Source organism: Urocitellus parryii, chromosome 5, assembly GCF_045843805.1.
Source record: "Urocitellus parryii isolate mUroPar1 chromosome 5, mUroPar1.hap1, whole genome shotgun sequence".
NCBI lineage: Eukaryota > Metazoa > Chordata > Mammalia > Rodentia > Sciuridae > Urocitellus > Urocitellus parryii.
Window position 1 is genome coordinate 163,533,454 of NC_135535.1, and position 1,104,235 is coordinate 164,637,688.

Sequence of the window (1,104,235 nt, forward strand, 5' to 3'; positions counted from 1 at the left end):
ATGTTTGCTCTCTCATTTTTTTTTTCAGGAAACAAAATAAATCTGTCGTTGTAAGGGAGCCTCAAAAATGGTGGCGTGTTCTGGATAGATTCGTTCAACTAATTAGTCATCCTAACTAGGGCAGACTCACTTCTACACCCCCCCCCCAGCAACATGAAAACGGAGAGTTGTACCAAGATTCTAAGCCTCCAAACTCTTTTCTATCCACGAAAGTTCTCTGCCTGCCCAATCTGAAGGGGCACGCATTTTTGTCTTTGAGTTACCTGATTCTGTTTAAATATTAACTGAGCTTGATACCTAGAGAGGAGATGATTAATATTGCTACTTATTAGACTGTAATGAGTTTAAAAGAAGTTCCAGGTAAAAATGGCTATATGCTCATATCAATTAGAGGAAAGTTAAGCCCTAGCCAAACCTTGCTCATCTTAGGATTTTCAAAGTCCTTAATGTATCATTTTCCAACAGGGATGGTAAAGGACAGATTATTCTGAGCTGATTTTGAACTAATATTTTCTTCTAAGAACTTCATTCTCAATTCTAGTGTTCCAAGGAATTCAGTTTTTTGAGAAAAAATGACTTCCTCAGAGAGATCTCGGAGGCAACTATAAAACCTTTTGTGCTTTTTTTTTTTTTAACTTGCCTTTTTTAAACATTTTGTTTGTTTATTATTTCCTCCAGCCTATTAGGCTAAATTTCATAGTTTTCACATAAACCCTCCACAAATGGTGTCCATGTGAGTCTGGCCTCCCATGATTCATATGGGGGAGTAAAGAGTATCTGCCTGGGTGGGATAATGTCTTTCATCTGTAGAATGTGAGACTCTATGGTGTGTGGTCACATTGACATGGCATTGAGCAAGATAAGTGCCTGCCACTAGGAGAAGTGCCTCTTCCCAATTCAGAGGGGCTCTAATTCTTTCTGACAGTCCCATGGGTGTGCTATGTCTGGTACATATTTACTGGCTCTGAATACTGGATCCAATCCTCAGACCAGAACTTCCTTTTAAAGGCAACCCCATAGGTCCCTAACCAAATAGCAAATATTTCCTTTTCTTTTGAGTATCACTTTATTTATTCAATAATAAAAAAGCTAATATTCACTTGATTTATTTCTTTAGTTATACTTTGCTTGGAACTTGGTCATTTCACAATGGGTTTTTCAGAGCAGAAAGAGGAATGAACCGGCCCTCCCAGTGCTGGCTTCCTCTCACCTTTCTTCCTTTCTCTATTACTTTCCTGGAACTTGTGCCCTCTAGGCATTCTTGCCAAGAAGCTCCTCTGTGGTTTCACATGGTTTTTGGAACCATTTATTGTAGAATATTTACTATCTGTCAGCACTCAATACATGACATAGAGCAGACCTGCACTGGACAGAGCATCTGCCCACTAGTTTATAATTTGCTGTTGTTATTGTTGTGGATTTCTGATGCTGAGAATCTCACAAGCAGCAAGGGGAAATTTTATGTATCAGAGAGATGATCCCGAAGAATTGCTCTCTTATAGATATCTCTTTCTTCAAAAGAAAACTCAGCCCAATACTAGAAAGGCTTTGGGAAAAGACTGGAATTCTTAGTTAGACCATGTGGGCAATGGTTAAAGAAAAAAGAGGTCAAGGAAGTAAATAAGAGAGAGAGAGAGAGAGAGAGAGAGAGAGAGAGAGAGAGAGAGAGAGAGAGAGAGAGCGCACTAGTGTTGGAGGTCCAGCATTGCTCAAAGTATTTTCCAATTAATAAACATTCTGGATAAAATTAATAGGAAGAAATTATAAAGGGGGAGAGATTGTTTGAATGAATTTAGAAAAGCTCTGGTTAAGAACTTTTTATCATAGGACTTATCAGTGTTTTAAATACACAAGGTGTTTTATGCATCTCTAGAAGGGTATGGAGATTGCCAAATGTTTTGAGCAAGGAATGCTTTTCTCAAGAAACAGATTTTAGGACTGGTGATCCAAATAATAAATATAGATTCTAGAAGATTATTTCCTCAATTGTTTTCTGAGAGCATAACTGTCAACCTAAAGAAGACTATACAGAGAGAAGGACAAGAAGATAGTTTGGCAAGGCTGTCAGGTCATAGACCATGAGTGATGAAAGCACACATATCAGTTTCTAATGAAGTTTGGGCAACAGAATGATTTCATTGGTGTGTTCCAAGCAATGTCATGTTCGCCTTATATGCATTTCCTGACTTTAGGCATCACAATTCCATGAAGTAGGTATTATTGTTATCCCCATCTAACAAATGAGAGAGCCAAGGCATAATGTCCAGGATCACTTATCAATCAGAAATAAACCCAGGTTGTATAGTTCCAGAGCTTTTTCTCTTACCCACTATATAATATTGACCTTACAAATATAACAAAAATAGGAATTCACTATGGAATTAATTTCAGGGAAGTAGAACTACAATACCCACAGAGGGTTTTATAGGAGGTTTATTACAGAGAATATTCAACAGAAAGATATTTTGCCACTTGATGTGACAATCTTGTTCTTGCTTCTTTTCGCACAACACTAGCTTCTCTCAACTGCATTGTACCTTAAGCTTACAACAAATGGCATAATAGAAGGCAACCATAGCTCAGGGGGGTCATGTCAGATTGGCTCCACCTGGATCTTGGACACACATATATTAGAAGGAGAAAGGTCAAGGTCAATAATCAAGAAAACTATAGAAAACTATAAAAAATGAGATTAACTTAAAATAAGGACAGTAATAGAATATTATTAACAATTTTATGCCCATATATTGTATAATTTAGAAGAAATGGCCCCATTCTTTGAATGATGTAAGTCTACCAAAACTGACACAAGAAAATATAGAAAACCCTAATAGGCCTATATCTATTAACAAGACTGATAATAAATAATTTTTCCAAAAAAAAATAACAAGCCCCAGATTTTTTAGTGACAAATTTCATCAAACATTTAAAAAAAAAAAGTTTTCAATCATATGTATAGTCTTGCTCAGCAAATAGAAGTAGAAAGCACTGAAAAAGACAATACAAGAAAGAAAAACTTTAAAACAATGTCTTATGAATATAGACGTAAAAACAGCCAATAAAATATTAGACAACTGAATTCAAAAATTACCTAGTTATATTATTCAAAGTATTCAAGGATGATTGGACATTCTAAAATCAAGTAATAAACTCCATCACATCAGTAAGAAAATGAAGATGATCAAAACATGCAGATAAAGAATGTGATAAAACAAAATACCATACATTGTATTTCAAAATCTTAAAAATTTCTCTTGAAATTTCTTATTTGATTCACAATATTGGAAAATGTATTGCCTAATAGTCATATATTTTTGAATTTTCCAGCGATCTTTTTACTATTAATGTTTACTTTAATTCCATTGTAGTCTGAAAGCAGACATTATGGTTTCTATTCTTTTAAATTTGTTAAGGTATGTTTTATTGCCTAGAATTATGGTTATATTGGTGATTATTCCATGTAAGATTCAAAAGAACATGGATTCTACTGCTCTTGGATGAGGTATTATATAAATCTCAACTAGTCTCAGTTGATTGATGGTGTGGTCCTATTCAACTATTTTTATGTAGTTAATTTCTGGGTGTGTCCTTACTATTAAAGTTATGTTGAACCCTACAACTATAATAGTAAATTTGTCTATTTCTTTCAGGTGCATCAATTTCTGCTTCATTTATAGTTATGTTAAGTACATAAGGGTTGCTATGATCTTGAAAAACTGGCTCCTTTAATATTAAGTGATGCCTCTCTTTATTTCTGGTATTTTTTCTTGCTCTAAATTCTATATTATCTGAAATCAGTATGGCCTCACCATACTTTTCTTTTGATTAGTGTGACTATGGTATATCTTTCTCCACTTTTTTACTTCTAATCTCTCTGTTTCTCTTTATTTAAAGTGAATATCTTATAAACATCATACAGTTTGGCCTTTTTAACAATGCACTTTGACAATCTCTGTTCTTTACTTAGTATGTTTAGAGCATTCACATTTAGTGTTATTATTGATATATTTGGCTTAATAGCTGATTTGTTTGTAACTATTTTCTATTCATTGCTTTTATTATTTGTTTCTTTTTTGTCTTCCATTATTTTTTGGCCTTCTTTTCTTTTAATGAAGCATTTAGTGATCCCATTTTCTCTTGTCTCTCCTCATAGCAATTACACTTTAAAAAACTATTTTAGTGGTTCCATTATAGTTGAATATACATTTACAAATGATTTGAGTCCACTTTCAAATAGCACTATATTATTTCAGAGGTAGTAAATATATCTTATAAATAATTGTCTTTCCAATTCCTCCCTGTCATCCTTTTAACATTGTAGTTATTTATTTCACTTACCTAAAGAAAATGTTAATAAAAGCAATGTTGATTCTATTGCTATTTTGAATAAACTGATATATGTTAGATTTGGCTAAGAATAAGAAAAATAAGGGATTGGGGTGGTAGTGTAGTGCTTGCCTAATATATGAGGACCTACATTCAATTCCTTTGCAAGAAGAAGTAGTAAGGGCGGGGGGATTTACCTTCATGAATTCTCTTTAATTTTTTCCTTTCTTTAATGTGTATTTGACTATCTGATATAAACCATTTTACTTTTCTCTAAAGAATTAACATTTCTTTGAAGACAGATTTCAAAAAAAAGTCTTCAATGTCTGTTTATCTAAAGACATCATATTTCTTACTCACTTTTGAATGATAATTTTGCAGGATATAGAATTTCAGATTAATAAGGTATTTTTTGGGGGGGAACTTTAAATATTTCACTCCACTTTTTTCCTGCTTGCATGGTTTCTGAAGAAAACAACCATATAATTCTTAACTTTGTTCTTCTATATGTATGTTGGGTGTTCTCCCCAAATCTCAGCTTCTTTCAAGATTTCCCTTTGTCTTTTATTATCTACAATTTGAATGATATATGTAGATGCAGGTAGGTTTCTTGGTATTTACAGTGCTTGATTTTCTCCGAGATTTCTGCACCTAAGGATTATTGTAATTAATTTTGACAATATTTCTCAGATATTATTACCTCAAATATTTCTTCTGCTCTGTTTTCACTTACTTCTCCTCTAATATTGCAATTATGTGCATTCTTATACACTTTGCAATTACTCCATGGTTCTTGATTGATTTCATCCATTATGTTCTAATTCTATCTCTTTGCTTTTTAGTTTGGGAAATTTCTATGGACATATCTTCAGGTTCACTGATTCCTCCCTCATTTGTGTCCAATGTGCAGACTTCAAAGTCCTGGGATGTTATCAGCAGTACTAAAACCATTTGAAGAGAGATTAATCCAAAGAAAATGGGGAACCTATTAGGAAATATGTACAAAGCAAATACCAATAAGAGAAATCAATTGTGTTTGTTTGGAAAAAAACAGGCAGAGGATGGCTTACAAGGTAAATATTGCAAAACAATTGTTAGAGTTCAGGGGAAGCAATTTAAAGACAGCTAGAAGCAGCACATGCTGGAGAGAAGTATGCCGCATGTTTAAAGTATGTAGTCTGTCAGTCCTTTCTGCAGTACAGGCTCAACTCCAATACACTGATAACATGATGATGAGATACTTGGCTTTGCTTGTAGTTTCATATCTGTGCTCTTCTAACCACATGTAGCTATTTAAATTTAATCTACATAAAAAGTTTAGTTCCTTGGTTGCATTGGGCATGTTCAAATACTCAAGAACCACAGGTAGTTCGTAACTACCATACTGCAAAGTACAGAATAGGATTTTTAAAAAGTTTTTATTTTTTTTAAATGAGGTAACACTGGATTAAACCATCGATTCAATCATTTATTTCAGCTTTTTTTTTTCTTTTCAGAAAACGTGCACCTTTAGAATCAGACTTTTCTTTTGTTGGCCAATTTAAAATAATTAGAGAAAGAGAGTAGAATTATTCTGCTAATGATAGATCCAATACAGAATTTCCAATGAGAGTTTTAAGTTAAAGCCTGAAATTCAATTTAAAATGTTGATTATCTATCCTTTGACACACCTATCCCCCGTGTGCTCTCTGCTTTTCTTCCTCTAAACATGTCCTGTCAAATTGGAAAATAAGTTGTAATTATTGGAAGCCAGTCAGGTTGATTAACAGACACCAATTAAGTATCTACTGAGGGAAGAGACCAAGATGCTGGTTAGTTCTTGATTTTGAACTCCATGGTCCCTGGTTGGTGTTTTACAGACCTCCTGCAGGGATTTAGGAAACTGTTCTCCAATTGCTCAGTTAGCCCCCAGCCAGGCACCCTGGATGGTTCTGAAGTCCCAGAAGTGCATCTATTTGTAATTGATGAAAAAATATTCATGACTGCCTCATTCCCATATCGTAAGAGATGTTTCCTAGGCTAAGGGAAATGTTACCTTGCACTGAAGACTCGGTTGGGTTTTATAACAGAGTTATATGGAGTGTGTGAGCCTCAGTCCTCAGAGAAAAAGAATGGGATGAGATAGCAGCCAATAGCTATTGATCCCCTGCGCTGGCCAGACTATGCCATGAAATGACAACAAAGAAATGTTATGCTCATATCACAAACCCTACATGGTATAGGGATCATGTTCAATCTTATTGATGAGGTAATTGAATCTTAGTGAGGCCAAGCAAGTTTCCAATCACTTCAAATACTGCCACTAAGTAGCAGAGGTGGGATATAAACAGAGTATTGCCTGACACCAAGTTTCAGTTCTTTATCGCTTGCACTGCTGCAATATTTGCTAACAGATAATGGGTCTTGACCCTTTGCTTGGGACCATCTCATCTGCTTAATCAGATGTCTGCACAAAATCCAGTTGGGAAACCCTGAGGCTTTGGGAAGTGTTAAAAGTTTTTGCCTTTGCCAAAGGGATATCTCCTAGCCACTTTTTGTATTCTTATATCCATTGAGACATTGTTTCAGCCAACAGTAATTGGCAGTCTGTTGTGCATTGATGTTCAGGATATAGAGATAATAAAGCATGGCTAGGTCTCTGCTTTCAAACAGTTCATAAACTCCCAGGGGAGAATTATCAGTAAACTATTATGAAGTAGGGTGGTGGAGATAATGAAGAAGAATGCCTAGGGCACTCTGCAGTGTTGTCCCAGAGGTGGGCTAATGGGAGGACTAGCCAGGTGCAGGCAATGAGGGTGTCAATTGTGGAGAAATTAAAAGTAATAATAGAATCAGCTGAGAGTTAGGCATCCTTTTATCATCACCATGTGTTGGCAATTCTAAACAATGTTGGTGATAAATTCTTGTTCCTCCTAAAGTCATCTGTAGATCTAAGTTCTAAGTAATTGCTGGGGTTACTGTCAAGTTTGAATAATATACACATAAGTAAGAAATTAGCACATTTTTATAACTTGTTCTTTAGAAAGTTTTGTTCTAGCAGAGTTTAACCCAGAGAACTCCCAGTTATATAGTCAGCCCCTCTCCTTCCTTCCCAAAATCACAGCAAGGAAGACAGGAACTGAGTTACTTCATGCTACATGACCACTAAACCTGTGTTTAAAATGAAAAACAGAAATGAAACCAACTACAATTTATTACAATTTTGTTACAGGATAAGGACAAATTTTACTTCATACATGATATATTTTGCAGATTTGAATAATGCCTTCTCAATTGATACCATCTTTTAAAATTGTGAAGTATTTTTAAAGTAGTGACCAAATTAGAAAGATAAAAATTGTTATTAATTATTGTGTGATTTAAATTAAAATTCATTTCATCCTATAGAGGAAAGAAGCGTTTAAAAGTAATCTGCTCTGGATAGCAACCTGCTTGGGATATTCAGTATTCTAGGGCTGACGTTAGTACTGTGGGTTCAGAGAAAGGGGCTTGTGATACCAAGAGCTTGGGAGAACCTGGTGCATTCAAAGAACTGGGGATCCTGCAGATGCAGAGTAGGGCTGGGGAGTGGCAGGACCTGATCTCAATGAGGTGGATAGGGACCAGGTAGGGAAGGTCAAGGACTACGAGGACTTGAAACAGCATAGAGCCCTGAGTGACTTCTTTATCTTAATCCTGTTTTCTTCCTTGTATTTTTAGGCTACCTCACAATTTTTGTTGAGTTGAATATTTAATTTCCTTACTTTTGTTCTTTCATTTTTATTTATGAGACTTTCCTCCAATATTTCTTCCAATCATTATTTTAAATGTATTCATAGATTCTTATAATGTTTCATTATTATTTTTTACAAATTCTGTATTTTGAATTTATACTTTCCCTTTACATGAGGTTGTTTTTCAAATCCAGATCAAAGAATTTTTTAATTTTTATTTTCTTAATGATACCTTAGTGTGTGTTTTTTGCATAGTGATTAGAAAATATTGTTTATAATATTTCTACTTTGTGAAACTTACTGCTGATTCCTTTTTGACCTAACTGATCTTAAAATAGAACTAATTTTGTGAGGGTCCCATGAGGTTTTGGAAGTATGTATAGCCTCCATTATCAGCATATAATATGTAGTGTATCTATGCGTGTGTGTGTGTGTGTGTGTATCTTTGTGAGTCAAATTGAAAATCTTTTTTAAACTATGTGTGGTTTCATTATCATCACATTATTTTATAATTATGTGTATTATGTTTTACTACCTATGTTAATTTCCTTGCCTAATATTATTATTATTATCTTTTTTATTTTAAAAAATGTTTTGGTATTTAAGATTTAGGGAAGTTTTTCATTTTTCATCTTTAGTTTTTAGTTTTTAGTAACCTTAATCGCTAATTTCTTTGTTGCATCTTTTAGCTTTCTCGTTTGTCAATTTTTAACAGTATTCCTTAGAACCTACCATCAGCCAATGCAAAAATTGAATCTTTTAACTTTCTTCTTTCCCTCTTGCTTTTCATATCTTTCTTTAGTTGTATTATTTTTATTTCATCACAATAAACAATATTTGTTATTTTCTATATTCATCCCTTTTCTGAATAAATCTTAGATCCATAATCTCTGTCTATCTCTCTCTCATAGTCATTGTCAGTCTTTATTCATAAGTGTTCTGGGTCTGCTGTCAGTCAAGTTAAGATACACTTCTAGCAGATTTCGGAAGAGTGGTAATGGTTACAGAATTCAGTAAGTTCAGGTACGTTTACTGTTTGTTTGAAGTCTTTTCCTCACGGGATAAGCTTTGCTGAAAATAAATTTTTTTGTCCACACTTAATTTCATTGCATTTTTAATTGATGGATTATAATTAAACATAATAGTGGGATTTCTTGTGAAAAATTTGGTCAAGTTCATTCCTCAGTATCTCTCCTTTCCCTCCCCTCTGCCCTCTCACCTATCCCCTTCCTCTAATCTACTGGTCTCCCTTCTATTTTAATTGAATTCATTAAAATATATGTAACCATTATTGTATTGCTTCATATATTGTTTTGAGATGTTGGTGCCAATCAATATTTCTACCATTGTTAAGTGTTTTATTTTGTATTAAAATACAAGCCTTTATTTTGCTTAGATGTCTCAAGGATTTTTCTTTTGTTTTGATATCTAGGAGTTTAACAATACATGTCTCAGTGTTGATCATCCTGGGTTAATTTCCCAAGAACTTTATGACCCTTTCAATATATGGATTCCAATTTTCTTTTGTTTCTGGAGAATTGTATTTAATTACAATTTCAAATATTATATATGTCCCAGATGAGGTCTCAAATTATCTGTTATTCTTTGTCTATTTTCCATCGCCAACACTTTCTCTGACATTTTTCCTTCTTTGTTTTCATTTCCATTCTGCTTCTTATTTCCTACCTTTGTTTAATACCTCTTATAAAAGTTTTACTTAAATCTATTTTCCTTTAAACCTGTTATAATTTTGTCTTCATTTTTATGTAATTTTGATATTTTTTTCCTTTTTGTGATTCCATCAACTCTACTCTTTCCTGATTTCCATCTACTTCTTATTTTTGCTCTTTGAACTTCTGATTCAAGATTTTTTTTCCATATTCACAAATGCTTGCTCAAGTATACTTAATTAACTTTGCAGTATTATGAGTTTTTTCTGATTTGTACTTTTTTTTTTTTTGACAGAGAATTTTCATCAGCTGAAATGTGTCAACTCTTGTTTCCTGACATTTTAAAATAACTCTGAGTAGACTTTTTGATAATCTTCCATTCTTTTTAAAGATGTACTGCTATTAAGCCTAGTGTGGTGGCATTTGCCCATAACCCTAACTACTTGGGGAGCTGAGGCAGGAGGATCACAAGTTCAAGGCCATCCCTGGCAACTTAGTGAGAAGCTGTCTCAAGATAAAATTTTTAAAAAGAAGGCTGGGAGTGTAGTTTAGTGGTAGAAACTTCACCACGCAAGTAATACCCAGAACCCCCAAAAAGCAAACAAGTAAACAAAATATCTCTAATTCCATGCTACTTCCTTTGCCAGTGTAGCAAAGACCCATTTCTTCAGTGGACTTCAAGTATGGTGTGTATATGAACGTCTGCAGGATGCAGGGCAGATGTTTTGTGTTCTATATTTTTTATTTCATTAATTTGTTGCTTGGCAAGAATCAAAAAATTGCCTTCCACTTCTTTTCCCCTTCACTACCCAATTGTCAAAGGGTTCCTCTCTCTTCCTCTTTGCCTCTTCTCTTCCTGAAACCAAGCCTTTCAAAAATTGCCATTTCACATCATGTGTACTTCTAAGAAGATTTCTTGTCATTAGTAATCTGATCTATCAAAAGAAATTTTTCACACTAAGGTAGAATTTCTTTTTTGGCTGTGGATTCAGACAAGTTGACGTCCATCTTTATCTTTAGCTCCTATCTTTTTTTTTTTTTTTTTTTTGTAGTGTTTCTCAAACTATCCTTTCATCTCAAAAACCTTTTTGTGGGATCACGAATGATAGTTTCACTGGGATTTTTTTCTTTTTACAAAGAGTCATTTTGAAGTTTGGTAAATCTCTGTCTTCTAGTTATAGGAGAGTGTGGATTTTGTACAGTTTCCGTTATTATTCTCATTGTTTTCAGTTGCTTTTGCTAGATATTTTGGACAATGTAGATCTACATTGCTCCTATTATTTTTAGCTACCCAGAATTCCCCCAGGTGTCATTGCCAAACAACACTATCCCATTTTATAATCAAGGCTAAAACTTTGAGACTATTGAGTAGTATATCCCACATCAGGCAACTAGTAAGTAAGAGATTCTGAGAATGATACAATGCAGTGATTACGAGCCCAGACTGTAGGATAAGATAAATTTGGTTTCACATATTGGTTTTCTGGCTGTATGATCATGAATAACCACTTAATTACTCTAACCCCTTATTGTCTTCATCTAACAAATAGAGATTATAGTGCTCCATTGTTTTATAGTGAAAATTCAATGAGATAAGCCATAAACATCTGTAGTATACTCTCTAACATGTCACAATAAATATACATGAGAAGCTCTTTCCCCTAAAATGTCTTCCTACCATTTTTTTTCCAGAGTTGTTCCCACAACATTATGCTGACTATGTAAGTCAGAAAGAGCTTTGACCAACCCAATCTTGACTCACCATAAAGAAGAGGTAAGTTCACCTTGGAATGTGAATATTGTACATGGCCTAACTTGTTTTTTAGACATCAAATATCTCAGAGATGGAAGAAACTTTCAAACTCGAATATTTCATTAAATGTTTAAACCCTTCCACATATCCCCCAGCAATTGATAATTCCCTAATTGCAAACTTTTTAAAAATCACTGTTTCCCAAGAACTCTTTTTCTCATGTTGCTATCCGGCTGTCCAAGCATCTATTTTATGTTGACCTGACATCTCTCTCCCTTTAGTTTCCAGTTTACATACTAAAACTCACTACAATAACCCTATTTTCCAGGGCTCTGATAGCCTTATTGCAGCTATTTAAAACCAAGTGCTGTATTAATTCTTTCTTCTCACACAATGGAAACTTCATTGTTTTGGAGGTTGTTTTAGTTCTATTTGCAGAAATAGTTGGACTCTTTTTGATTATCTTTAAGATAAACGTTGGATGATTTTCATTGATCCCTGAGTATAGCAGACCCTTCTAAGCAATGCCCCATTCTGTATCTTCTCTAGAATTGAAACTTCCCATGCAGCAAAACATCTGTGGTTGTGCTAAAGTGAACACTCTTTGTGGATGCTAAAGTTAATTATCTAGTTGTAGGCTATAGACAGGTGCCCATCAGGACTCAGGGCCAGTAATGAGAGTTATCATCACTGATTTTCTCTCATGCTTTTCTCTTATTCACATTTTCTTGGAATGGATTCTTTCACTCCAACTCTCCCCTCCCTCATTCCTGCCAGCATTTTGTTCTATTTGATTGAGTAGGTCAGTAATTCAAACTGATGAGCTACATTAAAATATGATGTACATATAAAGGCTTTCATCAAACAAGTTTAGAATTGCCCCAAGTTTAAAAAGTAATTGTGAACAGACATGTCATAGGACCCCATTTTAGCAGCAAATATAACAACAAAATAGAACATTGTTTAATAGACTTAGGTTGTCCGCATAACTGTGATACCCATCATGTCCCTGATTTCGATATTTTTCTTCATTTCAAGATTAGTCACGCATTTTTCACTTATTTAATGAAATCACAAAACTCTTAATGAAAATGATACTCTTATTTCCCCAAATCAGTGATTCTCATCCACAAAACTGTGATATTGTTATCAGTAAGTAGTAGTGCAAATAACCATAATAAGACAGATTTATTGGATACCTATGTGTCCATTAGGCTGAATGGATGATTATTAAGTAATTGTGGCAATTCTATTTGTCTTCCATGGGCAACATGTTTGCCTAAGTTCACCATGAAATTACCTCTTTCTCTTCACCAAACTTCTTGACAAAGTCTCTTCATCATGACCTTCCTTTGCAGTCCTTGGATCTTAGCTCCTGCCCCCACATTCTATTTATTCTCATCAACCATAGTCATCTTCTTGACCTATTCAAACACTTCTCATTTATTGTCCTATTGGGTCTTTTCTCAAGCCTTCAACATTGTTGACTATCCACCCATCATTAATTTTTCTCATAATTATGATAATCCTCATTTTGCAGATGGAGACATTGAAGCTCCCTTGGGTTGAATAAGTAGTAAGTAAAAGAGGGGTTGTTCACCAAGTTCAGCTTTAAGTTCTTTGCCTCTCTAGGCAATCCCCCTTTCCAAACTCAAACTTCATAGGTCTTCAGCCAACACGACACTGAAGATGGTCACCCCATTCCATCTGGGCAGGCCACCCCTATGGCCGTACTTTGAGGACTTGAGGACTTAATGTGATCAACTAAATCATGACTTCCTAATCATATAGATCCTATATAGCCATGTTTTCTTTTCACTATTCATTTATTTATATTGCATATATTTAAGGTATGAATCACGATGTTTGGTACAAACACACACACAGGGAGATGATTACTATACTTTATTATCATTGCAATTCTTTTTTTAATAGTAAAACCACCCCAAAATTTACTCTTAGCAAATTTCCAATTTATAAACAACATTATAAACCATAGTTCTTATACTATACATTACATCTATAGACTTACTTATTTTATCTAATTACAAATGTGTCTGCTTTATCTACATCTCACTGTTCAGCCCCAAGCCCATCTCTGGTAACCACATTCTACACTCTATTTCTAAATATTAACCTTTGTCAAGATACAACTTACAAGTGAGATCATGTGATATTTTCTTTCTGTGTTTGGATTATTTCACTTACACAGTGTCCTTCAGGGTCATCTGAATTGTCACAAATGTCAGGAGTTCATTCTTTTCCAAGGAAGAGTAGTATTCCATTGTGTGAATTGACCAAACTTCTGATCCCTTCGTCCACTGAAGAACACTTACCATGCCTTGGCTCTTGTGAATGATGCTGCTATGAACATAGGAGCATAAAGGACTGATTTTGTTTTATTTGGCTATATAGCCAGAAGAAGGATTGCTTGATCACATGGTGCTTCAGTTTTAATCTTTTTGAGGAAATCTGATGCTAATTTCTATAATGCCTGTACTAATTTATACTCCCAGCATGCCACCCTATTAAATCATGTTAGAAAAATTCTTTCCCAGTCCTTCAATTCTCTTTTCATATGGATACATTTGCTCTGGCAACCCAGGTCCACCCAGGAACTCCAAACTATTGACCCCTACTGAAAAACTCATGTCATGTTAATGGCACTCTTAGGACTCTAAAACCCTCTATTCCTGTCCATTCCTTTGTCTCTTTCCTGAAATCCACCACTCTAATTCCACCCCTTCACTCTCCAATGTAGTAGAGGCCATGGGAGCATGAAAAGCCCAAGTTTCCTTCCCCTTTCTCCAGACTGTTTACTTACTCTCATCTTTTCGAACGTATGCCACAAATTTGGCGACAGATTAGAATCCTGAGTAAATGGTTATATTCCCAACACCCCGGAAGAACCCCAGAACAATAAAATTAATGTCTCTTGGCATGGAATCCAGACACTGATATGCTTTTAAAAACCTCAGTTTATTTCAATAAGTATTTAAATAAGCAGACAGCCTTGTGGCCTACTGTTCAAATCGCAAATACTGTACAATATTCTGAGCGCTCTCTTGCAAACCAGGCTGGATATAAGATTTGACCTGAGAAGGTTCTTGACTTTTCAGATCCCCAGGTCTCTCTAGAAGGTCTGTATTGGGACTCAGGACTATAGTTAACAAGTAACCACAGGAAAATTCTTTTTTACAGACTAATTTAGGAAACACTACCATAGAAATTTTGTATCTCCTCTGTAATATTTTCATACTCTGTAAATATTTCCCATTCTTAACTCATCTTCTCTATGTTATCAATCTTCCTAAAGTTATCATAGTATCTCTCTTCTCGTCATACCGTAAAAGTCATGATAGTGCCTCGAATTGAGAGGCCCTGAGGTCAGTTCTCAGCTCAGAATAATACAGGTTGTATCCACAGGACACTTCCAACGAGGACTGCCAACATTTAGAACAACTTTTTAATTTTTTTAAATTATTCTGAACTCACTTCCCTGGAGCTTTTGACTTTAACTATCCACCCTCTATGGAAATGTTATTCTCCCTTGACTTTCTTCCAACCTCTCTGACCAGACTCTCCCTCTTTTAATTAGTTAGCTATCTGTTCCATACTCTCCTGTTGAGAGCCACAGCCGAAGGGGCCCCAGCAAACTTTCAGACTGCCAGCTAATGATTGGCTCACAGCGGCCCCAGCAACTTCTAGCTGATTGGCTCCTCTGTGGTGATGCTCATTGGGCTGTTTCCCCGCCCTTTCAGACTACGGAGCTGCTCATTGGGGGACTTTTTTTGGCTCTGCCCACGCGACCCAGCCAATAGGCCTCAAGAGCAGGAGGAGTGGGGGAGGTTGAGAGGCTTGTGGGAAGCAGGTGGTGGCAGTTGGGCTCTGAAGGTTTTCCTGAGGAGCTGTTTTGTTTGGCGTGTGTGGTTCTAAAAATAAAGTTCGTTTCTTTTGACAAGTGGCTCCTGAATTGTGCCCAGCCAGACTGCGGCACTCTCCCAAAGCATTCTTGTGCAGGATTCTGATTTCCCCCTGTTCTCAGACATTCTCTTTGGGTATTTTCATCCACTGTCCTGGCTTCAACGGCAGCTACATTCTGACACGTCTCAGAGTTATGGCTCCAATTCTAGGCTTCACATCACCGTGTTCAGCAAGCCGTGGGTTTGCACGTAGGTGCTTCTAATTCATCGTACCCAAGAGTAAATTCCTTATTGATCTGCCTACCTTGTCTTCTGTCCTTGCTACCTCTGTGAACACCACCCTGCTTTGCATCATCCAGCTAGAATTCTTGGAATCACTCCTGGTGCTACCAATCATATCTGAGTTTATATGAACCTGTGCCATAGATCATCAAATCTCCCTACACCAGCATCAAATCTGAGTGGGGAACCACCTATGTCTTGCTTGCTTCAGTTCTGAATAGTTTGCTGCCACTGTATTTTCAGCTCTGCATTCTGACCGGCGCCACATTGCACAAATTTCTCACCTCAGTGATCTATGACCTCACGTTTACCTTTGGATCATCCTCCATACTTGGCTCTAGAGACTGTTTCCATGGTGATATTCTTAGGTCTCCGCTAAGACTACATTTCTCCCTTGGCCCTGCTGCCTGGGTTAGCACTATGCAAATTCTTCTCAAGGTTCTACATTCCCCCAAGACCAACTTTCTTGGAACAGATGCCATGGAAACCCTCCGGTCATATTTGCCCTATCCCTAAGAGCAGGCACTTGACAGATTCTATTTATAAAACATTTCTTGTATCTTTGTCCTTCTCTCTATTCCCTGACCAACTCTAATCCAGGGTTTTATTTTATTGCCTGGAACTATGGTAATAGTCTGCCTACCCCTTCCTTGTCTCCACACAGCCGGCTAATAGCACTGTTCCTCAGCTTAGAGTCCCCTAAATAATTGGTCTTTATTGCCAGTGGACTAATAAATCTCAATTCCTTACTGGACATACAAATTCCTTCATGTGACCCAATGTGCCTTTGTAGTCTTTTCTTGCAACCACTTTGTCCCCCTATCTTATCCCCTATTGATTTCACCTGTCTTGTCTGTTTCATGTCTCTCTCTCTCTCTGATCTCTGTCTGTTCTCTGTCTCTGTCTCTCTCTCACACACACAAACACACACACACATACACACAAAACTTTAAGCTATGGCCACACTGACTTTGGAATGTGTTTCCCCATCTTACTTATCTAGGAAATCTTCCATGTGTATCCAGAAATCTCTTCTTTTCTGTTATGTTTTCTGACCTCTTTGCCCTAGGAAGGTGATGCTACTTTCATTTGTATTTTTGCTGTTGTTGATTTGGGTCTTCTCTCTCGTTTCTTTAATTTGGGAATTGTTTATCAATCTTGTTAATCTTTTCAAAGAACCATCTTTTTGTTGCATTGATCCTTTGTATCTCTTTTTGCTCTCTATTTCACTAATTTTGGTTCTGATTTTATTAATTTCTGTCTTCAACTGGTTTAGGGGTCAGTTTGTTCCTGCTTTTCTATATTCTTGTGATGCATCATTAGATTTGTTTATTTGGGGCTTTTCTTTCTTTCTCTCTCTCTCTCTCTCTCTTTTACTCAGTGATATAAATTTTACTCTTAGAACTGCCTTCTTTGTGTGGCAGAGATTCTGGAACATGATATATGTTTGATTTCTGTTCTTGATTGTTTCTAAGATTTTCTTAAAATTTCTCCTCTATTTTTTTTCTAGGACCATTCAATCTCTATGTGTTAAAATGCTTTTTTCCCTTGTTCTTTTAACCACAGCACCTAATGTATTATAGTCATGTGCTTAAGTGACTGTCTTCTCCATTGTACTTTAAGTTCTTCAAGTGCAGGGATTGTGTCAACTTCATCCTTCCCCTTCACAACTAGTCCCATGACTGTTAGTTGGTTTAATGAAATTACGATACTCTTTTTGGGGGCATGGATCTGCAAACTGTAGCCAACAGCCCAAATCCAGCCCACTGCCTGTTTTAGTAAATAAGAGTTTTCTTGGAACACAACCATGCCCATTCATTTCTATATTATCTATGCCTTTTTCCAGACTATAAGGGTAGAATTGAGTAGTTGCCATAGAGATGATAAGGTCTATAAAACCTAAACTATTTACTATCTGGCTCTTTATTGAAAAAGTTTTGATGACCCCTGTTTTGGGTCATTGAAGTATTCTTAGGAAATGTTAGATGTTGATGTTTTTATATGAAAATAATTTTTTTCATCCTTGATATTGTTCCAATTTCATTCTAATAGAAAAAGACAGGCTAATTCCCATGCCTTTAATGGCATCAAGGATAGAAAGTTCCAGTAAATCAGGAGAAAAAAAATATAATTTTGATCCAAGAATCCTTCAAACTGCTCATTTCCTTCTACAGGACTTCTGTTCTCTGCCATGAGGCTCTTTGCTTTTGTGTGTGTGCTGAACCCTTGGATGGTTTGTAAAAAGCTGTTGTGGAATCACGGATTTAGAAGATTTAAAATAAAGCAAAATATTTCTCCAGGGAAATATATTTGAAAACCCTGTGTATTTATGACTTTCCCCAGCCCAGATTCATAAGTCTGAAATAATCAGCCCTTGCCACTGGGAAGAGCTGACTTCCGGAGGCATGTTCAGTGAGTGCCTCGTATCCCTCTGTGTTGCTTTGGCAGGGTGTTAATGGGATTACCCACGCTTCATTTGGAGAAGGCTTGGCCCAGAATGTATATCCAGATCATACCTGAATACCCAGGGAGAGCTTCCTCCTCATAAACATCTCTGAGCCCTTGCGGAGATGTGAAAACCTTGGGTGCCTTTGTTGTGGTCCTTAATTCTGTTAATCGCCCTAGGTAAAGATTAGCTGCTCTTGTCAATTTAATTCAGCTTCAAACAAAGCAACAAGGTCACTATGTTTTTTTTTCTCTTCCCTTTCTCTCTCTTTCTCTCTCTCTCTCTCTCTCTCTTTGCCAGCAAGCAGGATTGAGTTGTCATGTAGCTCTAATAGGCAGCGCGGGGAATCGTTGGTCCACCTCAACGCCCTGACTGATGGGCACTTCACTTCAATCATCTGCCTGAGCAGTGGTGGCCCAGTACTATTGACACTGTGTCAGCTGCGAGAGAAGATGCCTTAATCGGCCCCGACACCCTCTGCATTGATTTGACAAGTTGCTGTAATGACCTTCTTGTTTTTCTGAAGGATTACTGTTTACTCGGGAGGTGCTGCTGACTAAATGGCCTGCATTGTCATGGAAACGCTGCCTCCCCACCAGGCCTGGGTGGAGGGTGACATTGATAGGAGACTCTGAATATTTCAATGAACTGGGCTGTCCCAATAGTACTAATTCCAACCCATTAATCAGACCGACTCTGAAGAGCCAACCAGAATTGGGGACCAGCCTTCTCAGCTGTGTAAAAGACGGTTTGCTACGAAACTCATGAGGTTCCCCAAATTCCTGTTTGGGTTTTCCTTGCCGTAAGAAAGCACGGTTCCTTGTGGCCACCAGCTGGAACTTAACCTCTATTTATACATTGTTGAAAGAGGCTGCCTCTCCCCACGTGGACACACACCAGTACTGGAGGAATAAGATTGGAAGGAAAGAACCCAACCCTTGGAGCACCTTCTGTGTACCTGACAATGTGTTAGGCACCATTACACGTGTTAATAAGAGCTTCTCTGTGAATGTTAGCTATTTTTATTATGCAATTTCATTGATTCCAAGACAACCAATTTTCCCATCCTAACATTTCAGAAATTGGGCACATCTTCTAAATCAATGGTGGTTTATGTCTGTCAGCCAGGTGGCAGTTGTGACAGAGCCGAGAGAAAACCTTCTATTGACACCTTCTGGTATGAACTAAACAAGAGCCAAGTGTCTTCGATTCAGTGCTGTGATTTGGCAATGAGTGCTTTATATAGATTACTTTTTTGAGTCCCTTAAAAAAAAAAAAAAGTCTCACACAATTACATGTTGTGTGGTTTTCTCACATAAGGAGAAGACTAGGAGCCAGGGGTCGCAGGCATTGTTTTAGCAGTTCAGGGATGTCAGAGCGAAAGTCTCACCAGTTTCTTTGTCTTTTCCTCTTGGGCCTGAGATGGCTGGTGAGGCCCGAAGACAGACGTCATATTCTAATTACAGACAAAAGGCAAAAAGAGTATGACTCTCCACCGCATCAGCTCCTGCTGTGGTTTGACTATGGTGTGAGCATGTTCCCAAGAGTTTATGTGTTGAAACTTCATACCCATTGTGAGATATCAACTGGGTAGAAATTTAATCTGAATGTGGTATTTACAGGTAGGGCCTTTGGGAGGTAATTAGGTTTAGATAAGGTCATTGCAGAGCTCCCATGATTGAATCCTAGTGGCTTTATAAGAACAGGGAGAGAGACGAGAAGAGCCAAATGCATGTGCTCCTTGTCTTCTTGTTCTCTGATGCCCTGCTCTGCCTTGGGACTCTGTCAGCAAGAAGCACATCACAAGGTGTCGTCTTTGAACACACTGAGAGCTAATTAAACTTCTTCCATGTGTATGTACCCAGCCCCAAGTATTTGGTTATAGTAACACAAGATGAATGAATATAACCCCCTTTAAAAAGATTCCTCTACTTTTCTCTTAACAGTTTCCACTTATCACTCACTAATCACCTCTATTTATAAGGAAGTTGGGACTTTGTAAAATCATGGCATGTTTCTACCCCTATAAAACTAGGATTAGAGTACTAAGGAGTAAGAGTAGAAGGGGTATCGAGTAGACCAATCTAGGCTCTGCCTATTGTACAGATCATGAAATTGAAACTTCAGGGGTTGAACAATTGATCCTTATCACTGCTCCACAAAATAAATATTGGCATGGGGATAACCACGACTTACAGAGATCCATAAGTTGCCTTCTTTGTCCCAAGTCTATCTCACCCTAGTGTTCAACCCCTGAGTACTCTGCCATGAGATGCTACGGGAATGGATTGTATTCAGTAGTTACATATGAAATAATTTGTGGCTAAAAGCAGCAACTGGGCCAGGAAACAGGATTGAGGACACATTTGTCTTCCCCTGGGGATCTGGCTAATGGTCATGAGCAGAACCCACGTTAAGCAGGCCCAGCATGTCTGTCTGCTTTCCTAAGATCATTGAGTGGAGACCATGTGCCCATCCTTCCCTGCCTATTCTAGGGCTCACTGGCCATGCCCATGTTTTATGTCTCAGGTCCTGTTGATTTGTGACTCCCCCAGAAGATCACTGTAGGTGTGATTTAGATGATGCTACAGTAAACTGAGAAGTGTTTTAATCTTCTAGTCCCCATCTTCTGTGGCAGCTTCTCTGCTTCTCACCCCCGGGACCCGCCAACTCCACACACACACACACACACACACACACACACACACACACACCATTCCATGTGGTTCTGGTGGGGCTATTAGTCGTGGAACCAACCCTATTTAATCCTCTGGCTCCAAACTGGGCTCACATCATCATGGTAGACCCAAGGGATCAACAGGTCCAGTGACTGGGGGTGTGACCCAAGGTGGCCAGTCAGAAATCTCCCTTGAGTTTCCACATAGGAATTCTGAGAAGAAGGAAATGTTCCTTTTCCTTTTAGATCATGAGCCATGGGGATGGAGGTTGGGGGTTTCACCTTTCCTGCCATCCAGATAGAACTTCTCTGAGAACGACATAATCATTTCCGGGTAGGTAGGTAGCCAGAGCCAGAGCCCCAACAACTTCCTGTGAGTACCTGGATCCAGAAGAGCCTAAAGCTGTGTGTCCTAGCACCCCTTTCCAAGTAGATTAAATAAACCAACAACAAAGCAAATCATTGTCTGGGGTATCCAGAGAGCCCCAATCACTTTCAGTAAAAATGTTCCTAATCCTCTAGGAATGAAGCATGGTCACTAGATAAAGCCAAAGCGAGTCAACTGCAAAGTTAAAGGAATGTAAACGGGGCTATTATCTAAGGCTGCTTAAGGACAAGGATGCAAGGAGTCAAAAAGAGTTGGTTCAACAATAAGACTGAGAACAGGGAGGATGAGATCTAGCTTTCCTTCTCATCCCTCTCCCTGGGATTGATAGACCTACAGATGACCCTGGAGATGACCTCCATGTCTGGATCTGTAGTACACACATAGACATAGACATTTCAGTTTTCTCAAGGGTCCTTTTGGTCATTTACTCAAGCATCAAATTAACAGAAATGACCACCACTCCTACAATCACATAAGGGGCAAGGAAGGGGATTGGGGGGGAGGGTTGTTTTTTTGTGTGTTTGCCATGGTTTGGTGGCCAACTGCAAGTCCTCCTCTCCTCTCTTTTTCCAAGAAAGAGCACCAGAGACACACAAACTGATGCACTATTCCCAGCTCTTAAAGCCACTTCTTCAGACTGTTCCCTTTAATGAGTTTAAAAATGCAGTGACTCCGCGTACTGGAACAGAATCAATTGTGTCATCCGTGTTTAATTTTTTGACTATCAACATCATGTATTTATAAATATTTTCGGGGGAGGATGCCTGCTCTCGTTGCCGATGCTGAGCTAGATGTGCTTGCTGTGCAGGATGTCAGGAAGCAAAACACCAACACATAGCAATGTTCAACTAGACCATATGAGACTGTGTTAAATAAATACTAAGATGACAGACTCTAACAGTGATTCACTGTAGAACTGCTAATAGGCCACGGTGTGTTGTCGGTTATGCCCATACCATGACACCACTGAGTCAAATTAAAGGATGAGGAAAGTTAGATTTGTGTGTCACTTTAAATTGAAACATGCTTCAACGTGCTACTTGAGCATAATAGAAGGATACCTCTATACCATCAAACGTTGGCAAGGTAATGGATGAAGCCAAGGTAAATGAGGCCATCAACTGAAGCAGGAACTAATGATGGCTAAATCAGCAGTTAACAAGTGGGGGACTGACATACATCAGGTCGTGTGTGAGAGAGAGCAGCGCCAGTCCTCCTACCAGCATCTGATGAGGGTAAAAGTTCACTGGGCCCTGCTAACCTAAAGCTTAAGGGTTTCTGTTTGTACCAGCTGTGGTTGTGATGGTCAGGAGCATTAGGACACTCGATCCACCCCTCCTCAGGCCAAAGCCCCACTGTTATTCCAGATTAATTGGCAGGTACCTTAAGATGCTCACCAAACAAACTTCTTGACAGAAGGAAAGTCAAGGGCTTATTCATGTGTTAGAGGTTTTTGAATATGATTTTCTTTGTGTTTGCTGTGGTTTGACTCTCTGAAACTTTTTATTTTTGTGATTTTCTATATGGATTTTTAAAAATTTGTTCTTTTTCGATATACATGGCAGTACAGTGTATTTGACATATTATACATACATGGAGGATAACTTATTTTATTTAGGATCCCCTTCTTGTGGTTATGTCATGAGATGGAGTTTTGCTGGACGAGTGTTTATATATGAACATAAAAAAAAGTTATGTCCGACTCATTCTACTGCCTTTCCTTTTCCTATCGTCCTCCTTTCCCTTCATTCCCCTTTATCTAATCCAATGAATTTCTATTCTCCCCCTGCTTTTTGTGTGTTAGCCTCCACATGTCAGAGAGAACATTTAGCCTTTGGATTTTAGGGATTGGCTTCTTCTGCTTAGCATGATTGTCTCTATTCTTTCCATTTACCAGCAAAAGCTATAATATCATTCTTCTTTATGACTGAGTAATATTTCATTGTGTATATATACCACATTTTCTCTGAAACTCTTGTTGAAATTTGGTTTCCATTGTTAATGGTATTGAGAAGTAAGTCTTTTCAGAGGTGTTAGGTTATTAAAGGGATTAATCCCTTTCTCACAAGAACTGGCTTGGCTGCAAACAAGTCCACTCTCCCATTTTGCTCTTTTTATACATGCTCTTTGGCCTTTCTGCTATGGTCTGAAGCAGCACCAGGTCCTCACAGGAAGTTGAGTAAATGCTAATGCCATGGTATCGGACTTCTCGGGCTCCAGTACTGTGAGATCAAAAAAGATAAAAGGATGAAAAGATCAACCTTTTTCTTCTTTATAAATTACCCAGTTGCAGGTATCCAGCTATGGCAATAGAAAATGGTCAAAGGCAATGTTCAACAATGTTTTTGTGGGGTTTTTTTTTGTTTGTTTGTTTGTTTCTATCTTGATAAAATATTTTTCCTACAACACCATGCCAGAACATAATACTGACTCATTCAGAGAGCAGGTTAGCAATACCATGTTCCTACTGGGCCCACAACCAAGCCTGATCCACATAAATCCAGCCCACTGCTTCTCTAACAAGGGCCAGGCAGGAAGGAGTTCTACATTTGGAACCCCATTACTGAATCATTACTCTGCTCCCTGTTCCTACCCCTTCCACTTCAAGTTTGCCCCACCCTTCTATTTCCTTGTTCCATGTTTTTACTTATTCACATTAACCACCACCTAGGTACCCACTCTCACATCCCACTCCCAAGATTGGCTCCTAAGAGTTTGTTGTGCATGTGTCATTAGGGCCATAAACAACTCTGGAGAGAATGTGTGTGTCTAGCCCAGGCTACTATCAAACAGACTGAAATGAACTTTTCAGATGATCCTGGGCACACCTGTGTATGGACAGTGTAACCACCAAAAAGGGCAGTGGTCTCTAGGTGGTCTCTATGTGGGTGGAGCTATCCATCAGGGAATGCTGATACCTTCTGCTCCCCTGAACTGACCCCAGGCCAGACTGTGGATAAGAAATAGATTATCTGATAACAACCCCCTAAAACTGTATTCATGAAGGTTATGGTAGTAATAAGTGACCTAGCCTGGGTACACATTTACATATTAGTAGGAGTCCTGCGGTGACCTTATTGCCTCATGCGAATGAACGTGATCAATAGTGGAAATTGGAATCTCTTGGACAGAGTGTGGAACCTGCCGATTGTTTTCAAGACCTTCTACAGAAATAACCACCTCTGTGGCTTCCATCAAAAATGAGTAAATTTATCATAGAAAAAGCCCCCTCATCAACTCGTGTATGTTTACTAGTCCAATGCCGCCAAAGTCCAAGGTCAGACTTGTGTACAGAAGATCGCCAAGAGAAGATGGGGAAAGACAGATAAATGATTGGAAATCTGACTTGACTCCCATATCAAAAGATGACTCTATGTTTTAGAAAAAAAGAACTCTGTGTGATACTTCGGTGAGATTTAGAGAGTGGCCCTCCTAGCCTGGGTGAGAACACGGTGAACTCTCTCTGTCCCTGGGTTGCTTCTTCTGCACCACTCCCTTTCACTCTCTAGTTCTTACCTGGTCTTCCAGCCACGCAGCATTCCCTCCATTGCCCCAAATGATATCTGCCTACTTCCTGCAGACTTGGAGACGTCTCTCCTGCCTGTTCACCTGGAAACCTTTCAATCGCATGGTAAGTCTTACTCTCAGCTCTGTTTGCATAGAGCCAGTTTCTAACTCAGTTGTCCTCAAAGCATGATCCTCAGGCCAGCAGCATGGACATCACATAAAGCTTGCTAGAAAGGCAAACCCTTGCCTCCCTCTCTTGCTCGCCCTTTTAGTGAATGGAGACTAACCATCAGTTCACTACCACTTATTAAGAAATCTCACCAATCCCAATCAGTTTAGTTGCTCTTCGAATCAGACAATCTGCCTGTTTTCACATGTAATTTTTATGCCCAGGTGGTGGTACTGGGGGGAAGTTCCAAGCCTGACTGACTGGCACCAAGCAGAAGCTCAGTCAGTATCTACTGGGTGAATGAATGATTCTAAAGTGAATGGTGGCAGACTCACAGTGGTCAAACACCGAGGTTCTGGAGCCAGACCACTTTGGATCCAATCCTGACTCCTGAACTTCTGGTCATGTGACCCTTTGTGGTTACTCAGCCTCTGTGTTTCCAGGTAAATTAGAGATTGTAATGGCCCCAATTTTATAGGATTGGCATGTGGATTGGATACATTAATGCATGAGTACTTGGAACAATGCACGGTCTAGTAAGCACTCAGTATTATACTAGTTTAGGAAAGGATTTTGACTCTGATGTGCAAATCAGAGGAATTTTATTGGATTTTTCCAAAGGATACCTGGAATGAATACATACACACACAAGCATGCAGACACAGTACACTTATGTATGTGTGTATGTGTCTCTATGCATACACATATGTGTGAGTATAGGTGCTGAGACCCTCTGTGTGTGTGTGTGTGTGTGTGTGTGTGTGTGTGTACACACACGTCTCCTGATTCCATGTCCTAGCACTTGACATGGTATCAAAAGAAGAGCAGCTTCTTTGGAAGGTGTCTTTTCCACCCGGGTCATGGTGTTTATAAACTGGAAGCCGAGTTGATGGCAGCAGGGAGTGGATGCATGGTCTCTTATTCCTCCCCTTCTCCCCTTTCCTTTATCCCCTCCCCTTTATTTTCTCTGTCTGACCCTACTTTGTTTCCATCTTTCCTGTTGTCTTTCTGTCCATCTCTCTCCTCTGTCTTTTCACCATTATTCTCTATGCCTTCCCTAAATGATTTCCTTGCTTCTCTTTCCTCTCTCCCCAGAAATGCAGCTGGTTTCTGCCCAAACTTAAAAATGCCACAAAGACTCTGAGATTCACAAAAGTCATAAAGCACTCTGCACCAACCACCGACAGCTCTTAGCCCAAATGAACGTACTAGTAAAATGTCAAAGAAAAAGAACAATGAATACAAATGAAAACAACAAAATTATTTTGCTCACCAAACCTAAAACAGAGTTTCTTTTGGCTCAGGCCTAGGGAACAGCTATGCACGAAGCAAAGGCAAGAGTGGCCTCCTTCGTGCTTTGGGTCTCCCTGCCTGACCAGCTGGATGCCCGTCTCACAGGGACCATGAGGTAGACAGACTGCAGTTAGCTGGGCTCCTGACCTGTGTCACATGCTTCAGAGAGAGGCCTCTAATGGAAGAGCAACCTTTGGAGGTAGTGATCTCACTGTGCCCAGGGGCTGGGTCAGCCTCCTCGCATGCACTTAGGGAGACAATTCTCATGTTTGATGAAATGTTGGCCAAGATGACTGTTTCAATCAGCTTTTTCGCCACTGTGACTAAAAGATCTGAGCAGAACAATTTTAAAGGAGGAAAAGTTTATTTGAGGTCTCATGGTTTCAGAGTTCTTAGTCCATAGACGGAAGGCTGGCTCCATTCCTCAGGGCTTGAGATGAGGCAGAATATCATGGCAGGAGACTGTGGCAAAGGGAAGCAGTTGATCAGAAGGCAGAGAGAGAGAGAGCCTCCGCTCTCCAGATTCAAAATATACACCCCATAGCTACATCCCCAATTAACCACTTCCCCCAGCCACATCCCTCTATCTCTAGCTAGCACCAAGTTAATCTCATCAGGGATCAATTCCCCCAATCAGGTTAAGGCTATCATCCAATCATTGCTTCACCAAACCTTCCTTCTTACATTGTCTCACACATGAGCTTTTGGGGGACACCAAATCTAAACCATAAGAATGACTTCAGAGATTTGTTTAAAGTAGAAATCCTGCCATTGTGTCACCTCTTGATTTCCAACTTCCATTGGAGGGGCTGGGATTCTGCTTTGCTCCAGGTCACTACCTCCCCTAATTCCCCTGAAAACCTGTGAGTAGGAAGCCTTTCCTAGTGCTCAGCAGCCTGTCAGCCATCTAGCAAGCAAAAAACGGGCCTCTTTTGAGTTCCATCTTATCCTTTAGGCATTTGCTAACTTATAGACAATATGCAAATCCCTCCTCCCAAAGTGACCAAGAAGACTGTGGCCTCTTATGCTGGGGCCAGGTGACACTTTGTAGGCTCAGATGGGGGCATTGCTCTCTAGAGGAGGGAAGTGATGGCGAAAAGGGACCCTGCCTTCCTTTGTTTCTCCTTTCAACAGAGGACCCTTCTGCTGCTGTCGGAGATGTGTCTTCCTCCTTCCTTAAAAGTCAAACCAAATTCATGCCCCCACCCTCTGCCAACTAGTGACTCCTTCCAGGGCAAAGAGAAAAGGGACTTTATCTGCTTCTAGCTCTGGTTCCCCTTCATTTCATTGAGCTCACGCGTCCCCTCTTCATGTCACTGAAAATGTTATTTATCGATCCTGCTGACAGCGGCAGTAAATAGAGCCGGGCTGTTTTACATCGCTGATGAGAAGGCAGGCTCCATAACTCATCAGGCCCAATCTGACTCCACATCAGTCCTCTTCCTCTTTTTCTCTTCTGTATCTCATTACAGAAACAGGAATTAATACACACGGACAGAAGAGAAATGAGTTCAGCTGCTCTCAGGGCTTTTGTGGGGAGGCAGGCACCCTCCATGGTTCCTTAAGAAAAATTGACAAGGGGGGGTTAGCCTGGTGGCTGTCTGTCCACACTGTCATGGAAGCCCATTAGCTGTGCCCTGATGAAAATGGATTGGGGCAGGGTGAGGGGGAAGAGGGTGGGCATCTCATTCTCAAGCTTGACCTGAGATTTGGGGATTACCATCAGGAAAGAGAGCACCACCTGTACCACTCCTAATCAGAGCTGTCTAGAGGTGAGCTACGGGTAACCTGAACTGTAGGATAAACAAGGCATATGGCCTTGGAATATCTATTTTTCTAAGATTTAAAGATGTGCATACAAATAAATATGTTTGTACCTTAATGATCGATGGAAAAGGATGTGAATTTTATTGGGAACCTTTAAGGAAATAACATTCACTTTTTAAAATACTTTTTTTCTTAGTTGTAGATGGACACAATACCTTTATTTTATTTATTTATTTATTTATTTACTTTCATGGCTTATTTCAAACCCAGTGCCTCCCACGTGCTAGGCAGGTGCTCTACCACGGAGCTACATCCCCAGCCCTATCACTCTCTTGTGTGATGAGCCCCTTGGGCTATGCTTCACACCCTTGGTGAAAGGCAATCACTTTATTCCTGATGTGGGATCCTCTCACATAGAACACACTCAGCAACCAGCCCACCCACTCCTCCTGCTCCTCTGAAAGCCCCACAACCATGGACCATGAGTCCACCTGGACAGGAAGGGGGCTGCATGGGATAAAACCCCTTCTGACGTCAAGTGGGTATGCTCAGATATTTTTCCAGACCAAACTCTTTGTTGACTGGACTTCAGGCCCCTAACTCCATTTTCCCCCAAAACTTTATGTTCTCTTGTACTAAGTGAGAATGGTGGTCCCTGCCTGGGACCCTGTGAGCATCAACTGATTTACTTGTTAATATTCTTACAAAAAGGATTTTTATGCCACATGAAAGCACAAAATTAGCATTGGTTTCTGATGGCAGGTACATCACATCTGTAGGGATATGAGAAAAGGCTCATATTCCAAGTGACATCACCAGCTGGGTGCAGTGACGTCTGCCTTAATGCTAGTGACTCTGCAGGCTGAGACAGGAGGATCACAAATTCAAGATCAGCCACAGCAATTTAGCGAGACCCTAAGCAACTTTAGCAAGACCCTGCCTGAAAATAAAACATAAATTAATTAAAAGGACTGGAGATCTGGATATGTAGCTCAGCAATAAAGTGTTCCTGGGTTTAATCACCAGTACCCCCTTGCAAAAAAAAAAAAAAAAAGTGGCAACACCACCTAGAAAACTATCTATTTGTATCATTACTGAGCACCTACTAGTTGAACTAGGACTAGTTGCTGGGAGATACAAAGTACGACTAAAAGTTAACTCTGATCTAAGGAACCCAGCACCTAAAGGAGAAGTTAGCCAGTTGTCCCAGTGCACAACTAGAAAACAATAGCAAGAATGTAGAAGCAGGTTTGTGTTCAGATTTAGTTAAAAAAAAATACAAGCATGACAAATGTTTATGGAGGTCTAGTGTATGCAAACCGCTGTACTAAGATAATCTGTAGTTACATCCTTTAAACTTCATAACAAACATTCATTTAAGAATTGACAATGGAGTGGAGAAATTATGTTCATCTTTTAATTGAAGAGTTGGGTGATGATGATAAAAAGAAACTGCCTATGATTCTATACAGTTTGGACTCAGATTTGTTTGACTTTACAACCCCTACAAAGTTTTGCCAAGGAGCTGTGGCCATGTGGATTGGGTGATGCATGAAAGTGGCCCAGTTTTCTCCATCTTTCATCCTCAGAGACACTATGGATTCAGATCCCTCACTCTGCCTCGGTTTCTTCACTTCCAAAATAAAGGGATTGATATAGATCATCTCAATTCCAGGAATCTAGACATTTTTTTGAAAGGGAAATGAGGCAAACTTCAACTTTGAATCTACCAAAGATTCTAGCTGGTTTTGAAGTCTACTCCAAATGGAATGAAGAAAGTATCATAAAATCCTAAATTAGGCTGGGCATGGTGGCATACGCCTGTAGTCCCAGCAGCTCAGGAGACTGAGGCAGGAGAATCGCAAATTCAAAGCCAATCTCAGCAAAAGCGAGGTGCTAAGCTACTCAGTGAGACCCTGTCTCTAAATAAAATACAAAATTGGGTTGGGGATGTGGCAGTGGTTGAGTGCCCCTGAGTTCAATCCCTGGTACCCACTTCCCCCCAAAAAAAATCCCTCTAAATTAGGACTCATTAAACTTGAGAAAATAATGTTAATAATAATATATGTACTATACATTCAAATGGAATATATTCACATGTAATATGTATTATGTATAGTATGCATATATTTAAGTAAATGAATATCCATGCAAACATTTATCATTATAATCATTTTAGGGTGACTTCTCTTCTCCTGTACTCAGAGCTTAAAAAAAAAATCTCACCTCTTACTCTTTTCTTCTCTCTCTTTAAAGTTGCTGCTGCTTGTTTCCCAGCTATTTCATAGTTCTAACTTTGCTTAAAAGCATTTCTAATTTCTCACATTGAAAAGTGGATTGCAAATGAAGTTTAATATGGAATGTTTTGTACCAAGAAAACTAATGCCCCATTTTTCCCCCTTAATGAATGCCAAAATCATCACAGACTCAAGGCTCATGAATAATGTATATCATCCAATTAAGTGCAAATGCTGTTCAGTTCTTGCAACTGGTTTGTGATGCTAGTTCTGGCCTTAGAATGGGCACCAAAGCTGGTGGTGGGAGGAGGGGCTTGGGTTTGGCTCCTGTGGTTGGGTGTCCATGTGTGTGCATCTGACAACTGAGCCCCCACAACTTGTAGCATGCTCGTTACCTCTTGGGAGTTCAACTACCATGCTGGAGTCCTCAGAGAGATGTGAGAATTTTTCCAACCATAAATAGAACTTATCTTACATTTCTAACTCCTAAATCTGCTCCCTAATAGACTAGGAACTCGTGTTGGTCACCCTGCCCTCTGCTTGCCAAACCATCAAATCTAATTGGCCAGAAGATACTCCCTTCTTTCCAGAAGCTGGATTGCTTCAGATGGGCGGCCTCGGGAAGCCTCCTGTCCATGGAAACTGACCTGATGACTGTGGGTAGCTCATTTCTTCTTTCAGCTCTGGATGAATATGTTCTTTCTTCTCCAAAAGATCCTAGCAGGCCTTTTGAGGCTGCAGAACTGGGTATATATATATATATATATATATATATATATATATATATATATATTTTTTTTTTTTTTTTTTTTTTCTTGATCTTCTGCAACCAAAATCACAGTCAGGAAGACCTGATACAAAGACACAGCTGTCATATGCCCAGAAAGTGGGGTCGATTCACATACCCGAACCTCAATTTCCTCATCAGAAATTGGAGATGGTAAACAATTGTACCCAAGATGAATGTGTAACTAAGTGCAGTATTTTCTGTACATAGTCAAGCCCCATGCAAATATTAGTAATTACCTCTGAGTGTATAGTCATCCTCACTTACAGCTTCATGACTGGACGTGACAAATCCCCCAGGGCTTGGGCTGGCCTCCTCCTGATTAATGCTGTTCATAAAAATATTCATCCATCAGGGTTTCCATTTGTAGCATTTAGTTGTGCCAAATAACAGAGCGAGCCAGTGGTTTCTTAAAATTATGCCGTCTAATAATGAATGCTGGAGACAGATTTTTTTTTTTTCAGGCTGAAATCTCTTCTTATAACTCAGGGCTGATGAGTGCTGCCCTACATTTCTCGATGGATCCAATTTAACACCAGACGAAGCAGTGACTCAGACTAACTTAAATATCTCAAGACGAGTTTCACCTTTTCCTCTGAGGCCGTATCAGTTCAATTGCATAAGTGCAAATTTATTGAAAGTGGTTTGGTGCTTAGCTCTTCTCTATTGGCAGTAATGGAGTTTAAATTTATAGCAGGCTGATGAATTTCAGATAAGAGAACCATTACCTTACAACAACATTAAGGAAAAATATATAACTCCGATTGCTGAACCTCGAATGCGTATTGTTTGAATGAGGGGAGATGGATGAGGTAGGCTGACATTTGCAGATGCAATTCCTTTCCATCCTCACGGTGCTAGCCCAGGAGTTCGAAAGCCTGGCATATTCCAGAAAGGCTTTGGGACAGCGATGCATTACAAGTGCTTTATAACAAAGTAGCAGGAACAGGATATGATCTGAAGGAGAGGGATTTTTCTTTCTCTTTAGTAATGTAATTGGAGGTATCTCTTGGCAATGTACCAAGGCAGTTACAGGGCTCAGGTCATTCATTCGGTCCTTGTAATATCCCTGTCCCATATGTTATTTTCCTTTTCTGACAAGGTTTTGTCTTCCTTAAAGGTAGGATTCTGGCATTGTAAGATTCAAATGAAGGCTACACAATACAAATGTGCAGGGTCTCAGAGATGCACACCGAGGCCTGGGATCCTCCATTATTTTAGGACTCCTAGTTTATGGAAAATAAAAGGAAGCCATATTAAAACAGGGTTGTTAAAAATGCAATATTATTCTGCTGTGCATAAGGTAATCACAGAATTGGTAAATACAGAAATCATGGACAGTATTTTTTTCATAATGGAATGCAAGTTTATGATTATGTGGTGAACATCATTTTCTTCCCCAACTCTGTCATGCATCCCAGCAATTATCTGAATAATGTCCTTTAGAGATCCAATCTAAATTTGAGGTCCTTGATGGATTTTTGTGTCTTTCTGCTTTTCCATTTCTACTCCATTCCCTGCTGTTAGGAGTTTACAAACATGCTAAATATGTAAAGTGATGGAGATACTAATTTGCTTGATTTAATCATCCCACAGTATATGCTTAAATCAAAACATCACACCATACCTTTAAGTATATGCAAGTATATGTTTTAAAAATAAAAATTTTTAAGAAGAATGCAAACTTAAAAATAGTCTTGTTCTCGAGCAAGTTGTTTCTTTTCTGTGGACTTAACTCTCAATCCATAAAATATAGATAGGTGCCGGGCAAGGGTAGAGGTCAAATATTCCCAGGGCTGCTGTGGTCCAAAGGGAGAGCCCAATCCTAATGCCTGAGACTGTTTCCTGAGCCAAGGCGGGTCATTCTTGCCACCATCCAAATGGGAGAGAAGCTTCACACAGACTTCCAAGGAATCCACCCTTGCCATGGTTTCTCTCAGTTTGAACAAGGCCCCTTTTCTGAAGTGTGTGCTGTACAGAGCACACCAGCTACAACTCTCCCTGAGGATGAGAAGAAACGGGGCAAAACCACATTTCATTTCTATTCATCCCCCTAGTTTCCTGAGAAGGGTCTGGCAGGGGGATAAAGCTGTGAAACCAACTCTGTTAGTTTCAACGAGAGCATCTCTGGTGCTTCCTTGGACACTACCCGCAGGGCTGGAAGGACAAGTCCTCCTGGTCTCCACTCTAATTTCATATGTGGGTCCTTTCTATTTGGCTTGCGGTCTGTGTTCTAGAACATCAGAGGAAGCCCTGCACTTAAATTGCAGTTAGCTCTAAGAAAGAAACCTCGGTTTTCTGTAAATAACAACAGAGGGATTTGTGTTGAATGAGACATTCATTTTGTGGTTGTGCATGCAGCAAATTTGAAAGAAAAGGGGCTGAATTCGGTTGGCTAGTCATTTATTTTGAAAAGAACTAGCTATTAATTGAACTCAGCAAAGTCTGAGTGAAATTAAATAAGCAAACAACTTGATGTTTTGCCAACAGTTTTCTCAGCTAACAAATGGCTTTTGGTGTGGCCTAATCTTGGAACGGTTGATACTGTCATTCTGGGCTGAAGCAATCGACTGTGGGTCCTTTTTATAATAGCTCAGTAGAAGAGCCCCAGACAGAATGTAGCCTTTAATGGAAAATAGCATTTCAAACACAAATTGCAGAACAGCAGCCAGTGTGGCTCCAAGGATGTCAATTACAATTTTAATTTGGAATCTTTGAGGCCCTATCAGTAAGTTTGTTTGTTAATGTAAAGATAATGGACACATAGCAAACTAATAAAAATGAAAGTAACAATAACATCATATTTCATTTTTCCATGGGCTTATTTTAAAGGTGAGAGATTATTTAATTCCATTATTCATCATTTTTCTTTATTTTGCAGATGGAGAAACTAAGGGCTGCAGAAATTACTCTGCAGTCTTCCATGGGACATATATTCTGGCCCGATCTCTTTTTTGTGACTTGGCTTACAGAAATTGACATTGTAGAGCTTCTGAATTAGGAAGGACAGATTACTTTTTCTAGTCCCATTTTAATTTTTCTCAAAACTCATAAAATATCATTAGAGTGCTTTTTAATTTTTTCTGAAAAGCAGGAAATCGTAAGATTGATAAATAGTTTAATGTGGACCTGATGGCTTGATTAATTAATCACCAAGCTGAGGAACCACTACAATTCATATGTCAATTCAGACTATTTTCGGGAAATGATTTGAATCAATTGCTAATGAAATTGAGAAATTTAGGAGCCGCTTTCTGACTTCCAAATGACAGGGCTCATATTTAACTCAAGAGATGTGACAGTTAATGACAACATAAAAGTGCCATGAATTATTTTCCAGATCATGGGAAAATTACAGCATCTTCCCATTGAAACAGCTTTCAGCTCATCAGCATGAAAATAAACAGCCTTAATCACATGCTAAGAAATCTATGATGCTGTTTAAAACCTAGGTTCTTTCTGAAATAAACAAAGACCATAATCCTTAGGAATAATTGTAATATTTCATATCTTCTTCCTTAGTACAGAGTGATAGATGAACTTAGTGCGAATGATATCACAACCAAAACCCTATGGAAAAAAATTATTATGGAGCATTGTTCTTCTGACTAATTGCTTTAAACCCTTAAAATAGGTAGTTTAATTTTTCTTCCCTGCTTTAATACATAGGCCGAGTTTTCCAGCCTTTTTTATGCTCAAAAGGGCTTGTTTTGTGTATCTTTCCATAAGTTTTCATTCATCCCAGACTTTTAAGTTAATTTAAAGTTACATCTAGATATAACAAGACAGTTATTATGTGTTAATGAAACATCAATGGAAAGTGCACTGATCAATATTTAATCTAATTAAGGGGTATACAAGGCAATATTACTATGTAATTAACTCAAGGCAGCATAAGTGATCCATGCGTGTTTAAATTTTTATTAATATATTTGTTAAGAATTTTTAGATCATGCTGTTTTATGGGCTTACTTGAGGGATATAAAATTAAAATGTTTGTCAAGATGCTACTGGAGCAACTATTAAATGTGGCTCTTAATCATCTTAACAGTCCTTAAGGTTCCTGTGCAGTTCTAATAGTCTCACTAAGAATGAAAGATGGTTTTGCCACAAGCAAGAGTCCACATGTAAAACTTTCCTGGAATGATCTTTTAATTTTTTTAAAAAAATTCTTATATTGTTATTTTTGCAAAGATGATATATGACAGAGCTAATACTGGCAAGAAAATTCGAATTATCTTCAATAATTTTAAGAACATTTTCTAAAGGGCTCCAGGTGCTGGAGAAAAATATATTGAATAGTAAATATCATTGGATTATTCTAACATATCTCATGAGAGTGATCAAAAACATTCTCATGAAATTACAGCTTAGGGTGTGAATTTTGGTGGGACAGTTTTTATCTTAACAAGGACCACAAATGATGATTTTCAGAGCCCCAAATATGCAAAGTTAAAACAGGGGGGAAAGATCTAAAGAGGGTCTTCAGTTCAAATCCAAGAACAGGCTATGGTACGTAGACCATAGTATGAACAATGCTATGGAACATGCATCTATACTAAATTGAAGGTGACGAATGAGCCCAAAGTTACAAAGTCCAAACTCTTTTGTAGAGTTGTAGCTCAGGAAGTTTGCAATGTCATAGTTTCCTAAATCCCTCAATCAAATTCAACCTTTCAACCAGACTACTTGAAGCTGCCCATTACAAGGGAAAGGAGATGTGTTTAGATTTTTTGTCTTTGGAAACACCCAGACACTGAGAACCATTTTTTTTTTTCTTTTTTTTTTCTTTTTTTTTTGCAAATAAATATCAAAGTGAATTTGGTGAAGTGATGATTTTATTGCAAAGGCTTATGTTGCCTTCCTCAATCCTACCATTTTATTATGGAAAAAAATATAGGAGTTCCTAGGACAATTTATTGTTCTCCGTCATTCTTAGTAGGTATATCTTGCCTAAGTGCTGGGATGGCATTTCTATGTTTTCATCTCTGCAGATGAGGAGGTGAGGGATAACTCATACTCTGCGAGTCCCCATCTTGGCCATGAGTGATGACAGCTACAGGGATCAGTCATCATACATTATATACATCACATAATTCCTCCTCTCTCTTGAGAAGGACTGAAAATGCTGAAGATGAAAGTTATGGAAGATGAAAAAGGCATAAACGGAGTGGTCTAGAGATGTTCCAAATATAAGGGAACTTTTAAATAAATACTTCTGTGTGACTGGGTTGGTAATGAAGCCGTTGAGATGCGTGTGGCAAGCTAACAAGCAGGGCCGAGAATGATGACCAATGACCCCACCTCCAGTTTTCCATCTCAACACCATGGTTCTTAGAGATACCTTGAGTCCACACTTCTGGTGTTACAAATCTCTTATAGATAATTGGATTAGCAGTCCAAGCAACTGTTAAGGCAAGTACGGGGAAGATTTCTAAAGCCCTTGATTCTATATGCTTTTGTCTAAACCCAGGCTGATGCTAGGGTGGCTGGTCAGGGAGATCTGTCTCAGAGCCACAGTAGTGTGAACCTGTTGGGATGGGGGATGGGGGAGGACTTTACCAGTTGGACCACAAACTCTCCACACTGTGCCTTTAAAGAAATTGGGAAATGAGAACCTTGGTTTTTGCTTATCCTTTTCATATCAAAACACTGCTACATCGATGTTCATAGCAGCTCAATTCACGATAGCAAGACTGTGGAACCAGCCTAGATGCCCTTCAATAGATGAATGGATAAAAAAAAATGTGGCATTTATACACTATGGAGTATTACTCTGCATTAAAAAATGACAAAATCATAGAATTTGGAGGGAAATGGATGGCATTAGAGCAGATTATGCTAAGTGAAGCTAGTCAATCTTTAAAAAACAAATACCAAATGACTCCTTTGATATAAGGGGTGTAAACAAGGACAGGGTAGGGACGAAGAGCTTGAGAAGAATATTTACAGTAAACAGGGATGAGAGGTGGGAGGGAAAGGGAGTGAGAAGGGAAATTGCATGGAAATGGAAGGCGATCCTCAGGGTTATACAAAATGACATATAAGAGGAAAGGAGGGGTAAGACAAGAGAATACAAATGGAAGAAATGATTTACAGTAGAAGGGGTAGAGAGAGAAAAGGGGAGGGGAGGGGAGGGGAGGGGAGGGGGGATAGTAGAGAATAGGACAGACAGCAGAATACATCAGACACTAGAAAGGCAATATGTCAATCAATGGAAGGGTAACTGATGTGATACAGCAATTTGTATACGGGGTAAAAGCGGGAGTTCATAATCCACTTGAATCAAACCGTGTAATATGATGTATTAAGAACTATGTAATGTTATGAACGACCAATAAAAAAAAATAATAAAAAAAAACTGAAAGTCTACTTTGCAAATAGATAAAATGTTAATTTTTAATATCAGAAAAAGGAAAAAGATGGAGAAGATATTTAAGCAAGTTTCCTAGTAGTGTAATTTCTGATTGTGATGTGGTAAAACGGTCCTCATTGGTTAATTATATTACTCTCAGCTTTTCCTCCAAAAAATCTGGCTTCTTATTTTCTCTGTCATTTCTAAGCCTTTGTTTTCTATTACCAGCTTTCTTGAGGGTAATTTTATATACAAAAATCATCCATTTTAAAAGTATGATTCTGTGAGTTTGGAGTGTGTATGTGTTTGTGTGGATAGATGGATAGACAGAAAGACAGACAGATTCAGTGCACTTTCATCACCCCTAAAAGTTCCCTCCTGCTCTTTCACTATCAATCCCTTCTGCCATCTCAGACAAAGGCAACCCCCAGGTTACTTACTGTCATTGCAGTTTTACCTTTTATGGAATTTTATCTCAATGGGATCATACAATGTGCAGTATTTTGTATATGGCTCTTTCACCTCCCATAATACTTTGGAGAGTTATCCCATCATTAATTATTTCCATAGTTTGGACTTGTATATGGCTGGGTAGGACTCCTTGAGTTGATGGGCTACACTACGTTTATCCATTAACCAATCCATCCATGCCTTTGTTTTTTCCAGTTTTTAGCTATTGTAACAAAGCGGAAATGAACATTTGAGTACAAGTCTCTTGAAAAACATGCTTTCAAGTCCCTTTAATAAACACAGAGAAATGGGAAGGCCAGGTTGAATGGTAACAAAATGCTGAACTGTATTAGAAACTGTCAAGGGTTTCTCAAAATAGTCGTATGACTGTGTTGACACCGGCAAGGTATGAGAAGTCCGGTCACCTCACATCTTCACCAACGTGGATGGCTGCTCTTCATATTTTATCAATTTTACTGGAGGTGTAATAGCAGTTAGTTCTGATTTTAATTTTCATTTGTATTTCATAGAGATATTTACTGTCTTTTAATGTCCCTTATTAGTCATATAGACTCTTAGGTAAAAAAATTTATTCAAATCATCTGCCCTTTTTAAGGAGCATGTATATTTTACAAATTTCCACTCAATGAATGACTCACCTTTTCATTTTCAAAATTATATATTTCTTAATTTTGATGAAGTCCATTTCATCATTTTTTTCATTTTATGATTCATGATTTTTTTTGTGTCCTATCAAGAAAGCCTTGTATAGACCACAGAGGTTTTCTCTATTATTGTTTTTTTCTAGAAAAAATATGGTTTTAGCTCTTAGTTTTACTTCTGGGATCCATGATAACATATGTATTTTATACAGTGTAAGAAAAAGGTTGAGGTTCATTTTTTTTTTCCACGAAGAGGTTCATTTGTTTGAGCACCCTTTGTTGAAAGGAATGTTCTTTTGCCCATTGAATTACCTTGTCACGTTTGTTGAAGATCAATTAACCATATAGGTGTGAGACTATTTCTGGATGGTCTACTCTATTCCATTAAACTATATGTCTATCAACCTGTTTTAATTACTGTAGCTTAATAGTAAATCTTGCTAACAGCTTATGTACTCCAGGGGTCAACATTTTCAGAGTGGTCTTGACCATTCGACATTTGCTTTTTATAAAACTTAAAATCAAATTTTTATTTCAAACAATCCTGCTGTGATTTTGGTTTGCATTGAGGTCACATTAAATGTATAGATCCATTTTTGAAAACCTGACATAGCACTATTCAGCCTCCAGAGGCATGAACAGTTCTATGAAAGGTTTACAGTGTTCAGTATATTATACTTACATAGATTGTCCATTCATCTGTAAACAATGCAAATTCATGATACTGTAAATAGGATTAATTTTGTTCAATTTCCAATTGTTGATTGCTAGTATATAGAAATACAACTGTTTTTTGTATGTTGTCATTCTATCCTTCCTTCTTGTTAAAATACTTTCCGAGTTCATATAGCTGTTTGTAGTAGATTTCCTGAATTTTCTGCCAATAAGTACAGTTTTTCTTGTTCCTTTTAAATCTACTCACTTTTACTTGTCTTTCTTGGCTATTGTGCTAGTTCACATCACAAGGTTACACAGAAATAGTGAAAGCAGAAGTTCCTGTTTGTTTCTGACCCTAAGGAGAAAACATGCAGTCTCCCCATTATGGATGAGGTCAGAAGTAGATTATTCATCATCTTGAGGAATTTTCCTTCCTACAACTTGAAAGGAAAAGAGACAAAAGTAAATGGAGGGGTATAATGCACTCATGGTTCTGGGAAGGCAGTATCATTTAGATGTCAGCTCCCCATATATTGAACTATAGATTTAGTACAATTATAGTCAAATTTTTGACTATACAATTATAGTCAGAAGAAGGTTTTTTGGTAGAAATTAAGAATTTCTAAAATTTCTATAGAAATGCAATGATCCTAGAATTGACAAAAACAAACAATCTGAAAAAAAACAAAGCTAGAGAAAAATTATACTACTTGACTTAAAGACATATTTATGTGTGTATATATATATATATATATATATATATATATATAGAGAGAGAGAGAGAGAGAGAGAGAGAGAGATGGAGAGAGAGAGAGAGAGAGAGAGAAATTTTTAAAATATTGACATGCAAGTCAAAATAGATGAACAATGAGACAAAGAAACTAGAAATGGACCTCCACATACATAATTAGCTGTCTTCCAAAAACAGGGAAATAAATTACTGAATGGAGAATAAGCACTAATTTTAACAAATGTTGCTGAAAAAAATGATATCAACATGTAAAAAAGAAATTAACTCATATCCTTCAATATTTATAAAAAGTAACTCAAGGAGATTTGTAACTTAAATACAATGCCTAAAACTTTAAAAGTTCTAGAAGAACTTGTAGAACAGCTTTCTTAGCTTCAGTACTAAAAGGAAAACCCACTTAAAAGTTGCTAAGCTAGGGCTGGGGTTATAGCTCAGAGGTAGAGCACTTGCCTAGGAATGTGAGGCCCTGGGTTCAATCCTCAGTACTTAAAAAATATGCTAAACTAGATTTCATCAAAATTAGGAACTTCAACACTTTGAAGAATTTATTAAGAGAATAAAGAGAGAAGCCCCACACTGGAGGTGTGTATGTGTAAGTCACATACCTAATAAGCAATTTGTATCCAGAATATAAAGAAAATGTAAAATATTTCATATCAAGAAGACAAAAACCCAATTTTAAATATGCACAAGCTATTATAATGATAGAATGGAAATCCAAACATGCACATAATAGCAATTTGAGAGGAAAGAATAGAAGAAATGAAGGAAAAGCAATATTTCTTTTAAAAAGTAATAAATTCTAAGAAGTAAAAAGAGACAAGCATGCTTAAATTACAAAGAAAGACAAACTGAGAAGAAAATACCCCACCATCCATGATATATTGACACAGTATAGACCCATGGCAGGTATTAATGGTAGAGAGAAAATTGTAACACCTAACAAGAAGAAAAGGTCACCTCCTACAGCAATTGCTATCAGTTCCCTGCTCAGCTATATAACCTTAAATGCAACGATTTGAAAACAAAACCTGATGCCACCCAAAACCTAGACCAATGGGTGACCAAAGGTTGGAGTACAAATATTTCAATTCTCTCACCTTTAGAGTGGATCATTCTGAAGCAAGGGTTCTACCCTGTTTCCCAGACTTACTCAAGGGAATTAAGCCTCCTTTGCCCATAGTGATGACCACATGGAGAATTCACATTTTGGCGGTGGGTGGAGGCTTCCTTCCCTTACTCATCTCCCTTTTCTTACTATGGTTTCCTGGGATCCCCTCCCAAATAAATTACGGATTCTCACATCTCTGCCTTAGAGCCTGCTTCAAGAATTCAGAGCACTAAATTTGAAATCAATATTAGATTCAATGAGGTAATGCATTAATATTTTTGAGACTGAAGAAAATACTTTGCTTCTAGAATTTTATGCCTTGGTATCTTGTATTGAAAGACGAGTTGGGACTCAGACGCCTAAAAACTGTAGACTGTACCTAAGACTAACTACTTATTATTGCATCAGGAAAAAGAAATTGAATCCAGAAAGAAGAGGGACTACTTGTGAAGAAATAGTTAGCAAAGATGTGGGAACCGCTTGTGCTTAGGTCTAAATAAGTACCTATTATGAAAAGAAAAGGGTTTTAACAATAACGTGAACTCAAATTTCAGGCAGTTGCCACAGGGGCATTGGTGGAAGCTAGCGGCAAACTGAGACAAACGAAAAGTGTGCTGTGACTTTTACATGGCTCTGGAGGAAATATAGTTCCTAATTAACTGGTCCAAGACTTTAAAAGAAATCAAAACTGTAACTAATGTCAGGATTACTTCACATAGGGATTGCTTAGTTAATCATGTTTTACCATAATAGCTCTTGAACACAATATACTATTTTCTGGACACTTCCACTTTCCTTTTTGGTATAATGACTTTTTTCACAGAAACAAAACAAAACAACACACTAAGTAAATACACTCTAAGATGTGGTATTGCAACATTACAGTTTCAAGCAGAGGCACATTTGCCAATTTTCAAGATGCACTTCCTAGTCAGCAAATATCGTGTGGAACACATTTAAGCTGAAGGTTATAGTTCAATGAACCAAAACATTTTATTTGTGAATGTTTGCCACATCCAAAGGATAAATGAGAGCTGCTTCTTCAACTCAACAGATTGTTGAGTATGTGTTCTTTTTCCATGAGGTTCAATAAGCCTTTGGATTCAGCCTTCATTTCCCTAAATACGTACTTCTCTGTTCTTTAATTCGATTTCTAATAGTTTGAGTGCAAGATATAACATGAACTCAAAAATATTAACCAAGTACAGACTGATGACTTGCATCTTCCCGAGAGTCACCCCTTGCATCTCTCCACCAGCTCTGCTCTGAAATTATCCTCTCATTCTTTGGCTGGTACAGTAAACCTATATTACATTATGTATTTGTTGTTTTTAAATTATTGCTTTTATCTTTATATAAAGTTGTTTAATTTATTCATCTTCCTGTTGGGTCAAGTGTGTGTGTGTGTGTGTGTGTCTTTAGGGTTAAAATGGAACCCATATATTATTTCCTATTAAACTTGGTAGACATGGCATCTCCCATTTTAGATCTGACATGTGAGAAGCTAGAAAGTCATCACCCCTGTCATTGCAAGAGAAATTTGGACAAAATAAAAATCATCAACAGTTCCTGATCCCATCAGAGAATTGACATCTGCAACACCAGAATCAGGAGACATGGGCACGCCCAGAGAGATAAAGACCTAGGCTTGTTTTTGTGGAACAGAAGCCAGTGGGGACAATATATTGTAGAATTGCTTTCTTTACTGTAATTTCTTCAAATTCCTGTAGGCTGAGTGCTGACTCTCCTCAGCATGACAAATTCCTGCAGTCTGCAATCTAAAGAGAGCCCCACACTTTCTTGGAATTTTTTTTTTTTTAATCCAAGAATTCCACCAGGTATCACAGTGAGGATGCAGAAAAATCTCCTGTTGGCTCTGACAAGGAAAAAAGAAAAGGAGCAAGTGGAATCCCTTCCCCTTTCCTTCTCTATCACAAAGGCTGATTCTTGCAGAGGAAATACTTTGCCGTAGAGTAATACCAAAAACCTATGGAAACCAGGGAAGGGGATTTTCTTCCTCTTCATGCTTTTCTAGTGTTGCATTTTACCAAAGTAAACAACAACAACAACAACAACAACAACAACAAAAAAGAAACCTAGGTAACACAGAACTTCTAGGAAATATATCAAGAACTTGGTAACCAAGGAAGCTGGGAGAGCATACTCCTGGAGGAAGGAGAAACACCTTGTGAAGGCCTGAAACAGGGCCACTAGGAGGTGGAGACCCTCTCTATCCCTCCTGCTCACTGCCACACCAACAGACCTCCAGTAAAATAACAGGATCACAGCTGAAAACGTAGAGATAAACTCCTTCTGACGGGTAGCACTAGAAAAACCTGAAAACTAAGCAAATAAAAATAACTAGAAGAATTAGGAGTTGCTAGTACTCAGAGTTATGACGAACATTAAACACAGCCCAATGCGTACCCAGATTAACATAAATCCTCCCCCTCTAAAGAGCTACTACTTATACTACATGTTGACTTTCAACCAAGAACTAAAAGCATCCCACAAGGCAAGAAAAAAAAAATAGTCTGAAGGGACAAAGAAATCATCAGAACCATATTCAGATATGAATAGATATTCATAGATAAGGAATTTCAGATGACTATGATTAATATGTTAAGGGCTCTAATGAAAAAAAATAGATAACATGCAAGATCAAATGGATAATTTCAGCTGAAAATAGAAACTATTAATCATAGTTTAAAAGCATTAAAAATAAAAAGAATGTGTTACAAATTAAAAACACAGTGGCAGAAATTTTTTTTTAAAAAAATTCCTTTAACAGACTCATTAGTATATTCAATAAGTTTAGGAACCTGAAGATAGGTCAAAACTTCACAAACCAAAATGCAAAAATAAAAGAAAATAATATTCAAGAACTATAAGGATATATACATAACTGGACAACCAGAAAGAGAAGAAAAGAGAATGAGGAAGAAAACATTTTGGAAGTCACAATGGCTGAGAAGCTACTAAAGTTAATGACAGGTACAGAAGTTCCGAACACACCAAGCAAGATAAACACGAAAACAAAACTAAAGAAACAAAAAAGACCTCACCATATCATATTCAAATGCAGAAAAATTCTGAAGCAAACTAGAGGGGGGATAAAAACTTCCTGAATAGGAACAAGGATAAGATCACAGATGACTTCTCATCAGAACTCGTGCAAGCAAGAAGAGGATGCAGTAAAATATTTAAAGCATTGGAAAAAATAAGAACTATTCACATGAAATTCCATGTCCAGCAAAACTATCCTCAAAATTAATGAAGAAATAGAGTTTTCCAGACAAACAAAAGTGAGGAAATTGGTTTCCATCAGAATAGCCCTACCAAAAATTAAAAAAAAAAAAAAATATATATATATATATATATCACAATATAAATATATATTTATATATAAATACATTTATATATAAATATATATTTAAAATAAATTTATATATATTTATAAATATATGTATATTTATATTTATATTATGATATATTTATATTTTAATTTTTGGTAGGGCTATTCTGCTGGAAATCAATTTCCTCACTTTTGTTTGTCTGGAAGTCTATTTCTTCATTAATTTTGGAGGGTATATTATAAATAAAAATATAATATATATTTATATTGTGATATATATAAATACATAAAAAACACAATATATATATATTTATATTTATATAACACAAAAAGTTCTTCTGGCAAGTAGAAAATCGTATAGATTAGAAGTCTGGGTCTTTCATTACTCTTATCTAAAAGAAAAAAAACATTTTTAGAGCAAAAGTAGTAACAATGTATTGAATAATTATAGCATATGGAAAAGTGAAATATATTATCAAAATTTCATAATGAATGGTAAGAGGAATTGGAATTGTTATGAGATCCCTGCATAACACACAAAGTAGAATAGTGTTATTTAAAAGTTCTTAGATTATTTTAATCTATATATTGTGAACCTTAAGGCAATCATTAAGAACATTGTTAAAGAAAATGTATATTATGCAGTAAGAGAGGAGATAAAGGAGAATTATGAAATGCTCACTCAAAGCAAGAGAAGACATAGAAATGAGGTAACAGGAAGAAAAAAATAAATATGATGATTAAAAAAGAAAAAAAAGTAACAACTTACACAAAATTTAACTCCAAATAGATTCAGACATAAATGTAAAGTGCAAAATTATAAAATATCCAAAAGAAAAACTGCATATTAGTGGGTCAATGTGTTAATGCAAAACCATAGCATGATCTATGAAAGAAAAAACAGATAATTTGAAACTTATTAAAATTTAAAGATCTGTTTTGTGAAATACATTGTTAATAGAATTAAACAACAAGTCATAGTTTGACTTTGCAAAAGATGTTTGCAAGTTACATATCTGACACTGGACTTGTATCCATAATATACAAAGAACTCTCAAAGTTTTTCAGCAATGAGAAAATAAACAACCCAATTTTTAAGAGCAAAACGTGTATCAAACACATCACCAACTGTGATATATGGAAAGCAAGTATGAAGATGAAATGTTACTTAACATCTTAGGTAATTAAGGAAATGCAAATTAGAACAACAATAAGACAGCACTATGTTACCTGCTGGGTAATTAAAACAACAACAAAACAAGCTTACCTCATCAAATGCTGGTGAGAATGTGGAGCAATGGGAACTCAGATTCACTCATTCATGTGAGTGAATGAGTGCAGTCACTTCAGAAGACAATTTGGCAGTTTTCTGCTTTTATTTTTAAACATTTTTAAATCATGGTAAAATATATGTAAACAATTTTCTATTTTATCATTTTTAATAATACATTCACTGATATTGAGTACATCCACATTGTTGTGCAATCATCAGTACCGTTCATCTCTAGAGTTTTTTCATCTTTCCAAACTGATTTTTTTTCTTTGTCTATATTTTTATTGGTGCCTTATACTTGTACATGATGGTGGGACTTGTTGTTACATATTTGCATGTGTACACAATGGAACAACACAATGTTACGATTTGGATGTGAGGTGTCCCCCAAAAGCTCTGTTGTGACACATGCAAGAAGGTTTAGAGGAGAAATGATTGAATTATAAGATCCTTAATCCAATTAGTGAAATAATCACCTGATAGGGATTAACTGAGTGGTATCAGAAGTCAGGTAGCTTGTGGCTGGAGAGTGAGCACCTGAGGGCATGGCCTGGGGGTATAAATTATGTGTCTGATGGGTGGAGTCTCTCTCTGCTCTCTGATCACTATGTGAGTTGCTTCCACCATGATGTCCTGCCTCATCTCCAGCCCTGAGGAATGGAGCCAGCTGTCTGTGGGATGAAACCTCTGAATCTGTGAGCCTTGAAATAAACTTTTCCTCCTCTACAATGGTTTTGGTCAGATCTTTTAGTTACAGCAGCAAAAAAAGCTAAGACACATAATTTGGCCAATATCCCCAATATTTCCCTTGCTTCTCATTCTCTGTTAAGCTGGTCCCTTTCCTCTTAATCGCTCTTCAGTTTTCATGAGATCCCCACAACAGCACGGCTTTCTTTTCCTTTTTCCTCTCTAGGTTCCGCATATGACAGTAAAATATGATCCTAAATCTTCTTCCATCACTTAACATGACATTCTCAACTTTCATCCATTTTCCAACAAATGACATGATTTCTCTTTCCTTATGACTGAGGAAAACTCCATTGTGTATGTATACCACACTTTCTTTATTCATTCATCTATTGATGAACACCTAGGCTGGCTGGATAGCCAAATTGAAATTTTGTATCCATTAAAGATCCCATTCCTCCCTTCCTCCACCTGCTAGAAACAACCATTCTATTTTTGTTTGTTTCCCGTGAATTTTACTATTCTGAGTGGAATCGTACAGTATTTGTCTTTTTGTGTCTGGCATATTTCACTTTGCATAATATCTCCAAGTTGGATCCATATTATAGCATGTCTAAGAATTTTCTTCCTTTGTAAAGCTAGACAATATTCCATTGGATATATGTACCATATTCTGTTTATGTGGTCATCTGTTGAGTCTTTTTCACTTTTTGGCTGTAGCAAATAGCACTGCTATGAACATTGGCATACAAATTTCTATTCAAGTTCTTACTCTTAATTCTAACATCTAAGCTATTTTTTACAAAGCTAAATATAGTCTTACTATAAAATCTGACAATTGTTATCCTAGATATTTATCCAACTGATCTCAAAACTTATGTCCACACAAAAACCAGTACACAGATGCTGAGAGCAATTTATTCATAATTACTAAAAACTGGAATAATCAAGATGTCTTTCAAAAAGTGAATGGATAAACAAACTGAGGTATACATATACAATTAAATACTGTTTGGCAGTAAAATGGGATTAATTGTCAATTCAAGCAATTATATGGATTAATCTTAAATGCATATTGCCAAGGGGAAGAACCAGAATGAAAACACAAAATACTATTTGATTTCATTTATATGATATTCTGGAAAAGGCAAAAATATTGAGATAGAAAACAGATTAGTGACTGGTCATCCAAAACAAGGATTATCTAGCTGGGCATGGTGGTGCACACCTGTAATCTCAGCATCTTGGGAGGCTGAGGCAGGAGGATTGCAAGTCTATGACTTGCTAGGGCAACTTAGTGAGATCTGTCTCAAAATAAAATTGAAAAAAAAAAAAGACTGGGAATATGCCTCAGTGGCATAAGACTTGCCTAATATATGCAAGCAAGACCCTGGGTTTAATCCCCAGCAGTGGAAAAAAAGTAATATCTGAGAAATTGTCACTTTCAAGAGACTCCAAGGTAATAACGTTGACCAAATGGAACATACTACTCTAAATGTAATTCTGGAAGAGTGGTTGCTAGAGGCTTGCAAGGGGAGGGGGAGGGGAACAGAATATGTAAAGCACAGCAGATTTCCAAGGGTGGTGAAATTATTTGCTATGTTAATGCAATGATGGGCATGACACTATGAATTTGTGAAAATCCATAAAATTTTACAGTGCAAAGAAAGAACCTTAATGTATGTTTAATATGTGCAAATTTTAAAAAATCATGAGGTTTGGGGATGCTAAGATTGAATACAGATTATATCCAAGGAATCTAACTATATTGCTGATGTATGACATAACTTCACTGAAGGGGGTATGGAAAAAGAGGTGCTGACCTAAGAAACTTTGAAAATAAACAGAAATTATAAGACTAAAGACAAAAGAAACTGTCTATAAGAACTGTACTTTAGTTGGTAAAGTTGTTTCTCATGAGGGCATAGGTTAACAATTTAAGACTTATGCATGTATGTGAGCTTGAAAAATAAATGAATGACAGATCTTGGAACTCAGGTTTCTTACTACTAGAGTTGCAGGTTTCAGGCAAGAAAAGGGAGAGGGCTAGAATGGGTCATATACTGTATTATAGAAATTGGAAATATCAATATGACCTTATGTTTAGCTTAATAGAGAGATAGATGAATAAATGTAGACATAATTATAGATGTGTTAAACATAGGTTAGTAAACATACATATATTTCCAACCTTAGTCTACTGAAAGGGTCTAAAATTAATTATGTCGTCTTAGCTAGCTTTTTGTCACTGTGACCAAAAGACTTGTAAAGAAAAATGTAAAGGAGGAAAAGTTCATTTTGTCTCATGATTTCAGAGGTCTCAGTCCATAGATGGTTGACTCCATATTTCTGGGCCTGAGGTTAGGAAGAAATATGGAGAAATATGTATAACATGCAAATATCATACATTTATAATTGTAACATAGATATATTCCTTTGACGTAATCTATATTTGGAAGGGTATGGTAGAGAAAAGGACATGGCAAACAGGAAGAAGAGAGTGAGTTCCACTGATCAGAGACAAAATATATACCTCAAAGGGGAGTCCCCAGTGACCAATCTCCTCCAGCTACACCCTACCTGCCTATAGTTACCACCCCGTTAATTCGTACCAGTGGATTAAGCTATTATTTGTGTTATAACTCTCATAATGTAATCACTCACCTCTGAATGTTTAGGGGAGCTCCATATATTCCAATCATAATAGGTGTTTCTTAGCAAAGAGCATACCCAGCACCCAGACCTTGGTTTTAAATGACATCATTTAATAAAGAAATCAAGGCTCCTGGGGAAACAGGCAGTTTATAAGGCTGAGCTCAGGACTATGCAGGATGATCCTAGAGCACCCTGTAACTTCAGAGATTAGAGAAGTGTGAAAACAAAGCAAACCAATGGAGTTATGCCAGAAGCACCCAAGAGCCAGCTGAAAGAGCTCCCGATGGCCAATGTTGGAAAGCTCTGAGTAACCAAATAAATAACATGTACTGGAATGTGACCTGGCTGTAACATAAATAATTCAATACCCATTTTTATGTAAATAAATGATTGTTTTGATGAATAAATGGGACTAGACAATCCTACCACACAGAATTCCAAACAACTTGTGCAGTTTCTCCCTCTTCAAACAAGTGAAGCATAACTCTTCACTTCCTTGAATGTCAGTTTCCCCTATCGCCTTCCTTCCAAACAGGATAGTACAGGAAGTGGGCAGTGGGGTAGGAAGAAGAGGGGCAGCCTTTGCACCCCAGTGGAGAAACCCTACTCACACTATCTCAGCCATGCCATCAAGTTCAACATCGTCATTGGTAAGTCATGTTGATAGCATGTACACCTGAGAGGATATGATAACAAAGGCACTTTATAAACTCGTGGTGTTTCAAGAATTTACAATTGCAATCTAATCATGAGGGAAAAAAATATTGGACAAACCCAAATCAAGAAACATGTTGCTTAATACCTGGCCAAACTATCAAGGTCATCAAAAGCCAGAAATATCAGAGAAATTGTCATAATCAAAACAGTTCCAAGGAATTACAATGACCAAGTATAATATTCTATCCTACATGGAATGCTGGAACAGAAAAAGGACATTACTTATTTAAAAAAAAATGTGTAAATCTGAATAAAGTCTGGACTTCAGTTAGCAATAACGAGTCAATATTGGTTAATTAGCCTTGGCAAATGTGTCACACTATTGTAAGATATCTGGTTTATCTCTGTGAATATCTTCATGCATTGCTTATTAAGGTTTGTAAAATCTAATAACATAAGTTCCCATATTTAACTGCCCTGATGTTTAATAAATAGAGTGAGATTTCAAAAATATATCTGATCTCTTCCTTCTTCCAGAGTTCCATATTTCTTGTGGTCTAATATTCACAGTCAGGAATATTCATGAACAGCCCCAAATCATAGTTATTTGTTTTGTGACTCAATAGGTTTTGAGACAAATTTTCCTTCTGCAGCTCTTTGTGAAAGCTTGAGCAATGGGCTTGTGATATGGTTCCAGTCTTTTGCTACCTGGATACCCTCCTCAATGAAAGAGATGCAGTCTTGTATGGGAGAGAGGAGAAAAATGACTCTAAGCGAAATGTTCCTGAGTCTCTTCAGAGAAAACTTCCTAAAGAGGGGAAGAAAGCTTATTCAAAGAGCACACTTTTATCAAAAGAAGGAATCATGCATTATTGGAGTTGGGGGGTGGGGGAAATCATGGACAAGATCCCTGGACAACACATGGAAACCAAGTACCAGAGAGATAAAATGATTTTTTTTTCATGGTCATAATTTGTTAGTATCAGAGAAGAAATAACACATTTTTTTTTCTAAAATAGCATGCTTCTCACATTTTAGTCTTCTAGCAGATTTCACCTTTTCCACACAGCTGTTGAGATAACCTACTGATCATACAAACTAAATCAACACAGGGATGGAGCTCAGAAAATGCCCCCAAACTGCCTCCCTTTTCATTATTGAAAACCACGAGATGAAAGTCTTTAATAACTCACAGCACAAGAGGACCATTACTGTCAGCATATACCACTCAGCCATATATTATAGCTTTTTACTTCTCCACACAAAATTGCTTTGAAATTTACATTTGCTATAAAGGATTCAAGTCCATCACTATTAATTTTCTTCTACAAATTATGTTTAATTATCACCTCTTTCCACCTCGGAAGAAACCTCTCTTGTACTCCTGTCTCTATAGAGCTCTCAAGAAGAGTTTCCTCAGCATGAATCTTGGATGGTGATTTTATATCCCTAACTTGCCCTTCCTTGTCAAGCTCACATAGCCTACTTAGAGATATGGAAATGAACAGTTTGCTTGGTTCCACATTTCCTGCATGCATATGAAATCTGTCTCTTTAAGCAAGGGGGAAAAAAAGGCAACACTTTCCAGGGTTGGCCTATGGACAATTAGGCTAGAAATATTCCATTTTTAAGATTCCAATCAGCTTGCAAAGTCTCCCCATGATTGATGGCTTAACAGTTCCTACACTCCATCACAAAACAATCTTCTTGGAGATTCAGCTGTCTTTGTGATGCTTTGAGAACCATCTTTATTCTCTCCTTCAGTTTTGGAACCCTAGATGAAACCAATTTAAAAGAGATAGAGAAATCCAGAAATTACATTTTATTATTTTTAAATTTAGTTTCTCGGCTCCTTTACAACATGGTACAATATAAGTAGCACAATCTTTGGAGTCAGACACATTAGCAGAGAAATCATAACTCTACCAAAAACATAGGACACTGCAGATGGATCACTTCTCTCTGCACCTCAGTTCTCTTAATCTGAAGCTTAAAGTCATTCTAAGTTCAACCAAGACTGGCATGTACTATGCTTGGCATTTTCAAGGAATTCAGAGGCTAATTGTCTTTCTCTTCTACATTCAATGAGGCAATATTTTTATTTATAATCCTTTGCTTAAAACTGACCAAAACCCAGCTCAAACTATCTTTAGCCAATAGCTGGAATAAAGTTCTCAAGCAATGTTCTCATGGCTCTTAACTCATCTCTGCACATAAGCCTGACCAACTGCCTGGCAGAATAGCCAACATAAGTTGTAGATCCTTTGCTTTAGTACATATTTTAAATTATTATTTAAGAGTGTTGACATTCACTAAATTCACTCAAACTCCCAAGCTAGAAGCCATCTTGGATTCCTCTACTTCCCTCACTCCTGCTTCACCCGGATCTTATTGCACCTTCTTAGATCTACTTTCAAAATAACACTGAAGGGTGCCTCTTCATCTTCTAGCTTCCTTCCTCATGCAAATCAGCATCAGTTCCTGCCTGGACTGAATGGAACTCCCATTTCCATTCCACCCTCCATAATTCCCTCAAAAGCCAAGAGGGACCCTTTTAAAAAGAATTATACTATTGCTCCTCTATCTAAAACCCACCAACGGTTTCTCCTTTCAGGCTTAGACTGAAATAGAGCTTCATATCCATGGAACTAGTCACGAGGGAAACTGTATCCAGCCCGCCTCTCAATCTCAACCAGATGCACCTTCACCCTTTCACAAAACTCCAGCTATAAAAAAAATTTTTTTTTGGTTCCTAGGACACACTGTGCTCAGTCTCACATTAAGACTTTTCCCCTCCTTCTCTGGGCCTGGAATTCTTTGCCCCCATTTTCACATGGCTGACTAACTTTGCCTACTGATTCAGGAATCCATTTAATGGTGATCTTTTCATTGGGCCATTTGAAATAAAGTATCCCTCACCACCACCACCCAGTCTCTCTCCCACATATCACTCTGCTCTATTTCTTTTATTGAATCTATTGCTTCCCTGTATTTCACTTTTCTTTATGTGTCTTATTTTCTGTTATATCCCTGGTACCTCGAAGAATGTTGGGAACATAAGAGAAAATACATAAATACTTGTTGAATAAATAATCATGAATGATATTTTCCCATAACTTTTATAGAATATGTAACATTGTGATATTAAAAGTGGCATTCTATTTTCTATTCAGCTACTGCATGCATTATGAGATTTTCATTATGTATAAGTACAAAGCAATATAATACCAATAAACTTAGTATTTATGAATTATCGTCTACTTGTAAATATACAACTTCCTTACATGAACCAAGTGGTGATTGGAGTGGTATGAACACAATGGTATGTGGTAGGTGAATGACTCTTAATGAGATGCAACAACATAATATTCATTTCTTTCTTATTTTCATAGACTTTCACTAATTGTTTCATAATTAGCTGCAGCTCATCTACTTCCTTCAATTACTAAGAGTCCTTTGATTTGAGCCTACGTCTGTCATAATTTTTTCTTAATGACCTCATGTTGGATCCTGGCAGGGATTTTTCTCCTTAGTACTCATAAATCAGCTTGTATTTTTCCATACTATAAAGCTGTTAAAATATTTTCTCAGATATGTTGTATGGCATGCACTTTTTCCTTTTTGAAAAAACAAATGTCTCTATTATCATCTGGCACTGCTAATCTTAGGGATCTTATTTTCTTATTTGGGATATAAGTCGGCCATTAAGGAGCTGTGAACTCATTAAAACTGCAATTCACTCTCCTATAATCTTGCAAACCATCTCAGGTCTCAGTTGTAATATATTCGGTGCACAGATTTCAGTACAAAAACACAGCTTTGATTTTAAAAAAAAGGAAATATAAATTTGTTCTGTACATTCCATGCATGGTTATGATGAAGAGTTAGAGAATTCTGGATACTCAAGGAAAATCTTAGTCTTGTCAACACATGGGATTTGTAGCATTTTCTCCACCACAGAATCTGTGTCACAAGCTTATTGGCCTGAAAAACTGAGATCAACACTACTATTACTCACTGAATTGTAGGCTTTTCTCAAGTTTGAGTCATCTGTGTGTGCTTCATAGAAACATAAGATAGAGAAGAGAAGAAACCCTCCATAGATATTAAACATGCTTCCATAAATGAATCAAAAGTAACACTAAGAAATGTTTGGTTAATTTCATCTCATCTCTACTTCTTCCATAAGCCCTGTTTTACCCCCAAAGGCTGGGCCATCTTGCTTCTTAATAATTGCCCTCAACTCCCCACAGAGATAACAGTTTTTAATTAGAGCATTATAGTTATACATAGTAGTTGGGTACATTTTGATGAAATCGTAAATGCAAGGAATTTGATTTCAACTATTCTCACCACTTCTTTTCAATATAGTTTTCACTTTGGCTGGAACAATCAGGCAAGAAAAGAAAAATAAAAGGATACAAAAAGGAAAGGAAGTCAAACTATCTGTTTGCTGATGACATGATCCTATATCTAGAAGACCCCAAAAATATCACCAGCAGACTTATAGAGCTCATAAATGAGTTCAGCAAAGTAGCAGAATACAAGATCATTATCCATAAATCAATAACTTTCCTATACTCTCAACAGTGATTGTGCTGAGGAGAATCAGGAAATATCTGATATATAAATATCTGAATATATCTGGGTTAGTCTAACCAAGGAGGCAAAAGATTTCTACAAAGAATACTATAGAACACTGAAGAAAGAAATTGAAGAAGACCTGAAAAGATGGAAAGACCTCCCATGTTCTTGAATAGGCAATATTAATATTGTCAAGATAGCCATACTACCAAAAGCAATAAACAGATTCAGTGTAACCCCCATCCAAATACCAATAACATTCTTAACAGAACTAGAAAAAATCAGTCCATAAAACTTTGTATGTCTAATTTTTTTTAATGACAAACCCTTGGAAAGGAACTCTCACAAATATTGCAAAAACATTTTATTATTTTATTTATTTATTGGTACCAGGGATTGAACCCAGGGGCATTTAACTACTCAGCCACATCCCCAGCCTTTCTTGTGCATGTGAGGCAAGCACTCTACCAACTGAGCTATATCCCCAGCCCCCTTTTTATAATTTTATTTTGAGACTGCATCTCACCAAGCTGCTTAGGATCTCACTGAGTTGCTGAGGCTGGCCTTGAACTTTCGTCCCCCCCTGCCTCAAACTCCTGAGTTGCTGGGATTCCAGGCGGGTGTAAAGCCATTCTGAAGGACTTCAGTGTGTATCACCATAATGGGATTCCATTTATTCATCTAGAAACCAAGACCTAGCTGAACTCTCAGGGTTGAAACCTAAAGCCAGCTATATTGTTATGATTTTACTTATTCTCCCAGGAAATTATTGCCCATTAAGATAAGGTTATAAACCAATGAATAACTTCACAGGTAGCTCAGAATATTTCTGAAAACTAAGTTTTATGAATAAGTAACTTGTACATCTGGACAAACAGACCCCTTGTTAAAACAATAGATTGCTATGGGTACGTATATCTCATCTATCAAACTACTTTGACTTGCTTAAAGATCCTTGCTATTTTTATTCATTTGTATTGGCTACAATTATATCACAGACTTTGGCCATTCTCACTATAATTCTCACACTGAAAGACCTGCCTTAAACCACTTGAGTTCAGATCTCAAGGATTTCTACCTATGACTGCGTTCTTCTGAGACGTGATTAGGACTTTCAAGTTGAGGTTCCCTGTTATTACAGTAGGTTTAATAAATATTGCTTTGTCAACACTTTATTATTAGCAGCCTTTTGGGAATTCAGCAGTAAAACATCCAACAAATTTGTATCAACTCCCTTATTTTCTGGCACCTTGTTATACTGTAGGGATTCTATGATGATTGAATGGTGGTATGGCCCAAAAAAAATCCTATGAAGGAGAAATATATTGAGGGAGTATGTTTGATCTGAAACTTCCAGGATGAGTTAAGTCAAAAGTAGGTAGCACAGAGGAGGAGAAGGAGAGGAAAGGGAAGAGGAGGACAAACAGTGGAAGGGGAAGAAGGGAGGAAAACAAGAGGAGATGAGAGGAGAGGAAGACAGAGTAAGTCTAGGAGTTTTCTAGGCATGTGGAAAATGCAAATGATGACTACTGAAAAGATATCCCCTACCCCAGACAGAGATGGTGATGGTGATGCAGAGGAGAGTGCAATTTGAGATAAGACTGGAAATGCAGTAGGAGCAGCATGACAAATAGGCCAGAAATGTATACAGTTTTACCTCCATCTATATGAATATGAGTCTATTTTATTATACAATTGCTAACACTGTTCCTATATTCATATCTTTTCTAATTTGATAGGCAAAAAGGCATCTCATTTCAATTTTAATCATTTGTCTCCTGATGAACTTAAAAGAAAAAGTAATTTAATATTTTCGTTTCCTCTATTATATCTGAACTCTTCATATCCTTGGCCTCAATGTATCTATGGAGGTTCCCATTTTTCTTATCTTTTTTTTCAACAAGATTTTATGTAGTAAGTGATGCTAATCCCTCAGCATGGTTGTTGTAAATATTCCTCATTAGTAGTTGACTTTTAATCTTTGTATTATTTTGTGAAAACAGAAATACAATACAATAAAACCAGAATTTTTATACACTAAATTCACAAATATTTTCTTTGGTTGGTTTTCCCTTTGCTTTTCATCTTAGAAAGTCTTTTTTTTTTTAATTTCAAAGACTTGAATAATCATCTAAATATTTTGAAGACATTTATAAATTAGGTTTTTGTGCAAAAATTTTGATCTATTTAGTATTTACTTTGGAACATGGCTTTTATTAAGGATTTGTCTATGCTTTTTCTACATATAGTTTTTTTAATAACTCTTAAATTGCTTCAGGGTCATTTGTTTATCCTTTTCCATCATTTCTCAATAAGTTTTTGATGCATCCCTTATCATATTTTGTTTTTTCAAATCTATGTTTGGTTATGAAGCCATCTTTTCTACTTCATTTGTCTGTTTCTTTATCCCTGAGACCATATTGATTTAATTATTGGAGTTTTACACTGTTTTAATAGCTGGTGAAGCCCATCTTATCTCTCATGTGGTTGCCCCTCCCAAAACACTTTAGATTAATTGTACCATGTTCTGCAGAAACACATCCTTTGGAAGTGTTGGAATGGGACAGATTTACCTTGTAATTCTGAAATGCTATTTCAGACAATTCACAAAGAACACATACAACTTGACTTGCTAAAGGCTAAAAACCCAAAGACCATACTTTGAGGTGCTATCTTTTCACTTTCTAACATCTCTACTTCAGAGTGTCATTTATTTTCTACTATGTGCATAGATAAAATGGTGGTCCCTATGTAGCTCATTGAGTTAGCCTAAAGATAAGGTTTTGAGTGTTAGGAAGTGTGATTTGGATGCACTAGGCCAGGCTTTGTTCCAGAGTCCCACTGGTAGACTTCACCTTCCAATTGGTGGCTGTGACTGGTCATGGTCACATCATTTCCTCCATATTTACCTTCTTTATTCTCCAGAACTTATCTGGCCACATTAGCTCACAACCCCATAATTTTCAGGATCAATTTTGAAATTCATATTTTAAGAGCAAAGATTTCCATGTTGAAAGAGTATCACCATTTAAACCTTCCACAGGCGGAAGACCCTTAAAACAGAACAGAACCAAGAAAAATAATCACAACCATCTTCACATCAAAGTCCTTGAATTTGGAAATACTGATTTTTTTTTTTTTCAAAAGCAGAGGCTGGTTTGATTTCCTCTGTGTTCATCTTGTGTGGAGAATAGAAATAGGGAAGGGAGACCAGATGTCATGGGGTCAGACAAATAGCTGGTTAAAAAGAGAGAGAAAAACAACAACAACAAACAAACAACAACAAAAACACAGAGGAGTATAACCTTTAAAATTCATCTGGTCCATGACTTGGGAGGGTTTCTTTTCAAGGAGGAAAAAGCCCCATGATGAGATCTCTTTTCCTGCAGCCGGAGTGCTGCATGCGCAGGTCCAGCCTTACAGGAAAGGCGAATCCCAGCGAGGCCTCCCTGAAGCCACAGCTGCCCTCCCCTCCTCTGAGGCTGGCCCCAAGTTGTCACACACCCCAGCACACCCGAACAAGTTAATTTGTAATCTTAGGGGGAAAATGATGGTCGCGCTGTGTCTGTCACCGAGCGCTCTCCCTGCCAGTTTAAACAGCTGATTAGTTAGCGCCACTGGAATCGATCCGCATCAGTTCCACCTGCATGCACCCACCAGGAACCACTTTATTGTAAATCAATCATTCTGAAAACATCTCACAAAGGGGCCAGGCTTTACTAACAAGCCGTCAATTCCTGCTGCCTGTTGGCAGCGCCCAGCAAATGAGGAGTGCAACCAACATTTATTCAAAAATTATCTCTTCAGGTTCTTTTGAGCCTGGGCAGGGGGTGGAGATGCCGAGAGGAATTGGAACTTCCTAATGCATGCACATGCGCACATGTGTTGTGAATCCATCTCCCTGGAAAGAGAGCCAAGGTTTGACCAGGATCTCATTAAAAAAAAAAAAAAAAAAAAAAAAAAAGACAAAAGATTTGAATAGATACCTCAAAATTAGGATAGATGGATGGCCATAAGCACATGAAAACGTGCTTTATCTCATTCATTATCATACATATGTAAATTGACACCTCAGAGAGGAACCTCCACCATCTTGGAAAAGATTGACACTATTCAGTGAGGATTGAGCAAGATTTCTAGTTTTATGCGTGCACTCAAGGGAAATGAAAACACAAACACACACCCTCACTAAGATTTCTACCCTGATATTCATAGCAGTTTTGTTTACAACAGCCAAAATCTGGAAACAGCTCAGGTGTTCATCAACAAGTGATAGATGAAAAAAAATATGATATATACTTATAAAGGGATAGAGCTCAGCAATTAAAGGGATGGATTGCAGATATGTGCAGCAACATGAATAAATCTCAAGAAAAATGTTATACCAAAGGAAGAAACATTACACACATTAAAAAAAAAAAGGCTTCTTGATGACTCCAATTAAGTGATACTCTAGAGCAGATAAAACTGTGGTAGGAAAAAAATCAGAATAATGATTGCCTCTAGGGAGATAGGGTTGGGATGGACTGAGGGAATTCTCTGGAATGATGTTCTGTACCCACGTTCTATAGTCCATGTTCTAAGCTTCACGCTCTATATGTCAAAAGAAGCTTGAATTAAATGGGTGGATGCATATATAAAAACTGCAGTGAAGGGTCCACTTAAGATGTCTATATTGTATGCAAACGTCACCTCACAACTAAAAAGTGAGAGAAAAGTACAAATAAATATTGAATTTTCTTAGTGGTAGGTGTTCTGGGTAAAGTAAATCAAAATTGTCAACTTGAAGTGCATTTAAAAATAAGATGGATTAGCTGGGTGTGATGGTGCATGCCTGTAATTTCAGCAGCTTGGGAGGCTAAGACAGAAGGATCTTGAGTTCAAAGCCAGCCTCAGCAAAAGCAAAGTGCTAAACAACTCAGTGAGACCCTGTCTCTAAATAAAATGCAAACGGGGCTGGGGTTTTGGTTAGTGGCCAAGCGTCCTTGTTCAATCCCCAGTACCCTCCCCTCCCCCAAAAAAGGATATAACTGGGTAAAGGGAGGGATAATAAATAGATATGGCATTAAAACAAGTACATAATAAAACCTAAGTGGGGTTAAGGGATGAAATATGGATATTCACATTAAAATCCCTTCAACTTCTCCAAATGATAAATATCTTCCTAATATGATGCTAGTTTTTTCCTTTTTCCTTTTTTTTTTAAAATAACACAATGAAATGGAGCATCTTCCTTACCTGGTCAATATTAATTGCACAAAGGGACTCTGTGCTCTGTTTGAACAACCCATGGGTCTCTGAATCAATCTTTTTTCCTATCCATTGTCTATAAAAAATGATGATATTTGGGCTGTCAGAAGACCAACTTGACATATAACCCTAGGAACCCACTCCTCAGGAAAAAGATGTGCAGAGAATATTAGAATTGGTTTTTAAGAGTCTTCTGCAAAACATGTTCAACTCCTTTTAGTTAAGGAGACAGGACAAAGGCATTTTGTCTTGACATACTTCCTCCCTCCCTTTTTAGCTTCTATCTGAATCTCAGTATGTGGTTAAAAAAAAAAAAAAGCCAGAGAAAATTGGGCTTCCATTCTGGGTAATGGAGAGCTCTGTTGTCTTCTTTTGGTTAGAAGGCATCCTGGTAACAACCTGATTTTGCCAAGTGGTCCAGACAGCCCCATGCAGGAGCTGCTCAGGTCATTTGCTGAGAGATGATTGCATTGTCAGCTCTGCATGGTGGAGGGTAATTGTGTGATTATGACTCCCTTGTAAACCTTGCATCAGAAGGCAACACTCCGGGAGTAGTTTGAGCAGTGGGGAGGAGTAAAATTGGACTGCAAGGGAGAGCAGCTGAATGCCTGTGGCCCATCAACTTCAGTGGGGGCTCATGGAGGCACAGATGGGAGAACCAGCTCTGAGCCACTTGGGAAACAGTTACGGTAATGAAACAACACAAGGTAATGGTTATGACACATAACATGGTTAGAAGGAACCCTGGATTTATTGGCACTTGGCAACTGAGGAGAAGCAGGATTTAAGGAGGCTGTAGGTGAGCTGAAGCAGCGAGTACCAGTACAGGGGTAGGGCACTCTGCTGCGAAATCTAGTTTTGCCCTGTTTCAAGTTCCCGCTGGTCCTAACTTTGACCTTGGGCAAATTTTCCTAGCTCTCTAGGTCTCTGTTTAACCTTATCTGTAAAATGATTTAAATAATTGTAGCCCTCAGGTTGATGTTACAGGGATTGGTTGAACAAAGTACAAAAGCTGGAAATAATACTGGGCATAGGAGCAGCACCATGAAAATGTTCATTATGACTTTAGGCAAACGGCCCTTCCTCCAGGCCTTGGATGATCTTGGGTTGGAGTAATACAGTGTTGGGCTCCAAATAGTACTCTCTACTGCTTGCCTGCTATCTGCCCTCCCTTCACATTGGATATCCTTGATCTGGGTTTGGGCCATGACTTATCACAGGAAACCGGATGAATACAAGATATAAGCAAGACTAGTTTGGGGTTATTTTTGAGGGGGGAGGTACTAAGGATTGAACCCAGAGGTGCTTTACCACTAAGCCACCTCCTCAGCCCTTTTTATTTTTTATTTTGAGACAGGATCTCACTAAGTTGCTCAGGGCATCACTAGGTTGCTGAGGCTGGCTTTGAATTTGCCATCCTCTGGCCTCAGCTTCCCAAGTCACTGGGATTACAGGCATGTACCACCAGCCTATCTGGGCAAGTCTGTTTTAAGCTGAGCAAGTATTTCTTGAGTATCCCTTCAGAGACTTAAGACACAAGGTCTCTATATTTCTGGGTGATCACCTAACTTCTCTATTCTTTAGTTTCTTCTTCTTAGAATGGGGACAATAATGCCAGCTTTTCGGGAGCATTATGAGGATGACAATAATATATGTCAAGTGCCTGTCATGATATTTGGCACATAATGCACAATAATAGATACATGCTATTAAATATATGTTTGTGTATACACAATACACAATGCAAATATGAACACATGCATAGTTGTAGTAACAATAATTATTACACATATAGTTATAGTAAGGACAATTATAATTCCCCTAAAAATATAATGAGGTGAATGAGATTTATAGGTGAATGCTTCAACACACAGGTATCATTTTGTTCATGCCTAAACAACATAGAAAACAAGGATTCAGCAAATGATCTATTCACCTATGATTTATACCAGATTCTGCTTTGAAACTCTATGTTGGGAGTTATTCAATACCACAACAGAGCAAGTGTTAAAAGAAATAATTTTCCACCAAGCATTATTAAGTCAAGTGCTCATTAAGTCCCAAGCTTTCAATTCTGAGAACATAATAATTACTTCAAAGTTACCATAAGTGGTATATTTGTTGCCCGATTTAAGTTTTTATAGGTGTTGAACATACAGGATGATGGGACAAAATAGGTTAATAATAATAGAATGGCATTGCTTATGGTGGTGTTGATGGTGACACAAACTATATCAAGTGTTTTCCAGTTTAACAATTTATTCTCATTCAAATATTTCTTCTGCTCTACACTTTAAAGCCACCAATCAAAATAACATATAATCTTCACTTATCATGGAAAATCATAACTTCACTCATTCTTTTATTAAATACCCTATCATATTTAATACCCTATCATATACTCAATAGATTGCTATATGTTTTTGGGCACCAAGAGGACTACAAGGTAATAACTTATGTACCTGTATATGAAAATCTAATAAAGGAGTATGTTTCAAGGTCCCTCTCTATGTGCCCTAAAAATAAAAGTTGCTGGTTCAAAAAACAAAGTGTGGATTTCACCTCTTACATAGTTCCATGGTTAATGTACATGGGGATAATAAACGCACTAACAAGTCCTAGAGAGGCCTCTTTATGTATTCTACTTCAATAATTTTTTGACCACAGAATCTCTTTGCCAGCAAGACATTTATTCTTAGTGCTTAGGAAATCCATAGCAGAAAGAGGTGAACATGCAAACTAAAGCATTGACCCGTAATAAGGGCTGGGACAGCTCCGTGGACAGCATAACCCGGGAGCAGAGAGGATGGAAGGGGTCAAGAAAGTTTCCCACCTTTGAGCCAATTCATGTAGCCAAATGGTAGAAGTCTTGGGATCATTCCAGATCATGTGGACCACAGTATTTCTAGTAAGAAAAGATAGTGTGATACCTCTGAGGCTTCTGGTCCCTTTGGGAAGTTCAGTCTTGGTTACTCAGCATATAAAACAAGGAGATGGAACATGGTCATTTCTAACTGCATCCTGGTGAACCATGACTCTGCTTTAAACAGAGTCTGCATGGCTGAATTAAGGGCCAGTGGTCCAAGGTCCACATGTCTTTTGGAGTCTCCTCCCCAACCCAGAGCCAAAAGCAAAGCTCTTTACAAAGATATGCATCTAATGAATGGTGAAATGTATTGATTTCAGATGGTGAGGACCACAGGCTGCATCCCAGTGGATGCCTGGGGAAGGAAGATTATAGGTTAGAATTGACTGTAACAGAGGGTTTGAACTCATCAAGCTATAGGATAACTGTGGCGAAACCTCCACTTATGAGGGACTTCCGAATATCAAGGGGTAGCTCCAGGTTCTAGCCAACAGAAATACAAAAAGAAGTGTGTGTGACTAAGTGCCCCACAGCCTCACCTCAGCAAGCAGCTCCCTCAGGCAACATCTCTGCGGTCTGCTCAGTGATTAAAGAACGTATAGGATAGTCCATTGCTCAAATTAGGGACTCAACCCTAGAGTCTGAATACATATTCGTATATTTGGGAGGAGAATTTTTACTGTGGGAAAATTTAGCTAATTTAAAATTTACCATTTTAGCTATGTTGAAATGTACAATTCAGTGGCATTGATTGCACATTGTTGTGGGACCATCACCCCCATCCATCTTTTCATATTGCCCAACTGAAACACTGTATCCACTGAACAATGGTTCCCCATTCCCCTCTCTCCCAGTCCTTGCAAACCTCCATTCTGTTATGTGTTTCTATGACTTTGACTATTCTAGGTACCTCATATGAATGGAATCATACAGTATTTGTTTTTTATTTGTTTTTAATTAGTAGAATACATTATGCACTTTGATATACATAAATGGAGTATAATTTCAAATTTTTCTGATTGTACATGTTGTAGAATCCCATCAATCATGCAGTCATACGTGTACATAAAATGTTGATGTCTGTTACATTCGACTATCCTTCCAACCCCCATACTCTCTCCTCTCCTTTCACTCCCCTCTACCTAATTTAAAGTATCTCTGTTCTTCTCTAGCATCCCCTTTATTGGTAATTAGCATCCACTATCAGAGAAAACATTTGGCCTTTGGTTTGGGAGGATTGTCTTATTTCACTTAGCATGATATTCTCCAGCTCCATCCATTTACCAGCAAATGCCATAATTTCATTCTTCTTAAAAGCTGAGTAATATTCCACTATATATAATCCATTCATCTGTTTAAGGGCACCTAGATTAGTTCCATAGTTTAGCCATTGTCAGTGTAGCTGCTATAAACATTGATGTGGCTATGTCACTGTATTATGCTGGTTTTAAGTCTTTTGGGTATAACTGAAGAGCGGGATAACTGGGTCAGATGGTGGTTCCATTCCAAGTTTACTGAGGAATTTCCATACCACTTTCCATAATGATTATACGAGTTTGCTTTCCTAATAGCAATATATGAGTGTACCCTTCCATCCTTGCCAACATTTATCGTTGCTTGAATTCTTGATAATTTCATTTTAAAAATGTGTTTGAGATTCATCCACGATATAGGAGAGGGTGAATTTTTACATGTTATAGTGTTATTACACATGTATGTATGTATGTACACATTTTTCTATCTATGAATGCATAATCATGTGCTTTTATGGTCTATTACATTCTTTGTGTTTATAATTATTTCATGATAATGAAGGAACAATGGCATCAATGCATACCTAAGAACTGAAAGGTTTGTTGTTGTTGTTGTTGTTGTTTTGTTTTGGTACCAGGGATTGAACCCAGGGACACTCAATCATTGAGTCACATCCCAAGCATACCCCCTCCCCCTTTTTTGGAGACAGGGTCTTGCTAAATTGCTTAGAGCCTCACTAAATTGCTCAAGCTGGCTTTGAACTTGAAATCCTTCTGCCTCCGTCCCCCAAACTCCTGGGATTAGAGGCATGTGCCACTATGCCCAGAGAACTGAGGGTTTTATAGTAATTTAAATAGAAAATAATGCTGGAAGGATTGAGTAATCACCAGAACCTATGATATGTCATTTTGCATGACAAAAGGATGTCACAGATGTGATTGAAGGTACACCCCTGGTAGTGGGGATTATCCTGGATTTATTCTGGTGGCTGCTGTCTAATCATAGGAGTACTAAATCACTCAGAATCACTGACTGTAGTCAGAGAGAGATACACAACTAAATAAGGGTGATAGAGACACAATGTCAGAAGGACTTACCTCACCGATACTGGTTTTGAAGATGGAAAGATGGGGCTATGAGCCAAGAATGGAAGAAGCCTCTAGAAGTTAGAAAAGGCAAGGAGATGGGATGTCCTTTGACCTCAGGAAAGGAATGCAGCCCTGCTACCATCTTGATTTTAGCTCAATGAGATACATAGCAGACTTGTGACTTACAGAGTCTGAGAGAATAAGGTTTGCGGTTTTAAGCTGCTGAATTTTTGAGAATTTGATACAACAGCCATAAAAACTAGTACAATGTGTCAACTACAAAAGAACAATGTTGCAACACTGCAACAGATACTGGGCTCACTCTTCAAAAAATTATTACTTCCATCCCATCTTTGTATGGAACAACTGAAAGTACATTTGGAGTTAATGTAGACATAGATATAACATTTTAAAAATTCTGATCTGAATTCCCTCAATAATGAATTTAGATCAAACACCTATTCATCAAATCTTTTAAGTGACTACTACACACCACATACCGTGCTAGGTACTGTGTACTCATCCATGCATGAGGCATCTGACCTGATGCCTGCCCTCAGGAGCTGGCAATCTTGCATAGGTGTTAGAAAATAAACAGATAAATGAGTCATTGATTATAAGTTGTGACAAGTGCCATGAGGGAAATGGGCGATGTAGTACACTGGAGAATAAAATATGAGCCTGGGGAGCAAGGAAAATTTTATTAAAATTGTCTGAGAAGGTTTCATTGAGGAGATAGTTTTTATATAAATATCTGAAGGATAAGGAGGACCCAGCCATGTAAAGTGAACATTTCAAAGAGAAGAAAGATCACTGTCAAATGCCTCAAAGGCATAAGAAGTCTTGACTGTATTGGGAAGAAATGTACACAGGCTGGCATGACTGACTGGGAGTAGTATGTGAGGAGAGATGGTCTGGAGAGAGGTTAGAAAGAAGGGACATTACCAATAATGCCAGGCCCTTCAGATTGTGTGTGTGTGTGTGTGTGTGTGTGTGTGTGTGTTTAAACATCACACAATTCACAAAAGTATATGATCCAAAGGTTCTTGGTACATACAGAGTTGTGCAATCATCATCATGATCAATTTTAAAGTTTTTTTTTTGTCATTTTTATAAGGAAACTCAGGAGCATGTGAATAGGGAGGGATGATATTTAGGAAGCTGGGCAGAGTAATGAAGATGGCTACTCAGTAGATGAAAAGAGAAGATAAACTTGGAGAACATTTGAAGGTAAACTTGTTAGGATTAGTTCAGTTCAAGGATGGGAATAAAGAGGTGAAAATTATGAATGGCCTCACATTTTGTCCTTGAGAAATTTAGTGATTTAGAGAACATTTTTATGCAGATTTCACCAAAAAAATGTGCTAATGACATTATCTTTAATTAAAATTGGCATTCCAGGAGTGCTCTCTGGTAGATTGCTGATAAAAGGAGGAGACCTGGTTGCTTTGAATTAGCAAACAAATTCTTGATGGTATTCTCAGTATTCTGAAAAGCTTACTTACTTACACACACAGACCTTCCCTGTGAGGGTTACTGAGGTCAAAGATACAGAAGCTAATTCAATGTAGAACCAGATCTGAGGCTAACTGTATATAACGATGAAAATGCTATGATTTAGTTTCAACAAAAACAATATTACTTGTTACATTGAATTAACATTATAAATTTGAATTTTATTCATTTCATAGTTTTGTTTTATCTTGATTTTCCAATTATTTTGCTTCATGGTGAGTAGTAGTTTTCAAATCATCTTTTGTAAGGAAGTTATATGTATGAAAATTTTATTTTGAGCTTTATGCTTATAATCTATTTAAAAATTATAAAGAGCACCTATTTTTGTATCAGGCACTAGTTTTAAGTACTTTAGAAATATCAAATCATGTAAGTTTTGTAATAATATGTGAATATGTATTATTTGTATTATTATCTCCACTATGTTCATTTTACAAACAAGCCAACTGAAGTAAAGGGATGTCCAATGACTTGGTCGAGGTCACATAACCAATAAGTGGCAAATTTGAGATTCCAACCCAGGTAATGTGGCTCTTGGTTCTATGCTCTTAAATCACATTAAAATTTCAAGTTAACACACGGAATACCTGTGACTTTTTTTTCTTTGGAGTTTATTACTCAATTTTGATAAAACTTTCATAGTCCATTTTATCCTTGAGTCAAGCTTAGAGAAGATTTAGTCTAACAGTCTTCTTTTTAACCATGAAGAAACATGTGCCCAGAGGGGAAGAAGTTAGTTCTTTTTAGAATTATCCATTTGTTGCTTTGGAATGTTATTCCAGTTATTGAGAATGTGATTGGTAGTCCTATCTAGACAGTGAAAAGATAGGGTCAGTGTCTTTTCTATCCTCCAGGGACCCTGCACACAAAGTAAAGATCTTCAGAACTCACGGAGGCTCACCCAAGTTCCAATGAGGTTTAAACCAGTGAGAGGTCTAATTGACTAACAGTGACTGGAGCACATTTCTTTCCTCCCTAATATCACAAGATGTCACTACGATGAGTCAGCCGGTATGGCCTGCATAGGCCACTGTATTAGACCACCCTTATGAAGAGCCCTTCCACTTCCTCATCCTTTCCTATTTCCTTATCCCCTCCCCCCACCCTCTGGCAAATTCCTACCATGGCTGCAAGACCCAGTATAAAAACCATCCTCTTACTGATACCACCTGTGCCCTGCCAAGTTGACTTCCAATTTTGCCTCAGAGCTCTCACAGAAGCTCTGTATTAGTCCACATGTAGTACAATTAAGTTTAGTTCTGTTTCAATGACTGGATCATTGAGGAGAAGTGGTGATACTCTATTTAGTCTGGAGTCTCAGAACCTTATGTTATGAATCCAGTGTGTTCCCTCGAACTTTATATGCCAAAGTTCTAACCCGACTCAGAATATAACTGTATTTGGAGATTAGATCTTCAAAGAGGGGGTTAAGTTAAAATAAGGCCCTTATTAGAAGAGATACCTGGGCTCTGTGTGCACAGACACAAGGCCATGTGAAGACATGGTGAGAAGGTAGCCACTGGCAAACCAATGATTTCACAAGAAATCAAACCCACAGACACCTTGATCTTGAATTCCTAGCCTCCACATTGTAAGAAGATAAATTTCTGTTTTTTAAGCCATTCAGACTGTGGTCTTTTGTTATGGCATCTCCAGCAAACTAATACCTTTTGTACAAGGCATTTATACGGTTAGTGCCAAAGTTATAGAAGGATGCATATTTTGTATTGATACTTTATTTATACTTATGTCTATTTTTAAAATAAAAATGACTAGTCCAAGGTCACAGGTGAAAGACTGTGATTAGAAAAACTGCCCTCTGGTTATTAAGATTTCAATCCTGCTCCCAACTCTAAATTTCTGATTAAATATTCAGTTTATATGGGAACAACCCTCAAGAATATGTTAGCTTTGACAGCCCAAACTGTGTAACCAAATCTTTACAAATCAGCATTTGGAAGATGCTGATTGCTTTGTTTATATTAGGATCAATTAATATAAAGTATGGCCAGAGGGAGAAAGGTGAGAAAGGAAAGACATATATCAGGGAATGAAATTGACCAAATTATGTTATATGCATGTAAGAATATGTCACAATGAATCCCACTATTATGCATAATTATAATGTAGCAATAAAGATATTTTTAAAGTGTGTGTGTGTGCACACAATCATATAAATCTTCTTGGAACCATGATTTCAAGCATTCTTTAAGCACACTCACACTTTAATGCCTGTTCTTTAAGCAGAAGCTGCAGATTAAGAGGTGGGGAATATACAGTCATGATATAAGGACAAAATAAGAGAGAAAATCAGCAGAAGCAGGAATCTGGGTTCCTGGCTGAGCCTAGGACTGTAATAGCCAATGCCTGAGGCTGGACTCAACGAAGTAAACAGGAATTGAGGCCAGTGAAGGGAGATGGAGGGAGCCGTCAAACCCCATCTAGGAACCTTATCCCCTAAGCACCGTGGATAAGTTCCATGCTGCCTTTTCTCAGACTTCAAATGCATTCTGAGTCGTACTCTGCAAACAGTGGAGGCTTAATAAGTATTTGTTGAATGGATGAATGAATCAAAGGAGCTGATTTAACTGGGAACACACTTCAATGTTGATCATAGAAAAGGGAGGTGTGCTCACATACCAGCCTGCAGTGGGGAAAGCAATTCAATTACCAACACTAACAGACAATAAACTCAGGCTAAAACATGGCAATTTTATGAGACACTTGGCAGAGGCAACTTTGTCTTTCTTTTCTTGGTTTCTCCTTTCCCTTTCCACCCCCTATGGACTATTTGTAAGCACCACAGCATGGAATCCCAGCTTTTTATTTTTTCCCTGTATTTCCTTGTCACTGTGTGGGCTATGGGAAGGCCGAGTTGGATGTTTAGTCATTTGTTTTTCTTTTTTCCTTCTCATAGAGTTGAATAACTCATATGGTCTAAAGGCTGAGGAATTTGGCATGTGCAAACACCCCACACACAATGAATAGGAACCTTATTTGTTTCGAACTGGGAAATAGAGTAGGGGAGAAGTTTAAGACGCTGAAAGAAAAGAGCCAGAATTTTGTCTTGACACCCTGGTGGTTGAGTAGGTCTGAGAATAAATGTAACCTTGAGAGTTCTGGGTCCTTGCAAACAGAGAAAGGTATTCAGGTCCAGGGATTAGCTAGTCCATGAGTTAACACACGAAAATGCTTTCACAACTTTCCCTGCAGGAAGCTGCAGAAGGGCTGGGAAGAGGGATTAGTTGGGAAGAAAAGAATCATGGGGAAGGATGATGGATGATGATTTTTTTTGAAGCAAAGAGAGAGGACAAAGTCAGACTCACATTGGAACCTATTTCTAGGATGACTGAGGGTAGGATAGGGCTTTGGTCTAAATTTAGTCCCCAGAGCTCCCATCTGCACCGCAACCTTTGTTGATGGCACAGACTCGTGTTGGGCACCAGAACAGGGCAAGAGAGGACGATGGGAGGAAGAATTACAGAGGAGGAATAGGGCACAGAAACAGGGGGTGCCGTGGGGGATAGGGGAGCTTGCTCTTGCCTGCTTTGTGAACATACAGACAAGTCCATCAAACCCGTGGCAGGCTGCAGTGATGAGAAAGATACATAATATGATAAAGCTTGGTAGCAGGCATGTGTGATTGAACAGACCAATGAAGAGATAACATTTGAAAGCTTTACTGCTTGGAAAGCTGTTAGCAAGCTGGTGTCCCCTTCATCATGTTTAATTTTACTTTTACTACCCTTCATTTGCTTTGACGGGTTGATGTTGCCATGGTGCGGTTGGAATTCTCATAAAAGTGCTGTTACCCTTTCAAGATGGCCATTTTTTTCTAGGGTTTATACCACATTTTATAGTTATGTCAGAAGGTTTACTTGGTTTATGAATTCTCCACGCTCTAAGATTGCTCTCAAAAAACTCCGGGTTGCCTTCAGTTCTTGCCATTTAATTTGTGATCTTTTAAAAATGGGAGCATCTTTGGGTGATGTCCTGACATAATTAGAAATGCATCTTTTGTTCATACATGTAAACAAAAGGCATGCAGAAAAATCAAGCCCACTTCTCCTAGATTACAAACCCCTCAGTATATGTGATTGTGTATGTACTCTTAAGCATTGTATGTTACACATAAAATGGTAATAAAATAACTATGAACAACTATGAAGTCTAATGATTAATATATAACCATGTGATCTGATGAATCTTGTATTTCTTTTTTTATTTGTTTTAATTAGTTACACATGAAAGTACAATGATCTTGACATATCATACATTTGAATCAGATGGGATATAATTTCTCATTTTTCTGAGTGTACAGGTTGCAGAATTACATTGGTCATGCAGTCACGTATATACAATCTTGCATTTCTTAACAATTCAAGGCTGGTAAACTGCATAAGAGGAAACCACTCTTTTAAATCCCTAGGAGAATGTCCAGGCTACAGGTCACAAATTAGCATTTCAATAGATCTCCATCAATTATTACTGTCTATTCACTCAACAAAGGAATTTAATTAATGGATATTTCTACGTGTATGAATTTTTAAGAAACCAGAGAAAGTTGAGACACCACCGTGCGTGAGCATGTTTGAAAGGTTGCTGGAACCGAGGCAGCCAAAGCAGAACCCAATTGCAAGAAAATGTGGTGAGATCTGTCTTGTCATACAATTGCAATGGGTTGGAATATGCTTTTCCATTAAGATTCCAGATATGCATCCTAAAATCTGTCTTTCAGGTCTATTCTGGTCAATATATATTTAGCTCATTCCTCCACATTGCCTGGCAAGACCTGGAATGTGGAAGGCATTTTGGTTAAGTGGAGAGCTACCCATCTGTTTTGGTTTCCTATGAGTGCTCTAACAAATTATCACAAACTTAGTGACTTAATGAGAATTTATTATCTTAACAATTCTGGAGGTCCAAAGTTCAAAATAAGTCTCATGGTGCTAAATCACTGTCAGCTAAGTTTGTCCAGAATCTCTAGATCTCAGAATCTCTTTTCCAACTTCTCTAGAAGACCTGCTTTCTTTGGCTCATGGCCCCCCCACCACACCCCTGCACTTTCCCTCCATCTTCAAAGCCAGCAATGTGGCACATCTCTCATCATTGTTATATAGTCATATCTCCCTCTGACCTGCTTCATTTTTAAGGAACTTGTGATTCTTTTGGGTCCACCACACAATCCAGGAAAAACTCCCTGTTTTGAGGTCAGTGATTAGCAACCTTGATCTCATCTGCAAGCTTAATTCATCTCTGTCACGTAAAACAATATAGTTACAGCTACCCAGGATTAGGGAGTGAATATTTTGGGGATCCATTTTTCTGCATGTTATGCCACCTATCAAAGGCAGCAAACATGTTGGGGGATTACCTGAAGTAGGATGCTGAAGCCTTTCTCATGAATTTGATTTGGATTAAATGGCCAGAAGTCAGTCTTCCCGCTTAGAGGTTATGACACTTGACCACTGTACAGGGAACTGAATTCGCTGACTTGAGCTTACTCATTAGTGAAATGGGAATGGTAACATTTTACTACCAACAAACAAGAATTTTAAAAGTTGCAGAGTATTTAATTATATGTACCCAAAGTGCTTATTTATCCTGTCTCCAACTCTTTTACATTTTAATTGCTTTGAATTTTGCTATTAAAATAACACTGCAATCTACATCCCTGAACATCTCTGTTTATTTTCCTATGACAATTTCCAAATTGTCGTCATACTAGGTCCAATGCTGTGAACATCTTCAGGGATATTTTCCAGAAAGACAGCAGCCTGAGTATGAGGGCATGTTCTGAAAGAAGCACAAGATGGGGCAGAAGAATCCTTGTGTTTATTCCTTCCTGGTTCCTGAGGCCTGTCATGAAATGTTCAGTGATATGCACTGTCATACTTCATTGTCACTAAATGCAGAGGAATTATGTTTCATGGTGCTCAACCAAAGAAACTTTAGAAAGAATCTTGATGGAGTTTTATGTAAACATGGTTTAAAATGTCAGAGTTCAGTGTGGCTTAAAAATTCCTCATGGTATTTATTAGTGGTGGATTAGTAATGCTTGTGACAAGCCAATAGACTTTACAGAGATTGACTATGTAAGAAATGGTTCACTTGCAGCAGTGGACATTTGTATGAGCTATGTGCAGTAGGTGTATTTATTCCATCAGTATGTCAAATTAACTATGTGGCAGGCCCTGTTCTAGGCACCTGTGACACATTGGTAAGTCAGAGATTCCTGCCCTCATAGGCCTTAGTTCAACAGAATGGTTATGGCTCCTCTTAAGTACTAGTAATCCATGAAGGTGTTTTTCGAACAAAGATAATTTTGCTGAATTGAATATTTTCTATGCCCTAACTTGTCCAATAAATCAGGATGGAAAGCCTTAATGAATAATACATTATTGAACTATCTGCCACAAATGTTCAAGCGTACTGTTATTTGTTTTAATCTACTGGTTCTTCCTTCATTGTGTGTGAATCCAATGGAACTGGTAATCATAAGAATCTTACTCTTTGACTTGAGAATAGGATGATATTCTAAGTGAAGCTAATCAGAATATGACCCCTATGATGTAAATATTTGTTTAATCAGAGGAGACATAAGGAATGTCCCATCACGCTGACTCTCAGTATGGGAAAGAGATGGACCCACTGCTTCAAGCCCTGAAGAGAACTTGGTTCCTTCCCTCTCAGTAAACCAAGTTACTTCATCTTCCTTTTACTCTGTGAGCCTTTGTTATTATTCCAATAAATCCCCTCTTCCCTCAAACCATCATTTTGAGCTTAACTAGTCTGAATTTGTTTCTACAAAGAATTCTAACAGATAAAGAGTGGGTATAACAGCTGGCTATATCCACCAGAAGAAATCCAACCAGGTTTTCAATGATGTTTCTTCTTTCACAATAAAATAATATAATTACAACATCATAGGGAACTTAGTCTACATTGAACGCAAACTTATTTTTCAAATAAGGAAATTTAGGTCCCAAGTAGGAATGTGATGTATCCCACAGGAATTTATTGACAGATTCAGAACAATTTTATACACATAGATCACATTGGTATCAATAAGAATTAAGCTATAAGTTAGTATTATAAATAGTATAATTATAGGTACTGTAAAGGGAAAGATTGTTTTTAAGTAGTAGCAATGACCATCATACATGTGTTGATAGTGGTAGAAGTGGGGGTGCATTAGGATTGTAATTCCTCTTAGGATGATGATTATGCTGGAAAAAAAAATGGGAAATCGACTAATTGATTAGGTGCACAGTCGAGTCTTTGAATCCCTATTTGTTCTTGTGGTAGATGAAATCTAACATGCCTTCAATGATCCCATAATCCTGGTATTTGCATCTTTGTGTTATCTTCTCCCCTTGAACACGGACTGACTGAACTAGTAGTTTATTTCAAATCAAGAGGGTGTTGTGAGGTAAAGTAATTTTGACTCTGTAACTCTATTACAAAAGATTGCAAACCAAATTTCTGTCTTACAGGTCTTGATGCAATAAGCTATTGTGTTGGAGAGGCTAGGTGGTCTCGGTCTCCAGTCAACAGCCATCCAAGGCCCTGACCTCACAAAAACCACTGAGAGCCTTAGGAAGCCAGACCAACTTCAGTTGAACTTTGATCACAGCCTTTTGAGAGATCCTTGAGGGTATGGCCCAGCTGAGCCATGCCTCTATTTCCAGGCCACAGAAACTGGGAGATAATCATGTTGTATTTCTTTAAGCCACTAAGTTTATAGGACTCACAACAATAGATTGCTAATATGGTCCTTTGTGCAATGTTTCATCTTCTTGGGACATTAAAGCTTTCTTATCACAGTTCCAGAAGACAATAAGCCAGGTAAAGACTCATGTGCAAAGCAGCAGAGAGTACATTGTGTCCTTCAAGACTAACTAGCAGATTATAAAACAGGGAGCAGAACATGCTACTTTTCCATTGCCCACACGCAGACTTTACAACACCTCAGCAGAAACTTCTGCAGAAAGCAAAGCAAGAATCAAGTGGCACTAGCAGGCTAGAGTGATTCTGAGATAGAGTTGGCCTTATTGGTGTCACTTACTTGCACATTTTTTCTTTTAAGTTTTAGCCAGCTGGCAGCTACACACCATTTTAATTATGTTAGAAGTGGAAAAAGAAGAGTATTTAGTTTGAGTTTCCTGTTCCCAGTTCCTTTCTTAATTGCCTTTTCATTCAAGCCAGAGACTTATGGTGGCAGCCACAGCCCCGTTGAAAAACAATTCATTGTATCAGTGACTGCGCCTCATAACAGAGCACCTTAATAAGACCAAGTTCTGTACTTCTTGACTCCCCAAGATGGATTATGTTCATAGGCCATTATTTGAACGAGGGTATCTGACTTATGGCAAATCTATTTGAAACAGCAATGTAGAACTGTATTTTATCTTTAAGAAATGTATTTTTATAAAAGTAAGATATTTACTCCTGTTGTAGGAAGGAATTTAAGCAGAAAAATTTCTCTCTAATGTTTGTTGAATCATATGAGAATGATGAGGAGAAACGGGGTGATACATCAACCAACCAACTTGAAAAACTCGGTTGTATTTTCATTTCAGGAAGAAAGACTGTGAGCTAAAAGGTGCTCTGTGGTATTGCATGAAATACTTTTCTTCGTTTTTGAAGTCATGCATATCACCCAGGAATTCACAAGGGTAGCATCTCTGTTCTCTATTACTTAAATTTGAGCAAGTGCACGATCAATTTTTCCTTCCTTTCCTTCCTCTTTAGGGCTGGTAAAAGAGGTTGAAATTTACGGTCTTGGAAGATGGTAATCTTTGTTTGGAATCAGAGGGAACGAATCACCAAGGACCACTGAGATTATCTGGTCCAACCCTCTCATTTTACAAGTGAGGGAACCAAAGCCCTTTAGTGGAAAAACCTTACCTGTGATTAATGCTTTTAATGATACCTGGAGGTCCGAACCAGAAGAGGCCAGGCTCACAAGTCACAAAGAGCAAGAAAATCATGTACATAGGTAAGGAGCTTTAGCTTCATTTTAGTTTACTTATTTTCTTCTTGCTTGACTGAAATTAGATAAAGAACAGCATGGGCCAAAGGTGTACAGAATAAGGTGGCATTCTCAGCAGAGTTTGCTTACTCTTTTAACTCCATGCCCTTGGAAAAGCTGCTTTATCTCTTAATTTCCATATTTATAAATCAGGAGAAAATAATCGGGCCAACCTCTTTAGCTAGGGTGAGGATAACATGAGAGAGGACACAAACTATACACCATGACTTTCAGCAAATGCTCATGAAATATTTGTGATCATCATCAGCCCTTGATATGACAAGAGGTAGCAGGACACCATCCTGACTGCTAATCCTTGCCAACAGATAATCATTTCACCTTTGGAGTCCCCAGTTTTGCCACATGCAAAGTGAAGGAATTTTGGTATCAGGACTCCCCTCACCTCGGGTCCTACACTCCAGCCACATTCAGTTTGGAAGCTATTTCCTCAGACTCAAGTGGCCTCTTCCATCACCTCCCAACCTGGTTGTCTTTGCACTGTTGGACCAGAAGTTCCTCGAGTATAGAGCTCATGGTGGACCCTCTCTGCTTTTTCCCTAGGACCTAATACCGTCTCTTTGGCTACTGGGTCCCCATAATCTTACTGAATTTCCATTTCTTCTAGACAAAAGGCCAGCTTGATGGGTTTGTGAAAAGAGAGAGAGAGAGGATCCTAGCTAAGTAACAGCTAAGGATATTTACCGTAAAGCTCTCGGCATAGCTTGAGATCCGTGATCGAGGGACAAGGGTCTATCAGCACACATAGGGTCACGAAAAGTTGGCAGGAGGAATGCAGAACAAGAATGGGACAAAGACATCAATTTAAGAGTTGGGGTTGAATAAGGAGTTCCATTTCCGTGAAGGGGGCGTCTGTCTCTGATGGAATGTTAGGCAGTAGAAAAGGGTCCACCAATAGTTACAGGTTATTTTCAGTCACTGATCCTGGAGGCAAACAGAAATGGAGCCTTTTTGATGTTTAGAAAGGACTTGAATGGCCGCAATAAGCTGGAGGCTCTGTAGTTATCAAGCATAGCCTGTTCTGGGGAGGGGCATTAGGGTTATTTTTCAGGCTTCTCTCTTGCCTTCCACAGAGCTTCCATGACAGGCAATGACTTTGGAGAAAACAAAGTGCAGTGCTTTGCTCTCTGGAATGGATTGTCCCCTGTTGTCAGGGCTTAAATTTTAAACTGTTCCGGCCATTCAATGTGGATCTCAGCAAAGAACTTTTGTCACGGAAAGGTCGTGTGCCGTTATTAACACAGAGTGACAACTGTACTTCAGAAAACAATTGTCCTATCCATCCCTGCCACCTTCCAGAAGGCTGTGCTGACAAGCTCTTCATTTCTATTCATCGTCAGCCAGATATTTCAACAGCACCTGGTTGTCCATCTAAGCTCCCTCTAAGTATGGGCTGAGAGGGTGCCGGGTAACTTGGGAGAATAAAGGACAGAAAGAACATTTTAACCTCTGCACAGATCAATTCAATGCCACTTCAGTGAACATTTAACTTTCTGTGGCTGGCTAGACTGACACAACTCTGCGCCTCAATTGTGCAGTTCTTGAGCTGGGAAGACTTCCCCAAAGAATACCAGGACTCTTCAACCCCGTGGCCAGTATTGGGCTCCTGTAAGATTCACGCTCCATCATTTGATCTGATAGAGATCTCCATCACCTGAGGCAGCTCTTGGTTCTGGTGATCTGGGGCCAGGTCAACTAACGTGTTTTTTGTGATTTCGAAATTCTTCACACGATGGCACCACTTGGTGTCCCCTCCACCATCAGGAGGTTAATTGTGCCTATCCTGAATAGCTAACTTAAAGCTTTTCTCTGGACTTGCAAGACTGGGTCAAAATGAGCAAAACTGAGGCTCCCCTCAGTTTGGGTTTTCAGAGGATGAGAGAAGTAATGAGGTAAACCTTTCCTAAACAGTCCAGGTGTGTAGGAGAGAGGCAACAAAGCAAAATCTTGCATCCTGCTATGATTATATGAGTTACAGATCTTGATCTTGCTAAGCAGGAATTTGAAAAGCACAGTGGCAAACTATGTGGCTAATCCTCCTTCTGATGATGTGTTTGTGTCTATATGGGTTTGCACACGTATATCTGTATATGCACAAGTGCATGGGAGCACATTTACACTTCCAAAGCCTGTCAGAGTCATGCACACAGAGGAATAAAGAAGGCAAGCAGCAGTATGAGGAGCAATGGCCGGTGGGTTATAGCAGCCAGGATTGTTTTGCTTAAGCTCTCAAGGCAAGAAGTCACCATGAATTACCAACCAGTGGTCTAGATGCCGGTGTGTCCAAGCCCCAGTGGTCTGAGTGGCCTCTGTGTCTCTCTGTCTTCTCAATGTGCTGTAACCATGGTTCCTCATGTCAGGCCAACGCTATCCCCTGTAGATTTTACTAGAGAGCTCTTTCCCCAGCATGGCGGTACCTGTGGAGGGAAGGGAAGCTGCTCTGGAGAGCATGTTGATGGAGAGAAGCTGTGACATGTGATAAAATGATGAGCTCCCCGGGGAAATCTCCACAGGCCTGGCACTGCTCTGTGATTAGTCTTGTCCTCATTGGGGGATGCGCGTTGCCTTTTCTCAGCCTCTTGGAAGGAATAATATATGATTTGGATATTACTCTGCTATTGACATGCTGGCATTTCTGCTTTAACAATTTTTAAAGAAACAAGTAGGAGTTTACAGTGCCGGGTACTTAATAATCCTGGAAGACAGCTGAGGGCGGTTGCAGGAATGCATATTACATTTTCCCTGGTCTTCCTCAGAAGCATACCCCAAGCACCAGGTACAGGAATGTGCACCCTCTCTATACTCAGAAAATAATTGCTGATCTGTGGTGTTTCAAGAGATGGGGTTAGGAATTTCAAAACGTCCCAAATCCTTTCTTTCCTGATTTCCTCTCAAAAGTCAGAACTTTTTTCTTTCTTTAGTGTTGTGTGCAGTGATTCAGGAACCATAATTTGACCTGGGTTTTCTCCTAATCTGTACAATACTAAGTCTTAGAAAAAGTGAGTCCACCTTTGATTTATCCATGTGAGTTTAGTCACAGACACCAGAAGCAATGCAAATTTTTGGAGATGGCTTTGATCATAACCTCTAATAATGTATTCTTTCTCTAAGTGAAGTTAGTCACTTGACCTGAATCAGTTTTTTTTGGGGGGAGGGGTGTTTGTTTTTAAATAAGGGGAAGGGGCATGAATTGAGATAGAATAAAAAAGTTTGGAGTTGAACACAAAGGAAGATTTTCTTGTTTATAGCACTTTTGTTTGATAGAATCATTTTTAATTTCATTTCTTAAAAAATAAACTGTGTTTGTGTTCAGGTTTATAAACCTTATATTCTTACTGTTTGTTTTCATTAGATGGAAATAGAGTAGGTGAAAAAATAACACAAACATTCTGAGACGACCCAGGAAAAGAAAATAGAAAATATGGAGTAAATCAGCGGTATGATTCCACAGCGCACATGATGGAGTTGCTTTTGTGGAGTTCAGCTATAAGTTGATGTTCCAAAGGAAGAAAGATGGTTCCCTGACTCCTAGGGGTACCCACTAATGGGACAGGAGTGTTTGGAGGAGACTAGGTGGTGAAAGAAACAGGGTGCTCATAGGCCACGCCCATTTGTGTATAATTTGACTTTTTAGGTGAAAGAGCATCAGCTTAAGTTGAGAATTTGCATCAAGGCTGGAACACTGCACAGGAAAGAGGATGGGAAAATATTCTGTACATACACCTCTCTGTTGGCTGAATTGTGCCCCCCACCAAATTCATATGTTGAAATACTACTCCAGGTGACTTCAGAATGTGACTGTATTTGGAGATGGGTCTTTAAGAGGTAATTAAAGTTAAGTGAAGTCATTAGGGTGGGCCTAACCCAGCAGGAATGGTTTCCTTAAACAATGAAGATATTAGGACACAGACACACCCAGGGGGAGCCCAGATGAAGACATGGGGAGAACACTGCCATCTGCAAGCCAAGGAGAGAGGTCTCAGGAGCAGCAACCCTGCCAGCGCTTTGATCTCAGCCTCGTAGCTTCCAGCACTGTGAGAAAATAAGTTTCTGTTGATTTAGCTCACTCAGTCTGTAGTGCTGGTTATGGAAGCCCAAGCAAACTAATTCACACACACACACACTCACACACCCAGGTCACGTATTTCCTTATCTCAAAAGTGGGTCAGAGCCTGGTGTGGTGGTGCACACCTGCAATCCCAGAGGCTCTGGAGGCTGAGGCAGAAGGATCACTAGTTCAAAGCCAGTCATAGCAAGAGCGAGGTACTAAATAACCGAGTGAGACCCTGTCTCTAAATAGAATACAAAATAAGGCTGGGATGTGGCTCAGTGGCTGAGTGCCCCTGAGTTCAATCTTTGGTATACCCCACCCCCACCCCACCCCCCGAAAAAATGTGGGTCAGAGTATAAAGTTTTCACATTAATTTTTGTTTTCTATGTTTTATTATGATGGAAAATTCAAATATTCAAAGAAGTAGGAGGAAAATATAATGGTCATTTATGTACCTACTATTGAGATTTAATACATTTTGACATTTTTATATTTTTTGGCTCAAACCATTTATAAAGAAATAATAAATCATAGATCCAATTTAACCCCCTTTGATACCTGACCCAAACCCTAGTCTTACTTATTCCCTTCTTAGAGAAGACACCATCACAACATTTTGTATATCTGAACCATGTATACTTTTGAAAATTTACACACACACACACACACACACACACACACACATAAAATTCATACTACTGTTTTATGTGTTGAAAACTTTTGTATCAATGGCATCCCACTGTATGGATAATTCCGTAGCCTGTTTTTAAACTATGCACTAGCTTTTACAATTTATCTGTTGACACATGGGGCTGCAGTGGATTCATTTCATCTGTTGTATAATGAATGTGCTACTAAAAGAATATACAAAGCTCATTCTTACTTATTCTTACTTACATCTTTGATTTGTTGTTGTTATAAATAACTGTTCACTGATTATTCTTGAACATGTCTCCATGTACCCATATACAGGAGAACATTTAATGGGCATACTTGCAAGTAGAATTGCAAAAAATGCTTTTCAGAATCATTAAATTAGTTTGGCTCTCATCATCATGGTATATGACCTCATTATTTCTTTACTTCCTGCCAATATTTCATTTTGTCAGACTTGTAACTCTGATGATCATGAAATATCATGGTTTTAAATTTGAATTTTCCTGTTTATTATTACCTATCTTTCCCTATAGATTGGTCACTTGGTTTCCTTCTCTCTAAATTGCTTGGTTTTGCTTCAAGAATTGAGAGCTTTTCTGATTTTTTTCAGCTTCATTGAATTTTAATTGACAGAAAAAATGCTATATATTCAATGTATACAAGTGATGTTTTGATATATGTATACATTATGACATAATTACTCCAATCAAACCCATCAATCAACATTTCCATCACCTCATGTTTAATTTTTTTGGTGAAAAGGATTAAAAAATGTAATGAATAAGTATACAATGGAATTAATTTTCAGCTTTAAAAAAGAAGGAAATCCTGCTGTTTGTGACATGGAAGAACTTGGAGGACATGTTGGTATATGAAATAAGCAGCATGCAGAAAAGACAAACCCCATTGGATCTCAATTAAAAGTGGAACATAGAAAAGTTGAATTTGTAGAAACAGAGAGTCATGGGGTGGATGGGATTGGGAGGTAGGGAGAATGGGGAGATGATCATCAAAGGTATAAACTTGCAGTTACAAGATGAGTGAATTCTGGAGACCTATGTACAGCACTGTGAACACCATTAGGAATACTGTGCTGTGCCTGGAAATCATCCAAGAGAACAGATCTTGAGGTTTTTCTTATTGATTTGCAGGAGTCTGTGCATTGCAAGCATCTTCTTCCTTTTTGTGGCACGGCTTTTCTTTCTTTCTCTCTTTCTTTCTTTCTTTTTCTGATGGAGAATTTGGCTAAGCAGATTTTAATGTAGTCAAATGTATTAATCTTTTCCTTTGATTTGTGCTTTTGTCTCTTAGGATATCCTTCCTGACCACAGTCCCATAAAGATACTCTTAAATTTGTATTTAAAGTTTCTATTTTCCTACCTTTGGTCTTCTAGGGTAGGCGGAAGTTGTGAGGCCAGGACCTAATTTCACTTGATTCCATGTGGCCCACCAGTCCCCCCACCCTCACTTACTAGGTCATTAGTCCTCTTCTTACTGATGGCCACTGGCCTCTCCCATACACCAAGTTCCTACATGTACATGTTGACCTATATCTTGGCTACTCTGACTTGGCTACTGGTTAATGTATACATCTACTTGGCTACTGGTTAATTTTCTATCTATGCACCAATACTACAGCATCTTCACAGTGGTCACTTTTAATAAGACACGACTCGACAGGTAAGATCCCGTTCTTCATCTTATTTTTTGAATTGGCTTGGACAGCAATGCTGCAGTGGTGCATACCTGTGGCTAAAGCAGAAGTATCTGAAACAAGTCCAAGGCCAGTCTCAGCAACTTGGTGAGACCCTATCCCAAAGTAACGTCTTTGACAAAGGGTTAAAGATGTAGCTCATTGGTACAGCATCCCTGGGTTCAATACTCAAAGTCAAAAAATAAAAATAAAACTCAGCTTTATTATTTCTAGTTATTATTTCTATTTCTTATTGATTTGTTTTACTTTTTCTTATGAAGTTTAATATGGTCTTAACTTCCATGAAGGTCACTCCTGTGACTCTGCATATTTCAGATGGGTTCCAGGTTGAGGAAGGGAGGCCAACCACAGGCACTACAAGTTCCTGATTTGTCCACAAACATCTACATTTGATAGCAGTCAGGTGGCTATGAGCACATCATCAATGTGACTATCATGAACATGGGCCAACATATGCAGTTGTGTGTGTGTGTGTGTGTGTGTGTGTGTGGCTGTGTGTGTGTTTTCTTGTTGCATCACCATTCCTTTATACTTGCCAATGTTATCACATGCCACAAAGATGCAACACTTCTACCTGGTGGGAAATTTGTTGACACTGGTCTGTCTCAGCATTTGACAACAAATTCCCAACAAGCATTCTTGATCATATGACTTGCTATCTACTTTCTAGCATTACTAGAAGTTATTTGTCCTAGCACATTTTGATGAAAATTGCATGTAACTTATATTTAGAGAAATAAATTTAAATTTAGAGAAAATTTTTGAAAATTAAGGATATTAAAACTTCTTTCCAAGAAAACATACTATGTCTCTCCATTTATTTAGTTATTTATTTTATTCACAACTAAGATTTATTTATTTTATCCATAATATTTTAAAACTTTATTGCTGTTGAAAATTGTGTTTTTGAGTGGGTTATTGCTAGCATATAGAAATTTCACAAACTTTTGTATACTGATCTTCTATCTACTGATTGTACTAGTTCTAATACTTTAAATTTTTTCTTGGACTTTTAAATGTACAAATTTTTTCCTTCAAAAAATCTGACCCCTTATTTTTCCATACTTATACGTTTTGTTTCTTTTTCTTCTCTTATTGCAATGGTTAGGAGTTCTGATAAAATATTAAATAGAAGTGAGCAGAAATACTCAGTTTGCATCTAGACATTACAGTTTCTAAAGTTTCACCCTACTATGCTATTTTGAGAAGATTTTGAGAAATTTTGTTTATATATTAGGAAAGAGTTCCTTTATTTTGTATGTCAAGAAGACTTTTTGCTTTTGTAAACTCCATAATGAGTATTATATTTCATTAAATTCCCTTTCTAGGCTCATTAAAACAATTATGGAGAAAATAACAATAAATTAAAAAATCATCATACTCCCTTCCCCTTACTTTTCTAATTTCATAGTTTATGTAGATAGAGTTTCTCATACTGAACCTACTTGCTGGATTTTATGTGTGTGTGTGTGTGTGTGTGTGTGTGTAAATATATATTAGTCCAAATATTTAATACTTAACATTTTAATAGATGTCATTTAATATATATGTAAGTATATATATTAAATATTTAATATCTAAATATAATACTTATTTGATATATTCAATCAGAATGTGGTGGAATGGATATGATTTTTTAAATAGTGAATTACATTTACATAGCTTTTAGAAGTGAATAAGCATGAAAACCATATACCACAATATATCTAAATTTCCTATATAATTATACATATTATAAATTTAATATAAAAATTATATATTCAATATTGTTATGGCCTTCAATTTATAATATTATATATAAGACTCTTGCATCAATGTTTATGAGTAAAATGGTCTATAATCTTATTTTCTTGTCTTATCAATGTCTGAATATATTACCAGAGTTTTATTGAATTAAGAAATGGGACAGGAAAGATTTCCATCACTTATTTTCTGAAATAATTTATAATATATGAGTTTCTTAAAGGATAACAAACCTTCTAATAAAATTATGTTTTGTTATTTGAAGAAAAGAAATGTTAAAAATTGATTAATTTCAAATAGTTATCTTTTATCCAGGTCTTTAAGTTTTCCTAAGACAATCATAGAAATGAGTAATTTTTTACACATTGTCCATTTTATATAGTTTTTTCAAATTTATCATCATAGCTATTCATAACATTTGAAATATTTTTTTATTTTCTTAGTGTCTGTTTCAGCTTTCATTTTCATTATTAATAGTGTTTATTTTATTTTTTTCATCTGATCTATATTTTATTGATTTTTTTAAAAAAAATCTTTTCAGTTTACTGTGTTTATTTTCACTTCTTTAGGTTTATTTCCCCTGTTCCTAACTTTATTTAATCCTACATTTCACTTACTTTCATGTATGCTTGTATTTTTTTTGTCTTTTCTTACATGGATGTAATATGCTTATTTTAAAAAGAGGGGCTAACTGAATGGAAAAAGCAAACTAATTCAATTATAAGCTAAGACCATGAAAATTGATGCAGAAAAGTCAAATATAACAATTTGGAAGAAAAGTAAACCAAGGAAATATTACCAGAAGAAAATCAGTGTGGCTTTGGCAGTATCCAGGATATAAAGTTAAACATACAATTATGAATGTAAACACAAATTACTACATATAAGAGCAGAAAGTGTAAAAATATAAATTTATATGAATCCAATTACATCAAGAATATCCAAATACCATCATGGTTGAAGGTTTTGCACAATTTTCTCAGAAATAATCAGAAATGGTAGGGGTTTTCCCCACATTTTTTATTGGTGCACTATAGTTGTACATATTGATGGGATTTATTGTTACATATTTGTACATGCACACAATATAACAATATAATTTGATGAATATAATTTCCCAACATTTCCACCCTCATTATTGCCCCCACCATGATCCCTTTCCTCTACTGATCTCCTTTTGATTTTTAAGAGATCCACCCCCACCTTTGTTTCCCTTTTTCCTCTCTAGCTTCTGTATATGAAAGAAAACATATGACCCTTAGCCTTCTGAGTTTGAACTAAGAAATGCTTGTTTTTTAAAACAAAAATATTTAAGGTATCAGAACCATTTTATTATGTTATGTAGATCTTTAACTTGATTTCTAATACATTTATAGATTTTTCTTTAATAAATGCACAATAAAATTAAATGATAAAGTTGTTGGGCCTTTAGCATGTTTCCAATATAATGCTTTAGCAGATAACACTGCACTAGATAAATATCTTGTGCTATTTCTTTTAAATTAAAAAAACCAGTTATTTCCTATAGATATGTATAGATTTGAGATTCAATCTGTATCATTTTTCTTTAGTCTATAGCACATCCTTTAGAAATTCTTATAGTGCAGAAGTGTTGTTTCAAAACTCTTTCAGGTTTTGTTTTATAAATAATGCTATTCTTATATTGCAGGTTTTTTTTCTACTGGGGATTGACCGCTGAGCTACATCCACAGCCCTATTTTGTATTTTATTTAGAGACAGAGTCTCACTGAGTTGCTTAGGGCCTCACTTTTGCCAAGGCTGGCTTTGAACTACCAATCCCCCTGCCTCAGCATCCAGAGCTGCTAGGATTATAGGTGTGCACCACTGACCTGAAGGATACTTTTAATGAATATATATTTTTGGTTAAAGTTGTTATTCTACTGTCTGCTAGTCTTAGTTAAAATGGTTATTACTTTTCTCCTGTATAAACTTCGTGGGTTTTTTTCCCTACATGCCTTTAACATTTTCTCTTGAAAATCTTGGATTTTGTCAATCTCACTGTGTGTGCTTAGGTATGGGGTGTGTGTGTGTGTGGTGTGTGTTGTTTATATATTATAAATATAGTATTGTTTATAAATTTTGGAAAATCTTAGCTGTTAACTCCTCAAAACATTTTTCTGTTCCATCAGCACTGTCTACCTCTGAAATTCTACCTCTGAAATTCCTATCACACTTATTTTGGGCTGTTTAATATTTTTCCACATGTACCATACATACTGTTCTATGTTCTTTAACTCTTTTTTTCTAAGTTTAGATAAGTTTTATTTGTCTATTTGCTTTGTCTTGTTCTTCTGTTCTCATCAATTTGCTGCTAAGCACATCAATTTTTTCCCATTTATGTATTTTTTTAGAATTTTAATTTTTATAGTTTCTGTTTCTCTGAACGGAGTTCTTATCTATCCACTCACTGAGACTATATTTTCCTTTAGTTCCTCTAACATGTTCTCTAAGCATATTCTTGAACATCCTTTAGATCTTCAAATATTTTTAGTAGATAATTTGCAGTTCCCACCCGCTAAATCTAACATATGAACCAAACTGGTTTGTTTCTATTGACTACTTCTTCTTCCTCTATATGGGTTACATTTTTCTTATTTATTTTTATGTATTATAGGTAGTTTAATATCTACTAGATATTGTTAAGAATACGTTTTAGAAACTCCAGACTTTCATTCCTCTGAAAATAGTTTGTTTTTGTTCAAGTAAGAGTTCAATTATGGATTGATCTTGATTTTGTGTAGGCTTGGTTTTATACCATGTTAGACCAGACCTGTGAACATTCTTGACTCTTTCTGAAGTTGTTGTTGTTGTTGTTGTTGTTCTGAACTGTGTCCTCTATGAATTTTGTTAGGTTTTGATTTTTGACTTTCTTAAGAAGGTTATAGAATGAGTCTTTCTGGAATGGATCCTTCTTCTTTCTAGTATCTCATCCAGATGCCTAGGATGTGAAGGAATGTTTGAGAACTTTCCTTTACAGCCATTGTTTCCTAGCCCTGCTTGGACTTTAGTTTCCTGTTCTGTGCTCCCCTCTCAAAAGATCCTGCTCTTTGGAAATCTTCAAGTGATCTTGTCCTGTGAAATAGAGCCCAACCTGTTTACAGACTCCCAGAGAATCCCCACAAGTACTTCTGAGGCCTCTTCTGTCTGCACAGCTTCCTCCTTTTACATTTCCATTATTGGATTCCAGGTTCTCCAATTCCCCCCAACTCTGGTTTCTATTCTTTCCATTCATTATGACTCTGAACTCTGCTTTGACTTTAATTTGTTGTATCATGATCTGAAAATTGTCCTGAGCAGAAACCTAGGACAATCAGAGGGTCACACTTCAGTTTCTCGTCTGCAGGAATCACAGCCCTATGCCTACTATGGTTTCAGGTCTTGTAAACTATTCTGGTTTTGTGTTTTATATTGATTAATAATGGGAAGGCTAGTTAAGTATCAATTCCTTCAGAGTAGCTAAAAGCTAAATTAAGATATTGTAAAACTGTATGATTTCTACTTAAATTTTTATATATTTTGGTTCTCTAGTGAAATTCTCTTTAAATTTATTTTGCCCACCTTTATCTCTACTGTCCTGAATAAATTAATCACATTTATCATAAAGCCTTTTAAATAATGATTGGTATGTTTCTACTTTTCATATAATTTTTCCTCTTTGTGTTTGGTTATATAGTCATGTCATTTTATATGGCCAGTACTTATTTAAATTGAAGTATAACATATACAAGAAAATACAAAAATCTTGGGTCTATAATTTGAGGAATTATTACAAATGTACAATGACTATATAACTGCCTCTTTGAATAGAGTATTTCTTGCTTACATTTTCTTTAAGCCATTAGCCCCTTAGAACCATTATTTTGAGTTTGTCTCTATAGTTTTTCAGCTTTGAAATTTCATGTAGATGAAATAGCATTTTATGTATTCTTTTGGGTTTAATTCCACCCATACATGTTGTTCTATGTATCAGTAGGTCTGTTTTTTTTCCAACATGTTTATTATTCTGTTTCTGAATTTACTGCACATTCTTTACTATTCTACTCTGATGGATCCAGAAGTTGCTTTCATTTTGGTGGTGCTAATCAATATAGCCGCTGTGATTATTCTTGTAATAAATTTTGATAAATACAAGCTCTCATTTCTATTGGGTATTTCTCAAAGGAGATAAATACTAAGTTATAATATCTATGTATGTTTAGCTGTAGTGGATAATTCCAAATGGTTTTCCAAATGTTCTGTTCTCATCTCCATAAAACCTACTCTGGAACTCCTCAAATAATTGTGTCCTAATCCGGATACACTTCAGTTGTTCTTCATTCTCTTCAACACCTTTTATTGCAAGTTGTTTTCAAGTTAGCCATTCACGTGGCTGTATCATAATATTTCATGATATTTTCACTCTGCATGTCTCTGATGATTGCTGGTATAGAGCATCTTTTAATATGTTCATTAATTCTAACAATTTATTTATCTCATAAATATACAATAATAATGTAGAGATGCAATCTTATACTAACTTCTTTGGCAGAATGATTCCTTTCCTCCCCACACCCTTGGGGCAGATAGAGAGAAAGCAAATCCCTTTGTCTCAAATCTAGGGCTGGTTGAAGCCCTAGAAAGACACAGTCCCAAGTTTACTCCTGGGGCTCCATGGTCTTCAACAAAGAGCCAGGGCCCTTCCCCTTCCCCTTGGCTTATCCTGAATCTTTCTTTCCCAAGGTTTTAATAAACTACCCTGCACAGTCCCAGGATTCAGCAACTATCCTGAAAGGAGCCTGGTTGTGTGCTAAAGCTCCCTCTTCCTCCCTTCACCTAACCTGTTGCTCTGCCCAAAGCCCTGCTGTTTTTTTCTGTCCTGGTCCAGAGTTCCTTTGCCCAGCTTTGTTCCAGCCTTTGCAGGAGTTTCTCAGCCTCCTGCCCAGGACTGAATTCCTTCCCTTCTGCTCTTCCTCACTCCGCACATAAAATCAGCTTCTCTTCTTAAAAAATATATGTATTTGATGAGGCAGAATTTCCTCTAATACTAAGTAAAACAGCAAATAGGTTCCTCCACTAACTCTTAGGTCATAGAAAAATGCAAGGTCACTTTAGGTTTCAAATGCAGTCTCCATTAGATAATTAAATAAGCCCTGCCCCACCTGGGTAGCCAGAAGCCAGAAAATCCATTGGGAAGGCAGTTGGAGTTGACCTAGTCACTCTTTCCTTCTCACCTCCCTCTCTACTCACTAGCTCCACTCCAGATGGAAGCAGGAAGGGGAAAAAGAGATCAAACTTGTTGGGAGAATACCATTGCAAGATGCCATGGTGTGAGTTCCACTAAAGCTTATGGAGATGACTGCTCATATGGGTGGTTTTGTTTTGTATTCCCTTTTGTTCCTCTGACTATACCATGCAGTGAGAAGTGCATGTCTTCTTCCAGACCTGAGTTTTAGGAGAACTGTTCCTCACGGAACTCTCTCTTTGCCTCCTCTAACCTTGCCAGGTTGTACTCAATGGTAGACTTTTTCTATGGCCAAAGATTCGTTCTTTTTCTCCTAAGGGGATACTTTAGTTTTAGGGTTATTCTTTTTTTAATATTTATTTTATTTTATTTTTTTAGTTTTCGGCGGACACAACATCTTTGTTTGCATGTGGTGCTGAGGATCGAACCCGGGATGTATGCATGCCAGGCGAGCACGCTACTGCTTGAGCCACATCCCCAGCCCTTAGGGTTATTCTTAAAGGCAGATCCCTTCTTTCCCCTAGTCCTGCTGCTCAGGGCAGCAGCCAGAGCCCTTTGTTGAGATTCCTCAGATAAGAGCCCAACAGCAATCAAACACCCAAGGACAGAGATCAGCCTCCAAATAACCTGATTCCTGAAAGACACAGAGTAGAGCAATAGGTTCCTCTCCTTTTTCCTGGGGAAAGACTCAGCCTGACTTTCACCAAACAAATGCTGCTCTCAGAATCCACTGTTGACTGTTTTATGCCCTCAGAGTTCTCGAGGGGTTTCAAGAGTCATGAAATCCAACTCAGTTCTTCGATTTGAAAATTTACATTTTGGTGTGTGTGTCAATTCACCTTGAAATTTTATTTCTGTCCTACTATAGTAGGCTAAATAATGGTCCTGCATATATGTCTACATCCCGAGTTTCAAATATTTTTAATATGTTACCTACCATAGTAAGAGGGAGTTGGCCAAAGTGATTAAGTGAATGACCTTGACATGGGAAGATAGTCCTGGGTTTTCTGGGCAGGTCCAATGTAACTGCCAGGATCTATACCAGGAGGCAGGAATAGCAGATCTGACATGAGCAAGAGGCTGGAGCGATGTGTGAAAGGGAACATGAGTTGAGGAATACTGGTGACCTCTAGAAACTGAAAAAGGCAAGCATATTTTCCCCCTGGGGCTCCGAAGAAACCAGCCCTGCGAATACCTTGACTTCTGTCCACTGAGACTGTTGATGGACTTCTGACCTTTTGTTTTAAGTCACAAAATATGCAGCAGTTTGTAGCACAGCAATAAGAAACTAATATAGGCATCATAGTGACTCAGGCAAAATTTCCAATTCTATCTTATAACTTGGCACCAAATGTCCTCAGATAACTGGGTTATTTAAATAGCTGAGTTAATAGCAAATCATGTTTGTAACAGTAGGACAAACTTGAAACACCTAGGCAATCTCCTTAGTTTCAAGTTCTATTAACCCATGGGTGGTGTTGATGCACATCATGTGATATTTGCCTAATACATTCATATAATGCATGGTTGCAATGACTGGCTTTCCAAATTGTACTAGCCATGTGACTTTTGGGAATTAATTACCTATTTTTCTTCCTTTTTTTCCTAATCTATTTGAAGATATAACATTATCTTCCTTTACAGATTTGTCATGAAATTACATAAAATTGGGAAGCTGTTAGGCAGTATCTTCCATGTAGTCAGTGGTTGAAAAGTGATGGCTAGTTAAAAAAACAAATAATTTATGATAAAATTGGTAGCATTTAGATTCATGGTGAAGTCAATTTGCAAGTGTTTATTGAGCATTTATTACATATGATTCAAGCAATCTTAGGTGCTGTGGTAGGCTAAAAATTATTTGTTCTTGAGGAGATTTTAACAGAGCTGCCTCATCCCTCTAAGGGGTTAGTACTGGACTGTTCAGTGCCTACCCAGTAGGTAAGGTGTCGCCCTGATTCTAGAAGATAGAGTGTGTTGATGGAAGGTAGTTAGTTTTGAAATGTCAGTTTCCCTGCCTGGTAAAAATAAGTGCTTGCAGCATATAAAACATATTTAGGAGTGCTATTGATGGATAAATCATGAAGGATGCACACTTGAAAGGTTAATATTGACATTCTGTAAGACATAACTTTATATGCAGCACAAATATTGATCCAGCTGTGGTGATGGGCTAGCAAGTGCTAGTGTGGATCGTTTTTAGGAGGAGCAAAGTGAATACTCAGAAGGGCTAAGGCATTGCACAAAGAGGAGATTTTCTTTAAACACATTTGGGAATTTCCAGTCTGGCCCATGAACTTAGCCTGCATCCAAGAAGAAACATTTGCTGAGCATATACTCTTGGTTAATTCTGGCCCTTCCATTGACTCAGGTACAGGAGTCCACAGGTAGCTCCCAGGTGAAGAAAATGATGTCTTTACATTGTGGAACAACAACAAAACATAAACAAAACAAACAAACAAAACATCAACAACTTATAAAAAAATTTTGTTATGTCTCGTTCCCTTAGTAACTTTTTTTTCCTGGCTAATGGATAACAATGAGTTCACTATTTAAAGAAAATTCTCTAGTTAAGAAAAATATTTATTTCATTATTAAATTGGAAAACTCAACGAATGGTCAATAATTATCCTGGACAAAAGATAAAATGAATATGTTCATCTTGAAAAGCTGATGACTTTCCATTATTTTTCCTAACTGCTACACATTAAAAAAAAAAAAAACCACTTTGCAGGAACCAGTGGTGAGATCTGTCAGTATTTTGCATAATTACATAGGGAAAAAGAAAAAATGCTATCATACACATCAAGCATATGTCACTGAACATGAGAAGGAAATTAGATTATTAGATTTGTCTGGTTCTTTAACTTTTCATTTTGAAGTAATTTCAAACTTACAAGAATGTTGCAAAAACAGTACAAACAATTCCTGAATGAATTTCACCCAGATTCCACTAACATGAACCATATAATGATCAAACTCAAGATATTAGTATTGATACAATAATATCTAAACTACAGATCTTATGAAAATTTCATCAATTAGTCCACTGATATCCATTTTCTGAACCAGGGTCTAATCCAATACAGCACATTAAATAGTTTTGTCTCATTAATATCCATTGATCTACAACAGTTCCCATCTATTTTTCATGACTTATCATGTTTAAAGAGTACTGGCCAGTTATTTTGTTCAATGTCCCTCAATTGGATTTGTCAGATATTTTCCTATGATTAAGTTGACATGCATTTTTTGTCAACAATACAATGAAAATGACGTATCTTTCTCAGTGCATAATTCAGAAACTTAAAATGTTCCTTACCAATTCTTATTGGCAAATGTGTCTCATGACTGGTGATTTTAACTCTGGTTACTTTATTTGGGTGATAGTGCCAGTTATCTCTCCTTTTCCCCTCTTCATGTCTTCTAAGAAGTTACTTTGACACTGCGGGAAAATCCTGTTTGTCATTACACTTTTTTTGCAATTCCCAGTTTTGGATACTTACCTAACATGACCATTACTGTAGTGGTTTTCTATTTCTATCATTTTTTATATGTTTATTCCTTAGCATAGAACTATAAGACAGAGCATTCCCTTCTCCCCCATTTTTTTCAATTAATTATTCATAGTGGTATGGATTAGTGAGTTCTTGATTTATTCTCTAAGTTGTAAGCCAATTTCTGCTTTGTTCTTCCCATGATTCCTGTGCTTAACATGTATATCTTGTCATCTTCTCTTATGAAAAAAAAATATATAGCATAATATAGAAACTCTTAGATAGAGATCTTTGATACAGATAAACTCCTTAGAATTTATTCTTGTATTTGGTGTGAGATATGGATGGAGATAATCTTTTTGAATTGTCTCAGAATAATTTATTTTAAAAGTGCATCTGTCTATATGGTCATTTTTGAGTTTTTTATTATAGTGGCCTATTTGCCTATTTATGAGACTTCCTGGCACTTTTTCAATTATAAAGGCTTTTATGGCAGATTTTAATGACAGATAAAGCTAGTTACCACCTTGACCCCCACCCTATATATTTTTCTTTATGTTGGTTTTCCTGAGGATTCTATCATGTGTGATTTCAACATAAACTTTAGGAAAAACTAGTAAGTCTAGCTTCATGTAAATCTTGTGCTATTTTAATTAGAAGTGTAGTAAATGTACAAATTAGTTTGGGTACCAACAAATGTATAAATTCAGCCTTTTTAATCCAAGAACCAGGAATATCTTTCTACTTATTTAAGTTTACTTTAAGATTTTTAAAGCTTTTTTTATGAGGATGTTTCAGACTTCTTTTTCAGCTTCCTCTTAATTATTTAATTTTATTTGTTGCTATTGTAAATGGAGTTTCTCTATTATAATGTCTTCTAACTTGCTATCATTTATATATATAAGACAATTAATTTTTACATATTAATTTTATATCCTGTGAGCTTAGTAATTTTTTCTAGGGTTTTATCATTAATTCCTTGAGTTTTTCTGGATTTTTATCATAACATCTGCAAACTGAGAAAGTTCTGCTCCTTCTTTACCATTATTATGCTTCCAATTGATTTCTCTTGTCTTATTGCATCGGCTAATAGCTTATAATGCGTTGTTGAAGTACTGGAGATAGAGTGATTCCTTACCTTGTTCTTGATGTTATTGTAAATGTCTCCATTGTGTTCAGTGTTTTCTCAAGAAAAGAGATGTTGGTTTTATGATGGACATGTATATATTTTTGTGATAAGAAGGCATCAATCAGTTTCTGTATTCTTGAGTTACTTAATAAAGAATGAGTGATAAGTTTTGTCCAAGGATTCTTCAGCATCGCTAAAGATACATTTTTTCCTTAGACTTCTTTATATAGTGTGGTAAACTAATAGATTTTCTAATATTGAGTCAAATTTGTATTCCTAGAATACGTGTCACTTGGCCGTGATGTTGGATTTCCTTAACACAATGAAGTATTGAATATCTTTGCTAATATCTAACTTGGTTCTTTTGCACCAATATTTGTATGCAGTATTGGTCTGTCGTTTTATTTACTTGCATTGATTTTTATCATGTTTAGATATTCATGTCATATTTGCAATATAAAGATTAGAAATTTTCCTTCATTTGTAATGCTCTGGACTAATATGTGAAGCACTGAAACTATTTGGTCTTGAAAGATTTAATAAAAGTTGCCTCTGAGACCATCTATAATGCCATCTGTGATGCCACCTGTGTCTGGTACTTTGTGAGGTAGTTTCTTAATAAGTTCTTTCTGTTTCTCTATGTAAATTAGTCTAAGTGCTTCGTCCCTAATGATGTCAATTTTGTTAACTATACTTCCCTAGGAAATTTTCTGTTTCAGCTAATCTTTGAATTTGTTTAGAATTTGAATTTTTTTCCTTTTCCCCCTTGATTATCTAGTGGTAAGTATATTTTGTCAAAATTTTTTTAAACAAGAAACAAGATATTGATCTATTAATCACATCTACTATTTTTCTATTGCCAGTGTTGTTTTCATTTTTCCTCTTTAATAGTTGTTTCTTTATAAAATATTTTTGCTTACTTTTTGTGTTTTTCTAATTTTATTTTTGAGCTTGAACTTTAATTCATTTGTATTCAATTCCTCTTTCAACCAAGAGTTTTATAAATTATTTTTTTATCTTTCAGGTAATTTATTTATACTGGTTTCTTTTTGGTTTTGTCAGTATTTTATCAACAGGAAAAATACCAATATCAAAAAAAAAGGTATTTTATTTCTTTTCTGGGGAATTTATTTTGTGAACACTTTGTCATTCAAATATATTCAGATCAGATATTATTATCTGTAACATTGCTAATTTGTGGAACTTACTGATATTTACTTTGTAGAGTGTGTGTGTTCTATGAGCTTTTAAAAAAACAGTCTTTATTACAGGTGTGTGTTAATTTCCTTGGGCTTTTGCAACAAAATACTACAAACTGAGTGGCTTAAAACAACAGAAATTAATCGTCTCACTGCTCCAATGGCTGGAAGTCAGAGATCAAGGTGTGGTAAGACCATGCTCTGCCTGAACCCTGTGGGTGAGGGTCCTTCTTGACTCTTCCAGCCTCTGGTGTTTGCTAATGGTCTTTGTTGTCCCTGAGCTGGTAGGTGGATCACCCCAATCTCTACCTACAGCATCACTCTCCTCCATCACATGGCCATCTTCTCCTGCATGTCTCTGTGTCAAACTAATCACAATTGATCAGTCATTAAACACTTTCCCTACTCCTGTATAACCTGATCCAAGTTAATTACATCTGTAACAATCCTATTTACAAATAAGGTCACATTCTGAGATGAGGGTTAAGGCTTTAGCATATCTTTTTGGGAGATACAATTCATCCCACAACAGGATGGAAAATTCAATATATAAACAATGCAAGATCTACATTTTTCATTAGTGTTTTAGATCTTCTATATTCTTCTGCATTTTTTCCTTTTGTCCATTTGATAGTTCTTGTACTGACACTGAACGTTAAAGTATACAGCTATTAGAGTATATCCTTGCATCTTCTATGAATTTTGCTTCATAAAGGTGCTTGTTGTGCTTATTATTTGGAACATAGCTTTACTGTGAATTGTAGCATCTAGCCTTTACTTTTTTTTTGCGGGGGGCGGGGGGGGGTGTTGAATTCTACTTTTTCTGTTATAAGCATGCTTTCTTTTTACTTACTTTTTAATTCCAATTACCTGAATCTCCTAGTGTGCCTTCGACCACTCAAGCCTATTTAAGAGAAAACAAATCAATACAAAACAACACAAAAAAACACTTCAAATAATTTTAAGTATGACTCTTGTATACAACATATCCTTGGGTCTTATTTTGTGCAAATTTACATTATTTTCATTTAATTAATTAATTAATTAAAATTAATAAAATTAAGTAATAAAATTCAGTAATTCTAATTTGCCAATGTTACTGCATGTTATATCCAAACCTGTCATAATATTTTATAATTGCTGGTATTCTAGTTACCATATTTCTTTACTTGATGTGTCTTTTTAAAATTTTTTATTTTGTCTTTTTTATTCTTTTTTTCTTAATACTAAGAAAGTATTAGAAGTATTGTAAGTATTGTTCTGATGGTCACTTTCCTACTTGTACCTTATTAAATGTCCTTCAGCTCATGTTTTCTTATCTAACGTTTCCTATCACCTTGCCAGTTTTCATAGTACTCTTTGCATTCTAACAATTGCTTATATCATGAGCGACTTTTAAATATTTTCTTATTTATTTACCTCTTGTGGTACTGGGGACTGAACCCAGGGCCTACCACTGACAACATCCAGCCAGGCCACCCCCCTTCAGTTTGTTTCAACTGCCAACTGACCTTACAGCTTCCTAGTGGGAGTGTGAAAGATTGCTCACTGGGATTTGATTTTTTTTATTGCAATTACTTTGAAATTTGGGAATTCTCTATTCTATTCATGCTGAGGATGTGTTTTTTTAATACACTTAAATATAGACATAGAGAAAAGAAAGAATTATTTTGTAAAAGAAAAAAAGAACCCTGTCTTCTGGGTTTTCTAGCCCAGGCTTGCCCTTGACTGATTGCTTTTGGCCAATTTCCTAACAACTCTTTGCATCACATAGCTAGAAAATCTTTTTAAAGTACATCTTCATTATTTGGAGATATTTTCTTAAATTTGAATGTAGATGAATTCTTCAAGTCACTCCAAAGCTTATGTGTGTGTGTGTGTAAATTTCTGTGCATAAATTTCATGTTATATGCATGTTTCAGATATAGATACAGATATAATGTAGAAAATGTGTACCTTCTCTCTGCCTCAGCTACTCACTCCTAGTGTCATACTCTTCCATCTGCAAACAGGCCATCCATTCAGAATCTTGACTTCACCATTATGAAAAGACCTTGCTACTGTTTCCAGTTCCTGCATTAACAGTTCCTTAGTTCTCATCTGACCTTATCATAACAACAGCTCAATTAATCTTACCATTCTCTCCTAATCCTTGATTTCTCTGTCCTTCCATTCTCTCCTTAGGCAGGTAAAAACACATCCTGTATTACTATAAGTCAATGTTTGCAATCTCCAGTGCTTACAGGTTCAGGAAGGAAACTCAGTGAGTGTTCTCCCAGATAGAGGACCCCAAGAACTTGTTCAGATGAGATGAACCAAATTGCTTATGCATCATCTTAAGACATTCAAGTGCACAGTTTTAATACAATGAGAGCACCAAACAATTCATCTCCAGGCTAAAAGTGTCCTTTCACCTCCGACCTTGTTTCTACTTATTGCTATCCTATAAAAACTTTTGTTGAAGTCACTATCCATTTTCCAAGTTGCATCACATTGCAAAAGAGAAAAATCATGGGGTCTGGCTGACAAGCTTCACTTCTCACCATTACATCCCACATGGTCACCCAGAGACCAGCGCTCCTGCCACACTTCCTAGAATGCTTTCTCTCTCTCTTTCTCTCAGAGATGACAATTTTATACTTTCTCCTCCTCACATACATTCTCATCAGAAGGCTTTGACTTGGAACATTAGAATTCCCAACTAAAATGCCTTTTTTTAATAAGAAATATACTTTCTAACCTCAGTGACTTGTTATCCTCTTTATTTCCTTCAGAGCCATCATTGCAATCTACAGTCATTCTTGTTTTATGATTCTATTTCCTTCAACCAGAACATAACTCCATGTGAGCAAAGACTATGTGGGTCTTCCTTACCAGCTATTCTTGGGGCAGTGACTGCCATATATCAGGAACACAATAAGCTCTTGTCCAACGAAGGTTTTAATCAGAACATATTTGTAATTCCAAGAAATCCAGGGAAAAGGGTCACTGTGGGTAAAGTCTAGAAGAGGGCTTGGCATACTTTTATTGTAAAAGGCCAAATAGAAAATGTTTTCGCTCTTGCAGGCCAAATGGCTTCTCATTACTCTTCAGCTCTGCTCTGGTAGCATGAGAGCAGCCATGGATAATACACAATGAATGTGAGAGGCTGGATTTGGACCACACTCGTGGTTTGTGGACCTCTGGTCTAGATGAGCAGAGTCTTTGCAAATCCCTAAATCCCGGGCCCATGCTGCCACCTGCGCATTCTCAAGTAATTTTTGATAAATATACATTCACATCTGTGCTCTCTGCTGAAAGGCATCATGACAGAGTGGTTGAGAATACGGACTCTACTGCTATATGGCTCCGTTCAAGTCTTGGCCTGCCACTTACAGGCACTGTGGCCATGAATAAATCACCATCTTCTCTGATTTTGGTTTCTTCATCACTAAAATGCAATAATAGCTGTGCCTGGGTCATGGGGTGAATGAGGATTAAATGAGGTAGTTTTTATTATTGCTTACAGCAGAGCCTGGTACCTAGTAAGAGCCAGATATATGTGCTAAATGTTGAGTGGGTCCTTGCTCAGCCCTCTGCATATCTACCTCATGTCCTTATCACAGAATGCTTCCGTGGGATATCAGTAATATCCCCATTTGATCAACATGAAAACTGGGACTCAGAGAAATTAGGTATGATTCTATGGTCACTCAGCTAGTAAATGATTATATTAGGGTCAGATAAATACATTAAGAGATCTAAAAATATATATATAACTAAAATATAATGAATTTCTTCTATCCTATATCCATACAAAATAAAGGAAATCGACATTTGTCTCTGCATTTGTTTTAAAAATATAGCTGAAAATTCTTTGACATTTTTACTCTAAAGAGAAATCCCCTCCTGTAGATTCTGGGTGGATTTAAGATGGCCTCACCCAGTAGAGTAAGATGAAAGTGATGCTGTGTGACTTCGACAGGTAGACCATAAAGGGTCACCTCATCTTGGCTTTGCTTCCTAGAACATAGCCTCTTAGGACTCTGTGCTATCACATAAAAAGTCCAGTTACCTTGAGATTGCCATGGTGTAAGGAAGCCCAGGCCACACGGAGGGTCCAGGCATGGGTGTTAAACCAGTGTTTCCACCTGAGGCCAGCCTCGAAGTCACCCTAAGGACCCAGATGGTTGAGTGGCAGTCTTCAAAAGACTTCAGCCTCCTACCATGAAGTGACCCATGACCACTTCACTCTTCCCAATGAAGGCCCCAGACTCCACAGAGCAGATATACCATCATCCCTACTGACCTGAGTTCCTGAACCATAGAACTCAGGAGCATAATTAAATAGTTGATATTTTAAGGTTTTGGATGATTTGTTAGTGCAGATAACAGAAGAGTTTCTTTCCAGATCTTCCTACGCTATAATTATAACTAAGCTTATTGTTGCTGAGCTTCCTTCATTTCTCAGAGGCCTCACTTTGTTGCTACCCCAACAATCTTTTGAGTCTTTCAGAAATAGAAGGAGCTGTGATTTGAACCCAGGTAGTTCTGCTAAACTTCACCCTCGACTAGGTGGTCTTAAACAAATCATTTCATTTATTTGGGTCAGTTTCCTAAACTGGTGAGTAAATCCTCTTCTGCAGAATTGCTATGAAAATCAAATGATACCAGGGTGTAAAACTATCTTAATAGAATGTAGACTCCATAGCTTAGGGCAGAGAGTGGTTTTAATCTCCCTTGAGTTCCAGTCTTGCAAAGAAGTGTATTTACACAAACAAATCAACAGAGTAGATGCCGTAGCCATCAGAAGAGCAAGCACACACCTTACTGTACATTGGGGGCTTCTAAAAGAGTGTGTGTGTGTGTGTGTGTAGGTGTGTGTACGCGTATGTAATTTAATAGTGGGCCAGCCTGGTGATTTTGAAACAACTCAAGTGTCTGACATGAAAGCAAGTGACAGTACTTGGAACGAGGGCCATGAAAAGCAAGTACGTTGCAAATCACTCGCGGCCATGCTGTCGAGGGAATCATAGCCACCATATATATTTTCTTAAATGTAGTTTCCCAGCAAACCTTTCATAAAATTCATGGCTGTGGCTGACCTTTGCTACATCCTTCCTTCCTCAGCTTCTCCCTCCCTGCTCAAATGTAACCTGGGTTTGGAAGGCACTTGTGTCAAACACAGCTGATTGGCTGCTGGATGGCTATTCCAACCCCTCCTCCCTTTCTGCCTCCTTCTAGAAAGTCCAGAAAGCTCTTCTAGCTTCTCCTGCATGGTAGCACATCCCTGAGGAATCAGCAGAAGACTTTGGACAAAGTCTTCCATCATGCATCTCTCTTTCCTGACATAATGCTGACCATGCCTTTCCCACTTACTCTTTCTACTCTCTTGAATGCATTCCAGGTGCAGCTGCAGCTGAGCCACTCTCTTGAGACAATGGGGGAAGCTCCAGCAGTGGTGTGTGCTCGAACATCTTTGGCACAATCACCTTTGGCTTTGTTTCATAAAGTGAGTCTCTGTTGGTATTTTCTGCAGCCATTGCATTTTCTATTGGAGTCACAGAAAAATCACAATATAATATCATAGGACATGGTGGGCGTCATGGCAACCGAATGCTTCTTCTGAGTAAGCAGGTGAGTTTTGCCTCCCTGGTCCTTTGAGGATGGCAGAAACAGAAATCTCCGAGGGTAAGATCACTTGGAGCTCATGCATGCCTCTCTCCCTCCAAGTGCATAGACACTCCTCCCACTTCTCTCCAGAGCTTTGCCCTTCTGCTGTTCCAGGGCATGATCTTGTCTAACTAGACCGATGCCTCAGCCTTCCTGACCATCATCTTCTCCTTGGCCCTGTCTTCCTGCCTGTTCTTCACCTGCCACCATAGAGGTGTCAGTCAAACCACACATCCCCCTGTGTTCTGTTGGAAGCAACACTCCAGAGCTCATTCATGAAAGTCTGACCTTCCACACTCTGCTGAGAAGATTTTCCATGATTTGGACTCTGCCTCCCCTCCAGCTTCTCCAACCTGTTCTTTGGACCTGCTACTTCTCTACAGTTTCCTCAAGTTCATCAAACTCTCTGCTTCAGCCACACTAGAGTTTACAACCCATGCTCTCCCTCACCTTTCCAATCCCTCTGCTTGGGTCTCTCCCCCTCACTTGCCTCAGACCTCTCTCTCTCTCTCTCTCTCTCTCTCTCTCTCTCTCTCACACACACACACACACACACACACACACACACACACACACACCACTGTTCTTTCTGGCAGGGACCCCATAGCACTCTACTCCGGTCCTTGAAGAAGTGAACACACAATGTAAAGCAAGCATCTGTGACTAGATGTCAAGGCAGCTGAGAGCAAGGCCTGGGTATGCCTAGTCCACTGTTGTAATGCCAGTGTCTAGAGAAGAGCCTGGAGGGGAGTATTGGAAGGGAGAATGGAGAATATTGATTACTTCCTATTCACCCATTTTTGAGGGAGGGATCCTCTCCTCTAAGCATTTTGAGATGACTGACACCAGACAGATGTGGTAGACGGCAGTTCATTCATCATACAGACTCTCAGTCTGGAGAACACCATAAGCCATGCAGGGTCCCACAGGGGTCACCTGGGAACAGAGAGCCAGCAAGGCTGTGGGAGGCAATGGCCAGAGTGAGGAGACCCTTCGTTTACTTGAGAGGATGTGACTGGTTGTTTGAAGAAGTTGGAATGTGGCAGGGAGGGGAAGCCTTTCAGGGTAAGGAGCAGATAGGGTCCAGCTAACAGGGAAATAGCCGGATGGGGGAGACTTTCCCACCAGGTGGGAGTACATCTGCCAAGAAGAGGGAAGCTCACGGCTATGGCTCTGAGGCTCTGTGAGGTTCCGTGACGTCATGGCAGCCCTTGAAAATTTTAGGTTTTGCAATACAAATAAGGGAGGGAAAATGGAAGGAAAGGGAAGAGGAAAGAAACGAAGGATATTTCTCCTTATATCCTGGCCTGACTCAATTCACTGATTACGATGGGAGACTACATCAAGGTCAGAAGTTAGAGGGACTTTTCAGTAACCACATGGGACACTCACTATTGATTGGCTGACCCAGTCTCCCTCCCCAACCTCTTTCTCCTTATCTACTTCCCAGCCAGGCCTACTCATGTCCCATAGTATTGATTAGTGGGACATAAGAAGGATTGTACTGTGACATCTCGGGGAGCGGGGAGCTTTGGTTTTCCTTACTTAGGTACCACAGTTTTCTCCTTATTCCTCCCTTTTTGTTCCTGCTGGAACATAAACTTGATGGCTAGAACTTTGGCAGCCATCCTGCACTCATCAGAAGTAGGCAAGACAGTCATAAAGATCTGCAGCAGTTGAAATACCTTTTGCTTATTAATTTGTCATGTCTCGGGAACCTATTGCATAACTGAGTTTTACTTTCTTTTCATTTTCATTTAGGATATAATCATAAATATTTTTACACACCATTTAATAATGTCTTCATAAGTTATCACTCAGATGGTCCACTGACTGTGACCTTGGATAAATATTCCATGGTGCATCTGACCAATTTCCTACCTTTGTGAATATTTTTTTTCATTTTCTGGACAGGTGATGAGATTTGCATGCAGCTGTGCACTGTGACAGGCTGCAGTTGGAGGTGGGTACCCTCGGGGTTTCAGAAGGTATGAGGAATGTGTGCAGAGCTTTAAAGGCTTATATCTATGCAGTAGTCATAGGACCCAGGATCCACAGGGCCCAATGGAAATTTCATCTGTATAGTAGGAGTCAGACCTGGAGAGACCTGAGACTGAAGTGAATTGGAAGCAGTATTACCTAAGGAGGACTGAGACATTCAATCTAGTGTGGAGAAACAGACTCCCCCTTGGAAAGAGTCAAGGTTGTGCCAGAAATTAGTGAAAATTAAATAAGTATGACATGACTAATAATAAGAAAGTGAAAACTGGAGTCCTCAACTGGGAAATTCAAGAAAATGTGAAATATACCTTGTGGCTGCAGCACAGAGATAAAGTCATAGTTCCCATGTGGACAGTGGGCACCATATATAAAGATGCCTGGCTGCTAAAGAAGCTACATTAGCTATATAGTTCCACTCTTTTTTTTTCCTGATTTTTCCCCAATATTTAAGAGTAAACTCTTATTTCAAATAAAAGTTTTTTAAAAAGATCACTAAAACAAAATGGAGCCCTTCTCCTATATTCTTGGTCCTTCTTTTCTTCTACTCCCATAGGAATGTCCAGTGGATATCAAGAAAGCATCAACTATAGCACATCGATCCTTGGAGCAAAGCAGAGAAGCAACAATTCCCAGTTCTCCTTAGGAATAATAACCCTCTTAGAAAAACATTCTCATAAGCACATATTTGTAAAGCTTCACTCACAGTTAAAGATTGTTAATTACCCTGCTGTATCATGACGGGTTACACTGAGATTCAGAGTCATAACTGCATCCTTCTCACCTCCTGCTGCTTATCAGTCCATTCTTTAGAATTATGTTCTTGGATCCCAGCCCATGACTGCACATCTGATGTGCCCAGGGGCTCAGGATGTGTGGAGGGGAAGTCACCATTTGACATTCTTTCCTATGGGCTCAAAGTTGCTTGTGACCAACAAGGGTTAAAGGTTAGAGATGAAGACATAAGGCGAACCAGTGATGATGGTCCCCAACTTATATTGAGTGCCTGGTAATTCACACTGGCAGCCTCCCATTTCTCAGTCCAGGCCGTTGTGAACCACTATCCTCAATGTAACTTCCCCACTGAATCCCTAGGCCCCAGTCGATTCCCACACTAAATAATAGGCCCCACACTCTTTGGAGTAACCATCAGTTACTAAACCATTCCTTGCCTTCCTTAGTCCACACTGGTTTCCCCTACAAGAATTCCATTCATCTTCCTTCAAGACTCACTCTATGTTTGTGAAGATAAAATGTGTCCTGCATTGATCCTCCTCTAGATGCAGTCTCAAGTTCATAATTTGCTCCTATCCTTGGCTTCTTTGCAATGATGTCTTTCCACGGGCAAAAGCCCCCAAATAGGGATTCACAGAGTAATCAGCAAAAGAAGAAAATCTACCAAGCAAGCACAAAAAAAGTCAAGAACTCACCTTAAAGAATCTATTACAAATATCAGTTGAGCTCCAGGGAAGAGAAAATTCACAGAGGCTGTGTAAGCCAGGGTGAGGCTCACTGTGGTAACTGGGTTTAGGCTGGAACTTGAGGCCACTACGTTTATGGAGCTTACCCCCTGCAGCTCTTTGTGCTAAATATCTCACTGTGCAAACCCTCTTGATCCTCACAAGAATCCAAGGTAGATATGATCATTATGCTTATTTTCAGAGCATAAACCAAAGCTCAGAGACATTAAGGAACTTCCTCAACATCACAGAGCCAGAATTTAAACTCAGATTCATCTGATACCAAAGCTTTTACCAGACTCCAGACCATTGATTGATAGGACCTAGCACATAGGGACTTCTCAATCAATATTCATCAAATGAATGAATGACAGAGGCATGCAACAGTTGATGTGAGAATTACAAAACTTAGATATCAAGTAATGTGGATTATACATCCATGGTGGAGAAGGGACGCTTAAATGGTGGTGGTGGTAACAGAGCCACCAATTTCCTGATATTTATTGAGTCCTTATTCTGTGGCAGGCTATGTGTTAAGTACTGTAATTTTCGAGACCATCTTTTTGAAGACAAAAGAAATACACTAAGCCCTAGGCTTTCTGGCTGGCCCTGTCTTGGGCTCTCAAGGTGGCAAACTATTCTCAGTATTCACAGCCCAAATGCAGAAGAAAGACCAGTAATGCACTTCCAACAATGGACAGGGCTATCTGGGGATTTAATTTACCTATTCTCTACTCACCCTCTACAACTATGAGCAATCCATCATGAGTTAGATTTCTCTGGCCCTGGGGATTTTAAAGTGATCAATGGACCCTGGATAATATTAGGAATCCACCGTCCCCTTCCCAGTTCTCATGCACTCCCTGTAATAGACTCCCATATAGTGTGAGCAATTTACAGTATAATGAATTTGTTTTATTCTGGTTCAGTCTGGGCACTGCGGCCCTTGCCTGCCTTCCTGTTGTTTTATTTACTTCTCAGCCATTCTCATTGTTGTAGCTATTCCCTTTAGCTCTCCCTTTCTTTAAGGTCATTCTAAGGACAGGATGTTGCAATGGCTAAGATGAGTTGTGAATAAGTGCAAGCCAGGTATGTTTTTGGTGATTCTCTCTCCTCTTTTGGACTCTCTGAAATCTGGCCCATAAAGAGAAATATCACACGCTCAAGATTTAGAGCCCAAATTCCGATTTTGAGGTTGGTGTCACTCAGATGAATGCGCCTGAGCCAGGCACAACAGAACAGTTACTGGGCGAGATAAGGTGATTCAGTGTCATACCTCAGTGAGCCGTAACTCACCAGGGGTGGGGGGGAGACATTTTTGTAACCACTAAACTGTGTAAGGGCCAGCTTCAGCCCTATATATTGCTGTTTCCCACAATGGCTGTTTTCTGAAAAATCCATCTCCTTCACCAAGGGGTGCTAGGGTGCATTGAGAATTAGTCAGTTTGCTATACTGGTCTTGTTAATCCTGGTGGCAGGACATTAACACAGGGTAATGGTAACCGTGTTAAATATTTGCAGTGTTAGGGCCATAGCTTTGAATCTCAACTGACTATGTTTGATTAATAGTGTTGCTAATGGTGGTACCAGGGAAGATGGACTCCCCAGCCATCTCCTCCAGACAATATAAACACTCCACTGCTCAGTGATTCATTTATATGTGAATACAATTAAGATTAGCTTCTAATTATTTCTGGCACATGCTCTTTAATATTGGAGACTTCAAGTCACAGTGGTCAAAGGGTAATGCATCATAACAGGTTACGACATCTCCTATGATTTCTTGATTGACATAAAAATGGTTTATTCCTCCAAATGATTGACACTGTGGCAGGTGGAAAGTGATGGTCAAGCTTCTAGCTGCCCATTAAACGATCTTAAATCAAGAAGGATGTGGCTTCAATAATTAGCTTCCATGTTTTGGGGGTGGAATCAGCTGGACTGTGGGTAATGTTTGTCTGGGGACCCAGGTACCTTGGGGATGGCACGAGAACCTTTCTCTCAAGTCCCTCAGAATAAATATCTTAATAAATTGATTCCCCAAATCTCTGGGGTATGTTTTTTTTTTCCTTGGAGGGATATAAATGGAAAACAAAAGTTTACAGTGAAGCAACAGGGGAAACTAGCTAGAGTAAGGAAATTTGTTGATGAGGAGTGTTTGTCTCTGCCTTTTCAGGATATAGGTGGGAAAATGTATTTAACTTCAAAAACTGCACCATATACTTCAACACTGGGAGATGAAGCAACTGTTATTTCCCATGAACATACTTCCCACTATGATCTAAAGCTGTCTGCAGGAGAATAAGATTTCCTTGACCCTCTGTGTCTAAACCCCATACCCCTGTTACTTGCTCTACATACCTGCTTTGGTTTGAATAGAGGATCTTCAAATGAAGGTTTGACCCCTTGAGTGCTGAAAGTTTTGAAGGCAAAAACAAAAAAAGATAGAGAAATCCATGAATTTGCAGTCAGCGGTCCCCTGAGAAGTCCCTGGGGGACAAGGACCTCAGTTCTCTCTGAGTCTAGGACAGATGGTTCAATAGGAAGAAGAAAGCATTCTTATGTCAAGATGATTCTACCATCTTCAAAAGGCCAACCATCATGTGTTAGCCTAAATATGGAAAGTAGGCATACATGTTCAACGTGTGCGATTGCCTTAACAGCTCCAGATTTTCTTGCCTTAGGTTTTCCACTCAATTAAAGCAAACAAAAAATTTGCAGCATGCCTGCTATGAGTTCTGGAAAGAGACGAAGAAGATGAGCTCTTCAAGGAGCTCTCTTTGTGTTGGAAGAACAAGATAACAATAATATATCAAATAGCAGATCTATTGCACCAAAGCACTTGGAAACTGCATTTAAGAAGTTGTGTGAAAGTACAAAAAAAGGAAATGGTTAATATCTCTGGGAAGGGAGAAATGATTGACAGTATCAATGAAGGCTTAACAGAGGAGTTGACATTTCATTTGAGCTTGAAAACAAGTATGACTGTATCAGGTGGAAACCATGGCAGCTTGGATGGACAAAGGACATTCTCAGTGGCAGTGTGCCTAGCAGAGTGGAATCATGTGATTCTCATTCAATAAGAGTGTCCCAGCAATGTGTCAAGCATACAGAAGCAAAGCCTTCAAGGGTACAGCATTTCTTTAATTCAGTCAATTTTTCTTCTTCTCCTTCTCTTCTCATCCTCTTCCTCTTCCTTTGGAACTCTTTAAGTTTTAAGCATAATGCTATCAATAAATCCCAGGATGATGTGGCTAGGATATTGATAGCCTTCCTTTTTTCCCATTTTTCCCCTTTTATGTGACATTATTGAAGGAGTTTGTTCATGTACATATATATTCTAAACCCCTTATCTTTTCATTGTAACAACAATTCTTGTGTCACATCAAAGTTGCTCATGCCCTCAAGTATACTTTGATAATATCACTGCTGAGTATTTCATAGGACTGTTGGTGAAAGACAGAAGAAAAGGAGAAAATATAGATGGAAGGTTGATGCTAGATGGCCCAGTCCTTTGAAAACCATCACCTGTAGGAAGTGTAGCACGAGTGTAAATACCTAAGCTACGAGGGTGACACAGTCATGCCAAAGTTTTAGAAATAGAAGACTGCTTGTGGATGGCCAGAGGGCAGCCAGAAATAGAAAGAGAGGAGACTAGTAGTTAAGAGGATAAGATACGAAGTATGATGTGTTGAGAATATGGCTAGGCCAATGGTGAGAAAAGATGGGAAGGTCAGAAGGAGAAATATTCATCAACTGAGAACTGACTCTGTGGAGGAGGTGATGGCATGCATGGTAAGAAGATGTCAAGAGTGACACTTAAGTATCTGTCTTAAGTTGTGGATGTTGTGCCAACACAGGAAATTCAGGAAGAGGGATAGATTTGGGGAATAACACAGATACAGTTCTTGATATGATGAGTGTCAGGAGTCTGCAGAGTGTTCAGGAAGATTTTAGAAACTTTTTTAGAGGTGGGTACATAAGAATTAAGTAACCACTAGATTTAGAGAAAAGGTATAGGGAGAAAAGTCATGGAGAAAAAGAGAAATTGGTGCAAAAGATAGGAGAAACTAAGGAATGAGAACTTAGATTTGCCTAATTCTATCTTAAATCAAATACTACTAGGAGCTTAACCTGTGATATGGCATTTAATCCTCATTGTGAGCCTAAAAATAATTTACCCCACTCTATCCATGATTGTGAGGTTTTGAAATAGCAACTGACATTTCCCTGCAACTCCTTTGTACCCAGTGACCTATTCCTGCATGGCATTCGTTGACTCAGAGAACAGAGGCTGAAACAAAAAGGAGGAAAAGGCTTATGGTTTATTAAAGAGCTTAGATTTTCATTTTCAAAGGCAAATAGCTTTAGTAAATTTGTAAGCAAAGAAATTTGTGTCTCTGATTCTCGGAACCCTGGGAAGCAGGAGGGCTAGAATAGAAATGGCACCTTTGTGGGTCCAGGATGATGGGCAGCCTCCATGGGCACTCATATCCGAACAAGGGACAAGAACAGAAGTGTTTAACTGGAGGGTGGACAGGAGTGAGGAAGTTCTTGAAGAATCCCACAAACTTTCTTATGACCATATGAACCAGGGAGCAACAGACTAGTTCTTGGACAGTCAAGAAAAACATGCAAAAATAGCTCAGATGGGGACCAATTCGAGGAAGTTTCGCATTCAGAAATGAGGCATGACTCAGAAACACCTGCATGAACTGACCACAAAAGACCCAATGGAAGCGGGCATCTCAGCAGATATCAATGTGGAGGGATCCTGACTAACCACAATCAGAAATCCTCAACAGGAAACTTAGAACTTTGTGAGCCCCTCAGGAAAAAAAAAAAAAAAAGGAAGGAAGGAAGGAAGGAAGGAAGGAAGGAAGGAAGGAAGGAAGGAAGGAAGGGTGGGTCGGTCTTGGGACAAGAGAGGGGATACCTTGAAAATATCAAGCTTGAGCATTTGCCTGCTGGTAGGATGGAGGCTTTAAACAGTGGATCGACAGGAAGGAAGAAATATTTTTTGCATTGCTAAACTGTGGTCAATGATTTGTACCTGCAATACTTGGTAAAACCGCTTGTTAGGAGAAATGGATAACAAAGGCCACACAGTGAGAAAATGATGAAACTTGAAAGAAGTTTAGGTCAGCCTGGCTCCAGAATCCTTCCTCCTGCCGTAATTCCTTTTGGATTCTACGTTCCCACTGCAGACAATCCAGAGGAAAATGGTCAGGCTTCTGGGTCTGTCCAAGAGGTAGTCCTTCATCTTTCTTGCCTCATTTCCTGGGGTGTGGAGGGCAGATGATAGCCTAAGTCAGCTGATCTGCTGACCCAGGGCTTCATCTGAAAACTCCCATCTCTCCCACCTACTCTTTATGAAGGACAGCAACCAAGTCACTAGTTCATGGGAAGGGGAGGGCTGGGGATGGAGAAAAGCATAAATTGAGGGGAATAAGAAATTAGTAGAGTTCATACCTTCAGTAGTTTTTGTTATTGCCAAGAAAAAGAGGTCTATTAAATTGGGGAAAGAAAAGAATTGAGGTCTTTCTAATATAATTATTTTATAAAAATTTACTGTATGCCAGGACTTTGATATTCTTGCTACTAAAAATGTGGCTTGTTGTTATGGTTTGTGAGGTGTCCCCCCAAAAGCTCACATGTGATAGAATGCAAGAAGGTTTATAAGAAGAAATGATTGGGTTATAGCTTTAACCTAATTAGTTAATTGAACCCTGAGAGGACTAACTAAGTGGCAACTAGAGGCAGGTGGAGTGTGGTTCACTGGGGGCATAGCTATGGGGCATATATTTTGTATCTGGAGAGTGGAGAGATCTCTCTCTCTCTCTCTCTCACTCTCTCTCTCTCTCTCTGCTTCATGATCACCTTGTGAGTGGATTCCCTCTGCTACACTCTTTGCCATAATGTTCTGCCTCATCTTAAGCCCTGAGGAATGGAGCCAACTTTCTATGGACCAAGACCTCTGAAACCATGAGCCCTCAAATAAACTTTTCCTCTAAAATTGTTCTGGTTGGGTCCTCTTAGTCACAGCAGCGAAAAAGAAGACTAGAACACTTGTGGATCCTTATCACTGATATCACCTGGAAACTCTTTAAAACTTCTTGTCTACAAATTTGCAGACTTGCCCCAAGAACTACTTATGGAACTGTCTTGAAATGGGGCCCAGAAATATGTGTTATAGCAAGCTTCTTTACTAGCTTTTACATGTGTTAAATTTGGTGAGGTGATGCTGTAGAAATATGAAAAGCAATTGACCTGAGACAAGGAGATTGATTATAAAGGAATACAGACATAGACGGAGTTGGAAATGATAACAGGTAAAACAGTCCATCATCATGGCCTTGGGTTCTCTTGGTAGGGAGATGGAAGATGGATTCATCTATGTACATAATACAAATATGTATAATATAAAGAATCAAATAGACTGAAGTTCAATGATACAGGGTGACTTCAATACACCTCTCTCATCATGAGATAGGTCACCAGATATAAACTAAGATCTTCAGAACTGAAAAAAAATACCATTAATCAAATTAATCAATAACTGAATTCACCTTTTTCTCACAGCACACAACATAGATGTACTGATGTTTGGGTCATAAATATTTATAAACATTATATCCTGTTATTGGATGATTCCATTAAGCAGTATAAAGTGACCTTCTTTGTCTCTTCTGGTTAAATTTGGTCTGAAGTCTATATTATCTCATATAAAAATAGCTATTTATGCTTCTTTCAGTCTCCATTTGCATGATATGTATTTTCCCATCCTTTCACCTTCAGTCTGTGGATTTCTTTGCCTGTAAGTTAAGTCATTTTTAAACAACATATGATTAGCTCCTATTTTTAAACCAATGTGCCCATCTATGTCTTTTGATTGGAGAGTTTAGACCAGTTACATTCAATATTACTATAGAGAGACTATTTTTATTTCCTGCCATTTTCATTTATTTCTAATGTTTAATCAGACTTAATTCTCCTTTAATTGACTATTCATCTAGTGAAATCCATCCCCCATGTTTATTCTTATTTTTATTTTTTATTTATTCTACATGAACTATTTCATTGAGTATGTTTTGTAGTACAGGCTTAGTGGTTATAGATTATTTTAGTTTCTGTTTATTATTGAAGCTTTTTACTTCATATTCAATTCTGAAAATTTTTTTGATGAATAGAGTAATCTTGGTTGGCACCCATTTTTTTTAGGGCTTCATCCATATTATTCTAAACCTTCTTGGCTTTGAGGGTTTAGGTTGAGAAATCAGTTGAAACTCTAATTGGCTTATCTGTAAATGTGACCTGTCCCTTTTCTATTGCAGCTTTTAAATTTTTATCCTTATTCTCTATATGTTTAATTTTAATAATAATGTGTCTTGGAGAATTTTTTTTTAATCTTGCATATTGAGGTACTAAATGCCTATTATGTTTTGATTTCTGTCTCATTTCTAATGTTTGGAAATATTTTTTGTTGTTGTTTCTTTTAAAAGATTGTGCATTCCTTTAGTTTGTATTTCAGTGCCTTCATCTATGACAATGATTCTTAAGTTTGGTCTCTTAATGTTAAGTATTATCCTTCAGATATCTTGAAAATTCTGGTCATGGTCTCTTAACATCTTTTCTTTATTGTCAACTTTATTTCCAAGATGATATATATTTTGTCTCCAAGGTCTGAGAATCTATCTTCAAAGTGGCCTAATCTGTTGGTGATTTTTATACTGAATTTTCAATTTGATTTATTGGGTCCTTCTAGGATTCATTTGGTTCTTTATCAGTGTATCTATTTATTTATTGAAATGACCTTTCTATTCCCTTATTTTCTAAGTTTATTCCTTGTAACTCATTTTAGATCACTGAACACTTTAACTATAAATTTTCTGAATTCTTTCTCTGACTTTTCCTCCACTGCAGTGTCAATGTGATTGGTTGGTGAAATGTTAGGAGCTCTTTGGGGTAGTTTTTTCTCTTCCTTTTTCATACTGATTGTACATATACCCATCTGCTGTGATAATTATCACTCCCATTTTACACAAGAAACTATTTTGTGAGCTTCTTTCTCTTAAGTGTTGTGAGACAGGCAAATATGTGGGTTTAAATCCTCAGCTATGCTCAGTATTAGCAACAAAAAACTCTACTACAGTTATTTCAGAACAAACCCACATACTAATCAACCTTAAGAAAAATAAAACAAACTTAATTTAAATTGTTCTGCACAGTTCCTCTAAGCCAGGTATAAAATTGTAATAATGGTCTGGAATAGGTTGAGAAATTAGATATAAAATGTGGTGAATTTATTATTGCATTATATAGGGTCCAAAGAGGGAGGAGACAAAAGTTGTGCAAAGGAAAAAAAAGAAAGAAAAGAAAAGATAAAAAAGAATAACACAAACCAAGGCAAAAAGAAGAAAAAGATGGATGGGGTGAGGCAATAGCAGGTAATACAAGGGAAGCAAGTGTGATCCTGAGCTAGGATCAACTAATGCTTCAAAACATTAAAAGAAATACAATCAAATGGGTTGAGGGCACCATCTTTAATAATAGGGGAAATACTATCAATTAAAAATGAAGAGTAATATATGTAAGATCAAAATTTATAGCAGCACTATTTATAATAATCCAAGCCAAGGTGGAGAAATTTCTTATTTGAATCTTTCTGTTTTGCATTTAGCCAGGATTTGGAACCTTTAGAAGATGATTGCCATTCTTCAGTTTTGGGTCCTCCTAGAGGTGCTGGGGTTCAGGAGCTATTTCCTGATTAAGCTGGCACCTGCATTCTTGAACTGCATCTGGTGACTTTCTGTTGAGTAGAGTAGCACAGGATGCAGGACTTAGGGCTTCACAGACTGCTGTGGGACACTGTGCACCCATTCCTTTCCACAGAGTCTTCTTTAAAGTGGCATAGAGCTTGTGGCTGTCTGCAAGTGTGGAACCTTTGGGTGATCTTTGGTACAGAAGTCTCCCTCCTGGATGATATAGATCACAAGGGTACTATTCCCTATGACTGGGATAGAGCTGTTGACCAGTCTGCATTTGAGCTCGTTCTGTCTGTGGTTGTAAGTCAGGTCTCCCACTCTTCACCACTGAGAATTCTTCAAAACAGTGCTATCTAAGCACCTGGCACTGTCTTCAACTGTGGGGCCTGAGGGTGGAGGCTCACCATGGCACAGAAGACTCCACCCTAGCTCATTGAGGTGCAGCTCATTGAAGTTTTACCCACAACTGTTGGGGTAGGATGTCAGTTGGCCTGTCTTACCCTGAGTTCCTGTGGAGGTTGTGTGGAGTGCTGAGTTGGGGCTAGCACTACCCAGGAGTGATTAGCCTTCAGGTCTGCTCTACTCCCTCAGTCTGCAGTGAGGGGAAGGGTGTTCCAATAGTTTTAGCTAATAGTGATCCCTCTAGGAGTTTTGTCTAGATGAATTACTGAGACAACCCATTTCAGAAGTATTCCCTCTGGTTTTATTTGCTGTTATATGAAGATGGAGGGAACCTTTGTTGATTTAATTTCTTCTAGGGCGATTGGCTAGTTGTAGACTCTACAAAATGGTTCCCATGCCCTGCATAAGTTTTAGTTCACAATTTGAGTTAAACTGCTTGGTCTCCTACAGTGTGTTTGCTGTTTCTGTCACATTATAACTTGGTCTGCTTTTCTACCAGCTGATGTTGAGGAAATAAGTTCATTGCTTTTCCTCTCCTTTTTTTCTCTGTTAATTACCTTCCCCAACTCCAGCTTTGTAGGGGTTCAGGGTCAAGGAATTCTGTCCTTAGTTTACGCTTTGGTCATCAAACTCCAAATCCCTCCAAGCCTCAAACTGCCCAATGTTTACTTTTGGAGTATTTACTCTGTCATCCACCTCTGTGCTTTCTTATTGGGCTGGGGAGAGGTCAAGGGTTGTTGGCTAGATCCACTCTGCCAATCTTCTATCAATGCATTTGAAGTCATTTTGTATCTTTCCCACAACACATTTTATTTCTGCCACAGAGGTACCTACTACCCATGATTTGGCAACTGTCATTTCTTTGCATACCATTATAATTTTACAGTGTCTGTAATGATTCATACAAGTGTGAATAAAACATTGTTAAATATGCTTAAAGCTTTATATAAAATATATGGGTTCTTTTAAAATTTGCTTTTTTCCTCTTTTTTTTTTTACTTTTTTTTAACCTTGTACTTTTGCTATGAGAGTCATCACAGTTGATTTATGTAGCTGTAGTTCATTGACTTTTACTGCTTTATTGAAGTACATTTGATGAATATACCACAATCTGTCTATTCTCCTGTTGATGAACACTGAAGTTACTTCCAATTTTTGGCATACGTAATATGTGATGCTCTGAAAATATTTTGCCTGCCTCCTATGCATGAGGGAACCGCTCTACTGGCATCGTATATGCAGGAGCAGAATTTCTTGGTTGTAGGTTAGGCACATCTTCAAATTCACTACAGATTGCTCTATTTCTACCCCAAAACTGAACCCATTTTTCCTCCCAGAGTAGTAGTGGCTAAAATTTGGTATTATTGGAAAGTGTTAAGCTTTTTAATGGGAGACTCTAAGCACAAAAAATAAAAGTATAATGGACCTTCTGTATCCAACTTTCAAGAATTGTCATCTCATAATCAATATTGTTTCATTTGTACTTCTATCCACCTTCCCTATCATTTATCATTCTCAAGCAAACTTCAGGCATAGACATCATTATCATTAAATCTATAAATATTTTATTATTATATTAAAACAGTGAAGAATCTTTTAACTATAATTACCATAATGCCATTACCACACCTAAAAAGTGACTTCTTAATACGCAATCTTGTCATCATCATAATCATTTTAGTATTTTGCTTTAATCAGTAGCAAATAAGTTGGCATATTGCAATTGATTTATATGTCTCTTAAATTTTTAGCTTACATATTTTCTGCCCTTTCTTTACTTGCTAAAGAAATGATGTTTTTTGTCCTGTAGAATTTCCTGCACTCTGGATTTTGCTAATTGCATCTCCATGATATTATTTTATATGTTCCCATAAATTACTAGTTAGGTCTACAAGCTATAGTGTGGGTATTATGTTTTTTTCACATCATAATATCTGGTTGTCTGGCTCCTTGTGATTTTAGCAGTTGGTGCTCAATTTTAAATTCATAATTCATTTGGTGCAACAAAATGCTACATTCTAATTCTCTCATTCCTTCTTAATTGAGTAGCTATAATACTTCTATAAAGAAGAACTTCCCATTCCTCTATTATTAGATTACTTAGTAATAAAGCATATAGCAAAGTTGAGATAAACATGATTAATTCCATTTATTTACCAGTTCTTGGAAAAAATGACTTGGTTTGTAATCATCTTTCAATGAGGACTAATTTATTTTTGTAGTATTTTAAATTCACACTGAAAAAATACTCATGCTCATTTTACATTTATCCTGACTCAGACTTGAAATCACCTGCTTTCCCCAGGAAGCCCTATTCTTTGCAGTGCAAAATGACATGTGGAGTCTACAATCTGGACACAAAGAGTTATTTGCAATAAATTCTTGCTAGTCTGGTAGGCATATAACATGACTTCATTGTGGTTTTAATTTGTATTACCTAGATAATGCAAATTTATAGGTGGGCCTTAAATATTTTATTTTCTACTCCCAAATATTGTTTATTCACATCTACTATTAATTTTGCTGCATTGGATTCTTATTATTTTTATTGATTGTGAAGGGTTCTTTATATAGTCCATATATAAAGAACTAACTATATTTGGCTGGATAAATTTGTTTCAAAAAAAGTTTTTCCAACTTTTATGGTTTAGATATTAATTGTCCTCAAAAAAAGGAAGTTTACAGGTGAAATTATTGTGTTATAGGAGCTTTAACCCAATCAGTGAATTAATTCCCTGATTGAGATTAACTGAGTGGTAACTGAAGGCAGGCAGAGTATGGCTGGAGGAGGTGGGCACTGGGAGCATACCTTTGGGGTATATATATTTTGTATCTGGTGAGTGGAGTTTCTCTCTCTGCTTCCTGATTATCCATGTGAGATGCTTTGCTCCCCTCTGCCACACTCTTCCACCATGATGTTCTGCCTCACCTCAAGCTCCAAGAAATGTAGCTGGATGTCTATGGACTGAAATCTCTGAAACTGTGAGCCCCCAAATAAACTCTTCCTCCTCTAAAATAGTTTTTGTCAGGTCTTTCAGGCACTGCAGTGAAAAGCTGAATAAAACACAATCTGTGACTTATCTTTTTACTATTGTTATACTTTCATTTAAGAGAATGTCTTAATTTTAATGTAATTAAATGTATTTTTCCTTTATTTTGCAGCTTGTGTTTTTTCCATGTTAAAACATTTGCCAGGTGCTGGGGTTATGGCTCAGTAATAGACTACATGCCCTGAATTCAGCCTTCAGTACTTGTGTGCATGCACGCGCGCGCACACACACACACACACACACACACATAATCCCAAATAAGGCAAATCCTACAATGTTAGCGTTATTCAATTCTTTTGACTGAAAAAACTGTAATTGGTTTTTAAAAGGCTTTTAAAAAAGTCATCAAAGTTTCTGGAAATTGTCTTAAGGGCAACTGAAGTTGTCTTCAACAAATGAAGGAATATTTACTCAAGGAAGTCTACAAAATGTTGGTAGGAACAGTGAGTCTCTGTGGTACTAGAGCCAGTGAATCTCTGTGGTACTAAATGGGATTCCTGTCCATCCAGTCCAGAATTACTTTATCTCCCTAGGAGATGCAGACCACCAACATGTCTCATTCTCTTTTTACTCTGTCACAGAGATTAAATTGGTTAGGAGCTCCTCTTGGTTAGGAGCTCCCTTTCTTCACCCAGCCCCTAGGAGCAGAAGTCCTTTCTCAGGTATAAAATGCTAAGAATACCGTGGTCCTGACTGACCTTGCCTGAGCCTGCTCATAAGGTTTCAGTGCCACTGGGGACAAAAATGATGAGAGTGCCTCGACCAGCACTCTGCTCATGATTCAGAGCTGTCATTCAGAGAAGAATGACACTGTCACCACCACAGCTCTGGAGCAGGGCCTAAAAACTCAAGAAGAGAAGCAAGTCATGAAAACAGAGTTCTAAACCTCTCCTCATGAAATGGACTTTATTCAGAACAGACTGTAGGAAAGCTGAAGATTAAATGCACTCTCAAAAGTGATGGGGATTTTGGTTGTGAGCAATAAAAAGAGGGCTAGTATCTCCATGGAATCAACAGTTTAACTGTGAACCAGCAAGTTACTAGGTATAAGAAAGAGAGAGCAAAAAGGCTGTGGAACATAAAAAAAAAATTGAGAAAGTATAACTAAAATTTTCCGAAATTTGATGAAAATGTTAATGTATACATTCAGAAATCCCAACATATTCCAAGGAGAACACACACACACACACACACACACACACACACACATACACAAGATTCACTCTCAGACACAGCACAGTAAAAATGTTAAAAGACAAAAAGAAAATGCTGAAAGTGACAAGAGAAACACAATTCTTCACATACAAAGAATCCTATTAACATCTGACTTCTCATCAGAGATGATAAAGTCATAGGTTATGGGATCATGATCATTAAGTTCTCTGTATCCCTGGCTTCAACCACTCACAGATTCAACCAATGGCAGATCAAAAATGTTTCTGTTAAAAAATTATCATTGTATTAAAAACGTACAAACTTTTTTTCTTGTTTCTATTCCCTAAGCAATATGTAGAACAAGTATTTGCATAGCATTTGCATTGTGTTAGGTATTGCAAGTTGTCTGGGAATAATGCAGAGTGTGCAGGAGAATGTGCACAGGTTCTATGCAAATATTATGACATCTGAAACAGGAAACTGGGCATCTGTGGATTTGGGTATCTTCAGGAGGTCCTGGAACTAACATCTACAAGGACTGAGGGATAAATACACTGAGAAGGTGAAAAAAGAAAAGAAAAGAAAACTGGCAAACAAAAATCAGACATCCAGCAAATCTAGTTTGCATAAATGAAGTAAAACTACATTATCAGATAAATAAAACTTAGACATAGTCACAAGATTTGCTAAAGGGATTATTTTATGCTGAGGGCAGACAATACAATAAGATCTAAATGTAAAAATTGAGTAACAGAAAAGATAATTTATATAAATACATATGTATTGTATTTTTTCTCTTAACTAATTTTTAAAATGATTGCATAAAGTATTATGCATATAAGTGTGTTTTTTGATCATATAAAACAGAAAGAGAATATACTGAACAATAAAAACACAAAGTAGGCAGTCTGAAATAAAGCTCTATTAGAATAAAGAAATAAAAATAGATGTTAACTTAAAAAGCAAGCAAGAAACAAGAACTGATTCATATGAAGGTAGCATTTTAAAACTCCATAAATATATACTATTCTCTTCAACTCTATGCTTGTTTAAGAAACGTATTACATAGTAATTATAATGAATTAACATAGAATATATTAAATAGTAATTATAATAACATACAATATATTAAGTAGTAATTATATTAACATACAATATATTAAGTAGTAATTATAATGAATTAACAATCGCATTGTTTTAATCAGTCGTAGCTATGATACACATAAAGTGATAACACAAGAGATGAAGAGAATATAGAATTATATATCAGTAATATATAATAGGGATTAACTGAGTGGTAACTGAAGGCAGGTAGGGTGTGGCTGGAGGAGGTAGGTCATTGGGGATGTGCCTTTGGGGCATATGTTTAGTCTCTCTCTGCTCCTGATCATCATGTGAGCTGCTTCCCTCTGCCACACTCTTCTGCCATGATGTTCTGCAGCACCTTGAGCCCTGAGGAATGTAGCCAGCCTTCTACGGACTGAGACCTCTGAAACCATGAGCCCCTAAATAAGCTTATCCTCTCCTAAACTTTTTCTTGTCAGGTCTTTTAGTCAAAGCCATCAAAAAGCTGACTAAAACAAAGAATTATTACAACTTAAATAAAATTCAGTTTAAAATGAACAATCTCTCTCTCTCTCTCTCTCTCTCTCTCTCTCTCTCTATATATATATATATATATATATATATATATATTAATTTCAAGAAGATAAACAAATGGCCAATAAGCACATGAAAAGATACTATACATTCTTAATTGTCAGGTAAATGCACAAGGTGATATCACTTCACATCCATTAGGATGGCTCTAGTTAAAAATGGTAACAAGTGTTGGTGAGTATATGAAAAATTTGGAATCCACATTTAGGGCTGGTGGGAAAGTCTAATTGTGTAGTTCCTTTCAAAAACAGGCTGGGAACTGCTCACAATTCTGAACATAATTACCACATGACCTATAGCAATTTCACTGGTAGGCATTTACCCAAGAGTGATGAAGATAATTTTTTTATGCAAAAACTTGCACCTGAATGTTCACACCAGCATCATTCATAATAGTCAAAAAGTATAAACAAGTAAAACTGGTGATTATACAAGTAAAATGTAGCTTATGTATATAATGGAATATTTTTCAACCATAGAAAGGAATGATGTGCCAGTTACTAATACAACATGATTGAACCTTTTAAACTATTACGGTATGGTCAACAGCATGAAAGAGCAACATATGGAATAGGAAAAAATATGTGCAAATAATATATTTGGTAAGGGATTAGTATCCTGAACATATAAAGAATGCTTCCAACTTAACAATACTCTAGCTAGGGCTAGGGGAAAGGGGGGGTGGGGAAGGGAGGAGGTATAGGGGTAGGAAAGACAGTGGAATGAAACGGTCATGGTCATCATTTCCCTAGTACATGTATGAAGACACAAAGGATGTGACTCTACTCTGTGTACAACCAGAGATAAGAAAAACTGTGCTCTATATGTGTAATATGAATTGTAATGCTTTCTGTTGTCATATATAACAAATTAAAAATTTTTTAAAAATCTGTAACCCTAACCACTATAATATAAACCTTCCTAATAATTTCCTACAACTTGCTTTTATTCTTGTGGAACTTTGGGACTCCTTTTAATTAGTTTTATTGTTGTTGTTGTTTACTTTTCAGAATTGCAAACTATAAATGTTGTTGAATCAATAAATTAGTATCATGTTTTGATCTAGGAAAAAAAATTCAAATAACCCAAGATGTGTTCTGTTTATTTCTCCATCAGCCTTCTTCCTTCCCTCCCTCGCTCCCTTCCTTCCTTCATCCCTTCATCTCGTTTTTCCTTTCTTCTCTCCCTCCTTCCCCTTTTCTTTTTTTTTCCTTTTCTCTCTCCACCCATCCGTACTCTTTCTTCTTTACTGAACTGGTCTGGACGTCCAGAATAACTTAGTTAAATAGAAGTAGTGACAATGTATAACCGACATGATTCTGCAATCTGCATTTGGGGTAAAATTGGGAGTTCATAACCCACTACAATCTAATGTATGAAATGTGATGTCAAGAGCTTTGTAATGTTGTGAACAACCAATAAAAAAAAGTAGTGACAATGAAAATTCTTCTTTTTCCCGTTCTTGCAGAAGATGATGTCAAATTTCTACCATAAAGTAACATGCTTGTGGTTAAGTTTTGTTAGATGTCCTTGATGAGTTTATGAAAATTTCTTATTTTTCCTAGTTTGCTCAGACTTAAAAAATAAATGAATAATGAATTTTTCAAAGACTTTGCATCCTTTGCCATGATCAAAAACACATTTTCTTTTTAAGAAATTAATTTAATAAGGTCTGTGATACATATTAAAAATTAAACCAAGCTTACATGTCTGTGTTAAATCCAATTTAATTTTGTTCTTTTTTTAATAACACTTTACCAAATTTAGTCTGCTTGTATTCTGCATAGGAGTTCTGCATGTTATATATAAGTGAATGTTATTAGCATGCGATTTTCTTCCTTCATTTCGGAAGCATTCTCCTTTTTCTATATTCTGAAATAAGTTGCCTTATACAGAAAAATTTATTCTGCAAATGTAAATCTTCCCACACAAAAAACCCTAAGCTCTGATCTGCTCACCAGAGAGTCTCTCAATATTATTAATTGTATCATATCTGTTTATTTTTTCTGATGTTTCTTAAACCAATATTGAATTTTTTAATTAAATTTTTAATTCATTAGCATAAATAGCTATTATTATTATTTAATCTTAAATATATCTCTAGCTGATCTAGCTTTGCTAATGTGTTTTCAATTGGCTAAAATGCCTTTGAACATGCCTTTACTCTCAACTATGCTAAGTCCTTTTTTAGTTTTTGGTTTGCTATCTTGTTTTGTTTTGGTGTTTGTGCAATGCTGGAAATTGAACTCTGACCTTCACAAATGCCAGGCAAGCACTCTACCACTGAGCTACATCCCCAGCACTCATTTTTATGTATTTATATACTATATGTCATATTTGCCATCATATCTTTTATCCTTTCTATTTTTGCAGCCTTTTTTGATTATGAATCTTTTACTGTAAACCTACGTTTGCTTTACATTGTGTAAAGTGTGGAAGTTCTGAAATTGCATAATATATAAACTCTACCTTAGTACCAGTAGTACAACGCTTCCTTAACAGCAGGTTTTTTGTTGTTGTTTTGTTTGTTTGTTTGTTTACTCTGATAAGAGTTGCTTGAGTTTGGCTGAGCATTGGGAGAGATCTCTGACCTGCAGATCACAATCGTTTAGGCTGTGAGCTGTAACCTCACTCTTCATTCTACTCATTTGCTTTCTTTAGGGGAGCAGCAACCTTCTCCTTTAGAAAGAAAGGCAATCCAGAGGCAGGTGGAAAAGTGGGAAACAATGTGAATATCATTAGTGGGAAACAATGTGAATATCATAAAACAATGTGAATATCATATATATATATATATATATCTCCCCTAAAGTTATACACACACACACACACACACACATATATATAAAGTTTTACACACACATATACACACACGCATATATACACACACACACATATAGCATATATATATTTATCCTTATTATATATATATATATATATGTTCTTTTATATATATTCACATACATATATACAATATTTATGTAACATAATTTATATATTATATTTATACATATTATGTAATATGAGGTCTTTTATCATAATTTAATTTTGTTATTTAATTATTTTCAATGGGTAAGTTAATTAAAATAAGTTAAATTTATGACTATTCATCTGGAATGTTGTGGGAAGTGGGTACTGGGGATTGAACCCAGGGACACTCTACCACTGAGCCACATCCTCAGCCCATTTATTTATAATTGTTGGAACCCAATCTCACTACGTTGCTCAGGCTGGCCTGAAATGTGATCTTGCATCATCCTCCTGAGTTGCTGGGTTTATAGGGGTTCACCACCATGCCTCCCCACTTAAATGTTTTTAATAAAGAAAACACAAGTTGCAATTCATGCTTATAGTGTGAGCTCTTTAAATTTTGCCAAAAGGTTGTTAAACATTTTTCCTCATATTTTTACATATTTGCATATGTTAACATTAGTTTCAAATTTTAAAGAATAGAGAATATACAGGAGGTATAAATTGCTTACTTATCTTTTCACTGTTTGTGATGAGCATGTGCTACTCTTGACATTTTGAAGAGAAATTTAATAGCAAAGAAGTGGATAGCTTTCAAATAAACCATGCTGGAAATTCAATAAGAAAAATATAAATGGTAAAATTCACTACAAAAAAATGTGAACATGTGTTTAACTTTGTCTATAATTTAAATTTTTAAATGTAAATGAAATCAACTTTTCAGATTGGTCACTATTTGGTATCCTATTGTATGGCTTTTCTTCTTTGTTTGCATGATCCCCCACCCATATAATCTCTAATCTAACATGGATACACTGGAATGCCTCAGAGTCCATGCAACATACACAGTTGAATCCTTTTGCTGGGCGCAGTGGCCCCCACTTGTAATCCCAGTGACTCTGAAGACTGAGGTAGGAGGATCACAATTCAAAGTCAGCCTCAGCAACTTAACGAGGCCTTAGCAACTTAGTGAGACCTTATCTCAAAATAAAAAAAATAAATAAATAAAAGGGCTGTGCATGAGACTCAGTGGTTAAGTGCCCCTGGGTTTAATTCCTCAATCCCTTGTACCAAAAAAAAAAAAAAATTATTTTCTAGTTATTATCTTAAGTGTGGTCATTGAATTCCGTCTTGGCCAGTGATACCTGAAAGAGAAGTGTACAAGTGACCCTCGACAATGTTTCTTCTATAATATAAACAGGCCTCTGAGAGAAATTCTTCTCCGTTTTCATAGGACCTACTGTGTCTACATGTGGCCACTGACGTAGCTGTAGCCATCCTTCGGCATGGGCACAGTCACTTCCAACATGATAAAACAGCAGAACACAAAAATGGAAAGTACCTGGGCTCTTGGCAATGATGTTGAGCTGTGGAATCAGCCAAGCCTATAACTAACTGCCTGCTGGACTTTTAATTCTCAAGGTCAACTTTTAGTAGGGCAAGAAAAGAATCCTAGATAATATACCATGTCAAAGAGAATGTGGAAAGCTAGAGGCTTAATGATGGTAGAATTATGATTTAAGGGACCATCTTTGAGGGATAACTTGGCAATACCAATACACTCGAAATGTTTTTAAAAAGTAACAGGGCAATTCCGCAACTGGAAATCAATCTTACTACTTCTTTCACATTTGTACACAAATATATATGCACAGAATGTTCCCTGAAGCTGTAGGTAAAACAGTAGAACAGTGAAACAACCTAACTTTGGTAAGAGGAAAAAAAGTTAAACAAGTTACTTTCTATGAGGAATATTATGCAGCCCTTAGAAAGATCAATGGATAAACAAAAGTAATCTGCATATTATATTGTTATGAAAATCCATTTAGACTGCATGCAAAGTGTTATAAAGTGTGTAGCATGTCATGCTTGGGTTATTTATGCTTATACATATATAGTCCTTCTGGGAGGATAAGGAAACAATTAACTATGGTTGTCTCTAGAGAAGTGAGTTGAGAGTCTAAGTCAGAAATGAAAGGTGAGATTTAATTTTACCATTTATTTATTGCATACCTTTAAAAATGTATGTCATACGTATGAATGATCTATTATAATGAATTAATTAATAGTTGTTAGGTAAAAGATCCTTGGAGGGTATATCATTCCTTGGAAAGATACCTCAATTTAAAAAGACCCTACAAAACAAAATGAGGCCAGGTCCCAGGTGAGACTGGCAGGATGAGCCTGAGGAGGAGCACAGCCCCAGGCTCAGAGTCAGGTGGCTCAATTCCACAGACTCCTTCAGCAGGTGTGCAGAGGGTGCTGTGTTGGAGCTGGAGACGCAATTATAGGAAGAATGACTCATTGTAGAATTGAGAGACAGGATTGCTACCTGGCAGGTCCAGACCTCAACAACCGTGGCCAACTCAGAACTGGAAAAACTGTCACTATCTCATGCTTGCTTGCTGTATACAGGCCACATGGGACATGGGCCTGTATGAAGAGCCTGGGATGGTTTGTGGAAGAACTGGATTCCCACCCTAGTAAAGCCACTTACATCAGTGGAGTCTTAGACTGTTATTAATTTTCCCTAAAAAGAAGTATCTTTAGGCTTTTTCCTGATGATAAAAACCATGCATGTTTGATCAACATAAACCCGAACAAAACAGAAATGTATAATGTAAACTGCTAAAGGCCCTCATAAGTCTCTAAACCTTTTCCCTCTGCTTCTTGCCTACCTTGATAATTACTGTTTAAAACCTGACTTTATTTCCCTCCAGATTTTAGTAAAGGTATAAATATACTTAATTGTTTAACTCAAATGGGATCCTATTAGATTTTATTTTCTCCCTATATGCAACATAGATCAAGAGTTAGCAAACCTTATTTTTTTTTTTGTAAAAAGTAAAATAGTAAATCTTTTATGCTTTATAGGTTCTCTAGATTCTGTCACAATTCAACCCTGCTATTGCAGCAGGAAGTCAGCCACAAGCAATATGTAAATGAATGGGCATAGCTAGGTTTCAATAAAATTTAATTTAAAAAACAAGCAGGCAGCCTTTGGCCTTTCAGACAAAGTGTGCCAAACCCTGATGTACTTAGATCTACCTTGTCTTTTGTATTGGCTGCCTGGTACTCCGTGGGATAGATGAATCAATTCATGGCACTGACTCCCCATTGACAGATATTGAAGTTCATTTCCACTCGAATCTCTCTGTACCATGCGCAACTCCTCAGCTAGCAGGACTGGCTGGTGTCTCTCTCCTTTCCTTGTGAACAAGCTTGCTGCTTCCTGTGGGCACTGAAACTGTGTGCCTTGTAGGCTGCATCTTATTTCACCATGCCCTGTGCTTTTACCAGCTGAGCTTAGCCATCCCATGGTAGTTTAAACATTTGGACTTGTATGCCATTGAATTAAATAGCATCTCAACCAAGAAACAGAAGTACAAGAAGGAAGCTATTGATTCTACAAAAATTAAGTTATTTTTGGAAAGAGCTGATTAAGGCAAATTTCTTTTTAAAAAATCTGTCAAATTAAGTCTGGGTCAGGATAATCATCACAGACTTGCTTACAAGTCTGTGAAGAAGAAGAAGGGTGAAGGCCCACATTAGCCCTCTGGAAAGAGCCAGGCATGGAACCTGGCTGAGTCTGTGCTTAAGCACTGCCCTGTTCCCTCTGGGACTTTTCTGAAGCTGAACAGGGCTGAGGAGCTGCTTTCTCTCCCACAATGCCCTATGCTCCCATGTTGTCCAAACATCTTTTCCAGATCTTGGGTTTCCTTGTATCTCTGACTTTCAGCCGGCATTTTCAGAATGTGAAAGCTTGCTAAGCAGGGTATCCTATTTCTCCTGTCAAAGACCCAGTCCCAGCAACATTTAAAATAGAGCCTAGTTCATATTTGCATGTACAAGGCATTTCTGCATTGTTCCCTAGCATACTGTCTATTCTGTTCCCCCAACGTTTTTCTCCCAGGCAGAATCTATCTTCTGTGACATTGCAAAGCAGTTAACATTGATTTTGGTGAATGGTCTACTTTGATTTTTACTACAGAGAGATTTTAGTACAAATTCACATATTTTGTTTTCTCAACAAATAGAAAAATATGTTCCCCACTCTTAGTGCTGGGTTTGCGGAGCCTGCTATTTTGTAACTCGCTGTCTCATCTCTCTGTTTGCCTTCTCTGTCACTGTCAATCTTTCCCTAATACTTCATCGTTTATGCAGACTCCTTCCTTGGAGCTGAATTTGGCAGTGGAGTTTGCCTAACTAATGGGAACCATATGTTCCGCAATCACATTCCCCAACAACATTCAGTTTTGTTAGCAAATATTGGAGAAGGCAAGTAGAGAATCTGGAGCTCAAAGGACTGTCAGGAACTGGCACATTCTGACAGGTAAGCCTACATTTGCTGACCCCTGGGAGTGAGTTCTGGTTTGGGCTGTTATTGTCTTAGCTACAAGGGAGATTTTTTTTTTTTAAGTATCAATCAATTGGAGGATTGTTCTTTAAATAGCTAAGTGCCCCTCATGTCTTCCTGGTGGCATGCTGTACTTACTCCTATAGATCAGTTTTTCATATGGGATTAGTGTCTGCTCATCGTTGGTGCCATCCCTCCCCAGACTGGAGAGCTGGAGTCATGACATTACTTGTTAGGATATCCCCAGCTCCTAGTAGAGGATGTGAACATTAACAATTGCCTAATGAATCAATGAGACAATCTCTAGAAGACTTTAAGTACCAATAGGTTCTATACATAATACATTCTGATTTAGAGCTGAAGATCTAACTCATGGACCTCAACTTCAGCATTTAAGAGGTCTCTCCTCTTTTGCCTGGAAACAAAGTGTCATCCATGGCCCTACTAGGGGTCAGACATGGTGACAGTGGCAGGGGTTCAGGGGCAGTCAGGAAGGAAGGGGTGGTGTATGGATCAAGCCAGCTACAGACAGTCCTGGGTTTTGACAAGCTAAAGGCAGGGGAAACCAACATTTCTTCTTTGTGAAAATGGCAGAAAAGGATAACTAGCTTAAGAGAAGGAGGCTGAGGTGAGACCGTCCTTGCTTCTCGAATGTCTATCACATGCTACCTCTTTCTTTATAGGCTTGCTTGCTGGAGGCTTCTGCAGCAGCATGACACTAGTGGTAGTAGCTCTTCGACTCCCCCAGTTCCCCCCACATTCTTGAGCAGCACCAAGTCTTCTTGCAGTGGGGAAGGCAAGCTCATGACTACTGTCCTCCCACAAGTTTGCCCTCATCAGTAAGGGAGAACAGAACAAGAACAACCCACAGGGAACCTAGGGACTTTGCCACAAGAACAACCCACAAGAACAACCCACAGGGAACCTAGGGACTTTGCCACCACCACACCCCATAACCGCACAGCCATGTGACTGCTATGAAGACACAAGAAACACTCCTTGTTTAGAACACAAATACATAAATTTTTAATCTGCGAAAAATACAAAAATGAAACCATGTACAAGTTATGTACAAACCCTTTTTACAAGACGAGAGAGTTATCACTGGTTGTTACAGATGACAGAGTTGGGCAGGTCATTTCAGAGCACCAGCATTTATTCTCTTCTCCAATTCCTGTTCGGTCATAGTAATTCATCATAACCACAATCATCATGCCAGCGATCAAAGTGTGAAAGACAGATGAATAAGCCACGCTCTTTTTCCTTAATGAACCTGGGGGCTGACCTCTGCTTATGTGCACCTTTTTTTTTTTCCTCCTTTGTCCCCTGCGGAAACTTGGAGTACAGGGTTTGGTGTTAAGTGGGGGGATGTTTCCTTTTGGCGTCTGGGTGGTGGGATGTGGGCCAGAAGCTTTAGGCAGGATGTGACTGTGCCACTTGGGAGTGGAACACTTTTAATTAGGATTTCCAGGCAGATCTTGCTTTATGTTTGAAATGTTGCAGTTCTGGTCAAACACGTGTTGAGTGCAAGGAAGGGGAGAGAAGGAGTCGCTCTGGGGCAGCAGGGCTCTGGTTTAGTGTAGAAGCGGGGCTTGGTCCCCCTTATTAGCAGGCCTCCTTTCCTTGCAACTGCCTTCTCACAGTGACCCTAAATCCCACATGAGGGAAGCTCTGGGGTCTCTGGCAGGCGTGTGTGCTGCATAGGGACATCTACCGTGGGGCCAGCAGTGCATCCTAAGGCAGGCCTTGGAGAGCTTTGGTGTCCCTTTCATCCCTGTTCTGCTGAAAAGCAAGGTAGAGGACAAGAGGAAACACAGAAGTCCTCAAGGGGATACATTTAAATTTTATCTAGAAATAAGGTCATTTTTCATCTGGCCAAAACATCTCGCCTTATATTCCCAGTTCAGAAAAGCCATCAAAGCAAGATGATTGTAGCATTTGTCTTAAGGTCCCTGAAACTAAAGCTGCCAGTGTGCACTCTGCAAGGAGGGACAAGGAGCAATGAAGTGACATGAATAGGAGATGAAAGAAGGGCCACATCAAGATCCCTCTGTTTTGAATCCTCCACAAAAGAGTACAGCAAATGATGTGTCCTGTGCTCCCTCCATTTCCAAGGTTTCCAGAGTAACCCAAAGTGGCCAGCTGTCTTTCCATCCAGACCAGGCTTTGTGCCAAGCTCTGGAGATAAAGATGAACAAGCAAAGGTGCTACCTTCTTTCCAGTGAGTCCTTTACATCTGAGTCATCATCTCCAATCCCCTCATCTCTGCGCTCATAAAAGACTCAGCCTCTCAGAATTTTTCTCTCTTGTTTCCTTTTCCCTGGTACTTGAGTACCAGATCTCTTATTCCAAGGACATCAATTTATTTTTCTCTTTTTAAGCCCCTGAAGTTATGGTTTCACCTCCCAAACAGTTCTACCAACTGATCTTCCAAACCTACACTTTCTCTTTTGGAGAATTCATCCAAGCTCCCTCTGTTTAGGACTTCTGTAAGGACCTGGTTCCTACATCTATGAGGTCTGCTTCAATCTCTTCTCAGCTGCTCCTTCTCCACCCTCTGCTTATGGGGTCTTCTCTTATGAATGGCTCTCTGCCCCTTCTACTCTGGATGCATGCAGCACATTTCCCAGATGTCTGCATTGGGTCATTCCCCTTGCAGTCCTCTTTTCTTCTTTCTAGTCCTCTGCATGGCCCTGCCCTTAAGGTCTGAATGAAGCATTACTTTCACAAGGAACCTTTTCCTATAACCTGTAGCCTGATACCAACACCCAGCCCTGCAACCCCAGCCAAGCATCCACAGCCACTATGATCCATGACCATATTCACTGCTCACTATTTTCATATATTCAAAAAGTATTTATAGAACACCTGTTTTATGCAACATGCTCTTCTTCATATATGTGTGTCTTGTGTTCCTAGTTAGGCAGGTGTGTTAGCTTTCTCTAAAAGTTTTACCAGACAATGAGTAATCGGTGGCTACTCAATAAATCTCCATTAGCTGTTACTGATTAACATCACCTGTACTACCATATACCAGATGGTCCTGTCTTTAGCCCTGCAATGCTGTCTCTCTACTGACCTAACTCCTAAGCCCTTCTTGCTGAACCACTTCAAACCATAGCACATCTCCCTTGTTCTAACTCCTGCCATTACTGTAAGGTGGTACTGTCTCTAAAGGCTCTATGTGTTTCTGGTATGGGTTGGATTATAGGAGGATCTATACTGTACTCATCCCGCTGTCCTGTCCCATTTCCTTTCCAAATATTTACTAAATGGTTACTGAACTATGGCTACCTGATTACTTGGCAGGATGTTTTAATAACAGGAATCCATACCTGGCACTTCTAGACTAATAACCATGCTGTACAATTTGTTGATGGCCTATCTCATGTTCTTAAATTATTAATGCCCAGAAAATAGTATAATTGGAAGATGTTTTTAAAAATATGTAAAAACCTACTCCTTCACTTTAGTTTTCTTGATGGATCTGTGGCTGACATTCTAATAATTAAATAGTGCAGGACATCTGTGTTCATATGCCCCACAACAGGGAGCAGAGTGTGCACATGGTGAGTTATCAGCATGGATGCATAGCCCTTAGGACTTTATGCTGCTGAGGGAATGCTGAGCCACAGAGTCCACACTTTCTCTGAGATGTCCAGACATAACCAACATCTCAATTTTCAACCTAAACAATGCACAGGCTCTTTGTTTAAAACCTTTATTGGCTCTCTATGACTTTTAAAATAAACTCTAAACTTTTTAGTTTGGCCCTTGAACTACTTGTCCTTTCCATCGGGTCTCATTTTAGTTTTTATTAGCTCCCCTACACACTTATCAGTGTGGACAAAATGGTCTAGCTAGTGGTCTTGAAATCACATTCCTACCAATGCACTGTAGCCCATTAATCCTTCTCCGTGAAAAGTACTCATAATCTACATCTTTACAGTCCGGTTTCCTATTTTCCATTGAAATACCTCCAAACATTATATTCCTCTGCATTATTCCAAGCCCACAGGTCAATGCAACCTTTTCTTCCCTTCAACTCCAAGCTCTAGCTCTTGGCAGCACTTGCATGCTCTTGGCTCAGGGTACCATAAAATACTGTCTGTACCTCTTTCATTTTGTTCTTTCTTCCCAGTTCTTTAATGTACGTCCTGAGTTTCCCCTTTAGATAAAGAGTCACAAATCCATTTTCATGCTAAAATTAAGCAACAAAAGAGGAAGTTCTGTAAAGATAGTCTGACTCAGAATTCTTTCTCCAGTCTAGCCATGTGGGACTACAATATTGTGAAACCTTCAAGAATTGTGGGGCTCAAGGGGTTGCTAACTTTGAGCACATAAAGATTTAAACAAGTTCACTGAAAGAATGACAAAGTAGATTCTGTAGTCCATTGAGAAATAAAATTTTAAATTTCTCTGCATTGTCTTATTTTATGACTATAGTGAAATTATTCACAACTGGTACTACATGGGCAGCAAGTAATCAGGATGGACTCTACTTGTATAATCAGCATGGCCACACTAATACAAATCAGCTAGAAATCATTTCTAACTATGACTCTCCCATAAATAAAGCCAAAGGACCTTATCAGTTCCTTTAATGATGATGGGATTTAAATATTGAATCATCTCTGGTGGGTAGAAAAAAAATGCTCTTTGGCAACACAACATGAATAGGAGATGGGCAGGAAATCTTTTGTCAGGAAGTTTAAAAGTGAATTCTCTGTTTATTTTGTTTTCTAAAGAAAGTGGGTCAAGTCCTAATCACTGAACACTTTTCAAGGGCCCTGGTGATTGGTGGCTTTACCATCATTACAAAAGCAACATATAGGAACAGAATAGAAAAGGACAGATTATGTACTGAAATTCAGTGTTCAAGCTGAACACATGTCAAGGTGGCTCACATCCCAATTTAATGAATAGTCTTTTTCTCTCTTTCTATCTTTCTTCCTCTTCTCAGTCTTTCATTCTTTCAGTGAGGTTCTCTTTGACAATTAAAATGATAGACCAAAATTACAAAGAGATATTTGGTATATTAATGAAAAAAAATCAAATACAGAGGAAATTGAATGAGGAGTAAGATAGATTACTTCCTGAAGCCCAGATCTACATGAGAAAACATAAACAGGAATAATTTCAGGAATTTGAGGAGTCTCAAATCTCTAACTACATACTGGACATTGGAGGTGTGGGATAGAGATGAGGGAATTAGTCAAAACTGGGCCTTGAACCAAGGGAAAGGGAAGGTAGGGATGAGATTGAGAATACAAACCTAGAAACATGCAGAACAATTGGATCAATGCAATTCAGGTGAATTTGAACTAATAATTTTGCATCTTGAATCTAACAGTCTTCCAAACTGAAAAGCAGAGGAATGAACCTGACCAGCCTATGTCCAGAGCAGAAAACATATACTATCTTCAGGTCAGGAATTCCACATGGGTGATACAGCTGGATGGACCATCCAACCCTGAACAACCCTGGACAAGATTGACTCCAAGGAGCTGGCCAAGGACAGGCAGCCACTTCTATGATCCCACTCCTACTTTAGATCATGTCCTCTCAGATCTGAGAAGGACCTTGGAGCCATCTCTATGAATTACCTTCATTTTAAGGTCACTGAGACTTGGGAAGTTTAAAATACATTTTCAAAGTTCATAACTAGTTTTATGCAGATTTTGCTCTTGAACCCTGAGACTATCAGTAGGACACATTTGCTTCCCACATGAAAATGTCCCTAATTTTATATGGATTCTCATTTGCCCCCTTTCTAACCCCAAACAAGCAGCTATAATTCTTTGTTTATTTGAAGTGTTCTTCCATCAATTTCTTTTTTTATAAAGTATGTCTTAAGATGTCATAACTCTTAGGAGGAAGGCACTCCTGAGTGTTCCCCAACATGAATTAGTCACACTCTTATTTAATGTGTTTTATATTGGTTCAAAACAATATTCTCAAATATAAAATAACTTAGAAAAATAATTATTCGCTCAATGATAAAGGTGATGCTGGTTCAGATGAACTTCTAAGTAAGTTTTCTGCCTTATAAACAGCCTGTTGGTGAGTCTGACTACCAAGAACCCAAGTTGTACTAGTTTGAAAAAATGGCTTTTCTGGAACCCTGGACTGGGATGGGAGATCAGATCCCTATAGCAAAGACTATGCCAAAGAAGATCACCACTGGTCTCAGGTGGATGTAGGTGGCAAGATAGTCTTTCACAGCACAGATGGATGAGGGCTCAGGGACAGAGAGCTCAACAGACATATAAATCAAGGTATTTCCTTGTGCACCCCAGAGATGCTACAGATTTTATTTTTGTTTCCATTTCACTTTCAACTTACCAGGTGTCAATTTTTGTCAAGGGGCCACTACCTATAGATTTTGCCCATACCTCTTTTTTAAAGAAATGCCTGCTTTTGCTTTCTGGCCCAGGGCAATTCATTATCCAAAGTTGAAACAGCATGAACTTATTGCTCTACATTAGAAGAAAATGTATTTCTACCACCTTGGTTTTGGAGGATGCTTGATGAACCAAGGAGCCCTTCACCGTGGGAAGCTATTTTTGTCATTATGGGTTTTTTGTTTTGTTTTGTTTTGTTTTTAAAGTTTAGATTAAAATCTCTATACATAAAGGGACTTGACTTGGAGTGGAGTTTACACTTCTGTTTCCAGCCTTCCTAGGTATGAAGGGGCAGGGATGAGGGGATTACATGGAGCACTCTGCCCCATATTCTTCTAATAGAAGATTCTTTCAATGGTTACCCTTGCCTGCCAGAGGAGACCAATGAACTACAGCACATTCAGAGGTGGTGATTAGGAACAAGAGTGAAATAGAGCCCACTACGGTTCATGAAGGAAAGAAGAGCGCGCAGGTGCAAATGTACTAAGGTGACCCCATTGCAAAAATCATTATGTAAAAGAAGGCCTAGCTTTCAGGAAAGCTGTCAATATCCTAGCAGGGGATTGTCCCCAGGAACATGTTTGACTTCTGTTGGAAACCAGGAAATGTTTATAAGCCTGGATATAGTGTGTTGACATCATTTTAGTCTGCTGACTAGTGATTGATTATAAGTAGTTTTTTAACAATCCAATTGGACGTACGTTATATTCACAATACTTTTATAGAACTAATTCTACGAAAGGTGACAACAGAGTAACCACAGTCTGACAAGTCACTGCAGGACGATGCCTACGACGTGGAAGCACAACTAGATTGGCTCTGCAGGGAGTGGACAGAGGTGGAAGCTCATTTTGCCTACGTTGGTAATTGGAGTACTCAGTGGACATATGTTTTCATGTGATCTCATTGCTTTGCTCTGATCTGATTTGCACTACCATCACTAGGTACCACAGGGTCATGACCTACAGAGTGAATGGAATAGATATCATGGGACTTTAAAGGAAATTTTGGTTATTTTGGTCAAGTGTCCACAGTTTACATTTTTAAGAAAATTAAAATCACTATCACATTCATGCTTCTCCAGAGACCCTGATGAGCATATGCAAGATGGATAATTTTGAAGTTGAGACACTTGCTGAGTTGTTGGAACAGAACAGTGGTGGTGGCATCTAGACACTGAGCATGCAAGTGACAGCAGAGCTCTGAGACATCATGATTGCATCTGATGGCTAGAAAAATCTTTGACCACCGTTTGTAGTGGCTGATACATTTTATTTCATTGCTGGTAATTTTCAAAGGCCTATTTCTAACAGTCTATGTTAAGTGCATTTGTTGCTTTCCTTTTTGTTGTTATTTTAAAAATCATGTTAGCAAGTTTGTGTGTTTTGTCCTAGTAACTAAATCTGAAAAGCCAATAAATAGATTAAAATCTGGTCAAAAGTTGCCTCCTTGGTCATGGAATTTTTCTGGCTTTTAAAAAAAATACTCAATGAGAAAAATGAGTGCCTCTGAGATTCTATTTTTGAAACTACTGCTCATTAGTGTTTACAAACTTTCAGGCTAAAAGCTCTGAGTCTTAGGGTGGGAAAGAAAGTTCACCAGCTGCACCCAAAGTTGAAATTACTTGCTCATGTGGTTTGGAAATATGAAATGAGAAGCAGAACAACACGTAGGAGTCCCCGCTATTAGAACAACCAACAGAGCCATGTCTTGAGTGAATCTCAACTTCCACATCCCAGGCAGGCCCAACCTTCCCAGTATAATTGGCTGGCTAAATCTGATCTGGAAATCATAGAAAAGCTGGAAGAAGGTCTTCACTTTAGATATATGAACAGAGGGATGAGAAATACAGAAGGAAAACTAAAACTACAAAAATTTTACTTTCAATTGTGAAAATAAACAAGTTTCCATTTATTAAGAGCTGGTGTCAATGCAGATCCAAATACACACCCATCCAGGAGAGGAGCAGGTAGTCACCTGCCCTCTTTTGTCCTCTTTCCTGGATTTACTAAAATACATGTATACACTGTTGACCATTTTAAAATTGTTTTAATAATCCATTCCCTTTAATCATAATTAATGGTGGTAGTGACCATCATTCTCCTCAAAGAAAAAGAGAGAAAGAAGACAAATAGGCATCAAGGAGTCTGGCCACTCATTCATTTTGATTTTGCATTGTTTTGATATAGGGAAGATATCTGACAATGGGGAAAAAAAAGAAAAAATATATTTTCTTTCTAATAAATAAAAATAATTTAAAATGCTAGAGGCTATACATGACTATTTCAGTATGTTCATTTATAAATGAAATCATTTTCTTTTCCAAAATACATGGAAGCAATATTCAAGGCAGACAAAGAGAAAGATCTGTCTACTTTATTTTCTTGCAATTCTTGCTTATCCTAACGTCTCCACCAGTGAGTCAGCATGTAGGAGGAAGAAAAGTCACATCACCATTTATGAAGTTTGTCAGGCTTTAAAAAAATAGTTCTGGTCTCCTGGGAGTCAACATTCATCTTCAACTTCTCTGATTGGAGGAATCAAGCTGCTTGTGGATTTATATTGGTTGATCTGGTTAGCCATGTGGGTACTCATGGGCTTGATTTGAATGTTTCTGGGATAGGCATTATCCGGTTCATCTGTAAACCATTTCTTTTCTGCTAAAGGGCAAAATGGATAGAGAACAAGGAGAAATGAGAAGCTTAATTAGTCCTAGGGTAAAGCTTTTGGAAAGTTCATTGAAAAATGCAAAAGGTAATCAATAGAAGCTGCCAGTGAGTAATTGCTGAGAGAGAGAGTGCAGTGTAGGCAGGACCCCAAGACCTGAAACATACCTCTGCTTCCTGTAGCAAGTGAGGAACAAGATGTGCCACTGGGACTAGGAGGCACCATGGGTAGACCTCAGAGAATGAGGAGGGATTGGAAGATGAGCTCTGGAATGTTCTCTGAAGTTACTTTAGTGGCCTGGAAAACTTTGACGGGGAGGAGATGCTGCATATATCAGATATCATGTACAGACATTGTGCCTGAGGAAAGATCTGTGCATCGTCTATTGGATGGAGCAGAGGGATATCATCCCTGCTGCAGAACAAATGATCTAGAATCTTCTGCAGCATTGCCTCTTCCCAGCCTTTTGCTTATAATAAGCCGACAGAAAGGCATATGCCAATTATACCCCTTCTGTTTCTTTTGCATCCACCTTTGGGGTTCGCAAAGGAAACCCACAGAATTTGCTGGCCAATGAGAGTGAAAAACCAGAATAGCAACCAGTGTTTTAAACAATATTTTGAGATAGCTTTTGTTTCAAGAATGCGAACTCTGTATTGGTATAAAGTTATGAAAAGGTTCCAAGTGGCACCATCTTAACCAACTCTAATAATCCAAGCCATCAACAAGGGAGCTGGATGAAATCTTGGCATCTAATTTCCTCCCCGAGCACAGGAGTGGAGACTGCTGAGTCAGGGTGTTGGGGGCTGGGGTGAAAGGAAAAGTGGCCTAGCATCCTCTTAGCAGAGCCGTGCAATTTTCACAAAACTCCACTCTCATCCCCACCTCTTTCTAGGATTGAAATATTCTGGGAAACTGGCCATGTGGATAGATAGGAAGGGACTGGTCAAATGGGACGTTCTAACATGGGGGAATCTTATGCTTCATTTTAGTGGCTTAGGGAAAGGAAAGTAAAAGGGAAAAAGCTTTCAGGCACACTCACTGCTTTGGAGACAATGGCCTCTCCCGTTTCCTCCTCTGCCTATATAAAAATTCGCAACTGCCTTCTCAGTGGTTCTGGACTAATGTCAATAAAAATGGCTACTGGCTTGGTGTGTGTGTGTGTGTGTGTGTGTGTGTGTGTGTGTGTGTGTGTGGTGTGTGTTTGACTGATAGTTTATAAATTAAGCATCTACGATCAGCTCATGGCCACTCTGCTCACTTCTCCTTGGTCCACACTCTTGGTATTTCTAGTGTGCTGAGCCCTGGCAGCCATCTCTGGAGCTGGGGTGTGCCTGGGTAAAAGCCTCACTCCCCTTTGTTCAACAGCTCAGTTTACCCCTCAGGACACTTGCTACCTCTTGCATCGTTCTCCCCACACCCCCTCCTGCTCTGGCTCTCTCACCTATTATAATTAAGTTCACTTTGATTTGAACAGATTGGACGATAGGAATTCATAATGCTACATCCTCACAGTGAAGCTAACTGATTAAGTGCTTTAAATTATTCCCCCTGACAGAATGATAAAGTTACAATCTGTTCTGAGATGATCTACAGCTTGCCAGACTCCTACAGCTTCTTTCTACATTCATTTATCTTTTTGTCAAGCAGAGTTTTTTTTTTTTTTTCCTAAGCTTCAATTCCATAGATCTTTTAAAGTCATCAGCACATCTGAATTATTAATGAGGCTTTAGAGGCAAGACTCCTGATGGGCTGGTTAAAAAAGGTTGTATAGAAATCCAGGACTGTGTACACATCAAAATAATTTCAGCTCCATTTAAAAAACCATTTAGTTCAAGTGTGACATAGATGAACCATTATGCATTTGTGGAAACCAATTTTTTGTGATCTACGATTAAACTAACCTTTCAGAGAAGAGTAAAGTGTGATGGTTATCATGTTTTAAAAGCATTGCCAGGCCTCTGAAACAATTTCAAACTACGACTTTTTCAAACGGTTTATGTGTAAAGATGATGTTTGGAGTTGAGTCTGGTGTTTGTGCTCTGTTTTCCTGAGCCGCCGTTGGCTGTGGCTGTCCTGTTATGTGAAATGATTTTGTAAGGGGATTTAGTGCTAGGTTGGACATGCCAGGTCGGAAGAGTGAACTCTGCTGATGGAAACGAGGAGGTCTTTTGGGTGAAAGACCTAAGACAGCTGCAATTTGCTGAAATTTTTACAACTGCTGCAGAGAATAATTGTTCAGAATTTAGTCTTTACAGTTCAATTCAAAGATGGCATTTTGGCCTTTCACCGCAGAGAGAATATCAATTTCCTTCTGCTGTCTGCAAGAAAGAGAGCATTATTTCTCCATTTAAGCTTCTTCTCTCTTTCTTCTTAAATGTCTTGCCTAAAAATAAATAAATAAATAAAATTTAAACAAAGTAGCCCCCGTGTTTGACCCTGCGGCCTCAGCACAAACAAGGGGCGATGTGAAAACCCCTCCCAGTCAAGAGGTGAATTTCTCTATGCCTGAGAAACAGCTATTTCATTGGGATGGTTCTAGGATATAAGAGAGAGAGAGAGAGAGAGAGAGAGAGAGAGAGAGAGAGAGTGTATTTTATATTTGTGGTTAGAATGGATGCTGGTGGCAAAGGTCCTTCATGAAGACATGCCTCCTCCCCCAGAAGAGCTTTAGAAGAACGTGTGTGGAAGTGGGTGCCAGCCACTCGGCTTCAGTGGACAGTGCATTGAGTATGACAGTGACAGTTTGGCTTATTGAATCTTGCCTTCCAAAGAAGAAACTCTACCTACAGAATTGTCCACATGGAAGAGGATTAAGATGAGGAGTTCAAGTAAGGCCTGACATGGTCAAGAATAAATCCAAATCCCTGACTTTTTCTCCACTGTCTGCCTTTTCCCATGTGCCAGGAAGATCCTTGAGTGTTTCCTTTCATCTCTGAGGGCAATTGACCTGGTTGTGAGGGCCACCTTATTGCCAGAATAGTGCCATCTGTCTAAAAGCTTCTTGAGGATGAGATGGACGATGTCATCACTCTCAGTTTGATGTGTGACCTGCCAGGAGCTCTCTCACAGGTGGTTAATGGAGTTAGGGAGGGGATTGCATTTCCCAGTTATTGCCAAGTGGACTGGCATAACAAAAATGAAGTTGGTACAATAACTGCTAAAATGTCAAGACCTTTGATGAAAAGATGCCTCAGAGGACACACGGTAATGGTCACCAACATGACCACTGGGAGAAGACTCCTCTCCAGACTAGCTATTCCAGAAGCTGTCCACCATGGACACTCCATGAGGAGCTGGCAGGAAAAAGGTGTCAGGGAACAGGTGAAAGTCAAGTGGACCTGGCTCTCACACGAGCTAGCTGCATGGCTCTGAACAAGTTATTGTGTTGTTTATCTCAGCATCATTTCTGTGCTGCAGAACAGGGTGGAAGCTATAACCTTGCCAAAGTTATCATTAAGATCAATGGAACTGGTGTCCACAAAGCCCTCCCCACAGGCCCAGCTATGTGGTAAGTGAATGTGAGATGCTAAGGCTGGGAACATTATCAAGAATGTTAGGGACATGTTATGACAGTGGCCAGCTTCACAGACTTTAGTGTGCTGCAGATTCTACACCTGTCCAGTGGAGAGTCTGGCAGCACCTCCATCTGGGCTGAGGAGAAGAGTGAACATGTTAATATGCATGAAGTCTAGAGAAGAGTGCCTGGCCCCTGGCAACCACTGGGCATCAGCTTTTGGCATAAGGTTGTCACTAATGAGTACTGTCAGTGATGGAGGAGGAGATAAGGACGAGTTGTGTCTTTTGGATGCAATTACAAATGAAGCCTTCAGCAGATAATCTGGGGTAGAGAAATATGGTGTGCAAATTGGGGTGCTGGCCTGACGAACGTGGCTTGTGGCCACAGAGATGACACAGGAGGATTTGATGGGTAACCATTTGGAAGGTAAAGGAGAGGAAGGGGTAACCTGTGTTATGTGGGAGTGTTCAGGGCTGCAACCCTTCTGAGGTTTCTCTCTGTTTCTGAAATATTGACTTTCAGGTGACAGTCACCCTTCCCCACCAGAGAGCCATCTGTACCTCCTATCACTAGTGTCATCCCTGAGATCACAGGGTTTAAAATAAGGTCAGGGCTTCCTACAGCCGTACAACTGCATGTCCACCGAGAACCAGAGGAGTGGGCTATGGAGAGGAGGCTGAGCTGCTTGGGATAATACCAGCAGCAGAGAAAGACACAAGCTGCACAGTGAACCCTCTGCTGGCTCTGTGGGTTGTCAGCGCTGTGGGATTTAGTCTTTTCACAGAACTATTCCCCAGGGAAGACTGAAGAAAGAGGGAGACAATGACACAGCAAAGGCATTTGGAATAATTGGCCTTCTCCTTGGTGCACCACAAGCTGGGGTTTACAGAGCAAAGACATGGAAGGAAAAGATTCCATCTGGATGGAGATAACGGTGGAGAACTATAAGGGCTAACAAGGCAATCCAACTTCAAGGGCAATGCTGTGCAGCTTCACAGTTCACACTGCTGACAGGCAGTCTGGTGCTCTTCCCCCGCCTACCTAACTGATGCCCCCCCCCAAAATCCACCCCCCCACACACACCTCTTTTCCTCTGCCTGGGCAGAACATGGCTATTTCACAGAGATGAAAAATTGTCTACCAAAAAGAGAGCATTTTCTGTTTATCTTATTTCTCTGCAATTGTCCATGATGACTCTATCTGTCTCTTTTAACTCACAGTCTAATTCTGCCATGCACTGAGCAGAGCCAACGGCCCCTTCCCAACTCTCCTCTCTGGCCCTTGGTCCGGTTGAAACCCTGAGGGCAGACCCTTCACTCTTTGCTCTCAGGTGGCAGGGAATAATCCCTCTCACCTCTGATGGTTGCAACGAATATGCCATCTCTGCCTGGGAGATAGTCAACCAGTTAGTGACAGGTGCCCACAGCTACTTCTTTATCATGTTATGACAAAGCAGGGAGAGGCTGAAAGAAGCTGATGGAGAATTGATTTTTACCCTGTCTTGACTTCCACAGTCCCTGAAGTTTCTACACTCTCCCGTTTCTCCTTCAAGGAGCCTGTTGCTATAGGAACCTGGCAGGTTGATTTAATTGTCTCTATTGGGATGCAGACACCTTTAGGCTTTTCCCATGCTGAAGAAGAGCCAGTCAAAAGGTTTTTATGGTCATCTGGGATCTTGACAATGCTGCCAACAGGCACAGTCTGTCTTTCCATTCACTGAGCTTACAGGGTTGTTCCCTGTCTTGGAAGTCATACCCAGCTGGAGAAACTGACATGGGCAGAGAAGCATTGTGAAGCTCCTCCAGGCAATCCTTGTAATTTTTTTTAAAGATAAGCCAAGGGTACAGGGATAAGTTATAAAATAGTTAAAGGTATAAAAATCTTTAAGGTCAAATTATTTTCAAATACTTATTAAGCAGCTATTATAAGGTTCTGGGTCACAACATTAAATATTCAGAACAGAGTTTACAACTTCTCCCAGTTAGTGGTAGAAATTTATACATATATAAGAACACATTTGAACTGGTTTGGGGAAGGACCCTGTAGTAGTCGTAAGGGATGTTGATGGCTCTATGGTTCTCAGGGTGCTGAGGCTGACAAAGGTTCCCTGTGTCTCCTATTCTACCAGCTTTCTTAACATTTTCCTCTTTCAAAGAGTTAATAAATTGAATTGAATGGCTCACACATTATTTTTCTTTTAAAATTGGGCACATCATTGAGTTCCTAGATGTTGTTCTTTTATAATGCATATAATTTCCCTGCTAAGAACTCTTTCCCTTTCTACTCTTAACTATTTGTTTATTTATTTTGGTGAGGAGGGGTGAGGAGACAGGCACAATATGAGACACTCCTATGCCTCCTTCCTAAGTAAACAATGTTTTCCTGAGAGGAAGGGGAAGTTTGGGGACAAATGGAAAACAATGAAGGAGTCTTCACTCTAATAAACAAAGTATAACAGAGAAGTTTCAGCTAAAAAAAAAAAAGAAGAAGAAAAAGAGAAAAAGAAGTAGAAGAAAAAAGCAATCATGATCCCCTTTCCAACATCAAATATGTTATTATCAATATATGGTCATTTTTCAAGTATCTAACAGTGGGAATTGTGTGTCCAAAGTCCAAGGAAAACCCCCAAATTCCATTTCAGGTCATAGTCTGTTCCCATTCCAGTAATATCAATATCAACTCATCAGAGCTGCTGAAGAATTATACATGGGATACATTTTGCATTTACTTCTATCTGCCCAATTTCTGGTTGGAATTTAACACACCCAAAAGGCAGGTGGCAGGAGACTTGGGTAGTAGTGAGAATGAGTCATCAGCCCCAGTTAATGGGGTATGGGCTCTCGAATTGACCATACAGCTGACCAGTTTTAACTGTCATCATATCTATCAAACATAAAAGAGAACAATGCTTTTGCCATTAATGACCCTCCTGGTTTAAATAAAAGGAGGAGAAAATATTAACAGAGAAGTAAGTTTGCCAAATGGAATAGCTGAGAATGTTTTCCAGAAAAGTTTAACCACTGGCATCATCATTCAATTTGGTAGTTTTTGCCAAGATAAACACAGAGATGTGAACAGACTGATGGGGGCTGGGTTAGGGTGGTGGTGATGGGGGGGAGTGGAGGGAGCTGGGTGTCTCAATGGGAAAATGCTTTTGAACTTGGAGCAAGGTACCAAGGTGGGCAGGGAGGCCACGTGCAGATTCGAAGGCAAGCCAGATGGAGAGAGGTCCCCCCAAATTACCCAACCCCAAACCCAGTAACACCAAGACAAACTCTAAGGAATCTAGCCATAGCAGCCGCACAGCCTCATTGCGCTGAGCAATTAAGAAGGTGAAGGAAGAAAGAGAAGGAGGGGGGAAAAGAAGGAGAGGGGAAAAGGGCTGGGGGGGAGGGGGTCAAAAGCAAAACAAAATAAATAAAACCACAAACAGAACAATATAAATAAAAATAAACAAACCAATAACAGAATAAAATTTGTAACTCCTTTTTTTTTTAATTTCACAAAAGTTTTCACAAGGACAACGTTATAGAAGAAAACCCCCAGCAGTGGCTAGGTCATGCAGAACCATTAATTGTCATACCTTGGCCCATTCTATTCATCCTTGTTGCACTTTAGAGAGAGAAGTAAGCTATGTGAGTTTTACAATGCTTTTAAACTGTCATATTTCCTGTTGAGCACTTTAACTGGCACATTCTTATAGTTATAAATGTTCTGAGGGTGTAACTTTATAACCTCCTTTGCAAAGAATGCATGAAGAGTTCTTCATGATCCCAAACTAGGGGATATGTATATATAGTTATATATATATATATATATATATATATATATATATATATATATATATACTTATATATATATATACTTATATATAAACAGATAGTTATACGTAACATATAAATCAAAATGTATAGGGACAAAATCATTTGAAAAAAATTCTTCCACTCATAGCCCTTTTTAATATACATGTATACAGTTTTCCCCCACCCCATCGATGGTTTAAATGCTGCTCTGCCCCTGTCTTTGGTGTGGGGAGGTAGAGGTTCTGGCTAAGCCTCACCATTTTGTCAGTAAAAGTGCTTGTCAATCCACACAGCAAGCAAATCTCCAAAACTATCATGCTGGAAGGGGCAGGGGATCCAAAATCTAAACCCCAAACATTCACCATAAAAACACCTTTTCAGAGATGGTACAGTTATGACATTTGTCTTCTCCTTTCTACCCCTATTCTAGTCAATGGATTTTTGTTTTTTTAAGTAAAAAGCTCAAATAGGTTTATACCAGCCAAGAGCCAGACCATCCACAGGAGAATTTGGTTGTGGTAGAGTTGGCCAATTTTTAAGAACAACTTCATTGCCTAAAGTGTGATGTGCAAGCCTAAAACATCTAACAATTTTATGTTGGAAGAAGGATATTTCTCTTCCTTTCCCCCATGCTTCCTGTTTTTTTAAAAGAAAGAAAACAAACAAAAAATTATAACTGTACCAAAATGTGTTTGGCTCACTGTTGTACTTTTCTTATTCCCCATCTTGTAATGACAAGGAGCAGCTATTATTGTCACCCACCTGCTGTTAATGAACTGGAGGATGAGGAATTTCTCCCTACCATCTTTATGTTTAGGGATAGCTAACATCATGCAGCTATGCCAACAATGTTAGGTGGCCACTGGCTTTTGTCTTTGTTGAGGCCAAGGTGGCTTGATCCTTCTGCATCTTAATTTATTTAGCATGTCATTTCCGACAAAAACATTCTCTGCTGCGGGGTTTTTCTCCCTCTCACTCCACTATTACCCCAGCCCTCGCTCCTACCTGGCATTGGGGTTCTTGCTAACCAAACAAAGGGGAGTAAAAAGGTCCCCTGAGAATGCATGGAAAAATACTTGCTCTTTCCTGAGCATCATTTATTCTGTACATAAGGTAAGTAATTCACCTTTTAAAAGATGTAAAAGTCCCAGGAAGGCAGTTTTTAATGACTTACATCTGATATTTATGATACATATGGCTTTTCATCCCAAATGTCAAAAGTGAAAGAAAAAAATAGCTATTCATATGGCAGCATAAGGAGACAGAATAACAATTTAATATGCAATCAAACCTCTTTTCACTTAAATGACTAGAATTTGATACATCCACAAGTGGAATACTACTCCTTTCCTCTGTATTAACATTAGAAATGTTCATATGAACTCCCAAAGGAAGCTTCTAGCTCTGGGACAAAAGGCCTTGGTGAGTAACTCAAAAAACCTCCAATGCTTTCTTGCAACAAGCAGCTGCTTAATAATCATCTACACAAACCATGACAGCTTTTCAGATGCTTCCCGATACTTCAGCCCAGAGAGTGGAAACAATCGATACGTTTTCATTGCTTTTTGGTTGCTTGCTTCAAATAAACATGTGCTAACTTATTGTGTGTGTACAAAAAAAAAAAAAAAAAGAATGAGCGAACAAAAGGAAAACAAAATCAAAACCCAAAGCACCCTGATAACCCTGATAAATCAGAATAAACTTTTCTTGTATATGAAATAAACTTGCTTTGCCTAACTGACTTTGATCACAAGTGCTCCTTTCTAATCTGTGAACTCATTCCTGCAGTGAGCTATTTATGTCTGGAGCATGCCTTTGGGTTATTTTTCCCCTAGAATCATAAATAACTTTTGGTCCGTCTGCTTATTTGCTGTTGTGCTCAAGGGTTTTATGGTGGTGAAATAAAAATGACAACCACATGCACACTATCATACATATGCAAATATGTGTAAAAAAAGGGAGGGGGAGGACTACAGGGGAAAACAGGGAAAGTTACTTTGTTGGAAACACCAACTGGGGAAATGAGTGGCAGATACAGTTTCACACATGGTGGCGGTGGATACACATATCAAAGCCGCTCTTCCTGCACGTACTTCTGTTTGTCCCGGGACTCCCTGGACTTGGGCCGGTTCTGCCGGTTTGCTGTGGATGGGATGGAGTGAACAGAGGAGCTCTTCTTGCTGGAGGACTGCGATGAGTGGGAGGAATGGGACAGGCTGGCCCGGGACTGGCCGGCGTTGTGGTCAAACTGCATTAAGCAGAAGATCAGGTCCGTCGGCACAAGCTCGAACTCATACGGGGGGTTGGTGATGACATACCTGGACAGGGAAAGCAGAGATGTCACAGCCTGAGGGTGATCTGGTGAAGTCCAGACCCTTTGAGCCCAAAAGCACTCCCTGCTGCTCAAGTTGACCAGAGGATCTAAGAGCTGTACTTGCAGTTGATCTAATACCTTCAAATCTGCTTCTAAGTTCAAAAAAATTGTTCTCTGTTTAACTTATCAGAGGTGGCCATATCCACAAGCCCAGGCAGACACCAAATTAGAACAGGTAATGGAAGAACAAAACTGTGCTTGTTATGGCCAGAAGAGGTCAAGTTTCACTTCTAATCATGAGTAACCCAAATGCAGCAGAGGTCACAGACTGCACTGCAACTTTCTTTCTAGAATTTCCTGACAATCTCAGGCATACTTCCCAGGAGCTTGCGCTAACATTGCCTAGGGTCTCCTTAGACCATTCTCATCTTTGAAAAATCAACTTGGTGGGAGTTTTACTGCGAATATAAAAGGCCTTCCTGCCTGTCTGTCAACTCTGTTTCATTGCTCTCCTCCATCAGACTTCTCCAGTCCACATCAGAATGACTGCAATAATCATTATGGTTCCTCTAAAGCAGCCATCTCAGACCAGGCCAGGCAGGTCAGCACCACCTGGAAACCACTGCAAAATGCAAATTCTTAAGCAACCCAGATCTCCTGAATCAGAGAGTGGGGCCCAGCAATTTGTTCTTAATAAGCTCTGTGGGTGATTCTCAGGCTCCCTAAACTTTGGGAACCCACTTTTCTACCCCAGTTGTCAACTCTGGCTCTATGCTATAATTCCTGGGCATTCACTATATAAATATATATATTAAAGTTTGAATGCATTTATGTTTTCCCTGGAGTCAGAGTAGTTTTTATTTTTATTTTTTTATAAGTTTTTTTTTAAGAGAGAGAGAGAGAGAGAGAGAGAGAGAGAAATTTTTTTTAAATATTTATTTATTTTTTTTAGTTTTCGGCGGACACAACATCTTTGCTTGTATGTGGTGCTGAGGATTGAACCCGGGCAGTACGCATGCCAGGCAAGCACGCTACCGCTTGAACCACATCCTCAGCCCCTCAGAGTAGTTTTTAAAAGCTCTTTGGCTGATTCTAAAATACAGGGTTGTGAAACAACTCCATAGCATTGTTTCTTGGGGTGTATTATGCAAACTCATTGATTTGGTTAATTCTAGGATGCACTCCTAGTTTTTGCCAGCTATGTTTATTTTAATGCATATAACTAGCACACCTAAACTGTTGTGTTTTTTTTGCTTAAGATAATGTTATACACTCTTCTTCAAATTAAATATATGAAAATGTAAAAGAGAGTCAATTAAAAATATATGAAACAAACATAGAGGATTCTAAGATACAGCCAAGAATATTTCTTAAACATTGGCAATGTGAAGTATCTCTATATTAGCTACCAACAGAGTTGATTCCATTAGCTTGAGTTTGAGGGAGATGTCTCTGTTCTGATTTTTGTGACTGGATGACAGCTATTTTAAAAAATGTGAGTTCTTTCCACAATGTCTTCACATCCACTATTAAGTAAAGAAAAATGTTTCCCATAACTTCCAAACTAAGTGTCAGATTTTACCTGGGAAGGGTATTTTGCCTGTGGAGAGTATGTATGCATCCTTTGCCTACATGTTAGGGGACAGGGGAGAAGAGGGCACCTGTGTGTCTGTATCAGGTGGGCCAGCAGAGTGGGAGGACACTCACCTCTTCGTGCACTGACTAGGGGTGCTGAGGTGGGCATCTCTGAGCCGGTAAATTCCAAAACAAAGCATATTATATGTTTTCAGAGCTTTGCAGAACAGATCGCCATAACAACCACCATCCTGGGAGAACAGAGAGAAAAATCATTTTTATGTGCTTGGAAGTTAAGGTCCACGGGGGAAAGAGTCTTTCCATAAAAGCTTGTTTTGTCGTCCCATGAAGCATAGGGTCTGCGCCAAGGGACTTTGGCTGAAGAAGTCACACAGTTGACTGCCTACAGCTGAAAAGGGTAATTTTAGGATCAGATAATAGTGGGTATTTCTTCTGGAGTCCCTCCCCTTTTTCCATCTGTAGCAATGGAGCTCTAAAGAGATTATGCCTCTACCTTGAGGGTGTAAAGCTGAAGGTCTCCGATGTATGTTCAACTGAGAAGAAACCAGCTCTGCAAAACAGTGATTATGTTTTGCCCCCAGCTCAGCCGTGGCAACTGTGATTGGACCCCATGTTGTCAAAACTGCCCAAGTGATAATGGAAATCACAGCGAGGGGAAAAGACCCCAACAGGTCCAATGGTGAGAGACTCTTTCAGGTAAGGACTGTGTGAAAAGCACAATTTGCAGACCTCAGAGATGGCAAGGGGGAAGAGAATGTGTTTCCCCAGGAGCTGGGGGTCTGCAGGCAGAATAACTGGAATTCACAGTTCTATCAGTTCACAACCACCTTCACATGGTCTGGAGCCTGATTCAGAAAGTGAGAGCAAATGCATTCACTTGGAAACGCTGGCTTCATGCAGCCAGGTGGCTCCAGGTGGGCTTTACAGGAAGGACACTGCAGAATGGCTTCACTTGGCAAAAAGAGACTGTATTTATCCTTCTTATCTCTGAAATTTCCATAGGGACATCATATTAGAGAATAAAAGTGGGGCCCAATCTTACCATTGTTTATAGTCTCCATCCTATTTGAATGTATCAGTAAATAAATGAGAAGTAACAAGCCACTAGTCATGGAAGTGCCCTTTCAAAACAAAAACAAAAACAAAAAACAAACAGTCTAACTGAAGTCCCAGACCCTTACAAACTAAAATATGGTACAAGTACTAGACATTGATATTTTAGAAAAAAACTAAAAATGCTTTTCTTGACTCCTTTTCCACTGTTCGACTTTCTGGGCAACACTACTGATTATGCAACAGGTTATAGTTTCCTAAGACTCCTGGCTCCAACCACTCCATGGGGGTGGGTTAGGAATGAGGTGGGGACAGAGTGCACATTCCTGCCAAAGTGCACAGTGCTAGCTGGTACCTAGCACCCAAAGACAAGTGCTGGTCCCGTCAGTCACTGGGAAGGCAGGGCAGAGGGTGACAGGTGCAGTCTAAGGAAGTATAAGACCTAGGTTTGAATCAGAAGCATTTAGGATCCACTTGAAACACTGTTTGGCCAGGGATCTGGATGCACATGGATGCATGAGTGCCTTGAAAACCGCCGGAGGCTCATCAAAAACTCTGATCTTGAGGTCTGGAGCGAGGCATCCCTATGTGCTATTAACAGAGTCAGGGTTCAGTAGCCCTGACTATGCCAGGATCCTGTAGTAAGGTTTCCCAGCCATGGCAGCAGACTGGCATCAACTTGGGTAACAATATCGCTAAGGAAAATACTAAAATATGAGAAAGCCCAGTGGATTCTGAAGCCAGGGTGCCTTGGTGCAAATTCCTAACAGGGCCAGTTCTCAGGCTCTCTGGGGCCTCCTCAGTTGCTTAGAGGGTGTGGAAATAGAACCTATATCAAAGGGTGGTCATGAGTATTAAAATGAATGACTACATATAAGGACCAGTGCTTGATACACAGTAAACCATAGGTCAACTCTTTAGTTATTTATAGTAGAGAAGACAAAGTCAGATGTCTGGTTTGTCACTGTTTGACACCAAATTCATTCAGAAAAAGCTTTCCCCAAACACTGTGCTCAGGTGTCCTCTGGGCTGTGAGCTCACCCCTAAATCTGCAAACGGCCCATCCAGAAGAGCCAACTGGGCCACACGACAGCGGTCCCTATTGGCCAGCGTCTGGGGGGTGCTATAGCCCCCTCGAAGTGCATTCTCCTCAGCAATCAGAGCCTCGAGCTCTGGTGTGGCCCCTCCGGTCACCAGGGTCCGTATCAGGGTGAGGATATTGTCATTGAAGTACGTCTGTGGAGAGAGGAGAGGGGAACATCTTCAAGCAAACATCCTAAAGTCACAATAGCCGACATCCAAATCACAACTTCTCTTGGCATCTCCTGTTTAAAGTTCTGACCTGTCTCAGATAATTTTATGTGGGAACTGAAAAGAGAACAGCCTCCAATTATTCCAGTCTTTTTTTCCTCCTGCTTGGTTCCACCACGAGAGACTGACTTTAAAAAACCAATTCAGAGGACTTCTATTAAAGGGCTAACGTCTGGATAATTGGTGTTTACCATAATTGGTGTTGGTAGGGATGCAGCATCGCCTGGTCTCTGCAATCTATGTGTCTGCTTGGGGACTCTGGACGTGTGTAATTAAATGCAGCCTGCCTGAGCTCTACATGAGGCAGGACTGCCTCCGGGGGCCTGTCCCCCATGTGCCGGAAGGGAGGCTGCCTCCCCCCAGAACGGCAAAGCTTCTTTTTGTGTAGGAAGGAGATGCCAAGAGAATCATTAATGCCACATACTCAACAATTTATCCTATGCTTTGATAACAGTCTAACCCAGAAGTCTCCATCAATAAATAAGCCAGATAAATTTATGATGCGTTGAGTATTCTGGTGTGTGTACTTAGGTTTTTGTTTTTAAAATAACCTCAGTAGTCTGAAGCAAACGAGCTTATTAAAGAAGTTTCCCTCTAAGTGTACATTTGTCTCACATCTGAAATATAACAGGTCTGTTGGGAAGAGAACAATGGGAGTTTTAAAAAATTAATAGGATGTCAAATAAGAGAGCTTAAAAAGACATTTGTCACCCAGCCTAATTTGAGAAAAATCTCAGTTAAAGGTGTGCATTCCATTTTTATTGTGAAAGAGGAAATAAAGCAGGCTAAATAAAATCAAAGCAAGTCTTGCCTGTGGCTTTTGAGGATCTATGTAGCTTTGGGAGCAGGTTAGGGAAGACAGATGTATTTCTACTTGACCAGATTCTGGGAGAGTTTCCCTGGCAGAGTGTGGTAGGGAAGAAACTAGGTAAGGACAAGTCCCCATTCCCTCTGAGCCATGCCTGGTCCTATGTCTCAGGGGAGGTGGCCTAATCATTTTGGGTTCCCTTGTTCTCATCCACAAAATAAGAAGGATCATTAAGATCAAGTTTATATGCAGAGAATTCCATCAGGATTTCTGAGTTAAGATGATAGTTGCTAGTGGGGTTAGATTCATTTTCCTGATTGAAACACTCACAAAAATGCCCAGAGTGGCACAAAATCCCAACTGCAAAGGGAACTAGCAAAGTTATACACAACCCGCTAGTCCCTAAAGAGAATTTATATTCCCAGTTCAGATGTCCCCAAGGGGTGGACCAGCAGAACAAGGGTACCTAAAGTAGGAAATGCACCTGGAGTGGTTAAGGGACCTAAAGCGAGGCCATGTTTAATGTTGACTTCACCTCTCAGAAGTTGGTGTCCTTGAAAAGTTATTAAACAATTTTGGGCCTCAGTATCATGATCTGTAAAATGGAATAATTGAGAGGGTTATGAGGACTCTATCACTAAATGCACCCAAGGCACTGAGAACAGGGCTTGGTGCACAGGAAGTACTGGTGGATGCTCTGAGTCTGGTATCAGAGATGCAGGGCCTTTACTGATGAGAGGAAAAGTTAACCTCATTCACAACCTCCTCTGGATCTCTCAGTCTTTTCTGTTTTGGTTTTTGTTACAGGGGCTTCATGGGGGGTGGTGAGGGCTAAGGTCATTTCTTGCCACCCTTGAACCTGTACTTGCAGTCTGCCTCCACTCTCAGGCTCCCTCTAGACTCAGGAACTGAACAGCAGTGGTCCCTGAGGATGGAGTCCTGAGAGGAGACAGCAGCAGGAGGGGCAGCCAGGGCAGCACTCTGGTGGGGGCTGGTTAGGGACACATATGTGAACATTCCCCAAAGCTTCTAGGGGAAATCCTCTTGCCGACAGTCAGATAACTCATCACTAGAAACAGGAGACCAGTCCTCAGCCCTGTGCCCCACATTAAATTAGGGAAAGTTGGACACAGAACTTTGACAAGGGCCTTTATACTACAATTACCATTCTAGATCAAGACCCAGGGCAGCATTCCAACAAGAAGTAAGGTGGATGGCAGAACACTCAAAACCTTGACTACTGAACAATTGGCCTGTTCTGGCTAAAAAAATAGAGGGGAAAAAATGAACCAAAATAAATATTTTTCAAAAGAGAACCACAGTGTTCAAGATATGAAGAAAAAGCATCATTTAGACTGGTGAATTACTTACTAGAAGAAATAAAAGAGAATTTTAAAAAGCATTTATTTAAAAATAAAAATTTAAAAACTTGAATATAAAGCACATATAACAAGAAACAAAAGATAAAATGATGAGAAAGCTGACTTCATATGTATTATCCAGTTCTTTTTTGTAAAAGATGGTAAAGTTAAATTGGATAGAAGAAACACTTGGAAGAATTAAATTCAATACCCTTTCATAATAAACACTCTCAACAAACTAGAAAGACAACCTCATGAAGGACATGCATGAAAAATTCACATGTACTTAATAATGAAAGACTCTATGCTTTCCCCTTAAGATGAGAAACAAGACAAAAATCTGATCTCATAATTTCTAGTCAACATTGTCCGAGAGGTTATATTTAGGGCTAGAAAAAAAATAAAAAGTATTCATTTTGGAAAAGAAGAAGTAAAATCATCTCTATTCATAAACAACCTGATATCATACACAGAAAGTCTTCAGGTATCCACTAAAAATTATTATAAGTAAGAAAAGAGTTGAATAAGATTGCAGGATATAAAACCAGCATAAAGTAGCTCAGTAGCAGAGCATTTGCCTAGCATGTGTGAGGCACTGGGTTCGATCCTCAACACCACATAAAAAAACTAAATAAAGGCATGCTGTCCTTCTACAACTATAAAAAAGATTTTTAAAAAATCAATTGTATTTCTATACATTAGCAATAAACAATATGAAAATGAAATTAAGAGAAAACAATTTCATTAGAGTAGCATCAAAAATAATACAACATGTAGGAATAAATTTATCTAAATAGTACAAAACTGTTATACTGAAGGGATAAAATATTAGTGAAAGAAACTAAAGAATATCTAATAAGTGGAAAAGCCTTCCATGTTCATGGATTGACATGATATTATTAAGATAGCAATAATCCCCAAACAGTGTACAAAACCAGTGTAATTCCTGTCAAAATCCCAGAGAACAGTTTTTGCAGAAATGAAAAATCTGATTCTAAAATTCTATGGAGTTTCAAGAGATGTAAAATATCCAAAGAAATCTTATAAAACATAAAAACAACAACTAGCAAAGTTGGAGGCCTCACATGTCCTGACTTCAAAATATACTATAAAACTTCAATAAGTAAGACAGTAGGATTCTGGCATAAGGACAAAACACAAACCAATGGAATAAAATTGAGAGTCAAAAAGTAAACTCATACCACTATGGTGAGATGATTTTCATTGAGAATGCCAAGATCCTTCAATAGAGAAAGAACATAGACTCTTAAACAAATGGTATTGCAACAACTGAGTATCCACATGGAGAAGAGTAAAGCTATATTTCCCACCATATGCAAAAAGTAACTTCAAATGGATCAAAAACCTAGATGTAAAAAATATATAAAACTATAATTTTTATAGGAAAACAGGAGGAAACCTTTATGAACTCTGACTTAGCAACAGTTTCTTAGATATATCTGACACCAAAAATATAAGCTACAGAAGAAAAATAGATAAATTGACTTCAAAAATATTTTAAATATGCCCTTTGAAGGACACTATATACAAAGTGAGAAGACAATGTAAGAATGAGAGAACATTTTTTATAAAGATCCAAAATGCAACACTAAAAATCTTCTTACAACAAAACAACAAAGGACAATCAAATTGTAGAAATGGGCAAAGACTTGAATAAACTTTTTTCCAAAAAAAAGAAAAAAGATACTCAGCAAGCACGAAGAGTCGCTCAACATTACTAGTTATCAAATGCAAACTGAAATAAAAATGAGATATTAATTTACACTAGGATGGCTGCAATAAAATAGACACACAATAGCAAGAATTGGTGAAGATGCAGAGAAATTCGAACACTCATACACTGTTGTTGGGAATGTATAATGGTACAGCCACATTGGACAACACCCTGGGAATTCGACTTGTGGTTAAACATTAAGTCACCATATAACCCAGAAACTCCACTTGTATGTATACACCCAAGAGAAATGAAAATATATGCCCACACAAAAATTTCTACAGGGATGTTCATAGAAGCATTATTTATGATGCCTAAAACATGGAAACAAAAAAAAAATGTTCATCAGCTAATGAGTGCAAAAGTAAAATGTGTTATTTCCATACAGTGAATGAAATTCTGCCATAAAAAGATTTGAAGTACTAATATATGCTACAATATAGATGGCCCTTGAAAACATTATACTAAGTAAGATTCCATTTATCTAAAATATCCAATAGAGGACAATCTATAAAGATAGGTAATTGATAAGTGGTTGATTAGGGCTGGGTAGAATAGAGTAGTATGAGGAAAGAAGGAAAGATTTTCTTTCAAATAAAACACTTACACCAGATGAATATTTGAATCTAAAATATTAAACGAAGAACAAAAGTGACCCAACATAATGCTGTAAGAAAAAACAGTAAAAAATTGGGCTAGCATGAGGCTCTTCAAGGAAATAGAAAAAGAATGTCAACTGAGTTTGAAAGGATAACTTTATTTCAAGAATTCTACATGCAGTTAAATTGCCAATAATTTATAAAGGAAATAGAAATATTTTTGAATTTTTGAGTACTTAAGCATTTGTTGACTTTATTTAAAAAAATGCTTAGAAACAAACAAAAAAACCCCAAAAGCTTCCTTGGAAATATTTAAAAGTTTTAATTTTAAAAATGAGCTAAATTGGCTTTAAAATAATGGTTAAATAAGTTAAAATATGAGATTTTAAAGTCTGTTACATTATTAAAACAAATGGAAAGGTTAAAATTAATCCTTGAAAGAAAAAATATATGACAATAATTGCCTATTAGTATAGTATTATTCAAATTATATTTTAAGTCAGAAAAATAAGAGAAAAGGGATAAAAATGAAAATAAAGGCATAAAAGGTGATTTTTTTTTGTACAGGTAGAAATCAAGAACCACTGATTTTTCCAGATAAAAATACTTAGAAAATATAATTTTGAGTATATTTTTAGAAGGGCTGATAATCACTAACTAGAGCTAAAAAAATGAAAAGTTTATACTTCAGTGAAAGAAATAAGCATACAAAATATAATCCATACACTAAACAATGGATAATAAAAGAAACAATTGTTATAGAAGATGTAAAAAGCATAATCATACTGCAAGATATAGACAGCATTACATGTAAGATAACTAAATATAAATGAGCTAAATAATTCAGTTAAATGGCAATGACTCATATCTATTAAAAATCAAAATCAAACTCTTATATTTTTAAAAGGGACAAACAGAAAATATAGTATATTTCAAGGGAAAAATTTTTAAATACTATTGTTAGTTGACTTTGTATTGCTAACAGCTAACATTTACAATAAAGCTATATTATTTTGTAGACAGTAGAAGCAAAACTAAATATCCAACACGTCATTTTTTTCAAGTATCCTAAATATTAAGTAAGTTAAGACAAAAATCAAGCTTTAAATATAGAGTATTTAAAATTTAAGTTACAATTGAAAAAAACAGCTAAAAATGTCATGGATTCAGGCCGAAACTATAGAGACAGATTTAGAGCCTTAAATGCTATCATAATGAAATGCAACAGAATAAATAAAACTAAGTATTAAAATAATTGTTATTATTATTTTTCCCTAAAAAGAAGGATGAAATATTAAAGCATCACTCTATAAAATAGTAAGAAGATATTTGGTGAATTGATAAATTGAAGAAAAAATTCTTTGAAAAAATAAAATAAAACCAACTACAAGTATAACTGGAAAAAAATTCATCCAGATAAAATTAGAAGTCAGAAGGAGAATGTAGTGTCAATATGTACGAAAATTAATACTACTATCCTGCAAGTTCTCTTTAATACCACAGTTGTTAGACATGAATAAGAAGAATAGCTTTTGTTTTAAAGTATAAACCAAAGAAATAATTATCCACAAAGAGACAAGGTTATTAGAAAAAACATAAGTTTGTGTTTTAGAACATATAAACTAGTTTATAACATATAAATGTGATGTTATAGTAAAATTCTAAACTTTGACATATGTCTAATTTATATGTCTAATTATAGATTCAAAACAAACTGTAAAAAAAAAAAACCCTGATACACAATTATATCAAATTTCCTTTAGAAAGAGCCTTATGATCCCAGGTATTATAGTAATTTTTGAAGATTTCCTAGCTAAGCACCATAGATAATATTAAAAAATAAATGTTCAACCAACCAGGATGGATTTACAGTAGCCTGATAATTAGAGGAATGGGTAAATCTAGCCCTTGGGCCAAATCAGCCACTACTACCTGCACTTCTTTAAATAAAGTTTTATTGGGAACCAAACACACTTATTTGTTCACATTTGTGTGTGTGTACGTGTGTGTGTGTGTGTGTGTGTGTGTGTGTTGTCTCTGACTGCTTTGTTTTTGTAACAGCAGAGTGGAGTAGTTGTGGTTGAGACTACATGGTTCCCAAGAGCTTAAAATATTTACCATTTAGTCATGTATAGAAAAGGTGAGCTGATCCATTCCTTAATATGACAAGGAAAGCACCACACACTACAGGGAAAAGATGTTTGTTCAACAAGTTATTTAATGGAAACTATCTGGGAAAAAAATTTCAGTAATATCATAATAATCAAATAAATAGTGATGCACTCACCTGATTTATACTATATAAACACTAGTATTATGTTTTCAGAGAATGATGACATGGTAACAATTATGAACTGTTAAAACATTAAGAAAAAGTAGGATACAAAAACTCCACAATTCAAAATTCATGTTGAAAATTTATACATGAGCTGACATTTATACTTATATAAAAATAACTATAAGTATTAGTCAAAAAACCCTCCTCACTAGTTAACTCTTGATGACAGAATTTTGATGGACTTTTTCCTATAATGTTATTTTATATGTTTTCTACTGTGAAATTATATTTATTTTGAATTTCTAAATAACAAAAACAAGGATTGTAAAGCAGAGTAAAAAATGAAGCCATAAACAACTTCATGAAACTACAGCTAAATGTTTAATGTGAGACTATTTGGTAGTTCTCTTCTTCAGCAAGTACTCTTACCAATAAAAACTATAGATGAATTCCCACAAAATATTTACATAATTACATACCAATTGAAAATGAATATACCTAAAAACTATCAAACACTAATAAAGGGACTTCTAGGGAACATGACAATCAGTAGCTCCCAGAGTGCATGAGATGGCATTTACACTCTGTGATGGGTATATGAGTACAGTTGTTTCTGGGACATAACCAGGCAATAATAAAAATGTTTTTAATTAAAATGTTTTTGAATGTTCATATTTAAAAACCCAGTAATTTTACCTCCATGTAATAAGTTATCACTAGTTCAAAGATATATGTATGACATTCCTTATCCTATGCTATAGTTTGAATATGAAATGTTTCCCACGGGCCCATGTATTAAAGGCTTGGTTTCCACTTTGGTGCTATTGTGAGTTGGTGGAACCTTAAAGAGGTGTGGCCTAGTGGGAGGTCTTTAGGCCACTGGCAGCATGCCCTAGAAAGGGGTAGTGGGACCATGATGTCTTCTCCTCTCTCTCTGGTTTCCTGGCCAAAGGTGGGCAGTTTTGCTTCACCACCCACTGCCACCATAGAAGAATGTGCTGCTTCAACACAGGCCCTAAGCAACAGGGCCCACCAAACACTAAAACCTCCCAAACTATGAGCCAAAGTAAAACTTTTTTCTTATAAGTTGATTATTTCAGGTATTTGTTACAGTGACATAAAGCTAAATAAGATATAGCGCCTCACATGTGCCAGGCAAGCACTCTGCCACTGAGCCAAAACCCCAGCTATTTTTAAGTTTATTATTATTTTAAAAATGTTTTAATTTGTTTTAATTAGTTATACATGACAGTAGAATGCATTTATACACTTTGATATATCATACATAGATGAGATATAATTTCTCATTTTTTTCAGTGTACAAGTTGTAGAATCATATGGGTTATGTAGTCACATATATACATACAGTAATAATGTCTGCTTCATTCTACTATCTTTCCTATCCCCACATCCCTTTCCTTCCCCTACCATCACTTCCCTCTACCTAATCTAAGGTAATGCTATTCTTCCCTAGTGCCCTTCACCTTATTTTTAAACTAAATCCAACACTATGGTAATAGTTAGATTCTGGTTCATCCATAAAGTAAAGTTTCATGAAGGCCCATGGAGGCTTTGAAAATCATCACACCTAAGCATATGACATAACAAAATGTCTAGACAGCACATTAACTGAAGAGGAAAGAAAAAACCAAGATATAAAACTGGAAGAATCCATCTTTATCCATCTATCTGGAAGAAAATATACCAATATATTAGCCATGTTTTATTGCTGGTGGTGGGAATATGGGTCATTTAAATTTTCTTCTTTATATGTTTTTATGCTTTCCAAAATTTCTATAACCTGAGTACCCTTTTTAATGAAATCACAGTCCATGCTTTTAAAACAAAGAACATTGGAAATTCTTCATTGAAATAAGTCTCACAAAGGGGAAGGAAGGGGTCACAGGAAGGGAAAGACAGTAGAATGAATGGGACATAACTTTCCTATGTTCATTTACGAATACACAAACAGTGTAACTCCACATCATGGAGTGGAGTACAACCACAAGAATGGCAAGCTATACTACATGTATGTCCATGTATGTATAATATGTCAAAATACACTCTACTGTCATGTATATCTAAAAACAACAAAAAGAAAAAAGTCTCAAGGTCTACATGGAAGGGTATTGTTTTGTCAAATTTATAGGGTTTGATGCTTCCCTTTCTGTGTTGAAATGAGTTATACTGAGACAGCACCATCAGTCACTAACAGTTATTGAGCACCTACTAATCCCTAGACCTTGACTTGTTTGAAATAGTGTACAATTCAAATAGTGCTTCGCTTTCAAAATCTCCCATCAACAGGTGCCATTGGGAAGTTGATCATAGGCTCTCATTGATGCCTGTGTAACTCCAGGACAGCTCACAACTCAGCCCAATTTTCTGCCCTCTGAACTTGCACTGCATTTCAGGTGACTTTCCTTCATTTTTTTCATGCAGCTATCAGGGCACAAAGCAGTACAATCTGCTATTACAGAGAGTAATGATGTTTTTGTCTGCAGAACACTCTTGCTTCTGTTTTGATGCCAAGATTCAAATGCAGACTTCTTTGAGCATGGCACATAGTTGTGCTCTGAACATGTATCAGGGTCTCTGTGATCTGATAATTTGGTGCAAAGACAATACCTCCCCCTACAAGGGTGTTGAGTTGGTTGCATTGGAGGGCACAAATTTCTTTACGGGGTTGGGGTAAGGAGCCACTGCACAGAACATTCGGCAGTCTGGGATTAAACACTGTTTTGGTGCTTTCTGCACAGGAAGCGGCTGTTTCAGTATCATAGGCTGAGCCAGGTGCTGGAATTTCAAATGTCCTTTACTGAAGACTACTCCTGCGGAAGGTTATCTAGGCTGAACAAATCTCTCTATAATTCCCCTGACCTGATGGTACATTCTTTTCTGAGTTAACAGAAATGTTAGAATTAAAGAAATACAAAATTTTGAAGTGAGAATTGTCATGTGTAAGGGTGATCCTTAAGTTTTTATATCTCCAGACTTAGTCAGACTTTGCCACCCCTCACCATGGACCGACCGTGTCCATAATACCTGTGCTAGAAGCCTTATGAGAGACTCTTGCACAGAACCTTCAACTCTTGCAGGATAAGCTTTCAAAGATCCGTCCCAAAGGCTATTTCTTTTACATGGGTGTTAGGAGCATAAGAAAGCTGAGATAGAGTCCATTCAGTGCCTGTAGTCAGGACTCTCGCGTAGTCTAAAGAATAAGGGAGTCCTTCTTCCCACTGCCAAGGTTATAGTTCCACATCTGCCCAGGGAAGTCTGCTTTTTTTTTTTTTTTTTTCCACGTAGGGCAATATGACAGCCTGGTTATGAGTACAGACTTCAGATTCGACCGGCTTGGTATTTAATCCCTCCTTTGCCATTCAATAGCTACGACAATGGGAAAGTTGCTTCACTTTTTTCTGCTTTGTATTCCTGACCATGTAACAGTTGATGAAGAAAATATGAAACAATAGTTTATTGAGTAATTTTAAAGGAACATCTTTGTAACTTATAAACTAGTAATAAATGAGAGCTTATAAAAAGAAGAATTAACCAGCAGTGCAACTGATTTAGCAAATGCCCTCTCCCTATGTCTCTGTGATCTAATCTCTAACACAGATCTGATGTGTGGTCCCCGTGCCTTCTAAAGTTGGGCGATTCTGAGGTCCCATAAGGAGACACAAGAAATCAGGACAGGATGGAATAAGAACCAGGGAATTTCAACAAGGAAAGCTGAGCCTGCACCGCCATCTAGCCTGCTCTGCACCACCCCTCTGTGTGTGCCTCTCCACCATGCTTGAGCATCTTCTTCTTTTTATTTTTTTAAAGTATAATTACCGGAGCTTATGTTTCACAGTTAATGCTGTCAAGCCTTTTAAACTAATTGGTCTTTTATAGAAAATTTAACTGAAAATTAACACATCTTTTAATAACATTGCCTTAACTTTAATGGCACTCTGCCTTTCGTTTATAATTGCTCTAAAATTGTCATTTTCCATGTCATAGCTGCCATTTTTTATATTTGCTAGTTTTCACGGTGTAGATTTTTATTTTTAGTATTTTTCTTTCTTGAGGGATGAGAACTATTGGATTATTTTTTCCTATCCCGGGCCTGCCTGGCCTGATGTGATAGCAGGGGTATATTCTCAAGTCCAGCAGAATATCCCTGCATTTATCTCTTAGATCCTATTAGACTGATGCTGTCCTGCTATCTTGGCAAAGACCGTGGACACTCTTTCTGCCTCCTTGTGAGCAAAAGAAGTGGAAGCTCTTGAGTAAAGTGTAAGAAGTGGGGCCATAGAGTAGCAATTGGCTTATGTCTCTGAAATCACACGGGGCTGGTTAGCTTGGGCTGACGTTGAGCTCATCAAGGGGTTTGGCCCTTAATGAAAATATAGTTTACACATTAAATCATGTGGACCATTTTCCAGTGGTCATCTCTTCCAACCTTTCTAACTTAAATCCAAATATTTCTGGAAAATAGAGGCCAGTTCACTGATATTAGAGATGAGAACATGGAGATGTTGCTTCTGGACATTCCTGAAGTATATACCCACTTTGCTCCTAAACCTCATCATTCAAACTATTTCATGTACTTCAAATGTATTTTCCTTATATGCCATTGTTAATTTATTCCCTTACATAGTCACTACCCTTGCTTAGCCCACTAGAAGCACAGTTTAAATGACAGGAGGGCAGGGTCTGTGTCTTTCTTCTTTTGCTGAATCCTCAGCATGGGGAACAATTCTTGCCATTTACTAAGTGCTCAATAAATCAACATGAAGAACAGTAACAGGGTTAAATAGGTGGAGGGCTTACCATGTACCAAGTGATACACTAACCACTTTACAACCTTAAACACTGCTCATCTCACAACCCCTAAGTGATAGTATGTTTATTGTCCCCATTTTAAATAAGAGCAAACTGAGGCACAGAGAGGTTCAGGTTGCACAGCCAGTAAATGGTGATGCTGGGGTCTGCATCTAGTCTGCCTCTTGAGTCCATGCCTTAGGTTCTCTTTATAGAGAGTCCTGGTAAAACTGAAGTTGGTGTTGGGGTTAAAAGGAAAGTATTAGGATGGAGAGGACTTCCTTTCATCGTGTGTGTGTGTGTGTGTGTGTGTGTGTGTGAGAGAGAGAGAGAGAGAGAGAGAGAGAGAGAGAAAGAGAGCGAGAGCAAGCTTGGACCATCCTGAAAATATAGTGATCTCTTCTTGGAGGCTAAACCCATAAGCACAATTATTCTGTCTCCTAGTGGGTTTCTGCCATTGATTTGTAGGATAAAGCCACAAGACCACATCTGTAGCACCCCTATCTATTCCAGGAACACCCGTGATGAATCAAAACATTATTCTTTTAACAAATGAAGCACTGAGCAGCAGGAGTTGAGTTATGAAGGCCAATATTCAGGGAATGTTTAGACACATGATTAACTGGCAATTTGGGAAGTGTGCAGGATAGAAGAGACCATCAGCATCTATGGAGATTGGTGTGGAAGTCATGATGGTGCTTGTGAGCAATGCCTGAGATGCAAGCTCACCTCTGTCTCCTGCCATTCAAAGGAGTTTCGCTTTCTCTATATTTCCGCCCACTGAGTCCAGGCACTGCCTTGGTACTTGACTGATCTGCTTCTTCATACATTAGTGGAATGCGGGGAACACATTTTCAAAAAGTCTAGATCCTATTGAATGTGCTGAACTAGACCCAATCATCACTATGGAACTTGTTCATCCCAGACAATACAAATACGGTCTGGAACAATTGAATAGGCTTTTTGACAAATGATTTGAAAAGTCACTATCAGTAGACAAGTTAAATCTCTGGCCTCAACACTTAAGCCAGGTTTATTCTCGACTCCCTAGTGATGTAATAAAGAGCTGTGCAAATCAAATCCAAAAGTGCCCCCACCACCAGGCCATGGCCACCATAGGCTCCTTTGATTGTGTAGAAGCTCTCTACTATTTATCCAATTGCATTCCTTGGAACTAGGGCTAGGTCCATGGGTGTTCAACCTGTGAGGTGCACAGGATCTACATTTTCAGATCTACATTTTCCGGGTCCCTCACTTGGTTTAATATTCTCTTGTCACCATTTTGAAATTCTTAGTAATTTATGAAAAAGTAGGCTTGCAAATTAGTAGCTGGTTCTGCTCAGAACACACTCAATATTTGATATGTACAAACAAATAATTATATAAATCTGAAGTTTTAAAAATTCTAATATTTTATAATTCTGAAAACAAGATCTACTATAACCAACAGCTTAATCATCTCTTAGAATAGTATTCTGAAAACTCTATAATTAGGATAAGAATTCCAATGACATTTCTAAAGAGATGAATTACCCAAAGTCCATTGGAAACCTGGATTTGGAGAATGCTGAGGCCTGTTATATAGAATCTGGTGCTCTAATGAGCTTCTATCATTCCTTTTGGCCTGCTCAAAGAGTCGGCCCAAACCAAGTTCAACATCACTGGCAGGTAGAAAGATGAGCCCCGGTATCATCGGCTAGGTTAAGAGCCTAAGAAATGCCCTTCTCTAGGGAGTGTATTTTTCTCCTTGTTGGCTTGGAAAATGATGGCAGGGCATGCAGCCCAGTCAAACTTAATTCAGATGAATGCTATTTCTTAATTATTTTTAAATCCATAATTCTGATTTTTAACTAAGATATGCTTACAGTTGAACCACATTCAGGAATATAGAATAATCTAAATTAGTCTTTAAAACTCTGTTTTTTTCTTTCCTCAAATAGAGGTCCTTCTGGGATTAGCTCTAATGAATAGATGAGAATAATGTATAATTAGCATATCAGTTGTTTAACACGTTCAAGAGGAAAACCTTGTTGAGCAGTTTAAGAAATGTATGTGTATAAAAATCTCTGAGTTACGTTTATGGTTTTAATGTGTTCAATAAAGCTCTTTTACATGGATTCTCCAAAGGTCAGTTTTTATCCAGCCTATGTCTGCATTTTTGCAAATTGTGAATTCGATGACTCCAAAATAGAGAGGATTTTCAATATAGTAAATAAAGACACTCAGCGGGAACACTTCACAATACCCAGGTTATGACCCATTCTAAATGTCTGCTTTTACCTTTTGCAGTGAAAGATGACTCCATTAAGCGGGGATCTATTTTTTTAAATTGTTATTCGTTTTAGGTTGCAAAAGTAAGACAACAATGCCTTGACAATCTGATACACATCAAGCCATTTAGAAAAATGTTTTGATCTATCAGCCAGCTTGCCCCCTCTCTTCATCATCACTCTGTCCCCTCCCTGCATCAGAGAACCACCCAGGCCTGACTTTCAGGCCTGGGCTGCTGTCTCAGTGACAGACAGTGACTTGGGAATCACCCTTGACCCAGTGTCCTCTCTACTTTCTGCTCAGTTCATTGTATTCTGAAGTTTTATCAATTTTATTAACATATGCTACTCAAATCCATCCATCTTTCCCATCTCTACCATCTCTACCCTAGTTCAAGCTATGATGGCCTTGTACTCAGGTTTCCTGATGCCACCTTACTCCTCCAAGCCATGTTCAGCAGACCAACAAGGCAAACCCCTCAAAACACAAACCTGATTACATCACTTTGTAATTTTAAAAACTTTCGCCTCCTCATTACTTTTAAGAAAAAAACCAAAACCATGAAAATGGTTTTGAGATCTTGAGGTCTGATCTTGGTCTGTCCTCCCCAGCCCTTTCTCATGGTGGTCCAGCTCACCAGCTCTCTGTGACTTCCTTGAGAGAGTCAGTTTCCTCAGCACTATTAGGCCTTTGCATTTGCTTTTATTCTTCCTTGGGGAATACTCTTCCCAGAAAATGTCCCTCTCTTTATGGTTCACATTTTGGAATAAAGTATATATCACTTCCTTAGGGAATCTTTCTCTGATTCCCAAGAGCAGGTCATAGACTTCCCTGCACTTTGAGGAATATATAACCAAATGTTTGCTCCATGACCCTTTGATTAATGTTGGTACTCCCTTCTGGACTGTAATCCTCATGAAGCTTTGCTCTCTGCAGGAGTTGCAACTCCAGCTTCCTACATCAGAGGTAGTCCACCACTGGGTGCACCCTCAACCCCTGGCTAGGAAGGAGGGAGCTAGACCACTCACCGCGCTCATGAGTGAGTCCAGGACACTGACGGCAAATGCTGTCCCACATGCAAAGGGCTGCGTGAGGTACAGTTCTGTGTCAGGGTCATCGTCATCGTCTTGGTCCAAAAACTGAACATTAGTATCATTCACTAGAAAAAGCATAAGAAAAGAATTAGCACTGAAGAACACACCTGGGTAGCAAAGCCTAGAGACACTGGTGTAGAAATAGGTGACGGGTGTAGAAACACTGAAGTCACTGAAAAGGAAACAAAAGCATGGGAAGCTGTGGATGGATCTCTGGAGGGGGCAGTTGGACTCAATGGACTGCTCCTATGGGACTGTTCAAATTTCTAAGACCTGGAGAGCAATGAGATCAAGCAGACTTGCTGCACAGCAGGCTTCTGGAGGACCAGGAGACCGTGCTGGCCAGTTCTTTGGTATAGTTTTAGAATCATGACAGAAAAACACTCTGAAGCATTTTTTGGTAGCCAAGTCCTTTGAGAGATGGACATATTTCAGTGATGAGCAACCATGCTGGCAAGGTAAGTTTAGCCACAAAGAGGAAAAAAAAAGCAACATATTCAGAGGAAAAAGCAATGAACTGGGAGCAGGGCAAAAGCAAACAGCAAGGAATTCATCCTCAGGCATAACCCACAGCCTGCCCTGGGGATTGCCCTGGGTGGTGCTGGTGGCCTAGGGCTCTGAATCCAAGCCCACACCCAACAGGCCCTGCTGAACCTCCAGGAACCCCCAGGTGGGATGCATCCCTTCCCCACCCCACTGCTTGCTGACAAAGACTTTCTCTGAGTTCTGAGTTGCAAGGCTACACCCACGTTCTCCCTTTCCCTTCTAAACAGCTCAATCTTTTCTGTTTCCACTTAAGCAGATACAGCCCTGGCTGCTGTATTTCATCTCCATCTGAGGATTCCTCAAGGACTCCTCCAGCACACACGTGCAGACTGATTAGTTGTGTCACTCAGATGTCTTTAACTTATTAAAAATTAAGTGACAAATTAATTTCCATTCCCATCTTGGCTTCAGAAATTATCACTTTTGCAGAGCAAGTAATAGGGGAAAAGTATGGGGATGGGGAGGGGGTACTTGTGATTTCTGGAACAATTATTTGTTTTTAGGGAGAGGACAGATGAGGTTTCCTTTCCCTATTCTTTTTTAAAATGTATCAGCAGATATTCCCTTTCCTAGAGTTATTGTTTTAATTTTTTAAAGTAACTTTCCTGATAACTTTTCTTAAAAGAAAAACACAACTTTTGTCTATTGCATGAGGCAGAATAAATGATGATAGGATAAAAGGCTAGACATATAATTGTTTTTAAATGATGCCATTTTTTTCCTTATAGAAAGACTGTAATGGGGGAAAATCTTTGCTCTGTTTTCCCAAAGTTCACTGCTTTGGGTCCCTATTGTCTTAGTAGTATACATACAAGTTACAGGGTATTGGGTAAAGTCCAAAATCCAGATTCTGGGACATCTGGGCTTTGAGTCAGGCTCTGTTACCAAATTCCTTGGGCAAATTATCTTAAGAGCCTATCCTTTAGGTTCTCTCTCTGTAAAGTGGGGAAATTATACAGCAGCCCTATCCTAAGGTTAGTAAGAAGCTCATAAGAGATCATGCTGGTGAGCTTGACCCAACATTTGGATCAGGTTATGCACTAGATCAATGGAGGTTGCTTTCTTGATGGCCACCTTTCTCCTTTATGACATCAAATGTCTATCAACCCACTGCATTTTGAAAATGCTTACTTTCTCTCTGCCTTTCTCAAGACACTAAAGGCTTGCTTATGGATCCTTCAAGTGGTAGATGTTTCTTCATCTCCTTCCCCTTGTCCTGTTAAATTGAATTACGTTTGGCCTAAAGCTGCTTCAATGCAATTTAAGTTTTGGCTAAAGGTGTCTCCATACATAGTGAACTGTAACTTAACATGATGCATGAAGCAGACTATAACTTATTATTGCAACAAGGAGCTGAGTGCTACCCAATCACAAGTGACCACATAGTCTAAAGAAGACAGACACCACCAATACCCAATAAACTGTCTCAAAACTTTACTTATGTGTTCCCTATGTCACTTTTCTGACTGTAAATATAGCCTGTCCTTATGGTAGGATCCAGCATTATAAACCATTTTGGTCTATTGCCCATTCTAGAATCATAAATAAGCCAATTCAGATTTCAAAACCTGATTTGTTGCAATTTTTGTCTTCTAATTGTCCAAAAGTATATTGTTGGTCAGATTAGTGTTTCTCCTTTGGAAGGCTCTCTGCACACAAAGAAAAAATCTGGTATGGGAAGGACTTTAATATTTCTCTATTGACTTTCTCTGAGAGTCACTTATGTTTATTGAATACCTGAATTTGCTGCTTCAGATTTATAGCACAAAACTTTCTTTTCTCTTCCACTAATCACAAATCAGGATATCCCATTTAGTTAGCAGCATGTGAATTCCAAAGAGAAAGAGAAACTTCTGGCACTGATGGTTTTGAAATGTTGCTGTAGGTTTTTGAGATGGAAGTGTTTGAATAAATTTTCCAACCAGAAATCTGGGCCACGTGAGCTCTCCAGGTCTCTTATGGCCCTACAGTACTGAAAAGAGCAATCTAGAAACCTAGGCTTTTAACCAACTACGCTAACCATGAAAAAGACACCTCTCCTATGGTTGGAAACAGAAAATAGTGCAGTACTCTTTGACCTGAGTGAATCTGGCCTGATAAATGGCTACGTCTACAATAATGCAGGGCTGAATGGTGGACAATTTATTCCCTAGTTTCTAGACACCTCACAAGCAAGATTACTGTGTTAAAAGCCTGCTTTCTTATTTTGAAATATATTTTGGGGCCAAGAAAATGGAGTGTACATTTCGTCTGTGAGTCATCTGAAGGCAGGTGCTCCCACCTCTCCATCTACCCCTCTGCTGAGCAGTACTTTCACTGTCTCTATTTAGAAGATCAATCCCCAGTTCTGAGACCTGCTGCTGATGAGTGCCCTTCACGGAGTTATTAACCAAGTCATGGGGAACTATGGAAGGGCCTGACAAATGCAGTCATGACCAGAGGCCTTAATCTTCTGGACGAATCTAGGAGGGTGGGGTCATCGTGCTGGATCGCTAACCTCCTCTTCTGCACCCTTCTCAAAATCTGGCTTTAGTAAGGAAGGGTTCCCCTAGGAAGCAGCTGCTTTCATGGCTTAAGAACCAGAGCTTCTGAGAAAGGGCCTAGTAGGGGGAAAAAAGGCAAATAAAGTCAGAATAAAGGAAAATAAACAGCTGGAGGGAAGCACCATCTTAGGTTTCTTATCTTAAAATTTTTATATTTCTCCTTTGACTTCCTCTGAGAGCTGTGAAGATGTGTCAGTCAAACTGACAGCGTTGGAAGAGGAAGATAGGGAGAAGGCAGGAGAGCAGGGGCACGTGTGGGAAAATAAAATAAAATAAAAAAGGCTTGGGCCACAGAAAATGAATCAGAGCAAAGATGCTTTGGAAACAACTGCCAGGTCAGATGGGTGTGATCAAAGGTTTACTGATGCTGTGTGGGGAAAAAAATCATTAAGAAAGGCCAGAACAAGACAGTCAATTCCAACCAGAGCCACAAATAAAACGCATTCAAAGCAGTGCCATGGGGTAGCCTTTCTGTTACAGCCAGTGAAATAAAAAAACAAGCCAATGATTGTTGGAAACACCAAGAACAGAACAAAAGGAGATACTGATGTCAAGGAAAATAGCGCTTCTTACCCAGTTCAGTTATCATTAGAATGTGCGTTCCACTGTTTTTTTCCTGATTGACTGATACCAAAGGCAACTTGCCCGGTTTAGCTAATTGGATACAGCATTTAAGGGATGGGGAAAGGGAGTGGAGGAAAGTACAAAAAAAGAAAAGTGAGGGAATAACAGAGGAAACATTCTAAAGCAAAGGGACCCAGGACCATGAGCAGTTTGCATTTGTCTTAGGGGAAGAGTCACTCCCCTAAGTTTGCAAATTTATAAATGATAGCACGGACCTGCCATGGACAGGTTAGAAGTGGGATTCCATTGGCCAATGAATATGGCCCCCCTCAAAATCCCATCATTTTTAAAACCATAGTGGCCATTTTCTGCAAATGGTCTTTGGCTGAGATGTTCAACTAGAACAGATCAAATGTGAAGTTGTTACATCTTAGCCAATGCTTCTACCCAGTTCTCCATGTGAATTTGGGTAGACCTGACATTTTGAGGATTCAGATTGTGGAAGCTGTCCAGAGAGAATGCTCAAAAGAGGTGCTTCCAGTGGAAATTCATGAGAAGGAATCCGTAGAGATCAACCAAATTTCCTCCTTTCTTCCCCTTTACCAAATACATGCCCTGATCTCAAAGCCATCATATCATGCTCCTTTGAAAACAGTGAACAGTATGAAGGAAACAGTCTATTCATCTCAGAGAAAAGACAGATCAGATTTTCCTTCAGGTAATCTGCCATATTTCTTTCTACCCCTGCCCCTGTCCAACTACACAGCAAACAAAACCCATTAAGAGGCTGAAAGAGCAAAAGGTAGGCCAACCTCCTTATATCCTGAATGGTCTGGAAAAGAGGACAAAAAAATTCCCCCCAGAGCCAACAATGACCCCCACCTAGTTCAGTGATGATGGGTATGTTGACCCCAGTGGTGATGGATGGCTGGCGTAACATCCCGTGCACTGGGCTGTTATCCGGAGAGGATCTGTCCATTCCTGGAGGTGTGAATCCTAGTGGCAAGAAAACAGAGGAGGAAGAAAAATTAGAGAAGTGGAAAATTTGGAAATATTGAGAGTACAGTTTATATATACAACCCCTAAAATGTAGCTTATGCATTACTTAGAGGTCAACAATTTTCACTCCCAGGATAAACTCAGATGGGTAATTTTTTAAAAGGACAAAGTAGGAAATCATTGTAAATAATTCTAACTCACTTTGATTGTTCTCTAAAAATCCAGACTACCCCAATTATTTATTCCTTCTTACAGATTTCAATCCCCTCTCCTTTCTGGCACATAGGAAAATTGACCTCTGTCCCCTTGGAGTTAGAGAGGACCATGTGACACCTGAAATGCTCTGGCCCATGACAAGTGAACAGAGCAATGCAGATCACTTCTGGTACAAGTATTTGACTTGCTGTCTTTCTATCCCAGGCCACGACAACTGTGGGGGCACAGGTTGCAATGAAGGTCAAGTGTAGACAGGAGCCCTGGACAGTTGCCCAGACTCACAAAGCAATCTGTCCAAGTGAAAAACAAAGCTGCATTGTTTTAAACCATGGAAACTTGTTTGTTTGTCACTGTTGTCCTTACTCCAGCACACCTAATCTCTCCTGACTGTTATCTTAAACCAAGTGATTGCTTTTCCTCCTGCCAATCAGTGACTGGCTTGGGTTTTGACACAGTGCTGGACAATGGAAGGTGGGGTAGGGGGAATCTTGACTGGGGCTTTGAAGAATTGCTTCTTTGCTCTTAAAAAGAAGAGATTTTCATTTAATACACTGAACATCCTTATGTGTGCCTCCAGTCCTGGACCTGTGGCAGCCATCTTGCAAATAGGATGAACACTGGCTCAGTACCAAAGCACCTTCATGATACTGACTGAAATGAATCACAGAACTGTCCGAGTTCCTGAGATAACTACCCAGGAACCACCCTAACTTAGTTTCCTAATATGTGAGATTTCATACACACACTGAGTTTCTCTTTTCTTTCTCTTTCTCTCTTTTACATGCTTACACATGGCATAATATTTTTACATATATATGCACAACATAAAATATAATATTTTTGTTTAAGCCAAATTGAGAAGGAATTTTCTATGTTTGCAATTACCGTGATAGTAGGAGCAAATGTGACTCCATTTTGTTTTATGACTTCATCCTGTAAAACAACCATGCCAAGTAGAAGAGTCATGACTGGAGCAAGATGTTCTTTTCCTTTTGCTATAGAAACCTTTAAGAACACGGAACTACCTAATGGGGTATTGTTTCTGTATCTAGGGTAATGGGGCTCTGTTTCTGTAACTGGGGTGACTGGGCTAACTGTGATTGGTTAGGCTTCCCTCTGCTTGACTGCACTGTCCCGCTTTTGTAACCTGGCTTGCTTGCATTGGCTAGACCCCCTGAACATCCCTTTTGCGGTTTTCAGGCTTATAAGGAGTGCCCTTGCAATTGTTTGGGGCTGATCAGGGGAACAGCTTTATGTTCTGGTCAGCCGCCACCGGTGTGCTTCAATAAAGGCTTGATTCAATTATACGTGAGTGGTCTGGAAGTCAGTTTATGAAACCCTGGGATGAAGATTTAACTATAACACTACAATCCTTCCAACTGATAATACATGTCATTTGTTTACTGTGGATCCATTGAATTTCTCAGGGGGTCCAACACCAATATCTTAAGGCAGATGTGGGTACAGAAAACCTGGAAAGCAGCTGCTTGGTTTATGATTTTGCAGTTTGAGCATCCTTGGGTCTCAGGCCCAAGACCTGAGAACATGAGCTTGGATAAATCATAACTTCAGAGAGAATAAGAAAGGATCCCAGATAAGTCCAGGGACTACCTCTCAGGACATTCATAGAGACACATAAACACGAGAAAATTACTTGCCTCATACGTTCACTTGTTGAAAGTTAATTTTTCCAGTTGGATATGAGACTCAATTTGCTACCCCACCTTGGGAGACAGGCAAGTGCTCACATTGATTTTGGATTCTTTTTGTCCTCGGTGGATTGCCACACATACTTATCCAGGAATTAGGGACTTATGGTTCAAAGTCATATGCTACATTACCAGGAAAAAAACTTCAAATAGATTATATGACCAGATTTCTGACTCACTTTCCAGTAATGTGACAAGATTGGACTGAATCTAGCATTTTGGCTATGCATGAATCAGGAATAAAATGACAGGTGCTCAATAATTGCCTGTTGTTTGGAGAAGGTACCTATGCATGAAATGCCAGAAAAATATAAAAGGACTTTCTTATTTTCCACTCTCCCATGTATCAATTTCATATCAAGTGCCAGACTTTCAGGAAGAAAACTTTTATTTAGTATCCATTCCCTAATTGCACTTAATTTTATTCTTTATGATAATATACTGTGAACAGAGCAAGTCATTTTGAAAGACAGTCTAGTGTCCATCTTCCTGAACTTCTGACGGTATGTTTTTCAGCCAACCTCATAACCAAGAACATGCATTTTAAATGCTAGCTGTTTTCTTCCCTAGAATAGTGAAGGGGAAAACTAAACTGTTTTTATCAGAAGTTTCATTCAAAAGCATGAAAAACTGCAAGTGGCAGCTGTGCAGATTCAGTGGATGTGACGTTTTTGAATTTCTTCAACTTGACAAGTAAACACCTTAAATCGGTAATGCTATATGCATAATACATGGCCTGTATTTTGACATCCATCATCAAATGCTGACTTGAGAAAATACGGGTTTGTACGTCAAGGAATAGCACCCATAGAGCAGGGAGAAATGCAGGTCACACGGTATTAGGAAAACTGTATTTCATTACAGAATCTGCAACAAGCCAAAGCATCCTTTTATTTTATCTTATTTAAAGATTCCATTTTCAGCTGTGAAAAGACTCAATTCCTTTGCATGAAACCTTCATTTAGAAATGACATGCTTGCTTCCTAGGCCTCTTTCATTTTGCTTTCATATTCCATTTTCCCCTTCAGTCACCAAGCCTGGTTCCATTAGCATCTGCAACTGACAAACCATGGAGGGTGTCCAAAGACATCCCTCCATCGAAGGTCTGTCTCTCCCCATCCCCGACCCCAAGAGCAGTGTGCTTTGGTTGGCAAGAAAACTTCAGCAATACTAATGGGTTGTCTTATGTTTCTACTTTTCTGGTAAGACATTTTTTTTAAAGCAAAAGACAATAACAACCCAATTAAAAAATAGATTTTCCCTTTTTCCTCTCATGTAGAGTTGTGTTAAAGATGAACAGAATTTACTAGCATTATTTTTTTTTCATGGGGACCTTAATATGGGAAAATTCTGGTCCTTCTCAGATTCCCTAAGGAACCTTGGAGCGAAGGGATACTCGGGTGCCTTCCATTAAAAGGAAGAGGTAATCTGGCCTCTGATGCCACATGGTGGCATTTTTCTCCATTCTTCACAAGAGGTTGGTCTCAATTATTGACTGAGGGATTGGTCTCAATTGTATCCAAGCCTCTGATTATTTGGCTCCCCACTCTTTTATTGCAACAGCACTGGGTACATGTTTGGTGGTACTTTGTATCTCTGTGGAAGCAGTGCTTGAGAGAACTGGCACATGGAATGTACTCCGGGATGTACAGCTAAGGAACAGCAAATCCAGGAAACCGCCCCTTTGTTTGTTAGTAAACTAACATTTGGGAAATCAATTTTAGAAACAACTCTCTATTTTGCTACAAGAAATGACTAAGAATGTTAGCATTAGAGAGAGAATAAGAAGTCCTAAACAGAAAAAAAAAAAAAAGAAGAAGAAGCAGATTCAAGTTTAATTATCTATAGCTCTAGCTCTCACTGATATGGGATTCTGAGTCTTTAGATGTGTTCCCATTGCCTCTGTAGGGCATGGCCAGGGGAGGCAAGTTTCACACTAAAAATGACTTCCAAAGATCATCTCATCTCCTTCAAGTGAAGGTTGCTCCCCTTTCCAGACTTTAGTGACAGATATGATAGGCATCCACTACCTCTTCTATTCATTTGGCATCAACTATAGATGCCTTCACCACCACTATCTCAAACCAAGTATTTTCATTCTATAGGCCAAAGACTCAGTTTCCTATTTCTTTGAACTTCCCGATTATCCACAGCCTCCCAAGCTGCTGGGTTTACAGGTGTGCACCACCGTGCATAGCGAATTAAAACGAATTTCCACAATGAGAAAATCTTGGAAAATTAATAAAAAGGCAAGAAGAAATACATGTACAGAAGAAATACACTGGGATAGTTAAGAGTATGAGCTTGAAGTTAGATGTCGTGGCTTCAATCTGGATCACCTACTTCTACAGGTGTGCACCACCGTGCATATCGAATTAAAATGAATTTTCACAATGAGCAAATCTTGGAAAATTAATGAAAAGACAAGAAGCATTGTAGATATGTTTTGGTATAAACAATCATATCATTCCTGTGATAAAAATTCAGTCCAACATATCCAAGGAAAAAGGAGTTTGGATATGGGGAAGACTGGTATTTTGTTTAGGTATATTAGAAAACTGGTGGCCAGTCTCCATGTAAGAAAGGTTCTTCAATTCTTCTAGCTGTTGCAGAATCTCTCTGGAGCCTCTGTTTTCTAGATGGAATTTCCCGCCTCCATTAGCTATTTGAAAGCACCAACTTTTCTCTTAAGCTTCTCGGCTCTTAAAATGGTTTTGCTACCCTCCACGTTCTTTGGCATCATTTGTGCTCTTGGTCATATGTAGTCCTGCTGGGTTCAGCTTGAACTTACAATCAGCAGCATCTGATGTCCTTCCCATGATATTGGTTATTCCAGAGGCTGACTGAGCTGGGCCTCAGGTTAGGGAAGGTTAAGTGCCCTTTAGCAGACATTCAGACAATGGGATTTCATTTAGGAGGTCTTAGAATTAAACAATTTAATGGACACTTGATCTATTCCTGAGAAGTGTGCAGACAAAAACATGGAAATAATAAGGAGATCATCAAGCCTTCATTTTTTAAAAATGAGCTGTTTTGGACTTCTGCTATATGCATGCATGCATGAACTGTATATGCAGCAGGTAAGAGAAACCATATGGTTACAAGTAGAGAAGGCTGCAGCTCAGAGATGCTCTACCAGAGAGAAATACTAGAAAAGATCCCCAGGGCAAGGTAGATGTAAGTGTATTAGAAAGTGACAAACACTATGGAATGCAAAGCAAAGTCAGAAATGCCCTAGGGTTAGACTGATTAAGGTAACTGATAATGAAGAAGGGGAACTGAAATAACCTCAAGGAAAAAAATAATAGCAACTGATATTTATTGAGAGGCTATTACGTCCTAAATTCTGTTCGCATAATAACTTTAGTTATCAAAACTCTTCTAACTAGAGATTATTATTCAGCAGGTGAGAAAAATGAAGCACAGAGAAGGCAAGCAACTTGTCCAGGAACACACATTTGAGTATCTGACCTCAGGTGTGAATCCAGCAAACTAGCTCCATGGTATCCTCTTAGATACCACACGTGTTATATTACTATGAGGTTTTTCTCCCAATCTACCTTCTTTATTCCTCATCACAACCCTAGGAGTTGAGGGACTATTAATGTTTTCATTTTGTAGGAGGAAAATAATAAAGAGAACAATCCAATAGCTTGCTCAGGCATACCCAGCTGCTGAGTGGCAGGTCTGGGAGCTGCAGCCAAGCAGTCTGACGTGAGAGTCCACAGATCACCACACCACACACAGTATTTCACCCCCTACTTTAAGGTTGGTCTCTCCTTCTCAGGTACCAACCCTGGCAGGCAAGTTTGAGGCCTGAGCCAGTCTTACTTTTTTATTGTTTCCACTTTTAAACAACAGCAGACAGCAACTGGGACCCATTGTAGATAGGCTTAACTTGCATCAGTGTAGCGGCATGAAGAACTCAGTACATATAATAAATGCTTTATTACGGCACTTTTCCATGGGGGAAACACAAAGTACTTTCTAAATCTTCCCTGGTTAAGTCCCCAAGCCTTTTCAGGGGGAGAGGGAGATGGAAACTCTTATCCATCACCTCCCCTGGAGTAGATGGAGAAATGAAGGTAAGTGCTTCCTCCACCCCCATAGATTTAACATGAAGGAATTGGTTGAAATGGCGAACCAAATTATCTTTTATTGTGTGCATATAAATGATGGTTAGAAATCCATATGCTACGCTAAACTAGGGAGATAAATTAGGCCCAGTCATCTAGGTTTGCTGAGACAGGTATTCAATATGAAGTTGTAAAAGGGAAAGATCACCGTTAAAAATGATCTATAAAGACATGTTAAAATCAAGAGAAACATCTCATATTACATCATCTAGGAGATGAATTAAATTTCCTGTTAATGCCGGGGGGGGGGGAATCCCAAAGCCAAATGTCAGATGAAGTGAAGATCAATAAAAATATTTTGATAAGTAAATGCAACAATGCTATTTAACACATGATTGGCAACTGCTGAAACATAAATTATCCAAATTTCCCATTGCTGCTTATGGGAAAATTATGCAGATTAGAACTTGATTAGGCTTATATCATGAGACTCAATTTGGACTTTTAATCTATTAAGCTCCAATAAATGAGGCATCTGAATAGCTCCCCTGAGTAACTCCAGTAATAGCCACAGCAGTCATTTTTGCACTATGTATTCCAACAAATTCTTCAGCAGCTCAAGTAAAGAAAATCCCATTGCTTTCTAACTAGGAGGGGGAAATTCATACATTCATAGTCTTTTGGGGAAAAGACTATAAGAAAAAAAAAAGGAGAAAAAACCCTCAGTTTTTCCTTGCAATTTTTTTTAATAGTAGTTTTCCACCAAGTTGTAGTTCATAGTGATGAAGTCCAGGCAGCTGACTATGTTTACTCACTAGAAACTAATCATCTACCAAGGTGGCAGTTCTCCTGATACTACCCACAGGCCACTCCAAGGGACTACTTTCCACTTAGAAACCTGAGGGGGCCATAGAACCCACAGTGTCCTGAGGCTCTATGTCCAGGAGGGAAGGGGAAACTCTCCTGCCAATTTTTGACAGTGTGGTTGTCTGCTTTCTGCCAAAAAGCCCTGTGCTTGGTGGAGAGCTTTGGCACACACGGGAGCATAAAGAGTTTGGAAACAGCATAAATACATAATTCTGTGAAACCTAAGCCATAACATTACCCAAGGGTGACTCTTTACTGATCATTCTATGTTAGACACACAAGAGTTTTGGAAATCCTCTAGGCAATTCCTCCATTTTCCAGACAAGAAAATTGTGGCTCAGAGCAGAGAAGTTCTTAGCCCCAAAAGTAAGGAAACCAGTTAGTGGCAAAGCTAACAATAAGTTACCAACTGAGATGGTATATGTTTTTAGCTTCTTTCAACTCCTTCTCTATCTAAGGAACCCATTCTACCATGGTGGTTGTGTCAGAAGACAACCTCATTTCCACTCTGAGCACAGGACTGGCAACATGAAGCCAGGAATCTGACTTGACAGGGCCAGCAAGATGGCCTTCCCTCATCCTGGACTCATCATTGAGGAGTCTGTCCTCCTCAAACCAACCAATCAATGTTCCTTCTGTCAAAGATGTTAAACATGTTGTGGCTGCAAAGTCAGAAGGTTGTAAATAGTGGGCTGCTGATGTCCACATAGTCCACGTGGGGCAAATGGAAACAGGGCAAATGAATTAAGGGGTGAAGGGAACAGGGCACAGCTCCACCATTGCTGAAGCTCCCAGACCTAAATGTACCTTTTAAAGCCAAAAGCAGCTCCCTTCTGTGACTATCTTACTACATAAGCCTTTTTGAGTTGGATTTCTATCACGTGCACCCAAAGCTCCCAAATAGTATAGTAACTGAGAAAAACCTCTGTTCTTCTTGCAAAGGATTCCTGTGCATGAGATCATGTGTATCTATGGAAACATGACGGCATCCTTTGTTCAAGTGTTTCCACTTGCCTATGTCCAGTGAGAGTGACCAGTGACAAGATCTGGGTAAATACCCCTGTCCCCATTTATTTTTCTTTACAATAAGTAACATTAACAATTTTAACAGTACATTTTTCTAGAGACTGAATTTGATTAGCACCTTGGGAAGCTAACTCCACCCAAGGCATAATGCCTTATCCATTTTAGAGTTTGCATTTTGGTCCTGACCCAAACCAAAGCAAACGAGACTAGCCAACCAAAAAAAAAAAAAAATCTCTGGAGCTATTTGCCTATTAAGCCTCCCGAGATCTATTTAGCCCATAGACAAATCTCACACTCTCGAAACAAATATATATTTGAATCATCTCTCTAAGCAGATGGTCTCTATCCTTAATGTTAACTTAAAAAACTTGGTCTAATGTTTGTCTCTGAGAGGGGTTGGTTAGTGGAAGGAAGGAAGAAAAGAAGAGGGAGGGGAAAAAAACAAACAAAGCAAAGCTAGTCACAATTCAAGTACAGCTAAAGCCAGGGATTTGGAAAGAAACCTGATATTCACTTGGTGTAATGTCTTTATTTGCCCAATAGTTCAAGATGTCCTAGCACGGTTTCTACCATTTCCTGATTGATCTTTACTTCCTCCTAATTCGTTTTACACCTTAAAAACACGACATACTCTGTCAATATGAATCAAGTGACTCAAACTTTGGCCTAAGCTATTTCATTACTAAAAATCATGTGTATAGTCATAATTTCCTTATATTAATGATTTGGTAAAATGTTATTTTGTGCATATTTATTAAAATATAATATTAAACTGAAAAACACATGAATGTCAAATTTGAGGATATTGATTGTCAAATATGCATTCACTAAAAATATTGTAGAAAACATTTAATGACATAAAAAAACAATATACAATCAAATATTTGAGAATAAAGTGTTTATACCTATTTTAAAAAACAAATATAAGGGGCTGGGGATATAGCTCAGTTGGTAGAATGCTTGCCTTGTATGCATAAGGCCCTGGGTTTAATCCCTAGTAACACACACACACACACACACACACACACACACACGACTAATATGTCAACTTTTGAAAATAAAGGATGCATATTTTCTTCTTTTTGCTTCTAAGAGTTCGTAAATTTTCTAAAATGAATATTACTTATTTGTATGGTGGAAATAATATAAAAAAATCACACAAAAATAAAAGGGAAAAAATGCCCTGGAATCTGAAAATTCTGTGTGACCCTTATGGGATAAAAGCAGCTGGTTGACATGGTAGATGGGCTTGCCTTGTTGGTCTGTAGGGATCTAAAAGGTCATTTTGAGAGACTGAATCTCTAGGAAGGAACTGACCAGCCTAAGGTTATAGAGTAAATACTTTAGATGAAGGAGGGCCCAAGGAGAGCTTTCAGGATTTCCAGGTCTCTGTTGTTTCAACCTCATTTTATAAGAGCTACTCAATCTCAGAGTAGAGGCTGCGGAGTCCTCATGTCCAGTCATCATTGACTATAAGGAGCCTACGAAGAGCCACAATGCTCTAGGCACACAGTTGAAAGACAGCAGTGAGGACTGCTTTGCAATACAGAGGAAGAATGGCAAATGCTAATTCTTGTTCCTGCTCCTACCAAACCAAATGTGCCCACCCCAGAAATGCTGCCCTTCTCTGCCCTTCTCACCCAGTTCCTGCCCCTCTATTACCTCCTCCAGAAAGCTTGCCTCAATTACCTTCTCTCCCCACATTTAGGCATTGCACACAGCTGTCTCCCTCTGCACGCTTCCATTCCCTTTACTTACTATTTTAAAATGTATGAATTTAGGGCCAGGATTGTAGCTCAGTGGTAGTGCACTTGCCTAACACAGACAAAAAAATTAAATTGTATGAATTACTATCGGTTATGTGCTAATTACTATGTGCTAATGTTTAAGTATTTTTAAGCTTCTTTCTTGATCTTCATATACCTATTGGATTCCTCATCTCAATATGTCAGAGACTATGTCAGACCTTTCTTTATTATTATTTATTCTTAATTCCTGTTCTGAGATCCTTCCTTTTGCTGACACTACTAAAGGACAAAGGATATTTTGCCACTAACATAGGATCTCCTCTTTCATGCTGGATCTCATTTCCAGTAAACTAGAGGTTTGCAATGCCAGGGAACATGCAGACATATACATTGCAAGACAGGGATATGACGTGGAGACTAATAAAACACACAGAAATCCCCCCTTCTTGTTGCCAAGACTATATACCATTTTGTTTCCATTACATCAATTTTTTTCTCCCCCTTTTGTGAGCATTAATCAAAGAAATGCAAAGAGCTCATTAAAGTGATAGATTGACTGAAAATGTAACCACCTTTTCATTATAAACAGTTCCTTTATGTTCTCAGTGCTATGGGCTTTGTTTTTCAGCATTTGTCATGTAGTTCAAATGTCCTTTTACATTTAAAACACTAAATGCCAAATGGGCCCCAGTTGTTTGGCTTAGTATGAACCAATGGCCAGCTTAGCAAAACCCAGAGCTACAAAATCACAAGGAAACTAAAACATCCATATCTTAAACACACAGAAAATTAAGTAGCTGTAAAAGATGGATTTGCCAAGTGATCCAAGCATTGCCATGTAACTCAGGAAAAGCAGAATCCTGTTGCTGACAACTTTCAGGCCAGCTGTTTCTGAATAGGTCTAGAGACAGGATGCCTGGCCTAAGATAGTGGCTAAGGTTGCAAACATTTGATCATCCTTTCAATAAGGGCATTTTGTTTATTTTTTTTTCTTTTAAGTGTTAAAGGATTTTCTACATGTATATTTGTGCTGGCAGATGAATATGAAACTGCAATCTTGGATCTTGGGGTCAGGTCTTAGCACATGCATGTGAACATGCACACACACACACACACACACACACACACAGTCTTCACTGGAGGAGGGTTTGATTGGTGCTAGCTTGATTCTGAGCACCCCTGTCCACAGCACCATCACTAAGCACCCTTTGGCAGCAACCTGAAATGAGCCATAACATCATGGTTTAGAGCTAGATTGAAATCAGTCCTCCTGAGTCATGTCTCTTTCCATTTCTAGTTTTCTACCCTAGGGCAATTTACTTAAATACTAAAATTCAGTTTCTTCATTTGTAACATGAAAAGATATCAGGTCATAAAGATTAAATTAGTTGATACAAATAACCTTCTTACAATAGTTCCAGGCACAAAGTAAGCACTTTATAAGGACTAACATTATTATTCAGCAATAGAGTTGTAGGGCTAACAAGAGAAAACCAAGGCATGGGCATTAGCCCCAGATCAACCCCTAACTCTCTATGAGCACTCACAGGGGTTCACCTTGTACTCCATACATGGTTTTCCCATCCACAATCAGAGAAAGGCAATGCCCAAATTCCTTTTTGGTTATGGAGCATTATACATAATGCTGGAACTATGATACTTTGGATTGGGTCACTCAGTATTCAGGAATAACTACAGTCTTTCATGGGTTTGAGCTTTTTAAGAAAGTAACCAGTGTCCTATCACAGAGTCTTTGTCAACAAACACAGATATATGCATTGAAGATTGCAGATTCCAACCGTACACATGACATCATACTCTGTCTCAGGAGTAGCCTCAAGTCCTGAGCCCACTCCTCCCTTCCAGACCCCAGCATCCAGACAAAATGGGTTCATTTGCAGCAGAATGATCTTTGTCAGAGCAACTGGTCTGTTCCCCCTCCTTTTATTCTTCCTTAAAATGAGGATAATTCAAAATTTTCTTTCAAATCCAAAGTTGATGTCTCTTTCATGAGTCCAAATTTTAAGAATAAAAAAGCAAAGAATTCAAGAACCTCTTCCAGATGCCTTCACAAGCTCTGGTGCAGATCCTGTCTTTTCATTCAGTTTTATCCCTTTGCCCACAAAAGGGAACTTCAGTGCCCAAACCAACTAGAAGGATATACTTTCTCCAAACTTGCTATAATGGCCCAAAAGGCCATAAATAACCATTTATTAAACAAACATATGGGCTAAAGGAAGAGAAACCACCACAATTAGGCCCCTGAGGCCTGCAAACACAGTACATAATGGGAGGACTCTCCTAATCCTGGCCATATATTACCAGTTGTTCCATTTTCGGGAAGTTATCTTCATAATCAAGATGCTATCCTGGCTATTGTGGGCTTTAGAACTATTTTTAATTTTAATTTAAAGAGCAATTAAAGAAAGACAATGGATACGTGGGATAATAAAGTAAGTGATTAGCAGCATGCAAATGACAAAGGCTTAATGATAATATGGTTCTAGTCTCCAAAGGGCTTGTTGAGAGAAAGCCCTTTCTACATGTGGTTGTTCAGCTAATGTGTCTCAACCCACAATTACAACATTGCTGACACCATTAACCAGTGAAACAACATCACTTCACGAAATCCTTGTTGTCTCATTAAAATGGAAAGGGTCAGGTAATTTACCAGCCTTGTATGTCTAGTTTTGTTGTTGGTAATTAGCAAACATTACCCAGCATGGACTCCCGCTGGGAGCCGGAGAAACTTAGTGAAATATTAAAGAGGAAGGTCTTTATATTTCACTGGAAAATTGAAAAGAGGTGCAGTAATATTCTGCCTGTCATTCCATTGTAAAGAGCAAAAGGAAAAAAGCAACTTAGAACTCTTTCATTTAGGGAGAACTCTTTGGAATATACTAGGAAATCACCACCCAAATCAAGAACCTGAGTCACCACTGGCAAATAGTGTCTTTGTTTGTGTTTACAAAAGGGAGTTAGGAGTGGGGGAAGAAAGGAAACTCATAAAGTTCATCTTTATTGTTCTGACTTAGATTTTTTTAAATTAATATTCTGGAAATTAAAAAAGTATTCTGGAAATAGATGGAAGGGACTATAAAAAGTACTCTCTTTGAAACACTATATGACTTAAACAAGCACCAGAATTGTTTATTCAAAAAGTGTGTGTGTGTGTATTTTTTTAACCTAGAGACTGAGGAAATATATCCCAGGGTTCCGACTGCCTGCCTCCCTGCTCGTTAATGGAGCTGCCCATACATAGGAACTGAGAGGTCTTGCCTGTAATGTTGGCCAAAGCTTGGTGTGTTGTCAGGGAGCAGAATGGTATCTTATTCTTTAAGTGGAACTTTTGGAACATAAAACACATTCCAATAAATGTGAACAGAAAATTATGAATTCATTAAACTACTTTGGTATCTTGTGCTATATATAATATTTATATTCCGACTATTGTAAAATATGCTTTAATATCTTTAGGCAACTATAAGGACTTAAATATTTATAAAATGGCTAAAGATAAAGTATGGCCCTCTTATTCCTACATACAGATGATGTAAGGCATGCAATCAAAGACAATAACACTCTCTGCCCATTTGTCATCTTAAAGGAGCCGATCAACCCGCCATCCCTCGTGTGCCATCTACATAAGAGTTGTTGCCGACACAGGCGACTCCAGAGGAGTTCGCGCCTTAAAAACTACCTAGAGTGCCATACTTCACAGAAAACAGGGCTTTCTGAAAATGGAGACAAAACAATAAATTTGCAGGCAAAACAGCTCCAAGAGGGGCTTCAAAATACTGCTGTATTTATCTCCAGGACATGTGGGAATGTAGGCATTTTGATTTAATATTTCATAACATAGAGGCAATTGCTTCCTTGCATGGTATATAATTAATGCTCATTGAAAAGAGTTTTTTTTTTAATTCCTCAGTATCCTAAATGCAAATAAATAAATAAACAAACAAATAAGACACACCTGCAAACTAGGAAGAGTTTTCTTTAGAAATGTAGAAGAGCCCTTCTCCATAATTTCAGTAAAGCCACCATGAATTTATAATTACCTGGGGACATATTAAAAGTATGTTTACAGATTAAATGTGAAACCATAACCTTGATGTTCTCACTATTTAACGTTCTTGTTTGCCTTTAGCCCCATGGTCTGAAAAGTTTCCAAATTCTTCTGTTTCCTATGCTGATAAAGTATCCAAGGAACTGCTTGTGCTCACCGACCTTGATCTCTCAAATGGACATTCCCTTGGCTCATTTCCCTGCTTGTTTGGCCAGCAGGTATAAAGCTGGGAATGATATGGAAGTTTGGAATCAGAGTTCATTTCTCATTATTCCCTGCATGCTCCTAATGTCTGCTATGTGCCATCCAAACTTCCCAGCAATCACCCTTGCAAGTCTGCCAGCTCTCTGGAGTCGTAAGCTGTGTTGAAATCAGCAGCCCTGATGTGAGGATCAGAGGTGGTTACCTTGGGTAAGGGAGGAATAAGCCTGTGTTTCTCAACCTGGGCTGTGTGTTGGAAGCACTGGTGCTTACATCCCACATCCAGTGTCTGATTTAAATGCTCGAGGATATGGCCTCAGCATATCGAGAATTTCAAAATTTCCTCAAGATGATTGCAATGTGCAGGTAAAGTTGAAAACCAGTGGACTGGTTCAGAAATAAGTCTGCCCACACATGTGACAAAGCATTAATACCAAAATACTTGAGGAACTCCTACAACTTCATAGCAACAGACAGATTAACAAATAATCTGATTAAAAAGTTGGCAAAGGACTTGAATAGACATTTTTCCAAAAAATATATACAAATGATCAACAAGTATACATTAAGGTACTGAACACCACTAATCAGGGAAATGCAAACCAAAAAGACAAAGAGATATCTCCTCACATTTGTATGATGGATGTTTTCCAAAAGATGAGATAAAAAATTGTTCATGAGGATGCAGAGAAAAGGGAACGCTTGTTACATTATTGGTGTGAATGTAAATTGGAATTATGTAAAACAATAGGATTCCTAAAAAAATTAAGAATGGAACTATCATAGAATCCAGCAATCTCATTTTTGCCTCTACATCCAAAGTCAATGAAATCAGTAGCTCAAAGAGACATCTGCACTCACATGTTTACTGTGGCATTATTCACAACAGCAAGGTATGGAAACCACCCAAGTATCGACTGACAGATGAACAGATAAAGAATATTATTATTTGGCCATAAAGAAAAGAGAAATTCTGCCATTTTTAGCAACATGGATGAACCTGGAGGTCATCATGCTAACTGAAGGCACCTAGAGAAAAAAAGGTACTGTGAGTCTCACTTATCTGTTCAATCTAAAATCTCAAACTCACAGAAACAGAATAGTGCTTTTCAGGAACTGGGAGTGATAGGGAAATGTTTATTGAAGGGCACAAACTTTCAGTTACAAGATGAATACATTTTGGGTTCTGTTGTGCTGCATAGTGACTATAGTTAATAATACTATAGAGGATACTTGAAATGTGCAAAGAAAGTAGATCTTAAGTGTAATCATCCCCAACCCCATAAACAAGTAACCTAAGTGAGGTGATAGGTATGCTAATTAACTTGATTGTGGTAATCATTTCATAATGCATATCAAATCATCATATTGCACACCCTAAATATATCTAATTTTATTTTGTCAATTATAACTAAATAAAGCTGGACATGGGGAGAAAAACACTGGGCTAGGTGAAGTTCTCAAATTTGTATACAAGTTTCTTATGTCTATGGGGATATGAGGAGAAGGACAGAGAGATGACTCAGCATTTTGATAGATATTTCAAGGGATTTAAGAACCCTACACCAATTAAGAACTAATATGCTACATGTGTCCTGGTTGAGGGCCAAAAGTAGTCTTTAGAGGACAAAAGGAGACAAAAGAAAGAAACCAGGTGCCACTTGTCATCTAGCTGAAGTAATACAGTCCTATTTTGCCAGAAAGCAACTCTGGGTTGGTGTCACTTGACTGAACATCAGGACTCATGCCATAACCACTGGCTGAAGGCTGGCAGGGTGGGGTCTTCTGTTAATGAGCTGTTTAAGGCCTCATCTCTGCTCCATGGAAGAGCTCTGCTGCTTGGTGTCATGGCTACGGAGGGGAAAACCCTAGTGGTCACTATTCATCCTCCCAATTCTTCCTCTTGGACTACTACCTCGAAAAGTTGTCTTGGTCTCCACCATCATCTATTTTCTTTGCATATTCATAGATAAGAAAAGTCAACAGAAATTCTGGCTGCTAGGTATGCATGGTTAGCCCTGCCTTATTATTTGTTATTTTAGAGAGGCAAATGAAAGAAAATGGTAAAGCTGTCCAATAATAATAGCAAAAATAGCTAAAATGGCTTGATTGCTAAGTACTAAGTACATCCACTCACCCTGGGGCTGGCACATATGGTGTGAAGGTTGAGCACTGCATAATAGCTAATCTAAGTGGGTATCATTCATACCATGTACATTGTATATTTGCATGCTTATTGCAATATTTTCACCTAGTAGATGACAAAAAATGTAAATGTAACATAATCAGTTCATTGTGACAATTTTTCTTCAACAGAAATGAATGCCGTATCTTGATAAAGGAGTACCTTTTTCTTTCTGACTCCAAAGTACCATATGGACAATACCTGTACCTCCTTTACTCTTCCCAGCAACTCAATGAGCCAGGCATTATTATTCTCACTGGAAACCACTCAAGTACACACAGAGAAGTTAAGTAATTTGTCCTGGCTTAGTAAGTGGCAGAGCTGGGATTCTTACCCATGCTGTGTGTTCCAAAGACATGTCTATATGACTAAAAAGTGCTATTTCTATAGAACTTGATGTTTTATAAAACTTTCTATATTTATATGATGATCCCTCAGTGTCTTTGGTAGGACCACTTTAGTGAGCCCTATTTTGTGGATAAAGAAATGAAATCATAGATTACTCATTCAAAGTCAAAAGACACATGACTGACAGAGTGAGTCTGCTTCCTGCACTCCATGACCATGCCATCACTGTGGCTGCCATGTTGGTGATTCACCATCAGAAACTAGAGCAGAAAAACCCATCTTCTGAATCGCTCCTACCCCAGACTTCTGCTGAGAGTAGTGTCCATCCCTAAAGGAAAGCTCTAAGGAACCACATGATGCTTGATGGGAACAGAATGTAGAGGTACCACCTGCCCTTTTCTGAACTTTAGAAGTCTCATTCTTAGAGCCAGCCTCCTCAGGCCATAGGTGGTATATGTCATAGCACTCCAATGAGGCCAGTAAATGGTTGAGAGTTAGAAGCTACTAACAAAGATTAAAGAATGGGACAATTTATACTATAGAAAGCTGGGCTGTCTGACCAAGACTTCTGCAGACAAGTTCAACATCTTTGATCTTTGAAACCTTTGCCCATTAGATGTCAAATGAATGAAATGTGATTGAAGCCTGGAGGAAAGGTATGGTGCTTAATAAAGGTATTGGGCTTCTTCCATATATCTGGCAGCCTCTTTTTATACAATAATCATACCTATTCTAATTCAAGTCCAGGTATTATGGAGAATCCCCTGACCACTGAAGTCTGAAGCGTCCTCTGCTGTCTCATGATACTCTGCATGGAACCCTAGCACTTAAGACAGCTGATAGACACCAGATGCAGTGGTGTATGATTGTAATTCTGGTGATATGGGAGGCTGAGGCAGGAGGATTGAAAGTTCAAAGTCAGCCTTAACAGCTTAGTAGAAGCCTGCATCCAGCTAAAAAATAAAAGGGGGTGGGGATGTAGCTCAGTGGTAGAATGCCCTTTATTTCTATTCTCAGTATTAGAAAAAAATTCTTGTAGAAAATCTTTATATTAGAGATATGTAACAAGATGCTTAATGACTACTATACAGCTCTCCTAGAATTGGGGGAATATTTTTCCTCCAGAACATTCTATAAATAAAACTGATGCATTTAAGAACCATGTCTCTTTAAATATTTTATAAATCCAGAACTAAATTTATTTATAAATCAGTTGCCTTCTTTACCTCTGTTGTCTCTTCTTGAAGAAGAGAAACAAGGGTTTAGGACTTCACATGAAGTTCTTCTTGTAAAAGGATGGGTAAAGGCCAAAAATCTTTGGCTGGTTTTCGAGCCCCATTTGCTAGTTGGAGGCATCAACACTATTTCACAGCATGTGGATTAAATCTATGCCTAAGAAAATTACAAATGGCTCACATTATGAATTTTACAAGGTGTTCCAGAATGTCCCCAAACCACTGTTATTAAATATGTGCATCCAAATTGTGCCAAACAACTTATTTTATATGTCTCTGTCACTTTTGCCTATGGATCCCATTAGCTCCATGAGGGCATGGATTATGCAAAGAGCAGAGACGTTAACCTCAGGCATTGAATATAAACCAAACTGATGACTGGGAAAAGCACTATTGGCTGATCCATCCTTATCCAGAGTTTTCTCAGGGACCTGAGAGAGTCCATGAGATGACAAGACTTCCTGTACCTTCCTTGGATTATACAACTGTGCATTGTTCCCACAGGATAACTTCGTTGCACCATTTTCTGAGACTAACATATCAACCAAAATCCTAGGCTTTGGGGGGCATAGGGACCTGTTAATTCTCATCTTCCACTTTCTATGGAAATTTCCACCTGGAGAGGGGAATAAGTGGATAAATCTGGAAATATCTGGTACATCTCTTGACAGAAGAAAGCAATGGCTGGATGTCAAATGTTCTGCTCTCTTCCTGACACCTTCAAACTTCAATTCACATTAAAAGGGGTAAAAAAAACAACTCAAATGATTATACTGTTCACAGGGACAGACTAAGCATAATCCTTCTTATTTCCCTCAACTCTATTTTGTCCAATTGTAACAATGAAAAATCCTAGGTTCTCTCATTGTTGGAATGGGTAAGGACAAGGACCTTCAAACATGGAGATTCATGGAGAGACGATTCAAAACAAATGATAGTCCCTTGAGTGTGAGGATTTTTTTGGGATGAGGCAGGCATATCTTAGATGCTTCCCTTCCTTTGCACCCCTCAGGAATGCTTTCATAATTCTTAAAACTATATAGATGTAGTTTGCATTCTCACCAGGATATAGTAACACTTCTTTTTTTTTAATTGGTTGTTCACAACATTACAAAGCTCTTGACATATCATATTTCATACATTAGAATCAAGTGGGTTATGAACTCCCATTTTTACCCCAAATACAGATTGCAGAATCTTTTATGGAACAGGTTGAAGTAGTGAGGAATACATAGGCTTTGGAATGAGACAGTCTGGGGGATCAGCTCCTGGTGTTCTGGCTAGCTATGACAAAAACTTGGGGGAAAAGGTGCTTAATTTTCCTGAGGCTCTGTTTCCCCATCTTCAAGATGAAGATGGTAACTTGTGCCTCAGCAGTTCTTCAGGGAGATGAAATGAGATACAATATATGAATGAGCCTAGCAGAAGCTCACCTGAAAAATAAAAATCACCAAGTTCAAAAACAGGGATGAACTAAGCACACAGGTTTTGAGGAGTCAACCAACACAGGAGAGCCTGGTGCTAAGGCAATGAGTTCAGGCCGACGCCACCCCACATCTGTTTTCTGTCTCCCAAGCTAAGACTTCCTTTCCCTGCAGTTGTCCGGAGCTCAGCACAGCCTGAATGGGAAGCGAACCTGCTCTGGTGTGCTCTGGAAGCAGAAGATGACTCCATTTGTTTTATTTTCCTTCCACTCCCAAGAAAGACCTTCATGTATGGAAGACACAGAACCCTCCAGATTCAGAGAATGGTCCACGTTTCTCAGTCTGCCGTTACATCACTATTGTTTTTGCTTGTTTCTTTCCCTAGAAATGCATTACCAGGATAGTAAACAGCCATCTTCAGAGGATCTCTCATGTAATGAAATATGCTGTGTAGGAAAAAATTCTCCTAAGTTGAAATCATTTTGAAAACAGCTGCAACTGCTGCTTTGCTGAAATACATCTGCACCACTGGGCTGAGATTCATCTTGTGATGTCCGCAAAAGAAATGTAACAGGGCAGGCCCCTTTCTGTACTTGAGACCTGCTCAGAGCCCTAAGCCAGGCTTTCTTTATTGTTTAGTAAGCTCTTTTAATGAAATGTACTACTCTTATTATAGAGGATTCAAAATAAGATCTAAATCACAAACCAATAAAAGAAAATTATTGGGCTGGGTATCTAAAGTTACTACCTAGAGGCTACTCCAGTGTGGTATTTATAAATCTCTAAACAGTTAAGTATAATTGTCTTTCTGGTTTTTGGGATGGGAGCCAACAGCAGTTTCAGTTACAACGGAAGAAAAATATTTTAGCGCTGAGCTTTGTTCGTTCGGTGGGTATAAAGAGAAATGGCTTCTCCCCCACTGCCATTTTAGAATTGAGAGAGAATATTGTGGTAATGAAATGTTATATGGGAGCAGCTGAAAAAATGCTGCTCTGATTTCAGGGAGGGAGGACGTGGGCGAGGATATGTGTATAGGTGTGTTTGCAAGAGAGAGGGGTGGCTCTGGGTGTGAGGGGAACCGGGCCTGGAGAAGTAGAGGAAGAGAGAAAACTGGGAAGGGCAGGTGTTGAAGGGTGGCGTGGGAGTTGAGGATGGGGTGGTCTGTCACATTAATGGCAAAGCCATATGTGCAGCTGCTCACCCAGAGCCAGTCACTCTGCATCTTTAGACACAAAGACAGAGCCGTTCAGGAAGGATGTGAACACTTCCACTAAAAGACCCATGACCCCAATCCTGCCAAACATCAGAGCACTCCCTCTGGAGTAAGAATGGAGATCGTATAAAACGCAGATCCCTGCGTCATAAAAATCAAGAAAATACTGGAGACCCTCCATTATAAAGAACCACAGAACTCCTCTCATCCAGTCTCAAAGACCAAGCCGGTAACTTTCCTTTGGCAAACGGACATGTGGTGAGGGGATGCTCACTCTGTTTTTAGGCAGTCCGTTCTGTCCATCCTATTCTGGAAATGTCTTCCTTGTGCTGGGCTAAAATCTGGTTCTCTTTAATCATTACTCATTGGCTCTGTTTTTTGTCTCATGGAGAAGATAAAAGGGACCTTTAAATCTGCTGATCTTAACTACTTAGTAAGTGGCATGTTGTGTAGGCACTGCCCCAGTACACTGATATCCTTCACACCATTCATCTGTTGGCCCATTTCCCCTTCCAAACTTCATCCCTTTTGACGTACCCGTTGTCATGTGGGTCAGGATGAAATGATCACTGCTTGAAGTAAATTACACTGTCATCAAGAAGATTTGTTTGAAAATTAACTCGCGAAGGTCCACGGTACATTCTGTCCATTCACTTTGTCCCAGAGTTCTGGCTTAAGAAGGTCCTTAAGAATCCTGCCTTTGCCACCCAATAATTTAGCAATTCCAATCCCCATTGTCTCACCCAAAGATAAAATAGAAGTCTTGTTTGCTTCTCTGAACAATAAAAGGTACCTCAAACTTTAGGATGGGGAGGATGTGCCCCATGTCCCCCAAATAAGGCCACCTGTCCAAGGACGGCTGCCACACTTCCAAAGAAGATGTCCTTCTCTATTTAAGCTCTGAAACTTTGCTGAAATACAGATGAAGGAGAGCACCTGCTTAAATGTGGATATTCATTTAGTGTTAGCATGGCTTCTGATAACAGAGGGCTGGGAAAAACTGGTGTGTGTGTGTGTGTGTGTATGTGTGTGTCCTGCTCTAAATTTTTTAACTTGGTGTCTGCAAGAGGCATAAAATATAGAAAATTAACCCAGAGGAGTCAAAGGAAGCCAGGCAGTGGGTATCTGTGCAGAGTTTGGTATCTTGGGGCCTTGCCTGAGACATCAGGTGGCCAGCTCAGCTTGGTTCTCTGGTCTCCAGTCAAAGCCCCTCTGCTTTCTCTTTCTAAGTCAGGCCTCAGGCTCTCTCCTTCCACTGCCTGTCCTCATTCCCTCTCTCTGACATTGTCCTTCACTCCTACAGCATGACAATGGGACAAATCTCTGTGACTCTCTCCTGTATTCAAGCCTTCCTTTCATTCTATATGCTCTTATGCCTACTGGATTTTCCTCTGAATTCTCACAGAAATGAACAAGCCTAAAACCCAGCTGTGCCTACGCTGCTTTCTTCCACAGCCCATCCCTCCACTCTGAAAGTCTCTTCTTGTGAGTGGCATCACTGTCCTCCATCACTGGGAAGGACACTCACATCCTCACAGTCTGTTTTACATCTGCAGTGACTCCTCCTTCCTATTGTTCTTCAAGATTCCTGACTTCCTCCTGGGTAATCACAGTTCCCAACTATGTCTCTGCATCCTCTTCTCCTCTATTCTAAATAATGCTTCACAGGGCTGCCAGATCCATCTTCCTAAAGCACGGGTCCAATCTCATCATTCTCTTGGCTCTGAAAACTTCTGTACCTCCCCAGTGCCTACTGAATTATCCACAGCTTTCTAACTCATAAACCCATAAAAATTATTTACAGTTTCCTAACTCAAAAAAAAGAGAAGATAAGTTCCTTAAAATCCAACCCAAATTTCAGCCTCATCTTCTCCTTGCTGTCACACACACCCTGTATTCTACCCAAATTATACTTGTTCCTGTCCCTTAAACACATTCCCTGTACTTCGGCCTCCTTACTTCTATTCTTCTCTCTGATGCAGGTCAAGACTTCTCTGTCTCCTGCTGAAATCTTGTGCATTTTTTCAAGGCCTCACTCACACCTACTCTCCTCTTTCTGTTCCCAGTGAGAACCTTCACCAATTGCATTTCTTTTGCAGTCTTTAGTAAACATTCGGAAGCAGAGTTACACACTGACAGAGGAAGTCATTAGGACCAGCAATGTGCTTTATGTCCCCCCATCCCACCATCTCCCAGCAGTGCCTGCCATGCAGAGACTGGGCACACGAAAGATGCTTACCAAATGTTTGTGGAACTGGACTGACCAGTGGAACCAGTAATGAGAATCAGATGAATGCAGAGCATATAAAGGGAAAGGGAACAAGAGAGGAACCATAATACCAAGGCTCAAATTTTTCCCAGACAATGAGACATGCAGAAGCTCCATCTTAAAGTCTCTTAAAGCCAGCACTGATCTTGGAGCTCACAGGGATTTATATTTTGCTTTGTTTTTTTTTTTTTCCCACCTAGTTTTATAAGTCAACCCTCTTGGTTTGACTTCTCTACTTACCAACTTCAACCCATTCATTTTAAATACAGATGGTCCCTGACTTAATGATGTTTCAACTTAGAATTCTTCAACTTTACGATGGTATAAGGAGAGCAGAGATCACACTTCAAATTGTACATTTGGATCTTTTCCTGGACTAGCAGTTTGCAGGACAATTCTCTCCCTTGGTGACGAGCAGTGGCAGTGAGCTGAGGCTCCCAGTCAGCCACACAGACATAAGCAGAAAAAGCAGACACTCCACAGTGTGCCATGTTGCTAAGCTATGGTGTTGGATAGGTGAGGTGTATTAAATGCATTTTTCACTTAAGGTATTTCCAACTGAAGATGGGTTTATTGGGATATCACTTCATTATTGAGGAGCATCTGCACGCTCTCAATAGCATCAAGGAAACCTTTGCCTCTTACAAATTTCCACGCCAAGTTATAGACAATTCTGCTTCTGATTTTTCCTGTCAAGTACTACAAGGAAGACTGCAGGGTTGTGCTGACCAGATTCCTGTCTTCAACCTCAGTTGATCCTCTTCAACTCAAGGGGATCAGGACTGAATTCTTTACTGTCTTCCCCAGGCCCGTTCCTTCTCATGTACTCTGTTTACTTAATGCTTCCATATCCACCCAGTAGCCAACCTCACACTGATTCCCAACTCCTAATCCAAGCTCATTCATGCTTCCTTCCCATCTGACTAGCTTCACTAACTATATTTTCTATACTTCTAATTCATCTCCAGTTCTTCCCTACTGACATCACTGAGGCTGTGTGGTCATCCCCTGTCCCACCTCTTTTAGTCACTATAACGTCTTCCTATGGAGTTCATGCCCCTGTCTCTTCCTATCCTTAGTCATGCTTATATTTTCATGCTTATATTTTCACCTGCTATCTTTTTCAAAGATGGCTTTAATCACCTCCTTCCTATGAATCTTTGATGAAACCCTCAAATCTAAATTCTTAGCAAAGCATCAAGTCTGGACTCTAGGCCTTAGCTGTTCAATATGGTAGCCATTAGCCCTCCGTAACTATTTAAGTTTATTAAAATTAAATTTAAAAAAATTCAGTTCCTCAGTCACATTAGCCATATCTCAAATGCTCAACAGCCATATGCATTCAACCCATCTACAGTTGTCACATTTTAGAAACCTTCTCAAGGCCTCAAAATGTGTAAAACGAGGACCCCACTGAGCTCCTCTATTTCTAGCCTGGTCCTTCTCTCATTGCACTCTCGTTATTTATGGGGATGCCCCTTCCACTCCTCCGTCCCTCAAGGAAAGTGAGGAGCTGAATCTAAGTCATTTTTGTCTCCTAAGACTTTATAGCGATTGATTCATGGGGACATCCATTTATTCCCCTTTCTTTCCCTTAAGAGTTACCTTTACTAGAAAGAAGCAGAAATAAGGTATAAGATGCTCTTTTCACATTTTGATATAAATGAAGAATGAGAAACTCCATCACGTGCCCTGTCTTTTCAGGTATGGACTCCAGTGGCTCCTGAGAATGGACTCTTCTGTTGCTACCCTCCCTTCCAAGAGCAGACTGAGTTCTTATCTTTTAGAACCACAGGGAAATAGTCTGGCAAGAGCCACCGTTGTACCAGCTGATTTAAATTGAAATGTTTTCCCCAGATAAATGCGTGCTAAATAATACACCAGCTCTCCAGCCAAAGGGAAGTGACAGGCACTCTGTAAATAAAGGCACTTAGTTGCTGGTAAAGAGCTGTAAAGTGGTTCTGAGCTGATGTTTGCTGACCAGCAAGAAGTGGCTTCACCTGCTTTATATAATTGTCACTGCAGTTTTGCCTGCTGTATATTAAAACTGCATCTCATAGACCCAAATGTCACATCGGATATACCATCCAGCAAGGGGTATGCTGCCTTTTTCCGTAATTGTTTTTGACAACCAGCCATCACATCTCCTCTCTTTTCAGAAAGTGTCTGGTCCAGAATCCCTAGGCTGGGTCAGTTCTGACACCATGTGGGTTAGAAAAGTGACACCAAAAGAGAATGTGAAAAGAAAAACGAAGAGAAAAGAGAGACCTAATAACAAACAGTGGCGAATGCCTGGGCTTGGATCCCAATGGAGCCTCTACTTCCTCAATGTCAAGACACACTTTTCATGTTCAATTGCATCGTATTCAAAAAACCTGCCATGAGGTTGAAGGAATATTCTGACCCAAAAACACATTTGTCCCGAGTCCACAATTTTATCCTACTGGGTTCAGGAGAAACAGTAAACATAGCTCTTGGGACACAGTTGAGGATAGGATTTCACAGAAAACAAAATAATAAAAGTTGGGGTGGCAATGGTGAGAAATCTATGCAGTTATCCTCAAGGAGAGCTCGATTTGTTCCCGCACATGAAAAGAGTAACATGGAATCCTTTCTGTTCTCTATAATTTCAACCCCCTTGGAGCTTGGTCATGCCAAATGCCCAGATGATGAAAAAAGTATCAGAAGCCAGTGGGTGCTCCTGTTAGTCAAAAGGGTCCCAAAGAGGAAGAGTGGCAAGGAGACCCAGCTTGTCCATCCAGCCCATGTGTTGAGAGGAAACCAGGGATCTGGGTGCTGGGCCAGTGATGAGAGTCGAGCACTGGGTCAGGGTGACTTCTCTGTGTTGACAGTCGCTACCAGACCTCAGCCTTTGAAAAGTCAAATAGTAACCAGAGGATACTGTTAAAAACCAAGGACAGGACAGGGGCAGACAGGGGCACAACACAAGGGGAAATGCCAGGTTGGTGTCTGACAGCTTCAACATTGTATCCTGGAAAGCAGAACAGAGTGTGGGCTCCTAGGAGGCGTGTGCTCCACTCTACCAAGACCTGGAAGCCAGGCAAAGTATGGCAGGGCGTGGAACCCACCCTCTGCCTTCTTTCACTGTGCACATTTCAGTCCACTTAGACCACAATACCAAACACCATACACTGGGCAGTTTACAGACCATACATTGATTTCTCAGTTTTGGAGACTGGGAAGTCCATGATCAAAGCATCAGCAGGTTTGGTGTCTGGTGAGAGCCTACTTTCTGATTCATAAATGGCACCTTCTCACTGTGTCCTCACATAGTAGAAGGGTTGTGGGGCCTTTCTCTGACCTGTTTTGTAAAGGCACTAATTTCATGCACAAGGGCTCCATCCAAATGACCTACTTGCCTCCCAAAGGTTCCCCCCTCCTTACACCATCACATTTCAACAAACAAATTTTGAGGGCACACAAACCTTCAGCAGTGTGTGCATGTGCATACACAAAATAAAGAGTAAATTTTATTTTTGGAGTAAGGCCTTTCTCTTTCCTCCATATCTCCTCTGCCTAAACCTATTTTTCTTGTTTATGTTAAAAAGAATAAACAAGGCTTTTGAGCATTGGAGAGGGGAAACATTCTTACTGGTTTGGCTATTATATAGGATTTGAGAGGTGGGCAACTGTTTAAGAGAGCTTGGAGGAATGCCTATGTCAGATGCATATGTAACTAAATTATACACTGAGATTCTCATCCCTGGACCTTGAAAATCATGATGACTGCACTGGGAGCACCCAGGCATGCTGGGAAAAGGGATGTTTTCCAGCCCACCCCTGCTTCCTCCGTTTCCACCCAAAGGGACAATTGCTCCTTCCACTTTTTTCCATTCCTTCTGTTGGTTCCTCTCTGGGGGAGGGGGCATGCCAGAGAGGGCTGTCAGCTTGTCATTGCACCAGGTTTGTCAGCAGGAAGATTTGCTGTGCTTTAGAGCAGCACATGAGTCTCTTGGGGATCTTATTAGAATGCAGATTCCAACAGGCGGATCTGGTGTAGGCCATGAGATTGTGATTCTTCAACAAGCTCCCCCAGTTGGTATTATATCAGGAGAATAGAAGAAAATTAGATGTTGATACAATTGTTAGAAGGCCAGAGAAACCAAAGTCAAAGTGGCCACCATTTGCACTTGGCAACACCAAAATGGAAGCTTCTTCTGAGCTTGACCAGAAGCTGCTGTGAATCTCAAGACCCTCAGGCAACTCCCCCCACCTCTTCCCTCAACCTCTGGCTGCAAAGCTATTGGTTCTCAGGAAGCTCCCCTGAGAATTGTGTTGATCCCCCAAGTCTGTTCAAGTCTGGCAAAACCAAGTCCTCTCTTTCTCTTTCACTTTCAAAATCTCACTCCAGGGCCCTTCTTTCACTGATGCTTTCATAGAATCAGTAAAAGGAAGGAGATCTGCAGAGAATAGGTTTCCAGGAACGGTTTTTAATGGTCTTGCTGCAATGGTGACCAGATGTTAGATGGAGATAGTGATACCAGTTGACAAAATATAATGGAGCACACAGGTCTAGGATGCATGATCAAGCTGAGTTTCCACAAACTCCTGCATGAGGAGCTCTACCCAGCTATCTATAGGGTGGCTCCTAGCCCAGGAGCTGTAGTTCTCATAAGTGTTGTTCCTTTAAATTTCCATCTTAGAATAATAGGATTCAGGCTCCCTATCAGGCAGCCAAAACCACCCATCCAGTAGGCACAGATAAAAACCATCCTATAGTTTACAGCAAGCCTGCACAGAAGACTCACACGGAAGAAAATGCTTTCATGCCAACCTTCCAGATCCTGAGAATCACGATCGTTTGTTATGGGGTTTTGGCTGTGCTGCCTCTCTGAGACTCCTAGATGACATCTTTACTTGTAACCACCTGCCCAGAATCCCAGAGCAAATGACAGGGAAGATTGGGGGCAGAGCAGAAGGCAGATGTATGTCATTCAAGGCTGCTGTGCCTCCTCCAGGAAAATGCATGGGCTGACATGTGTCATCTCTTGCTAAATGACTTTCAGTGCCTGTACAGTCCTCACTCTCCAGAGATCACTGTTCCTTGGTCTGCAGAGTCTTAGATGCAGCCCTAACAATGACAATGCTCAACACCCATCTCAGTTCAATGGTAAAAGTATACACTGGGAGGAAGCCCTGGGAATGTGCAGCTGGCATCTTTTCAATGCTTGACATTTGGCCAGTGACCCTGGTCAGAAAGCCACTGTTTAGAAAGGCTGAAGGTGTGGCCATTGAAAGACTCATTTATTATCTAGGAAGGCAACCTAGTGTGCACAGGGAACATCAGAGCTCCTGCCTGCATCCCAGGATGGCAAGAAGAGGCAGCAGCTGCCCCTTTGAAAGCCATCACTGTGACCACAGGTTTCACTGCCAGGCAGGCAGATGTGAGCCTCTTTGAATTACTGAATGAAGGATATCCCTCTTGCCAGCCCCTGTCCCCCGTAGGCACGGCAGAGAAGTATTACAGGCTGTCCTTACCTTGGGAATTAGCCTGCAAGACCCCGATGCTGTCATCAAACTGCATAGATTTGATGTTGAGTGACGCCAAGATGCATTCCTTGTCCTGCAGCGAAGTATCATCAATATTATTCTGATTGGCTGACAGGATAACGCACATGTCACAGAGGTTGATGTTGACAGCCCTTAAATCAGCCCGACTTAATGGCGTACCCTTTGGCATAGAGGAAAGAAAAAGAGAGAGAAGCAAAAGTGAGACCAAGGGAGAAGAGGGAAGGAGGGAAAAAATAAAAACAAATTAAAGATTGAGCCAGAGCTTTGGGAAATTATTTAACAAGTATCTTTTTTATGCCCTGACATTAAGCTGGCCTAACTACATTTCTGGGAATAGGGGCTGTGTGCTAATCTAAAGGGTAGTCGGTGCTGATGGCAGCATTTCAGCCTGCCTCTCAATACTCAATCAAGCTATTACTAACAAATGCACGAGAGGAATAATGCCTGGGTCTACATCTTCTTCCTGTCTGGAAATTGTCTTGATTTAAGTAACTGTCCTGTGGCAACCTTTGGCTTTCAGAATGCAATGGTGGGGGGGATATATGGGGGGGGGTCAAATGCCTGTTTATTTAATAGCAGGTCACTTCTGTCTCAGGCTAAAGACAGCAGTTCTAACTAGAATTTTCAATGCAGCCAAAAGGAAATCTCAGTGAGTTGGGTGTGATGAGGTGCTCTGCTCGACTGAAGCTCTGCTATGTACCAGAGGGAGTGGGATTAATGTGCATCTTGCAAAGGGGATATAGAAGAGAGGAAGCCTGAGGTCATATAATTTTATTCTTTTTAGCAAGGAAAAAAACCCAGGAAATCACCTAATTATCTAACAACAGGAAAGGTTAAAAATAGTATTGGACATGTTTACCAAGGAAGAGTATGTAGCAAGTAAAGAGAGGGAGCTTGCTCTCCAGGTAGTGATCATTTTTTGGAAAAAAAAAATTTCAAAGATGGAGGAGGAAGTGGGGGAAAAAGTTCTAGAAGCATTCAAAAAGTGTAGCTTCATTTATGTAAGAAAAAACCCTCCAAATAAATTTATATATTTATAAATACATTTATAAATATATGTAAATTCAAAGAGAAAACTCAGGAAAAAATATACACAAACTAATAACTAGTAATTACCTCTGGGGAGGGAAAAAAGATGGGGGTGGTGAAAGGGAAAGTTTGCCTTTGACTTTATATACGTCTGTGTTGTTTGAATATTTTATAACAAGAACATATTTGTATATTACTGGTATAATTAAAAATAAATAAGCCAGTAAACATATTTTTAAAAAAGATCCCAGAATAACATAAGACAGTGGCGGGGGTGAGAAGGAACAGATCTAGAAGGTAAAGGTGGATTGAGAGGACTGGGGGGCAACCAAGGCAAAACAAAAAGGAGAGGGCCATGATCTCCACATGCTCTGTGTCCTCCAGAGGTGCCACAGCAAAACTCACTGGGCCAGCCCATATCGGAGCTCCACAGCAGCCATGGAGCACCATTTTGGTGTTCCTATCCAGCTATCAGCCTCGTTGGTCTTCCAGACTGAGTCTAGAGTCTGCCTTGCCAACACGGAGACCCCAGTTGCCCTCAAATCACTGCCTGCATAGGGAAAGGGCTTGCCTCCTGCTGCATGTTTCTGCAGATGTCTTTCTCTTGTCCCCCTTCCTAGAGAAGTGACCTTGAGAAGATAGGACCTGGCTGATGATTGGAACCCATCCTGCTCAGTGATGGTCATGGTTCTGTTCTCAGTCGCTCAATTATCACTGCAAAGTGGAACCAGGGAGGACAGGCATTTAGTGTCCTGGGTGCTGGAAAGTTAGTGGTTCCAGGCACTGAAACTGAAACTTTTAAGAGAAGGAAAATGCCCTCTCCTATGATATCTTGGTGGAAAATAAGTCTTGTCGACTTCCTGTGTCCTTTTGCCAGTGCATAAACTTCAATTGCCTACATACATATTTTTAAAATTTTCACCTTGTAGGGAATCCAGCAGTAATTGTGATATAAAACAATCCTTGGGCAGTTGTAGACACATGATTCCAAACCACAAGAAATACAAATCACATACACAGAAAACTTCTGTGTTTCTCTAAGCTGGCCCTATATGCAAGGTACTGTTTAAATAGTGTATGTATGTAAGTCCTCATTATGGTCAAGGCCCATTTTGTGCAAATCTACTTTGCTTGGTATACTAAATTTTATAGGGTTTGAAAAAGATCTGAAAATATGAGAGCTCATTCATGTGTCCAGAGACAGGGGAGGAAATGTGTACAAGGGAGCATACAGAAGGAAACACACATACCTAAAACATGCACACACAAATATAAAACATCACACATACACACACACACACACACACACACATCCCAGTAAAATAATAACCTTTTTACAAAGATACTCCTAGAGGTCAAGAGACCCTGTGGAACAGAATGTGTATGATGATAATCATAGAAATATCATATCTAACATTTCTGAAATTAGCCAAGTATATAAAGTATATGGTTATGTTCCTCTAAGCCTGTGACTTTTTGTTTGTTTATAGTGGACTATCCTTAACTATGTAAGTTCACTAAGGCCATCAATTTGGGGCTCTGCATCTAATATATGTTTACTGAAAACCTACTGTGCCAGATATTTTGTAAAATGAATAATGGCTTCTAAGGGACACTTCATATATATATATATATATATATATATATATATATATATATATATATACTATGTAAGAATACATACTTCTCATGTATTCTTTAATGAAATATATCACTGGATCCTTTCTCCCACATTTCCGAGATTATGGAATCTCAGAAATAATGGACTTCAGCTTCAAAAGTAGAGGAAAATATAGACCTCTTGACATGTAGAGAAATCCATGTTTCACAGGTTTAGAGATATAAACAGAAGAAAAACATTTGGAGGATAAATAATATTTTCATGAATTTGTGATGTGACAACAATTTCAAATACTGGAAAGCAGACTACTTTATAATTTTTTGAAAGTTTGTAGAAAATATATTGATTAGCTTAGGAAGTAGTTATGTGACTCCTAAATCACATATCCCAGATCCTCACACTAAGTCATTTCTTGTAGATTATGGTCCTAGTATTCTGCAGTCAAGAATATCAAATGCAGCCAGGCCTAGTGGTGCAGGTCTATAATTCCAGCAACTCAGGAGGCTGAGTCAGGAGGAACTACAAGTTCCAGGCAGCCTCAGCAACTTAGTAAGATCTTGTCTCATAATACAAAAACAAATAAAAAGGATTGGGGATGTAGCACCATGGGTTCAATCATCAGAAAACAAAAACAAAAAACAAAGACTGTATCATGCATACATGTGCACACATACATACACACATGGCCATGAAAAACACTGCTGAGCTTCTGAAGATATGGTGGATAGGGGCAGCCCAGGAAAGGGGTTGAACTTCTGTAGAGTAGAAATAAAGAACTCAGTTATGTAGTCTGAAACAGAAGGAGGTATGATCAAGGTTTCTCTAAGCATTAAGTGAAAGGCCAAAATGTCATAAGTGAAATGACATAAATAATTATAAATAATTCTAAATTCTACTGTAAATCACCATGTCTCAGCGCTCTGAGTTGTGTATAGTAGACAAGAGCAACAGAGTGTTTAGACACCTATACGGTTAACACACATGACACCAGCTAAACTTCATCCCTGATGAGGGACTGAACTTGGCTGCATATTCCTTTTAATAAGGTCTCCCAGGGTTTGGCTTTTCCTAGGCAGGGCATAGGGGAAGGGCTGCATCCTCGGGCCCATACCCAGATGAAGAAGCAGAGGCAGAATCAAAGCTACAACGATCATATCCATCTGGGATTTTCTTTTGTGAATAAAAAGAAGAAGGGAAAAAAATCATCAATAATGCGACCTTGGACTTACAGGCAATATGGACACTTTGGGGAAGTTATGAAGAGTTTCCCATTCCCGCTTGAGGTACTCTATGGAGCCCACAAACACAATGTGCTTGAGCTCATGGTAATGAAAGTTGCTGGCACGGAGTGGCATCACCAGGTTCCGGAGGCCAATCAGGGCTGAGCTGACATCACCAAAGATGCAGACCACAACATGGCCACTCAGGACAGTCATGGCGGCTTCACTTCGAGTCTGCAAAAGTGTTGGAGAGAAGACTTCAGAGTTTTGTTGCAAGGAGAGAAAAAAAAATCATTCATGCAAAGTGAACATTGGCCGTGTGCTTACTATGTGGTATTGCTTGGTTTGGGTGTGGTTCCAAGGGCCCACTGTGATGAAAGGCTTGGTTCTAGGTAGTGCTGTTGTGTGGGGGAACTTTGGAAGTTAGAGCCCAGCAAGTAGTTCTCAGGTGTGAGGTAGCTCAGGTATGACCCCATTGGGAGCTCTCATAGGGCCCTTGACTTCCCCTGAAATCAGTGTGAAAGCAGCAAGCCTAGCAACATCCAGACTCTTTTACTCTGCTCATGTTCCAGATGTAGTCATTGACTTACACTTTCACCATGAGGCACCACCACACACCACCCACCCTCACTAGAGACCAAATGGATGGGGCCACCCAATCTTGACACTGAATCTCCAAAACTGTGAGCTAAATGAACATTTTCTCTTTATAAACTAGCTGTCTCAGGTATTTCCTTGTAGTAATGTCAAACTGACTAATACAGCCATTGGTTTTACTTCATCAAAGTCACATACATGTCATATATACATATATATAATTTGCATATTGTGTACATAATGTATTTATATAATAAATACATGTAAACATACACCCACACATATCACTATCCTCTTGAAGAAAAGATCTAAGATATGCCATACATAAATGTGAGCAGGAGATATTTCATAATGATCTTCAGGGAGGACATTAAGAAGGAAAAGAACTATTTATTATTTGGAAAGACAAGTCTTAGGTTCCTTGGAATTTTTTATATAATTAGATGCATTTTCAGGTTCTATTGCTCAGATGATGGCAAAAAAAGATATTTTTGTCAGTGTCAGGCAGAGAAATTTGAGTTTTGAGTTCTAGATTTATCAGTGAGGTGTCTTATATGGTCATAACAACTAGGTAGAATGTGATAGCTAAAGCCAGGGGGCTGACAACTCTGGCCGGCAGCCTCAGTCTGGTATACCATATGCTACTGTATGTCCAGTGAGCTAAAGGTGATTTTTGTATTTCAAAATGGATGAGAACCAAAATCAAAACAAGAATATGTCATCACATGTGAAGATAATATGAAATCTGAATTTGAATAAAGTTTTATTGGAACACAGCAAAGCTTACACATGTAGGTATTGTCCAGTTACTTTCATGGTACAGCAGTTGACCTGATCAGTTGTGTCAGATCCTATGGCCTGTGAGACCTAAATCATTCATTATATGACCTTTTATAGAAAAAGTGTGCTGTCTTGGGGCTCCCAGGGGGGTTCCTGGAGAAGTTACCTTATACAAAAAAGGACCCCCAAGGAATTAATAAAAGAATCTAAAGAGGGACTGGGGCTGTAACTCAGTGCTAGAGCACTTGTCTAGCATGCTCAGGGTTCTGAGTTCTATTCCCAGCACTACAGCAAAAATAAATAAATAAAGGAAGGAAGGTGTTGTCTAAAGATATTAGTAAATGCAAGAGGACAGGTCTTATTCCAACTCTACCTCTGTACCAACAAAGGAAACCAATGAAAGAACACCACCTGCAGAGAACCTCAGTTTCCTAGAAAATGTAAATGAGTAGCCACTGCTGACCTTTTTACTCACCAAGCTAGCAAAGAGGATAATACAAGGAGGCCAGTTGTGAGCCCTTCTCTGCCTCTCCCAGTCCAAGGACTCCCATCTTTCCTGCCTTCCTCCCTGTCCACCCACTGCATGCCTGGATGGCCCCATGTGGCTTACAATACCTTGGGGGAGGCATATTAATGTCCACAGCACATATCAAACTCTGCTTGATTTAATCCCTAGCATTGACCAGTGTATTGATTGTTTAAATGCCAATATTGCAATTCACAACAATGTCAGGGTTATTATAGTAACCCCTAAGGAAAGGAGGAAGCTAGCTTTCATTCTCTGATCTTTAGAATAAAGTAGGGGCTGTCACCATTATTGGTTTCCCTCTGCAACAGGACAGAGAAACCTGAGCACAAACTGTAAGAAATGCCTAATAAACTGTGAACAAAGAGAACCCCCTCCCCTGGGGAGCTCACATTCCCTACCACTGCTTCAGGAGAAGACCTGGAGCTGGTTATTGGGCTGCATGGAAGTACAGTGCTTGGGTACTGCAGGAAGAGAGTCCACCAGTCTGTGAAAGGCTATGATGGGATTCCTAATTACTTTTAATTGTCCAGCTCATCTGGGAAGCTAGCTGCCCTCAACAAGCCAAAGGATTACAAACTGGGTCCTGGATAGAAGCTAGAAATATAGAATATGGAGGTAAGCTAGGTGTCAGCATGCAGAATGATCCAGGCACAGATGCTGACCCAAGGAGCTTAGATCTGGGATCAAAATAATGATTTTCAAATGTGCTGTAGCAACATCAACTGAAAAATTACTAAAAATCCACATCCCTGGACCTCAGCCCTGGAGAATCTGATGCTGCCAAGCTTAAGCCCCACTAGAGGAACTACTCATATGGTTCTCTGTGCATCCTGTTTTCTTCCTGAATTCTTCAGTGCCCAACGCAAAGCCTCCATAGCCTTAAACTCCTTCCAAGCCCAATCATGGCCTTCCTGGCCACTTAAACACATATGGGTGTTTCTCTTATAGTTTTGAATGGCGTTTTGTGCCTGATTTCACTCAGGTTAAATAAGTTGTTCTGATTATATGATTTTCTCTCTAATGAGATGATCATTTCCTCAAGATTGTGACCATCTCATATATATTTTATCTCCAAAGTCATTTGTGTCCTACACCCAGTGAGTAAATACCACCACAAAGCACCTTCACATAGGTGGCCCTTCTGTTATTCTCATCTACTTCAGGGTTACTTTAGAGAAGGCTCCTTTGATCATACTGTCTAAATAGTATTTACAGCCCAGGATCTTGCTTTATTGTCTTCATAACACTTTATTAATATCTGAAATAATATGCACTTGTTTGTCTATTTGGTGGTCTTCTCTTTGCCCCACTAGAATACAAGCTCTATATATTATAATTTCAGAAAAAGAAAGTGCTTAATACATAATAGGCTTGCTATAAATGTTCTGCTAAGTGGTGTTATTTTTCAAATAAACTCATCTCCCTCAACTCTTTTTCTTGAGTTGATCAGATGTCAGTTAACATAGAGTGCTTAGAAAAATCTAGGCAAATTATTAAAACCCTGGATTCCAGATTGAGCATCCAGCCTAGGATTTGCTACAGGTGGGTAACACCAGGCTGACTTTAGACCAGTAAGGTAAAGTGTGGTGGAGACAACACCAGACGGTAAATGCATAAGCAGCTTTGTGGTTACAGCCATTTTCTCCTGGTGACCTACACAATGGCTGTTTACTGAGAATTTTGACTTTCATGATTTGGCACCTCCAAGACAGCCTCTAGTGTGAAGTTGTATTGGCTCTTACTGCTTGCTTATAATTAAGTTGAGAAAACACACACTAGACAAAACACAGGAAAAATCTAGTGAATTAGAGCCCACAGCCATTCTGAGGACCTAGAATAGTCCTTGTGAAGAAAAGTTGGCCCTGACATCAGAAATGACAGGATTTTTTTTTTTTTGTCTGACAAAGGAGGGGTCCCATAGCAATCCAGGGATTAGCAGCACTGGGAGGAAAGAACCTCTCTTTCTGACCTTCTTGTTATTAATCCATTTTTCATGGATTAGCAAGACAATCAACTCTAGGAAAGCCAATGTGGGCATTAAACCTAAAGCTATTAATAGGGCAAATGCCAAGAGTAGAATGGATGGCTATCTATGCTGACAATCTGGGCCAGAACAGAAGCAGCCCATTCTTGCTATGGAAGTGCTCATGAGCCATCCATGAAGCAGGACTCTGAGCCCAGCCTCCCCAAGGTGTACCATGGTTCTGCACTGTCACCAGCAAATGCACTTGTCCATGTGCATCAAGTGCTAAGGAGGAACACCAATTGCAAAGCTTTTATCTTCAAGGGTATAAACATGGTTGTGAACAATAACCACACGGGCAAGATTCAGATCTATTATGGCATTTAAAAATAATAATGATAATAATAATAACAGATAGAACAACAGGTCACTTTGTACAGTCATATGTCATCTTCATGACCCCCTGTGTTAGGGTCATTCTTACCTCATCTTCTTACAGATGAGAAAACTGAAGTGCAGAGAGCCATGTGACTTGCCCTGAGCCAGGTAGCTACTAGATGGCACAGGCAGCCTCTGATCTCAGAAATGATGCACATCTTGCCTCCAATGATACCTTGCCCTCAGCACATGATCACCACTATTATAATGAGCTAATAAATATTCAGAGACTGAAGAGTACTGCTCTTGCTTGTGTTCTGATTAGTGGTCTAGCTGCTTCACTCTCTGCTTGGAACTGGACTCATCGAAACTCATTAAGACCAGCGACTGTGTCATTCTATTATCTGGTTAGAAGGAGCTCATTCCCTATTAAGTAGAGTACCAAGCAGATGTGATGACCTGGGTTTCACAGTCCCTCACTCACCAGGATGACTTTCTCAATCTCCTTGGGTGCGCACCAGTGAAACATCCCTGTAGAGTCGTACTTCTTCACGTTGGAGTCCATGTTGTCAATCTGATCATTGCCAGGAATTAACAAGGGGTCATGCCTGGGGAGAAAAGGACAGGAAAACCTAAGTGGAAAGGGTGATAAATTATAAATGGAGAGTGTCCCCTGAGTTACATCTCAGAGGAGATAAAAGATGTGGAGGAAGTGGTTGTCACTGACAGCCATCCTCTTGCGGGCAGAACCTGTCCCTTGAAAGACAACTGCCTCAAATCACCACCACCCATTTCAAAGTGCAGTCAGGTGATAATTTGTCAGGTAATAATTCCGTCTTTCTCCTGCACCTCGACTCTTAAATAAATTTCAGGCCATTTTGTGGATTTGGCTACCCTTTCTAGGGCCACTGCACCCCTCATTCTTTCTTTTTACCAGCTATAAATTTCCCCACCATGTGCACCCCCACCTGTACCCCAAAGGGTTGCTATTAGCATCGGCAATGAAGAGGAAGGAATAGGAATAGAGCCTCATGCTGACTGACTGGCATGAAGATGGAAAGCCAATTACTTGCTCTTTCTGACTACAACTTCTGACGTGATGCTCTTCGCAGTAAAAGCTTTAACAGGCTGCACTTTAAATATTTTAGCAATTTGCCCAATCAGATTTTGCTCTCTCCGGCTGAAGCCCTTTAAAGATTCAGCAGCATGTCACTTCAGAGCAGATTGACTACCAAATGCCCACATCTGGAATACATGATTTCAATACTAAACAACACCCTCGCTCCATGCCTTGACAACTGTATTTGCACTCACTGTCCAATGATGGTCCCCACCCCCACCCCCACCTCTTTTTCCCGGTGCAGCATCCCTTGGATGAATGCCTCAAGCTAAGGTGCATTGTAATGAACTTGTTTCAGATTCTCAGGGCTCCATTCACCCTCTCTTCCCTAGTTTGCAGAAGGAAAGGGGGGATATTCCTACAGAGGCTGCCCCTCCAGTGGGTTGCCAGAGCCTCCTTGACAACGTTAAGAATCACAGGAAAATCAGGCAGTGGAATAGGCTTGCAGCATGAGAAATAAGCCCCGCACCTTGGGGCCCAGTCCTTGCCCATGATTCTACTCTGATAGCAAATTCAGCATCTCGGTATGGAAATCATCATTGGTTTCTATGACACAGACCACATAGAATTAAGACACTGTCCTTTCAATGAAATTATCTTCCTGAGTCATATTATCCACCCAAGATACAAATTTTTTAAATGTAAAATGATTTTGCCTTTAAAATTATCTATTTCAAGCATCAAAGGATAATCTTTATTCATATTTTAGTGTCTCTCTATTGGAAATCTCTGATTCTTTCTCATTAACATGTCTAGAATATAGAGATTGAGGCAGCAATCTGTATCTGGTCTAAAGAACTGGCACAAAGGTCTTTAATACCTACCCACCCTGGCCCTCCCAATATGCTTCTCATCCCCACATAAGATGGAAAACCCTCTTACTATATTTACTAATTCCTGAGAATTTGCTTTTAGGCTACACTAAATGACAAATACCACATGAGGCAGTCCTGCAACGAACATGCTAGATGACTACAGCAACTGTCAAATCCAATCTTCCAAGGAGTGGAACAATCCAATTCAGAGGAGCATCTCAATGGCCAGGTTGTTGGGAGATCTTGAGGTGTTGTAAACAACCCCTTTTCAAACTGAGCTGAGTAAAAAATGCTAAAATAAAAAGGCAGTTGCTGATAAGGACTGATCACAGATCAGGTTGAAAATGAAATCTGAAGGTTTTTCATTTTATCCTTGAAAAATCTTTAATAGTGCCATTTGTGTCAGGTTATGGGACAGGCAGGTAGAGAGCAGCTCCCCCAGAGAAGAGGGTGGAGAAAATGAACCCTTCCCAAAGCTTGAAGAACAGATTCCAATTACAAGAGAATCTTAATAAGCTTGCCTCAAAGATAAAGTACCAGGTTCAAATTATTTTGCCCTACTTATTGGCTGGGTAGAAAGTATTATCTTAAGAAGGTGTGAGACCTGCCCCAGTACATTCATGGTTTGAGAGATACCTGGACTAGGTTCATATAATATCAATAATAAAGACAATGATACAGAAAGTGAACAAAAATTTCTTTCAAAAAAATAGATTCCTTAGGAGAGAGGAGATGCATTTTTGTTTGGTTCAATTGGTTCTTTCTAGAAAGGAGTCATTCCTTGGTGACAGTGGCCTGTAACCTTCATCTTAGAAAAGTAGTGAGAAAAACCTGACAGTTGATTGACTCTCATGAGAGGACAAAAAGACAGTGAATGCCAAGCTTCATTAGTTGGGGTGGAGGTTTGGGGGAACCAGGTAAAATTTGACATTACAGGGCTACAAGCCACAATTTGCACTGGAACATCCAGAAGCATCCAGTAAGTCACAGAGGTACTCTAGGCTGCAATCTATCCTCCCCGCCAATCTCTCAGCCTGGCCTGGATACTTTAAATATACATCATCCAGGATTTCCCCCAGTGGACTTGATCTGAGAAACATCAAAAAACTCCCTGAACATAGATATTTCCTTTTCACACCAGCCATAGCACCTGGAATTCTAACTTTGTTTTCTTTAATCAGCAAAGTAATCAATAAACATGAATCCCCTATTCTGAGCCAGGAATGGAAGATGCAGTAAGGGTTAAGACAGAGGCCCTAGTCAAAGGCGGGTTCACAATACAGCAAGAGAAAAAAGATATAAATCAAAAATTATTAAGATATGCTGTGGCAAGTTCTATCACAAAGTAACCTCCAAGATATGACAGTGTCAAGAAAGAAGCTGTTTGTTACCTGGTTTTTGAGAAGCATCAAGGAAGGTTTCTCAAAGAAGGTAGCATTTGATCTGAGCTTTGAAAGGTGAGGAGGAAACTCTGCATACTTTGGTGTTGATCTACCAGTAGCTGTTAGGACTAGGGTTAGATATTGCCTAACCTAAGGAATAAAAGACTCAGGTATATCAAATTAGAAATCTTTCAAAGGTGAAGTGATTTGTTTCCCAAGCAAGTGGTTTTCTGTCATTTGAGATGTTGCAGAAGAGCTAGAGATATCGTGGGCATTTAATTACAAATGTTGGATGAGCCTAGAAGATCTTTCGAGTCTGAAGCAGTGTGCTCTTGTTGGGCAGAGGAATAGAAGGATTTGGCACATATTGGACCACTGCCGAGCAGCAAAAAACCAGAAGGCACTGACTAGGAGATGAAAAGTTGTTGGAATGAAGATGTGCAATAAGATGCATTGAAGATTGTTTGCTTTATCGTTCCATAAAAGGCGAATAATGCCCCACATTCATTGGATTCCTCTCTCTGGGAGGGAGCTTGGAAAGCTGTTTGTTCCAGCCACATAAGAATCCGTGATTACTTAGGGCCAAGCAGGATACGTTTCTTTACCATGTCTGTTCCTGTAGTAACTACAAGTGCCTTACATTGACTTATGCTACAGAGAGATCCCTAGCATAGGTGGGGACTAAAGAGTCAGCTGTCTCCAGGGATTTCTGCTTCTGAATCAAGGATTCTGGAGTTTATATTCATAGAAGAAAGCCCAAGCATTTGCCATTCGGCATACCAAGTAATGTTGCTGTGGTCAGGGGAGGCCAGGAGGAATCAGGCAGTTGCTGCACATGGGAAGAAGGATCACAGACCTCTGAACGAGGCATTCCAATATCTATGGGTCCCAGGATGCCAAGGAGAAACACTTCCAGAGACTACCAGGCAAATCCCCCAAGACTACTTGGTTGCAACTGAGGACCAATACTAGATATTGCCTTTTACGTCATAATGACTTTATATCTTCAACTCACATAGTAATCCCCAACTCCTCTAAAATGCACCATAAGTAATTCGTAACTCATTTGTCACTTTTGACTTCTCCAAAGTGCTGCCTTATTTTAGAATAATAGAAATTCTCTAAATCGAGTTATAGCTGCCTCATCATTATTATGGGCTGAATTGTGTCCTCTGCCACAATTTGTATGTTGAAGTTTTAACCCTCAGGACCCCAGAATGTGATTGTGTACTGCAATCTAATCTTGAAAAAGTAAGAGGAGGTCAGTGAGGTGGGCCAATATGATCAGTGTCCTTTTAAAAAGAGGGACTTTGGACAGACATGTATAGAGGAAAGGTCATGTAAAGGTATGGGGAGAAGATAGAGCTCTACAAGTCAAAGAGAAAGGCCTGGGACAGAGCCTTCCCTCATGAACCTCAGAAGAATCAACCCTGCAAAGACCTTGACCTTGGGATTCCAGCCTCCAGAAATGTGAAAAAGTTAATTCCTATTGTTTAAAACAGTAGGTCTGTGGTACTTTGTTACAGCATTCCCAGAAAATTAACACAATTTTCTACTTTGCAGAAAAACAGACACCATATACCAGATAGCCCTCGGATGATGGTTCCTGTAGCCCTTCTTAACCTCAGGTCCTACTTGTTCATGTACGGGAAAAACACAAACTACCATCATTTTAGGAACACATGAAATAATGTCAGAGATACACAGTATCTTCCTTAAAGAGTTTGGATCATGTCCCTGCCCTCCCCAGCAGTGTCCTTAAGCCCCAACTTATGTACATAATTGATTCAATTTGAAGATTACATGAGTAAAGACAGATCATGCATGTAGCATAGAACTTGAAAGAGCATGTCTTAAAGAAGTAGGTATTAGGGCTGGGGTTGTGGCTCAGTGGTAGAGCACTTGCCTAGCATGTTTGAGGCATTGGGTTCGATTCTCAGGACTGCATATAAATAAATAAAAAATAAAGGTCCATTGACAACTAAAAATATTTTTTTAAAAAGTAGGTATTATTATTGTTGTTGTTGATACTATTATTTATATTTAGCTTATGACTCACTCATGTATTTATAGTTCTGACTGGTGAAAGGAAGCAAGCAAAATAGAGAAGTTCAATAATTAAGATTTAATTAAGAGTTCCTACTATGACTTCTGGCTGCTACTATGGCTAGTATGATAAAGAGAAACCATGAGTTGAACCCTGACAAATGTTGCTGTGCTAAAACTTACATTTTGTAATTTGCTTTTCCAGTAACAGTGTAGACAATTTCTGTTGTTATCTACCCATGTATATGGATGGGAATCAGTGGGTAAGTAACACTGCTCAGGTGACACACAAGGTGAGCAAAGGCAAGGCTTCGAACGGGAGAGGCTGCTGCACCACTCTACACCCTTTCACCTGTAAGAGGGGCGAAGTCTCCTTGCTTGTCCATTGGAGAACCCCAAGTCATAGCGTAATAAGCTAAAAAGAGGAAAACCACCCTTATGGGCATTTATGAAGTTCACTGCTTGCACCTGATGAAAAATCAGTGGAAGATTACGCCAGGAGCCCTTGTCAGGATAAGGGGAAAAGAAGAATTTCAAAAATCAATTAAAACTGGGCAAGACCTTGTCATGTGCCAAACATCTAAAGTTTAGGAATACTACCCCCCTCCCCGCTTTATAACAACTGAGAAGCCCCAGTGAGTTAAATTTTTTATATCTATGCTCCTTGCATCTCGGCTCCCATCTCCAAAGTCTGCAGCTAGAAATTAAGCATGCCTGACTTCCTTGTTTAGAGGTTTGCCACTTGCCATCAATTAATCTCAGGAAGTGAACTAAATGCCCTGCTACAGCAGAAACACAAAAAGCTTGCCTGGAAGACAACAGCCTAAAGCTAAACCACAAATCCCTTTCCTAGCAAACCTGCTGTGAGGAAGGCAGTATTATATTTTAAAGAGGTTCCCCTTACAGGCAAGTACAGCAAATCCCAGTTGTGTGGCCCCAGGTTCAATGCTGGACTTCAGAAATTTACACTCAAATAAAAGTAACCAACCAACCAGAGTTATGAAAGAAGAAAGCTACACAGTGGTTTGAGAAATGCGACCATTGCCCTGCTTGGTTTTTGAGACTGACCTCATGCTTCATTACACAATAAGGCCATTTCTGTCATTGTGAGCATCCCACCCAGAAGGAGGCCAACCCTGGTCTCTCTAGGAAATGGGAAGCTTTATAAAATGTAGGGGAATTTATAATTTCTCTGCAGGTCTTTATTTAAGTGGCCAATACTAATTTTACTGAGCATCTATTATATCAAAAGCCAATATCCTCAAAAACACAGATAGGAGCTAATTCCTTTCCTCAGGACTCCTATAAAAGTGTGAGATGTTCCTTCAGAGATAAGAAGTACTGTGCTGTCTCATCCATTAGGTGTGAGTTTTTTTAGGGCAGGGATCTTGTGCTTTTCACTTCCATGGATTTCCAGAACCCAGTGGAGGTCCCAGTAATTGTGCAGTTAACAACCAAACTAACAAAAGGTGCGTCTTAATGATTGCCAGTCTCTGAACACTCTTTTTTTGGAGCAGGAGGCATTACTGGGAATTGAACTCAGGGGCACTCAACCACTGAGCCACATCCCCAGCACTATTTTGTACTTTATTTAAAGAAAAAATCTTGCTGAGTTGCTAGCACCTCACCATTACTGAGGCTGTCTTTAAACTCGTGATCCTCCTGCATTAGCCTCTGGAGTCTCTGGGATTATAGGCATGTGCCACCATGCCTGGCCTAAACACTCTAAAATTGTCAATAGAGACTTACTAGATCAGAAAATGCATCCAGTGAGAGTCCATTCACTTTTGATACCTTTTGACAATTTGTTTTGGACTCTTGCACTATTTTTTCACATAGAGGGACTGTATTTGAGTTAGGCCACACAATAGTCCTCCTAACAGAGGGTATCATGATGGGAAAAGATACTCTTTCTCTAAGTAGTGAAGGCTGCCTGGAGCCAGCTGCTATAACCATCAGCAGGGAGGAATCCTGTGTGATGGAAATGATAGTCAAGACAGATGTCTTAATAAAGCAACTACTTTGTGCTCCAATGCAGAATCTGAACATTTCTGAGAGAAAGACCCTATCACTTCAAGTTTCTCTCACTGTTCAGATGCTTTTAAGGGATGATCTCTCAAAGCTGACCCCAGACTAGTCACATCAGCATTCCCTGGGAGTTTGAAAGAAATGCACATTCTGTAATCAGCAGCTCAGATCTGCTGAACCACAGTCTCCACAGGGGTGAGGTCCAGCAAGCAATGTTTTAACAAACCCCTCCAGGTGATTCTGACACATGCTAACTTTTGAGAACCACCCTATAAATTGTGTTCAAAAGGAGCATCTATGTGGTTCCAGTAAATTCTACAAAGTTAGCAACTGCCAGCATCACCCAGGACAGGAGGCTATGGTTTTAATCAACAAGGTCAGGACTGGAGGAAGGAAAATATGCCCAAGCAAATGTAAGGAGACTCCCTACATGCCTCACCCCAGCACTGACTCTGCAATGCAAAGGAAGGGTTAACAACTGGTGACAAATGCATACTCAAGCTGCCTGACTAGGTGACTCTGGAATTTGTGGGGTTGTGTCAACACTCCATAGGGATTCTTAACCTGAATGCTACACACTGACTCTCTTGCTGACCTCTATGTCCATGAGCTAATTAGCAAATACTCATGAATAAGCAAATTAAATAGTAGTACTTGTATTGTGCAACACTGAAAATCAAAATGCAGTGTTTATTCTCCTTTCTCCCTATCTTGTCTTCCACTGCAAAGAAAACAACCTGGAATCTAGTCCCTATGTCCTTGAGTACAATTTTTAAGACAGTCAAGCCACACATGTGACTCTCTGCCTTGCCAAACAGTGGAGATTCTATCGTGTCTCAGATGTCCCCCTTAAGGGAGCTCACATTTGGATGTTCAGCACTATTTGGGTCCCAATTGGATTTGCTTCATTCTTGGGGGTCTTTGACTTCTAAATGAATACTATTTTCTGCTACTTTGCAAGGATCCTGACTTCAGGATTCTGGCTCCTATCTTAACTCATCCTTCAATGCTGCGCCCACCCATCCTGATAATGATCATCATCCCTAAGACACCTTGCCCGCCACTCTGCCCCCATCTCCCACCAGATGGTCATTCCTGGAAACACCCTAACAAATCCTTCAGGCCAGGCTTTGGCCACCCTGGCAAAACTAAGCTCCTTAACAGCTTCTTGACACCTAATTGCATTTTTGTTTCCTATTTCTAATACATCATTTCTTGTTAAGCATCCACCATTCTTGGAGGAAGAAGTAAATTACTGCCTTTATGTTTAGGAGACAGCCTCGGAGAAGTGACATGTCCCTCAGTCCTACAGGAGATTATACAAGATGCTTCTGAAAGAAGATGACAAGATAATGACCCTCTGCTGAGCATGAGCTTGTCCAAGGACCTGTGTCAAGTCCACCCATGCCTTTGTATCACGACACCCATGATTTCCTCCAGTCCCATGGGGGACTGTCATATGCTATTAGTTTATGCATTAGGAGGTAATTTACTCAGCTAAGCTGTCCTTGCCTTCTGTCTTTTTCTGTCCAGGGGAAGGACTTGGGAGGGTGGCATCCTGCCCTCAACTGTGAGTTGGCTCAGGCCATTTTGCCATTTTCTGTTACCAGAATCTGTCACACTGGTTGGCTCTGATGTGGGAGCATCTAACAAAAAGTCCCCATGAAAGGTATGAGTCAAAAGAGAGGGAATGAGACTTAACAAGAAGATGAGTTTATTTTGCCTAATGATCAGTTGATGCCCAAGAGGATAATCTGTTTTTATCAAATCTTATTTCCTTCCCCATTCAGGAAACTAAGGTCTATAGCTCCTGGGTCTCACAACACGCAACTCTCCTCAAAGTGTGCAATTTCTCTGTTTGGGGTATGGTCACTTATCCTCGATGGCCCAGCTGAGAGCTCACTCTCTGTGTAAATTATCTACCTGACACATCCTGCATAAAGCCTTATGCTTTATGTTTCTCTACTCTGTGCCTCAAGACCGATGTCAGGAATTCTATGTGTTCTTCCTGGGAAAACTCTCCAGCCCAGGCCTGGTCCACAACTCCATAGCAAACCCTCAAGGCACAGGTGCTTGGTAGAGGCTGGGGTTCCTGGGCCTTCTCTGTCACACTTTGTGTTGAAGGTCTCAGAAAGGCCTTCATGGGGGAATTCCAGATCTATTCTCACCCTGCTGACAACCATCCTCACAAAACATTGCAGTACTGCTTCATCAAAATCCTGCACATGTTCCCCTAATGCCTATGACAGGCAAAACCTTCAAGACTGGATGCCAGAATACTCAGACATTTTCAACTCCAGTGATGCCTCCCCAGTGTGGCCTTTCCAGCCACACTGAGCCCACTTATTATAGCACTTCCCCTATTTCCTCCATCTTCCTAATGAAGACTTAACTACAGTTACTGAAATTTCCATCTCTGTGCCTCAGGTTCCTCATCTGTAAAAGGGGGTGAAGAATAATACCTACTCATACAGTTGTGGTTCAGAATCAATGGGTTCACATTCTTGGGATGATGATTGTCACCTGCTAAACCATAAACCAGAGCAGGTACTACCATTAGCAGAGCATGTCTTTCTCCTACATGGCTTGCTTAAATGAAACCTCCTTTGCAAACCAAACTCAGCCTCACAAACCAGAGCTAATGCCAGCTTTTCTCTCTCAGCCCATGCTAACAGATCTCATACTCATTCTTACCCTATTTTGCTGTATACGTTTATCTATCTCCAACATTGAACCATCACCATTCTGAAGACAGGGGTCTAAGTCATCTTATGTTAGTTGGATCCTTCAAAGGCCATCCATAACACCTTGAACACAGCAGGCTCTCACTGAACATTAGATGGGTGGAAATTCATCCAAGAAAGGGAATAGAAGCAGGCAGTTGATGTGCACAGCATTTTAGGGTTTTCTTTGAACCTGGATATGTACTCTATGCCATCTATACTCTGGAGAAATACTCTCCACACCCAAGAAAAACTTGTGAATAAAACTCCTTGAAGGGTCCAGGGGATAAGCTGAATGTGATCCTGCATGGGATTCTGGAAATCTATGGATCTGCTCTAACTGTAGTCAAATGGCATTCAGTGGACCATTTTTTTTTCTTTCCTAGAGAGTGTCTTTGGTGCTGGGGATTGAACACAGGGCCTCCTTCCCACATGCTAGCCAGGTATCTTATCACTGAGCTACACGTCCGTCCTAGAGAACATTTTTTTAATATTTATTTTTTAGTTGTAATTGGACACAATATTTTATTTATTTATTTATTTATTTAATTTCATGTGGTGCTGAGGATCGAACCCAGGGCCTCGCATGTGCTAGGCGAGCACTCTGCCGCTGAGTCACAATTCCAGCCCGAGAGCCTTCATTAAATGGAATCTGTTAGGCCCCAAGCTAATAATCCTTTCATTTAGCCACTTGGAGACCAAGCCTTTCCCTCCAGAGCCTTACATCAATGAAGACATTGCTTCCTTGCAATGTACAAGCCCACTGAGTAGGGAGAACTAGGTAACAGGTGCGTGGTGATTTAGGTAGAAACCTAGGAGAAACTCCTTAATGAATTCCATATTAATTGACCAATAAAGAGGGGAGATAATAGTCTGATGGAGTAAGGGACTTGGGGACCTCCATGGCTCACTCCTCCTCAGTGGTGTGGAGCCAAGGGTTAGCCATCATTACACACGTGTGCTTGGCGTGGAACGCAGACACTTGCCACTTGGCTCTGTCTGGCGGTGAGGGTTGTTTTCTGTCAGGATAACTAAAAATCACACTACCTCAGCATCCAGAGACACAAAACAAGGCTGTTCACCTAATGACCACGCAGAGAATTAAGGGACACTAAAAGACCAGAGGAAGCATGATAGCAGAACAAAGGGGACATGAAGACCATTAGTGGAGCATCCCTGAAGCAATTCTCCACAGAGGATGTAGAAGGAACCCTTCTACAGGAGCCTGTTTTATTTGCAGAAGGCATGGTGGTAAATTAAAGCCCGACTTGGCCCATTCTGGGCTCTCTGGTTTCTCTTGGAGCCGTTCCTATCACTGCCCATAGGCCACTAAAACCTTCCCACAATCGGAATGATTTATTCTCTTCAAACCATGAACCACAAACTCATGCTGAAAAACCCACTTCAGATAAGTCATTAGTTTCTTTTATAGATTTTCGAGGTCACAAGGAATAGGACCTGGGAGTCCTATCCTAAGAAGAGTAGAGGGGGGCAGTTGAAGAGGTGGAGGGACCTGGGAAAGCCACAGGAGCTGGGCGAGCCCCTGTTTTCTGCCAATCAGCAAGAGGCACTGAGGAAAATATAGGCCTCAGCGACCTCCTAGGCAGTGCTAGATATTCCAGGGCATCCCAGAGGCCTTTGGGTTGGACCCTTCATTCCTACAATACAGGGGAAGGAAAATGCAGAGAGTCAACAGGGGCCCTGTCCTTTCTCCTCTGATAGTATGTAGAGTATGCTGAGCACCTGGGATACAGAAAACCAGAGTCAAGGAGGAGAGGGTGAGACTCCCTGACTTGTCGGGCTGGCCTATCAGCTAAGCTGCAATGGGGACCACTGTGGGCCCAGAGGATGAAGCATCCTGGTAACTATAGCTGTGGTCCTAGCAGCAGCCCAGAGGCACCCACACGAGAAACCTAAGTTCTGTAGCTTGGCAAGTTTCGGCTCACCACCTGACCCCCGTTTAGCAATTCTGATGTACCACAGAGCAGACAGCTCCAGCCTGGGATGACTGCCTCCCTCAGCCCCTCTCCGGCAGGCAATGAAAGCAAGATCCACTTTGAAAATTCTCCCCCATCATGCAAACTGACATAGGCATGCTTTTCAAAAACCCACAGCCAATCTGTTGATCATTACTTATTTACAAAGGCCTTCGGGCAGAAAGTCCTGTAAAAACCATACTTGATACGGTATACACTAGCTTTTTCTGCTTGTGGAAAAAAAGTCCCCCGAAGGCTACCTCAAACCATCACTTTCTATTGCACATAAAATGTAGCGTGTAACACTAAAGTATTTAATATATATGGTATAATATATCTACAGGAAAGGCATTTGTGTAGAAGTATGTTACCCTGGATTTGGTAATTTGATGTTTTGCTGAAGGCTACGACTTAAAAAAGCCTCCACCTCGTACAGGAGACCTGTCATCTTGGTACCCAAGAGCCAACAGAATAAAGAAGTACCCTTAAGCAGCAAAACTTTGACACAGCTTTGAAGCATATGAAAACAGTATAACTCCTCAGAATTATTATTACTCAAGATCAAAGAAATGAGCCATACTTTACATAGCAAACAGGGACAGGGAATTTGGCTCCAAAGGTTTCAGATTTTTCAGATTTCTCTTTATTTATTTATTTGCTTCTCTAAATTTAGGCAAAGGAAAATGCCTGGGCTTCTCTTGTCTTTAAATGGAAGAAACTATTAGCATTAGATAAGACGATTACCTAAAGGTGAATAAATAGGAAGTGAATGCTTGTTTAACAACTGGCATCATAAGAAGGAGAAGCTTGGGAGTTGTATTTTATTCCTTTTCCTACACTATATACAGGCATGGAAATCACTCCACAAGCAAAGCTGAGAGGAGGGGAAGGCAGAGAAAGCCCAAACCAACACCTATCAGGAGACCGCAATAATGGCACAGGAGATAGGGCTGGTGGTCTCAGCTAGTGGAGAGCCTATGTCCCTGTCCTTTCCATGTCCCAGACTGGTGCTCGTGGAGGACCAGGGAGAAGAGAATGCAAAGGAAAAGTAGGGAATGAAAAATCACTGTTCCTGTATTTCAATAATCAAACAGAGGAGAGAGGCCCGTGGCAAAGCAAAGAGGAAAGGAGTGTGTGAGGAAGGCAGGTGTTTCCCTGGAAGGGACCATTCAGGGTGGGCAGTGCAAACCTGAAATCACTCCCATTTCAATGAAGTGCTAGAGAGTCGGGCGGTCAGAGGAAGTGAGGGCTGTGATTGATAGATGAATCACAGACACAAAGGAGAGATGAGCAGACAGAGAAAAAGAGCTGTAGAACTCTGTCAAAATTCGGTTTACTTGCTGTTTCTTAGAGGAGGTCATGGTCAACAGAGAAGGAAGGCAGGAAGGGAAGGAGAAAAAAAAGAAGGAAGAAGGGAGGGAGGGAGAAATGAAGGGGGAGAAAGAAAGAATAAAATGAGAGAGAGAGAGAGAGAGAGCGCAAGCATGCTGTATTTCATAATTAATATTGCTTTTAGCCTGAGCAGAACTGGATTACTTTTGAACTTTGCTTTGGCAAGTCCACAGATTATTAGACTTTTTTATCAGTCAAAATCAATTAACAGAAATTTGATTTCAATCGACAGGATAAAAGGAAGGTAATCTTCAGGTTCATTTTTGATTGTGATGATACATCTCACATATGGCCTTAAGTACAGAAAACAGTCCTCGGAGGGACTTGAGCAGAAAGAGACTTGCCACAGGCAAACTAACCACAGAGTTCCTCTGATTGGTTCCTGCCGTCATTAGTGCCACTGCTGTTTAGGAACTACACACAGACAGGACATGGTGACAGCTAAGACTTTAAAGCCTATGTATTTTTCAAACAGCTTTTCAAACTGTTTTTCATGACAGAATTTTTTCAGCTCTATCATTAACTGCTGACAAGCTGACAGAATAAATACTGCAGCCTCTAAGAAGCCATCTAAGGATCTGCTCCCCTCCCCCGCTGCGCTGTGAGGCTGGGGAGGGAGGCTGGGCCTGTGCAGGGCGGGGAGGGGGCAGGCAGGGGAGAAGGAGCAGAGAGGGGCCTTGCTGGCCCCTTCTTACCTCATCAGCTTTGGCGAGGAGTTGGGCGAGTTCCTCATGCCCCCGTTGCGTTGTTTTTTTTTGGGTGATAGCGTCGACGGCTGCTCATCTTCAACTGGAAATACAGGCAGCTCATGAGATTATGAATAGTTTGAGGGCAGACTGTGAAATACAGGCAAGATATCAAAGGACACACACTCAAGGCCTCAGTCACTCACTAGGAATTCATGGCTGTCTTTTAGGACCCAATGACAAAGACCAAATGTGTTAGTCAAAGAGGCCAGCCATAGAGAAGGCCGAAGCAACACCTCTTTACGCTTCAGCCTTTGAACATGCACTTACAGCCAACTCAAACAGTTTATCAATGCCCTGCCATAAGGAAAAAAAAAAAATTGTGATTCATCTGCATACTGAAATACATATATATGACCCGTCAAACGTTATTTTTAATTTTGGTTACATTGATAAGCGAATGAGTTTTCTTGTAACCAAAATCATCCATAACTACCATAACTACCAGCCCGCTGCTTCTCCCCATGAACCAATTTAATTGGTTCCTAATCCCTGCAGACCAGAGAAAGCCTGGGAGAGGCCAGGATTCAAGGCCTTCAGGGCCAACGTTCCAATCAGTGGTGAGTGGGAACATTGGCACATGTGGACTCAAGAATCCCCAGCCCAACTCGGCCCTTATCCCTCCAGCTGCCAAGAGAGAGGGCACTGCGGCTGCGCACATGGGGTCTTTGCTTAACCCATTCAGACTGAAGGACCAGGATTGGCGAGGCTGGAGAGCCAGGTTGCCGAAGAGCACCAAAGGAGGAGGAGGTTGCTACTGAATGATACCTGGGATGATGCGGTGGAAGGCAGGGATGGAGGGCTGCAGAAGGGGCTGGAAACCAAAGGCTGTTTTCCAAATGTCTAAACCACACAGATCGCTAAGCAATGGGAAGCTTCACTCACAAACAACACAGCACACTCTACTGCTCTTGCCCAAAGACACCCACTAATAAGCTTTGTAGATGAATTAGTCTGCCCCCATGCTTCTTTTTAAGAGAGCTGCTTGATAATTAGCAGATGTGTACCCAGCCTGTCACCCAAGGGCATCAGCGGCAAAATTCTAGCCCTGCTCTCCCCAACCCCCACAATGCAGGCTAAAGCTGTAATGTCAAGAAGGAAAAATAGGATCCTTGGATTCTTATAGTTGACTGCAACACAGACTAGGAGAAAGCACTTCTGAAACTCAGAATGCAAGGAGGTTACCTTAAAGCTAAGAAGAGAAATATTAGCAGTGACAACGTCAAAAAAGGCTTCATATATGTTAATAGTGTATGAGTCTTAGATGGCAAGTAAAGGCCATCTTAGCTACTTGGTATTATCCAGGAAGACCCATATCAGAGCATGCATTCTATGGTGCTTTCCTGAAGACACTAAATCAATTTAGTAGGTTATGATACATGATTCTGAAAAATATTATAATGATCCAACAATCCTCCAGATTTGCGCCAAAGTATCCCACTTTTTACACTCCCCTACTATACTGTTAATCCAGGGTTTCCTGATTCTGGCTGACACAGGAAAAGGCAAAAAGAACATGGTGTGAGGTGAGGGTGACCCCAGAAGAAATAAAGGCAAGAATGCACCTGCCAACGCCCACAGCTGCTCCCGCCACCTCCTGCTCCCTCCCTCTCTGTTCTGCCAGAGGCTCTACTCAGGCTGTGACCATATCAGTCACTTAGTGCTCTAGGCAGGGACTATGTGGCAGAGAGGATATCGCATCTTATCAGAAATGAGTATCCACAGCAAATCACACAGAGACTAAACAGCACTTAAAAGATTAAAGGAAATAAATACAAGCCACATAAATGGTATTGAAAAAAATCACTTAGAGTTGATATGCATCTCTCGGCAGCAAACAGGCTTTCTGAGCTTGACCCGAATTCATCTTCCTTTCACAGGACAGGGGACTGAGCATCTGAGGCAATAATGGGGTAGAAGTGTGTGTGTGTGTGTGTGTGTGTGTGTGTGTGCGTGTGTGTGTGCACGCATGTGCACATGTAACTATGCTTTTACCCTTTTCCCATCTTAGTATAAAGGACTGCACCAACTTCATCTGTAATAGAAGGTCACCTTTTATTATGGGCCACTTGCACTGTTATGCTGTGTCTGGGGTGACCTAGATTAGTTGGTCAGCATGCTAGACTTGACAACATGTGTCTTTGTGTGTGTGCATGTGAGCGGGTCTAGTAAGAGTGCAAGTTCTGTCCCCTTTCACAGAAGTTTCCTTATGATTCCAATGGAATACCCCAAAAAACTCTTTCATCCAACCAAATCTCTATGGCTAGCTTTATTGGAGGCCCCCAGCTGTTGCTATGGTTGTGTTGTTCCAGAACAAGTCTCTATTAGTTAGATACAGACAGAAAGTCACCTTCGCGGGCATGCCTCTGGATTCTTCTGCTCACCTTGTGCTTCCCTGTTGGCACTAGGCCTTCAACAGATAATCCCTTTGGTTAAGTGCCCATCATCCTTATACCTTGTCACTGGCTGTTTACCTGCACAGATCTTCAGATGGGGAACTTGCAAGTTAATCCCTGTTAGCCAGCTCTAGAGAGACAGCTCATTTTGGTATGGAGGTTACACCGTCTTCTGTGCAAGGAAGCTATTTATTTTCATTGCAACTTGTAGAGATCATCCATCATAATCATACTGAATTTAAACTGGAATTTGTTCTCTGAAATGAAACTCTGTTCAAAGCTTTCCTCCTGCACTTGGGGCCTGGAAATATGTTCCCTGAAGAGATGGGGGACAATGTCTCCATATTAAGTATATGAACGTTGTGTATTAGAGACCACTGCATCTGGCTCAGGTCTCACAAGAGAATCAGGGATGATTTCTTCTTCATAAGGAGGATATAAACCATATTTAATTATTACCCTTTATAAGGATTCTATAAAGAAAGCATATCTAGGAAAATTTTAGTTAAGCTATAAACTATAATTTTCATTTCATGGCTTCTGTGACTACACGAGAGGAATAAAAATGGAATTAAAAGGGAGACTTAAATTTACACACTTTCATGAAAGACAAATGTGTTGAAGTAATGGGCCGCTACTTCATGACAATGCACATTACAGGTTCGTATTTAACCTACTTTTTGGCTAATTGCAATACACCTCTGTCTCTAGCCTTTTCCCTTGCCTCCGTGCAGTGGGAGACACATGAAGATATGAACCTTTAAAGGAAACTGACTTACCAGCTTCTTTAAAACACAAACAAGTTCAGGAATCTAACATGGAATTTTTATAGGAGCTGAACTCCATCCAGTCTCCAAGTACTCATAAAATTCAAGGGCTTGTTTTTGCACATCCCTAAGTATAACACTTAATGTTCTGTTGTAACTTCCCAGCGCTCCCTTGTCTAATAGGCACTGAATCTAACAGTTTTACAGTTTGGGAAGACTCTGTGCTAGAAAAATGTCAGGCAAGTCTAATGAGGCTTCAGATCCCCTGGTTTGCGCTGGAGTTTAATTTAAAGTTACAATGATGTTTTAACATGTTTGCTTATACTTGACTAAAGAGGATTCATTATTTCAATGACATAACCTCCAGACAATGTTCTGGGGATTGATTTAAGATGTGGTGGTAATTCCAACAGCCTTAATGCAGAGTTGAACATCTGTAACAACATTTCATTCCGCTTTTCGTCAGCTTTCTGTTTTCCAGCAAGAGCAAGGCAACATCTTCCAGAAACACTGGCCAGGATTCGGGGCTTACTTCAAATGATCATATAGTTTACTAGATTTTTTTTTAAGAAATATCTGCCTAGCCAGGCTGCAAACACTGAGTAAGGGCTCACCAGTGTCTCTTTATAGGTCCTTGAAGTGAAATGTGACAATGGTTACCATCTTCAGCTTTCCTAAACATCCCAGTATCTGTATGTGATGGACTCAATGGTCAGCTCCAGCCTGGGGCACATTCCCTCTTCCCCATTTCCCCAGTGTGATTCAGGGGGATAAAGCCCCTTGAGACTTAAAGGTGAGTTTGTTGGCTGAAGTTAAAAAATAGTTCAAAGCAAATAAATTCAGGAACGTAATAAAAGGCAAACAACCCGTAAACATGAGTCAACTAGCTATCTCCATTACGTTATTAATCACCACATCTGGAGAAATCCACATCTGTACACACTTAGCAGGTCATTAGTAATGTCATTTCACACTGGAATCACTCAGAGTAAGAGTCATGCAAAGTGGTTTGAACACAAAGCCATCTAGCTAACAGGGCTTCTGACCAAAGTCTGCAGCAAGCTGCTAGTTTGAGGGTGGGGTCATTTTAATGATTGTTTATTGTTTTTTATGGCTTTTCTGTTGTTTGATATTTTGCTGCCCAATAAGCTAAATGCATGCTGAAATCCATGGTAGTACATCTCTCTCCTTCAACTGTGCTCGTTTTGTTAAAATGGAACACTAAGGGGTGCAGGACAGTTATCAAAAATTGGGAGAAATCCCAGTCTCCTTCACCTGGCTCAGTCACAAGCCGAGAATGGGGAGTTGCGTTCTTGAACTCAAATGGGTCTTTGTGATAGCGTGATCTAGCTTCAGCCTTGACTGCCAAACAATAAGGAGAAAAGAAAACGGAAATTAATCCTTAGTGAAATTTTTAATTGCAAAAGTTCCAAACCAATTTTAATGTTGAATAGAATCATAGATTTGGATTAAAATGGAGTTTTCTCCCTCATGGCTGAATTGCAGGTATATTTATTTCTATTCTTATACCCAGATGACTTCCTGAAATTCTTTTTGCTGCATTTTTGTCATCAATGTCAGAAGGGATAATATCTGTGAAAATTCAGAAGACCATCTCCTTCTGCAATAATTTCCAGAAATATACAGGATCCCCCTCCCTTCTCCCCAAAAATACACACACAAAACCCAGCTGAGCGGCAGGATCAGATCCCTTATATCCTGAAAAATACTGAAAGAAATCCTACAGAATAATTATTCTATTCAAATCCTTCTCCCTCAGTGTTATCTTGCTATTCATCTCAGGCAACTGGCTTGGCCAGCTTGCTGAGTGATCAGAATGCTGCCTAACTTAAATGTCATTGGTTTGTCACTTCTTAGAAGGAATGATATGTAGGACTAGGGTGTAGCTCAGTGCTTGCGAGCATGCACAAGGCCCTGGGTTCAATCCCAATATTGCAAAAACAAACAGAGAGTCATGTGTAGTATTTTGCATCGTGAGTAAAAAGTATGTGTGTGTTTTCAGGCTATGAATGTTACATGACTAAAATTGAAGGTAAGGGTGAGGGCAAAATTGCTAGGATAGACATCTATCAGGGTTCTTTCTAGTTCCTGTGGGCTTGTCAAACTTTACCCTAAGAAAAATCATGAAAGTCACGGTAACATGGTCCTTCTGCAATTCACCATAAACAAAATTCTCAGGACAAACCTCTTTGACATGACTTCCCGATTTGCACCGGGAAGGCTGGGCTAGTTAGGGCTCAAATGTGGTCAATGAGAGCAATCCCTGGATTAGAGCATGGAATACTTTCAGAGGATTGTTTCTTGTCCTGTAATTGTAGACCATCAGACCCCTGGCTGCCTATCACATGGATGGGACTGGTGAGAAGGTATGTGAGTTCCCTTAAGCAGTGATGGAGAAACAACAACATATATCAGATAAATAACCCATACTGCGAGTTGGCATTGGTGTTTGTTGAGAAGGAGCTCTTGGCTGCAGTTTCAGGATGAATTCCACACTGGGAATATGACATGAGCATCAGTGAGGTTGAGCAGCTAAGCATGGCTGGGATAAGGAAAGTCAGAGCCAAAGTCTTTGCCAAGAAGGGCAGGGGGAAGCCCAATATCAGAGCTCTGATATATTTCAAATGAGTGTTTCTGGTCTGACAATCTTGGGGTATCATATATCACCAAGAACACGCTGCACCATTATCAATAAAATTAATCCATGAAGGTATTTTTTGAAAAGTTCGCAACAGATACTAATACACAGAAATATAAAGATAAAGGCTGCTGTGCCTCAAAAGTGACTCCAATGATCAACATCTCAAACATATAAAACTCTAAATGCACAAATTTTTATATACATTATCCAGCAGGATAACTTCACAACCTATAGCTGAAAAATAGGGAAAAACCAGGTTGAGGTTTATAAAAGGAGTCTGTCATTACATAAAATGAGAATGAAAAAGGATTTCCAAGTGGCCCATCTTGCACTAATAGGGGCAGGGAACACCCGCCCCATGGTGGGCTGATGGGGGCAGGGAAGGGGGGCTTGTTGGTGCTTTTTCATTTCCGGCTTTTGTGGAGCTAATGGGAGAATGGGGAGGGAGACTTTAAGGAACAATGGGTTATGTAGAAGTTAATCACAGGGTATATTTCTGGCACTATTCACTGCCTTGGAAACCTGAATTGTGTAAGTTTGAGTCCATCAACACACAGTAATGAAAGAACTCAGCTCCTACATGGGAGAGGGAGAAAAATGCCATATAAATATATTAACAGAATCCACATGACCTGGAATGTGAAATTCCCTATAGAAATACCATGCACTGAATGGATCCTCTAGAATCAAATTACAAGATGTACCTACCCATGGCACCCACACGACCCCCACCCCAATTTCAAACTATAAGCCACATCAGATCTTGGTAGGAGTCAAATATTTACCAAAGATCCTGGTAGGAGTCAAACATTCACCAAAGCACCCTATATCTAGAATCTTGGTTTTTATATCTTCACTGGAATTGCTATAATCACTTGCCCAATACTGTCCTGCTCAGTATTGGGTAGAAAATTCCTTTGAGAGGTCTGGTTGCCTTTGGCCTTTTTCTTTCTTTCATTTTTTTTTTAACATACTGTCTCTATTGCCTCAAGGGCAAAGCAAAGTCTCAGTCAAAGATCACTAGGTATTAGCTTCTTAAAGATGAGACACAAGAGATGAACAAGGGAATTCAAAGAGGAAATGCACAATTGAAAAGAGAAATGCAAGCATATTCCTGAAATATTGCAATGGAGCTTGGAGATCTGGAAGGTAGTGGGAGATAGGAGATAATTTTCTCTTTGAGTCAAACTGGCAGGGAGGGGAGTTATAGAAGCCAACAAAATAACCTTTCCCAATTTCCCTTCCCTCCCCACTCCTGAAACCCATCAGATGAGAAAGGTTTTCGGGCCAGACATGACCCTGTTTGCAGCACTAGCATGTGCACTACATGTGTGTAAGGGACAATCCTTAGAGGAGGGATGGAACCTGCCAAGTCCCTGGCACTCCCAGCTGCCTTCTCACCTTTGTCACATTCAGGGGTCGGTCACCAAATTGTAGCCTAAAATAGGATTTTGTGCAGTCCACAAGCTAGGTTACATTTTTAAAGGTTAGGGTGAAAAATCTAAGAAGAATTATATTTCCTGTCACACAAAAATTATAGAAAATTCAAATTTCAATGGCTAGAAATAAAATTTTACCTGACCATAACCATCATTTGCTTACCTATTGTCCATAACTGCTCTCTCTCTATGACAGAGCTGAGTAGCTACAATATGAAGCCCGAGACATTAACTAGCTGACCCCTGAGAGGAAACATTTGCTGACCCCCATAGCAAATCTTCTCATATTTTCCTAGCTTCCTCATTTTCCAAAAGGATGGTGCTCTTCCCAACCTGCCAGGGCAGCCGAATGAGCAAGGAAAGATACGTGCCATCCATTCCAAGCAAGCAGACTTGGGAAAGTGGGGAATGGCAGAGATCACTTAGTGATTCCAATGCCCCTCCCACCCAGCCTGCCATGAGCCCTACTGGTCCTCACATGTTTGAGGACTTGGGTCAGGTGAGTTTCACCTTTTCCTACTTAAGCTAAGTTAGAGTCGTCCACCCCGTACTTTGAGAATCAAGGCAAACCACATCTACCGGGAGCAATTCCTCGAAGCTGTCAGTCCACCCTGCGAGAGCCCTGTACAAGACAACAGATTAACCATTAGACTAGATATGTTGAAAATATACAGCTTCAACCTTTCCCCAGCTAGCTCAGAGCGATATATAGATGATTATTTCAACCGTCAGCTGCCGCATAGATTTAAACCCCTGCACAATAACTCCTGGATTCATCTGCCCCTTGTCAAACTTACACAGCTTTAGTTGGAGGATACATGGTGTGGCAGTTTCACTGTGAATCCAGAATGATCCAGACGGCTGCTGTCTCTTTGTTAACAGGAAGCCAAACTGATGAGTTTGTAATGCATTTCTTATCAAAGGTAGTTTCAGAAAAGAAAATGTGCCCCATCAGTTTGGTTACAATTTCATATAGACCAGATTACGGGCTTAATCAGAGCATCTCTGTTATTTTCTTGAAGAAATAGATAATTCTGCATCCATCCCATTAAAATCATTTCATGCCAATGAATTATGTATTTATGAATTTATAATTATCTAGCCTTGATTTTCCCCTCCTGCAGTATACTTAATAAAATCATCAGCTGCAGCCTACAAAGCCATGGCGCTTAATAGATACGAACATGCTAATTTATTTTTTTAAGTGAATGCTGATGTTTTTGAGCTGTGCGTCGAAAATGATCATTGTGAATAAAAGGGATGGCAATTTTCAACACACACGTTTAACAAAGACAAAATGGACTATAGTGGAATTTATGAAGCCTGGAAAGGAACTTTTGTCCAATATGGCTTATTATCCAATAGATTCGGATTTGCTCTTGGTCAAATCAGGTCCCTGTGCTATGCATCAAGAGAAAATGCCAATAAGATGCCAAACACTGTTGGTGGCACAGGGAAAGGGTTCACCTAAGAGGCTGCAGGCTGCCAGCTTTCTGTTGTCCTTTTTGTTTTCGTGCCTACTAAATTCAGTGTTTAACTATTTGCATTAAAACCACTATTTGTCATGTCTTCATTTAAAATGATGACATACTGTTCATCATGGATTTTTAAAAATATTTTAAAGACATTGCATGAATCTCTTGATTGCTGAGGTTTGGGGGGACCCCTTAGGTTTGATGACCAAGGAAAATGCCTCACATGACTCTCGGTAGTCCCCTGCCTGGCACTGGAAGTTTCTTAAGGGCACTTGAGGTGCTGGATCTACCACCCTGCAGAACTAGACAAGGCAAGAATAAAACATGAGTTATTTTTTTGAATCATTTCATGCTGTTTGCATGAGATTGTTAGGGAAGGCCCTGGCCACACGTACATCCTCCTGGATTTACAAACTGTCAGACATCCAAAGAAGTAAAGATCATGCTGCCTTAGGAATCTGAGAGTTGCCACCTGCCCAGGGTGAGAAACAGAAAAGAGAGATGGAGTCAGGTCTCTTGTGAACTTTATTTCATCCCACATCGATTCTCCTGGTTAACACAATACTAGTTTACATTTTCACTCTGGGGCGAAAGATTTTATTTGCTTATATGTTTTGACTCCTATCTGATCTTCTTTCTCTGTTTCTTTCCCCCTCCCCCTAAACAGCTTCAAATACACATGACTGGCAGAAGATGTCAGTCATATTTTCATTTCCATTTTCTCTTTGCTATTTACATCTTTTAATGTTTGCCCCAATGATTCTGCTATGGGAAGACTAGCCTAGAATCTGTGTATGCCTGAAATTGTTTTCTAAACCCTAAGATTTTATACAGATAAGACCATTATTATTATTAACAGCATTATTATTATCAGCTCATCCATAAATACCATATCTGCCATTGAACCAGTTGTGTCAAGAACCCTCTAGAATTCTAATATGTATTCTAGATGGTTGCACTGATACTTTCTCTGAAACTCAGATAAAAGTAAAATGCATGGATTTTTAGTGCAACCCAGGTGCCCGATGAAGAATGCTCTGCCAGAACACTTTAGAAACGCAGTATGTTTTTAACCTTGGGTGGTAAGGACCAGACTGGATTGTGATTTTACACTAAACACAGCATTTAGTATATTTCTTTAGGACATAGTCACCTTCTAAAGATGTTCTTGAACTATAAAACCATTATCTATGTTTACTATAATTTATCATCGGACACATCCTGCGCAATATTTTAAAATGCTACTGCATGCTGGGCTCCTCTTTGGTCAGTGCAGTTAGAGAATAAGGTGTGCAGTGCAGCATCAGGGAGGACACTAGGGGAAGTTCTGGTCTCACCCTTTCTGGGATCCAGGCTACACTAGCCTGCAAACCCAGATCCAGAGGCTAGGTCTCCTGATTGTAACCTTGGTCATTTACCACCAGCATTCAGCCCAGGAGAACCGTGTGGGGATATGAGCTTCTAAACTCAGGCCACCTGCCCAACTCTGACCCCCTCTATGGCTCTGATCTCAGACAAGTTACTCAACACCCTGATGTCCTAATGTCTGCTGCTTTCCTTGCTGAACAGATGAAGACACTGAGTTTCAGAGATTCTGCAGGATTCAGTATGATGGCCAGAGGCTTCAGGTTGACAGAATAAGGATCAAATACTGCCCATTGGAGGGTTCTGCTTGGCCCCATCCTGTTGGTCCACAGAGCTTTATGTGTGCACCTTTCAGTCTGAATTTTGTTCATAAAAACATGAATTTCTAACAACTTCTATTTAAAAATCCTGCAGAACACTGAGTCCCCGTTCCAGAAAGGTACCTCTCAAGCTTTCTAGCTGGTCATGTGCCCCCTCTGCTGCCTACTGTCCCCCAGATATATGGCTGGCATCCCTTGTTACATTTTGGTCCTTGGCTTCAGTGACACTCAAGGATACTATCCTGAGACAAGGATTTCAAGACATGACCTGTTTCTCACAAACATCAACTCATGTTAAGTAGCAAAAATTCTTGAAGCTGTAGTACCAGGTCCAAATCTACATTTTTGGCAAATGATCTAACTTTAGTTTTCTCACCTCTAAAATGGGAATAATTGGAGAACCTACCTCCTGGGTTATTGTGAGAATGGACCAAAACCTGAAGAGCACTTAGGAGAGTTCCTAAGTTCTTATTCAATGTTATCCACCATTACTTCTTGGAGGAGTCCAGGCTCTCTGCTCCGGGGTCTTTCTCTACAAATGCTAGTCTGCTGTCTTTTGATGGTGCTCTATAGAGAAATGGGTTCAGATTCTCTTTCCTGATCCGAGCTGATCTGGTATCCAAGCACTAGAATGAGGTGGGCGCCTCCTCCCCCACCTAACCCTGGGCCTTGCATTTGACTGTCACTTTTGTCCCATGTTGCCTATGGCCCCAGTGAACAGCTCAGGTCAAATAATTAGGTTTGCCAAGTGTCATAAAAACAAGCAAAGCCAGAAAACATTTAAACAGGCTCAACTGGAGAAGGCTGGAACTGTTCAGGGCAGTAACAAATGAAAATCAGATGGAAACAGAGAAACCCCACTGTTCCTCCTAAATTACAGGAAATTCGCGCTGCCTGCCTGCAAGGGGCTCTTCCCCTTGAATTTCGGTGGTGGTTGTGCAGGGTGCGGGGGGGGGGGCATGATTTTTACATGTGGTGGAAGGAACAAGGGAATGATAGGCAGGGAGGCAGTGACTCCTTCACTAGGCCTTTCCACGTCTTCCCCTCTTCTCACCACTGTATCCACCCTTGAGGAAACAGGCAGGATCTGCCTCTTCCAGGAAGCCTTCCTAAGGGGCTACAATGAGGTAGATTTCTGACTTTCTTTAAAAGTTCCTTGGTGATTCTCATCTCATGCCCTGAAGTCTCCTGATTTTTGTTGCATTATTCATTTGTTTTCCATTCCCATGTGCCCTACTCCCCTCAAGTAGAAATAAGCTCCCCTACTGTAGTTGACACATCTCTGAATCTCTCACAGTGCTGAGCCCCTGGTTAGATTCCTACTAAACTGGTCTTAGTAGCCAGAGAGGTGGCATTGAGAGGGCAGAAGCACAGCCTTGTGGTCAGAAGTCTGGATTCTAAGCCTGGCTTGGATCAACTCTGTGGCATTAGCAAGGCACTTCCCCTCCTGGGGGATTGGCATTAATTAAATATAAGACCTTTTCGGCTCTGATTTGTCATGATTCTGGGCTAAATGCTGTCTACTGTTTCTTGGCAGATATCACAGGAGCCAGCCATTGACTAAGGACCTCAAAACTATCCAGCCACAAATAATTACCCAGCACTTCCTACCACACTCAGTCCAGAAAAGCTACAGAAAAGGAAAAGCAGGCCAAGGAAAATGTGGTTTGCCTCAGTGGTTCTAAGCCCCCTGCTTCAATTAAAAAGGAACTTCACAGAACAACAACGTTTAAGATCCACCCCAGATCCATTCAACCAAAATACAAGGGGGCATTGCTTTTTCTTTTCCTTTTCTTTGAACTGTTTTTTAAAGATAGATAGTGAGAGAGAACAGTTGCATCTAAAACATACACAGTAGCAACCTACAAGTTATATAAACACAACAGTACTAGAATCCAAAGTTAACCAAAGAATGTTGCTTTTCTCTCTGGGGCCAGAACTAAATTCTGACCAACATGATAAGAAGTTTGTATTCTGTTTTGTTTTTTAATAAGGTGTTCTCAAATGGATGATGTCAAGTGAGGGCTGAGGGAAATGCCATCGATGACAAGGACTAGAAAGTGGGATGTTCCACAAGAAGAAAGACTTGAAACAAGAACAGGATGACTAGAGGGGTCAGCCTGACTCTTCTGCAGAGCCCCAGAATTGAGTGCAGACCTAGAGCACTGGGGGCATGTGCATGGCTACAAAATGTGGAGAGGGCATGCTCGCTGGAGGGCACTGCTTAAACAAAGGCAAGTAGGTTGGTAAAAGCTAGGGAAAACAGTAGGAATATCAGCTTGGCTAAAGCAGGAAAATATATCTGAGGGTCTAGCTGGGTGGATACGGGACAGACAGAGAAAGGCTTTACATTCCAAAGGACAGAATTTGGACAATCTAGATTATCTTGAAGTCACTTTTCTTTCCTTCTAAATGCTAAGATTCTAATCACAGGGATGCAGGAGGCTAAGGCAGGAGGATCATGAGTTCAAAGCCAGCAATTTAGAGAGGTCCTAGGTAACTTAGCAAGACCCTGTCTCAAAAATAAAATATTTTTTTAAAAGGGCTGGGGATGTGGCTCAGTGGTTAAGTGCCCCTGGGTTTAACCCTTGGTACCAAAAAAGTAAAGAAAAATAAATACTCAGATTCAAGATGATAGTGGATAGCATTTGTACACTAGAAAAGTCTATCCAAAACAGCCTTGCTCAGCCTACTTTCTGGCCACTTAAGTCACATGGACTTGAGATCAGATACACATGTAATAATTGCATGGAAATAAAAAGACGAGCCCCTTTGTATGGGTCCAGCTCCCCTGGAAGTCTTATTCTATCCTGGGGAGGTGGATTCAACAGGAAAATCAAGTTATTTAATGCCTCCTAAAAGGGTCCTTTGAAATCCAAGAGGCTGACTCCATGTAGAAAAGTTAGGTCAACCTAAGCCTGACATTAGGATCATCTCCTCTCTTCAACTACCAGTCAATCCCATCCCTTCTTGTACAGGGCACTGGAGAGTCATCAGGGCTTGACTTTTTTTTTTTTTTTGAATATGGAAACTGATTGTCATCCAAATTTTCAAAAAAATAGTCATCAAAACCAGTGCTTGAAAGTGAATCACTGAGAAGACAAGGTTTCCCCCATCTTCTGCTGCTTGGCTTTGTCTGGTCAATAACACTTTAGGATGTTCTCTGTCAAAACCACATAGATGAATGTACATTACGTGATCCAGATCTCTGACTGACATCCCTACCCCAGTAAACCTAAGAAAAGTTGCAAAAGTTCTAAAAGAAAATTCCTATCGGATTCTCAAAATTAGTGGTTTCAAATAATTAAATTACAAGAAGCATAAAATATATGCACTCAAAGTTCTTTATGGCCTGCTAGGTAGAACTTAATAATGAAGAAAATAAACAAATGAGTCATCCTGGGGTTGTATTTTAATTCTTCCCACCCATACCTCAATAAATCCACTGTTTCCAATACAACTCAGCGTTTCCACCCAAACATCCTGCACAAATGGAATAGTGCAGATTTTTTTAAGTTGTTTAAAGGATGTAAATATGTTTTTTAAATAAAATAGTTGAAAAATACGTTATGTGTGTAAACAAAAGAATCAAAAAATTGTTTCTTGTATGTTTTTTCTTGGGCTTATTGATGATGCCCATGTTGATATGAACAGATTGGTGTTTTTTGAGAACACCTTATTAAAAAACAAAACAGAACACAAAACTTCTTATCATGTTGGTCAGAATTTAGTTCTGGCCCTAAAGAGAAAAGCAACATTCTTTGGTTAACTTTGGATTCTAGTAATTTAATAAAAGAGCATCATGCACAATTATTTTTATATAGGATACTATTCTAGTACATCAATCATCTTTCTATAAAAGCCCCCTGCCCTTTATCTTGGTTTGAAAGAATGCCCAGGAAATTAATTTATATAAATAAATAGATTAAACTGGGGAGTTTCCACATGACAATAATCAAACAGTGGAGGTGTCACACCAAACTTAGTGGTGTAAATCTGGTTTTGTGTAGTTACCTTTTCAAACAGTAATATTTATTAAATTATTTGCTCCAAGGGAGCATTCTGCTAAGGAAGTTGGATTTAAAAGAAATTCTGGAAATTGAGAATGGTTGTCTTAATGGAAGTATAGATATTTAGAAGGCAGTTTTAGATATTCATTTTAGAGAAATAAAGGGGAGAATCATCAGAAAGAGGAAAAGCAGAAAGTGGGGAGGGGAGAGAACTGGACCAGGACTCCATCAAGGGAGAGGATTTCATTCATAGAGAAGCAGCGCCACCTGCTGGTAAGCCTGTATTCCGGGCCACTCTGTGGTTTGGGAACATCTATCTTGCAATCTGTGCATAAATATACAGCAGTATTTCTCAGCTGCTGTTATACATAAGAATTTTATTACCAGTCGGCAGATTTCTAACACACTGGTTGCAGTTTAATAATCCTCTATTACCTGAAGTATGGGTTATATAAAAAGCTAGAATGTTAATTGTTGACAAACCAATTCTAATATGTAAAGCACTGTAAGTCACCCAGTAAATATCCAAATAAATCAAAAAGGATAGCTCCTTTTGTTCTAACAACGTGTTATTAAACACCACAACTTGATCACTTACATGAAAGTAATGTTTGTGCAATTCTATGTACTAAGAAATCATGAAAAAAAAGCATTATAATCTTACTGAGGGCTTTCCCCTCATTTATAAATGAGAGGAAAATATTTTGCAAAGAATTTTTCCCTTTCTTTAGAAAGAGTACCTAAACCACAATGTCATTTAGGAAATTTGCTCATATAACAAAGCCAGAGTTATAAATAACTCAGATTACATCTATAAAATGTTATATTTTTAAAATGGCAATAGGGAAGCTGTGGAGAATATAAGTCACTGATACACTGAGAGAGAAACAGTACCTGTCATTTTTCAGAGAAAGATCACACAAACGCGATAGCAAAGGAACAATAAAAAGAAGAAACAGGAATGTGATAGTGTCTCTGATTATATCTGCAAAGGAAACTGTGAAATAAATTAACACCCAAGTACCCACGAAAGGCATAGAGTAGCTTCGTTGCAACCGATTGGTATGCAACAGAGAAGGTTGGTGATTTTGTAAGAACAGAAATGAAGTATAGGCTGTGAAATCTGATGGTGATAACTAATGACCACACTACTTAAAACTCTGATTTGATCTTTAACAGGAAAAAAAAAATAAGAATAAAAAAAAAGTACTCTAAAGGATAGATGAATGCACTAGGGATTGCATTTTTCACTTGGAACAAATAAACCCCAAATGGGATCAAAGGGCCCCAGGAAATGAAAAATGACAGTTCCTATGCTGCTCTGATTTGATCTCAAGCAAAACTACGATGCTGATAACATTGCAGGGCTTAGGAAGAAGGTAGAGGCGTTCTTTAGTTGTTCTGTAAAGGAGGTGAGTGCCATGCTCTATTCAGCTAATGGGAAGCCCACTCTAATTTCAAAAAAGTTATTGAGATTTAATCTCTGGCAACAACAGAAATAGCTCATGCACCAACCAAAAGAGTATCCCTTAATACATATAGACACGTTTGTATTATTTCCAATAGAAACAGGGGAATCCTTTTACATTCAGTTCCCACATCCAACTGAGCTGGTTAAGGCACCTGAGTGAAGAGAATCAAATGTCACAATCTTCCTTTCAGCCCAGAGTGTCTCCAGCTGTCTACACAGGCAACTTGACTAGGAGGGTCAGAGGCTTAGGCAAAAGGCATCTCCTTTCCCTACTTTGCTGACTACCACTGGCTGAGGAGAGACAAGAGGCCAGGAAAAGACCCAGGCAGATGAGAAGGGCTTGGAGGAAACTGTTCAGGGTGTCGAGATTTAAACTGGGGGTTTATTCTGCTAGCCAGGGGTTTACTCTCTAGGCAACTGGCTTGGGTCTGAGTGATGAGTAGTGCAAGCCTTGCTATCAGAGAAGTCAGGATAAGTTAAATGTCTGTGGAATCACAGGTGCATAAAAAGAGCCTTTGGAATAAGACAGCAGAGTGAGGTCACCTGGAGCAGCAGAATAACAGGTTTGCCTTGCCTTCCCAATGCACGTCTCTACCCACCAAGACTCCAGGGCCCAATGACCACCATTGCAGGAGTCCAAACACCAAGAGCCTGTCAAAAGAAGCTGTGGAAGAAATGTCTCCTTCAGAAGGAGTGACCAATTCTAAATCAATACAATGGAGTTGTGGAGGAGTCAAATGAATCGGCTGTTCAGAAGCAAATGGAACAAGAAAGAATAGCTTTTGCAAAGGGAACAAGAAAGAATAGCTTTGCCCTTGAGACCCTCTTTTATTGGGATATGCCCAGTAGAAGAAAAACATATTCCTGACCGAGTTCACATGCCATTCAGCAAGCATCTGCTGAATTCCCACTGTGTCCCCAGGGGACACTGTCTGAGGTATACTGAGGATTCAAAGACCAATGAAACTCCTTGCATATTGTTGTTGTTTATTTCTTAAAAAGCTCCACATGAAGACTGCTCTACATGGAGCTTACGTGAAGTGTCATATACAGCATTACAGAAGACAGACCCATCAATTCTGACTTCTAACTTCCAAGCAAGGATTGCTAAGCTTTTCTCCTAAAAGTTCAAATGACATGTTTTTAGGTAGTCGTGGACTGTGCTTTCACTGTTGCAACTACTCAACTTTGTTATGCAGTTTCAAAGCAGCCAAGGACGAGAAGCAAAGGAGTGGGCCTGACTGTTATAATAAAGCTTTGCTTAGTACAACAGGCCAGATCTGCTCTATGGGCCACAATATGCTGGCCCCTGCTTTAAAGAGTAGGTAAGTTTCAATCAGCTAGAAGAGGTGAGGGTCAGAATCAGGTATAGGATAACATTTTAGTGTTAAGTAATACTAATATCAGTAATGTCAAGTAACAGTAATGTTAAGTAACACTAATGTCAAGTAACAGTAATAATGAGTTAAGAAACAAGAATGAGAAATTTTTTTTGGACAGTACTTGGCTAAAGGATTCTTATATGGAAAATGCAAGTACATAAATTGGTTGAGGCCACACTGCAAAGGGGTTTGAAAGCCATGTCAATAACAGAACACTCAAGGCTGTGCTATCGTTAAGAGGGGATTGGTTGTCCAGGAAGCCATCAAAATTTTTCCTGTTTTCTCCCCTCTTTAAAATGGGATGGCAAATAAGATGGGTGCTTTAAAATAATAAACTTGGTAGTGGGCTGGTGGCCAGGAAGACTAATTGGAGGGTTACAGTGGTTGATCAAGAAAGAAAAACTGAGTCCCTGAAATTAACAGTGGCCCTGATGATGCTGAGAGAATGTTTGAAATGTAGTCTCAAAAAAAAGGGGACAATGGCAAAGAAGGGTGAGGGTCCTGGCCCCAGTCCTGGCCCCATACCTACGCTAACCTCACTAACGAAAAACTCAACAAGAAGCAGAATCCAGATATGCATAAAGCTAATGCAGGAAAGGTGACAATGAAAGGTCTGACACCAACCAGAGCTCAAAGAAATGAGTTGAGAAAAGATTCTCATCAAGAAAATAAATACAGACAGAATTTGAAAGGAAAGAAATGGCCCCCAATCTCTTTTCTCCATTTGCTCTCCAGCCTTCCATCGTCCAAGAACACACTGAATTTGCTGAGGATCCTCAGGTCCACTTTAGAGATGGACAGGTCATAAAGGCAGGGTTTCAGGAGGACAAGGAAGGAGGAAACCCAAAGTCACTATTTGCTAAAGATTCTAGGGCCTAAGAAGACTCCAGCAAGCATGGTGAGATCAGAGGTAAGATAGTAAGAAGCATGTTTTTTAATCCATCAAATATGTATTAGACAATCTGGGAGATGGGTGTTCCTGTTTGTTTGTTTTCCTATAATTGCACAAGTTATGTTCCAGGAGGCCTGACAATAACAAAACAAAGCAGAATATGACTAAGAAGATTCTTTGGGGAGCCGTTAACAGATACCATTCACATTTGTAGACAGACTACAAATGAACTGGTCTTTGAAACCTTCAAGAGCCGGCAATGTTCTGACAATTGATAACCTCAAGTCACCGGGACTCAGATAATCACAGGATGGTGGAGGGGCAGTGGGCAATTTTTCTGTCCCAATCTTGAAGAAAAAAAAAAAAATCTTAAAAGAGGTAAAGCTGGGCTGGAGTTGGGGCTCAGTGGAAGAGCACTTGCCTAGCATGTGTGAGGAGGCCCTGGGTTTGAGTCTCAGCACTGCATATAAATAAACAAATAAAATAAAGGTTCATCATCATCTAAAAAATATTTAAAAAAAGAAAAGAGGTAAAGCTGATAATAAAGGACAAACTGTAAGAATCTTCTGGGCTCTCTATCTCCAGCTCTAGGCCTAGAGGCTAAGAATTCATAACCAGAAGAATAACAATGATATACCACAAGATTTCTCTACTCAAAGAATAATTAATTTTTTTTTCTCACAAGGTTTACTAGAATGTTAGTAAGTAGACTTCAGCATTTTGGAAGGATTTACACCAGCAAAAATTGAAAAGAAAGGACTTTTAGGTTCTGTTTCAATCAGAAAAATGAGGACAATCAGACTCTCAGAATTTAAAGGGGCCTCAGAGATACCATCTTTCAATTTCCTTATGTTTCACACAAATTTTGCAATGCTTCCTGAGTATCCAAGATGGAAACCAATGCCCTCGGGAGATATTAGCCACCTCTTGGCATTTTTTGAAGACTTATTTCTCTTAAGAGTACGATTTCCTGATCTAAAAATTAAGGAAAATGACTCAATTTTAATTTTATAGTCTGATATACTAAGCTGTTCAAATCTCAGCCATTATCTGTGTGAGCCTCTCTAGCTGTAATTGATGTGTCTTTTTATAAGGTTGTCTGGACAAGACTCTATCATTGGAAAACAAAACTAAACAAAACATTAGCTATGGTTAAAGTGATTGTTCACTAACATTCCCATCAATATCAGGTGAGACTGCAATATTCTCATCTGGCAATCTACACCTTCATTAACTCTATGTTCTTGGTCAAGTTCATTTTTTTCTATTTATCTCACTCATTAATGAAGGGATGATAATAGTAACAATAATAAATCAACATTCCAAATGTGCCAGGCAATCTTGTAAAAATTTTATCCTTGTGACCACTCTGGGATAGGTCATGTTATCATCTCCATTTTACAGATGGAACCCTAAGCAATAGAGGAGCTCTGGGATGACACCTATGTTGCCCAGAAAAAAATGAGATGATGTCAGTGCCTTGAAAAGGGTCGTCTCATACACACCTATGACATGACTCTTACTATAGCCATCAGCACCCATGGAATGTCTACTTGATGAACACATCAAAACATAACCACACCAGGACTTACATCCAAAGTCCCCAGAAAACTTATGAATCTTATCCCTTGTGTCTTTTTTCCTGCTTTGTGTTTCCCTAGAATCTCAGGCTTTAATTGCCAATAAGATCACTTGGCATACTGCACAATTAGGAGAATGGCTTGGGAACCCCCTAATATGGACAGAAGACAGAATTTGAAAGGAAAGAAATGCACCCCCCCCCCCATCAAAAGAAAAGAAAAGGAGATGTTGGGTTCCAATCTTCACTTTAGTAGCAGAAACCCATGAGGGAGCAGGCTTCCAGTGATAAACTCCTTGCAAATTTCACATTCATGTCCTAAGACAAGCAGACCCCGGTGACCTGACCCCATTCATCCCTGTCTGCATTCCTAGCATCTTTCATAGTTGCATTTTAACCTCTTGGCTCTTTTCTGCAGGTCACTGAAACTCCTTTTTCAGTAACACCTGTTTGGGGCTTTGGCTTTGAAGCATCCCTGCCGGATGTGTTCCAGGCCATATGTGGAATTGTACTCAGCTGCACTGAAGAAATAACTCGCTCGAACTTGACAAAATGCAGAGAGCAATTCAGAGGCATTCTTAGGTAAGAGGGTGCTTTGTGCAACCCGAGAGAGCTCTGAGAGCAGTCAAGGCAGTTCACAGCCTCTTCCTTGTCTTGAGCAGAATAAACAGAATAATGACACTTTTAGAAAGTAGCTATGGGAAACTCAGCCTTCCCAGGGTGGGAAGAAGTGGCATCCACATGCTGCTATTGGATTCAATCTGCCTTTCTCAAGTCAATGGTCTTGATAGTCATGTGTAGCCTTAGGTGCTTCTCCATTTGGGTACAACAGGCCCCTTTCCTCATATTGATCAGACCTGATGCATTATTCTGTGCCACCCTGACTTGCGGGAAAATGACCAGGTTTTCTGAAAGTAATAAAGCTAAATGCAAATAATACAAGTCCTTGATTTTCTACAACTCATGTTCTACATGTGACAGAATCCCATCTCTACTGATTCGAGAAAATGGTGGCTCTTTGCCTGTGTGACTCTTTCTTATGAGTTGCATCTAGATCTTATTTCCTAGTACTTATCCACTATACCTGCCAGTGGAATATTTTCAAATGCCTTCAGTTATGTTCTTGTTTTGACTTAGTACATTTCCCCCCTCTTAATCTTCTTGTGCAAATCCATTCTTTACATCTACATACACACACTCTATGGCAGGCTGCTTAGAAAGCTTTAGGAAACTCCATAGATTTGGGGGAATCTTGCTTCTAGCAAACCACCTAGCCTTTAAATGGTTGAGAATCCCTTCATTAATTCATTCTTTTACTCATCAAATATTTGCGGACCTGAAATCCTTCAGGCCATTTCCTACTCACATATTCTTGTAGATACATGAAGCCCAGCCAAGAAGGCCAGTGTGCTACATTTCTGATCTTGGAGAAAAGGAAGGCAGCCCTTAGGCCCATTCTTGACTGGGTGTGATCCAACAGGCTTCATCCCAGAAAGCTGACATTGGTCAAGAGGAAGACCTGTGTAATGTGAGCAGTCAGATCCACTCCCACGAGATGCTCATGTGTTGTGTGGTCTACAGATGCCCAGCTGCACTCTGGACACATCTGCTGCAGCTCTAGGTTTGAAGCTTGAGTCCTCTCACTTCATTTAAAAATCTGTGTGCCATTGATCATTCCTGACACAGATGTGCCTCAAAAGATTCCACTCTGGGCTGGGGTTGTGACTCAGCATAATACCGCTCACCTTGCATCTGTGAGACCCTGGGTTAGATCCTCAGCACCACGTAAGAATAAATAAGTGAAATAAAGGTATTGTGTCCAACTACAACTAAAAAATAAATATTTAATGGATCAAGGAGCTTGATATTAAATCAGAGACATGGCATCTGATAGAAGAAAAAGTTGGTTATGATCTACACGCTGTGGGATCGGGCTCCAAATTCCTCAATAGGACACCCATAGCGCTAGAGTTAACGAATAGAATCAACAAATGGGACTTACTCAAACTAAAAAGTTTTTTCTCAGCAAAAGAAACAATAAGAGAGATAAACAGGGAGCCTACATCCTGGGAACAAATCTTTACTCCACACACTTCAGATAGAGCCCTAATAACCAGAATATACAAAGAACTCAAAAAATTAGACAATAAGATAACAAATAACCCAATCAATAAATGGGCCAAGGACCTGAACAGACACTTCTCAGAGGAGGACTTACAATCAATCAACAAGTACATGAAAAAATGCTCACCATCGCTAGCAGTCAGAGAAATGCAAATCAAAACTACCCTAAGATACCATCTCACTCCAGTAAGACTGGCAGCCATTAGGAAGTCAAACAACAATAAGTGCTGGAGAGGATGCGGGGAAAAGGGCACTCTTGTTCACTGCTGGTGGGACTGCAAATTGGTGCAGCCAATTTGGAAAGCAGTATGGAGATTTCTTGGAAAGCTGGGAATGGAACCACCATTCGACCCAGCTATTCCCCTTCTGGGTCTATTCCCTAAAGCCCTAACAAGAGCATGCTACAGGGACACTGCTACATCGATGTTCATAGCAGCTCAATTCACGATAGCAAGACTGTGGAACCAGCCTAGATGCCCTTCAATAGATGAATGGATAAAAAAAATGTGGCAGTTATACACTATGGAGTATTACTCTGCATTAAAAAATGACAAAATCATAGAATTTGGAGGGAAATGGATGGCATTAGAGCAGATTATGCTAAGTGAAGCTAGTCAATCTTTAAAAAACAAATTCCAAATGACTCCTTTGATATAAGGAGAGTAAACAAGGACAGGGTAGGGACGAAGAGCTTGAGAAGAAGATTTACATTAAACAGGGATGAGAGGTGGGAGGGAAAGGGAGTGAGAAGGGAAAGTGCATGGAAATGGAAGGCGATCCTCAGGGTTATAAAAAATGTCATATAAGAGGAAAGGAGGGGTAAGACAAGATAATACAAATGGAAGAAATGATTTACAGTAGAAGGGGTAGAGAGAGAAAAGGGGAGGGGAGGGGAGGGGAGGGGAGGGGGGATAGTAGAGAATAGGACAATCAGCAGAATACATCAGACACTAGAAAGGCAATATGTCAATCAATGGAAGGGAAACTGATGTGATACAGCAATTTGTATACGGGGTAAAAGCGGGAGTTCATAATCCATGTGAATCAACCATGTAATATGATGTATTAAGAACTATGTAATGTTATGAACGACCAATAAAAAAATAAAAAAAAATAGAATTTTAAACATAAAAAAAAAATAAATATTTAAAAAAGAGATTCCATTTCTGAGTTTGCATAAAGATTTCTCTGAAAGCCCCAGGAACATTTGGTGGTACTCACCATGCCAGGGTAAAGGGGACAGGATGGAGGCTTTGGGGTTTATTAGAAGAGTCAAGAAGAGTTTTTCTCCTGATTGTGAAAGTATAGAACCTTGAGGATGACCAAATGAGATGATCACAGAAGAAAGCCCACTTTAGTTTGCCCAGACTATCTGAGCTGGACATCAGAAGAATGTTTCTTTAGAATAAGAATCTATGGGCCTGTCTAGTGATCTCCCTCTGAACCATGTACTATCTAGCTATTTGAAAGATATCAAATGTCTAATGTGAGTCTGCCTGATGATGTTGGACTTAGTTCCATCTGCTGAGATTCTCTGGGGGCAAAGGTCATCAGAGGAAGCAGAACTCTTGTAAGCAAACGTGAAGATGGAGGATACTCTGATTATCTAAATAATTCAACATATTGGTTTGGGAGAAAGCTCCAGAGAGAGTACAATAACACAGAGATAGTTGGCAAGGTGTATTTGGGCATGTTCCGCTTCCAGAAGTTGGCATTCTCAGCATGCACAGCCAGGTGAGGAAACCCAGGACTCAAAATACTTTTCCATGCCTTTAATGACCCTATGGGGTCAATGGTGTGCACGAACACAACAATCATGTACGCCAACATAGAGACACAATGAACGCAGACAAAGGTCTTATGCACAGAATAATGGAATGGAGAAGAAAAATTTTCCATGGTTCTTAGAAATGCCACATGGCTCCCTAGGATTTTGTGTGGCAGTACTTCACAGGAAATGTGTTTTGTATTTCCAGTGGAGTAGGGTAAGTGTTTGAAAACTACCATTGATTTTCAGTGAATGGGATGTGAAGTCCTTATTATTTTTTTCCTCCATAGATATAAGGAGACATTCTGTCTCCTTGAGAAAAATGGGAGGAGAAGAAAAGTCTCATTGCCATATCCAGGGATTTTAAAAATAATTCCCAGAAGCTGTAACGGAAGCTACCACACACAGCTGGAGTCAAGACTCTCAGGGATGTCACAGGTCCCATCTGGATACGTGGTTTCACTGGCTTTGGGTCTGCTGCTCAGCCGGGGCTATCACACAGGGAACATGAAGCTGCCCACCTGTCACATCTGACACACTTAAGATGTGAGGCTTAGTCAACTTGGGAGGATGGTGAGGAAAGAAGAACTACTGAGGAGGAAAAGGAAATTGGCAGAGTAGATCCTCAAAACCAGGAGCAATCCAATAGCCTGGTAAGTCTCCAGTCCTGGGCCAGAGATAAGCAAATCTTCCTCCACTAAGAAGAAAACACCACTGAGCCCAAATAGGAATCGCAATGGCTACTGGTCAGCTGGGGAAAATTAGGCTCATGAAATTCAACTAATGGGATTCAACTGTTTCAGAGGCATTAATTAAACTTTCTTTTAAAAAGACTGTAACTTCTTGGACTTGGCATTTGGATAATGTGCTTCAGCTGCAAGGATCCCAGAGGTGGAGAGAGCCTTCCTTCCCACGGATCCCCAGAGCAGCCCAGTCCTGCCTCTTCCTGTCACAGCCTCACTCAGTTCCTCATCTCCTCCCCCAGAGTGGGTCTCCCAACTGCCTGCTCCCTGTTGGTCCCTTCTTTCCTGGCTGCCACCACAGTATTATGAAAACACAGTTTCTGTTGGTTCATTTCCCTGATCAAACAACTTAAATGCTTTCCATTGTATTGTGGATTAGGATCAAAACCTTTGGTTGGGCCTCTGCCAAGGATGGGGCCCCACTGGACCCTCAGGGGACTCCTCTGCCTACACTCTCATCAAATCTCAACTCCAGCCTTGCTGGGTGGCCAGCTACTCTGCTCTTCTCTGCTCTAGCACTTCCTGTATGGCCTCCAGTTTTCCTCAGGGAATCCTTATCTTTTCTTCTTTCTTTAGAAACTAATAGACCTAATAATCTTGTACAACTATGTAAGTGACCAGGAACCTTGACCTACCCCATAGAAGCTGGAGGCACACAGCTTATATTCCCTCTCCACCACTGAACCTTGGCAAGTCACACAACCTCTGGGTCTTAGTTGCCTCCTCTGTAAATGGGGCACGTTACGATGTCTCAGTTTGCAGTTGACTCTATTTCAAATAACTGTAGCTCATGATAAAGGTTAACTTCATTAGTATCTGTCCAAGACATAGAGTAGTACCTGCAATGTAGCAAATGTATCTAGGAGTTAAATTCAACAACAACACATGCATGTATGTCCTTGCTGTGCAGGCAAAGTGTCCTGTATACAGTTAGTAGAAACTACACTAAGTCTTAACTTGATTCCAAGTAACCAACTGGCCATTTCCTACTACCACCATGTTAACAAGATTCAGTTCCCTGGTGATGGAGAACAAAGATAATAGTTATTGGGTAGTGGCCTTATGCTCAGATAAGACAAAAACATCCCTGTTGCCTCAAAAAAGGGGAGAGAGTTTTTCAGCCGATCTTAGTATGCCTTTCCTTTGTCTCTCTTCATCAGTGAGCATGACCTGTTTATAATTCCAACATCCACTCCATCTTGAAAATGCTTTCCACCCAGCTGCCCTGTGCTTATGGCTTTAGGCTTCAATAGGAGTCAAAAAAAGATCTTGAACACTAATATCTTTACCATGAGCATGCTGGCAAGTGTCCTAAACTTACTGGGCCATACAAAAAAGGTCCATCTCAAATGAAGACCCCAAATGATATGATGGGTACCATATGAAGAGGGAGAATCCCAAGGCATGATGGAGACCAAAGGTGCCACACATCAACTGCTGGCTTCCATCTGGATGGGATTTGAAGGCAGGATGCAGTGAAACCTGTGCTGCCACCCCACAAGCCTCTCTCCAGTGGCTTTGCACCATTATTGGTCTGGTACTAATTTGAGACAATGCCCAATCACATCACAACAAATTAGCCACAGACATGCGATAGCAATCAACTCAGGGGGCAATCTTGAATGCAGGCTGGGGGATTCCCTATCTCCATGAGCTACACACTCCCACAGATGTTTCTAAAAGCTCTTCCCAGAGGCCCATTTAGAGAGAAATTAAATGCAACTTTGACTTAATTAACGTTTTAAATGATAATGAATACAATGTAGATTCATAAGAGGCATTTACATTGTGTTGTAAAATTGATAAAAATTTAATAACTCTTTGTTAATAAGTTATGTCTCCCCAGACCCATAAAGCCTAAGGCGCTGCAAACTCCAGACTGGGTCTAATCCAGGCTCCTGGTGCAGGTGGAGGAGGGAGGCAGAGATGGACTTGACATTTGCTCCAAGCCTACTCTAATTCAAACCTCTGCTTGTTCATCAGTACTTTATTTCATAGAGTAAAGGTCAGGCCTTGGGCTCAAGGCAGAGCCCTGACAAGAAAGCTCAAGTGGAAGGCGGGCTGGCCCTGGCATCTGTCGCCAGAGATAGTGGAGGAGGTTGAGATGCACTGCTAACTGGCCCCATCTGTCCTCCACCAGGAAGGTAAGGGGAAGAATCCATTGCCCTGTGGTAGGAGCTGTCAGGGTGAGTATTCTGACAACTGGCCACTGTCCTGAAATAAAAAGGCAAACATAATTTCTATGTCACCTTGCATGAGGACCTCTGCTTGGCTTACATGTGGCATGCCAACGTCTTTTCTAGTTTCTCTTTTAAAGAGCCGAGTCATTTAGTATAGTGCCGTGCCCTTGGAAAGGGAGGTAGCTAAGTGACAGGGTACACACAAAAGACCCTTTCGTCTCCCCTCATTCTGACCTTTCTACTTCTTATCTCTCAATTCTGTTTCAAAGAATTTCTTTTGAAAACTTGGCTCCCTTTTGCTTCCTGTTCGCTTCCTCTTTCATCTCTCTGTGGTGCACTGTCAGAGCATATTTATGTTAAGAGAGTCAGCAATACCTTTCTGAGGGTGAGAGGGCAGGTAAAACAAGGTCCCCAAATTCAAGTCAACTACTTCATTCAACAATGAACTGCAAGAAAACAGACATTTGTTCTGGATGATTTGTTTGGAATCTTTTTAGAAACCATCAATTTAAAGAATTCCTTTCAAAGCACAAGTTTTATCTTCTACAATGCTGATCACTGCCTATGTGGTGGCTCATTTCTAGTCAACTGACTGGTCAATGTGGTCAGTGCCTCAAGTATGAGGCACTGGCTCCTGTAACCTTGCCTGTGACCAATCAAAGTGCCCCAAGTCCTCTACTGAAGACATTGCCTTAGTCACATGGGATGGCTGAATCTTATCCCAGGCCTGTTTTCATTTCCTGCAATGAAATGCAAATGGCCAAATCAGGATGCACGGTCCATGTTGCTGTAGTGTCAGAGCAGAATCCAAAGACTCCTTTAGTTATTGATGTAAATGTGGGTAATGAATATTGACAGAGAAAGGGGATGGGAGAGGATCACACTGGCATGGCTTACATGAGAAAATGGGATAAATCTGGACATCCAGATGCAGGGCTTTAAAAAATAAAATTGCCTGGAGTGGAGGTGGGAAGAACTGGACAATGGGTACAGTTTCAGTGAGATTGGAAGGGCAAATTCTGCTGATACACACTAGGTTGACTGAGTTGACAATAATGTAGTATATATTTCAAAGTAGCAGATAGAGAGAATTTGGAATGTTTTACCACAAAGAAATGATAAATGTTTGATGTGATGTATATGCTAATTAGCTTGATTTGATCATTGTACAATATGTGTGTGTGTGTGTGTGTCTGTGTGTGTGTGTGTGTGGAAAACTCACATACTCACATTATACCCCATAAATTTGTGTCATTACTATATGTTGATGAAAAAATCAATGGAAAACTATAATTAAACTAATATGTGCTCAGTATCCTTCAGCTTTCCTTTTCCCATTTCCCTCTCACTGTGGCAGTGGTGAGAAGAGGAGGCCATTGGTTTCTAGGACCCAAAGTTAAACTAAGTAAAACTGAGGATTGGAGAAAGTCTCCCAAAACTATACATAAGAGGAATAAAATAATGATAGGCTGTTGGTCTTTAGAAGCAGTTTATTAAGTGAACTGTCCCCTCCACAGGCATGTCCTATGATGGACTTTTTTTTCTAGAGCCCTTTCCATCCCCTGCCTTAGTATCTGATTTTATGTTCTTCAAAATGCCATTAGTTCACTGGAGTGACTGTAGTTCTATTGACAATGTTAATTCTCTGCCCACACAAACCAAAGGCCACTCAGGATAAGCTGATTTTTGTTTATTATCTGACAAGACTCAAGATTACTCTAAACCGATTTTGGTATGTCTCCCTTCAACCTAATCGTATTGGACTTCTTCTCTCAGCTTACCCCTCAGAGTTGAATGCCTCCATGTGTTATATTTATGCCCGAAATAAAAGTCATGCACAATTTAAAATTAGCTACCTTAGTTTGCAAAGCATGTGTGTAATCACACAGGTTTAAGCTATTGAAAGGTTGGCATGAGTGATCACACGTGTATTTTAGCTAAAACTAGTTCCAAGGGCAACTATAATAACCCGTTTCTCTTCTGCCACATGATTAATTTGATCTCACCAGAGTTACTGACAGTCTGTGACCAGAATCACATCAGGCAGGTCTCAGCAGGTCTGAATCAATAGGGTCCTAAGTTGTCACTGCGTCATAATTTTAATTGTCCCTTTCTATTTGCACTCAGCAATCAGATATCAGACCAGACTGAAAGAGCAAGAAAAAAGTTCCATAGAGAGAAGGGACATTTCACAAAATTATATTGGGAAGGAGTGGGGCTGATTAGAACCTACATCTGTATGTATATACGTGTGTGTTGCTGGACGTATATTTTTCATGTTGGGTAGTACTATAGGACAGCTACTTGTGGAAAAGGTGGGGTGCACACCATCCTGGTGTCTTTTACCAGAGCTGGCATTCTGCCCAAGATCATCAGAAGTGGAAACAGAATCAAGATGATCAGAAAATGACACTATGTGTTCTGATTCTAGCCTCAAGGATTGCCAAAAACAAAATGGTCTTGCCATGTGTCCTTATTTGTCACTGTCTTACTTTTGCTACACATATTTAAACTTTTAATTTTTATTTTTGTCTTTTCTAAACTAGACCTTCCTCTCCCAAAGTCTTTATGTCACACCTTTGGCCTTTCATCTTCTCACCAGTTCAACAGAAAGAGACAACTGGTCTACCAGCAGGAGATTTAACAAGGGCTGATCCTGGGAAATGGCCCACACCTCCAAAGAGAGGTGCCTGAGCAGGAGGCAGGCAGGCCCTGCTAGTAGAAGGCAGGTTTTGAAAACTGTGTGAACACTTCTAATGCATCACCCCTCCTCTGGGAACCTGCTACTTCTACTCCCACTTCAGAAAACACGTAATGGGACTTCGTGTTTCAACTTAGCGTCCCTTGAAAAACGGAAATCTTTCCCTTTATAAGGAAAAAAAAAATTGTAGAGAGGGAGACGAAAAGCAAGAGAGAGACGAATTAGGCCGTCTCCAAAGCACACTGGCTCAACTGGGAAACTGCGACCAAAGCAAGCTCCATAATAGCATAATGACCCTTAATGAGTGTCTTGGGGAAACAATACAGCCTCAGCATAAAAGACAAAGGGCAAAACCCATCATGGCTCCGCTGACACTAATTCAAAATGATTTTCAGAAGAACTAAAGAATGTAAGAGAAGTAATCTGATCCGCCCATCTGACCTCACTTTGATTCCAGGGCCCTTCTCCTGCCATTTCTAATTGTCAGACCCTCTACATTTCACATCTGCTCATATTTAATAAAAAGCCCACTCTCACCACTGCTCTTGGAGTCAACTCGCTCTGTCAAATGGGCACCGCCCAACCCCACCACCAGCAAGGGTCACCCAGGGATTGCTCTGGAGCTCTGCCAGTGGGATTCCGCAAAGAGAGAGAAAGAGAGAGAGACTTTTTTAATTGGAGAAGAAGGGCTTATGTGGGTGCATAAAGGGGCTCAAATTGGGATGGATTTTTCTAACTTATTATTAGTGGTCAAAGGTGAGTGGTCTCACACAGGGATGGATGAAATCTGCTTTTGTTTGATGGAGTGACGACGGCGGGAAGAGGATGAAACAGAGAAGGCCAACCTCCCCCTGAGCTGTCAATACCAGTTACAGCTTCAACATGGGCCCAAAGCTCCATGTCTTCCACGGGGGTAGAGTTGCTTGTGCTGGAGGCACAGAAAGGACAGTAAGATCATGCACAGAATGTTTCTGAGAGGATGGGACAATCCCGCCCCAAGATTTTCTTCTCCTGGCCTCCATCAATGCTTAGATGAAATTGCAGAACAGAGAAATTCCTCTAATTATGGTTTCTCTTGGATAAAGTGGAAATTACACACACTGGGCATCATGGCCCTTAAACAGGGACACAGACTTTGCTGTTATTGATCTGTTTGACCACAGCCAAGATATGACCATAGGCCCTAGCTTGGAGCCACAGTGGCTCCTTCCTTTTTCCACTAAATCTGTGGCCAATGTTTCAGAGCCTAGTAGTTGAGAACAGCAAAAGATGGCTGGCAGTTACATCCACAACTGCCAGTCAAACATATGTGGCCAAAAGGTGCCACCACAGCTCACCCCTTTGTCTTCCTCCTCATCTTTGAACCTGGCATTTTGCCAAACCATCACAGATGAGTTATTTGTGCAACTGTGACTTGGGTCATCTGGGTAGTGGCATAAAAACTAAGAGAGAACTCTCAAAGGGAGAATAAAGGTTAAGGACTCATATTGTGGCATTTGTAAGAAAGATACCTCCTTTCCATGATTCTAGGCCAAAGTGGTTAGTGTAGCCCATAATTCCTCTCAAAGCAGCCTCCTTTAGGTGTCACTTTTATCCTTTAGCACTGCTTTGGAGGAGCAGTGAATCAGGAATCAGAGAGGATATCCTATGGTCCTAGGTCCAGCTTTTCCTAATGCCTCCAATACAACTTGATGCATGTGTCATGCCTCAGACCAAACTGTGTGTTCAAATATCAGACCTGGCATGGCTTACCACTCTGGTGTGTAGTCTGAGTTTAGAGTTACCTCCCTGGCCCTACATATCCCCATGGTCACCATCACACAAGTACCCTGTGCTGGGACCACTTCCAGCACCAACACCAGGGAGTTAGGCAGGTTTTGCTTTCATGGGAACAGATGCTCAAGAGCCCTGTGCTCTCCCTTCTTCTTGTGGTGGGTGTGAACTCGTCCTCACTGGTAAAAATGTAGCTCAACCAGCTCCGGGTACGTAGGAAGGGAGAGGATGGATGACAGTACAGTTGCCAATAAAGAGGAATGGATGAAGCACAGAAAGAAACATTGCCTCCTACCTCTTGCACTACCAACAACATGAAATCAAGGTCACGATCATACTTGATGGACAGCCAAGTCCTCAAGCAGAACACAGCCTTTTATTCACGTGAATGAGGACACACATCCCATCCTCTCCACCAAGAGCTTCCAGTAACATCATCAATGAACTGTGTCAACAAAACAGCAAGGTTTCTGGTGAAGACAGGGGTAAGCATGGTCTCAGGGATGTGGCTCATCTCGGCCTCATTAGTCACCAGCAGCTCTTTCACATCACTGAGCTCCTGGGAGACAAAGGCCTGTGCTACTGACTTGGAAATCACGGCGGTTTGACTTACAATTTTTGTTATTTAGATTCATGATTATTACAAGATACCTTAGTTAAGTGGGGCAAAATAAAAAGTGGGAAAAAATAAAAGATTTTTCTTGGAGCGATTCTTTGAATTAGTCATCTCTCTGAGGAGAAGCTCTAGAATCCACCAGCCTATGGAGGTTGGCAGATTTAAAATACCTTTTTCCAGAATATAGCACAAAATCTGGCACTGGAGAAATGAGATTCAGGTTAGAAAGGCACAGAAAAAATACCATATGTGTAGATGTTTTTGCAGACATCTGCACCTAAACTCTGTTGCATTTTCAAAAATTAAGCTCATTTAAAAATTTAATGTTGAGCTAGCTTTCTCTCTTAACACTTTTTTTTCTTCCTCCCTTCAGCCCAACCCAATTTATAGGCTTTTCCAAAATATTAAAATGTACATTTTCATATATCTCTGTTTTAATATAGTATTTGAGATACGGTCCTCTTATACTGATTTAAACCAGAGAGAAAGAATATCGCTGGACTGTTACATCACAGTACTACCCATTATTGCAAGAAACATAGTAAACCAACAAAGTCAGATTCCCTCCTCAGCACATACAGGGACACAGGCAGCTGGGGCAATGAGTCACCACATAACAGATCACACTGGGACGAAGACACCAGCCCGACTGACTCACAGAACCACGGGGCACAGCACGAGACAGGGATGAGACCACAGAGAGCACAGACAGGGGGTGCATGTCGAGATTGAACTTACAGGCACGGAAACTGGTGGAGCAATCATTAACAGAGACAGAAGAAAGTGGGAAGGCTCTCTCAAGGGTGTCCACGTTACCACGCACACGGCCTGACATGCACGAGCAGTCACGCTCAGAACGTCCGCAATCAAAACAACATGCCCGCCTCATTCTCTTGTAGATGGACATCTTGGCTATAACCATGTGGTTGGATGGGAGGAGAGGAAGAGCGGCAGTTAATGGCAAGGTCACACACAGCAAGACAGCTGGAAGGGAGCTGAAGGGATTTAACACAGGTCTTAGTTCACATTAACAGTCTTGACCCAGGGGAAAAAAAATGCAGAGTGATTGTTGATAACAGTTTGGTTGTACATCAAAAAAGCAGTGAAAATATAAATTGCCTTTATAGTCCCCCTAGGCTGATGCATATTATTTTTCTCCCCTCAATAGAGCGGTAACCACGGGAAAAGGGCATGGCTGAACACAACTGGGTTCTTGGATGAGAAGAGCAAATTACAGACAGCAAAAAAAGTAACCAACATTTTCCCCCTGCACTATTAATGCAGAAGGACAAAAGAAACACATGGCCAATCAATTAAATTAATTGCTTATTTGGTACCATAAATGGTCTTTGCAAGATGCAAACATATCTAATAGGTAGGTTTTTTTTTTCTTTTTTCCTAATTTCCATCCATTTCTGGGCATTAGGCAGAGCCCGGGACAAGCTTCCATCAAATTAGATGTGAAACGATTACGTGTTAATATAGAATCTGAGGATGCCTTCACTGAACTTCCCTGGAGTGAGTTTACATGATAGCTATAGGAATTTAAATTTACTCTTGACAGAACAAATATCCAAATCTGTCCATATAAGAAATGCAGCTACTCAAGGCTAATGCTGCGTATTTGACATTAAAGGAAGATCGCAAATAAGAAATCACCAAAAGCATGAGATGTTGGTCTACTGGAATGCATTTGCCTACTCATGGGGGCACCTTCTGCTTAAAGCCGAATCTGAAAATCATATCTGTCTTTCTCTCCTCACCCACCAGAAATTCAGAAAGCCATCAGTCTACTGGTTAAACATTCTTTTTTTTTCCCCCCTGTACACAGAAAATACTGGCCAAAATAGCTTAGAAATCACAAAACATAAAATCAGATAACAGTTTCCACAATGAATTTCTTATTGAGATTTGCAGGCCCCCGTGGTGGCTCTTCTAAAGCCAGTACTGTAGGTTTCATGCTGCTCAGGGATCCAACCCAAATGCTGACCTACACGAGTTGCTGGATATCACCCCAGCAGTTCCCAATGCCCTTCACCTTCACCCCTCAAGCCAATTTATATTTAAGTACAATAAGATAAGCTTTTTGTACCTTGTTTTGATGCTACAACAGGCAAACATGTTTGCTTATCACTTAGCATGGACTAGCCTGCTTCTCTCACAGGGTGGGAGAAGAATTCATATTTATTCCAAACATCACAGCCAAACAGTGAACTTGAGTTGGAGAGGGTTATTCCCTGGGGTCCACACATGCCATTAGGAAAGTCATTCCCCACCTCCTGCCTTTCTTCTTTGTTGTAGGGAATGGTTGCCCTCTTATTTAAAAATATGGCTTGTGGTTTTGCCCTCTTTGAATGTTACAGTCACCGAGAAAGGGGTTTAAACCTCTCAAATGGGTCAAGTCCTGTTCTAAGACCTTTATGACTTGCCATATGGTATATTTTTCAAGCAAGGGTAAGGTTATGATTGTGAAGAACAGGCACTGGGGGAGATGAACAAGAGATCTCTTCAGCAGCATCTCCATTCCTGTAAACTTGGCTCCCATGTTTAGTGACACCTTCTTTTAGCATCCTAACTAGTCTGTTCCCATCATCATGCAGCTCTAGCCCTGTTCAGTGTGCAGTATCTCATTCCTTTGAGCTTAGTTTTTACCAAAAAAAATTAAAAAGTATTTAAAAAGAATTTCACTATAGCATTTGAGTCAAAGGAATTCAGAAGGCATGGTCTGAATTCTCAGACACCCCCAACAAACAGCAGTGGCTGAAGTCAAGAACGAGGGGGGACAGGGGGTTTCAACTAAAGACATGAAAATAATCGTCTTATATGTGAATCTGGTTCTGGTGCACAACCTGGAGAATCAAATCCTTGTTTTTCCTTTCCTAAGTTCTTTTACTGGAAATATTGATTTGTTATTTACATGGAAGAGGAAAAACAAGGATGACTTTTTTGTTTCAAAAGTTTTTTAAATCAAATGCTGTAGCAGAGGAGAAGACCATCAAATCAAACTCAGAAATGCTTTGCTTTTTGTTAGCAATAGTCCCTGGTTTCCATTTCCATGATGCTATTTGGGGTTCCTACACAATAACAGAATCTGACACATTTATAGGGAAAGAATATGTGTGTGAGTGTGTGTGAGTGTGTGTGTGTGAGTGTGTGTGTACCCACACACACACACATATATATCCATATACACACATACACACATAGATGTATGTGTGTACACATACACATACCATCTTTAAGGACAAAGGGTGGAATGTTAGGGATACAATAACTTTTGAAACTACTTTGTCAGAGGCAAACCCATCATAATGGGTGATTATGATATCCAACCAGTGGCTCTCAGGGACTGTTTGCAACTGCCATTGTTGGCTCTTCTGGAAACCATGCATTGTTTTAAAATTTCATATTGTTAGCATGCAAGAACAGGCTGAAACTGGTCATCGAAGCAGCAAAAAACCATTTGCTATAAGAAGATTAGCTGTTAATTATAAGCAGTCACATTCCAAAGCAGCATATGCATAAAAAAGAAAACATGCTATTACTCGTCATTCCTTCCCAGTCATTTTTACACTCACACCAAATGCAAAATAGAAATCTCAAAAAAAGACAAACAAGCACCACCACAAAAAAAAGAAAGAAAGAAAGAAAAAGAAAAAGAAAGAAAAAACCAGCAAGAATGATCAACAAGAGGCTCAAAGACAAGACAGAAACAGTTAAAAATGATTGAGCCCCACATGTTGACAAACCTTCATGAGTCACAATGTCTAGACCAAAGGCCACCAACTGCGAGGGTGGCTCCTTTTCTCTACTTCTGGAACAGTCCGTTTTCATTGACCCCTGTCAGGAGTCTTCACATGTATACTTCTGGGTCTACTTTCTTAAAAGGTAAGAGTAATTCTGACCTTCCGTCTGGGGAAGTGATCCATCAGGCCTGAAGGCTACGTGTGCCAGTCAGGAAGAGATTTCCTCAGGGCCATTATTCAAGTCATGGACAAGCTCTTTAACTGAAAACTGAGAAGGATTTGCATCTCTGGTAATAGATGTTTCAGAAGATGCAGATACTCTGTGTGTAAAATTATACTCTCAAGTTTTAAAATAAAGTTATATCAAAATTATTGGTGGATCTCCTAATTTGGGAATTACCTCCCATCATCTCCCTCAACTCTCTCTCTCTCTGGCTTCCAGATCCTGCAAGTTTTGTTTTAGTGATTCCTAGCTATTAAGAACCAATAGTATTTTATTTCCATTTCTTAGTGATTTTTTCCTTTTTCTAGAGCCAATTTGAGTTAAAAGGTTAATTTCAGGCATCAGAGCGCTACTTAAAACTCCCAAGGTTAGGTTTCAAAGAGCAACTTGAAAAACTTCAGTATTTATTTAATATAGAAACAAGTTTCTTATCTACTCCTTGGACACACTAAGTGTCCTCTCTCTCTCCTTTTGTGTGCTGAGTTTTTTTCTTAGGTAGTTACCCATTGCTCTCTTGCCAAATCCCAATCCTCAGAGATTTCCTGGGGAATTTCAATGGCAATACAAAGTGGATCTATGAGGACATCTAGTGGATCGGTGTGAAACAGCAGCTAGTTAACAGAGGAGTTAACCTGAACTTGCTGGCCTTTCTCTGAAAGGAGCAGAAAGAGAGCCTGCTGTCTCTAAGAATTGAAATGTATGCAGCAGTGTCACTTCAATTCAATGGCTGCTCCGATCCACAGCAGATGTTTAGGGGCAGTAGGGATGGGGAGGAAGGGTCCTAGAAGAGGATCCTAGGGTGATCAAAAGTGGTTACGTTGCAAGCACATGGTCTTTGCAGTACCAGCTGGTGGGGTCCTCACAAGTTCCTGTTGCAGCTTCCCAGACAGGGAGCAGACAAGAGTGTGTCTCTGGCAGGTGTGAATACTGTAGCTACTTGTCATTCCATCTTAGGGCTCTTGGAACTTTATGCTCAATTAACTGCCCCCGTGGGCAGACTTAACTCTGGGAAAGTAGAAATACAGGCCTCCAGGGACTCCATTTTCTCTTTGGCCCACATCATTAGGTTCTTGTTCTGGATCAGTGCCACAGATTCAAAGAGGTTATCTGGTTGCCAAGAATTAGATCCTGGGTCTCACCTTCCTCCAAAGAACTCTGGTTGAGCCATTTCATAATTTAAGAAAAAGCTTTTATGTGCTTTTCTTCACCACAATAAAGTGGGTATTCATCCAATATTTCCATCATGACTTCCTTGTAGTATTTATAGAGACATAATGAAAGTATTTCCCTAATGGACATCATCAAAGCTATCTGTTTATTCTTGAGTGTTTAAAATGGAAAGATTTCTCAGATGTGCCCTTGGACTGCTTTTTCTCTATTTTCAAAAATCATGAACATGAGAAATGAAACCTGCTGCAGATGTAACATAGTTACTACTCTTTCCTTGGGACAAACTGACAATCATCTGTCAAACTCAGATTCTTTGCTAGTTAGCCCTTCTGAGCCAAGCCTGGAATAGGAGGCCGAGCTGGATCCCATCCTATCCCCAGCACCATCTGCCTCCTGCATCAGCAACCAAATTGTCAGCCAATTTGCAATTGCAGAATCTTAATTTCCAGGGTGGATTGGAAGGGGCAGGAAAGGCAGCCCTGGACAGAGAAGCCCAGGTGGAGTTTTCCAACTGTTGGGGGGAAAATATTTTAGGTTTCCAATGGAACAAATTCAAGGGAAGGTTGGTGTAAAAGAAAAAAAAAATCTGTCATGCAACTAATAGACACTTTTCAGATCACAACCTCACTTTAAAAATCAGTCCAATGAAGGAAATTGTATTTCCAAGCATGAACCCTAAAGCAGCAACTGAAATGATAAACAAAAATATCCATGGAAGAAAAGTCCGCCAAGGTTTAAGTTTGAGGCATATTGTTTGATGTGGCACTGGGAATCAAAGAACATTCTTTCAAGTCCTATAAATGAGGAATGATGTCTTCACTTAGCAGAAGTCCTCCCATTACCTTCTGGAGGAAAAAGAAAGTTCTTCCAGGGGGTTTTCCAAGAACAGGGAGAGGGAAAAGACAAAGCTAGTTAACATCAGTAATAGGAGGCACTCCGAGCTAGTTGATTCTGCCCTCAATGATCACATTGTATCTGGGAAAGGTAGAAGAATTTGGCACTCTAGTTGTTTGTTGAGTGACATCATGTTTTCTCCATTCAGAAGGAATGTTAGATGGACTACTCAAATGCTGTGCTCTGCAGATGAAGGGCGCTGCAGAGACAATTTTGGCAGAATTGTGCATTGCGTGGAAGTCAGTCATTGTTTGGGGGGGGGGGCTGTTGTTGTTGTGTTGTTTTGTTCACACTGAGCATTTCATGCCCTCCGAAGACCGAAGACTAGCCAAAATCAGATGCTCAACTTGCTCTTCTGCTGCAAAGGAATCTGAGAGGACCCACTGCAGAAATATCTTCTTCAAGTTCCAGAGCCGTTAGACTGAATGAGTTATGGATTGAGTTTCATTTCAATTTCAGTGGAGTCTAGTAAAGTTTGTGAGTAAAGACCCAGTGCTGATGGTGTCCCTGAGAGCAACGCTGCTGTCAGTCACATTCTGTAATGCTGCCCTTAAAAGCTCCTCCTCAATTGCCACATCTGGTTGGGTGAGGGGGAATCACCCAAAACTTAACATGGACTCCTTCAAACCCCTACAGAACTCATTTATGAAATGGAGCATTTCTTACTTAAACAAGTAAACAATTCTTCCTAGATGTCTGACTAATGCTTATAGAGAAATAGGAAAGGTCTTACTTCATAGTGACTAAAAGAGAAACTTTGTTTTAAAGCAAGGGAACTTCATAGACTGTAGGAAATAATTACCACTGTGCAAATACTTGTCTCCAGGAAAGCAGTTTAGATACTTATGATTCCAAAGGTGGATAGCCAATTAATTCTCTAGGAAGCCCCTTCTTGTATAGAGAGGCACATATACTGTAGTAAATACATCCCTCTCTCTATGGAATATCTCTACACTTATATATAAAAATATACATTTTTACATATAAAGTACTGGTACACATCATATATATATCACAACACAGGAATATATATGTAACCTATGTGTTTCCTTCTGGGGAGGAATTCAAGCTCCATAGCAGAGGAGAGCAATTATAATTTATCAAAGGCAAGCATGATAATGACCCCGAATGGACAAGGCATCTAGAGCTAGAGTGGTAATTACTCCAATCTAATCAGTGTCCTTCAAAGTCCTGAGAAAGGCCTTCAAGAGAAACACACTGTTGTCAAGGTCTTATTTTCAAATGTAAAAATAAGACAGCATCAGAAGCTGGCCAGAGGCTGAGGGTGGGTGGATGTGTGGAGAGTGGAATCCAGGTACTCTCTGGCTCCAGGTTACTCTGCAGACCATGTTGGGCATGAGCGAATTGGGGCATGATGTCACTGCTCCATGCAACATGTATACCAAAAGTAAAATGAAATTGAAACTGTACAGAAAATGAAAGAAGTATCTCATCTAGAGAAAGACAGGGCAACTAGACTCCGGGCTGGTGGGAACCCGTTTTACTCACAATAGATCACTACCAGTGTGCAGTTTAAATAGAGTAGGGGGCCGTATCCCAAGGCAGCAAAGAGAAAAAACATAAATCAAAGATATGTCAATGATCAGAAATTTAAAAAAATTCCTTCAAACACATCAATCTAGATAGGACTTGTCCCCTAGGAGACTACCCTTTGGCAAACTTTCAGAGGCTAGGAGGGAAAATATAAATCATTAGACCAGGTTTGTTACACACACACAAAAAAGAAAATGGGTAAATGGTTGAGTCTGAGAGCTTGCTCCTTGGACAGGTAGCTGGATTGGACTCATGTTCTGGATGAAGAGCTATGAAGAAATGGAAAGAAATGCAAAAGTTAAACTGGACCACCACCACAGACTTTCCAGAAATGGAATGTCCAAACTCCATATATTTCTGGGTAATATGACACGAAACATTGAAGGTTACTGAATGAAAGGGAATGGGAAGGAAAGGGCAGAGCTGGAAGGGGAAGAGTTGGGTTGGGGGAGGAGGGATTGAAGCTGTGGACAAAGGAAGTGGAAGGAGGGTTAGGAAGCTAGCAACTATCATTAGCTCTGCCCTCATGGACACATACTATTTTGGGGTGAATTATTAACATTTGGACTAACAGATTTGGACAAGTGACTTGGTGGGTCAAATGCCCTCTCCAACTTAGGGTACCAGGCAATGCCTACCCCAAAATATGGGATTCCCCCAGTGTGTTACCAATGTCCCTAGCTCTTTCTAATGAAAACTTCTTTGCAACCAAAACATATTTTCTCCAGTCTTCTCACTTTTCTGACTTAACATGGAAAGGTTGCTACTCAATAATTTCATTTTATTCTAACCCTCCTCCCATACACACACATTGACATCCTGCCCTCTAGGCTATGGCCTTTTAATTAGGAAGAACAGCATTTGGACAACTCTGATTGTTATATCAAATATTAACCTCATAGCCGAGGGCCTTGTCACACTGGCTTGGCTTGGTCAAGGCAGACTTTATACAGCAATGTGTGCCCTTGCATGATGGGAGATCATACGTTTTATTAGTTCAACCAACTTTTTTAAGAGAATAAAGTTCTTTTAAACAATGACATACCTCTCCCCCAGGATGAAGCTAAAGTTCAGTGCTATTTGCTTGCCTGGAATCAAGATGGAGAAAATATCCTGGAGGTCAAATCCTTATTTGCAAGGATTTTTAAAATGGTCTGCTGTGATCCACTAGTGTCCTAGGAGGGACATTTAGTTTTGCAACAAGAAATCAATGAAGCTCTCTCTATATATATCCTTCTACTTCTTCCCTTCCTGACCAAGACACCAAAGAGATCTTTTCAACTGAGAAGTGATGATGTGGTTTTCTTGCTTGAGCTCTTCCAACAGCTTCCTGGTATAGAACTAAGACCCAGCTTCTTACCACCACCTGACCTTCCTCTCTAATCTTGGGTAAGTACCACTCTTTCCCCAGTGCCATCAACCCCACCAGCTGCTCTGTCATCCCTCCTCACTCTTCTCCCTACTTGGCCTTGGGGCTCAGCTTCAATGTAACCTCCCAGTGGAGTCCTTTCTGACCTTCCAAGCTGGGAAACAGTAGCATTTCAACTAGGCACCTCATATTCTCAGACAGGCTTGCCTCTCTTCTCTGTACTTGGTTTTGAGCTTATTTAACTATTGGTGTGATGATGGTTTGTGTCCTGTCGCTAGCAGGAATGTCCCAGGAGGGCGAGATGACATACATATCCTTCTCCACTCAATTCTTGGCACCAAGAATGGCACCTTGCCCCAAAAGGGCACTCAAAAATATGTGAAAGCTCACTCAACAGTACGCTGTGTGTAGTCTTGCCATTTCATTGATACCCCTGTGGGACAAGGGTCTCTGGAAAACAAATAACCTTTCATGGAATGTTATCCTCAGTACTCTTCTACCTTTTCCAAACCCCTCACTGAAGAGCTTCCTTACAAAAGAGTTTGCCATCTTGTATTTATTATTCTCTGTTTACCTCTACCCTCAGGATGTCCTGTACCTTCTGATGGAAACAACCCACGTGATGCCTGGCCAAATGAGCTTCTGTATTCACAATTAGCCAAGCAGGGCTAGGTTGACTGCCTCATGGGAAGGGTGTCTGGAGTCATGGAGCCTGGGTGAGATTAGACGTGGAGTGAACTTGCTTCTGAGCCTCTCAGATGCTCTCTCTGGGAGAGTGTCAGAATGGGAGAAATTCATAGGTTCCAAGAAGTCAGAGGCTCTTGCTATAAGATATCAATAAATACACATCTTGGTTAGGTGACAGTGTTAGGAGGAGGGGTGCTGAATATATTAAATCAGTGGAGAAGGGAGCAAGATGGTAGGACTTAGCTAGTTTGGGAGCCAGTCTGAAAGGATTTCCACAGAAAGTTCTCCAGACCAAGAGCTGCCCTATGGGTACTGGCCCAAGGGATTGATTAACTTATTTGGGCTCCAGTGGAACTATATTTTTATCTTTCTGGTTGTGCAGGTGCTCCTTCAAGAGCACAGGGGGGAAAGGCCCTGTTTCAGTTGGGATAATCCAGGGGTTGTACTCTGCTGTCTGGTGTGCATGTGAAAAAGTATTTTATAGTGTGATCTTTTATGGCTGTGTTTGTATTCATCAAACCCGAGGTCACCTATCTGGCCCTTCCATCCTGCAATAAAGATTAAGGCACTCAGAGAACAGCATCAAGAAAGGCCTCTGGGGACCTGAATCCCTGCACACTGGCTGTATGACTGCCAGCAATCTCATCCTCTCACTAAACTTGGAAGCCTTGATGCCTCTTTCTGTAAAATGGGATTAATAACACCCCCTGCCAATTACACAGGGTTATAGTGAGGATCAAAGCTGCTATCACAAGGACTTCTTCAAACACTGAAGGAAAGGGAGGCATCATTATTTTTCTTTCTCCAGGGTTGAGAGCAATTTCTACTAAACAATGCATCATTGATGCTGCAAAAGGCATGGCCTTCACAAGGTCAAAACTGTAACTCCTGGTCTCTGGGAAGCTCCAAGCCAGTGTCTCTGATTCACCACTGAGGCCCCAGCTGCTCTAGAAGAGGCATGTTACAGGCTAGGCCAGAAGCTACTCAGCCCAGTGCATCTACCCCACGGATGGCCTTTGGGACAATGGTGATCAAGGTCCTCGGTTAGAGCCATGTTCTTTTCTTAGAGTGGTCTGAGGGAGTCACAATGAAAAACTCTGACCTTTGGTACTAAAGCCCACAGGAATTCCAAAAAAAGAAAGTCAATTCCCATTTCGGAAACTGAGCTCTCAGATTCAGTTTCCCTCTCAGCCCTAGCACAGCCATCTTTACGTAGTGGTTTCCTGTCCACTGGAAATCACTACACAAAAACACTCCATCTAGTACAGTCTTAGTGTCCTACTTCCTTTCTTTTCCTTTCTTTCTTTTTTGGGGGTCCTGGGGATTGAACTATACACACTTATCTCTTCTTCATTATTTTAATTTTGAGACAGGGCCTTGCTAAATTGCTCAGTCTGGCCTTGAACTTGAGATCCTCCTGCCTCAGCCTCCTGAGTAGCTGGGATTACAAGCATGCACTACAGCAGCTGGCTGGGTGTCCTACTTTTTCACATCATACTTGACACTATTAGACTGGACATATCCTCTGGAGTCAAGAAATGGAGACTGGGTACCAAGTTCACCCCTAGGTATTTTTGGTGGTGATTTTTCGTCCTCTAACAAAGCAAGGATGGCTATTTCATATTTCTTTGAAATTGTGGTGTGAAACATAAACATATTCAAGAGAACTCTTGATGTTTAATGTTTCTCTCATAGGGAAAGGGGAAGGAAAATGAATGTGGAGGACTAGGAAGGAGGGGGCAGGGAGGGGGAAAGAAACACTACTTACGCCGTTTGCAGCCGCATTTTTTAATTCTTTTGGGATCTGTGATGTCATCATGACAGGCCTTGCAGTAAAAAAATGCCCTGGAGAAAGAGAATGGAAAAACTGACACATTTCATAATCCAACCAAATGAAATGAGTACCACATTTCCTCCGCGGTGGTGCCAAATTAATGAAACATGCCAGCACTAATTTCCTTTAATCTTTTGAAAAGTTTAGACATTTGCAGACGGAAATGTTTGTTGCAAGACCATTTATTTCAAACACGGGATTCTGTGATTTGAGTTAGTGCTTCTTTTCATAAACCTGCATTTGCAGAGGAACTGGGAGAAGGGTTGCTGATGAGACACACCGTGTCTGCTTGCTTGTCTTTCATTTTGGAGAACAGCACTCGATGCTCTTTGTCAGGACACGTGAACCATCAGCCCTGAATCCTGGGTGGGGAAGCTACACAACTCCCAAGCCCCACAGTCTACTCAAATGTACATTAAAGGGGACAAGCAGGGTGCTCCACTGTCAAATGCAAACATTAGCCTTGTCACTTTGAAAGCACCTTTTCTTGTTAGCCTGAGTGAGAGAGGGTTGAGAGGAGGTAGGAGAAGAAACAACAAAGGCAAGAAGTCTAGCAGTTTCTCTGTCAAACTCCCTCTGGGATTTCATAGCTCATTTCATTGCATGGCTGGCGGGACCCACCCCTGCTATATACAGCCCTGAGAACATGTAATAAGTGAAGGTTTTCTTCTCACTATGGAGCAAAGCTCAGCTGACCACAGCTGAGCAAAGGAATGAGGTGGGTAGAAGGAACCCTAGAAGAAGCCATCAAAAGAAAATCCCCTAATCAGATTTGGGTGTCAATATGGGATTACAAAGTGCATTGGCTTGTGTCAAAGATACTTTGGGGGCTGGGGCTGTGGCCCAGTGGTAGAGTGCTCACCTAGCATGTGTGAGACATTGGATTCAAACCTCAGCACCACATAAAACTAAAATAAAGATATTGTGTCCACCTACAACTAAAAAATAAATATTAAAAAAAGATACTTTGGTAGAAATAAGACCATTACAGCACAGTTTAAGATCACAGGGTTAGAAGAACAGTGTGGGTGGAGAGTATGGATGGTCCCCAGTTTAGGATGAGCAAAAGTGAACCCATACAACCTGCTGTCCACTTAGTACACAAGATACTAACCTTTTTAAAAATATATAAAATAGGCTTTGTTGTTCGATGGTTTTGTACAGCCGAGGTCCAATGTAAATGTTTTGAGCACAGTAGACTAAGTTAAGCTACAGTAGGTGTGTCAAATGCATTTTTGACCGTGATATTTTCAATTTATGATGGTTTACTGGGATTTAGTCCATCATAAGTAGAGAAGCATCCAAACTGGGGAGGTGATAAAATTCACTGGAACAACCTTACAACCTTATGGATCCAAGAACTAATAAAATCCCTGGCTTAGCACCTTTACCACTCCCAACATGAACTTGAATTCCAGGGATAAACATGGTCTTTTCCTGACTGGGCTAAAAAATAAACACAATTCTTGACTGTTTGATTCCGAGATTCCTTTATTTTTTTTTTTTTTTTATGTTTTTCACAGGACTTGCATTTACGACTGGCACTGGCTAGAAACCAATGTTAAGACTTTTGGAACTGGAAGGGATTGTGGGGATTTGAGCCAAATCTCTAGGACTCAATGTCCCCATCTGAAAAATAAGGAGGTTGTCATGACCTGCCCAAAGTCATCTGATGGTGGAGCTTGGCTGGCCCCGGGACTTCTGCATCCAAGTCCAACGCCCCTTCTACACAAGAAGCTCTTCCACTATTTCTTTAAATGCCAGCTGTCATCCACTTTACATGAAAAGGAAAGTTAGCTGGCTATTTGTCCTGCACAGCACTGTGGTTAATAACCCAGTGGACAGGGATCTGCCTTAAACAGGAAGGACAGGAAACAATCCATGTTGGGACAAGTAATTTGCATCCACTTTCTTTAGACATTTTCTCCCCCATCCCCCTACTGGATTCTCCTACAGGCAATAGTAATAATGATACTTATAAAATGCACTTATAAAATGTAGACTATAGGCCAGGGGTTGTTTGAACATTTTATAATCAATAACATATTTGATCCTCAAACAACCCTTTGAAAGAGGTATGATTATTACTTTTCTTTTACAGATAAGGAAACTGAAGCCCAGAGATACTAAGTGACTTACCCAAGGCCACACAGCTAAGAGGAGGAGAGAGCCAGGATTCATATCTATGCAGTTTGGCACCAGAGTCCAAGGTTTTAAACACACTACTAAAGGGGTTATATGATAATGTGTCTGAATAAATTAAAGCTGGATTCTTCTTCTAAACTTAATGTTTACTCCTAATTTACAAATAAAAATGTATATATTTGCGATGGTCAACATGATGTTTTGAAATATATATGTGCTGTGGAATACCTAAGCGAATTATATGTTTTAAACTTATGTTAATGTTATGTTTTGATATATGGTGTCCTCCAAAGCTCATATGTGAGACAATGCAAGAATTTTCAGAGGTGAAATGATTAGGTCCACTGTGACATATCAGTGGATTAAGCCACTGAATGGATTAATTTGGTGATAACTGAAAGCAGAAAGGGTGTGGCTGGAAGTAGGTCACTCAGGGGATGACTTTGGGGCTTACATTTTGTCGCTGGTATGTGGAGCTCGCTCTCTCTCTTTCTCTGCGTGCTGGTTGCCATGTCCTGAGCTGTTTTCTCCACAAAGTCCTCCTGCCCACGATGCTCCACCTCACCTCATACCCAGGTCTATGGAGTCAGAGAACCACAGACTGCACCCCTGAAACTTGGAGCCAAAATAACTTTTCCTTCACTGTATTGTTCTTGTCAGGTCTTTTGGCCACAATGATGTAAAACTGATTTAAACAACATACTTGGCTATTTTTTTTTTTCTTTAGTACTAGGGATTAACTCAGAGTCACTTTACCACTAAGCTATATCTCTAGCCATTCTTTTTTTTTTTTAAATGTTTTTTTAGTTGTTGATGAACTTTTATTTTACTAATTTATTTATATGCGGTGCTGAGAATCAAACCCAGTGCCTCACACATGCTAGGCAAGGCTCTGCCACTGAGCCACCATGCCAACCCTCTCCAGCCATAAGTCTTACTAATTTGCTGAGGCTGTCATTGAACTTGGTGATCCTCTTGCATCAGCCTCCTGAGTAGCTGGGATTTACAGGCCTACATAACTTTTTTTTTTTTTTTTTTTTTTTTTTAGTAGTGGGAACACTTGAAATCTACTCTCATAGTGATTTTCAAGTGTTAAATACATTGATATTAACAAAAATCAACTTGATGGACAATAGACCGCTTGAACTTATTCTTCCTAGATAACTGAAGTATTGTGTCCCTTGACCAACAACTCCCCAGCCCCCATCTATCTCCTACCCTAGCCCCTGGTGACACAAGACTGGCCTATGCTCTGCCTCTGTGGGCTGACTCTTTTAGATTCCACATGTGAGCAAGGTCATATAGTTTTTCTTTCTGTACCAGGGTTCCTTCACACACCATAATATCTTCCAGGTGAGACAAATAAAGTTAATGAGTGAAATGAAACTAGGATTGGGTGACCACGGTGACCTCAAGACACATCCCCAACTGGAAGGGCAGCATGCACCTCTCCACTGTCTCTCCCTCTGTGGGGCACACCTGGCCATACCCCTTCCTTACTTTACACCTGAACCTGACTGAGCAGCTAAGTGTTGCTGGGGATGAAAACCCACTGGTCTCACTTTAAATCCATGTCCATGTATTCCAGGGGCCTCTTCACACTACTGGGGAACCACTCCATTCTCCTTTCTTACCCTATAAAACAGCTCTCCTTGCCCTCCCCTACACTTCCTCTCTGGCTCACTGCACCCCTTCCTCCAGTAGCCTCACACGTTGTCAAGAAGCCCACTCTGTCTGTGCCCCTGGCCTTTAGGACCTTCTGGTCCTCTGGTTTCCTGTTGTGTTTGGTCAATAACAGGAACCTGAAGGAGACTGGAGGGTGGGAGGAGATGAGTTCCCTCCCTGCCAGGTCATGGAATAGTAATTGCAACACACCCTAATGAAGGGTGAAGCTCCCCCTGGGCAGCCACTCCCACACCACAAACTCTCTCCAGCTTTGGAAAGTCCTTCCCCTTGTCCCTGCAGTACTAGGGTTTAAAGTGGTTCCCACTTATAGAAGTTTCTGAGATGCTTTGCCACCTATTATTGGTTTTTCTTAACCTGCTGCCCACTTCTTCATACAATCCCTTTATCAGATTCTCCTCCTGTTTCCTGCGCAAGAGTGTCATCTATTTCTGGCAGGGATCCTCACTGACATAGCACCCCTGTTTACATCTCCAGACCTTCCCTCTTCCCAGAACTCTACACATTGGATGCACTGACTTTATGATAACTCCATGTGTATGTTTAGTGCATGTCTCCTACTGATTGTGTCAGCATGTATTTGTGAAGACCATAAAGCGCAGAAATGAGACATATTGCACTCCCTGATGGAATTCTTCATTTCTTACCACCCCAGACTCCTCCAGTTCTTTCCATCTAAGTAAGATGGAGTTGTCAACCACTCAGTGCTTATGACCCAAATCTAGGCCTTAGTCTAGATCCTTATGTTTGATTCCTTACTTCCTCCATCAAATTCATCAATGGATCTTGCAGATCATCTGAATATGGTCCTAATGGTCCTGTGGTCCTAATTTCTCACCTATACTATGCAATGGTCTAAGTCTCTCACTTCCATTACCTCATTCACTGCCATGACATCCCATCCTCTGCAGTGCAGGCAGGATGACAGTATCATAATTTAAAGAAGACCATATCACCTGCAGCTTAAAATCAGCAATGAACCCAACCTCTTGGAAAAGTATGAGAGAAGCCTCTGCCTTTCTCAACTCGTCTCAGACCACTCTCCCTGCATCTCCTCCCCCAGCCATACTTCTTGTGTTCTCTGAACACAAGGATGCTCTTACCACCATATCTCTTCTTCCTGCCTCGCCTCTACATGAGGGACTCTCTCTCCTCATTTTTATCTCTGCTCAGATGCCACCCTTCAGAGCAGCCTTCACCTACACCCAACAGAAATCAGCAATGAAACTGTGTTTGCTCATTCACCACAAATTTTAAAAGCCTGTACTTTTCTCCTCCCAGGAATGTGAGCTTCGTGAGAGTGGGGACTCCTCTCCATTGCTCATGACTATCCCCCTGGACAACCGTGCAGAGCCTCCTAAGCATTATGAGTGAATGAGTTTGATGAGTGAATGAATGAATATGAGACCTCCCATGATTGCCAAGTTTTCAGGAGAAATCAGTAAAAGGAATTTTCACATAAAAGCAGACGAGTTTTTTCACCTTGGCAACTGATTTATGTTTTAAAATTGTGACTCAAACAAAAATCATATCTGCAAGCCAAATGGGGTCAGTGAGCCATGAGACCATGTTCCAAGGTTATTTAAAAGGAAAAATATTTAGGGACAAGGAGTAAAGGACAAGTTTCCCAAACACCCATCCCAAAGTGACCTTTGGAAGACTGGAACTGGATGGCTTCACTCCTCTTTTCTGAAGCACTGCATTTCAAAGTTCCTGGGCTCTAGAATTCATTAACTTCTTTTGTTTCTCTTCTGCAGCCGAGGGTGCAAACTCAATATTAGATCGTCATAATCTATTTTTCCATTTTTACAAAACTTGTTTAGTTTCATTCAAATCTCCAATGTCCTTTCTGTGGTTTTCTGTCGTCTTCATCTCTTTGAAATCCCCTAACTGACAGCATTTGCTCTGACACATCACACACCACGGAAAATTACAGGCTGGTTGTAGCTGATTGTGTCAGCATGTATTTGTGAAGACCATAAAGCACAGAAATGAGACATATTGCACTCCCTAATATAGGAGGTAATTTGTTTTTTGGACTGCCTGGTATTTGTGACATTCATTAGTGAGAAATGCAATAGGAAATAGAATTACACAAATGGGAGCTTCTTGTTCTATATGCTATCTGGGAGGTGCACATGATGTACTGCACGGCTGTGCTCCCCAGCCTCCTGTGTGTAGTGCTGAGATGTGCTTCTGGCTTTTGTGTCCCACATCTGGATGAGAACACAGCCTTCCCCTCCGGAGGGCCTGGGGCTGGGGTCAACCCCACGCACCCCCTGTCCCTGTCTCTTGTGAACTTTGTTTTCAGGATACTTCTGAAGAACAGTTAGGTTCTATGAACTGGGTAGGGAGGTACTTCTCTCTCACAATAAATAATGGTAATCTTTTCCCAATTTACAGAAGAAAATTTGAGTTAGGGAAAAGCTCAGTTAAAAAGAAAAACATGCTCCCACACCCTGTATGTTCTTTTTCCTAATTTTTTTTCTAACTAGGATGGGTCATTTGCTAGAGTGGGTGGAAAGAAAGAAAATCATAAGCATCAGTTGTCAAAGTTCATTGTTCTGTGCTTAGCACGTCAGCCTCTGCCTCTTTCTTTCTCTCTCTCTCTCTCTCTCTCTCTCTCTCTCTCTCTCTCTCTCTCTCCTTGCCACATAATTAAGAGTAAAGGCCCTGGAACTGGACATTGTAGATTTAAATCCTGGCTTTATTACTCACTAACTGTAGACTCTGGGCAAGTTGGCCAGCCAGTCTGTGCCTCAGTTTCCTCACATGCAAAATGGGGAATAATCACGCTACCTGTTTCAGAAGATTGTGTGAGGAGTGAGATCATAACACCAAGAAGGTAGTTAGTACCCAGAACAGAGCTGGTACTCAGCAAGCCCTCTATAATGACATGTTAGCATTACCAGATTGGCAGAAAGAGACTGGGTTTTAGAAAAGGAAAACCCAGTTCCCACCAGGACTATGCCATTTGTTGTGTGCTCCGTGGCCTTGGACAAATCATTTATATTAATTTTATTTGGGGTGGGGAGTTACTGGGGATTGAACTCGGGAGCACTTGACCACTGAGCCACATCCCCAGCCCTATTTTGTATTTTATTTAGAGACAGGGCCTCACTGAATTGCTCAGAGTCTTGCTAAAGTTGCTGAGGCTGGCTTTGAACTTATGATCTTCCTGCCTCAGCCTCCTGAGCCACTGGGATTGCAGGCATGAACCACCATGCCCGGCTCATTTATATTAATTTTGTACATGAGGAAGCCAAAGCCCTTAGTGTTTCTAGGGTTATTTGGAAGATAAACCATAGAGAAGATAACATATCTAGGACAGGGCTAGCTTTGAGTAGAAACTTATTAAATGAAGTCAAGTACACTTTCATAAATAATTAAAGACTTAAAATACTTAATGTTAACATTAATGTTGAGGTGAGTGACCTGCCTGGGCATTGGCATCACATATTCCTGCTAATAAATTTTTCCAAGTTGATAGAATAGAATCTATAGCCCTTCGATTCTCTAAGCTCCTTAAACAGCTGTAAGGGCAGAAATATGCCATGAAACACAGAAGCCTATAAAATCCTGGGCTCTGCCTATAGAGACGACACAATTGCAGCTGAGACTCTAGCTATTTTCCTAGGAGGTTGCAAAAAGAAATAGAGCTATTTTGATGTATTATCTGAAATTAATCCAAATTCTTTGAAATTTTATTTGGTACTTATAGTAAAACTCTAATAACTCTCAAGAAAGTTTGCCCAGATAATATTAAGAACACTAGACAAGGAACCAGCTCTCCTGTTGAGTCCCTCTGGGTCAGCAAGAATCAGGATGACTTGGAGCTGTCACTTTTGCTCTCTGGGCTTCAGTATCTTCGCTTGTAAGATGAAGCAGCAAGTCACTTAGCTTCCTAGTTCTAAAAATTTATTATTTTAATTCAAAGGTCTGGAATTGACTACATGAAAAGGAATCTACAGGGGGCATAATTGAAAGCACATATCTGTTTCTTAAACTTCTGCACCATTTGATGCCCATAGATTCGTTAAGTAGTTTCAGGGTCAGAGTCCTGTCCATATGGAAGCATGCCCATCAGCAGACCAAGATGTTTATGGCTGAGCCAGAAAGAAAGGTGGATGGAAATAAAACTCTTACCTTTTAACTTCTTTGGCATCACTTGCGATGAAAAATCCTAAAGTACCTTCTTGGATCTTAAGGTGGTTTCCAGGATTAATTAATATACTGCTCAGTGAAAAAAAAAAAAAGAAGAAGACACATATGTGAGGTCACATTCTGAGTAAAACTTTGAAGGCAACACCATACTGTTGTTTTTATAGGGGCCCCACTAGTCTAATGCTTTCTCCAAAGGTTTATCTCTAGACCTTGATGTTCACTGGCCCACACATTTAATTGGAGAATGTCATCATTAAACTCTACTGGTTAAATATTGGGTTGGCATACTCCAAGTCGAGGAAATCAAAGCAAGTCTTTGCTTTAGGGCTAGGTTTGCACGATGAGGCAATCTAGCTGCCACCATGGGCCTTGGACGTGAAGTAAAGTTCCTCACAATACTCCCTTTTGAAACTCTATTGATGTTCAGCATTGAAACATCAGTGTTCTAATGAAGTTCTTGCCACATTAATTTTCCATTAGATGATAGAGCATTAATGGGACCCCTATATGCATATAGAAACATACACACAAACATACCATATATTACTTTGAGGAATGGTACAAGCTACCCATAATCAATACAGAAGCAAACTGAATGTCTTCATATCATTGATGAGGACATGGAAGTAGACTCCATGTAAATCCTAGGTAGGAAGAATTTGTTCTAGACAGACAATGTAAAAGAAAAATGCCGCAGTTGGATATAGGTAATGATTCCAGTCTGCTATTTATAAAAATGTAAGGGGTATTTGAATAAGATGTATGGTTAGCATATCATTAGGGGCAAACTGTAGTTAGAAAACAAATGAAAATTACCCCTAAAGGGAAGTAGGAAGCTAAATATTCACTGTCCTATTTCAAATTGGTATAAATAGACTAGCTGACCAAGTTGTGTTTGGACTGACAGGAGAGATAAATGTATCCTAATCTAATAAATGGGCAAAACAAACAAGTTTAATTTTCTGCAGATCAAAAGTAGAATATGAGAATGTTTTACCAGAGACGGAGAGGAGGCTTTGGGCTTAATAGGTACTGAATTGGTGATTCTAACTGAAGCAATAGACAACAAAAGTATTCTTAGATCTGAAAAGCTGGTGATTAAGGTAAAAGATATTTGGAATCGGTCTAAAGGAAGTGCTCACATGCCCAAAACAACCAAGATGGAGGGATGTAATTAACATGTAATCTTTTTCTGCTGGTAAAACCATTCCAGAAAAGTGTCATGGCCAAGAGTGATCTGTCTGCAGTAGTACAGGAAGGGCCTGGGTGAACTTTTGTTCTGTTGGAAGTGTTATGAACAAATCATTACTGCACAAATAATTGTGCAGTAATTGTGCAGTAACATCCACCATTACCTATAACAAGACCTGACAGGAGGAAATCAGGCCTGTGTCATCACTGTTATTAACACTAAATAGTAGCAAGAGTCTATGAAGATTTGACTGTTCTACCCCAGAACCACAGACAGCAATGAAATTCCTTCCAAATCAGAAAGCAGTAGTCCACACTAATAGCACAGCTTATAACAGGCAATAGCCTTACGCAGGCACCTCCTAATTACCCCTCTGCCAACTCACACACTGGTATCACAGGCCCCTGATACAGCATGATTATGAGGGGAAAGGGTCAGAGCTTATACAGTTTAGGTGGATTTCTTATCCAAAGTCAATTAAATACATGTTAGAAAGGTGGAAATATGAATTCTGCTCATTTTCTTAACTCCTTTTCTTTCAAGGTAGCACTTCCGTCTGACTTTGCAATCAGAAACTGGGTCCAAATCTGAACTCTGTCACTGAGTTGCTGCCTGAGTTTGGGCAAGTTACTAAACCCTAGTACTCAACTTTCACCCCTACAAGAGGAAGTTCATGATAACAACAGTCTTCCTTCAGAAAATGGAGTGAGGTAATGTATAAAGAGCTCAATGCATGATGGGTATTGTTACTTTTGATTTTACTTTTAGTATTTTATTCTTGTAAAAAACAAAAAACATCCAAGTATATTTCATTGTCAATAGTTATCAGAGTTTCTTTAAATGGCCCCATGGGATAAAATACAGGGCTTCTTATCAAAATACCCTGTCCGTAATGAGACAAAGTTACAGGGTTGTACAATGCAGGTTGATGCACCAGGCATCCATTAAAAACCCCATGCACTTCTGGCGCCTAAAAAAGCTAGTTCCTTAAAGATTGAAAAGTCTATATTTCTAACATAAGAATGGAAGAAAAGCTTCTGAGTAGGGAAAAAAAATCCTCACATGATTTGAGCAATGGAATTGAAAATGTGACATACATCATCTTGGTGACACATGTGCACAAAACAAGCCTCCCATAGACCCCTGCTTCCTTGCCTAACATTGTGGGCCTCATTAATTGCACTCCAGTGAGTGAACCCGCCATGTCATTGTGAAATATGATGATAGCAAGGTTCCTATCAATGAGAAGTTTCTTTTCATTTCCTTTCTTCTTTATCTACAGTGAACAAGAATTGGCCCTTAGTAAAAATTTGGGATTGGCATTCTAGAGAGTACCGATTAAGATCATTCATTACAAACTTCAAGCTTCTTTTGGTCATGTTGTTGTGCCAGAAAGGAAAGATTTTGGCACTGACATAGGGTACACTGTCATTCACCATTAATTGTAATTGTTTTTTTTTTTGGTACATATTAATTATATAGAAGAGAGGGTTTCATTGTAGCATATCATACATGTACCTTACATAACTTTCCAATGGTGGGTGAGCACTCAGGTACACAAGTCAGGCCCCATCCATTTGGATCCCTGGCTTTGGGCATGTGGACACAGCTAAGCCTCATTTTCCTCGTCAGTAAAATGGGGATAAATAATCACTAGTTTCCAGTGTCTTTAAATTAAAGTATGTACTATTCTCTGAGAGATATAGTAGGTCTTTTATCTATGCTTTCCATTAATTATGAGCAAGGTGGTTGGAAAATGAGAGTAAATAAACTCTCATAGGACCACAACTCTAACCTCCACTTTGTCCTTGATACTAAAAACCCACCCAAAAATTAACCCTTTTCCTTACTGCAGCACCTGAAATACTTTATCTCTGCACAAATCTGGAGATGAGCTCATTCAGAATGGCTTTTAGCAACACATGAATAGTGCCTGTCCCTTAAATCTTATGGCTAATGCACATGGAACAGAGAGCATTTCCAGGGGCCTCACGGACTGTGCAATCCCAATATCCCTTCCTGTGGGTGGGGTGGGAGAATTTAGAGAGTCCTTATGGGAGGTGTGAAGCAGCACCATTTGCAGATACCAAGGCAGAGCTAAGATAGCCTATTGGGTGGGACTGGAAAGAATAACCCCACCTCTTAAGAAAATGAAAGAAAGAAACTGAGATGCATAAAGATACTAGCTGTGCTGGATTCAACTTTTATATTTCAGGGTCTGGGGAAGAAGCACATGCCCTTGTTTCCAGGGGCCCACAACATTTCCCTATGCAACAGGACTGAATTCCAAAGACTCTTTCAGGAAATACCTTACTGTTTTTGATAGATCAGATTTTAAATCTTCTATCCACATTCCAAATCTAGAAAGTTTAAATAAAGTGTTAATCCTCCTCGTCTGGAAACTATAAAAACATAAGGATTTTAGACAAGTAACTGTTCTTACTTTTTCCAGGAAAATGCTTACTACCCCTAGAATTTTTTATTGACCTTCTAATGGGAATACGTAAAATTTTTCCAAAAATCTCTTTAGGAAACTATCCAATGTTAACTCATTTTGTTCTTATGACTGCCAAAAGTCCCTTTTCCTATGTGCCACTTTAAATCAGTTCTCTGGCTCCAACTTTATCTAATTCACTAGCTTATCAGAGATAAACTTCAAGATGTGTCATGTGAAGTATCCAGAAAAATCTCTAAGAAAAGAAGACCATATATCCATTAGCAGAATTCCAATAAGGACATCTTGGCAGGGGTAGACATTCCCTCATTTCAAGGAACACATAAATTACCCTCTTTTCTATTAACTTGTTGGTTTCAATTGAAAGCACCCTATGACAGCTGGTAGCACAGGGCTGGTGTGGCCTCAAATTAGTTCCATATCTAGATTTATTCTTTGTCCACCCATCAGTATGTAGAATAAATTCATATTTTCTGTAAAGAACCCATCATCGAGTAGAGGGGTGCAAAATATAATCATGTTCTATTTAAATTCTTCCAAATTTCTCTCAGTAGCATGCAACAGGACTTCTCTTGTTGAATGAATGAAACTTTTAAATCATTGGTCTCAGTTCTGAGTTTTTCTTTCCTTCTCAAATAAGATGAAAGGTAGTTCCCTCTGTTCTTTCCAAACCATTAGGCTGACCCCAGGAATGACCACATCTTCTGGCAGATTGGTTACCAAGCTCATAATCTCTGCGCATTAAGTATAAATATGAAAATATGAAAGACACAGTGAGTCACTTGGGGAGTTGGAGCAGTTGATTTCAATATTGAAAGTAGAACTCACTCCGAATGAAATTTATGTTCCTAAACATAAGACTCATCTTTGTGGAATGGGGCAGTAGGGATCAGGCCAACAGGGAATCACCTGTATTGGGATTCTTTGAAAGGTATTCACCTGCACTTCTTTTATTGGGCAATTTATTGGGCATTTCTTGGTGAACACTGCTCAGGTTGGAGGACCAGGGCTTGGTGGGGGAGCAATGATTTTTTTCCCTTTTGTCCAACATTTACAAATAACAATGGAAATACTTAGTGATCCATGATCTCTTCTTCAATTGTTATAAACATAACCTATTTACTGTTTGGGGATATGACCAATGATTGGCAATTCATGTGAAACAGATCTTGTTTTAAAGAAAACTTTTTATCCACTATGGACAAATATGATAGGTATGTATTTCCCTCCTTCCCCTCCATTTCTGGTAGGTGTCATGTACCATTCCCCAAGCAATTAAGAAAATATCATGGCTTATATGAGAATACAGTTTATACTCAATCATATGGTAATTATAATTGTGTCCAACAAACTAATGGGACTTCATTAACTGTAGCAAGCAAATAAGAACCAACTCAGACTTCAGCTCATGCTATGCCCAGATATCTCACACCACTGGGATGGGCCTGTCTGAACACACACATTAATATACAATTGCTCTCAGTTGGGATTTGTTTGAACCAAATGTACCCCCCCTAAGAGCCCAACTGCACTGCAATTTGTGGGCTGTGTTAGGGCCAGCTCAGAGAAACCCCAAGTCTCAAACCATATCACCTTTTTGGAACTTTTCATCTCTTCTGGGCTTTCAATATGTGCTGCTGGAGTCCCACACAACTACACACACACACACACACACACACACACACACTTTACTTGAGGATATGTGTAGGAAGCACAGTTGTGTATCCCATGCTTTAATATATTAAGCCCAGTTCACTTCCATAGAGACAACGTAATACAGGTTGCTCCCAGTTGATCAGACTCAAAGGACCAAAACCTTGGTCCCTGGGGGATATTGGCAAGGATTTGTTTAGCCCAAATCAACCTCAATAATTTTAGAAATAGAAAATTAAAATATATTTTGCACATGTGAAAATATTAGTCACATGGGGATGGAGAGGAGAGAGCTGATCTGAGAAGGACAATGCAAGCTATTTGGTTCTGGGAGCAAGCCATGTCACTTTAGGACAAGTCATGCCTACATCACATCATGCCTTCACTACAAGATAAAAAGACTCAAAGGCCAAAAGCCAACAGCAGAGGTGCAACCACTGTGGACCTTTGAAGATGCAAAGTGTTGCAGTAACTTCTTGCAGTTGGATCATATCAATAATACCAAACTGACAGGAAGCCACCTCTATTATACATCTGCTCCAAAATCACAGGAGAGCTGACTGTGGAAAGAGTTACAAACACACACAAACACACACACACACACACACACGAGTACAAACACAAACACATGACAGTGATCACAACTACGGAGGAGAAAAACAACTCTTGGAAAGATGAACAAGTAGGCCTTGCAACGATCTGTTTTCAACAATACTCTCTTAGAGAACACATTATTGAAAAACTATGCTGAAAATTTTAACCAAAAGTAAAAACAAAAAAAAATGCCATTGATGATGATTTAGTCATGCTTCATGCAACATAAAACAGCAGCAAAACAGGATGAAGTCACACAGTGGAAGAAGTTGAGCTACTTCTTATTAAGAAATATTGAGTTTGTCCCAGTAAACAGCACTCCTTCAGTAAATCAGGTGTGATACTTGGAATTTAATAGCAGCGTTCTTCATCTTTACTGAGCACTGCCCAACAAATTAAATTCTTAAAATGAGATCACCAAAATAAGGATTGGGAAAAAATAAAATCAAAAGGGTTTGGTGTCTGTTTTGTGGTGAAAAGACGGAAACCGTGCTCTACAAATTGGAAACTCAACACAGGAAGGAGGAGGTCACAGGGAACGTGGATGTGGGATGTGGACAAAATGGCACCCGCATCTGGTGGACACCAAGACACATTAGGACAATACAAAAACAGACACAAAGGGCTGGAGAGAAGCATCCTCCTTTTCAACTTTACTAGTATTTGTTCCCATCATTGGTGCCCTGATTGAAAATAGGATTATGCCTTTTCTTGTTTTAAGTTTCCTGCAAAGAAGTTAGTGCGTCATCCAAAAGAATCAACAAACCAAACAAGGACAGCAACAGGCTACTTTCAGTTTTCATGTACTCTAGTTGGAGAGGGGTGTGTGTATATATATATATATATATATATATATATATATATATATATATATATTTAACATATATATACACTAGACAAGGGAATGAGATTATATATATGTACATCTATATATATAATCTCTCTCTTCTTGAATTCTTGGCAAATGGTTAGTCCTGTGGTTAGGAGTGAAGACAGAGGGTGGAGGTTGGAAGGAAAGTTAACGAAGAGTGCATACCGCTTTCGGCTTCTGCAAAAACGACAAGAAAAGAATTTAAAATCAAACAATTTGATAATAAATTGACTGACACCAGAAGGAAAGAAGGAATAAAACCTTTGTTTCAAATCACTTGAAGGACGCATGTGAAAACAAGGTTTTTCAGCAAAGCATGAAAACAGTATCATGGGGTGAAACCAATAACAAAGGAGGCTGTTAAACACAGGTTGAAGGCCAGAGGGTGGGGGGAGAAGGAGGCTTCTCCGCACCTGAACACCTGGTTAGTTACAAAATGTGAGAGGGAAAGAAATGGGGGACTTTTTACAGGAAGAAAAAAATAAAATTGTTTTCTCAGGGAGCATCCAAAAATGCTTATTTTAAACATGGTCATTATGTTGGATGAGTCCTGGGTTATCTCAGGGGCGTGATCCACATTCCCTCAGACACACCTTTTCCCACAAGAACCAAAGTTCTTCCACACTGAGACCAAGCCACATTTGAGGATCAGAGCTGGCAACCATACACAGAAAGCCAAAACAAAGCCAAACAAGTTCTTTTCACCTATTTTTTTTAAATCTGAAAACACATAGATATATATGTATATATAAATATGGCTTTGTTGAAAACATATCAGATTTATGAATCAATTAGAGGGCCCATCAAAGAAGAGATTTTGTTCTCAGGGAGATCACTGAGTTCATTTTGTAGAATGGTAACAGCGAATTCACACTGAACCATTAATTGCCTATCCCTCTCTTTCCTTGTGACCAGGTAGGAGATTGGTCAAGGTTTACCAAGCAGTCTCCTGCCATGGAGTTATTCCAGAATGGTAGGAAAAACACGATTTGCATCATCATGACACCTTTTTTTTTTTTTTTTTTGGTGGGGGGGTGGAGAAGAGAAATGCACAAAAGTGATAAAGAGAGAACACAGAGTTACACAAAGATTTACTGATTTGGCAATGTGAAAAATATAAATTGCAAAAACCCAGGATACACAAGCCCCACCCCCCAACAGGTACAGGTGAGGACTGGCAAAACCATGGGCAAACAATCACCCTGGAAAATTCCACTTTATCTGTTGAACAGTGAATAGCCAGGACCCTCTTAGCTTTTTCTCATTATTTTTCACTTTGCCAACATGGAAAAGGAAAATGTATACATATATACATATCTGTTAATTGCTAGAGCCGTATTCTACATGTGGCCACCAAATCTACCACTTCATCTTTCTCTGGCAGATTTGGATTTTCAAAGTAGTTCAGCATTTGATCAGATTGACTTTGCATGCAATCTGATCTGGTAGTTAAGGTAAGAGAAAACATTGGATTGGACTTGATTACAATCCAGTGTTTTGTGGGTTCTTTATTATTTATTTATTTATTTGGGGTCATAGACACAGACTGTACATTTGGAAGTCTGGCTCTATTGGGGCATTCTTCCAGATAATGAAAACTCCTTAAATGATGATAGAGGAACCTTCTAGTCTGCTCAGTTTTGAAGGCATGTGCCAGCAGGTGTTTGCATTCTACCCTTGTGCTGCAGGAACAAATGATTTACCATAGGAGGAACAGACTCTGGATATGTCATTTCAGAGAACAAAAGCCAGAGCCTCTCTCAACCAGCTCTCTTTCTTCCAGAACTATTGATAAGAAGTGGGGAGCAAAAATCATCTCTTTATATTTGATATGCAATGCATTCAATACCCCATCAAAAAAATTCCATGTTAACATGATGACACCCTCTTCCAGCCGAGATCCCATGTATTGACTGGTGTGTTATCTATTTCAACCAGACCCTGTCCCTCATCAGTCTGATTTGCACATAATTAAGTGCAAAATAAATAAATAAAGAGAGCTCCTGCCCCAGCTCTGCTCTCCTGGCTAATTTACATGAAGCTGATATTCTGCCACCTGGATTTCAGCTGCAATGGGAGAGGCACATATGGTACACAATAGGCTGCTTGTAATTTGGCTATCAAGAGGGCTGGTGTCTCCCATCATGGCTCTACCCCAGGCCTGCTGTAAAGGAGGTCTGAGTCCACCTGCTTCTTTCTCACAGAGGTAAACAAGGGTTTCAAGAAATGGTCTTGTTCCTTGTTTTATGCTTAGAGGGCAAAATGCCCATATTGGCGTGATCAGGTGAAGATACTCGAATGGCTCATCCCTCTCATCTGAGGAAATCCTCTCTGGATACCCAGTTGAACTTGGGATGCTAGGTTGGTCTGAGATAGGAGCTGCAGTGTCCAGTTGAGCATGCTTTAAGTGTACCCCTAGGGTCAGAGAGGTGTTGCATCAGTTTCAAAGCAAATAAACAACATATAAGAAAGAGGGAGTGGACTAAAAGTTCTCAGAATGAACACTCACACATTTGGATGTCAACGGGTTGCTGGGAGGTAGCCAACTTACCGGCTCTCTCGGTTGGCGGACTTGTACTCAATGGCTATCATTAGGAGCTTGAGCTTCACAAAACACAGCCTGCAACGAGATAGAGAAGCCTCGCAGTCAGTGCTCCTGGATGAGCTGAGACACACAAGGAACACTGTTACGACCTTTCAGTCTACAGATACAGTCTTTATCCAAGGGGATCCTCACTCCTCTGTGCTAGTGCCAGAGAGAGGGTGGAAGCTACAGCCCCCCTCTTCCCCATTAAACCTGATTTCTTGCGTGTGATAAGGTGCTGGATGTTCAAAGTGCAAATTGCACCCAGGTCTGGATGTCTAGACAGACCCCAAGCAGGGATTCCTGCCTGGGGATTTACACAGGGCCAGATTCATTAGTTACTCAGTCGGGTAGTAAAATGTTAACTACAGGGGGAGGGAGAGACTTGGAGCAGCTGGACCTGTTATTTGGATTCCACTTCGGTCTTTGGTACAAATGGTTTATATTGTTGTTCCGAGCAGACCCCTGTGTGCTTGGAATGATGGTAATAATACTTTGCTTCCATGTAAGTGCCCAGCACATGACTATGGCTTTGTCACTACTGGCTCCATCCAAGCTGTCTCACCTCATCTGCCCGGTGTTTTGTGGCTGGCTCCTTCCAGGCTCACTGCCTTCACTGCTGCCTCCTCCCACCGCCCAAATGCCTTCTCTTCTGCTCCTGCCCCTCCTCCCAGGCCACACCACATCTAATCTTCCAAGCCATAGGTGATCTCCAGGTAACACTACCCCTGATTTTATTCTCAGGACTCTTCCATCACCTCATCTGTAACCACAGCATTTGGCCTAGAGTCTATTTTATACCAGTGCTGGTTGCTTATTGTTTCATGTGTCTGAATTTCCCTCCTCCACCAGAGCAACTTCTTGAAAAGTTTTTGACTTGTTGAGAATTCTCCATAGTGCAGGGAGAATGTACCCACTGCTATGAAGAACTCATTAAAAAAAAAATGATTTCCACTTACTAAGTTTTAATTCTAAGAAAATAATAAGAGGTGCCATAAAATATTTATACATAAAGATGTTCAGGGCAGTGTTATTTATGTAATGTAGAAAAATCCAAAGCAACTTAAGTGTCCAATAATAAGGTAATGTTTACATGGTGCAAGGTTGGTATTAGGCAGCATTCAAAATGACTTTTTGCAGACTATTTCAAAATATAAAATCAACAAATATTATTATAAAACAAGATGCAAACTTGTAAATAATATGCTAGAATTACATGCAAAATATATTTACATACTCAGAAATAAAAACTCACAAACAAAAAAAATGAATTGCATATATATTACAAATTTTTGCAACGAGCGTTATCACTTTATGTATTTAAGGACTATTTGGATAATGAAACCTTGGTTGACTGATAGATTTAAAAAAAGAGTTGACAGTTATTTAGTTCCAGAATTATATGAGGGATAAGGTGCTGGGTCAAGGGGCAGGGCCTTCCTTAACAGCCCCTTTGATTCCTCACAATATCCCTGAGAGGGAATTTTTACCCCACTTCTTCAGACTTCTATTGGTATCTATTTTACAGGTGGTTAAACTAAGGCTCAGAAAACCCATGCAACTTGCCCAGTGCCTATGCATTAGGTGTCTAGCTAATACCCAGCAGGATATACATTTTCATCCCCAATGAAGCTGATTTTGCGTTGGCAGAGATGTGCAATAAGCAAATATACAAGTGAACAAATAATAAGCTTTCAGAAAATGACATGCTATGCAGAAAACAACCTAAGGGAATGAAGAGTGAATGACAAAGGGTGTGTCACCTGTGACAGACCAGGAGGACCATTCTGAGGATATACAGAACAATGGAGCGTGGGGAGCAGGCAATGGAATGATAAGGGGAAAAAAAATTCTGTGGAATAGAAATGGCACGTGCAAAGGCCTTGAGGCAGAAAAGAACTATGGGTGTTTAAGAAACAGCAATAAAGCCATAGAGGATGAAACTGAGTGAGCAAGATCAGAGTGATAGGCCAGAGGGCAAGGTAGGAGCAAGGTCACGAGAACTCTGCCACAGCAAGGAGTCTGCAGCTTATTCCAAGGAATGGGTGTCCTTTAGTTGGTTTTAAATAGAGAAGTGACATAATCAGCCTGGACAGTTCTGGAAAAGGCCCTAAGTTCTCCAAGAGGAATGAGACCAATTGCTCATTCCTATATGTGAGGTCCTGGTCTCACAGACTTGCCTTCAAGAGATAGATTTCAGAGACCCACTTCCATTCAGGTGTATGTGGGCTCTCCGGTGATTTGCAGGTCTTCTGATTGCTGCCAGCAGACTCTAATGACCTGGGCTTTGTGATGATTATGCAGCTTGCTGAAACACCAGCACACATGTCCAAGTGCAGCAGGGAAAATGCCCTTTTTAATTTATGTCCCATAGAGCTCCACTTACATGCACCCTTTATGGGGTTTGTTACTTTTAGAGCTTAGTTTTAAAAAAGTTAGTTTTAAAAATCAGGTACTTTATGCAATGTTTATCAGACCAAATTGCAAGATTAAGAAACCACTATCTAATGTAAATAGTCATTAAATACCAAAAAGAAAAAAAATTCAAGGAGAAATCTGGTCTTCACTTAGCATGGATTATGCAAAGGTTAATTTGTTGTTATCCTATAAGCCACGACCATTCCAATTTCGGCCTCTGGTAGTTCATGGGATCAAAGATCTTAATCGCTTAGCTTTTGTGAAACTAAGCCTACTGGTGAGAAAAAAAGAATTGTTCACAGTAATGGTGAGTTATTTATTCCAAGCTACTATAATGCCATTTAGTAACTGGATATAAAAGGAAAGGAGATTCCTAATGCCAGAAAGTCAACACAATCTATGCAACTTCATGCACGTTTGTTAACCTTATAAAGGATGGACAGCAGATCTCTAAGCCCTCTTTCAAATCCAAAATCTAACATTCTTTTTTTCTCTCTCTCTCTCTCTCTCTTTTTTTTTTTTTTTTCCAGTACCAGGGATTGAACTATTGAGCCACATTCTAAGCTCTTTTTTAATTTTTTTTATTTTGAGACAGGGTCTTGCTAAGTACTCAGGGCCTTGCCATGTTTCTGAGGCTGGCCTCAAACTTGCAATCCTCCTGCCTCAGCCTCTTGAGTTGCTGGGATCACTGTCATGCCCGACAAAACTTCCCCACTTTCTCAGATAACTCTACACTCCCTGATAGAAACCTCCTTTTAAGAAGCCCTTTAGCCCAAAACAAGCTGTTGCTCACTGGCCAAAGGAGAAATGACAGAGGAGAGGCACCGAGTGGTCTAAACCAAGGGAATATATGCAAACAGTGTCTCACCACCCTTTCAAAGTGGCTGATCCTGACCTTCTTATGTGGAAAATAAGCTGAAGTCCAAAGTGGACAAAGCAACTAGCAACTGGCTGAAAGTCAAATGGCTTTTACACTAAAAAGACAAAAGTGAGTCTGGGAATATAACTTAGCAGTGGAATACCTGGCTAGCATGCATGAGGTCCTGGATTCCTCAAGAATGTGTAGGAAGCCAAAAGTGGAAATCAAGTCTCAATACAGTGTGCTACGCAGATGCTTCTTTTAGGAATGGAGAAAGGAAAGCGGTGGTCACAGCCCAACGTGCAGACACATTGCTTGGTTGTTAACATTGTTTTTTAAAAGCTGGAAACAGATACCAACAGGTGATTTCACATTAAAGGAAGAATGGCTTTTCTGCTTTCCTTGCAAAATCAGGTAAAGCCACACTGAAATCACCATCCATATGGCTAAAAAGGACTGGTACTATGAAGAACTCCTTCAGCCCTCTCTGCAGGGGACATGTTCTCCACTGTGCCACAGTCCCCACTGCTCCCTATGGTCTCAGACCCCCTCACTCTTCATGTTTTTTTGCCAACTTTCTGTCCCCTATGGGCATCTAAGTTTTTAACTCCTGCTCTAATGGGTATTGTCAGGAACTTGGCAAAATACATTGAATAATAAACCATGATTCAGATTGAAAGCAGAACTATGGATCCACCATGAGTATTCAAACCACAGTTTTTGGTCACAGGGAGGTGGCCAGTGTCAGGGTCCTGGGTTTAAGGATATAGCCGAGATCCAGGCTCTGGTGGGGGTGTCCAGTGGGGAAGAGGGGATGGAGGCAAGGAAAAAGGGGAGCGGATAAGGTTGATCTCTTGCTTATCTCTCTCTCTCTCCACTCTAGGTTGTGCATCGCTAGTACAGGATGCACGCTCTGCTTCCTGGCATCTTGAGATGTGCAAAGAGCAAACTTCCAATAAATGAATGGGCTACAGAATATCATGAGTTACTGAAGTGATGGACAAGGGACAGAGTAGAAAACTAGGAAAGTGTAGGCAGAATAAAGGAGAGGAGTACTGGGTCCTGAAACAAGTTGCTTCTTAGCTTGTCTTGTTTGGTCCAGGCAGGCAGAATGGAAAAGAAGGATGTTGAAGGAAATAATAGCAGTGATAGGTTCTGGGAATCTAATCTTGACCTTGGATCTGTTGTGCCAAGATGCAAGTCTGAGTCTAAGATCCACATAGCGATTTATCCTTGGGATCTTCTTACAAGGGGTACCTAGTTAAGAATATGCCTTCAGACCACCCCAAATGAAGCCCTGTGGTTATATATTTACTTGCTTCATTCAACACCATTTGGGCGGTGATGTAGAGGAGAACAGGCATTAGCCATCCAGTCCTCACAGCCATTCTCTGATTTTACCCATACTATTTGTGTTTCAAAGTACAGAGGACCAGTTTGGGATCAGGAAGCAGAATTAAAAAGAGGTAAGATGCAAGGAAAAAAAAAACAACAACAGGAAGCCTTCACAGCGTGATAAATAGGATAAGACTGGCCATAAGTTAGCAAGAATTTAATTCTTGGTTTCTAAAATAAAATGTCCCGATATGTCCAAAGCAGGAAGTTGTCACTGGCTGCAAAAAATAATTATAGGGGAATAGAAATGACTTATTTTTTTCAAGAAAAAATGCCACTTGTCACAAAAAGGTCTTAAACCAGCAATCTGCAATAAAACTGTTGTAATAACAAGTTAGATTGCTTTCCTGATAATTATTAAGTAGAGGTCTACCAAATTTGACCACGACATTATACAAAACCTTTTTCTTTCTTTTTTTTTTTAATGTCAGCATCATCTGTTAACTATAGTAGTTTCAACCCAGATGTTCCTGAACAAAGGCTCTTAAGAATTAGAGTCCAACTGTTTCTACCTACCCAGAGGGAAATAAATTGTTCTTGCCATTAAGTCAGCCCCTTTGACTAGAAAGATTACTTTCTGGTGTGAATTAAGCATGGAAACCTGTCATACAGTTTGCACCTTCTAATGTGCTCAGGAGAAGTATCCAAAGATGGGGTCTGGAGCTATTGAAGATGACTCACCCCACGAGGAAGGTGGGTGAAGATAGAAGCAGCAGTTCCTTGAAGCACCAACCCCTCTCCAGCTACTTGGAGGGCCCTGGGATTGTCAGGCTGATGCATGTAACCAGAGTAGATTTGATGTAAACACTGCACTCTGGGAAACCAAGTCCTTACAATCAAGGGGCTAGGGTGGATAATATTTACATTCAAGAGCTTCAAGAGCTTTGATTTGCAACAGTAACTTCTGAAAATGAAAACATCTAGTTAAAAATTTTAAAACATCGGAATTTTTAAGACTCAGCACCAAGAAAACAGAAGTGACTTAAAATATTTATAGAAGTGTTGCTAAACTCCTTTTCTTCATTGCTTTGCTAAGGGTGTGATGGGAAGGTTTTAAAGTATCCCTACTCTCAAATGCACACACACACACACACACACACACACACACACACACACAAATCCAATAGCACACCAAAACCCCTTGAAATTAAAAAAAAAAAAAAAATGGGTGTGGTGGCACACACCTGTAATCCCAGGGATTTGAGAGGCTGAGGCAGGAGGAGAGTGAGTCAAAAGCCAGCCTCAGCGAGGTCCTAAGCAACTCGGTGAAACCCTGTCTCTAAATAAAAACAAAAGGGGCGGGGAGAATGTGGCTCCTTGGTTATGTGCTCCTGGGTTCAATACCTGGTACCAATAAAAAAGAAATCACCCAGCTATTCCTCTTCTTGGACTATTCCCTAAAGACTTTAAAGGAGCATACTATAGGGATACTGCTACATCGATGTTCATAGCAGCACAATTCACAATAGCTAGACTGTGGAACCAACCTAGATGCCCTTTAATAGATGAATGGATAAAAAAAATGTGGCACTTATACACAATGGAGTATTACTCTGCACTAAAAAATGACAAAATCATGGAATTTGCAGGGAAATGGATGGCATTAGAGCAGATTATGCTACATGAAGCTAGCCAATCCCTAAAAACAAATGCCAAATGTCTTCTTTGATATAAGGAGAATAACTAAGAACAGAGCAGGGAGGAAGAACATGAGAAGAAGATTAACATTAAACAGGGATGGACAAGAGATGGGAGGGAAAGGGAGAGAGAAAGGAAATTGCATGGAAATGGAAGGAGACCCTCATTGTTATACAAAATTACATATAAGAGGAAGTGAGGGGAAAGGGAAAAAACAAGGGGGAGAAATGAATTACAGTAGATGGGGTAGAGAGAGAAGATGGGAGGGGAGGAGAGGGGAGGGGAGGGGGGATAGTAGAGGATAGGAAAGGCAGCAGAATACAACAGACACTAGTATGGCAGTATGTAAAAAAGTGGATTTGTAACCGATGTGATTCTGCAATCTGTATACGGGGGAAAAATGGGAGTTCATAACCCACTTGAATCAAATGTATGAAATATGATATTTCAAAACTATGTAATGTTTTGAACAACTAACAATAAAAATTTAAAAAAAAAGAAATCACATTGATCACATTGACACGGACAATTACCATTTGCCTAAAGTGTCAACAAAGTCACTTTTAGAGAATGCTGCTATTAATATTAACCAGAAACATAATATAAAGAAAAACTGTGCATTTGATCTAAATACACCCAGCATGGAGTCAAGGCCTAGCATTTTCCCCAGTTCTAACTCATCTCACTCCCTGCCAAGAATTCTGGGCCTGCCACTGCCTCTACAGTCTACCTTCAAAGATTCTATAGATTCTATGGCCATTGGTATAATCACTAACACTCAGGCAGATTACTGGTCACCTTACTGGACCATATATTAGAAATAATGCTCAATATTATCCTCACATCTGTTTTCACACATGTTAAGCCCTAATTACAGTACTTCCATGATATGTGTATGAATAGGGCCAGTTCTGTGAGAGGAAAATTGTTTTGAGAAGATGAGACTTAAGCCCCTTCATAAATTCTCTTAAAATGCCCATTTCTGCAGCCAAGATATAGAAATCTATCACTTAACCACTGGGGTTGCCTGGCTTCTTTCTGCTCCATGTTCAAATCTGGATGTCTTTTTTGAAAATCTGATTTTTCACAGGACTCAGGTTGAATTAGCTGTCGTTTTTATTGGGCAAGAGGCTCAGCTTTCTCTGGGTAGTCTCACATTCTTAGTTTCCTTAAAGGGGCTTCTTTTGAAAGATCTGCCCATGCAGAACAACACAGGAGAGCAAGATTTTCTGAATTCCAGGATTTTCTGAACACAGGTAGGCCATGAGGAGATGGAGAATCTCTCTGCACTGTCAGAAGACAGTGCAGTAGCATCTACACTTGCCCCTGGGTGTGAGGTCAAAACTCGTGCCTTTCAGCACAGCCGAGGAAGATCTGGCTGCAACTCCCCGAGTCACCCTGAATAACATACTCTACATCAAATCTGAATTTTAACTGCTCCATCAGCTGCAGAGGGACAGAGAGACACATCATATTTTACATACATCTTTTGTCCTAATCCCCCCTGCACTGTAAAAATCTGATACAATTAAGCTTTTATATTTTTCAAGTGATGAATGACTGACTAGTAGGCTCACCTTGGGACTCAGAACCTAGAACACGGTGTTCTTGCTGCAGCCCAGCTGCTCAGCCTCTGGCTTCTTCTGGCTCCTGCTGCCCACCTGCCTCCTCACCCTCTCCCTACCTGGGGCAGGGGAGTGCATCCTCACCTTTGCCAACTCTCTGTTTCTCCCCAAAGCAACACATGTCAAAATATATCTGACATGTCTCTGTCTCCCAACTAAAATCTCAGAGACCCACGTGTTCAGAGTTTGTGTCATCCCATGTTGCACAGACTCCCATCCCAATTTCCATTCCCTTAGAATACCTACTTCCCTCTTTATTTTTTTAAAAATTTTTTAGTTGTTGATAGACTTTTTAAAAATTTTATTTATATGTGGTGCTGAGAATCGAACCCAGTGCCTCACACATGCTAGGCAAGTACGCTACCTTTGAGCCCCAGCCCCAGCCCCCCACATCTCTCTTTAACCCCTATTTGGATCCAATCTTCTTCAGAGAAACAGCTCAAAGGGTGTCTCCTCCAGGAAGCCGCCCTTGGTTACTCCAGCCTGCAGGGAGCTTTCCCTACAACCCTCAGCATCTGTACTCCAGTTGGGAGCCTCCGCCAGGCACTTCAGGGATCCCTGTGTCTCTCTGAGGATGCGTATGATTTCCCTCAGCCAGGTGCAAGGGAAGCCACCATAGAAAAACCAAACTGTTTGGCACTTATAAGTATTCTTATTAATCTTTTTATGTTCATCTATTTGATCAAATCTAATCACAGGTTCTTCTAGAAGTGGCACCAAGCTTAGGAAGATGGTATAAATATCCCAAATTATTGGTTTGTTAACTGGTGACTGATAGGCAGGAAAATTTACTAAACAGTAAGAGCATACAAAACTTGGAAATGCCACCGTGTGTTTCTTTCTTTCTAGATGTTTGTATTTTATAGGGATAGAGAGGGGTGCAAGAAAAAAAGAGGGACAGCAAAGGGGAAAATGACATTAACTAGTACTAAGAAGGAAGTAATATTATCCCTATTTCAGAGATGAGGAAACTGGGAGTGCACAACAAGTCCAAGGTCAGGCACCTGGTAATTTCAAAGAAAGGGGATACACGAAGACCTAATATCTTTCCCCAAATCACATAGCCAGCAATTGGCCCATACTGGGGTTTGAGCCCAGGCCTCTGGGACTCCATGGCTCACACTCTGTGCCTCATACAGCATCCTATTGTGGAAGTGGCTCCTAAGCAGGACCCTGCCCTTCTCCCTGCAGGTTTGCTGCTGGCCTCAGCACTTTCACAGTCACCTGCTGAGGAAGGTGGCAGGAGAAGGAGATGGTTGGCTGGTGTTCAGGTAACAATGGAGCGCTCTCCCTCCTTTAGGTCTCAAAGCTCCTTTGCCTTGGAGTTGCTGCCGTATGGACCCAGGGGCAAAACCAAGGGGACAGGCTCTGGAGCTGCTGGCCCTTGAAAGGAGCATCCCGTGGGCATCCTGGGGAAGGTCCAGGCTGTGCCCACCATGATCTCCAAGAAGGCCAATGACTTCAGGGATTGGTCCTGACCCATCCTTGCTTCCTCTGGATTTTCCGCATTTGGGCTAATTTGTTCTTCAGCCGGATCCTGCCTTACTTACCCCCAGTGGAGACCTGATTACAGGCATTAAAGGGCTCAAGGGCTCAGCACCCCCATGTCCTTTCCCTATAGTGATCTGGATTAGGCCTGGGGTGTGGGGAGACCAGTCAGTGGTTTTCCTGGCATGGCAAAGTGCAGACTCCATCCTGTCCCTGAAGATTGCAGAGAGCCCCACATGAAGAGAGTATGATGGGAAGAAGCTCAACATTCCAGTGACTGGGCTCAAAGTGGGAAGAAGAAGAGGTTACCCCAGAGTGTGGAGTGGAGGGCTGGGATCACGAGACAGGAGTTTCTAATCCTCAGACTTTGAATCAGAATCACCTGGCTTCCTTGTTTAAAACAATAAACATTTTCAGGACTAATCCGAGACATTAATATCTGGAGACGAAGCCTAGATGTCACTCCATTTAATAAGCTTCCCAGGAGATTCCTAAGAAGCCAGCCTTCAACCAGCGCCTACTCCAAGCCAGTCCAATTGGACAAGCCAAGGTCAAAGTCCTGTTGTGTAACTTGTATGGCAGGTGGCTTCGGAGGGGGCACCCACATCCTGAGTCCAGGGTCATCATTTATAAAACAAGAGTAGTTACATTAATATAAACAGTATAGGATGGTTATGAGGATAAATGAGAAAATGTAGACGAAAGGTTAGATATGATTTTGTAGTTGCTTAAAGTAGCTTCTGGTTTTAGAACAAAGCCACCTCTCCTGGTCACACACTAAGTGCAGTTCAAAGGCTGATATTGAGAAGTCAAAGTAGACAGTTGATGTGAGTCTCATCAGGTACCAAGAGGGTATCACTGGGCTGGAATTTTTTTTTTTTTTTTTTTTTTGGTACCAGGGATTGAACTCAGGAGCACTTAACCACTGAGTCACATCCCCAGTTCTTTTTCATATTTTACTTAGAGACAGGGTCTCACTGAGTTGCTTGGGGCCTCACTAAATTGCTGAGGCTAGCTTTGAACTCGAGATCCTTCTGCCTCAGTCTCCTGAGCCACTGGGAATACAGGCATGTGCCACTGCACCCAGCTGGGCTTGAAATTTTTAAGTCGGTAGCTTTGAGGGCCTTCTGCCCCTCCTGCCTTCCCTCCAGTTCCTTTCTGTTCTCTTGGAAAATGACCTTGAATTTTACCTACTTATCTGGCCTCTTATCTTTTCACAGACAGACTGAGAAAACTCCAAGCTCTCCTGTGCAGTGATCCCACCCCACAAAGTGGCATTCTGCCAGCCCAGGGGAAGAACAAATTTATTTCTTTTCATGCTTTAAGACATTATTGGCCGCATATTGTTTTAGTGCAGCACATAATTACAGAAACTGCTCTGAAAATCTGTATATTTTATCTGTGCTTTATTATACCCAGAATATTCTCCAATTCTTTTTCTTCTCCATGAACCAGCCTAAAATATATTTTGGCGTCCTTTATGTCATCTTGAAATTGAATAGCCAATTCTTACAGTAATGAAAATACTTATGCGCCAGCCGGGTGATATACAACACTACACTCTAATTACGGCTGTGCTTTAATTAACCTGAATTGAAGAGTGTTATCATTAAACTGCTGGTAACTTTGAGTTATGGCTTTTCTTTAATTTAAAGTAGAAAACACAGATAATTAAGCCTCCAGATAATCAAATGCTTGAGGAGAGCTTCAATGTTTTGGGATGTTCCTAAATCTCATTAAATGTCCTTTCTTTATTGATTAGTTCCACCTCTGCTGTATCATTGCATTAAGGAATAATAGCACTAAGTTGAACACATTCTCACTCACATCAGAAGTGGGCTTTTTTTTTTTTTGGAAGCTTTACTGAACAAACACCCGATTCTCTGACAGCAGGGTAGGTCTGAGCGATTTTCTCCTCCTTGGGACATCTTCTAAATGTGAAAATCAATCAAGGGAAATATTCGGGCACCACTGTATCCACCTGTGCCTGACTCTTGAGCCAGCGCTGAAGGCCAGTGAAGTTTCACACCATGCACAGGTCAGGGTAGACAAGATCACATGTGCACAGTGCCAGGCCTGGATCGTTGATGTTGCCCAGGCCTGTTGAAGACATCAGGAAGGGGAAGATGGTACATCCTCTTTGTTATAACATATGAGAGCCAGTCATCATTTTGTAGAAATGCAGATCCTGTATGGTTACAGTGGACTTTCAAGAGGGGCCATAAATCCAGTTGTTGTGTGAAATACCACTTGTTAAAAAAATTATTGGCCACAAGCCTGTAAGAAATTAAACATTGTAGGGCAACTATCTCAGTCCAATGCACCTCGTGAGAATCCCAGTTAGTGCCTCTAGCGAAGGCAGTCCTTACCCTTCTTGTTAGTCTTAAAATGAACTGACTCAGATTTCAGGGGCAGAATAAGAGAGGCAAGAAAGCAGGAAGACCCAGGGGGGTTTTGCAAAATCACTGGTGTCAGACACACACACACGGCAATGGCCAAGAAAGAGGGTTTCAAGTCTCCCAAGCCTATACCCCCAACTCTATGGGGCCCCTCCCTTGGCCTTGGCAGCTCTGCTGTGTGCTCAGACCACCCTCCACATTAGACATATATAAATATATGATATTTAAGTTTCCTTTTTATAAAACCAGTTCTAAGTCCAGGCTTCTGGTCTTTCCATCCTATGCAGGCTGAGCTCAGAGGAGAAGAAACCTCAGCATCCAGGACCCAGTGCCTCTGAATGGTTAACTTCTTCCCAAGGCAGAAAGAGAAATAGCTCTCAAAGAAAGGAGCAAGCGGGAGTTACAATAGGGCATCCATTTTCAGAAAATAACTCCTTCCGAATCAATTACCTATTCACTTTTCCAGTCCATTTAACATTTAAACTTTCGCTTAGAGACAGGGTGAGAAATTTCAGTAAACAGCCAAACCATTTTGGAGTGCTTAGGGTCTGGGCCAGGCACTGGCAGAGTGCACCTGCTGCGTCCGTCCGCTGACAAGAGTCTCCAGGTAAACACGGCCAAGCAACCAAGCGCTCTGACCCCTCCCTGCTGCATAGGGAATGGAAGATGATGAAACGATAAACCCCAAACCCTCTGGACTTCCCTTTATTGTGAGGGTGCTCAGTCTTGTTCTGGCACCTTCAGACCTCCCTTTCCAGAAGGTGGATTTGGTTTGTAAATTTCTTCCTCAGCCCAATGGGTTCTCGAATCCCCCATTTCTTCCCAGGTTTTATCAGTGAGGCAGAGATCATCAATCCATGACTAAGTTGTCAAAAGATCAGGCTAAGCATCTCCATATTATCAGGGCGTTTGTGTTTTTACAGGGAACAGAGTCCCTATTTGGCTTGAACCCAATACCTGAGATGCTAGGTGGGGAAACTGAAGCATTGCCATGGCTTGTGGGGGACACCTGGAGCTCCTGAAGCTGGGTCATCTCTTCGCCTGCAGAGGCTTCTTCAAGGCCTCTTTTTATACATTTGGTTCCATGTTTCCTCAGTAAATAGTGAAATCACTTTGAAAAATTTTATTTCAGTAGCTTCTCTCATGTCTCTATAATTTGACTTGATTAGAAGACAGATTCAAATCCCTTAATCCAGGGGCTGGCAAGATTCGTTTTTGCACTATTAAAATCAGAGAGGGTTGGGGGTGTAGCTTAGTGGTAGAGCACATGCTGAGCATGTGTTAGGTCCTGGGTTCAATCCCTAGGACCAAAAAAATAAAATAAAATCAGAGAGAAAAGTGTTCATGCTACCCTTCATACATATGCCTACATCACAGGAGTACAATTTGAGATAAACAGATTAATTGCAGTTCCTGAGTCAGTACAAATGACAGATCCAAGTTCCAGATTCTCAGGTCTGGAGGCCAGGGGAAACCCCAAGGCAGGGACCATGTACTGATCCATGTTCCCATTCATCATCATATAGGACTTAGCACAGAGTATCCCCTCAATAATTGCCAAGTGACCCAACTGTGCTGGGCAAAGGTGAGTGACTTTCTATGAGGGGCACATTAAATATCCCTGAGAGCTAAGGAATACCCAGTCAACAGTCACTTACTCACAAACAGTAGGGAAGGACAGACCCACGAAGGCACTGGAGAGATATTCTGTGTACATTTCATTGGACACTCCTTCCAAGTAGTATTTCTGCCATGTGTCTTCCTCAATCTGAAGGAGAACACAGGAAGAGAGTTTACAATATGACTGCAGACTACAAAGGAAGTGAGGTACAGCCTGTGGCAAACAAATGAAATGCATTGGTTAGATGACCATGACCTCAGCAACCAGAAACAAAACCACAGTACCCATGCAGTGACCCTGAACCCAAGGACTTGAAAGACATCCCCTTTAAAGTACAGTTTCTTTCTTTCTTTTTTTTTAACCCGTATGATTTCTAAAGGTGTGGCAACATGGGCACTCACCCACAATAATGATAGACAAGTCAACTAATACAAGTATTTTGGAGAGCGATTTTAAAATAGGTTTCAAAGTTTGTAAAAGCATGTACTCTCTTACACAGCAATTATACCTTAAAGTATTCACAGCAAAGAAATAAATATACAAATACAGAAAGCTATGCACAAGAATACCCTATATATTGTATAGAAGCATACTCTACAATGGAATACTCAGAATCAATTAAAATTATGATAAAAATGGGCAATTGTATAGTAATTTTATAAAAATGAACATTACAAAATGTGTATAATCTGATCCTTTTTTAAAAAAAAACTTTATAGTCAACAGAACACTTGTAAAGACACAGAAAAAAATCTGGAAAGTTTTATACAAAAATACTAACAATGATCTCTGAATGCGAGAATAACATTTTTTTCCCTTAGATTTCTATATCATCTGAAGGCTTTTACAATGGGTGTGTATATATTACAACAAAACGATACATTCCTACTCTGGAAAATACAATTTTGCAGGTCCTACCTGGAATGTCACAATGAGTAAAATGTTTCAGAAAGCTCTTGCTCCAAATGTCACTAAAATAAGTATTTTCTTTTTTTCCCCAACTAACAAGTTCAACCTGTTTTCCCAATAACCCTATTCATGCTATGCATTTCTGGAAGGATTTTACATTGGATTCAATTTTGTTTTGACTCATTTGTTTGTTGTGTGTGTGTGTGTGTGTGTGTGTGTGTGTGTGTGGTGCTGGGGATCCAACCCAGGACTTCATGCACGTGACAAGCACTCTACCACTGAGTCCCATTCCCAGCCTCATCAGGATCAATCTTGTGACAGGAGTCACAAGAATGCTGGGGGAGCTGAGGGATGCCAGGGGCTCCCCCTGCAGGCAGACAGGCTGTATGACCTTGAGCTGCTGCCTCCCAGGCTTTCCTTCCTGTGAAGGTTAGGTAGGAGGAAGATGAGAGGAAGCCGCCCAGGCAACAGGAAGGGGCTCTTTCTAATTTCTGGTTCTGTTTTTGTGTTCAAAGGCATCTTGCCTGTGGCTGATTGGTCAGTTAACCTGGAGAAATGAAATATTTGAATTTGAAGGAGACACAGAAACCATGGGAAAGAGGATAGCCGTGATCTATTTGGTGATGCCGGGGCATTCAAAAGTCAAGAACAAAATCAGAAATAAACTGAAAGCTCCCTGCCTCCAGACAATTTGTCTCCTCAGGATCAGCCTAGGTATAATTAGGTTAGGTAGGTTAAGGCTGAGCTGCTCCTAATACATGAGACACAGGCAACACAGGGCTGCTCAGTATGTGCTGGTCATCTGCCCCTGATTTTCCCCAAAGTGGGCACCTTCAGAAAACTAGTCACTCGACCATTTCTACTGCTAAGTAGAAAGATCGTAAAAATTAACTGTCATGTGTTCATGAACTAAGCATGAGCTTTTTAATTTCTCCAAATCTAAAATCCCAACAAATTTCTTCAAATAAAAAATATTGCTAATTTTAACTAATCTGAAGAAAGCCTAGTGTGCATTAATAAAAATTTTGAAAAACAGAACATTTTGGAAAACATGTTGTCATAATTCACTTCATTGGCAAGTAGGATACTACAGGAAATGTTGCTACTTATAAATCCTCAAGTAGAGCTTTACAGGTGGATAATATTCCTAAAGTATAAGAATTTAGCCAACTCCTTCAGCAGAGACATTTCTTTTATAGTATGTCATTTATGTTTTAATTTAAATATTACAACTAATTTTCAAAAATAATGAAAATATGAACCTTTATGTTAATTGTTCCTGATTGCTGGTGATCATCTGAAGTTATTATGGTTTTAACCTGGTTCCTTTAAATTATGGTCAGTATTTTCATGCCCCTATGTTGCAACAGAGTTATTCTTTACAATAAATTTTACTGTAGGTTAATCACTAAATTTTTAAATAAGTATAAACAGATTCTTTATAAGGCAATTATATTATTCATGTTTGTTTTGAAAATTAGCAAAAAATTGTTTCATTGCTTTATTCCTTCAGCAAATGTTTATTGATCAAATTATGTATTTTAGTACTTTCTTTAGTTGCTGATGAAATCTTATTTTAAACTGGCATTTATTTTTCCATATTTTCCCTTTTGCTGGAAAAAAGCAGCAGACCTGTCTAGCTAAGATGTATCTGACCACACATATTTGACTCCTACTGATTCTTCCGAATCCCTTTTCGTACACATTCATTGCCCTTCTGGCTCATCTGAAATGCTTGAGGACTAAAAGTCAAATAACTGGAAGAAGTACACAGATCATTCTGTAAGATAAAATGCCTCTTTCACATCCATATGTAGACTCTCAGAGGGTATCTGCAATGCTATACTAGCTATACTATCAACTGTGCACATGCTGACAAATTTAAGCACATTGTTTTAGCTCTGCTTAAAATTTCTCCAACTTTCACACTATTTCTACGTAGAAAGCCAACCCTTTTTTGAGGTTTTTCGAGGGAGGCATTCTACACACACTCAGAAGTACAAAATTGCTATATACATATCTTCTCAAGACATATAGTTGGGAATACAAAATGGTTCAACTGCTATGGAAAAACAGATTGGTGGTTCCTCAAAGAACTAAAGACAATTACCATATGATCACCAGCTCTACTCATAGATATATAAGCAAAAAAACTAGAAGCAGGATCTCAAAGCCTTATGTGATTACCCACGCTTATAGCAGCATAATTCATAATAGCTGAGCAGTGGAAGCAGCCCAAGGGAGTCTGAATGGATGAAGGAACAAGCAAAATGTGGTCCATACTTGCAATGAAATATTATTCAGCCTTGATCAGGAGGGAAATTCTGATGCCTGCTGCAACATGGATAAAATCTGATGGTATTATGCTACTGAAATACCGAGTCCCCAAAAGACACATACTTTATAATTCCACTTAATTGAGGTTCCCAGAATGGCCAAATTCATGGAAGCAGAATGTACAAAGGTGTTTGCAGGGGTGGGGTTGGGGCATGAGGAGTCACTGTACCACTGGTAGAAAGCATCAGTTTTGCAAGATCAAAGAGCTCTGGCAATGTATGGAGGTGATGGTCACCCAACAATGGGAACACATATAATACCATAGAACTGTATGCTTAAAAATAGTTAGGATGGTTAATTTTATGTTCATGTGCATTTTACCACAATTTAAAAGTGTTAAAATCCATATGTGTAATGTGGAAGCAGAAGAATTAGTAATTATAATTATCACTGAGACCCTTTAATCCTTAAAGGGAAGAATGACAAGTTATACTAGAGCAAGGTCAGGATTAGGACAGTCACATCAAGAGAGTCAGGAGGGAGGACCAGCTTTCTGACCCTGTAGTGCAATGTCAGGAAAAGGGACCCAGGAAAAGGGACTCCAACTTTCATACCCATGCAAAAACTTTAATCATCCCCTCCTATCAAAGTTCATCTTTCTAGGACTCAAGCATGGTGTCTTCAACTTACTTTGGAAAAGCAAAAGCAACAGTGAGCTTTCCCCTTCCTTCTGTCAATGCACTCTTAGGATAGGAATAGTGGGTGTAAATTATGCTGAATTTCAAACCTTGTGCTTAATACGAAGAAAATGACAGTGAACAAAAAAAAAAATCTGGGGAGACTGGAGGGAGTTATTTGCATTAGGATTCCACTTCCACAGATGATAAAACGGAGGCACTCAGAGGTGAGTCACCTACTGAAGGTCACAAAGCCAATCAGTGGTACAAACAAGTATCAGAGTTCATGCACTCAAGAGAGATGTCCAGGGAAGAGGGGGATGGCAGGGAAAATTTGCATATCCAGGTGCCTAAGGGGGAAATACCAGACCAGAAGTTCATCAAGGGCCCAAAAGCTGAGACCCTGGAGCCTTGCCAATGGCTGTGAGAGGTGGACAAGGACTTCTATTGATTTCAAGCTCAGCCAAAAGGGTCCTTCAGGCTTCCTTGCAGAGGATAAAAGCATCATTTCTATTATATAAAATGGAACCATCCCAGCCTATAACTTCTTTCTGAAAATAGTACATGCTGTTCCCCACATTTGTGTTGTCAATGTATTTTTAACTGTAATGTGAAGACACACTTCCCAGCAGAAAAATGAAGGAATGGGACCAAAATGACTTAGGGAAAGGTGCCAAAATTAATTTGCCAGCCATTCAGCAATCAGTCAAAGGCAAAGCATTTCCTGAGGCAGCAATTTATCCTCTGGCTGTCACATCAAACCCCAGCTGTTTTAGAAGGGCGCCTAGCAAGGAGGAGCAGCTGATGTGCTGCGGGTTCTTATTCATCAAACACACAGAATTGTCAGTGAGCAAAGGGAATTGAGCCATTGGGTTAGCTTGTCTACCCCTCTCTTGGTTTTATTTATCTACCCTTCATTACCTAATTTTTCAACCAGTCTAGTTGAACCTCCCAAGCAAATGGTTTTACACCAATCCATGGGCAACACAGCTCCACCATCAAATGCACCGTCCAACTGGAAATACCAGCCTTGGCTCCTGGAAAGTCACGCCTTCCTGATCCCAGGTTCTGCATGTGCTTCTAATGAGAGCACAGTAATGATGCCTTTTATTTTTTATGTTTCCTGTGATTAGAGTGAAACTGTGTTTCTCTAATGCTAACAGCCTGATGAATGTGAAAAATTCAACCTTCCTGGCTGAGATCTGTTACAGCTACTGTGATTTCTTTTCCCAGTAAAGAGTCTGAATAACTGTGTTGATTACAGCCAAATAATTTTGCAAAAGGTCCATCCTTAGCTCTGGAACCATCTAAATAATTCCAAAGATTATCATATATATACCAATCCTAATTTAATTGAAAATAATACACTGTTTCAATCCAAATATGTGTTATAGTATGCCCATCAAAAGAGAAGTACTAAAAGAAATTATAAAAACCAATGATGATCACATTAAGAGATGCAATAGATGGGTCATAAAAACTATTCACTAATGCTACCCCAAACTGGTAGTAGTATCAGCAAACGTTGAATGCATTTACTATTTTGTAAAAATTTATCTGAATTATCAGCAAACAGCGTTCCTCTAAGGGATGAGGCTTTTAAATCATGAGTGCTTAATCATTATTAATTAGCCACATACAAATGAGTATCTGTACATATAAACTATAAAATTATACATGGTTACTGTGCTTTAAAAGTGACAGTCTAAGCAGAGCCCAGTGACAAGAACTGACCAACATTATCTTGGGGCCTATAAAAACGTATTTATTCTGCCAAAAAAGACACAGCACCACAGAACATGTCAAGCCCCCGATGACAATAATAAAGATGGAAGTGGAATTTATGGGCTCTCAGCTGACAAGTGTGTGGGCTTGTTACTAAAACAAGTGGGGTCGTGTATACCCATTTCTGTACAGCATGCGCAGCCACGGGGAAAAGTCTCACTAATGCTACACTTCTCATCTCTTGCTGGAGAGAACAATGTCAAGAGCGACAAGGTGTTAAGAGCACTTTACCATTGAGTTCCTCGAATTCTCTCTTCTGTTTCCCTTTATGTTCCAAAGCCAATGAGCTTGCCATAGCTCTGATCAAAGGGCTTGTGGTTATCTCCTTCTCCACCCCTTCTTAGCTTCCATGCCTTCAGTACCATTACAAAATACTAAAAGCAACTCATACAAATAAAATTCTCAATAGGTGAATCTTGCTCACTGAGGTCCAAGAAGGTGCTGTGCTCCCTGCATAGCTTTCTGGGGTAGAGGGAGTTGTGACAAAGCAGAGGAAGAAAGCAGAGGCAAATGGTTATTTGTACCTTTCCAGAATGTACTTCTTCTCTGTGCCAAACTGCTTATCAATGCTGTAATTCCTGGATGTGGACTTGGGTTCAGCAGCCTTTCTGAGAGTAGCAATGGATTTCAGGGACTTCATAACAATTTGGCATTCCGTAATTATGGCCAATTTCAGATTGCATTTTCCAGAATGTGTGAATAGGATGAAAGGATCTCAGATTTTTCCAAAGGTTTCAGAACAATGTCAATTAAAACAAATTATTTGAGATTTGACAGAATGCCAGATAACTGGTTGCTTCAGCACTGAATGAATAAATAAACAACTCCAAAGATTAATTTGGGGATAAACTTGAGCCAAATCTCTTACTCTCAGACAAGTGGGCTGCAGACTATCAAATGAGATTTCTTCCACCAGACATTATGAAAAAAAAAATTAAAAATCAGCCTGCATGAGGTGTTCAGAGAGAAATTAACACACCACACCACATGCAAAAGAATTAAAATGCATGTCATTTTCCCCACTACATTACCCCAACCCAGACTTTGTCTGGAGAGACACAGAATGTCATGGAGACTGAAGATAAAGGAAAGGTTAGCAGAAAGAGGGACATGTGAACTTTTTAAAAAGAGTAATTACCTAGAAGTTATTTAAGAGAGTGTTACCTCTCTGACAGGAAACTGGTACTTTTTCTCAATATGTAAAAGCCTTTTTTTACCCTCTTTTTTTTTTTTCTATTCAAGGAAGAAAAGATACTTTTGCTTAAGAGATGTCTAATCTTCTTAAAGACTGAACTACTCCCTATCGGACCAAATAGGAAAATTTGGTTTGCAATGTTGCTCATAGTTAAGAATGTCTTCACTTGTGCCTCAGATAATAAATTTCTTTTATTTACTTTTTTTTTTTTTTTGGTGGTCTGGGGATTGAACCCAGGGCCTTGTATATGCAAGGCAAAGCCCTCTATCAACTGAACTATATCCTAAGCCCCAAGTTTCTTAAAATGCCACTTGAAGAATTCTAATCTGGGTGGAGTGAGCCTGAAGTGAAAGTTCTCATGCAGACACCTGCCTCCCCCAGCCATCCATCCAGAGGACAGACAGTTCAGCCCTGCATCCCAAACTTTCCAGGACAGTGCTCCCAACCCCTGAGATGAGGAATCAGGGTTTTGATTGTTTCTGATATCCACTATTTTGAAGAACCAAGCTATTGTAAAATCAAATAAAAATGAATTTATAAAAAAAGAAGTGAAAAGGTAAGACATGCAATGTATAAGGCCAACATTTTTATCATTATATTCAAGCAACATAAAATTAATCTGTCAAATTGCTTTAAAGTTTTTCTCTTAATTTCCTGTACTTATCTCCTCTCAAGTAAGTAATAAACAGTTCCCAGCATTCATCTTTGGACCATGGACCACAGTTGGAACTTTGCTGGTCTTTAGTATGGAGCCATTCTATTTTTAAACCTTACTTCCCATAATTTCCCCTAAGTTTCATAAAGATAGAATTATTCTCAACTAAGATTTCACAAGGTAAACTTGGCAGAATTAACCAGCAGGTATTACCTGGAACAAAACCTAATGGAGAAGGAGTTCTGTTTTGTCCCTAACTAGGATTTAGATTATTTTGAAAGCACAAATTTTTATCTTAATCTGTACTGCCTGGAACAGAGTATGGTACCTAGTAATAATACTTTTGAATGAATGAAATAAATTTGGACAGTACTGGATTTAACAAAGCAAATTGCATTTTCAATTTTATTGTATTTTTTTAGTGCAATGCTCCTTAGAACTTTTAACATGATAATATGAACTCTATGTCTACAAGGAGAAAACTATTTGTTCACTAAATCTCTTATTTCAAGGAGCCACACATGGACATGGGAAATGCTTATCTAAAAGTTTCTTACCCCTGATTTCCCATGCTGGTATCCTTGTTCTCCTCCACCTTCTATTAGAAATATGTCTACGTACATTTTCAGTTGTCAAAACCTTTTGTGTGAAGTTGAAATCATATGCCACCTCATTTCTCCAACTTGGGGTGCTCCACCCTACTTTAATGGGAATATGAATTGCACAACTCTAGGGAAGGCACAAGGGCTCAATGAGACAATCTGTATGGAATGCTTAAAACAGTACCCAGCACAAAACAAATGCTCAGTATGTGGAAGTGAACATCGGCCACCATTAGAGCATTTAATTCTTCCGACAAATGCAAAAAAGCAAAACTCAGAACAGAAGTTACTCCTTTGTTCAACTGTAAGCTCTTTAAGAGAAAATCTGTCTTGTTCAACTCTGGCTTCTAAAACAAGCAGCAAAGAACTTTGCAAATAGGAGGTGCTCAATTAATACTTGCTGAGTTGAACTAAGCTAGAGAAAACTGGAGAAAGACACAAACAAGCAAGCACATTTTTTTCCAAGCTTCTAATCATAAGAAAGCATGCATAACTTCATAGCATTTAGTGTTGGAGCATGAAATGAACCAATTTTTGCCTCTGAATACTGGAAAATTCTGCACTCTTAGGAACTAACAGGGAGCATACATAATTAGGTCATTTTCAAACATCCCAGAAAACTTCTTACTATGAGCAACATTTTCTGGGAAATTTTGTCATCACAGAATATCTTGGTAACTTACGGTTTTCTAAATTCTCAAGGCAGTAACTTGGAGACTTGAGTTGGAAAGCAGAACTCTCAGGAAAAGGTGCACATCTCCAATCTAGAATGCTTCATCCTGCTGGCCTCCTACTTCCACCCCTTTAGAAAGTAGCCCCTTCTCCCTATCTCAGCCCATGCTGTTTTCCCCAGGTGACTAAGCTCCTCTTTGTCTTCTTGCCTTCCCTTTTCCAATTCCAATGTCAAGTCAAACAAAAATTGCGGAGGAAATAGACTAAGCTCAGCAAAGGCTATATTTGGCCATTTCATTATCCTAAATTTTAAAATTGAGGCCCAAACCAACCGCTAATCTTCTTTTTTGTTTTGTTTTGTTTTATTTAAACAGGGAAAAGAGGGAAGGAGTTAGAAAAGAATGTTTGAATCAGCACAGGAATTATAAATTTGCTTTTGATGACACAAACCACTCAAGAGTTACATATGCCTTTGAGGAATCTTCAGTATTTGAGATGGTTTGGTGAGAACCCATCCAATTTCTTACCAGGGGATGTAGCTGAGGTTTCACCTAAAAGTCCTCTGACATCCTGAGTCCTGTGCTTCCTAAACTTTGATGGACATGTATGTTACTCAAGAGAACTTGGGAGAAGGAAGTTTCTGGTGCCATAATCCAGGGATGGCGTCTAAGATGCTGCTGATCAGTTCCCAGAGGATGCCTACGCTGCCCACACAGGGACCACACTTTGAGTTGCAAGGAGCTCTTCCTATGGACAGGGAAGAACAAGTAGTCTCCATTATGCCTCTGGGGATCAGTGAATGAGGGGAATCCAATTCAGCCTAAAGGATTTGAGTTAGAGATGAAAATGAATGTTTTCCATGAAGTATCGCTAAGTATCAGAGCCAGTTACAGAGAAGGCTTGCAGATAATTAGGCACAAGATGGGTATCCAAGTGTTTGGGTTGTTGTGGTAATTAGTCTAAACCATATTTCAGGGGTCCAGATTTATCTACTTAGTTTCTCTCCATTGATCCAATGACCCCAATAATAGCTTCATCTCCATTTGAATGTGTGCTGTGTAGATACAGAAGCAATATAGCATGCGTGTATTTAATTCAATTAAAAATAAAGTTTCAGGAAATGACCCTGATTTGCATCCCTAATTTCTATTCAACTTTCCCATTTTAGGACACACTATTGAGTGTGAGGACAAAAACACTTGCCAACTCAGACCCATTTTAATGACAGCAGATTCTGGATACTTATGTCTCCTATCGCTGTACAATATGGCCTAATAAAGTCAAGCCAAAGAGACTAGATTTCATTTCGAAGCAAAGGGTTTGGTCATAAACTTTTGCTTTCTGGCTGAACAGAGCCATTCCAGCCTCAAGCATAAATTCTGCTAGTTTTAGGTATCTGGGTGATTGGGAAGCCAAATGGGTTATTTGTGAGCCAGGTATCAAAGGCAGAGGCAAGCAGTTTATTGTGTATTCATTGTTATCTGGACAATCTCTTGCCAGTTAGAGAATATTTTCACAGGAAGTTAGAAATGACTTCAGAAATTCCCCTCTGCGGCTTCCTAAAGTGGATCTGAGGCCTCATCAAAAAGACATTTGGTTCAGCGACTGGAAGAGGGCAGCCTATAAATTGCTGAGGTATTTAGCTGGGCTCAGCAGTTTCCTTTTCCATGGCAGGGTGACCACAACCCTGAGTGCTCACTTAGTACAGTAGCAGGCAGGAAAGAACTTAAGCACACACAGGCTCTGGGTTCAAATCTCGGCCTCACCATGTGTCCCTGGGCCAAACTGCACAACTTCTCTAAGCCTTAATCCCTTTACCTGTAGAATAAGGGCAATAGTACCTCTCTAGGGAGAGAGCCCGAATGAGGTGATGCATGTGAGTGCTAAGCTTAGTGGTGCCTGGAAATATTCATGACATGCATGTGTCAGATATTCGCATGGTACAGTCAGAGTAAAAGATGGCATTTACCAAGTGTGCTCCTTGCAGGTGTTCTATAAATGTCAGCTGTCATTATGGGTACTGAATCGATAAGGATGATGATGACAACGATATACATCTACTGTTCAGACAAAGGAACAAAAGCCCATTAGATGTTGGTCTTGTGTTTCATGGCTGGACCATCACTGATTACCAAATGGTCTTTCAGATGGAAAAGAAACACCAAGAAGTTTGAGTGTGTCTCTCCAAAGATAGCTTTATTCTATGGAACTCCTCCCCAGCCTCTATGGACCTTTCTCATGGCACCTTGGCCTCTACTGTCACAGTAATTGAATCCTGGCCCCGATCTGCAAACTGAACTCAGCTAAAGAAAAGCTTTGCAGACAAGCAAAACCTTTTAGAAAGCTAGGTAGAAAGTATCTGTTACTGTCTTCTCCTATCAGTGACCCAATCCTAGCATGTTATACTTGAACATGCCTCCTGAGAGAAAGGGACTCCTCCTCCCTGCCCCCTTCTAAATGGCTTATCAAAGTATTCCATCTGATCACAAACTTTATGCTCTCTGGGAGGAGATCTGGGGGGGGGGGCATGTTTTCCTGTTCCTTGTTCCATTTCTAGGAAGGTGGGAGCACTCATCATGGATCAGTACACTCAGAAAACTGCTGGCCCTCATCCTGTAATTGGCACAGGATGAGATGAGCAGGAAGACTCAGTACTCCTGAAGATTCTGTTTGGGCAGACAGGGTTCTCTCAGCCCCCAGGCTCAGGCAACCCACCAGTAGTTTAAGCTGAGAATACATTTGAATCCATGGGGCAGGACATGGGAGTTTGCTCTCCTTCTGAGTTGTCTGCAGGTAACTCATTCCAACACACAGCTATTCTCTTTGGAGTCACCCCACCACAGGGCTCTGTCCTGAGCACAGCTGTGCCTGCTTGCTGGGATCTCATTAGCATATGAGAAAGGAGAGTCAGCACATCCCCACTGGTGGCAGAGGCCTGGGGGAAAGTGGGACAGATGCACCCATCTCTCACCTATTTGTGCAGATAAAATCATCTGGCCTTGAGCGGGTGGAGGGCTTGGCAGAAAAGCTGAGGGGACTGGGGAACAAGTGTCATTTAGGCTGATGAACAATGCTGCTACCTTGGAAAATGTATTTAGTCAGGAAATTCTGCTGACTCCAGATCTTACCACCAAAAATTCCAGGGACCTCCCCCAACATCAGTCATCTCCCAAAACATTGGCAACACAGAAATACAAGCACTACAGGTAGGGTTGCCTTTATGCCACCCTGGAGGACATGGTTTTGTATCAGGCTTATTATTCTGTCTTCTATCAGTGACCCAATCCTAGCCCAGTCTAAAGTCTCATCACAGGTACAAACATAGGCAGTGCTTCCACTCTCTCGTGAAAGGAAGAAAGAAAGAAATTAAAGACCAAGGGTTAGATGCTTTCCCAACAATCTTCCCAACAATCTCTAAACTCTTTTTTTTTTTTTTTTTAATGCAGGTAATGCTCAGAGAGGTAGAGTAACCTGCCCAAAGTCTTCCAGAAAACCATGTCAAATCTTACAGTTGTCCCCACCCCATCCTCCCATCCACTATACAACCACACAACTCCCATCATACTTTGCGGGGGTGTGGGAACAGGAAGGGAGAGGGCTGTGGTAGGGAATTTGTATAACACCATGTTCCACAAGTATGAATGGAGAGGGGAAATGACAATCACACCCATGAATGACCAAGTCCAATCACAATTAGCTTGGGATACCTAATCCTATTCTGAAAGGGGCACCAAATACTCCTCTTTCACTGGTTCTTTCCTCACTAGTATATTTAAGGAGGGGAAAAAAAAATACCCAACCACTGAAGGACATGGCCTTTCAATGCCAAACTTTAGCTAAAACAAGAAAGCAACAAAAACTCCTTAAGAAATGATACCTATTTTGTCACAGTCTAGGAAAAGAAGAAGGTGATTAAATCCATTGTCCTAAAAAACAATGCTGTAAATATGGAGGATAAGAGTAAACACTGACTTCTGCAGGCAGAGTAACAGCAAAGAGCTTTTTGCACAAGATCAGTGGGCACAGAGATGTATGTTACTCCTCAAAGGACAGAGATACCCTATCTACTGACAGGGATGTGGGGAAAGAAGGAGGAAGCAATATCCCTCACTCATATATGTCAATTAATTCCATCTACTTCCTATCCCCTCATGCACAAGGTATACAGCTCTCCAGACAGGACACCTGTATTTCTCCAAACCTGAAACCCTATCTAAAGGGACCATATCACTCTTGTTACCATGAAATACATGTGGCAGTTAATTGTAAAATCTACAAAAATTATACCCAGTTGAAAGTTTTTATGGGATGCCATTTTTCAAGATGGCAGATGGATGCTTAAGTTGATCTCAGCACCATCTCACTGGTGTCCCAAAGTTTCTTTAAATCAGCCAAATGAGTCTGAAGTTGAAACAGCCTCCTCACATTGTTCTACCAGGAGATGCCTTGAATATCAGTGTATTGCAACTTGCCAAGTTTTGTTATTCATAGCTTCTGATGGAGAGGTGAGTTACCTCAGTCTTGCCCCAAAGAGAATGATTATGGAACATGCTCAAATGACATGTGTGGATGATACTGCAATGGAAGCAATGCTCTCCTGGTCCGGCTATAAAGGGCAAACAGAGACTGTGGCTTTTGTGACAATGCAGGATAACTAAAGCCTCATCAGTTTCCTGGTCAGAGAATCAAAAAAGGAAACACTCCTAGAAATTGAAGCCATTTGTGAGATAAAAGAGAACAAGGTAGCACCTTGAAACTGTTTACGAACTCATGAGCTCATCCTCAGTTGTGCATCGACAGAACTGGTCCTACATGGCCTATGTCAGCTTTGACACCTAAACGATATATACCAACCTGTCTGAAGCTGATTTGAGACAGATCCAAAAAATACTACTAATGCTTGGAAAACTCAACTAACATTGGAACCAAAGTCCATAAAATCTGGTCAGAACTTGCAACCTAAATCAAACAGGTCAACTGCTTACAAACATAAAATTATAGACATTTTTATAAAATTTTAAACAGACTAAGAAATTCATAATGCAATCATCAAAATGTCCAGAATACAATAAAGAATAAAAATAAGCAGGAGAATCTCAACTTGCATGGAAAAAACAATCAACAGATGCCAAAACTTACATGACACAGAAAAGTGGAATTATGTGACAAGAATCCTACTACAGCTGTCACAAAAATTCCCCAGAAAATAAAAAGGAACACATTTTCAAAGAATCAAAGGCAACAATCCTTTGTAAAGAAATAAAATTTAAAAAAGAATCAAATGGAAATTCCATATTTAAAAAAAACAATAATTAAAACACTCATAGGATGGACTCAATAACAGAATGAAAATTAAGAACAAAGAGAGAATTAATTTGAACACTGAGCAATATAAACTATGCAATTTGAACAACAGAGAGAGAAAATCTTTTTTAAAAAATTGAACAGAAACTTTGGTTTCTCTGGTACCTTAGAAAAAGATCCAGCATTTGTGTCTTAAGAATCCCAAGAAGGCACGAAGTGTAGGGTGCAGAAAAAAATATTTCAAGAAAATAATGAATGAAATTTTCCCAAATCTCACCAAAAGACAAACCTCAAAGTTTAAGAATCTCAAAGAACCCCAGCAGGAAAAACCCAAAGGAAGACACACTGTAATCAGACAATGGAAATCTAAAGACAAAAAGGACATTTTGAAAGGAATCAGAAAAATGACCCCTTACTTACAGGTGATTCACATGATCATGCATTTCTCACCAGAAACAAAGGAGGAAAGAAGGAAGCAGAAAAACATTTTTTAAAGTACTGAAAGAAAAGAATTGTCCACTCAGAAATCCATACCCACCAAAAATGTTCTTCGGGAATAAAGCTGAAATAAAACACTCTCCAATAGCAGAAAACAGTATTTGTCAGCAGAAGACAACTCCAGAAGAATTAATTGTTAAATGACATAGTATAGACAGAATGGAAATGATAGGGGAAAAAAAAAAAACGGAACATTTGGAAAAAAGAGAAAACAACAGAAATAACAAATATTTTGGAATAAGTTTAAAAGACTGTATTTCTCTTGAGTTCTTTAAAATATATTTGAAAAAAATTATGACATTGATGGTGTTTTCACTGTATGTAAGGGTAACAGAACAATCTACAACGTAAAATAGGGGAAGTATTGGGTTCCATGGTTAAGTTTTCTACATAACACTAGAAAAAGTCACTCACTAAATCTAAGTAGCCTTGAAAATTTAAATGTGCATGTTACAATCCCCATAGCAACTAGTTGAAAAACTATATAGAGAAATAAAAAAAAAATGCTATACCCAGGTGCAGTGGCACATGCCTGTAGTCCCAGCTCCTCAGGAGGCTGAGGCACAAGGATGATGAGTTCAAAGCCAGCCTCAGCAAAAGCAAGGTGCTAAGCAACTCAGTGACACCCTGTCTCTAAATAAAATGCAAATGAGCGCTGGAGATGTGGCTCAGTGATTAGGCGCCCCTGGGTTCAATTCCCAGTACCAAAGAAAGAAAGAAAAAAAAGAAATGCTATAAATTAAGTTGAGCAATAAAAATGTTCAAATTTGGGCTGGGTTGTGGCTCAGTGTAAGAGTGCTTGCTTAGCAAGTGTGAGGCACTGGGTTCGATTCTCAGCACTGCATATAAATAAATAAAATGAAAGTTCATTGACAACTAAAAATTTTTTTAACTTAAAAAAATGTTCAAATAACCCCAAAGAAGAAATGAAAGAGGAAAACCCAAATAGAGGAAATCAAACAAAAGCAAATAACAAAATGTTAGGTCTAAACCCCAATATACCAATAACTTCCTTATAAATAAATGGCCTAACACAACCAATTAACAAATACTCATAGAATGAAATTTTTAAAAATGATTAAAGTATAAGATATATTCTTGTATATCTTGAAATCACTTAAAACTTAAAAATATTGTTTGCCTTAAACAAAAAGGATGGGAATATATATACTTCTGAGGCCTGGGGGTGTGGCTCAGTGGTAGAGCACTTGTTTGGCAGGCATGGGGCCCTGGGCTCCATCCCCCGCTTGGCTAAGCCAAATCACTCCAATCCCAAGCACATACAAAAAACCTTGAGTGGCTGTATTGCATCAGATAAAGTAATTTCAGAACAAAGAAAACAAGGATAAACAGGGACAACATATAATGAAAAAATGATAAATTCACCAAGAGAACTCAACAGAAAAACATCTCTGATCTGAAAATCTGAAATGCCCCCAAATCTGAAACTTTTTGAGCACTTATATGTTGCCACAAGAGGAAAATTCCACACCATGAAACTCTGTGCCATGCACAGAATTATTTAAAATATACTGTAAAACTAGCTTCAGGTCATGTTTATAAAATGTACACCAAACAAATAAATTTTGTGTTTAGGCTTGGGTCGTATCCCCAAGATATCTCATCATGGATATGCAAATTTTCCAGAATCAGAAAAAATCTAAAAAACATCTGAAATCTGGAATACTTCTGACCATAATTATTTCAAAGGAGGAATATTCAACCTATGTATACTTAAGAACAGAATTTCAAAACACAAAAAGAAAAACTGACAGAAGCAAACCAGACAAATCCACAATTTGGGTTCATCTTCAGCACCCTCGTCACAGGAAAAGGTAGGACCAGTAGGCAGAAAATCAGCCAGGGAACAGAAGGACTAACAACACCATTAACCAACCGGCTCTAATTGACATTTATAGAACATTCTCCCCAATAACGGCAGAGTGCATGATCTTGTTAAGCTCAAATGGAACAGTCACTAAGATAGATCATGTTCTGGGCCACGGAATGGAACTTAACACATTTAAAAGAATTGAAATCATAGAAGATAGGTTGTCGTTTAACCATAATGGAATCAGACCCACAAATCAATAATAGAAAGCTCAGAGGAATATCTCCAAATAATTGGGAATTAAACAACACCTTCTAAATGATCCATGGATCATAGAAGAAGTCACAAGTAAAATAAGAAAATATTTTAACTGCGTGAAAATGAAAACATGGCATATCAAAATTTATAGAATGCAGCTAATGCAGTGATTAGAGAGAAAATATACAACATTAAATGACTGCATTAAAAAAATCTCAAATCAGTAATCTTGGCTTTATATTGAAAATAAGTTAGAAGAGCAAAATCAAGTCTAAAGAAGCAGAAAAATAAAAATGAACATAGTGAAACCAACACTGATTCTTTGAATAGGTCAGCAATATTTATATCTCATAAAATTGACAAAGAGAGAAGATAAAAATTACAAAATTATGAATGAAAAATAGGTTATCACTACAGACACTGCAGACATTGAAAAGACAATAATGAAATTATGAACAACTCTACACATACAGATTAATTCCTCAAAAACCTCAAACTGCCACAACTTACTCAAGATTACATGGGTAACCTGGATAGTCCCTATACCTATTTAGAAAATTAAATTTTTATTTAAAAAAACCCTGGGAAAAAATTCAAACCCAGGTGGTTTCATTGGTAAATGCGACTAAAAATTTAAAGAAAAAAATCCACCAATTCTATACAAAAATCAGTTGCAGAAAATAAAATGAAGGGACAATTTTCTCAACTCACTTTATGAAGCCAACATGATTATTCTCATGATAAAGCAAGACAAAAACAGTAGAAGAACCTCACAGACCAATATTCCCTCACAAACATACACTAATAAGAAAAAAAACTCATACAAATATTAGCAAATCAAATCCACCAATATACAAAAAAGACCAAGTGGGGTTTATCCTAAAAATATACCATGACCCATTCACTATTCTAACACAATCATTGCATTCTACACTATTAACAGACCAAAGAAGAAAAATATCCTATCAATCGATGCAGCAAAAGCATTTGGCAAAATTCAACATCTAGTCATGTTTAAAAACAAAACAAAACATACAACTCTTTTCTTCCATTTTAAGAGAAGGACATAGACAAAATATTTACAGCTAACAACACTTAATGAAGGATTGAATATTTCTCCCTCCAAGACTCTGAACATGTCCATTCATTCCCACTCTTCATTTTTGTTTGCCAGGGGAGGTACTGGGGATCAAGCCCAGGGCCTCTCACATGCTACACAAACCCTCTATGGCTGAGCCCTCATTCTCACAATTCTTATTCAACACAGTGCAGGAAGTGCTAACCAGTGCAGTATAAGGTCAACAGAGAAAAATAAGGTGTATTTCTACACACCACCAAGAACAATTGGAAACCAAATATTTTTTCTTCGTATTTAAACATTCCATTTACAACCCTTCCAAAAAGGAAATGTGAGTCTTATCTATAAATCTAGCAAAACAAGTACAGAATCTTTATCTTGAACACTATAAAAAAGAAGTTAAAGTTGACCTTGACATAAGTGACGTCAATAAATTGGGAGACTATATTCATGGATTAGAAGATAGAACATAGTAAAGTTGTCAATGCGCTCCTTAGTTGGTTTACAGGTTTAACACAATTCCACTCAAGATACCAGCAGGAATTTTTGTAGATATAGACCACCTGATTCCCAACTTTACATGGAAAAACAAAGACTTCAGAATAGACAAAGCAATTTCAAAAAAAGAAAAAAAATAAGTTTGGAAGAATCAGACTACCTAATGCCAATTTTAAGAGGAGGATCATTTCTAAACCTTGAAACTTATAGAGTTATAACCTATAAACTTATAGAGTTGGTCTGATGGAATTTTGAAATTGCTTGAGTCTAGTATCTCCCTCTTTCTTTCATTTTCTCCCTTTGGGAATGGGAGGGTCTAAAACTTACTCTGTGGCTGTCCTATCACTGTCATGCTTTGCCTAAGGACAGGGATACATTCTGAGAAATGCATCATTAGGTGATTTTGTTTCTGTGTGAGCAGCAGAGAGTGGCCTTACACAAACTTTCATGGCATAGGTCAATCATCAGCCACAAGCCCTCGATGCAATCAGGAGACACAGTACAGGAGATGTCTGAGGCTGCTGCAGGTGTCACACTGCATACTATTTTACTATAAACTTTATTTTATAAATAGGCACTAACTCTAAAATAGCAATAAAAAGAACAGCAAATATTGTACATAAAACTAACGTCATTTATTATCAAGTATTCTGGACTGTACATTGCTGTACTTTCATACCACCGGCAGCGCAATAGGTTTGTTAACATCATTGCTACCACAAACACATGAATAATGCATTCCTCCACAATATCACCAAGTGTCAGGAATTCTCCAGCTCCAACATGATCTTACAGGACCAAGGGCACATATGAAGTCCATCATTAAACAAATGTGAGACTGCATGTGCTTCCTAGTTTTCACAGATCCATAGATGGAGAGGAAGTTTGCCCCAGGATGGATTATAACTAAAGTCTCACCTGCAAGTGATTTAGATAATGATATCTGGGGCTTCTGAGTTGATGATCATTAGATAAGATTTTGAACTTAAATTGATGCTGAAGAGCTGAGCCTTTGAAGGACATTGGGGTAGGATGAATGTATTTTGCACGTGGGATGATTGTGGATCTTTGAGGGCCAGAGGACGATGGGAGGCTGAATAATAGCCCTCAAAGACATCTTCACCCTAATCCCTGGAACAAGGTTCTGGAGATGGAGAGATTATCCTGGATACCCAAGTGGGTCCTAAAACAAGAGAGAGACTGAGGGAGATTTGACTAAAGGAGAGCAAAGAGGAGATATGACAAAGGAAGCAGAAGGCTAGAGTGACAGAGGTACAGTTCACCAGCCTAGGAATGTAACTGCCTTCTTCTAGAAACTAGAGAATTCGAAGAAACAAATCCTCTAGAGCCGCCCAAAGGAGCCAGCCTGCCATCACCTAGACGCCAATCCAGGGAAGCTCATTTTCAGAGTTCTGGGCTCTGAAAAGGGAAAAGAATAATTTGGTGTGGTTTTAAGCAACTAGGGTTGTGGCAACTTATTATAGCAACTGTAGGGAACTAGTATGTATTATTTCATTTCTCTTGAGTAGATACCTAGGAGTAGAATTGCTGGGTCATATTATAACCCTGTTTTTAACATTTTGAGTAAAACTTCCAGGTGTTTTTTTTTTTTAATTGAAAACTTTCCTCTAGAAATGAGGAAAGCTACCAGCCAGGAGAAAAAAAATTACAAATCCTATATCTAACAAGATATCTAGAATACACAAGGAACTATTAAACTCTACAGTGAAGAACAACAGCAATAACAAAAACACAATTAAAAAAATGGGCCAAGCATTTCACCAAAATGATACCAAATAAGCACATGAAGAGATGTTCAATATCAGTGGCCATTAGGGAAATGCATACTAAAAACCACATGAGATACCATTACACTCCTACTAGAGTGGTTAAAATAAAAAAAATACTGACAATAGAAGAGCAGACAAGGATGCAGAGCAGAAGGTGCTCAAGCATTGTTAATGGGGATGATCCATGGCAAAGCCTTTCTAGAAGATACTTGGGCAGGATTTTTTGTTTTTTTTTTTTTTAAGTTAAACATAAACTTGCTCTATAAACCAGCAATCCTTTTTCTAGGCCTTTACCCTGAAGATCCAAACTTATGTCCACACAAACTTCTACACAAATGTTTATATCAAAACAAATACCCCCTAACTAGAAGCACCTAAACACTGTCTAGTGGATATTTGGATAAACAATCTCTGACACATCCATAAAATGCAGTACCATTCAGTAATAGAAAGGAATGAAGTATTGATACATGCATCACCCTGCTGATCGCAAAGGAATTATGCTGAAAGAAAAAAAGCCGCTCTCAAAAGATCACCTGCTGCATGGTGCCACTTACAGGACAGATCTGAAAGCACGAATCACAGAAACACAGAATGGATCAATGGTTAGCAGGGGCCAAGGATGTGGGGGTCTCACTTTTTTTGACTGTGAGAAGGAGAGAAACTGGGGGGCTAAAACTCTTCTGTGTCCTGATTGTGGTGATATGATGTGTGACTCTACACACGTGTTCAAAGGCATAGAACTGTATATATACATAAGACACAAACACATGTCCCATGTATTAAGTTTAAAAATAAAGGTAAAGGAAAAAATACCTGGATAGTTACAGTCCTTTGCAAATTTAGTAGGTCCACATACCTGAAACATTCTCCTATATCGGAAAATGGTCAAAGAAACACTATGCAAATGCAACTGAATTTTTCTAGTAATCTTGAGGATTCATCACCTCAAAGCTTCACTGCCTGGACCCCAACTGAGTTACCTGAATACCTTTATTATGATCAGAAGGAACTTGTGAGCATTAGGACTAGGATAGTTTTCTCCCAGAATTTTCCTTTCTTCCTTTTGTCAACACTGCTTAATCCTCCTGGATCTTGCCTCTTCTTTACTGATAACTTTCCTATGCTATAAGTCTACCACGGGACACTCTGGCTCACTCTGGTTTCTTACGAATAGTCAGGGTTAAGGTTTTTAATATCTCCCTCAGCAAATACCAACTTCCTTTCTGCTCAGTTGCCGCACCTGACGTGAGCAACAAATCCTCTCCTGCTGGACAGTATGGTGGTCTAGGAAGCTAGAATTGCCTGGGTTACTTGTTTATTTATTTATTTATGTTTTAGTACTAGAGATTGAACTCCAGGGCACTCTACTACTGAGCTGCACCCCAGCCCTTTTTATTTTGAGACAGGGTGTCACTAAGTTGCTGAGGCTGAGCTTGAACTTGGGATCCTCCTGCCTCAGCCTCCTGAGGCTGTTACAATTACAGGTGTACACCACCATGCCCAGTTGCCAGGATCTTTCTCAGATGAATGCAGAATGGGGTAGAATGTGACAGAATGTATTTCATATATATCACATAATTGGGCTGTGGTAAGCAGAAAATGTAGGATATTACTTTTACAAATATTGCAGAAAGGTTTCTAGTCTTAGAAGGCATTGAACATAAACCAAGCTTTATGTATAATTTAGACATTTCTCTAGGGGAATCAATATGTAATAGTGGGAAAACCCTGAACTCAGACCCCAAGAACTCAGTGGCTCCAGCTCTGTTTCTCCCCAACCAACTGCACAGCAAGAAGTGCATAGTCTTCTGATTTCTCCCTCCCCAAAAGAGCTGGTGAAATGGGTCCTGGTTCTTTCTACTCTACTGTTGAGGAAGGGTCAGAGACACCAGCTATTTTGCATTTGGTACTTTTTGCATGTGATATTCAGTAACATATTTGTGTATCTGGTCAAATAAAAAAAAATTCAGTTAAAAACGTATATCTTATAAACTGAAAAGGGCTATGCAAACCTAGGGCACTCTTATTCTAAATCCTTGACAAAAATACATACTGTATGAAATCAATTCTGTCCTTTCTGGATGTCCAGAATTGTCTCCAAGTTTTCACTTTCCTTCTGGCCAGATCCACACTTGGTAACATTTTATCCATAACCAACAGACTAAGGGACTCTGAGATACTATTCCCTATAGCTTACATAGCATTTTGAGATTTCTTTTTCTTTCTTCCTCTTCTTCTTATTCCTTTTTTTTTTCTTGAACAATCATGGGTAGAGGACAAAACCTAAGTTTAAAAGCTAGAAGAGTGGTGAGATCAAGTGGACACAGCCCCTGATGCTCAGGTGTATTTAATGCATGTGATTCATTTAAAGCCAATTATTTCTGAAAGAGCCGAGTTTGATATTTGACCCGAGGCTTGTTTAAGAAGATGGCACTTATTTCTCATCAGTGACAGTGTCCTGCCAGCTGATGAGGGCCAGGGAGAGCCATAGCTTCCCCTGGGTAATAACATTTCATCCAGACTGGAGCAGCTTTGATGGCTCCAATCTCAGTGGGCACCAGGGTCTGTTTGTATGTTATGTAATCTTTCTGCACAGCCTCCCGCTTTGTTAGTCCATGCCAAGAGCAAAATAAAAGAATCCATATGTGATTACAGCTATAAAACCAAAAGGAAAATATTAGACTAAAATATAACATTTTGGGGTTTCTACGTTTGTTTTACCTTTAATGCTAGGCAGACAGTTTACACAAATCATTTTGCTGCAAAGTAAAGAATAATGAGTTAAATGTGTTCCCTGTCACTATCAATCATGTATGTTTGCCTTTGATTGACCAAACATATAAGACACATAAAATGACTTTCTAATCATGTTAGGGGGAGGGAGGAAAGGGGAAGAGGAGAAGATGGGGGGTGGAGAGAGTTTGAACTTCTTTTATTTTATTCAGAAGTTCCATTGACATTTTCTGGCAATCTTCAAACATGCTGTATGGGCTTCTCTTTGCTAATAATGTTTGCCTTGAGAATTTGTAAAGGTCTAAGAACTCTTTAATTCAATGTTCTAGAAATTACCAGGGCCATGGGGGGAACGGAATCCCTGTTAATAGCTCATGGATTACTTCTCTCTTTATTTGAAATAGTTCTTGGGGAATCTGCACTATTTCCAGGTGGACATTAGTGATCTTGGGCAAAACCAGTGATGCCGGAGGAGAGGGCATCCTGTGTCACAGTCTCTGATCTGCAGAGTTTCAAGGAGGAAGAAAAGAGGGTGCTCGGTGACCTAAATGGGATACTGAGGTTTAGCAAATTCATTTCAATTCATGGGTGTTTATTTTGATTTGTGAATTTAAACAACACACTGACTGGATTTTCTGGCAGTCAAAATGGTTTATACCCAAATCTAACAAGCCTCCATGAAAGCCTTGCCAAAGATTATAAAGCTTTGCTTTCAAGTTTCTACATTGAGTCAAATCTCCTTAATTTGGCAATAGAACTACATACAGTAGCAAAGGAAGAAGTCTTCGGAACCAGAATCTTACCAAATCGAAAGTTCCTTCTGGTGCTGGCCCCACCCAGCTGTCCTGGCCATGGGGCTAGCCCGCCTAGGCTAAGGCGGTTCTTTACTCATTTATTCAATAAACACCGAATTCCTCCTAGGAGTCTGCTGTTGTTCTATGTACTGAGGCTTTAGCAAGTAGCCCCTGGCTTCACAATGCTTCAGCTGCCTCATGGAAAAGGGGCAATAAACAAGAATGCCATGGGTGTCACCAGGGGTGTAGATGAGAATGCATATGCATGGGATATGGAGGTGATGCCGATTTCTAAAACGCAATTTGGAAATTGTTTCCACACAGAGCCTTAATCACCTCAGGAAGCCAAGAGTATCTACAGCCTTCCTAAAGAAGATAGAGAAGTAGGCCATCTATTGTCTAAGAGACACCCAGAAACTTCAGAAATCTTTATAAGCTTAGTCACCTTTTTGTCTTGATCTTCTTGCGTTTTCCAGGAAATCTCTTGTATCATAATGTTCCTCAATAAAAGGTAAACCTTCTTCATAAATTGGAGGGACTCGATATGGTGGAAATATCAACTTTCCCCAAGATAATCCAGAAACAACAGATTCTGTCACCTAACATAAAACAACAGGGGTTTCCTGGGGATACTGATAATGTATATAATATATACATACATATATACGTGTGTATATATATATGTATGTATGTATTATATCTTTTTATAAATCTCTTTTAAAAATGGAATCTCTTTTTTTTAAAAAAAATGATCTCACTCGGAAATTAAACTTACACAAGGAAAAAAAGGTTTTGACAGAGGAAAGCCAAACAGCTACTTAGGAAAACAACATGACAGTCAGAAGGAACCACAGCACCTAGACCAGTCAAAGGAACTGTGGTTGACAGGAGGAGCAGGAGAGCCCTCAGGACAGGTGGTCATCTAGATCAAGGTCAAAGGAAACTGATGCTTAGGACCCAGTAAGGACTTTATTTTGGTGAGGTGGGACAACAGTGGAGAGACTCATGCAGAGGTATGAAAGAATCTGATTCATGCTTGAGAAATTTGTTCTGGATGCTTTACTGGAGGGAGGGAGTGAGGGCAGAGCACTGGGAAGGCTGAGGTGATAGTCTCAGAGACAGCTGGTGGTTTGGATCTAGCAGCTACAGTGAAGTTGATGGGACATGCTCAGATTCTGGAATAGCTTGCATGTTGAACCAAGAAGATTTCCTGCTGAATTTAATGTAGTGCTCAGAGGACCGGAGCATCAAGGATGACTCAAAAGTTTTTAGTTTCAGCAATGGGAAAGGGCGGCAATGCTAATAGCAAAGAGTGAAATGGAAGATATGGATATGTTAAGTCTGAGAAGATATGGGACATTCAAATGAAGATATTGAGCAGCAGTTGAATAGATGGTGCTAGGTTCTGAATAGAGGTATCAGTTGTTATGTATCAAAAAGTTATTAGAATAATTGATATTCCCAAGTGAGTATTCTTGTATTGGAGGCTGCTTTCTATTAGTGAGGAATATGTGCAGAAGTCCATTGATATGATGCCATTCATGGTTTGGGTGACACTGTCCGAGGCTAGTGGTCAAGCAACAACTCACATCTTACTAACTTCTACCATCTAACCCTCTAATCTTGTACCATCATTATTCCTTCCTGGAAATGAAGAGCCATCTCCATCCCAGCCTTATCAATTGCAGTTCTGGCCTAACAGAGATTTGAGCTCTCTGAGCTCTTCTTCTGGGATGCCTTTTCCAACCTGGTCCACAGAGCTTACCCTCACCAGATAACAAGTACTGCTTGCTGTGAAGGTAAATTTTATGTGTTCACTTGACTAGGTCATGAGATGCCCAGATATTTGGTTAAACATTATTCTGGGTGTGTCTGTGAGAATGTTTCTGGATGAGATTAGCATCCAAATTGGCAGATTGGGTGATGCAGATCACCTCTCCAATGTGGATGGGCCTCATGCAATCTGATAGAGGCATAAATGGAGCAGAAAGAAGGAGAAAGGAGGAATTTGGCTCTGCTTTACACTGCCTTGAACTGGGGCATGAGTCTCCTGCCTTCAGATCTGGACTGAAACTTGTACCATCAACTCTCCTGACTCTCCATTAGAGTCAGACCAACCTTGTATTATTAGCTCTCCAGGATCTCCAGTCTGTGGAGTTTGTGACTTAACCTTCATACCATAAGCCAATTCTTTATAATTAATATCTACCTCTCTTAATTATAGATAGCTAAAATATATGTACATAGATACATAGATAAAATAGATATATGTATATATGTGTATGTGTGTGTGTGCATGCACATAAAGTCATGCTTTGTTCAACAAGTTCAACAAGGGTGACACATTCTGACAAATGAGTCAATAGGTGATTAGGTGTACAAATATGGTTATGATATCACTAGACAATATAATCTTATGAGATTATTATCACATAGACAGCTTGTCATTGAATGCCTCTGTGTGGCACATGGCTGTATATGCATGTCAGCACAAGCACACTCTATGCACATTTGCTTCTCTAGAAAACCCTAATGCACTTTCTGTATCCCAGGAGCAGTGACCTAAGCCATCCCCAGCTTCAGACACACTTGGTTTAGACTCCACTTAATTTCACCTGCTGAATACAGCCATGTGTAAAGCTAATCCCTTCTTGGGAGTCTCATTCATTCCTTATCCTGTCTCAGTCCAGCCTAAGATAACCCATCACCTATCTTGAGGCAGTGACCTCTGCCCTTACAGAGGTGGCTGGAAAGAAGGGTGAACAAGACCCACAGGATGGGGCTGTGCAAACATGTGCCCTCACATCCTCTTCAGAACAAGTTTCCTGAAGCTTATCCATGCCTCCTACCCCTGAGGGTGCTGCCCATGAAATCTCTGTTGGTGAACTCCAGAAAGCTCATAAGTCTTGGTCTAAGATGATGGCACTTGTTGAAAATTCCTCTTACATTTATGTCCTCTTAGTATTATATTCAAGGACACACCTGAAATAGTTTGCTTGAGTTTGAACTCCTTCATTTGCCAGCTCCAAGCTATATTGCTGCAGTTCTTTTAATTCACAAGTGTGTGCCACTGTAAAGTGAGGGTAATAATAGTGTCCCATTTGGGGAGGGTCATTATGAGAATTAAATGAAATAATGCATATGTAGAATTTGGTATTGCACAAAGTTAAAAATTCAGGGGATGTGGCTCAAGTGGTAGTGCGCTCGCCTGGCATCGCAGGACACAGGGGTTCAATCCTCAGCACCACATAAAAATAAAATAAAGGTGTTGTGTCCACCGAAAACTAAAAAATAAATATTAAAACACTCTCTCTCTCTCTCTCTCTCTCTCTCTCTCTCTCTCTCTCTCAAAAAAAAAAAATCAGTGTACATTGACAATTATTAAAATTTTTTGTTTTATATTTTTGGCTCCTAAACTAGATTATTTTTATACATGTATATGTACAACACTCATATGTGTAAATATAGCCCGAACTGAAGTTCCTAAAATGATCCCCTTGGTTATGATTAGTGCTAAGACTATATATTGCCCCAAATTTATCTCAATAAAGTAACAGCAAAAATGAACAAAAGGTTTATGCATCCAGCCATACCCCTTCAGCCAATCTACAATCTCAGTAACATGGGGTGGACTTCCCTAGTACTTCGTCATTCAGAAGTAGAAAGGTGAAAGAAAAATCTAACATTTCACCTACAAATTTGAAATCTTGTGGAATAAATTGAAAAGATAAGAAACACATCACATATTTTCTCCATTCTCATAACGGACTTATTGAATAAGTAGATAATTAAGGAGTACATACCATATTCCAGGTTGGGTGTGTACCTGTGTGTATATGTATTAAATGATAGATTAGGAGAGTTAAAATAGTTGGCAATTCTGAGAATTATTTAAATGTGCTAAATTAGAAGTTTTAGTGCAGAGTGAAAAACAATTTTAAGAACTAATTGCTCTTACTGAGTTATACACACACACACATACACACACACACACACACACGCAATTTATCATGTCCTAGTTAAGAACTAATCTTAGTAAGAATAATAGCACAATTCATAAAAATGGCAGGAGCCCCAATTTGAACCCCCATATTTGTTAAAGAGAAAGTTAAATTTGCAAAATAAGACTAAAAATCAAAAGCTAAAAATCAGTGGATCTTAAATTGCATCCAAGTGAGGAAGCCAAGGAGAAGTTAAGAGTGGCCCTGGATTCAGGGAGGAGGTGGTGACAGAAAGGCTGAGTAATTCCATTGCCCTGGTCTTTACAGAAGACTCTCCCTGGAACCTGACAAGCCAGTGGACAGAGATCAGATAGTGGTAAAGAAACAGGATGTCCCAGGCCTGGTTGATAATGCATTTGTAGATAAGTCACAGGCACTAGGGTATTTGCCTGCTGTCCTTAAAGGAACTCAAGGGTGACAACAAGACCTATTGAACAAAATGCTTAGCCTGTCACTAACAACAGCTACTGAGCTGCAAGACTTCAGTGGCAACATGGGCTTCTCTTTCCTAAAGGTATTAGATACAAGGTTAACATGAATTTGTAAATCCCAGCATATCAGAAACTGTAAAGGGCTTGCATTGATGTTTAAATGGCCTAAATTAAGGATGAATAGCGGAATTTATAAAATCTTTAACCGTTGTTAGAAAACTTAAAGAATTCACTACTCCTGAAGAAGTGTGTTAAAAATATATATCAATTCTAATTAAAAAAAGTAATATATATATATATATATATATATATATATATATATATATCTCAATTCTACTTAAATCAGTTCAGAGATAATGAATCCAAATGAGAGCTAGGTGTTAGGGAACAATGACTTGGGGACCTTGGGCCCTTTGAGTATGACATTGGTGGGTGGGGATAAGTGTTCCCTCTGTCCTTGACACCTCTAGGCTGGGCCTATATGACAGGAGTCTTTCTTTTGTTCAAGTCTATCACCCTCACTTGAAGTCTTGGCTGTTTGGCTGTATGTATATTTAAAAAGCCCAGGACAGTCTGTGTGCTTCTCCATGTGATATACCTGTGCTGTTACCATCTTGCTTTCTCCTTCTTGGAAAGAAAGAGAAGAGTACAATATATTCTGCAGAGTTAAGAAACAGATACTACCTGCCCAGGGCAAGGAAGAAAGTGAGCTCACACTTTACCTTTGGCTTCCAGAAATACTAAGTGTTCACAAAGGATCAAGTGCTGCCCAAACTGCTCCCTTCTAGCCCTCACTAATAGGTCTGGCTGTCCCTACGGAAGTGCTGTTGAATTCTCCACCATAGGATATAAGGCCATTGGGGAAGGAAGTGATTTCTGTAAACAATCATCCATTTATAGATTTCCTTTACCACCTGCCCCCATCCCCAACCAAAAGTAGTGAGGGCTTTGTGATCTCTGGAATAAGAGGTGATACCTACAACTTGCCAAAGAGAATAATATTTATGGTGTTTGCCATGACCTAAAAGAGATAAGGATCGGGACAATGACAATATAAAATGGGGAGTAATGAAAGAGGTTGTCCTTCTTCTGGATGAAAAAAAAAAATGAAGGGAAGCCTGGTTATCTGCAGGTCATACACCTTAGCAAATTCCAACACAATGACCACTACAATGTCAAAAGGCCATATTCGAGAGCTACTTCCAAACATGGGGGAGTTGGCCCTGGACAGAAATAATGTAGTAACATAACCCTGGGAGGGAAATGTGTTTTCAGTTACACAAGGGCCCGGTCCAGCCTTTCCCACAGGCTCTTCCTAAATAGGAACTTGGCAATGGGATTAGCAGAGCTGGAGGGGACGTCCTTGGCTTTAGAGGTGAGGCCCATGAGGGTCCTGAGGAAAGTTGGGCAGAAGTTCTCCCTGCTATAATAGCACTGAAGAATCAGTGTCACATCCACTTTATTAATTTTCTTGACAGGCAGCTCTAGTTACCATGCAGGCACCACAAAATCAAAACATACACATGTCAAGTGGCCCCATCTGTGGTGGGGCCCTGCCAAGGCCCATGTCACATCAACATGAGGAAGCAGAGCCCAACTCCTTGGACCACGTGCTTGGTCCCATGAGCAATCCCCTGCTGGAAGAAAACAACCAGAGCTTGGTTGAAAGAGGCAGAATTCTCTTGGTGACAGTCCTTTATCCTGGGTCTGGGCTCCCTGCATTGGGTAGAGTCCTGGGACACACAGCTGCATCTGGCTTTGGGACCTGTCTCTAAATACAGCCACACAGACCTCCCTGCTGCTGACATTCGCACGCCTGCATTCAGTTTCATCCATGGAGGACAACAACAGCCTGGATTAAAGATGACAGTTAAAGGAATATGATGTCCTCATTTGTAAGTGGGGTCTGAGCTCAGAGTTCTGTTGATCAAAAACCAAAAGGCTTTTTTGGGGGGGCATAGAATAAGCATAGGAGAAAGAGGTTTTAAATCAACATATCAGTTACTATGAATATGGCTAATGTGATCGAAGGGACTTCAACATGAATTATTCTTTTAGGAGAGCAAAGCTAGCTATCTATGGGCTAAATAATCCCCTTTACAATTAGGTGGGTGTGAAGGGTAAAGACCCAGGAAAAAACCCTGCTCTAAGTTTCACACCTCGTAGATGCCCAGGGTGAGCACCAACACACCTGCCTCCTCATGTCCCCAACCATCTTGGTGTAGCAGTTTTTTTCCCTCATTGGCAGTGTACAGAGCAGTCAAAACAACAAAAGGATCAATCCTTTGACTTCAGAGTTTTTGACTCCCTTGGCAGGATCTCATTCATTTCTCGCCTTGACCAGTGTTAATTCTGCTTGTGGTACAACAGGAAGAAGAATGTAAACCCAGGTCTGGAGCTAATTGCCACCAGTACCAAATAAGAAATGCAGACCACAGTGGTTGGCCACTCTGACTGTCTAAACTAAGAACAGCCCAAGGACAAGGACTGGCATGACTGTTCCTCCACACTCCAGAAGCCTTCTAAAATTCTATGCCCTGGAAGCCACTCCTGATCAGACATGGCCTTTGAGAACAGAACTGGTCCTTTCTCTTCTCTCCTGAGCAGTGGCCAGCAGGTAGTAGCCACTCTGGAGACTGCAAAATGGCTGCCTAGTCATTTCCATGGGGTACCAAAGGGCAAGGAGATGAACACATCCTGACTGCCCCTCTCCCTTGTAAAGGACCCAGTTCACCCTTTCATTATCCATTCAAATAGCCATGGCATGTCAGCCTTGCCGGCCGCCTTGATTGTGCAGAAATAAATAAATGAATTATGTTGTTGGGGTTTGGGCTGCAGCACAAACACATGGTCTGCATTTATCCGCACAGTGAGAGGTCCACCAGCCACTTGATATAAAAGAGCAAAATGATAATTCTTTTCTTTAGGCGCTGTGGTGCCATATGGAATGTATATAAATCATATTTTTGTTTTAACAGCGGAGGCTTTGTTGATAGATAAACATGTGGTTTATCTAAAAAAAGAGAGGATGGTGCTTTGAACAATCATTTAATGGCCGTGGATGTGCCAAATAAAAATAAAAACATAATTTTGAAAAGAGCTGGCCCCTTGCCCAAATCCGTAACAAGGAATTTCTCCTTAACCAAAGTGGTTAAAGCCCGTCGATCTGTTTTGAGTTTAAGCTGTGCTCTCTACTCAACCCCACGACAAATGGAATCCTGGGCTAATGTGCTCTAATAAGACAAGACGTTACCTTTATGAATGACCTCATGGAGAAGAGATTGGCGAGCATCGTGGAGAGGCCTTGAGCCAGGCAGCTCTGGGCTATGAAACCCAACTTCAGCTCCGCGAGACAGATTGCGTCATCGCCCTCTTTCCAATTCCAGCTAGGGATGTTTAGCAGATGGGCCTGTGGAAACAAAAACAGGTATGAGACCTCACTTTGTTACATATTCAATTGTTCAGTCTCTTCTGGGAAATGCAGCACTGCCCAAGGACTCAGGGTCATCCGGACTTGTTCTTCCTTTCCTTTGCTCTGGTCTGATGTTTGGTGTTTTGTTCAAAACTTCTGCTCATTGGACTTCAGTCTCTTTTCAATATCACTTCTGCATCCAAGGGCCCAAATCCTTCCCTCTGGTTTGTCATTTATCCAAATAGAGCCCAGGGGAATTTTATCTTATCACAGACACATAGGCCCTCATCACTAGGATATCTGGCTAGGTTGTTCATAAAGTGGCTCCTCAAATGGACCACAAGACTGATTTCTGTTTTTGCAAATCTTCCCAATACTCTACATCAGTGACTACTGAACTTGAGTGGGCAGTAGAATTAACAGCAGGGTCTGTAAAAATCTTGGCCCACCCCCTTGGGTTTCTGATTTGGTAGATCTGGGGTGGAGCTGAGAATTTGCGTATCTGACTTGCGGGAGGCTAAGCTGATGCTGCTGGTCATAGGCCCACACATGGAGAACCACTACCCTGAATCATCAGGTAAATCATAGTGTAGATGTCCTACAAACTCTTGCAGACAGACTGGTCCTGTTCAACAATTAGGTCAGATCCAGTGGCACATTCATGTAATTATTTTTCAAGTGGTAAAAAGCAGAGAGTCTTGGATAATACAATGAATGAAAAGAAAGAAAGGAAGGAAGGAAGGAAGGAAGGAAGGAAGGAAGGAAGGAAGGAAGGAAGGAAGGAAGGAAGGAATCCTTCAGCGATTGAAAAAAAAATCAACAAAACACCAAACAGAAAAAAATTTAACAAAGCCTTAATGTTGAATATGGCATTTAGGTTCCAAAAAATCAATTATATAAATTCAAAATGAGAAGACCTAACTTGGCAGTAGACCTGAGAGAAACACACACACACACACACACACACACACACACACACACAGTGCAAAATTTAAGTGTGTGGGTAACTAAAACTTCAAATAGAGGCCATGTGACACATTACAGAAAAAGCCAATGTTTGCTTGTTAGAAATGGTCTCCAAAGCAAGGGAAATGAACATTTCATTCTGTTGTGAATGGGTCAGACTAGTTCCAGAGAACCTGACCCAGTTTTTTAATAGTCAGATATAAAATGGGAAAAATGATTGGCTGAATGACTTCCAGAGAACAATGACAAAGACAAGAGGGGATAAGTGATCTGGAAAAGATCTTTTGAGGAACAGTGAACAGAGCCAGAAACCTCAGGTCTAAAGAAGGGCCACGCCCTCATGGAGGCAGGGCAGTGCCATCTGAATGCCTCAGGTGCTATCACATTGAGATTAGGTTTTTTTCCAGGAGCTAGAATTAGGACAGACTGGTATATATTACAATTAAGCAGTTTTTTTGGCTTGTTTCATAAAGAAACTTTTAAAGGGTGTAATTTGTCCAATAAATGGAGAAGTCTACCTTGATAAACACAGGGTCTTTTTTCCTAAGACTTAGTAAATATTTCCCAAGTCTCTGCAGAAAGAACTCTTACTTTCCATGGGAGGTTGGGTCAGAGAGTCCTTCTAAGTTCCTGCACATGCCAAGATTCTAAGACTCTGAAATTACTTCTCTCTGTGCATCAACAAACACAAGGAGGCTTCCCTCCAGTTGTAATAGAAGGATGCAAGACTCCATTGTAGAAAGAATGAGCAAGGCCAAGGGTTCCATGTTCTACTTTCAAAAACACCACACATGTGAAATTCCTTCTTGCAAAATCCACTCTGGTGACAATCTTTTGAGTCCTAAGCCAGCAGTGGTTACTGCTGGGAGAGATGGCAGTATTACCCCCAATGAGAGCATTGTTAAAATAGTCGTGTGTGTGGGCCACAGCAGATGGTGATGTCTGTCAAGTGGAGTACCAAGGGACCTTCCCCACATCATACACTTAATTCCAACAATGAACCCTACCCTTTATTCCATTCCTCTCCCTAGTCTTCTCTAACTAAACAATGCAAATTTTTCCCCTTTACTTCTCTGGCATTGTAGACAATGCATTAATTTTAAGTGGAGAAATGCTCATTTTCAGTAACATCATCTGAGAGGAATGAAAAGAAATTATATATAAGTAATGAACTTGTTTGTGACGGGATATTTGGGTGGTCCCAGCCCTAAAGAGACACCACTCCATACCATCTTCAAACAAACAAGAAAAACCAGAAAGTCCCTCATATCCTCATGTATCATCCAGGGTATGAACCCGGGCATTTCACTCTTGGCCCCTCATGCCCCATCTGGTTTGAGTTCTTTGGACATATTTTATGTGTTATTATATAGGAAAGTCAAGCTAGTTTCAGGATTCCATAGCCTCCTTTCTTGGTCTTCATATTTTCACCAGTCATGGGACAAGAAGTGAAGCTAATGTGCCAATGGCCAGGAAGGAAATCTGTGCGCATGAAGCAAAGAGAGGATTTTGACCCAGGAATGCAAACTCTTTGTTTCTGGAAACTTTGCCTTCTTTCATTTGAGGGAATCTGGGTGTGTGCAAATGCTAGCATCAACCCACAGGAGTCTTGAGGAGAATCCTCTCTAATCTGGAGAAGAGAAATAGCAGGTCCAGCACAACCAGAACCTTCCCCCGTTTCTGCTACTGGATTGCACTTCATTCTTATGGGAGGAGACCCTGTGGTACCGCATTCCCTTCAACAGCACATCCCCAATGACCTAAGGCCTATCAGCTGTCCTGGGTAATGAGGAAAGATGAATTCCAGTCCCAGTTCCATCTCTTACTATACATTCAATCATGGGGGAGTACCACAAGGAAAGACAGAATGCCAAAGAAGAGGAACTATCTTCCTTCTATCGTTTGGATCTCAAGTGTCTCCCAATGGTCCATATGTTAGAAGCTTGGATCCCATGTGGTGAGAAAACCTCTGGGAGGCGGGGGCCTACTGATAGGCCTTAGGTCATTAGGGATGTGCTCTTGAAGGGAATGCGGTACCCCAGGGTCTCCTCCCATTTTGCTTCCTGCTCCACAACATGCTCCTATAGTGACATGTTATCCTGTCCTACAGGCTCAAAGGAACAGGATTAAATGAACACAAACTAAACCCTCCCAAACAGTGAGCTAGTAGAACTTGTCTCTTTGTAAATTGTGTCAGGTGTTTTGGTTTGAATGTGAGGTGTCCTCCAAAACCTCCTGTATTCATGAAGGAATATTTAGAGGTGAATGATTAGATTATGTGTGTTGTGACCTAATTCATCCATCCCAACTTGAATGGATGTGGGGCATGGCTGGAGGAGGTGGGTCACTGGAGACATGCCCTTGGAAATTATATCTTTCCCTCTGGCTTCTCCCTCACTCTGCTTCCTGAATACCATAATGTGAGCAACTCTCCTTCGCCTCCTTCAGCCATGATACACTGCCTCATCTCAGGCCTGGAGCAATGGAACTGGCTGACCACAGACTGAACATCTGAAACTGTGAGCCAAAACAAACCTTTCCTCCTTCAAGTTGTTCTTGTCAGGTATTTTGGTCATGGTGACAAAATGTTGACTAGCACATTCAGTGTTTATTAGTGACAGAAGGATGACTAATACAACTACTGCCCAAGCAGAAGGGTTGATAGGAAGATAGCTTAAAGAGCCTGCATTGGGCCACTGGGACTTGGTTTCCAGGACAGAGACAAAGGCTCTATAATTCACTGGGAAAATAAGAAATATATTAATAAGGTAAGACATTAGGAGTGACACTTTTCCAAGTCTTCATAACTATCCTTTCCTTGAAGAGCTTCAAGCCATTGATGCTTAAATCAGAAGATGTCATATCTTTCTTCTCTTTCAGAAATGGCCAGATTGAAAGTATCTCTCCATGGAACCTAGATATACTGAAGAGACCCAGTTGGGAGAGCACCAGCTGTTTTACAAGCCCACACTCAGGAACCACAGTTTGATTCATTGGGCTGCGACTCCATTTAAGAGAAGATGGCAGTTGGCTATTCCGTCTCCTAGCTCTCTGACTGCCGAGTGACCATGATTTGTGCCCACCAGAGTTGCTTTGCCTATGACAGAGCTTAGACCCCCTGGTCTGAAGTTACCCTGGGATGCTACAATGCACAGATGGTACAATGAGGACTAAATGAGATAAGGGATGTCAAAGCTCTTTTAAAATCATTAAATGGGACACAAATGTCTGCAATTATTATGATGACAAACTCAGGGCCAGTTTTATAGGGAGACAAAGTAGGCCGTTTCCCTCCTTCCCTGTAGCTCTAGAATATAACCATCATTACCTCATAAGGGATTGACATTCTTTATATTCCAAGTCTGATGTCCAATTATGGAATCAACTACCCCTTGGAATATGTAGATAGTGACATGAGTTTTCACACGTATATCAGATCTTCTCTGAAAGCAAGTTTCAATAGGTAGAGATCTATGGGTGCCTTGGATGGGTGCAGAGAAGGTACCAAGAGAAAAGGAAAAAAATATTGAAAGAGAAGAGGAAGAAAAACATGGTAAAAGGGCAAGTAGAAGCATGTCAGGCCAACTGTGAAGCAGAGTGTAGGATGTCTATTTGGAATCCTACAGGAATGAGATGGCAGAAAATGACAAGTGGACTTTTCATTCCTTCTTCAAGAGGAAAAATAAAATAATGGAGGAAAAATACCCTGTGCCAAAGTCACTCCTCCTCTTATGTCCTTACTAATCTTACAGGACTCTGTAACTGATTTTGCCTAATCCTGAAACCCAAATATACTGAAATGGTTCCAAAGAAAATGAGTTTTAAGCAAATAGTGGGTCTGCTGATGTATTCATCTTTGTTCCTGGATAACTGCAGTGGAGAGGTTTATTGAAGATGCTCATGTTGCTATGATCATGTGATTACTGACCAGGTACTGCCTGGATCTTAGGCCAGTTGAGCTGCTTTCAATTTGACAAGAACTACATAACTGAAATCTTCCTTGATTTCTCCAAGATGCTACATCAGCACCCATTGGAAAGAAATGAAAAGGGAACTGACATTTCTTTCGAAACATACAATATTAATTTTCCTATTCAATCTAAATTCAGCCAAAAATCTAAACAACTTCTTAAAGCACTCCCACACTAAATGAAATTTCAAATCGCAAATGAAAGAAGGAGTGTTCCTTAAGGCAAGAGCTGTCACCAGTCACAGCCTCACTAATAAAATTCACCTCCACCTACAGGGGCTGCCATCAAAAAAAAAAAAAAACTTCTCTAGATTGACAACTGTGCGTTACTAATATCCTCAGATTTTATCTCTTCAGTGCCCTTGAGTTTTCCAGAGACAAACAGGAGAATGAATGTGACCTTGGGTATCCAGCACCCAACCCTCTGGCTGGAGAGTGACACCTTCTGCAACAGGGCCACCTGCTGAGGGTTGGGCAATGCTTGGCATCAGGCAGCAGTTCTGAGCAGTGGGCCAGTCACCGACAGCAGGCTCCATTTCACAATGGCCTCTGATGGGTCTCCACACAACAAAATGGGCCAGCACTTGCCAGCAATTAAGAAATAATGGCATGGTGCTGGTGCTTTTGGCAGAATGGGTTTTCTGTGAGTCACATGCCTGTCTATTTTGTAGGAATATGGCCTATAAGATGGGTCACTCTTGCCCTCAGAACTCAGCAGGGAGTTATTTCTGCTCAGACAGGACACCTGGCCCCAGGTACTGAGCAGCCTCCAGCTTTGAAGCTTCATTAAGGAGATAAGTGGTGCCATATCAAATAGAGCAAGATGTCACCTTCCCTCCCCCAAAGCTGTCTTCCAGGGAGTTCACTGACAGGCTGGGTGAAGGAGGAGAGGCTCTCAGCTCGGGCAAATTGGGAAGTAATCAGAGGGAAACAAACTGACCCCAGTGGATGTTTGCTGTTCCAATCCACCCCTACTTGAAGTTACCAGGAACATTCGTTCCTTTATGTTCAGTCTGTGGGTAGCCAACTCTCTGTTCGATCTTTGAACTAACTCTGCAAATTCACATTATGGATTTGAGAATGTCATGGGTTTCTTCCTCCACCTGAGTTCTTTAGGCTTCTTTAAATTCCCCTGGCCTCAATGAAGTCCCAGCACTTGCCTATGACATTAAGTGCTAAATCTCGGAGTACAAAGCAGGACTTCTCCCTCACTGATATTCTTCTGGTCATAAAGCAGAGTGCTGATTGTAAGGTAGGGTATACTGACTGAAGAAATGACTGCCATACATAGAAATGAAGTGGTTGGGAATTAGGTGTGGATGGGATCTAAAAATACATCCACATTTCTGGGCCAAGCAGTTCAATAGATGCTTCCTGAATACATGAAGGAGCTTCCTTCCAGAGACCCACTGCAAACACATTGCTTATTCTGAAGAAATATCCCTTTGCTTTTTAACCTTCACATTACATCTTTTAACAGGCTTTTGTGTGGCATGATGAATACATGCATGCACATACATACATGTGTGTGTATGTGTATGTGTGTGTGTGCATGTGTATCTGTATGGTGAGGCAGAGAGACTGGAACTGGACCCCAATATGTGGCTTCAGGCCTGGACAGCTCTCAATGTAATACCTTGTTGTGATACTGCAGCATCTGAGTGATGATTCTGATCTTCGGGTGGTAGTTCTTTATGGAGATTACTCTGAAAAAGAGAGAACAAAAGCTGAGGCAGGGCCTGTCATCCCCATGGAGGCTGCTGGGAAGATGCATTTGATTATCTCCAAGTGGGGTTCAAGGTAGGACCAGCAGCCTGCGCCATCCAGGGGGCTACAGGTACTAGGGAAGGTTAAACTATGCTCCCACCACTACCTCTGGGTGGTTTGAAATGGAAATCGCAAGACAGCTACAGTATGTATCTTGGGCATGAAAAAGACAAGGGAACCCTGCAATGGCTCAATGATGGCATGGGAGCCTGTGTGGGCTAATGGTGGGAGTTTGGGGACCAGGGTCACTGCCTACATAGACATCGAAAGCAAGTTCAAATCATGGTGCCTCTGGAGTTCTGCAATCTCCCACCCCAGGGACCAGCCTGGGGACAATCTGCTCAAGTTAACAACTTGAGACAACAATGACAAATCGCACAAGCTGCCTGACAAATGGTTCTAATTGTCACACATACTTGGCCACACTCATGCACATGATTTCTAAACAAGTCTCTTAAGAGCAAGGACTCAGCCTTCCAAAGCTAATAGAGTCTCATTGATGACTTGAACACTGGTCAGAGATAAGTGCCAGCACCTGGTGGAGGTCACAATCTGGCCAAAAATTCCCTCCCATTTCCCTCAGTCTATATTGGGCATTAACCACTGCCCAACCCTCACTGGCACTCCTGTTCCTGTCAATAACAATGCTGAAAAGGGAGGAGCAGGGAGCAGATGAATGGAAACACCTGGCCCCCAGTCACAGCTATTGTACTAATGAACTGGGTGACCTTCAGGAAATCCCTGGGTTCTCTGTTCCTGTTTCCTCATCTGGATACTGGGGGCAACAGTACCTGCTTTATTTACTTCACAGGCTTGGTATGAGTAGCAAATGGGAGACCAGATGTGAAAATGCTTTGAAATCATTAAAAGCTCTCTCCACGTGTAAGTTATGGTTTTTGTCATTACCGACCCTGTCAGGAGTGACATTGTACATTTCCTCATGTGACAAGGAAGGCTAAAGAATGGAATTCCACAGAAAGCCCTACCTCCTAAGCCTAATCAGAAATACAAGTGCCCCTATCATGCCCACCCCCACAAACTTCCCACCAAGCAGCGCTCCCCTCCACTTCGGCCCTTTTTGTGCAAAGATGGAGAGAAGGCAGCCTGTGAGTCACTCTATCTGAAAAGCTATAACTTGTGAATTTAGGGAATGGATCATGTGAAAGCCTCTCCTTGCACAAATCCACCCCGGGCTTTTTGCACTTGAAGGATTTCATTTTATTTTTGAAAAAGTGTTGTGTCAGGCCCCAGCATATAACTCAAGGACTTTGAGTCTCTGTCAGCCTTTGCGGGGCAGTTCATGGCATCAGCCAGTTTTCTGCATTAGCTCATTTCAAATGGCTCTTTGACATTTTAATTTCAAAAGGGGCAGATTGGTCTCATTAAAGTAAGGAGGGAGGAGGATTATACAAATAAGAGAAAAACGGAGCCCATTTTTAACCCTGAGCTTCTCGTTTCCTTTTGCTACCCAGGCCTTGGTTCTGGTACTGGTCCCTGGATGGATTAGTCACAATTCTGATACTACCTTTGTCCATGAGGATGACCACCTCGGCATCCTGCCAATCACCCTGGAACCTACCTATGTTTATTTTAACTTGATCCCCATCAGGGTTTAAACTGAATTTTTCAATGAAGAGAAATGCCCATCTCAAGCTACTTTTCAGTCAATTAATCATCTTTAGGGGGGAAAAAATGTGGGCCAGCCCCAGACTTTTCTGTGGGATCAAAACCTTAAGTGTTTTTTTTTAATTGTTGTAAATTTGAAAGATGATAAAGCCCAGCTCTTCTAAGGCGATGTTTTTGTCACTTAAAATGACAGAATAAAAAAATGGGTCAAATGATGAAAATGCTACTTACTTTTTTAAAAAGGAGGCAATGACACACTCTAAACTGAGGTTCCCTGGTGTAGTCACTTTCCAGCAGTGACTAGGTAGGGGATGGGCCCAGGTGTGAAGCCTCTCCCTACTCCACCCTCTCTGAGCCTGGCCTGGCAAGCCCAGTGCTTAAGAGTTCATGCATGAACTTCCTTAGACGGACTGCATCAAGTGCACTGCCAAAGAAAAGTGAGTGGGAAGAAAAGATCCCGCCAGATGCTGCCTGCCAGACACAGGGAACAGATGCTGTGGGCAGGACCTGCTCATCCCACATGCACCAGAGGAATTCCTCCATACCACTGATGAGAATGCACATGTCACTTGGGGCCACTGATTAAAAGCAAAGACAAAGGAGATGTGAGCATTGGAATGACACAAAGGCAACTTCCCAACCTTCACCTTCAGGTAAATTCCCAGGACAGTAACACAAGCTGCAGGGAGAGGGGAGCCTTTGTCTGGATCAGAGGATGGCTGTTCACAATTAAGCCAGGGTTCCTGGGGATACAGGGCGGTAAAGTGTTTTCTCTGAGTTCATCCTCTCTCCAGAAGATTCTCTTGATTATTCCCTTCCAACTTAACTCGTCTACAATTTATGCTAGAGAGGAGACAAATTCCAAAAGGGCTTTAACTACCTGGAACAAAATGTCTGGGCTTTTTAGTCATTTCATAATCATGGAATATAACTGCGAGTCTATGGAAAGAAGAAAAACAGGACAAATTTTCTTCTGCAAAGAGAGAAGAACAAGGTGGAGCTGGAGCAGGAATGAGCTCTAGATGGGCCTATCTCATGTTTAGAAAAGGCACTGGGAGGAGTTGTCCCAAAAGATCTCCCCCAGAAGATGCTGTGTTAAAAATTTTTTTAAAAAAAGAAAAGAAAATAGACAGAAAGAAAGGAGAGGAGAGGAGAGGAAAGGAGAAATGCTCTATAGAACATTAGCTCAGAGCTTCCTATTAGTACTAAAACTAAATTCATTGAAAAAGCTCTCAGTGAGGAACACAAATTTGGGGCAACTGGTTCAATCAAGCGATAACCTCCTTGTTGGGGTGATGCTAAACTTGCTATAGATGAGCCAGCAAAGCTCCAGCTTTGTGGGCTTCTCAACCTCAGTGCTACTGACATTTTGGACTGGATAATTCTCTGTATAGGGGTTGCCTGAGCATTGTAGGAGGATTAATAGGATTCCTGGCATCTATCCACCAGATACCAGCAAGACCATCCTCAACTTAAATCATCTCCAGACATTGCAAAATGTCCCCTGGGGGCCAAATCTGTCTCCAGTAAAGACATCTGGGGTTCACTTCCCCTTGGAGATATGGTACTTTTATCCAGACCTGCACTCTTCTAAATTTATCTTTTATTTTTAGTTTTGTCTCAAGAAATCTCAAGCCCAAGACCATCTGAGAGCCCCAGAGATACCATCTGTTAAGGCTGAGCTTCCTGGTGGTGCCCTGGGCTCCATTACTTTCCTCCCCACCACGGCCTCAGCTCCCCATCAGGCCTCTGTGGAATGACTTATTGGGGAAAAGGGATGGTCTCACAGATACTGTCCTCTGCAGACCCAAAAGGGCTGCACATGGGCCTCAGAGGGCCAAACCTAGAGCCTTCCCCAGCATCCCCCACCCACCCCAAGTTACCTCATGATGTTGGAGGCATCTTCTGCATCTGGGTCAGCACAGTACTTGTTGGCAAGGATGAGGCACGCATCTGCTGACTCTATCTGAGACACCAAAAGGAAAAATCACAGAACACAAACATATAAATAGCCATGCTCAACTGCAGTCTCTCTCTCTCTGTTGACAGTTCTTAGGGAACCTGGTGTTTTGCAAGGGCAGAAAATAAAAATTGTGAGCGATTATAGCATCTGTCAAAAGTGTAGGTTGCAAGTTCTCATTATATTATAAACATTTCATCTTATCGAGGTTGGTGGGTACAGAATGTACCTTGGTAATTACACATGTCATTTGGCATAGCCACTTTCACATAGGACTTCCAGATTTCTTTAAATACAATTAAGTAAGCCTTTCAATCCCCTCTCCATCTATCTCCTTTTTCAATTGTGTGTGCCATCATCCTAATTTTTCCAGCCTGGAAATCAAGGTTGGTGGGCTAACTCCCTTCTTCTGGGTAACCAAGTTAACAAGAGTAGTTTGGGATTCAGAAATTTAGACTTCAAAGACCTTCATATAACCCATCCCACATCATCATTATCTATGTGTAAGAAGAAATCAGAGCCCTCAATTAGACAACAACTCCGTATTGTTTGGTACTCATTAGTATTCAGATAGTCAAAAGACAACAAACCTATTATATGAAATGATTCATTACAGATGAACTCAAAATACAACCTACTGACTTATGTAAACATAAGCCAAGAGGGGTTTGTTCCTTAGAGGGAACCCTGAGTTTGATGTGCTAATAATTGCTTGCATTTAAATTAGGTCCATGAACAATAACTATTTTCTCTGTTCTCATAAGATTTCACATGAGCCATAACTTGGGTCATGTCTGGTTAATATTAAAATTAACTGGCCCAGGTTAGCATACTCATTCTTATGCTGGCTTGGGCCTGCAATCTGTCACACTTGGTATGCTGTACTTACTACCATTCCTGAATTTGGTGGAAGGGCATGGTTTCCTCCATGGTATGTCACAAATTTTCTCTACATTTCTTTAATAATGCAAAGAATTTACACAAATCCTTTTGGATTATTCATGATTGTCAATTATATAATTTACACAAGTATGTGGCGCCCACAGTTAGCCTTTAGACTTCAGTGGATTCCCATTATTAATGTACACCCACTGGCATGCAAATATTGACCATGTTTACAAAATCAATATTAAATGAATAAAGTAGCAGATGCCATTTTGCTATGTCCCCTTCCTGTCCTACCCTCCGGTATATTTTATGAGAAAAGTCTAATAGTAGATTCTAGAAAAAATGATTTTCCCATTATCAAGTGATGTCAGATACCTGCAAGTTTAGTTTTGTATCTTGCAATTGTGGGGGAAAGGAAGCTCAAGATGTTTTATGATTTCATACAATTTTACTTTATACCTTACCCTAATGTTTCTATGTAATTAATAGATGTTGGAGCTATCTTGAATCCAATTTAAGTATTCAAGGTAGGAATTAAGGATTATTTTGTTGAATATAAGACTCTTGAGTCTGAATGACTGGTCTACTTTCTTTTATATTGAGGGAACCAGCAAAATAAGTTTCATGTTAAGAGTAGTCCAAGCATGGAACACCTATAGGTGGCCTACCATGTGCCAGCAGCTGAGGTCCTAGGGCCAGTGGAAGGGTGATTTCAAGGTTGGTAGTGTCTAGTCAAGTAATCTCAGTCAGTGTTTAGGAGATGACCACTGGCCATCCAGGAGGCACATCCCCTGACTGAAGTCTGACTCCCCTGCACTCCCAAAGCAGAAGTCACCTCTTCTTCCTTACCTTGACTCTTGCAAGATCATGCGGATTGAGGACTGAACCCTGATAAAATTCCACCTGAGTAAAATGTCGTTTGAATAGAGCTTCAAGCTCCAGGTTAGGGGAAATGCTGCACAGGGAGAGAAAAGAAACAGCCATTGGTTATCATGGACCCAGGATCTCAGCCTCCATACCTCCCTTCTCTTAAGTGCCATAGGGAGACCCGGAGAAAGGGAGAGGCTCTGATCTTTAAAGGAGCCCCTTTTCTTATAAATAAAAAGATCACTCTTAAGAAAAGTAAAAGCCAAGCCCCAGGGAAAACCAAATCCAGTACCCAGGTAAAATAGCAAGGCTTTTGGCCTTTACAAAGGCTATGACATTTTAATTTGGCATGAATGGGGCCTCTCTTTTATGAGTGGAGAACTGGTTGTGAAATCAATGTGATGGCTAATTTCATGTCAACCTGATTGGGCCACCACAGCAAGTTGCCCAGTGTGATCATGAAGGTGTTTCTCAATGTGGTTAGAATTTGAATAAAGCGAACTCGGGAAAGTAGATTGCCCTTCTTGGTAAGTGGGCATCACCCCGTCCACTGAGGGTCTGAGTACAACAAAAAGAGAGAGGGAGGAGGAACCTGTCCCTTCTGTTTCCTCCCTGGCAACTTGCCTTGGGACGTCTCATCTCATCTTCTCCTACCCTCAGACTATTTTGATACCATTGGCTTCCCAGGTTCTCAGACCCTCAGACTCAGGTGGAATCACACCCCCATCTGGGTCTCCCATTTGCAGATGGCAAAGTGTGGGACTTCTCAGCCTCCACAATCAAGGGAGCTAATATATCTCATAAATCTCTCTATATAAACAGATACGTGTGTGTAGTTATAGGTAGATAAATCTATATAGAGAACTCTATCTCCATCTCTGTCTACTGAATCTCTGGAGAACCCTAACTAACAGAGTGAGAGATTAGCCACCACTTCACTTAGCCAAGTCACCCTGTACTGGAGCCCTTCCTCTGCTTCTCTGCCTCATGGATTTCTAATACCCCAAAACCCAGATCAAAAAAGTGTCACAGACAGACTTGATTTACCCCCAGGACTATTCTTGATTCACATACCCTACATATCACACTTCTGAGTGCTGAGCCATAAAGGTACCTTTCCCATTGAAGGACAATGATTTAAAAAGTGATTGGCCTATTTATTCATTTAATTCTGCAGAGCTGAACTCTAGTATTTAAATGTTAGGCAAATGTTGACTTTGCACAGTTGCTGGCACATAATAGGTTCTCAATAAATAGTGTCTCCTAGGCAGGCCCTACTCTCATTGGCCAAGCCTGCTGCTTCCTTCTCCATTGACTATAGTGCTCTGCGAGGAGGCCTGCAGGGTCATCATGACTTAGTGAATTCTGCCTGATCACCAACTGTCCCCATCCCCACCTCAGGCACTCAAGGAGGAGCACACAATGGTTGGAGGGTCTGGGGACAGCAGCAGGCTCTTACTTGTGAAGAAAGACAATCTCCACGTTGACATCGTCCCGATCCTTGTGCAGAAAGTCCTTCAGGAAGTTGGAAACACTTTCCAGAGTGATGTGTCCACAGACCACAATGTGCCTGAACAGGAGAGGCTAGTTAGATCAGTTCAGGCCTAGGACCATGACCCCTCCCCCCCACGCCCTGGCAAGGCAGAGCAAGCACAGCAGCTGTGGGGAAGGTTCACCTCCTCCCTCCACCTGGTAAAGCCCAGCACCCGTCCCTGAAGGGCTGTGAGGCAAAGCAGCAGTACTAGCAGGTGCTCAGAGACTTCGAGACAGAAAAAGCATATGGCTTCTCACCTGATGCCGCACAAAATCCTATTAAAAGCCTAACCGTTTGGCCAAGTGGTTTTATGCATTTAACAATAAGTGACATTATGCTTGCGCTTAAATGCTGCATTATCAAGTCCCTTGCAGATTCATATCTCTCCCTTTCTGCCCACAAAGCGTCCTCCCAGGAGATTTACAGTATGAGTCTTGGTTTATGACATAGAGCTTATCAGGTAATGAGATAACAAATCTTGCTGAAACGATGATTTTGTGTGTAAGAAAGCGGACTTTTATCAGGGTGGCTAATGTGCGGCTTGACACGTTATAGGCTCAGCTGGCCATAAGCAGTAAAAAGGAAATTTTGCATTTTTCCACCATAACTTCTCTGACAATGGGGGAATGTAACACTTTACAGTAAGTGAGCATTACTCAGGGCTAAATGGGGATGGGATGCTTAAGGAATCGCAGATCACCCGCTGGCTGCATGTCCCAGAGGACCACCTCTTCAGGGTGCTTGGGACTTCCAAGTGAGCCAAAGGAATTTGACTGTAAGATAGGGGGAAGCCAGGAAGGAATGAGGCTGGAATGCTTGCCTTATCCTAGGGTGGTTTGGACTTCTGTTTCCAGAAATAGTGGCTCTTTCTGAAGAGATGACACCCTCTCCAGAGCTGTAGTGACAACAGTTCCTACAGTATCTCTGGGCTCCTGGACCAATCTGACCTTGGCACCAGGCTTTCCCATGCCCACTTGTTTTGCCATGTGTTGCCCAAGCCAGAATAAGCACTTTGATACTAGAGTTAGCCCTAAGGCCAAAAGCCAGGGCCTGAATGTACAGTTGCAAGGGGGTCCACTCATCCTGTCCCTGTGCCCCTCAAGCTGACAGTGATGGGGGCAGGATCTCTAGCTGTGCTTTCCGAAGAGGGCAGGTGGTAAACATATAGTGAGGCAATTTCCTGGGTAAGATTTAGAATGGTCAGGTCCTTTGCACTTCATAATTGCTCTGTGCACATTGCAATAAGGCAGCATGCTCATTGGCTGGAGGCAGCTCATAATGGGAGGCAGTGATGATGGCTTATGTGATGTTCCATTAGCTGCCATTACAAGAGCCTGCCCTTTCGTGGTAATTTGGTGCTTGACTAAGTATGTGAGAATAATGCAGTAAACTCATTGGTGAATGGATAATGATGCAGAACAAAGAGTAAATCAATAATATGCACGATGCAGTTAATAATATCACCATTATGGACTGTTATTGTTACAGTGATGCACTTAGCGATCAGGTGAGCAGTGGCCATCAAGGGGGAGGGAAGAGTGTCACTGAGCGCCTTCAGAAGAAACAACTTAACAAGATCACTTTGCCCTCTAGCCAATACCTGCTAGATTAGGGGAGATCCCTTGGCAACTCATCCAAATTCCATCCTTGACCCCCTCCTTACTATAAGGCTGTGAAATATACATATATAAGAAGATATAACATAAAGACTTAGATTATATATTTTATTATGTCATATCTTACAGTGTTTCTTGACTATGACAAAACAGGCTGCCCCTGAATGTGCATGTTCTGAATAAGATTTCCAATTGTGAATTCACTAGGTATGCTGAGAAAGTGACTGAGAAACAGGATTCCCCTCTTTACTCGCCTCTGCACAAATGGTAATAGGTTTTCTTGGTGCCATGTTAACGCTTTCTGCCTGCAGACGTCCAAGATTAAGTACAAGGCCACCATAAATCTGACTATAGGTATCCATCCCCATAGCTGAGGCTGCCATTTCTATGAGAAAGCAAGCCAGACACAAATCCCTGCCCTGCTACCAAGGATGCACGGCATCCAGGGTAAATTCCTTATTCCTTTTCAGTGCATGAGGAAGATGAGAGGTTAACACCACCCCATCAGCCTCCTGCACCAGGCACTGTGAAGTTAAAAGTTTCATACAAGCATATGTCTGGTTATTATTCAAAGCCAGACTCAAATCAATGATAGGTCTGAGGAAATGCCCGGACATTCATCCTTCCTATCCTGTACACAAAGAAGTGAATGAACATCTGTCAGGAATGCTTCTTCCTCTTCAGAAATGATCCATGCCTAGGAGAGACGTGTGTGAAGTGGCAGGGGAGGAGATGAGCTGCCCTCTCACCTTCCAATCAAAGGCTCAGCTGGCTGATTTATTCAGTCTTAGAAAAAGTCAGGGTTCTCTTACTTGAAAATGTGCCGGGTACTTATAAAATATATTCCAATGCAATCAATATTATCCCTTAAGCCCTTAATTAGCTTTCACTTCTCTTAAGAAGTAGACAAATGCTGGCAAGAGAGAGGAGAAAAAAAGAGATTGACTTTTTTTTCATTTGGTGCTAGCTGTCCAATACCATTCTAGACAATTGAAAATATATATCTTTTAGCTACAGCATGATTTCTGGGGTAGAGAAGAGTCCTTATCAAAAAGGAAGAAAAAAAAATCTTCCTTCAACATAATTGGTATTTTTGCTCAGGAAAAAAAAATGAGATTGATTGAAAGCAGATTGCCTTTTTTTTTTTCTTTTTTGCCCAGGGAGAGTTATTAGGTACATTATCATGGCAACCTTGAAGAACCCATATTGTTCCAATCTGTCCTGTATCTGATTTGAAGATTTATGGCCTCCCCCTTTCGTGCCAATAATCATTTCCTCCATTTTGTTTCCCATACAGTGGAAGTTATCAAGGAGCTCGCATATTGAAAATGTTTGAATGCAGTTAGAATTGATGAATGGGAAGACACCCACTCGGTGACCCAGCATCCGCATTGGAGGATCTGCCCCCGCCAGCCTGTGTCTGCAGAAGCACCAGAGGCCCTGAAGGAGCACAAGGATGGATGGTGAACAGGGAAAATTTATTTTCCAGAAATATTTTCCGCATTTGAAAATTCTGGGGGCAGGAGCTTGGGGAAGAGATGCAAAATTTATGGTATCCTCGATTATTCAAAATATGATTGAAAATATTGTAAGACTGAGAGCAGGGTGTGCCCTCCGTAGAAGCAGTAATGATTACTCTTATGAAATGATTTGAAGAAGGCCAAAAAGATCCCTAACCAAAATGATCTCTATTGGGTTCTATGACACCAGCAAATTTACCAAATGAGATTAAGACTCTGATATCTGGCACTAAATAACTTGTTTTGGACAAGGGATCAGTTTTGCATTTTACAACTCACAAGACAGAGTCTTTGAGGAGCTGGAGCTAGCACATAATTCATGAGGTTAGCCCAAGAATTGATTTAAAGAGACGATGTAGGTAAGGGCCTAGCAAAGGGCTTGCACATTGTAGGCATTTTAAAATGGCAGGAGTCAAGTGACATCTTTTGCCTCAGTGTGTGGCAGAAATAAAGTGTTTTGTGCCCCTTAAAGTCTCACTTAATCCTCAAAAAAATGTGTGTTCCTACTATCTGCAGCTTTTCAAAGGACCTCTCCGAACCTGAGTCTCCTTAAGTCCCATGCCTGACGCCCCACAGAAAGTAAAAGTGACTTTCCCAGGATGCAGTCCAGGTCTCTGACTCTAATTCTAAGAGCGAGGTGGTAGGGGAAGGCTGTGGCTATTTCAGCTCCTGCAGGACAGGGAGGACTGGGCCAATAAGAGGTTCTTCTGGATTCATGGTGAGTGCATGTCCCAGGGGCCCTCAATGGTTCAGAGGAGATGTTTGGTGAGATTGGGTGGGGGATACAGAGATGAACCTCACTTAAAACAATATCATTAGAGATTCTGGCTGCATGTGGTCAGTTAGGACAGAGAGTTCAAGACAGCAAAGTTTGAACTATACAGAAATCATAAATCCTACTGGTCAGGTCTACACCCAAATTTTAAATTCATTAATACATTTTGGTGAACCAAAGGTCTACAAAGTAGTGTAAATATCTATTTAAGACAATTGTGCATCATGTCTAGTTTAGGATGTTCTCACCACTCCAGGAATCTGGAGAATAAGAATATATATGAGCCATTTACAATGAGGAATATTTAGACAAGTTAAGCTCTGAAGTTATCTAAAGTTGCTCCCATCTGTGGCTCTGGATGTAAACTTTTTCAGCCCTCTGGCAATCTTCAAGACTGATTTCTATGGGGCCTGAGCACTTGGTTTTTGAAGATGGTCAACAGACTTAAAATAATAACCGTGTTTGATCTGATGATTTTTTTTTTTTGGCTTTTAAAGGTTTGTTTAGTTCTGTGAGGAAATATTTCTTGGGAAAAGGTAGCATAAATTATTAATGATAGACTTAAAAGATCCATCTCAGATACACAAGGAAGCATCTTAAATGCCAAAATTGAGACAGATGGCATTTTCTGGAAAGGAGTTAATGATCCAGTTAAGAAGCTGGAAACACTGGTGAGTCAGGGAATAGCCATGGTATCATGTGGTTGAATGTGATGTTGTAAGAAAAAGGATATTTGACTGGACATATCACCAGAAAATTACCACCTGCCTATTTCCTGGGCACATCTGCATTAAATATACGTTGCAGTGCATCTCCCATTATTAAGTATCAGAAACGCAGCCCCTCACATCCTCCTCAGCCATTCTGCTCCCTCCTTGGTGATGGGCCAGGAAAGCTGGAATGCCCATGTTTCACTCAGTTCCACAGAGGTCTCCTAGGATGCACATAGGACAGGAGGGGCAGCTACCAGAAGGGAATGTGCTTATGAATAAGGCACCCAGAGATCCAGTGAGGATGAGTTTAGTTCAATTTTAAATGGAAATTGACAGACTTTTAAAGAGCATCAGGTAGTGGTTTTTAGAGCCACTAGCTTTGAAAAAGTGAACAATGACAGCGTGATACCGATTGGTCCCCTCTCACATTATCAGGTGTATCTTAATGTCAGAATGCCTTTGACAAATATGCCTTGTTTGCTCAATGGGGAAACTTAGGCCCAGCCATTTGGAGCAAGGTAGGTATCAAACCAAGAATGACCCCCTCTTTTGATGTCTTCTAAAGAGAGGAAGCAGCCATTGCTGAGGAAATGACCCTGGGACGGAAACCCGGAGAGTGCACAGCCAGGCTTTGTGACCATGAACCAGACTCCATAAAATGAAGAGTCTGAGGGGCTATAGCCAGCAGCCCTGGTGAATCCTCCCTCAGATCTCCAGTTCTCTGCCCCCGCCCTAATTCACTTCACGCCATCGTTTTATCTTGTCTAGACATCCGCCATCGTTTCCTAATTGATTTCCCTGTTTACTCTCCCCACATCCCCAGGCCCCAAAAAAGCTAAAGAGCAAGGACTGAAGCAAATCCGACAACCATCAGATTCTGCAAGGGTGGGAAGGTCTTAGATCTCTCCTGAGCAGAGCCTAGCTCTAAGAAGACAATGTAAAATGCACAGCTCTGGGCTGTTTATTTTTAAAGATACTATATCCATTTTTACTGGAACAAGTATAAAGAACTTAAAAAACCCATAGCTATCCTGTCACAATAAATCATACAGAGTAAATTGAAAATCCTATACAGCTTTCTCTGAATACATTGTACTCACTTTGTCAAAGAGGTAGATGAAATGTGGCATATATTGATCTAGATGTCTCTGTAAAACTATAATATTTATATCAAATACATATGCTAGGCTCTCTTCTTTCTGCTGAGGCTTGTAATCAGGCTCTCACCATCCCACCTCTCCCCAGTGCCTCCCACCCGTGGTAGCCCCTGGCATGGGGGGGGGTGGATTTTAAGCAGTGCTTGGCAAAGGGAATGAACATTTTATCAAAAAAGAAGCTGGATGGTTAGAGACTCAACAACCCACGCCACACGGTGGTCAGCACAAAAGGCACCTATTCTCCCTCTTTGATTGAACTTGAACTTCATAGTGTGTGCAACTTTCTGACTCTCACCTGAGCTGGGCTGCATTCTGTCTCACCTGGTAATGTTTTCTTGGCCTTCCGTCATGTGATTTGGGTGATGCCCTTCACAGTCACTATTCTACAGCTTGGTTTTGTTTAGTTTTGTTCTTAAGGCTCATTATCCCCCTGTAGAAAAGGAAGAGGCTAACCCAACTCCTACCTTCCCACTTCCTCCTTTACTGACAGCCTGTCCCCAAGAAGCTGACTTCCATGTGGGGGAGGTTGCCACCAGCAGGCTGCATCAGTCTCATCCTGCCAAACTACCCCGGGTCCTTGTCAGGGCCCCTCAGATTTGCTGGATTTTCAAGTCCTCTTTGTTGTCCGATGGGCTGGTTGGCAGAGTTAGCTTTGCCTGGACACCCTAGGCAGAAACTGAGCAATTGGTAATTGCTAGAACCACTGGCTGATTCAACCATCTCCAATGGACTCCCCTGCTTCAAGTTTGTGAGGCAGCTGTACATGAAGTGAAAAAGAAAACAATTGAGAGTATCATGTCTGTAACCCTAACCCACACTATAACCATGTCCTGTTAAAAGAAAGAAAGAGAAAAAAAAAAAAGGAGTTTCAGTGATAATTTCCTACCCTTGGCCACATCTAGTACTTTGCTAATCACAAAGGAAGGAAATGCATTCTCCCTCCTAGTGAGGAAGAGAATAAAGTAATCATCTTATCCAGCTGTCAGCAGAGCTATTCTGGAGGAAGCAGGCTGTTTTTTTGTTTCCCGAGATGGGGGCAGAAGGCAGAGCAAATAGACCCCAACAGTGAAACAAAGGCACCTCTGTAAATAGAGCCCAAGGTCAGGGAGAAGACTACTGGTAGACCCAGCAGAGATCCCAAAAACACTCTGCACAAAAGTGACCCATTCTATTATATGCAGACAGTCAGGACATAAGCCATGCTAGAGGATCTGCGTGTGCACATCCACCATCCCAGATCACAATCAGACCCCAACAAATAGATCATGCACATAATTATAGTCAGTCCAATAGACATAATTGTCAGGTCATTAGTGAGGAAAGATCACACATCTTTTTAGCTTACAAACTACATTGAGCCTCAGTGCAAGTCTTAATAAGTTCTGGGAACCTCTATGTAGGGGATGTTAGTTGTTTTACTTGTCTGGCATACATCCTCCCCTCTGTCATTGGGCCCTCACTTTTAATTACAAATAGAGTTGGGATGTCTTATTGCAATTTCATGCATGCCTTCCATGCCCATGCAAGGCCAATCGGTACTTTTAAATCTTGCAAGGAGTGAAGCTGTGAGAGTCCAATCATCCTAATGGCAAAGTCCTGTCATGACTACCCACAAGGTTTGGCTTCCTGGATCTCAGAGATGCATCTCTGAATCTTTTCTGAACCTTCTGGGATCTTTCTCTTCAGTTTTGCTTCAGATTCTGTAAGGTACTCTACCCTTGAAAAAATAACTTTGTTTTGTGCTGAAATTGGCAAAAATAAATTTCCATAGCCTACCATCAAAAAACCGTAAGTGGTAGATTTGTTTACCTCTGCTTTTGTTTCTCATTTAATTCACACAATGACCAATAGGCAAGTATCATCACTACCATTTTGGTTTCTTCTCATTTCCTTCTTTCTCCCAGGAAGAGGAATAAGACAACCTTCATAAGTGAGCGATCCCATCAGTACTGAACTCTCACAAATTGCACTGGTTCTTTCTTGTGTCACTCCCCACACCCTCAACCCTCTGCATTTTATTAATGCCATTACTTTGGGTTTGGTCCTTGGACATTTTTTAATGAGCCAGGTTACCCCTGACCTGACTATTTCAATCCTATTGAAATTGTTTTGGTGTTCTGCTATTTCAGAGAAACTGGGATAGTGAATGGCACTCTCCTTCCTTCAGATCAAAGCAGATTAGCCACTTGATGATGCTGTAACTGAACAAGCAAGGACTGGGAGATGAGAAGACAAGGCAGACAAAGGTCAGCCTTAACCTTAGAGAATGAAGGTGGAATAAAGGGGAATGAGTCCAAGCAAAGAAGGTGTTATCACTTTATCTGTGGAGAGGGTTTTAATTTGAAAAGGAAGCCCCCCACTTCTCTGCCCACACCCCTGAAAAGTCACTCATCATGGCTCTAGAACACTGCTGTTGGGGTTGACCCTCCCATCCTTCCCTTGTTCTCCAGCCATCTCCAAGGGATTGGCTCAGCTAGCAAAAACTGTCATTCACTTTGAGTAGACCCAACATACATACAGAGAGTCCCCAACTTAAGATGAGTCCACTTGCAATTTTTCAACTTGACAGTAATGCAGAAGTGTACCCATATAAACACTCTGCAGTCCCCTTTCACTATAGCATTAAAAAATTGCATGACATGTTGAATATTTCATTCTAAAAAAGGTTTCATGTTGGATGATTTTGGCCAACTGCAGCCTTATATAAGTGTTCTGAGCATATTTAAGGTAGGTTGGGCTGAGCTATGATGTTCAGTAGGTTAAGTGCATTAAACATATTTTGACCTGTAATATTTTCATTTTATAATGGGTTTATCAGGATGAAACCTCATCAAAAGTTCAGGAACATCTGTACTTTCCCCTGTATGAGCAGAATTCCAGCACTTGTTACACATAAGAGTCACAGGCTTGGAGGCTGCTGGGGCATGGCACGCCCTAGCAAGATAACTGTGGAGTATAAAAAGAAGCAATCGTCAGGGTAGCCCCAGCAGCTCTTCAACTCTCCCAAATATCCCTGCACCCCTCCTCTCCTGGGTCCTTCATTAGAGCCATAAGTTTTCAGTGCACACAGGCACTCTGCTGTTAACTCTTCCCTAAACTGCTCTGGTGGGCACATTCAGCCATGTGAATTATCACATGCTTTTAGGAGTATTCCCTATAATGGGCTTCCTGCTTTCATGATTATTTCACACCTTCGTGATTTTATTGAACAAAATTCCTGCCAAAAGAGCATTTCACTGTGATGGTGCTCCTACATAATTGAGCTTCTGTTTAGCTGTCACTGGTTCCTTGGGTGGTTCTGATTGGTCAAGGTCTCAGATAAGCTCCAAGAGATAATGCATCACATTCTCTTGCTCATCCTTTCAACAGAGACAGGCACAGTACCTGGCACATGGTAGGAGTTCAAATGGGGGTTTTACTGAATCTGTTCTAGATGTTAGCTGGCAATATGCCTATGGGGTTGCTATCGGTCGACTAAGGTCGTAAAACCTCTCAGAGATGGGCATGCATTTATCTCTGAACTGCCTGCACATCTCCTGTTGAAAGGTATTGAGGGAGGGGGTGATGGAGATTATTTTCACTAACAATCAGTACCCATATTCAGAACAGTCCTTACAGTTCTAGGGGTGAGAGTAGGGCACTGTCATGCAACACCAACCCCAGACTTGGAGACTCAACCCTGACGGCAACAGACAGATTTCCGTGACTCTCAGGCTGCATTGGTCTCTATACTATTTTAATAAAAAGAGACACTAGACTTGGCCAGCTAGAAAGTTTCCGGATTTATTTTCAGAATTCAATGACAGCAGCCATGGGATGGACCCCAAATCTATGAAGAACTGCTTTGAACAGCTCTGGAAAGACTTTTAACAGAATGAATGACATAGCAGAACTTAGTCACAGGTGGTTACATTTGTTCCTGAGAGGCTACATCTTCCTAGCAAGGAATCACTCAATCAAATATGAGGTTGAGCAGAAAGAATCTTCATGGATTATAATTAGAAAAGTCACAATCAGAGTTCTTTTTTTTTAATGGAAGAAAGAATATTTGAGAGCAAAAGTCTAGGTTTGAATATGACTTATTTTTGTTAAAGGTACACAGTTCATCTCCCACCTACACTTCTATTCTTGTTTTCAGAACAATAGCTGGAACATTTTGATAAGTATGTGGAAGGCAAGAGAGACAGCGGGAACACGGAGGGGGGCAGGACTTCATTCCATCAGTATTATCAGGAAATTGATTTAATATGCATCCAAGTCTCTTTTGATAGAGTTTCAAGTTTGAAAGGGGCTGAAGAATCTGAAGCAGATGCCAAGAAAGAAATGCCACATCCACACCCACAAAGACCCCCCCCCCCCGAGCTAAAAAGGGATACCTGGCACTTCCCATTATGACTCAGTGTCCAATGACAAATGTCTCCTCTCTCTTGCCTCTCAGTGCCGGGTTTCAGGAGTAGGGTCATTTTCCCAAAGTATTAGGGCAACCACATTTTTTTTTCCTTCATTCCCCCAAAGTTTAATGCTAATCAAAGCAGAATGCTTAATCAGTCCAAGATGGCCTGTCAACTCGAATTATCTATTTGTCTTCCTATTTACTGTATCTGTCTGTCTACAGTTCTTCATATCTCTGTGAAGATCAGTTATTGGGGCCTGTGTTTCCTTCTGACTAGAATCGCTACCAGATGATCCTTCCTGGTGATATGTTGATGATTTGCTAATTTATGGCTTTTAAAATCTAGGAATCCAAAGACATTGCCTGGGAGTCACGTGGGCCAGAAGCACTGAATGGCTTTACTTGACAAGGGATCAAAGATTGTGTAAAATGCAAAGCTTCGGTCACATTTCAACCAGAGCAATGTCTGTGATAGAGGAATCGTAAACGACATCTTATAGGAAACATCCCTCACAAGAGCAGTCCGCCCTTTGCAGCCCTCAGAGAAGTGAGAGTGATGGTTGCCGGAGACACACATAAACAGGAAAGGAAGGGAGCCCATGGTATCAGCCTGGGTCAGTGCCACATGAATCAGTGGAATCCTATTTCCAGGCGCTGGAGGCCATGTCTTCTCAAAAAGCAGAGATGGAAACAGGACTGTAGGAATACTGTTGCCTCCAGGAAGCAGGAGATGTTTAATTGAGATAATCTGTGAGGTCAAACTTCCCAACCACTTAGGTGGCCAAATAGCTCAAGAGAGAGAAAGAGAGTTGTGGCATTTTTATAGGTTTACAGAAATCCATCCAACCCCCATGCCCAGCATGTACCAATACTCAATAAACATGTGGCATGGATCAACGTGAGGCATGACTCATATTAACTCTAAGGCAGGGGTGACCATGCAGGGGTAGACTCAAGGAGTCTTTGTAAAGAGATAATCCATGTCCTGGCTCAGTGGAGCCTTGATGATTCCAAGTCCTTTAAAAATTTGATCTAGAACCACAGCACACAAAACTTGAGTGTAGTGCAGAAAACTGAGTGGGAGTTCACCTTGAACCAGACCAGCCGGGCAGGGGAAGAATGAACGTGGTTTTCGAGAGGAAGAAAAGATCTGAGTGAGAGATGAACAGCTCGTTTCTTATCAAAGCAAAAACACAGTTCAATAAGGACCCCACAAGGAGACCAGCGAGGATCTTCAGGAGGCCCTCTCATGATAGGTTGGAGTGTACAGCTCAGAGAGATCAGAGCCTGAGAGGAAGTATGGTCACCTCTGCATCTGAAATCTTACATAAAATGGCACTGGATTTGAATATACCTACCGACAGCCTGAGCATCAGGGAGGGTTTTCCTGAATTAGGGTTTGCAGGTGAAAACTATTCCTCAAACCAGGATGGGGGTGTGGCAACCTCATCCTGGAGACCCTTCCCCACATTAATTACTCTCTTTCCTGCCCCCCTTTGTGTGCTCCTTGTTTTTATGACTCATTCCTCTCTGTGTGTCCTCTCAGAGTTTGAATACAAAGATCAGTAGAGCCATTCAAACCCATCCCATTCTCTATGTCCCAAACACCTGGCCTAGAACTGCCCCAATTTTGGGGCACTGAAGCCCCATCCTGGTAAACGCAGGTCCTGAGGGCTCCCCAGCTGGACCATCTCCACCCAGCAGGTTATAGCACATGGATTCCTCTCTGTGGCCAATTATTTTCCATGGCCCTTGGCCATGTGACCTCAGTCCACGACCTTGTCAGTACTCATAAACTAACCAGGAGTGGAATGAATCACACTCAGGGAGGAAACCTCTGGGGGAAACTGCAAGGGGCTGGGGGAGGAAAGAGAGTAAGCTGGGGACCCAAGGCCATGGGCACCTTGCTGCCCCTCACCCATCCCTGAGCAGCTTTGACCTCTGGAAGGGAAAGAGGAGAAGGCAGTAGCCTTGGGAGGGCTACTCTTCTTAATAAGACTTAGTGTCTCACTCCAAGAAGCTTATTGTCCCCAGTACCCCAAATTTGGAGAAACCACTTGCTTTAGACACTCATCGAATGCTTTGAGGTTGTCACTCAATTCCCCATTCTTAGGAGCACTAATGTATCATCATAAGATAAATTAGATGCCATTTGACACACATGTGCATGTGCAACCACATCTACACCTAGACACAGTGGTCCTGTGGGAGGTGATGAAAATGTTGGAGGCCCTTGATCCCATACGGATGGCAAGGATGCTTTAGGGTTGTTGTGTGAAAAGTCACGCTTTGTCAAACACACTGATTAAGTTGGAAAGGAAGTACCAATGAAATCTTCTTACTCTCCAAAATCCTGAAAGTGGGTATTATATAAACAAAGCCCCATGCTTCTCTGTATTTTTGGGGGGATTTTTTTTTATTTCTTACTTTAAATAATCTTGGAATTACAAAGTTTTGCATCTCTGTAGTTTTGGATCACCAGTTACCTAGAGTTCTCTGACAAGTTAATGTATTGTTAGAGAGGTAATTTCTAAAGGAAATATGCACAGTTAAATACATCCCTTAACGACATATATGTTTGAATGACTCTCTGGGCATTCATTTGATTCAGTCCTGGCAAGTGGGGTACATGCAAGTGTGTCCATGGATAGAGCATATATATTTTTGCATTCGCAAAACCTCAGCGAGCCACATGCTATTTTAAGAACCTGAACTCTATCTTTCAACAAAGTTTAGCTGCTTTCCTTTTGCAAATGCATTCAATTTTATCTGGAAACTTTTTGACGTTAGAAATAGAACAACTGTAGTTTCTCATTATGTTTGCTGCCAGAATCCATGCTTGGTTGCTCAACTAAAGACCTTACATTGCTAATTACTACCACATGCCCATATCCCAAGTGAAAGAAAACTTATTGATTCTGACAGCCCATTCTCTCAACACTGAATTCCAAATGAAAACTCAAATTTTGGCCAAACATAACATTTCATCAATCTTGTTCTACTGACTGGAAAAACAACATCAAACAAAGGGTGCTAATGGCCCTTTATTACCGTTCCTTTCCCAAGCTTATACTTTCTGATGAAAGATCTAAGTGACCAAAGGGCTTCTTTAAACTACTTAGTAATTAGCTTTTGAACCAGGAAACAATGCGCAAAGTAAAGTGAACAGCCCCGGTGTTGATGACAAGGTGGACTCTCAGTCCACAGGGCTGGGAGACACTGGAGACCCAAAGAGGACATTAAAAGCAAAGTGTATTTTCATAATAGGAGAAGGGCGAGAGAGGGGGGGTGGGAGGGAGGGAGGGAGGGAGGGGGAGAGAGAGAGAGAGAGAGAGAGAGAGAGAGAGAGAGAGAGAGGGAGGGAGGGAGGGAGGGAGAGAAACCAAGCTAAAAGGGGTGATAAAAGATTACAGAGCCAGAACCAAACTGCAGGAAGTCTGTGACCTAAGGTCATCAGCAAGTGGGGGTCTGGGGGGAACATCAAGGCAAAAAAGCTGACCAGATCAGACCACAGGCTGGTGAGCAAGCACAGGTCTCAGGGCCTCATCTGGGCCACCCAGCAACAAAAGCTGCCACCAGCCCACCCGCCTTGGACCAGGTACACTGTGGGTTTTTTTTTTTTGGAAAAAATAAATAAAACTTCCACCTGTAGTCAGAGTCAAGAAATATTTTCTACACCTAAGCTTAAGAGCAATTGATTTTATTGGCGTCTTCAGGGGCAGTGATAAGGAAATGCTGGCAGAGACAGTGGGAGGGGGAGGCCATAAAAAGGGCCCCAGGTCCTCACAGTGCCTTCTGCTTTATTGCCATGGGGTCCATGTCTTAAAGGCAAACAGAATTGAGAGGCTGCTTTCCTCTTGGCATGGGATAAATGGCCAAGGGGAATCTCTGGACTTATTTGGCATTTTGGATCCAACTGATGGCCCAGAAATCAGAACAGCTTGGTTCTAACCTCGTCCAGGGCTGTTAAGATAATAGGGGGAGGAGGGACCCATTAGAAAGAAGATGGCGGGATGTCTGCCTCCATGGAGAAGTCGCCAACTGGCCTCCTTTCGCCCACTGTCCTTTGTGCCTTTGAAAGGAAACTGGTGTCCTGTGGGTACTTCAAGAAAATGAGCCCCTTTTTTGTCCACCTCCTCATTTTCTGAACGGAGTACTGGACACCTGAGCTCAGGATGTGTTGGAATCACCGACCAGAGAGAGGGGTCTGCTCCATCCTGCGTGGCTGACTGTCAAGATGGGAGGACACAACCATGGAGGGAAAAAACCGATGCTTCTGGCCAGACTTTATTTTTCTTAAAAGATCAAAATAAGCTAATAATTGAAAAATAGAGAAGAAAAACAAAAATACACACACAAAACAGTTCCATGCTAAGAACCTCCCTGAATGGAAATGGCCATGAGCCCTGATAATTTTTGGTATCTTGATCTAGATGCTGGAGCAGCGACTGGTGTGTACTGAGGCCCAAATTCCTCAAGCAGCGCATTAAAGATATGCACATTTTACTCCATGTAGGTCACGTATATAAATTAAAAACAAAACTAAGTGCCACCCAAAAATCTTTAAAAAAAAAAATAAAGGAAGAATGGCTGCTGTGAGTTGAATCTCCCCTCAACAGTCTTCTCTAAGAAGATGCTCTGGTAGAAAACCAAGAAAATGAAGTCCTGTCACTTAGTAGAGTAAAACTTCTGGTGGATATTGGACCTGTACATTGACATGGATATTGGTAAGTGACCCAAGCACAAACTGAAATAGTTCCTAAGAGTCATCAGGAGTATCCAGTAATGCCCTGACACCATAATGTCATACCCACAAGGAGTCTCAAATGAGTAGTAAGATCTTTGAGGATGAGATGGGGTCTTCCTGACTGCAGAGGAGAACTGGTTTCCTGGTGGCCATAGGGCCTTTGCAGTAGGCAAGATAACCTGTATCTTGCGTCCCTGCCAGAGTTTCATCCCACATTATCGCTGCATTAACAAAAAATAATAAGATGGCATTGCCAAAGGGGCAGGAACCAGAATTGAATTACATAGCCAGTTCTTGTGACAAATACATGAGCTTGGACTCAGAACAGAAAATAAGACCCTGGTATATATGGTCCCCTTTCGTGATAAATCCACCATGCCTCTTGGCATCTCAGAACAGAAACAAGGCCTTGGGAGTCGACAGGAGCAAGAAGACACCTGCCTCGGGTAACCTGTGACGTCACACCCCTGCACCTTTCGGGCTTTCCCTCACTGAAGCACCAGGTCGGTTGGGAAGGGGCAGGATTCAAGGTCACCGCCCCAGGGACTCTGGAAAGTCACTCAACCACATCTTCTCTGATGTCACTGACTTACTTTCTGCCTCCATGTTTGTTAAAAGTCCCGCCGAATTTATTCCGATTCAGGATGAGAGCAGCAATTTCGGGCACGTAGCGGGCAAACATTGCCTACATGCATGAAACAAAGAACAAGAGCCAAAACAAAAAATGGCATGCAGAGAGGATTCTACCGCCGCGGAGCAGCAAAACCTCTTGGCGTACTTACTTTCTTCCACTAACCGCGCTATAGGAGCCCCCGTATTTCTTGCGGTTTCCTATTAACTCTATGATTTCAGGGACGTAGCTGGCAAACATGGCCTGAGGAGAAGAGGGGAGACAGAAGAGAGACTAAAAAGACAGGCCAGAGAAAGGGGGTGACCTCTTCGGGGGGGGGGGATACTGAGATCTGAAAACACAAAAGGGTTTGGCCTGAGAAAGTCTACTCACATGTTGTTGGGTCATAACAAAAAATAAAAGGACAAAAAAGGACAAGATCCTGAAAACACACAGGACTCAACAAACACAAGCCAACCTGCACAACTGGGACAAGGGGGAGGGAGCAAAAAAGACATCCCAGTCAAGAAAAGTACAAAGGAGACAGGAACAGACAAGCTGACAGCTAGCTCCTCTTCCTGAAAAAAAAGTAGGTAAAGGGAGATTCGAAGCTGGAACTGAATTCACTCCCACGCGCATGCGCACACGCACAGACACGCAGGCGTTCTTGCAAGACCCTTCCTTTTTTTAATTAAAATTCAAAGGAGAATCAGTGCCCTGAAGAGTGATTAAATACAAGAAACACTAAAAGGTTTAAAAAGAATAAATTCTGTCATTCAAAACAAAGTCACTAAAAAAGGCAAAAAAAAAAAAAAAAAGGTAAATTTAGGGAATCACATGAGAGGAAAGGATAGCAAGGAGAAACACAAATCTGCCATGTTTTGTCCAACAAACATACCCCTGTGGCTGGATTAAGGGTGTCCTTATCTATGGGACCTTGGAGAGACTGCAGAAATGCCATGCTGATGTACAGACACACACACACACATTGGCATACATTTTTTAAAATGTGTATGCTCTATGCATACAGAGGTGTGTATGCATCACTTATATACATGTGTGTGCAGTGTACATACATGAAAGCTGCATGTGAAACAAGATTTGAATCACTCACCTCATATTTAGCAAAAGTTAAAACTTAAATCATTAAATTAAATCCACTTTGGAAAACAAATTGCAGCAATCATTAGTGTGTATCAAAGTGCTACCATAAGGAGGTGCTTTACTTCAGAACAGGAGATCATACAGTAAGACTTCCTGACTTATGAATGGGAGGAAAACTATCCCAGGTGTTGCTGCAAGATAGAGCAGGTTATTGACAAAACTGTGCTCTAATTACTGATAATGTACCCATGACAAGACCAAGCACTCTCCCTTCTCTGATGTGAGTTCCCTTCTTTTTAGGGTAGGCACCAGCCACAGTGTTTGTTGGAAGTTCAGGAAGGAACATAAAGGGGGAAATGGAGCTCCTGAAACCGCAAACTCTCTACAGAGTCTCTACAGCATCTATCAGGGTCGGGTGACTGCAACTGTCCTTGCAGACTATCAGCTGTTGAATTCTATTCCTAAGGACAGGTGCACTCACTTATTAACAGCATCCCTTTCTTAAGACAATTTGATTTAGGTTTGCTCCTGGCTAAATGGCTATCCCTGACAAGGCAATGTGCCTGGGTCTGTGGACCAAGCAAAACATACCAAAAAAATTTACAGAGACGTCATCTTGGTGTTTGGATTAAATCTAAAATCCATTCTGATTATAACACTAAGGCAGTCACTTGGTTCTAACTCAGAAACACAGTATAAAAATACAAAGCCTTAAGGAAGTAGATAATAGAAAATATTAATGACCATAAAAATCAACATCATAATAAAGAGTTTTTACCAGTCCCCCGAGGATGAAGAAGACCATGAAGAGGCGCCCAAGCGTGGTTTTTGCATAAACATCCCCATAACCAACAGTGGACATTGTGACCATGAGTAAGTAGACACATTCCCAGTATGTAAGAGCCTGGTTGTTTTGGAAATTTTCCCATGGGTCCCCTGAATTCTCCACCTGAAGTAAAGGGAAAAGGGAGAAAAAATAAAAACATCACACACACACACACACACACACACACACACACACACACACAGTATATACAATGAACCAGGAAGTCCAAAGCTCTGGCAGGCTGCTGGCTGAAGCTCACTGCCCTCAACAAAGATGTTTGCTTCCCTTGCTGAACTATGTATGTGAGGGCTCAGAACCCTGAGCAGATAGCAGAGAAGACTAGGCGAAGCAATGGAAGATCCCTCCTGTCTGACGAGGGCAGAGAGAAACAGAAACAGAAATAGGCAAAAACATCCTCAGTCCATTTTTCTTCTCATTGCTAAAGGTTTGAAGCCAACTGAAATGGGGCATTGCCTCTGGCCCTGTCATACAGTGCTCTTTTCAAGGGAAGAGCCAGAGAGCCTTTTCCTGACCTTTCCTTGCTAAGCCTCCAAGGACCTGGCTCTCGCTTCCCTGCAGACATAGTAGACCCTCCACAGAGGACGCCTCATTTCATCGATATGGCCAAGGATATGCCCTGTGGATCCCACTCCTTCAGATCTTCTGCTGGGACCCCAAACAGCATCTCTGGACTCTGATCCTACCTCCTTTGTAAAATGTCAACAGTGGTTCTGCCCTTAAGGCTGCAGGAACTTCCTGAGGAGCACCAAGACTGAACTCATGGGAACAATTTGCATTTGCACAACTCTTTTGACCAAGGGCCTGCAAACTCTTTCTGTCAAGGGCCAGAGAGTAAGTACTTTCAGCTTTGTGGACCATAGGGTTTCTGATCTCCTCACAAATTGTTGTTTGGGAGACCAGCAGAGGGCTATACTTCACTGAACAGGTGAAGCAGGATTGCTTTAGACTTGACAAGGCACTTTCCAGTCCTCCTATCACATCTGATGGGACAATAAGGCTGTGAGGTGGCCTAGAGAGGTACTTTAGGTAGTCCCAGGAGGGAGGGAGCCAGGATAAGGCCATTTCTACTCAGATACCAACTCTGCATTACTAAGAACCAGGCATTGAGATAAGCAGCACTCCCCTCCCCCAGCAAGGCCTCCAGTTCCATCTCTACAAAATGTTCCCAAGACCTAGCTTCCTCCATACATCAAAAATTCTCCTCTACATGCCATTTTCATGATGTTGCCTGGTAAACCAGAAAGCATTGCATGTAACACGTAATAGTAACAAGGAGTCACTGACTTCTTAAAGACAACTCCTTCTTCCACATCTGTGATTTTGGCACTTGGTTACAACAAGAATTAGAGTAATGAAGGGTGAGACTGGCCAAGGGTCCCATCACCACAGAGGGCTGGTGAGCCTCCTGAGATCTGGTGACTGCCAGCTGCCCCCACTTCCATCCCAGCTTCCTTTGCCTGGTAATTACAGGTCCCAAGTGGTGGATAACCAGATTCATCCTCAGATTCCTTGGGCAAATGAGCAAATGAGGCTCCTGGAAGGAAGGTCGCCTCTAGTCAACGTTTCACAGTTTGATGAGGCTCCTTCATGTTTGTCTGAAATGTGCTTCCAACAATAGCCATGCTCTCTAAAAAAGGGGGTGGTGGTGGCTTGTCTTGGGAAGGTGAGAAGAGCTTGACTTAATAATAGGAGGTTTTCAAAGAGCCATTAATATAAAAGAATTAACATTTTTGAGGTACAAAATAACTTGACAAGTAATCAAGCAAAAGAATCAAAAGGCAGCCTTTTGTAAGGGGAAAGTGGAGAGAAATTGAGGGATATGAATTTGTTGTTTATAAAGAGATGTGGGTCAAACTTCCAACCTCGTCCCCAGACCTTTTCTGGGCGTTTGTTGTGGAAGCACTGCCATCTTGTGGCCTTCTGGGGTTATTGCAGAGAGAATGAAAATCTAGGAAAGTCCCCGCTGCAGTATTGGTGGGCTGAAAATGCAGGTTAATAGTGTGAACATCACTCACCATTTGGAACTAGTTTAGGGTAAACAGGTTGGAAACCCAGTCAATTGTGCGGTTGCTTCCTCCTTTTCTGTCTATAACTGAGCTGAAGTTTCCCTTCAGCGAAAGAAAATTCCAGGTCATAAAATGACTCCACGAGGGGCTTATTCCGGGCCAGCCAGAGCTGAAGGGCCTTCAAGGACACTTACCAAATGGATGAAGCCAGCTGCAGTCAACCACGTGCTGATAAATATGGAGAGCAGATTCACCAGCTTGATGGAATTACTGTGTAAGAGACAACAAGCAAAGCGCCCAGGTTAGAGGGAAGACCCAGCTGGAGCCACCTGCCAGCGAGACAGCGCCCCCTATGTGCGGAGCAGGCTGTCTCTACTGGAAGGGAATTCATTCCTGGCAGGTGGCACACACAGGGGCAGGTGTGAGGGTCACAACAGGGCCTGTAGGGAAGATAACACCTGGACTACTCAGAAGGGTCTCAGAATGAACCCCCTTGAATTTCGCATTTTAAAAATTAACTTTTGTTTTGAAAACTCTTCAAAAACTCAAGGAAATGCCAAGTGTGTAATAAATACCCATATGCCTTTCACGTAAACTGATCTATTATTAACATTTGGCACATCTGTTTTATCTCCACATGTTCTTTTTCTCTTTTCCTTTTCTTCTTTCATTTTATATATATATATATATATATATATATATATATATATATATATATATATTTATATATATGACTAAACCATTTACACACAAGTTGTAGACATCAAAACACAACATGACCTTTAAATGTCTGAGCACTCACCCCATAAGAACCAAGACATTGTGCAATGTAATCACAATACCATTGTCACACTTCAAAGAATTAACATCAATTCAGTGACATAATCTCACATGCTGTCCCTATTTAAATGTCTCCACAGTGGTCCTGGAATTGTTTATTGATGTTCTCATCTCCCCCACCCTAATCCAGGAACTCATTGAGGGTCATACTCTGCAGATGCCTTTTGTATGGCTTTAATCCAGGGGTCAGGAAACTTTTCTGTATAGGGACAGATAGTTAATATTTTAGGCATTGCAGGCCTCAGAATCTAGGTTGAAACTACTCAATTCTGCAGCTGTAATTCAAAAGTAGCTGTAGACAATATGTAACATAATGGGTGTGTCTGTGTTCCAATAAAACCTTAATTACAAGGACAGGCATTAGGCTGGACGAACCCATGAGTGATACTTTTCCAATCCCTTCTTTAGACTCTTTTAATCTACAAGTAGCACTCCCCTGTCCTTTGAAAATTGTTTTTTAGTGACATTTAATTTTGTGTAAACCAGGCTGTCTTACAAAATGCTCTACATTCCAGATTTACCTGTTTCTCCATGATTAGATGGTATTTAAATATTTCTGTTAAGAATTTCTGCTGGAATGGCCTCACATCAGGAAATCCCAATTTGATGATGACCTAGGTCCCCTCAGGATGAGGTGGGGAGGGTAGATGGCTCCCCTGAAGGTTACCACTTCCCTTTGTGCTCAATACACCACCTTGGGGTAAGACTGAGACCATATGAACAGCCTATCTCCCAACCACCTGATGACTAACAGTTTTTGCATCCACCGGTGTTCCTTGAATGGATCAACTGGAACTCACTAAATTTTAAGCTCCATGAGAAAAGGAGACTTGTCTCTCTGGATCCCAGGGACAGTGGGTAGACTGACCATGAATATGTCCTGAGTGAACTGGTCTCTTCCTCTGTACCCTTCCACTAATCTCACCCCAACAGGGGACAGATCCTTGAGTGCTGCTCTCAGCAAGCCAATTCCTGTCTCAAGGCTTTCCATTGACATGGACTGACAAGTGATGCCAAACTCTGCCCTTCTGTTATCAACACCCTGTGAAGTCCCAGACTCTCCTACCTCCCCTCCTTGTGGACTTTGAAGCTGTCTTCACAGTCTGTGTATCATAGCTATGCTGGTGCTCTCACTCAGCCAGAGTGTCTTCCCATCTGTCTATACAGGTCCTATCAGAGACATTTATCAGGAACTGAGTGGGAGAGAGTCTTTCTCCATTTCAGATTTGGGGGTAAAGAATATAAGCCTGAAGCTCTAGTAGACCCTGTGCCCTGGAGAAAGTCTACCTGAGAATAAAATCCCAAACAGATGGAGAAAGAGTCAGAATCCCAAGGACACAAATCTGAACCCCTGGGTGCAGACTTGCCTGGAGTCAGTCAGCTCCCTCTTGGATTCTGTTACTTGCAATCAAAACCCATCTCCCTGAAATAGAAGTGCTGTTGTATTCAGGATGCTTCCTGAGAACATAACGGTTGATGGGTTTCTAAAGGTGGTATGGGGCTATCTCCACATGAGACATCCATATGAGACATCTCCTGTGACACCCACATTGTCACCTGACCCTGCAATTAGCTCTGGTAGAAGGCTGGCACTTCCAAAGGCAAGCAAATCCTGACCTTCAACCCTTCAATTCTTATTCCAGCCACCATGGGTCATGCTACTCCCTCACCCTGCCACATACACACACCTAAGCAGTGTCTGTAGCTATGAATGGGGTCACCAGCTAACAGATATAGTGCTTGATGCCTTCCATCTCCATCTCCCCTAGAGCTGAGAGATAATGTAACTCTTGCCTTTCTGCTTCTGAGAACAATTGGCCAGACCAAGAGGCCTCCTCACTGGCTTCTGAAGTCCTTTTGTGGAAGGACACCCCTGTCAACCAGAGATAGGCAGGGTGGCAACAAGACAAACAGATCTAAGGGACTCACCTAGTGAGTCCTATCAGGGGAAGCAAGCCTGCCCAGGAAGGAGCCAGGTAAACCTGCTTGGGCTGCATCAATACCACATTGGTGTTCTCAACTAGTTTCTCCATGCTCAGCCAAAGCAGAGCAGAACACTCCCCTGCCCCTAACCCATAAGCCTTCTAAGGTGTACCCCAACATTAAAGAGTAAGAAACAGATGAAGAACCGGTAGCCAGTGGTCCTAGGGAGGTCTGCACTGCTGTCTGCTCTGGGGATAGTTAAAACACCAAGTTGGGTCACTTACACCCTCCCAAATCCTCAGCATCCAAGCAAACAGTGTGTGCTCAACGACCATGCACTGTCCTTTCAAAATATTATCTCTATTGCCATCTCTGAGTCTCTCAGTGCTTTGTAAAAATGACCTAAATATGGTGATTATTAATCTCTAAATGATTGTCACAGTGTTATTAATGGTACTTAAGGAAGTTCTTGCTGTGTGTAGAACATTTAATCAGTGCTGCTGAAAGAGTTCATGTTCGGCACTGAAATCTGATTACTTTTATGACATCAGCATCATCACAGATCCCCAGTATCTGGAATTTGCTTTCCAAATTAAATTCTACAACCAAGCAATCTTCTAAAAGCTGTGTGCAAAAGATGCAAGATTAAGCCTGAGTGGACCTTCTCCATTCTCTGAGATGGGTCCCTGGACAGCTTGAGTAGGTCTCCTCAGAAGGAGGAAGGGGTTTCCAGGAGAAGGATTGCATGCTCCTGTGGCAGAAGGAGCGGCATCATAGCCTTATGGCCAAGCCCAAGGGTCTGGACAAACATGAAGTGACCAATGGTTGGAATGCATAGAACATTTCAGATTCCAGTCTCTATCCTATGCCTTGAAGGAAGGAGAGACTGTGATCCTATCATGAAAATCTGACCAATCAAAAGAAAATCATTCTTGTGCTTCCATTATGATTTCTAAGTCTGCATCCCATGAACTTTCACTGGCCATCCGATTAATTCACATTAACAGACACAGAAAATCATCATCAAGCAGGCCCAGGAATCTAGTACCTCAGAGACCTTTTCCAAGATTCCAGGGATGCAGGGAGAGAAAGCCTGACTCTTGATACTGTAGATGTAAACCCAGGGATGCCCAGGGCCATCATTTCCCTCCATGAACTTAATAAGCCATGCCAGGGTTGACACTGAAAAGATCATCCAGCTTTCACAAGGAAGCGCAAATTTGTGCTTGTTGCCCAATTTCTCCATTTTTTTCTGGCTGAGGGTACAGCCAGGTGCCAGTAGCTTTATTTTGTTTGACTATTATCTTTGCTGGATAAATGTAAAATATCCCAACTGTGAAAAGTCAACTGGACTGGGCCACACAGAGATGGAGGATTTGAGCTATAAGACATGGAGTGAAGTGAAATCAAATCCTGTCAATTCTACCTCTCTGTCATCTATAGGTCCCCTCTCACCATCTAAGGCCATGCCCTGGTACCTATTTCCTGGACTACTGTCCCTGTCTCGTCTCATAGTCTACAAGGTCTTAGACACTTCAAAGCTACTCTCTCAACAACTTGTGAAATAGTGGGTCTTTCTAGAAGGTAAGTCTGACTACATTTCCTCTCCTGATTAAAATCCTTTAACAGTCTATCCTGCTCTCAGCACAATCCATGAGTCCAAAATTTGGCCTTTATTTCACTCCTTCCAGTCTCTATGTCCAATATTTTTATTAAACTTTGCCCTGGGGCCATTTCTCAGGTCATACTACGTGGAGTAAAGTTTTAATTCCCAAAATTCCCTTTCAAAATGTTTTGGTTAGGTACATGATGATATGTGTATATGGGAAATAAAAGTAACAAGGTAGAGAACAATGGTTACCTCAATGTGGCCTGCTGTAGGGACAGCTTTACTTTAGCCAATGAGGATATAATAAAGCAATTTTCATTTTGAAAAAGAAAACAAAAAGATCTTTAGGTGATGCACGTTCCAATCATCACTATCTTCCACATTCAGTGTGGCACAGACCTCTGGCCCTGAGGCAGAGCTGTTTCCTTTGCTCTGACTGTAGAATAAGTGGCCCAGCACCTGTAAGCTGGCTTACCAGTGCAGGGTGGCTAAGGACCTTCCAAAGGTTAAGACAATGACAGAATCTCCCAGTCTGCCTTGAACAGGCCATTTTTCAGGATATGGACTATTTTCATTGCCTTGCAGTTTGAAGAACTGCCCCGATGCTGGTCACACATACAGGACTTGCCTCTGTCAACCTGTTTACTCCCATTGCCTCTCTGCTGTCCCTTTAATTCTTTATCACTCCCCCCTCCCCCCTATACTTCTTTGCCCTGTTTCTTCCAGCTTTTAGCTGAATGAGACAGCTCAAGAACAGAAAATGAAACAGTAGTTTCAGATCATTATTTCAAATCACATTTCCAAAGTCTTCATCCTCGTCTAATAGCAAGATTGGCAGGGATTCGCAGCCAGAGAAAGCCGACACAATCTCCCTAAAGTTCATTCTGTAGCTCCATCCCATCTCCTGCAAGGTCACTGTAAAAGCAGTCCTTGAGAACAAAGAGAGGAGAATCTCTCACAGGCCAAAGCCCTCCAAAAGTCAGGGTTTCTCCTTCTCTGCAGCCAGAGCTCTGGGATCTGGGCTCAGGGTGCACAGAAGGAAGGTAGGGGGACAGCTGGAGAGCTTGGGCTGAGGGCTCTCCTGAAACTTCTGGAGTTCTCACAACTTGGTGGAGTTTTCATCTGTGCCTGGTGATCAGCCTTGGCCAGCCAAACTCATCCTCCTTTATCCACCCCAGAACCCAGTGTTCAGGAGCACAGAACTGCCCCAAGGTCCATTCATGCCATGCAGTTCACCTGTGTGCTCTGCACAGCTTCCCCATGGGAAGTCACCCCACCCTCTACTCAATCCCAGTCCCACTGGAATGACAGACACCTGGTTTTCTCCCAGGTTTACCCTAGACACCCCCTTCTTCTCCTTGCCCCTTCCACCCCCCGCCTCATGCCAAGCTTGGCTCTATTCCTCTCCTTGCACCTTCCAGCAGCTCCACCAGGCAGGCTCTGGGCTCCCTCCCTCAGTGAGTCGGCTGCCAGTGGGACTCGATCCTACCTCTCACCTTGCTATTGACACACAAGGAAGCTCTCTCCCGGCCTGCTGGATTCTCTCAGTCTCCCAGATGTGATTATCAACAATGGGAACACAGAACATCTAAATTGTGTGGTTGTGATGAAAAGCACCTTCTAACAATAGGAGAGATTACTTCAGGGGGATGTGGGGTGCTGGGGAAATGCTGTCTGGGAGCCAGGATGGCAGATGCCCAACCTGCCTGCCACTCTCTCCCAGCATACAGTACAACCCTTCCCCTAGCTGGCTGCTCCCAATGTGTCCCTTCTGCATTGAGAAAATAAAGTGTTCCCTGCTATACAGTTACCACGTTTACCACGCGGACTGTTGTCCAGGGCTATAGAGCTCTTCCTGCCTCCAAGGAAAGGAGTCTTTGCCAAAGAATGGAAAGTAATAAATGCCCTAGCAAAGGATCAGAAAAAGATATTCAGAGGGTCCGTCATTCCCCACAATCCAAAAAGGATGCACAGAGTATGTGAGAAGTGTGAGAACACAGTTCTCTCCATGTTGTTCCTCAGAGTTCTGGAACCTTCTTAAAATACTGGTGTCGGATAATTTTTTTTAAAATCCCCCTTATTTAATAGGTAAATGTGAAAGAAGAAGAGACCCTATGCTAGAGAATGAATGATACCATATAATTTCATTCCTACTAAAAAAGGATAACTTCATCTCTACTAGAAAAAGAAAGAAAGAGAGAGAGAGAGACAGAGACAGAGACAGTGAGAGAGAAAGAAAATGGCTCTAAGGACAGGACTCCCTGTGCTTGATACTGGATACTCACTGATGATTCTACCTTTAAAACTACAAACTGGTGGAAATGTTAGTCATACCAATGCTGCTAACTGTGTTGGTCATTTAGATTTGAAGAGCACTATGAGTCTATTGCATAGAAAAGCCATAAAAAGATAGAAATCGAGGCCATTGTCGCTCAGAGGAAAATAAAAAGGATAACAATATTCACTATTTCTGAATAATATTACCCACTAATAGAGACCCAATAGATTCTTACCTCAGGATAATGAAGTGTAAAGGGGAATGAGGTGCACTTTCAAAGACCTCAAGGGCATTTGATACTCTTTTTCCTTCTTGACTTGGCTAATAGAAAATGAACTTTACACACAGTCACACAGATGGATAGTTTTTGTTTTGAACTTAAACACAATAAACAAACAAAAACCCCCAACACCCAAAGAAGAAAGTCATCAGTCGGCTGAAACCATTGACTTATCAGATTCAGGACACTGTGTCCCAGCCTCCCCACCTGAGGAAACGAAGCCAAAGCCAGCCCCCAGGAAGGCAGGGGGTGTTCATTATAAATCACTCAATGCAGAGGCGTCCTGTTTCTGATCATGTATCAAACACAATAAGGCCAACCAAAGAGAAAGGGCACATTAAAAGGGAGCGTCTCAGAGTGTAATTTCCTAGAAGAGAAATTGATGAGCTGCACTTATTCTCCATTAGAGTGTGTCTCACTGCTTTTATTAGTTTATTCATCAACACAGCCATGGGCCCAGGCCAGCTCTGTAGGCCCGCAGGTCATCAGGCAAGGGATCCCGGGGGGGTTCCCACTCCTGGTCCACTTGCACTTTCCAGATCATAACAAAGTCAGCAGAAGCAGTAGTCGTGATGCATTGGGCTGCAGGTTTTTAGGGTTTCCCCAAAAGGCAATTCACAGAGTAAGCCCCCAGGGCTCTATAGATATAAAGTGAACATCTTAAATGTACTTAGAAATCAAATGATTTTCTGTTTGCTGTATGAGGTTGATGATTGCCTCTCAAAGAGCATTGCTTCTCTTGCCTTTACGGCCAAGTTCAATTTCTTGTTTAGTGGAGTAATAAAGGGGCGATTTAGGACCTGGCAGCAAGGACAACCCAAGCAATGAGCAAATCCATCCCTCATCTGCTGCGTACCTCTCTCCGTGATGCCACAGCTCACCTCTGAGCAACTCCACTTGGCACCCCAATGTCAGTAATGTCCCCCTAAACTGTCCCTGCTTCCCCAAATTCACAGCTGTGGCCTCTCTTTTTACCATACAGTCCTCTGGCCCTGCAGAAGAGGGCAACCCAAGCCCTACTGGAGGGCTTCTCTCCATCTCTGCATCAGGTCACTCTTCCTATGAGTAACATAACTCTTTACTGTGGTGGAAACAAACACTGCTGATATCTACCAGTTGGCACAGGGGGCTGGAATGGGGTAAAAATGCAAGTAAAAAACATCTTACCTTGTTTTAAGGATATTCAGAAACTGCAGAATTTCTGAAAACTGTATCAGTCTGAGAGCTCTTAAAAATCTCAAACCTGGAAAGAAAGAGAGGGGCATTATTATTAAAGCATGGATTTTACGTCCACAGTCTGCTGTTGGAGTTGAGCTGTCCAGGGCTGAAGGGACATGAAGTCCTTGCAGAAGAAAAAGAAGGCAGTACCTTGTTGCTTCATTCTGATGTCTGGCTGGTTTAATCCCGTTTGGTAAACTGACTTTGCTTTAAAGGTGACCTGTTTTGAACCATGTAAAGGTAAGGCCCCAGGGTTGAGGGGGCTCCCTTCTCCTTGACAAGCTCCAATGTAAAGCACTGCTTCTAAGTTCCCTGCTGGTCTGTCAGGAGTTTGTCTCGGAAAAATACTGGGAATTGAGATCATTCACAGTCATCCTTGTGCTAAAAGCAGATTAAGAATAAATCGGATAACCTTATGTTTTTGATGGATTTCTTTTTTTTTTTTTTTGTACCAGGGATTAAAACCAGGCATGCTTAACCACTGAGCAACATCCCCAGTCATTTTTTATGTTTTATTTAAACACAGGGTTTCACTAAATTGCTTAGGGCCTCATTAAATTGCTGAGGCTGGTTTTGAATTCCTAATCTTCCTGCCTCAGCCTCCAGAGCTATTAGAATTTCTTTATTTTCAGTCCCACCAAAAATATAGTCCACAGTGCTTTCTGTTTTCTTTCTGTTATACTTTTTTCCCAATCAAAAAGAAAAAAAATCATTAAGATATCATATCCTACAACTGTGGGATAAATAATTCCATTTTCACTAACATCAGGATGAATGTCTGTTCTTTCTAAATTCACCATCTCTCTTGAACGGAAGAGTTCAAGTTTCTAGGCAGCAAAAGAAAGAGAAGGAAAATAGAATCAAGGAGTTTTTTTTAAAGTATCATTGCATTTTAATACTAAAAAGTAAACTATTTCTATTGAAGTCAAATTCATGAGTCAAAAACATCCTAAGTTGGTCATGGGGTTTGATGCCTTGACATCCCCCATACAAAAAAAAATTATTCACAAAAGTCCAACTTTCACAGCTTTATGACACACTAAATATCACACCCAGTTCCAAGGGAATTTCCTTTTGCATATTTTTGAAAGCATTTTATACAGGGTCCCCCCATTGCCAAAGTGGTGCCAAGTGTAACTGGACTGAATTGGCAGATAGCTGCAACCTGGGGTTGGGGGAAGACTATTCTAGTCCCTCTGCAGACAGTAAAGGGGAGTCCAATGTGCTTGGTGGGAGAAAGCAGTGGGGTCTCCAGAGATCTTGGTTACCTCCTGCTTAAAAAAAAGGAGTGGCTAACTGGCCCAGAGTGGAAGTTCTGGTAATGATAAAAAATTAATTTCAAGCCATGGCAGATGTTAGGAGGTGGGGTGGGGAGGATCAAACCCATGGAGGTTTAAAAAGGGAGAAGATGCAAAAGTGCATGCCTTTAATCCCAGTGGCTCTGGAGGCTGGGACAGGAGGATCATGAGTTCAAAGCCAACCTCAACAACAATAAGGCACTAAGCAACTCAGTGAGACCCTGTGTCTAAATAAAATACAAAACAGGGCTGGAGATGTGGCTCAGTGGCCAAGTGCCCCTGAGTTCAATCCCTAGTACCCGCCAAAAAAAAAAAAAAAAAAAATGTGGGGGAAAAAAGCACCTAAATTTTTTTTTTAAAAAGTGATGGTATTTATATCCTATACTATTTGCTTGTTTGACATATTCTACTGACTTACAAAAGTGTTATATGATATAAGCTTTTCTTTAACTCAGGTGTATGAAAATGAGGCTAGAAATGCTGTGAATGTAGTGGCCACAGGTCCAGGTCCATAACCTTGGAGAGGGAACCCAATGATCCAGCTCTGAGCATCTTAACAGAAGCAAGCAGGGAGCAGGCATCAGCCTGGTAGTGTCTGTGTAAACAGGAAACAGACTGGTCCTCAGGACAACAGCTTGTCCAGCACAGAGACCAGAGGGCAACGTCTCCCTGCAAAGGGGATCATCTCCCTGCAAAGGGGACCCAGGACAGTATAGGAGGAAGATTCTTGGGAACTGAACAGTGGTGGGCTTTGACTGCCTTGTACAGATCATTTTCATGGTGTTTGATTTAACTAATGCAAATGAGGAAAGGTCCTACATGGGCAAAAAACATCTGTTGACGTTTTAGCCTCAGATCTTGGTCTGTGGTTCGCATCCTCAGGCAGTAGTATACAGCAGCTTCTTCCTACTGGCCCCTTGGAGGTCTTAGTTTAGAATTCTCCAATGCCCCCATTCATACAGGACAAAAGGCAAAGGCCTTCAAAGACCAAAAGTGACACCACAACCCTCCCCTACTAAACACACCATCTCCTTTTGGATCTGATGGTCTCCTACCAGGACTACTACCAGTTTTCTCCTGGTCTGGCTGTCCTCCGTGAGCCCTGTATCCAGGCATATTCCTGCCCTAGGGCCTTTGCACATTCTGTCCTCCCTGCCTGGAGTACTCTTCTCCAGAACTCCACATGGTACACTCCTCCAGGTTTTTACTTATGTCACCTTTGTTCAGTTGGACCTTCCTGCCCACCATACCTAAGACTACATTTCCTCTCACATCATCCCTGAAACTATTCTTTTTGCCTGGTTTTCTTTTTCTCCCCTGCATGATGCACTAACATCTAATTTACTTGCCATCTCATCTACACATCAGCTTTCCTCAGGGAGGGACCAATGTCTATTTAACTCATGGTTATATTTCCAGGACACCTGAAACAGTGTCTGGCTTCAGTTAGTGCTCCGTAAATACTTGTGCACTCCATGAATGAATCAGAGTTTTGAGAAGGAATGATGTGGCAGAGAGTAAAGGGGACATAATCTGCATTCAGAATTCTGAGACCACAAGCTGCTTGCTCAAGGGGAAAGCCATAAACTCCACAGGGTTTCAACCCCTCAAGAGGCCAGGGCTGACCTCACCAGCAGCGGGGAGCTTTAACCAGTGGCCTGCTGCACCCAGAGAGGCCCAGAGATGTCCAGACAGCAACTCCCAGTTACACAGAGGCCAGTGGGGAAGGAAACTCCTAAGGGACAAACTATTCATTTTCTCTGCTTTATAAAACTTTTTCTTGTTGTTCATTCCATAAAATCTCTGAAATAGAATGATTTTCTAGGGGAACATAAAATTATAACAGAGTTGTGAAGAAAAAAAATGTATATGTACCAAAAGCCACAAATTATCCTCACCTCCCAGAAGGTAGAGGGCCCAGATGTTTTATGATGTTTTTTACACTATCAAGAAATAGGCCGGGTCAGGTGGCACACTCCTGTAATCCTGGTGGCTCGTGAGGTTGAGACAGGAGGATCTCAACTTCAAAGCCAGCCTCAGCAAAAAGCAAGGCATTAAACAACTCAGTGAGATCCTGTCTCAACCTCAAGGACTTGGAATGTGACTCAGTGGTTGAATGCCCCTGAGTTCAATCCCTGGTACCCCCGCCCCCACAAAAGAGTCAAAAAAAAAAAAAAATATATATATATATATATATATATATATATATATATATATGCAGTATTATATGATACAGTAATAAAAACCAGACTTTTCTCTCTTTTCCTATGCTCTGTATTGGTTTAGAAAATTGGTATTACCTGGACACAGGTACGGCAGGATCACCACACTAGTGACTAAGGACAATGATGGTAAATAAAGTTCTAGCATGTCAAGTCCAGGACGGCATTCAATAAATCATACACACAAGCCATGCAGGGCATTATGGGGCACAGCCCAGATCTTCAATTCGGGGGATTTGATTGTCCCAGGCTCCTGAACAGTGGCCTGCTGAAGGCTCACCTGTCCCTCTATGGGCATCATCCTCTGCTCCAAGGAGCTATCTTGCTCATTGCCACTTGCCTCCCTTGAGGATCAAAAGTCTTCCATGATGTGGGGAAAAGGGTTTGCTGCTGTATCTGAATTTGAGATGATGCTGCAAGGTTATCCAGCCACAGAACTCCCTGTAGTGTAGGCTGAGGTTCAGCAGACCTGGCCCCGGTCTGAGTTCTCCACCCAGCCTTTATAGTACCCTAATTCCAAGACAGGCACTGGCTATAAAACCTACCCCAAGATCTATATACCAGAAGTCAAAGCATTCTGATGCTCTTTTGGGCACACTGTAGGTTCTTAAATTACAATTTCATCATATGAAACTACAGAATTGAAACACCACAGAACTGTACACAATTTCATAGAAAAGCTTTCTAGTAAACTAGAAAGCTCAGGAAGACGCACACATGTACACAGGTGGAGAACAATGACTTGAACTATGGTTTCTGATTGCACTGGGAACACATTTGGGGTAAAACCTGGCTCTGTTGGTTGCATTAGCACTGGGAACTTGCTGTGCAAACATGCAGGTCAAGATGGCCCAGTTGCTATGGTGATGCTCAGACTGGGAAGGCTCTGTGCAAAGGCTCAGAGCTATATCAGTCTGGACCTTGAGCTCAGACACCAGCTCCTGGGTACAGAATTCTGAGCATAACAAGATAACCCTAATGTTTTGCTAGTCCTGTGCCCTTCAGATTGTCTGCTTTGCTGAAAATTTTCCAAAAGTAACCTCTAGATGATAAAACCTATATAATAAAAGTGCTGAGCTAGCTCTGGGTCACTGATCCTCCATCAGAGGTTAGTGTCCTACCTGGCCCCAGTTTCCTCTCTTTGTGTGTTTGTCTTTTCTAAATCCCCCATTGCTCCTTGCTAGTTTCTGAATTAGCAGCCATTAGGATACAGCCTACACACACACACATGTGCACACTTGGTATAATGAACTCTTGCTATTTTAAGTTATTGTGAAATTAGGATGCTGACCGTGATTTAAATTTATTATTATTGTTGATCTTCATTATTTTAAATTACTTATTATATGACAAAAACTTTATCTTTTTTAATCCTTACAACAGAAGAAAACAGCTAAGAATAAATAGTAGGAAGTGTGTACAGCTCACAGTTTATAAGCAACAGAACCAGGTTTTACCCCAAATGTGTTGAAGTCAGCAAAGCCCAAACTTGTAACCACTGCTTTATGCAGACCTTGGGCAGTTTGTTGCAGTTCCAAACACTGGAATCAAGGGAGTTGTTAACATATTTGGCTTTCTGTCATTGTGACAAAATATCTGAGATAATCAACTTAATAATGGAGAAGGTTTATTTTGGCTCACAATTTCATAGGTTTAAGCCCATAATCTCTTGGCTCTGTTACTTTGGTTCTGTGGTGTCACAATACATCACGGCAGAGAGCTCAGAGCAGAGGAAGTTTATTAATTTCATGTCAACCAGGAGAGAGACAGGATGCCCTTCCAGGGCATCCCCAGAGGGACCCAACTTTCTTCCACTGGGCCTCACCATTTAAAGCACCAAGTTGAGGAGCAAGAAAAAAAATGGGCCTTAATACATGGAGGTTTGGAGGACTTCCAGGTCCAAGTTATATTATGAGTCATGAGCACTATTTTGGGGGATGGAGTGAGGTGGTTGTTTTGTTTTGTTTTTGGTACCAGGGATGATTGAACCACGGGCACTTAACCACTAAGCCACTTTTTTTTTTTTTTTTTTTTTTTGAGACAGGGTCTTGCTAAGTTGCTTAGGGTCTCGCTGAGTTGCTAAGGCTGGCCTCAAACTTGTGATCCTCCTGCCTCAGGCTCCTGAGTCACTGGGATGACAGGCCTGCATCACTGCACCCAGCAGGATGAGTATTTTCAAGACTTGAGATTCATTTTGTCAAGCTGTCCTAACAATCTGCACTCCCATCAGTATGTAAAAAAGCCCCTTTGCTTACATCCCCACTGTACTGAGTACCATGATGGAGGGAGAGAGGAATAAATGGACAGAGAGCAAGGGTCCTAATTTAATAGGCCCTTGATAAGAGTGCACTGTTGTTTTAGTTTGCTTTTCTATATATTAACAAATGGATTTAATTTTTTCATCTAATTATGAATCATTTTATTATCTTCTTTAAAAGGATTTTATTGTGGCCTTTGCCAGTTTACTTGCATGTTCATCTTATTTTTAATAATATATTTGAGCTTTTAAAATGTGAATATTATACATTACATATTGTCTCCCACATTTTATCATTCTTTTTTAATTTTACTTAAACTTTTTTTTAATAAGTCTAAAAGTTTGCTTAAGGTATTTTGTTTTTCTTTATGGATTCTAAAATTTGTTATAAGGTTAATTATATCATTCTTTCCATCACTGTACCTTCTCTTCCTTCCTAACTTAATATCCACAAAGGCCATACCAAGTTTGCCTTTTTTAACTGCATCTACATTTTCTCTTTGTATTCTCAGGGCAGTGACTCCATACCTCAATGGCACATTCAAACCACCTGGGAAACCTTAAGAATTGCTGGCACTTGGGTCTCAGCCCCCCTCTCCTCCATTCTGACTCAATGGGCTTGGGGTACTGCCAGGTGGAGGGAGTTCTCAAGCTCTGAGGGCATGTAAGAGAAAAGCAATGCAAACTGTTTCTGTAAATGGGAAAATGGTAAATATGTTAGAATATATCACATAAATTTGCTGTGGAGAATATGTAAACAAATGGATAGGGCGACTTGAGAGGGAAATTTCATTCAGATAAACAGTCTCTGGGGAGGATCTGGCCACACCTGACTTGGAGGCATGCCATTCTAATTCCTTGTGTCCATGACTCCCCTGGACTCCATACACATTCAGATTCTGGCTCAGTGGGTGTCAGATGGGCCTTAACACCCCTCATTTCCAGTAAGTTCTGGGTTGGGTCCCTGATCAGAAGACCACACTTTGAGAAAACAATGTCTCAGGGCAGTGATTCCCAAACTTGGCTCAAAACTCAACCAGTTGTTGGAAATTTTAAAACAGTACCAATTCCTGCCTCCCAGACTCAAGCACTCTGATTTAATTAGTCCAGGGAACAGCCTGGGCATTAGAAATTTTTACAGTTCTAATTCTGATGTGCAGGCACATTTGGGAACCACTGGCTTCATAGATCTTTTCCTTTTTTGTAATGTTGAACTTGTTAATACATACCAACACATTTATTTATTTTAGTTAATAAAGTGCCAAAAGGATCAAGCTTTTTCCCCCCAGGAAAAGCAAATTTCCCTTTACCTGAGTGATCATTTGAGCAACTTAAAAACCAGTAATTTACCCACTTAGCATTTTATTTGTCTACTTAGTTTTCAAGAACACTTTCGCATACTAGTGAAAAGTAATTAATAGTACAAGAGATTACTCATTTTTAAAGAATACACAGAAAAACTAAAGTCCTGGTTGATAATTCCCCCTCTGTGTGTGTGTGTGGGGGGGAGGCAGGATTGAAACCAGGGGCACTGTAGCACCTAGCTACATTCCCAGCCCTTGTTATTTTGAGACAGGACCTCACTTAAATAGCTGAGGCTGGCCTTGAACCTACAATCCTCAAGCCTTTGCCTCCCAAGGAGCTGGGACTATAGATGTATACTACTGATCCAGCTTCATTCAATTTTTTTAAACAGTTACATTTTATTAAGATTCTGAACTCTTCCCTAATACAAAAAGAGATGAAAAGCAACCAAACATTTTATAAAATAAACATAAACCTGCGATCAAAACCAAATCTTAGAGCCTGAAATAAAATATATTAGTATAATCAAGATCAGAGATACTAAATTCTAAGCAAAATACCAAGTTATGCACTTCATCAAAGAATTAAAATTATAATCCAGACCATTCTTGTTAAACATGACAGATTAAGTGCAATGGCCTGTATCTAAACCTTGTTAAGGTAATACTAAAGTGAGGGGTGGCAGGAAAATCCCAAAAGAAGGATATCATATGTAAGAGAAAATGACAAAATCAAGGTGAATGAAAAGCAGATATGTTGTTGAAAATTAACTTGGCAGTGCTGAGAACCCTAACTTCATATGTTAATAAAATATATAAAAAGGAAAAAAATCCATATGTTCAATCGGCCCTCTATTATCCAGAAGTTCCACATCCTCAGATTCAACCAACCTCAAATTGAAAATACCCAGAAAAAAACAAAACAAACAAAGAAACCAAAAAAAACATAAAACTGAGTTTATATTGAGTGGGTACAAACTTTTTCTTCCCATAATTCCCTAAATAATGTACAAGGATGTACACTGTTGTTGGGAGCCAGCCTTGAGCTGTGTATGTGAGCTATGAGCATCTGAGCACATGAGGGGACTGGACTCATGTTGCTGCTCTGACTGGGCTGTGCCACATATGTGTCCTTTTCACTCACTCTGCCTTTGATCTCACAGGGCACCTGAGATGGGTGTGACTTTCCAAGATGTCAGTCCTGACCAAAAGACATCACCAAGCAACCCCTTGAAACCCAATCCCTTGCCTTGTTTGGGATGAACTTTCTCAGATGTCTTTTCCCCAATAAATCAGATGGTTTCAGGATCTCTCTCTCTCTCTCTCTCTCTCTCTCTCTCTCTCTCTCTCTCTCTCTCTCTCTCTCTCTCTTTTACCTGACTCTCTTGCCTCCCTTGTGGGAGCTGGGGCAGAGCAGCCATCACTGAACTCCAAGGAAAAGGTACTTTCTGTGAATGTGTGATTATTTAGAGCCAGCCCAATTCACCTAGAGTGATCCTGACTGATTAATCACGTGTAGTGACATGCTGTATTAGGCATTATAAGTAATAGAGACAGTTTAAAGTGTACAGGAGGATGTGAACAGGCTACATGCAAATGCTATGCCATCTTATATAAGGGACTTGAGCACTGGGGGATATGGATATTCCATGGGGACCTGGAATCAACGCCCTGCAAACACTGGCAGGCAACTAAACAGAAATGTCTCCACAATGATAGCAGAAGATGAGAAATGTCTTTGATTTATAAATATGGAAGAATTATTCCATAGAGAGGGAGGCTGATGGGGGTACTGAGGTGGGGAGATCACATGAAAAGGAGCAGTCCAAGAAGGGACTGGAGTGACCCACGCAGGATATAAAGGCTGCGATAATGCGGTGCAGATACTGGGCTGCCCCAAGGGAGCAGTTGTAGTTCCTGTGGGCCTTAACACGATGCTGCTACAGAGCGACCTCTGGAGTGAACTGGTAAGTCCTGCAAGAGACACACCAGTACACAGCTGCACAAATACTGCAGCATCCCTCAGCAGTCCTCAGACTTGTCGCCAGAATGGACATAGCATTCACACACAGGCTAACGGAAATGTTCCAATCTAAAGATGAAGGTAAGACCAGGAATCACCAAACAGCTGAGAAAAGGCAAGTGTCTTTGAAGAAAGGCACATATTCTGTCAAACTTACACTTAAGGATTAACAAAGCAATTCTGAAAAATTGCTTCTGAAAAATTCTAATTGAAAAACATAAGAAGACTCGAAAAATGTCACCTCAACAACAATCAACTAAATATCTTGTGAATTAAAATTCTAACATCAAAACTTTAAGAAGTCAGCTGACTTCTTAAATGGACTTCTTGAATGGACAGAGCTATCTAGCAAGCTGGAGGGTTGGACCCCGGACCCTTCTAGACCCCAAAGGATTGAAAAGACACTGGAGACAGGTGTGGAATCTCAAATCCATGCAATCAAGTTTCCAGAGGGAGAAAATGAAGGAAAAGGAAAGCAGGAAGCATTCAAAACCATATTTAGAATAAGGTTCCCTAGACTAATTCTCAGGGGAAAACATTTTGAACCAAGTAATATTTAGCTAGCTAGAAAAAAAAAAACTAAATCTAAAAGAAGTGAAATATAAGAAGCAATGCTGGAAAAGATAAAAGCAATTGATTCATCTATGTGAATGAATATTTTCTAAAGTAATAAAAATGAACTAAAATTTAAATCTCTAAATTGCATGGAGAATGAAAGTATGAAAGAGAGAGGGCAGTGGAAGAAAGAAAGGTGTGCTAACCTTCTTATCCAGCTTTAAAGAGGATGCTACTAATTATATATTAGTACACAAAAAAAGTATTTTTAAGTAGGTGCATCCAAAACTTAAAAATATGTTTGTAAGTACAAATTGCAAACTTAGAGGGAAAAACAAACAATGGAATTTCATCATGGTGGAGTAAAAGATTAAAGGAAATTAATCCATCAAAAAAGGAAAAAATAAAAAAACATATTAATTAGAAAATATTACTGCAACAACAAAGAGAGCCCAAATATATTTGTAACTACAATAAAGTTGAATGGGTTAAATTCATTCATTTAAGAAACAGAGATGGGCTGGGGTTGTGGCTCTGTGGTATCCCACTTGCCTGGCATATGTGAGACACTGGGTTTGATTCTCAGCACCACATATAAATAAATAAAAACAAAGGTCCATCAACAACTAAAAAATTAAACAAAATAAATAAATAAACAGAGACCCAGATAGGATAAAATAAAGAAATAAATAACCATGCTGCTTCCTAAGAGATATACTGAAAACAAAACACAAAGGAAAGTTAGAAATAGAAGGATAAAAATTATGCACCTGACAAAGCTAACAGAAAAGGAGCAAACAAAGCAATGATGGTATCAAATAAAGTGACAGTTACTGTTAAAAAATACATAAATAAAGCAAAATCTGAACAAGAATGCATGGTACAGCAAAAAGTTGAGGGGAATTCTAAAGTTCACTTTTCAGAAACAATGATATTAACTAACAAACAAATCAGCACAAACATAGGATATTTATGCAACATTTGTCTTGGGATTTATTTGTATCTATTTTCATCGGAATGACTGGGCAAATAGATACTAGATTACTCAGTAAAGGAGGAATACACATTCTTTAGTAACAACCAGTCCGCAGTCACAAATATGGACCACCAAGAAATGTCACTAAATTCCAAAATGCAGAAATCATCTAAGATTTATGTACTACCACAAAGCAATAGAATAAGTTTTCTAAACCACAACGTAACCAAAATGAACAAATAGTAGAGGAGTGAACTCTATTATATAAAAAAATTAAAATAAAGAAGATATCACAAATCAAAGAGGAGGTAAGTATTATTCAATACCAAAGGGATAATTGGCTAAGAACGGGAATCAATTTAAACAATCACCTCATACCACATTTGAAATAAATTTGAGATTAATTAAAAATTAAATACAAATAACAGAAAGACTGAAGAAGCTGTAGTTATATATTTATTAGCCTTTGAAGAGAGAAAGACTATCTAAACCCATGTGAAAGGATTCGTAAAGGTTTTAAAATATCAGCTCAGGCATCATAAAAACATGAAAATTCTGTATGTTAAAAAAGAACAATAAATACAATACCCACTAGAAAATAATCAGATATGACACAATAAGGATACATTCTTTGTACTATCAAAAGCATTATATAAATACTGCATCATTAGTTGATAAGCAGGCAAAATCATAAAAAGGAATACCATGAAATAGAAAATATAATTAGTAAACAACCACTAGAAATTATCACACTTGATTGAAATAAAATACCTGCACACCATACAAAAATATCGAGTTAACTCAAGACTTCAAGATAAGATCTGAAACTGAAATTACCAGAAGGAAATATAAGGGAGAAGCTGCTATACGTAGCTATGGGCAGTGCTCTTTTGGACATGGTCCCAGAAGCACAAGCAACAAAAGCAAAAATTGACAAATGGGATTACACCAAACTAAGAATGTCATTCAGCACAGCCAAAGAAACAATCAACAGAGTAAAACTGACACCCTACAGAATGGGAGGAAACACGTGAAAGCTATACAGCTGATAAAGGGTCAATATCCAAAATATGTAAAGAACACAGGCAAGTCAATACACAAAAGCCAAGTCACTTCATTTTTAAAAAATAGGTAGAGGACCTGAATAGAATTTCTTAAAGTAAGATATACAAATGGCCAATAGGTATATGAAAAAATGTTCAACACTATTGATCATCAGGAAAATGCAAACTAAAGTCACATTGAGGTTATCATTTTACACCCATTAGAATGGCTATTTTCAAAAAGCCAAGAGATCCTGGTATGGTGGTGCATACCAGTAACCCCAGCAGCTTGGGAGGCTGTGGCAGGAGAAACTCAAGTTCAAAGCCAGCCTCAGCAAAAGAAAGGTGCTAAACAACTCAGTAAGACTCTAAATAAAAATTCAAAATAGGGCTGGGGATGTGTCTCAATAGTTGAGTGTCCCAGAGTTCAATCCCCAGTACCCACCCTTGTCAAAAAAAAAAAAAAAAAAAAGCAGGAGATAAAATGATGGGAAGGAGGTAAAGGAAAGGAAACTCTTCCACATTATTGTTGGGAATGTAAATTAGTATAGTTGTTGTACAAAATAAAATAGAAATTCCTCAAAAGTTTAAAATACATGTGCCATATGACCCAGCATCTCACTACTGGATGTATATTAAAAGGAATTGAAATCTGTATGTGGAAGAGACATCTATACTCTCGTGTTTACTGCAGTATTATTCATAACAGCCAAGGTATGTGTTATGGTTTAGGTATCAAGTATCCCTCCAAAACTCACGTGTGAGACAATGTAAGAATATTCAGAGGTAAAATGATTGGATTATGAGAGTCACAACCCAATCAGTGGATTAATCCACTGACATGGATTAACTGGATGGTAACTGTTGACAGGCAGGGTGTGGCTAGAGGAAGTAGGTCACTGGAGGTGTACCTTTGGGGTTTATTTTGTCTCTAGTCAGTGGAGCTCTCTTTCTGCTACCTGTTTGAGGTATGTCCTGAGCTGCCTTCCTCTGCCAAGCCCTTCTGCCTCACCTTGAGCCCAGAGCTATGGAGTCAGCCATCTAGAGTCAGCCACCTATGGATGGAGACCTCTGAAACTATGAGCCAAAATAAATTTTCCTCCTCTGTGTTATTCTTGTCAATATTTTTGATCACAAGAACAACAACAACAATAACAAAATAAAAATTACTAAAACAACATGGAATCAACCTAAGTGTCCATCCATGCATGAAATGGCTAAAGGAAATATAGTCTCTGTACACAATGGAATACAATTTAGACAGAAAAGTGAAGGACATTTTGCCATTTGCAATACCATGGACAAAGTAGGAGGACTTTAAGTGAGATAAGCCAGACATAGAGAGACAGATATTGCATGGTTTCACTCATGTATTGAATCTGAAAAAAAGTTAATTTCATAGAACTGGAGAGTAGAATGCTGAGTACTGAGGGCTGGAACAGCTGGTGGGGAAGTGGTTGGTGTGGTGTAGGTTAAAGGGCACAAAATTTCAATTAGAAGGAATAAGTTCAAGAGATACATTCACCAACAGAGTGCTTATGGCTAATAATGTATTTGCAAGTGCTTTTAGTAGGTTAAAAATTAAAAATGCAAATTAAACAAAAATACAGTAAGCATTGTATTTATTACACATAACTAGCAACACATTTGAGTTTTGCCTTGGGGAGATGACTCGGCAATGAAACAGTCCTATAATTTGATGGTGGAATTATAAATTGGTAAAACCTTTTCAGCAAGTAACTTGGCATTATGAATCAAACTAATTCCATTTCTGGTAATATAGCCCAAGCAAATGTAACGAAATATGGGGAAAAAATGCTGCAGGAACAAAGATGTTTATTGCAAAATTATTCATCAAACAAGAAAAACAGAAAGCAGCTTAATACCTAAAAATAGGTCTTTTTAAGTATAGCCCATCTTCTTTATGGGATATTACACATGTTCCAAAAATGTACCAAGAAAAATGCTTACGATGCTGTGATAAGTTAAAACAGTAGGAGGTAGAAATTAGAAAGGCATTTGCCAGAAGCTGGGGTAGAGCAGAATGGAAAGTTGATTAGTAGATATAGAATTTCAGGTTTTAAAGATGAAAGTATTCTGGAGATCTGTTTTGCAACAACGAAAATATACTTAACACTATTGAACTGTTCATTTTAGAATGGTTCAGATGACTGGGGATGTGCTCAGTGCTAGACTAGCATGTGTGAGGCACTGGGTTTGATCCCCCAGCACAACAAAGCAAAACAAAACAAAATGGTCACGGTGGTACATTTTATGTTACATGTTCTCTATCACACCAGACTTTATCATACACAAACTGAAAACACTGAAAAACAAAATAAAAGATAAAGTGCATGTTCTCTATGATGAATCTATAAAACCTATAGGTATATGAAGAATAAAAATTCACATAAAATGACAGTAGTAGTTGTATTACCCAGGAAGGCACTCTGGATTTTTTAATTTTCTGCATTTTTAAATGTAATGTTTACTTTAAAATTTTATTCATAACTACTTTCTGCTGTCCTTACAAAGTGAAAGGACTACAGCCCACGCCCAAGTCAGAGATTCAGTCACTTGAAGTCACCAGCTACAGTGGAGGAGCAGCACCCACCGGTGCTGTCCTTCAGAGTCAAACTTGGTGCCCAGGGCCTGACCGATCAGTTTGGAGTCACCTGAGAACCAGCACCATGGAATTTCAGCAATGACCAACTAGAAAGATTAAGGGATTTAGAACCTCTCACCTAGATGGAGACAGAATTTCTATACCCCTAGAGATAGAGGGATACACAGTAAATAATAAATCAATCAGGTTCAGGATTCTGTTATCCCTGGACATAAAAGACAGGAGATCTTTGCATGTCCCACGAGGGCCCCCAAAGGGTACAAGGCACAAAGCACAACAGCAAGCACATCCTGCTCTGAGGCAGATACAGCCCGTCTGGATTTTTTTTTTTCCAATTTGCTATCTTCCCTTCCCTTTCACTACTTAATCTTTAAATCCAAAAAGCTGAAAGAGTCCAATAAACCTCTGTCATTTCCAATTGGTGCAGCCCCACACAAATACTGAAGAGCAATTATTTTTGTGGCGTCTGACAAGGTCAGTGTCATCTGGCCTTGCAGCTCCAGGGGGTTTTAAACCAAGGATAGGAGTATCAGGGTAAAGGAGGATACACATGGAAAATGGAGACTTCTCAGGTGACCCCTTCAACCTGCTGCTGTCACACGTCCCACCTCCCACTCCCAGTTTGGGCACTGCTGGGACCACCTGCTTCTCAGCCCTGGCACTGAGAAACCCTCTCCTTCCCAGGTAGGGAACAGGCTGTCCTTCTTGCTTTCAAACACCCCTGAGCCTTTGTTCTTCCAGCAGGGAGATTTCTATAAACAGGTCTAGCTTGTCTGACCTTTTCCTCATCCTCTCCTGGGAAACAGTTCAGGCTCTTTTGGTCCCTCCTCATCTTAGCTTTGGTTCCCATTCTGTCAGCTAAGAAACATCAACTGACTATCAAACTGGGACTGTCCCCTACTCATTGGTCCATTCACTCACTCCCTCATCCCGGGCATGCATATGGACTTCCTTCTCTCTGCCAGACATTCTCTGTTGTAGAGAGTGGAAGGTGGCTCAGGGATAAAGATCCTGCTTCCAGGGTCTTTATTTCAAACAAGAAGCCAAAAAATAGAAAAAGAAAAATTGAAAATGGAAACAGTCTTATTCACTTTATCTCTTAATGTACGTGGAAATGAGTGACCATTCCCCTCTCCACTGCCAGATGGTGGTGGTCCAAACCTCCATTACCTCGAGCTCAGCCATGAGCCCCCAGGCTGGGCTTCCTGCTCCATCTTACTGCCCAGCCCACCAGAGCAGGGGAAAGCTTCCACTGTGGTCTTTTATAGTGATCAGAACACTTCCCTGCTGGAAGCCCTCACATGGCTCCCATCTCACTAAAAGTACATTTCTGACTCCTTATCTTGCACAGAATGCTTCTGGCTTCTGTTCATGTCACCACCACTCTGGCCCCGCCACGCTGTGCCTCTTCTCTGAGAAAGTTCCCCAGATTGCTCTCAGCTCAGGGCCTTTCCTTCTGTTTCTTCTCTGCTCTTCCCCCATCACTGCAGGGCTGGGTCAGGGAGGCCTTCTCTGGCCAGCCCATTGGGAGGCCCTCCACTCCATCTCCAGTACCGGGTTCTTCCTTATAGTATCTGTCACTATCTAAAACTGTCTTTTTGCTTGTTGAGGCATTTCCTGCCTGTTCTTTGAGTGATCTCTACTCCTGGAGAAGATGCCCCACTTGCTCACCACCAAGTGCATGCTCTCCTTACAGGACAGTGGGAACTGAAATGCTGTTGACACTTGCTATGAAAATAAACCATGCATTGTCAAAAACTCTTTAGACAGAAAAATAAGAAGGGTATTGATGCCAGGTCAAGCCCACAGTCCTACTCAATGGCTCAACTTTTTCTCAAAAAAGAGTCATTTTCTCTTAGCATAAGAACCCCATCCTCTGTGTTCCTTGAATTCTGGACCTCACCAATTGCCAGATGCTTTCAGGCACCACATTGCTCCTCTCTGCAATGCAGGGCGAGGGAATATAACGAGGCTTATAGACACAGACACATGAATATTTAGACTCCAGGTTATTTTAGCCAAAGAAAATCTGTTTTTGCCAGTACTAATGAGAAGGATGGACTGTACTCCCCCATCACTTGCTTTTTAATTGGAATTTTGTTATGCAGGATTCTATCATGCAGACGTATTTGAGCGCTGCTGATCCACATCAGAATCCTGAGCTGAGTTTCAAAGGGACTATATTTCATTTTAAAGGAGCTCCTGGTACTGCTAGCCCTTCTGAAAATAAGGCTATCCCTCCCTGAGACTGGGATTTTTACTTCTGGAAATGTAAATTTAAGCCATTTATTTGAAACTCCTATACATTATGGATGCCCAAATAAAGCTGAATCCCTCTTGGAAGCAGTTGAGAAAAGAAAATCTGCCTAGAGGACATTTCTTGTGATTTCTGTTGGGTACAAATAATAAAGCAGGAGCCACAGCCCAGGGCAAGGAGAGAAGAGAGTAAACTGCAAAATGTACCATGATGCCCCTGAAAAAGAGCCCCATCAAGAGTTCCAAAGCCTCCTCGGAACTGCTGCCTCACTGGTAATTACTGCCACTTAATAACAGGACAAAGCCTGTTCACACTGTTCACCAAACTTTCCTGAATGTTTCTGAAATGAAATCTTTTAACAGCTCAACAGCACTCTGGGAAGCTAGGGGCCGGCCACACTCATAGAGGAAGGAAGGGCAAGATTCCTGCCTCACCCAGTGCATCTGAGCTCAGTGGTCACACCAAGGAAACAGAAACCGAGGTGGCCACCACTTCTCTACTGGAGCTGGACATTTCCCTGAATCCAGCCCATGGGGAGGGCACTTCTCTCCCAGCAGCCTCCAGGAATATGGGATACTCTGGAGGGACCTTACCCCAAGAGGCACAAATCCTGCAGCAAGACGCCAAGGACTGCCAGAAGTTCTCGGGTTCCTCCTTCTCAGGAGCAGCAGGCCCAGACTTCACCCGGTAGCCTTTTTGGAATAAGTCCCCCAGGGACTTCCTGCGGCGTCTGGAGGGTTTGTAGGTTTCGGCACGGGTACTGCTAGGTGGGTGATGGTACACCAGAATCTTACTGGGGATCATGGCGCAGGCAGAGAGGTGGGATGGATTTTCAGCTCCCTTCAGTTTACTCTGCGCTGATGATCCAGAAGGACATGGAGGACCCGGGGCTCCTCTGACCTCTGCTGTAGCCGGGTCCTTCCACCCAGCACAGTGCAGCTCACCAGCACGGTCCTGCTGAAGCACATGACACCCTCTCTTCCTTCCCCCACCAGCCCAGCTTGCAAGAACCCTAGCGCGCTCTGGGAATCAGATGCACACAGCCACGTCAGAAAAGGCTGTGGGGAGGGAGGGGAGGCACTCTGATCCATTATGTCCTACAAGCTGATCCATCAGCTTCATTCTGGAAATTACCATGTAAGCTCCTTTGGACATGGTTTAGGGGGAGGGAAAGAGAAAAGGCTATAATCCCCCAAATCAAGCAATACAGAAAAGGGTGTGAGAGAGGCCACCCTTTGGGACCCACTGAGTCATTCATTTTATTTTAGTGATCTTTCTGGACAATCAAGAATTCACAGGGAGGACTTCCTTATAGGATGCAATACTCAACTAGAGAGAAAAACCAGATGGTCCATTCATCTGTCACACCTCTCATCACCACCCAAACCCAAATACACAAATCTACTGCTAATCCCATAAATTGGACTTAGGCAGAAGGAGGGACTCTGTTTTCCAGAGAAAGGTGGAAGGAGATTCTGATCAGAGATCCTTGCCCACCTAACAGTCCTTTGTCCTCTCCTCCTCAGTTTCACTAGTCATTACCAACCTGAGCTCCCTCTTTGGTCTCTGCTACAGACTGGACTGTCCTTCCCCTCAAACTTACATGTTCAGGACCTAACTCCAAACCATGATATTTGCAAATAGAACCTTTGGAAGTAATTAGGTTTAGATGAGGTCTGTTGGTTAATGCCCTTCTGAGAAGAGATACCAGTGGGCTTGTTCTTTCATTGTTTCTTCCCTGTGAGGATACTGTGAAGAGGTAGGAGGTAGCCATCTGGAAGCCAGAAAGAACCCTCACCAGAACCTGACCATACTGGCACCCTCATCTTGACTTTTAGCATTGAAACTGTAGGAAACAAAATGTGTTGTTTAAGCCAGCCAGTCTATGAAAGCCCAAGGAAATGAAGACAGTCTCCATTCCCTGGACACTGTGAGTAAACACAAATCTAACAGTGGCAGAGAGGGAAATATGAAAAATCTAAATAGAGAAATATTCAGATTCTGTAAGTTATTAGCCAAGGAAACCCATAATTTGGTCTCCTCATATTTTTCCAGCCCTTTAGCAAAGCTAAAATTATTCACTTAAAATATTAACTTATTCTTCCCAATGCAGATTAGTTCATTCACTCAACCAAGGTGTACGGAGCATCTATTAAGGGCCAGGCACTGTGCTCAGTACTGGGTAATTCAGTGATTAACAGGAACAATACAAGTCCAGGATGTATGGAATTTATAGTTTAATAGAAGAAAAGAATAATATAAAAATCCTATCATGTAGTAATTGATAATTTGGGTAAAATGCTGCAATGGAAAAGCATAAGCAGCTATTAACAGCTTCTCTATGCTTATCTGAATACTGAATATGTCTATATGTCTATGCTATGTAACTGTGTCTGGATGGGCAGGATCAAATGTTGTGATGTGCATTATCAGAAGTGGCTTTACATTAGTTCTGAATCCTAATGATTGAGGAGCAGACAGGCAGTTGAAAGAGATAAGAGTTGGTGGTGATTGTTTCAGGAAAAGCATGACAAATACCACAAAGAGGGAAGAAAATGGTCTGTTCTGGCTTGAAAAAAAAAACTTAATGTATTCAAATGAAAAAAAAAATGACAGGAGGCTAACTTTTCAACACCTGAAGTTGTCCAAAATGATGGACATAACTACAGGACCTACGGCACTAAGAAGATAAATAGGAAGGTGTTAGGAACAATGTCTAAAATTGGACAACCAAATGAGATGAACAAATCTCTTAAAATATACAACTTTCTCAAACTGACATAAGAAGAAGTAGAAATTCTACACACTTATGTATTTGTTAAAGAAAATGGAACTTCAATTCCCACAAAGAAAATTTCAGGTTCAGATGATTTTTACTATGTTTATAGAGAAAATTACAACAATCCTACATAAAGTCTTTGAGAGAATCCAGGAAAAGCAAACACTTCATAACTTATTTTGTAATGCCAGCATAAACAGGACACAAAACCTGGTCAGGGCATTATCAAAAGAAATCACAGATGAACACATCTCATCAATGTAGACACAACCATCCTAAACTATATACTAGTGAAATGAATCCCACACTATATAAAAGGAATGACATATTCTGATCAATTAAAAGGAGTTTATACCAGGAATAAAACATTGGTTTAACAAATGAAAACAAATTAATGTAACTCACCATGTTGACAAATTGAGACAAATCATACAATCACTTTAATGGACATCAAAAAAATTGACAAACTACATCATTAATATTATTTTAATGATAAAAATTAGGAAGCTCTGGTGTGTTAAGATGCTGTGTTATGGGTCTCCAAAAAGATAAGCTGATTAATAAGACAGTCCAAAAAATAGAGCGACATATATACATACATGTGACAGTATGTACAGTCAGTTGATTTCCACAAAAGCACTAATATAATGCAATGAGTAAAAGAAACTCTTCTCCACAAATTGTGCTAGAAACACTGGGTGTCTGCAAAGGTAAAGAAATGAATCTCAACTCTCACCTAACACTATATGTGCAATTAGTGTGAGGTGGGTCTCAGACTTGCTTAGTATAACGCCTCTAAAAGGTGCAATATAGAATATTATTTTTGGAAGATTGGTAAGTCAAATATCAGTAAAATTTAAAACAGTAAGATATACATCACAACCTGCTTGAAAATATTTATAAAATCCTTATATGACAGAGAACTTACAGAAATCTAAGTTAAAACTAGCCAGATGCAGTGGTGCATGTTTGTAATCCCAGCCACTTGGGAGGCTGAGGCAGGAGGGTCACAAGTTCGAGGCCAGCCTCAGCAATTTAGCAAGGCCCTAAGCAACTTAGCAAAACCCTATCTCAAACCTGGAGTTAAATCCCCTGTACAAAAAAAAAAAAAAAAAAAAAACACTAGATATCTATCACTATGAATCTATTAGAATGGATAAAATTGAAAACCAAAAAATGTTGGTCAGGAAGCAACCGCTACCTTCACACATCATTGTTGGGAGTGTGAAATGGAAAATATTCTTTGGGACACTTTACAGTTTCTGATAAAGTTAAATATGCATCTGTCCTATAGATGAGGAATTCCATTTTTATGTATTTACCCTCCAAATAAAAATGGGCAAACTGCTGACCCATACAAGAACATATGTGAATATCTTGATTGAAAAATAAAAGCTAGTAGAAAAGAGAATACCCTAAAAGTTTCATTTATATAAAGTTCAAGTACAGAAACACTCACCCATAGTGATAGAAATCAAGACGATTTCTTGTATTTGAGGGATGCTACAGTTTGAAGATGATTTCTGTCCTCCAAGGGACAATTATGATCAAAGACTTGGTCCCCAGGGTGGTGCTGTTGGGAGGTGATGGAATCTCTGGGAGGTGGGATACAGTGGCAGGTCCTTAGGTCACCAGGGACAGGAGGTAGTTCTCGTACAACCCTTTAGGTAGTTCTAAAAAGAGTGTTGTTTTGGAAACCTAAGTCTTGCCCCACCAGCCCTCTCTACTTCCTGTTCAAGATGTGATCACTTGCTCCTACATGTCCTCCTGCCATGACATGCCACCCTTCATCACCTCCACTGGAGGCCAAACCCATGGGCCGGCCAATCTGGGACTTTAAATCTCCAAAACTGTAAGCTGAGTAAACCTCTCTTCGTTTCATAAGTAGCCCATGTCAGGTATTTCATTATAGTGACACAAAGCCAACCAGTGCTAGAGAAGGGGGCAGATGTGGATTAGTAATTGGCATAGGAAGTTTCCCAGGGACATGGAAAAGTTTCCTCTGCAGATGCAGGTAGAGAGCAGTTAACGGTGTTAGATACCTCCATCAAAACTCACTAAACTCCACCCTTAGGATCTATGCATTTAGTGATGTACTTCATTAAAATCCTGAGGTGACTTCCACTGGAGATGGTCATCTCCTGGCCAGCAGAGGTTTTCAAACAGAGGCTGCTGTGGCAGCTTGGGAAACACTAAGGTTTAACTTGATGCCTCAAACAGAGATCAGCTGCTGTAACTTATCGATTCTCTCCCAAATTTGAGTGGGCAACAGGGACATGAGACGCCAGCAACTCAGAGAACCAAAGGACAAGGGATTTGTATACCAGCTCTGCGATCAGCAACTGCATGGGTGAAAAATTGTGCAACCTCTAGCCTCAGTTTCCTTATCTCTCAAGTAGAGATGGTAACATCTATCTCACCAATTGTCATCATCATCACCACCATCCCCATCAACAATGTCATCATTACAATCACCACCACCACCACCACTATCGCTATCATCACCACCACCATCATCACACTCTGCTCACGGGAGCTACATCATTACTGGGCTGATCTGGTCTTCTATTGTAAACAACCCCAAACTTCTCATCCCCGTGGGCAGTGCTGCAGCTTCTCCTACACCCTGCTGGTGTGGTGCTAAGTAAGGTCTCTGGAGCTGGCTGCTGAGATTTGGATCCTGATACCTCTGTTTAGGAGTCAGGTGCCCTTGGAAAAGTTACTCCATTCTGATCTCCAGTCACTGACTCTTAAAATGGGGAAATCTCCAAAGATAAATCTGTACAATACAAGCAAGGGTTTCTTTTAAGTTTAAAATATTTAAAAGAGAATTCTATGCAAACATGTACACATGCAAACAAAACAGGGTTCATTTTTCTCTGGACATGTGTCTGTGGCGAAACCTTTCCTCCTAAACCTTATCCACATTTTGTACCCTAACCGTTCAGTATGTCCCAAGTGATGCGCCATATCATCTTCCCTAAGGAATTCCACAAGATCAAGAATACAAATAACAATAAATGTTGGCGAAGATGTAGGTGAAAGGGTACACTCATATATTGCTGTGGGATGGCAAATTGGTGCAACCAGTCTGGAAAGCAGTATGGAGATTTCTTAGAAAACTTGGAAAGGAACCACCATTTGATCCAGTTATCCTGCTCCTCAGTATATACCCCAAGGACTTAAAATCAGCATACTATAGTAACATGGTCACATCAATGTTCATAGCAGCTCAATTCACAATAGCTAAGCTATGGAAGCTAATTAGGTGCCCTTCAATAAATGACTGGATAAAGAAAATGTGGTACATATACACAATGGAATAAATAAAAAAGAACTAAATTGTGGCATTTGCCAGTAAATCGATAGAATTGGAAACTATCATGCTAAGTAAAATAAGCCAGTCCCAAAAAACCAACAGCTGAATTTTTTTTCTCTGATATGCAGATGCTGACTCTCAGTAGGTGGGTGGAGGTAGTGGAGGTTCATCTAATTGGGCAGGGGGAACAGGGTGAGGGGAAGAGAGGGAATATGGAAATGGAAAAGACAGTACAGTGAATCAGACATAACTTTCCTATGATCATATATGAATACACAACCAAAGTAATTCCACATCATGTACAACCATAAAAAAGGGGGATTATACTCCATGTATGTATGACATCAAAATACATTCTACTGTCATGTGTAACTAAAAAGAACAAATTTAAATAAAAAGGAATTCTCGAGGGCTTTGTCTATCCCTGAAGGCATAAAGTAGTCCATGGTGGACCACTGACCTTCACATACAGTCACCACGTGAGACCCCTGCCCCTTCTCCTCTGCATTAGGATTATTTCTCTAAGAGGGAGGTGGGGAGAAAAGAAAAAGATGAGAGCATTCATTCATTCATTTACAAACACTGATCAAGCAATGAACTCAGACACTGACCTCTGCAGGGACGTCATAACTAGTCCTGGTGACAAAGTGACAGTGCATTTATTTGACCACAGACTTTAATTAAGCATCATTTAGAAGCGAGGCAGGATGGGACCAGAGGGAAGTGAATCAGATGCCAACTCTGCTGTTACTTAGGAGTGAATGATAGCAAGTTCCTCCAACTCAAAGTGTCTTGGTTTTCTCAACCATAAAATGAGAATAGTAGCAGTGACCTGGCTCATAGGGTTTTAGGGTTGTTGTAAGGAACCAGAGAATGGACCTATAACAGTTAAGCTTCTTCTTGGCATACAGCGAGTGTCCAAAAGTGCTTGCTGTTATTACCTGTATGAGCCAGATCCTAGGCCAGGCATACTGGGCATATGAATATGATTTGCTATAAATTAATTTTTAAGGAATTTCCCACCTTGTGAAGCAGCTCAGATGTATTAATCTAAGACAAAGCCATAGTTTAGAGGTTGATGTCTTCCAAGAGTCCATGTATTAAAGGCCTGGCCCCCAGGGTACTGCTATTGGGAGGTGGTAGAACCTTTTAGAGATGAAACACAGCAGGAGGTCCATAGGTCACTGGGGGCTTGCCTTTGAAGGGGATTAAGACCCCAGACTCTTTTTCTTCCCCTCTTTTTGTTCCTGGCCATGAGATAAGTGATATGCCATATGTCCCTGCCATGATGTACTGCCACTGCTAAAGGCAATGGGTCCCCCTGATTATGAACTGCAACCTCCAAAACCATGAATCCAAATAAACCTTTCTTCCTATATGTTAATTATGTCAGGGATTTTGTTATAGTAATGGAAAGCTGACAAATTCAGATAGGAAAGAAGACTTCATATAAAATTTTATTTTAGAGGAAGACACCCTCTTCACCTTAGCCCTCTTTCCCCACTTTTCCACTGATGCCTGGCACTCCCTCATGAAAGGCAGCATTATGTGATGAGAAAGATTTATGCTTTTGGTGTCAGATGGTTGTGAGTTTGAATCTTGGCTCTGCTCTTTACCCACCATGCCTGTGGGCTGGCTACATAAACCTGTAAGGCTGTTACTGCAGGCAGAAAAACAAAGATAATATTAAACCTTTAAGATAAGGTTGTGACCATTAATCAATCTAACAGGTGTTTTTAAATGCCTTTCACTCACAATGTGCTAAGTTAACACTCACTCTGGTCTCTTCCAAAGCCCCTGCACTGGGTACCTGTCCCTTGGTCCCTATTAAAATGCACATCCCCTTGGGGAATAATTCATCTCTCAGAGAGAAATGTGGAGGAAGGAGGAAAACGATGAAATCACCTGAATGTGAGGGGCAGGGCAGACACAAGGAAGAAGCAGAGAGAGGCCCACTGTGAAGCAGGCAGTAAACTACCATCTAAATGCACTTGCAAGTGCAGGGTTGGCCTGGCTTTCACTGACTAGAGCATCATCCACTGTCTGTGCTTTGAGATGGAGAACATAAGTGTCAAGCTGAATCTACGACCAGGCACATGTTACTTGTACTATAATTTATCCTCAGAATCCCAGAGTCTCACCTCCCTAACACTCTCCTTAAAGTAGGGAACCAGAAGCCTGTGACATCTGCCTAGCCCTCAGGGTACGAGGGGAAAAGAGTGGCTGGACTGTTCAACAGTCTCCTCCCCAATCTTCAGTAATCTGGCTTCTTCCATCCAAGCAGCCTCCCTCACTTCCTCATCTCCTTTCTTCCTTCCTCCTGAGTACTAAGCGTCCAGCGGGGAGGGGAGTCTCTAATTCACCCCATCTTCCCTCTCCATCCTCTCCTTGTCACCAGCTGGCAAATGAGAGCATCAACTTTTTGTTCCCTAGAGTTTCCTATTTTTCCAAGGAAACGGCCTCTGAGAAGCTGTCTGTCCTGGCACACCCTCTGTGACATTGGGAACAAATAGTCCAACCTCACCCAATCTCCCCTTCTCTTCTGCAAGATGAAAACCTGAGATCAATGAAGGGCACCTGGAATAATCCTCTCTAATCCCATGTCCTGTGGTGAGCCCCCACTGGGCAGCTGACACCTGGCCCTTCTGCCTAGCATTCAGACCCACACTTGACAGATGGCCATCCCAGGTCGCTAAAGTACCCATGGGTTTGATTTTTGAGATTTGTACCCCTATCCAATCAGCTTCAGGGATGACCTGACTCCATTTATATGTTTTAACACCAAACAAGAGAGAGAGAGAGAGAGAGAGAGAGAGAGAGAGAGAGAGAGAGAGAGAGAGAGAGAATGTCCCAGGGATGGGGATAGACTAGGACAGGGCCTCCATCTTTTAAAAGGAGAAGAAACTGATGTTACCAGGCACTTGTCAACTCCAAGACAGGAGTGAGAGGCACTTCAGCACAGCACAATGTTCAATGAGGTTTTCCTTCTGGGGGCCAGTCTGGCCCCTGCATAGCCCTGACAGTGAGCATCTCTATTTGCACCTCAGGCTTCTCACCTTAGCCTATCCCAATCCTGTTTCCTGCAATGAGTGTACTAGGAAGTTCATCTCTGAAATTGGTTCCATACTTTCTGTCACCTGTGGCAAGAGAAGAACACACCAGGCTTTGATGATTGTGAATGGGGAAAACCTATAAAGCCAATTCAACAATCAACTTTATCCTAAAATTAAATTCGAGCAGAATTTTTGTGCCAGCGGCTTTGAATAAAGACCAAGGAACACAGTGAATTATATCTTCAATTACAGTTTGCAAAGAACAGAGGTACTCCTTCCAAATGGGTGCTCTTGATTTAGCTCTCTATAAAGGCAGAAAGCATAACACTGAATCTTAGGTCAGGAAAAACATTTCCACAAGGGCCTCAGGTATCACGGGACTTAGCGGTGTTTAATTTTGATGCTCAAAATTAATTTAAGGGAAACTTGGAAAATGCAACTGGAGAGTTTGTTGGGGGCAGGGGTTTAATTTGCCACCTGATCCAGCTCAGCTGTTTTATTCTGATGACTTGCATTAACACCAGGATCTACCTGGATAATTAGATCAGGGAATGGCATGTTCTCTCTATAAAGGGCCCAATAGTAAATATCTCAGGCTCTGTGAACTCATGATCATGAGTGCAACCACTGGGCTTGGCCATCATAGTGCAAAAACTAGCCACAGACAGTGAACGGCTTGTTTTCATTCCAATAAAACTTTATTTCCAAAATCATCCAGTGCATCTGATTTGGCCTTCAGGCTGCAGTTGCTCAATCTCTGAAATAGTTGGCATTTCAGAGTAGTTAATTGGGCAGCAGGTGTGTCTACCTTACCTACGGTAGATGTCTGTGACTGGCAACACTTGGCACTTCCTTCTGTTTCCTGTAACATCAACACAGCACTAATATCGTGCTGGTTTTGTTTTCCTAGCTTAATTTAGGTATGCATAAGTCATTCTCTCCAAGTAAACTATGAACTCTGAGATCTGGGTCTCTGTCCCTGTTCTTCGTGTATAATCTGTAGCTCTCTGCATGGCCAGCAACTTTACATTTGCTTAAAACAACTTTTAGCCTTGTTGAACCAGGGGGATTCACGTGATTTGGACACATGAGGTCTTGCAGATCTGTCAGGAGAGTGGGTGGGTTGTAGCCTTTCTCCCCATGTGCACCGTGCTTCCAATCATCTTGAAAGGAACTATGATAAAAGCATAATACTCTTAATTTGTTCCAACCAAAACCAAGTCAGAAGTCCTATTTGCTAATTCCAGTGTCTCTGGCTCATCTGCTTGTTTCAGCACTTTTCCCCTATGAATAGGAACAAGGAAGATGCATAATTTTGTCTCTTTTTTTTGTGTGTTCATGTCCTCAATCCCAGCTTATGGTAGCATTCAATAAATATTGTTGAAAGAAGCAGGAGATGAATGTAAGTTGGGCTTAGCTCATCAGCCCTTTGTTATGCTCAAGGTCCTACCAACTAGTTCAGGCAAGTATACTGTTCTGTTTGGCAGACCTGCACTGTTAGACTGTTTGAGCCAAAGCTACATTTAGCACTGCCTGGGGAAATAAACCATCTTTGATTGCAGCCTGCATCCCTAGCCCCCATGCTTGTCCCTGAGTGTACAGAGGTCACTGATCTGAATTCAAATGGCAGCCTTCACTAACCCAACCAATTCTGTTAGCCTCAACCATTTCTGCACATGACTCAGTGAGTGACAGAGGATGGGAACTGAAGTCTGCATTGTTTGACAGAACCAGCCGGGGAGACACAAAACATCTACTTCATGGTCACGTGGCAGCAGACACCATCTCAGAAGTCCTCACAGCACACATCACTTCCCTGATGAAGATGGATCACACTTAAGCTGTGACTCTTGATCCCTATGAAACAGCTCAAACACAACCGGAACAATCTCCCAGATAAGAAATAACTCCAGTAAGTTGATCGTGGGCTATGAAAATGTCTGCCAAGACATGATTTATGTCAAAACAAATAAGATGGGTCTACCACTTTATCATTAGCAATAAGTGGATAATCCATGCCATAGTCAGACTGAGGATGTAAATGAACACTTTCACACACTGTGGCTTGCAGGGCTTCTCTTTACCAAGTGCCTGAGGTGTAGGTTGGCAAATCAAAACAAATGCCATTATTTTGGACTGATAATCCAATTAGAGGATGAAAACAGGCCAGCCTTTTCTTCCCCCATCACATGCCTTCTTGGTAGCCACTACCCCAATGACATGAGGGGCCAAAGAGGAAATAAATGAGCACAAATTTCAAACCCATGTGCGCAAAGGGGAAAAATATGGATACAAGAAATGAATCAATCAGCAGTAAGTCACAGCATCCCTACTATACAAATATGCTCTTTTCTGGGAATTATTTGAGCCAGAAATACTATAAGACATGGGGTCCCTTCTCTAAAGAAGCAAATAAATAAATAAATAAATAAATAAATAAATAAATAAATAAATAAATAAAAATAAAAACAACCAAAAAAGAGCAAAAATGAAAAATATTAAATAAATATGCCATCATTTATTGGAACAGACTGTGGGTATTTTAAGAGAGCTGAGAATCTACAGACAATGCAAGACCTGGCACTGGTTAACAATTTAAACTTCTTTTTGTGATAATTCTTATATCAGGAGTGCTGAGGGAGACAGAGAGGGCAAAAAGGGACCTGAAGGTCTCTGGTAGGTCTGAAGGAATCACAGGACAATCTGAAGAACAGCGTGGGCTCTACCTTCAGGAGTGCTTCAACTCATATGTCACCTTAGGCAAGCAAGTCATGTTCCCTCCTTGTGAATAGGCTTCGGAAAGGATTGAAAAAAGGGAAGGAGGAAGGAAGGAACTGAAGTGTTGGCAGTAGAGAATCTCAAATGTCCCTTGCAGATGTGCCATAGTTTGGGTCTGGAATATCTCCCAAAGGCCCAGGTGTGACAGTTTGGTCAACAGCCTAGGGCACTACAGGGAGTGGGCTCTACTGGAAGGATGCTAGGTCATTGCGGGCGTACCCTTGAAGGAGATATCGGGATCCTGGTCCCTTCCTGTCTCTCTTTTGCTTCCAGCTGTCCTAAGGTGAGGGACTTGGCTCCACCACAGGCTCCCGCCATGATGTTCTGCCTCACCATAGGCCCCAAAGCAATTGAGTCAGCAGACCATGCCCTGAAACCTCTGAAGCCTTGGGCCAAAGTGAACTTTACTTCCTTTAAGTTGTTTATCTTAGGTATTTTGTCATTGCAACAGAACAAGGACTGACACAGATCAAATGTCTATAGTTATATTGCTCTCTGTTTCTGGAAATCACTCACCAACAAGGAAATAAAGTGAGGAAAATAAAAGCATTCTCATAAGTCTACAGTTTTTATAGCTCCTTTGCAACTACGATGCCCATTCGTGAAGCATGGCGTCCCTCATGAGAACTTCCTCTGGCTGTCACAGACTCTGCTGGCCCAGCTGGACCATATGCATTTGGACGCTGGAGCACGAGGTTTAAGCAGGATGCCTAATTTCTGAATGACCCCACTCATACCAGGACAGCACTTGGAAGAAGATGGTGCATCTCAGCAGACTTACCTTGTGGAATAAGTTCTTTTTAGAAATGTTGATTGTACTCACTAATTAAGAGAGTTGTTATTATATGGGGCAACAAATATTTTTTTAATCAGTGAATATTGCCATTTTCTCTAGCATATTTCAAGAACCAAAAGCCTTGATCTGGTGCATTGTTTTTACTTTGTTGTTGGCTTTTGTGACTAGAGGGCACTACTGGAGCTGAATACCATAGCTTCTGGTTCAGAGATCATCATGAGTCTGGAACAGAAAGGACTCCAGTGTAAAGGGGGTCAATTTTTCATTTGGGAGAATTAATGAAATACTGTGACTGGGGAGAGACTTTGAAGACAGATCTGGACTAGTTTATGCCTGTCTATTGTTCAAGATGGGAGGTTTCAAGACCATCTTCTTCACCTTATCATTTCAGCACCTAGGATAGGTAGTAAGAGGCACAGTGTTCAATAAATGCACTGATTAAATTTACATGCTGGTTCTACCACTTATATGTCATGACCTGGGGCACCTTCTGTACTCTGTAGAGACTGCTTTTTTTGTGTGTGGCTTTGGTGGTGATTGTTTATCAAATGGGATATCCCAGTTTGGGTTACCCCAAAGCAAACCTAAGAAAGGAATTTGATTGTGCATAGTTTATTTGAAATGCTATCTCAGGAAATGAGTAAGGAAAAAAAAAAAGAAACGAGAAAGGGACAAGAAAATAGGAATGAAGAGTTCTTTAACAAGCAAGTACCCCTGGGGAACTCTGGCTGCCATGTCTGCACATGGTTACATGCATACAAGGCAGAACCTTCTCATTGAGGGGTGGGAGAGACAGGGCACTAATCTGTCACCCCCCAGTGGTCACTGCTTGAGTAGAGCATTAACTCACTAGCCCTATGACCTACAGTAGGCCCACAAGCAGCCTGCAGCTTCAGTGACTGCAGAAATTTCTCCAGCAAAGAAATGCTGGCAACTCAAAACCCAGTCACCTGCTACAGCTACAGGCAATGGGTGCTGGTTGAGTACCAATAGGGCCTGCTCCTGGAAATAATAAAAACTACCTCTAGTGTTGTAAGGGTTATAAGAAATGGTGCGTGGAAAGGACTTATTCCTATTGCTTTCTACAATGAGCGCCCCATTTGCTGAGAGCTTCCTGCCACTATGAGAGAACATGGAAAGTGTGACACTCCTTCCTAATGTTCCTAAAGGCCACCTACCAGGAAGTACAGGATCCCAAGGGCACGTGAAGAAATAATAGGTCCGGAGAGATGACACCTCCTGCCTTCAGAAGCTGACAATGCACCCAGCATACTAATGGCCTGGATAATGCTTGATAGTTAAGAATCTCTTTAATTAAATAAAGATTTTTCAAACTGTACTTGACCAGAGAGCTCTAACCAGAAAATTCAGAAAATGCCTTCCCACTTTCAGAGTAATCCAACATTCTGTGAAATACATTTTGGGAAGAGAAAGCCTTAGTTTTCTAGATTTCTGTCTAGAAAAGCATTCTGTAATTTCCCTCTCATCTTCCACATTCTGCTGACAAACATGTCAATTTTGCCTCCTTATTGATGATCCAAACCCACCTTGATGATTCTTTCAAGGTTCATGTTGGTTTTAGCCTTACATTTAAAAATCGTCTTTTTGGGACCTATATGTGCAGCTCCTATCTCTGAAGAAAGGGCTCCTTGCCCTCTTCCCAGTGCTGGCTGCTGGTGACCTTGCCATACTTCTGTAATAGGCAACATTTTCTAATGGATGGAAGTTTCCAGCCCCAGCTCTGCTGCTGTTGAACTTTCCCAGTGTCATTTGTAAAATGGAAAAACGACCAGTTCACAGGTTGCTATAAAGATTGAGTAAGAAAAAGCACAAAGCATCCAGCACAATGTGGCCACCAAAGGACACTCAATACACAGTCACCTGCTTTTTAAATCTTTTCCTCTAATGTCTCCACACTCCCAGCCCTGATTCAAATTCTTACTGACTTAGATCATTGTCATATGAAGAGAAAATGGAATGGAAATGTTAGGAATGCCACCTGAATAATTCAGGCCACTTGGTGAATATCAATATCTGTATCAGAATACATAGCAGTAATCTACCTTTATGTCCATCCACACCTACATAGACAGATGGAGATAGAAATGTAGATATGTGTAGATATTTCATTCGATAAATATTTATTGAGCATCTACTGTGCCAGGCTTTGTACTACAGTGGGACACAGCACTGAATAATACAGCCAGGATCCCATCCCTCCAGGGAGGTTTTACCTAGTGGGACACACTGATCACACAAATAAACAGCTATACAGACAACTGTATAATTACAAGTTGCTATAAGTGGTCGCAAAGCAAACAAACTTTAGCAGGGGGCACATTGGTACAGGTGGTCCGACCAGGCCTTTCTAATGCAGTGATAGGCTGAAGACTTTTGGGTGAGGCTAGGCCCATCCAACACAGGAGTAATTCCTGCCCCAAAGCTCTGGGGCCAGGAAAGTCGCAGGGACAGCCTGGGTGGGGATGGCGTGGAAGGTGGATGTCTTCTGATGCCTCTCCCATCAGTCCATTAAAACTGGGTTTTAATCTAAGAACAAGAAATTCCACCAAAGAGTTTAAAGAGGCAAATGAGATGACCAGATTAACAAGGAGTTGACATTTTAAAAATTCCTGTAAAGGTCTAGAGAAGGGAGGTGAATACTAGATTCTCAGAGTGTTCTCTCCTGCTGCTACTGATCTCCAAAAAGAAATGATTTCACAATGAGAACCAACACTTACAGGGGGTTGGATACTTTTCAAGCATTTAAAAATAATTCATTCAATCCCCATTATATCTTATAGGAGATGGAGGTGATTTTCCCCCCTTTATAGTATGATGATTGAGATACAAGAGGTTAAACAGCTTGGCCACAATCACCCCAATCATCAGGGAATGGAGCAAGGGTTCAAGGCTGGGCAATGGGGCTGCAAAGCCCCTTTGTCTACTTCTGCCCTGTTTTGAGCACACCCAGTCATGGCTCAGGCTGCCTCTCCCATCAGCCCAGAGACTTCAGCCCCCACAATCCTGAACCTCAACTCAAGCCTCTCCTTCCCAGCCTCGTGGAGACAGGTTCTCTAGAAGTAGGGTCTCTGCTGAAGCATTAAGAAGATGCTGTGCAAAAAAAAAAAAAAAAAAAAAAAAAAAAGACCCGAGTGAATGCATAACACTTGAAAATACTTACTAAGACTGAATAAAAATGGGAATTTTTCTTCTGGGAACCATAGCTCCAGGAGAGAATGTTATAAAACTTTGACAAAGTGAACAAAGTAACATAACCAATACAGGACAGGGAAGATGTGGGAGGAAGTCTAGCAATTCCTTCCAAATTTTCCAAGTCTTTCTATGTTCAAGTAAACTTAAATTTACCATTCTATTAAAAAAGGACAGGTATAGTAAAAACTCATTTTTATATGAATTCTTGCTTGTCTAACTTACATATCTAACTACATAACAATGTTTAGAATCATTTTCACCAAATAGAATCAAGATTTCTATGGTGTTTGTTTCTGTGTGTTTGATTCTTTGTATTTTCAGTGTCGCTTTCATGTCCTTTAAATGATCTTTTTTTTTTAAATAATTTTTTTCAAAATATTTTGAAAATACAAAACGAAGACATCCAGACTTTTTTTAACCCAATCCTATAAAATAAAACCATTTTGGGGGGAAAAAAATAAGAGCTTTCTCAACCTGGAGCATTGTAGTATTTTTCTGGTTTATAGAGTGCAATGTATCAAGCAAAGCACCCAGGCCCTTGTCCTTCCTTGAGCCCCTGAACACGAGGCTGCAGTACCTCCAAGCTTCACTGCCTTTAATGGGAACAGTGTCCTGGCACTGTCTCCAGTGTCACAGCAGTGAGCTCTGGTCTGTGGTCATTTGCATCACAACCTCCCCGCCAGCTCCTCTTCCTTCTGTTCCCAGTAAGCTCCCACCCTTCTTATGGCTTCTGGTGCACATGGCCAGGGCCAGGCAGGGAGTGAGGTTGAGGAATCAGGAGTTAGCGCTACAGAAGCTCATGGCCAGGTCACAGGAGGCATGCAAACAAAGAAGGGACCTGATTTCTAAGAGGCTCAGAGAAAACAATGGGAATGACTGGAAAGACAGAAACGAGACCGGACGAAAGAAAAACGTGTTTAGGGAGAAGAGAGTCTGAATCAGGTCATTGCTCTTAAAAACCTTTGAGGTAAAAGGGTTACCAAGCAAGAAGAGAAAACCAGAATAGTCAGAGTAAGAGAAAAATATAAACTCTGCTTATTGGCTCAGGATTAAAAGATGTAATATTTGATCTTCCTTAGATAGGGCAGGCCAGAGCTCAGCTCTTTATTACAGTTGAGGGCAGCAGTATCCAGACACTGTAGTTGGATATTCAAGATCAACCAGATGGGCAGGGGGTAGCCTGGACTTCAAAGAGATCTGTGACCTCAGGCCTGGGGCTTTCTCTTCGAATCACTGGGCTGCAGAGCCTCTTCTCTTGCCCCATCCACCTTGTCCCAATAGTGACCCTTGTATGAGTCATCTATTGTCCACAGTTCCTCACCCATGGGTCTTAGCCTGCTCCTAGGTTTTTTCCCTCCCCAGCTCCATGGCTGAGGTCAATGCCATGCCGACCTAAGACGCTGGGTGGAAATTCCATTTATGGCTGCTGAGAAAGTTGTTCCTGCACAGTCTCTTTTATCTTTGGGGGAGAAGGTTTCCAAGGGGAGCTTAATCTTCCTAAGTCAAGATGAAGCTTAGGTAGCTACCTAGGTTTTGTTTCAAGGAAGAGTTTACAACAACAGTTCTTTTGGGTAGAGGAAAGAGAGGAAGGGGAGGAGTGTATATTTTGGACATGGGAGCCTGGCTAGCAAACAGGTAACAGGTCATACCCACACCTATCCTGTAAGAACTGGGATAATAACCTCGACACACAGCAACCCCACTCGTAACAGCACAGTTAGACTAAAGACATTAGATATTAAAAGTAATAACACTTTATAAACTTTGTGTTGTATGAGTTTTTCCTCTATTCTTTTTCAAAGCAACCAGCCAGGTACATAAATTACAGTGTGGACTACAGAATATATGACACAGCTGTGAATTACAAGGTCATAATTTTACCAGCAATTTTAGATGCTGCCATAAAGCATCCAAGGTCTGAGAGAGCTTTAATACATTTTGATTTTTTTTTCCTAAGAGCCCAGGATGGCATTCTAGGCCAGCTATTAAAAGATACTTCATTTCTTGCTTTTGTTTTAGGAAAATAATAGTCCAGGAATACTATCTCACTCTCCACTCCTCTTTTTTATTTTTTCTCGTCTATTACTGCCTTTTCTTTCTTCTTAAATTATTGGGCCTCTAGTCTTAGATGTTCTTAAGAGAAAGACAGGTTTCATATTTGGCTTTCAGTTGGAAAACTTCCCAGAGCAACACCAGTTTTGCCCAGGGCTTGCCTATGGGGATGGAAAAATGATCTTGAACCAGATGGTCCAGTTCTATCTAAGATAGAACCATTTCTCCTGCATCTTCTACTGTACCCTCTTCCTCAGTTCAACCTGAATTGCACCTAGTTTCTCGCTTTTATCTTTTTTTTTTTAAGGCACAAGTTAGTTTGCAAACACTAACCCTCTTCTCTAGCTAACAAAGTGCTACTTCCGAATCCATGACCCACCAACACCACATCTTTTTGTAAAGCCTTCCCTGGGACCTCAGGTTATCTCATCTGTTTGCTACCTAGTAATAAATAGCCTGTCATACTTAGAGACTACACTGGCATTCCCTACTTTCCTCTCTCCATGAGTGAGCCACCAGCCCAGGTCTCTCCTTTATATTTGTTCATTCATTCATGAATGAATTCAAACATGAATGAGACTTTCCTGTTAGTAGCTTCAGTAAGGCTTAACATGGTGCTTGGAACACAGTAGGCACACAGTGAGAATCTGTTGAATGAATAGAAATGACATGAAAGGAAGGATTGGGTGGGTGGGAGAGGCAGATGACTTCCATTCACTATGCATCTACTGGAGGAGGTCCAAGAGGAGGATATAAGGGAGTGGAGGGAAGTGTGGGAAGCTATCTATGAAATGCATGAGGATCTCAGCCAATGAGGGAAGGGCATGAGGAACTTTCCCCCGCATTCCCAGGGAGAATGACCTTCACCTCTGCTCTGCTAGAAAGGTCCCTTTCAGCAGTAGGGCAGATGGGTGGAGATGGGTGTAACCCTTTAGGAACTGAGCAGCCTACCTGCCCCCACCTTTATCCTATTTTGGTGAAGAACTGTCTATGGAAAGCCTTTGATGTTTTCCATTATAAATAAAGCAAACACAGGCTCCTTTCTTTGTTAGAAGCTGGACCTGTCAGGTCCGCTTGCCAGTCTTGCCCCCACTTTGAAACTATTTTCTGTGTTCTGTGGTTATTTCCTCATTCTATTTTTCTTAGCTTTTATTTCTTAGCCAGCCCATTCCACTGGAAGGGAACACCATTCCATCGCCTTGCAGACGTGGGCAGTAGGAAGGCTCACCTCCAGTTCCCCCAGTCTTCCCCAAGGATTTCAGTGGGCCAACCTGCCCTAGAGTAAACCACCATCAGCACCAACTGGGGATCCCTCAGCTACCTCCCTACACACTCTGAAATATCCAGACGAGGTTATTTATTTGTTTAAAGGATCATGAAATTTCCTCCCCGTTTACTTTTTCCTGTCTGGAATGCCCTTGCCCCTCCATTCCATCTGGTGGGGCCCTTACTCCATCTATGGGACCCCATTCATGCTCAGAGGCTCAGCTCAAGTCCAACTCTTCCAGCAAGTCCCCATGGCCATGGGCACACCCTCCTGCTTCCAACTTATAACATAGGATACATGTGGTTCCATGACTCACCCCCTCTGAATTCCCTAGACCAGCTGGTCAGAACTGAGAGGGCAGGGGCATGTTATAGCTCTCCTATCACATTGGGAATGTTGATATGTCAACAGATCCCTAATTCTAGGCGTGACTAAGCTACTTAGCAGTTATGTGATACAAACATGATGTTCTAAGAGGTCTGTGATTGGGGATAACAATAACACTCACTTCAAAAAGCTGATGAAGTACAATAGGCTTTGCAAATTTTTTACACATGATCGAACAGCTATTAAGTCTTATAAATGTACCTGTGTCAACTCAAGTCGTCCTGATAGGCCTCAATTTCTCTTAGTCATGGAGGCCACTCCTTTCTTATGCTATGCTCCCTTGGCATCAAGCTTCCTTTCAAATTAAGAATTGAAAAGATCCAAGAAGGAGACTCAACAACTCATAATTTAGGTCTGCTTTCATGCTTGCCAAGAAATACACACAGGGAGCTGTTCTTGACTTATGAGCTTATTTTTCTGTGAGGCCCCGTCCCCTCAGGGCTCTTTCATCTACTCAAAATGGTCAGCTGCAGGCTTAGTTTGCTCACCTGTTGATGGAAACATTGCCCACTCCATGGCCTTTGCCCACATGATGGCCTTCAAGAACAGATGTAGAATAAGGAAATAAATAACCTCTGATTTACCCATGGTTGCATTCATTCTTTAGGACAAGGTAAGCAGGAGAAGAAGGATTTCTCATTTTGATTCACTGGTATATCCAACTGGTTTTATTACTAGCTAGTGCACTGGGTCAACCAGATACCTGACCTAAAACAGACTCATGAGATTCCATCATTCAATTACTATCTTACTAAGCTGAACTCGATTATGCATGTGCACACGTATGTAAATGTATCATGTAATCAACACATGGACTCTATCCAAAAGCAAAATACATTTGCATACATACATTTAAACATCTTCTCATGTTTTCTCTTCAGTGTTATTATATAATTTCGTATTCATTCTTCCGTCATATTTACTCATCAAAAACTTTAAATTCCCTTTGGACAAGGTATTTTGAATTCCCACATCCATACATAGAATCGGCTACACTAGGCTGAACTTGTTTCTTACATTTCCCAGAATACAATGCATGACAAGCGCAATGCTCTGATCCCTACATGCCTGTTGAAGAAGTCATTTATCAATCCAAATGTCCTCCTCAAATTCTGCTCTTTCTTTACTCTGCCTGTTTTCAGACCTCACCCTGATTCTACTTACTTTCTTATTACCTTGGGCCCAGTTAAAGACACTCACAATTGACTGCCCAGGTGGCCCCATTCCAAGCCTCCTTTTATGTAAGAAGAACTGTAATCCGAGGAGCAAGGAACTGTAACACAGACAACAGCTGAGGAAAGGATCCCCCATGCGACAAGGCTGTGGACCAAACCATTCTAGTAAGGAAATAAAATCTTTCAGACAATTATTTAAGGCCATTTACCCTAGAATACCCAAAAGGATTCTAGAGGGTTTCGAAATTGTTGTTGATTAGAGAAAGAAATCACTAGCTGGAATAGAACAGATTGTTGAATTAAGACAGGCAAGGATCTGATGTACAGGAAAAGTAAAACTTTTTAAGGTTCTGATCTTACGTTAGTTCTATTTTAATTAATATTTTCCCTCAGCCACTTGCATCTTCATGATGTAAAGTAGACAAGGGGTTTTGATTATTTTAAGACTACAATTCAGAGATGACATCTCTCCTCTAATTTTGATCAGCTGAAGACTGGGAAGGCCCAAGCCAAATGAGAGGGGGAAATTATTTTTTCTGATCCTTTCTCTCTGGCCTCCAGGGACATTATCTGAAAACCTACTGGAACACTCCAATAGTTAAAGGATGAGCTAGACGTATCAGGAAGATGTTGAGCCCTAGACATGCAAATCTACTTAGAGATGCTGGGAGAATCACTCCATCTCCATTGGTTTCCGATCTATAAATACAGAATGTTTGAAAACTACAGGTGACATGCGGATGGTTTATCAGAAATCCCCAATCAGTTTTAGAGTGTTTCCTAGATCTTAATTGAACAGATCTGGGTTCTTACTTACTATACAGTCATGACTCATCTTTCAAGGATCTGACCTGTCCTGGATAATGATCTTGTCTTTATACTGGTGACTAATCAGAGTTCTGTTTATGTATCCCATGCCTAGTACAGAGCATGCCTATTACAGAGCAAGCACTCAATATGTGTTTGAAAACATGAATAAATAGATCCATTAAAAGCCTTATAAAATTTCTGTCCTAAACAAGGATCTACCTCCTGTAGCAGAGTTGGTGAACTACACCCTGTGAGAAGAACCTGGGCCATCACCAGTTTTTGTACGACACACAAACTAAGAATGTGTTTTTTCACATTTTAAAATAGTTGAAAGATATTAGAATATCTACAGAGCATGAAAAAAATATGAAATTCAAGTTTCGGTGTCCACAAATAAAGTTTTATTGGCATACAGTCATATCTACTCTTTTACATAGTGTCTGTAGTTCATTTCATGCTATAATAGCAGAGTTGTATATGGCAACAAGGATTGGAAGACCCATAAAGCCCCAAATATTTACTACCTGGCAAGTTACTAGCTGATTCCTCTGCTATAGAATGGAACTTAGGAACCCTGACCATTTTGTTATTCGTTCTATTGCCATTCTGTGGACACTCACCAGATGTCTTCCATTTGTCTAGTGCTTTGCTCAGTTCTAGGGGAAGAACAGAGACCCAAGAAAGGTACCTGCCACAATGGAACGCACAGTCTGGGTCTGGAGCAGAAAAAGAGACTGAGCAGATAATCTCCCAAGAACCTTTGCAGTACTTAAGTGTGCTGAGTGCTAAGCAATGGCTTCCAGGGAGCCTTCTGCAGTCCACTGATAGTCATGGCCATTGCAAATGATCATTTAAACTGTAGAAGGCTAAGATGGATTTCTTACCCCTCCTCTCTTTTTCTGCCCTGAGACTCTTTTCATTTGGTTTCTCTTTTAGATTAACTTGTGAATGTGCTTCTTCACCTCTTCACATAACCCCAGCACCCAGAACAAAGCCAGACACCTGGGCAACATTCAGGGCTTCATTGTTGAAGAAATGAAAGAATTGACTCATTGGTGGATAAAACTTAGATTCCTTTGTATTCCTGAGCTCTAGTTTTCTCTTAAGTAAAATAAGGGGGACATGATGTTTCCAAAGCCTTTCAGTTTAGTACTCTGTAACTCTTCGTATCTGGAGAGCTGGCCCCCATCTGGTTTTCTGATTCATGCATTTCTGTGGACATAAGATGGCCTCCCTCTGACTCAGCAGTCTGATGCATCTTTTCCTGAGTGACACATGAACCCTGCCCAAGGCAAGGCATCTTTCTCCAATCCATTCCACACATCACTGCTGACAGTGACCAGGGAGTATATTTTGGGGTTTTAGCCAAGGTCTGCTCAAGGTCTTTGGCAAAAAGGGTGGCCAGACCGAACACAGAGCAGCAGAGAGAGACGACACTGACTTCATAAATTGGCCCATTAGAACTAAGAATCATGAAGAATTTCTTTCCACACATATTTCTAAATTGCTATTTCAAGATGGGTGGCTATTTTAAAACAACTCACATACGCATAAATCTCCCTGTCTCCCACCCCTGCACATGCTACTGATCACTTTTTAAAGATTCTGGAACATAAGGAGCCCTAAAAACCTGCTTCCAGGATTACTTCATAGCTCCTGCCCCTTTGGAAGCAGTTGTTTTCCTTTGCTAAGTAGACCCCATGGAAGTAGCTTTGACAAGTGTATTTGCACCTACAGGTCACGTGTGTTTTCCTGCTCTGGTGAGTACCTGACCCTACGCAGTCCTTGCATATCATCAATGTGCTCCTTGACCAACCACAGCTGAGCCAAGATTCCTGCTAGTCCTGGAATAACTCAACCAACTTCTATCATAGGTTTCCTCCTTAAAATCCTAAACTTTCCATTCAGAGGCAGGAAATCCAGAGTTCTACTTCTCTTTGTGTTGTGGCTCTTACTCCTCATTCAGTTTCTTCCCATTATTTTTCTAAAAAATATTTTTCTACTTTGCACCAGCCAGGAAGTTTAAAAAAATGATAAAGATGACATGATAGAGAAAAAAAAAGACTTTTTCCTTATATATGAGTTAATACAAGCAATGACAAGTCAGGATAAAAATGTTCACTCCTTTTTTTTTTTCTCTTCGTATTATACTGCTTCTGGTAGGCAACCAAAAGCATATCTATGAAAAGCCCTATTATCTTCCACAAAAATGACCTTTGAGACCTGCCTGAAGATAGTCAATGGGAAGATCATACTAACTGGCCTCCTAGGGAGCAAGAATGAAATAATGGCACTTATCATACTAACACAGCAAGTTCTCATTGAAATATCTCAGCTCTGGTTCATAAATCAGTTCTGTTGCATTGGGGTGCACATATGATGGCTAGACTCGAGTTTATTAATAAAGTTCCTATTTCTGTTTAGGCTTGGAAAACATATCTACTCAGAATCTGGGCCTTCTTTCATTATTTGAAGCTGACGGTCTGACATGTAGAAAACAGTGACAGATCACTTCAATATTTCTTTCAAATTCGAAGCCGATTCAGTCAAAAGACAGAAGGAAAATATCCTACAGGGTTTAAAAAGATTGCACAGACCATAGAAGATAGACTTTTATCTTAGTGAAAAATGTATGACATCTTTACTTTAGAATCAGGCTACAATTCTTGCCCTTGCCCTGCCCTGGAAGTCCTCTTAGGCTGTTTGAATTCATGCTTAGCCTGAACACAGATATCAATTGCACAATCTAGCTATTTGCTTGACATCTGTCATTTTCAGGCTTCTCCACTTAGGCTGGGGTCCCTTTGAGGGATTTTTCACCTTCTAAGAGTGCAAAGCTTAGGAATTTGTTTCAGCTGAGGTTAATTAGCAGAAGCAGAATTGTGAGGGCAACCTCGTTTTCCATTCCTACTTTCTCTCACTAGATGGCAGAACTGCACAAGAAATCTTTCAGAATAGCACCCTGGAAAATGCAGTAGAGCTCAAGTGTGGGACTGGGGACAGCCGCTGGGGCTGCAGCAAGAGGATACACACTTGGGCAGGTCAGTTCATGGAAAGACTGTGCCCCTAGGTCTCAGTGGGCTCTTTCTTCTTCACCAGATGACAAGCACTGGTAATAATCCAAGGGAGGCTACTGTTGCATAAAATGAATAAAAGCAAAAAAAAAAAATTAATAGAAATAAGATGTCCTCAGACAATGAACATTAAATTTATATGAAAAAAGATTTCAGACCCAGCTTTCAAATTGAAGTTGTAGTGTTTAAAATTTGCTAAAAAGAAATTCCACCTACCCCAGTAAGAATCTTGGTTGGTTTATTTATCTGATGCAAGCTGTTTTGTGTTGTCAGCAGGTGCCAAATTACAGGCTTGTAATGGATGCTGGACAACAGATGTGGTAAGAAGAAAAACAGCCTCACACACCATTTCCTAGAGAGAAGACACCAGAATTCCATGTGTCTCCAGCAGAAAAACAATGCTGCAACCTGTACCAGTTTCCAAGTGCAAGTGACTGAGGTTTGGGGACCAATGAGGAGAAGAGCAGGAGGAGGAGGAGCTTCTGGACTTGGAGAAAGAAACAATATGACCAGAATCAGCCAAGGGTGATCAACAGCCACCCTTTTAAAAGAGACATTCACTCTCCTTCTAGAGATAGCCTCCACTTGCTATGCCTCGCCCATTGGTTATCTTCATTTCCCTGTAAATATTTATTTTTGTAACCTGGAGTTGACAGATTCCTCTTTCCCACAGCAGAGGAAGAGATCTTACTCATGGCTTGAACTTAAAGGCAAACAGCAATCAACATCTTACATTTCCACTGTCCCCTGGTTTGCTGAGTGAATGAATATAGGAAGATGATGATGATGATGATAGTATAATTATGCAGAGCTGCTGCCACATAAGCAAGAGGAAGCCAAGAATATAAGGAATGGAATTTCAGGAGGCCCCCACTTTCAGGGTCATTTGTTTTATCTTCTCTCAGCCCTGTGACACTGTAAGTTTGGTTTTTGTGCTTATCTGATTGAAAGGGTTTTTGAAGATTTCTGTCTGCTAACACATATGAGGACTAGAACTGAACATGAGTAACTAGAAGTAATTAAAAGCTGAGGCAATGAGATTACAAAGATCTGAGTTCAAATGCTTGCAGCATTGCTTGCTAATTCAGACAATTCACCTCTCTATGTTCCAGGTTCTGCTAGCTGACTGAAGAGGATTAAATGAGACAGACATGCAAAGAGCTTAGTCTAATACCCCTGCACAATATGTGGTAGCTACAATAACTTCAACCAAAATAAGTGTTTATTTTATTACTATTGCATTTCTACTGATCTCAGAAGACAGTTTATGCCCCATTTATAAAAATTGATAGAATTATAATGTGCAAAACATTATAATGTGCAAAACATTTTTTCACATTCATCTAAATTTCTGGATAGAAATTTAGAGGAATGTGAAAAAATATGTCACAACTGCTATCAACAGACTTTCTGTAAAGAGCAAGAGTAAATATTTTAAGATTTGTGTCCCCTAGGTATCCATGGCACTGCCACAGCCAATGTGTGAATGAATGGGCATGTCTGTGTTCTAATAAAACTTTATTTACAAAAAATAGTGTGATGGATTGGTCAGACCAAGTGCAGTTGATGAGCCAAGGCATGTTTACTTATAAAAATATAATAAGAGTTCTTGTCTAGCATGCACAAGGCCCTGCGTTCAATCCCCAGTACTGAAAAAACAACAACAACCCAAAACATAAAAAATAAAAAAACACTACCTAGAATCAAAAGAGTGGTTTGCATGATATTGTTTTTGGCAGAGGCAGGATCATAACAGATTGAGTTCCAGTAAGCCAACGAGAATGCCTGCCAGATAGGGAACTCCAAAGCCATGGAGATGGAATATACCTGTGATTTAGGGGTGAGAGTGGCTGGTAACTACTTATGAGGTGGCCCAAGTTAAAACAGAAGAAATTCACAGAAAAGCAGGTAATTAAGGTGAAAAGAGAGGCTGGATACTATAGGACAAGGACTGTGATAATGAGTTTATATGGGATAAAAAAACAATTTGCTGTGCCCCTGATCTGAAAAGGGGCAGGTTTTGCAATCCACCCAGGAATAACAACTTGATGGTACCCCCCTTTTCGTGGTGATCTACTAAATTCCTATCTGGCCTTTAAAGGAGAATTCAAATTTAGTGATTGTTATATGGGCAAAGCAGAATCATATTGGTATTTGATATCTAGTTCACATTAGGCACTGTGTTTTATGAGAAATGGAGATGGTCATCACCCATCATTCACTCTTACCTTTGCAAATACACTAGTCCAGGCCTAAGGAGCCCAGGTAAATGATAGGTAGAGAATGTTTGTTAAAATAAGTTGTCCTGGGCTGGGTTGTAGCTCAATGGTAGAGCACTTGCCTAGCAAGTGCAAGGCACTGGGTTCAATCCTCTGCACTACACAAAAATAAATAAATAAATAAATAAAATAAAGGTATTGTGTTTATCTACAAATAAAAATACTTTAAAAAAACAAATTGTCCTATAGTTGGAGAAGGATCAGGTCCTTAGAGAATCCTCCCCAGGAGAAGCAACTTGAAGGGCTCTATTCCTAGGGAAATAGAGGTCAGGCTCTAGGAAACAGAACTTTCTCCTCTGCTTCTTTTTCCCTAATCTCCAACACAACCTCTTCTTTAATGAGCTTCTCCTTAATGAGCTGACCCTATCCCAATTCCAGGAGGTGAGGAAGAGATATCAACCAAACTGGCTCTGGAGGAAATATTAGGATGCAATAAACACTAGCAAAGAGGGTTCCCTCTTACTAATAACCCAGGACTTGAAGACCTTGCATGGGAGTTACAGGGGAGATCAGAAGGCTTCCTTAAAGAGGGTTCCTCTGCTCAAGTTGAAATCATAGTGTGGAATATAATATGCTGGTTCTATCTCAAGATGTAAATGATTCAGAAGCTAATTTCTAAAACATCTCAAAATAAGGGATTGCATCAGCAAAAATACTGATACTTTGGAGCATAAAAATAGCAGGGTTTACTGGAATACAGAATTATGGTAACTGTCACAGCAGCCACTAATAGAATTCAACTTCAGCCTCACACTAGGCTGGACCAGTAGACTTCAGAGCATGGTTCCCAGACCAGCAGCATCAACATCACTTGGAAACTGATTTGCATTGCAGATCCCCAGGCCTCACCCAGATGTACTGAATCCTAAGCTCTATGGATGGAACCCAGAAATCTATTTCAAAACCAGGCTTCTGCAGGATTCTCATGTGATTAAGGTTTGAGAAACACTTACCTAGACTCTGTGGTGTCCATGCCATTTAACAACTGTCCTTGACCACATTATCTAACTCAATAGATTTTAGAAGGAGCTTAAAATTCTTTGTGGAGAAGATTTTTTTTTTTTCTAAATTCTTCTCCAGTATATTCAGGTGTGTTTCTTTGGTGTAAGAACCATCACCTTGCAGAGTTTCTGCACCCTGGCTGTGTGTTGAAATGATTCTGGGAACTGGAATCATTCTACTGGCTGAGTTCTGTCCCAGAGATTCTGATGTACTTGGCCTGAAGTACAGTCTGACTAGGACAGGAAGAGATATCCTACCTCCCCAGGTATTTCTAAGACACCGCCACGAGCAGTTTATCCTAAGAATGAACTGGAAGGTTTTCTAAAGCCACCTCAACCCTGCCCCTCATAGAGTTGGATTCTGCAGGTTTGGTGTTGGGTGGAGAACTTTGATTTCTAGTAAGTCTCCAGGTCATCTGCTGCCTGTGGACCACACCTGGAGGAAATGGTGTAGGAGAAATATATCTACTTTTCAGATACCTGAAATCTAGTTTGGGCTGGGATGGCCAACTTTCCTCCATCTAATCTTCTTCCAAATTCCTATAATCTTGCTTTTTTTCCCTCAATTAAACTACCTGCATCTTATAAAGCCACAATCTCTGTTTTACCCATCTTTGGGTCACTCGCATACAGGAGTTCAATTGATTAAGTGCCCTTGTGTCTCTGCTGCTTCTTGGTGTTCACTTCTCTCTACCTGATCTGCTAGCCAGTTCAATCCTTCAAGGCCCTGATTTTGTGGAAGAGAATCAAGGCATCTATTTTTTTGAAGATGACGCAAAGGTAAATATACATCCAGTCTTGGAGATTTAGGTTGCTCCAGGAGGCTGTTCCAATAACAGCCCAGATGAAGTACAACCATCTAGAGAGGTTTTGGCATCTATGAAAACCTACTGCTGAATTCATTCCTTGAAGACGTTCATTTTAGGAAGTTATTTCCAATTTGGCATATAACAGCCATGTAAGTCAATGAGGATTTAGAATCTCTGCTACCTACAGAGGGCATCTTATTTAAAGCCTGTCCCTGACAAAGCAATATCAAGAGAACACAATTGGAAATCTCTTACAGAAGCATAATTTCTCTAGAAGCAGTTTTAGCTACTATTGCAGCTACCGGAACGGCAGTCAGCTCTCTGAAATATATCCAACTTTTAGCATTCCACTTTGCTGGGGTTGCCTTCTTCAGGGCCTAATCACGAGGACAGAACTTAATGACAAGTTCATTTCTTTTGCTCTATTACAGCAATTCATTCTCAATGCTACTCCCAAGATGGATGGCCATGAAGTTCTCCCCCTTCAAAAAACAAAAAGCTCAGGCAAAGAGGAGAGCTCCATATCTTAGTCCATTTGGATGCTATAACAAAATGCTGTAGGCTAGGTAATTTATAAGCAACATAAATTTATTGCTCACAGTTCTACAAGCTGAGATGTTCAAGGTCAAGCCGCCAGCAGATGCAGTATCTGGTAAGAGCTTATTCTCTGTTTCACAGATGGCACTTTCTTGTGTTCTCCCATAAAGAGGGGGTGGCTAACAATCTCTCTTGGGACTTTCTTATAAAGCTACTAATACCACTGGGAGAGCTGCACTCTCATGATCAATCACTGCCCAGATGCCTCTCCTCCTAATACCACCACATTGGGATTAAGCTTCAACATACAAATTTTGGGAAACACAAACATGTGGATAACAGCAGCCCATGATCTCCAAAATGATACTACTTCAAGATAGACTAACAGGAATAACTCAGATCACTTTTATTACTTTGGCTATTTGTACAGAATAGGCCAAGGAGCTCAGAAGAGAAATCTGTTGAAGGAGTGTGGGGGAGCAGATGGGAAGTTACAGAAATTGCATTAATTCAAATTTTAAAGACTGGATTGGGATACTTCTTAATTTCTTTTCTCACTTGAGAGTGCCAGTGAAATCCTATCAAGGAGTCTGTCTGCTTTTGGTTACAGGACTAGAATTATGAGGATGCTACATTTAGTATTTGATCTGATTGGATGGGACTATTAGACTCACTTTTTAAAGTATAAATATAATAGCTAGGTCAGTTTACACTTTGAGCATAGTATCAAATTGAGGAACATGAACCTTGGGGTAGACTGCCTGTGTTCAAAGCCTAGATCCACCACTTACTCCCTACATGACTTCTCTAAGCCTCAGCTTCCTCATCTGTAAATGGTCCTAAAATGACATCTAGTCTACAGTGCTATTTGGCAGAACATATGAGATGATTATATATGATTAATATGTATGCACATACATACACATACATACACATACACACATATATGTATAATATGAATACATCTGACTTTATTCTGGTTCTAGAAGCACTTTTCTTTTTTGCCCCTTCTTTCTCCCTCCCCCACCCCAAAACACCTTGTCCTCAAAAGACAAATCATGCTTTTATTTTCCTTTATTTTATTACTATTACTTTAAATAAAACTAAAGACTACAGGGAGCAGGTTTACTTGGAAAGTTTTGAGCTTCAAGAATCTAGATGTGAAATCTGGAGTTTAAGCCACCTGATGATATGGAGCCAATGACCCCTGGGGGCTTCCAAAGGCTTGATCTTCCAGACTAGATGGCTGTGACTGGGAACACACTTGGAGGAGGGAGGAGATGGGGCATGATGGTCACGGTGGTTGGATTTGTGGGAGTTAAAATTGAGCCTGTCCCCACCATGGCTAACCACATAGGGCCAATTTGAATAAGAGCCAGTCTGTTCCTCTCCATCCCTGAATGTTTAATCTCAAAGTAATCCAGCAAATTCCAGGACCATCCTGTAGGGGGAACCAGAGACCATTCCTTTCAAACCCAAAAGGCTGTTTCTCAGCAGCAGAAAGTAGGGTGTCCTGAGGGGAAAAGGTGGGGCTGGAGACAGTCCAGTGCCTCTTTAGTATTTTTTTTCCCCCTATGGAATCCTCGAGTATATTTAATTTAATCAGTAAGAATCCTTTTTGAATAGTGATTTTTAATTAATGATTTTTCTAGCATACATTTAAGGAAGTTATTTAATTCTTTTTGAGACAGACATTTTATCAATAGTTCTTTCACTAAAAACCACTGCAAAAAACTTTTGTCACGATTCCAGTGTATGCAAGAGTGTCCTAGGCATACAAAAAATGGAGTCATGGTACTTGCTATCACAGACCCCCATTCTACATCAGCAAGGTCGAGAGAACTTTCTAGAATAACAGAATATTCTACATTCATATTGCCCAACCCCATAGCCACTACCCACATGAGGCTTATTGAGTAGTTTAAGTGCAGGTAGTATAACAGAAGAACTGAGTTTTAAATTTTATTTCATTGTAATTTGCCTACATTTAAATAGCCAAATGTGGCTTATAATTACCATATTGTACAGCACATCTAGACCACAAAGCTTGGCTACTTAAAAGTGTGGTTCCCAGACTAGAAGCATTAGCTACACCGTGGAGCTCATAAAGGTACAGATCTCAGGTCTCACCCCAGAACTCTTGAATCAGAAACCATAGCCTACTAAGACATATATCAGAGGTTCTCATCCTTGCTGCACTTCAGAGGCAACAGGAGAACATTTAACAAAAAAATACAAGTCAGGTCATCCCACCCCCAAGCCAGAGATTCTGGCATACCTGGTTGGAAGCATGACCTAAGCATCAAGTTTAAAATTTCTCTGGGAGATTCTCATGGTCAGTTAAATTTGAGAGCCATCCTAGCAGAGCCTAGGAAGGGGCCCCCAAGCTAAGTGAGCATCAATATTGCCAGGAGTGCTGGACTCAATAGATGGCAGGATCCAACTCACATACTTTCTGGTACATGGGCCTGGGTTGGAGTCTAAGAATCTTCATGTCTAACCAATTCTGCAGATGTTCCTGATCTGGAAACCACAGCTTGAGAATCACTGGTCTAGTCATTTTAAAAGCATGGGCTCCAGATCAGAATGACCTTGGTCTGAGTGCTGGAGCCATTGCTTACCACCTGGGAAAGTGACTTAGCCCCAAACCTCAATTGTAAAACTGGGCTGAGAATCCTAAATCATTGAGTTGCCGAGAATATCAGCTCAAAGAACGCCTAGCCGTTGCATAGTACCTGTTGTAAATAAGCAATCGATAATTGTTAGTATCATTATTTTAAGAAGACTGACTCACACATTCATTCATTCAATAAGCAGGAACTATGGGCCAGGCACTGTGCCAGGTCCTAGGGACATAGCCAAAAATGCAGGCAGCCAAGGTCCCTGTCACATTGCTGTCATGGAACTGGCATTCCATCTTGATAGTTCAAAGCAGATAGTTGCTGTACTTATAGTACTAATCATAAGAGGAAAAGGTCAAAGGGAATTCATTCCAACAGGGACAGTGGGAAACTCCACACAGGAGATGGAGTTGGAGGTTGTGCCTTGAGAGGGGGGGAGGATTATATCTGGGGTGGGGGAGAAGCTTCCTCATGGAGAGGCAGGGAGCAAGCCAAAGGGCAGGCACCAGTTAACAGCCCAGAGGTTCTGAGGCAGGAGGAAAGGGGAAGAGGTGGCTGAGAGTCAGGGCTGTGCACTTGGGGCTGCCAAGAGGGATAGCCTGTACTCTTTTCTGGACAAACCACATTCTGTTATTTTTTGTTTTGTTTTTGTTTTTTGGTACCGCAGGGCTTAAACCCAGGAGTCCTTAACCACTGAGCCAGGTCCTTTTTATATTTAATTTAGAGACAGGCTCTCTCTCTAAGTTGCTTAAGGCCTCACTAAAGTTGCTGAGGCTGGCTTTGAACTCCTGATCCTCCTGTCTCAGCCTCCCAAGCCACTGGGACTACAGATGTATACCACCATGCCAGGCCACACTGTTTTTGTTTTTGACTTGTTTGTTTTATTAAATCTCAGTATGCTGAAAATTATTGATACCAGGAAACAAAAATCAGTGCACAGCCTTCAATCTTGATTATTCTTGCCAGATACGAAAGCTGGTTAATGAAAGGTCCAGATACTAACTGAACCATCCAGACCTCTGTCAAGGTAGGGCTCTTCAACCTAGAGAGCCACCCCGGGACCAGACACTCTGCTGAAGCATTAGCTACACTTAGTTTATAAAAAGGTGCAGAGGGGCTGGGGATGTGGCTCAAGAGGTAGCGCGCTCGCCTGGCATGCATACGGTGCTGGGTTCCATCCTTAGCACCACATAAAAATAAAGATGTTGTGTCCACCGAAAACTAAAAAATAAATATTAAAAAATTCTCTCTCTCTCTCTCTCTCTCTCTCAAAAATAAAAATAAAAATAAAAAGGTGCAGATCTCAGATCTCACAGGAAAATGCCTGAGACTTCAGTAGAGGCCCCGGGAGTGCTACCACTAAAGTGGGAAAGAAGTGTTCCGACTCCATTCTTCATTTTCCTCGGGACAATGGCAGACTGTCATGACCCTTTTGCCCTCTTTTGGCATTCAACAGTTCTTCAGGAAATCCAAAGAAATGAGAAAACATGATTCCTAAGAGGGCTCCGTACAGGGGGGACATGCAGACCTACCATGTTCCCCTCAGTGCTGTATTCCCACAGGAGGGACACTGCTAAGGGACAGACAACAGCAAGGCTGTCTAGGAATTCACCCATTCCCATGGGAACAAGAAAATCTTTACATGAGGGGAAGGTCTCAGGCTCCAACAGGTGTCTCCCCCAGGGTCTCCTCTCCTAACAGGCTAGATAAGTACAGTGAGGGGAGACCTCAGAGGACCCCAGTGACGCTCTGAGCCTTGGACTCCAAAGGCCTCTATAGAGCCACTGACAGATTTGAATGAGAACATAGACTCCAGCTCTAACTCTTTCTGGATCTATGACTTTGGGACAGCGACTTAACTTCTCTGAGTCTCAGCTTCTCCTTTGACAAAATAGAAATAATAATAGCTTATTGGTAGGTGGAATGATGGCCTCCAAAGATGTCCATGTTCATCTCTAGAACATTACATAGCAAGAGGCAACTAAGGCAATCTCAGGTGTCCATCAGCTATCCTGGAAATACAGAAATCATCCTGGTATGGAGAGCAACGTAATCCCCAAGGTCCTTAAAATGAAAAAAAGGAAGGTAGAAAAGGAGAGGCCGGGAGAGGAGATAACAGAAAGCAAGACTGGAATGACAGAAGGAAACCCGCTACTGTTGCTGGCTTGGATGATGGGGGAGGGGGCCATGAGTTGAGGACTGTGGTGATTTCCAGAAACTGTAAAAGACAGACAAATGTCACCTTCCCAGAGCCCAGAAAGAAGCTGGGTCATTCCAGGTGTGATGGCACACGCCTGTAATCCTAGCAGCTGAGGCTGGAGGATTATGGGTTCAAAGCCAGCCTCAGCAATTTAGTGAGGCCCTAAGCAACTGAGCGAGACCCTGTCTCTAAATAAAATATAAAAAGGGCTGACAGGATATGGCTCAGTGGCTAATCATCCCTGGGTTCAATTCCCAATACCAAAAAAAAAAAAAAAAAAAAAAAAAAAAAAAAAAAAAACAAGAGGAAGAAGAAGCAGCCAGACCCTGAAGAGCGCTCTGTCTCAGCCTAGAGAGGCCGACATTGGACTGGTAACCTACACAACTCTGAGATGATACACGTGTGTTGTTTGAAGGCAGGGTGTGAGGGTGCTACTGCAGCAAGAGAAGCCTCACACACCCTTCTGATAGGGTGGTGAAGCTGACACTTGCACCAGAAAGGACACCTCCTTATCTATGATGATATTGTCTTCCAAGGCCACCTGTCACCTACCACACCTGGTGGGCTTTTCAACGATCAAGAACATCCACTTCCTCCTCTCTGCCCAACTCAGCCACCTGTGGCAAGTCTCAGCGGAGCCCCAGCCTTCCCCAGAAGCCTCCCAAACTCCTCCACCCACGTGTGCTCTTTCTCTGAACTCCCACAGCCTTTCCGCTCGTACCTCACAATTTCGGACTTAATTATATAGCAGGCGGTGTTACCTGCTGTCGCTGCATGTGTGTTTATTTTGGTTCCAAAACAAGATTAAAACCTTGGTCTCAAAGAGGAACTATGTTTTGTCCCTTTGCTGTTGTTGTTTTTGAGGACTTGTACTTTTTTTAATATATAATTCTGTTTTTATCACCTTGTGACATATAAAAGAACGCTCAGGCGTATTTATAAGCAGATGCCTAAATCATTTTAATTGTCCTGACTCACTTTCCCATTTTTTTAGCAATGTTTTCTATTTTCTGGCAGTGTATTGATGGCTTTAAGGTCTAAGGCTAGATCTGACCTGGATAAGGGAGCCCGGCTTTTAGTTTTCCAAACACAGTTCCAATGACTGGCCTCTGGCCAGATCCCAAATGCATCAGTCTAAAAGATGTTGCAAATCATAAATAACTAGGAAAGGGGGCAACCAGGTCTGTATTCCTCTTATCCCAGCACTGAGCCCACAGCAGGTGCTCAATAAAAATAGGTTAGACAGAGCTGGCAGTGTAGTTCAGTGGTAGAGCACTTGCCTGGCAAGGTCCTGTACTCAATCCCTAGCATCAAAAAAATAAAATAAAATAAAATAAACAAGTTAGTCAACTGACCATTTTCCCTACTTATACCTCTAATGACACAAGGTGATCCTCTACAAAAACATATAAAGGAAGCAAGTCCCTTGCCCTCTTTGGGAAAATGGCTCCTAAAAAAACAAGACAGACAAATGAGTTCTCCCTAGAGAACATTATTCGAGTCTCAAAATAAGATGTGTCTCTCGTTTCAAGGTGCATTTATTTTAGTGGGGAAGGATGAGGATTTTGTGGGGAGACGACAAAGATGAGTAAGTGGGCATGTGGGGACAGGAAGTAAAGCAAGCAGCCACTTGCCGCCTGCCCACGTGGTGCCCCCACATCCCGCTGCCTTGTTTTGGGTTCTATTCTGGTTTATTTTCTCTTCTGGTATTTAAAATATGACAGGCAGTTTAGAGAGAGAGGCCAGGGATACTCATGGCTTCTCACTAAGCTCACGCCGTGGACACGTTGTCCTGCTCTCTGTGCCTCATTATGTCTTGATAGTGACCTACTGAGGTGGCTGCTGGGATTATCCCCATTTTACAGAAGGTAAGACTGAGAAAACTGAGCCTGAGGTACACAAAAAGACCTTTCTCAAAGTGACTGTCGGTAGGTGACTGAGGCCAGATGTGAATTGTGTTGGTCCAGCTCCAAACGTGGCTCTGATCCTTCCTTTCTATGAATCCGGGGTGTGTGGAAGCCCCTGTTCTATCTCCCAGCTGGAACAGGACAGGTTCTCAGGGTGGTAAAGCACACTGAGACTTGGGGACACTACAGTAGCTCTGTGTGTTCCCTGGTCCTTGTAGTGCTCCTAAACACCAAAGGTGGGCCAGGAGGAGTGGAAAGAGAAGACACCAGAATGCTCCTTCTTGAAGATCTCTCCCTCCTTTCCTGCCTCACATGAAGCCCTAGAGGGGGGTGGGGGATGTCAACAAAAAGCAAGAGAATCAGCTCCATCATTCCCAACTCTGTCCCCTAAACCCCAAATCTTTGAAGGGTAAGGACCAAGGCAGAAGAGAAAAATAAGAGTATGGACATTGAGTGTCCAAATGGGGGAAGAATCACCCTTTCCACCCCCCACAGGCTGTGTGACCTTTGGAAAAGAGAGGTGACCTTGCTGAGCCTCAGTTACTTCATCTCCAAACAGAGGCAGTAACTCCTAGTCTATAGGCCTGCTCTGAAGATTGGGCTGAGGTGGTCGAGGGGCTTAGCCAAGTGCCCAGAACAGAGTAGAAGCATTTGAATACATATCAGTGTTGTTAAAATAACACATGCAACAAAGTACCCATGTACTGCACTATAAAACATGCTATCCAAAATTAATAAGAAGAGGACAAATGTGGTATGGACTGTGCTCTGGGGAAGGTAAGGGACAGAGCTTTGGCTTTCACTCTGGCTTTTCTTCCCTATGGTGCCAGCTCAGTCCCAATCTCTACCCTCAAAAATTCTTGTAGACTGGGATAGATTTCTATTTCTTATATCTCATCTCAAACTTCAGTCAGCAAAAGTAGCACCCTTCTGTCTTCCAGGAGAGCAATGCTTCCTGAAACCCAGAATGTTCCCATTTTGTGGGATGGTCCCTTCCCTTTGTGAGCACACTTCCTGGGAATGCTCATTTTTTTTTTCCTCCAGCAACTCTTTGGTACAATAATTGTTTCACAGAATAATAAACCCCTGTATTAAGTCAGACAGAGGAAGCTTGAAATATGATTATACTGAATTACCTTCTAGAAGATGCAGATTCATTTGGGATCTCACCCAAGAAGATCAGTTACCAAAGAACCAAAAGTGTTTATTTTCTTTTACAAAGGAGAGAGATTTATTTTTATTTTTATTGCTGTTGTTACTGCTGTTGTTATTATTTCATGGCCCAGAAGGTCACCAGTCTGTTTTTGGTTTCAATAGCACCGATGCTTCCTAATACATCATTTAATTATGGATTAGGTCTATGGTTTCCTGTTCCCCCACTGTAGTGTAGGAATGTGGGACTCTTGGTCTATTATCTTCACTGTTGTTTCTCCATTATACAGAACACTGTATGGCACACAGTAGGCACTCAACAAATACTGGTCAACAAATGAACATAATGAAATGCATTTCAGAGCATCTTTCATTTGAAGAGTAACCACAATTGATGCAAGGAGGTGTCTTGTCAGAAATGCAGTTAAACCTGATCTATTTCCTTTTCTTCTTCCCCCTTTCCTGATTGCTCTAGTAGATCTTTCATCAGATTGGAAAACACCTCCAAAAATCAAGGTTGAGCCACCCACCCAAGGCTGTGGGCTCAAAAGCATCTAGGGAATACTGACACCAAGCTACTTTAAGGAACACTTCACTCGCATCAAGGAAACTGGCTTGCACACCTTTACCTGGGGCAGAATCTGTCTGCTGTAGAGAACATTGCCACCCCAGTCATGAAGGGACTTGCATGACCATCAGAGCATAGGGGAACAAGTAAGGGTGGATACACACCATAAAATTCAAATTTACAAGGTGAGAAGAATGGAAGGTGAGTTAGTTTAAAATCCACATTTTTAAGATGGGAAAACTGAGAGTCCAGAAAAGTCAAGTGATTGTTCAAGTGCACTGTGTAGTTAGAGCCCAGACAGGAAAAGAAAGCAGATCCATACATACACATACATGCACGGTGTGCATGAGATTAACACATACACACTAAAGATACTCATTTTTTAAAACTTGACAATAGTATATAATAAATTTTCCTTTGCTTTTCTGTTCATTTGGGGGATTTAGGGAGGTGTAGGGGCGTGTGTGTGCGTGTGAGTATGGCAATGGGTAAGTGTTTGAACTCACACACACACACAAATAAATAAATAAATAAAAGTTAAAAGTTCATCCACAATTTGGATTCAGTTAATCTCACTAAGTTGCCACTTCTCCCCAATAACCTAGAATGCAAACTTCTCATTAATGATTCAAGAGTCTTAAAGACTTTCTGAGCTGTAAGAACCTTGAGATCATCAAGCCCGTTTTTTTTTTAAAAAAAAAAAAAAAAAAAACAGGCTGAGTGAAAAAAAAAAAATTCAGCTCCCCAGGTTAAAAAGCCAGATAACTGTCAAGGGGAGGCCTTTGGGTCCCTTGGCTCACAGGCACACAGAGGATACACTCAGGACACTTCTTGAATCATCACACTAGCTAGAAAAACCACTGAAGCAAGCACCTCTCGCACCATAACTTTTCCCCTGAGCAAGTGAATATGATTCTAATGAGAAAACAAGTAGAAAATGGGATCCATGTAAGGATATGGACACACACATATATGTACACACATATGTGCATGTTGTGTATGTGATAAACATACACTAAAGATGCTCATTTTTAAAATACTTGACAGTAGGTATGTAATAAATTCACAGTGCTGCTAGCAAGAAAATCAAAATATATTGCTAGTGGAAGTACAACTTGACATAACATTTTTAGAATGCTATCCATCAATATCTACAAGATAAAATACACATATTTTTTGACTCAGCAATTCCTCTTCCAGGAATGTAGAAGTTTCTATAGAAAGAGCATTTTACAAATATGTGAATATATGGATAAAGGTATTTACTTTGCTTGTAGAAAAAAAAAGAAAAAGTATATATCCAGGAAATTCATTATTGGAGTTATGGGTGTATATGCGGTGACAAACAAATAATGGAATTTAAAAAAATTACAAATTTTATAAAATGAATTACTTGCACTATGAACTCTTTTTTTGTGGGGGGGGGTATTGGGGATTGAACTCAGCAGTACTCAACCACTGAGCCCCATCCCCAGCCCTATTTCGTAATTTATTTAGTAACAAGGTCTCTCTGAATTACTTAGTGCCTCAGTTTTGCAGAGGCTGGCTTCGAATTCACAATCCTCCTGCCTCAGCCTCCCGAGTCACTGGGATTACAGGCATGCACCACCGCGCCCGGCTGCTATAACCTTTTATAAGATGAATTATTACAGAGATGAAGGGATGTCCATCATGTATTAGTAAGAAAAGACAAATTGCACTACAAAGTGATGATTCAATACAATTTCTTACACAAACACTACACCTCTACAGCACTGTTAAATATGCACATCCATGTTGGTGGTAGAATGAGCATGGAAGAAAGATGGGAAGGCCTGTTAACACTGGGCAACTCAGGGAGACGAAAGAAAGGAAAAAGATGATTGATATTTTCTTTGTGTTATCTTTTAATGTTTTCACCAATTACAGCACAAACCTGTTATTTGAGAAAAAAAATTAAGCCAAAAAAATGCTAAAAGTAAGAACAGAAGGAAACCCCCAATAGTCCTCCATCTCTTGTTTTAGCCTTCCTTCTTCTCTAATACACCCCATGGCAGTAGACCCGAGGAGGGCAGAAATTAAACAATGCATTAAGACAATCTTGAACTTGTTACTGTAAGTCATGGTCATCCTCTGAACAAGTGACTTTTCCCAACTAAATTGTCTTAGTCCTGATACAAGACCTGAGCAGATACAGGAAGTGACCTCTTGAACAGATGCAGGAAGTGACCTACTGAGCACAGCACTAGCAAAAACTCTCCCCTGCACAGGAAGGGAATTCAGTCTCCTGTAGTGTCCTGTCTCCCAAAGGAACTTGTAAAGTATAAATAGACCATGAAGGACCCACTGCTTATAAAAGTAAGTAGACAGAAGCTAACTCTGAGAGGCAGGCCTTCTGGGGCACCTGAACCAGTCACTTGGAAAGTTGGTCTTATTCCCAACAGTCCCTGACTCCAAGTTCCTGAATGACAAGTGTCAAAACCAAGAGAGCAGAAGTCCTAGCTGTGACAGTGATGACCCCGGGGCTTCAACAATGATAAAACTGCATCACCTGGAGCACTACCTGGGCAAATCCTTCTGGGCTAGTACCCCAAAAGAACTGTCACTATCAATGTTAACATTCCAAGAGAACGGTCCACATGGATACACAGAACTTTCTTTGTGTAGGGACAGTTCAACCCTCTGATCCACCCTGGATTCTCTGTTTCTGTCTCAATTCAGGAACCAGTAAAGAGATGGCAGAAGAAATTGACTTACCCAGCCAGCTTCTGTTTAAGTACACAGACACAAACACTGGAGGGACCGTGAAGAAATCTACCACAGAGTTCACTTCCAGCCAGAACCACAGCTTATCATTGGCTGCAATAAACTGGTGGGGGGAAGAAGAAATGAGAGAGAGAGAAAAATAAGAAGCACAGTGCTGGCATTCAATCTGTATTCTTTGATTAACGGGCAAATTTGTGGGTTTCTGAAGGGAGAAGTTATAGTCTTCTCTTACGTCCTACACCAATCATGTGCAATTTTGTCAGATACACTGTCTCTTCTGGAGAGTGACAGTGCACTGTGCTAGCCTTGGAGAAAGATCAAACAATATGTTTTTGTATGGTTTCCAACAGCTTCATAGGGAAGGTTGAATAATCTCACCTTCATTAGACTCTCTATTATAAATATAATTGTAAAGACCATGTGCATGCACACACTCACACATTTCTGTAATTCAGATTTGTATAGAACCCTTCATCAGCAGTAGCCTGCTAGATATCATTCTAAGAGCCAAAGGTTGTTTATTTCTCTATTTAATTTTTGAGAGAACAGAGGAATGAGAAACCAATGAGTCAGTGGAGATGCCATTGTCATTTTAATCTCCATTATCCCCTTGAAACATAATTAACATGTTTTCCAGAAAATGCTTAGCTAAGGAAAGGGCTCTCTCACAACCTGAAAATCAGAATGCACATATGTTATCTATAATGGAAACCCTGGGCTTCCCCTTCCCTGTGAGAGTAGATGCCAAGGAGGGATGTTGTTAAACTTACCCGCAAGCCAAAGTAGAGAAGGAAGAACACATTGAAAGCCATGTCGATCTGCAATGTGAAATCTTTGTAGAAATTCTGGCAGGATTCTATTGGGCTATTAAACGGGAAGAAGAAAAAGCAAGAAGTAAATGAAAAACATCATCACATTTCCCACAACCCTGAGAAGTGGTAGTGAAAGGGGTAGAGGACAAAATGAAGGTTCATTAAATAAAACATTTGGTCTTTCTACCCCTCGTGATCATCAAGCAAGCATTGCCAAGGGGTTTCCATTCAACCAGTCAGTGTATCATTTTTATTTGCTTTGGGGGGTTTTTTTTTGGTAAATTTATATCTACATGTTTATTTATTTATTTTTTATCATCATTCAACAGTTGAACTACGTATCTAAAGAGGAGATCATGCAGACATCTTGGAGGAAGGACAAGCAGGAGTGACCACCAAATTCCTTGATTTTATATTAACCCTTAAAGAACTGACTTCCTTATTTTAGAGGACAGATATGAAGGCTAAAAATCAGACCCTCACACCCTCCAACACAATGGAAACAGAGACCTATTTTATTATTATTAAACATGGTGGCTGTGTTTTGGATCTTGGAAATGCCATGTGAATTAATAGATAAAGAACCCAGGAGCATCTCAAGTAAAGCTGTGGTGGAGAAGATCCTGGTTAACTTTCCAGTGAGACCAAGTATAGACTTTCTGTGCAGCACTCTGATCTGGGGAAGGAAGCATTGCCCAACCGGGAAAAAGTCAAGATTCTTAAACCCCATCATTGAAGCAGTACTCTAAGGGTTAATTTTCATTTATTTATTTATTTGTTTGTTTTTGGCATGCAGGTTAATTGGCTTTGTGTGTGTGCCAAGCAGCCAATGCGCACCCCAGCACATTCTACTTGGCTCAAGAGTAGGCATTTCAAAAGGGTACGACTATACAAACTGGTACATGGCTTCTGTGTGCTTTCCAGCATCAAACTGATCTGAGGATCAGTGTGAAAACAGCCCCAAGGTCTGGGCTGGGTGGGAAGCAGGAAAGCCTCATAAACATCTTAAAGCTGTGAATGAAAATTCATAGTCTGCTGTTATCACTAAGCAAATGGGAACACCCAGGCCAGAACACAAAGAGGGTAAGGTGCGGGAAGGGAGAAGGAGTATAGGTGAAAAGAAATAATTTCCCCAGAGGGGAAGCCACACGGACCTCTTGCTCCAGAAGAGAGTTAGCTTGAGAAGATGAAGGATTTCTGAGGATCAGCACCTTGGAAATCCTTATACGCAATACCAGTTAGTATAGTTGTACTTCTGTGAGGACGATGCTTGGCTGTTTAACAGGCAGGAGTCTGTGCAGTTGGAATGCGGACCCCCTTAGATCCCTGGGATGTCAGTCTATGGGAATCACCGATCATGTGACATGCACTGGATTCCTCCATTCCTCATCTTGGTTACAAGTCAAACATGCCCTTTGCCATCTCCCAAACCACAAATATGTGGTACAACTTCCAGACAAGCATCAAGAGTCACCTACATGTGCATTTACAAACCAAGCGGACTGAACAAAAACAACACTGAACAACAGTTCCTTCACAAAGGAATTGACAACTGCCAGGCCTAGAGTTAATAAGGGACAATTCTGCAATTCTCGGGCCATTAGTGGTATTTTGTTTTGTTTCAAGAACAAAACCCACAAGGTGAACAGGCGTTAGACTTCCTAGCCACCATAGTTGCAATGAGAAGAAATACATAAAGTTGACCAAAAATACACTTCAGATTCCAAGGGTAGACAGGACAGAGCATGTCTGTGATTTGGAAGCTACTGGCAGGATGTGCTAGTGAAGAATAAATGGTGTGTGTGTGTATGTGTGTGTGTGTGTGTATGTGTGTGTGTGTGGGTGGGTGGGTGGGTGGTGTGTGTGTGTGTGTGTGTGTGACAAGCAAGTGAGCAGGTATAGGGAAATCTGTACCAAATATTGCACTGATGTTTTCTTCTGTACTAGCAGGGACTTGGTTCATGTGTTAGAAATTTGTATTCATTCAAAATGATGTCCCCACAATCAAGGGAACAGAGAGAAAGTTTCATTCCCAAGTCTATCATGGATAATTCACTATTATGGCACCAAGGCCAAATAATAATCTTACTGTTGCCCTCACAATAATTCTTGGTGGCATCTTGGGGGAGTCTCGTGAGTTCCCTAGCTCCTATTCATTCCATGCCTCTGTGGTTAATTTGATGGTATCTTTGAAGTACATCTGGTTGGAAAAATATTTGATAGGCTGTGGTGGGGAGTGGAATAGTGGGTGGAGATATGACAGCTCAGTATCATTGAGGGTATTTTGGTTGAACATAAACAGAAATAGATATTCAGAAAAAGCATGAGCAATCAGGTGCAGCAACTGCTTTCCGTTGCTCCTGGCCTTCCTGGTCATTCCCATTGTTTCCTTCTATAATATTGCTCTTACCCAAAAGCAATAAAGAAAAGATTTAAAGCTAGAGGATACCATATTGGAAAACATACCTCAACAACACCCCTGATTTACAGAAAACAATCTAAAAGCCATAACTGAACTTCACTCTAGTCCTTCTTTCAAAAAATTTAGTACTGATTTCATCATCATCTCATGATTATTCTACAGGTCCTAGACTTTGAGCTGAAACAATGAAAGAAGTAAATTTTGCAGCTCCTATGAGCCAATTCCTCTGGCTGAAACCAGGTAACATGAACACGCCCTGACAGATGAACAGGGGATAGCAAGCTGTGGGAACTCTCAGACGAAACAGAGACAGGTCCTGGGACCCAGTAGGACCACAGTGATCAGGGAGTATATTTTATATCCCTTTTTAGTTATTTCCTGCTTGCCTTGAGAGCCCAAGGAGAAATAGCCTGCCTGGTTTTTTAAGTGGCAACAGAACTGTTCATCAGGGTCCCCTCTGTGATAAATCTTCCAAGTGCCTTTAGTTTATGAAATCACACAATCGGGGACCACAGAGTGGAGACTCCAAAACTCCATTATTTCATTCCCCAAATGGAAACAACCCATGGAGAAGTTCACGATCTTTTAAGAGAATACATCATCTAACAACCAAAGGGTGGCCAGCAGGATTTATTTTTCTCCCCAAGAGACTTTATCATCATAATTAATATTCATTGAAGAAGGAGAATGAAATGCAATCTTCTCTTCCTCCTTTTGTAAAGAGAGTTTCCTTGCTAGATAACACAGAAATTTCAAGAACCAGCAAAGAAATCGTGTTGTTACTTAAAACTACAAAAGAAAGTGACCCTGGGTCACACAGTTAAATTCATATTGACATTGTGATGATGCATACCTACACCAGAAAAGGCTTTAGGTGGGCATATGTTGCCAACAGGAAAAAAAAAGTGGAGTTTTTAGAACAGAAAGAAAGATACTAGTTCTGACTCTGGTAGTAGAAAACAAGGTCACCCTAACTCATCCTTGATTAACCATGATTTGATAACGAAAGGACCCACCAGATTTGGTAGCTGATGGGTTACTCACTTCTAGGCTTCAGAGGCAACAGGAGAACATAAAAAATACTAGTCCAAGTCACCCCACCCAAACCCAGAGATTCTGATGAAGCTGGGTGGAAGCATGGCCTGAGTACCTAGTTTTTAAAGCTCTCTGTGTATGACACTAAAACCTGAAGCAAATTTAGTGTTTTGATCAAGACTCTGGGCCTTGGTCAAAAGAATCTTATTGAAGAGCTGCTTCAAATGGGGCATGTGCACAGTGTAAGATACAGGCTGAAACCCATGCTCCCATTTCCTTTTGGCCATCAAGTAAGTCTACCCTCTGCATGTAAAAATCTCCACAGAAGAAAATGAGACTCACCCAATGTGGGAAATGAATCTCTGTCTCTTCATCTAATTAATTGTACAATCCCCAGTGCAGATCTTTGAGCAGGAAGATCCAACAGACAGATCTTCAAGAAAATTGACTTCAGAACTCATTTTTCCAAAGCACAAAGCAAGCAAGAGCTAACAGGTTTTCTTTCAAAGGGCTGAAAAGGCCAAGTACAAAATTTCACGGCTAACAATAGTTCCTTGGACACTTGTATCATCTCCAGGAAGGCAGTGTGGCTGGCCTTTCTCACTCTCTATACTGTCCTCCCTCCTGCTCCTAAGGCCTGCTCTTCTACCTGCTGAATCTGGTTACTCAACCCTGAGAAGCTATTTCTCCAGGACAAGTGGTTCTCAAGCTCTGCCATGCACTTGGGGGGACTTGTTAAAATTTGTGCCCCGCCCCCCACCAGAGTTTCTGATTTAGTAGGTCTGGGATGGGGGTCTAAGGATAGATGATGCCAATGCTGTTTATGTGTGGACCCCACTTTGAGAACCACAGCTCCCAAAGTATTTTCTCTAAACTTCCCACTAATTACAGGTGTCACTACTCAAGAAGATCCCCATTTAGACCCGAACGGAGATGATTAAGAGTCTGAGCCCGCCCCCAGATAACCAGCTGCATACCACTTAACTAATTGCTGAGATCAAGGGGTTGAGCAGATATTTTCAGTTTCAGATGTGAGCAAGGGGAAAAAAATTAAAGAGATACAGGGAAATAATTACAACGCCACCGAGCAAGCTTCACCAGTGGACATTCCAATTAACAATCAGAGAGAGCCTGCTGAGCACATTTGCAGTTTCAGATTAAAAGGAAAAATAGTGAAGTATAGTTGGGGAGGGGTTATGGGAGCTCGTGGTTTATAAGGGATAAAGAAATGATAAGCAGCTTAGGAACACAAGGACAACAGACATTCGAGATGATTTACTAGGGAAGGGCCTGGCTGAGGAACAAAACAGCACTTTGTGAAATAATTTCCAACATTTAAATTCTCCTCACTCTTGTGGCTGTTCCCTTTTTTAATTGAATAGGGCCCTCTCAATTCCCACCAGGATTATGGACCACCAGAGTTCGGGCCCAGGCACCACTGCAGACATAAATCAACTCAATACGTTTAATGGTGCCAGTCTCTTCTTCTCGTCTCATCTCTGCAATGTGGCCAGATTAATTTAATTAAAAGATGACATTTATCCAGCGTCATGGCTCCCTTCTATCTCATGCATCAACTCTAAGTCTGGCTGTGAAGAACCTCCAAAAGCCACCCTTACCCTACATCGCCCCTTTTATTTTCCACTGTGCCTCTTTCCAAATCCTTTGCTACCACGAGTTGGTGCCTTTGTTCCTTTATGAATGTGACCCACGTATTCCCAATTCTAAATCTATGCTTTTGCTGTGGCCTCTTCAAATACTCTTCTTTGTGTTCAAACCTCAGGCAGCCTTCAAGGCCCAACCCAAAGGCTCCACTCAGCAAATGATTTGTGCCCTTACTGATCTCTCTGGTCTCTGAATTTCTCTAGTTCAGAATTCTAAACTGCCTCATTCCATTCATAGTCAAGTCTTGTTTCGTTCAATATAATCTGGCAATTGTATAGCATTTACACATACGATTGCATTTGGTCCTCAGACACGGTAAAATAATGCAATATGTCAAAATGCATTCACTGGCATGTATAATTAATTAGAACAAATTTTTTAAATGGCAAAATAAAACATATTTTGTTAAAAATCTTCATTTAACAGACAGAAGGCTAAGATACCTACTCAAGATCAGGTAGTTAAGTGGTAGAGCCAGGATAGAGACCCAGCTGCCTTACCACCATACCACATTCACTTTCCAGATGGACTGCAGCATTCTTGGAGAGGAACAAGAAACATAAAACATGGTGGCTACTATGTACAGAGTCTCACATGAAGCTCATGTAAAATGAGGGACTGGGAAGAGGAGGTCAAATAACCGTAGAAAAATTCCATGCATTTGTGGAGCAATCTGGGAAAATTCAGAAGAAGCTGACCTATACAACTTGTATCTAACCTTTGTAAACACAATAATGTAGGACATGAATAACCCCCAGGAAGTCCTTGCTGAAACCTTGTGTGATGGTGGAATCATGAAGACTGATCCCATATGCTGAAGAATGTTCTCTGCTTATGTAGGAATAATTTCTAGTTATCCATCCACTTCAAGATGGATGACCCTTCAAGGGTTCCAATTTTCCCTCGATCTCTCTTATTCTAAGAGAACAAGAATGACCATGGTGACAGCTGAGAATATTTAAATCTTTTGAACACTCTGAATTATGGACTTAGACAATAAACTTTGCATTCCATTCCATCCAATCAAAATAAAAAGAAAATATGACATCAAATTGACATGGATTCTGTGGAACTTACCTAGAGTCAAGAGGGAGTAGATCTAACTGCTCTGAAGTCTTTCTAGCAAGGTCTCCATATACTGGATAAAGTAAATTGCCTCAGTTTTCTTGCCTACTGAATAGGACCCAAAGTACCTAGCTATCCTGAATATTATAAGACTGGTTTTAAAAGGGAGGCAAGTTTTTGCAATGCAAAGTGTAAATCACTGTTATTATATCATTTTAGGTCTCAGAAAAATGTATTGCAAGTTAATAATGATAATGGATTTAGTGTGAGTGACAAAATACTAATTAATCATTTAGGAAGAATCTTCATATAGAACATTATCTCCTAAACTGGCACCCCAGGACTGCTCAGGTCCTAAATGGAGTTGAAAGCTTTGAATCTTTCCTCAGTATCTGCATTTTAATTACCTTGTCAGATCTATGTACTTAAGAGTTTATCTTTCCAATACTGTTCTTTTAGTGTTTACATTGGGTGGGACGTATATTCAGTAAGTTGTGAAGTTTTTATCAGCTTTACCAAACAGAATCAAGCCTCATCTGTTGACTAACATTATGAATTTATTACAAGCCATTTTGAGATATTGCCTTCTAAGCCACTATCCATGATAGGTGGGACTGTGTTCAATGATTAATCAATACTAATGATAATTATATCAAAATGGGCTTATTGTTTAGTCTTAAAACACTTTTCTTAGACATGGAAATGGCTCTAATTGAATAGAAAACACTTTCTGTTACTCTACAATATTGATCTATCATGATCCCAAGCCTACTGTTTAAATGGCTTTGTTGGGAAGTCCTCAGTTATAGTGTTTATCAATAAGTCTATTAATCTTTCTAACAGCAGCTTCTGATTATGGCCTGCACTCAAATGATGGGATGTGATCCAACAGCCATATGCATATGCATCATTAGAACTGTTTTTAAATGACCTGGAGGCTATGAGGAGATGGTAAAGAAACTCTTTAGACTCTTCGGAATTCAATGTGCTCTGTAATCTTGAGCTCTGTGTAATGTGGAGAACCCTGGAATATGGATAGCAGTAGACTTCAGAAGAGTTGTGTGGCTCGGGTTGTCTACCTGAGTAATTAGTCCTAAGAATGAAGCATTCTTCTAGGAGACAAAGAAAATGACAGAGATTGCTAATGGAGAGAACAAAACATGTCAGTTCCTTACACATTGGTTTTCTCAATGAAGCACACAGATGATTTGTTTTCATAAAACTCAGGTGGTGAGATCCCTGTCACTTTATTATGGAGATTTTCCAAATTTTCTTTCAAGAAGATTTCAATGTCTTATCTGTAGTTTGATCCCCTTTCTTGTCTCGATTATATATCTTTTTTACCTACCTAAATGCACCTAAAAAAGCAGAATGTGGGCATTACAAGTCAAACTCAGCAGTCAGCAATTGGAGAGTTTTGGAGTTCGATGGATGAATTAAAATCCCAGCTCTAAAGCTTAGTACTTACATTATCTTGGGCAAATAATTTGACCTCTCCAAGCATTGGTTTTCTCATCTATAAACTGGGGATAAGGATATAAATTTAAAAGACTGCTATAAGAATGAGATCAGATGACTGAGCACTCAATAAACGACAGCTGGTTTTAAAACTAAGGTGGTAACAATAGAGATAACAGTTTGTAGAAAATGCCCCCAAAAGGCAATGATCCAAATGAATTGAAATTGATAGAATCAATTATTTCTGTAGTTTATTTTTCCACTTATCTGACTTATTGTATTCTTATCAGGTATCCCAGTGTAATTCAAATACCCAACGGGATGTATAATAAGCTCTTGATTGGAGATTTCACTAACATCTATATGATTCTATGTACTAGAGTATTAGTTTTAGATAATACAGAAGAAGAAACACAAGGAAAATTATATTTCCATTGAAGGCAGCCACACAGTGTCATAAATGCTAAATAATTAACTAAGATTTCTTGACAGAGAAAACCATGAGTCATTTTAATGAGTGGCCACAGGAGCTAGAGCATTTTTCTCCCAGGTCTTTAGGGAGGAAAGAGCTTCATTTGCCTCACTGGCTTAATGTGGATCTGGAGGAGAGGCAGAGGGATGAACCAGTCATACATCTTCTAACTATCCCTTCCAATTCTACTTCCATAATTTGTATTTCTTCACTGTCGGAATCTTGGAATGATGTCCAAGACAACCTACCCACTAATGCTTATTTTCTCTAGCTTGTCTACAGACTACAATTATTTCAATCACAGTTGTTACCAGTGTAGAATTAGTGTTCATTTTTGCCAGCAACTTTTATGTAATAAATCAGTTAAGCTATTACATGAAATAGAGTCTTGCCAAACAAGTGCTGCTTGATGTAGTTTTCACTAAATTGTTGGGGGAATCACAATAGATTGTCTTTACCCATTTCCCTACCTCCACTGATTCCTGCCACTTTCTCTTTAGTAAACTCTTTTAGCTAGTAGGAAGAAGGGATGGAGTAGATGGTTCAAATAGTACTAAATGCATATGCACTCAGAAACAGATGGAAAGTTCTTTAAGGGCGGGGTCAGGGAGTCATGTATAGGTATGGGCTGTACATGTGGGTAGGTACACACACATGATCACATATGCCCATAGTCCTGCAACACAAGGCTACGCTTTTGATCCAATCCAATCCCATCCTGGGTCCATCCACAAAATGGGACAACCTGAGTGAGGTGACTAGAGATGGGGAAAAGAGAGGACAGAGAAGGGGTCTCAAGACCTGTGGACCCAAGCACAAAGCCTGGCATCTGGTGAGGGTTTGCCCTGATATCGAGAGCTACACACCTCTAGCCTGTAAAAGCTTAGACCTAGGCCACAACAAAAGGTTCACCCAACCCCTATCTTCTGCCTTTGCTGGCTTTTTTCTGGATACTAAACATTGTCACACATGTGTTAAGAGGCTCATAAACAAATCATCTCTAACCAGTAATAACCAACAGTGAGCACTTAGACATTGGGGGGCAAGGGCTCAGTATCTCCCTTTGGGAAGGGTATAGCCGGGTACAGCTTCAAGGAACCTGGGCATTCAGGCTTCTCAAATAATTTGTCATAGTGGCTTGAGAATGACAGAGGCTCCTAAGGAAAAGCATAAGCCCTCTACTTGCCAGAGGCTGGCTGTCAGGGCCAGGTAGAGCAGGTGGGTGCAGTTCTCACCATATAAAGGCTTTCAAGACCCTGTGGGACTTTCTTCAAGCTATTTTTGGATACAGGTATCAAAATTCTTCTGTCTGAGCTTTTGTCTCCATCTGTTTGTCTCGGACTCCGAGTGTTTCCTGGTCATTTCATTAGCTATGTCCTCTGCTCCCTGCCTTTGTCCTCCTCCCTGCCCTGGACATACTCCTGATACACTTAGACAGCCTGACCTTGGCTTTACCACCTTGCTTCTGGTCTAATACAAGGACTCAGAGTGGGGAAGTGAAAATTACCAACTGCACAAACCAATCTAGCATGTTCAGGGTCCCAGACTGGCAAGTCTAAACAGACAGGGGCTGCATGAGACAGATTCCTTTCCATTCTCCTCTGTGGACTCCAACCTTCAGTCCAAAGCCTACAAGATCTACATACAGCAATTGTAACCTGATACGCCTGCATCACATCTACACTGGAAAAGTCTGTCCAAGGTCTATACTAACAGTCCTGCTGGAGAAGACCTGCCTGGTTTGACTTAAGGAAGCCCGAGAGCATCCAGAAAAGAAAACAGTTATGTAAAGAAACAGTTGTTCCATTTATCTGCTGCTTCACTTTGAAGAATACAAAACAATGCCACATAACATATATATTCAGCACGAGGACATCCGTGTGTTCAAATTCACACATTAACTCATATGGGATATGTGATGTTGATAGAAAATTATGCTCGCTTTGTTTCTGACATCCTTAGTTTGGTTTGTTTGGTGGGTTGTTGTTTTTGAGAACTTTGTAAAAGAAGACACAGGGAAAGATCTGGCACAAATCTGAAATTCAACCTAGAAAACAATTATACCTCCATTGCACAAGGAAACAAAATAGCTTGTCTTCGCTCGGTCTTTGGCTGACAGCTAAGGCATGATCATTTTGTAAGTATTCCTATTTAGGAGTTTTTTGGAGAGAGCAGCAGCCTCACAGCCAAAAAGCAGATTCTGAGATGCTGCTGATTGCTAGTCATGAGTATGCTGAGGATGAGGCGGGAGTCATTTCTTAGGAATGTCATAAAGCAACCTGGGCATCGGAGACCAGCCCCACCACAGGAATCAGTCATGGTGAGTAGTCGAAAACCAGCTGCCCTTGTGTGGGGGGAATGGCATGGCTCATTAAGCCCTATGGTTTGACAATCATATCTTCAAATGTACCTTCTTCTAATTTATTTCTTTCCTGCTTCATAAAAATAACTTTTAGCTCCTGGAAAATTTATTTTCCTTCCTTTTTTCTTTCTTTCTTTCTTTTTTGGTGTGTGTGTGTGTGCGTGTGTGTGTGTGCGCGCGCGTGTGTGTTTGTGTGTGTGTACACGTTTCTGATTAGTATGGAAACCATTTATTTATCAAATGTCATTGTATCCCTCTCATGGCCCCCAAATAACAACTCTTTCCACCATATCACTGGTGTCTATTTGACTTTTGAATTCAAATTTAGAAAGTAATAATATTGTGAATTACATGCTCACTGGGGCGAAGTTTCTTTTCCTGGCTTTCTCCCGCAGTTCCTCTTTGATTCTATTGCCATATCTTTGATTCTTCTCTAGGGTTGTTTTCCCCATCGCTGTAAAAACATCTCTGTGAGGGACCTAGGACACCCCTATGGAGCTGATTTCTTAGGGTTTTCTCCTGGGTCTCTGTGAATGGATCCACTTATCCTCACTCTCTGGGCTTTAGCAATCCTTTCACTGTATCAGCAAGCGCTGTGATTTTTTCTGAGAAATAGGAATGTGTCTCTTTTCTGAAGAACCTCACAAAGAGAATCAGAAGTTTCCTTCACCAAGCTCCCAGTGAAAGCTCTCTGCTAGAGCAAGAGTATTTCAACACACAGGTCAGAATCACCCGCCTGCAGAGGTCTGGGCTATAATTTCATCCAAACTCGTTGCAGAAATGATCCCACTCAAAGAACCTCTTTAATGGTTACTGAAAAAGAAACATGTTAGGAAATTCTAAGCAGGACCCACTTCAATAGCATGTGTTTAATGGAATAGGGGGAAAGAGTGTAGGAAGAGTTCAAAGTTACCAAGCCCTCCAGATATGAGGAAATCACAATTCATATAGAAAAAATAAGGCAACTTCTGCTTTGTTTTACTCTGAATGCTTAAGGGTAAAATTGTAGTCTAAGGGCCTCTGACAAGGTAGTGCCATCAGGAATCCTCATTCTCACTCCAGGAGTTTTGGAGCTAGATAATGCCCCATCTCCCTTTTTGTCTCAATTTACAGTCAAGGTGGGTCTATAATGTAAAATATCTATTGTCAATAACAAAAAAGTCCAGCAAGAAAACAGAAACTGACAATTACTTTTATAAAGGTCCATTATGAGAACACAAGGAAGAAAGAAAAAAAAAACATACATATATTAAAGAGGAAAGCACTCTTAAGAAAGTCATTAATCATGAAAAGTACATACATATATATTTCACCAAGCAGAGGAAATGATTGGAATTAACGAATCAATAATGCTGAAGGCAGTGCAACATGCTTCAATGAATAGAATATTCCTTTATAGTACGACCATTGTAGGTTTGTAAAGTTGAATTGATGGCATTCCTAAACACAATAAATGATGAGAAAGGCAAATGATTGTATTTTATGGGGCATTTAGCTTAAGAGGTATTTTTTTAAGGTCTGTATGTTTATTATATCTGAGCAAAATCAAACTAGGCAACATTGTTCAGAAAGATATAAAAAGGTTTTGGGATGCTGGTCACTTCTAGCACATCCACATAGAATTGGGAATGCACAAGACTGATTGTCAGGGAAGTTGCTACTTGGAGAACTACCCTAGCTTCTAAATTCCTTGTCGATAACCATTCCTAAGCACTAGCCTGACAATAGATTTATTTCTCTCTTTCCCAATGTTCTAGTCTTGAATTTTTAAGGGACAGAGTGGCTTTTGCAGAAGATCAGCAAATGGGTCCACAAGGATGTCCGAGGAGAACCCTACAGTCCAGTGCTTCAGTGTATTGGAATGCTCGCCGCTTTGATTCCATGCATACGGTCCAGTGCTTACTACATTCAGGGCCATGGGGGAAGCAGGTCACATGCATGAGCAGTGCAGGGAAAGAGTCTGGTTAACCTGGAGGTGCTAACCAAAAGGGTGAGGTTGCATCATGCAATGAAATCACAACTTGGCCTTAGCTGCCATGCAGAGAAGACCTACATCAAAGAGTCTGCGGTGCGGCTCCTGGGTAAGAGTCGATATGAGAGAGGTGAGTTACTTCAGCAATGAAAGACAAGGGCAGAAACATGTTCAAACCACTATAAACAGAACACCAGAACACCAGAACACCGTACAGAGCACTGGCATCACACGTGCCAAAGAGGCAGCTTTAGGGACAGGAAGGGAGAGACAGGAAAGGGCGGGGAGGATAGAACTGATCGTTACTCTGATGAGATGGTTTCCCTGGCCATTCTTTCATATGCATTTATTTTTATATTTATAGTGTATTTTGCTTCAACAAATAACCTCATGAGAGTCTTTACATCAACCATAATTGTTAAGATGTTTTGAAAATTCAGGAGGAGCAAAGCATCGGTTACATAAAGATACACACCATGGTTTCCTGTAGTGACAGTCATTACAGAAGCAGTGCTGAGGCTGGTCAGATAAATAAGAAAAAGTTAAGTACCAACATCCTTAACACTTTGGTTTACAGAGCTCATGAGGACTCTTGGGGGGTGGCATGATGTTGAAGGGACCCAATGGTCACAGAAGCCCAGGTGATGCAAGGTAGTTTACTCTAGACAGCGGCACTCCCAGAAGCCACTTCTGACCTTGAATTTAAACCCACTCCTATGTGAAACCATCTTCTCTTGTCTCCATGTTCAAGACAGGTCAAATAGCAAGTTCACCCCATGCACACTGACCATTCACTGGAACCTTAGATACAAGTGAGATTCCCAAATGTGTTTATTTTTAAACAAAGTTAAATCAATTTAAATTGATTGATCGACCAAAAAATAAAATAAAAATATAAGATTCTTCTTAAAAGAATAATACCACTAATTCAGCAGGGCCTTCAAGCTCCCCTCTGATGTCAAGGTGCCCTTAGATATCAGTGAAGTACTTTCCTATAAATTGCCTGTTTTCTTTTTTTCCTCTACCTTCTCCCCTGTGTGATGTCAGACACTTTGAATGCAACTCAGAGAATGGTGTGATCTAACCTTAACTTGCAACGCCTTCCCCCTGGTTCTGACTGTAAATAGTGGAGGCAAAACCGAGCCTCATGCTTATCAATTACTCCTAAAATGTTCTCCTGGAGTTCAGCCTTCCCATTCCCTGTACAAATGATGGCAGCCTCCATAGGGAATTTGAGCCCAGTGTGAACAAGCAATGCACCCTCATCTCAACCTTTTACACTGTGACCCTAACACCTGCCAGGACATGAGCACCACAGGACATGCAGACAACATGGGTAGACATGAAGCAGGATTCCTCCTGGCTCCACCTCCCTGACTCCTCAACATGCAGTTGTGCCCACTCGATCAATTTCTTCCCTCTTATGGATTAAAATCTTAGACTTAAGTTGAGTAACATATTTTCATAAGGAATATAGATGTGAATATAAATATACTTTTATACTATATGAATATGCTATACTGGGCTGAGGGTATAGCACTTGCCTAGCATGTGTGAGGTCCTGGGTTCAATCTCCATAATACCCACCCACCCCCCAAAAAAAGAGAGAGAAAAAAATACAAATAAGCTGTATTATTATGTGTTCAACAAATAGCTCCAAAATTCTACTTCAGTGACAAGTACTGTATTAATTTGAGGGATATAAAATTCAATAAAACATAGTTCCTGCTCTTGAACAGTTTATCATTAAGTAGAGGAATCTACCCAGATTTTAATTCTGGCAGCATATATGTAAGAGTGGTTTCTTCAAAATTCAACTGACTACATGTGTGAACTTGGGCAATTTCCTTGATCTCTTTGGACTTCAATCTTCTCATCTACCCAATGCAAATAATACCCACATCCACAGTTGTCTAAAGAAATAAATGAGTTAGTGTTAGCTGCTTTGTTAGTGGTCAGCACATGGTAAATGGTATGCCAATGACAGCCACAATGACCATGAATACTCAAATCCAGGTGACAAACAGAGGGCTCTGGAAGCAGATGATGGCCTCTGCCTAATTTCTGAGGTTGTTCTGAGTGATGAGTGGACACTGATCAGGGAGCAGGTAGGATAAGGAATTGAAGCACAGGGGCAAGCATGGGCAGACACAAAAGGCACAAGAGGACACATTCTGGGAATGGAGGGACGCTTTATAGGACTACAGCCTAGGAGACTGCAGACTTGGCAAGAAATGAGGCCAGACAGGAGATGGTGAAGCATCTGTGGGCTTCGGCAGCATGCCTGGTCTTTATCCAACAGGAAGCAGGGAGATGACAAAGTTTAAATGCAGGGAAATAATGCCATTATCCTTGTTAACAACAGAGAGTTAACTCTGGGAACAAAGTGGAGAAGGAACTGGAGGCAGGAGACTGCAGAGGCCAAGAGATCAATCAATCAAATTAAGTCCCCAAAGGGTGGTGGGAATAACTTATGCAATACTAAGATGAAAACTCTTGTTGTCACATTACAATTAAAATTTCCTAATATCCTGAAAAATGTCCTTAAGGGTCTGATGCTATCAGGAGTTCTTTAGGGACAGGGGATGAGACTCACAATATCACTGAAGTAGCTACTTAAAAGCCAGGGTTGGCCTTCTGTGTCTTTTGTAGGAGTCTTTAAGTCACAAAGAAATTAGAGCACATGGCTCTTATCTTTTAAAGGTATCTACCCTATTACTACTACTTGGAGTATTAGTTACTCTCAATGACACTAAGAACCCATATAAAGTAGATATGTTTTCAGCACCTTGAACAAGCACCGGTACATACTAGCCACATGCCAATGATTGATTGCAGACAAACTATGTGTGCTCACACTTATGCATACAGTAGGACTATTGCTAGCACTTTCTCCACCTCCATGGCTTACTGAGAGCACAAAGCCATCAGACTCAACTAATTTTAAATGTTTTTAAATTTCAAAGTTTGTCCAACCCTGTGCACAGCGAGGTTTGAGGAGCAGATGGGCTCGCTTTCCTTCATAGAATTCTGTCCTTTCCGGTTTAGATATCTCAGTTCTCAGAGAGCTGCCTGAGGTAGAAATTCTGGGGGAGGGAGAGGCTTTCTTTTGGTTGGAATTAAAAGAAAAAGTGGGAAGATGCCATTTTCTGTGACTGTTCTTTCCCTTTAAAAAGTGACCAGGTATGCTCAACAATGCCCACTTGGCTCAGCTCTCAAGTGTAACAGGATGGGGTCTCATCACCCTCAGGATATAAAGCAGAAGCAGCAAAGTGCCCTTCATCTATTGCAGTGAGCACGTGATCACAATGCTTTGGTGGATTTCCTCTATTCCAAGTTCATTCTGCTTTGTGGTACCCATGAAGCCTGGACAAGAGTAAAATGCCATCAGGGGGGAACAGGAGCTCTCTGCACACCCATGAACGAAGAAAAAAATGGGACACTCTGAATTCACAGTAGGAACATGGATGAGATCACCTTGCTGCTCAGTAGACACTTGGGGGAAATGCTCAGGGCAGGGACTGCTCAGCAGGAAGGGATGTTACTGAAACCTGGCCAATTTTTGAGGACAGTGTAAAAAGCACTTAACTAAAGCTGAAAAGAAAGGATCCAATCCAGGTGCTATCACCTCTGAAGAATGGAGGAAGAGGTAAATCTGCCTGGGTCTGAAAGAGTATGAATTACTATTAGCTACCTGCTACCTCTCCCTTCCTTTCCCAATAGGATAGAAAGATGAAGAACCAACCAAAGCAGCTTTACCCTTACTGCTGTCCCCTATGTCAACACACAGAGAGCACCAAACAGGTAACAGTACCAAGTAGCATCAGCACCTCATCACCTTCCCCAGGTTATCCTCCTGGAACTCGTGGCATAGAAACCAACTGGGGAACAGCAAGGGCCAGCAGCTCCTGTCCAGATGGCCCAGTATCTTTTCCAGCAACACATCCATACAAGCAGGTGACCCCACCACCCTCTCCTGCTAATGAGCAGCAAGGACCTCTGCACCTCCATACCTGTGCATTCCTGAGGGATTTTAATGAATGCAAGGTCAAAGCTGGGAATACCCTTTCGGTAGAAAGCAGGCTTATATAGGATTAACAGAAAAGACCAAGGTTCAAGGAGGCTTTTATAGGCAGGGAGAAATAAAGAAACAAAACAGGTGATTTTTTTTTTAAAATTCACAATCTTATGTTTAAAATTAGTCAGCTGAGTAATAATTGTTTTCTAGTGGATTTTAAACCTCAATCTGTCATTTTTGAAATTAGGACCATTTTAAAATGTGATTTTATAAAATGTTTTTATTTAAAGTTGTTTACTTCTGTTTTTAAAATTCAATTTCTCACCAGAGAGTTACTTTGTGCTACTAGAAGAATTTTGTATGCTGATTGAAGAGGTAATAAAAAAAATCAACAAGGCATAAAATGTCACTATACGGCTAAAATAATACTCACAAAACTGGCAAAACCCAAAAGATGTCTGTATCTGAAGTACTAGTATGTGTCCACATAAACTTCCTGCTTCAATAACATACTACAGCAACATAACTCAGTATTATGTGGGGGGGGGGGATTAGGGGACAGGGCACCCCCAAACACACTGGACTCTTTATGCAATTTCTTGTGACTCTTAAACTATTGCAGAATAAAGTTATGATTGAAACATCAGTTATTCATCTGTTTTGTTTTACCACAGCCAGAAGCCAGGGTAGTGGTCTATGTATGGTGATAGGATCCTCAAAAACCTGCAACTGATTTTTTTTCAAATTTTAATAATTTTATTTTTAAATTTTTATTTCAATGTCTCTTATTTAAAGTTTTAATATTACAGAACTTCAGCTATCATAATCAAGGTATGAAATGAGGATCAGATTTGGGGACTAACAAACAGAATTATCAACAAATAATAATTACATATCTTCACAAGGTAAAATGTGATGTTTTGTTACATTTATCCATTTTGGAATGATTAAATTAGATTAATTAAAATATAATCACCTCAAATTTTTATCATTTCTTTATGGTGAGAACATTTTAAATCCTTTTTTTTAGCTATTTTGAAATATATAATTATTTACTATAGTTACCTATAGAATACAAGAGATCACAATAACTTCTTCCTAACTGAAACTTATACCCTTTGACCAACTTCACCTCTTTGCCAACCAAATCCTCCCCACCCCCTGGGTAGGCTCAAATCCATCCCATCACCAGCAGACACCCATTGGAGCTCAGGCTCAGCCCAGGAGAGACTGCAAACTGATTTCTTTAAAAAGCATATATTTGGCACCTGTTATATGTGCAGTACTGCTTTCAATTCCAAAAGATACAAGAGAGGTATAAGAAACAATAGAGAGGCAGATCAATATAACTACCTGATTTCCCTTTTCAAAGGGACACAAATTGAAACAAAGACATCCTTTGCCTACTACAGAAATTCTCAGAGACAATCTCTCTAGACAGAATCAGCTGTCAATAATTATGTCATTAATGTAATGTGGTAAGGAAGCCCCTACAATGAAATCCCAGAAATCTCCTCAAGCAGGCCGACACCAGGTAACTGGCTGAGTTGAACAGTGCTAGTGACGTTATAATGACTCCCTTACTTCACATAAATCTGGCCCCTGGACTGAGCTACCATTTGGCTTTTTGGGGTTTTTTTGTTTGTTTGTTTTGTTGTTTTCTTATTTTAAATTTTTATCTCTCTCTTTCCATTTCCAGAGCCTGGTGCTCATTCCACTAGAGAGACAGTAACTGCCTGCTTAATTAAGATGCAAGATGATACTAAGTGCCACTTAAATGCTAAGAATCAACTGAAAAGGCTTCCAAAATGAACGTCTGATTGTGGAATTTCAGGTAAACTACAAGGCAGTAGGGAAGATGTTCTGGTGTTCTCTAGAACACCCACTCCTACATCACCCTTTGGTTACCATCCACTCTATATAATAAAATAATGCTTGCTGTAGGTTGTTCTGCTGGAAGTAAAGTCAAGGCCAAAATGAGGTAGGATGAATCCTTAGACTGTCCAAGACTTTTCTAGGAACATGGCAACAGATTTTATCTTCCTGGGAAGCTTCCTCTACTAGGAACAAAAGAAAAATGGAGAATGTGGAAAGAATAAAATCTCCTGAAATTCAAGCCTCAGCCCATGAACATCCAGCAAGAGCAAGTCCAATCCTTCTTGAAATAGAAGATGGGCTACTGCTGTCCACTGGACACTGGTTTACTTGCAGGTGACTTGAGCTTTTTAGGAGTCTGGAACTTCCTCCTCTCACTGTTTAAAGGATAAATAACTAGAACAGCTTGCCTGGGGAAAAAATGATCTATTAAAAGCATTCTCTAGAGGAATGAAAAATTCCTACTGTTAAAAAGGGGCCTATCATAATTACTATACATATTATACTATATATTACTATATATATTCATATATACACACAAACATATATATACTATGTATAGTAATTAGGATATGTGTGTATATATATGAATATAGGTATGAATATATTCATACAAATATATGAATTCCTTAAACAGCAGAAAACAGAGGACTTCCAGAAAAATCTGTCAGCTGCAACAATGAAGGGTTGGTTCCTGCACTCAGGTCACTGCCTACACCCAGCTCAGTGGTTACCTTCTCTGGGCAGCCTCCCCTGACCCTACCCTCCCCTGAGGCCTTTTCTGGCTTTAGCTTTCCTCCTGGGTACTTCTACTCCAGCACTCATCACTCAGCTGAAGTAATTTATTTATCTGTTTTCCTTTCCTGCTACATTGTGAGTCTTTGTTCCCATATACCTAAAGTATATGATAATTACAACATTCACAGTATTAATACAACCCTGGAGGGTGTGGTGCCCTCAAAAGACTGATTGATGGACTCCTTCAGTGCTCCAGGAGGGTTATAGGTTAGCTTAGCTAACAAATGTAAGGAGGAGAGTGGGTGGAGCAGCCACACCAGCCACTCAGCAAAGCCACCTGACCTTAATGGACTCATAGAAGATTTTGAATCTTACTCTAGGAGGGTCTCTCTTAGGGCATTTGATTTCTTCATGTCATCAGGCATCATAAAACTGAAGTAAAATTCAGTTTTATGATGGGGAGTCAGAATAATAAAACAATACATAGAAAAGGTAGCAGCCCCAATTCTTCTCTCTTTTCTTCAAATGATATTTTTTTTCTGTGCTCTAGCTGAGGAAGTTTAATCCAAACTTGACATCAAGCATACCAGCAGAATAAGCTAAAAATCTGAAAATGAGTGTTCCTCAGAGATGTTAGGAAGTCAGTTCAAGTCCCTCTTGCTGATCCACTTCTTCAGGAATCCAACCCCCCAAAGAACAGGTATCCAGGTAACAATGGAAGAAGACATAGAAAATGCGGAGGAGGAGTTTGGTTGAGCATTCAAATCTAAAGGGGGTCCTTGGAAAGAAACTAGCCTCACTGGACATGAACCAACATGCTCTAATTCTTCAAGTAGGACATTTTTGTGACCTACAAAAATATAGTAATTTTTTATGGTGCCTGACACAGATGAAGGCGGTTCCCATTATGGATTTACTCCATGCTGCACACGCCATGAAGGTTCCTTTAGGGTGTCCAACCTCATACGTCACTTGTCACCGACTTTCCTTTTAATTTGTGCCCTCAGATCCACGTAGATTTTGCTGGGCAGTTCAATCTAGCCATCACTCTTTCTAAATATTAAATGGATGAAATAAAATTGGGACTTATTTTCTCAAACTATCATAAAAAGTTTTAAAGAGGTCAATAGCTTCTCATACCCCATGCTCTCTACAGGCAATTCTAAAAGGACTATTTGTAATGATGTGCAAGCTGTTAGTTGAGGAGCAGAGATGTAATAATATTTGTTCATTATTAGCAACAACAAGATCGTATGAATCAATACACCACTTTTCCTCAAACCAAGCCAGGGACAAAATGACATCATGGTGTGAAGAGAACAAGATAAAGTCATTCCATGGGCCCCAGTTGCAAAAGAGCCAATCTCACTATGAGGAGGGAGGACATTAATTTAAAACCTAAGAACATTTGCATTAGCTATGAAATCCTTCTGCTCTTTTTACAAAGCTATCTATTTGTGCGAAGATGATCAAATTAGAAGAGCATCATCACTGCTTGAAACCAAAAAAAAAATTAATCTCATTGTGTCCTGATTCACTGTTAACTCAATAAAAAAAGTTCTTAAAATTATTGATGTGACATGAAATTCATTGTTTTTCAACTCAGTAGAGACATTTTAAAATCCACTGAGTGGAGCTGTGAAGTTTAAACAAGTTAAAATATGACAAGTAGTTAGACATCACAGGCACCTAGCCATGGCTCCTAACTTACCTTTTACCATTACTAAACTCAAAGCTTCTATCTGCTCTCGAAGGTCTAGCTACATGGTGAACCTCTGTGGCCTCTACGTACATCTCCATACCAATCTCCTTTTTCCCCACTAAGCTCCAACCACACTAAATCCTCAAGGTTTCTTTCTGCTTCCAAATCTCCAAGGTTTTGTCCATCGCCACAGAACACAAGTTCCATAAAAGCAGAAAAATGATTGGTCTTCATTTCACCAAAGCCCACATGAGTACTTGGTAACCAGTTAGTACTCTGAGAACTTTATTAAACATATAAGCGAGGATCAAAGAAGAGAAAGAAGGAATAGAGAAGGAGAGAAGGGGCATTAAAGTACTCATCCAGCCTCACTAAGATTATGTCCAATCAATACTAGTTTGTTGTTTTTCCCCTGTCAAATGTTGTCATTCCCAGGATGAAGTCGTTCCTACCTCAGTTTCTATGTATATATTACTCTGTACCCACACAAAAAGATTTTCATCTTTTTTTTTTGCCAACATGAAGAGTCACATGGTAATTTAATAGTCTATAATACATGCACCTGGGAAGATGTTTGACATATAATTTTAAACTTAGGCTTAACCACATACTTCCATTTTCACTTGAAGAACATCTCCTTGCCTATTACTTTTCTAGGTTAGATGGAGAAGAAATTGACAGTCTGGCCCATGTTAATCTGCTTATTATACAGATTTAATTGAAGAGTGTCTTCACATGAATTTTAGTCTCACACTGAATGTGTCCTTATGGTAATGAAATAATCCTGGGTTCCAGAGATACTGGAATAGAACAGAAAGTATAATTCAGGGGTTAAGAAAAAGGACTTTGGATTCAGATTCAAATTCTAGTCTCAATTACTAGCCATGTAACTTTGGCAACTTATTTAAAGCCCTTCTTAAGTTTCCTTTCTTTATCAAGTGGGGAAAATTACAGTGCTGGATGGAATAAGGGTTCAGCAAGACACTTTGCACATAATAAGTACTCAGTAAGTTCAGAAACTGCATGTGGGCTTAGAAGTAAGTTCAGAATCTCCAGTGATAGCTGTGCACTCCATGAACTTGAACAAACACATTAATTAGGACCAAAGAAGGTAAAGGCACCACTAAGTCCATGCCTGACCTAGCAGGCATCTGATCAACCTCTGCTCAGTGAAAGGTCACCCTCTGGTGACCACCCATGTGGCAGACCCCCTTCCTTTGGGGGGACAGTCTGTCAGGGTGTGCTGAGTTACCCACTACGTAAGACATGAACATTGTGTGGAATCTCCTCCCTTCAGTGTCTGATAGCCAGAACTACAGTACACCATAAGTGCTTGAATAGGGAAATGCCTCTGCCAGACATGGCTGCTAGTTCCCATTCATGCTTCTCTACTCAGTGCATGCCACTTGTATCTGGGCATTGGCATTTCAGTTGAGAAGAGCAAACCAGGAATGGCCAGCTCTGAGCTGAGAACCTGGAGTGCAGAGTGTACGGCTCAGTGAGTTCACCTGGATGTGAACCGCTTGTGCTGCTTGGCCTCCCCTGGAGAAAACGGCTTTGGCTGCTGCCTACCAGTGCATCTTCTGTTTACACACTCCCAGTTTCTGACAAGGAAAGAGGACAGTGGAATGCCACGTCCTTGCAAAACTGTTGATAGCAACCAGCTTGATTTTATTTGTTCTGGTGGATTTGGGGAGATGAGGAAAGATGTTTGGACTGCAAAGTTCTGGCTCTCTCTTAGTTCCATTTTCCCAGGGTTTGCCTGCTCCCTATGCTAGATGCCACCTTCCATAGGTGCGGTCCACCTCCCCAGACATAAATCTTTGTACAGGAATGAAAGCCCATCACAGAGGAGCAAAGAAGGGAGGTCCCATTGCAGAGCTTTGCAGAAACCAATGGGCAAATGGAACTATCTAGAGTAAGATCCCTTAGCATCTGCTGCCTACTTCAGGGGTCTCCACAGACAAACTGAAGCAGAAAAGAATGAATTTAAATTGAAAGGCATGTTGGCTCTTCATTTGGTTACGATACTGTGTTAATTTTTCATGTACAGGCAAGAGCTAACAAAGTGCAAGAAAGCCCCAATGTGACTCTCGATGGCACTGAAACTTATTTTTTACAGCAGTGAAAAGCACAGGCACCAGCCATTATGTGTACTTTCAGAGTAATCCTCATCTTGTCAACACGGTAAGATCCCAGGGCAGATGCTGAGCAACCCTGGTGCTCAGCGGTTATCAGTATCAGGCCAACTTCAGCTGGTAATTTTCCCTAAGTATAGATGTGCTTAAACGGCACCTAACAATTATATCTCTTTGGAGGAGCGTGAGTGCGCGTGCCCACTCTCCCAGATGTGTGCAAGCTCCCGCCTACACAGAGCTCTCTGCCTCTCCTATCCCAGGGCTGTCCTTTCTCCTCCAGCTGGGAGGACTCCACCCCTCGCACAGTTGTCACTCTTCTGTGTTTTACTTTTGTAATGAACCTATACTGAATGTGCATATTGAGGGGGTGTGGCAGGATCTTTCAACACACGCACACAGCATGCCTGGATCAGAACAGAGTAACTAGCATTTCCTTCTCCTTTGGTCTTTATGTTTGGAGGCTTCAGGGCTCCTCTCTTCTAGTTCTTCATAAAATTTACAAACGGTCACTGTGAACTAGAATCACCCCACTGCGTTGTGCAGTACCAGAACTTATCCTTCCTACCTAACCTGTTGTCCATCCTGCCTTTCTTCCCTCCCTCACTGCACCTCCCCAGCCTCTTAGTCTACATTCAGATCAATTTTTTTTTTTTTTGCCTTACACATATGATAGAGAGCATGTTGGTACTTGCCTTTCTGTGTCTGGCTTTTTTCATTTCACATAACATTTTCCACTTCTGTCCATGTTGCTACAAATGACAAGATCTCATTCTTCTTCATGGCCGAATAGTCTTCCATTGTGTATATAGACCCTACTGCTCTCCATCCATGCTCTGAGAATACAGCCACAGATCACCTATTCTTCAGAAAAGATCACCCCTCTGGATGTCTCCATAGAAAAAAAAGGGGGGTCACCTGTGATGCAGCCCCAACTTTCTATGTTTTTCTAAGCACCCAACTTCAAACTACCCAACAATCCAAGATAATACCAAAGAAAAATGATACCGAATATGATGTTTAATACTCTAGAAAAGACTGAATCTGGGGTTGGGGTTGTAGCTCAGTGGTAGAGCCCTCGCCTAGCACATGTGAGTCACTGGGTCCAATCCTCATTACGACATAAACATAAATAAATAAAATAAAGGTATTATGTTCATCTACAACTAATATATATGTATATTATGCATATATTATATATTAGTATCTTGTTTGCTAAATTTTGACCTATACATTATACTTAAGAAGAATAGGACTATGATACTGGCCCTGAAGTTCTATCTTCAGATAATAATCTCCTAAGGGATTTAGGGAAATAAATCAAGGATGGATGAAAGAAAAAGAAATACCAGGTAGGTGAGGACTAAAGGTTAATTGATAAATACTAATTGTGCCAGCCCTGATTCTGTGCTCCAAGTTAGAATACCTTGGAGGGTCTCTAATGACTGTCGGTCTCCCTGATCCTTCCCCTCTCCCTCCCTCTGTGTCCCTCCCTCCTTCTCCTCCTCTCTCTGCTTTCCTCCTCTTCACTCCCTTTCTCCCTCTTTTGCTCCCATTCATGCTCTCTTCTTTCCACTTTCTCCTGGAGCTGTATGGTCGGAGACAGAAATCGTGGCAGAAGACAGTCGGCATCTTTGACTTGGCATCCTTGGTTCTTACTGCCACACTTTTTTGCAGGGAAAAAAAATGATAGAAAATTTCCAGATAAGATGATTTCCCAGCATTATGCTTAAAGATCTACCCAGACCACATGACTCCTTTCACTCCTAATTGGTTTCACAAGCCTTCTTCCTTTTCCTGCTTTCTGTTCTTGTTTTGGGGGCAATTGCCGACATAGGCACAGTTCTGGATTTTATTTTAAGTAATTCTTAGTTGACTATCGTTTATTTGTGCAATTGGTATAATTAAATCTAATTACATAATTGGTGAAAGACTGAGTAATCACATAATTAGAATGTGCAATAATAACTGTTGAGATCCCATTGTTATGACGTGCAATGATACAATTATGATGTGGAACAATGTGGTAGCACGGACGCTAGTCCGCAGGGGACCCCAGAGAGAAAGCGCTTGTCCTGTCTGCGTGGAACTCAGCAAGGGCTGGAGATCTGAGTCTGCTGTCAGCCTCTGCACTTGGACTTCCTGTTGTCTCTAACTCGCTGATCTAACCCTGGATGTTTAGACCCTGTGCAAGCGGAGGCCTCAGGAAGGTGCTTGTGAGGGCAGAAGCACCTACATCTCCAAGCACCGAATCACCAACCAACTATCCCTAAAACACAAAGTTGCAAGGAATGGGACTTCAGTTTCTGAAATTGTCATTCCCGCATGTATCTTTGAAGTGTGCAATTGTAATCAGGGGATAAGAGAATACTAAAACGCTTTGTGGTCACATGAGCAATGACAAGTGAACCTAAGGATGTTGAGTGAGGACTCAGTTCTGGGCTCAGTCTTCCCCTTCCACCCTGATGCTCTTCTTAATACCTGGGATACAGACAGAATACCAAAAGGCTGGCCTCTCAGTTCCTTGCTCTTCTGATTGGCAGTGTGACCTTTCCTTTAACCCAGGCCATCTGCCCGCTTCCAGAGACACACTCTGGACCAGGGGCGCAGCAGCAACAGCAGTATTCCTTAGGCCACACCCTCATACAGTTATTTTTCAAAAGCACTCTCTAGCCCCCCCATGTTCTCCTGCTCAAGTGTAACTCCTCTCCAAACCCCCAGCCACCTCAGACCCTCTTTGTCTAGCTTAATTTCTACAGCCTGCAATGAGCATCACCCCATGATTCCTAATAGAATTCATCTGCCCTGTTCCACATAGCTCCTGGGAAGCTAAAAGTTCCTGGATAAAATCACACAAAATAAAATAACTGGTATCACCTTCAATTCATGATCTCAAACTGCAAATTGACACTCAATACTAACAGACAAACTGTTATTTTTCTTAAGATGGCTTGCTTTCCAATTTTTTCAAGGCCATTATTTCAGTTTTTCTTCTCTCCTTGTATTGGTCCATCAGTTACTATAATGAAATACCTGAGGCTAGGTACTCTATAAAGAAAAGAGGTTTGTTTAGCTCATAAATCTGGAGGTTTAAGGGCATGACACCAGCATCTGTTCAGCTCTGGTGAGGTCTTTGTGTAAGATGGCAACACAATGGTAGGAGCCTGTCCTATAGGGAGAGATCATTCAGTGGAACAGGAACCCAGAGCATGGGAAAGAGTCAGTCATGTGACTTCCTACGCATCCTCACTTCTTAAAGGTCCAACTACCTCTCAACATTATCACACTGAGGACAAAACTTCCAACACAGGAACCCTTGGGAGGCAAAGCACATCCCAACCATGGCACTTTCTTCTTTTTCTTTCTTTTTTTGGGGGGGGAGGTAGGTACTAGGGATTGAACCCAGGGGTACTTAACCACTGAGCTACATCCCCATCCCTTTTATGTTTTTATTTAGAGACAGGGTCTCACTGAGTTGCTGAGGCTGGCTTTGAACTCTCCATCCACTGGGCTAACCCATGGTACTTTCTAATTGCCTGTGTCTTTTTCTGTACCATCACCTTCAACTAATGGCCTCAGTTCACAATGCCCATCAAAGTCATAAAAAAAAAATCAGATGGAGTTTCACTCCTTCCTACCTGCCCCCCCACCCTGAGCTCCATGCACCCAATGCTTCCTTTCTGTCTCCTGGTTCAATGGGGGGTATTTTCCTCCTCTGATCAGAGGCCCAGCCCTTCACAGCAGCTCTTTCAGCCTTATCTGTCACGGTTACTCTAGCAATCTCACCCTTGCTACTGGAGCTGTGGTGCCAGCCCTGGAACCTCTGTTCCATAGCCAGCCACATTTCCACAGACAGTGACAGGCTCAGCCCTAAGCCCATCTTTCTGTGGCCCTCCTCCCAACCATCCACCAACAATGTCCATACTGCAAACAGGACGGATGATTCCCAGCCCCATCTTCTCTGATGTCTCCCCGTGTTTGGCAGCTGGTCACATCCTCCTGCCTGAGGTTCTGTCTTTGCCCTACTCCCGTCACTCCACCCTCCTTGGTCATATTCTTTCTCAGTTTCCCATGCAAGTGGCTCTTGCTTTATTCAACTTCTACATGTTGGGGATCCACCCACTTTTACCCTTGGTCACCATCTCTCCTTCTTCTACATTCTATCTCTAAATAATCCCCCTTCCCAGTAAGACTTCAAAATCATCTTTAGAATTCCCGAATGTAATGTGAATATAATTCTTAGGACTTTTAGACTTGCTGCTCTACCTTTCTACCTGACATCACCCCTCCCAGGTCTCAAGGACATCTCATATCTACGATGGAAATCCCGATGACTCTTCTGGTTCAGTCCCTCCTAGCTTGGCAGGTAGCACCGCCATCCACCCACCATGGAGGCAAACTTGAAAGAAGAACTCTGATTCACTCCATGTCTGACCCATCAGTGAGTCCTGTCCAAATGTTCTCTTTAATTTCTCTGCCTTACCACCCCCGTGGGCCATGCCAGAACATCTTCTGTTGGACTGGTCTCCTCACTTATCTTCAGAGTATGATCACACATTGGATTTTTTTTTAATCTGCTTTTCATTTTGTTTTTTTGTTGGTTTGTTTTGCTCAGTTCTCCCACGTCCCCAAGAGTTCTCTGATTATGCTTACTGGTTCACCTGTTGATAGCATTCAGCACAGATCAGGTAATTAACTTTCTGTTGAATGAATAAAGAAATGACCATGGTTTTGACATCTATCAGCTTCCAAAGTCTGAGCCTCCTGGTAAATGAATAAGGGTCATAATAGAAGCTGGGGCAAGTGAAGAGAATAAAAGAGAAGTTCAATGCTGTTCTAATATGCTAGAGAATTGAACTGTGACCTTCCAGAATTCATTTGTTGAAGCCCTAACTCCCAGTGTTATTGTATTTGGAGATGGGCCTTTGGGGTGATTAGGTTTAAGTGAGGGCATGAGGCAGGGCCTCAGGATGGGATTGCTGCTCATATGAGAACAGACACCACAGAGCTCTCAATCCGCCCTCACCTTGTGAGGACACAGCAAGAAGGTGGCCATTGAAGAGCCAGGAAGAGAGCCCTTAGCAGAAACCCACCATGCTGTTACCTTAATCTTGAAATTTTGGGCCCCCAAAATTGTGGGATATCACCCAGTCTATGATATTTTGTTATGAAAGCCTGAGCAGACTAGGGCATCATGTAGCCCAGCAAGCAATTCTACTCCTAGATATATACTCAAGAGAAATAAATAATTTAAAAAATCCACGCAGAAACCTGTTCAAAATGTTTACAGAAGCATCCTTCATAATAGGAAAAAGTGGAATTAATCTAAGTGTCCATCAATTGATGACTGGAGGAACAATGTGGTGCTTCCATACACTGGAATGTTATGAATGAACCAAGTAGTAATACATGAACCTTGAATGAAAACAATGAACCTCAAGTGCTTAATGCTAAGTGAAAGAAGAAAGTTGCAACAGGCCACATACACAAGATTCCATTCATGTGAAATGTCTACAAGGGGCAAATCCATAGAGGTGGTGACTACGCTAATCTTTGCCTAGGGCTCAGAAGATTCTGGGGAAGGAGGAATGGGAGTGACTACTAATGGATATAGGTTTTCTTTTGGAGATGTTAAAAACATTCTGAAATTGAATAGTGGCAATGGTTGCATAACTCTGAATACACACACGCGCACGCACACACACAACATCAAACCACTTTAAATGGGTGAATTTTAGGTCATATGAAATGTTGCTGAGAGCCACAGCCCAGTTGGAATGACTGATGGCATTTGTGCCACAAGGGAGTGGTTGAGAAGTGATGCCAGTGAGCCATTGAGATGATGATGGTTATGTTAAGCTGTGTATTCAATTGTATATTAGACCCCTGCTGTCCACCTGGGCCTGCTACTTTGGAGTTCTCCCAGGGATTCCTGAAGAGTTCACATTGGTTGGGGAAGTGCAAGAGGAGGGATTTCCGGTGTGTGGTGTTCCTGCAAGGGCTGCGTGGGTGGCATTTGTGGGAGTTCCGATAATAAAGGAGTTCCTATTTTTGAACCCACAAGTGCCTCATGGCGGCTCGGTTATTTTGTGCCCAGCCAGACTGCAGCATTTGGTGGCCCATGCAGGGGATGCCTGAAGCTTGGGGGTAAGTAAAATTGTTCGCCCCTGAGGAAAGGTGAGAGAATGGGTGACCATTTCAAAAAACAATGTGTTCTTGTTTTGATTTGTTTTGTTTTTGTTTCAAGCTGCCTGTCCCTAGAACTTTCTCAGGCAAACTGGGAAAAATGGTTGGCTCAAGGTTTGAAGTGGTTTGCCCCTGAGGAAGAGATAGAGATACACCACGAATATATATTTAAAGAAAATAGGAAAATTGATACAACAATTTTTTGTTCCATTTTTGTTTCACTCTGTTTCAGTTTTTTTTTGTGTTATCTTGTTGGGTTGCGTTATCCTTGTACCACAAATATGGGATTAGCAATTAGTAAAAAACAAACCAAAAGAGTGTTAAGTAAAATGCTAGAGGAAGGAGGCACACCAGTAAAACCAAGAGCAGTTAGGGCATACGTTGATACAATACTAAATTGTGGCCCATGGCTTTTTAAGGAGTTATTGAATATATCACAATGGGACCATCATGGTGAAGATTTAAGGGACAGGGAAAAGAAAAACCCAGGAAATCTGCCAGTTGGCACATTGCCATTGTGGATGATGATACGATTTTGTTTGCCTAGTCCAAAGCTTACAGTTCAGATTATGGTAGAAGACAGATCAGGAAAAAGAGGAGGCCTCTCAAGATAGTCAGAAAGGGAAAGAAAGTTTAGAGCAGAAAAAGCCATCAGGGAAAAAGTTACAACAGGAGGCTGCTACTATCACCATTCTATCACCAGAGGGTGTAAGTGTCCAAACAACAGCTCCACCTATGGGGCCCCCAAATCCCGTAGTTGATAGATGGGATCCTGAGACAGGACCTCAAAGATTAGCATGCCCTGTATTTGAGGCAGCAGAAGGGCAGCAAAATCACCATGTTTTAGATTTCAAAATAGTGAAGCAGCTAAAAAAGGCTGTAACAACCTATGGTCCTCAAGCAACTTTCACTGTAAGCTTGGTCGAATCCATTACCAACTTGAACATGACGCCAGCAGATTGGACTAGTATGTGTAAAGCTGTGCTAAATGGAGGACAATACCTGTTATGGAAGGTTGCCAATGAGGAATTTTGCATGGAGACAGCTAGGCGAAATGCAGCAGCTCAGAAAAATCTAGATATGTTGTTAGGAAAAGGACCTTATGAGGGTCAGCTGCAACAAATTGCATATGATCCTGCTATATACTCACAAATTGATGCAGATGCAGTTAGGGCATGGAAGACTTTAGGAGGACATGGAGATTTACAAGGTCAATTATCTAAGGTAATACAAGGAGCTAATGAACCTTACGCTGAATTTGTAGATAGGCTTATTCAAACAGCTACCAGAGTTTTTGGGGATACAGAGCAGGCAATGCCATTAATTAAACAGCTAGGCTTTGAACAAGCAAATCGTTGGTGCAAGGAGGCCATTAGACCATGGAAACATGAAGACTTAAACACATATATTAAATTATGTAGAGACATTAATGAATAAGGACAAGTCTTGGCAGCTGCAGTACAACAGGCTTTAGAGGCCAGGCCAAAAACATGTTACAATTGTGAACAAACAGGACATTTTAAAAGGAATTGCCCCATAGGAGGAGGGTTTAACAAAACTAGGTATCAAAGGGGTAGAATACAGGGTATTTGCCCATGATGCCGTAGAGGGAGACATTGGACTAATGAATGCCATTCTCAAACCACCATAGAGGGTACTCCATTATCAAAAAACAGACAAGGACCAGGTGCTTACCCACAATATTGTGGAGAAAAGCATCGGGCTCCATTGCCAAAAAACGGACAGAAGGGCCTGATGCTCCAGGGCCCACAACCACAAATTTACGGGGCAGTGGAGTAACTCAGCAACACCATCAGGGTAGTGCCCAGGACACATTATCCATTAGATCCCTCATCAGATAAACCAGAGGGAGCACAGGGTTGGACATCTGCGCCTCCGCCAGAGCAGTACTAACTCCAGAGATGGGAGTTCACATCATTCCCACAGGAGTAAAAGGACCTCTTCCCCAAGGAACAGTAGGCTTATTATTGGGATGCAGTCTTCTACTCTAAAAGGACTTATGATAAGTCCTGGGGTAATTGATCGCAATTATGAAGGTGAAATAAAAATTGTAGCTAGTTCTCCAAGAGGTATATCAGTAATTTCACCAGGAGATAGAATAGCACAGTTATTAATAATACCCAGCCTGCATGATAAATTTTCCAGTCGAACTGTAGAAAGAGGTTCCAGGGGATTAGGCTCCACAGGTGTAGATTGGGCTATGCTGTCTTTAAATTTAGATTCTCACCCAATGCTAAAACTAAATATTCAAGGACATGAATTTAATGGGCTACTGGACACAGGTGCAGACCTTAGCATCATATCTCGTCAAGAATGGCCGAAACACTGGCCATTACAACAGGCCACTCAAACATTTCAAGGCCAAGGAGTGGCAACTAATCCCCATAGAAGTGCAATGGTATTGGATTGGAAGGATCCTGAAGAATGTGAAGGAACCATACAGCCATATGTATTGGATCATCTTCCTATAAATTTACAGGGACAAGATATCCTAGATTAATTAGGTTTGACATTAACAAATAACATCAATCCAAATGCACCCACTATTAGGGATAGACAAGGTTTTAGGAGAGAAAAAAGATTAGAAGAACAAGAACAAGGTATAGCAGCACCAATTCAAATAGATCAAGGAATAAATAGACATGGATTGGGTTTTCAGAAGGGGTCACTGAGACAATCAAAATCACTTGGAAATCAGAAAGACCAGTATGGGTTCCTCAGTGGCCCCTGACTAAAGAAAAGATACAAGCAGCCCATGACCTGGTCAAACAACAATTAGCGGAGGGACACATACAAACTTCCATATCTCCCCATAATACTCCCATTTTTGTCATCAAAAAGAAATCTGGTAAATGGAGATTATTGCAAGATTTAAGAGCCATTAATAATGAGATGGTTATTATGGGACCTGCTCAATCGGGGATTCCCCAATTGTCTGCTTTGCCAAAAACCTGATTTGTTTTAGCTATAGATATTAAAGATTGTTTCTTTTTTTTCAATTCCAATTCATCCTAAGGATAGACCACGTTTTGCATTTACTATCCCTGCACTGAATCATGAAGGTCCCAATCAGAGATATGAATGGAAAGTACTCCCTCAAGGGTTGGCTAACAGCCCAACTATGTGTCAAATTTATGTTAACAAAGCAATCCAGCCACTTAGAAATCAAAATCCTGAACTACAAATATTTCACTATATGGATGATGTATTGTTAGCACACAAAGATAAAAACACATTGCTAGAATGTTATGCCACACTTACAAATTTATTAAAAAATTATAATCTAGAGATAGCAATAGATAAAGTACAATTAAATTTTCCAAATAATTATTTAGGAGTTCTATTATCCTCAACCATGGTCCGTCCACCAAAAATTCAAATACGAGTAGATCAACTCAAATCACTTAACGACTTTCAAAAGTTATTAGGAGACATAAATTGGATAAGGCCTTATCTAGGCATACCAACAGGAGAGTTGGGACCTTTATTTGATATCCTAAAAGGTCCTTCAGATCCAAATTCACCCCGCATGTTAACACCTGAAGCAAGAAAGGCATTAAAAATCATTGAAACATATATGGAAAATATGCATTGGTATAGAATAAGTTTGCCTTTATTATTTATTGTACTACCAACAAAAAATATTCCTACAGGAGTATTTTGGCAAGAAGGTCCATTATTGTGGATACATTTATCTTATTCTCCTAACACTATTCTTACTAGGTATCCTGAGGCTGTAGGACAATTGATACTCAAAGGAATAAAAGCAGCAAAGGGAGTGTTTGGAATTTCTCCCAATAAAATTATTACTCCATATACTATGGATCAAATTGATGAGTTAGCTAATGAGTTAAATACTTGGGCAATAATCATGTGTAAAACTAATGTTTCATTTGATAACCACTTACCATCTAACCCTTTGTTGTCGTTTTGGTCTTCTCATCCTATAGTTTTTCCAAAAATGACAAGAAAAACACCTATTATGAATGCTCCAAATATATTCACTGATGGGTCAAATAATGGTACAGTAGCAGTAGTTACCCCGGATCAAACTTTTACATTTTTAGTACCCAAACAATCAGCTCAAAAGGTAGAGCTTAATGCAGTATTACAAGCTTTTGTGATGTTTAAAGATTCTGTATTTAATTTATTTTCTGATAGTCAGTATATAGTTAATGCTATAGTATCCCTTGAAGATGCTGGTAGGATTCCCCCTTCCTCTACTGTTTTCTCTTTGTTTTCCACTATACAAAGTCTAATCAGGAACAGAAAAGATCCATTCTTTATAGGACATATCAGGGCACATACAGGATTGCCTGGAGCCCTTAGTTTGGGCAATTATTTAGCATAAAACTACACATGACATACATATTTTCTCTACAATAAAAGAAGCTACAAATTTTCATAAAAGGTTCCATGGCAATGCTAATACTTTACAAAAGCGTTTTAAAATAACTAAGGAACAAGCTAGACAAATAATAAAACAATGTCAAAATTGTGTGACCTTTTTACCACAAGTTAATCTTGGAGTCACTCCTAGAGGACTGATACCTAAACATATTTGGCAGATGGACATCACACACTTGCCAGAATTTGCAAAATTAAAATATTTGCATGTTACAGTTGATACTTCTTCTGGATTTTTGATGGGCTCCCTTTATGCTGGAGAAAAAACTAAAGATATTATAGCTCATTGCTTACAAAATTTTGCCACTGTGGGTGTTCCTAAACAGTTAAAAACAGATAATGGTCCTGGTTATACTTCTACCTCTTTTAAACAATTTTGCTCATCATTTGGCATTACTTGTATAACAGGAATCCCATACAATCCACAGGGACAAGGCATAGTTGAAAGAGCTCATCAAACTATTAAATTGTACTTATTAAAGCAAAAAGGGGGGATTGGAAAGGGGTATATATCCCCCAAAGATAAACTTAAAATAACCCTTTTTACTCTAAACTTTTTAAATTTGGATTCATCAGGGCTTAGTGCTGCGGAAAGACATATGTATCCAAAAAATGTACATAAGCCTAAGATACTTTGGAAGGATATTTTAACAGGACAATGGAAAGGTCCTGACCCAGTGATTGTCCGGAGTCGGGGTTCTGTTTGTGTGTTTCCACAGGGAGAACAGCAGCCGATTTGGATTCCAGAGAGACTAACCAAAGCGATTTCTACAGACCAAAAAGAAGATGATTTGACTCAAATTCATAACAGCTGATATCCAGAGCTCCAGCTTGGCTACTCTGCAACAGTGGTTCTCCCACATCTTGAGGCTAATGAATAATGAACACCATTAAAGCCTATTTCAAATGTAAAAAACCTTGGGGTTTGCTTGTGGGAATACCTTCAGACCCATTATGCAAGTTACAGGAAAAAGGATGGCATATCCAAAAAAGAGTCAAACCCAGGTGGTAACCAGTATGTCTTTTTCAATATCTATTTTTTATTGCCCTTTTCCACATCATAAAGTTCTATTTTATTTTTTTAGCTCATACAGACCTAGGTTTATGTTTTTCTGATCAGTTTTATTTTTTGACTGTGGAGTTTTTAAACATTGCAATGGAGATTTCACCTTTGTAAAGCTACAAGGCCTTTACTATTGTCTTATGTGTTGTATGTTATGTGTGCACACTTGTGTTTTGTGTTGTATGTCTGTATGTGCGTATGTCCATATATCATATATGAGGAGCACTCATGAAAAAATGGATCCAAATATTTTTATTATTCACGTGATTTAAGTGGTTTAATTTAAATTGGGTAAACAGCTGTTGAGGATAGTTTTAATATGTGAACAAAAAAGGAGGTTAACAGATCTGTTTGTCTACTTTCACCTTTCCTTTTCATTATATCTAATTCTATTCAGGATACTAAATTGTTTAGAAAATTGCTTTCTTTTAGTGCCTGCTGGAATGTTACATAATTTCTTTTTAGCCATCATTGCCAGAATTCCTATCTTCATCCCAGTGCTGGTGAAGACAAAGATAAAATCAAACTACAGTGTCTGTGATAGCTATCACAACAAACTATATAAACTGATGCATCAATGAATAATGTAACTCATCAAGTCATGCTCAATCAAGGAGTCAATTTACTTTGGGAGGAAATGAACGTATTAATAGATTCCTCTGCTTTGAACTGCTTGCAGAACTTGCCTGGACTATGTATCACTTGTATGCATTGTGAACTATCTGTTGGTGCAGCGAATTGTGGTAGTGCTGGAGTATCTTTGTTGATGGTGTCATCGGTGGTACAATCTTTCCAAAGGAGTTATCAATTGGCTTGGTGTCGTGGCATTTCTGTATCCTCCTCCTTTCTGCTTGTGATGGTCATTCAGCTAAAATTTGGGGGCCAACAGAGGTGAGGCAAAGAACCTCAACCCCCACTGGCACCAAGGCCAAATTTGGGGGCCAACAGAGATGAGGCAAAGAACCTCACCCCACCACTGGTGTAAAGGCCAAATTTGGGGGCCAACAGAGGTGGGGCAAAGACTCTCACCCCCCCACACTGGTGCAAAGGCCTATCCACAAGTATGGCTGTATGCTGAACCAGTAGTCAATGATGGGTATGATCCAATTGCAATGGTACCAACCTAAGACAGGAGGCAGACGCCTTGAGGTCAGCTCATCCGATGACAGGTAAGAACCATATGTGGAATTAGACAACCTAAGACAGGCACCGTCTCTTAACCACATGCTTGGTGTTTAATTAAACAGAAGGGGGAAGATGCTGAGAGCCATAGCCAAGTCGGAATGATGCATGGCATTTGTGCCAGAAGGGAGTGGTTGAGAGGTGATGCCAGTGAGCCATTGAGATGATGATGGTTATGTTAAGCTGCATATTCAGTATTCAATTGTATATTAGACCCCTGCTGTCCACCTGGGCCTGCTACTTTGGAGTTCTCCCAGGGATTCCTGGAGAGTTCGAATTGGTTGGGGAAGTGCCGGAGGAGGGATTTCCGGTGTGTGGTGTTCCTGGAAGGGTGGTGGGTGGCCTTCATGGGAGTTCGGATAATAAAGGAGTTCCTATTTTTGAACCCACAAGTGCCTCATGGCGGCTCGGTTATTTTGTGCCCAGCCAGACTGCGGCAAAATGTATTTCAATAAAGCAATGAAGAAGAAAAGGAAGAGCAGGAGAAGGAGGGGGTGAAGAGGAGGGAGAGGAGGAGAAAGAAAAGAGCAGTGGCTACAGGTGCCTTTCCCAGGGATCAGTTTACTGAACACTCACTCCTTGGACAGGAAAAGGAAAGATTTCTAAGCAGGGGATGAAGATGAGCCTGCAGAACCAAACGCCCACTCAGGCCATCTCCAAAGCTCTGTGCCACCCTAGTTTTATAGCTGCCAAACAGCAGTTTCCTACTGGGAGGTCCAATGATAATGTCATAAAACAACTAAAAAAACCCCCCAATGTTCATCCTTTTGTTTCCCACATTACAGGAGGTGGTTTCAAGTCAAGTGTTTGGAGACGCAGAAAGACTCTGACACATATCATCCATCATTACATGCTCATCATTAAAAGTAAATATTCAGTCAGAGGTCCTGGTGCTTGCCTGTAATCCCAGTTACTTGGGAGGCTGAGGCAGGAGGATTGCAAGTTTGAGGCTAGCCTCAGCAATTTAGCACCTCAGCAAGAGTCTGTCTCAAAATAAAACATAAAAAGGGCTGGGGATGTGGCTCAGTGTTAAGCGCTCCTGGGTTCCATCCCCAGTACCAAAAAAAAAGTAAATATTTTAATTTCACTGATCTAAGTTGCCATCAATAAAAAGAAAAATCACTATTTCATGTGTCAGTAGAAAGAAACTTTGGAAAGTATAGCTGCAAAAAGTCATCAATCATATGAGTTTTACTTATTTATTTATTTGAGGTGGGTCACCTTATGAACTCCCAGGCTTACATGCATCTCCTGCCTCAACCTCTTGAGTAGCTGGGACTACAGATGTGTGCTACTCCCCCTTTTATTTATTATAAGAATATTTGGGGCCCCCTTTGAAGTCCCTACCTTCAAAATGTGGGTTTTGCTCTCCAAGAGCTATAAGAGTGAAAACACATGGAAATACGAAATGAGGAAACACACACAGAACAAAGAGGAAAATGAAAATTAAAATAAGAACAAAAGTGGAATGACCCACAGGTGCCCCTCAAGTGGCATAGATGTTTTCCTGGAAATTACGTGTAGAGCAAATTGATTCTCTAACTTGTATCATAAATTCAACAGGAACACTGGGTTGAAACCTTGTGATGGAAAGTTTTGAAATGAAAATGGTTCATGTATGGGTTGGTGTGGTGGAGCGTTCCTGTAATCCCAGGAAATCAGGAGGCTGAGGCCAAAGGATCAGAAGTTGGAAGCTAGCCTGGGCAACTTAGGGAGACCCTGCCTCAAAATAAGAAAATAAAAAGGGCTGAAGCTGTAGCTTACAGGTAGAGTATCCTGGGGTTCAACCCCCAGTACCAGAAAGGGGGAAAATGAGGAAAAAGAAAATTCATTTTTTTTTTGCTGAGATAATCAACTAGCAATCTCTGGACTTACATCTGTGTTTCTGTTTTCAAGAGGGGCTCACCTATGCTTATGCATCCCATAACCACCAGGTACTCTGATGTGTAAGAATGCCAAGACCCCAGAATGCTTTATGAAGGTTTGACAATTCTTCATGTCTCCCTTACCTTTAATAGCCATATGTACTTTAAATATATATCTGAACTCCAAGGTAGTGTTGAGCAGCTGCTTCCTGGAAAAGAATGAAGAACTGAGAATCCTGGTATGAATTCCAGGACCCTCCCTGGGGATATCAAGTGAGGGTAGAAGGGAAGCTTAGAGGAGAAGAGCATGTCCTTTGTGTCACCAAAAGTCCTGAGCCTTTCTCCCTTGACAGGGAGGGGCTGTCTAAGGTTGAAGAAGTCTAGCACCCATTGTCTCCTTACAAGTCCAACATCTCTAAATCCTTGGTCATCTTCTGCAGCCAAAGGATGACAAATGGCCACCTAAAGATGAGAGTGTCAATCATAATAACTACAATCTAAGAACAGTACTGTTCCAACCTGCTAACCTGCTGGGCACTGTTTAAAATAAGTGCCTTATATTTTAGCCCAATTAATCCCATGAACAACCTTATTTATTGTGATTTGTCACATGTATGTTATCTTCATGTGACAGGGAGGAAGTTAACCTATATATCCAAATTGACACAGCTGGTACGTGATTAGACCGGATTTGAACTCGGGCAATTTGACACCAAAGTTGAGCTTTTGACTTGAGGCTGGCTTGCTCAGTCGTATACTGGTCAAGGCTAGAGCTGAGAGTCTACATCAGGTGGTCAGTATCTAGAGGCTCAAGAGAAGCCATGGTGCTTTGCAGCCTCCTGGATTCTATGGGTCAGGTCTCCTATGCAGGGTCTCTAAAGACCAGCCAGCAGGGGTGAGAGGGTACTACTGCCTTCCTCAGAGCATGGCTGGGAAAAGATGTTACCTTGTTTTACTAATTTCTGAAATGTCAGGAGATTAAACAGGAGCCTTTAGCAGGGGAGCTAAATGACATGGAGGAAATCTGTGTCTTTTTCACGCATCTAAAGAGGCCACTTTTTCCAGACACCACTGTAGAGTTCCTGTGAATATACTTCTCTTCCCTTCCTGGTGAATGGGGAATCTTTAAAATCTAAAAATCCTCAAGTTCTTGGATCTAATCCCTCTTATCCCCTTAACCATATATTCCAGTTTCTGCTAAAAACTCTGCCTCCAGACATAAATGACACACAAACTCATGAGGCCACCTGTTTTATTCATAGAAACAAGAGAATCTGGGGCTAGTGGTCCCTGACAGCAAGTGGCTCCGGCCAACAATGACCCCATGGAACTCAATGAAATCATGTCACTACCCCCCAGTGGACAGGGGAAGGCTTATAAGTCAGGATGAGTCATTGGGCTCACCAAGGGAAAAGATAAGTAAACCAACACTCCAATTAACACAAACTGAAAAGCAATTGATCCCACCAGATCTGTGGTGTGTGAACTACCTTATTCACAGTGCAAACAGTTTTGACTGCTTGCAGGATAACTTCTTGGTGCCTTCTATCTTCCTTTCTCTTCCCCTTACCATTCTCCTCTCCCTTCACCCTGTTTGAGTCTTTATTCCTGAAAAACTAGAAGAAAATTCCTTGAAGCAGCCTTCAAATAATTCATTCTTTTGCTTTAAACTTTTTTTGATGAATTGTCTCAAGACTATAATTAGCCTAACTTATAATCCAAGGATGCCCCTGAGACTAAATAACCCACAGATGGGCTTCATTTATCAAATTCTTTATGTTTTCCACACCCCCAACCCATGTCCCCCCAAAAGAGCATTAACCATTAAAGAACATATGTCCACCTAAACTCTGCATCGAAGAGATATTAATAATGCAAAGTGGAAAAGTCTGGGCTTTGGAGCCAGACAGATCCAGGTTCAAATTCTAGCCCTGTCACTAAGGGCTGTGTAAATTGACACAAGTATCTTAACGTCTCTGAGCTACAGTTTTGTCATATGTATAATGATGATCATAAGGACTACCCATCACAGGATTATTGGGTAATTACATAAAATAATTTTAAGAAAGTATATCACATTTGCATACAGAAGGAGGAAAATGAAAATTGTCTCTACAGGAGATGATAAAGGCAGATCTGGGCTTAGCAGCCGGGAAGCTACTCTCCTGTCCTTGGGAAGGGATCTCAGGCTTTGTTGAAGATGAAGGCGACCGCGCTACAATAATAATCAGATGGGGGAACCACTGGAAAATCCATGAGAATCAGATAGGAGTCTTTTTCGAGCATCATATTCAACTATAATTCTTTTTATAGTTCTTGTAGTGAAATGCCCAGCCTGAATTAAAATAAAGCTCCAGCCCTCCTTTTCCACAACTTGACCCCAACATAATGGGATATGCAAAGTCTAAACATTCCAATCACATAGAATGTGAAGCTGTATCACTGTCAAACACTGAAATGGCCCATGAGAACCTGCAAGACCCAAACCTTCCCACCCCGGCAGCAGCCTGGCTCTGCCTGAGCCATGTTGGCTACTCTGGGGTTAATATCCATGGGATGATTCTAGATCCTTTGGCTGCTGAGACTTCCAGGACAGCTGCAATGATTCCAGCAGCATCCTGATTAGTTGGCTCCTATTTTATTGGCCAGATACCAGAGAGACTGGGCCAGGAGAACACTGGGGACAGGAAGACCCCTTCTCCGCATTTATATTTCCCAAAGCAAAACTGTCCCCAATTCCAGGAAAAAGAAACACTTCAGTTTTATTAGCTGAGACTAGGTAGGGGACTGGAGCTGACTGTCATTCTCTACATATCTGATTTTACATTATGAATTGGGTGGTGAGATGTGCTTCCAAAGCACTTATCTGTATTGAAATAATTACATCATTTCTATTGGTCTATAAAGAATTATAACTAGGAAACCATTAGTGGTTGTAGTTTTTCTTCATCAGACCAAATGGTGATATAGAATGTGTTGTGCAGTCGGATGATAATTGGCCTAGTCACTTGTTCATCTTCATGCTACCCAGCTGACCTCTGATCATCTGCATTTTTATCTTTTAAAGTCCTTGTGACCAGTCATCCCTGCTCCCCAGATCGAGAGGGTGGCTATACCAAAAAAGTGAAAAGAAGGAGCAGAAAGGTGAAAAAGTATCTAGAATCAACCAAAAGTGAGACCCTCAGAACAGAGGTAGCCCTTTGAGATACCTTCTTCCACCCAGACGTGGAAGCTGGAAATTCAGAGACCAGGAGGGTCAGGACAAAGGCTTATTTAGAGCAACACCACCAGGGAAAAGTTCATTCTCAATGGTGGGTGTTTTGCCCTCTCTCCTCACTATGACTGGATGCCCCACCTCCTTTCCTTTCTCAACTTGAGAGGCAGTCCCCTGACCAACAACACTTCTCTGGCCAGCATAGTTTCAGAAAGCACAGTTTCAAGGAGGGGGCACTGAGAGATGGCAGAGGTGCTGGGCAAAGTGATGAGGGAGGTGGGAAGTCTTGGTGGTGTTGGTTCACTTGCTGAATCAAGCAGTCCAGTGAGCTGGAGATCTGTCAGGTAAAGTGTGGGAGTTCTCATGACCCAAAAAATCTGCCCATCATAAGGAAAGCTCCAGAAGAGAGGAGTCCTGAAGCAAGCTGCATGCCTCTCCCAGCAGGAACCTGGTGGTCTCAGTAGAAGGCTTTGGACTTTCTGCCCACTGTGGCTCTCTGTCTGTCCATGCAGACAGTGGGACACAGGGAGAGAGGTGCTACTCATGAGTCAATCAACCTCAGAGTCAACCTCAGCCTCTGTCTTCTTCTCTCTTGTCTCTTCCTCATTTTGCCATATTCGCTGAATATATGGGATGTTACAATCCCATGGACCCAGACATGGGTACAGAAGATTTAATTAGTCTTTATGTATCTGCTCCCAATGTGGAGATTACACTGTTTCTTTTTCTACCCAGACCACCAAGGTATGGCCTGGACACATGGTTCTTAGTCCCAGACTGGGAGAGGAGTCATGTTCTTTCTGAGCAGTTTCTTGGGGACTTTCAGTCTCACATGACTACCTTTCAAAGTAGTTCTGGAGGAGGGAGCTGGGCACAAGAATTCATACATCTTCTCCTTTTTGCAGTGTAGTTTCTAAGTTCCTGGATCCAAATGGAGACCACTGGTGAATTTGCCTCTTTGTGAAGGTTCTTATGCAACAAGAAGAGGGCTGTGGGGAAATTCTATCAAATAGAGATGGAACACAGAGGATCAGAAAAGCCAGGCTGTTTTCCAACAACACTAAACACCAGAACGTCCTGGAAGACTCAGGGCCAGCACATACTCCAGCTCCCTCCATGGCCAATCCTGCCCCTCTGAAGTACTCACCACCCCTCCCCAGGATCATTCCCACCATAGTGCCAACTCAGTGTCTGTCCCTGAAGCCAGAGTTGTTGGGAGCCAGACCTTGGAGATCTGACTCGTTTCATTTGTGACTTTGGGGAAGCTACTTAGCTTTTCTGAACCCCTTTTCTCCTATTAAATGTTGATGACAACAGCACCAGCCTCACAGGCTTCTGGGGATCCTTAGACGAGTTAATAAGGAATCAGAATGTGGACTAGAACATCCTAGAACATAGTGAGCACTCATACACTATCATTGTTGTTGACAGTATTACTTCTACCACTTGCCAGGCTCCATATGAGATCATGAGATGCTTGAAGGCAGGGAACTTTCTCTATTCCCTTCTGCGACCCTAGCACCAGCCCAGAACCTGGTGCAAAATAAGGCTCAGTAAATGTTTGATGGGGGAACAAGTGAAGTCAATCCACTAGGCAGTGCTGAATATTTATACCCAGCTTGACCAGGTGATATTTGCCTTAGAGAGTCTGTTCCTCTGGTGTCCTGAGAAAGGGGAAGATGTCCCTGGGTAGACACACAGGTAGAGAGGAAATGAACAATCTGATGATGGACAAAGGGAGTAGACTGGCAGTGAAGTGGACCAGAGTGTGGTCTTGGCACATCTATTTCCTCTCAGGCCCCAGTCTATCCACTTGTACATCTAAACAAAACTGAACCTATCAGAAGGATGGGGCAGTTTCTGTCATCTAGGAAGAACAAGGTGTGGAGCTGGAGGACCCATCTTTTTCCTCCTAACTCACAAGATCTCTGCCACTGAGAAAAACTAAGGAGCACTCAACAGGCCTGCATCTGAATTCATAGCAAAAGCCAACTCTGAATTCTCCAACAATTCTCCAGAGTGTTCTAGTGAGCCTCCTCTCCCACCTGAGAGCTTCCCCAGCCCAAGACCTTCTGGAATGGACCCTATCCCTGAGTCCATGCATCAGGTAGCACTCTTTAGTCAACTTCAGGCTGGTCTGGGGCACTGGCCATGGTGTGGCCACCACAGGAAAGGGATTTGTGGCCTTCTCCATGAAGTTTCACAAGGATTCAGGAACTGAGACATGACAAGCACCAAGGGGCCCTGGAGGCCACATGTCCAAATGGAGAAAAGTAATGACCCTCTTTGAAACTAGAACTGTCAGATCCTTTCTGATAGCAATGAGGGCCCTTCCTTCAGGATGGTTATGTCACCTGGGTCCTGAAAAAAATAATCCCATGATGCCAACAACTGAGACCCTAGATTCCGAGTCTAGCGGTACCTTCCTGTTGGTGCCTTGGGGCCTCTGTTACCAAGTGATATGTGATCGTCTCTGAAGGAGGCCTCTTCTCTCCCAGGATCTATGAAGGACGTGGGATTCTGAAGCTGGAAAAGGCAGGCTCTAAGACTCTTCACTGATTTCATACATGCTATTTAATCTTTTGAATTGCCAAATAATATTAAAAGAGGGCAGGCTATTTTTATGTTTTTTCAGGAAGGGCCGGGGACTAATGACAGGTTGAGAACATTGCCTGGAGGATCTTGCCCTTGCTGTGTGTACGTATCCCGGATCTATTTATAGCCGACACGAGCTGCCTTCTAAGAGTTAGACATGGAAACATCATAATCCAGAGCTAAGAGATGCATTCATCCCTTGAGCCCATCTACCTCTCTCAGATCTTGAACATTCTGAGCCTCGCTGGTTGGCTTTTAGCGACAGCTGATAGGAGCTGACCAAATGCACATTCTAGAAACAAAATCCCCCCATCTCTTTTTGTCTTCCACCCAGGAGACCTTCTATTTGACCCATCCTGGTTGAGATCCCAGCCTCCCAATCCCCCGAGCATGATGGGGGAAAGACAGCCGTGGCAAAACTCCCTGCAGCCACAAAAATTTGTGAGAGTGATTTGGTGAGGTCCAGCGCTGAAAGCAATTTCTTACTCGGAAAATCATTTATCATGGACAGTCTGTCGAAAACAATCTCATTTCAAACCCTTCCCCGGGAGAAGAGAACTGACAACTGGCACTAAGTAATCTACAATGTGGCCACGGGGAGTCATTTATCTTTCCCTTGCCTGGTCCAGGACTGGACGCCTTCAGGAGAGAAGAGGAGGCAGTCATAACTGCTCTGAGGGGCTTCAGGTGGCAGGAGAAAGGGCTCTCAGAAAAACCACACATTCCTGAGTGTGCTCAGGGAGACTGGCCCTGGCCTCCACTTCACTAACTGCCAAAGATCTGAAGAGGAATGGCAGAAGCCATGGAGAGGACTGTCCCTCCCTCATTAGAAAACACACCCTTTTTGTATTTTCAGTTCATCTTAAGAGCCAGAATTCTCCTTCTTAGGGAGTAATTAAGAAAAGGCTCATTGCGTTTTATATAATTCAACTTCCCCTTTGCCCGGGGTATTATTTCCTTTGCCAGACCACAGTATGGCATTTATGGCATATTAGATAATTATTCTGTGCATGCTATTTCCCCTGACATCAACGTCCTGGAAACAGAATATCAAGCAATGTGAGTGAGCTCCATGGAGAAAAGCAGGAGAGAGAAATTATTACCCACTAAGTTTTTGGCTCCCCCCCCCTCCTTTTAACAATTAGTTACAAATAGGAAAAGTGATCAATCCCTTTCTTTTTAAACAGGTTTCTTTTTAAACAGGTCTGGTTTGGAGGTTCATGAGCCCCAGAAGATGTTGGTGAATTTCGGGGTCCATTGTTTTTAAGTTTCCACATCAGCCAGCGACTTAGAAGGTGCAAACCATGTCATGAAGGCTGAACCTCCTGGGAACTAAATTAAAATAAAAGCGCCTTCAGAGATGGGCACTCCCTGCACCAGACTGAACCTCTACCAGTTCTCAGAAAGATTACTATTATAGCTATTTGTACTGAATTATTACATTATCTTGATTTAGGAATAAATAACAGGTTTAGTACCTATGATGTTGTAAAGATGAAACCGTCCTCAAATTGCTTTCATTTTGTTGTCATTATCAGGGATCCGAAATCATGACTTTGAAAAAAAAAAGTAGGTGATTTTGCCTTTGCCAAATAAAGGAATTAAAATGAAAGGTTTGAGTTCAAATCCTAGTTCTGTTACTTCCTAGCAGTCACTTTAAGCAAGCCACTTTAACTTCTCTGTGCCTTGGTTTCCTCATCTGTAATATGGGAAAAACACTAGTATTCATCTTCTAGGCTGTTATGAGAATTAAACAAGGTGAGATTTATCAACAGCTTTTAGCACAGTGGCTGCCACAGAGAAACCATTTAATTAAAAATTATTTTAGAAAACTCTGTGCCATAAATGTATTAAGGGCATGCTCTTTTTGCCAACAAGTCAGTTTTTTCTGGCAGTCAACCTACAAAGTACCCAAGGGATCACTGAAAATGTAACAAGATGGAAAAATGGGATTTTCAGCAAGAGACAGTACTTGTAACCTGTGATGGGGAAGAATACTTGGAAGGGCCACTTGTGAGAAATTAAGACCCACCCCCCATTGCCCCCCAAATTCAAAGAATAGCAGAGTCTCTGAACTGCTATGGAGACTGGCCAGGGCCCATGAAGAACTTTTCTTCCCCTTCCCCCACACAAAGCTTATTCTCTGCTAAGTAAATCTTTAATAAACATGGAAAGAATATCAACTTTGTAGGTACACAATGTTATTAGCCTGCCCAAGCATCATCTTGATCTATCACGAACTGAGCTAACTGAGCATTGATTCTCAACATTCACACTGCTTTTTCCATCCTCTTCCAGTGTTCAACCACCTCCAGGGATCAGGAATTCCACCCTGGGCCACCTGCAGTCCTTTAGTACGCACCTCACTATCATCAGGACCATCCTGGGACAAAAATGGTCCTCGGTACTTTCAGTGTGAGGATCCATGGTGCTTGGGACCAAGAAAAAGATTAATTCCCCATGACAACATCTGGGACTTGCTAGTGGGTATGATTATTTGGGAGATGCAGCTGAAACTTTACAGAGATGCATGTGGAGACCACAAGGAATATAAATGTTGGTAACACCTCCAAAGTTCAAGTAATTTGTGGCCAAGAACTTTTTGTGTTTCAGGATGAATAAGACCGTGTTCTTGAAGGGACTTGAGAGTAATGAGCATTTGGACTCCATCCTGAAACATGGGCATGATGGAAAGTAAACTAAGGTTTACTTGCCAACTAGGCAAGGCAAGATCAGTTAGTTCAGCTTATGTGCCCAATTGTCATGCAGATCCATCTCCCCCACCTCTACCGACTGGTCTAGAGAATAAACATTAAAAATTTAACATTAATTTAATGGAACATTATTCAGTAGGAAAACTCACTGTCAAGTATACACTCTATGATGAGGTCCAATAATAAAAATGGTAATTTCAAAGCAGATTGCTTGAAACCTATCTCTTCTTCTTTACTGATGTCCACAATTGAGGAGGAAGAACATTTATTCAGACAAACAGTGGTAAAGTGTAGAAGAAGGTATTTCAGGAGTTCTCTATTGCACTATATCCTCTGCAGATGAGGAAAATGAGTCATGTTAGTCTGCCTGGCCTGGAATTATCCAGCAAAAGTTTTGTTGGCACAGTCAGGGTTAGAAATCAATCCTCTGTCAATTAATTTAACAGAACTGGCACCCAAGGTCCCAGTGGGGCCCTGGAAGAAAAGAAGAACAATGCCGAAGGAAATAAATCTTGTTCAAGCCTGAGAGTCACCCAACTCTTGCTTTTTTGGCTCCAGGCTCAGGTTTCTGGGAAGTCTGCCTCTATTTGAGGTGAAGAAGAAAACTTCAATTAACCATCTAACCATTTCTTTAATTTCCAGAGCTCATTCATTATAGAAGTCTGGCTATCTCCAGAGAAGCAGCTTGAGTAACTCAGACTTGAGCACACCTGGGCTGACAAGCTACTAAGCCGGAGCTTTCTTTGGAATCAACAGATAGAGAAATCCTGATTATTTTATCCAAAATTTTGTCAACATTATAAAAATCCTGTAATACCCAAGGCCCTAATATGACATGCTCCTCTCCTTTCCCATTTATATTTGTAACTGGGAAAAAATTATGCTTGATGGACGTGTTTAAGAAACATAAGTTCTTGAGGCAATTCTTTCCTACTCACTCTAATCAGTGATCTGTATCCACTGAACAAATTGAGCATTGACGTGAGAAGTCGTGAGGCTGGGAGTTAATTTATTCTGCCCTGGCTTGGTTTTCTGAAGCATGCAGATTTTATGCTGCTGTTCTGCATGCATGAGTGTGCATGGGAAGAGCTGTGTGAATGTGGGTGCATATGTGTGTGTGGTGAACATTTTTTCCTACGAAAAGGTACAATAAAATTCATGATCATAACACCTTGCAAACCAACATTTCCAAGAAAGGTAGTGTTGAAGTGCCTCCAATCCCCTGGTGATAGTCTGCTTTTCATTACTGTGATTAAATACCTGAGATAATAATTTAAAAGAAGGAAAGGCTTATTTTGACTCGTGATTTCAGAAGTTTCAGTGCATGCAAGCTTGGCCCTGTCACTTAGGGCCTGTAGCAGCACCATACATCATGGCAAGATGTGCTTAGCAGTCTACCTCTTGGCAGCCAGGAAGCAAAAACAGAGAAAACAGTCAGTGGCTCAATGTCCCCTTTAAGGGCATTCCCCCAGTGACCTAGATTCCTTGCACTAGACCATACTTCCTAAAGGTTCCAATAAGGTGACATGCTGGGGTGGTCAAACACAAAAGCCTATGGGGGACACCTTAGATCCAAACTATAGCACTTCACAATGCTTCTCCAGATTATAACAGCAGCTCAGGGCTTTTGCAGGGTGAATGCCTTCACTAAAGTCAGCAACCTAGGAGCCACTTTTGATTCCTCCCTATTTTAAACTAAATAACTTTTCTGTCCATGATTAATATCCTAACCCAAGGCATTGCTCCCTGAGCTAAGACTAATGAAGCAGCCTTCCAAATATTATTCTTGCTTTAACCCCCACTCCATTTACCCTACACTCTTATATTTCACATCTCAGTTAGAATGACTTCATTCTGAAACAGCTTTATTGAGTTATAATTCCTATGCTATTTAATTTTCCCCTTTAAAGCACAATTCCATTGATTTTAGTATATTCACACAGTTGTATAATCCCTACAACCAACTGTGGAACATTTTCATCACCTCAAAAAGAAACCCTGGAGCCTTTAGCTGTCAACTCCCAATTTTCCCACTTCTCTGAGCCCTAAGCAACCATTAATCTACTTTCTGTCTCTCTATATTTGTCTATCTTGGCATTTTATATAATAGAGCCATGTAATAGGTGATTGCTCGTGATTAGCTTCTTTAAGTTAGTATGGCAACTTCAAGGTTCACCCATGTTGTGCCATGTATGAATAGTTCCTTCCTTCTAATAGCCAAATGATATTACATTGATTACATGGAATACCACATTAGAACAACCACCCATCTGTGAGCATTTAGATGGTTTCAATTCTTTAGCTATTAAGAAAAATGCTGTTAAAAACATTCTTTTGGGTAAATACCTAAGAGTCATATGGTAAGTATGCATTTAACTTTCTGAGAATTTCCCAGTTTTTCAATTACCTTTGTAATTTTCCAAAGCTTTCGCACCATCTTACATTCCCAATAGCAACGCACAAAGGTCGACATTTGGCCACATCTCTGCCAATACTTGTTATGATCTACTATTTTTATTGTGAACATCCTAGTGAGTATGATGTGGGATCTCATTGTGGTTTTGACTTGCATTTTCCTGAAGACTGACATGTTGAGTGTTTTTTGAAATGCTTGTTGGTCACTTATATATCCTCTTTAGAAACCCATTTTAAACTGGGTTATCTTTTTATTATTTAGTTATCTAGTTGTATATTAGATACAAGTCCTATATTTGATATATGATAAGTAAATGTTTTCTCTTATTCTGTGAATTGTATTTTGTAAGACACTCTGAAACCAAAGTTTTTAATTTTGCAAGGTCAATGAAATTTATAGTTTTGTTCTTATAGGTATAACTTTGATTCATTTTGAGTTAATTTCATGTATAGTGTAAAGCAAGGGTCCAAATTTGTTCTTTTACATGTGGCTATCCAGTTCTCCCAGCATTAGTTTTTGCGAAGACTCTTCTTTCTTCATTGAATGACCTTGGCACACTTGTCAAAAATCAATCAACTACAGATGTATGACTTATTTCGGGACTCTTGACTCCACTGATCTATATATCCAAAATGGCTTTATAACAGTAGGAATCACCTGATTTACCTCTGTGAAGTCACAGCTCACACCCCAGCACAGGTTGCTCTCTATTCTAAGGATTCTGAACCTGGGGCCACAGTTTCTGAAGTGGTCCTTGGATTGCATTTAGGGGTTCATAAACCTAGATAAGAAAAATTAATTTTTACTTTCATTAGCCTCTAATTCACATTTTTCACTTCCTTTAATTATGAACGCAGGCAACAGAGTACATTTGAGAGTACTTTGAAGTCATTAATAATGTCTGTGATGTTGTTAACCATAGAGATCCCAGATATTTACATATAAGGTGATCATTATCGTGGATGTCTCAAAACACATTAATCCTACTTTAAAATTATAATAGTGTATTAGAACTGTTGCTACATCTTAATAAAAATGTTCTAATCAGGAGGTTACCATATACCATGTCCCAAATTCATTTCTTATAATGAATGGATTTCAACATAATTGGTTTTCTTATAATCCAATGGTTTTCTGTTCTGAATTTATAAATAATAATATTCTGAGAAAGGGGTCATAGGAGTCATTCAATTACCAAATGAGTTCTTAGGCAAAAAACAAAGAAAACTTGTTTTTCCTATTATTTTATTTTATTTTAATACCAGCATTATCATCAACTGAAGCTATCTCATTTATTTATTTGTAAACTTGTTTATTGTCAATCTCTCTCTGATACCAGAATGTAAGGGCGTAGGGCTTATAACAGAACATGGCACTTAATGGTCATTCAATAGATATTGAATTAATTACTGAATCATCAGTCATTTTCCAAATAAGAGCTAAATCACCAATTTAATGGAAATAAAGACTACTGATACCAAACTAGTGACATGTAATTCATACTGAAAATAATTTCATGTTTATGCCATCATTGTCATCATGGGTTTAATAAACACCAATGTGTCCTAAGTTCTGTATTAAGTGCTTTATGTGCATTATCTCATTCACTGCTTTCAGTACTAAGGGGCAGAAATTATTATTATCTATATTTACAGTTGAGGAAACAAAGACTCAGAGAAGTTAATTTCTTACCTAAGGTTACTACACAGCAAGTAAAAGAGAATTGGGATTTATAACCAATCAATCTGCCCTCCAGAGCATCAGTTTTTAACTACAATAAAATACTTCTAAGGAAACAAAAACAAACAAACAAACAAAAAACACAAAATAGGAATTTCAGAGAATAAGAGGAAAAATTTCCTTATTGTTCTGTTGAGAAAGCTAAGATCCTGTGACATTAAGAGAAGTGTTCCAGAATGCAGAACTCAATGGACATTTCTAATAAAATGTTTTTTTCCAATGTCCTGCTTAGGGGCCACAGCAGAAAAGCCCCTTAGCAGAAATTCAGCAGAACTGAGTAAAATACAGCTAGTAGGTCACCTCATAAAAGAGAATCAATTTCAGAAAAGGTTGACTTTACAAATGCAGTTAATATTAGCAGGTATTAATGGAAGCCTATTCATTTCTTTCCTGGGGTCCAGCTTGCCTCTCTAAATATTAGGGCTCAGCCTCATTCAGGGCATTAAGCACTTCATTAAGCTGATATCCAGGTTAATTTGATTGCACAATTATAATTGCTCCTGACTGGAGGTTGTCTCATTTGTCAGGTTGCAAGGGGGCAGTATGGCCTAATGACATGTATGGCCTAATGACATGCAGATCTGCTTTCTGTCTCCAAACGAAGATCTCCGTGTTCTCTGGCTTTGACCCCATCCAGTCCTATACTAGGGAAGTTAAATGAGAGCAGAAAGACAGACATCCTCCTCACTGGAGCTGCCGAGAGCACCTGGAGGTCTCTCAGGTGTATCAGGACTGTAAAGGAACAAGGCACAGGAGAAGTCCTGGTCACCTGGGATTGAACCAAAGGTCCATTGTGTGGGTAACTCACCTACCTGGGGAGCATGCAGCCGGGCTGGCCCCTTTCCTATTCCCTGCTAAAGGTTCATCCGGTAAGTTATTTAGCCTGGGTGTGCACAGGGGCTGAGGGGCTGGATATATCTTGTTGTTTTCAGAATTTATTTTACTGACACTAAAAACCTGGAAGTAGCCACATTCCCGAGGTAGCACTTGCCTCTTCTCTCCCATTCACACAAAGGATCACAGGCTGCACTCCCGTCTTCTCCAGTAGAGGCCTGTCCTCTACCTGGCACAGTCTTCTCACCAACTGTTTTAGAAAGATGTGAACTTTGTCAAAGGGAGCTCTGGCCTTCGCCCTGGCTTCTGGGAGGCCATCTCTAAGGTCTTGGAATCTCATGCCTGATAAAAGTGTCCTTACCAGGGGGTCTCAGGCCAGCCACATGGGAACAGTAAGATTTGGGGTGGGGCTGACCACATCAGAAACTCTAACAGTGTGATTTATGGTTTTGCCAACATGGTTTAAGATTACACAGCACCGATCAATCTCCAGAAGATGTGGAGACCAAGAGTGGGGTGATGAGGGCACCCCCCAACTTTACATGATCAAGCCCAGTAAAAACTCTGAACTCCAAGCCTCAGGTAGGCTCCCAGGACTGGCAATACTCCTTGAGCACATCATGAAGGAAAAGTCACGCTGTGTCTGACTCCATAGGAAGGCGATAATGGAAGGGCCATGTTTGGAACTTTATTTGGCTCTGCCCATTCACGTCATCTCTTGGCTGATTTTAGTCTAGCTTCCTTCCCTGTAGTAAATTGTAACCATGAGTACAATTGTTTTAGAAAGTTCTGAGGTCCCTTCCCAGTGAATTAAGGTTGAGTTAGTTTGGGGAACAGCTCCTCTCTCCCCATAAACTTGCATTTGGTGTCAGTAGTGACGAGAGTGTTTTGGGGCTGCTCACACACCTGCTGCTCCTGCATAACCCCATTCTACCTATGTCCTGGGACCCAATGCCAGCCAGTCTTCCTCACTAATGGTTCCCTAAATCCTGCAGCCCAGAAAGCACAGCCTCAGCTGGACTCAAAGTTAGTGTTTCTTAAATTATTTTGTAGCAAATCCCACAATCCAAAATATATTTTAAATTACAAAGCAGGACACACACATGCTTATACAGCATACATGGGTCTCTGTGTATAACTGAAACAGAAGTTTCTTAAAATCATCCTGACCTTCCTGGATGAATTTTATCTTAGGCTGCTCAGCCTCATCTTTTGGAAGGGCTGCTGTGCCCGCCTGACTGCTCTCACAGCAAGCACTGGTGCTGTCCTCTATCCTCATAACTGACCACATTGCTACCCTCCAAAACATCTTGTTTTGTCTCTTAGCTTTTCTGTATTCACATCATGCCTCTCTAAAACACCCAATTCAAAGCTTTACAACAAACCTCAAAAGGACAACATACCAATATCGGATAATAAGGGCCATGTTCATGCTAAGTACTATACTATGAGCTTTTCCATACACCATCTAATTTTTGCCACATGCTACCACAAGTTCGGCATTATTGCTGTCCCTCCTCACCACCTTCAGCTCACTTGACAAAGGAAAGAGTTTACAGTTTGGAAACATTAACTAGCTTTGATCAAGTATGCACAGATATAAAGCAGACAGCAGAATGAAACCAGGAAGTCCGACTCCAAACCCCACTGCTAACCACTAGGAATCCTTCCCACCAATGTGCATTCCTTCCAGAGCCTTTCAGCAGCTCTCTCTGGCCCTAGGTGCAGGCAGGGGGAGGGCACCAACAACTCACACACTTGTGCAATACTGGCCCAAGCAGCGGATGGAGGAGGAAGCCAGCAGGCGCTCTGTTCCAGCAGGACCCCCTCGACCTTCTGCCAGAATGCAGTGCGCAGGCCTGTCTGTCATGGCTCCCCTCGCTCCTCTCAGGGGAATCTCCTTCTTCCAGAACGCTGGTCACCCCTGCCTGCTTCCCTGCTGCCTGGCCTTCCCTGCACCAATTAAACTGTCACAGTCGGCTGGCTTGGAGACAGGTGAGGGCAAGAAGAAATCTGAAGAAAGTAGGGAATTTGGGAGAGGGGGGCCTCTCCCCACCCAAGCTGTTCTTCTGTTTGCTGTCAAATTGGTCTGAAGACAGTGGATGAGCGGGCAGAGTCCTCTTCCTCCCTCTTCTTCCCCACTGGTAGGCGGGAGATCCCGCTGGCAGCTGTTTGGAGTCTGTTGTGCCCAACAGTGCGTGGATCCTGGCACAATAGCATGGGTCTCTGGTCGAGTGACCAGCTGGAGATTGCTCAGTGCCCTGAATCACAGCCTAAGGAGGAATATCCCCTCCAAGAACAGGTGGCGACTCAAATGCAGAAGCAGCAAACAAAGACTTTATCCCTTTCCACCTCCTCTCCTCTTTCTACTTGGTGTGAAGGAAGAGCTGGGAAGCCAAGATCCCCCTCCCAGGTTTCGTGGGTACTGTGTCTTCAGGCTTAGAGGTAGAGCTCTCATATAGCATGCGTGAGGCCCTGGGTTTAATCCTCAGCACCACATAAAAATAAAATATTGTGTCCATCTATAACTAAAAAACAAATATTAAAAATAAAAGATTACAATGCACTGGGGCAGGGAAGGGGCACCTGCTCAAAAGAAAACACTCTGCCGAGAGACTTGGAATTAGATAGGCTTGGCAGGCCCAGAGGACAGGGATTCCCCATGAATTGCCACTCAGCCTTTGTATCAGTAGATGGCCCACTGTGGACCCCAGGATCTTCACAGCAGAAGAAATGGCTGAGCAATCAGATGAACCAATCTTACAGAGAAAGAATCTACGGTTTGGGTTCCACAGATCAACATTAAGATCCTTGACAAGCAAAAATTTCTGTTGTGTTCATCTAACTCCCACTGTCTACATGTTCATCTTTATCCATTGCCATCTGTAATCTTACTTGCCAGAACCGCCACTCTTGCTCCCCCTTGCCTCCTCCAAGCATGTGCACACATGCACACAGGAACACATCTACCCAACATCGCCTTCCTTATCTACTCCCAGCCTCCTCTCGGGTCTGACAACAGATTGTGCTAGAAGCTCCTGGCAGGCTGAACACCTGCCTGGAGCACATCTTAATTATTAATGCTGCTCTTCATAGACCTTTCCTTATTATTGCTGTTCTTGCTGTTACGAAGCAGGCGCGGTCCTTGAGGTACTCCTAGCTCGTTCACTCCTGCTACTGGAGGAGGAGCACGTGCCAGGCAGAGTCATCTAATTGAATCCATGTTCTATTCACCTTTCTCAACATCCTGCCCCTGAAGCTCCTTCTAGCACATCAAGGTCAAGTGCATCTTAAATTGGGTTATGGGTTTCTTCTCTGCATTTTCTGGTATGTGGTGAGGGTGAGGGTGAGGGGTATAATGAACACCAGCACCCCAAAGTAGAATTCCTATTCTTCCAAGGCATTAATAGGGCAGGGGGGGGTACAGTGTCCTTGTTAAGAAGGACACATCAGATTCCAACACTGTGAAAATCCTACCACTATAGTTATTTTCCTAAGAGTATCTTGATAAGTGAAGGGTGATCTGAGTATTTTCCATGCAGAAACTAGACTAATGAGGCAGATTTACTGAAAATGGGGTTTATACAACCATCTTTCTCTTGGTTCTGAAAATATCTGTGCTCTAGGCTCCATCTTCAAACAGAGCCTAATGCTGCCCTAGCATGAGTTGCCAAGTTTCCGTACAAAAAGTGAAAGGTCAGTGACGGAGCTTTAGCTCAGACTTGGGACTGAATCTGGGAGAAAGGCCTAGATACACTTCCAAATTTGCTTTTGAAGGTACCACAGCATAAGAATTTCATCAGCAAATGTTAAACACAGTGCTCAGAAAACTGAACTTTAATGCTGATGAAAATGACAGCCAGGATTTATCTATGTCAACCCAGGCTTTATACCCACATATGCTAGACATTAAGCCAAATTTTATATACGGGGCCCACTGAGCTAAGTTGGTCAGAAGATTGTCTCCAAAGATTATCAACACTAACACCATTTAGTATAATCAACTCTTTTGGTCAAGTTAATACACTGGCAGAACAGACAGATTTGGGCTTCTCTTCTTATAAAGAATCCGACAATTTAAGGGGGGATATGTTCTCTTCCATTTATGTCCTGGAAAATAACGCCCTTGTGACTTAGCAACCATGTTTAAAAAGCTCTGGCAGTTCTTAAACAAACAGAGCGTGTGTTTATGAGGTTCTAACGACGTTATTTTCAGAGATGACGTAGAGTTAGTGATATGTAGCTTTGGGGCTTTACAGTAAGTTGTGGCTGATTTATTGCTGTGACATACAGTATTTGTCTAGAGAGAAGTGGAAATTAAATGAGGCACTGTTTGAAAATGTGTTAGATGGGAAACGACCTGGAGCATCCAGAGACTAGGAATTCCCTACACCTTGCAAGAAGAAGGGGTCCTTTTTGGGAGGTGGAAAAGCAAGAGTTAAGAACATTTCCTGGCACTTCATAGCAGAGCTAATTCAAGACCAGAGAGAGACACTTTAGAACAGAGGCCGAAAACAGGAGACCCAGATCTGGCGTGCAGGGGTGTTGTGCTTGGCCTGCAGAGTACTTTAAAAAGTTCTGGGTTAGTGGCCAATATTTTAAAATTGAAGATGCCATTTACAAGTGCAGTTTGCTCTCCTCTTTGAAATATCTGAAGATCTGTCCACATGAGTCTGCATTTCTCCTTGGGAGCAATCACTAGTGGCGGGGAAACCACTTTAAGAGCCAGCCCCAGCTCTCAGCTCATCATGGTCCCCCCCTAGATCTGCCCCACTGATATCTGATATCATCTGTCCCCTGTCTACTAGAACTTTCAAACCTCCAATAAAGCAAATGCTATTTTTTTTAACAGCAGCACAGATTTCTTAAGCAAGTAAGATTCATTTTCAAATACAGAAATGGAAAAGGCACGTGGTTTTCCAAAAGTCTGCAGAAAAGCAAGATTACGAGGTTTTCTTAAAATTTTTGATCTCTCTCCAGGCACCATTTTCATTTAAATTCTGGGTTGCTGAAGTTAATATTTCCCAAAGTCAAGTTATAAAGCTGGGCTCAAAATGGAATGTTTATTTTTATTTGTGCATCTGAAACCATCAGAGGACATTGGAGGGGTGTGGTAGAAGGCATCTGTCTCCAAGCATGTTTTCTTATCTCTGAAAACTTCCAGAAGGATGGGGTGAATAGGGAAAGGGGAAACAGCCACCTTCTCCACTAAGCAAGGCAGGCACACAGTGTAGGGGCAACCTTATTTCTACAGACCCACAAAAATGTCTTAATATTGATCTATTTAAAACCAGAAGAAAAAATAATAACAATGAATAATGAGTAATAAATATATGAATCATGAATCCAGTCTGGATTATATTTATTTTTATACCAATGATGTTTTAAAATATAACAAGTCCGAACATTCCTTACAAAAGAAGGGACCCAAGAATGCAAAAGTACCAAAAGAAACGAAAATCACCATGAGATCCTGGGGAACAAATGCTGGCTTCCAGACAAGCATCCTGGGTCTCTGCATGGCCTGTTTGTCAAGAGCACAGGTTTATTTTGCTATTAACTTCTTTCCTATCTCCTTCCTGTGATGCTGTGCATGTGGCCAGTCCACAGAAGAGGTTCTCATATGGCCCCTTGTGCAAAGCCCTTAGTTTCAAAAAGATGGAGAAGATGCCTTTCAGGCACTTTTAGAAACTTCCAAATAGAAATTTCGGAAGATTTTAATCATGTGCAGCTGAAGAATAAGTACTATGGCCACTGAAGCAGATCTGCTGTGCTAGCCTCAAACCCTTTTCCATCTCTGTTCTCAGTGGCTGATTTCAAGGCATGACTTTGACTTTGCTGAAAATAAAAACCACAAGGTCAAGGTTCAGGCCACAGTGAGGGTCCCTACTTGTGGATTCCCCAAGTTCAAATGAGACTGAGTTTTCCAACTCCTCAATTCAAAATCTTGCCCTAAGCCAAAACATTCCATAGATGGCTGTCATTTCAGCTTCTGGGCCTTCTACGCTTAGTGTCTGCAATTCTTGTGTTAGTAGCAGATAATATATCACCTCCTCATATCTTGTTATCTTGTTTTGTTACCTCACTTTTTTTTGCACTTATGGCTTGACTTCCTAACTCTTGTAAAAATATATAAAATTTAAACATCTTAATGCAAAGGATTTAGCCTTATAGATAGTATTTTAAAATCCCCTAATATCAAGCAAAATGTCTTGCACGCAGTAGGTACTCAATCAAAATCTACCTTTAAGGCCACAGGTACACAGATCTCAGCTTGTGCAGTGATAGGTTGTTGGCCAATTCCTGTATCCTCTGCTTTCCTACTCATTTTATAGGTGATACATAAATATCCATAACTCTTCAACCCCCTACACACACTCTTCTCCCAAGTTTCTTACACAATGATACATGCATCAAAATACTAAGCCTTAAAGAAGAATGAATTATGGCATTTGCAGGTAAATGGATGGAACTGGACAATATTGTGTTAGGGAAATAAGCTAATCCCAAAGAACCAAAGCCTGAATGTTTTCTCTGATCTGCGAATGCTAATTCACAATGGGGGGTGGGGTGGGGAATAGAGATATTTTGGATTAGACAGAGGGGAGTGAAGGGAGGTAATGATAGTAGAAGGAATTGGACATTATTACCCTATGTGTATATATGATCATGTGACCTGTGTAACTCTACATCACATACAACCAGAAAATAAGAAGCTGTGCTTCATTTATGTACGATGGGTCAAAATGCATTCTACTATCATGTATAACTGATTATAACAAATTAATATTTTTTAAAAAGGAGGGAAAAAAGTCCAAAGGGCATCCTTGCTGCAAAGGATTCTATTTTTAAAACACAAATGACTCATCATTGATTTGGGTCTCCCCAAAGCCACTGGGCTGTCAGGGCAAGGGGCAAAAGGAAAAAAAAAGGTCACACCTCTCAAAGCCCCATAAACCCCATGATAAAGCTGTACTCGAAGCTGCCACCACACCTAGTGCCACTGCAGTTGTGTTAATCATGAGCTATGCCCTTGTGTTTGGGTTAAACTGCTCTGAGCCAAAGCATTTCCCTCCAGCTGGCTCTTAAACCCACCTCTAGGGGCCAGTTCTGAATGCCTGTCCTGTGACTTTAAGGAGAGCACCAGCAGTGTCTTGCCCTGTGGAGAGCAGACCCAGCACTCTTAGGGTATAAACTATTGCTAATTGCAGAGGATGTAACTACTGGGCCTCAAAAAGAATGTGTTTCTTGCATTTGTACCAAAACCATTCTTTTGTTGTTGTTGTTGTTGTTAATTGTCAAATTTATTTTTAATAGAACTTTAACTGCACACACAAACACAAATTTTATACATATTAGGAGGGTGCCATGTGTTGTTTTTATGTATGTCTTAATTATGTAATGCTTAAGTCAGATGCAACTTATCTATCTCCTCAATAATCTATCATTTCCTCATAGTGAAACATTCCTACACATGCCAAAAACTGTTCTTATGAAAGAAATGAGAAGAGGGCTTCGAGAGGGTCAGATCATCCAAAACATTCCTTTTAAATTCTGGAGAGTGATGAAAAGGGCAGAAATAATTCATTCTAATTTTGGAGGGCAGAGCAAACATGGATTTATAGACATAGTTATCAGATAGTGTTTTCATAGGAAAAAATAAATGAGCAATTGGGCAAGATGTCCTCAAAAGTAATGCATAACAAATTCCAAACCGGCCAAGCCAACACTTTCAGCCTTATTTACCATCCACAACAGAGCTGACCTCCTACTCACCCCCTACCCTGAAAGAAGACAGAGAGAGAAACAGGATCATAAAATTAAGGAATTCAGGACCAATATTGCCAGTGGACAAGGCAGAAACTATTCCCAAGAAGGCACCTGGCTGGGTTTGATTTTTCCACCTAATCTTTACTCCTCAGGAAAGAACACTGAGGCACAATAGACAAAAGTCACCTCTGAACCCTCTTTAAGCACTCATAGCTTACCTTGTATAGAGGGTTGATTCCAGGACCCTCCACAGACACAAAAATCCACGGATGTTGAAGTGTTTTACATAAAATGGCAAAGTATTTGCATATGACCTGGGCACATCCCCCCATGCACAGTAAGTAACCTCTCATAAAGTATAACACATGATACAATGTCAATGCTATAAAAACAGTTTTAGACCATATTATTTAGTCAGCAATGACACAGTACATGTGCAACATAGATGCCAATTTTTTCATATATTGCTATTTGCAGTTGGTTGAATCCAGCAGAGCCAACTTCTCCATTAGGCAAGGCCGGCAGGCACACAGCTTAGGGGCAACCTTATCTCTACAGACTCACAGAAATGTCTTCATATTGATTTACTGAAAATCAGAAGACAAAAATAATAACAATGAATAATGAGTAATATGAAAAATGAGTCCAGTCTAGATTATATTTGCTTTATATTAATTATTTTGGTACATAGAGCCAACTGTATTCTCTGTAGTGAATGTGAAAGGCCAAGCTAAGTCCTTCTTCCTTCTCTTAACAAGTTTTTTTAAAATTTTTCCATGAACTGCCCCAAATAAGCAGGCATTCCCTTGACATTTAAGATGCTATTGCATATGGTGTCTGGGGGCCTTGTGCAGTGAGAAGCAATAGGGACAGCAGAGATGACCTCTCCAAAGCAGAAGGAACTAGGAAACAGGAAAAGCTCATCCATTAGATAGCAGCCCCACTCACATGGAGACCCAGACAGAGAGGGAAGTAGACTCTACACCTAGGGAGACTCTCCCATCTTCACCACCAGATTTATGCCCTAGAAAACTGGTTGAGGTAGAAGGCTTGGGCTAGGCTGACTCCCCAGTGTGGGCACTAAAGGTTAAATTCTGAAAGGGGACAAGGACTTCCCACTGGGAGTTATTTACAGCCTCTTTGCCCCCAGGCAGCTCCTCTTCCCCCTCCCTCAGTGGGCTGGGCTCCTACACCATCTGACATTCTATTCTTTGAACAGCTGCTGGCTCTCCTGGTGCATTCCCTTCACAGATGTGCAGTGCTGTTCTGAACATCCTGCCCTTGAACTTTCCCTGCCCATAATTTTCCAAACCAAAGACTGGCAATAAAAATGTCAGCCAGGATAGAGAAAATGGGGGGCGGGGTGGGGGAGGTTAGAAGGGGTGGTATTTAAAAAAAGAAAAAAGAAGAATAGGGAGATGCTTCACACACATGGTGATTTGTGTTGACTTCTTCAACAAAGGTTAAACACAGGCCGTGACTTCTAGAAAAAGGCACTGAGGCAGAGAGCTGAAGCTCATTTATCAGCACAGCACCTAGAAAGGCCCTGTTTCATAAAGGAGCAGAGAACCAAAGGCCAGCGGAGAGATGTGCTTCCTTCCCTATGCCCTGGGCTGCCTGGCTGGCCACCGTCCTGGGCAGGGTGTGCTGGAGGTGACAATGAAAGCTTGTATCCACAGTATCTTACACTGTCAGCCACCCCAGTGATGATACCTGGGCAACCCTCAGGGCTCTGCCAGGTGCCACCCGTGAGGTTAGGCACTTGGGGAGACAATGGGTCAACACCTTCTTGTACTCAGAACAAGGCCAGAGAAGAAACCAGTTGTATCATTTTAATTCCTCAAAAGAAATCCCTTTAGTTCGGTAATACTAATTTCCTAGGCACACAAATCTCCTACAACATAACACAAAACAATAATACATTCACTAAATCCTGTAGCTCTATAAAGGGGAAAAAAATGCTGAATGGGGAAACAGGGCATTTCTTATTATCTACTGTACCAAGTAACAGGCACAGAGATTGAGGAACGGATGGAAAAGCCAAAGGTTTCTCTACTTGGAAAGAATTCCCTTGGTGGGAAAAGCTCCTGAGAAACAATCAACTTTCCTTGTTCTTTGCTAACTTGACCTTATTCTGTCATGAAATGCTACCACTCTACTGAGATTAAAAAGAATCCCATGCATGTATTATTATGTCAGAATGAACCCCACTCTTATATATAGCTATAATGCACAAATAAAAACATTTCTAAAAATTAGAAATAAATCTCATGTGCATGTACAAATATGTAATAATGACTCTCACCATTACGTATAATTATAAAGCGCCAACGAAAAAATTATGAAGAAAAAGGAACAGGATCTCCCGGCACAAGGGAGCACACCTGTAATCCCAGTGACTCTGGAGGCTGAGGCAAGAGGATTGCAAGTTCAGGACAGCTTCAATAATTTAGTAAGACTCTCTGCAAATGAACAAAACCCAGTCCTTCCCACTAAAAAAAAAAAAAAAAAAAATAATTAAAGGGCTTAGGATGTGGCTTAATAGTAAAGTACCCCTGGGTTTAATCCCTGATATAAAAAAAAAAGGATCTTATTGAGGCATTATTAGGAAGAAACAGATCAGGCCTCAAACAGACCTCAAACAGCACAGGACCCTTGGGAGCATCTTAGGGGGAAGTCTGTGACAGGACCCTCCAAAGCACTGTCCACCGCAGAGCTGGCCCCCAGGATGGGGACATAGAGAACAAAAGAAAAACAGGACAGATGATTTGGCGGGATGAGATGGAGCCACCTCCCAACCTTGCAACATTACACTCAATCCCTTTGATTCCTTCCACAATCTGGAATTTCACTTCCTGACAAGAAGAAGAGAGTGAGACACACTGAGTCAGATCCCAGCTCCACTACTCATTAGACACATGGTTTGGGGCAAATTTTGCAGCTTTTCCTCCTCACCTATAAAGTGGGGACAGTAATTCTTACCTTAGGAGGCTATTAGGAGAATTCGATGAGATTGCAGGTGCTATTTATTTTATTTTAAAGTGTCTTGCACAGTAGCTCACATATAACACACCATCAGTCAGTGTGAGCTCCCTCCACCCATTTGCCCTCTCCTACCCCTTTGAAAGAGAATTTTTGGCCAAGGAATGAGAGGCCAGGCCATGTGGAGATGGGTGGTAAAGCTGTTGAGTGACTAACATGTTCCACTAGAGCTCTGAGTATCCTCACTGAACTAGTGACACCAGTTTTATTTTCAGAGACAACAGAAATCTGATCAATTTCTGTCACCACTTTCAAGATGGTTCTCCATAACCAAATCTAACCATAAAAGATTTTGTCACCTGGACAATATTCAGCATTATGACATTGAAAATGCTTCAAATAAATTAATAAATACAACATGAATGAATGAGTACAAAATAAATGAATGAATGAACGAACCAATGAATACCAAAGCAAAATTTAAACAAACTGGGGAGAGACCATTTTCCGGTTGTAACACCACTGTTACCTTGGCAATCCAGTTCTTGGATTAGAAGCTCTACAAAATCAGTGCTGATTCCTTCCTCCTCCCTAATGTCCATATCCCCAAAACAACAGTGCTGAGACCAGAAGCCAAGAGCAAAGACTGGCAAAATCAGCAGGTGCCCATACTGGGTACCAGCCATTTTGGAGCAGATAAAGTCATTAAGGAAAATTTTAACAATGTATAACCTTTCAGTTTTACTCTGCTCACAGCAAGTGGTTTGTCTTTCAGAGACAAGAGCCTGCCTTGAAGTCGCCAGTGAGCAGGACTTGACCTTCATTTTTCGGCATATGCAGCATTAAATATTCATAATCCACGTAACCAAGGCATAAGAAGTAGCAGTGTTCAAACATGAATCAAAGGAATGAAAATCTGCACATGTGTGAGTCATTCTTTCCCAGAATGCCTCTGGGAAAAAAATGCAGATACCCAGAGCTCTGAGCTGCTGTCTCTTCCAACTTTTTCTTGAAATTCTGGAAATAATAGGACCACTGGATTATGCAACCCATGAATCCTGCTCTCATGCTGATATCCACAGGTCTTTCTTTTCTTCCCTCCATCCCTTATCTATTAAATAAGAATTAATGTTCTTGTCTCAAAGGGAACCAGTAACAGTGACTGACATTAGCATTCATAGGCCATCAGAGGAAACTCTCGACTTGGTTGTATAACTTTAAAAAAAAAAAAAAACTTTCCTATTTGGGAAAGGTCTCCGGCATTGGGAGACATCAGAATAGGGAGCTAGGGGAGCTACAGATGTAGCTCAGTGGTAAAGTGCTTGTCTAGCACGCTCAAAGCCCTGAATTCAATTGTCAGTTAAAAAAAAAAAGAATTAGGAGCTGAAGTGACAACATGGGACATAAATTGTGTAAGAAGCCTTTTTAAAAGAATAAAGTTCCCCTTGGATGGCTAATCAGAAGAGATATTTGGGAGGGGTGAGTATCATGAGCTTCATGCAATTATGAAGGCACTGACATTTATGTGTTTCCAAAGACCTGCAAGATCACCTCCCACTGCTTGGGTCTTTCCAGAGAGTCTACCACTGGGATGATGAAGCCTACTTTTAACACAGTTTAATATAATTCTCCTTGGCTTTCAACTCTAGATGCTCAAAGGCACTCTATCTCAAGTAAATAATAACCACTGGAGGCCACAAGAATGATCTTCCCTGGTGATCCTTCCAGGAAAATTAAGACCCAAAGAACTACTTCTCGAACCCTTGAATGAAAAAGACCAACTCAGAGATCTATCTATCCTGGCCTAATAACTCAAAAGAAAGATGCATAGGAAAAGATGGTTTTATGAACAACCTATCTTCTAATCCTTAATAGTAAAATGCACTTTGAAAGGTTAAAAAGATCATAAAGCTGCTATTTAGAAATTTATCTGAACTCCCTCATCTATCTGCTGATGCTCAGAGGTAGATTAAACCACTTGGCTAGTGTGTCTGGAGTATAATTGGATGTGGCCTACTCTGAGATTAAGCTGGCAGAGTCGACCATCAGAGCCTTCTTTATATATTTACCTGCTTTCTTTGCACATCTCAAAAGACAAGGTGCAGAGTCTCAGATCTTGAACTTGTGCTGTTCCTAACAGTTTTAGTGGGGCTAGGTCTGGTTAAAATACAGTGAGACAAGCCATTTCATGGACAATGTCAGTCTAATTAATTAGGCTCACTCAAGATTTATTTGAAGGGAGTAAATGCTAACTAAAATTCATCTCAAGAATATTAGGTACTTTTTTCCAAGGTGATGACTCAGAATAATTTCCGAGAGAAGTTCTAAGCTACTTTGCAAGATGTCCAGAAGGCCAGCCAAACCATGACTGTTCAGCTAGTAATAGTTTTGAATGAAAAGGATAGACTTTAAGAATGACTATTCTATTTTCTTAACCTCTTTCCATTTGCATCTTGCTTGTATGTGGAAAAACTTTCATTTTGTCTTGTTCACTAAGCTTGATTGTAGTTTGTTCAATAGGTTTCATTTCGTTTTATTCCTGGGAATTCATTGGCTTATCATAAAGGTTAACTTTATAGATTCTACTCTGATCTCCCCCTTGCTTAAGCTGAGCTTACTTTCCAACTCTCCCCAAGAAGATGAAAGACTCTCTTGTGCTGATAGATGATGGGGTCTCTCATGGGTCAAAATCTTGGAATATGGTCTTAGGACCAAAAGAAGTCAGGTGAATGAAAAGTAGATTGGGCTACACAAAAAGCCACAAAGTCTTTTTTTTTTTTTTTTATAAACAAAGTCTTGCTAGGATAAACCACACAATTTAATGATACAGAAGAGAGATGGGCTAAAGCTAGGATGAGGCCAGGGCAGTCTCCAAGGACAGTTTCATCTCTAAGACCAGCTTTGGTAGAGACTCCTTGCAAGTCCATCAAAGAATCAGAGAGGGATTCCAATGCCAGCTTCCACAAGGCTCTGCAGTGTCAGAATTAATTCCAAAGGACACGGAGGCAGGCAGAGCATTTAGAAGAAAGGGTCTGCCTTGGAGAATTTCATCCTTTTCTATCTTCTTCCATGCAGGAGAGAACACCAGACCCAGAGAGCCAAAGACTGTCTCCTAGTAGACACTAGAAAAAAAGGACACCATCCAGATCCATCCAACAAAGAGCATTTTATTTCCAAGTATTACAGAGGAGTAAAAAGGGAGGGAAGGTGCAGCTGAGGTATCTGTCCTTCCAACAGGGCACCACACTCACCTTTACGTAAGGTGTGCTCTCTCTTTCCCCAGCATGGGACCCACAACCTATGAGAACACCCCTGGGAGAGATAGGAGAAATAAGACCAAGGGATTTAGAACTCCAGTTGAATTCCAATAGGGTCCAGAAACACTAAATGTAAATATTCAGAGAGGGCTTACCTTCCATGACATGCCAATTGGAATCTTCCAAATTTAAAAACACGCTTCCATTCTTGGCTATAGATTTTTGATGGAACAAGTATGCATCCTCATCCCCTGAGGATTGTAAAAGGTCCCTCCATTCAAGAGAGTGAGGGAAGCAGGTCTTGGATGTAAGGACTGGCTGAGGCACTCAACAGTCTTAGCCATGGCTGACTCCCAGGGACAGATGATCAGAGGAGATGTCTTCTTTATTTTCCCTAACATGACTTTTTGGCCTCTGCACCCCAATGCACAAAAATCATCTGACTGGTGACCAGAATGCTCTGAGACATTTAGAGTTTAGGTGTGCATGAAATCACCACCATCCAGAGTCTCAGAAAAAATGAGCACGGAGCTCAGTATTCAGGCACAGCAAGTCCAAACCAACAGACAAAAGAGGCAGGTTTCCTAGAATCAAAGTCTAGTTTCCAACAGCATGAGGAATGGAGTTAAAAGTGTTAAAAGCACTCTCACCACAGATAGCGAGGGCAAGAGAAGCTCAAGGTCACTGTCCCTTGGCCAGAGTTGTCAAGTTCCCATTGCAACAGAAAAACAAGACTGACTCCGTCTCTGCTCACTTCTCAGTTTCAAGACGGCACTAGAAAAACTGGAACAAATGATGCATCCAGGGGACCAGAGAGGGTGTAGTGGTCACCTGGCAACTCCAGCAGGTGCTCTCTTCAGCCTCTGGAGGGTGCTCGCCATCTGGGACCCAGGTCACCCTGGAGCACCAGTTCCCTCAGTAGGTACCCAGAGGTATGCAAGAGTGCCCCCTGCAGTAGTTCTCAGATAGCCCTGGTCACCTCCACTTCCAGGAGTCATCTTGAATCCTTTTGTCCCATGTCCCTTACTTTCACAATTCAAGAAGCACCAGCATATGATGCTTCAGCTAAATGTTGGGTTGGCTGGTGAAAGAATAACACCTTGCTTTCTAATCTGCCCTCCAACAGGATCAAAGCACGGGAAACCCAAATGAGAAAAGGCTCCTACAACCATGGCAAGAATAGCTTCAGACGCTCACCTGCTGGAACTGTCACCCTCCCAGAGGTTGCAATTGCCCATCAAAGCCCTCTTAACCTCTTGACATCTTCAGCACAAATACTTTATGAGGAAATAGCTATTTAAAATAAATAATACCCAGCAAGAAGGCTTGACCCCATGGGAGGCCCCTCCCTCCCATGCCAGCTGAATCCAGGCAGCCTTCTTCTGAGAGCTTTCTTTCCCACTTAGGAAATCAGCACAGAAGAGCCCTGCCTTCCTCCAAACGTCTTCCGTACTCGGGAGGTTCTTACAGGGGTTGGTGTTAAGGGAAATAAATTCATCAGTGTACAGGGTCATGGTTGTTTTAGAAAGAGAGGGCAGGAACAACGTATTTGAATACTCACTTTGACGAATCTATGAAGTATATCACAAGTGCACCAATGCTGAGAGCAAAGACCAACACAACCTGCAAAGAAGAGGAAAATGCCATCACTTTATAGCCAGACATCAGGCTGTTTATTTATCTTTATTTTTTTGACACTTGCAGCAGCAACTGAAACATGGTGCCAACTGCCTTCAGGAACCTGGTTGGAATCGCGTGCCCTTACTGCCCCCACAGGTCATCTGATGTCACCTTCTCATCTGGCAGTGGGCAGCTCCCTTGTTCCTTGCCAATAGGGGTCAAGGCAGACTTTTACCTCTCCGGGCACTGGGATTTTTATCTGGTCCTGTAATCTGAAGGTCCAGCTTCTTTGTGACTGAAATTAATACACTTCAGGGGGAAAAGAGCAGGTAAAGATCTGAGGTGATAAGATTTGTTGTGTTATATGTGACTTAGAATCTAAAGAGACCCCAATACAGAATATCAATTTTTAACAGCTTTGTTGAGGTATAATCTACATGCCACAATATTCACCCATTTTAAGCATTCAATTCAGCAATGGCTTTTAGTAAATTTACCATGTTGTGTGACCATCACCATAATCCACTTTCAGAACATCTTCATTATCCCAATAAGATCCTTTGTGCCCGTTAAATTAATCCCTGTTCCCATCTCCTAGCCTCAGACAACCACTAATCTGCTTTCTGTCTCCACACAAGAAAGATCCATTTGAAAAGCACAGATTTGCATGTACAAATGTCCACATGGGCACGTGCACACAGAGCTGTATGAACATTCACTGTGTATACACTACAGGTATGTAGTTATAACACTTCTCAAGTACTTAGGAAGCAGTTTAGGTATAGAAAGCCAAGTTAGGTAATACATTCATCCAGTTAAATGACAATCTTCATCCTTCTTTACACATCTCACTCAAAATTAATCACCTTTGATATAAAAGACAGTTTTGGCATCTCCTTCAAACCTGTCATGCCAAAGTCCATCATGTGAATATGTAGCGGATTACACTGATACTGAAACTTCAGTCTTCACTCAACATTCCAATGTGTTTATTTAATCTTTCACAGAGGAGGCAATTAAAGCATATAAAGGACAGGTCAAGAATAAAAAAGAGGCCAAGGGCCAACAATTGAGCCTGAGACAAAAAGTAAACACCATCACCAGTGCACACAATTCCCACCTGCCAGTCAACAGATGCCTTTTAGATATGCTAATATCCTAAGTAGAAGCAGGCTGAAGGGCCTTAGAAGTGGCGGTCTCCTGGGACCACCCCTATAAGGGCATCTGCTGGCACTGGCTGATGAAGAGAGATGAATCTCAATTCATGGAAAGACTAGCCATGATCAAGCTCTTCGTGCGCATGTGTGTGTGTGTGTGTGTGTGTGTGTGTGTGTGTACATGTGTATATAAGAAAGAAAATCACACATAACCTGCATTTTGTGTGTGCATACCAAAGTTGGCCAGTGATGGAAAATGGAATCTGCATAAGAGTCTCATTTGAACTGCTGCAAACCTACAAGGAGCTCCTGGGGAGGACTGCTGGTCTCTACACACTATGAAAAAACGACAAAATAACTGGACACTGTGAAGGTAACATGCAGCTTCATAGCAACTGCTAAAATTTCCTTATGAAAGAAAGTGTTAAAAACAATATACCACCGGGGTTTATTTCATTCTTCCATTTTGTTTTGAAAACCAAAACATGCTCCAGTTGAATCCAAGCAAACTCCTGCAGTTTCTCAGTAATTACCAGCTCCCCAGCAGAATCTCTCTGGGCTGGCCTGTCTCCCTCTTCCCCCTCACACGCATTCATTCATATATTCCTTGCAAAGGTAGATGTGAAAATAAAACATACACAGGCCTCCGCTTTATCCTCTATTATCTGAAGGAGGCAGCATAATATAAGCTGAAGATTAATTTGGAGCTGCATTGCTATTTCTGTGACATAAGCACTTAGATCCTGGCCCTGACCTCATTCTCAAAAAGCTGCAAAGGGAAGGGGTGTGGCCAAAACAAAGGGGGAAGGGCCTTTTCATTCATAAACACTGGATCCCAGACTAATCCCTGTTGATCTGGTTCCCTGTGTGTCCCTGAATACTGAGCTTCTGTCAGAGCTAGCTAGATGGTCCTAAGCCACTAAAAGCCATAGTTGCAGGAAAGGAAAGCAAAAGTCCTTGCAGATGGCATCTACATAGTTCTATAAGGAATTAAAATCTAACCCTTCTGCAATAGCTCTTTCCCAGCATCAGGATGGCCAAAGTAACTAGTGCATACCAGCTGCCTCCATGTGGTATCTGTGATGGGAATTAACGTGTTGCTTATTTAAGCAAATCAGACAGTGACAAGGGGGTGGGGATCCTGCTGCTCTCAAGTATCAGCATCTCTGAGAGAGAGAGAGAGAGAGAGAGAGAGAGAGAGGGAAAAAAAACACGGGATGGAAATGACCTCCATAGCTCCAAGGCACTGAACCTTCTTTCTTTCTGTTTCATGGACTATGCCGGGGACCATGTGTTCAGCCAGAAGGCTTGCTCTTGGTGAGGTCCAGAGAAGTCAAACTGTCCCACTCACCATGATCCATCAGCAGCTATCTCCATGCATGAACTGACCAATAAAGGTAAATGTGCATGGCATCTTGAAACTCTCTCAATACCTCTTGATCATGTCATTGATGACATTGTCAACCTGAATCCAGGTGCTGCAGGAAGACATTAACCCTTTGAATTTGTTCAGGAAAATAGAACCAGAAGAGACTGGACTTTCTTCCTCAGCCACCCAGAAGGTCTAGTTCATTCTTTCTCTCTCCCTTTAACAAATTCTCATTGTCTGAGACCCCTGTTGTAAATTAAAAGAAAGAAAGAGAGGAAAAAAAGAATACAAAATGATTAAATCTTCTTCTAAATGATAATAATTATGTTATATAAAGCCTCCAAATAGTAAGTACTTATTTAACATATACTATGCATAGGTCCAGAGAAACAAAAGACTGAAGTCCACTTGGAGTTATAAAATGTACTCTTTACAGAGTAGTCCTTATACAGATAAATTCTATGCTATTACTCGATTAGTGGTAAATGTTCAGTATAGGTATAGTCAATTTATAGTAAGATAGTAACTATATAGATCATTAATAAACCGAGTTGGAGAAGTGTAAGTACTACAGGGTATCTTGTCTTGCTATCATTTCATGCTTCCTTTTTTTTTTTTTTTTCTTTTTAGGGAACTGGAAATTGAACCAGATTAAGATTCAGTTCCTTCCTTCTCTCCTTTCTTTTGATTTTGAGACAATTTTTCTCTAATTTGCCCAGGCTGACCTTGAACTTGCGACCCTCCTGCCTCAGCTTACCCAATCACTGGGATCACAGGCCTACACCACCACACCAGACTAATAGCTCTTCATTCTTAAAGTGTCTTTTCTTTGAACAAGTTATGCTTACTCCAAGATGCCTTTGAAAAGGGTAGGGCCATTGGAGATCCCTCCGTGTATTCCTTTAGTCCCAGGGGTAGGGACATGGTAAAATGAGGTCAAAAAAGCACAGTACCTAAGAGAGCAAAACACGCATGGCCTCCAACAGCTGAGTCACAGAAAAATCCTCACGAAGACCAAGCACTTTATGAAGCAGGTCCCAGACCTAGACTTGTAGGCAGGAGCCTCGTACAGGAGATCACCTAACATCAGCAGTCACAGCACAACTTCTGCTTTCCAGAGCCTGTCCAGCATTTCCCACTTCCCATAGACTGGACGCTCCAAATCACCTTGTCTCCCTTGCATGGTACTGCCTACCATATTCTTAGATTTACTGAAAATACCCACATGCTACCTGGTGATGCTGAATACTAGGTGATATTTCCAGAGTGTGAGACTCCAAAACACAAAAGCCATTTGATCAATGTTATTAGAGCAATAGCATATAAAGTCATAACACAGAAAGAGAGTCATCAATTTTCCTAACTCCAAGATGAAGCATGAAACATTTACACAGAACACCATGAACCCACACAGTGATTTAAAACAACAACACCACAACAAAGGAGGGAATCTGATGGTAATTGAGAGGTAGTTTCACAACCATCTTCCAAAATGGAAACTCTAGCAGGCCATAAAGACCTTCCAAAAGCCTGAGAAATTTTACAGAAATGAAAACTAGTATAGCCAAGTAGGGAATAGTTCCCCTCAGTTCCCCGAGTTCCTGGGAAAAGGCAGATTCGGTGATGTGACTACAAAGGGGCCTGAGTCAGGGAAGGTGTTTCATTAGAGAAGAGACTTCACCCATTCTAGAACCTGGATTCCAGTTGCCAGGTTGAGGCCCAAATGTTTTCAACTAGCATGTGAAGCTAGCTACACAGCCTTCAGAGATGGATTTGAGACAGACACAGAGGTGGCTGACACCAGAATCCTATCACCTGGAGAATTTTTCTTAAAAAGCAGAGATGCCTTCTTCCCACCCTGGACCAGGCAGCCACCAATGGGGGAGGGGAAGCTGGGCACCTCTATTTTTAACAGGCTCTTCCAGAAATCTGACACGTGGCCAAGAGTGGGAGTTGCTGAATTAAAGCCATTAGGGGAAACCACTTAGCTCAAGTCAGAGATTAATTTACAAATGTCGCCTTAACAATTAGCCCATTAGAACATATGCATGAGGCCTGCAGGCTTGGAGGATCTGCTAGGAGTACTTGAGAAAGTACAGAGAGGAGAATGAATTAATTCTCTCCTGAGCAGGCTGTGCATAGTCTCCTCAGCTCACAGTAGAACAAATGACCCTAATTAGTGATCCTCCATGTTTGATGTAGAATCCAGCTACTGGCAGTAGGGACCCTTCTCAGAAAATGGACAATTTTCTCTACGTGATTCCCAAATTATTGAGGTACAATTTACATATGACAAAATTCACTATATACAGAAAAAATAGATATAAGAATTACCAAGAGAAACAATCTGGGGACATTTTATTTCCATCCCATCATCTAAATTATCATGTTTGGTCCGGTGAATTTGACAACTCCAACAAACATTTATTCCCAGGCACAAGGCCCAGAGTGAGAGACAGAGAAATACAAAGGTGATATTGCTAAACCAGGCCTGTCTTTTGCCCCTCAGAAGGGATCTACAAATTTCAATCTCTCAGGAGAACACTGTGGATTTAAGAAATGTCACACACAAAATGCTTCACGTTGCCAAAGGAAGCATCAGGGGTAGAAGTAAAATCACCTTCACTGCAAACTCCCCCAAAGTAGAAGGGGAAGATAAAAGCAAGGGTGGAAAATTCAGGAAAGGGAAAGAATTCCTGTCACTTTATGTCCACCTGAGGGGACCTGTTCTAAAGAAGGATAGACACCAAGCACATAGTAGGACCAACATGGGGGGGCACAGGACCCCAATAAACAGCATTCTCTCTTAAGTATAACACAATCTCTCTGGGACTCAGTTTTCCAATCTGTGAAGTGATGGGATTAGAACAGATGAGTGTTTGATGGTATGTCAGTCACTGAGACTAAAATATCTAACAAGAACAACTTAGAAGAGGACAATTTTATTTTGGCTCACAGTTTCAAGGTCTCAGTCCATGGTCTGCCAGTTCAATGGTTCAAGGCCTGAGGAAAGGCAGAAGAATATCATGGCAGAAGAATGTGGTAGAGGAAAGCTGCTCAGTTCATGGTAGCCCCAAAAGAGAGAGAGACAGTACGGAGAGAGGGCCAAGATATTGTCCAATGCCATGCTCCCAATGACCCACTTCCTCCAGCTATCCCTAATCTGCCTACAGTTGCCACCCAGGAGCCCATTCAAATTATTAATCAATAAAACAAATTAACCCCCTGATGAGGTTGCTGTTCTTGTCATCTAATAATTCCCTACTTGAACATTCCCACATTGCCTAACACATGAGCTTTTCAGGGGACATTAAATATTTAAACCATAATATGTGGGGACCTTAGTAGCTTAGTGCATACAGGGAAAGAACTAAAAACCTTGGCTTGAAAAGGCAGCACTCATTCCTGCCAACTGTATACCCTTTGTGCATAATTATAATTCAGCATGATAATAATAACGCCTGTCACCGAATCTGTGTCCAAGAAGCTTGTTATGTAAAATCAAAAGCATACATCCCACAGATCCTTCAGTTTATAGTTCTTGTTTCCAACAGCACAATCAATTGCTCATGTCATATGTCAGTCCACAAAACCGACACTAGACAAAATACAAAAGGACTTAGAGGGGCCACTGGTCAGTTCACTCACGGGCCTAGGTCTCAGCTGTGCCACCACGACAAGGAATTAATTGAGTGGTGGTCTGCCCCAGTCGCCTTCCCTCCTACCTCTTGGAGTCTTTGAAAAGTTCATGATTCTGCAGGTTTTACCCCCAGAAGTCCTCAGTTCTGAGTCTGGGTGTTTTCTTAAAGGAAAAAAGGAAGACATTTTTTTCATATTATGACAAGTAGAGTGATATGTTTTTCCATTCTAAACCATTAACCATTCTTAGTAGAAGATATAATATTGCTACCAAAAAAAGAACTTCAGTGATCATAAATTTTAAAAGATTTGTAAAGTATAAAACATTTTGATGCCACCATTTAAACATTCAAACATCCCCTAAATTCCAAGGCTGCCTGACATTCTGGCATATTACATTTGACTTAAAGAAGTGCACAAACCAAAACATTACAAATTCATTCACTGGAAACAAGACATGGATTGTCCTATTATATGAGTTTAAAACCTTTGATAGAGGTGAGATGAAGTTCCAGGTGATGGCAGGACTGAGGAGACACCCAGAGGAAGCAGAGTGGGGATGAAGAGCACCGGAGTGGAGGAGCCAAAGACCCACCTGCAGAAGACTCTGAGATTCAGGTGCACAGACCAGAAGGGATGACAGGAGCTGGCATCAAGAGCAGAAAGTCAAGGAGGGCAGCCACTGGTGAATGGTGGGGAGGCATCAGGAAGAGGAGACGAGAGAAGGATTTGGATGGCAGGAGTCTTGGAAGAAAAGCTTTTGAACAAGGATGGAGGGGCACTGGGTCCAGGGTGGGGGCAGAGGGTACAGTGGTCTCTGGGCTACCAAGAATCAAGCAACCTCCCCAAGGGAGGCACAAGGAAAACTCCAAGAAAACTAGATTCAGCTAAGGTGGTAGACCTGGGCAGCGTTCAGTGAAGAAGTGGAAAAGTTAAGATTTGAACTAGGAATCTGCAAAAACAAACTGAAGCACTTTCTTGAGGAGGTGAGGTGTGAAGACATAAAAATAACACAAATGCCAACAAACAGGTAAGAAATGAACATATCAATACATTTACACATGCACACACTTCGAGGGTCATGGAGATAAACTGATCACTTACCACTAATGCTGGATTCTATTGGTAGTTATTAACCACCTATATGCCCAGCACATTGTCTGTTTAAATCAGGTCATTTCCAAATGACTCTATAGTCGTGAAGCCCTGAAAAAGCCTCTTAGTGTAAGCTACAAAGAACAAGTTTCTTATAGATCATCTGTCTGCTGGTATGTAGACACAATTAAATTCAATAATGAACTTTTGCGGGGAGGACAGAGATGAATTTCACTAGTATAGAGAGAGATAGAGGATCTGAATTCCTCTTAGTTTTTAATGTTCCCCGAAGAAGAATCTGGGACATAAATTACAAGCTAATTATCTGCCCTCTTTCTTTCCAAGGGATCACGTTGCCCTAACTGTACCGTCAGGCATGTGAGCTTCTGCAGGACAGTGCTCCCCAATTGTGGCAGGGCTGTGTTCACATCCTGAATTTTGTTGCTGAATATACTAAGGAACATTCTCATCTCATTTTGCCCAAACTGAAAACACAGAAAAGTCAAATGTGTTCTTCTGAGGTCCCGATTTACAATAAGTGAAATAAGGAAATGAAATGAAGAAAAACCATTGTAACGGTAAGTCAGAAAAATTTCCCTAAAAAACCTTAAACCTTTCCTGAAGTTGAGGTTTAACAATGCTGAAATCTTACATCATTGCCTCATAAAACTTAAAAGGTTGCATTTTGCATAATTTTACAACGACATCAGAACCAATGCACTGACAAGCAAGATAAAATCTTCCATTTGAGGTCTCAAGTTGGAAAGACCTTTCCTGTCTTACTATTGAAAAATCTGGTGCTGGGTTAGGGGAAGTTCCATCTGCTGGTGGAATTCCCAAGTTTGCAGCTAATGAGCTTTTAGAGAAATTGTCTGGCTTAAGTGCAGGTGCCTTGGCCAACTGGATTTTTAATTTAATTAGGTTTATAAGAAGAGAAATCTTCTATAGCACTGTCAGGTCACCAGTTGCTATTCACTGTCACTGAGGACTAATTTGTAGCCATCTCTGCCCTACTTCTCAAATCTTGCCAGTCCTTAGATTATATTAAAGGCAAAACTAAAGTCAAGCAGGGGTTCAAGCATATACTTGGACATCCATGTTCAGAGCAGCATCATTCACAACAGGCAAAAGGTAGTAGGAACCCAGTGTCTACTGTTGTGTCAATAAACAAAATGATAGGTACAGTTGACAGATGCTTTTTGGCCTCTCAAAAAAAAAAAAAAAGGAAATTCTGATACACTCCACATTATTGATGAACCTTGAGGACAGCGGGCTGAGTGAAAGAAACCAGTGACAAAGGCCAATACTGGATAATTCCACTCGTGTGAGCTCCCTACAGGACTGAGACTCATAGAGACAGAAAAAGGAATGGTGGCCTAGGGACTGTGGGGAGGGGAGAATGGGGAACTGCGTTACAATTTCAGTTTTGCAAGAGGAAAAATTGTATGGATAGATAGTGGTGACAGCTGCATAATAATAAGAATGTACTTAATACCACTGAGCTAAATGCAGTAGATTTATAAATGGCTTAAATGCAAGGAGATATATATATATATATATATATATATATATATATATATATATATATACATACACATTTTTTTAATGGACAAGATATTCTGAGCACCTACAAGTGGAATCCAGAAGTATCTTCACATTTAGAGACCCAAACAGACTCATTCTCCTACAAGTTTACTTGTGTCCTCCTTCCAGTAGCAATGGCTATTTCCTGGAAACTTGTTACTATGTACAAGTCACTCTAGCTTCTCTAGATGTTTGATCTTACTAAAGCTGGCATTTCTCCTTTAGTCTCCAGGGCCTGTCCCCCATGTGCTACAGAGACCTTATATGGGTCCCTGCCTTCCTCTTCCACTCCCCTCCTCCCTCCTGGTCTATCAACAGGGCTCAAAGCTGGCCTTGAATTTCTTAGTGATAGAGGCTCTGACTGGAACATCATCTATTTTGTCTCTGGTAACTGCAGCTAAAGCACCAGATATGATTGAAAGTTTCAGAAGACCATGCCCTTGATCCCATAACCACTTTACAAACACATAACAATTCCCTCCAGAAGGTAACAGACACAGGGCAGGTGGTCTCTAAATTTAAGCCTCAAGAACAATTTGCAGTAATGATGTGGTCACAGCCTCTCAGTGGGTCAGCAAAACCCTTAGAATCTACCTCAAATCCCCTCTTGGTGGCAAAGATTTTGCCACCAAAGGTCTTGCTTTTTAAAAAGAGTATCAATGTACCTTTGAAAGCAATGCCACCAAAGGGAATTGGCCAGAGATGATGAGCGGCCATTCCACTGACAAGATGACACTGATTCCAGCACTGGACAGGCTTTAAAACCCTCTCCTGCCCATGCAGGGCTTGTCCAAGGACGTACCAAGCCTCCAGCCTTCTCTTAGCTTCTTTTACACAGGAAAACAGAGAAAAGGTGTGTAGAGAATATCACTGATGGTCTTTTCAAGATCATTTACCAGAGGAAGAGCATATGTCCAAAGGTGGATGTCCACCTCTGCTTCATGTCTTAGCCCCTCCACACACTCAGGACCTTAAGCAACATACTATTTTCTCCCCAGGGGTCCTGCCTGCTGGCCAAGACCAGTGGTCTTTTGGGACATGCTATCAGGGATGCCAAGGAATCTAGAAAGCCATTTTTTCTTAAGGTCTACAGTGGAATTAACTCTAGAAATCCAAAGAGAAGACCTCACCTAGCTTATCTACTTCTGACACCCCTCCTGCCTTCAAAATTATTTTTTGTACTTACTATTAAACTCTGACTGATAAGCTACCCTTACTGAAAGAGGAAGCTTCACAAGACAGCATCCTTCATGCTCACAAAGTCTTCCTCTCACGGTCTAGAGAATCAGAAGGCAGAGTTAACAGCACAAACCTGGACACATACAGTGATGGACACCCTGAGCAGGAGTGGGCACCCCGAACACGGCACTGCTGCTAGTTTAGAAAGAATGAACCACATCCCCAGCTACCCCCTTGCCTCCTACAACTATCTCACAAATACCCTGTCACCCAGTGAGGATCAGATGATAATGACTTGGCCCAGGGTAACTAGAGTTCTGGCTTAGTGGAGATAGAAAAACCACATGTGCTACTTGCATGCATCATGACACAAGCTTCCAACCTTCTCTTAGCTTCTTTTTTACATAAAAATGTAGAAAAGGAATCCAGAGAATGTCACTGATGGTCTTTTCAAGGTCATTTACCAAAGGAAGAGCATGTGTAGGATGTCCACCTCTGCTTTATGTCTTAGCATCTTCAACAGGCAGACCAGGTGTCTGGTTAAGGAGAAAATGTGTAAAGGATTTTTTTTTAATTTCGCATTTTTAAGAATTTGACATAGTCATGCGGGAGGAATCAGCACTGAGATGGGTTTCTTTAAGCTTATAGCATAACTTTTCCGTGTCTCAAATGTATATGTTTGAAGAACTGACATCTTTGCAGGGCTTAGAGGCTCTTATTGTCACAAATCTTTCTGTGCATTTTGGCATAGCCCCAGCATGATCACCAAATCCAGCTTCCCATCTGCTCCATTAAAAGATTGCCAGGCATGAGAATTCATTTCTATGAACTTTCCCACCATTCTGCAGTTCTTCCTTATTCATTTATTGCACAAAGTTGCTGAGCATTTGCCCCCTATAGATTCTGGGATGAGCAGGCAGGATATACAGAACTGAAGAAGAAAACCCCTGCTTTATGAACTTGAACTCAAATTTTCATCCGTATTGTGCAGAGCAGGATGATGGATGCCAAAATAAGTTTCCTACCATCAAATGTCTTTTGAGACATTCATGCCCTAGATCCGTGGTTCACAAACATGAAGTGTACAACAGAATTATCTGGAGGGAGGACTTGTTAAGATGCAATTGCTGAGGCCCATCCTAGAATCTCAGATTCAGGAGGTGTGGGGGTTCACAAGACTTTGCATTTCCAACATGTCCCGGGTGCTGCTGGTGTGAAGGTTATACTTTGTAAATTACTGCCTTAAACCATCATGAAAGAAAAGTCTATCCTCTTGAGATGTTCTGCTTTCTTTAAATATGGGCATAAAAACATTTTAAATTGGTTAGTTTTGGGTATGTGCTATTTAGACAAAATTTCCTTAAAGTATCTATTAAAGGATGAGTTCCCTATTGGGGGACATGACATCTTCTAGCCCCACCCACTAGTGGTTGCCAGTGAACTCTAGCATGATGGTGGAAATGAAAGTTTATTAAAAGGTATTCCAGGGGCTGGGGATGTGGCTCAAGCGGTAGCGCGCTCGCCTGGCATGCGTGCGGCCCGGGTTCGATTCTCAGCACCACATACCAACAAAGATGTTGTGTCCGCCGAGAACTAAAAATAAATATTAAAAATTCTCTCTCTCTCTCCTCTCTCACTCTCTCTTAAAAAAAAAAAAAAAAAAAAGGTATTCCAAAAGAGAGAAAATTGGCCAGAAGCTTTTACTTTGAAATATCATTCAAACTCATTTTCAGATTTGATGGTGGATGAGCTGGATAATGTCAGTAAGGTGTTTTGTTTTTCTTTTGCCATATCTTGTCCATGGAAAGATACTGCATGGATTTAGAAACGATCGGTCACTGATGTTAATAAAAGTATTGAAACCCTCCCTTCAAATCCACAGGCTTAGACTTTGAAGACACTTCCAGCCAGGACTGCAAGATTTGTAAAGGTGTGTCTGAGGAGGCTTTGGCTTCCAAAGCAAGTAAACAGAAAGTGCCACAAATAGAAAACTGGAACACATCAACACTGAGAGTCACCAGCTTAGGATGGTTCCACCTAGGATCTTTCAACTTTACGGGGATGTGAAAGCAACATGAACTAGGTAGGAATTTCAATAGTATATCTGCATCTTTTCCTAGGCTGGTTATGTGCATAGCGATATTTGATAGGACCCTCTCTCATGATGCTGGGCAGTGATAGTGAGTCACAGCTCCCAGTTAGTCATGCTGTCAAGAGGGGAACAATCAACTCTACAGTGTACCATGTCACTAAGCTAGGGTGTTCGGTAAGGTGGGTGTATTAAATGCACTTTCAACTTAAGATATTCAACTTATAATAGATTTATTGAGACCTGACTAATCATAAGTCAAGGAGCACTTGTATATTATTTACTCTACTATTGGAAAGACTAGGTTAGAGTCGAGGACAAATGGTGTGGACCTGGCTTCCCTAAACAAGGGAACTAAAGGTCATGACACAGTCTGACTTTCTCAGATGTTCCTAAGACATGGAGAAGACAGGTCCCACTCACTTCAAGAATGTTCAGGAATTAACCTGGCTTCTCTTACATGCGCTGAATGACCAATTTCATCAGGACACTGGTGTGCTTGACAGGCCCTCCGGAGCAGCAGTCACATCCATCATTTTAAGTTGCCAGTCCAGATTTTGTTTGAATTGATATTTCAAATGCATATGGTGGTTGGATTGGTTTTTGTTTGTTTGTTATGTTTTATTGTTTCTTTTCTTTCATTTTTGCTTCTTCTTTTGAATAATCAATCTATTCAGATACAGAAAGATGGCGATTCCCAGGCCTCCCTAACTCCCCTTGGCCTACCACTCCACGAGGGAGCCCTGTCTATAGTTCAATCAAAGCATTTTTCACTCTCTAATGGTGTCATATGTTTTCTTCTCTTTTCTATAATCTTCTCCTTGAGGATAGAAGGTGTGTCATTCGTTTCTGTGCCCCATCATTCACTCCTTTATTTATGTTTTCATTGAACAGTTTATGAAGTGACCTCTATACACCAAGCTTTGTGCCATGCCTAGATATACAGTGAAGAGTTGAAAAGCCATGGCCCCTGCCCCTCCTGAAGTTCATGGTCCACAGGAGGAAGGACACTCAATTAATGAGCCCACTGGTGAATAACTCTGCACAGCTGACTGGCTCCAAAAGAAAGAACCAGGAGGTCCGCAGACTGCAGGTCCAGGGGGGTTTCAAGGGAGAAGGATGAGCAGAGTTAACAGGATTAAGATAAACATTTCTCACACAGAGCACAGGGCATGCAAAACCCATTAAAGATGGGTGTTTGTTGAGTGAATGGAGACCAAGATGGTGCTATGATTCCATGCACCAGGCCTGGCTAAGGAGCTCTGTGTGGAGGCAAAAGGAGCTTATAGGTCTCATACAAGAGAAAAAACAGCCTCAGCAAAGAAGCATCAAGGCTACACAGTTTTCTCTGATTGCCATGATGGCAGGCTTCCAAAAAATAAGATCACAAGGGAAGGCATTGACCCCACTCATTCTCCAAAGCATAAGTAATCCTCTGTTTCTCCCCAAGGACACTGCATGCTTAACTGCTTTTATTGTACATATTCTTAACCTATTTTCCAACTTCAGACTGGAAAGGTCGAATGAATTCGAATCTAACAATGAGATCCATCTAACAATAGGACAAGACGCCAAATGTGGGACTGAGTTTTCTGTCCCTGGGAACACTAAAGTCAACATATGAGACCACCTACTAAGAACATCTGAGTGCCAAGTGACTTCTGCCAGCATTTTAGTAAACCAAGTAAAGGGGCTTCCAGATAGTGGACAGTGCCAAGTCTGTGTGTATAAGGTGGCTCGAGTTCCATGTTTGCCTAATATCCTGGGATAATTCTTAAGAGCACCTCTCTCAAGAGTATCCTGTGTGAATGAAAAGAATATGGTCATCCAATTTAAGTTGCACTGGGCCTTTGAAGAAACCTAATACCTCCTAACACCAGGCTGCTAAATCCAGAAGAAGGGAGAGATCAGTGTAAAATCTATACTGCTCTTCTAGCCACTCCAGGAGAATTTCTGGATCTTGTTTCATAATCTGATGTACCTTACATGCCAGCAGGTGAATGCTAATAACTAACACGCCCAGGTTCCTTACAAGTACACACCCATATGCACTCCCAAGCGTGCCCCCGCCCCCCCCCCCCAGACTCCCATGCTGTTTGCATTGCACAGGAGATGCACTGAGAAGCTGGTGGCCTTTCTATGACACTAATGGTCCCTTGATAAATGAACTGTTGTTTTTTTTAAGGCCTTGTCTGGCATTGGACAAAATTAATGAATTGCTGGAGATGATGATATCAGACTTGTCACTGGATGTTGACAAGGAAGAAAATGGGGAACTCAAAACTTCTGGTCAAAAACAGCCCATTTAAACCCAGTTCCTAAGGTCTCCTTCACCGCAGATGTGAAGGAGAAATCTGACACAGAATGCTTTCAAATTGATCTCTTAGGGAGAGAGCAATCCAGCCCTGGATCCCACACTGAGCCTCAATTCTGGTTGAGTTGGAGTCCGTTCCTATGTTCTTTGTACCTAAAAACAAAGTGGAAAGTAGTGACAATGAGCGTCTCATGGCTGGTATTTCTAAGGAAAGTATTCAACCATGCAAGATGGGGTGGAGAGATTCTGGCACAGAGTGTGACTCTGCACTGCTGTCTAAGCAAGTGCAGTGATTCATCCATCATAAGCCCCAGGAATGACTGAACAAAGCCATCCTTGCCAGACACTGCACCAGTGCAAAGAAACGCAATGCTCACATCTCACACAGAAGCTCCCAGCAATCCACAGACAAGGAGGAAGAGAATGACTCCAGGAGGCTTGGCCAACCCAAGACATAAGTTGCTTTCCCACTGCACAGAGGAAGTGCCCTCACCCCAAATGACTAACCAAAACACTGTCCCAGCTCTGCCTTGACAATGGACAGTCACCTCTATATCATCATTTCAGAAAGAACCCCCTGGTCCCAAAAGATCTCCCCATCTAAGATTCTGACACGTCACCATGAGAGATTGTTTCCTTTGAGTTTTATATTAATTCTCTTTCTTGGCCTTCTTAAAAAGCAGAAGGAGTAATAAGTAAATCCACAGTAAGAGGCTAATGATTTAACACACTGATGTTAAAACTGTAGCGTACTAAATATCCACTTAGATTGATGTTTTTCCAAATATTTTTATTCTAAAGTTTGATAAACAACTCAGAAATATACATTTTTTGTAAGTACCTTGCATCCTCTTGCCCTGTAATTCTGACATATTTTGAGAAAAAATCAAATGCTCTCAGGGAAGAATGTGACTGTTTGCAAAACTCAGGTTACACTCCAGAACAATTGTATCACCATCTCTGGGGCAGGACCAGGCATCAGTTATTTTCCTGATGTTTTAGAAAAAGAAAGCTCCCTAAGTAATTCCAATGTGCAGCCAGCTGAGAACCATTGATTACATGGGTTTGAAAGCCATGATTATTTGGGCAGTACTGGGAGAGATCTTAACAAGAATAAGGTAAGGTGGATTGGAGCTTGCAAGGACAGTTGGGAGAATCTGTCTGCGCAGGAGAATCAGGGCTTTGTGGTGGGGAACACCCTGGCCTCCAAGGTCCCTACTTGCATGACTTTGGAGCATAGTCCAAACAGAAACTAGCCCAGTTATTAGAAGCCAGGTCACCCACAAAGCCACACCCCTCCAGAAATCACACGAAGGCTACTTCAGGCCTGACCTGGGAGGACACAGACCAAATGGAAGGCTAGGACTAAGACAGAGAGCCCTGCAATCCTTGGGGCATTTGCTGCCACCTGGCTTCCAGTAACCTGAGTTGTTTTGTCAGGTTGTTCCCAAGCTCTGCAGGATGCCTAGAGCACCCACAGCCCTCTCGCCTCCAGATCCTAGGGGACTTTGGGGCCATGTGCATAGTTTGACCCTCAGCATTAGGGTGGTTGAACAACTGCTTCCTGCTAGTAGCAATGCAAATATCTATCATGCCAAGAAACCGGCAAGGGGAGAAGGTATGGGCGCAATCTAGCTAAGGAACTTTGCAACTCTGAATCTATCTTTTTGAGCAAAATTGGGGTCAGGTACAAATACAAGGTCCTTCTCTGTGGCACTCCATCTGCAAAACCTAAGGAACAATAACATATGCCCTTCCCTGGGAACTCAAACTGGAACGAGCATAGTAAGGGCCAGGAGTCCTTGGGATGATGGCTCAATGTCCAAAATATAACAAGGATTCCCCCTTTATTCAAACCTACTTCCAGAGAGGTTGGGATGTGCTTTAGATCATTAGAGATACTAAAAATCATCTGTGTACCTGACACCCCATTACAGCATGTCATATGGGTTGTGACAGTTGTCCCATCTATGAAAATTAGTTTAATTAAAACAACACAATTGCTTCAAATGAAAAAGTATTTTCTATTGCTTCTGTTTTTAGATTTATATTTGAATAAAATCAAAGGGGAAAATACAGTTCCTCAGTTGCCCAACCACATTCCAAGTGCTCAAAAGGCCCACGCTATGACTACTGTATGGGCAAGCCAGATCAAGAAGTTTCCATCATGGCACATGCTCTTAGACCCCATACGTAAATAAAAAGGTCCCTATTCTCTTTCTTTCAGTTCAGGATGAGGATGCTCAGTAGTGTCCAGAGTGACGTGGATGCTCCCTCCTCTCATGGAAAGAAAATACTATGGTTAAGAACTAGGGCCATGTAACCAGATCTCTTCCCAGAAAGGAGACCTTGAGCAGATGGCTCTCCATGCTCCCTTTCCACATCAGTAGGAGGGGAGGACCAGCATCTACCTCAAAGTGCTGTAAGGATGAAATAAATTCATATATTTGTAAAACACTCCAAAATGTCTCTGGCATTCAGTTAGGGCTCTGGAAATAAAGGTTAAATAAATAAATCTCCAGTACGACAGCAACTAATTGGGTTTTTCATTCCAGATGACCTTACTAGAAGATGCAAAATAAAGGTCTCTTACCCATAAACACCTACCCATCTTCTGGCTGCTTCGATCATTCCCTGATTCACTGGACTTCTTACCTGATGCAAATTCCTGTGACTCCACACTTTGGGGGAAAAGTGCAGATCTCCTCAGATGTCCTAGAACACTTGCCCTTTCCCATCCTTCAAGCCACATCTTCCTGGTCCTCCAAGATGAGGAAAGCATGCCACTTCTCCTAACTGGGGCCTGAACCCAGGCCAGCTGCTCCTGAGGCTTCCTGACTGCCCTTCCCAAGGCTGTACGTGAATTGTGAGTAGGCATGAACTTGCACACAGCCCTAACCCTTCCCCTCATGCTATTTCATTTCCTTCACCAATTTATAATCCCTTGGTGTCACTTTGTTTAATTTACTTCTTTCCTTGTTTACTGCTTCTGACATCAAGATAAGATGAACTCTATAAGAACAGGGGCCTGATCTGTTTAGTCCTTGCTGTATCTCCTGTACCCAGCTCAGCACCTGGAGCACAGTATTTTGGACTTCATATATAGTTATTGAATACAGGAATGAAGGGATGAGTGAATGAATGATTGATTACCTTCCTAGACATATAAATTTGTGTTTTCCCTTGCTTGATATTCTAAAGCAATTTTCAACTTTCACTTTGAGAGCACATGATCTCCTACCATCTGACATCAGCACTGAACTATTTTTCTGTGTATGTCTTGATTCTTCAAGTGGACAATAATCCCCTCAGTGTTATGACTTGAATGTTACATCCTTCCTGCAGTCCTGTTAATGCCCACCATCAGAGGTAGCTTCAATGAATACTTGTTGATGAATGAATGGGAAGGATTAAAAAAAGAAAGGCACAGACACCAAATTACTTTTTCTTGGTCACACATAGTGGACTATTTCTACAAATAATAATTTTTAAAATGAAGTAAATATATATACACAGGCATCTATATGTGTTTGTTATGCTTCTCCTTCTAATTAAATGAAGCTATTTTTTGCAACCGCTTTCGAGTCCAAGAGGAGAACTGTAAAGAATAATGCTAAATGTTAGATCGTTAAGTTGGTTTTCTTTAATTATATGGCAGTGTTTCAAAAAAGCTTTGAGTCATCTATAAGATTCCTTGCCAGGGGTACAGCACTCTACATTTAAAATGGCACTTATCTTATTAAACACATTTCTATTGCAAATGATTTTTTCCCAATAAAGCAATCCCTTGGCAAAGAGCTGCCATTTCTTCTAAACCCCCTACCAAGAAAAAAATATGGAAATATTATAATTACCAAAGATGAGAAAGCTTGAAAAGTTCCCTTTATCAGAAGTTACCAGGACACATTCCCTAAAGCACAAGAAGCATTTACCCTCTACTCTTTTCTCTGATTTTCAGATCCTAGAGCACATTTTGTAAATACCTTCTCCAAGATAACTGTCACTGAGCCCTCAAAAATTGAATGTAAATTAAGCTACAAACATGAATATACATTCATATTTCCTTTCTTTTCCTTTTATTCTCTCTCTTCCAGCCTCTTGCTCGATCCTCCTTTGTTTCTCTCTTTCTAAAACAAAACAAAACAAAAAAATCAGTAGGTTGGTCAGATGCAAGTGTAAATTCAATTTCTATCAGAAAGCTGAGCTCCTGAGTGATTCAGCTTACCGACCAATCATTTGAAGTGAAGCGGGGAAAAAAAAACCCAGTAAAGGATAAATTATTTTCTGAAGTACTTATCATATTACATGAAGAGTCTATTATGATAAGCTATTATACTTGCAAGATGGATTGAATTCACTTTCACGCAACTCATCTATTCCTAAAGAAACAGATAAAAATTTTATAGCAACCTGAAAAGGTTTGAGGAATAGATATAAAAAAGATCAATACCGTAAGATTTTCATGTCAAATTGAGACAATAGAAAATATGGTCCAGCACAAGGCCTCGATTTCTAATAAAAAAAGAAGAGTTAATCAGGTGAGCAGGGAGAGACCAACAGTTCAGGCTACAGTGGCTGGGAAGGAGCTGGTGGAGGCTGGTGAAGCTATAAAGGAATAACGCATGGAATAGGAGGTGGAAAACAGACCATTTGTAATTTCATTTTTCCCAAACATATTTACTAATCTTTTGTCTTATGCTGGGCACCTTTCCCAGCACAAGGGAGGCTGCAGAGAACAGGAGATATGCAGCTGATGCTCTAGGAGGGAAAGGACCCCACTAGCAACGAGTTATGAAAAGACATGCACCATTCCATATCTACACACACATGCTGGAATGGCAAGGATTCATCACAGTCTTCTTTTCTGTGGCCCTCCTCTTGAGTCTTGAGAGTTTTCCTTTATGACATGGCTAGAATTTCTCCTGGCTTTGTGAGCTCTGCTTGCAAACAAGGAGCTTCCTTTGAGTCTCCTTCCCTCTTCCCATTATCAACCTTGGGGAGGCAGTTAACGACCATTACAGGACATAAAAGATTTCTACCAGCTCCTTTCCAGTGTGACTATCTTGATTATAGCCTGCAGGTGTGGCCAACCTTGAACCATGGGTGCTATTTATAGGCTCAAAATCCAGGCAGAATTTATATCACAAGTGACTGAAAGGCAAGCCTCTCCCAGGATGCTAAACAGACCCCCTTCTCTCTGAAGCTCTAGGGAGCATCGAGGATGCCTCACACTGTTCTTCCCCCAGATGAGCTGAATCAGAATCCTCTCCCCTCCCCAAAAAACCTACACAATAACCGAGTTGATCATTTAAATGGTGCTACTGAGAAACAAAGCCATTTTCCTTGTTAAAAAATGTGTTTGCTGCCCTGTCCATTTATCTGTTTCCTTGGCAGTGCTAAGTATTAATTTATTGCCCAGTAAAACACAGACACTAGCAGGGTTGCGGAGCCTGCGTAGTAGAAACTGCTATTTCACCCACGCAAAGGCAACCGGCAGCCAAAGACGAACACAAGTGAGTTGGATGCCACAGAAGCTGGCTGGCCATCCCTGATTTCATCTGCTATCCCAGAGACACAAAAGGGATGTGGGTTTACAGACCTTGGGAAAATAGAGACAATTAATAATTATCCACTGTAAGAGGAAATGAAATCAGTTTGGCCCATTAGCCAAGTGCCATTGGGGTTCCTTTCCAGTGGATGGTAAACCTCACTGCCTCAGAAGCCATCACCAGGTGAGCTCTGCAGGGAGAGAAGCTGAGGAGAGGGATGAAGACTGTCTCCTGTTGCACCAAAGCAGGTCTGAGGGGCCATCATCTTTCACCATGTTATTACAATAGTCTCCTAGTCACCCTGCTTCTGTGCTTGACCCCAAGCACTACAATGAAAAGATGCCAATTCTCAAAGTTGCCTAAAGTCGAGTTAGCCCCATGGACACAGCTATTGACATCTTTCCATTTCTAAGATTCCACCGAAGAAAAGAACATTAGATGTTTCCCTTCCCTCCAAACAATTACAGGTGTATCCTTCCATTAATTGATGATAAGAGCTATTTATCCAGCTAAATCAACGCATGCCCATCCCCATTCACAAATAAGCATGGAGAATGTTTCAAGTCTGCCCTGCTGCTGATCTGTATAGAATCAGCACATTCGGTCGCAGACCTTCATGACAGTCTATGTAACTTAGTATGAGTCTGCCCAATGTCATTTCTATTTAGGTAATTGGAAAAGAATTTTCCTGATACCTGCTGTGACTACAGCACCTGCTAGGTGCTACAGGAGACCAAAGAGAAATATAAAATACAATTTTCTTTCCTTTAAAGCATATATGTTTCCCATGGGGAGACAGAATGAATAACCAATAAATACACAGGCAACCTTATCAGACTGCGAATGGTTAAAGAGAAATACCAGTAGAAGAAAGAGATAATAAATACCCCAGGAATTGAGAAGCAGATCATGAGTGTGGCTGGGATGGCTGGGGAAATAATCTATCAGAAGCAAGTAAAGTGATGAATGTGTGAAGTGTAAATGAACGCTGGCACCAAGTCCCAAAAGGCGACAAATATTTAGTGCACCGAATTGAACTGTGGCTGCTGTTCCTGCATTTGGGAAAGAACAAAGTTGTCTCCAAAATCCAGCGTCAACCCAGTATTACAGAAATTCGTAATGACAGTGAAGACAAACATCATTTTCTCTGCCACACTGAGTCACTCAAAGAAAATGTGACAATTAAATCGAGATCTATAGGATTAGGTGTGGTAAATGTTAGGAATCACATGACTTAATTTGCTCAAGAATATTACCTCAGCCCAGGAGGGAACTGAGGAATAGCAAAATCATTAATTCGTCCCAGCTAAGAGGAAAAATAAGTCTTCTGGCTACTATTATCCATCCTCTGCTAGCCAGTTTTGTGAAGTGAAGCAAATTGAGTAGACACAGCATATTACACTGCAAATCCTTTATAGACATTCCTTATAAAAATGGCTTTTTCTCATAGAGTGAAATGCACCTGAAGAGCCCCTTGTGATTAATAGGGACGTTCAATTCTAGACAAGGAGATCTCAGAAGTGTTCCCACATCTTTCATTTCTTTTTTTTCCCCCACTTTTTTATGTTTTCTTGTCTTTTGAAGCTCCAGCATTTTCCTTCCCACCACATGCCGTGCTGGCCCAGCAGACCTGAAGAATTCCATTAAGTTTGATAAGACTACTTTTGAATTTTCAGCAGGTCTTTCCAAACAATGTGAACCAACAACATTTAGAATCATTCCATCAACTGTTAACTTAAATATTTCAGTGGGAAAGAAGGAAACGGGGAGGGGGAAGGGGTTTCAAGGTTTCTTATACAGATTTTTCAAGGGCAAACAAAAAAAATCCTAAGGCAGCCTTTGAAAACACTTCATCTCCCCACCTGCTCCTGTGGAAATTAATGGTGGGAAGAGAGAGGAGATAGAAGATTTGGGAGACAAATGTACCCAAGGTGTCAAAAGCCCCACTAGAAGACAAAGGGCAAGGCTGAGGGGATTAATAATAACACTTTGCAGTTAACTGGTGTTTTTCTTCAGGGAACCTCAATGTACTTAACAAATAATACTTATTTCCCTGTCTCAAAAAGGCGGATGATAAATGCCCAGCCCAAAGGTCACAGAGGAAATATGTGAAGATCTTTGGAATAAAATCCAGACTTTGTTTCCCAGTCTCTAGTCTATCAGGTGTCTCCCCTGGAGCCCTACCACACATTCCCCCCCGCCACCCGACTCTTGCTCTTTAATCATAGTGCCTTTGAAAACTTCCAGATTCTTCTTCCTTCCATAGAGAAAACCAATACCAAAGACTATTTGAAGCTCAAAAGAAATCTTGTCTTTATCTTGAAATCTCACCTGGAACAAAAAATTTATCTAGGTTCACCAATGTGCTGAAAATACCACAGATCACCCGTGCAGAGAAAAATATCTGCTTCCATAGAAAAGGAGGCACCCGAGGGAACATCTCTCTGCATTTATCTGACTCTGGCTTTATAGAAGTTATTGTACAATTTGGTAAATTGTAGTCAGACAATAGCAGCGCAAATAATTTTTGTCTATAGATTTGCAAATTCTGTTCTGCACAGGAGGAGCTCTGCTGACTTTTCCCCTCTCCTATAGAAAAACAGTGTCTTCCCGCATCTGCACATCCATTTTAATATTCCTGATCAATCAATGTGTCGGTTTTTTGGTACGGATTATAACATCTGCCTGGTTCCTGAATTGAGTAAGGAGGAAAATCAAATCTTTAACATGTATTCATTCCAATATCTGAAAGTCATGATTTTACCCTTTTGTGAAAATTATTTCTTTAACATCAGTTCAACCCCAGAAATGCTCTACACCAAAGTTAGAAACACAGATGGGAACAGCAAGAGATGTTAGAACTCAGAAGGGAACTAGGGGAGAAATTAGGTTGAAAATTCCTCTTGCCTGTGGTAGAGCTATAGATATCTGAACACCAAGTAGGCAAGTTTTTCTTATGAGAACAAATCCCTAAAGGCAAAAAAAAAAAAAAAAAAAAAAAAAATCTGTTACTGCATTTCCTATATTGCCACCACCATGATCCATGGCTGGGGAAATTGGGTGCAAATTGTATTAGATAGGAGTTCGGGGACACCAAGATAGTGGAGACAGGGTATTAGAAAGAAGCTGCTAGAGGAGGTCTTAATCCTGTTTACAATAAATCCTATTACCATGCCAACTCCTGCCACAGGCTCAAAGTTTAAAATGGCCAATGAGGTAAACTGGGCAGTATTCTAATTATGTTTTCTAAAGTAACCAGTGGGGGGGGGGGTGGAAAATATTCTAATCAGGCATTATAAGATAACCAATGGAAGCAAATGGGGTAAGGTCTTCAATCAGGTCCATATCAGGAAGAAAATACCCCACAGTTCAGGATACAAGACCCTGATTTCCAGAATTGGGGCCTTGAGCCTTTCTCTCCTGGCCCATTTTGCTCTACCTAGTGGAGTGCTGTCCTCACCTCCAATAAATCTGTACTTTATTTGTGACTTCTGTGTATCTTGCTCAATTCTTTGTTTGGAACACCAAGGACCTGGACTTCAACTGAACATCCCAATGGTAACAACTGCATTTGAACTCTGTCTTATGCCTTTAGCTGAGCACTCAGGCCAGTGCCCAATCTACCCAATTGTGCAGTACATGGTGGCCCTGTATAGAAAGAATTCTTCTAATCCAGAATACGGAACCACAGCAGGTACACAGAGCAAAAGAAAAGCTAGGAGGCCCGCGTCCAGGTGCTGGAGATGATCACTAGCTGCAGCCACATAGGTGATTGCCCCATAACTCTATGTATGTTTCAATGGGTTGCAGAGAACTTTAATGGCAATGAGTGGTTCAATTTATATTAAATGTCTACAACAAGTAAATCCATAGAATGCAAAATAGATGGATTCACAGACAGTGGTTGCCTGGGGCTGAAGGACTTTCTCCAAGCTGCCCCACATGTGTCGCGGGATGTTATGATGCTGCTGAAAGTAAAGGGCAAAGAGACCCCAGTGTAGTTTAACAGGAAGGTCAACTTCATTGCTATGTTTTATAGTCCCAGTCTTAGGACTGGCCAGGTCCTTTAAACCATCCTTAAAACACACTCTGGGCAATGCTTATTTTTGATTGCCATCACTGAGATTTCTCTCCAACTTCCTTCCACTTTCTTCCCACCCCTTCATCCTATCCCTCACTTCTTTTTTCTTTACCCAACAGGATGGCAGGGGAATTAAGTCCAGAGGCAGTTTTTTTTGTTTTTGTTTTTTTTTGTTGTTGTTGTTGTTTAGAAAAGAAGCTATGTATTTATCTAATACATATGCATGAATTACAAATCCCCAGACTAAACATCTTCTCAGGTATCACCTGCAGTCCTCCCTCTGACCCATGGTCACTGCTGCCATGGGAACCCCAGCCACACCTGTGTTCCCATTTCCAAACACCCAGCCCCCATCCCATCTGCACTTACTAAAGCCACGTGTCTTTTCAGGTCCTGTTCAGTGGCCACATGCTCCAGGAGCCTGAGCTGGACACTAGGGGACGTCCTTCTCTTCTGACCCTCCCCCTTGTCTGCGGCTCTTTCTCAGAGCTCCCAAGCCCTCTTGCTGGAGCCAGGTCCAAGCCGAGCAGGTGGGGATTGCAACCTGGCTCTGGGACCAGCAGCGTGTGTGAGACCTTGAGGCGCCACAGGCTGGAGGAGCGCTCAGGAGAAGAGACAGCGGCCAGCTGAGCAGACACAGGACTGGGTGAGTGGCTGACCAAAATCAGGGCCCAGAGCTCGGGTCTGGGACAGCCCTAGGCACCCTGTCAGGCTCAGATATGCACCTCGGGAAGGTCGGGCAAGCATGGAGAAGCCAGCACTGCCCCTCGCCGAGCCAAGTGAGCGGGGGGCTTCTTTGGCTGCTGTCTGTGCTGATGACTCCATTTGTCTCAGAATCTTCCAGGCCTCTCTGGGGCAGCAGCTCTGCCGCGCACAGCATCCTGGGTAGGAAGCTCTTCCTTCAGCTCAGCCCTGCCACGCACAGCATCCTAGGTAGGAAGCTCTTCCTTCAGCGTCCCCAAGCCTCCGTTAGAGACAGGTTTGATCCTTGCTGCAACCCTGATATTTGTCCACAGGTTTCCTTCCCTCTGCAGCTACTGCCATACTGGGCTTTTCTGGGGGGACTCAGGTGTGCCTTCCTCTGGGTCCCCACCAGGCCTTGACAAATGCTGGCCCCTTGTCCAGAACATCCCATCTCCCCTCCGCCACAAAGCCCTCTTTCATCCAATGACTTTCACTCATCCTCCAGAGCTCAAGCCAAGCCTTCTTCTCACAGGCCTTGGCTGTCTGTAATCCCTTGTCACTCACACCTCACAGCTCACCTGTGTGCAGGGCAGGTGTGTGTGAACTCCTGTAGGTTAAACTCGCAGACCATGGGAAGTAGGCTAGGTGAAGGCCATGGAAACAGAGGGCAGCCTTCTTCTATGGAACAACTATGTGACCACCTGCCCTTCTAGGGGTCCCAATGCTCGCCCCTGACTCCTAGGCTCCAGCCTACAGCAACCCAAAACTAGAAGTTCTGATAAGAAACACAACTGGCCTTACCCCCTGGCCACTGAGGCTGAATACATTCCTACATCTGGCAAGATGAGCTCTCCCTACTTTCAAGTCAGACCCACCAGGGATACCTTCCCTGTTAGGAAGAGGTTATAGTAAAAAGTACATAGTCCCTTGGAGCATGAGGTAAAAAGTGATTAACAGGAGGTGGAGACTGCCCATTGATTGTTTTTAAAAATTTTTTATATGGACTAGGTTATGACACAGGCATATTAAAATGCTAAAATTACAGCACAGAAAACTCAAACTTTTCTTTGATGGGCTCAGGACAATCTTATGAACCTCTTTTTCGAGGAGTCTATTAGCCGAAAACATGGAAAAAGACGTCAGCATTACTCCTCTGTAAATATCCATAATGGCTTTTAAAGAATTCTCAAATTAAAGTCATCATGGCTAGTGATAAACATTCATTTATTTCTCACAATATCAGAGAATGGGACCAGCACTAACAGGCTGACTTCTCCTGTTTTGTCATGAAACCATGAAATGGTCTTAAATGGTCTCATTTATCACAAGTTTCTGTAAGCATTAACAGTTTGTAAAATGAGTTCATCACATTCTTGGAGGTTTACTAAGATGTACCCACTTAAGTAATATCCTGATGCTGTGAAATTTACTCAGAAAACTTTAAAAAAGGAATGGATACATTCAGCGGAGCTGAATAATATATTTATAGAAAGCACACTTTATCCTCCAAGACTCAAGATTAATATGCAAGAATATTGCCGATGAACTCTCAAGTCAAACCTAGCTGTAAAGGGATGCCTCTGTTTAAAAAAAAAAAAAAAAAAAAAAAAAAAAAACCTTTACATCAAGGTATAAATATTGGTATATGTCTAAGCCAAGTGCATCCCAAATCCAAAGGCTTTGGTCCAGACGGTGAGAGAAAGAATACAAAATCCCATCTGAATGAGCAAACTAGGGATTTCAAGAACATGGACTGATTTTCAAGAGGCAGAGGCAGAAAGGACACTGAAACAGAGGTGAGGATTAGGACGTCACATGGGGATTACGTGTGGGTCTCAAGTCCAGGCACTTGCTGTTCTGTCTCTTCTTTAATAATGTGTTTTTCTTTTCCCTCACTATAAACTCAGTTCATCAACAGCAGTAAACTGGAGTGACTAATTCCCTGGGGCTATAACTGGTGCTAAATTCAAGGTGATGCAGGGGAAAGCACTAGGGTCTGGCCCTAAATAGCTGGTGTCCACACTGGCTCTGCCTCTTACCAGCCAAGCATCATTGGAAAAATCAATTACCATCTCTAAATTCCAGTTTTCTCATCTTTAAAACAGCAAGTTGTTATCTGTGCATCTCATGGGGTGGTTTGGATGAGGACACAGGGTGGATGAATGGCACTCACTTAGCACAGGGACCTGCACAGGCTAGCGGTCTGCACGCCTCGCCCAACAATGATGCAGGACTGACAGGATGCGGGAGGAACCCGGCCTGATTGAATCCAAGTGTGAGCATCCCCTCTGGCCAGGGTATTTTCCTGTCCTGTGCTGACAGCATGTTGGTAACGAATTCTACCTGCACAGTTAGTTGCATAAATTTTCTTTCTTTCAATAACATCCTCCTAAATTAATTTTTAAATGGAAATTCATATTACTATCAGAAATGCACAGCCCATATTGCTGGAAAGTAACTCTAAATATGCAGGAAAAAAGAAAAAGAAAGAAAGAAAAGAAAAACCCAAGCAGTTAGATTCTACCTTATTGCTGTTACCTCAGCCAAAGCACAATCTGAGGCTGGAGGCTGGTAGGGGGTCGAACCTGGTGGGGGGGACTTTCTCCCTATGCTCAAGAGAACATGTGTGTTTCCACAACCTTCTCACCACATGGGTCTGTGTCCTACAATGCTGGGTCAAGGGGCATACCACAAGACCCTGGTAATGCTCGACTTTTATATTGCCATCTAGAGTGACTTCTGTAATTCATGGGGATCAATGAATAAACAGATGGCATTCCATGGCACCCAAGGATACTTCCAAAACTTCCTTGGAAGGAAGGCTCTCAATTAAATTTAGATCATTCATTCTTAAAATTACAGTGTGAGCCATTAGAAATCAGGGGATGTACAGATCCATGAATACCCCTATATGGGGCAATTTTACTAGCTCTGCAGCAAGTTTTTGCACCTTTGATTAGAAATGGGGTGTGTGGAGCAGGGGTTACTAAAACTTCACAAGTCCTCACACCTCTCTCTCTTGAGGTGAGGCTTCTAAGCTAATCATACCTTCCATCTCTGTCTGAAATGCCTTTGTCCCAAATATTGTGTGAGTCCAACAGTACCCATGTCCTTTAAAACACCGTAAGTGGAGAGAGGTGCCCCCTGAGGATTGGAGTAGACATGTAGTCACATTTCATACCGAGCTATGGCCTTCATCCAACACGAATGCCACGTTCACTTAGGAAGGGTGTCTGCACATGGTGAGCAGCAGGGGAGTCGAGAACGGCTTCCTGAATCAGCCTGCTCAGCAAGTCTGAGCTCATTCAGCCATACTCCCAGCTCATTCACACTTCAAGGTTTGCACTGCCCTAATAAGATGAATGGAAATGCAAAGATGAATGCATGTAGACCCTTCCCTGCACGTGCCAACAACTGCTGCTGTTGTTGTGGGTACCTTGCATTGGTAAACCAGCAGCAGCACATACCTGCCCTGCAAACAGTTCTCCAGGGAATAGAGCCTGCACCAAGACATCACAAACTAGACCTGTGCAGAGAGGCAGGCGCGGGATCTGTGTTAATTCCACCTCTCCTACCTGTCACATTTGTTTCAGCAATGTTAGATGATGCTGCCTAGTCCAGAAACTTGATCGGTGACAGGAGGAGCCAATTTGAGATCCTCAACTTGACTACAGATCATTCATATGGACAACTGTGAGTTCTCTCATTTGTGGACTGGGCAAAAGCCAAAACTCAAAACACCTTCTGTGCATATAAGAAAATACATTTCCAAATCACAAGCATTTCTTTTTCAGATGGGAGTTGGCATGAGGATTGTCTGCAAAGAGAGAGAGAGGGAGGTTTTTCTGGCAGGGGCTGGGGGAGTGCTGAGCACAGACACGTGCAAGCTGGACACACAAGTGTTCCTCCCCATGCCCGGCACTTCGCACACATCAACTGAAAGGGCTGACAGGTTCTCAGATTACTCAACAGGCAGATGGAAAACTCTGAGGGCACAGGGAGTTGCCACTGCTTTATCTTGAGCTCCCCTATTAACAAACTTGTCATCACTAAGCCATGTTGCTCGTTACTGGAACAATTGGATGGAAAGGATGAACACCAGAGAAAAACAAGTTGACACAGATGGGCTGGCCGAGGGGATCAAGTGACAATAAATTCCGTTATCACTCTAGGTTGGCGTTTGAGAAGTTCTTGCTAAGCACACATTCCAGTTAATTATGACCTGCCCCTTCTTTGTATGTGGACGGTCATTATGTAAACAGATGAACACAGCAAAAATATGCTTGATACGAAAACTCTGCTGAAGTGACATCCAGTGACTTGCAGTGGTTGATCTGAAACTTAATTATGATTGTCTTGACAAGGCACAAGAGCCCAAGTTAATAGAGGTTTCCAGTTAACAAAGTGCCCAACCCAAACAGTTTGTAACAAGAATCAGCTTTCTGCTGTACTGTGTGAACAAAGGATTGAGAGTCAATGGATACCTTTAGTCCTGGTCTTCCTCTGGGGACATCACTGAACTTTCCAGACAGATCTCAGCTTTTTCCCATAAAGTGAGACCATCAGGCAGATCAGTAGTTCTTAGCCTGAATGTGACAACACATTGATAGAGGTGGCCAAAAAAAGAGTACCCAAAGTTAGCTTATAATGGGGGGGGTTGTATTTGTTAGTTGCACAACATGCCTTGACTAATTTAATCTTAACAGCAGTACGATGAAGAACAGACATACTATTGCCATGCCGTTTTACAGATGGGGACATCAAGGTCCATAAAAGTATGCAATCTGCCCAAGAATCATCCTGCCACACACCAAGGTGGGAAAACAGGTGGTTTGGCTCCAGACCACTGCTCCTAACTACTCAACTCTCAATAATCTAATGCCTCCTCTTAATAATGGTTAATTACAGCTATCAGTCATAGCCTTTCAATTGACAGATGGACCAATTAAAGGAGACCTAAGGCTTCAACTACAAGGCTAAGCTTATTCTCATTACAACCTTCTTTCTTGACAGATGAAGAAATAGCTTCCTGACACAACCCAGAGCTTGCATCTCAAAAGTGACTGCCAGCTACCTACTAGGCCAAAAGGAAGTCTGACTGATCAGATGACACAGTAGGTGTCACCAGTATGGCCTCAGAGTCTATGATTCCTCAGCACTTTGAGAAAGAATGATGCAAGTAGCTTACTCTTCTTTTGGGAGGACCAAAGCCCTGCCTGGCAGCAGTGACAATCCTGGGCCTAACACGGCAGACAGCCTCTTGATAGGTTTATCTTCTCTGGCTGCCTGGGAAGTCTCCTGGTGGCTGTCAGATTGAGATCCCCAAATCCATTCTCCCAATTACTTTCGTGGCAAGCAAACCACCCGGAAATAGCCCTTTTCCTGCCTTTACCCAGGCTGTCTCCCGCCCCCAGTGCAGACAGCCCATTCTCCTGGCCTGGGCCAGCCTCAGAGATACGGCCACAGCAGCATGGCCAGCGTATGAGGATACCAGGGCTCCAGCACACTTCACTAAGTTGATAATGTTCTGATCATCAGCAGGCGCCTGGAACTCCAGCTGGCTGCTCTCCAAGCACACAACTGCCACCTGTACTTATGCAAGGGAAATGGAGGGCAGCAGGAAGTCACCAAGATCCACTAGGTGTCAGTGTCTGGGATAGAGATAAAGGTCTCAAAGCTACCCCTGCCACCAAGTTCCTGAGAAAATTCTCTTTTAAGGAGTCATCCCAACTCCTCTGAGCTTGAACAAAAGGTATAACAAGGCCTTTAAACAGAAGATCCCCTAAGGATGAATATGTGCATAAATAAAACAACAGAGCTGTTAACAGGTGCCTGGCCCATAAAATAAAAGATTTCATTTCAATTTGTCATGTTTTAATGGAAGTTATTTCAACATCACACTGTTAGTAGGTATAGTTTGGAAGTCTACCCATGAGGAAGTCTACTTTAAATGAAACTTCAAAACAAATATTACATAAAAATTTGCCTTCATGATAAAATAGATGACCCCATATGCTTGTGCAAAGTCACCTTCACAAATTTCTACCTGCGAACACTGTTTGGCAGACAAGTGAATTCAACCGATTGCTTATTTTCAATAAAAGTTCTCAGTCAAGAAAAATGTCCACCATAGAGGCCAATCTGAAAAAGTCACATACTGTGAATTCTATCTATTTGACATTCTTGAGAAGACAAAACTATTGTAATGGGAAACAGACTGGTGGCTGCCAGGGGTTAGGTGGAGGGAGGGAATTGGATGAGTGAAGAAATATTCTATGGCCTGATTGGTCCTGCAGGAGCAGCAGAGGGCATGTGCCTGCATGCAGATGCTAATGGCCCCAGTCCAGGCACCACAAGAAAACAAGTCGTCTTGACTGTATGAGAATTTAAAAAAATAAAGATTTTTAAAAGGCCCCCAATAGGTGGTTCTTCATTTCTTTTACCAAATCCAATCATATTTAGAACACTATGGATTACCTAATAAGAATGTTAAATGAATAGAGTTGCAGTGGAGGTTTAATAAAATAACATACGGAAGTGCTTTTAAAATAAAAAGGACAAGGAGGAGGTCCTAGGAGTGGCAGTACTTGAAAAAAGAAGTTCAGTTGGTCTCTTTCCGACTTCCCACTCAACAAGCGTTCAAAGGCCTGGCTCCTCCACCCCTCCTGTCCAGGATCTGCTGCCCTTGGACTTTGCTGTCCTCCTGTGGAAAGGAGACATCTGAGAAAGGGTTGTGTCTTCCTGCCCTTTAATCCCATTACACAATTCCTTAAGTGCACAGACTCATAATTGGGAGTTTGCTATTTTTCCTTCAACACTCAAAATAGGACAAATTTGTCCTTCAAAATGGAAAGTACTAAAGTCATGAATGAAGGCTGATGAAATTCTAGACTTGTGGGAAATTCCATTGTGTGACTGCTCTGATGTTGCCTCCAAAAAAGGAAAACACAATGACTCTGCTGTGGAAGAGCAGGGGACAAAAAAGGTTTAACCAGCTTTTTCAAATTTTTTATTGTTGTTTTTAGTACTGGGGGTTGAACCCAGGGGTGCTTTACTACTGAGCTACATTCTCAGCCCTTTTGAGTTTTTCTTTTTTAGACAGGGTTTCCCAAAGTTGCTGAAGCTGACCTTAAACTTGCAATCCTCCTGCCTCAGCCTCCCAAGTCTCTGAGGTTTCAGGCATGCCCCTGGCTTAACCTGTTCATTTTGAAGCCAGAGAAATTCGATGTCATCCTGAGCTTGATTATAAGTCTGGTGCTATAGAGAGACAGGGAAGAGATTAACTGTTTTGGAAGCTACAGCATGTTTCTCATCAGTGTCTCATGAGGCTGACCAGGAGGGGCAGTGGAAAGTTCTGGAGACCTAACATACAGGGTATCTTTCAGGGTGCCCTTTGGTTATGGTCTTATTAACCATTCAGATGCAAACACAGGATATGCCCCATAACACCAAGAAGGGAACACAGCTTCCCATGTCTCTCTCTCTCCCATGAATTTAGCACCAGCTCCCTGAGCTGGTACCTTCCTTTCTGAAACTCAATTGAAGTAACTTCCCAGAAATACCTTAATTACAGGCTGGTGTCATTGTTCCATTAGAAGTTTTAAATAAAAGTCCCTGGATTCTAATCTGCTGAGACTCTCTATAATAAAAGGTACTTACACAGCTTTGAGAAAGCACCAATCAACCCTAACATTGAAATGGAAAAAAAATATTACCACTCAAAATTCAACCCTCACGTAAAATTCCAGGGAGGAGGCAGTTAACCACCTCAGTGAAAAAAAAGAAAGGGGAAAAGAGGAAAAAGACAAATGTGCATTTCATAAATGACCCACATAAATCAGATTAGGCAGATTACAAATTCATTTCTAATGTACAAAACCCTTAAAGGAAAATTTGTGGAAAACCCACAATTACTTCTTTAGAGAGGCAAAATGTCACAAGGAGAAAGAGATGTATGAGAAAATGGCTAACCACCTCCTCGGCTCAAATCAAATCCATCAATGGAAAGAAGCCTGAGATCAATGCAGAGGCTGCGATGAGCCACCGATGGGAGGTGGGGTTGGGGATATCTGAACCAATGCCCAGGGTTTGGGGAAAAGGAATAAACATCTTCACCTGTCTCAATTGTGCTGGTGCTTTAGCTTGTTTTTTATGTCATTATTTCATATTCCTGTTAAGATGGTCTTAGCTATATCTTGCAGAAAAATGGAGGTTCCAATACGTAAAATCCATTCCCCAGAACCCCAGATAACTATCTATCACCAGAGATGTGAAATTTGGATATGGTTCCTCTCTTCCACTAACACCCATATGCCAAGAATAAATCTGGGGCTCTGGGAAGGGTCCCAAATGTTACAAATTTTAAAATTGAACCAAGGAATAAAAGTTTGAAGTCGCCTTCAAAGGAATTCCTCAAGTAACACAACACAGCACATATGAAAGTGTCAGCAGGCTCAGATTCAAAGGCTTCTGAAAGAGTGTTATTTCCAGAAATGAAAAAAATCCTTCTCTGTCCTCCGGGCGAGGGCAATAGAGAAAGAGTCCTCCCCATGTTCAGAGCTGCCAGTGCCTAAGGGTGTGACAGGAATCGCTCGGAGCCACACCCTCTGGGGCTCTGGCATTTTAATTGCAGGACACATGAGCCATTAGAATTGCCACTGGAATGGATACCTGTGCACTAGTGTGTTCCATTTGTTCATCTATTCAACAATTGCTTATTGAGAACCTCTTGTGTGCCAAGGACTTACAGAGATGCTGGGGACAAAGCTGGGCACAGTCATTGGAGTGCATTCACAGGGATCCCCTACCTTGCCCTGCAGGGGCAGACCCCAGGCACTATTGCCAATGGCTCCTCACTGGAGAGAGCTGGTGGAAGGACAGGGAGGATCTGGAGTCTGTTGGCCTCTCTCGGGCTCCTTCCTGCTCCCTCTCCCTTTTCCTCAGCAGTGACTGGGTCTCCTTCATGGTACTACCTCCCCCCTACCATGTAAGACCCAAGTCCCTTCTCTTGATAACCGTAGGTGGCCTACTTGGCCTTTCCATTCATCCCAAAGCACCTTGCTACTTAGTTCCCTACATGACATTGCCTCTCTGGAACCACCCTGTTCCCTGACTGGATTCTGACCTCCACCAGCATTGGATATGACTTAACCAGGTCTCAGCCCCCTGAGAATTCACCTGCTAGTGAGGAGAAACATGATAGGCCAGGAAGCAATCAATGAACAGACAAATCATAGTTACATATAACACTAAACAATAAAGACTGCAATGGAATCCACCTAAGAGAGACCAGAAAGAGTATTTCAGGAAGATAATAGAGCAGGATGAAGGTCCCGAGGCAAGAACTAGCTTAGTGAGTTAAAAGGCCACAAGAAGGCCAGTGTGGCAATGCATATGAGCAACAGGCTGGAGAGACTTGTAATGAAAGTATTGAGTCATAGTGGGGGGGGGGAGGGGGAAGGCTATGGCAAGATGTTTGGAATTTACAATTTATTTGATTTGCATTCTAAAGATCCCTTGGACCAATGATTTGGGAAATTTTCTCATCATCCACAGAGATTCTTGACACTGATTGGCCAAATTTCTTCCCTGATCATCTTAAAGGTCTAAGGAAACTAACCAATCTCCCTAAAAAGCTTGCATAAAGAGATACAGGGTGGGCAAGCACAGGCCTGTGGTTGCAGTCTCTTCCAACCACAAGTTGGAAGCTTGGTTTGGGGGACACACTTGGGTTCCCTCCATATCTTTCTACCATGTTCTGAGGTCAAATGAGAAAAACCATTTGTGTGCATGACGAGGTTGTCACTCTGGGACCCCAGAGGCCCCCTCCTCAACCACTCTGGAAGGTTCTTGGTGGAAAGACCCATGCATACAGGCAATGCACTGAACTTCAGAACTGTATATTGGGACTGGGAGCAGGACATACTCTATCAGGAGCTCCAGCCTGTCCCCTCTGGCTGCCAGAGAGCTACAGGATTCCAGGCTTGGCTTGGCTTCCCAGCTCCTTCTCTGCTCCATCAGCCAGCCCCTTTCTCCTTTTCTCAAAGTGACAAATGCAAGCTGCCAAGTAAGGCTGAGGGAAAGGAGAAAATAGAAATGCGGTTCCCGTCGTGCATTCTCCCCCGAAATGCTACTAATCTGGCATTTAGGTTGTTTGCTCCTTTAATCAGAAGGCCGTTAAGAAATCTCTGCCGGGTTTCTGTACACAGTTTTTTCTCTAATGAAGCATCAAATCTCTTTCACAAACAATAGCTGTGTCACATCCAAGCAGTCTGGCCCCGGCCAGGGTGGCTGCAGTCTCCAGCAAATTCGATGCCTCTGTCAGGTCTGTTCCTCCCAGAATAGCCTGCCACTGCAGTACTCAGATCAGAGTCTCACTGTCTAGGTCCCATGAGCTGGAGGGACAAAAGAAATCAGAGGTTCTCAAGGAGACATAGTGTGCCATCATCAGCATGTGATGCCGCATTTTAACATATTGTGCTTGATGAATAACGCTTTGTGTGAACACGTCTATACTGGTTGCAACTCTGGGTTCAGGGTTACAGTGGCTTGTCTGGGTTTGTGGGGGGAAACTCATGATCTCTGACTCAACTCCCAAGCTGTGAACTACTTCCTAGAGGGTGGACATGTCAGACACAGGGCTATGACAAAATGCCCCAGAGGCTATCAGTGAGTGTCATGGCAGAGCCCTGCTGAGCATGCAGTTGGGCCAAGCCCAGGTGGAACAGTGCCCAAATGTATGTTCATATGCATATCTGGGAAGGAATGTGGCTATTATCAAAAACTTAAGGTGCACCTAGCTTGGGAAATGACAATGTCACTCATAAGAGTTTGCCCCATAGATACATGAGCACGTGTGTGCAAAGATAAGTGTAAAAAGACATTTGCTGCTGTCCTGCTTGTTCCAGCTTAAAACAAAATTATATAAAGGTCTCTCAAGAAGGGGCTGATTACATATAAAAGATGTCCCCAAGTAATGATGACTCTGGTTCCACTTTATAGAGTGCAAAATGACATGCCTTCCATTCAGTAGAAACCATACACTGCCTTTTGCATTTGGATCTTGTCCTGGGCTAGTGACATGCCATACCACATCCTCTTGCAATGCTGAGTATCAGCCCCAAGCTGCAGCCCTCAGTCAGCCCCATAATCATGAGGGGAAACCACCAGCACCCCACAGTGTACTGTGAGGCTGAGCTAGGATGTTTGGCAGGGCAGGTACATTGAGTTCATTTTGGACTTACATATTTTCAATTGATGATGAGTTTGTGTGGATGTAATTCCATCATAAGTAGAGAAGCATCTACTTTATGAGACCTGGATGCACTGTAAGACTATGCAGCTATAAATTGATTGTGATATGAACAGATCACTGAGAAATACAGCAGCACAGAAACAAGCTACCATTTATTTTGTCTTTTTAAATAGGCAAGTTACACATAGGCACACATGGTTGTATATATGCTTGTGTATGATGCATGCACTCTCACTAAAAGGATACACTAAAAATTGTTAATGAACACAGTTTCACTTCTAGGAAGGGGAACCTGGAGCATTAGAAATCAGAGATGAAGAGAGATTTTTAAGCATAAGTTTTTTTATGGTTTCTTTTTCATTTTTGTAAGCATGTATTTTATTTCTTTACCATTTGAATCAGCATACTACAGTGATGCAGCCACATCAATGTTTATAGCAGCTCAATTCACAATAGCTAAACTATGGAACCAATCTAGGTTTCCCTCAATAGATGAATGGATAAAGAATATGTGGTATATATACTCAATGGAATATTACTCAGCTTTAAAGAAGAGTGAAATTATGGCATTTGCCATCAAATGGATGGAGTTCGAGAATAACATGCTAAGCGAGATAAGCCAAAGGCCGAATGTTTTCTTTAATATGTGGATGCTAATTCACAACAAGGTGGGGGGCACTAGAGAAGAATAGTGTTACCTTAGATTAGGTAGAGGGAAGTGATGGGAGGGGAGGGGAGGTGATGAGGGGATAGGAAGGATAGTAGAATGAAATAGACATTATTACTTTATGTATGTATGTGACTGCATGACCAATATGATTCTACAACATGTACACTCAGAAAAACAAGAAATTATATCCCATCCATGTATGTATATATCATCTATGTATATATCTACGTATATATATATATATATATAAATATATAGAAATTATATCCCATCTATATATATATATATAATCTATGTATGATATATCAAAGTGCATAAATGCACTCTACTGTCATGTATAACTAATTAAAACAAATTTAAAAATTAATAAAAAATATTTTTTTCACAAACAGAAATTGAATATTCCTGAATCCCTAGTGAAATCACCAATGGGAAGTCAGTGTTACAACAAATGTACAAGAGGTCATTGTTTTGGATTGAGCTCCTTCACCAGACCCCAAGAGACCAGACCCAACCAAAATGGAGTCATTCCTTCCAAGTACCTAAAATCAGACTGAACTTGAAATGGGCCAGTTTAAAAAAAAAAAAAATCCCAGGAGATTCACAGGATTCAATCAGAAAAGACCTGGTCAACTTAACCAGTAAGATAAGAAATTCTCCTCTGTTTGAGCCCTTTAAGGAAACATGACTCTGGAAGACAGATTTGGTGTGTGACCCAGTTCTGCTCTTTCAGTCTTTTTCTGCCCATGAAGCCCACCTCCTCTGCTCAGCTCATCAGGGGCCCTTCCTATTTCATAAATGGGAAGCTGCCCAATTCATGAATTGCTAATAGAAGCCAACTCAATCTTCAACTTTGTAGAAATGTGGCTCTTCTACAATAGTTATAATAAAAGTCCATATTTTAATCCTTAACTCCTAGGACTATATAACCCTATCTGGCAAAGGGGTTTTACTGGCACTATTAAGTTAAGTCTCGTAAGATGGGGAGACTACCTTGGTTTTCCTGGGGGTCCCCAGGTAAGCACAGGGGTCTTTATCAAAGGGAGGTAGGAAGGAGAAGGAGAGGAGAAGACAAAAGCAGAAGTCAGAGGACACGAAAAAGGGGTTGGTCAGAAACAGAAACGCAGGCAACCTCTAGAAGATAGACAAGGAAACAGATTTTCTCAGTGTTTGAGGCCCTGCTGACACCTCACATCTAATCCAAAGAGACTTATTTTGGACTTCTGGCCCTCCAAAACTGTAAGATAGCTTTGAGTTTTTTCAGGCCAATAAGTTTATGGTAATTTGTTACAGTAGCAATAGGAATAGAATCTAATACACAAGGGTCCCCTTTTAAAAGAGTCTAATTCATGCGTCAAGAGACAGTCAGTCAGCCAGGCCTGCCCCAAGTGTCAGTTCCTTAGCCCTAGTTGATCATCCCACTGGAGACATGACAGGTTTTCAATAACACTATCAGTCACAAAACCAGTCTGGATAAATGACAAACATCTCCCCAGTCAGTCTGATGACAGCCGACACTCAGACAGAGGTTCCAATCCTGCCCAATGGGGTAAACTTAGCATCCAAGCGGCCTAATCACTACTCTCTTAATGGGATGGCATCTCTGGCCCACGTGTCAGTCCCACCTGTCAAGCTAGTGAAGTGGCCCTGTGAAGGAAAGAGATGAGAAGACCTACGTGTCAATCTGGCAAGTGGGGGCTTTGAACTGTGACAGGAATATTTAGGGGCCTCATGTGGGAAGCAATGAAGTTCTTTGTGAATGTCCCCCTGCCTCTGAATCACATACCTAGTTGTGCCCAGGACTTTCAGCAAAGTGCACACTTGTGTCATTGCTCCATAGTTAGGACCACCTCCAGTTGAGAGGACTGAGGACCATGTTCCTTGATGAGATTCAGGGGAGACAGGGGAGCAAGGTATAGGATCATAGCCTGCCTCCAGCTTCTGGGAAGTTACAAAGCCAGAACACATTGCCTCTGTCTCTTTTCCCAAGAATAGAGTCAAACTGGTGGCCCTATCACACCCAGCATGAGTGGAGCCCTACTTTATTGTCTCTGTGCACATTTCACCTGCAGGACTCTCCAGCCAACCTTTTTAGACATTTTAACAATGAGATTATTAAAGACCTGAAGACACAATAGCAAGAACCTCAATGGAAACTTTACAGCAATTTTCTTTTGCTGCTTGGGGAACACAAGTCTTTATCATTTTCTTTCATTTAAGTGACAGCTTCGTCCCAGTTCTGTGGTTGTCATGCGTGGCGCATGATGCTGCTTTGGTAATTTATAACCAGTTGAATCATCATCTCATTAAGTCAAAAGAGATTAGTATGTGAACCTAGTTTGTAAACTACAAGGCACTACCCGCGTCTGGAGGCCAGGCTGGCAAAGCTCTAAATACACTCAGTGTTAATTTGGCTGCTCTTGAAAGCAGATGGTGGAAAGGAGACAGCATCTACCTATGAGACGAAGGGTGGAAAATAAAACAAAACACACCTCCTTCTTCAGCCAGGTTGTCTGTTGTACCCCAACGCAGCCTCTTAGTTCCCAAGGTCTGAAAGAAAAGCAAATGGATTTCCCTCCCTGGTTCACCTAGAGAAGGAGGAGGGAATGTGGGTCTCCCGCATTCCATGAGGGAGACCCAATAAAGAGATCCATGCATTGGCTGAGCCACAGTGTTCCAATGGCACAACAAACTTGAGGGCAGAGACTGGCCCCACCCTAAAGGCCCTTAGCTCACCCCTCCTACTATAGCAGGCCCTGGAAGTTGTCAAGAAATAGCAACTTATACTATAATCCAAACCAGAATCATGAATTGTGTGATAAAAGTGTAACAATAACTGTAACATGGCTCTGCTAAACCAGGGAGAGCTCAACAGAGAGGATGCAATGGCCACAAAACCCCTTGTTTTCTATTAGAAAACTTTTGTGTGGTGATAGTAACCAAAATACCTGACAAGAATAAGTTGGAGCAAGGAAAGTTTATTTGGGGCTTTCAGATTCAGAGGTCTCTGTTCATAGACGCCCGACTCCATTGCTCTGGACCCGGGGTGAGGCAGCATATCATGGAGGAAGAGGTCAGTAGAGGAAAGCTGTTCAGCTCATGGTGGGGTCAGGAAATATAGAGGGAATGGGGAAGGGATCATAGGGAAGATGCACCCTTCCAGGGTGTACCTCCAGAGTACCACCTCCTCTCGCTATGCCTACAGTTACCACACAGTCAATCCGTTCAAACTAGGATGAAAGAATTTGGTTCCTGTTCTTATAATGCAATCATTTTACCTCTGAGTATTTCTGCATTAATAGGAGCTTTTCGGGGGTACCTTATATCAAAACCATCACATCCCTCTAAGAATCCCAGAGAAGGAAGCAACCAGATCTGTCAGAAATAACTGAGGAGCCTATTAAACATGAAGGTTTGAGCTATACTATAACTAAGCAGAAAGAATATGCTCCAAGTGAAGAAAAAAAAGAATTCTTTGATTATTCAAATACCCAGGTGACCTCCCAAAGGCCTCTTCTTTTGAGATCCCCTGCCACTCCCTATGTGACTACCAGCAAGTCCAGAAAGAAACACCTTCAGCACCCAGCAGTTCTCATTACTGTGGCCACCAGTATCATGGCTGCAAAACCCCAGCCAGGCTGGGCACCCATAAGAGATCTCACTGTGCACAGCTGGGACAGGGACTGGCACGGGTACTCTACAGGCACCCAAGGGCATCAGGCCTCTGCTTATAGAATACTGAAGGAGTTTTTGAAACAGCTGATTTTGTTTTCATTGTCATGTTCTGCATGTATACATTCACAAGTGTGGCTCTATAGTAGCTCAATCTTGGTGCACGGAGGAGCTGGGGGACTTTCTTGAGAGCTGGCTTTTTAAATTTAGATTGCATGCTAAGGTGGACTCCTGGAATTGATAAAGATAGAAGGGCTATAGATCCCACTTAGTGACATCCCTCCCCTGCCTTACTGCTGTCCCTCATCTCCTTCTTCAAAATAAAAACATAAACCATCATTCTGATGCCAGCTAAATGCTGTATGTATTCATTAGACTTCCTCCCATGTGAAAGTCTTCTAGGCAGCAACATGTTAAAACTTTGGGGAGGTCCTGAGGTGCCTGCTGCTTTGAGGGCTCAAGTGCACACAGAAAGAATCTCATTCCCTAGACCCAGCATCTGGATTTTCCATCTGGCCCATGCCTGCAGCTGAATAGCCCTCTGGCCCTTCTCCAACAAGCCTCAAAATGTTATTTCACTTTCTGGGTCTAAATGGAAGCTTTCTGAAAAGTCATTGTAACCCATCAAGCTTTGGAAACAAGTTTAAGTTGGTTTTGTACTTTCCATTACCCAGGTTGTTCTGGAATGCAGTTCCTAAGAGGTTCAGCTTGCCTTCCCATCAAGGAGTTTGCAAAAAAGGGAAAACAAAGAAAAAAAATCCATGCAAAGAAGGAGGACTGGGTTCCAGGATCCCAGAAGCTATTGGATTCTATAATTCCTATGAAACTTTCTCCCCTGTTCATTGTCACCAAGTTTAATGGAGCAGACTGGCATGGAAAGTAGGGACTTGTCCCAAAGGCATAGCTTCAAGGGCCCCAGAACTAAGCCCCTCAGATGCCTCCCCCCAGGTCTTGCACATCAAACAGATCCACTAGGGTCATTCTTCAGATAAAAGAACCAGCAGAAAGTGGTGGGGAGGACCCTGCTCCCTGCAGGACATTCCCTACTCAGCCCACTGTCTTCTGTCCCTTGAGTGGGGCTCCATCAGCTCATGCTGAGCCCTTATGGAATTAGAAGCAATATTTGGGCTCAGATCCTAACAGAGACCTCAAGCTGGATTTCATTCCCACCCATCCCCTAAGCCAAGTACCTTGATACAGTGCACAACACAAGCAACTGCAAACCATGTCTTTGCTTTTGGGGGATCCAGGGTCCTAGTTCAGGGAACACCACCTCCCAGAGGAAGGAAAGGTGCCTGAGAAAGGTGTGGAAGGGAATAAGCCTGAGAAAGCCTGGCTTTGGCTCACATATCGGTCTCTGGGCTACATCTGAAAATCCAATTTGTAGTCTCAGTCCCATTGCTTACCAGCTCTGGACTATGTGTACCTCAATTCCCTGTCCTGTAAAATGGGGATAATGGTGAGAGGACCTGGGGAATAACGAGAGGAATACTAAGTCTCAAAGGAAATGCCTGTGAGCTACTGGGATGCAGAAAGCACTCAGGAATACTTGTAACTCCTGAACAACCTGCCCTTGGCCCAGGCCCTTGTAAAATAAGGAAAATGCGCAGGTGCAGGGAAATCTTTCACTGTGTCACTCTGTCCTGGATCCATCTCTAGCCCAGCCCTAGCATTGACCAGCCTGCTGTAATTATTAATGTCTCCCACTAATGGGCTGCTGGTGACAGCCCGCGTTCTCTCACGAAGGCATATTCCTTGCTTTACCCCAAAAGCCTCTTCTTGAGATGTCCACGTTCCTCCTTAAATATGTACCTACATTCCTAATAAATCTCTGCCTGTCCCTTTGACAGGCTCATGCCAAAATTCTTTTCTACCATGTATACCAAGAACCCCACTGGTCCAGAGTCAAGTTCCACCTCCCTACTGGGAGGTCCCGAGACCCTTCTTGGAAGACATCTCTTCTCCTGTGACAGTGGTAGCACCTGATTCACAGGGGTTGGAGTTGTGAGGATTAAATAAGCTAATTTATGCAAAGCACCATATCATTACTTTATTAGATTAATTCCAAGAGTTACATTTTCTAACATACAATGATTGTGAAGTTGATCTCTTGCTCAAAATCACCGCATGTTTTAATACATATTTAATAGAGTTTTCTCCTGCCCCAGTACTGGAAAAAAAACTGATATTAAGTTGCTGGTGCATCTTACTAATCAATGCATTTTGTTTTTTTTTTCTTTTTTTTTTTATTGGTCGTTCATAACATTACATAGTTCTTAATACATCATATTACACGGTTGATTCACGTGGATTATGAACTCCCGCTTTTACCCCGTATACAAATTGCTGTATCACATCAGTTTCCCTTCCATTGATTGACATATTGCCTTTCTAGTGTCTGATGTATTCTGCTGTCTGTCCTATTCTCTACTATCCCCCCTCCCCTCCCCTCCCCTTTTCTCTCTCTACCCCTTCTACTGTAAATCATTTCTTCCATTTGTATTATCTTGTCTTGCCCCTCCTTTCCTCTTATATGACATTTTGTATAACCCTGAGGATCGCCTTCCATTTCCATGCAATTTCCCTTCTCACTCCCTTTCCCTCCCACCTCTCATCCCTGTTTAATGTAAATCTTCTTCTCAAGCTCTTCGTCCCTACCCTGTCCTTGTTTACTCCCCTTATATCAAAGGAGTCATTTGGTATTTGTTTTTTAAAGATTGACTAGCTTCACTTAGCATAATCTGCTCTAATGCCATCCATTTCCCTCCAAATTCTATGATTTTGTCATTTTTTAATGCAGAGTAATACTCCATAGTATATAAATGCCACATTTTTTTTATCCATTCATCTATTGAAGGGCATCTAGGCTGGTTCCACAGTCTTGCTATCGTGAATTGAGCTGCTATGAACATAGATGTAGCAGTGTCCCTGTAGCATGCTCTTGTTAGGGCTTTAGGGAATAGACCGAGAAGGGGAATAGCTGGGTCAAATGGTGGTTCCATTCCCAGCTTTCCAAGAAATCTCCATACTGCTTTCCAAATTGGCTGCACTAATTTGCAGTCCCACCAGCAATGAACAAGAGTGCCCTTTTCCCCGCATCCTCTCCAGCACTTATTGTTGTTCGACTTCCTAATGGCTGCCAGTCTTACTGGAGTGAGATGGTATCTTAGGGTAGTTTTGATTTGCATTTCTCTGACTGCTAGCGATGGTGAGCATTTTTTCATGTACTTGTTGATTGATTGTATGTCCTCCTCTGAGAAGTGTCTGTTCAGGTCCTTGGCCCATTTATTGATTGGGTTATTTGTTATCTTATTGTCTAATTTTTTGAGTTCTTTGTATATTCTGGTTATTAGGGCTCTATCTGAAGTGTGTGGAGTAAAGATTTGTTCCCAGGATGTAGGCTCCCTGTTTATCTCTCTTATTGTTTCTTTTGCTGAGAAAAAACTTTTTAGTTTGAGTAAGTCCCATTTGTTGATTCTATTTGTTAACTCTAGCGCTATGGGTGTCCTATTGAGGAATTTGGAGCCCGATCCCACAGCGTGTAGATCATAACCAACTTTTTCTTCTATCAGATGCCATGTCTCTGATTTAATATCAAGCTCCTTGATCCATTTTGAGTTAACTTTTGTGCACGGCGAGAGATAGGGATTCAGATTCATTTTGGTGCAAATGGATTTCCAGTTTTCCCAGCACCATTTGTTGAAGATGCTATCCTTCCTCCATTGCATGCTTTTAGCCCCTTTATCAAAAATAAGATAGTTGTAGTTTTGTGGATTGGTTACTGTGTCCTCTATTCTGTACCATTGGTCCACCCGCCTGTTTTGGTACCAGTACCATGCTGTTTTTGTTACTATTGCTCTGTAGTATAGTTTGAAGTCTGGTATCGCTATACCGCCTGATTCACACTTCCTGCTTAGTATTGTTTTTGCTATTCTGGGTCTTTTATTATTCCATATGAATTTCATGATTCTTTTATCGATTTCTACAAGATATGCTGTTGGGATTTTGATTGGCATTGCATTGAACTTATATAGGACTTTTGGTAATATCGCCATTTTGATGATGTTAGTTCTGCCTATCCATGAGCAGGGTATATTTTTCCATCTTCTAAGGTCTTCTTCTATGTCCTTCTTTAGGGTTCTGTAATTTTCATTGTATAAATCTTTCACCTCTTTTGTTAGGTTGATTCCCAAGTATTTTATTTTTTTGGGGGATATTGTGAATGGAGTAGTTGTCCTCATTTCCGTTTCAGAGGATTTGTTGCTGATATACAGGAATGCCTTTGATTTATGCGTGTTGATCTTATATTCTGCCACTTTGCTGAATTCATTTATTAGCTCTAATAGCTTCTTTGTAGACCCTTTTGGGTCTGCTAGGTATAGAATCATATCATCTGCAAATAGTGATAATTTAAGTTCTTCTTTTCCTATTTTTATGCCTTTAATTTCTTTCGTCTGCCTAATTGCTCTGGCCAGTGTTTCGAGGACTATGTTGAACAGAAGAGGTGAGAGAGGGCATCCCTGTCTTGTACCAGATCTTAGAGGGAATGCCTTCAATTTTTCTCCATTCAGAATGATGCTGGCCTGTGGCTTATCATAGATTGCTTTTACAATGTTGAGGTATGATCCAGTTATCCCTAATTTTTCTAGAGTTTTGAACATAAAGGGATGCTGTACTTTGTCGAAAGCTTTTTCTGCATCTATCGAGATGATCATATGGTTCTTATTTTTAAGTCTATTGATGTGGTGGATAACATTTATTGATTTCCGTATATTGAACCAACCTTGCATACCAGGGATGAATCCTACTTGATCATGGTGTATAATTTTTTTGATATGTATTTGAATCCGATTCGCCAGAATTTTATTGAGGATTTTTGCATCAAGGTTCATTAGAGATATTGGTCTGTAGTTTTCTTTCTTTGAAGTGTCTTTGTCTGGTTTCGGAATCAGGGTGATGTTGGCCTCGTAGAACGAATTTGGAAGTTCTCCCTCTTTTTCTATTTCCTGAAATAGCTTGAAAAGTATTGGTGTTAGTTCCTCTTTAAAGGTTTTGTAAAACTCTGCTGTATACCCATCCGGTCCTGGGCTTTTCTTAGTTGGTAGTCTTTTGATGGTTTCTTCTATTTCCTCTATTGTTATTGGTCTGTTTAGGTTGTCTATATCCTCCTGGCTCAATCTGGGCAGATCATAAGACTCAAGGAATTTATCTATGCCTTCACTATCTTCTATTTTATTGGAGTATAAGGATTCAAAGTAATTTCTGATTATCTTCTGTATTTCTGAAGTGTCTGTTGTGATATTGCCTTTTTCATCCCGTATGCTAGTAATTTGGGTTCTCTCTCTTCTTCTCTTCGTTAGCATGGCTAAGGGTCTGTCAATTTTATTTATTTTTTCAAAGAACCAGCTTTTAGTTTTGTCAATTTTTTCAATTGTTTCTTTTGTTTCAATTTCATTAATTTCAGCTCTGATTTTAATTATTTCTTGCCTTCTACTTCTTTTGCTGTTGTTTTGCTCTTCTTTTTCTAGGATTTTGAGATGAAGTATGAGATCATTTATTTGTTGGTTTTTTCTTTTTTTGAGGAATGAACTCCAAGCAATGAATTTTCCTCTTAGAACTGCTTTCAATGTGTCCCATAGATTCCGATATGTTGTGTCTGTGTTTTCATTTAACTCTAGGAATTTTTTAATTTCCTCCTTGATGTCTTCTAAAACACATTGATCACTCAGCAACCTATTGTTCATTCTCCAGGTGATGTTTGATTTTTCCTTTCTTCTTTTATCATTGATTTTCAGTTTCATTCCATTATGATCAGACAGATGCATGGTATTATCTCTACCCCTTTGTATTGTCTAAGAGTTGCCCTGTGACATAGTATATGGTCTATTTTTGAGAAGGTTCCATGTGCTGCTGAGAAAAAAGTGTAGCTACTTGATGTTGGGTGGTATAGTCTATATATGTCAATTAAGTCTAGGTTGTTTATTGTGTTATTGAGTTCTATAGTTTCCTTATTTAACTTTTGTTTGGAAGATCTGTCCAGTGGTGAGAGAGGTGTGTTGAAGTCTCCCATGATTATTGTATGGTGGTCTATTAGACTCTTGAACTTGAGAAGAGTTTGCTTGATGAACACAGCTGCACCATTATTTGGGGCATATATATTTATGATTGTTATGTCTTGTTGGTGTATGGTTCCCTTGAGCAGTATGAAGTGTCCTTCTTTGTCCCTTTTGATTAGCTTTGGCTTGAAATCTATTTTATTAGATATGAGTATGGACACTCCTGCTTGTTTCCGCGGTCCATATGAGTGATATGATTTTTCCCAACCTTTCACCTTCAGTCTATGTATATCTTTTCCTATCAAATGCGTCTCCTGTAGACAGCATATTGTTGGGTCTTGTTTTTTGATCCATTCTACTAGCCTGTGTCTCTTAATTGGTGAGTTTAAGCCATTAACATTTAGGGTTATTATTGAGATATGGTTTGTTCTTCTATCCATGTTTGTTTATTGATGTTACTAAACCTGATTTGTTATCCTCTTTGACTACTTTCCCCCCTTTACTGGCCTACCTCCCATTGTTGGTTTTCAATGTTATTTTCCATTTCCTCTTCCTGCAATGTTTTGCCAAGGATTTTTTGAAGAGATGGTTTTCTAGCTGCGAATTCTTTTAACTTTTGTTTATCGTGGAAGGTTTTAATTTCATCTTCTAACCTGAAGCTTAATTTCGCCGGATACAAGATTCTTGGTTGGAATCCATTTTCTTTAAGCGTTTGAAATATGTTATTCCAGGATCTTCTAGCTTTTAGAGTCTGTGTTGAGAGATCAGCTGTTATTCTGATTGGTTTACCCCTAAATGTAATCTGCTTCCTTTCCCTTGTAGCTTTTAAAATTCTCTCCTTATTCTGTATGTTGGACATCTTCATTATAATGTGTCTAGGTGTGGATCTCTTATGATTTTGCACATTCGGCGTCCTGTAGGCTTCTAGGATTTGGGATTCTGTCTCATTCTTCAAGTCTGGGAAGTTTTCTTGTATTATTTCACTGAATAGATTGCTTAATCCTTTGGTTTGGAGCTCTGTGCCTTCCTGTATCCCAATGACTCTTAAGTTTGGTCTTTTGATATTATCCCATAGCTCTTGAATGTGCTGCTCATGGTTTCTTAGTAGACTTGCTGAGCTATCTATGTTCTTTTCAAGTTGAAATACTCTGTCTTCATTGTCTGATGTTCTATCTTCTAAGTGATCCACTCTGCTGGTAGTATTCTCAATTGAGTTTTTAAGTTGGTTTATTGTTTCCTGCATATCTAGTATTTCTATTTGTTTGTTTTTTATTACCTCTATCTCCCTGTGAAATTGATCTTTTACTTCCTGGATTTGTTTGTCAATGTGATCTTTCATTGTCTGATTTTGCTGTCTCATGTCTTCCTTGAGACTCCAGATCATCTGAAGCATGTATGTCCTGAGCTCTCTATCTGACATTCCATCTGTTGCAGCTATTACCTCTTCTAAAGTTGAGTTGACCTGCATTGCCTGTGGTCCTTTCTTTCCTTGTCGTTTCATACTGCTGGCGTTTCTTTCTGCTTGGTGAAATTGTTGTGTCTTTGATATTTTCCCCCTCTATTTATCTATATTGCTCTTGTATAGTTGAAAAATCACCCTTGCAGGGAAGGTAGTGGCTGTGATCCTCCTCCAATTAGTGTGATCCGTCTACCATGCTGGCAGGCCCTAGGTCTGCTTTGCTGGTCGGTCAAAGGTCCACCTACCCAGCAGGCGCCAGGGGCACCTGTGTCACTCCATAGGTTGCTGGGCCTAACCTCCCGATGGGTTGCAGGTTGGCCTAGTTTGCAGGCAGTGGAGGAGGGGCCGGTTCCGCCCCTCAGCAGGCTTTGGGCCCGCTCTGCTGGTGTTCACAGTCCCGCCTACCTGCAGACACTGGGGGAGGGGACGGGCCTAGCCCTCAGCCGTCCGCCGGACCTGTCCTAGTGGGTCCGGTCCGCGTTCCCCGCCGGCGCGTGTAGCTGCAGTCACTTGGTTGGTTGCTGGACCTGACCCGCCCGCCCGTGGCTTGCAGGTTGGCCTAGCTTGCAGGCACTGGGGGAGGGGCCGGTTCCGCCCCTCAGCAGGCTTTGGGCCCGCTCTGCTGGTAATCAATGCATTTTGGAATCAAGGAAATAAGGTTTTTAAATCACTATTCCATGTACAGTAACAAACACAACGTTAAAGACAACCTTCCTCTTGGAGAATTTTGCAGCCTCGTGTCTATGAAAACCTGGGTACAGGTGCCATCCCAGTCAGCATATCCTTTCTGTCTCAGTCCCTCTAGACCCCTCTGGGTTTTCTCAGACACCGACTCCTGAGCTCTTTGCTGGGAAACCTTAGGGAGGCTCACTCCAGTGGTTCTGTGGCTTGGCTCTTGTCTGGGCTCCCAGGGAGCCAGGTCATTCCAGACATTCAATGTAATTAGTAGGGCTCAGGCATGGGATATTTCAAATGTCCTCACATGATTGTTCCTACAGCCAGGATTGAGAACTCTGGCTTCAGTCATTCCCATGTCCTTTCAAAATCTGAATTCCTCACAGCCTCACAGCTAGCCCAGCTGACCAGCTACCATCTTGAGTTGAATTCCAACAGAATCAAAAGTGCTCCAAATTGTTAAAAAAAAAAAAAAAGGCTTCTTCCTGAGGCAGCGCCTTTGTTGTTGTGAGATAGGGATAAGACCTTGAAAGCAATTCTAAGCTGGAAAATGAAGAAACTTGCCTTAAACTGAAACCTTCTTCCTAAGCAGCTAAGCCCTAGACTCCAGGAAATTTACCTATTTTGAATTCTGTTGAAATATTTGACTTACAAATAATACAGTTCTCTAAAGCAACCATGCTGAGAATATGAGATAACTTTTATGCAGGTTTGATTCCATAAGAAATAGTAAACACTAAGGATCATCATCCGGAAAAAGAAAAAGAGAAAAAAAGAAAATTCTTTCAACATTTTAGATAAATACGTTCCAGGTAAACGAGATCCACTTTGGAGGGATTATTTCTGCCCCTTCTTTTTTCTCTTGCATGCACACCAGGCTTTCCTCTCTGGCAGACCCTGATTTCCCTCTCTGTTCTACTTTTGGAGATCTTCTCCAGCAAATCATAAACACAGCTCATTTCACCAACCACAAAGACACTACCCTGCCTTGGAGAATTAGTGTGAGCTGGCTCCAACGGCACTTTAATTGACCCCCCAGAGAGGTGAGCATACATTTTTCACGTGAGTTCTGCATAGGGAGATATCTGATTGGGCACTGAATGTTTAATTCTCTGAGAAATTGGCAAGCCAGGGAGAAAGCTACACTAGACACCACAATGCTTTTAAATCTCAGTAATGGAGCATCTTACAGCAGCTTAATGTCTCTGGCCCATCAGAAAGCAGAGTCTGGGCAAGCCTGGGGAGTGGAGGTCTGGTAGCAAAACAAAGCCAATTAAATCCAGGTAGTGGGAACTGTTGTCCTGACTGTTGGAGCAGAGTTACAGTGGGTCCAGGGGAGAAGAGCTATCAAACTGTGTGCCAGGTGTGGGATTGGTCCTTGATGTGAACCATCTCATTTAACTGTCTTCTCACAGTAAGCAGGGAGGCAGGGATTTTATTCAGGCTCCCTCAAGGGCTACAGGGACAATAAACAACACAACTAGATTTCAGCCCTAGGTCCTCTGACTTCCAAGCTCCTTTTACCAAAAGGTGTAGCAACTTCCTCCCAGTCCATGGATCCAGACCTGGAAGGGGTGCTTCTCTGAATTCTAGAAGCTCTTGTTGCAAATCCTGTCTGCCTGCCCACCCGACTCCTCACTTCCCTCTAATTTACCAATGCTGTCTTGTGACCAGTCCTGAGGTCAAACATGCATTCTGCCACTAACGAGCTATGTAACCTTAGGTAAGTTGCCTAACCCCTCTGGCCTCAGTTTCTCTTTCTTTGAGATGGAGTAATAATATCTACTTGTGAACATTAAATTAAAGTCCACTTCTGAGAATGTTTAGAAGCATGAACAGAAATGACTACACTTCTCCTATTATTAGCATGGATTCTGACACTCCTTTCTCAGAGGTGCAATGTCTGCCTCCAGGGTGGGTCCTGTTTCTTTTTCATTCCCTCCAGGGCCCACGCCTTTAATGAACATTATCTAGGTCGTCCTGAAGTCTCCTCCTAAATGACAGACTTCTACTACTTAGCCCATCCATCTACTTCCCCACCCCTAACCTCCATTCTAGAAAAACCCATAGGTGATGTATGACATCAGTCAATCTAAACCCCTTGCTGTCCCTGGGCCTGTGCTGTTGACCACAGGCAGGCCGCACACCCCTCTCTCCATGTACTCTGACCTTGTCCCATGAGTGTGGCCTGCAGAACAAAAGTTATACACACAAATTATTGGTCCCAGGACTTGTAAACTCAGAATTTGAGCCCATGAAGTCTTATTTCAGGATCTACGCTACATAGTTTTGTCCCTATCTGCAATAAAATGAGACTCATTGACACATACCCATCATCAGCTTCAACCCTTTAATGACTTTAAAATATGTTTTCACACTGAATTAAGTTCATCACCATTCTCTGATGCTGTCTTTGATATCAGGGTCAGGGCTTGCATTTTCACAGATGCCCTCATGGCTGGACACAAAAGAGGAACAAACATGGACACTGCAGGGCAATCCTAAGGAATCAACAGCGCCTGTCCATGGGCCACAGGCCATGATGGTGCCCTTAAAGCAAACCTTGATGACCCTGTTTTCCTGCACATAAAAATGGAAATATATGAAAGGGGAAATGGTAAGAGGTGAAAAGGGGAATGAGGAAGAAGGAGGACCCCTCTTTACCCTGCAAGTATCTTTCTTAACTAGGGAGCTCTTTGAAAAATGACTATATATTCATTTATTTATTTATTTTTAGCAAAGGGATTGTTAAAATCATGTAATGCCGTTTTCTCTTGCTTAGGGAAAGCCAATACAGCTGTCTCAGAGGCTCCAAGGTTTCTGAGGATGCCCCCACTTAGGTCCTCCAGTCTACTCTTATTCACACATCTCCAGTTCACCTCCGTGGAAAGGGATCCCCGGCACCATTTGTATTCATACCTCCTCAAACCTGGGCCTTTGGATCTCAGCAGCAACCAGGCTCCGAGGCCATAGAGCAGGAAACTCTAAATAAGGGCCCAAACAGGAAGCCTGTCTGCTTGGCTCATGAGAATGCATCTTCTGGGCAGGGCCAACATGTGCTCTGATGAGAAACTGATGGGGACAGCATTTGGGAATCAATCAACAAAAGTATTTGCTCTTGTATTAAGTCCACCTGGAAACAGATCCCCTAGTCGAAAGCTGGTTGTACATGGTCCCTGAGTGATTCAGTACTTGAACAAAGTACAACCCCTCAAAACCAGCTAATGTTTGTCCAAAAGCAATATGGACTTTGGCACTCTAAAGAGTTACTCTTTTCCTCTAGCTCTAAGTATGTGGCAGGATCATTCCCAGAAACATGAATTCATGTTTTTCCTCTCTACAGGTTGCCCCCAGAGGCACTCTCCAACACCCACCTCTTCCAGGAACCCACACTGAATGAACCAAAAGAAGGACCTTCTTCATCAAACCAGCTATATTTTTACATCAGGTGTTTGAGAGATGCCTTTAAATGACTGCCTAAAGCACAGAGGAGTTGCCTTCCAGTTGGGCGGTACAGCTGTGGGCTAAGCTACCAGGAACCAGTTATAGCTACCCACAGATACCTAGTGCTGAACTCCTCCTAGCTCTGGTGGGCCTACAGGGGCCTGACTCCTCAGAATAAGTCTCTAGAACCCTCAGCCCATGAATGGGCAATGCTCTTTAGTTCCTCGACATACTTTGAGTATGCATTTGTTAAATGTTGATTGTTAACAACCACAGTGGTTTTTCTTATCATCTCATCAAATCCCATAGCAAACCCAGGGCTCAGAGAAAGCAGGCAGAAGGAAGGCAAGAACCACATAGATCTTCCTTATGCTATCTTCTCAGGACCTGGCCTAGGGTCAACACCTAAAAGCCATTCAATAAATATAGTAGGGAGAAAAAATATATATATAAAATATATATAATATATATATATATAATATAAAATATATATTTTCCCCTTTTAGAAACAAGACAATATCACTGACTCTTTAAGCTTATTTGAATTGCTCAAGGTCACAGAGCAAGTTAGGACACCTAAGTTTTCATTCCTCCTCTTCTTCCTTTCTTCTCACATAGCTGCATGACTGGGGCCATGAGGAGAGCAAGGACACTAATTGCAAGACCATCAATCAACACACACTGCACAGGCAATGTGCAGGCTTCATATGTAGTTTGCTCACATAACTCAGGGAATCCTCATGACAACCCTATAATATAGGCACTAGTATCTGTTCCATATTACAGAGCAGGAAAATGAGGCCCAGTAAGTTTGAGTAATTTGGGCAAGGAAGAGGCAGAGACCATACCACTGAGAAATCCCAAAGCAGGGGATACACACACAGACTCTGCATCAGGCTACCTGAGGTCAAACTCAGCTAGACTTTGATTGTGGATTCTCTGCTCATTCTCAACTCTGAGGTCCCAGATCCCAAAGGTCCTTATGTTTCAAGATCCCAAGGAAAAGCCCCAGAGATGACTGCTGCTTGGGAACTCAGCTTCAGACAGGTACATCAGAACCACCATTTATCACAGAGTCATGCTCGCCAGACTTTTATGTGTCCACCCATCACGCAGAGAACTTGTAAAATTCAGAGAGTTGAGCCTCACTTCCAGTGTTTCTGAGCCAGAGGTCTGGGGCAGAGCCTGAGAATCTGCATTCCTTACAAGTCCCCAGGTGCTGCTGGTTCACAGACCCCACTTCAAGTAGAACTGCCTTAGGAGTTAATTGAGCCAAAGTTTTCATTTCACTATTCCAGAATTTGGGGTCACAGAGGCTAATTTTTATGTTAAAGGTCACTCAGCATATCAGTGTTCTTACTCTTTTTTTCACTTTTTCCCACCACACAAGGCTTACTTGAAAACAGCAATCATCACCATCATTTTATGAACTATAATTCTTTTGGAGTACCAAGTACTTTTTCCTATTTTATCTCTTTTATCTTTGCAATCACCCTTTAGGTTGGGGGCCTGGGCCTCAATTTATAGAGGAAGAAAGGGAGGTTCAATAAATGAATAAGAAGAAAATTGGCTAGAGGTTACAAGGCAAGAGGTGGAGCCAGTTCCATTCGACCCAACCCTAGGTCTCATCAGGTTCTCCAAGGGGGGGGGCTCTGTCTACCAAGTGCCTAGAGCAGAGCTTCACAGCCACTTTAGTTCAGAGGAAGGAGGAGTCAGAAGAGTAGGGCAAAATTAAGATCACACCCAAGTAGGGAGCAAATATTTTTAAAACCATGTCCAGGAGGAAGCCCGAGGAAAGGTCCCAAGTTCCAACTTCCCCAGAGGCCACTTGTGAATCTCTTTCCAAACCTCTCAGAGGTTTCAGGCTTAGATGCCCCAATATGACACCAGAGCCCCATAAATTCTGTGCCCAAGAGTCATGAGACTCCACAAACAAAATTAATAGCCTGCAAACTCTAAATGGGTGATTACAATCTATAAAGCAGCCAATAAAATGACATCATGGGGAGTCATATCCATATAAATTTACTGGGTTTATGAGTAGAAATCATTTCTGCTTGCTACGTGCCTAGGCATGAAGCTCATCTAAAGATGGAAACATCTGGCTGAGTTGCCGGGTGCTCACCATATCCTTGTGGCTTTCTGGTCAGTGGGACACACAGTGGAAACCAGCCATGCAAGTTTTGAAACCCAGAGAGCCCACCAACTCTAAAGACATGTTTTGATCCTGCTGAGCTGTCAGATTTTGTGTTGGGTCTTGAGTATTAGCCAAGGATGGGGATGGGTGCTGCCCTTGAGGACCTTGTAAGCCGATGGAAGGAGGAGACAGTAGGTCACTCAGTCTTCTGTGATTATAGTAAAAGACCTGAGTTAATCAATTTGTAAAAAGGAAAGGCTTATTTTTGGCTCACAGTTTTGGAGTTTCTAATCCATGGTAGTGGCCCTGTTGCTTTTGGACCTATGGTAAGGCAGGGAGATATGCAGTGGAACAAGCTGCTCATCTTATGGTGACCAGGAAATAAAAAAGAGCAAGAGACAAGGATCCCACAATTCCCTTCTGGAGCAGGCCCCTCAAGACTTCAGCCCTCCCACTAGGCCCCACCTCTTAAAGGGTCCTCCACCTCCCAAGAGTACCATGGTCTACGAACAGGCTTTCAGTATATGGAGAACATTCCAGATCCAAAATACATCAGATAGATATTAAATATCCAACAACAACAACAAAAAACTAGTACACAGAGAATACAGGGCGGTTCATGAAGTGCCACAAAGGAAAAGTCCAGGAAGTTGTGAGGCAACTGGGTCTGGTAAGGGCAATGCCCATGACAGGTGGCTGGGATGAGATACGTGGAAGGTGGGGAAAATGGCAGGAAGAGGGACATTCCAAGAGGAGCGACCCTGTGGGGAGAGCTGGGCTGCTGTTGTCTTCATTATTTTGAAGTCACTGTATGAATAGCTCATAAGGAATAAAGAAATTCAGAATCAGACAACCCGTGTCAGATATTTATAAGATTTTAAGGATTTTCCTTTCTAAGGATTCTCATGATAAGGATTTTCTTCTAAATACAATAGGGACAACTGGAGTTTTAAGAAGGGAATTAACATGATCAGAAAATCATTTTTAAAAGGTTCTGCTGGTCACTGTGGGAAGAATGGCCTTGGTGGAGAGGAGGGGTCAGAGAGGGAATGTTGGTAGGTTTCAGACACTGCTGCAGTTGTCTACACAAAGAGTGATGGTGGCCTCAACCAGGTGAGAAAGGGATAGGCTGCAGTGACATCTGGGATGTTGGGTGGACAGGGCTTGTCAGCCTCAGCTTATTCAGAGAAGGCAGTGCACTCAGAAGGCGAATGGATAATGGTGGTCAGAGCACTGATCAACACTTGCTGAGCACTTTGAATCCAGTCTCATAAGCTGAGATTACACTGGAAGCCACTGAGAAGCCAGTGTTCATACCAAGTCAAGTGACCGCCTAAGTCAAGTGACATGGTCCATGCAGCCCCCAGTGGCCCCTTTCACTCTGTCTTGTGAAAGGACACAGGAGGCAGAACCTGATTCTTTCTTTGAAGCCAGGCTCTACTTCAGCCTCAGGCTCCAAGTTCTACTGAAGGGTCAGCCATGGGGCATGGCTTCTCCAGTCAGGTGCCCTTCCCCGTGTCATCATTACCAGGTATGTTTAACATCCATGTGATGTAGTTTGGATCTAGAATGTTACCAAATGTCAAAACCGTGGTCCCCAGACCATGATAGGGCTCCTCTTACTGCCTTCAGATGCTTCTCCTTTGAAGTTCCAAGAGCATTCACACCAGCCCTCTACAGCCCTCTCTCTCTCTCTCTCTCTCTCTCTCTCTCTCTCTCTCTCTCTCTCTCAGATTCAATTTATAACTAAAATTTTATGGTAAAAACACATTCTATGTGTCTAATAATTGCTGTTCGTTATTCATACTTTCCCTAAGGAGACTTTAAGTCCCCAGAAGACAAGCTCAGAGCACCTACACATGTGGCTCCACAGGTGAAGACCTACTAGACACCAGGGAATGGAGTCCCCTGGACTTGGAAAAGAGAGGGAGAGGAACAGGAATAGGACTCCTGCAATGCAGATTAACAGGGAGGGGCAGGAGGGAAGCAGGCTCAGCATGTGCTGTCCAGAGTTGACCCCAAGTCCTGGCCAAGACAGCTGTCACACGCCAGATGCCTAGAGGTGGCAGCTTCCTTGAGCTTTTTATCTGAAAATAGGTCCCCGGCCAGATCTAGTCATTCCTCTTCCCACACTCCCCAACCTGAGTCCCGAGCTAAGCACAATCCAAATGAAGTTATTGCACCTATTTAGGGCAGCGTCAGAAACAGTCCGTCCTTTTTATGTCTCACCACTAGGGAAGGAAAGCCCCTGCTCTCTTACCCTCCAACATTAGCTTGGCTTACAGAAATGCATTCCCATTTTGTAATGCCTGCTGTGATTCCAGGTAATTCCTCTAAGTGCACTATTAAATCCCAGCAGCTGTTCCAGATAGCAGCAAAGATGCTGACTCCGGCTGGTGCTTTGTCGGAACTCAGGAAATGAAGCAAGCCAGCTGGCAGTTTCTGATCACCAAGATGGGGCCAAAATAGGAGCCCAAGGGGTCACTGTCGTGTGCATCTTAGCAGTCATTTATGCCTTTACCTACCTTATATCCACTCTGACATCTAAGGCTGGAAGGCTAAAAGGAGTGGGCCTAATCCCCCGAAATAACCAGTTACCCTTATCCCTGAAAGCCCCTTAAGAAGCAGCCCTGAATAAACACTGAGCACCACCCATGAGGTGGGCTCAAGCTTTTAGAGGGCTGCCTAAGGCCAAGGCCATACAGGGAAGAGGCAGCAAAGACAGGATTTGAACTCTGGTCTTGTGAGCTCCTGAAGCACCATGCTTCCCTACCCATCACTGTTCCCTGCTGCTCTGAAAGCCACTTCCTCGCCCTAACCCAAAGGAACCTGGCCATCTCAACAGTATTTTTCCCATCTGGGCCAAACACATGCCAACTGAGTGCATAAATACCATTTTTTTGTGTGTGATCAAAACTGTATTTCCTCAATGGATCCAACATCAGCATCTTTGCACCTGCTACTTGTTTTAGGAAGGATTTTTCCATGATGTGACGACAGAATTTGCAGCCAGCAAAGGGGATTTATAGTCACATATACACACACAAACCCACAGGCATCTATCTCCTAGCCTCTGAGCCCGAATATTGCTCTCCAGATGTTTCTATAACCCAGGTGCTTTAAGGCCGGCCTGCACCTCCACAAAAGGAGAACAAGCCCATATAAGGAATTTCTACTTAGGAACCAAGTCCTATAAGATGCAGTAAAATTGTCACTTAGAATCATTAGATTCTGTAAAATTGTTCCTTTCCCAACATGTGGCCTAAATTTAGCCACCGTTCCCTGTAGGTGAGTAAGAAAGACACCAGTGCTTTCCATTTGCCTGGGCACCCCAAGCCTGGTGTTAGTGCTGGGGCGGAGACCTGGATGGGAGACTCCACCCACACTGACTCGGCCTGCCTTCATTTTTCCAGACTGGTGTGTTCTACAGGCAAATATACGTTTCCCCCCACCGCCTCTCCTCTGTGTGACTCAGCAACCATGTGCAGGGTAGGAGGGTGCTGGCAGGGTGGGGACTGACTCTTTTCTAATTCCAGGCTCCAGGAGCAGCTTTGGTCCTGGGACAGTCATGGATAAGAAGCCAGAAGATTGAGGTTCTGCACCTGCTGTTAATAACCAGGATGGGGAGGGGACAGTTCTCATCCTCTTTGGCCTCAGTTCCTTATCTACCATGTGCAGGCTGGATGGTTTCTGAGTCTCTGTGATCACCTGAGTAAGACAACTGCTCAGCCACCCAGGAACAACCTTTCCTCTTTTTCTTTCCTTCCTGAAGAAAGCACATGGCGAATGAGGTTCAGGAGTTTGGAGATGAATCACATTCCGTATGTGGCTGGATCTAAATCAGGTCTTTGCAGAGGTGGGATTCCAGGGGAAGGAAAGGCAGGGACATGTAAATGACACAAAGACTAGGAGGCAGGAATCTGCTTGGCATCTTAGAAGGAACCACTGTGCATTGGTACAGCCAAACTGGGCTCTAAAATATTGAAACTGGCTGGGGATGTAGCTCAGTGGTATAGCACTTATCTGGCATGTGTGAAGCCCTAAGTTTGATTCTCAAGTACTGGAAATAAAAAGTAAAATATTGAGAAATCTTTTGTACTGGTTAGTAAAAGCCCAGTGGCTAAGCCCCATGAGTGTCCCTCAATTGCCCCTGCTTCTGCAAATCTCATCTCCCACCCTGACCCCATGACTTAACAACCAAAGGGTTGATGACTGAGGTTTTGATCTGAAAGGTATTCATACCTTCATACCATGATGGGCATGGTGACTGACACCGTCATAGCAGGAAGGCTATGTGTAATCCATCTCAAAATAAAAAGGGCCAGGGATGTTGTTTGACAGTAGAGCATTTACCTAGCATGTGCAAGGCCTTGGGTTCCATCCCCACCACCACACACACACGAAAAAGTACCCAAACCAGGGTACCCCCAGGCCAACCCAGAGCAGTACAACATGATATTGAGTATCTCAAGGTGTCAAGTACATGATGGGCACCTCTACATCCATCCCTTCCTATATAAACCTTCACACTAACCTCTTCAGCTTGAGCATTTGAGTCATGAACAGTAAGAAACGTGTCCAATGTCACTTGGTCTGTGAACAGACGTGGCAGGATTTGAACACAGATGGAGAAGTCCAAGTTCAATGCTCACTGTATAAATCCCAGCTGCCTCTGAGCAGCCTGGGCCCACAGACAGACAAGTGCTAGAAGCAGCAGGAAGAATCCGGCCTTGCTGTGAAGAAAATGGTCTTAAGATCAAGCATTGTTAGACGATGGAAGAAATTATAGTGGGAGCTTATGAAATCACCTTCTCCAGAGAGCTGTATAAACAAGAGGGATTAGGATAGACGGCCAAGGGATGGATGAGATGACCTAATAAGGTCCTTCCTGACCCTTGAACTCTCCATCCTCAGCCCCATGTGAACAGGAAAGACTATTTATTTTTAAAGCTCCAACTTAACTCTTGGAGGATTTAGGAGACATATGTCTGAAAGCAAAATAAGTTTCATCCTTTTCATCTCCCCCCTAGCTCCAACCCTTCATTTTTTCATGTTTGGCAGGGATGACAAACAGAACTTCTTCAGCCACAGCTACTGTCTATTCAAATGTTTGGGTCTGGCGTCTAAAGACCAGAGTCTGCTCAAGGTTGATCTCCTTCTAAAAAAAATTCTTAAAACCTGTTAGGTGTCTCTGGCAGAGAGAAAACTGATTTGGGAAAGCAAGAAGAGTCATAGGGTGCACACCCAGCCCCGCTTCACTGAGCCTGTGTGATGTGTGTTAGAAGATGTCTACTGCCCCCAAAGTCTTTTCTCCCAATGAATATGGTGACTGGTCCCAGAGTCCCCATTAAGGCCTCAACAGCATCAGCCCCTGTCAGAGGAGCCCCAACCATGGAGAGAGCAGCCGGCTGCCAGTTCTGTAATGCTGGTTTCCATGGCAACGGGTGCTCCTTCCTCCCTATTTCTCAGCTCCAGGGAAGGACAAGACACCCAAGAGAAGATGGCAGAAATGAGAAGAAGGAGAAGTGATGACAGGCCCCCTTTTCTCAAAGCCTACACAGTCACTGACCTCCACCATGTTGGTGGTTACAACTCTCAGTGACCTTGGACAAGTCATGCCCCAGCAGGGATCTCAGTTGTTCAACTGCAAAAGGAGAGGGCTGGATGAGAGATGATCCAGCAAAACCATTCCAGCTCCCACGTCCCAAGTGCCAATGACTTGTCTCACCAGGTTAGACACTGGGATGACCTTGCCTCACTCATAGTATAGCTCTCTGTTGAGGCATAAATAAACATGGCCCTCTGCAAGACTGGAGCCTGCCCGCCTCACTCAGAGAATCAAGTCCTGTTGATTCCCCTCATCCTCCTCCTCCCTAATGGTTGTCTCTCATTTCGGTGAGATCATCTCAGCAGACCAGACCCATCAAACACAGGTTTCCTGGGGCTCACATGCTACCACAGGTGTAACGGGATGTCGTTAGTACCAGCCAAGCCACTTGCTCACTGACATCATTGGGTTCAATCTCCAATTCAGACAAGCACAGTCCACCAGGTCGCAATTGGTTATGACAGCTTAAAGACAGGAACTTGGGGGAGAAGAGCACCCTAACAGGTCAGTGGGTATGGCGTACAGAGTGCTAGGAGGAGGTGAAGGTAGGCAGGGGAGGGATGCTTCCCAGGCAAAGGAGAAACCGTGTGCAGAGTCAGGCACTGCAGATACTGTAGATCCCAGGGTTGGGCAAGTACTTGAAATTCTGGCTGATGGATCAAAAGACAAAGAGGGGTGATTTCTACTGGCATAAGATGACGGTAGAAAGAAAGGATAGAAAATGACAAAGAATGCCAGGAGGTGCATTATAAGGTGTTGCTCCCAAGGCTGGAGGAAGAAGAGAAAGTGGTGTCTTTGGCAGGGCTTTTGTGGCTGGTGAGCCTTGAGGAAGGTCCAGCCTTCCCAGCTGTTATGGTTTGGATGTGAGCTCTCTCCCCCAAAACTCCTGTGTTAGTGTAGGAATGATCTTATGAATGGATTGTGAGAGCTGTGATCTCATCAGTCTATCCTAGTTTGAATGCACTGACTGGATGGTAACTACAGGAAGGTGGGGTGTGGCTGGAAAAAGTGGGTCACCTGGGGGTGTGCCCTGGAGGGTTCATCTTCCCCGAAGACTCTTCTCCTGTCTTTGTTTCCCAGCAGCCATGTCCTGAGCAGCTTCCCTTTGCCAATGTTCTGCCTCATCTTGGGCCCAAAGCAATGGAGTCAGCCAATCATGGACTGAGCCTCTGAAACCATGAGCCCAAATAAACCTTTCCTCCTCTAAGTTCTCTTGCAGGGTATTTTGGTCACAGCAACACAAAGTTGACTAATACTCACCAGCCCATTTAACCCATCTGACTCTAGGTCTGTCTGTGATGGCTTGCCTTTGGGTGGGAAATGGTTAAACAGAGCTTTTCCGGTGCTTGAGTCAGGAGCTTCCTTAAAGCCTAGCATAAAGCTGCTCTAAACATGAGAAATCTGATTAGCTCCCAACACTGAGCAATCTCATTTATTAGGCCCTGCAAGTTGGTCTGCAGGATTAGTGGTCTGTGGAGGAAATGAATCAATACACAACAAGTAATTAGGGCTCCTGATACCCGCTACAGCAGCGCTTCTCTTCCCCTTAAGCCACTTGGAACAGGATCCAAAGGAGGACAGTACCTTCACAGCACTGCCAGTCTTTGTTCTCTAGCTTACGTTCATTTTGACTTTTTTCTTAGCTGCACGATGTGAAGTTTTCTGCTACTGAACCAGAACTTGGGGTTAAATATTCCACCAAGGAACAGTGAGGACGATGTGATGGACGTGATGTTGAAAGGTCCTCCCACCAAGGAGAACCCAGGGCGAACTGCTGCTGGAATCCTGGCAATTCCAGGAAGCCTGACCTATTACTAAAGCTTTTTGAGGTCAAGGGCTGTTTTACTTACTTGATATCACCGTGACCTTGTCTGGTACCTGGCACATAGTAAGTAATGAACAAGAGAAAAGAGTGACTGAGTCAGTGGGCAAGTGAATTAATAACACAGGGTTTTCAGCCAGTCAACAATTGCATCTGGGAGCCTGCTACATATAGAATTTTATACCCTAACATAGAGTGGTGATTTACATTGAGTCCACAGGATTTGGGAAAAGAAAGACAATTTTAATATCACTTAAACTGTTTTTTTATTTTTTATCACAGGTTGCAACCCCATAATGGATCATGAAATGGACTATCATTTATAATTTCTTTATAAATTAAATGGGAAGGGAACATAGTGGAATGGAGTGGAACAGAATCGAATATTCTAAAAGAGAAACTATCACATGGAGTAAGGATGAGAATAGGCGGGTTAGATCTGCACTAGTGGATACCAGTGTGGGTCTGTATTTACTGGGTGTACAAGGTCTTAACAAGGCTGAAAGTCACAGATCCACAGATGAAACCAATCGTTCATCCAGTGACTTCACTGCCCTCAGCAGCCACATCTCAGACAAGTGAGTTCCCAGACTTTGGAGGAACCCTCCTGTTACAGGAAACAACCTATTTCAGTTACTGACTACCTGTCTGTAGGATTAGGGCCAAAAGGAGATGCTACAGAGAGAAATAAACAAGTTTCCAAGATTGCAACAAATATCCATGTGCCAGGGCCATAGAGATAAAATCAAGTGCTTTTCCACATGACAGACATTTAAAGATTTAAAATGTCATTAGTACCCTAGTGAATGGCTTGAAGAAGAGCAGGAACAGCCCCCAGCCAGTTCTTTCAAGAATCACTCATAAGGAGTTGCCTGCTCATCATCTAGGTGGGTTGTGTCGACCCAAGTTCACTTGTCAGTGTCCCCTGGAGTGCAGCTTTGAGAACCCTGGAAGCATCATGTCTGACTCTAGTCCACAGCTGGTCTGGAAAGTAATCTGAATGATCCCAGTCTGATTCCAAGTGACCCCCAACTCTTCCTAAAATGTTCCCACATGTCAGTCCAAAAATTCTGCATCCAAATGCAGCGATGCACTGTTGTCCTGCCTCCTTGTCTGTGAACAGCAAGCTTGAGCTAATGGTATTTTTCAGATGTTTTTAACAAACCGTCAGAAAGAAGCACATTTTACAACATGGTTCAGAGCATGCCACATCATACAGATGCATACATATATGTAAGAACATACACAAACGAAAAGAGCTTCCAGAACTGGTATGTTCCTTCCTAGGTATGATGAGATATACTACAGTATTTTATTCTATTCTAATTTATTTTTACAGCATTCATGATGATCTTAGAAATTTTATAAGCTCCAGATGCAGAATGGACCCTGCAATGGGACTGGCAAGGATGGAGATCTGGGGAAAATGTCACACTGAGCCCATTTCTTTTCATGCTGTTCAGCTCTGTGCCTATATTGGTGGCGTGGAAGGGAAGATAACAGCTTAGTGAGCCATAACCCTGCTGTTTTGAGGGTACACAAAGGAATGGTCACGGTTTCCCACCTGTCTCTCATCAGCCCCCGGGGCAAGCTTATGGAGCAAAGACAGTGTGAGTCTTATACACAGCACACTAAAAGATATCACAAATACACGATTATTCTTGGTCCTCTGGCTGATAACGACATAGCAGCCATCCTGTGCTTCCTCTGAAGACTTGAAAGCAAAAGCCATTCGAGGATTAAAAGTTAGAAGCAAAGTTGAAATGATGTTTATTTATTTATTTATTTATTCTTTACCCAACTTGGAAGAATCTGTCTTTAGAGAACCAACCTAATCAAATAAAGTAGAACCAATTTACTAGAGACAAAATCCAACTTGCATAATTGTCCTGGCTGGGTTACCCCACAGCTGTTCACAACGACATGGTTCATTAAATGATAAAGTCTTCATCAGACTCTCCCTTCACTGGGCTGTAATTCTTCTTCCCCACACCACAGAGGATGTGCTGCCTTCATTAGTATGCCAGGCCACCCATCGCCAAGGGGATAATCAGGGGATTTATTTTTATGTGACACTCTATTAAGCAGACATCATGGGCTGTATCAATTAAAAGCCACTGCATTTTCTCTGATGGAGAATCCTATCATCAGATAATCATCCTGGACTATGTGTTCTCTGTGGGCAGGGCTCACAGCCTTCAGCTTTATATCCCCAGTGCTAAGAAAAATGTCACAAATTTGCGAGTATAGGACCAATATCTACTGAATCAAAAGGAAATCACCTTCAGTGCAGGATTCCTCAAGCAGTCACAGAAGCAATGCTTAGAAGTCTGGAAATGCGCTAGGTGCAATGAACATTTGGTGTCTCCAATTGCGCCTCTTTCCTTTCTGGTTTGTTAATTTTCCACTTGACTGGTTCAAATTGCCGAAGTCTGCGTGAAAGCAGACAGGACTCAAAAACCCCCTCTGGCCAATGGAGGGTTCAACAACAACAATTTTGCTGTCTTCAAGCCCAGAGACCTCGCTGGGTAGCAGAGAACCTACATCATCTCAGGCTTCCTGAAGAGTCCCATGGTTAAAAGAGGCCACCAGAAATCAGGCTACTAAGAGGTGACCTCAGAAATGTCTTCAGGTGTGAGAACCCAGCAATTTGGTATACAAAGCACGAAAGGAAGGTTCATTGTAAAACTGGAAGGTGTACCAGCTTGCAGAATTTAGATCAACTCAAACTTGAACAGTCATCAGAATCACTTGGAGGGATTAACCAAACACAGATGGCTGGACCCGCCTACAGCGTATGATTCAGGAATCTGCATCTCTAACAAGTTCCAGGTGAAGATCTCCTCCAGGCACCCCACTTGGAGAAGCACTGGTTAAGGTTGCCAATTATAAGCAAGACCCCAGAGCCAGCAGTCTAGGTTGGAACCCTAACTCCACTAAAGTGTATAATCATTTCAACTCTTCCAACCCCATGACACCCAGTGTCAAACCACAGCCCCATCTTTCCCACAAGGTCATTGTGAAGGTCAAAAAGAACAACCATTGCTTGGGAGAGTGCTCAGCGGTAGAAGGAACTTGAAGAAAGTTAACCTAGGGAAGAAAGCCAGGAGCATGGTGTGATAGAAAGACTACCAGGCAAGGATGCAAGACGTCATTCTAATTCTAGCCCCGCCACCACTGACTTGCTGTGTGATCCTGGGCAAGCAAATTCCCCTCTCTGGGTAATATGAGGACACTAGGTATTTTAGAACGAGCCCAGGTGCCTTTGAACTAGGAGCTTCCACAGCTCCCTGTTTCTGACTGCTACACAAAACCACTATCAGTGTGTCCTTCCTCAACGTCCCTTCCACCTTGGACTTCCTACTTCTGACTCTGTCCAGCTGAAACCTTCAGGTTTGCCACCAGGATTGTCTTCTCCTCCCACTTGCAGCCAGTCCCTCCCATGCCTCTCCCTGCTATTCCACTGTGCCTGCAACATAGACTGGGAGACAAACAGGACTCCTTCCATTGTGGTTTCTGGGAAGTTCTGTGCTCAGATGGGTCCTGGAAGATGAATAGGGGAGAGAATCCACATGCTCGGAGGGAGATGAGCTTCTCAAATTTATTTTCATAACTCAGTTTGGGGCAGTGTTGGGGGAGGGCTCAGGAGGAAGTTTGATGTCCAGATTCTAGAATGAAGATGCAAACCCCGTCTCCCCTTTATATTTACGCTCTCCTCGTGGCCTCTGGCTGCATTAGCTTTCTAACAGCGATGACAGGGAAAGGGCTCTTGTTGGCACGAGGCCACTGTATGTTTCATTGTTATCAGATGCTGGCAAAACTTCCTCATCAGAGGAGATAAATCTGAGGTGATATTAATAAACCTCTGAACACAGCCATCAGACTGGCTCTTAATGATGCCATCAGCCATGAGCCATTCCCAGCCTGGGGAGCCCGGAAGGTCACACTTCTGTGGAATGCAATCTAGAGGCTGGAAACTCCTGGATCAGATTCTTGGGGAATCTTGAGCTCCCACCTCCAATGTGGGCTTCCTCAAGTGCCCCAGGTGAGGCAGTGGCTGATGGAAAAGGGACAGGACAAGAAAGCTTTGGGTATGTTACCCATTATTATTTTATACCCAGAGAATGCTAAGTGTCTTGTACTGATGATCCCCTTCAATTATCATGAGTTCAGAGAGAGAGGGCTGAAAGGAAGGTTATCATTAGCAGTTGGGGTGTCACCTTATTGGCTGACACTAAATGCTTTCTAGGTGACTGAATTTAGGATTTCACCTACATTTTCACTTTGGACTTCACAACAATCCTTTAATGATTAAGCACTTATTATCCCCATTTTATAGAGCTGAAAATTTAGAGTCAGGTTAAATGTATCACTCAAGGTCACACAAGATGCACAGTAGGTATGGGAACCCAGGTCTGCTGGCTTTTGCAGCTTGTACCCCATGGGATGCTCTTGTTACAGAGGTGCTATGGAGGCTTGATCAGAGAGGAGCATCTGGCCCTGTCACGGTTCACTGTCCCACCATGAACAACACAGCTCACCTATAATTCTGACTTCCTCTACGAAAGCTGCTTGCAGTCATAGGTCACACCTTGTTGGGGGTTGCCACCCAGGTCCTGGCTTGGGACCTAGCACCTTATAGGCACTCTGAAAATGCTTGATGAGAAGGGAATTGACGGGCAGTCTATAACCCACACCCCGGGAGACTATTTGAAAGTGCTTCACTCCCCTCCTTTGTGAGAGTTAAAATTAGGCTCAGGGAAAAAAGTGAATTATAAAGTTATCTAGAAGAGGAAGATGCAACGTGATAGAGATATGAGATAAAACAAAGAAACAAACTAGTAAACCCTGTGGAGGGAAGATCAGGGCACAAAAGTGGCCCTCGGCATGGGGAATGTAATCATAGTAACAGCAAATGTTTCCTTGTACAGCAAGTCCTCTCAAAGTCCTTGAGTCCTTCACAGCTATCAACAGGTAATCTTCAGATCCCATTTATCAGACAGAAAAACTGAGGCACAGTGAGTGACGCATATAACCCCGCTATGGAGCAGCAGAACCCATGCACTCTGCCCATCCACTCAGTGGCCTCAGGGCTGCTGGCTGGGTGTGTGCTCCCAGGCACGCCCCATGAGCAGGTGGGCCAGAATTCAGGGACGGGGAGGCTCTCCCAGGCCACGAGAGCTTCCTGAGCATTCACCACGCCAGGCCTCAGGCTCAGGCTGAGAGGAGAGAGCTGTGCAAAGGCAGCAGCTGGAGGTTAAATTCTGAGTAATTAACATGTTTATCCATCATAGCAGAATTGTTCCCAGGAGAATTCAAGTGTCATTTCACTGTGTCTTTAATTCAGGAATGCTTTTACTGTCTTGCCAACAAATACTAATACTAAGGGGGGAATGGGTTGGTAGCTACTTGACAGAAAATAAGGGAACAGAGCTTCTGCCTGGACCAGGCAGAGGGTTATCGCCTGGACTGTCCCCAAGGATACCAAGATAGTGACATGTGGATGACTTGGGTCAGCTCTCAGAACCCCAAGCCTTCTAGCAAAGGGTTTGAAGTGCATGAGTTAAAGATCATGGAGTTGGGGGGCCATAAGGCACTGGATTGGGCATTCGGGACCCCGGGAGAGATCAGTCCTGGATGCACCACCTATAAGCTGTGTCCCTTTGACAAAGGACTTACCTTACTACATTTAGAAAATGGAGAGAATATTAATCTTTTGTTCAGAACCCTGTGAAAGCAGACCCAAAGGCAAGGAGCTGGACACTAAGTCTTGTAGGTGAAAGATAATCCACGGCAACTCTCTGAGGGGTTGCAAAGCAAGACCTGGCAAGCAGGAAGCCAATTGGGTTGTTCCTGCGATGGGCCACTGGGGCTCCATTCTGCTGGAAGCCTTCCAAGAAGTGGCAGGGGTGTCTGGTGGTGTCCCAAGGAGAGTGAGGATATTATCCTGTGGCTCCACCCATGATGGGTGGAGGGTTAATGCAGGGGTGGAGGTGGGACTCCCTGGCACCTGTGCTTCAGTTGCAGGTAAAGTGCTTGGAAACTAGGGAACACACATCCCAAGTGCTATTTGCTGTCAGACAGATGATGATGATGATGATGATGATGATGATGATGATGATGAATATTACAGTTCCTGGCCTCAGAAGGGCAAAAAGGAAAATTGGAACTATCCTAAGAATATGAAAGATAATAATGTCATCCTATTCCTAGGACCTCAGGCACACCTCTACCCACAGCCTGTACAGCTAAGGAGGAGCCCTGCAAAGGACAAACCTGTCTCCCTTCTGTGTCCTGGGGAGGCTCAGAAGGCAGGCCATCAGCTGATGGTCAGTGACGGGATGGTACTCCATAGATTGAGGAACTGGGAGAGGGATACAAGGGTCTCTAGGTTGCAATCTCAAGATTCCATGTAAGGGTCTGGAGACATAGAAGTCCAAAGCCAGTTCTTGCATAAAACAATGTGAATACTGTGCCCAAATCTAGCAAGATATGATGAAAGAACATTCATCTGTCCATTGCACAATGTTTACACACCCTCCTCCGTCTCTCCTGGCACTGTGACAGGCACCAGGGATGCAAAGGTGAACCAGATACTGCACAGAGCCCAGGAGAAAGGGAAAAAGAGGGCGAATGAATGGAGGAAACTGAAGGTCTCTTTGGAGAAGCACATGCCAGCAGACTCTCGTCTGTCCACAATCTTTCTGCGTCATGAGTGTGTTCCTGTCACCTGGCTGTTGCCCCTTCCCATGCAAATCCTTTATCCACTTCTACTGTTCATGTGTTGATATAACAAAGCTGTGCGACACGGTTATTTGTGCCCAGTGGTGCTCCAGGAATTGTACAAAACATTAATTCACACCAGCTTGATGAGGTTTTGCAGGGATGGAGGAGGGGCACAGCTGGGATGACTTGCCCACAGCCGCAAAGCTAGCTGGGACATGGCAGCCTGAGTCACAATCCGTCCCTACCCCACTGAGAGAACTTCCCTGCCTCCCTGCACTGCCAGGCCCGAAGCCCTCCGTGAGGGCTCACTCTCTAGTGTCTGACAGCCACAACCCCAGGACCCTTGGGACCCAGCATAGACTGCCTTGTGTTTCATATTCCATGTGCAACTGTTTCGTCTCCCACTGTTATTTAGTTTCCCTGCTGAGTCAGACCCTATTGTCGATTTCTATAATTCCCGTTTGTCCCCTGTTCCATGGCAGATGTGCTCCAACACCCCTAGTGGATGCCTGAAGCCCTGCCGAGTACCATACCCTATATAACACATCATGTTTTCCCTTATACAAACACAACTATGAGAAAGTTTAATTTATAAACTAGGCACGGTAGGAGATTGACAATGATGACTAATAGTAAAGTAGAACAAGTATAACAATAGACTTCCATAAAAGTTATTTAAGACATGAATTGTTATTTCTGGAATTTTCCATTTAACATTTTCGGGCTGCAGTTGAAAATATTTCTGGGAAAGTGAAACCATGGATCAAGGGGGATGACTTCACCTCAAAGTCACAACTCCTGATGCTCCCTGCAGGTTGGCTCCATGACAACAGAAGCTGTTTCTGGAGATTACTCTTAGCGCTATCTGGAGTCTGGTAGAGAGCCCAGTATACAACAAGCATGCCAAAAATGTTGCAAATGAAAGACCAAGAAAATGCATTTCCATGAACTTATTATGGGCCAGGGTCTGTATCCTCTTTTATCAGTGTGGGTAGAAGAGGGAATCAATGAAATAGTGTGCAAATAAGTGAAGAGAATGATCAAAGGAACCAGCGGGCAGGGAACACAGCGATCCCAAGGCCAGAGCCCTGACCACTACCTACTCGCCCACTCATGGTAGTAGGCAGCAAAGCTCCCCCACCTGCTGTCCCTACCAGCTCCAGATCCAAGTTTTCTACACTTCCACTGCCACATGGCATTCAGGTGGGGTCACTCTCTAGGGGCCAAATGCTCATCAACATGTAATGAGGACCCAGGAAGGTCCACTCTGAGGACTTCTGGAGCTTAGAAGACAAGGTTGGATGCAGAGGTGGAGAGCTGGCATCTGAGCAGAGAGTGCGGGCCCACTCCACATCTTCTGCTGGCTGCCAGCCCTCAGCCAGGCTGTGAGTAGGGGGACGGAGGCAGGAGCTTCCTTACGCAGTCACCCACAAATGTGCCTCAAGCAATTAAGCACCCACTTCCTCCAAAGCAGTTTTGGGCTCTGCAGGGAACAAATATATAAATAAGAAAAGAAATCCTTTACCTTGATCTAAGAGGGAAAATACAGGCAAATTAACCCAGATGTCAGCTGTCTCTGGTGTATCCAATGTCTGGGCCCAACTGTACAGCCTCTCGGTTTGCTCTAATGACTTGTGCCCTGAACAAGGCTCTTCTTTGAGATGCTCCCTTCTGTTCCCTGGCCCCAGACTGTCCCTATATGCTCCCAGACATGGGAAGAACACAGACTGTGAAAGATTCCACAGGAAAGGTAGAGAAGGGCTATGAGCCACACAGCTAGTGGCAAGTGGCTTTTATAGATTTGGAGTTTACTCCACTTCCTTCTAGGCCCAGGCACAATCAAAGATTCGCTTCCCTGACCCTTTCCCACATAGCCCCTCCAGGTAGAAATGTGACCCCAAGAAGCCTAAGAAGCCCATCACTCTCCCTCCACAAAAGCCTGCTGACTCTCCTCATCTTTCTTCCTCATGGAAATCATCAGAGATATTCATAAATATTACTAGTCTTTCTTCTTTCTGGGCTTTTCAGTCTCCACTGAAGTTAAGTATGACCAAGTGTTTCTCCCAGTGAATGTAACAACAGCAATGTGATGCATGTCACTTCTGGATGGCAGCTCTTAGCCAGAGTGGTTTGCCACCATCTCCTACCAGGATGATGTTGGAAGTAAATGCCAAGAGGGAGTTTCCATCCATTTGGTGAGCTTAATGACTATAAGAGCCTCCATTCTTCTCACCACCCACCAAAATTCAAGACAGATATATACGTGTATCAAACAAGAAGGAAACCTTTCTTATGCCACTATTGGGGTTGCTTGTTACCACAGCAAGGCAAGGCCTAACCTGACTGATACAGCACTCTCTCATTGAAAACAATTCAGCTCTGCCTCTATCTACAGGCAGACCTTCACAATCCACTGATTTGAGCACTCACCAGACAAAAGGTTCCCCAGGCAACAGAATCTACACTCTGTTAATGGCAATTCATGTCATATTTTGACAGTTGAGCATTCTCCTTTTGGTTTCACCCCTCGCCCCAAGAAACTCATCAGTATGTTGTTTCAAAAGAAAATGGTCAAGGATTCCCAAAGAATACTAGAGAAGACCTTATAATGGCACAGAAGAAACCTATTCTGGTAAGAGTCATGAGAAAGGAAGGTATCGGCAAAGCAAGGACGCAGAAGATAGTTGGGTTAACCTGGGTACAAATGCTTCCCAGAGGGGGTGATCCTTCCCTCCAACCTTTCATGCAGGTATCCCTATGAGGAAGGAAGGCTGTCATTCCAATTTGAATGTGGTTCTAGATGCTAAAGATAAGGCAGAGATTTCAGGCAAACTTGAAAAGGGCAAGAGGAGCCCTGGAGGCATTCCGCTCTGTTTCTCGGTTCCAAACCCTTCTCACCATACAAGTGTGAGAGGCCGGGCTGGCCCACCCATTCCTCCAACCACCCCACATCCCGGGCTGGGATGCACACAGGTATGAATTTCCTGACCTGGACCCTGCTTCACTTCTCACCCCTTCTCACCTGCCAGTCTCAGCACATGTCAGGTGGGCAAAGCACTTGACCTACATATGCTATGACATCACCCCAGCCAAGGGTTACAGGGAAACCTGAACACTGCTCTAACATATTCAGGAACCCTGTGTTGCTTGTGAAAGAAATGAACCCCAGAGGACCTTTATACCATGCCAAGGCAGACACTCACAACTTACCCTGAGCAAATCTAAGTCTTTCATCACTTGAACCCACGCCATTGTCAGGAATCAGTGCTGTTGGGCGGAGCATCTATGCCACTATGGCATTTGGCTCCTGATGTCTCAGACTCTGCATTAAGTGGCTCATCTCCTTATATATGTCCCCATGTATCTGACTGTGTCCCACTCTCTCAGGAACATTCTAAAGAAATTTTAAACTTCTGCCACAAATGCTCAAATAATTTCCCCTCCTTAGGCAAGGTGCTTATATTTAATGAAACCACTTCTGGGAATGACCTATTTTTTAATGTAAAGACAGGTATCACTCCTGGTGGAATGTTTTAGCATATGACGGATCACTGTGGACAGCAGCAGCTGACCCCATTTGTCATTCTATAAGCCACAATGCCAAAAAACAAAAAAACAAAAAAAACCAAAAAAATCTCCTAAGCACAATTCCCAGAGCAACACATATGTATCCACTCTCCAGTAAGAGGCCCTTGCTATATTGTCAGAGAAGGGAGGCCCCGATAAGATAACAGCTGAGTGGTTAAATTTCCCTGAAGAGGAAGCCACGTCTCCCAGAGACGGAAGCATCGCTCCATGAAGCCGGTTCTGAGGACATTGTCAGCGAAAACATACACAGCCACAGCTTGTTCTTAATCAATTAATTCTCAGCTAGCTTTGTCCCGAGTCATCCAGCAGACAGAACAAGAAGAGAATTGCAAGCTGTGTGCATTTAAATTAATATTTTTAAATGGCTTGAGCATGTAATTAATACTTTCAAAGAACACATCCACACCAGATCAGGCAGTATTGTTGGTTTTTCCCCCCTGTCCATATGCCTCTATTTTTAATTCCTTTTAGGGGGAAGACAACAATCCTGAGTTTGTTTGGGGTTTTCTTCTTCTGTTGCTCAAAATAACCATGTTCTTTCTGCTTTCGTACATCATTACTGCAGCTTCAGAGGGTTCCTAGAAAGTTCTAGTTCCATTCAGTTTTTAGGAACCTGTAAATGCCAAGAACTAGAAGTTTCATCCACAAGGATCATCCACAGAATGATACCAACCATATAATCAGGATAGGCAAGGTTATGCTGCAGTAACAAATGACCCTGAAAATCTGAAAGAAATAATACTTAACCATTAGTTCTTATTCAATCAAAGTCACCTTAAGTCTGGTAGGGTCCATGGTAGCTTCTTTGAAGAACTAACTCAGTAATCCAGGCTGGTTTTATCTTGCAGTACTACTAGTTCAACCTAGGGCCTTTGCAATGGCCACAAGAGGTCTAATGAGAGCCCAGAAACATGGACAGGGAAATAACACACATCAGTTCTCTTCAAAACACCCAAACACCCAGCTTCATGGGGCTTTGGAAGCCTGGGAGAGGCCATGATTGTTTTATGGTTACTAAGCATCTGTCCACACTGGTTATCACTTTGCAGTGCTAAGAGACTTTATGATATTGTGATTCTGCTGAGGGCAACTCCTGCATTCCAGCTCTCAAAGTCTGGGTTCCATGCTCATCATCAAATAATTTCCAGAGGTGACAGGGGAATAATGAACACTGAGCATCTCTCCAGATGTATGATACCGATTTGCCTATAAGAACCTGAAAGTTTCCTGTCTTCTCTCTGTCCTGTGGGTATCCCAAGAGTGCCACTACTTCCTGTGTTTTTGGAAAGAGAAGAGCAGACCAGAGGAGGGTCACCTTGAGAGCTTTTCGTAAGAGCCTTGCTCCTCAGAAGCAGAATGAAAGATGTCAATGTGAGAAAGGAAGTGAGGATTGGCCAAGAGTACCCTCACTGGGAGAATTTCATTGTAAATTTTCCTTTGCCTGAGAGCAGGTAGATAAAGCAGGTCATTGTTCCCAAATGCTGGAAGGAGGAGTGACTGTTAAAAAATAAAATAGCAACTCTATGAATTCTAATTCAGTCAATCTAGGCAGAAGCAGCCCCAGGTAATCCTGATGCACAACCATATCTTGCAGAGAAATGTCCAAGGTCCTCACAGGTGCTAAGGTTTCATAATATGGAGCACCTCAAAGGAGTGTACCCCTGAAGATTGCCTTAGCATTAAAATGATTCGAATAAAACCAAGGTCAGAATTCACAACCCCAGAGCTGATCCTCAGACCAACTTGACTCCAACACACAACTGTCTACTTTATGTAAGGGAATGTGGCCTTGGCATTCCCATAGATCAATTCCTTCAGCTCAGCAGACCCTGGATTCCATCAATACTTAATGTAGTCCCTCACATTGTCTTCTCACATTGAGAAGACAGTGGTTAATCAGAGAAGTAACTGGTCCCCTCATTTGGAGACCAAGGTTCTTAGGAGTTCAGTTTTCAGGTCAGTGACAAAGTGAACTCTCTACAAGGATGTTCACAGGTACAGGAGCATAGATTTGAGGAAGGAGACAAATTCTAATGAGCAAAGCCTTTGCCAATGGCCCTTTCATGCCATGACATATTGGAAGACCAGTAGGGAGGCAAAGAGGCACATGGATGGAGGATAGAACAGGACTTAGTTTGGGATCTGTCTGAATCCTAACTATGGAGAGGCCCCTCACTTGATGAGAAGGTAATTTTTGTGACAGGAATTCACCATGTTCACACTAAACTGTGGGCTGGGTGATAGCAATGTGTAGACAGCTTGGGAGAGCTAAGAGTGCTCATTTAGAAATTGAAAAAGTTGCATAACACAGAGTAGATACATTAATATGTGTTTTCTACTCCCTCCCCTGCCTCCGTATTACTGTAAGCCCTAGAGGCTCAGTACTACGTCACACCAGTTGGGTTTCCCTCCCATGGTAGAAGGAGGGTTCTGGGGTGAGGGGTTCAGTGGTAGAGGTGTTAGAGTGTAGCGCTGGGATCAAAGCAGTAGAGTCAGCCATGGCCAGGCTATTGTGGGTGAGGCCTGCCTGAAGGCAATTTCTGCAGAAAGATCCCATGAACTTCTTTCTGAATGTCTCTGATGTAGATACAGGGATGTTTAGTTATCAGGTCTGGTTCGGGCAAGACCAGAGGGTAGGGAGCAATGTCTTATCAGGGGATTGTGGGGTGCGGGTGGTCGCTGTGGCAAATAGGAGTATTTCTTACGTTTCTAGAGCACCCTGCTCTATCATGAGTCCCTGTTGGCTACTGGACTTGATGAGACCCAGACAGCATGGTTCCTACCAGACACTACTCACTCTCCAGACCCATCCACTCTAGCTATGGTAGTGGACCTACCACTTGCAGCTCTGCCACTTTCCAGCTGAGAAAATTCTTAAACTTGTCTGGTTTCCTCATCTACAAATGGAATAACCAGACCCACCCCATTTCATCCTGGTGAGAACTGAATGATGTCATGCAATTAAGTACCTAGTAGCAAGTCTGACACATTATAAATATACAAGAACCTAGGGCTTTTCTTCCTCCCTAGAAGACCACCTCTCTCTTGCCCATCTTTCTGAACCACTGTGAGATGACAAAAGATCAGAAACTCCATAAATGCTAAAAAGTCCTTGTGTAGCTATGAAGATTTTGTTATGTCCTCAGCATTAGTGATAAACACATTAGGAGTTCAATCCACATACTTTCCTGCCTGCAGGTTTTGTTGGTAGTCAGAAGGCCAGGTTACTTCAGAATACAAGGAATCTCATTAAAAGACGCCTGTCCAAGCATCCACGTTGTTTGGGGTAGGATTGCAACTTCAGGAACACCAAGATGCAGGTGGGGAGAAAAGTACTTCTGAATAATTAGTATGGTTCTGAGGACTATGGCGTGTGTGCATTGGGGTGGGGTGGGTTGACTCTGAAGCAAATAGGCGCCCTCCTTCATTACCATACTGATTGATACCATCAAGACTGCATCCTGGCCAGACCACTGAGGAGGAAAGAGAATAGGAAAACAGAAGCTGGCTCAGGATGCAAACGCCTCATTGTTGCAGCACAATAAGTGGATTCACCCTTTTGCTAAAATGTCAAGTTAATATTTCTCTTGGCTCCAGCTGCATCTCTTCCCTCCTTTCCTGCCACATGGAGCCCAGGCTCCCAGAAGCCTGGCCTTCAGCAACCGCCCAGCTCAGCACTGGGGATTGAGGGAGCAGGTGTGGCTGGCAGGGTCGGTGCAAATGGAGTTAGCCCAACAGAGGAGAAACAGCCTGTGAACTGAGTGACTTCCCTTGACAGCTCCAAGCTCTGGCTTTGGAAAGCTCTGAGCTCTGGGCTGTAGTTTGGGGGGCTGACCCAATCAAGGAGTAGCACTAGCAAGTTTCCTCATACCTGTTCACAGGCTGAGAATCATCAGGAAAGCAGAAAGAACAACCCATAAGGCTAGGCACCAGCTGGCTCCAAATGCATCTGCCATGAAGGCCTGTGGGGGCCCATCTCCAAGCCTTCACCACCAAGCCCTATCTACTGACTCTCACCACTGCTGCCTTCTGCCTTGCCTTCACTTCAACACTGATGCTGTCTTCCCTGGGGGCTTTTACGTGCTTACCTTCACTGGCTCGACAGGTCTCCTTGCTCCAGATCATTCTCCGCAGTACCAGAGTCAGTCCAAATGAAGGATCTGGCAGGGTCCCTACCTCAGAATCCTTCCATGACATCCTCTGGCCTTTACTATAAAGTCAAACCTTTGACAAGACTGAAAACTGAGTTTGACCTCATTCCCCTAAACTCATACTCTTCCTTGAGGTGCTCCGTGCCCACCTTTTACCATTCAAAATGGTGGATATCTGCTTTTGGGGTCTTCTCCCCATTCCTGAGTGCAAGGATTCTGTCTCATCTGCATGCTCAGAGCCCTGCCCGGGTCCCTACCCAGAGCTCAGGACAGAAAATGTGCTCAGTAGCCATCTGAAAGTGTCTTGCCCCACATTTTCCCTATTATAATCTTCATCCTTCCTTCAGGGAGCTCCTACTGTGGGCTGTCTGCTTCGTCCATACATGTTCAATGTCTTCATCAATCTTTGCAGCTCTGAAGCATCTACCCTGTTCTGTCTTTGCTAAGCTTCTATTGTACCTAATTAACTGCATCCCACTTGTGTTTTCATAATGGGGGAGCTTCATAATAGTTACTTAACACCTGTGAAATTAATATGTAAGTATGGTTGATAATGAACTTGACATAAGTTTTAAATGAAGACACAACATAAAGAAAGTATGTAGTACAGAGCCTGGTGTATTGTCAAGTGCTCACAATGGGTTTGTTCAGTGATGGTGGAGGTGGAATTGGTGCTGGGACTCGTGCTGGTGATATCTCTTTGTATTATATTCTCTTTGAGGGAAAATATTGCTTACTTTGTCTTGACTTCAAAGCACACAGCCCAATGTCTCATCTGTGTGGCAAGCTTTATTGACAATAATAGTCTTGACAATATTTTCTTATTGTCCTGGTGGTATGAAAAGATCACTGGATTAGAAGTCAACCAAAGACCTTTTAATCCTGCTTTCCCACTCGGGGCCTCAACTTCTTCTGTCATAAAATACAAGTTCTCTAGAATGATCTGAGGACCCATCTAGTGATGCTATAATTCAGTGCTTGTCAGTGAGAATAGTCCACAGCACAGTGAAACTGCACTCCATTTGTACAGGTGAGACCTGGATGCACAAACACAAACTCCTGAGAAGAAATGGAATTTGTGTCCGCCAACAAGAGGAACTCCAGTCTTTGATACAGGAGACAATTTATTTTTTATTTTTTTGCTTTAAAGTTTCCTCCAGGTAGCCTGATAGCTATCCGAGCAGCAGGTGAGCAACAGATGCTTCAGTGAAGTGATCTAGGCTGAAGGAGCGTACTATGCCTTCTTCATGGTACACCTATTTTCGCTTCTGGGCCCACACGGTACAACTCCTAAGATGACTTCCCCTGTAATCCTTGGCTTCTAGAGGATCACAGATCCTAAGATGAATAGAGAGCTAAACATCAAATCCTGTCAAGTTCCAACCACATCTGCTACATCTCCCTATAGAATGAGAACCAGACTTCATTGTAAGTTTAGGACTATCTACAACAGAGTAAAGAACACTGTGGAGAAAAGCACAGCCCGCTGCAAAAGGTGCCAAGACACATAAACCTGGCTTCTTTGTAATCTGTGAGATCAAGAAAGTCACTCAACTACTTTCTCAGTTTCCTCTACCATACAGTGGGGGTTCTAGTCTCAATACAGCCCCACATAGGCACCCAGCACAATGACATTCATGAAGCACACGTGCTATGGTTTGGAATGTGAGACATCCCCCAAAGCTCATGTTTGAGACAATTCGAGAAAGTTTAGAGGTGGAATGATTGGATTATGAGGACCTTAACCTAACCACTGTGTCATCCACCCAAAAGGATTAACTGTGAGGTGACTGTAGGTAGGGTGTGGCTGGAAGAGGCAGGGTATGCCTTTGGGGCCCACATTTTGTCCTTGTTGAGTGGAGCTCGCTCTCTCTCTCTCTCTCTCTCTCTCTCTCTCTCTCTCTCTCCTAATTTCCAAGACCTGAGCTGCTTTCCTCCAACAAACACTTTCACCCTGAAGTTCTGCCTAACCTCAGTCCCCAAGGGATGCAGCTGGCCATCTATGGACTGAGACCTCTGAAGCATGAACCCCAATAATTTTTCTTTCTCTAAAATTATTCTTGTCGATCTTTTAGGACACAGCGGTAAAAAAGCTGACAAAAACAGCAGGTACTTGAAAAAGGTCAGCTCCCCGCTTTCCACCCAAGAGCCCCGTGGGAGTGAACACAGGATGACCTTGAGGTTCAGAGCTGCTCCACTGTTTATGACTTAACTGGGTCATCTTCTATAATTTAGTCTGTCTAGGTCTCATTTTGTTTATTTAATGTTATGGGGATTAAAAAATAATAATGCATGCAAATCACTTTCTGCAGTGCCTGGCTTACTGTAAGCACTCAATAAATACATACCACCTGTCTCATCATTACCGCCACCAACATTTAATGATGTAAAGAGCAGGTGCATGCTTATTACTTGCTTTGATTTTTGATATCGACTACACTGATGGACCAAAATATCAGATAGATCATATATAAGGCAAAGGGTTATTATGGTCAATACTAATAAAGCCACAGAGAGCAAAAAATAAAAAAAAAATAAAGGGCCAGTTACCCAATCTGAAAATTATTCTTAGAAAACATTTAAAGTCTCATCCAACCTGATGTTAGCAGGTGTGTACTCTGACAATGCTATTGCGACTTCCTGCAAGGGTTAGAAAAATGTCCTAAGGAAGATAAACTGAAACTAAAAAGTGTATGAATGCGTGCCCAAACACTCTGACCCTGTCCATGGTCCTGAAATAGACAAGAGGAATAGGCTGTTGGGAGGTCATGATTTTTTTTTTCTTTTGCAATTAGATAAAGATCCTTATTGATGAAAATCTGTCAGGAAAATGTAATAGAGGAAAGTACATATTTATTTGCATAAGTATAAGTCAGAGTTCAAGATTTCTGAGGAAAACGATTCTTTGGTATCTTGTACCAAAAAACACAATTACTGAGAATAAATCAATTTTGGCTTAGGAATTGGGTTTCTCTTTTTGCCCCTGGTTTTAAACTTATCCAAAAAAATTCTTTCATAATCCATACCAGAGCTAAGGTGAATCACTTGGAAAATTATTGGCTCTTGCAATGGATGGAATGTTTATGTCACCCTAAAACTCATAACCTGAAACTCTAACTCCCAGTGGGATGATATTAGGAGATGGAGCCTCTGGAAGATAATTAGGTCATGAGCAGGAGCCCTTGTAAGTAGGTTTAGTTCACTGACACAAGATGCAAAAGCATTTGTTCACTCTTCTGCCATGAGGGGACATAGCAAGAAGATGTCTGTCTATGACCCAGGAATCAGACCCTCAGCAGACACAAAATCTACTCACACTTTGATCGTGGAATGCTTAGTCACCAGAACTATGTGAAATAAATGTTTGTTGCTTAAATTTCCCAGTCTATTATATTTTTGTTATAGCAGCTCAATGAACTAAGATGCCCTCTGTTGGTTTGCATAATAACTTGAAAATTATGGATCTTCCATCACAAATGAGTTAATTCTTCTCCATGTGCTGAAAAGAGGTAACAGAGAATATTAAATGTATGGTTCTAGAATTTCAACCCTAACTCCTGGATTCTTATTCTAACTCAATCACAGGACTGTGGGGGGGGGGTGTAGTTCAGTGTTCCAGAGCTCACCTAGCAGGCACAAAACCCTGAATTCATTCCCCAGCACTGCAAACAAAATCACTATAGACACTTTATTGCACCTAATCCTAACTCTATCACTAATCAGGATTGACACCATGGGTAATTTCCTTCATGCCTTTGTACCTCAATGCATTCATCTATAAAAATAATCATAAAAAGACTCAGTTCATAAGGTTATTTAAAATCTTAAATAAGATAATGTACTTAAAGAGTTTAGAAAACGCCTGCCACATAATGATAATCCAGGAAGAATATGTATTATTATTATATTATACAATTTTCCCCCAAATGCAAGTATTCCCCATCCACGGATTCAACAACCACAGATCAAAAATACTCAAAAGGAATTTGTCTATACAGAACATGTACAGACTCTTTGGGGCCATTATTCCCCAGGCAATATACTAAAGCAACTACTTGCATATTATCTATATTGTATTAGATAGTATCAATAATCCAGAGATGATTTAAAGTAGCTGAGAGGATATCAGAGGTTATATACAAACATGCTACTTTATATAAGGAATTTGAGCACCTGCAGTACCTTCAGGGGTCTTGGAACCAATCTCCTGCTTCAAATCAGACTTTAAAAAGAAACCTTCTCTATCCCCACCACCTCTCTGTTTTTCAAGGCTGCCCCCACCCTTCTCTCTGTTCCTAACATCTAACCCCTTGTATCCTCCATATCAGCAAATTGTGGACAGATCATGTAAGGGTTGAGGAAAGTTTGCTTCCTCACCCTCCCACACATTTAATGTAAAATGAATTGAGAAATTTCTTAAAATGGGAAAACATGGAAGACAAGGCCCCTAGAAGCCATGGCATGCTGACACACCCTCAGTCCACACCACAGCAGAGCAGTGCGCCACCCTACCTCACCAGGCTTGCGGCCACCTCCACTGGCTTCCCCATCCCTCTGCAACCTCCCAAGGAGCCCAGGAGACCTGGGGGCCCACTCAAGCTGTAGAGATCACCAAAACCAAGGCTTCCATTCTCCATTCTTCACTCCTATTAAGAATGTTCAATGTCAGCTCAATGCTCCCAGCCAGGACCTAGACACTCCCAGGAGATGATATGGAAGACAAACAATGATAATGGTCCCATCTTGTCCTGAACTCGTTCATGCACTCCTAAACACTGGTAGATACCTCAGCACCTTGGGTCTTCTTAGTACCCATCAGAAGCAAGCAGTTAGTAGTATTCTCACTATACAGAAAAGGTAGCGGATGCCAAAGGCTGCTGTGACTTGATCAAGTCACACGGCACCCCTGAGAAGGACAAGTACAGGATGGCCCAAGATTCTTGGAGGTTCAGGAATCTTGGCTCAGCAGGAAAAGCATTCAGGGAGAACTTTTTTTTTTTTATTGTTGGTCGTTCAAAACGTTACATAGTTCTTAATACATCATATTTCACAGTTTGATTCAAGTGGGTTATGAACTCCCAATTTTACCCCGTATACAGATTTGGACCCCAGTTCCACTATAACTTCAAGAAAGTAACTTGTCCTAGGAGAACTCAGTTTCCTTGTCTCTCAAATGGAAAGAGTACCTTCTATTCAGGATGCTGGAGAATGAAAAATAATGGAGAAAGAGAAGGAGCTGACTGATTGGCACGTAGATGGATAATATTGAATATCTAAGGATGTTGCTGCCATCCGTGTCATTGCTAGGCCAACCCCATTCTTCCTAATGCACAAAGCCACACGGAACCTAAACTAAAGGAAGCAGTAACGTACAAGGGCTTCAGCCACACTCCAGTGCCCTAACATCCTGCTCCCCTGCATACCTGCCAGCCACTCACCTGAGCCAGAGAGCTCAGGTACAATGTGGGGCTCATCTAGAACACTTTTAAATCCCACGCTGGCCTGGTGCACAACTGCTGGCATTCTCCCAGGCTTCTCATGCTGACAGGCAGCAGGTCTGAGCATGAGGACTATCGTAACTAATGGTGAGCAGAACTTGCCCTCCTTATGTTCAAATAGGTTGGACTGATTAGGTCATGGCTCTTACAATCCAGTCATTTTACCTCCAAACTTTTCTCCATTAACACAGAAGCTTTGCGGCAGGGGGTCAACTTCATGTCCAAACCATAACACCCTGTCCTAGCCAATTCCTGGGCACTGTTTGGGTCCCAGCTGTGAGCTCCAGATTCAGGAATAGTTCTACTTCTCTGTGTTTTCCCCAGCCCCAGGGTATCCAGCTCATCACACTGTGTTAAACCTGCCTCTGTCTCCCACACTGGGCTCTGCCTTCCTTGACAGCAGGGACTGTGTCTTGTTCCTCATTGTTTTCCCAGGAACCAGAAGAGTATATTGGTGCTGTGGATATGTAAAGACTTGAATGGACTCTATCTATGTGCATAGAATCATTTAATTAATTGTCAACACCTCTTGATTATCTACTAAATGAAAGGAAGTGGCAGCCTGGATAAGTCAAGTGAGCAGATAATATGAAATTTATTTAAGACTTTTCAGCCCTCCCCAGGGCACTTTGGGAGAGGGGACAGATTATCTGTCTTCTTGATCATTGCTGTATTTATTAAATAAGAATGAAGGCTTGAGTGGGATTTGAATATCAATAATTATGAAACGGCTTTCACTACCTCCCTCCTTAGCATCATTTTATCCTTATGGGTTCCACCTAATCATGACTTATGGAGACGAATGTTCTATTGACCCAGTATCACGATGCCCTACATTATGCCGCTCCCAGAGGTGAAGCAGCCATGGTAGAGATGGTTGACAGTGGATATGAGTCCTGTCGCCTTGAGCCGCATGGCACTGAGGACCTCTGGCTCCCCTTCTGATGGACTCCGTGGCTGAGACACAGCTCATATCAAGAATGGCCTGGCAAACTGCCCACCATTCTCTCAAACCACATCCTTACAAACCAGGCACACACATATAAGTAAAAAGTAACCTTGGTGCCCAAATGCCGACAACCACATGGTCCTGAAATGGCAGCAATTCCAGGCCTTGATGCCTTCTGAGCTGAATATGATAACCAGAGCCTCACAGCATTTGTTTGAGGACCTGGGCTCCTTGAGAAGTGTCTCCCCAGGCAACAGCTCCAGGACATCCTGTATTCCAGGATAGTTCACACGAGATGCACTTGTGCTACCCTAGAACAGGACAGAGTGATGCTACAGCTGCCAAAATGTTGCCTCATTGAGGATGTACTCTGAAGAGGTGGAGAGTGGGATTTATTATTGGAACACTTCCACATATCTGAGACTAAGCTGTGACCCCTGAGGGTTGAACTGCACTTCCTCCTCTCACGATTGTCTGAAGCACTTAGTAGGATTTCAATGTATTGAAATTGTATTGAAATTGTTGAATGAATAAAGGCAAGTGATACCGTAGGTGAATTACTGAAACAACAAGTTCAAGTGAGCCCCAAGAGATTTGCTCACCTTCTGCAGACATTCGGTCCGCAGTCGCCTACTCCATGATTCCCCCATGGAAGTCACAAGTCACCCATTTGTCCCATCCCACCCCCCTCTTTCCTTTGCCTTGTTTTGCTTTATTTTGCTCTAGGATGCTTATTTTCCTGTGTGACATGTAAACATTTTACTCGAAAATGTGTTAATTTCCACATTCCGTGTAAGTTCCAGAGGTCACAATTTTTTCTGCCACTCATTCTCTGCTCACTAAGTGCTGGCCCATGGCAAGAGTTCACTAAACGTTGTACAAGAATTTTCAATTGAAGGAAGATTTTCAGTTTTCTTTAAAAATTTCCCTACCTCTAAATAGAAATTTTTGAATATATTTCTGTTCCATGTGCCAAGGAACTGTATATATGTAAATTAATCAAAACATGAACATGGATTTGAGGATGCTTATTCTAAAAAAAGGTAACCATTTCATCTTGCGTGGCTTTTTAAAAATCTTAATACATAGATCCCAGTGCACCAGGAGCTGTATGACACCATCATCCTCTTCTTCATCACCACTGCTGTTTTTAGTCAACTTTTTCTCTGATGTGACTAACAGATGGGACCAGAACTACTGTGAAGGAGAAAAGGTTTAGTTAGGGGCTCAGGGTTTCAGAGGTCTTAGTCCATAGAAGGCTGGCTCCATTCCTCGGGGCTGGAGGTGAGGCAGAACATCAAGGCAGACAAGTGTGGCAGAGGGAAGCATCTCACAGGAAGATCAGGAAGCAGAGAGAGAGGTCTCCACTTGCCAGCTACAAACATATACACCAAAGCCATGCCCCAGTGCCCCCCATCCTCCAGCCACACCCTACCGCTTCAGTTACCACTCAGTTCATCCCTATCAGGGACTAATTCACTGATTGGGTTAAGACTCTCATACCAAATCCTTTCTCCCCTGAACTTTCTTGCATTGTCTCACAGGTGAGCTTTTGGGGGAACATCTGACATCTAAACCATAACAACCACCATCACCATCTGTAACAAAAGAAATCACTGACCAACTGCCCAAAGAGTACAATGCACTTGGATGATAGGTGTTTGGGGGACATAAAATGAAGAGGATGCCGAGGTCCCTGTCCTCAACTGTTCACCTGATGGCAGCATTAAGACACAAATGAATCATGTGCTGAGTATTGAATGTGAGGTTCTTTTGCTATCCAAAAAGAAATACAATACAAAAGAAATACAATACTGAGAGATATATAGGTAATTTAAAGACTTTCTAGTTGTGCAAAACAGAAAAATAAATGGGTGACATTAATTTTAACAATATCTTACCTAACCCAATATATCTAAATATTATCATTTCAACATATACCTAACATTTTAAAAATAACCAAAGAGATTAATTTTTTGTACTTAGTTTTGGAATATACATATGAAACTACATCTCATTTCAGACCAGCCATATTTAAAGTGTAACCAAACATGGCGAGAGATCACATATTGGATCGTGCTGGGTGACTCCAGGTTGGGCCAAAGGGAAATATCTCAGTAGGCAGAAGATCCCAGGAGCAAAGCTCTGTCTCTCCTTCCTCCTCCTCCCCCTCCCATCAACCGCACCCCTAGAAGCAAGGGTGATGGCTGCTGGGATACAAAGGTGTCCCAAGAAGAAAACAGAGAATGCCACCTGGGAGCCTCTGTTCCACCCACCTCTTCTCTTGATTCTCTCAATCAAGAGAAAGAAAAGGTAAAATCCCATCCAGCACTGATGAGAGATCTGGGTCTTTGCCCATAAGCACTAAAATAAGATTCCTCTGATCTCAAAAGAAAAGTATATTCAGGCTTTAGGCCACCCTGGGGACTTGGTGTCATTCTCCACACTTGCATGCATCAGATTCATCTGGAGAGAATTTTAAAAGTAAAGATACTGCAAGATATGCCCCCAGATTTGATTTAATTGGTCTAGACTGAGGCCTGAGGATTCAGGCTCCTTCTGAAGGCTCTTGGATGATTCTAACATGTATCTAGGACTGAGCACCACTGGGCTGGGGTGGAGGGTGGAAGAAAGTGGCCAGGTAGCCACAGAGGCTCTCAGCTGCAGTGTTAAACACTGCACCTCAGGTACATAATCTCATTGGATCCAACCATGACCCTATGAGATAGGTATCACTCAGGATTTTTTTTTTTTTGTACTGGAGACTGGAGATTTAATCCATAGGCACTCTAACCCTGAGCTATATCCCCAGTCCTTTTTAATTTTTTATTTTGAGACTGGGTCTCACTAAGTTCTGAGGGCCTCTCTACCTTGGTGAGGCTGGCCTTGAACTTTCAATCCTCCTGCCTCAGCCTTCCAAGTTGCTAGGATTACAGGCATATGCCAAAACATCGGACGACTACCCAGCCCATTTTATAGGTGAGAAAACCAAGATTCTGAGAGGTTAAGTACATTTTCCAATTACAATTGGCAAGATAAATCAAGTCTGACTACAAGACCCATGCTCAGCCCCCTCGTCAGCCATTGTCCCTCTCTATATTATCAGTCCTGTGCTCCAGCTTTGCTCTCTCCATCTTAGTTCAAGGTAAGGAACTGAGATGGAAATGAGAGGATGAAGATAGCCAGGCTGCAAGGGTACAGAAGGGAGTTGGGAAAAAATAGTAGGTGGGTACAGCAGTGGGGACAGGCATCCTTCATAGACATCTCCCAGGACACTTCTGCAAGTTGGAGAGTCGTCAAGTGTTAAAAGAGAATATGGGGAGAGGGATACCAATATTGACCATGGTTTGGCTTCCTGACAATGATGTAGTGATGGTAAAAGACGCTAAAGGGCAAAATTACCCACCTCCCAGAGAGAAGCCTGCCCTACCCACCAACGAATAGGCTGGAAATTAAAAAAGGCCAGAAAGTAAAAGACAAAGAATAAAAAGTCCATAGGCAAAGAGATGCTCTCTTTCTTAGATTTCACACCCTGTAAAATCCCCAATTAACTCGATTCTTTAAAAAGAATTAACTTGGGTCTTCAAAACAAAATTTTTTTTTCAAGGAAAGGAAGAAGAAAGCAAAGAAAGAAAAAAAGAAAAATCTGGCAATTCTGGAAGATACATCAGTCTTGCCTGACAGTATTTAAATTGAAAGTCTGTGAGCACGGCCCATAATTTTTAGTGAAAGTAGAAAGCTATTAAAAAGTCAAGGCACAAGATTAAAATTTAGAATGCTATTTTAATATTACCGAATTCTACTCAATTTCAAATGGCTGTCATTTTTAAGCTCCACCAATTTGAGAACACTTGATTGATGGCGTTGGGAGCTGAGTGATGGGGAGGCTAAACATGGCAGGTCCAGTGCCGCTGACACAGTCAGAGAGGAGCTAAAAGCTCATCCTCAAAGAACTAGGCAGACTAGGATGGTGGGCCAACTCGGAGACTGTGGTCCCATCTGTCGAAATGAGCTAACAATATCTGCCCTACTTAAAGGAGCATGTGGGATAGAGGATGAATGAACCATTGTCAAAAAACAAAGCACTAGGAAGGTCAAGAATGCACCTGCTATTTGTGGGGCCTGTGCTAGGTCACTGGTTCACAGCCAATCTCTTTCTGGAAGCTTCTCCCACGTTCTCTTCTCATTTAGAGAGGTGACTGACAAGCAGTTGAACTAGTCAGTAGAAGGATGAAGGTACGCTCAGGGTGTTCCAGAATCCAGAAACAAGTCACCCAGCACCACCAACCACCTTGAGACACTGGGATTTTGCCATCTACCTACCATTGTGCCTGGTAGAGAGAGTAGATCCTCAATAAATATTTATAGTTCTCTCCCTCAACATAGTCCTTGCCTTGCCCTTAGGAGTTTTGACTTCATTTGGGTTAACAAATAAATACTTACCAAGCAGCATGACATGAGTGTTAATATGGAGAGATCATCAAAGTGCTTTAGAGAGAAAGGAAACAGAGGAACGAATTATGAGAAATCAATTTAATATTTTCTTCATTTATTATCATCATTGTGGCTATTCTTGGTGGTATTGACAAACATTTACCACTTTTCACATTTGGGCACACAGCAGGATTGCATTTCCCTTCTTCCTCTGAAGCTACTTTGAGCCACGTGATCAATGTCAGCTAACAAAATGTCAACAGAAGTGGCAAGTGCCACAACTCAGCAGAGATTTTAAGGGCTATGCACAACTCCTTGTGTTTCCTTTCCTTATGACAGTGATTATAGAAGCACATGTTGGAATGAAGGGTTCTGAGTGGGAAAAGTAGGATTCAGAAACTTGGTTTCAGTACAAGTTGAGAGAGCATAAAGCATGAGTGAGGAATACAGGTGTGTGGTGATAACCTCTGAGGCTTGGGAGACTTTTGTTTTTGAAGCCTTTCCTTACTGATACAATCACATCAGTAAAAGCAACTACAAAGCATCTAGAAGGGAAGAGTGAGTAAGCTGGAAGGGTCTTGGGAATGATTCTTGCCACTTTTTGGTCATAAACTCGACTTTTTTCCAAAGATTTCCTCTATCAGGATACTCTGAAAAGATCTTTCAATGTCTAGGAGCTGCTTAATTAGGAACCCCAGATTCCTGTCTTTTGTTTCTCATGGAAATGGTGCTAAGGATACTCAGGCTGGATCTTCAGGTCAGTGGCCTGTAGCATGAACAAGTCAATGGAGGTCTCTGCTCCACCTGAGCTGGCTCTGTCTTGGCCTTTCTCAGCTCTAAAATGAAGGTCCTCACCTGCAGCCAGAAGCTCTTACAGGGCCTACATTGTTGCTCCTGCTGTGTCCCCCGCTTGGTGTAACCCCTTCTCGGGTCTGTGCCTGACTCTCCTTTAAGGTCAAGTTCACATCCCACCTCCTCCAGGGAGTGCCCCTGTGGACTCCAGCCATCTGCTTCTCCTCAAGCTACTAGCTCTGACACTTGACCACCCCATCGTAGGAACAGTGTTAGCTCATCCATTTGGACAAGGTGGGCTTCTTCAGGGAGGGACAAACCTCTGAATCTCCATGACCTCATTTATGAAATGGGGTCCCAGCTCTGACACCTCAGTAGCCATGAGCAGCAGGTAAGCACCTTAGTCTATAGCTCCAGGTTTGGTGTCTCTCACATAGTAGGTGCTCAAGAAGTGTGAGATACCTCCCAACCCTGCTTCTCCATGGAAGGTTGAGCTGAGAGGATGCAGAGAGCTCTCACCCTCCCCAAGGAGAGACCAGACATGTCCCCAGCACTGTGTCCAATGCACACATTCTCAATGGGGCAGTTAGCTCCTCTACACAGGCAAAAATTGGTATTTGAAGAATGAAAAAAAAAAACTTCCTGAGTTCATGTAGAAGCATAAATACACATGACATGTGTAAACACAGAAGGCACACATGGAAGTGAAACCTCATTGGGGGATGATTAGGAAATAGATGTTTACAAAGGCCCCACATCCAGGCAATAGGAAAAACCAGTTGAGAAACATGGGTCTATAGACACTCTGATCAAAGCAGAGGCCGACTCTGATGACCATCTCAGCTGAGTCTCTCCTCAAAGCCCATCTCTTCCATTTAATCCCTTGTGTCTCTTCCAAATCAATAAAATGATATTTTAAAAAATTCTGTCAAATCTGTGTTCATTCTTCCTCCTCCCCCTTCCCAACCGCTCTGCTCCTTTGCTGATCTGATCAGCTACCTCCCCTGGGAGAAGGGCTGAGCAGACAGCAGCGGAGAAAGCAGGAACTGAGCTGGGAGATGCCAGCCTTGGTTTCTAGACATGACAGATGGGACTGCGATCATCCCCCATCCAGCAATGCCAGGGTGGGACAGAGCTGAATTCTCTGCCTTCCTCCACCTCCTTGGGCCCAGGTCAGCTCAGAATAGTGTCTAAAATCAAGGGCACACTTACAACATCCAAGAGAATGGGATGCTCCCCTCCACCAGGGTTACTGCTGGATTTGGGTTTATGGTGGTTTGTTGGAATATGGCAGACATGGTTGTTTGGCTCATCCTAGAGCCTGGAGAGCTCAGGATCGCCTTCCAGCCACACACACTTCAGGGAAGGAAATCGGGTAAGAATGGGGAGGGAGGAGGCTGACTCTGATGTATCCCTTCCTTTGTGTTTTTCCTGCCTTGAAATGCACCCAAAGTCTAAAGCTGCCCATGTGTCAAAAAGTGAGAGAGTCGAGACTAGAGACATCAGCCTTCATGTGACACAGCAGCTAGACTCACACTAGCAGCTCCTGAGCTTCTTATTGTGGGGAAAATGCTTTTGTGTAACCTGCAGCTTACAGCATCCTAAAAGAAGCCAAGGGAGAGAGGTCCAAAACCCACCACCCACCTGCCTTCCCTGAGGTCCCTCCACAAATGGACTTGTGCCACTAATGTCAGCATGCAGGGGACTCAGAGATGCTCACCTCTGCTTGAGGACTCAGGGTTGTGGTTTCTAAGGATATTCAAGGGGCTAAGCACAGGAGCTTTGCAGGTCAGATTAAGTAGAACTGGGTTCCAGCCTGACTCCCCCAGGAGTATGCTGTATTTTTGATACTGGGGATTTACCACTGAGCTTTTTACTTTTACTTTATTTTTTTTTTTTAATTTTGAGACAGGGTCTCCCTAAGTTGCTTAGGGCCTCACTAAATTGCTGTGGCTGGCCTCAATCTTAAAATCCTCCCATCTCAGTCATTCCAGTCAATGGGATTAAATTTGTGTTGCACACAATGCCTGGCTGCTGTGTGACCTTAGATAAACATGAATGACCTTTCTGAATGTCCAGGCCTTTAAAAAAAAAAGCTATAAAATGAAGTTGAAAGTTGAGGTTCCTTCACAAGATTGTCACAAGGGTTGAATGAGACGTGTAATGAGGATGATTTTCTACTTTCCCTTCTGTGAATTTGTCTGTCTCGTTTCCTGACTCTTCTTCCACTCTCTGTTTCTCCATCTGTCTGCATGTTCTTCTGTCCCTATCTGGCTCTCCCCCACCACCCTGTTCCCATTCACTTTCACTGTGGAGAGACATAGCCATTTGCTTAGTTTGCCCAAATTTCTAAAGGGCACGTCCCTCACAGGTGTAGCCCCAGGTCCCCCAAACACAGTAGGCTTGGGAGCAAGGGCTCTTATTGTAGCCAATGGGTTGGGCTGAGGCTGTGACCTCAGAGGGCAAAGAATGATCCAGCAACCTTGAGCCCCAAACCTCAAAGAGGCCTAGTGGGAGAGTGGAGCTTCACAGGTAGGTCTCATGTCCCTGCAGATCCCAGAAGACCAGAAAGGGCCAGAGGTTGCACCCCACTCAGTCTTTGAATCTGAAATTGGATCAAAAGTCCAGAACTTCCCAGAACCTCCCTATTCCCTCTGTACAGGGGCTCTCCTCAGCAAGGTGACATTGCCCCTGGGAATTAAGTAGAGGCAGAAAATGTGTTGAGTTTAAAAACCAAACAGCAAATAACTTCAAGGAATTGGTTGAGAAAAGATTGGTTTATTTTTCAGCAGAGGTCCCTGCAATTTTATTCTCTCCTGGTCAAGAGAAAAGCCCTTTCTGGACTTGTGGTCACACTTCTTTGGACAGGGTCCATCTCCGAGACTCCTTGGCTCCGAAGTGATTGTGACTGGGCGGGGGGGGGGGCAAGGTGGCTTCCTGATGGGGGTCCTAATGGAGAGGGTGAGTCTGCAGGAGAGGGGATGCTGCCCTCCCTCAGGAATCTCGGCCCTTCCTGATTTATCAGCCCTTCCTGAGAGCTTTGAAAGTTGCCCAGGACCCCAGCAGCATCATTCCCACCCTTTCCTCAGCCAGCCCCAGGATTCCATGGAATTTGGTAAGGTTAGAGATAACTCCTCTAAAGAAGCTCACTGTCCCAAATGGAGAGAAAGACTTCTGTCCTTAGTATCAACCACCATGGACACTCCGCTCACCCTACCCCAGCTTCTCTGGTCTCCCAGCAAACCACCTGCTCCTTGGGTGTGGGATGGGCCTCACCAGCAACAATCAAATGTGGCTACCAGCCACAGTCCTCTCCCTCCCTGCCCCACTGTCTAGACGCTTTTCAAGGGCCGATTCACTGAGACCCTCAGAGCCAACCTGAAGGATGGTCAGTCCACTCTTCTTTCATTTCACAAATGGCCCATGGGGGTGATGTGATCCGTCCAAGGTCACATGGCTACTAGATGACAAAGACATATCTGAACTCCAGGCTCTGCCCATTTCATAACAATAACAAAACTATTTTTTAAATTATTTTGATAATTAGAAAACCCACATGTCATACTTACCATATCCCAGGCATGGTGCTGAGTGCTTTGCATAGGAACTTTTTTCACATAGCCCGCCCCCCACTGTGCGATAACTGCCTTACCACACCCAATCCACAGGCAGGAGGGAAGACTGAGAAGGACACAGTGATTTGTGCAGGACCTCTATGAGGCAAGACCCAAAGACCCAAAGACTGTGGATACAGGACTCCTTACAGGAGGAGTCCCACACCCCAGACAGTTCTCCACAAGCCCCCAGGGGCCACCATCACTCTCAGGAATCACCTGGAGTTCACCTCCAGGCTCAGTTGTTCAGGCCCCCAAGACTGACCCCCACAAGAACGTTTCCCCCTTAGAAAAAACGTGGAAACGTGAAAGGTGCTATTTTCCAAAGCCAAGGCTGCTTGCAAACTACAGGGGTGACATGAGGTAAATTCATTTCCTTCCTGTCAAGAGCAGCACAACAAGGCTATAATCAGAAGCTAATGTGTGTGCCTGTGATTGGGCTCGTCACAGGGGTGACACATAATTGAACAAGTTCTCTATGCCCCGAGAAGCAGAGCAAAGCCCCGTCACTGGAAGTGTCACTCATGTGGCCAGCACATTGGTGTTTAATACAAATATGGAAATGTTGCTGAAGGGCTGTGGTGAGGACAGAGGCTTGAGAGGCAAGACTTCCCCAGAGAACACCCACCTGGAGGGAAGACCTTCTGTCCCCAGCCTGGGTGGCTACTCTCCTTGGGACCCCTCCTTGAGTGTCCATACCTGCTGGGCTTCAGGGCTGGGGATGGTGTGGTCATACCTTCCTGCTGAATGGACTCCAGTGAACCTCAGGTGAGCAGTGAGGTCAGGTGCCCAGGTTACTGAAGATCCAGAGAGGGGACAGGCTAATGTTCTTTTCCAACACTTGGTAGAAATGGTCATGGCTCTTACTATCAATGAAACACTTTTCTGAGACTGTTGTCCTACCTGGGCAATAAGTTCTGCAGTTGTCCTGATTTAACAGATGAGGAAACCGAGGCACCCAGATTCATGTATGCAAGGTCACTGAGGTAGTATGCTGTCTGTGAGCCTGGGGAGTCTGGCTCTGAAGTCCGTCACCTTAAGGATACACTCCCATTGCCTCAATGAGTTGACACAGTCCAGCCCTAAACACCAGGAAGGGAACAGGAGACATGACAGTGGGGTGAGGTCCTCCCTGGTGACTCATATGCACTCATTCATTTATTTTACACTGTATTGGGCACCTATTTTGTCAGAAAATGTTCTAGGCACAGAGGATTCAGTACAGTATAAAGAAGACACAAATTCTATGTAAATATATGAATATGACAATTTCAGGGAATGGCAACATTAAAGAAAAAAAAAAAAACCCAAATGAGTGACCAAGACAGCGAGGGGTTTCAGAAGCACTTTTAGAAAGGGGAAAAAAAATCAACTTTCAAAAAAACAGAGAAAACTATTTGGGAACAGACCTATCCACGACTGAATAATTCATTTGTTCAGAGGTTTTATAATCACCTACAAAATACAGGAGGAGCCAGTTATTATGAGGCCCCTGAGGCACCAGGAAGTTAAGGACCCACGAAAAAACAGGGAGAGCTCCACTCCACTGCCCACTCCAGGGCCCAGGTGGACAGAAGCTCCGCCATCTTGCACCACACCTTCAGAAGACTGAACCAGCCCACAAGGGTCCTCTGCTTCAGCCCAGCAGGGATGCATGTCTCTTAGGTTCCCATGTCCTGCCTAACCAAGGAACTAGGAAGAGTATAAGAGCCAATGGAATATTCCTGAGCCTTCCTGCCCCGACCACGGGCCCAAAAGGGACACTGATGGAGACAGCAGAGACTCAGGAGGAGGGGGAACCCATCCATGCTGAGTGGAAAGTAAGCCATCTACAAGCAGGGAGTTAATAGGTTTTTCCAAATGAATGGCCCTTAATTTCAATTCAAGGAGAGGTGCGGGGGATCAGGTGAAGGAAGTGAGGTGCAAAGGAGGATTAATCCATCTAGCAAGGACATTTTCGACTGAAAACATGAAAAGATGAATTCATTTGTGAGCCATAATGATTCGTTACCAGGAGAAGTAATTATCTTGAAGCTTATTTGGCCCCAGAATCAATCTTGATTTAGCTGTATTTATTTTGGGGTTGCTCATTCTGCTGGCCTCTCTTGAAAATACTCAAGGAGTATTTTCTCCATTTTCATTTTATTTTTGTAAATTCCAAAGACTTGACAGATCGTTTCAAGACAGAACAAACTTCCTGTGGATTACCAGTGGTCCCTCTTTCCTTGTCCTCTCTAGGCGTGGGTCCTCAGAACAATCATCTGCTTCTGGTCATCCTCTTTTGATACCTACACAGTGCTTATCACTCTCTTAAAGTATATAATGTCATCACTTACTTGCTTTTTCATAACCTGACTCTTCTGCTGGGACATTAGTTTGGTAACTTCAGGGACTTTGCCTGCCTCCATTGGCTGTACACCCCACACCAGGCCCATGCCACCCCAAAGACTAAGGACAAAAAGGAGTAAACGAACAAAAAGATACTAGTAACAAATACATGTGGCTCTTAGTCTCTTTAAGTCTTCATGGCGACCTCTTTGAATGACAGCAAATTATTCCCATTTTATAAATGAAGAAACGGAGGCACAGAGTATAATTTAGTCACTTGCTCAAGGTTACACAGAGAATAAATAAAATAGCCAGGATTTGAAATCAGACAGTCTGGCTCCAGAAACCATGCTTTTTTGGATTGAGGTATGTAAGAAATGGTTGGTGACTAAGTGAATGAGTAATGAATGAATGTCTGCCCTGGATTTCCTGCCTTGCTTCTCAGGGTTATTTGTTTCCATTTTTTTTTTCCCTGAAACACTATGTATGCACCAAGAAGTATTCTTTACACAGCTGAACCCTTCCGTCTACCTGCTCTCTATGGGACCTGTCCTGTCAAGCACTTAGACCCTCACTGTCCATATCTACCTTTGCCAGGTGGTTCCAGTCCTGGAATCTTGGGCTGAGCACCTTTGAAGGAAAAAGCCAACCAAAGCTTCAGACAGACCCGTTTCAGACTGACTGGATCCTGAAGACTTGGTCTCCCTCCTTCTGTCCAAAAACTGAATCAAAATGGAGTTAAGGATTTCTTGTGTTCACTCTTGCATCCAAGGGACAAAGGTTAAATAAATTTCCTGGAATCCCAGTGGATAGAAGCTAGGTTGGGAGGGAGGGGGAAAAGAAAGTGCTTTTCCTACTAACCTGGTAGAGCGGGCAATTCCAAGAACACTGGCATCAGTGCAGGTCGGTGGCTCCCAGTCATCTCAGTGCACCTGCTGCTCCCACACTACAGTGTCTGTGACATGACTTCGTTTCTAGTTGACCTTGTTGATCTCTCACCCATGCCTCAAGTGCTCATTATGCTGAGTGGATGAAGGAATGAGGGTTCCCCATTCTCCTACTTACCCTGGCTCTGCCTTCAACCCCAATCCCCTGGCTTCCAAGTGGTACCTGTGCATCCCCGGGGGGCCACCTGAGTCTTAGTCTTGGACACATTCTTATACTGGTGACCTTAGATAGAAACCCTTCCCCAACAGGGACGCTGCCCTGGATCCTGAGTCAAGGAAGGAAAAAGAGGGAAATCATGGGGAAAAGTGCTTTAATTGAAGAGTGGAACCTGCTATTCCCCCAGGAAGATCCTTCAAATGAAGAGTGCTGCCTCAAACCTCATTCCTGAACTGAGGGACCTCACAGCCAGGGGCCAGCTGCAAGTAGTGCACCACTGAGCAAGTTCAAAGCCAGTCGAGCACTTTCATAACCAGGAAACGAAAGCATTCCAACTGCTCAGCAGATCCAAATCAATACTCCCTGATTAAGCCACCTGAGTTCTTACCCTTGATTCTGAAAGTCAAAACATGTTAGTAATCTTGGACTCTCCCCCTCAACCCCCACCCTTGTTGTTCAAGTGTCCTGCAGCTGGTTCCTTGGGTCATTTGTTTTGCTCTTGTCCCTCAGATTGAAGGGCATGCACGGTTTTAAAATTGTTAACTAAAGTTTCTCCAGAAAAGTCATATTAAGAATGCATTCGGATGTGCTCTCACTTTGTCCCGTAATGCACTGGGTTTCTTCCCCTAGTAGGCTGGAAGACTAGCGAGGAAATCTCTCAGCTCACCTCACAAGGAAGTGTCTCTTTGGGACACTTTGTTAAGTAGATAAACAGACTCACTGGGGGAGCTGGGTCCTGGGTATGGGCAGACCCTACCCCAGCCAAGCACGCACATGGGAATGGCCCAGCATCTGTTTGAAGTTACCAGACCCAACAGTGCAGTGGGTGCATCCTTCCTGGCAAAACGGAACCCCATTTCTGCTATATTCTCCTGGGTTAGAACTCTGTCTGCAAGTTGACATCCAAATGACATTTTAGATATGACTAAAATGCCCAATGTTGGAGGACCCTTCTGACCACAGAAAGTAGTCACACACAAATTCTGCATGCATCTAAGCATGTGGCTCTGTAGAAGAGCAAGACAGAAGGTATTTCTATGGGATAAAGCTGCCAGAGTTTGAACCTCAGTGTGATCATCTTGGGCAAGTCACTTAATCCCACAGAGCCTCTGTTTCCTCATCTTAAAAATGAAGAGGACCCACTTGGTGATGGTATGAAAATTACAGGAGGTCACCCATGGAAAGCACCCCAGCACAAAACCTTATGCACAAGGTCACGGTGAGCTATGATTTATGGAGCACTAACCTGTGCCAAGTCTTGTACTTGAACCTTGCATGGTTACGTCATTAACCTCACTCTCCTCAGGAGAAATGCGTATGACTATCCTCACTTTACAATAGAGAAGACTAAAGGTCAGAGAAGTAAACTGCACAAAGGAAAGGACCAAGGGAAGGGATAGAATTAGGACCTGGCAGGATTCCCTAGACCACACAAGGAGGATCCATCTGAGAGTGCCCATACCAGAGGTGGGGCCAGGCTCATGTCTTTGGGTCCCCATGAAGGGCTGGTTCACAGGCAGCTCTATAAAGATACCCAGGGACAGCGGGTTTGGAGAAGTAGGCCTGGATGTGACTATTGCACTTGTTGTGTGACTCAGGTGGGTCTCTTTACCACCCAGGGAGGCTTCACCTTCCTTCTCTGTAAATCAGGAACAATCACTTCTTCTTTGTAAGACTGTTGTGAGGATTAAATAAAACAAAGCTGCTTTGTGATCTGTCACCCAAGGTAGGATTCTTATTCTATCACAGTCTCTATAACACAAAGGGAAGACAGTAGCAACACGTAGCATGCTGGTAAAAGCTTGCAGCAAATAATTGATGCTTCCGCTAATAATAATAATAATAGCAAACACGTATAGAATGTATGACGTTTCAGAAACTGTGCTAAGAGTGTAATTAAAGCAGTTCATTTTCATGATAATCCTACAAAGTGTATTCTATTATCCCCTTTTCCAGATGAGGAAACAGAGGCATGTCATGGTCAGGTAACTTGCTCCAGGTCACAAAAGCAGAAGTTGAAAACTTATACCAGATTGTTCACCTGGCTGCATGCAAACTCAAAACATTCAGGTCAATCCAGGTGCGCAATCCTGTACACTGTGCCCTGTAGTATACTGGCCCTCTAGTTTCACTGGGAACCACTGGGATAAACAGACAATTGGGCCCTTTACCTTGGGACATCCGGGGTCTTCAATATGTCAACATAAATGGAAGCCATCAAAGGGTGTGGAGCAGAATGCCCCAAAGTATGGTTTGAGAAGTAGCATACCTGAGCCCTTTATTCCAGCTAGAAAACCTCCCACCACTTCTTAGAAACACTAAATCTAAAAGGAAAGGCAAGGGAGGGGTGAGCCATCATTGTCCTTTACTCTGTGTCTTTTGTCCTCTGGTCCAGGTCAGTAGATGTGTGTCTGCCCACAGACCTGATCACCTGTAAACCACAATCTGAATGGAGGCCACTGAAATCCCAGGAGGGGTGGGACTTGGGAAAGAAAGCCTTGCCCAGTCCTGCAGAGCCGAGTCCCAGGTCAGAACATGCTGGGAATCAAGAGCCCTTTTAACCCAGGAACAGCACACTTTGGGGCTGATGGGACCCCATCCAGAGGAAAAAGAAAGTTTTTATATCTTTACTCTTGTCACCAACAGGCTCCTGAAATATATTTCTGTAATTCTCTCAGCTGATAAGTACACAAAGTAGAATACTGAATATTCCCATAGGGGTCTGACAGAACAGGCCATGTTCATGAGCTGCTGCATTTCCCAGTGACTCCTAGAAATTGCTACAATTAGACAAAATGTAAGTGCTTCCATTCCAAGGATAGGCTGCCACTGTTCTTTGGAGCCATATTTTCGCATTTGGAAGTCTTACAAAGAAAGTCCTGAAATTCCAGACAAAAGCAACATCCCTTTTTCTTGTTTTCTCTCTGAGCAAATTTAAATTTCTGGGAGTTAATTCTAAAACCAGGAAAACTTTTCAAAAGATTACTAAGATTGCATTTGGCCTTGGAGGATGAGTTACTTCCCTGGACAGTGACTTGCTTAATGCAGTTCTTGGAATTCTCCCTGCTTGTGCTCTGAATGTGTATTCACTACCCAAATTCGTGTGGTGAAACTCAATCACAAATGTGATGATGTTAGGAGAGGGGGGCCTTGGGGAGGGGGTGATCAGGTCATAGGCACAGAGACCCCATGTGGCATGAGTGGCAGATAAAAGGGTCCCTAAAGGACTAGTTAGCCCACTCCACTCCATGAGGACACAGCAAGAAGGGGTCTTCTGTGAACCAGAAAATAAGTCTTCACCAGACCTGAGCCTTCCAGCACTTTGATCTTGAACTTCTAGCCTCCAGAACTAGGAGAAATAAATTTCTGTTCATAAGCCACCAAGTCTCTGCTATTTTATTATAGCAGCTCTGATGGACTAAGACGCTCCTATCCTCCTATTGATTGGGCAAGAGTCCTGTTACCTACCTCTGTGGTAGATGTGGAGACTCTGGGGCTCAGCAATTTGCTCCCAAACCACTGGGTGAGTCATCAGGGAAATCAAGGTTAGAAAATGAACTCAGCTCCTTCTCTCCTCAACCCCTGACTTCATAGGAAAATATCCCACAGCCCTTTTGCATCCACGGTCCATCTGAAAACCATTAGCCAAGGTCAGACAAGATGCCAGGACTTTGGCTTCCTTCATTTAGGGTTCAGAATAGGAGCAGCAACGGCATTTCATAGTGGCAGTGTCTCTGAGATGGGAGGCCGGGTCTAAGGTCAACATGTATTTAGGGAAACTTGTTGCCCATTTTTTTTTAGGAGCTTTTATTTTCCAATGAGTCTTAAGTATATTGATGAATACACCCATTTCAGAGGCCTGAATACTGACACATCTGGCACACGACACATACAGAGACAAGAATGGATGAGTCTGCAAAGGGCAACTGCTCAACATTGTTCTAGAACCCAATGTCCTGCCCACACTGTGGCTACAGCTGTTCTACTCCTGGCCTCAGTATGAGAGGCTAAATAAACAGGATAGACCTCAAGCCAAGGGTGCAGACTAGAAGAGGGGCTTCCGTGTACCCCTACCTGAGGTGGCAAAGCAAGAGGAACTAGAGAAGTCTGGAGTTCAGGGTGGGCTGAACAATCTCCTGGGGGTCTTTAGAGCAGAATCCCTGAGCAGTACACACAGCCATTCTGAAGACAGGCTGCATAGACTTTGCTCGGTGATTCTAATTTCACCCAGGAAACCTTAATAGATTCAAGTTCTTTTAAAAAAAATATGCTGCATTCTAGACAAGACTCTACCAAGATTCCAATCCTATCCCAGCAGTGACCCTGGATGAGAACCTTCCCCTGCAATCCTGTCACTGCTGACCCTCCTTGAATGGATTGCAGCAGTGCAGGGCCACCACCCCTCTGTAGCTGTGTCCCATCCCCTTAGGGCACAATGGTGACCTCACAGTCATACCTGGTGATTGTGAGGACTTAGTGGGATGATGCTCTGGGCCACACAGGGATTGCTCACTGGTGACTCAGGGACTGACTCAGCTGCCGGAGGCATGTGAGGGAGGGGTAGAGGTCCAGTGGGCTGAGCGCGCGCTCTCTCTCCCTCTTTAGTCATAGCTCCACTTTTACCTATGCTATATGTTGGGGTCTAGCCAAGATGACGTTTGAACAAAGATTTTGAAGGACCAAAGAAAAGAGTTGGAAAACCACTTGGGACAGTGCTGGAAGATTGTATTCAAAAGGCTGTAAAAATGTAAAGAGATAGTACATCTATTTCTGAGATAGGTTAAAAGTTTTGTAAATTTTTGAAGAGCTTTCTCAGTGACAATAGTGAAGAAACTCTCATCTTTATGATACCAGTCGACTCCCAGAGGAGTAAAGGTCAAAGGGCATCCAAAGCATGACCCCTGGACATGGGTTAAAATTCCCAGATGTCACCATGAACTCAAAGCTGCCAGGATATTTGGGAAAGATTATCTTCTTGTTCTGAGATTCTGGTCTCTGGAAAAATCCAGAGATATTTCCTGCCAGGCTCCAACCTGTTCGGTGAGCCAGCCACAGATGACTTGGAACACAGTGACCCTGATACTTGCCAGAGGCTCTGAGCACTGCTGGACAAGTCCATTGGAAGCGGACATGCTGGTCCTTGCCTGAACTAGACTCTGTCACTCAGATCTCTGATCTCGGGGGCAGCTGTGCTGCTTCTCTTGCTTCCTTAGCCCAGGCAGTCAATGCCATCCTCTGCTGTCCCTTCTACCCAAGGACAGAAGAATTCATAAGCCTTGTCTGAGTATGTGAATTAAACTCTGCAAACTGACTTAATGAGTCACTCTCAAAACAGTCTGGAGGGGCCCCAAGAGATCCATGGGCTTCTTGCAATATTCATGCAATGATGTTCATCTCTGTGAATCTATTACCATTGAGTAATCTGTTGATATTTAACAACAGAACAACAGCAGCCTGCTATTATCTAAAGCAAGTCTGTTCTTCCAGTCATTTCTGGTGCATGCTTTTTGGAGATGAAATACTAGACTAGATTAACCAAAGTAGGCTGGTGCACCAGAGTGGTCCATAACCAAATATTTTAAAGTTTGGATTGAACAGGAATATTTAAATGTATTGGAACAAAGCTACCTTGTCAGGTAAGGTGCCTGACTAGTTCTCCTGAACGTTCTCCAACACAAAGTTCTACACTGACTTTCTGGCCACTTGCATGTCAGTTACCAATGGGTGGGAACAAGAGCAGGGTTTGAGAAAAACATAGCTGTTGACATTCCTCTAGAAGATGGGAAACAGATCCTACTTTCATTGAATTCTGATGCTGGATCAGGAAAACTATAATTTCACATTTCTCCTTGCCTAAGGGACCATTGAAAATGGCAGGGGAAATACATACAGAGAGTTAAGAATGTTTACTAAATGTTGGCCTGTGGGTACTGGGGAGCTGGATCTCAACCCTCAGTGCCAGTTCCCCTTGTACTTCTTCATGTTAAGGTTCTCCAGTGAAGCTTTCTGAATTCATGGAAATGTTCTCTATCTATGTGGTCCAAAATGGTAGCCACTAATCACATGTGGTTTTGGGCATTTTAAATGTGACTACTGCCAACTGAGAAACTGAACTTGTAATATCATTTAAATTTAAACAACGTGTGGCTACTGGCTACCATATTAAATATTGGACTCAGTCTGAAATTCAGAACCTTGGATGATGATGATGATGATGATGATGTGTGTGTGTGTGTGTGTGTGTGTGTGTGTGTGTGTGTGTTGATTAAATAAACACTGCTCTTTCTGAGTGGCAGGGTCTCGGGAATATGGGGTGACTGGAGGTTCTAGGCTTCTTGCTTCTCTAAGGTCTTAGAAAAGAAATTTCCTTACCACCTGCTCTGGGAACTACTGTAGAACATGTATTAGGAAGAACACATGACAATACAGAAATAACAAAAGGTACAGACATATTAGAGGCAAAATATAGATGAGATCTTGAAATCAGTTGGTAATTCAGAAGGCGACAGCTCTTCAGGTCTTAGTTGGAGAACCAAGTGTCAAATGGGAAACATCAGTCTCTTTAAGTCCATGGAAAACCATCTCCTGAATGCAAAACTCAAAAGTGGTGACTATTCGTGATCCAGCCCTTTGTATTTTTCATGAAGCTTAAAGGAGATTAATGGGACAATCAGGATATTACAGATGAGAACCTCATGCATTTCAGGGGAGGAGTGACAAATGGAGTGGGGGAAGGGGGTGTGCATCCATCCCTGGACTTAGAGCTCCTCCCCATGGTTCCTGCCGGGTCCTAAGAACAACCACCGGCCATAAGACCCTGGGAAGGCTACAGTCCTTCCTGAGATCCACTGGACAGGAGTAGGAGCCCCATCACTGAGTAGTTGCAAGGTTTAACGGGGATAGTATTGGCAACAAGGACTCCAGAACCATAAAGTTCTTTGCAGATGAATCCTATTATTACTAAGCACTTCAATCAACATAATTATTGTTAATAATGACTAACATTTATCAAGTGTCTGCTATATGCCAGACATTATATATGCAATATCTTTAAGGCTAAGATTGTCCCTACAAAATGTGTCTGTTTATCTACCCCTACAGCGCCTACTGTGTGCTGTCCCAAATGTTTTCCATACATTATATATGTGTATGGAAGTACATATTTACAAGCTAAAGAACTATGCATGATTACATGTATATGTGTGTGTGTGTTAATACCACTAGTGATTAAATAATTATAATTATGTATCTGTAACATTTGTAAATTTGTTACATGAGGACTCACTTATTTAATCTCTACAAGAATGATGTAGACCTGACTTGTATTCATACTGTACAGATGAAATACTTGAGGCCAAAAACGACAGCCACTAAGTTAGAAGGCCAAAGGACAAGAGAATACATCAAAAAGTGGAAAAATGAATGAAAGATTATAACTTGGTGACTATGGTTGTATCCTAATCCAGGTCTAGTATACATGGTAGAGCCAGGACTTGAACAGAGAACTAGTAGTCTTGGTCAAAGCATGTTTGTAGAGAATACAGAGAGAAAAAGCAGTTGCTCAGTTGCTATATTACCCAAGGTAAAGCCTAGAGTTTGAAGTTCCAGAGACTGAGGATCAAAGGTTATGGGGCAGAGGTACAAACCTCCTTCACTGCCCCAAAGTGAGAGACTACGTAAACTTAAATGCTGGGTTAGCATTTCTTTGATGTCTTCCCATCACTGGGTGTCTCCCAGTATCCAATGTTCCATTGGGATCCATGTGGTTCCAGGGAAGTGGACTCCACCTGTGTTCTCTGTCTTGCAGCAACAATGATTGGTTCAGGGATAGGCATGTGACCCAATCCAATCCAATCAGAGTGACTCTTGGGTTTTTGCTATTATTAAGACACCATGTTCTTCCTATTGGGCATAATAAACCCCAAGAGCTCTATCAGTCATTTGGGGACTAAAAAAAGGAGCCATCCTTTGATGAAGCCACCATAGCACAAGAAAGAACAGAGGGATGAAAAGAAACCAGAGTCTTTATGATATTGCTGAGCCAATGGATCAAGCTTCACCTCAGGTCAGTCCTGATTCTGTGCTTTGCAATTATTGAGACAACAAATCCTTGTTATTTAAACCAGTTATCGTTTCAGTTCCTTGCCAATGAAAGCACATAAACCAATACAAATATACCTATCTTAGCCATTCATCTAATGAAAAGGCAGAGTCAAGGGCGATATCACATTCCCTGAACCTAGAAGCTCCATCTGAATTCAAAATGCATGCATTAATTAGTTGAAGAGCAGGTTCCTTCTGTAGTATTTATGCAGAGAAAACGACTATTCACTCCTCAGGACCCAGCTCAAATGTTCATTTCTATTTCCTAGACTACAATCAGGCAAAATTTATCACTTCCTTCTGTTTTATTCTAATAGAAACATACTATTTATTCTTTCATGTAAATATAAACACCAAGTAATTACAATTAGCTCAAGAGCAATAACTTGTTTTATTCATTCTATACATGAATGGAACTCAGCATAAGCACATGGATGCTGGTGACACCATAGGGCATGGTCATTGACTCTTTCCTCTCCAGTCAAATAGGGACAATGACAAATCTCAGAGGATTGTGATTAAGAAACAACTTCACATTTATAAAGCAATCAACTGCCTGGACATAGTAAATACTCAATAAAGGCAGTTTTAAGAACTTCACTAAAATATGATCAAATAATACTAAAACTATATTGACAGGTAAGTAATTTTTAAAATCAATAACTATCAGTTCGACATTGGTGGAAAAATTACCGTGAAGCCTAGAGAGTGGAAGTGATCTCTCAACTCTGTGGATGGCAAAGAAAGTGCTGGTTTAGTTTGTCTTTGCCTTCTATAAGATCAAGTCCATTAGGTTCTGGATGCCCTTCCAACATCTAGAAGGAAGGTGGCTGGAGGATCCTGCCAATAACTGAGTATATTACAAGAAGCCAACAGGAAGTAATCACCTAACAGAATCAGGTGGCAAACATGGGTCACCCCAGGGCCCACCCTTCAAATGCACCTGACCAAATCATACCACCATGGAGAGCTCACCTTCAACTGCATCCATTGCCACTTCTGGAAACAAAACAACCCTAGCCCTTGCTCTCAGTCCCTCTGCCTCAGGAATGACCCCCTTCCACCCTCAAGATCTAGGAGTGGGTATCTGTCCAGGTTTGCCAGTCCAGTAAGACCCACCAGCTAGCGGTTTTCCCAGCCATGGTGATGGGTTCAGGAATGTCAATCTTCTCCAATGAGACTGAGTTCTGAATCTTTTCCTGAAACTACTGTCTTTCCACTGAGAGTTTTTCCACTGAGTATGAAATGACGATGACATGCATCTGATTCTATTGTGGGACCCCATGTGGAGGATGCCTTCCCGAGAATAAAACCAAGGCGGAAGAAAGCAGAGGTGCAAGATGAAATGAGAACAGGAGGGAACCAGACAGCAGGAGACCCCAGAACATCAACTGAGTCATCGGCGACACACGGCAACCCTTGCTCATGCACCAGCTCCCTGCAACCTCCCAGAGCCTGCAAGGCCTGTCCCCCCACCAAGAGGCCCACCCTATCCCTTGAAGCTCCACAGAAAGTCCAGCCACGTGTCTTGCTTTGAGTCTCACACTCTTTTTCTTTAGGCATATCATAAAATTTATATGCACCCTTCCCTCTTATCTGCCTACTGTCAGCTTATTTCAAAGACTAAAATTATCAAATCTTCAAAGGGAAAGGAACAAATTTAAAATGTCCCTACATCCAGTACCGGAGCCATAAATTCCCTTTTTGTTTTCCTGAAGCAACTTGAACCACAGTTCTCTCACTTGCAAAAATCCCAGATGGTGCTTTTGCACTCATTCCGGTGAGACTTTCCTCCCGTTAGTCGGTCCTGGCTTCGCACCCTGACATTCATGGGCTTTGGGAGTCACCCTGGTGGCATCCTCTGGTGGAGGAAGACAGAACCAAGGAGAGTTGGAGATAATGAATTTAGTCTTGATGTCAAAATCCAGTCTCGTGTCTTCCATTCAGCACTTTTTTTTTTTTAAATCTATCTCTATTCCCCTGGTTCTTCACTAGCTGAATAAAAAAAATCATTTTTAAGCAAACATCTTCATTGTTTATCTAGCAGGGCTGTCTGCTTTATTGGAATATGTGATTTATTTAAAAAATTAACTTTCCCATGAGAGGCAGTAATTTAAATGAAGGGGGAAAGCTTGTCTTTCTTAAACTTGAGTTTCCTGTATTCCAATTGATGTTTTATAGATTCCAGAAACTTTCACCGTTCCGAGGACGGCTCTCCGTTTTACTGCTCGAGTCAGATTCTCTTCAAGACTTAAAACAACACGAGGCGGGTGAGTCACAGACACAATCTGGGGAAATGAGAAAGAACAACCCAGGAATACAAATGCCAGCTTCAGAGAGAAAAGAGGAGCTTAAAAATAAAAAGCAAGATGAGGTGAGGTAGGCTGGGGTGGGGGAGGTCTCAGGGACACCAAGTCACAAAGCCAGCGTAGAGTGGGAGGGAGTTTGCAGATGATCTGATTCAGGATATAAGGAAGCGTCTCCGCTCCTGAAGCCATTCTCAAAATAAAATATTTAAGCCTAAGCACCATAGAGGGGAAAGATACAAGTGGAACAGCTCTTTAGAAGAGGAGATGCTAAGGAAGAAAGGTGGGAATCAGCTGAGAAACCCCAGGACCCCCAGTCGTCCAGCCAAGAGCCACATAACTGGTCCTCTCCCTCTGTGGTGCTCCTAGCATCTCAGGATGGACCTCTCTGTGTAGGTGGCCTGCACTACACAGAAGTCCTCCAAGGAAGCTTTCATGATCGCACCAGTCTGTTCTACCAGGGTGCTCCACAAACACAATGGTAAAAAGCAAGACTTATCTTCTTGGCTTGCAAGTAGCAGATCTTGTTAAATATACTTCGGTCTCCTTCCCCACTAGCCCATTTCTCAAACATCACAGCAGAGTATGAGCTATAGGCCAACATCCTCGCCATCCTCCTTCTGGAACATGACACCAGGACACTGCCCAGGACCTAACCAAAGAAAGGTCCATTCTCTTCACCGGAACACCATTTTTTCCCCTTCTAGGCCCCCAAGGGCCTGACCCCCCAGCATCTCTCCTAGATCACACTCACCTATAGGAGCCTGAACAAGATGGCGGGTCCTACCACTCTACCTTCAAGCCAGCCTTCTCCAAAGCAACTTCATAAAGGCCATTCAAGATTTTTCCTGCTAGGACCATAGGGAAGGAGAGATAACACATCAAAAACCAAGATGATTTCACAACATAAGGAAAATGTCCTAGGTCATATAACACATTCCCAAGGACTTCCTACAAGCAAAAGTGAATTTGTGTCTGGGTCCTCCTTGTCGTCTCATCCTGCCACATCCCTCCTTATCTTGCCTTGAAAATTGTACTTATTCAGGGCTGCTCTCTCTTACAGAATGGGCTGAAGCCTTGGTACTCAATGTAAGCCTGATTGTTTGTGTGTGTTCACACCATTTCCCCAAGACCTGGCTCCTAAAGGTAGCAGGGGCAAAGTAAGGTACTTTCTGGAGCAGAACAAAGAAGATACATTCTTATCTGCAAGCAGGTGATCTTCTGCCTGCTCTTCCCACTGTGCTGGGGATCCACCCTCTCACTGGGTCCCAGCTCAGAGAGGTGGTGGTGTGCTCGCTGCCCAGGCTGCTACAGCCTGCAAGTCCTGTGAGACCCTCCTTTGCATTTTACGGGTTCCTCTCTTTTGCTCAAGTCTGCAGGGCATCTCTGCTCACGTGGGAACTGTGGATTCTGCACTTGCCGTACAAGAGCATGGACCGGTGGGGAGATGCGGGAAGATCTGCTCCCCCAGGAGGAGGCAATGTGGGTGCCGGTGTCTGAGTGAGCGTGGCAATGACAGTTGCTGCTGCTGCTGCATGTGTTCAAACTGGTGCTGGTTCTTTGAATGTGGCATCTGTCAAGGCTCAGCGAGGATGACAGATGTCTCTCTGCTCCAGGAACAAACAACACAGCCCCGTGGGGGTGACAAAAAACAGCCGCAGCCAAACCAGAGTGGAGAGGTGCAGATCTCCGGGAATAATCAGAAGAGAGCGGCGTAGGAGTCCAGAGTCTACCACACACCTGCTCCCCTAAAAAAAGCATGTTCTCATGAAACCAGAGAAGGTGGCTCCAACTCCAGGAAGAAGCGCATGTAAGCCTGGGTGGCCTCATTCAGCACCCAATGATCTGCTCATTCAAGGAAGACTTGAGGCGGGTCCAAGAAGGGACCCCCAGAGTGATCCCAAGAAGATATCAGCTGGAGGGGGGGGGGAGCATACTGTGGAGCCAATGGATCAAGCTTTGCCCTAAGTCAGTCCCAATCCAGCTCTGCCTGATTAGATACACCAGTTCACTGGGGTGGGGCGGGGGATTCACTCTCTATCCCCAGCATCTCCAACCGTGCCTGGCACATCATTTTTGGTGCACAATGGATATTTGTTGCCTGAACAAATGAATGCAGAGACAGCGAAAATGGGTGGGAAGCAAAGATGTAAAAAAGAAACAACTAAGCAGAACAACATGATAAGAAGAATAATTAATGACAGCAACTACAAAGACAGGGAAAATAATCTGATCTAAATACACAAGAGCATAAACTGATTATGTATGCTGAATTCTGCCGGCGATGCTAAGTGTTTCTTAGAACTGACTATAGACAGAAAAAGAGGCCACCCCAGGCCTAAAGGAAAGCATGGTCCTGTTCCGGAGAAAAGCAAGAAAAAAATTACATTAAACCACTAGGTTCAATACAATGCAATAGATGTTCTAGAACAAAAGCCTGGAGCAGTAATTCTAGGGACTTCCCAGGAGCTGAAGATGAGCAGGGTTTTTTTTTTCTTGGTACTGGAGATATAACCCAGGGATACTCTGCCACTGAGCTACATCCCCACACCTTTTTCTTGGATAGTGCCAAATTGCTTAAAGCCTCACTAAATTGCTGAGGCTGGCCTCGAACTTGTGAACCTCTTGTCTCAGCCTCCAGATTCACTGGGATTAGAGGCAGGTACCACTGTGCCTAGCAGATGAGCGGGTCTCAAAAGAAGGAATGGGCCTGGAGAGGAGCAGGGCAGCCATTGCAGACAGACAGGACGACTGTAAAGAACTGCTCTTTCTGTGGGCCCAAGGGCCAGAGGGCTTCCAGTCCCCCCCAGACTGTGGCCAACCTGGTCACAACTCTATCAGGACCAGCTGGTTCTATCAGGACCCTGAGCCTCCTCACCATCAGTGCGAGGGAGCCGGAATGATTTGGGGACATACCAGCTCTGGGAACCTCTGAGTGAGGGAGGCTGGGACTCTCAGAAGTCACATATTAAGATGCCTTAGTGAACAGAACTGGGTTTTGGAATTACTAGGATGTGAGTGCAGACCTTAGCTCAATAGTTTTGCAGGTGTTTAACCCTGGGAAAGTCACTTAACCTCTCTGAGCATTTATGTTCTCATTTCTAACATGACTATCAAGCTTGTCCTGCAGGGATGTTACTAGAATTAAATGTGATGAGGTCTAAATTGCAAAATAAGCAATCAGTAACTGAGAGCTATCATAACTACTAATAGTGTCATCATCATCATCATCATCATCATCTTCATCATCAGACATATCTCAGGCCAGGCCCCAGGTTTCCCAGCTCTGAATTCCAAGCCTTTTGCTCTGTCAGGCAAGGATGAGAAGGTAGGGGTCCCCAGTGTTGTGATCCTAAATGCAAGGTCTTCCTCCCAAGGAGGCCACATGCCACTTGCCTGGAACACTGTCCCCCAGGAACAGGGCTGCCCCCTGGATTTGGTGCTAGCAAAGAACAGGAAGGCAGAGCCAGGAGCGTGGGAACTGAGATTCCGGGAGCTCAGAGAGGAGAGGCAATGTGAAGCATGTTTGCCCTAATTGCTCCACTCCTCTGCAGAGCAATTGCAAGGCGGAGGTGAGAGCAGGAGGAGGAGGAGAGCTGGGGGCAGGTGCAGGTTGCTGGCTCTCAGAGGGAGCGAGCGCTGGCTTCAGGTAGGAATGGCCCAGGGAACTTTCTAGGGCCAGGCGGGACAGGGTGGCCACGCCCATGGCTAGCTCCACCTGGTCCATCTGGAGGGCTGAGAGCAGCCCCCCGTTGACTGACGCAGGCTGTGAGAGCTGGGATGAGAGAGCCTGTGGGTACAGCCAGGAGCAGGCAGGCAGCAGCTCACCCTGGCCCCTCCAGCAAGAACACAGGAGCTGATGACGCGGCTCAGGAAATGATGACCCAGCCCAGGCAAACCGTGGCCCAACTCTCCACTGCCTTGGAGCAGAGCCCATTTGTAGCTGAGCCAAGCTCCGGGTCTCCCTCAGCAGGCTGCTACCAGTCAGGCTGCCCATTAGCAACTCGGCCACCTCTCCTGTGTGCTCTCCTCCCTAAAAACCTAAAGATCCGTTATCTCACACAAGCTCCTGGCAGGCTGGCAGAGGGCAGGCCAGGCTGACCCTGTGTGCAGGAGAGAAGGACCGACCAACCAATGACAGGCCAGAAGCAATCTTGACCCTCCAAACTCAGAGCCTCCTTGTTGCTCCCCATGGGGGACAAGACCTTATCTCCCAAGAACAAAGGTGTCATCACCACACCACCCCAACACACTCCCACAGGCACACAGGTGGCAGAGACAGGCTCCAAAATAAAACACTAGATCCAGGTTCTATCCCTTCCTGCCCACGGGGTACTCTGTGTGATCACTTTGGGCCTCAGTTGCCCCACCTGTGTAATGGGTTTAAATGGGACATTTAAATGGGATGGCGCTAGGAAAACATGATGCCCAGGAGAAGCAGACTCTTGATAAATGTGGATGCTCTGAAGAGGAGCCTCGAGTGATGTCCTGCCTCCCCTGCCCCCCGACCCACTCACAAGAGGAGCCTCAGGGTTCATGTTCTCTGCATTGCCCCTCTCCCTCCAGGGGCTCCCCCCAGATGCTCAACTTATAGAAAGACACGGGTCATTCAGATAGGCCCTGGACAAGTCTCTCTGGACCATGTGCAGGGCTCAGAGGGAGCACTATGGAGAGAGGGACATCCTGCTGCCCTCTAGGCCACGCCATGCCTCCCATCAAGGTGAAGCAGTGAGGGGACACGCAGCTCCCGGTCTAAGAGTGTTTAGAGCAGAGCTGCAAGGATGGCTGGAGCGGCCTCCCATGGAGCCGGAGCCTCACAGCACCAAGATCATTAGGACTGGAGCAAACAATTTGAATCCTTGTGTCCTCAAGGGGACTCACCAGGCACATGGAAAGCCATTTATCTCCAGAGAATTGTTTTCCTGAAAATGGCAAGGTGAGCTTCCACACCCACTTTATTCCAGCTCCTCGCTTCCCCTTCCAATCGATAGTGGAATGAAAGCAGATAGTTGGGATTCCAGGGCAGGCCCAACAGCGGACGTTTTCTATATTCCTAACTCTGGGGAATCTCAGAGGTATAACCGGCCCTGCACATGGGAAAGTCTATGGCTTCAAACAGCCAGACCTCCTCCCACCACCCAACCTGAGAAGCTGCAGCATCTAAGAGTGTATCTCCAGCTCCGCAGCAAAGACCAAAGACACCAATGGCCACCCTTGCTTCCTCCAGCCTTCAGGGTGACAGCATGAGCTCTTCCCATAAAGACAGCATTTGCACTCGTAGTAACCTTTCATTCCACTCCACTTCATCTGGTGCTAAGTAAGCAGAACTACTAAATCAACAGAATTACTATATTACTTCCTCACTTAAAACCCTTCCAAGCTTTTCCATGGTGCTCATGCTAAATGCAAAATGCTTCCTCTGGTTCACAAAGCCAACAGATGCCCCCTGACCGACCTCCTCTCCAGCCTCCTTCCTGCCAGGAACTGGCCTGGTACCCACTGCAGCCATCCCCTACCCCACAGCTTGGCAGGACAGTTTTTCTTTGGGACTCGGCACAGCTCTTGCCCCAGAGCGAGACACACACTCTTCCTCCTCTGTCCAGTCAATTCCTGTTTCGTTCTCAAGTGTTGTCTCTAAAGCCAACTCCCTCAACCACACCCAAGAACAGGTCCTTCCCAACCCTTTATTGCTTAAAGTTTCCTGGTCTTGAATAAATAAAGAAAATGTGGTATATATACACAATGGAATATTGCTCAGCCATAAAGAAGAATGAAGTTACAGCATTTTCTGGTAAATGGATGGAACTGGAAACTATCATGTTAAGTGAAATAAGCCAAATCCCCCCCAAAAAAACAAAGGCCAATTTTTTTCTCTGATGTGCAAGAATCTAACACACAAGGGGGGTGGGAATAGAATTTCACTGGATTAGACAAAGGGGAATGAAGGGAAAGGAGGGGGGATGGAAACAGGAAAGATAGTAGAACAAATAGTACCTAGCTTTCCTAGGTTCATATGTGAATACATGACCAGTGTAACTGCACATCATGTACAACCACAAGAATGGGATCCAATTAGAACAAGTTACACCCTATGAATATATAATATGTCAAAATATACTCACTCCACTGTCATGTATAAAAAGAACAACAATAAAAATGTTTCCTGATCTTTTAAAAACATGTCATTATCTCCATGCCTGAATGTATATTCTTGATATTGTTGTCCTCTTCCACCCGACTAGGTGAGCTCTATGAAGCCAGGGACACTATCAGTTTTCTCTATGAGTTTGCAACAATGCATGATACCTTGCTAATTCTCGGCAATCTTTGTCGAATAAAAGTATTCCTTTACTCTTCAATTCTCCAATATCTGGCTTTGTTTGGTCACTTAAAATGTCAATTTTTATGGTTTCCATGAACTACAAATTAAGAAACCCCTGTCTACTGAGCATTGTGAGTTCACTGATATTTGTAGTCAGCAATGTGGCTCTCATAAAAAAAAAAAAAAAAGTAAATCTTGACCCTAAGAAGCTAAGTAACCTGCACAGGTCATGGAGTCAGAGTGTTGCAAAATGAGAATCAGCACTTTGGGCTCATAACATCTTGCTTTTCCGACCTGATGTCGTGAGTGACTATAACCTTAGTGCTGGGGCCTGAATGGGCACACCTTAGCTGTGTTAATCCCTGAAGTGGCATCTTTCTCCAGCTCAGCAGAGAGGGCTGCTTGGGCAGTGAGACAGAATCAGCATGTTTACTTGCCTCCCATTGAACAAGAGTTTTTAGCTGACAGCCATTGCTGAAATCACTTGGGCTCTGAGTAAATAGAAGTCGGGCTAGAATCTGAGTGTGGTCTCCAAGCCGACTCTTCCAAGCCAGTAGAACTGCAATAAACCCAATCTGTTCAGGGGGGAAAGGGAGAACAGGGGTAAAGGGTTTTCATTTCTATGACATTTTAATGAAGGATTAATTGAGGTTTTGTGCAGCCAGGAGGGCACGGTCAGGGAGTGACTGCCAAGTAAATTGAGGTGCAGGAGCCACCTGCGTAGAAGAATGAGCTAAGGTCACTCACTGAAGCACAGCCAAAGGCAGGGGTAAAGAGGCCCCACAGCCTTGCACCCCAGCATCCCAACCTGTGAAACAGGGCACCTATCGCTGCCTCCCTCAAAGGCACCCCAGTCACTCCAGGGGTAATTTATGGGCATCTTCTGCTCCCAAACCTTGAACCACCCAGAGATCCTTCCCAGGAACCTTACAGAGCCAAGGCTTCAATTGAATCAAGGTCATTCAACAATGTGGCTGCTGGCTGAAGTAGCGCTGAACCTAAAGAGCCTCTGATTCCACAGCAGGACTTCCCCGCACAACCTCCTTTGGCTGGGGGTGGAAGAGAGGTAAGCTGAAGGAACCACCTGGCTCCCTGCGGATCAGCCCCAAGAACCACATTTTACAGCCACATTTTGTCTTTCCCTTTCTCCTCCCCTTGCTCTTACTGTGACTCTATTCCCCTACCTAAAATACCGACGCCTCATCCTGGCACATGAACTTGCGGCCGGTTTCCCAGAGTCACCTGATCTGGGAAGCACCTGATCCCTGGGCCTTGTGCTCCCTGATGACAGGCCACTCACCTCTCACGGGTTTCCTGGAGGTAATAACAGGAAAGCAGCCTCCTTCTTGCCCTTTGACTAATAAGCTCTATAACCTTAACTTTCCAGGTTTTTTGTCATATTACCTGCAAAATGGGGGCAAGACTTCCTGCCTAAGCTCCCACGTAAGTGTAGAGTTTTTCAAAGAGAATAACAAACAAGAGCTTGGAGAAGACAAACTCAGAGCACGGTGAGGTGAATATCTCAGGGCTTCTTCCTTATACGGCTGGAGTTTGTTCCAAGGAAGCACTTTGCAAATCGTCAGGCGCTATGTATGTGTGTTTTAAAATTATCAGTATTTCATTCTTAGAGTCCTTGTTCGTTATCTTTGGTGCTTCTCTGGCATTTACACCAACTGCAGTAACCCTGAAAGACCAACTTGACACTGACTGATCCCGATAGTGTGATGGTGGTGACAGAGAAGACGGCGGCAGGATTGCAGCTAATGGAAATGACGGTGGTGAAGACAGGTGATGTGATGATGATGTCAGTGACAGAGGTGACACCCATAGACGTCCTCCACATACTCATCCTTACATATACAGGTGGACTCAATCCAGCTGGACAGAGCTCAGAGCCCCTGGCATTGAGCTGGGGGGCCCACAGAAAGGCAGTATGCCAGAATGTTTGGGTGACCTTGACCAAGTTATTTACCCAGTCCCCAACTCAATTGTCTCATCTGTAAAGTGGAGATTCTGCTGGCCCCAATCTGGTAAGGTGTGCAGAGATTAAATACGCTCAATCGTGTGAAAGGTTCAATGTACACTGAATGAGCACACACAAGTACCCGCCTTACTTGTAAGAACTGGGAGCCAATATCTGGGACAAAAGAGCATGAGAGCAGAGAAGGAAGGGGCTGTAGCTGTCACATGTGTCACTCAGCCAATATTTGCAGACCCTGTCCCTGAAGCCCAACATGCAACTGAGCCATCATGCCCCTGACTCTGAGAGAACAATCCGAGCAGACGGTCATTCTGCACCTCTGCACAGCTGGCCACAGTTTAAAAAGCAGTTCAAGGCTCTTATCTATAAAAGTGAGAAAATGAAGTGGTCCAGAGAGGATGTGACTTGCTCAAGTTCTCCATTGTCAGAGATGGTGCTAGAAGGAAATGCTGCCCTTCTGAGTTCTCTTGTCCTTACACTAGTGGCTCTCAACTTCTGCAAGCCTCAGGGTCATGTGGGAGTTATTAAACACATTCCCAGCCACCCTGCCCCCGACCATTCTCCTTGGGTGAGACTTGGGTAAGGTCTGAATATATTGAAGCAAGTTTCCACACTTTCAAACTAGTTGGAGCCACTCTTTCAAACTAGCCGGTGGGCAGTCCAGCGAGAGCAGGCAGCTACAACGGAGTCAGTGGTACATCTGGAATTCCCATCAGCACCACCACCTGCGGGCAACGGAGGGGTTAGGAGCGGTCCAGCAGCTGGCTCTGGAATTGACAGAAGATTAGAGGGTGAGTAAGAAATGCACCTCCAGCCCCCCACCCCAAGGAATCACAGTATAGTGTTTGTTTCACTCAGGGCCTGATGTTAAGGGGTATAGCGCGGGAGAGGGCTCTTTTCCTTCCCTGGCATCTTCTGACATTGGGAAATTGAAGAACATCCTTAATTCATTTCCCCTTGAATCCTACCAGGACACCCTCTTGCTCCTGAAACACCCACCATTTCTACAGAGTCAGGTCTCTCTGCCTCCTCTGAGCCTCCGTGACCCTCACTGGGTGCCAACCACGATGCCAGGCACTGGGTCCAAAGGACGTGGGCCCCACCCCGAGCAGTCTGTGTTCTCAGGGAGAGAAAGATTTGAGAAACAAACACAAGAAAGAGTAGAACAGCAAGAACGCGAGCCGCACTAGAAGGGCTACCAAATGGGAAGGAGGCACCGATTACTAATTCTGTGTGGGTGTCAGGAGGCCTCAGGGGGAAGAATGCCTTCGTTGGGAAGGGGCTTTTCAGTCTGGCCAGTGACTTAAAGGTAATGCATTCCAAAAGGGATGGAGAGAAAGGGCACTCCAGGCTATAAGAAAAGCAGAGCACACAGGCCACTGTGGAATGGGACATTGGAGGAGGGAGCTTTTCCTTAGTTTGGGTAGAATTCAAATGTTAGAGCTTCATCCTGGAGGATATAGGGAGACACTGAAGATCTCAGATGAGCAACAAAATGTGAAGTTGGGTGCATAACCCTCATTCTATAGAGACTAGCCTTTTCACCTGAACCCCCCCCCAAAACCCCAGAAGTACCCAGGAGCTTGTTGGAAATGCAGAATCCCAGGCCCCATTGCCAGACCTCTTGAATCAGAATATTCATGTATTTAAAGTTTCGATTTTAAAAGTCACTATATGGCAAAATTAGCTTTTTATTTTTAGTGTACCATTCTACGAATTTTAATACATACAGAGATTTGTGTAACCACCACCACAATCAGGATACAGAACAGTTCCATCACCCCAAACCACCTTGTACCACCCTCAGAATCACACTCTCCTCCCACTCCTGGCACCCAATAACCACTCAGCTGTTCTCTATCACTACACTTTTATCTCTCCAAGAAAGTCACATAAATAAAATCACACACATACAAGCTTTGGACATTGGCTTCTTTAACTTAGCAAAATGTCTTACCTTCAGCCAACTCATGGCACTGTGAATAGTTCCCAGTAATATTTACTGTAAGGATGCACCATAGTTGGTCTTGCCCACCAAGGAATGTTTGGGCTGTTTCAGTTTTGAGTGATTATGACTACAGCTGCTATAAACATGTGTGTGAATGTTTTTATGTAAATCTAACTTTTCATTTCCCTGAGGTTAAAAACTCGGGAATGGGATTTCTGATGGTATGGGAGGGGTATGTTTAACTTTATAGGAAAACTTTTGAGCTGTTTTCCTGAGTGGCAATACCATTCTGCATTCCTTCAAGCAATGAAGGTCTAGTTATTCTTAACCTCCACCACTACTTGGTAGTGTTGGTATTTTTTATTTTAGTCTTTTTAATAGGTGTGGTGGCAATTCATCCTGGCTTCAATTTGCATTTCCCTAATGACTAAAGATGCCGATGATCTTCTCCTCTGTCTATCCATAGATCCTGTTTACTGATGTGTTTGTTCAATCTTTTGCCCATTTTTCTATTAAATTTTGGGAATTCTTTCTATATTCTGACTATATGAGATGCTTTGTGATATATGTGATTTTCAAGTATTTTCTCCTAGTATGTAGTTGGTCTCTTAATTTTCATACTAGTGTCTTTTATACAATAATAGTTTTTTAACTCTAATGATGTCTAATTGATTCACTTTTTTTCTTTTATGGATCATCTTTTTGGTGTCATGTCTAAAAACTAACTTGACTAAATTCAGATCCCAGATATTTTCTCCTACATTGTCTTTAAAAAGCTTTTATAGTTTTACATTTATATCTGAGTCATTTTGAGTAAATTTTTGTATAAGGTGTGAAATTTAGATTGAGGTTTCTTCCTCTTCTCATTTAGATATCCAATTGTTTCAACACTATTTGAGGAAGAAACTGTTCTTCTCTACTGTTCTTGCCCTTACGTCTCTGTCCAAAGCAACTGGCCATACTTATTGTGGGGCTATTTCTGGACTTTTCAGTCTGTTCCATTGATCCATGTGTCTTATCCCTTTGCCAATACCATGCTGTCTTAATTACAATAGTGTTACAATGATTCTTAAAATCAGACAGTGTTATTCTTCCAAAGATACTTTATTTCAAAACCATGTTAGCTATATTAGTTTCTTTGACTTCCAAAAACACTTTCAGAGATTGACTTCATTTGGAATTGTGTTAAATCTATTGAAAATTTTTCAGAGAACTTACATATTTAATTATGATAGGTCTTTTAGTCCATGAACATGGTATGCCTTGCCATCTATCTAAGTCAGAATCTGCACCATAAAAAGATCCCTAGAAAACTCCTCCGTACACTGGCGATTGGGAAGCACTGTTCTAGAGTGGAAATAATAGCACAGTCACCAGAGAAGACTTGCCTAAGTCCTTCCCAGAGCAACTGAATAAGAATCTCTGAAGTAGACTAGGTACACTGGATTTTTTTTTCTAAGTTCTCTAGGTGATTCTAACTGGTAAACCAGGAAATCTCTAACCAAGGACCAGCTGAAGATTTATGAGAATCTGGGCTCCTATGGCTCTGGCCCCATGCTCACTGAATTGGTCTTATTAAGTCCATCAGTTCATAGTTTCTCAATCCTACTTTAGAATCACCTTAAAAATAGGGATTGTCTCACTGAGAAGTTTTAAGGAGTGATTCTGGTTGACAAATTAACCAAACACCCTTTATAGTCCAAGATCTCTCCAATACTTGAGGATTGTCTTTCCCTGCCCAACCCCAAGAACTGGGATAACATTCCAGAAGTCCATTCTCTGGTTGCCTCCGGTCTTTTGGGGGGGAAAAAAAAGTCTCTCTGGAAGTCATTGAGGTAGCAAAAGATGAAGGAAAGAGAGAACATGTACACATACACGAGAAATATTCAGTTGCCTAAGTCTGATCAATAATATTGATATTCCCAAACACTTGCTTCATGGCAAGAGAATATCTTCTACTTTCATTTCTACCTCCCTCTCCTGCTAAGTCAAAGGAGCAGCTGCATATGTAAAAGGAAAGCCCTCCTCCAATCTCTATGGGCAATCAAAGTTCTCCTTGTCTTTTCCTGTGGCTCCTTAGAAATGTTAAATGCATGTCCTCAGCTCCAGTCAGGTGGGACACAACATATTTGCCCCCAAAATATGAACCCATTGGATGCTGTCTGAAGATAGCTCTGTTTCTGTTATCTTTTAATGGATTTGGGGGAATGAGGAGCCACTGTAGATAAAATAGATATAAAACTTAATGCTTCTGCTCTGGATGTGCACCAACCCCAGCACGCTAAAAATAGACTTAACTGCATCAATAATATTTCTCTTTGAAGCTTCAGGTCCTTGGAGGGAGGAGCATTCAGAGAGGATAGAAGGAAAGAAAGATGAAAACAGCAAAAGCTTCACTCTAGGCCTCCGGAGTGGGACCTCAGTGACAGCCATGCTGGGATGGCTGCTTTCTGACAGGCATGTTTTTAACAGCCATGTACCTATTTCCTGCAAAAAGCCCTTTCCACATATGAGGAGAATTCCTGCGGGGCTGCCAAGTTCATTGTCAACACTGCTGCCCATCTGGGGCTGACACAGCTTTTCTTCCTAGCTCTTTGTTGGAAGCCAAACATTCAAAGACCTCTAGAATCATAAAACCCCAACATATAAATGTCTCGATTGCAGAAACACAGACACTAAGGTTGGACCCGGGAAGCCCTGGGGTTTCCTCTCTTGCTCTTCTATGGGAAAGAGGAGGTGACCTATCCAAGATCACATGATTAGTTAGACATAGAGCATAGAGAGGACTCAGCATGGGCCAGTGTCATAGCGGGGTGTACAGGAAATCATGTGACCTTCATAATCTGGGTCTAATCCCAGTGGCGAGCTCTGCAACCTTGACCTTGAAAGAGCAGAGTCACAGCGCTCTCTACTTCACAGGGGAGTTTGCAGAAATTACTGAAAATGTGCACAAAGTGCCTGACACCCTGTAGGTACCCAAGCAACACCAGTAACCCCTACAGCCCAGATCTCCCACGTCCAGTGCTCTTGTCACAATTCACTAAGAAGGCCTTGAGCCATTCAAATAAGCACACCTGGGATTAGGGTTAAATACCACTTCCCTCCCCACAAATCCAGGCCAGGGGTGCCCGGGGTTCTTTAAAAACAGTGAGGAAAAGAAGCTGGATTTTTACTGTCTTCTCCCAAACCTGAACCAGACCACTCGGCTCCCTTTCTTTTCTTTTCCCCTCTGTTCTGGGTTTGGGGTTCTGGGCCAGGGTAAGCTCTGCTAGGTGTGATATGTGACCCCTCACCATGACTGCACGTGGCTCTGCCCCAATTGCTGCCAGCTCTCTGCTCAGTTCTCCAGGTCCACACTGTCCCTCTACCACCTGCTCCTGTTGCTCCGTCTGTAATGACCTTCAGGGACAGCATTGACCACAGGGAAGTCCCAGGCTGGAAATCCACAGGTCAGAGATCAATATCTTGATCCACACAGTTATTTTAATTTCTTTTTTACTTAGTGGACAACATACAAACAAATCAGGAGATTTCACAGAAATGCAGAATTCTGACTTCCCTTGAAAAAAAATCACAAACTCCCTTCATTTAAGGAGACTCCCACTCTAGAGGTCAAGTCTCCACCCCCCCCCAATGCATCCCCTTCCTCCTCCCTATCCATATCTGAGTACCACCCCGACTCCCAGACCAGATGCACTCGCATTTCCTCAGCTTGACACTCACTGGCCATTGTACCCATTCAAGCTCTTCTCACAGAACCCTGGAAAACTTCTCCACTTCCAGACTCAGCTTAGAGCAGTGCCACTCCCTGATCTTTTATCTACCCAACTCAAAAATACCTCCTCTCCAGAAATTCTTCCTGACCACCCAAGTCATGAAGAGCTCTCCTTCCCTTGATGCTTGGAGCCAGCAGTTATCTCAGCCACCATCACACACAGTCCAGTGAACATGCTTTGTTTCCTCAACTAAATCAACGTACTCTTAAGGACTTCACCAGGTCCTGACATTTTTTTGCCTTCCCCAGAGGCAAAGTGCCATAGGCTTTGCATAGAGAGGTTCTGAGCAAAGATGAATGGTTTGCTCAAGGGTTACCATCCCAGAGATCCTGTGCCTACTAGAAGAAAAAGTAGGTCCAAACTCAACATCATATTGGCTTAGGAACCAACCTCCTCAACAAGACCCCTAAAGCTCAAGAAGTAAAATCAAGAATCAATAAATGGGATTTTATCCAACTAAAAATCTTCTTCACAGCAAAGGAAGCCATTAAGAACCTTAAGAGAGAGCCTACAGAATGGGAGAAAATCTTTACCACCTTATACCTCAGACACAGCATTAATCTCCAGGATATACAAAAAGAACTCAGAAAACTTAATACCAAAAAACCAAACAACCCAATCAAGTGGGCAATGGAACTGAACAGGTACTTCACAGAAGAAGAAATACGAATGGTCAACAAATACATGAAAAATATGCTCAATATCTCTAGCAATTTAGAGAAATGCATATTAGAACTACACTGAGATTCCATCTCACTACAGTTAGAATGGGAATAATCCAGAAGACAAGTAACAATAAATGTTGGTGAGGATGTGGGGGAAAAGGCACACTTATACATTGCTGGGGGGATTGCAAATTGGTGCAACCGCTGTGGAAAGCAGTATGGATATTATGCATGTATGGAAAGCAGTATGGAGATTCCTTAGAAAACTTGGAATGGAACCACCACTTGATCCAGTTATTCCACTCCTTGGTCTATACCCAAAGGACATAAAATCAGCATACTACAGTGGCACAGCCACATCCATGTTTATAGCAGCTCAATTCACAATAGCCAAGCTGTGGAACCAACCTAGGTGCCCTTCAACAGAAGAAAGTATAAAGAAAATGTGGTATATATACACAATGGAATATTACTCAGTCATAAAGAAGAATGAAATTATAGCATTTGCTGATAAATGAATGAACCTGGGGAATATCATGCTAAGAGAAATAAGCCAAACCCAAAAGACCAAAGGCTGAATGTTCTCTCTGATATGTGGATGCTAATCAACAACAAGGGAGGTTTGGGGAGGGGAAGAATACAAGTTGATTGGATTAGACAAAAGGGAATGAGGGGAAGGGAGGGGGATGAGAACAGGAAAGGCAGTAGAATGAATCAGACATAACGTTCCTATCCTTGTGTTTGAATGCACGACCATGGTAACTCCACATCATGTAGAACCATAAGAATAGGATCCTAATTAATATGTTATACTGCGTGTATGTATAATATGCCAAAATACAACTCTACTGTCAGGTATATTTAAAAAGAACAAATAGGAAAAAAAGGAGGAGGGGGTTACCATCTGTATCATCGTCCAGCAAAAGGCTGTGCTCTCCCTGCCTCTCTACTCCACCTCCCTCCCTCCCCTGCTCCCAAATGCACCCAAGGCCCTGGTTCCCTGGAACCACTCCAGAGGGACCAGGACTTGTTTTATTTGCAGATGGGTGTCCCTGCCTCCATCATTGCCTATACACACCCCAGGGTCAAACACAGAACCTGGTGCGTGACAGCTGTTCAGCATGTGCACACTGAATAAAAAGCACCTGCCTCTTTAGTCCCCGCACCCTTCCACAGGCAGCTCACCTGGCGGAGCCTTCCCTGCCTTTTCACCAAACACATCTGTGAGTCTGAAATGCAGGTTTAAAGTTCCTCCTTGGGTCCTTGTCTCTCCCCTTATTCTTCCAAGTCACCCCTGTCTCTATGCCCCTGCAGCACTTTGCTCTGGCCTAAAACTCATTGCCAAATGGCAGTGCAATTATTTGCCCAAGTTTGCCTCTGCCTTGGAAGTCAGACTCTTCCACATCCAGGACTGTGTGACCTTATCCCAAGGGCCTGCCCAGTTCCAAGTCATAAATGAGCATAACAGGTCTGGTGAAGGGGGGTATATGACCACCCTCATTTTTCCAAAGAGGGGAAGGAAGCAAGGTTGCAGGGTCTCTGCATGAAGGGGGAGAGGGGGAAGCGGAAAGAAGGGGAGCAGGTTCCCTGTTAATGAACCAACATGGGAAGACTGGGTTCTGTTAGCAGGATTAAGGCACCGGAAGGACAGCGTGTCCTTGCAATGTCATATCTGGAGCACTGTTTAACAACGCATCTGGAATTTCCATTACCCAGGGGAAAGTACCTTGGACTTGTCATTTATTATCAATCAAAAATGCCCAGATTCTCTGAAGTTTCATGTTAATAGGTGAGGTTTTGCATAGTAGAAATGCAAAATAGTTCTGTTTGGTAGAAAATAATATCTCAAAGACTATAGTTTTATTACTCTGTGAGACATTAACCAGTTCTGTCTCCAATCTGCAAACCTCACTCCAACATTCTTCTCCAATGCCGACCTAACCTTCCTGTTGGTCTCCCCATTAGTGACTAAGGGCATTTTGTGACATGGGCACATTCTAATTTCTATAAGTCCCATTCCAACTCTTTGTAACTTATACTTGGATGTCCATCCTGCCACCAACTCAGAGAGCATGAGAAAGCCCCTTTCTTTCCTATTTGAAACAGTTTCCTCATCAGTAACCTGAGGAAATGGATTTAGATGGGAAACCATAAGCTCTAGGAATGAGAAGTCTTTGACTTTGAGACAGGATCTTAAACCTGATGCAGTGGCGTGTGCCTGAAATTGGAAGGCTGAGGTAGGGGGACTACAAGTTTGAGGCCAGCCTCGGCAGCTTACTGAGACCTCAAAATAAAAAATAACAAGTACTAAGGATGTAGCTCAGTGCAAAAGTGACCCTGGGTTTGATCCCTAGTGCCAAAAAAAAAAATTTACTGATGAGTTAAAGAAAGTTGAAACATGGTGCTTTTGAACCAAGAGACACCCATGCGTCCCTCCACCTGTGTTTCCTTCCACATGTCCTTCCACCTTCTACTCACCCAGGTTTCCAGCCAGTCAGAGTACAAAACGAAGATGACCCCATGTTCTATCTAATGGACCCACGTGACATTTAGAAGAGGAAGTGACCGAGCTGGTGGGCCCTGAAAGACTTTGTGGTAGAGGTGCCATCTGGAGCTTGCCCTTGAAGGTCCAAGCAGGACTATTTAGAGACGAATCCACCAGGAAGCTCAGCCGAAGGCACCGCAGCAGAAGGGCCTGCGGGAGGAGCAGGAGACACACCCAGTGGCCAGCTGGCTGCCTAGGCAGGCCATCCAGAAGGCTGCGGGGAGTTCCATCCAGCAACAGGAAAGGGAAATGCAGAGAGCTTGGTCTTGGTGTACGTTGGGGGCTAACTGAGAATCATATATTTCTCCACACCACCGTCAGCCAGGCCTGGAGAAGCTCTCGCGGTGAGTGCAAAGCAGAGACACGCCCTTCCACAGGTGTCCTGAGTGGCTGGAGTCCCGGACTCATAGGAGGTAGAGGAGCTAACTACCATGGAGGAAGCCTGCCCCAGCCTCTAGCCTCCCTTCCTGAGCACATGGCCTGAGCTAATTTAAGCTTGTCTGAGCTCACTTTGCAGGCAGCTGTCACAAGGCGCTACATCAAAAGACTCCCAAGGCCCAAATATTTAACAACAAAAACACTCCCCTCTATCCATCAGTTTGGTAATTCTAGCCACCAAAAAAAAAAAGAAAGAAAGAAAGAAAAGAATGCAATCAAGCTTTGGGGGTTTCATTTCTTATAAATATGCCAGATCCATTGATGGCTCCGACTTACCGCTCTCTAAACATTTATGCATTTCTCCCTCTTAGCATATCCTTGGCCATTTGATTAAGTGGGATATCACAGGGGTGGGGTGGCAGGAGGCCTCCAAAGCCGTCTTTGGGTATTTTCCAAACCTGTTCTTACAGGGTTCAGTGCCAGCCTTCCCCACTCAGTAACTACGGGGATCACTGGATTCCTGGGCTTCGGTTCACCCCCTACCTCTTCTTACAGGACTGGGGTAGGTGGAATACCGACCCCCAAAGGCTCAGACCTGTGGGCCTGTGGGAAAGCTGGTGGGTTTCCCCATGACCTCTCTGGGCCTGGTGGGTGCCAGCACATCTCTGGGTTCCCAAGAGAAGGCTGACAGCAGTGTCTATCTTAGGGGAAGGAAGCCACCCACCCACGACTTCCTGGGCTATGAGCACAGGAATCTCACCCAAGGCCTAAATCAGGGTGCCTAACACCCCTGCCCTTTGGAGTGTGCAGTCTCCAAGGGCTGGTGAGACTTATGCAACTCGGCAATCGGGACACCATTGTGGCCCACACAGCAGTGCTGGGAAAGCGAAGGGGAGGGAGGAGACACATGGGCTGGGGAAGTGGCGCAGGCTCCGTGGAGGAGGTGTGGAGATTCGGCATCTCAGGCAGGGACGGCTGAGCCAAGGCACAGGGGTAAGGCTGGGGACACAAAGGGTGGCAGAGGGGAGGCTGCAGGACTCCCAGAGGCACATCCTTCCTGCTGGTTCCTCCTCCAACATCAAAGGTGATTAGGAATGAAGGGAAAGACTCTGCCTTCCCCATGGCACCTGCATGTGAGTCCTGGGCTCTCCCCCTAAGGTCTGTGATCCCTGGGAACCTCCCTCTCTCCTTTAGCAAAATGGGAACACTGGCCTGGGCCTCAGGGGACTCACGACTTCATGGCTGAGGACTGGAAACCTGCGAGGGTCACTGGACAGCCACTATGTGGAGCAGGGACACCCAGTCCCCTCGCACACAGGCGGCTCCCTTTCCCACACCCAGAGCCAACAGGACCCCCCCACACCAGGTTCCTTGTGGCTGGCTCATGTCAGGAGGGGTGGGCCGGGGAGAGAGGGCTGCCAGGTCCTTTCCTGCCTAGAAAACAGAACATGTCAGGTTGCAGCCGGGAATCGGCTGCCTCCCAGGCAGACCTGGTCTAGAGGGGCTGGAAGACCAGGAGACCTGGTCTTCTGGGTGCTGGGAATTGCCTCTTCATGAGTGGGGACGAGGCTTCTAGAAAAGCCACCGCAGCATGGTGGGTAAACAGCACTCTGAGAACTCCTGGGGTTTCACAGAGCCCCTGCAAGGCCTGTGGGGCAGTGTGTCCCTGACCCCAACCCTTTAACCAGAGCTGCTAGGTTTTTGTCAGTTAACAGAGCTCCAGGCCTTCAAGAGCATGATAGCCATTGCTTCAGAAGATGTCTCTTGCTGGAGATCCTGAGAAGCAGAGGCCATGGAGTCGGACCATCTACCTGCTGTGCAACCCTCAGCAAGTCACTCCGTCGTTCTGATCTTGTGTTCCCTCTGTGTAAGGTGGCAGTTACAGCAGCGCCTCACTCCTGGGCTCACTGTGAAGGTAAAGCAGGGAAAGGCCCTCACGGTACTTCACTTCTTGCCTGACTTATAGTCTACAGTAAAGGTGAGACATTTTCTTCAAAGAACCCTTCCAGCACCAGGGGCAGAAGATGAGCTTCCAACTCTGCAGATGCAAACACAGAGAGGTTTATGTCTTTGGCTGAGTTCAAAGAAGTCCCCAGGGTTGAAACTGCTTAGCACTTGAGAAAATCAGCCATGGTTCCGACCATGTCGTGTGAACTCATCCACCTGCAGCAACCCTGGCCACGGCAGCCCCAGGGTGCCACCGAGCCAACAAGCCGAGAACAGAACATTCACCAGCTCCCTCCAACCGTTTGGTAGGGACCCGGGTGCGTGGGTGAGGGTGTAGCTTTCCTGTCACCAAGTGTGTGTGCCTCCTCATTGCCCCACCCCTATCTCACAAGTATCTGGGGCATTCAGATGCCAAATAAGATAGCTGCAGACAAGCACCGTGACAGTGTGAAACACCTCATGCAAATATGAACACTCTGTCACCATCGTGAGCCAACCAAGCGAAGGTGACCCCTTGGCAGGGAGGACCTAGTTTCAGGACCGAGGTGCAGATAGCTGCACTGACTCTCTCTGGGTAAAGTTGTAAATGACAGCTCTTCCATCTATCCTCTGGTTCAAATTAAAAGTCTCATTCCAAACAAAGGCCCCTACATGTACGTTCATTTTTATTATTCAATTACCAACACCAGGAGGAGATGCTTTCACACTCGCGTAATTGTCTGATTCGGAAGTTCTCGGTTCACAGGCAGAAGCATAAGTTTCATTTGATGTTTGGGGAATAGCAAGGCCTTCCCCTGACACTATAGAAAACAGTACATGCTTAATGGTTTCTCTATTAAATTGGGTAATAAATAACCAAGAAAAGGAATAGACCAAATAGGAACTGGTTGGCACAACTGGCTAACAGAATCCCAAGACTTCCCACGATCCCCATCAAGACCACAATCCAATTTGGAACCAGAATACTCCTTTAAATTCTTTTTTGAGGGGGGGATGGGTGCTGAGGATTGAACCCAGGGTCACTGTCCACTGAGCTACATCCTCAGCCCTTTTTATTTTTTTATTTTGTGACAAGGTCTCATTAAGTTGTCCAGGCTGGCCTTCAACTTCCAATCCTCCTGCCTTAGCCTCCCAAGTAGCCAGAATTAGAGGTATGTGCTTTTGCCCCCTGGCTCTCCTAATATTCATAAAGTTTTTTTAAAAAAGCCATTTATATTACTATATTTTAAAGACAAAGTATTATGAAACCATCAACTGCCACTAAATTAAAACATAAAAACTCTCTTCTATTCCATAAACAATAAGAACTCAAATTCTCTTGCACAGGCATTGAAGGGACACTAACGGGTACAGAGAGAAAGGAGGAGTCAAGAAAACAGCAACATAAATAAGTGGGAGAAGAAAACAAAGAAAGAAAAGAGAGAAAGCCACCTAGATTCAGTTGTAAAGAGAAAATCGGACATGGGAAGGCAGAAAGAAAACAATTAAATAACAAAGACAAGTTGAGAAACTTCACTCAGAAAACCTCCATGTTGAAAGCTTATTGGTGAAAGACTTTAAAGCTCTATTATAGATTTACAACTACAAGAGTGAAGGGTTCGGTTCTCTCGATAACTGCTTCCTTAATGAGATAAAATCACAACAAGCTACACCCGGCTCTTTGGCCAGCATCTCCATCCCTGCCCCTTAGGTAATGCCACACAGTCTCATTTTTCAATATAAAATATCTGCTGCCTTCGTGGGAAAGCACTTCCACTGGGATGCCGCTTCCCAAGGCAAGCTGGCTGGCCTCCCCACGCCAGTTCCCTCACCTTTAGGTGCCATTGAACAGAATGGCACCCACCCCCATAGTGGGGTCCAGAGGCTTAAGGCATCAGCACAGGGGACACATGAAGCATTGAACAAATGGCCCTTGATCCATTCTCAGTAGATACCAGCATCTGCTTTTAGCTGGGGGTTGCACACAGCTACTCTCAGCAAGAAAAAAATAAATAAACCAGCGAACCTGTGTGTCTAGATCCACAGGAGTACTTTGGAGATGTGACAGGGTCACCTGCAGACTCTTCTGTATTAGATGAAAACCACTGTATTGGGTGCCATGTTTTGGGGTGTTGAAATGAAACGCATCCTCCAGTTTCTACCTTAGACCTCTCGTTCCTGTCTCTGGGTTTCTGCACTGAATTGCCCAGCTCAGAGGGCTGCTGCCGCCCAGGAGTGTTCTTAGGGAACCACAGCAGGGACTCCAGTGTCAGGAAGCATCTCCTTCCTTCCAGCTCCTCATTCAGCCCAAGGTTCCCCCACTGAATCAGATTCCTCCCTTCATTTCCCTCTCAAAGGAATCCTTTTAACCAGAGCCCCCAGCAGGCTCCTGTGAAGAGACTCTCCTCTGGCAGGACATTCTAGCTCCACCTTCCTTAAGACCCATTTCAGGAGCCTGGCAGAAAACAATCCTTCTCAAGGTCCATTTTCCCTCAGATGCACCCAGAAGCCAGCCACAGTGAGGACATTTAAAGACCTTTCATTTTAAATGACCTCACCACAAACAACTGACAAATGTTTGAGATGATGGACATGTTAACTAGCCTGATTTGATCATCCCACAACTGGATGGAGTTCGAGAGTATCATGCTAAGCAAAATAAGCCAATCCCCCCAAAAACCAAAGGCCAAATGTTTTCTCTAATATGTGGATGCTAATTCACAATAGCTGGGGGGGGGCACTAGAGATGAAGAGCGTTACCTTAGATTAGGTAGAGGGAAGTCAAGGGAGGGGAGGGCAGGGGATGTGGCGATAGGAAGGATAGTAGGACGAGACAGACATTATCACTTTAGGTATATATATGTGACTACTTGACGAATGTGATTCTACAACATGTACACTCAGAAAAATGAGAAATTATACCCCATCTAGGTATGATATATCAAGGTGCAGAAATGCATTCTACTGTCATGTGTAACTAATTACAACAAATTGAAAAAAATTAAAAACACAACATATACATGTATTGAAAAATCACATTATTTTATGCCTCATAAATATATATAAGTCTTATGCGTCAATAAAAAAATACACAGTGGCGTGCAACTATAGTCCCAACTACTAGGGAGGCTGAGGCAGGAGGTATAATTGTGCCCAGGGGTTTGAAGCCAGCACACAGAAGGGCTCAGAGGAACAGATGAATGTCTGCTGAGGGGAGGAGCCTCCACCATAGTCTGCTGGGCCTGTTCCTCCCCATAAACATTACCTAGTAAAGCCCTACTGGTTCTTGATATGAGGCCTTCAGTTTCACAGGAACAATTCCCCAAGGATCCACCCCGTCCACTGTTTACTTCAAGCAGCCTGGGGCCTGTGGTTAAATGAAATAACTTCCACTTCAAATGAGAAAGCACCAAGTCCCCAAACTTATGACCTCTATCTTTAGCCAGTCAGCATTTAGAGCTTAGCCCTGGGCAACTCTAGGCCATTCTGACCTCAGAGCCCTATTTGGGGTGGAAATGACTTTTTCTCTTCTCCCCAGGGATCTCTGAATTACAAGACCAAAGGAGGACTTACTTCCACCAAGACGCATCTGTGGCACCCATTCATGCAACAGATCCATCCATCCAGCACCCACTGTGTTCCTGGAACTGGGCACTGGCCACACAGCAGTGACCCGAGCAGATAAAAATCCCTAAATTTATAGAGCTAGTTTGGATTGTCATGAAGAAAGAGGAAGAGAGCTGAGGAATAAAATAAACTTTAGAAGTCTACAGTATATCAGAGAATGTGAGTGCTGTAAAGAAAATGTAAGGTATGGATGATAGGAGAGTAAATTGAAATAGGGGGCAACTTATCAAAACAATTGGAAGTAGCAGAAAATATAAAACTCCTTCTGAAAAATAGGACACTCGAGGCTAATTCTTTGTGTAAACATGGACATGTCACCTGTTTCTCTGAGACTGCCACTTCTCTACGGGAAAAGGCAGAACTAGTTTTCTCTATGGAGCCCTCTAGGAACTGAAATTCTGTTTCTCTAAACAATAGGAAGCAATGTGAATTGGTACCAGGTTTGGTGTGATCCAAGGATTTTAGTCTAAGTTTCAATTACATAACATTAAAAAAAAAAAAACTAAAAAAGGCACTACCCCTAAAAGGGATCATAAGACGGGACTCTGAGGACAAGGACACTGGGAAACCCAGTATCTAATGACATTTACCCTGGAGCCACACAAGCCTTGCAGCAGGCTGGACCTCAGTGAATTCCCACTGTCCTGATAAGGTGGCACCCAAGAGAGGGTTTCCTCCTTTGGGGACTTCCCCCCCCCATTCCCTTAATATTAACCATATTGTAGAATCATCACCCCCATCACCTAAGGGACACATTGTTAAAATGAAAAAGGCAAAAGTAATGTTTACAACAATTTATAGTCTTGTTTGTTTTAATAATAACTTTATTTACTTACTTATTTTGGGTAGGTATCAGGGATTGAACTCAGGGGCACTCAATCACTGAGCCCTATCCCCAGGCCTATTATGTATTTTATTTAGAGACAGGGTCTCACTGAGTTGCTTAGCACCTCGATGTTGCTAAGGCTGGCTTTGAAGTCATGATCCTCCTGCCTCAGCCTCCCGAGCTGTGGGACTACAGGCGTGCACCATCGTGCCTGGCAATTTATTTATTTATTTTTATGTGGTGCTGAGGATCGAACCCAGTACCTCACAAATGCTAGGCAAGCCTACTACCACTAAGCCACAACCCCAGCACCCCCAAAATTCACTTTAATAACATAGTTTATTGAACTAATCTATCCCAGATATTATCATGTCAAGATGCCCTCAATATAAAAATTATAAATAGGCATTTAAAGGTTTCTTTCATAATAAATTTTTCATGCACAGGACATCTGAAATCAGTCGGACAAGCCAAGTACAGAGCTTCTCAGGTCCGTGGATGCTCAGCCAGATCATGAACGTCCCCAGGGGACTACCAGGCGCTGTGTTGAGGAAGATCTGTGCGTCACCATGAGCTCTCCAGGACAGCTTGAGATTCTCCGAGGGAGGCTGGATGCCTCTAGCTGGGCACCCCCAGCCACACAGAGATCACCGTCATCCTGCTGACAGACAGCCCCAGGGCTGGGCCTAAAGGAGGGCTGTTCCTCTTGGAGCACATCTTTGCCTCTGCCACCCAGCTGAGAGTCCTCTCCCGAGTGACCTCGGCGGTGGAGGTGGACACGACACCTGCGTAGCTGCTCCGACGCGCGTGGATCGAGATGATAATCAATAAACACACCTACGTGGGAAGGGGGACGTGTGCGTTGCGTGGTTGAGGCAAGCAGCGGTTGCCATGGAAACCAGTCAGCCTCACTCCAGACTTTTCCCTGTCGCCTTGATCATTCACTGGCTCATGAAGCCCAGCAGAGGGGCATTGTCCCTGTCCCTATGGAAACCTCCCAAATGGTCTATTATGATGAAAGCAGATCAAAGAAAGGATGGTGACACACCTTTTCCATCCACATTCGTATCCACCTGTGCCCTGGGTACTACCCAAAGGGGAAGAAAATCAAACCACCCCTGCCGCGCAGAGAAATGGCATTCAGGAAGGGTGAGGTGGAGGGTTCCAGGTGGGACAGTAAAGGTGAGGTGTTTTCCTTTAAAAAGCAAACTCTGAAACTCCCAGCTGTCCACCACAGTCCATGTCGGACCAGACAAATGGCCACGGTTTCAGGGTCCCGAGGTTGTTCTCATCCTCTATGGCAAAGTCTCCGGCTTGACTCTTCCGGGAGCCCACGTGTCTCTTCCCCATCTTTTACACACGCATTCAGTCCTTTACTTTTTCTTGAATGAGAAGCACATGGCACAGCAGAAAGAGCCCAAGGCCACTGTGTCACAAGATCTCCACTTCATGGGACGTAGGATCTTACCTAAGTTATTGAACTCGCTGTGCCCTGGTTTCCTCATCTGTGGCACGGGGATGGGAACATTAGCATGCTGGACACTTGTCTTCTGTACAATTACAGTCAGTGTGCTTAGACACTGACTTCCCGTGAGATCATATCTTCTTCCATGGAGGTCAACAGCTGCCAGACAGAGAGCTTGGTACTTCCAGACGCTCAATAATACCAGTTGAATAAAGAGACAGCAGAGCGCTTTCCCGTGTGTTCTCTCTCCCCACCTCCTCCTTTCTCACAACAATCTGATTCAGGATTACTTCACCCCCAGGACAAGACAAAAGGGATAATAAAACTAAAATACATGATTCCTATTCTCAAGGAACAGTTTACTGTGTTTGAATGACAAACAAGATTATATAATACTCAGTCTGTGCCAGCTACTGTTCTCAGGACTTGACAAATATTAGATCATTTAATCCCCATAATAACTTGATGAGAAGAGGTAGTAATATTGTCCTCGGGGACTGGCTCAACTAGCACATGGCAGAGCCAAGGTCAAGCTCAGCCAATCTGGTGCCATAGCCTGTGCTCTCACCTACTCAGCTGCACTGCCCCTAAAGTAGATGAGTCCTGCACACAAGCACATATGAAGGGTGAACAAGACTGGTGGATTGCAAAGGAGGGCAAGACTGCACTGGCCCTAAGGATGAGGTAGGATTTGAACCCACAGAGTACAGGAGGAAAATACAGAGAGAGGGTTCGTTGGAAAGACAGTGCGGGCTGAATGATGGTGAGCCCTGACCTCTGCAGAAGGAATCTGAGCTGTAGCCCATGGCAGCCATTGAAGGTTGCAGAGGCATGAAGAAGCCTAAGCAAAGCTGGCTTGGGGGAAAAAATTCATCTGGAAATGCCAGACAAGATGGACTAAATGGAGGAGCTGGGATGAGTGAGGAGACTCAGGTAGAAGCTGGAAAGTCAGAGAAGGAGGAGGTCCGGGGCTTATGTTGGGATGGATGAAGGAGCACCGGAGGCGATCACTGGGACTTAATTACTGCCAGGACAGAAGACGTCTGCTTCCGTTTCCCACCAATCATTCAGATCAGACACAGGTTTCTGGGAGCATTCACTGGGCAGTCTCTGGGCCACCTACAGTGGCACATGGGCTCCCTGCAGTCCTGATTTCTAGCAAAGATGCATTGTGGGGTTCTCTTCAATAGGCCACAGAAACACAGGCCAAGCCTCTCCCACTAACTAGCATGAGGCTGGTTACCAAAGCCAGCAGGGAAAATTCTGTCCTGACCAAGAATCCAGTGTCCCTCAACTGTGAAAGACAGCCTGGGACAAGGAACCCCAGAGTGCTGTATAAATCACAGCCCCAGAATTGAAGGTCAGCCTGAGCTTTCCAGCTAATGGGCTTTCTATTCCATCCTATTATGTCAGAAAGGGAGGAACAGAAATGGAGGAACGGACGAGGGGTCGCAGAGTGACTTATGGCATAAGAACATGATTTGTCTGCCTTCTCCCAAGCTCTACCGGTTGCCTGAAATCCTCTATCCCATCCCAGCTTTGCATAAATTCCTAGAGAAGGTTCTGTCTGACATCACAATGAGCTAGATGCCAGGGTGAAGCACAGCAGGTAGACTCATAAAACTGTGAAAGAGAACGGGGCTTTGACAGAAGCTGAAGTCTGCCTTGTTATTTATCTTTCATCTTTGAAGCCTTGGGATCCCATTTTCATCTTGATGGAGATGATAAACTCTTAGCAAACTTTTATGGCTCCCAGGACAAAACAGGACTCTGGCCCTGCTTCCTGCCTTGCAACTCTGGCAGACTTTAAAATTCAAGTCAGGGCAGAAACTGCTTCTGGTCAGAGGCAAAATGTATTTATCTTTGTAAGTACAGCCATTAAGAGGTGAGCAGGAATAGCTGAAGAGATAGAAGAGTCAGGGGAGACACAGGAAGAAATAGGAGGTGAGGTGGTGGAGGAAGGAGACGATGACACATCAAGCCCCCACCAGAAGCTTTTTACGGTGGTGCCGGGGGAGTGGGGGGTGGGAAAGGCATCTACAGAGGTGGAGAGAATGGAACCCCAGGAGTGGGCTGAAGGGAAATTTTTGCAGTAGGAGGGCTGAGATCAGCGTGTGCTGGGTGCTAAGAGAATTTTGAGAGTGGACATAACAAACCGGAAAATCACGCTTGCCTTTCTGTTTGTAGAATCACTGTGGCTCTGAAAGTCCACCCCCTCTGCTTCTCCAAACACTAAAGTCTCCAGATGGAAAAATCTGAAGTCAGGCTGCAATGTGAAAAAAAATAAATAAAAGAAAGAGAAAAAAAGAAAAAGAAAAAAAAAAGAAGAAGGCAGATCATACTGCTGTCCTCTGTGGTCTGGGCTGTGGAATACCAGTCAGTCAAGAGACATGGGTTCTAGTCCATATGCTACCTGGGACTGACCGTACGACTTTGAAGAAGCCCCCCTCTGTTCACACTTAAACCATGGGGAACGTGATAGAGCTAAGGCATAACATTGGTTCTGCCACCTTGCGAACCTTTGCTCATGGCAGACATCACTCATTGATCACAGCACTCTTCAGAGAAGAGACTGGATGGTTCTTGGTTGCAGGCACCACCCATCAATCAGGATGAACCCACGGGATGAATCTTGATCACCATCCCTGCACTAAATCTCTTCTAATCCTTAAACACAAGAACTAGAAAATGATGTTATGTCATGGGTAATCTCATTACAGACATCCTTCACTAAGTTCTGCTTCTGTTGCCTCTTTGGTCTTCTTTCCAAGACTTAGCAGCCAAAGCGGTGAGATAAAAACTGTTACAGAGGCTCTTCACTCAACTCTGTACCTGAAGCTTTGAAAGTGACCTTCTGCTTTTTTCCCTTCTTGAGCCTCTTTACCTTAAGTTCTCCATTCTGAAACCTCCTCCTGGGACCGACGTGCGCTGTACCCTCTTAGGGATTTCATCAAGGTAGAGAATTCTATTCCTTTTCAAATACTTTGAGATCATGGAATAGAAGGCAGCCTGGGGAAGTTCAAAGACGTTTAATTATTACCCTCCATTCTTTTGAAAATTATTAAAGAGCCCAGAATTAGAAATTCAGATTTCCAGTAGAGAATAGGACAGACAGCAGAATACATCAGACACTAGAAAGGCAATATGTCAAGCAATGGAAGGGAAACTGATATGATACAGCAATTTGTATATGGGGTAAAAGGGGGAGTTCATAATCCACGTGAATCAAACTGTGTAATATGATGTATTATGAACTATGTAATGTTATGAACGACCAATAAAAAAAAAAAAAAAAAAAAAAAAAAAAAAAAAAAAAAGAAATTCAGATTTCCTCCAGGTTCCTGAGAACAAACAGCTATCTTATAAATGGCTTAATGTGTCTGTTTAATGTACACAAAATTATCTCTCTGGAAAACGGATTGTTTTTCGTGTCACTTTGCATCTTTAAAATATACCACCTATAGCAAAAGGACGGGGATTCAAAGACTGACAAAATCTACAGCAGAAATAATTAGCACTAGCAGCCATTTCTGAAAGAAAGTTAAATGAAAGAGAAACTGGTTACTTATTTATTTCTGTTCTCTCATCTTAATCTCTCCATCTCAGCCCACGGAGGAAACACTATATATCTCGGTGCTAGAAGGGTGTCTTTCCAAATTGCCTCTGCATGGTTGGCTCAGTAAGAGAACCCTTGAGCCCCTGCACACAATTCCCCTGGGTGACGGCGGGGGGTGGGGGGGGTGGGTGGGCTCCAGCACTCAAAGTCTCTGGGACAAACAACCAGACAAACTACGGCTTTGCAAACTGGGCACAAAGGCAGAGAAGCAATGATGTTTTGCAATTTTGCAAACAGGGAAGGGTTCAGCCCTTCCTCCCAAGGCTATGGATGGTCTTTCCTTAAATCATGTTAATTAAATTGGAAACACTTGAAATAGTCCACTGAGGGTGTGTGCAGTTGTTTTCTAAGCTCGTCTAAGAAGTTAACCCGAAATGAAGCTTCATTTGGGAAATTCCCGCAATATGAGATCTACTGGTCTCCCACAGCATTCTGCACCCTGGCTGTAAACGTGCAGGCTAGCCTCTCTAGGGGTTAGTTCTGGTAGCCCTCAGAATCTGCTATCTTGTTCCAGAAATTAAAAATGACTGTGGCCACCATAATGTGCCCTCCTCCTTCAGCTCCTCCTGGGTGTCTCAGGACATTTAACAAAATGTGCCTTTTGTTAAATGTTTGCAGGTGCAAAGGGAGTGCTTCTGCCTCTGGAGGAGAAAGAGGACTGGACTTTCAGGACCACGATGCCTTATTTGCTTCCACAGTGATGGTGGTCACAGCTAAAGGCAGTGGCCCATCTTATCCAGGGTCCCCTTAAGCAGAAGCTGTTCACCTGCAAGGAAAGCTCTTGGAGTAGATGTGGAGGGAAGCAGGGCTACCCCACCTAAGTTGGAACATGATTCCTTCAGAGGTGATGGACTGCATGTGGCCCAAGAAGGGGCTCCAAGGCTCAAGATGGGCAAGAGGCCAGCTCTGAGGAGGAGGAACTGCCCCTTGGGGTGGGGCCTCTTCTCACCAAGTCCATGGCCACAGTTCCCTCTAGAAGGTTCTACCTAGATACTTCCCTTCTCCTCTTCCTTCTCTTCTACATGTTAAGATCTTCATGGAAAAAGTCAGAAGGGAAAAGAATCCCAGGTGGTGAGCCAGAGGCAGCAGTCGTATCCCTCAGATCCTCGTACGCCATGGAAAGAGCATTAGCTTTAGTTTGAATGGACGGCAAGCCCAGTGGAAGCCGTGATGGACAGCCCGAGGAGCATCCTTCTGCTCTCCAGATGCCCCAGCCTCTGAGAAAAGGAAGGCCTGTCCTCATTCCAGGCACAAGGCCAAGGGCATAAAAGCCCTGAGATACACCTTACTACCTCTCCTGCTTGAAAGACAGCAAGAAGAATGAGAAAACAGAGATACATTTGGGGCTGCCTGAGAATAAAATACCGGCACCCTTGTCCATGGCGACACCAAAACCTTAAAGAGGGAATTGACTCATCCAAGGTCACCCAGAAAGGTGACAGCAGAGCTGGGATTAGAACGGTTTTCTGCTGACCACAGTTCCTCAGCTATGAGTGATTCTCATCTCTGCGCTCACGTCCTGAAATGATCTCACACACTGTCACCAATCTCTGAGGCCCAGAGAGACACACAGCATGAGCCTCCAGGAGGAAATGGTGTCATATCCTTCTGATTTGAGACTCTTCCTGGAGGGATCTGAGGTACCTGAGAAACCAAGTTGCCTACCTCCTGGTTCATAGGGAGACGATAACATCATGGCCGAGCCCTGGGAGCCCACGCAGGTGCCTGGGGAAGAAGTAGCTCCTGAAAACAGCTTCTCTCCTCTGCAGGGATTTATCTTCCACTCCTGAGGGATGAGCCCGGGTGGGCAGCTCTCTCAGTGCCTGGCTGATAGAATTCACCCGGGATGGAGGCTCCAGCCAATGGAGTCACAACCTGGCCCTTTGCTCTAGAAACAAGGGGAAGGGACTCTCCTGGTGGGCTTTCCAACCCCAGACCTTCCTGGGAAAGATAGAACTCAGAGGCAAACAAACACAGCAGGTTTCAGCAGCTGCCAGGGACCCAGGAGCCTCTGTCCCCTGAAATGCCACCTTCTTGAGATTCTACCTGATTCAAGCTATTGTTAGTATAAATGAAGACAATCTGAAGAAGCGTACCATGGAGTCTTCTCATCCTCTCCCCTGTTTCCCTTAGGACAGTGGCTTCATCAACAATCCCAAAAAGGGCTGGGACACACAAAAAGGGAATGAGAAATTTAGTCTTTTTGCTCACATAGTCTGGGGACCATTCCAGTTTGGGGAAGGGGATGTGGCTTCTCCATCTTTCTGACTCACCTGCCAGATCCTCTGTTTCTCATCCTTGAAGAAAAGCCAGTATGCCCTGTCCATCTGCTTTCAGGATGAACCCACCTCCAATAAACAAGAAATGCCCAGAGGTCTGCTGGCCCCAGGGAGAGGGACACCCAGGTTTAAAGGTAACCTCCAATGCCCAAGGACACAGCTGTGCCCTTGCAGGCTGGCGTGCTGAGACCCAGGCTGCCCTCAGAGGCTCCCGGCCACAACCTTCACTTTTCCTTCCATGTCAGCACAAGGCCAATTTCATGAACTAAAATTAACTGGATGAGCAAAACGATAGCCCTGGTGCTTAAGAGGCTGGGGTGGGTGCATTTAATTGAGTTTTCAAGTGTCCTAATTCCCTAAGACAGAGCAGTGACTGTCATGTCCCAGTTCTCTCACTACTCAAACAGGAGAGGATACTTCTTACAAAATTTTTAGGGCAAATGATGGCTTTCTATTGGTTGTTTCCCTGAAATTGTTGTTTTTCTGGGAAAAAAAAAAAAGCCTTATTCTGGACCCAGACCCTAAAAATGGGGCTTTTAGTGCACCAAATTGGGATGTTCAGGGCCCTCAGGCACGAGTCCGTCTGCCTCCTCCTAAACATAGCCTAGAAAACTAAACTTGGCAGCATCAGCCTGTGTGTGGTCCCAAGTGTGACTTTCCAGGCACGTGCTTCCCGGCAACAACAGAAGCTGATGGCTGTCATCGTCTTCGTCGCTATTTTTGAGTCTCCCTGCTAAACAAACTTTATCACAGCTGAAACGGAGGTTCTTAGGAGAGTCTCAGCCCACCAAGATATTTTTCTGACAGACAGTGCTAAGCCATTAGCATCCTCGAGAGACCTTGCAGAGAAAGCTAAGTATGTAAGAAAACTACCAGCCCAGCGTGGTGAGCGCCAATATGTTCCATTTCCTGCAGGGGGCGCCAGTTTTTACTGGCGGGAGGAGAGGAAGGCTAGTTAACATTAATCATACACACATAATTTACTGAGGCTCCTAGGATCCAGCAGCAGGAATGCACAGGATATGAGACCAGGATTAGAAGACTCCTAGGCCTGTTCAAAGCACTGATGGATAGGTCATAAGCTCTGATTTATCACTAATCTCTCTTCCAGACTCCTCACCACCCCAAAGCATTCTAGAAAATACAAGTATGACATTTTCACTTTCAACACTTTGCATGACTGCACTTTGCAGAGTTTGCAGTAAGAACCAACAGGTGTCTGACAGGCTCAAAGGAGATGTCTCAAATGCACAGGACAGTCTGAGTCTTTGTCTACTGGTGGTAGCACACACTCTCCCATCTCCTCCTAACAGATTTGTGCTTATTACCTGCCAAGAAGGATGTTAAACACACCTCCCCATAGAGCAGTAGTAGCACGCCCTCTGAAACCAGCCTGTCTCTGCCTTGTCAGCCTCACTCCACATCCCAGGGAGGACTGGGTGGGTGCAGAGACCACGGTGAGCTCAATTGACCCTCTTTCCACAAGACTCATCTGTCATCCTGCCAAAGTGTTTCCTATGACACATGTGCCCACAATGTACAGCTCTAGGGAAAGCCCAGCCCCACTCTGGCCCTGGCCAGCTCAGAGAGGCTACATGAAGTGAGAATTTCCTGGCCCATTTGACAGTGGTGAGTCAGACTGGCATGAGCCCACCATAGCAGGGATGGGACCTGGGTGAGCCTGATGAAGGGCACACACAGAGCAAACATCACCAACTGGCTGGACACCAATCACTGCCTGCCCAGGCCACCCAGAGCCTTTCAAATGGCCATGCCCAGAGTTCTTTGGAACTCAGGGTGGAAGTCAAGTTTGGTGACGTCGGAGGGCCGCTGTCTCTCTGCCCAGGAAAGTATTTCTTCTCCACCCATTTCCCTGTGGGTCTCCACAGGAGCCCGCTCCTCCATGACATGGTGCCTGGGCTCACCCAGCCATGAGAAAAATCCTAGTAGTCAACACTTCTTAAGCACTAACAGTCCACAGGCACCATTCTAAACATTTCACCAACTTATGAACTCCTCACCATAACAGTAAGAGGCAGCGCCTGTTATTATCCCCATTTTGCAGATGAGGAAACTGAAGCATCAAGGATGAAGCAACTGGGCAGGATGAAAGTCCCAGAGAGGACGCCATCTGGCGGTGCCGCCCTGCTGCAGCACGCATAGCAGCCTCTGTGTGCCAAGAAGCAAGCTGCTCCTTCCCCAGGATGGATGGCTGTCCCAGAAGAGAGGAGAAGCAGGAACTGGAGACTTATGGGGTGCAGAGGGCTTCGCCTAGCTTCCTTGTAGGTTTCAATTAAGTAAGAGACAGAGAGGAGGAGCCAGATGGGAGCAGGAGCCCAAGTTCAGATGATGCTATGTGGCAAAAGTCAGGGCTCATCCTTCCTGGTCCAACAGAGGAAGCCTACCTGGCCTGCTCAATGCAAAGCATCTGGCAATGTTCTGTCTTCTAAGGTACCACTGATGATGTGCTACCTTGGAAACAGACATGGACTGAACCAATGGATAAATGGATATACATGGATAGATGGACAGATAAGATGGAAGGACAAAGCAAGGATACACCCTCAACTGGACACCCCAGAGGAGAGGAGTGACAGTAGCACAAGCCCTTTCCAGGGGGACCCAGAGGCCCCATAAGCCAGATACTGATGGCCAGTATGAAGCAGGCTGCTCCTAGTCCAGAAGCTATTCCTCCCTCCACAGCTACTGATCTCGGAAACTTCATTTTTGCAACAGCCTTGATTCCTCAAGGTGGGAGGAGCCAACATATCAGCTAGAAATATTAACAGCTGCTCTTTGCGGGGGGGGGGGGGGGGAAATGGGCAATGCATGCACAATGCAGGCTTGGGCAGGGGTGCTCTATGGCAAAGACTAGACCCTCTGAGCTGCTGGGACCTGTGGCTTGGGGACTAAAGGAGGGAAGGCAGGTGGATGCAGAGATTTGACCCTGTTACAAAATTCTCAGAAACACTGCTCAATATCGGGAAGTGGAATGTGATCAGCCCGTAAGCTGAGGCCACCTGAGAACCTGCTATGAACAGTGGAGGGCCTGCTGTCTCTGGCCTCTGTCTCCTCATCTCTACCACAGGACTTAGTTGAACTTGTGGAAGTAAATTCCAGCCTATTCCTGTGAGAATAGGCTAGATATCATTCCCCTTGAGCCTGGGTAACTTGGGGAGCAGGCCCTATCCACCACTTAGGGAGAAGAATCTGCAGTCACAGAGGGGGTGGCAGGCTTTTTCTCTATGGGGCCAGATGGTAATTATTTTAGGCTGGTGGGTGTCTTGGGCTGTGGATACTACTCAACTTGCGTTGTGGTGAGTTACGCAAGCAGCCATGGAAGGTATGCAAATGAGCGAGCATGGCTGGAGTCCAATAAAATTTTGTTTATGGACACTGAAATTTGAATTTCAGATAATTTTCACATGTGATCAAATATTCTTCTTCTGATTTTTTTTAAACCACTAAAAAAAAAAAAAGCCCGTGAAAAACATTTTTAGTCACAAATAGTATAAAAGAGGCAGGGAGCCATGTGGGCCCCCTGGGCTGCACCCCATTGATCCTTGAGCTAGTTAATTGCCCCCACACACACCAACAGGTGTTCCCTGGGGAAAGAAACCCATGGTGACATGAGAATGGGAATTGCTGGGCAAACAAAACCTTTACACTGTCCTGCTGCAGGACTTCTGTGAGCACTTATATACTGATGGGCATGGGCCAGGGGCAAGGGGCAACAGAGAGGAGGCGCGGAGAACCGAAGTCTGCTCATTCTGAAGCATTTCCTGATGGAGTTCACTGCAGCCTAATTAAAGTAATGAGGACAGAGTCTGGCCAGCTGTCAGCAGCTGCACCACCAGACATGACCCTGCCCCTTTTTGAACGTCTCTAGCCACCAGCTGCTCACTACCTGTCCAGGACAGCCTCCATGCCACCGCTTCCCCGACTGGTGTCATCCCCCCCTGAGTGAGTGATGCTGGGTCACAAATAACAAACTCATGCAAATCTTAGTGCATCTTTCATCAGATATGAGCAAAATTTTATGTTTAATAAAATAAAACCTAATATACCTTCTTTGACTTCTTGACTAATAGCCAACATATGAACCCCATATCTACACACAGGATAAAACATAGAGCCATTTTTAAGTCCTGATAGGGAACGACCAAGTGGCTCCTCTGAGTCAGTGCCTTCCTTTAGGGTGTTAACTCAAATAAAAACTCAACTCCCAAATGACACAAAGAGCAGGACACACCTGCCCATGACTGGGGCATTCTTACCCCCCCCCCAAAAAAAACTATAATCCTATGAAACCTCTGGTCTTTCTGTTCCATAGAGGATTTTCAGATAATATAAGAAATGTACATAGAATTGCCAAAACCATTTTAAAAAAAAAAAAAAATCTCACTGATGAGAAGAAGAGAGTGAAGTGGAAATGTGATTCGTGTGTCAATTTACCACCAGACAGCACTGTAAACGAAAAGGAAAGATTGCTAATGAGAAATGCCACCAGCGCAGGAGCCACCTCACAGGAGAAATGACTGCAATGAATGTCACATATTTGATTAAGCATGTGCCCACATGTACCTCCATATGGCTCAACGGGTCCAATTTCACGTGCAAACAGCACAGCAGTGAATGCACAGCTACTTAACATTATTAAACCAACAGGATTATTCCTATTTGAAAGATATATTGATACATATTTCCTTTAGGACCCTGGGAGATAAGAATAAAATGGTTCAGACTATGCACATAGTGTTAATGCAAAATGCTACACATGCGACATATTTAGAAAGATAAAGGGAGAGACTGGTGTTTTCCTTCTCTTTATGTTGATAAATCATCCCCCCAAACATTAAAGCAAGTAGCAAATGTTTTCAGTCCTGTGAAATTAGGCATGTATGTTTCCTGGAGCAACATTCAAATGTAGCCCAGGAAAGTAACTAAACACAGTGATTCTAAAGGCTCCCTCAAGGAGCCAGTAGGTGAGACCAGCCTTTGAAGAGAAGTAAAAAACAGTGAATCTATCAAGGGGTTGAGGCAAAGTCTAGCCAGGACAGATATGGCTCACACCTTGAGATGAGGCTGTCCTTAACCACAAGACAGTCTTCCTGGAGAGAGAGTGGCTCTGAGATCAACATGGAAATGAACATGTATATTCAGAAACTAGGTGCTGATGGAGATGGTGCGTGTATTTGTGCCTGTGTTTACCTGTGTGGGTCCACAGCTTTCCCCTTTACAAGCAAGTTCTCTAGTACTATCATTCTTGTGATAATCTTTAAAAAAATTCCCTCCTCTCTCAGCCCCTACCTTTCAATATCTTTATAAAATAAGGGGGGAAAACTGAACGAAGAGTCTGCACACTCTGGCTTATGGAACAAATCTGGCCCACCACCTATTTCTCGAAATAAAGTTTTATTAGAACACAGTCACACTGTAGCTGTTTGTGGTTGCTTTCAAACCACAATGTCAGATTCTGTAGTCATTAGAGTCTCTGTGATTCAGGAGGCCTAAACTATTCGCTACAGAAAATGTTGATGATTTGGTTTTTGAGTCTCCAAAGTACAAACTGCACAAAAGCCTACCCCATGTGTTTCTTGCCCTCTGTACCATCTCATTCTTAGAAAGGTTTAGTTTGGTTCACAGAACTGGATAGAGCATATAACCACATGCATGTAAATTTCAAATAGGAGTGTTAGGAAATCAGGGCAATGCAGAGATGAGAGAAGAGACGGAGGAAAGCAGGGGCAATGTGAATGCACAGCACAAAAGCACCAAGATGCCCTTACTTTTCCAGGGGCCACCAACTTGGCTCCCAGCAACCACCACAGGAAGAGACATAGTCCCTATTCTAATTCAGAATGTTTACTGGATGTTCACCAAGAGGTCCATGATGATCTCTGGTGCAAAGAACTATTTATTCTATGAGTGTTTGCACAAAATGCATCAGGTGAATTGTAATGAAGCAAGATCTCAACAACCTCCAAGCTGTTGGGAGAAACTCTGGTGACACTGACACATGAATTCAAAGTCTTCCATTGTGGGTCAACTCCATATCCTAAAGTAGAAAAACCCAGAAATTCTATGACATTCCAAAGTTCCAAAATAAGCACATACTATCCTAAAGATGTCCACCAGTAACTGCTGGGGACTGGTTCCAGAAGCTCCTGTGGATACCCAACTCCACAGATGCTCAAGTACCTTGTTTAAATGGTATAGCACTTGCACATGACCCCCACACATCCACTCTGCCCCATATGCTTTCAATCATCCTAGATTACATGTGATACATAATGCAATGCAAATGCTATGAAAAAAAGTCACTCTACAGTATTATTTAGAAAATGACAACAGGAAAAAAGATAGTATACATTCGGTATAGATGCAGTTTTCTTCCTATGGTTTTTGTTTTGTTTTTTAATGCTGGGGATTGAACTTAGGGGCGCCTAACCACTGAGCCACATCCACAGCCTTTTTTACATTTTATTTAGAGACGGGTCTTGCTGAGTTTCTTAGAACCTCGCTAAGTTGCTGAGGCTGGCTTTGAACTCGTGATCCTCCTGCTTCAGCCTCCCTAGCCTCTGGGATATACCACACGCCTGGCCTTCCTCACTATTTTTCATACATGTCCGCTAAAATTCATGGATATGGAATTTGTGGACATGGAGACCAATAGAACTTTTATTATCAGAAAACAAATGTTCTGTAAAATAAAGAAAATAAAGGAAGCAACACCCTTGATAGCCTGGTACTTCTTTGATGTAAAATCTGCCTGCGCCAAGGCAAGATTCCATCCATCCCAGCCTAGCTGTTCCTGTGCGGCTAAGCTGGGGCCAGGGTGAGACGAGGCACAGTGGCTATTCTGAGACCTGTAGCCCGGGAAGGGGGTGGGGGGAATTTCATCACTTTGGTGATGAGGCTCCAGGTGCTGACTATAAAAAGCCCTGGTGAATGGCGATGATAATTTGTCATCTTTTAAATGGAGTGCCACAACTTTACATCTAGTTCAGCAACATGAGTAATCCCCAGCCTGGAGCCCTGATGCTCACTGCTTTAGGCCCCGTGCCTAGCACAAAGCCCGGTGCAGGTCTGAAGTCCACATTCATCCAATGACTGACGTGCCTGTCTAAGAGATGCTGTGGATATTCTGGGGTTGTCCTGGCAAATTCTTCCCCAGCTGGGTCTCACCTATAATGTCCCAGCTCTCACCTGTGATAATCAGGTGAGAACAGGGGCCCAGACCTGGGCACGGAGCTCCTGGGTGTGCGTCAAGGAAAAGACATTAAAGATTGAAAAGGAAAATTCTGAACAGCCAGGTGTCTCCTCTTGCTCTGGTCCCATCGTGGCAGGGATAAACATTTGGACAGCTCAAGACAAACACAGCTCGGGGTTCCTAACAGGCAGCATGGCTTCCTCTTGTGTGCAGTGACTTTGGCATGAAGTGTGTTCTGTGTGCAAGCAAGACCCTGCCTCCCCTACAGGCCTAGTCTTAGGCAGCTACCTCCTGGAACTCGAGATCCTGATGGCTGCGGCAGGCCTGCTCTGCTCTGAGGGCCCAGCAGCCCTGGCAGGACATTCTCAAGGGGACCTTCAGAAAGCATCTTCAGCTGGCATCTTGGGAAGCCATAGGCAAGGGAGCCAGGGCAGACCTGCTTCTACATGCAAATGTTAAGAGGGTCAGGCCAAGTGGCCTGAGGACCCAGTTGGCACCACGGGGGTAACGTCAAAATGTCACAGCCAAAGCAACAGCTGTCAGTGGCTTGGCAAAGAAAAGGCATTACCTTCAGCTGAAGGCACAGCAGGCTGGGAGTCTGGAGGCCCAGAGTCACCAGGCTGGCTCCGTCACCTTTGGCAAGTCAAGGGCCTTCCCATGCTTTGGTTTTCTCGGTTGTAAAAGAGAGATGGGTTCCTGGGGAAGGCTGGCTTGCTTCCTCGTGAGGAGCCCCCGTCACCCAGCAGCAGGGCAGGAAATGCAGGATGAGTAAAATGACACAGCATGCCCCATCACAAGAGGCTCTCAAAGATGAGATGGGCAGCACAGCAGTCACATCGAGGGGGCTATGGGGTGTGCGTGGCACCAGGAATCCCACATGCACCACATCACCCCCATCTGCAACTCGGTGTTGGGTAAGGCCTTGCCTCTCAGGAGCCACGGCCGTCCCCCTCCCTGCGTTCTCCCTGACACAGGGCTCACTACCCTCACCTGTCCTAAGACCTCCAACTTCCGCCTTCTCCCTAGGTCTGTCCGTATCCACCTACTGTCCATATAACAACCCCTCACGGTACCTCTCCCTCAAAATCTCATCTTTTATACCCAGCCCAAATTCTCCAGCTTGGCCTTCAAAGACCTGACAGGCTGTCTCCAGTCCCCTTCCTGATCTTTCTTGCTCTCGAATGCCCTTGTGTTCGTGGCCTTGGGTCTCCCGGGTGGGGTCCCTTCTTCCTGCAATGTGCCAGGCTCCCCTTTGCTCCCGCCGCTTGCTCACTGTGGAAGGATTTCCTCTCTTTTGACTTTCAGGATCCTAACTCTCCTCTCAAAGCTCCATTCCTGAGCTTTCCATCTCACTCTGTATTCTTCTCAGCTTCTGGATCCCCGGAGAGGTCCTTGTTTTTGAGCTTTAAGGATCTTCTGGGGTATCTTCTGGACCACCAAGTGTGTGCCTGGTTCATTTAACTGGGAGGCCTCCTCCCTGCCCCCTCCTACAGCCTCCCCGATACACGAGCACTCACACGCAGCCTGGACTCCACATCTCTCCCCAGGCACTCTTTCGGCCATGGCTATGCACGGTGCAGTAGAATCAGGGTCATTCCCTGTATCCCACAGGACTGAGAAGACGCTTGACCCAGAGTCAGAACTTGGTAACTCTTGGCTCCTGCTGATGAAGACAATGAGCACTAACTATGAGGGTCACACGTGAGGAGGCAGTGTCCCACTGCACCACCATGCCACCTTCCCTTCTGTGTCTGCCATCGCCGTGTGCATTCAGGGCACTGCCCACTCAACCTTGGTATCTCCCGAGCAAACTTCACTCACACACCAGCTCAGAGGAGCTATGGAGCCTTCGCCCAGGAACCAGAAGGGAGGATGCCGATGGCCACACAGTTCAGCCAACAGGAAGCACCTGCACGTCCTCAATGGACACGCTCTCCCCTAGGCCTCCCTGCTCTGTCTTCCTCCTGCAGTGACTGACCTCGCCGGCTTTTCTCTCCTCCTCCAAAACCTCAGCCTTGCATCTCTCCTCTTCCTGACCCGTCCTCCGTGGGTCTCTATCAGCCACGACTTTACAGCCAGAAACCTGACAGTGGCTCCAGCAGTTCCTGGGGCCCTGTCCCCCAGGGAGGCCGTCTGGCCAGCCTTCTTTGGATTCCTGGAGCAGGGAGTTCAACATCTCCTCCAAAGGCCTGTGAGGGGTTTATCCCAAACACAACGCAGAACTCCCCCCAAGAAAGATGAGTGAAAGTCTTGCCCCCTCGCTCCGTCCACAATCACCTCCTCCCTGAGACTCTGCCGAGAATCACCGAGGTCATAAGACCCTTTCCCAGCATCCCTGGCTGATCTTGGATCTCTGAGCCTCACTCTGGGCCCAGGAAGGGTGGCCCCACACCAAACAGCTTTAGAGTCACAGTGAGAAGTCACCCCGAAGGCATCGTCCTCGGGTAAACTCCCGACCCAGAGCAGACTCAAGAAAACCAGTGATCAGGGCAACGACAGCCAGGAGGCCCCTGTTGCGGAGCCTGGGCCTGGCAGTGGTGGCCGTCTCGTCCCTGAGTGCCCAGGTATTCTGTCACTCTAAACCCGTCCCACCCATGATCCTCCCCTGTAACCAGGGGCTCACGAGACCCATCAACAAAGCCGAGCTCTGTACCAGCAGATCAGAGAGAAGCAGGACTCGCTGCAGAAGGGCCTCTTTGGCATCTGAACTAAGGGCACGTGGGCAGTGCTCCAAGCACAAGGGCCGTGGGCAGCTTCAGCATGACCATGACCATGAGTGTCCACCACGGGCAGGATCCAGTTCACACAATGCCTAATAAGACACTGCCCCCAAAGGGGCTCACTTCACTGCCCAGCCGCCAAAGGACAGCAGTGACATCCCCAGAAGGCCACATGCTCACACACATACACACACACAGCACCCTGGACCCTGGGTGTACAGGTCCTCCATAGGCACCTGGCATGGGTTTCTTGGCCCCACTTTGTTCTAAGATGGTCCAGGTGTGTGTATATGTGTGCGTGTGCGTGTGTGTGTGTGCGTGTATGTGTGTGTGTGCGCCTGTGTGTACATCTCTTCTGCAAGCAGATAAACTTAAAAGTGTGCCCTCCAATGGGCTCCCAGCCCAGGCTCTGCAAATCCCTCCCAGGCCACCAGCTTAGCTGGAGGAGGCCCAGCAGGACACCACGTCTCATAAACAGAGCCATCAAGGCCACAGGCGAGGCCTCCTGGCGTGGGGAGGCCGCAGACTCACCAGGACTCTGCCGGTCAGCGTCTGGGCGGATATCATCACCCCAGCCCAGTCCTTCACGGAGGTCATCCAGCCGACCTCGGCTGCCACCGCCTCCTCTTTCTCGTCCACTGGCTTGAGAGTGCCATCAGCCTGGCTGGAGCCATTGTTAATCTTCTGGGCCTCCTGGCAACAGAGAGAAGGAGAGTTGAGACCTAGAGAACAACTGGATTTCAATACACCCCTTCCCACAAGGAATCGAAGCCCAAGGGTGGCCCCCGCTGAGGTGGGGAGGAGGGGTGGGCGAGCGCTTCGACTTTGTAACAATCAGTTTTTAAAACGTCTTTTCTCAGCCAGTGCGCCGTGGCACACGCCTGTAATCCCAGCAGCTCAGGAGGCTGGGACAGGAGGATCACAAGTTCAAAGCCAGCTTCAGCAACAGCGAGGCACTAAGCAACTCAGTGAGACCCTGTCTCTAAATACAATACAAAATAGAGCTGGGGATGTAGCTCAGTGGCTGAGTGCCCCTGAGTTCAATCCCTGGTACCCCAAAAATAAATAAATAAAAGTTTTTCCTTTTAAAATTCCTTTGCAAATGAGACATTATTCTCTGTCCATTTTAAAGAGAAAAGCCCCCAAGCTCAGGAGGGAAAGCAACCTGTCCAGGGTCCCAGGGCGGTGGGAGAGGATGTGGTCAGTACACCATGGTGCTCACCGCCCAGTCTTTGTGACCCTTGCACACTATTACACTCACTTTCTTTTAAAGACATTCCCATCTCTTCCTCTCCAACTGCGTGATTCAAAAGGGACTAATGGCCTCACACTGGTTCAGTCAGTCCATTCTATTCTCCTGGTAATAGTGTCTGGGCCAGGGTTGGTCATGTGACCCATGCTCACCCAATACAACTCAAACCGGGAAAATTTGCTGGAGAGAGTAGAAAAAAGCAATCCTTCTGTGAGAATAAAGCCATTGTGGGAGGAAAGTAGAAGCTATAGGATATCAGTGTCATCACTTGAATACCTGGATCCAGCTAGGCCTGAAATCCATACCAGACCTTTTCAGTTTAGGAGAGAATAAATTTCCCTTTACAGCTTAAAAAGTTCCTTAAGATTAAAAAGGCTGACTTTATCAGATGACTGAACTCCACACAAGGTTCTTGATTATACAAGTTTGCACACAATATGCTCTCTGCTGGAACACTTTTCTCCCATAAATGCTTGGGGCTTGCTCCCTCATCTCCTCAAGTGCTTATATACCCCTTCTCAGTGAAGTCTTTTCTGGCTACCTTTTTAAATTGCAAGTCTTTCCTTCTATGGCACTTTTCTGCTTGATTTTTCCACCCAGCACTTAAAACCCCTAATTCACTGTACAATCCACTTGCTATTTCATTTACTGTCAGCCCCTCCTCCCCCACTGCCGTGGCCCCAGTGCCTAACAGAGTCCCTGGCACAAAGCTGGTTCCATAAGCATAAAGGAATGAGTGAAATGTGTATCAGCCCTTCATCATCTGTACAACCTGGGCTGGGGCTGCCAGACTTAAAACAAAAAAACAGGGCATCCAGTTAAATTTGAATTTCAGATAAACAATAATATTTTCAGTTTAAGTAGGTCCCAAATATTGCATGGGACATACTTGCACCAAACTTTATTATTTATCAAATTTGCAAACGTAACTGGACGCACACTGAAACACCCACAGAGATTATGACTGCCATGACGATGTGTGGAAAGAAGACAGCCAGCAAATTATATTCATCGTTTAAAACCCTGGAGTTGATTTTCCAAAGCAAATCCTTGGGCCTTGAAATATGGGGAGTATCAGAGGCAGAGGTGAAACTCTCTGCATGGGAGGACCTGGGGCCAAGTGAGGCCAGGGGAGCCCAGAGGCTGGTGGAGAGGCCGGTGGGGAGGTGCTGAATGAGGCAGCCCAGGGCTCGGGCACAGCAGGCAGGAAGCTGCTCCTGATGGTGCTTCTCCCCTCTGGCCGCCCTGGCTGGGGCCAGCTGGGGATGGGAGAAGCTGCACAGAAGGCTGACATTTGCTTCCAAGTGTGTCAGGCCCCAAGGACTAGAACAAACCCAGCAGGAGCCTGGAAGGGGAGGCTGCTGGGTGGGCATCTTTGAAGGCCACTTGCTGACTGGCATGGCATCAAGCCTCTCCTAGGCCAGTCTTAGTGGTCCCAGTCTGTGAGGCTCAGCCCCATGAGGCTGAACAGGTGGGTCTCCAGGAAGGAGGGAGGTCGCATCCAGGGGCAGCCATAGTCACCAAAGGTGCAAACCCAGAGGGCAAATCCAGCTCTCGTGACTCTGTGGGACCTCCCCTGTAAGGGACAATCCTGTCCACTCCACAGGCACTGGGGTTACACAGCACCCAACGGCACATCATACATGCTCAACCTGTTGGTCCCACCACCCCTCCCCTACCCACTCCTGGACCCTGCAGAGGGGTGGCTGTCCACCTTGAGCTGGCACCTGGGGCCTGGGGAGGGCCTGTGAAACACAGGGGGCTGGCCACGCCGGAACTGTGCTTCTACCCAGTTCCCAGGCAGTGCCCATCCGCTGACCTGGGGGCCCCATTCGGGGGAACCACACCCTGACCATCCTGGCAGTGCCCGAGGAGCCCTGCCCTGATCTGAAATGGGACATGATGGTGCCCAGCTGTCTCCTGGCCTTTTCCTTCCTCGGGAGCCTCCTGCTTCATTCAGAGCTGGACAGCTGGGGGGAGAAGGCCCTCAGAGCAAGGCCCTGTGCTTCCCCCCGAGTAAGGCCCACAGGGGTGTGTCTTAACTGCTTCCTGCTGCCACTGGGGACTGGAGGGCCAGCTCTCTGCTCCTGGACTACGGCTCCATGGCCACCTCTGGGGGAGGGAACTCCAGGAACAGCCCAGAAGGCGGGAGGCCGGATGCATCAATAATCCCTGGTGCGGGAGGCAGATAGTGCGATTTTGTGCAATTTTGTGCGATTTTGCAGCCCTCTCACCTATTGTTTTACAAGGCATTCATTATTTTAATTACTTCATGGTCGGCAAGGAAAACAGACTGAAGGGAGATAATGCCCTTGTTATTATTTGCTTACACTAGATGTTTCCAGCTTAATTACCACGTGGGGGAGCCAGGATGGGGGAGGCGCCGTGGGGAGATCTGGGGAGCAGAACCAAGGCCCTGCCAGCGGCCAGTACCCAGCCAGAGGCCTCCCCACCACCGACCTACTCTGCCCTAAGCACCTGCAGCAAGTGTCATGACCCCGTGCACCAGAGAAAAGCGGGCAGAGGCCTGGAAGGGTCAAGTGACCCGGCTGGGGACATACAGGAGAGAGGAGGGTGCTGGGGCAGAGCCCATTAGAATGTAATGGCCACCATTTATCAAGTCAGAACAGGGCACCAACAATTAGTTGTTTCCTGTGCATGCCCTCGTGTAAACCTTATAATAATTCCACAGGCAGGTGAAGGCGAGCTATCCCCATTTTACAGATAACTGAAAGTAGGTGACTCAGGAGACAGAGCCTGAGAGCTTCAGCTGGAGGCAGGGAGCCCACGGGGGATGCATTCTGCTCTGTCACTGACCGTCTGGGTCCCCTGGCTCTCACTGTGTAAAATGGGGAGATGCACACCACTCCCAGGGAGGCGTTGGGAATTTTTCTTTTTTCTTTTTTTTTCAATAACAGGGATGGAACCAGGGGTGCTTAACCACTGAGCCACATCCCCAGCCCTATCTATTTTTCATTTGATTCAGGGTCTTTCTCATCACTAAATTGATGATGAGGCTGGATTTGAACTTGCCATCCTCCTACCTCCATCTCCTGAGCCTCTGGGATTACAGGCAATTACAGCCTCCACTGGGAGTGTCAAAGGAGGTAGGTGATGTTCAGTGCATGCGCAGGGCTCCACATAAAGTAGCTACAGCTGCAACAACATGTCACCTGGTTGAAACGGGTGCTTCCTGGGGTGGTCTGTTGACCCCACATCAGCTGGGGCTCTGGATGGGACACTGAGTGAACCCTTACTAAACCTTTACAGAATGGAGGTAAACAAGTGTAGCTTCTCGAGGTGGTTTCCCTCCAACTAAGCACTTGGCCCCTGGAGGAAGTGCCCTGGGTTCTAGAGAAAGGACATCCCCCACCCAAGACAACTCCGAGGGGGCCAGAGCCAAGGGCCTCTTCCATCCTTTATGGCTCTAAGTTCCATCGGACCAGCCTCTGATGTCTGAGATGGGGAGACCTAGGGCCAGAGTGAGTCCAGTACTCCACTCTCCCTGCGTTCCCACCACACATTGCTTCAGAAGGGAACAGGGCCATGAGTACCCAGCCATCCCAAACCTCCCACTGCCCACTGCAGAGGAAGACCGGCCACCACCCAGGGAGGACCTCTGAGCATGGGCAGACTGCTCCAGTGTCAGCCAGGAAATCACCCTGGGTACAGGTCCACGGGTGTGCACGTGTGTGAGAGTATATAAGGGAGAAAGACTCTGCTGGCCACATGCCCTAGCTGCCCCAGTCTCAAGAGGACAGCCACCAGATCCTTAGAAATAGGTGAAAGGACGCTTTGGGGGTAGGGAGAAGAAAATAGAGGGAGTGAACAGTAGAGAAAAAACATGAAGGTTTTGGGCAGTGGTGCAGGCAGGCAGGGGACTAGGCCAGAATGCAAAGATCTCGCTGGAACTTTCACCAGAGACCCCAGTCCCAGCCCTGGGAGGACCTCTGAGAAAGGAGCTCAGCAAGCTGGGAGGCCCCTCTGTAGCCGTCACTCAGCTGCTGCCCCCAGCCCTGCCCCTCCCTGCAGAGACAAGCTGCAGCTGTCTCCTGGACCTGGATCCAGGCTCAGTGACCAGAACAGAGGCAGGGGAGGTTCACAGTGAGGTGCAGGCACAGGAGGCTGGGGACACTGACCAGCAGAGTGGCCTGGTCCTTACACAGCCTTCTCCCCATTCCTCTTGGCAATGCTTCCCACAAGGACTTCCTGTTGACATGGCCACAGAGGGCATCCCCTCTCCTTGGCCTGTGGCCAAGGGCCTGAAGGGATCCCAGGCACTTGGTGCTCACCATCCTGACCACCCAGCTCTTAGGTATTTGGGCATTTCTACCTGAATCTCAAGATCAAAGACCAAAGCTTGAGAAGGGACCTCAGGATGCCACCCTCCCCTGGCTGCACAGAAGAGAAATCAGCCGGAAGGAGAAGTCACAAGCCCGGGGCCACCCAGGCCAGCTACACATAACCCCTTCCCCATGGCTGACTTTCTTATCTCTTGGTACTTCCTCCAACATGATGGCTCCAAATCTAGCCAAGTGACCCAGTCACTCCCAAGCAGTGTCCTGTGCCATCCCAGCTCACAACCTGGGGCTCAGGTGTTCCCAAGATGGTCTGGAGCCTTATCTGATCTGGCACTGGGTTCGGGGGTGGCATCACAGCAGGGAGCTGACTGCTGCACTTGTCTTCAAAGGGCCCAGTTCTCCCCACAGTGCCCACTGCCCTGGCCTGGCACAGGATAGCAAAGTCCCGCCTGAATCCTAGGACTTCACAGCCCCCACCCTCAGGTCTTGGCTGACTGTCTCTCTTCCTCCCCAAATCGGACCCAGTGTACCAGGAATTTCAGAGCTTTGATATGGTAGAAAGAGCTCTGAGAACCAAAGGGAAACAAGTCCAAGGCCAGCTTCTCTTGGTGGGCTGGGGCAAGTGGTTCCATTTCTTCAGATGCCCGCCTTCTCCTCTGTATACAGAGGTGAGTCCTCCCTGTTCACCCGCATCAATCTCAAGAGCCCCCATCAGGCTGCTTAAAGCACAGCACTTTCCAAAAGCACCAGCCGCTTTGCCAAGGGAGGGCCAAGAAGCCCCTCATCCCAAGGTCAGAGGCCTTACGGAGCTTGGGGCTCAGCACTTGGATGCCCAGTCAGCTGCACCTCACAGGGTGGGCCCAGGGAGCTCTGGCACCCCAACAGGATGCTCACTGCTTCACCCTGCCGGGAGGCCCGAAAGCTGCACCCACCTTCCCTGTGGGTATGACCTCCGCCACACCTCTTCTCACCTCATCTGGCTCACACTTCCCCCTCTATCATACTCGCAGGACACCTGTTGCTAATCCAGATGCCAAGGTCACACAGGTGCCACACCTGCTGAGTAACTGCATCAGGGATGAGGAGGAGACAGCAGGGACAGTTTGGAGGGGGACTCCGGAGTCCCCTCCTGCTGATTGCTGAGGGTTACCTGGAAGTAAAACTCAAGTGTGTCTGGGTTTAATGACACCTCGAATCTGTGGACACAGATCAGCTCCTCATCCAAGATCTGGGCAGTTGTTCAGGCAATGGCCATCGGGGAGGGAGAAGACTTTTTTTGTTTGTTTCTTTTTCTTTTTCTTCATTGTTTTTTTGTTTGTTGCAGTACTGGGTCAAACCCAGAGCGTCCAGCATGCTACGCAAGCACGCTACCACTGAGCCACATGCCCAGTCCTTTTAAAAATTTTATTTTGAGACAGGGCCTCTCTAAGTTGCCCGGGCTGGTTTCTAAACTTTCGATTCTCCTGACTCAGCCTCCCAAGTAGCTGGGATTACAGGCGTGCACCTCCCTCACCTGGTGGGAGAAAACTCTTTTAAAACACAGGCCACACTAGGTCACTACTGCGTCCTATACCCTCCTGTGGCTTCCCCTCCCACTCAGAGGACCACACAGTCCTCTCACAGCCCACCCTCCTGATCTGTCCCCACTCCTGCCTGTCCTCAACTCACTCACCACTCCAGCCTCAGGGGCCTCCTGGAATAGCCAGAACATTTCAGGCCCACCCTGGACAGTCTTCAGGCTGTTTGCACTGGCCGCTCCCTGGCCCCCAGGTTTCCGCATGGCTGCTCCCTTGGCCCCTGTTCAAACCCTCACTTTATCCTTGAGCCCTTCCCTGATCACCCTGTTGGAAGTGACGTCCGCCCCATCCGGACCACTCCCTGTCCAGGTCCTCTTCCTCTCCAGAGCAACCCTACCACCATCTGGAAGCCTACACACCTTACTTAATCTTTTATTTATTTATTTTTCCTTCTGTATTGAAACACCATGAGCTCACAGACAGTAATTGATATATTTTAGTGGGAAGGAGGCGGGAGGAGAGCTGCAACCAATGGGGAGCCAATTTTAGGCATGCACAAAATCTAGACAGTATAATAAGAAGAACAATGGCTCCCACTTCTTAGCATAACCCTGTGAGGAGGTGCCAATGCCCTCCGTTTGACAGATGGTGAGTTAAGCAGCTGGCTGAAGAAGACAGCTGAAATGTAAATCCAGCTGTCGGATGCCACAAAGGGATGAGTGAGTACCTGCCCTGCCACCCTCCCAGGGGCAGAGTGAGGAGAAAATGGGATGCATGGGAGGATGACTGACTGGTGCCAAGTATCCAGGAAAAGTTTATCATCATCGTGAATACTCACTTCACCCCACTTCTGGTACTGTGTGTACTGCAGCGACCCTTCTTTAAGGTCCCTGTGCCTTCAGAGGGCAGCTAAATCAAGGACAGAGGTACTTGGTTCCTTTCTCTGTCCAGAACCATGAATCATCATCCCTCAAGGAACAGAGTGTGGAATTGGAGATGAAGGTGTCCAAGCTGACAGGTTGCAAAGCCCCTGGCTAAGAGCTGAGGTTCTCTATGCAGAAGCCACAGGAGGAGAAGACAGACGTGGCTTCCTCCTCTCCCTCTGCACCCTCACAGGGCTTAACACCTGCTGCTCTGCCCAGGGGTCCAGGCACTGGGCTGCTTCCTAAGTCCCTCTTGGCTGAGCCCTGCCTACAGGCTCTGAGGCACCCGAGTTGGGGCTGGGGATCTGAGCGGGATCCAGTCTGGCAGGAAACCACCTCTCCTATTCCCTCTGAGACCAGAGGAGAGGATCTCCCATGCTGGATCCTCTGCCCAGGGCCCTGGCACCCTGGCAGATACCCAGGATGCTCCATCTCAGAAGGCTGTAGGAGGAAGGAAGGGAGAAGGAAGGAACTCCCATAAGTTCTCTCCCTGTATCTCACAGTCCCAATTTGTCCTCAAACTTTCCAGGTTGACATCAGAAAGCCATTTGTCACGAGCATGCATCGACAGGCCCTGTTCTGAGTTATTCACTTCATCTCCTGGACCTCCCTACCTCCACCCACTGGCCACTCCCCTGCCTTGCCTTGCTCCTCTCCTGGTCAAAAATGAACCCGCATCGAGCACACAGCTGCCCTCAGCTGGGTGCAAAGCAGAAGAACGTGCTCTCTTGCCAGAGGGATGGTGGCAGGGTGAAGGGTTCTGGACCTGAAATTAGAAGGCCCACATTCAATTCTGTGTGGCCTCAGCCAGGGACTTAACCTCTCTGAGCAGAGTCCCCATATGGGAAACAAGAGACAGCAGTGAGGTAAATCACAGCTTTCTATTCCAGGGAGCCCAGCCTCCTGCAAGGTGCCCAGAAGGATCACGACAGGAGGGCAGCAGAAGCAAGGCCCAGCCTTGGAGAAAACGAAAACTTCTGCCTACAGCAGTTTCCCCTACTAAGGGCTGAGGTTATGCTGCATCTGGGTGAAGGGATTTCCTGGGAGAAAAAGGTTGAAATTCCTTGAGTAAAAAATCTATAGTCCTATTTTAGCTTTATTTCAGGATGGTGCTTATTGCATCCTATAGCACAGTTGGGCCTAAGAAGACCCAGAATTACATGAACTTCAACACCTTATAGTCACCTGGGGCTTCCAAGCCCCTGTCCTGATCCTCTTGCCTCAGGTTTTCTGGGCCTGGATGCTGGGGAAGGGTCTTCGAGACACCTGCATCTCTGACAAACTGATGAAGGGGAGACCCCCCCCCCAGCAGCCTCTTTCACCTCCTGGGTGGGCGGCCAGCTGTGGGCATTCTCCCAGGTACCAATAATCCTGCATATTAGGGGATTAGGCAGATTACCTAAAGCGGCTCAAGCAAATAAAGCAAAATGTGGGCCCGGCCAGCTGGGATTTTCGTAGCTAGAGTTCTGTGAATGGAAGGGAAGAAGGAGGTAGTCACTGAGAGATTCCAGGACAGGAAAATAGGGCACAGGGGGACTCAGGTTCCTCTCTGAGCTGGAGGGTGCAGATGGCAGAGTTCCTCTGTGCCCTTGGGGAGCTCCACCATCCAGCCTCTTCCTGTCTGTTCAGAGCTTCCTGTGCATGTGCTGGCTTCCCTATGCAGCCCCAGGACCTGAAGCAGCAGGGGACTCAGACATGGATATAGGATGAAATCATCCAGCAAACACTCTGCTTGCTAGCTATGGGCCACATCTCTAGGGATGGGGACACTGTCCACAGATTCAGACCACAGGAGCTTACAAAGGAGCTCAGACAAAGCCCACTGCTCTGGATGAGTGTACCCGGTGTCTCTGCTGCTCCTAAGCAGCTTCGTCCTGACAAGTGTCTCCAGCCACCGCATACCAGGCGCACTGGGCAGCTTCTTTCTTAGAAGCACACGTGTGCTCTGTGTGAACAACTGTACTACAAAAGTCTTTGTGGTATAAAAAGGTGACAATGGAGAAAGGCCAGGTGACCTTTAACAAGTCCGCAGCATCTCTGTGCCTCCAGTTTCCTTGTCTCAGAATTGGAGAAGCTGTATTGAGGCTCCCTGGGGTTCTGTCCATCTCTGAATTGGCCTGACCTTGAGGCATGGACTCTGAATCCCTCCCTGTGCACTCACGTGGATCAGCTCTGTGACCTGGGCAATCAGCCAGATGCCATTTCCCTTGCTGGGGAAATGTTAGGGGAAGGTAGGCATCCTTCTGGCTCTTCTGAGAGTCATCTCTAAAGGGCTCTGCAGTCTGCTGAGGACCCAGGGCAGGGCTGGTCCTGTATCTAGGGACCACCTTGACTATTGAGTTCCTTTACATCAATTCATTTAATCCTCATGAGGAGCCAGTATAGCAGGAATGCATCAGGCTGGGGAAGGTGGGGTAATTTTCCAAGTTCATACCCTTCTTTTCAATGGAATCCGGCCTATTCTTGGTCTAGACAGAGGCCATGATTTTCTTTCTATTCCATGCTGCCTCAGATAGGCACGATGCACAGAAGAAGAGCCAGGTTGTCCTATAAAATACTGTTTGTGCCTGGTACAGTGGTGCATGCCTATAATCCCAGTGGCTCAGGAGCCTGAGGCAGGAGGATTGTGAGTTCAAAGCCAGCCTCAGCAAAAGTAAGGCTCTAAGCAACTCAGTGAGACCCTGTTTCTAAATAAAATACAAAATAGGGCTTGAGCTGGGGCTCAGTGGCCGAGTACCCCTGAGTTTAATCTCTAATACCCCCCCACACAAAAAAAGTACTCTTTGTTACTATAACTGAAACAGTCCATCCTATGGCTTCTAAATAATAAAAAAAGTCTGTAATATAGTCATCTAAATTGGCTTATAGTCAACCGTGAGTAGAAAGAAAGTTGGAGAAATGGCCTAGGAGAGAAGGGTCCATCCTGGAAATAGAGTGACCCATTAGATATCAGACATGATTCCCAAGGGCCACATGGGCTGCTTAAAATTAACAAGTCAGTTCCCAAACTTTCAGGGCAAATGCATACATCTTGGTCAATACATCTCATTTGCAAAATAATCACCTCCTCTTTCAGTTAGCTAATGAGATGGGAAAACATGAGTGACAATCCAGAGTCACTTTCAGAGACTTAGACTTGGCTCAGCAGAGACCTCAGCCATAACTCCTCAGCCAGGTGCCCAAGGCCAGGTCCAGGACAGTCGGTTATCCTGCAGGGATGGGGAGGCAACCCACCTTGCACCAGAAGAATGACTCAAAAAGGCCCAGACAAGAAGCCATCAAAGAGATCTGGCTGGAAGACAAAAATCACATTCATTTTCCAGCTGAGGAATGAGTCAAAATCATATGAGGCAAGACTGAGGCAGAGCCAGAAGTTCAGAAGGATTAAAAAGGATAGGATACTTGAAATGCCTTGTGTCATCTCAAGGAATACTGTTAATAATATTGTGAGTTAGCACTGCTATCCCCATTTTAAAGAAAAGCAACGGAGGCATGAGGCTCTCTGCAGGTCTGTGGCTAGTGCGGTGGCATTACAAATCCCACAGAGGCCCCGGGAATGCCACACAGCAGGGTGTCCTGTTCCAGGGACTTCACACAACCCCTTCCAAAACAATAAAAAAAAATTTAATGGCATAAATCACAGAGTCACAGAATCACAGAAGTCAGGGATGCAACAGGCCTTAAAACAACCCTTTAGAAAGGAGAAGCCAAGGATCATAGGAAGATGGGGACACTTTCAAAGAAGAACAAGCTGTTCATAAAAGAGACTGCCATCGAGTCCCCTAGGGATGAGAGAGATGGCATGAAGAAGTGTGGGAAAGCCATGCACGTCTGAATGTGCCTAATGTGACTCCTGACCACCCCTTACCTTAGCTGTGACATCATGGGCAAGTCACTCCAGTCCCCTCCTAGCCTCAGTTTCCTCACTGACAAAATAGGCTTAAAAATACCTTCCTCACATGGTACCTATGAGAATCAATCATGATGATATTAAAAAAAAATATCATGATGAGGGGACCTATACACATCCACTGCCGCAGTCTGGCTGGGCACAATTCAGGAGCCACTTGTCAAAAGAAACTAACTTTATTTTTAGAACTACAAACGCCAAGCAAAACAGCTCCTCAGGAAAAACCCTCAGAGCCCAACTGCCACCACCGGCTTCCACAAGCCTCTCACCCCCACACCAACAACCACCTCCCACAATCCTCCTGCTCTTGAGGCCGATTGGCTAGGTCGCGTGGGCGGAGCCAAAGAAGTCCCCCAATGAGCAGTTCCGTAGTCTGAAGGGCAGGGAAACAGCCCAATGAACATGACCGCAGAGGAGCCAATCAGCTAGATGTTGCTGGGGCCGCTGTGAGCCAATCATCAGCTGGCAGTCTGAAGGGCAGGGAAACAGCCCAATGAACATGACCGCAGAGGAGCCAATCAGCTAGATGTTGCTGGGGCAGCTGTGAGCCAATCATCAGCCGGCAGCTGGAAGTTTGTTGGGGCCCCTTTGGCTGTGGCTCTCAACAATCCACCATTGTTACTAGTTTAATACCAGACAAGGCAATGACCTTGGGCAACGCCCTGCCCACCAGGATGTGGGAACCCATATTCTGCTGATAGCAAACCTGATCTCCGTCCACTTTGGCAAAGGAGTGGCCAAATTTGGTTTCCAGGCAAAACCGACTGGGTATGGATCTCTGAGAGCCACAGGAAGTCCCAGACCCACATGTTCATGAGGAAAGCAGAAATCTCTGCCCCACGGTCAAGTTAACTTCCATGACCTAAGTTAATGGGGAGAAAAGACAAAAGAAGGATGTGAACGTGGCTGGAGGACAACCCTGTGTGACTGAAAGACAGGAGCAGGGGTGTTGGAGGGAGTCGCTCATCCGGGCATTGAGGCCTCAGCTCCTCCATGGCTCCTGCTTTCTCCCAGCTCCTGAAAAGCAACCCCAGGACAGATGGCCAGAGGCCGGGCAAGGGGTCAGGGAGAGAGGGAGGAGGGCCCAAGTCCTCCTGGGGGACATGGAGGATGGGGCCCACAAGGGGCCTCCCTCTCCACAGCAGAGAGCCCTGCAGGTGGCCTCGCAGGTCCTCTGTGGCTTCCCGGGACCCACATGGTCATGGAGCAGAGCTGCTCCAGGGTGGAGTCTGCACAGTGGAGAGCGTGGGGTGAGCCAGTGAGAGAAGGCAGCATTCTCTCCCAGGAAGCACTGTCCTTTTCTTTTGACATTCCGTCGTCACTCCTTTGTTGGGTATTAACATGCCCTTTGAAGGAAATGACAATGATGGCTGAGTTGGCATTTGACAGTTTCTTTTTTATGTCCTTGCTTGTCAAAATAAAAAGCTGGCAGCCCTGTGATACGCTCTCTGTTTTTTAAAGTTTAATTGACTGTCCCAGGAAAAGTCCAGAGAACACTCACCTCATCCAAATGCCGCCCTTGACAGATGGGAAAGGTAAGGACCCAAGACACCACCCTCATCCTGGCCATGTCCCCTACATGGAGCCCCAACTTGGTCTGTCACATCATCCAGGGCCAGGGATACAGGCCCTCAGGGCTCCAAGAGTTGGCAATACCAGCCCACAGGCAGGGGAAAGGGACACCCTTGTAGAGCTCAGGGCCCTGAATTCCTGGCATCTCATGCCCTCTCTATCACTACCTCAGGAAATGTGCAGAGCTAAAATAACATCCCTGAAAATAATGCCACTATCCCCATGGCCCCAAGCCACCATTCAGGGGGCAACTGGGAGGAAAAACTTCAGCAGCAGACAATAAGTCAGATGAACGGCTTGCGGTTGCATATTATCCTCCAAGTCAACAGACAGAAGCAACGTGGAGAGAAAGATGAGGAACTCATGAACAACCTAATTCCCAGCCACTGCCCCAAACCAGATGGAACACTTCCACCTCCTCCCCCGGCTGCGCTGGTCACGGCTCTTGCCCTCCATCACATGTGTGTGTGTTCAGAGCCCAGGACAGTGCCTGGCGCACAGTAGGCATGGTTGGCGACACCCCTCCATCGTAGGTTGATGACTGAATAAACCCTGCTGTATGTTCTGTGTTTTCACTCTTTGCTCATATTCTCTGGAATCTCCAAGTCCTGCCAAAGCCACGCTGTCCAAAAAACAGGTCTCAAGGTGCTCAGGGTCTGGTCTTCAAGGGCTCCGGCCCAGGCCCACCTGCTGCCCTCCTGGCTCCCTGCTGGCAGACTCTACTATCAGACTCCTCAGACCTGGTTCAGTTCTCCTGACCTCCAGACCTCTGTGCTGGCCTTCACTCTCCTTGAGATGCCCTCTGCATCTTGAGATGCACCATCTTCATCCTCCCTGGTCGAATACAAGGGATCTGGTAAAGTCATCCCCCTGGGCCACATCCACCGCAGCTCTATGTCTTACCTCCATACCCAAATCCACTCCCTATCTCAACACCAGATAGACAGGGGCTGGATGCCTTGGTAGTCTTTTTATACATGCATGTCATATCAGCCTCATTAGCCTGGAAGTTTCTCGAGGGAGAGGCCTAATCCTTTCATACCCAAAGTGTCTGGCATACAGCCATGTGATTAATAGATATGCACCAACTGAGTGAGTTAAAATCCTGCTCACAGGCACTAGAAAAGCAAATGCCGCCCCAGAGGTGAACATCTGGTTAAACCAGGCCACTCTGCACAACTGGCAGCCTGACCCGGGGCCTGGCTCTGCAGATGCTCTTTCTGGGCAGCTACGTTTTCAAATACAAACCCCAACTCCCGAGCAAGATCAGATGTCATGGGGCTTCCGAGAGGCACATGCCTGACCAGACACGTCCGTCAAAGAAAGATGAATGTTCTTGTTTACAAAAGGAATCATTTGGTTCCAGGAAAATTTCCACCATGATTTAGGACCTAGTCCAGTATGCGCCTATGGACCTCACCGGCTGAACATTTTTTCTGCCTCTTCCATTTGCTGAACTTGGATGGAGTTTGGCTTCAGGACAGAAGAGCTGTCGTAATTAGCTGGCTGGACTGCCCTCCTTGACGTGTAACATGACCTCCATCTGGGAAACCAAGGCCTAGCAAGACAGGACCTCGGGAGGCAGAAAAATGGCAGGTTTACTGGACATACAGAGGCAGTCAGGACCCACTGCTCCAAAACAATGCAGCCCAGGCAGCAGGAGGCCGGAGCTCAGACCTTCAAAGTCTCCAGAGCTTCTGTTTCTTGGACCCTCTTGGCTGAGTTCAGAAAGCTCAGCTGCCTGTGCTCCAGGATCCCACACATCCCAGCTTGGATCTAGGTTTCCAACAGAGCAGACCAACTAAGAGTGTCCTGACCAGCTGCTGATGAGGAATCAAAACAGTAACTTAACAGTGAGGGCAGAGGAGAGGGGCTCTCCATTGTTGTGGGGTTCAGAAGGCTCCTTCTCCTTTTCCTTCCGGATCACTGATGGGAGTCAGGAAAGGCAATCATTCCAGCCACGCAAAACCCTGGCTCCCTCCTTGGTACCAAGTCCATCAATCATCCCCACTGGCCCAGGATCTCCCTACCCAAGCTGTGGGGAAGAGACTCGGCAGCTGTGAGAACCTCCTTTCTCTAAGAAGGCTTTTCCAAAATTATATCAGGTTTCCTTCTACCCCAGCCTGTCGGCGGGGGACTCTTGCCTAACATGGTTGAAGAATGTCTTAGAAACTGGTGTGATTCAGCCTGGCCTCCGATGAGGTTTTCCACCCAGACAGAGCTGACCAGGAGTCTGCAGACATTTGCTCGCGACACCCCGAGCACCCACGCCCTTCCCCAGGCTCCAGACCTCAGTCAGGAGCACACACTTGACAAAGGGCAGGTCCAGTGCTCGGATGAAGTCAGACAGAGGACAGGAGCCAACAGGAAACCAAAGGTCTTGCCCACATGCTCGCACACATAGGGCTTCCTCTGCCCGGCATCTCTGCCCCATTATTTTCTGAATTTGCAAATCTGGTGGCAATGCTCCTGGTATAAATAATTGAAGAGCTACTGGTAGAAGTGATTCGATAATTGCATCTTGAAAAGCATGCACACGCAAGCATGCACGCATGCATGCGTGCGCACACAAACACACGCACACACACGCACACACCTTTCTCCTGGAAGAGAGGGCGAGACTTCAGCCTTCTCTAGCCATGGGACTTGTTTCCCTCTCATTCCTACACACACCATCCTCCTTCTACAAATACAGACGAACCAGAGGGCAGCCCAGAAAATTGCAAAACTGTCTGAAGCCTGAATGTCTAGGTTACTAATGAATTATTACTGAACCGCTGGTTCTGCCACATTCCTGGCTGAAGACCTGCAGTCTCCCCTGGATAAAGAGAAACCCATCTCCCTCTATCAGTGCTCAGTTTGCTGTGCCGCAGTGAGCCCCGCAGGTGGGCACAGGGGTGACACAGCCCAGGAGGACAGCTGCAATGAGAGGAGAGCCCCCTGTAGGACGAGGGCCCTGTCTGAGCCCTGTGGACATCACCTGAGCCAGCACCCTGAAAGTCCCATGTTTCCATAACAACTGTCTATCCAACCCTGGTGCTGGAAGGACCTCCTCTGTGTGGGCAGCTCAGAAAAAAAAAGTCAGATTGTTGCCTGAGCCCAAGTCTCTTTTTCTTCTGCAGCTGGTTCCATGGCTAGGCAGAGAGAGTTATTACTAAGATTTCTTTTTTTTTTTTTTGAGATCTCAAAGGTGAGCAGGCAGATAAGAGGAAGCCTCTGGAAGCAACATGAATACAATCCTCCCATGGTATCCCCACCAGACTGGTTCCCCCTACACACCCTGGATATCAAAACCCACAGATGCTCAAGTCCTGCTAAGGTTTTTTTCTCTCAAAAGTTCACAAGTGGGACGCTTGGTCCTCAGTGTGGCTGTGTCAAAGTGGGGACCTTTAAGAGGTGGGTCCCAGTGCAAGATGGTTAGGTCACAGGGGACCTGCCCTTGGAAGGAACTGAAGCTGGTCTTTGAGTGAAATATGCTAAAGGAGCAAGCCTGGCCCTGTATCCTTTGCTGGCTTCCTGTCTCATTGTGTGATCTCCCCTGGTAGGAGATCTTGCTGCCGTGTCATGTTTTGGCACTGTCGGGGAGTCCTCATCAGAACTGAGCAGATGCTGGCACCATACTCTTGAATCTCCAGAATGGTGAGCTCAATAAACCTCTTTTCCTTATAAAGCACCCAGCCTCAGATATTTTGTTATAAAACAGAAATGGACTACTCACACTATAATTTGAATCATCTTTAGATTACTTTAATATACAATGCAAACACCATGTAAATAACTGTTATACAGTACAATATATGAAATAGTGACAAGAAAAAAAATCTGTGTATGTTTTGTACAGCTGCAAGGGTTTTTTTCAAATATTTCCTATCTGTGGTTCACTGAACCCACAAAAAAAGAGGACTGACTATATTCTATTTTTTGACCCATTTGTTAAATGACATAGATTTTTCTCATAGTTATTAATTTTGTACTTTTAAAATGTTCTTTTTGGTGTATCTGTTTCATTTCACTATTTTAAAGACTTTAAAAAATTAATTGGTTAAACTGCTCTTAAGGGCCCCATCCCCATGACCAGGATTTATTAAGTTCCTTCTGGTGCACGACGGAAGGCTCAGACTGCAATAAACCCTGTGTCACAGCCCTGGAGAGCAGGACCAAGAACGGGCAAACCTCAGTAACAGGCGTGGACGCCGGGCATGGCCAGGGCCAGGACGCCAGCCAAGAGGAAATTGGAGAGGTCAAAGGCGATGAGAACTAGTCATAGATCAATAGACGAGAAAGCCCAGGGGACTTCCGGGGACAAGAGTTTGTTACTGGCTGGAGTTAAGGGCAAAGTCTATAAGCGGGGTCCCGGGGAGGAGGAGGTGATTCATGGATTGTACCTGTCGTGCGAGGTTGTGGAAAGAGGCAGGCTGGGCCCTGGCTGTGACAGAGCGTCAGCCCCCTGCCGTCTTGCCGAACCACTCCTGGGGGTTACACAGAGCCTCATCCCAGCTTGGATTAAGTTGTCTGGATCACATTTCCCAACCATGTACAGGAACCCCAGGACCAACTCTCCACCTCCCTCCCCAGGCCCAGGGCACCCCCAGCCCTCCCCTGACCCTCCATTCCCGGTCACAAGTCCATCATTTGGCTCCTGTTGGATGAATTACTGTCCTCTCCTTTCCAAGTCTAAAATATTGCCTGAAATAGTCACCTCCGCCAGGAAGCCTCTCCAGATCACTGCCTGAGAATCAGTGTCTCCCAAGGGTGTTTGACTCAGTCCTCTCTGAGTACGTTCCCTCCTCAGTTATCAGCCCTTGTCATATTTAAGTCCCGTGGCTGTCTCCATCATTCCCTAGCTGAACCCTGAGATCAGGCTCAGGACTTAGTAATTCTTATATTTCACAGACTCTAACACAAGGTCTGTGGATACATCATAGGTGCACAGTGAGCAAAGGATGCTTATTAGGGAATCAGTGTCAAGGGCACAGATCAGTTGAGGGGTGCACAGGACCCAGTGGGGGAAAGGCACACAGCACAAGGAGGCTTCAAAGTTCAAATCCACCCCACCTCCTGTCCCCCGTTGGCTACTGAGCCCTATAATCATTTGCACCTGTTCACACTCAACTCCAGTCCCCTACTCTTCCTCCACAACAAAACCAGAGAAACCGTACAAAGTTTAGATCATCTCAGTGGCTTGGGAGGCTGAGGCAGGAGGATCGCAAGTTCAAAGCCAGCCTCAGGACCTTAATGAGTTTCTAAACAATTTAGCTAGACCCTGCCCCAAAATAAAAAATAAAAAGGGCTGGGGATGTGGCTCAGTGATTAAGTGTCCCTAGGCTCAATCCCTAGTACACAAAAAAGTTGAGATCAATCATATGACCCCCAGGTTTTTGGTCTTCAGTGACTCCCTACTGCCCCTAGGTTTAAGTTCGAAATCCTCAGCAAGAACTGCAGAGATGCTCCGGCATGACTAGCCTTCCCTGCCTCACTTTCCTAGGCTCTGGCTACACTGGTACTCGCTTCCACCCCTTCCCGGAGGGTCCTCCTGTTGGGCTCAGAGATTTGTGTGTACCATTTCCTTGGCCGGTAACAACCTTCTCCACCCAGCCTTATTCCAGACTTTCTATGCATCCTGAAGATCTTTTCTAGGAGGACTATTCTAGCTCAATCTCTACCACCGGGGTGACTGCTGCCGCCACCATCAGTCAATAAGCCCTTCCCCTCCCCTTCATACTGCTCATGCCATTGCAAATACATGGCCAGTGCCTACATTCGTCAGCTTTCACTACTGTGAAAAAATACCTGAGACAATCAACTTAAAAGAAGGAAAAGGTTTATTTGGGTTCATGGTCTCTGAGGTGTCAGTCCATGGTCACTTGGTCCTGTTTTTTTGTGTCTGCGGTGGCATAGTACATCATGATGGGAGCCAGGGCAGAGGAGCTTGTCCACTTCACGGTGGCCAGGAAGCAGAGAGACAGGAAGAGGGGCCAGGGTCTCAGTGTTCCCTTCCAGGGGACACACTTCCTTCTACTAGGTCCTACTTCATTAGAGGTTTTGTCACCTGCTACAAGTGCCACAGGCTGGGGGCCAAGTCTTCAATGCATGAGCAGTAGGGACATTTAAGATCCAAACAATAGAAGTGCCTTTGCACCTCAATAGACCAGGGTCAGCAAACTGCTTCTGCAAAGGGCCACAGAGTAAATATTTTAGGGTCTCTCCTGCAACCACTCTGTCACTGTGGTGCAAAATGGCCATAGCCAATATATGAGTATGCAAATTAGTGTGCTTGTGTTCCAATAACATTTTATTTATGGACACCAAGATTTGAATTTCATAGAATCTTCACTCTTTGTGAAATATCCCTCACTTAAAATTCTTTTCAAGTAACTATTTAAAAAACCGTTCTTAGTTCACGCACCATACACACAGGGCAGGAGGGACATGGCTCTTGGCCTACAGTTTGCCATCTCCTGCGCTGGACTGTTAGTTTCATAGAGACAGAAGAAGTATCTTATTTACTTATGTCCTTCCCCAGAACAGTGTCGGATTCCTACAAGGTGATTCATTAAAAATGCACTGAATGTCATGACATGTGGACGGGCCCAGCGCTTCCCAGTGTGCCTTCTGCAGAGCGTCAGTCCAATGGGGTACTGCAGATGAAACAGTTCTCTTTTCAACACAAATGCAGTTTAGAAAGGCTACAAGTCCCCTTTCCAGAAGGGCTGAGCCTGTAGTGCTTAAGCAGATCCAAAGCTGGGGAAGATTCTTCTCACAAGGAAATAATTTGACTTGGACCAACACAGTGCGGCCCAAACTCATCTGACTAAAGAATTTTCTGCTGTAACCCAAAGCATCCAGTCAGGATCCAGGGACAACCCCATTGAAAAGTGTCACAGTGAAGACAAAAAGCAAGAATTTAGAAGAATGTTCTCAGACTGCAGTGTGCCTCAGAACCACCTGGAGGGCTTGCTAAAATAGAGATCATGGGTCCTCACCCCAGAATTTCAGATTCAGTAGGTCTGGGTGAAGCCTAAGAATGTGTATCCTCGTAAGTTCGCAGCCAATACTGATGCTTCTGGACACCCTTTTGGGAGACATTTATCTGGAAAGAAAGGGCTTTCAAGGCCTAAATTCTCTTCCTGGGGTTTCCTCTTCCTTCCAAGGAGCTGATTCTAGGAGAACACAAACTTGTGTATTTCCCCTCATCACAGAAGAAATCCGGATCTATGTTCCCAGTGCTCACTCCTGTAGTGGATTGTATGACCCCCCACACACCCCCCGAAAAAAAGGTATGCTTCAGTTTAACCCCCAGTGCCCACTAGCGTGTCCTTATATGGAAAGAGGGTCTTTGGAGAGGTAATCAAGTTCAGGACACTCTAGAGGAAGAGGAGTCCTTGGGCCAGTATAACTGGTATCCTTATAAGAGAAGGTGGTCATTGAGGCAGGAGGATCAGGAATTCAACACCAACCTCAGCAACTTAGCAAGCCCTAAGCGATGCAGTGAGACCCTGTCTCTAAATAAAATGTAAAAAGGGCTGGGAATGTGGCTCAGTGGGTAAGCACCCCTGGGTTCAATCCCCAGTATGAGAGAGAGAGAGAGAGAGAGAGAGACAGACAGACAGACAGACAGACATATGGTGCAGGTGAGCATGTGAAGACGCAGACACAGGGAGAAGACCATGTGACCACAGGGTCAGAGACTGGAATGATACAGCTGGAAGCCAAGGAACTCCCAAGATGGCTGGCCACCAGCCAAAGCACAGGAGAGACAAGGGGAAGGTTTCTCTGGGAGCATGGCCCTGCAGACACCTGGACCTCAGACTCCTGGCCCCCAGCATCGTGACACAACACATTTCCCTTGTTTTCAGCCTTCTAGTTCGTAATGCTTTGCTGCAGCAACTCTAAGCAATGCTCCGGCCTGAGGACTGAGGCAAGGCTCTGGCCAGGGCCTCATCCTTGCTGGTGACCGGATAAGGGGAGCAAGGGGACACAGCTCTCTGGATGTCCTATCAACTGCCAGCTGGGGAGTGTCAGGGTCTCTCCTTGGAAATTAGATGATCTAATTAGCATGACGTTTTTTGTAGGATTCATGCCCTGAGGCTGCTTCTGGCAAAATGCATGTGATTATTTTTGAGTCCAAAAGGAAAAAAGAGAAGTCAATGAATAAATTAAGGCGACTTGGCTTTTCCCCATCCTGGGCCCCACAGGTGCTATTTCTCACTGGGACACACTCACAAGGGGGCTTCTCAGTGACAAAGAAATGACTTCCCCTCCTCTGGGTCTGAGCTATAAATGCCTTCTGTAATCAACATGGACCCGCTAAGCAGTAGATATTTTCACAGCCTGAGCACCCTGGTTTTAGTCATAAATTATACCCCTCTCCTTTTGGAAAAAAAAAATAAGGGGTATAATTTTTATTCTCCAAAGAGACTCAGGCAGACAGAGTTATCGGCCTGATACCTTAGGAAGGAGCCAAAAGAGAATATGGACACAGCTTGTCATTCTTGATGGAGAGGAAGGGGACCCCAGGGGTTGGGGACTCAGTATTCTCAAGATCTGAGACCCACAAAGGAAAAATCAGAAGCAAATCAATGCCTTGCTGCCTCTCCAACCCAGGCCAACCCAGGCCGGCTGCTCATTCCGTCTGCGAGAACCTGAAACCCTCCACGTGTTCCCTGGGTGGGTTTGTTTCTACAGCAGTGGGTCAGTGCCATCTCCCACCACAAAGCCCTTGGGAAATGAGTGGAGGGTCTGATTCTTGGCAATGGCTACAGCACAGACACTCCCTAGAAGCTGAGCGTTTCTTCCCCCATCCCTCCCAAGGCTGGCATTTAATTTCAAATGTCCTGTTGTCGATCCAGAAACAGCATGTGAGTCTCAGGCCCAGAGAGGGGACCTGCAGAATACTAACATCTCAGCCTCCAGCCAGACAGGAGAATGCAGGGAGCCCAGGGAACTGCATGCTGTCATAAAGAATCAGTCCCAGGCTTGCAGATGGTCCTTGTTTTGTGTGTTTGTTTTCATGTTAAAAGCTAATTTGCTGTGCAAACTGAGGGAGGGTAGTAAAGTCTTTGAAAGCTCAGGTTTCTGAACTACAAGATAGAAATAATTATAAATGCCTTGTCATAGGTTGGTAAGTCTTTTGAGGGATGGTGGATGTGTCTGACACTTCACTACTAGCATCAAATACCATGTGCCACATGTGAGTCTAAGTAAGGCAATGTGTTAACCCTTCCCAACATTTCTAATATTTCCTCATTCTGCAGATGAGGACTTGGAGGCTCAGAGAGGTCAATGGACCTGCCTTGATCACACAGTCAGTAAGCGGCCAAGCTCAGAAAAAGGCTGGCTCTGGAATGTCCCAGTCGGGAGGGTGGGACTGGGATTAGGAACAACCCCCATTCATTCATTCATTCAACAACTCACCTGTGCACCTCCCAAAGACAGAGGGCTCAGAGAAGGTTCTCAGACAAAAACATACAGCTTATCCATGCAGGAGCTGAAGATCTAAGGGGGTAAATAAGACAGTGCATGAAGCTAAATAAAGGTAGAGTATGACAGCAGAGAGGAAAACAGAGTGTGGCAGAGGACCTGTTAAATGGCAGGAGACAGTCTTTGTGGAACAGGCAGATTTAATGAGGGAGGTGATATTTCTGCAAGCCTTGAAGGATGGGCAGGGTTTGACAGACGCACATAGCACGGCTCAGTCTAAATTAGGGGCCCTTGTTCCTCTCATAGCAACACATTCATTTCCTTCATCACACTCGAGGCAGCTTGAATTCCATAGCTATCTGCAGGTTTACTTGCTTAATGCTGGTATCCCCGGCTAGCCCCTGAGCCCAGGGCGAGACAGTGGGCTCGTGTGTTTGCTACTAAGCAACCGCCTGGCTTTGGACCTGGACCAGAGCGAGTACACAGTGGGGATCTGTTGAACGCATGATGAATGAGGAGGTAAGTATTGGATGGCTGGGGACTCAGTTCCAGAAGGAGCAAATGTTATATGCAAACACACTGCCAGATCTTGGCTATCTTCACCCAAGTTTTCACACAAGAAGCTGTTCCCCAGCATGCAGGTGCCCCTCCAAGCCCTACAGTACTCAGATTTAGGCTCCTGAGCCTGGTGTGTCCTTGACTAGACCAGACCCTCCAGTGGCCTGCAGCCCTGCCTTTTCTTTCACATTTGTCCACAGTGAGATCTGGACACGATCGGGGCGCAGCTGAAGTCTGACCACCCTTAACTGAGAGGTCCCGCCTTCCTGCTGTCGCTGATTTCCGTCGGTCAACTGCCAATCAGCCCACACTCACCCTGGAACGTCAGTCCTGGGTCCCCTGCTGCAGCGTGGGCTGCTCTCCCTGCCCGGGGCGGCAGGACTCCTGCTGACAACAGAGCTGTGATCCTCGGTTCCGGTGCAGAGTCGGATGACTCAGAGCACTAATGATTCCGGCATTTTTTGAAAACCTTTCTCCAAAGGCAGACGGTGTTTAAAAATGCATGGGTCTTTGCTGGGCCACGCATCCTGCCTGAGAGGCTGCAGTCCTGTCGGATGGGACAACACAACACTGTGTGCCCAGAGGGGCCTGTGTTGGTCATGGAGCTCTCTGTCCAGACGGGGCCTTGGGTCGAGGATGAGATGAGCAAAGCTCAGGCCAGAGCAGGCTGCTGACCCATCCCCAGACCTCAGGCCACTGGGAACCTGGGTCTCCACAGTGCACACCTGGGTCTCGCTCAGGGAGGGCCTCCCTCTGTCCGGTGGAGAGGACAATGCCCCTTCCCACTCAGGACAAGGAAAGGACCAAAGCAGCCACAGGTTAAGAAGAAACCATGGCAGCAGGCCAAAGACAGACCGTGTGGTTTGGTTCAAGATCACAGCCTGGGCCTGTCTCTATCCCTCTTTAACATTCATTTCCCCATCTGCAAAATGGGTATAGTGATTCCTGCTTCTCTGGATTGGAGGACTTACTTGAAGGATGCTGCACAGTGTCTGGAACATGTTTCCGACCCAGAAAACAGTAGATAATGATGACTGTGACGAGAAGACCAAAGGAATAATCATCAAGACTTGCTTCATGCCTTGCTTTCCACTGGGCACTCAAATCAAGTTTATATGACTGATTTTATATAATGGCTGTCTGCTAGGCAGTGTTCTGAGCACTGCATAAGCACAAACCCACTTAATCCTCCTAACAACCTGCAGTGTATATTATTGCTATACCCATTTTACAGATGAGGAATGAGAGCAGAGAGGTTGGGTGAACTGCCCCAGGTCACATAGCTTTAAGTGGCTGAGCTGGGATTTGCACTCAGGCAGTGTGCCTTGGAGTTCATTAGGTGACCTTGGGGATGGTGCCCTGTCTGTCCTTATTGTTGTAAGAACAGGCACTGCCTATTACAGCCTCTTGTTGAACAGAGCTGGTCTCTGACTGGAAAGGAAAAGACATTCAGACCAGCAGGGGCCTTACCTGGAGCAAATCTGAAGCACCCAGCACCTAAAAGGCAGCTGGGCCTGGGGCCCAGCCAATCCTTGCCCACCAGCCTCCAAGACCTGCAGGCTCCTTGGCCTTCTCCAATGCATTCCCAGCAAAGCCGTGAAGGACCGTCTCTGCAAACCCCCTCTGCAGGATCGGCTGTAAGCCTAGCTTCCCTCCTTCTCTCGGGACATTATTTACAAACTCTGTGACCTTGACCCAAAGAAGAAATAAATGTTATATCCACAATAGCTAGACTGGGAATCAAGAGAGTGTCCATCAACAAATCAATGGGTTAAGAAAATGCAGCCTCTGTACACAATGAAATACTATTGAGTCACGAAAAAGAAGGAAATCCTATCATTTCTAACAATGTGGATGGAACTGGAGAATATTAAATAAAATACGCCAGATCCAGAACAGGCACTGCCTATTACAGATAAGTACCACGGGATCTCCCTCATAGGTGGAATCTAAAGAAGCTAAGCCCGGGGCGGTAGAAAGTGGTTACATGGTTACCAGGGCCAGGGAAGGGAGGGGTGGTTAGAGAGAGATTGCTCAATGTGCACAAAGTTTCATTTAGGTTGGGAGAACAGGCTCAGGTGTTCTATTGCACAGTTGGGTGGTCATACATAACAATATTGCATTGAATATTTTAAATAGCTGAAAGATTTTTGATGTTCTTGCTACAAAGAAATGATAAACGTGAGGTGCTTGATAAGCTAATGACCCTGATTGGATTATATACAATGTACACATGTATCGAGGCATCACACTGTATCCCATAAGTAAATACAATTTTGTGTCAAATAAACAAGAAAAAAGGAATATATTCCATGTGGGGATCTATATACCCCTACTACGTAAGCAATTGCAACATGGGAATCACGAAAAAATACTTAGCCCTGTTACAATGGAGATACTTTGACATCTTCTATTTTTTGTTTTTAACATCAGTTTCAAGCTGCTAAACTGATTTCTTCATCCATTAATGGGTTGTGGTGATGGCCTGGAAAATTCTTCTTAGGGGAGTTCAGGTCTAATATCCAATGTGTACGATTTCTGAGCCCAGTGCCCAGTAACTCTTCCCAAAGTCTGCGTGTAAGCACCAGGGATGCCCTTCCCGGCCTGGATGGTCATTGGGATCCTACCTCCACAGTGCCAAGCCTCGCTGGAGCATGGAGATGCTGGAGGGTCAGTATGGGATGGATTCAAGACAGCACTCAAGGGGCTGGGGATGTGGCTCAAGCGGTAGCGCGCTCGCCTGGCCTGCACGGGGCGCTGGGTTCGCGATCCTCAGCACCACATAAAAATAAAATAAAGATGTTGTGTCCACCAAAAACTATAAACTAAATATTTAAAAGATTCTCTCTTTCTCTCCGGAGCCATTCCAGGCTCTGTGGGAATTTCCAGCCTCTGCTAGAATTTCCATTCCCTATTGTGTTTCGGTGACTGGGGAAAAACATGTTCGGGGATAGGAAGGGTCAAGAGCAAGTCTGAGCGGCTGGAGGACCTGGAGGATGCAGAAAGACCATCTGGGACTGGAGCACTTCGTGAGGGTGATGAATCTCTGGGAGCCGGAGCCTCTTCCTGGAAGCCCAGCTCCGTCTGCGGGAACCGTCCTTGGCAGGCAGTGGACTTGGAAATCCAAGTTTCTCAGGCAGCAGAGCAAAGAGCTCCCCAGATTCGCTGCCGGGGGTGGAAACAAGACCCAGAGAAGGGAGCCTCGATGTTCCTCTCCCCCAGCCACCAGCCCAGGAGCTGCCAGGAGGGCCGGCTCTGGTTACTGAAGACACAGCTGCATGGTATGTGGCCTCTCAGCCAAGAAGGCGCGTGTCCACTGGGTGAGCTAGAAAGAACTCAAGGCTCCCGCCTCCTGCAGACGATGTCGTTCCAGGCCACAGAGGCCTCAGGTGGAAATGGAATGCCACGTTGGGGAGGGTCACCATGCCACCCACGCCCCAAGTGTCAGAGCTGAGAGGAGAAGGGGTTAGGACTATCTGGACCCAGGTTTCCCAGCCTAGCAATGACTGGCATTTGGGCTAGATGAAGAGCTGTCCTCCGTGGGGTAGGATGTTCAGCAGCATCCCCTAGATTGCAGCAGCACCCCTCCACCTCCAATCGTGACAGCTACAATGGGTCCAGACATGGCCAGCTGTCCCTCATGAGGCAAAATGGTCATCAGTTGAGAACTGTCAATCTAGGATTCCCAAAGAAGTGGGGGATTCACTGCTTTCCACGCCACGACCCCCTTTGGTGGTTTCCCCAATTAGCATATCCCAGGCCCTGAAAAAGTCTGCCATATAAATAAAGTTGTTTCATGGCTTTGTTTAACTGACAGACTTTCCCAAACATAAGACCCCTATTATTATATTATCTATTTTCAACTTTCTAAGCTAATAATGTTCCAAAGACTATGTGATGATATATCTTATCTGTAATATAGCAGGTAGGCCCCCTTCCTCCGTGGCCAGATGAACCAAAGCAAGAAGAAGTCACGTCTCTAAGTCCCATTAACAGAGGCAGGGCAGAGCCAGGTCTAGAAGTCTGGTGTCCCAGCTCCCAGGCTACGTCCTCCCATTACCCAATTTGGATATCACCCAAGACACGAGATACAAGAAACCACCCTCCTACAGCAGTGTCACAGCTGGGTTCTGTCACCTCCATCCAGAACACTCATCTGGAAATGGCACCTAGGGAGAAAGCATCAGAATGTTCACCAGGAGGCGACCGGCATGGGTACTGCATGTGAACACAGTTGAAGACTTCGCCACGGTGCTGGACAAGGTGTAACACCACGTCCAAGGACAGATAGGTCACCTGCCAATCTAAGTGCCAGTTCCCCAAGTCACAAAATGACACCACCTCTATGGATATGACACACCCATGCACTGTGGCAGGCACAGCGCTGACCTCAGTTAGCTTTGGTGGAAGGAAGAAACTGTCAGGCAAGGAGTCAGAGCCTCGTCCGCCAACACGCCCTGGTTAGAATTTACAGATCATCAATAACCCAGGGGCCTCCCCACGCCTCTCTGCCTTCCTTGTCATTGTTCTGGGCCTGGTCAACCCCGGCCTTGTCAGGCTGCAGAGCCTTGTTCATTGTAAGAGAGCAGCTCTGGTCCCCGGGCAGGTTCTCGGTCCAGCTCTGCACTTACACAGCTCCAAGGAGCAGCTCGGACAGCTGGGCCTCTCCCCTGCACACAGTGCATCCAGGTGCCCATTTCTGTCACTCTGGGCCAGACAACACGCAGTGGCTCATCACTAGATCTCCAGGGGAGTCTCAGTTGTCAAAACCAGGCACTGGAGAGGCCATAGATTGTCTCTGGTTCTTAGATTGCAAAACTAAAAATTATAATAATAACATGACAAGGAAACTAAATGTCGTGACGTTCTTCGATTTTCACGGGTTTTGAAATGTAATCAGACCTCGAAGCTTCTGGCATCTCAAGGATGCTGTTTCAGCTTGGGGCAATGGAGGCCCAGAGACTGCTCTGAGCCCCTTGGACTTTCCAAGCAGGAGGGTGTGATGAAGATAGAGGAGTGGAGACGGGTCCAAGCCGTCAGGCAAAGCTGAAGCCCCTCTCCTGGCTTACCTTGGCACCAGGCAGTCCAAAGAATGCAGAGACAGATACAAAGATAGAGCAGCAACTGCTGGAGATGTGCAGCTTCACCTGCACCATGAGACTAACAGAGAAGGGCCCCAAGGCTGGGATGCCCCAACCAGGACCAGAGAGGCACAAGGCCAGCCTCTTACATTTGGCAGATTCAGGATCAGAAAAACGTGTCCTCAAGAACTCATCCTTCCTGCCTGATGGCTTTGCAAAAAACTCACACAACCAGATTGTAGTGATGTAGTGTCACCCTCAATTTTCATTGGCACTATCTAGGCACAGGGTGTGAGGTAGTGACCAAGACAGAGAAGGACTTTGCTCGCGTGGCTCTTATTCCAACCTGACGCCCTCCAAAAATAATCCATCCAAAGCAAGCCACAGACCTGATGTCACCCCTGCTTCACAACTGTGGAACTCGACACAGCCATCCAGGGTCTCACAGAACCGCACGTAGAAGGGCTCTGAAGACAGCTCTGGAGCCACCGTCACGCCAACAAGAACCCGGGCACGTGGAAATGAGGAGGCTGGCTCACAGGAAGGAGTCCGATCCCTTCCACCAGCAAGGAGAAAACAGAGTCCTCAGCCAAGTCCAGGAAGAGGAAGGCCAGGTAGAGCCTCAAGGGAGGGGGCAGCCACAGAGCTGGCCCAGGAAGCAGAGGACACAGAGATCCCCACCTCAGCCCCACATTTAACATGTTAAGGCTGAGACATTCTCGTACAACTGAAATCAACACTATGCAAAACAAAACAGATATATATATACGCACACTCACGCACTCACATACAGGTACTTGTCATCAGATGTTCAGCTTTTGAAAAAATTATCGAGTAAAATGTAAAACAGACTTTCTTATCCTGTACCAGGTGAGGCAGAGGAGTAGAGAGGCCGGGGTGGACAGAGGGAAGGTCAGCAGGCGAGGCACTGGCTAGGGTCAGGGAAGGGGTCAAGGTCAGCTCAGGAGCAGAGATGAGGAAAGCCTGGGCCTTGGGCTCAATGTCTGCTCACAGATGAGAAAGAAGCTGTGACTACACCCCGAGAAGGTGACAGAGGAGGGGTTCCAGAACCAAGCAGTGGCCATGACCACTTGAGTTTAAAAAAAAAAAAAAACAAGTGATTTCATTTTTTGACAGATGACTTGGACGTCCCCAGTCCAAAGCGTGGCATCCAACAGCGCTGCTCCCTGTTCTCAGGCCCAGGGCTCCAGGCCCCCTGCAGCCAGAGCCTCGCCCAGGCACAGAATCCCTCCCTGGGGAAGCTCAGGGGGCGCTGTCAGTCACCAACACGCCCCAGCCTCGGGGCCCTCCTCCTCCATCCAGCTTCCCCAGCTTCCAGCCAGGGCACCTGCCAACTGCCCATGAAACCAGCCCAAGGGCCTTGCCAGCGCTTGGAGGGGTCCGAGCACCTTCCTGGCATCTGCAGCAAGACCCATCCCACCCTCTGCCCCAGGCTCCCCAGGAGAACTAGCCACCAGGGAACCGGCCTCTGCCAGGTAAGAACAGCAGGCTCCCACAGCAAGGATGTCCCCTATTCTGGACACTGTGGGTGGCCCTGGTGGCAACCAGGACTGGGAGGCAGTTTGCACTAGAGACGGCTGTCACCACCCCCCCACACACACACACACACACCTGGTGGTCATCCCAGGCCGGCCAGCCCTCTCCCACCTGGGGTGGAGTGCACCCTGAGTGTTTAGGGTCCTCTCAAACCCAGTGCAAATGCTTTTGTCTAAAAACATTCAAGAGCAGCATCTCTCAGTACTGGGCCCCAGCCCAGCACAGTGTGAAATAACGTGTTAAATTAACGATTAAGCAGGGCTGGGGGCTGGCTCAGTGATACATGCAGGAGACCTGGGTTCCACCCCCAGTCTCATGAATGAATGAACAAATGAATGAATGAATGAAACTATGTGAAGGTCTATGTGCCAGACACAGAGAGACAAGGATAAACCCCCCACAGGGGTACCACGCAAGGAATTCTTTGGCTGGTGGAGACTGCCCCTTTGCTATTTATCTCTAGTGGGTCGGAATGCAGTCAAGGTCAAGGTTCTGGACCCAACAGAGGATGGGGTCCGGCGTCACTCAGGCATCCCAGCACTACTTCTGCCCTATCTGCCGCCAGCTGCACTTTAACTACTCAGCCTTTTTCTTGGAATGAATGCCCATTTCTTAAGTTAAATAAATGCAATTTAATGAGACTTTGTAACATTGCCAGAGGTGAAAACGGGTCTTGCTTGTGAAAAAATAGGAGACAATCTTCAAAATAAACACAACACCAAGCAGGAGCAGATTACAAATTCCCAGCGAGGTGCCCCTGCTTGCTGGTGAGGGCTGTCCCTGAGGAGGGCTCTTCCTCTGCTGAAAGGGAGACGGGAGGGTCGACAGGTGCCCACAAGGACAAGGTGACACTGTCTCCCCTAGACAGCCAGAAGGGCTGGGAGGGAAGTGACTAAGGACCAGCCTCAAGGTCTCGTACCCATGTCACGGAAGGTGAGTGGCACACCCAGGGGTGTGCACCTTGTTCTTGGAGAAACCAGAAAACCTGAGCAAACTTGAATATATCCTTCAGCATCCAAGTAGATCACTTTGTGTCCAAGAAAATCAAACACAGGCAAGAGAAACAATCAAAACCACACAGGTCGGGTGACTGGATCAGTGACCAGAGTTTCTGGTCGAGTCTTCTCTACCCTCTTCAGGTTATAGATGATGGGAAAGCTCAGAGAGAGGATAGGAGTCCAGACCCTTCCATCTACCTGGCACCCCAGAGGAGAGGGCTTTACACACCTTTGAACAACAGATCTTAGACCACCAGTGGACTTTGGACAAGTGGCCCTCAAGAAATGGGGACGGTGTGTCAGTTGAGGTCCAGTGGAGATACAGCACCCCTGAGCTGTGAACACGCCTGAATGAATCTCCAGCTGTCCTGTCCCCTCTGTCCTGCTAAGGTGGGGGGGGGGCGCTTGTATGAGTCCCTTCCAACACAGCAGGAAGTCTGGCCACTACAGGCCACAGTCCAGGCCCCTGTGTTCCCTGGAAGCCAGGTAAAGCCCAACTAGGACAACCTAACAAGTTACACTCACCAAATTAAAAAACTTAAGTTGAAGTTGACTGTTTACATTACAAGAAGATTCTTCACTCTCCAAAAGCAATCCTTTGTAGGCTGAGCTTCCCTGGAACACTTAAGTGTTTGTTAACAGATTATTAACTACTTGGCAGGTTCTCAAGCTCTAAAGAAAACTTACAGGGAAAGGAAGCAGAAGGAACTGGAATCCTGCTTTGCTAGGCTGGGCTGCCAGACCTTTGCTAAGTACTTCAACTTAGAGTATCTCGTTTAATTAATCCTCCCAGGAGGGGTAAGAATCTCCATTTACAGAAAACAGAGAAGTAAAGTAACTCACCCAAGGTCACACAGCCACTAGCACTCATAGCAAGGGCTGCTTCTAGCAGCACTTGGTATGACCTTCCTAATGACATATCATTTGCATTTTATCACCAGATACAAAACTATGCCCCACCGACACACAGCGCAACTACTGGGTTTACTGAAATGAACGTTCATAAATGCTAAGAACATCAGGACGGCAATGTGCTACCGCACAAGAGGGTGACTACAAGTCACAACCATTTATTATAAATCTTATGAAGAACTAGGAGAGAGAAGTTCAAAGGTTTCCAACACAAAGACATGATAAATGTTTCAGAAGATGGAAAAGCTAGTTACGTGCTTGATCATCACGTTGTAAACATGCATCGAATTATCACCCTGCGCCCCATGAAGGTGTGCAATTATTACCTTTCAATTTTAAACGTATAAAATAGCTTCATAAAGATGACTGTCCAAAGCGTAAAATTACGACAGGTCAGAGGCACCAAGAGGAAACTGAAAGAACCAGGCTGGAGAGGAGGGAATTCCTACCTATTATAACTTGGCTGTTCCTATCATTTCTTTGTGTGTGTGCACCATGTACACACGCACACACACACACACACACACACACACTCCTTCAGCCAAAATGCTCCCCTGAGTGGATGGAAAGAAACCCCAACGGGGCATATTCCCAGCTCACCTCCGAAGCCTGGGGCCCGCCTCTGCCTCCCAGGATCCGGGACTTATGTGCCCACCCGACAGCAGAGTCTAGAGCTTCTCTAGGGTGACCCGGGGCTGCTGCCAAGCCGGCTGGGGGGCCAATGGATCCAAGTTGAGAGAGAAACTCCGAGCCAGGTGAGGTGGCGCACACCTGTAAGCCCAGCGACTGGGCAGGGAGACCCGGGCAGGAGAGTGGCAGGCTCATGGCCGCCTGGGCACCCTAGTGACACCCTGTCTCCGACCAACATTTTTAAAAAGGGTTGGAGACGTAGGTCAGAGGCAGCATGCTCCTGAGCTCCATCCTCAGTACCAGAGAGAGAGAGAGAGAGAGAGAGACTCAGGACAAAGGGTAAAATTCTTTGTTACTGGCCAATAGCAGGTAGGAAAAGAAGGGATTGAAAAGGACAAGACAGAGAGGAGAGAAGGGGATGGTGGGAGGCAAGAAGTTGACTTAAAATATCTTGTCAATGTTGACAGCAGCTCAATTCACAATAGCTAAGCTTAGGTGCCCTTCAACAGATGAATAGATGAAGAAAATGTGGTACATATACACAATGGAATATTACTCAGCCTTAAAGAAGAATAAAAGTATGGCATTTGAAGGTAAATGAATGGAACTGGAGACTGTCATGCTAAGCGAAGTAAGCCAGTCTCAAAAACAAACAAACAAAGGCCAAATGTTCTCTCTGATTGTGGGTGCTGAATCACAGTAAGGGGCGGAGGGAATAGAAGTTCATTGGATTAGACAGAGGGGAATGAAGGGAAGGGAGGGGGGAGCGGGAAGGGGAAAGACAGTAGGATGAATCACTTTCTTCTGTTCATACCTGAACACACGACCAGTGCACCTCCACATCATGCACAACCACAAGAATGGGAAGTCACACTCCAGGTATGTACAATGCGTCAAAATACATTCCACTGTCATGTCTAACTAAAAAGAATAAGAAAGTAAAAAATTTTTAAAAAGTCAGTGGCACGGGATTTAGAACATTATCTTTTCTGTGACTGGAAGCGTTTTCAGAAATCAAAGAGGAGGAGAGCTGCCTGCTGCGGTGGTAGGATTAGGGCTGCCTTTTGTGAAGGTCTTTTTTAAAGTTCTTATTACACTAGTTTTACAGCAGGTGGAATTCTGGAATAGAAAGGTATAAGAATATTCATGGGGAGAAAATTCAGAACAACCCACCAAAGGGAACTTGGTTTATAATAATTTCATAAAACCGTGTTCTGTGCGGTTCCAACATCTCCTAGGGCCCCCAGGCAGGGCGGGATCAGGCCTCTGGGTTTCAGAGAGCTTGGGGGGGTGGGGGTTCTGCGTGCACCGTCTAGAGGCCCAGGGCCGCAGCCTGCACTGGGAGCCAGGATCATGCTCTGAGGACAAAACAGACGACCTCAGACAGACCCCCTTACCTGGGTCACTTATGTCCTTCTAATTACCTAATGCAGAGGCCTCTTCAAGGATCAAACAAAGCCCTCCATTGGGAACAACAATAACTGACGCCTGTCAGTGGGATACTGAGAACACCAGACAAGCCCTGGTCTTTACGTAAGACGTGCTGGGAACGCATCATTTTACCCGCCATGGTACATTCTGGGATTAGCCTCACTTGTACAGATGAGGAAGCCGAGGCTCAGAGAGGTTCAGTAATGGGTCCAAGGAAACACAGCTGGAAAGGGGCAGAGCCAGGACTGGCTACTCAGGCAGTCAACTACCAAGCCCTCCTCCCTCTCCCTGCCATGTTGTACCATGACAGATTCCCAACATAGAGCGAGGTTGAAAGGGTTTCCTAGAGAACACCTGTACTCACAACCTACGTTCACCCAGAAACATCCCAATTTAGCGTACTGCCTTCTCACAAATCCATCCACAGTCTGCCCCTCTGGCTCCTGGTGAAAAGCAGCCTGGAGACACCTTCGAGCTCAGATGTTGCCATTTCTGAGCTGGAAATAGCTGGGCACCTCGGTCAACCCACTGGTGCATGGGGGCGGGGTAGGAGGGTGCAGGGGGGAAGGGGATGTGGATCTGGAATAGCTGTGGCACACAGCAGGGAGAGGCGGCCCTGGGGACCAAGCCATCTCCAATGCCTCCAGAGGCCCTGGTCTTTCTGAAAGTGGCCAGGGAACAACAGGAGAGGTGGTGTGCGCACCCGCAGCCCTGCTGACTTCAGAGGCCTCAACCTGCCCAGGTGGGAGCTCTGGAAGCCCTGCTGGCCCAGTGCTCCCTGAGGTTCTCAGCTGGGCACAGCCTCAGGCGCTCTAGCACCTGGCCCAGGACTGAGGCGGGAATGTGGAGAACTTTCCCACCGTGACTTCTCCCAGCCATCCCCACTGAAGGCCATGTGAATGGTCCCCGGGGGTCCTGCAGGATGTGGGCCCCCTTCTCCACGGGACAGTGGTTCAGCCACAAGAAACAGCTTTTTCTATCCCTGTGTAAACTGAAGACCCCACAGTGGGGCCGCGTAGGAAATGACAAGTTTTGGGCCCAGGGCCTGGGCACACTAGGCTCTCAGTCCTTCTGCTGCAGACTCTCCACCATTTCTTGCTGTGTGACCTCAAGAAACCTCCCACCCTTTCTGGGTCAGAGCTTTCTCATCTGTGCAAATGGCACCACACCAAATGAAAAGAACAAGCAAATCCTGGCCCACCTCCTAGGTCCAGGACAATGGGCCAGCGCTGGGTGAGGGGAAGGAGGCAAACTGAGGCCCTGATCTAAGTCCTTTGCATGTATTCACTCACTCAATCCTCCTCCACCCTAGGAACTGGGTGTGACCTTATCCCCTTAGACAGGTAAGGAAATGGAGGCACACGGTCCAATCTTCTCAAAGTCTGGTGGCTGGTGAGCGGCTGAAGGCAGGACAACATGCAGAAGCAAGCTCTGGAGCCCTCCAGGTGACCAGCACGCAGCGCTGCCCAGGGCCAGCCCACGTCCCCCTCTGCCCTCCAAGCACACAGGGGAGGTGTCGGGCAGGAGGGCTCTGGTGACTTAGATGCTGGTAAAATATTTAAATAACTCTTTGAGATAACGGTGGGAAAGACGCTCCCAGAGAGAGCATGATTAATGCCCAATCAGTGTCCAGGCCGGACTGCCACAAAGCTCCAAAGAGGAAAAGAAGAGGAGAAACGGAAAAAAAAAAAACCTTGCAAGATAATTCAAGACTGGAGGAAGCCAGGAAGGCCGACCATGAACTAGCCTTTGCCAGGAAGCAGATTCTAACGGAAAAGAGAAGCAGAGGGGCTGTTCCAACAAGAAGCAAAATTCAGGCAGTCAGGCCTGTGTCGGTGACTGCACGTGGGTTGGGAAAGCAGGGTACAGGCTGGTGGGCTCGGGAGGTTGGACTTGACCCTAAGTACTAGGAGCCGTGGAGATGCTCGAGTGAGGGCATGGGAGTATCATGACCAAAATGTCTGCTAGTGACAATCCGGGGTGTTGGTCAAGGAGGCCTTGGGTCCTGACAAAGCAAGAGCTTAAGGTCACAGTGGACCACAGGGAGCAACCGGGGAAGTGGACTCCTGAAGTTTTCAGTGGCCTTCTTCCCAGGACCGTTTGGAGGATGGCATTCTGTCGTTTGGATCTCAAACGTCCCCCAAGTGCCCATAGGCCAAAGCCTCGGTCCCCAGCCTACAGTGCTACTGGGAGGCAGAGGAGCCTTTATGAGGCCTGGTAAGCAAAAGTGAGGTCACTGGGTCAGGCTCTTGGAGGGCTATAGAGACTGTAACCCCTTCCTCTCTTTCTCTTTGTTGCCAGGTCACAAGATGCACATGTTCTCCCACCGTATGTTCCCGCCACCAAGATGTCCCGTCTAGCCACAGGCCCAAAGCAGCCATGAAACCTCTGAAACTGTGAGCCAAAATAAACCTTTCCTCCTTCTAAGTTGTTTATGTCAGGTATTGTGTCACAGCAATGGAAAGCTGACTAGCATATTAGGGAACCAAGCAAACATGATGCAAAAAGCCCCCAGGGTCACATCCAGTGAAGAGGATTCTGTTTTGAAATGCTATTTTTAATCTTTCGGTGGACCAAAAACACACAGGGAAGAAATGAAGCATGAATATCAACCAGAGGCTCTCCAGAACTCTGCCCTCTTCCCTCCCATTAGCTGTGTGGCGACCCTGCAGACTCACCATATGGCCCACCAGCCAGGCGGCCCCTGCAGATCCTGGGCGGCCTGATCTGCTTAATTATTTGGTGGCTATAAATAGAAGCACTGGACAATAGGCTGAGATGTGTGCCGCCAGCCAACAGGGTCCCCACTGGCGGAATCAGAAAGCAGGGGTTTTACTTGCTCACTCCTTGGGTCACCTCCCTCCTCCTGAGTCACGACAGCCTCTGGGTGGCTTCAGACCCACGCTGGACCTGCAGGCCCCCGCCCCAAGCTGCGCAGGCAGGGGGTGTCCAGGGGCACTCCCGGTCCTTAGAGGGGGGTGGGCTTCAGGGAGGAGACAGCCAGGAGACTCGAAAGGTCCTTCGGCTCCAGTGTCTCCTTCTCTAGGGGTCAAGACCTAGGGCCGTCCCCTGGGGCTGTTCCTACCCCCCACACACACACCTGCAGCCTGCACCCAGCCCCACCCTGCTCCCCAGCTACGGCAGCCACCCCCGGGTGAACTCCTCCAGACCCAGAATCAGAACAGAACCAGGAGAGTTTCATGGACACGCCCAGGGCCTGCAGGAGAAGCCTGGTGCCCAAGGGCCCCCTTCCCTCCCCACCTGGAGCCCGTCACCTGTCACCTGGCCATCTCCAGCTGTCACTCCTGCCCCAGGGGCCTCTCTGAGCCATGCAGAGCAGAGGTTTTGTACCCGGCCTGGATGCCCTCCCTTTCCCAGCTCCAGGGTTCTCCCACCCCACAAGGGAGCCAGAGGTGGAGACACAGGAGCCCGACATCACCAGCTCCCTGGATCGGCCATTTTACTACTGGTAAGACCTGACGCCAGCCGCCGGACTGCTCAGAGGCTCCATTTCTTCATCTCTGCCATGGGTGCAATGAAGACCCGCCCTCCCGGCGTGGCTCCGAGGATCCAGGGAGAGAGGGAGACCGTGAAGGGTGTCATCACCAGCCCCACGCCCGGCAAGTGCTCCCCCAGGGTGTCACCAGCGCCCTCTCTCCTGGGGCTCTGCCCACATGGCAGAGCAGCTCTTTCTCCCCTTTCCTCCTCCCCCTCCACCCCGAGGACCTCAGGTGGCCACAGGTGCCTGCCCGTTCAACCTTTGCCCCCGGGGCCCTGACACTGCCCAGTGGGAATCCGAAGCACTTCCCTAAGCATCTGGCACCTGCTGTCACCACCCTGGCCCTGGCCCCGGGGCCCTCCCTTGCACAGGTGGCCAGTGCAGAAGAGCCCCTTCCTGCCAGGCGTTTGCTCGTCACCGTGGTGATGGCCAGGCCATCGGGGCAGGCGCGCTCACACAGAGGGGGCAGCCAGGTAGGAGACAAAGTCCCGGGGGACCCCAGCCTCCCACTGAGGGGCCAGGCCGACCCTCCAGGAGGAGACTCCTGTCCCTCTCACGAGCCCGAGCACGTCCTCCCAGAGGAAGGGCCTTCTCAGTGGCCCCCCAGGACTCCAGGACATTCCCGGGGTCCAGGCCCAGGTTTCCCTTTATCTGGAAGCTCCTGCATGCATGGAGTCTGTCCAGCTGCCCATCTCCTTCAGAGCCGTCTCTAAGTCCCCGCTGTGGGCATTTCAGAGTCACAGGAGGGTCGTGGCTGAGCTAGACGACACAGCGACCCCGTGAGGACAGGGTCAGGCACGGCCAGCCTGAGAGGAAGGCTGGTGAAGTCCCACAGCACGAGGGACCACACTGTGTGAAGGTCATGGCAGTGGAATCAGCGGCTGGGGGTCAAGTCCTAGCTGTGCCACTGAGTGGCTGGGGGACGCTGTCCACCCTTTAACCTCTGGGAGCCTCAGTTTCTTCCTCTGAGAAATGGGATGAAATTGCCTTGGGGCAGGGACTGTTTGGAGACTTGAAAGCTGTGATTTAGAATGGTGACAAGGACACAGTGAGAGCCTGCTCACTAGGGCCAGCTGGACAGCAGGCTGCTCCTGCTCTGGGGAGAGGGTAGCCATGAGACTCACCCCATGTCTCACCCAAGTGCATTCCCCAGCGTCGAGCAGCAGGTGGGAAGGGGAGGAAGAAAGAGCCCTCTCCTCTCTCTCGGGCAGAAGCTGCAGGCAGATGAAGCGCAGTGTAGGTGGCCAGGCAGCGAGAGCCGGAAATAGCAACTGAGGACTTTGATTGGAATTAATAATGAAGCCACACCTGTCAGCTGACTTGGAGCCCCTGAATTTGCCACATGGCCATTATGTCCACGATCCAATCAGCTGGTCCCTGAGCTCAACAATGCCAGGATGCCATGTGCTGTGTCTTGCCGTCCCCCGCACCAGGAGGTGGACGCTGCCCTCAGCTGGTGGACAACTTCAGGCTCCAACCGTGCTGGAGGTCATCCCCAGAGATCTCCACGCAGTCAAAGCCTGAGGGCGCCCTGCCCTGGCCAGCCAGCCCTGGGAGCAGCTGGACAGCTTTTCGGATGGTCACCCTGAGCAAGCGAAAAACACGCTCTTGCCAAGAGTTACTGACTCCCGACCATGAACAAGGACTGATGGGACTGCTGGGTGACAGAGGGATTTCCCCACTTGAACAGCAAACAATGGTGTCACCTCGCTATCACCCAGGAGGCAGGAGGGGCAGGACTAACAAGGCCCCTGACACACTGAGATCTGGTCTCTAAAGCAACCCAGTGGGGGTTGTGTGAGCACTTAGGAGATGCCCAGAAAGTGCACAGGGTGGACCCACAACAGCATGGACCCCTGCAGGGCTCAGGGGTGGAAAGCAAGCTTTGTTCAGGTCCGGAAGGGTTCAGAAAGCCACAGGAAAAGAAAACATGACTAAGAGCTCAGCCTTCTGTAAAGCAAACGCCAATACTATCTGGCAGCCTGGAGCTGGTGCACAGAGCTGAAGCAGGCCTCATGGGTGAGTCAAGAGGTGCTGGGGATTTTAAAAGGAAATAATCCACCCTGGGGTCTTCCACATCCTCCCCTGCACTCTCTCTCTCTCTCTCTCTCTCTCTCTCACACACACACACACACACACACAGCACATATGACAAAAAACATATATAAAAAAGGTCTCACAAGTCTCACGCTTGGTCCCCCAGCCTATGGTTGACTTGTAATCAGAAACATGTTCATGAATGATCACCTTTCAGCAAGGTCCCTTAAGGGGAGCTACTGACTAACTGCAAACACTTCCATCACCATCCGGGCAGAGGAGCTGTTATTTGAACTATGCAGGATGTCCCCCGCATGGTGAGGGAGGGACCAAGGAGGAGCCTGGATCCCAGGCCGAGTGCAGGTACCGGCTAGCACAGTTAGCAGCCGGCCATCTGGCTCCGTGCATGCTGATGTGGGATCCCAGGAAACCCAGTCACTCCAGGAACCGGCCCACTGTCCACAGATGTCACCAGAGACATCAGTCAAGGCCCAGCAAGGCCTGCCACAAACAGGCTACAGGGTCACTCTATCTCTCCTGCTTCGTCACATCCTGAAATACCACAATGACACCCAAGCCAGGGCCTCTGAGGACACAGGAGAGGAAATCCAACTGTATGCGCTGGTCCTCAAGGGGCGGCTCTCGTTGGCCAAGAGGCAGCACAGGCTGGGGAGCTGGGGACGCGGGAGGTTGGGGAAATGAGCAGGGGCGACTGTGAGAGAGAAGGTACTGGTGGAAAACTGGGGTCAGGAGGGAGCAGGCTAACTCAGGTCACCTACCTCTAGGAAGAAAACCTCTGTTTCTGGGTTCTTCTCCCAGAACCCCTGGTGTCCCAAGGACCTGGCTAAGGACAGTTTGGGCCACCAGGGAAGCAGGTCAGCCTCTGTCTGTGAAGACCCTGGAGCTCCTAGGGGATCGGAAGAGACACACCTTCCAGCAGACCAGACGACCCTGTCTGAGGAGCTGCTCCCTGCCCCTGACTGGTGGCTTCTGGCCTGTGGGCCAGTCAGAGGGCTCATGTGGCCCCTCCAAGCTTGGGACTCAGGGATACTCTATCCAGATCCCCTGTGCCCACCTCAGAAGAGATTGTGAAGAGAAATGAGTGATTGGGCTCTAGGGATTCTGGGGTCCTGGCCATCTGCCTTAGAAGTCCCCCTTCCCCAGCCTTCATTGAGAGGAACCGAGACTTAGAAATCCAGACTCTGGCAGACCATGTCCCCAGCTATTCAATGCAAAGGCCACTCCAGCTCCCACAGGAAGACACAGCCCTGGCTGGGTGTGCTGACTTGGGGAGGTGAGAACAGTTGGCTGCAGAGCATAGCTGGGAAGAAACCCACTGGGAAGGTCACACAGAGGTGGCCCTGGCTGTCCCTCCGTGGGATGGCCTCTCCACCAGGCTTCCAGGTGGCCTGGCTTTCCACACTGGCTCTCCTGACCTGCTCTCTCCACTTCCGGGATCACCAGGCAGGTTCCCCCTGGGCCTCCCTGCCCAGCAAAGTTCAGCCTGTCCTTCAGGATTCAGATGGACATCAAGCTCCCCCATCAGGATGGGCCAGCCAGGGAGAGGCACTGGCCCCACACACCTTTGAGGAAGGACCTGTGACCCACCCCTCCAAAGAGCCAATAACCAGCCATTGCCCAAAGAGCCCTCTCCCACAGAAGATGCTCAATCTGCCTTCGTTAAACCCAGGGACTCATTTAACACTGCTCTTGTTGACTGAGCTACCGAACAGCCGATCCCTCTTTTGGCACACCCATAGTGGCAGACCAGGGAGACCTGATGACAAGGGGTCAATGACATGGAAATGCCGTCACCAGAACAGGCTCTCTGGGAATCGCAGAACTTACTCGCCACACAGGGAGGTGCTGGCCCCAGGATGTGTTGGGTCCTGGGATCCAGAACGGTGGCTTGCTATCCTCATTGTCCTCATTCCAAGAAGGTCAGTTTTAGTGGCACCTTCTCAGCAGCAATGCTGCCACCAGGTGCAAACAACATTGCTTACCAAGGCACTTCAATCAGGATAGTGTGACAGCACCGTAAATCCTAAAAAGGTTATAATTAAAGATGCTGTTAAAACAACCCAGGGCATAGTGTTACTAAAGATGTTTACAGAGTTTAGAGCAATATAAATAGCAGGGTTTACAGTGTCATGCTGAAAATTTTGAGCAGGGTGACGTTCCAAGGGGACACTCTGAATGTCCATCAAAGCTGAGGCTTCTCCTGCCCGAGCCTTCTGTCCCTGATGTGAAACAACTCAGGAACAGTCATCCAAGATGTGTCCGCCCTCACAAAGGGGAGATGAGATCTTACTGCCCAAAAAGTAGGAAGGACATCTACACCAGGACACCAGCCAAAGCTCAGGGACCACGGCAGGTCCTCAAACTGCTGGAAAAGCCGGGTCCTATGTGACGAGCTCACAGCACTGAGAAGCTGCCAGCTGGAGTTCTAAAGCCATCTGCAGAGAACAGCCAGCATTTATCAGAATAAGGGGGTTGTTTCCAGCATGATTGCAGCCTGAGTCTGCAGACTGCCCTCGACACAGAGAAAGGCAGTCACCAACAGTGCTGGCCACTCAAGTGTCCCCCATAGGCCAGGCCCTCTCTCCACACCCACTTCCTAAGGACCCTCCTCTAGAGTTATTGTTGACATACCCACTTTACGGAGGAGGAGATCAAGGTCGGGTGAGTAGGTAACTAATGCAGCATCACAAGGCCAATCCGCAGCAACTTCTAAATGTGATTCAGATTTGTGACTGCCAGTTTGGCTCTAAATAAGGCTATTTCGGAGGAGGGAAATGAAGCTGAGAAGGGACATCATCTACTTTTCCCTCTGTGTACTTTCATATTGTTTGAGTATTTTAGCAAGAGCAGGGATTCCTGCATGACTTTTTAAATCTTCCAAGCAGCAAAAAATAATTTAGGAGCAAGAAAAATGGCCCTATCTTATAAAGAAATATATCATACTATGACAATATCTACCAGCCACCACCCCAGAAACTTTCTGCGCTTTGCTATCATCTGTGCATTTCCGGAAAGTTATCCTGAAAAGATAAGCAGAGGTGGACGGAAGTCTATGAAAAAGGTGCCTTTTCCTTAAAGTGTTGCCTTTAATGGCAAATAAACTGGAAAGATACTTAATGTCCAACACCAGAGGATGAGAACTGAACATCCTCTTGATGGACAGGGGGGATGCTATTGAAAATATCTTCGAAATAGTAGCAACAGGGGGATATACGAATTACAAGTTTCTAGTGTTAAAAAGTAAAAAGTAGGAACTTGGATACCTCAGATACAGGCATGTCACCAGCATCAGAAAGAAGAAAAAGGAAAGAAAAAAAAAAAAAACAGGTAACAAATAGCCTAAGTATTTGTGCATATAAATACTGGTACAAGCTTTCTCTTCCCCCATGAGAATACAGATACAGATTAGGGTTGGTCAGGGTGAGCAGAAAGTTTTCATTTTTCATGTTATAGCTTTCTAAATTATTTAAATGTTGATCACAAGTGTCATTTTGCTTTGAAAGAAATAAATGCTTTCAAGTTGCCGTACATTATGATCCAATCGAGTTTTCAGAATAACTTTTCACAATAGACTAATGTACTGCCACCTCTGACCCCTGCATTGAAAAATGACAGACGACATAGATTTCACTTTATGATTTTTTTCTATTTTCCAAGTTTTCTACCATAAACACATAACTTTGTTATCATCAAAACCCACTAGGTTTTACCAGCCATGTCTTTCCTCAGTTGCACCTAGAGGCTCCTATTGCTGGTAGTGCAGGGGACCGATGAGGCCACCTAAGATCCATTATGAGAGGCTGCACACAGAAGAGACTCAAATCCTCACTGGCTTAGCTAGAATCTCTGGACCCTGAAATACAAGGGAACCTGACCCAGAGGCACCCAAGGATTACAAAGGGAAGAATCTTTCTCCTGTTTTACTCTGAGCCATACCCTGGCTGGGTCACTGGGCAAATGAAAACGGGAATGTCCAGCTCCTGCAGGTGATCTGTTCATTAAGGAGAGGTGGCATCTCCCATGTGGAATCTGCCATAGAGGCCTCAAAGATGACCTAGACCTGGACTCTGATATCCAAGGAAGGCACTGGACAGGTGAAGAGGTAAGATCAGGCAGGAAATGAGCACAGTCCTAACACCAGAGATACAGATAAAGGCCAAAGGGGGTCTAAAAGATGGAGGGGCTCCCTGCCAGCCTAGGGCACAAGGAGCACTCCCAGGGAAGTAGCTCATGAGCTGGGTTGAAGTCTGGGGGTATTCAAATGCAGGCCAGGTATGCACCTGCCCAGGCACTTAGACCACGTGTTCTAGCAACTGCCTCTCCTGCTGAGGAGGGGAGGCTGCCAGTCAAGCCGTGTCAGGGCACCGTCGTTTCAACAGACCTGTGTGCCTGGGTATTTTTCCTCCCAGAGTATATAGCTCAATTACAAACACTTTGGAAACAAATTCGTGGATCATCACAGAATGCATTAGAAATGCATAAATCCATAGGAAACGAGGCCTAACGGGGCCCACCAGGGGTGCTTTCCTATAGGACATCCATTGCTCTGATTAAACTCCCTACTTAAAATCTCCTTTCCATGACCATCCCCTCTGCCCAACTTTGCTAATAGCGTTGAAAATAAAAATGCAGATCCCATATTTGCTTAATGATCTTCACTGCCTTAGACATGAGCTGCAATTTCAAAAGAGCAAAGTGCTTTTAAACAAAATCTAACAAGTTCCTTAGATTCCCTGCCCTGGCCCGCACCCCTGGGCCCCCAAACCTGGCCACAGGAAGAAGGCAGTTACCTGATTCCACTTGCTCCACCCCACCCCACCCCCCAGAGCAGTCCAAGTTCCCCTGTTTAATTGCAGTAAGACTGACCACGCCTCCATCATGCCTCAGACCATAAGTAGGACCCAAGACCCAGCAGGATAACCACACAGAGGGAGTCACACTTGAACAGGAGAGTTAGGCAGGAGCCCAGGACAAAATGCACACCTGAGGTCCCACCAGGGCTCTCTTCTAGATGGACTCAGGGGGTTAACTTTTGCAGGAGTTTATTACAAAATGAAGTAATTGGGTTCACTTCATTGAGCATGAAAGACATATTGATAGTGGTGAGGAGAGGAGGTGATGATCTATTTTTAAGCGACATGGTTGTATCCAGCCACTGGAATAATTAGACACTTGAGAAAAGGACCAAGAAAAGTTCTTTGTACAACGAGGATAGGGGGACATTAAGGCAAAATCTTATCAGGGAAACCTGTGCCTGCCCACGGGGAGCCACCACAAGAGCTCTCTTGCTTCTGGGGATGTTTTCCTAGCTCCATTCAGGCACGGAGAAGGGTCCTTCATCTTGCACCTTGTCTTTTGGTTCTAATTGACTGATTCATGCTCACATTTCAACTCTTGGGTCCTTCCCTCTAGAGATACAGATAAAGATGTTCATTTAAAGATGGACAGACCCAAACTCAAACCCTAAATTTGTTTGGGAAAGTTCCATCATGTCCCATGTGGAGTACAGGAATGTTGTCACCTATGTGATAAGAGTGTTGTGAAGACAGAACCTGACACAGAGGCAAGGCTGGTGCACTGCAAAGACTCTGTTGTGGACTCCAGGCAGAGTGGAGTGGCAGTAAAGGAAGCCCTTCAGGTGGACATCGGTTCTGTAGTAACCAGTGACCCCAGCTGGACCTGTTTGAACACAGGGAAGATTGGCAGCTGTGCCCAGCACTTGCATGGCTATGGGCTCCCAGCACTCAGCCTAACAATCCAGTCAAAAAATATTTCCAGGGATAAGACCATCAAACTGGAAATTCCAGACCAAACACCTACTAAGAAACATTAGCAAATATAAGAAGTTCCAGAACACTAGAGGCAAAAAGCCTTTTATACCACTATTCAAAAACTTCTTAAAAGAAGCAGGGACCAAATCCATCCAACCACCTGAAACAATGAAAATCAAAGAATGCATGTGAAACAACCGTGTTCAGACATGGGAAATCAGTCAGGGCTGGACAGCAATGCTGGACACTGGCCCCAGCTTCCCATCTGGGAATAGCACCCAGGCCACAGGGCAGAGAAGGGGCCACCAGATTTCTCCTCGTTGAGTTCAGAAGATGGGATTCCAGGGAAGGCAAGGAATCTAACAGGACAGGGCACCAAAGAATACTCTAGAAAGTAACAGCAGGACCCTCCCCCTTTGAATCTTCAGCTCAGTATTACCAACACAGACGTGTGTGAAAACCACCCAAGGAAGGGGAGAGAAACACCAGGAAGCCGCAGAGAGCTCAGTCCCCAGAGCCTACACAAAGCCAGAAATAGCTCATGTTCCCACTAGCCAGCGTGGAAACCTCCAAGTTCACAAGGTACCAGGTAGAGTACTCAGAATAGCAGTGCTTCTGTAGTGGGGAGAAAAAAAGAAATTAGTCCTAGATTAAGGCAGCTCTGGTGCCACTTAATAAAACTTAAAAGCCAGACCCCAGAGGATCAAACTGTTTCCACGTTAACAACCGTGACCCAGAAAATAAGCTCAAGATTATTTTTAGGAGTCCTAAAATATCCAGAACCCAACAAGGTAAAATTCACAATGTCTGGCATCCACCCAAAAATTACTAGGCATTCAAAGAAGTAGGAAAATTGAATCCATAATGAAAAAGATAAGTTTAAAAATCCCCCAACTCTGCAATCACATCTGCAGTGATTTCAAGACCACCCAACTCCAGAAACGCATTTTTAAATGCTTCTCCAGAACCCTGCAAGAGATTTGCTCTGCATTTTTTTTTCATTCTAGACAATCAACTAAGGTGGAGAAGAGTTTAAAAAAATAAAGTAATGCCCACTTTCTATTTTGCTTCTGTGCTTGCTAACAATATCATCTTTCTGAAGCAGCAATACTTTCCCATCTCATGCCCCTTCTAACCCTGTAACTACAATTTTACAAAAGTCTGCGCTTGTTTTCAGCGGTTCTTACTAGTTTTAGTTGATTATGTCTCCACCACTCTGAACCCTCTTTTGACCTGCCCTGTTAGAGGACTTTCATTCCTCATTCATAAGATTCTGTCTGTCAATGTTCAGAACTCATCGAGGTCACTGCATATGAATGTGATCTCTTCTTTGGATGCTTTTACCCTTTTCTTCTTCATTTGGTGACTAATGATTTAATTCTTTAATGACTGACATAGACTCCAAATGTCATGGCTAACAGCTTCCATCCTGAGCTGTGTTCCCCTTTAAGGTCCTCAGATGCACTGCTGTCTGAAGGCAATCTAGGGGAGTAAGAAACCCATCCACAGGCCCAAGCATTCCAAGGTCATGATCCTCAGCCATCCATCCCACGGGACCAGGGTAACTACAGTTAGTGCCACTGATCTTCCTGCAATGAGGGCACCTGAGAGAGTTAGTTGGTCAAGCCACGGGGATGGTAGACACCTACGGGGATCTGGCTGCAGTCTGCTTTAACTTCTTCTCTGTCATTGCCCTAGTCATTCCCCTTCCTTGGAGCCCTGTATTGCTAGACTAACATACCAGATTTGGTCTCTTCTGGGTCATCATGCATTCTTTCATTTAAGCAAAGAAATGTTCATTGAGTGTCTACTACCTGTCAGGCAGCACTTTTAAACCCCATGTCCCTCTGGAACCTTATAACATCCAGAGGTGAGAAATCTGAGAGCTCTAAAAGACACTCAGCAGCTCCAGGTCACATGGCTAATGAAAGGTGAAACCAAGTACTTGAACCCAAGTCTCCTAGAACCAAGGCTGTCTTGTCCAGGGCTCACTCGCTGCCATCCGAGCACTCATCTGGACCCATTGATGAATGGGAAAGCCTGTCTCCTCCCTGTCCAGCCTGCTCTTGGCTTCCTCGGGATCCCCTCTTTGAGTGCTTCTTTATCATCTGAAGGATTCCCCAGCCTCAAACCCTGACTCAGCCACATTTGATGAGTTTCTACAAAATTCAGGTGGGCTTCACCTAAACCTGTACCTGTCCTCACTCTCCAGGGTGCCAGGGCAGCCACTGGCAGACCTGAGGGGTCTAAGGGTGGACTCAGGCTGGTGGACATCCTGTGCCCCCTTCCTCATGAGCCACCTTCAAGGACACGGCCATCAAGCCTGGCTTGTGCAGAAGGCCAGGCTCCCCGACAGGGCAGGCCGGGAAGTGCCTGGCCCCTAGGCCAGAGCGGAGGCAGCCAGAATGCAACTCCCCCCACCCCCCGCCCCTTCCGCTGCTGCTCGGTGGAAACTGGGTCAGAGCTGGCCAGCCCATTCATTTAATCCAGGCTCCCCCTCTCCATTCAGCTTTTGGTCTTCAGAGCTCTGGGTCCAAGGAAGCGCTCTTTCCTCTGCAAAATAAACAAAATAAATTAAGCCCATGCTCTTTGATCTCAGGGCTTTTGTGTAGCTGATGGACTGAACAGAAACAATCTGCTGTCCCCCTGGCATTCTAGAAACACTGCAAAAACTCAGTCACGGCTTCAGAAAGCAGAGAGCCAGCTTCCAGCCACCTGCCAGCCACCCTATTAAAATGGAACACAGTTTAAGAAGGGGATCTTTGCCACCTATTCACCCTACTGAAGCAAGAAAAGACTGCAGGAGGCAGAGCAGAGGCAGTTAGAAGAGCAAAGACTATGAGGCAGGAGTCTTCCTTTAGCTTCAGCCACCTATGTTTGCTTTTCTCTCCTTGTTCTCGCCCCAGGGCCTTTGCATAGGCAACTGCCCCCATCTGACATGCTTTCTCTCAAGGTCGTGGAAAGAAATGTTGTCTTCCCATTCCTCACATTCTTCAGATCTCTTTTGGAAAAGATCTTCTCCATAGAAAGTAGCCCCTGTATCCTACCCTCATTACTCTATCCCATCACCCTGTTCTATTACCTTCTTCATACCACGATCAGATACTGCCTGATTCATGTATTCGCTCATTTGTTTATTTTCTGACTCTGCCCTTGCCTCCACCACAGCAGTGGTGTCCATCTTGATCAGTGCCGTATCCCTGGCAATTGGCAAAACACCTGGCACATAGTAGGTGCATGGTAAATGTTGACTAAAGGAAGGAGCCTGGATGGTTCCCGGTGAGCCCTGCCTTCCCCGAGTGCTGCTAGTGCAAACAGACCTGGGTCAATCCCCAGCAGGGCTCCAGGAGCATGCTAGAGGAAGATAAGGGAAGCCCCACCCCGCCCAGGTCTTTGAGCCAGAGAGCTCTGGAGAGGCCGAGAGCAGAGATAGGACTTTCCTAACAGGTTCACTTAGCTCAGACAGTGAAAGACAACAGCCAGACAGCAAAATAACCCCAGGCCAAGAGTACAGGCACTCTGACTATATCTGTTTCCTACACCTTCATATTTCCCATGGGTGAAACAAGGTGGATGGATGAGCAGTTGTGCTGAATCTTTGGTTGACACATACCAACCTGACCGCCTAAGTCAGATACAGTCTCCTTCCGGAGAAATTCATGTGTATACAAAAACACAAAATACACCTGCATTTTCTTGAGGAACACAGACCCCCAGAAGCTCATATACAGGTCCCAGGCTGACAGCATCTTATTTAAAGGCTCCAGGTCCACCTTGCTGACCATTCACCTGCTTGCTGTCAGATCCAGTCCTTATCCCTCCTCTGTGGACTACAACTCCCAGAATCCCCTGCTCTAAGCCTCATAGGGTAGGCCTGGCCAATAGGAACGCAGGTAGAAGCTTAGAGAATGAAGAAGGGAAAAGGAAAAAAAAAAATCACAGTATTTCTCCCTGTCTCTGCATTGGGTCAGGCCTCCAAGATAAGAAATTGTCCTGTTCATGCATCTGTCCCCTGGTTTATTTCCTGATTCTGTCTCCACCTCCATGACAGCAAGGACATATCTGTCTTGGTCAGTGCTGTATCCTCAGCCATCAGCACATCTGGCACACAGTAGGTGCACAGTAAATCTTCACATGAGGTGAAAGTGGCTCTATCACCTCTGAGAGTCCTGCTCTCCCTGAAGTCCTTTCCTCAGGCCTGATCCACCCAGTAGGCCATCCAAAGTTCCAGCTTCCACCAAGTGGGTCCACCAGCAGGGCTCTGGGAAACCAGCTCTGCCCTTCTCCCTCTCTCAGTCCTGGGGATGCTAGCAGCCTCCTGCTGTCATTGGTCTCTGGGTCGCCTCTCTGCTTCCTACTTCATGTTTGATTCCTACTGACACCTCTACAACCAGCTCCGCGTGGACTTGGTCTCCTTCCATCGGACTTCTCAGCCTGAGCTGTTTCCCTAGGGTCAGCCTCCCTCCAGCTTGGACATTCTGGGGCTCTGCGCTCCTGGAAAGGCCTGTTTGAGATAAAGAAACAAGCCCCTAGGAAGTTCTGGTACATGGGAAGGCCTGTGTGGGCAATGGCCCTGGCCTGTTCTGTTCCACCCCAGGGAAAAAGGCTCCGTGTGAAAACCTCACAATCCCCACCTTGATAAGCTGTCTGCTGCCTTTTGCGGATGAGGGAAACAAATGTGAAGCCCCAGCAGCCATTCCCAAGGACCTCACTCAGCTGGGACAGCAGCTCAGGTGAGTCCTCCCAGAATTCCTAGGTGGGAGCCCCAGCTCGCTATTAAACTCCCTCTGCCACAAAAAGACTCCATCGTGCAAAGACAATCTGAGGGACTCTCCTCCTGGATGCTCCCTTGAGAGGTGCACTGTCTGGATTCCATCAGCCATGAGTAGCCATCACTACCATGAGTAGCGAGTACAGTGGGGACTACACCCCTGGAAGTCTATGAAGGTGGGCACCTTACATCCTCATTATGCCAGGTTCTGTAACTAATAGTCCCATCTCTGAGCTCCTTGGTTCCTTCCACTCATTCTTTTTTTTTTTTTCACTAAATCATGATTTTTATTATGACACGTCTACAAGGCAGGCAGGGTAGGCACCAAGCCATGGTTACAGGCAGAATTCTCTTCCCTGAGGACTGAGGCACAGAGAGGTTTAGTGGTGGCCAAGGCCACAAAGCCACATGGAGGCAGAACTGGGATTAGAACCCAGGTAGATTCCAACTACCCTCCCACAACTTGAACACAAGAACACATATAAATCTCAATACCTAAGAAACTTGGGTCCCACTGGATGAAGATATGTGGTGAGGATCTCAATGCAAATTGAATCATATGAAAGTACTGGTATCCAACCATTTTTTTTTTAAACCTCAAAAATGGAAATTTCATACGGGTTGAATAAATGGTCTCGCTGGGTGGCAATCTTACGGAGGAAACAGCAGGGGAGTCGAAAATAAAAATGAAATGCAAGAAGGCCACACAGGGCTTGGCAAGGGGCAGGACACCCCTGCTGACAACTCAGGCTCACACTCACCTCAAACCTCTGGGAGACAGGGTAGAACTGCCCTGTTCAGCCTGGCAGGCACCAGCTCAAACTGCTGAACAAGTCACGTCCCCAGTCACACTAACCACAGCTCCAGAGCTCAGTAGCCCTGTGTGTCTGGTGGCTGCAACAAAGCTACAGATCACTGCCACCCTCACAGAAAGTCCCACGGGCAGCACGAGGCAGGGCAGCCTCAGAGGGTGGGAACTGGGTATTTATTCTCCCGCAGAGGACAGCTGCCTCCAGGAGTCCCCATTCTGAGTGCTTCCATCTTCCTGGCTCCCACTGGCCAGGGGAGGGGAAGGCAGGACGGACAACAGGAGAAGCTGAGTGGGGCAGGCATGGAGAGGGCCAGGAACGTGGGCGGGGCGTTCAGAGCCTCTGCTGCAATCTCAGCTCCTCCTTGATTTAACCCCCTGCCCTTAGTGAAGCCCCTCTGGACACGAGCATTGCACTAGCCCCTTCAGGACAGTTGTGTGGCCCAAGAACCCCTGGAGTTTCCTGGAAGCCATTCTCACGAGGCCAGTACACACTGCTGCAGACACACAGGCCAGGCCCTCCAAGCGTTGATCACGGACAGCAGGCAGTTAGGACCCAGACCACAGTGTGTGACAACTGTGACACTGACCAGTAAACTAAACCCGGGGATGCTGATGGAGAAGCCCAGGGGAGCAATGCCCGGCTAATATGTTGGTGTTGTCTCCAAGAGCGGTGGAGAGCTTAGGAGGCACCATCAAAGGCCAACTGCCCCATCAGGCAGATGGTCCCTAGATATTCCCTTGATGGCACCTGCTAAAATAGACCTTGAAATATTACTACCTTGATCATAAGCCAGGCAAGGCCAAGGAAGGGGCCCCCTGAAGACCCTCACTCAGTCCCCTTCTCAGTCCGATCCTCCCCAGAACCTCCTCAGCATAGCCAGAGCATGAGCTCTGGAGCCCGGCTTCCTGGGCCCACACCCCATCTCTGCTTCCCACACAGTGGCCTCAGGAGCATTCTGGTATCTCTGAGCCTGAGCTTCCTCCTCTATAAAGCGGGCCCAGCAGCAATACCTCATCAACAGGGCTGCTGGGAGAATTGAACGAGTTCATGCTTACAAAGATCTTAGAGCAGGGATGGCAAGCCTTCCCTCTAAAAAGCTGGAGAGCAGCTATTCGCATTGCAGGCCACGTGGTCTCTGTCATGCTGTCTCAGTTCCACCCTGGTAGCACCAAAGAAGCTGCGGGAAATAGGTAAACAAATAGGCCTGGATGTTCCAATAAAGTTTTATTTATAAAATCAGGCAGTGGGCCATATTGGCCCTGCAGCCTACGGTTTGCAAACACCTATCTTAGAACAACTCCTGCTCCGTAGTGAGTGTTAAATGAATGCTTGTGAAAGTGTGTAGCACTCTTCTGCTTCACAGGTTCCTCTTGAGTTTTCTCTGCCTCCCCTCCTCCAGCCATCCTTGAAAGCCAAGTTCAAGAATGCTTTCTAGACTTCTCCAGCTCCACCTTCTCCAGTTCCACCTTCTCTAGCTCCTCCTCAGAGCTCCCCACTTACACTTCTATGGGTACACTGTCCCAAGCTGCATTAGTGGGCTGTCATATTCCACTGCAGAATCGGATGGTAAGGGGAGGAGATGACCCGAGGTCTTCGTTGAACAGGTAGGGAAGCAAGGTCCAGTGGCTATTCTCAAGGTCCCACAGCAAGGGCACAGTCAGGACCAGACCAGGTCCTGGTTCTCAGTTTAGTGCAGCTTTAGGTGGAAGGAGCTTCCGTGTTGGAGGGTGGGGGCTCAGCTTACTCAGCAATGGAAGATCCACTGTCCACTGCTTGTCAACTTCCAGGGGCTGTTCTACCTTCGGCTTGGGGCCAGACCAGCAGGTCTGGACCTCCTGCCTCCACCTGCCCTCAGTTCAGCACCTGTAAGGCTCGCCCCTGCACCACACCAGCCTGGCCCATGTCAGAGGCTGCCGTGCACCTGGCGTGGGCCCAGGGCACACAGCAGGAACTGGAGCCCACCTGTTGGCTTCGTCTTCCTTTCCTTTTCCCCATGAGTCCCACCCAGTGCCCTCTGCACGAGGGACACTCAGGTAGACTCGAGCAGAAACACTCCACCAGTAACGTGTCCTATCCTGCTTCCCATCCAAGTTAGGGAGGCCAGACCCCAGAGCAGCTTGCAGTCTGGGCCTGCAGCCCAGCACTGAGGGGGGAACTTCAGATAGCCCAGCATCAAGCACAGCACTCACAGATACATTCACACAGACACATGCACACACACGCAGGCACACACACAGAAACACAGCTACACACAAGCAGACAGACACATGCTGGCATAGGCACATATGTGCACACTTGTAAGCACATACCCAGACACAGGCATGCACATATAAACATGTTGACACACCTACACATGTGCACACGTGTCCACATAAACATACATCCATACACACTGACATGCAAACACACATCATACATATCCACACACATGCCTAAACACGTGTGCACAGAGATCCATAAACACACTCTCAGATACATTTACTCACATGCACACAAATGTGCACTCAGACACACAAGCACATATCCCAGAGACATGTAAACACGCATGCTCTCACACACACACCTCCGTATGCCACAGACTCATGGGAACAATACATGCCTATGCACACGTGCACACACAGGCCAGCGCAGAAACAAGCACGACTTGTGCTCTAGGGTATGCACCCATGTTCTTGCTATTTCCTAACAGACAGACACTGCATGCTTTTCCAGAAAGAGGTCTACAGTCCCATAGAAAGGAACTGTGTCCTGGTGGCTCCCCAGAGCCCTTTAATGTCTACACATCGGCCTGGGGCCAGGAGCACATCTGATGCTCAAGGTTCATCAGTGGAGTGGTCACTTCCCTGGGTCCCAGGGCCCCAGGCACAGCGTGGTAAAGATGGCCCAGAAGCTCCCCCTCACCCTGCCCAGAGAGCCCTTCTCCTGCGGGTGGCCTAAGAACTGCTGCTGCCTCTCGCAGGCCTCCTGGCAGAGGGCAGCTCATTAACACCTTGGCCAGAGGTGGGAGAAACCATGATGAAACTCAACCCATGTTGTTCTGGCCACTTGCCTGGGCTGCAGTCAGAAGGTCTCCCTGGGCCGGGAAGGGCGTGGCAGAAACCAATGGCTAAAGTGACCTCGGCCCCATTCTCTAGAGTATGTTTTTTTTGGCTGAATGTCATAAATAAAAAACACAGCCAGGAGCTCACTTCTACCTGAGGGTCACCTAGGTCACCTGGGTTCCCTTCAGACCACCTTGCCAAACTGTGGCTCAGAGAGTGCCCAGCCCTATGTGGCCTGGACAGAGACCCCTGTTTCTTTCTTTCTTTTTTTTTCTCTTAGAGAGAGAGAATTTTTAATATTTATTTTTTAGTTTTCGGCGGACACAACATCTTTGTTGGTATGTGGTGCTGAGGATCGAACCCGGGCCGCACGCATGCCAGGCGAGTGCGCTACTGCTTGAGCCACATCCCCAGCCCAACCCCTCTTTCTTGACATCTCCCCAGCCCAGCTGGGAGGTTAAGTGCTTGAGAGACCTGCTTCTCAGCCTCATCACTGCCCAGGCCTCAACCGGCACCCCCTCTGGGCCTCTGTTTCCCCTGGACCTACAAAAGTGGGTAGAGAGACTGTCCATCCTCAGTGCCAAGGAAAAGGACTCCAACTTCATGGGAGACAGGACCACAGGGTAGACGAGGGGCACAGGCCTGAGGAAGAACACTCTTTGGTGGCATCTCCCGGATGAGCAGCAAGGAGCGGCTCTGCGAGGTAAATAACGGATGGAGCCCGCTCTAAAAATATCAATTAGGTTAGCACTCAGGGTGGCTGGCTGCTCAGGAGCGCTAACTCAAGCAGTCGACTCTCTGTGGAACAGGAACAGGAGCCCAGAGCAGCAGGCTTGGGGGCTGCGGGGCCTCTGCACAACCGACTGTATCATTTAAGGATGAAATCAGAGAAGACGGGCTGGCGAGGCCATGAGGGGCCAGTCTGGGTCCTAGGGGCTCCGGGGAAAGCAAACTCAGAAAAGAAGACAGGAGACATGAAAATCAGTCATTGAGGGGAGACAGGTTTCCCTCAGGGTAGAGAGCTCTGCCCTTCCCAGACCAAGCTGCAAAGACCCCAGGCTCCTGGATGTATGGAGCCCCATGCCACTCCAGGTACAGGCCCCAGCAAGAGGCGCTGGGCTCATCACCAGCCCTTTGTCAGAAGTACAGAGTATCCAGCCTCACCCCAGATCCCCTGCACCCACAATTCACAAGAGCCTTCAGAGACCCTCCTGCACGTTCAAGTTTGAGAAGCTCAAGATCAGGAGTCAAAACCCCTGCATTCTGGTCCAGAGGTTGCCATCCAGTGGCTCATGGCTTGTGGGAACAGCCTGAGCCCTCTGGGTGCTGGGTTCCTCCTTGGGACCTGGAGATGACCAAGCCTTGTTTCTCTCTCGTGGGTTCCGAGAAGATCAAGCCACATCCTTCACCTGTGAGCCCTTGGAAAGTTAGGGGGTGGGACATTTCAAATAAATGATTCTATTTTCTCCCAGGCAGCTCCCTTCCCCTTTCTTGAAGTCATTAGTGCACAGACAGGCAGATGGAGCCATGATCCTTGAAGGATACGCTGCATTCAGAAAGAAGGCTTCCTAATTTCATTTTAAGCCTTAGTGTCTTCAATTAAAAAAGGGGAAAAAAAAAGTCAAAAAGATGCAGCATCTTACTAACAAGGAAGCAGTGAATCGGAGTCGTGCTCAGTATGCCAGAGACTTGCATCTTGAAATCATCTCGGGTCTAGCACTGGCACTATCTCTTAAAGTATCACGACTGAATTTCCATATGAGACATGAGGCTGCCAAGGCTCAGAGAGGTTAAGAGAGTAGGTCCAAGTCATACAGCCCATGAGCGGCAGGGCCAGAATGAGGAGCCAGGCTCCCTGCCTTCCAAGACAAACTCTCTTCAATACTTCAGGATCCCCATGCCCTTGACAGCCAACCCAGATGGGTGTGAAGATGAGAAGGGAAAAGCCATTCTGACAGTGGTCTGAGTTGAACAGAATTGAGATAAATCTGCCAGGGGAGGAAATTACATCACAGAGTTAGGTAGAAAGTTTCTAATTTATTGCTTATCTTGTTTCCTCAAATCCACTGCTTCCTTCTATTAGCTCCAGGGGCGGAGATGGCCAATTGCCCATTTCCTACACAGAACTGTGATTGTGCGTAAATATACTGGTATAGAGAACAGAGGGATCAAGCACAAATTCTGCACCCAAGACAGACTTAAGCATTCTCCTGAAATAGAACGTGTGCACACATAAGCAATTCATGGTTGAGTGTTGAGAAGCCCAGGCCTGGGACTCTCCTGCCGTCCACTCAGGGACTAAACACACAATCTCATGCTGATCACAGCAGCAGGAAGACAGACTATGCCAGGGTCCTTGGCCACAGTGGTTTCTAGAAGAGTCGGCAGCAAAGTATTCAGTTTTTTCTGGGCTTAGAGAAAGGCTCAGAGGGCTGGAGATTCAGCTACATGCCAAGCTGCCGGCCCTGGGCCCAGGGGCACCAGTCCATCTGCAGCTCTGAGATAATGGGATCCACATGGAAAGGCACTCTTTCAGGTCCTTCCTTCTGGCTCCAGGTGGGCACCTCCATCTCTGGGCTGCTTGGCCTTTCCAAGTCTTAGCGTTGTGGTAATATGGAAATTCTTGGGACTTTCAAGTTGACCTACTGAGTCCGGACGCTGCCACTAACTAGCTGAACCCACCTTGGGGGAACCACTTACACATACTGAACCTCAGCTTGCCCGGCTGGAAAGTGGGGTAACAGAGTGCCAGCTTCAGAGCCCTAGGAGGAGAATTAATAAGATAAACATACACACAAAGCACCTTGTTAGCTCCTAGCATACAACAGGCATCTAACTAATGTTGACACCTTCCCCCATGTAAAATAAAAACTAATGGCGCTGGGGAGGGCCCTTCCTAGGAATATCTTCTGATCTAAGACAATATATAAAGAGGCTGGACCAGGCCAAGCCAGATGCCCAGGTCCATCCCACAAGCCCAGGTCACTCTGTGGAACAGCCACAAGGGCACTGCCCACTCTGTAGTCTGGTGCCTCTGGGAGCTGGGCAGTCCACATTCCACCACAGCCTATGGAGATATTCATGGGAGGCTGAGAGGAAAAGGAAAGCCCAGAATCCAACCCAGCAGGGAACAGGCTCATCTCAAGAAGGTGCTCCTGGAAGGGGCTCAGCGGGCAGTGTGTGGGAAGTCCAGCAAGGATTCGCCCCTGGCAGGAGCAGCCCGAGCTGCTAAAGGTGCAGGCAAAGGCAGGCCACGCAGCCAGGGGGACACCTGCCCATCCCCGACCACACCTTCCTGTCCTATCCTTGCCGTCCTCACTCCAGCTCCTCATGCTGCCAGCAGGTGTTCCTCTCCCTCCTCCCTTTTCTCTTGCTCCTCCCAACTAGAAAGTAAGTTCCCCATAGGTAAGGGAATGACTGGTGTCACTGTGTCCTCTTGAGCTGGGCACATTGTGCAATGAGAGCCCAGGTCTGTGTCATCTGCCAGGTATCAAGCATCATGCTGGAGAGGCTACCAGGCTCTCTGCACCTGTTTCTTCAGCTCTGAAGGGAGACTGAGGTCACCTACCTACCTCCCAGAAAGCTCCTATGAGCTCACCCACTCACTGGTCCAGCAAGCAAGCATTAACAGCCTACTGCATAGCACCTGTTGTGCTGAATCTAGCACTAGGAAGATATGAGATCCAGAAAGGAAAGAGAGAGGGGCCAATTCAAGTGGGAAAAAAATCTCTTTGGTGCCAGAGATTTTTGTATGCTTTGATGCCACTCACAGAACTGGGGACCCGCCTATGATGCCACCCAGGAGGGTTGCAAACTGTCACCTCTGATTGGAAGCTCTGGAGAAGAGAAAGCCTAAAGCACAGAGATAGCACTTAAGAAAAGGGAGAAGGAGCTGGGCACAGTGGTGCACGCCTGTAATCCCAGCAACTCGGAGACTGAGGCAGGAGGATCGCAAGTCCAAGACCAGTGTCAGCAATTCAGAGAGGCCCTAAACAATAAGACCCTAACTCAGAAGTTATAAAAAGAAAACAGGAAGCTTAGGATGTGGCTCTGTGGTAAAGTACCCTTGGGTTCAATCCTCAGGAACGAGAGAGAGAGAGAGAGAGAGAGAGAGAGAGAGAGAGAGAGAGAGAGAGAGAGAGAGAGAGAAAGGAGGGAGAGAAAATGGAAAAAAAGAAAAAAAATAAGATAGAACCCACAAAAATCCAGGTGAGGGACACAGAGCCTGTCACGTGATCTCAGGGTGACCTCCAGGCCAGACTGGGAAGGGCACCGAGATACAAACCCATTGACACCTCTATTTGACATGTACCATCGCCTCCCTTAGCTCTTGGCCTTGGATATTCATCTTTTTTAAAAAAAAAAATGTTATGTTCCAGATGCTTCTCCAAGGCTTCAACTCAGTGAGCATGTCCATTTTCCTCTTAATTCATGGCTGCATTGCCACACTGTTGGCAGGACAAACTTCACACCAAACAACAACATTGTAATCAACCTCTCTGTTGACTGCATTTTTTCATGCTGGGAAGTCTAGCTCCAAAGCAGACATCTGCAATCCTGTTCAATGAGCAGCATTCAGCAGACGTGATACTGGGCAATTAGAAGGTGCCATAGGATTCCAGGGTGTCAATGGGGGTGACCCAACAGGGTCCCAGACATAGCAATCTAGTTTGACTTAATACTCGGCCATAGGCTCCAGTGGCAGAACTCCAGTCACTGCATTAGAGTTGCAGGGACATTTGGAGCTGCCAGAGCCCATAAAGGTCACCTTTTACACCAAGGACTTCACACGCCCACAGGGAAAGGGGCTGGAGGTGCTGGAACCTCCTCACAGTTCTCTGCTGCTGCCTGGCAAAGTCAAGGGGAGTTGCAGAGGACAGAGGTCACAGAGACCAGGAGTGGGGAGTCCGGAAGTTCCAGAAAGGCTCCAGAAGTTCCAGGGAGCCTTGGGAGGCTCCTCCGCCAATTCTACATTCACAAGGCCCTGGAATTTTGACCTTGAAGCTACCCCTGCAGAGATGTGCTCGTGGAACGGGGAAAAGATGACATGGACCATCGAGTTTAAACTTCTGTCCCGTGACCAGATTGCATCCTGGCAGTCCACCAGGAACGAACAAGTTTACATTTCAAGTGATTATGCTCTGAATAACACAATTATGTATTTTTTTCTTTTTCAAAGGGCTCATTAATTTAATTCATATAAACATTTTAGACAGACTACAATTTGCATACCCCAACTTTGGCATTTTTTCTTCTCCCTTTCTTCTTTCTCCCCCTCCCTATTATCTTCATAACCAAGGAACGTTGGAGCCAGACAGCCTGACTAATCTTCTTCTTTTTTTTCCCCCCTGGGTCCTGGGGATTGAACCTGGGGGCTCTACCACTGAGCCACAGCTCCAGCCCTTTTATTTTATTTTATTTTTATTTTGAGACAGAGTCATGATAAGTTGGTCAGGGTCTCACTAAAACTGCTGATGCTGGCCTCAAATTTGTGTGATCCTTCTGCCTCAGTCTCCTGAGTCACTGGGATGACAGGCAGGAGCCTTCTACACACCAGGCCAGACTTCTAATCCTGGAGCTGTGGGATGGCAGACAAGATACTCAGCCTCTCTGTACCTATGCTGGGCTGACTTATGTCCTCCCTGACACATTTACGTTGAAATCTTATCCCCACCCACCCCAGCACCTCAGAATGTGACTATATTTGGAAGTAAGATTTTCAAAGGTGTGATAACTGATAAGATTAAATGAGGTCATTAAGGTGGGCTCTAATGACCTCAATATGACTAGTGTCCTTGTAAGAAGAGGAAATTAGGACATAGACACTTACAGAAGGAGAGGATATAAAGACATGGAATATACCAAAGGACTATATCAAACAGACCCTCAGAGTGAACTTACTCTTTCTGCCCTTGGATCTCAGACTTCTGGCCTCCAGGACTAAGAGACAATCCATTTCCATTGTGCTAAACACTATATCCACTGTCCTTTGCTGAGCAGGCCCAGCAGATACACCCAGAGCCTCACAGGCGTGCTGGAAGGCAGTACAATGTCAGGCACGTGCTATGTGCCCCCAGGAAGCTTCCCACAGTTCTTACTACCAACAAGGAGCTGACTCCAACCCGGTCTCTGCCTACTGGCTTCTACTCTTCTGCGTCAGGACGGAGGCTCACCACAAAAGCAGAGCAGAAAACGTTCCATGCTGCCAAATCGGGAAGCCAAACCCTTGGCCATCTGCATGCCTCCCCCAACTCCTCTGTCCCAAGTACCTTCAAGTTGAGGAACTGGAATTCACAGGCCTGCACAGGTTTCTTGCTCACCATGGAGATGCTCTCCCCACCCACTGCCCTGAGGAACCCTGATTCTCCTCAGTTTAGACATCTTAGCATGCATCAGGCCCACAGGCTAACCAGACCCCCAATCCATATAGATCAGAGGTCTCCCCATCCAGTGGCTTTGAGAAGGAGGGCTTCTGGTCAAGATGTAGCTCTGACATGACAGTAGAAAGCTAATGCCACCCTGGACAGCTCTCCCGGGCACCTGAGGGTTACACAGCCTGTTGGTGGCTGCTTCGGACAGTGTCTTGTTAAGAAATTTATCTTGTGAAGGGCCCCTGAATCTGAGTCACCAATGGGGAAGGACTGAGGGCTCAGGACAAGTTTACTGGAGGTCAGGAAGAAGTTCCCGAGAGTGTGTGGACTTGCTGACAGCTGCCTAAGAAACCCATGGGGACAAGCCCATGAAGGGAGGGGCACAAAGGCATTCAGAAACCCATCAGGCCTTCAGAGGCTTCGCCCTCTAGCACAAGGCTTGACCAAGCTGTGAGACCCCAGCACTTTGCTGCCTCAGCAAGGAGCAGGAGATTTGAGAATGGCTGTGGCTCTCTCTAAACCCCTAAGGCGATGGTCCGGGGACCTCAGGTCTTTTAGAACCCTGAAGCCCAAGTCATTCTGACTTGGGAGCGAATTTTAATTTGTTAATGCATGTTTCCCAATGATGAGGGGAGGAGAGTAATTCACAATGGATCCGAAGCCAAAAATAGGGCCACAGAAAACAGGAGGTAGCCAGTATCGCCTTACTCTTTCCCCAGCTGCAGCAAGAAAAAGGTTTTCCAGGGATACCAATTTGTTTTCAAAATTTTAATCAGCTAATAGCAGATGAAGGCCTCAGGATGCTGCCACAATCTGTCAACCCCATCAGCTGTGATGAGCAAGGAAGAAAGGTCAGATGCCTCCTCTGGTTTCCTGCTCTCTGACCTTTTTTGGAGGGATGTAGGAATTGGGGGCAGCGGCAGAAACCTCAGCACGGTCTTTAGCACTGGTCACTAACTAGAGCGACTCAGAAAGAGAAGCAGGCGGAATTCTCTGTTCCCTATGCCAATTCTGGGAAGGGCCTTGGAAATGGAAACATATCCATATACCGCACACAGATGACTCTGGACTCCCGACACTCTGCCATGGGGACAGGGAAGCTGGACATGGACCTAGTCCCTGCCCTCAGCAACAATTTTGGTGCAGCTGACTAAGTAGGTGACACCCGGAATCACCACACTGAAGCTGCTGGCAGGTGCTGCAAATGCAAGATTAGGCCACGTGGGGCCTCCTCTGGAGGAAAGGCGGGCGGCACAGGAGCTGCCCCCCAGACAAAAGCCCACCTCCTGGCCTGCGCCCGGAAGCTGTCAAGGGACTAAGTCTCAGGGTAGGAGTGTCCTCAGTACCACCTCCAGCTCTCAGGGGGCACTCTCTGATGAAGATGAAAAAGAAACCTTCCTCCATCGTATGTTTAGCTGCAAGTCGGGCCCAAGAGTGGAAAGAAGCCACTCTCCTGGGATCTTGATCAAACTGCAGGAGGGAGCCAATCACTCCTCCAGGCCTGTCCACAGGCCCTGGAGCTGGTTAGAGTCTAACATGGGGGACTCTCATCTGGTTTAAGTGACCAGGGTTTCTCGTGGAGAGCCACCACCAAAAGCTATGCTCTGAGAAGCACAATTTCTAGACATTCATTCTGTCCCAAAATTTGGGTTCTCTGACTTTTTTCCTTGAAGTAATCTAAGCACAGCTGGGCCAGCTGAGGAGGGGAGGACACTAAGGTGTCAACTGAGGTGGCCACAGGGCTTTCTTGCCCCCACATAGGCACTCCTGGCTTGTCCCTAGATACACAGTCCACACACACACATACCACACATCCAGCACACACACACACACACACGCACACACAGCATGAGCACTACACAGACACCATATGCATACACACATCACACTCCACACACTTCACATATACAACCCCCCACACATATAACACATACACCATGCACGTACACACACACACACTCCACACACATCAGGCACAGCCCCCATACCATATAGCACACACCACAACACATACACACTTTATTTATGCACATCGCACACAAACTATACATATCCCACCCAGCACACACTCATCACACAGTTATATGTATACACACAATGCACAATCCATGCATGTCGCTTCTGTATTGTACACTACATTAGAAAACAACACACTCACTGCACAAATACCACATACACACACAACACATACTCCACACTTCATAACACACTGTCCACATACATATAGACCATACACAGCACACACACAATACAATACACACTACACCCACAACATACACCATAAAAACCCACAAGCATTACATAAGCACCACATATGTACACAACACATTTCATACATGAACACCCCATACATACATACCATACACACACACACACACACAATGTAATATAATAAGCACCCCATACACATATGCACAATTAGCATCAACACAGCACATGTGACGTCATACACTCCCTGCATGTACACACTAATCACATGTCATACACATCACATATGATGTGTATACAGATGCACCCCTGTTTCCCACTTGTCAGGCACTCATAGTGTGGGCTGAAGAGATGTCCCCCATACCTGGGTTGGGCAGAGGGAGGTCAGAAAACAAATCCCAAATGCTCATTTGGCATCTGGCTTACTTGCTGTAGCCTGTGTGGGCCCCCTGTTGGGCCTGGCGCTGGCCCTCCCTTGGGCAAATCCCCTCCCTCCACGCCCAGCCTCATCCTTCTCTCCCAGACCCTGGAGAGCAGGTGCGTGCTGAGCAGCCCCCTTTACACGCAGCCTGTTTTCCCCAAAGGCCTCAACAAAGGACAGTGGACATCAATGGGCTCAGTTCCATCTACACCCAGAATTACGGCTGTCCCCGGGAGACAGGCACTGGAGGAGACGCTGGACCCAGAACTGAGCATTCGCGTCCCTCGAGATGCAGGGTGGTGGAGGCTCTTGTGGCCACCTCCCAGGAGGTACAGAAGGACAAATGAGGCCTCTGCCGGGGCAGTGGTGGCCAAGAGCACTGGCCACAGATTTGAGGGACAGGGAGCTGCTCAGCAATTAGCCACATTCTGTCCCTCCCCCACGGAGCACCCAAAACAGCAGGTGAGAAGAAAGGTAAAATGGCCTCCTGCTCTTCCCCAGGACCTGCCCTTCCCAGGATGGGGGTCCTCCTCGGGAAGAAACGGACTCCTGGCACTGGAGGCACTGAAGAGGGCTGGATGGTCCCTCTGTGGGGCTCTGGAGCAACAATCAATGTATCAGGTGGAAGGTTGGGTGGTTGTGACCTTTCCAATTTCTTCCAACCTTGAGATTCTCGGGTTCCACAGAATGAACACGTGGCCACCAGAGACCTCCTGGTCACCTGCCTGCTGGGCACACCTCGGGGCCTAAAAATAAGATTCCCAGAGTCCTGATCCAAATTAGATCCTTAATAATGTTATGCCGTGCTATAAATATGTGTCTTTGAGGGCCCATTAATATAATTATTTTAATCAGTGACTCTCCCTAGAAGTACTGCCAGATCCCTCCTTGGCCCCAACTGTGTCCTAAATGGGCCAGTCCTCGCAGCAGCCATGAGACAGATGGGGTGTGCACAGGCAGCCCCTCCACATCCTTCATCCCTGTGAACCCTCATTTCCTGCTCTCACGTTGCCTGCTCAGCACCATCCTGATCCTTTACCAGAGCTTCCAACAGAAGACAAGGGCCAACTACAGAGGTCCTCAGGGGCCCGACCCACAGCCCACTTCGTGCGTGCAGCAGACACTGGGAAATGCAAGAGAGCATGGTCCAGGCTGGACCGTCCTCCCCCAGGACCTCGGAATGGGACTGCAATTGGAGACAGGACCTTTAAGAGGTGATCCAGTTAAAATGAGGCCACCAGGAGGGTCCTAATCCAACACGACCAGTGTCCTTACAAGAAAAGGAGATTAGGAGAGAAACACAAGCAGAAAGAAGGCCACGTGAAGACATAGAGAGAAGATGGCCACCTGCAAGCCAAGGACCTCAGAAGAACCCTGCCTACATCAAGTCCTACATCATGGACTTGCAGCTTTCAGAACTGCAAGACAATACATGTTTATTGTTTCAGAGCCACTGCCCCCACCCCGTTGATGGCACAGTCCTGGCAGTCCTGTGACCTCCCCCAGGGGGTGTGCCTGCATCCCGTCTGGAGGTTTACTTGTTGGTGGGTTGGTTTTTAAAGCCTGGGCCAGCCAAACAAAGCAGAAGGCTGAATCTCTCTCTCACTTGTGTGTGACTCCCTCAGGGAATCTGAAGGGGAAAACTGCAAGAGGGTAGAGGGAAAAGGACCCTGGGTCCCAGTTAGGAGAGCTGCTGGTTCCATCCGGGACCATGTTAAAAAGCTACATGGTCTTGCAACTACTTGGCCACTTAGTTTCATCGTCAGCAAGCTCAGACACTTGCACCAGATAACCAGCAAGGCTCCTCTAACACGACATTCTCCTTTTAAGTTCTAGGGCTTAAGGCCCTGGGGGCAAGGGGCACAAGCCCTGATGGGAGAGGCCTGGGGGCTGAAGGCGTGAAAGCAGGAGTGTCCAGAGGGATCCGCGGTGTGGACCGTGGGAGCTGGGGCCTGCTCGGCTGTTCCTGGGAGCTGTAAGCTTCAGTCCCTTGTCCTGACTCCTCTACTTATTGAGGGTCTGGCCTGGTCCCCAAACACAATCTGTGAATGAAGTAACAAGAACGTCTGCACCGTGTACCCACCAGGCCAAGCACACTCTCTCTTCCAAAAGCAGACAAGAAGGAGGGGCAGGTGTCCAGTGGCTTCTCAGGATGGATGAAACATCTATCAAAATCCCATGAGTCCCCCGTAAGGCAGGATGTCTTCAGTGGGCGTTGGAGTTGGGGTGCCCCTCACCTCGCCACTACAGACCTGGCCACCAAACGACTCCACAGTCCTAAAGATGCTGTGGGATTGTGACTCTGTGCTGGATGAGGCAGTGAAGATCCTATAGTGTGCCTCTTCCAGTGGATCCATGGAAGGCTACAGTAGAATCCAGGAGGTCCTTCTGCAAGCTTAGTGCTTTACCCTTCACACAGAATGGTCAGGCTGGGCACAGTGCCACATGCCTGTAATCCCACTGACTTGGGAGGCTGAGGCAGGAGGATCAAAAGTTGGAGGCCAATCTCTACAATTAAATCAGACTCTCAGCAACTTGTGAGACCCTGTCTCAAAATTAGAAAATAAAAAGGGCTGGGATGTAGCCCATTCTTAAAATGCCCCTGGCTTCCATCCCCAATACCAAAAAAAAAAAAAAAAAAAAAAACACAGAGCAATCACCAATACCATCTCCCAGGTATCACCATTCCCATTCTTCAAAGAAATGAAGGCCAGGGAAGGCTATGCAAGACAATGTGGTCAGGTTGAGAAACACGCAGGCCTTGGGCTCTTACCCTGACCTTGAACAAAGTTATTTAAGATCTTGTTACCATATCACTTGCAAATGGAGTCACGCAGCCAGAATTGGCAGAGTCACAATATGATGACCCAGAATACACCATTAGCACATTTGGTAGATTCAAAGAATCCCAGGACTGGGAGAGCCCTTGGCAATCACAGGTCTGATTTCTCTCCTTCTTTGGCAAGGAAACTGAGGCCCAAAGTGTCTCTAGCTCAGGGACCCAGAACAAGGTTCTGGAAGGCTAGGACCAGAGCCCGGGGTTCTTCCTATTCCGTAGACCAATCTTCCTCTTGTTTTGACTTGAAAATCGTCCTTTTTAAAAATGCACAAACCATTAAGGAAAAGGTTTTCTGCAGTACTTATACTGGGTTGCAAGGAGGTCTCCATTCCCACCCCAAAATCTAGACCCTTTCTGCAGGCGCAGGCTATATAGGCCCTCTGCGATGACTTTGAACAGGGCAGCAAGTGAGTCAAGTGCTACTCTCACCGGATAAGGCTGCAGCGAGCAGCTCAGAGGACTGGAATTAGAAATTCTAATTATTAGAACTCTCAGAATGCACCAAAGGACAATTTATAATTAGTGTAGGTCAAAAGGCCATCCCCAAAGGCAACACATTCTAAGTCAGAAAACAAAGAGGGGCCCAGAAAGGGACTGGGGAGCTGGGCCATTTGGTTTCCCTCTCTTCCCATGGCTCTGGGTCCAATCCACCTCCCCCCTCTCTGAGCCCCACGCCCTCCTGGCAACTGGCCTCTCTCCGGCTGCTTGCCCTGCGTTGGCCCAGCATGCACCCCAGACTCTCCTTTCCTTGCCGCCAAAGCAGGGCCACTGTTCTAGACATCCTTGGGCACAAGAATCCAGCTTCTCAGAATTCATGGGGCTCTAAACCCAGGTAGAAAGCAGGTCAGAGGCTTCGGGCTCCTGCTGTCACGGGCTGCAATTAAGGGTTTAATGACAAGGCTCTGTGTGGGGAGGAAAAATGTCTCCAGCAGACGGATGAAGTCATTAGCTGCTGCTCAGGTGTGTGTGCCCAGGGCCACCTCACAGCCAGAGCCCTGCTCTTGTAGTTAAAGATCCAGGCACAGTCCCAGTGGGAGACAGGAAGGAAGGAAGGAGGGGCCCCTCCTGATTCTTTCTTTCTGGAATGAATGAATCTTCTGCTGACCATAAATATTTTCTTGAGTCCTTCCTGTGTGTTAGTCAGAGTACTCAAGATCAGGGAGAAGTAGTCAAAGAAATAGAAATAAGATGTGGCCCTGCCCTCCAGGAACTCAAGGTACACGTGATAAAACACAGTGGCGGCACGATGCATGCCCATGAGGTAGTACACTGTCATCCAGTGAGCCAGTGGAGACTGAGGACAGAGGGTTAAAAGAGGACCTGTATTTTTCCACACCCACTGTGTTTTACACTAGTGGCACCCAGCTCCTTAGACCAATATGCCTACAGTAGAGAAAGGCAACTTCTCAGGCCTTCCTGTGTCTGTGCTTGCCAAGGAACCTTCTAGATGGTGACTTCTTTCCCACATGGTATTGTCCAAACTGGAACAAATCCATCTATGCTAAGAATGGCAAGAAGGTTTCCCTTGAGAGTAGCTGCTTGGAGCACTGTGTTAAGGAGGACTGGGGAATTATATCTTGACTTTGCCAGAATGAGTGTCCTGATGAATGAGAGATGTCCGTCCTGACTAAGGAGTGGAGTGACCATTCGTGACCTGGTTGGAAGACACTCCCATCCACCCACACTCCTGCCTGTAGACTCTTAGACTTGTATCCCCCTCATCATTCAAGAGAGCTGGGTGTGAATCCCCTATACCGATTCCTTCTGTACAGGTTCTTTTTTAAGATCTTTGAGCCAGCAAAAGCCAAAGACATAGTCCCAGTAAGAAAAATGCTACTTGTAGGAAATTATTTGGCCCCTGTTGAAATGTGCTAGGTGGTCTCAATCATGTTTTTTATGACCTGAGAACAATACTGCTTAAATTCGGGCACCATTATTTAAGGACTATGAACCTGGGCACTGCCATAAAAAAAATTCACCCCAGTAAATATCCTGGAGGCACCAGATGCCCTCTGACCTTTAATTATATAGTACTTCTGAAGTCTTGCATTTTCTGCCTCTACCAGTTCTCAGAACAATGTGTTCTCCAAGCTTATTATGGACTTAACGTAGCAAGAATCCCTCCTATGTTTCCAAGATTTACTGTGCTTGAATTTTAACAGGGACCTCTCACTTGGCAAGTGAGAATTCAGTGAAGAGACTCTCCTTCCTTGATCATTATGCTCACAGTTTTATAAAACTCTTTTCATGTTTGTGCTAATTGCCAGTAGAGCAGAGTGGCAGTCAACCCTGAACCCACAGAAAAGAAGAGCTAAGCAGATGAAAACTGATCCTGACTGAGGGGACAGGAACAGACTGTGTCCAAGCCCATCCATAATTTCATCCGTGTCCCAGGAAAACCTGCAAACTAACAGCCTGAGTGAGTCATAGGAAGAGCAGATCCTTGCATGATCATACATCTGCAGTTAGAAACACAGACAGCCAGGGGGTAGCTGGGAAATCACCTCTTGAATGCAGGTGTGGAAATTGAAGTCCAGAAGGAAGCACCTGCCCACAGTCCTGCCACAAGCCAGCAACAATTAATACAATAAGTGCAGCACAAGCTGTGCATGTTAAGGTCTACGTGTCCTTTTGCTATTTCAGATGGCTTCATCCTAGAATAAGTCTTCTTCCCATACCACTCTCAAGACGGAACTGCGCATCTAGCAACTGGGCATGGTGGTGCATGCCTGTGATCCCCGTGACTCAGGAGGCTGAGGCAAGAAGATTATGAGTTCAAAGCCAGCCCCAGCAACACAGAGAAGCCCTAATCAACTTAGTAAGACTCTGTCTCTAAATAAAATATTTAAAAATGCTGGAGATGTGACTCAGTGGTTAAGCACCTCTGGGTTTAATCCCTGGTACCCTCCCCACAAAAAAAGTTTTAAAAAAAACTGAATATCTATAAGCACTTTCCCTATCAGGACTAAACACATATTTTCTTACTCATTGCAGATATGCAAAGTTTTCCATGAACAAATGAGGTGATGTATATAACTCTGCAGAAAGATATACCATACAATGCCATTTATAATAGCAAAAAAAAGGGAGAAAAATCAAAGGAAGAAAAGGGGTGAGCATGCATGTGATACTAGTCATTTAAAAACATGTTTTTAGGATCCTGATGATATGTGGAAATGCCAATCAGATGGTGTTAAGGAAGAAAGTAGAACACTAAATTGCATACCCTCTAGGATCGAGGCATGATCAAGACAAACGTACAGCAATATCATTGGAAGAAAATAAAGCAAAACATGAATAATAGTGGATATTTCTGCTGTGATTATGGGAGGTTTTATTTCTGCTGCCTTGTGTTCTGCTCTTTACAAATAGTTTACAGTGTGCCCACAGGACTTGAGTGAGTAGTGTGGTGGTAGGAAGAAACAGAAAAGAATGTGCAGATATTATTTATCCTTGTTGGGACTTGGAAAGAGGCAGAGATCATTTATCTCTTTTCACATAGAGAATCCAATCAAACAGAGGCAGAGACGCTCACCAAAGAGGTGGGCATTAGCTCTTAGGTCCTAGGGCCTGCTTGGTGCTAGGAACACAGGAGAGGGAGATGAAACTCACTCAAACCACAGTGAGAGGGAGTGGGGGTGGGGGTGGAGTTGTCCGGTCCTCCTCTTCACAGCCTCTACCTGAACCTTATCCAAAAGTGGAGCAAGGTGATGTGAGACTCAGCCACCCTCTGGCTCTGCAGCCAATAACAATAAACTATCACAGATAGGCTTTGCCCTGCACTGGGCAATGGATGGGTCCTTCCTATACATCATCTCCTGCATCCTCACCCCATCTCTGAGCTAGGTATTGCTGTGCCCATTTGAGAAATGTGGAGACAAAGACTCAGAAAGATAAAGTCAGGTGCTGGATCCAGAAGGTTGTTCTCTGGCCTCTGGGCTCCAGCCGGTCTTTCTTCCCCTTGGCTCTCTGCCACTGAGAAAATCCACTGTGCCTCCTCCCACTGAGAAGATGCCATCTATGACATTTCCTGAATCGTTCCCCACGGGTCTTGTCTTTCAGGCTAGGACAAGATGTTTAACCTTTCACGTGCACCTGTCTCTCTTGCTACCCTCAACTCAACTATGGGCTCCTTAGACGGAGGAGGGGATCTTCACCTACAGGGGGTCCTACCTCCCCTACAGAGTCACCTAGGGATTTCTTCAATACGCAATATGTCAGGTCTCTGGAAATACTCGCTCATTGGTTATATGATCAAGTAGGTTAAAGAAAATGGTCCTGTGGGCACCCCGACCTGAACCAAGACAGAACCCGGATGTACCTCTCTGGGGCTGCTGACCTCACCAACTAGGACACCAATGTATGTCATCTGTGGCGTTGGCATTTGTCCCCTGCATGACTGAGATGCTGGCCAATAAACTACAAGGCACTGATACACCAGGATGTGTCCCTCACCTTTCCCCCAGACCTGGGATGGCTATAGGCCAGAGAGAGGGAAGGGCTGGTCCTGCTGCCTCCCCTCTCATCTGGCTGCGAGGATCCAATTGCTGTTTCTGATCCGCAGTTGGGTCTGGCATGGTGACCCAGGGATTTCCGGCAAATCCCAGTCACACAACTGCGGTCTGAACCATCCACGTGGCAGACCTATACTGCAGTTCAGAGGGGTTCTTCCGGCTAAGCCACAGGAAGCCAAGAGGGCTCCCCTTTACTAGACTATAAAAGCATCAGAGAAGGAAAGGAAGCTGACCCCTCCCCTGAGCAGGCCAGCAGCAAATGCCAGCCCAAGGGAGCAATTTTACCTATGAGATTGTCCCTTGGGTCTCAGCTGGCCCAGAAGGTGCTGTGCACGTGGAGATGGGACCCTAGGTCCCCTCTCTGAATTATTTTGAAGCCACAGGAACTGCTACAGGCTTCTCTGAAGTGCTAAAACACAGTGAGGCCCACACAGGTTTGCCTCCCACCACAGCCCACCCCAGCGACCCTGGCTGACCACACAGCTCAGCTCCCGTGAACCTGTACTCTCTCTCCATGAGGAGCTCATGAGCACACAAACAGGCCCACACGCAGACACACACACACACACACACACACACACACACACACGGCACATACATGCCATTTCTCCATGAAAGCATATTTTCCTTAAAGACAGGGACCTTAGCTTATATTTCCTGCATCTAGCCAAAGAATGGACCCAGTGACCTTGAACTAATAAATAAATGAACAAGTGAACTTACTAATGGACAGGTCAGTTGAAAACTCCAAGAACTGTAGGCAGCCCTATCTACACAAGTTCATCATTATCCAAAACCATGCCTTTTCCAGTCCAAAGAGCTCAACTCAACCACGGTACTTTAGAAATAAAGTAGTAATTGTATTAACAATTTCTTGCAAACTTACTAGGTTGTCTGGTACAAAGCATATGATATAGTTCTGATGCAATAATCTTACAGGTGAGGTGGCATTTTTATTATTCCCATCTTAAGGTAAGAAAAGTAAGGGTCAGAGAGTTATCCAAGTTTGGGAATACTAGAATTAGGATCTGCTGGAGGTGCTGTGAACTCTAATGGGTTGTTGGTCTCAGAACTGTCCTTCACTACAACCAAGGAGAAGTAAAAACCACCCACACACAGAGACTTAGAGATAAAATGTGCACCAGATGGCTCTTTGGAACTCAAAACCAGATTCCTGGGAGAAAAGTAACTTCCCTGAGTTGCCTTTCGCTAAAGTGCTGGGTAGACAATTCCCATCCTTCAATTTTATTTAATCAAAGCAAAGAATTCATAAGACTCTGCAAGTATTCATTCATCAGGCAGGATTAAATATTTGATCACCCTGCAGTTTAATTTTTTATGACTCAAGTGAGTGAAGGGACCAACTCCCAGGGGGGCCACCACTGACCCTGGCACAGAACAGCAGCTGGCAGAGGAAGCACAGGCACCGCAGGGCTCCGCACCCCCAGGCATCTGTCCTCAGCAGGAGAAGATGCATCCGCAGCCTCCCCAGGCTAAAGGTCACAGATGCCGTGTTCTAAGTTCCAAAGAGAATCCAGAAAAAGCAAAGAGAGGTTGTGGGCACAGGAGGCTAGGAAAGGGCAGCCCTAGGAAAGGGCAGCCTTCTCTTTCTGCCTCCTTCCTGGTGCTGGTGACACAGCCTCAAGGCAAGGCCGTCAGACCCACATGCCAACTACAGCACCACGGGACCAATGGAGCCTTTCCAGCCAGGCAGTGTCTTTCTAGTGACACACCTCCCAGCCACCAGGGTCTTCCTTACAGATCAAGTCTCGCTCCTGATTACGGGGGATGGTAAAAAGTCCTTCCCAGCACCAACCATGTTCCTCAGAGCTCACGTGAGCTTCCAAATGGAATTCCAGCCATTTTGTCCCCCTAAAATGCAAATGTCACGCAGCATGCCTTCCACCCCGAAATGCCTGCCCCACCACACCCCTGAGCCTCCGTCTCTCACCTCTTCATTCCAATGGAGAGTCCTGCTTTAATTTGTTTTTTGTAATTATTTTTTTTTTAGTTGTGGATGGGCATGATACCTTTATTTTATTTATTCATTTATGTGCTGCTGAGGATCCAACCTGGTACCTCACACATGTGTGACAAGTAAGTGCTCTACCACTGAGCTACAGCCCCAGCCCTGCTTTAATTTCTTTGTAATTGCCTGCACCCCTACCATAAATCTCACTGCCCTGATCCTTCTCCTTTCCCCCAATCCCTTCAACTCTTCCAGCAGAAAGATGCCTCAGCAGTTTGCCCAAAAAGCAGAGAAATGCCCCAGTAGAGTCCCACTCATTTTTCCTGCTGTCCCTATTCATCAGCAGCCTCCGGAGGAGGCGACCAGACAGTGACATAAAAGCTCAGATCATCCCCGAGTGGCTCACAGAGGCAGCATGGCACCCCTCCTTCCATAGAGAAGAGGTGTGGGATGGAGCAGAGTGCAGGGCTCTCTTCCCCACCTCCCCACCCTCTCTCAGCCTTGCAGAAACCCCGCCGGCCCCTCGGGACTGGCATGGCCAGACAGCAACCTTTCAGCAACCCATGCTGGCGGGCTCCAGGCCTTGGAGGTGCCCATGTGGTCATTGGATCCTGCCTTGGAAAGCGTGGGGGTGTGCGGGGCAGGAAGAGAGAGCTGTCTGCCCATTTTCCTCACTTGAGAATCTGGTGAAATTATGAGCAAAGTTTATCTGCGCACTGGGACAATTCATGTTGAAGAGCAGCGCCCAGACACTGACGGAGAGGAGGCGATTTATTTGACGTCTTAGCAACACCACCCAAGCAATTATCCCGATGACAAAAATCCACGATGACCAGTCGCCACCACCCTGTCCTCATCCAGGAAACCAGCTGGGGTTTTCATGACTCTGCAGGTGACATTTTAATAAGGATCAACCCCGACCACAGGGGAAGTCGGCTGAGGCCAGGATCTGGCCTGGGAGGATCAGGGCGGGGGGAGGAGAAATGCCAAGGAAAGAAAGTGATTCATGGGGCCAGAAAGCTCTTGGCGTCCCTGCCTCCTGTCCGGCCCCGTGGGCTTTCTGCTTGGCTTTCCTCTCCTCTCTATTTCGCTGTTTGGGCAGAGGGAAAGCATTTTCTAGAAAGGACAAAGTCGGAGTCACCTCAGTAAATAACTCTCTAGAAATTTCTCCTATTTTTTTTTTTTCAAAGCACAAAGCACTTTGGTTCTGTCATCTCGTTTGTTCTCCACGTGTTCTAGGCCAAAAGATCAACAACGTCCCCAAGGTCCCAGAGGCAGTGGCAAAAGAAGCGAGAAATCTGATGTTTCGGTGCCTCCTTCTTACCAAAGTCGCCACCACCCGTTAATGACAAAAATAAAAATGAGGCCGGTACTGAGCACCCACCATGCGCTCTGCACACTCTAAACACTTTTCACCATTTATGTCCTATGTGGGGACTCAGACTAAGGTTCAGAAGAAGTGTGTGATGACCTACTCCATCAAATGGGGAAATCAAGGCTCAGGGCCATTGTAACTACTCCAGGCTCCAGAAGCCAGGAGGGGCAGAGGCAGGACTGAAGCTCCCTGCTCTGGCCACATCTCCACCTCTGTGGTTCTCAACCGTGCCCATGCATCAGAACCTCATGGGAGAACAGTTCAGGCCAGGGGTGCTGGGCCCACCACAGACTATGACTGGGTAGGTCCGAGGAGAGTCACTGCCAGGAATCTGTGCTACTGACAGAGTCCATCACAAGAGGACACTCGTGCTGCTGCTTCGAGAAACTCTGCCCTATGTAAACTGTGCCTTTCACCCACCCACCCAAGCGAACATCTCGTATTGAGGAGATGAAACAAGATGTGCAGACTGGATGCAGGAAGCGCCCTCCCGGTACCCTCCCTTAAACGGGGCACACACCATCCATGACATTTGAACACCAGTGAGAGCAGCTACACCTTGACCCAGGGTTGTGCTGAGAAATTTTACACTAAAACTCACTCTCTTTGTCTGAAGGTGATTTTAACATCCATCCTCCTGCAGAGGATTATCTCATTATCATTAACAGCTTTGGAAACATGGGGAGCTCTTCCCAGTAAGAAGCCCCCATAGGCATACACCCCATGGTGTCATATGTCAATCATGTGTCATACTTGCCAATAGTATGTCCATCATCAAATGTACACAGAAATAAGTATTTGAAAGGATAACAGGAAATCCAAATATGTTAACATTTTCCTCTTATAGTCCAAAAGATACATTTGAACATCCCACTCTGGAGTCCCAGCAGTCTAGAATCCAGTGTCCCCATCCCTAAAATTGGACACAGAACATGCCAATTGAGCCGTCCCCTGCAGGCCAACAGACTGTGCCTGAGGAATTGCTGGGCTCTGGAGTTCAGAAAAAGACATTTCCTTTTTAGCTACTGACTCCTAGAGGGCACATGCTGTCCCTCTGAGAGTCACCCAGGAAGTGCCCAACCCAGCACCCTGCAAGTTTATAGACAAAGCTTCTTGATTGTGAGGGTCATTCCTTCAAATCAGGATGAGGAACATTGAGAAATCCAGAAAGATAGCAGCTGCCTATAAAAGCTTGTGATTTAAAGGTGGAAGGCAAGAGCTGGGGGGCCTTTCTTCTAGAAACAGTGGGAGGACAGCACACTGGGTCAGGAGGCAGAGTGGGGCCTGGGCTCAGCCTCCACCAATACTCACAGAGAAGACTTGGACCACACTAGGATCCCCAAATATCGGCATCCTTGTGTGTCAAATAAAGAACACAGTGACCAACTGTTCTGGCTTGTCCAGGACTGGGGTAGGGGGGTCTCCCCGGATGCCAGACTTTAGTGCTAAAACTACACGGTGTTAGGCAAACCAGGAGAGTTGGTCACCCTAGGTGTGGCCCAGGCACCTGCCCAGCTCTGAGTGAGTCTGAGTGTTTATCACCCCTATTCTGATCTCTGCTGTAAGGTGCCTTGGAAGAGCTAGGGGGAGCCTGAGGTCAGACCCTGCTCTCAAGGGTGCTGCAATAGACCAAGATACAGATAACATTAACAACTCAGTAAGTTTTACGTCAGTATCAGTAACAGAAGAGGGCACAGTACAGAATACAGTGGCCGGAATGGATGCTTTTCAAGGGAGCCTAGATGGAGGAGGAGACAGACGGTGTGCAGGGATCCAAGGCTTCCTTTCCTCCACCTCACCAGCCTGTCCCACCTCCAGAACCCCAGCAGTGAAGTCAGGAGCTGTCTTCTGCTGGGACCCAAACCCTTGGACTACACTTTTACTTTCAGAGTGACCTTGAGACAGCTACTCACCAGGCTTGGTATTCTTTTCTTTAAAATGGGGCCAATTCTATCCTACCTCCTGGGTCGCTGTAGTCACTAAATGAGATATTGCACCCAGAAGGCTTGGCAACTGTGTGCGAGAGCGCCTGTTTCATAAACGTTGTTTGTTCTTAACCTCTCTTGACCCTTTTCAATGTGTTCATGAACCTGAGGTATTTCCAAAGAACAGTGGTCTGTCTGTAGCAAGCTCTCTGTAAGCATGAGCTGTTCCAAATATTTTTGATATTAATGATGGGTAGAACAGGCTCAGCTCAGCTCCTTTCTGTCACTCCTGAAGCCAGAAAGAAGAGAGCAAGGGTATGGGGGAGAAGTCAAGGGAAGCCAGCCCTGGCCCCAAGCCAAGCCCCAGGGTTCCTCCCAGCCTGTTAGTAATGGGGAGCATTTCTCTTTTCCAGAGGAGCGCATTGCCCCTGGCAGTCAAGTCAGGAGGGGTTCCCTCCCTCCTCTCCCCAACCCCCGGCCACCTTCCCCTGCTTCAAGGGTGTGTCCCCTGAAGGCTTGACAAGTCTCTGGCTAAGCAGTAGCTCAGGACCACTTAAGGCTCTTGAAAATGAGCTTTCTGAGAGCAAGGCAGGTTTCAAGAATCCCTGTAGGTAAAATGTCAGCAGCATTCCCCAAAAACTCAGGTAGCAAGATGATGGAAGGGACTGGGAGGTGCCCTCTGCTTAACCTGGTCTCTATCCAAGTCAACATTAGAACTAAGTGTATGTAATGGAATTCAACTCTTGCTCACTTCACATAGCTGGGCCTGAAATTCCAACATTAAGCATTCACTTTTTTGACACTAACATCTTTTCTTTGTATAAGAAAGAAATGTGTGTGTGTGTGTGTGTGTGTGTGTGTTTCAAGTCATTTCAGCCTTTGCCTTTAGGGATTTCAAGTCACCTGAGGAAATAAGTCACACCAAAGTATAATACAGAGAAAGAAAGATACTATCACACCAGCCTCCAAAGAACTGTGCCCAATCGTCCCTTCTCCGACACTCCTTCAACAATACTAACAGAAGCAATTGGATTAGGTGGCAATTCTCTTAGATGTGCAGTTCCCTTGATGTACAGTGAGTTCCTTGAGGTCACTGTTATCATTTTAGCCTCAAACCAGAGTATATGGGACTCAGCAAGTATTCTGTGATCATTTTCTAAAATTTGTCAATGAATGAACATTTTAGTAAAAGAAAAATGACAGCTCAAGATGTTTGGAAAAGTGCAATAACTTAAGCGAAAGGTCCTCAAAGTGCCGCCCTCGACCAATAGCAGCACCTGGGAAATTTCTAGAAACATGACACCTTGGTCCCTAGCTAGGACCTACTAGCCAGGAGCCCTGAGTACAGGGTGGTCCTCTGTGTGTGAGCAAGGCCTCCAAATGATGCTGATGTCCACTTGGGTTTGAGAACCAGTGGCTTCAGCCTTTACTCTCAGACACAATCTGTAATATGCTCAACTCTTCCCTGCAATTATACTCAATTATACCACTTTACTCAGCATCTACCTGACAAAGGACAGGTGTAGCTAGACATTGGTCAACAGGTGACCTATAGATGTCCACAAGATGGCAGGCAGCACGGTGATCCCCCACGCAGTCCTCCCAAACACCCTCAAAGCTATTCTGAGTCAACAGGGAAAAAGGCCACCAAGCTGAGGCTGTGGCCAGCTAAATGTCCTTCAGGAGCAGGTGTAGATATGACCTCCCAGGCAGGAAGCTGTGGGGAGGGGGCATCCTGACCCCCGGAAGCAACCGCCTGGACCTTTGGTGGGGAGGCAGAGGGGAAGAGGCAGGGCAGATGACCTTAGCCTCTGACCCTGACCACTGACTGGGGAGCAAGCAGGGGTACAAAGGGGGACAGACAGGGCAAGACTAAGGGAACAGCAGCTGGCAGGAGCCACCTCTGCTCAGAGGCAGCCCTGTGAATGCCATGTCCTACCTGGCCATCTCCCCCTGGACCAGGCACAGTTGCCCAGCACAAGCCCCTAGGGCAGACCCGAGACAGGGACCATGTAGTAACAGTATCCCTGTCCTGGAAGGTACTACAGCCCTGGTAGCTATGACCCTGGGAGCAAGCAGGAGCGAAGAGGACACCCTGATCCTCATTTAGCAGCTAGGTAGCCATGACTTACCCAATGCCAGTGTTCCAGGGACACAGGTCACCCGCTAACACTTCATTTACACAATTCCCCAGTGATGAAAAGAGATATCTCACCACCCCCTCAACTGACAGGCCCATGGACCCAGTGTGGATGACAAGCCCCTCCCCAGGCACCTGTGAGCCAGGGATGCCCACCCAGCCCTGAGCCTCTGCCCTTCCCACCTCTCTCTCCAGCCAGAGGGACATGACCAATGCCAGCAGCTCCTACAGGGCCCAGGGCCCCAAGGTCTGCATAGGATCTTGGGGTAAGTGGATAAAGGTAACAGGGCTATCACACAAAGGACAGGTTTTGTGTTCGATGATTTTTTGTTAGATGATACCAGGTGCATTCAAATCTCAGAATAAGCAGGAAGTAAATTTTTAGCATAAATATGTCCCAAATACTACTTACGAGGTACTTCAACCCAAAACCTTACACTGTGCTTATCCAAACTTCAAATGTAAGTGGGACCCTATATTTTCATTTGATTAATCTACCAATCCTATTCAATCAGTGATCCAAGAATAGGAAAATCTGGGATTCCCAAAGTAGAATTTAGGATCTAAAAAGATAAAAGGTTTGAAAATGACACAGAGGGGGACTTCACTCACATGTTCATTTTCTTTGCACAATGACATGAAGGCACCCAGGCACATTAGGGGAAGACCTGCTCAAATATTCAACTTCGCATCCTAGGTCCCTCCCAGAGGGGCTGCCTGCATGACCCCTGTGAGTCCCCTCCCCCGGGTGTCCCAATATCATCTGCAGCTATGGGCAGAGTTTCCCAACCCCAGCACCACTGTTTGGTCCAGATAAATCTTCGTGACGTCAACTGTCCTGTGCATCTTAGGAGCCAAGTGGCACCCATTGGTAGCACCTAAATGTCTCAAGAGGGACAAAATCTTCCTCGGTTAAGAAACACTGAATTAGGAAGGGAGGGGAGGGGGGGATAGGAAGGGGATAGGAAAGGCAGCAAAATACAACAGACACTAGTATGACAGTATGTATAAACGTGGATGTGTAACCAATGTGAATCTGCAATCTGTACACGTGGTAAAAATGGGAGTTCATAACCCACTTGAATCAAATATATGAAATATGATATTTCCAGAGCATTGTAATGTTTTGAACAACCAATTAAAAAAAGAAACACTGAATTAATTGGCCATGCGTGCTAAAGTCTGTACATAAGTTTTTGAAAAACATTCCTCTTATATATGTAACCTCCATAATGAACCAACACAGGAGGTGACTCACCAAAGTTTGATTCCATGTCAACTTCAAAAGCTATACCCCTCCTTTGCCCACCTCACCCTCCCTCTTTCAGCATTCAGAGAGTGCTCTAGCCAGGTTGCAATAAGTACCTCCAGATCTTTCAGGGCCTTACAGACAGCGCGGTTACTTGATAATATTTTTAAAATTTAATTAACTTCGCCCTGGTTCAAGGAGATGATTTATTGCTTCTCCAGAAAACCCGGGTTCTGTTAGTTTAATATTAATATCCCTACTCTGCTGATAGACACAATGTAGGCAACCACACACTAGGACTAGGCTCGGTTCTTTGGATTGGATTCATGACATCATTCAACCCTCAACGGCTCTAGGAGGTCAATGCTCTCCCTACTCAAAGAGAGCAGTTAAATAACCTGGTTCAAAGAAGTTAAGCAATTTGCCTAAGGTCCCACTGCCTGCCTGACGCACATGCTCTTGCTACTACAGAAACATTCCATGCACCTAAAGCTCCCTCAGGGAATGGGGAGATTCCCTTCTCCCAGAACTTCCAACCTGAGTTAAAACTCAAAGGCTTTCCTCTCCAGAATTCTTGGCACCATATAAGGTCAGGAGACCAAGGTTCCAACCAGCGTTGGGGATGTATTTCTCAACAGAGGCCACATAGAAACTCAGCTCTTCTGGGGCTGCCACATGCAGATACTCCTCAACTTATGATGAGTTTTGATTAAACCCATCATAAGTTGAACATATCGATAAGTCAAAAATGCATTTATTATACTTAACCTACCATGAGGGCTTAGCCCAGTTCTACTACCTTAAGTGTGCTCAGAACACATAGTGGCCACAGTTGGGCAAAATCATCTACCAAAAAAAACTAGCTTATAATAAAATCGTTGAGTATCATGCAATTTATTGAATACTGTAAGGAAAGTGAAAAACAGAACAATTGGGCGGCAGGGCACACAGCTAACGTATGCAAATCACAACTGGGCCTGGAGAATGTTTGAAGCATTGAACGAAAATGAACTGCTGGATGCTGGGGGTGCTACAGGCACGGGGTCATCAACTTCTGACCAGAAGCTGCAGCCCACTGCCGCTGCCCAGCGCCCAGCATCTCGAGGGTGTGGGTCAACATACCACTAGACTGGGAAAAGATCTAGATTCAAAATTCAAAGTATGATTTCTCCTGAACTCCCATCCCTCTCACACCATCTTAAAGCTGAAACATCACCCAGGGGGACTCTGATAAGCTGGGGACCAGCTGCACACAGCACACACTGACCTGTAAGTGTTGCTGGACTTTTGATTTTTTACTTAAACCACTCTTTTGGCCTTCAGGGTCTACTGTAGAGTCGGGCCCACAACAGGTACTCCACAAATGCCACTATATGAATATATGAATATTCCTCCATCTCAAAGGTGGGGACAGGGGTGCACCTCTTTGAGAGTTATCTGAGGGCACATCCGGCTCTCATCCTCAGGTTTGGTGGTCCTGCATCCCAAATTCCCCAAAGTGCTGAATCACCGTGGTTTGAAACTCCCTCTTAAGATTCCACCTTCCTTTGGTGGTGGTAGTAAAAGAAAACTTGACTGGACTTGAGTGACCCTGTTGTCTGGTGGCCCAAAGCTCTAGCTCCAGAGACCTCTGAAGAATTCTCGGATCTTAGATTTGGAATCAGAGCCTGGAAAATCGTGTGCTCGCACCCTCTGTTACTAGGTCACCTTGAGTGGGGCTGCCACGCTGTTCCGTGGCCCAGTTTCCCCTTGGACAGTGCACTGAGTGAGATTCCCCCTACGGTGTGCTATTATTACCTGGCACACCAAGGAATGAGGCCACCATCACAATGAGGGCACCCCGCCCTCCAAGATTCTTCAAAATTCTGCTCCTCGGGGCAGGACAACAGGGCAATGTAGGGCAGCAGCACCAAGTTGCTGAGCACCAGAGGACAGAAGAGGGCACCCTGGGGTGACTCAGTCGTCACCACTCCAGGATACCCCGTAACAATAAAAGGAACCACGGGACAAAATGGAACAAAGTGTGAGCTTCACCACGGGGGGAAACAGGTTTAAAAACCACACACACACACACACATGCACACACACGCACACATGCACACCCCACACACCACCAGAGAGTCTAATTTTAGTAGCCACTCACCCCTGCAGAGCACTTTGCAAGCAGTTATTTTGAGAAATGCTATTAGCCACTGGGTTATTTTTAATGCCCCTTGTGTGATGGGCATTTGTGACACAAACAGCAGCTGAAAGGCAATAAACCCATAGCCATGGATGTGTCCAGGGGCCAAGGGCCAGCCCCATGGGATATCCCAAGCCAGATTCAGATGGAGGGAATGGGTGACCAACTCATGTGCTCATGCCCCACCACCACCTGGAACAGGCTGCAGGACTGCAGGAATGAGAGACCTTCCAGGCCCATGACAATCTACCTGGTAATCCCAACCCGCAGTGCCTGCCCATGACACACAGGTCAAAACCCACACAGCCCATGAAGGTCCCTGGGAACCTGCCCCCAATTCTGTTCTCAGAGAGGTGTTCTGCTCCTGACACGCTAGCCTCCTGGCTCTCTGCTTTCCCAGCTCATCCCCTCTGCCCAAGTGACACTCTGGTCCTGCTTCCCACCTCTTGTAACCTAGCCACTGCTGAGCTCCTCGCTCAGTCCCTATGATAAAAGAGCAGTGAGGCTGCACCTGTTGACCAGTGTCCTGGTCCTCTAGTGCACCACAGGGCGACTTCAGAGAACAATAATGCAGTGTGTATTTCAAATAGCTGGAAGGGAGGATTCTGAATGCTCTCGCAACAAAGAAGATCAATGGCTAAGATGATAGTGATGCCTGTTACCCTATTTGACTGACACAGACAATGTTTATACCTACAGAAACATCACTTTGTGCCCCATGAGTATGCAAAATTATTATGTGTCAATACAATACAACAAAGTTTAAAAACAGAATAAAAGAACTGAACCAACTGAACCATCATTGGCATTCCGCAGACAGCAGCTCGTATTCTTGATCAGCTGAGCATGTGTATTTCTCTCAAAACTGCTGCCCCGTACATCACTGGGTGCTTGGAATGTGTCAGACATTGTTTGAAGTCCTTCTCAGAGCCCAGGGAATTCTCCTAAGGGTTCTCCTGGGTGCCTTCAGCATCCTGATTTTAAACAAAGGGAAACTGAGGTATAGCAAGCAGTGTGAGGCCTCTTTGTAGGCTGCTCCCTAAGCAAGGCCAGCTAGCAAGGTGGCTAAAGGCACAGACTTAGGAGCAGGCTGCCTGGTCCAACTCCAGCTCCACACCCCGGAACCTCAGACAAGTCCTTATAACCAATCTGTGCCATTGGCTGGCCCCGAGTAGATGAGTGAATGCTTACAAAGCCTCTTTTGTGGGACCTGACACACAGCAGGCTCTGTGCCAGAGTCCTCTCTGATTGTGGAAGTGAAGGAGAGGTGCCCACATAGGTAAGCTAAGAAGGACTGAGTACCTACAGGACACCGTGTGCTATGCTAAGGAAGTCTGTATGCATTAGGTTCCTGATGCTCACAAGACCTTGGGAAAGTTTACAAAGTAATCAAGCTTAGAGAAGCAAAACCATTCACCTAAGGTCAAAGCTACAAATGGAGATTCTAACCAGTAGCTGAACACAAGTCTAGGTTTAGGAACCCAGATCTCCTTCTACTTGACTTGTCTGTCTGCAAATTCCTCATGGCTTCAGAGTCCTCACGGTTCCTGGCATGGGGCTGAGCTCTTTAAAAAGACTTGATGACCACCCTGGACTCTTGGCATGGCTGTCTAAATGCAGAGCTCCAGCTGCAAGTCAGGGGTCCCCCATCCCTTCTCCACCCTACACTGAGGCGAGTATTATACTTAGAAAGCAGAAGGAAGGCAGCAGAGCACTCGGAGTAGCCTCACTGAGGGCCAGGGCCTGGAGTTGGGATGGCACCAAGTTGCCTACAGGGACCCAAGGCCCAAAGGTCAGGAATCTGGTCCTGGCCAGCCAGGGCAGGCACCTCCGTGTGCCGAGGGCGAAGTCCAGAATGCTAAGGTGTCAAGCGTGAGCTGGAGGCAAGACCGCAGGAGAAGGCGAGCCGGCTGAGCCATGCGTGCTAGTGAATCATGTGTGTGGTTCAATTTTCGGCACCAGGCAGATTTGTAAAGCTCATCGCCCTCCTAGAGTTGCCTATGAAAAGCCAAAAGTATAATGCCATGCCAATCAATCAACACAGGTGCACCAGGAGGGGCGCGTGCCCAACCCAGAGCTGGGAGCCAGGGGGCTGCAGGGAAGGGACTAGTCCCTGTCCCCAGCAGTTGGTGGTCTTATCCAGAGACAAAGACTGACACCTCTGGGAACACTAAAGGAGACCATTAAATTATTTGTGGTGCCAATCAAGTTATTGCAATTCTCATGGACCTACCATGTGCAGAGAACTCCCCCCCACCCCGCCGCCAAAAAAGAAAGACATGCCACATTGCCTTTGACTTTGAGAAATGACCTGTACAGTCTGGTGGTCCCACCAGCTAGATGGTGAACTCTCCAACCACAGGGTTCCAGTCTTACTGCCAGCCCCTCCTCAGCTCAGGGCTGGGCAGGTTAGGCGCTTAGGAAATAGGGTTGTGCAGGAGGCTGGCCCAGTGCGTGGCTGGGTCCATCACACACATTCCGGGGGCTGGAGAAGCCTTGCTCTCTACCAGACCCTGAAGGAGTTTCAGCAGGGACTGGATAGTCAGGTACATGGGGAGGAAAGGGATGGAGTCCCTAGAGGCAGGCCATAAACTGTCAACCTCAACCACTAGATCTGCCCAGATTCATTGCAGCTCAGAAAGCGACTTCTGCCAGCATCTCCCACACGATCCTCTGACACCCGTGGAAGCAATTTTGAGAGAGTAGAAAAATGAGATCTGGGAAGCCTTGATGCATTTATTTACTAGGGCTGCCGTAACAGTACCACACACTGGTGGCTGAAATAACTAACATGTAGTGTCACGTGGTTCTGGAGGCCGGAATCTGGAGGTCGGGGTGTGAGCAGGCTCTCTCTGGGGGCTGTGTGACAGAACCTGTTCCAGACTCCTCTCCTAGCTGGGAGTGGTCTGCTGGCAATTTGGGGCATTCCTCGGCATAGCACCCCAACATCTGCTTTCATCTTCACGTGACATTTTCCCTAAGAGCAAGTCTGTCCCTATGTCTAAATTTCCCCTTGTAGCAGGTCAAGGTCATATTGGATTAGGGCCCACCCTAATGACCTTTTCTTAACCTACAAATCTGCAACAATCCTATTTCCAAATAAGGTCACATTCACAGGATCCAAGGGCTAGGGCCTCATTATCTTTTGTGGGAACATAATTCAACCTATAATACTTGAGTCCCTCAAAGGAAAAAGAGTTGAATAAAAAGCCGGAATTCCTAACATTACTAATATACTGGGGCATAATCCCCAAAGTAGGCTAGACATCTGAATGAACTTTCTAGTTCCCGTCCCTGCAGCTACCCCAGCCCAGGCTTCGTGCCCTGGTGCCAGAGTGGCTCTGTGATGACTGCTGGTGTCCACCCCTGACTCTACCTGTCTCCCTTCTGCTCCCCCAGCATCAGGCCACACCTTGGCCCTCACCATCAGGCCCCACCTCTGTAGTGCCACTGTGCTGTTCTGAAGTTTCAGGTGGGTGTTCACCTCCCATGGAAGGATGGCCTGCTCCGTTAGAGCTTCTGCACCCTGAATGACCTCAACCCACAAGAACATTAGCCAGCAAGCGCTCATGACCTCACAGCCCCTGCTTCCCTGTCTATGAAAGGGAAAGAGACAAACACTCCATGTACCTATATCGGGAATGTTCCCTTGAGAAGCTACTGAGAAAGCTCAGAGGAGCCCAAGTCAACGCCACCACCAAGGCTGGTACACACACAGACTCCTCCAGCCATGCTGGGTCACCACCTTAGTGACTTGCTGTGTTCTGGCCCCAGCCCAAGGACAAAGGAGGAGAACCAGCCCTGTCATGTGGGTGTGGAAGTGACTCCTCAGATCACAGACACACATCTCCTTTCCCTGCAGGGGAAGCAGGAAAAGGCTGCCAGGTTCTGGAATTCTCTCTGCCTGGGACATGTGCGGGTACCCAGGGCTGCCTGAGATCATCTGCCAAAGACTCTGGGCAAACATCAGTCTGATAAAGACACAGAGCCAGCCCCCAAGAGCTCTAACCTCAGAAGGAGGTCACGGAGGACTCTTCCCCAGAGCCCCCGGAGCATGCTCACTGCCACTGTGCCAGCTGACCACACACCCAGGCATCCCTCAGTACCACCCTGGACTCCAGAGCCACCCCCTACCACCTCCCTGACAACAAAATGCCATCTGCCCATTCCCCTTCTATCAACACCCTCCTCACCAGGGGTAGGTTTCCAAGACAAGACAGTACTCCATGGGTGTTACAAAGAACATTCCAGAAGGAGCACCCTTCAAGGAAGAGAAAAGAACCATCTAGCATCTTGTTGGATCAGTGGACACCCCAAAGCTGTAACCTGTTTATTGACTCCCTGGATTTCACAGGAGCATTGTGAAAGCGCGACGGACATTCCCATTTGATAGGTACAAAAGCTGAAGGTCACACAGGTCAAGTGAGCATCAAGACTGAGGCCACCTCGTAACAGACATGAGTACTTCAAACTCGACTCTTGTGAGTTCCATCCACTGTCTCTCCTCCTTGAGCTTCTTGTTCCCAGTCCTCAGCAGCCTCCTCACTCCCAACCTCACTCCTCCTGTGTTTTTCCTCCTTGCTAAGATGTCACCATCCACCTGCTGGCCAGGGGAGCACAAGGACCAGCAGCATCTCAGAGAGCGTCTCCCTGGAGAGTTCATCTCTGACCCGAATGCATCCCCCGGGGGTTCTGACCCTGCTCTAAGAAAACCTTGCCATCTCGTCTTGCCTAATGAGTTTTCTGAAGCAGCCGGTGCTTTATCATCAACATTCATTTATGAATAAGTAAAGTCAAAGGGGACTCCTTCTCAGCCTGGGAGCGAGGGCCATTCATACAACACACCGATGCCTCTGGGCTGTCAGGGGCCTTGGTGGGAACGACTGTCCGTCACCTGAACGTCAAGGATGTGGCTGTGCTTGGTGTTAGGCACAGATGATCTGGAAGTGAGACACCAAACCAATGCCCTAGAGGGCAAAGGAGCTCACACATGACTCCATTCTTGACCCTGCTGCTGTCACCTCCTGACAATGAACTGCTGCCACATTGTCACATCCACCTCTGAGATCCAGGAACTCCAGACTGATTTCTAAAACCTTAAGCCCCATCCTAGGCCATGGGTTAAATAGGGAGAGAAGGAAGAAGACACACCCTGACCTCCTAAAGAGAACTGAGTGCAACCTGACTCGGATCATCAGGACCTGTGCTGTCACAGCGCCATAGCACCTGGGGCCACAAGGGCCCATCCAGCTCAGTCTCCAATCCAGGCGCCCCAGTCTCTCCTACTTCCTATGTAAAGCAAGAAGAAAGGGGAACAGTGGAAGATGCTGCCAGGAGGTGAAGTTGGGACAAGGAGTGACTTGTCCCCTGACCCCCTCACTCATGAGAAAGAACAGCGCAGCAACTGGGCTCCTGTAACTGGCTTCACAGGGGACTATCCCCTGATGAGAACCATGGACACACCAGCACAGGCCTGTAATGCCTTCCTGCTCCGATTCCTGTGCACGTGGCCTGAGGAAAGCAGCAGGTCTGGAAACTTACAACAGCACAGGAAACTAGGAGCACGGCCTCCCATGTGCCAGAAACCTAAACGAACCTCAGGAGCAAAAACATGACGTAGAGAGAAGGCAGGGAAGCCCCATGGTCAGGGCTGCTCCCTAAGAGGGCGCAGAATGGCTAGGAAATAAGGAAGAGGACCTTGAGGACTCCACCTCAGAGCTGCCTCGGTCAGCAGGCTACAAGAGAAGGCTAGCCCAGTGGAGACAGAGAAGCTGCAGGGCCCAGGATCCCCCGTCACGGTCATCAGCAGCCTCTCTGGGAAGCCCCAGCAATCACGTGGCAGGTACTGGCTGGGGGCAGGGGCTTGTCCCAGACATGGCAGGTGGCAGCCACAGGAAGGAGGACAAGTCCAAGCACAGTTTGTACCTGGCATGGAGGCCAAGACAAACAGCCAGCCAGATGCAAACAGTTGGCACACAGCGCGGTGGCTTTACCAAGTGCAGAGAAGTATCGGAGGGATTAAGTTCTCCTGCTGGAACTAGGGACGCCTCCAGCTCACTGGCCCAGCCCCACAGGTCTCTGGGTGGGGGAAGACCACTTCATCAACCAGGGCTCCGCAGGAAGGCCCAAGAGCTGCGCTCCATGGCAGTGAGGTGGACGGCAGAGGGACTCACAGGATCGGCCCTTCCGTCTGCAGGCAAACACTGACTATATTCATGGATGAGAGACTACAAAAGCCTGCGTCAGGCCTTAGCATTCTCAAAGGCAAAAGGCAGAGAACATAGCCCTCGAAGGAAAGACCTGAGAAAGAATGACTGCTTAGAAAAGCTGCCCGTGGCCAAGGGCATGGCTGTGAAACTGGCTGGACCCAATTCCTGGCCCCGCTTAGTGCCAGGATGAGGTCAAGCAGGGATCAAGCTCCACGTATGCGCGTCTCCAATGCACACAGGAGGACAATCAAAGTGCCTGGCTCTGAGGATTCTGGGAGACACACAGGCAGAATGCTCAAGCACAGGGTGTAGCCCATGGTTGGCCCTCAGTACTCAATTTGTGGCCATTGGAGCATCAAGAAAGCTGCTCTGTCGGTAGTAAAAATAAAGCACGCATCTCCAAAACGAGAAGTGCTATGAAGGACACATTTAGCAAATACTCCCAAAAGGAATAGGGTAAAGGTAGGAGCGGAACTCCTGGGAGAGCTAAGAAAGTTCAGTACACAAAATGACACTCCATTCTACAGAGAGAAAGGACAGGCAGCCAACTCAGAATGAACGGACTTGAAAAAAGTGATGAAAATACAAAAAATTTTTCCAAACATGAAGACAGTCAGTCATAGGTCTGAAGGTCAAAAGACCACTGATTACATGGTTTAAATCTCTTGATTTCCTGGTGACAAATTCTATGCATCTAAGCAGAAGATGTCAGGTGACCACGAAAGCAGAGAAAAATCAGGCGGGCATCTGACTTCTCCTTTGCAAAACTCACCAGCAGAGCCACATCACTGGCATTCATATTAGAAGGCACAAAGTGCAATAGATCGGAATCAATTGGTCCAGAAGCTTCTACAGGCACTGAGCTTTTCATACTTATGATTAAGACATTGATCAAAACAAAGAACTCAATAATAATGGAAGTCCGTGGCAATGAACCCAAAAATCCATTAGGTTTAAATAATTATTGCAACTGTGATTATAAGTCAAAACGAAAATTTCTTGATGTGAAGATAAAAATGTAAAGAACAATACACCCAATAATAATGCAGTGGAGGTGTAAAATGTCAGTCCACACAATAAAATCATGAGTGTGGTATTCTAGGCATGGGGGAACAAAAAGAAAGAAAAATAGTCACCCTACATGGCAAGAGGCCCAGAGATGCCATTTCACCCTGCACCTCATGGGGCACAATATGACTGAGGAGTATTTTTAAGCTCGTGACACCCAACATAGGCAGAGCTAGCATTCCCACTTACTGGATCAAAGGAGAAAATGAAGTTTAAATAGTTCATTATAGAAAGACAAAGGAGACTGCAAAGAAACACACACACACACACACACACACACACACACAATTCCAGAAAGCCCCTACACAGCAAAACCACAATCAGGCAACCTGGGATGGAGTTTGTGAACTAGAAGATCCAGAGTCAAAACCCACCTCCACTTCGGTAGTCCTTCAGTAATTGGTGGAGCATTGGTTCTGGGACCCCTGAGGATTTCAAAATCCACAGATGCTGAAGTTCCTGGTATAATCTGCTATAGTATTGGCAGAGAACCTTCACACATCCCGATTTTCAAATTATCTCTAGATAATTTATAATACCTACTACAATGTAAATGCTATGGAAATAGTTGTTTACTGGATTGTTTAGAGAATAGCAACAAAAAAGTTTCTATATATTCAATATAGATAAAAAAATTTTCCTAATATTTTCAAAAAAAAAAGAGTGAAAAAATGGAAGAAAATCTGTCCAGCAAAAAAAAAAAAAAAAAATCAAGTGGCAGGAGGCCCCAGACTGAAGTTATCAGTATCTGATCAAATGAAAGTCGAGGCAAAAGACAGGAAATCAGGCAATGCAGGAGCTTCCCCACTGAAAAATAGTAGGATCCAAAGTCCGTATCTGAAATTCAAGGACCATTATGCACAGAGCAAGCGTGAAAACACAGAACAGAACATTATCGGGAAGAAAAGGAGAGGAGTGACGGGCAGAGGGGCAGAGGAGGGGTGCTCCGGCTGCTGTTGCTTTCTCATAAATCAGCTAAACCTCACGAAGAGGTGACCATCAGGATGGCACACGTGGGTGACTAACCTAACTGGACAATTGACAAGAATGGGTAGGAGATTCCAAGCCTCCCCCTCGTTGTTCCACAGGTGCAGAAACTGGGTCAGGAGGAGTGGGGATAGGAACAGGGGGGTCCCTGACCCACAGCATCAGTATCGCCTGGAAACTTTCTAGAAATGCCCCTCCCAGACCAACCAGGATCAGAAAGCCTGGGGCGGGGTGGGGGCAGCCCCCAAGGGGGTTCAAAGCTGTAACACAGCAAAACAGAGATTAAGTCCAGAGGATCCAGAGGGCCAGGGTCAAATCCTGCCCTGTTTTGTCATCGCTGGGTGATTCCAAACAAGTTATTCAACCTCTCTGGGCCTCCGGTTCATCATTCATACATGCAGAAGAGTAGCATTTTCCTCTTGGTGCCCTGGGAGGCCCGGTGCCCAGTGGGAACATTCGGCCATGGATCACTCTGCTTCAGGAGTACAGGGGAGCTGGCAGCTACTCCCCTGCCTCCCAGCCCCATGAAGTCTCTTCTGCACCCAGTGATTTGCACCTGTGCCTGGGAGGACCTGCCACCCCCTGAGTGGTTGGATGCCATCTCAGGGCTGGTTCCTCGCCTGCTGCTGCATAAGGCAGTGCCACAAGCCCCTCCCTGTTGCTCTTGAGCAGAAGCAGTGACTCACTGAGCCTGTCATCTCAGGGTCTCTTTCCCCTCCCACCCTGCACTCCATCTCTGCATCCCAGCCTGGGAGTTTGCAGAGTGGAGCAGAGGCCCACCTGGCCCTGGCCCCTGAAGAGGAGAGAAGGTCAGTGTACAGGGGAGTCCCAGGCCCAGGGGGATGCTGCCTTTAAGACAGCAAGCCAATGCCACCAGCAGTGGGGAGGGAGCAGGGCAGGCAGAGGCCTCTGGCCACGCAGCAGATTCTCTGTGTCCCTAAGCAGACCAGGGTCAGGTATGTCCTAGTTAAATCAAAATGTCCTGTGGGGCAGGAGAAATTTTCCACTCATAAAGATGCAATTCAAATTCGAGATGTGTCAGGGAATTCTCCATTGTGTGTCATCCTTGTTAGATCATGCACTCCAGCCTCTTAGAGCATGAGTGCCCACAATAGTCACCCAGGATGACCTCTTCATCTGACAGGCAATCCCGTGACGCACCGAGAGGCACTGAGGCAGGCCCAAGGTCACACAGCAGAAGAATCTACCAGCGAGGCCTAAACCTCACATCTAAGGATTCCAAAGGAAGATTCCTTCTACCACTTCAGGTTGCCATGAAACGTAGCAGCTTAGGTGCCTGGGAAGAGAAAGTCACGAAGAGAGTATTCTACCTGACACTCCCACTGACAATCGTGACTCTGACACCGGAAGAAAGTGTCTTTTCTTATCTTTCATGGAGAATACACCTCTGGCATTGCTTCATTCATGGCTAAGCATGCTTAGAAAGATGTAGAGGCGGAGGCCAGTGCTCTTGGGTCACCTGCCTCTGCATCCTTCCTCAGGTGACTTCCTCCACCCAGAATTCCTGCCCCTCCTCCCATCTACCCAGATGCCTTTCTTCCAGGAAGCCCTTCCTTCAACCTTCCCTTCCACCTGCCTTTTCCCATCCCAGGTCCTCTGGAGGAATCAGACACCAGGATCAACCCTCTGTGCATCCTCAGACTTCCAGTTGTGCCTGATTGGAAAAGAGAAAGCAAGCCCCACATCTCTGGCACCCCCATGGACACCATGAGAAGGATTCAGGTCAGTTCACTGGCAAAGCTGACACTCTTACCTCCTTTGGTTCAAACCTGGCCTCCCCCACTCACCCACCTTTTGTGATCAGGTGAGTCACTGAAACTCACTGAGCCTCAGTTTTCCCACCTGTTAAACAGTGACAATAACCCCTTTCTTCTGGGTTGCTGTGCAGATGACATGTGCCAAAGCCGTCAGCACCACCAATATACTGAACTGCAAGTCACTCTAACAAAGTTATAATGATAACACAGTGATAAACACCAACGGCACTGAAGACATGCATTTCCACTTGGCTGACGAGTCTAAGACCCTTGGCAACTCTCTCAAAGATGAAGTCAGAGGCTTTGTGGTTAAAATGTTGCAGATATATTAACTCCAACCCCTCCAGGCCAGGAAAGAAGAGGTGGTTGGCAAGAGACTTCTTGGTGAGAAATTTAATAACAAAATCCATTTTCCAAACAAAAACTAACCTAATGCATGTTGAGGAACTTTCTTTCTTCCAAAATTCAGCACAATTCTTTAAAAAGAAACGATCATGCTCACCTCTTCCTCCCTGGAACAAGTGGTTTGGGGAGAAAGTCACTTCACTTCTTAGATTCTAGACACATCTGCGTGTGAGGACTCTCCACCCACCCAGTTGAGGCAGTGCCTGAGGCCAGCAGTTTACTTTTCTGGGGCTCCTAATGAAAAGCTCTAGAAAAACCTGGTGACTTGATTTCAAATCAAAGAGGTCATCAAATTCACACTGGTTTACCAAATAACATTTCTTAAAACTGAGAGCCAATCCTCTGGTGCTGTCTGCCTGGGTGTTTCAATGGACCTACTTCCTGCATTCAGTCCGCCAGGACTGGCCCGATCAGGTGGTGAGTCATCCCCTGCTCTCCTAAGTCTGGCATTCTTTAAATTCTGCCTCAAGAAGCCCAGGGAAGCAAATGGCAGGTGGGTTCTCAAGACCGGATGCTGCTCATCACATTAGCTACATGGTATCCAGGGCCAGGAACTATGCTACATCTTACCTAAGTTGTCATTACAAACACCTTCTACATTAGGTATTTTCTCATCTAACAATTCAGACACTGAACCAGGATGTGCTATGTGCCCAGTGGTCACTCCCCCTAAAAGGTGGGGAGGGATACACCAGGGAGCAGGGCACAGGTGGCTGGAAGGAGCACCTCTCCATGGGAGTGCCACTGTGTAGGACCATCAAGGGAAATGTTCCCAGCTGTCCCTTCTTTGTTATCTTCCTGCCTGCAGAGAGGGTCTCCTCCTCTGATACTGGAGACTTGTGACTCACTACCTGGGTAATTTATTCCATGTACTTTCCCAGTCCTACCAACGTTTTAGCATTCATTTCCTTCCTCTGGAAAGACAAAATGTGCCTTCTCCTGTTGTCCTCTAGACATGGTGTCTGTATGGCTGCAGGAATTTGAACCCAGGTCCATCCACTCTCCAAGTCTAACCTGTCCTCACCATCTGCACCCAGCACAGGAACGGCCATGGGTAGACAGGTGGCCACAGGGAAACTAGCAATGAAGGGGTCCCATGCTAGTGTAGACCCTTGCAAATTTTGCCATCACACTCCCCAAAAGCAGAGAATGAATTCCCACTGCCTACCTCAGGAAGCAAGCATTCCGCAGGCGGGGCTACTCTTTAGAGCATTACATTTCATCCTTTAAAGTGTACGCATACAACCTCTCCATGATAGATGCTACTGAACATTAACAAATATTTGTTCCTAAACCTTCCAGAAGATCTCTCTCCAGGAAACTGAGCTGTGTTTATAGTGTGTCTTCAAGCTTTTCCCATGAGGCACTGCACTGTGTACCTCTAAAGCTGCAAAGCGTGGATCCGGGAGACCAGGGCCCCTAGAGATTCCAGGACCATCTACCATCTGTTCATTCATGCCATCCGCTCATTGATTCAGGGCCCGGTGGAGCCCAGGCTAGCGGATGCGCTGAGTCAGCAGCTCTCGGGCAATCGCCTTGCCCACGTGCTCAGGAGTCACTACCCCGCTGCCCTGCTACAGTCCACACCTGGAAGGACACGTGAGTGTGGGGGTGAAGCGGTCCCAGGGAGCATGGCGCTCAGCAGCAGGAGTCAGTCCATGTGAATGCAGGGCAAGTTGCAGGAAGGTGGCACTGTGGGCCACCCTGGGTTATTGGTGCACTCACTAACCGACCATTATTGGGTGCCCAGAAATTGCCCTACCCTGGCAATGCGCCATTCAAAGGTGAATAGGACTTTCCGAGGCCAGAGGAGGTCAGACTAGGATTCAGAAATCTCTAGGATGGCAAAAGAAGAGGCCTTGAAAGAGAGAAGGGCTGGGGGCTCTATGGGAGCAACCTGGCTCGTTAGGGGGATAGCTTACTTCCTACAGCCTGGAAAATAGAAGCTTTCTCAAAGCTCTGGGTTTGGCCCCAGGCCATAAACAACTAGTGGGATGTCAAGAAGCAGAAAGGATTGAATGAAACACCCCATGAGGCAGAAAATAGAGGTAAGTAGTATCATGGGCTGCAGTCCAGGGATGTAAAGTAGAAGGAACACAGGAATTACGGAGATCTGTGAACACCAAGAAAGGAAATCTGGACTTTTTGCTTGTCTTTGGCTAATGAGGAGCTATGAAAAGAGTATTTGATGAGGAAAGTGAAATAATCAGCCAACATTTAGAAGCTTTAATTGGGTAGTCAGATGTATGACTAATCAGAAATGAGGGTCATGGGGCCTGATGGAAGACTACTGCACCAGTCCAGGCATATGGCAGAGGAGGCCAGAACTAGATGACAGACAGCAGCGGGGGGGGGGGGGTACCCAAGCCAGGGACTGACCTAGGCAGAACCACTGGGACTTGGCCATTGAATAGAGAGAAGGAGCAAGGAGAAGCTGGTCCCTGAAAATCATGCTGCTTGGGAGAGACCAACTGCCCAGGCCTTCTTAGGCTCTCTCATCGAACTTGATCTCCAGGTTGATGTGTAGAGTAAATTATATCTTTTTTTTTTTTTTTTTTTTTTTGGTACTAGGTACTGAACCCATGGGCACTTACCACTGAGCCACATAGCCAGCCCTTTTCTATTTTTTACTTTGAGACAAGGTCTCACTAGGTTGTTTACAGCCTCACTACATTGCTGAGGCTGGCTCTGAACCTGTGATCCTCCTGCCTGTGTCTCTGAGCTGCTGGGATTACAAGCGTGCACCGCCATGCCCGACCAAATTAGAGTGTCTTCTAAAGAATCTGAAGTCACTCACAGTGAACCTCCTCGGATGGACGAACATGGATAGTCAGGCTCGTGACTCAGATTACTTCCATCATCTCCTCTCTGACATCCAGGGGTACAGCCCAAGTCCTCCTTCAAGAACATTTCAGAACCAAAAGAGGGAATCTTCAGGGAGCCTTGTCAGGGCTTCCTACACCCAGGGAGACACCAAGGACACTTAATGTTCCTGAGTACTAAATTTGCGTATGTGTCTGTGTGTGCGTGTGTGTGGCAGGGGACAGAGAGCCAATTTTAAATGTGGAGAGAGAGGAAAAGGGGAAGAAGGAGGGAGAAAGAGCAAGATGGGGAGAAAGAGGTTTCTTCAGAGCCATCAGCTCCCAGCCTCCCTTTTCTCTCCTTCCACCACCCACCACCGTGCTCTGTTCCAGAAAAACAGCCCCTTTTCCCAGACCAAGGCTCTGGCTGCCAGCTCAGAACAAGCAGAATGCTAGTTCCCAGAGGGGCTGGGGCAAGCGAGTGGCTCTTTGCACAATTACCAAGATTTTTAAAAATTTAAAACTAGAAAGTGCTTTACAACCTCTAAATTAATTTTTTTCATTTTTTTTAATTCAAAATACAAATGACATTTGCCACAACGTTGATGAACCCAGAAAGATGTTATGCTAAGTGAAATTTCAAAAAATATATTGCATGATCTCAATTATATATGGAATGCATATATGTGCATATGTGTGTGCGTTTGTGTATGTGTGTGTCTGTATAGACACATATGTGGAGTGAAAGCTCAGATACATACAGAATAGAGAATTAAATAAAAAAATGAAATATGGTTCCCACAGAAGGGGGAAGGAGAGGGAAGGAAATGGAGGAATATAGGTGAAATGATACAAAATACCAGATATGTAGGTTGAACAACTTTAGAGATATCATGTCCAATACTAGGACTACAGTTTTAAAAAAATTATATTGTATTTTAGTAAATCTTGCTTAAAAAGTCAATGTTTACTGGTATTGTCACCAAACAGCAACTATGTGAGATGACAGATATGTTAATCTACTCCACTCTAGTAACCATTTCACTATCCACATGTATCCCCTATCACCCTATCCTAATGCTGACCACCTCAAATATACACAATAAAACTCACTGACAGAAAACACCAGCTAAAAGTAAATGATCACATGGAATACCATAGGAAAGTGAATATTCTTACAACTTCATTTAGAAGAAAAATTTAACAGGAGAATGTGGTAAGAAAGCAGAGCTATATTTTTTTTTTCTCTTGCGAATGTTGGATCAGAGTATCTCAGAAAAAAACACCATGGAGATGCTTTGCTAATGTCTACCTTGAAATGGGAACTGAGGGCTGAGTCTGGAGACTGAGCCTGACCAGCTCAGCTGACTGTGCACATGGCCCCGCCCAGAGCCGAATCTGCCATCAGCCCTGATAGAAAAATCTCTAGACTGGAACCAGAGCGTCAATATCAAGGGATTATCCCTGAACTGCCTGTTCTCTCCCTCGGGCAAGCTCCGCACTCCTGGCCAGCCAGAGTGCTAATCAGCCCTGCCCCAGCTCGCTTTGACAAGGTGCACACTGCCCAAGAGACCAAGTGCCCCTGACACAGCCCAGCCCTGAGAACTGCAAGGGTCTGGCTTTCTTTCTCTGCCTCCTCCTCCAAGTTTCCTCTTGGGAAAGTCGGGGAGGCCAATGGGTAAAGACACACTTTGGGTAAGATTTCATGAAAGCTGCATGACCTTTCTGGAAAGCAACTTGGCAATGAGTATAGAGAATCTGAAAAATGTGCACATCCTTTGGCCCAGCAAATTCTGCTTCTAGGAATCTGTCCTAAGGAAACAGTCTGTGAAGGGAATCAAAATGGACAAATAACAGACCTTGACTATAGCACAATCTAAACAGTTAAAAACAAAATTACCTACAAGAGCAACGACAGGGAGATGGTTCGATAACTTACGGTGCCTCCACTTGAGAAAGTAATATGCAACATTAAAAAGTGGTTTCAAAAACACTCCTGATGAAATGAAAAAAATATATATATGTGTGTCTAAATATATAAAGATTGACATGAGATATATCCAAATATATCCATCACTTAGGGGATGTTTTGCTTTTTTTTATGCTTTTTTTTTATTGTGGTGAAATACATACAGCACAAAATTTACCATTTTGACCATTTTATGTGTCAGTTCTTTGGTATTAAGTACATTCACACTGCTGTGTAACCATACCACGAATCAGCTCCAGAACATTTTCATTTTCCCAAACCCTAACTCTACACCCATTAAATAACAACACATTCCCTTCTCTCCCCAGGCCCGGGCAACCACCGTTCTGCTTCCTGTCTCTGTGAATTGGAATCAGACAGTACATCGTGTGTGTGTGTGTGTGTGTGTGTGTGTGTGTGTGTGTGTGTGAATAGCTTATGCCATTTAGCCTCTGTAGGCCCTGCTATACCAGGGTCCTGGGCTCCTTGAGGTTCGCTCCTGTAGAAGCATGTATCCGATCTCTTTCCTTTTGAAAAAGTTAAATAATATTCCACTGCATGTTTATCCACCTGCCAAAGGACATTTTGCTTTTGCTTCTTGGCCATGTTACAAAAACGACTCTACAAATATGTGTTCGAGGCCCTGCTTTCATTTCTTTGGGGATATACCCAGAAGTAGAATTTCTGGATCATATGGTTACTTCCTATTATGAGGAGCTGCCATATCATTTTCCACTGCAAACTCATCATTTATACATTCCCACTAGCTAGGTGTAAGGGTTCTGATTTCTCTACATTCCTGCTAGCATTTGCTATTTTCTGATTTCTTTGATAAAAGCCATCCTAATGGGGGTGCATTTTTAAACTTTTATGTGTTTTCAGAGTTTCCTACAAGAAGCATGGGTATACTTGTAATCAGAAAAACAAAATTTGATGCTAAGCATTAAAGCTACACTTGGGGCATGATCCACTGAGAGCCGTCCATGTCACCCTCCCATTGGGCTAACCCTGGCCGTCCTGCTGTCCATCACAAGGCACAGCCTAATCCCACAGCTGCAGCCTGGACAGCTGGACAGTTGGTCCTCCCTTCCATGAGCACTGCTCCTTCTACCTCACCCCAGCCCCACGAGTTGATACAGATTGAAAAGAAAAAAGAGATTTGGAGTTCATGTAGCTCTGGGGTACAATCCCAGCTCCACGGCTCACAAGCTGTATGACAGGCAACTCCACCTTTCTGTGTCTCTGTTTCCTCATCTGGGAGGAGTGATATCAGTCCCTCAGGGTTGTAGGGCCTTGCCCTGTGCTTGCCATTCGTAGGAGTTTGATAGAAAATGATCTCTGTCCATTTCTGGGATTGTGCCTATTTTCTGCCACAAGGAAGACTAGAGCAGATCTCCTGGGAAACACCATTTAAACCGGTTGAAACTCATGAATGGGAAGATCCCAACTCAATCCTTTATATCTACTTTTCGCAGACATATTTCTGTTCTTTGCACCCCCAGAAGGGGAATTCATAGACAAATAAATTTGGGCAAAACAAAAACTAGTATCTCCAAAATGACTAAAAAATGATAACAATTTACATATGAAAGTTCCGCAATCAAGAAGTCTGTTTCCCAAACACATCAACCACAGAACCTCTTTTTGTCATTACACCTATTAACTTCATTTTGAAGGTGGACACTCTAGGTATCATCTTGCCAGAAGCCTTGAAATCCAGCTCCTCAAAGACATTCAGCCTCCCTCACCTCCAGCTTCAAATGCACCCACTGGGGAGTACGCCAAGTTGCTAGGAACTGGAAGTCTTAAAACTCAGGGACATGCAAATCCCCTGGAGGGCCTGTTGCACCTGAGTCCTGGGTCTTGGCTTCAACTTCTGATCCAGTTGTTCTGGGGTGGGGACCAAGAACGTATGTCTCTAATAAATTCTCAGGTGATGCTAATTTGGTACTCTAGGAACCCCACTTTGAGAACTGCTGATGTAGACAGCAAGAAACCTCTTGAGCTGGACACGGTGGTACACGCCTGTAATCCCAGCAACTCATGAAGCAAGTTTAAGGCCAGCCTCAGCAACTTAGTGAAACTCTGTCTCAAAAAGCAAGGGTTGGGAGATGTAACATATGATTCGATGGTGAAATGTCTGCTTTCTGTAGCACAACAAAATTAAAAAAAAAAAAAAAAGTTTGATTCAGAATTGGGAAAGTCCATTCTCTGCTGGGACATATTCTTAAAGGAACATTTCACAGTAGTTAGAGAACATGGACTTTGAAGTCAGAAAAAAAAAAAAAAAACCCATTGGCAAATCCCAGCTCTACCACCACCTGGCTGAATGAGCACATTACTAATATTTTCCAAGCTGCAGTTTCTCCATCTCTAAGATGGGGATAATAAGGGTAATGCCTAGCTCACAGAATTTCTGTGATGTTGAAATAAAGCACACAGAATGCTGGGAGCATGCCCATCCCTAGTAAGTGCTTAATGACATTGCTATCCTTTTTAATAGCTCTGTTATTTAACCACTTATTTGGTAAACAGCCCTTTATCTGTGCTGGCAGGCGACACTTTTCTAAGTTGATGGCTAAGAAATGCTACAGTTCACTCCTTCTCCCACCAACCGCCTTACACGAACACATGGACACTTGTTTTTTACAGCAGACCCCATCTGCTCCCCCACATTGGTAGCACCAGGACTGGACTCTTGCAAATGATACCCACAAGTATCTGCTGGCATTGGCCGGTCGTCATCTTGGAGACAAAGCAAATGTGGGCCTGAATGTTCAACAGCCAGCAACACCACACGCGAGCACCATTCTGCCACCTAGCTGGCTCAACCAGGAAAGAGGTGTGGGCCCTCCCTTCATAGTCTTAAGTTCTAACCCCCAAGATCTCAGAAGGGGACTGTATGTGGAGACATATTTTTAAAAAGATGAGCTAAAATGGGGTCACTAGCCAGGTGTGGTGGCACACGCCTGTAATCCCAGTGGGCTCGGGAGGCTGAGGCAGGAGGATTGCAAGTTCAAAGCCAGCCTCAGCAACAATGAGCGGCTAAGCAACTCAGTGAGACCCTGTCTCTAAATAAAATAAAAAATAGAGCTAGGGATGTGGCTCAGTGGTTGAGTGACCCCAAGTTAAATCCCCAATACTCCCAAATAAATGGGGTCAGTAGGCTGGATCCTCATCTAATACAATTAACGTCCTTATAAAAGATTAAAACACAGATGCACACAGAGGGAAGACCATATGAAGACACAGAGGACATGATATCTACAAGCTAAGGAGACAACCCTGGAAGGAAGTCAGCCCGGGGTCTTGCTACACCTGATCTTAGACTTCCAGCTTCCAAAACTGTGAGACAATAAAGGTCTGTAGTTGCAGTCCTCAGTCAGTGGCTCTTTGCAATGACAGCCTGAGCCCCTAGGATCACTCTCCACTGAGTCCCAGCAGCTGTCTTGCCAGTCAGAGACATTATGGCCTCCTGAGACACCCCAGCTAAGACAAGGAGGTGTGGAAGAATCCTTAGGCTGGAGCTCTGGTTGCAAGTTTTAGCTACTTATTGGCTTGGGATGAGTCCTTGGCATGCTTGGAACCTCTGTTTGTTCCTCCTTTTAATGGTATGGCTGTCAGGGTCGAGATGGTACAGCCAGTGTGAGCCTTAGCTTAGAATCACTGGTCCCTATTACTTCTTGTCTCCTCACAGACCCTCCTGCTTCCATGCCTGCCCTCATTTCCAGGTCTCACTGCTCTAAAAGTGAAAGATAATTAGGTCACCTAGATGGCCACTTATACCCCTCCAATAATACCATGTGGTGCTGAGGTAGAAAGCCAGACATCCCCACCATTACTTACAAAGATCTACAAAAACAGCTTCTGACAACCTGCTGGCCCTACACTCCATTCAGAGTGGCGCCTTTGAAGTTTTCCAGTGAGTTTTTCCTACCTCTGGGCCTTTGCACTAGCTATTCCCACTGCTTGGAAGGCTCTTCCCCCACATTTCCACCTTGCTGACTTCCTGTCCAGTCAAATACCTCCTCCTCAGAGAACCCTTTCCCACCATCCTAAAGAAAGATGCACTGGCATTCCACACACTGTCTTCCTTGATGTCAGCAGGAGCTGATCATTACCTCCAAAAGAGCAGACCCTGTCGCTCTGTGATCCGCGGCTGATCCTCAGCACTATGTCCCGTGCCTTAAAGGAACTGAGGCAATATGTGTAGCCTGAATAATGTATATGAGAGTACTTGGCAGACTGTAAATGTCTTAAATAAATGTAAGGGACAGCCACCGGGATCTCAAAGACCCAGCCATGGAATTCAAAGAAAATAGGAAAAAGGGTGGAGGGCATGGAAAATTCAGGGTAAACGTAGGAGGTAAATGTCAAGCAATGATTCATGAAAGAGAGCCAGCAACCCATTTGTTAAACCCGAGAGGACTGCAGGCCAGAGAACACTAACCACACTGAGGGTTCCTTCACTCTGTCCCGGCATAGGAACTGCACACGTGACAGGCGGCTGCAGTTTACCCAGAGCCTGGCAGCAGAACACCCTCCCTGGGGGTGTCCTGGGAGGGGCATCCTGGCCCTGCAAGTCGGGCTGACTCACCCTCGTCACATTGGCCCTCCCCACCTGCATCTGGGCCCTCCGACTGCAGCACGGCCTGCCCAGGGCCTGCGCTCCCTCAGCAGGGGGGCCTGTGATTCACAGATGGCCCGTCATTCCCAGTGCCAGCAGAGCACCACAGAGCCTATCTTTAGAAGTTCCGCAGGCTGGAAAATCAATTTACCCGCCTGCCACCCCAGCCCAGACCCTCCCTGCTAACATCCATGGTGGGCACCTGTGGTTTCCCCTCCGACCACCTTGGTATGTCAAACCTTGCTCAGGCTCTGAAGGGCCTGGCAGTGCCACCTGTACCCGAAGGTATGCTGGCCTTCAGAGCTCGCCAGACCTCACCAGACCCTGGAAAGTACCAGCAAGGGGACACCAATCACTCCCCAGGGGGTCACCCAACACCTAGTCCACGTGTGGTCACTTCAGAACGACTTGCCCCAGTCGTCTGAGTTCCGTCTTCTCCTGGGAACCTGGAGAAGTGAAGAGGTGAGAGAACAGCACACCAACTAAAGCAGGGCCCGGCTTTCCACCTCCTGCAAGGACTCCCAGTGAAGCCCGCTGGCCAGAGAAACCTGGGCGACCCCCTCTCTAGACACTCCACTGTATCAGCCCAGCAGACCTTCTGTCTTCCTGTCAAAAGACACTCACCAAGTGCCTAACTTCGCAGAATAGGGTAAGAGGGAAATCAGGGAATGGGAGAAAAGAAAACTCCAGCCCTTCCCCCTTGCTCGTTTTGGGGGTACTTTTAGCTCAGTCTTTGAGATTTCCAAGCATCCTCTGATCTGCGGCCATACACCTACATCTAGGTGCTATTTTTATAGAAACCCTGAGAAATGCCCTGTGCCATTCAACCATGCAGCTGAGAGCCCTGCCTTCCCCCAGCCTGCTTCCCTCCTGAGACCCAGCTGCCCTGCAAGGAGGGATACACAGGCCGGGTTCCCCCAACCCCACTCCCAGGCTCCTAGCTGAGAATGGAGAATGATCCAGAATAGCTTAAGGATTCAAGAACCATCCTGGGAACTTGCAGAAGCTCAATCCTACATGTTTGTTTCCTTAATTCCAAGAAGGGATCCCAGTCCTGTGCCTTGCTAAGCAAGGAGAGCTGGGGAGGGGGTGTGCGATGGCACCACCCAGCTAATCCTCACCAGAAGGGACCCAGGACCATGAATAGGCTTCTTCAATCTTGCTTTTTGAAAAGTTAGCAACCTATATTTTTATCCAAAAATCTCTTACTTTGTAAATTTTGGTAATTGATGCAAAAACAGATGAAACCTGCAGATGAAACCAAGCACACTAGCAGATCCCCAGTTTGTTCTCTTAGCAAGGGAAAGTGGGGTGACAGTTCTGGGGAGCACACTCAGGTCTCCATCCTTCCCTACTTCTCTCCAGGGAGGCCTTCCTGGGCTGCTGCCCAAACACAGCAGCCCAGCCAGAGGGTAATGAGCCAAGAAATGTGGCTCCTCCTATTTGGAGGTGGGAGCAAGAAACTAATGGGCACTCCCCCTTAAGCACCCTGCAGGGGCCACTTCCCAAATCCTTGGGGTTTGCTCTCATTTTCCCAGATCAAGGCTAATCCCTCTCTCTCCCAGCACCGGGCCTATAGTGTGCACCGCATGACCTGCTCACAATATCCACACTCCCAGGGACCCTGGCTAGAAGGAAGCTCCTCAAGGGAGGGAGTCTTTACCATCCCACCCCCACAGCCAGCCCAGATCTCAGAACACAGAAGCAGCTCCATGCAGAACTGGACCAACAGGCCTCCAGGGGCAAATGTTTTCTGAGCACCAGCCTGTGCCAGGAATTCCTGAAGGGTGCACAGGCCAATGAGATGAGAGGGACATATCCAGGGACAGCAGATTTTGAGAATGTTTAAGAAACTTCATCAATGAAGGAACCTGTACCCAGCTGCCCCCTGGCTAAGGCCACCTCCTCCCCACCTCCCCTGATCTCCAGCGGCCTTCTGTGCTTCTGTTCCTTCTGCCCGCCATGCCTTTCCCTGACAGCAGCCAAACTCTCCCTCCTCCTCACCACAGCAGATACAAGAGCACCTGCCAGGTCATGACTTCTCCATTTCCCTGCTTTATCTGTTCTTTGGCACTTGTCACCATCTGCCTCATCCTGGGCATGGTCTGTCCACCACTAGGACTTAAACCCCATGAAGGCAGGACTTCTTCCTGCTTGGGTCTCTGCTGCATCTCCAGAGACTGGGACAATACCTGGCGCAGGGTAGGGACACAGTAGGTGTTGGCTGCATGAGCAAACTGAAGGATGACAATGGGAGACATTTCCAAAGAGCGTGCCAGCCAAAGACCCCTGAGACCCCTGCTTCGAGGCGGCTGGACTCTGATGCAGGCTATTCTCCTCCTCTTTGGCATCTTCCTCCTCCTCCTCCTCCTCCTCCTCCTCCTCCTCCTCCTCCTCCTCCCCTTTGCTCATGGGCAGGACCCTGCAGAACTTTCCACTTCTCACACCTCAGCTCGTTCCCGATCTCAAGTGGTGCCAGGAAGGTCAAAATCTCATCTGTGTAATTGCAAGAGGTGACGATGGGGCTGCCCAGTGAGGGGCAGGTATGGGGAGAGCCCCTGGGTGTGTGCAGAGACTGAGAGAGGCCCACCAGGCAGGTGTGTTGGAGGAGCTGCAGGCGTGTGAGCACACAGGCAGGATCAGGGAGTGGACATGTGAGGGGCCAGTGACCCTCCCCAGGACGAGGGCTCATCAAATGGGCACAGGCATGAAAACTGGCGAGTGAGAGGACCAGGTTTGCGTGCACACAGGCAAGCATGAAGGACGGTGGTGAGGTTGTGTGGGTGGAGAATTTGCTTGCTCTCTCTGGTGTAGACTCAGGCCAGAGAAGTAAGAGGGCCCTGTTCTGGGGTCTTCAGAAGAGCTCCTCCCTGTGTGGTCTGTGTCAAGCTGTATGGAAGCAGCAGAGCACAGGAACTCAGGCCTTCTCCACTAAATGACCCCTGGGCAGTGCCACAGCATCCACCAGCAGGCCGCACCACCCTTAGGAAACACACCACAATACCCCGAGCACCCTGGGCCTGGGTTCCCTGGTGTCCTTCACCTGAAGCCCAGGTTCTAGTGACTTGACCCCAGTGCTGAACACATAGATCTGTGTTCCCTGGAAGCTCCAAAGAGCCTCAAAGTTACCAGTGCAGAATCTGGGCGCTCCCTGACTGTGCCTTGATACTTAGTAATACATGCACTGAGCGCACTGAGCCTCGCAGACATCAGGCCAGCAGAGCGCTGAGATGCCAAGAGCTGCTGTCTGCTGAGTCAGGGCTCAGAGGGCCTGGAGGAGGCCGGTGGCCTGCGAGTCTGTCCCAGCAGCTGTGAGACAAGGACAGGGACACCTAGAGGGCCGTGTTCCCAGCCTCTCCCCCTGGCCCTCCCCGCTGACTCCGGGCTAGCCACATCTCCACCATCCACCAGCCTCTGATCATTTCCTCATGCAACAGAAGGTGAGGAGCTTCGACACCCCCAGGCACCCTTCCAAGGGGTGGCTCTGAGCACAGCAGACAGAAATGCTGCCCTGATGGAACAGAGATTGCAGTCAGGGAAACGGGTAATAAAGCACATGGATAAGACAAATATAAGGCATGGCAGATGGTGATAAGGGCCCTGGAGGAAAAAAGAACAGGGAGGGAGGGCGGCAGGAGGAAGGGCAGGGCAGCTCGACACAGCCGTCTAGGAAGCTCTCCAGCAGCCACGCTCCTGCCTCCCCCAGAGACTTCACAGCTGCTGTTCCACATGCCTGGAGTGCTGTTCCCTCGGATGTCTCCTTGTTTCCCTTTTCAGGGAGGTTAACCTTCCCACTGGTCATTTCCATAAAGGGACCCTCCCTGGCCACCTACACTCTCACCCCATGGCCACTTTGCCTGCTTCATATCTAAAACCACTTGCCACTCTGTGAAATTAAATTACTGTTCATATACTATATTTTTGCTTCCCGTGCTGGAACTTAAAGGTCCCAAAGGACAGGACATCTGTGACTTGCTCACCACTCTAGCACCTAGAATAGGCCCCCCGACGGCTGACCTCGGGGCCCAAAGTTTCACAGTGCACCTTGTGTCAACGGGTTCAGCAATGTGCTCCCCAAGCATCGGGTTCAAGGCACGAAGCCATTAACACCCTCCTGTGAATCCATCACTTTGTGAGTCGCCTCTGTCCCCAACCCACCGACTGACTTGTGGGTGGCCTCCCTGAGCAGCACTTCCTTCGTGAACCACTGCTGGGAGGGAGTTCTGTGGTCATCCGTGGAGTGGGCGGCAGCGGGCGGGGGTCCCAGGGAGAAGGACAGAGTCAATTAGGAGAGGACACAGACTTGGTTGCCTCCTCTCTTGGCCATCAAGGACACCAGGACTAGGGTCTGATCCCTGCCTCAAACCAACTGGGGAAAACCCCATGCTAGTTGGAAGCCACAGCCCTCTGTCAGTGCACACCCAACAGAAGACGCCTCCCGGTTGCTAAGCGCCCGCTGTACACACACGGTTACTATTAGAAAGTTAATCATGGAAAATGCTGAGGTCTCTTTCCCCAGCCCTGCCTCTCCCGCCTCCTCTCTACAATTTCATCTTCCATATAATGTTACCGGACAGTACCATTGGCTCCGTCCCTTCCCTTGTCCCAGGCCTTTGTGACCTTTCCATTCCCCTCAAGCCACACGCCACGTCAGCCCTGCAGAGCCACAAGGCACACTGCTGTTGGCCTGGGCCCGGCCTGGGCCAGCACACTGACATTTTCCATGCAGCTGCACCAGCCAGCCCCATGCTCAGGGGGGATTAAGACAACTCACTACATCACCCCGACTTGCTTCAGGAAAAGGGAGCACAGCTCCAGTCCCCAGCTTGGCAACCGGCAGTGTCCACGCACCATCTCTACCCAGAGACAACAGGTCCAGGCAAAATCTGAGTCTCCATCCCCGCTTTGGAAGCATGGATTATTTCCCACCTCATGCTAAAAGACCCCCACACAAACAGTCACGTTCAAAGGCCAGTCCGATAAAAAGTTTACCGCCCACTCGTCCCTCAGTATCCCAGTGAGCAGATAATGGATTTCTTTTGTTTTCTGGTTAGTTGCGGTGCCCGTTCCCTTTCCGTTAGCCTGGATAAGCAAGGGAAGACTGTAAAAGGGGATTAATATCATGGCCAAGGTGGGTCAGCTGGTGCTGCTGCCTCTCCAACCCAGGCTGAATTATGACAGCTTTTATGAATAAGAGAACAATAAAAACCAGGAGCAATTATAAGGCAAAGGAATTCTGTGATGACCTCAACACTTAGGACCTCTCTTGCTGAGACACAGATTGCCAAAGGTGTTCTAAGGTTTGAGCTAGGAACCTTCTAGCGAGAGAAATGCCTTCTGCTTGGTGGCACTGAAAACCAGACAAGGACCTTGCGTGAGGGTGTACGGCGTGGGGCTGGGGTGGCTCCTGGCTGGTTTCCACCTCCGCCAGGCATGTGGCCCCCAGCAAGTCACTTCACTTGGCAGGTCCTTCCATTCCACTGGGGTCAGAGAGGACCAAGGATTTGGTGCACTAAGTGGCTCAGCAGGGTGCCCAGCACGTAGTAGCTAAACATTAGCTGCTGTTATTATAGTTATTATTAGTGATAAAAACAGTTTGAGTGGGACAGACATGATTTCATTTGGCCCCACCGTCACCAGGAGTAGAGATAAGAAAGGTACACCCTCTATGTCGTCCTGCCCTATGTCCAGCGGTCATCCCAAGGAGGTCACTGGCCATCCCACAGCATGCACAACCCTCTGCCCTGGGATTCAATTCCTCAGCCCCGTTCTAGGAAGACATCAAGATTCCACCAGGGTCAGTTGCAGAAAAATTCTTCCAAACTGCTTGATTTCATGATTTCCTCATAGTCCAAGCATTTCACTCCTCATTCTTTTGCTCAACAAGCATTCAATGAGTATCTACTATGTGCCAGACTCTGCAGGCATTGGCATTAAGCTGTTGTGACAGATAACAAGAATCCACCACCTAAAGAGCAGGGAGGACAGCAACTCTAGCCAAAGAGTCCAGAATATGCAAAGACCCCGAGGTATATAAGAGTGTGTCTTGTTCTATGAGGTCAGGATTCTAGGAGTAATGTCCAGGACATTACTGCCTAGAATCCTGACACGCTTCCTGCCACGCTCATCCAAACATAACCTCGAAGCCTTGGGAGGTACTGTCTTCAACTCTCAAACCTCTGGGCGCCCCCATCCTTTGTTTTCCTCAGTTTCTATCCTGATGCCTAATTCCTGAGGGCAGAAAAGAGCAAGTTTGGAAGCATGCAAGGCTGGTTCAACCCCAGCCCCAGCACATATTGCTTTGGTGGTTTGAGGCAGGTGACTTAACCTCCCTGTGACTCAGTTTCTTCATATTTAAGTGACAGATACCGGAGAACCACATCCAGAAGCTGTTGGGAAGATCAGACAGGTCAAAGGACGGGAGGCTCTTCACTCTGTCCCTGGCATGCAGAAGGTGCCTGATACACGTGGGCATCATCATCTCCACCATGAGACTCCCTTTCCCTCCTGGCCCCTTGGGAGTGATGGATGACAGGGTGGATGACTGACACTGGCCCCCAGTTCCCACCCAGGCTCCCAAACACCAGGCCCCTCTGCCATAGTGATGGTTATCACTAGCTGTACCCATCCCAAATCCACACCTTGTGCAGTGCTATCTGGGGCCTTAAGAAGATCTGGGTCATCCCAAAAGTTCCCAAGAGCCATTTCCAGTTGGCTCCTTCAGGGGGTGGCCTCCAACACTCTGAGAGACTGGACAGGGTGGGGGGACTCCGTGACTGCACAGGGGCTCTGCACCGTGCCTGAGATGCGTTCTCCCCCAGATGACTCTTCTTCCTTTATTTAACTTTCTCAAAAACACCCCCAAATGTTTTGCCTTCAGTGCGCCCCTCCTCCCAGACACCCCCACCTGCCCCCAAGTCCCCAGCAGTCTGAGAATCGAGTAACTGTGGGGAACTGTATTGAAAGATGCTAATTTGAACACACACGTCAGAAAAGGCAAGCTGGAGGTTTTCCTAGCAACAGCCCCTCACCCACACCGCCCAGCTGTCGCTGCCCAGAGCTGCCCGGGCCTGAGGAAGCTGCGGCAAGCCTGGGGGCCCCGTGGGGAGGCCTGAGGCAGGGCCTGTTTCCGGCCTTGGCTCCCGAGGGTGGCCTCCCGAGGGTCACATTCTGCCACACCACCAGTTCCACAAGAAACGGATCTCACTTGATGTCAACACCGTATCCCATTGTGAGTGCAGGCTGCCTTGAAGCCGCAGCGCTCTGACTTCCTCCAACAAACCCAAAGGCTGCCATTCGACTAAGCTTCATGCATTCAATAGCAGCATCTGGTACCTGGCAGGAGTCTCCTTTTCCTGTGTTTCACATCATAAATGGAAGCTTGGGTCTCTTGGAAGGGCAGATTCCTCCAAGTGGCCCTGGAAAAATGCTCCCTCCTCCAAGAAGTCGCCCTGAATCCCCCTCCCTCCCTTCCTCTCTCCTTTGGGTGGGGCATGTTCTCCTTCCTTGCACTCTCTCACACTCTTCCCCAATACCTCTCATATGTGGCAAGATCACCGTCAAGTTACTGCATGGTTTATCTCCTCTCCAGGACTGGGATGTTCTTAAGAAGAGAAGCCATGTCCTTCTTGACCTTGAGTTGGCTCCCACTCCTACCCACTTTCTCTGGCTCTGGGGTCAAAAGCAGTCATAGGTTACCCACCATGAGCTCCAGATTCCCTCGGTACCTGCAGGCTCAGCCACCATCACTGCCTGATTCCCTAATAAACAGACATCAATGAATAAATACCAGTGATGCATGCGTAGAATGCCTGGCACACAGTAGGTGCTTAACAAATCTCTATGGGCTGTCAAGATGAATCACCCTGGAGCTCAAATCAAGGAAACGTGAGCCAGGGATCCCCTACATGGGAGAGAGACTCCCACAGTGTGGCAGTATGTCGGGGAGGCTGAGGTCAGAGAGGGGATGCTGGGGTACACAAAAGCCACTAAAGGAACCCACAGGTGCTCTGCATCCCTAGTTAGGTGTCTATTTCCAGAAATCATGAAGCTTCTCTGCTTCTCCATTTGGATGTTGGTTGCACAGGTGGGTTCAGTTGTGAAGATGTGTATATTCACGGTGGGTCTGCTTTTCAGTATTACATGATAGTTAAAAAAAAATACATGATTCGATAATATTTTCCCCAAGGGGAACTTATCTTCAGTGTCCAAATGAAGTCCACGTGACAAGAGGGTTTGTGTGGCAAAAATCAGCTCAGCTGATACTGCGTAGAGAAGAAGCCTTGTCTCCACCACAGAAGGGACAGGGGTAGAGCAGGTGAGATGCTGAAAGGGAAGGTGGGACACTTGAGGAGAAGGACAGCAGGGAACTTTCCTTTGGCATCACAAGGGGAGGAGATTCCATGGAGTCTACTCTCCACCTCCAAACCCACTGAGCTCAAGTATCCAAACACGAAGGAAGGAAGCCAAGAATGTGCAAAGTATGACCTCTCGGAAGAAGAAGGCTACTCCTGACTCCTCTGGGGAAGTTCAACACTTTCAAAGGTCTGGAAGTTTCTGACAGTCTAGAAATCACACAGGATTTGGAGCCTGGTTTTAGAAGCCTCTGCAGGCTGGGGGGGGGGGGGGCGTGTGCATGTGTGTGTGTGCACGTGTGTATGCCCTAAGTTCCTAATAACTGACAGCCCTGGAGACTTGGTTCTAGAGAACAAGAAAATATCAGGGCCCCTGATGCAGCTGTGGGTTGCCATATTGCTTTAAGTAGGGTGGCACGGCAGGACCATCCCTCCAGTTATCCATGAGCCACGTTCCCACCCAGGCTTCCTGCACCTGACATCAGAGCATCGCAGACAATCAGAGCCTCAAAGGAAACGAGAGGGCTCTGAGGCGTGTTCTGAAGGTGATGCCGATAAAGAGGACACAGTGTGAACCTGTCCACTTTCTCTGGACACTAGGGTCAAAGGCAATCCTAGGTCACCTGCATGGACATGAGCAGTCGCCTCCTTCAGCACCAACGGGCTGGGCCAGCATCACCACCTAATCCCTTAACCCCATCAATAATCATCAAGATCTCAGTCCATAAACGAGCTTGCTTTCAGCAAAGCAGGGTAGTTGGATATTTCCCTTCGGATCACCTCGTCTAGATCACAGCGACTGTGACTTGATTTTACAGCCGACGTGTGCAGGTTAAAATAAGATGAAATCAACATTTTCTGGGCCTCACGTAGTTTTCATTGGTGCCATGTGACAGGCATTTTTGGAGGACCATTTGTGTCCCAGACACGGCTGTAAGCAGGTTCTCGGGATCAGGCAGTGAGGATATGAAGAAGGAGACCAACATGAGAGCTCGGCCTGGAAGAGACCACATGCCCAGCTGAGGCACGCCCTCTGGGCCCAGAAGCAGCCAGGCAGATGCTGAGACTCCCTTCACTTGGGTTTTCCTCATGATCGCCCCGAGAGCGCAGGGTTAGAGATTCTAATGAAGATCAATACCGTTATTGAATGAAAATGACAGCCCTGAAAATGCTCTCTAGAAACCTGCCAACATTCTCCTACCCTGGGTTCCTGGGCTGCTCCCAAGGTGGAGAGTAGAAAAGAATGAAAGTATTCCAAAGCACGCTTAATACTAGAACAAAAGCACACAGCTGCACCTTCCTTTAACACCTAGGAAATGCTCTAAGGCACCATCTGGATGCAGGTTATCCTTCCAAATAAATCCCTGACATCCTTTTCTTTGCATCAATTAAGAACACCCCAATATTGACACTTCTCAGTCGCTTCCATTCTAGACTAATGAGAAGCTGGAACGCTGTCACAGGAAACAGCACTGACTTGCCCCTGTCCACACAGACATGAGGACAGTCCTGGATTAGGAGGAGCAGGAGGGTGGCACAGGCACCTGGAAGGCCAGACGCTCTGAGCTGCTAAAGTGCTACTCATGGTGCTTTCGATGGGAGTGAGTCCCTGACCTCTCTCCATGCTTCCTAGCTGAGACTTCAGCAAAAGATCAGGAGACACAGGTTTCCTTCTTTCTCCCTCTCTCCCTCTCCTTCCTCTCACCTTTCTTCTCCTTTTCCCCCTCTCACTCTCCAAAGTAACAAAAGAAACAGTAATTAAGTCCACGAGCATGAAACGATACCATCCTGTGCAATAAACATCTCCCTTCAGGGGCATTGTGTGCAAATACAGTAAACGGCATGAGAGGGAAACCATGCCGGCACATACTTCTGGGGACACGTCATGTCCTTTTAAGATGAGGCCCACTGTTCAGTTCCATTCGAGGCCAGGGCTCCGGTTTCAGGCCCGAGGTCTCCTTATCGCCTCATGCAGTATTAACATGCCCTGGCACGCGCCCAGGCTCGCATTGAGCCATCGTCATCGGGGCCGGCTGCCACAGAACAAACTGGTTTGGGGCTCCCTCTTCAATGCCCCCGAGGGCCTTCCTCCTTCCCATGGCCAAGCCACCCTCCCCAGGGTCCCCACCTTCAGCCTTGGCCAGAGGGACACATGTGGCTCTTCACCAGCAGCTAATACCCCTATGAGGGGGGTCTCCCTGGGGTCTACTCATATAATGCAGAGGAGGCTCCGTGTCCTTGGGGTGTCACAAGGGCTGGGGGAGAAGGCACCCTGGGTTTCAACCCAGGGCCACCTCTGCATCCGGCCTGGGAATACACGAGCACCCCTGGGTCCGTCCCACAGCGGGGTCCCATCCCTGCCCTCTAGTTATAACCAGGGTCTTGCAGCGCTGCTATTCCCAGGAAAGCCATTTCCATTTATGAAAGGGGGAGAGAGTCAGAGGGGAGGCTGGTGGCAGGGAAAAGGGGGTGCAGGGAAGAAATTTCAAGGAAAGTCAAGGTGCGAGAAGAACAGAAAGGGGGTACAGCTGCGTGGCCCCCATGCAGCTCTGGCACCCAGGGACTCATGCGGGCTCCATGCTGGGTGACAGCTTCCCACCACAATCCAGAACTTCAAGGGTTCAGTCTGTGGAGTCGTCTGAGGGGACTCCTAGGAGGCACCATGGGGTGTGTTAAGGGAAGAATGGGTTCTGGACACTGTGCGTCTGGGTTCAAAGCCCAGACCTGCTACTCACAAGGTAAGAGATTCTGCTTCTGTCTCCTCATCTGGAAACTGGGACTAAGAAGACCAGGCACACAGTGGGTGTCCTGTAGTGCCTCAAAGTGGCCACCAAGGAGACCAAGTGAAAAGGGCGGAGTGTCCCCTCAGCATAGAGCAACCTCCTCAATGAGTTGAGCACAAAATGACCCTGTGGCCTGGCGATTCCATTCTTAGGTATATAGGCAAGAGAATTAAAAACAAGCCTACAGCCAGGCACGGTGGGGCATGCCAGTAATCCTAGCAACTTGGGAGGAGGCTGGGGCAGGAGGATCACAAGTTCAAGGCCAATCTCAGCAACTAAGCAAGACCCTGTCTCAAAATAAAAAGTCAAAAGGGTTGGGGATATAGTTCACTGGTTGAATGACCCTGGGTTCGATGCCAAGTACCCCCCCCACACACACACACACACAAACACACGTGCAAACAAAAACTCATACAAATATTTGCAGCAGCACTATTCATAATTGCCAAAGATGGAAACAACCCAAAAATCCATCAGCGGATGAATGGACAAACAGAATGTGATACGCCCACCCGGTGGAGAATTTTTTAGTCATAGAAAGGAAGTATTGATACTGCTCCATGGACAAACCTTGGGAATTTTACGCTCAGTGGAAGAAGCCAAATCTCGTCACTCTCCTACCCCTAGAACCTAGCACAGAATAATTACACAAATGAATGAATGTTAATAAACTGTTATTTAGAAATCATGAGAAAAAAATAAGAATTGGTGAAAAGAAAGGAGACTCTATTCCTGGATAACCTAACCCCAATCCATCCCTCTCTAGGGAAAAGGACGGTGACCAAGCCATTGTCACCCTCTGGGGAACTGAGAAGTACTGATCAGCTGAGAGTTGACTCCCTGGCTTCACATTCGCCCTCAACTTGTTTTTACCAAGGGAGGTGAACCTGAGGCTCTTTCTACTCCTATCCCATCCAATTCAACAGAGGTGAAGTCTCTCTTAGAGAGGTAAAAAGTCAGGCTCCAGGTGGTGACAGCGTGCCCAAGTCACAAGCAACTATTCACCACCAGCATCAAAGTAAAAAATATGGGATTAAAACTCATTTCTTCTTCTTCTTTCCACACAGTGACTTTCCAATCCACTCAGCAACACAGGCAGGCGGCCAGAGGCACACGACACTGACAAGCCGCTCCTCAGGGTCCTGGAGTTGCACATCTGAGTCCTAAGAACTCACTTCAAACACTGAAGCTACTACCTATGACGGGAAGTAGACAGGAAGGAGCAGTCCTCAGGGAAGACACGTAAAGATTCATTCCAGCGACTCCAGTCTTTGTATGTCTTTGAGAGAGTTTAGATCTCTCTGGGGCTTTTCATGGTTTTATATTCCTAAAATACTATTTTAAAGAAGTTTAAGCCTAACATGGAATAGAAGAGATCGTCTCCAAGATCTCTTCTAGCTCTAGGCTCTTATGCTACTGTGACTAACAACTTCGCTAGAAGGATCTAGAAAAGTGGCCATCTTATTATGCCCCAGCAGAACCCCTGTCTGGAAGCAAGCTGTTCCACCTAGGTTGGGGGGTGTGCAAGGAAAGCTGAGCCCCACCAGTATTCCTGTAGGAGCATCTTACACAAGCACCCCACACATTCCCAGCACCAGGAATGGACCAGAAAAAGAAAGTCCCATTGAGTCTGCTCTTACCATGTTCTCCACTCAAGATCTTTATGTAATGTACCTCTGTAGTATCCCAAATTTTATCAATTCTCTTCCATCTTCCTGATTCCTGCCATGTCTGCATGCCTTGAGCTAAAAATCACTGCACATTATCCTTTAAATCAACTAAAAAAATGTCTTTTTTTTTTTTTTCAAAATAGCATTGTCCTGGGCAATAATATCTGTGAAACCACGAGGTCTGATGTGCTAGCTCTATTTTTTCACAAGCACATTCAAATGCACAACTATAATAAGACATTTGCCTGTGCTCCTCCTATAGCATCTTGCATTTGGCACTGCTGAGGAGCTGCGGAAGCTGGCAGGAGCCCACCTTGTCTTCCCCAGCAATCCTTGAGGTCACAGCTATTTTCTATCATCTTAAAGAAGATACACAGAGACCCTGAAAGTCCAGCGTTCAAGTCAACACGACCAAAGCAGCACAGCTGGGCTTCACCCACAAGTGTGCCTGCTTCCAAATCTCAAGTCTTTGCCGCCCTAGCTAGTATCCAGCCTGCCTGCAGCCCACAGGGGTGTATGAAAGTCAAGCAATTGTAAATAATGCCATCGACCTTTATCACCTTTTCGACTTAATCCCACCCTAAGAACTTGACAGCAAGATTTTCCATGATAATCTGAAACAAGAGTAATTCATGTATGCATAAGCAAAGTTGACAGCCAGTGAGCCAGAGTGGGCAGGAGTCCTGACCGGTTCCCTCTGTGGGCAGGCTCTGCCCAACCTCCCCAGCAAGGTTAACTTTACTCCCCATCTGGGCAACGCCAGGTTCAGACTGTCCCAGGCCAGAGGCTACACCACCGGCCCTGCCAGCCTTCCCAAAACACACAGCTTAGTCACAAGGGACTCTGGCTATACATGTGCATGACTCAGCACACATCCAGCCGGCGTCTAGGGAAAAGAACAGCCAGAGCACGTGGGGTCAGCAGTATCACCTTAAAGACAGGAAAGCCCAGATCTTCACACACACAGCTACCCAAGAAAAGGGCTTCCATCCCCGCCTGGAAAATCAAGAAGCAGCAGGGCCAATGCTCAAGGTCATCTGGTCCTACTTCTCCTAGGACAGCAAGAGAAAATCAGAACCAAAAAGAGGCCATAAGGACTTGCCCAAGGGCACTCAGTTGTGTCGGGCCAGGGCTGGGAGAAAATGCCCCTGTCTCAGGCCAGAGCCTGGGTCCTGGAGTGGCACAGCTTCCCAGAGAGATAGCAGTCACAGGTCCAGGGTGTCTCTCTGCCCATGTGGCACTGATGAAATTGTCAATTAGAGAGTCGTCCCCTAAATTCAGGAGTCAATAAAGTCTAAGTGGAGAGCCCAGTTACCCATATGAATTCAACTCGAACAACAAAGAAAAATGAAGAGGGAAACTCCCCAGCTCATTATCTCTCTGAAAGATTTTCCAGCAGCAAGTCAATATGCATCAGAAACAGTCTACAAAACACAGCAATGGCGGGGGTGAGGGGGGCACGGAGCAGAGTCTGCAGAGAAAAGAGGTTTGCTGTGAATTTTAGCTTGAGGGGGAACCCCCATGCATTGTGCAATCAGAGCAAGGTCCCTCGCGCATACTAACATGTCATTTGACTCCAACATGAGAGGTCTTTGAGCCCCCTATGATATGTGCAAATTGGACAGATTCTACCCTGCAGGGCAATGGGCTCCCTGGACAGTCTGGCCACGCCAGGAAGACCTCAGACTGGCAGTGGAGGAAAGATTGACCAGCAGATGGAAAGAGGAGGGTGCTCAAAGGAAAGGAATGTGTCAGATGGGAAGGAGTTAGGGTCCGTCTATTCTTTATTTACTCCCTTAAGTCCAGAAATCACCCCCTCCAAAATCTACCTATCACCCCCTCCAAGATTTACCTAACAAGAACCAACCCATGGCCAAGCTCCACTTAAAAGAGAAACAGGAAACTAGTCCATGGGATGAATATTTGTAAGGCAGGGTTAAGATTTGCTGTTAGTTTCTGTGGTATAGTGGTAGAGATGAGATAGTTGGAAAATGATTTATGGAAGGATTTTATAATCTCTCCATTTTAATGATAAAGTAAACCAGACATAAAAAAAAAAAAAAAGTAAATTGACTGTTTGAAAATAACCCAATTGGTCAATAGTAGATCTAAATCTAGAGTCCAAGTGGAAAAACCTAGATTTACTGAGACATCCCCCTGGTACCGTGAGACCCTGACTTCTGAGACTAGGCCGTCCTACTGTTCCTGAAAGGGTCCCCAAGCACTGTCATGCTCCTCTGCATCCATTCTCTGAGCACCCTGAGTCACTCGCATCCTGGTCTGCTTCCATCTGTATGTGATGAATTAATTCTATAATTCCTGATGGAAATTTTCTCCCCTGCAGGAAAGGAAGCTCCACCCGTATCCTTGGCCCATGAGGTGGCACCCAGACCAACAGCACCCAGACCAACAGTGTGTAACTCCAGTCTGGGCTTCCTCACGGGAGTTCTCAGCCTTTCCCAGCATCTCCCTGGTGTGGCAGACACCAAGCCTCATGCTGCCCCATGAAACTTAAAGATAATAACAGAAGAAAATGTTGATCTCAAAAGATGATTGTATGTTATGTATGATGGCCAAGCGGGATACACAGCCTAAATATCCTCATGAGAGAAAAGCTGAGAAATGGTGGCACAGCCCTACCACACAGTGTGCCATTAGGGAAAGTGTCTACAGAGAAAGTGGTGGTAAGAATAACTGGGGGGAGATAAAGTAAACCAGACAGTGGATTACCCTAGCTAAAGAATGGAAATAACTTAAAAATCTGTGCAAAGAACCTCCAAGAAAATGCATGCAAAGGTAATTAATTGTCATCTCTAGGTAGAAACTAGATAAGGTTCTTCTTCTATCCACATTCATATGTATTAGCAGAATATAAATATTACCTTTAAAAAACATCTCATTTGTTCCTGAAGAACATAATACTAAGAAAGATCAGGAATCATGGCATCAAAGATTCTGGTTTTGAGGTCAGGCTCTGTCTGCTCATAATGGCATGTGGCCTTAGCAAGTTAATTATCTCTACTTCTTACCTAAAACCTACACCTACACCCCACACCTACCAGCTGACAACCTGTATGTACCATTTACACCTACAACCTACACCTGTACCTACAATCTGTGTCTACAACCTACAGCTATACCTACAATCTGTGTCTACAACCCACACCTGACATCCTAAATCTGTAACCTACAGCATACCTTCATAGCCCAAAATCTACATCCTATACCTACAGCTCAGAGCCTATAACCTCAACTACAACTTAGAACCAGAATCTACAACAATTAAGACACACCTACAACCTAAATCTATATCCAACAGCATATATCTACAACTCAAAACCTACATCCTGTCATGTCAGTTCAGTAAGTGCACCTTGAGTTTAGAAGGAAGAGCCAACATCCTGAAAAGTCCCTACCAAGGCTCAAAGGTCAAAATATCCATCATGTGACTCCTATTCCTCTACCCAATACTGCGGGATTTGGTCCAAGAAGTTTATCACTCTCCTTCTAAAAACTAGAGATAAGAAAAGCTTTAATTCTCTCTCTCCCCCTCTCTCTCTCTCTTTCTCTCTATCACCCTCTCCCCCCCCTTCTCTCTCTCTTTGTGTGTGTATGTATGTGTGTGTTTTAAAGAAAAGAAAAAGGCACACTGACAGGTGTACTCTGGGTACTGATTGGTCTTGGCGACTCCTCTTAATCTAGAGATGTAGTTTAGCACTGTCCCTCGGGTGCAGGCCCTGGCACCTGGCTCCCAGGAGGAAGAGGAAGCCAGCATCCTTTCTGGTCAGCATCATAGCGCACACACTTCCCAGAGCACCTGGTCCTGCTAGGTCTTTATACACACTGCAGTTTGGGATCTGCTAAAGATACTGCCCAGAGTCCCCCTAAAACAAAGAGCCCCTCCTCTCTGTAGCAGGAGGCCCCCTCCAAAGCCAAGATCCTTCAGCTCCCCTACTCAGCAGTGAAAACAGAGGGGCTGAGGCTGAGGCCGAGGCTGGGGCAAGACCCGAGGTGTGCTACTTGGCTCAGCAGCTGAAAAGCCCACTCCTGAGTCTCATTGGAACCCCAGACTCCACGTCCACTGGAGAGAGACTGTGAGAGAATTTGCCCCACCTCGCTGGGCTTCAATTTCCTCATGAGTGACAGTAAAACCAACACTTCTTATCACTCAGAATGTGCTAGAAACAAAGCTGAGGACCCACCATGCACAAACCAGTCTACTCCTGGCAACTGCCTTATGAGAATAGCAGCAGATCTATTACCACCACCCCACATTCAGACAAGGGAGTGGAGGCCCAGGGAGGCCAGAGACTTGGTCAGGCTCCCACTGCCCCGAGGCAGTGGGCTGGGATGGATATACCAATAGATTCATCATCCAGAGGCCAAAAGGCCCACTTTGAACCATCGCCTGGATCTGAAAAGGCAACTTCCTTAGACCCCAGAGCGGGGCCTCACTAAACTGGAGTTGGTATCGTCACGAGTTCCCCCTCACACAGCTGAGGTCCACACGGCAGACATTTAGACAATGCTTCCAGCTGAACCCAGGGAGGATACGTGATTCAAGGGGCCAATGGCTGGGAAAATCGAATCAAAACAGAGCTCACTACACAGGGTGTGGTGAGGTCCTGGGCAGCCATTAGGTCTTGCTTGTTTCTAAGTGATGGGCAGGACCTCGAATACAGTCTAGGAAAAAAAAAAATAAAAGTTCATAATTCATTCCCTTCATGGGCCAGCCTTAATTACTTCATGTTCACATTGATGTTGTAAAGACATCTTTTCAAATCACTCATGCTAAAATCTTCAAGGAAACAGGCAAAACCCCAGAGTAGGAGACCCCAAAATGCCTGAGCTCCCTGAATCTCTCCAGAACCAAACTCCTCACCCTCCACCTTTCTTCACCACTTTTCCTTTCCATAACAGGAAAAGCCTTCTTTCTGGTCCATCCTATGTCACATCTCACCAGATGCCAACTCCAGGGAGACCTCATCTGCCCAAGAGCCATTCACAAAGCAGAACCACTCTGAGCCTGAGGGCCCCAGCCAGGCCCACCACCTCCCTGCAGCCCACCTGCCCCATGTCATGGCCAACACCAGAACAGGGCCCAGGAAGGGCCCTTCCATCATCAGAGATGCAGAAGACCTTACTGGGACTGCAAAAAGTAAAAGTCACCCCTCATTTTCTTTCTTCTGCCTTAGAGTTTTGAGGTTCTTGTTTATGTTTTTTTCTTTTGTTTGTTTTTCATAACTGGGGATTGAACCAAGGCATGCACAGAGATACATCCCTAGTCCTTTTTAAAAATTTTTGTTCTGAGACAGGGTCTCACAAGATACCAAGGCTGGCCTTGAACTTGCAACCCTCCTGCCTCAGCCTCATAAGTCGCTGGAGTTACGAGCGTGCACACCCTTCAAGGCGCTGACGTCATGTTCGGTATTCACTCAAGAACACCTAAAATCTCTTGGTCTCATTCTGTCTCCCCCTCTTTTTCATTCTCCTCAGGCTTTAAAGGAAGAAATAATTAAAAGAAAAAATAGCCTAGCATGGAGAGACTGGGAACAATCTGTCATTAAGAATATAACAGCTCCTAAGGAGCCATTAGAGTCTCAGTAACGTCACGGGCTGTGCTGTCACCCAAATCATCAAAATGGGCCATTCCAACCATAAAATCCTGCCTGTTCCTCCATGGCCACGCACATTCCTTATGGCTCCCCTCATTCTGAGTCTTTGGCAGGGCTCATCGGGAATGGAATGGGCTTCTGAGCCTGTTATGATGATGGACTGGCAGGCAGGTGGCCGGCTGGTAGGGGCACTCTGCACACTCACACTGCACACACTGTTCCTATGTCATACCCTAAACCCTGCACCCACTGTCGTCACTCACTCTCACCCCGGTTACCGGCTCACAGGAAACCCCACGTGAACCTGTGATCCAGGATTCCCCACCATACTCTTTGGCCACTGAAGCACCACCTGCCCCCTTTACTATTATTTCTACCAATTCTACAGCCTTCATTATCTTCATCTGGACTCCTGAGTTAACCAGATCTGAGTTAGAACTTCAGCTCCACCATTTACTAGCTGCATGACCCTGGCAAAGTCACTTAACCTCGGTTTCTTTACGTGTGTCTTGAGAGAGTACCAGTTCTAAAGTCCAGGGCTACAATGAATCCAGTCCTCACCAATCCAGCTAGAGCATTTGTCCCCTGTCCATGAGCACTCAAACTCCTCGTGCATGGACCCTGGATCTCCTCACGACCCAATGGCAGAAGAGTTGGAGCTGATGCCATAGGGGGTGCTAGGACCCTGTTCTAGCTTCACAGAAGGTCTGATCTGATCGGTGGCTGCCTGTGAGGAGCTATTGTTCAACTACTGGAAAGAGGGACACTGCATGTGCAGCAGTGTGTACAAGGCTCACAAGGCGGCCCTGCTTAGTGCTAGTTAGCTCCTCACTGAGCCACCACCTGTATCCCTCATGCCACCCTTCAGGATTCAGCATCTACTGTGGGGCTGGTCAGATCACATACAGGCTGGGGACAGGACCCCGGGAATGGGGATGGGGAATCTCAGATTCATGGTGTTCCCACTCTCACACAGCTTCCCGAGCCTAGGTAAGAAGACCATGCCCCTGAGGAATACACATCTCCCCAGCTGTCCCCTTGACAGCCTGCAGAGCATCCTCCCACTGGCCCTTCCCCATGTCCCTGTGAGTGCACATGGGTAAGGGTCATGATTGTGCACTGTACAGAGAAGTGCCCAGGTCAGGTGGCCTGTCCAAGCTCATGTGATGGAGACAGATTCAAAACCTGGGTTTTGTCCCCTGACCCCTTATCCACCAAAATACCTGCCATTCTAATTTCACAGGTTGGAGAAGAGACACCACCAGGATGGTGGATTGTGGAGCTGATGCAGAGCTGAGGCTTAGGGACCAGTCCTCTCTCCTCTCAAAGGGGAGCTTAGGAGACCCCTTCAGGATGGATCCCAGCTCTGGCAGCATCTCTCATCCCAATACTGGCCCTCGCTCTTTGCTACTTCCGGGATCCATCAGGGATGGGCAACCCAGGCACTGGGAAGCCCTGGCAAGTTCCCTGCCCTCATTCTCTGTGCTGTGCTCAGTCTGTGGGTCCTGGGCATGGGTGTCATCCCTCCGTATCTGCACCACCCACCCACAGGAATGCTGCGGATGCAGAGGGAAATCAGAGCACGGCGTGCTGCGTCATCTGCCCTTTGCATCACCGGGGGAGCAGCGGGATACAGCTGCAGCACCTGATGGTACATCTAAAAAAAGCCAGCTGAGGGGGCCCGCAGACTCCCACCTGGCCTCTCCCACCCACGCTCTGAGAGAGCGGCAAGGAGTTGCTGTGTTTTTACCCCCCTTCCCGCCCTAAGGAGATCAATATGTTGTGCAAAAACAACTCCATCCAGCAAAGCTGCACTTCACACCTACCTCCATCTGGAGCATCCCTCGTGGCATTCACTAACAATGCCTCCCAGAAACATCACCAAGGACGTCACGGCCATGGGTGGCCTCTAGCCAGGCAGTGCCTCAGCCAGGGAAGCAAAGGAGTCATTTCATGCTCAACCCATGGAAGGTATAGGTCAAGGATCAGAACTCAGGGGAACACATGGCCAGAACCAGCTTTTAAGGGAAGGTGGCAAGGCTAGGAAATGTTTTAAAAGGAAGTTCTGCTCACATCTATATAAAAACTGCCAGTTATTGATCACCCACTATGTGCTAGGCAGTTTGCAAAAATGCATCTCGCTGGATACTCAGCATTACATTTTACAAGTGAGAACAGCATGTGAAAAGATGTTACCATGAGCCCAGGAGTAAAAGGCACCAGAATCCAGGGCTCCCAGAAGCCCCTCCTTTGTGAAAACTTTGCCCTGTTCAGACTAGAATTCCTTCTAGATAATTTTCATAATGTTCAGCTTCTTGATAACATGCTCATGGATAAAAATAATGCTTAGGGGGTCTTTGGGTAAACTGATGATATTAATATTCATTATAGTGTTGGCAACAGTAACTGCAATTTTTATGCATTTTAATGACTGTCTGGCATTGCACTGGAGACTATGTACTTTATTTTAGTGAAAATACTGTGTCACTTTCAATGTTCCTAGAAAAAAGTTATGGTACAAAGTTTATGGCTATGGTTGAACATTTATGGTTGAATTTTATCTTAAAAATTTAGGAGTGATCACTAAGAGGATAGAAGAGAAACCATAGCTCATGAAGCAGCCAAGGAAAAAAGGAGGGGATGTGAAACTATTCATTCAATATGACACAGGGAAGAGAAGGAGAGGAGCCCAACCGCCCCCCACACACACACACACATAGGGTTGGGAAAACAGAAATTTAAAATTAAAAGGCGGGAAAAAACTCAGATATATTACCTGTGGTTGTAATAAACATAAATGGTTTAAATTTACCTGTTCAAAGACAGAGATTATCAGACTAAATTTTTAAAAAATGACACAAAATTGAGTTACTTGATCATAAGACACATATCTAAAATAAAGCCTAAGTAAAATGTTGATAATATAAACAGACAGAAAAGAATATATCATGCAAACACTAACCAAAAGAAAACTGGTGTGACATATAATTAATATTGCTCTCAAAACTAATTTTGGTCCTGAAAGCAAGACAAAGCAGATTTGAAATTCCTATTTTGAATAAGGAAACTGAGGAAAAGAGAAGTTAGGTTACTTGCTCAAGGTCATACAGATAGCCAGATCATTCCGCTTTCCATTACTCCAAAGCCCAAGCTTGCAACCACAATACTTCATTGTTCTGCCTAATAACATGATGTTGAGAAATACTCAGTTGGTGGAAAACACAAGGCTCAGAGTATGAATGAGGAAAACAGGGAAGGGGTCATGAGTAGCCACAGAAATAAGGAAGAAGAATCTACTGGCTCTCAATCATGAAAGCACACTAGATAGGAGCACCTCGGGGAGCTCAAGAAAGGGTCAATGATTTGAGTCTTAACTCAGATTAAGTGGCCCCATATATGCAGGGGACAAGTCTCAGTATCTGAAAAGCTTCCAAAGTGATTCTAATGGGTTGAAAACAATTTATCTACACACAGACTGGAGGGGAACTCTGCTAGAAGATGACAGGTACTTTTAGATCAATATGGAAAGCAGAAACAAGAGGACCTCCACCCTCATCCCTCTGTGTGGTCTGAGGGTTCATGTCTCCTCAAACCCATAAGTGGAAATCCCAACCCTTACAAATGGGGTTGGTGCCTCCAAAAAGAGGCCCCAGGCACTGGACAACACCTGCTCCTTCTCATAAGCTTCTGAATGATACTTGGTAGGCAGTATTTTTCCCTGGTGGCCCTCTTAATCCCCCTTCCCACGTTCACCTTTCAAAGCTGCAAGTAGAACTCCACCTAACAGAGCCCTGAAGTAGTAGACTACATGGAATTGTTATGAAGGAGTCATTGGAAGGACATTTGCACAAAGGGCTACTGCTGAATTAAGTATGCGTGGAAGTCTTGGGAACTCTTGTCTTTTGATCTGTGGATAAGACTAAACCATGTAGTGTTTTATAAATTATTTTGAGGCAACTTAAAAAGAAATGCAGGGCTGCAGCTCAGCAGCAAAGTGCTTGCTCAGCATGTGTGAGGCAAAGGGTTCGATACGAAGAACCACATAAAAATAGACAAAATAAAGGCATTCTGTCCATCCATAACTACAAAAAAAATTAAAGAAATGCAGATGCTAAAAAGACTTATTATGAAATTAATTTCATTGTGACTAAAGAATCCTTTTTCTTTTCAAAATTAAAAAAAATAGGGCATAAAAAACAGGCCACAGAGAGCTGCCTCATCTGTTCCACCACCACACTGGGGATGCAGCTAAAGGTGCCACCTATGAACTAGGAAGGGGGATCTGCCAGACACTGCCAGCACCTTGATTTGGGGGCTTGCCAGCTTCCAAAATTATAACAAGTAAATTTCTTTGGTTTATAAGTCACCCAGTCTAAGGCACTTTTGTTATAGCAGCCCAAATGCACTGAGACACTTCTTATCTACAATTCAAGAAAGAAGTAATGATGAGGGGAAGGCACATTGGGAATATGTGACAGAATCTCTGTGCCAATGCCTCGCCTCTGCTTCTTAAAGAGAATACAACAAATTACAGAATCTTAAGGATGGAAATAATTTTAAGGAAAACGTAAGACAAATCCAAGACTTGGCTGGTGGTTAGAAATGCCTTGGAAATTTTGCAAAAAAAAAAAAATATATATAGATTTCGGTGCCCCACTCCTAGTGACATCTAGTTGCACATATCTAAGTTGAGCCTAGAAAAATAAAAAAATTTCAAATACTCAGGGAGGCTTTGGGGGGAAAGATGGCAGAGTGGAGCCAGGTCATAATAACATCCTGTCCCAATACATGATCGTACCAAATTTTAAAAAGCAAAACCAAAAAAAAAAAAAAAAAAAAACATACAGGAGGAAAGCCAGAAGCAGTCACACAGGGAGTTGGCACAAGGCAGGCCACTAACATCCAAGAGTGGAGACACGAGTGAGGGTCGGGGGACCTGTTTTGGCATGACTGGGAAGGTTCCTCACCCAGAAACTGCCTGCTGAGACCCACACCCTGAGAATTCCCAGTCATCACGACACATTTGGAGAGAAGCAGACTGTGGCTCTATTGTTATTTCTTTCCCCTTTGCTAACTCAATAGGGGAAGAGTTGGAGAGAGCAAAAAGTCTTATGATGAAATTAATTTCATTATTACTAAAGAAAACAGGTAGGAAGAGGGCTTGGAGCAGCAGTGTTAATTACCAGCACCCCCCACACACCCACCACGGAAGCATAGGCTCCAGGGCTCAATACTTCATTGAGGAAATCATCAAAATGTCAGAAGCACCCTTCATGGAAAGCAGTGCATCCCCCCCGCCCCCCGGCTTCTGGAACAAACATCAGAGCAGGGCGTTGAACAGAGTCTCGGGAGAGCAGGATACTGCCCAAGGAGCACACAGCCATGAGTCCCACCCCACCTCCCCACCCCAGGTGCCTCCCAATGCTCTCAGCATCTGAAATGGACTCCATCTGCAGCTCAGAGACCAAGCCGAGTTTTCAGGCCAGTTAGAAAATATCAGTCCTAAAGTATCATTCACAGTATCAGGGCAATTAGGACAAGGCAGAGCTACTTGAACAAAGCAAAAGCAAGATAAAAAAAAAAATATCATGAACTCTGCTTAGAAGAAAATGGAGTGAAAGAAATTTCCTCCACGTGTTGAATGTGGCAGGTAAAATTAATAAGAAACATAATTAATAAAACAAGAAAAGGGAGACTGCAGGTCAGAGAAAACAAACCAAAGACCCAAATCACACCGCTTCAGGTTGCTGGGAAAAAAAAAAAATTAGAAAAAAATACAACTAGAAATTTGATTCCTGCAAAGGGACTTACTAGATATTATCAATCTGAGCAATGTAAGAATAAGGCCATTACTAAGATGAGGAAGAAGGTGGGAGTCGGGAGGAAATACGCAAGTGTTCCGTGTCCTTGTATCCCATGTCACGGATTCCAAAGTTGAAAACTGAAATTAGTTATTAACAGAAAGTAATGACTGTGCCTCCTTCCAATGGAGAAATATTTACCCAGATCTCAGAATGTCCTTCAGATGTACATGTTTCCGCTTACAACATTAAGCTAAGTAAGCTAACACTCTATTAATATTGGGGTACAGGGGGTGATCCCACTATTTGAAAGCTATTCCCATTAATCTGTGATCTTTGTATCCTTCCAGCTCTGTGTGTGTGTGTGTTTCTGTGAGTGTGTGTGTGTGTGTGTGTGTGTGTGTGTGTGTGGCCATAGAAACACACCCACATAATTTTCTCCTAATGTTATTCATGGTTATTTCTAGGTGGTGAGATGCTGAGTAATTTTTTTTGAAAAAATATCTCCTCTGAACTTTACTGTTGCTTAAATTACTTGAAGAATATTTCCCTCAAAAAAATTTGTTATAATTTTTAAGAGGAAAATACTCCCAAATGGTTGAGAGGATCACAGCTAAGTTGGAGGGCTACAGAATCTAGCTTAGGAATCTGATTCCCTAATCTTGCCAATGTGACATTTCCAAGAAGTAGCCATCCTCTCCAAACGGTGGCCCAATTCTCCAACAACAGTGAAATGCTCACTGCCCCTCGTGTTCCATCCCACCTAGGACAACCTAGGAATTTTCTTGCCACTACTACCCTGTCTCCTAGAAATGACACTTACTTTTATTGAATCGCCCTAACTATGAGCTCACTGTATTCTCTAATATTCTTCTTTAAATCCTCTAAGCAATTCTGAGGTTATGAAGTTTCATTACTGTTTTAACTATTTTCTTCTGGAACAGGCTGAAGCCTAGAGAAATGACTTTTCCTGAGGTCCCCCAGCTGGTAAGTGAAAGATCTGGGCTTCAACTCACTGGGTTCTGGTTGAACCCAAAGCCCATGTTTTTAACCAAAATGCTTTGCTAGAAAGGCATGCATTGTATTGAGCCCTAATTCTTATTTCTGTCACTCCTAACCAGTGGCATCCACTCTACTCCCTGGGGACACACATCTAACCCACTTCCACTGGACGTTTCCCATTGGAAGACAGAGATAAATAACCCTTACCTACCCGGTCAACCCCACGCAGGTACAAAGGGTACTGAAAAGAGAGAATCTTTTTTTTCAGGCTCTGTGATGAAGTCACTGAATTTAAGCGGAATCATGAAATTTCCAATAAGCTCTTATCTATATGCCATCCTGGAAGCTCAGCTTCTAAGGAGCCCCTAAGAGTCGGGTTCCTTGGGAGAACCTCCTCAGAGGGTTTCCTACCACAGGCGAGTCCCAGCTCCAGGCTAATGGATGGGTGCAGCGGGGTGGATAAAGTAATTTATATCTGGCACAGAAGTTATTATATGCATTTTTCAATTTATCTTCCTAATGATATTTTTTTCACGGACTCATATTTAAATGAGTTTCTACTCCCCCAACACCCTCGGACTGGCAGTGAGGGGAGGGAAGGAGGATAAAAATGCTAAGTAGATTTTCCACTGAGTGTGAATCCTCCACCTGCGGATCACGGAGAGCTGGCTGGCTGGGTGGGGACCGCAGGGCTGGAGTGGGGGTGCTCTTTAGTTTATAATCCCCCCCCCCGAGTGTGATTTTCACACACAGATGCATCAGTCCAGCTGGCCGGCAGAGTACAAGCAACTCTCATGCCAAAGCCACTGTCAGCTGGGTATGGGGCCCCAGGGCCTCGCCAGGATCACATTCTCCCAGATCTGCAAGCTTCCCGACGGGATCTTATTCCAAGAATCCTGATTCCAGGGAAATATTCCACTGCCTTGGTTCTGTCCAGAGGGCTGCAGCCTCCAGCAAACAGCACACCTGTATGGGCAACAGGGCCATGGACCCCGGCCTGGAAAACATGGCCTCACGCCTGGGAGAGCACGCCTCGGCATAAGAACAGAGACCCAATATAGCTCAGCCTGGACTGAGTCAGGCCACTGACCTCCCTACCCTGTCCCTAAATCCCCCCTGCTGTGTCCTTGACGTCACCTCCTTGATGTCCTGAAATCTAAGTCCCCCACGCTCCCAGGCAGGAGCATGGCTCTCCTCTTCCTCCCCATGGCTGCTCCCCAGGCACCCTCTGAGCCCTCCATCCCAGGCTCGCTGTCCCTTGCAGGGGTGGGGAGACACCCCACACCCCAGCCCAGAAGGAACCTCTGCAGGAGTCAGTCAAAAGCCAGGCACTAAAATTATATTTCCTCACTCCCCTCTCATTTGGAGGAAAGTCTGTGTGGGGCTGGCTGTGATCACACACTGTCTGCGCAAGTGAGAGCTCTCTCAACAGCCTCCCCCTCCTCCTCCTCCTCCTCCCTCTCCCCTTCTCCTCCAGTCCCCTCCCCATGCCTTCATGCTCACTGGCTCACACTGTGCTAGCCCCCCACCACCACACCCACAGCTTCATCAGAAATACCCAGAAGGCTCTGGTCTACCTGGCCGGGAACAAGGAGGAGCATCAGCAGCACCCCATATGGACACAGGAAGCAGGAGAAGTAGGACATGCTGGGAGTGTCTCAGCCACAAAGAATGTCCTCGGGCACCAGGAAAAGGAGAGGGACAAAAACAAGCCCTTCAAAGCAGGCAGCCTGAGATACCCAGTGTACCAGGCCTCTGCTGCCCCTTCTTCTGGAAAATTGTACACAAGGTAATTGCCCAAGATCCTCAGGCATGTGCCCTTTCCTGGGTTGCTACCTGGCTCCCCTACTATTTGAGTGTCCCCAACAGGAGGGAAGGGATGGCTGACTCTCTGCTACGCCTACCCGACATAGAGCAGCCTGTCCTTCCAGGCTTCCTGTTCATTTGAAAACGTGACTGGGTGATTTTTCGTCAGGGAAGCACACAGGCAAGTTCAAAGATGGTGAAGAACACCTGGCTATTAGCACCTGAAGTCTCCTTCCCTGTGTAGACACCGACCACAGGTTAGGCACTGTGCTCAGTGTGACCAACCCTTAACCAGTTTCTACCAGCAGTGAGGATCCCACTGTCCCTCTTCATACAGATGAGGCTGAGACTCAAGAGAGGTTACAGAACGTGCCTTTGGGGGCCCTTACAAGTCATACCAAGTATGCCAAGTATGGCCAAGTCAAATCTAGTCCCAGAAACCATGATCTTTCTACCATGCCAAAGTTGTTTTTTTTTTTTCTAAAGGATGCCCATAAGTCCACACAAGAACTGGATACCCCATCAGGGCAGAGGAACAACACTCCTCTGTCAAAATAAAAGATGCCTATGGCAAGCGTGTTGCATTGGGAGTGTTCACATTTCTATCAAATCTCCTTATACAAAGATGAACTGAAAAAAAAAAAAAAAAACATGCTTGTAGAATCATCAGGTACCTCCTGGGATCCAAGCATCCATCCCAAGCTACTGAAGAGTACCAGGGCTTTCTCACAGGCCTGAGTCCTACCTTGAATTATGACAGAGTCACATGGGCTTAGCCCAATAAGCAGAACAGGTCAATTATAAGCCTTAAATATTATGCCTCGGGTTAGAGAGTTCTTGCATTTCATTTTTCTTGGCGTTAGGAAGGCAGGAACAGGGTACAGAGCCAGGAATTCAAGTGTCTAAACATTTATAGTAATGTGGCCTCACCCAAGGCAGGGCTTCCACCCAGGCCCACCTTTGGGAAACCCTTCCAGATCAACTGGGTTTGGGGGTGAAAGATAGCCTTCACTTGCACAGTAAGCCTTCTGCATAGAAGGCAAGTGTCCAGAACCTTCCAGACCTTCTTCTGAGCAAGTATTCTTTGAAAAGGGTTTTGAAGCAATGGCCAAGGGCAAAAGTCAACACAGAATTACCTTTCCCTTGGATCATCTAACCCAAGCAGTACCCAGAACCAGCAAGAGCAAAGAGCTGCCCCAAAGACAGTCACTTAAAACAGGAGGCCGCCAAGCAAGAAAGAGCCCATGGGCCAAACAGGGTCTTCTGTGTGTTTGTGTAAATAAAGTTATGCTCAACTGTTCTACACTGTCTTTGGCCAATTTCATGCCACAAAGGCATGGCCCACAGACCCTCCAATATTCACTTATAGAATACTGGCCTTTTATAGAAAAAAAAAATATTTGCTGTCCCTTGGTTTAGAAGAAACTTTCAGAAGTAGGTAGACCTATTTCTTGGGCCTTTTTGAGAGCATACAATATCTCTAGCAAATATTTGGTACAGTCTTGAAAGGAGGGAAAAGGATGGGGAAATGGCCCCAGTGGTCCTTTCCAATCCCAGATAAAGCCAAGAAAGAGAAGAGATGTCTGGCACCCAGGGTTTTCAGGGACAGAGATCCAGTTTACAAAAGGCACCCTGTGTGCCACCGCAGAGAGACAACCCAATAGGCCTGGGGCAAACCTGCAGCCTCTCCTGCAGCCTCCCCTGCACCCATGTCCAGCACCTGGAGGTCTTAGCAGGCAATGCCTGCCTCAGGATGGGAAATGGTCATTTGTTCCACCCCCACTTAGCTCAAAGGCAGAAAGAAGCCTCACCCAAAGCTGTCCTGGGACAGGATTTCATGCAGCAGACCCCCTACCCTACCAGCTCTAGAAACTAAGACCCTCAGCGTGTACACCTAAGTGCACACAGAGAGGCTCAGGAAGGCAATGGGGTGCACAGGAATCTGGAAAGCTGACCATCTGAGAGCAGCCCAGCTTTTAGCCTGGACCCAGACTTGAGAGACCCAGGGGTCTCCTCCAAGCTCTGCTACTAACCCCTTATACAACCAAGAAAAGCACTTCATGTCTATAGCCTTCCATTTTTTTTTCTTCTGCCAAATGGGTTAATAGTACCTGCTACATCTAACTCATAGAGTTCGGTTATTCAAAAATTATTGAGCATCTACTATAGCCACACACTGTTCAAGGCACTTGGGATGAAGTGACTAACAAAAAGGGCAAAGTCCCTGCCTCCAGGAGCTTAGCCTCTAGGGCTGGAATGGAGCCTAATAAGGAATTCATGCACCCTAAAAATCATGAGTGCTTGCTACAATGGCTTCACAGAGGGTTATCCTGTCTTTCCACTTAATGGACTAGATGAACATACAGTTCATGCTCTGCTGGGAACATCCGTGGTGAGGGGCATTGACGAGGAACCCTTCTAAAGACCTAGTTTACAGGAACCACCACCAACGGCCCCTGCACTGAGGCAGGCACTCTAAAAATTAACAATTGGCAAACAAAGAAGCTGAGGGCCAGAGCAGAGAAGCTATGTCCCCAAGATTATACAGCTGCTCAGAGGCAGAAGTGACATTAAAATCCAGGCAGGACATGCATATCTGACCACTCCGCTATCCTGCCTTTACTGAGAAGGAGATGCAAGTGTCCTGCCCTTGCTTTCGGTATCTCTCATACTGGCTGGAGGTGCTTGGTGTGTTCAATATTCCCTTATCTTGGGGAGGAAGGCTCAGCCCTCCAGGCAGGGAGCAAGCCTCCTGGGATGAGGAGAGGAAGCTCTCTTTCCCTCTGCAATCATCCGAGACAAGCCTTCAACTGTTTACGAGGGTTGGCCTTGACTCCTCCTCTCTGGGGTGCACTCTTCTAGCTGCAGATGAGCAGGAGGGAAGACACCTAGTTGTGGGCTGAAGAGAGAAAAGGGACTCCAGGCCACCAAGGCAGATCCATAACAAGGATGCCGGCATGGTTTGTGAGCTAAGAGGGACAAGCTGGACTCCATTACCCTCCATCCGTGTCCCTCAAAGGTGCACATGTAAAGGCTTAGTCCCCAGAGGAGGGCTATCAGAAGGCACTGTGGACTCATAAGCGGTGGGACCTAGTGGACAATCTTCAGGTCACTGGGAGATGGGGGTTGGGACTCAAAGGGGATGGTGGTCCTCAGCCCATGCTTCTCTCTTTCTGCTTCCTGGCTTCTGAAGTGAGCACTCACCAGACACCCAAACCCATGGAGCTGCCCAATCTTGGCCCTGAACCTCCAGAACATAAGCCAAAATAAACTTGTATTAACTTCAATGGTAGCTAACTAATACACCCTCCGTTTAGTTCCCTCTTGCCATCCCTACTAAATCTTCAATGAAGCTCTGCTTAAAGTCCCCGCCAGATTCCCAGCACAATGTAAGGTGTCAGGAAAGGTGGGAAAATCATGCGCCCAGCAAAGACTAGCCTGGTTCAAGAAAAATGGCACCAACTACAATCTAGCATGTGGGTGATGGTACCAGTAAGTAAGAAATCTGCCCAGAGGAGGGTGCAACTGTAGAGTAGGGAATCCACCTCCTTTTGTCCACGTGGGGCGTTTTCCCCCATGGCCAGTGCTGAGGGCCGCAGGGGCTTATTCAGGAGTCACAGCTTCCCTTTGGGAAAAGGAGTGTGTTGGGAGGGCAGAGGGGATGCTGAGGAAGAGGAAAGGAGGGAGATCCAGAGGCTGAGCAGGGAGCCGTGCCTCAGCCACCCAGGACCTGCTCCCGAGTCTGGCAGTGATGCTCGGGTCTGGTCCACCTGCCCTCTGGGCCAGAGTAGGGCAAGGAAGAAAGAAAAAGAAGACAGAGACAGAAGCTGCCTCTTGGGGAAGTCCTGGTGCATCCTGCTGGGAGGGTGGAGGGTTGGAGAAGGCAGAGGTCTGGCCCAGCGCCCAGGCCAGATTGGATGGTCCTTCCCAGAGGCTCCCATCTGATATTGGCGCTGGCGGGCGCTGCCTGTCTCCAGCACCTGCAGGTGGACATCCCCATGCTGGCTCCCAGGAGGTGCCACAGCAGCCAGCGCTGTCTGCCTTCTGCTGCTAGAAGCACGGAGAAGTCCCAGGGGCTCTGGAACTCCCTCCTGGATCCCATGCTCTCTCTCCTGCCTTGCTCTCTCCTTTGCCTCCCAGACGAGCATGCCGCTCTGCTGCCTACGCAGCGGTCAATGTGCCCATCTTAGCTCTGTGGCCTCATAGAGACCCACAGAAGGAAAGAGCTGGGAGGGGCTTTGGAAAACATTCCCCAGCAAGCATTTCAGACTCAGGCATGCCTCCGTCCCCGGGAGCCAGGCTGGCTGGGTCTGGGCAGAGGCATGGCTGCGTGTAGCCCTCAGAACACATCTGCACAAGAGGAGGTAAGATGTTGACAGATGGTTACTTCTCGAAAGAAAGATGCTAGAAACCGTGTGAAAATAAGACCCTGACACACGCAGAAGAGGCAATCCGTGTGGTTACCCACCCCCAACCTAAGGTGGGCCCTGCCCACCACCCAAGATTTGCCCCCCAGGTCTAAGAGTCCAACCAACATTTGGGTGTTGGGGGTATACCAAGACACTCACGGGACCTGCTGGAGTATAATGAAGTATAAAATTGATTCCATGGTGTGGGAAGAAAACAATTTTTATATAAAATCAAACACATATATCATGGAGTGACAGGAAAACCTGCAGATTTTATTAATTAAATACTGTGTGCAAAAAGGTTGGTTTTGGATTATGTGCTGATGTCTTGAGGGAAGAACAGGGGAAGATCTCACCTTTATTCTTCTCTCCCTTTAAAGAATTTTGTTTATCCAAATTCATGTCCATCCAATGTCAGGGACAGAAGCACAGACTTCCCTGAGCCTGGGTGGGAAAATACTTCCTGGGCAAATGGATCTCCAGTGAGAAATTATTAAAAGCCCAAAGTTTTGAGTGGACACATTTTACAGATGGGAAAACTGAGAAGAAAAGCAGAAAGACAAGAGCAGAAGCAGAATGGATCTCAAGCCCCTGAGCCCCATGGTCCACACTCTCCATGAACACCACCACCTCCAACCACCCCTCTGAGAGGCCAGGAACTGTTTCCAATTTATCTGACCCTGCCCAGCACTGGGATAGAACACAAGCCAAGACGTACCCTTGATTAAACGTTTCTGATGCCCACAATGATGCTTGGAAATCCCAGCCAGGGTTTGGCCAGTGCAGCTTCTGTGTCCATCAGGGAAGATCCCCTTTCCCCCAGTGTGGCATGCATGAAGCACCCAGGGAGTGGGCGACTCTGACGACCCATGTACTCCAGCCCTGACTCCAAAGGTACCTTCAGGAAATGGCTCTGAGAAGTCAGTGTCCACAAAGGGGACACCATGATTCCATGCTCATAGATGGAGGCCCAGCCCAGCCCCACTGAAGACCAAAGTGGCAAAGAGGAGGTCAAACTTCAGCAAGAGAGGCTCAGATCTTCCCGAGCCACAGGAGAAAAATCTCCCTGGACAAATCGGCAATTTCCAGGTTGTTTCTGAAACCTGGGGGTGGGGGCGGCGGGGTCAGGAAAGGCTTTGGATGCAGAAAGCTAGGAGGCTACAAGGTGGGCCAAGAGAGGGGGCACTGTCAGTGGAGGGCAGGGCCAGCCCAAGGGGTGGAAAGCACAAGGGATATCATGGGGCACAGCTTCCCAGACTGACTTACCCACTCCTGGGAGAGGCAGCACAGGGCTGTGGTTAAACCCCTGAGCTATGGAGGATACCCGCCACTCCAGGACTGCAATCCTCATGCCTCCCATTTCCCATACACAGGATTTGCTGGGGATCTAACTCAGGGCCTCTTGCGTGCCAGGCAAGCACTCTTCCACTGAGCTACAGCCCCAGACCTTTATTTAATTTTTATCTTTTCATTTTCATTTTTATTTTGAGACAGGGTTTCACTCTGTTGCCCAGGCTGGCCTCCAACTTGCCATCTTCCTGCCTCAGCCTCCTGTTTTAGTCAGCTTTTTTCTGCTGCAACTGAAAAACCCAACCAGAACAACTGTAAAAGAGGAAAGGTTTATTTAGGGGCTCACAGTTTCAAAGGTCTCAGTCCATAAGTGGCTGGCTCCATTCCCTGGGGCTCCAGATGAGGCAGGACATCATGGTGGAAAAGTATGGCAAAGGGAAACAGCTCACATGATGATCAGAAAGCACAGAGAGAGAGAGATCTCTACTTGCTGGATACAAAATATATATCCTATAGCCACAACCCCAATGAACCACTTCCTCCAGCCACACCCCACCTGACTGCACTTACCACTCAGGCAATCTCATCAGGGCTTAATTCACTGATTAGATTAAGGCTATGACCCAACCATTTCTCCTCCAGACCTTCCTGCACTGTCTCACACGTGAGCTTTTGGGGGACACCACTGCTAAACCATAACACTGGGATTACAGATGTGTACCACAGATGTGTAGATGTGTGATTTTAACAAGGTTATTTCATTCTCTGGGTCTCTCTCCTAATTTGCAACTAGGAACAATTGTACATGTATATTGCAGTGGCCTAGGGAGAGCTAAAAGGTTAATAAAGGGCAAAGACTTAGCACTATGGAATGAATGAGGAAAGTCCTGCTAAACTGTTAACATCATAAGTACTCAATGGAGGCAGGCAGCTACCAGAGGGCAAGCAACACATCTCTGTGTCCCCTACTCTCTGCTCCCGCTTTGCACTTGGAATTTCAAATACAGGGTGGAGTTCTGTTCTTCCTGCCTTTGTCATAGAGTTTATGATTTTCTCTTCTCGTGGACACTCAGACCCGGGGACCCCTGGATTCCTGGTGCAGCCAGGGATTTCATTCAGAATGCAAAGAGGTAGAAAGCTGCCTCCACCTTGCTCCTTCCCAGACAGCATGACATTGACATTTTCATGATGCAACAACGTGGCCAGTTTTCCCAGTATCTTTCTTTTACCTTGAGTGAAATCAGAAATCTAAATCTTTTTTTTTTTTTGCTCCCTTAGGATGCCACAAAACAATTTTTATTTTGCATTTTTAGAAAGTCAGCCTTTCAGGGTTGTAAATGTTCCTTCAGAAATAAATAATCTTCAGCTTAGGCCAAGCTTCCTCTACTCCTGCAGCCGAAAAAGCAGTACTTAGACTAAGGACCGGGGACAGGGCAGGGCAGGCACTCCTGGAAGAAATGAACCCTTCCCACCCCTGGCCCCAGACATGTAGCAGCTTCCCTCTGGGCAGTTACCAGGCAACCTTGCACCTGTGAACTAAGCTGCTCATCCATAATGCACACCTAGTCAGGGCCCGCTGCCGCAGCCCAGGGAAAACTGCTGAATTATTGAGCAGTGAGCCCACCTATTGTGTCTCAAGGGCATCCCACTCCCAGAAAGTGGCTTCTGTTCCCAGATAATGCCCCACCAGGAACTGAGAATCCTGTTGAGTCTACCCCTTGGGGGTCAGTGCCAGCAGCAAGCTGTTTCCAGCACCATGACCAGGAGACGAGCTCAAAGGACATAAGATATGGCCCAAGGATCATCTTTTGCCCTGCCTCCTGCCTTCTCCCACTGCCCAGTGGGTAAGTACTGAGTCCAGTTGTGATTCTCAAATGTGGGAAAGCATCAGAACCCTTGGGCTATCTGGGTTAAATAACATGGATTTCATATTCCACTCATGAATATCCTAATTTAGCAGGTTTAAGTGGAGATCAACGTCTTATGATTGTTCATCTAACAGGTGATTGGGAACCACCAACCCAGGTCACTGTCAACCACATGGAAGAAGGAGTCACAGGTTTCCTCCACGGGGCAATATAAGCTCTTTAAAGAAGGTGGAACAAATTCCTTGGAGCCAGACCAAGGCTAGATTTTCCACAGCCGGGGGAAGAGCTGCTGTTTTTCACCCTCTGGAAGCTCAGGTTATACCACAGGGCAAAGCCAAGAAAGGATCCAAGACTCGCTGAAGATGGGCTTCTGACAACCAAGGAGTAACTCCTCTCTGGTAAGGTGAGCAAGGCTGCACAGATATCCCCTTTGCAATTTGGAAATGAAAGAGCTCAAGGAAGAGCCCAGCAGAACCTTTCCCTCTGTTTAAGGAGCCCACATACTTCCCAAGGCCTCTGGATCCAGAAGGTTGTCGTCTCCAGACTCCTTTGCATGCAAAGGAGGGCAACACACCAGTAAGGACAGTCCGTGGACGAGGCTGGTTCTAAAAGTTTTAGGGAAGGTGGAAAATGTTAAGCAAAGAAGGGGGAAGAACAGCCAGTCGATTTCCAAGAAGTGTGATGGTTGGCTTCTTCCTTACCCACCCCATGCCATACAAAAATGAGTTTCCCTCCCAGGAAAACCATCCACTAATGAGAACTCTATCTACACTCCCTCTTCCCTGAGTGTGTGTGCAATCATGCACACCATAGAGAAATAAATTAGACCAAGAATCCCCCCATCCAGTGCAGATTTAAGGAAGAAGAGGACATTTGTACTAGACAGGTGACCTGGGAAGTTGGGGAGGGGAGAAATGGTAACATGTGACTGATCGACAATCCGGAGGATGCTTCCTCCCATAGCAGAGTGACCACATGACAAAGTCACAAGGCCCGGTGGAGTTTCTTAAGACTTGATTTGAGCCCAAATAAAACTCAATTGAATAGGGATTATTTCTGGCTATAATAAGAAATGAATATTCAAGAGTAAAGATCAGGTGGGGTGGGGGAGAAAGACAGAAGTCTAGATCTTGGAGAAATAACCTGAAAAATCAGAATCAAGAAATAGCCAACCTTACTTCTAACAGGAAAAAAGAAAAACCACTTACTAAAATGGTACATCAGTGTCACCTATTTATTTAAGCTTGTGGTTCTTAACTCAGCTTTTAAAAGAGTTGTACAACTGTTTTACTAGTTCACGGGGTGGGGAAAAAATCCCAGAGCTTCTCGTAGCTTTCGTCAGAGTCATGGCTGAGTATTTTGAATTGTTCCAACATCCCAGCCCCCAGGCTGGAGTCAGGAATGATGTATGAAGCAATGTAAAAACATCATTTTCCATTTGGCACAGAGAACATGGCATAATACTTTGGAGACTAAACTAAACAGATGAAAAGGGAAGAGTACAGACCCAAACTTGGCTTCACCTCACCCCTTGCACGCACACACGCCTCGCAGGAGTGGATCAGGAGATGAAGTTAGCACCAGAGAGGACAGGATCCTGATTGTGTTTGGGTAGAATGAATGATTGAATGAGGTTAAGTATTGCAAAACTGTTATGTCTTTGACCACGACTACTGAGATTTAGGCAAACATTGACGCTCTCTAAAGAAGCAATAGCAAAATGAAAGTTTCCAAAGCACCCTAAGCTCCTCTTAAGGACTAGTGTGCAAGGATCTACAGAGTTGACCTACAGTGAGACCAGAGTTCTAAGCCTGTTTCGGCCACTCACCATCAGGGCACTTTGGGCAAGTCACTCAACCTTTCTAAACCTGTTTCTTCTTCTTTGAAGATAAAATTATAGTTCTCATAGTAATGAGGGGATTAAAACTCCAAATCCAGTGACTGGCCACTATCACCCCTAAAGTGCTCTCTATAGAAATGATGATGAATCAGCAGAATGGCACCTGTTCTCAGGAGGCTGAGGCAGAAGGATTGCAGGTTTGAGGCCAGTCAGGGAAAATTTATCAAGACCTTATCTCAAAATAAAATAAAAAGGGGTAGTGATGTAGAGCAACCCTGGATTCCATCCCTAGTTCTGATAATAAAAAAAAAAGTGATAATAACAAAGACAGTAATGCAAGAAGGTGAGGCCTCCACTCCTCCCTTGTCTCCATGCCACCATCATGCTGTATCCAGTGAAAGCCAGGACCCTGGAGATATGGACCATATCCACCCAGGATCAAAAGGATCAAGATTAGTGTGGATCCCTGGATCATGAAAACACCCAACCACGTGGCTCATCCTCCTCTCTAGAGAACCGTCTTTCATCAACACCCAAGAGCCACACCATGATGATGCCTGCCTGTTATTCAAAAACACCTTAAGAAAATGCAACTTCTGGGGCATTTACCAGCTCTGGCCTCCAGCCCATCAATCCCAGGCACATTGACCCTGCTTCAAAGCCATCTCCTATGGTCCCTCCCAGAGACAAGACCGGGAGTCGCTGAGGCAAGACAACATGCATTGCATTGGATGGTCTTCAGCTATAGTAGCAGGTTGGTTTGAGACTAATAGAAATAACTCCCTCAAATAATGATGGCAATTAATTCTGACCAAAGAGCAGGAAATGGATGTGACATCCATTGAGGACAGAGCAGCACAAGAGGCGGGTCTCCAAAAGGTAAGGAAAGCTATGCAGAGAGGTTTGCAGGAACCGGGGGGGCTCTAGGCTCATTATTTCAATCGTGAAAGCTGTCACTCACTGTCAAAAGGCAGCTGAATCTTGCCCCAAAGCTTTCAGGAACACTATGAATCAAGGCCCACAATCAGTGCTCCAGTGTTGGGGTGGTGAGTTATGGGCATTCTCCAGCTGGGAGGGTAGAAGCTTCTCCTACAGAGTGTGCCCTGGGCAGAAAGGATGTATAAACAAACACGAACACCCAGCCAGCCAGAGGTGACAGAAACAGGTCTATAACATTAGCCCAACTGGGCTTAGGAGACAAGCATGTTTACATAGTTTGTGGGGGACTTTCAGGGAGTGACAGAAAAATAGTTCGAGGGGATAAAAAGGGGATGTAGGAAACCCACAATAATTGCATGACTTTGGATCCTTTTCCCCCATGTTCTCAAAAGTTTGAAGTTGTCTGGGAAAGTTCCGAAATTCAGACCACCAGGGAAGTAAAAATTTTTCCCTGTTTATGCAAACAGACGAACCACCTAAACTGGACTTGTGGAAAGATTACACGAGGCAAAGGAGGCATCTGGATATGTAACTGCTAACAAATGCTAAATAACAGCAATACGAATCAAAATACAGTATTTCTTTCACCCTGAGCTGAACAATTTGCAAAGCTCTCTCAACTTCTCTGTCTCCTTGGATCTTCGCAATAACCAAGGGGACTCTGAGCCCCTTGGATGATAAGGAAAAGGCTCAGAAATGGCTCAGTCATGCTTCTCTCAATTCCACTTGACTCCTGAAAGGTTCCTATTTCTGATTTTTAAAAAAGAAAGATCAGGGGTGGTGTGACATGTCAGGTGATACCTATTAGATCCATGTGACCAAGATGATGCTGGGGAAGAGGGAGGGGAGGGCGCAACAGCCAAGGCCCTTGGGCAATAGCAACTGAGAACTCTGGCCCCTGGTTTGCCAGCTTGAACCCAGGGACACCAGATAGGGTGGCAGCATTAGCCAATAGATGTCCTAGGGGAACAGCGGCCACGGCTCCTGACTGGTTCCAAGGATGGGCTCCCACATGAAAATTCACACCCCCTTGTGCACAGACCCTACCAGTGGGTGGTCAAGGGAGAAGAAACGATAGGCTTGTGATGGGTAACACAGAGGCCAGGTTCTTACCCCTAGGCAGCTGCCCCTGCCAGTTGAGAATACCACTTCATCTCAAGAGGGTCACAGAGAGCAGTCCTAGAATCCCAAATAAGTCCTTCTCTCTGCCCTTCCAGAGAGAAGAGAGCTCAAGGCATAAGACAAAGGTAAGAAGAAGATACTCAGAAGTAAGCACAGTCCAGGAGCAGTAATACTGGGTGCACACTAGTAATCCCAGTGACTCAGAAGGCTGAGGCAGGACGATCTCTCAAGTTGGAGAACAGCCCCCACAATTTAGTGAGATGCTGCCTCAAAATGAAAGTTAAAGGGGGATGGGGATGTAGCTCAGTGGTACAGCCCTCTGGGGCTCAAATGCCAGTACTGCAGAAAAGGAGGAAGAAGAGAAGGAGGAAGAGGAGGAGGAAGAGGGAGCACAGAATCAAGCATCTTGACACAGAGCCCTTGGCAAAGCCCCCGCTGGCTGGACCTCAGGCCTCTGAAAGTAATACTGATTTCTAAGGAGTCTTTGTCTCCTTCAAGTGAGGGAAAGTCTCATTAGAAATCGGTATTACTAACTGATAGCCTAACACACCTTAGGTGCACTTCCTCATAACCCAGCAGCCTTCATCTAGGCTCCCATGCTGCACCGGGAATGTGCGGTAGTCAGCTTTCTGTTACTGTAACAAATATCTGAGACAAGAGCTGATAAAGAAGAAAGGTTATTTTGGTTCACAGTCTCAGAGATTCTAATCCATGATGAATCGGTCCTGTTGCTTTGAGCCCATGGCAAGGGCAGCACATCATGGCCGAAACATGTGGCAGAGCAAAACCTGTCACCTCATGGCCAGGATGTGACAGGAAGAAAGAAAAATAAAGAAGAGGCTAGGTTCCCACAATCCATTCAAGAGCACCCCCTCAGTGACCTGAACACCTCCCACCAGGCTCCACCTCGTAAAGGCTCTACCACCTTTCTATAGCACCATTCCAGGGACCAAGACTTCAACACGTGGGCCTTGTAGGGACAATGAAGACACAAACTACAGCAAATCTAAGTGGCTCCTGGCACAGTGCTTGCTTAGCAACTTCAGCCCCAGAAGGTTAGACCCTCTCTATACCCTGGGTCAGCCCAGCCTCTCTCACCTGGTAACACTTGGTAGGCATCTGAATCACTCCCAACTTGTCCATAGAGGTATGGTCTAATGGGGGTCTCTTGGGGGCAACCTAAGGCAATAAGGAGGTAGCACATGGAGCCCTGCAAGATGACAGCAATCCAGCAGCCTGCACTTTTCACTTCTCCTCTAAGAGGCTCTGGCTCTGAACACACGTGTCGGGTTTCTGGATGCTAATCAGCTGGCTCTTCAGCCCCCAAGAGCCGCACTTGAGTGGTCTCTAGAAGCTGCTGAGACTTTTCTCCAGCAGGGTGGACCTTGGCACTGGACCTTGTGATCCTGGCCAGGAGGCCCTGAAGAGAGACATCCCATCCAAAGCCTCCCATTCCTACAGCCTGGCTCAGCCTCCACCTCACATCCCCGCTCTAAACCTCTGCAGTTCCAAACCATGGGGCTGAGGGCCCAAAGGAGCCTCCTCTAGCACTCCACTATAGCTCTCCCCAAAGCCACTTCACTCTGTGGCCAGGTTTCCTGTCCCCACAGGCCCCCACCCCTGCATCTACTCGAAGAAGGAGGGAGCTCAAGAGTGTGAGTGAGAGACTGGGGCGGGTAGAAAACTCCTCCTGGTAATGTATCAAAACCCATTTTTTTTTCCAATCAGAAATAGCACAGATCTTGGATGAGACACAAACTCAAACTCTACAAAAATAAAACTATTTTCTCCCAATAGGGTCTGCTGAGATAAGAGCTCGCGTTCCCTGAAAACTATTTGTCAAGCATCATCCTAGAGGCTTTACATGCATTATCTCACTTGGTGCAGAACAAAGTTATGGCACTTGATAGACGCAGTCAGCCTTCGCTAGCTACAGATGCCGCATGCATGGGCTCAACCAAGGACTGAAAAATATTTGGAAGAACAATTTGGATCTGTAATGCCATTATTACATGAACAATATAGTGTGACGACTATTTACATAGCATTTACACTGTATTAGGTTATTATGTCATCTAGACATGTATGGGAGGGTGTGTGTTGGCCACATACAAATACTATACCATTTTATACAGGGACTTAAACCTGCTGATTCTATATGAGAAAGGAGTCCTGGAACGAAGCCCCCCCCCATAAATGCTGAGGAATTATTATAATCAAACCCAGTGACACAGGTGCATCTCTCTCTCTCTCTCTCTCTCTCTCTCTCTCTCTCTCTCTCTCTCCCTCTTTCTCTCTCTCTCTTTCTCTCTCTTTCACAACATACACACACACACACACACACACACACACACACAGCCCTACTGCTTACTCTATTCTAGTATCTTATATGTATTATCTTATATGTATTACTTTAACTCATTTCCAGGCCAATAAAATAAGTGCCGTCATTATCCCCTCATTGCAAGCCATGAATCAAGCTTACCATAACCTATTATAACCTAGGCTACATGACTTGCCCAAGTGACAGGGCTGGGACTCCAGGCTCGACCCCACCCACACACTGACCTCCACTGCACTATCTGTGACAAGCTCCATTTTCAGGTGCAAAAAAAGAGAGACTCAGAAAAATATAAGGCAGAGGCTGTACCTATAAGCCAGAGAGATTGTCAACAGACTTAACAATGGGTAAGGCAGGGCCATGACCTACAGAACAGATACCCGGGCCAGGCTGGGGACCCCCAAGATGTGAAGTCTTTCCTAACTGCCTCACAGTGAACCCCAGAGGCCTTCAGGAAAAGAGGGAGGTGAGACACAAAGAACTTAATAATGTCTACCTTAGCCAGGGTAGTGGTTTTTCAAAATTATCAATTTGACCACTACAAACAGCAGCCCAAGGAAGAGAGGGCTACAGCTTGCCATTCAACTTCAAATCTCTGTATATTGATTAAAGGACTTGGGATCAGGAAATGACCCCAACATTCAATACCCTCCATTTACCAAGGCGGAGAGCAAGGCTATCACATGAAGCATTGTGCCCGAGGACACACAGATAGAAAGCAGCAGAGTCAAGATGCAAACCCAGGGTTTTCAGGTAACCAGACTGGTGGCAGGACTGGTGGTAGTCTGCACTTCTTCCATGCACATTGATCCTGGTCCATAAATTTCAGCTGGTCCACATGCCCAGGGCCCGGTCCACAGCCAGTTTCCACACTCTGAAAATCCCAGAAGCCTAAGAGAGAGGCTCAGCTGCCCAAATTTCCACCAGGGATCATGCCAGCCTGATGGGAATCCAGATTTTTTTTTTTTAAGCAAGCACCTGAATTCTGTGTGACTGATTTCAGCATCCATTGGAGGTGGCTTCTAAATTTAGAATTAACATCCATCCGAGGCAGTCTGTTACACAAATGTATGCTTCCTCGGAAGCTGTTGTCAGAAACAGTAAAACTGACATACATAAAACAGTTTCTTCATACCTTAATAATATTGAACTGTAAAACCAGAGGATCGCAAACAAACACAGCTTTAACCATAAGATCCTTCAGAGTGCACTTCAACAGTCAGGGAAGGTCCAGATCATTTTAATGAAAACCCCAAGGTGTCCCCCATCTTTATTTTCACTGGCCAGTGCAGTTCCCTGGGCCCCTCATTCTTTCTGGATGCTTGTCAGTGCCCAATTTAGAGCTCTCATCATTGATCATTTGAGGTGCTAACCTGCACTTTATGTGACAGGCCACCTTTGGAGATGTTACAGCTTAATCTTAGTCACCTCCTTCTCTGCCTTCCAATTGGTTGCCGAAATTCAATTCCATGCTCTGCACATCTAATTGTGCTAGGAGGTGAGAGGCAGCTTTTCCCCAAGGACATCTTCACTGTGTAGGGGCCACCAGGCAACAAAGTAGTGGGACTCACAGTTGACGTTCACACACAAATTTCCATTAAAGTGCCTATCGTCCCTTGCCCAGAACAGACGGAAAAATATTACTCTTATACCCTGAAATTTTCCATTCTTGATCTCAGCCCAAAGGTGACTTTTTTATTTTTAAACTTGAGCAAAGAAAAAAAGAAAGAAGGTTCAACTATTTTTGATTCATGCCCAGGCTGAAGAAACACACTTTGTTCTTGTTAAAGCAAGGTAAGATTTTTTTTTTTTTAATAGCACATAGGTAGTTCAAACAGCTCAGCTTCAAATGCCCAGGCTTTCCAAGTGCTTACAGGGCAGCACCTTGGCTGTAATTGCAAAGCTGAAAGTCAACAGCCAGGGTGAGAGGGAGCTGGGATTACACTGTATGTGTGCATTGTCCCCACTTCCATTTCATACTTTAAAGAAAGGCACAGAATTCTGAAATCGTCAAGCAGGGTGGTGGGTCCTGCAGCTTCTCCTCCTGCTTAGGGAAGAAGGAAGCCATGTTTTTGATTGGCTTCCATCCTCCCAGGAGAACATGCTACTACAAGGAGAACTTATGGGTCCCCACACTGCCACCTGTCCCCAGACTTGGCTCTCTTCCCAGACATCTTCTGAGCTCTAACCCTGACGCCACCCTGTATTCCTTCTTCCTTCACTCAACCAACTTTCCCTCATCTCACAGAGAACAAGAAGCAGCGGAGTCCCTGGGTGAGAAGAATTAGGGGGTACAATCACCCTTTAATCAACCAGCCCCACTCACCCCTGTTGTCTTTAATGAATTAGCAGAATTTGAGTCAGCAGGTCTCCCTCTCACCCCTCCATCCTCTCCTATCACCTCCCTCACACACAGCAGGCTGGGGATGCAGACCTGTGCTGGGGCTCCACCCGTCCACAGGACATGCGACACACTCCCAGCCCAAATCCAGGCCCTCATCCTGACCCTGCCAATTAGAACTGTGCGCCTGTGAGCAAATCACTCACTGCTACACAAACCGGGGCTCTTCACTTTTGTCCTGCCTACCCTGTAGGGTTGCTACGGGAAGCAAGAGAGATCACAGCTTTGTAATCAGCGTTCAGTATAAATGCACGATCCTATTATTAGGCGCATGGAGCAGTGTTGGGAGATGTGGTATGTTCCTTGGGGCCAAAATCCAAGAGATACTGGAAAAAAGAAAAGAAAATAAAGTAGATTGTACCAGGCAGAAAGCAAGGATCTAGAAGAGAAGAACAGAGACAAGGATTCTTGGGGCTTCGGAGAAGGACATGCAATGAGGAGAGGTGTCCTGGAAGAATGCACCCATCCTGGGAGCATTCCCTGGACCTGGAGCTCACATGTCCTGGTCTCTCCAGCCTCTTCCTTCCATCAAGCTGAGCCATCCCAGGTAAGCTCTGAGTGAATGAGAGAATGAACCAATGAGGAACTTGGAAAGCTGGGAGGAGCAGAAATCCCAGACACAGACAAGGGAAATGTGAAGGCAGCTGCTGGCACGCTGCAGACTTCCCCTAGGGTGGGGACTCTGCAGGGGTACAGACAGGGAGGTAGGAAAGGCAAGGCAGAAGCAAAGGAAAGGCAGAAGCCTTGACCTTGGGCTGGAGGAGCTCAAAAGAGGGAGTGACATCATGAGACCAGTGTTTGGGGAGATTCATCTGCAGCCTCATGCAGCACAGTCTGGAGAAGACAATGGAGCCCAGTCAGCAGAGTAGTCAAGAGGCAGGTATGATTATTTAGGCAGATGGTGAGAAGGTCCAGCAAGACATCACCTCCCCAACCCAATCACTCTGAGAATTCCATCAAGGGCCACACTTGGGGACTGTGCTCCTTAGACTGGACCGAAAGTGTCCCCTAGTCCTTCAACCCTATACTCAGCACCAGCCTCCTGCAAGTGGTCACCTTCCGCCTCCTGAATCCCGCCAGGCTGAGCTGTTCCATTTTTAGACCACAACTCTGATAGTAAGCTCTCCTTACAGGGGAGGGACACGGGGCAGGGAAACAGGGAAAGAGCTTTTTCCCTCTAAGCACATTTTCCCAAAGTACATCTGTTCAACAATTTTATGAAGTAACATGTTAATATGACAGTTAGGGCCATCGTGAGAAGAAAGCAGAAAAGAAGGGTATGGATGAAAGGCTGGGTGGATTCAACCTGCAGTTGAAACAGGGTCAGAAGCAGATCTCAGGGCTGGGATGTAGCTCAGTGGTAGAGCACTTGCCTAGCATGTGCTAGCCCTGGGTTCCATGAAGAAGGAAGAGAGGGAGGAGGAGAAGGAGGAGGAGGAAGGGAAATGGAGGAGAAGGAGGAGGAAAAAGAAGAAGAAAAGGAGGAGAAGGAAGAAGAACAATAACAACACCCTAGTGGTGACCAGTTGGGGATGGGGAGCTAGTGTGGACTGCCTTATATGAACCTACCTACTATGTGACCTTGGACAACTGAGCTCCTGTGAGTCATCTTCCCCGCCTGTGAGATGACGTTAGTGACCATTGTCACCCAAGAAGGTGGTTTGGAGAATTACAGAGGTTGATGTGATGTTCCACTTGGTACCTCCATGGGATCCATGGTCAGCAGCTGATAACCATAATGGGCGCTGTGCTCAAGGTCATCTCCTAGTGCAGAAAAGCTCTCTAACATCCACAAGGCAGGCCCCCAGCTATGAGGCTGTCCCACAGCAGGAGTGTGTCACCCCCCACTGGAATTTTCTCCCCACGGCTCTCATTCTCTCACCAGACAACACAGGGCAAACTGATGTCTGTTGGCCTCCTCAGATCTTCAGACACATGAAGGCCATGTCCATACCTCTGTGAAATAGTCTCTTCCCTAGAATCACTGTGTTTCCCTCTTCATTTCATTTCTCATCTCTTTACCTACCACACAGACAAGATAAGGCAGCAATGATATGGAGAAAATATTTTTAAATGAAACAGCAGAAAATGACCTTGGAAATTACTGCCTAGGAATGCACCCCCCAGTGCCCTCTGGAGACCGATTCAAGTAGAATCCTCTTGACAGCAAGCTGTGGCCCTCTAGGGAATGTCCCATCCCATCCCCCAGGAGCCCTGGCCTAGAGATGATGGAGGTTGGCTTCCGATCCTCTTGGTCTCCCAGGGACCCTGCTCAGGGCAGCCACCTGAAAAGTCCCCAGCAGCAGCCCTTCTCACCATGCATGAATGCTGTAGGAAGCATTTGAAAATAAGGTTTCCAATTACCACTGGCATGCCTGGAGTGCCCCGCTGCTGGCTGCAGCTGTCCCGCGGAAGGCCAGTGACATCACCCGCAGGCCTGGCCATGCTGTTCCAAGGCTGGGCTGGGCAGAAAGATCCCCTGCGGTCTGAGCCCCCATCACTGGGGGGCAGGAAGCTGCCACTTCCTCTCCAGAGGTGGGTACTGCTTAGGAATCCGGCTCCCCTTCCTGGGAGGCCAAAACTTGGATTCGCACCAGGAAAGGTTCGGAAGCTATTCCAACATCCAGGACAATCACAGCTGACTGGGTCTAAAAACTCACTATGTGTCCACCCTTGTCCTGGGCCCATGCAAGCCCAGAGAAGACATCTTCTCTAAATTCTCCCTGTACACACTTTCTGGAAAGAAAAATGAAATGCTCTTGCCTTTCTCTGCTACAGAGAATAAGGAAGGTAAGAGGGAGAAAGAAAGAAAGAAAAAAGGTGAAGGAAGAAGAGAATGGGGAGAAAACGAAGAGGAGAGAGGGGAATGGGGAATGGGGAAGGAAGAAGCAGACAGGGAAGGAGAAAGGGCTGGCCTGTGGCTATTTTTGCCCTTGAGCACCCCTGCCTGGTCCCTCCCATTTCCTCCTCCCCTCCTACAGTGCCCAGGCCATGGGACAGCTGACCACGGGGACAGGGACAGGATGCTTGCAGGACGATGTAACAGATCGGGCCCTGAGCCCTAACTCAAAGTTCAAGTTCAATGCAAAGCAGATTCCCCAAGGGTTGGGATCAGATTAATTGGAATTTGCAGGCTGTGCCCAGCTAAGATCCGTGTCTGTCACCTGTTAACCACATTCAGGCCCCTCTTAAAATCAGAACCTGCCATCCATCACCACCCCAGGATGGAGGCATGGCCAGAGCCTGGCTGTCCAGGGCTGACCCTCTGGCTGATGGCCTGCCTTACAGTGGCCATGTTCCCTCACTGCCTTTCAGATATACACGAGGAACTCTGGAGTGAATACTAGTCCCTGGGGGCACTATGAGTAATCACGAACACAATCATCTAAGGAACTAATTTAATTAAATGAGAAATCACAGGACCCTTGGCAAGGGAGAAGGAAGTAGGGGAGAATATTTGGTCTCCAAAATCAAAGGAAGTAAAGGGAAAGAGAAATCAAGAGCCTTACAAATTACCTGATTGAACCCCCAGAGGAAATTCATGGAATCGATTACACTAGCGGAAACTGAGGACCAGAGAGGTTACAAGGTGACCCTCGGTTGTACAACCCGTAAGGGACTCAAGTCTGAACTAGATTTCTGGACCCCACATCTGTTCTTTTTCCAATACCATATGATACATTTAATCCGGTAAATTTTAAAAAATTATTGTCTTGGGCTGGGGATGTAGCTCAAGCGGTAACGCACTCGCCTGGCATGCGCAGGGCGCTGGGTTCAATCCTCAGCACCATATAAAAATAAAGATGTTGTGTCCACCGAAAATAAATATTAAAAAATTCTCTCTCTCTCTTAAAAAAAATATTGTCTTGAACGTTTCTTTATTTAGACGTATTGTCATAATGTTTCTGCTAAAAATAACCTGTAAAAGCATATGTCAACTACTGAAGAGCGTATTTTCAGTTTCAATTATATTTTCATTTCATTTCATTTTTGAACATTTTGAATGCGTCATAGATCCAGTCAGTCTCGAATCTGAAGCTCACAGAGTCTGACCCTTCTGTCTGTAGCTTCCGATGATTTTCACCCTTGCTTGATCATCTGGTTTGGGGGTGAATGGCTCGGGTCTGTATGGCTGGGTTTTTACCTACAAAGGTCCAGGACTGAATCTCCAAGTGGGTGCCTCCAGAGAGAATCTGCTGACAGACCCTCTGGGATGCCAGTGACACAAAACCACACCAGCTTAATGTCACAGCTTGGATTGCCAGGGTCACCCAGGTGGTACACATTCAAAGCAGATCTGACACATTTTCATAGGAGACATTTCTCCATCCTCCCAGAGCCAAGCCAAAGCCCAAAGAGGGAACTTCCCCGATCTCCTCTCTCCCTGGCCCTCCTGCTGAGGTCTTCCTGCTTCCTGGGATATGGTTGTCCTGGAGGGATGGCTTTGAACCAAGGATGAAGGTCTGGCTCCCTGACTGTGGACCAAGGGCAAGGGCATGTCAGTTCTGGCTTAAACCTGACAATCTCATCTCTCAAGGCCTAGATCTGGGCCCTTTTCTATGTCTAACTTAAAGGGAGATACACCTTTCTCCAGTCCTAGGAGCCAAAGAGTTCTCCTGGACCTCTATGGGGGAAATTTTCAAAACTTTGAGATTTTAAAGTCTTTATGGGGGCAGGGAAGAACCAGCAGTGAGGCTGTAATGACCTCCAGGCTGACTGCAGTGAAGGAAAGTGCACATCAGCACGCAGTCAGCAGCTGGGATAAAGGGGCACCCCCAGCATCACCCAGGAGGAAACATTAAAGCAGCAGAGGAGAGAGGCAAGGATTCTGCATGACTTCCAAAGTCCCCGCCATCTGTATTTCCCTCTGTCTTTGAACCAGATATTCCCAGAACCTAAGGCAAGAGTTTCCAAAGTCCTCAGTAGCCATCGCTCAAGGCATCCTCAAGAAAGCCCTCAAGAATTCATCTTATAGCCTCTGACAGGCACCTTTCTGACTAGGGATCCTCTATATTTTCTGCCATCTATCACTATTTCCTCTCAAAAAGAATCCATTGGTTAATTGATAACACCCTTTCACACACCCTCCAGATGTATCTACAGGTCCACAATCCCTCACCCAAAACCTTCCAGACCAGATGGGTTGTAGAATTCCAACTGTTTCAGAATTTAGGAAATTAATGAGGTGACTGACTCTATGGGGCTTAAGCTGCACATCATAATCGAAAACAATGACATTTCTACCATGACTCATATCATGCTAAGCTGGAGACATGAAGATCATAAATTCGCCTCCCATCAGATCAGGGCAGGTTAGCCAGCCCAGGAATTAAAAGAAAATGTTCACTTTTCTGTTTGGAGGTGTTTTAGTCAGCTTTGTGTGTCACTGTGACCAAATTATCCAACAAGAACAACTTAGAGGAAGGAGAGTTTATTGGGGGCTCACAGTTTCAGAGGTCTCAGTCCATAGATGGCTGACTCCATTGCTCTGGGCATTGCTCTGGGCCCAAGATGAGGAAGTTCATGATGGGAGAAGGGCCCTGGGGAGGAAAGCTGCTCATCTCATAGTGGGGAATCAGGATGGGGGTGACACACCCTTCTATGGCATGCCCCCCAGTGACCTTCCTCCCCCAGCCATGTTCCACCCTCTTTTAGCGACCACCTAGTTGGTTCACTCAAACTGAGATGGACTTATTAGGTTACAGCTCTAATCACCTAACCATTCAGCTCTGAATATTCCTGCATTAATAGGAGCTTTTTGGGGGAAAAAGATGGTGTGAACCCAGATAGGTATGTCATCACTCACACTTAAACAAAACACCTTACACTTAAATCCACCAGCCCAGTGCTCCTCGGGACTCAGTTTCTAAATCCATACTCTGGCTCTCAGAAGGGGCAGCCAAAAAATGGTGATCAGGAAAGGAGAGAAGCCCTGGAATGGGCCATGGTCAGAGAGGGGCTGCCAGGCCTGGGGGCCACAGTGTGCAGTGCATCCCAGGAAGAAGGAAAACATGGGCAGGAAACCACAGAGCAGGTCAGCAAGTGGCCCAGGAAGACCCTGAACAAAGCTTCAAGTGCAATAACAGGTGTGGGACAGGCTGAGGGTCACAATCAGGGCATTTGCATTTAGTCTCAGATTTGTGACAAAGAGCTACCCCAATTTCCTCCTCTACAACCCAAGAGAGAGGAGTCACTCCAGTAGCTTGCAAATGGCGGGCCTTGGCCCATTGGATGATCATGAACTTCCCTGAATTGGTTACAAGCACTATTTTTTTAATAACGTAGAATAGGATAAAATGAAATGGAACAGAATACCTCTTGGTGTTCTGGAACAGAAGTTCCTGTGCCTCTCCTTTTGGCTATTCATTCATAGCCTTTATAATACCCTCCATAATAAACCAGTAGTAATAAAAAAGTAGACTACCTCAAGCTTTTATGGCAAGAATGATGTGGGTTTCATGAACTTTTGTTTCTGTGAGTGATGCGTGTGCATGTATATCTATAAATTCTAGCACAGTATATGCATACATATGTATACACGTATAAATATATATGTATATATAATGTACAGTTGTGTGAACAATGTATGGTGAGCTTTATATTGTAGCATATGTTCTAAAAAGTTTCAAATTTACTGTGCAAGGTGACTTTTTCTGAATCTTTTTAGCACAAAGAGTCTGTAAATTATTTTTTCTGATGTCACAGAATCCAGGCACTCTGAATTAAAGCCACCCCAGGCTGAAAATCAAGAAGAGATCTTACTAAACCCTTTGTTTTTCAGGGTTTGCTTTAGCAACTAAGACCTGGCGACTCATTTTATATCTGCCACTCACTCCCTATGACCAGTTGGGCACCTCCTTAGCTTCCCCATTTGTGAAATGCAGAGATTGACCACAGCAGACCTCCAATGTGGCAACTGCTCATGGAGAACTGGAGAAATGACAACACCTGGCTCCTACAGTGGCCGCAAGGGTCACATGAGGTCATACTCAGAATGGTGCCAGATGTCAGGTACAGTGGCACACACCTGTAATCCCGGCAATTCAGGAGGCTGAAGCACAAGGATTACCAGCCTCAGCAATTCAGTGAGACCCTACGGAACTTAGCAAGACCCTGTCTCAAAAAAAAAAAAAAAAAAAAAAAAAAAAAGGAATGGTACCAGATCATCTCGATTCTAAGGTAGGTTTATGATTACTTTCCATATCTGGTGTTCCAGGAGGCTTATGAAAACAAGATGCATGATGTGCACGCAGTTTGCACCTTGGGATCAGAGCTAATGGCTACCCCAGGAGCCCCTAGACCCTGGCCACTGTAGAATTTAGGACTAGAGACACACCACCACCACTCATCCTGCCTCATCCTAGCCTTGCAAAGCTCAGCTTGTCCCCTCAAGAAATGATGACCAGAACTCTGTGTTTGTTGCCCAGCTTCCTGGGAGACGGGCAGTGGCATAGCAAAGGGATTACTTTGGGTAAATATTTCTCTAAAGCTCATTCTTGCCACCACCACCAGAACACAAAGCAAGGGGGCCAGCTCCGCAGCAGCACCACCACTCTAGTCAAGGGGATCCTATGATGGTAAAGAGCAAAAGACCCCACTGAAAGTGAGCCCCACTATTGGGTATTGGTGGCAGAGGATGAGGAGCATAAAAGGAGGGGACCGCAGGAGCTGGTGATTTCCCATTCTGGGGCAGGGTTACTGCATCAAGCAGGGTATCATCTTTATAGCACTTAGCACTTGGGCCAGTGAGTTTGAGCTACGGCATCGCATCGCAGTTCCACCCCAAGGCCACAGTGAGTATCCAATATGGCCTCCCCTGAAGCAGGAATCCCAGCTGTACCTTTCAAGACGTAAGGAACTCACTTCCCTGTGTGCTTTCCCAGGAGCCAGGGCGCTAGATGATAACACTCAGCTCTTACACTTCACTGACAGGCCAACAAGACTTAGTCTACTTGTCAGCTGAGAAGACTGGGATGTCTTGCCTGGGCTTAAGGCACAGGTTCTCTATCCCAGCTGCGCGTTAGAATGGCCCAGAGCTCTGAAAGTTCCCAATGTCCCTGTCACACCCAGATGCTCTTCAGCTTCACCCAGGCATTTGCCTTGTTATCTCCCCTTGAGATTTCCAACATGCAATGAGGCTGAGAACCAGGGCTCTAGCTTCTGCCTGTTGGTGCCTCAGAGCAAAGGTGCAACTCCCCACTCTAGGCTGGGGCTGGAGCTTCCATAGCTAACAAGCTCCCAGATACAGTGGATGCTGCTGGTCTAGAGGGAGAACCAGATCTTTGAGAACCAAGACCCAAGGCACAAGTACTGGCCCCCGTTTTCCCAGCTGTGGACTGGGGAGAATGGTTACTGGTTTGAAAGGCACTGGTTTACAACAGCACTCCTCGAACTTCCACCTGCACACCTAAGGATCCAGTTAACATTCAGACTCAGGCTTAGTGTGCCTGATGTGGGATCCAATCACACTTGGAGTAGCAGGGCTCAGCCCAGCATGCCTGACTCCCAGGTCCATATTCTTCCCATGACTTCCTACTGCACAGGGGCCTATGGCCCAGCAACTCACCCTCCCTAACAGCAATCTGCCTCATTGAAATTTCTACTTTGATGCCCTTGCTCTGTGCCACAGGAGACAGCAAATGTGTTCTGTCTCAGGAGAGCTCCCAGGCATCTTATCTCCACCACCATCTCTTGGTCTCTCTTCCTCCATACAAAGCAAATAATGCCCCATCCCTTTCATTCTTCTCCTCTGTCATGAAAAACAAAACTCTACACTGGGGACCTGCTTCTTAAGTACCCACCACAGGCTGTGCACAGTCCTTGGTGCACAGCACTGATCTAGGCACAATGACAGAGATACAGGAAGCAATTAATTCTGTAAGAGGGGTGCCATGGGCCCCACGGGGAGTGACATGAACAGCTGGAACATAATAAGGCTGGAACAAAGGAGGAAGACAGCCTCCCCCTTTCAGGCTGCTGTGTCAGGATGGCTGGCCTCTGCCCTCTGAGGTACCAGGGCCATCCTCTAGGGCAGAGGCCACGTCAAGCCTGGAGATGCTGAAGTCCTGGCGCAGTCGGAACAAGGACCACTTGCCCTGTTTCACATCCGCTGTGTGCTAGGCCTTGAGAGCTGTTGAGTTATGGTCTGCTCTGGGAGACCTCACTCTGCCCTCACCAGGACCCCCGAGGACCTTACGCTCAGCGTGACGGCATCCTGCTTTACCAAGGAAGAATGGATTCTGACAGATGTGAAGCAGCACGGCAAACAGGAGGTGATGGTATTGAAATTGAATCCCAAGTTGAAGATTCTGCTCTCTTTTTTCTCCACATTTTCAGTTGTAGTTGACACAATACCTTTATTTTATTCATTTATTTATATGCGGTGCTGAGGATCGAACCCATGGCCTCACACATGCTAGGCGAGCGCTCTACCTCTGAGCCACAACCCCAGCCCCAGAACCTGCAGTCTGGACTGCCACACAATCCTGCCTGCTCCAGGGCTGGGAGGGACCCAGACGCTGACTTCTTTCAAGACACGGATTTCCAAAGTACAAAATGGTGCACTCCTGAGCAGGCTGCGGTCCCAGCCTTCCTCACACCACTTCATATGAGAGTAAGAACAGCCAGTAACTTCGTTGCACTTAATACACCAGTTTCTGTATTAAATTACATATTTATATATACACACACATGAATTATACATATATAAGAATACACACATTTCATCTTTATGCCATCCTTATTAGATAATAGGAAGACCTTAGTTTTGCAGATGAGAAAACTGGAGAGCAGAGAGGTTAAGTAACTTTCCAGAGTCTCACAACTAGTCAGTGGTGAAGCAAGTATTTAAACTCTGATGGTCCAGTTTCCAGGTTATGCTTGTGCCTTCATCCCACTGTTCCCAAGGGTTTCCACTGATGACATACATGAAGAGTGCAGTCCAAGGCCTCTGGGTGCCTTCTGTGACCACAGTGCCCAGCCCAGGGGCAAATCGTTAGTAGGTATGTTGGTAAATGCCTACTGATGGCCCACAGGTGCCTCCAAGCCTATTTTTGGATCCCACGTGGCCATCCAGCTATAATTAGCAAGACTCCCTCAGGACTGAAGTGAAATTAGGCAGGTGGGACTAGAGACCAGGAGCTTAGGACAATGCCTCCAGACATCTGCAGCAGAGAAGCCCTGGTGGTTCTCATGAGGACCTCTTCCAGAGGGGGACAGCACGGCCTGGTCAGGGGGCCTTTCTCTTGGGCAATGTGGTTTTCCCATGGCTTTTAGTGGCCTTCTCAATTCTGAAGACTGTTTCCTAGCATTCCCCAATAAAATCAAAAAAGATGAGTGACCCTATTCTCCAAAGGTCAGGAGGCCAGGATTCTGGTCCTGGCTCTGCCTCTGATTGGCCCAGTGACCACGGGACTCCATTGTTCCGGGTTTCAGTTTTGTCTCTGGAATTGGAGAGGTCGGACAGGTCATCAATGAAGTCCCCAGCCATCTCGCAGATCTCACAAAAAGGGTCACTGGGTAAGCCCTGTGGTCAGGATCAAAGCCAGTTGTTCTACAGAAGGATCTGAGGGAGCACCTGGCCAACCCACTCAGACTCAAGAACCGGGTGTGACTTCTCAGACTGCTGGCGCTGGGCTCAGGAAGGAGAGAGGAATAGACTCCCGCCATCTCCTCCAGGCCAAAGAGGAAACGGGAGTTGTCCCACCTCCCCTCTCGCTCCAGATCTCCTGGTGCCCAGTGCACTGCCTCCCTGGGGACTCAGGTGTCACACTGCAGATGCCTGCTCATCTAGAGCACTGGTGAGGACGACGGACACCCATTCCCCATACGTGTGTCGATAGGCACACTCGTTGTCTGTTTGTTCCCCACAAGGTGAGCCGCCCAGGAACAGCCCGTTTCTGAGGTGTTTGACTTTACAGCGATGGGCAGGCACCAGGCACTCGGTCCCATCAGATGACCAGGTGAGCCATCTTGCCCTCTGGCCCTCCTTCCTCTGGGCTGAGTGCCTGGCTGCCAAGTTCTGGGAGTCTGTGAGCTTCTCCCTGGTTTTCTGTTTTGTCTCCCCAAAATGGGAGTCACTAAACCAGAGCGGCTGGAAGGGGAATCAGGGAGACCAGGAAAATCTCCGGAGCAGGTGGTTTCTGCAGGGATGAGTGGGCGATGTCCAGTCAAGGGAGGGGAGGATGGAGAAAAAAGGAGCAGAGCGCTTGGGAACTGGTCTTCATGGGATCTCACAGCTGCTGGGATCTCCTAAGGGTGTACAGAGGGAGAGAGGCCAGGGTGGGGTGGGCCATGAAGGGAGGCTGATGTCAAGGACAGAGGGACTTAGATGTCAGACCAAAGAGCATCCATTTTCTCCCTCAGCTCAGATATCACCAAACTTTTTTCTGCAAGGTCTCTTGCAATTTCCCAACTCAGCCACCTCAATGTAAAAGCCACCATAAAAGAAACAGAATTGAATGTGCATGGCTGTGTTCCAATAAAACTTTATTTATGGGCACTGGAACTTGAATTTCTCATCATGTTCGTAAGTCAAAAAATAGTATTCTTCTTTCAGTATTTTTTTTCAACCATTTAAAGATATAGAAACCCTTCTCAGCTCCTGGGCTATCCAGAGACTGGGGCCCGCAGACCTCTGTACAGGCAATGGGGAGCTTGGAAAGGCTTCATGTAAAGGAAGGACAAGGTCCGTGTCACATTTTCCAGAGACCTCCCTGGCAGCTGGGAGAGGAAGAGGCTAGGGGAGTGATGATTTCAGAGGCTGGGAGACCCCTCGAGGGGGATTTGAAATGTTTTAGGTAAAAGAAGAAAGAGGCTTTAGCAAAGAAAAGGAGACCTAGAAACTCCCCTGGGGAGTGGTGTTGGTCTCATCCATTAGAGCCAATAGAGCAGGTGTCCCTCATCCTGATAAAGTGGATCAACCCTGATCACTTCACCTCCCTACACACACCTAGCTAAACTACCCACTGAAGAGGACCTCGAGGTCTACAATCCTGTCTTTGTGCACATAGAAGAAAGAGTCCTTATATTCCAGAGAGGGGATACTGAAATCTTAAGGGATGAAATGTGACTTCAACATGATTCAACAAATGAAAAACGGGTACGGGCTGGGGATGGAGCTTTGTGGTACAGCACTTGCCCGGCATGTGTAAGGTCCTGGTCCCAGCCCCAGGACCCCAGGGCCAAACAATGAACACAGCAAAATCAGTTGCAATCTCTACCAGCCCTCCTCCCCTGGTCCAAGCTTGGGAAATGCAGAGCCATGTGGGCCAGCCCTAGAATCACTCCCGCGTCCCTAAGATAGGCAAATGGAAAAGAGCCTTTTGCTCCCTCCAGAGAGGCACCTTTTTGTGTGTCAGAAGAAATACAAGTTCCAAGCTATTAGCAGACAAGGACATAGAACAAAATGCCGACCTGTCCCTTCAGGCTGGACCATGGCTGTAGGTACCTTTAAGCTTAGAGCACAACACGTGTGAGCTTGCAGGTCCTGAGCCTGGAAAGATCCCATGTTTGGCTTCACATTCTTTGGTCACCATCATAAAGTTCTTAATAAATTTTGAATCAGGTTCCCCTCTCTTTTCCTCATCACTGAACTGTTCAAATGATGTGGCCCACCCCACTCAGAGGAAAGTGGCTAAAGTCACAGGCCTCGTTAGTGGTGGCGTCAGGGTTAATCCAGACACTCAGACACCAGCTCCGACCTGCCAACCATGACACTGTCAGAAATTAAATTTAAGTGCCTACTCAATTCCAGGCTGCTAAAATGCCGAGCCAGGACAAACGCCACATTCTGTTTGACACCCAAATCTGGACCTCTAATTCAGGCAGGATGAAAACTTGGTGGCCAACTCCTTGCCTCCCTCTACTTCCTCCTCCTGGAGGCCATTCCTCCTCAAGTGGCCACCTCCACCAGCTCCAGAGTCACCTCAGGAAGGTGACTGACTAGAAATGCTTCCTAGGGCAAGCCAACTGCAGGACGCCCATCCCAGCCCAGCCCCATCCTGCAGCTCCGACCGACCACAGACCCACCCACAGGCTCCTTGGCAGATGACAAGAGACTTGAAAGAGCATCTGAGTTTCAGAAGGGACGGGAGAGAACCGGAACAGGGGCCCCATTCTGCAAGCCACCCTCCATCTCTGATCTCCAGACAAGAAAGCGTGCTGTAGAGTAAAAACCTCTTTTTAAAAATTCAGAGAACCAGGAGACATGCCCTCAGGATATATAGCTCTGAAGTTCCACGTCTCGTATTTTCCAGAGGTTGAGAAGACTGGAAATTTCTCCAGCAAGATCAAATGAACTGCCTTCTCTAGCCATACCCACCAAGACAAAAGCGCGGTCCACCTTCAAGGTCACTGACATCACTACTGACCATGAGTCCAGCGCATGCACTCTGGAGCTAGTCCGCCTGGGTGCAAATCCAGACTCTGACCTTCACTAGCTGATTGGCCTGGACAAATGACTGCACCTCCTCCTCGTCCCTCAGTTTCCTCGTCTGTAAGACAGAAACTAACAATATCTACCTCCTACAGCTGTTAAGAGGCATAGCAAGTCAATACATGTAGATTAAGAGCTTAATAATTGTGACAATTAATATCATGATCTTTACATTCTGTTTAGGGCCTTGAAGAAATACTCAGCAGCAAGCAACCTCTGCCTTGTCCTGCCCTGATTGTCACCTTCGAGGATCCCTAGCAAGCAGAGAGTGTTGCCCTTTCTCACCAATTGTAAGGAAGTGCTGTCCCACAGGATACCCACAGGGGCAGCCCTCAGACCATGCCCCTCAGGGCCTCTTTGACCCGTGTGGTAGAAGACTTGGTAGACACCTAGGTGTTTGCTTCCCTATTTGCTTCTAGATGATAACTTCAGCCAGCACTGACAGTAAGTGACTGGTGAGCAACAGGCACAACCCCAGAGGATGGGGCAGGAGCCCACCAGGGAGGTCCCACTTCATCTGTGATTCTTCTGCACCTACAACCAGCCACCGGTCCCATTTGCCATTGCGCAGGGCAAAGCTGACTGTGGAGAGGTGAGATCATTCCAGCACCTCCCTCAGTTCCACTTCAGTCAGCAGTGCCATGGGTCCCCAACCTGCTGGCTATAAACACCCAGAGGCCTGGGTCTATCAAGGGTTAATGGCAACCCTAAGTGGATCTCACCAGCATGGCTACTCTTGAGACCTCTGACTACCCAGCTCCTCTCTGGCCTTGACCTTTGCTCCCTGGATTCACTAACAGGACTTTCTCCTGGTGAGCCCTGCTGTGGTCAGGCTGAGGCTCATCAGAAATGAGGTCAATGTCTCACTGGCCCAGTTTCACAAAAAGATGGATGAGGGCACAAATGGCCTCTAGAATCCAGGTCCTGGCAGACACATGCTTTTCAGAGTCTGGGTGGAGATCATTTCTCACATGGGGACACTGGCTCAGAAGGCAGATGGTATCGGAGTCCTGGTTGTGATACCAGGAGAGTTTCATCCCAAGAAATGATGATGACAAGACATCGGAATACTGTGTTTGGCTGTCAGAGCCCAGACAGCTAAAATTTTTCAAGATCTCAAATCTGAGTACTGTGACAGTGACCAGCTTGGTGACAGAAAGCTCATCCTGGGGAAACGCTCATCTCGCTCTTACAGCTCCAAGTGACTCTGTTTCCTCCTCATGGTTCGTGTGACAACAAGTAAGACACAGACTTCATCAGGTTATGGTCACAGAGACACCAACTGATATAATCAAAGATGGCATTTCATATACTCAATAATCAATGTTGGAAGTAGGAAGAAGACACATCCAAAGTACATGACTTGATTTTCTACTATGCTCTTAATTGGATTCCTTCCACTATATGGACTCCGTGCACACAGTAGGACCTCAAAAAAATATTCCTTAATCTGCCTTGCAGATGCCCTGCACTTGACCCAGCTTTTTCCACTGTCACTTCCTCCATCACTGTTTGTTTAAAAATTAAATATTCTCCAAGGATAAGCTCAAATGTTACATCCTCTAAGTAGGTTTCTGTGCTTGGTGATTCCCCCAGAAAACAAGCTGTCCTGTCCTGTTTTCGAGTTTCTTTGGCATCCAAGAACACACATCCTCATCCTTTCAACAATCCCCTCCTGTGTGGGTGTATTGCACACCCCATCAGACCACAGCCCCATGAGGACAACAACAGTCTCACTTGAGCTTTTATCCTCAACACCAAGCCTCCTGTAACAGAACAGTGATCCATGGGAGGTGATGTGTCTGTAGGGAAAGACTCCAGAACTCCTTTCCAAAACTCTTCTCATGCAACCAGAAAGCCAGGCTGGCCTTTAAGGAACTGCATTTTTATCAAAACTAGAAGCCAGTCTGATCGTACATGTTATATCACAATAAAACAGAAGGTCCAAGTCAAACAACATGTTGATCAACACACATTTTCAATTCTCTGTAAATAATAGAGGGTACCCACTTTCATCCAGCACCCTTCTAAAATCAGGATACAGCAATCTCTATTTCTGAATCAGATGGGAGATCAATACGTTTCACTATGATCATTGGCAGGATGAGGAGCAAATGTTATCATTGTGACACAGGTTCACACGGCCACTGTTCCTAAGCTAGTCTCACTATGCTGGAGCTGATGGAGGAAAAACAGTACAGATGCATGCCAGACAGCCTCCTCTTGTGCTCCACATGGAACATGTCCTGGATCCTGTCCTGACCAGGCCACCCTCCCCTGTCCACATCCATGGAAGCACAGACAAGAAGTCTGGTTACTGGTAGGTAACAAGTTCTGTTCCATTTTCTGAACAAAATGGAGATGCAGTGATATTAAATGACTTGGCCCTTGTTCGGTAGATATTAGATGTTACCTTTTATTAAAAAGCTAATAATCCATCCAATTTTTCAAAATAAGCAAAAAGTCTCAATATAATAAATTAGAATAATTAAGACTAATATTAATAGAATGGAATCATGAGGGAAGAGGAGGAGAGTAAGTTCTAGAACCTACATTTTCCCCCCACATCAAATGTGCTGATAATGAAATAACAGACACAAGTTATTATGTGCGTGATATCAGAACAGTTATTGGCCACTGCACGGGCTCTGCTCTCCTTAGATGGCTGTAAATGTCTAAGGAAGTAGTTAGTCCTCAGTATCCACTCCTAGCTCTGCTTTTATTTTATCTGTTATTATTGCTGGACTCCATTGTCTTTGCAGAATTTTCTTTTGTTCTCTTCTCCTTGCTCAATAAAATGATGTATTTCCCCACTTTCTAAATAACCTTGCACCATAATTCCTAACAAAGCACCAGTTGGACTTTTATTTTTCTTCTGAATCTCTCACCTTCCGCCTTGTGAGGTCTGAGCACCTTCTCTGCTTGGAGATTCAACACTAAGGCTGCACCGTCACAACCCTGCAGCCCGCAAGACGCGTCCTCTAAGGCCACAGACAGCAGACTTGTGTAAACAGGCAGTGGAACTCTCGAGGTAGAGATGAAACATTTGTATTTCTCTCCAAGCATTTTAAAAGGGAAAGCAAAACTCATTATACAAGCTAAACCCACTTCTCCATGCTGAAGTGTCCAAACAGACTTTCCCTGGCAGCACGCACATCTACGGTTCTGCATTATTAGGAGAAGCCAAAAGAGGAGGGAGAAAGAGGCTTTTTCTCATAATCTTAGAAAGATCAAAGTGAAAAGAACAGAGCAGAGAGTGCCAGGGATTCTGCCCAGTGAGCTCTGCTCAGCGGGGTAGACGCGGGCCTCAGCTCTGTGCAGCTCTCGGGATGTTTCTAGCAGAACGGGCAGAAGGCAGCAGCCGGCCTGCCTCCCACCACCCCGGTAATAGCCGCCACCCCTCAGAGCCTGTTTCACTTTCCCAGGCACTTTCCTATCTCATATCGATCAACAGGCAAACATTTACTGGGTGCCTAGCAGATGCATAGCTGAATGTGGGAGATAATCTCACCAGCCAATCGTTTCGCTGCCTTTATCTTCATTTATAGGTGCTACTCTGAAAACATAAAACAAATAAATAAATGAAGCCCAGATCTGCCCACAAGAAGTTTGTAGTTTATTTGGAGACACAAGAGTCCCATGCAAAGATAAACAGACTGCTATTCGAGGTTAGTGTCCTTCGAGCTTTGGTCAGAATGCTGACATTTAAGGTGCAAGTTCAAAGAGGGGCCTAGATGCTGCCCTGGAAGGTTCTATTTCCATGGGTCTGCAGTGTGGGCCCCTCTGTTTTTAACAAACATCCAGTCACAAGAATTAAAAATTAATGACATAAAACACTACACCAAGTGGTAAGTGAATCAGTCATCCATGCTGGCCAAGGTCAAAGGACTCCACCAAGGTCAGACATAAGGAAGCCAAGAAATGGAAGGAAAAGAAGTTTTCAGTGGAAAATTGGGTCCCAGGCAAAGGTGTCATACACATGATGGGGACATCATGCAGAAATTCTGGATGCAGCAGAAGGTTGCACTGGACCAGTAAGAGATGAGGGCAGACAGGTAGGTCAAGGTCAAAGTCAGGAGCATCACAAATGATTCAGAGTGTCTACTTTCATCTGGAGGCACAGGTGGCAGATGAAATGGGGGGCAGAGGAGCAACAGAGTTCAGGCATAGGAGCTCAGTGCTCACGCTGGGTTGGAACTATGCGGGAGATTGGAAGCCAGGCCTGAGAGTCTAGTAAGATATTTTAATATCCTGTTCTACCCTCACCACGGATCAATGAACTCAGCAAGACTGACAATATTATGTTCTTTCTATAGAAAACTGGGGCACGAGGTGGCCAAATAGTGGGAATGAATTTGGGGAAGCCAGAACAGTCAGGTGGCTGCCCTCATCTTTTGACAAATCAATCTGCGGCATTTCAAAGCTAACCAACATCTATTTAGTGAGCACCTACTATGACTAAGGAACAGAAGTCACAAAGATAAATGAAACTGCATTCTTGCTGCCAAGGAATTCACCCCTTAGTTCAGGGGCTGGCAAAAATTCTTCTGTGAGACATCAGATAGTCAATATTTTAGGCTATTCAGGGCAGTCAGTCTGGGGAAAAAGGAGTCCCTTGTACATTATAGGACAAAAGCAGATTTGGAAGACACATCTACAAGCCAAGCTGCATTCCAATAAAAACAGGCAGAGGGGGCTGGAGTTGTAGCTCAGCAGTAGAGCGCTTGCCTCATACATGTGAGGCACTGGGTTCAATTCCTAGAACCACATATAAATAAGCAAATAAAATAAAGGTCCATCAACAACTAAAAAATATTAAAAAAAAAAAAAAACAGGTAGTGGGCCACATTTGACCTGCAGGCTATAATTTGCTGACCCTTGATTCAGTGGGTAAAACAAAACTACACATGACTACTTATAAAAATTCAATTAAGTGATTTTGGAGGCCAGAGAAAAGGCAGAGAAATTCAGTCTGGCCAGGGATGGTTGGGGAAGTAGCACTGGACAAGTCACTTGGCTTTCCTAGACGCCAGGTTATGTGACTAAACAGAATCAGAAGCAGGTCGACAGTCCCTTTTGCTCCAACATTCTGCAATTCAGCATCCCACCACTTCCCATCCAGAACCTTCCAACTGCACAAGCAAGGTGCACCTTCCTGATGACTCTCCTCATGTCTAACAGCAATTTTTGAATGTCACTTAAGGGAACAAACTACCCTAAAGGAAGTTGGAACACATACATTTGCAAACCTCCCCACCGTCCCTGTGTGTTGTCTGAATGCAGCTGATGTATTTTGCATTCAAAAGGCTTCATCCCCTTCACAGAACAACCTCCTCCTGGAAACAGCCCCTCGGCTCTGTCCCACTCCAGGGAGACTCAAGTGTTCTACTGGACCAAGTGCTGGCCCCAAGAACGTGGAGCCAGGAAGAAAGCCACAGTGGCCACGCACCTCATCTGTCCCCGCTGTGCGGGTGCCAGACGAGAAAACAGGAACACAGCCACGGGGCCCCAACAGCAACACCTCTAACAGAGCCAGCAGGCAGCCACCGAAGCTCAGGCAAATAAACACATTAAGACGGCTGTGTGCAGTACAGGACTCCTCCAGGCCTGAGTGACCTCATCCCCGCCAGCCAAGGTCAACTCCAAAGTCTTAGTCAGCCTCCTTTTCTGGGGGCTCAGAACAATGTCCTTGCCAACACTGTTCATGGGACCAGAAGGTTGGACAAGGCCAAAAGTCAGGCCAGAAGCCAACAAAATGAATGCACGCAGCAAGCGGCTAGACACAGATTCAAGCCCACAGACACCAGAGTAAATCCCACTCCACCTGATCCTGACCTCCTCCTCCAGGAAGCCCTCCTGGGTCCTGCTCACTGGCTGATGACTCATTTCTCCTCTGAATGGCTAGAGCAATGCTTCTTAAATCAGCTGGGTTCCTGCACCCATACCACTGGGAAGTCCCTGGAAATGCAAGCTCCCAGACCTAAGCACAGAGCAAGGAAACTGGACAGAGTGACGGTGGGACCCAGCCATCTGTGCTTTAACAGTGTCCCTCGGGTGTTTCTGCAGCAGGCCTGAGTTTGGGAACCACTGACCTCTGGGTGAGAGGCTGGACCACTAGACAGATGTCGGGCCTTCTCTCGCATCTCCCTGTGCTCCTGGATCCCCAGAGCCTGGCTCTCAGGTGACATCCCTCCCCGACCTTGCCCACACAGGGGCCCCAGCAAACATTTCCTCAGTGAACATCGGTAGGATGGAACGAGCTGGAGCTCCTCTGCCACCATGGCATTCAGAAATCACAGAACCCGCATGGAAAGAGGGTGCAGACCAGCGCCCATCAAGCTTCTCCTCTCTCTTCCATCAAACCCTCCACTAATGCCAGGGTGTTTGCGGCCCCATCCATTCACTCAGCAAATATTGACTGACTGTGGAGGCCAGGCACACACAGATGCCCCTGAGCGTGAGCAGACCAGACAGACGAGGACCCGTTCTCCAAGGCAACCAACATTCCCAATGAAGGAGACGCACAGTCAACGTTAATGAACTCCATGTATACTAACCCAAGAAACACCGGACAAACTCAAGTTGAGGGATATTCTATGAAAACCACCAAAAACACCTTTTGCAAGTGGCAAATTCAAGAAACCTAAAGAAAGATGTGAGACACGAGGGAAAAGACCAAGAAGACATGACAGGTAGATGTCATGTGGGAATTTGGACTGGATCCTGGAAAAGACAAATAGTATTCATGGGAAAACTAGGGATATTGGAGGAAGGTCTATACTTTGATGAGTGGTTTTTTTTTTTGTTGTTGTCTGTTTGTTTTGTTTTGTTTTGTATCTGTGATACTAGGGATTGAACTCCCCCACCCTCTGAGCATGTTACCTCTGAAATTTCCCATTTACTGGAATTTTCCATTCCAGTCCTCCATTCCTTTCTTCTTTTCTTTCTTTTTTTTTCCCCCCCTTAGGACAGGATCTTGTTAAATTGCCAAGGCTGGCCTGGCCTTCCTCCTGCCTCAGCCTCCAGAGTCACTGGAATTATAGGTATGCGCCACCCCCACCCCCCACCCCACCCCCCACCACCAGCTGGTGAGCAGTTTTAGACTAATGTGAAATTCTTGGATTCCAACATGTTCTACTCCATGGTTGGATGCGACTGAATACCAAGGGCGGCCAGCTGCAGCGGATATAAGAAGTGTCTGCACTCATTTGCAACTCTTCAGCCTAATATTTTGGATGGCGAACCCATTCAAGTAAGAAGGGTCCGACAGGAAGGGGTGTTGACAATCACAGGTTTAAACAAGGGGGTGTCTCCTCTAGAAGGTGGCATGTGAGCAGGACCTGGAGGTAGGAAAGGTGTCACCAGGGGTTTTGCAAATGAGTATAAGGCCAAAGTCAGTCTGGCCATGATTTCTACCGGTGCCTATTCTATCCAGACTAAGTCTGATCGCCCTTTGAATACGTAAAAGTAAAGCTGGTTGCCACTCCATCTTCCCTTTTGAGGGCACATGACAACCCTGCACTTGTGGCTCCCAGAGCATGCCCAGGAGGCTGAAGCCCCACCAAGAGGACAGAGAGAGTGGCAAAGGAGCTGGGGTCCAAGAAGCACTCAGCTCTTTTATTCTGGAAAAGGCCTGGGCTCCTTTTCTTACTGACAAATCACACTAGTTCCCACTTCTATCTCTCTTAGACAGAAGGATGGCCCTGTGCTCATCCTTCTCAGCATCTGGATTTCTCCTCAAAGCACTGTCCATATGTGCCCAGAACCTGGAGCAGTGCGGCTCAGAGTGGGGCTCGTGTGAGCAAGCAGTCGTGAGTCAGGCTGCAACTCCATCTAATGACTCAGGCTGTGTCCCACTCAATTCCCAATTCCCAACCCTTCAGAAAGGACTGGACACCAAATTCCAAAAGCAAAACAGTCCAGTCCCCAGAACAGACAATAGGAAGTCCTGAGTTCTAGGGAACTCAAACAAGTCCCCCCGTTCCAGACACCAGTTCTCCACTTGCAGAGGGACTGGTTGGGGTTAGTTCATCAGCAAGATTCTCTCCAGTTCTCACACTGCACAATCAGTAATGTACCACATGAAACTGTGCATGGTAATTGCAGCTTCAAGGTACAACGTGGGGTCGTAATGGTAGCAGTGATGAGCTCTAAGGGTTCCTACCCCAAGTGAATCACCAAGATTGCGAATGACAATTGTTACTATTAATATAATAATACCTTAAATTGCAGAGTGCTTTTCCATTTACAAGGTACTTTTACACTCATTATCTTGTGTGATCCTCATAAGAACTCTAAGAACTCGGTGAGAGTGGTAGGAAAGATGTTATTTCTTTTGCACAAAAGAGAAAACCAAGTTCAGTGGCCATTCAATTAGGAGTGACAGTTCCAAGCCCTGTGCGTGGGTCATTTGATGCTCTGTCTTCTTTCTATTGCTTGGTGCTGTGTCTGCTGCTACAAGGACCCATGCCACCACCTATGTCCCAGTCTCCACAAGTTCTGACCAGGTTGGTTTGAGGTGTCCCCACTATAGGGAAAGCCAGGATCCCCCTGGAGGGGCAGGCAACCAACAGGCATGCAGAGCTGCCTGGGCTCAGCCCTTGCAATGTGTCCCTGGGAGCACAGCCCTTCCCCAGAGAAGGGGGCAGCTGCATCCCACATTCGTTTCCCTGTGGCTCAAAATAGAACAGATGAGATATCACAACTGAGCTCACTGCAGCAGCAGATGTCTCTAAAATAATTAAATAAAAGGAAATGGGAGTGTGAAGGAAAAGCTCCAATTTCTGCTGGTGTCCCACACCAGGGATGAGACAGGAACGATGGCCAAAGTCAGGCCAAGCGGGCAGCTCCTCTGGAAGGGCTGAACTTCTAGCCATCCTGCCCCAAGCTGTCCCAGCCTTAGCAATGTACGATCCTTCTCCCTTGGGCTGCTCTTTCCAAAATGCAAGGGATAACTTCAGCTCTTGTCTTCCATGAGGACAGAGGATGTCCTCCCGCCAGCCTCCAGTTTTCCGTCACCAAGCAGCCCAGGTTTCCCATGCACAAAGCCTGGCCAAGTGTGCCCAGAGTGGGTGACCACTGTGTGTCCTGTGGAAGAGGAACCAGCAGGAGAGCTCTGTGCTGGAGCCTACCCTGCACATGGTGTCCACCCCTCAGTGCCCGACCTGCCACAGGATGCTTATCTCCCAGGCATCATCTCCACAGCTCTCAACAGGGGTTAAAAGCACATAGCTTATCTCTTCACAGAGCTGTGAGGATAGAGTGAGAACGTACTAAGAAAACACTTTCCAAAACTTATAAGTCCCACATAGCAGTAACAGAAGGACACTCCATGCCCTGGGGTCAGGACTGATCACCAGGCACTGAGCTGGCCTCCATTCTTCTGGTTTGATGGATCATGTACCTGAGACCTGGCCAGAGGGGTGGGGGCAGAGTCCAGCCCCCCAAACCTTCCTACACATGATCCTCTTCCCTAGTGGAGAAGCAGAGGAGGATGCTGGGGAGGTGGGCAGGGCAGAGGCATGCACAGTGGGGAGCTGCCTGATCCACCGGAGCTTGCCTCTGATGCTGCCCCACCAGGGAAACACGTTGGTAAGAATAATCAGGCCACAAAGGTAGAAAATGTCCTTTAATTATGTTATAGGACTGAAGTCCGGAGTCATTTATTATGGCAGTCAGGCCACCTGGGCCAGCATAATGACCCAGCAGAACAATTACTTAGAAAACTCCCACAGTCCTGCTGGAAGTTCAAGCAAATGGAGAAAAGTGTTCAGTAGAAAACAGCCAGGTCTTCTCTAATTCCTCAAGCCAGTAATGGGATAAAAACAAGGCCCAATAAAAGATGCATCCAGCAGATGGACTCCAGGGGCCAACCATTCTCTGTTAAGTCTGCATTTAAGTGGTTTGAGGAACAGTCATACAACAGGAATGTCCAAATGCAGAAAGACCTCAGTGTTGGGAAAGGGGTACTTCCCTCTTGTCCAGAACCTGGATTTTCAGTCCTGTCCGTAAACCCCTCTCTGCCATCAGACAGGTTAGATTATCTGATCACAGTGTCAAATGCACTCATTAATGTGGACAGGCCAAGGTGGAAGGGGCCAGATAAGAGACTAAGAAACTGTTGGGGGAAATCAAAGGCAGAGGGAAGGATTTGACAGCTCATAAACAGACCAGAAATAGCCTCTGAACACTGGAAGCGATGACCGTCCTGACTCGAGAGACATAAATACAAAATGAAATGACAATGAGATAGGATGTCTCACCTGTCAGACTGACAAAAATCAAAAAGTGTGGCGAGCGCCTGAGTCACAGAGGATCTGGGGAGAAGGGATTCACTTCTATCACCTCCCTCTCCAATAGTCAATTTGGTAATACCTATCCTTGTATAAACAGCAGATCCCTCTCAATGCAACTGATTCTACTTTGAAAAACTGCCCAACAGATATCCTAACACATGTGAAAAAAAGACTCAGGCATAAGATTATTCATTGTTTGAACGGCAGCAGATGGGAAGTGGCCTAAACGTCCAAATCACACAAGTACATTAAACAGATGAGAAGTCTACCTTCAAGTTTACAAGAGAATGCTCTGGAACAGCTCTGGGTGGGGAGGGTGGACAGAAGCAGGCACACACATCTATGTGTTCCCAAGTTGGGACATGAAGGAGAAGCCGTATCCTTGAAATGCTACAGGAACACAATTCAGTGTCTAACAAGGTGCAGATCTGTTTCCGTACGATTCCTCAGTATTATGCTTATTTTAAGTATATAGAAAATTAGCCGAAAGGCAAACAGTACAGCACACAGCTGTGTTTTCATCTTCTTGGCTATCCTGATGTCACAACTACCAAACACAAGCTCCAGAAATGAGCGGACATTGTCCCTAGAAGCACACCCCAAACAGTCACACACCTCCCTGCCAGGTCAAGTCTCCAGAACCATCTCTTACCAGAAAGGTGATAGACCCTCTTGGCCGAGTAAGTAGTTAGCAATTTTAGGGCAGAGCACAGCATCTGAAGCTCAGGTACAGAGTTCTGTCTGAAAAGCCAGCTACAATCTTCCTAGCGGGAGATCCAGCGGCATCTATTAAAATTAAACACATACACCTGCCATTCAACCTAGAAATCCCTCTCTCCAGCACAGAGAGTGAAAGTAGCAGAACGGAAACCACAAGGAAGAGGAAGTCGATCCCAGCTCTGCCCAAGAGGGGAAAGGACAACACCCTGAAAGTAGCCTCAAGGCCTCCAAAGGAGGAGGACTGAATGAATCACGGTCATGAAGATTCCTGTGATCATTTAAACAAATGAGAAATAGGACTATAGACCCAAAGGACTGTCCAGAATGCTTATTAAATATGAACATGTATTAATGCTTATAAAATATGAACTTGCAAGAGAAAACTCATAGCTCTATTGCCATTAAGCAACCCAAACGCCCCTATTAAGACCCACTAGACCCTCCTCCAAATACCTCCCTCTCCTCTGTGACTTCGTTTCCTATCTTTTCTTCCTGTCCCACTTGGTTTCTATTTTATTTTTTCCTCTGCTCCAGTTGACAAGGCCCATGACCAGGACCTTCACACCTACCCTCATCCCCTGCGCTCCTTCCCCAGCCAGCGAGCCACATGGCTGTCCTTCTGCATGTCCTTTGCTTCTCTGTACAAAGTTCACCTCCAAGGTGAATTCCACCCTTGACCCCTCGCTTCAAATCACAAAACAGAGGGGATGTCTCTTCCTGCTTTATTTTTCTCTGAAATACTTATCATTGGCTGGTACTTCAGATGCTTAATTAGGAACTAGTGCGACCCTCCAGGCTATCAGCCCCATAAGGACAGGGATTTCTGTCTCTCTTGTTCCCTGGAGCAACCCCCAGCACCTCACACAGAGCAGATATTCAGCAAATTCTCATTAAATGAACAGAAAACCTGTTGGCACATCTTGACATGAGCTGGAGAAATGAATGCAAGTGTCTATCAGTGACTTTTCCTAGGAGAGAAGGTGTGGCATCAGAGTGAGGAAATAAAGAAGCCAACCTTTTTTTTTTTTAATATTACAATTCTGTCCCTTGCAATGGATGCATCTATTTTTATAAATTTTGAAGAGGCATTAAATGAATAAAAAACCAAGAGTTAAAAAGAGGCAGTGGAAAAGGTAGATGAAGCAAAGAACAGAGAGAGGGACCCCAGACCATGCCTCTTCTGGCCACTTACTCCCTGCCCACGCATCTCGACTCACGTCCTCAGAAGAGAGCCATCCCTTCCTAGTGTCGCATGCAGCCCGCACACTAGGACGGTCAAACTGTTGCTCATAAAAGAAATCAGAGTAAATGCTAACCCAAGTATAAATACTGCTGGACTTTCCCTCCCACCAAGCTCAGCTGCTACTGGAGACGAGTAACAAGGAACCGGCAGGACGAGACACGTTGTTGGAGATGGTAAGGTCTAAAGAAGGCAGGGAGACAGCAGCAGAAGGGAAGATTCCAGTTCCACCTCTTTGCCAAGTGACCTTGGGCAAGGTCACGGTACCCTGTCTAGGCCACAGGCTCCTTCTCTGTCAAAATCGAGATAAAGTTCTCTGTCCTGCCCAGTAAACTGGATGTACATGACAGTGCTTCATCACATAGTAGAAATCTAAGTTAGGAAGAGAATCACCACTTGGGATGCCATGCCACTAACTAATCCCAAACTCCCACTCTACATGGGGCCGTGTTGCCTGGGCGCATCTTCAACTGTCTTAGAAAGCTAGACACTTCATGTCTGACCTTTGGCCACCTGGATGAACTCTGTTGCTTCTAATAATTTATAGATTTAGAATCCAAGGTTTCTTCCAGTCAGATGAGTAAATCACCAGCCAATATGGAGACTTTATTCTCTTCCTTTCCCATGTGTGTTTCTCTTATCTCTTCTTTGATTGCACAAGCTCAGACCTAGAGTTCAGTGTTGAATAAAAGAGGTGACATTTCCTGAACGACCAATAAAAAAAAAAAATAAAAAAAATAAAATAAAATAAAATTAACCAATAAAAAAAAATAAAATAAAATAAAATAAAATAAAAGAGGTGATAATGGCTATTGTCTTACTCTTTCCTAGAAATGGTCGTGCTGTTGTTTGGATCTCAGGGTCTCAGGAGTTGGGGCTTAGTGGAAGGAAGTTAGATCATTGTGGGTGTGCCCTTGAAGGAGATTTAGGACCCACACCCCTCCTCTTCCTTTCTCTTTGCTTCCTGGCCACCTTGAGGGGAACAGAGCTTTTCTGCCACACACTCCTGCCATGATGTACTAAACCACCACAGGCCCAAAGCAACCAAGCTAAGCCACCAGGAACTGAAAGCTCTGAAACCAGGAGCCAAAAAAAAAAGTTAATTTTTCAAGTATTTTGTCACAGTACAGAAAGCTGTCTAATACAGAATCCATGCCATGTATATCTATGGAGAATAACATATGCTGTTCATCACCATATGAACAAGGTTCCCCCTGTGCTGAGTTTGCATAATTTATCATGAAGTACCCACTGGATCATACCAAATGCCTTGTCAGCAATTAGAGAGATCATCACAGGCGGCTCTTCCTGCAACTGGTTTAACAAAAGAGTGCAAATGATTGGGATGCTATTAACCAAATGCTGACTTTCAGTGTCAGGAGGAACAAGGTCTATCATCTGGACATGATGCCACCCCTCCCTCAGCCTCCGGAGCCCTCCTGTGGTCCCTTCCTCCCACACGCACCCCTCTTCTCTTTGACTCCATAGTTCCCATGCTCAGCTCCTCTGCCTTCATCCCACATTCTTAACAGTTCCTAAAATGCCACAGGCCTCCCTCTGCATGAGGGGGACATCAAGTCCCACCCCATGGCATGCAAATTCATCCTCAGCTTATACAATAGGAAGCAAGCAGACCAGATCACTTTCTCCAGATGAATCACTCCTTATTTCAATGTCAATACTTCATCTCCCACCCTTGTATGTTCTACGATTTCATGTGAAACAATCCAGAATGGAACGAGATACCTCAGGGGGCAGCAAGTTCCTCTTCCCTGGGGGTATTTATTTATTTTGTTTTGGGGGTGTTATTATTATTAATAGTTTATTGGTGGGGAAATAATTTTAGACTATATAAGTACATACAACTTTCCCAATCAGGCTTTCACCACCTGTTTTAGTATCCATTAGTTATTTTTAACTTTGATCTTGAAAAGACTTCAGAAAAACAAAATGTTGCAAAAAAAGGAACGGAAATGTTTCACATACCATTCACCAAAATTCCACCAATGCCATTCATCTTACATGGCTAAAGTATGATTACCAACATCAAGGTTTTATCGGATAGAACACTACATATAATATTAACATACTAACATACAGACCTTATGCAAATTCCATCAATATACCACTAATTTCTTTTTTTATTTGTTCTTTTTAGTGACACATGACAATAGAGTGTATTCTGACATATCATATGATACGTCAAAATACAGAACTTCCCATTCTGGCAGTTGTGCATGATGTGGAGTTGCACTGGTCACATATTCATGTAAGAACATAGGAAAGTTATGTCCGATTCATTCTACTGTCTTTCCCGTTCCCAACCCCCTCCCTACCTTTCCCTCCATCCAATTCAGTGACCCTCCACTCCCCCCAACCTATCCCCAGGGGCATTTAAACAGAGATGGGACCGCCCCTTGTGATGCTGGTTACCAGGTAGTTCCATATAAGCTGAAGAGTGACCCAGATATGGTCTCCTCAGTCATAAAATGAGGCTAGTGAGGCCAATGTAAAGGCACAGGAGTGGCCTGGGACTGCAACTAAGTGTCAAAGCACTGACCTAGCATGCCCAAGGCCCTGGATCCAATCCCCAGTACTACAAAAACAATGATGGAGGAGGAAGAGGAGGAGGAGGACGAGGAGGAGGAGAAGGAGGAGCAGGAGGAGGAAGCAGCCTAGAAAGAAAAGCAGGCAGCAGAATTGCTTTAGCATTTCCAAGTACCTGACATAATTTCCCGCATCATCATGACAGCCCTTTTAGGTATTAGAATACATTGAGGAATTATTACAAAATAAACACACATAGTCATGCATGTGTGTGCGCACACATGCGCACGCACACGCGTGCGCACACACACACACACACACACACACACACACACACACACAGTCCTTATGCTGGCTCTAATCCACAGTTCTGCCTCCAGGGCTACAGGGCATTAAACTGCTTGTCAAACTGCCTAACACAGCGACAGCCACATAATGGGCACTTAATGATTCTCCCCGGACTGAGATGGTCAAAGGTGTTTCCTGCTGAGCAAACGCAATTTGCTCAGCTGCGAAGCAAAGATGAGACTTCACCCTGGCCCTTCATGTGGAGCGAGGTCTGATTGCGTGGCTTTTACGGCTAGCAATATATTTTGAAAAGGTAGGAACACCTTTTCAAAATAAATCAGAAACATGATCTCATTGGAGCTTCACACTTGAGAGACAGGGACATGACTAGCAAGGTCACCAGGGCTCACATGTGAAGGTTCTGCCCAAGGTCCTATGTTGGACCAACACACTCAGATCTAGGGACACCAGTCACCAATATTATCACCGTCCCAAAATAAGCTTCATAGATATCATTAAAAAGCACAGATACATGGGGTTGTGGCTCAGTGGTAGAGCACTTGCCTACCACGTATGATACATTGTGTTCGATCCTCAGCACCACGTTAAAAAGAAAATAAATAAATAAAGGTATTGTGTCCATCTACAACTAAAAAAAATACTTTAAAAAAAGCACAGATACAATTGATCATATCTTCAAATTCTAATTTATGATCTTGGCAAGAATTTGATACCCACTCCATAAAGTAAATCAGATCAATTTGATACCCACTCCATAAAGTAAATCAGAGCATGACTCAATCAATTAAATATGGTACCACCATCCCCTTCAATGGAGGCCACATAACCTCTGCACCCCCAGAGTATACATCTGCTCTCCTTTCATAATCTAGGCACCAAAATATTTACTGGCAGCTTATGCCCATCAGCCCCAGGATAAATGAGTTTCTTCATTTGCTTCCAAAATGGGAATCAGCAGGACTTTGGAGACTACAGACTAATCCTGATGGCCTGTTTATTGTTAGGGATCATCACCATGGTGCGTCCCTAGGGCCCTGGGAAGCACCAAAACTACTTTGTCAGTGACTCAATCCAAAACCATGTGGACCCTAAGGTAGCCTTTTGGCCCTTAAGGACATGGCTGAGCTCAAGTTGGCCCAGGGAAGTAGCAAATTATTTGGGCCAAGAATCAATGCATGTCATTCAGAGGATATAAATGTCTAGGTCCAAGCAATCTGAGTTCTGAGCAAGGGATTTGGCGGGAGACCATCCCCTGGCCCCTGGTTTAAAAGAACATCCATAACACCTAAGAAGCTAACCTGGCTTCTCATCAGAATGATCTCACATTGAAGGGCACTGAGAATGAGGCAAATTCACTATCCCAGCTGGTGGGAGGGGTCTCCTGAATTTATTCCAACTTGTCATGCACATACAACTTACAAATGCTTGACAGCAAAATTTGGTGGCAGACATTCAGCTGTGCCCTCTCTGCCCTGGCACAGAAGCCTGGTGTGAGGAAGAGACAGATGCCCTCGTCTTACCACTTCTTCAGGTTCTGATTGCTCTTGTGTCTATTGCTATAGATAAATGAGCTCAGAGAAGAGGACAAAGGCTCACTAGTATAGCATGACATGGAGTTCAGAAAGGCCCTGTGTTGCACGAGGTATCCAAAACAGGTGATCCATAGAGGCAGCAAGCAGTTCCGTGGCTGCTGGGGCTGGGGAGGCAGGCATGGGGATGATTGCTTATTTGCTGGAAGAGGTTTCTTCTGGGGGCAATGAAAATGTTCTGGAATTAGATAATGGTGATGACTGCTCAACCCTGCATCAACTTGACAGTATGTGAGTGAAATCTCTATAAAACTACTATTTCTTAATTGATGAAGAATATGAGGTAGCAAATTAGGAGACGCTTCCCTGCCCTGAATCTTATCATCCATTTGTCACCCTGCACTGGACCCTCACTTCTTCCACAGTCCTAGTGGTCCCACACTGTGGGGACCAGCAACCACACACGTCAACATGCCTCTGTCCTTTGTCCAGCCCTTGCATACAAGGCAGGCCTGGGAATATCCTCAGAACCTTCCCTGGGAAACCTCTGGGGATACCCATCATCTTGGAGGGGAGCTTGCTGCTTCCCTGGCAACCTCGATTTACCCAAGTCCAGGAGGGGAAAGGACAGAAAAATCAGAAAACTGGCCACCTTCCTTCTCTGAAGCTGGAGCAGGAGGAAGAGAGACTGCAAGCCTGAGAGTTGACATCATCCACTCTGCCCCTCTGAGCTGCGTGGAAGGAAAAGTACAGTTCAGGGCTGCAGGCATGACAGACTTCAGAGGAAAATAAATCGGGCATAAAAACTGCTAGAGGTTCCATTAGCAAGACAGAGCAAAAAATAGGATTCCCACATCCCCCTGCTGCCCTCAGGGCCCCTCATCCTGCTAAAAATAAAGCAACAGGCAATGGTATTTGTGGTGCTGGAGTTCTGAGGAGTCCCTGCAGAGCCCAGCTCGCTCCCAGGCCTCTTGGATTTTCCTGGCCTCTACATCTCCACCACCTCAGCCATTGAGGGCAGCAAGGAACCCAGGACTAGAAGACATTTGCATGGGGAATGTGGCTGGGATGGATTTCCTTGTGATGTCCCACTTCAAGGATGGGGCCAGGGTCTCCAGATCCAAACATGGGAACAAGTGCTGTGTCCCTTTGAGAGAACCAGGTCTGAGCATGTGCGTCAGGACAGCAGGGAAGGGAGGGATACGGGTCCCTTCTGTGGTTACACACCTCGCCCCACACTCTGGGGTCCTGGCTGGTGTCTTCAGAAAGTGCTCAGAAGAGGACACAGTGGTGATGGGGGGAGCTCCCACAGACCCCAGTAGCCTCTCCCAGGTTCTGACAGAATGGCAGTGTTCCAGGGAGGCCAGATGGGCTCAGGGCCGACACACATTTCTTGGTGACTGAGCACAGACTCTGGCTTTAGGTGGTCTGGGTTCAGATCTCAACTCTGTCACTTACTAGCTGTGTGACCTTGGTCAAATGACTTAGCCTCAGTCCCCCCCACCTGCAAATTGAGGGTGATAACGCTGCCTACCTTACCGGACAAATGTTCTCACCATGGTGCATGACACATAAAGGTAATGACAACGGACAGATGCTATTGGGGACCTGCTTACGTCCTCTCCCCAGCAAAGCTGCTGACATCGAAGGCCAGTCAGCAACTCTTGAATGTCTGGGCCACCAACACATGGGCACTCCATGGCCCCTGGAGGCAGAAGTTGCTCTTCCAGTCTAGGTGACAATCAGTACTGTAGAGGACAAAGTTTGAACCAAGACACGTCCGACCCAAAGCTCATGCCTTTAACCACTATGCTAACCTGCCTCTTACCTAAACCCCACAGTAGGCACCAGAAGTCTTTCTTGGCAAAGATAGTAAGAAGCAGGGCAATAAAAATAGGAGGTGGGAGCCAGGCAGTCTCTTTAAAAATAACCCATTGTCAGGCACGGTACTTACTAGGTTTTAAAAATTGCCAAAGTTTCTTCCCCAGGCCCTTTGAGACTAATTTATGTCAGGGCACAAAAACGTAGCTGTGGTTCCCTTCCTCAACACTAGCAGACTGCGGCAGGGGTGGCAGCTCCATGGTAGAGCAGGTGTGAGGCACTGGGTTCCATCCCCAGCACCACATTTATTTATTTCTATAAATTTATTATTTATTTGTTTAAACAAATTTATTTATTTATAAATAAAACCAAAGTTATATCAGCAACTAAAAATTTTTTTTTTTTTTTTTAAAGACTAGCAGACCAGAAATAGACAGCCGGAAACCAACACTTCCTTCTGAGACCCTCAGGCTCACCTGGAAACCACAGGTTTCCCCACTGGGCTCTCCCCCTCCCCTCAGCCAGCACTCTGATGCCCACCATATGCCACTGTGGCCCATAAAAGCACTGGCAGATCTCAGAGGTGTGAACCCATTTGAGGTGTGGCTCAAATGAGACCATAAAAAAGCCCTGAGGACAAGGAAATCACCATAAACCACAGTGCTAACTGCAGATGCCCTGGCCGGCTGCTGTGCTGGCCCCCCACCCTATGACTCTCCCTACCAAGAACCCCATGAAGCTGCAGCCCAGGGGCACAGGACGGCAAGGTCTCCTGAGGTCACCCAGCAAGAAGGGCTCTTGGCTACCAGGGACTGCACAGGGTGCCCTCCCTGAAGGGGGCCGAGTCATTAAGGCAGAAAGAGCTGGCATTGTGCCTGTATGCCGAAAGGACTCTGAAAGGTACCCTTCGTGTTTCCTCAAGTGCCCCAGAAAGTTAGGCCTGATTCCCTCTTTCAGTGGGGAAACTGGGGCCCTGAGAAGTGACACAACTAGGAGGGGCCTGGGCTCCAAGCCAGGTCTGTCTGTCCCACACAGTCTGTCTGTCTGTGCCCCGTTCTCAGAGGCTCCTGGTGGCGTGGGGGAAGGGCTGTCAGGGAGACCTGGGATCCCCAGCTGAGGACACCCCAACACAGAATCCAGGCTTCCAGGGAAGCTTCCCTCCACTGCCAGGATGGGACACCAAGAGGGTGCCAGCCTTGAGCAGCCCTCCCCCCACTCCACCCATGACTGGCAGAGGGGGTGGGGCGCCACCCCTTCCTCCCCTTTCAGGAAAGCTTTTCCATGCCTCAGGCCTTCAGGCTGGCTGACAGATGGTGACAATAAGAAAAGCAGCTCACATTTACTAGGTGCTTCCGAAGTGCCACATCCCTTACACATATCAGCTCCCTGCTTTGGCGCAAATACCATCATCAGGGGGCCATCTACAGAAAACAGATTTACGGAGGGAACTCAACTTGCCCAAGGTCACATGCTACAATCAGCTCTGCTCCCTGCCGCACCATACCCCCTCTCAGGGCCCAGAAGCGGGCAGCTGCAGATAAGCTGCCATACAAGGTGGCCACCTCACATTTTGCAAAGGCCGTGGCCCAGGCATCCTCCTCAGGCTGTTTACACCCTTGGCGCAGACCTCCACCCTGTCCAGCCCCCTCTGTCTGCGTCCCTTCACAGGCGACAGGTGATGCTGCTGAAAGGCCAGGCTGGCTCTAAGTTTGGGGTCGCCCAGGCCTTCCAGAGTTCCACGGCCCTTGTCTAGAAAGAAGGGATAGAAGAATTAGAGACCACTACCTCCTCCAGAAAAAGACCCAGGCCCAGAGGAGCCATCCCAAAAATGTCCTCAAAAGGCAATGCCCTAGAAAGACGAGTCGGCATCCAGCAGTGACCTCTCCCAAACTCTTTTCTTGGGATCCCTAAGCTGAATGAAGCAGAGTACACAGATCCTATAGCTGGGATCTTATGCATCCTCTGCAGGTCCATATGGCAAAGGCGTGGTCCCCTGAGTAGTGCTATCAGTAGTACAGCCTTTAGGAGGTGGGGCCCAGTGGGGGGTCTTTAGCTTATTGTAGGCATGGCCTGAGGACACCCCAGCTCCCAGCTCTCTCTGTCTTTTGCTTCCTAGGCATAAGGTAAGCCGGTCCACTCCACCTTGCCCTCCCACCAGGATGCGCCACCTCACCACGGGAACAAATACTAGGGCCAACCGGTCATGAACTGAAACCTTCAAAACCATGAGCCAAAACCAACCCTTTGCTGGTTGATGATCTCAGGTATTCATAACAGAGACAGAAAGCTGACCAAGACATGGTGTTACTCCGTCACTAGGTCTCCTCAAGTAACCCGGAGTCCTCCCTTCCTGGAGCAGGAAAACCACCTGGGGTTTAAGTTGTCTACCCAACAAACCCTTGCCAAGTGTCCTCCCAGTCACCCATGCCCGCAGGCACCTTGACCAGCTGCAAAGACCTCTGCGGAAGCCGATACTCACTGACCCCACAGCGTGGCCTTGCTGGGTTCTCCGTCCCCAGGACTCCACTGGCCTCTATTAAACCCCTCTGCCCCAGGCCCTGAGCTCAGACTCACTTAACCAGCCAGGTGGCAGGTGAGCCTCAGCGGTGAACTCCTCAGGCAATCTTTCATCAGATATGCACAAGGATAAACCAGGTACAAAGGGCAAGAAGACAGAAGGAGAGCCATGGGGTGAGGAAGGAGCCCGAGGTCAGAAAATGGGGTGAGAGGGAAGCCTCTGAGACCCTAAGGAAACTACCTGGTCTCCATGGAGCCTGAGAAGGGGACGATGAGGGTGGCGCAGAAGGATGACGGGCAGTACCTGGAGCAGCCCAACAGCAGCAAGGGTGCCCCTCTCACCTGTCTTCAAGGTGCTGCTCACCTGCCACAGGGCTGCTGCGACTCCTCCACCCTCACTGTCGTGAACCGCCAGAATGTCCATGTCCAACCTCAGGAACCTTTGAATGTGGCCTTACGCGGCCCGGGGACTCCGCAGATGTGGTTGATTTCATAATCTTGAGGTGGGGCTTGTCCTGGATTATCGTCCAGGTGGCCCCCCATGTAACCCCCAGGGTCCTTCTAAGAAGGAAGCCATCGAGGTGCAACACAGAAGGGAAGTAGGAGATGCCCTGACCAAGGCCGAGCCTGGAACGATGCACTTGGAGACAAGGAATCCAGAAGCTGCAAAAGGCAAGGAACAGTTTCTCCCTTTGGATCCTCTAAAAGGAACCAGCCCTGCTGATGGTTTGACTTTGACCCCTTGAAACTCATTTCACATTTCCAACCTCCAGAGCCTAGGAGACCAACCTGGGTTGTCTTAAGGCACTATGTTTATGGTCATTTGTTGCAGCAGCAAAAGAAAATTAATATATCACTCAGTCACCGGAGAGGTCCGTTCTCGTGCCCAGCACCGGGCTAGCCACGAAGAGTAAAGTGATGGCCAAGAGTGGCATCTCCAACCTCCTGCAGCTCAGTCATGTCTCCCCTCCACCTTCTCTCCCGGGACCTGGAAGACGCTGCTGTCTGTTTCTCTGAGTCCTCCCCTTCCTTCCAGCTCCCACTCTCTCCACGCAGCTCCCTTCTGATGTCAGAGACTTCAAAGACACCCCGCCCCCCGCAATGCCTTGCCACCCCTGTGCCTGGCTAATGCTATTCATCCTATAGGCTTCACTTACAGAGAAGCCTGCTCTAAGCCCCTGCCCAGGGTGGGAGGGACCCCTGTCACATCCCATAGTCTTTTATTAGGCACCTGTATAAGAGGGACATGGTTTGTCCAATCCAGTGCCTGACAAGGGGAATGCAGGGACAGTGGCCACCTGGCACCCACTGAACCTATTCTACTGCAGGCACTTTCATAGACTCCTCTGTGCCAGGAATTGCTTTATTTAGTATCTCCATCAACACAAGCCACTCCATAGACCTTTTCCTAAAGAAGACATACAAATGGCCAACAGGTATGTCAAAAGGTACTCAACATCAGCGATCATCAGGGAAGTGCAAATTAAAACCACAAGGAGCTCTCACCTCACACCTGTAGAATGGCTACTATTTTAAAAACAACAGACAGGTCCTAGGGAGAAGGTGAAGCAAAGGGAACACTTGCACTCTGTTAATGGGATGGTAAATTGATATAGTCATTGTGGAAAATAGTAGAGAGGTGCCTCAAAAACTGAAGAAACAGAAGTACCATATGAGCCAGTGATTTCACTCCTGGGTATACAGCCAAAGGAAATGGAATCAGTAGCTCAACGAGGTAGCTGCACTCCAGGGTTCCCACAGCACAATCAGCAATACAGGCAAACAACCTAAGCGTCCCTCGGTGGACGAATGGATAGAGAAAATGTGGTCTGCTACATAGTGGAAAACTATTCATCTTTAAAAAAAAGAAAATCTTAGCCGGGTGCATTGGTGCACACCTGTAATCCCAGCAGCTGAGGAGGCTGAGGCAGGAGGATGGTGAATTTACTATCTCAGCAACAGTGAAGCACTTAGCAACTCAGTGAGACCCTGTCTCCAAATAAAATACAAAATAAGGCTGGGGATGTGGCTCGGTGGTCAAGTGCCACTGAGTTTCATCCCTGGTACAGAAGAAGAAAAAAAAATGTTATCATCTGTGATAACATGGATGAACCTAGGAGACACTGTGTTAAGTGAAACAATTCAGGCACAGGACAAGCACCACGGGACCCACACAGGTGGCGTCTAAGGGCTTGACAGTGGAATGGGGGGTGCCTGCAGGAGCTGGGGTGTTGGGATGTCAGATAAGAGAAATACATTGAAAAGCTCCATTGACCTGGTGACTGCAGTTAATAACAATGTATCACTTTCTCAAAAATTGCTAAGAACATAGACTTCCTTTAAGTGTTCTCGCCACAATAAGCATGTAAAGTAAGAGCAGCCAGCTTTATTTAGCTGTTCCGCACTGTACACATATTTGGAAACATCATGTTATACATGGTAAATACATGTAATTTGTGTCAATTTTAAAAAGTTCTAAACAAAACCACATGCTGGGCGCTAGGTCTTTCCCCTCAACCAAAGTCCTAGAAGGCGACCTTCTATGTGACTGAGGGGATCCATCCACGAGTGACATGTTCTCACATGAAGAAAGCTACAGTCCCTGAAATTCGGACAATACAACATTTAAGACAAACAGCATAAAGGTATTTGAATAATCAAATTTTCCTAAAAAATATATTTTTAATTAAATTTTTTAAAAAATGGCAGTTGCCAGGCACCGTGGCACACACCTATGATCCCAGCAGCTCAGGAGGCTGAGGCAGGAGGATTGTGAGTTCAAAGCCAGCCTCAGCAAAAGCGAGGCACTAAGCAACTCAGTGAGACCCTGTCTCTAAATAAAATACAAAATAGGGCTGGGGTGTGGCTCAGTGACCGAGTGCCCCTGAGTTCAATCCCCGGTACCAAAAAATACAATAAAATAGAACAGCAACTGCTGGGTATCTGAGCCTGAGTCAGTAACACAGGGAAGTCAGGTCCTCAGTTTGAAAACCACAGTCGGAGATGAAGGCCCAAGCAGACTCCAGAACTTTCTAGAATGAAGCCCCCCCCCCACCTGTCAGCAGCGGCCAGACCCCTCTGAGGCTGCGAGAGAAAGGTGACAATGTGAACAGGGCCATGTAGAGAAAGCAGAAGCTAGGTGGCGGTCACCCACCATCTCTAGGCCTCAGAGGGCCACCTTGATCCCACCCTGCACTGGTGGCTCCTCTGCCTGAGGCACTCTGTCCCTGCCATGGCCACCTCCTCCTTGGGCCTGCCTCTGCTCAATGGTCACCCCCTTCTGGCCACCCACCAGGCAGTCCCTGGACTCCCTCAATCCCCTGGTGCTCCCTGGTTGTCTTCACTGTGCCGCTAGGAGTGCCGGCGTGAGCATGTGCCGACGGTCTGTCCCCAAGGCCCCGCCAGCCCTTCCACTGCGTTTCCCAGGCTCCCGAAGGTGCCTGCCTATGGCAGCTGCTGGAGAGTGCCGGACCACCCCTGGCTGCCCACACTGCGGGCACTGGGTACAGAGACGCAGCCCACGCCAGCCCTCACGGAGCCCCCCTTGGGTGGTACCCCCAAAAGTCAACAGAACACAGGTGTCCCCCTCACAGAATCCCTGCCCCAGCCAGCCACCAGCAGCACTGCTCAGGACAGGGAGAACCCCGAGGTCAGGCACAGCACCGTCCACTCAACCAGACCCACTGGTGGAGGGCAGGAGGCCCCGAGAGGCAACATGGTGCGTGACAATCACAGGGAGAGAGGGGACATCAGCCTGGGGCTGGGAGGAGGGAACCCTGGACTGACGGACACATGGAGCCTTCTTTCCAGGGTGATGAAAATGTTCTGGAAATGATAGTGGTGACGTTTGCACGGCTCTGTGAATACACTAAAGACTACTGAGCTGGGCACTTTAAAAATGAATTCTGTCTCAATTAGCAAAGACTGAGAAGGCCAGGAGGCCATGAGAGCAGGCTCTGGACTACCTGGACTCCAGTTTGAGCAACGAGCTGTGCGAACAGAGGCAAATTACTTGGCCTGGTTTCTCTGTAAACACAGGAGATGACGGTGCTGACACGTGGTGCTGTAAGGATTGAATGCAAACATCTATGTGTAGAGAACTTTGACTGAACTCCAAATATCCATCTTCTCCCTTCTTTCAGACTCTGCTTTCCATTTGGGATCCTTTAGGTTCTGAGGACATCAACCACAAACCCTGGTCTCAGCCACTCCAACTAGAGCCAAACTCAGACCCTGCGCTCGAAATGCTAAAATCAAGGAGCTTGTTCTCCTGCCGAGAGTGAACAGATCAGCATGTGCCCTCTGGAGCACCAGCAGTCACCTTGGAACCCAGAGGCAAGCCAGCCTCAGGATGAAGCCAATTGTAAGGAAAGCAGATCAGAGTGACAGAAAGACACAGGATCCTTGGAGGCATCATTGGGCCAGTGGATCAAGCCTCACCAACCTTTCCAATGGAAGGAACCAGGGAAGTCTTTTTAATGTTTAAGCCAATATAAGTTTGAATTTCTATTACTAACAATCAAAAGCATCGTAATGGATTTAGCTACATAAAGACCTTCACTCTCACCCTGGCACAGAAGGAGATCACCCTGTGAGTTAGTGTGATTTTTTTTTTCCAAACTCCTCTGCCATTTGCCAACGCCCAGATGTCTAGAGATGGACATCCTTCTTTTCTGATGGTTTCTGTCCCATGTCCCTGTGATGGCAAGTCACAAACAACTTCACCGTGGACTCTGAAATCAGGGCAGACCACAAGCATTCACGGGGTGACGTGTGTATTCTCAGACAAGACCAGGCAGGCGGGGAGAGGGGCGGTGTAAGAGAAAAATACAGCACTGTGATTACAACCCCACAGAAGAACTTATCATCAAATCCGGAAGGAAAGTTCAAGGTCCACAAAACAGTAAAGTATATATTTTCCTACGGACATGATTTAAGGAACAAAAACTAAAAGGGTTCAAAAAAATGAAGAGACAGGGATCCTAGTGGACTTCTGGTTTTTCCTGGCTCCCCGGGTACACACACCTGGGCAGACCCATATGCGAACACATCCTTAGCATGAGCTGCTTCTAGAAGGATGTGCCAAACCACTAGCAATAATTGTTTATTGAAAAAAAAATAGAGGGACAAAGGACATCAGAGCCCTGCACCAAGTCTTGCTCCTGCAAAACTCAAAGACAATGTGCATGTTTCGGGCACATGGCCAGAGATCCAGACACACACCATCCAGGACATGGGTACCACACTAGCTAAACTGTTCGAAAAGTCCCACTGTCTTCCCTTCCCCGATTTCTTTCTTCCTCCCTCTTCCCTCCCAGTGCAGTAGGTTGTGATGCATAAAACAATTATTCTTCAGAACCCAGAGGCAGGTGGGGAGCCTCATATCCAGAGAAAGCAAAATGTAAATGATGCAAAAAGAGATCAAGATACATGAATATTCATCTTCCTTTTCCTCCTGACGGAAACTGGTTTGGAGAGGGTTCACTGAGCTCCATTTCCTCTGAATTCCTTGGAGCGTTCATGGCTGGCATCTCATCATTCTGCCAGAACCCAGAGTATAACAGGAGATTCTTGCCTCCGAGAGCCGGCGGCTACACGGGCACATACATATGTAAAAACTCACCAAGCTGCACACTCAGGAGCTGGGGTGCCTGGTGTGCACAGGGGACTCCGTCTAGAAAGTGGAAGTCAGAAGATGGGTCGATTCCTTCTCACCCTTCAAGGCGTGTTTCAAATGGGACTCCTCCTTCTTTTCACCCCTGAGGATGAGTCTCTATGTCCTCACTGTGCCCCGAGCACATCCCTGACAGAGCTCCTGCCCCCACCCCCAAATAACAATGAAGATGGAGGGCCCCCTCTAGGGCATTTGCTGCCTGGAAGACGGAGCTGGCGCTGACTTATTTCCAGACCTCTAGTCTCCTTTACCCCTATTAAGCACAGGCATACAATAGGTACTCAATAATTGTTTATTGAAAAAAAAAAAAAGATCCCAAATGAACTGGCACTCCCACCTACACAACACATCTGCAAGTTTCTCAATGTCTGGGTTTCTCTTCTACATCCTGAGATGTCCATGTGTCCCCCAGCAATGACCTAAGCTCTCAGTCTCAGTTCCTGAATCCTGTCATCCAGGATTGCAGTGAGAATCTTACTAGCTAAGATGCAAAGTGGCCAACTCAGACTATGACAGGTCCTAAGCCCTCCCTAATGGCAGCCTCCAGGACCCGACCTTCCCCCAGGGACAGCATGAGCTTCAAAACCTCCCATAAACTCCAGTTGCCAAGGACGGACCCTCTGTACCTCTGGATGTGCCGCCTCTTCCCAATATGCTCAGCACCTCATTAAAGAACTCTAAGCTCCTCTGACCCAAAAGTAAGGCTTTGGTCTAAAACCAGACCCTGTGGAGCAGCCGGTGGAACAGGAAGCCCATTGAGGCACGTGGGGCACTGATTTTGGCTGCCAAGGGAGCCCTCCTTAGAGGAGGTGGTTCCGGCTGCAGGCCAGCTCATGAGGCAACACCAGTGTGCTCGGAGGACTTAATTAGCAGTAAGATTCCACAGTTCACCTCTGTGCTGTTATTTCCCCGTGTGCAGCAAAAACTATGATCGCTCTGTTCTCCAACAGGATGTTTTAGTTCGAATTAACACTGCTGCCTCCACCCAATTTGCTGCAGTTGAGTTCAGCACGGTGCAATGAGGAACTTGGCTCCTCTCGTGATGGCCAGCGGCTGACCTGACAGAGGCCTCTTCACAAGGGGAATGAAAGAAGGAGGTGGGGTAGAAAAGAACCAAAGTGTTATTTTACCAAGCACAAGCAAAGGCTGTCTGCTGGAGAGAACTGCTGTCCAACGCTTACACCAAGACAGCATACAGAATACCCTTTCTTTTGGAGAAGTCGGGCATGAGCTGCTTCTAGAAGGTTGTGCCAAACCACTGGCAAATGGCGAGGGTTGGGGAGCAGCTCTGCAGACCCACCTCCCAGGTGACCAATGCTCTGGCCCTGCCCAGGCGTCTCGTCTACTTGGAGCCTGGGACCTGGAGAAGGGGTCCTGAAAGGCTCTCCCTTGGTTTCCAGAAATAATTAACTACCCGCAGAGCCCAAGAAGCTGCAGTCAACAAGGAGATTCAGTGTCCAAAACAGACACTTAACTGAGGTGGGATCTTAGTCAATTCACTGGCAAAAGTTTTCTGAATGTCTGTCTGTGCACTCATTCTCCAAATACTCACCTTGTGTTGTGCCTGGGTGCTGGGTGCTGGGTGCTAGGTGCTGGGAGCTGGTACTACAGAGATAAATGAAGAAGACACATGTCTTTCCCCCAGCAGCCTCCAGTCCAGAGTGTGCCTAATTCTGCAGGATCTAGCTGGAGGGCTGAGCACGGGAAGCTGATTCAGGGGAACTGATCAGCTCCCCCACTCTACATAGTGTTTGGTGTAAAATGAACTCAAAGAGAAGTTTAAATCCACCTCCTTCTGCTAAATGCGGTTATCTCACCTGGGTTTATCATAACAATGGTGCCAACATTTACCACGTTAGGTGGATCTTTCTTCATAGGTTTCACCCTGCACCTAAGAGAAGCTGGGACATGGGAGGAGTAGACAACTTGCCAGAGACCACATGGCTCAGTGGTGGCAGAGGCAAGAGCTGAACCCAGGTCCCTGTGCCTCCAGCCCCAAGTCCTTTCCACCTCACAAGCAGAGGAAGGAGCTCCCAAGTCTACCCTTCACCCAGCCCCAGCTCCACTATGGGCTTCCCCAGAGGAAGCACCACAATGACTGACACTCTTGGAGTCTTCTGCATCGCCTGGCCACGTGACCAGCTGGGACAAGATGCCAACCAGCAAAATATTTGCTTAATTGAACGACTGTGGTAGAATAAACCTGAGATAAGAAGGGGTGGGAGGTGAGAAAGAAAGAAGACCCGGAAGTCTTCCTGGAGGAGTTCAGTGTGCAGAAAGAAGTTGTAGGTTCCTCGGAACACATAATCCCCAAAAGAGGACAACGTTTGGGGACAAACACCAGGTGTTGTGCAAACCTTAAGACAGGTGGCTGGCCTGCCTCAGTGTATCCAAGAAGCACAGAATCCTAAGCAGGAGACACTGCCAACTAGAAAACAAGCCACCCAGGCGGGAGGTGGGGCAGGAAAGGACAAACCTTTTTTTTGCCAGGACAACCAAAAAGGTTTCTTTGTGCTCCTCCCCGCTCACCAGACTCCTGTGGGGTCGGTAACCCCAGGACGTACAGACCTGTTCTGTTCTGGCCTCTGGATGCCAAAACCTCCTCAGAGATCCCAGCCTTGTGGGAGAAGCACCTTCTGGACCCTCTGGCCCTTTCCAGTCAATCTGTCCCCTCCACCATTGTCCCCATCTGCTCATGGTTGTGGAAGGTGGGTGCTGCAAGAGAGAATGCTCAGGAGCAAAACCAAAACTCTCAAAAAAACACAGGGGCTGCTGGAGCCACTAGAAACCCTCAAAATCACCAAGTGCAACGCCCAATTTACTAGTGGGCAAACGAAAGCCACCCAGAATCCACCGTTCTTTACTGGTTTTGTTTGTTTGTACTGGGGGTGGAACCCAGAGGCACTTTACTATTGATCTACACCCCCAGCACTTTTTAAAAAATATTTTGTTAGTTGTAGATGAACACAATATCTTTATTTATTTATTTTTTATGGTGCCGAGGAGCAAACCCAGTGCCTCACATGTGCAAGGCAAATGCCTACCACTGAGCTATGGCCCCAGCCCCCAAAACTTTTTTTTGTTTGTTTTAATTTTGAGACAAGGTCTCATTAAGTTACTGAGACTGGTCTCAAACTTGTGATCCTCCTGCCTCAGCCTCCAGAGTAGCTGGGATTGAAGGTGTGAAGCACGGTGTCTGGCAACCCATTCATTTGAAGTGGAGTCTTCTGGTACTCTTAAGATTCTTCCTCCCTTCTCCCTCCATCTCCTCCCTTCCTCCCCTTTCCACAGTGACATGAGATGTGTGGAAGGGTGATGAGAGGGAAAGGAAAGGAGGATTTCTGGCTGGTTTTCTTTTACCCTAAGCTCTGCCTCCATCTTTAGAGACCTCAGGAGAACAGTCTTCACCTCCCTGTTGGCCCACAATGGGCCTCATTGCTGGACTCCAGTTGCCATCCTTTGTCCGCGGCCTCCACTTTCTCAGCTCAGTGGCAACTGGCTGTGGCCACCAAGGGAAGGGACACCTAAAATAATAACTAGCCTCATCGCAACAGGTACCATTTGCTGAGCACTTACAAGGTGCTACATGCTCACAGAATCTCAAGAACTCTCCGTAGCAGGTGTCTTCAGTATTCACAGCTGACCCATGAAAAGTGTGAGCGTGGCTCAAGTAAACTGTAGCCAAGCCTCCAAGCCAGCGCAAGGCGGAGCTGGCATTCAAACTTGCCTTTGTCTGCCTCCGAGGTGGCCTATGAAGTTCCCAAGTCTGAATTGAAGAGCTCTAAGTTAACATTCAAAAATGAGGGCTGCCCCTTTTGAGTTTGGGGGTGAGAGGGGATTACATATTAATTCCAATGCTGCCAAAACTCCAAGAATCTCTGGAACTTCTCCTTGGAAATTACCTGCAGAGCTCCCCGGAACCTGTGCATTCAATACTTCATCATTACACACCTGAAGAACCACAAACTCCTTGCCTGCGTTGGCTTCGACTCCCATTCATTATAACTTGCCTGCAAACTACCTTGGACAGCATCCAAAATTGAATTGACTTTCAAATGCTGAGTGATGACACCTCAAACAACATTTAAAAGACTGCATTGATACTACCAAGCCTGTCCCCAGGAAGGGACATTCCCTTTTCAGGCAAAGGTGTTAACCCATTCAACTCTTGCAGTCCTGCCCCTATTCAAAAGTATTCTGTGATACTGGGCACTGCTGTAGGTTGCTAAGGAAACAGAGATTAGCGTAAGAAGATTCCTGTCTTCAAAGGAGCCCTCAAGGTGGGGACAAAGTTTCAGCAACTGGGGTGATCGCCAGGCACTGTAGATGCAAAGATGGACAGCACAGTCCCAGGCCTCAGGGATCTCACAGTCCAGCGGCGGAGACACACATACTATCCAAACCTGGGCAGATCAAAGCAAAAGACAGAGTAACCAACCACCTAGAGGTCATAGTCAAGGTCCACATTAGGAAAAATAGTCTCCCAAAGGTGACCAAATTGAATTGATCATAATACGTGGTACATATCAGAGGTCACTCTGAGCACTTAACACGTCTTAACCTCCCAATAACCCCAGGCACTGCTAACTATCATCAGCTCTGCTGCCACTGGAGTCCACTGAGGCAGGAAGAGGGTGGGAAGCTGGCTCAGGGCCCACAAGCCAGCAAGGAGCAGAACCATGATCTAAGCCCCAGGAGACCAGCTCCGGAGGGCATGCTCCTGATGGCCACACTGAATGAACCAGAATGAGAAATGAGGCTCATTAGGACAGTTAAGTTCTGGTCCACTGGCTGTTAGAAAGCAGCCTTGGTACTCACGCCATTACTCACCTTCAATCCTGTTTTCCCAGCAGTGAACTCTTGAACCCACTGGGCTTAACCGTGATACTTGAACCTGGTGGAACGGGCTGCCACGCTGGGGCACATCAAGGTGGAGCATTTCACCACGGGAGCGAGACGAGGGGCATGGGAACCTCTGCATCCATCCCACTTCTGCTCTTCAAATTCCAGGCGAAGAGCCACTCAAGGCAACAGTCAAAGCCAGAGAGAGGGCTGAGCAGCAGATGACGCCTTCAACTTGGAAGGGCAGCCCAGGAAAAAGCTCTCAAGATACTGCCCTACCATGGCGGAGGAGGAGCAGCCGGGGCACCCAGCACAGTCAGGATGCCTTCATTCTCTTTGGAGCATGGAGAGTAGGTTAAACCCCTTGGTCCCTTTGTTCCCGGAGCTGTTTCAAAAGCAGAGCAGCTCATGAGCTAAAGGCTGGGGTAAGAGGGAGCGCTGAGCAAACCCCAGAGCTGCCGCGGTGAGGCTGAGAGCTGACACTCTAGAACCAGGAAACCCCCGGCTCTGGTGACAGTAGTCCACTCAGAAGTCCACTAAGAGGTGATGACACCTCTTAGGCAAATGATAGCCACTGCAAGCCTCTGTCTGCTTATCTGTAAAATGGGCATAAGGGTAGTAAGATCTACACCCTAGGTCTGTTGCAAGAATCAGGGGAGATAAAGTTAATAAAGGGCTTACCACCCTGTCTAACACCTAACAGGTACCAGTGAACACCCAGTTGTTTTCCTGGGTCACAGTGATGGTGAGTTAGGGCAGAACCAGCCATGGACTGCAGAAGCCCTCAGCCTGGGACTCCGGAACCCTTTATGCAGACTCCAAACCCCCTTCAAGCTTCCCCTGATGTACCACTACATTTCCCAGGATCCCTTGCAGTTAAGGAACTGCATGCCTGAGTTCTGGCCCATGGACTATGGGGACAGAAATGCTAAGAATAGCTTCCAGAACCTCCCCCACAAAACTACCTCTTGGGACCATTCCCCACCAGCCAGACAGAAGCAGGAGACCCACAAGAGATCTTCAGGACCCCCTAGAAGATTTCAGGTCCATGTGTGTTAGGAGCCAGGGTCCCTGGGTGCCTGCATGGAACAAGGTCCCACCCCACCCCAAACAGCCACACCTTCCGTGGTGCTTTATATAAGCAATGCACAAATGACTGCCGTGCTCAGGCACTGGCACATTAAGGGCTCCTTGTCACTGCTACTGGCCTAATCAAAGAGCTAGTCGAGTCTCAAGATGGACCCACAGGTGCCTGGTGATGCAGTGCCTCCGTGACGATAGGGCACACCACAGGCCAGACACCATAATATGGTCCAAGACACAAATTAGTGGCTGTGACCAGCTAGATGCAGTAAACATAAGGGAAAACCAGCAGCAACCCAAGGAAAGCAACGGAAAGACCACTGACCTAGAAGAAAGGAAAGGACAGCCCAGCAGCCACACTGCCTGTCCCCACAGGAAGCAGGGGGCACAGAGGAAAGAGTGTGGTCTTGGAGTCCAAGTACGTCAGATCCCAGAGCTGCCTGGGAGCCACCCAGGAACGGGACTGGACTTCTCTGAGCTTCAGTTCCCACGTCAATAACATGTGGCTAACATGTGCCTCTGTGTGCTGTGAAATCATGCAGTTATCCTGAAATCCACCATGGTGGGGGCGTTTACACTAAGGGAATTGGCCAACACTGCAACAGGCTCTTCACCCTAGGAACCCAGTCGGCCAACATTTTCGGGAGTTAGGTGAGTGGAAGAGCCGAGAGAGGACAAGGAGAGAAGAAATGGCAGCCCAAGAGTGCAGAAGCAACAAGTCCAATGGACTCACCAGTCCAACGTGGCTGAGGGCAGCGAGCTTGGGAAGAGAGGTTAGAGGAACCCAGAGCACGGGCAAGGGCTTGACCCTGTGGAAGGACACTGACCAACAGCAGTTATTTGCTCCCGTAATCTACTGCTGTGTAAGCAACCGCCCAAGATACAGTGGCCTCAGACCATCATCTTATCTTGTTCATAATTTTTTGAGTCAGGAGCTCACAGAGGGATCGGCCAGCAGGTGCATCCCTGGTGGGTGTAAGATGGAGCTGGAGGACTCACTTGCAGGAGGGCTCCTTCACACGCATGCCTGGTGCCTTTGTTCTCCCTAGAGAGTCTCTTCTCTTCCCCCCGCCCCCTGTGTGTGGCATCCCAACCTCACCCCAGCCCAGGGAGAGGTCCTGGGCTTCTCACAGCACAGTGGTCTCAGGGCAGCGAGACTCCTTACATGAAAGTGCTCCAAGAGACCCAGAGGGTGCTACAAGGGTCATCTCACCTATCCTCCACAGCATGGCTTCCATGGCTCACCTGGTCACCAGAAAGTCACAGAAAGCCAGCCTTGACTCAGAGGAGACCACGGCAGAGCATGGATACTGGGATGATGGCCTTCTGTGAAGCCCAGCTACCACATTCACCAACTGCCCTCCAGGATCACCTGCCAGGCACAGACTAAGAAAGAAACCACCAGCTCCATCCACCAGCAGCTTCCACAGAGGAGGTAGGACATCTGCATGGAAAACAGGGTGCAGCATCAGAGGGCAGTCCCCAGCCAGCACAGAGCAGAGAATGGGAAGGCCAACTGGGGTGGGTGGAGAGGCCTCCCGGGTGGCCTTCCCAGCCAGGTGAGCTGAGCTGGGGCATGAGGCTGGGATGGCAGGCTAGAAGGGAAGGAGTGAGCCACCCCTGGCCTTCTACCACATCTGGATCTTCCTGAGCCATGTCTCCACGTTGCCCAGCAACAGGGAGGTCACCAAGGCCTGGGGCACTCTGCAGTCATGGGCAGCAGCTCCAGAGCAGCAGCTGCAGCTCCAGACGGGGACAGGCCATCAGCAGCCCATGAGCCTGTCCAGCCCCCAGTGTGGGCAGAGACCTGTTTCCCCTGGCTCTACCTCCTCCCCAGAACCAGCACAGAAAGGCCAGTTATGCAACCATCCTGGCCACAGCCCTCCGGCCAGGCCAGCCTGGCTACCCGGCCTGGCACAGAGACGGCCATGGCCTGGCACAAGGCAGGGCAGGCCTCCAGCTGCCACTTTCCATGTAGGCACAGGATGCTGTGCTGACAAACACCTGGGGACAGAAGGGGCGTGGGAGGGAGCTAAAAATAGCACAGCTGGCAACACAGAAGCCATCTCTAAGTCCTCAGGGTCCTGTTATTCACCAACCATGGGCCAAAGGGACCCAAATGACTGGCACTGGAGCATGCACCCTTCCCAAAGGCTTGTGCCTAGAACAAGCGCAGAGCAGGGGAGACCTGCATCACATCAAGAGCTGCACCGTGGTCAGAGCAATGGAATCAGTACATTGTGGGTCTGGGGCTGGAGGGGAACTGGCTGAGGCTGCCTGGACAACCCACAGCTCTGGTGGGGTCTCTCTGGCCATTCCCTCTTTGATCAGTTCCTCCTTTTGTGAATCCCAAGTTCCTGATGTTTCTCTTACTGGTTTTGACAGTAAGAATTACATGCTGTGAGTATATTTTCCAAGCCTAAGTAGATGCCTAAAAATGACCACATACGGACTTGCAGACTATGCACTGCACAACTCCAGCCTCCAAGGCCAGCCTGCCTACCTGGCTTGGTACAGAGATGGCCGTGGCCTGCACAAAGCAGGGCAGGTCTCCAAGGGGCCTCGTGCACCACTGGGAACCCTGGAACCATGCAGTGTGGCTGCTGGCACTACCAGAGGGGAAATGATGTCTCTCACCACCCATATTCCTGGGGAAAGGACAGCCATGAAAAAAAAAAAAAAGAGATGCTACCTGACCAATTTGCCCCTGCTTCCAAATATTCTGTAGATGGGGTTAGGTTAGGCAGGCATAAGGCCATCTCAACTGTCTAGAAAGAGAGCCACATTGAGATGGTGGATTTCCAGGCTGAAGGGTGGAGGAGGCAGCCAATGGCTCTTTCGAAAGCAAGGGAAGATTCGAAACCACCCAACGAGTTCTAGGACCTTCTTCGAAAGTGTGCTGATTCAATTCTAGTCCCACCAACGTCAGAACACAATGTTAACAGACCTGGGAACTCGGATGTGTTGATTTCTCCTTCACCAGGGCCACTCATTCACTAACACAGCCCCAGAGGCTGAGAGATGGGAAGGGAGGGTGGGGAACGATCTGATCAGACCTGAGCATGTGTGTGCCTGTGTGCACACACGGGTGGGCCTGGAGGAGCAGAAAAGTGTGACACCCACACGCATACACCCACAGACACAGCTCTCTTAGGTTTTTAAAAATATGCTCAAATTCTGAATGCTACTCCTAATATATTCTCTGTATGTGCTAACACTAAAAAGTGTTTTTCTCTAAAACTTCAAAAAAGATTGATAATACTCAGGAACAAAATGCCTCAATATTTACTCTGTGTCCCCCTGCCAGCACGGAGACGTGGCCCATGGACCATAGTTCATGAGGTACAGTTATACAGCCTCTGATGTGCACATCAGAGCTCACTGTGGAGTTGTATAGTGAGCAACCTACACAACTAGACACAGAATGCCTGCTTTTCAAGTGGTTCAGAAAAGGCGTAGACCATTTTCCAGCAAGAAGAACGCAGAGTGTAAGGAGACTACACAATCTTGAAGGTCTCAGTTGCATGGAATTCCTTGAACTTATCAAGGGGCCTCATATCTCATCTATAAATGAATGATGTTTGAGTCTCAACACACTGACTTCTCTCTTTGGTCCTGCCTGTGTCATCGGAGTGTGGCAGGGATGAGTGGAACTGGGTCAGCCTACAACTAGGGGAGAAACTAAGATGCGTGGCACAGGGGATGGGGCATGGGCTCCATTGCCCATGTGCCTGGATGTGAACCCATCCCTGCCCATCACCTCTGACCCTGGGTAAGCTATGCAACTTCTCCCTGCCTCAGTTTCCTCATCTGCAAAGCAAGGACGATACTCCTACCTGCTCCACGGGTTTGTCATGAAGATTCTTAACACACGCATAAAGAGTTTAGGAGCTACCAGACACTAAGTAAGCCCCAGAGTTTCTATGCAAAAGAAAAAAAAAAGTTGTGTTGCTTTTGCTTCTACCATCTAATCTGTAAAGTGCAAATTATAAAAATGCCTACATCATAGGATTGTTCTGAGGAGCAAATAACAGTCATCCTAAGGAGCTTAAAACAATGTTTAATGCTCACTAACCTCTCAAAAGAGTCTGTTCCTGCAGCAGTAATTCTGGAGAGAAATGCCAGACCTGAGAGGCTGTGAGAGAATGTTCTGGAATCAACTGCTGTGTTCCAAAGCAAGTGACAGACAGGGCGTACCAGAGACCAGAGGGTCTTGTTTTGAATGGATTCCCCGGGAAGACAGGAAGTCAAGAGCACACAGGCCAACAGGCACCAGTGAGGTTGTGAAGGGAGAAGGGGATCTCTTGCTGGCCAGCTTATATTTCCACCATTAAGATCCTTTTCAAGCCCTGCCTGGCATTTAAATAGCATCATCCCTGGAGATGGCTGTTTCGGTTTCATTACAGTCTGTGTTCGCAGAGTACAAATAGAAACCTTCGTGATTTTATTAGTTTCCATGCAACTCAAGAGAGATTTGCATGATAACATTTCAGCTCCTGACTTAAAGAAGGGATCGATTAAAAAATATAGTGCTTACACTGCCTGTCACTGGGAAATGAAAAGGTTCCCAGAGTTTTAAAAATCTGTCATATCTGGCTCATGCCCATAAATCAAGTATTTGGTTCTGCAGTTGCAATCCCTACTGTCTAAATGTTTAGTTTATTTTGTAATAAATACCTGGAGGGCATTTGCACTCCCGAATGAGGCCTAGGCAACAGCAGAGAGGATTCTAAACTTCTAGACTGCACTGAGTCCTAAACAATCACCAATTCGCTTAATAACACCCAAAAGCCACTTGGTCCTCGGCAGGTCTATGAAGTGTTAACATATTTTATCTGTGACAAGTTAAAACTTAATAGATGGCCCCGGTAGCATAATCAAATGGATACTAGGTAACCTAAGAGCTATTCCAGTAAGTTCTCCTGGGCTGGCTGCTTACAGTTCAGGGGGAATTTTATTTCAGATGGTACCAAGTGTTTGAGAAACACCCCTTCAAATACACTTTATTGTTTTCAATACTGGGAATTGAACCCAGAGGCACTTTACCACTGAGTCACATCCCCAGTCCTTGGTATTTTTCATTTTTAAGATAGGGCCTTGCTACATGGCGGAGGCTGGCCTCAAACTTGCCATCCTCCTGCCTCAGCTTCCCAGGTAGCTAGATTGCAGGTATACACCAGCCCAGCCCAGACTCTCCTCTGCTAAGAAGCTGCAGAAATCAGTCCTGCTTTCAGCATCTGGGATGCACCAAGGAGCATGGCTGAGATGAACAGTCTGTCTCCTGGGCTGCCTTCTGGGGTGAGTTTAGGGGGAAAGCATCAAAGGAGGTTGGTTTGTATGGCCTTCTCTTTAATCAGATGTTTCTTTTCATGCCAACCTCAACAAAGCCAGCCTATCATCATGTCCTATTTATAGTTCCATAATCTGAAATGTTTTCAACCTTTATCCCCACACCAAAAATTAAAATTAAAACTTCAGTAGTGTCCTTAGAAGTAACAGCAGAGTCACAAAAACCTATTTCTGAGGTTTCTTTTCTTTTTAATGATAGCTTGGATGGTATTTCCAATGGGGCCTACATCCTCAGATTGTAATTCTTTAAATATGTCACCTCATCAAAGTCAATACTGAAATTTTGGGGACACGTCAATCAAATTCCACTCTTGTGATTTTATAGTAGAACAAAATCTGCTCCCTGGGTCTACTTCCTTGAATAACTCAATCTTTGGATCTTTAAAGGTAAAAGTATAACTTGGAAATCTGATTTAGGAAATGGCTTTAGGTTGAAATCATTAAATCAAAGAACATTCTATACATGAGAAAACTGAGGCCACAAAATAACGACTTGTCTCAGCTTATCTCAGACACTATAGATACCATGGCAAAATCAAAAATCCCGCAGTCCCTTAACTTCACTCTAAAAGCAGATGTAAGTTAGGGGTGTAACTCAGGGATGGAGGGCTTATCTAGCATGTATAAGGCCCTGAGTTCTATCCCCAGAACTGTGAGGAGGAGGAGGAGTAGGAGTAGGAGTAGTAGTAGTAGTAGTAGTAGTAGTAGTAGTAAAAATAAGGGCTGAGGATATAGCTCAGTTAGTAGAGTGCTTGCCTTGCATACACAAGGCCCTGGGTTCGATTCTCAGCACCAATAAATAAATAAATAAATAAATAAACTTAAATGCTTCATTAAAAAAATAAAAAAATAAATAAGAGCAGATGCCAGTAAGAGACTCCATAGGCAGAAAGAGGGCCGTTTCGGGCGGCATGGTACCACCTAGCCAACAAGACCAGCGTGGTGCCCTCAAGGGTCTGCAATCCATAAAGGAAGAAAATCAACCTGCTCACCAAAGAAATAGGAGCAGCCCAGTAAAGAATGCAGCAGGACAGGAAATGAGTCCAAAGAGGTCATCTCCAGGAAGGGAAATTTGAAGTAACTTATTTTTCTTTTCTTAAAAAAAAAAAAACTGTATTAAAATACGCATAACATAAAATTCTACCATTTATTCATTTGTCAGTGTATATTTAGTCATGTTAAACATGTTCAAAGTGTTATGTGATCTCTCTCCAGAATGTTCTCAGTTTTAAAACTGAACTTTACCCCCCTTAAACAACTCCCTATTACCACCACCCGTGGCCCTAGGAACCACACAGTTCTACTCACCATTTCTATGAATCTTCCCACTCTAGGTACTGCAGGTGAGGGGCATCTGTCCTTCTGGGCCTGGCTTATTTCACTCAGCCTAATAGCCTCAAGGTTCATCCATGTAACACCTGTGTCTGAATTTCCTTCTGTCTTAAAGCTAAATAACATCCCAGAACATCGATGCTGCATTTTGTCAATCCACTCGTCTGTTGATGGACAGACACTCAGGTGGTTTCTTGGAAATATTGCCACTATGAACACAGTACACAAATATCCTCTGAGTATCTGGTTTTTGTTTTGTTGTTTGTTTGTTTGTGGGGTTTTTTGTTGTTGTTTTGTTTTGTTTTTTGATAGATGGGAAGAGTGAACTTTCTAGATCAGATTATAACTCAATTTTCAATTTTTTTAAAGATCCCCATCCTGTTCTCCATAGTGCCTGCACCATTTTGCATTCCTGCCAACAGTGTATTCCTGCCAACAGTTCAGTCTCTCTACCTCTTCACCAGCACTTGTGATTTTCTGTTTTTGATAGTAGCTATCCGAATAAGTGTCAAGTGTTTGGTGCTTTTTGTGTGTTTTGTTTTGTTTTTAAAGCCTCTGCCTAGCTTGTATTTTCTATAAGGAACATTCACTAAGTACACTCAGAATTAAGGAGCACACTCAAAATTAAGCTTGAAAATATAAAACATTGATGTTGAAAAAAAAAATCTTGTGGGAAAATAGGTCACAAATGAACTTAAGAAATGGACGTTTTTTTTTTAAAGACTGAAGCAAACTGTTGAGTTCTCTTGTGGGTTCAGCCGGAGACACCATTCCTAGACTCTTCAAGAATCTATCACCCGATCGCCTGTGACTGCCACAATCCACAGAAGAAATGGACATAATTTATGGGCAGCTAACACAACTCCTCTAAGCTCTGGAAGAAAAGTGCTCCCAGGCACACAGAGGAGAAAAACAATGTGTGAAGCTGTGGCCAGTTAATGGTGGGCACAAAAATCCCCACCAGTTGGATAACCCCTTTCCTCTTCCAAAATCATTCCTCCAGGGCTCAGAACCTTCATGTCTGAGTTCTCCATCTCCATCAGATAGCACCCGATGCCTATGTTTTCTCCTTCCAGAGACACAAATGACCCCCCTTTCCAAAGCTACATAAAGAAAAAACAGGATTAACTCAGCCACTTCTCTCAAAGATTAAGAACAGAAAGCTCACACTCTCCTATAACAATTCTTTAAAGGTCCCGTAAGCCCTATGGCTCTAAGGTCTGTGCCATGGGGTCACGCAGGCCCACACTACCAGTTAATTAGAACTTCTCCTTTGAAAAGCTAAAAGTTTCTCAAAATGAAACCATTCTGCTCACTGGTCTTTATATAAATCTTCACTCCTTGGGAAATGAGCTCATTTGACATGATTTATTCATCAAGATAAAGGTGAAGAGACTAAAAACAAAACACATGCAATTATATATTTACCCACCCTCTAGCTCCCAGAAGAGAAGTTGCATTTTTCTTGTGTGGCCACCTCCCTCCACTCCCTGCCCTGCCTCACCTTCTCCTCCTGTAGGATTTGCTTTCTTCTCTGGTTGCTCTCTGTTTAGCAAAATAGGAAGGATGGCCAGAGTAGCACACAGAAGCCCAAGGAGAGAGGAGACATAAAAGAGCTGGAAAAGGACACCTTCAGTTCTCAGGAGGAGCTCATTTCAAATGAGGCCAAAAGAGGTTCAAGATCGCCATCCATTCTCTCTCCTGTGGGCTCAAAAGAGCCAACACATAGAAAGCAGAGTGCAACTCCAGCTTCTTACAAAGGATGCACATCTGGATTCTTGGCATGACCCCTGAGTTACATCTTCCCTTAGCCAAGCCCAAGGCTAAACCACAAAGGAAGCTAAACATTGGCAATATGGGATATAGGCCACTGGTCAACAAGTGAGTTGATGGTCCAAGGACAGCCAGAATCCTCCATTCACAGCTTCTAACAGACTGAAGAGATCTCAGAGGGCAAACTTTAACACTCAACCATCAGAAGAGGACATTTTTCCAAACTCGGAGGCAAGGGAAACCTCACCATCCCAGGGCAAGAGGGAAACCCAGGAGCTAACAGAGAGGAAATGTGTCCTGTATGGGAGTAACAGGTCAAGGTCATCCTGCATCTGAACTACATCATCAACATCTCAACACCACCCAGTCCAGCATCTCCCTAGAATGGATTCAACATTTGAAATGTATTATCCAGCAAGACTCATTCTGTACCCCAAAGTCAGACCAGAAGCAAAGAGAAAGGAGAAAGATCTTTCCAAGTTCATTCTAAGGTGGGCTGGTCCCCAGTGGAATGGTGGCTTCAGGAGATCATGAACATCCCAATCCCCTCTGGCAGTGGAGCAAGAGGACTCCCAGGACTGAGGAGGAAGTAGAACCCTGGGCCTCCAAGCTCCCTCCCCTCACGGTGTTTCATAACCCCATGTGCCTCTGAATGTGTCACACCAAGCCCAGTCAGTGCTCCACTGACCTACAAACCTCAAGCCCCCAACCTGCAGAAGCTACTCTCCACCCCCACCTCCACCCAACCCCAAGTTCACTCCCAAAGAGAAGGAAAAAGGACTGTCAATTCTCTAAGAGAGAAGAAGACATGGAACAGGAAAACATGATGAATACTGAACTTAAACTTTTAACCTGAGGTCCCTGAGGACCATCCCAGCAACCAGCAGCTAACCTACCTTCCAAAGATGTGCAAAGAGGTGGACGCACCTGGGATGAACGGCTTTGTACAGTCAAAAGGGATCCTGGAAAGAACATTATTAGAAATCTTGCCATAAAAACGCTTTTGCAGAAGACATCATGGTCCCGGACAGGAGCAGGGAACACACAGAGACAAACTGCACTTCAAGTCACAAATTCAAAATTCTACTTTTGTTTAAAAATGAAAAAAAAAAAATAGCTCCCCTCTTCAAATGAAAGCAAACTCTGATAACAGGAGGTGGAAGGAAGGGGAGAAGGAATACAGGCTTTTCTGCTAATTCCCTTTAAAATGTTCAAAGGCAGTTGGATCTGGGTCCCCAAAAAAACCTGGGAGAGAGGCCAATGAAATAGCATAAAGAATACGATGTAGGACTGGGGTGTGCCTCAGTGCTGGAGTGCCTGCCTAGCATGCATGAAGCCTTAGGTTCCATCCCCAGGACCAGGGGGACAAAGAAGAAGAAGAGTAGAAAGAACACAAGATGTTTTTAGATAATCTGAGCTTTGGCCACGTAAAGAAGCATTAGTCATACAGGTAATGAGATCGTACGCAGAGATGATGCCCAGGCTCAGCCTGACCACATTAAGTGTATCCATTCTGGCCCTGGAGTGCCAATTACATTTCCAAATTGGCAATTAGATATAATGTCCCAAAGACAATTACCAAATAATGCCAAACCCAAAGCAAATTCCATCTCAAAGCAGCCATCCTTTTGAAATGGTCCTTCCAGCCCCTGCCTAAGCAAGTGCCCCGGGTAAATAAAATCTGTCACCCACCGGTCCAGAGAGACACATAGGTGAAATAAAGTATTAAAATCTAGGAATGACTCAAACATTATTTTATCACCAAACCAAGCCATCCCTTTCACCCAGAGCCTCTTCACAGCATCTAACCCACTACCCCTCTCAAAAGAAAAGCAGAAAATGTATCTGTACCCACCACAGTCCCAACCAGCTCCAAGCTCACCAGAATGGGGTTTGCAACATCTGTGTGGGGATGTATTTATATGACTCAGCTCCTATCCTCAAGTCGTCACATGTATCTATACCCCACGAGAAGATAACTGGTTTTATCCCTGCTCACTGTCAAGCAGGATCCTGAGGAGCACACAGTGGGAACTGGGTCTGCATGACTTTTTCCCTAGCTCCTGGCTTGATTCCTGGCACACAGTGGGCACTTAATATTCAATAAAAGCCAAAACAACAACTATAATAATAATAATAGCAACAACAATAACAATGACAACCAGAAGACTTATTGGAGTACCCACTTTGGCTGGTGACAATATTCATAGACAAACCCTATCTTGTCTCCATCCCTTTGACAATGGAACAACATAAAAAGCACATATCAGAAAAAAGTTCCTGGCCAGAGGAGCTGTGAAAAAACCTTGCTACAGTAAGAAAAGAAGCCACTGTCACTGTCATCTGCTGGAATTATTAAGAAGTGCAAGGGAGACTATACTGTGGTGGGGGGAGGGGGGCTGCCTGTCACCCCCATGCACTCAGTGGTCAGGGGCCTTTGAAGCTGAATCCTCCACTTGGGAAGGCCCACCAGGGTCAATGTGGAAAATAAGGCTGGCAGCTTTGCTGACTTCAAACACTCCAGAGGGCGTGGCCACCCGCTGGCTCCCTGGAGCATGAGCACCACGAAGCCTGAGCTGCACCACTAGCCTTTCATTTTGTAAGACCATGGTTTGGCGGAGTTGACATCCTGGACTGTGGGAAGCCACACCCCTCACAGTGTGGAAAACTGGCATGAAGGAGAGCCCACACACAGATGGGCAACACTCAGACCACACCCTGTATGCTCCAGAATGCTGTTCTGGTCATCGATCCAAACCCAAACCCACCGCGCCTGTGGGTGCCTTGGGAGTGGGCACTCCAACAGTCAGCTTTAGCAATGAAAGCCCAGCCTGTCTGCAGCTCCTCCAAAAGGCCTGAGCGGTTTTTTCGCCCTGGCTGTCTAGCACAGTCAACCTTCCACTTCTTTTCCCTCCGTGCCACTGAAGAGCTGGGAAATTCCATATTTCACAATAAGCCCATCTTTAGGGATGGGCTGGCTAGAGGCTGAGGAATGAACCAGGTCCTCACTATGCAAAGTGTGCCCCACACAGCGTTAGTACAGCATGCATCTTGCCACAAATGCAGAATCTCAAGTCCTCCAGCCTGGACCTTGTAAATCACTCTGCATTGTGGTGTGTGTGTGTGTGTGTGTGTGTGTGTGTGTGTTTTGAATCCAGGGCCTCATGCACACTGGGCAAGGGATCTCCTACTGAGCTACATCCCTAGTTCTTCATTCTCCCTTTGAGCAGCTCCTGCCCCCCGCCAGGTGATTTCTGTGCATATGAAGGTTTGAGAAGCCCAGGACCAGATGCTCTCTCCAGCCCTTGGAAGCAGAGATCTGATATCCCAAATGCAAATTTCCTAGGCCTTCTATCCAGAACACTAGGACACACTGCCTTGGAGGGTAGAAGTCCCAGTTTCCTTCTCTGTATGCTGAGGGTTAGGAATTTACCCACCCAAGAAGCATTTTAAAGAGGGAGACACTTTTCATTGGCTCCTACTTGCACCGAAAGGCAGTGGAAGTTCAAATGTTTCACAGGAAGCTTGACCTTGCTTGAGCCCCAAAGATGTCTCCATGAGGCCCAGTGTTTCCAAGAGGCCTGGAGACTTTGGCGTCACAGCACAAACACAGTGCTTTCATCTGAACCACAGAGGCATCCCTCTGGGGGCTCCACAGCTCTGAAGTCCCTGGAAGGTGGTGCTGGCTGCTGTGATTCACAGATTAGCACAGCCACTGCCACTGTGAACCAAGACACCCCAGCTACCCACTTTGGGAAAGAGGTCTTGGCATTGCAATTCAATGACAATTGGTTGGCTTCAGTACCAGGCTTTTTGTGCCCCAGGGATGGAGAGACAGAGACTGACCCAAGGCAAGCGCTTACTCCTTGCTACCAGGCACCCAGTGAACTTTCCTATGCAGGGAGGAGACAGCGGTGAAATTTAGCAAGGGCCCAACTGGTCCTGCCCTTGGAATCTCCTCTTCCCGGGCCAAACACTGGTGTAGCTACTGCTGTCCTCCTTGTGGATATTTAATAAAGTCTTCAGGGCACCTGTAGATGGGGTCAGTCCACAACTTGCAAAGAGAAGAGTGGGTCCTCAGCACCCTCCTAGAGAGCTATGCAGTGCAGTGAGTGACAGTACCTACCCCAAAGGGCTGAGCTCTGTTACAATCCCAATGTGGAGATGAGAAAACTGAGGCACGAAGCACTGAGGTTCTTGCCTGAGGCTGACCCTTGGGCACTGCACATCGGACCTGACATCTGGGCAGGCTGCTCAAGGTGAGGACAGTTTAGTCAATTTCTCTCCCAGCAGGACTTGCCCATGATGTGATCCCCCAGCAGGGGAGCTCAGCTGTGCCCTGACTACTGGACATGGTCCCAAGGTAAGTTCAAGGGCAAGTGTTCCATTGAACATACTTAGGGAAATACAGTGCAAGCTGCTGTCAAGAAAAATCTTATCTGGATAGAAAGCGTCCTGGCCAGGACACAGTTACACCACTGCGGGGGACAGGTCTGGAAGCTCTAGACTTGGGATAACAAGGACAGAATTAGTTCCTCTTCAAGGGTGCCATGCTGGTGAGCCATACCTACCCATTGAATGCCATAGTGTCCCCCTTCTGCCAGCCCTAATGCTCCAGGACCACCATATCATCCATGCCTGCCAACATCCCCACCATCAACAGGTTAACCATCCTGCCAGGCCTTTATCCACACAGCCTTCCCGGGATGCCCACCCAGCCACAGTCATCCCACGTCACCCAAGCCAAGAGCCACCAGCCCAAATCTCAGTCTGACATGAATGGGTTGCTTGACTCAAGACAGTAGACATCTGGCTCCTTTTGTCTCGAAATCCCTATTTATTATAGTCTGTGTCCTTCAAGATTCACAGTTCAATAAATCAGAGAGATAATAGGCTCAACACTTTGTGAAACTGTGGTAGGCCCCTTTACAAGGGGCCATTACTTCTGCTCCTCATAAGAATCCTACAAAGTAAGTATCATGATGTCCCTTTGCAGATGGAGAGATCAAGGCTCGACTCCATCACCAGCCAGAGATGCCCTGCTGACGGGTGTGAGATCCACCATTTAACTTGGGTCTGTGTGGCTGCAGTCTGTGACGTCCTAAAGAGTGCATTTCCATAGAGAGAGCCAGGAATGAGAAGCACAGGCTCCCTGCACAAGGACAGGCCAGCCAGAGCTACCCCGTGACTGGGACGGGAGAACTTCCCCAAGGCCACCCGCAAGGGATCTGATCAAAGGTGAGTATCTGAAGGTCATTCAGTGCAGCAGTCCCCAGGTGGGGACGAGACCAGGCACAGGGGCCAATGCAGAAACCAGAGTTTCAAGGCACTGAAGCTGCAGCTCTGAATCACCAGGCCAGACCCTGGGTAATTACCAAGCCATAATGGGGTCTGATATTTATATTAGTCACCAGCCTGACGGAGAAAATGTGTTGTTTTCTCAGACACAGCCATGGAGACAATACCTCAATAATTCATTACAGGCAGACCTTCCTTGATCAAACCCAAGTGCCTACAAGGGCATCAGCTCAAACTGAGGATATCAGGGAGACTGTGAACAGCCACACACAGGCTCCGGAGCAAACCACAGCTCCATGAGGAAGGGGGCCTCAGCTTCCCCAGACATTTAAAGAGAAGTTGTCTGTGAGCTAGATGAACAGAGGAAGGGCGTAAAGACACAGAAGTGGTTCCAGGCTGAATTCCTAAAGGACTGTTAGGGAACTGCAAAACACAGGCAGGACCAGAGATTTTACCCATAATGCCCCTCTCCTTTCCCTCTCCTCTGTGGAATCCCAGAGTGGGAAGGGACAGCAGAGCCCACAGATTTCAAACCTCCTATTTGACACACAAGGAAAGACAGAGAGGTTAAAGGACTTCTTCCAAGTCGTGGCCTCATCCAGGCTACAAAACACTAATGTGCTGCCACAAAACATAGTAGCTCCTCTTCACCTTATCTGCAGTTGGACTGGACCTCAAAAATGCCATTTTCAAGTGAATAGAGAGTTCTGATGAAATCCAATAGGGTTAAAAATTAAAAAAAAAAAAACAGCAATAATGTGAAAAGGTACAACAAAGAGCACACAGTACCAGGATGACCATGCCCAGGTGGCCAGTGGGAGAAAATATGGTTTTCTCTTTCACAATGTATAAAACCTCTACATTCTACTGTTTTCAAAATGTGAAAGTCATTGGCTCTATGTAAATTGGAGACCAAAGGTACTCATGGGAAGAGACCCCACACTGCACATGCTCTGTCTCAAAAATGATGCAGACCCAGACACCAAATGCGTGTGATTTGGAGCACCCTGCTGAAATATCTCTCCCTCTGAATTTCAGATGCTGAAAAGGCTAGGCTTCCTTGGGACTCCACCTCCGCTCAAACCACCATGGGCCTGGATGAAAGTGAGGGCAGGTGAACACATCCAAGGATGGGTAGAACTCTGCAGGAAGCAGCCAAGGTTTGCTTGGAAAAGCCAGCACTAAAATAACTGTTCTCAAGTTAAAAACTTTCTTCTGCACCAAGTCTCAACAACACTATCAAATGGCTTGGAAAGCAAAAAAGAAAGAAAGGCTAAAAGAATGTGACTGCAAAAAAAAAAAAAAAAAAAAAATGCAGACCCCAATGGTAAAAAGAAAAGCTTAGAAAGGGCCTGACTTGCCATTATTGGTCATGACGAGCTGGCTACACACCATTGCATTGAACAAATCAAGGGGCGGGCGTGTTTTAAAGTGGCCTCAAGATAGAAGAAATAACTTAATCTCATCCTATATTGGCCTCACTTATTTTCAATCAGCCAAAACCCATCTCGTCCCAAGTTGCTTCCTTATAGAAACTTGCAGCTATGTGTACTCCGCTGGTCTTAAGGTTGTAAAATACAGCCAAAGATTTACAGATTGTTATTTCTAATGATCATTGCCAAATCCCTATTTTCTTATGAAAAATTACACAAGTCTTGCTTGGTCATCACTTAGGAAAGAATCCTTATGTGAACTATCGGACGAGCATTTCATGACAGACTGGCACTGTGGTAGCATTTACATGTTCCTTAGAGTAAAAAGATTTTAGAAGCGATGTTTAAAACCCAAGGATCACAAAACCAACACATCTTATTCTGACTCACTGAAAAGTTTTCATTCTATCAAAATTGCCCACTTCCTGAAAAACAGAAGGCTGTCAAAAAGTTCACTCAAATCACTCTGTCTGGATAATATTGTAAATGCATGCAACTATGAGCTATCATTCCCCTAAGGACAGTGGCTGAATCTCAGTAAAAGGGGGAAAAAATTCCAGAATTGAAGTCTGTCAGGGGGAGGTGGAGGAGAGGAACTGTGTGACTAAGAAGGCTCTGTGAATGAGTGTGTTCCCAGGGGGTGGGCTAGGCAGGGGGCATCTCCAGCCCTGGTGCTTAGAATTTTGCTTAATCCAAGGGATTCTTCCAAAGGTGGGAGGTCTTCCTCCTTGACCTCTATCATTCAGAAGGTAATCCAAAGAAAGCTGGATAGCCAACCTCTGGAGCCAAGCAAAGAAGTGAGAAGACAAGGAAGAGAATGTTTTTTATTTTTCTCCCTTCTTCCAACACACCAGTATTTTCCAAAACACAAACGTGCTGCCACAAAACACAGCTGAGCTCCAGTAGCACCCAACATGATGTATAATTAATGACCGGAGACAGCGCCTGGGTTTGCCTTTGTGTTTGTACAATCAGCCTTCACCCTAGCCCCTGGTTTTCCTCCTTCTGTCCTTAGTGGCCAGGAGGCTGCTAAGAGTTGCTGTGCCATATGAAGTTTGAGGGGTCTTGAGATTAACTTTACTAAGAAAGGTGCAAATATTTACAGACCAAGGTGTGTGTCTACTCTACACAGTTCCCCTAGACATCCTCTTCCTCCCAAAACTGTGAGTGTTGTAAAGTCATCTAGAATGGCAATTACTCAAAAAAAAAAAAGGTACCTCTGTCCTTTTTCCTTTTCCCCCATTCTTTCTTCTCTATTCTGCGGTTTTGTATTAAACACTGTCTTTTGCCCCAGCCCCCATCTCCAGCCAGTGGCAGGTGGTGGAGAGAGACACCTCTAAGGTCACGGCCAGGCGGTCATCCTAGCAGCCACACTTCCAAGGTGTAGGGAGCCTGGTGGGCGTCTTTGCCAGGAATAGCCTAAACCACCTGGAGCTCCAAGAGGGGGCTCCGTGAAACCGCGGCCTCCGCGGGCTCTGTGCGGCGGGTGGCCCTAGAGCTCCAGCTCTTTGTTGCTGGTAGCATTTCTGGGGACCCAAAGTGCGTGGCCTGGGGACAGAAGTACAGGGGCAGTCAAAAAACTTGGGGTGTGGACATGTTCTACAAGAATGTCTAAAGACTAGAGTGGGAGGTGACATCAGATTTGTGACCTCGACACCTTCCTAAAGTCCCAGCCCTATGGGTTGCCTCCAGTTCTGGGATGGATCTCCCCAACTTTCTCTGCCGCCTCAGGTACCCAGCTTTCTCTAGCCAGGTTCCTCCCCCGGGATTCCCTAGTGCAAAAGAGTTCCCCCTTGTCGAGGCACCTTTCCTTCTTTCGGGGCCCCAAGAACTCATCTCCGCAACAGGATCCTGAAGTGCGGCTGTGCTCCCCTGGCCCACCGCGAGCACCCGCGCCGCGGCAGGTGAGCCGGGCGGAACACGCACCCAGTGGTCCCTCTTCGTTTGTCCCCACCGGACTGGTTCTCCTCACCCCGCACCACAGCACCCGAGAGTCACGTCCCCCACCCCGGCCCCAGCCGCAGCCGACTGCAACCCTACAATAAACAAGGGAAAGGATCAGGCGTCCGCGTCCCGAAGCGCACCGGTTGCGGACAACTCCTCACCCCCCAGCGCGCAGCCGGAGCTGCTCTGATCGGAGGGCGCAGGGACAGCGGTGGGAAGGGAAGGCGAGGAAGGGAAAGCAGGCAGGGTTGGAGGGAGGCACTGCGCCCTGCGGAGCGAGGAGGTGGGTTGCAAGGGACGCGGGGAAGCAGCGGCAGGGCTGGCGCAGGGGGTGGGCGCCCGGGGCGCGCTTACCTTCGTCTTGCCCCCGCAGTGGCAGCAAACGGTCCACAGGTACTTGAGCGTCCGCCAGAGCAAGATGATGAAGAGGCCACCGAAGAAAGTCACCATGGAGGAGGCCAGGAAAGCCCACCACATGCGTTGGCCCCGGCTGTCGCACGGCACCTCCATGGTCACCGGGATGATGAGCGCATCCATCTTGGGCTCGTGGACCGAGGACGAGGAGGAAGAGGAGGAGGAGGAAGAAGAGGAGGAGGAGGAGGAGGACGCGTCTAGGCTGAGATGGTTCGCGTGGATATTGCTACTCATTCTAAGACCGCTGCCTCCGCCGCCGCCGCCGCCGCTGCTGCTGCCGCCGCCGCCGCCACCATTTGCCATAGCTAGCAACGGGCGGCCGGCGCAGGGGCTCGGGGGAGCTCCTCCCGCCGCCAGCGCCACCCCGAACACCCATCAACAGCCATGTTGCTGCTACTGCTACCGCCGCCGCCGCCGAGCGCGGGGAGGGGGGCGGGGAGGCGCCTGGGCTCGGGGCGCTGTGCGCGACCTGGCGGGGTGCGCGGAGATATATACAGCCAGCCGCCGCGCCCGCCCTCCCCCGCCGCCGGCCCGCCCGGGGGGAGGGGATGGAGCGCGCGGGCGGCTCCCCCTCCCCGGCCCGCGCCCCGCTCACCCCGGGCTGCGCTGGCCCGAGCGCCCAGAACCAGGGAATGCCGCGGGCCGCCCGCGCCCGGGGTCTGTGCCGCCCCCGGGCCCGCCCGGGCTCCGCGCGCAGGCCCGGGTGCCCTGGGCGCCGCGCCGCCCGCCGTGCGCCAAGCGTGTGCGCTGCGCTCAGGCCGGGGACCCCCCTCCCCACACGCCTCCCGCGCCGCTAACTAGCCGCTCTTGGCTTATTAAGCGGCACCTCGTTAATAATGTAGAATCGGCCCCCGGCGCCCCAGCGCCAGCCTGCCTTCCCGGCTGCGCTTGGCTCCTAATCGCCGCCCCTATGCGAGCCGGGCCGCCGCCTCCTGCTAGCCCATGCTCCCTGGACCCCGAGTCGTGTCTCCAAGACGCTGAGCCTCCTATGCCTCCGCTCGCTCTTCCTTCTTGCCTCCTCCGGCTCCTCGTCACCGTCCTCGCTGCCCGATCCTCTTCGGCGCGCGCCCCGCGCTCCCCGCAGCCGCCAGCAGTGGCAGCTGCAGCAACTGGAGCGGGCGCGGGCTCAGGCCGCCCGAAGCGGGAGGGGAGGAGGCTCAGCGCGCTGGTTCGCTTGGGCTTGGAGCTGGGCAAAGGCAGGCAGGCCCCTTCGCGGTGAACCTACACGTGCCTCTGACCACCCCAGCGCGCAGGGTAGTGCGCGCCCAGTCCAGGCTAAGAACCCAGCACCTGTCTCCAATGATGCTGGTCACCCACACACACCCTCCCCCCTGTGCCAAGCGCCTTGAGGGACCCTGGGAGAGGGACAAGGCTCCAGGGCCAGAATGTTTTTTTTCCCAAATGAGCCCTCAGTGGGGAGGGAGGGATGGTCAACTGTCAACTTGATCCCACAGGCCCAGTGCCCCAAGATCATGGGGCTCTCAGTGTGAGGAAATTCCTGACCCAGGATACATGACGACTACGAACCCCATATTTCGCTTTTCTCTTTATTTCTAGGTGCCCCAAGGCCCCTCGTGTGGTCGAAGGGCAGGGCCATCTGGAAAGCTATGATCTGTGGCCTCTGATAGCAGCAGGTGGTTTTTGGCCTTTGTAAGCAACAGAGGCGCCTAAGAGTAGTCAGAGGTGGACACCAAGAGCAGCCTCAAGCATGATGCAGGCCCTAATAGACAACAGGGTTACTCAAAGAGACCCTCCCCTCTTATTGAATCTCAGACTCCAGCTGGGAAAGGAGTGTGCCTGGCCTCATTTAAACTCGCCTTTTCCCGGTGTAGAGTCTTTCCTCCTCCCCACTTAAAGGGGTCTGGGTTTGTTCAGCAGCCCCATCCCAGCCATAAGGCAATTCCCCTATTGATGTTCTCACAAGCTTTGCTCCCTCTGGACACCATGCTTCCTCCAGCTACCTGCTGGACCACAAGTTTCTCCAGTGCTAATTAAAACAAAGATTATCACACTCTCCCCTCACTGCCCACAGTGATTTCCCCAAAGTTTCCAGCTCATTAGTTTAAGCCTAATTGGAATTCTCAGGTTCCCTTCAGTTCTTCCTGTGGTAGAGGCCCAAGTTATCCTCCTTAACTGTAGGAGCCTTCTCTGTCTGATTCAGGGTCAGTCCTGCCCTTGCCCTTGGAGGCTTAGGATGCAGGGGAGGAGTGGGGCCAGGCAAGGCCAAGCTGGGCAGAGACTGAAGGAGATGCCTAAAGCTTCAACTGGTTGCTTGAGAATACCTTCATTGGGTTCAGTGTAAACATTTAGGCCAAAGTCAAAGAAAAAAAAAAATGGAACGCAGTAAGATTTCCTGAGTATTGGTATCCAAAAAGCAGTGTGTAAAAGAATTGCAGATAATATTTCTGGAAAGGAAAACTGTCAGAGTTTCCATTTTGTCATCTGATGGTACCTCCAACCTTATCTTTCTGCAGCCACTCTGACATATCAGTCTCATATATGAAAAGTCCTGGGTCTTTTACAGTCCTGTGCTGGGGAGGAGTTCAAAGTGACTGCAGCATTGAGGTTCCTTTATTTTTTAACTTTTAAAATGACCACACTTTACTGTCTTTGTACCTCAACGTATGCAAAGAAAGTTAAGGCCTTTCCTTAAATCAAGTCCAAGATTTGAAATTTTAAAATAAAATCCCCGTGATATAAAAAGAGAAGCAGAAGATAGGACCGCCTCACCAGTGGAGTATAAAACCTCCACAATGGAGTTCCTCATTCATAAAATCCCTAGGGTCCTCCTACACCATCTCCCAAAAGCCTAGATCCCTGTACAATGCCAGTCTCTAGGCTGTTAGCAAGAGGCTACTGGCCTTCTGTCCCCCAATTGCAAAATCCACAGCCCTGTCTCTCCCCATCATCACCTTCATCACTTCAGTATCCTTTGAGAAGATGCTGCAAGGCCCCTAAGTCACCCTCTTCTTCTGATTTCTACAGAGAGATTCACTGTCAAAATCAAATAGTCTCTGTCCCGACAATCCCCAGTAGCCTGCCTGGTAGGTGTTGAAAGAAAACACCACCCTCCACTAGGGATAGATGACATTAGGCATTTGCCCAGCTCTTTCCAGCCACTTCTGCTCTGTCCCAAAACTTCTGTGTCTTGTTCAGAAAACCTGGCAACTGGTCTTACCAGTGTAGGAAGAGGTTCTGCCTCGACTCAATGGTTTCTCAAACTTCAAAGGAACCTTAGACATTTTCCATTAGTTGTGTTCCCTTATTTGTAAAACCTGAATAAAAACAGAGACCATACTGCCTGCCTCACAGGGTTATATATAAGGATGAAAAAGAAAACACAATACAGATCTTGGCTGTGATACTATGACCTGAAAAAGTGGACAGATTCAGAGCAGAGCTTCTGACCACACACCCAGACTCATGTGTGTGCATGCAGCCTGCTCTGCAGGAGATGCAAGGAGGGGGAATGTGAGCCCCGTTCCCACTTTGCTATTCTGCATCCCATAGGCCCCTCAGCTGGGATGAGGACCAAGGCAAGGTAATGCAGTTGCCTTTGCACTCTGCTATGACCTTGACACTGCACCCAGAGGGCCCCAAGGACAGCCAGGCTGTGGAGTCTCCAGGGCACAGCAGAGCTCCTCCAACCTGCATGGGGTCTATGACCCTGTCACCCATGGCCACTCACTGTCTCTCCACTCCCTGGATGACCCAGGAAATGGAAGGAGTACAGAGAACCACCTGCATGTGGTCCCAGCACATCTTTACCTAATGTGGGTGTGTCCCAGCCTGGGAACTAAGTGCCATTGTATAAGAACCAAAGATAAAACAAAAGTAGAAACTTCTCTCTCTTTTTAAAATACAATTTGGGCCATTTATTTGTTTCTAAATACATTTAAAAGCCTCGCTGGGAGGAGGGCAGTCTCTTTCCAAGCTGCACTTGTATCTGTGGCAGCTTTCAAAGCAAACCAGAGGTTTCAAGTTTCTTAAGTATTCTAATCTGAACAATCCTAACTGACTTAAAGGAAATAAAATAAGTGCTTAAACATACAGACTAAAAAAGCAGAGTGATTAAAGGCCAAAGAGGACATTTATTTACCTAAATGTTGCCCCAGAATCACAATTATTGTGTACTGGATTTTCTTTTTCCCCAGCCTGCACCCAGTTCCAATACTCTGACGCTAATCTTTGCTGCTTCTGCTCTGGAGAAGCCAGGTGGTGACTCTTTAAGTGATCTAGCGCCTTCTTGTGGCTTTTCCAAGCATATCACCTTTTGGTCATTGTCAAAAAGGGGGCTTATTCCAACTGTCTGAAATTTGAGATCTGAAAATTCCAAAGAAGAAAATCCCACTGTTAAAAAAAGAAAAAATAAGTGTAGTCATGGGGAAGGGGTACATAGTTTGGGGCAACAATGATAAAAGGATACAAATTTTCAGTTAGCAATAAGTTAGCAATAAGCGATCTAACACCTCTACTACAATTAATAACACTGTATATTTGAAAGAGAATAGATGCTAGGTTTTCTCACCACAAGTAAACAATAAGCATGCATGAAAATACATATGTTAGCTTTATTTAACCATTTCACAATGTATAGATATATTTCAAAACGTCACTTGTACACCAGAAAAAAATACACAATTCTGTTGATTTAAAAAATAAATAATGAAAAAAAATGTGGAGAAAATGACCACCACACTATTATTAACTTACCTAATGTGGTTAATAATTAGTTCATCATTATTAACTAATATTACTAATATTAACCATTCAGTTACTGGATCTATCAACATATCAACTGTTGGGATGAAGGCAGCAAATGAGGTTCAGATCATTACCAGATTTGGTGTCAGATCTGAGCTATAATTATTATTGATGTCCCCACCATTGCTTCATTGACCATGTGTTCCCTTCTAAGCACTCAAAAGTACTCCTCTTTCTTATCCCCATTAATCTTCCTAGTCTCTTTGTGATATAAGAAAGGGCAGTAACTATTCTCCTGCTTTACAGATGAGGAAACTGAGGTTTAGATCTGTGCAGTACTTGACATGACAGGAGAATTTGCCACCTCTGGAGCAATTTGTGCCTTTGTGATTTATAAAAAGAAGCCAGACTTCAGTGACCCAGCACTCAAAACTAGGTCCCAGGGTCTCTGAGTGCCAAAAGCGAACTCTGGTTCCCGAGATCGAGAGAGGCAGAGAAAAGGCTTTGCGCAGTTTGTTTCTCATATTTATTTCTTCTTATAAAACTAACTCACACCTACTGGAAGGAATTTGGAATATAAAAGTTTCCTAAAAGAATGTAGAGGCCACCTGGCATCCTACCACCCACTGATACCGCTCAACATTTTTGTAGATCTCTTTCACACTTTCTCTCTTGGTGGGTATTTGCAAAATTAAGATTAGATTAAACACTCAGCATTTATCCCCTTAACATTAAATTGCAAGCATTTTCTCTTTTTTATTAAATATCATGGAAATGCTATTTTTAAGAAATAATTGAATAATATTCCAACAACTGGCATATTGCTGACATTTGGGTTATTGCAAAATTTAATATATTTCAAAATAAGTTCTCCAACGGTGCACAAGTGGCTTATAGTAGTTGAAAAGCTGTCTGGAAGGTTTTGACTGACAGTCTTCCTTCCTAGCCCCAGCCCCTGCCCTTTAGGGAGAGCAGGTGTGAGGACAGGTGCAGTGGAGTCAGTCTGGCTGTGGGAACTGCCCCTCCCCACTGACCTCAGAGCAGCCGATGCCTGCCAGCCATTGTGGTTATAAAATAAGTCTCTCTTTTCTCACAAAATCTAATGCCTCTGGAGAAAACAATGCTGTGGTCTCACTGTATTGTCCCCAACCATAGTTCCTCTTGCCATTTACAGGACCATTCCCCAAAATGACATCCGTGGTTTGGTCCATGTGGAGCCAACTCGTGGCTCAGACCCTGGCTGAAATTACCTTTCACTTCCACGATAAACAAGTCAGCCTAGTAGCTGCCTCTGCCCAGTGGCTTTAGCAATGTTTGCTAATAAGAAGAGTGGCGAGCACATCCTTCCTGCTTAGGAACCCTCTTGGGCATAAGGAGAGAAGTCAAGAAGACAGACATCTCTGGGGACTTCATTTGCTTCCAATTCTGACTTGCAATCTTGGTGTCCTTTGTCACAGTATTATTCAAAGCAAGACCCCTTTGTTTCACACTGACAACCACCTCCCTTGACAGTGTAGCCCTTCTTCAGCTTCAGTATCCCACAGTTGATGAGTTTCCTGCTTCCCAAAGATGGGCTTATAATTTAAAGTTTCCAGAAGATGATAAACCATGGTATTGCTTTTGCTATGCTTTGGCAAAGACAAACCAAACGACCAAACAAAACAGAAACCCAATCTAGCAGTGTCCTGAGAATTGCAGAAGAGTAAGTCCTCAAGGGAATACATACCAATAAACTGGGCTGAGTACAAGAGGAAAGTTCATTAAATGTCTTTATGGAAGGAGAGTGCCATGATCCTGCAGAATACCAATAGATTTTTCAGAAGGTAGGAAACAGCGTGCTAGGAATGCTGTGTGAGGACAGGAGGGAGAGATGGAGCCTTGCCTTGGCCAGAACTGGAGTCCTCAAGTCTACTCCCAGGAGAGATTTTCCCAGCAGACATTGTGTGCCTGACCTACTAATCCAGAGAGAGAGCTGGAGGTGGAGGTGACATGGCTGTCCTCTGGGCCATTCTAGAAAGTTCAGAGAGGTGTGAACCCTGGCTTTCAGACCAGCCCTCATGGGCACCAGGACACTGAAGCTAAGTGCCTTTTCGGCAAGGTGTTAAGCCAAATAGAAGCCGTGTGAAATTTCCTTTTGGTCATCTAAAAATCTCATTTGGTTTTTCTCTTGATCACAAATGCAAGTTATTAGAGCAAAGGAACCCACAAACTGCCCCAGCAGGCCTGGGCACTCCTGGGTGATGGATGGCCACGGGCATAAAGCTTTTCTTTGACCTGCTCCTGGCTCTTCTGTCAGGATCTCTGTGCTGACACTGTACTGAGACAGGATGGTTGGTATGCGTAAGCGGTGTTTATTTCAGAAGGTGATATATGTTCTGCCTAAAGTACACTGGCTCAGGTGGGAATTCCAACCCCTTTATCATTTGCAGAAATGCAATGGCTCAGAAACCAGGGGACCCCAAAATGACTTTCCATTAAATTTGATGGAGAAACCATTTGGGTCAGAACCAATTTAAAGTTTTTCTAAAGAATTTATCAGCACACACGCTGCCAAGGGGGCCCTTGCTGCTCACTCTTCCTGGGGTCTTCCATGAAGGCTGGAGGAGTCAGCCCTTCCTGGGAGAGGACATGGCAGGCAGAGAGAGGGCACAGAGGCCAAGCAAGCCCTTCCTCCCAGGGCAGTGATGGTCATGACTGAAGACCCACTGATGAGGTTGGAGACCCCAGAGGGCACATTAGAGGTCCCCAGATAATAATGTAAATAGTTCCCCAATGCTGAGATCACCATTGTGCTGACTTTCAGCTTATGTGCTGACTTTCAGTTTACTGTCGATTATGGTTTGGATATGAGTTGTCCCCTAAAAGTTTATGTGTGAGACCACGCAAGAAGGTTCAGAGGAGAAACGATTGGGTTGTAAGAGTCTTAACTCAATCAGTGAATTAATTCCCCGATATGGATTAACTGAGTGGTAGCTGAAGTGATAGGGTGTGGCTGGAGGAGGTGGGACTTGGGGGCGTGGCTTTGGGGTATATATTTGTATCTGGTAAGTGGAGACCTCTCTCTCTACTTTCTGATCCTCATGTGAGCTGCTTCCCTCCGCCACACTCTTCCGCTGTAATGTTCAGCCTCACCTTGAGCCCCAAGGAATGGAGTCTGCTGTCTATGGACTGAGACCTCTGAAACCCTGAGCCCCCAAATAAACTTTTCCTCCTCTATGATTGTTCTGGTCAGATCTTTCAGTCACAGCAGCGAAAAAAACTGACTGAAACACTGTCTGAATCAGCGTTTCATTGAAGTGATCAAAAGACCCAAGAACAACTTAAAAAGAGGAAAATTTGATTTTGGCTCACTCTTTCAGAGTTTCTGCCATAGTCAGCCCACTCCATACCTCTGGGCCCAAAGTGAGGCAGAATATCTTGGTGCAAGTCTGTGGCAGAGGAGAACTGCTCAGGGTAGCGCAACCAGAAAGCAGAGAGACCTCTGCTCAAAATACAAACCCCCAAAGTCACGGCCCCAGGGACCTTCTCTTCCAAACACACCCTACCTGCTGATAGTTACCACATAGTTAATCCATATCACTGATATTAAACCACTCATAAGCTAATCATTTCACCTCTAACCAATCCTACTATGTCTCAGACATGAGTTTGGGTAGGTGGAGGGGGAGATACTTCATACCTGAAACCAAAGCACTTACTTAATATTGGTTTTCAGATCACCTCCTCCTTTCATTTACTTAAATTTATTTCAAAAGGAAACTCTGTAAAAACTAGATTCATGGGCAACCGTCACTGCCATAGAAAGCAGATAAATAAAAACAAACTAAATACATAAAATAAATAAATAAATAGAAGTCATCATTATTAACATAATGAATGAAAGCATCGCTGCTAGGAGGGACATTGGCATTGCCAACTAATGGCTTCTGCCTGGGGCCAGGCCTGTCTGTGCTAGAAGCAGAAATGGGTGAGTGCTCTAAAGTGACACAGTCACCCCTGGCCATCAGATTCCAGAGAGCCTGGTATAGGGCACCACTTCCTCACTGAGCACCAGGTTCAGAGAAAAAGCCAAAATTATCAGTCATGCACTGGTGCTTGGGAAACTCTCTGTTTTCCTTCTTGACTTAATTTTTAAAGGATCCCATTAAGCATTAAACTCACTACAGATGAGGAAACTGAGGCTCAGGTAAGTTAAGCAAGGACCTCATCCAGAGTCACACAAGGAGCTGGGATTTGTTCCAAGCTTTCCCATGGAGGCCAGTGAACAGCATGCTCAGTGGACACCTAGGTGTCTATCCCCTCCCACACACTCCCAGGCCATCTTAATTCTAGAGAGGAAGCCACTCTAGAGAGTCTTTTATCTGACTTTTTCTTTTTACAGTAAGGGAAGTGAGATTTATGAATGTCAAATAACCTGCCCAAAGCCTCTTTGTGACTGAGCTCAAGTTGGAATCCTCATGGGGTCCCCTCAATGCCCTCTTGAATACCACTGGTCAGCAGATGGGCCCGCTGGGGCTTGAGGCAAGTGAACTTTCCTTACCATTATCCTTTCTGCTCCCAGCAGGTCTCTAAAATCCTTTCTTGTTGACCTTTCTTTAAAATGCTAATTGCGCTGTGAGGCTCATGGGGCCTTTGCCCCATTGGGGGCCCCCTGCCAGGTGAGCCCCTGCTGTGAGTCAGCACAGAGAGCTCCCCAGCCCAGGGCTGGTGACTGGCATGCAGGGAGCTCACTGCCAGGCTTTGGCCTCTGCACACCCTGCAGAGCCAGGCGCCCAGGGAGCCCAGGGAAGGCCTCCAGCAGAGGCTCCACCTCAGCAGGTGCCTGGGCAGCTGCCTACTCTGCCTCTCCCTGGAGCCCGAGGCTAAGGGGGCACTTTGAAGAACCTCCATGGGACAGGACCTGGGTAGAGCCAACATGGACCTCCTCCAGACAGCAAGGAGGCTGGTGGGGATGGGTGGCAGGGATGGGTGCCTCTGGGAAGCAGGAAGGCATGGGGAGGGAGCAGTGCTGTGGAGAAGATCAGAAACACAAGCCTGGAGCTTGGAGAGGACAGAAAGCAGAGGAAGAGGGGGAGGTAGGACTGAGAAGGGAAAGGAAGGAACCTGAGGGGCAGAAAGAGAGAACTAGGAAGACTCCAGAAGCAGAGCAGAGGCCACGGCCAGCCTGGTGCTTGCCTGGCTGCTCCACTTCCTTTGCCAAGCACCCATGGCTTCCGGCCCTAACAAAGCAGGGCTCCAAAGCTTCACCTTGGAAAACACCTAACTCTCTTGTAAAGGGCAGACACAGAATCCTGGTGGCAAGTCCTGGCAGGTGAGACACACATGCTCACTCCGGGCTGCCTCCTATCCCCGAGGATGCGTGCTTGAGGTGCCCGGTGCTCAGGCCTGGGGCGCCCTCCAACATGGATGTCCAGTCCTGTGAAGCCGCAGGCGTGCTCTGGCTGCAGGGGAGCCAGGGCTGTGTGTTAGGATGTGGGGGCGAGGCAGGACCCTTCACTGTGTCTTCAGTCCTCATTACCAAGACAAGGACTGATAAGTCAAGTCCAGCAGAAAGTGTCTAGAAATGCTGTCCAGGCAGCGCATGGCCAGGCAGGGCTCCCATCACCATCAGTGGCCTGTGAGGCAACCTTCACACGGGCACCCCACCACCCCACCTCCCTGCCAGGGAACGTGACCAGGACAATGGTCTCTCCAGCTGAGTGAGCAGGGCCTTAATGCCAAGGGAAGAGAGCGTCTCAATGTCACGTGTCCTATCGAAGTGCTTCAGGGCCTAGACTCAGTTCACAAAGGAAGAGCTGTTACTTACTTACTCGGTAAATATTTATGAAGTGCCCATCACGTGTCAGCAGCTTGTGCTATTGGTAGTTTCAATAAACATGGTCTTCCCATCCCCTGACCAGGAGGAGTCCCTGCAGGATCTGCCACATGCACTTTAGAGCCCAGTGGAAGTTCTGGTTCACGGCTGCACACGCCTGCTCTGGAGTTCCACAGAGCTAGGTTCAGATTTCAGCCCCGCTCCTCTCTCTGGCTTTCGGGTGTGGATTAGTTTTCTTAGCTTCTCAAATTTCAACTTCCTCCTCCATCTACTAGGGAGCATAAAAATTCCTCCTCCATGAGCTGTTAGGAGGATAAAGTGGAAGAATCTGGGTAAACCTCTCAGCACGGTGCCCTTCATGTCAGAAAAATGGTTATATCAACCTCTCCCTGGTTTCTCTGCATCTGCATGCTTTGAGGCAGAGTGAGGCAGCTCCTTTACCCTTGGAGCCTCAGCCCTGCAGCGCTGTCTTCTCTTTGCTCCTCCAGCTCAGCCCAGGAATAGTGCTGTTCTTCTTGACTCACCTGTGTCTGCTGCTCAGGGAAGTCCATCCTCCCTCCCCCTCCGCAGGACCTGCTCACTTCTCTTCTCCCCAGGCTGGTTGCTTCTCTCCATCTCAAGAACCTAAGTCTCATCAACAATGAAAATCTCACAGACTGACAAACTCAGAAGTGATGGAGACAGGGAGGTTGAGGATGGTGGGTTAGAGGAAGGCTGCACTTTCAGTTGCTTCTTGGCTTGGGATTCAAGCAGCAGGAGCACTGTTTGTCAGCAAGGTAAGTAAAAGAGGGATCACACTAAAATTCAGTGCTGGACAATTAGAGGGTCTTAGAGACTCAGAAACTTGGGTACATTGAACAAAGAACAAGGAAGAGTGTCCTGGGATCTAACTGGTGTTGGATATGGAAAAACCTAGGGATCAGAAAAGCAGCCTGAATTTAGCTCATCCAGAGGCCGAAGCACCACGAATTGGTGTTTGAAAGTGCTCTGTGCCTTTCACCTGGTGAGAAGGGAGCAAGAGGAGGGAACCATGGAGGCAGCCATGCTGCAGAAACCAGGAGATCATAGCAGATGCTGCCCGACTGTCCTGCGATGTGTCCAACTTGTGGCCCAGGGAGTCCCCAGCAGAATGTAAGTGAAACAGGCACAAAGAAGATTGTGACCAGGTAGATATAAGTCAGAAAAACCAAGCGGAGCCCATCTGGTTTTCCCTTAGAGCCTGGTGGTTCATATGACCAACTGGAGGGGGTCAGGAAACTGAACAGGAAGGCATGAATATCCTCAGGGACTAAGTTTTGGAAGGCTGTGCTCATGGCAGCTGAGTGGGTGGAGGATTAGCGTCCCTGCTCTGCCAGTGGAATTCTTGGGACATTTCTGAGATCTGGACTCCCAACAGAGATCGGCATCTGCTAGGTCCTAGGAGTGTGTTGATTTAATCTCTGCAGAGCAGAGCCCCTGAGCCCTGGTTGGACCTAAGTCCCAGCCACGGGAACTGCCCACATAGAACTCTGCAGCAGCCTCACCCTGGGAGTGCACTAATCCGGTCTGTGCAGACAAAACTCCAATTGACAGCACTTCCCACTCTGTTCTATCTTATTTATACTGGTGAGAAGGGAAGCAACACAAAAAGAGGAAGGGGGTTAAAAAAAACCTAGGGTCTTGTTCTCTCTCTCTCTCTCTCTCTCTCTCTCTGTCTCTCTCTCTCTTTCTCAGTACATAGGCCAAGAAGAAAAGACTAGAAGGACAGTTGGGTGTAGTTATTGACACACCCACTTTTATTTCCTAGGTGGAGATAATTTTTTGATTCTTTCATTTTTTCATTTTGGATCTTTTATCTTTTAGGTTCTTGTTATGCTTATTGTTTCCTGGACTTGTATACGTATACACATTGATTTTCTTCTCTCTCTTGTTTTTAGCATTTTTAGAATATAGTTGTTTTTCCTTGTCTTGTTTTGAGGGTTAGGGTTTTTGTTCGGAATATTTTGGTTTTGGTTTTGCTTTGCTTTGTGTTTCTTTCTCTCCTTTCTCCTCTCACTAACAGCCAAAGTTTCCTATTCTTTCTCTCACCTTTCTTTACTTTTATAATAATCTTTTATTATTATTTTAGAACTAGGGTTGAATCCAGAAACACTCAACCACTGAGCCACATCCCTAGCCCTGTTTTGTATTATTTTTAGAGACAGGATCTCATTGAATTGCTTAGCACCTCGCTGTTGCTGATGCTGGCTTTGAACTCCCAATCCTCTTGCCTCAGCCTCCTGAGCTACTAGGAATACAGGTGTGCACCACTGTGCCTAGTTCTCTTCCTTTCCTTATAACCATGGGTTAAAAAACAAGACCCAACTATAGGTTGTTTGCAAGAGACTCATCTTAAAAGCAAAGATAACCACAGACTGAAAGTGAAATTGATCTACCATGTGTATGGCCTCATTCCCAGGGACAGGCTCCTGCAGAGATCTATGTGGGCAGTTCCCATGGCTGGGACTTAAGTCTAACCAGGCCTCAGGGGCTTTGCTGTGAAGTATCTGCCTGCAGATATTAAATCAACACACCCTTAGGACCTAGCAGATACTGATCTCTGTTGAGAGTCTAGATCTCAGGAATGTCCCAATGAAATTGATATACCATGTGAATGGAGCCTGAAAACAAGCAGGAGTAAATATTCTCATTTTTAACAAAGCCGAATTTAAGGCAATATTAATCAGAAGAGACAAAGAAGGTCACTTCATACTGGTAAAGGGAAGAATCCAACAAGAAGATATAATGATAGTAAATATTTATGCCCCAAACAATTGTGCACCTAATTACATAAAAGAGACACTACTCAAATTAAAGAATCAGTTGGATCCTAGTGAAATAATGCTGGAGGATTTCAACATACCTCTCTCACCAATAGATAGATAATGCAGAAATAAACACAGCAGAGACTCTGTGAACCTGAAAAATATTATAAATCAAGGGCAGTAACATACATCTACAGAATATTTCATCCCAAAGTGGCTGTACACTTTCTTTTCAGCAGCTCACAGAACCAACCAAGTAGACCTTAGGTCTACTTAGGTCAGGTTCCTCCTTGCATCTTGATGTATCGTAATGGAATAAAATTATAAATTAACACACAAAATTATATAACATATGGAGACTGAAAGTACACTTTTGAATGATCAATGAGAAATCAGGAGAGAAGGTTTAAAATTCTTAGAATCCAACAAGAACAGTGATACAACATACCAGAACTTCTGGTGCACTGAGAAGCTAGTTCTAAGAGGAAAGTTTATAGAGATGGGTGCTTACATAAGAAAATCAGAAAGATCCCAAATAGAAACCTAATGATTCATCTTGAAGCCCTTGAAAAGAAGAACAAACAAAATTCCAAACCAGCAGAAGGAAGGAAATAAATAAGAGCCAAAATTGATAAAATTGAGGATAAAAAAGCAATACAAGGATCAATGAAATAAAGAGTTGGTTGTTTGACAAGATAAACAAGAATGATAAGCAATTAAAAACTAACCAAAAGGAAAATAGAGAGGATGAAAATTAATAAAATTAGAGATCTAAGAAAAAGAAACCACCACAGATATCACAGAAATATGTAGAATCATTAGGGACTATTTTAAAAACTTATACTTCAATTGGAAAAACTAGAAGAAATGTACACATTTCTAGATACATACAACCTGCCAAATTTGAATCAAGAGCACATGGAAAATCTAAATAGACCAGTAACTAGCAATGAGATAGAAGCAGTAATAAAAAAAATCTAACAAAAAAAAGTTCAGGATCAGATTGATTCTCAGCTGAATTCTACCAGGCCTTTAAAGAATAACTAATACCAATGCTCCTGAAATTATTCCATGACATAGAAAGAGAAAGAATACTTCCAAATTCACTATACAAAACAAGTATTGCACTCATACCAAAACCAGATAAGGACACATCAAGGAAAGAAAACTACAGACCAATATCTCTGAAAAATTTAGATGCAAAAATCCTTAACAAAATATTAGAAGATCATATACAACAATGTATTAAGAAGATTGTACTTTATGACCAAGTTGATTTTATTACAGGAATGCAAGGATGGTTTAACATATGCAAATCACTAAATATAATTCATTACATGAATAGGATTAAAGACAAAAATCACTTAATTATCTCCACAAATGTAGAGGAAAGCCTTCAACAAAATTCAGCATCTGTTCATGATAAAAATACTGAAGAAACAAGGGATAGAAGGAACCTACCCCAACATCGTAAAGGCTATAGATGAAAAACTCAAAATCAATATCATAGTGAATGGAGAAAAACTAAAAGCATTTTTTTTAAATATGGACCAAGACAAGGATGTTTACTCTCACCACATATATTTCATATAGCATTAGAAATTCCAGTCAAAGCAATTAGGCAAGAAAAGGAAATTTATTTTTATTTTTTTAAAGAGAGAGTGAGAGAGGGGAGAGAGAGAGAATTTTTAATATTTATTTTTTAGTTCTCGGCAGACACAACATCTTTGTTGGTATGTGGTGTTGAGGATTGAACCTGGGCCGCACGCATGCCAGGCGAGCGCGCTACCCCTTGAGCCACATCCCCAGCCCAAGAAAAGGAAATTTAAAGGATAAAAATAAGAAAGGAGAAATTAAGTGATCACTGTAGATGATAGGATCATATACTTAGAAGATAAAAAAAACTCTATCAAAGGACTGTTAGAGCTCATAAACAAACTTAGCAAAGTAGTAGTTTAAAAATTCAATATATAAAAATCATTAGCTTTTCTATGTACATAATGAATCTTCTGAGAAAGAAATCAGGGAAACAATTCCATTTATAATAGCTTTAAAAAAAAAAAACCCTAGGAATCAATCTAATCAAGGAGATAAAAGACCTCTACAATGAACACTATAGAACATTGAAGAAAGAAACTGAATACACAAGAAGATGGAAAAACTTCCCACAATTCATGGATATGCAGAATTAATATTGCTAAAATGGGCATACTATCAAAAATAATAGATGGAAAGCAATCCTCACCAAAATACCAATGGCATTCTTAATAAAACTAGAAAAAAAAAAACAGTCTTAAAATTCATTTGGGACAATAAAAGATCCAGAATAGCCTAAGCAATTCTAAGCCAAAAAACACTACTGAAGGTAACACAATACCTGACTTCAAAATATACCACAAAGCTATAGTAACAAAAACTGCATAGTATTGGCATAAAAGCAGATACAGAGACCAATGGTACAGAATAGAAGACACAGGGACAAACCTACACAGATACAGTCATCTGATCCTTGCAAATGTGCCAGAGTATACATCAGAGAAAGGAGCCTTTTTTTCACACCATTCATAAATGGAGTATAATTTTTCATTTTTCTGGTTGTACATGATGTAGAATCACACCAGTTGTGTAGTTATATATGTACATAGGGTAATAATGTCTGATTCATTCCACTGTCCTTCCCATCTCCAAACCCCCTTTCCTTCCTTCATTCCCCTCTGTCTAATCCAAAGTACCTCTATTCTTCCCTAGTCCCCATCCCTTATTGTGAATTAGCATCTGCGTATCAGAGAAAACATTCAGCCTTTGGTTTGGGGGGATTGGCTTATTTCTCTTAGCATGATATTCTCCAGTTCCAGCCATTTACAGCAAATGCCATGATTTTATTCTTTTCTTTAGCTGAATAATATTCCATTGTGTATATGTACCACATTTTCTTTATTCATTCATCTGTTGAAGGGCACCCAGGTTGGTTCCATAGTTTAGCTATTGTGAATTGAGCTGCTATGAACATTGATGTGGCTGTGTCACTGTAGTATGCTGCTTTTAAGTCCTTTGGGTGTATGCTAAGGAGTGGGATAACTGAGTCAAATGGTGGTTCCATCCTAAGTTTTCTGAGAAATCTTGCTTTATGTAGTGGTTGCACCAATTTGCATTCCCACCAGCAATGTATGAGTATACCTTTCTCCCCACATTCTCGCCAACATTTATTGTTGCTTGTATTCTTGATAATTGCCATTCTGACTGGCGTGAGATGAAATCTCAGTGTAGTTTTAACTTGCATTTCTCTAATGGCTAGAGGTGTAGATCATTTTTAAATATATTTGTTGATTGATTGTATTTCTTCTCCTGTGAAGTGTCTGTTCACATCCTTAGCCCATTTATCGATCGTGTTATTTGTTTTTTTGGTGTTAAGTTTTTTGAGTTCTTTATAGATCCTGGAGATTAATGCTCTATCTGAGGTGCAGGAGGTAAAGGCCTGGAAAACCTTGGAACAGGAGCTTGTTGCCAGGGGAACTAGCCATGTAATGAGAGGGTTGGAACTTTCAGCTCTACCTCCTAATCTCTAGGAAGGGGAGTGGGGCTGAAGGTGGGTTGATCACCAGTGACCGAAGATTTAATCAATCATATCTATTTAACGAGGCTTCCTGATCAGAGAGCTTCCAGGTTGCTGAACAGGTGGAGGTTTCTGGAGGGTAATGTGCCTGGAGAAGGCCAGGAATTTCCATGCCCCTTCCCCTGCACCTCACCCTGTGCTTCTCTTCCATCTGGCTGTCCTTCTGTATGCTTTGTAATATCCTTTATTATAAATGGTAAACATAGAGTGTTTCCCTGAGTCCTGTGACCTGTCTACAAAGTATCAAACCTGAGAAGGGGTTTGTGGGAATCTCTGATCTGTAGCCAGCAGGTCAGAACGCAGGTCACATCTGGGACTAGCGACGGGTTCTGAACTGGGGACAATCTCATGAGCCTTTAACATGTGGGATAAAACCCTAAGTCCAGATAGTGTTGAAATTGAACTAAGGACACCCAGCGCCAGTCAGATCCAGCTAGTGTGGCAGGAAGAAACCCCTACACCTGTGCTAAGTGTGAATGAGGAAGGACTTTTCAGTTGGACTTTGCTCTTGCACACTTACCCTGGGCATCTTTGTGGAAGGCATCATTGGTTTTCAACACTTCCATCTTCCAGGGGAAAAGCCGGCTCCCCACCCACAAGCCTTACCAAGAAGAGGCCTAGATGCCCTGAGAGGGGTCTCCACTGAGCCTCTATACTTGCACTGTAACCACCTGCTCAGATCCTGGAGGAGGGGAGGGAGATGGCTGTGGGGAAGCTGGTATTTGGTGATGCCTGGGCTGCTGCTTGAAACATAAACAAGTACATTTGTCTTCTTCTTACCCCAAATTCTACACCCAAACATGGTAGGCTGGTTGTGGCAAATCAGCTGAGATGGGGCCAACAGGACACAATCAGGCCATTTATCCTGAAATAAACTGGCCCTTCAGCTTCCCGGAGATATCTCATAACTCATCCCTCCAGGGAAGCCTTGCAGGTCAGTTGCTCCCACTTCAGAGCTCGCTAACTTTAACAACGTATCGACTATGGTAGGAGAGACAGGTCATCTGGTAGGGTGCTGGGAAAGAGCCACACAGGATCTGCTGAATGGAAGTACTTGGGGGTACTCGCAGGCTATAAACTTCCCCATGGAATCTTTTGAAAAGGCGTCTCCTCCTCCCTCCTGGGGAGGAGTGCCCTAGGACTTGGACTTGGAACTTCAGTCCCCCAGATGCCTGCAGCTTTGTTTCTCTGCTTGCTCTGAACTTGGGGTCCTTTCTCTGAGGTCAAATAAGGATGGAGTCTGCAGTTCTGCCTCTGGACCCTATTTTTAAATAGCCTGTGATCTAATTATTTTTATGACCAAATTTTTATTTGACTGTTGGGCCACCCCTTGGACCATGTAATTACCTGATCCTAATTGCAAGCAGGAGTCCATGGCTCTGAGGTCTAAATGCAGGAAAGAGTTCTGCTGTGCACACATGCACGATGCAGAGAGCCACAGCCCAGTTCTTCCGAAGTCGTTAACCAGTTTAAAGACGTGTTCCATAAAAATCTTCTGGGCTCCATCCAAGGTAGTAGAGCCGGCATGGTCCTGAATTAATATTTCAGGAAGACCTGGAGCAACCGCAGGGAAGAATTGTGTCTAATCATGCACTTATCCAGATATTGTAGGAAAATTACAACCAAAAATACTCCAGAAGACAGCATGACCACACGGCCTGCGGCAGACTGGCGGTGCCAAGGCGATCAGGTTTTCCAAGAATGGCACAGAGAAGAAGACCTTGAAAGAAGTGAGCTTTCCTGGAAAATGGCCATGTCATGTTAGGAGGCTCTGGCAGTGTGTGAAACAAGGAAAGCTCCCGAGTGAGAAGAGCTGCTGGAGGAGGGCAGCCACAGGGAAGTAGAGCAGAGGCAGGAGCCTCGGGTCTGCAGCCAGAGGCGTCTGCGTTCAGATCCCAGCTCGAGCCCTTCGAAAAATTTGACCTTAGACAATTTAATTAATGACTCTGATTGTCAGTTTCCCCATCTATCATGTTGAAGATCATAATGCCCACACAAGATTGAAGAAGAGAACAGGTTTAATGCATTAAGCACATCTCCTGGTACCCAGGAAACACTGGAGAAATAATAGGTGAGTGTTCCATCGCACACCAATAACATCATTTCAGCCCATGACGGACCCCATATATGATGGTGGTGCCATAAGATTGTATCACCTGATAGCTATTTTAGTTTGCAAAATAGAATGACAAAAATCCTGAGGCGTGTCCCTCTCATGAAGTTGTACCTGACTGTATCCATATTTTCTCATTACTTTCTTGTATCTGTAAAGCATTTTCCAATTCACAAAAGGCTGTACTGGCCATTTTTTTCTTAGAAAAGTCTGATTAAATCATTTATTCATGTGGTTAAGAAATCAAACCAACTTATGAGCACACGATGAGAGTCCAGCTCTCTATTCACCTTCTCTCTCCTTCTACTGCTGCTTAGCTTCTTTTTTTTTTTTTTTTTACAGTACTGGGGAATGAGCCCAGGGCTACTCTACTACTGAGCTCCCATCCCCAGCCCTTTTAGTTTTGAGACAAAGTCTTAATATGTTACTGAGGCTGGCCTCGAACTTGCGATCTTCCTGCCTCAACCTCCCAAGTAACTGGAGAGCACCACTGTGCCAGGCTCTCTTTAGCTTCTGGTATATCCTGCAGTGTTCCTTTCTACACACACACACACACACACACACACACACACACACACATATTGGGCTTTCCCCTTTTCTTACACAAAGGTAGCATTCTGTCCACACTATTCTTCTGTTTTCTATTTTTACTTTATTTTGTTTTTTTTTTTTTTAAAGAGAGAGTGAGAGAGAGAGAGGGGGACAGAGAGAGAGAGAGAGAATATTAACACTTATTTATTTTTTCTTAGTTCTCGGCGGACACAACACCTTCGTTTGTATGTGGTGCTGAGGATCGAACCCGGGCCGCACGCATGCCAGGCGAGCGCGCTACCGCTTGAGCCACATCCCCAGCCCCCTATTTTTACTTTATAAATCTTATTTTGGACTGATCCTACTGGAGGCCTTTAAATGTGAGGCACACACACAAAGCTATCGTGCATCCCCTGGTATAGTTCTAACATACTTTATTGAATGGGTTCCCTCTGAATGGACAGGTACTCTTTACTATTCCAAACTTTTATTGCTCCTGACACTGCTACCAAGAAGACCCTTGCCCACCCATGTCCTTCTGTTCTACAAAAGGCTCATCCTGACAATGAATCTTTGGCAATGAGATCATTAAGTCCAAGGGGACAAGCATCTATGATTCTGATCCATATTGCTGCCTGCTCCCCTTTGGGAGTGGGCCATTTTGCCCAACCACCCTTCATCCCCGCCAGCACTGTACAAGGGGAAGCAATCCCTTTAATTATCTATTTTTTTATGCTAACTATCCCTTATGTCTCCAAATGTTATGCTTAGCTACTGCTTATTCTCTCTTCTCTTTTCCATTTTAACAATATTGAAGTGTACAGTTCATTAGCTGTATACTTAAATTCATGATACCACCACCACCATCCACCTCCAGAGAATCTGCATCAGCCCAAACCCATTATCTGCCTCAGGAAAAATAGCTCCCTATCCACACCTGTCTACTCTGACACTTGCTCATAGAACATGGCTAAAGGGAACAAATCTCTCCAGCAAGCCCCTCAAATACTCCCACTTGCTCTCTGAACCACAGCACTCACTTAATCATAAAGGGATGAAGATTTTTATTGTATGATGAGAGTCCAGTGTTACAGAAAAATCTCCCCTGGAAGAGAAAACCAAAATCTCGAAGTTTCATGTAAACTTGTAAATGACTCGTTTGTGTGCGCAACTTCCCAAGTGGGTCAGGTAGAAGAGGCTGCAAAGGGCGTCTGGCAAATGCTTTGTGGGCACCTCCTCGCCACCACTGCCCTCTCCCCAGACTTTCCAGACTTGTCAAGATTCCTCTTCTCAAGCTCCAAACTCCCTGAGGATCACAAGCCAGGGAGCTTGGGGACAGAAGAACAGGCCTGGAGAGAAAGGCCGGCGCAGTAGGTAGAAGGAGCGTGAACCGAGCAAACACAGAAAGAGTGCTCAGCAGAGGCCTGGTGCCCAGCGAGCCCTCAGCAGCTGGTGACGACGGTGCAGGTGCTGGAGACGGCCACCCCGTTGGTGAGAGACTCCTGTAGGTCAGCTGCTCCAGTGGGAGTTGAGCTGCTCAGGTTGGAGCTGCTCACTTCTTCAGACCAACCTGGAATGTTCCCCCCCAGCTGCCCCCACAGGTCTTCAGTCTTCTTGGGCCACCCCAAGTCTGATTTCTGTTCCAGATAGGACACACATCAGCGGGCTGAGGAGAATAATAATAGCTCTTCCTGGTGTCTCCTGTCTCTGACCTGAATATTCCATCAGTCTTCAAACATCTTTCATACAACGTGGCTTCTAGAGCCTCATGGAGCATTTTGACAGATTGAAACAAGGGAGGCAGGGAGAGAACCGTTAGAGGGGCAACAGGTGAGGGGCCGGTGGAATCTGATGGGCCCAGAGGCTGAGGGAGCCACATTAAATACGTGAGTGCTTGGGTCAGAGGCTCACAGAGGCGTTTCCTCGGGTCTCTGTCCACAGTGATGATCCACGGAGGCACCAGTACTGGACTGTTGGCTGTGTTAGCAGAGGTCCAAGGGGGGTCAGGGCTGGACGGGGCTCCAGGGTGGAACCCCTGGGGATTTTACTGTTTAATTGCTATTTCTGAGGCTTACTTTCACTTGAACTCATCTAGGTAGGAGCTAGGGAGATTTCACTTGCCCTCCATAAACGAACTTCTCCATCTTTAGGTGGAGAGTTAAGCTGTGGTATGAAGACTTTGACTTGGCCCATGTTCCCGGACCAAAGCCTGCCCTTGAATAGAAGAGCTTTCTCTTCATTTCTTTTGATAACCTGGTGGTCATACAGGACAGAGCAGAGGGGCAATGTGTAATAGAACCAGGGAGGGATGTGGGGTTGTGGCTCAGCGGTAGAGCACTTGCCTAGCATGTGTGAGGCACTGGGTTCCATCCTCAGTACCACATAAAAATAAATAAATAAAATAAAGGTACTGTGTCCATCTACAATTAAAAATATTTTAAAAAAATAACAAGGGAGGGACTCTGAATATAGCTTTGTTGTCTTCCCTAGAAACCCCTACCAACCCCAAAGACTGTAAGGGAGCATCTCTACCAATATCTACTAATCAATAGTGGTTAATAGTGAAGATCCTACTAAGTTACTAACCTATCTAATAGGTTGCTAGATCCTTGGTGTTAGAAAATATACATATATATATACAATTAGAATATAGACATATTATACCTTCACACATTTTTAGTCCTAAGTGATTTTTTCATCACTAATTATCCAAGCCTGCATTTACTGCTGAAACCACTGATTTCCTAAATATCCACCCTTTACTTTCCATGGAGAACATCTCCATCCAGTATCCTTCCCCCTCATGTCACTTCCTTAATTCCAATAACCTCTCCCAGGCAATTGCCACAGCATCACCCTCTTTTCCATGAAGCCCAGCAAGAATTTCAAGAATGAAGATAGTAGTCTCTGAGCAGAGCACAGGGAAAGTAAGTTCGTGCTCACTGGTGTCCTCTCCTAAGGGTACCATCACCACAATGGCAAACAGAACAGCAGTCATAGGCTGCCCATGTCTTCCCGGTGGACAGCCCACAGGTTTACACAGCCAATTCCAAGATGCCTGGTTGGTGTAACGTGTCTCCAGTTTCATCACTGGCCTGGTTATTTCTGCAGGCCAGGAGGGTTCCTGGTGGCCCAGCTTGGGGACTGGGAGGATTCTGTTTCCTAGTTGGTGGATAAGAAGCTCAGGTTCAGCTCTGTACCTTGCCTTGGCCCCAGGGAGAGGCCATGCATGACTGCACATAGACATCCTTTTCCCTTTCCAGGCTGCGGCTACAGGTTCTGCCTGGCAAAGTCCATCTTCATTGGTGCTGTCTGATTCCCCTCCCACACACCTTCTCTTTTCTTTTTTGGATCACAGTGTCTGCCTGAGTTGGCTCTAATGAGTCAGTTCCACCTACTTTTGGTCAACCTCCATTCCTGCTTGGTCCTCTTCCAAGACAAATGCAAAAGCCACAGCGGGCTGGAGAGTTGCCCTGTGAGAATGGCCCAACAGAACTTCAATTAATCTCTCAGGTTGCCTGCAGGACCTCCAGCATGAGAACAGGGATCACCAGCCAAGCCTGGCGGGGGCCCTGGCTGGCAATCTGGGCAGACAGGAGGTTAGGGCATCTTCACCTGTACCTTTCAGCATGAGGACCAGTTCCAGACCTCATCACTGTCACAAATGCAATGGGGACAAAGCTTTTGCATTCCTAAGTTCCAGAGTAAGAATAAGAAAGAGGTAGAGAGAGACAGAAAGATAGGGAAAGAGAGAAACAGAGAGAAAACTGAGAGAGACAGGCTGCAGAAACAGAGAGAACCTCTCTCCAAATCTGGCCCTGGCCCATCTCTCACACCCTGACCTCTAACTGTTCTCATGCAGGTCTTTGAACTTCTGCACCTCCTGTTCCCCAGCACCTACAGTGGCTCTGAAATTTTTATGTAAGTTAATAATCTGATTAGAAAAGGGGGTCAAGGAACTTCTTGGGAGGCCACATTTGCATACTGAGAACACTGTTTTGATTTTGACTGACAGCTGACTTGGGATGCTAATAGACTGTTCCCAATTCCAGGCACAATTTCTATTCCATTGATTCTGCCCGTTCTCTCTAGTCATTCTTTTGACCCTCAATTCATGATGTCACGCCCAGGTACCTAGCCTTGCTCCCTTCCCTTCCCTCTCTTTATCCAAACTCTGCACCAAGCTTCCCAGGCTCTGTATCCCAATGGGACCCAATTAGAAGCCATTCAAAGAATATTTCTCACTTAATATGTTAGCAAGGCATGGCAGCGGGGTTGATGCCAGGTGCTACCTAGCAAACCCTGGCTCTATACAAAGTTTGCAGAGCACTTCCACACCCTGCTCTCTCAAGAACATGTTATGGGTCCCAGACAGCAAGGCTTAACTCTCCGTTCTGAAGACAAGGAGAGACACAATGGCTACCAGAACACAGCTTTCAGACGCAGTTTCAACTGGAAATCACGCCTCTGATATCGGTTGCTTTGTATGAGCAGAGACAGGTCAGAGACGCTGTTTGCTCATCTGTAAAATGGAACTATAGTTACCTACTTTGCAAAAGTTGCATTACCTCTAGAAACGAAGTAATTTAGGGGTCTAACAAGGAACGTGGAATGGAGTATAAGCTCCTAATGGCTAGCAATTTTTGGGTGGTGATGGTGACAATGAAGACAATGGTGATGACTATACCAAGACATGGGTAGGGGTGATCTTGTTTATCTATATTTTTTATAGGTAAATATGGAAAATATCTTCCCTCTCTCTCTCCCCCCATCTCTCATGTTGGGGATCAAATCCAGGGCCTTGCACATGCTAGGTAAGTGCTCTACCTCTAAGCCACATCCCATCCCCAGTGAACAGTATCTTTAAGGAAAAAAATGAACTAAGCCCTTTCCAGTATGAGTCCTTTATTCTCCTGCCCAAGGGTGACACGTGGATTCTGGGCAGGTGCTGTCTGGACGCCTGGCCAAAGCCTCATTTCCCACGCTCCGTCTCACTCACCATGTATTCAGGCCCAGGTAATTGTGCCCAGCAGCCGCCGGTGCCCACGTAATTGTCCCCAAATTGCTCTGGGTGGCCTTTCCAGGCAGGAGCTCTTCACAATTAGTCCTGGCATGGAGATGTTGAAAGACAAGTGATTATTTTGGGGAATTGCTTGTCAGCAAGAAGATGCGACTCTGATAGGACATAATAGGGGCCTCGTGTTAATTACCATCCGCAAGATGCTATCACATCATTTCTTCAGCCACAGCTCATTAGGCATGCCAGCCGCAGCTCCCGTCATTACAGCGGGTTTGTTATGATGCGCAAAGAAAAAAGCCTCGCAAATGAGGACAATTTGAGGACTTTGTGGATGCACCCACATGCAGGTGGTCAGCAAACATCTTAATGAGCCTAATTCTGCCTTGGATCCAAAGTACCATATGTATACCTACAAGAGCGTGCGACACACACACACACACACACACACACACACACGCAAGCAGTCTTAGAACTCTATCTTGCGAAAAATATCCAAATGTTTTCCGACTATTTCTGTTTCATTTTCTTTGGACTTTCATTTTTTTATCAACTAGGAATTATCCCTCGAAACCAAAATTCTTCATCATGTATAAGGCTACATGTGGGCTAGGTGTCCTGGGGACTACCAAGAGGAACACACGTCCTCGTGTAGATTGGAATCTTGTTAGGAAGAACTCGTGCCCACAAAAGAAGGAGCTAAAGAGGGACAGCAGGAAGAAAGGGGGACGTAACAACACGTGGACACTCCTGGCAACCTGAGAGGAGGAGGACCTGAGCATTAGAGGGGACCTCGGGTAGGAGCAGAAACCTAACCCGCTAAGCTGGAGGGATGGTCAGATTGCATGGTCAGGACCAGCAGCAGGGTGGGCTTTGATGAGGACAGGGAGAGAAAGAGCAAGAGACAGACAGACAGAGAATAAACGCACATGGGGAGGAGAGAGACTTGCAAGGGAAAAGACCTAGAGAATGATCTTGAATATACCAACTGTTTGGGTGACAGAAAGGGGCGCTATTTTAGGTTCTTCAACAGAGTGTAAGGTGACAACAGAAGTTGGTGTCAGTTGTTTTGAAGGTCAACTCAGGGGCTGTGTCTTGATCCTTTGGAATTTTTTTTTTTTTTTTTTTTTTGGAGGAAGCTCAATGACTAGGTTTCTCCTTGCAGGGTCTTAGTGTCTTTCAGAAGTAAAAGGAAGTTGGTTTGGCAACTGCTGAGTGTCTTCATGGGACACATGGTAGGTCTTCATCTGGGCAAACGGGTGCTCTCCCTCTCTGGGGAAGGTTAGAGCGCTGAAGTAAAGCCAACTGGGATTAGGAGGCTAAGGCGGCCCTGGGTCTCAGAAACACTGAGGGGAGCGGGCTCCCCGATTCTCATTTTATCATCACCACCCTATCTTCACATCTGGCAGGACCCTCCCGCATCATGATTGTCTCTGGCAGGATTTTTCATGTTGGTGAGGATGTGCCAATTTGGAGATCACTTGTCACCTAGTGTAGGGGGACCCAAATGTCTCTCAGATTTAGCCCCTTTTGTCCCTCCCATAAGTATCAGCCAAGTCACTTCAGGATCAAGCCGCAGGGCCCAGTGCTGGGTCAGCTCTTGACTTGGGCTGGAGATTTATAGGGATTAGAGCCAGGCAGGGGACAGCAGGTTTGGCTTCAGCGTGAAGTTCACCAGGATATTGGATTGCGTTTTAAGGAGCCACTAATGGACAAGGGGATGGGAGGCTGCCAGCCCTTTGGAAAGTAATGACCCCTGAAGATTTTCCACTCTGATAGTGACATTGAGGCGTGTGATAGAGGGCTGCCATGTGCCTGTTCCAGTTTACTTGCTTAGAGGGGAGTCAATGACACTGAAGGCCTGTACCAGGGCCAGAGAGAGGGGGAAGCCACCACTAGGGCTGTCCGTGTGGGGTCCTGAATCTGTGGGCCACCCGGGTGGGCTCCCAGGGAGGCAGATTGCTCCCCAACACTCGAGGTGCTGGGAGACCCCTCATGGTAGTGAGTCCTTCTCCCCAGCATCCTGGAAGGCTGGGGGTGGTTCTGAGAATCCTTAGTGGCACAGACATCTTCAGAGGCACAGGAGGGGGTGTCTGACATGGCATGGGGGAGAGGCGCAGAGGATGACGGTGGGCCTATCAGAAAGCCTCATGGGATCTGAATTCAGCCTGGGCTCTGGAGGAGGGTGACACACAGGGACCCTTGTTGCCGTGACCGTTTTGCCCAGGTCTGCCCCCCAGGGGAGCAGAGCATGGCCTTCAGAATCGCTGATGCAGAAGTTACCCTTTAGCGCAGAGCCTGGGTTTAATCCCTCATCTCTCCTTCCTGCCAGCCAAACTGTTTACCCGTCCCTCAGGGAGCAGATGGGCTCCGGCCTCGGTGCCGTCCCCAGGGGCCATCCTGAACGCCTCCTCCAATTCACCTTGGAGGCAGCCTCCTTTGGTGTGACCTGCAGGGACCCAGCAAGCCACCTGCCTGGACTTCCTCTCTGTTTGGGTGGGACCAGGCACACCTGGGAGAGCACGGACATCAGAGTCCCCAGGCCCAAACCGCAGCTCTGAACCCTGGTGAGTGGGGGAAGCTGTGACCCTCCATCCCTGTGAAACTCCATTTATGGTAATTAGAGGTCACTTCTGAGCCGGCAAGAAGAGAAAATGAAATGGTGAATGCATGGGGAGGGAGGGAGGGGGCAGGTGTGGGGCCTGGCACCCGTGGGTGCTGACTTCTTCTCTACCCTCAGAACATGCCTGAGGGCACAGACTGGGTATTCTTGTTCTCTTGTGAGCCAACCAAAGGGGCCAGATGTATGTGCAGGCAGAGCTGGCAAGCCCCCAGTGACCACTGCCCCAGAGAGTGCGTCATCCTCTACAGGTCAGCAACCTAGAGGACCTGACTTGGCCCCGTGGACCAAAACTGAGTCACTGTCCCCAGGGCCTCCCAGCAACAGCACCGAGGCCTGCGGCTCTGGATAATGGGTGGAAGAAAGTCCAGGCAGCTGCTGTTCTATTCCTGTCACCCCACCCCCTCCAGCCCCGCCCCACCCTCCCACTTCCACCCTAACCAAACCTTGGCTGGAGGGCATGAAATCAAGACCTGATGGGAGCAAAATTTTTGTTTTCATTCACTCCCTTCTTCCTTCTCACTCAGCAATTAAAAGAGAAAAGTCACAATTCATTATCAACATGGAAAATCTTCTGAATTGCTGCTCTCTGAAGGATGGACCATTAAGTCGCAGCACAGACCCATGGAAAGAACCCAAAGATGGCGATATAATTCTGCCATTTCTGAGCTGAGCAAACCTTCAGCCAGTGGCTTCACCTCTCTGAACTTCCTTTTTCTAGATCTGTCAAATGAGAACTAAGAAAGAAACATCTGCAGGGTTTGCGATGACTGGCTAAAGCAAGTGAGTGCATATGAAAGGATCTGTTGGCGCTGTGCAAGTTTGAGCCGAGGTTATCAGAAAGAAAGTGCTTCCTAGGGGCTTAAGAGCTTCTGTGACTGTGCCATTTCGTTGAATCACGCTTGTTGACTGTATGCTTCCTACACAACCGGCTGGGCAATAGGCTGGGGGGAGACGGCAGTGAACCAAAGCCCATGTCTCTGCCCTGGGAGAGCTTATGTTCCTGTGGAAGAGCCCAATGCCGGACGTTCATATGATGTGTAATTGTTATTATAGAAGAAGAGGCACTGGCCTCCTGGTGTCCATGGAGTACTGGCTCTAGACCGTCCCATGGACTCCAAGCTCCACAATGCTCAAGTCCCTTGTGTGAAATGGTGTCGCATGTGTGTTTGACCCATGCACCCCCTCTGCTATACTTTAAATCCTCTCTAGATCACTTGTGTAATCCCTGATTCCACATCCATGCAGTGTGAGGAGTTGCTCTACTGCATTGCCTAGGGAATAACGGCAAGGGGGAATTCTGTGCGTGTTTAGTTCTGATGCAAATATTTTTAGAATGTTTTCCATCTGCAGTTGGTTGAACTCCTAGGTGCACAATCCAAGGATACAGAAGACTGGCTGTTCACAGGTGAAGGTCAGGGAGTGTGGGAAGCCCAGGGTGAGGACTGTGTGGAGAGGGGTCAGCGAGGGCCTTTTTAATTAGGGCCACTGCCCCTCCCCAGGCCTCCCTTAGAGGGTTGGATGGCAGCCAGTGGTGATCAGGGATCCCATCCAATGGTCTCTGGGAGCAGGAAGGAGCCACCAGCATCACTGTTGAACACTGTTCTGGGCTGGGGTGCAGCTGGGGTGCAGCTTGGTGGCAGAGCACTTGCCTAGCAGGTGTGAGGCCCTGAGTTCCAGCCCCAGCACCACAAAAAGAAGACAAAACCAAAACACAACACAACCAGTGTCCTGAAAGGAGAAGCCAGTGCAATTAAATAAGGAGAAACATAAGAGGTCAATGTATTTTAAAAGGGGGGGTAAGAATTGAATGTGATTTGCAGATGGCTTGATTACACATCCACATCAATTGAAAAACTTTAGAAACAAAAAGAAAGTTGAGTCAGCTGCTTCTTATACCAACAACGGCCTATGAAAAGACCATACTAGAAGGAAGATTCCATTTTTAATAAGAATAACAAGGATAAAAACGTGCATGAATCAATTTCACAGTAACTGTGCAGGATCCCTACGAAGAGAAAACTTTAACTGCTCAGTGAGACATTTTAATAATACTTGAATGAATTAAAAAGCACATACTTCTCTATAAAATTCCACTGTCATGAAAACTTCAGTTTTCCTTATTCAAACAATCCCAGTTAGAGTATCAGCCTAATTTCTTTTGACTAACTTCATCTTGAAAAATAAATATATGAGAATAGTTAGGAAAAGTGATGCAGAAAAATGAAGATGAACTTCCTCACCAGAAAACAGATATTTAACTATTATTAACAAAAATTAATGATAGCAAGTGTTTAAGTGCATTTAATATACCATAAATAAAATAGTGTAGATTCACAAATCAGAAGAGTCCAATTATAAACCTAACTGCATATTAGAATTTGATATATAATTCAATTTATTGATTTATCAAACCTGCTGAGTATATGGTTCTGGATTTTGAGGTAGATAGAGTATAGCCATGAGCAAATCATACCAAGTCCTTCTGCTTGCTGCATTAGCAGAAAGCTCTACTGGGCTTGATTCTTAGATATGGAGGATCCTTGGTGTGTGTCCATTTTCTGTAACAAAATACCTGAGGCTGATTAACTTCACACAAAAAAAGGAGGTTTATTTACCTCACAGTTTTGGAAATTCCAGGGTAAGGTGCTACCATCTGCTCATCTCTGATCCAACCTATTAAACTATTTAAAATATTAAATATTTAAAATGTGAAAATAATAGTTACAACTTATTTACCTTAAAAAAATAGGTCCTTCAATAAATGGAATGAAAGCAAAAGTGCTTTACTATTTGGGGTTGGGGACACTAAACTGGAAATCCACTTCACACCTTCCACCAAAATAAATTCCAGATGGAGTAAAAATGTAAATGTGAATTGTAAGCCTTCTAGAAGGACACACATATGACTTTAAAAATAATCTTAGGCTACAGAGATTCTTTCAAAGAATAAAAAAAAACCTAAAAGTCATTAAAATGCCATGTAAAAAAACATTTTTTAAAAATCTATGGGTCAAAAGACAGCATGAAAAAGGTAAGAAACCAAATCACACAGCACACTTGGCACAGAGGTTCACACGAGTGACTTCCTGGGTATTTAGCATATTCAGTTAATTAATTTTGTTTTAAAATTTTTAGACCCTAAATGTGTATTGGTTCAAGCCCAGTGGTTTGAATTAATGACTCTAAACCAGAGGCCAAGCTGACAGGGGTCTTGCTGGCCTTGACCCTGGCCTTGAGGACCTTGACCCTGGCCTCAGGGAGGACAATCAGGAAGTCCCAGAGGCCAGGCTTAGCAGTAGTGGTTATCATCTCTGCTCAAAGCCCATTGGCTGGAACCCAGTCCATGGCCACACCCACTCACCAAGGGTCCCAAGCCGGAAGCCTCTGTCCAGACACAGCTCTGCCAAAGAGAGAAGAGAGCCCACCTGTCTGGACACTCTGCTCTCTGACCTATGCTGGGAGTTTACGTCCCATACACCAAAGCAGAGGGTGAACAGTGAGGTCCTATTGCGTTGTGGGCATGTATGATTATGTAACGATGGATCCCACTAATGTGCATAATTGTAAGGCACCCATAATTTTAAAAAAATAGGAAGATCTTGTCTGGGGTACCTGCCCTCGCCACATTTTAAAAAACTATTTAGAAAGTTCTCAGCAGCCAGGACCATCTGACCTTGTGTGACAATATATCTTAGGAATGTTGAAGAATCAAAAATAATCAATGTACGGGGGCCTGGCCTGTAGCAGACCTTCAATAAATCATAGCCCTTACTATCATTGTCACTATTTTCTCCCCACTCCCTCCTCTCCCTGCCCCCTCGAAAGCCTTTCAGGCTGCAAAGGTTAACTGTCTCTTCTTCCTGGGTTGCTCATGAGCAGATGTCCCTGGAGTTCAGACCCCGGGGAGGGCTGGACCTTCCTGCCTGGCTCCCTCTAGGAGAGGCATCCTGTAGACCTCCATCACCTGATGCCATGGAAACCTGATTCTAGAGTGTACAGCAAAGGCCGGGCCTCATATTTGTTAGCTAATAAGCTTCCCCACTGGGCCTCCGTTGGCCTGAATGTAAAAGAAAGGGTTGGACTAGATCTATTTTCCTTTCCAGTCTTTTCATTCAACTGATCTCTCCTAAGGATCTGCTTGAGTATATAGCCCAGTAGATAGAGAACAGCCAGAGTAAGTCCTGCTTGATCCTTGGCTTTCTGCTTTAGCAGAAAACTCTAGTGGCCTAAGTGCTTAGATACTGATGATCCTTGCTGTGTCTATTACTATAACAAAGTACCTGAGGCTAGGTTTCTTTACCTCACAAGTTCAAGGTATGGTGCTGGAAGTTCAAGGGTATGATGCTGACATCTGCTTGGCTCTGTGAAGACCTCATGGTATATGACATCACAATGGAATATATATATTTTTTGTTTTGTTGTTGTTGTTAATTCTTTGTTGTGCCTAATTTATGTTAAACTTTATCAAAGGTATGCACCTATAGAAAAAAAAACATAGTATACAGAGAGTTTGGTATTATCCAAGCTACTTTTCTTAAAATGTATCCCTCATAAGGTGGGCTTATTATATGAAGGGCTTGGTTTGTTTTTCACTATTACATTTTAAAAAATAGCTTTAGTTGTAGATGGACACAATCCCTTTATTTTATTCTTTTATTTTTATGTGTTGCTGAGGATCAAACCCAGCACCTCACCTGTGCTAGGCAAGTTCTCTACCACTGAGCCATGACCCCAGCCCCTCACTATTACATCTTTAATGAATGGGATCCACATTTCTATGGTATCTTCTCTGCCTTCATCCAGAACCCACGACTCCATCCCCTGTTGTGTTCAATATCACTTTCACACGGGGAACCTGAACAAATCCCTCTGCCTTTGGCCACAGTGAGAGGGAATGGTGGAAGATCTCCTTCCCCCAGACCAGCGCTCCTCATCCTTGTTCCTCAGTATTGGGGTCTGGAGACATGGATTCAAGTCCTAGATGTGTCTTAGGAATAACAAATCAAACCTTCAAGCAGACACCACTTCTGGGCCCCTCAGATGACTGTGGCAGAATGACAAAAGTGTTGGCAATGTGGAGAAATTGGAACTCTAAGACGTTGCTGGTGGAAATGCAAAATGGTGCAGCCACTGTGGAAAGTGAGACAAAAAAAAAAAAAGTCACTGTAGAGTACAACAATTTCACTCCTAAGTACATGTCCAAAAGAAACCAAGACACGTTTCCACATCTAGAAATATGTGCATAAATGTTCATAACGACATTATCTGTAATAGCCCAAAGCAGAAACAGTCCAAGTGCTGACCACATGAACAAAGGAATCAAGCTTGGTGTGGCAGACAGGGGCACATCATCATTCAGCCTCACGAGGAATGACGTTCTGATACTTCTGAAAATATTATGCTAAGTGAAAGAAGCCTGACACCAAAGGCCACATATCGTGTGCCACATTTCTAGGAAAGGCCCAGAAGAGTCCAGTCTATAGAGACAGAGAAGAGATAAATAGTTTACAAGAAGAAACTCATCATGAAAATGTATCTGATGGAAACGTGGTCATCTTAAGTCCTTACCACATCCTGGGAAAGTTAAGAAGGATTGCCTGTTGAAATAATTCCTTTAAGAAACTCATCCTGTGGACAAAGCAGAATTACCTACTCATTTACCTTTTGCTCCTCTAGCCTAATTTTCACACTGTGAACTTGTCTCCAACCAGGTGTGGTTGTAGCCTGGCGTGGGTGATGTGCTCAGTGCCAACCTCACCCTGCCGACCTCCTAGGGGTGCGAATGTTTTAAAGCACTTTGCCAAGTTACGCATAAATTCCCTAATGCTCTCCTGGCCGTCTCGCTCTCTGTGATAGATTGGCTTCCTACTCCCATACTTCTTTTGAAAGTGTCCCTGAACCAAATCAAATAAGGACAGACTCATCTCCAGGCCAGGGTAAGGGAGTGGACAAGGATCTTTCACGGCATCCTATTTTTCAAGCCGACATCTAGCCTACGTGAATCCTTCAATGGGGCCGAACTCTGAAGCAGGGCAGGTGGGGAGGAGAGAAGGGCTTTGAGGGGCACTTGGGGACGGAGGCTCCACAGTGATGCCTGCTTTGCCTGCTGGGCTAGCAGGGGCTTTGGGTAGAGGAGCTGATACCTGCACTAAGCACCCACCTCCCCTTCCCCCAGAAGCAACAGCCGATGAAAACTCACCTATGAATGGGAGACTCTGAGAGTCCAACTGGGAGGAATGTCAGGGCTGCAAAGGACCCTAGCTGTCATTTCCCAACCCAAAGCCTTGTTTTATAGATGGAAGAACGTGGATCTGCAGAATGCAGAAGATGCCTCAGGGAGGACAATGCTGTCAATGTACCAAGCCAGGACTGGCCAACACAGTTTTAGTTTGCTAGGACAGAGATGGTGACCATAAGGTCATCCTGCATTGACAACACAATTATTCTACTTTCCCTTTGTAGTGTTGAATTCAAGTTTTCCTTGAACATGTATTCATTTGTGTCAAAAAGAGTGAATCTTTAAAGAGCAAAAGGTATATAAATAGGTCACATGTGTCAAAACTCTGAAAGATGGGGCTGGGGATGCGTCTCAGTGGTACACAGCGCATGCGTGAAACCCTTGGTTCAAACCCCAGCCCTGGGAAAAAATATGGAAGATGTTATGTAGATGGGAATTACAAATCTAGCTGAAACATGTAATAATCATGTAAATAATAATCTCATCTTGCTTCTGAAACACACACACACACATACACACCATCCCTGCCAAATGTTTAGTAGGTCTTACCTGGATATTTCCTGTCATGGAGCGCTCACCACTTGGGAACCTCTGCTACAGAGGTTCTGGAGCCCTAGGGGCAGCCCCAGCCTCTCTGCCACACACACATACCCCACATGCATGTCTCTGTCACATACCCTTTCTTTCTTTGTCTGTCCCAGGGCCCTGCCTGGTGAGCAAAGAAGGTCTTGCTTTCTACATCTGTTCCATAAGGAAAGTTTCTGCCCATCAATTTCTGGCCTGGACAACATGCATTGTCAGGGACACTGTGGTCCTCCTGTTACCAGGTGAGTTCCTAGGCCCTGCCCCATCCCTATTTGCTTTCTCCCCATCAGCCTCACTCCTGCCACCTCCAGCAAGTCCTAGGGACACTGCCACTGCCGTCCTCCTGAGTTCCTCCCTCCTGGGCACAGCGTCCTCAGCTGCCCTCTCCTGAGATCCAGGTCACCCTCTGCCTTCATCCTGTTCAGCTGCCCATCAACATACACCAAAGGAAGCCAACCCAACAAGCAGGGGCACATGATAGATTCCAAGCTTTTCATGCAAATCCCCTCCTGCTGGGCACTGAAGCCATCCTTCATCCCCTTTGAAAGCTCTGGAAGTCTCCTGCTCTGCGGTGACATTTATCCCTGCACCCTCCTCCCATTGCTACCCAGCAGGGCTAAGGTCATCACCCACCTGCTCAGAGCCCCTGCAGTCACAGGTCTGTCCCCCTGGCTGGCTCTCAGCACACACATGCCTCCTCCGGCCCCCTGAGGATGGCAGGCTCTAGAGGAAGCTTGCGGGGGTGCAGGCCCTGAACACGTGGGAATTACCTGAGCCTTGGTTCTAACATCCCTGCAAAGGGTTGGGTTTGGCTTTTTCTTCTTGAGTTTTGTGTTCCAGTGCATCTGAGGGAAAAAGGTAGAATGTGGCTCCTACCCCTTTCCACAATGTTAAGCCCATAGAAGCTTGCAGTTCACAATTTGCAGTTAAATTTGATTCACATTTCCTATCATCCCCACTCTGGGATCAGAGGCACCAGTGACCAACCAGCCTGAGCGGACATTGCTGAATGTCTATCAGAGGTCCCTGTGTTAAGAGCCTGGTCCCTGGGGTGGCACTATTTGGTGTGGTGGAAACTTTCAGGGCAGTCACCTAGTGGGAGATCTTCAGTTGGGGGGGTGTGCCCTTGGAAGGGACTGTGGGGCCCCAGCTTCCTACCTCTTTGCATCCTGGCTTAAAATGTAAGCAGATTTGCTCCACCAATTGCTCCCACCGTGGTTTGCTGCCTCCTCCATCACAGGCCCAGTGCCATGTGGCCAGTCAATCAGGAACTGGAACCTCCCAAACTGAGCCAAATAAAACCTTCTCTTTGTACAAGTTGAGTCTGTCTGGTGTTTTGCTGTTGTAATGGACAGCCGACTAGCACGGCGCAGCTGTAGGCAACATCCTGAGGACCAACCCTGTCCCAGGGACTGTCCTGAGAAGTGATAGCCAATGCCCTTCACCCACTCTCATTCACCTGGCCTTCCTGCAAACGGTGGCAGAAACTGCCTTGGAAATGCCAATCAGACCCTTCAAAGAAGGGATACAGCAGGAAATATGTCTAGCCCCATCCCTAAGGGCCAAATCTAAATATATGGAAAAAAATGGGGTAGGTTCTGAAGGCATCTCATTTTCCAATTCCCAAGGGCTGGCTGGTGCTTGTTGGATACACAGATACAGTGAACTGAGGAAAGAGGGTGGAGATTGCTGGTCTAAGACTCTAAGTGAAAAATGGTGCAAGCTTTTGGGGATCATTAGCAATTTCAAAGTCTTTCATAAATAGGAAAGACTATGTAGGGTGTGGAAAAAAATGACCAAACAGGGCTGCCTCTAGTGTGAGGATGGAGATTGGGATGGGCACAAGGGAACTTTCTGGGTGATGATAAGATTCTGTGTCTTGATTTGTGTGTTACATTGTATATCTTTTACCAAAAAAAAAAAAAAAAAAAAAAACAACACTATAAACCTGTAAACAAATATTGTACTCTGGAGCCACGCTGTGGAATAGAACATTCTACAAACAGGGACATGTCCTAAATCTACGTTGCCCATTCTGGAAGCCACTCACCACTCATGGCCAGGGAGCCCTGGGAGGCTGGCTACTAACTTAGGTACTACTGAACAGGGACTTTCACAGATCCTCCCAACCCTATGGCTTGGGCCAGGCTATGGTGGTTCTCACATTAGATGTGAAATCAAGATTCAGATACAGAGAGGATAAGCAACTCACCTAAAGTCACAACAACAAGCAACAAGATGGCCAAGGGCAGAAATCCCAGAATCACACTATTATGAGGGTGTGCTTGCTCCCCTCACATCCCAGAAAGAGAGAAAAGACTTTTAGCTGAGGTAGGAAGAGCCTAAGAGTCTCAATTAGATGCTGGAGACTCCCAGCCTACAGAAGGGACAAATATATTTGTGAAGGATACAGCTTTGGTCTAACAGTGATAATTCTCTAGTTCATTTTTACACTTTAGATTTTAACAAGCTCTCTCTCCCTCCACCCCAGCCCCCTCACACACACACACACAATCTCATTCCCTCCTCACCACCTGGAAGACCCTTCCTTTCCTTCCATCCAGGTGGCAGGCAGTAAGTAAGGCACAGGGGAAGAAGTTGAGGTGCTGGAGTCCACGTCCAGGTTGGGCCTTGATTTCCCAGGCAAGTGATTTTGTCACATGATGCATTTTTAAAATTTTTGTGAGCCTCAGTTTACCTTCTTGTAACATAGTACTTGCCTCTCTGGGATGCCATGAGGACTAAAGGAAGCAACCCAGGTGAAGCCATCATCCTCATCTTCGTCATCGTCATCATGATCATTGCTTGCTCATGGTAACGAAAAAGCCTGAACTGATGTAGAGGGAGGGCAGGGGCCGGTTCACATGCCCAGAACTGGAGGGCACATTCAGATGACTTGAGTCAGCATGCTCTCTGCCTCCCAGAGGAAACACCTTAGCTTCCCTGTGCACCCAGTTCCAAGGAGTTTGTCCTCAAAGAGGGATCGCCTTGTGTTCATAAATCTCCCACCTGATAAACAACTCCTTCCTGAGCCAGTTGGGGGGATGGACCCCCAGGATCACCCCCACCTTGTTTCACAATGCACCTTCCACTACCCAGCAAGCGCCATGTCAGCCTCTCCTCTGTAGAGCTGGGGCCAAGAGGGAAGCTGGACAGGATCAAGTTGATGGAGGGGAAAGAGGAGCCCTCCTGTCTGCCCAGCAGCCTGATGGTTGGGGAAGATGGAAAATCCAGAACCGTGTGTGAGTGTGTGTGATGAGTGAAAAGAACTTGCACAGAGAGGCTTTGCATTTACAGAGCGCTGCACTTAATGAGCTCATCTGATCCTTATGAAGCCCTAGAAGGGAAGGTGTTCTTTTTTCCTATTTTTTAGATGAAACTGAGAGAGGAGCTGGGACCTACTCAGGATCAGTTGCATTCAGTCTCATTCTGCCTTCTGAGAATCCCATCAAGAGTGCCTGTCTAGAAAGTTCTCTGGAAGCTCCACCTTTAATGAGCAGCGGCACTGCTACAGTCACAGCCAGGTGTCAGTCCTGAAGGGTCCCACCAAGCACTGTCGATGGGCTGCCTCTACTGCAACAGCCCCCCCAGCAGATGAGTGGTATAGTCTACGCTAGTGGGCAAACCAGGATGGAGAACCTCACAGGGCTGGGCACTGAACCTGGGGTCAGAAGGTGCTCTGACTGGACACAGAGCTGCCCAAAACACAGGGGCTGGCTTCTGGGAGCTCAGACACCAGGGCTGCAGAGTAAGCACCACACCTGACACAGCTGGAAGGAGCAATTTGTTCATATTTTGGCAAAGATGATGATGCTTTTGCTCATCTCAAAGATGCGCTTGTGTGTCTTAATTACGGTAACAGCTGTCACACGGTGCTCTTTCTGTCCGGTGCCTGCGCTAAGTGCCTTCTAAAGCACAGCCTCTGTTCAGCCTCATCTTGATTGAAGGAAAGCCTGTGAAATAGACACCACTGTCATCACCACCTTGCACACGAGGATGCTGATGGCTGCCTGAGGCCACCCACCTCCAAAGGGGTAGAGGCAGGATGGGAACTCAGACGGTGAGATTCCAGAGCCTCAGGCTGAACTGTCAGTGCAAATCGCACACTACAAAAAGCCCTCTCCTGAGCCTGGGTACGTCGAACATCTGTGTGGAAGTTCAAATGCATTTTCTGAGGCACAGCCCAGTAGGTGGAACATCTCACATTGAATCCACGGGATTGGCTTTAACCAAAGGAACAAAAATAAAGTTCCTCTTCATCTCATTGACTAATTCCCCAATGACTGAAGACTTTGGCCATGTGTCTGTCCACAGCAGTGATGTAAACTAAACAGACCAGATCCTTGCCTTTCTGAGCCTACAGAAACCCCAGGCTCCCCTCCGAGTCTTGGGATCCACTAATCTTCTTTGTAGCCAGCTCAGAGAGGCACCTGTCCTGCCCATCCAGCCCCATCTGCACAGCAGCCCTGGAAGGAAAGTGCTAATTACAACCCGAGTTTTATAGATGAGGGACCATGACTAGAGTCTGGTTAGGCAACTAGTGACACAGACATGTTCGTTCTACACAAGGACCTGTCCTCGAACCACTGACACCTGTAAATTGTGAAACCCTGCAAAAGGTAAGTATAATGTGGAGATGAGGACCAAAAGTCCAGCTGCCAGCCACAAGCCCCTGCTCTCACTGAGCAGCCTCGGTCCCCATCTGACTCTATTCTCTGGATCTCAGTCTGACTACCTAAGAAGTCTAAAAGAATCCCTCTCCTCTGGCTTTAAAAGTCCTCTTTGGCCTGATGGCACCTGTCTCTGGAAACACCTGCTCCTCCAGCTCATCAGCCAGCTGCATGCAGCCCTCGGCCCAGGACAGGTGTTTGATGAGTGTTTTCACAGAACCTGGGACCGTGTGATCCCACGGAGGCTGGTCTGGCCGTGGCAATGCAGGGCGGGCCTGTCTGAAGCTGCTTCTCCAGGCACCGGCAAGCAAGGTCTCCTGGCTCCCCAGCTAGCTCTGGCAGATCTGCACAAATGCCTGGAATTAAGCAAGTCCTGGAAAACTCTAGACAGTTGGATTGCAGTGTTAGCACTGGGAAGAGTTCATCTGGGACTGGCCCCTTCAGGAAGCCCTGTCTCCCGAGCCCTCAGCCTGCTTACCCATCCCACCTGAATGCCCCCAAAACTGTACTTACCTTTGCCAGGCCCTATTCTAAGTGCTTGATGTGTATTAATATATTAATCTTCACAACTCTTAACCATTATATGCTAGGTTTACTGGAAAAGGCCCTGGGTTATATTGAATCATATATTACAGTATATATCACATCATATTATTTGAATTCGTAACAAAATTACTTGGTTAAAAAGTACAAAAGGAAGAAAAGATCTACATGAGTCCCTATCCAGATGGACTGCCCTACAATGGTTTTAAAATGGAAATAGGTGCGGCTGTCTTCCTGCAGCCAAGCCACCCCATCACTGATTCCCTGTGGTCAGTGAGGTTGGACCAGAGCTGAAGGTTCTCAGCCCTGGAGGCAGGAAAGAGGGCTCTATATGATATATTCCATCTTCTGAATACCACAGGCTGGGAAACTTAAAAAATAAGAGAGGTTTATTTAGCTCGTGGTTCTGGAAGTCCAAGGGCATTGGGCTGGCTTCTGCTCAGCATCTGGCAAGGCCCTTCTCGCTGCATCCTGATATGGCAGAGGCCATCAAATGTACCAGCTTTGGTCTCTCTTCCTTTTTTCATAAGGTCACTAACTCCACCACGGGGATCCTGCCTTCATAACCTCATCTCATCCTAGATTACCTCCCAACGTCCCCACCTCCAAATGCCCACATGATATAAGGGATTAACTTGCAGTGTGAGTTTAGCACTGGGCGAAGCTAGTGTTTCCCCAACTTGGATATTCCAAGGACAAATGTCTCAAGTTGGGCCCTCTCCACATATGATTTGTACTTTTTATTTAACTTAAGAAGTATCTTTAAACTGACTCACTTTCAATTACACATGTTTAAAAGGAAACCCACTACCACTCTCCTGAACAAGGCAGCATGAGCATGCTAAGAATGTGAGCTCTGGTTTGGACTCAACTTTGACCCTGTCCTACCTATGACTCTCTAGGCAATTTGCTAAGCTTCTCCAGACTTCAGTTTACCTGTCTATAAAATGGGGAACTAGGGTGGTCATGAGGATGAAACGTGTTGTCATCAGAAAACATTCACAGCACTGGTTGGATCTCCGTGTCGGCTACTACTCACAGCAGATCCCCTGCAGTACCCAAGAGACAACTAGGCAGATGCACACAGTGAAAACCAAGGCATTTATTAAGGTTTGTCTGAAGACTCCACGCCTTAAGACTAGTTTTCTCCTTGGGAAAAATAGAGAGTAACAAATGTGTAAGTGTTGAAAACCTATCAGCACTAAATAGGAGTCTGTTCTTAACATACTCAGAAGTGCTAAAGAGAATCAAAGGAACCTTGGTCTCTCCTACTGATACATTCTCCTTCACTGCCCTTCCTGCCTGCCTTCCAGAGCCACCCAAGACAGCCATGTCACTCGGTCCACACTTGCCCATGGCTGGCCCAGAGTCATTTCCTGGGAGGTGGGGTGGGGATGCCTCTCCAGAGGAGAGGGACTTTAATAACCAGTTGCCCTGGCTCCTTCCCCACCTCCTCACATTCTGCTGGGTCTTGTCTGCAGAGGAGTCAGTGTGTAACCAGAGCTGGGATTGACAGGAGAGTGTTCTGGAGAGAGAGGCCAGGATGGGGGTTGAGAGTAGTATGGAAAGGGGAACCTTAGCCCCTTGGGGTTGGGAAGGCATCTTCAGGGTTCTGTGTATATTGTGCAGCATTTCAGAGATCATTCAAATTCACTTTCTCAAGTTCCTGACGAACTCAGCGAAAAATTCAGGCACATAACGATAAAACCAAGATTCAAGATGTCACAGCTCCCAGGGGTTGAACCAAGGTGAGAATTCAGGTTGGTGCCATATGTCATGTTCTTTGTACCGTGCCAGGAGTTCTCCTTGAACATTTAATCAGAGAACACCGTAAAGCATGTAATAAATTCTTGAATGAATGCATGAATATTCATTAATGTATGGTAATTGGCAACAAAATTGGTTGACAATTGAGTTATAGCATTCTTATTAAATGCCAAACAACAGTTGCTAAGGAACTTACATACATTATCTAATTACACCCATAAAACAATCCTACAAAGCAGTGATTATTAGTTTATCATTTAGAATTGTGTTCAGCTGATGGTGTAGGGAAAGGACACCAGTGACTTTAAATAATGGTTTCATTAGGATATGTGTGTGGCCATGGCTATGTGAAAAATTTCAAATGGTATTCAGGAAAAATGGACCTAAGGGGATCAGTTTCCAGAACTAACCTCCTATATTGACTCCTTCCCATCAGGTTGTTCAGTTTCCCAATGGCCCTTCTTCTACTTTGCAAAAGAAAGGTGTCTATCTCGCCTGTCCTGAATCACAGAACACCGCATCACTCCTGGGTATCCAACCAAGGAACCCCTCAAACCTGGTGACCTGGAGCAACGCCTTCATCAGGGCACCCTAAGCCAAATCTCCCATCGCTGCCCAATGGCTTCCTGCCTTTCTCTACCTTAAACATATCAGCTAGGGTGTGACAACAGAAAAACCAAAATGTCTGCAGTGGTCAAAGGTCAAAAGGTCAAACGGAGAGCAAAAGTCCTTCTGTGAGTCTTAGAGGCTGACGGCCAGGGCAAATTACCAGAGACATCCTGTCAGAATTTCACCCACCAGGATTTTCTGGATTTTAACAATACTTTGCAAGTTTTGAGAAAAAGGAATAACATCAGCTTTGTGTCTTGACCTGGACATTCTAAGACACTTAACAAATGCGTGACTGCCCTGTTTTGTGTCAGTTTCCAACAGCAGGACTAGCCTCAATCCTGCTTATCTCCCCCAAAGAATGCTGAGCTTCCCTGTTGTTAGAAAAGCCCAGGTTCTAGCCAGGTGTTGGAGACACTCATGTAATACTAGCTATTGGGAGGCCGAGGCAAGAGGATCTCAAAGGTGAGGTCAGCCCCAGTGACTTGTTAATGAGACTCTGCCTCAAAATTAAAAATTTTAAACAGGGTTAGGGAACACTTTGGTTCAAATTGCAATACAGGGGGGAAATGCATATAACCCAATCAATAAGTGAGCAAAGGAAGGGAACAGACACTTCACAGAAGAAGAAATACAAATGGCCAACAAATACATGAAAAAATATTCAACATCCTTAGCAATCAGAGAAATGAAAATTAAAACTACACTGAGATTTCATCTTAATACAGTCAGAATGGCAATTATCAAGAATGTAAGTAACAATAAATGTTGGCGAGGATGTGGGGAAAAAGGTTCACTCATACATTGCTGGTGGGACTGTAAATTGGTGCAACCGCTCTGGAAAGCATTATGGAGATTCCTCAGAAAACTTGGAACAGAACAACCATTTGATCTAGTTGTCCCACTCCTTAGTATATATCCAAAGGAAGTAAAATCAGCACACTATATTGACTGGGCACATCAATGTTTATAGCAGCTCAAATGACATTAAGGTAAGCTATGGAACCAACCATGGGTGTCCTTCAACAGATGAATGGATAAAGAAAATGCAGAACATATACATAATGGAGTATTACTCAGCCACAAAGAAGAAAGAAGAATTAAATTGTGGCATTTGCTGGTGAATAAGCCAATCCTGGAAAACCAAAGACCCTATGTTCTGTTTGATATGCAGATGCTGACTCACAATAGGCAGGGAGGGGGTGTTAGGGAGGAGTGGAGGTTCTCTGGATTGAACACAGGGGAATGGGGAGAAGGGAAGGGGGATGGGAATGGGAAAGATAGTAGAATGAATCATACATAACTTTCCTATGTTTATATGTGAATACATGACCAGTGTAACTCCACATCATGTATAATAACAAGAATGGGAAATTATACTCCACCTAAGTATGGTATATCAAAATACATTCTACTGTCATGTATGACTAAAAAGAACAAATTAAAAAAAATAGGGTATTTTGCTCTGCTCAATATGCAAAGATAAAGTACATTTCATTGAACCTAATCTATCTTTCTTATACACCATATTTATATATTATTAAGACAAAAAAATCCTGCCAAATAAACTATTTCACAATTTTCTTATATGGCAGAATTATTTATAGTTGAAAGAGCTTTTTCAGACCAACACAAACATAATTTTTTTGTCATGTATCATACAACCAAAAACAGTAGGGAAAATTGATTAAGACATTCCTAAAATTCCCACGAATTCGCTCTACAACATTCTCAATCATCTTTCAACTAGGAATTAGCAGTGTCTGTGTTTTTCCATGCCACAGCGTCCAATATGCTGCATAGGATTATGTACTGCAGAATTTGGATGAGGCATCCTAATTAACATGCACTCCTCTCTTTCCAGGATCTTCTTAAAGGCCACTGACCCCCATTCTGATGCTGATACTTGGGCTAACACCTTGCTGTTCTGTTTCCATGGATTCTATACAGTAACTTTTGAGCCTATGTCATCTTATAGTGTAAACTTTTTGAAAAAGTTTTAATAGGCAATTAAACTCAAGACATAAACAGTACCACTAATGTTCACCACTAAGTAGGAAGTAACAACTCTGTGGTCAGCTAAGATCAACTTGATATCCACATGGACCATGGGAGGTAAGCTCCTGACACACACCTGTCTAACTGTTACTGCAATTGTAATATCAACATACAGATATCAAAATACAGAAAATTTGTATCCGAGAGTCAATAAAACATAATGCATCCAAGTACATTTACAGCAGCATTTTAAATAACAAAAACCTGACAGAAAAAAATCCTAAATATCTTTCTGTAGTGGATTAGTTTAATAATAGTGTTCTTCCATACAAAGGGATACTGTGCTTCACTTGAGCAGAACAAGGTGACGAATATGCACTGGTCATGGAAATGTATGTGCATTTCAGAAATGCACCATCTCAGAAAGCGAAAAACTTTTAAATAATGCAGAAATGCATGATGAAAAAAAATGAGAAATAAATGGGACATTTTGGCCAATCCTGGCAGAATTTGAAGTCATATACCGTGTAGGGTGATGACAATCTTCATTTAATCTTTCACATCTTCCATACATATGGACAAAGACTACAGGACCCCTGAAGAGATGCTGCATGAGTGAAAACAAAATCAAAACAAACAAACAAAAAAAAAAAACCTGTGAGTGAGAAATATTGAAAGCAGCAACATCTTGTATTACTTGGTGACAAACTCACGGCACGTTTCTGTCTTAGCATGAAAATTCAAGGAGTGGAAAGGTTTGCTTGGGATTAACTATATTAATACATTTACTCAAAATACAAATAAGTGATCCCATTTGTATAGACATGTGTATACATCAGGACAGGTCTATTGAGTTATACACAGGGTTTCCGATTTTTATGTATGTAAATTACTCCCAATTTTAGGGAACCAACTAAATCTGGCGCTAATGGTAGACTGAGTATTTTTAACCCACATTCCAATTAAAAGATAGATGAAGTGAAGTATAAAAGGGGACATCAGTGTTTTCAAAGTATGTTTTATCCATCTGATAGATGAGAGCAAAATTGAGAAGAGACTAATAATACTAATAATAACAACAATAGCAGCAGCAGAAGGAGGAGGAGGAGGAGAAGGGGAAGCAGAAAGAAAACTAACAGCCCAGCCAAGATGCAGGTGGAGAGAGGAACCTGGAGCAGAGGTTGGTCCACTGGCTCCTGGAGACATTAGTGATTCTGGAAGAGACGCGGAGAGATCAAGAGGCTAGAAAGTGCTTCTGGTGACCTCACAAAGCTAAGGGGACAGAAGCAGGCCACCAGGACCCACCAAAGCCACTGTACCTAGGAGTAAGAGAGAAATAAAGTAACTCTGCCAAAGTAAACACCCTTCTAGACTAAAAGTCATTTCTAAAATAATAATAATAATTAAAATTGTTGAGGCTGGGGATGTGGCTCAGCGGTAGCGCGCTCGCCTGGCATGCGTGCGGCCCGGGTTCGATCCTCAGCACCACATACCAACAAAGATGTTGTGTCCGCCGAGAACTAAAAAATAAATATTAAAAATTCAAAAAAAAAAGCAGTGCTTTAAAAAAAAAAATTGTTAAGCATTATTTCTGGAGGTGTGGCTCTGTGGTAGAGCACCTCCCAGCCTAGGAGAAGACCTGGGCTACATCCTCAGCACTGAAAAAAATTACTGGTGAGAGGTGCTGGAACCTTCGAGAGGTGGGAGGTCCTCAGGCCGTTGGGGGCATGCCCTCTAAGGGGACTGTAGGATCTTGGTCTCTTCTTCTTTCTTTCACTTCCCTGCCAGGAGACAAGCTGTTCTGTTCCACAATGCACTGCCACCATTATGTGCCACCACAGCCCCAAAGCATGAGAGCCAATCATGGACTAAAGCCTCCAGAACTGTCAGCCAAAATCAACCTCTTCTCAGATCCTTGTAAGTGTGACTGGTGTGGTACAGGGAGCACTAACGTGAAGGGCACTCTACAACTCAACCACTTTAGAAAACCTTGGTCACCACATGCTATGGTTGACGGTAGGCATGTTCTGGTATCCAGCAATTCTGCTTCTAGGTGGAACAGAAATGCATATTCATATAAACAGGATTTGTTACAGTATCAACCTGGAAACAGTCTTCATGTCCATTAATGGCAGGATGAAACAGTATATTGTGGTTATTTCATACAACCAACACCAATGCCAAAGTGAAAATGAATATATTATTGATACATGTAAGAACGTATGTGAACTTCTCAAGCACAAGGTGAAGATGCATGAAAAACTGTAAGATTTCTACTTATAAAAATTCCAAATGAAGCCAAACTTACTGCATTGTGTAGAAATGATTACTGAAGAATGATAAAGAAAATTGTACTTGCCATATGGGTCAAGAGAGTAGTTTCCTCTGGGGGAAGGATGGAGGAGGGGAAAAGGACGTGAGTGGGGTTTGTGGGATGCCAGCAAAGAACGATGATGATTTGCATTTGCTTCTCAATAATCCATTGACCTGTAGAATTCTGCTTAGGGCACTTGTCTGAATGGGTGACATACTTCAAAATTGGAAACTTGACTTGGCTAATTGGTTTGGCAATGAGAACTAGCTTTGCCATCTAGGGTATGTGGTGGACATTTCCCAAGGTGTGGGTGAAAATATGTTTATAGTTTGCACTCAGAAAAAAGCATTTCATAAAAATACTATGCTGATAAGAGTCAACGAGATTTATGTTTGGATCTTTCCCAACTCCTTGTGAATAGCAATTTAAACAAACGCCCCTTTGTATGAGAGGGTAATTAACAGATATTTGGTGGGTCATTGTACACAGTCTTTTTGAAACACTTCCCAGAAATTGAAAACATGGATTACTCTAACGATTGGATTGTAAATCCTTTGCAAGTCAGTGATTTCTAATTTCAACAAAACTATGGGATATGTAACTGAAGTATTATCTGTAGAATATTAAAATACACATTTTGTGATTTTTCAGCATGTAATTCATAAAATGTTTAAAGAATTATGACATTGCTATAATAAGCATGTGCTGTTCTTTACATGAGCAGGTTTATTAGTACTCAATTCTCTATAAAAACAACAAGCAGGAAGAAAAATTAGTTGAATCCTCATTGTAGCAATAAGTAATAGTCATCTATGGATAAATAAGCTAATTAGTTGAAAACTTGTTCTATTCATCTTATTCATATGCATTCCTATTCTTTCTTTTATGTTTATTATTTAAAAGTTTTTTAAATGGACTTATGATGCTTTGGTCACATATTCATCAAGATTTTAATATAGCTCAATCCAGAACAACTTTTTAACCCTCAGAGATTGATGGTCAGAAGAAGTAGAAAAGCATTTTAATGTGTGTATGTGTCCTATTTTATTGTAGAGACAAAAGATATTTTAAAGACTTTCAAGCAGAAAAATACGTAGGATGAAATCCTCTAAAATACATAAGATAGAAATTAGAGCTCAAGAAAAAACTAAATGATCTGAAATTTAACTGCTAACAGAGATTTCATTCATATATTTTTAAATAGATGGAGGTGAATGTTGGAAAGAAATTTATACTGCTTTGAACAAATTTTAAGGAGTGATGAAATAGTCTAATATTAACAATTTCAGTAAGAATTACATTCTTTGCAACTACTTAAACTTAAAGAAATTTTAGACATTAACTTGAAAAGGTACATAAGTATACATAGCTATTTAAGCCTAAAGGCTTAAATAAATGGATGAATAAACCACTTGTTTATTCATAAATAATAAACAAATCTCTAACATTAAGAAAAAATTATAGGCAGACAGTTCAGGTTTGAGTCCTGTTCCTTGAAATCATTGGAGGTTCAGGTCTTCTAGTCTTCTGCTCTGCCATCCTTGAGAGGTAGTATATTATGCCATTAGCCACCTTATAGCTGCCAGAGCTCCAGCCATCATGCCAGTGGTCAAGATATTCTAGGGAAAGACCACAACAGCTTTCCTGGGAAGATTTAAAAATGGAATTTCTCCTGGGCATATTACCAGGGGTCCTGTTACCAAGGGAGATAAGAATACATATCTGGCAGGCAATTAGCAGTCTGTGCATAGAGTAGGATTCTAGGTCCATTAAAGTGTAAATACACGTTGTGCATTGCTATCTCTGGAAGGAAGTTTACCAATGGAATGCTTATGATCTGGTGGAGAATTTCATGTTATTTTTATCTAATTATCTTCACCTTTTATATTCAATTTGTTTTTTATAATAAATACATTCTTTTTTTCCTTGGACTTTTTAAAATTATTCATTTAGCATTGTGATCATACATAGTATTTGGATTCATTTTGACTAAATGGTACACAAGAAATTTTATTTCTAATCCCCATTTCCTCCTCCCTGTTCCTCCCCTCCTCCCTTCCCCTATTCCGCCCCCTCTACTCTACTATAAACTGCCCTTCTTCTATGTATACATAAAGGTTAAATTCCCTTTGGTGTATTTATATGTGTATAACAAGATTTTGTTCAATTCATCCTATTTCTTTGTCTTTCCCTTCCTTCCTCTTTCCCTCTCATTCTTCTTACTTTGTTCTAGTTTCCAATTACGAAAGAAAACATTCAACCCAGGATTTTCTGAGTCTGTCTTATTTCACTCAGCATGATTTTCTCCATTTTCATTCATTTACTGGAAATTGCCATAATTGCATTCCTTCTGGTTGAGTAAAACTCCATTGTGTATAGACCACATTTTCTTAATCCATTCGACTAGTGATGGTCATCTGGATTGGTTTCATGGCTCGGCCATTGTGAGTTGTGCTGCTATAAACATGGAAATGGCTGTTTTGCTCTATGCTGATTTTAGTTCTTTTGGATATATACCGAGGAGTGGGATAATTGGGTCATATGGTGGTTCCATTCCTAGATTTTTTGAGGATCCCCATACAACCAGAGTGGTGACACTAATTTCCAGTCCCACCTACAATGTGCCAATGTGTTTTTCCCCAACTCCTTATCAGCATTTATTATTACTTGTTTTTTTTAAAATAATTGGCTTTCTAACTGTAGTGAAATTAAAATCTTCGTGTAGTTTTAATTAGCATTTAGTTGATTGCTAGAGATGTTGAACATTTTTTCATATCTTTTTGGCCATCTGTGTTTCTTATTTTGAGAAATTTATGCTTAGTTCTTTTACTCATTTATTGAAGGAGTTGTTTGTGGGGTTTTTTTGGGGGGGCACTGAGATTTTTGTGTTCTTTATATATTCTGGATATTAATCCCCTGTCAGAGGAGCAGCTGGCAAAGATTTTCTCTCATTCTGTAGGCTCTCTCTTTGCTCTCTCAATCATTTCCTTTGCTGTGCTGAAGATTTTAAATTTGATGGCATCCCACTTACTGATTCTTGGTTTTAGTTCTTGAACTATAGGGCTCTTGTTGAGGAATTTGGTACCTATATCTGTAAGATGGAGTGTTGAACCTATGTTTTCTTCTAGTAGCTACACAGTTTCTGATCTAATTCCTAAGTCTTTGATCCATTTTGACTTGACTTTTGTGCAGGATGAGAGACAGGGATGTAATTTCATTCTTCTACATGAGGATATCCAGTTTTCCCAGCACTATTTGCTAAAAATACTATCTATTCTTCAGCATATCTTTGGCACCTTTGTTAGTTATCAGTTAGTATTTATGTGGGTTTGTCTCTGTGTCTTCTCTTCTATTCTATTGGCCTTCATGTCTATTTTGATGCCAAGTCGCATACTGTTTTTGCTATGGTAACTGTCATGGTTTGGCTATGAGGTGTCCCCTAAAAGCTCATGTATGAGACAATGCAAGAAGTTTCAGAGAAGAAATAATTGGATTGTGAGAGTCTTAACCCAATCAGTTAATGAGTTCCTGATGAGATTAATTGGGTGGTAACTAGAGGCAAGTGGGGTGTGGCTGGAGGAAGTGCTTAATTTGGGGCGTGGCTATGGGGTGTATATTTCGAATCTGGAGCTGGAGTCTGCTTCTAGATCACCATGATGTGAGCTGCCTTCCTCTGCCACTCTCTTCTGCCAGGATGTTCAGCCTTACCTTGAGCCCTGAGGAATGGAACCAGCTTTCTCTGGACGAAGACCGTGAGCCTTCAAATAAACTTTTCCTCCCCTACAGTTATGCTGGTCAGATCCTTTAGTCACAGCAGCAAAAAAACCTGTGGAAAACAATAGCTCTGTTAGTCTAATTTGAGATCAGATATTGAGATGCCTCCCGCATCACTTTTCTTGTTCAGAATTGCTTTAGCTACGGTGGCTCTCTTATTCTTCCAAATGTATAAAAGGACTATTTTTTTCTAGTTCTATGAAAGTTATCATTGGTATTTTGGTAGGGATTGTGTTGAATCTGTATATTGCTTTTATTAGTATGGCCACTTTAAAAAAATATTTTTTAGATGTTGATGGGTCTTTATTTTGTCCATTTATTTATATGTGGTGCTGAGAATGGAACCCAGTGCCTCACATGTGCTAGGCAAGTGCTCTACCACGGAACCACAACCCCAGCCCATTCTTTTTTAAAAAATTTAAAATTTGGGGCAGGGGCTGTGGCTCAGCAGTAGTGCACTTGCCTGGCATGTGTGAAGCAGTGGGTTCATTTCTCAGAACTGCATATGAATAAATAAAAGATAAAGGTCTATCAACAACTACAAAAATATATTTTTTTTAATTTTTAAAATTTGTTCTAATTAGTTATACATGACAATACAATGCATTTAAGCACTTTGATATATGATAGATGGGGTATAATTTCTCATTTTTCTGATTGTATGTGTTGTCATTAGTCATGCAATCATATATACACATAAAGTAATAATGTCTGTTTCATTCTACTATCCTTCCCATCCCCATATCCCCTCTCCTCGATTCCCTTCATTCCCCTCTAGCTAATCTAAGGTAACTCTATTCTTCCCTATGTTCTCCTCTTATTGTGAATTAGTATCCAGAGAAAACATTTGGCCTTTGTCTTTTTGGGATTGGCTTATTTCATTTAGCATGATATTCTCTGACTTTATCCATTTATCAGCAAATGACATAATTTCAATCTTCTTTAAAGCTGAGTAATATTCCATTGGAATATATATATATATATATATATATATATATACACATATATATATATATCACATTTTCTTTATCCATTCATCTATTGAAGGACACCTAGTTTGGTTCTATAGTTTAGCAATTGTGAATTGAACTGTTATAAATATTGATGTGGCTGCATCACTATAGTATGCTGATTTAAGTCCTTTGAGTATAAACTGAAGAGTAGGATGGCAGGGTCAAATGGTGGTTCCATTCTGAGTTTTCTGAGGAAGCTCTGTACTGCTTTCCATAGCCGCTGCATCAATTTGCAGTCCCACCAGCAATGTATGTACATTTCCCCTCACATCCTCACCAACAAGAAAAACTTACACATATTCTAAGATAAAAAGAAAGTAAAATTCATGGAAGTTAGATTCAACAGACCTAAATTTAAATCCCACTTTTCCCTAAGAAACTGCATCTAGGGCTGGTTTATTCCTTTATTGCTGCTGATCCATGTGGCTGACTCCCTGGGGTTGGTTCTCCATGGAGTGGGGAGAAAGACTATTTTGCAGAAGGGTCTGTCTGATTCAGAGTCACCTTTCATGGGGGCTGAGAAAGTCTGACAAAGAGGATCCTCTGGACGAGGGTCCTTTAGAGAATCTGATCTTGGTTCTGACCGTTGGGGACCCCCATGAAAACCAGGACTCCTTGGGGCCAAGAGATAAACATCTCTCCAGGGAAATAAGAGCCAAGCCAGCTGTTGATCTCCCGGGATTCAGAGCCACCCTGGGTGTAAAAGGTGCACATGTAGTTAGGGCCCTGGGAGTGAGATGGCACACCAGGAGGCAAGAGCTGGCCAAGTCCCTCTACCTCTGAGACTCTCTGGTCAGCAGAAGTGCCAGCTGAAGCCAGGGGCAGCAGGGGCCACCCTGCTGAAAACGATAACATCTGAGGCTTTCCAGATGGTGAGGGGCAACCCCAGGTGATGCGGGTCAGAGGCATGGCTAGGACACCCAACCAAGTGACCCATACTTACTTCTACCTTATTAGCATAGGAAGACACGCCCTGGGGGCGGGGCTTAAGATGGTAAGGAGACTTGAGAGGCATGAAGCCCCATGAAGAGCTCAGGCTGAAGTTCCACCTCCCTATGCCTGTTAAATCTAGAGAGGGGCCCCTGCCTACCCTGCAGCTGCTGTACAACCACCCCCTCGGTCCTTGGCTTGAGCCAGCCTGGGATTCCTGTCCCCCTGTGCTGCCTCCCTTCTGGTGGGAGCTAAGTCCCTAATAAAAGCCTCACCTGTGTTAAGTGCTTCCGGGTCCAGTGTTCCCTTCTATAACTCTGGACCCGAGTTTGGTAAGAGTGCCAGGGACCCCCACCTTTCCCTGTCATCCCTACCCCGCCAGCCCCTTGGTCTCCTCCGCGTCTCTCCCTTCAGCGCCGCTGACGGGCTTCCGATGGTAACTCCCCAGACCACTCCACCAGACAGATCTTGGGGTCATCTGAATCCACCTCCAAATTGACAAAGCATGGAGGACCAGAGAGGAGACAGACGCATGCTGGTGTGCACAGAAGGCCCAGGTGTGGGGAGCCCAGGATGGCGTTCAGCTCCGGGGAGCATGCGCTGAAGGCGCACAGCTGTGGGTCCTGCACAGGGTTCGCATGTGTGAAGCCCTCAGCATGGGAGCTGCTATGGCCAACGCTGTTAAGGGGCTGTTCTTGTTATCACGGTTATTGTTGTCTACATGCCTCACATCGTCACCCCATTCCCAGGTCACCGTGGGAACTAAAGTTCATACCTGCGCTTGAAAGACTTTTTCAAATACTGTGCAATAGGAAAGAGTCCAGCAAGGGCTTCCCCAGACCCCTTCTCCTCCGGGAGCTGCCCCCACCTTCCCCTGGGTGGGGACAGAGCCCCTGAGAGGATGAGGTGCACACCGGGCAGTAGCCATTGTGCATCTGTCTCCATCTTCAACACTCTGCCAAGAAGGGAGCCACCAGGTTCTTCACCAAACAGTGGGACAAGGACAGTAAGCCTGGCCTTCTGTGGCCATGAGTGCTGGGAGTCGATCCTGCCACTCCCTCCTGCAGAGATATCACTGGAGTCCCCATTGAAGAGGAGGCCAGCCCAGCCAGACGCTGGGAAAACCCATTCTGTTTCACCAGGTGTCCTGGGGTGCTTGCCAAGGACCCAGAATGAGGCTCCTTTATCTCCATCAAAATCAGAAGGGTGGCTTAGGGACACAGACCTGCCCAGCAGAGCCACACCAGCAGACAGTGAGGAGAGAAGCCAGCACAGTCCGCCCTCCAGGTGCCTGTACCCTCCCCAGCCTGTTCAGACGCACAAGCCAGCTGTAAGGACCCTCGGGTCAGGACCCAGGCAGCCAGCAGGATGGTAGTTCAGGAGGGAGGTGCTTGCCAAGCGGAGCCTGCACCCGCCCTCTGCCTCTGACCACAGGTCCTGGCTCAGGCTCCCCGTGCACCTGCAACAGCCCTGTGGTTGTGGGAAACGCCAGAAAGGACTCACAGGGATGTGTCTGTCCTGTGGAGAGGGTTGATTGACTGCTGTACGGGGTGTTCAGTCCTTCCAGGAGGATTCCCTTCACACGTGGACAAATGGAATGGAAGCCTCCCTCCTCAGACCACTGCACGCACCCTGCAGTGGGAGGACCAAAAAAAGGAGGGGGCAGCACCAGCCCTCCAGGCCCCTCAAAAACAAGGAGTCTCCTGAGTCTCCCTGTCCACTCCCACCCGGCTAGCTCCTTCTCACCTTCAGGACTCAGCTGAGGTGCCTCTTCCTCCAGGAAGCTCTGCTTGATCTCCTTGGGCGGGGTTAAGGGCCCCTGAGCCCTTCCCACCCTGGAGCACTTCCTATCCCAGCCAATTGCCCCCTCAATGTCTGCCTCCCCCCAAACCCAAGATGCCACAGGGCAGTGGGCTGTGTCTGCTGGGTTCTCTGCTCTGTCTTCAGCCCCCACCAAAGTGCCTGGCACACATGGTGCCCAATCAATCCCGAATGAGTGAGTGAGTGAGTCGACAGCAGTCTTCAATTAGGCGGCTCTCAGATTGCCCACGTGGCCGAGGGGAACTCCAGGTCTTAGTTTCTAAGCAAGTAGAGCTGGAGGGGAGCTTGGGGGCTCACTGGTCACTGCTGTCCATTTACAGACCAGAGAAGCTGGAGCCCCCAAGAAAGACCAGTCCCCAGGAACTGGGGCCTTGGCTCTCTTTTACAGAAGAAGGGAGGGACAGCAGGGGGCACTGGCGCCATGGATTCTGAGGGTTAGAGGGAGGCCCAGGTCTCCATGTCTTCCAAGGCCCCTGGCTTCTGTAGAAATGGAGAAACACGATACCTGGCTTGCCTGAGATGGCGGTGCACTTCTATTTGGATGGGGAGCAGAAGCCAAGCTTCCCCATAAACAGGCCAGATACTCCGGAAAGATGGAGGACCGAGCAGCTGTGAGGACCTAGCCTGGCCTCCATGTGGAACCCAGGCCCAGCCTTCCCCAGAAGATGCCTCTAAGAGAAGTGTGAGGGATGTGGGGCTGGACAGAGCTGGGCTGGAACCTGCTACCTCCTCAGCCAGGTGTGTGGCCTCTACCTAGTTCATCCCTGCCTGAGTTCCAGACTCTGTACCCAGGTGTATACTCGCCTTCTCCATCAGATGATAGGTATCTCGACATTGCATGATTGAAACCTGAACTCACAACTGTTATCTGAGATGCATTTCCTTAATGTAAAAGAGGGTTAAGAACCTTCACCTGCTGTGTTGGTGGGACAACGGAATTAAATAGGGGAGGTGGAGCATTTGGTACAGTGCTCAGAACAGAATCTATTCTTTAAAACAATCTGTTCACAATAGGGAACCAATGCCCTAGAAAGATTACTTTTTTAAATTATAAACTAGAATGGACTCACGTTTATTCCTATAAAAACCTCTGTCTCCTACTGGCTTGCATTCTCCAGCAGCAGAGAAAAAAGCAGACTGGCTGACGAGGGAACACTCCAGAGCTCACAGTCTGTCTCAGTTAAGCTGCAGCCACAGGGAACTCTGTGGAAATGTCACCAAGAGCTGCAAAGAGAGAGCAGGAATAAACTAGTGCAGATTGCATGCCAAATGCCATTACTGTCCCATGTAGTGCACAGGCACTAACTCACTTAATCCCCACACCACCCCTACAAGTAGGTACCATTATGGTCTTTTAGAGGTAGATGGGATACCCAAAGGTTGGGAGGCCAGTCCACAGTCACTGATAGAAGAGTTTGGGAATAAAAGGAGGGATCCTGAATCCCAGGGAAGTGTCCATGAGCCACTGAAATGCAGAAAGTGCAACTCCTGAGTGACAAGCCCTGGCTTGCACAGGTGACCCATACCCTTGTCCACAAAAGTAACATGTGCACATGCAGAAAAACTGGCATGGAATTGTCTAACTGCAACTTGGCCCCACCTCTAGTCCAGCCCCCAGCACAGACCTCTATAAATATTAGCATGAGGCACCTCATGCATCTACTTTCCTAAGTAAACCTCTGTTTACGCCTTTGACTGCCACCTGTTGAAATTATTTTCCATCAAGTTACACCAAGAATGGTTCTGATCCTGAATCAAGTTCCCCCTTCTTTCTGGGAACTCCTCAGACCCTTCTTCAGAGTTGTTTCTTCCCAGTGACATCTCCAAGTAGTAAAACAGATTGAAGCCATCTGACTCTAAAGCCCTGCTCCCAACCACCCAGCCCTAGCTGCCTCTCTGATCTGGGAACGACATTCATCCCCATCTCTCAGATGAGAAAACTGCTTTCCAGAGAGAGAACATTCACAAGGTCACATGGGAGACAGAGCTAGATTCTGAGCTGTGATTTTCAGTCACTTGAGCTTTCTCTGTGGGAGAAAGGAAATGAGGACACCTCTCTCCAAAGACAGAGCCACATCTGGTGTGAGCAGAAGAACCCGAGAGGTGTGCTCATGGCTGGGGAGACCTGGGAGGGTAGGAGGCAGGAAGACACTTCTCCCCTGAACACTTGCATTCCTGGGGCTCAGTTTCATAGACTAGGACAGATCTTCCTGGGTTCTCAGTGACACCAGCTAACATAAGTCCACTGGCATCTACTAGACATGGGTTCTAAGCACTAATGATTCTAAGCATGGTTCTACACACTGACGAGCTACCACTACCCCTTTTACATGAGTCGACTTTATCATAGGAGCCGAGGAGCTTGTCCACGGTCACACAGGAGTCACACAGCCAAGCTGGGATTGAATCTAGGTAGTGGCTAACCACTCTACCACACCACCATCAGCCAGGGAAATCAAATACCATAATATGCCCTATAAGTCTTCAGGATACCCCAGCGCTCTGACTTTGAATCTGTCATTTAGGGCCTGCTGAAGCTCCCCACCTTGAGCTGGGGTTCACCTACATCGTCACAAAATTCCTCCAGACATTCTGGCAGCAGTAGTACTTTTTTCTTCTGTTTGTTGATTAGACACTTGTGGTGTATAAATAAACAGCTACAGTTTAGATTTCTTAAAGGATACAGAGAACTGGCACCTCAATGTAGTGTCTAAGGAGTCTGTTTGTTATAGATGGGGCAGCACTGGAGGGCTCCGAGTGGGGGTATATTTTAGACGGGAAGGCCATCCTTCTGCATGGAGTGTAGAATGCAGGGAGCCAGACTAGGAGAAGGAAAACCCACTAGGAGATGCTGAAGAGTACAGACAGGATGTGTGGATAAACAAAGGCAAAGGGACTGAAGGTGGAAAGAAGGCAGATTCGAGAACAAAGATTTGAAGGGATAGAATGAGGTGTGCTGTTCCCAAGGGGTTCACTGGGGCTTCAGATGCTCTGGGTCTGACCCTGTGACTGATGCATCACACGAACTTGGCTTTTAGGCTAGGTAATTTCAAGCTTCTGGTAAATTCAAGTCAGACCAGAAGACCAGAGTTTAAATCAGGCCTGTCTGCTCTCGAGCAAGTCATCTGTTTTTGCTGGAATTGGTCTCATCTTTTGTCAACTGAGAATCATGATACCTGCACCTCTGCCGCTTATTATCACATCAGCCAGCTCAAATGCCAAAATTGTCTCATCTCTTACTTACTTTCCTGATAATAAAAAGAATACCGTCAGCCTGTAACATTTACTGAGGACTTATTATGTACCAGGCACCATTATAACGTGCATTAATTCATTTACTCCTCACAAGAGCCTTAGGAGATAGGTACTGTTATGGTTACCATTCTGCAGATTAAGAAACTGGAGCAGAAAGAGATTCCAGCTTCCCACAGCTTGTGACAGAGCAAGGATGCAAACACAGCAGAGCTACCTCTAAAAACTGCATAAACCTCCTATGTATATGTTCAGGAAGCCCCGGGTCTTCTACCTGAGTCCTCCCTCCTCTGTTTTATCCAAGAATCTTGCTTGTTGAGTCCTACACCCAGACACCCAACAAAGAGCAAGCTCAGACTTATGCTGCCATTACCAGATGCTGCCACAAGGTGCCGCTATTGAACCCCCAAACCTCGGGTTTGATCCAGGGATGTTCTTGTTGACTCAGGATCCTGTTCAAATTGCAGTAAGGTCCCACAAGGGGGCTCCTAGTCTTTGCCTCTGAGGTTCTCACCTTAGATATTTTTCTCTCAAAATCTCACTATGGTGGGGGGACTCCAAGTCCAAAGGGGCTTCTAACTCTTTCTTGATTCTGAACCAGCAGCTGACGTTCCCCCTTGCTTTCTGGTGAGTCCCTTTTTAATCCTTTGGGGTTATTTTCTCTCAGATTGACATGGGTAGCGCCCTGACTGTTGACCACCCAGGTCCTCCTGACTTCAAGCCTCTGGGAAGGACTGAACTGTGGTCTAAGTGCCTTTACATACAGGAGAGTCCCTGAAAACACTACAAATTGTTTTACCCTCTCAGACTGACAACTAAAAGGAGAAGCGTTTTCTAAACACACAACACACACACACACACACACACACACACACACACACACCACAAACACACACAGCAAACCAAAAAATAAGATGTCCTATTGTACCTTTTCCAGGTAGGAGGTGTTCACACCCCTTCCTATGCCAAGCTACAGGGACCAAGGTGCCTCTTGCTTGAACACAAATCTACTCCAGGGAATATGGTTCTGCTTGTTGACATGTGCAAGTTCTAGAAGCTTCTTTCTCTGTTTAAGGAGACTTTTACATACTTTATAACCATAAAGAACCCTCTTCAATATCAAGTAAAAGCTTCCTAAACATACTCTAGGATAGGCCAGGGGGCTCAGAAGACCTTAGCAAGTGGAAGGGTGTCTTGATGGACTTATTTCAGGTTGATTTGTACAATTTTTGGTACCTGGAAGAAAGAACCTGACATGTATAACAAATTAGAATAAATAAATAATTTAATTTAAAAAAAAAAGAGAGAGAGAGAGAGAGAAAGAACCTGAAACCGAGAGCTACTATAAAGAGAAAGCCCTTCATAGCATGGAGAATCCCAATGTCAATCTGCGGCAAGGGCAGAGGAGTGCCATAGAGAATCAGAGCCATCCTGGAGCATAACCATCATTGGGATGGCCAGATTTTACAAATGAAAATACGGGACACCCAGTTCAATTTGAATTTCAGATGAATATCAATAATTCTTAGTACATAATTATGCAATAGCTGGGATTTATTTCCTCTAAGAATGATTTGTTGTTTATTTACTTATCTGAAATTTAACTATGAATTATATTTTTTTCTATCAATAAAAAAATCCTTAACCAAATAGAGCAAAAAGAATTCCATAATATAGAAAAACAAAATCATGCCATTATTAAGTGGGGTTTATTCCAGAGATTCAATGCTGGATCAATATTTGAAAATCAATCAGTTTATCTACCATATTGAGATGCTATGGAAGAAAAATCACATTTCCATATCAAACAAAGCAGAAAAACACTTTTATAAACTTCAACATTCACTCAAAATAAATATTCTCAGGCTGTTTTGAGGGAAACTTCTTCAACTTAATAAAGAATGTCTACAAAAAACAAAAGATAGAATATTTTATGAACATTAACTCAAAATGTATCATGAATTTAAACGTAAAGCTATAAAACATCTAAAAGAAAATACTGGAGGAGGTCTTTAGGACCTATGGCTTAGTGAAGAATTCTTAGCCATGACGACAAAAGCAAAACTCCTAAGAGGAAAAAGAATTTGTGAAGCTTCATCAAAATTTAAAACTTTCTCTATGTAAAAGCAAAATCTTCACTTGTTAGGAAGATGGGAAGGGAAACTACAAACTGGAGGAAAAGAATTACAAGATGCGCATATCCAACAAAAGACTTATACAGGAAGTGCTCTGAAACTTCATCACCAGCCATCAGATAAATACAGATTGAAACCCTGATGGGCTTTGACTATACAGGAAGGCAGACCCAGAATTTGCAAGGCAGAGTGCTGGAGAGGAGGGAGCTATATAAAGAGCTCTAGAAATCTGCATAGGAGTCCACTTGAATCTTTGGGCCAATATGAATCTCCACACACCTGGGGTCAAACTCAATGAGGATGGACAAGCACTATCAGGAAAGAAAAATTTCCAGGGACCTCAAAGCCGAATGATTCTCAAAACTAACACAGAGCTGGAAATTATTTTAATTTCTACAAGCCTGAGTGGAGAGACTGTTGAATACATGGCCCAGCATGGAGTGTAGTGGAAATCCTAGAAGGAGTGTGTCTTCATAGTATGCCTACAGTAACCCTAGAGCACAGGACAACCTAGACCTGCCTTAAATAATCTTAAAAGACAAGCTTTAAAAGGATTGAGATGAACCTTGAGACTCTAACCTGCCTTCCAGAACAAAGCAAACGTCTTCAAAGCCATGCAACAAAACACAGCGCTAAGCCTAAGATAAAAAGGCCACACATCTGAAAATAAATAAAACTCTAGGCATATGAAGAAATGAGAAAGTATGACTCATGCCATGGAGAAAATCAGTTAATAGGAAAAAAAATTACATAGATGATAGGAGCCAACTTGAAGGAGCACTCAGTAGCCAAGTCTGAGACAATTCAAACAAGAAAATAGAAGGGACTAAAGCCCATAGAAGAAAGCAAATAAGTCCACCATGATGAGCATCAATGAGGGAATAGATGAGAAAGGAGAGCGCTTCCTCTCATCAGGACACCAATTAATAAAGGCAGAAGAAATTATGAAACTAGAAAATTACCACGTGGGAAACACCATCAGAATGATTATTTCTAGCAAGAACCATCAGTAGATGCTAAAACTAATGAGCAAAAATATGACGTAGACAAAAATATTCTATTGGTTTCCAAATATGTCCTCAGAAGATTGATACTAACTAATTTTAAGAGGGAAATATGTGATTGACAGGCGCCTCTTCAACCAAATGCTAAAAGTTAACTTTTTGAACAATAGGTCTAATTGACATCTTGTGACTCTTGGTAAGGTACCCTGAGAGGGCACAACATTCCTCCTGTGACATTCTTGGGAGAATTGCACGACCTCAGTCACGAGTTAAGTATGGAACCCAAGTTACGCGAACCCTGTGCAAAGTAACCCATTACAAAGTGTTAAAGGCATGAGCTATGTCAAATCAGGAGAGACGAAGGAAACAAGACAACTAATGCAATGGGAGGTCGTGGATTGGATTCTGGAGGGGCAATTGGTGAAATTTGAATAAGGTCTCAAATTCATCAAGAGTATTGAGTCTATGCGAATTGCTGGGTTGGATCGCTGTACTGTGGCTGTGTGAGATGTTAGGGAAATCCTACCGCTGAGAGCTTCCAAAGCGGAGAGCAGGCTGCTCTTCACCCTCCGCCAATGACCCCTGCTGGCTGGAGCCACTCCCCACTGAGCCCTCCGCAGGGAGGGAGGTGCGAACATCTGGGTGACGTTGCCACCGCAGCCCTGGACCCGTGGCTGGGGTAGGAAGAGGGACACTTGTACCCACGTGGTGCCGAGAGGAAGGCGAACTTCAGGGCGCCTGGGCTCCTCCGCTCGCCCTCCCCGCAGCCTTCCCCTACTCCTGGCAATGCAAGCCTTCTCCGCTGGTGGCCAGGCCTCGCCAGAGGGCACCCTCGGTCTTCCCCAGACGCCACCACTTTCTCAAGCTCCCGAGCGTCTCCAAGTTGCAGCCAGCCATGACTCCGGGCTCCACCGTGAGGAATCACTGCCAAGATGTCAGGATCCCTGAGAGCCCAGGCCCCTGCGTCCCCTGCTGGGGTCTGCTGGCCGGGGGAGGCTGGGGACCCGGGACCAGGAGCGAGCGGGATGCGCGAGGGGCAGGGTGAGAAGGACCGGGGCTCGGCTGAGTAACTCCAGAAAAGCGCCCCACGAGTAGCAGAAGTGACTCCAGGAGGTGAAGGTTCAGCTACCAGGACCACGAGAGCGCGCCGAAGGTGCTCCCGAAACGACTGGCCGTTCCTGGGCCTGATGAAGACAGAGAAATCGTGCAGGGAACAGGCTCCGCCCGCGGGTCCCTCCCTCCGCGTCCTTGGCGCCAGGCGTTGGGGAGGGAGATATAACAGAAAGAAATCGAGAAGGCAGTTGGTGTGCACGTGTGTGTGAGAGAGAAGAGAGAGGGAGGGCCATCCCAAGGTCCTTCCTAGGTCCATCTAGCTTCTCTCCAATGAGGAGAGAGGCCATGTGAGCCAGTCCTTTAGACCCCCTACACACACACACACACACACACACACACACACACACACACACCAAGAAATGTAAACAAAAGGGAAACCTGAATGGAGCTCTAGTAGACACGTGTGTCCTTGCTGTCCTGCCTCCACCACTCCTGTCAGGCCAGCAGCCAGGCCTCTGCACACCTCTCCATCTATTCCCTGAGGATCTGACTTTCTGTTTACTTGGTTTTAAAAGCATTTTTGTTTCTTTTGCATTCTCTTCTTATTCTCCTTCAGGGCAGGCCAAGGATTTTGATTTGGGGACCCAGCCACATGTTATGCCCTTTCTTTAAAATATCTACTTTCTCCCCATGACCAAGCAGAATTTAGCATTATCAAATATCCTCTCTACTTATTTTTACCTGAACTTTTTTTTTTTTTTTTTTTTTTTTTTTTTTGGTATTGGGGGTTGAACTCTGGGACACTCAACCACTGAGCCACATCCCCAGCCCTATTTTGTTTTTTATTTAGAGACAGGGTCTCAATGTGTTGCTAAGTGTCTTGCTGTTGCTGAGGCTGGCTTTGAACTCACATTCCTCTCAAGCCACTGGGATTACAGGCCTTGGACACCATGCCCAGTTTACCTAAACCTTTGACTCCTGCCCCACACCCAGTGGCCTTGCCCTCCTCCTGGCTCCTAGGCACAATATCTCTGCTTTCTTCAGGGTTGCCAGCACTTCTTAGAAGTCCCCAAGCTCTCCCAGTGCAGTGAGTTCATGCACCCTCTGGCCAAGCCTCAGTTTTGGGGATCTGGGGGAGGCTACCTGGTTTTCCTCCCTCTTTTTGCAGGTCTGCTGGTATCTCCTCCTCCCCAGGCCTCGCTGCTGTCTTGACCTCTCTCCTGGCTCACACATGAAGATGATCTTGCAAAGTGCTCTGGTGGTCATGGCCCTGATGAACCTAGTCATGGTCAACCTTTCTCTGTCCACTTGCACCACCAAAAACTTTGGCCACATCAAGAAGATGGAAGCCATTAGGGGACTGATCTTGAGCAAGCTCAGGCACATCAGCCCCACTGAGCCATCATGATGACCCCCACCCTCCACATCCCCTCTCAGATCCTGGCCCTTTAGAGCAGCACCCAGGAACTTCGAGAGGAGACTCAGGGGGAGAGGGAACATGGCAGCAATCAGGAAAACGCCCAACTTGGAATATGATGTTACAGAGACCCATAAATTCCACATGATTTAGGGCCTAGTGGAGCACAGTAAGTCCAAATGCTCACTGGATGACTGTTATGGAGGGGATGAATTGGAGAAGCCCCAAAGAAGTGACCTGCAGCTGGCCACACTGAACAGTGCCCTGCTGCATTAGCACCGCCCTCAGGAGCTGCAATGTGCAGTGGGGCTGGGTAGGTGAGTAGAGTAGGGGAGACAGTGTGGGGACTATCAGGACAGTGGGGATGTGTCTGGGAGTGTGTCTTCCCCAAAGGGAGACAGGGAGCTGGGAAGCTTCAGCTGAGATGCCTGTGTTTGTACTGTTGTGGAAGTCAGGTGTTTACTTGACTCCACAAGGTGCTCCCGAAACCGGCTGGCCTTTCCTGGGCCTGATGAGGACATTAAAATCTTGCAGGGGAGAGGCTCTGCCCGTGGGTCCCTCCTCCGAGTCCCTGGTCCCAGGCGTTGGGGAGGGAGATGTAAAATATCAACAGAGAGAAATCGAGAAGGCAGTTGGTGTGCATGCGTTTTAAAAATCTGTCTCAATACAAAACAGAGAAATTTGGCAGATGTTGAGAAACTGACAGCTGAGGAGAGAGGAATGTCTCTTTTGGGCCAAAATCTGGGAGCAGCTGTTTGCTTTTCCTACCAGCAGGTGTCCTCGCCACCCTGGCTACCTGGGCCCAAGTCTACTGGGAAGTAGGCAGTCTCCAGAGTCGGGGTGGAAGGGTGATCTGGAGCCCCCAGGATGAGGGTGGTCATGGGGCAAACAGCAGGGGTGAAAATGAACCCGAATGGAGAGAAAGGACAGGAGTGGATGCCAATGGATGGACCAGCCTTGAACAGAGGTGCAGAGGCTGCATTTGGAGCTGGTCCTCACCAGACCAAGAGCCTGTGGTCACTGATGAGGGGTTCTCACTGCAGTTTCCTGTGGCTTCTGTGCAGGATGTGGGGGGAGGCTGAGACAGACAGAGCTCCCTGCCCAGGGTCCCCTGGGTGAGGCTGGCTCTGTGTCAGCCACCGGTCCCTAGTTCCCAGAGGCACCCAGCACTTGGATCACTGAGCCCTTAACTTCCTGGTCACCCAGTAAAGCAGGACATGGTGGCCACAAACATCAGAGGAGGGTGGACGCCTGAGGCCAGCAGGAGAATACTGAGGAGAATCGAGGGCAAAGGGGCAGGACTCAGACTTCCATGGGCCAAGGAGGACTTCACGGGAGGAGGGATTCTGGGTCACTAGGGTTCACCCAGCCTGAATCCTGAGCTGAGAATGAATGGGCCACATGGGTACTAGGCCAGTGTATGTGGACATCAATTTTGTACAGAGATTCAATGATACTGTCATGGCTTGGATATGAGGTTGTCTCTCAAAAGCTCCTGTGTTAATACAGGAATGGTCAGAGGTGAAACAATTGGATTCTGAGAACTGTAGACTAATCAGTCCATCCTAGTTTGAATGGACTGGATGGGTAACTGTGGGCAGATGGGGCATGGATGGAGGACGTGGGTCAATGGTGCTATGTCATGGAAGGGTTCATCTTCCCAGGAGTCACATCCTTCTGTTCTACCTCACCTGAGCCCAGAGCAATGGAGTTAGCTCACTTTGGACTAAACCTCTGAAACCAGGAGCCAAAATAAACTTTTCATCCTGTAGACCCCCAGGTCTCCCTACATTACAGATGAGAATACAGAGATGTCATCAATTAAGTGATTTATCCAAAAAGAGCAGGGACTCTAACCTGGACATGATGCTCTTAAGCACCAATGTATATGGAAAACACACATTTTTAAGTCCACCTTCAACCTTCAGGCTCCAATTGAACTTTTTAATTTTTTAAAATTGTTAGTTGTAGATGGACACAATACCTTTACTTTGTTTAATACCAGTGAACTGCTGCCCCAGCCCTCCAACTGAACTTTGATTTAGGACACAGGTGAATCCCATGTTGGTCTAAGCAGGAAGAGATGGAAAACATTGCTTCAGTAACCCAGGTGCAGGTTGTATAGGGACAACTGTATTTGTTCTCAGTTCTCACAGGAGAGTCATACTGCCAAGGATGAACTCCCAAATTCAGTAAGGGGTGTTCTTTATCTAATAAGGAGTCTTAAGCAAGATAAGCAACCACAGTCATGTGAAAGCCACTTCTCCGTGATCTCTGAACTACCCTTCACTTGAAAGAATTTTTTAATTATGTCTGGATGCTTTGCCTGAATCTCTGCTGGAGAGTATGGGCAAGACTCTGCAATCCTTTTATAATGCTCCAGGATGTCTAACCAGACAAAACTCCACTAGAGGGTTCTTTCCATGCTATCTGACCTTGGACTGGTGAGCAAGGAAGCTGAGAGTCACCTCAACCAGCCTCAGTCACAGGCCACTCCAGCTGACAGCTTGGTGAGCAACACAAGAGGAGGAAGGGCTTATCAGCACAGCCCAAGAAAGAACCAGAAGGAGGACCATCTGGCACAGGCAGTGAACACTATTTTTGTCCACAGTGTCAACATCCTCAGTGGAGACAATTCTCTTAATTTTCATTAAGAATTTTTGTGTGATTTTATTTGTTGATTGGTTTGGGTACATACACACATGCACATGTATTTTTTATTTTTTGTCACTTTTCCTTATTATCCTTTTGTTGCATTTTTTTCTTTTTTTTTTGAGGGTTAGTGGTTTTGTTTTTCTTTTTGAAAAATTTGTTCAAAAAGAGTATTGTGACATATTATACATACATGGACTATAACTTATTCTAATTAGGATCCCATTCTTGTGGTTGTATATGATGTGGAGTTACACGGGTCATGTATTCATAGTGAACATAGGTTAGTTAATGTCTGATTCATTCTACTGTCTTTCCTTCATTCCCATTTGTGTAATACAGTGAACTTCTATTCTCTCCCTGCCTTGATGTGTGTCAGCATCCATATATTAGAACATTTGGCTTTTGGTTTGGGGGGATTGCCTTATTTCACTTAGCACAATAATCTCCAGTTCCATCCATTTACCAGTAAATGCCATAATTTCATTCTTCTTTAAGGCTGAGTAACATTCCATTCTGCATATACATACCACATTTTTTTTATTCATTCATCTGTGAAGGGCACCTAAGTTGGTTCCATATTGTGAATTGAGCTGCTATAAACACTGATGTGGCTGCATCACTGTGGCAGGCTGATTTTAAGTCCTTGGATCTAAACTGAGGAGTGGGACAACTGGGTCAAATGGTTGGTTCCATTCCAAATCTCCTAACAATCTCCATACCACTTTCCCAGAGTTTTTCACCAATTTGTATTCCTACCAGCAATATATGAGTCAACCTTTCCCCACCCCCCCATCTCCTTGCCCATTTATTTTTGCTTGTATCTTTGATAATGGCCATTCTGACTGGAGTGAGATGGAATCTGTGTAGTTTAAATTTGCATTTCCCTAATTGCTAGTGATATTGAACATTTTTTTTCATATATTTGTTGACAGATCATATTTCTTCTTCTGTGAAGTGTCTTTTCAGTTCCTTTGCCCATTTATTGACTAGGCTATTTGTTTTGTTGTTGTTTGTTGGTTGGTTGGTTGGTTTTGGTGTTAAGTTTTTTGAGTTCTTTATGTTTTCCTGGAGATTAATGCTCTGAGGTGCAGGTGGCAAAGATTTTCTCCCATTCTGTAGGCTCCCTCTTCATGTTCTTGATTGTTTCCTTTTCTGTGAAGAAGCGTTTTAGTTTGATACCATCCCCTTTTATTGATTCTTGATTTTACTTCTTGTGCTTTAGGAGTCTTGTTGAGGAAGTCAGTTCCTAAGCCCACACGTTGGAAAGTTGGACCTACATTTCCTTCTCCTCTATCAGGTGTAGGTCCTTAACCCACTTTGAGTTGATTTTTGTGCAGGGTGAGACATAGGGGTTAAATGCTATCTGGATTTCCGGTTTTCTCGGCACCATTTGTTGAAGAGGCCATCTTTTCTCCAACGTTTTTCTTTCTCATGTTTCTCTTTCTCTCCTCCTCTCTCCCTCTAGCAGACACATTCTCTTTTTCACTTTTCCTCCTCCTCCTTTAACAGACTTGACTTGCTCTCTCTCTCTTCTGCTTTCCCTCCTTTTCATACTTTGAATATTCTAAACTTTTTGATTTTACACCCTACTTTCTTTTCTCTGAATGAACTGGTTTTTTCCATCTTTAGAACTATTTAGATTTTACGATATCGGCCTCCACCCTTCCTGCTTCTGTGCTCTTCAGTGCTGTGGATGGAATCCTACGCACCTGGTATTTATTTCAAGGCTGTTATGTTTCTGTGACTCCTTACAGTTGTTTCTTTCCCACTTTTCCATGAAGTGCTGGGGCAGCCAGTCTGTTGCTGATCTACACTCCAACCCAGCTAGGAGACGGCACACCTGGCTTCACACACCCCAACCCTGCTCAAACTTTGGAAATACTTTAGCATAAAGAATAGGTGAGACATCACCTTGATGTTGGGCTTCCAGAAACAAGTTGGTGTAAATATACTATGTATGTATACAATTCTATATATGTAATAAGAATTGTAATGAATTCTGATGTCATATAGAAATTTAAAAATTTTACATTAAAAAAAAAGAAAATATACTTCAATTTAGCAAATTTTTGCCAGTAGAATCTGGACACCGGCTTGGTATTCTTCATTTAGCTTAGTGTCATTTAATTCAGTTAATTTCCTGAATTAACATTTATTGTGATACGGCATATTATAAAAAATATATAATGCTTATTTTACTTAAAATAATGCATATTTAATTTGAATACCTGAGACTAACCCTTGAAGTAAATTTACTTGCAGTAGTTTTATGTAGATTAAACTCAACAAAAGGGTACAAAGGTCAGACACTATTGTTAGTAAAGATTAAGAAAACTTATTTCTGAGAAAACAACAGAAATACAGAGAAAGAAAAGCAAATTTTACACATTTAAAATAAAATTACTAGTTGTTTATTAAAATGCTTATGACAACACTCCAGAGTTAGAAGTGTGACTAAAAGAATGTTTGGTAATAGTCCAAAATTTTTAAAAAGTTGCACGATAATTACTTTCTGTGTATATTTCATCAAATTCACTGTTCTTTAGTTCTAATTAACTTTGCTATGAGTACATGCTATTAAAGTTTCAGTAAGAAAACTCATGCTTTTTTCTATTATATACCATTTTTTTAAATTGCTGAATGTATTTTTAAATGACCATGAAATAAAAGCTGTAAAGACATCTTGGAATGAGCTGTTTCAACTTCATTTCTTTTATTTTTCCTCAGATAATTCTTAGAAAATGACATCTGTATTTATTGCTGCCATTCCAAAGCAAAATTTTATATTTCCCATTACTTTTTTACCTACAGAAAAAAATTCATTATAACTTATGGCATTTTGAAGATGCAGATTGAGGCCAACCTGTCATTTACTAAGCTTGACATCACCATAAGAAAACGTTCTCTGTCTCTCCCTTTCTCTCTGTCAACTACTTCAATTATTATGAAATTCTTTTTTTTTATATTTATTTTTTAGTTTTCGGTGGACACAACATCTTCATTTTTTTTTTATTTTTATGTGGTGCATGCTACCGCTTGAGCCACATCCCCAGCCCCTCATTATGAAATTCTTATCAGTCATTTAAATAAATTTACTGACTAGCCAGAGTTTTATGAGGAATTTTTTTAAAAAGAAAAAAAAAAGAATAGGTGAGAGAATATGCAAAGCAGTAGGGAGATTTCTTGGAAAATTGGGAATGGAACCACCATTTGATTCAGCTATTCCTCTCCTCGGTCTATACCCAAAGGACTTAAAAATAGCATATTTCAGGACACAGCCACGTCAATGTTTATAGCAACACAATTCACAATAGCTAAATTGTGGATCCAACCTAGATGCCCTTCAGTTGATGAATGGATAAAAAATGTGGCGTATATACACAATGGAATATTACTCAGCATAAAAGAGAATAAAATCATGGCATTTGCAGGTAAATGAATGGAGTTGGAGAAGAAAATGCTAAGTGAAGTCAGCCAATCCCAAAAAACCAAATGCTGAATGTTTTCTTTGATATAAGGAGGCGGATTCATAGTGGGGTAGGGAGGGGGAGCTTGAGAGGAATAGATGAACTCTAGATAGGGAAGAGGGGTTGGAGGGGAAGGGAGGGGCATGGGGTTATTAATGATGGTGGAATGTCATGATCATTATTATCCAAAGTACAGGTATGAAACACAAATTGCTGTGAATATACTATGAATACAACCAGAGAAAAATTGTGCTCTATATGTATAATAAAAATTATAATGCATTCTGCTGTTTTATATATATATTAGGTGAGAGAAAAATCCCACACTGATGACCAGGGCCCAGTAGGAATGGCCCAGGGGAGCCTCAGGTCCCACTTGTGGACATCCACTCCTACAGCAACAGCACAGAGAAATAACACAGACTGCGGAGATCACACCCACGAAGGGCCTTCGTCTAGGTTGTTCTCACACCCTTCAGAACATACATCGATCCCAGTGAGTGCACCCCGTGCCCTGCAGTGTGCAACACACTTACCTGATCTACAAAAGGGTCCCATTCTTGTGAGACCTACAGAGAAGGACACTCAACGTCACAGAGAAGCAGTGGGGAAACTACACCATAAAACCCATTTGGAAGTGTACTCAACAATTTCACAACAACCCGATATCCCAGAAGACTTTCCCAAGAGAATACTTCCTCAAGAGGAGGCTTTTATGGGCACATAAATGTACCAGAGAAATCCATCCTAATAGGTGCAAAAATCTCATGACAGGAATACAAGGAATATGGGGGAAAACAAGGTAACGTGATACCTGCACTAAGGTTTAAGATTCATCAGCGACTGACTCCAAAGACATCAAATGTATAGAATAACAGGTAAAGAATTCCAAGGAATGACTGTCATAAAGATGTATTATGTTTGTAACTCACTCATGGTCCAGAGAAAAGAAAGTTTATTATATAACTATATTTATCCAGAAAGATAGGAGAATGGATAAAACAAAGTTATTAAAGTATGAACATCTGGAGAATGCTTTCTGGGAATTGTTTATACTACTATTACACATCTTCCATAAGTCGGAAATTGTCAAAATGGAACATTTAAAATGATATCAAGAAATAACAGTACATTTAATAAAGTAAACCATAGCTCTTTATGGATACAATTAAATGAATATCCTGAAATTGGATGAGCAACAGAGATCTTTACAATCTCCAATTATTTCCCTACAGGATATTAAAGAATTTTATAGGATATTAAAGAATTACAAGGGAGAAGGCAACATTACAGAAGAGAAAACCAGCAGGTGGCACCTTTAGTGACCAAAGTTAACATCGATAATGGGGAAATGAAAAGTGAAGGTCACGTGATGGGATTTCAAACAGAATAGAATGACTTTTGCGATATACTTGCCTGAACACATGTGGTCTGGTGCCAATCATAAAGAAAAGTTCATCTGAGGCACATTCTCCAAGCATTCTCCCTTAAAAGAGCTAAGGTCATGAAGGTCAGGTAAAGACTGAGGAATGTTAAGTCTGAAGGAATCTATAAAATACAACAATTAAGTGCATTTCATGGATGTGAACAGGATATTTTTGCTACAAAGGACAATGTTGGGTGGGTGGCAAAATTTGGAAGAAATCTGAGGATTAAGTGACAGGGTGCATTGCAACAGAATGTACTAGCACTCACTTCTTCATTATGAAGCTTGTATTACTGTTCTGCCACATGTTCTGACTTTTAAGAAATATAAGAAATAATCATGAATGATTCCTTTAGGCATAGGTCAAAAGTTTACTCTCAGGTGGTTCAGGAGGAAAAGTTCTTTATACTACAAATGGGAGGTTTCTTTACTATTAACACTCTTTCCAAAAAGTTGAACAAGATTGTACATACAAAGAGGAAAGGTGAATTTTGTTCTAAACAGGAAAAATACTATGTCAGTGCTAAAAATTAAAATTATAAAAAATTAAATGAATATAAATTTGACGGCACTATAATAATTGTAATCCATTAAAACATTGGTAGTGATCACAGGACTGGCATCCAAAATAATGTCTGTCTAAATCTGCAGGCCCATATTTGGTGATAAAATTTGTATAATTTATATATTATTTATATATAAATAATCCATCATTAATGTGATATTTAGATCCACCAAGGTAGAACTGACTCTTTTTTTAAATAGCTGCCATTTGGGCCATTTGAATGCATAAAACTCAACAATACTGGTTTATACTTGCACTTCTAATTTGGTTATAGACTCCATGAAACAGTTTCAAATAGTTTACAAATTTCATCATGCATATAAGATACAAATATATTTTCCTTCAATAAAATGTTCACATCATACATTTAATGGGAAAGAATTAAAATGTTGACATTCTGATAAATATGACATTATCTTTCAGATCATATATTTGTTCCTCAAAATCTCTGTATTCTTGTTTGTGTTGCTTCCCGAAGTAGATCTTGTCTTGGCTTATTGGTAGATCTTAGAGCAGAAATTCTAATGGGTCTAGATTCTATGGAAATAAATACTTGGAAGCAATTTGGTCACAATATAACTGTTATAAAGCTTCAGAAATCCTTAGCTGAAAGTCAGATAGACCAGGTTAAGTATAGGAGAATAGGTTGGGGATATAACTGCAAAAAAGGGAGGATGTAAACTTCCTGGACTAATATTTCAAAAGTAAGTTCAAATTATATTGTCTGGTTAACTTTTGCATCCTAGTACCCTCAGAAACCTATCTCACTAAAAGTTATGCATCAGAAAAAAAATTAAGGAGATAAGGATATGTTCTGTGAGTCTAGGTTTTGACATACTTCTGAAGTTTGCATCCTTCTGCATAGAGTTGCTCGTATTCTTCTAGTTGTGTCTGATTTTCAGTTTTTGTTTCAGAGAGTTCAGATTCCAGATTGTAAATTCTGAGTTCCATCTTACTTCTTATTGAAGCATCATTATTCTCTCTTAGCTAGTCTGGAATTTCTGGAGCTGTTGCTGGTGTTTAACGAAAATTTAAAAAACATATTTTTAAAAAAATCACAACCCAAATAATTACTGCATTATTATTTCCTTTGGTTTTGAGTCCATAATTCAGAAAGCAATTTTAAATATGTGGAAAAAGATACTGGAGCTTAATCATTGATATCAATTGCACTAAATCTCTACTATAAAATAATTGAGCCATTCTTTTTTTTTTTTTCTATTGGGCATGGAACCCAGGGCTTTGCACAGTCTAGACAAGCTGTCTACCACTGTCTACCATACACACACACACACACACACACACACACAATATATCCAACATACAATTTTAAATGAAATTAGTACATTTCAGTTAAATATAATAAACTGTAAAGTTACTTGTTTTTGCTTTTTCTCTAAATCCTCTCTTATCTTTGTTCAATGTCTTATTTATGCCATGTTCCATGTCTGTGTCCTACTATATTGTTTTTTTCTTTTTTTTTTTGTTTATTTTGGTACTGAGGATTGAACTCAGAGGTGCTATTCCACTGAGCCACACCTACATCACTTTTTGTTTTTACTTTGAGACAGGGTCTCACTAAGTTACTTAGGCCCTCCCTAAGTGACTGAGGCTGGCCTTGAACTCGTGATCCTCCTGCCTCAGCCTCCAAGTCTCTGGCATTGTAGGTACACATCACCACGCCCAGCTCTACTATATTGATTTCTGTGTGCCTTTGGACATTCACTACATCTTCTCCCACTTTCTTTTGATTCCTCTCTATTTCTCACATCTTTTTTGTACTTTTAAAAGATAGTAACTTTTGTAAAAAAAAAATCATATTTTACTTTGAGCTATAACTATTTTGATGATGCATTTTCAGCCTTACATTAAGATCATCAATTTACTTAAATAAAATCATAGAGTTTGATAATAAAGGAAGCAGGCTGAGGATATTTGAACACAAAACCAATAAGCAAACTTTACACAAAATCGACTACAAGAAAATATACTTTATACTAGCACTCTGATGAGGAGGTTAAGGTTTTGTAGTATAATGTATAAGAAAAGCACTCTGATGAGGAGGTTAAGGTTTTGCAGTATAATGTATGAGAAAAGCTGAAACCACAGCTTTTTAATGGGTTAGAATTTCAGATCTATAAATACCTATTCTGGTTATATAATAAACTTTGGGGAAATTTAGATTTTTTTTCCCATAGTGGAAAAAAAAAGAGCATTCAACAGATCAATACTCTGTTGGATTAATTGTATTCAATTTCATTTTAAGTAATTTCATAAATTGTTTAAAATATATTTATACTAAAACACTGATAGGTCAAAATCTCAAGGGGAAAAATTAGTATGATATAATTAATTGATTCAAAACAACTGTCAAGCAAAACCATTTTCCATTTATTCAAGAATAGGTGTCATGAATATCAGATATTATTCTCATATTATTCTCACCATAGGTGAATTTATACTTAGACAAGATAATCTACCATGCAAAAAATAAAAATAAAAAAGGTGAAAGTAACATTAAGGACTACATAACTCAGCACAGCCAAGTGCTGAAGGGAGTGAGGTCAGAGAGCCAGAGGAGTCAGAGGAAGCTTCTAGAAAAAAAGAGTGAATCCTTTTTAGGCCAGTTCTAAATAAATGAGGCCAAATGAATAAAAATGGAAAAAACAGAAAGGACAGCATGAGTGAGGCAGAGAGAGGATGAATCCGCACAAGGAGTGCAGAGGACAAAACCCAATGGCTGGGGAAGAAGAGCACATCCACACAGTAACCTGTGCGTAAAAGAGCCCAGCCACTCAGCACCGCACCAAGCAGCAGCTCCCTGAGGTCCTCGTGGATGAGTGGGAGAGCATTACTACAACAGGAAGAAAGGAAGTGCTGACACTTGCCACAGCGCAGACCAGCCCTGAAAACAGCTCCTTAAGTCAGAGGACTTGGTCAAGCAAGACCAAACACTGTGCCAATCTTCTAGTAAGTATCCATTACATAGAAACCACAGAGACAAAAAGTAGATCGGTGGTGTTTTAACCCTTTGCCACTGTGGCTGAAGGACCTGACCAGGACAACTGTAGAAGAGGAAAAATTTATTTGGAAGCTAATGGATTCAGAGGTCTGAGTCCATAGATAGCCAGGTCCATTCCTCAGGGGTCAAGATGAGGCTGAACATCATGGTGGAAGAGTGTAGGGGAGGGAAGCAGCTCACATAATGGTCAGGAAGCAGAAGAGAGAAACTCCACTTGCCAAATACAAACGCATACCCCAAAGCCACATCCCCAAGTCCCACCTCCTCCGGCCACACCCTGCCACTTCAGTTACCACGCAGTTAATTCCTATCAGGGAATTAATTCACTGATTGGGTTAAGGCTCTCCTAACCCAAACATTGTTTCTCTGAACCTTATTGCATTGTCTCACTGTGTGAGCTTTTGGGGGACACCACATCCAAACCTTAACAGGTGGTTTTAACACTTGGGAAGATGTTGGGTGTTGGGAGGTGATAGGTTTCTTTTCAAGGTTATAAAACTGTTCTAAATTTGACTGTGGTGATTGATGGTTATGCAACTATTAATACACTAAAAGACACTGGATGTTATATGTTAAGTGGGTGACCTGTATGGTATGTCCATTATCTCTCCATACGGTTGCCTTTTCAAAGTTCCCGTTTTCTTCATTCTCCACTTTGGATATAAGATAAAAACATGATATGAGTATTTCTACGCTTTTATAATGTGTCTAAAATGAAAGAAAAGTGCAGGAAAAGCATTAATAATTTTCTAGTAATTTAAACATTAAAACATTTATGAATTCTGAGAAAAGTATCATAGCCTTTCTGTTCAAGTTACCTTGAAATCCATTTAACAATCACAATAGATTCTGTAACCATTCACAAATGTTCCATTAAATGGTACCCTCTGATTCAATGTGCCTTAACTTACGTGGCAATAGAGACAGCGCTAAGAAGTACTGGTTAACAGAAATGAACACCTCTCCACTTGTGTAGAGAATCATGGATAATTATTAGCTTTCATAAAGGCAGATATTTTAAAGAAACATGTATGACATCATAAGAGAAAAATGCAAGGATGAAAGTCAGATTTTAAGAAATTAGTACACTGTAGGAGGAGAGAGGAAAATGGCAGAGTAGAGGAGGTGGCTTTCCAAGCTGCTCCCTGGTGTGACACCAAGACAGTGGACACCCAGCTTCTCCGTGAGGTGAGTGAAAGAGCGATTGCACTAGAATTTAATACTGGACACTCAGAGCAGCTTGGGGACTCAGAAGATTAGATACAATAAAACAAAGAGGAAAGCTCACCGCTGCTAGAATCCGCATATGTGAGAGACATCCGGTGTTTCCTGGTTGTACGCTGAGAGCTTAGGAAGGCGTCATCTGGACCCGGTTCTGCAGCAGCTGGTAGCCTTAGGGACTGGGAGCCAAGATCTGGGGAATCTGAACGGAGTTCAAAAAATAGGCCTGTCAGAGGCCTGCCACATGAATAACACTGTGCCTAGGAGACCAGAATAAAGAGGGAAAAGCTCAGATTATTAAAATTCACCATGAGAGAGGAAACCACCATACTCGAAATACAGAGGATAGTCAGAAACTATTTTGAAAATTTGTACTCCAATAAGCTACACAAGAGATCAACAAATTCCTAGAGACATTTGACCCACCCAAATGGAACCAGGAGGACACAGAATTTTGAAATAGAAAAATTTCAAGTAATGAAATTGAAGATGCCATCAAAAGCCTACTAACAAAGAAAAGCCCAGGACCGAATGGATTCTCAGCCAAATTCTTCCACATATTTAAAGAAGAACTAACACCAATCCTCCTCAAATTATTCCGTGAAATAGAAAAGGAGGGAACCCTTTCTAAATTCCCTGAGAAACTAGTATCACACCTTGATACCAAAACCAGACAAAGACACATCGAAGAAGGAAAACTTTAGACCAATATCCCAGATGAAAACAGACGTAAAAATACTTAATAAAATACTGGCAAACTGCAAACATGAACATATTAAAAAGATAGTGCACCATGATCAAGTGGGGTTCATCCCAGGGATGCAGGGTTGGTTCAACATACAATTATCAATAAATGTAATTCACCATATCAATAGACTTACAGGCAAGAATCACATGATTATCTGAAAAGATACAGAAAAAGCATTTGACAAAATATAGTACCATCCATTCATATTCAAGACACTAGAAAAACCAGAGATAGAAGGGACATACCTCAACATTGTAAAAGCTACATACAACAAACCCAAGACCAACATACTTCTAAATAGAGAAAAATTGAAAGTATTTCCTCTGGAACAAGAAAGAGATGCCCTCTTTCACCAATTATATTGAAACTCTTGCAAAGCAATCAGGCAAAAGAAAGAAATTAAAGGAATATGAATAGGAAAAAGAACTCAAACCATCTCTGTTTACCCACAACATGACCCCATATTTAAATGACCCCCAAAAACTCAACCAGAAAAACTTTAATATTAATATTGTCAAAATGGCCATACTACCAAAAGTGCTATACAGATTTAAAGCAATTCCTACTAAAATTCCAATGTTGTTTTTCATAGACATAAAAAGGCAGTCATGAAATTCATTTGGAAAAATACCACTCCTAGGTATATATCCAAGGGAGTTAAAATCACCATCCTACAGTGATGCAACCATATTAATATTTATAGCAGAGTTCAATTCACAATGGCTAAGCAATGAAGCCAACCTAGATGCCCTTCCACAGATGAAGAGATAAATCACAGATACAGCAGGAAGATCAAGTCAACTATGGTCTTACTGCAACTCATTGCATTTGTCCCAGATTATGATTGAGTGACTCTTCTAAAGAGTAGAAAGTTCACACATATGAACAAATTGGGACCTTTATTTTCAGACTGAAGTCATATTGGCATGAATAAAATAAAATCACCAACTAGAAATCTATAAAATCCTAGTGAAGGAAATATGTTACAAAATGCAGTATCTATACTTCAGGACCTCTGGGAAATCTGCAGTGAACTGTGGAGGTCATCCACTTCTTTGAAACTAATGTCTGAGCATCACCACTGATCTGTTCCATCATGTTCTTAAAGCATGGGGACACGAAGACATGAGATTTATTATTCAGGGCTGAGGCATAGTTCTGTGGTAGATCATGATCTACCATGTGCTTAGCACATACAAGAGCTTGGGGATTCAATCCCCAGCAGGAAAAAGCAGATATTGGTTCAGCGGTATGAGCATATATTATTAACAGCGGCATATATGTACTAAAAATCTAAGTCAGCCTCTTAAAACTTCATAGGAAATACAATATGTTTTCTCATAATGAGCACCATTCAGGCTCAAGATTTTCAATTTTCCCCCTTTATTTAATTTTAAAATCAGTTCTGTGTAACATAAAATCTTTCTTTTTATGCTTAATTGGCATATATATATATAGTAGAGTGTGCTATTTCAAAACCTGTGTACGATGTGTAACAACCAGAACAGGGAAACTGGCAGACTCATTCCTTTTTCACAGCTGGGTCCTTTCTGTGTGATGGCAATGAGGATAAGCTATATTTACTAGAAACCAGGTTATGACAGAACAAACATTATTATATATGGATTTTTTTTTAGCTTAACTAGATTCAGCATTTAGCCATGATCAAATACCACTTTGAATTTCCTTCAAAGATAATTCATATATTCCTCTTGGTTGATACTTACTTCTTCTCTTTCTGCTTCCATATTTTTCGTATGGATACAGCTCGTCTCTGAACTCGTCGCATTCATTGATTAAGTCCATGTTCCTGTTTTCCTCCTTGCAATTGTAATTTTCAGTCTGAGCTTGAAACATGTTCACCATATGGTAAAACTGGCCTTTGATATTAGTGAGTATATCTTCCTCATTTTCAACTAGGTTGCAAAGGTCACGCAACTTCTGTTGAGGCAATGTATATTCGTGTTGTGGTTGAGAGAATCTCTTCTCTATCCATTCCTGGGTTTTAGTGTATTTATTCCCTTGACTTTTTTCATCTTGATCACTGTGTTCCATTTTCTCAATCTGGCCTTGTGTTTGCATTAAATCAAAAGTCGCTTTTCTAAAAGCATCTACTGTATGATGGAGCTCGTTTTCTAGGCTACCGATTTTCATCTCAGACCTAGAAAGCTGTTGGGGAAGAAGCTCATAACCAACTGTTAGACTGGGTGTATCAATATCCTCCTTGGCCTGTGAACCAAAACCTTCATTTCTTGCTCCCTGGAAAACAAGTCCTAGGTCTCTTTCTGCTCTCTCACTATCATCAGGATGGTGTGGAGCAGCGGCCAGTCTGACAGGACACGAACTGACTTCTGTTTCCAGAGTTTCTGTGTTTTCTTCTTCATTCTCCAGGTTGAAATTTTGCATGGCAAGCTCAGCTTTCAGAAGACGAATCTGTTCTTTATAATGGAGTGTGGTTTTTATAAATATTTCCTCATTCTGCTTGACTGTGCTTTGAAGAGCATCATGCTTTTCCCTTAAAATTTCAATATCCTCAAGATACTTCTTTTCCTTTTCCTCTTGATATTTTAGGGTGTCAATATCCAGTCTCACCGAACCGATCTCCTCCTGCAATCTGACATATTCGTGCAACAGCTCTCTCTCTCTTTCATTGGTAGAAACCTAAATAAACCAAGAAGACCTTTTTAGCGAGCACTCAATAAAATCACGTCACAATTTCCTCTGAAAATAAAGAACAACCTGTACATTTATACAGTGAAAGGGTTGCAATAAATGGAAATGCATCTGGAGAAAACTTAGATGTAAACTTCAGAGCTCATGGAAGCATAAATTCCCCAGAAGTTCCAAAAGTTCATTGAAGACTAAAAGGAAATGGCAATTTAAAGAATCTCAAAATTGAAAAAGACTTTTCTCTGAATTACAACAGATTCAAGGCAGAGAGTAAGTGATGAGTAAGTCTGACTATGTAAAAAAGTAAGTGTGTAGTCTGATACCTCATCTATACAGCCACCCTACAGTAAGAACGTTAGCTCTCCATATATTTGGACAAATGATATCCCCCTAAGTTCTTTTAGTTTCCTTGTCATAAAATATTCTATATACATCCTACTTTTCTAACATTTTATAGTCAGTTATAATAATTGCATCTATTGGCAAATGATAAATCTAGGAACTGTATTAAGCATGTCTACATTTAGCAATGAGATTTTTATCACAGTCTGAAAAGGAGTGCAATATAAGCGAGCTGCAGGATGTTACCCATTTTGACTCTGCTCCTGGTGCTCCTCGACCAAACCTGATGTGTCTCTACTGCCAATATATAGACACACACAAAAGTCTTCAGCTTCACAATGCTAATGGGAAATAAATTACAGACTTTTCTCAGAAACTTCTGAAACCACTGCTCAGTTTGAGAATAAAGGAAGCCTAAGACATCTTTGCCACTTCTTCGTAAAGTTTAAAATACGACTAAATACGAAATAGGGAAATAAATTGACCTAGTTGATTAGGAACAAATACCAATCAATCATCACAAAGTACATATTATGGTATGTCATGGTTTCCAACAGCTTTTTGTACTGAACTAGGAGATTATCTGGACCCAACTGTTTCTCTTCTTGAAAGTCAGGAGATGAGATCCAAACCGGGGTATCTGCTGGCCATCCTTCTCCTCCTTGGGAGTAATGAGCAGACCCACGTCACATACCATGGGGGTGAAACCTCTGCCCCAAACTAGAGCATCATTGTGAGTATAGCAAAGGTTTTTGAGATCATGGAAAAATCGTTTCCTATGAAAAATATTGAAAACCCTTTTCTCTGGATGAGGCCATTGTGAAAATTAACACTGTATTGCTGGAGACAAACAGAGTAGAACTAAGAACATCACTTAATTAGCCTGGGCATGGTGGTGCACACCTGTAATCCCTGCAGCTCAGGAGGCTGAGGCAGGAGGATCACAAGTTTAAAGGCACCTTCAGCAACAAGCGAGATGCTAAGCAACTCAGTGAGACCCTGTCTCTAAATACAAAATAGGGCTGGGATGTGGCTCAGTGGTCAAGTGCCCCTGAGTTCAATCCCTGGTACCCCCAACCCCCCCAAAAAAGAACATGACTTAATTCAATGGGAAAAAAATACCACCCCAGCTCCCAAAATATGTACATTATGGGTATACATATGGCTTTTAAATCCTCTATATATTACCATAAAGGACGGTTGGTTACTATATAAACTTGGTTCACACATACACATATTTGTAAACAACAGAACAAAATAACTTAGGAATCATTTCCTTTCATGCCGTGTCTCTTTTCTTTTGTTTGCAAAGATGATTTGCCAGAATCCCATCTTGTAAATTTTGGCATTTTATTCTCAGGAAAGTTGCAGCCTAAAGGTTCACATCAGTGAGGTTTGGGTCTTATACCAGCAGGGGGCAGAAAGTCTAAAACTTAAGTAAGAGCTGTACCTTCAAAAAACAAAACAAAACAAAACAAAACCAAAAAACTGTTAAAAAGAAACAGGCTGAAAAAGGGAAGCCAGAATTAGACAGGCAGTCAATAGAGATAGGTAAATCAAGTCAGGTTGGATCCAGGAGGCCAATTTGAGTGAGTCTGGAAAGTTAGAAACTGCCCCCTGAGGGACTGAAATGTCTTCAGAGCCCTTCCTCCACCCTTATCAAGATACCCTGCCACTGCTCCAACCTGTTGCTAAGGTAACCTATCCCAGGAATTGTCCCTCCCCACAGGGAGTTATAAAAGTTGTTAATTAATGTGTTCTGGGCCCTCCACCTTGCCCTTTCCCCTGTCCATCTACTTCTCACCTTTCGGCCATCCAACCTTAGCATCTCCTGGGCCTACTCAGGTGCATACCCAGGAAGGAGAGAGGTAAGGGGAAGAGAGCAGGAGAACAAAGATACATAAAAAAGGCAGAACACCCTCACTTCTTGGGATACCAGGATATGGCCCCATTCTCCCTCCTGGGAGAAGTCTATGTTACCCCTCTTTAATAAACCCTGCTTTATAATGCTCACCGCAGCATGCTTCTCTAATGCTATACTTTAGCATGTGAGGAAGCAGGGCTTGTCCCTGATAACCCGCGGGATCAAAACTACATGAAGCTTGGCCCCATATGAACTGCTCAAATTTTAATTGCACAAATGCGAGCTCAATCTGTCAAAACTCCTCTTAAATACAAGGAAAGATACAATTGTGAAAAGCATTTTTTTAACAGAACATTTAACTAGTTTCATGACAGTTTTAAAGCTAGTTAGTCTTATCTTACAAAAATCCCTAAATTAACATTTATGTTAGTGGTTAACCTCAAATCAGGATTCATCTAGTAATCATGCTGGGCATCTATGAGATGCCAACTTTAGCAATAAATCATATCAGCCCTAAGTGTCATCGTTTAGTTTGAGGGTCAGATGACACTTGGTTTTAAAACTAAATAACAGAGCCACACAAGACATAGCAATGCTTTTGTGAGACTACAGACTGTGTGGGACTATGGTGTTGGTTGGTGTCCTGGGAGGCGTCATAAGTTTTTCAAAGTGCAGGCTTAGGATGCCCAGCAAAGACATGGCAAACGACGCCCTTCCCAGATCATGTCCCCATCACTGAAATCATTGAATGACACGTGACCACACATTAACTAAAAGGGGAATTGCAGATGTCAATCACATAAGACATTTGAAACTTTATTGAGGAAAAACTCACCTGATTCAATTTATTTCTAATAGTTCTCAATTCTGTATCTAACATCCTCAGAGAGACTTCAAGTTGTTTTATGACTTCGACTTGTTCATTACATTCCTCTTCTTTTCTTAACTGGTCCTTAACGTGTTCATAAATCTGATCATAATTTTTGCTCTTCTCCTCTCCTTCTTGTAACATGCATCTGCAGTTAAATATGGTTATCTTAAAATTGATTTCATCAGAAAACACAAAGTTCATTTTGTACTCTGGCTTTTCCGATGTTGATTTGTTATGCTAATAAACATTGTATGCGCTCAGATATTTTTCCTTTCTAGTTCTTCTGCTTTTAATTTCTACTTCAATCTATTCCAAAACATATCTATTTAAAAGGGAACAATAAGAGAACATTCTGTTAATAAGTGAGTTTCTGTTACTTGTAATGTTGCAGGGGACAGATGAGGCAAGACACCAAAGGAAGCAGGCTTATTTGGCTGCAGCCAGGTTCAATGGGCAAAGCTTTCACTGTAATCAATCAATCCCCCTGAATCCTGAATTTAGGCAGTTTCAGAGTTTTATACCCAGCTTATGAGGGGAGGGGCTCAGAAGTTCACAGTCTGCAGAAGTTCACACAAAAGCAGCTTTTGTTTCATTGTTCTGAGCGAGTTACCCTTTAAGCGCCCAAGAAGGGGAGAGCTTCTTTTCCACTTTCTTTCTTCCCCCTGCCAGCTCTTCCCCTGGAGCCCAGTTGGTAACTTCTCTTCTCTTTTCTTTGAAATGTAAACATCTCTGTGAAGCTCCTGCCCAAGGCCAGGGGCCTAGTTAAAAGAATCTGTTTTCTTATCACATTCTGCATTGGCAAGCACACTTCTACAAATTATTATATATGTTGTTATTATACTGGATAGTCTACAGATATTTGTGAAAAACTAGTAAAGGGGAATTCAGCACCTGGAGGGCTGATATCTTCCAGGCCAAGTAAGATAGAGTAAGAGGAAAAAAACAATTTTTTAACTACATTGAACTAGAGATTCTTGTGCTGATAGTCCTAAGATCAATTATGGTGAAGATTTCTGGAGAAGCTTAGTTAAGATTTTCTGTGGAGACGGGGATGCCACTATGGTAACTCTGGTAGACATAATGGAAAAGGAATTTTGAAACAGTCCAGAAAAGTGACAAGTTCAAAAAAAAATCATTTTTTTTACTGTTATAATTCCTCCTCAATTAAAAAAAACAATTTAAAGTTAAATAAGTTTTGAAGACTTATTGTTTATAAACAAGTTTGAAAATTCACTAGTAATAAGCTTTTATCTTTATGAAACATATCAGGAATCCCTACAACTGTTTTACAGTGTAACACAGAATCTTCAGAAGTTCTTCACACAAGATACCCTGCTCCCTTACCAGGAGGGGGTCCTACCTGCCATCCCCCTTTTTATGTTTCTTTTATGGTAATATTTTCAAAGTGTCCTGCTGATTATTATGTATTCTATAAACTGCTCAAATTCCCTCAGAACAAGCCAGGACCTAAGACTTACTCCAATAATAAATAGTTATATGTCCTTTCAACTTAGAAATTGGAACAACTTTTATTTATGTATGAGGGAGAATTTAAATAAAATAAACAATAATCATTCCCTATCTCACTTTTATTTCATGTACATTAACATTAAAACTGCAGCTGGGGGTATAGCTATTACTCAGCAGTAGCATAGCATACCTACTTAGCTACGTCCACCTCTGAGTTTGATCCAAAACACGAGGAAAAAAAAATTGTATAAGTGTTTATAAACATGTATCTGTGCTGAAAAAAACTCCATTTCAATCTCTTTGGTGGAATTGTAAACTCATATAAACATTCTTGGAGTAATTTAGAAAGCTTCTCTAAAAAGCTTTTTAAAAAGCTTCTCTAATTTAATCAAATTAATTCTATGTTGAAGTATTTATAGAAATACAGGAAATATAAATGTAGAAAATAATTTTTCTAAATGAAGTTAATTGAAACATCAATTGTAACAAAGAAATAAAAATTAAAAACAACTCAAAATTCTATTTGTTAAATGGTGATATTTCTACAAGGGAGGCTTCTACGTAGACATTAAAATTCTGATCGGGGCTTTATGCATGCTGTCTTAATGGCTCTGACTACATAGTCCAGCTGCCGCACCTAGAGACTGGAACTGGGCTGCCTGCCGAGTCCTGTCCTCCGAAGGCGGGACCACGACCGAGCGCCGCCGCGAGAGACCACGGTCGCTTGTTCCCTGCTGCACCTTTGAGCAGAGCCTGTTCTGGGGTCGTTCGGCATTCCCCTGCGAGGGGACCCGTGCTCCGGAGGTGGGAACTGGAGAGCCGCGGCGGCAGCAGCTCGGACTCCGGGAGCCAGGAGCCGCGGCGGCAGCAGCTTGGACCCCGGGAACCAGGCACCTAGCCAAGGAGCGGCGGAGGTCACGGCGGCGCTGCTAAGGCCGCGGACAAGCGCGGTGCCCGAGCGCGGCCCAGAGGTGGAGGCGATGACAGCAGGGTTTCAGTTCTAGAAAACTGGACGGGAAACAGAAGCAGCAGTTTGTATAATCCCAAGATCTTGCTTATGCCAGGAAACTGTAAGGGCAACATGAATGTCACTGAGGTGGTCTAACATGGCGGCAGACGCGGAGAGATCAAGTCTCTGACCTCTTCAATTGTGCGGATATAGGGAGCTGTAAATTATCTAAAGTCTGCTTGCTCAGGATCACTAGGCAAAATTGAGCTGACGTGGAGCTAGGGCGCACAGCCTGGGCCCCTCAGAAAACGCACACTGAGCACGAACCAGCTGCATTCAAGCTCTGGTTCGCCTCCTTCTAGTGACTCAGCACTAACGATCCCACTGAAATAACTAGTCGGCCCACCTGAACTCACAGAGGTAAAAGCCAACTGAGCACCATAGCCGGACCCAGGGAATCAGGAGAGACGTGGGACCTGCAGTGCAGATCTCCCGGCTATTACTTCCACCAGTGCTGACAACAGAGGTCCCTTGCACCAGCTACCAGGGGAGTTGCTACCTGAGGGCAAACAAGTTCGCTGGGGGCCCTCAGCCCCAAACCCTACAAACTTGGGGTCTGAGGGAGGCAAACAGAAAGGGTGTGCCCAGGCACCCATGAAAACAGGGCTCCCAGGAGCAGCAGACCTGGCGTGTAGTCAGTATTGTGGTGAGTGTCACAGGTGAGCGGGGCCTGGCTTGAGGAACCACAAGAGAAGGTCCTAGGCACTCAGGATTGGAGACCCGCACAGTCTGGGAAGAAGAGCTGAGGCACAGTGATTGGCTCCCACCTATCAAGAAGAGAAGCCTGGCCCAGTGGGCATAGCTCCACCAACTGGAAGAGAAGCTAATCGAGCTATATGACTGCATTTATTATTATTATTTTTTTTTAATGATTATTATTAGTATTTTTTTTTTTCACTTTTTGTTGTTGTTGTAGTTGTTGTTCTTTAACTTTCTTATTAAGGGTTTCAATTTTTTTAAACTCTTTTTATTTTATTAGTATTACTATTATTTTTTAAACTTTAATTTCCATTTTTTATTATCATTATAAAATTTTTTTTTTTTTTTTTTTGGTTTTAAAGTTTTACTTTTTTCGTTTCTTCTTTCTTTCTTTTCACTTTTTTTTTTCTTTTGTCTTCTCACTTCTTCTCAATTTTCCTATTCCCCCTTCCTTGAATTCTACCTGCCTATACTCATTCTCTTTAGTGACTTCTTCCCTCCCCTTCTAATATCTCTCCTCCCCAGTGCCTACAAGCTAGGCAAACCTGCAACCCACGGGCGGGTCAGGTCCAGCAACCTGCCGAGTGACAGAATAGCTACACGTGCCTGCAGGGAACGCGGACAGGACCCACAAGTAGGACAGGGCCGGTGGCTCGCTGAGGGGCAGGCCCGTCCCCTCCCCCAGTGTCTGCAGGTAGGCGGGACTGTGACCACCGGCAGATGGGCCGAGCAGCCTGCTGAGGGGCGGAACCGGCCCCTCCCCCAGTGACTGCAAGCTAGGCGAACCTTCGACCCATCGGGAGGTTAGGCCCAGCAACCTGTGGAGTGACAGAGGTGCTCCTCGTGCCTGCTGGGTAGGCGGACCTTTGACCGACCAGCAGAGCAGAACTAGGGCCTGCCAGCGTGGTAGACGGATCACACCAATTGGAGGAGGATCACAGCCACTACCTGCCCTGCAAGGGTGATTTTTCAACTATTCAAGAGCAATATAAATAAATAGAGAGAAAATTTCAAAACACAACAGTTTCACCAAGCAGAAAGAAACGCCAGCAGTATGAAAAGACAAGGAAAGAAAGGATCACAGGCAATGCAGGTCAACTCAACTTTAGAAGAGGTAGTAGGTGCAACAGATGGAATGTCAGATAGAGAGGTCAGGATATACATGCTTCAGATGATCTGGAGTCTCAAGGAAGACATGAGACAGCAAAATCAGATAATGAAAGATCACATTGACAAACAAATCCAGGAAGTAAAAGATCAATTTCACAGGGAGATAGAGGTAATAAAAAACAAACAAATAGAAATCCTAGAAATGCAGGAAAAAATAAACCAACTTAAAAACTCAATTGAGAATACTACCAGCAGAGTGGATCACTTAGAAGATAGAACATCAGACAATGAAGACAGAGTATTTCAACTTGAAAAGAACATAGATAGCTCAGCAAGTCTACTAAGAAACCATGAGCAGAACATCCAAGAGCTATGGGATAATATCAAAAGACCAAACTTAAGAGTCATTGGGATACAGGAAGGCACAGAGCTCCAAACCAAAGGATTAAGCAATCTATTCAGTGAAATAATACGAGAAAACTTCCCAGACTTGAAGAATGAGACAGAATCCCAAATCCTAGAAGCCTACAGGACGCCGAATGTGCAAAATCATAAGAGATCCACACCTAGACACATTATAATGAAGATGTCCAACATACAGAATAAGGAGAGAATTTTAAAAGCTACAAGGGAAAGGAAGCAGATTACATTTAGGGGTAAACCAATCAGGATAACAGCTGATCTCTCAACACAGACTCTAAAAGCTAGAAGATCCTGGAATAACATATTTCAAACGCTTAAAGAAAATGGATTCCAACCAAGAATCGTGTATCCGGCGAAATTAAGCTTCAGGTTAGAAGATGAAATTAAAACCTTCCACGACAAACAAAAGTTAAAGGAATTCGCAGCTAGAAAACCATCTCTTCAAAAAATACTAGGCAAAACATTACAGGAAGAGGAAATGGAAAATAACATTGATAACCAACAATGGGAGGTAGGACAGTAAAGGGGGGAAAGTAGTCCAAGAGGATAACAAATCAGGTTCAGTAACATCAATAAACAAATATGGACAGAAGAACAAACCATATCTCAATAATAACCCTAAATGTTAATGGCTTAAACTCACCAATTAAGAGACACAGGCTAGTAGAATGGATCACAAAACAAGACCCAACAATATGCTGTTTACAGGAGACGCACTTGATAGGAAAAGATGTACATAGACTGAAGGTGAAAGGTTGGGAAAAATCATATCACTCATATGGACCACGGAAACAAGCAGGAGTGTCCATACTCATATCTAATAAAATAGATTTCAAGCCAAAGCTAATCAAAAGGGATAAAGAAGGACACTTCATACTGCTCAAGGGAACCATACACCAACAAGACATAACAATCATAAATATATATGCCCCAAATAATGGTGCAGCCGTGTTCATCAAGCAAACTCTTCTCAAGTTCAAGAGTCTAATAGACCACCATACAATAATCATGGGAGACTTCAACACACCTCTCTCACCACTGGACAGATCTTCCAAACAAAAGTTAAATAAGGAAACTATAGAACTCAATAACACAATTAACAACCTAGACTTAATTGACATATATAGACTATACCACCCAACATCAAGTAGCTACACTTTTTTCTCAGCAGCACATGGAACCTTCTCAAAAATAGACCATATACTATGTCACAGGGCAACTCTTAGACAATACAAAGAGGTAGAGATAATACCATGCATCTTGTCTGATCATAATGGAATGAAACTGAAAATCAATGATAAAAGAAGAAAGGAAAAATCAAGCATCACCTGGAGAATGAACAATAGGTTGCTGAGTGATCAATGGGTTTTAGAAGACATCAAGGAGGAAATTAAAAAATTCCTAGAGTTAAATGAAAACACAGACACAACATATCGGAATCTATGGGACACATTGAAAGCAGTTCTAAGAGGAAAATTCATTGCTTGGAGTTCATTCCTCAAAAAAAGAAAAAACCAACAAATAAATGATCTCATACTTCATCTCAAAATCCTAGAAAAAGAAGAGCAAAACGACAGCAAAAGAAGTAGAAGGCAAGAAATAATTAAAATCAGAGCTGAAATTAATGAAATTGAAACAAAAGAAACAATTGAAAAAATTGACAAAACTAAAAGCTGGTTCTTTGAAAAAATAAATAAAATTGACAGACCCTTAGCCATGCTAACGAAGAGAAAAAGAGAGAGAACCCAAATTACTAGCATACGGGATGAAAAAGGCAATATCACAACAGACACTTCAGAAATACAGAAGATAATCAGAAATTACTTTGAATCCTTATACTCCAATAAAATAGAAGATAGTGAAGGCATAGATAAATTCCTTGAGTCTTATGATCTGCCCAGATTGAGCCAGGAGGATATAGACAACCTAAACAGACCAATAACAATAGAGGAAATAGAAGAAACCATCAAAAGACTACCATCTAAGAAAAGCCCAGGACCGGATGGGTATACAGCAGAGTTTTACAAAACCTTTAAAGAGGAACTAACACCAATACTTTTCAAGCTATTTCAGGAAATAGAAAAAGAGGGAGAACTTCCAAATTCATTCTACGAGGCCAACATCACCCTGATTCCGAAACCAGACAAAGACACTTCAAAGAAAGAAAACTACAGACCAATATCTCTAATGAACCTTGATGCAAAAATCCTCAATAAAATTCTGGCGAATCGGATTCAAATACATATCAAAAAAATTATACACCATGACCAAGTAGGATTCATCCCTGGTATGCAAGGTTGGTTCAATATACGGAAATCAATAAATGTTATCCACCACATCAATAGACTTAAAAATAAGAACCATATGATCATCTCGATAGATGCAGAAAAAGCTTTCGACAAAGTACAGCATCCCTTTATGTTCAAAACTCTAGAAAAATTAGGGATAACTGGATCATACCTCAACATTGTAAAAGCAATCTATGATAAGCCACAGGCCAGCATCATTCTGAATGGAGAAAAATTGAAGGCATTCCCTCTAAGATCTGGTACAAGACAGGGATGCCCTCTCTCACCACTTCTGTTCAACATAGTCCTCGAAACACTGGCCAGAGCAATCAGGCAGACGAAAGAAATTAAAGGCATAAAAATAGGAAAAGAAGAACTTAAATTATCACTATTTGCAGATGATATGATTCTATACCTAGCAGACCCAAAAGGGTCTACAAAGAAGCTATTAGAGCTAATAAATGAATTCAGCAAAGTGGCAGGATATAAGATCAACACGCATAAAACAAAGGCATTCCTGTATATCAGCGACAAATCCTCTGAAACGGAAATGAGGACAACTACTCCATTCACAATATCCCCCAAAAAAATAAAATACTTGGGAATCAACCTAACAAAAGAGGTGAAAGATTTATACAATGAAAATTACAGAACCCTAAAGAAAGACATAGAAGAAGACCTTAGAAGATGGAAAAATATACCCTGCTCATGGATAGGCAGAACTAACATCATCAAAATGGCGATATTACCAAAAGTCCTATATAAGTTCAATGCAATGCCAATCAAAATCCCAACAGCATATCTTGTAGAAATCGATAAAAGAATCATGAAATTCATATGGAACAATAAAAGACCCAGAATAGCAAAAACAATACTAAGCAGGAAGTGTGAATCAGGCGGTATAGCGATACCAGACTTCAAACTATACTACAGAGCAATAGTAACAAAAACAGCATGGTACTGGTACCAAAACAGGCGGGTGGACCAATGGTACAGAATAGAGGACTCAGTAACCAATCCACAAAACTACAACTATCTTATTTTTGATAAAGGGGCTAAAAGCATGCAATGGAGGAAGGATAGCATCTTCAACAAATGGTGCTGGGAAAACTGGAAATCCATTTGCACCAAAATGAATCTGAATCCCTATCTCTCGCCGCGCACAAAAGTTAACTCAAAATGGATCAAGGAGCTTGATATTAAATCAGAGACATGGCATCTGATAGAAGAAAAAGTTGGTTATGATCTACACGCTGTGGGATCGGGCTCCAAATTCCTCAATAGGACACCCATAGCGCTAGAGTTAACAAATAGAATCAACAAATGGGACTTACTCAAACTAAAAAGTTTTTTCTCAGCAAAAGAAACAATAAGAGAGATAAACAGGGAACCTACATCCTGGGAACAAATCTTTACTCCACACACTTCAGATAGAGCCCTAATAACCAGAATATACAAAGAACTCAAAAAATTAGACAATAAGATAACAAATAACCCAATCAATAAATGGGCCAAGGACCTGAACAGACACTTCTCAGAGGAGGACATACAATCAATCAACAAGTACATGAAAAAATGCTCACCATCGCTAGCAGTCAGAGAAATGCAAATCAAAACTACCCTAAGATACCATCTCACTCCAGTAAGACTGGCAGCCATTAGGAAGTCAAACAACAATAAGTGCTGGAGAGGATGCGGGGAAAAGGGCACTCTTGTTCATTGCTGGTGGGACTGCAAATTAGTGCAGCCAATTTGGAAAGCAGTATGGAGATTTCTCGGAAAGCTGGGAATGGAACCACCATTCGACCCAGCTATTCCCCTTCTCGGTCTATTCCCTAAAGCCCTAACAAGAGCATGCTACAGGGACACTGCAACATCGATGTTCATAGCAGCTCAATTCACGATAGCAAGACTGTGGAACCAGCCTAGATGCCCTTCAATAGATGAATGGATAAAAAAAATGTGGCATTTATATACTATGGAGTATTATTCTGCATTAAAAAATGACAAAATCATAGAATTTGGAGGGAAATGGATGGCATTAGAGCAGATTATGCTAAGTGAAGCTAGTCAATCTTTAAAAAACAAATACCAAATGACTCCTTTGATATAAGGGGAGTAAACAAGGACAGGGTAGGGACGAAGAGCTTGAGAAGAAGATTTACATTAAACAGGGATGAGAGGTGGGAGGGAAAGGGAGTGAGAAGGGAAATCGCATGGTAATGGAAGGCGATCCTCAGGGTTATACAAAAATGACATATAAGAGGAAAGGAGGGGTAAGACAAGATAATACAAATGGAAGAAATGATCTACAGTAGAAGGGGTAGAGAGAGAAAAGGGGAAGGGAGGGGAGGGGAGGGGAGGGGAGGGGAGGGGGGATAGTAGAGAATAGGACAGACAGCAGAATACATCAGACAAGAGAAAGGCAATATGTCAATCAATGGAAGGGTAACTGATGTGATACAGCAATCTGTATACGGGGTAAAATTGGGAGTTCATAACCCACTTGAATCAAACTGTGAAATATGATGTATTAAGAACTATGTAATGTTTTGAATGACCAACAATAAAAAAAAAAAAAGAAAAAGAAAAAAAAAAAAAAATAAATAAAATTCTGATCGGAAACAATAGGCATTGAATTAAAGAAGTAATCCTGGTCATGCCAGCAGATAAGTCATCCTTTATAAGCATTCCCCTATGGACTGGTAAGAAATAATTCAAAGGTTTTTTTTCAGTCTAGGATGTCACACCTCAGGTTGTGGAGTTGTTCTTTCCATACTGTTCTCCTCTGCTCCAACTCCAATGTCACTGTTCTTAGTTCTGATAGCTCCTTTTTTGCTCCAGAAATCTTCCTTTTCAGTCTTGCAATATTTTTAACCAATACAGAACACTGCAGACAGTCATTTCCTTCCAATTCTATTATTTTTTGATAGGTATGAACTGCATCCTGAATTTTCAATAGGATAAAGGAGTCTGTATCAGGGAGAAAACAAAATATTTTAGAAACAAAAAAAAAATTGGCATTCTTTTCATAGGTGAAGGGGTGTTCCTTGTCACTCATTCATACACTGAACAAATGTATACAGAGTGCCGACAACCTGGGACACGTGATAACAAATTCTGCAGGTAAAAGGGTTGTAAAGAGTCTCTTGCTACTATTTAGCTTCAAGCCTAGTGGAGAAGACAGGCAAATGAAAGAACTATTCTAAATCCCCAGAGATGATGTGAGGGAACAGAGAGTTGTGTGATCACATGAGGGAATCTGACCTACAGAAAGATTTCCATGAGGAAGATCAGGCTACACTGGGAAAGGAAGGGTGAACAGCAAGCAGTTAGGTAGAGGTGAAGAAGGACATTCTCCACAATGTATGGCTTGTGCTGAGACTAATAAAAACTGCTTCTTGCCAAGGTGGGAAAAAAATCCAGTGCTTTATGATCCTACCTGAAACAACAAAGCAAAAACAGTCAAAATACATTCAATAGAAATTTTCGAGACAACAGACTTTGGATACGAGGACGATGATTCCTTATACAGGACACTAATGAAGTAAGTCTTGCAAATGTGCCAGCTCCCTGCTATTAGAGAGCCTCCAGTCCATGCCTCAAGATAAGGAACCCAAGTAAGAGTCCACCAGACTCCTTGAGGTACGTGCTCGAACTGAGTCTGGCGAAACCAAGGCAGGAAGAGATCACCAGCCGCAGCACTGGCGATGAGAGAGCAGTTTGGAGAAAGGACATGGGAGATGTGCTGAGGGTCCCCTGTGAATATTTAGCAGAGTAATGAACCATCCGTGAGTCCCAGGAAAGACCTGAGACTTAGAGGAAAAAACATTTCCAAACATTGAAGGAAACTGCCTGGTGTTCAAACAGTGCAAAGAAGAGGGTCTCTTCCCATCAGCCAGTCTAGAAAAACACATAATTCACATGAACAACATGGAGTCACTGTCAGAGGGGTCTTGCCTGGGAAATTGACCGCAGGCAGATCACCGTGACAAATCAGAGATATTGATAAGTAACCTATCTGAATTCCAAAATAAAATTAAAAGAAGACACATGAAAGATATTTTTTAAAAATAAATTGCACTTTCTGGGGGAGACCAACAGATACAAGTCAAGGAGTATGATGACTACCACAACGGACTACAACTGACCCTTGAACAACACAGGCTGGAACTGTACAGGCTGTCATCTGTGCAGAATTATTTATTCAATTTTTTTTAGATTCAAGATAATTTAGGGAAAAAAACAGAATAACCACATAACCTAGAAACACTGAAAAAATTAAGAAAGATATGAATGAAGGCAACATGGAAAAATATTCTACTTTATCATTTACTACTAGTGGATATACATAAATCTAACAAAAAAACTTAAAATTTATGGCAACTTATATACACACCACTCTGCTAAATGTACATGTTGTCATATGAAGTCAAGAAAAAGGTAAACAAAAATAAAGGTGTCGTAATACATAGCCACACTATTGCAGTAATTTCATAGCCAACTCCTATTGGCACGGAGGTAAATCAAGTGTCACAAGTATCTGCTTGAAAGGTCCTATAACACTTGTCATCTCCATGACAGCTGCTCATCTCTCCAGTAACTTGACCCTCACAGTAAAAAGCAAGCTCTTGAAGTTCCGAATTTCCCCCACATATAATACACTTGACATCAGAATATATGTTAATTGACTCTTTCTGTTTTCCAGAAATCTTTGTTCAACAACAGGTTATTGGTGCCTAAGGTTTGGGGAGTCCAATGTACACACACATTTTTGACTGTCCTCCTAATGCAAATGTTTTTCAAGGAATTCTGTTAATTAAAAATGGTCTACACACTTCAATTAAAAGTCAGATTGTCAGATCCAGCTATACATTGCCTATAAAAAATAACTTTTAAATGTCATGACAAATTGGTTTTAAAAGATGGGAAAAGATACTCCATACCAACACTTGAAAGCAAGCTTAGCAGGAATGGCTGTAGGAATGAATGCCTAAGCAGACTGAATAGCACAAAACTACTACCAGCCATGAACAGGGTCCTTTCCCGTTGGAAATGGCAAATGAATCACTGCTTTTGAACTCTGTGGCCCTGGACAGTGAGACACTGCTTCTGGGAATCTTTCAGTGCTGTAGTGGAGAGAGAAACACCCATTCTCAGGTGGACACTGCTAATGTGGTAGATTGCATGCTTCACACGGGGATCTAAGGTTCAATAGCTTCAATACCAATTGCCCAGGGGTGGAAGAGATACTCATAGCCTTGAGGCACCAGCTGCCCAGAGCTAGAGAAGATATCAGGCCAGCTGACATGCCCAGTTGATATGTTGGTTCCTGCCCACAACCTCGATTTGATTACCTTGAAGAAGTTTTCTCATGACACATCCCTCTGATGTTAAAACCTACATAATACACAGAGCCCTGCTTGTTGTTCAGTGAAACCCCACCAGGGCTAGCTCACTCACCAGGCCCACTTTTAGGTATTTTGTGTCTTATGTCTTTATTTCTTTTTCTCCCTATATTTTCAATCCGCTCATCGACTGCATTTCAGAGAACTGTTTTGTGCTGTATGGGTTGAGACAATTTCATAGTGATAAAATATTCTATTAATTAAGAAGGCTTGCAATCTTGAATGCTCATGATGTACCCAATACAGATATAAAATGCATGATGAAAAAAAAATGGATAGAACCACAAAACAGTACTAGGTAAATTCACAAGGATCATCTGACATGCTAATGCCCCTTACTCAACAAGTGATAGAAAAAAAGTAGGTAGACATCAGCAATATAGCAGACTTGAACACCCCACTCTTTCCAAAATGCTAAGACAGCACGATTAATCATAGTAAAAAGATGGAAGTCCAAATGATGTATGCCAGGCAAGGTATATTTTCTGACCACAAAGTCATCAAATTAGAAAATAATAACAAAAAATCTGGAAAATACTCAGATATTTTGAAACAAAGCAGCACACATCTAAGAAACCCTGGGTCAAAGAGGTAATAAAAACAGAAACTAGAAACCATTCTGAACTAAACAAAAATTTTTAAAAAAATAAGATTCCAGAATTTGTGAACTGTACTATCATCAGCAGCACTTAAATGAACAACTTTAACACTGAATATTTCAAATAGAACAGTCTCAAATCACTAACCTTGACTTCTACCTTAAGAAAACAGAAAGATGAAAATTAGACCCAAAGCAAGCAGGAGTAAGGAAGTAAGAAACACTTGGTGTAGTCATAATGTAGGTGTCCCCACAAAATTCATATGTTGAAATATAATTTCATAAGCAATCAAATTACCATGTAGGGACTTTTGAAGGCAATCAGGTAATGCAGAAGAGCCCCGTGAAGTGAATAGTGGTCTTTCAAAAGAGACCCTCGAGAGTTCACTCACTTCCTCTGCCACCTGTGGACAAGGGAAAAGGCAGCCACAGATAACGAGGAAGCAGGCCCTCAGCAGACACCACATCGGCTAGTGCCTTGATTGGGGACATCCCTGCCTCCAGAAAGTAAGCAAAGAAGTCTCTATTATTTTTTAGTTAGCTAGTCCAAACAGATTACTACAACGTCAAAGATAAGCTTATCTAAACAGAAAACAGAAAAAGATGTAGGAAATCAACCAGATCAGACCCTTTAAAGGCATATATAAAAATAATAAACCTCTCTCTTGCCTCCATGCAAAAATCTGATCTCATAGAATGGAACAGAAAAGTGGTGACCAGAGCCTGGAAGGGGTTTTTAAGAATGAGGATGGAGAAAAAATGATTAATGGGAATGGGGTGCTGTTGGGTAGGAGGAATCACTTCTAGTGTCCCATAGCACAGTTGGTTAACAACAATTAAATGAATATTTCAAAGTAACTAGTCTCTAGAGAGGATTTTGAATGTGCCCAGAACAAAGAAATGATAAATGAAAAAGTCGATAGTCATTCTCAATTACCCTGATCTTATTATCAAATATTATATAAACATTGAAACATCACAGAGTACCCCCATAAATATGTATAATTACTGTGCCATTTGAAAATGAAATATATTTTAGAAAAGAAATTAAAACACTATTTACAGCTTTATTAAAATATCTGAAATCTGGATAAATCTGATAATGCACAGAAAGCTCCATACACTAAAACCCACAAAATATTACAGAGAAAATTAAATCATCCTAAGCAACTGGAAAGATGTGCTTTATTCAGGAGTTTAAAGAGTCATTATTAAGATGTCACTCTCCCCAATATAATTCCCAAAGGCAAGCAGCCATTTTTTTAAAAATTGGCAAGCTGATTCTAAAATGATATGGAGGACTGGAGATATAGCTCAGTGGCAGAGTACTTGCCTTGACCACAAGAGTGCCTGACTTCCTTCTCCAACACACACACACACACACACACACACACACACACACACAAAGTCATATGGAAACACAAAGGATTTAGAATAGACAAAGTATCCCTGAACAAAGAACAAAATAGGGGAGACAGGAGGGTTGGTCTCAAGTATATACATCTATAGTGATCAAATCAGTATGATGCTGGCATGGAGAAAGACTAAGAGATCAATGGAATACATTTCAGAGTACAGAAGTAGACCCTCACGTAAAAACCAACTTAATTTTGATAAAGGCCTGATGGCAATGCAGTGGAGAAAAGATAGCCTTTCAATATGTGGTGCTGGAACAAACAGATTTCCATGTCAACAGAATAAACTTGGATCCAAACTTCCCACCAAGCACTAAAAGGAACTCAAAATGGACCACAGATCTAAATGGAACACTTACAACTAAAAGATCTAGAATAAAACATAGAAGGAAACCTTTGTGATCTAGCACCAGGCAGTTATTTCTTACCTACGACATAAGCAACAAAATCCATAAATGAACAAATATGTAACTGAATTTCATCAAGATTTAAAACTTACACTCTTGAAAAAAGACACTATAAAAGTCAAGCCAGAAACTGATGAGAATTCCTTGCAATAAAATACAACTGGTAGTGGAATGGTATCTAGGACTCTTGAAAAATTCGTCCAATAAGGAATGAACTAATCTTTAAAATGCCAAGAGATTTAAAAAGACAACTTACCAAAAAAATATATACAGATAGTAAACACATGGAAAGATGGTCAACATGACTAGTGCTCACTGTGATGCATATTAAAGCCACACTGATGACCATTCAAAAATACTTTGTGATAAAGAATATAGGAAGGAAACAGTACTCTCATGCATTAGTGATGGGCAAGGAAAATGGTAGCAATATTTTGGAAAACAACGTGGCAGTTTCTTATTAAAGGATTTCTCAACTATCTTGATTATAGTGATTAAATGTGTTTGATACACATGTGAAAACTTGGTCAAATTTCCCACTTTCCATATGTCCACAGTACTTCGCCACAGCTTTGGAGATTGCACTGCAAAAAGAAACAGCTAAATCAGTGGTTGGGACATAGAATCAGAATAAAGCTGGAGGACAGAGGCCTTTAATCTTATAGCAAGGAGAAGTGATAGCTGGGTTTTAAGGAAAGGATTAACATGGTGAGATGTGAATTTTTAACAATGTGATTACGCTTGCAGAAAAGAGCAAGTTTCAGGGGGTGGGGTGGCAGGGAAAACAGTTTCAAGATTACTGCAAAATTCAGGTAGAAGGATGGTAACCTGACCTCATGATGGTCAAGGGTCCAAGAGAGCTGCAGAGTCAATTGGGGCGGGGTGGGGGGGGGAGTTCACAAAGAAAAGTGCAGTAATCACAGGTGTCTGGTGCCACACTTCTCATCCTGTTCTAATATGAAGCACATTTCTGCATGAACAACTCTATAACCCATCAGCTCTATGGTGCAGGGCTGAGCAGTGCGTGCATATATTACTATAATGTGCATCAGAAGGCCTTGTTTTTATACAAAGTTCCTACCTTTATGTGATATTTTAAATTCTTTAATTAGCTCCCAAATATTCTGAAAATTAAAGTATGTCTCCTCAGAATCCTGTAAGGCTGTTTCAGGTGGCTGTGTTAAGTCATCAAGGTCTTCTATAACATGTACTTGGTTTTTGATCTATAAAGGAATAATACAATATCAGAATGTACCCCAAATATATAGACCACACATTAAACTAGTAGAAGTGGCAATTAACCATCTTTTTATATAAAGCAGAAGCACAGGTAGTTTTAAAAGATTTCAGTCAAAAGAAAACCTTTATTGGTGACTATTCTTTCTTAACCATTTTTCAAAGTTAAAGTCTGAACATAACAAAAAAAAACTGCTCTATTTTTTCACTTTACCTCTTACCATATGTTTTTAAATTATATTTTATTTTGTATCGCTTTGCCTTTCATAATTTACTTTTCAATAAAACACTCTTTTGGATTATTTCTAACAATACCTTGCCCTCCTCCTCATTAGATGTTTTCTCCGTGGGCCTAAAAAATCAAAAACACATAAAATCCTTTGAGACAAACACTAAATATGTCAACACAAAATCTCAGACTATTATCTTTTTATGTAAAATATCTACATTTGTAATTTATTTCTCCTATTCATAAACTTTATAATCATTTTTCACAAGGGAGATTCAATATAAATGGTAAGAAAAACAGTAATGAATCAAGAATGAGGCTATTAATAGGATCAAAGCAAAGAATTCAATTCAGATCATACCTTCTAACAGTCAAAGTAAGAGGAACAATCATGCTCCTTGTATTATTGAATAGAAATATGGCAGTGTTTATAATTATTTTCAAGAAATAAAACTTTTACAAGACACTAAAACCATTTGTAAAAATATGACTTAAATCCTGTGTGGGGGGAAACCCATTTGTAATAACTACAGGGGTTCATGTTTCAATTATTATATTATATATGCAATTATATTACAATATAATCTCTGCATATAATTGAAAACCCTGTACATGCTAAACTTGTCTTAATCCTCACAGTAATTCTATGAGAGAATCGACAGATTAGGTATTTTATTAAGGAAGAAATCACACAAAGAAAGGCCAACTAATTGCCCAAACCCACATAGCGGGTTAGTGGCAAACCCAAAATTCAAACCCAGGTTTTCAGTCTCCATAGCATGTACTTCACAATATGCTGTCAAAGTGATATCTCTTCAAGTGTTATTAAGAAACATAACAGCAGATTGTCTATATTGTCATTCCTTATCTGGATACAGTTATAATAATTTCTGAATCTTGCTAGTATTTTTTTAAGTAAAAAGACTTCATACCTAAGCAATTTAGGAACCCTAGTTTTAATCAACTGAAGGTTTATTTATTCATCAACAGGAATAATCTATTCAACCATTCATTCGTGCATACTTACTAGGCACATAATACATTTTCAATTATGAAAGAGGGAAACGAGGAAACGAGATTTTGAGACTTTAAAACTTTATAATTCAATGCAAATAATTTGAACTGTGCTGACAGTACTTTACTTTTGTACACAAAGTCCTCCTTTTCCCCCAAATCTAATATTGATACACCTGATAGTTTAGAGTACCATACAACATCTTAGCTACTCTTGAAGAAAGTCTGTGAGAGTTGAAGGCTTGGGCCCTCGCTTGCATGCTCAATTACATTAGGATAGCCAGTTTGTGAACCAGAGCACAGTGAACAGCAATCTCTTACCATAGAAAACAAAGGACAATTCATTTACTATATGTGTGAAGCTTTCTAATATCTGGATATGCAAACCAATTAATTGAATAGGTGTGTCCTCCTTTTCTGGACCATTTCCAAAAATCAACATTAAAAGCTTGTATTTTAAAAGAAAAAAACCTCTAAGTCTCACACTCTCCTTCAGTTAGTATCCACGTCTCTATTGCCTTTCCCAGGAAATGTTCTCTAAGGAGTTGCCTATGTTTACCCACCAAGGTCAGGCTTACATGGTGACCATTTATGGAAACTGCTCCTTGTTCAGGTCACTTGTCCTCATCTTAATCAACCTACCAGCAGCGCCCATATCATTGAGTATTCTCTCTCTTTGCCTTGAACTACACTATTCTGTCTTACTTTCTGAAAAAGTACTCACTGCTCTGAGCTCTTCACAGGGAACTACAGAATTGATGGATATTTACCTTCCTTCATCCTCAACAAGTTCACTTAAGCTTCGATCCTCGTTTGTTTGTGGAAGGCTGGCAGTTGGGTCGGCCGGCCCTGTCCGAGGTGGAGCATCAGACCCTCGGGAGTCCCGTTTCTCTGTTTTAATTTCCTTTACTACCTCCATGGGCAAGGCAGGACTGCCGATGTCTTGGGGGGCACCAGAATCAGGAGGCACCACAGCTTTGTGGGTTCAAACAGCAATTCTTTATTCCCGATCTCACACCAGCCTCCACACACGTTCAGGGGCAATTCCCATATATCCGATCCCAAATCCTACTCCACGAGGCTTTTTCCAAATCCCATTTTAATCTCACGAGAACTCAACAAGCCGCAGGAACACCCTAATCCCAGCAGCAATAATCTTCAACCTCAACTTCCCTAAAACCCATATTCTTAAACCGGGAAACGCCTTAAACCCAAGGACCGGGATACTTCCTCAAACCTGCAGGATACTTCCTCAAACCTGGATCCACCCTCGATCACCTTGAGCAGGGTCATCTTAATAAAGCACACAAGCAAGGTCGCAGCAAATTTCCAAGGCAAGTCCATTTAACACTGGCAAGGATTACGATGCGTCATACCTACTTGGTAATGGCCCTCAGCACAGGACCAGTACTTGAAGAAATACACACAAAGGCAATGATTTTCCATAATTCTACTGACAAATAATAAAAAGAGAGTTTGCTAATCCCCAACTCTTCCCCATCTTTTCATTGATCGATTTTAAAAAGTCATGAAGCACCAGCTAAACGTATATGCCCTGCTTTGAAAAATACACCAGATACACAATTATTATACAATGTGAAATATAAGAGGTGGTATACCAAATGCTGGATCTGAGCCCAAGGATGACTTTATGGAAGACATAAAGGATAAATCTTAGAGGACATTAAAAAAAAAAGTGACGGAAAAACCATTCTACTTGGAGAATAGAATGTAAACAAACAAACAAACAAAAAAGGTACACAACATCCAGGTGTTTTGTAAAAGCTTCAAAGGAAAATGTCAACTTGCAGAGGCAACTGATACAGCAGGATGACCCAAGCAGTTCAATGCTGCACTAAAACCTGAGCTCACACCCACTGCCAGTGCTTCTCAGGGGAGTAGTAAGTAGATTTATGCTACACTATTGAGATTTGTTTTAAAATATAACATTAGGCCATTTAGATGAAGCTTTTAAAATCCCATGAGACATATAAAAAAAATCTCTTTAAAAATACATGAGAGTTACATAGACTTTGAAATGGCAATATTCTGACTAGTTATGAATTTGTTTGAAAATGAATTTATAACATTTGCAAACTTTAATTCTAGTCTCTAATATTAAAAAGCTGGGTTACCACAGACCATTGTAATTACTTTTATTGGACTAATTATAATCATGTGACATTAGCATCAAATACCTACATGAATTTACAAAGACACTGTAATTCCCTAATGGAGATTATTTTGTTAGAAGTTGAGCATGACCCCATAAAACTACCAAAAAAAAATAAAACAGGCATGATGGCACATGCCTGTAATCCCAGCAATTTGGGAGATTAAGGCAGGAGGATCACGAGTCTGAGGCCAGCTTCAGCAAATTGGCAACATCTGTCTCAAAATTCAAAATTTTAAAATAGGGTTGGGGATGTGACTCAGTGGTTAAGGACCCTGGATTTAATTTCCAGTATCAAAAAATAAAAACTAAAGTGAAACTAATACTTATTTGCCAAAGAAGAAATGCACATAACTCTTTATAGTTCAGATTAAGTATTCTAAGCATTTTAAAATTTTAAAAGGGAGATGTATTCCTGACAGCAATTATTAAGCAATACCTCTTATGTCAAAGTTCAAATATAAGTCTACAATACTAGAATATGAAATCGTTTTCCTTTTGAACAGTTGATGGAAAGCATCTTTTAAACAGCAAACTTCTAGTTGCAGTTGGCTTGATCTTATGAAAGGACTGATCTGCAGTCATGGTTATAGTAGCCACTTAAACCAGAGTTAAACCTATTCAATCAATCAAAGTCCGCTGGCTTCAAATACCTACTAACCCATGCCAGCCATGTACTTCCTGAAAGGCAGCCATAGATAGACTCATTCCAATGCACATGGCTTACAACGCCAACCTTATGGTGGCAGCCAATAAACAGCTGCAGGCGTTGGTTAAGCACACTGCTACACATGTCAACTTACATTCTGGAAGCTGGCTGATCCTTAAACTCCACTCTTTGCAAAACCCTATATAAGATAATCACTTTGTATGTTAGAAGGGACTGAGGCTGAACTTTGCCAGAGAAAGGAATAAATTCTCCTTTTATTTCAGTTACTAAAGGTTCTTAATCCTTGAACAATAGTTATTTTTTTTTAAATTTACTATCCTTGTATTTTAATTTTCTTAATAGAATAAAGTTTGTGATGCTTTCATCCATTTTACTACAGTTTAAAAGATCATAATTACCAGTAAAAGAACAAATAATGAGTAACCACATCATTGGACTTTCCTGACCCAATGGAACAACATCAATGTATAGCATATAGCTTGCATGAAAGAGCACAAAGAGGGCTGAGGATGTGGCTCCATGGTAGAGCACTTGCAGACCCCAGGTTCAATCCCCAGCACCAGGAGAAAAAAACAAAAAAAAAGCCCCAAAGAATCCAAAACCTTCATATACATGCCAGGTAAAACTGTCAGGATGGACCCCCATCAAGCTTTTTCTAAGTAGCTCCTTAGCCCATTTATTAATTGGGTTTTTTTTTTTTGGTGTTAAGTTTTTTGAGTTCTTTATATATCCTGGAGATTAGTGCTCTGACGTGTGTGTGGCAAAAGTTCGTTCCAAAAATGTAGGCACTCTCTTACTGATAACTTTGTATATTGGCATATCATATGTAATCCTAGAGTTAAAGGATTTGCTTGAAGCAAGAATTACTATTATTCCTCTGCTCACATTTAGTTGCCTCCCTTTCACTCAGCGTCCATGCCAAAGTTTCCCTAATATCTACCAGGTAATACCTGATCTGTCCCCAGTTAAATGTCTGACTTTAACTTGTATTTCCCATCTCTTTCGTTCTACCCCAGGCTTCCTGAACTTCCCACTATTCTTTAAGCTCTCCAGGAACACTCTCTATGGAAGCTTTTCTGTAGATGGCTTCTGGCTTGGGCCTTCTATTCTTTCAGGTTTTTCTTAATGCCACTTCCCCAGGGAGGCCTTTCCTGCCATCCTGACTAACATTTCCACCATGCTGCCCCTGCAACACGTGGAAGTTTCATTCTCCCACTGTTGCTTTCCCCTCGGGCACACTGTGCATTTCAGCCGTGTATCTTGTTTATTGTTGTGAGTCTACTTCACTCTCACAGTAGGATTTGGGCTTCTTTATCACCATGTCCTCAGTGCCTAGAAACGAGTGCCTATCATACAGCAAGTGACCACTGAACACATATTTATTCCATGTGCGAGTGGAGTTTATTACTCTTTTGGTGTATTGTTTGAAATATTAGACTGTTACTGAAGTAAACCAATCCCCAAAACCCAAAGGCTGAATGTTTTCTCTCATAAGTGGATGCTGATCCATAATGGGGTGGGGGGAGAATATGGGGAAAATGGAGAACTTTTGGGGGGCAAAAAGGAAGGAGAGGTGGAGAGAGGGAGCGCGGGCAGGAAAGGTAGTGGATGAGATGGACATCATTACCCTAGGTACATGTATGATTGCACATAGGGTGCGACACTATGTGATGTACAACCAGAGAAATGAAAAGTTGTGCTGCAATTGTGTACAATGAATCAAAATGCATTCTGCTGTTATATATACCTAATTAAAATAAATTTTTAAAAACAAAGTGATCAGTAACAATAAAACATTGAATTCTATAACAGTAAAATAGGGAACAACTCAGAACATATCTAATTTATAACTAAATTTTCATACATTGTGTACATGAAGTCACTTGAAAAATATGCTGTGATGCATGTTCAATTAAAGAAGCACAAAAATATTATTTAAAAGGGATGATGATATGCATGCAGGTGCCTTTTGCAAGGAAAACTCACTACATTAATTGCACCTTGGGTTTAGCACAAGAGTCAAGAAGTTAGTGCCTGCAGGCCAAATCTATACTTTTTTGTGTATATCTGCATATTTTATAAGAAAACTTTTTAAAATTTTGTTTTTGTTTCTGTGGTGTTGGGGATGAAGTCCAGGGGTGCATGCATGAGGTATGCACCCCTGTACACAAAGTTTTTAGTGCAAAGTAGTCACACCTATTCACCATTGTCTATAACTTGTTTCATACTACAACCTTTTGGCCCACAAAGACTAAAATATTTACTCTGGGGTGCTTTGCAGAAAATGTTTGCCAATTCTTGCTTTAGTAAATCAAAGATCATTTGATGAAAGTTAACAGATTTTACTCACATAATGAAGTATTTAATGGAACATTGACCCCCATGTGCAACCCATTAGCAATATTCAGATTAATCTGAGGGTTTGATATTTGAGCACAAGGGCATTGAAAACAAATACCCCAGATCTATCCGTGAATAGATCTGTGGTAGAGTGCAGTTTAGCGGGCTGCTTCCTTTGACAATTTAACAGTTGTTAAAGTAGTAGGACAAAATTTGCTTAAAAGTATCATGAAAATAAGTGCTTTAAATATATTGTACTTGTGGGAAAAAAAAACAGTACTCTAGAGACCTAACTTCATTTTTAATTGATTACATATTGCATTATATGACAATTTAACTATTTGCCTATTGGTGAATATTTAAACTAACTTCAACTTGATGATATGACCGTGCTCTACCTAATACCCTGACCACACATATTTATATATGTAATAAATCTCCATAAATGTACTTGACGTATCTATTACATACCCTCAATGAACATGTTGCGTATCTTAGATATGTTATTCATCTTTGTATGTTTGATATAATATGTATTCTTCACCTATGTGTACATGTATGCATTTAAAGTCAAGTTTTCCTTTTCCAGAAGGATTACATAAAGACGTGAAGCTATTAGGTTTAAGGAATAATATTCTGAAATTTTAGTACATGCTCCTAACTTACCCTTCCAAAAGTACCGACAATTTCTTTTACCTCACATTTCCTTTTTCCTGACATTGGCCAATCCTGGTTACTATTTTTAAGTAAATATTTATCAATACATATGGGAAGGCCTAGGGTTGTAGCTCAGTGGTACAGCGCTTGCCTACCTTCGTGAGGCACTGGGTTCAATTCTCAGCACCTCATATGATCAATAAATAAAATAAAGGTCCATCGACAACTAAAAAATATATTTTTAAAAATATGGGGAAATGGTACCTCATTACTTGTTTACATTTTTCTGATAACCCTGCATGGCTATATCCCCAGTAAAAAGCATAGAATGTGTTAATCATGAGTATTGGCGCAAATTAGAATGAGTTTTATAGGACAATAACAATTATCTAGTGTGAAATATTGTCATATCTTACCCATCCTGCTCTTCATTCTCCTCAGGAGAAAACTGCTGATGATGAATGTTTTCATTTTCATAAAGTAATGCATCACTGTAAATGTCTTTAACAACCTCGTATGTGTGTTGTGATGCTTCCATCTCCTTTATTTCACTATTTCTTCCTTCTTGAACCTTTAATGAAAGTTTGATACTAAGGAGAACTGTTACTTTTCAAGTTTAATTGTTATAATATCAGTCTATAATAATAATTTTGTGCTTCTTTAATTTTAAAAAGTTCATTAGAAATGCTTCCTCACTTAAAAGACATTCCTTCACCTTACCTTAAACTTCCAGTGCATTTAAGCCTTTCTCAAATAAAGATCAATAACTCTAGAGAAGGCAAACTTTAAATTATTTAGAGCCAAAATTAATATAACCCAATCAGAAATGTCATGATATATGTCATGATAGTTTAAACATCTGTATGAACTATCAGCATTAAGTCCAGTGTCAATGCATTCTAAAGTCAACTAAAAACAGTGCATAAAAATATTTATTCATATTTACTGATTTTCCACACTGAAAGAAACTGAGTAGAAAGGTTTTCATTTGCACCAAAACTCTGAAGATCCCATTCTGAAAGGTTCAATTCTCTGAAGAGTCACTTTTTTTTCTATGGCCACCCTATTATCTACCTTGATGTAGCCACTGAAGCCAAAGCAGAGGGAGAAATTTTCAACCTTGGCTTGGGGGACTGGCAACATAAAACTAAAACTTTTGAGCTACTGAGAATGAAAAGCTGCCGATGTCTTGGGGGGGCACCAGAATCAGGAGGCACCACACAGCTTTGTAGGTTCAAACAGCAATTCTTTATTCCGGATCTCACACCAGCCTCCACACACGTTCAGGGGCAGTCTCGTTCTCCGCACACTTCACCTACTCCATGAGGCTTTTTCCAAAATCCCATTTGAATCTCACGAGAACTCAACGGGAACAAGCAACAGGAACACCCTAATCCCAGCAGCAATAATCTTCAACCTCAACTTCCCTAAAACCCATATTCTTAAACCGGGAAACGCCTTAAACCGGGAACACCCTAAGCCCAAGGACCGGGATACTTCCTCAAACCTGCAGGATACTTCCTCAAACCTGGATCCACCCTCGATCACCTTGAGCAGGGTCATCTTTCTCAAACACACAAGCAAGGTCGCAGCAAATTTCCAAGGCAAGTCCATTTAACATGGGGTACACTGGCAAGGATTACGATGCGTCAATACCTACTTGGTAATGGCCCTCAGCATCTCCCCCCTTCTGATTAATTAAACAACAAGCAATGTGGCTTAGGACCGTGCCTGGTAGGTTGTCCAATTCAACATGTGGTTCTTACCCGTCATGGGAGAGCTGACCTTTGGGCGTCAACTTCCTGTCTTAGGTTGAATCCACTGCAACCAGATCAACCCGTCACTGACTACCGGTCCAGCATTCAGCCATGCTTGTGGATAGGCCTAAGCACCAGTGGGGGGGTGAGGTTCTTGCCTCACCTCTGTTGGCCCCCAAATTTTAGACCATCACTAGTAGAAGGGAGGAAGACACAGAAATGCCAAGACACCAAGCCAATTGACGGCACCTTTGGAAAAATTGCGTCACTGGTGACACCATCAGCAAAGATGCCAGTGTTACCACAATTAACATGGGGTGCGCTGGCAAGGAAATTGCATCACTGGTGACACCATCAGCAAAAATATGCCAGCAGTACCACAATTCGCTGCACCAGACGATAGTTCACAATGCATGCAACTGATATATAGTCCAGGCAAGTTCTGCAGGCAGTTCAAAGTGGAAGAGTCTATCAATATGTCCATTTCCTCCCAAAGTAAATCAAGTCCTTGATTGAGCATTACTTGTTGAGTTATATTCATTGATGCATCAGTTTATACAGTTTACTGTGATCATAGAAGCTGTAGTTTGGTTTTCTTAGTCTTCACAGGCACTGGGATGGAGATGGGAATTCTGGCAATGATGTTAAAGAGACATTATCCTGAACAGAATTATTAAATATAATGAAAAGGAAAAGTGAAAGTAAACAAACAGATCTGTTAATCACTTTTAAAAACAATAGCAAGCAAACAGATCTGTTAACCACCTTTGAAAACAATCATTAACAGCTGTTTACCTAATTTAGATTAAACCACTTAAATCACGTGAATAAAAAAAAAAAATTCGGATCCATTTTTTCATGAGCGCTCCTCAAATAAAAATATGGACATACACACATACTGACATGCAACACAAAACAGTACACACATAACATACAACACATAAGACAATAATAAGTAAAGGCCTTGTAGCTATACCTAAGTGAAATCTCCATTGCAATGTTTAAAAACTCCACAGTCAAAAAATAAAACACAGTCAAAAAACAAAACTGATCAGAAAAACATTAACCTAGGTTTGTATGAGCTCAAAAAATAAAATAGAACTTTATGATGTGGGAAAAATGCAATAATAAAATAGATATTGAAAAAAAAGCACCGTGGTTAATCACTGTCGCAGATGTAAGAATAGCCAAGCTGGAGCTCTGGATATCAGCTGTTATGGATTTCAGTCAAATCATCTTCTTTTTCTGTAGAAATTGTTTTGGTTAACCTCTCTGGAATCCAAATCGGCTGCTGTTCTCCCTGTGGGAACACACAAACGGAACCCCGACTCCAGACAATAACTGGGTTGGGACCTTTCCATTGTCCTGTTAGAATATCTTTCCAAAGTACCTTAGGCTTATGTACATTTTTCGGATACATATGTCTTTCCGCAGCACTAAGTCCTGATGAATCCAAATTTAGAAAGTTTAGAGTAAAAAGGGTTATTTTAAGTTTATCTTTGGGGGATATATACCCCTTTCCAATTCCCTCTTTTTGCTTTAATAAGTACGTTTTAATAGTTTGATGAGCAAAGCAATCTTTTTTTCCGCCAAGAAGGTATCTCGATTACCTTCAATTTAACCTTTTAAAGCCTTTCATTTATCATGTATACTGTACTTTTAAATGTACTTTTTCACCACCTACAGCTTTACTCTTTTAAATGAGGCTTATATTCTGTTTAAATCGCTAAATGTTAGTTTACATGGCTGCCCTTCAACCAAAGGCTCTTTTTTTTTACTCCATTAAGAAGCTTTGTCTCAATCTGCCATGTACAAATACCTTTTTTCTTCTTTCTTCCTTTCTTAAGCTTTTAAAGTAAGTCTAGTTTCCTCAAAATCTTTTTAAATGGCATTTTACAACTTTTTACTTTACCACACAGAGATTATCTCATCTAGAAACATTTCTTTTTCCTTTAACCTTTTATATTAAAATATATTTCCACATCTTGAATCTTTTTATCTCTTTTTTAACCATTAACCCTTTTTATAAATTCACATTCTAAAACAACCCTTATAAAATTTCTGATTTAGACAAATTACTCCACTTTAATAAGATGAAATATTTTCATGTTTTCTAAGGTACTATTATACTGTAATTGAAACCCAACTGAAACTTCTTATACTATTTGTATATAAATTACACATGATAGAATCTTAACATTCAGTAACCTTGTTTCAGCAAAGACACAGACCAAAGCAATATTAAACCTTTTTTTTCCCATTTACCAATTTATGAAAACACACATAATGTTTAAATATATTACCTTATGGAACTTAATAAGTAAAGAGTACTTGATTTTATATTTAGTGGTTGATATTTTAACACTTTAGCTTGGTAATTAATCAGATGTCTGTAAAAACCAAGATCTTAGACAAATGTAGTAAACAGAACTAGCCATCTCTTTCTTGTTGAAGAAAAATCCTTCTACAGGATACCATGATGGTCCCATAGATAGACTTAATAACTCGTCTGTAAAAAGCCATGGGCTACATTTTTGTATTGTATCAACATATGCCCTAGCTGTTCTTGGTCTTACTGGGGTGCCTCCTTTCTCTAACAATTTGTCTTCCTCAGAGGCGAACAAATTCAAACCTTGAGTCAACCATTTTCCCCAGTTTGCCTGAGAAAGTTCTAGGAACAGGCAACTTGAAATAAAAACAAAATAAATCACAACAAGAACACATTGTTTTTTGAAATGGTCACCCATTTTTTTTGCTCTCCTTCGGGAGGGAGCAAATTCACTTACCCCCAAGCTTCAGACATCCCGAGTACGGGCCACCATTTGCCGATGTCTTGGGGGGGCACCAGAATCAGGAGGCACCACACAGCTTTGTAGGTTCAAACAGCAATTCTTTATTCCGGATCTCACACCAGCCTCCACACACGTTCAGGGGCAGTCTCGTTCTCCGCACACTTCACCTACTCCATGAGGCTTTTTCCAAAATCCCATTTGAATCTCACGAGAACTCAACGGGAACAAGCAACAGGAACACCCTAATCCCAGCAGCAATAATCTTCAACCTCAACTTCCCTAAAACCCATATTCTTAAACCGGGAAACGCCTTAAACCGGGAACACCCTAAGCCCAAGGACCGGGATACTTCCTCAAACCTGCAGGATACTTCCTCAAACCTGGATCCACCCTCGATCACCTTGAGCAGGGTCATCTTTCTCAAACACACAAGCAAGGTCGCAGCAAATTTCCAAGGCAAGTCCATTTAACATGGGGTACACTGGCAAGGATTACGATGCGTCAATACCTACTTGGTAATGGCCCTCAGCATCTCCCCCCTTCTGATTAATTAAACAACAAGCAATGTGGCTTAGGACCGTGCCTGGTAGGTTGTCCAATTCAACATGTGGTTCTTACCCGTCATGGGAGAGCTGACCTTTGGGCGTCAACTTCCTGTCTTAGGTTGAATCCACTGCAACCAGATCAACCCGTCACTGACTACCGGTCCAGCATTCAGCCATGCTTGTGGATAGGCCTAAGCACCAGTGGGGGGGTGAGGTTCTTGCCTCACCTCTGTTGGCCCCCAAATTTTAGACCATCACTAGTAGAAGGGAGGAAGACACAGAAATGCCAAGACACCAAGCCAATTGACGGCACCTTTGGAAAAATTGCGTCACTGGTGACACCATCAGCAAAGATGCCAGTGTTACCACAATTAACATGGGGTGCGCTGGCAAGGAAATTGCATCACTGGTGACACCATCAGCAAAAATATGCCAGCAGTACCACAATTCGCTGCACCAGACGATAGTTCACAATGCATGCAACTGATATATAGTCCAGGCAAGTTCTGCAGGCAGTTCAAAGTGGAAGAGTCTATCAATATGTCCATTTCCTCCCAAAGTAAATCAAGTCCTTGATTGAGCATTACTTGTTGAGTTATATTCATTGATGCATCAGTTTATACAGTTTACTGTGATCATAGAAGCTGTAGTTTGGTTTTCTTAGTCTTCACAGGCACTGGGATGGAGATGGGAATTCTGGCAATGATGTTAAAGAGACATTATCCTGAACAGAATTATTAAATATAATGAAAAGGAAAAGTGAAAGTAAACAAACAGATCTGTTAATCACTTTTAAAAACAATAGCAAGCAAACAGATCTGTTAACCACCTTTGAAAACAATCATTAACAGCTGTTTACCTAATTTAGATTAAACCACTTAAATCACGTGAATAAAAAAAAAAAATTCGGATCCATTTTTTCATGAGCGCTCCTCAAATAAAAATATGGACATACACACATACTGACATGCAACACAAAACAGTACACACATAACATACAACACATAAGACAATAATAAGTAAAGGCCTTGTAGCTATACCTAAGTGAAATCTCCATTGCAATGTTTAAAAACTCCACAGTCAAAAAATAAAACACAGTCAAAAAACAAAACTGATCAGAAAAACATTAACCTAGGTTTGTATGAGCTCAAAAAATAAAATAGAACTTTATGATGTGGGAAAAATGCAATAATAAAATAGATATTGAAAAAAAAGCACCGTGGTTAATCACTGTCGCAGATGTAAGAATAGCCAAGCTGGAGCTCTGGATATCAGCTGTTATGGATTTCAGTCAAATCATCTTCTTTTTCTGTAGAAATTGTTTTGGTTAACCTCTCTGGAATCCAAATCGGCTGCTGTTCTCCCTGTGGGAACACACAAACGGAACCCCGACTCCAGACAATAACTGGGTTGGGACCTTTCCATTGTCCTGTTAGAATATCTTTCCAAAGTACCTTAGGCTTATGTACATTTTTCGGATACATATGTCTTTCCGCAGCACTAAGTCCTGATGAATCCAAATTTAGAAAGTTTAGAGTAAAAAGGGTTATTTTAAGTTTATCTTTGGGGGATATATACCCCTTTCCAATTCCCTCTTTTTGCTTTAATAAGTACGTTTTAATAGTTTGATGAGCAAAGCAATCTTTTTTTCCGCCAAGAAGGTATCTCGATTACCTTCAATTTAACCTTTTAAAGCCTTTCATTTATCATGTATACTGTACTTTTAAATGTACTTTTTCACCACCTACAGCTTTACTCTTTTAAATGAGGCTTATATTCTGTTTAAATCGCTAAATGTTAGTTTACATGGCTGCCCTTCAACCAAAGGCTCTTTTTTTTTACTCCATTAAGAAGCTTTGTCTCAATCTGCCATGTACAAATACCTTTTTTCTTCTTTCTTCCTTTCTTAAGCTTTTAAAGTAAGTCTAGTTTCCTCAAAATCTTTTTAAATGGCATTTTACAACTTTTTACTTTACCACACAGAGATTATCTCATCTAGAAACATTTCTTTTTCCTTTAACCTTTTATATTAAAATATATTTCCACATCTTGAATCTTTTTATCTCTTTTTTAACCATTAACCCTTTTTATAAATTCACATTCTAAAACAACCCTTATAAAATTTCTGATTTAGACAAATTACTCCACTTTAATAAGATGAAATATTTTCATGTTTTCTAAGGTACTATTATACTGTAATTGAAACCCAACTGAAACTTCTTATACTATTTGTATATAAATTACACATGATAGAATCTTAACATTCAGTAACCTTGTTTCAGCAAAGACACAGACCAAAGCAATATTAAACCTTTTTTTTCCCATTTACCAATTTATGAAAACACACATAATGTTTAAATATATTACCTTATGGAACTTAATAAGTAAAGAGTACTTGATTTTATATTTAGTGGTTGATATTTTAACACTTTAGCTTGGTAATTAATCAGATGTCTGTAAAAACCAAGATCTTAGACAAATGTAGTAAACAGAACTAGCCATCTCTTTCTTGTTGAAGAAAAATCCTTCTACAGGATACCATGATGGTCCCATAGATAGACTTAATAACTCGTCTGTAAAAAGCCATGGGCTACATTTTTGTATTGTATCAACATATGCCCTAGCTGTTCTTGGTCTTACTGGGGTGCCTCCTTTCTCTAACAATTTGTCTTCCTCAGAGGCGAACAAATTCAAACCTTGAGTCAACCATTTTCCCCAGTTTGCCTGAGAAAGTTCTAGGAACAGGCAACTTGAAATAAAAACAAAATAAATCACAACAAGAACACATTGTTTTTTGAAATGGTCACCCATTTTTTTTGCTCTCCTTCGGGAGGGAGCAAATTCACTTACCCCCAAGCTTCAGACATCCCGAGTACGGGCCACCATTTGCCGATGTCTTGGGGGGGCACCAGAATCAGGAGGCACCACACAGCTTTGTAGGTTCAAACAGCAATTCTTTATTCCGGATCTCACACCAGCCTCCACACACGTTCAGGGGCAGTCTCGTTCTCCGCACACTTCACCTACTCCATGAGGCTTTTTCCAAAATCCCATTTGAATCTCACGAGAACTCAACGGGAACAAGCAACAGGAACACCCTAATCCCAGCAGCAATAATCTTCAACCTCAACTTCCCTAAAACCCATATTCTTAAACCGGGAAACGCCTTAAACCGGGAACACCCTAAGCCCAAGGACCGGGATACTTCCTCAAACCTGCAGGATACTTCCTCAAACCTGGATCCACCCTCGATCACCTTGAGCAGGGTCATCTTTCTCAAACACACAAGCAAGGTCGCAGCAAATTTCCAAGGCAAGTCCATTTAACATGGGGTACACTGGCAAGGATTACGATGCGTCAATACCTACTTGGTAATGGCCCTCAGCATCTCCCCCCTTCTGATTAATTAAACAACAAGCAATGTGGCTTAGGACCGTGCCTGGTAGGTTGTCCAATTCAACATGTGGTTCTTACCCGTCATGGGAGAGCTGACCTTTGGGCGTCAACTTCCTGTCTTAGGTTGAATCCACTGCAACCAGATCAACCCGTCACTGACTACCGGTCCAGCATTCAGCCATGCTTGTGGATAGGCCTAAGCACCAGTGGGGGGGTGAGGTTCTTGCCTCACCTCTGTTGGCCCCCAAATTTTAGACCATCACTAGTAGAAGGGAGGAAGACACAGAAATGCCAAGACACCAAGCCAATTGACGGCACCTTTGGAAAAATTGCGTCACTGGTGACACCATCAGCAAAGATGCCAGTGTTACCACAATTAACATGGGGTGCGCTGGCAAGGAAATTGCATCACTGGTGACACCATCAGCAAAAATATGCCAGCAGTACCACAATTCGCTGCACCAGACGATAGTTCACAATGCATGCAACTGATATATAGTCCAGGCAAGTTCTGCAGGCAGTTCAAAGTGGAAGAGTCTATCAATATGTCCATTTCCTCCCAAAGTAAATCAAGTCCTTGATTGAGCATTACTTGTTGAGTTATATTCATTGATGCATCAGTTTATACAGTTTACTGTGATCATAGAAGCTGTAGTTTGGTTTTCTTAGTCTTCACAGGCACTGGGATGGAGATGGGAATTCTGGCAATGATGTTAAAGAGACATTATCCTGAACAGAATTATTAAATATAATGAAAAGGAAAAGTGAAAGTAAACAAACAGATCTGTTAATCACTTTTAAAAACAATAGCAAGCAAACAGATCTGTTAACCACCTTTGAAAACAATCATTAACAGCTGTTTACCTAATTTAGATTAAACCACTTAAATCACGTGAATAAAAAAAAAAAATTCGGATCCATTTTTTCATGAGCGCTCCTCAAATAAAAATATGGACATACACACATACTGACATGCAACACAAAACAGTACACACATAACATACAACACATAAGACAATAATAAGTAAAGGCCTTGTAGCTATACCTAAGTGAAATCTCCATTGCAATGTTTAAAAACTCCACAGTCAAAAAATAAAACACAGTCAAAAAACAAAACTGATCAGAAAAACATTAACCTAGGTTTGTATGAGCTCAAAAAATAAAATAGAACTTTATGATGTGGGAAAAATGCAATAATAAAATAGATATTGAAAAAAAAGCACCGTGGTTAATCACTGTCGCAGATGTAAGAATAGCCAAGCTGGAGCTCTGGATATCAGCTGTTATGGATTTCAGTCAAATCATCTTCTTTTTCTGTAGAAATTGTTTTGGTTAACCTCTCTGGAATCCAAATCGGCTGCTGTTCTCCCTGTGGGAACACACAAACGGAACCCCGACTCCAGACAATAACTGGGTTGGGACCTTTCCATTGTCCTGTTAGAATATCTTTCCAAAGTACCTTAGGCTTATGTACATTTTTCGGATACATATGTCTTTCCGCAGCACTAAGTCCTGATGAATCCAAATTTAGAAAGTTTAGAGTAAAAAGGGTTATTTTAAGTTTATCTTTGGGGGATATATACCCCTTTCCAATTCCCTCTTTTTGCTTTAATAAGTACGTTTTAATAGTTTGATGAGCAAAGCAATCTTTTTTTCCGCCAAGAAGGTATCTCGATTACCTTCAATTTAACCTTTTAAAGCCTTTCATTTATCATGTATACTGTACTTTTAAATGTACTTTTTCACCACCTACAGCTTTACTCTTTTAAATGAGGCTTATATTCTGTTTAAATCGCTAAATGTTAGTTTACATGGCTGCCCTTCAACCAAAGGCTCTTTTTTTTTACTCCATTAAGAAGCTTTGTCTCAATCTGCCATGTACAAATACCTTTTTTCTTCTTTCTTCCTTTCTTAAGCTTTTAAAGTAAGTCTAGTTTCCTCAAAATCTTTTTAAATGGCATTTTACAACTTTTTACTTTACCACACAGAGATTATCTCATCTAGAAACATTTCTTTTTCCTTTAACCTTTTATATTAAAATATATTTCCACATCTTGAATCTTTTTATCTCTTTTTTAACCATTAACCCTTTTTATAAATTCACATTCTAAAACAACCCTTATAAAATTTCTGATTTAGACAAATTACTCCACTTTAATAAGATGAAATATTTTCATGTTTTCTAAGGTACTATTATACTGTAATTGAAACCCAACTGAAACTTCTTATACTATTTGTATATAAATTACACATGATAGAATCTTAACATTCAGTAACCTTGTTTCAGCAAAGACACAGACCAAAGCAATATTAAACCTTTTTTTTCCCATTTACCAATTTATGAAAACACACATAATGTTTAAATATATTACCTTATGGAACTTAATAAGTAAAGAGTACTTGATTTTATATTTAGTGGTTGATATTTTAACACTTTAGCTTGGTAATTAATCAGATGTCTGTAAAAACCAAGATCTTAGACAAATGTAGTAAACAGAACTAGCCATCTCTTTCTTGTTGAAGAAAAATCCTTCTACAGGATACCATGATGGTCCCATAGATAGACTTAATAACTCGTCTGTAAAAAGCCATGGGCTACATTTTTGTATTGTATCAACATATGCCCTAGCTGTTCTTGGTCTTACTGGGGTGCCTCCTTTCTCTAACAATTTGTCTTCCTCAGAGGCGAACAAATTCAAACCTTGAGTCAACCATTTTCCCCAGTTTGCCTGAGAAAGTTCTAGGAACAGGCAACTTGAAATAAAAACAAAATAAATCACAACAAGAACACATTGTTTTTTGAAATGGTCACCCATTTTTTTTGCTCTCCTTCGGGAGGGAGCAAATTCACTTACCCCCAAGCTTCAGACATCCCGAGTACGGGCCACCATTTGCCGATGTCTTGGGGGGGCACCAGAATCAGGAGGCACCACACAGCTTTGTAGGTTCAAACAGCAATTCTTTATTCCGGATCTCACACCAGCCTCCACACACGTTCAGGGGCAGTCTCGTTCTCCGCACACTTCACCTACTCCATGAGGCTTTTTCCAAAATCCCATTTGAATCTCACGAGAACTCAACGGGAACAAGCAACAGGAACACCCTAATCCCAGCAGCAATAATCTTCAACCTCAACTTCCCTAAAACCCATATTCTTAAACCGGGAAACGCCTTAAACCGGGAACACCCTAAGCCCAAGGACCGGGATACTTCCTCAAACCTGCAGGATACTTCCTCAAACCTGGATCCACCCTCGATCACCTTGAGCAGGGTCATCTTTCTCAAACACACAAGCAAGGTCGCAGCAAATTTCCAAGGCAAGTCCATTTAACATGGGGTACACTGGCAAGGATTACGATGCGTCAATACCTACTTGGTAATGGCCCTCAGCATCTCCCCCCTTCTGATTAATTAAACAACAAGCAATGTGGCTTAGGACCGTGCCTGGTAGGTTGTCCAATTCAACATGTGGTTCTTACCCGTCATGGGAGAGCTGACCTTTGGGCGTCAACTTCCTGTCTTAGGTTGAATCCACTGCAACCAGATCAACCCGTCACTGACTACCGGTCCAGCATTCAGCCATGCTTGTGGATAGGCCTAAGCACCAGTGGGGGGGTGAGGTTCTTGCCTCACCTCTGTTGGCCCCCAAATTTTAGACCATCACTAGTAGAAGGGAGGAAGACACAGAAATGCCAAGACACCAAGCCAATTGACGGCACCTTTGGAAAAATTGCGTCACTGGTGACACCATCAGCAAAGATGCCAGTGTTACCACAATTAACATGGGGTGCGCTGGCAAGGAAATTGCATCACTGGTGACACCATCAGCAAAAATATGCCAGCAGTACCACAATTCGCTGCACCAGACGATAGTTCACAATGCATGCAACTGATATATAGTCCAGGCAAGTTCTGCAGGCAGTTCAAAGTGGAAGAGTCTATCAATATGTCCATTTCCTCCCAAAGTAAATCAAGTCCTTGATTGAGCATTACTTGTTGAGTTATATTCATTGATGCATCAGTTTATACAGTTTACTGTGATCATAGAAGCTGTAGTTTGGTTTTCTTAGTCTTCACAGGCACTGGGATGGAGATGGGAATTCTGGCAATGATGTTAAAGAGACATTATCCTGAACAGAATTATTAAATATAATGAAAAGGAAAAGTGAAAGTAAACAAACAGATCTGTTAATCACTTTTAAAAACAATAGCAAGCAAACAGATCTGTTAACCACCTTTGAAAACAATCATTAACAGCTGTTTACCTAATTTAGATTAAACCACTTAAATCACGTGAATAAAAAAAAAAAATTCGGATCCATTTTTTCATGAGCGCTCCTCAAATAAAAATATGGACATACACACATACTGACATGCAACACAAAACAGTACACACATAACATACAACACATAAGACAATAATAAGTAAAGGCCTTGTAGCTATACCTAAGTGAAATCTCCATTGCAATGTTTAAAAACTCCACAGTCAAAAAATAAAACACAGTCAAAAAACAAAACTGATCAGAAAAACATTAACCTAGGTTTGTATGAGCTCAAAAAATAAAATAGAACTTTATGATGTGGGAAAAATGCAATAATAAAATAGATATTGAAAAAAAAGCACCGTGGTTAATCACTGTCGCAGATGTAAGAATAGCCAAGCTGGAGCTCTGGATATCAGCTGTTATGGATTTCAGTCAAATCATCTTCTTTTTCTGTAGAAATTGTTTTGGTTAACCTCTCTGGAATCCAAATCGGCTGCTGTTCTCCCTGTGGGAACACACAAACGGAACCCCGACTCCAGACAATAACTGGGTTGGGACCTTTCCATTGTCCTGTTAGAATATCTTTCCAAAGTACCTTAGGCTTATGTACATTTTTCGGATACATATGTCTTTCCGCAGCACTAAGTCCTGATGAATCCAAATTTAGAAAGTTTAGAGTAAAAAGGGTTATTTTAAGTTTATCTTTGGGGGATATATACCCCTTTCCAATTCCCTCTTTTTGCTTTAATAAGTACGTTTTAATAGTTTGATGAGCAAAGCAATCTTTTTTTCCGCCAAGAAGGTATCTCGATTACCTTCAATTTAACCTTTTAAAGCCTTTCATTTATCATGTATACTGTACTTTTAAATGTACTTTTTCACCACCTACAGCTTTACTCTTTTAAATGAGGCTTATATTCTGTTTAAATCGCTAAATGTTAGTTTACATGGCTGCCCTTCAACCAAAGGCTCTTTTTTTTTACTCCATTAAGAAGCTTTGTCTCAATCTGCCATGTACAAATACCTTTTTTCTTCTTTCTTCCTTTCTTAAGCTTTTAAAGTAAGTCTAGTTTCCTCAAAATCTTTTTAAATGGCATTTTACAACTTTTTACTTTACCACACAGAGATTATCTCATCTAGAAACATTTCTTTTTCCTTTAACCTTTTATATTAAAATATATTTCCACATCTTGAATCTTTTTATCTCTTTTTTAACCATTAACCCTTTTTATAAATTCACATTCTAAAACAACCCTTATAAAATTTCTGATTTAGACAAATTACTCCACTTTAATAAGATGAAATATTTTCATGTTTTCTAAGGTACTATTATACTGTAATTGAAACCCAACTGAAACTTCTTATACTATTTGTATATAAATTACACATGATAGAATCTTAACATTCAGTAACCTTGTTTCAGCAAAGACACAGACCAAAGCAATATTAAACCTTTTTTTTCCCATTTACCAATTTATGAAAACACACATAATGTTTAAATATATTACCTTATGGAACTTAATAAGTAAAGAGTACTTGATTTTATATTTAGTGGTTGATATTTTAACACTTTAGCTTGGTAATTAATCAGATGTCTGTAAAAACCAAGATCTTAGACAAATGTAGTAAACAGAACTAGCCATCTCTTTCTTGTTGAAGAAAAATCCTTCTACAGGATACCATGATGGTCCCATAGATAGACTTAATAACTCGTCTGTAAAAAGCCATGGGCTACATTTTTGTATTGTATCAACATATGCCCTAGCTGTTCTTGGTCTTACTGGGGTGCCTCCTTTCTCTAACAATTTGTCTTCCTCAGAGGCGAACAAATTCAAACCTTGAGTCAACCATTTTCCCCAGTTTGCCTGAGAAAGTTCTAGGAACAGGCAACTTGAAATAAAAACAAAATAAATCACAACAAGAACACATTGTTTTTTGAAATGGTCACCCATTTTTTTTGCTCTCCTTCGGGAGGGAGCAAATTCACTTACCCCCAAGCTTCAGACATCCCGAGTACGGGCCACCATTTGCCGATGTCTTGGGGGGGCACCAGAATCAGGAGGCACCACACAGCTTTGTAGGTTCAAACAGCAATTCTTTATTCCGGATCTCACACCAGCCTCCACACACGTTCAGGGGCAGTCTCGTTCTCCGCACACTTCACCTACTCCATGAGGCTTTTTCCAAAATCCCATTTGAATCTCACGAGAACTCAACGGGAACAAGCAACAGGAACACCCTAATCCCAGCAGCAATAATCTTCAACCTCAACTTCCCTAAAACCCATATTCTTAAACCGGGAAACGCCTTAAACCGGGAACACCCTAAGCCCAAGGACCGGGATACTTCCTCAAACCTGCAGGATACTTCCTCAAACCTGGATCCACCCTCGATCACCTTGAGCAGGGTCATCTTTCTCAAACACACAAGCAAGGTCGCAGCAAATTTCCAAGGCAAGTCCATTTAACATGGGGTACACTGGCAAGGATTACGATGCGTCAATACCTACTTGGTAATGGCCCTCAGCAAAAAGCCTCGAACATAATCCCAATTCGGTGGCCCCCACGGTCGTATTTGCTAGAAACTTCAACTGCTATTTCTGAGACTCAAATTTGATGTGAACTCTACTGCATTTAGGGAGGTTATGTAAATGGAAGTACAAACAATATTCAGAAGGAGATTTGCCTCAATCCCAAGGATCAAGTTTACCTATAAGCTGCAGTGGATTCTAAAAGTATTTTTAGAGGCATGACCAGTTTAAAATATTTTTTAAATTAAAGTTTAAATCATGATTTTTGGATTCTAAAAGACTATTCTGAAGGGCAATTTCATTTGGCCTAATATAAGTTGTTGAAGGAAGGAAAATAACATGGAAAAAAATAATTTCAATTTACATGTTTACGTACCTGTGTGTGGCTATCTTCAGGGCCATGAAGCATGCTTTGTTTTTCCTCAACTGTCACAATTAAATATGGTTCCACTGAAAATATATATATTTCTATTTGAACTATTTAAAACTTTTAGAAAAAACAATCATGTATTAAAATAAAAGTACATCATAACAACAATAACATTTATTTTTTCAATTAAGTGTCATTAGCTGCATGTTTAGTACTTTTTTTGAGGGACTTCATATTAAACCCAATGGCCTGTGTGTGCTTGGCAAGTTCTCAGCCACTCTCTGCATCCCAGTTTTATTTTGAGACAAGAGTCTCAATAATGTAGCCACACTGAACAGAAACCTGCCGTAGCCCTCCAAAGAGCTAGGATTACAGACATGTTCCACCACATCCAGCAAATATTGACTTCTTTAGGAAATCCTTCTACTAATCCAAACTCAAGCACACCATTGGAGAAGTTAGATGTCACCAGGTTCCATGCATACAAGCACTGCAAAGATTCATCCATGCAAAATAAACAAAATGTCCCCAGAAACAAAACCATAGTAACCTGGATACCATAGTAACCTGGATATTCACACTGTACATTGCTCTCAACTTTATAATAGTAACTTTAAAACAACTTCTTTTTATCATTAATGGTTTCCAAAATGACTGATGCTTTTTACACCTTTGTCAGTGAACAAGCTGTTCCTTATATCTGAAATGTTTTTGTCCACAATTCTGAAAAATTTCTTTTCCACTCTAAAGTTTTAGTGTATTTTGTGAAGTTTCACTTGATTTGGGCTGTTGTTCTCCCCACACACACACAAAAAATGTGTTTCTTTCTTGGGGCTAATTTAGTACATCATTGATTTTTCTACTATATCTTTATGACTTTTTTTTTTTTTTAAAGAGAGAGTGAGAGAGGAGAGAGAGAGAGAGAGAGAGAGAGAGAGAGAGAGAGAGAATTTTTAATATTTATTTTTTAGTTCTCGGCAGACACAACATCTTTGTTGGTATGTGGTGCTGAGGATCGAACCCGGGCCGCACGCATGCCAGGCGAGCGCACTACCACTTGAGCCACATCCCCAGCCCCTATCTTTATGACTTAAACTGTAAATTACTTCTTTACATGTGAATTCTCTTTGCTTGTGAAGAGGGGACAATCTTTTAAGTCACCTTTGTGTAACAGTCTGAATTTATTTGATGCTATATTCGTTATTTGAGATCCTGGTTATTGTTAATGGGGTTAATGGTATCAGGGGTGATTTTTCTGGAAGTACTCCTCAGCTGAGACTCAAAGAATGAGATTACCAGCCAAAGGGCAGGAAAGCATGAGAGCAGGAAAGGTGGTAGGCAAGAGGGGTCTGTATTGCTCTAAAAATAGAAGTATTGGTTAGGAGGAATAACAGAGCAAAGGGCAGACTGAGGAAAGGGCTAAAGATAGGTAGGCAAAGCTTGTACTGTTCAAAGTTTAAAGGTAAGTTTAAGCTGTTTAGACATCAGTGTTCCAAAGAGTGTTTCATGGCCGTATTTCCATTGGAGTTAGATCACTCCAAATGTCCTGGGCAGGATGAACACAAGGGGCATGTACCTAAATGGACAGAGATGAGAAACTGAAGGCAGCAGAACAAAATGACCACACAGGCCTGAACTGATGAACTCTTCCAACACTTAGGATATAGAATTTTCAGTGTCCACAGAACAAAGTTGCATTAAATTAAGAAAAGTAAAACTATGGGCCTCCGGAAAAGGAGACTCTGCTCAGGACCATATGCCAAAGGCATCCATCCAATGTGATGTGGAAGGAGGCACGTGGACTTTTAAAGTTGCTGGTTTCAGTTGTTTGACTTTTACACATCTCCCTACATCGAAGGAAATCATTTAGGTATTTTGTTTGGAATATCTTGATCCTAGGACCTAAGTGACTCATAAACTTTAAAGAGAAGACTGGCAGTGAGTGGATCTCAGTGATACAGCAAATGCTTACCCTGCAAAACAGGACTGGCTTCAATTCCCACCATGGAAAAGAAAAAAAAAAGAGGGAAAAAAAGAAGAAAAGAGTAAATATGGAAGTGGTACATGCAAATAACTTAGGACTGACAACTCAATAACTCTAGGAAATGTGACAATTCTCTTCAAAATATAGCACTAAATCTAAAGATATAGGGAAAATAAAATACGTATACTAATGTATTGCTATTGCTTGATTTCTTAGTCCAGTCCCGAGGTTAAGAGTGTTGGGGGCATGAATGTGAGGCGCATGTGCATCAGTGGAGATGGATAATTAGAGGGCCTCAGAGCAAAGTAAGGATGACACAGGCCTGGAATGAGGGAATGTTCTAGAAACACACAGGATATACAATGTCCAGTGCCTGTATATAGACTTAGTAAATGAATGAAAGTACTAATCTGGCTCCCTGTAATTCCAGACCCTTCTCACAACTACAAAAAAATCATCAAATGAGTTGTGAAATGAAGCACAGGAGCTGGATAATCTGCTGTTTGCCATGTAGTTCTCCTGCCCGGTGTCTGTATTGGGGGAACTCATTTAGCATGAGTATGGAACATCTGATTCTTGGATTTACCAAGCCCAACAATGACTAAGAGAGGGCTGTGGGCAAAGCCACTGTAGGTCAAAAAGGCCTTTGGTTCCGTCCCCACCACTGAAAAAAGAAAGCAAGAAAAACAAATCTTACTAAAGAATTCAATGGTAATGGGAAAATAGTTTTGGATTTACCTCTTAGTCATTACTCTAGAATATAACAGATTATCTTCAATATCTACAATATTAATTTTGAAGGAAAAAGGAAAAATAGAACATATATGATCACAGATTGCATGATTTCTTACCATAAACCTGACCTCAAGAGTGATGAAGGGCACTGAATAAACTGGTGATAAAATATACTACAGGTTTGGTGTGATTAGTGAATACACTAGGTGTCACAGCAGAACAAAAGTTGATACCAACTTTTTATTTTTTTAATATTTATAGATGAGTTCTTCCCATGTTTCACAGGCTGGCCTCAAACTCTTGGGTCCATGCCAAAACTTCTACCAAGAAGCTGGGACTACTACCCAGCTCTCCAGCAAGCATTTGTAAACTTCATAAATAATTTAGAGCCTCCTAATCCACCTCCATGAATCCCTAACAGGTGAAGGCATTTCGAAGATTGAATTTTAATTAAAGAAACATCTGAGACAAAAGTTCCATTTTAAAAATCATTTTCTTATGCAAGTAAGCACTTCTTTAAGAAACGTGGAGGTCGACATTGACATTGGACTTTTTTTGTTTCAGGTTCCCCCCATCCCACTTGGACACTGAAAAAGAAAAGTAGGAATAGAAACACTGATAGCATTTCAAAGATTTCAGCCTACTTTACAGAGATTTTGTATTGCAAAATTTACCTAATTCAAGAATATCAATTTCTTGATCTGGAAGACAATCTTTCATTTCCCTATTAGGCTGGATGGATTTGGAAACAAGATGTTAATAAATATTGTGCATTTTATACAACTTGAAGTTATCAATTCGAGATAAAATAGTTCCATTACCTCCAAGAAATTATATGTCTCCTGAAACACTGAAAGAAAAAAAGGAACATATAATCAAGTAAACATGAATATAACAAAACCACCCATATATTTCTGTCAGTTACACAGAGCCAAATCCTCATGCTTAGCTTTGATGGTGATTCCTTTAGTTTGTGGGGGGTCGTTCAATTGCTGGTTTGCTTTTGGTTAGTTAGTAGAGCCACATGACTGAAATGTACTGAAGAAAACCAGAATATCAGTTAAATAAAACACAAAGTTGCATTTCCAGAAGTAACATTATGTTTCCAACAACCATAAATAAAATGGGGAAGTGGACATATAACAATGTGTACATGCAGATTGATGGGAAAGAAAAGTGATCTCTAACCAGAGGAGAAAAACAGGACCTAAGAGGGTAAATATCTATGATGGCATGTGCCTTGCAGGTAACCTATGAGAACTATTTAACCCATTGTTACAAGTACGTATCCCATTTGTCCTCTCAGTTAATAAGCTGTGATAACAATCCAATCAAATGTATCATTCATTTCTCATCAAAGAAAGTTCTTTGAACTAATCAGCTTAGATCTATACTTTTAGAACAACAGCTTATAAAATATTCTTGTTATTCCATACCCATATGGGACATTGGTGTGTCCACATCTGTCGTATCCTCTGGTTTAAACAACTGTTAAGTTTCTTGATTCACCCATATGAAGATTAAAAATAGTTCAATTACCCATGTGAGAAGATATAAGAGCTGACCTAAGAAATAATGTATTGTAAGCTTCAAATCCTGAAATGTGGTAACCCGAGGAGTAAAAGTAAAATGAAATGTCACAGAATTATCAGATTATTAATAAACTTTTATATTTTGAAATTATTGCAATATATATACTAAAAATAACATCTTGGTGTTCAAGGAATAAACTCTATAGAAAGTCTTCTATTTCCAAAATGAGCCTGGTTTGGTATCTCTTCTTAGTCTTTCAAGCATTTTCATGGCATGTCTGTCTTATCAGAAAATTAGCTCTCTAAGGAAGAGGATGTCGCTCAGTAGCAGAATGCATTCCTAGCACGCACAGGGCCCTGGGTTCAATCCCAGGCTCCATCACAAGGAAAAGGGGAAAAAAAAAAAAAAGGAAAAGTTAGCTACCTTTGAAAATATAGCCAATGCTTCTAAAATGATATGAATCTCATCTGAACAACTAACATCCATGTAACACACATGCCTAATGCCTGGTAGCTATAAAAAGGTGAAATGAGTCGTTCCAGTTTACCCCAACTCTAATGCTTCCCCTACTTCCAAAAATCTCTGAACCCATAATTGTCTCATGTATAGTCTGAGTGCAAATATATTGAAACTAGCTGAAAAACATTCAGTTTTCCCACCATTTTCTCCAAAATTACTGAGCTAACTCGATTCTTTCCTTCCTCATTTCCCCTACCCTTCTGCTTTGCAAAAGCAATCTCTACATCTGTGGTCTTGATTCTTTCCATTCCATACATTCTTTCTATGTGGGATTATTCCCATTCAGTCTTTCCTCCCAATTTAGCAATATTGCCTTAGAAGTGTAATATCTGTGTCTTCAACTTTTTTGGTCTTCACTTTTGTCAAGAAACATGCTCAGAATAAAAGTGGTATTTATGTTTCCCACCATCTGGTTGTGTCCTAAACCATGATCCAATAGCTTCATTCTCTTGCTACCCAAAACCCAAGTCTGAGGACCAGGAGCATTAGGATTACCTTTAAATGTAGTAGAATTATAGAACTAAAGATCTGTTGAGTCAAAACGTGCATACTGAACGTGGTTCCCAACAGATGATTCATTAAAATTGGAGAGTTCTTGTTTTACTGAGACCGCTTCCAATTCCTCTACCTAAACTTGTCTTTCTGGAATCTGGCACAGGCTCCTTCCTATCATGTCCCCAAAACTGAACCTCTATATGAAGTCACAATCTTTTCAGTGGACAAGGTCTATGGCTTTAATGAGCATTCCCACTCTTTCCTATTTCCCCATTCTCTGTTTCTTCATTAGGAAACTGCAACATTTTGGTGACATAAAATTTTATACACACATGGCTGAATGTCTGTGCTTATTATATGTATTTATGGTTAAAAAAATATAGCTGCATGATCAGGACTTCAATCCTTATTGCCTTTCTAATGGAGAGGAAGACAGGCAAGAGTGGGGAAATTCTTACTCTACTTCTCAGACAATTCTGGTATTAGAAACTCACAAATTCTTCCCCCATTTCTAATACTGGTCTGACTTGAATCTCTCTCCCTCCCCTGGGCATACCTACTCTTTTTCCTTCCTTTACTCCCCGCACTCTGTCTTTCTTGGACCTCTCTTCCTCTACATTTCCTTATTTCCCAGTCTCCCTCTAGCTAAATCATGTCTGGAAGTAGCACTTATTCAGCTCCTCTAGCAACCCTGTCCACTTTACCTGTTTCTGAAACTTGGTTAAGATAGACCACTTATTACCATCTCACTCGTTTCCCTTACTACCTATTTAGTAGGCACATTTCTTCAACTGTTAGAATGTACTAGTGCTCATGTTTTAAATCAACACTCTATCCGATGGATTTTTATCAACTCCATGGTTCTTACCTCTTGCATGTTCCTTTGTTCTCGGTTTTGCTTGTTGAGGTTCATCATCAAATATAGGAGAGACAAACTTCTCTGGAATAGTCTCAGAGATACACTGGTAAAATCGACAACAATAATGAGGCTCACACAAAGATATCCCCATTGTTGCCTAAGAAGACACCTGAATCTCCCAATTGTGAAATCAGTAAGATTTTAAGTTTAGAGAAATACAGATTGAAAACTGAAACATTTTAGAAGAGAACCTCACATATGCTGTCCAGATTAAGCCTAACTTTGGTCTCCAGGTGGACAAAGACTGTGAAAACAGGATGGGGGGACAGAGAAACATGTTCCCCACAGCCGACAACGTGTGTTTCCCCAAGGAACTAACTGCAGTGAGCCTCACCCTACTTTGCATTCCCAACAAAAACAAGTGACATCTTTTAGAAAACTGATTTAAACAAATTCTGATAAACACTTGCCATTGTATAGCAGTACACATTGAAAACATTTAAATGACTATTTTAATGCTAAAACAAGAGACTTGGTGATGAGTCTGGAGATTGTCCCGTTGACTAGAAATGGATGAGTGTTGGTGTTGCTGCACTGAGGTTAAAAAAGCTTACAAAACTCTAAATATATTTAGGTGAAAATTTCTACCAATAGAAAAACGAGTTTAATAAGATGACAAAGCAGTAAGAAAAGCCATTCTGTACTTGACATGACACTGCACACACATTAGGTAGAGTACGCAACACTTTCCAGTTAAGAAATAAAACAACACACTCCTAGGTAGAAATGTGGAAGCACAGAGGCCCACAGTGCTCCCTGGGTTTCGGCCAGATGGATGGGGGGACCATGGGAAAACGTGTAATGGCAAGAGGGGAAGCTCCCCTCTGGGAGTCGGGGGTGAATGGGGGGAATCCCAGCAAGCTCAAGAAAAGCAGACCCCACACATTCAATCCAAGAGTTTCAGCCAGGGGAAGATGGATTCGGCCTGGGATGTCAAGGGGTGCTGGTGCACTGTGGATCCTTCCCTGGGGGACTCTGTCCCAGGCCATCTTCACCCAGCGTCCTTCCTCTAGGCTCTCTTCATGGGCGCTCAGGAATGCCTGCGTTTTTGTTTTACACCTCTAAGCCCCTACCTGTGACGTGGGTCAGGAAGCCCCTACAACAAGAGTCAGGCTGGATTGGGGAGAGAGAATTTGACCAATCTGCTGAAGGCACTGGGCAGCCAGAGGCATGGTCTTTCCTAGGAGATAGACGCCCAGGGCACTGACATTGAAATGTGGTATTTGGAGCTCTGTGACAGCCAATGCCAGAGTTGGTTCTGGTAGAAAACTTGCCGGGCACAGCTCCACATGGGTGAGCAGATCTCCCTGGTCTGGCCACGCCACCATGCTCAGAGGCATTTAGAGGCATTACCCTCACTCTCACTACAGAAGCCATTTCAGGCACTCTCCTGGGGATTCTGATACAGTCTGAGGGGCTCCCCTTTTGAAAGGCTCCATTGCAGGGACTCTTAATGAGATCAAAAACCCCTGCGTGTCTTGTGTCTTAAAAGTCACCATGGCCACCACTCCTCACTGGGATGGTAATAATCCACCTGATAGCCTGTGCTCAGGCTAGAGGCTGATAGAGATATGCTGAAAGCTCTGGTCAGCAAAGGTGTGGTCTTCTGCCCATTGGTCAGTTCTGCCCATTGGCTTAGATGCACTGCCCATTTCAAATTGGTGCTTTGTGATTCTTGACAGTGAGGGATACCAGCTGTATGTGTTTTTGTTTCACAAGACGGAAGAGGCTAGGAGTGCTGGGTCAGGGTCTGGTGGAAAGCTTGTTCCCTGCAGCTCGCCAAACTGAACACAGATCCTGTATGCAGGCCACCTTTGCCACACTCAGAGACTGGCCAGGAAACCCCATAGGGACTTGGAATCCTGCATGCCCCTGAGCTCACTCACTGAGGGACTCCAGAAGTGGGGTGTAGTACAGATTGGCTCACCAGCTTCATATGTGAGAGTTCATGGCCAGCTCCTAACATAGCCAGACCCCCATCCCAGGGCACTCGAAACCAGTATTGAGGGTGACTTACCTCTGTAGCTGCATATGGTCCTGTAACACATCCTGGTAAGCAAGTAGTAGTGTAACACTCAGTATCGATCCCACAACAAGATCTGTCCTGTTTGCGCTAGAATTGAGACGAAACAAGCAGTTGTTACTACTGGGAACTCCCCAAAGCTGGTGAATTCAATAACTAGAAGTTGTGGTAACAAGTGCCTTTACTTTAATTACATCAGCAAAGGGAAATCATAAACTTTTCTGGCTATTCTTGCACTTTTATGTGACGTTTAGTGCAGGTTTTCTTCATTATTTATGTATTCTGTTTCATATAATCTTTTGTTTTATTGTGTTTTTTCTTTGTACTTGTTTTCTTCTCTCTCATTTTCCTTTGCATTGTTTCTTTTTTTAGGCATTTTTCTTGTTGTTTCTTTCTTTCTTTCTTTCTTTTTTAATGTGGTGATGGGGATTGAACCCAAGGCCTCGTGCATGCTAGGCAAGTTCTTTTCCATTGAGCTTTCTCCCCAGACCCATTTGCATCTTCTCCTGTTCATTTTTTTTTTGTCTTCATTTGCCTTGTGTCTTTCTTCCCATCTACCACTTTTTGCTTTCCTCTTCTGTTTTTTTTAAATTTTCTTTGTATTTTCTCATTTCTTATTTCTGTGTGTTTATTATTAATTTTAGAATCAGGAATGCCTAATTTTCAGGCATTCTACATTATCACTCACAACTTCCCCTTGGATAATGATATCTATATAGATATCACTATAAGTTTTATGTTATAAGTTAACATGTGTGTTGCTGTTCTCTCCTCTTGAAAAAAGTTCAGATGAGTGATCCTAGCACTTTAGCCACCCTGAATTAGGGCTTTGACAATGAGACATAAACCCTGCTCAGGACATATTCAAACTGGAGATCTGCTCAATACAACAACCCATATTTATGAGGGGAAGTGAAATCCATCCAAACACAATCACAAACATTAGCATATTAAACAGGAGACCTGAGAGAGAAAGCCAAAAGTTCCTATTTCCCAATAACTGAATCCATGTATATTGAAATGGAGGATACTCTGGACAAAGAATTCAAATAATTAATTGTGAAAATACTTAAGGCACTAAAGGAACTAAGAAATGAGTTAATGAAGGCCAGACATATTTTGAAAGAACATTGCAATAAAATGATAGCTCCTGAAAAAATAACAAAAATAAATTTTTGAATTGATAAGTTCATTAACTAAAATAGAAGTCTAAGTGAAAAGTAGCATCAATATACTACTTCAGACAAAAGAAAAAGCATTAAGACTTGAAGGAAAGGTGGATGAAGCAGATGTTTCAAACAGTAATAAAAATGAGAAAATTTAAAGAGAATACGTGAGTTCTAGGGAACTTTAAAAGATCAAATTCAAGACTTAGGTCTGAGGAAGGAGTGGAGATATAGGCTAATGCCACAGAAAACTTATTTAGTGAATTCATAGCAGAAAATTTCCTTAATTGTGGATCATGGGAACAAGATGGACAATAGGGCACAGGAGGCATTTTAAAGTCCAAACAGGCATGACCAAAAGAGAACCCCTCCACATCTTATTTTAGCTACATGCCAAAATTCAGAACAAAAAGATTTTTATAAATTCACGAAGAAGCACCAAGTCACTTATGTTATTGTATCTGGATAACACCGAAGACCAGCAGCAAACATACTGAAATATTTTAAGTGCTAAAAAAATTCCAAGAATAAACTAAAAGCATTTATGACAACTAAGCCAACATGGCAGAAGATATGAAAAGGAATCCTCCACACAAAAGAAGATTAGTATCAATCACAAGAGCATGGGAAAGAATAAATCTCCCTAGAAGAAAAGATAAGTAAATGAGAATTGGGAGTGAACTCTGCATTTCAAATAAAGCAGAACAACAGACAGTAATATACCTCCTCATAACACTGAATGTATATTGTATTAATTGTCCAATTAAAAGACATACATTAGAATACTGAATTAATAAATAAAACCCAACTGTACATTGTCTGCAAGAAACACATATGAATGGCAAAGATGTTCACAGAATAAAAGTGAAAGAATGGAAAATAATATTCCATGCAAATGAAAGCCAAAAGCAAGGAGTAGTAGCTATTCCCATACTTGACAAGGCAGACTTCCAGCAACAATTACCCAGAGGTGACAAAGAAGGCTGCTACATACTGGTAAAGGGGACAATCCAACAAGAAGATAAATGGTTGTAAATATTTATGTCTGAATTACAGTATGCTTAATTTTGCATAGCAAACACTACTCAAATTAAAGGAACAGATAGGCCCCAATACCATAAGAGGAAGTAACTTCAATACACCACTCTGGCCAGTGGCTAGGTCATACAGACAAGCTATCAACAAATCTCCTAGAGTTCAGCTATACTTCAAGTCAAATGGACTTAACAGCTACAGAATATTTCATCTGACAACAGCATACACCTTCTTTATAGCAGCAGCAGCAGCACATGAAACTTTTGATCATATATTAAGTCACAAAGAAAGTCTTAGGAGATATAAAAGCAATTAAAATAATTCCCATCAACTTATCATATAATAATGGGATGGTTTATAATAATTATAAACCAACAGCAAGAAAAACTACAAACACATAGAGAACAAACTATATACCTTTGCATGATGAACATGATGAATTGAAGAAATTGGGAGACATTTAAGAAGTGCCAGATGGCAAAGATGTTCACGGAATTTTTGTATTATCATATGACAATACAAACATATCCCCAGAATCTGTAGGATATAGTAAAAGCAGTTCTTTTGGTTTTTGCAGTGTTTTCTTTTCTTTTATTGGTTCATTATGATATAATATGATATATATATGAATATATAATCATATAAGCTATTTTGATCCATCTTCTTTCTCAGTACATTACTTTTCTTTATCCTCTTCCCTCCCCTAATCCAGGAAAGGCAGTTCTAGAGAAAAATGTATAACCATAGCTACTAAATTAAAAAATCCAAGAGATTTAAAATTAAAAAAATGACACATCTCAAGGTCTTAGAAAAACAAGAACAAAACAATTCAAAAAGCAGTAGAAGACAAGAATAATAAATATGAGTCAAAAACAATGACATAGAAAGTCAAAGAAGAATATTAAGAATTGATGAGACAAAGAGTTGATTTTTGCAAAGAAGAACAAAATTGATAAACAATTAGCCCAAATAACAAAAGGAAAGAGAGAAGATACAAATGAATAAAAGCAGAAATAAAAATAGAAATATCACAACAGACATCACTGAAATCAAGAGGCCTCCTAGGAATAATTCAGAAAACTTCCATTTCAATAAATGGGAAAATCTCAAAGGCTATTTTGAAAACTTATATTTTAATAAATGGGAAAAAAATCTGAGACATATGAATGAAGTAATGGATATGACATACAAACGTTGAGTTAATGGGATACAGCCCACCAAACAGACCAATAACAAGCAGCAAGACTGAAGCAGAAATCACAGGCCTCCAAAAAGGAAAAAACCAGGACCAGAGAATTCATGGCTGGAGTTTTGTCAGGTATTCCAAGAACTGATACCAATGGTCTTTCCCCACGTTGTATGTAAGAGAAAAGGAAAGAACACTTCTATGTCAGTTCTACAAAGCCAGTATTACCATGATTGGAAAAGTGGATAGAGACACAATGAGGAAAGGAAACTGCAGACTATATGCCTGATGAACACAATCACAAAAATCCTCATTAAATACTTGCCAAACATTAACACTTATAGGCATGGTGGTGTTTACTCTGTTCCCAGCAACATTGGATGCTCTAACAGGTGAATTGCAATTTTAAGGCCAGGCTGGTCAACTTAGTGAGACTCAGTCTCAAAGTGAAAAACAAAAGGGGTTGGGGATGTGGTTCAGTGGTATGGTGCTCTTGGGTTGAGTTTCTGTTGACACACACAAACACACACATACAAAAAATATCATACACCATGATTAAGTTGGTCTTGTTCCAGAGATGCAAGGTTGGCTCAATATGCAAACCAATACATCTAAAACAACACAGAGAGAATAAAGGACAACATCATATAATCATTTCAACAGTTCCAGGAAGTCTTTGACAAAGTTCAATGGCCCTTCATGACAAAACCTTGAGGAACTAGATATTGGAGGAACTTAGCATATCATACTAAAGGCCAAATAGGGCCAACCCAAAGTCAATAGTATAGAGAAGAGGAGAAAATGGAAAAAATTCTCTCTATAGACTCTGGAACAAGACAAGATGTCCATGGTCACCACTCCTATTAAACAAAATACTTGAAATTTTAGCCAGAGCAAGTAGGCAAGAGAAAGAGACAAAAGGGATACAAATAGAAGGTGAGGGGTTTTTTTTGCAGAAAATATCCTTTTCTTAGAAAACCCAAAGGTTCTACCAGAAGAATTTGAGTTCTGATGAGCAAATTCAGCAATGTAACAGGAGACAAAATCCACATACAAAAATAAATAGTTTTTCTATACACCAATAGAAAACCTAATGAGAAGGAAATCAGGATAAGAACTTATTCAAACGGCTTTTAAAATACCAAGGAATAAATCTAAGCAAGGAGGTTAAAACCTCTTGAAGTAAAATTACAGAATGCTGGAAAAAAGAAACTGAAGAAGACTCTGGAAAAGAGAAAGATCTCCTGTGTTCATGGAAAGGCAGACCTGACATTGTGAAAATGCCCCATTACAAAAAGTGGTCTACAGATTCCATGTAATCCCCACCAAAATACAAGGCATGTTCTTCACAGATCTGGAGAAATACCCTTAAAATTCACATGGGAGAAAAAAAAAGACCACTACTTGTCAAAGCAAGCCTGATTGATAAGAACAATAATGAAGACATCACAATGCCCAATCTTAAAACATAATGCAGGAGCCATAGGAAGGAACACAGCATACCTCCTGGCATAGAGGTAGACATACAGACCAATGAATAATATAGAAGACACCGAGACAACCCACACAGCCACTGTCACCTGATTTCTTTACAAAGGTGCAAAAACATGTTGGGAGAAAGGACAGACTCTTTGAAAAATGTGGTCTAACTAGATAACAATACGTAGAATGAAACTATATTCTTATTTCTAACACTGCACAATTGTCAACTCCAAAGAGGTATAAGACTAGAACACGATGGAATCAGATTTCCCAGCCTCACACAGGAGGAGGAGGAGGTGAGGGAGAAAAGCATGGCCGTTCCCACAAGGAACCAGAAAGAGAAAGAAGCAACCACAAAGTCAGACTTCAGGTGTCTGAAGTCCAGAAAGCAGGGTGTGCAGCCTAGACTGGAGAGAGAATCTGAGCAGAGAGTCTCTTGAGGTGCCAAGAGATGTGCAGAAAACCTAAAGAAGCATAAGGACACAGTGTACACCAAGAAAACAAGAAGCAGAAGTCACCAGGACAGCAAAGGTATTTAACAAAGAAAATTAAGAGGAAAAAAATATAGGGCTGGGGTTGTGGCTCAGTGGTAGAGCGCTTGCCTCGCACATGCAAGGCCCTGGGTTTGAAGCTCAGCACCACATAAAAATAAATAAATAAAATAGAGGTATTGTGTCCAACTACAACTAAAAAATAAATATTTAAAAAAGGAAAAATATAATAAAGTTAGTTTAGTGATAAATTTTTACTATAATTATTGATACCAATGTAAAAGTGAATTCTATAATTAATGATATGGGTGTGCTTAAGAGAAGAAAGAATTTGTGAGCTCTGGTTTGTCTTTAGAACCCTGCAAGGGGTCTGCAAGGGGCATTGCTGGCCAGTTCCTAAGTGGTAACGATTTATGTCTGGGGCAGGTGGGCAAAGCATATTTCCTTCATATTGCAGAATAAAGCCCTGCTTCCTGGAAAAAGAGAAAGAAAATATGGAGGAAACACTTCAGTACACAGGCAAAGATAATGACTTCCTGAACAGGGTCCTACAGCTAGGAAATAATAGCAACTAATACACAGGTGGGAGTGCAGCCAATGAAAAATCTTCTGCATACTAAATGAAACAACTACCAGTGGGAAGAGACAGCCCACCCTTCTGAAAGAGGATCAATATCCTGAATACATAAAGAACTCAAAAACCCTAACACCAGAAACACAACCCATTACATAAGTGGGCAGGTGAGATGGACAGACAGTTTTCAAAAGAAGCACAGATTGCCAACTCTTCTGTGCAAAAATGTCTGTCTTTAGCCTCAGGGAAATGCAAATCGAAATAACATTGAGATTCCATCATACATGAGGCAGAATGGCAATCAACAAGAAAGCAAATGATAAATGATGGGGAGTATGTAGGGGAAGAGGAACTCTTGTAAAGTGTTGGTGGAGATGTAAATTATTATAGCCACTATGGAAAATCAGTATGGAGGTTACTCAACAAAACTAGAAAGAGAACTACTTTATGGTCCACATGTACCAATCATCAGTATTTACTGGAAAAATTAAAGTCAGCATACTTTAGAGATAGATACATGCATACCCATGTTTATTATGATAGTTTTCAAAATAGGCAAGTGATGGAATCGGCCTAGGTGCCGGTCAACAGATGAATGAATAAAGAAAATGTGATATATATACAAGGAGTATCTTTTACACATTAAAAAGAACAAAATTATGTAAGTTTTAGGAAAAATGAAGGGAACTGAGCAGAAGCTTGTTAAGCAAAATAAGCCAAACTCAGGAGAAAAGGTATCAAATATTTTCCCTCAAATGGGGAAATTAGAGGTGGTGTGTGGTGGTGGTAGGTGTTCATCATGAAAGTAGAAGAAAGACCATTCGTATAGAGAAAGGAGTTTAGGGTAGGCAGGAAGAAATGAGAAGGGTAGGGTAGGTTTTGAGGAATGAACAGTTGATCAAACTGTTATATTCACGTACAAATATGCTACAGTGAAAGCCCTATGTAATTAATGTGCATCAATAAAAAGCATTGATCATGTTAATCATTGTAAGTCTATAATTCATTAGTGCTAAATCAAAATGAGAAAAAAAAAATCTAAAAGGTGCCAGACACTTATTGGCATGCTTTTTTTCTACACATTATAATCACAAAACAATTATGATGATGGTTATTCCACACCCTGCTTCCTGGTCATTCCAGGACATTAAGAGCAAAATGATAAACAGATGTGACCCTCTGTTCTCTCTGTCCAGAATGTCCCCCTCCTTGCAGCTCTTGTGTCTAGCTCCTTCCCATCCTTTTTTGTGAGCTTAAATGTCACAGAAATTCTGACTCTCACTGAATCCAGAATTCCACTCCCACTCCTATCCCCAGCCAAACTACAATCTCATTATATTTAAAAGAACAGAGGATTCAATTTTCTTTCAAGTCTTCATTAAATCAACTTTAAATCTTTCAGAAGAATCTAATTTCTATCATTTTAATAATATGGAGTTCCTGTTCTCCTTGGCTTCACTATTTCTGTTGTTTTAAACATCTTTATCCTGACTCTCTTGTTCAATCTGCAAATTGATCTTACCATTCTTAAATGAACGTTTCCAAAGCATCTCCCTTTCTCAGCTTCATATTCATATCTAGCTATTCTTTTCACTTGCTTTCTAATTCTTTTCTTCCATAATAGCATACCCAAGAATTGTTTACTCCCACCAAATTCTACCTGTTAATCTTGTACATAAACCTTGACTTTTACCCTTGCTTCCCTTTGTGACCTGTGACCTTGTAATTTTTTCTAGGATGTTTATTATTATGTGCATATGAGAGATGGTATGCAAAAATACCTCGAGTAAGTGTGTTTAACTTTGAGTCAGGTAATAAAACGAAAGGATCCTAAGAGCTCTTTATTCTGATCGATCTTACCCGAGTGGTTTCTGCCATGTCTTCCTTTTGACTGTCCAAAGCAATGTTGTTAAACAAGATTCTTTCTTTTTTACCAAAGCCATATTTTGCTTCTATGACAATAAAAAAAAGCAAAGAGTACATGAAAATGTCTGTAATTTCAAATCAATGTACAGCACAAGAATAGGCAGAGTGGTCAAATAGCTTACTTACCCTCTTTCCTGTGTTGCTGAAAAGCTTCATCTAATTCTTTTTCTTTCGGGACATTCTAGGAAGGAAAAAAACCTTTAGGTATAACAAGCATTGAATTCAATCAAATAATTATAACATTCTCCATTATTACATGATACAACAGAAAGATCACAGTGTTCTCAGTCATTGGATGTAGACTCAAACCCCAATTCTGTCACTTACTAATCTACATCTTCTCATGGGTTAAGGACTATTGGAACTGAAACAGATATCATAAAGAGATAATATGGATAATAATACTACTGCCTTTACCTCCAACTGATTATTGTACAAATACTGATATCCATTAGACTATTTTCTTAATCCAAATACCCCATGATAAAAATCGTAGGCATCTGTAGTCTAGAATGCTGTTGAAAAAAACTAACATTTTAAGAAATTTACAGTTACAACATGTGATATTTTGAATGGGTTTTCATGATTTATATTGGCACAAATTACCTCTTGAGATGGAAAAACCTGAGACCTGAGTTTGAAGAGTATCTTAGACGAGTTCGGGCGCGTTCAGGGTGGTATGGCCGTAGACATGAAGAGTATCTTAGAAATAAGACGTGTTGGAATCACAATGAAAGTGGCTTCCATCTTGTGTGTTAAGTAGCTAAAGACAAGTGATGGAGATATAGACTAAAGGCACTAAGAACATTTTCAAAAAAGATAGTAACAGAAAACTTTCCCCAAACCAGAAATGAGAGACTTCCACATACAGTAGGCATGTAGGACCTCACATAGACAAGATTAGAACAGAATCTACCCAAGACATATTATAATCCAAATGCCTATCATAGAAAATAAGGAAAGAATACTAAAAGCTGTGGAAGAAAAATGTCAGGTCACATTTAGAGGCAAGCTAATAAGGCTCACTTCTGAATTCTCAGCTCAGACATTAAAATCAAGGAGGGCCTAGAAGGAGATGTCTCAGTCTCCAAAAGAAAACAACTTCCAGCCAAGATCAATAAGGAAATACAAACTTTCCATGACAAGGAGGAAATGAAAGAGTTCATAACAGCCAGGCACAGTGGTGCACACCTGTAATCCCAGCGGCTCAGGAGGGTGCGGAAGGAGGATTGTGAGTTCAAAGTCAGCCTCAGCAATTTAGCAAGGCCCTAAACAACTCAGCAAGACCCTATATCTAAATAAAATACCAAAAAGAACTGGGGTTGTGGCTCAGTGGTTGAGTGCCCCTGGGTTTGATCCCCAGTACCAAAAAAAAAAAAAATTATGACAATCAGACCAGCACTACAAAGAATACTCCAAGATGTAGTGTACACAGAAGTACCTAAAAATAAGACCAAAAACTCCCAAATAAATGAAGACCACTAGAAAAATATCCAAATACATGAAAATTAAACAGAATTAAATATAGCAACAAACTGAAATGAGAGGATACTATAAACACATAAATAATAACAATGAATGTAAATGGCTTCACATCCCCAGTTAAATACAAAGGTAATTAAATGTATAGGTAAGGCGAATGGATCAAAAAGCAAATTCCAATTATATGCTGTTTACAGAAGACTCATCCTGTAGCCAAAGACACTCAAAGCGAAGGTCACCTTTATGTATATGTAGAAAGCACCAATCAAAAATCAATAAATAAAGGAGTGTAAAGAAGAGCAGTAGAGGAAGGAGAACAGGAAGAGAAAGGAAGGAAGGAAAAGGGAGGAGTGGAGACTGACATGGAGCAAGTCAAATTCCATGCAGGCATGGTTTTGTTAAAATGAACTCAACTATAATGCTGTAAGCCAGGCATGGTGGTGCACACCTGTAATCACAGTGGCTCGGAAGGCCAAGGCAGGAGGGTCTTGAGTTCAATGTCAGCCTCAGCAAAAGGGAGGCACTAAGTAACTCAGTGAAACCCTGTTTTTAATAAAATACAAATAGGGCTGGGGATGTGGCTCAAGTGCCTGTGAGTTCAATCCCCGGTACCCACCCTCAAAAAAAAAAAAACAAACTAAATAAAGTGCAATCATAGATAGCTAGGGGACCCTCAGCATTTCATGAACAGACAGCAAAAATGCAATAAACAAAACTGGCTGAGGACCTAAAGCAGTGTAGAAGCCAGGTGCAGATGCACGCAGACCAACAGCATATTCTTAAGTCTATGGCCAGATGATGAAAGCCAAAGTGTGGGGCTGGGGTCGTGGCTCAGTGGTAAAATGCTTGCCTAGCATGTGTGAGGGACTGGGTTTGATTCTCAGCACCACATATAAAGAAATAAAATAAAAGTCCATTGATATTTTAAAAATATTTTTAAAAAGAGAGAAAACCAAGCAAGATTCTGAAATTACAAGCTTATTGCATTGAGTAATAAATACTCATTTAACAATAAACAAAGAAATTAAAATGAGATGAGCATCCATCATATTGTGCCATATAAACTGGTTTAGAAGGATGAATTGTGATCGCCCTGCAGCCTGGTGACCTAGAGAGAGGCCCGCTCTGTGCCCACATCCTGTGCTGGGGTTGTTTCTTCACCAAAGCATGGCTCCACAGCCCAACATCAGGGTACATATAGGCTTGAGGCTGCCCCCACCATGAAACTGGAATATCACCCACTCCAATAAGGACTGGTAAGATGTCACCAAGGTCCCTGAAGGCCTGGCTGCACCAGAGGTAGCTCTACTAAGGGTGCTAACAGCTATCCTGTTGCTGAGGTAGCAGGGACTCTTGCATGGGGTTGCCTCTTTCTTGTTTCTCCTACTAACAGCCAACTTCTTACAATTACCCATTCACTATTCATATAATCTAATACCTCTATATTCTCACATCCTATGTCATAAGCATCTCAGCCAACACCCCACCCTCCTCTTCCCCCATTAGAAACTGTAAACCATTATGCAAACCTATTGACTATATGATAGAAGATAACCAAACTCGTCATTTCTGATTATAGCAACAAAACTGCAAATGTAAAAACAGAAGCTAACTGATCTATGGTTGCACATTGGGTACATTGAATGCTGTGGTATTGATCTTCCCCTTAAAGATGAGGTATTGGTAACCTGTAGGGACACAGGTCAGAAGGGCAGAAGCTGTAATACCTCGGATCTACACTGAAAGAGAAGAAGACACATAGATACACGAAAAAACAAGGGAGGAAAGTGCCACAAACAAACCAAGATACTACAATAGAATCCGCAGTAGACAAAATGTCAGAGAATGAGTTCAGAATATACATTACTAAAATGATCTGAGAATTAAAGAATGACATAAGTGAACAGATACAGGCAAAAGTTGATCACTCCAACAAGAGATAAGAGAACAAATACAGGGGACCATCAATCACATCAACAAAGAGATAAGAGAGCAACTACAGGTTGAAAGAGATTACTCCAAGAAAGAGAGATTCTGAAAAAAAAATCCAAACAGAAACCTTTGAAATGAAAAAAAAAAAAAAAACAACAACAACAATAAGCCAAATAAAAAACTCAATAGAAAGCATCACCAACAGACTAGATCACTTGGAAGACAGGACCTCAGACAATGAAGTCAAAATATACAATCTTGAAAATAAAGTTGACCTCACATTGAAGATGAACAGAATGTTCAAGAATTATGATACCATCAAAAGACCAAATTTAAGATTTATTGGGATAGGGGAAGGATCAGAGATTCAAACCAAAGGAACACACAATCTCTTCAGTGAAATAATATCAGAAAATTTCCTAGGCATGAAGAATGAATTGAAAAATCAAATACAAGAGGCCTATAGGACACCAAATGTACAAAATTACAACAGATCTACACCAAGACACATTATAATGAAAATGCCTGGCATACAGACTAAGGATAGAATTTTAAAGGCTGCAAGAGAGAAAAATCAGATTACCTTTAAGGGAAGATGAATTCGGATCTCAGCAGATTTTTCAGCCCAGACCCTCAAAGCCAGGAGATCTTGGAACAACATATATCAAGCTCTAAAATATAATGGATGCCAAGCAACAACCTTATATCCAGCAAAATTAAGCTTCAGTTTTGATGACAAAATAAAAACCTTTCATGATAAATAAAAGCTAAAAGAATTTACAGCAAGAAAGCCTGCACTATAGGACATTCTTGGCAAAATATTCCACAACGAGGAAATGAAAAACAACAACAACAAAAAAATCTGCAAAAGGAAGAACTACAATAAAGGAAAAGCTAACCAAGGGAGAAACAAAGTCAAATTAAATACCAAAAATACACAAAAATGACCGGAAATACAAATCATGTCTCAATAATAACCCTGAATGTTAATAACCTAAACTCACCAATCAAAAGACATAGGCTGATAGATTAGACTTTTTTTTTTTTTAAAAAAAAAAGACCCAACAATATTCTGCCTTCAAAAGACTCATCTCATAGGAAAAGACATACACAGACTGAGGTGAAAGTTTGGGATAAAATATACCATTCACATGGTATGCATAAACAAGCAGGGTTTTCCATCCTTACATCAAATAAAGTAGACTTCAAGCCAAAGTTAATCAAAAAGGATAAAGATGGACATTTCATACTACTTAAGGTAATCCATACATCAACAAAACATAACAGTTATAAATATATATGCCCCAAATAATGGAGCATCTATGTCCATCAATCAAACTCTTCTCAATTTCAAGAGTCAAATAGACCTTAACAAAATAATTCTGGGTAACTTTTAACACACCTCTTTCACCCCTGGATAGATCTTCAAAACAAAAGCTAAACAAAGAAACTATAGAACTCAATAATACAAGCAATTACTTAGACTTAACAGATGTATATAGAGTATATTATCTATCAATGAGCAAATATACTTTCTTCTCAGCAGCATGTGGATCCTTCTCTAAAATAGACCATAAATTATGCTACAAAGCAACTCTTACTAAATACGAAAAAGTAGAGATACTACCCTGCATTCTATCAGACCACACTGGAATGTAACTAGAAACCAACGATAAAATAAAAAATGAAAGCTACCCCAACACCTGGAGACTAAATGATATGCAACTGAATGAACAATGGGTTCATTATATCAAAAGATATCAAGGAGGATATTAAATTATTCTTAGAGGTAAATGAGAACACTGATATAACATATTGAAATCTCTGGGACACTATGAAGGCAGGTCTAAGAGGAAAGTTCATAGCATGGAGTTCATTTCTTCAAAGAAGAAAAAGTCAACAAATAAATGCCCTAATATTACATCTCAAAGCCCTAGAAAAAGAAGAACAAATCAACCCCAAAAGCAGTAGAAGACAGGAAATAATTAAAATCAGAGCTGAAATCAATGAAATTGAAACAGAACAATTGAAAAATTGATAAAATAAAAAGTTGGTTCGTTCTTTGAAAAAATAAATAAAATTGATAAACCATTAGCCATGATGAAGAGTAGGAGACAGAAAACTCAAATCACTAATATCCATGATGAAAAAGGAAACATCACGATGGACACTACAGAAATACAGAAGATAATTAGAAATTATTTGGAAAATTTGTCTCCAATAAAATAGAAAATATCAAAGGCATCAACAAATTTCTAGAGGCATGTGATATGCCCAAACTAAATTAGGATGATATACACAATTTAAACAGATCAATTTCAAGCAAGGAAATAGAGGATGCCATCAGATGCCTAACAACCAAGAAAAGCTCAGGACCTGATGGATACACAGCTGAGTTCTATAAGACCTTTAAAGAAGAACTAATACCAATATTCCTCAAACTATTTCATAAGATAGAAAAAGAGGAAACACTTCCAAACACATTCTATGAGGCCAATATCACCATGATTTAAAACCAGACAAAGACACATCAAAGAAAGAAAATTTCAGACCAATATCTCCAGTGAGTATAGATGCAAAAATTCTCAACAAAATTCTGGAAAATCAAATACAAAAACATAATCAAAAAGATATTGCACCACCATCAAGTAGGGTTCATCCCAGGGATGCAGGGTTAGTTCAACATACAGAAATCAATAAATGTAATTCATCATTTTAATAGACTTAAAAACAAGAATCATATGATCACCTCAATAGATACAGAGAAAGCATTTGACAAAATATAGCACCTCTTCATGTTCAAAACACTAGAAAAACTAGAGATTCAGAAACATATCTCAACATCATAAAGGCTATCTATGCTAAGCCCCAGGCCAACATCTTTCTAAATGAAGAAAAATGGAAGGAATTCCCTCTAAAAACTGGAATAAGAAAGGGATGCCCTCTTTCACTACTTCTATTTCACATAGTTCTTGAAACTCTAGCCAGAGCAATAAGACAGATGAAAGAAATTAAAGGGATACAAATAGAAAAAGAAGAACTCAAATTATCACTGTTTGCCAATGATATGATTCTATACCTAGAAGACCCAAAAAATTCCACCAGAAATCTTCTAGAACTAGTAAATGAATTCAGCAAAGTAGCAGGATATAAAATCAACACCCACAAATCAAAGGCATTTCTGTATATCAGTGACAAATCCTCAGAAAGAGAAACTAGGAAAACTACCCCGTTTTCAATAGCCGAAAAAAATAAAATAAAATAAAATTCTTGGGAATCAACTTAATGAAAGAGGTGAAAGACCTCTCAATGAAAACTACAGAATGCTAAAGAAAGAAATTAAAGAAGAACTTAGAAGATGGAAAGATCTACCTTGTTCTTGGATAGGCAGAATTATCAAAATGACTATATTACTAAAAGCACTATACAGATTCAATGCAATCCCAATCAAAATCCCAATGACATTCCTTATAGAAATAGAAAAAACAATCATGAAATTCATCTGGAAAAATAAGAGATCCAGAATAGCCAAAGCAATTCTTAGCAAGAAGAGTGAAACTGGTGGCATCACTATTCCAAACCCTAAACTATAATAGAGAGCAAAAGTAACAAAAATAGCATGATATTGGCACCAAAATAGACCTGTAGACCAATGGTGCAGAATAGAGAACACAGAGACAAATCCACATAATTACAGTTACCTCATATTAGACAAAGGCACCAAAAACATATATTGGAGAAAAGATAACTTCTTCAACAAATGGTGCTGGGAAAACTAAAAATCCACATGTAACAAAATGAAATTAAACCTCTCTCACCATGATAAAACTCAACTGAAAGTGTATCAAGGACCTAGGAATTAAGCCAGCGACCTTGAGCCTAATGGAAGAGAAAGTAGGCCCTAATCTCCATCATGTCGGATTAGGCCCCAACTTCCTTAACAAGACTCCTGTAGTGCAAGAATTAAAACCAAGAATCAATAAATGGATTCAAACTAAAAAAGCTTCTTCTCAGCAAAAGAAACAATCAGTGAAATGAATAGAGAGCCTACAAAATGGGAGCAAATCTTTCCCTCAAGCACATCAGATAGAGCACTAATCTCTAGGATATATAAAGCACTCAAAAACCTCAACACCAATAAACAAATAACCCAATCAATTAATGGGCCAAGGAACTGAACAGACACTTCTCAGAAGAGGATATACAATCAGTCAACAAATACACGAAAAAATATTCAACATCTCTAGCAATTAGAGAAGTGCAAATCAAAACTACTCTATGATTTCATCTCACTCCAGTCAGAATGGTAGCTATTAAGAAAACAAACGATAATAAGTCTTGGCGAGGATATGGAGGAAAAGGTACACTCATACATTGCTGGTGGGACTGCAAATTGGTGCAACCAATCTGAAAAGCAGTATGGAGATTCCTTGGAAAACCGGGAATAGAACCACCATTTGACCCAGCTATCCCACTCCTCGGTCTATACCCAAAGGACTTAAAATCAATATACTATGGGGACACAGTCACATCAATGTTTATAGCAGCACAATTCACAATAGCTAAACTGTGGAACCAACCTAGATGCCCTTCAGTAGATGAATGGAAAAAGAAACTGTGATACATATACACAGTGGAATATTACTCAGCAAAAAAGAGAATAAAATCATGGCATTTGCAGGTAAATAGATGGAGTTGGAGAAGATAATGCTAAGTGAAGTTATTCAATCCCAAAAAAAACAAATGCTGAATGTTTTCTCTTATATAAGGAGGCTGGTTAATAGTGGGGTTGGGAGGGGGAGCATGGGAGGTAAACTCTAGATATGGTAAAGGGGTGGGAGGGGAAGGGCGGGGGATGGGGGTAGAAAAGATCATGAAATGAGATGGATATCATTACCCTAAGTACATGTATGAAGACATGAATGGTGTGAATATACTTTGTATATAACCAGAGATATGAAAAATTGTGCTCTATATGTGTAATATATATTATAATGCATTCTACTGTCACAAATAACAAATTAGAATAAACAATAAATTAATTTAAAAAAAAGAAGGACAAATTGTGTTTTCAACACTGATATCCAGTATATGAGAGACCAAGACAAAAAATTGTGCTGGATTTTCTCTTTTATTAAAATAGGGCAAATGAAAAGTAAAGTGGAATTTTTAATCATTATAATCAAATAATCCATATTCTAGTTACTTCAGATATGCTTCTTAACCTCCAATACCTCATACCAATAGAAGAGCTGTAAAGTAAATATTTAAATAACTAAGTTAAAAATCTTCTAAAATTTGAAATCTCAGAGTGTGACATAATGACTTGGATATTTTAAAACATGACAATGTAAAACATAATTCTGAAATTAAAGTGTCACCACACAGTTTTTGGAAGTCTCTGCTTCTAGAGAGGGCTACTATTTTGCACAAAACATTTATTCTTCAATTAAATGAAGAGTTTTAAATACACTCTGTGGAAAGACTCAGACAATCCCTTTGTAATTCAAACATGAAGAAACAGATTCTAAGTTTCTACATTTCCACAATTTCTAATACTATTACAATATAAATACTGAAGCAAGAATAGAATTGGAGAGAAAGCACTCCTAAAAATGATATGATACTAAAATATAAAGTGTCCAAAAGAAAAAAAAACTACATGCAATGTGCTTTATGGATTTCAAAACTGAAGGCGCCAGGGAGATTCCATGATTCCATAAAAATTAATTTAATTCATTAAAGATTAATTTAGGTGCGAGCATTATTAGTCACATAAGTATGATTTGAGAAAGTCACAGTAATGTAAACTGACCCAAATCATCCTTGACCAAGAGGATTCATATTTCCTCTGCAGGTGGAAAGCTGCTCCTAATGTACTTTTCTTTCCCTACTTATTTTCCAGCCCATTCTTTCTTACAGCCCCAACTACTCTCAAGTACTTGACAGATCTCTGATACTTTCAAACTTTTTTTTTAAAAAATTCCAACGTAAATTCTATGAAATGGTTTCTTCTGAGCAATTTTCTATATATAATGACAGGGACATCATTACTAATTTTAAGAGTTAATACCTCACAAACCAAAACTCAGAACCAGAAAGTTTCACCAAAGAGCACTTTACCTGGGTATCAGTTGGACAGTTGCCCTCCTCTAATAGAGAACAGGAATCATCAGAATCATCAGAATGTGGTTCACTGGGAAACCTTTAAAGCAAAAATATATAACAAAAATGAATGAGTCCAGTTTATTTTTTAAACAGATTCCAGTGCAAGTTTGGATATAGCCATATTAAATGATGTTTCTTGACCTATTTAATTAAAATATGATCTATTTTTAAAAAGCTCTTGTTTGCCTTCTTCTGCATCCACCTTTCCCAATCTATGAAATATTCAATGAAGCTCTCTTAGCTCCATTTCAAAGAGTGACAGCCAATATACTGGCAGAACCTGAGAATAAGTTACCCTTACTAATTGCCTGTCTTGAAGCCTGAAGTGAACATCCAGTGAATGATCGACATAATTTCTTTAAACATTTTTTTGAGTTGTAGACAGACACCTTTATTTTATTTATTTATATTTATGTGGGAATGAGAATCGAACCCAGTGCCTCACATGTGCTAGGCAAGTGCTCCACCACTGAGCCACAACCCCAGCCCAGATAATTTTTGTCACCTAAACTGAAACAAACCTCTGATAACCCAAGACAAGGTAGAGAGAAACACTGTCCCCTTTCCCCTTATCTTGGCCAACCCTGGAACCAGAACTAAGTTGGGTAGCTTGAAAATGGTGCACCACAGGGAGTCCCTGGGACCTTTTAGATATCTGGAAGTTGAATGGACAAATGTTAAAGAATGAATATAAATGTTGTTATGGAGAATGCTTCTGTCAGACAAACTGGAGCACTCAGTTATAAAATCCTCCTATCTTTTCTGTGTAGGTCCTGCCTTACTCAGGTCCACATAAACCAGCAAGCACTTCAAAACCTCCACAGGCTCTAGGGCACTCGAGGGGCAAGATTGCCAGAAAACTACAGAGCCCTGGTAGGTGTGCCTCTGTTTCCCTAAGTACACCATCAACAGCCTTCTTCTGTGGACTTCCACTCCCGGGTCCGTCAGCTGCAGGACTCAGAGGCATTCTCCAACCTTTACATTTGCATCCTATGAAGATGCAGGTTCTTGACACGAGGTTGGGCTCAGAGTTACCAAGACTTGGAGCTCTCTTTTTCTGCCCCTGGAAAATAAGCTAAATGGATTCTCCATCACTGGCCTCAACATAAGCATGTTACTCGCTGACCAACTGAAGCTCTGTGATGGCCTCACCAACCAGTCATTCCGGTGTCCTAACCTGCAGGTACGCAGGAAGGACAGTGAGTGGGTCAATTGTGGAGGTGAATGGACACCTGCTCTTAGCCGTAGATCCATGTAGTTCAGCAAATTTTTGACCCCTGGAACTCCAGGGTCCCTAAGCCACTCACATTTCTCTGAGACTCTTCCCCATGGCTCAAAGCATTTTAACATCTTTCCACAGAAGCCCTAAAGTTTGTCACCTCCTCTAATTAAACAAACAAGAAAACCACGACCTGTTCAGGACTCCCCTCAATCCCCTATTTTAATATGCCTTTCTACATGGCTCACAATTCCCCGTGTCCTTCATCCCTGTTTTGTTTCTATCAAATTGATCACAAACCCCAATATTCTGCTCTTTTCTGAAGCCTGCATTCCTCCCTGCAGAGTGGTTCCTCAGGACCCTGCCCTACCCCTCTTAGTTCCCTCCTGAGCCTCCACCACTGGTTCACTAATTCCATCCGTATCCTCTCCTCAGGGGTGTCCCAGACTCACTCCCCCACCCTATTATCAAAACACACAGAGAGTGAACAAGGAAGCATACTGGGCTTAGAATTAAGGAACCTGAGTTCAAATCTCACTGCTGCCACTTACTATAACCAGAAAAGTCACTTCGATATCATTAAATATCAGGTTTTCCATCATAACCATTTGGCCAGCGTGTTAAACACATTTTGAAGTACTAGAGGGCACTTTTATTAGTTGCTAAAATTCCTTAAAATTCTGAAATTCTCTGTACTTTTGATTCAGTCATTAGAAAAAAAAGAATACTTAATTGACAGAATTAAAGAAAAAAATAAAGACATCAAGAGAGCAGAACAGAAAGTAAAACGAAGAAAAGTCAAGATTATAGTCCAAGAAAAAGAAAAAAAAGACTGTAAAAGAAGAAAAGTCTTCATAGAACTAGCCAGGGGCAATAGCCTGAACCAAACTGGGAAATAAGGAAAGAAGTCAGTTAAAATATCCTCTAAATAGTGGGGCTGGGGTCATGGCTCAGTGGTAGAGCGCTTGCCTAGCATGCACGAGGCACTGGGTTCAATTCTCAGCACCACGTAAATGTAAAATAAAGATATTGTGTCCACCTAAAACTAAAAAATAAACTAAAAAAAAAAGAAAGTCATAAAGAAAATATCCTCTAAATAGATGCTTAATATAATTAGTGAAACATGGTTTACACATACGTATTCTTCACTTCCAGTAAAATAATTCCTCTCCAGGATTTTCCTGATCATGCTTATGAAAAAAACCCATGGTCCTATGACCATAGCTACCTGAGATTTTCCCTAAAACACTTTGATAAATAAAAACGGTGCTCGTTACCAGTACAACTGTCAAAAATATCAGGACAAATTCTTAGACTGTAACCAGGCTCCTCAGGTAAAGTTTGAATCAGAATTAACACATAACTGTCTTGGACTTTTTGAGTTGATCGCATACAGATGTGCAGCTTGATCCTGTGTTGCATGGGTCCTTATCAACCCAGGCAGCAGCGCAAGGGGATGGAGTTGTCACCCAGGTAGGCTGGCAGTCTACTCACAACCCAGTTATGTATTAATTAGAGGATCATGGGCCATGTTGTCAATCTCTCTGGATGACAGTTGCTTAAGTAGCAAATAGCACAGACACTTCCAGAGCCATTGTGATGACTACAGGAAACAAGGGTTGAGCACCTAATGTGGGCTCTATCCCAGACGAGAACACTCAACAGATATTACTTCATTTTCTCTCCATTCTCTAGTTAGTTAACATATAAATTTTAAAAATCTATAAAATCCTACCTGGTTAATGGGCCATCTTTAGAACTCTCCCCCACTATTAAAGAAAACAGTAAAATACATCTTTAATCAACAATGGAAAAATATAAAATATTAAAAACATAGAACTCTTTCTTATAAAGTACTCCTTTGGGACCATACATACCTGGAGAATATTCTAGAATGAATATGAATTATACTGCTAATAGGCAATTGATGCATTAAGAACTCCTAATGTCCCCTTCATTGTATTTCTCAAATGCAAGGAAGAAGAATGGGATTTATCAAAATTTGATACCTAAAAGTCAACAGTTGTGTCCCATGATCATAATCAAAAAATATAGGACAGAGCATGGACTGGGGTGCTCCCAGTAAACTTTTCACTGTAAAGTTGAGAAGAGCTCAGCTGAAATCAATGTGCTTCCCCTCACTAATCCTGTTGTAGTGAAGATGCTAATTTCTTCATTCCAGCTCCTTCCTCTATCTTATGTGTGGTACTAACAAGGCTTTACTTTCCTTAGAAAGAACCACTAGCAAGATGACACCCTTGAGAGTTCCTATACTCTGATCCACAACTGTCATAAAGAAACTTGAACAGAAGCCCTGGGGAGGTAGCAGTGAATTGCCAAGTAGCAATAGCTGATATGAGAAAATATTTCCATAAAACTTTAGCGCCATCTCAAGCTTTCAGAATGTGATAACCATTGGCTCTCCCTAGCGGGGGCTGGGGGAAAAAGAGGGTCCATTCCACTTCCTGTAAAGTATGAAACAAAGTACAACAAGCAAACAGTGAGACTCTTGTGGCATTCCTCACGAGGATCTGCTAATGAAGTTGGGACGGGGATGAAGCTTAGGGGTAATGTGCTTGCAGACCATGCATGAGTCAGTCACAGCACTGAAATCATCATCAAACAACTTATAAAAGAACATCAGTCTGGTTATAATAATAGAGACTGGTTTCATCATCATCCCTCAAAGGAAGATCATCATTTTAATTCATACAAACTATTCAGTTTCCAGTCTTATTTCCCATAGCAAGGTAGTTGTAAAACACTTGTGATGACAAGTGGATGAACTAGAACTTCTTTGGACTGTTTACTTCCACTGTAAAGAGTCTATCTGGTCCCAATAGAGCAGGATGATCTAGTAATGCTGTGTCATATACGATGATGTCAGTTTTCTCAGTCCTCCTCATGTGGCAAATCTCTACAGACATTGAGCTTTTTTAGATGTAAACTGTGTGCCCTCCCATCCTGTACTCCTCTGTCCACAGTACTCTTGCCACCAAAGTGACTCCATTCTTCCAAGGTCTGCAAAGAATGTTGCTGTCTCTCTAGAGCACACACTGTCAAAACTCATGTACCACAGCCACAAAAGACATAGGGAAATTATACTACAAACTCCATTTGGAAATAATTTCAACACCACATGAGAAACCAATAGTCCAGGACACAACACCAAGAGAAGGCTACTCTAAGAAGACCCTCACATAAATGTGGAGGAGATACACCTTCCCACAGCTGCCCAAATCTTAACATAGAAATACAATGAAGATGAAAAAACAAGGTAGCATGACTTCTCCAAAAATTCTTAACCCTCTATAGTCACGGATTCCAAAACCAATGCAGTACATGATATCCAGAAAAAGAATTCAAAAGAATGTTAAAAATGATTCATGAATTCAGAGAGCGTACAAAAAAAAATAGCTGAGCCAATTAAGGGAAACAATGTAAGATATGAAAAAGCAATCACTCAAAGAAATAGAAATTCTGAAAATAAATCCAAAGAAAATCTTGGAAACAAAGAGCTCAATAACTAAAATAAAGAAATAAATTCATCCATCTGAACTCGCATCCAGAGACTAGATCAAGTGGAAGAAAAAGCAGCAGATCTCGAAGACAAGGTGAAACATCACATTCAGACAGTAATAATAACAAAAATAAAATGGACAAATGGACATGACCAGAAAAGAACTTCTCCACATCGTATTATGTAAAATTGCCAGAAGTACATTGAAAGCTGTAAGTGAGAAGGGCCAAAGTAATTACAATGTCAACTTATCAGAAGAACAGATTTCTCAACAGAAACTTTCAAGATCAGAGCAGCATAAAATGGTATATTTTAAGCCTCAAATAAAAAAAGAAAAAGAACAACAAAACCTGGAAAATGGATGGAAAGGGTGGTCATCATGTTAAGCAGAGTAAGTGAGAAACAGAAAACCACATATTCTCCTTCGTATGTGGAATCTGGGAAAAAATAATGAACTGAAAATGAAAAAGGATTATTTAAAGGAAGTGGGTGAGGGGAGGGGAGGGGAGGAAAGAAATGGAAGTGGGGGGCTGGGATTCAAGTTCGATATATGTATATATTTTGTTGCACCAAAATCTACTAATTTGTGCAAGCAACAGGAATCACATTTATAGTAAAAAAAAAGAATATCTATTTCTATAACAAATCTAATTTTCTGTAATGTCACTATAATTTCACAATATACTAATTTAAGAATCTTTTTCTTATTTATGCAAATATATATAAGATTTTAGTGGCCAAAATTAAATTCATGTAAAATGTTTTCAGACAGTATCATTTTATAAGTTTCCTATAATTAATTGATTAAATAATTCTGGATTTAAAGCTAATAAGAGAGAGAAAAAATATTAATGCAATTTGCACATTGATTTTTTTTCTCTGCTCCTGTGTGACCAAAGCTTTCTATTTGTTTTTTTAATACAGAGTAGCAACACCAAGAGTAACTTTCAGAAATCTTACCTGGCAAGCTATTAAAGAACATTTTAGATTCTTCTTTCATATATTGAAGAATTAGTTTTTTATTGCTATATATGAAAAAAATTTAAAAAATAGATTTTAATACTTATATGAAAAACATTAAGTAAATATATTCAACTCTTTCAATTCTTAATAGTGCTTTACACTTAACATCAGACCTAATATCAGAATTTTATCCCATGCACTTGAAATTTGAAAGCCTTATAAACATTTCATTAACCTGGCAATAATTTTGTATTTTGTTTGTTTTTGATGCCTAGGCTGGTCTTGAACTCCTGGGCTCAAGGATCCTCCTGCCTCAGGCTGCCAAGTAGCTGGGATAAAGGCAAATGCCACCACACCCATAAACTTGTAATTAAAGGGAAAACAACAATAAGATGAAATGATCAAGACTTCAGGGAGATAGATAACTAGAATAGCTTGACATAAAGGAAAATGTCCTGAACTCAGAAGATGTCCTCTCTCTCTGATCAGTGGCTCCTTGTTCTCACACAGGTCCTCTGTCTTAGACTCAAGTCCCCTTCTAAAAAATAAGGATTGTGCTTTGTTTAGTTCACCAGGTTGTTATAAAGTTTTAATGAAATAATATTTAAACATAGTAAGAGAAATAGTAAAATAATGGATTGATGTCTTCTTTGATACTGGAATATTTTGGAATCCCAAATAAAATACAGTGAGTGCTTTTTCACAGGTTCTAACATTCAAATGTTACAGTTACTGAAAAATGCTATTGGGTTCTAATTTAGATTATTGGCTGTGCTCTTCTTTTGTGTTTTATAACTCTAGGCAAATCAGGTATTGGATAATTTATAACTCAACTTCTTTATAATTATCTTACCTCTTAAAGTATATCATTATCCTCTACTAAGAAACTAATCAATCACACCAATGGCAGGAAATTAATCAATGTCAAGGCTTGGATTTCCGTGTTGACCAACAACTGACTCGGAAGGCAAAACCCTCTTTTATACATCGATACAGATGAGTCATGATGGGGTTTAGCGCTTAGATCTAAGGAAACTAGTTTTCAAAAACCCTACTTAATGGCTTCCTTGTAAGGCAGAACTTGGTAAATTCTGAGGTCTTCAGGCAGTGATACAAGTTGCTTGGGAAATTTCTATTACTAGGGGAAAAAAATCACTAGAGGTACAAATCAACAGTCGGCACCAACCCAATAAAGAGTTACCTCACAGGATAGCATGGGGATTTTGTCAGGAATGCTAGCAAAACTGATAGGAAAATCTGATCTCTCCCTGTGACATGATTTGAAGCTGTCTGATAGTTTTGAATGATTCCCATTAATATTTACTGACAGAAAAGACCTCAAAGATAAACTCAACATTAAGGTCTAGAGGCTGAAGTGGGAATTCTGAATAAGGTTTTGATTGGGAGTTCTATATAAGGTTTGTGTTTGGGGTTTTTTTCTTTTTTGGTGCGGGGTGGGGTAACCAGCAGCAGCATGCTCCCTGCGTGTGTGGCTAAAGCTAGGAGACCCAGCTACCAAAGCACTGCACTGCTGCCTCGGAGCAAGGGCTGAGCATAAAAGCATATGTACGTGGAAACTAAAACATGCTGTAAGTCTAAGTGTGTATTACCACAAAGATTCAGGGATTGGGATTAGTCGGGACAATCTAGTAGAGAAATTCAATCATTAACAGGCTGTAGGACCAGTTCTAATAGTAACCCTGCAGCCACAGAATCAACAGAAACAAAAGAATCATTGAAAAGTCCCTTTCCCCCTCCACCTGACTAGGGAAAAAGGATTATCTTCCTTGGTCTTAAGAAACTCCTTGGATCCTTGGGAAATTCATGAAGGGTGGTGGGAAAGCTAGCTCCTAGGGGAAAATAAGGAGATTTTCTGCTAATCTAGACATTTCAAGACCAGATAGCTAATTAGAAAAATCAAATATTTGATAGTATTTGCACTCTATGAATAAGGGTTCTTCTTGTAATGAAATGGATAATGCTAGGAATCCTAAGGACAAAGGTTTAAAAAGTCCCGAGATATGGGCTGGTGGTGTATCTCAGTAGTAGTCACTTAACTAGCATGCATGAGGCCCTGGGTTCAATCCCAACCACCGAAAGGAAAAGAAAAGAAAGAAACTCCAGATAAATCCTGCACTCTACTTCTAACTAGTCTAGACTTGGAGGGTTTCTAGCCGATGTAGTTGACTAACTCACTACTATTCCACACATACCAGAACTATGAAAGCTCACCTCATGAGTGAGAGGCAATAGTTTTGATTATTTTGAACTCCATTTAATGTTGATTAGTATTTAATGTAAATACTTACGCATTTTGACCACTAGCAATAGCGTAAGATAATGCAGTCTGTCTAGACTTATCTTCAGCAGAGACATTATTACCACCTTCAAGAAGCAGCTTGACTATATTTTTTGCTTTATGTTTCACAGCAAGCATGAGAGTTGTTCTAAAATAATGGAGAGATAACTCAGGCATTTTAGTAAAGCTATTTAAAGAGTTAATTTGATATATTTTACCATTTAAATAGCTTGCTTTACATATACTAACATATATAAACATCTTGGGAGATCAAGTATCCATCTTTGCAAATCATCTCTAAGTCTAAAAGGAAAAAAGAAACCTCTTGTCCAAAGGGGGGAAATTAACAAACTTAAAACCCTCTGATGGATGAGAACCACGATGAGATCATTTATCCACAGTGGGTAAAGATTTCAATGAAGAATGCTCCATTTCTTCCCTACTCTGATGTAATATAATGTAACTCACAGTCAGCTAAAGGTCAAGCAAGTAAAAGCTATCTGCAGGCTCACAACAATAATAATAATGCTGGTGCTAATCACTGTTGTTTCCATTAAGGACGCTGATAAGCATTTGCTAGGTGCAGAACTCCAGCTATGTGTGTAATCTTCAAGCAGCTATTATCCTCTTTTTCATATCAGCAAACATATTTAGTGGTAAGTATTGTTTCCAAGTTGACTCACTTTGCAACTAGGAAAGCTTGGAATGCAATCCAGGTGTCTTTGAATCTTAAGCCAATCTCTCTGTATCTGTCACCCCCCAGTCCTATCTTTATTAAAGGAAACATTTATCCCATTAAAGCTATCTTTCTTCCCCCTTCCCATGCCAATTAAAATAAAATCATCAAAATATACTAGGAAATAAACAACATCTGGTAACAGCAACCAATGCTCACTTAGGAATAACCTACATCAATACTCTGCAAAGAAAGGAATTTAAAACCAAGAGTCAAATGACAAAATGCCAACTTTTGCTCCATGTAGCATTTTAAAGGAAAATTATATAAGAAGTAGTTAAATAAACATAAAGGTTAAGAAGTTCAACACTGAATCAAAAAGCAAACTAAAAATCTATACATTATAAAACTATTATGAAATTCCATTAGCTAACATTAGACCATGTGACCAACAAACTTAGATAACATCAGTCGATAATTATAATCACATGACATACTCTTATTTGTATTGCTCAGTCTGAATAATTGCATTTCTACCTAAAAGTTGGGTGTATTATCTCAATAATTGAAATATTCACCTTACTATATTTTTTTCATTTTTCAGTTGAGATGGACCTTCTTTCATTTATTTATATGTGATGCTAAGAATTGAACCCAGTGCCTCACACTACCCACAACCCCAGCCCCTCCCCTTACTATTAATTTAACATTTTTGACTTGAGTGATTGTTATTATACCACTAAAGTTTAAAAAAAAACAACAAACAACAAACTACTTTACCTTCCTTCCTTGTCAACTATATGTATATTTGCTTTCTTCTGGATTAAAAATTCTGCCATTTGCAGTTTGTTGTACTGTAGAGCAAGTAAAAGTGGTGTGTCCCCATACTGGAAAACAGTATAAGAAAAATTGCTTATTTTTCAACTGAACTGCAAGTCTTATAAAAGCACCATATGAACACAGACACACATGAAGTAAATTAAGAGTAGCCTCTTTCTTCTCACCCCAGTGTGTTTCTACCTGTGCTGCTCCTTCACCTTGAGATGCCCTCCTCTGCCTACAATGGCCCCATGAACTCTGTCATCTCCCAAACTTTCAGAAAACGTCTACTGCTTCCAGGAGTCTTTGCCTCTGTTGCAGCCTTTATCGTGGTATCTTGGAGCTATATGATCCCCACCCCACCTAAACCAAGAGCTTCTTGAGGACAGGGACTGTATCTTTTATCTCAATAGACCCAACCCCCAAAAATGTGGTAGTAAAAGATTTAAGTATTTTATTGACTCAATGAGCTAAATCTACCTCTCTAGAGCAGAGTTTATCAATCTCTACTCCAAAGAGTATCTACATTCCCAGAAATACCAAATGTGATCAGAAAGATCCCTTGATTCAAATTGTGTCCAGCATTAAAGAAATCTATTTACCATTGCTAATACCTATTTGACAATTCTTTTTCATAATGGACATTTGCATGTGGAGAATCAGAGCATCAGGGAGAGGCAGTTCTGAGAGCTTTCCAACAACATGGGAGATGCCTCCATGCTACACAAACCCTCTGGATTCTCTTCTATTTGCTGTCAGGATCCCAGACACCAATGTCAGGCACTGCTGCTGCACATGGGTCACTAAGGAAATGGGCTCTGAATTAAAAGAAAGAGGCTTCAAATGAACTTTGATTGCTTATTCCCAATTGGCTCCTGGGTTATCTCCTATTATATGATGAAAGATAATTATCTTATATGTTAGGGACCTGAATACAAAATGTATTTTCAAGGGCATTATTTAAAATTGTGGATGTGTAACCGACGTGATTCTGCAATCTGCATTCGGGGTGAAATTGGGAGTTCATAACCCACTTCAATCTAATGTATGAAATATGATATGTCAAGAGCTTTGTAATGTTGTGAACAACCAATAAAAAAAATAATAAAAAACAAAATGTATTTTCACTTACGATGATAATAAAATTCTTTTTCACTCTGGTTTCATTTTAATTGTGGTGAAAAGTTATTGATAATTTTAGGCAAAATATAATTCAGAAACTTTGTGTACCAACAAAAGTATTATACTGATTTACATGGATTATTTTTAGCATCAAGGAAAACACTAAATCGCTTACTTGCATTTTTACAGAATAAGGCTGAAGAGAAAGATATAATTCTGCTTGCAATCTGCAAAACCTATCCACCCCTAACAATAAGAAACTTAATCAGGTTTATGGAAATTCTAAGGGGACTATGGCTTTTATAGTATACATAAGGAAAAGGTTTTAAAAATGCCAATTTCTAAATTCTAAAATCCAATCCTATTTCAGAGATTAATACATTTTATAGGCCATATTCTTTTGTAAGTTAACAGACACTATCATGCCTCTTTGAAATCTTAAATCAAAATGTATTATAAATCTCCATCATAAATCTGAGTGAATGCTGCAGCTTGCTAACAGCAAACTGGAGAACACGCATGCCTCGGATGAAGAGGACACATTTTGCAGAGCACAATGCGCACTAACGTGGGCTCAAGGGTGACTACATTTGGGTCTTCAGAAGAAGCTTGAAACCCAGATTTATGCATGAGTTTCCCAAATTTTAAACACTGACTCAATTGATAGAAACACACTAAATATATCCATGAGCTGTAAAAAAAAAAAAAAAAAAAAAAGTTTCAACATTTGCTACGATTCTAGTCAAGAAAATCCTGCTCATAGTCAACATGTGCTGATGTAAGTCACTGTTCCAACAAATGTATTTCAAATATTTTAGAAATAAAAGCGGTTGATGATACCTTGCTCTGGGCATCAATATTTGCATTAAATGAAAGCAGTTTTTCTGCCATTGAAGTGCTCCTACAAAAGACGGCCCAGTGGAGAGGAGTTGCACCATTTTTGTTCTGAATGTTTGGATCAGCACCATTTTCTAAAAGAATTGTTGCACACTCCTCTTGCTTGTGTTCTATAGCCTGTTGGTTTGGTACCAAGAAATAGATTGTAAATTTCAGGAATAAAGGCAGGCATTCCACAGTTTTCACTTATTAAATCATTATTATTCTAAGCATTTCAAATAAATTCATTCCCTGCAGAAATCCCAAGCTACATCTACCTTCATCAGCGGTGTGTTGCCATCACTGTCACAGAGCTGAAGGCTGCAGTTCATCTTTATTAGAAGTGTCACCACTTCTGGCTGGCCGTAGGCACCGGCATAATGTAGAGGGGTCCTAGGAAGGGGATTTGTTCAGAGTTCATAAAGCACCCTCTCAAAATGCATAAGTATCCAATTCATATTGTGTCCTACTAATATGAAATGTCACCAGCAGCACATACTAAATACTTGCAGAGATTTGGGTGTTTCTGGGTTTTTGTTCTGTTCCACCCACCCCCCCCATCCTTTTCATCTGTTGGCAAACACATAATTTGTAAAAATTAATTGTGTATTTTGATACCCAGAAGGACAAGTCTTTATTACAAACATTTTCTTAGTGTTGTCACAACCCTAAAAGACTGAATGTCTCAAAATGTTAAAACTCTGATATTCTTGTTGGCAAACAAAAATTGGTCATCATAGAAAGAGCTCACACTTTGAGGATCATGAGTATTCTTATTCAAAACCATCACACAAAAGCTGGAGTTGTTGGGTGTTAGAGCGCTTACCAAGCACTTTGAGACACTGGGTTCAATCTTTAGCATCTCATAAAAATAAATAAAATAAAAGTATTGTGTCCTTGTACAACTAAAAAAATATATATATATATTTTTAAAAAATCACAGCAGGGCCCAGGCCCTCCTTGGCTACCCTGGTCCCTTGAGAACAAGGCAGCATGAGGGCCGTTAGCAAGCAGCCATGATGCCCTCTGCTTATCATCTGCCCTCCCTGTGCTGCCCCTTCCGCCCTGGTGGGTCGCTGGGACGCTGTGCTCTGCTCTCCCTGCCTAAATAGAGAAGCAGAACTGGATAACCACAGGAAAGGGTATCCGGACAGTGGGAATCGGCAATTTTTCATGGGAAGCTTTAGCAGAAGTTGCTTGCCATAGCCTCAGCAGTGACAAGTAGAAACAGGAAGATGTGATGTGTGTGGTGCTTTGGAAAGTGGAAACTGCCCGTGCACGCTGTTCCACTCTCTTGGAAGTGAGTGAAGTTAATGGGAGTACTCATCAACATTTTGTCATGAAGATGGTTGGCTGACCAAGATGACACAAAGTGACACCTTAGAAGTCAAGGAATTAGTGAAGCGTGAGAAATAAGTAAAATATCTGGAGGAGTGGAGGTGGCACCTCTAAATACACTAGTGTGAAATAACTTTAAACACGACCTTTAGAAAGCCCGCAGAGCCACCTTCCCACTTCAGAGAGTCCCCCTGAGGCCCCTCCGTAGAGAACAGGGACATAGGTGTACACTGATGCAAATGGATATTGGGCTGCACTGCAAGAATCTTCCATTTGGAAGAAATATTTTTCTCAGAATACACTTTTCTACTATGTATATAACTTGCTTTTTAAAATGTGTGCATTAACAATAAACGGCTGTGTGTACTTAATTTTGTGAGTTAAATCGCTCTTAAACAGTCAATCAATCAGCCGCTCTATAGGGGGGTTGTAAGCTGCTGGGAAAGCAGCTGAAGTTTTGCAGCTCATTAAGAGGATCTGTGCGCCTGACCGCTCCAAGGTCCACAGGTCCCAGCTGTCCGGATCCGTGAGGCATAAAAGCCCAGCATCATCGGATGGAAGGAGAACTGGACTCCCTTCTGCTCTGTCCCCTGGTCACAGCCTGGATGGCGCAGGCTTCTGCCTCAGGAGTCCTGCTTCCCCGGTTGGCCCCTTGCCCCTGGGGTCCCTGCCCTCCGGGCTCTATGTACCTGTCCTTCTTGTCTGCGTCATCGATATAATTTCCCCGATAGAGCAGACGTCTCAATTGGGCTACATTTCCATTTCTTGCAGCCTTGTGGATCTTGCCTACAGGGTTATATCCCAAAACCGTACTCCCGAGGCTGAAGTCAAGAAAATCCATCAAGGCTGCGTACATCGCCGTCTCTCTGAGGCCCCTTTACTGCCTTTGCTCCCACGGGGCTTGTCTCTGTTTCCCGAACCCATGCCGGAGTTTATAGGTCAGTCCCCAGCTTGGGAACAGGGCCGTTGGGCGGTTAGGTAACTGCCAAAGGTGGAATAGTGGTTGCCAAGCAACACTGCTAAACGCAAGCGCGTTCCTGGCACCCCAACCTTCGGGCAGGACCTGATGTGCCTGGCCAGGAGTGACCCGGCACCTGGGGGTCGGTCGCTTGCGCTCCAGCCAGCGGCGAGCTCCGCTGCCCAGTGGAGGTGGAGGCGCTGAGAGGTGGAGTGGAGGTGGGCGCCCCCAGGTCCCTGTAGATCATCAGCGGTAGATGGAGAGCTCGCCCTCAGCTTCGCGAAGCCCAGCTTGTGATGGTGCCAGAGCTGGGGCTGGAAGGAGCCTAAGCCTCCTGGTGCCAGTCCACATACTATGGAACAGGAGAGGACCACCCTGAGCTCCTGGAAGGTCAGTCAGGCTTTATCCAAGTTCAGCACCACCAAGGCGGCCCTGCAGCACTCGACAGTCGTGGCTGGCTACTGGGGGTCCCTAACCTCAAGCCCTGCTGTTTCCAGGGCTCTGTATGCCCATCAGATAGGGTAGCACGTTATCGGACCGCTCATTGGGGCTGCTGGGTTAGAGCACCCTAGGTTGGCCAGAAACCATGCTAGAGATTCTCCATCCATGCTGCACCCCCCGTGGAAGGCCAGGAAGTCCCCTACGGCGCCAGGGCTGAGCCCCACAGGACAAGAAAGAGGCTCTGTTGGCTCAGCTCTCCCTCGGCTCCAGGAGATACCCACTCCCAGGCAGGGGTGCCCTCCCTGAGCTGAAGTCTCCTACATGCGTGATGGGGGAGCACACTGAGAGGAGGCCCCAGGGGAAGGTCAGGTTCCGACCTTGGCTAGGGCAGCTGACCCCGCAGTCTTCCAGATGCCAGAGGCCCACGACTGGGTTTAAAATAGACAGCAACATCAGGATGCTGAATGCCTGGTCTCCAAGAGAATCCTCTTAAAATGGTCTCTGTAAATCTCCCTGTCTCTCCTTTTCTTCCCCTTCCACATCCCCCTGGGTTCCAGCAGGTCTCCAGAGAAGTTTAGCACATTCAGTTAGAAAATCTGTCTTCATGTTTCTTAGCCCACAAAACAACTCTTAGCAAATACAAAAAAAGAAAAAAAAAAAAAGATAATACCTTGCATTCTATCAGATCATGATGGAATGAAATTAGAAATCAATGATGAATAAAAAATAGAAGCTACTCTAATACCAGGAAACTATTACACTATTAAATGTCCAATGAATAGAAGAAGAAATCAGGGATGGAAAAAAAAACTTAGAGGTAAATGAGAACAGTGATACAATAGATCAAAATCTCTGAAATACTATGAAGGCAGTTCTAAGCATTGAGCTTATTCATTAAAAGAATAAGAAGTCAACAAATAACCTGAAATTACATCTCAAAACTCCTAGAAAAAGAACAAATCAGCACCAAAAGTAACAGAAGAAATAATAAAAATCAGACCTGATATCAATGAAATTGAAAACAAACTCTCCAAAAAAAAAAATCAACAAAAAAGTTGGTTCTTTAAAAAAAATAAAATTTCAAATTACTAAAAGTTTTGATGAAAAAGGAACAGGATCACAACAAGCACTACTGAAACACAGATAACAATCAAAAACTATTTTAAAAAATTTATATACCAAAAAAAATAGAAAATCATGAAGATAATGACAAATTTCTAGAGACATATGACCACCCAATTTGAATCAGGAGAACGTAGATCATTTAAACAGATCAATTTCAAGCAATGAATCAATTTCAAGCAATGAAATTGAAGACATCATCAAAAGCCTACCAACAAAGAAAAGCCCCGGGCTGGAGAGATTCTCAGCCAAGTTCTACCAAACCTTCAAAGAGGAGCCAACACCAATCATCCTCAAATTACTTCATGAAATAGAAAAGGAGGGAACCCTTCACAACTTATTCTATGAGGTAGTATCACCCTGTTACCAAACCCAGACCAAAATGCCTCAAGGAAAGAAAACTTCAGATCAATATCCCTGATGAACATAGAAGGAAAATTTCTTAGTAAAACACTGGCAAATCACATACAAAAACATATTAAAATGGCAGTTCCATGATCAAGTGGTGTTCATCCCATGGATGCAAGGTTGGTTCAACATATGGAAATCAACATAATTCATCACATCAATAGACTTAAAGAAGAATCACATGATTATTTCAATAGATGCAGAAAAAGAATCTGACAAAATACAGCATGACAAAACACTAGAAAAACTAGGGATAGTAGGAACATATCATTGTAAAAGCTATATATGCTAAACCCAAGGCCAACATGAAGAAAAATTGAAAGTATTCCCTATGAAAACTGGAATAAGATAAGGAGGCCTTCTTTCACCACTTTTATTCAACATAGTCCTGGAAACCCTAACCAGAGCAATCAGAAGAAAGAAATTAAGGGAATATGAATAGGAAAAGAAGAAATCAAACTATATCTATTTGTTGACAACATGATTTTATATTTAGAAGACATATTACTCCACCAGAAAACTTCTAGAACTCACAAATTCAGCAAAGTACCAAGATACAAAATTAACACTCATAAATCAATTGCATTCCTATATGCATCAATGATGAATTGACTGGAAGATAAATTATAGAAGATAAATTAGCCTCAAAGAAAAAAATAAAATGTTTGGGAATGAGTCTAACACCAAAAAAAAAAAGTGAAATACTTCTACAATGAAAACTACAAAACACTAAAGAAAGAAATTGTAGATGACCTTAGAAGATGAAAAGACCACTCACGTTCTTGGATAGGCAGAATTAATATTGTAGAAATGGCCACACTACCAAAGGCACTATACAGACTCAATACAATTCCTATTAAAATTCCATTGATGTTCTTCATAGAAATAGAAAAAATAGTCATGAAATTCATTTGTAAAAATAAAAGGCCAGGAATAGCCAAAGCAATCCTTAGTGAGAAAAGCAAAGAAGAAGGCATCACAATACCAGACCTTAAATTATGCTATAGAAAAATGGCATGGTATTGGCACCAAAACAGACATGAAGATCAATGGTACAGAATAGAAGACACAAATTCATATAAATACCGTTATCTTATGCTAGACAAAGGCACTGTAAACATACATTAGAGAAAATATCTTTTCTCTAAAGTTTTTTTTTTCTTCAACAAATTGTGTCAGGAAAACTGGAAATCCATATATAGCAAAATGAAATTAAACCCCTATCTCTCACCCTGCACAAAACTAAGTGGATCAAGGACCTAGGCATTAGACCAGAGGCCCTGTGCCTACTAGAAGAAAAAGTAGGCCCAATTCTCCATCATATTGGCTTAGGAACTGACTTCAACAAGACCCCTAAAGCACAAGAAGTCAAATCAAGAATCAATAAATGGGATGGCATCAAACTAAAATTTTCTTAGCAAAGGAAACAATAACATGGAGAGCCCGCAGAATGGGAAAAAATCTTTGATACCTGCACCTCAGATAGAGCACTAATCTCCAGGATATATAAAGAACTCAAAACACTTAACAACAACAACAAACACCACAAATAACCCAATCAATAAATGGGCAAATGAACTGAACAGACAATTCACAGGAGAATACAATCTGTCAACAAATATATGAAAAAATGTTCAACCTCACTAGCAATTAGAGAAATACAAATTAAAACTATGCTGAGATTTCATCTCACTCCAGTCAAAATGGCAATTATTAAGAATACAAGCAACAATAAATGTTGCCGAGGATGTGAGGAAAAAGGTACACTCATACATTGCTGGTGGGACTGCCAATTGGTGCAACCACTCTGGAAAACAGGATGGAGATCCCTCAGAAAACTTGGAATGCAATCACCATTTGACCCAGTTATCTCACTCCTCAGCATATACCCAAAGTACTTAAAATCAGCATACTATAGTGATGCGGCCAAATCAATGTTTTTAGGAACTCAATTCACAAAAGGATAAAGAAAATATGGTATATATACATATACCCAATGAATAATACTCAGCCATAAAAAGGAATGAAATTATGGTATTTGCCTGTCAATGGTTGGAACTGGAGATTATCGAGCTAAGTGAAATAAGCCAATCCCCTAAAACCAAAGGCTGAATGTTCTTTCTGATAAGTGGATGCTAATACACAATAAGGGAGTGGGGGTGGAGGGGAAGAACTGAAGTACTTTGGATTAGTTAAAGAGGAATAAAGGGAATAGAAAGTACAGTAGAATGACTCAGACATAACTTTCCTATGTTCATATATGAATATACAAAACCAGGGTAACTCCACATCATGTACAACCTCAAGAATGGGAAGTTTACTTCACATATGTATGTCAAAATACATTCTGAAAAGAAAAGCTTGTTTTAAAAATGTGGCATTTATACACAATGGAATATTACTCAACATTAAAAAAGGACAAAATCATGGCATTTGCAGGTAAATGAATGGCATTGTAGAAGATATTGCTAAGTGAAAGCCAATTCCCAAAAAATAAATGCCGAATGTTTTCTCTGACATAAGAGGGGTGACTCATAGTGGGGTAGAGAGGGAGAGCATGGGAGGATTAAATGAATTCTACATAGGGAAGAGGGATGGGAAGGAAAGGGAGGGGGAGGGGGAAGGGGATTAACAAGGATGGTGGAATGTGATGGTCATCATTGTACAAAGTACATGTATGAAGACTTGAATTGGGTGTCAACATACCTTATATACAAACAGAGATATGAAAAATTGTGGTATATATGTGTATTAAGAATTGTAATGCAGGCGGGTGGACCAATGGTACAGAATAGAGGACACAGTAACCAATCCACAAAACTACAACTATCTTATATTTGATAAAGGGGCTAAAAGCATGCAATGGAGGAAGGATAGCATCTTCAACAAATGGTGCTGGGAAAACTGGAAATCCATTTGCATCAAAATGAAACTGAATCCCTTTCTCTCACCATGCACAAAAGTTAACTCAAAATGGATCAAGGAGCTTGATATTAAATCAGAGACACGGCGTCTGATAGAAGAAAAAGTTGGCTATGATCTACATACTGTGGGGTCGGGCTCCAAATTCCTCAATAGGACACCCATAGCGCAAGAATTAACAACTAGAATCAACAAATGGGACTTACTCAAACTAAAAAGTTTTTTCTCAGCAAAAGAAACAATAAGAGAAATAAACAGGGAGCCTACATCCTGGGAACAAATCTTTACTCCACACACTTCAGATAGAGCCCTAATATCCAGACTATACAAAGAACTCAAAAAATTAGACAATAAGATAACAAATAACCCAATCAACAAATGGGTCAAGGACCTGAACAGACACTTCTCAGAGGAGGACATACAATCAATCAATAAGTACATGAAAAAATGCTCACCATCGCTAGCAGTCAGAGAAATGCAAATCAAAACCACCCTAAGATACCATCTCACTCCAGTAAGATTGGCAGCCATCATGAAGTCCAACAACAACAAGTGCTGGAGAGGATGCGGGGAAAAGGGTACACTTGTTCGTTGTTGGTGGGACTGCAAATTGGTGCAGCCAATTTGGAAAGCGGTATGGAGATTTCTTGGAAAGCTGGGAATGGAACCACCATTTGACCCAGCTATTCCCCTTCTCGGTTTATTCCCTAAAGACCTAATAAGAGCATGCTACAGGAACACTGCTACATCGATGTTCATAGCAGCACAATTCACGATAGCAAGATTGTGGAACCAACCAAGATGCCCTTCAATAGATGAATGGATAAAAAAATGTGGCATTTATACACAATGGAGTATTACTCTGCATTAAGAAACGACAAAATCATAGAATTTGGAGGGAAATGGATGGCATTAGAGCAGATTATGCTAAGTGAAGCTAGCCAATCCCTAAAAAACAAATACCAAATGACTTCTTTGATATAAGGGGAGTAACTAAGGACAGGGTAGGGACGAAGAGCAGGAGAAGAAGATTAACATTAAATAGGGATGAGAGGTGGGAGGGAAAGGGAGAGAGAAGGGAAATTGCAGGGAAAGGGAAGGTGATCCTCAGGGTTATACAAAATTACATACAAGAGGAAGTGAGGGGTAAGGGAAGAATAATACAAGTGGAAGAAATGTTTTACAGTAGAGGGGGTTGAGAGAGAAGAGGAGAGGGGAGGGGAGGGGAGGGGAGGGGGGATAGTAGAGGATAGGATAGAGAGCAGAATTCATCAGACACTAGAATGGCAATGTGTAAATCAATGGAAATGTAACTGATGTAACTGATGTGATTCAGCAATCTGTATACGGGGTAAAAATGGAAGTTCATAACCCTTTTGAATCAAATTGTGAAATATGATATATCAAGAAAGATGTAATGTTTTGAACGACCAACAATAAAAAAAGAATTGTAATGCAAAAAAAGTACATGTATAATGGCGTAAATTGGCGTGAACATACTTTATATACAAAGATACGAAAAATTGTGCTCTGTATGTGTAATAAGGATTGTAATGCATTCCACTGTTGTTGTGTATTTTAAAAAATTAATAGAATCAATTAAAAAAAGAAAAGTCAAAGAAAAAAAGAAAAGAAAAGCTGGTGTGGAATGTTTCTATTGTTTGCTTATCATTGGATAAATTTAAAAACAATGTCACTGGATAAGCCTATATGTATATGGAAAAAGTGCCATTTTAAACTGCTTTCCAGATCCCAACATCCCAGCCTGCCCTACAGTCATGCTCCTCCTCTTCCTCATCTTTCTCTCTGGTTGCCCCTTGAGCAGTTGCTAGGCATGGGCAGCAGCAAGCCTCAGTCCCATCTGGGCACGTCCCCACCTGTTGGCATGTGCTTTCTGCCCCCACCCTCCCTCCCTTTGTTCCCTGGCACCTGCCCACTGGCTCCACGTCTTCAGGTCCCAGGGGTTTCTTTCAGCAGCCCCTAGGCCTGGGCCTACACCCTGCCTCTTCTTTCCCTGGCACTTCTGCAGCCACCTGGAGCCTCACTGCTGCAGAGCCAGGGAACCTGGGCTCCTGCCTGGGCACCCTCCTGGAGCCTTGAGTGACACTCCTCCCCCCCCCATACACACACAGTGAGCCTGGTGCCAGGAAGGAGAAAGCAGGCAAGCTCACGCTCACCTTGCCCACGCCCCAGCCCACCATAGTGAGCAAGGACCACCCTAGGGAAGCGGAATCACCCAGAACAACACCTTTAGGGAGGCAGCCTTCAGGAGGAAGAGGTCTGGTGGCTGTTTGCCATTGTGGGTGTCCAATAGCTCTAGTCTGCTCTTCAGACCCTGTAAGGGCTATGAGAGTCAGGCTATAAATGTTCCCTCTAGCAGCCTGCAGGTTGTCAGTTCTGACACTGGCCAGGCAACAGAAGCTGCAAAGCATCCCCTGCACGGCATCAGCTTTAATTCTGAAATCCCTAAAATACTATGACTAGAGTTTTCTAATGCCAACACAATGTTGGCAAGAGCAAACCAGCAGGGACAAAATAATCCAGTCCTCCTCTGCCCAACACTACCTCAGTTCATTGCCAGAGAGCTATGTGAGCTCACACCCCTGCACTTCATACCAGGAGCCCTAAAAGTTGGGCCAGGTACCCTTCTTATTCAGAAGGTTAGTACCTGCACTAACCTCCTCTTGCCCTCACCTACTCTACTTCCCTGCATGCCCACAGGTGCTGGCTCCCTCTCTCCTAGGCTACTTGTCTGGGCTGAAAATCCCCTCAGTTCTGGTGACCCCTAGGTCCCCAGTGTAGGACAGAGACTGCAATCTGACTGTGGCTGTTAGTGGCATCTTCGCTGGTAGTGACTGGTCCCTAGCTATTGTGCAAAACTGGAGCATGCTGCCTTGAACCAGCCTCACCCAGTTTAATCCCTGCAAGACTTTGCCACTGTTTTGTTTTTCTCCTAAGAAAGGAAAGAATAATAAAACGTTTTACTCCTTTTCGCTGTGTAATTGTAAAAACTGTGTTAGTTGTGAATGCATGGTCTGACATACGATTCTATACAATTTGGAGACATATGTCAATGAAGCATAAAAGAAGTAAACCATAAAACCAAGCAGGTGAATGTTTTTATAGGGAACAGATTAAGTGTGACAAGCACTGGGTTGGATCACAGCTTTCCCATTTGACTTTTGGATGCTCGTAATTAAAAATTAGGTTTTTTTTTTCTTCTGTAATAAGCCACATGTTTGAGGCATGTCTCTAAATTCTATCACATCCCCCTAAATTGTATTGTGAATGTACACCATCTGTCTGCCCAGAATCCAGGGTACACTAGTAAGGTGGGTTAGGTGTTAGAAAAGTAGATGTTCTCTGCAGTCCTAGGTCTGTAACTCCCATTCCTGAAGGCTCTCCCTGTAAAACACCCAACCCTCCCTAACTTCCTTTAATGGCATATTTGCAACTGACCAAAGAATCTTTGGTGACAATTCACAGCCACAGAGTGCCCTTATCCTCTTTATGATAGACGCTGTATTTCAATACCCTTCAGGAGTCTACTTTACCCACTTTTGTTTTTCTTTTAAATATTCGCTTGGCAATATTTACTTCTACACTATTTGTGATGGCTCTTTTGTTTTGTTTTAGTTTGTTTTCTTATTTTTTTTCAGGGCTGAAGATGAACAGACCCCAGGACCTTCTTTCAGGGCCATCAGAGCCAAAGGACATAATTGGGACTAATCTCATGTTTATCTATATTTTTTAATCTTCATATAAGGGCTATATAGCATATTTGTAATACTTTAAGGATTTTAAACATTGCACATATGTGGCACTAAAACCAGATTAGACCAAGGTATTAGATCATAAATCAAAAAGATAACAAAACTAAAAGGTCCCTTGTATATTCTCAACTATAAGTTACATAAGCTGACTTTTATTTTGTTCATGCTTACAATTAAAGAACACGTAAAGAATAAACGTTTCAAGGAGTGTTTCTTGCAAAGAAGCAAGTCAGATAATTCTAGGATATTTCATACTATTTGAATATATAGATTAGTCATGTAGAAATACTGAATTCAACAACAGGAATAAAAGGAAAAACTCAGAAAATAATGTCATTTTACAAACTGATTTTTTGAAAATTTTTGCAAACTCACTGCTGAAAGACACGGTATGGTGTACAATGAAATATCTTTAGGAAATAAAAATACAGAAATTCAGGATACCTTTAAAAAGATTTGCTGTATTATCAGCAACTTGGATATAGCACAAGGGTCAACAAATTAGTATCTGTACACCAAATCCAGCACTATATATTTTTGAGAGGTTCTTTATGTATTTTATTGTCTGCAACAGATTGGAGATGACAGCCACAATTATCAACAATGCCTAATATGAATAAACCTGTTGTGTCCCACATTTACCTCTTATTCATAGCCCATTGCAGTTTTAAAATATGCTGACAGTTTTTACAAGTCTCAGGTTTCCTAAGTGAATAATTCCAAGATTAATAATAATAAAGAGTTTTTCCAGTTTTTTCTAATACCTATGCTATTGACTTCCTTTCCTTTTAGATTATTTAATTAAATAAATCTACTTACTATTTAGATAGTAATTTAAGCAATGATTATTGATATCTGGCAAGTACCAGCTGTAGAACTCAGGGTCACTCAGTTACTGAACCACATCCCCAGCCCTATTTTGTATTTTATTTAGAGACAGGGTGTCACTGAGTTGCTTCGCACCTCATTTTTGCTGAGGTTGGGTTTGAAATCCCGATTCTTCTATCTCAGCCTCCAGAGCAACTGGGATTGCAGGCGTGCGCCACTGCGCCTGCCTAGTAGGTTGAAGATTTTAATTGAAATGTTACTAGTGTTTTGTTGTCTAAAAATGGCATTGTCTCCTGGTTTTTCAGAGACGTGGCTGTGTTACTATAGAATGCCACTTTAAGTCATTTGGGTATAGACTCAGAAGTGGGATAGCTGGGTCAAACGGTGGTTCCGTTCCAAGTTTTCTAAGGAATCTCCATACTGCTTTCCAGATTGGTTTCAGAGATGGTGCTTGTTCTACTCAAGTCATTCCTTCATACTTCCACTATTGTTTTGATTAGAAACACACAAATTTTCTTTCCTCCCATCTATTGATATTTTCCCCCAGATTTTCATCTTTTAAACTGTTGATTCGAGTTGAAGTCTCTGAGAAGGTGTTTCTTCTTCTTCTGGACTTATTTCTTTAGAATATATGTTCTTGTTTGATAAATTCTCTTTGCAAATATTCTAATTCATTTTTTCCATTCATTTGACAATTTTGCACCATTTTTGAGGTTTTAGTAGTTGTGTTTTTCCACATTAATTAAATGAAACATTGAGAATTTCATGTTAGATCCCCATGATTCAGAATATTCTTAAACTCCTTAAACCAGTATCTAATGATCTGATGTTTAATGTTAGCTAGAACGGAACTATTCCCAACCTTTGTGGTCCCTTGCCTTTATAATGATAGCTGATAGTCCAGTTGGTGACATGATAATTCACCCATTCATGTTTGTCATTTACTGACTTGTTTTTATTGGTATGAAATTTTATTAAAATTTTATTAAAAAATCATCCTCCCTGTGGGGGAAAAGGCACACTTATTTATTGCTGGTGGGACTGAAAATTGGTGCAATCAATCTGGAAAGCAGTATGGAGATTCCTTAGAAAACTTGGAACGGAACCACCATTTGACCCAGCTATCCCACTTCTCAGTCTATACCCAAAAGACTTAAAATTGGCATCCTATAGTAACACAGCCACATCAGTGTTTATAGCAGCTCAATTCACAATAGCTAAACTGTGGAACCAACCTGGATGCCCTTCAATAGGTAAATGGATAAAGAAACTGCAGTATATACACACAATGGAATATTACTCAGCATTAATAGAGAATTAAATTATGGCACTTGCAGGTAAATGGATGGAGTTGGAGAATAGCATGCTAGGTGAAGTAAACCAATCCCCCCCCAAAAAAACAAAGGCTGAATGTTGTCTCTGATAAGTGAATGCTGATCCATAATGGGGCGGGGGAACACAAGGAAAAAATGGAGAAACTTTGGGCAAAGGGGAGGGTTGGTGGATGGGGGCAAGAAAGATGGTGGAATAAAATAGACATCATTACCCTAAGTACATGTATGACTGCACATATGGTACAAGGCTACATCATGGACAACCAGAGAAATAAAAAGTCACACTGCAATTGTGTACATTGAATCAAGATGCATTCTGCAGTCACATATACCTAATTAGAATAAATAAATAAATATTTTTTAAAAAACATCACCCTCCCGCTGGGCATGGTGGTGCACGCCTATAATCCCAGCAACTCAGGAGGCTGAGGCAGGAGGATTGTGAGTTCAAAGCCAGCCTTAGCAAAAGCGAGACGCTAAACAACTCAGTGAGACCCTGTCTCTAAATAAAATGCAAAATAGAGCTGGGGATGTGGCTCAGTGGTCTAGTGTCTCTGAGTTCAATCCCCATACCCCCCCCCCAAAAAATCATCCTCCTTCTTGATTCTTAAATAAATAGTTAATAATTGCAAGCTGTTTTCTCTTATAATTCTATTTTTTAAAATACTGCTTCCAGTTCTGTAACTATTTTGCTTTCTCTTTACAAACACTGCAGTTTTACTTGCTTTCTTTTTCCCCTTAATGAAACTGAGACACTAACACGGTGGCCTGAGCCTGTAATCTGTAATTTTAGCACACAGGGAGGAGAACCGCACTGGCAGAGAGAGCCTGGGCAACTGAGCAAGACCCTAAGTCAAAACTTAAAATTTTTTCCAATGGGTGGGGATTGGGTAAGTAGCTTAGAGTTAGAGTTAGAGCTTCCATCCCCAATACCACAGAAACACACACACACACACACACACACACACAAACAAACAAACAAAACCCAACAACAACCAAAAAAAAAACCCACAAAAGATTGAGAGCCACAAATTTAATGATCTTTTGTATTTTCAGTCAGATTTGAAGAGATTTATCCTTGACATGGGATTTCCTACAGCATTCACTTTTCATTATAATACTTCTAAGTACTAAAAAGAGTAAAGTGTTTGGGTCATTATTTCTTAACACAAATACTAAGAAGCCTCATATTTTAAGTCCTCAGGTTTTTTTGTTTTATATTGTTTTTATTAGGTTTTTAATTTATTTTGTACAACAAGATGGCTCTGTTTTCTGCGTGGTCTTGGAGTGCTTCTTAAACTGGTGTGTCTGTGGCTGAGAACTTCAGTGTGGATCTCCTCTCACGGGTGGCTTCACACAGGGGAAGGCCCTCACCCAGGAGCCCAGCTAGATAGCCCAGGGCCCGGCATCCTTTCTGGGGAGGCGCCCTCTCTGGGCTTGTCCTTTGACTTTCCAGGCAGAGCTGCTCTCGCGTTCTGTGGGTCCAGAAGCGCAGAGCCTCTTCCTCCACCTAGTGTCTGTCCTGAGTACTGCAGGACGAACTGCCAAGTTCCCTGTTCTCCGCCCTCCCCAGCTATCCAAAGGGTGCCACCTGTGCTCCCTGTCACTGGACAGAAAGCAGTCCCCCGAAGAGCCAGAATGCTGGGTTTTCATTCCCCTCTTCTCGCTGACCTCCAAGGGGAAAAAAGAGAACCGGGCGTTTTCTCACTATTGCGACAAACTGCTCCCGCTGGGGCGACGGGCTGACCTGAGTGAAAGGCGACAGCGTTCCTTTCCCCTTCAGTGAGGCTGTTCTTGGTTTTGCATTGTCTCCTTCTATTCTCTGTTGTACTCCAATGATTTGGTGAGGGTTGTGGGTGTACATACATTTGGGTGTGGTTGTGGAAGAGAAAAGCTCCTCATTTTGCACAGTCTTTACATGGAGTCTAACCCCCCTCAAGCAGCTGGGGGATTTGGGAATTACAAGGAGATGTGTTTTCATTGTTCAATGAGTAGATGTACAACGATTATGCCTAGACTAAATTTACTAAAGTGAAAATCAATGGTAACTTTTGGGAAAACAATTTTGGAGGCGTGCTGGAAGAGAAAAATCACTGCAGAGTGAGTTCCAGAATGAATGGAGAGGGGCTGTATCTCAGTGGCAGAGCGCTTGCCTAACATGTGTGAGGCACTGGGTTTGATCCTCAGCACCACATAAAAATAAATAGAACAAAGGCATGCTGCCCAAACACAACTACAAAAAATATAATTAAAAAAAAAAAGAATGAATAGGGAGCCTGGGACATGGCTCACTGGCAGAGTATACCCTGGGATTGATCTAGAATACTGCCAAACAAAAAAAAAAAAAAAAAATAGGATAAAATAAAAAAAAAGGAAAACAAACTGAAGTCAGAGAGAACAGACCCTTCTCTCAAGGATATCACATCTAAATGGCATAATTGGGGAGGATCTGATTTTCTTCTTATTTTACTGTATTTTTCTATCCTTAGATAATAATCATATAGTATATTTGTAACACTTCAATGGATTTTTAAAGTTGAATTTTTATGGCACCAAAAAACCTAGACCAAAATATTAAGTAATAAGTCAGTGAAATTATAAACTTAAAAAACTTCTTGGATATTTCTTCCTGATTTATTTTATAAACTACAAATTCACTTATACTTACAAAAATCACAGAAAAAAAATAACAGTTTTGAGAGCAGTGTTTCTTGTTGGCTAAAAATCCTCTAATTCTAGGATATTTTATACTAGTCAAATGAACAAGGTCATTAGTCATGTTAAATGAATAAAAAAATGTTAAATTCATTAATAGTAACAAAAGGATATTCAGAAAATAATCTTATTTTATGAACTGAAGTCTTGGAAATTCTACAAGAAGTACATAGAAAAAAAAATGGTGTGGTTCCTAGTAAAACATATGGCCTATGGAAAGGACATTGACATGCATACTGGATACCCGTGAAGAGTCACTGCATTTAACAGCACCTTGGGTTTAACACAAGTTTATTAATGCCTGTGGGCCAAATTTAGCCCATAGTCCTTTTTTGTAAATGGAGTGTTTTTGTTGTTGTTTTGTTTTGTTTGAAATGCTGGAATTAAACCCCATATTTCATGCAGGCAAAGCATGTGCCCTACCACTGAGCTATACCTCAATCCCCTGAAAATACAATTTTATTGGAATGTAGCCATACATTCAGTTATTGCCTATTTCAGAGTTCAGGCTATGACAGCAGAGAACTCCTGGCCTCCAAAGCATAAAATCTTTACTCTCTAACACTTTTCACATAAATTTTGTCAATTCTTTGTTTAGTACCTCAAAGTCTCTTGGATACCATTTGCATAATGCCACTAAAGTCTTGATATATTGGTGGAACATGGATCCTATGTGCAATCCCCTAGCAACAAGAAAAACAAATGTTCAAAAGCAACACGCCTCCAGAATATAATATAAATCTGCATGCAATCAAGAGGAGGGCCTTTCATAAATTGCTAAATAGATATTTTTCAATCAAATTGCAAAAGGGGATGCAAAATACTTCAAAAGGTTGGCACAGTGCAAGATTTCCAGTGTTAACAACAAACAGGAAGGGAGAAGAAAAGCCAAAATAAAGTGGAAAGACAAAATCTACGAACAGCCTATTTCTACTAAGGAAGTGATGAGATATTCTTAACACTAAGAACCACAAATTATTCCAGTAAAAACTAAAATGAAAAGAAAATTAGAATATTCATGTTTTGCTGGTCTACCATGTATGGATTGCAATAGTACCAGATTAGAATGGAGTGATCCTACCACCAAATAGGAGATAAAATCTACTTTGATGGCATCATTTAAAATATTCTCATTTAGGCTATCTGAAAAAAATCTAGGTATCATTTATTACATAATTTAAGAGAAAATAAAAAAGCTCATCTATCCAAGCAAGCCCCACACTTGCTGTAGGTCTCCCTACAGGGCCAGGTGCAGAGAAAATGAAAATTTTGCAAATGGAATAAGATTTTCCTATTTGCTATAATAGAATAATAATATTCTGAACCAAAGTCAGACTTTGTATATCTTTTTCTAATGACTGTAATGTTCTTTTTAATCAATTGGAAACTACATGTCTCTAAAAATTTATTTAGGTTTCAATAAATCAAATAAAATATTAACATAAATCAACATCCTCATCATAACTACAAAAGAACCCTCAACCTTGCCTCTTCCTGGCTAATGTCTTCCTTTTACATCAAGAAATCGTTACGAAGAAAAAACTACTTTTATCAGGGTCAGAACCCGCAAGAGCTATTTTTGAGAAAATAGGCAGAGAGGAAGAGAAGCCTTTGGAGAGAGACTCAAGGCCACTGGAGACTAGAAGAAAAGATTCAGGAACATGTTTTCACAAGAACAAGGGGCCATCACAAGGCCCTTGATCTATGATAGAAGGTCCTTTTACTCTGTGATCAGTCCCCTTCCCCTGCCTGATGTCAGACAGCACACTAGCCTGAAGTGTACAAAAGCTGCCACTCTTCATCTTAGACTTTTTATCTTTTCATTTTCTCCTCTTAAAAAAAAAAAAGAAAGAAAAGAAAAGAAAAGTCACAGCAGCCCAGCGCTGGGCTGGATCCCCAAGTCACAAAACACTTTCTTTCTCATGTAATACAGCCAACGGCATTACAACACCATTTCCCCTGCATCAACCTTAAGGAGTATTCTTTGTTTTAATGATTATAATAGAAAAATGAAGTACTGTTTCCCTAACTGGAAGCTGTTCTACTTTATTAAAAAACCTTTACAAGCCAGGAGTAGTGGCCCACACCTGTAATCCCAGTGGCTCAGGAGGCTGAGGCAAGAGGATCACGTGTCCAAAGTCAGCCCCGGCAACATAGCAAGGCACTAAGCAACTCAGTGAGACCCCATCTCTCTAAATAAAATACAGAATAGGGCTGGGGATGTGGCTCAGTGGTTGAGTGCCCCTGAGTTCAATCCCTGGTACCAAAAGGGGGGGGGGGGGAAACTTTACCCAGTCCCCTTCAAGGTAGCCCATTTGACTCCATGACTCCATTTGACTGTGAAATTTTCTGTCCGTCCCCTCCTGGATTCCATACACTTTTTCTCCAATTCTGTTGAAAACATTTTTATCAGCAAGCCCAAGAAGACCAAGTGTCATCATGTGGGCCATAAGATACAAGCCTCCGCTGCCACCTGTCTTTCCTCCCCCTCTTCCACCTGCCCCTGACCCCTCCTCCACTTCCTGTCTCTCTCTTGCTGGATCACTTACTTGCCCTCCTGACCCAAGAGCCCCACACAATACAGGTGCCCAGCCAGAAGCCCCAGGCAGGCAGCAGTCAGGGTCGGATGAGACAAGCCTGCCTTTGAGGGAAAGGCTTCTGAGAGCAAAGCCAAAAGCCAACTGGCAGACACAAGTTCTCTCCTTGTAGGGGCCAAGGCCCACTCACAAATCAGGGGAAATACTGGGAGACAGCTCGTGCTAAGAAGAACACAGGCTTAGAAAACAGCTGTGTGCCTGCCTTCCCTCTTTTGGCTCTATGACCAGTAAATGGTGAGCCTCCTAATCCCTTTTCCCTAATTTTAACATGGAGAAAATGATGCTTACATTAATGATTATTCTGAGGATAAAAATGAGATAAGGTACTTGGAACACAAGAAAGGAATCCATAAAAGATATGTTACAAGAAAATTTACCCAGGGATTCTGTCTACCCAGAGAGACACAATATCATAGTTGAAGAGAATCTTCTTTTTCTTTTCCTTTCTTTCCTTTTCTTTTCTTCTTCTTTTATTTTTAACAATCTCTCTTTAAAAGCTGTTTTGGAGTCAAATTCTCTCAAGGTTGAAAAAGAAGAAAATCACCAGCTGACACTCTAGCTTTTGTGCTTAAAATTTTCAAGGTTAGACTCAGTCTTGATAGTGATTTTTGGTTTTTTTAGTGTTTTTAAACTAAAAACTGTCTATAAGATTTTTAAATGTTAGAAGGGAAATTAACCAGGGTTGCCTATTAAACATACCAGAAATCAGTCACTGAGGTAGCTGAAAACATAACATTTACCAGGTGAGTGGCCTGCTTGAACTTGGAGAAGGTGTTTGAGGGTTTGGGCTGGACATAGTCCATCATCTTAATCCTTATCCAGACACCTTATTAGAGGAAAGAGGAGGCAATGATCAAATCTACATTTAAATAGTAGTTAAGAGAGTTCCTATAATAAAATGTTCGGCGTTCACATCTTGAAGTCAAATCCGGAACTCTCCAAGTGATATTGTAACTAGGAGATGTTTATAATACAAACACTCAAGTCACACTGCCTCACTGTTTGGCAAACCTCACTCCACAGGGGCAAAGAGTAGGGAATGCAAGACATCTTCACTCTGGAGGGAGACATGGTCATAGAGCATTGCTACACAACAGAGAGGACCAGCCTTTTGTCCAACACACCATCGCTAGGCAGAAATTATCTCCACTGTCCTAAGAACTACAAAGACATCCCTGTTTTAATTTCTATATTTAAATTGTTATTCGAAACTTAAAATAAGGAAGCCCCGTGAGATCGATGTCATCAAATTAAAGTGTAAAGGTTCGTATGCTCATGAACTGCTTACAAGGCAAGCCACGCTTTACAAATGGCCACAGGTGAGACTATCGCAAAGTGGATTCAGGCCAAGAAGGAATGTGTGGCCAAGAACAAGCACGGGCCGGCACTCATCCTACCCGACCCCAGAGTAAGGAGGAGCTGAGCAGCGCCATGCACTATCTCCACTGCCTCTCTGGGGTTCTCCTAGGAGCCCCTCCCCAAAGAGAAGGCTCCCCGGGTTCAGGCAAGAAAATTTCAGCCCCTTTGGGGGGACTTTGCAGCAGAGAAAAGAACCAGTTGGAGCTACTTCGAGTCATAAACAGCCAAAAGCCTCAGCTGGATGTGACAAGGGCCACCAACAAGCAGATGAGAGAAGAGGATCAAGAGGAGGATAATTTGTCAGAGGAGCAAGAGAAAAGGGAGCCGGCAGGGTCCTGGAGTCAAGAGGAAAGGCAGCCCCCGAGTCAAAAGGAAAGAGGAAAGAAAGCTGGGGGACACGATTTCTGGGCACTTGGGTGGCAAGAGAAAAGGGGAACGGCATCAAGGAGGAAAGTGAGGAAGTAACACTTCACCCTTGGACCTGTTCTGTAAAGAAAGAATTGGCTGGCATGGTGGTGCATGCCTGAAACCCTAGGGGCTTGGGAGGCTGAGACAGGAGGATCGCAAGTTCAAAGCCAGCCTCAACAACTTAGCGAGGCACTAAGCAACTCAGTGAGACCCTGTCTCTAAATAACATACAAAATAAGGCTGGGGATGTGGCTCAATCCCTGGTACTCCCATCTTCCACCCCCCCCCAAAAGGAAGAAGTGTATGCTCAATGTGAAGTTTTAAGTACAGCTGCAGGGCCAGGTGCAGAAAGAGGGGGATGACTGTTTTCATTGAGCTTGAGGTTGAAGGGACAGAGTTGTCCTCCCCTCAATAGAATATGTAAGTGTTTGACCTCACAGATCAACGCTTTTCCCACAAACAAAACTTTAGCTGGTGATGAAGGGTATATCTGAGGACATAAGAATTAGGAAAATAATCTGGTCATTTTGCCTTTGGATCATGCAGTGAGGGAGAGCTGATTATTCTAGAGGCTTATGGTAGATTAATTTATATAGTTCATTATTTGTTATTTTTGTAACAAGCTTTTGTGCTCATCAGATCTGGGAGGGGAGAGGAAAGTAGACATTTTCCTAAGTCAGTTTAAAGAAACTGTTGTAAAAGTTATTTAATAAAAATATGCATGGGGCTGAGACTATGGCTCAGTGATAGAGCACTTGCCTCACACATGCAAGACCCTGGGTTCCATCCTCAGCACCACATAAAAATAAATAAGTGAAATAAAGTTGTGTCCAACTACAACTAAAAAATACATATTAAAAAAAACTAAGTTTAAAAAAAAAAGATGTGTCTGTATCTAAAAAAAAAGCTGTTTAGTGTTCTGGCTGACATTTTTAGTCAAATGATTCTCAGAGGATTTTTAGAGAAAATGGGAAACTGTCAGAAATAGATCAGTGAAATTTAGAATTAAGGATGACAGTTTTGTAATACAAACTTTTGAGAAGGAATAATGTTTATTATTTTCAAATGAGGAAGCATGCAGACAAGATATTTTAAATAGGATAACCTACTATTCTGTTTTTATAATTTTCTTCTCATTTATAGACTTCCATTACAGAAAAATCTTACATTTTTCTTGAAACTCCACAGCAAACTATCAAAAACTTGTCAGACCCCGGGATCTATTCCATAATAGGAAGAGAGTGTGGGTGTGCTAATATTGCTTCATTTCAGACATGTCTGACATCAACAGACAGTGCTACTAATAGACCCTAGTCTCACACACTGGCAACCCCGTGCAGTTGGAGGACCCCCCCAAGGAGCTCAGACTCACCTCTCATACATGTTCTATGTAAGGCCAGGGCACCGTAATTTCTGCAAGAGCGGAGTGATGAGGGACAAATGCTGAGAATCCTCTGGTTAACCCATGGATATCCTCAGTTCAGCTCACTAACAGTGGTGCGGAGAGGTCAACACATAGGCTTGAGCAGACGAACACAAGGCATTAGTGTTATTTTTTAAAAGTAGCTGCAAAAGTTATTGAATGTGTTGAGGCAAGTCCTTGGGACATCAATAACCTCTACCTGTCTCCTGCTGGCTCTTTCAACCTCTAGCTGTGATGATCTCCTCAGACCGCCCCATAGCTTGCTTATCCTTTCATAGGAATTTGACACCTCCAGGCTTTAAATAGATTTAACACAGAATTAGACTAAGTCAATAACAAATGCAAGCTCAGCTTCCATTTCTTCTCCCATGAAATCATGGCAATTTTGTGTCTGCTTTTTGTTTAAGGAAAGTGGACAACCACCTGCATTCATCCCAAGCTGAGCACCTATTTTCACATGGTGGCATTCATCGCCACAGAAAATTTGATATGTGGTAAAGCCATCTCTGGCACCATATCTAATATTGTGCAAAGACAGTTCTCTTGAGGCCTGTTTTTTGTTTGTTTGTTTTTGTTTTCATATTTTTGCAAGACTCATAGCATATGAACACACCTCTTCTCATCCATTTTTAAGCTGGACCTGGCCTTCCAGACCTGTCAACAGAGGGCTTCTCTTCTCTCCATTTCCCTCTGCAGCCTCAAGTTCTCTTCCCTTGTGTGATGTTCCCCCTTCAGATATTGGGACATTTTCTCTGAATTTGAAAAGGCAGAGTTCTCAGTTAAACCACATTTCACATAATCATTAGCCAAATCTTAAAAAAAAAAAAAAGGAGTCTCCAGCCCAGCCTCTACGCTGCAGAGGGAGAAACAAGTGGGAGACAGTCTTTCTCATTCTCATGCACACAGATGAGATCTGGATTTAAAGTCTAACCAAGTATCAAAGTTTATCAATGGGTTTACATTTACATCACATAATTTTTGTTTATTGTGACAATTAACACTGTAGTTTAATAGCAGGAACTATTGGGGTTAATGTAGTATATTGTTTGCATTGGTTGTTGTTATAATTTGTTTCCCCCTCAATGATGAGGTACTAGAAACCTTCAAGGACACTATAAGTCCACAGGATAGAAACTCCACTGCTTCAGATCCATACCGATAGATGCGGAGACACACAAACAACATGAAAAAACAAGGAAACACATTGCCCCTAAGAAACCAAGATACTTCATTAACAGAATCCATCATGACTGCAGTGGAAGAGATGTCAGAGAAGAAGATTAGAATGTACATAGTTAAACTGATATGCGAGGGAACAGACGATGTAAGGAGTGAAATCAGAGAGAAAATACACTAAAAGATCACTTCAATAAAGAGAAAGAGATTCTGAAAAAAAAAAAATCAAGCAAAAATCCTCGAAATCCTCAAAATGATGGAATCCATAAAATAAATTAAAAATTCAATATAAAGCACAACCAATAGAAAGACCACTTGGAAGAGAGAGTTTCAGGCAATGAAGACAAAAATGTATAATCTTGAAAATAAAGTTGACCATGGAGAAAAGATATTTAAAAAGACCATGAACAGAACTTCCAAGAAATAGGGTATAACATGAAAAAAAAAAACAAATTTAAGATTTATTAAAAGTATGAAGGCTCAGAGGAGCCTTCCAAAGGAATGCACAAACTTTTTAGTGATATAATATCAGAAAATTCCCCAAACCTTAAGAATAAAATGGAAAACCAAATTGCATCAGACCCACCCACACCAAGGCACATTATTATGAAAATGACTAACATACAGAACAAGTACAGAATTTTAACATTAACCCAAATAGTTCCTGGTATTACACAACAATGTTAATTGTCACAATAAACAAAAATTATATGATTGGTTATTGCCCACAATAAAAATAGTAAGTTTGCAAGAGGGTTTACAATTTCAAATATTGAAATGATGTAAGATGTGAAGATTATGAGGAAGGAGGAGTGAACAAAACTGAAAGAACAATAGAAATTGGCTGTTAGTGGAAGAGAAAAAGGGAATCAAGAGAACCGATGAGAAACATTTAGAGGGAAACCAATCCAGATCTCAGCTGGGGGATTTCTCAATCCAGACTCTCAATGCCAGGAGCTCCTAGAATAATACATACCAAGCTTTGAAAGAAAGTAGATACCAGCCAAGAATACTATACCCAGAAAAATTAAGCTTCAGAATTGACAATGAAATAAAAACCTTCCACAATAAACAAAAGTTAAAAGAATTCACATCTAGAAAACCTGAACTATAAAACACTATTAATAAAATATTTCATAAAGAAGAAATAAAAAATAAAACTGAAAACCAGCAAAGGGATGAACTACACTACAAGAATAGTCAATCAAAGGAGAAACCAATACGAATTAAAAACCAGAAATAAATCAAAATTACAGGAATTAAAAATCACTTCTCAATAATAACATTGAATGTAAATGGCCTAAACTTATAAATCAAAAGACGTAGACTGGCAGATTGGATTAAAAAACAAGCCCCAACAATATGCTATCTCCAAAAGACTCGCCTCATAGGCAAAGACATCCACAAATGAAGGTAACTGAAGGGAAAAACATCATTCACATGGATCTCATCAACAAGCAGGGTTTCTATCCTCCTATCAGATAAAGTGGATTTCAAACCAAAGTTAATCAGAAGGGACGAAGACAGACATTGCACACCATTTAAAGGAATCATACAACAACTAGAAATAACAACCATAAATATTTATGCCCCAAACAATGGAGCATCTTCATACATCAAACAAACCCTTCTCTATTTCAAGAATCACATAGATCATAACACAATAATAGTGACTTTAACATGCCTCTCTCATCACTAGACAGATCTTCCAAACATGGAATCCCAGAGTGGGAAGGGACAGCAGAGCTTACCAATTTCAACTCTCCTATTTTACACACAAGGAAAGAAAGACAAAAAGGACTTCTTCAAAGTTGTGGCCTCATCCAGGCTGCCAACATTTCCCAAAACACTAATGGGCTGCCACAAAACAGAGCTGAGCTCCATACAACATGATCTATAATTAATGACCAGAGAGAGTGCTTGGGATCACCCTTGTTTTGTATGGACAGCCTTCTCCCTCTATCCTTAACAGCCAGGAGGCTGCTAAGAGCTGTGTCATGTGAAGTTTGAGGAGTCCTTGGATTAACTTTACTAGGAAAGGTGTGAATGTTTACAGACCAAGGTGTATGTCTATTCTGCACAGTTCCCCTAGATGTTCCCTCCTTCCAAAAATGTAAGGGTTGTTAAGTCATCTAGGATGGTAATTACTAAAAAGTCTCTTTTTCCCCAGTTCTCTAATCTGCAGTTTTCTAACAAACATTGTCATGGGTCACTTCCAGGGACACAGCCACCACAGGGATTGGCCATGGACCAGGTGATCATCCTAGCTACTATACAGCCAAGATATCCATCAGCCCTGGTGCAGGTGGGTGCCTGTACCAGGAATGGCATAAGCCAACTTCCAAGCATGGGAAGGGACACCATGAAAAACCACAGCCTCTGGACTCTCTCAGGAAAGCAGCCCTAGAGCTCCAGCTCTGGGCTGCGGGGGCATTTCTGGGAACCTACAGTGCATGGTCTGGAGGCAAGAGCACAGGGGCAGCCCAAGAACGTGGGGGGGGGGGAGTATGCTCTATAGGAAAATCTAAAGACTGGAGCGTGGGGTGTCATCAGATTTACTACTTCACCACATTCCTAAAGTGCCAGCCCTATGGGTTGTCTCCAGTTCTGGGATGAGTTCCCAACTTTTGCTGCCCCCTCCAGGTACCCAGCTTTCTCTGGCCATGTCCCCCGCCCCCCGGGATTCCCAGGTACAAGAGCTACCCCCTTGCCTAGATACCTACTTTCTTCAGAGCCCCAGGAACTCATCTCCGCAGGGGATCCTGAATTGCATGCGGCTGTGCTCCCACTGCCCACCATGAGCAGCCGCCCCGCTGTAGATGAGAGAGAGGGAACCCAACCCAACTGTCCCGCTTCCTGCCTCCCACAGGGCTGCCTCTCTCACCCCGCATCACTGCGTCTGAAAGTTACATACCCCTACCCCGGCCCAAGCTGCAGGTGCCAGCACCCTTATAAGAAACAAGGGACAGGATGGATCGTCCAAGTCCCAGAGCGCAGCAGTTGAGGGCGCAGAGACAGAGGAGATGAGGGGTAAGGGCAAGAGGAAAGCAGGCAGGGTTGGAGGGCGGCACTGTGGCCTGCAGAGCGAGGAGGTGGGTTGCAGTTCACGGGGAGAAGCTGCGGAGCTGGCGCAAGGGGCGGGCCTTTGAACTGTCCCCCCCCCCCCACCACCACCACCAAAGAAGCAGCAAAAGTTCCACAAGTACTTGAGCGCCCGGCAGAGCAAGATGATCAAGAGGCTATCACTAGGGGCAAAAAAGAAAGAAAGTCAGTCACCATGGAGGAGGCCAGGAAAGCCCACCGCATGCTTTGGCCCCAGCTAACGCAGGGCACCTCCATGGTCACCTGGATAACGAGGCCATCCATCTTGGGCTGGTGGAAATAGGACCAGGAGGAAGAAGTGGGTGAGGGAGATAGAAGTTCAGTGGAACAGACAAAAGGGAATGAAGGGAAGGAAAATGGGACAGAAAATGGAAGACAGTGGAGTGAATCCGACATAACTTTTCTATGTACATATATGACTATTCCACAGTGAATCACACCATCTTGCACACCCACAAAAAAATAATATTTTTTAAAAATAACTATGGGTAAATGGCAGAAAGAGCAATAGAGGGAGGGAAGTGGGTGGGGGAAGGAAAGAGGAAGGAAAAGTGCTGGGGGCTGAATTAGAACAAGATATATCCCATGCTTTTATAATTATGACAAATAGAATCTACTGTCATGTAAAAAGAAACCACTTTTTAACAAAAGGAGGATGCGATTAGGCTGAGATGTTCGCCTGGATATTGCTACTCATTCTAAGACTCCTGCCTCCGCCGCCGCCGTTGCTCCTGCAGTCCCCTCGCCACCACTAGTCATAGCCACCATCGGGGCGTCTAGCAGAGGGGCTCGGAAGCTCCTCCCCCCGCCAGCACCACCCGGAACCCCACCCAACCCCCAACAGCTATGTTGCTACCATTGCTGCCGCCCCAGCCACCAAGCGCCAGGAAAGGAGCGGAGAGGCGCGTGGGCCAAGGTGCAGGGTGCGCTGGACGTGCAGAATAATAAAAGAGTCAGCCGCGGCGCCCCACTGGGGAAAGGGAATAGAGCGCGGGGTCCCTGCCTCGCTCTCCTGGGGATGCACCGGACAGAGGACCCAAAGCCAGGGCTCGCCTTGGGAAGCCAGCGCCCTGAGTCTGCGCCGGGACTTGGCGCAGGCACCACTGCTCTGCGTGCCGCGCTGCTAGCTAGCTGCTCTTGGCTTAGTAGGCGGCTCCTCCTTAATAACACAGAATCCGCCCGCTTCGCCCCCGCGTCAGCCAGCTAACCTGGCTGCTCTGGGCTCGCAGTCGAAAGCCCCTGTGCCTACTGGGCCGCCACCTCCTGCTAATAATCCGTACTCCTGGACCCAAGTCGCTGAACTTCCTCGGTCTCCACTAACTTCTTCTAAATGCCTCCTTAGGCTCCTTCTCCCGGTTCTGGCTGCCTGATTGTCCAGCGCTCCCAGCTGTCGCCAGGCGCAGGCCAGTTAAAGCCAGAGGGGAGAAGGCTCATCGGTGCTGGCTCGCCTAGGCTCGGGCGTGGGCAGGGGGAGGCAGGCCCCTTAGCGGTGGCCCTGCACAGGCCCCTAACCACCCAAGCGCGCAGAGTAGACCAATCCCAGCTCAGGCTCAGGACCCATCACCTCTCTCCAAAAATGCCACACACACAACCCCACCAAGCGCCGCGGAGAACCCATGGAGGGGAACTGGGCGCCACCGCCAGTTTTTGCAAAAGGAGTCCCCGGTGGGGACGGGAAGGATAGTCAGCTGTCTACTCCATCCCACAAGCTGGGTGCTCCCAAATCGTTGGACTTCGACAGTAAGGAGGTCCCCACACCAGGACACTTAAGCACAGGAACCCCTAGCTTGATTTTCTCCTTGCTTCCTAGGTTCCCCAGTGTCTCACGTGTGGCTGAAGGGTAGGGCCATCTGGAAGACTGGACGATGGTCTGAAGCCTCTGACAGCAGCTGGTGATTTTTCTCCCTTTTCCTTATTAAGCAAAAGAGGCTCCTAGGAGAGTAGGCAGAGATGGTGGTGGAGACAGCCCGGCCCTGGTTCAGGACCCAAAGGATAATAGGTTCCTCAAAGGATCATTCTCCTTTTATTTAGTAACAGACTCCATCGGTGAGGAGGGCAGCTGGGAAAGGGGTACCCTAGGCTTCATCCAAGCTCACCTTTCCTGGTGTAGGGTCTTTCCTTCTCCCCACTTGGAGGGGTCCCCCTTTCTTCAGCAGACCCTATCCCCAGCCACCAGGGAAATTCCGCTATTGATGTTCTCACAAGCTTTGCTTTCTCTGGACACTATCCTTCCTCCTGCTACCTGCTGGACCACATGTTTTTCCAGTGCTAATTAAGACCAAGATGATCAATCACACTCTCCCCTCATGGCCCACAATGATTCCAATTAGGCTCATTGGTTTAAGCCTAATTGGAATTCTCAGGTTTCTTTCAGCTCTTCCAGTGGAGGAGACCCAAGTTAGCCTCCTTAACTGTAGGGGCCTTCTCTACCTGAATAAGGGTTATTCCTGCTCTTGCCCTTGGAGGCCTTAGGATGCAGGTGAGGAGAGGGGCCAGGCAAGGCCAAGCTGTGCAGAGTCTGAAGGAGATGTCTGAAGCTTCAACTGGATGATTAAGAATACCTTCATTGGGTTCAGTGTAAACATCTATTAGAGAAGCATTTAGGCCAAAGTCACAAGGGAAAATGGAACACAGTAAGATTTCCTGAGTAATTGGTATCCAAAAAGGAGTATGTAAAAGAGCTCCAGGTAGTACTTCCAGAAAGTAAAATTATCTGAGTTTCCATTTTGTACCTTCAGCCTTGTCCTTTGGGTTCTGCAGCTACTCTGACATATCAGTCCCATGCATGCAAAAATCCTGGGTCTTTTACCATCCTGGGCTGGGGGAGTTGGCCTTAGAAGTGCTGTGGGGAGGTTCAGGGTGACTGCAGCATTGAGGTTCCTTTTACTTTTTTAGCTTTTGAAATGGCCACACTTTGCTGTCTTTGTGTCTCCCCATAGGCAAAGAAAGTTAAGGACTTTCCTTAAATCAGGTACAAGGTTTTAAATTTTAAAATAAATCCCTGTGTTTAAAAAAAAAACAGCAAAGGATAAGACTATCTCTCCAATGGGGTATGACATCTCTAGAATGGACTTCCTCACTTACAAAATTGAACTTCTGCAAACAACAGGCCCTCTGGGTTCTTCCTAGATGACTCCAACAGCTTGGGCCCCTGTGCAATGCCAATATCAGGGCTGTCAGCAAAAGGATACTGGTCTTCTATCTCCCAGTGGCAAAATCCACAGCCCTGCCTCTCCTCCATCACATTCATCACCTTTGAGAAGTGCTGGAAGGCCCCTCAGACACCACGCCATTGTCATCACGCCTGACTTTGCTGATTGAAGCTTTTAGCAACTTCTGCATTCAAAACTGCCCCTTTGTGGGGATTCATCAGAGAAGTTCACTGTCAAACTCAATATCTTCTGTCCCCACAATCCCCAGTCCCTCACCAACTCCGTGCCTGGTAGGTGTTGAAAGAAAACACTACCCTCCATTGGGGACAGATGACATCAGGCCCAGCTCTCTCCAGCCACTTCCACTCTGTCCAAAAACTTCTGTGCCTTGTTCAGAGAACCTGGCAACTGGTCTTGCCAGTGTAGGAAGAGGCCCTGCCTCGACCCAATGGATCCTCAAACTTCAAAGGAACCTTAGACATTTTCCATTGGTTGTGTTCCCTCATTTGTAGAACTGGAATAAAAGCAGGGACTGTGTGTCTACCTCAAAAGTTACACCTCGCCAGGGTAATTTTTCCTGTTCAGAAGAGGATAAGGCACCTGAAACAATAGAGTCTGAAATAGCTAGCGAAGAAATAAGAGGCAAAGTTAGAATTAGTTTTAAGGGAGCACCTGATAAGTCCAGCCCACATAGGAGCTGGAGCTGAACAGTTAGAAAATGGCTCTGGTGGTTTATTAAGGTCTAAGGGGTGGAGTCTTTCTTCATGATGTTTTGCAGATAACAGGTTGATTGGCATCTTTGCAGGCCACACCCATCTCTGAGAGGCTGTGTGGCTCTGTGGCTGCAGCAGGTCATCTCGGGTGCTGTGTGGGACTTTTTGGCAGAGTTGATAGGAGCTCACATGAGTCTGAGAGGTCTTAACCAGCAGGTTTTCCGCTAGAAGTTCCCAGATACCAGATTTTTCCTATTCACTGGCTACGATGCCGGTTTGTTCCATACATAGTCCATGGATGGCTCTCAGCATAAAAGGATGGAAAAGAAAACACAATACAGATCTTGGCTGTGATACTATGACCTGAAAAAGTGGACAGATTCAGAGCAGAGCTTCTGACCACACACCCAGACTCATGTGTGTGCATGCAGCCTGCTCTGCAGGAGATGCAAGGAGGTGGGATTGTGAGTCCCTTCCCCACTTTGCTGATTGCATCCCACAGGCCCCTCAGCTGGGATGAGGACTGAGGCAAGGTAATGCAGTTGCATCTGCACTCTGCTGTGACCTTGACACTGCACCCAGAGGGCCCCAAGGACAGCCAGGCTATGGAGTCTCCAGGGCACAGCAGAGCTCCTCCATCCTGCACGGGGTCTCTGGCCCTGTCACCCATAGCCACTCACTGTCTCTCCACTCCCTGGATGACCCAGGAAATGGAAGGAGTACAGAGAACCACCTGCAAATAGGCTGGGAACTGAGTGCCATTGTATAAGAACCAAAACTAAAACAAAAGTAGAAACTTCTCTCTCTATTCTAAAGACAATATAGGACACCTATTGGTTTCTAACTATATTTTAAAGCCTCCCAGGGAGGAGGTCAGCCTCTTTCCAAGCTGTACTTGTCTGTGGCAGCTTTCAAAGCAAACCAGAGGTTTCAAGTTTCTTAAGTATTCTAATCTGAACAATCCTAACTGACTTAAGGGAAATAAAATAAGTGCTTAAACATACAAACTAAAAAAGCAGAGTGATTAAAAGCCAACAGGGACATTTATTTACGTAAGTGTTGACCCAGGATCATAATTATTGTGTACTGGATTTTCTTTTTCCCCAGTCTGGACCCAGTTCCACTACTCACCCTCAGCTGCTTCTGCTCTAGAGAAGCCTGCTGGTGACTCTTTAAGTGATCTAACGCCCTCTTGTGGCTGTTGGTAGCACATCACTGTTGGTCAACCTTGAAATCGGAAGAGGGACACAGATTGGGGCAACCAATGATCAAAGGATACAAAATTCACTTAGGAATACGTCTAAGAGATCTACTGTATAACACAGAGACTGTAATTATACTTCAAAGTATAAATGTATGCTCAAAAGAGAATAAATGCTAGGTTTTCTTAGCACAAATAAATGATAATATGCAAATTTATGCATATATATATATATATATATATATATATATATATATATATATATTTGCTTTATTTAACCATTCCACAGTGTGTGTATGTGTATGTGTGTTTCAAAATGACATGTTGTACTTCATAAAAACACACAACCTCTGTGAATTTAAAAAATAAATAATGAAAAAAGGGGGGATGACCACCACAATAATATGAACTATTCAGTTACCAGATCTACCAGCAGATAAACTGTTGCGATGAAGGTAGTGAATGATGTTCATATCATTACAAGATTGGGTGTCAGATCTTAGCTGAAATGATCATTGATGTCCCCACCCTTGCTTAAACAGTCAACAATACTCCCTTTTCTTATCTCCATTAGTCTTGCTCATCACTTTGTGATATAATAAAGGGCAATAGCTACTCTCCCGTTTTACAGATAAGGAAACTGAGGCTTAGATCTGTGCGTTACTTGACATGACAGGAGAATCTGCTACTGCTGGAACAATTTGTGCCTTTGTGATTTATAATGAAGGAGACAGACTTCAGTGGCCCAGCACTTAAAACTAGGTCCCAGGGTCTCTACCAAAAAAGAACCCTGGTTCTGGAGATGGGGAGAGGGCAGAGGACAGGCTTTAAGCAGTTTTGTTTCCTTGTTTTCTTATTTCTTTTTCTTTCTTTCTTTTTGCTATAAGAGTACTTCATTTTAATGTTTTCATTCAATAATTAATTTTATTATCTCTCCACAAGGAAGCTATAAAAGCACCTGTAAAAACATTGAAAAAGTACTTTAAAATATGGACTGATACTGGGAAGTGATGGTGCACACCTGTAATCCCAGCAACTCAGGAGGCTAAGGCAGGAGGATCACAAATTTGAGGCTAGCCTCAGCAATGTAGTATGCCCTAAGCAACTTGGCCAGACCCTGTCTAGATGATGATGATGATGATGACGATGATGATGATGATAATAATAATGGCTGGGGATGTAGTTCAGTGATAAAGCTCCTATGAGTTCAATTCCCCCAGTACCAAAAAAAAAAAAAAGTAAAATGAAATAAAATCCTGGACTGATACAATATAACTGTGATTTACAACTAAGAATAAAATGATAAATTCTATGAGATAGAATTTCTGGATGATTTTGATGGGAATTCACTAGAAGGAATCAGAAAGATTGAAGGATTATATTTTTCAGGCTGGGAATAGAGCACATGCTTAGCATATTCAAGGTTCAGAATCTGATCCTCAGCACCAAAACAAAACGAACAAAAAAGTTTCTATTTCAACCCTCAATCAAGTTTTGAAAAGCAATACTTTTTTTTTTTTAGTGTACTACTCATTTATTATTATGACTTTAAGGATACCAAAGAAAGAATAAAGGGAAATAGTGCTTCTTTTTTTTCTACAAGCTCTGACTCATCACTGTAACAACACTAAAGTAATTTCTTTAATTTGGAGATCAAAAAGCTCACATTTTCTGTGCTTAGAGAAACTATTGGTTTTCCTAATGTGCGTCTTCACTTGTTGTTATATCCTTTAGGTAAAAAGTCTGTTTCATTAATCCAAGGGGTAACTATAGATCTGCCATCTATAGAAGGATCCTAATAACAGTTATAGATATGTAATGTACTTTGTCTTTTATTGGGTTTTTGTTCTTTTTTATTATTTTATTTGTTCTTTTTAGTTGTTTGACATATTTATACAAACATGGAGTAAGTCTTTTTCTAATTAGGATCCCAGGCTTCTGAATGAACATGATATGGAGATTCATATATGTACATATTCACACATCTACATAGAAAAGTCATCTTAGATGCATTCCACTGTCTTTCCTGTTCCTGCTCCCCCTTCCCTTCATTCCCTTCGTCTAATCCAATGAACTTCTATTCCCCCCATCACACACACACACACACACACACACACACACACACACCTTACTGTGTGTTAGCATCCACATATTAGAGAGAGCATTCGACTTTTGTTTGGGGGGCACACTCTTTATGTCACTTAGAATGATAGTCTCCATATTCATTCAATTTCATTGTTCTTTAAGGCTGAGTAATATTTCATGTGTATATATAAGACATGTTCTTTATCCATTCATCTGTTGAAGGGCACATTTGTTGCTTCCATAGCTTAGCTATTGTGAATTGAGCTCCTATAAACCTGTGTCACTGTAGTATGCTGATTTTAAGTCCTTTGGCTATATGCCAAGCAGTAGGATAATGGTCAAACAGTGGTTCCATTCCAAGTTTTCTGAGGAATCTCCGTACTGCTTTCCAGAGTGATTGCACCAATTTGCAGTGCCACCAGAAATGTATGAGTGTCCTCTTTTCCCCACAGCATTTGCTGTTGCTTGTATCTTGATAATTGTCATTCTTACTGGAGTGAGATGAAATCTCAAGGAAGTTTTAGTTTGCATTTCCCTAGTGGCTAGAGATGTTGAACATTTTTTCATGTATTTGTTGACTGTGTATTTCTTCTTTGAGAAGTGTCTGTTTAGTTCCTTTGCCCATTTATTGTCTGGGTTATTTGTTTACTTGGTGTTAAGCTTTTTGAGTTCTTTGTATACCCTGGAAATTAATGCCTTATCTGAGGTGTGAGTGGCAAAGATTGTCTCCCATTCTGTAGGCTCTCTATTCACATTCTTGATTTGCTGTGAAGAAGCTTTTTAGTTTGATGCCATACCATTTACTGACTCTTCATTTTACTTCTTGCACTTTAGAGGTCTTATTATGGAAGTTGGTTTCTAAGCTGATATGATAGAGAATCAGGCCTACATTTTTTTTCTAGTAGGCACAGGGTCTCTGGTCTAATGCCAAGGTCCTTAATCCACTTTGAGTTGAGTTTTGTGCAGGGTGAGAGATAAGGATTTAATTTCATATGTTTCTAGAAATTTGTCAATGTCTTCACGATTTTCTATTATATTCGAGTATAAATTTTCAAAGTAGTTTCTGATTATCTGCTGTATATCAGTAGTGTCTGTGTTGATATTTCCTTTTTAATCACAAATATTAATAATTTGTGTTTTCCCCTTTTTCTCTTGGTTAGCTTGGTTAAGGGTTTGTCAGTTTTATTTATTTTTTTCAAAGAAAAAACTTCTTGTTTTATTGATTTTTTAAAATATTTTTGTTTAAATTTCATTGTTGTTAGCTCTGATTTTAATTATTTCCTGTCTTCTACTGATTTTAGCAGTGATTTGTTCTTTTTCTAAGGCCTTGAGATATGTTAGATTATTTATTTGTTGACTTTGTATTCTTTTAATGAAGGAGCTCAATGCTATAAAATTTGCTTAGAACTGCCTTCCTAGTGTCCCAGAGATTTTGATATGTTTTATCACTATTCTCACTTACCTCTGAGTATTTTTTCACCCCTGATTTCTTCTGCTACCAGTCATCATGTAACGTGTATTACTTAGTCTCCAGGTGTTAGAGTAGTTTCTATTTTTAATTTTATTATTGATTTCTAATTTCATTCCATTATGATCTAATAGAATGCAAGGCATTATCTCTATTTTTGTGTGTGTGTTCCTAAAAATGGTCTATTTTAGAGAAAGATCCATGTGCTGCTGAGAAGAAATCCAGTCATTGATTGATGGAATATCCTTTATATGTCTGTTAATTTTAAATTATTAATCATATTTTTTAGTTTTATAGCTTTTTATTTCATTTTGTTTGGAAGATCTGTCCAGTGATGAGAGACGCATGTTAAAGTCACCCAGGATTATTGCATTGTGATCTGTTTGCTTCTTGAAATTAAGAAAGGTTTGTTTGATGTATGTAGATGCTCCATTGTTTGGGGACATAAATATTTATGGTTTTTATTTCTTATTGTTGTATGATTCCCTTAAGCAGTATGAAACATCCATCTTTGCCCCTTCTTATTAACTTTGGTTTGAAGTCCACTTTATCTGATATGAGGATGGAAACCCCAGCTTGTCAATAAAATCCATGGGACGTTTTTACTTTCAGTCTGTGGATGTCTTTGCCTATGAGGTGAGTCTCTTGGAGACAGCATATTTTTGGGTCTTGTTTTTTAATCTAATCTGCCAGTCTTTGTCTTTTGATTGATGAGTTTAGGCCATTTACATTCAATGTTATTATTGAGAAATGATTTTTATTCCCTATTATTTTTATTTATTTCTGGTTTTTAATTTGTATTAGTTTCTCCTTTGATTATTCTACTAGTGTATTTCCTCCCTTTGCTGACTTTCAAATCTATTCTTCACTTCCTCTTCATGAGATTTTTATTGATTTATATGTTTTACAGGCCTCCTTTGCCATGTCCCTGCCCTGGATTCTGATCTGAGCCAGAGTGCCTTATGGGAAACAGAGCCCTGCCTCTCACCTGGGCTCCTTGCTCTCCCTGGGTGCTTGGTCCTGCACCAGGAACCCTGAAACCTGGAGGTAGCCCTGGGCTTGGAGCTTGACTGCCCCCTGCTGGATCCCCTGCCTTCCCTCCCAAGTCTTGTCCACTGTCCTGGGCTTCCTGCCCAAGCCCTGGCCCTTGGCTCTTTGTTCCCTGGCCCTTGGCTCTTTGATCCCTGGCCTGGCTCCTCGCTTGTTCTGTGCTTTTCAGAGCTTTGTCTGAGGGCCCCTCACTGATTATAGTACAGACTTTCTAGTTGTGAATTCTTTTAACTTTTGTTTATTGTGAAAGGTTTTTCTTTCATCTTCAATTCTTTTTTTTAATCTTTATTTATTTATTTTTACATGGTGTTGAGGATTGAACCCAGGGCCTCGCATGTGCTAGGCGAGCGCTCTACCACTGAGCCACAACCCCAGCTCCTCATCTTCAGTTCTGAAGCTTAATTTTGCTGAGTCTAGTGTTCTCGGTTGGCATCCATTTTTTTTCAGACTTGGTATATATTATTCCAAGATCTCTCAGCTTTTAGAGTCTGAATTAAGAAATCAACTGAAATCTGGATTGGTATGTCTCTAAATATGACCTGTCATTTTTCTCTAGCAGTTTTTAAAATTCTATTCTTTATGTTAAGCATTTTCATAGTAATTGCCATGGTGTGAGTCTGTTGTAATTTTGTATATTTGGGGTCCTGTGAGCTTCCTGATTTGATTTTCCATTTTATTGTTAAGTTTTGAGAAATTTTCTGATATTATTCCTTTGAAAAGATTGTGTATTCTTTTAGTTTGTGTCTCAGAGTCTTCATCTAAGATTTAGCCCTCTAAATCTTAAGTTAGTTCTTTTCATGTTATTCCATATTTCTTGGAAATTCTGTTCATGGTTTCTTAATACCTTTTCTCTGTGGTCAACTGTATTTTCTAAAACAAATGTTATATTGATGTGTGTATGTGTGTATCACATTATGTATTATATTTTTTGACTTTGTTGCCTGAAACTCTGTCTTCTAAGTGGTCTAGTCTGCTGGTGATGATTTCCATTGAATTCTTAATTTGGCTCATTGATAACTTCATTTCAGGGATCTCCAATTGGTTCATTCTCAGAATATCTATTTCTTTCTGCAATGATCTTTCACTTCTTGTATTTCCTCTGATTTCACTCCTTACACTGTCTTTTACCTCATGGATAAATTTAAATTCCTTCTCTGACATTTCTTACACTATGGTGTCAATAGGCATTTTAGTTTGCTTGCAGTGGCTTGTTTTCTTGCTTTATCATGTTGTTTGTATGTCTACCCATCCAACAGTATGAATCTGAGGCAATAGAATTTCTACCCTGTGTATTTTAGTGCCCCTAAAGGTTTCCAGAGACAAATAATAACAACAAACAATGCAAACAATATATGGCATTAATCCAACTAGTTCCTGCTATGACATCTACAATGTTAATTGCCAAAATAAAGAGAAATATGATCAAATCAGCTACTGACAACAGTAAAAACAGTAAACAGGCTTTGCAATTTGGAAAGGCTGAACAGGGAGAATACAGAAGAGATGTGATGATTATGAGTGGGGAGGAGAGAAAATAGAAGCAAAAAATTAAAGGAAGAGGAGCAGAGAGGACAATAGAGTTTGGCTGTTGGCAGAAGAAAAGAGAAAGAGAACAGGGGGAACAGACAAGTAAAACACATAACAAAACCAAAATATACTAATCAAACATCCTAGCTGTCAAAAAATAAAATAATTACCTCCCAAAACTGCTAGACATGAGAAAAAAGAGACAAATATGTATAAATGTCTATGAACCATTCAGCTCACAATTACCCACCCCCTCAAAAAAGAAGAAGAGAAAAAATTCTTAATGAAAAGTAAGGAATTGTTTCTGTTGCAGTGGTAAAAAGTTGTCAATGAGAATATATTTTCTTTGTCTATTCCCAAACATCTTTCTATTTTTCTTCTTCTTTTTTTTTTTTTTTTTTTTTTTTTTTTTTTTGGAGAGGGGTGGTCCACCAGGAATTGAACTCAGGGGCATTTGGCCACTGAGCTCCATCCCAGCCCTTTTGTGTATTTTACTCAGAGACAAGGTGTCACTGAGCTGCTAAGCTCCTCACTGTTGCTGAGGCTGACTTTGAACTCTCCATCCTCCTGCCTCAGCCTCCCAAGCTGCTGGGATGACAGGCCAGCGCCACCCGCCCACATTTTCCGTTTCTTCTTGAGGTATGCAGTGTGTCCGACTGACCGTACTGGCCAGCCACAGACTGCCAAATACTTTCTCTTTTTGTGCTGCTCCTCAAGTTGCTAATTGAGGTTCAAAGATTCTTGGTATCGCTCCTGGGCACTGTGAGACAAGTGGGCTGGAAAGTGACGTCTGCCCCGCCCTCCTGTGGGGCTGTGGTCATGATCTTCGAGAGGGTTCCCTGGGCAGTTTCTGAAGGCAGGTTTGGATGTAGATAGGCTCCAGGTTCTTCCCTGAATGGCAATTACTATGAAGACTTGAAATCAGCGCACCTCTGGGGCCTAGCACCTGCTGGCCCACCTGGGAGACGGCACCCCAGGAGTCTCCCCTGGGCTCCAATCATTCGCCCCCTCCATCACCCACAGACCCCACCTTTCCTGGGCTCTCAGACTCACTCCTCAAACTTAGTCACTCTTGTCCCTGCCTTTTCAAGTTCCTGGCCAGTGTGGCCCTCCCAGCGAGACTCACCAGCTCTGGGACTCAAAGTGGGGAAGGCAGCCGGGTGGGTTTCCAGTACCCATGTTCCTCTGTGTAAAACCATCTCCCTGTCCAAATTTCTCCTGGTCTCCTAGTCACACCCTGTGCCCTGCAGCAGGCATCTTCTGGGCCATGAGCTCAGCTCTGTCTTGCCAGGACTCAGCTCCTACAGCCATGTGCTGCCACAGTGTAGCTGCAAGATGCTCCTTCCTCAGCTCTCTGCAGGCACCTGGAAGAGACGCAGAGAGTCTTTCCTGCATGAGGATATTGTGCAGCACAGTTTCTGGGTCCAGCCAGCAGTGTCTGTGATCACTGATCTCTCTGTGGCAAGACACACAAGGGGTCTCCTCAAAATGCAATTCCCTTTATTCTGCTATCCCTCCCAGTTTCTCAGTAAGGTGGGTGGGGAGAAAAAAGGATTTTTATGGGGAATTAATACTGGACATTCAAAGCAGCTCAGGGACTCAGGAGGTTAGATACAAAAAAAAAAAAAAAAATCCTGTGGTGCTGCCGGCAGCTGCTGGAGCTGACCTTCTGCTGAGCCCTTTCTGCACTGAAGTGTTCTTCTTTTATTTTTTCCCTTATGTTTTAAGTAAAAATACAAACATACATATAGTAAAAAAATGCATATTGTACAGAAAGATGTGAATAATATAAATATCTTCCTCTCATAACATGCCAGAGCTCCTATTTTCAAAGTCCTTTACAGTCACATGAGTAACACCAACTCCAGTTGACCTCAGAGTCTTTTCCTGGCCTTTGGCACTATGGTGATGGTTTCATCTAATACCTGTGTTACAGAGGAAGCCGTGCTGTCTTCTTCAGAAACAAAATTTAAAGGACACACTGCTCTGGGGCTGCAAAATCCAGGCAGCACCTCAGACGCAGATCCAGCCGAGGCTCAAGAGAGTCCCAAGTGATGGGGAGACCTTGCTGCAAAGTTCAGCCCAGCCCTTCCTGAACCTTGGACCCCCTTCCCGCCGCACATCCTTGGGGAAGAGGGTGGCTCAGCCCTGTAAGGAAAGGAGTTAGGCACCCTAAAAGAGGCAAACTGGAAATGCTCTGGAGCCACTTAAGGGGCCTCAGTGGGCCTGGGCTTGCCCACTGATGTCTACACCATGAGTGAATTGAATAGGTACCCTTCTTGCCAGGCGGCCCAGGGGGTACCTGCTTGCCAAGAGATCCGTGCTCTTCGGCAGCTTTATTTATTTATATGTGGTGCTGAGAATCAAACCCAGTGCCTCACACATGCTAGGCAAGCACTCTACCACTGAGCCAAAACCCCAGCTCCTCTTCTGCAGCTTTTTGACCTCCTTAATCCATCTGCATCTTGGACTATTGATGGAAGCGCCTAGGGAGGATCTGTACTCTCCGGGGATCTCCAGCTTGCGCCTCCAGCCCAGCTTGGCTGCTGCAGAAGGTCCTGGCACTGGGCTCCATGACACCTGCTCTGCCTTCTGGATTGGGGGGCTGAAGGCGGGGTCAGGGTGCCCTGGCCATGTGCTGTGGAAAGGAACAGGTGCTCTGCCTCCCTCCAAGTCCCTGTGTTTCCCTGTTCATATTAATTTCTACTTATAAGAATAACTCAGAACTACTGTAAGGAATTTGGAATATAAAAGTTTCATGAAAGAATATAAAAGATACCTGGTACCCTACCACCCACTGATAACACTCATCATGTTTATTTCTTTCATGAATTTTTCCATGAGTGTGTATTTTTGCAAAATTAAGTAAGAGTAGACTGAACATTTAGTTCATATCCCATTTACCTCAGAGCAGCTAATGCCCAGGGAAGAATTGTGGAGCCTGGTCATTGTACTTACAAAATAAGTCTCCCTTTTCTCACAAAAGCCAGTGCCTCTGGGAAAAACAGCGCTGTGGCCTCACCATATTGTCCTCAACCATAGTTCCTCTTGCCTGCCCAGGTATATATTTACAGGACCATTCCCCAAAATGGCATCCATGCTGGGTCAATGTGGAGCTAACTCATAGCTCAGATCCTGGTTGGAATTACCTTTCATTTCCATGATAAACAGGAACTTGAAGTCAGCCTAGTAGCTGCCTCTGCCCAGTGGCTTTAGCAATGTTTGCTAATAAGAAGAGTGGCGAGCACATCCTTCCTGCTTAGGAACCCTCTTGGGCATAAGGAGAGAAGTCAAGAAGACAGACATCTCTGGGGACTTCATTTGCTTCCAATTCTGACTTGCAATCTTGGTGTCCTTTGTCACAGTATTATTCAAGTCAAGACCCCTTTGTTTCACACTGACAACCACCTCCCTTGACAGTGTAGCCCTTCTTCAGCTTCAGTATCCCACAGTTGATGAGTTTCCTGCTTCCCAAGGATGGGCTTATAATTTAAAGTTTCCAGAAGATGATAAACCATGGTATTGCTTCTGCTATGCTTTTGCAAAGACAAACCAAACGACCAAACAAAACAGAAACCCAATCTAGCAGTGTTCTGAGAATTGCAGAAGAGTAAGTCCTTGAGGGAAAACATACCAATAAACTGGGCTGAGTTCGAGAGGAAAGTTCATTAAATGTCTTTTTTTTTCTTTTTTTTTTTTTAAGAGAGAGTGAGAGAGGAGAGAAAGAGAGAGAGAGAGAGAATTTTTAATATTTATTTTTTAGTTCTCGGCGGACACAACATCTTTGTTGGTATGTGGTGCTGAGGATCGAACCCGGGCCGCACGCATGGCAGGCGAGCGCGCTACCACTTGAGCCACATCCCCAGCCCACATTAAATGTCTTAATGGGAGGGGAGTGCTATGACTCTGAAGAACACCATCAGAATTCCAGAAGGAAGGAAACAGTGTGCTAGAAATGCTTTATAAGGACAGTTGGGAGAGATGGAGCCTTGCCTTGGCCAGAACTGGAGTCCTCAAGTCTACTCCCAGGAGAGATTTTCCCAGCAGACATTGTGTGCCTGACCTACTAATCCAGAGAGAGAGCTGGAGGTGGAGGTGACATGGCTGTCCTCTGGGCCATTCTAGAAAGTTCAGAGAGGTGTGAACCCTGGCTTTCAGACCAGCCCTCACAGGCACCAGGACACTGGAGCTAAGTGCCTTTTCAGCAAGGAGCTAAGCCAAATAGAAGCCGTGTGTGAAATTTCCTTTTGGTCATCTAAAAATCTCATTTGGTTTTTCTCTTGATCACAAATGCAAGTTATTAGAGCAAAGGAACCCACGAACTGCCCCAGCAGGCCTGGGCACTCCTGGGTGCTGGATGGCCATGGGCATAAAGCTTTTCTTGGACCTGCTCCTGGCTCTTCTATCAGGATCTCTGTGCTGACACTATACTGACACAGATTGGTTCCTATTCAGAAGCAACGTTCATTTCAGAAGGCTCTATATACTATGCCTAAAGTACACTGGCTCAGATGGGAATTCCATTTCCTTTATCATTAGTGCTAGAATTCAATGGTTCAGAAACCAGGGGACCCTGAAATGACTTTCCATTAAATTTGATGGGGAAACCATTCAGGTCAGAACCAATCTAAAGTCTTACAGAATTTATCAGCAACACGCTGCCCAGGGGGCCCTTGCTGCTCACTCTTCCTGGGGTCTTCCATGAAGAAGGCTGGAGGAGTCAGCCCTTCCTGGGAGAGGACTTGACAGAGAGAGGGCACAGAGGCCAAGCAAGCCCTTCCTCCAGGCAGTGATGGTCATGACTGAAGACCCACTGATGAGGTTGGAGACCACAGTGGGCACTTTACAGATCCCCAGAGGATAATCTAAATAGTTTCCCAATTAGCTCACCATTGTAATTCTAGAGAGAAAACCACTCCAGAGTCTTTTGTCTTTTTCTTTTTACAGAAAGGGAAGTGAGATTTATGAATGTCAAATAACCTGCCCAAAGCCTCTTTGTGACTGAGCTCAAGATGGAATCCTCATGGGGTCCCCTCAATGCCCTCTTGAATACCACTGGTCAGCAGATGGGCCCGCTGGGGCCTGGGGCAAGTGAACTTTCCTTACCATTATCCTTTGGCTCCCAGCAGGTCTCTAAAATCCTTTCTTGTTGACCTTTCTTTAAAATGCTAATTGCGCTGTGAGGCTGGGGGGGGGGGCTTTGCCCCATTGGGGGCCCCCTGCCAGGGGAGCCCCTGCTGTGAGTCAGCACAGAGAGCTCCCCAGCCCAGGGCTGGTGACTGGCATGCAGGGAGCTCACTGCCAGGCTTTGGCCTCTGCACACCCTGCAGAGCCAGGCACCCAGGGAGCCCAGGGAAGGCCTCCAGCAGAGGCTCCACCTCAGCAGGTGCCTGGGCAGCTGGCTACTCTGCCTCTCCCTGGAGCCTGAGGCTAAGGGGGCACTTTGAAGAACCTCCATGGGACAGGACCTGGGTAGGGCCAACCTGGACCTCCTCCAGGCAGCAAGGAGGCTGGTGGGGATGGGTGGCAGGGATGGGTGCCTCTGGGAAGCAGGAAGGCATGGGGAGGGAGCAGCGCTGTGGAGAAGATCAGAAACACAACCTGGAGCTTGGAGAGGATGGAAAGCAGAGGAAGAGGGGGAGGTAGGACTGAGAAGGGAAAGGAAGGAGCCCGAGGGGCAGAAAGGGAGAACTAGGAAGACTCCAGAAGCAGAGCAGAGGCCACGGCCAGCCTGGTGCTTGCCTGGCTGCTCCACTTCCTTTGCCAAGCACCCATGGCTTCTGGCCCTAACAAAGCAGGGCTCCAAAGCTTCACCTGGGGAAACACCTAACTCTCTTGTAAAGGGAGACACAGAACCCTGGTGGCAAGTCCTGGCAGGTGAGACACACACGCTCACTCCGGGCTGCCTCCTATCCCCGAGGATGCGTGCTTGAGGTGCCCGGTGCTCAGGCCTGGGGCGCCCTCCAACACGGATGTCCAGTCCTGGGAAGCCGCAGGTGTGCTCTGGCTGCCGGGGAGCCGGGGCTGTGTGTTAGGATGTGGGGGCGAGGCAGGACCCTTCACTGTGTCTTCAGTCCTCATCAAAGAAGAGCTATTGTTCTCTTCAGCCCACTCATGTGTGGAAAAGAAGTCAGACTTGGGGTGGCCCAAGAAGACTGAAGACCGTGGGGGATGCTGGAGGGGAACATTCCAGGTTGGTCTGAAGAAGTGAGCAGCTCCAGCCTGAGCAGCTCAACTACCACTGGAGCAGCTGATAAACAGCTGACAAGGACTCATAGGATAAGGTCCAGCAGAAAGTGTCTAGAAATGCTGTCCAGGCAGCGGGCCTGCGCATGGCCAGGCAGGGCTCCCATCACCATCAGTGGCTTGCAGCGAGGCAACCTTCACACGGGCACCCCACCATCCCACCTCCCTGCCAGGGAAAGTGACCAGGACACTGGTCTCTGCAGCTGAGTGAGCAGGGCCTTACTGCCAAGGGAAGAGAAGGGAGGAGAGCATCTCAATGTCACATGTCCTGTCGCAGTGCTTCAGGACTTGGACTCAGTTCACAAAGGAAGAGCTGTCACTTACTAGGTAAATATTTATGAAGTGCCCATCACGTGTCAACCGCCTCTTGTCAAATAAAAATTATTTGTTAGATAAATAAGTTATATTATTAAGAAGTTGTATTATGCTGGGAGCATCAGGGATTATAATCAAAACCCCCAACCCAAATCTCAAGATGGAGGTGGGGAAGAACCATCTCTTCAAAACAAGGAGACAGACAACTAGTTCTAAAAGAGTAGATTTTATTATGGCAAATTTACAAACCAGGTCTCAGACTCAGAGGCCAAAAAATATGTCCAAAGTGCCCAAGTTCCTTTCAAGACTCATTTCTTCAACTTCCCATGTGGGTCAGGTGGAAGAGGCCGCAAAGGGCAGTGGTGAAGCTGTAGCTCATGGTGAGTGGGGCCCAGGGGCTCAGAAAGGCGAGGCTGGGCTGGAGACAGATTTGATTGACTTCCTTGACGAGGATGAGTCTTGCTGTCAAACAGAGGAGACTGAATCTCTTTCTGCGTCTGCCAAGTGCTTTGTTTTCTAAGCCCGACAGTTCTGTGGGCACCTCCTCGCCCAAACCCAAACCCTCTCCCCAGACTTTCCAGACTTGTCAAGATTCCTCTTCTCAAGCTCTAAACTCCCTAAGGATCACAAGCCAGGGAGCTTGGGGACAGAAGAACAGGCCTGGAGAGAAAGGCAGGCGCAGTAGGTAGAAGGAGCGTGAACCGAGCTAACGCAGAAGGAGTCTCAGCAGAGGCCTGGTGCAGGTGCTGGAGACGGTGACCCTGTTGGTGAGAGACTCCTCTAGGTCAGCTGCTCCAGTGGGAGTTCAGCTGCTCAGGCTGGAGCTGCTCACTTCTTCAGACCAACCTGGAATGTTCCCCTCCAGCTGCCCCCACAGGTCTTCAGCCTTCTTGGGCCACCCCAAGTCTGACTTCTGTTCCAGATAGGACACACATCAGCGGGCTGAAGAGAATAAGAATAGCTCTTCCTGGTGTCTCCTGTCTCTGACCTGAATATTCCATCAGTCTTCAAACATCTTTCATAAAATGTGGCTTCTAGAGCCTCATGGAGCATTTTGACAGATTGAAACAAGGGAGGCAGGGAGAGAACCGTTAGAGGGGCAACAGGTGAGGGGCCGGTGGAATCTGACGGACCCAGAGGCTGAGGGAGCCACATTAAATAGGTGAGTGCTTGGGTCAGAGGCTCACAGAGGTGTTTCCTCGGGTCTCTGTCCACAGTGATGATCCACGGAGGCACCAGTACTGGACTGTTGGCTGTGTTAGCAGAGGGCCAAGGGGGGTCAGGGCTTGACGGGGCTCCAGGGTGGAACCCTTGCTATTTAATTGCTATTTCTTAGGTTCAGACCATGACCTGTGGGCAGCAGTGGGCAGCAAATGCCACTCTCACAGTGAGACTTCTGTCTTTGGGGAGGCAAACCCTGAAAATAATTCTAAGGAACATTCATGCAAGCATTCTAACTCCAAGAGCTACCACCCAGCGCAACACCCATTGTGATGTGGGTTTTTAAACAGCTAAGAAGGTCGACTTGCTTCTGGAATAGAAGAAATCCATAAAGACAACCCTCTAAGCTAAGCATTATTGTCTCCTAAGGTTGGGAAAGTGTCTCTTACAGGATCTCAGGTATCTAAAATGGTTCCACTTGGAAATGGACACTGTCATTCAGAGAGTTGAAATGAAGAACTTCTGAGGCCCCTTCAGGTGATGAACAGCCCATTACAACCTCTGCTCGGGGATCTTACAGAAAAGCTACAGCTGGGCTAGGGCTTTGGCCTTTCTTGAAGCTTGGGTGGAGGAAGTGGCTCAGGGATGCCCCCTTTTGTGACATCCTCCTGATTGTCCCTTTCCTGGGTACAATATCCCCAGCATGCCCTCAGTTGCTCTTCCTCTTGTGTCCTTTATTGCAGGAAAAGCCACCACGGTCCACACCCCTGGGACTCAAGTCAGAAGCCTGGCAGCCATCTTGGATTTCCCACACCTGTCCTTTTTACCCTTCAGTTTCCTGCTGAGTTATGAATCGCATCACAAGAGACACCATAGTGTGGTGGTTAGGCAGATTTATCTGTCCTTGAGTGTACCCCCACCATAGGCACAAAGTAATCCAGACTTTGAGGATGGTACCGGGAAATCTCCCAAGTGACTTTCTCCCAAATTAACTAGTGACTGTCTCCCTAATTACAACTCCAACACACAACACTGTGGATCACCTCTTTGATAGCCCCCAGTTCCAGGTGATGGGCAGAATCACAGCCTTTGGAACAGAAGGCCCCTGGGTTTCTCCTTCACTAGCAAAGCAATACACCTTCATCCTCAAAAGGATATCCTTGTTATTGGATTGGCATCAGGGACAAGGACCAAGCTTTTGGTAACACCTTGAGACCACTCCCCCACTCCCCTAACCCATAACCAAAAAGTCACCTGCCTCAGGGAGATCGTCCTTCCCAGCAGGGAATTTTTTTAATATTTTTTAGTTGTAGATGGACACAATACCTTTATTTATCATTATGTGGTGCTGAGGATCGAATCCAGGGTCTCACACATGCTAAGCAAGCGCTTTTCCACTGAGCCACCACCTCAGCTCCCCAGCAGGGAATTATTAATGAGTATTCCCTGGGCGGCTCCCCCAGCATTGCTCCCTTTCTGCCTTTTCACTGCATGGGCCGGATAAGGGGAGGAGACTTGAGAAGTAAGAAACCTGGAAATTATAAAAAGGATGAGATTCACCTCCTGCCTCAGACACTCAGCTCTGGGCCCCCTTCTCTCTTTTTTTTTTTTTTTTGTGTGTGTGTGTGTGGTGCTGGCGATTGAACCCTGTGCGTGTGAGGCGAGCACTCTACCCACCGAGCTATGTCCCCAGCTCTGTGTTACTGTTCTTTTAATAAAAATTCGTACTCTACACTTACCTCGGTGTTTCCCGGGCGTTCGGTCTTCACATCTGGGGAAGCAGACCTCGTTACCAGTAACCCCAGGTAACACTTTTACTGGGCAGTCTCCAAATAAATGATAAAACAACAGGGAAAAGACTCAACCGTGCCATTCCTTATTCTGAATCTTTATTCTGAGTGGATTTCCACAAGACAAAGGTTCTCATGGCTAGCTGCCTGTCCAGTCTGAAGAGACCCTGCAGATACCTCCTTTCAGAGTCCTGCCAACCTTGGTTGGCAAGAGCTCTGTTGCAGGGCTCTTTTCTGGGACTGCAGGGTTGAGGGAAAGGTCACTCAAATTCTTCCCATTCTGATAATTAGAAAAGGAGATTTGGAGTCAGGAAGCATTTTAATCAGCAACTTCACAGGGAAAAGCCTCCTGGTGATTTGATCTTATGGGGATTCCAAGTTCTGCTCAATCTCCTCAGCTGGCTCTGAAGAAGGCATGGCTGGAGCATCCGGCAGGGATTCCTGCCCCAAGGACTCCTCTTCAACGGGTTCTGTGTCTTCCTGCTTGAATGAGACTTTCTTTTTGAAAGTGGTTAGGAAAATCGATTTCTAAATAGAAGGCAAAAAAAAGGTCATGGATTGAATTAGGAATGTCCCCCTGAAAAGCTCATGTTAAAACATGGTCCCCAACGTGGCAAGGTTCAGAGGTGGCCCTTTAGAGAAATGGTTGGATCGTGAAGGCTGTGACCTCATCAGTTCATTCATCCATTTGATGGATTAATTATTTGAACAGACTGCTTACTGAGGGGTGAGTGTAGGCAGGTGGGGCATGGCTGGAGGAAGTGGGTTGGGTTCCTGGGGACATGTCTTGGGCATTCTATATTTTGTCCCTGGCTCCTCACACTCTCTCTGCTTTCTAGCTGCCATGAACCCAGTAGGTTTCCCTACCCCACCCTTCTGCCAGGACGGTCTGCTTCACCTCGGGCCCAGAAGAATGGCCTGAGCTGACTATGGACTGAGGTCTCTGAAACCATGAGCCCAAAATAAACTTTTTCTCCATTAAGTTAGTTGGGATTTTGGTCACAGTGACAAAAAGCAGACTAATACATTAGTAGAGGCTAACCACACTCCAGAAACATGCCCAAGAATGGCAGGAACACAGTGTTGCTATTTTCATGCCAAAGGCTAAGTACAAATCTGAAATACAGCTGCCATAGCCAAGCAGACCATCAAATCTGCTAGGATCAAATGACCCACCAATAATCTAACTGCCTCCGGAACAAAACTCAACACCTTTGAAAGGAAATGCAACAGGGTCTAGGCTCCTTAGAAAATACCACCTACAATGTTCAGCATAGGAGTAAAAATTACTAGACGTAGGAGGGAGTAGGAAAATGTGAACCATAATCTAGTGAAAAATATTTAATAAAAAGAGACCCCAGGACATAAATGCCAGAATTAGCAGACGAGGACTTAATACAACTATTAATATTTTCAAATTTAAGTGAAAAAAGAACATAGTGAGTAAAAGAATAAGTCAGTAGAGAAAAAGGAAATTATTTTAGAAAGATAAGTAAACATTTCTGTAATCCCAGTCACTGTGGAGGCTGAGACAGAAGGATTGCAAGTTTGAGATCAGTCTGGGCAACTTAATGAGACTCTTGTCTCAATATAAAATTTTAAAAAGGGGATGGAGACCTTATCTCAGTGGTAGAGCACTTTCCTAGCACGTGTAGGGCCCTGGGTTCAATCCCCAGCCAATATCAAGAAAGAGGGAAACAGAGAGAGAGGTTGGGGTGGGGGGCAGGGAAGGAAGGAAGGAAGAAAAGGGGGGATAAACATGGGGAAACCCAGCTAGAAATTCTAGAACTGAAAAATATAATATCTGAAAATTTTTAAAGCCCACAGAAATCCTAGCGTAGGATATGGAACAAGAGAGTGTCAACAAACTTGAAGGCAGATCAATAGAAATTGTCCAAACCGAGTACAGAGGAAAAAAGATTGAAAAAATGAGCAGTGCCCTCCGGGACCTATGAAACAATGTCAGGTGTCTAATACCCTTTGATTGTAGTCTCTGGCTGAGCCAATTCCTTCCCATCTTTGCCTAAAAGTCTCAGAGCTTCATTCCACACTGAACCCGAAGGGACCGGGCTGAGGGCAGAGAGTGAAGCACTTGGTCACATGATCTCTAAGACCCTTCTACATTCAAAGTGTTGAGTCTGTGCAACAAATACCTGTATTGATTTTTATGAAAACATGAATGCTTCGGAGCATTATAAACAATAGGAATGGGGGCTGGGGATGTGGCTCAAGCGGTAGCGCGCTCGCCTGGAATGCGTGCGGCCCGGGTTCGATCCTCAGCACCACATACCAACAAAGATGTTGTGTCCGCCGAGAACTAAAAAATAAACATTAAAAATTCTCTCTCTCTCTCTCTCTCTCTCTCTCTCTTTCACTCTCTCTAAAAAAAAATAAAATAAAATAAAAATAAACAATAGGAATGGCTTTCTGACTGAGATACAAAATTGTGGTTTATATTGTCAAAGCTCCTCTGCTTAGTGAAGAGAAACCCATATAGGTCAAGCCTCGCTGGCTCTCTCTGCCTGGACTCTACCTTTACCCACTCTATGGAGCTCTTCTTGATTCATGTAATTGGAATGACCTCTGCCACACTGAGCACTCTGTTTCTATTCTTCTTTTGACACTTCCACTAGACTAGTATTCTATCTGGGGTACTCAAGAAAAAAATTAACAAAGTCTTGCTAAGACAAAAACAAAGATGGTTTTAAAGGATTAAGGGAGGAAAATCTGGCAAAGCTTTGAGTATGTGCATATAAGCCAGTTAGGCGAACCAGCAGGACTGCTGAAATTTCATGAAACCCCTCCTGGGCCTGTTTGAAGCCAGATTTCTCAGCACTAGTGATGCGAAATTTGCAGGCAGCCAATAGCAAGGAATAGTCAATAATCCACCTTGAGCCAATTGGGAACCAGAGCTTGGCATCTTGTCTTTTATCTCGCCCTTTCAATTTCTATCTTGGAAATTAACTCAGACCTGAATGATGCAGCTCTCCCTTGCCGGTAGATGATTCTTTCAGCTTTATTTTAAATCCCCCTTGGGTTCTGTTTGTTCCCTTCTAACAAGTGGAATCTATTTACATAACCACAACTTGCACACGAACTCTTCTCTAAATGTGAGAACTTGCACACAACCCAGGCATTGTCTCTTAGTTCTTATCTTCCCTTATAATTCCCCACGTCTCACCCTTGGCAAAAGAGCAAACCTGTTGTTTATCAAAATCTTGCCGAGGCTGGGCGCAGTGGGGCTCACCTGTAATCCCAGTAACTCAGGAGACTGAGGCAGGAGGATCACGAATTCAAAGCCAGCCTCAGCAACCGCTAAGCAACTCAGTGAGACCCCTATCTCTAAACAAAATACAAAATAGGGCTGGGGAAGTGGTCAATGGTTGAGTGCCCCTGAGTTCCATTCTTGGTATAAAAAAAAAAAAATCTTGCTGAGGTATATTGCTGCCAGGTGCAAAACATCCCCAGTGCAACACAAAGGGACAATTCAAAATACAGAAGTGAGCCAAGTTTTCTTCGATAGAACTACTGTAAAACTAGGGTAGAGACTTGGGAGTCCATTATCACATATTTTTATTTCTATTAGCAAAGAAACTTGGTGTTAAAAAATGGTTGGGTCATCAGTAAGGTGATGGTGACTTCCACTTACTGAGCCTCATTTCTCCCGTCCCCCAAAAAATGCTCCAAGCATGAACCCTTCCTGAGGGAGAGCTCCCTAGACCACGTCAAAAAATAGCACAAACCATCTTTCTTTTAATTTAGTTATACATGTTCAGCTTTAAAAATAAATAACTGATTATAACTAATAATATATATGGGTATATTCATTATTTATGAGAATGCTGAGTATATTATTATAAAGTTAGTGACTTGTACAAGGATGTAGTGATAGTTGAAGAAGATTTCAGATCTCAAGCCCGACAACCCCTTTAAATGAATTACCTGTTTGGGCATCATGTAATTTGTAGAAAGTATGAGATAGCAGCAGACATATTTTAGGAAATTGTAGAAAAGATTGTGGGAGATAAAATATTTGCTTGTCAGGGTGGTAAATGCACAGTTGTTTCCAACTATTCTGAACTAAGAATTTATATTCATCATTATAGCATCCAAGAGGAGGCACCAGAGGCTTGACAAGTAAAGAGAATTTAATAATAAAATACTAATATTACCATATGCATTAAGTACGCACTGATAACAATCATGTGTGGTTTCTGAAAAAACTTTGAATAGTTTTTGGAAAGGGCTCAAAGGATCTCTGAAAAAAATATTTGTTCCAGGTGAATAGAATCTAGATGTGTAAGTCAGTAACATCAGTGGCATTTCCTGAATCTAACATGAATTTGCCTTTTAACCTTTCCTATTTTTATTGACAAGAAGTGGTTCAACCATGAATGTGTGACAGGGAGGGAAAGTTGACTAAGGGGGCCTCAGTGTGCTCAGCACCGTGGTGGCGGCTGCCCTGGGGATTTCCTGGAGTCCGTCACTGGGATGGGAATGGGCCATGGTGAGTTCCTCCTTCCTACCTTGCGACACTCTTTACACTTCTGTTGAATCTGAAGCTCTTCTTGTTTCATCATTGCTGCCATTTCCCTTTCCTTGAGGCTGTTCTCATATTCCTCCTTCAGCTGGATCTGTTCTCGAATATTCTGGGGTAATGTCACAGGCTCAAGTCAGGTCAGCATCAAGAGGTCTTATAAGGGGGCCCACCCTCCCTGGGGATAATCCTGGACCTGGGTCCTTTAAGCCTGTGGAGTTTCTTCCTGTAACTAGCTTTAGCCTGCTGGCAGCTCCAAACCCACCAACTCCACACCCCCGAGTTGGATTCCAGCTGCAGACTCTCCACACTTCAGGGATACTTGGGCCTAAGTCATCCTGGGAAGGTAGATGAACCAAAACCCCCCTGGCCAACTCCAGGACTCTGCCTTGGATCCCAGTCTCTCTGGGGAAGCTGAGCCCTCCCCTAGACACACCTGCACACACACGCACCTTTTCATTTGCTAGAGCTATTTTCCTGTAATGGTAAAGCCAGTGAGCCAAGTACTCTATTGGGTCACTGGGCTGAACCTTCGCCAATTCTGCCAGTGCCTGGGACAAGGAATTTCCAAAGCACTTCTTCAGGTATTCTGTTTCCATCCTGGGGACCTGGGAAGCATCCAAACAGACACATTCTTATACACAGGTAATCATATCTTAAAAACAGATTCATTCTAACCAACTCAGATTTATTTTAGGATAAATATGAGATGTTACTTGGTCACACCCGTGTTCATCAGCTTCCCATGGCTGTGACAAAATACCTGAGGTAATCAACACATAAAGATGAATTTATTTTTGTCAGTAGTTTCAGTCTATGGGTGCTCAGCAGAACACCATGGCAGGGAGCATCAGGTGGAGCAGAGAAGCTCTTCTTATAGTGGCCAAAAACAACTGCAAAAGAGAAAGCAGTCAGGGTCTCACAGTCCCCTTTCAAGGGCTTCCACTGGGCCTCACTCCTGTAGAGTTGCACCATCTCCCTATAGCACCTCAGGCTAGAGATCCAGATGACAGCATCTGGCCTTTGGGGACATTTAAGATCCAAACCACAGAATCACCCTTCTCAAAAGAACCAACAAATGCATACTTGCCAGTTGCCCTTATGTTCAAGCAGACTTGTTCCACAGCTCTCCAGTTGGAGTAGATCAGACAGTAGGTCCTGGGGTCACCAGGCTTGAGAGGAGCTTGATATATTCGAGGTTAGGGAGGCTGAAGCCTTTAATGCACACACATTTCTACCCTGTAGGGAGAAAACAACCAAGCAGGAGGAGACACCAGGGAAGAGCTGTGAGCACCCTGAAAGGTGAGCTATTGTGAGGTCAGAAGGACAGCCTGTGACTTAGATCTAAGATTGGCTCATTTACTTCACAAAGGACCACAGAATCGCCCTGAGGAGGAGCGGAAGGAAGGGGAAATGCTAGGTCCTCTGGCCACTGCTAACACACTGTTCCATTCCCCAGTTCATAAGCAGAAACCACCTCAGGCTGGTTGATGCCCCCATATTTACTGTTCATCCATTTGACAAGCAGGAGGGAAGGTGGCTCAAGCCAGAAGGTTCAAGGAGGCATGGCCATGAAGCAGAGCAGGAGGAACACAGACTCTGGGCTCAGAAGGACCAAGTTCCAGGCCTGGTGCTGCCACTTGCAACTGTGTGATCATCGGAAAGTTGCTGCATTTCTCTGAGCCTTGGTTTCCTCATCTGTAGAAGAAAAATAACTAAAGTATGCACTTCATAACAAACAGAGGATTCATAGATGTAACACACACCTGAGAGGCCCTGGGCCTGGCACAAGTTAGGATTTATTAAATGTTAGCTATTACAATAGAAGACTGTGCCGTGTGACAGCCCAGCCAGCACCTGGCTCCCTGACCAACTCCATATTCCTGAAATTTACAAATTTAAACTCCAGAAGAATCCAGGGAATAACAGAGGCTCAGATCCAGCCTTCACATTTTTCTGGAGGTGTTTTTTAGTTTGTTCCTCCCTGTAAGGTCCTTGCTTAGCATGTGGATGGCCATTGTAAGTGATAGCTGCCATCTTCAGTTTTACTTTCTTTTCTAAGGGTATTTCTGAGAAAGGCTCACCCCCTCCTACACACCCCGACATTAACCAGCAATAACCAGCCATCATCCTCTCTGGATCCCCATCATTCAATATCTACACTACCTGCCAGGCCTTCTATCCCATCTGTTTTTTGAGGAATGTGACATTTTCTGTCCCCTCAGGCCAGGCAGGGATGTTCCAAAGGAAGAGCATATCCCATCAGGAGGCATGTGATGTCACAAAATGCTCAGTTTGATCACTTGGTCGAGGTTGCATTGGCCAGATTTCACCATTGTAAAATTTCTGATGGCTGGTTATTGCTGGATTGCTAACAGCGAACCTCCAGATCACACTTCCCAGCTCAATGGGATGCCAACACCTCAGAGGATCACACTTTGAAACACACACTTGCACCCACTATTCTGGGCCTCATTTCTCTCTGGAGAAGTCTGTCCCTTTCTTAGATGAAACTTGCTTTCTACGCTTGCCTCAACATTTCTTGGGTATTTAATCTTCAACACTAGGGGATCATGGACCTGATCTTGACCTCCAAAATCAGTATCAATGTCAAGGTCATGAAAAACTAAATAAAGATAGGGAACCAATATGGATCAAAGGGGACTACACAGCCATAAAAACTACACATAACATGATTCTAGGTTGGGTCAAGACCAGAAAAAATAATTCTGTAAAATATATTGTTGGGAATATTAGGCAAGTTAAATGCAAACTGTAGATTATACAGTATAATTTATTAGCTTTCTTCAGGGAGAGAATGTCTTAGTTCTAGGGCTGAATAGTGGCCCCCAAAGGTCTCTGTGTCCTAATACCTGAAACTTATGAATGTGTTACTTTATATGGCAAAAGAGACTTTGGAAATGTGATTAAATTAAGCATCTGGAGATGAGGAGTAGATTATCCAAGTCAGTATAATGTAATCACAGCATCTTTATAAGACAGACCAGCAAGGTCAGACAGGAAGGGCAAGCAGAGAAAGAAGACATAATGTCATCAAAGCCGGAAGCCAAGGGCAGCCTCTAGAAGCAGGAAAAGGCAAGGAATGGATTCTCCCCCAGAATCTCCAGAAGCCTTCTGACACTTTGTTTTTAGCCTTGAAGACTCATTTAGGACTTCTCACCTCAATAACTGTAAAAGAATAAATTTGTTAAAGTCACAGGTGTAGGGCTGGCCAATGGGAATGGAGGTGGGTGGTGTCTCTTTCTGCTAATCTGTAGCCCAACTGAACTAATGAATGAGAATAAACAATCGTCTGCACCCTCTCACTCAGTGTGGTTTAATGACAAAGGACCAGCCCGGATTCTATCACCTGAGGGCTTGTGGAAATGCAGATTCTCAGGTCCTACCCAGAGCTACAGATTCAGAATCTCCTTTTCACAAAATCCCCTGAGTTCGGTCCTCAGCCCTGAAAAAATAAAGGCGCGGGGGGGGGGGGGGGATATAACTTCGTGGTAAAGCACTCCTGGGTTCAATACCCCCAGCGCAAAAACAAAAACCAACATGGGAAATGCTAGCAGAGTATTCTGCACACTCAACTGGGCCTAGGAAGAGTGATATCGCTAGGGTCCCGAGGTCACCTACAAACACAAAGGTGCAGAAGCGTGACAATGCCATACCACAGAGCATACTGCGAGTCTCCTAGGGGCTGGGGTCTCCTGCCTTCTAGGACAAGCAGTTTCTCAAGGTTCCTCCCTTAAGTCCGCTGCCCCTTCACCTCTCCCCATAGAGTCGACACCCCACCCAGGCCCGATGGCTCTTTTCGGGGAGCACCGGCTCCCAGCTTCTGGGTGACAACCCACCTGTACCCTCCCCTCCGCGCGCCCCCAGTCCTGCGCGCGCGTCCCCTCCCCTCGGGTGCGCGTTCCCGCTCCGTCCCCCATGACGCACGCTCCGCTCACTGTTCCGCGCGACCCTGCCAAGCGGACGCCTGCTCTGGCCCGTGAGGGGCGCGCTCGTTGCCTAGCATCGGGACGCGATTCGCGGACTGGTGTGGGCGCCTGCGTCGGGTGCGCACACCAAGAAGGGAGGAACCCTTTTCTCAGAACGGTTCTTCTAGTCTGGCAGAGGCGGTTCTCACGGTTGGACCTGGAGAGCTGCGAGGTCGAGGAAGAGTTGGAGGTCGAGGAAGAATTGGTTCGCTCGGAGCTCCGTGGGTCGCCACTCTGTGGGCCCGCTCCTCCTTCTCATCCTCTCCCTCCTTCCCCTCCACTTTCTTTCTCCTCGCTCCAGGTCCCCTTCTCCTACTCTTCCCTCTCCTCCTCCTCCTCCTCCTCCTCCTCCTCCTCCTCTTCTCCTACTCTTCCCTCTCCTCCTCCTCCTCCTCCTCCTCCTCCTCCTCCTCCTCCTCCCCCCCCCCCCCCCAGGGCCTGGGGAGAAACCCTTCTGCAGCCCGGAGAGGAAACCTGCCCTAAACGCCCCAGGTTGATGGTTACCAGATAAAATACTGCAAGGCTATGTAAATTTGAATTTCAGATAATGGGTTAATTTTTTAGTAGGAATTTTTTATGAAATAAAGTTACTCATTGTTTCTCTGAAGTTCAAATTTAACTGAACCAGCTCTGCTTTTATTTAACTTTGGGACCTTCCTGGGTCCCTTTCCTTCTTATTCAGCTGCCGGCTTCTCCGAGGCTGGTCACGGAAACTCCCTCAATGGCTGCAGCAACTTCTTCAGGCCAGAGGCAGCTCTGTCTGTAGAAGGGGCTTTAGTGGCCTAGGTTCCTAGTGTGCATATAAAAACAACATTACTTAGTGCAGGCGAGATGGGCACTATTGTAGGTTCATGGACAGGGACCAGATGTTAAATGAGAGGACAAACAAGCATTCATTAGGTTCCACTGATAAGGCTATGCAACTTCCAGATTCCAGACACACACTGCACTTGGTCTACTCTAAGGTTCTCCCTAATGACATAATCCCCTTCCCACGTGTTATCTTTCTGAAGCAGCAGAAGGACTCCCTTCCCTTTTTCATGTTACTTCAAAAGACATGAGACTTCTGTGTAGCACTGTCTTTTGAGTGGATCCTACTAAAGAAGCACAGTGAAGACTGTGTTCCAAGTCAGTAGCAATAATGCTTTTCTCTGAACAATTAGGACACTAACTTTGTAGAAAATTAAGTTCATTTTTTTAGCTACTTTACTCTTCAGTTTAGAGCTTTTAGGATTATGTTTATGCATACACACATACGTGTCCCTTTCCCTGCTGCTATTACTAATGCAAAAGATGACATATGTTATTTCTGCACCTTGCTTTTTTCACTTCATTCTGTGTCCTAGGGAACATTTCCAGTTTTAGAGAGCATCATCCTTCTCTTTTATGTCTGAACAAAAATCCAGGGTGCTGTATCTCATTGATCCCTATTTTAGGAACATCTGAATGGTGTCCCACTTTGACTATGGTAAATGATAGTGCAAGTAACTATGTACATATGCCGTTTATATTTTTGTTTGTGTACCATTGAGATAGGATTCAAGAAGTTGAGATTGGTGAGTCAAACACATGCGATTTTCTAGGTTTGGCCAATTCCCCTCCATAGGGTTGTATTTTGCTCTCCACCAATATCTCATGACGGAAGAAAAGCGCTGGGGCCTATGGATGGACCTCAAGATGTCAGTGTTTCTGCAATTCTATGAAGAATGCTGGGTGCAGTTGTCCAGAGACAGAAGCAGACACACTGGCATTCTGTCCACTGTCATTTCCAAACTTAGTGTCCTTCCTCATCAAAATTGAAAATGTTGATGCTGATCTTTCATGTTTCAAACTGTTTTTTTACACAGATAGCTACTGCCCAATAGTGATATAATCTCATGTACCTGTAGTTTAAATTGAACGTATTTATTCCTTCAAAGGCTTTTACATAATCCTATTGGATTTTTCTCCTGATATCTGCCATCCGAAGTCTTATAGAAGTTTCTCAGTGACACAGTTAACTGAATTTTGAAATACAGGAATTTCCTTTGCACCTACATTGTAGTCTAACGAACACTCTGGGACTGTAGTTTAAGATTGGAAAACATCCACTGCCAATCTGTGTAGGAATGGAGATGTGATTTCTTGTTTCAGTTTCTGGCCCTAGAAGTATATAAGGCAGGTTGACATTTCTTGTGATTCAAGCAACATGAGTTGTTCAAATGACATTACATCAAGTTTTAACATGAGTGTTGTTTGTCTTGTAATTTTTAGGTTGAATTAAGAAATATTATCAAGAAGTCCAAAGTCATTTTTAATGTTTGAAGTAATGATTGACAGTGATTCTTCTCATTCAAAGAATTTATACTTTGTATTCCAATAATCTATCTGCAAAAGAGATCCCATTTGTGACGGCATCAAAATACATATAAAATACTTAGGAATAGGGCTGGGGTTGTGGCTCAGAGGTAGAGCGCTCGCCTAGCATGTGTGAGGCACTGTGTTTGATCCTCGGCACCACATAAATATAAAATAAAGATATTATGTCTACCTATAACTGAAAGGTTAATAAAATAGGTACCTGTCACTCCGTTTTTCTGTATGCTTAACAAAACACTGTTGAAATCTTGAGAACTGTTTGCTAATCTTGTTCCCATAATGTGCTGTCCCCAACTGCCAAACTGCAGAATGCACTCCCTCACTCGGTTGCAGGCAAACCGCCCACTTGCCCTGACCCGTCAATGAACTTCCCTCCCTGCCCTCTCCAAGGAAAGTATATAAGCTCTGCTTAAGCTGTTCTCAGGGCTCTCTCTCTTTGCTCTATTCAAGTGAGCTCTGAGCCCCAGCATGCTGGACCCCTAATAAACCCTTTGCTGTTGCATGAGACAGTCTCTTGGTGGTCTCTTCCTCCGACGCTCGCCCAACCTTTACATAACTAAAAACAAAATATGAAGAAAATACTTAGGAGTAAATTTAACCAAAGAGATGAAAGATTATGCACTGAACATTGTAAAACACTAATGGGGAAAAACATTGAGGATGGCACAAATAAAGGGAAAGATATCCTGTGTTCATGAATTGGAACAATCCATGTTAAATTGGAACAATTTTGTTAAAAAATGTCCATATTACCTAAAGTAACCTACAGTTTCAATGCAATAAAAGATTTGGAACCTATCAACATTCCAAAGAAATTATTCACAGCACTAAAAAGAATAAAATAATTCTAAAATTTCTTTGGAACCACAAGATTCCAAATAACCAAAGCAATTTTGAGAAAGAAGACAGAACTGCAGACATTCCACTTGCCTATAATTGTTCCATGAAAACTGTTCAAGGAGGCGAGACCCTGCACTAAAAAAAAAAAAAAAAAAAGAATAGTATGTTTTATTATAGCAATGTCAATTCTTTGAACTTCTTATGAATTACATGCTAAAAAATCACAAAACATAATTCTTAATATTCTACATAATCATTTGGTTAAGTCATCTTTCAGTTTTGTTGAAAGTGAGGAATTAGAAACCACTGACTTGCAAAGAATTTATGAACAAATCATTACAGTAATCCATGCTCTCAATTTTGGGGAAGTATATCAAAAACACACATTGCGCATTGCTATCCTTGAAGGAAGTTTACCAATGGATTCTTTATGGCCCAGTGGAGAATTTTCATGTTATTTTTATTTACTTCACTCTTCTATATTCAATTTGCTTTTTTACAGTAAGCACAGCCTTTCTTAAGAAAACATTACAAATATTCTCAAATCTTGTGGAAGTTACCAAACCCAAAGTGAGGAAAATTGTGCAAAATAACCTGTTATAAAGTGTTAAAGGTCCAAGCTATGTTAAATTATAGAGACTAAGGAAACACAAGACCGTGGATTGGATACTGGATCAGAAAATTAAATAAAATTAAAATTGGTGAAATTTGAATAAGATCTTAAATTCATCGAGAGAATTGAGTCTACACTAATCTGCTGGGATAGGTCACCGTACTATAGTGGTATGAGATGTTACGAAAATCCTACAGTCCAGAGCAGGCTGCCCTTCCCATCCAACTGGGAAATGGGCTCCAGCCAATGGCTCCCGGCTGGCTAGCGCCGCTCCCTACAAAGCCCTGGGCAGGGAGGGAGGTGCGAACTTTGGATGACATTGCCACAAGCAGCTCTGTAGCAGTGGCTCGGGCAGGAAGAGGGAGATGACCCTTAGGGCAGGGGTTCTTCTCCTCGCCCTCTTCACAGCCCTCTGCTGTTCCCAGTGCACCAAGCCTCCTTCGCTGGTGGCCAGAGGGCACACTCTGTCTTCCTAAGACGCCACCACTTTTTCCTTGCTCCTGAGCATCTCCAAGCTTCAGCCAGCACGACTCCAGGCTTCTTAGTGGAGAATCACCGCCAGGATGCCAGGATCGCTGAGAAGCCTAGAACTGTGACCCTTACCGGTGTCAGACAGAGGCCAGGGGACCCGGGACCAGGAGCCAGAGGGACGCGCGAGGGCAGCAGCAACTGGCAGCAGACCCGAGCGCGCAGGGGCAGGGTGAGAAGGACCGGGGCTCCGCTGAGTAACTCTCCAAAAAAACACCTGACGAGTAGCAGAAGGGACTCCAAGAGCCGAAGTTTAGCTACCAGGACCAACAAGGTGCTCGAAAGGTGCTCCCGAAACAGGCTGGCCTTTCCTGGGCCTGATGAAGACATTAAAATAGTGCAGGGAAGAGGTTTCGCCCCCGGGTCCCTTCCTCTGCGTCCCAGGCCCCAGGCATTGGGGAGGGAGATTCACTTTAACACCCCGGGATGGCCAACAAACTCAAGGAAAGGATCCGAGGGGCCACTGAGGCACGCTGTGGGCAAAGGGCAACGGCTCTAGGTGCAGCGTGGGTGTGATGGCATCGGCCCTCCAAGGAAGGAGTGGAGCTCTTCCCCAGGAGAGAGAGGAGCTCCTGCGGGCAGCCCACCACGAGATCGCGCATTAGGATGCAGGTGCCCGCTGCAGCCCAGGGTCCAAGCAGCAGTTATTGAGGCGGGCACTGGAGGGCAGCGAGTTGGACCCGTGGGAGGCTCTCATCTCAGCACAGTCACTGCTGGCCCTGTGGCTGAGGTCCAGGCTCAGGCGGCCCTGGTGCTGGACACTGGGAGAGAACCAGAGGGGAGGGTTTGTGAGGACCAGGACCAGAGGTGGCCACCAGGGATAAACTGTGACAGCCTAGGCCTCCCTCACCACAGGCCCAGGACAGCAGCCTGCCCCACCACTTCTCAGAGGTGGCATCTAAGAGGGCCACAAACACAGGGCAAGCCAATGTCTCATCCAGGTCAACAGCCAGGACAGATTGGGCTCACTGGGAGGAAGGGTCTGCTACAAGGAAAACAGGCTCTGCAACCCAGGTGGGCCCAGGAGGAGGACAGGGAGAGGCTGCATGGGCCCCAGGACCTTGGAGAGGTACTGCATGAGTCACTCTGAACAGTGCAACTAGGAAAGCAGAGGGCTGGTGGCAAAAGCCCGGGCTCACCCAGGTCAGGCTCCCTGCGGTCAGGTCCCCACAATGTACAGAGATGCCACCTTCCTACTTAAAACCCTCCTGTGGTCTCCGCCATACTCAGAGTAAAACTCCAACTCTGAGCCAGGCTGCAATGGCTGTCTGGGACCCCAGTTACTTAGGACACTGAGGTGAGAGGATTACAAGTTTGAGAACAGCCTGGGATGAGTCCATGTCTCAAAATAAAAAAGGCTAGGGGGTGCAGCTCAGCGTTAGAGCACTTCTAGCATGCACAAGGCCCTGGGGGTAATCCCCAGTGCCATCCCCCTCTCCCCAACAGGGAAAAAAATAAATAAACAGGAAAAAGAAAAGACACTTGAGGGCATCACAGGAAATTATAAGACTGTACCCATTACTGGCTCAAGGAAGTAAAAGGGAAGATTCCTTTAAGAAAAATCATGGGGGCACCCTACTCACACAGGGGGACCTGGAAAGTTGTTGCATCCTGACACCGGCTCTCAAAAGTCACTGCAGCCCTGGTTTCAGGGGGCCCAGCTCTTGTACCAGCTACCAATAGACCTTGGTGTCATTCACAGGTGATGGCTCTGCAGACATGCAGGATGCTGGAGTTTCGGGGTCATGGAGGCTTCCTCTGAGATCTCCAAGGAAGACCCGGGAGGACAGGCAATGCATAGCAGGGTGGAATCCCTGCAGGCTGCCCCGAAAGGGCAATGCAAGAAGGTGTGAGGTGAAGCCAAGACTGGAATGAATGCCCCAGGAATTAAGAGATGTCAGTGACGTGGACTGTCACCAAGAAAATTTGCTGAATATGGAAAGAGCCAGGTTAGAAGAGTGGGCTGCAATCAGCAAGACCAAAAGGAGAGAAAACCTGGCAGCCATATGTTCTGGATGCTGTAAATGCACTTACAGGACCTGTTGTCTTCAGTCATGTTTCGGTCCCCTTCCTTCCTATGCCCCTATTCCTCCCTTTGGGGACTGGAGTGTTTACCCTGTGCCACTGTGTATGTTAGATAGTAGTATGTTACAACTAGCACAGGCTCACAGCCAAGAGTTTGCCTTGAGTCTCAGAGGAGACTTTGGACTTGGACTTTGGTGCAGTGTTGAAACTGGGACTCTTGGAGATGAACTTAATGGATTTTACATTGTGAGATGGGCAGGAGCTTTTGGGGACCAGGGGGAGAATGTTATATGAAAATGAGGTATCCCCTAAAATGTTCTCTGTTGATACAGGAATGCTCAGAGGTGAAATTATCGGATTGTAAGATTTGTAACCTGATCAGTCCATTCTAGTTTGAATGTACTGAATGGATAGTAACTGTAGGCAGGTGGGGCATGGCCCAAGGAGGTGGGTCACTGGAGCATGACATAAAAGGGTTCATTTTCCCAGTGGCCCCTTCCACCCTTCTCTCTTCTTGCTCACTGGCCACCATGAATGGAGAGCAGTTCTCCTCCACCGTGTCCTTCTGTCATGATGTTCTACCTCACCTGAGCCCAGAGCAATGGAGTCAGCCCACTGTGGACTAAACCTCTGAAACCAGAGGCCAAAATAAACTATCCCTCCTCTAGTTGCCTTTGTTGGATATTTTGGTCAGTAGCAAAAGCTAACACAGGTACAAAGGTGGAGGCCTTGGGAGAAGCCAGTGCAGGCCCCACAGACATGAGGTAGCTCCCAGGCTGCAGTACCAAGACCTTACAGCTGTCACAAATAGTGGTGGCCATGGGCTGCAGACCAGCTTGGGACAGTAAGCACAGTGCTGTTTGGGATGCCAAGGAGACCAGCACCCAGTGCATCACAGATCATGCCAAGGAAGATCCCAGGTACAAACAGGAAGAGCAGTTCCAGACTCTCTGTAGTGGTTGGATGTGACACAGAGGTTGAGCAGATATAGCCCTGAGCCCACTCTGCAGCTGATCGGGTGCTGAGCCCACTCTGGATGCACAGGGCACACACTAATTAGAAGGTCCTGGGCAGATTCAATGCCCACCAGATACTTAGCCAGAGGGTGCCATTATCAAGGGTGTGGGGGAGGGAAGCCTGTCCTTAACTGCTAGGACCAGACAGGGTGGCTCTGGGTCTGTAGGGAGGCGCCAGCAGGGTCCCCATGCCAGAGCTTCTGTTGAGGGACAGGATAATGAGATGATGTTCTCTTCCACATTTTCTCACTCCCAGAAACCTCCCTTATCTAGTGGATAGGCACTTGGAGGGAAGTGACAGTAGGAGCTGGGGCAAGGTGACAGGGGTCCATGGAGAGGAAGGTGAAAGGAATAATTTCCATTGGTGCAGGAGGAAAGGTACCAAGATGAGAGTGGAGAGGAAGGCCTATCCTCTGGCTGTGCCCTGTTGTAGACCCCCAGGTCTCCTTACTTTACAGATGAGGAGCCAGAGATGTCAGTTAAGTGACTTGTCCAAAAAGAGCAGGGATTATAACTGGGACATGATGCTTTTAAGCACCAATATATATGGAAAACACACATTTAAAGACCACCTTTTACCTTCAGGCTCCAGTTGAACTTTTGGACTCAGATGAATCCCCTGGTGGCCCAAGCAGGAAGGGATGGGACCCATGGCCTCAGTAACCCAGGTGCAGATTGCATAGGGACAACTCGATTTGTTCTTAGCTCATTCAGGAGATACATACTGCCATGGATGATCTCCCAAATTCAGTAAAGGGGTTTGCTTTGTCTAATGAAGAGTCTTAAGCAAGCAAACCAACCACTGTTTTTGGAAAGCCACTTCCCCGAGCTTCAGTTTCATCTATAATACAGGTTATAATCTCTAAACTACCCTGAAATGGAAACAATTTTCGAATTACATCTGGATGCTTTGCCTGAATCTCTGCTGGAGAGTATGGGCAAGACTCTGCAATCCTTTTTATAATGTTCCAGGATTTTGTCTATCCAGAAAAAATTCCACTAGAGGGTTCTTCCCATGCCATCTGACCTTGTACTGATGAGCAAGGAAGCTGAGAGTCAACCAGCCGCAGTCCCAGGCCACTCCAGCTGACAGCTTGGTGAGCAACACAAAAGGAGGAAGGACTTATCAGCCCCAGCCCTCGCTCTGTCAAAGCGGGACACAGCCCAAGGAGGAGTCACCAGACACAGGCAGTGAACACCATCTTTGTCCACAATTTCAACCACCTCAGTGGAGACAATTCTTTCATTTTTCATTGAAGAATATATTCTGTGGGAGCCAGGCATGGTGTTACATGCCTGTAATCCCAGCAATTTGGGAGGCTGAGGCAGAAGGATCACAACTTCAAAGCCAGCCCTAGTAACTTAGCAAGGTGCTAAGCAACTTAGTGAGACCTTCTCTCAAAATTAAACATAAAAAGGGCTGGGGATGTGGCTCAGTGGTCAAACATCCTGGGTTCAATTCCTGATACCAAAAAAAAAAAGGTGTGGTTTTATTGTACTTGCTGATTGGCTTACGCACATATACATGTACACACAAATCTTTCTTTTTTGACATTTTGTCTTATTACCCTTTTGTTGCTTTTTTTTTTTTTGAGGGTTAGTGGCCTTGTTTTTGTTTCTCATGTAACTTTTTTTCTTTTTTCTCCCTCTAATACACATTCTCTTGTTCATTTTTTCCTCCTCCTTCTTTAATGGACAATGGACTTCATTAGCTATCTCTCTTCTCTCCTTTCATACTTTGAACTTCTAAATTCTTTTGATTTTCTACCCTGCTTTCTTTTTTCTTTTCTTTTCTTTTCTTTCTTTCTTTCTTTCTTTCTTTCTTTCTTTCTTTCTTTTCTGGGGATTGACCTCAGCTCAGGGTCATTTGACCACTGAGCCACATCCCCAGTCCTGTTTTGTATTTTATTTAAAGACAGGGTCTCACTGAGTTGCTTAGTGCCTCACTTTTGCTGAGTTCAAAGGCTGGCTTTGAACTTGCGATCCTCCAGCCTCAGCCTCCTGAGCCGCTGGGATTACAGGCATGCACCACCATGTCTGGCTTCTTTTCTCTGAATGAACTGATTTTACCATCTTTAGAACTATTTAGATTTCTCAATTTCGGCCTCCACCCTTCCTGCTTGTGTGCTCTTCAGTGCTGTGGATGGAATCTAGGCACCTGGTATTTATTTCAAGGCCGTATATTTCTACGACTCCTTACCGTTGTTTCTTTCCCACTTTCCCCTGAAGTTCTGGGAATCTATTGGGACCCTTGAGTTCATGGGGCGGCCAGTCTGTTGCTGACCTACACTCCAACCCAGCTAGGAGACGGCACACCTGGCTTCACACACCCCAACCCTGCTCAAACTTTGGCAATACTTTATAGATCAGAGGAAAATCCCACCCTGAAGACCAGGGCCCAAGTAGGAATGGCTCAGGGGAGCCTCAGGTCCCACTTGTGGACATTCACTCCTACAGCAACAGCACAAAGAAATAACACAGACTGTGGAGATCACACCCACGAAGGGCCTTCGTCTAGGTTGTTCTCACACCCTTCGGAACATACAGTGTTGTCAAGTTTAGAACAGCGATCCCAGTGGGTGTACCCCGTGCCCTGCAGTGTGCAACACACTTACCTGATCTACAAAAGGACCCCAATTCTTATGAGACCTACAGAAAATGTGGGTCCTCAAGCTCTGACACAATACACATTGTGTTAAATCATCACTAAAGAAACAGCAGGAAACTATACGATGAAACCCACTTGGAAGTATAATCAACAATTCACAACAACCTGATATTCCTGAAGATTTCCCCACGAGAAGGCTCTGCCCTCATAAGGCTCTCACATTAGTGTGCAAAAGAAATCCATCATAACAGGTGCAAAAATCCCATGACAGGAATACAAGAAATATGTTTTTTAAAAAAGGTAATATGATACCTGCTAAGATTTATAAATCACCAGCAACTGACTCCAAAGATATCAAAGTGGATGAAATAACAGACAAAGGATGATTATGGAAAAGGTCAATGAATTCCAAAAGAACACAGAAAAATAATTGAATGAATTAAAAAAGTCAATACAGCATACGAGTGAGAAATTCAATAGAGAGAGAGTTACTGAAAAAGAACCAAACTGAAATCTTTGCCCTTAACATTCTGAAAGTATTGAAGAAAAGAATATAAGTAACCATGATTAGAATATATTATGAATTCTGGGACAGCATTAAGATAACAAATTTAAGAATCACTGCGATCTAAGAGGGATGTAAGACCCAGGCTAATGGCATGGATAATCTCCTCAGGAAAATAACAACAGAAAAATTTCCAAACCTCAGGAATGAGATGAACATGTAGACACAGGAGGCATTCAGAAACCCACTTACAAGATCAAAATTGACAAAATTACACTTTGTAATTAAGATGCCTAACATACAGAAAAAAAGGATTCAAAGCCTCAAGAGAAAAACATCAGGTCATTTAGAGGTAAGTCAATCAGAATCACTTCTGATTTCTTAGTATGAACTCTAAAATCCAAGGGAAAGAGATAACTGCAAACCAAGATTGCTGTATCCAGCAAAGCTATCCTTCAAAGAAAAAATAAAAACTTTCCAAGATAAGCAGAAACTAAAAGAAAACATGATTACCAAGCTGCCACTACAGAAAAATACTTAAAGACATACTACACACAGAAGGAAAAAAAAATAAAGACTCCAGAGCTCACAGTGGGTGAATCTCATTAGAAAAATATCTGAGCAAATGAGATTCGGAAATACATTCAATTTTAGAAATAAATATAAATGGCCATATGCACTAACACACACCTGTGATTCCAGTGACTCTGGGATCTTTATTTTTTTTCCTTCTGTGTATAGTATTTCTTTTTTGTACCAAAAAAAAAAAAATTATGACAGACAGACACACTGGCACAATGAATTAGAAAGTAAGATAAACTATATATTGTTTATAAGAAATTTATCTTACGTGTAAAATCAGTCACAGGCTGAAAGTGAAAGGATGAAAAATGATATTCCATGCAAATAAGTTCCCCAATAATCAGGAATAGTTACTGTCATATCTGATAAAGAAGACTTCAGGACACAATTAAGTGGAAGAACCATAAATGTCACCTCATACTGGTAAAGATAAAAACTCAACATAAAAATATGACAATAAGTGCCCCAAATATCAATGTATTTAATTATTTACAAAACACTACTTAATGATTCTGACTCTGGTAAACCCTAATACAGTTATATCAGGTGATTTTAATACATATCTTCACCAACAGATAGGTCATCCAGACATAAACTCAATGAAGACTCTTCAGACCTAAAAGAATATTATAAAGCAAATGGACCTACCAGATATCTATAGACTATTTCACTCAACAATAGCCAAATTCACTTTCTTGTCAGGAGCTTATTGTACCATCTCCAAAATAGACCATATTTTAAGCCCAAAGCAACTCTTAGCAAATACAGAGAAATTGATGTAATTTCTTGCCTCTTATAAGATCATAATGGAACAAAATTATAAATCAACAGCAAGAAAAAAAAAACTACAGAAACTATTGAACACATAGACTGAATGATACACTTTTTTGGGGGAGGGGAGGGTATTGAGGATTGAACCCAGAGGAACTTTACTATGGAGCCACATCCCCAACTCTTTCTATTTTTATTTTCTTTTCCTACTTTATGTGTATTTTTTCTCTCACTTATCTGTTTCCCTGGGTTCTCCTTTCTTTTTTTTTTCCTGCTAATACCCGCCTCTATTGATTCCTCTTTCATGCTTCCTATAATCTTTTACTTCTATCTTCTCTCCTCCTTCCTTATAAACATCACATCCTACACCACGTCTGTTCTTTCTTTTCCACCATTAGAAATTGTAAACTCTTTGCAAACTTACCGTTGCTGTGGTAGACAATAATTGAACACATCATTTCTGTTCATTGAAATAAAACTGTAGATGTCTTAACAGGAGCTATTTGGCTTAAGGCTGCTGTTAGCATTAGGTGCTATTAATATTGGTCTCTCCTTAAAGGAGAGGTATTGGAAACCTTCAGGGACACTATAAGTCTACAGGATAAAAACTGTACTGCTTCAGAGCCACACTGCCAGATAGGAAGACACATGAACAATGTGAAAAAACAAGGGAACAAAGCATGCCAAACAAACCAAGATGTTCCAATAATAGAATCCAGTAGAAGAAATGTCAGAGATGGAATTTAGAATGTACATAGTTAAACTGATCCACAATGTAAAGGACAATGTAAGGAGTAAAATCAGAGATAAATTTCAGGAAGTGAAAGATCACTTCAATAAAGAGGCAGAAATTGTGAACAGAAATCTACACAATGAAGGATTCAATAAAACAAATTAAAAATTCAATGCAAAGTATCAGCAACAGACTAGACCACATGGAAGTCAGAACCTCAGGCAGTGAAGACAAAATATATAATCTTGAAAATAAAGTTGACCATGAAGAGAAGATGGTAAGAAACCATAAACAGAACTTCCAAAAAGTATTGGATAAAGTATTGGATAACATGAAAAGACCAAATTTAACATTTACTAGGATGCAAGAAGGCATGGAGACACAAACCAAAAGAATTCACAATCTTTTCAATGAAATAATATCAGAAAATTTCCCAAATCTAAAGAATGAAATGGAAAATCAAGTACAAGAGGCTTATAGGACCCCAAAGGTACAAAATTACAACAGACCAACACCAAGGCACATTATAAGGGGAATAACTAACATACAGAATAAGGATAGAATTTTAAAGGTCATGAAAGAAAAAAATCAAATTACATATAGGGAAACCAGTTCAGATATCAGCTGATTTCTCAATCTAGAACCTCAAAACTAGGAGGTCCTGCAATAATATGTATTAAGTTCTGAAAGAAAATGGATGCCAACCAAGAATTTTATATCCAGAAAAATTAAGCCTAAGGTTTGAAGATAAAATTAAAAACCTTCCATGATAAACAAAAGTTTAAAAAATTCACAACTAGAAAGACTGCACTATGGAACATTCTCAACAAAATATTCCATGAAGATGAAATGAAAAAAAAAAAGGTGAAAACCAGAAAACAGAAGAACTGCACTTAAGGAGTAGTCAATCAAACCAGAAACTGAATCAAATTTAAAACCAGAAATAAACCAAATGACTGGAAATACAAATCACATCGCAATAATAATCTTGAATGTTAATGGCCTACATTTATCAATCAAAAGAAATAGACTGGCAGATTGGATTAAAAAAACAAGACACAACAATATGCTGTCTCCAAGAAACTCACCTCATAGGCAAACACATCCACAGGCTGAAGGGGAAAGGATGGGAAAAAAACATAATACTCCTATGGATTGTGTAAACAAAGAAGGGTTCCCATTCTCATAGTAGATAAAGTGGACTTCAAGCCAAAGTTAAACAGAAGGATAAAAGAAGGACAATTCATACCGCTTAAGAGAATGATATATCAGCAAGACATAACAATCATAAATATGCCCCAAACACTGGCGCATCTCCTTGCATCAAATAAACCCTTCACAATATCAAGAATCAAATAGACCACAACACAGTAATACTGGTTGACTTTACACACCTCTCTCGCTACTGGACAGATCTTCCAAACAAAGGAACTATGGAACTAAACAAATCTGCCCGTGTCCTGCATGGGGAGAGTGGGGGTAATGGTTGGAAGTGTGCGCTGGCTGCAAAGTAAAAGCTTCGACAGGAGGATCACAAATTCAAAGCCAGCCTCATCAAAAGTGAGACACTAAGCAGATCTGTGAGACCCCGTCTGTAAATAAAATTCAAAATAGGGCTGGGGATGTGGCTCAGTGGTCCTCAAGTGTCCCTGAGTTCAATCCCTGGTAGCAAAAAATAAATATAAAAATAAAAGCTATGAAGTAGTATTACAAAATAAACACAGAAGACCAGAAATGGATATTTTTAAAATGATGGCAGTAATGGATTGAGCAGACCTGATGGGTCTGACTCCTAACAAACAGAAAAACCCGTGCCTGCTTTATTTATAGCAGTACAGACTAAAGGTGATCGGTAGGGAGCCCCTTCAGGGAAAACAGGACGAGAGCGGGGATAAACAGGTTGTTTGGTGCTTGGCAGGTTATGCCCATCTCCAGAGAGCTGTGTTTGAACCTGGGGCTGTGAGCTAAGGCAGGGCACCAGCAGGATCTTGGACTTTCTCGAATTGGGAAATTCCACCCAGGAATTTCCAGAAAAGCAGCTTCCCTGCCTTAATGGCTCAAGCAATATCCCTAGTTCATACAGGACTCCCAACAAAATAATACAATAGTACAAAATAATAACTGACATGTAAAAAATATTTTATCCATCAACAGGAGAATACACTTTCTCCTCAGCAGCACCTTCTCTAAAATAGACTATATTTTGTGCCACATAGCAACTCTTAGCAAAAATAAATAAAAAATAGAGATAGTATCCTACATTCTATCAGATCATAATGGAATGAAATTACAAATCAATGGAAAAAATAAAAACTAGAAGACTAAATAATACATTATTGACTTTATGTATTAAATAATACCTTATTTCATTAAAATAATAGAAAGTCAATGAACAAATGACCTAACATTCCATCTCAAAGCTCTAGGAAAAGAGAACAAATCAACACCAAAAGCAGTAGAAGACAGGAAATGGTTAAAATCAGAGCTGAGATCAATGAGATTGAAACAAAAGAAATAGTTTTAAAAATTGACAAAACAAAAAGTTGGTTCTTGAAACACTAAATAAAGTTGATAAACTCTTAGTCACACTAATGAAAAGAGAAAACTCAAATTACTAAAATTTGTGATGAAAAAGGAACTACCATGAGAGACACCACTGATATGCAGAAGATAATTAGAAACTACTTTGAAAATTTATACTCCAATAAAATAGAAAATCTTGAAGATAACAACAAATTTGTAGAGACATATGATCCACCCGAGTTGAATCAGGAGGACATATACAATTTAAACAGATCAATTTCAAGCAATGAAATTGAAGATGCCATCAGAAGTCTACCAACCAAGAAAAGCCCAAGACCAGATGGATTCTCAGCCAAGTTCTACCAGACCTTCAAAGAAAAATTATCAGCAATACTCCTCAAATTATTCCATGAAATGGAAAAGGAGGTAACCCTTCCAAACTCATTCTATAAAGCTAGTATCAATCACCCCAATACCAAAATCAGACAAAGACACATCAAGGAAAGAAAACTTTCAACCAATGTCCCTGATGAACATAGATGCAAAAATTCTCAATAAAATTCTTTGTCTTGTATGTATTTATAACTACAGAGCCATAGTAACAAATCAGGGTAGGGAGGTGGAGCATGGGAGGAATAGACAAACTATAGATAGACCAAAGAGGAGGGAGGGAAAGGGAGGAGGCAGGGGTTAGAAATGATGGTGGAGTGAGATGGACATCATTATCCAAAGTACATGTATGAAGACATGAATGATGTGAATATAATTTGTATACAAACCAGAGATATGAAAAATTATGGTCTATATGTATAATATGAATTGTAATGCAACCTGCTATCATATATAACAAATTAGAATAAAATTTTTTTAATTCTGGAAAATCACATACAAAAACATATTAAAAAGATAGTGCACCATTATCAAGTGGAATTCATCTCAGGGATGCAAGGTCGGTTCAACATATAGAAATCAATAAATGTAATTCACCACACCAATACACTTAAAGACAAGAATCATATGATCATCTCAATAGATACAGAAAAAGCATTTGATAAAATACAGCACCTCTTCATGTTCAAAACATTACAAATACTAGGGATAGCATGAACATACCTGAACACTGTAAAAGCTATATATGCTAAACCCAAGGCCAATATCATTCTAAATGGAGAAAAATTGAAAGGATTCTCTCTAAAAACTGGAACAAGACCAGGATATTCTCTTTCACCCCTTTTATTCAATATCATCCTTGAAACTCTAGCCAAAGTAATTAGACAAAAGAAAGAAATTAAATGGATACAAGTAAAAAAAGAACTCAAAATATCACTATTTGCTGATGACATGATTCTTTTTTTTTAGAAGATCCAAAATCCACCAAAAAACTTCTAGAACTAATAAATAAATTCAGCAAAGTAGCCAGATACAAAATCAATATACAAAAATCAATTGCTACTGTATACACCAATAATGAATGCTCTGAATGATAACTTAGGAAAAAATTGTGTTCACAAAAAATCTAAAAAAACAAAAAAAAAAAAAAAAAAAACTTGGGATTAAAAATCTAACCAAAGAAGTGAAAGACTTCTACAATGAAAATTACAGAACACTGAAGAAAGAAATTGAAGAAGACTCTGAAGATGGGAAGACCTCCAATGTTTATAGGTGGGCAGAATTAATATTGTTAAAATGGCCATATTACCAGAAGCAATCTACAGATTCAATGCAATCCCTCAACAAAATACCGATGACATTCTTTACATAACTAGAAAAAAAAACATATCTAAAAATTCATCTGGAAGAATAGATGACCTAATATCCAAAGCAATTCTAAGCCAAAAAAGGAGCACCACACCCAACTTCAAATGATATTACAAAGCTATAGTAACAAAAACTGCATGGTGCTGGCACAAGAACAGACAGAAGACACGAAGATAAACCTACATAGATAATGGTCATCTGATCCTTAATAAAATTACAAAAAAAAAAAAGTCCGCTAGACGGGCTGGGGATGTGGCTCATGCGGTAGCGCGCTTGCCTGGCATGTGTGCGGCCCGGGTTCGATCCTCAGCACCACATACAAACAAAAATGTTTTGTCCCCCGAAAACTAAAAAATAAATATTTAAATTCTCTCTCTTTAAAAAAATAAAACATAAACCCCCCCCAAAAAAAAAGTCGCTAGAGAAAAAACTACCATTAAAAAAAAAATAGGGGAGAGGGCATGGAAGCAGAAAAGATGGTGGAATGAGATGGACATCATTATCCTAGATATATGTATGACTGCACATATGGTGCATTGCTACATTGTGTACAACCAGAGAAATTAAAAGTTGTGCTGCAATTGTGTACAATGAATCAATACACATTCTGCTGTCATATATACCAATTAGAATAAACAAATTAATTTTAAAGAAAAAGCCTGAATCATGGAAAAAAAACAAATAATCTAATCAACAAGTGGGCAAATGAACTGAACGGACACTTCTCAAAAGAAGAAATTTAAATAGCCAACAGAATGTGAAAAAATATTTTTAAAGGAATGCTCAACTTTTTCAACGAGGGAAATGCAAATCAAAACTACGATGAGATTTCATCTCACTCCAGTCAGAATAGCCAACATCATCAGAATGTTCTCTCTGATATGGAGATGCTAACCCACAACAAGGGAGGGAAAGATTGGAAGTTCATTAGACCAAGGGGAATGATGGGAATAGGAAAGACAATAGAATATGTATGAATATGCCACCAGTGTAACTCCACATCGTGTATGATCACAATAATGGGTTCCTACTTGGAACAAATTATCCTTATTCTATGTATGTATAATATGCCGAAATATACTCTCCTGTCATGTATATCTAGAAAGAATAAATAAGTTTTAAAAAAGAATGGCTGCCATCAAGAATATAAATAACAAGCCAGGCGCAGTGGCACACGCTGTAAGCCTGTAATCCCAGCAATTTGGGAGGCTGAAGCAGGAGGATGGGGAATTCAAAGCCAGCCTTGGCAATTGTGAGGCGCTAAGAAACTCAGTGAGACTCTGTCTCTAAATAAAATACAAAATAGGGCTAAGGATGTGGCTCAGTGGTTGAGTGCCTCTGAATTCAATCCCTGGTACCCCCCCCCAAAAAAAATATGATAAATGCAGATTGGGATGTAGGAGAAAAGGAACACTTTTACATTGTTGGTGCAATTGCAAATTAGTACAATTACTATGGAAATTGAAAGACAAGGCATGGAACTACTATATGACTCAGCTATACCACTTCTCAATATTTATCCTAAAAAAATGAAGTCAGCATTTTATAGCAATCTGTGCATACCCCAATTCACAAGAGCCAAATTATGGAACCAGCCTAGATGTCTGTCAACAGGTAAGTAGAATTTTAATAATGTGGTATATACACACAATGAAGTTTTACTCAACCATAAAGAAGAAAAAATTTTATCATTTTCAGGAAAATAGATGAAATTTGAGAGCAATGTTTCAAGTGAAATAGGTCAAACTCTGAAAGTCAAGGATCATATTTTCTCTCATATGTGGAAGCTAGAAAGGAAAAGAAACCAAAAAAGAAAAAAAAAAAGAGTGGCAGGAATCTCATGAAAATAGAAAGGAGACCAGTAGAGAAAGGGAATGGGGTAGGGAAGAGAGAGTTAGGGAAGGTATTATCGAAAAAATTGACCAGATTATGCTGTGTTCATGTTCAAATAGGTAACAATGAGTCCCAATATTATGTATAATTATGATGACCAATAAAATTATTAAAAATAGTCTTTATTTGTAATTGAGATAATCAAGTATATAGAAAATCCTTAAAAATATAAAGCTGCTAAAATTAAGAGGAAAATGTATTAGCGTTACAGGAAAATGTCAAAGTAAAAAATCAATTGCATCTCCATATGTTACGTACTAATAAGTAACCGGGGTAAATGGCAAAATGGCAGCCAAATCATTAAATATTTAGAAACAAAATATGTGTAAGATCTGCACACTAAAACCTACAAAATATTCTCAAAACTTTAGAGATTAAGGGACTCCATATTGTCAATTTTCCCAAGATTGATATGCAGATCAATGAAGCATGTCAAAAATCCTAGCATGCTTTTTGTCAAATGCAACAGTTTCACTCTAAAAATCTATGAAAATGCAAAGAACCTACAACATAATTTGAAAGATGACACTGAGTTTAAGATTTACTCTAAAGGTATAGTAATCATAAGGTATAGTTGATTGACTCTATTCATAGGTGCCTTGATATTTCAATGACCATTACTGCAATACTGTAAAGAGAATTTGATACCCTGCTTTTTTAAAAAAAAAAAAGATAAAAACAATATCAACTTTTAGCTCCCACAAAAATTAACTTTAGATGATTGTAGAATATTTATAACTTTCTTCATAATGGCCAAAACCAGAAAGAAGGCAAATGAAAAAAGAGTGAATAAATCCTTTTCTCACCAAACAACGGAGAGTATTTATTTATACATACTCCATTGTAACAACATGGTTGAATCGCATAAGCATTGTGCAGAGCAAGGGCAGACCCAACAGAGGGTGTACCATGTAATCATATGGCTGCAATGCCCAGAACAAAGCTCATTTGTTCTAACAGACAGAAGAGGAATGGATCTGGAGCCCAGGTGACTGGTGGGGATTATTATGAAGGGACATGGAGAAGAAGACTTCTAGATTGTGGTGATGGCTACAAAACCATGCATATTTCTCAAAACTCTTCAAGTTCCACATTTTAGAGAAACATATTTTATTATAAGTATTGATGAAATAGATTTTAGAAAAGTAACTGTAATCATTTTCAGAATATCACTGCAACCTCCCTCAAAATGTTTGTGTCCATCAGTGTCACCCGGGAAGTCTGTCTCAAAACCCAATTCCCAGACGTTCTACAGAAGGAGTAGATGGCAGGTCCTGCGATTCAGCTTTCAACAGCCATCCCCAGGACCATGATCCTGGTGTCCTCTGATCATGCTCTAGAAAACTACCCTCTTAGTAGAGTTGGCCGTCTGATCTGCCTCTTAGATAAGAGTCACACCTTGTCTGATCACCTGGACTGCACACTCATGACCTCAAGAGATGCCCTCATGCCCAGCATTCCCAGTTTGGGCCTAAAGCTGACATGGGAGCTCTGGGTGGCAGAGCATATGACCTGGAGGACCACAGATGGATTCAGAGAGACACCTGGGCATCTTAAGCGACACTGATTGACCCCAGTGCAGTGACCTGGCCCACAACTATAATACCAGCCACTCAGGTGGCTGAAGCAAGAGGATCATGAGGTCAAGAACAGCACGGGCAACTTAGTGAGGCCTTGTCACAAAATAAAATATTTAAAGGCCTTGGAGGGGCTGGGGTTGTAGCTCGGTGGAAGAGTGCTTGCCCAGCATGTGTGAGGCACTGGGTTTGATTCTCAGTAACACACATAAATAAGTAAAACACAGGTCCGTGGACAACTAAAAAAACTATTTAAAAAACAAAAAAATGCCCTGTGAATATACCTCAACTGTGGAAAACCCTTGATTAAACACACAATACCAAAAAGGAGAAGAAAACCCACACTGGTATAGCCACACCCCTCAACAGAAAATGTCAGTTATATATGGTGGTTGCCCACATGGACTTCTAAGAAGGTGAGCACCAACTGAAAGTTCTAGAATAACTGTTAGCAGTTGGTAGGTTAAGCTCCGCCCATGTTACCAGGGTAACCAGGGAGGCTGAGACTGACCCAGGCTCCCAGGCTCAGTTACCTGGCTGCTGTGGACAGAACAGGGAGGAACAGCTCCCAAAGGAGCCCTCACAGCTGCTCCTCCACCAAACCCAGAGCTGGGCACAGGCTTTCAAGATGCACAGGAAGGGACTAAATAGTCTCCCCAAGGGTTTAGGACAACAGGACCTAGTAGGAATCCCACATACAAAGGGACCTCCAGGAACCAGCTCACAGGGAGGCCTTGGAGCTCCTGCCAGGCCTGAGAGGATCTACCTTCAGAACCATGTGGAGGAGAAAGCCTGTGTGGTCCTGGAGGGAGGAATGTGATGGGTAGATCCCCAGGAGGGGCGGCCCAGGTGTCTCTAAGGGGTACAAGTGATCAGGGCCATTAGACTTGGGCCCCATGATAGGAGAGACATAGGGCTCTCCCAATCTCCAAATGGATCACCTGGAATATATCCAGATATAATAGGACCAAAGTGCATCAAGAGAGAAGAAGGAGGGGAAACAAAGTTGAGCAGAGAAACAACCCAAAGGGATCAGGCTCGGAGGGCTGGGGAGCACGCACAAAATGGGACTCAGAGCAGGGAAAGGGGCAGATGTGGACTTAGACCTTTGACCAGGAGAAGGGAGCCTCAGCAGCAGGCTTCAGGGGAAAGGGGCTTTCCTGGCCTCTGTGCGGGGCGGCATCCTTGGGTCTCCTAGACGTCCTTCACCTTAAACAGGGCTTCAGCCTCCCAGCCAGGGGCTTTGGGTGCTGAGGGGGATATAGATGGCACTGAATCCAGGAAGATGAGGAGAGGTTAGTTCAAAAGGAAGAATGAAGGTGATCAGAGCCCACAACTGCCAGGCCAGGGACACTAGTTTGCTGGACTCCCTTTGGTCTGTCTCCCTTTCCCTGTCCCCCAAGGGCCATCTGAGTCCATTTGAACTTCTGCTTGGGTGCACATGGAGATTTTAACATCAAAAGCTAAATCAGTGGGTCCTCAGTCAGAGAGGGCTCTCCCCAAAGTACTGCCTGTTGGAGAGTGACACTGGGGGGCACTTTGACTTCTTTTAAGACCACAAGGGGGTGGGAAGTTGGGGAGGAGCTGGGGGTGGAAAGAGGAAGACTGAGGACACCACATCAGCTGCCTTGGGTGGGCCAAGCAGGAGGCGGCAGGCACCAGCAGACAGAGGCTCAGCCTCCCAGTCCCACACCCCTAACTGTCACTCTTCAGCTATGGTAGCTCTTCTTCCCATCCCAGAATAGTCAGAGCTAACTACGATGTGGGGACAAAGGGGATGGAACACCAGGGCCCAAAGTCCCTCTTCTTAAACCAGTGCCACTTTTGTACCTTGCAGAGTAGGATGTTCCCCTGCCTTCCCCTGTCTCTTGGAGTGAATCCTGCCAACAGCGTGGGCCTGGACACCAAGGGCCAGGTCTTCCCTGGCTCTGCAGGTGCCAGGGCCCCTGGAGGCTAAACTTCAAGAACTTCAAGGGCAAATAGCCTGTGGTTTGGCAGGTGGCTAGCAAAGGTGTCAAAGAGGTGGAACTTGACCTTGGCCAAGCCTTGAAGAATGGGCAGTACTGGGGGAAGAACAAGCCTAAAGGAAGGGCAGCTCAGAGACCTGCAGGGAGAGTCTTCTCCAAGCACAGGCGGAAGGGGGAAGGGTCAGGAGTCAGCTGATGTCCACTGGGGAGGCTCGGGCATCTGAATCCTAGCTCTCTGGCTGCAGGAGCCACGGACATGTCCTAGCTGCAGTCCAGTGGCAGGAATTAAAGCCAAGTTGGAGGACGGTGATGAGGCAGGGGGCGTTCACAAAGTCCAGGCTTGAGTGACAAGGGCCTGAATGGAGGCTGTAGGTGAATCCCACTGGATCTCCGAAGATGAGAATGACCCACCCAGTGGGGTTTGGTGACATGGGGGCAAGAAGGGAGGGATTCCAGGATAATGGAGGGTTCTGTTGAGATTAGGGAGCAATTGTACTACGAGGAGAGGAGGAATTGGGGTGGGGGATCAAGGAAGGCAGAGGTGAGGGGGAAGTGGTAGGGGAGGAGGCTGGACATTTGGGGTTTAGAGATGGCCAGCTGGTCCCTGGGAGTGTGGGATGAGAGGAGACAGTCGGTTTGGGATGCTTTCATTTATTCATTCATTCAACATACTTTGTTTGCAACCAGGGGCACACCCAGCCCTGGGTGAGGTATCAAAGGGGGGTGTAAAAGGGCAAGGTGTCCCTCCCTTTGAAGAATCAGACTTGGGCCCCATGACATGAGAGAGACAGAGCAACCAAGGGGCACCAGGTAGCCTGCTGGGTGTAAGAATGAGCGACCAGAAGTGGTGGGGAGGGGGTGGGCTGCATCCTCTCTCACCCCGTCTTCCACAGAGCAATCAACTCCCCTCGGGGGTGTCCGTCTCTCCCATCCACTGCATCCCCCGCAAAGCAGGACACTTGTGTGAAGAGGACACAGTGTCCTCGGGGGCCGCACATGTCCCTTAATCAAGGATCCTTGAGTAAAATGAGAGGAACAGACATTAAATGTGATGCCAGTTCACAGAGTGGAGGGGCAGTCCTGGGTCCTGGAGGAGGTGGGACCAGATCTGGACACTAAGTGAGGAGTTTGCTGAGTGGAGGGGACCCCAGGCTCTAAGAGGTAACAGCCGGACTCAGTCTGCTACCCGGCAGCCTGAGGAACCCACCAACCTCAGCTCTGGGCAGGAGCTAGCCGCCCTCCAGGGCACCACCTTCCCACCTGCAGATGCTTTCTTGGTTGGATTTCCTCTTTCTTCATTTCATTTTCTGAATGGCATGGCTCGTCTTTTTTTTAAGAGAAAGTCTGAACCCATTCTTGAGACGCCAAGCTGAGATGGTCGTAGCTCCGAAGATGCCACATCTGAACTATTGTGACTTTCAGTCTCCTCCGCTGCCTTTAGCAGTTTTCTTTACCTGCCGGGAATTGTGACGTCGGGGAGGGTAAGAAGAAAGGAAGGAGTAGCACTCAAAGGAAGGTTGCTCCACATTCCACTGTGCCACCAACAGACAAGGTGGCACTGAGGCTTTGGCCTTGCTGGGGGTGAACTCAAAGACACCCCTCAGACAGGCACATAGAATTGGAGCTCTCTAAGAGCAACACTGTCTGCCACACAAAGAGTCAACAAAGTTCATGCAGGAAGACAAGGGAATTGTCTCCCTCAGCCAGGCTTCTAGGTGGGAAAGGTCAAGGACTCTCAAAGAGATCCCCGGCATCACAATTCATTCATTCTCCAATTTGGGGAACTCAAAACATTAGGCTCCGAGCCTATAATATCCCTAGGTGAGCTGGCATCGGCCAAGGAGCAGCCTCCCTGGGACCCCCGCTCCATCAGGCCTCTCAAGAGCCCCCGAGGCAGTGCCCTGCTTAAGAGGAGCTTGTGTCCGGGAGGAAGTGCCCCTACACTGTCCGCCCCCCCCCTTTACATTTTTGTCCTACTCTTTTCTGCTACAAGTGTCCCCTGTTCTGTGACAGAGCCTCACTTACATTGCTGTAGTGCTAGAGATGCTGCATCTGAACTATTGTGACTTTCAGTCCCCTCTTTGGTGCCATTAGGAGCTGTCTTTACCTGCCAGGAATAAAGTGAAGTCAGGGACGGTAAGAAGAAAGGCAAGGGTAGCCATCAAATGATGTTTGGTACAGAGTTCTACTTTTACAGAGCAGAAGCATACCCTCAGAACCGTGTGCCCAGCAAGTACTTTATGCCTTCCTCCTTGAGAGGAGACAATCCATTTTTAGTCCTGAACAGGGTTTTGTACTTAAAACTGCACTACGGGTGATTCCACAGGTCACAGCCATGCTGGCTGGCATCTGGAGCTCACAGACGGCGAGACCCATGGCCAGAAGAGAGGCCTGCTGGCACAGTCCTGCGGAGTCAAGAGGAGCGTGGGGTCCTCTGCTCCTGGCCTCCTCCTCCTGCTCGGGCCTCCTTAGTTCAGCTCTTTTTTCTTCAGCCAACACTGCCAATTTTAGAAAGAGCCCTATTTCTCTGATAGTGCGACAGTGTTTTAGCAAAGTATCTGAGCAATATGTTTTTTAACTGATTAATGCCCAAGAAAGATGATCCTTGACTGCTTATTATACCCACGGCTTATATAGAAGACTGGCGGGGTAGGGGTGTTGGGATCGTATCCTGAAGTCCATTCATGAGGGGTTGGGAAGTCACATGTGATCAAAACACATGGTCAAGTGATCCACTGAGGACCTCTTCCATCACCCAGAAGCTGATAAGCCCTGGGGTGGTGGGCATAGTGGGAAGGAGTGTGGGGGGGCAGAGATAGCAGTGTCATGAAAAGGCTCTCTGTGTCTTGCTAGGAACTTGCTGCTAAATGAAGTGCACTTTCCACGCTCTTGACACAGGCTGAGTGTCACCCCCCACTCTGAGTGAAGGCAACAGAGGACCTTTCTGGCATCCCAGTGCCAGACTGTTGTCAGCGTGTTCAGGGAGGGCACATGTCTGACTCCACAGCCTCCTATCCTGAGCATTCCTTGAGAGCCTGATTCCTCTGTCAGCACCCCAGCAACAGAGTCAGATGGGAAACCCAGTGTGGGGGTCAGACAGAGGTTGCAGGGTAACACCTGCTTCCTGGGCCCAGGGTAACCTGAGCATCCCCAACTCTGCAAATCCACAAACAAGTTAGCCGAGCTGAGGAGGAGAAGAGAGAGAGAGCTGAGACACAGGAGGAGCTCTGAGTGCCCCACCCATGGCTAGCCAGGCTGGCCGTCCCCTGGGAAAGAGGTCAGGCTGATGGCCGCCACGGTCTCAGATTCCCCGCCCCTCAGCTTATGTCCCCTCCCAACACTTCTTGGCGACTAGTTTTCTGTGCTATGTGATACCAGCGTCTCCCCTCTGCCTGACCGGCTGAGGTGCCCACACCTGTATGCACAGTCTTGGTGAGGATCGGGCTGCTGATGTCAAGTGTAGGAGAGGCAGGAGAGAGACAGCCCACAGGACTGGCACGCCGGCAGGCAGTGCTGGCTGGAGGGTCAAGACCTCTTCCCCAGGGCTGGCAGTCGAGTAGCCGTGCAGGCTGGGGTCTACCACCTGGAGCCAGGAGCACAGCACTGGCCTCATTTCCTTGGTGCTCATCCTGCTGGGGTCACCACTGAGGTGATTGTCCCCCTGCCACTGGACTCAGTCTCTGTGACCCAAACAGCACTCTCTGGGTACCCTCTAAACAAAGTTGATGGGTTCCAAGTCCTAGAGAGAGGCATGTTGAGCTCTGAAATAGTTCCACACATTTCAACATGAGCTCTAGTCTGCTATGAGCTGTGTAAAACTCAACTCTGACCGGTTTGTCATTGACACGTTCTTCTTGTCTTTCAGGGGGAAAGTCACGCTTCTTCTGACTTTCCTTAGTTATCCTGCCTACAGTCAGCCATCTTGAATAGCTGGACTCCCTTCTGCCTGCCCCCTGCCCTCCTTCCTGGTCATGTTACCTGTGCCGTCCTCCTTCCCAGTTCTCCTCGTCTGTGTGGAAAACTGTTGCCACTTGTCCTGTTTGTCACCCAGGAAGTATCAGCTCCCCCAGGAAGGCCTCTCTGCATGGCCTAAAAGGACTAAAGTATTTTTCTGTCACCATGGTCTAGGATCCCCTTTCCAGGGTCCTTGGTTCCTGGAGGTCTTGAAGTGACTTTTTAAAAAAGAGAGCCCCTGAGACTCTCCCTCCTGCAAGGCAGCAAAGCAAACCAAGCAGACTCACAGGGGTGGCTGATGACCAAGACTTACCCGCTCACAGGAGCTCTTCCCCAGCCAAGCAACACACTCTCCAGCGCTCTCCAGCTCCGCCCGCACCGCCTGTTGCAGTACCCAGCACCTCAGGCGGGGCTGGTGAGCAGAGAATGCTCTGCCCAGGTGGGCAACGTCACCCGCCCCCTGCCACGGCAGCCCATTGATCCTCTCATCTTATGTTTGTCGTCTGGTCTGTGCCTGTGTCCTCTGCTCATGCAAGCACTAAGGGGACCCCTTGATTAGCCCCAAGAAGAGCCACCTTGGCCCTTGGCTTCTTGTCTCAAGTCCAGGGAAATATGACAGCAGAAAAAAATCCCAGGATTGGAATGATTCTCCATCCTCACTGGGAAAGAGGAGAAAACTTCAAATCCCAGGGAGCGGAGGCCACACCAAAAGTTCTAAAAGGACAAGGCAAGTGGCCTTGGAGCTGCCTTGGACACATAGCTCTCCCTCGGGACTGAGATGCCCTGGTGCCCAACCAGCTGCCAGGCCTGTGTCCCCTAAGACAGCCACCCCCTGGGGACAGGGATTGCGTCTTCCTTGCCTCTGCCCCCCGGTGCCTGGAATATGCAGCTGCTCAAGGGATAGATAGAATTAGCGAGCTACAAGGGTCCAGGCCTATTTGAAACCCCCTCTTGTCCGGGCAGCCTCCCTGAGTTGCCCCTCCGCCATTATCTGCCTGCACAGAAAGGAGCTGGCCTTCAAGCAGCCCCCCCAGATCCTGATGCCCACGTGGCTCCAGGAGTGGAGATGGGACGCACGCACATCAGGAAACAAGACCAACACAGTCTAAAAACCAAGGAATGCAGGTGCACATCTGCTCGTTGGAATTCGTAGGTCCTCTTTGCTGCAGACGGCAAGCCAATTGTCTTGGGGCCTGTGGCTTCAGGTGCCTCTGGTGGGGGCCGGGGTCGTGGGGAATAAGTGAGGGAAGCTCACCCTCAGCTGGGTGTTCTGTCCTGTTTGGGTTATTATCATATTCATGAATTTCTTTTTTTAAAAAAAGGAATCAAAAGCCAAATGTTAAGCCACAGGGAAAATCACAAATTCCAAAAAATGCAGAAATCCCCAAAGGCCGCACACAGTCACACTCCTACCCACAAACAATAGATGTCTCCAGGGCAGCCACATGGGACGGGCAGGATGAAACAGAGGTGCAGCCGGTCTATCCTCGCATAGTAAATGGAATCAAAAATACCATAGCAGCTATGTTGAAAGTAAGCAAAACACCTTAAAATAGGATGAAAGCAGGATTTCTCAAAGGAAAATGCTTTGATTTTAATGTTTCTGTGTTAGAAACGACAGAAAATAAAGGAAGACAAGAGGCCAGAAAAAGGAGGAGCTTGGGGAAAATGAGGGAAGGAGAATAATCTTCCCAAACCACCATGACCCTGTAAGAAACTGCATTTGCCAATCAAATTCAGTCCTGAGCTGTCAGCAGGAGGAACACTCAGTTTTCAATTCAGATCTGGCCAACTGGTTTCACCCTTGACCCAGTCTCAGTCATCTCCAATCCATGGGGGAGTAATGGATTGACTGTCAATATCTGAACACCGCAGTGGCCTCCGCAGGGGTATCCTCTGGACGTGCTTCGGAATCTTACCTGTGTCCAGCTCCTTCCTCTGCTCCTGCCACAGGGGCCCGTCTGTCTCCAGGTAGCTCACACATACTCTGGCCTGTCACACCTTTGTATCTTTCTGTCTATCTGATGTCCCACCGACCCATCCCCACTTCTCTGCGGTGTCAGATGGAACTCAGCCTTTCGGGGGGTAGCTCAAATGTCCCTTTCCCTGTGGGGCTGTGTTCAACTTTCCCTGCAAGTTCCCCTCTTGCACAGGCCTTTGTTTGTACCCCTAGAGAAGTGTATGTTCACATGTTTTGTGAGGGGAGACGGCAGCGACTGTCTGGTACATCTTCACATCCTGGCTTCTGCCACCCCCAGCCTAGGGCCTGGTGCCGAGAGTCCCCTCGGTGAAGGCACATTGAGTATCCCAAGAGACTTCTCATAAGAAGCTAAACAGAAGCTAGAGACTGCCCCGCGAACACGCTCTGCCCTCCATGGGTCTCAGAGACGCTGCTGTCTACCAGGACACCCTGACGACCCCTCTGCCAGATGGAGCTTGTGCTGTTCACTCTTGAGGGCCCAAGAAGACTGTGGGGGGGCGAGACAGGGGGGCGGGGGGGGGGGCATCTGGACTTTATTAACAAATGACTACTTCTTTCCCTGTGGTTCTCCTTGTCTGCAATGGATCTTGCCCAGATGGATTCCCCAGGGCCCCAGAGCTGGGTCTGGCCTTAAAGCTCCATCCAGTTCCGGATTCAGGGTCTCAGCCTGAGAGGAGAAAAGCAGATGTGTCCAGTTATGTACCTGGTTGTTCTGTGCCACGCCTCCTACTCTTGGACAACGCCAACTGAAATGTGTTACACGAGAAGGGTTGGGCACAGTGGCGCACGTCTATAATCTCAGCCGCTCGGGAGGCTGAGCCTGGAGGATCGCAAGTTCAAAGCCAGCCTCAGCAACTTAGTGAGGCCCTAAGCAACTTGGCAAGACCCTATCTCTAAATGAAATATTTAAAAGGGCTGGGGATGTGGCTTAGTGGTGAAGCACCCCTGGGTTCAATCTCTGGTACCAAAAAAAAAAAAAAATTACACATGAAGACACTGTTCCATGGTCACAAGAGAAAAATGCCACAGAGCCACCAGGCTCTGAGCATGCAGGTGGTGGACCTTCAAGCAACAAGTGGTCATAGCACTTCAAGGCCAGGGCCCCTGTATCCTGCGCCCTCAGGAGAAAGCCTGGCACACTGTCAGTGTCCCATCCACAAGTCAGGTAGATGCTGCTCCAGCCGGGTCTGACCAGAGGCTACAGGCCTCCGAGGGACACAGTCCCCCTGACCCAGTGTAACCCATAAGTTCATGTTCAAGGCAAGCAAGTGGAAATGAAGAGAAAGAACTGAGGTGGGAGCTGTTCTCAACCCCCAACCCACAGCTACCAGGGCATGTTCAATCTTTTGGAAGTCTATATCCAAAAGTAGCTTTCTCAAATATTTTTTTTAATTTTTAAAACTTATATTTTTCAGTCTTCGAAAGAGTTTGTTTCAGAGCACAAGCCTCTAGAAGGCAGGTATTTCTGTGTAACAGCATTCATTACTCATAAATGCTATTGGATAAGACTGATACTAGTAGGTGAACAACCATTCCTGCTTGGGAGGGAGTTCCAAGAACAAGAACTCTGTGCATCCGGTAGGAAATTCTCTGTTTCCTCCATGGAGGGCCATAAATGGGTTTGCTTCCAACATAACCCTGCCAAAGAAATCCTTTCTAATAGCACTGAATTTGGAGTGCCCTCCAGAGGCCAGAGAGAATATTTTAATTTTAGGACTCAACTGATTTGTTTGGGGAGAATGTGAACCATGGCTGTACTCTCTGCCTCCTGTGTTTGGACGCCTCTAAAGTTCTCTAGCAGAAAGGAGCTCCCTAGCCCTTGAGAAGGGTTGCCCGTCTTCCCACAGCTCTAGCAGGATACCTTTCCTTAGGGCCAATCCAATTCTTCGAACTTAGAGTGCTGCTCACCAACTGAAACAAAACCAAGGCCAACACCAAATGCTGGCGGAGTTTAAGTCACCTTCTTGCATTGCAGGAGTGCTGTGTGTGTGAATTGCATTCCAAACCCTTTAGTGAAAGACTGCTAAAGTGCACAGGCACATTGTTGGTGAGGAATTTGACCGTGGCTTTCTGCAGGGAATGTCTACTCGATTTAAGCATCGACCCTGGAGCTCTTAAGACTCGTTTGTTTTAATTTTCTTAAAAGAAAGAGGCTGCGTTGAATACTTGTAAGTTGATTGAAGTATGACTGACTACTATGTTCTAGCCAAGACTTATCCTGCTCACGGGAAATCTCCTTCCCCAGCCAAGCAACTCACTACCATTCCCATTCCCCACATTAGCCCCTTCCTCCTGCTGTTGTACACACCCCCTGGGGGAGGAGGGCTGGGGAGCTGGGAAGGCTCTGTGCACAGGTGGGTTGCATCTTGCCCACTGCCAATTAGCCCTGTGTTCCAAGAGCTCCTGGGCCCTCTTGCACTGTCCTTTGACCATGCCCTCTGCTCCTTAACACAAAGGAACCTCTTACACACCCAGGGACGGGGGGCCACACAGAAGGATTCTATTTCAAGGGGAAGGCAAGTGGTCCCAGGGTCTTTCTGGACAGACAGAATTTTTCCCAGCTGTCAGCTGCCAGGCCTGCTGCCCGCAGGACCGTGAAGCCCTCACTACAGGGAGCATGTCTTATTCACCTTTGCTCCCCAGGCCTGGCTTGTGTGGCTACTCAACGACTAGAAGCATCAGGTGGGACCCAAAGTTCCAGGGAAGACCCAGTGAGGGTAGACAATGCAGATCTTTACCGCCTACAAAGGTAGGGTTGGCACCCTGGAGGTCATGATGATTAGCGGGACAAAGAGCAACCCAAGACACCCAGCTAGTACAAAGCTCATTTCTTCTAACAGGAAACAGATGAGTGGGTCTGGGGCTTGGGTGGCTGGTGGGGATTAATGCAAAGGGACATGAGCAGAAGCCTTCACCCAGATTATGATGATAGCTACAAAACCATAAGTATTTCCAAAACTCTTCAAGCTCTACATTTTAGACAGGTAATATTTTATTGTATGTAAATTATACGTCCATGAAATTCATTTTTTAAGAGTAACTGTAATCATTTTCTGAATATCTCTGCAACCTCATCTCCCATGTCCTATCCTCGGAACGGCCCTCAGAATGTTAGTGTGTCAGGGTCACCTAGGAAACCTGCCTCAACTCCCATCTTCCCAGGCCCATCTACAGAAGGAGTAGATGGCAGGTCCTGTGATCCAGCTTTTAACAACTGTACTCTCTGCCTCCTGTGTTTGGACGCCTCAAAAGACTGGATGCCTCTGGGACATGATCCTCGTGTCCTCTGATCATTGGAAAACTAGCCCCCTTAGTGAAGCTGGGCATCAGATCTGCCTCCTAGATGAGAGTCACACCATGTCTGATCATCTGGGCTGCACACTCATGCCTTCAAGAGGTGCGCTCATGCCCAGCATTCCCAGTTTGGGCCTACAGCTAACCTGGGAGCTATGGGTGGCAGAGTGTGTAACCTGGAAAACCACAGATTCAGAGAGATACCTGGGCATTATGCCATCTTAAGTGACACTGATTAACCCCTGTGCAGGGACCTGGCCCACACCTGTAATCGCAGTCACTCAGGAGGCTGAGGCAGGAGGATCACAAGGTCAAAAACAGCATGGGAAACTTAGTGAGGTCTTGTCACAAAATACTAAGAGTCTGGGAATGTACCTCAACTGTGGAAGACCCTTGTTTCAAAACATAATACCAAAGGGGAGAAGAAAACCCCCACTGATGTAGCCACACCCCTTAATAGAAAACTTCAGTTATATGGTGGTTGCCCACATGGACTTCCTAGGAAGGTGAGCACCAACTGAAAGTTGTAGTATAACTGTCAGCAGTTGGTAGATTAAGCTCCGCCCATGTTACCAGGGTAACCAGGGAGGCTGAGACTGACCCAGGCTCCCAGGCTCAGTCACCTGGGTGCTGTAGGCTGTGCAGGACAGAAAGGAACAGTTCCCAAAGGAGCCCTCACAGCTGCTCCTCCACCAAACCCAGAGCTGGGCACAGGCTTTCAAGATGCACAGGAAGGGACTAAATAGTCTCCCCAAGGGTTTAGGACAACAGGACCTAGTAGGAATCCCACATACAAAGGGACCTCCAGGAACCGGCTCACAGGGAGGCCTTGGAGCTCCTGCCAGGCCTGAGAGGATCTACCTTCAGAACCATGTGGAGGAGAAAGCCTGTGCGGTCCTGGAGGGAGGAATGTGATGGGTAGATCCCCAGGAGGGGCGGCCCAGGTGTCTCTAAGGGGTACAAGTGATCAGGGCCATTAGACTTGGGCCCCATGATAGGAGAGACATAGGGCTCTCCCAGTCTCCAAATGGTGCTAGGAGCCACAGCAAAAATATTGATACAGGCACCTTTGGGTTTAGTGACTGCCAACCAGCCATTCAGATTATGATTATGTTAAGTTACATTATGGTAATTGTCTCCTGCTGTTTACCTGGGCCCGTTTCGGGACTCAGGTTACTCATGTCACTCTTGTAATGGGAGAGTTCCCATTGGTTGGGAAAGGATGGTAGGAGGGTGTTCCGGGGGAAGTGGAGCCCCCCCGGCTCAGGTAGAACATACGTGGTGGACCCACTTGTTAGGGGACACACACGGCCTCTCACAAAATAAAACTTTGTCTCAGTTTGACTGGCTTGTGTTTTTGTGCCCAACCGGGTTGCAAGATTGCAAGCCAGTGTGCACTGACAGCCCAGCAGGGAAGCGCTCAGCAGGGGTGCGGCAGGCAGTGCTCCGCGACAGCAGCAGCAGGAGCGGAGCTCAGCCAGCCCCCTCGACCCGGGGCCAAGCAGCCTGCAGCAAAATGGATCACCTGGAATATATCCAGATATAATAGGACCAAAGTGCATCAAGAGAGAAGAAGGAGGGGAAACAAAGTTGAGCAGAGAAACAACCCAAAGGGATCAGGTTCGGAGGGCTGGGGAGCACGCACAAAATGGGACTCAGAGCAGGGAAAGGGGCAGATGTGGACTTAGACCTTTCACCAGGAGAAGGGAGCCTCAGCAGCAGGCTTCAGGGGAAAGGGGCTTTCCTGGCCTCTGTGCGGGGCAGCATCCTTGGGTCTCCTAGACGTCCTTCACCTTAAACAGGGCTTCAGCCTCCCAGCCAGGGGCTTTGGGTGCTGAGGGGGATATAGATGGCACTGAATCCAGGAAGATGAGGAGAGGTTAGTTCAAAAGGAAGAATGAAGGTGATCAGAGCCCACAACTGCCAGGCCAGGGACACTAGTTTGCTGGACTCCCTTTGGTCTGTCTCCCTTTCCCTGTCCCCCAAGGGCCATCTGAGTCCATTTGAACTTCTGCTTGGGTGCACATGGAGATTTTAACATCAAAAGCTAAATCAGTGGGTCCTCAGTCAGAGAGGGCTCTCCCCAAAGCACTGCCTGTTGGAGAGTGACACTGGGGGGCATTTTGACTTCTTTTAAGACCACAAGGGGGTGGGAAGTTGGGGAGGAGCTGGGGGTGGAAAGAGGAAGACTGAGGACACCACATCAGCTGCCTTGGGTGGGCCAAGCAGGAGGCGGCAGGCACCAGCAGACAGAGGCTCAGCCTCCCAGTCCCACACCCCTAACTGTCACTCTTCAGCTATGGTAGCTCTTCTTCCCATCCCAGAATAGTCAGAGCTAACTACGATGTGGGGACAAAGGGGATGGAACACCAGGGCCCAAAGTCCCTCTTCTTAAACCAGTGCCACTTTTGTACCTTGCAGAGTAGGATGTTCCCCTGCCTTCCCCTGTCTCTTGGAGTGAATCCTGCCAACAGCGTGGGCCTGGACACCAAGGGCCAGGTCTTCCCTGGCTCTGCAGGTGCCAGGGCCCCTGGAGGCTAAACTTCAAGAACTTCAAGGGCAAATAGCCTGTGGTTTGGCAGGTGGCTAGCAAAGGTGTCAAAGAGGTGGGCCTTGACCTTGGCCAAGCCTTGAAGAATGGGCAGTACTGGGGGAAGAACAAGCCTAAAGGAAGGGCAGCTCAGAGACCTGCAGGGAGAGTCTTCTCCAAGCACAGGCGGAAGGGGGAAGGGTCAGGAGTCAGCTGATGTCCACTGGGGAGGCTCGGGCATCTGAATCCTAGCTCTCTGGCTGCAGGAGCCACGGACATGTCCTAGCTGCAGTCCAGTGGCAGGAATTAAAGCCAAGTTGGAGGACGGTGATGAGGCAGGGGGCGTTCACAAAGTCCAGGCTTGAGTGACAAGGGCCTGAATGGAGGCTGTAGGTGAATCCCACTGGATCTCCGAAGATGAGAATGACCCACCCAGTGGGGTTTGGTGACATGGGGGCAAGAAGGGAGGGATTCCAGGATAATGGAGGGTTCTGTTGAGATTAGGGAGCAATTGTACTACGAGGAGAGGAGGAATTGGGGTGGGGGATCAAGGAAGGCAGAGGTGAGGGGGAAGTGGTAGGGGAGGAGGCTGGACATTTGGGGTTTAGAGATGGCCAGCTGGTCCCTGGGAGTGTGGGATGAGAGGAGACAGTCGGTTTGGGATGCTTTCATTTATTCATTCATTCAACATACTTTGTTTGCAACCAGGGGCACACCCAGCCCTGGGTGAGGTATCAAAGGGGGGCGTAAAAGGGCAAGGTGTCCCTCCCTTTGAAGAATCAGACTTGGGCCCCATGACATGAGAGAGACAGAGCAACCAAGGGGCACCAGGTAGCCTGCTGGGTGTAAGAATGAGCGACCAGAAGTGGTGGGGAGGGGGTGGGCTGCATCCTCTCTCACCCGCTCTTCCACAGAGCAATCAACTCCCCTCGGGGGTGTCCGTCTCTCCCATCCACTGCATCCCCCGCAAAGCAGGACACTTGTGTGAAGAGGACAGAGTGTCCTCGGGGGATGCACATGTCCCCTAATCAAGGATCCTTGAGTAAAATGAGAGGAACAGACATTAAATGTGATGCCAGTTCACAGAGTGGAGGGGCAGTCCTGGGTCCTGGAGGAGGTGGGACCAGATCTGGACACTAAGTGAGGAGTTTGCTGAGTGGAGGGGACCCCAGGCTCTAAGAGGTAACAGCCGGACTCAGTCTGCTACCCGGCAGCCTGAGGAACCCACCAACCTCAGCTCTGGGCAGGAGCTAGCCGCCCTCCAGGTGCAGGCGGGTGGAACCCTAGAGCACTTGTGACCCGAGGGGCACTCCACTGACCTTTCTTCCAACACCGCCAGCTCTGACCACTACAGTGCCAAACTGAACAAGGTCAAAATGAGAAGATGAAGATACAGGATGTTGGGTGGGGGAGGACTGCAGGGTGCACAGGGGCTAGGCCGCCCTCCAGGGCACCACCTTCCCACCTGCAGATGCTTTCTTGGTTGGATTTCCTCTTTCTTCATTTCATTTTCTGAATGGCATGGCTCGTCTTTTTTTTAAGAGAAAGTCTGAACCCATTCTTGAGACGCCAAGCTGAGATGGTCGTAGCTCCGAAGATGCCACATCTGAACTATTGTGACTTTCAGTCTCCTCCGCTGCCTTTAGCAGTTTTCTTTACCTGCCGGGAATTGTGACGTCGGGGAGGGTAAGAAGAAAGGAAGGAGTAGCACTCAAAGGAAGGTTGCTCCACATTCCACTGTGCCACCAACAGACAAGGTGGCACTGAGGCTTTGGCCTTGCTGGGGGTGAACTCAAAGACACCCCTCAGACAGGCACATAGAATTGGAGCTCTCTAAGAGCAACACTGTCTGCCACACAAAGAGTCAACAAAGTTCATGCAGGAAGACAAGGGAATTGTCTCCCTCAGCCAGGCTTCTAGGTGGGAAAGGTCAAGGACTCTCAAAGAGATCCCCGGCATCACAATTCATTCATTCTCCAATTTGGGGAACTCAAAACATTAGGCTCCGAGCCTATAATATCCCTAGGTGAGCTGGCATCGGCCAAGGAGCAGCCTCCCTGGGACCCCCGCTCCATCAGGCCTCTCAAGAGCCCCCGAGGCAGTGCCCTGCTTAAGAGGAGCTTGTGTCCGGGAGGAAGCGCCCCTACACTGTCTGCCCCTCTGACAGTTACGTTTTCTCTCCACTCTCTTCAGCTACAAGAGTCCTTGTTCTATGACAGTAACCACTTGCTGTCACCAAGCAGAATCAGACCCTCAGAATTGCATGCCCATCGAGTACCTTATTCCCTTCCTCTTTGAAATGAGCCTCTCCATTCTCAGAGTCCTGAACATGGTTTTGTACTTAAAACTGCACTATGCGTGATTCCACAGGTCACACCCACACTGGCTGGAATCTGAAGCTCACAGATGACAAGAATGATGGCCAGAATAGAGGCCTGCTGGCGCAGTCCTGCTGGGTTCAAGAGGAGGGTGCAGTACTCTGACTCCTGACCTCCTCCTCTTGGCCTCAATATTTGGCCTCTTTGCTCCAGTCAGGAAAGTCCTTGAGCCCACAGGACTGGGTTTTCCCATCCAGGTGACAGCAGCTGAGGCAGGATACTTCTGACACTCACTCTCTGGACAAAAGGAAATTTCTGGCATCTAGAATGGATTTTATTCTTAGCGCAATTTCCACGACGTTGCATGTGTGAAAGAACATGAATGAGTATGGAGAGAACGGTTCACTGGCCACACACACCCTAAGCAAATGAGAGTGAGTCCCCACTGATTTTCCAGAGGTAGTTTGGTTGGGTTTAGTAAGGAAGCCAAGACACTGTGCGATCCTGGGAGTCTCTCAGGGAGGCAGCCTCCAGTCTAAAGGGACCGGCAATCCTTGCTGCTGCTGTTTCTCCTACTTTTGAGTATCTTGGTGGTTTTAGTTGATATTTTCTCGGAAACTATTAGTCGGCTATCCTGGGCTGGGTTGCTGACCTCCTCCCCCGCAGCGGGTTCATTTTCACGAATCCAAACATACATTCCCAGGAGTCCATGCTGAGGAGAATGTGAACCTCCTATGTCCTGCTCCTGGGGGCAGGGATGGGACAGCAGAGCTGCGAGGCCCAGAGAGCTGGGGGCAGAGCCCCATGCGCTGGTTGACAGGCTGCCCACCTGAAAAGAGCCAGTGAGGAACATCGAGCAAGAGGCCAGTGGTCCCTGGTATTTCCCCAGACTGGTTCTGTGTATGAACAAAACCTGAGGACCCAGCTAGATTGGTCTGGGATAGGGGTAGGAGAAGTGCTGCTGGGACCTGGGACCCAGACAATTCGTGGACATACCTCACCCAACCTGGTTCTTGGTAACTGAGTCCAGTATGGAACCTGCGTATTGGCAGGGAGGCTGTTCCCATACTGAGCAGAATCTACCTCCTGGAACCTATCTCTGAGTCTGGTTCTGATGGCCCTTGAAGTGTTTGCAGCCAGTCATCTCATCCCACTTACATGATTCATCCTCAAGTTTTGCTGTGGGGTTGAGTTGAGCAAAGCCTTTGGAGGGCAGCCAGGACCTCCAGGCACCAGACTGAAGATATCTCACCTCTGTGCCAGTGGTACACCCTGCTTTGTGAGTTCAGGCTCATGGTGCACTTTGTACTTGATCTAAACCTGCTCAGTCTCTGTGTCCCCAATTAGTATGCAGGCCCAGCGCTTCTCCTGGGACTTTTTAGTCCCCTTCTAGTTGTCCAAGAATTCCCAGAGAAAAGCTCAGCCTTGTCTTTCCTGGGGAAAGAATCAAACCTGTGGCGCCTCCTAGCCATAGAGTCGAGAAGCAGTTGCAGATTTCAGCTGCCTCGCTCTGCTGCCTCTAGGCAGTGTTCCCGTGGACCCCAGATCCTGATCAGGGAGACACACTTTTGCCCACAAATAGGATGGTGTTCTTGATGGTTCAGATCCCCCCTGAGGCTGTGGTTCTGTGGACACCCAGTTGCCATGCCTAGTCTTCGAGGCTCCTCCCTGGACCACATGAAGCCCTCACAACAATGCCGCTCCCTCAGATAAGCTTTCTTTGTGGTGGTACTTGGCTGCAAAGGCCTAAGACCAAATCCAAGGCAGGCTTGCCTCCCAGGAGGAACGTGCGGTGAACCACCTGTGCACACGGGATTGGAGTTTGGTCCAAGCCCTTTTACCTTCATGCAGGGCCTACTCATCTCATATGGATGCAGCTGACAGGGGCTTCTTCAGAATTCTCCAAGCAGAGATCCTGACTTGGGCTCCACCTACACCAAGAAGCAGGAGGGTGCTTGGAAATTGCAGCTTTATGGATAAAACATTTGGAAAATCAATGCTGTCGGACAATCGATCTGTGTGTATTTCTAGTAATCTGTTCTAGTTAAATTCTTTTTTAAAAAAAATACCTTAAGAAGAGTTTTAAGGAGCCTATCTCTCCAAGAGTTGATGGTATCCACTTTGGAAATGGGTCATCTCCAGTTCCTGAGCACCTTGAGGGTCAGGTTGGAGGGAAGGAGTAGAGAGCGCAACATCCTCAGCAAGTAGCCAAAGGCAGGGACCTCTTGTGAGATGTCATTGTCCTAACTGAGCAGATGACTCTGTCTGCAGGATGCTGACTGGGCCATAATTACTAGTGCCTGGGGTCACAGTGCCATGTCATGCACGTGCCCAGATGGCTAGTGACGATGCTGCCTCCATGTTGGAGGTGGCATCTGAAAGGCTGGCTCTCTCAGGTGTCTGGCTGTGGCATTTGCCATCAGCAGAGGAACAGCCACAAGAGCACCCATCCCTTCTGGGAAGAGGATAAGGACACTGGAAAGGCGCTGCCCTGCCCTAAGAACATCTTACAGCTAAAGTGCAGAGGCCTTGTCCTCATGGGTTGACCACTTTCCTTGGCCATGGGCGACCGGCATACCTGGCTAATCCTCCAGACAGTGATCTCTGCCCTAGACGTAGCCCAGTGACCCAGGGATCGCCACCTTCTCAGCCAGCCTGGCAGGCAAGGTTTCAACACTGCACGGTTGTATGACCTGAGGCAAGTTTCTCAGCCTCTCTGTGTCTCAGTTTCCCCATCTGTAAAGGGGGATAATAATACGTCCCAAACAGGGTTGGAATACAAGTCAATAAGCTGAATATCTACAAAGTATTTCGGAAGGTGCTGGCACATGGTAAGAGCCACATAACTGCTATCATTATTATCACTGCTTTTCTGGGGACATCATGCAAATGCTCGTCACCTCCTTTAGTTGTCCATGGCTGTGCTGCACAACAAGTTGAGAACCTCTGATTCAGTACCTGGAGACCAGAGGGACTTGCCTGACCGAGAATCTCACCTCTTAACCCGTCTCTCCATCTTGGGCTGGAAGTAATAACAAGGGATTGGGGGCTGTGTTCTGGCTCCTGAGGGCTCCCAGGCCAATCAAGGAACCTGCTGCTACCCTGGAGGTCAGGATGATGGGAGATAATGAGTCCTAAGCAGAAGCCAGCCCCTTGAGGGCTCTGAGACTTTGGGCAAGTCACTTTATCTCTGTTTCTTTATTCCTGATTTGGAAGACTGGCGCTGGATCATCTCTGAATCTCTTTCTTTTAAGCATCAATATTTCAGTGTCCAAGTTTGTCATCCACCGAACCTAAATGAAGCGATTATGGAATACAAGAGACCCTCAGCAGAGACGAGCTCCCCCACAGCGTCCAGCTAGTACCCATGAGCCCACCAACACCAGGCCTGGGACACTTTGAGGCAGTGACCAACACGGCAGGCGGAGCGGGGAGCGGTGTATGCTCACTGGGGCCTTCCCATGGCCTGTTGAGATTTTCTCAGAGTTGAACTGCAGGTTGAGGTTCTTCCTACTCAGTCTTCCCTTCCCTCTCTCCCCGCACAGGACCCAGACCTATCTTCAGTCTGAGAGCTGCTCTGCCTGCCCTGCTCCATCCCCGCTTGATTCACAGCCATTTCCCCAAGAAACAACTTGTGTGTCTCTTCCCATGTTGGCATCTGCTTCATGGAGGACCCAAGTAGATGCCTATGTTGGGCTTCCTGGCAAGCGACCTTCTAAAACTTGAGACTCTCCTAGATATGTGGTTTTGTAAATCTCTTTTTCTAATGCGGTTTTGAGATTTTCGGCTCTGTGGAACATTCTTCAAAACAACATTAGAAAATGACCTCACGCCATTACATGCTATCGATCCCGTGCTAACTAGTTAATGTCCTGTTAGGTCCCTGTCCTACACCTGTTGTGTTTGAAGCTGCCCAGCATCTTCTGAATAGCCTTCCTGCATGTGAGAAACTGCTGATAGTAGGCCCTGCCTTCCTGAGCTAGACACTCCCATTTTTCTTTGAGTCCCTTGCAATGAGGGAAGACATATGACTCTACCAGGTGCTTTGGTGGGGAACTTGAATCAGTAAAAGGGCAGGGAATTGTGTGGGATGCATTCTCTATTAATGGCAGTGACGGAGATGTTGGACTTTCCCAGCAATGGTTCCTGCTTCTTCTTCCTCCTTCAAAGACATCATCTTACTGGTTGTATGGAAACGGTGGCCCCGTGTATGGAAAAAAGGAAATGAAAAGTCAGACAATTCAGTGTTTAAAGTGACCCGACCACTGGCAGCGGAGGTGAAGCAGTGGAGGAGGTGTTTGACTCCCGAGGACGTGCCCCCCACCACCTTCGCCCTGAGTTATACACCAGGGCACAAATCACTTTCTGAGAAGCATCAGTTTTATGAGGCCTGGTTTGCCCATGGGGTATAAGAGAAAGGTCCCAGGGCTCTGGGACAACACGGACTTGGCTTCAAAGCCTGGTTCTCTCCTACTTGGCTCTGTCTCTGGGCGAGCCTGCAGCCTATTTTCTTGAATGCTGCCTTCGCTGTTTCTTTGAGAAGAGCATTACGTAATGCTTTTCACAGCTCACAGACTATATGAAATGAAAAAGCAAGTCATCTGTATTAAATAAGTGGTGGTAAATTCCCACAAATGAGTTCTCTATGTGTGTGGCCATAAAAAGGAGACAGAGCCGTATGTTTTGATGTGGGAAAATCTCCAAAGTGTTGGTGGAGAAAAATCAAGCAGGTGGATTAGGATTATGTCAAGGGAAAATAGAAGGCCAGCCTGTGAATGCATGCACGGACATAGAACTGTGTCTACTTGAATTGAGTAGGACAGGGGATGGAGGCACGGTCTCCTTCCTAAGCATTACTATAACAAGCATGTAGGCCAGCCTGCTTTGGGGAATGAAAACTTATTTCCTCACCACCTAAGTCTAAACCCACTACACTTTGCCATATTGCATCAATTGCTTAAAAAAAAAAAAAACTGAACCATTTCAGAGGAAATGACACTGAACACCTCATCTCTGAAGAGTCGAGTTCTCACTGCCATGACATGTCGCCCTGCACAATGCCATTAACCATTAACACCCTAATGTAAAGTGTGATTCCCTGATGGCAGAGAACTTGGATCTGGATTCAGTTCTTTTAATTTTCTCCCAGATAAACTATTTTTCTGGTATATGGTTAAATAAGCATCTGAAAACTTTCAATCTGACAGTCCCCCATCTACCTCCGTCCCCACACCTTTAGAGTACCGAAGAGATCAGGAATAGCCCTCATTTCAGATTTGCTGGTTTGTTTCTTTGTTCTCCAAACTTCCTGTGAACTGGTTGTTGGACTTAATCTTGAGATGGGGCAAAACATTTTTGGCAAGGAGACTTCACAGGTGAAACTGTGCCCTTCTTTGTGTTGAATCTATTCAGTTGGTGGATTATGAGATCTAGAGTATACTAATAGGCAATGGTCAGCCCACAGACAAAAACTGAACTCTGACCCACGACCTGCAGCAACCCATCCAGGAAATCAGACAACCGCTGCAGCGATTTGGACCCAGTGGCCAGGACTTGATCAATGACTGACAGCGTCCCTAGCTTTTGCCCCTCCTTCCAGTTTGATAGGACCAACCAGAGAAGCTACATCTATTCCCCTAACCAGCCCCATAGGGTCGCCTTGCACATATTTAGTCCACCTACAGCTTTCCCATGCCTGCAGCCCCTGCTCATTCAGGCACACCTGAAGAGTCCCCTTCCCATCAGGGAGCTTCCCACACACACACCCTAACCCACCCCCTCCTACCTTTGAGTTCCTGCCAGAGGCAAGTGACAATAGCTGACTCCTGGATGCAGCAATCCAGGGAGAGCCTCTGCCTGTTCTCCTTTGGGTGGTCTACAAGTGTCACTGATGCTGAGCAACCACAGTTAAGGTGGTAATGGCCAGATCCCTCACAGGGTCAGTGACCATGAACTCTGGCTTTTCAACTTATATTGTCTGGACATTTTGCCCAGGCACCTATATTTACAATAAAATGGTCTCATTTTTTTCATCCAGAATTTGTGTTAATATGTGTGTCTATGGTGCATTGAAACCACATTTTTTTTTTCATTTTCAACCCAATCTATCAAAACAGAATGTGCTGTGGTTTTAAAATAAAGGTTGGACCGCTTTTCATTAGATATGTAGTTAATTACATTGATCTCATTAAAATAATTTTAATTTTATAATTTAAAAAGTATAAATACCATTGAAATGAGAAGGAAACCATGAGAAATGTCAAGGATAGTGCATGTGAAAGTCACCTAGTGTAGTGTAGTGAGTTGCTTGGCTGGGAAAAGAGACTTCCTGTGAGCTGGGAGGGTCTTGGTCAAAAATGCAGTCAGCCACACTTAAATCAACAATTGTAGATGAGTCTCGATACTGGAACTCAGAAAGACAAGGGTTTGCTTTTAAGCATTTAAACAAAAACAAAAAAACTCCTAAATCATCTGATCACCAAATACTTCCAGAGAGAGGTCTTCTAAGCCAAGGAGGCTTTTCAGCCCCACCCACTGGAATCCTGAAATCCATTATTCACTCCTCTCCCCAACCCATCAGGGATGTGTGTCCTTTCATGCAAAAGAGAAGACAGGCCCCACCTGGTCTTATCTGAGGTGATGCAGGGGATGAGGCTCTGCATGCTGAGAAGCCTTTTCTGTAGCTACTTCCCAGAGCTGGGTAGGTTTGCTGATGTGGGGACCTGCGCTCCTCTCAACTTGGGGGGGGGGATGGGGGCCGGGGTCTGGCTCTTCTCACTCCTACATTCTGTCCTGCAGATTGGTTCAGTTGTCATATCGACTGCCAATCAGTTAGAGGCCACTGAGTGTACCTTGGGGTGGGGGGCACATCTCCATGCCGGGGCCCGCCTGTGAATACTGAAGCAGTTTCAAACATGGTTATCATGACTGTAGCTCCTGCTGTCCTTTCTGGGGCTTTGAAATCAACATGCAAGAATGAGCTGTTTCTTGCTCCACTAACTAACTGCCTGGAATGGCTGGGAAACCTCCCCTGAGGTTTGGATCCCTGTGGGGGCAGGGGGTTGATGGTGCCTAGCAACAGGGAAAGGTTTTTGAGAACCTTAACCTTTTCCACTACAGCCAAGATTGGTTGCACGTTGGCTGCACCTTGGTGGAGGGGGGGGGGGTGCTGCAGTTGTTGCATGCATGTATTGTTCTGAGCATCCTCTAGCTGTGCCGGCTTTTGCCATTGGGTACATGCAGCCACCGCCTTGATTTGCTCGGCCAGTTTCTTCCCTGGGAGCTGGAAAGGTGGCACAGTGATGACCTTACTGAGTAGGTCAGTTCCGGTTTGCAGATGGACGTCCTAAAGGCTTGAATCAAACTCTTTGAACCTGATCAGCTCTGGCAATTATCTTCTCCATTGGATCCAACACAATGCCAAGGAGGTTGTCAGGAACTCAGTCCCAGCTACGGGAACACAGAAAGTCAAGAGTCCTATGCTTTCTCTCATATGCAGAAGGTAGAGAGAAAAAAGGAAAAGGGGGTTCTTACGAAAATAGCGGGGATACAAGTAGGGTCATTGAAGGAGAGCAAGGGGATGGAGGGCAGAAGGGCAAGAGGAGGCACTGGGGAAACCAATCAAACTCAGTTGTGTGCATGCTTGAATATGCCACAACAAAAACAACTACAGTGTATAGTTTTACCAATTAAAACTCTTTCTTGTAGCAGCGGGGAGAGCTTCAGAGTGGGCTCAGGCCCGTGAGCTGGGTCTTCAGCATTCCACACATCTCTAGCCCCTGCGGGAGCATCAGCCTGCCCTGCTCAGTGATGAGCTCCGTGTCTGAGACTTGCCAGATCCCTGCACACATCTGGGAGGGTGACGTCCAGCATTACAGGCTGCTGCAGCTGCTCCTTCAGAAAACGTCCCAAAAGTATGGTGACGCATGCCTACAATCCAGCAGCTCAATGGTTAGGTGGCCCTGGGATCAATCCCCAATAGTGTGCCCCCGCCCCCCAAAAAAACCCATACATTTTATTCAGTTGTGGAAAACTATTGGAAAAAAACAGGAAGGAGCAATAGAGCCAGCAACTGGAAAAGAAAATGGTATTGATACTATGGAAAGTGCTCCATGAGAATGAACAAATTATGGCAATTTGAATTATGTTGATGGAGAAATAATAAAGAGTAACGTGACATCCAGTTAGTAGAAGAAGTTATGGTTAGCAGAAGAAGAAGAGGAAGAATCGCCTTGGGATTCTAAGTACCTCTGAGAGTCTTGAGCATTTATCAGGAGCTGCAGACCACGGAGGGCAAAATACAGCAAATGCACAGGTTAAAGAATCTCTAGAGAAACACCCTCACTTGAAGCCTACCATGGAAACCAAAGACTCTGCTGTGAATAAGGATAGGAGCAAGGGTGTAAGAGTCCTCAGAACTCAGAAGTGGGGGGGTGACATCACAGGAATCACAAAGGGCAACATGGCAGTGAAAATAATCATCCGCAGGTTAAAGGAAACAGGAAGAAGCACAACAGTAAGGAAATGAAAGAGTGCTGCTGTTATTGGTGACGATTAACTCAACGAACAGAGGAGAACTGATAACCAGCAATCCTCCTGTCAAGAAGAATGGAGAACATAACAGGTAGCTTGGGAACAACCAGTAGCTTTCACTTTGCCACTGAGATCAGCAGGGACTCTCAGCTGCTCCCCAACCTGTCCTTGGGTGTCCACCTCTAGAAGGACTTGTGCAGGGAATGACTGTAAAACAATTTCTTGCCCAGCCGATAAACACCCTCCAGAAGCAGGATATGCCTTGAGCGCCTTTTCTGGCTTGGAGAGACTGAGCTTTTAATCTAATTACAACTGTCAAGACCCAGAATAAATCTGCCCCCACTGCAGGAACCACACCAACATTTTCAGCAGACCTCTGAACTCTTTGGGGGCCCTTCAAAACTCACAGGTCACGTGTGGTCCTTCAGATGCTAAGTGACAAGGACTGCTTTCCATCTCATAATAAGTGTGACCACCAAGGACAGTTCTCTGGACCACAGAATGATGTCATTTTGGCTTCACTGTGGCTGGGCATGGGTGGCACTCTGTATCTGATGAGAGGAAAACAGTTCCTTCAGGATCTGGAAGCAAAGATGGTAAAGAAAGGCACCCGTGTGACCTTTACAGAAACACTCCATGCCACTAAATGCATGGATCAGTGCTCTCTCTCTCATGACTAGGACCAGAGTGTCACCCACAAGTGTGCACAGACTATATGATGATGGGGTGTGTGTGGGGGGGGCTTATTGTTGTGGACATTGCAGGAAATTTTTTTTTAAATGGCAGGGAAGATGTGGATTATTCCAGAAAGGGGACAATATTAATGTGAAGGTTACCATATGCTGTTCCCTTTCCCTTTTCATTTCCAACCACACCCTGGCTTTAAGCACTTTCTCAAGGCTGTTAACCCTTCCCAACTCCTGGACTTTTATGTAAGTACACTGTAGTTCCAAGTGTTTGATGGCTCACTTCCTCCTGGTTCACTACGTGGCAAAATTGGAGTCTGACCACCAAATCCTTCCTCAGACTTTATGTCAAGAAATGCCAAGTCTGACTCCAGCTATTCCATCTTCAAGGCTGTGTTGGTACGCCCAAGTCCTCCTTAAAATGCTTTTGGAGACGCTAGAAAGAAAATCTCTGGGAGATGCAGATCACCTTATATTTCCTCCCTAGCAGATATATGCCTCTGGAAGTAGGACATGCATTGAGTGCCCAAGAACACCTACAGACATTTTATTGAGGTGTAACACCATGTTTCCATCTCAAGATCAGCAGGATCGGATAAAATGGAAGACGGGCTCTTTCACACTGTGTACAGATCTCTCTGTCACTGTTATTGGCATCTGGAGAAATCTGCCCCTGGGACCTTCAGTTTCAAACTATTTAATTAGAAATTATATCTAAACATATTTTCTAATGCAGGATGGAATGTTATAAAATAACTAAATACGGGGCTGGGGTTGTGGCTCAGTGGCAGGGTGCTCACCTAGCAAGTGTGAGGCACTGGGTTCAATCCTTGGCAGCACATAAAAATAAATAGACATTGTGTTCCCTACAACTAAAAATATATATTTTTAAAAAATATCTAGGGGCTGGGGCTGTGGCTCAGCAGTAGCACGCTTGCCTGGCATGTGTGAGGCACTGGGTTCGATTCTCAGCACCACATGAATACATAAATAAAATAAAGGTCCTTCAACAACTAAAAAAAAAAATTCTAAATACAACTCATGGCAAAACACAGGGAGATAAAACTAGGTTACAGCCATGCTTTTTCTAAGAATGCATCCAATGCAAGAAAATAATGACAGCAGCTATTTCATCTGGAATACAGTATATGTTGTGGCACAAGCCCTCTTATTTATAAAAGTCTAGTTTTGCAGGTCTGGCTCAGCATATTAAAATAGAATGTTCTTTGGTTTCAAAATGACAACCTTTGGCCATATTTAGATAACTTCAAAATTCTTTTTAATTCGAATTTTTAAAAAATGCCACAAAGTACCATTAAAAAACATGAAATAAAGCATTTTAATCCTGAGAAAATGTATACTGCACGTAAATGTCCACCATGTATAGTGTCTGGCACACAGGAGGTGCCCTACAAAGATCAGAGCCTATCCCACAGCAGGGCACAGGACACAAAAGATTCCAGGGCAGGGCGGCCCTTTTGTCTTTGGGTTCCATTCGGTCATGACCCCCAGGGCACTGCTGCCTCACAGCACTGCGGGTTGGCAGGAAGGCCACAGACTTCTCCTAATCCTGTGTGGAAACAACAGCTGCCTTCCTCTTGGTGACATCTGTGACACACTCTTCCCCTCCCTTCCCTGGACCACTGAAGACCAAGTGTCCCTTCCTCCAGCCTCCTCTCTTCAGGCTCAGAATACTACATCAGCATGGAGGCCAGGTGAGCGCTCTTCCTGTAGAACGCCAGCAAAAAGACCTTCCATTTCCTGCAGCTGCAGGGCTGGGTCTTCCCTTATCCCCCAACCCCAGCTGGGCGGTGCAAAGCAGGACCTGTGTCTGGCTCAACGATAAACAGATTTTAGATACTTTTCGTACTATGTTCCCTGTTCTAGACTGCCTTGAAAAACTAACGCCACACTCCAAAATGCTTTGGGTCAGGTCACATGGCCCTAGGCATACCTATTCCCCACCACACATCCATACCCCCCCCCCCACACACACACACCTTATGGCAGCCTTCTTCTCTGAGGGGCTCTCTGGTATTTTGGCTGTACCTGAGCTCTGGCAGCCACAGGCCACACCTTCCAACTTCCCCTCATTTCCCCTTTCCCACCATCCTGAACATGGAGTTGAAGCCCAAGCAGGCCATGACAGGGGCCCTACAGTACTGGGTGATGCAACAATGTGATGCTCTGAGGTCCCACACCATGTAGGGGGACCCGGACCCTCCCACCCAAGGCCTGAGAACATTCAGGGACCCCCTGAGGGCTTAGCTCACACCTCTTTGCTACTCATGGTTCGGCCCATGCCTT

The 1,104,235-nt window shown here is 43.2% G+C and overlaps 1 protein-coding gene across 14 annotated transcripts; it reads right to left on the bottom strand.

The window, feature by feature from the left end:
• Window positions 1-126,897: 126,897 nt before the first annotated feature.
• On the bottom strand, window positions 126,898-844,613 carry Kcnma1 (potassium calcium-activated channel subfamily M alpha 1). Of its 14 annotated transcripts, none has more exons than XM_077798514.1 (30): window positions 844,021-844,605; window positions 636,765-636,926; window positions 489,758-489,819; window positions 422,990-423,083; window positions 422,211-422,322; window positions 365,086-365,161; window positions 357,183-357,258; window positions 354,914-355,084; window positions 353,204-353,295; window positions 337,426-337,536; window positions 335,949-336,054; window positions 334,135-334,217; window positions 330,495-330,564; window positions 323,764-323,919; window positions 292,557-292,666; window positions 279,044-279,112; window positions 269,710-269,796; window positions 261,670-261,746; window positions 223,034-223,120; window positions 218,545-218,638; window positions 204,852-204,975; window positions 200,130-200,354; window positions 196,218-196,410; window positions 168,016-168,129; window positions 163,415-163,545; window positions 148,256-148,450; window positions 146,273-146,391; window positions 144,345-144,569; window positions 142,032-142,060; window positions 126,898-134,918 (listed from the first exon to the last, which is right to left on the bottom strand). In XM_077798514.1, exons 1-30 carry the CDS (start codon window positions 844,381-844,383, stop codon window positions 134,767-134,769), a joined length of 3,765 nt encoding a protein of 1,254 aa, XP_077654640.1. In that variant the 5' UTR covers window positions 844,384-844,605; the 3' UTR covers window positions 126,898-134,766. The 14 variants fall into 14 exon arrangements, 13 of the variants coding, with proteins under 13 accessions (XP_077654640.1, XP_077654639.1, XP_077654642.1 ...); XM_077798513.1 differs by having other exon boundaries at window positions 126,898-134,921; XM_077798516.1 differs by lacking the exon at window positions 223,034-223,120.
• Window positions 844,614-1,104,235: the final 259,622 nt, after the last annotated feature.

Excerpts from the sequence above, each read along its gene's own strand:
- Kcnma1 (XM_077798513.1), bottom strand. The coding sequence starts at position 844,383 with ATGGCAAATGGTGGCGGCGGCGGCGGCAGCAGCAGCGGCGGCGGCGGC. Across the intron at positions 146,392-148,255 it reads GGCCGTTTGCAGATTTAGGG|GATGGTGGTTGTTATGGCGA; the intron begins GTGAGCTCACAG and ends CTGTTCTCCCAG. Across the intron at positions 134,922-142,031 it reads GATGAATAGAATGGGCCAAG|CAGAAAAGAAATGGTTTACA; the intron begins GTATGACAATTA and ends TTTGCCCTTTAG.